General features: G+C 39.8%; 3 protein-coding genes, 2 long non-coding RNA genes and 1 pseudogene across 29 annotated transcripts; 2 read left to right on the top strand and 4 right to left on the bottom strand.

Annotated features, from left to right (window-relative positions):
- Positions 1–21,511: 21,511 nt before the first annotated feature.
- On the top strand, positions 21,512–115,007 carry CCDC170 (coiled-coil domain containing 170). 2 transcript variants are annotated; one of them, XM_045080176.1, is made up of 12 exons: positions 21,512–21,595; positions 42,404–42,518; positions 58,098–58,226; positions 59,511–59,767; positions 64,037–64,181; positions 70,467–70,652; positions 81,282–81,599; positions 86,094–86,294; positions 95,364–95,537; positions 98,134–98,376; positions 111,534–111,770; positions 113,949–115,007. In XM_045080176.1, the coding sequence occupies exons 2-12, from the start codon at positions 42,486–42,488 to the stop codon at positions 114,147–114,149; spliced, it is 2,124 nt and encodes a 707-aa protein (XP_044936111.1). In that variant the 5' UTR covers positions 21,512–21,595; positions 42,404–42,485; the 3' UTR covers positions 114,150–115,007. The 2 variants fall into 2 exon arrangements, with proteins under 2 accessions (XP_044936111.1, XP_044936112.1); XM_045080177.1 differs by having other exon boundaries at positions 21,519–21,744.
- Positions 115,008–168,914: 53,907 nt separating this feature from the next.
- Positions 168,915–171,749, bottom strand: LOC101691767. The gene is made up of 3 exons (XR_199501.3): positions 171,620–171,749; positions 169,687–169,770; positions 168,915–169,592 (listed from the first exon to the last, which is right to left on the bottom strand). It is a non-coding gene; the product is annotated as an uncharacterized LOC101691767 (long non-coding RNA).
- Positions 171,750–171,807: 58 nt separating this feature from the next.
- Positions 171,808–584,294, top strand: ESR1 (estrogen receptor 1). 6 transcript variants are annotated; one of them, XM_004753574.3, is made up of 9 exons: positions 171,808–171,885; positions 285,977–286,498; positions 319,355–319,551; positions 348,740–348,856; positions 411,364–411,699; positions 503,547–503,685; positions 542,068–542,201; positions 575,389–575,572; positions 579,754–584,294. In XM_004753574.3, the coding sequence occupies exons 2-9, from the start codon at positions 286,047–286,049 to the stop codon at positions 579,992–579,994; spliced, it is 1,800 nt and encodes a 599-aa protein (XP_004753631.1). In that variant the 5' UTR covers positions 171,808–171,885; positions 285,977–286,046; the 3' UTR covers positions 579,995–584,294. The 6 variants fall into 6 exon arrangements, with proteins under 6 accessions (XP_004753631.1, XP_004753628.1, XP_004753633.1 ...); XM_004753571.3 differs by lacking the exon at positions 171,808–171,885 and adding an exon at positions 171,902–171,956; XM_004753576.3 differs by lacking the exon at positions 171,808–171,885 and adding an exon at positions 238,407–238,559.
- Positions 583,778–587,139, bottom strand: LOC123392112. The gene is made up of 3 exons (XR_006606804.1): positions 587,105–587,139; positions 585,389–585,541; positions 583,778–583,881 (listed from the first exon to the last, which is right to left on the bottom strand). It is a non-coding gene; the product is annotated as an uncharacterized LOC123392112 (long non-coding RNA).
- Positions 587,140–596,279: 9,140 nt separating this feature from the next.
- On the bottom strand, positions 596,280–1,060,699 carry SYNE1 (spectrin repeat containing nuclear envelope protein 1). Of its 19 annotated transcripts, none has more exons than XM_013056743.2 (147): positions 1,060,489–1,060,699; positions 1,051,370–1,051,652; positions 971,981–972,042; positions 954,390–954,485; positions 950,691–950,774; positions 944,699–944,719; positions 944,132–944,224; positions 937,408–937,586; positions 932,041–932,237; positions 928,422–928,531; positions 925,215–925,265; positions 922,303–922,410; positions 919,249–919,386; positions 917,917–918,081; positions 908,639–908,751; positions 907,917–908,085; positions 902,247–902,343; positions 901,181–901,383; positions 898,902–899,066; positions 898,286–898,438; positions 897,153–897,296; positions 894,528–894,701; positions 892,091–892,249; positions 891,625–891,789; positions 889,852–889,986; positions 887,361–887,519; positions 886,949–887,157; positions 886,006–886,114; positions 884,277–884,441; positions 880,947–881,114; positions 878,904–879,074; positions 877,848–877,988; positions 873,679–873,839; positions 871,550–871,700; positions 868,239–868,466; positions 867,744–867,842; positions 865,748–865,935; positions 865,233–865,356; positions 863,643–863,809; positions 861,267–861,420; positions 858,328–858,956; positions 855,784–855,963; positions 853,891–854,041; positions 853,487–853,645; positions 851,659–851,841; positions 848,818–848,919; positions 846,305–846,508; positions 845,093–845,300; positions 844,172–844,284; positions 842,363–842,568; positions 840,597–840,752; positions 837,229–837,520; positions 836,025–836,197; positions 833,031–833,340; positions 829,897–830,061; positions 825,244–825,600; positions 821,183–821,319; positions 820,795–820,972; positions 820,205–820,387; positions 815,691–815,834; positions 815,204–815,359; positions 813,536–813,700; positions 811,873–812,045; positions 810,327–810,480; positions 807,497–807,640; positions 806,540–806,704; positions 803,590–803,907; positions 801,829–801,984; positions 801,535–801,705; positions 800,601–800,927; positions 798,783–798,935; positions 798,279–798,446; positions 796,159–796,335; positions 793,989–794,135; positions 791,859–791,984; positions 790,309–790,485; positions 789,067–789,332; positions 785,353–787,513; positions 781,627–781,964; positions 781,287–781,431; positions 779,913–780,131; positions 778,193–778,452; positions 776,700–776,865; positions 775,825–775,980; positions 773,601–773,753; positions 772,820–773,002; positions 771,752–771,889; positions 767,209–767,394; positions 766,873–766,995; positions 766,405–766,587; positions 764,695–764,838; positions 760,402–760,596; positions 759,147–759,287; positions 752,051–752,218; positions 751,677–751,838; positions 743,697–743,903; positions 741,420–741,593; positions 738,629–738,820; positions 729,518–729,652; positions 728,424–728,533; positions 721,482–721,638; positions 718,492–718,623; positions 718,139–718,294; positions 717,363–717,572; positions 711,161–711,262; positions 706,288–706,407; positions 703,265–703,465; positions 700,698–700,871; positions 699,670–699,801; positions 698,796–698,992; positions 697,940–698,072; positions 697,427–697,609; positions 696,084–696,233; positions 695,177–695,353; positions 694,623–694,778; positions 690,272–690,427; positions 688,868–689,038; positions 686,979–687,112; positions 686,394–686,598; positions 684,282–684,464; positions 683,556–683,702; positions 681,493–681,647; positions 680,851–680,998; positions 679,024–679,118; positions 676,625–676,859; positions 674,705–674,899; positions 671,053–671,178; positions 666,672–666,827; positions 659,068–659,226; positions 655,828–655,994; positions 643,539–643,701; positions 632,518–632,705; positions 630,717–630,867; positions 627,451–627,633; positions 627,062–627,199; positions 623,996–624,187; positions 622,764–623,097; positions 620,507–620,575; positions 618,817–618,959; positions 615,913–616,039; positions 613,783–613,994; positions 611,188–611,388; positions 609,577–609,705; positions 607,572–607,784; positions 606,399–606,491; positions 604,976–605,034; positions 596,280–597,228 (listed from the first exon to the last, which is right to left on the bottom strand). In XM_013056743.2, exons 2-147 carry the CDS (start codon positions 1,051,434–1,051,436, stop codon positions 596,988–596,990), a joined length of 26,502 nt encoding a protein of 8,833 aa, XP_012912197.1. In that variant the 5' UTR covers positions 1,051,437–1,051,652; positions 1,060,489–1,060,699; the 3' UTR covers positions 596,280–596,987. The 19 variants fall into 19 exon arrangements, with proteins under 19 accessions (XP_012912197.1, XP_012912209.1, XP_012912199.1 ...); XM_013056755.2 differs by having other exon boundaries at positions 622,764–622,950; XM_013056745.2 differs by having other exon boundaries at positions 729,518–729,649.
- On the bottom strand, positions 1,002,966–1,003,065 carry LOC123392157 (annotated as a pseudogene).
- Positions 1,060,700–1,112,073: the final 51,374 nt, after the last annotated feature.

Here is a 1,112,073-nt window from a genome sequence, read left to right as displayed (position 1 = left end):
TCCCTTGAATTGTTTAAAAACCAGATTTCTTGAGATAAAAATTCACATATAATTCATCCACTTATTTTTTTTTTTAATTTTATGTATTTATTTGAGAGAGCAGAGAGGGGGAGAGAGAGAGAAGCAGGCTCCCCGCTGAGCAGAGAGCCCATTGCAGGGCTCGATCCCAGGACCCTGAGATCATGACCTGAGCTGGGGGCAGATGCTTAACCCATTCAGCCCTCCAGGCACCCCCGACTCATCCCTTTAAAGCGTAGGGTACTTCGGTATAATCACAGTTGTGAAGCCATCACCACCATCTAATTTCAAAACCTGTTTGTCACCCCTAAAGTCGACCCTGTGCCCCTCAGCAGGCGGTCCTCAGTTCCCTCTTCTCAACACTTGGCAACCAGTGGTTGACTTTCCGTCTATGGATTTGCCTGTTCTCGATATTCTATGAAGAAGACAAATCAAATATGTGGGCTTTGTGGCTGGCTTCTTTCCGAGGCCATCAGCTGCAGCAGGCAGCCCCCCATTTTCCGTAGCCTCACTGGATGAACAGAACACGTGGAAATGCCCTTTCTATCCATTCATCTTGATGGACACTGGAGGTGCTTCCACTTTCTGACTATTACGGGTCCTGCCGCTGTGAACATTCATTGACCGGTGTTTGTGGGGCTGTTCGTTCTCAGACTCCTCGGGCATGTACCTGGACATACAGTGCAGGAGCGCTTGGCAAGGGTGCTCAACCTTTGGAGGAACCGCCAAACGTTTCCAAAGAGTTTGCGATGTTTTATGTTCCCACCAGCCAGACACGAGGGCTCCAGTTTCTCCATATCCTTGCCCGCTCTTTTTATTATCTGTGTTTCCTATTACGGTGCGCTCCTGGGTGGGAAGTGGTAGCTCATTGTGGTTTGGATTTGTATGTCCCTAACGACTCATGGTGAGCATCTTGGGGCATATTTGCGCGTGCTGATTGGCCGTTTGTAAATCTTCTTTGGAGGAATGTCTTTAATTCCTTTGCCCATTTAAAAACTAGTTTTTCTTTCTATTATTAAGTTGTAAGAATGTCTGTATATTCTGCATACATCTCATCAGATACATAATACATAATACTTTGTCCCATCCTGTGGCTCGGCTTTTTTCCTTTCTTTTCTGTTCTTCCTTCCTTCATTTCTTCTTTTCTTCCTTTCTTTCTTTCTTTTTTTTTTTTTTTAAAGATTTTATTTATTTATTTATTTGACAGAGAGAGAGATCACAAGTAGGCAGAGAGGCAGGCAGAGAGAGAGAGGAGGAAGCAGGCTCGCCGCTGAGCAGAGAGCCCGATGCGGGACTCGATCCCAGGACCCTGAGATCATGACCTGAGCCGAAGGCAGCGGCTTAGCCCACTGAGCCACCCAGGCGCCCTTACTTTCTTTTTTAAAAAAGATTTTATTTATTTATATGACAAAGAGATCACAAGTAGGCAGAGAGGCAGGCAGAGAAAGAGGAGGGGGGAAGCAGGCTCCCTGCTGAGTAGAGAGCCAAGCCTGATGCTGGGCTTGATCCCAGGATCCTGAGATCATGACCTGAGCTGAAGGCAGAGGCTTAATCCACTGAGCCACTCAGGTGCCCCTCTTTTTACTTTCTTGATGGCATTATTTACAGCACTAAAGTTTTCTATTTTGATGAAATCCTTTTACCTATTTTTTCTTTCTTGCAAAGCCTTGGTTTTTAAACTACTTAACATCCCCTTCAGGCCACTGAAGTGAGAGAAACACCCAATGGTTAAGGCTCTGCCTACAGCTTCTGCTCTCCCCTTGTTTCAACCCAGCAGCTTTGGCCCTTCTTTGTTTGGCAGAGCTCTGGCGCAGGAGAATGGGGGAAGCTGAGGCTCTGGGGTCCATTGGGCGTGGGGTTGAGTGATGTCAGGAAACTTTTCCCAAATTAGCGCCTGCAATGATTTCAACTGCTGAAACCATACTTTATTAAGTATGAGGTAACTCTGGATAAAGCAGCCATTACATTTCATGTAATACATTTTTATCAAGACATAGATCCAGTGTCTTATACATATTGTATATATATATTTATATTTTAAGATTTTTAAAAAAGATTTTATTTATTTATTTGACAGAAATTACAAGTAGGCAGAGAGGCAGGCAGAGGGAGATGGGGAAGCAGGCTCCCCACTGAGCAGAGAGCCCGATGTGGGGCTCTATCCCAGGACCCTGAGATCATGACCTGAGCCGAAGGCAGCGGCTTAACCTACTGGGTCACCCAGGTGCCCCTATATTTTAAGATTTTATTTATTTATTTGACAAAGACCCAACGAGAGAAGGAACACAAGCAGAAGGAGTGGGAGAGGGAGAAGCAGGCTCTCCACAAAGCAGGGAGCCCCATGTGGCGCTCGATCTCAGAACCCTAAGATCGTGACTTGAGCTGAAGGCAGATGCTTAACAACTGAGCCACCCAGGCACCCCGTGTATCTTATATATATCAAGATGGAAATATGGATGATCAAGTAAAATTAGGGGAGGGTGTTGGTTTATACTTTATGTGTTTATGTTACATTCTAATTAAACAGCAAATGGACAAGATTTTGGGGGGGGTGATGCAGCTTTTAATCCTACAATTTGAGGCAGTATTTTGTGTTGGATAAAATGCAGTAATGTTTTTGAATCTTTATCAAGCCCAAACCCGTGTTGTTCAACCTCAAGGTCATGTTTCTATAAAAGAAATCCCACAACAAAATACAATCTTAACATAGTCCGAACTCTTACATTTTAAGAAAACTTCAGAGTGGATCAAAGATGTAATTCAAAGTTATACTAAAAATTAAAATTCCTTCTGCCACCCATTTTTCTAACAGTTCTTTCTGCCCAAAAGCCCACTGAGTCTTGTTTGGGAGCCTCTCCCTCCATAAAATTTTCTTCTTCCCTCTACCTTTCCCCCACTTTCCTGACCTGGGGGTAGGGCTTGGGGAGACTGAATACTTCTAAACCTGCACGTCTTATTACCTGAATAAAGCATTAATGTGGGGCACCTGGGTGGCTCTGTTGTTAAGCAGCTGCCTTCTGCTCAGGTCACAATCCCAGGGTCCTGGAATTGAGTCCCACATCAGGCTCCCTGCTCCGAGGGAAGCCTGCTTCTCCCTCTGTCACTGACCCCCTGCTTGTATTCCCTCTCTCGCTGTCTCTCTCTCTGTGTCAAAAAAAAAAATAAATAAAATCTTTAAATAAAAAGTATTAATGTAATGTCTACCATGGTAAGTAGTCAGTAATACCTTGAAATTAGAAAATGGGGGCGCCTGGGTGGCTCAGTGGGTTAAGCCGCTGCCTTCGGCTCAGGTCATGATCTCAGAGTCCTGGGATCGAGCCCCGCATCCGGCTCTCTGCTCAGCAGGGAGCCTGCTTCCTCCTCTCTCTCTCTGCCTGCCTCTCAGTGTACTTGTAATTTCTCTCTGTCAAATAAATAAATAAAATCTTAAAAAAAAAAAAAGAAATTAGAAAATGAATAAAGCAGAGGGGGAAAAATGGGAAATACAAGAACATAATCTTAGCAACTTCAAATACCCTCATTGATTTTTATGTACATATTTCTTTTTTATTAACATATAATGTATTATTTGTATGTATGTACTTCTAAGTTTTCTCCATATTTAGACATGTTTTACATATCTAAGATAAAAAAGGATCATACTGTCTGAAAAAAACTTTTTTTTAAATTGTGAAGTATTTTTCCAACTCCTGAAGTTTTTATCCGGTTAATTGGTTTTGTTGTTATTGTTGTCATTTTACTTTTTTCTAATTTGCTCATTAGTTCCTGCTGGAAGGATAGAAGTTATGTCGAAGGTTTTGTTTTTTCCCTTGGAAAGCAGTGTGGCCTGGGGCTTGGTAATGGCATGGGACTAATAAATACTGCATTTCTAATCTCTGGTCGTCTGTAAATCATGTGACCTGTCACATTCTCACCATTTTACTGGAAAAAGAAAAGTTATTTCTGGTCAACTTGAAGTTACATTCAATCTCAAATCCAGAGTCCCCAAGGAAAAGGAGTCATGCAGGGATATTAGCGTTCTAGCACCCCCTAGTGGCCACCTGGTGTTCTGTAAAACCTGGTATTTTCCCTTGGTAATCGGTAGACAGGTAGATGCTGTTGTGAGTGGAGCATCTGGTTAAGCTAAATCATCCCTTAGAGACCACATGCACATTCTTCTTCCTTTCTGATTTTCTTTGGTGGGTCACATTCCCTCCTTCCAGTTTCATTTATCCACTCCATTTTCATACTTTTTAGAAAATAAGAGGAAAAATCATTAATACAGAAGTCTTTTCTAAATTGTTGAATCCCATTAATTGAACATTTCTTGGGGCAGCTACCCAGTCTGGCTTCTGCATATCTGTCCCACACATGGTTGGGGCAATGAATGACTGATTGATAGGGGATGAAGTTTAGCATCGCAAATAATTGTTTAAACCTCTGAAGTAATGCTATTTACATAGAAGTCTAAAGGATGAAATGGGTGTTAGCCCGGTCATTTAGATCAAATAGTACTTGTTGAATGAATAAAAAAGTATATATTATATAACTGGGAGTTTTCCATTAATATATGCATCTTTGAATACTGCTTTATTCCTTCAGTATTATATTGCGGTCAATTTCTCATTGTTAAAAATTCTTCAATAATGTGATTTTTAGGGATGCCGGGGTGGCTCAGTTGGTTAAGCAGCTGCCTTCTGCTCAGGTCATGATCCCAGCGTCCTGGGATGGAGTCCTGCATTGGGCTCCATGCTCAGCGGGGAGCCTGCTTCTCCCTCTGCCTCTGCCTGCCATTCTGTCTGCCTGTGCTCGCTCTCTCCCCCCCCCTCTCTCTGATAAAAAAAAAATAATGTGATTTTTACAATTTTTATTTACATGCATAGTAAACATGTATTGTTAGTTGGAAGGGTAGAATTTAGTGATTCATTGTTTGCATATAATGCCCAGTGCCCATTACATCAAGTGCCTCCTTAATACCCATCACCCAGTTGCCCCATTCTCCACCCTCCTCCCCTCCGGGAACCTCGGTGCGTTTCCCAGAGTCCAGTGTCCCTTTTGGTTTGCCTCCCTCTATTTTCAACTTATTTTATTTTTCCTTTCCTTCCCCTATGTTCATCTGTCTTGTTTCTTAAATTCCATATGTAAGTGAAATTGTATGGTATTTATCTTTCTTTGACGTATCTCGCTTAGTGTCATACCTCTAATTCCATCTATGTTGTTGCGAATGGCGTGCTTTCATCCTTTCTGATGGCCGAGCAATAGCTCATTGCATATATGTATCGTCTCCTCTTTATCTGTTCGTCTGTTGATGGACATCTGGGCTCTTTCCATATCTGGCTATTATGGTTATTGCCCCTATAAACATTGGGGTGCATGTGCCTCCTTGAATCACTGTGCTTGTATCCTTTGAATAAATGCCTTGTAGTTCAGTGGCTGGATCATAGAGTATTTCTATTTTTAACTTTCTGAGGAAGCTCCATACTGTTTTCCAGAGTGGCTGTACCAGTTTACATTCCCCCCAACAGTTTAAAGAAGCTTCCCCTTTCTCCACATCCTCACCAACGTCTGTCATTTCCTGAATTGTTAATTTTAGCCATTCTGACAGTTGTGAGGTGGTATCTCATTGTGGTTTTGATTTGTAATTCCCTAACGCTGATGTTGAACATTTTTTTTTTTTTTAATGTGCCTGTTAGCCATTTGTATGTCTTCTTTGGAGAAATGTCTGTTTGTGCCTGCTGGTCATTTCTTGACTGGACTGTTTGTTTTTGGGGTGTTGAGTTTGTTAAGTTCTTTAGAGAGTTTGGATACTAACCCTTTATCTGATATGTCACTTGCAGATATCTTCTCCTGTTCCATAGGTTGCCTTTTAGTTTTGTTGACTGTTTCCTTGGCTGTGCAAAAAGCTTTTTACCCTAATGAAGTCCCAGTAGTTCATTTTTGCTTTCTTTTTTTTTTGCCTCAAAAGTGTGATTTTTAATGGCTACAAACATTTAATCATAGAGCTAGATTATATCCTCTTTTGCTATGTAGATTGTTCAAAATTTTTGCTATTAAAAAAGATTCTGAATGAATATCTTTGGACGACTAACTCCCATTAAGATTTGCAAGTCTTTAGTTACTGCAAATCATTTGAAGCTACCCAATTAATTGGTCCTGCTAGAACGGTGTTTGTATTAGATTTATAGCCCCAAACCCTCACTACTGAGAAACTGCTTGATAGGAGAAGGGAGGTCTCTTCTTTCTGGTTACGTTTTAAAAAAGAAGATTATTTTATTTATTTATTAGAGAGAGAGAGAATGAGAGAGAGAAAGAGAGAGAGAGAGAGAGAGCACGAGAAGGGGGAGTGTCAGAGGGAGAAGCAGACTCCCTGCCCAGCAGCAAGCCGGATGTGGGACTTGATCCCTGGACTCCAGGATCATGAGCCAAGCCCAGGCAGTCGCTTAATCAACTGAGCCACCCAGGTGCCCCACTTTTTTTTTTTTTTTTTTTTTTTTAAATTCCTGCCATGTATCATGACTTTCACTTCTTTTGAGTTCAATACAAAGTTTAGGCACAAGGGGGAGATGCTTTAGCATAGTAAAGCGGCTGAATTTCCTCCTGTGCACAGAGATTTCAGCAAGAAAAATTGGCAGAGTATAATTTTCATTGTTGACTGCACACATTCTTGTGGTTTCAACTTTAAAATCATTACAGTGGAGCACGGCTTCTGGGGTCTGCCATGGTAAAATGCAGTAAGATCGATGACCGAAAAATGATGTCCTCATTCCTTTCTTGGCTGAAATTTTATGTATACATATAATACTTGCAACAAATATTATAGTGGTTTATCATAGAATGATATCATAATAGATGAGAAAATAGAATTATAACTCAGAAAAAGTTAAAAAAATAGAATTTTGTTAACAATCTAGAAAAGTCACGCTAGAAATACTTTGTAAGAAAATGAAAATAATTGTTTTCCATTCATTTAACCTTTACTTGGAAGAGAAAAAGGACACTATGTTTGTTTCCTTATTTGGTTAATTTTTTTAAAAAGATTTTATTTATTTATTTGACAGAGAGAGATCACAAGTAGGCAGAGAGGCAGGCAGAGAGAGAGAGAGAGAGAGAGGGAGGAGGAAGCAGGCTCCCTGCTGAGCAGAGAGCCCGATATGGGGCTGGATCCCAGGACCCCAGGATCATGACCTGAGCTAAAGGCAGAGGCTTTAACCCACTGAGCCACCCAGGCTCCCCTCCTTATTTGGTTAATTTTAATATAGCAAATTAATATTTTAAAAAGATTTTATTTATTTATTTATTAAGCTTTTATTTTATGTATTTGACCGAGAGACAGTGAGAGAGGGATCACAAGCAGAGGGAGTGAGAAGGAGAAGCAGGCTCCCCTCTGAGCAGGGAGCCCAATGTGGGGCTCAATCCCAGGACCCTGGGATCATGACCCCAGCTGAAGGCAGACACCTAACTACTAAGTCACCCAGGTACCCCAGGAAATTAATTTTACAGTGATTCAGAAAATTTAAAGTAACTAATATTCTAATTGTACCTTACATGTAAGAATATACGAGTTAGGGGCACCTGGGTGGCTCAGTGGGTTAAGCCTCTGCCTTCAGCTGGGGTCGTGATCTCAGGGTCCTGGGATGGAGCCCCACATCGGGCTCTCTGCTCAGCAGGGATCTGCTTCCCCTCACCTCTTTGTCTGCTGCTCTGCCTACATGTGATCTCTGTCTGTCAAATAAATAAATAAAATCTAAAAAAAAAAAAAAAGAATATACAAGTTAGGGAGCGCCTGGGTGGCTCAGTCGGTTAATTGACCAACTCTTGATTTCAATTTAGGGCATGATTTCAGGGGGTGTGAGATTGAGCCTTGGGATGGGCTGGGCTCTGTGCTCAGTGGGGTGTCTGCTGGAAATTCTCTTTCTCCCTCTACCACTGCCCCTCACCCCACACCCCCAGCTCCACCCCGTACATGCTCTCTCTAAAAAAAAAAAGAAAGAGGGGCGCCTGGGTGGCTCAGTGGGTTGAGCCGCTGCCTTCGGCTCGGGTCGTGATCTCAGGGTCCTGGGATCGAGTCCCGCATCGGGCTCTCTGCTCGGCAGGGAGCCTGCTTCCTCCTCTCTCTCTCTCTGCCTGCCTCTCTGCCTGCTTGTGATCTCTCTCTGTCAAATAAATAAATAAAATCTTTAAAAAAATTAAATAAAAAAATAAAAAAAGAAAGAAAGAAAGATATAAATCGGGCGTATTATGGCTTCAATGCAGAAATTTTTCAGGTGGTATTCAAGAGGTTCATCAGACATATCCAGGCAGTCTGTAAGCTTGTCCGGGAAACAGTTTCATCTTCATTTTCATTAATCCTGAACTGAAATTTAGTATTTCCTTCAATCTTTTATGTCAGTTGTAAATTTTTTAATGGTTTGATGATTTTTAATGATTTGTAATTGCAGCAGTATTGGCAAAAAAAAGTTTTAAAAGGTCCATATTCAGTCTCAGTTTTTCAGCTTATTCTTTTTCATGTTATTCTCTATTTATACAGTTGTGATTATAATGAGCTCATTTTTAGGTTTTTACATGGCTTCCTAAAGTATTTCCTTCGTTTTTGTATATGGGCCACAAACTTGAGCAATATTAGCAATATTACTGGTCCCTAGGTCACCCGTGGAAATCATAGATTTTTCCATATTATATAACAGTTGTTTCAGCCATCTCGAATTATTGTTTCATCATTATGTCAAAAATTATGACATTTATTTGGGGAAATTGATGGCAGAAAAACAGTTAAGAACACCAGCTCTTATTTTTCTTGTTTCCCACCAATTTGTCTCCTTTCTTTTTCATAAAGCTGGTGGAAGATGTGACTGGGTTTATTTTTGTAGGGTTTTTGTGTTTTTTCTTTTTTTGGCAAAGAAGAAACCCATTGTACTGTATTTTTTTCTTCCCATCTCAACCTTCACTTAATGCTAATCATCTATTATCCAGCCTGGTACCTTCCAGGGGTCCTTAAAAAAAAAAAAAATAAAAGGGAAGTGGGAAAATCTGACATGTGCACATGGGTTGAGTCATCCTTCACTTTATCATTAGCAGATATTTTTAAGAGATGAAAAGTACTTGGAATGTTTTTTCTTATTTATAACTCTTATTTTAAAAAATACTTTAAAGATCCTAAAAAATCAGAAACAGAAAGCTATTTAAAATATAAAGCAAGAAGCAAAATTCAACACAATTTCTTTCACATGTGATTTCAATTTTATGATAATTATTGACAATCCATGGGTTTCAAGCATCTATAGATGTGCTAGAATCAGAATAGATCCCATTTATGGAGCACTGTGTTCCAGGCACTGTATTAAGTGCTTTACTCATAGTGTGGCATGATATCCTCATAGAAACACTGGGAGCCAATATCTTTATTCCATTATACATGCAGGAGCACTGGGTCTCAGTGATTTCAAGTAACAGGGCACAAGGCCACTCAAGCAGTCAATGACAGAGCCAAAATTTAAACTCCAAAGGGCTAAATTCCAAAACTCAAGTTATGGCTTTTATTGAAGTTATTACACCATAGGCATAATTTATAACCATGTAATTAAGTTTAAAAAAATGATTAAATAGACTACCATTAGAAATTTGAGTCATGAGATTGTATGGATCATCAGCCATATTATCAATCATTAACATGTTGAAGTCTTAGTAGAAGTGGAAAAAAACTCAGCTCTCAATATCAATGATACATTCTAGAATAATGATGTAGAATGGGTGGGGCAGAAATAGGGATTGTTTTTCTGCATCATTACATTTTGTATCTTTGGGCACACACGAATTCACGGAATTTTACAACAGGCTGAACATCAGACTGAGGAAGGGAATCTTCTCTAAGAACTTGTGTTTGTAGGGCTGCACATCAGCAAATCCAGTCATGAAATGGAAACCTCTCATGTTTCAGGCCACCAACCAGCTGAAAACAAGTGGGTAGTTATTTTGAAGGGAAATTATTTTTGTGAACAGATGGAAGTGATTTGACAAGAATGAACTAGCTCATTCTTCCAACCAGAGGGATGATATAAAAATTGTTTTGCTATCTTGGTGAAATCCAAAATCTGTTCATGGAAATTATCTCAACTCTTGCTGGTCTTTGATAGCAGTACTGATAAGCTATTTCAAATTAAATGAGGCACAATTTTATACTAATGTGTTAAAGGATGACTTAATTCTATATTTCTTTTTCCTTTCTCATCAATTCCCAAATAGAATGTGATGTGAACTTCTGAAGCCCCAATAATGGTGATTTTAGAGAAGATCTGTCAGCCACCTTCCATTACTGAGGTAGGTTCTTCTTCAAAGAGTTGGTAAGTGGGCAAGGACTGAATTCCTCTCCCAACTCTGTTACTAATTAACTATGTGATTTTCAGTTAGGAGTTCAATTATTCTGCTACTTAATGTTCCAGATAGGTTGCTAGAGATATAATTATGTGGTGAGGTAAGAGCCAAAGGATACAATTTATTTTCAGTTAAAATAATTGATTGAAAATATTCCACATTGTAGACTTTAGGCAATGTAGTCAGAAACTCTTCATGGAATGGAGGAATATTTTACTATATTGAAGAGCCTGTCTTAGCAACAAGACTCCAAGGGTGATACCCAGAAGCTATTCTGCTAAATGAAATATGTCAGACTGAGAAAGACAATTACAATACAGATCACTCACATGTGGAATCTAAAGGCCAAAACAAATGAATAAACAAACAAACAAAAAGCAGAATCAGACCTATAAATGCAGAGAACAAACTGATGGTTGCCAGAGGGAAGAGAGGGGGCGGAGGTAGGCAAAGAGGAGGCAGGGGAGCTGGAGGTACAGGTTTCTAGTTACAGAATGAATAAGCCATGGGAATAAAAAGGCACAGTATAGGAAAAAGATGAAAAAGAGATGCTTATGGAAAGAGAGGCCCCTCTTCTTTCTCTGGAGGTTTTCTTTTCTTTCTTTCTTTCTTTTTTTTTTTTTTTAAAGATTTTATTTATTTATTTGAGAGAGAGAGAGCAGGAGAGCATGAGCAGGGGGAGGGGCAAAGGGAGAGGGAGACTCCCCGCTGAGCAGGGAGTCTGATGTGAGACTCCATCCCAGGAGATCATGACCTGATTCAAGGTCAAATGCTTAACTGACTGAACTACCCACAGGCCCCCTGAAGGTTTTCATGTCCTAATGTGATTGTATATTTTTTCCATTTTACACATGCAGGACAAACTCTGAGAGCATGAACTCCAGTAGTGCAAACAACAGAACCTGTATTTAAACAAGGTTAAAAGGTCCCAAACCCATAGGTTTTTGCTACCACTTACATTGCCTCCCGTGATAATAATACTCTATTTAGAAGAATTCAAAAAGAATGAACATACTATGTCATGTTATTGCAACAGTGCTAGGAGAGAGGTTATTACTAACTAGGTCTTTCGGGCGATAGAAGCTCAACAGGGTCCACACGACTGGTCAGTGGCTGGATTTGGGCTTGAACCCAAAACTTCCCAGTCCTCTGTCCTTTTGATGATCTTATAAATTCTTTAGGACAAGGAGTAAGATTTCAAAGAACAGAGACACAACTCTAAAAAGTTAAACTTTGTGCTGTTGACTCCTGTTCTCAACCTGAGATTCTGTGGAGGTACTTTGGGGAGTGGCTTAGGGGTGGTGTGTAAGATTGGGGTCATGGGGAGGCTCTTTAGTGGGACTCTAGCACCCCCCCCCCTGCCCTGAGTCAACTAGGTGAACCAGGGAAATCTCCAAATTCAGTCTATGCTGCATACTGGGATCCTGAGAAAAATTCCAGTTGAGCAAAGATTCTTTCGCTTTAAAAGAAGGAAGTCTTAGAAACCACTGCTGTAGGTGATAAGGAGATTCTGAGGAGGGAAGGGGTAAAACCATGTTCTAGAAAGATCAGTCTGGCAGTTCTGTTGTAAAAGACTTTCAGCGTGGAGAGTCCAGTACAGACAGACTTAACAAAGCGGGGATGGAAGCAGGAGAGATTAGGGAGGGGACAGGAAAACCATAGCAAGAGGTAGGGGTCAGCAAAAACTCAAATTTTCTGGATCTTAGGATCCGTAGGTCTGAAAAGTATTTTTCTTACATATTTATTTATATTTTATTTTTTAAAAAATATCACATGGTAAACTTGACTATTTTCTTTTCGAGTACAATTCTATGAATTCCAACACATATGTAGATTCTTGGCAAACACCATGATTAGGATACAGCTCAATTCTATCATCCCTCAACCCCCCCCCCCCACCAATGTTTTCTTTTATAAAGTTGCATCTATCCCCACCCATAACTTCTGGCACCACTGATCTTGTTCTTTGTCCTTATAGTTTTGTCCTTTTGAGAATGTCATATAAATGGAATCATACAATACAGACATTTCAAGACTGGTATGTTTCACTCAGCATAATGCCTTTAGAAGTCAACCATGTTGCTGTATCAACATCTAGGGGGTTCTGAGACGGGAAAAAGGCTGCAAGAGGGGAAACATAGCTTGATAATGTTGGGGCCTGAATGTTTTTGAGCAGAAAAGGGTAATAATCAGGAGCTACACACTCTGGGGGTATTCATTTATTTGTTTACAGAGTTATTTACTGAGCAACGAATACATGCTATGTACTGTTTTAGGTGTTGGGGGTAGAGGAGTGAGCAATGAAAGTTCCATCCTCAAGGACATTCTATCCAGTGATTTAACGTCAAGAAGTGATGTGCTCTGGGTGGTGGGGTCGAAGACGAGATGAGGTGAGCCGGAGCAGGATGGAGGTAGAGTGGGAAAGCCCAGGGAGCAGGTCAGATCTGAACACAGACCTGGACGAAATACAGCAGTGAACCCCGTGGCCATCTGGGACATGAGAGGAGTGGGCATAGGGGATGTGGAGTATAAGGGGGCCGGCTGGGACTACACTTGCCATGTCCGGGCAAAACTGAGGAGGTGGAGGTGAGGCCAGGTCATGTAGAGTCTTGGGGGCTACGGAAAAGCCTTTGGATTTTTATTCCAAGTGTGATGGGCGACCAACAGAAGGTTTCGAGCAAGAGAGACCTGCTCAGATTTATGTTCCATAAAGTCCACTCATGCTGCAGAATAGAGAAAAGAATCTCAAGACCGCGGGCTCCTGGGTGGTGCAGTCAGCTCATGCTCCAGCTTCCGGTGTCTGCTTAGGTTGTGATCTCAGGGTCGGGAGATCGAGCCCCACGTCGAGCCCCACGCTCAGCGCCAAGTCCACTTGCTTCTCTCTTCCTGTCCCTCTGCCCCTCCTCTCTGCTCTCTCTCTCTCTCTCCAATAAATAAACCTCTTAAAAAGAGAGAGAGAGAATATGTGCAGGATGGATTGGGGCATTGGGGAGAAACTGAGACAAAGGAGTCATGTAATCCCGGCCTGAACTAGGCTGACGGTAGCAAGAAAATGGAAGAAAGTTGAATGTAAAAAAAAATATTTTAAAGGAAAATGGAATCTATTATGTAAGGTGTCGCACGGGTTGAAAATTTTAATGATTTCCAGAAAATGCAGATAAGCTGGTAGGTGACAAGGCAATCATCAGAAGTTATGAAAGAGACTAAGGACGTTTAGGCTGACTTTACCTATCTTGTGATTAAATTCATATAAATTGTGGCTTTTAAACTATGCTCCAAAGTGTCCTTCCGGTTTTGTTAAGTTGTTTCCAGGGATGCCTGGAACAGTTTGGGGCCGGAGCCACATTTTCAACCCCACTTTATCTAGAGCGGTGCCAAGATCTGTTTTATATATTTGCTTCCCTGTAAGATTTCACTGGAGTGAAGTGTCACAAAGAGAACAGGGAGGGAGGGTGACCCTCTGGGAACTCATACACCGAAAACCTTCTTATTTGATGAATGGGGAGACTTTCCCCTTAGGCGCTCTTCTGGCCCAAGCACAGGGGCCCGCGCAGGTGGGATGGATGGGGGGGAAGGGCACAGCTACTTGCACTGCAGATCGGTTTTAAAAAAATATTCCCCTTCAATAATTTTCTCTCTCCATATTTCCTTGTAACGATATCTATACTCTCACAGGTTTAGTTTTGCTCACTATTCAAATGCTTTATTTTCACTTTAAGGAAATGAAAACAAGGGGCACTGGGTGACTCTGTCCTCTGCCTTTGGCCCAGATCATGATCTCAGGGACGTGGGATGGAGCCCACGTTGGGATTCAGGCCCCCTGCACATCGGGGAGCCGGCTTCTCCTTCTCCCTCTCCCTCTGTCTCTCTTTCTCTCAAATAAATAAATAAAATTATTTAAAAAAATGAAAATGAAGTTATATTACATCTCCTTTCATAAATGTCTAACATTCTCCAACAAAATTCAGCAGGATCACATGTCTTTTTTGCTTTAGTTTTCTGTGGTTTGAAGATAACACATTGGACCATTAAGGCGTGCTCCTTGTTAGGACAGGTCAGCACCCAGAGCTCAGTGGTTTAGCAGAAAAGAATGTACTCTGGGAAGTTCAGGTGGCCTGGACGGGTGTGTGGGAGGGAACGGCCTCATCTGCACTCTGCAGACACTCCGGGGTCCGGGCTGTTGGAGACTCTACAACCTGCGATATGCAGAGATCATTCTGGAATCAGGGTCTCTCCAGAAGACAGGAGAGGCAAGAGCACACAGAATCCCACAAGAGGTTTTAAGGGGCTAAACCTGGAAGCCATGACCTTCACTTCCACTCATATACCAAAGGCCAGATTTCAAGGTTGCACGGAACCAGGCTTATTGTATCACTAACGAGTGTCTGCCCCATAGTCAACTGTGATGTCAAAACCGGAGCACAAGCCTGGACCCCAGATTTGGTTTTGCCGTGGCGCCAGTCAGGCTGCACTGATGTCTGGGGTTTTGTGACTATGTGTGAACACTGCAACATATAGCAATGGATTCAGAGCATTTTTTTTTCCACATACATGTTATAAAATGGTGGCCTCCAAAGTGCGATGTGTTGAGTAAGGGAAGTTCTTCCTTTTTTTCATCTTATCTTTGCAGTTACCTAAGAGTCTGCTCCTCAAGGGCTACCTCGTCAGGTACTTCCACTCCAGCTGTGACTTACCATGTTTGCAGTATTGCTCAGGGACTGGGTTTTCTTTCGGTGTTTGTGTTCTGTGTCTTCCATGTCTTGTGTTTCCTCCTCACTCTGAAAGTCCTGGAGCTTAGAGGGAAATACCCCTTCCTTTTAAACTCACTGTTCTGCGTGGAACAGGTATTAAATATTTGTGGCTGATTTATCCAATGAAATAAAGCAGTTTTCCCTCATAAATCAGTGTTTTGTATCAATGATGAAACTGAGCAACGACCTCGAGAGCTATCTGTCCCGGGGAAGGCTAAGGCATTCATTTAAAACAGTTGATTATCTGAGTGCTCAGATTTCTGTATTTTGCTTCCTTCTCTTCCTCTTTTACTAGAGGAAGCTTTATAGACCAAGTACATTTATGACCAGTAATTCAAGCTTATAAAGAGGTTATTTTAATTGATGCCAAATCTTTTAAATTAGAAGACAAAATCTCTGTTCAAAAATTAGGCTAATTTATTTTTTATGCTATTGCTCAGAAGAGTAGATGAAGATTGCTTTATTTATATATTACAGTTTTAATATATATTATATATAATATGATTTGTTCAGGCTCAGTTGGTAATAAAATCTAGCCTGGTCTGAATGAGAAAAATCATCAAAATGTTTTTGATTGCTTTTGTGAAAACTTTCAGCAGGAAGCCAGGACCCATCCTGAGAAGCCAGAGTAGTGCATATGAGAAACTCTTCACTCTCAACTTTTATAAACGTTTTATTAACAAGAATTATTTGTTGCGCTTTGAAAGAAAGTTGGCATTATTTTAAAAGAAATTTAAAGCATGTCTAAAATGAGGTCAGGAAAATCCCACACTCCCCCACCCAAACCCATAAGATTTTCCAAAATAATAAAGACATTTTAAAGATCCAGAAGAAACTGGGGTTTTGCTTAATTTAGAAACCACATTTGCTTTTGAAAGTTGATTTAATGGAATGCTTGGCAAATTATCATATTTTCGGTTGGAATTTTTAACATCAGTCCTTTAAAACCAATTGGTCCAACTTGTGGGAGCAAAAAGAACCTGAAGAACTGCATTCATTTTTTCGCATTGCTGTTTCGGACTACCCTGTGACATTAGGGTTCTGTTCTGGAACATTCCTAACACGTCCTGTGAATGGATGGGGAGACTGTAGCCACAGGTTTGGAGGCTCTGAGGGTGGAATCTGGATATTCTAAAACCTCCAAATCTTATTTATTAATTTCGATGAGAAATAAAGTATCAAGTGGATAAGACATTAACATTTGAGATTGGGGACTTTCCCCTGAGTTCCTGGTGTACCATAACCTCTATGGTGATTAACACATTCCCTCTTTATGTGTGTTAATGTAGTCAGTGAAGTTACAATCCTGTCTTGGCTGGGGAAATAGTGTCTTCATAAAGCATCTTGCATAGGGGCACCTGGGTGGCTCAGTGGGTTAAAGCCTCTGCCTTTGGCTCAGGTCATGATCCCAGGGTTCTGGGATGGAGCCCTGCATTGGGCTTTCTGCTCAGCAGGGAGCCTGCTTCCCCCTCTCTCTCTGCCTGCCTCTCTGCCTACTTGTCATCTCTGCTTGTCAAATAAATACATAAAATCTTTAATTAAAAAAATAAAGCATCTTGCATATTTCTGTTTTGTTTTAGTCGAATGAGGCCAATTGGTTTCTAAGTTCTTGGAGATAAGGCACTTCTGTTGCTGCTAGTTGCTACCCACGAAACCCTTTCTAATATTCTGATTTTTCAAAGTAAAGAAAGTACTTAAAGAATTTGTTCGTATATACTGAGTAGTTTAAAAATTTTTTAAAAAGATGATCATCATCCAGAATGTCTGGGTGTCTCAGTGGGTTAAACGTCCAACTCTTGAATCTGGTCAGGTCATGATCTCAGGGTCGTGAGATCTCAGGGTCATGAGATTCTCTCTTGAGATTCTCTCTCTCCCTCCCTCCCCCTCTGTCCCTCCCCTACCTTAAAAAAAAAAAAAGAAAAAATTACGATCTTCTGAAGTTCTAAGCAATTTAGAGTAAGAGTAAACAATTTTGCATTTCTAGCCCTTTTTTGCAGTGTTTTGGGAGGGAATTTCCTACTCTTGTGTTTTAAAAGAACAGTGCAAACAGCTAACACTTTGAACTTTGTCCCAGGTTCTGTACTGGGGACTTCACATGCATTAACTCATGGAATCCTTACAACAACCCCATGGGTTAGTTAACCTCTATAGTACAGACCAGCAAAGAGACCCAAGGAAGTGGAGAAATTTACCCAAGATCACAAGACCAGGCAATGGCAAAGCCAGGATTTCATCCTAGGCAACCTGGCTCAAAAGTCTGTCCACTTAACCTCTGTTTGAGGGCCTCAAAGTCCAGGGATAAATCCAAGGACTTATACTATTTTTTAAACAAGGAAAACAAGCTTATATTTCACTGGTTCTCCCCCTACCCCCATATATACGAAAAGAACTAGATCTCATTTATAATCTGATTTCAGTGAAGGGAGAGTCTCCTGATTCCCAATTTTGTTACAGCGGGGGAAATGCTTGACCTGACAACACTTTCCCTTGGTAGTCTATTATTTCCAGGTCCCAAGGAGGGGACCTGGGAAAAAAATCTGCCAACGATACAGATCAGTTCTAATTTTTCAATAACACATCTACTGAAGTAATACAGCAGTGATATTCTTTCAATATTGTAAACTTCTCTTTTAAAGATTTTATTGCTGTGCAACAGCCAAAATATTTTTCTAAGCATTATTGCTTCATTTTTCTTCAGAGAATTTCACCATTTTGCAATCCCATGCTTTCAGCTACACGAGTTGCTTGCAGCCTTTGGCCACGTTTCATTCGGTTGTTTGGAGAAATAGTGAAATCAAATATGGTCTTTTAAAACAACCTTCAGACAACTAAAATATCATGGGAGTGGTTTCAGCGACAGGTTTCGAAAAAGAAGTCAAAAGCCCCCAAAGTTATTATCGTATTACAAATTTTCCTATGAGAACCCTGTAGATTGGTAAGACAAACAAACAAAAAAAAGGAGAAACCAAGCAATAAACTTGTGACATCACAAGAGAACCCCCGGTGCCAGGGGGGGAGAGCGCTTCATTGCTTCCCAGAGCTACTCATGAGGACTTTTTATCTCGTCTTGAGAGCCTGTTTATTTAACATATACCTCAGCTGGGCCAGGTTTATACACACATTTCAGGATAAAATTTAATCTTATAGCAGAATGAGCTGGAAATTCTGGTTTAAGCTGGATGTGCCCAGGACTTCCTGTTCCCAAACTGCAAAATGTTTGCCTTCCCCTATCAGCACCTCAGACTAAATGTGTCCCCAGCTGAACTCTCTTTCCTCCTCCCTCCTCTGCTTTCTCTTCCTTGCTGCCTGTCAGGCCTCACCCCACTTCCAGCCTGGCTGGAAGCTCAGACTCCAGACCTCCCCCTCTTCCCCATCCGCACCCCGCCATGGCACGGGGGCCAGCTCTCAGCTGGTCCATGACGGCCCGTCCGGAAGACCTCCTCGCGCCTCCTCGCTCTCCTCCAACCCATCCCGCCTCTTCCTGCCCCGTTGTCATCCTGCGGGCTTGAGCTTCCCGATGATCGCCTTCCGAAGTCTGGGCAGCGGAAGAGTCCTACACGCCACGGCCCTAACTCAGCCTGGCATCTAATCCCGAAGAAGGGGTTATATGAGCTGCAGCAGGTCGCACAGCTGGTAGCCTTCTGTCTTTCCTGACGTTACAACGAAAACCAGAAGTCTGTACTGAGGTGCGATGGGTCATGATGTATTGTGCAGACATGCAGGTTGGTGAGAAGTCGGGGCTGGAACTTGCTTTGTGGCCTGGACCTCCCTCCCTTGCTTAAACCCTCATCCCGCCCAGGGTCCCCCCGCTGCCAGCCTCCATGTTCTGTCACCGTCATACCAGCTCGTCCCTTCCAGGTTCCAGCTCAGATCTACACTCCGATTCTGTCTCCTCCCTCTCAACCCTCAAAGACGCTGTCATCAGATGCTGCCTTGAAGACTCACTTGGCTCACGTCTTGACATCCCAGAAAGTTCAAAGGCGTTTGGGCAGGAGCCAGCCAAGCCCTTTGTCTGCTCCCACTTACACAAAAGTGCATTGCTGTAACTTAGAAAAAAATCTGTTTAACACTGGTTGAAATTTTTTTTATCGTGCATTTTTTTAAACTTTATTGCGGTAGATAGACAAGTAAAATTTTAAGTTAAATGGAGTGTACACAGCGGTGATCCGTTCTGCATTGTGAAAGGATTCCTCTCACCTAGTTAATTAATGCATCCATCACCTACACTGCCTTTTTTTTTTTTTTTTAAGTTGGCTCCAAGCCCAGTGTGGAGCCCAGAGTGGGGCTTGAACTCCTGACCTTGAGGTCAAGACCTGTGCTAAAATCAAGAGTCAAATGCTTAACCAAATGAGCCACCCAAGAGCCCCTGACTTTTTAAAAGATTTTTTTTTTTTTAAAGATTTTATTATTTCTTTTGACAGACAAGATCACAAGTAGGCAGAGAGAGAAGGGGAAGTGGCTCCCTGCTGAGCAGAGAGCCCGATGTGGGGCTCCATCCCAGGACCCTGGGATCATGACCTAAGCCAAAGGCAGAGGCTTTAACCCACTGAGCCAGCCAGGCGCCCCAAGATTTTTATTTTTGAGTAACCTCCACACCCAACATGGTTCAAACCCACAACCCTGAGAAAGAGTTGCACGCCCTACCAACTGGGCTAGCTAAGCATCCCAACCAATGCTGACTTTTTAAAATTAATTAATTTATTTTTTCAATGCTGACTTTTTAATAGACTGTGGGAATTCATGTCTTGTGTTGTCAAGAAGAAGAATTACAAAGTGGACCACAGTGACCAGAATTAGACTTCATAAAATTGAATTCTGAAACAACTGTATGTAGAGTTAATAGAGAAGGGATTTCCTCAGCTTGGGTCTCTGCCAGCTGCCTTGGGGTTTCATCAATTTATGTATTTGTTTCCCCAGGTAGGGAAATTTTTAATTGAAAAATTTAAAAGTGTGTCATAATTCTACTGCAAGGAAAAAATGCAACTTGAAAACATGATTATTACAAATGATACTATAGTTTAATAGGAGATTTCTGAAAGCCTTAGTTTCCCCTAAGGATTTTTTTTTTTTTTAATGGTGCTCCAAGTGCAAGCCTTTGAAGTGATTATGGATTGGATATGTAGCTATAAAAACAGAAACCAGTGTCAAGGCCAAGAAATCCTCAGCCAATAATGGATGCATGTGGGATCACTGGATGGAATCCAAGGAGAGCTGCTATCTTTCTGATTTTGTTTAATTTTAGAACAGCACACAATTTCACCAAGGGCCTTCAAGGGAGGTGAATGGGGTTCCATTTTTAGGTTCTGCTGCAAAGACTGGGATCTTAGGCAGGATACTCAGATTCTCTGTGCTCGGGTCTTACCGTCTCGGGTTTGATCCCCATTCTGCCCCTGGCCAGCTGTATTTGCATGAATAATTTATTTTATCCCCTTGTGATTGTTTCCTTATCTTAAAAATGGATTATTCTAATGTCCGCTTTATAATCTTGTTTATTCAACGAGATCACACCGGGAAAGCACTTGGAGCAGCTCTGGTAGGAACATGTAACTAGAAACAATGGGTGATACTAACACTAGTATTACTATCACTTAACATTTTCCTTCAGGTTGTTGAGAAGGTCAAATGCAAGAAGGAAGAAGGCTCCCTCCCCAGGACAAGCTACTAAATTTGCAAAGTCCAGTACAAAATGAAAGTGTAGGGTCCGGTGTACAAAAGTCATTAGGAATGTCAAGGCTGGAACGTAAAATCAAGCGCGGGACTCTTCTGTTCTGAGTACAGAGCCTGTGCAACCGCACAGCCAACACGCCCTCGAAGCCGGCCCTGGAGCCCGAAGGAGCGGAGCGTTTGCACACAGTAGGTGCTAAATAAATGCTCTTCACCTTTGTGTCAGCGCAGTCCTAGAGCTCTCGTGCGCTAGCACGGTAACGTTGACCCTAACACCGACCACTCGCTGTCACTTGTGCATGCCTGGCAGAAGGACAAGGCCTGGAATCGCGCTCGCGGGGGAGTTCTACGGCGAAGACCGGCCTCTCCCACCGGGAACCCCGGCATTCTGGCGAGTGTCTGCGGCTCAGCCAAGGTGAGGCCTGGCCAGACCCGGCCGCCGGGGCCGCCGAAGCCGCCCGCGCCGCCCGCGCGCCGGAGGCCACCGTCGGGAGGATGCGGGTCTGTCCGACGCCGGGGACGCGTCGCAGAGGCCCAAGGCTGCGGGGCCGCCCCACGAGTACGCAGCCCGGCGGGCCTCCAGGTCCCCCCAGCGCCGCCGGCGTCCGGGCTGCGCCGCCCGCGCCTGTTGACTAGTTGCCCCAGGAGACGCGCGCGCCCCCGCCCCCGCACGCGCCCCCGCCCCCGCACGCGCCCCCGCACGCGCTCCCCGCCCCCGCCCCCGCCCCCGCCGCCTGCGCTCGGAGCCCGCCGGGAGCCGTGCGCCCACCCGGGACCTGCCGCGCCGCTGCCCCGCCTCGCCACCCGCGCCCGAGGTACGTCCCGGCCCGCCGGCCGCGCTCCGGGCTCGTTCGGAAGGCCGCGGAGCGCGGAGCACCGAGCACCGAGCACCGAGCACCGAGCACCGGGGCTGCACGGCCGCTGGGCGGTTGCAAACTTCTTCCCAGTGCGCGGGGGCCTCGTGGTGGGTATGGCTCCGCCTTGGGGGTGCGCGGGGACTGCCAGCGGCCGGTTAATTTTAGGAAGTTATGGGCTGGGCGAGAGTTGGGGAAGTGCGTCTGGGTGTTAGCGGGCACCGGTTTGCTTCTCGGACCATGTAAACGGCGAAGTTGGGAAGACCGCTCCTGTAGGTGCCCCGCGACGCCCCCCGCCTCGTGTAACTTACACTCCTTGCCTAAGTAGTGATTGAGAGCAATTTCTTCAAAGTCTGGTGTGGTCGGGTTAATGATGGTCTTGAGCAAAGTCGCTGGCCGTTTTGTTGCTGGTCACCGTAGAAACAGTCACTCAGCTGTCCTTGGATCCATTTGCTCAATTCCTTAGGCACTAGGGACTTGGGGCGTCGGATATGTTGTAACACAAACACACACACGAAGTTAGGGCTGGCTGAGCCCAGGTTAAGTATCCCATTTTGGACCTGGCATCAGGGTCCCACCAGGCACAGTGTACTAGGGGTGTTGCCAGAGATAGGGAAGGGATTGTGCTCTGCAGAGCTGCTGACCTGAGAGTTGTCCTCAGCCTAACCATACTGCCACAGAAATCTCTGGGGACACTCTTTGATTCAAAACATGGGGTGGATTCTCCAAAACGTTATAGGGATTCTGCTAATATTTAGAAGCTTTGATTGCTGCCTTATATTTGACCTATATTTCGATTTCTTTGATTCCTGGCTTATTGAGGAAAATTAGTAATATATTATGCAAATAAAAAGTATTTTTTTTCCATTTGACATTTGCAAATTTTATCCTGATATGGTATCCTCTGTGAATTAAGAATATTAGTCCAGGGACACCTGGGTGGCTCAGTCTGCTGAGCCACTGACACTCGATTTTCCCAAGTAATCATCTTAGGGTCCTAGGATGGAACCCCCCACATCATTGTGCTCAGTGAGAGTCGGCTTGAGGAGTCTGTTTCCCTCTCCTTCTGCCCCTCCTCCACTCGTGCTCTCTCTCTCAAATAAATAAATCTTAAAAAAAGAATATTAGCCATGCATAAGTTTTTTTAGTATTTTTATATTATTTAAATTTGGAGAAACAATTGAAAGTGAATCATAGACATTGTGACCCTTCATTCCCAAATATCCTAGTAGGTATCTCCTAAGAGCAGGGGCATTCTCCAGCCAAAATGCAGTGATCAAACCCAGGATGTTTGACATTGCTGCAGTAACTTTACCTAATGTACACTAGCTACAAAAATTTTGCCAATTGTCCCAATAATACCATTTACTGCAGAATATTTTTTCATGTCAGGATCATGCTTTATATTTAGTTGTGTGTCTCTAGTCTCTATAAACCTGAAATAGTTCCTCAATCTTTGTCTTTGATGATACTGATATTTTTATGGAGTTTGGGTCATTTGTCTTGAGAATGAGTTCATCTGATTGTTTTTCATTAGATTTTTGGTAGACTGCTCACTTTGGCAGCACATATAACTAGATTTTTGGTAGAAATACTATAAAGTGGTATGTCTCAATGTGTCAAACCAGGAGGTATGTGATGTCACTTTGTCCCACTTTTAGTGATCCTGATTGGTGGTATTTGCCAGAGTTTACCATAGTAAAAGTGAAAAAAGAAAAGTTTTGGCAATAAATATGTGATCATATTGAATAATCTTATCGATGCATGTGGAGATTTTTAAGATAAATTTTACTAACTACATAAAAGGAACATATTTGGGGCGCCTGGGTGGCTCAGTTGATTGTGTCCATCTCTTAGATTTTGGCTCAGGTCGCGATGTCAGGGTCATGGGATTGAACCCGAGTGGGGCTCCATGCTCAGCTCAGAGTTGGCTCTCCCTTGGTGCACCTCTCCCCCTGCACGCACATGTAATCTTTCGTTTACTAAATAAGTAAACGAAATCTTTTTTAAAAAAGAGGAAAATATTCACCAAATCCAAGATTTTAATTGACCCGAAAGACCTAAATCTTACACTAGAAGTAGAAACTGATAGAGCAGCATTTATTAAAGTTATTTTTTCGGTTTGCTAAATACTTCATCTGAGACAATCTTATAACTCAGGTAGGCAAAGTAAGAATTTCCCATTATATGGATGTGAAAATGGTTTGCTTAGTTAGCGACTGCTGTAGCTGGACTTAAATAATGTTTCTTTTGTAAGTTTAGTCCTTTTCCTACTGCACCATCATATACTGAAAAACAGACTAAAATACAATTCTGTGCAACTCTATGAGGACACAGAATGCTGCAGAGACCAAAGGTTCTAGTTTTGGGTTCAAGCAATCCTGATTATATCCCTTATTATCTGTGATGACACACGGGCAAAAAAATTGCTCATGTCTCTGAGCTGTAGTTCCTTCATCTGAAGTCATGGGATCAGAGTCCTTACCACATAGGATAGTTTTGGGATTTCACAGTTAATATATTTAATCCATCCAACAGACTGAGAGGGTAAGTGCTTATTAATATTAGCTATTCTTATTCTCTATAACTTTTGGAATTTGACTTGGCATCGACTCCACGCCTGTCATCGCTGACACCTCCATTAATAAGACCTCAGTCACCATCTCAGCAATCAGTAATTGAGGCTTTGTATGAGGTACTGAGGATTAAAAAAATGAATTTCACAGTTTCTGCTCTCAGTGAAGAATCAAGAGTTCACAATCAAGAAAAACAGATACAGAAACAGTTGGCTTCCGTGGGTATCACCCATGACCCAGATTTAATGTGGCATTTTTCTCAAGTTGGTTTTGCCTCTCATCAAATCATAAGCAGACCTTTACTAGGCTAGAAAACATGATGAATACTGAGAGCAATGTTACATGACTTGAAATTTAACAGCTCAAGCAGGGAAGAGGGAAACATGCTTTCACGAAATTTACAAGTAGAACTTCCAGCAGAACAGTGTAACTTTGTTGTGCATTTGAAATAAGGCATGGGGAAAAAAGCAGAAAGAAGGTGTGAAAGCCTAAAAATGTTACTAAATTATTAAAATAATACCAGTGAGCAAAAAGCTACAGCAGTCCTTTGGCAAGAAGTGATTGCATTTGAGATCAGAGGGCACAGACTTCCTGTGGCTTTGCTCTTTCAGTGTTTTCACATACCTAGAAGACCTGAACCAAAGTGGAGTCTCCAGTAAATAGCACTGTTGGGGCTTTGAGCAAGTCTCTTGCCTCTCTGTGAAACAGGTGAACTAACTGTCTGATGGGGTTGTTGTGAGAAGAAAATATAAATAGCAACTCTGTTTATCAACTGTATCATCTGTAGGTCATCAGGGCATTGGCCCTGGAGATGGTCATGATAATGATGAAAGAAGGAAAGTCAGTTTTCCCTTTATTTCCCCACTATTTCCATTTTTTAAAAAATTATGAAAAAATACGTGTAACATAAACTTGACCACCTTACCCATATTACGTGCATGGTACAGTGGAGTAATTACCTTTCTATTATTTTGCAACCATTGCCACTGTCCATGTCTAGAACTGTTTTCTTTTTTATTTTTAGAGCCCTTTTTATCCCGCATAACTGGGACTCTGTACCCACTAACCCATAATTCCCCATTCCTTTCTCTCCTTTGGCAATGGAAACCACCATTCTATTTTCTGTTTCTGAATTTGACTACACTAGGTACCTCATGTAAGGGGAATCATACAGTGTGATTTTGTGACTGCTTTATTTACTTAGTATAATGTCCCCAAAACTCATCCATCTTTTAGCATGGCAGAATTTCATTTCTGTTTAAGGCCGAATAATATTCCATTATATGTGTATATCCTGTTTTGTTTATCCATTCATCTGTGCATAGACACTTGGCTTGTTTCCACCTTTTGGTTCTAGTGAATTCGCTTTGATTGTGGCTGCACAAATAGCTCACGACCTTACTTTCAATTCTGTTGGGATTGCTGGATGATAATGGCAATTCCATTTTTAATTTTTTGAGGTGCTACCATCCTGGGTTCCATAGTAGCTAGACCATTTTTCATTGCCATCAGCAATGCCCAAATGTTGCAATTTCTGTACATCCTTGTCCACACTTATATTTTTCTTTCCTGCTTCCCTCCTTTTATCTTTTTTTTTTTCATAGCAGCCATCCTAATGGGTATGAGGTGGTATCCATTTATACTTTTTAAAAATAGTTTTTTTAAAAAAAGATAGTCATTTATTTGGGAAAGAGAGAAGATATGAGAAGGGGGAGGTGCAGAGAAAGAGCGAGGAGCATGTGGGGTTCAGTCCCAGAACCCTGAGATCGTGACCTGAGCCTAAGGCAGATGCTTAATCGACTGAACTACCCAGGCGCCCTTCCATTTCTACTTTTTGAAGAATCATTTCTTCCCTCTTCTGGTTTCCTCTTTTGTTCCCCCACCTCCTAATCAAACTCAAGTTTAAGAAAAGATATGACTCGGGACACCTGGGTGGCTCAGTTGGTTAAGCAGCTGCCTTTGGCTCAGGTCATGATCCCAGCGTCCTGGGATCGAGTCCCACAGCAGGCTCCTTGCTTAGCAGGGAGCCTGCTTCTCCCTCTGCCTCTGCCTGCCTCTCTGTCTGCCTGTGCTCACTCTCTCCCCCTCTCTCTCTCTGATAAATAAATAAAATCTTAAAAAAAAAGGAAAAAAAAAAGGAAAGATATGACTCTAGTCACACATCTTTATATGAATTTAAGTTAGAAGCCTCCTTATTCTAGGTATAAAGAAAAAAGCCCAAAGCTCCCAAAAAAAGCCAAGAAAGAGAAAAAGAAACAGAAAAAGTAGTGAAAAAAACAAAACCCAAACTGACGGTGGAAATATAAATCTAAATATAGCAGGGAAAATAAATGTAAATATAAATATAGCAGGCATTACCATAAAGGAGAATGGACGAAATGCTCAGTTAACTGACAAAATTGTCGGATTGATTTTTTTTTTTGATCTAGGTATATGGTATTTATGAAAGACATATAAACAAAAGTATATGGAGAAGTTGAAAGCAAAGTGTACAAAAAGGTTCATCAGGCATGGGGCTTCTAGGTGGCACTGTTGGTTGAACATCTGACTCTTGGTTTTGGGTCAGGTCCTGGTCTCAGTGTCGTGAGATCGAGTCCCACATGGGCTCTGGGCTTAGCACGGAGTCTGCTTATGTTTCTCTCCCTCTGCCCCCACCCTCTGCTGCCAACTGTCTTTCTTTCTAAAATAAATAAATAAATTTTTAAAAAATATTCATCAGGCAAGAAATAAGCAAAAGAAAGCTGATTAGATATAATACTTTTAAGGCAAAAATGCATTACCGGAGGTAAAGAGAGTCACAATACAAATTATTTCGCTATCTAATAATAATAAAAATTTTCATTCACAGGAAGGTGTAAGGATTCTAAATGTATATGCAATAACATGGCATCAATACTTGGTGTTCAAATATGCAAGATAAAAATTGACAGGAACAAAAATCTTTAAGGACATATAGATGAACCCAAATTAGACTAGTACTTCTTCAGCATACCTCTCTTACTATCTGAATAGCAACCAGGCAAAAATTTGGTAAGAGAGCTACTAAAAAAACTGAAGACACAGACTTGGTAAAGTCACTGTGAAGAAGAATTAAAGTGTATAAGATATTTGGGATTTGGCTGTGGAAGTTAACAGGATGCCTTTTTCTCTTTGTCCAAGGGAAAAAGATGCCTTTAGACTAGGAATTAATTAATTGGACAAAAATCCTAGAAAATGTACTCCATTGGTAGGGGTTGAACTAGATCAGTAATTACATGTTTTTCTCTTGTAAATAAATAAGGACTTTCTGTTATCAAAAGCAAATGATGACAGTGTGATCAAAAAACATTAAACACACCCAGCTAGAAGAATTGTCTATAAAATAGCTGACAGTACTCAAAAGTGTCAAGGTCACTAAGGAGACACAACACTAAATGCGATGTGGGGACCTAGACTGGTTTCTGGACCACAAAGAGAACATTAGTGGAAAGACTGGTAGCTTAGTGAATAGTATTTTACCAATGTTAGTTTCCTGGTTTTAATAAATGTACCTTGCTTATCCTAGTTATTAATGTTGGGGAATCTGGGTAAAGGATATACAGATATAGCCACTTTTCTCTAAGTCTAAAATGATTTCAAAAACTTTTTTTGTTTTTTAAAGTTTTATTTATTTATTTGACACAGAGAGAGATCACAAGTATGCAAAGAGGCAGGCAGAGAGAGAGAGGAGGAAGCAGGCTCCCTGCCAAGCAGAGAGCCCAATGCGGGGCTCGATCCCAGGACCCTGAGATCATGACCTGAGCCGAAGGCAGGCAGGCGCTCCCAGGCACTCCTAAGTCTAAAATGATTTCAGAATTAAGTGTTTGAAAAAAAAATAAATGATAACCAGTTGATTCATTTGTGTATCTCACTTTGTTGATTTTAACTCCCAACACTTGGTTTCTCCTGGTACCTAATCATTCTTTGACCCCCTGGCTTTAGAACGCAGCCTGAGAGAAAGCATTTTAAGGACCAGTAGGAAAGCTTTTTGGACACCAAGCAGGGCACGTTTTTGTTTGCATATTTTAAAATGAGCATGTGTTTAGTTAATGTCAGCAAATACAGTGTGTGGTGTATTTGAAACAGTAATGAGTGCTTCTTGCTTTGTACTTGAATTAAGTTGACTCATAATAAAGTCTTCTTCTATGTTCAAGGACAAACTTAACTGGAAAAAGGGAGTAATGCTCGCTGTACTAGGAATTATTTATGCTATGTACTTTACCCAAAGTGTGCTTTTTCAACCCTCTTTGTTTTGCTTCCAGTTTTTTTTCCCTTTAGAAATTGGTGCTTTGGTGGCTTAGATCTAAGGCAGAGAACTTCCAAGGCGTTGCAGAAGTGGGACCAAGAGCACCATATTTTTCTTACTGACACTAGTGTAGCTATTGATCGTGACTTTTCTCTTGACATGTATAGAGAGTGCTTGAATAAAATGTCTTAAATATTGGTTACAAGGCCAAATATATACCTTATATTCCCGAGCAACTGAAATAACTTCCTTTTCTTTGAATTTATCCTGTGATTTCCTTCTTGAATCTTTCCTGTTAAACTTCGTACAGAAATTAATTTCTCAGCATGGTCAGACCATTATAGCTTAACCTCACTATTCGTGCACATATTTATATTTGAGTATAATTGTCACATTTCCCTAAGTCTCTCCTACTTCAGGGTAAAAGAAGTGGAATAGGAAGAGGAAGTCTTGATGCTGACATCCTGTGAACATTTGGAGTGATCGAAAGTGAGGAGTTGGGAGGAAACCCCAGTCAGAAGTATTCTGCTTAGTGAGCCACACGTCGTGCTCGTCACCTATTTTGGCAATCTTGCATTGCATCCTAGGCTTTCTGTTAGGAACTGAAGATACAGAAATTCTTTCCTTTTTTTTTTTTTTTTTTTTTAAGATTTTATTTATTTGGGAGAGCGAGCGAGAGAGAGCAGGAATGGGGAGGAGGGGGAAGCAGGCTCCCCACTGAGCAGGGAGCCCAAGGTGGGGTTTGGTCCCAGGACCCCGCGATCATGATCCTGGGCTCATGGCCTGACTTAAAGTCAGACACTTAACTGACTGAGCCACCCAGGTGTCCCAAACAGGCGCTGTTTTAGATAAGGTCTTGCTCTCAGAAAAGTTGTATTCTTTTGGGGGAAATAGATAACAAAAAAGTGAATAGGTAAGCAAGGTAATTTAGGGTAAAAAAGAGAGTGGGAAATGCTTTAACGAGAAGCTAAAGCAGGGTATCAAGATCGAGGGGGGCTGGGCTGAGGGTGAGGTCTACTTTGGATAGGGCGGGTAGAGAGGGCGTCCTAAGGAGAGGTTTGTGCTGAGTTGTGAATGATCCCAAGAAGGAATGTTCTCAGTCATCACAGGGGCAGCTAGTGGCCCTTAGGCAGGAATGAGAGCAATGTGCCTAGAAAGGGCCCAGCTCATAGACCGTCCCTCAGCTGGGGTATGTCCAGTCCAGCATTCCCTCATAGACGGAGCTGAATCCTTTCTGGGGCATCCATGGTCATGCTCTGCGAGAGCTGTTGGGTTCTCAGTGCACCACGTTAGGAGCCGTGTGTCTGTTCATCTCGTCACTGATGTTAGGAAAGTCCGAGAGAGGCTGAGGACCCTTTGCTCGACAGGTGCTCGACAACACATGTGAGGCAGGTACAGGGGCTCCTGGGAACAATCCCGAGGTAATCGGTGAGTGCTATGATGTCATTGTCAAAGTCCTTAAATTTGACTGTTTTATGCAAAGGGATGAACATGCTCTTTGGAGATACGTACTGAAGTTTTGAGGGGTGAGGGGCCATGATGTCGGCCAATTACCCATGGTTCAGCAGTCATATTTGTAATCAGCGCATGGAGAAAGGCATCAGTCAGATGTGGCAAAATGTTCTCACGGCTGGCGAATCCAAGGGAAGCGTATACTTGGGTTAATTGGGTTATTCTTGCAACTTTTCTGTCACCTTGAAATGAAACTTAAGAAACATGTGCCTGCTATGAATGGAGTGACAAAGTAGAAGGTACTCTTCCTAACTGCTGAGCTAAAGGGTGAATAGTAACACATCCCAGTTTAAGAAAGGGTGGCAGAAAGCATGCCTGGAGTAAAGACATGGTGTCAGGTAAGGATCTTGCAGGAAATACAAGAACAATTATATGGGCGTTATGGTAGACCAGGGGTGAGGATGGAGCTGGGCAAATTTGGCTTCTGGCGGGGAGATGATGTTGGCTTTGAAGCCCCAGCTGGACATGCGGTGATGTTCAGTAGACGGTTGAAAATGGGCGTCTCTAGCTAGAGGTGCAGGTTTGGGGGCCATCAGACGCTGGGAATGGCTGAAATCTCAACAGGGCAGGAAGTTGGCCAGAGAAGGTGTCTCCAGTGACAGAGGGCTGAGGACAGAACCCCAAAAAATAACAAGTTAAGAAGTGGTGAAGGAGGAGGAGCTTCAAGAGGGACTGAGAGAGGGGAGGGCCAGGTAAGTCAGAGGAGGGAGCCATGCAGAGAGCAGAGGAAGAGGTGTGAGGAGAATGCAAGGAGAGTGTGCTTTGTGTGGCATGTGCCAAAGGGAGGTCAAGTCAGGTGAGGAGCAAAAGTGTTCCCTGGAAACGTTCTTACACTGTTGGTGGGAATGCAAACTGGAGCAGCCGCTCTGGAAAACAGTATGGAGGTTCCTCAGAAAGTTAAAAATGGAACTACCCTACGACCCAGCAACTGTACTACCAGGTATTTATCCAAAGGATACAAACATGGTGATTTGAAGGGGCACGTGCACCCCAATGTTTATAGCAGCAATGTCCACAATAGTCACACTATGGAGAGAGCCCAGATGTCCACCAGCAGATAAATGGATAAAGAAGAGGTGGTGTGTATACACGATGGGATATTACGCAGCCGTCCGAAAGAGCGCTATCTCGCCATTTGCAATGATGCAGATGGACCTAGAGGGTATTGTGCTGAGTGAAATAAGGTCAGTCCCAGAAAGACAATATCGTATGATGTCACTTCTATGCAGAGAAACAAAACATGAACATAAGGGAAGGGAAAAACAAGATGAAAGTAGGGAGAAAAATCCCAAGAGATGCTGAGCTCTAGGAATCAAACTGAGGGTTGCTGCAGGGGTGGTGGGTGGGGGGTGGGGTAACTGGGTGACGGACATTGAGGAGGACACTTGATGCCGTGAGCACTGGGTATTACATGGAACTGATGAATCACTAAATTCTACCTCTGAAACTAATTAATAAAAGGTGTTCCCCAGATATGGTGTTCAGGGCAGTCTTCTCCCAGGAAGTGAATTTTAAGCTGAGCTTTGGAAGGTAAGAGTTAGCGAGGCAAAGGATCAGGGTGATTGTGTTGGATACATTTTCTCCACACCAAAAGCATGGGTGGAGGAGCAGGAAGCCAAATCCACTCAGGCATCTGCAGAAGGCCAGCGTCGCCGGAGTGTGGTTGGAGAGCACAGTGAGGTGAGAAGTCATGGGCGCAGAAGCTGGTGAAGTAGGCAAGGGTCAGATCATACAGGACGTTACAGGAGTTTGGACTGTGCCCTAAGGGCGAGGGATGCCCCTGGAGAATGTTAAGTCTTGGGATATATCGACTAGTTCTGCATTTAAAAAAGATCCCTTTCGGGGTACGGCATAAAGCATGTGACTCTTGATCTCAGGGTCCCGAGTTTGAGCTCCATGTTAGGCTAGAGCTTACTTTAAAATATATATATATATTTTCCTTTGGTCGGGGGGAGGGTGAAGGTTGGGATAAGTCTGAAGTTGGGGAGACACTCTGGAGGCTATTGTGGTAGTCTAGGTGACCTGGTAGGCACGATGGACATGGAAAGGGAACAGTGACTTAGGTGTGAGAATCAAGATGGAGGCATTGGAACTGGAAGGAGAGAGAGACAATGTAAAGTATGGGCTTCTGGTTCAAGGAACGGGGTGGGTGTTTGTTGTCATTCGCTGAAATGGAGAACGAACAGGTTGGAAAGTAGCATGAGTTCAGGGTTCAGTGTTGGACATGTTGGGTGGGAGGTGTTTTGGCTGTCTGGGTGATACCTGCTGGCCAGTTAGATGTAGATCCTGAGCCCAACAGAGAGGCTTCAGGTTGGGATCATCATATATTTGGGGCTCCTGAGTACATAGGTGGTTCTTGAAAGTCATAAAGGAAGGCCAGAGAAATGAGGGGTTTTTTTTTGTTTGTTTCTTTTCTCTCTCTCTCTCTCTTTTTTTTGCTTTTTTTTTTTTTTAAGACATCCATTGAAATAAGAGTTTTTCCATGGAGAGTGTGAAGAAGAATTTTTAAAACATTGACTTTGACCATGTGATGGTTGAGGGGAAGCAGATGAGAACACAGAAAAGATCCGAAGGGAATGAATTCTTCCTGTGAAGGGCATCTATTAAGAAAATTGTTTACTCATCATTTTATTCATTTATTGACCAAATATTTGTTGGCCTCAGAAGAATATTAACCTTGGAATGAAGAGACTTGGATATCATTGACTGAAATGAGCTGAATTCATCTTTCCAGGTCTGGTCTCTTTATGTTGTCAGGTTCATTTGCACCTCAAGTTTTCCAAGAAATATTAATAAACTAATCAAAATTTCCAAAATATTTTATACCAGAAACATATATAAAATAGTGAGAACATATGACATTAAGTCAGCCCCGCTGTTTTATAAAGCTGAGAATTTATGACCATCCCTGAACCTTTCCAGGCCTCAGTGTCCTCTTTGGAGCATTAGTACTTGATCTGGGCTTTTCACTCGAGAGTAGACCAAGCTTGTGTGCTTACGTCTGCTGCTTCTCTGAGCCGCATTCAAAGAGAGGAAAAGTAAAAAACGGCATCATTTCCCAACAGTGCTGGGTATAAGACCAGATTTTTTTTAATCATTCTGGAAAATACAAAGACAGTGGAGTCATCAGGTAAATCAACGGCAGAAGAGAAGAGAGCAGTATACGTAGAACTGTTCTTCCCAGAGCTTTCTGGAAGCTTCCACCCTTGGCATCAGCAGATGTGGATCTGGATTATTAGAAAGTAGGAAGAAATCAGGTAGACATCACTGATGACTGCGAAATGTGAATCAACTGCTTCCATGTCCAGTACCCCACAACCACTTCCACTTTGGATTCCCCTGTTCCCACCTTGGGCAATTCAACGTGCAGTCTATCGTGCATTGATGTATGTTTGTGTCCTTCCCAAATTCACACGGCAAAGTTTTCACCCCCAGTGTGCTGGCCATCAGGAGGTAACTGGGTTTAGATGAGGTCATGAGGCTGGTCCCTTGTGATGGGATGGGTGTCCTTCTAAGAAGAGGAAGAGACTGGACATCTCTATATTCTTTGAGGACACAGTGAGAAGATGGCCATCAGCAAGCTGGGAAGAGAGTTCTCCCCAGGAGCCAAATCACCTGGCACCTTGATCTTGGATTTCCGAGCCTCCCCAGACTGTGGGGAACAAACATCTGTCTTTGAGGCCACCCAGTTTGTGTGTGTGTGTGTGTGTTTTTTTTTTTTCCCAACCGCCCACCTGATATAGTCAGTGTTCTAAAGTTAGCCTACCCACCCCTATTCTCACAACTTGCCCCCAGCCCTCCCCACTTCCGGCCACGACCTTCCGGACAAATGTGAAGTGTTATGATGGTACACAATGGGCGGTGTCTTCAAAGCAGAGCCTTTCTTCATGTGGTGGTTTCTCGCAACACTCATTCTCGAAGCTGAAGTACATTAACCTGTGCCTTAAAGATGTGACTTCTCTGGAGAAATGTGTTCTGCCCCTATAATTTGTAGAACCTGAGCAATATCAACTTAACCTGTTTCTATTAATTTCTGGCTGCCATATTTGGATTTTTTAAAATTTAACTTTTTTTTGGGGGGGGGGTTACTGAGCAGTTAATAGTTAACTTCCTCTGGTGAGTGCCTGGAGTACAGAGAGTTCACAGGGAGTGAGTATAGAGCATGTAACCGAGGCTGGCAAAAATGAAACTTTTTTCAACAACTGAGCTTAACTCAGGAGACACTGTTTCCTCCCTTTAGACGAAAAAGACCATCTTGTCAATTCAGGGGAACTTATTCCAGTGTTTACCTCACTCCCTCTCTCCCTTAGGTGAACCAAGTTTCTGTGGGTGGGGATGGGTGTGGTTTTGAGCCTCTTGGGACCCGGTGGTGGGGGGCAAGGGGGGGTAGGCCCATTTGGGCTGGAGACTGTCCTCTGCAGCCCTGGCTCCGACTTCCCTTGGGGACTTGGACGTGGGTCTCTGCTGACATCCTCGGCTTTGCTCTGGCCTCTCAAGACCCAGCCGTGCAGCAGGTCGCTTATTCCTATCCCAAGTCCCTTTACACCTGTGGCCTGATCTATGTCCCCCTTTTTGGTTTTCTTGGGGAGATGGGGAACCAGGGTAGGGTGTCGCTTCCCTGCTTGAGAAGTGAGTACAGAAGGCAGAGCCACCTGTGGGCCCCATGGGCACGTCCCTCAATCCCTGCTCTCGGTCCACTCCCAGGAGCTACTCTGCTGCCTGTAGGGCTCTCCAGTGGGCGTCCGTCTGCGGGGGCGCCATCCTGGGAAGCCAGGAAGGTAGCTGGGGTTTTTATTATCCTTCCCACTCATCTCAGGTGTTAGTTCCCAAGAGGGCCAGCAACACCTAAGTGCCGGTCAGGTCTCCTCCTTCTGGGGACTGGAGCCACGCATCCCCTTTCAAGTGGGAAAAAGATTCTCCAGCATGGACTGTTCTCTAGTCTACAAGTTATTTATTTATTTATTTATTTATTTATTTAAAGATTTTATTTATTCATTTGGCAGACAGAGATCACAAGTAGCCAGAGAGGCAGGCAGAGAGAGAGAGAGAGAGGGAAGGGAAGCAGGCTCCCTGCTGAGAGCCTGATGCAGGGGCGGGGGGGGGGGGGGGGGGGGGGGGGTGGGGGGGGGGGGGGGGGGATATACTGGATCCCAGGGCCCTGGGACCTGAGCTGAAGGCAGAGGCTTTAACCCACTGAGCCACCAGGCGCCCCTCTAGTCTACAATTTTTGTTTTTTTTTAAAGATTTTATTTATTTATCAGAGAGAGAGAGGGGGAGAGAGCGAGCACAGGCAGACAGAATGACAGGCAGAGGCAGAGGGAGAAGCAGGCTCCCTGTTGAGCAAGGAGCCCCATGTGGGACTCGATCCCAGGACGCTGGGATCATGACCTGAGCCGAAGGCAGCTGCTTAACCAACTGAGCCACCCAGGCGTCCCTCTAGTCTACAATTTAAAGGAATAAATTTTCCGCAGTAAATCCTCAAGGCTTTTTTTTTTTTTAATTTATTTTTTAATTTGACAGGAAGATAACAAGTAGGCAGAGAGGCAGGCAGAGAGAGGGAAGGAAGTTGGCTCCCCGCTGAGCAGAGAGCCCAATGCAGGGCTTGATCCCAGGACCCTGAGATTGTGACCTGAGCCGAAGGCAGAGGCTTTAACCCACTGAGCCACCCAGGCGCCCCTTCATATTCATTTTTTAGTATTTAACTGAAACCCAGTCACTGGGGACATGGTGGTGAACAGAACAGGCATTTCCTACCTCGTGTGGATCTCATGGTCTCACTGGGAAAGAGATATGAAATAAAAAACCATATAAATAGTAGTTATAATATGAAGGATACAGACGGGGTGCCATGAAATCAAATAACACAAGAACTCATTTAGATTGAGGCTCGGGAAGACCAATATAAGGAGGGAGAGCAGGCCATCAGGTGCTGGGGTAGAGGGAGCCAGACTAAGAGAGATTAGGAAAAGAGGGGAGGGGCAGGGAGGGGGGAGTCAGAAGTCTACAGCTGTAAGATTTGATCAGATTTTTTTCCTTTTTGAAACTAAATTTCCTTGTTATAGATAGTAGTAACAGCTTCAAACAGTTGGTCTTGGAATTAAAAAAAAAAACCATAGTATTTAAATCATGCTTAACACAGACCTAACATGATAAGTATTTATTATCTGGTGGCTGTAAATAATGATACTAGTACCTTCATGGAGTTTACATTCTGGTGAGGTGACGATATCCACTGTAGGAATGGGAATAAGTGAAGAGGAGCCACAGAGAGAAGTGCCACATTTATGCTACTTTAATGACTTATTACAGTCGTATCTGAAGGAAAAGGCAAGACAAACCACCTTAATGTACTAACAAGTGCATTTAAGTGACATGTAACAGTGAGGTTACAGAGTAAAGATGCTGAAGTTACAGAGTTGACTGATGGCGTTTCCCATCTGTAAAACCTTGTGCCTCTAGTCTAAAACCTTGAGACCAAGATTGGCTGTTGCTCAGGCCCTAACAAGCTTCTAAAGGCAGGACGCGTTAGAGAAATAATTGCAAATTTATTAGCTTTGGACCTTCATCCTAACAAGGATTAAGATTTATAGTTTTAGTTCCTTCAAGGGAAGCATTTTACAAATGTGTTATACTTTTATCCTTACCTCACAAGATGTGGCTGAACAGTTCATGGTCTTTCCTTCCCAGGGTGTTTTGGTCAACTGTCTCCTGCCCTCTCTGGTTTCTTCTAAAGCTCCAATCTCTATTCTAGGTTGATCTCTAGCAAGGGCTAATTTAAAAATATGAGGTGTATTATTCTCTATTTTTACAAGAGGTGAGGGAAATCCCATCTGTATTTCTTTTTCTTTTTTAGTTGTCTTTTTTTTTTTTTTTTAAGATTTTATTTACTTACTTGTCAGAGAGAGAGAGTGAGAGAGAGAGAGAGTGTACGCAAGCAGGGGAATTAGCAGGCAGAGGGAGAAACAAGTTCCAGACTGAGCAAGGAATCTGATGTAGGACTCGATCTCACGATTCTGGGATCATGACCTGAGCCAAAGGCAGATGCTTAATTGGCAGCCATCCAGGTGTCCCTCGCCTGTACTTCTTAATAGGGGCCATGGTTTAGGGCTAGTTAGGTGTTTTTATAAATAAGTAAATAAATTCAAGTAGGTATTTTTATGTTTTTTTATTTTTATTTTTATGCTGACCTTAGAGATGTGAACAAAAGGGAAGAAGCATTTTCATTCTGTTGTTCATCTACTCCTCCATCCATCTATTTAACAAAACATTTAAAAAATACTGAGTGGGTCTCCATTCAACAGACATTTATGGAGGTGCTTGTCATATCCTAGGAAAGGTACCTGGCACTAGGGATACAAATATAATTAATTTGTAGGTTTTGCCTTCCAACCCACAACCTTGTACCCAAATCATTCATTCAATTACTAATACTCAACATGTGTTTCATGAGTGCCAACTCTGTGCCCAGAGTTGTTGCAGACACGGGGGATGCAGTGCTGGGGAACAGACATGGGGTCTGCCCTGGTGGAGCTTTTATTCAGGGGGTGGACCTAAGAGCAAGTGCAGCAGGTAAGGGCTGTGCTCTCCAAAGTGGGTTGATGGCTACAGGAGGTGCAGAAAATTATTTATGAGAGATTCAGTAAGAAAATATTTCAATTTTTATTTATAGTAATCTCATCTTTATTTGTATTTTTGTGTATATTTGGTAATGTGCCTAATCTGCATAGTAGTACTTGTTAGCCATTTATACATAAGTAAATATTGAATTAATTCCATAAATTCATACTGATAGATTGTATAAACAAAAACATTTGCAGACCCCAGGATGAAAGCATGGATTTAGAGTTAGATAGACTTAGGAGTTTGAAGTCCGTTTCGGTCACTCACTATGTGTGTGTCCTTGGGCAAGTTGGGGCTCCACACCCTTTGTAAGGACTGTTCTAAGGGCTGACTGCAGTAATGTTAGTGAAGTGCTTATATTGTGCCTGTTTATATCAAGACCTCAAAAAAATGATGGCTAATATTACTATTGTTATTATTCATATCATAAATATTAAAATGCAGGCATCTTCAAAGTGATATAGAAAATTTTGAGAAGGGACTGGTTAAGCTGTGATCCCAATGCCATGAGAATGTTGTAATAAATTATTGCTGGGAATTAGGTTGGTACTACTTTTTATAGACTGTGTACCAAAATCTTTAAAATTTTTATTTACGTTAACCCAGTTGTTTCCCTCCCAGAAATTTATCCTAAGGAAACAATCAGAATTCTAATAAATCTATAATAGTGACAGATAGGAAAAAATAACTAAATGTCCAAATATAGGAGAATAGGTTAAACTGCAAATTTATGAGGAATATTATACAGCTTTTAATATTTTATTTTATTTTTAAGGTTTTTTATTTGTTTATGTGACAGAGAAACAGAGAATACAAGTAGGCAGAGGCAGGCAGAGAGGGAGGGAGAAGCAGGCTCCCCGCTGACCAGAGAGCCCAGTGTGGGGCTCGATCCCAGGACCCTGAGGCCGTGATCTGAGTCAAGGGCAGGGGCTTAACCCACTGAGCCACCCAGGCACCCCAGGTTTTAATATTTTAAAGAATGTTTGGGGAAACATTAATATCTACTGAAGAAGATAAGGTATAAAATTAGAGTTATAGCATGATCGCAATGATTTTTTTTTTTAAGCACGTAATTAAAAAAAACCCCACACAATTTAATTAAATGGTATTGGGAAAACTAGACAGCTAGCTATATGCAAAAGAATGAAACTGGGGCACCTGGGTGGCTCAGTGGGTTAAGCCTCTGCCTTTGGCTCAGGTCATAATCTCAGGGTCCTGGGATCGAGTCCCGCATTGGGCTCTCTGCTCAGCGGAGAGCCTGCTTCCTCCTCTCTCTCTCTCTGCCTGCCTCTCTGCCTACTTGTGATTTCTCTCTGTGTGTGTCAAATAAATAAATAAAAATATTAAAACAAAATGAAACTGGACCACATTCTTACAGTATACACAAAAATAAACTCCAAATGGATAAAATACCTAAATATGAGGCTAGAACCCATGAAGCTCCTGAAAGAAAATGTAGGTAGTAATCTCTTGGACATTGGCTTCAGCTACATATTTATGGACATGTCTCTGCAGGCAAGAGAACCAAATGCTAGAATCAACTAGTGGGACTACACCATATTAAGCTCCTGCACAGTGAAGGAAACTAACAAAACAAAAAAGCAAGCTACTGAGTGGGAGAAGATATTTGCAAATGATATATTTGATGAAAGGTTAGTATCTAAAATATATGAAGAACTTACGCAATTCAACACCCAAAAACCAAATAATCTAATTTAAAAATGGGCAGAAAACACAATAAACATTTCTCCAAAGAAGGCATACAGATGTCCAACAAACACATGAAAAGGTCCTCAGCCTCATCATCAGGGGAAATGCAAATCAAAACTATAATAAGATCACATCATACCTGTCAGAACAGCTAAAACAAAAAATACAAGAAACAACAAGTGCTGGCAAGGATGTGGAGAAAAGGAAATTCTCTTGCACTGTTGGCAGGAATGTAAATTGGCACAGCCACTGTGGAAGACAGTATGGAGGTTCCTCCAAAAATTAAAAATAGAACTACCCTATGATCCAGTGATAGTAGTAATGGGTATTTACCCAAAGAATACCAGCACACTAATTCAAAAGGATGTATGTGCGCCATGTCTATAGCAGCATTATCTACAGTAGCCAAATTATAGAAGCAGCCCAAGTGTCCATCGACGGATGAATGGATAACGAAGATGTGGTGTACATAGATACAGTGGAATATTATTCAGTCACAAAGAAGACTGAAATCTTGCCATTTGCAACAACACAGATGGAACTAGAGAGTATTATGCTACGTGAAGTACATCAGTCAGAGACGTATGATCTCACTCATATGTGGAATTCAAGAAACAGAACAAAGGAAAAAAAAAACAAACCAAAACCAAAACCCTACTCTTAACTATAGAGAAAAACTGGCAGTTACCGGAGGGGAGGTGGGTGGGGTGATGGGTGAAATAGGTGACGGGGGTTAAGAGGATGCTCACATGATGGGCACGGAGTAATGCACAGAAATGTTGAGTCGCTGTATTGTAGGCCTGAAACTAATAGAACACTGTATGTTAACCCCACTGGGAAAAAATAAAAATCTTTCTAATTCAGAATCTCTATTGAAAAAAATACAGTATTCCAAAATACCCTTAGTCCTGGTGCTCTGTTAAAAGAAATTGAGTCTTGTTTTCATTGGGTGGGGAGGAGCGGAGTTAGAAAAACTGAGATGCCAAAACTTCGGGAGGTTTGCTTCAAGTACTAATCCTGATATAACTCTAATAGATATGTGTGTGTGTGTGTGTGTGTGTTCTAAAAACCCTACATATATATAACATAATTATATATAATGCATATATGTATATATAAAATATGTGTACATACAAAATATGTGTGTGTGTATGTGTGTGTATGATGTATATATAATCCTAACTAATATTCACTGAGTTGGGAATGATTTCCATTCACTGTTTTATTCATTTCAATTAATTAATATATTTATTTATATATATTATTTGTTTATAAATAAAATATATTTATTTGTATATTTATTTATTTATCATTTATTTGAGAAAGAGATGGAGAGCATGAGTGACGGGGAGGGGCAGAGGGAGAGGGAGGAGCAGACTCCCGGCTCCCAGGATGCTGGTATCAGGACCCCAGCCAGATGCTTAACCAGTTGAGCCACCCAGGGGCCCTTCTGTTCACTCTTGACAATTCATCACAAGTGGGTGGGGACTGTTCTTACCCCCTTACCTGCAAATGAGGCAATTAAGGCCTGAAAAGCAAATTCTATTTGCAAATAACAAACAACTGGAAGTAGGTCTGGAAGCAATGATTGCTCTTCTGTAGTGTACAATTTAAAACATATGTTTAGGTAGGTTTAATGAATGGACGTGGGTAATGGCCCTGCCAGTGTAGGAGGCACTTAGTGTGTAGCCCAGAGGTGCAATTCTAACTCCACGCGAATGTTCATGGTTTGTGGTGTCTATTAATACAGGAATTGGTCAAGTGTAGTCTATTTGTAAGATGGGAATCGAAAAAGAAAAGAATCAAACTGAATCTACTTAGGGCTATAATATGAATAGATGTTAAAAACATACTGTTTTTAAAATAAATGAGAGCAAAACTGGCATACTATTTATGGTTAAGAATATATGTTAAAATAATATATCTTCTACAGGTATAAGTAAAAATGAAAAATATTTTTAAAGATTTATTTATTTGAGAGAGAGAGAGTGGGGGATCAGGAGGGGCCGAGGGAGAGGGAGAAGCAGACTCCCTGCTGAGCACGGAGCTCAAGGCAGGGCTCTATCCCATGACCCTGGGATCATGTCCTGAGCCAAAATCAAGAGTCAGATGCTTAACTGACTGAGCCACCCAGGAACCCCCTCCCCCCCAAATTTTTTTAATGGTCTGAAGGATACTCACCAAACTTACCTAGTAATTACCTCTGGGATGGAGGCAGAGGATCAAGATTAGAGATCACGGAGAAAGGAAATTATAACTCCATTTTTGATATTCCAGTCGTTTAAAGAACAGTGACGCTAATTTTAATATTAAGATTAATTTCTTCATTAAGTCAAAGGCCACTGAAAGTGTACTTAAAGAGTCCGGTTTATTAGGTTCTCAATTTTCACATCCTAATTTTCAGACTTAAGAAACCGAATATTATGTTTGTGCACTCCTTCCTGGCTGCAGAGGCAACAGGAAACCCCAAACCTGAACCTCAGTGTGCGGAAAGAAGGGAGAGGCCGAAAGCAGCATCACTGAGTTCCCAGCAGTCCTTGGAATGCATTTGTTATGCAAGTACAACCTTCTGACTACATTTGGGACAGGAAGTTCATCACAAAAACAAGTGGAATATAAATAATCTTATAGCCAGAGTAGTAAGTGTCTTCAAGGATTAACATGAGAATTCAGTGATTTCTGATGTTTTCATTAACTGTAAAAAAGATCTCCAACCAACAAAGGACAAGCGGGAGGGAGAAAGTGACCTACATAGCTTGTGTGTTGCGCTAGAGCCCTGCCTTCTCTTCCAGGGTGGCTGGCCCTTAGCTCAGCCCAAAGAAAACTCCATAAAAATGCCACGGCAAGAAGGAAGCCCTGATGTCCAGCTTACACACTCCTGAGAGCAACAAAGTCTCAAGAGAGGCCTGCTTTATTTAAAAAAAAAGAAAATGACAGCAGGGAAATGTTAGCCATGTATAATCCTTCCAGCTTTCTCTTTAGAAAGAAATCCCATCCTGTGTCACCTTCCAGCAAGAATCCTTGCAAAGAGACAAACCAAGCCACAGTCAAGTTGTTAGAATTAATTTTTCTCTCTTTTGTGTCCAGGATAGATTGGATTAACGGCAGATTTCCAACCTTAAACCTCAGTGCCTAGCAACTCTAGTGGCTTATTAAGAAGAGCATAAGGATGTCCGCGGCACGCTCTGTAGGACAGATGAATGTGAGTAGACTCCTATTTTGGAAGCCCTTCCTTCTGAAACATAGAGTCCTTAATCTCCTTTATGGCAGGAGCTCGTCCTGCGTCCTCGCCAGCACCGGCAGCACGTCCTCAGTGCAGGCAGGACAAGGGCACCGCAGGAGGCAGTTGGGCAAGGTGGAAGGAGACATCAGAGCCAAGGAAGAAAGGCACCGGGTGGACAGTGTTTGTGCCTTCCTAGCAGTCCTGTCCCTCTTCTCCTGTTTGTGATTTCAAAGTCTTCCTAACTCATTTTCCTCTAATTTTCTGCAGAACCTCACCAATCAAAACCCCATTGACCACAGTGCTGTCTTTGAGCTATTCTCCATAGCAACTGAGGCTTCTCCTTCACAGCACTTAACACAATAACAAGTAATAAATTACATGCATAATTAAGTATTTAATGTCTCCTTCCCGCAGAAGACTGCGATGTTCGCTAAGTCGTCCCTAGCACTACTCAGGACCTTACTGAAAATGCTCAGTGATTATTTGTAGAGTAGGTGAATGAAGGAGGGATGGATGACCGTTCTTCTTACCAATACTCCAGTCCTCACATCTGATTCACCCTACCATCTCATCCCGTTCTCATCTGCCAAATTCTGTACCGAATTCCACCAAACCCTGTAGGATTGTTGGCGTCTGCTGAGCCCCCTGGCCCAGCAGTGGGCTGAGTTAGGAAGCCCATAGGCCTGTCCCTCTCCAGTAGCATTCACAAACCAAAGTTGCCTTCCTTTCGACTCTATGGGTGTTCTGAAACATACTCCCCAGTAACCGAAGAGCTTCTACACTATGGCAAGATTTTAAACCAAAAGCAAGTCACCACCTTGCTAGGTTTCCCATAATCTTTGCAGGTTACCAGGGGTCCAGATTTCAAAGAAAATAATTTCTAACCTCCCTCCCAAGTTTCAGATTTATTTCTTATCCAGTGTCAAAAAGAGAAAAGGAAGTACATGGCCAATAAAGAAATATTAAAAGAGGGAGAGCTTGGGAGGATGGGAAAGGGTATCACGCATGTGCTCGTGGGGCTGTGTGCTGGTGCGAGGTAGCATTTTCCTTGGACTTGGCCCTTCCAAACAGACCCTCCGGGATCACATAATCCACTAGGGCCACAAGGTAACGCAAACAAGTTGCTCGCCAACACACCTGTTCACTACAGGAAACCATGACAAATTTCAAGACCCACGAAACAATGCCATGGCAAGTCCTTGTTCAGTAAAAGCTCTTTTAGAGCAGGATCAAAGCAAATGGAGTCCGAGCCGACCTCTCTCTGAGTTTCTGGCCTTTTAAGGATCATTTTGAAGTGGAGCATATAGAATGCGTGAATGCACACTCTTCAGCCAATCCTCTGAATGCCATCTGACACCATGAACTTGGTTCATATCAGAAACCTATTTCTGAACCTCTTGTCTGGGTATGAAGATTGCATTCCTCATCAGCTGGATCCAGCTTCCCGCGGAGGCCAGTGAAGTATGTCCCGTCGCCTGTGGGTAGAGGGATCATCTGTCTAACTCCAACTTCCCAGGCCTCCAACTGTCATATATTCTAAACTGATGTAATAATTGTAAAGCGTTTCAACATGAGGCTTGAAAATGGACTTGCCAAAGCTTCATCCAAAAATCAGTGTAGGCTGATGCAATCGCCTCCTGGCTGGTTTCCCTTCATCACATCTCCTTTGTACTGATCTAACCTCTTCAGCTCCACAGAGTAGACGTGATGACACGCAGACCCGACCAGATTCCTCCCCTAGCGGGCGAACACTGTCCTCTGTAGACAGGGTGGGTAATAGACAGACTCCTTAGGTCAGCCGAATCACATTACCCCTGTCTAATCTCTAGCCAAACCTTCAGTCACATGGAAAGTTAGTTTGTTCAAGCTTGCCTTGTATCTTGAACGGTTTCTTGCCTATGGTGCCTGCTCCGTTCCTTCCCAGGCCCCTCCTCTAGCTGACTGGTGCTGGACTTCGCTTTTCTGCTGAGCTTTCGTGGGACATCCAGGCAGAAATGTTTATTCCTATTACCACTCCCGTCTTCATCCGTCTTGTTGTATCTATTCTGGTTAATAATGATCTGTGCAATCAATTAAAAAAAAGTCACCCACATTATTACCAATCAGAAAGGTTACTGATACCGTTTCCTACATTTCTTTATGGTGCTGTTCCTATAGTACTCTTCTGTGCTTTTAAAAAAACTTACTATTGGAAGTGTAGTTGACATACAGTGTTAGAATAATTTCAAGAGCGTTACACAGTTATTAGACAATTCTGTATGGTACTCATTGCTTATCACGGTAAATATAGTCACCATCTTATCACATGCGAATTATTACAATATTATTGACTATATTTCCGATGCTGTACTTTTCATCTCCATGACTTATTTATTTTATAACTGGAAATTTGTACTTCTTAATCCCTTTTACCTATATCATCTATCCCTCCACCAACCTTCCTTCTGGCAACCATCAGTTCTCTGTATTTAAGAGATGTTCTGTTTTTGGTTGTTTTCTTATTGGTTTTGTTGTTTGGATTCCACATGTAAGTGAAATCATGTGGGTTCTATCTCTGTCTGACTTATTTCACTGAGCATTATGTTGTCACAAATGACAAAAATCTTACTGTTTTTTATGGCTGAGTAATATTGCTTTATACACACGCACACGCACCGCCCCCCCCCCAATGTCATCTTCATACATTCATCTGTGGATGGAAATTTGGGTTGCTTCCATATCTTAGCTACTGTAAATAATGCTAGTATAAACATAGGGGTGTGTATATCTTCCCCAATTAGTGTTTTCCTTTTCTTTGCAAATATTGGACCACCCTTGCATCCAAGGAATAAATCCCTACTTGATTGTAGTGAATGATTTTTTAAAATGTTGGATTTGGTTTGCTAATATTTTGGTGAGGATTTTGCATTTTTGGTGATCAGAGATGTTGGCCTGTATTTCTTGTTCTCTCTTAATCTCTTTTTAGTATTTTTATCTAGTTTTGGTATTAGGGTAATGCTGGCCTCAGAGAATAAATATGGAAGTTTTCCTTCCTCTTCTATTTTTTGGAATAGTTTGAGAAGAACAGGTATTAGTTCTTCTTTAAATGTTTTGTAGAATTCATCTGTGAAGCCGTCTAATTCTGGACTTCTGTTTGTTGGGAGTTTTTAAATTATTGATGCAATTTCATTGCTGGTTAGTTGGTTTGTTCAAATTTCTTATTTGTTTCTGATTCAATTTGGGAGGTTATATTTTTTAAAGAATTTATCTATTACAGAAGATGTGGTACACACACACACACACACACTGGAATATTATGCAACCATCAAAATGAAATTTTAACATTTGCAACGATGTGGATGATCTAGAGGGTATTATGTTAGGTGATATAAATCAATCAGAGAAAGACAGTTATCATATGATCTCACTGATACGTGGAATTTGAGAAACAAGACAGAGCTTCATAGGGGAAGAGAGGAAAAAATGAAACAAGATGAAACCAGAGAGGGAGACACACCCTAAGAGACTTTTAATCTCAGGAAACAAACAGAGGGCTGTTGGAGTGGAGGGGTTGGGGGGATGGGGTGGCAGGGTAATGGACATTGGGGGGGGGTATGTGTTGTGGTAAGCACTGTGTATTGCGTAAGACTGATGAATCACAGACCTGTACCCCTGAAACAAATATATTATATGTTAATAGTGAAAAAAGTCTGCGCTTAAAAAAAATAAAATAAATTTATCCATTTCCTCTAGGTTATCCAATTTATTGGCACATTGTTTTTCATGATATTCTCTTATAATCCTTTGTATTTCTGTGGTGTTAGTTGTTATTTCTTCTCTTTCATTTCTGATTTTGTTTATTTGAGTCCTCTTTTCTTTTTTTAATGAGTCTGCCTAAAGTTTTATCAATTTTGTTAGTCTTTTCAAAGAACTAGCTCCCAGTTTCATTGATCTATTCTATTTTTTTTAAGTTTCTATTTCATTTATTTCTGATCTAATCTTACTATTTTCTTCCTTCTACTGGTTTTGTTTGTTCTTTTTCTAGCTCCATTAGATGTAAGGTTAGATTGTTCATTTGAGATTTTTTTCTTGTTTGCTTCTTAAGGTAGGCCTGTATTGCTATAAATTACCTTCCTAGAACAGATTTTACTGCATTCTAAAGGTTTTGGGCTGTTGTGTTTTCATTTTCATTGGTCTTGATGTATTCTTGTATTTCCTCTCTGATTTCTTGGTTGGCCCATTCACTGTTTGTTAGCATGTTATTTAACATCCACGTATTTGTGTTCTTTCCATGTTTTTTTCTTGTGGTTGATTTCTAGTTTCATAGCATTGTGACCAGAAAAGGTGCATGGCATGACTTCAGTCTTTTTGAATTTGTTGACACTTGTTTTGTGGTCTAATGTATGACCATATGAAGAATGTTCCATGTGTACTTGAAAAGAGTATGTATTCTGCAGTTTTAGGATAGAATGTTCTGAATGTATCTACTAGATCCATCTGGTCCAATGGGTCATTCGAAACCTCTGTTTCTTTATTGATTTTCTGTTTGAATGATCTGTCCATTGATGGAAGGGGGTTGTTAAATTCCCCTACTATTATTACATTACTGTAGATTTCTTCTGTTATATTTGCTGTTAGTTATTTTATGTATTTGGGAGCTCCAATGTTGGATGCATAAATATTTACAATTGATACATCTTTCTATTGGATTGTTCTCCTTATGATTATATAGTGTCTTTCCTTATCTCTTGTTACAGTCTTTGTTTTAAAGTCTATTTTGTCCAGTGTAATTCCTGCAACCCTGCCTTTCTCTTTGCTTCCATTTGCATGATAAACACTTTTCCATGCCTTCACTTTCTTTTTTTTTTTTTTTTAAAGATTATTTATTTATTTATTTGACAGAGAGAGACCACAAGTAGGCAGAGAGGCAGGCAGAGAGAGAGGAGGAAGCAGGCTCCCTGCTGAGCAGAGAGCCCGATGCGGGACTCGATCCCAGGACCCCGAGACCACGACCTGAGCCGAAGGCAGCGGCTCAACCCACTGAGCCACCCAGGTGCCCCCGTCCCTTCACTTTCAATCTACATGTGCCTTTAGGTCCTAAATGGGTCCCTTGTAGGCAGAATATAGATGGGTCTCCTTTTTAAAATCCATTTCATCACCTTGTTTCTTTTAATTGGGGTGTTCAGTCCATTTACTTTCATTTGTAATTATTTGGCAAATATGTACTTTTTGTCATTTTGTTATTTGTTTTATTGTTTTATAGTTCTTTGTTCCTTTCTTCTCTTGCTTTCCTCTCCCAAAGTTTGCTGGCTTTTTTTAGTGAAGTCGTTGGATTCCTATCTCTTTATTTTTTGCATATCTATTACTGGTCTTTGATATATGGTTGTCATTAGGTTTATATATGATATGCATATAGCAGTTAAGTTGATGATTGCTTAAGTCTGAATCCATTCTTCACTCGTATCCCCTCATTTTAGTACTGGAGGTCATACTTTACATTTTTAATTTTGTGAATGTCTTGACTGATTTTTATAGATATGCTTATTTTTTTAAAAAGATTTTATTTATTTATTTGACAGAGGCCACAAGTAGGCAGAAAGGTAGGCAGAGAGAGGAAGAGGAGCAGGCTCCCTGCCAAGCAGAGACCCCAATGTGGGGCTCGATCCCAGGACACTGGGATCATGACCTGAGCTGATGGCAGAGGATTTAACCCACAGAGCCACCCAGATGCCCCTAGATATGCTTATTTTTACTGCATTTGTATTTCCTACTTTTCTTACTCCTACTTATGATCTTTTCTTCCCACTCAAGAGTCCCCTTTAACATTTCTAGATCACGAACTCCTTTAACTTTTGTTTGTCTGGGAAACACTATCTCTCCTTCTATTCTGAATGATAGCTGGATGGACTATTCTTGGCTGCAGGTTTTTGTCTTTCAGAACTTTGAATATATCATGTCCCTTTTGTGAGGCATGCAAAGTTTCTGCTGAAAAATCAGCTAATAGCTTTATGGGGTTTCCCTTATATGTTTTCTTTTCTCTGCTTTTAAAATTCTCTCTTATCACTACACTTTGCCATTTTAATTATTGTGTGTCTTGGTGTGGCCCTCTTTTAGTTAATTTTGTTGGGGGTTCTCCATGCCTCCTAGATCTGGATTTCTGATTTCTTCCCTAGATTTTGGACATTTTCAACTATTATTTCTCAAATAAATTTTTTGCCCCCTTTTCTCTTTCTTCTCCTTGTTAAAGTCCTATAATGTGAATGTTATTACACTTGATGGCATCACTGATTTCTGTTTCCATTTATTATTAAATGAAAACTAAGTCTGTTTTCATTTATTATTATTTTGTCTCTTTCCTGTTCAGCTTGATTGCTTTTCATTACTCTGTCCTCTGGGTCACTGATTCATTCTTCTACTTCCTCTAGTCTACTATTTATTCCATCTATTTATTTTTAAATTTAGATATTGAGTTCTCCATCTCTGATTGGTTCTTTTTTAATGTGTTTTTTTTTTTAATCTCTTTGTTAAGGGTCTCTCTGAGGTCCTCCAGTTTTTCCTCAAGTCCAGTGACCATCTTAATGACCATTACTTTAAATTCTCTATCAGGCATATCACTTACCTCTGTTTCGTTTAGGTCCTTTGCTGTGATTTTTGTCCTGTTCTTTCATTCGGAACATATTCCTTTGTCTCCTCATTTTGTCTTACTCTTTGTGTCTGTTTCTCTGTGTTAGAAAAGTCAGCTGTGTCTTCTGCTAGTGAAAATAGCCGCCTTATAAAAAAGATGTCCTGTAATGCCCTGTGCTTCAGTGTTCCCTGTTCACCAGCACCTGGCACTTCAGGGGTGTCTCCGGTGTGTGTCTATGCACACTGATGTTGTGGCTGAGCCCCATTTGCCATTAGGCAGATCATCTTCAATGGCACCTTTTGCCTGTTACGGACAGTATTTTGTTCCTGTGGAAAAGTTCTGTGGAAAAGCTGGTCTATTATTTTCATATTAGAAAATAATGGGTCTCCTTTTTAATGGGACAGTCTAAGGCCACCTTGGGCTTAAGTTGAGTCAGACCAGGTGTTTAGCAGAGATGGAGTAGCACTGAACCTCAGGAGAGTGTGGGGGGTGGGGTGCGCAGTGCCAGCAAGGTCTGCATCACTGGGAGGTGACCTGCAGCGGAATTGGATCTGTAAAAGAGTGCGGTGGCTGGATGTGTGGTATTAGCAAGGCATACACTGGCCTGGCTCCACAGGAAAACATGTGGGCAGGGCACACTGTTAGCAGGTTATGTAGTGAATGTTGGCTCACGGTTGATTCCCTCAGGTGTTTATGTGTTTATGGTGAGGAGGAGTGGAGGGAAATGAAGCTGCCAGCTCTTGTGTTCCCGGAGAAATCTCTGAATGATCCCTGCCCCCCTAACCCGTGCTCTGAGATTAGTAAACAGATCTTTGTTCCATATACCCCAGGTGTTTTTCAAAATCTGCTTCGATGCTATGACTCCGTGGGGTTATTTGTTGCACTGTCTCTTTAAGTGCAGGGACTCAGTTTCCTCTTGTGTTCCTTGCTCTCCTGCAAGCCTGCTATTTTTACAGTTCCAAGTTTTAAGCCCCACTTATGGCAAGAAATCATAGAATTTGGTCCCTCTAATTTTCAAAGCCAAATGTTATGAGGATTCATCTTTTTTGTGCAGGCTCCCTCTTGTGAGAATCTGTTTCTCTCCCCTCTCTATATCTGTGGAGTTCCCCCTGCCTTCTGGGGACAGTTCTGCAGGTCTGTTTCCTCCTGACTTTGTCTCTGCCCTTTCTACCTTCTATGAGGCCTCTTCTCTACATTTAACTGTGGAGAATCTGGCCAGTCCCTGTGTCATTTTTTGGGTCATTTACACTGATATGGCTGTTACCTAGTTGTATCTAAGGGATGAGGTCAGCTTAGGGTCCTCCTACTCTTTCATCCTCCATAGAAGGGTTTTTAAATGAATAAGAGTGACATCTAAGAGCCAAGAAATTGGAAAATAATATGAAAATAATAGATCAGCTTTTCCACAGAACTTGTATCGTAATGTCTCTTCTAAAACTTTTCCCACAACTGCCAGGATTTCTTTCCTGGGTTCCGCACACATCACACTACACCCTGCAGGCACTAGTGATCCCCAGAGACCAAATCCACATATACAAAGAAACGAAAGCAGGAGGACCAGGAAAGTCCCTCAAATTAGGGATAAGAACAGATGCGTGGTCAAAAATGGACTAGAGCACTGATTATGTTGGAGAAATACAATTTGCAAGACTTAATTTGTGCTGTAAACTAGGGAAGAAACTGTATTTTCTGGGAAGAAGTTGGAGAGTAGGGAAGAAGGTCTGAGAAGGGATTGCTGACTGGGACAGCCCTAGAAGCTTGAAGAAGGTGGGGGGGGGGGAAGAGAGAGACAGACAAACAGACACTGAAACTACAGGAAACACTCCATACTGAGAGACCCTTGGTCACACACTTGTGCACTGCAGTGTGGAACAATGCTGGAACAAAGAGAAGATTGCTTATAGCATAGGGAGATAGGAATGGATTAGGAGATTTTGTGTGTCACAGGCAGACAGTGATTTTCTTCTCATTTTTTTGTCCAGGGGGGTAATAAGACAACTATCTATCATAGTAGCAAGACTGGCCCAAGACATTGTCCCTAGGTCAGGTAATTGGGCACATTGTGTACTAAATTATGAATAAATTTATGTCTCCTCGATGCCATTGAGCTTTGAAACCATTCTCTATTCTGAGAAGACTATGAGCCACCCTGTGAGTCAATTTCTGTCATTATCATAATAATATCAGTAGCAGAATCAAATAATATGTAGTTGGCTTTCTAAAATTAATATAAAATTGCTTCATAGCCTAGCTGATAGATACCTAATAACTTAGATTATCCTCCGATGAGGACAAATGGATAAGTTTTTAATCTTGCCGATTTTGAATAGGGTAAAATTAGTTTTTTTGAGAAGTGAAGATTATTTAATACTTGTAGAAAAAGTTGAGGAATTTTCAAAAAAGTTTGCTAACTACACAAAGGCTTCCCTAAGAGAAAAACTCCCCTGAAATGTCTGCTGTCACGTGTTTTGAGTGTTCTTTGCTGTCTGGGGTTGCTGCTTTTTGCTCGTGTTCCTCATAAAGACAGTTTATTGTGGGTTTGTGATTTTTGTCTATCCTTGTCTTTGTTCTTTTTTGTGTGTGTGAATTAAAGGGGAGACATTTATTCTGATTAAGAAAGTAATACATGGTCATTGTTAAGGATTTGGAAAATATAGAAATATAGAAGAAAGATGAAAATAAAATCTAGTTCTATAGCTAAAAGATAACTACAGTTAACATTTTCTTTCCAATATTTTCCTTTTCTTTAAATTATATTTAATTATACAAATAATGCATCTTTCTTGAAAAAACAGAACCATTGCCTTCTCCCTACACCCAGCTCCAATTCTAGTGTCACCCCCAGAGGTAAGTACTGTTATTGAGGTGATGTGTATGCTCTCAGACCTTTTTTTTTCTCTCTACATATGTTTATGGAAAATAAATAGTACATTAACCCCATTATATGTTTTATGACAAAGAGTGTCAAACCATGGGTCTACACTTTATTTTTGTTCAGTGATGTATCATGGAGATATTATTATGTTCAAGCATACGATCTAGCTCACCCTGTGTGTTGCATAGTATTCCATAGTATGCAAATGCCTTGTTTTAGTACTTGCCCTGTCAGTGGAAATTTGTATGGTTTTAGCCCTCCTCCCTTCCCTCTTCTGTTATTACAAACCATAGTATAATGAAAATCCTTAACATATTTTTATGCATAAGTGTGAGTATTTTTCATGGGGAGATAATTGGAGAGTAGAGCTGCTCAGGTGGATAACGTTTACATTTAGTACATAAAATACATAGATTTATTTTTTTAACTCCTGTTTATTTATTTATTTGAGAGAGCATGCGTGTGTGTGCATGAGGCATGCGAGGGGCCAAGGGAAAGGGAGAGAGAGAATCTCAAGCAGGCTCCCCTCTCAGTGTGGAGCCCAATACGGGGCTTGACCCCATGACCCTGAGATCACCACCTGAACTGAAATCAGGAGTCGGACACTGAACCGACTGAGCCGCCCAGATGCCTCAGTACATTGATTTTAATACAGTGAAACCGGTAGAGCATCCAAAGGGTTTAACTATTTCATATTCCTGGCAGCTACATATGAAGGTAACCCTTTCTTTATATTTTGCTAACACTTGTTATTATCAAATCTATTTTTTTCAAATTGATGTACCAAAAATGATGTGTCTTTGTTTTAATTCTTATTCACCTGATTATTAGGGAGGTTGGAGAATCTTTTTATGTATCTTTTTGTGTATTTCTCTTAATGAGAATTCTCTATTTATATGTATCCTCATTTTATTGATTTTCTTATTAATTTGTAAGTGTTCAAAATATTCTAGGTTTTTTTTTTTTTTAAAGATTTTATTTATTTGGCAGACAGAGAGATCACAAGCAGGCAGAGAGGCAGGCAGGCTCCCCGCTGAGCAGAGAGCCGGATGCGGGGCTCAATCCCAGGACCCTGGGATCATGACCTGAGCCGAAGGCAGAGGCTTTAACCCACTGAGCCACCCAGGCGCCCCAAAATATTCTATCTAGGTTTTAACTCTGTGATCATTGGGGAGTCTGCTTGAGATTCTCTCTCTTTGCCCCCCAATGATAAATAATTTTTTTTAAAAGATTTTATTTATTTATTTGACAGAGAGAGATCACAGTAGACAGAGAGGCAGGCAGAGAGAGAGAGAGGGAAGCAGGCTCCCTGCTGAGCAGAGAGCCCGATGCGGGACTCGATCCCAGGACCCTGAGATCATGACCTGAGCCGAAGGCAGTGGCTTAACCCACTGAGCCACCCAGGCACCCGATAAATAAATTTTTAAAAAAATATTCTATGGGACACCTGGGTGGCTCAGTGGGTTATAGCCTTTGCCTTCAGTTCAAGTCATGATCCCAGGGTCTTGGGATCAAGCCCCGCATCAGGCTCTCTGCTCAGTGGGGAGCCTGCTTCTTCCTCTCCCTCTGCCTGCCTCTCTGCCTACTTGTGATCTCTGTCTGTCAAATAAATGAATAAAATATTTTAAAAAAAAGTTCCTTAAAAAATAAAAAAATTCTATGTTTTAATCCTTTGATACATATAAAATAATTTCTTTCAGTCTGTTATTTAGGGATCTATATAAATTTTTGTACATGACTGGGATGAAACTGCATGTGTAGTTTTTGTATTTTTTCTCTTTTCACTAAAATTATATTACATTTTCCCCTGTCATTAAAGAGTCTCCAACAACATGATTTTTAATGACTGAGTGTAATTTTATTGTGTGACTGTAACATTTTATTTTTCTTTTTTCTTCAAGTTAACATGCTTCTCTTCTTGAGCTCTAATTCAATTTTGCTGTTGAAAATTTTTGGAAAATTTTGCTGATGATTGCCTTTCTGAATATCTTTGTCTTTAATCTTTTGGTGTATTTCCCTTTCTTCAGATAAGATTATGAGAAGGAAACTCATTTGGGCAAAGAGTATTAACTTAAATTTCATTGATATATATTATAAAATCTTTTTCTGGAAACTTAATACCAGCTTATCTTTCTATCATTAGTGTGTCAGCATGTGTTTCTCACAGAACTGTCTCTCTGTCTTACTTTTTAGAACTATCTTTTAATACACTTGATTATTAAGTATATTTTAAATGTCAATTTTAGGGGCGCCTGGGTGGCTCAGTGGGTTAAAGCCTCTGCCTTCGGCTCAGGTCATGATCTTAGGGTCCTGGGATTGAGCCCCACGTTGGGCTCTCTGCTCAGCAGGGAGCCTGCTTCCCTTTCTCTCTCTCTTGCCTGCCTCTCTGCCTACTTGTGATATCTCTCTCTCTCTCTCTAATAAATAAATAAAATCTTTAAAAAAATGCCAATTTTATTTATTTTTATTTTATTTTATTTTTTTAAGATTTTATTTATTTATTTGTCAGAGAGAGAGCGAGTGAGAGCGAGCACAGGCAGACAGAGTGGAAGGCAGAGTCAGAGAGAGAAGCAGGCTCCCTGTGGAGCAAGGAGCCCAATGTGGGACTCGATCCCAGGATGTTGGGATCATGACCTGAGCCGAAGGCAGCTGCTTAACCAACTGAGCCACCCAGGTGTCCCAAAAATGCCAGTTTTAAAGACCAGAAATAATATCTCACTGGTAGTATAATTTGTATTTAATTGATGACCACTGTAGAAGGATACTTCTCTCTCTCTCTTTTTTTTTTTTTAAGATTTTATTTATTTATTTGACAGGCAGAAAGGCAGGCAGAGAGAGAGGAGAAGCAGGCTCCCCCCTGAGCAGAGAGCCCAATGTGGGGCTCGACCCCAGGACCCTGAGATCATGACCTGAGCCGAAGGCAGAGGCTTAACCCACTGAGCCACCCAGGTGCCCCGAATACTTCTCTTTTTTTAGGCATTTATAGTTCTTCTGATAATTATTAGTTCTTTTTTTTTAAAAACATATAATGTATTATTAGCCTCAAGGGTACAGGTATGTGAATTGCCAGGTTTACACACTTCACAGCACTCAGCATAGCACATACCCTCCCCCATGTCCATAACCCCACCACCCCTGCCCCGGCAACCCTCAGTTTGTTTTGTGACATTAAGAGTCTCTTACCAAGCCACTGTTCTTAAGTTGCTCTTGTCCCTCAGCCTCACTGCCTTTGCTCAGATCTTTGCCTACTCAACATGTTCCTGCCACAGGACCCTTGCTCAGACTTTTGACTATTGGAATGATGTGTATTGTACCTGCTTCATTACCTCTTGCCTATTTAATACCTACTCAGTCATCACTTCTTTGGGGAAATCTTTCTTTCTCACGTCTCTGATTGTAAGTCACACTTTGTTAGCTCCTTTTTTTCTTTCTTGCATGCATTTCAGTTTGTAATCATGTAATCATTAGTGTGGTTGTGTGATAAATGCTCTTTATCTTAGTAGGGTGTAAGCTCAGTGCCTGGCCTTCAGTAAGTTTTCAGTAAATATTTCTTGATGAATCATCTCTAGTTTGTTGGACTTCGAAGGGTGATGTAGACCGAGCAACTGTCGTCTAAACTTGGTGATCTAATGTGGGCCATGTCCTGGCATCCGTGGTCATGAGATCCTACTGTGTTGTTGCATTTGAAGATGTTAATGATTTCTGGTAGTGTTCTGCTCTAGAACGTAACCTTCTAAAATGAAGGGCCGTATCTGACCTGTCTCACGTGGCTTTTAATATTATGTCCAATGGATAATACTTTTCCATAAGGAGATATAACATGGTGGAGTGATTACATCATTCCCTGAAAAGGGATGCTAGTCATTGGAAGAAATAATCATAGCTATTGAAGAACTTATTTTCCTCATGAATTTTACAAAATGATGTGCCATCCAGGGGCAACTGGGAGGCTCAGTTGGTTAAGTGTCTGACTCTTGATTGCCGCTGAGGTCATGATCTCAGGGTCATGAGATTGAGCCCCGGGTCAGACTCTATGCGCAGTGTGGAGCCTACTTGAGAGTCTCTCCCCATCTCTCCCTCTGCCCCTCCCCCTGCTTGCACTCTCTGTCTCTTTCAAGTAAATATATACATAAAATATTTATTTATTTTTTATTTTTTAAAGATTTTATTTATTTATTTGACAGATCACAAGGAGGCAGAGAGGCAGGCGGGGTGGGGGAGTGGGTTGGGAGAGCAGGTTCCCTGCTGAGCAGACAGCCCGATGCGGGGCTCGATCCCAGGACCCTGAGATCATGACCTGAGCCGAAGGCAGAGGCTTAACCCACTGAGCCACCCAGATGCCCCTACATAAAATCTTTAAAGACGTCAAATAAATTGATGTGTCCTACACACTCTACTTTATACCTCTCATAAGTGGCCACAGTCCTTATGTGGCCTGTTTTGGGAAATCTTGCTGTGGTGGTTAGGGGTGAGAAAGTCACTTCTGAGTATAAAGTGAGGCTGACCAGGATGTGGTTCTCTCATTAGATATCATTCAGCCTTTTATGCTTTCTCCCCAGGAGTACACACCTACCATCTTTTTGGATATGTTGTGTCTGGCAAACACGGGCTGTTACTAGGTGCACTGAAGGTTTTGTTTGGCATTTCGTGCGTTTAAACACACTAGTCATGACAACGCTTGTTGTAAAGTGAAGGGCTTTGAGAGGACTTTTGCATTCTCGAGTGTTTCCAAACAGTAGTCTTAGGCAGTTCAGGAGCTGGGCAGCCATCAACCAGTTTAACTTGTGTGTCCCCTGAGGCCTCGTAGATAATTCCAGGAAAACATGTTTTGTGTGACCTCTCTCATATTCCTTCAAAAATGAATGGCTTTTCTGTGTGTCTTTCGCAAAGACCACAGGCCTTGGAAACTTGACAGAGGTAGGCATAGGTATCTGTCCAAGGTCAGGAATAATTCTTGAAAGAAGCAGGCCTTATGGTGTAAGTAACAGAACCAGAGTTCGTCAACTCTGACCCACAGGCCAAACCCATCAAATCTGCTCTGCAGATGTGTTTATTTGGCTCTTATGGTGTTTCTTTTTTAAACATTGAAATTAGTTGCCAAGTTGCAAAAACTGAAAATTTTTACTTCAGAAAGTCTGGATATAGGACTTGTCTTGAAAAATTGGAAAAATTTGGCTCGGCTCGGATCCACATTTCTGTGTTGGCGGCCGTCCGGGGAGCTGAGGGCTGTTGCCTGGTGGGTGGGACAAGGTCTCCTCAGGCCTTGCCTCACGATCGCTGGTCTCCCAAGTTCATCTGAGTCACCTTCCTGAGTCATAATCCCCAGAGAGGCTATGAGATTGAGAATAAATGGTTTAGTGAATAATTAGGAAGGAGACAGCCTTTTGCCTTCAACTCACACGATCTCTTTGGTAAACAAATGATGCCCTTTCGTCAAAAGGTGAGGTGAGGTGATCATTTTTGTAGTCTGGAAACACAAGGACAATGAAATCGGTCTCTCTGCTGTGGACCTTGTCGTACTGTGTCTGTTCCGACAGTCCTGTGAGGACTCGATCCATTCTGGTCAGAGGTCAAGGAGCATTTGAGTTTTGGGTGGAAGGAAGCTCTCTCTTGTGGCAAAGGCCAGTTCTTTTTTTTTTTTTTTTTTTTTTTTAAGATTTTATTTATTTGACAGAGAGAGATCATAAGTAGGCAGAGAGAGAGAGAGAGAGAGAGGAGGAAACAGGCTCCCTGCTGAGCAGAGAGCCCGATGCGGGACTCGATCCCAGGATCCTGAGATCATGACCTGAGCTGAAGGCAGCGGCTTAACCCACTGAGCCACCCAGGTGCCCCAAAGGCCAGTTCTTAAACACCGTCTGTGAGAGCATGTCACTCCTTCCTGGTCAGCCTCCCGCCTCCATCAGAATTTTGAGAGTAAAGTGATAAGGACGAAGACATGAGCTGGGCAGCGTTTTCGAGACATCGGGGGGGGGGAGGCTACAAAGAATGCTCTGTGTGTAATCTTGGTTTGCACAGCTGCACAGAAAAGGTGGTTTAAAACTCTTCTTTCTGTTTTGTCTTTTGGGGGGATCCCTGTCAGGAAGTTTACCACCGTCCCTTGGAAGTCCCAGTCACTCGGGAGCAGTTGAGCCACTATCGGAATGTGGCCGAAAATGCTCGAAGCGAACTGGCGGCAAGTTTGGTCAAATTTGAATGCGCTCAGTCCGAGGTAAGACTATGCATCTTTGTGACTTAGACATGGGCCCTTTTAGCTTCTTAGAGAGTGAAACAGAGTGTAGAAGTGATTAGAAATAGGTTGGGAGAACACAGTTTTACATCTTTTGGCAAAGGTGATACTCCTTTGGTGCGCCTACTCCGCTTATAGAGAACATTCCTGAAAGGTTGTGCACTTGCTGTGGTGCAGAGTGAGGTGACATGGGCTAGATCCTGGATCCTGTCAGAGGAGCTTCCCACCCTTGAGAGACTTGGGGGCACCTGATGACTTGGGTTGAAGTTGCCTTGGTGTTGGGTCATTTTTAGCATCTCCCTGAATATGTATCTTTACCATGATTAGCTTGCAGTCTGGAGGTCTTAGAAAGGAATTCTGGATCCCTTCCTAGTGTTAGTTTGGATTGGCTGGGGGAAATTCTAGGACAATGATTGGGGTCTGTCTTCCCTCTGGGCTGGATCAGGTCTATTGTGGAGTTCCTGAGAGAGTCCCTCTGGATCCACTCTGCTCACAGTCTGGTGGGCTTGAGGGGGCCTGAGCTTGCCTGTGAGGTGACTGTTCTTTCACTGGCCTACCAGGAAGATTTGGTACCTCGTGTGTGTGAAAAATTGTGTGCACGGATACTCATAGTTCCAAAGAAGTTCTCTTATAGGGCGGATCTGACATCTTAATCGGGCCAATACGTTGTACAGCATTTTGATGCCACAGAACTTATAAAAGTTAAAATGTTTCTTTTGTATAAATCCTGTAAGGATTTTCCTTTTCTTCTGTGTTTTCCCCAGACATCTATTATTATTGTTTTTATTATTAATATTTTTAAAATTGCCCACAATAAGGATCCCGAAGGCAAGTGCAGGAACCACGGTGACGTGTCAACTAGTCTGTACCTACTTAGGAATCAGCTGTGGCTGTGAAATTACAATATCTTAGTTTGTAGGTTTCTTGTTTCGTTGTTAGCAGCAGTAAAAGCAATGCAGATTTAGGAAATGAATTACCGTTGAAAGTATTTTATTGCTTTTTTGTATACCACAGAAGTCTCTTGAGTGATACTAATCACCCCAAGACATTGCTCAGTTGGTTTTGAAAGGGACAGTATGTGAAGTCCACTGTTGAGTTGTAAGTTCCCAGCTGGTGATACAGATACAAATGTGGAAAAAAAGAAAAGCTGGATTAAGTCATGAACGAAGAGTGAGATTTGAAATTATGGTTTTGGGTTGCTCGAAAGTACTTCACGTTTACGCCACTGAAATCCTTTTCCTCCTTTTTACGGGTTTTCCGTGTTAGCTTCGAGACCTCCGATCCAAGATGCTTTCGAAAGAAGCCTCCTGTCAAGAGCTGAAAGCTGAAATGGAGAATTACAGAGAAGATAATGCTAGAAAATCATCTCTCCTCACCTCCCTGAGAGACAGAGTTCAGGAGCTAGAAGAGGAATCAGCAGCGCTTACTGCTGCTAAAATTAGAACCGAAATCACAGCTCACACTGCAATCACGGAGAACCAGGAGTTAAAGAAGAAAGTTGCAGAACTAGATGAGAACTTACAGTAAGGGTATTTCAATATATTTCATGATAGTTAGTGTTCAAGTACTAGCTTCTGATAGCAGGATATGCCCTTGAAGGTATTGGCGTGTTGTTGTCTTATTTGGCCCTGAAACTCAATTTGGGGGGGGGGGATCTTGAATCTCAAATATCTTCAGAGTCTTGAAAATTTTTCTCAAGCTCATCTCCAAATGGTACCAGGAATCTTAACAAACAAGGCATTGTCCTAAGCATGTTTATATCTGGTTGATAGGGGCTGCAAATGCTCATATACAGAATTTAGAAGATTTTCTGGAAGTAGAGGTTAACTAGAGGTGGTGGAATGGCCCAGAGAGGGAGGTGTTTATTCCACAGCTAGCTGTAAAAGTATCCTGCAAGCCCAGACCACTGCGGACCACCCCGAATGCTCCTCATTAGCTTTTATTACCCATTTATGCAGAAAAATCACAAAATGTGGGTTTTCCACACTTTCTTCTGGCAAAAGGTAATTCTTGAGACAAAACTGGGAACTAGTTGTTCCAAAAGTATACTTTTAAAATTCTACGTGTAATAACTTAAATAACTTTGATAATAAGATGCTTTCTATTTCTTTTACTTATTCCATCCTTAAAAAAAGAAAGCCCAACACCTCCAACTCATATCGTCTCTCCCCCCCCGCCAATCTTACAGCAAAACTCCTATGACCAGTGACCCCACATTGAGGATTAAATGGTCTGTCTTTACCTCACTTGACTTACCAGTGTATTAGGCACAGTTGGTCTCTCTCCTTGAACCACCTTCTTTTTCTGGCTACCAGACGCTCGCCATACCTGCTTTGTATCCTTCCATGCTGGCTGCCCTGCCATGGTCTCTTCTGTTTTCCCCATCTCATCTCATTGACTTGCAAAGACTGGAGTGCCCAGGCACACAGTCCTTGCGTCTCTTCTGGTTTCTGTCTAAATTCAGTTTCTCGGTGATCTCATGACTTTAAGGATGATCTAAATGCTAGTGATGCCCGCATTTCTGTGTCTAGCCTGGATCTTTTCTCGGACCTCAAGAGAGACCCACATATTTTGACTACCTACTGGACATCGTCACATGGATGTCCAATGGGTATCTCACACTTAACATGACCAGACGGAGCTCGTGCTGTTCCCACAGAATGCTCCTGCTGCTTTCCTCATCTCCAGTGATAAGTCCATTCCTCTAGTTCATCAGGTCAACAATCATGGTCACCATCCTTGGTCCTCTTGCTCTTTCATGCTTTGTGTGTGACCTTCAACAAGTCCTCTTATCTCTACCTGCAAAATCAGTCTGCATTTTGACAGCTTCCCATTGTTGCCTTCATTGCCACTAACCTGGTTCAAGGGGCTACCATCTCTCTCTGGGACTTTTGCAATAGCCTCCGAAGTGATTTTCCTGCTGCTGCCTGTGCCCCTCGCAGCCGGAGTAATCCTGTAAAAACACAAATTAGATCTCATTGGTCCTCTGCCTAGAGGCCTGCAGTGCCTTCTCTTCTCTCTCAGGGTAAAGACAAAGGATATTCTGTTACCTAGAGGGCTCATTGGACATGGTTTTGTTTCCATTCTCCCTTATTCTTTCCATTTGGCTCCTTAGCTGTCCTTCGAACATAACAAGTGTGTTCCTACCTCAGGACTTTTGCACTTGCTAATCCCATGGCCTGGAAAGCTCTTCCCCCAGATATTGCATGGCTTCCCCTTTGCTCCCTTTAGGTCTTCACTCAGAAGTTGCTTTCCCAGGTCTTCCGTGAGTGACGACATCTAAAATTTTACTCTGCTTCCCCCATATATTTCTTCCTCCCCTTCCTGCTTAATTTTTTTGTCTCCAGCTTTATCTTTTTTTTTTTTTTTTTTAATTTTTTATTTCTTATAAACATATATTTTTATCCCCAGGGGTACAGGTCTGTGAATCACCAGGTTTACACACTTCACAGCACTCACCAAATCACATACCCTCCCCAATGTCCATAATCCCACCCCCTTCTTTATAACCGTATACATCTCACATACATTGATTGATTACTGTCCATCTTCCTGACTAGAACGTAAGCTCTGTGAGGGCGAGGATGTTCATCTGTTCTGTTCACTACTGTATCTTTAGTACCTTTAACTGGGCTTGGTGCATAGTGAGTATCCAGTAAATATTTATTAAATGTTTCATAAATAATAATAATAATAATGTCATAATTATAACATGTTCTAATTATACATAATTTAATTATAATAATATAGTAATATTAATAAATAATATCTCAAAATTTTAAATATATATTATATTTTATTATAACATATAAATAAAATAAATATTAAATATTTATTAAATAAATGAATAATACAAATGATATGTACTGATTGTAAGAAAATTTTTTTAAGATATAGAAAATTACCAAAAAATATTAAAATTACTCAAGACCTTATGATTCCTGAGAACTATACTTCAGATTCTGGTGAACAGGTTTTCGGGTAGTTGACATCATATAATGAACCACTTTTTTTTTTTTTTTTTTTACTGAATAATGTGTTACAGACATGTATTTTTAAAGATTGACAAACCATGAGAGACTGTGGACTCTGAGAAAGAAACTGAGGGTTTTGGAGGGGAGGGGGTTGGGGGAATGGGTGAGCCTGGTGGTGGGTATTATGGAGGGCACGGATTGCGTGGAGCACTGGGTGTGGTGCATAAACCATGAATCTTGGAACACTGAGAAAATAAAATTTAAAAAAAAGAGATTTTACTGATTGATTGATGGATCTTGAGCAGGGGAAGGGTCAGAGGGAGAGAGAGGGAGAGAGAATCTCAAGTAGGCTCTGGGCTGAGCGTACAGCCCGATGTGAGGCTCGGTCCCACGACCCTGAGATCATGACCTGAGCCAAAAATCAAGAGTTGGGCCCTTAACCACCTGCGCAACCCAGGTGCCCCTATGTCGTAGATATTCTAAAAACTCACTCGTCGTATAATCCTTGTTAGCTCACGTTACTCATTGCCTGAAATGTCATGATTTACTTACCGGTTCTTTCTGTTATTTCTTGCAGACACTCAGGTAGGTTTCATTCAAAGAATCATTATAAACCAAGTATATTCATGTGTACTCCTATTTTCACATTTATGTGATCGTGTCCTTAGGGTAGATTCTTAGAACTTTGTTGGGTCCAAGTGAAATGGACCCAACTTGGGGACGGAGAAGCAAGACTGAAGTCTTGGACCGACTGAGTGGAATCATGCACATAAATCAGTCCACCACATCATAGCATTAACTGTGCTTTTCATGAGCCAGAGAGACTGAGCACATTTTACCTTTCATATACTGAAAATAAGAACTCAGAGATATATTGATGTTGGTTTTTTATTGTGATACATTTTTCTAAACAGAAATATGATGTGCTTTTGAGTGTAGCAATTACATGCTTTGGTAATCTTTGAATAGAGTGAAAGAATTTGCGGTAAACACTGAACATGGTAAAAAGGGAAAGCAATAATCATGTTTCTTATCTAGAGTACTGAAAAAGTGATACCAAATTACTGAAATGATTCTAATTTGCCTTTAAAGTATGTCTATTTTTTGATGATCTCTTAGTCGGTAACATTTAAAGCATTAGAAATAGACTGTGCTATTTCAGCAAACCTATCTCTGAGATTTGAAATATTCATAGCAGAGCATAATAAACTGATTTTCCTTGACTGGCCCATTTCAATACTCTTAAAACACTCTGGATGTATGAAAACTGGTAATGGTCTTTGCTGGTGATTGAACATTTCTCTCTTTGAACATCCCCTGCTGCTGATATATTTTTTATTATAGTTATGCTTGGCCGTGACCCGGGGTATGCCCTAAGTAACGATTATAGATCACTGCATAACGTCTGAAAATAAAGCAAGGGATGATACACTAGAAGAAACATAGCAGCACTGTCCTACTTCCTCGTGAGGACCCAGCAGAGACCCATGACTACATACATCCATTGTGATCTAGAGATTCCCTGCCCCTTCTGCAGATCATAAATGGTCCAGGACAAGAGGCAGAGGGTCTGTCTCCTTTGCTGTTACAAGATCTAAGATGCCATGAAGATTTTTATACATTTCTGCCAAGTGTAGATGCCTGGCTTTGACAGGCAGCCTTTACAGGGCTCCCAGGGCAATGATGTGTTCTGTGTCCAGGAAACTGTGTTGTGATGAAAGTGGTGATTGGATCAGATAGCTTAAGTTCTGAACTTTGTTTGATGAATGATCTCTCTGTGGTGTTAATAGCTTGACTTATGTGTTGTTTGCCCTGTAGAAAATGTTTAAAGGAAAATGAGGACAATAAGAATCAAGCCTTGAAGAACTGCAAGAAACATGAGGAATTTCTAGCTCAACTTGGTGACTTCTTAGATCCAGAGAAGAAGAATGAAAAGGCATCAGATGAAGATTTAATTCTAAAGGTGAATGCACATGAAAAAGACGACAAATGTAGCAGTCGTTCTGACATGTGCCGTGAATGGAATTGCTGTGATTGAGTTCGGGGGTGGCAGGAGAAGGGGACAGTAGCCCAAATATAGCATGGCTTGGCTGTGTGATCTGGGACTAACCTTATCACCTCTCTGAGCTCAATTCCAAAGTCCTTTCTAACATTATTTGGGATTAATAACTATCCAGAAAAGATGAATTGTTTGGTCTTAAATGTATTTAGGTTGCCAAATACAATTCATCATTCATCTTAACAATGTGTTTTAGGGAGTTTTTTGTTTTAGTTACAGACAGAAGCATACACATACACACAAAACCCACATGCAAATCAGCTGTGTCATTTTTGGGATACTTACTGAGTCTAAGGTTAAGATTAGTTCTAAAGTACTTTTTAATTTTCCACTGGAATCAAATAATAACAAGGTTGTCAGTAAGGTGGAAATTAGTTATAGTCAATAAATAATTCACTCAGCACATAGTGATTCATTAGGGCACCTGACGGTGTTGGAGCTCTCACCATATCTTTGCTCATTTCACACCTTTCTTATCCCTGCTTCCAGACAGATCTCCTTGAAGCCGATCTTTTTTATTAAAATTTAAATTTATTAAAAGGTGTAATTGACATGCAACATTATTTTAGTTTCAGGGGTATAGCGTAATGATTTGACCTGGTATACACTGTGAAATGATCCCCATAGTAAGTCTGGTCACCATCTGTCACCATGAAGAGTTACAAAAAATTTATTATTTCTTTTCTTGAGAGGAACACTTTCAAGATATACTTTCCTGGCAACTTACAAATGTGTCTGAGGATTGTAGTCACCATGCTGCACACCGCATCTCCATCACCTGTTCATTTCCCAGCTGGAAGTCTGTACCCCCCATCCTCCTCCCCACTGGCAGCAGCCACTCTGTTCTCTATATTCATATGCTTTTTCTTTGTTTTGGCTCGTCTGTTCATTCATTATTTATTTATTTATCTATTTTATAAAAAGATTTATTTATTTATTTATTTAACACAGAGAGAAAGATCACAAGTAGGCAGAGAGAGAGAGAGAGGACGAAGCAGGCTCCCTGCCGAGCAGAGAGCCCAATGCGGGACTCGATCCCAGGACCCTGAGATCATGACCTGAGCCGAAGGCAGCGGCTTAACCCACTGAGGCACCCAGGTGCCCGGCTCATCTGTTTTTTTAGATTCCACATATAAATGAAAGCATAGAGTATTTGTCTTTTGACTATTTCATTTAGCATAAAACTCTCAAAGTCCACCACTCTTGTCACAAATGGGAAAGATTCATTCTCTCTCTCTTTTTGTTTTTGGGGGAGGAGCAGAGGGAGAGGGAGGGAGAGAATCTTAAGCAGGTTCCATGTCCAGCATGGAGGCAAATGTGGGGCTCCATCTCATGACCCAGAGATCATGATCTGTGCCAAAATCAAGAGTCAGATGCTTAACTGACTGAGCTAACCCCCAAAGGGGGGTCAGTCTTTTATATGGCTGAGTAGTATTCAAGGTTTACACACACACACACACACACGTATATAATTTTCCATATATATATGAATATATATCTGTATTTATATAATATATATCTTTTTTCATCTACTGATGGACCCTCAGGTTGTTTGCATAGCTTGGTTATTGTAAATAATGCTGTAGTGAACATATGGGTGTATACATATTTTCTTTGTCTTTTATTTATTCATTTGAGAGAGAGAGGGAGCATGAGTGGGGAGAAGCAGAGGGAGTGGGACAAGTAGACACCACACTGAGCACGGAGCCCGATGCGGACTTCATCTCATGACCCTGATCATGACCTAAGCGGCAATCAAGAGTTGGATGTTTAATGGACTGAGTCACCCAGGTGCCCCGCATATATCTTTTCTAAATAGTGTTTTTATTTTCTTGGGATAAATGCTCAGAAGTGGAATTGCTGGATCATATGGTAATTATATTTTTCATGTTTTGAGGAGCCTCTATACTGTTTTCTATGGTGGATGTATCAGGTTACATTCCCACCCACAGTGTGCAAGGATTCCTCTTTCTCCATATCCTCTCCAATAGTTACTTTGTAACTTTTTGATATTAGCCATTCTGACAGATGTAAACTGAAACCTCATGTGGTTTTGATTTGTGTTTCATGGATAATGAATGATGTTGAACATCTTTTCATGAGTCTGTTTGCCATCTGTATGTCATCTTTGGAAAGATGGCTATTCAGTCCTCTGCCCATTTTTTTAAAAAAAAGATTTCATTTATTAGAGAGAGAAGGAGAGAGCAAGTGTGTGCACACACGCGAAGCAGATGGAGAGGGAGAGGCAGACTCTCTACTGAGCAGGGAGCCTGATGCAGGCCTCGATCCCAGGACCCTGAGATCATGACCCAAGCCAAAGGCAGAAGGCAGAAGCTTAACTGACTGAGCCACCCAGGCGCTCCTGCCCCCCTTTTTTAATTGAATTTTTTCCTTTTACAAGTTCTTTATTTATTTTAGGTATTAACCCCTTGTCAGGTACATGATTTGTAAATATTTTATTTCCCATTCAGTGTGTTGCTTTTTCATCTTTTTGATGGTTTTCTTGGCCATGGAGAAGCTTTTCAGTTTGGTAGAGTCTCACTTGTTATTTTTTTATTTTATTTTATTTTCTTTTGCTTTTGTTGGCTTTGCTTTTGGAGTCAGGTCCAAAAAAAAAAAAAAAATGTTGCTGATGTCAAGGTGCTAACTGCCTATATTTTCTTACAGGAATTTTATGGTTTCTGGTCTTATAGTCAAGTCTTTAATCCACATTGTGTTCATTTTTGTGTGCACTATAAGTTATAATCTAGTTTAATTCTTTGGCTTATGGCTGCCCAGTTTTCTCTGTATCGCTTATTGAAGAGATTGTCCTTTCTGTATTGTATATTGTGTCTCCTTTGTTGTAAATTAGTTGACCGTGTATATGTGTGGGTTTATTTCTGATCTCTCTGTTCCATTCTGTGGACGTATGTGTCTGTTTTTATGTTGTTACCATACTTTTTGATGACTATAGCTCTGTAATATCATTTGGAATCAAGCAACATGATCCCCCCAGATTTGTTCTTCTTTCCCAAGATTGTTTTGTTTATTGAGGCTCTTTTGTGATTCCGTCCAAACATTGTCATTGGTCTATGTCTCTGAAAAATGCCATTGGGATTTTGATAGGATTGCATCGAATCTATAGATCGCTGTGACTTATATGGACATTTTGACAATATTAACTCTCCCAATCCATGGGCACAGAATATCTTTCCATTTATTGGTGTCTTCTTCAATTTCTTTCATTAATCCATGCAGTCATTCTTAAAGCCACACCTCAGAATTTTATTAGTAATCTTCTCAGCTGTACTTCCTACAAGCTGCAAAATCATTTCAGTTAACTTCAGGAAGCATTCCACTTCACTGACAGGCTTTGATAGCTCAGGCCTGATAGTCCCAAGGATTCTAGATGCTTCTCCTCCATCTCCCTGTTGCGCACGTGGACCAGCAGCCTGTCTGTCCAAGTCCACGGGGCAGTGTAGTTTGGGAGATTGTTTTTAAAGCCAAATGATGGAGCAAAGAAAAGAGAATGGAGAACCTTCTTCTTTCATGACACCCTTCCCCTCATCAGAGATGAGCTCCAGGTGCTAATCTGGAAGTTGATACTATATTAATTACGCCTTATTGTCTTCTGTATTTTGAATGCTTTGACATCTGGGGTCTTTTTGACCCAGGAGAGACTGACTCAGAGGGTTCGCCAATTTCTCCCAAATGACCCTCTAGGGAGTATGGCTTTCACATGCAAACCAGTCACTCCCACACCCCAGCCATTTTTTTTTCTGTCAGGCTCTGGGCTACCGTCCACCTTCCCGGATCACCACGGGGCTAGGTACCACACAGCCCTTACACACCTCAGATTAACTAGCCAGTCCCGAGCCTGCTTACCCCGTCTTGCTCACCTCATCCTGTGGAAACCATGACAAAGAATCTTACCTCTCTTTTCCTTTGCTCTCCTCATCTCCTGACTGACCTGGTGCTTCCCTCCATGGCCTCATGCAGCACAGCGTGTCCCTTCTTCTTCACAACTGTGAGTAACAAATTGTTTTGCAGCAGCAGCTCTCTCCAGATCTGTTCAGTTCCCCATACCTGAATAACAAAAAACCCTATATTTTAAAACAGATACTAGGATTCTAGGGCTTTAGCATTTCAGATTAAAAAAAAAAATCACTGGTCCAGAGGAGAAAGGCACTCACTAGGTGGTCCTCTGGGAAGTGGAACAAAACCACTCCTTCAATTTCAAAACCACTTCCTCCCTTTCACAGCTCTCCCAACCACATGTGCACCCCCCGCTGCCCCAAGAAACCAAGGAGGTGTTCCTCAGGACTTACCAGACATTCATCCGTTTCACAGATATTTAGTGAGTGACTACTATATGCTAGACATGGTTCTGGGAGCTGGTGGTGCCGAAGTGAATGAGATAAGACTGAATCTTCTCTTCTAGAAATTTTGTTATTGTGAGATAAAGATAATGAGGAAATAAACAAATATCCAATATTATCTCACGTAGTAAAGGGGAAGAAACACCAATGAAGATGTGGAGATAGAGAGTGAGGCAGGTTAGAGGTGTGGCAAGCTAGTTTACGTGGACTGGCCAAGGAGTGCTCCTTGGAGGTAGGAACTTTTTACTTTTTTAAAGTTATTTTTCAAGATTCTAGTTCAATTAATTTACATATAATATATTAGTTTCAGAGGTAGATTTCAGTGATTCATCAATTTTAATCTAACACCCAGGGCTTATTACATCATGTGCCCTCCTTAATGTCCATCCCCCAGTTACACCAACCCTCCCGCCCTCCCTCCAGCAACCCTGCTTGTTTCCTCTGATTAAGCGTCTCCTGTGGTTTGTCTCCCTCTCTGATTTTGTCTTATTTTTCCCCTCCCTCCCCTACAATCCTCTGGTTTGTTTCTTAAATTCCACATATGAGTGACATTGTATGATACTTACTTTTCTCTGATTGGCTTATTTCCCTTAGCATAATACCCTCCAGTTCCATCCTTGTTGTTGCAAATGGCGAGATTCCATTTTTTGAAGGCTGCATAGTATTCCATTGTGTGTGTGTGCACACACACACACACACACACACACCCCTTCTTCATCCATTCATCTGTTGATGGACATCTGGGCTCTTTTCATAGTTTGCCTATTGTGGACCTCGCTGCTATAAACATTGGAGTACGGGTGACCCTTCAGATTGCTACATTTATATCTTTGGGGTAGATCCCCAGTTGTGTAATGGCTGGGTCGTAGGGCAGCTCTATTTTCAACTCGCTGAGGGATCTCCACATTCTTTTCCAGAGTGGCTGTGCCAGCTTACATTCTGAGGTGGGGCCTTTTGAAAGATATTGGGGACTGAACATACGCATATGCAGCAAAGCATTCAGGAGGGTGAACGACCCTGAGTTGGGATCTGGATGCCATGTTGGCCAGGTCCTGAGGCTGAAAGATATGCCCCTTCCCCAGAGCGTCATAACGTGGATACTGACTCTGTAATACGGGGTCTCAGCTCTTCCTGTAGGCGTCCTCGTGGCCTTCCAGCCTGAGCTGTCTGCAGGGCTGGTTCCCCAGGCCAAGGAGCCTGTCTGATTTCATTTTCCCTCCTTGTAAATCTTATAAATCTTATTCATGCTTTCTGCTGACAGCCTAAATGCACAACATAGAGAGTGAAAAGCTCCACTAATCCTAATGATAGCCGCTGTTTGAGCATGTTTTTTCGAGGTTTTTCTATACTTATATTAATTAGGAGGATTTTCTTTTTAAAAAGAAAGTCCTGTTTTCTTCTCTGTGCCCCCCTCCCCAGCACCCCACCAGGCAGCGCCTCGCATGCCACTGGCGCCAGCAGACGTGGGCAGAATAGAAGTCCCTTGCTCCCTCCCCTGCTGTAATCTCTGTGGAACATCACCTTTCCTCGATTATTTAAGCCAGGGGCTTGCTGATGCCTGCTCTGTCGGGAAGCATTTGGCAAGGCTCTCAGTAGTGCTACCCTGAAGCTATCTTTTGATTAATTTTAATTTGATCACTGGGTCTGCGCGTACCAACAGAGTTTAGAGGCTGCTTATGAAAATGTGTTCTTTTGAGTGGATGGAGGGATAGTGCTTTCCTGGGTTTCGTGTGATCATGCAGACAGCGGGGTACGTAGATCAGAGTTGCTTACAGGAAGCCGAATGAAATTGTTAATTTTTATCAGCTAGCTGTAACTGCTTTCTCTTCAGCTTAGAGAGCTGTGCGAGGAAAACGCCTTGGTGCGAAGACAGATTGTTACTCTTGAAGAGACTGTGAACGTCCATGAGATGGAAGCAAAAGCTAGCAGAGAAACCATCATGAGGCTGGTTTCTGAAGTAAACAGAGAGCAGAAAAAAGCTGCCTCCTGCACCGAGGAAAGAGACAAGCTGAACCAGGTACAGTATGTGAAGTGTGTGTGTGCATCTGCGATCATGTTTATGAAGCGGAAATTGACAGCCAGATGTTGGTGAGCACACCGGCACGACCGACCCCAGCTCCCAAGGCTGCTGTCAGCAGGAGGGCTGGGGGCAGCGTGGGACTTGGTGACCTGAACAGGCCATTGGATACATAGCTTTTTCCTAATTAGGAAACAGATACACACACACACACACACACCCATATTTAAAGGTAGAGTCTGTAGAGAACGATGTTTTCTTTTAGTTAGCCTCTAAGGATTTTGAAAACTCAAACGTTAACCTTTTTGAACAGATAAGTAATGCATCCACCAGATACAAAATTCCAAATAGATATAAAGGTATATGGTTAAAAAAAAAAGTATAAGGTGAACATCTTCCCCACCCCCACCCCTCCTGCCAGCCACGCAGTTGTTGTCCTCAGAGGCAACCTCTGTTAAGAGTTATTTTTTTTTGTACCTTTCTAGAAATGTTCTATGATGTGTATGCTTACTCTTTTTAAAATTTAATATAAATACAAATGGCAATATGCTCTGCATTATATTTTTCCTTTCATTTAAAGACAAAATGTTAATATACCATACACTGTTATAAGCAAGGCTGCTATGAATAATCTGGTTTGTCACACTTGAGAATGTATCAGTAAGACAAATCCCTAGAATGTATATACTTGCAGGGTCAAAGGAGGTGGGTGTTACTTAGAAGAGACTGTCATGGGGCACCTGGGTGGCTCAGTCGGTTAAGCATCTGCCTTTGGCTCAGGTCATGATCCCAGGGTTCTGGGATCGAGCCCCACATTGGGCTCCCCGCTCAGTGGGGAGTCTGCTTCTCCCTCTCCCACTCCCCCTCGCTTGTGCTCTCTCCCTCTGTCAAATAAGTAAATAAAATCTTAAAAAAATAAAAAAGAGACTGTCAAAGGGAGGTGCCTTAATACTGGATCTTTAATTATATAGTGAATTGCTTGATCTTTTCAAATTACCCAAAGCCATGTTTGAGCATGCCAGTTAATCCTATATGCATTTTCATGCTATATAATTTTTCAACGATATTTTTATATTCTTGTGACAAAGAAACTAATAATAATGGTGAATTTTCAAAAGTGAAAGCAAGCCAGTGCAATCCATTAATAAAATACATAGGAGACAATCAAGTGGTAAAGGAGATGTAGTTCAAAATCAGATAATGACTGGACGGGATTCAGGTTCAATGTTTCTGGCGAGGACATTTCAGAGTTTAAGTTTGTAGATGTCATATTATAGGCACGTTATACTGGATGGTTCCTTGTTGCTGACACTAAGTTTGCCCATCTCGTTAGCATAAAGGGACTTTTTTTTTTCTTCTTCATTTAAGTAAGGTATCCCTGGGCAGTTTATTCCTGATAATTAGCAGGTTTATTTCTGTTCCCCATTGACTTTACTGAGTGGGATTATCATCACTGATTCTTGTCTGGATTAATTTACATCATGGGGGAGACAAAAAGTTAATATTCAAATTTTATAATTCCTTCTGCCTATTAGCTGGGATTCTTCTGTAAAGAAAATCTTTTTTTTTTTTTTCTTTTCAGTTCTGTGGACACATGGATTTGTATTTACTTACTGTGTTAGAATCGATTACTTTTTTTTTTTTTTTTTTTTTTTTTTTTTGGTGCTCTAAATTCATTCTATTGGCCCAGCAGCTGCCCCTCTGGTCTCTGTGACCTTATAACCTGCCTCTGGTCTTTTAACACTTCCTGGCTTTTTCTGACAGAAGACATGGCATTGAGGATCACTTAGAATTTTCAGACACAGAACTAAAATCAACCTGTTCTGTAGGGATCATTGGTGCCCTTTCCTGGAGAATGGTGCTTGCAACTAAGGTTTAGGCTCTCCATGGGCTTATTGCTACTGGGCTGTTTCTTTTGGTGGACTGAGCTAGAAATACATTTTTAGTTAAATAAACTCTTAGTGGTATGTTTAATTAAAAGTGATAGAGTTTTCTTATTATCTTTGTGTTTTATATTGGTATCTTTTGAATCTTAATCATAATATCTACTCTTGTGCTTTGTCTTACCATATACAGAAAAGTATTTCAGAATTATGCTTTTAGTGTTTTACCTACCAGTGAGCATTCTTTTTTTTTTTTTTTTAAAGATTTATTTATTTATTTGACAGAGAGAAATCACAAGTAGATGGAGAGGCAGGCAGAGAGAGAGAGGGAAGCAGGCTCCCTGCTGAGCAGAGAGCCCGATGCGGGACTCGATCCCAGGACCCTGAGATCATGACCTGAGCCGAAGGCAGCGGCTTAACCCACTGAGCCACCCAGGCGCCCCACCAGTGAGCATTCTGAGTGAAGTCTCAGGCTCTCAGATTTTTTACATGCATCCTATCAGTAATCATTTAATCGATCACTATTAGCACAGTCATTGTGCTAAGTGTACTCTGCTCAAGTTCACATAGCTCTTAAGTGGCAAAGCTGGGATTTGAACCCTGCTCGTGATTTTGCCATCATCAGTAATCCCTTTCCGTGTGTGGTCACAGCTATATCCTATATATCTGTCTGAGGCCAAGTTATTTGTCAGTGAGACAATAGCAGTAATTAGTGATGCAAATTTCCTCAGTGAATGAATAACTTGAATGTGATTATAGATAGTAATGATTAAAATATCACGCCTTGAAAATTGGGCAGAAGTTAATACTTACCTATAAAAATGCATTTCTGGGGGTACCTGAGTGGCTCAGTCATTAGGTGTCTGCCTTCGGCTCAGGTCAGGATCCCAGGATCCTGGGATCGAGCCCCACGTCAGGCTCCCTGCTTGGTGGGAAGCCTGCTTCACCCTCTTCCACTCCTCCTGCTTGTGTTCCCTCTCTTGCTGTGTCTCTATCAGATTAAAAAAAAAAAGAAAGAATGCATTTCTGAAGATGAGCAGTAGGAAATGAAAATGTGCTATAAGAGCACATTTTAAAAAAAACCAAGTTATTTGTCATATGTATTTTTACTTGTAAATGATGCAGTGTTGTTCAGGCTTGGAAACACATTCATTTTAGGATGTAGTTCCTGCCAAAATAATAAAAATTGTAAAAAAATAAGGTGCAATAAAAATCTTGAGGTCTTTAATAAAGTGCCCATTCATAAGATTATGACTCCAAAGATTTACTACTGAAAAATACTGTCAAGTGGTTTTTACTGACACATTAATGGCCTCAGGACGCGTCTTCATAATGCTTTCTAAAGCTCTGTTTTTGAGGTAGGAAACTTACTTTATTAGTGAAGCCCAGAATGACTGCGGAAGTAGTAATATTTGCAGGCTGGGGTGCTGTTTTTACGAAACTCAGCTTTTCTCTTTTTCTTAATTACTCTATTTACTTTATGACTTACTTTATGAAAATTTCCCCAATAAAAAACCAGGTGATTTATTATATGTAAGGAAAATATATTATTTGAAAACCTGAGTAGTTACCATTGAAGTATGTTTTAACAACTCTCAATGACTGACACTTTTTCTTTCTGTTATTTTGAAATAATCCAGGGTTCAAAAGAGTAGGCACTTAGCCTCCACAAGCCACACATGCATTTCCTATAGGCCATACAAGTTCAGATCAGATCAGAAACTAAACTTAAGGGATTTTAAACAGCTTCTTTTCCTTCATGCTGTTGACATTTCCTTTAATTCTGGTAGCTAGAGTCAAAGCTAAGAAAGAATATTGGTTTTGGAGTCAGGCAGGTCTGGTTTGGAAGGATGTCCCTTCTGCTCTTTTGGTTTGTTAGCATGAAGTAGCGAACGGAAGACAGACTAGCATGGGACAGTTCTCAGGGAGTAGAGTGGTGAAGGGGCTAGGCTCTCAGGTTTTGATCTGGACTTCAGAGTCATTTGGCAATGTGATCTGAGGTATATGGCCTTACCTCTTGCAACCTCAGTTTCTTGTCTGTAAAATAGAAAAATAATTTAAGGATCCATCTCTTAAAATTATTCTTAGGACTGGATGACATAATATACATGAAGTGCTCAGGACATGCCCACCACACTTAATGCTCTGTGTTTTTATTCCCTTTTCCTAGTTATGTATATTTACCTAAAGATCCAAAGAAACAAAATTATTTTCAGGGTATAGGCATATGGAAATATGTTCCTGGAAGGGAGGACTTACTAAGATAAATTACTAAAGAATTTGAAGATCTCTTTACGATCTTAGAATCATGATGTTGAAAGTGACCTTATGGCCTTTTAGAATCTAGATCATGTAACCCTCTATGTGGAATCAGAATCATCTTTATTTCCCTTTTTTTTTTAAAGATTTTATTTATTTATTTATTTGAAAGAGATCACAAGTAGGCAGAGAGGCAGGCAGGGAGAGAGGGGAAGCAGGCTCCCTGCTGAGCAGAGAGCCCGATGCGGTACTCGATCCCAGGACCCTGAGATCATGACCTGAGCCGAAGGCAGAGGCTTAACCCACTGAGCCACCCAGGCGCTCTCAGAATCATCTTTAAAATGTCACTATCTAGCTAGTTTTCCAGCCTTCACTTGAACTCTTCCAGAGACAGGGAACTCAGTACCGAACAAGGAGATCCATATTCTCTGTGAAGTTTAAAAAAAAAAAAAAGATTTATTAGAGAGACAGAGAGAAAGAACACAGGTGGGAGGGCAGAGGGAGAGGGAGAGAGAATCTCTCTGCACCACCCAGGCCCTCTCTGTATAGTTTTAATTTTTTTTGACAGTTCTTCATTATAGCACGTCAGGATCAGAATCCCTACAATTTACATCCTCATCCTGGTTCTATCTTAATGAAACTTCATAGAATAAACTGAAATCTCTTTCTTATGGCTAACCTTAAAGCATTTGAAGACACTTATCTTGGATTTTTATGTCTTTTCTTTTGGCTAAACAGCCTGTATCTCTCAAATGTTGAGCCTTCTTTAGTGTCATCTATCAGCTAGGGGAGTCCTGGCCTCTGGGTGAAGATTTAAAATGAAAATAAGCACTAAAATAATATATGTTCATAAGACTCCGAACTAAAATTTAAAGCCTTCTCTACTTCTAGCCTCATGGGGCATTCCTGTTTTAGATTCTGGTACTTACTATTGAGACTTTAACGGAATACATTTCTATTCCTGATTCACCAACGTGAGATAATATTTTTAGACTTTTTGCCACAATGTGGAAGAATTTAGTGCTTTTTAATTTTTACTTCCCTCTCTCTACTTCCCAGTTTTATTATTGTATTTACATTGTCAATGTTTGTAGTATTTACATTCTGTTCTATAACCATAATTAAACCTTCTGTGCTTTGCTTTTAAATTCGTTCTATACATTCAAAATAAATTAAAACAACATTTTAAAGAAAACAGTTACATAAATATTTGTATTACAGGTTGAATGCTAGCCTGTGATGGTGAACCCATTCCATTTTGATGATGTCCCTCTTAGCATCTCCAGCTGGGAACTGTCCATGGTCCTCCAGGCACAATCTGATCAGCTCAGGGTGGAGTGTTAGCAGTTCTATGGTGAAGCCCAGAAACACGCTGGCCCCACAGACAGCTAAATTCATTGTCAACTTGTGTTTGTCAATAATGAGAATTTCAGACTTATGCTGAATTCTTATTATTTCCCAAAGCTGATGATGTCAGTGGGACAGCCTAACTGGGGTGTGTGTGTGTGTGTGTGTGTGTTCTTACCACTATTGACTCAGCACTGGACCAGAATTTCCTGGATGTTTTCATAGTTGTCTCTGTTCTGTCATATCTTCCTTCCATTTCTAGCCCCCCAGCTAGGTCCCTTCTCTAGAGATGATCAGAACTGGCAGTTGCTTTTGCTTATTTCTAGAGAGATGCTCTTTTTATGTAGGTACAAACGGCATGAGATACATGGTTAGGCATCTTACTTTTCTCACTGACTGTATCTTGGAGAGTCTTCCATATCAGTACATAAAAAATCTCCTTAGTTCTTTTTATGAGCGACAGAAGTTCTACGGTACAGATGTCTTGTATTTGTTTAGCTGGTCACATATCAGTGAATATTTGTGTAGTACCTAATCTTTTGCTATATTGTAATGGGATAGCTTAAAAATTAAAAAAAATTTTTTTAAGGGTTTTATTTATTTATTTGCCAGAGAAAGAGAGAGAGCACAAGCAGGAGAAGCAGCAAGCGGAGGGAGAGCAAGAAGCAGGCTCTCTGCTGAGCAGGGAGCCTGGTGCGAGACTAGATCCCAGGACCCTAGGATTATGACCTGAGCTGAAGGCAGACCGACTGAGGCAAACAGGCGCCCCCCAATTTTTTTTAAAATTTTAATTCAATTAATTAACATATAAAGTATTATTGGTTTCAGAGGTACAGGTCTGTGATTCCTTAGTTTTCTATAATACCCAGTGCTCGTTACATCACATGCCCTCCTTAATGTCCATCACCCAGTTCCCCCATCCCGCCGGTCCCCTTCCCCTCCAGCAAGCCTCAGTTTGCTTCCTATGATTAAGAGTCTCTTATGGTTTGTCTCCCTCTCTGGTTTCATCCTGTTTTATTTTCCCCTCTTTTCCCCTATGATCCTCTGCTTTGTTCCTTAAATTCCTCATATGAGTGAGGTCACATTATAATTGCCTTTCTGTGACTGACTTATTTTACTTAGCATAATGCCCTCTAGTTGTAATGGAATAACTTTGTGCATATGTCCTTTTCCATATTTAGTAATCTACCCTACAGATCTGTTCTGGGGACTGGCATTGCAGGACCACAGGCTATGTGCATACTCTATTTTGTTAAATATTTATACCAGAATTATTCCTATCCACACTCCCACCAGCAATGTATAAGAGTACTGTTCAGGGATAATTTCTGAGTTTATTTATTAATTTTAACTGCACTAGGTAAAAGTAATCAACTGGTTTTTCATTTTACATAATTCATCCAGAGGTTCTCCACCCAAATAATAATTAGCTATGCATTTTTGAGAGGCAGTTTGATCTCATGCATATCCAAATCTATATACTAGTTAGCAACATTAAAATAGGAAACAATTGCATTTTAAAAACAAATCTTTGAATGACTTTATCACATAATGCATTAACGATGATTAATGCATTAATGATTCTCATTAATTAATGAGAATTAATATAAACATGCATTAAATTGGGAAGGTAGATTGAATACCTTAATCATATTATTTACAACTGTTTTGGTTAAAAGTGGTTGTGAAGGGGTCATTATTCATTTCTTGCATTGGTAGGACAAACAAAAAGTGAACAGTTTTGTTAAATAACTCATCCCTATCAGTGTCTCTCTAGTGGCTGTCGTCTTTTGCAAATATGATTTCCTCTGTGGAGGTCAGCCCTGATTTTGCTCAGAGGGAGCTACTCGTCTCTTGTTCTGTGTGTCAGTGTGGTCTGACAGCGGTCCCCAGGACCTGGCCAGTGATACTGATGTCACATTACTTGAGCATATCCTTGAGGTAGCCATGCAACCAGATTCCACTTCAGGGCTGTTTCTGCGAGCTCTGCAGTAATTGCATTTGTAGTCTGAGGACATCTGTTTCCAGCAGATCGGCGCAGTGCTTCGAAACCCTGAAGCACTTAATCAGAGCACTGAGGGAGGGGCTGTCCCTAAGGCCTTGGGCCGGCTCCCCAGGGCTGGACTTCATGTGAGAAACAACACAGACTTCATGGGGCTGAAATGTGTCCAGAAACGAAATCTGGCCTGCTGCCACGTGCCACTGTATTTTAGGACCACAAATTGAGTTTTCTGATTTTTACCAGTCATAAAGGTTTGTGCTCTGAATTCATTGGGAACAGTTGGGGCTCTTGTCTTGAAAGCAGGGAGACAATAGTCTGATATTGGGGATGGAAAAAATTCCTCATAGCTGGAATATTTTCACTGTGTTTATTGGTTTCCTGGAATAAGCCATCAGTTGGTTAGCACACTCTAAACTGACAGTAAGGCTGTAGTACTCAAGCATCTGATATATTTTTTTGTGTGTATTTTGAGGACTTTTCTTACGTGGTTAAAAATATCACTTTCTGGGTCATGGAAATTCCCCTCTTTTACATTAGGGTTTTCTTTCCATATACAAGTTAACATAGAATATTCTAGAAGGTTTTAGAGCTTGAAGGGGATTAGAATTCATTATCATCTCTGCATCACTGAATTTGGGACCTTTAGTTCTCTCTCTCTTTTTTTTTTTTTTTTTTAGATTTTATTTATTTATTTGACAGAGAGAGATCACAAGTAGGCAGAGAGGCAGGCAGAGAGAGAAGGGGAAGCAGGCTCCCCGCTGAGCAGAGAGCCCGACCGACCGTGGGGCTCGATCCCAGGACCCTGGGATCATGACCTGACCTGAAGGCAGAGGCTTTAACCCACTGAGCCACCCAGGCGCCCCTGACCTTTAGTTTTCTTGTTAGATGGTCATTTCTAAGTAAAGTAAGGGCCTAATTTACTATCACCAGTGGTGATACTGGTTATCCAAATTGAGTAGCTTTTATATTACTATCTTTTTTTTTTTTAAAAGACTTTGTTTATTTGAGAGAGATGCAATGAGAGAAGGAACACAAGCAGGGGGAGTGGGAGAGGGAGAAGCAGTCTTCCTGCCGAGCAGGCAGCCCGATGTGGGGCTCAATCCCAGGACCCTGGGAGCATGCCCTGAGCCGAAGGCAGACACTTAATGACTGAACCACCCAGGAGCCCCTATTGTATTACTCTCTGAAAAGAAATCTGTAAAGTATTAAAATATTGTATTTGTGATAAAGTGTCCTTGACTCTACCTTAAGGGCCATAATTTAATTAGCGACAGTGGGGCTTCTCCACTAAGAGGACCAGTATCGAAAGGGACCGGGGAAGGGAAGCGTTGCCAGGACCTTGAGACCAAAGCATTTCACAAAATAGGTCCCACGATTAGTTTAGCCATTCCTTTTCTGTAAAGGTCAGACTTCCTTAACTACTTAGCCACGCTCAGTAACTTTTTATTTCAAGCTGATGCCAGGGACTACCTTGATTATTAAAAAAAAAAATCACCAGAAGAAAAAAAAAAAAGAAAGATACTCACTTTTTTTTTTTTATAAAAAGTAAAGACATAGCAATTCAAGGAACATCTTGGTGGAGATAAATTCCTTTTATTTATTATTATTGTTATTATTATTATTATTATTATTATTATTTTGATAAATTCCCTTTAAAGTCTAGTTCCAGTGCAAAAGGGTTGAGTGCATTTTAACTGGCAGCCTAAAATGTTACTGGCCTGTTTAGGCATAGAATCTGTTAATTGAAGATAACGTTTCTTTTTTGTTGCTTTTGACCCTAACATACTGTTTGTAATAAATAACATTCCCCCCCCTCCCCGCCAGTTAACTAGGCTGTAATACTGTAGCAGTGCTGGTTAGCAAGTTGCATATTTTTATCTGATGTGGACTCATGTATTTTAGAAATCCATGTCAACAAGTTTTTTTTTTTTTTTTTTTTTAAGATGTCCCTTTTATGCCACTTTGGACCCTTCTAGATTGTAGTAAATAGAAGTAAGTGCGTCGGTAGCCTCTTTTACGCCCTTCATTTATTTCTGTGAACCTAACCATCCATACTATGTTCTTTCAAATTACTGTTCTCAGTGTGGTCCCTTATTTCCTTCTACTTTTAATCCTCCTGCCCAGCAAATGGCTGGAGCGTTCGGTCTTTCTTCTATGCACTTTATGAGACAAGGAGATATGCAGTAAATGGATGTTGGAAGAAAGTTCTGATGATCTCTTATGCTGTGATGTTTTGTGAGAACACTACTCTGTTATTTAAAATAGTATTAAGGAGGCATCTTTATTCAGACACTTTTTATTGCAATAGGACTCGTAGGTAAGACTCTGAAAGTTTACTGTTATTCAGAGTCAATTCCCATGGATGTCAAGCCTTAGAACAGATAATTAATTCTGTAAATTTTTCTCTCTCTGTTTTGCCTCCACCAGCATTTCAGCCAGCAGGACCTTTTTCAAGGTCCACACAGAAAAGGCTTATAGGTCAGTCTCCTTTTTCTCCTGGCTCTGGCTTTATATCTCTTCTCTTTCTTAGGCACCTCCATTTACCTGACATTGCCTTTACAATTCAATAACTTTAGGGAGAGGTGGTGGGGAGCTTACGGTTAAACAGGGAATGTGATGAATTCATCCTCACTCCATGAAGTCTGTAAGTAAGGGAAATAAAAAGCAAACGCAGGGAGCACCTGGGTGGCTCAGTCGTTAAGTGGCTGCCTTTGGCTCAGGTCATGATCCCAGGCTCCTGGGATCGAGCCCTGCATCGGGCCTCTTGCCTGGCGGAAAGCATGCTTCTCCCTCTCCCACTTCCGCTGCTTATGCTCCCTCTCTTGCTGTGTCTCTCTCTGTCAAATAAATAAAATCTTAAAAAAAAAAAGGGGGGGGGCGCCTGGGTGGCTCAGTGGTTTAAGCCTCTGCCTTTGGCTCGGGTCGTGATCTCGGGGTCCTGGGATCGAGCCCCACATTGGGCTCTCTGTTCAGTGGGGGAGCCTGCTTCCCCCTCTCTCTCTGCCTGCCTCTCTGCCTACTTGTGATCTCTCTCTATCAAATAAATAAATAAAAATCTTAAAAAAAAAAAAAAAGCAAATGCTGGTGTCCCTCAGTGGCCACTCAAGTTCTCATCTTCACTGTCTGTAATTGTTTCAGGACTTGCTCCAAGCTGTACAGATCAAAGAAGTCCTTGAAAGGGAAGTCAGGGTCCTCCAGGAGAGGCTGTTGGCTGGCCAGCGGGTCTGGGATGATTCGAAGCAGGAGCTGAGCCTCTTGAAGAAAAGCTCCCGAGAGCTGGAGAAGAGACTGGAGACCAGTCTGGACGCGGCTGCAGCCTCGCGAAGCCAGTGCTCCTCATTCAGGGAGAAAGTCGCAGCCCTGCTTAGAGGCCGCTGGGGCCCGACGGGGCCCACGGAGGATGCCGTTTTGGAAAGGATCCGAGAAATGACCCGCCAGGAAGACAGCAGGGAAAAGGTGAGTGGGAGGTGGCCGCTTGTAAGATTCTTGAGGACAGTCATTTGCTGGGTCCTTCCAATGTGGGTTTTATTACTTTCAACTATATATCGTACTTTGGGAGCCTGGAGAGTCACTTCAGTGACCACTGACCACGATGTGGATTCTGGAGTCAGAGCTGTCTGGGCTCAATCCTGTCCCTGCTGTGGACGCTCTCAGTCCAGATGTGACACTGGCAGGTTCCTAAGAGGGCAGCCCCTGAGATGCTGTTTTTCTCATCCGCTGGACAGGGAATGCTCCAGAGCCACACCCCTCCCTCATCTGAGCCACCCCCTGCCCTGGGGTCCGATGTGTTTTTGAATTCAGAATGTTTTGGAGTTTTGAAAGGTAAAGTAGTAACACAGAAAGGCATGGGAGAGAGCGCACTTACACATTCCTCCTCACTGGGGTCTGGGCAGCACTCTGTAGTCCACAGTGTTCGTGGTTCTGCAGCAAAACCTGTGGCAGCTCCATCCCTCGGAGCGTACCAGGACCATGAGGAGCTCCGTGGCGCTTCTGCTTCTTCTTCTTCTTCTTCTTCTTCTTTTTTTTTTTTTTAAATATTCTATTTATTTTATAAGTAGGCAGAGAGGCCATCAGAGAGAGAGGGGGAAGGAAGCAGACTCCCTGCTGAGCAGAGAGCCTGATGCGGGACTCGATCCCAGGACCCTGACATCATGACCTGAGACGAAGGCAGAGGCTTTAATCCACTGAGCCACCCAGGTGCCCTGTAGGTGCTTCTGGGTAGGGTTTGCTGCTCAGTCCAGTCCCGGCAAGCTTTATCATAAGCAAGTGAATTAGGAAAAAAGTTGTCAGTTTTCAGATGCTTTTGGGTTTTAGAATTGCATACAAGGTTTCCTAGACCTGGAAGAGTATCTGCTTCAGAAGGCTATTGTTTGTTGGAAGCATTGAATGAAAAAGAATTTTATGAATTCCTTAACACGCTTCCTGGCCAATAATGATGACAAATATTAACCCTTGGTGCCCCTGCTTCTCTTCCTCTCTGTCCTCTTCGTAATGGTGCCTGAACCATCTTTTAAGGGACTTATTTAAAACATGGAGAAAGATGTTTAAATTCACAGATATGATCAAAGATTGTTTAATTTTCTTGTCTTGTTTATACTACTAACAATTCTCCTTTACTACGTAGCTTTGCTTAGCAGAGTCAAGTTCAGCCTGACTCTGTTTAAATCAGCATCAAATCCAAATTATCGAAGTCCTAATTAATGATGTTTTAAAGTAAATAATATCCAAATTCTAGGTAGCATTCCATTGTGATCTTTTTCTTCGATGAGTTCAGGCTGGTCCGAGGCAGAAGTTGTATTTTTCCCTCTTTTGATGTTTCTAATAACCCCAAGCCATCACTAACTTAGAGTTCAGGGTTGCATTTGACAATTTCCTTTAATGATTAAACATTTTCAGTTCCTTTTAAAAATTCTCCAAAATTCAGGGCGCCTGGGTGGCGCAGTTGGTTAAACACCCGCCTCTTGGTTTCAGCTCCCGTTGTGATCTCAGGGTCGCGAGACCAAGTTTCGGGGTGGGACTCCCCAATCAGCGTGGGGTCTGCTTTAGGGTCTCTCTCCCTCTTCCTCTGTCCCCCCGCCGCAGCTCTCTCTCTCTCTCTTTCAAATAAATAAATCTTAAAAAAAATTCTCCGGAATTCATGTGTGTTCTTAGGAGCAACCCAAGTGACCCCTTTGTCCAAGTGTAGGATCGTCTTTGTGGATATGAAATATCCATCCTGTGACATGTGCAGGTCTCCGAGAGTAACGCAGTTTTTCTCATGATTGGTACTGGACTGGGGAAGAGAAATATCTCCAGAACCAAGAAATACTTCAGTCAGTTATTTACCTTGACTTGCGGTTGATCGAATTCCGTAGCTAATGGTTCTTTACCATTTTGTTTTATGGCATCCCTCTTTTGTGTTCCCAAACGTTTTCCTCAAACTATTTTAATTCAGCATGGGAAACACAGCATGAAACTGTCAGCATGCTGTATATGTTTATTTTCTCAAGAAAAATGATGTAAATTGGTTAAGCTTGCTATGCCTCTCTCCCACCCCCCCAAAAATCAGAATGATTCAGTCTTTTTAGTGCCTTTGTCTGTCTCTTCTACCCTGTAATTTTTTTCAATAGCTGTTCCCACTATTTAAAAGCCTGAAATCAAGCATATAGCTGGGGTCTTATGTGACTCATCTTCGAGTAAAATTAGGAGAAAATGGATTTCATATATTGTCTTAGAAATGTTTCTGAAGAAGGGGAGATTTACAAATTGATGAATCTGTTTGTCGAGGAGGCTGTGCTCCCTGCCAGCTGCCTTGGTTAGACACACACCCAGTGGCTGAGTAATAGCCCACAGGAAGGCCCAAGGGTGCGTTCAGGCTGGGCCTGGCAAATTTACCGTTTCAGGTCGACTCCTACTTTCTGAACCTCGCTTTTCTTGTTTACTTTGCTGCTGCTCATTTTGACTCTCCCCCGTGTTTGCAATTCTCAGTAGAATTCAGGACACCACCCACACTTTTTCAGTAAGTCACTTCTTCTTGTTCCTTGCTTTTCTGCTTATAGTAAAACTGAATTGTCTTTTTCAAAGTGTTACCAGATCTTGGAGTAGGGTTTCTCAGTCTTGGCACCATTGATGTTTCTGGCTGGATAACCCTTTGTCGTGGGCCCGTTCTGTACACTTTGTTCTGTACACTGCAGTGTTGAGCAGCTTCTCTGGCTTCTACCCATTAGGTATCAGTCACACCATTTCCCCCCTCAATCTTTGACAGCCAAAGATGTCTCCAGACAAATGTCCCTCAAGGGTAAGAGTACCCCCAGCTGGAAACCACGCTCTTAGAGGAATGCCCTACCATTGGCTTCCTAGGAATTCTAAATGAGCATAGATGTTATTTAGCCTTGAAATTTCAGTACCCTTGTAGCAGGTGTTTTTGAAATAATGATGTCTTGCACAATGACAGAAAGTTGCGACATTTTCAGATTTTGGTGTGGAATGTCAAGGCAAACATTTTCCTCTTACTTTTAGGTGTTTCCTAACTGGCTAACCATCTGGATGAGAAATGATTATGTACAGAGAGGACATGATCATGATTGATTCCTGTGTCCTTTTCCAAGTTAAAGACAGTTCCTATAAGCTCATGGACTTTTATCTAGATGGCTCTTTCATTCTTCTTAGGCACACCTAAGGCTTTGTTTCCTCCAGGGGAGTGTTTCTGGGTCCAGTGACTCTGTGGGAGTCATGGGGATCAGGACCTGAGCTGAAGGCAGATGCTTAGCTGACTGAACTACCTGGGTGCCCCAAATTATTTCAATTTGCAAGAGTGGTACTGAGTATTACGTAAATAATCTATTTTTTTTTTCTTTTTCTCTTCTGAAACAAACCATCAGAACAAATCCATCATCCCAAACTTGGTATTTTTTATTGAATTCAACATTTCATGAAAAGTAGATTTGGTAGAATCCATTTGAATATTCTCAGAGTGTACCTGGGCTGTTTGGTAAACTGATGTTCTTGACTAAGGGATTATCAGGACAAATGGAAACTTCAGGAAGGGAAGGGCAAGTTAGGGGTGTGTGAAGGGAATGGGGGCCTTCATGGAGAAACTGTGGTCTCTTTTTGTAGGAGAGGAAGTAGCAATTAGATTCTCCTGCCTTCTTGTATGTAAAGTTGCTGTATGAAATTTGACCTCTCAAAGGCTAAAATGATAACATCACTGCTTAAGTATGTAGGACAGAGGCAACATCACCAGAGTTTGGTGCATAAGTAATCAATATTCCATGGAAAATTGAAAGAAAGCTTAAAAAAACTTTATGTCCTTGAATTCCTGATAAGTTTCCTATCAAAACTAACTCACAGGGGCGCCTGGGTGGCTCAGTGGGTTGAGGCCTCTGCTTCGGCTCGGGTCATGATCTCAGGGTCCTGGGATCAAGCCCCAAGTCAGGCTCTCTGCTCAGCAGGGAGCCTACTTCCTCCTCTCTCTCTGCCTGCCTCTCTGCCTGCTTGTGATCTCTGTCAAATAAATAAATAAAATCTTAAAAAAAAACCCCAAAACTAACTCACTGTATAATCTTTAATCCACTCTATTTGGTGGAAGGGTTTCTCCAGACAATGACATTTAAAGAGGTCCAAAAGTACTTTGAGCTTCTTTTTTATTCTAGCTGAACTTTGAAACCCCCAAATTAGTGGCAGTTTTAAGGGTAAGTCAGTATGACCCATAAATATTTCTCAAGGAACCTGTTTAAGGAATTATATAAGAATTAAAAATACCAATAGAAATATTTTATTAGATAACGAATGCATATTTATTTCCAGGAGAGGAAAAGACTGCTATCAAATTGTGTGTTTTTTAATTTAAGTTTTACAAAGAATCTGGAAGTTGGTGTTATAAATAGTTATGCTGCTCTGGTGGAGCACTGGATTTTAACACTTTGTTGCATCGAAAACAAGGCTTAGCCTTGTCTGTTTCTTTGTTTCCAGATGGTCTCCCAGCTTGAAGCCCGAATATCTGAGCTTGTGGAACAGTTGGGAAATGAATCTGAGTTTCACCAGAAAGCTCTACAGAGAGCCCAGAATGCAGAAAACAAGTTGGAAACTCTTCAGGGTCAGCTGACACACCTCGAGGGAGAGCTGGTTTCTGGAGATGTTTTGCGAGATCACTTGAATTTTGAGAAACAAAAAGTAATAACCCGACTATATCCATGGGTAGAAACATCTGTTGCAGTGTAAAATTTTACCTGATAATATTCCGAATTTTATAGCACTTTAGAAGAATGGTTGTGTGTGAGTAATGAGGAAATGTCAGAAAACAACAGATATCATTTTGGGGCTCCTCCTACTTTTGGGGGGCTTTCATCAGTCAAATTAATCCAGGTAAATGCATCAGCTATCTGTTGAATGCCTATTCTATATGAGATCCTGAAGGTTTGAGGGCTAAGGTACTAATGACCTTAATCATTCTTGATCATAAAATGCTCATCATTCAATAAAGGAGGCCGGCATTCTGGTCATTTTCTGTGACGCTGAAGCTGTGGGTGTTGTAGATGGACTGATTGACGAAATGCTGTAGGAACTCAGTGAAGGGAATGATAACTTCATCCCTTAGGGAATGATAAGAGGAGGATTTTCACAGGAGAGAAAATAATGCAGTTCACCCTTGGAGGAGAAGGCAGATTTTAGTGATGAGAAGGAGCCGATCCTGTAGGGCTAAGAGGTTGGGCGGAGGTGTAGAGTGATGGAGAACAGAGGCCAGTTTGCGCTGGCCTGAGGGGTGAGTGGGGAGCGAAGGCTAGAGATGGAGAAAAAGATTCTTACGAAGTCTGGTGACCAGGGAAAGCGAGTCAGGCAGCAGGAGGACCAGAGAAAGGTTTTACTGGATGGAATGGGAAGGTCCATGTTTGTGGGTCCCAGGAGTCCGCAGGAGAAGAAAAAGACAAATGGGATTGGAATTTGGCACAAAGACACTCTTCGGTTACGAGATCTGTACCTTGGAAACTCATTCATTCTCATGTTTCTGTACTTAAACTAGCTGAGGAAGCATCGTGCCTGCACTGAGGTTGGCTAGGCCAAGACGCATAAGGGTCTGTGGGAAGTCCTAGTCTAAGTGGATGGCCCAGGTCAGTGAGGGCACAATCATGAATTAACCGAGATAGGGGTGAAATTCAACAGGAACTTGGGCCAAGTCCCTATTTCTGTGTGTGAGGAAAGGAGCCCTCTTCACACAGGAAGTGGCACTCGTGAGAGGCTTTGGAGAATGAGTAAGGATTTGTCAGGCAGAAGAAGTGGCGAAGGGACTCGGTGCAGGGAACAGCAGGAGGGAGAAGGAACAGAGGTTTGCCAGACTGCTCGAGACCAGTGAGGCATGGGGAGACTGAACATGGTGCGTGGTGAGGCCAGAGGCATGAGGAGGCTCTAGAACCATGTAGGAATAATTGGGATAGACAAGGTTCATTTCCCAAAGCTTTATCCTATACGTAATGGGACACCGTAGGTTTTTGAATAGAAGAAAGTAAAAGAAAGAAAGGGATTTGAGTCTCTGAAAGCAGACTGGCTCTGAGGGTCTGGAGGCCAAAGGCAGAGAGCTCAGCTGAAGGAGTCTCAGAACAGTGTAGAATAGAAGCTAATAAATATTTGGACCAAATAGTGGTTTTATGTATGAAGGGGTAGATTGAAGATGTTGGGAGGGGTGAAGGGTGTCTGAAAAAGGTGTGTCGGTTGAATTTTGAATTTGAGAGGACGTGTTGCACCTGAACAGAATATGTTCCATTGGAAGAAGTCTGACTGTCCGACCATCCACATAGATGTCCCACGTACACCTGGCACTAAATCTATTCCAAATGGAAATGATCACCTCTCTACAGATTTTCCCCCTCCTGCCTCAGGGACGGTGAGGTCATCTGCCTCGAGGCGCCTGAGCCAAAAGCCCTAGAGTCATCCTTAATGCTTCCCTCTTTTTAAGCAAGTCCTAAACACTACAGATTCCATCTCCTTAATGTATCTCAAATACCACCCCCCTCCCCCAACTCTGTATTTGGCGGCAGTGCTTTAGCTCGGAGCACTATGATCATTTGCATGGATTCCAGAAACAACCTTCTCACGGTTGTGACGTCCCCGGCAGCAATGTCTTAATAAATGTATGCCTAATCTTGCCTCTCTCCATCTTCAAACTGGCCAGGGGCTCTCTATGGCCCTCAGGCTCAGCTACAGATTCCTTCTCGCCTTGGCTAAGCGTTCTGTGATGTGACCAGGTCCCCACCCCCACCCCGGCCAGGCTTCCCATCACCTGCCATCTTTCCAGAAGACAATGGCCAATTCAAGGCCTTCAGGGACCAACAAGGCCCTTCAAGGGTGTGTGAGGATTGAGTCCAAAGATATCCAAATTCAAATTTGTTAAAAAAAAAAAAAAAAAAAAAAGAGGGTCCCCTTGGCATCCCGTATTGCACACTGCCGTTCTGTTTGGGAGAATGTTCTTATCTTCTTCATCAGGTAGTAGCTGTCCCTTGAAGAATTGGCTCCAGTATCACTTCCTCTGGGAGTCCCTTAGAGACTTAGTTCTCTGTCGTGTAACACATGCCCGTGTCTGTCCCAGCACTTAGTGACTCAGTTGCCTTCAGGTGGGTTTTTTTTTTCCAGATTTGTTTATTTATTTATTTGAAAGCGAGCATGTGTAGAGGGAGAGGGAGAGAGAGTTAGCGTGGAGCCCAGCGTGGAACCCATCGTGGGACTTAAGTTCACGACCCTGAGATCACCACCACCTGAGCTGAAACCAAGAGTTGGACGCTTAACTGACTGAGCCACCTGGGCACCTTCCCACCCCATCTTCAGTTTTAAGTCATCTTTTCCAGTCAGCTCCAACTTCTTGAGGCCAGGGGAATATTCTTTTTTTCTTTTTTCCGGGTTTCTCCAGCACTTAGGGAAGAGTTAAATAAATAGTATTTAAATTATGAAGAAGCATAATAAAAGGCAAAAATTTTAGGTAGATTGGTGTCTCTTCCCCCCCTTTTTAAAAATCATTGTAGTGACTCATTAATTTTCATTGAGACTGAAGAGCCAGAAAAACTCTCAGTTATGAAAGCGAATTATGTAAACAGATTCCATCCTGCTGACTGTTGCGCAGATAACCACCCACAACACGCACCTCCTAGTGAGGGGTTGGGAGTATAAACCAGAAAAGCTAAGTTGTACAGAGCTGAGATTTAGATGTAGGTAATTGATGCTCATGCCACATAGAAGGTATCTAGGCTAATCTGTGACTCAAAGAAACAAGCTGTACAGTAAGTCCTTCTCGCAACCCTCACTTTTTGAGGCGTAGCCAAGATCCTTGAAATGGTCAGTTGTTCTATGTGGTGTTGGCTTGGTCTTCAACCTTTTTTCCTGGTAGAGATCCTTGCATGCTAAGTGGATGGGTCACATGTAGACATAGCAAGAGAGGCTTTATGCCTCTGCACGAAAGGTACTGATTCTATTTTACTTACAAAACAAATAATAGCAGTTATTTTCTTTTCATTCATGCACATTAGAAATGAGTAATTCCGGGGCACCTGGTACCTCAGTCTGTTAAGCATCCCACTCTTGATTTCAGCTTAGGTCATGATCTCAGGGTCGTGAGTTGGAGACCTGTGTGGGGCTGTACACTGGGCATGGAGTCTGCTTAGGTTTCTCTCTCTCCTTCTGCCCCTTCTCCCCAACTTGTGCGCATGCACACACACACACACACACGCACTTTCTCTCTCTCTCTCTCTCAAAAAAAAGTAATTCCAAGGGGAGAGCTGACACATTAAAAAGTGACAAATTGATGATGTGATCTTATAGCACAACAAGGTAACCCATGGTCTCGTAACATAGCCGATAAGCAGTATTTTGCCATGACTGTGCCTCCCAAAGAAGAGATAAAATTTTAGATAATGCCATTCAGCAAAATTTGAAAATACTCACAATTTCATCTTGATGACTCAAAGTGTAGATAGTTCTGGGCTTCATGTTGGCATGCTTCAGTCCTCAGGAAATTATACTTATTTAAACATATAATTGCCTCAGAGATGCTAGATAGATGAGGACTTATTGCAATGAGAAGCAAGTTTCAAAGAGAGAATCCAAATCATGAAGTGATGATACAGAAAACTCATTGATTGGTTCACTCATTCAGCAAACACTTTGGAAGCATTACTCTGGCTGGGATGGCTGGAAACCACAGAAATCAAATGGAGGGTACACAAAATACTGATTCATGGTTTGTCTCCCTTTCTGATTTACCCCAATTCACTTTTCCTTTCCTTCTCCCAATGTCCTCCATGTTTGTTTTGGAGGGGAGGGGGTGGGGGGATGGGTGAGCCTGGTGGTGGGTATTAAGGAGGGCATGTATGGCGTGCAGTACTGGGTGTGGTGCATAAACAATGACTCTTGGAACACTGAAAAAAATAAAGTAAAATTTAAAAAAATACAGATTCAAATGGATACTTGCATCCCTATGTTTATAGCAACATTATCAACAATATGGAACAAAAATTATGGGAAGAGCCCAAATGTCCATTGACTGATGAATGGATAAAGATAATGTGGTGTGTGTGTGTGTATGTGTGTGTGCACGCACGCGCGTCTGTGTAACAATATTACTCAGCCATAAAAAGAGTGAAATCTTGCCATTTGCAATGACATGGATGGAGCTAGAGTGTACTATGCTAAGCGAAATAAGTCAGTTGGAGAAAGACAAATACGAATTGATTTCACTCACATGTGGAATTTAAGAAATAAAATAGATGAACATAAGGGGGAGAAAAGAGAGACAAACCATAGAACAGACTCTTAATTATAGAGAACAAACTGAGGTTTCCTGGAGGAGAGGTGACTGGGGGATGGGTTAGATGGGTGATGGGTATTAGGGAGGGCACTTGTTGTGATGAGCACTGGGTGTTGTATGTAAGTGTCGAATCTAAATGTAGAATATAAATTCTACTCCTGAAACCAATTTTACACTATATGTTAACTAACAAGAATTTAAATAAAAAATTGGAAGAAAGAAAAAGGAAATCAAGTGGCAGAAGATCCTAGAACAGTTTTGTGACACTAACCCATTCAAATACGAACCTTGACTTCCTAAATACAGCTCTATTATACCCTATTATTCCTTAAAGTACAAAACATTAAAAACTCTTGAGTACAGTTCCTTTACCTCTTTGGTTAGGTTTATTCCCAGGTATCTTATGGTTCTTGGTGCTATAGTAAATGGAATATATTCTCTAATTTCCCTTTCTGTATTTTCATTGTTAGTGTATAAGAAAGCCACTGATTTCTGTACATTGACTTTGTATCCTGCCACGTTGCTGAATTGCTGTATGAGTTCTAGTAGTTTGGGGGTGGAGTCTTTTGGGTTTTCCATATAAAGAATCATGTCATCTGCGAAGAGAGAGTTTGACTTCTTCATTGCCAATTTGGATACCTTTTATTTCTCTTTGTTGTCTGATTGCTGTTGCTAGGACTTCGATTACTATGTTGAACAAGAGTGGTGTGAGTGGGCATTCTTGTCGTGTTCCTGATCTCAACGGAAAGGCTGCAAGCTTTTTCCCATTGAGAATGATATTTGCTGAGGGTCTTTCATAGATAGATTTTATGAAGTTCAGGAATGTTCCTTCTATCCCTATACTTTGAAGTGTTTTAATCAGGAATGGATGCTGGATTTTGTCAAATGCTTTTTCTGCATCAATTGAGAGGACCATGTGGTTCTTCTCTCTTCTCTTATTGATTTGTTCTATCACATTGATTGATTTGTGAATGTTGAACCATCCTTGTAGCCCAGGGATGAATCCCACCTGGTCATGGTGGATAATCTTTTTAATGTGCTGTTGGATCCTGTTTTCTAGGATCTTGTTGAGAATCTTAGCATCCATATTCATCAGTGATATTGGTCTGAAATTCTCCTTTTTGGTAGGGTCTTTGCCTGGTTTGGGGATCAGGGTAATGCTGGCTTTATAGAAAGAGTCTGGAAGTTTTCCTTCTGTTTCAATTTTTTTGAAACAGCTTCAGGAGAATAGGTGTTATTTCTTCTTTGAAAGTTTGGTAGCATTCCCCAGGGAATCCATCAGGTCCTGGACTCTTGTTTTTTGGAAGCTTTTTGATCACTGCTTCAGTCTCGTTACTAGATATTGGTCTATTCGGGTTGTCAGTTTCTTCCTGGTTCAGTTTTCCAGGAATGCATCCTTTTCATCTAGGTTGCTTAGCTTATTGGCATATAACTGTTGATAATAACTTCTGATGATTGTTCCTACTTCCTTGGTGTTAGTTGTGATCTCTTCCTTTTCATTCATAATTTTATTAATTTGGGCTTTCTCTCTTTTCTTTTGGATTAGTGTGGCCAATGGTTTATCGATCTTATTGATTCTTTCAAAAAACCATCTTCTAGTTTCATTGATACGTTCTACTGTATCTCTGGTTTCTACCTCATTGATCTCAGCTCTAATCTTGATTATTTCCCTTCTTATTTGTGGAGTTGGTTAGATTTGTTGTTGATTCTCCAGTTCTTTAAGGTGTAGAGACAGCTGGTGTATTCTGAATTTTTCAATTTTTTTGAGGGAGGCTTGGATGGATATGTATTTCCCCCTTAGGACCACCTTTGCTGTATCCCATAGATTTTGGATCGAAGTATCTTCATTCTCATTGGTTTCCATGAATTGTTTAAGTTCTTCTTTGATCTCGTGGTTGATCCAAGCATTCTTAAGCAAGGTGGACTTTAGCTTCCAGGTGTTTGAGTTCCTTCCAAACTTTTCCTTATGATTGAGCTCTAGTTTCAAAGCATTGTGATCTGAGAATATGCAGGGAATAATCTCAGTCTTTTGGTATCGGTTGAGTCCTGATTTGTGACCCAGTATGTGGTTTATTCTTGGGAAGGTTCCATGTGCACTTGAGAAGAATGAGTATTCTGTTGTTTTAGGGTGGAATGTTCTGTATATATCTATGAGGTCCATCTGGTCCTACTTGAGGAACTACAGAACATTCATGAAAGAAATTGAAGAAGACACAAAAAGATGGAAGACCATTCCATGCTCTTGGATTGGAAGAATAAACATTGTTTAAATGTCTATACTGCCTAGAGCAGTCTATACTTTTAATGCCATTCCAATAAAAATTCCACTGGTATTTTTCAAAGAGCTGGAGCAAATATCCAAAAATTTGTGTGGAATCAGAAGAGACCCCGAATCGCTAAGGAAATGTTGAAAAACAAAAATAAAACAGGGGGCATCATGTTACCTGATTTCAAGCTTTACTACAAAGCTGTGATCACCAAGACAGCATGGTACTGGCATAAAAACAGACACATAGACCAGTGGAACCGAGTAGAGAGCCCAGATATGGACCCTCAACTCTATGGTCAAATAATCTTCAACAAAATAGGAAAAAATATACAGTGGAAAAAAGACAGCCTCTTCAATAAATGGTGCTGGGAAAACTGGACAGCTATATGTAGAAGAATGAAACTCGACCATTCTCTTACACCGTACACAAAGATAAACTCAAAATGGATAAAAGACCTCAATGTGAGACAGGAATCCATCAGAATCCTAGAGGAGAACATAGGCAGTCATCTCTTCAATATCAACCACAGCAACTTCTTTCAAGATATGTCTCCAAAGACAAAGGAAACAAAAGCTAAGATGAACTTTTGGGACTTCATCAAGGTCAAAAGCTTCTGCACAGCAAAGGAAACGGTCAAGAAAACAAAGAGGCAACCCACGGAATGGGAGAAGATATTTGCAAATGACAGTACAGACAAAAGGTTGATATCCAGGATCTATAAAGAACTCCTCAAACTCAACACACACAAAACAGACAATCATATCAAAAAATGGGCAGAAGATAGGAACAGACACTTCTCCAATGAAGACATACAAATGGCTATCAGACACATGAAAAAAATGTTCATCATCACTAGCCATCAGGGAGATTCAAATTAAAACCACATTGAGATACCACATTACACCAGTTAGAATGGCCAAAGTTAGCAAGACAGGAAACAATATGTGTTGGAGAGGATGTGGAGAAAGGGGAACCCGCTTCCACTGTTGGTGGGAATGCAAGTTGGTGCAGCCACTTTGGAAAACTGTGTGGAGATTCCTCAAGAAATTAAAAATAGAGCTACCCTATGACCCTGCAATTGCACTCCCGGATATTTACCCCAAAGCTACAGATGTAGAGAAAAGAAGGGCCATCTGTACCCCAATGTTTATAGCAGCAATGGCCACAGTCGCCAAACTGGAAAGAACCAAGATGCCCTTCAATGGACGAATGGATAAGGAAGATGTGGTCCATATACACTATGGGGTATTATGCCTCCATCAGAAAGGACGAATACCCAACTTTTGTATCAACATGGATGGGACTGGAAGAGATTATGCTGAGTGAAATAAGTCAAGTAGAGAGAGTCAATTATCATATGGTTTCACTGATTTGTGGAGCATAACAAATAGCATGGAGGACAAGGGGAGATGGAGAGGAGAAGGGAGTTGAGGGAAATTGGAAGGGGAGGTGAACCATGAGAGTCTATGGACTCTGAAAAACAATCTGAGGGTTTTGAAGGGGTGGGGGGGTGGGAAGTTGGGGAACCAGGTGGTGGGTACTAGAGAGGGCATGGATTGCATGGATCACTGGATATGGTGCAAAAACAATGAATACTGTTACGCTGAAAAGAAATTAAAAAAAAAAAAAACCTTTTAAAGACTTTTTTTTTTTTTTGGGTGTGTGTGTGTGTAGGATTTTAAATATGGAAGCAAAAGCATTGTCCAAGTATATTTGTATGGAGAGCTTTGATTATGGAGTGATCAGAGTGGTAACTGTTGTCATTTTTTTTTTTTTTTAACATTTGAGGGCAGGGCCCACTTAGGTGGGAAAAATTGCCATGGAACGTGAGTAGCCAGGAGCTGGATTAACCTAGAAGGGGCATCGTGGTAGCAACAAGTAGCCAAAACAGAGATATGTGGATGTAGTCAGGATGGTGGCAGATTTGTCATGTGGTGGGGTGAAGAAGAGTGTCTACTGTTAGGTTGGACATCAAGATCACTGACCAGGAGAGTCAAGTGAATTTGGACATGAAGCAGGACATGGAACTGGCCTGATGGTACAGAGATTCATTCCCAGGCACTGGGGTCCCAGGCTGGGCTACAGACTAGGTTTAATGGGACCTGTCTATAAGCTTGGGGTACTGTGAGATCACTTGTTAACTTTGTTTTTGTGTCTCAATTTAATTTTTGTTCTTGGGTTTAGTATCTTAAATTTCTGGATCAACTCTCAGAAAAAATGAAACTGGACCAGATGGCTGCTGAACTTGGCTTTGACATGCGTCTGGATGTAGTTTTAGCTCGCACGGAGCAGCTGGTCCGTCTCGAGAGCAACGCAGTCATTGAAAACAAGACTATTGCCCACAATTTACAGAGAAAGGTAGGGCATATTGAAACTTGCTGGTGCTGAGAGAAGGAATTCCGGAGAGACTTAAATATTGAAAAATAATGTACTTCTTCCTATTTGTGACTGTAGTGAGGAAACATACAAATACATATTTAGAATTTGAGTCTCTGTTTCAATCTGAGGGATGGTAAGTATATCAGCTAAGGTGGTGTGTGACCATGAGTAATAGGGATCCCAAATAAAAGTGGCTTAAATGACACGAAGTGGTCCCCCACCTCACATAAATTTCTGGAGGTAGGCGGCTCAGGGTAAGTGTGGCAGGTCTGCTCCGTAAAGTTTTCAAGGAGCCCAGCTGATTTCAGTCCATTAATCTCTCATTCCTGGAGTGGTCCACATCCTGAAGGTTCATGATGGTACCTAGAATCATCATGTCTGTGTTCCAGACAGAAGTTTAGAGCAGAAAGGGATGACGAAGAGGGATTCAATAGAGCATGTGTGAGCAGTCTTTTGATGGAGGCTTCTAGAATTTTCTGTGTGAACTTGTATTTATATCACATGGTTCTGAAGGCTGAAACTAGCTGCAAGGAAAGATGGAAACTGTAATCTTTACTCTGGGTAGCCACTTGCCTTGCTAAGAAACTGTTTATATTCTTAAAAGAGATGATGAGGGCTGGGGAACATGTGACAGTCTCCCACTGGATAAATCCTCTTGCATTGGATAGTAAAGTGAGGAGAAAAGCTAATTTTTCACTCGTTCAAAAGAAGAGTTAGAAAAAGTTTAGAGGAAATAAATGAATGAGTGGATGAAAGGGTAAAAATCTAATTCCTATATAATTATTGGCATTGGCGAAAGAGAGCAAAACACAGATGTGTTCTTGTAATAGTTCTTAGGAGAAATTTCTATGATGGAATTATAGCATACAGGCTGTGTAATGAGTCACATCTTGAATCCCAGTTTGGTTCCACCAAGCTATGTGACCGTAGACAAATTACATAGCTCTCCCTGTTTCCACATATTTAAGGCAGGTATGATATCTTCCTCATAAGATTGTTCATTTTTAATAAAATACATGTTTAAACTCTTGGCTTATAGACTGTGCCGATTCACATTTGACCTTTCTCCATTTCCTAGATGTTTAGGAGTGTTTTATTTTAAAAAAGCAGTAACCCTATTATCATTGGAGACATTGAATCGAGCTACTGTTCTTTGAGTTCTCCTAGAAAATTGATTTCTTCAACACCATTCCTTCTTAAAGCATTGTATAATCATTAAAATTAACATTATTAAGTATTGTATAATCATTAAAATTACCAGTCTACAGACCTTACCAGTGTAATTTTGCCGTAGAGTGGATTTGACATGAAGAAGCTCCGAGAAGGAAATTTGGTTAGAGAACATGAAAAGGGCCTCGTTAAGGATGGCTCCGGTCTGGACCATGCTGCCAGACAAGTTAGACAAGATGTACAAGCCTGCGTTTTCATCTGCCCTTCACGTCTCCGAACACTTCATGAGTGTGGAGTATATAATTAGGGAAAATGCGACACTCTTCAGCTCTAACATTCTAGAATTCTAACGATTCTAATGTCCAGTGCACGCAGCAGAGGAAAGAGTTTCCCGTACTTAATCTTCTACTCACTAAATGTGACATTTGACGCCTAGGAGGAACGTTTTCCCCCTTTAGGGTCCATAATCTTTTTCTAAAAACCACTGTAATTTCCTTTATCAAGTTTGACTGTGAGTGATAAGTGCTGTCTGAAGAACTTGTTCTCTGCTTGGTTTGTGGATGGTATAGGCAAGGTATATGATAAAGATGCCAATGAACTAAAAACATTCTTAAGTCCCTTCTTTTTTTAAAAAATATTTTATTTATTTGTTTGACAGACAGAGATCACAAGTAGGCGGAGAGGCAGGCAGAGAGAGAGGAGGAAGCAGGCTCCCCATGGAGCAGAGAGCCCGATGCGGGGCTCAATCTCAGGACCCCGGGACCACGACCTGAGCCGAAGGCAGAGGCTTTAACCCACTGAGTCACCCAGGCACCCCTTAAGTGCCTTCTATTTCAAAGATTTTAAACATATAAACCAAGCTTTCTTTAAACTCTCCCTTGTATAGCTTACTTTAAAAATATACCAACTCTCATGTTTGATGTCACTCAGTCTAGTTCTATAGGATTGAAATTACTCAGTCTAGGTTTGGGGCACTAACCTGCACTCTGGCTTCTTTTAGAAAAGGCCAGTGTAAGTATTGTTGGCTTGGGGTGGTGGAGAGCATTTTGTCTCTCTACCATATTCTGGTCTTGATAAGCCCGTTTTATTAATTTAAAAGTAATTTTATGTGCCTATTATGCTGCACATATGTTGGAGGGAATCCGATGTTGAAAGCCTGCTGCCCTCTGTGTCTTCTGTGTCTCCTTTGTCTCATCCTTACAGCTACAAAATTAATTCTTGGAAAAATAGGAATAAAAAAAGCAATCAAGGAAAGGAATCCAATAACCTTTTTGGGCGGTTTACAGATGAGTCTTATTGTAGTGTATATAAAGAACAACATGGTCCCAGTGACTCATTTTTATTTACTGATTGTCCAATGATGATTATTATTATTTTTTTAAAATCCTTGTTTGTACCAAATCAGCTCAGGACTCAGAGAGAAAGGCTGGAGAGCAAAGAACTACATCTGAGCCTTCTGCGGCAGAAGGTGGCCCAGCTGGAGGAGGAGAAGCAGGTGCGCTCGGCCTTGGCCGTGGAGAGGGACGAGGCCAATCTCACTCTAAGAAAGTTGCAGAAGAAGGTGGAGAGGCTGCAGAAGGAGCTGAGTGTGTGTCGAGAAGCGAACACGGAGCTCAGAGCCAAGCTGGCTGATGCCAGTGAGCTCAAGGCAAGTGCTCGGCTTGGTTCCCTTGTTGCTTTTTGCAAGTTACCATTTTTAATTTATGTGGAAGAGAGGAGGTCTTTTTTTTTAAAGATTTTATTTATTTATTTGACAGACAGAGATCACGAGTAGGCAGAGAGGCAGGCAGAGGGAGATGGGGGAAGCAGGCTCCCCGCTGAACAGAGAGCACAATGTGGTGCTCGATCCCAGGACCCCAGGATCATGACCTGAGCTGAAGGCAGCAGCTTTAACTCACTGAGCCACCCAGGTGCCCCAAAGAGTGGAAGTCTTATAACAGATGCAGCAGAACAGAAACAGGGACAAAAGCTTCCTCTGATTTTCTAGAGTCGTGGGGGAAAGGCAGAAGCTACACGGATCGGCATATTAGATCAGCGCAGCGTGTCTTCGATAATTGGAATGAGACCGTGGTGGCTGGGTGAAAAGTCGGTCCGAAGAGGGTGTTGTCCGTGGAGGGGATGGAGAGGCCACGTCCTGGGGTGAGCACCGAGTAAGACGTGGAAGTGTGGAGTCACTGTGTCGCACCTCTGAAAGGAACAGAACATCGTCTATTAACTCTTCTGGAATTGAAAGAAAAGAAAAGGGTGGTGCGAACTACAGAAAATAGAAGCATTTCTTCCAAGGGTGGGTGACTGGTTCTTGGGATCCTGTAGGGAGTGATTGCGTAGGAATTTGCTTAGGAAGAAATGAGCAAATGATCCCAGCTCTTCACTGGGAAGAGGCAGGCGGGCAACTGGTGTTTCAGGAGCTGCGGGAGAAGCCTTATCCCCGGAAGTGAGGAAGGTGCCCAGATCAGGGCAGCATGTGTCCTGGATTTCAAGCATTCCCCTTCTAATCACTACAGAGAAAAAGGAATTAAAACGTAAACAAATTTAATCAAAATCTTTAAACGTCCTGTGTGCGTGTGTGCCCCTGGAATGTATATGTAACTCCATAGGCACAAACCACTTCTGGCGGATACGCGTGTTGGGAATACAGATGAGAATAATGTCCTGGCGCTTTGCAGATAGCGCTCTAGACTGGGCTTCTGGAGTGTTTCTGAGTCTGGAAACAGACCAGGAGGGAAAAGGAACCTGGCATTAAGCTAGCACTTAAATATATGTGGCGGGGACAGTATTTTAGGAAGTATTTCCTATTTTATTTTTTATTTTGAGTCATTAGCTCTTTTCCCCTGAAATCCTTTTGAGTTGAGGCTTATTTCCCTAGAGGAAAAAAAAGGACAGACACAGGCCGGGGGAAGGAAAGCAGGAAGCAAGGGAAAGGATCTGATGGGGTGCAAAATGTGGGGAGAAAATAACAAGTATCTTCCACACCTCTTCACACCTTGAGACTGATCTTGGGGGGGGGTGTTGGGGTATGGGGTCAGCAAGCCACCTGGCCGGAAGGGGCTGCAGGGGGAGCTGAGGCAGCATCTGTGTTGTAAAGCCGGGTGTTCAAATGTCCTGTGGTGGACATAACGTGTTTCTAGTTGGCGTACGGCAGGGCATTATATAACGTTGAGTCCTGAAGTGAAAATGGGTTCCCTTTGGTTTTTTTCTTCCAGTTCTTCCCATTGTCAAGGAGGAAATCTCGAGTAGAACTTATTAATGTCTTTACTACTATTATTGCCATACCCCTAGCCTTGGGCCTTGGAAGAATCTGTTCTATTCATTGGCTTCCTCCTGTTGAAGGAGAGATGACAATAGCTCCCATAACTGGTGTTCAATAGGCAGGTAGAAAAACATAGACGAGGCATGATAAATAAAGTGAACTTGGATTTCAAAACCGGGAAGTAAATTCCGGGTTTGGATATGTTTCTTTGTAAGTGTGTGTCAAGGGAATAGTTCAAATTCCTCAACGAAATCTGTGATAGGAAGGAAGGGGAAACAGCACTGGGGATTTTCATACTCCAAGCTTCCGGAGCTCCATGAAGCCAGCGGGGTAGAGAATGACATAGAGCAGTCTGGGTGGTTACTACAGATGACTAAGTGGGGTGGGGGGGGGGGGACACCCGGGAGGCCTGATGCCTCCTGGTCTCTCCGAGGAAGGACCCAAGCAAGGATCTTGGATGTTTCAGAAACAAGGTGCAGCTGGTGCTGGGAGGTACCTGTGGGCTGCCTGGCTTCTCTCCCCCAGCTCCCTCCAGCCTGCCACTACCCTTCTCCTCTAGTGCGCTCTTCTGTGCTCAGGAAAAATTAAGAAGCTTAATTTAAAAAGTCAAGTTTGACTTCATCTTGCTGTTTATTTTACTGCTAACCTCGTTGTGAAATCTGCGCGGCTTGGGCCTTGGAGCATCCCTTCTCCCTAGCTGGATCCCACTGGGCTCTTTCCACCCTGCCCGTCCCCATATCATCACAGAGGCCCTTGCTTCCCCCCGTGCTCGAGGTCTGCGTTGCTTTTGCCAGTTTCTAAGAACTGAGATTCCATCTCTGAGAGATGTGGGCTGAGCCGGGACAAAGGGCTGTCTGGACTCTGTGACATTTACTGGAAGGTTCTAGCTAGCTCTCTGCATGTGGCCAGTTACCATAAAGCTAAAATAGAATAAAGCCCGGTACAAATGTTAGTTGCCATTGTAGCTAATTCTTTCTTTTGTTTTTTTTTTTTAGATTTTTATTTTTTAACTTATTTGACAGAGAGAGAGAGAAATCACAAGTAGGCAGACAGTTAGGCAGAGAGAGAGAAAGAGGGGAAGCAGGCTCCACGCCGAGCAGAGAGCCTGATGCGGGGCTCGATCCCAGGACCCCGAGACCATGACCTGAGCCAAAGGCAGCGGCTTAATCCATTGAGCCACCCAGGTGCCCCACCTTTGCAGCTAATTCTGTCACTCCTGGAGGGGTGGGCAGTTTGTCCTGGGGGGCTGGACGAGGCTTTAGGATTACCACACACGTCAGGAGCCTGAGGAAGCTTGGCCTGCACGAGGCATAGCAGCTCACGGTGCAGCAGCCGGTGAGGTGCCGGTGGAAGAAGGGATCCCCCGTGGGCGATGCCCGGGCACAGGGCCCGGCAGCTGCTGGGGGAGAGTGGAGGAAGAGTGGCTTTGGAAGTTCCTGGTGAAGGGCGGTCTGGGGGCCCCTTGGGGGTGTGGCTTCTGAGGAGGGAGTTTTCCAGGCTGGGTGTATGAGAGCGGCGCTGGGACCCTGCCAAGGTGACCCTATAACCTACAAATGGTGCTGCGCAGAAAGAAGCGCACGCTTTCTGTAGCAGAAGGGGGTCAACAGCTGGTGCGGACTGGGCCTGGCATCTGAGAAGTGTGTTCGCGTTTGGCCGCAAGGACAGCTGCCTCACATCTGCCTTCTGTTCCGCCTGGATTATGATAACTAATCTGCCAGTGGTCTCTCCACGTAGCCTTTCACAAGCAAGCCTGACGCTTGCAATGAAGCTTTGCTCTTTGGGCGACGGGACTGTGCAATGCGTGGTTCTGGTGATAGTGTCAGGCTTAACACTTTCTTCTTCTGGGGTCATTGGGGTAAAGCGACGCTTTTAAGTGTGGGGCACACAGCTCTGGGGGCATATAAAATGCTTCTAGGTGCTTCAGGTCACTTCAGGTCACTATACAAAGTTCCGTCGTGAGGTAAAACATGGGTGCCCTTTCGTTTTTCTTCCAATTCCTTCCTTCCTTCCAATTCCATTTTCTTCCAACACTTTATCAAGGAGAAAATCTTAATAAGAGGTTATTATGTCTTTATGCTCCTAGAACATTTACTAGTCTCCATTTTATTTATTTATTTTAAAGATTTTATCTATTTATTTGAGAGAGAAAGAGAGAGCGAGTATGAGTGGGGGAGAGGGAGAAGGAGAAGCAGACTCCCTGGCGAGCAGGAGCCCAATGTGGGGCTCGATCCTGGGACTCTGGGATCATGACCTGGGCTGAAGGTAGACACTCAACCCACTGAGCCACCCAGGCACCCTGCTAGTCTACATTTTAAATAAAGAAGAAGCCTTAAGCTCAGCGCTGGGTACAAGGAATAGTATCTAGAAATACTATTTTGTTTTCATTGTACAGTGGGTTTTTTCTTTCTTTAAAAATTTTGAATTCCAGTATAATTAAGATATAGTTATATTGGTTTCGGGCATATGAGATAGTGACCAACTATACATGACTCGATGCTCCTCTTGGTCATTGTACAGTTTCTGTTTTATTGTTATCTTCCAGTCGTGGCAAATTCTACTGGAATCCTACAAAATTCCTTTTTATAGAAATAAATTGGGTAAGTTCAAAAGATGGTTGGCTTAAGGAAAGAAATGATGACCATAGGTGATACGTGGATATGGGAAAAATTGTGGATGTATGATGGGAGTAACTGAAGTATCGACAAGTAGACTGGAGAAGGGAGTGATACCAGCCATAACCAGATGCATTCAGCAGGCGAGCAGAAGCTCGGTCGTTTGTTGCTGGCACCATGCTGATGTCCAGAGGCGGGGTGGGGGAAAAAGAAGCAGGGCAGCAGACAGGGGCCGGATCACCCAGGGTGTTGGGTGTCTCCTGAGATGCTTGGACTTGTCCTCTGGGCCCTGGGGAGCCATTGAAGACTTTCAGACACGAGAGGGAAACCATCAGGGAAGAGACTAAAAGGAAACAGAGAGAGACAAGGGGGGGAGAACAGGGGGTCTCTAGAGTGAGGCTGTCGCCAATAGCATCAAGTACAGTGAGAAGGTAGAGGGGAATGGCTGTCTCCTGCCATTGGCATTGGGACAGCTCAGACTCAAGCACGTGTGGTGTAGACTGTAGCGGTCCTGGGTGATGGCATTGGGAATAGGTAAAGTTCCAACATGCCGAGGGATGAAGGAGAAGTGGAAACAAAAGTTGGTGGTCTGCTCTTCTGGAATATTTAGATGAAAAGTGGAAGAGTCAGGAAAGTAAATAAAGTTGGCTTGTGTGTTAATTTGCTTTATTTTGCGTAAAGAGATCCACTTCTTAAAAAAAAGATTTTATTTATTTATTTGACAGAGATCAAGTAGGCAGAGAGGCAGGCAGAGAGAGAGGGAGAAGCTGGCTCCCCACTGAGCAGGAGAGCCCGACGACTTGGGGCTTGATTCCAGGACCCTGAGGTCGTGACCTGAGCCGAAGGCAGAGGCTTTAACCCACTGAGCCACCCAGGTGACTAAGATCCACTTCTTTTTTTACCAGCTAAGATTATAGGAAAGATGTAGGAGAGGGGGGATTTGACGGACTCAGGAATGAGTCAGGCCGTTCACCACCACAGGCTGCCTTCCATAAGAGAACAGAGATCTCTCTGTCTTACTAACACCGTGAATGCTAACTTCATGAGTTTGTCAGAGATTTTAGCTACAAGTGACTTTTTATTTTTTATTGTTTGAGACACATTCGTGTCCAAGAGAGATCAAGGATATTAACTCTTTATCTTTGTATGTTGCCTGTGCTTGTCCCTGTACTGACTTTATTATTCACAAGGTAACATCTCTGAATGGTAGCAAAGATGGCCTTCATGTCCTATTCGATGGCTGTTATAAGCAATGATCACAAATTGGGTGGCTTGATGTGACAGGAATTTTTTCTCTCATAATTCTGGAGGGCAGGAGCCTGACAGCAAGGTGTTGGGAAGCTTGATTCCCTCAGGGGAAGCTGCGGGCCCATCACTCTATCATCTGGCTCCTGCTTGCTGCTTGTAACTACGGAACTCCTCTCTGCTGCCACCCTTAGGTGACTGTCCTCTTGTGTGTCCCTCCTGCTCTGTCTCCTTTTCTGGAAGGCTCATAAGTCACACCCACCTCTGGATTTAGGGGCAACCCTATTGCAGGATGATCTCATGGTGAGATCCTTACCTTAATGATATCAGCAGAGGCCCTTATTCCAAATAAGGTCCCATTCTGAGGTTCTGGGTGGACATATATTTATTTTTTGGTGGGGAGAGACACAGTTCAACCCACTACACTTATTGAATTAAGAATTAATTTAATAAATAAATAAAATTAAAAAAGAATTTCACCGCTTATGGAAGGATGATATAGAAAATAATAATTTGAACTACATTTTTATGCCTTAAAAAATTGAGATGTAATTCACATGCCATTTATTTATTTATTTAAAAGATTTTATTTGTTTGAGAGAGAGAGAGAGAGAGAGAGAGCATTAGAGAAAGAGAGAGAGAGAGAAAGAGCACAAGCAGGGGGAACAGCAGGCAGAGGGAGAGGCAGGCTCCCCACCAAGCAGGGAGTCTGACGTGGGGCTTGATCCCAGGACCCTGGGGTCATGACCTGAGCTGAAGGCAGATGCTTAACTGACTAAGCCACCCAGATGTCCCCAAATTCACCTTTTTAAAGTATACATTTCACTGGCTTCTTCTTCTTCTTCTTTTTTTTTTTTTAAGAGTTTATTCATTTATTAGAGAGAGAGAACAGGAGCAGGGGAAGAGGGAGAGGGAGAAGCAGGCTCCCTGCTGAGCTGGGACCCTGATGCGGGGCTCGATCCCAGGACTTTGAGATCATGATCTGAACTGAAGGTAGCTGCTTAACCGACTGAGCCCCCCAGGTGCCCCCACAGTTCGATGCTTTTAATACACTGATGGGGTTGTTCAGGCATCTCTGCTTCCTAATTCTAGATCGTTTGTCGCATCCCCCACCCGGCCTCCCATGCAAATCCCATACCTACCGCATTCACTCCCTATTTCCCCCTGACCCAGCCTCTGGAAACCACTAAATTATATCCAGTCTCTATGGATTTGCCTCTTCTGAGCACTTCATATAAATGGAATCATACAATATGTGGCCTTTTGCCTCTGGCTTCTTTCCCTTAGTCTGTTCCCAGCATTCATCCATCTTGTGCACGTGTTAGCATTTCATTCCTAAATTAGAGCTCTCCGGAGAAGCAGAGCTAATAGGGTATGTCTGTCTCCCTCCCTTTCTCTCTGTTATATACACACAGAACGAATAGGATATGTATGAACTAATAGTATTTCTCTGACTTTCTCTTGATTTATATCCTCTATCTCTCATATATATGTATGAAATATATATATATACATGAAGTACATATGATATATATATGAAATATATTTATTTTATCCAAGTATTCCAGAGGAGCAAGATCTATGTTTGTGTGTGTGTGTGTGTGTGTGTGTAACATCACAGAGGGAGGGACAGAGGGAGAGCTACAGGGAGACTGACTGATTTTAAAGAATTGGCTCATGTGATTATGGAATTTGGCAAGTTCAAAATCTGCAGGATAGGCTGGCAGGAAGAGCTGGTGTTGCAGGTCAAGTGTAAAGGTTGGATTCTGGTAGAATTCCCTCTTAGCTCAGGGAGAGTCACTTTTGTTCTGTGCAGGGTTTCAGTGGACTGCATGAAGCCCACACGCTATGGAACGGAAATCTACTTTACTGAAAGCCCACTCATTACAATATTAGTCTCTCCTCAGGACACCCTCCCAGGGTCCTCCCAGTGTTGCACCAAATATCTGGCTGTGGGCCAGCCCAGGTGACGCATAATATTAACCATTACAATTCCTTTGTATGCCGAATAATATTCCACCATTGGGACCCACCACTCACCGTGTATGCATTCAAAATGTAATGGACATTATGATCGTTTTCACTTTTTGGCTATTATGAGCAAGGCTGTTAGCAGGATTTGTGTGGAGTTTTTGAGCGCATTTCTCTGTCTGTTGCAAAACCATGCTTGAAGACCTTGACTCCTGGTTTATCCCAGTCTTGCTTTTTACGACTTATGCAGTACATTTCCCTGTGAATTCTCAACCAGGAATATGTAGACCTTTCCAGAAAACTATTAAATTTTAAGTTGGCAGGCAAACATGATTATTGTAGAAAATCTCTTCTGGAAAGAAAAATATTCTTTTACAGATTTCCCTCCCTGTGTTGAGTCAAAATAATTTTATTATAATATTGCTTTCATGTATACAATATATATAAACTTAACACTGTATAAAAATTTCTTAATCTTGCTACATTTTAAAAAAGTGGTTAACAGATTTTTTTCACCATTTGTAAGATTTTATTTACTTGAGAGAGAGAGAGAGAGAGAGAAAGGACATGAGTTGGGGGGAGGAGTAGGGGAGAGAATCTCAGGCAGCTTCCTTGCTGAGCATGGAGCCTGACGGCGGCGGGGTGGGGGTGGGCACAATCTCACAATCCTGAGATGATGACCCAAGCCAAAACCCAGAGCCAGCCCAACTGACTGAGCCACACAGGTGCCCCAATCTTGCTACATTTTTACCATTGTAAAATTAGACCAATTAGAAAGCAAAGTGGAGTGTAAAAGTTGAATTGAAAACATTAGTGATATTAATTCAATGTGCTGGATTATATTATTTCACTACAATCACCATTAATTAGAATATGTAGTATCCATTGCTTGTGGCCTGGATTCTTCTGAAGTCTCACATGCCTGTGGTCTAGGACAGAGCATTTAGTCTAGCCCGTGTTTTAACTGAAAGCTGCAGATGTGCTGTTTGTATATGCACAGTGACATAGTTTGGCCTTCCCTCGGCGGGAACACATTATTATGTAGTAAGTCCACCATTGCTCTTAGAATAATTAAAGTAGTACTACTAATTGGCACAAACATGGGTTTTTGTGCAAATGGAAGTGCAGGCACTGAAATCATGTTGCAGAACCCCAGGGGACCCAGAAGAAGCTTTGTGTAACTCCTGTAACACCAGTTGCTTCTTAACCTGTGTCAGTTATGATTAGCTTCAGTGAAATATATTGGAACACCCCTGTAATAACAGTGGCTTAGACAGAAGAGCCCTTTCTCATGGAAAAGAAGGCCTGCCATGCTTAGCAGAATGGCTCTGTGGTATCGGCGGCCCTGGCTTGTTCTTTCTGCCGCACTGTTCTGGCAAGAGCTTTCATCTTCAATGCTGCTTCCTAACACAAGCTAGCTGCTGGGGCTCTGGCCTCATTCCAGCCACTGGCGAGGAGGAAAGCCAGGAGGACACCCTATAGGCCACTTTCCAGGAACAATGCAATGCTTTGTATCTCTGTTGGCCAGAACTTAGTCCCTAGGCCTCCCTTAGATTAAGTCAGCTTGAGAAATGGGTCTATTGTGGGCAGTAAGAACAAAAGAAAGAATAGATATTGGGTGGAGAGGTATCGGCTTTTCATCTGTACCATGTGGCCCAATTTTAGTAGGGAACTGTGCCCCCAAATCAGTAGTCAGACAACCAAAACCTGAAAAACCATTGTTACCTTCATTTAACCTCTCATGGAAACACCAAAGGGGAATAATATCCTTTAGCCAGCAGCAAAGGTCTCTTCCTCTGGCTAACTCTTTTGATCATCTCCCATGCAGGACAGCAGCTCCTCAGGCTCCTTCTCTACTCTAGAACTTTCTCCAACCCAGTCAGTGCACCCTTTCTTTATATATATTTCTTGTAACCTACCATCTTGGGCTCAGTGGCTCTCCAATGGTAGATTGGAATTGAGTTTGAACTCTTCCTACTTTGAATGTGTGCAGCGAACAGAACCTACAAGGAAGGACTTCTCGGGCTGTAGAGTGGTGGCAGTGGATGTGTGCTCAGACTGCCGAGTCGAACATCTTCTGTTTTCTGCTTCAATTTCCCTCTGCTGAAATCCTTGTGGTTCTCTTTAGTAAGGGCGCAGCGTGTCTTTGGGCCGCGGGGATGCTCTCCCTGTTTGCGGTTCCCAGTTTTCAGGGCACCTGTGTGTTGAGCTCCCACAGCATTGCATTTTCAATGCAGCTTCTTGAAAGCCCTCCAGCTAGAGAATTTAGATCCTCTGGGGGATTCAACCCATCAGATTTTAAATTCCATCACCATCTCTTTCCGAGCCTTGGGCCTGTTTAATATGAGAGAGAATTGTTCATGGATTTTGACATTTTTCGCTCCAGGAGGCTGACTAGGCAGAGTGTTCCCTGGACGTAAAGCCTCCTTGGAGCCTTCTCCATCTCTGCTGGGGTCTGGGTGGCACATATGCCTTGTCAATGACCAGTTCTGCCCCACTGGAAGACCATTAGGGACACGGGCTCTTGTTGAACTGTGGCTGGATCTGGGAAGCTCCTTTCGGAGGATTAAGAAACCAGCTTAGCCACACCCCACTTCCCAGAATCTTGGTTGTTGGGTTTGATTTAGGAGCGCGAGGTCTCTGTCATCCCCTGGCTTTTAGTTCTGTTCTGGTGGCTTGGCTCAGAGCTCCATGACTTGCCTTTGCTCCCAGATGACGAGATTTGAGGCAGCCTTTAGGATTGTGATAAAGTCTCATATTTTTTGGAAATTTTTGGCTATGAGTGCTCCTCATTAGGACCTGATTTATGGACTTCTAACTCTCCAAGCTGTGTTCCGTCACTTTTGGTAGATAGCCCACTGTAAATGTTTTTCTAATCTGAGTAGAAAGGCTGAACATATCCTTTAATACAAGCTTTTGAATTCAGTATTCCAATCCCAGCAAATTTCCACTTGGCCGCATAGTCTTTCTGTAGCGTGTGATGGTTTGCACATGAGGGGAATCTCTTTGTTTTAAAAGGAGATAACTTTGTTTTGAAATTGATAAAGATTTCAGTCATGCAATGTCCCCCAATTTGTAACATATTTGATAGTCGACTGACTACATTATTTAGAGCAGTAGCTGATCTAATTTATTTATTTATTTATTTATTTATTTATTTTAAAGATTTTATTTATTTATTTGACAGACAGAGATCACAAGTAGGCAGAGAAGCAGGAAGAGAGAGATGAGGAAGCAGGCTACCCGCTGAGCAGAGAGCCCGATGCGGGGCTCGATCCCATGACCCTGGGATCATGACCTGAGCCGAAGGCAGAGGCTTTAACCCACTGAGCCACCCAGGCGCCCCTATTTATTTATTTTTAAAAAAGATGTATTTATTTATTTGACAGAGAGAGATAGATAGAGAGATAGATCACAAGTAGGCAGGCAGAGCAAGAGGGGGAAGCAAGCACGCTGCTGACCAGAGAGCCGGATGGGGCTCCATCCTAGGACCCTGAGATCATGACTTGAACGGAAGGCAGAGGCTTAACACATTGTGTCACCCAGGTGCCCCGGCTGATCTAATTTATAAATAAATATACATATATGTTCATAAAGGTTTATGGGTAGGATGCACATTGTATTGATCATGTGGGTTTTCATAACTTGGTATCTGTGCATGATCTCCAAGGTCAGCCTCTGCAGACCTGCACTTAGTGGGTGGTAGAAACTTGGTCTTCTAGTGCCATTTCATTGGCTCAAAAACTGACTCTGAATTCCTTCCCTCCACCGTGGTTGGCCTGGTATCGCCTGTGGATTTCTCAAGCGGCAGTGGTGGTTTTTATGCCTTTCCCATTGCAAGTCCCACAACAGCTGTCAGTTTCCCGAGGATTTCCTTTCTCCTGCATGGAGGCAGTTCAAAGCTTTGAACTTGTCCAGGCATGGCTGCCATCAGCCTCCTCTCTGCCGGAACAGAAACTAAATTTCTTAAGAAGTCGTGTGTGTTATAGTAGATGAAAGCAAATTTCCGTTATCTAATTTCAGAACATTTTCATCAACCCTGAAAACAACCCATTGGCTGTTATCCCGCAGTGCCCCCTCCCACCGGTCCCTGGCCTTTTCTGGATCTTTCGTATGAATGGAATAGTACGCTAAGGGGTCTCTCCTGACTGGCTTCTCCCCTTTAGCAAAAGGTTTTCGAGGTTCATCCATAGCATGTATCTGTGCTTCATTCCTTCTTATTGGTGAATAACATTCCTTTGCCTGGATGTACAACATTTTATTTGTCTACTCACCGGTTGATGGATATTTGGGTTGTTGTTACTTTTTGGCGATTATCAATAGAGCTGCTGTGAACATTTGTGGACAGGTTTTATGTGACAGAAGTTTTTAATTCTCTCGAATATATAAACCTAGAAGTGGAATTGCTGGCTCATGAGTTAACTCTGTGTTTAATATTTTGAAAACTGGAAAAACTGTTTCCCACAGCTGCACCACTGTGCCTTCCCACCAGCAGTGTGTGAGGGTTCCAATTTCTCCACACCCTCGCCAACACTTGCTGCTGTCTCTCTTTTTGACTGCAGCCATCCCCGTGGATGCTGAATGGTAGCTCGTTCATACTTATTTGTAATGGTCGCTGTTAAAAATTTTGTGTCGGATATGTAAAACTACCTCCAATTCTTTTTTTAAAAAAATGTGGTAAAATATCCATAACATAAAAGTTACCATTTGAACCATTTTTACCTGCTCAATTCAGTGGCATTAAATACATTCACAGTGTTGTGCGACCGTCACCACCATCCATTTCCAGAACTTTTCATCCTCCCAAACCGAAACCCAGTGCCCACTAAATAACTCCCCATTCCTCCCCTGGCGATGGAATTCTGTTCCACATTTTCTCTCTATGAATTAGCCTATCCAGGTACCTCATAGAAATAGAATTATACAATATCTGTTTCTTTGTGTCTGGCTTATTTTATCTGTTGTAATGTCCAAAATTCACCCATGTTATGGTATTGATCAGAATTTCAACATTTTGGTCAAATTCTTTTTTGTAAGCAGATCTAGCAAAATTTTAAATACTAAGCTAATAAAGAAAATGTGCCTCATGCTCCAGAATGCTCTTTGTGTTGGCTTTAAGCTCCTGGGACAGCTTCCAAGAGAGAGGCACCCTCACACCTTCCCTCTTGTTTGCAGTGGGATGCTGTGGCCGTCTCATGCCTCCTATATTCATTGGTCAAGTCTGAAGGCATTAGTTCTGAAATATTGCTGTTCTAGATTTTCCTTACAGTAGTAATGAAGACTCACTGAGGGGATTTTAGGTGGGCTTCCTTGTCATAGACAACTAGCAGAGGAGATATTTTACTTATCCTAGTGTTTCTATGCTGGGGATGACCCTTTCATAAGGCCCAAAGTGCAAGTTGCTTTGCCTATGGAGTATATTAGAATCTGTGAGTAAGTACCAGCAGACTTTATTTGAATATTTCACCCCAGAATCATGCTATCTACCTTTTGTCTTATTGATTTTCTAAATAATGGTCCTCTGACATGTTTATAAGCTGTAACTGCCTTAAGACATGTTTGTCCAGCATGTATGCTCAGCAAAGTCTGTATAACTGGGATGGATTCCATTCTTTATTTAGAAAAAAGTTATTAAGTGAATTTTATTGACTTCTAGTTTTATCTTGTTGATACAATTGTCCAAAAACAAATACAGTAGAAATTATTAGCATTCCCTTAACTTTGTAGATTAAAGCTTTGGAACAGACCAAAATTATTGAAGACCTAAGTAAGTCCAGAGACAAACTTGAGAAGATGAAGGAGAAAGCTGAGAAAAAGCTAATGTCTGTCAAGTCGGAACTGGATACCACAGAGCACGAGGCTCAGGAGGATAAGGAGAGGGCCAGGAGCATGATGGAAGTGGTGGCCAGCGAAACGAAGATGCTCAAGAAGTCTCTGGAAGAAGCAGAAATGAGAGAAAAGCAGGTGGGTAGAAATCTGGGGTGAAACCTTGTTTAGGAAAACGGACAATTCAAAAGCTTGATAATTATTTTTACATTTCTTCAAAAACAATCTACAAAGTTTTCTTTATCGTTTCAATGTATCTGCTTGCCCTCTAGCATCTTCCTGGCATCAAAATAACCATTATGATTTACTCTGCTAAGAAAAATAATCCACAGTTTCATGGCACGAATTGTAGGAAAGAGAAAGACATTCTCATCAAAGCAGTGGAAAGGTTGTGGAAAGCCAGTTTCTGGTTGTGGAGAGGTTTTGATTATATTCTCTGATTGCCTCTGAAGTTTGCATCAGCCCAGGCTTCAGCCTCAGGAGGGAGAGCTTATCTCCATCACAGATCAGTGGCAGGAAACAGTCCCAGCTCTCAAACAGTGGCACCCAGACTCGATGGCCAGTCTCACCCAGATGTAAGCCATAAACAGTACTCACTTGCTGACTGGTTGCAAGAAGGAGAGTTTTATCTGCTGAGCACATCAGGAGGTCAGGCATAAAGAAACTGTCCCGGGCAGCCTGACCCCCATTGCTTTTGGCTTTTATCTCCCTCTCTTTCTGAAGCTCAAAAGGGCAGAGAGTGGACTCTGATCCTAGGATATATTTTCTTTTCCTCTCTTTGGCTGCCTCTGCTTTGGCTCATGTGTCAGGCAACGTTGAGGAAGGCCAAACTATAAAGTGTGTGTTCTCAGAGAGAAACCTCTCAGGAATGAAGAGCTTCAGCCATATGTGAAAGGGGAGACAATTTTGAGGGGGAACTTCTTCATCAGGAATTCTAGGCTGGAGAGAGTGTTATGTTCCCCTAGATTGGACTTGGCATGGGAAGGAGGTTGGGAAGTGAATGAAGACATGGTGAGAATGTTTGGAAGGCACTTTTCCTGGAGGCAATGTCTGTTGGATCACATCTTTCCAAAATGGAAGGTACTGCATCAAGGGGTTGACCAGATAGCCCTGACTTAATCTGCTTCTGCTCTAGCACAGAATCACAGTGTACACAGTGTACGAGAATTTATGGAATATGAGGCACATTTTCATCCATTGTCTCCAACTTCCCCACCTGTCCATTTTTCCTTTTGTGATGGATGAAGGGTAGTCCCAGAAAGTCTAATGTTATGGGTTGTGAAGGAGGCTGATATGTGATGTGATCTGGTCATTATTTAGTAGTCCTTTTTTTTTTTATCAGCTCATCTTTTCTTTCTTTCTTTTTTTTTTTAAAGATTTTATTTATTTACCTGACAGAGATCACAAGTAGGCAGAGAGGGAGGGGGAAGCAGGCTCCCTACTGAGCAGAGAGCCCGATGCGGGGCTCTATCCCAGCACCCTGGGATCATGACCTGAGCTGAAGGCGGAGGCTTTAACCCACTGAACCACACAGGCCTCGGCTCATACTTTCTTGCCTGTTGTTCTTCCTTTAGTTTAAGAGGTTTCTTGCCCAGGGCACCTGGGTGGCTCAGTCAGGTAAGCCCCCAACTCTTGGTTTTGGCTCAAGTCATGATCTCAGCGTCATGAGATCAAGTTCCACATTGGCCTCCATGATCAGCATGGGGTCTGCTTGAGACTCTCTTTCCCTCTCTCTTTGCCCTCCACCCAGCTCTCATACACTCTCTCTCAAATAAATAAATAAAATCTTAAAAAAAAAAAAGATTCCATGCCCAGTTAAAATTCCAGTGGATAAGGATTTACCACCCATGGACACAACTACACTTTTGTAAAGCACTTCTTATTGTATAGAACACATACACAGTCATTGTTTCATTGGATCCAAATTTCAGAATAGCCCTGGGAAGGAGGTGTATGGTTATTTCCACCAGGAAGTGAGAACACGGAGTCTTAGGTCAGGGTCCTGTTCATGGTTGCCTAACTGAGATTCTTGACTTGGTAGCCAGTGCCACACTAATTGGCTTATCAGAAAAGAGGTTATGAAATCTCCAAAAGTTGGGGATGAAAGCATTTTAGAGGTAATTTAATAGATGAAAAAAAAATAGATGACACCTTCTTATTTTATAAATGAGAGAACTGAGGTTAAAGATAGTTAAGTAATTTGCCTACCTCATGCACACCTGAGCTTTCAGTGGGTTTGTTTGTTTGGTTGCATTTGGACCAGCAGTAGTTGATACATTGTGTTCTCACCCTTCTCCTGTATGTTTGATATTACAGCTGGTGGACTTCAGGGAGGTGGTTTCCCAGATGCTGGGCTTGAACGTGTCCAGTCTTGCACTTCCCGACTATGAAATCATCAAATGCCTTGAAAGACTGATCCATTCACATCAGCATCACTTTGTCACCTGTGCCTGTCTCAAAGATATGATTCCAGGGGGCGATAGGCACCCACAGAGCTGCTTAAAGCTCCTTCATTGAATACCATCTCTTTGGGGGAGATAAGAGATGGAACACAATGGTCAATTTCACAAATTCCCTAACCCTTTGAAATTTGGTCAGTGTGTCAATACCGTATACTTTGATGATCAAGCCAGAATCCCATTTGCAAAAAATGATCTTAGAGGTGCCAGCTGTAGGTTAAGAGCACACATTATTTTATTTGCTAGCACTTTGGGACCCAGAAGAATTCTAGCAGATTGCATATCTAGAGTGGACAATGGCTGTAGGGGATTAACATTTGTGGGATTCCTTTTATGAGTCGGGGGCTTTAGTATCCAATTTAATTTTCATTGTAGCTGTGTGGAGAAGATTTAATGTTTTATTTTATGACCTGTCTGGGTCTCAGAGAGGGTATTACCTACCCAAGATTGCAATTGGTTAATGATTGAACCGGCATTCTGACCATGTTGGCCCCAGATCAAAGGCTGTGCCTTCTGCTACTCTGCCCTCCTCCAGTTTCTCCTGTTATCGTGGTGAAAATTGCCCCCATAAAGGAAGATAAACATTCATACATTAAATCAAGTCCACAAAGTGACTGAGATTCATGAATGTCACACATATGGTTTCCTTAAAAAGTATTATACCTAATTATTTGGATAAAACACATAGGTCTGAGGTCCTGTAAGAAACCTACCAGTTTTAAATGTTGCTTCTAGATCATATTTGGTGGTAATTTTTCATTGAACAAGGTTGATCTCAATCCTTTAAAAATGAAACCTTTAATGTGAAACCTATAAAATGAAGAAATCCTGCCCAGGTTTATTCACCAATATATCACATGTACTGACAGCAAGAGGACTTTTTTAGAATGGGGTAAAGTTTTATTATGAACTTCCATCACTTTCTGCCATCTTTTTAAATTTCTACTTCACAAGTGTTTTTCAGGAAACCATATTCTTAACTTTATTGAGAGAAACTTTTACTTTTTTGGGTGAGCATCTTATTTTTGAATATTTAAATCTTATTTTTGAATCTTTTTTTTTTGAAAGATTTTATTTATTTGACAGAGAGAGATCACAAGTAGGCAGAGAGGCAGGCAGCGAGAGAGGAGGAAGCAGGCTCCCCCTGAGCAGAGAGCCCAATGCAGGGCTCCATCCCAGGACCCTGGGACCATGACCTGAGCTGACAGCAGAGGCTTTAACCCACTGAGCCACCCAGGCACCCTTTGAATCTTATTTTTATTTTGAATCTTATTTTTGAATTTTTAAATAGTCTCTGAAAAAAGCATTGGTGTCTAATTAAAGAGGGGGGGAATAGACTACCCCCAAACATTAAGAGAAAAAGTAAATTCTAGAGGAAAGGAAATAAGTTTAACATTTAGAGGCTCATTGACAGATCACACAGAGGGAGTGACCCAGTATGTCCCCTTGGGCATGGGGTCAGTGCTGCCTGGCTTTCTCCTTTACATGCAAGGACAGTATGAAATAGCATTTGTGACCTAATAAGAACACCTGCAGAGCCATGAGTAAGGACATGAACTGGGGGTTCAACAGGTAGGAGATGGGGGCTTGTATTTTCCCAGTGGAAGGCCTGTGGTCTCTGGAGACACCCCCTGAACCGCCCCCTCCCCCCATCACACACGATCCAAAGATTCAGTGGCTATGGCTCTGGACCCACACTCACCCAGAAAGAAGGAGGTGACTTTACTGGTTTGGTCTCTAGAGAACTTGCTGAGCGGCTCTCTTTCATCCATGGGAAGATGGAGGTGTTTAGAGATAGAGGGATTGTTTCTATACCTTCCCTCTGTTTTCCTTCTCCAAGTACAATCTCTAATGAACGGCACTTATTTTCTCTGTAAATTTCACTTTCAACACTGTTCAGAGATACTTTTAACAACATTACTTTAAAAACATAAACTGGTCTAATAATATGTTTCCATTTCTGGTGGAAAGACTACATGGCAAAAGAAAAAGAAGTCTGTTTATGTATATCACCCATAGGTACATTAACTATTTGTCATTTGGACAAATTGAAATCCCTTAATAAAGCCATTTCCTGGGGCGCCTGGGTGGCTCAGTGGGTTAAAGCCTCTGCCTTCAGCTCAGTTCATGGTCCCAGGGTCATGGGATCAAGCCCTGCATTGGGCTCTCTGCTCAGCAGGGAGACTGCTTCCTCCTCTCTCTGTGCTTGCCTCTCTGTCTACTTGTGATCTCGGTCTGTCAAATAAATAAATAAAATCTTAAAAGAAAAAATAAAGTCATTTCCCTCCTTGTCGAAATGTTAGTTGATCGCTGGCTTTCCCTTTGTGGCATTCATTCTAGAGTTGGCAGCCCAGCCTCACATTTTTGTGTTAGATCTTCTTCTTCCCTAATACCCATGTATATTTTATGTTGGCCAATAAAATGTGTTAGGTTGATGAGATTTTCTAAACAGGGATTTAAAATATTTAACACTAATCGTACCAAATATGCTTGAGTGATAATTGCCTTCGAGATTACTACTCTGGTCATTGAGACATTTTAAATGTATGCATAAAACATCTCAGTTGGGGGGAGGGGAAGCCTGAGCCATCTACATTTTCAGTTCTACCTTCTAGTCTGTCTTACAGATGAACAGTGAGTGATTCAAGGTCAAGGGGTGGTGGGCGGAAAATGGTTCAAGGGCATCTCTATTATTTATATTGTAATAATACTTAGGACTTAGAAGGGGAGTTTATTTTTCATTGGGAAGCATTTCATGGTTATATTACCGTGGGCCAGGAAGGCTCTGCCTGCTCTACGCAGTAGCGATCTGATCCACATTATTGCTCCACTCCGCTTAGCTTCTCATCAGTAAGTGGGGTCTGGATGCTTCTCTTTCCCCGATGCGGTTTCCACACTGAAATGCCTGCACCTTTGTATAAACCCATTGCTCATTTGAGACTTCCGCTAATGGATATGGAACTTTCTTCTGTTCTTCATTGCAGTTACCTACTAACATCCTGTCTGTTCTTCCTACTTAAGACCTATTGCAGATGGTTCATGGGTGTCTACTCCACCCCCGGGAAGTACTACCTTCATCTTGGATGACTTTAGTGCCTATAAGGAAAACTCACACAATGCTCTATCTTTCATTCCTTGGCCTTCTTGGCCTCCGTACCTTTACCTCCTTTTGTTTCAGCTACTTAAACCTTGGATAGCAGTTTATAGTAACCCAGTTCAGACTAGCTTCCGTTGGGACACCTGCATGGCTCCGTTGATTAAGTGTCTCCCTTCCACTAAGGTCACGATTCCAGGGTCTTGGGATCGAGTCCTGCATCGGGAGCCTGCTTCTCCCTCTGCTCCTCCCCCAACCCCTACTTGTGCTCTTTTTCTCTCTCTCTCTCACAAACACAAATAAATAAAATCTTTAAAAAATTATATTTAGACTCCCTTCTGCCAAAGAGAATTTGGTGGGGAGAGAGCTCATTTGAAAGATTCAGGGGTAGACTAGCTTCAGCATGGCTAGATCAGCAATTTAAAATTGTTATTTGAAATCTTGCTTCTACCCATCTTTCATGTCTCCTTGATTTGCTTGTCTTTGCATGTTGGCCTCACTTTCTCCTTCTGCAACTGGTTCCTCCATGCTGCCAGGAAAGATGGTCACAAGAAGCTACATGGTCTTTACAACTCATGAGCTGAGAAAATGAGAGATTCTCTGCTCCAGCATCCAGGGAAAGAATGTCAGGAAAGAAGAGTCTATCCTCGCCTCTTGGTCACCTACTCATTCCTGAACCAAGCACCTTAGTCAGGGGATGAACTCGTTGGCCTGTGTCCCATGCCAACTCCTGTAGCAGAGGTGGGGTGTGGGGAGGCTTTAGGGTGATCTTTCAACCAGAATCACAAGTAATTACAGAAAGAAAGCTCCCCAAAGGAAGAGAAGCTGGACAGGCACACAACACTCATCTATGACCCATGGTGCACTTTAGGGTCTTCTCATCACCTACAACTTCTCCACCTCTGAAATCTTCAAATCTCCATAAACCCTTACTACTGCAGACCTCCATCTCTTATTCCCACACAGCTGTTCTTCGAGTCTCCTTGGTTCTCCTATTTTCTCCCTACTAGCCTTGCCATTTGGGGTCAGCCTGGATCCTCTGGTTTCTTTCTTCAGTCATTCTTTTTCCAACATTGACTCATGCCCTTGCTTCTCTCTCCTCAGATTTCAAGTAATCCCAACTAACAATGTTTCTGCTGCTTTTCCTGCCCCACCAGAGGACACTGGGGGAAATCACAGGTGGGCATGCCACACTCAGGTCTGTGTTCTCACCGGAGCCCTCTACTAATCAGTAATCCTCCGCAGGGTTCCACGTAGAACTCACTGCCATTTTCCAAAATGACTCTTGCAAATCTTCTTCTCTTCTTCAAGGCTCTTAACCTGTCTCTTTCTTCACTGTCAGCACATAATCTTGTCTCCTATTTCACCCACAAAATAGAAGCCATTATAGGAAATATCTTCAATATCAGATCCTAAAATAGCCTGCGATGTGTCCACACCCCTCGTTGCACCTTCCCTCTTCCTGTCTCAGACTCTTTCCTCCCCGAGGCTGCTCGTTTCTTCAGCAACTTCATGCCATCAGTTGTCCTCTCTCCATAGTGTTTTCAACCTCACACTCATGAATGGCTCCTCTCCCTCTGCCTTTAAATGTGTTCATCTTAAACCAGTCCCAATATTCTGCAACAACTTCTGTGTAAGACCTTACTTCCCCCTCTTTCTTCAGAGGCGAGCCACTCAAAAGTGTGGTTTCTATGGCTGTCTCTCTGGTCTGATCTCCCACTCCTGCCATTGCCCGTGGCTGCCTGGCTTCCGTCTCCACTCACCCGGCTCTCTCATTATTTTATTAGCAAACCTCTGTTAGTTTTCGGGCACTTATCTTACTGGATCTTCCTGTAGCAGGTGATACCATTGATCATTTCCTTCTCCAATCATTCTTTTGCATTAGCTTCCATGATGCGGCATTTCTTTCCCCCTGCCTCTCTGCGTGCCTGAGTCAGATTATTTTAAGGTTATAAGAAAAATAAGTGAAATGAGTGTTTAATGTAAGGATAAGTGTGGCTATGAGTGTAGGTGGGAATCTCGACATCACAGTCAGAACTCAGTGAGGAAGAGTTCTACATCTCTGAAACCAGAATGTCACCGATGGTCCAACAACTGGACTGCCAAATGTATGGTCTAGTGTGACTTTCACGGCTGGGTGCTCTTGCTTGTCCCATGTGTCCTGGTTTCCTTCAATGCCATGAAAACTCAGCTTCCCTCTGTTTCTGCTTCTGTAGCTTCAGCTGGTGTCTCAGACACTTGGCCTTCAGACTGCGCGACAATACATTTATTTTTGTGTAAACCGCTCAGTCTGTTAACACAGCCTGAGGAGCCTAGGCCCCATCTTATAAGACTGCTGTAAGGATTAAATAATGTAGAGCATCTAGAAGATATCCTGGCACATGGGGAATTCACACATTAGCCAATAACGTTGTTAATGTAAATACCGTTAACTTGTTCCACCCATTCTTGTGGTTTTAATTATCACTGATGGAGTGATGATGCCAACCATTATCCCTCTAGATCACATTCCTGTCCTGATCCTCTCATCTGTAGGATGGTGTGGAAAGGACACCTGTAGAAATTGAGCCAAACAGACTTAGGTTCGCATAGAAGCTCTGTTGAGTGTCTTGGGCCAGGCGGTCAACCACTTTGAAAACCCATCTGTTTCAAGGCAAGAATGGGAATAACAAGACCAGTTTAATCTTAGAGGGATCTTTAGGCAAGGATCCAGAGTCGATGTATATAAGGTGTGTAGCTTAGAACATGGATGTCACAAGAGCTCGGTGATTGTTGTTAAACCTTGCAGGTATCTCAAACTCAATATAGGCAACATTGAATTTATAATATCTGCTTCCCTCTCCTTCTCACCAATAACCTACTTCTCTCCTGGGCTCCCTGCCTCAGCCAATGGCCTGGTATCTGTCCAAGTGTCCAAGGCAGGGTTTAGGGAGGGAACTCTGACTTGTCTCTCTCCCTCCTCCCACAGCAGATAAATCATAAAGCCATAAAGTCTGCTCTACCCCTATCTTCTCCTTTATCTATCTCCTTCCACATGAACACCGCAATAGTTTAGACCTCGTTATCTCTCTCTCACTCAGACTTCTCTGGGTTCTGAACATTCACCACCCAGGTTCCCCCCACCCCCATCCTTTAGGACGGAAGTGTTCCTTCTTCAGCTGCCCAGAGCTGTTGGCTTTCGACAACCCGTAGCTGAGTTCCTTGCAAGGACTTGCCCGTGGTTGACGGGAGCTACCTCATCCTGGGTCACAGAATTTTCCCAAAGGCAGTTTGTATCTAGTGACTGGTCAATGTGGGGATACAAAAATCTGGCCTTCTGTCTTCAATTCAGGACCACTCTGAAGGGTCATGTCAGATTCAGAACTATGCCTCCCACCCATTTAAACCACCCCCTTCCCAAATCAGCCAAGGCCCTGTGGCAGCACACTTCAACTGCTTCCTCTGCCCAGTCCTGTTTTCTTACTTTCTTACAGGTTTTGTTCTAAGTGTGTGATTCAATAAATCCCTGCCTCCAAATTCCCATCTCAGGGTCTTTCCGGGACCTTTTTTTTAGGGTCTTAGGTCTGTCTGATCTTAGATTCTTTCATTCTCCTTGCAACTAGTTGTGAATGTATGAAAATATTTAGTGTTTTTCCATCATGTAGTTTTATCAATGAACAAGTGTTTATTGATCGGTTGGTGATATAGGACCCAAAAAATCCAGAACAACAACAACCCCCCTAAAATATCTATGACTTAAATGATTTGGCTTTTTCCTTCTCTTCAGAATTCTCTGTCAAGATTCATAACTAGGTTCCAGTATGGTACTGAATACCAAAAGAATATTTTATTCTTATTTTTCCATTTCCTGTTAGTTTTAGCAGTGTAGAGTACAGAAGAGACACTATTCCAAGTAGCTTAACCAAGAAAGGATTTATTACAGGGTATTAAGTGGCTTTCAGAATCATGTGAGGGCTGAAGAATAGACTTGAGGTTCAGTTTTCCATAGCGATTCCCAAAGGCACTCCATAGAATGAAACCACCACGATTGCTGCTGCTGCTTCTGTAGTAGAAAACCAGAGGACCCAGAATCTCATTGATACTACCAAGATTTGGAAGCTACCACTTTTAGAGTGCCTCCCCTCCTGCTGCTAACTCCATTTCTTGCTGGCCCAGGTGGGTTGCCTTGTGCCTTGTGCCTTGCCTCCCAGAATCCAAGCATCTTTTTTTTTTTAAATTAACATATTATGTATTATTTGCTTCAGGGGTACAGGTCTGTGAATCATCAGTCTTACACAATTCACAGCACTCACCATAGCACATACCCTCCCCAATGTCCATCACCCAGCCACCCTATCCTTCCCCATCCACCCCCTAGCAACCCTGTTTGTTTCCTGAGATTAAGTGTCTCTTATGGTTTGTCTTCCTCCTGATCCCATTTTGTTTCATTTTTTCCCTTTCTACCCCCTGTGACCTCCTGCTGTGCCTTTCAAATTCCTCATATCAGAGAGATCATATGATAATTTTCTTTTTCTGATTGATTTACTTCCTTAGCATAATACCCTCTAGTTCCATCCACGTCATTGCAAAAGAAAAGATTTCAGGATTTTTTATGGCTGCATAATATTCCATTATATATATATCCCACATCTTCTTTATTCATTCATCTGTTGATGGACATCTAGGTTCTTTCCATAGTTTGGCTATTGTGGACATTGCTGCTATAAACATTCAGGTGCATGTGCTCCTTCTGATCACTACATTTGTATCTTTAGTGTAAATACCCAATAGTGTGATTGCTGAGTCATAGGGCAGCTCTATTTTTAACTTTCTGAGGAACCTCCATACTGTTTTCCAGAGTGGCTGCACCAGCTTACTTTCCCACCAGTAGTGTAGGAGGGTTCCCCTTTCACCGCATCCTCACCAACATCTGGCATTTCCTGACATTGATTTTAGCCATTCTGACTGGTGTGTGGTGGTATCTCACTGTAGTTTTGATTTGTATTCCCCTGATGCAGAGTGATGTAGAGCACTTTTTCATGTGTCTGTTGGCCATTTGGATGTCTTCTTTGCAGAAATGTCTGTTCATGTCTTCTGCTCATTTCCTGATTGGATTCTTTGATCTTTGGATGTTGAGTTTGAGAAGTTCTTTATAGATTTTGGATACTAGCCCTTTATCTGATATGTCATTTGTAAATATCTTCTCCTATTCCGTCAGCTGTCTTTTGGTTTTGTTGACTATTTCCTTTGCTGTGCAAAAGCTTTTGATCTTTATGAAGTCCCGATAGTTTATTTTTGCCCTTGTTTCCCTTGCCTTTGGCAATGTTCCTAGGAAGAAGTTGCTGCAGCTGAGGTCGAAGAGGTTGCTGCCTGTGTTCTCAAGGATTTTGATGGATTCCTGTCTCATATTGAGGTCTTTCATCCACTTGGAGTCTGTTTTTGTGTGTGGTGTAAGGAAGTGGTCCACTTTCATTCTTCTGCATGTAGCTGTCCAATTTTCCCAACACCAACACCAGTTGTTGAAGAGACTTTTTTTTTTTCCCCTTTCCATTGGACATTCTTTCCTGCTTTGTCGAAGATTAGTTGACCAGAGAGTTGAAGGTCTATTTCTGGGCTCTCTGTTCTGTTCCATTGATCTATGTGTCTGTTTTTGTGCCAGGACAATACTGTCTTGATGATGACAGCTTTGTAATAGAGCTTGAAGGCTAGAATTGTGATGCGGCCAACTGTGGTTTTCTTTTTCAACATTCCTTTGACTGTTCGGGGTCTTTCCTGATTCCATATAAATTTTAGGATTATTTGTTCCACTTCTTTGAAAAAAATTGATGGCATTTTGATAGGGATTGCATTAAATGTGTAGATTGCATTAGGTAGCATAGATATTTTCACAGTATTTGTTCTTCCAATCCATGAGCTTGGAACATTTTTCCATTTCTTTGTGTCTTTCTCAATTTTTTTCGTGAGTACTTTATAGGTTTTTGAGTACAGAGTCTTTGTCTTTTTGGTTAGGTTTATTCCTAGGTATATTATGGTTTTGGGTGCAATTGTAAGTGGGATTGACTCCTTAATTTCTCTTTCTTCTGTGTTGCTGTTGGCGTATAGAAATGCAACTGATTTCTGTGCATTGATTTTATATCCTGACAGTTTACTGAATTCTTGAATGAGTTCTGGCAGTTTTGGAGTGGAGTCTTTGGGTTTTCCACATAAAGTATTATATCATTTGCAAAGAGTGAGAGTTTTACTTCTTCTTTGCCAATTTGGATGCCTTTAATTTCTTTTTGTTGGTCTCGTTGCTGAGGCTAGGACTTCTAGTACTACGTTGAATAGCAGTGGTGATAGTGGACATTCCTGCTGTGTTCCTAACCTTAGAGGGAAAGCTCTCAGTTTTTCTCCATTGAGAATGATATTTGTTGTGAGTTTTTCATAGATGGCTTTTATGATATTGAGGTATGTGCCCTCTATCCCTACACTGTGAAGAGTTTTGATCAAGAAAGGATGCTGTAATTTGTCAAATGCTCTTTCAGCATTTATTGAGAGTATCAGATGGTTCTTGTTCTTTCTTTTATTAATGTATTGTATCACATTGATTGATGTGCAGATGTCGAGCCAACCTTGCAGCCCAGGAATAAATCCCACTTGGTCATGGTGAATAATCTCTTTAATGTAATGTTAGATCCTATTGACTAGTATTTTGGTGAGAATTTTTGCATCCATGTTCATCAATGATATTGGTCTGAATTCTATTTAATGGGGTCTTTGGTTTTGGGATCAAGGTAATGCTGACCTCATTTTCCTTCCATTTCTATTTTTTGGAACAGTTTCAGGAGAATAGGTATTAATTCTTCTTTAAATGTTTGGTAGAATTCCTGTGGGAAGTCGTCTGGCCCTGGGCTCCTGTTTTTTGGGAGAGTTTCTGATGACTGCTTCGATCTCTTTACTGGTTATGGGTCTGTTCAGGTTTTCTATTTCTTCTTGGTTCAGTTTTGGTAGTTTATATGTCTCTAGGAATGTATCCATTTTTTCCAGATTGTCAAATTTGAATATGTTCTTATGATTGTTTGTATTTCTTTGGTGTTGGTGGTGATCTGTCCTCTTTCATTCATGATTTTTTTAATTTGGGTCCTTTCTCTTTTCTTTTTGATAAGTCTGGCCAGGGGTTTGTCAATCTTATTAATTCTTTCGAAGAACCAGCTCCTAGTTTTATTGAATTGTTCTACTGTTCTTTTGGTTTCTATTTCATTGATTTCTGCTCTGATCTTTATGATTTCTCTTCTCCTGCTGGGTTTAGGTTTTCTTTGGTGTTCTTTCTCCAGCTCCTTTAGGTGTAGGTTTAGGTTGTGTACTTGAGTTCTTTCTTCTTTCTTGAGAAAGGCTTGTATTGCTATATTCTTTCCTCTCAGGACCACCTTTGCTGTGTCCCACAGATTTTGAACCATTGTGTTTTCATTTCTCATTAGTTTTTGTGAATTTTTTAAATTCTTCTTTAATTTCCTGGTTGACCCATTCATTCTTTAGTAGGATGCTCTTTAGCCTCCATGGTTTTGGCTTCTTTCCAACTTTCCTGTTGTGGTTGGTTTCTAGATTCAAATCATTGAGTCTGAAAATATGCAGGGAATGATCCCAATCTTTTCCTACTGTTTGAGACCTGACTCGTGATGTGATCTATTCTGGAGAATGTTCCATGTGCACTAGAGAATGTGTATTCTGTTGCTTTGGAATGGAATGTTCTGAATATATTTGTGATGTCCATCTGGTCCAGTGTTGGCATTTAAAGCCTTTATATCCTTGTTGATCTTTTGCTTAGATGATCTTTCCATTTCGGTGAGGGGGGTTCAAGTCCCCTACTATTATTGTATTATTGTCGATGTGTTTCTTTGACTTTGTTATTCATTGGTTTATATAATTGGCTGCTTCTGTGTTAGGGACATAGATATTTAAAATTGTTACTTCTTATTATTGGACAGACCCTTTCAGTGGGATGTAGTGTCCTTCCTCATCTGTTATTATAGTCTTTGGCTTAAAATATAATTTATCTGATACAAGGATTGCCACCCCAGCTTTCTTTTGATGTCCATTAGCATGGTAAATTGTTTTCCACCCCCTCACTTTAAATCTGGAGGTGTCTTTGGGTTTAAAATGAGTTTCTTGCAGACAGCATATTGATGGGTCTTGCTTTTTTTTTTTTTTTTTTTTTTTTATCCATTCTGATACCCTGTGTTTTTTGATTGGGGCACTGAGCCCATTTACATTCAGGGTAACTATCAAAAGATGTGAATTTAGTGACATTGTATTGCCTATAAGATGACTGTTACTGTATATTTTCTCTGTTCCTTTCTGGTCTGTTACTTTTAGGTTCTCTCTTGCTTAGAGAACCCCTTTCAATATTTCCTGTACAGCTGGTTTGATTTTGCAAATTCTTTTCATTTTGTTTGTCCTGGAAGCTTTTTAATCTCTCCTTCTATTTTCAATGATAGCCTAGCTGGATATAGTATTCTTGGCTGCATATTTTACTTGTCTAGTACTCTGAATATATCTTGCCAGTCCTTTCTGGTCTGCCAGGTCTTTGTGGATAGGTCTACTGCCAATTTAATATTTTTACCATTGTATGTTACAGACCTCTTGTCCTGAGCAGCTTTCAGGATTTTCTCTTTGTCACTGAGACTTGTAAGTTTGACTATTAAATGATGGGGTATGGACCCATTTTTATTGATTTTTGAGCAGGGTTCTCTGTCCTCCTGGATTTTGATGCCTGTTCCCTTCGCCAAATGAGGGAAATTCTCTACTATAATTTGCTCCAATATATCTTCTGTTCCCTCTCTCTTTTTCTTCTGGGATTCCAATTATTCTAATATTGTTTTATCTTATGGTATCACTTATCTCTCAAATTATCCCTTCGTGATCCAATACTTGTTTGTCTCTCTTTTGTTCAGCTTCTTTATTCTCCATCATTTGGTCTTCTATATCACTAATTCTCTTTTTCTACCTCATATATCCTAGGAGTTAGAGCCTCCATTTTTTATCGTACCTCATTAGCTTTTTAAATTTCAACTTGGTTAGATTTTCTTTCTTTAATTTCTCCAGAAAGGGATTCTCTTGTATTTTCCATGCTTTTTTTGAGCCCTGCTAGCACCTTGATAATTGTCATTATCAAGTGATGATAATGAACTATGAACTCTAGTTCTGACATATTACTAATGTCCTTATTGATTATGTCCCTAGCTGTTGGTACTGCCTCTTATTCTTTTTTTTTTTTTTTTTGTGGTGAGTTTTTCTGCCTTGTCGTTTTATACAGATAAGAATAGATGAAGGAGAGAACAAAATACTAAAAGGGTAGCAACAGCCCTAGAAGAATATACATTAACCAAATCAGAAGAGACCCGAAACCAGGGGGAGAAGAAGGGGGGGGGATACACACACACACACACACACACACACATATATATATATATATATATATATATATATTTGACTGGTGAGTACAACGGAGCCTTGCACTTGATTTGGGGTGTATTTTGGTCTGTTAGAAGAAAGTATCTCCTAAAATTTTAAAGAAAGAAAAACATATCTATCTATCTATATCTATATATACACACACATACATATATATACACACATACAAAAAAAATAAGGGTAAACACGATGAAGGGATGAAATATGACTGTAAAGATGAAAATTTAAAGAGATTCTAGGGGCACCTGGGTGGCTCAGTAGGTTAAAGCCTCTGCCTTGGCTCAGGTCATGGTCCCAGGATCCTGGGATGGAGCCCCACATCCAGCTCTCTGCTAGGCAGGGAGCCTGTTTCCCGTCCCCCCCCCCCACCCCAAACCGCCTGCCTGCCTCTCTGCCTACTTGTGATCTCTGTCAAATAAATAATAAAAAAATCTTTAAAAAAAAAAGATTCTAAAAGAGGAATTGATAATATTAGAAATTGGTTGAAAAAAGAAAAAAAAAAGAATGTGATCAGGCTGGAGACTAGAACAAAGCCATGTGATAGATTTAGGGTATATTTTGATCTATTAAAATAAACTTTTTATTTCTTTTAAAACTTTTAAATTTAAATTTTAAATTTTAAATTTTTTAATTCTTTTAAAATTTTGTATCCCAAAATTTTAAAGAAAGAAAAACCTATATGTATGCAAAAAATAAGGTTAAATACAATGAAAAAATAGAATATGACTATAACATTGAAAATTAAATAAGATTTTAAAAATATTGATAAAATAGTTTAAAAATATTAAAATAGAAAAGGAAAAATAAAAAATAGAATAAGAAAAAATAAAATTAAGAAAATTTAACTTTGGAAGACTGAAGAATCATGGGGGAAAAAACCATGAATTCTATGTATTGTAGTCCGCTAACTCTGAAGTTTTGCAGTTCTCACTGGTGTACTTAGTCTTGGCTGGACATTCTTATTGATCTTCTGGGGGAGGGGCCTGTTGTTGCCAGAGGTGGAATTGCACCGCCCTTGCCAGGGGCCAGGCTAAATAATCTGCTCGGGTTCACGCTTGGGAGCATTTAGTCCCTGAACGCTTTCCGTAGAGCTTTAGAGGATGGGAATGAAAATGGCAGCCTCCCAGTCTCTGGCCCAGAGGAGCTGAGAGCTGGGGCCCCACTCTTCAGTGCACCATCAGAGAAACGCAGTCAATCCTTCCTATCTCCCTGGTCTCTGGCCGCACTCCAAGCTCATCCAGCCTGTGACTGAGAGTTTCTATATCTGGCATGTGGCCCTGTTTGGAGTCTCCAAACCCAGCAGATTCCTGCAGTGCACTCCCGCACCATTCCTCCCAGAGGAGGAAGGTGGAGGGTATCCCCAGATCTGTCACTTGTGGGGTCCCTGCTCAAAGAATAGTGGCTCAACTGTGCCTTGGATCATGGTTTAAGGTAACCCCAAGCTGAGAGCCCCTCCTCAGCTCCATCTCTGCAGCCAGCTTCCCTGCTCCAGTTCCTGGGAGCTCTGTCACCCTCAGACATTCCTGATCTTTTTGTGTCTCCATGGGTTCTGAAGATCACACTGTCCCTGCGAGGGCTCCACCCCCTGCTTAGCCTCTGGAGCAGCATCCCTCTGGAGCAGCATCCCTCAGTGGAGCAGACTTCTAAATGTTCCAAATTTGTGCTCTGCTGCTGTTTTACTGCTTATTGGTAGCCGGCTCCCTGCCCCCCCCCCATGTTCTGTCTTCCTGTATATTGCCTGAGATTCACTTCTCTGCACATCCTGCCTTGCAGAAAGTGATTGCTTTTCTGTTTCTAGAATTGCTGCTCTTCTTCTCTTTGATCTCCTATTGAGTTTGTAGGTGTTCAGAATGGTTTGATAACTATCTAACTGAACTCCTGGGACCCAATGGTATTTAGGTCTACTATTCCTTCACCATCTCGCTCCTACTATCCTAAATCCAAGCATTTATGACTCTATGCTGGGTCCTCTATCAATAATGCCACAGAAAACCATAAGTGTCCACCACAGAATAGCTGGGGAGTAGAGGTGTGACCACTGTCATCTTCTAGTACTCACACTCAGGCATCTAACTGGCAAAATCCAAATTGCACCTGCAATCTTTTCTGCAGGGATTCTGAGAAACATAGTATTCAGCTTCTCAATGTCAGAAGTCCCGAAAGGCATGCCAGAACAATGTTTTTCTAACTATTTGATAAACTCCAAGATTCAACTCACCCATACACCCAGTTGCATTCATGTCCACCTCAGATAAAAGATCCAACAAGAGAGTTGGATGCCCTGATAGATTCTATTCTAGTCTTTGCCATGCAATTCAGGGCTACTCTAGGTCGTGCCACTCCATTAAGAAATGCCAGTCTTGAACCCCTTCATTGATTTCATGACAGATTAATGGATAGCAACTAACAGTCTGGAAAAAGAATACCGACCACAAGAAGGGAGGAGTGGATGTTAAATGCCAGTCAACAATATCCACTATGCTATACTGTTCCCTCTCCTGCCCCTACATTAACAAATAGGATTGAAGGCTGCTCATGGAGGGACGTAGTGATATGCCATAGTGTGCAGTAGACTGAGAATTAGGAGAATGGGTTTGAGTCCTTCCAACAGCTGTATCTTCTTCTATAAATGAGAACATTACAGTAGCTCTATGTGCTAATGACCCACTGGACCCATACCTGGCAAAACTGAGAGAAAGGGTGATTGGTGATTTTTTTGGTAGAGGATGGATGAAGCTCATAAGGCCGTCTGGGCAGCAAATGCACTTGGACATCAACTTGTACTTCTAAAAAATATTAGTTGGCTTTAATTAAGTTCCTGCTTATGCACATAGGCGTAAAATCTCATGATTCATTCTAAAAGCATGATGGTATGTATTGAATGTGAAGCATATGATTAGTTCACCTGCCCCATGTTTGTAAGGTGACCGTTAATTTTGCTGTTATGGTTTGCAAAGAATTTAATCCCTTAATGTAGAGCTTTTAGGCAAAAGCTTATATTTGCCAACGACTAAGGCTTTTATAAGGACTTTTTTTTTCCAATATGCTGTAGGTTTGAAGGTAATTGGTGTTAAGAAAAAAAAAAGCCTATTGAAAAGGCAGAACAAAATAAACATTTAATAAGTGTCTATTCTGTGCCAAATGGTGCACCAAGCATTTTCATCTACAATGACTCATGTAATCCTCTCATTAATTCTTAAAGGAGGAATTATGATTCTCATTTTTGTGGATAATGGGGCTCACTATTGGTCATTAAACTAGCAAGTGCAAGAATGTGGAGCTTGCACTCGGTTCGGGCTCACTGAACTCTTGCTTTTCCTTCCCATACCAGGATGTCTCTGTTGCTTTCATTATTTGTTCCAGGTGTGTGAAAGTGAAAAAAAAAACAACAACTCTAAAAAGACTTTATTGAGAAGACTGAAATTTTCCTGTTTTAGACAAAGAGACATTTGAGTGGATACTTTAGTTCCCCATTTTATTTAAAAGTTTCCTAAACCACCCTTTGCTCTTCAGGGGACTTCAATCTCCGTAAGCAACAGGGAGTTGTGAAGATTATTTGTGGACATTATTCTGGCTCATATCTTTTGTGGCTTCCTTTTGTGATAGTGTTGAAAAGGACTGGAAGAGTTTGTGCATGACGTAAAATACTTCCCTAGGCACTTCCATTTTGTAAATCTCCCCGTGGAACATGGGGCACTCTAGTTGTGCACAGTTGTAGCAATGAGGAATGCTAACCTTGTAAAATGCATGAAAAAGAAATCTACAAAGTGTTTATGCATCTTTAAACACGAGACTCTTAACTCAATATTTTTGAATTTTTCTTCTTTTAGCAAGAATACGTAAAATTAAGTAAAACGTTAGATTTAAAAGGATGCATTTCAATGTGGTTCCTCACCCATGTGATTTGATTTTATTACCCTTAGTACAGAGGTTGAGCTGACATACAAACAGGCAGGATATGTAATAAATGACTTTGGGGAACTTGGTTCACATACTTCGGAGAATCATGCTGCCTTTTTTTATCCCCCCCCCACCCCGGCCAAGTCAAGTAGCTTCTTTAAATCTTTTCTTTGATCATTTCTTGGAAATAAGCTAACATATAGTCTACGTGGTTCTGTTGATTGTCTTTAGAAGGTCCTCCACAGAGATGGTAAAGTTCCTGGGATGCTTCTCTCAAAGTATATGACTGGCAAGGAAAAGTCGGCTTCCAAAGAAGATCTGAAAAGCACTTACTCTTCATAACAATAGTTACCATTTATTTATGTACTAGAGGCTGCAGTTGAGCTCCCTGTAAAATTTAATCCAATTTAATCCTCCCTAAACCCTCTGAGGCAGCTTTTTAAAGCTGAAGAAACAGTCTAAGGGAGGTTAAGTAACTGGTGTCAGATTGTGCTGCTGGGTGGTCTAACCAGTGCTTTTCCTCCTGGGCTATTCTGCCCACAGAGGAGCCTGTTGCCAGGCTCTGAAGGTGTGTGTGTGGTGGGGGGGATGGTGGCTGGCCAGGTTGTGTTCTACTCTAAATGAGAGGGAACTGTATCTGTGCCCATGTATTAGCCAGAAGTCTAGGTGAATTGGATGAGGAGAAAAGAAGTCTGCTCAGTAGAGAGCTTTGTTGACAGGAGGCCATCTTGACGCACTAATTTGGGACTTAGGATGAGTGACTTCAATTTCATGTTGAAAGGGAATTTTTAAAGACATGCCTCTGTCACTACAGTGGGGATCACTCTACCACCTGTTTAGAATATGATGGTTTGTATGGGGGTTAAGAGCATCAACTTTGGAGTTGTACTCACTGGACTCTCACCCTGAACCCTACCTTTTACTGCTTGTTTCCATGTCTGGGCATTGGTTCTGTCATCCATAAAATGAGGATTTGTAATAGTACCAATCTTGTGCAGTTGGTATGAGGGTAAAGTAGAATAATAAATATGAAACATTCAGTTCAGTGCCTGGTGTGTCATAACTGCCCATTTATATATTAGTTATTATTGATATAAGGCCCTTATATGTCCAATCATTATGTTCATATTTAATGGCTTTGTTCCTAAACTAAATCTGTTCAATCAGATAATTATTTTTCCTCCCTCTGGGTAGGCTGTTGTATGGATGGTCACCAATAAATCGCACCTCCCTGTTTTGATGCCCTTGTACAGACCTTGGGCTTGGCCATGTGACTTGCTTTGGATAATGGGATATCAGCAAGGGTCGGGTAAGCAGAAATTGGATGAACACTTACACACTGGGGTTTTCCCTCTTGGAACCCAGAGACCATGCCAGAAAGACCAGATCTGGCTGGTCTTTTGGAGAGAGACCCTAAGATCACATGGAGAGGTAGGCAAAGCCATCCCAGTGTTCTGGTTCAGTCCAGCCCTGAGCCAATCTTTCAGCTAAATGCAACTGCATGGGCAACCCCAGTAATGAACAGAAGGAGTTCCAGAGAACCCACAGAATCATGAGAAATAACAAATCTGTATCGTCTCAAGCCACTGATTTTTGGGGAGCAGTTTGTTACGAAGCAATAAGTGATTGAAATGTCCTATGTGATGCATGCATAATCCTGTGAAATGTGACTGCTTACCAAACCTGTAGTCATAAAAATACAGCGTGAGTACTATAATCCCAACAGCAAAAGGACAGCTATGGAGAAAGAGAAGAGTTTTCAAAGAACTTAAAGTGACACATCTCTATCCTGGCCCCATGTCCTGTTGCCAAGAAGTCAATCAGAAGGCACCTGGAGAGTTGCCAGGACTCCGGCCTGATGGGAAAGCCAGCACTGTGGCCACCAGCCTATGGAAATATGAAAAAACAACAACAACAACAGAAAAAACAACTCACAGACTCTCCCACTGCCTTACCACAATAATTGCATCTCATATTTCCATTTGCCAACAAAACCAGTGCTTACAACAGAAAAATAAGACAATTTATACTTTCAGAAATAAATGTTTTATTTGGAAAATATCAGTGCCAATTTCACTCTAATGGTGTTTTTCCAAAACATGTGGTTAGTGAGGAGAGTAGAGTAAGGACTTGGTCATTTCCAGAGAGCTCTAAGAAGTTGACTAAGTAATACTGACATTCTTGGATTTGAAGGGATGAGAGCCCATGGGTACTGTGGCTGCTGAAGAGACGTGACATGTGACTTAATCTTGCTACATGGTCTGACTCAGGTACATGCACTGAACCGTACTGGTCTCAATGACTCGGGTTCCCTTTCTGGAACTGCTCTTTCTTGTTGCATTTAGCTGAAATGTACTGGGTGGTATGGACATGGGAACAGATTATAAATCCTTAGGGGGGAAATACATTTAATCCATGACTAGGATAAAATAAATTAAAAAAATTTTTTTTTTGAAGGAACAGTTTTTTTTTTTTTTTTAAATAGATTTTACTTTTTGGAGGCGTTTTAGGCTCACAGCAAAACTGAATGAGAGGTAGAGAGATTTCTCACATACTCTCTCCCCTCCGCCCCCTCACCCAGCCTCTCCGACTATCTCCCTCCAGAGTGGTACATTTTTTACAATCAATGAGCCAACATCAGCACACCATTATCACCTAAAATTCATAGCTTACAATTAGGGTTCTCTCTTGCTTTTGTCCATTCTATGAAGTTTTGGCAAATGCATAGTGACACATGCCCATCGTTATAGTAGCAGACAGAATAGTTCACTGCCCTACGCATCCTCTGTGCTCCATCTCCTTCCTCCCTCAACCCCTGAAAGCCATTCATCTTTTTTTTTCCTGTCTCCATAGTTTTGTTTTTTCCCCACAGAATGTCATGTAATCATATGGTATACAGCCTTTCCAGATTGGCTTCTTACACTTAGAAATACGCATTTAAGATTTTTCCGTATCTTTGGATGGCTTTGTAGGCTCATTTATTCTTAGCATTGAATAATTGTTCCTCGTCTGGATCACCACAGCTTGTGTATCCATTCAACTACTCATAGAACGCCTTGGTTGCTCCACTTTTTGGCAGTTACGAATAATGGTGCTATAAACATCTGTGTGCAGGTTTTCATATGCACATGTTTTCAACTCTTTTGGGTAAATACTAAGAATCATGGTTGCTGGTGCATATGCTAAGAGCATACTTAGTTTTGTAAGAAACTGCCAATCTGTCTTCTAAAGGAGATGTACCATTTTGCACCCCCACCAGTGATGAAGGAATGGTGGCAAGTGCCTGGCCTCTGGTAGGGGCTCAACGGATGTTGGTCATTATTATATTATAAATAAAATAGACTAGTGTGATGCATAAACAAAAATAAAATTGTGTTTGCTCAAGCTGAAGGAGGAATGCCAGCTCTCGCTGGTAGGGGCAGGCAAACTCCGGTAGGGACAGGAATCCAAAGGTCCAGGTAGAGTAAGACAAAATGCTATGAGGCAGGAGTGCACCCTGCCTTGGGACATGGGACAGGGTGCACTGGGTGAGCATATATTTCTGTTACTGTTCTTTATATCATAGTTGATTTTTGGCCAAGGGCACTGCACTTATGGATTCCTGTGGCACAGGCATAGTCTATGTGTAGATGGGGCAAGAGTGGGTCAAGGGACAAGGTTATGAGCCACCTTCTCTCCTAGAAGCCATTGCCAGCCTGCAGTGACCCACTAGTCCTTAGAGACCTTGCAAGTCTCCTGCAGGACCCCAAGTCCCCAACCTCTGGGATTCAGGTAGGTTTGTAACAACCAGTGATCTCTTAGTTTGCTATCAACAGTCATAAAACCCTCAATACCAAGAAAACCTTGTTGCTTCCATGATTTTCAGTCCTGCTCCACAGTTTACTCTGTGGCCTAATAAGGAAGAGAGTGCTAAGGGTGACAAGAAGTTAACTGTTAGAGTTATTGATGTTTTTACAGAGGAAGCCAAAATACATGCTTTTGCTGCTATTAGGAATTGATGTGCAGCTCATGTAGTATTAAAAGGTTTCAGTGGAGAGATAACAGGGGCAGATGGATAACTGCGGTCAGATAAATAAATTATCTCCTCTTCAGTCAAGAGTCCCATGAAAGTGAGGCACTTAAGTACAGAAAGAACTGGCATCCAATCTGGGTAAGGTTCTGTGGTCCTAGGCTGCTTCGTCACCAGATGCTTTAGGTACTTAGGAGTCTCAAAGACAGAAGCATTTACCACATTCAAAGAATGACAGCCAATGGTTCTTACAGCCCCTGAACTGTCAGGTTTTTCTACCTGATGCCTAGTCTTGACCACAAGGACTATAAATTACGAACGATAGTGTAATGTATATTTTTATGTATCTATATAGTTATTGACTATGTATTTCTTCTTGTCTATCATCTATGTGTCTATCTATCCATCTCTCATCAATTATATATCTATCTGTCCATTCACCTACCCACTTACCTTGAATGAATCCTCTCTTACCTATTATAAAGTTCTATGGATTCTTCTCTGATAACCATGCAGTTACTTTATCTGTGGCCACATATTCCACTCTCTCACATCTCCAGGAGGAAATTTTGATAAAAAAGATAAGGCATTCACAAACTAATGACGAAACTCCAATTAAAATGTGAGTATAAAACCAAGATTAACATCTGGGGGGGGGGATCACCCACAAAGAAAGAAAACTTCACTTTCAACAAATAGAGAAGACAGAGCTAAAAGAACAAACAGAACCAGACTTTAGAACAGGTACCATCACATATCTTTAAACATTTCAGGGAGACATGAGTGAGAAAAAATAGAGTTTAGAAAATACAAATGTGATACAGACAAGAGGAATAACAGAATCCAAGACCAGACGAGGAGTAAGCTAGTGAGCTAGAAAATCATGTCAAAGAGTTTTCTCAGATTGCAGCTCACAGGACACTAAAGAAAAGAAGCAGGAACTGAATTTTGCCTCCCCTTCCCCATCATTTTTAGGGATGTGTATTTGGGAGGAGACAGTCCAGTCCACCAACTTATTTCCTTCCTATCTAAGTAAAAAACCTGTTCTGGTGGACACAGATTTTCCTTGAGATCAAGGAGAAAAATCACCACAGAATTATCTAGTATTGTGAGTTATGGAAACAAGATTTGTTCTATCTCAATCTGACTACATTATTTCCAAAGATAACATACCAATTTAACAAATAGTTGTTGACTATCTTCTACATGCCAGGCATGATAGGTTTTCAGGATACAGTGATGAATAAGACAATTTTGGCTCTTTAGGAACTCTTAGTGAACTCCAACAGGTTGGGAGAACAGCAAGAAATTTCCATCACTGAGGCACCTGGGTGGCTCAGTCAGTTAAGTGTCTTCCTTTGGCTCAGGTCATGATTCTGGGACCCACTTCAGACTCCCCGACAGTGGGAGCCTGCCTCTCGCTCTGACTCTCCTCTTGTGCTCTCTCTCTCATGTAAATAAATAAATAAATCTTAAAAAAAAAAAGAAATTTCCATCACTTAGTGTCCTATTACTAATAACCAACATTTGTATGGAGATTTATAGGTTACAAAGTGCTTTTTAATACAAAGCCCATTTTGGTTAATTCTCACTGCAACCTAAGACGTAGGTATTAGTTTTGTGTCTTTTCATTATTACACCATTTTACTATGAGGAAGCAGTTGGACTATATCCCCCACAGTGCAAAAATATAGATTATTAGATTATGTATAGGTTATTAAATATTACACAAAAGGTGACGCAAGTGACATGAAGCAGAGCAAATTTCAGATTCCAGATCTTGAAATCTTCCCGCCATCTTACTGCTCTGGGTCTGTGTTACCTTGGAAAGTTTTGTAACCTCTCTGATCTTCAGCTTCAAGATCTAAAAACAGAGGCAAGGGATGTTGGTATAAGTAATAATTTCTAATGTTTCTTCAAATCTAAAATTTTATGAGCCTACTTTGAATTGCACCTCCATTTATAGATTATGCTTTTTGATAAATTACTCCGGGCTCTTAACTGTATTATTGAAATGGTGATGAGAGCCAGCTACTACTCTATGTCTCTTTTCATTGCTGTACTTTATTGCAAGATACATTTGCTATAATGATCTGCTTTCCTTACCCCAAATGGGATATTATTGAAATCACAAAATACAAAATATGGAGAGATGATTTTTTATGAGGCCATCTTTCCTCTAACGGAGGAGCCCTTAGAAGTGAGATTTTGTTTTGGCCTGATCCTCTCACACAGTCGAATGCCTGAGCCTATTTGACAGCGGGTACAGCTCAGAATGATACATCATAGAATATGCTCCTCGTTGAGTACCATTGTGGCTTATGTCTTTTAGGTAACATAATCTGAAATATTTTGTATTTTGTATGTCCCGCTTTTATGACTAGACTAGGGGAAAATTTTAGTATCTATTGCTTTTATACACATATAAAATGATTTTTTTTTTTTTGCACACATAGCTAAAGAGATTGTTCGAGTCACGATACCAATGATAGTTATATCCTGATTTTTGGCATTGGAGTTGTATATTTCTGAATTAGACAGTTGTAGGTGTGTCAAAAGTAATTGTTCCCCCCAAATACGAACCAGGCAGAGGAAATCAGAGAAGTGGGGTTGATTCTGGATCTGGCTCTGCCCCCACTCCACATGATGCCTCAGTTTCTTCCCATTACAGTAGGAAAAAGGATACTTGTTTTATTTCATGTGTCTGTTGTAAGGACACAATGAGATAATATATATACAGTGACATGAAAACTTAAAGCTTTGTAAGTTCTTTCATCTCTAGGGGACAGGAAGGAACACATTTTTTTCCTCTTCATTCCTCCTCCTCTTCCTCTTTGTCTTCCTTCTTCTTCCTTAACTTGTGTGATGCACAGCCAAAGGCTTAAAGCTTATCTACTTTGTGCCTGACAGTTTCAGAAGTATCACAGAAACTCTTATTTAATACCACAAATAATCCGAAGATCATGATACTACTTTTTGTTTTTGAAGAAGGAAACAGAAGCTCAAAGAGGTCAGGTCTGTTGCACAAAGCTCTGAAAACCAGCACACAGCGATTGATTGATGTCCAATCAGATCTGTTGGATTCCAAAGTCTGTAGTCTTTCTTGTGATTAATTTATTGATTTCCTTTGCTTAAACAAAGTGCCAGAGAATTGTGAGAGAAGTCTTGAAACGTTTGAGTTTTGGTAGAGAATTTGAGTTTTGGTAGAGAATTTGGTAGAGAATTTTCCTAAGGTGAAACCAATGATCTTAAGACTGTTCGACCAAAAAATGGATCTGGTAGACAAAACTGCTTGGTGAAAGTTTCAGACTGGAAACCCAAGAGACACAAACGATAAGACTCTGCTGTTAACTTTTGGCAGAGTTGGAAATACTTTAATTTGAAATGAGAACTTTAAGTTGGAAATACTTTAATTTGAAATGAGAACTTTAATTTGAAATGAGAGTTGGAAATACTTGGAAAAGAAATGAGAATCGGTGACCAGTTGCCCTTAAATGGAGGGGAAATCACAGGGCAGCAAGTTCACTTAACTCTTTATTTAAAATAAGCCTGGATAAGACACCATTTATTGAATTACAGTTCCTTGTTTAGCGGCTTTGGCTAACACAAACAAAAGGGAATACCCTGCAAGAATACCCAGTAGATCATCGGGTCACAAGCCACGGGAAGACCAGGGTAACAAGTGCTATGTGAGTATTTAGGAACGAATAACCCATGACTGTATTTCCTTTGTTCCATCACTGATCTAGATGAAAAGCCCTGGAGAGAGGGTCTGATTAAACCAACTGGAATCATGTCCCCAGGCCTTTACTTGGAGAGGAATTTTCTTGCCGAAGTCATATGTGATGGCCAGTATAGATGCATTTGGCTTGGAAGTCTGAAATCTCCTTGATTTAGATTTTCACTGTCTATATGCAGTGGGAGAATATTTATATCATTTTTATCCAAAAGGAAATGAAGTGATCTCAGAAAGGGGGAATGGTTGCTAAGCAGGCCCCCCTCTTCCCCTCAGAACTGTCTGTTACAATGTATACTTCTAAAAGCTTTTTCTTTTAGAATAGATTTAGTGTTCCTGTGTAACATTTATTTGGTTTTTCCCAATAATATCTCATTACCATAGCACATTATTACAATAAGGAAACTGCCATTGGCAAAATGCTATTAACTGAACTATAGACATTATTTTGGTTTTGCCAATTTTTACGTCTTAGTTTGCTCTTATAAAGATGTCAGTCCTGTTGGATTAGGGCCTACCCTAATGACCTCATTTGAACTTAATTACCTATTTAATTATTACTATCATTTTTTAGGGGTTTTGACGTTTCTTTCTTTCTTTTTTTTTTAAAGACTTCATTTATTTATTTGACAGAGAGAGAGCACAAGTAGGCAGAGAGGCAGGCAGAGAGAGAGAGAGGAGGAAGCAGGCTCCCCGCTGAGCAGAGAGCCCGATGCGGGGCTCGATCCCAGGACCCTGGGATCATGACCTGAGCCGAAGGCAGAGGCTTTAACCCTGAGCCACCCAGGTGCCCCAACATTTTTTTTTTTTTAATTTAAATTCAATTAGCCAACATATAGCACATCATTAGTTTCAGATGTAGTAATTACCCATTTAAGGAACTTATCCCCAAAGCAACCAATATTCTGATGTACTTAATGAATTTGGGAGGGGGGATACAATTTAATCCATAACAGTTCCATTTTAAACTTTTGGAGGCCCCTGGGTGGCCCAGTCAGATAAGCATCTGACCCTTGATCTCAGCTCAAGGTATTGATCTCAGGGTTGTAGTTTCAAGCCCTGCATTGGACTCCACAACTAGGTGTGGAGCCTACTTTAAAAAACAAAGATACAAACAAAAAAACCCGCAAACTTATAATTTGGTCGTGTTAATGAACTGTCTTTCACTGCCTTAATCTTAATTTTAAAATAATGCTTGACTGTAACTTGTGGGCTAACTCTCTTCTTATTCCTTTTCAGATATGTTAGGCTACTCTCATATGCTTATTCCTGTAGGAGGGCTCAATTTAGAAGCTAATTTTGGAAATAAAAATACATTTATAATATTAAATTTCTGAGTCTATAACACTATATATTTTTAGAGATTTTTTTATGTGTATATAAAAGATTCCTTTTTGCTTTCATGAGTGAGGTATTTTTTCAATTATATTATTTTGAAATGCAGATGAGACAATAGGAAAGCTTTTTTTCCCTATCCTTGTATTGAGATTTTGAACTGAAGTCACTTCCCTCTGGGAAGGCTGTAACAATTTGTTTCCACCAGTAGTGTTCCAGAGTGCCTCTTTCCTGCATCATCAAACCATAAATGGGATTTCAAAACTGATCACATATAGCTTTTTAAAAATTTATAATTTTTTTGATTATCAGTGGAGTTGAACTTTAAAAAAATCTGCTTATTAGCCTTTGGTATTCTGTCTTTGTAAATATTTTGCTAGTTTTTCTGTTCACACATTTCATTTTTACAGTAGATTTCAGGGGCACCTGGGTGGCTCAGTTGGTTAAGTGTCTGACTCCTGGATTCAGCTTGGGTCACGATCTCGGGGCGGGGCAATCCAGCAGGAGCTCTGAGGCGAGTTTGCTCGGGATCCTCTGTCTCCCTCTGCCCCTCTCCCCACTTGTTCTCTCTTTCTCTCTCTCTCAATGGATAAGTAAAATCTTCTATTAAAAAAGCTTTTAAAGATCACTTTATATATTAAAAATATTAACCCATTGTCCATTATAATTAGTAGTTTGCAGCATCTCTTTCCTCCATACACATTTTCATCTCCGGGGCTCAGGATACAAAACACTTGTGAGTTGCTACTCCACTTTTCCCCTAGCTTGTGATGTATGAACCACGAAGACCAGCGGCAGACACCAAGGGAGTCAGCAGACTCCTTTCCCTGTCAATAGCACATTCGCCATCTTTTGGGGGGCGAAAAAAAAGTGTTGGTTTTTTTTTTTTTTTTTTTTTGAGATAGTTTTTCTGTGCTTTCTTTTAGTAAACAAAATTTATCTAAAAGCAGAAATTAGGGTGCCTGGGTGGCTCAGTGGGTTAAGCCGCTGCCTTCGGCTCAGGTCATGATCTCAGGGTTCTGGGATCGAGTCCCACATCGGGCTCTCTGCTCAGCAGGGAGCCTGCTTCCTCCTCTCTCTCTGTCTCTCTGCCTACTTGTGTTCTCTCTCTGTCAAATAAATAAATAAAAAATCTTTAAAAAAAAAAGCAGAAATTAATCTTCTGGGAATGCTATCAATGTCTAAATAAAGTGTTAGCTTTGTCCAAAAAAAAAAAAATCAATTTATAGATCTTATTTTGGTAGGTCCTAAGGTTCTAGTCAGTCAGATAAATGATCATGCAACTTCCAATATGTTCAGAATCTGATGCCAATCTATTTAATTAGGAATTATATTCTCTAGCTCTCAAAGAAGGTAAGTTTTAGTAATTTTTTCTATGTTATTAAATTTACCACAGATAATCTAATGTTACAGTTGCAAGGAAAAGCTGTCATCAGACCCAGGCTTTGCATATTGTGTTAAAATCACATAAAACAAAAGAGCATTTTTCTCTTATAAAGTGTTGCTGAGACATGAATGTGAGATATACGTGGACACAATGGTTGGTGTCTTCAAGGACTTGACGCAGGGTTCCTAGATTTTCAGAGTTCATAAATTGTGACAGTCTTTCACATTAGAAGAATTTTTAGATTATCAAGGAATGAGAGCCAAAGAGCTCTTTAACTATATTAAATAAGTCAATATCTTTTGTTTGCTTGCTTGCTTGAATTTTTTTTTTTTTTATTCTGGTAAGGTTATCACCTGTCATTCTTAAAAATTCATATTTTTAGAGTTATGGTTGTAAATAATGTGTGGGAATTTAAAATTGTTTTGAAAAATGCATAGCAAGATATAGATGAGTTTCAGATTTTAAGATCCAACTCCACCATGGAAAAAGGGAGAACTTCTGAAGATATGAACATTTAAAAATAAAACTTTTTCCATGACATGGAAAATTGAAACAGTTTGCTCTTTATTGTGAAGTTAAATATTTAGGGTGGCAATTGTATTCCATAGATGTTCACAATCTGCATAATCTTTTTTTTTTAAAGATTTTATTTATTTATTTGAGAGATGGAGATCACAAGTAGGCAGAGAAGCAGGCAGATAGAGAGGAGGAAGCAGGCTTGTTGCTGAGCAGAGAGCCCGATGCGGGGCTCGATCCCAGCACCCTGGGTTCATGACCTGAGCCAAAGGCAGAGGCTTTAACCCACTGAGCCACCCAGATGCCCCTCTGCATAATCTTCTAAGCAAAATGAATTCTTTTATTGGGGAAATATTTTCAAGTTTGATTGATAGATCATATCACTACACTAACATGGTTTACTGGATGGATCTACCATGTGCATTTAAGTTTTTGTTCTTTATGAAATATGTTGTGTGAAATTTTTCTGCATTACTGATCAACTTTTTGTGCCAGTTTTTCAATTGCCAAGTTTAAACATGGTGTATTTTTTTTCCCCCAAATTTCCCTCAAATCTGAAAAGGCTCCAGGAGAATCAGCAGGAGTTTAGAGTGCATAGAATAAACCAATATGTATTCGACTTAAAAAAAAAAAAAAAAACAACTCACTGAAATGAAGTTGGAACCATACAAAATTTCTAGTTGTCCATGTGGAAAAAAAGGTTGAAATTGGTGTTTTTCAAATCATTCAATATAAAAATCTTTTTTTGTGTGTGAGGTTATTGAAAAAAAATTTGTGATGGCTAGAGAATTGTTTACTCTTTCTCTCATAAGCTTTGTGTTTTAAAATATTTTCTCTACATTAGAGTAATAAAGGCAAATCCTAAAAAAAAAAATTGGAAAATTTTGCAGGCTGGTTTTTTTCCACATTTTTTTTAAAAGATTTTATTTGACAGAGATCACAAATAGTCAGAGAGGCAGGCAGAGAATGAGGAGGAAGCAGGCCTCTGGCTGAGCAGAGAGCCTGATGCGGGGCTCGATCCCAGGACCTGGGATCATGACCTGAGCCAAAGGCAGAGGTTTCAGCCCACTGAGCCACCCAGGCGCCCCCACATTTTTTTTTTAATAGATTTATTTGTATGCTATGTTCTGTCTCCCTAAATTAGATTGTAATCATTCAAGACAGGTACCTTTTGTATTCTTCTTAGTAATTCTCCAAATCACTTAACCATAAATGTTTTGAGTACAGCAGGCACTCAGCAAATATTTGTTGATGGTCCTGATTATGGTGTGATGACATATGCTAAAGGTAGCTTAAACTTTTGTCAATAAAATTTGAGTTCAGGTTAGTTTGACCTTTTCAGTTTCTCTAAATATTCTCTTTCATGTAGATGAAATGACCCACAAAAGCTCCTCTTGACTCTGCAGTCCTTTTCCTGTATTTCTGAACTCTGAATTGAAGAAGTATTTTGTGATCCTTACATGCAAACACAGTGTTGTTGTTTTCTTCTTTTATTAAAATTGTGTCCACAAATATGCTTCATTTGATAAAAATCAGTGCTGCCTAGTACTGCACAAAGCACTATTCTAAGGACTGTTGTTCATTTTAATGAGCCCATAACATTGCTTTGTTTTCCCTTCTGTCAAAAAGTCAGATGCCAATATTAAACATATATTTGTAAATAGTATCTCCTATTTAAAAATTGTTTTCTTAGGGGCGCCTGGGTGGCTCAGTGGGTTAAGCTGCTGCCTTCGGCTCAGGTCATGATCTCAGAGTCCTGGGATCGAGTCCCACATCGGGCTCTCTGCTCGGCAGGGAGCCTGCTTCCTCCTCTCTCTCTGCCTGCCTCTCTGCCTAACTTGTGATCTCTCTCTCTGTCAAATAAATAAATAAATAAATCTTAAAAAAAAAAATTAAAAATTGTTTTTTTAAAAAATAATAGTATATGTCATATAGTAAGCACCCTAGTATGTTGTGGGTACTGTTCTAGTTGCATTAAAGTTATTATTTCATTTAATCCTCATGCGATCCTGAAAGGAAGGAATATTTTTCTTGCTTTATAGATAAGGAAAGCCAGATTTAAAGACTTTATGTCTAGGGGCACAGAGATAGCAAAGCAGCCAAGCCCACATCTAAATCCAATTGTGAATACTACAGTTCAAATGTGCATAGATCAAGCGAGAAAAGGTTTGCCTGAAAATTGCCAGCTCAAGGCTTACTAAAGGGAGGCACAAGGAGGATTAACCAAGAAATACTAAGCCAGACATTGCCTAGTAAACGGGGAGACCAGAACCCCACATTTTCTCAATCCCAGTGGAAAGCCTTTCCTACACAGAATCTGCCATCAATAGGAAACATAAAATGGTTTCCTATTTGGTTTGCGCAATGATGCAATTGTACCAGACTTTTAATCATTGAATTCCTCATGGTTAAGGAATAAATTGGTATTTGGGTTTATCTTAGGACTCTCTAAACCAGCTGTGAAAGAAGGCTCCACTCCCTAGCTGTAGGCAAGATTTGGGGGTTAGATCCTTGACTGGAGTAGTTCATCCAAACAAATGTATTCTTGGTCACTGCTCCAACTTCACCAAAAACTTTCTTTTCAGAACAACAGTTTGAAGGTTTATAGTGAGTCTCAACTAAGTAGAAACAAAAAATCCCAAACCAAAACAAAACAAAACAAAATCCAGAAAAGAATGTGCGTGATACATACGTTAAGTCATACTGTTTACCCCTGAAATTCATAGCAGATTATGGCTGATCATATAGCTGATCGTTAAGCCAAATCGAGGAGGCAACAGAGATAGAAACAAAACGAATTATTAGGCATAATTTTCCTTTAACACATTACTATTTACAGTTGCTTGTGGGAAAAACTCAGCTTTAATATGGTAAAACAGATAAGAGAATTGATAACATATATCCATATGCAATATATCCATCTAATAATAGATATGTCTATCCGGTCATCACTTTAACACTTTAAAGTTCAGGAGTTTCAAAGAAATTGGAATGGACATCAGTACTATATACTTGCCTGGTAGGTGAACTGTACATACCCATTTTATGGAAAGATGTGAAATTCCCAATAAACTCCGTACAGGATTTTATGACTTGCTGTGGCAGTTTCAGTGAACACAGAATCGTTTGTGTTTTTAAGTTCTCAATTCTGTTATCCAGACTTGACTTCTCATAGTCCTCCCAATTTTGTGTCAAGTTCAGTACAATGGTTAGCCAGGTTAGTTCAATAGGTGAGCTCTGAGATCTACGCTCTGACTCCACTTCTGTTCCTATTAGAATGTGACTCTGGTCAAAGTATTTGCTGTTTCAAGCCTCGGTGTGCTCAACTGTAAAACTCATTTATGGGGTTACTGGGGGGCATTAAATGAAAAATGTATAAAATTTGTCAGAACATAATTTTGAGCAAAAAAAAAAATGGGAAGGCACAGAAGAATGTATCTAGTAGAAATCTAGTTATAAAAATTTGAAAACAGGCAGAAGCAAACAATATTTTGTTTGGAAGTACAAAATCTATGGAAAAATATCATAAAGGAAAAAAGGGAAGGATAAGCAAAATTTTGGGTAGTGGTTACCTGGCCAGAGAGCAGAAAAAATACTAATATGGGGAACAAAAATTAGGCTTTACAGATTTTGAAATGTTCCATTTCTTTAGTTGAGGGGACTCAACTAATCCAGTATTTTGGGTGTTCATTTTTTAAAGAACAGAGACATATGTCATGTGGGATCTTTTGTATGTATATTTCACTCAATAAATATTTATGAAGACAACCAAGAGGGCTAGAAAACACACACACACACACACACACACACAGGTAAGCCCCCTACTCTGTTCTATATTTCTAGTGGTTTGTAGGACAGTGGTTTTAAATCTTGGTTGTCCATTAGATACTCCTGAGGAACTTTAACCCACATACTGATGTTGGGGTTCCATCACCAAACAATCTGATTTAATTGACTTGCGACTGGGACCAGGCATCAACATTTTGGATGAAAGGTTCCCAGGTGATTCTAACGTGAAGTTAACATTAACCAATACTGGAATTACTTTATAAGAATTAGGGTAATAGGCACAAATTAAACTAGTTCAATATTAGAGATTTTAGAAAAGCACCCGTGTAGCTATCATGGAAAAAACCGTGACTTTGTTGGACTTCCTTACAAGGATTTTGCAGCTTAGTGTTTCTTTTATTTTGAAGTGTGTATTCAGGGAATTGGGGCGGCAAGTGGAGACTAGCTGTATGAGACCATGCCTTGCAACAGGGTCTAGATGAAAGGTAAGCGCTGGCTCAAGTCAAGCCGGCTCCCCAAAGTGTGTCACCCCAACATGCGTCTCCTGGTGTGGGGTTGTGTCCAAGGGGAGGACGTAGTGGTTTTTCTTGTTAGCACAAAGCTTCCAAAGGCGCGTGCTTACTTAGGTCCCCTTGGCATTGGCTTCATTTGGGTGCTTAAGACCGCTACTGAATGTCACGATATATTCTCTGAAACACAAATAAATATTCAAAATAGTTACAGGCACAGCCCGCATCGTACAGGTACCAACGAAATAGCAGGGATGTGGCCAGTGGCACAGAAGCAGGATCTGGGGTGTCTCCCCCCCGCCCCATCACTCATTTACCCCCGTGCCGGGTGCGAACCCTTGCGCTCCTGGGTGGAGTGAGATGGGAGGGACCGTGGCAGCCGGGGTGGCACGAAAGAGCACTCTGGGGCCTTGAGTTAGTGGCCCTTCGACAACTGGTGTGGCTATTTATTTTGAGATTTTAACCCCCCGCTTGGACTTTCTGGCGCATACAGGGTAGTTATTGGCTCCGCCGGCCTCTCGTCACGGAGCCCTGCGTTGTATACCCTTTCTCTCCGCGCTTGTCTATCCACTAGCGTACAGTTGATGGACCCCAGCACCGATGGCCTTCCAGTTTGGGGACATAATAGTCACAGTTCACACTCTGAGAACCCATGGTTCCGTTTCATCCTCACCCCACCTTTGGGATAAGCATTATTGTACACCAGTAACCTGCGCCCAATCAGCAGTCGGGAAGTGAAAGAAGCAGACTTCAAACTCGGGCCTGGGGGAGCCTTGGGCTGAGTCTGCAGCGGACGCCATGTTGCTCCGGGGCGCCGCTGCCAGTTCGGCCCGGCTGCCCATCCCCTCACGTCCGCATCAGCGAATCCCTGCGTCACGACGTCATGACGTCACGACGCGCAATGCGGAGAAGGCGGCAGGTGAGTGAGCGCCGGCAGCCGGCGGGGCCCCACGGGGAGGGGTGCGGGGGGGTCGGCCTTCTGTCCCGTGGAGCCGCGCTTGGCCCCAGGGTTCAGGAAGTAGAGAGCAGTAACAACTGCCCCACTTCTCAGTTTCTGTCCAAAATTAGTTGTGAACTGAATGCCACCCTTGAAACGAGTAATATACTACGTGTTAACGAAATTGAATTTTTTAAAAAGAGTCTTTAGCAAAGGAGCACCTGGGTGGTGGAGTCGGTGGAGCGTCAGACTCGGTTTCAGCTCAGGTCACGGCCTCAGGGTCGTGGGATCCAACCCCGCATCAGGCTACATGCTTCGCGCAGAGGCTGCTTAAGACTCTCTCTACCTCCGTCCACAGCGTTCCCCACACCCCACCCTTTCTCTCTCTCAAAATAAAGTAAAAAGTCTTCAGCATGTATTTAGAAAACAAAGACATTGGTTAATTAAAAAAAAAAAAAATATGTGCAGTGTTCCATGCTTCTCTGGAAAATCCTTGTAAAACTTTCGTGCAGCTAGTAAATGAAGTCATTGTTTACTCGATGTAATGGAAAGCGTGCCTCAAGTGTGAGTCAGGAAACCCTCGGGTTCGGAATGCTTCAGTCTCCAGTTCACGGCCACTAGCCAAGTCGCTTCAACTACCTGAGCCTCGTGATTCTCACTCATTAAACACAGGGATTGGGCTACTCTACTGGTAAGGGGACTTGACCGTGTGCTCTTGGACACGTTTTCTCACGTGTTGGAGCTTTGGTTTCCTTTTTGGGATTATTCAATGACATTGCAACAAAAAGCGTTTTATACAGTGTCTGGGAGGCATGGGGTGAAACGTGTGTCTCTACTACAGGAAGGAGTTGGTTTAGAAATTAATTGATTAATTGAGGGCCTGTGGATTGTTACATGGATTGGGTATTGCAAAATCCCATTTATATTTATCCGCTCATCACTTTCATTTCAAGACCTTTTCTTCTGCTGTGACTGAGAGTTTGGGCAATCATCTGTGTCAGCCCTTGGCTCAGGACATTTGGTAAGAGCGAGGCTAGTACACATGCAGACTCTGATCCCTCCAAAGGGTTGGTGCCTTTAGTTTCCAATACTTTCACATTAACTGCCCATCATGACTGAAACATTCATGCAGTTTCTTTGGGTTATTAATTGCGGCCGGGAAAATCGTGTTTGTTCTACTTCTTTGTTCAATTCCATTCATTTCCTGTTAGAGCTTTCTCTGTGTCCCTAGACCTGTGTGATGTGCTAACAGTGGCCTGAAACAGCGCAGTCTTATATTCAAGGACATGACAGTTTTGTGGGAACAAGAAGCCTCACACATGAAACAATTAGGGAAGAAGAACAGATGACAGGAGAACAACACATAACGGAAGTTTGGATTGTGTGTGCTTCATGACTCTGGTCTGAAACAAATCACCAGTTCCTCCAGATTGTGAAGAAATAAGACTCTGAAATAACAGGTAACCTAAGAGTGAAATGGATTAAAAGAGAACTTGGAGCATGTAAGTTTTCATCCAAGCCCTGTTGTTGGGCGTAGGCTTCCCTTTGTGGTGGCTGAGTTGTTACTCTCTGCCGCAGACACCGTTCTTCAGGGCTGTCCTTTCTCTGAAGGATCCTGGTTGTGTTTCTGTTGTTTCCTCACCGCCCTCTGGTTTAGATTTTTTGATGCCATCCCGGTTGTATCACACTCTTGCTAGGTGAGTAAAGGTAAGCATAATTTGAAAGAAGATTAAGGAAGGGATTAAAATGGTGATTTGGAGCTGAGGAAATACAGATTCTGTGGAGAAAATCATATTTATTTTAGATTGTAGGCCAGGCCGGAAACTCATCATATTACCACCAGATGAAGTGAACACTGCTTTTCTGGATTACTGGGAGAAGGTCAACCTTCTGTACGAGCAAATAAACAAGGACACGTTACCATATTTTCAAGTAGATTAATTTAGAGAAATCAAGTAATACTGATCTTATCATGGTTTCTTATTGATCTATTAAACCTAGTAGCTTATTGGAAAACTATCACCAAGAGGGAACTATTTCAAATGTAGCAGGTTATAAGGACAAAGCTTTAGATAACATGAGAAGGTAATTTTTCTTTAGGCAGAAAAATACCAGGCAAATACAGATTTATCTTTGACAGCATGACCTGCCCAGATCCTTGCTCTCCAGTCCATCTGATAAAGGTCAATGCCTGAACATCCAAACAAGTTCATACACACAGCACCTGCCTGACAAAAACAGTAAAATCATTTTTCCTGACCCAAATTGCCCCATTGTCTTAAAGTTTGGAAAACAATACGTTGAATTTCTCTATGCTGTATGCAAATTTTTATTTTCCTTTTTAACATTAGAGACCAATCAGTGTTGTTCTGAGCATCAGTGATGATGAATGTGATGTGTCTGGTTTTCTTCTGCCTTCAACGCTTTCTTTTAAACTCCTCTCACAGAACTTTCTCATTTCTAAATTAATTGAGAAGAGAAAGGATGACTATGAAGTGTCTTTAAAATAGCCTCAGGAAAAGAAAAGAGATAATGCTCATAATTTTTTTATTGTTATGAAGAGTTTGGGTTTGCAAAGTAATAAGCATTTTCCAAATTACTGCCTTCAATTGTAAAATTAGTGAAAACAAAACAAAACAAAACAACAAAAAGCCAAATCTAATTGCCAAAAACCTTGGAGTCCCTAAAATATTTTTTGTAACATTATTATTATTACTATGAACAGAAATAGCAGTGATAAAAATCAAATGAAGTTTTGTGAACACCCCAAATTCCATTTGTATGTGTGTGTTGGGGGAGAGTAGTTTAGAATTAGCAGAAATAATGCTCTTCCCTGCTCACAGCTGTGTCCTGCACAGTTGCTTTCATGATCTCATTTTCCTGGCTGGAAGCTCCCTCTATTAAACAAGAAAACAAGGGGGGGGGGCGGGGCGGGGTAGTCAAAGACATAGCAGGGTAACAGAGAATTGGACTTGAACACAAGCGTCTTCCAGTCCACTGATTTTTTTTTTTTAAAGATTTTATTTGTTTATTTGACAGAGAGAGACAGAGAGGTCACAAGTAGGCAGAGAGGCAGGCAGAGAGAGAGAGAGAGAGAGGGAGAAGCAGGCTCCCCGCCAAGGAGAGAGCCCGATGTGGGGCTCGATCCCAGGACCCTGGGATCATGACCTGGGCCGAAGGCAGAGGCTTAACCCACTGAGCCACCCAGGCGCCCCTGTCCACTGATTTTTTTAAGTGGTTTGTTTTTTAGAAGTGTCTTTTATGACATATAAATCACTTCTGGTGTCATCATTAAACTGGCTTTAGAGAAATTTTGTTTTAAAGAGACAATGCAGTTCGAGAATCCTGAGCTTTTACCTGGGAAGCACAGGATTCCAGAGCTGGGAGCCCTAGGGATCTGCGCAGGTGCAGCTCTGCATTGCTGGACCGGGAGGTTTATTTGCTGTCTGCGGGGCCGGCTCCCCCCTGCTCAACCCTTTACTTAAGGCTTCTCTTACCTCCTCTCGCTCCTCTCTTACCCCACCTGGAGAGTAGTGGGACTACATGTCGACAGTTTATTTTATATTTGGGGTGAACTTTGATTTTTGATAAATATTGAACTAGTGTTTCCTCTTTTTATCGGAGCCCTAATTGGAGGTGAGGGGCCTGTGGAAGGGGTGACAACAGGGACAGGGATGGCTGGCCCCATTGTCATCCCACCAGGCCAGCTCTGTTCTCTCTTTTTTTTAAAAAAAGGTTTTATTTATTTATTTGACAGAGAGAGATCGAGATCACAAATAGCAGGCGGGGGAAGCAGGCTCCCCGCTGAGCAGAGAGTCTGATTCGGGGCTCGATCCCAGGACTCGGAGATCATGACCTGAGCCAAAGGCAGAGGCTTAACCCATTGAGCCACCCAGGTGCCCCCCCCCCGTCTCTGTTCTTAACACCATTCCCTGAAGCTTTTAAAATGCCTTCCTCTTCTTTTTCTTTTTTTTTTTTTTCTTAAAAACATATCTTCCCTCCCTTTTCCAGTGGCAAGACTTAAAAGGTTTCAAATACCTCAAAAATAAATGATTTCCAAATCACTTCAGACTACTAACATGAAATGTTTTATCACATTTCTGAAAGCCAAATGGCATATTAAGAAGTGATTTCATTCTAATCCATATTCTCTTTTAGGGATATAGACACATTATCTCAAATTATTACTCCAAAGAGACAGAGACAAGAATTTTGTACCATTCTACTTCTCAAATCATTTCAGTTATTTTATTTCAATTCCTCTAAATCTCTTGGACAGTTATTTCCTTCTGTATTTTCTTGTATCACTTAAAAATTATATTTTACTTCGTTGGGGCCTAAAGAATTGCATTGAAAAACTAAGAAATTATTGAAAAAGAATTCCATTAGCACAACTATCATGATCAGAAGAAATTGGCTAATTTCAGTGTCTCTTTTGGGCTTTTCATAGAAAATTGGTGAAATGTATCAGCCCTAAGTAACTGGCATTTTGAAATTGATTTCAAGCTATAGAGAGGAAGAAAAGCTACATCGAAAAAAATTAAATCTTAGGTGTGGAGATATTTTAAAAAAAAGAAAAGAAAAAAGTTCCAGGCCCAGAGGATCCCAAATACCGGCCCTTTGGTTCAGAAGTGAGGAAAAAAAAATCACAAAGCTGGTAGGGAGGGAGACACACACACTTCCTTTGCTGTTATTATATTGAAAAGTACTTTTAAAGAGCATTTTTGGTTAATAATGTCAACTCTTTCTGTAGAGAAAACTGCATGTTCCTAATGTCCTATGGAAGCAATCATCAGGTTCCCAGTGGAGGAATATGACAGAGGCAACCACAGCCCCTGGGGTGCTTGTCTTCTCCATCCGACCTCTACTGACCTTGCCAACCCTACCGTAGTCTTCAACTTGATCTAGCTCAATGATCTCTGAGTTCCTTGAAAATGCCGGGGCTCCTGGTCTTCACACATCTACTTCTGTGGCCAGAAGCATTACCACTTGACCTTTACTTGGCCGATTCCTATCCACTCTGATGAGATCTTGACTTCCCCCAGGAGACACGTGGTTGGCTGTGGGTGTTTGTGGCGGGATCACTGCACGGGCTAGAAGAGGAAGGCTCTGTTATCACTCTCAGAATACCTCCAATCAGCAAAATATCTTTAATTCTTTGTGTAGGGATTGCGGCCTGCTCCGGAGACTACATGGAGGCTGGGTGGAAGGGGTTGAGGGAGAGGCAGGCAAGGAGGAAGGGAGGGAGGCAGTGGAAAGATGGGAGAGTAGTTGAAGCATCATGGAACTCAGAGCTAGACGATGAGAATTAAAGAGTGGGAAAGAACTATAGTCAAAAACAGAATGCAAAAGACAAAAGTCCACAGAGTTGCTACCTGGCCCAGATCTCACTAGCTAGCTAACATTTCTCCCCCTTTTTTGATGACCCATCTCTGCTCACCCTCTACTTCCATCTGTTTTTCTTCTGCAGGGAGCCTGTGTGTTCTCGTGGAAATCTATACTGTGCATACCAGAACACTTGTTGACATTTTAGTAAGTTTGCTTTTTGTTAGCTTTCTTTCCCATTAGAGAGCAACTTCATGAAGGGTCTGTCTTTTTCATCATGATGACCCTAGCACCTAGCAAAGGCATTGCTGTCCATATTACATAACTAAATATTTGTTGAAAGCCTAGCATTTGGGGCAAGTCATTTCAGGTTTCTGGACTGCACGGTCCTCATCTGCACTATGAAGGTGATGGTCAGGTTGATAAATCAACACTCCAGCCTAGCACCGGTCTTCTATGACTTTGTACCTACGTGGTCCCCAAGAAGACAGGGGTGTCGTCTGTAGGGACACTGAAGATCTTGTAATACAAACTGTGACTGCCTGGTAGACTGTTTATACAGGACCTTGGATTGGGCCAGGGTAGAGGGTAGTGGTACAAAATAGAGGCTAGGACCAGTCCTTATTATCAGGGAGAGGAGGAGAACAAGGAGTGATGTCTATGGAAAGACTGAGTTGCCCATACGTCTATTGTGGAAAAATCCAGAACACACCAGCTGTCTCTACACCTTAAAGTACTGCAGAATCAACAACAAATCAAACCAACTCCACACATAAGAAGGGAAATAATCAAGATTAAAGCTGAGATCAATGAGGTAGAAACCAGAGATAGAGTAGAACGTATCAATGAAACTAGAAGTTGGTTTTTTGAGAGAAACAGATCGATAAACCATTGGCCACACTAATCCAAAAGAAAAGAGAGAAAGCCCAATTCATAAAATTATGAATGAAAAGGGAGAGATCACAACGAACACCAAGGAAGTAGAAATAATCATCAGAAATTATTACCAACAGTCATATGCCAATAAGCTAAGCAACCTAGATGAAATGGATGCATTCCTGGAAAACTATAAACTCCCAAAATTGAACCAGGAAGAAACTGACAAGCTGAATAGATTGATATCTAGTAACGAGATTGAAGCGGTAATCAAAAACCTCCCAAAAAACAAGAGCCCAGGACCTGACGGATTCCCTGGGGAATTCTACCAAACTTTCAAAGAAGAAATAACACCTATTCTCTTGAAGCTGTTTCAAAAAATTGAAGCAGAAGGAAAATTTCCAGACTCTATTGTGGACATGAGGATAGGAAAGAAACATTACCTCCTGCCGCATCATAAAAGAAGTGATATTTGAGCTCGGCCTTTAAGAATGGCAGGGTTTGGGCAGTTAGAGATTAGAGGTGATATTCCAAGTAGAGAGAGAAGCAAGGCAAGTGGAAAAGCACTTGACATTTCTGGGCATGGTGGGAGTTCATTCATCTCTAGTGGATATGTGAAGCTGACCTGTGGCAAATTCTTTTGGAAAGGCAGGTTGTGACCTAAAAGTACTTGGGCTTTGATCTCTAGGAAGTGTGGGGTCAGAGCAGGTATCTGAGCAGGGTGTTTGTTGCAGCCGGGCTTCAGAAGGATCCACAGTGGTGGTGTGGCAGCTGGGAGCTTGGATCGGGATCCGCGCTGAAGCTATTCTGGAAATGGGGCCATGCTGGCATGGGTGAAGGAGAACTCTTAAACATGGGCTGCAGAGGAACCATTGGAGTAGTGGAGAAGGTATTCAATGATATGAAATCTACAGAAGACTTGAGGAAGATAGAGGAGAAAAGGATATGACCCTCTTGAGAAATTTGAGGAACTTGAGACAAAACTATCATTCCAAAGAGGGAAAGGGCTCTCAGCAAGCCCCTGGCCACCCGTCTGGACTAAAAGTGAAGACTTTGACACTAGGACATTTGAGTTGGAATCGTGGGTTACCATTGGCTAACTTCGGGAACTTGGGCAAGTCATCGACTACTTGGTACTTAGTTTCTTTATCTGTAAGGTGGAGCTAATAATAGTAACCACCTGGTAGGGTTGTTGTAAGGATTAAATGAGTTAATAAACACAACGCTCTGTGCTATCTGTGTTTGTTCTCATGAGGATGCTTTTTAAAAAGTTAAGTGTGGTGAATTGTGTAAGTATATGTTAATTAAAAAAAAAAGTTCAGTGAAAATAGGTACAAAGGGGTCTGGTTGGTGGGAGGAGCAGAAAAAAGGGAAGTTTCTTTCTTTTAATTAGTAGGAGATCTTTCAAGCATGTTTAAAGTTGAGGGAAGTTCTCATGGAAGAGGGAAGAAATGGGAGGTAGAGAAGAGGGTTTGTTGGAAGTAAATTCAGACCCAGGCCAAAGGCTATAGAATAAGTCCTTGGGGGTAAACCTAGTCCCAGAGGAAGGATGAATGGCCTCGCTTTGCCTTGGGAATGAAATCTAGGCTCTTCACCTGGGCCTTCGAGACATCAGAGGAACGGGCTCCTATCAGCTTTCCAGCTATAACTCCTCCCATTCTCCCAACAGGAGTTCTCCCTCGGGGGTGGTTTCACTTTCCGGTGTCAGTCACCCAGGTCAAGGTCTGCTCAGTCACCCAGGTCAAGGTCTACTCCGGAAACACACGACCCGCCTTCTGACAGAGCAGCCTAACGCCGCATCACAATGCCCACGTCATTCCCTCATTTCATCTCCTCACGTAGGCGTTTTATCATCTCATACCATGGCAAGAAGGAGGGTGAGTGCAGTCCAAAAAGATATGGTGAGAAAGGGACCACCTTCACAGAACTTTGATTACAGCGTATCATTATAATTGTTCTCTTTTACTATTAGATTACTGTTGTTATCTCTCACGCTATAAATTAAACTCTATTGTAGGAATGTATGTACAGGACAGTACATTTAGGGTTTGGTAATATTTGCGGTTTCTGGCATCTCCTAGCGTTCTTGGAACATATCCATGTGGATAAAGGGGTTGGCTGTGTGCCTTTTCTCAGCCCCGCAGAGACTGTTTTCAGCTGGGTCTGTGCCCTACCTAGTTCATCTCTGTTCCCTTTGTACCAGTCCTTACTTGGCTGGCTAGCTGTTATTGTTAGCTCTCTTTAAATCTGTAAAGACCTTCCCTCAGCACCCGATCCAAAGCAGCGGTGCACTGCCTATCCCATTAGTCACGTTCTAGGTCTGCACTGATTTATCACCACTCAGTGCTGTCTTGTTTATTTATTTATGGGGTCCTCGTCTGCCTCTCTGCACCAGATACAAGCTTCAGGGAGGCAGGAACCTCATCCCTTTGGAAATCATGGTTTCCTTCTACACACAAGGTGGGAGAGAAGGAATGAATGTGGGAGAAAAATGGGAAGCAAGTCTGGGCAAAGAGGATAGAGTCTTTTTTTTTTTTTTAAGATTTTATTTGTTGGGCGCCTGGGTGGCTCAGTGGGTTAAAGCCTCTGCCTTCGGCTCAGGTCATGATCCCAGCGTCCTGGGATCAAGCCCCACATCGGGCTCTCTGCTTAGCAGGGAGCCTGCTTCCTCCTCTCTCTCTGCTTACTTGTAATCTCTGTCTGTCAAATAAATAAATAAAATCTTAAAAAAAAAAGATTTTATTTGTTTATTTGACAGAGATCACAGCAGGCAGAGAGGCAGGCGGGGTGGGGGGAGCAGGCTCCCTGCTGAGCAGAGAGCCCAATGTGGGGCTCGATCCGAGGACCCTGGGATCATGACCTGAGCCAAAGTCAGAGGCTTTAACCCACCGAGCCACCCAGGTGCCCCAAGAGGATAGATTCTTAAGTGGAGAGGAAGGACATTGAGGAGATGGAGCCATAAGACTTTTCTTTTCCTGGAAATCATGAAGTAAAATAATATGTAGAAAGGAGTGAGGTGAGGGGTGTCTGGGTGGCTCAGTGGGTTAAGCATCTGCCTTCAGCTCAGGTCATGATCCCAGGACTCTGCTCAGCGGGGTGTCTGCTTCTCCCTCTTTCTCTGCCCCTCCCCCTGCTCGTGCTCTTTGTCTCAAATGAATAAATAAAATCTTAAAAAAAGAAAGAAAGGAGGGAGTGAGGTTGAGCCTCTGGGCTCAGAATAGATATCACAAGACTTTTTTTTTTAAAGATTCTTTATTTGAGAGAGAGAGCGTGCGCGCGCAAGCAGGCACATAAGCAGTGGGAGGGGCAGGCAGAGGGAGAAGGGAAAGCTGTTTCCCTGTGAAGCAGGGAGCCTAATGCGGGTCTCCATCCCAGGACCCTAAGATGAGGACCTGAGCCAAAGGCAGATGCTTAACTGACTGAGCCACCCAGAGGTCCCTCAGAAGATATATGATGTTATATCTTACTTTATATTATGTATTATTATATATTTCATATGTAATATGGATTTTATATAATTATCTATATTGATATAATTTATATAGATATATAGATATCATTGTATGTGTCATATATCTGAGATATATCTATATATTGATATCTATATCTATAAAACTTCAGTTGAGTCTGTTTCTTTTGTGACCTGTAGGCTTTGGTCTGAAGCATCTTTGCCATTGCCTTCATGACAGTTTGAATATCACCTTTGATTTCTTCAAATTTAAAGTTTAATTAGGTAAATATCCTCTAATTTTCAGGTAAAGATTGTTTATTTCATTTTTTTTTAAAGATTTTATTTATTTATTTGACAGAAATCACAAGTAGGCAGAGAGGCAGGCAGAGAGAGGGAAGCAGGCTCCCCACTGAGCGGAGAGCCTGATGCGGGGCTCGATCCCAGGACCCTGAGATCATGACCCGAGCCGAAGGCAGAGGCTTTAACCCACTGAGCCACCCAGGCGCCCCAGATCATTTATTTCTTTTTATTCAGATTGTGTTGGATTTTTTAAAAAGATTCATTTTATTTATTTATTTGACAGAGGAGAGAGATCACAAGTAGGCAGAGAGGCAGGCAGAGAGAGAGGGGAAGCAGGCTCCCCGCTGAGCAGAGAGCCCAATGCGGGGCTCCATCCCAGGACCCTGAGATCATGACCTGAGTCGAAGGCAGAGGCTTAAGCCACTGAGCCACCCAGGCACCCCAGATTGTGTTGGATTTTTATCAGGTTTTTTTGTCATGTAAACTTCTATATTTATTTTGAAAACGTTTTAAACATAACCTTTGTACCCAAGTTCATAATCAAAACTTTATAAATGGTTGATTGGTAAATGAACAGAAATTCTCTAGCTGAAAAATGTCAGGAGCCCTATATGGCTATCAAATGTAGATGCTGGAGTGTAATATTGATTCATTTCTGAAAGAGAGGTATTGACATTTCCCACTGTAATTACCTTTTAATCAGTCAAGTTCTTTACTTCTAAATAGCTTTTCTTTGTGTATATAGCTGCTGTGTTATTTGGGTCCTCCAGTGTATTGGCTGTTTTATCACGTTTATATAAACGTGTACCTTTATATTCATAATATCCCTCTTTATCTTGTTTGGCCAGTTTTTAAAATAACTAATTAAAATGCCGTGGTATTAATGTTACTCTTTTACACAGCTGATAGGCCCCTCTACTTCTTTCTTGTAGTAGTGGGCCTTTGGATTTATCTAAGACTGTACATTTCAGTCTTGAGTTTATTAAGATAATCGATAAAAAATTCCATGTCACGGGTGCCTGGGTGGCTCAGTGGGTTAAAGCCTCTGCCTTTGGCTCAGGTCATGATCTCAGGGTCCTGGGATCAAGCCCCGAATAGGGTTCTCTGCTCAGCAGGGAGCCTGCTTCCTCCTCTCTCTCTCTCTCTACCTGCCTCTGCCTACTTGTGATCTCTGTCTGTCAAATGAATGGATAAAATCTTTTAAAAAATTCCATGTCACTCTTTTCCATTCTTAAAAAACTGTCTATTCCCAATATGCTTAAATTGGACATGAGTTACAATCAAAAGATTTTTCTCTCTCTTTTTTTTTTTTGAATCTAAGTCTTTTATTTTCTATGTCAAATACAAAGATATTTGTATTTTATTTTATTATTGTCTTTTATTTTCTATGTCTTTTATTTTATTATTGTCTTTTATTTTCTATGTCAAATACAAAGATATTTGTATTTGACATAGAAAATAAAAGACTTAGTGACTCTTAATCTCATAAAACAAACTGAGGGTTGCTGGGGGGAGGGGGTTTGGGAGAAGGGGGTGGGATTATGGACATTGGGGAGGGTATGTGCTTTGGTGAGTGCTGTGAAGTGTATAAACCTGGTGATTCACAGACCTGTACCCCTGGGGATAAAAATATATGTTTATCAAAAGATTTTTCTCTTACAGAAGATAATGTGTAATTTTCTATAGGACCTAAGTTGCAATTCCATTCTACCCCAGACCATTCAGAGGCCCTAGTACCACTACATACCTTCAATGTAGAGATGTGATTTGAGGTCACTGTTTTCTGAGCCAGAACATGGAAGTGCTTTGGTGATTCATGAAAATAAATATTTTCCCCACTCGGGGCCCATTTTTGATCGGTAATGTGGAGTAAGAAAGGTGGGAATAACCAAGGCCATGGAGGAGAGGGGATGTGCAGGCACTCTTGAGTATTTGTGCAAATGACAAGCAAGTGTTGTAACTTCCAGGCCATATAAAATAACAAATATTTATAGTGCACTGAATGAAGATATGGTTTGCGAAGTGCTATTAGTTACATGTGCATACATTCATCTGTTCAGCAAATGCTTGCGGAAGGTGCCGTGCACCTGATCCCAGCCAGGTGCTGGCAACGTGGCAGTGAACATGTCGGGCACGTATTTATGTCTCACTCGTTCTCTGAGCATGAATGGCTAGATGGTTAATTCCATGGCTTCAGGTGCTGGAATCTAGTCTAACCAGTTTCTGAATTGTTTCAAAAACCAAGTGTTTCCTCTTCCTCCTCCTCTTGGTTCTTCTTCTACCTCCTTTATTCCTAGTATAGGCAATTTGAAATCGAAGAAAAGTTAAAAAAAATAATGTTACATAAATGGGTAGCTTTTTGGAATAACTTTACATTTATATAGTGTGCCCTAGTGACTTTTTAAAAAGCCATCAATTTAGGTTGGCCTTTTCAGAACACTTACCACGCCACCACTGGTCTGCACTTCCCTTGAAATGCATTCCCTAAAGCAGCTCATTTGCCCGCTAGCATAACTCATGACACACAGACATAACTTGGCTCTTAAAACTGAAGAATTTTTTGGAATCCATACATTCAGTCAGGCTACATTGAAACAAATAAGCAAAATTCGAGTTGTTGCCAGAAATTAGGTGAAGCTGCATTGGATTTAAGGGCCCGTTTGTCCGATTACCATCTGTAGATGGCGCTGTGGGGGCGGCAGAAAGCTGGCTGAGGTCCACCAAAGGCAAGGGTGGTGCATCTGCTAGGATCCTAGGACACAGGAGGAGGTGGCAATGAATGAGACAGTAGAGTCAAAGGGGAAGAAAGCAAGAGTGTTAGAAATATCACAAAGATCAGAATGCAAGGGAAGCAAGCATTGAAGTAGGACTTCAGAAGTCCAAGAGCTCCATAGCAAAAGCAAAGTGAGCAGGAGAAACAGGAAGGCCATTGTGGCTGGGTAGACAGGAGGTACCAGGAGGAAGACAGCCTGCATCCCTAGCATTTCTTCCAGTGCCTTCCTCCAACAGTGGCCAGGTTCCTATTTGGTCCTGCTTGGTCTTCCAAGGGCAATGGTTCCTACTGCATAGAGATATGGGAAGTGTCAGCCCCATATCTCTCTTGAGCTGAGACTGTAATTAAAGTTCTTGTTTGATTATGGAAATGAGTTGAGAAATCATGGGACAATTTGGTAGTAATCATGGTGCGGTGGTGAAGTTTGGCTTGGACTCTTCCTTCTGGTTCCTTTAAAGAGCTAAAGCCCTCAGCAGCCTCCCCTCCATCTTTTAGAATATTTTTCACAACCATCCAGGAAATGTTGTTTACTTAATGGTCTACTCCACTTGAAACACGAAGCTCTCCCTGTGTGGTCTTGTCATAATTATTTTCAAGTGGTGTTAATTAACAGAGCCAACACATGGGCACCATTCCCTCCCCTGACTTGGCACCCTCACACACTGCAGTTAGCAGGCCTCATGGGAAGGCATTCCGGTGATCTCTTAGCTGTACTCTCTCCATCTACCTTTTACCATGCGAGTAAACTGCCTCACCAGAGAAACTGTTATCCAGTAAAGAACATTACCAAGTCCTAACAGATGGCTGCTTATCTCAAGACACAGATAGTCACACACATCCTAGCAGTTAAAAAGCCTTTTCTATAGCCCTTTAGAGATCATTATAACAGGGTTTGAATCAAGGAAGGCAATTTGGAAATGGAACAGAGCATGGAGAAAGACAGGGGGAGAATATAAGATTGTTCTTGCAAAGGCAGGGACATTTGGGTTAGGCTGTAGACGTAAAACGATAGCCAAATGGATGGGAATGTTTTGGTTAGTGAGACACCAACAGAGGTTGATGCTTATTGGTAGCTGTGTCCAAGGCAGCTCAGCTGCTACTTTGTGCATCAGAGTAGTAAACCCTTCCCTGTCTTTATTTCCCTCTTTATAATGTGGAAACCAAAGCGCTGACAAGGTTTCAACAGGTTCTCAAGGGTAAGAATGGAGACTGCTTCCGACAGCCCCAGGTTCTGTGAGTGAGGGTTACTGAGCAAACACAGACAGTTTATTAATGAAGTTCAGGGTGGCCAGTTTTTCTTTCTAGAGTAAACACATGCCCAAGAGTATTGACTCATTTTTACATTGTTCTGTTGCATTGTTTGTAAATCTTTTGAATTATTACCCTGTATTTGTTCTCTATTGTTCAAGATACTCTTTTAAAAGCTGAATATGGAACTTCAGTCCCTGCTGGTTTGGTTCTTTTCCACTTGGCAAAAGTTGATTGATTTTATCTTTCTTTTGGCCTGTGTTTCATGGTGGCTTGAAATGAGCATGGTTTTGTGTGTGTATGGGTTTTTTTTTTTTTTTTTCCTTTTGGTTTTTTTCTTATTGTTGTTGTTGTTTATATCTTTGCCCATATTGTCAATAATAGAATCACTCTGGGAATGGGGTACACATGGTGATTTCTGCAGCAGAGTTTCCAAAGGGAGGGGTCTTGGTGTAAATTTGCAGTATTATATTGTTTTGGCTTTCTTTTCTCAGATACTACAACTGTTTCTTGGGAGTTATTATTTTTTTTCCCAAAAATAAACATTGACACATTGTCGTAAGTGGTGTTCTAAACCATGTTAAGCCTGTTAAAAAAAAATTAATGAAAAATGTTAAAGCAAATGTAACAAAAGAAACAAGAGTAAGCATGTAGAAATGGCGATATGAGGAACCAGCTATGTCATGGTCTGGTTGGATTCTGTGTGTGTGAGGTACATGAATGGGCTTGAAGGGGACAGATTTATGGGAATGGAGAGAACAGGTCAGTCCAGCTCGAGTGTTCTCACTTCTCATGGCACATTAGAAACTCCTGGAGATTTTTTTTTTTTAATTGATGCTCGCATCTCTCCACCAAAATCAGAATGTCTGGGGGGTGTGGTTTAGGCACAGTCATATGTAAAGACCCCTCAGGTGACAGCCAGGATTGAGACCTACTGACAACAAACAGAAAAACACTTCTTCTTCTTCTTTTTTTTTTTTTTTAACAGATTTTATTTTTTATTTTACAGAGAGAGACTGCCAGAGAGGGAATACAAGCAGGGGGAGTGGGACAGGGAGAAGCGGGTTTCCCACTGAGCAGGGAGCCCGATGTGGGACTCGATCCCACAACCTCAGGATTATGACCCAAGCTGAAGGCAGATGCCTAATGAATGAGTCACTCAGGCACCCCAGAAAAACACTTCTTAGAAGTGTCACCAGGCCGGAGGTCTTAGCCTCGTACCAGATACCTGTCTGGGCCAACACACACTTGTGGATTTTATCCAGCTTCAAACAGGCCTGCTCTTTTAGCACTTGCTTCCATGCTGTCTGGCTCTTCCTGACTTCCAAAAAAAAAATAAGCATTTCTACAGTTGGACCTTTGGAGCATTTATGGTACTGTGAAAATGCTGAATGAAATGGTATGAAATAATATTGGTTGCCTTTACTTAAATTGTAATGGAAATATATGCTTTTTTCAAAGGGCCCGATCCAAATGGGGAAAGAGTGTTTTTTGAATGTGGATTACGGGTCTACTTTGTATCTTAAAGGCAATGTTCTCAGCCTCGGAGCCAGCTGTCTTCCCCCAGGCAATTCAAAAGGAGCCGCGTGTCCTATACATGATCTCCTTCCTTCCTTTGACATGGTCTAAATGTCCCTCATTCAAAAGTATTCACATCAGCTTGGAAAGGGCAATTTACAGACCTCTAAATTATACCCATTAATTTAATTTATATCTGTTACTCAGTTACATCCAAAGAAGAGTGCTCTAAGAGAATGGGACTCAGAAATGGTCAATGTGTTTGGGGTCGAAGGAGGTAAGAGCCGGGAGCAGGGAAAACAAACCTGGGTGAAGCCAGATTATAGGGACAAAAGGCAACCTGAGAATAGGGAGGGCGGGGGTCCTAGGATGCTGAGCAGAAGGAAGGTGCTGCTGGTGTTCCATGGCAGTAGACTGAAGTCGGAGTCACCAAAGTTTTAAATGCCGTCTATAGAACGATGACCCCCCCAATTTTTATTTCCATCCAGACTCTTTCTATTGACTTTCAGTTGCCCACTTGCCATATCCATCGGGATCTCTAGATTGACATCTCAAATTTAGCATGTCTAAAACCCATCTCTGGCCCCCTCTCTTCCCCTGGACGTGCACCAGCTGTGGTCTTCCTACCTTACGCAAACGATAGCTCCATACCCAGGGATCTGGAGGCCAAAAGCCAGAGAGTCTTGCTGGCCTCCATCTTTTCTCTCACTCCTGGAGCGTCAGCTATACCAGCAAATATGCTGGCTTTACCTTTCAAACACACTGTAAACGGAACTCCTGGCTCAAGCACCGTTGGTTCTCACCTGGATTGGGGAGGTGGCTCCCTCATGGATCCTTGCCTTCCCACACACCTTCCAGTCTATACTAATCGGGGGTAGCGAGACTTCTAGAGCATAAGTCAAGTTATGTCCATCCTGCTGAAAAACCCCCAGTAGTTTTCCACTGTACTCGGAGTAAAAGTACACCCCCCTTTGGATGGCCTACGAGGTCCTACACAACTTGGAATGCCTGTCCCTTTCTTCCTCTTCTCCTTCTTGTCCCCCAAGACATCCGCTCAGCCACCCGCACTTTCCCTGTATCCACATGTGCCCGGGACACTCCTGCCTTTGCCCTGATGCTGTATTTGGGGCTGCTGGATTTCCAGAATGTTCTTCCTCCAGATGGCTGCTTGTCTCCTCACTGTCTTCAGGTGTTGGCTCAATGTCATCTTCTCGGGTCACCTCGTCTGATCGTCCTGATTCAAGGTTCCAGTCTTGCCCTTGTCCCCATTCCCTGCTTTACTTCACCCCAGTACTTGTTACCCTTTGACCTTCTCTCTATATTTTATTTATTGCTTATCCTTTATTCCTCTTTCCCACTTTTTCCACCAGAGTATAAACTTCATGGGGTCAGGAATTTTTGTCTCTTTTGTTTACTGCTCTGTTCCTAACCCCGACAATACCTGGGCCCATTGCTGGTACTCAGTAAATCATTCCTGGATTAAAGAACAAAATGAACTGGTGTCCTAGATAATCTCTAGAATCCTGTCTGGGTGACTGAGTTTGCCTTGCTCGTCTGTGACCCAGTCTTGGCCTTATACCCTCGTCTCCTGGAGGGAGGACTTTCCATTCCTCGGAGAACCTGAGGCTCCATAGTCCCATTATGCGACCTCCTCGCTTGTCCTGCCCACCTGGATCTCTGCCAACTGCCGGAGCCGGTTGCTGGTCACTTCCTTGTTCCTGCTTAGTCAGCCAGTTGGGGTGTTGGGTGGGAGCCTTCCCTCCCAGCACTCATGCTCTCTCTGCCCCCACTTCTCTTGCACCCATCCCCTGGCTAAGACCTCACTGTGCTCACGTTCTTACTTCTCCCTTAGACAAATAGCCCTTGCCCTCACCGGCTGCTCATCTCCTGGGATTTTGCTATATTGGTCAACCTGGTCCTGCTTGAGCATCCATTTTAATAACTCTTAGTTATACTTCAAATGGCTCTACGCAGCACACTACATAAAAATGATTCTCAGGTTGCTGAGAAGGCGGGTAAAGTGCTTCAGGATCATCAGAATGTCATCGTTCTGAAATGAGGGATGAAGAGTGTGTGGCCAAATCTGGTGGCCCCCAGGGAACTCTCATGGTGGGGAGGGGCCAGAGCCCAATGGGGGAGGGTCGCTTGCCTGCCATTTCTCATGTGGTTTCCCCTGCTCTAACCCTAACCTCAGAGACCAGGGCTTCCAGAAGCTTCTGGGGGATAGGAGTGACTCTGGAAACTGGAGGTCACTCTTAGACTATTTCACAACACTTTTCTCCAGGAAAAAGAAAAAGAAAGAAAGAAAGAAAGAAAGAAAGCAAGCAAGCAAGCCAGCCTCATTTTCTTCATCCCTAGTGTTATATAACCTAACATTTCCCTTGCTGGTTGAAATGAATATCCTTTTTCTGCCTGAATAAATAGGACACAAACTCTTAGGGCAGGCTGCTTCCTCTGTGTAAGCGCTTCTGAGGGATCGGCTGCTTTTGTTGGGTTAGCGGTGGCCCGCAGCTCGCGGCTGGCTTGGGCTGGGTCCTGCCTTGGGGCTCCATCTGGGAGCGTGGATTCTGCCAAAACACCTTTTAAAAGTCTCAACAAGTAGCACACAGAGACTCACTGTGGCCGCTGTGGCGACTCTAGAAGGTGGCCCACCTCAAGGCGCTGTTCGCAGCTGGACATCTCTTGTGGCCCCTTACCCATGTCTCCTGAGTGTAGAAACCCCACAAAAGGCACCGAAAACAGTTAAAAAAACAAAAACAAAAACAAACCAGAGTTGAACACAGCCATATGAGACACAGCCCAACACAACCTGGACAGAGCAGCTGTTTCCTTGATTACTTGGTACAGACCTTCCTCTACTCACAAGGGGGTTATGTCTCAGAAACCCACCCTAAGTTGAAAATGTCATAAGTCAAAAACGCGTTTAATACATCTTTCGTTTCCTGAAAGACCAAGCATTTGTGGCGTAAAGAGAAAGAATTGGATCTCTTTGGCACGACGTCTGTGTGTTACTCATTCTGAACTCCAGGAGCTGCTTCAAATCGCAGCTGGAAATTATGGAATAGACCTACAGTTTTGGAAATTGGGATCTCTTTGGAGTTTTACAAGTGAAATGTTCCAGAATGAGAAACTGACTATCCCAATTTATTGTAGAAGACAAGTGCAAATTGTAAAATTTTACTAATATGGTAAAAGATGCTGATTAAAAAAATTATTTATTTGAGAGAGAGAGAGAGAAGATGACGACTTCCTGCTGAGCAGAGAGCCTGATGTGGGGCTCAATCCCAGGACCCTAAGATCATGACCTGAGCTGAAGGCAGAGGCTTAACCCACTGAGCCACCCAGGTTCCCCCCCTTTAGTAGTTCTTAATCTATCTTGCTTAGGTTTCTTAAAGAATCAGATGAAGTTTCTAGAATGTTCTCAGAAGAATGCAGATGTGTTTATGTATTCAAAAGACTGGATATGATTTCCAAAAGTCCTCTGGAAGCATCCATGTGGATCTTTGCTTTACAGTGTAGAGTAAGCAAACAAGCAAAGGATAGAATGGTGTTATAGAGAGAAATGTAGATATACAGTAATCAATCAAAATTTAGTTATAAGGAAAATGATGTTAAACACATTGCCCAAGTGATGGCAAAAATTGTACTCTTATGACTATCCATTTAAACACATTTAACACTTACGGTGACCTAGTGATCCACACGCTTGGTTTTTATATGCTATTATCTTCCATTTAACTTAATGCCCAGCTGTGCAATTTAAACATCCTGTCTCTAATGTAATTATTTTTGTTCCTTGTTTCCTACATTTTATTTTTCACTCCTTGTCCCTATTTCAAAGACTGTGAAGATATTGGGGCCTGAGGAAAAGGTAGTTTCCAATATAGATTTTGACATTGTAGAATAAGATTTCCAAACCCAGACAGGGAGGAGCTTGGGGCTTGGGGCTACCTGGTCAAGCTCTGCTGTTCTCCTGCTCAGAGGGCAAGGCGGACTTAGGTCTCTAGGTGCGATGACAGAGGGATGTGGATTGGAGGTGAATGGGCCTTTCTGTCCCTTCTATTCAAGTTGATATTTGTTTGAATGAAATGAAAAATCTGTGTGCCCTAAACTGTGTGACTTACTGCCATTGGGTAAGCCACATTCCCAATCAACTGCAGTAGACAGGAGGTAGGAGGTGTGGGAGACACATACCTAAAGGGGGGCCAGACTGAATTTGCCATTTACCTGAGAGCATTATCAAGTGTTCAGCAAAAGTATGTTTCAGGTCTGATACATCAGTTACCAGGGTGTCCTGCAAGTCATCTGTTGAAGTGTCTATTTCCATTCCCAGTTATAAGCTCTTCAAGGTCATGTCCTTGTCTAGCAGGAGGTGATGTTTCCTAAGTACTTGTCAAAAGGGAGAGGTGTAAGCAATGGGTTGTGGGGACTCAGGTGGGCGAGAACAAGGTGATGTTGGGCAATCCCAAAGGGCTGCATGGAGAAAGGGATCTTTGAGATGAACCTGGAAGAAGTGGTAAGATCATACCTGACCCGGATAGGGAAGAGGCAGAGACCAAACACAGGATACCGATGTAGGGAAGGAGGCTGGTGGTTCAGACCTTGAGGCTGGAGAGGTGGGCTGGGACTGGGTTAACAGGGAGATGGTGAGTGGTTTGCACGACATAGGAACTTGGAATGACAGTGGTGTTGATTAGTCCAGAGAGTGACCTGGTGAAGGTGCATTCAATGGGTTAGAAATGGAAGAGGCTAGAGGCAGTCAGACGAGTCAGGACACCACTGCTCTGTCCAGCTGAGAGCTGAAGAAGGCTTGAGTAGTAGGGCTGTCGAGAAGGAAGCAAAAGGGATGGAGGCTGGAGACATTTTAGAGGGGAGGCTGAAGTTATTGCAATTCACAGTTCCCTAGAATAAACCGGCCCAGGGCAAAAATAGGCAGAAAACAATAACATAGTATTATTTTTCTCACCCTGTTCTCTGACTGTTGTACAATCTACAGTGCTTTGAAAACCTTCCTTCCCATAGCGCCCGCTGATTAAGCAGACACTGTAGTACTCGCCACAGGTGCTGAGCACCACCATAGGCCTGAGGAAGCGACCAAGGTTGGTCAAGGTTCTTGCCGCTGGTGGCCATCGGAGGTGCCAACATAGGCAGGACCCACTTGCTGCAAAGGGGGCGGGCTGCATCCTCAGGTAGGGAGTAGTCCTCACGCCAGTCATTATCTGGTTTAGGCGGCAAGGCTACCCTCTGTGTTCTGTGTCTTACGGCATCTTTCTTCAGCCTCTCCTGGCAGCCTCCCCTTTTGCTCTAATTCAGGTGTTTGCTAGTTGTGCAGTGGATGAACTCAGTAGTCGACGAAAATAACCTACCGGAAGGGCTGCTGCTCTCCGAATCCCGGCCGAGACTGCTTCTTTCTGCGGAGGAGGAGGGGAGTTTGTGGATCTGTCTGGCTACTGAGACAGATGTGGTCAGGTGGTAGTTCGAAACTGCTATTTGGGGAGAAGGAAAACTATGCGGCAGGGTTTGGAGCCAGTAAGAGGGGCAGAGAGCTGTTTTCTATGCTCAGCAGAGGGAATAGCATTTCCACTGGAAATCATTGTATTCTTCAGATGTTAGTTCTTTTGTCACCTTGGTAAATATGAACGCCTTTTTATTCTCCTAGTAGAATTTTTTCAATAATTATTTCTCCATGTGGGATGTTTTGTTTTGAAGATTTTATTTATTTATTTATTTGTCAGAGAGAAGGAGAGAGGGAGCACACAAGCAGGCAGAGAGAGAAGCAGGCTCCCTGCTGAGCAAGGAGCCCGATGCGGGACTCGATTCCAGGATCCTGGAATCATGACCCGAGGCAGCGGCTTAACCCACTGAGCCACCCAGGCATCCCTCCATATGGGATGTTTGAGGCTTTATATAAATAACGGAGTGGCATGTGATTTTTGAAAGCAGATATTTTTGAAAAAAAAAAAAAAGTGAATTTATATTCAATATAGGTCACATATACTGTATTATTAGTTTCAGGAGCAGCGTTTAGTGATTCAGCCATGGCATGTAACCCCCAGTGCACATTACATCAGGTGCCCTCCTTAAGGCCCGTCACCCAGCAACCCGGTCCTCCGATCCAGCTTCCCTCCAACAGCCCTCAGTCTGTTTCCTATGATTAAGGATCTTTTATGGTTTGCCTCCCTCTCTGTTTTCATCTTATTTTATTTTTCCATGAAGGCAAGTTTTAAAAGGCTTTCTAAAGGTGAAGTGTAAGGTTTGTGTTTGTTGATAATTTTGCATAAGTTTCTTCTGCCTAACTTTGTAACCTGAGCAAAGATAGTCTTTTTTTTTGGAAAGAGATTATCTTTATCCCCATGAACTTCAACTACAGGCCATCAGTGTTGAGCAAATGACAGTAGAAAGAGTCATCCTGCATTGTTTTCAAATATCCAGGACCTATACATTGCAAACAGGACTGTGGATTCTGTGCCTTCTGATGCAAAAAGCTAGCAGCTGTAATCCAGGATGAGCATTTTAGTTATACTCTTGATGGGAAAGAACAGAGACTCTCCCAGTTCTCTGGTAATAAGGGTTAGTGGAGAATTTGAGTGCTGTCCATCAGCGCACCAGGTGCTAGGGCAGCTATAACCAGACCCTGCCAGGTGTTCAGGGGCTCTGGGCCCCCTCTTTGTTCATTTTGGCTCAATGAATTTCTCTGTCCCTGCATAACTTTACTTGCTAAAGGGCCTTTGCTTACCATGGTCTCCAGTCTACCCCAAGACACCCTTCCTGCCTGTGTGCCCCATTAGCTCAGTCTAGGTTTTCTAAATGTATACTCTAGAGAGCTAGAATGGGATTGGTTGAGTTCATCTTTTCAAATTAGTGCATGGCTTTGGCCACTGCCGATCTTGGTTAGTTTCCTATCCCTGGTCCAATTAGCTGTGATCTGAGATCGGGATGTGACTTGGTTGTTTCGGAAACAGGATAGGGGAGGGGTTGAGTAATTTCCCTGAGAAAGATGCTGAGTGGATGCTCAGGTGCTGACTGATATCCCAAGGCAAGCAGAATTTCAATTTCAGTTGCTCTTCATGAGGAAAACCAGAAGTTCACAGCTGCTTGTGTAGTGGGACAGAATCTGGATAACATTTAAAGCGGTGCCCAGTGGAAAAGCCTTTGCTAATGAGGACAAGTGAAGAAGTTGGGCCATTATCTATGTTAACAGAGTCCTAGTTGAGCCTGCTGTCCTCTGGAGTGTTAGACAAAACTACACACTCCAAATGAAAAATCTAATTTTTATTTTAATCAGAATCACCTGGGTCACAGCAGGATTTTGCTTCATCAATTTTCTGTTTTCCTTTGCTTGTGGAGCCCAGGCTGTTAGAAGCAACTTCTAGAATGAGAGAACATATTAAAAAAGTTTTAAACCTAGAAAGATTTTTAGAATAGCATTAAACTGCTTTACTAAATTGTTCTTTTCTTCTTACCTTTTTTTCCCATTATTCAGTCTAATCTAATAACAGTGAATGCAATTTAATTAGAAAATTTTCCTCAAAAGATATTTTTTTTTCCTATAAGAAAGCACAGAACATTTTAAAAACGATGTTAGTCTGAGCCTACATTTAATTTTTTAGTGAGCTCCATAGGATGATAAACTTTAAGATGATTCATAATAACATTTCTATATCAATCTATAGAAATTTGTCTTAGCCATCCACTGGCGACCTCTCCACATTTTCTTCCCATGACATATAGAAAACATGGGTGTTCCCTAGTGTGGTTTTGATTCTGCAGTGAGGTATTAAAAACTTGGGTGCTTGTGTCTTGAGTTTGAGCCCTGATTTCAGCTCTAACATGTTGGTCCCGGTGATTCATCCCGCCATTCCATGGTTTCCTTCTCTGTAAAATGGGTTTGCAATAATACTTACCTCATTGTTTGTTGTACAATTGCTTAGAACGGTATCTGACTTCTAGTTTCTGTTCCGAGGACATTTGCTATTATTTTTGTCTCTGCCCCCCGCCCTTCCCTCCCTCGGCAACCCCCCCCCCGCCTTGAGAAAGTACATATTGGAAATGTCAATAATGGCCTCTTAAGGACAATGAATCTAATGTATATTTTATAGGAATTTTATGTTATACATTTATATTTTCTAATGGAAAGAATAATCTAGAACCTTCAGTTCAGAATCTAACAGATGTTCTATGTTGAGACCCGTTGCTCTAAGTGATTTTCTTTTCTGTACTGATGTGTACAAAGGATTTTAACAGCTAAATGGTGTTTGAAAAGCATAGTCCATTCATGCTGGCAAATAAAATAATTGAAGGATTTAATTAGTTTAGACAAAAATATTTTACTATCAAGATATTTAAACTGGTCAAAACATGTAATTGAAGAATTTATATTTTGCCAGAAACCATAATAAAAATAATAAAAAGTGAATAAAAATCCTGATACTTCCTTAGTATACACGATTGTTCTTTTTGTAAGTGGATCTTGTTGAAATTTTGTTTCTTGAACCAAAATTTAAATACTGTACATATTTGCTAAAATATGCCCTGTTCTATGTATTCTGCAGAAATTAATCTCAGACAAATTTGCATATTCAAATTATTTTATGGACTAACTCACATGTATAGGGAAGATGGAAGATAGTTAAGATCTTTTATTTCAAAATGTTTTATAGTGTTGATTATGAGAATTTTGATTTTTTTTCTTTCTTAAGCCTGTTGAGAGCTGCATCTCCTGCCAACCAGCACTTGGAGATTCTAGAAAGCCCAGGACCGAGATAGGCTCCTTCTCCTACTCCTCTACCATTCTCACTTCCAGAAAACCAGCCTTTCCCAAGACTTGAAGAGTAGAAAAATCTACTTTATTAAAAAACAACCTTTTAAAATACGTACTATATAAAGCACAGCTGGCTTTGTCAGCTATTAGCATTTTTAATATTAGTTCTTTAATTTTCAAATCAATTCTCAGTCCATTTTCTACTTCAGAATGTTTATGTCCATGTAAACAAAACAAAACTCGGCCTACACTCTTAACTGGCTGCAGGAAACGCCAGGCAGTCTATGGAAAGATCAGATGACAGAAAAAAGGGCCTAGGAGTTGGAGAGAAGCTCGGCGTCTGCAGGTTGGTGAAGTCAGGAGCCTAATTAATCAGTGACAAAAAACTCAGAGCCTGGTGTTGAGTCAATGGCTGAAGGAGAAAGTTACAGAAACGCTCCCAGAAGACCTATCTTCACTCCTGCTCTTAGCTCTAACTAATTTTGGATTAGCAAAATTTATGCGCTGAATGAATACTTTATTTTTTTTTTCCGACTCGACATGCCCGTCTAGACTTCAAACTTCATTAGCAGTGTGAAGAGAAAACTCAGCTGGATTACATAAAACATTTTCAGGCAGATTAGCAGAATACTTACCCCTCGGTTCATGTCCTGTCCTGACTGAAGGGCTAAGAAAGTTTGAATCGGTCCTCCTGTAGAGAAAGGAAGGCCACCCCCTCCTCTATTTGGTGCAGGAGATTTTCCACTCCTAGTCAAATGGTGGTGCTAGTTCTTTAGTTTTGAGTTGCTGCATTTCCTAATTTCATGGTCGTAACAGCCTCCTGTCTACTGCCTCAGAACGGAGTTCACCAAAACTGAAAATGCAATCTCCATGCTCAGAAGCTCTTTAACGCGTTCGGAAGGTTAGTCTTCCTCTCTCTTGCCCAATCTGTACCGTAAGAAGACAGTCTCTGAGTGACATTCTTCTCCTCAAGTAGGTACTCCCTTTTCTTTTTCTCGATGTAAGTTTTTCCTTTTTGCTGTATGTGCTTGTTTACCAGCATGATGTAACTGTAGGGCTTCCCTCTCATGCTAAAAGATGTTCAAGTTTTTCTCTTAATGCTCCAGGGATATTTTGCAAAGTTGCTGGCAAGAGGTTATGGCGACATGAGAATGTTGAATCTAAACTTGGTACAAAGTGGAAACTCACTTTTGGAATAATATTCAGCTGAGTCAGAGGGCAGGACATCTACCCTCTCCTCGGCACAGCCCTCACAGTCTGTCTTCCTGCCTCAGATAACGTGCACTTACTGGACCCAGCCCTAGCTAGGAGGTGTTGCATGGTCGAAACCTGTTGGAATTTTACAGGTTATTAATTGGACCGATCTCAGGCTCTTATGAACACGCTACCTGTTTCCTTAATCTTGGGTGGCATAATTTAGCGTTGACTTTGAACGAGGCAGTCCGAACAAGCCAGCAGTTGTTTCCCGAGGGCTGTCCAGTTTTCTGAAAAGCTGCGTAATCTAGCAATAACAGAAGTGAGACTGCTAGTCTTTAAATTGCCCTGTGATCTTAGGTAAGTTCTTTTGGAGTCCAGCTGCCATGGTTTGCTCTCACGTGAAAAAAGCTAGCGGTCATTTTTCTGCAGCGGGGTGGTGTGTACGTTAGTGCCTCCCCCACGGACAGCGGTGTGCTGCTTGAGTAACGATGTGGCAGTCACAAAAGACAGGGCAGGCTACTTTCATTTTGGTTAGAGGAATGCCACACGGTTCAGGAAATGTGTGTTGAGTTGTAAGTTTCATGCTTTGTCGAGAGGGTAACCAGTGTTTGTTCTCGCAGACATGCTCCTAGAAGCCAATGTGATTTTTTTTTTTCCTAAGTAAGGGTTGGGCTTTTATCAGGACTTGGGATCATCGCACTGATTCCTGTTCAAATTTCTGTCAGCTCTACAGGCCAGTTCTAATCGGCCTGCAGAGCAACTCCGTGCATGAGGTGGTTTTGAGGAGGATCTATAGGACTGTTATATATGATATATGTTAATGTTGAGAGTGAAATTATGAATACGAGGGAGAAGTATTTCAATTTTATTGTAAGAAGCTCTGAGAGCCAAAGAAATGAAATTTCTTTGGGAAATTTCAGAAGACCAAGGGTCTTCAGAAACCCTTGGGAACTTCAGAGGCTGAGGGTTCTGAGCCCATTTCTGCTCTATACAATCCTTCCTGATTTGTCAAAAGCAAATGTTTGCTCCCATTTTGTGACTACTTATGAAGACTGCCGACTAGGCCTTGGCATGCACGGCTGTAATACTCCAGAGGTTAAAGGCAATGCTCTAGAGGTTGTTAGATTTTCAAAGAAATTCGGAATCAAAATAATCTAGGTCTCAGAGACATAGCATGTAGGCAAAAAGCACAACATCTTGATCATAAATAGAAGGGTCGTATTTACCCCCAGGGGATTTATTTTTCTCAGACCCTTGCAAGTATTTGCTTTGTATTATCGCTCTTGACACTCATGGAGAGGGAAGAAGCTCTTGCATCTTAAACTTGCTGTAAGAATAGTCAAAAAAAGGATCTCTTATTTGGATTAACTGTGACTTTTCATTCCGTTTCAGATTTAGACCTGGCTACCTCCACCTTCCCCACCAACACTCGCTTTAAACCTCTCCCCAGGATAAACTTACATCCTGGGTGTCTGCTAAACATTTTTACGCAGTTACCTGGGAGTTCTTGGAGTGTTTGTCTGTATTTGTTCAGCCCAGTTGGTCAGAGCAACCTCTCGGGCTGAGGGCCCGGTGGTTGGGCTTCAGTTTGCTTTGAACAGCGAACAGTCCTGCTCCATGGCAGCAGATCGGCTACAAGGGAAAGGAGCCAAGAAATGAGAGTGACCAGCTCGAGTAGACCGTCCGCATTGTGAAACAGTCATAGCATATGTTTCATTGATGTCGGCCGAGATGGGGGCCTGCCCACCCGTCTTCATTAGGGCTGCTCTCCATTGTTAATCCTCTACGAAGCTCCCTACAGCAGGTGTAATAAAGTGCTGTGTTTTAAGGCAGGTGGCTTTTGATGATGGGGATGATGGTAAGTCTGCCTACTGGGCAGCATCTCGGCGGACTTCCTCTGGATCATTCCCACGGGACAAAGGCAAAATCTTGCCCATCAGTGACTTTCATGTTCTTTCTAAGAAGCATAACAGTTTTCCCTCTGAAAGCATGTGACTCTTTTTGAGGATAAAGAGGCCTGTGCCATCTACTCATCCACAAAAATATTTTGCTAGGAAGTGTATATTCCTGCTTAGGTTTTCCATAGCAGTAACTCTTGGGGGAGGATGAAGACATTAGCTCCGTTCAAATCCTCAGGAGATGGCTGAGTCCAAGCCATTCCCGGGCCCCCCTACCCCCAAAAATATCCCTATAGGGAAAATAAGAGAAACTACCGGATATAACTATATGGAATAAGTAAAGTGAAACCACTCAATGAACCGCTTGTAGTTTCCAGGTGTTAGAAGCTTAATATGACAAAGTCATTTTAAAAAAAGATTCATTTATTTATTTTAGAGAGAGAGAGAGAGTGAGAGAGAGCATGAGAGAGTGTGAGAGCTTGCAGGCATGGGGTGGGGAGGGGACAGAGGGAGAGGAGTAGATTCCCCACTGAGCACAGAGCCTGACAAGGGGCTCGACCTCGCAACCCTGGGATCGTGACCTGAGCTGAAATGAAGAGTCGGAGGCCTCACCGACTAAGCCACTCTGGTGCCCCGACAAAGTCATTTTTTTGCGAGCATGGTACAGAGCCTGATAATGCGTGTTGGTGGAATAAATGACCAAGCTCATGGTCGGTACCAGAGCTGCTGGGAGTTTGATCCATCAGGTGGTAACTGGGAGAGAAGGCAATAAATCCAGCCGGCTGAGTGTGCCGCCTGTAGAAACGGCCCTGCTTTCGCGATGAGAGCCAAGTGTCCGGAGACAAAGGGCAGAACGGCCAACCTCCTGCCCTCTGCTGTTGCTTGCCTTTGTGTCTGTAAGGATGGCCACATCCCTGTGCGACACGAGGAGGAGCAAGGAAGGTGGGCACATTCTCACGGAGACCAGGATGTAAAAACGTGTGGCAAATGCTTCACATTTGTTTTGCTATCAGAAGCAGCATTTTGCTTGGTTGTTGGACAAGTTCACATGTCTGTTCACACGTAGAGTTGGATGCTGACTTCTTGTTTTTTTGTTTTTTTAAGATTTTATTTATTTACCTGAGAGAGAAAGTTTATGAGCGGGGTGCGAGGGGGGACAGGCAGTGACAGAGATTGCCAAGCAGACTCTGAACCGAGCATCGGCCCCCACTTGGGCCCGATTTGGGGCTCGAACCCGTGACTCATGAAGTTATGACCTGAACCCAAACCAAGAAGAGTAGGACAGTCAACCCACTGAGCTGCCCAGTGCCCCACGTATGCTAACTTCTAATTCAATGTAGTGCCCAAGACCTGGGGTGGCCTCTTGCTCCCCAGCTCTGTCACAAACAGCTTAGTGCCCACAGGGTGGTAATAATAGCCATTATATTAGTGCCTGAGGTTTATGGAGCTCTTACCTTTGTGACATACTTTTTATAGGGATTATCACATTTCTTCCTTACAACCACCCCTGAGGACAAACAACATTATGATTCTAATTTTACAAACAAGGAAATGCAGACTTTGCAAAGTTAAGTATTGTGTCCGACGTTATATAGCTTTTTAAGTGACAGGCCTAAGACTTGCAGATAAGCCTTTGCAAAACCCATGCTCTCGGCTGCTACTTGATACGATGTCATTTTCTGGAGTTTTTGATCCAGGTGGCTCTTGCTTTGGCGAAGCGAGGTGAGCGTCTGGGTCTCACAGGAGATAATAGCACACTTTCTCTAGGCTGTGGTATCTTCATCTGTAAAACGAAAATAATGAATCTGACTTAGGGAAGTTTGGTGGCTATCGATGAGGTTTCATTAAATAATGTATATGAAAGAGTTTTGTAAAAAGTACAGGTTTATGAAATACGTTCTTAAGTGGAACATGTAAGCTCTTACTTCGTTACCTGTAAAATTTGTCACTAAGTGAAGGAGAGTAGCTCTGCGGGGTGGTGCTGTGAAATGCTATGGGAGGCGGTTCACCTACGTCTTAAAGAGCTGAGTGTGTGCACGGTGGTGCAAGCGGGGCTGGCGAGGCTGGTGACTAGGGCAGGCAAGATGGGTGGGGTTTTGGAGGGAGAGTGACTTCCAGAGCCCGCGCATTACTTCTCTGAATAATCCTCTTCCTGGGACACCCCTGGAGTCTTCCGGATGCTCTCTGACTTCTTTGAGAAGACAAGTGGCTAGAAGCTGTCCTAACCTTTCTATTCTAAAAGCCACAAGGATTTGTAATGGTTGTACACCTGCGGCTTCCTTTTCCTAACCTCAGCCCTCGCGCGCTTAATCTGACTTCACTCTCCTGTTTACCACTGTCACTAACTCTTGGTTCTTTGGGGTTTCCTGATAAGAATGGATACAAATTAGCACAGCCCCTTTCTTGCTGCCTGGAAGACAATACTCAGGCCCTTTGTGGTTTACTGCCAGTCACAAGAGGTAAGAGACAGGCCACACCAGAATGACAATTCTGGGGAAGGCGAAAAGTGTAGCATTCTTTCTTTTTACTGGCATAGTACATTGCCACTGGATTTTTGTCATTTCTTTTTCCTCGGATCTCATCAAACTCCTTTCTTATCACACCGCCAGCAGGTAGCTGAACCCTATAAACATGATTCTTCCCCTACTGCTGTTCAGAGGAAGCCCACAAAACCCTTTCACAAATAGACCATCTGCATTTCTTTCTTTCTTTTTTTTTTTTTACACTCTTTATTTTTTTTTCTTTTCAGCATAACAGTATTCATTGTTTTTGCAGCACACCCAGTGCTCCATGCAATCCGTGCCCTCTCTAATACCCACCACTTGGTTCCCCCAACCTCCCACCCCCACCCCTTCAAGACCCTCAGATTGTTTTTCTGAGTCCATAGTCTCTCATGGTTCACCTCCCCTTCCAATTTCCCTCAACTCCCTTCTCCTTTCCATCTCCCCTTGTCCTCCATGCTATTTGTTATGCTCCACAAATCAGTGAAACCATATGATAACTGTCTCTCTCTGCTTGACTTATTTTACTCAGCATAATCTCTTCCAGTCCCGTCCATGTTGCTACAAAAGTTGGGTATTCATCCTTTCTGATGGAGGCATAATACTCCATAGTGTATATGGACCACATCTTCCTTATCCATTCGTCCGTTGAAGGGCATCTTGGTTCTTTCCATAGTTTGGCGACCGTGGCCATTGCTGCTATAAACATTGGGGTACAGATGGCCCTTCTTTTCACTACATCTGTATCTTTGGGGTAAATACCCAGTAGTGCAATGTCAGGGTCATAGGGAATTTCTATTTTTAATTTCTTGAGGAATCTCCACACTTTTCCACAGTGACTGCACCAACTTGCATTCCCACCAACAGTGGAAGAGGGTTCCCCTTTCTCCATATCCCCTCCAACACGTGTTGTTTCCTGTCTTGCTAATTTTGGCCATTCTAACTGGTGTAAGGTGATATCTCAATGTGGTTTTAATTTGAATCTCCCTGATGGCTAGTGATGATGAACATTTTTTCATGTGTCTGATAGCCATTTGTATGTCTTCTTTGGAGAAGTGTCTGTTCATATCTTCTGTCCATTTTTGAATACGATTGTCTGTTTTGTGTGTGTTGAGTTTGAGGAGTTCTTTATAGATCCTGGATATCAACCTTTTGTCTGTACTGTCATTTGCAAATATCTTCTCCCATTCCGTGGGTTGCCTCTTTGTTTTCTTGACTGTTTCCTTTGCTGTGCAGAAGCTTCAAGATATGTCTCCAAAGGCAAAGGAAACAAAAGCGAAGATAAACTTTTGGGACATCATCAAGATCAAAAGCTTCTGCACAGCCATCTGCATTTCTGAGATGCTTCTTCCCTCTGAGGTTCCTAGAAATGGTCTCATTGGGGTATTTCCTTTCAGAATTTTGATAAAGACACCAAGAAATCCAAAGAAAATTTGAGTTTACCTTACAGAAAACATGAGTCTTTTGTACCTCATTTTTATTTACTGTAGCCAATTGTTTTTTAAAATTCATTTTCTTAAAACCACATGAGGAAAGGAATTTAATAAAGATAATCACATTACATGTAATAATCAATTTAAATATAGTTCACTTTAAAACTATGTGACAATACAGATATACATTTATTTTTGGCATGGAATTTTTAAATTCTACTTGCATCAAGTTTACCCAAAAGGATATTTAGAGATTCAGGTTACTCAGAATCCAGTGCAGTTAAACTTGACACCCTCTGTAAAATTTTTTCCCTTATTTTATTTAAGGGAGAGGTAATATTTTAAGGGCCCTGTGGTAGTTTATCAAGGTCTGTCACAAAATCTCTGCTCCTACACAAGCCTGAAGTGCCTCAAGGGCAAAGAAAGGGTTTCACGCCTGTGCGTTTGGGAGTGTTGGGATCTACCAGGGGCTTGGGACACAACTGTTGCATGTGACGGAGCCTGACAGGTTCTTTGACATTCACTATTGGTTACGGTCGGTAACACATCACCTGACATAGGACTATTACATCATAAGTGTAAGTTGCACAATAGACCATAATCTTACAGAACGTAAGGCGGTAGAGTAGATCGTGCTGAGTGCTTGGAGAGTGGTAAGCACCGAGGTGTGAAAGCACAGAGAGGGGAAATTATTTCTGGTTGAGGAGGGTAGGGGAAGGCAATGACAGGGGTAGAGGGGTGGGGGATGAAGATAGATGGTTTCATATAGGAAGTTTCACATAGACATTTGTTCATGAGCTTACAGGATGGGCAATGTTTATGAAGAAAGATGTCAAGAAAGGGAAGAGCATAAGCAAAGGCATGAGAAGAAGGGTTTTGGGGGAATTATTCACCAGTTTTCAGGAAGACAGGTGAGAAATACGTTGAGAGGTGGTGTGAGATGGCCTAGGAATGGAGTTGTAAATGCCAGATCTTTGGACTTGATAGTGTGGATAGTCAAGATTTTGGGGTAAGGCTGGAATGAGATACAAACTTAAGCTTAGGGAAATACTATGTAGATTGATGTTTTCAGAGGAAGAGTGAGTACGTCAGTTTGGAGGTGACTGGAATGGTTCAAGAGATGTGTAATATAGTTTAAACAATCTTTTAGGATATGCTTTTTGAAGTCATGATTGTTTATGGTTCTAAGGAAGAGATTCGTTCCAAAAGTGACTAGTGGGGAAAGAAGGTTGGGGGCCAAAATATATTACTCTGCCACCGATATGCTGAGTGACCTTAGTAAATGCCTTGCACGTTTAGTGCTGTTTTCCCAATCATAAGATGGGCATGATAACTACCAGATTCCTACCAAAGATCCTATTGGTGATGCAATGGAAGTTAAGTGATAGAAATTTGAAAAGTAACACACTTTAGGTATGTGTAAAATGCTATCAACTTGGAATACTTTTATAGCAAAATTATTTTATTTGGACAGGATATAGATCCAGAAGAAAATTGCTCATTTTTCTATTTGATTAAAATTATTATAATTTTTTTCTAGTTATTAAATGGGTACTTTGTATAAGGTACTGAATACGTCTTTTTAAAAAAGTTTGCTGTGGGGTTGCCTGGGTGGCTCAGTTGGCTAAGTCACTGCTTTCAGCTCAGGTCATGATCCTGGAGTCCTGGGATCGAGTCTCGCATCCAGCTCCCTGCTCGGCAGGGAGTCTGCTTCTCCCTCTGACTCTCTCCCTTCTCATTCTCTCTCTTTCTCTCAAATAAATAAATAAAATATTTAGAAAGGAAAAAAATTTATTGTGTTAAGAACAGTTAACAGAGGGTCTGTCCTCTTAACTAATTTTAAAGTGTACATTATTGTTGACTCTAGGTCCGATGTACAGCAGATCTCTAGAGCTTATTATTTTACTTAACTGAAACTTTACATCTATTGATTAATAACTCCTCCCCCAGCCCTTGGCAACCACTATGTCAGTCTTTGACTTTAGGAATTTGAGTATTTTAGATATTTTATAGAAGTGGAATCATGCAATACTGCTTTTGTGTGTCTGGCTTATTTCACTTAGCATGATGGTCCATAAGGCCCATAAATGTTGCCTGCTGCAGAATGTCCTTCTTTTTTAAGAAGGACACATTTTATTGATCAGTTTATCTGATCAAGACACTGAGGTTGTTTTCATATTAAACAAATTATTCTGAATGGGGTTGTAAGGTACATGGGAATGCTAATAGCTCTTCCATATCCTGATTCCAATTCTTTTGGATATATACCCAGAAGTGGGACTGCTGGCTCATCTGGATGTTCTATTTTTTATTATTATCATGACCTTTTTTGTTTTTAGAGAGAGAGAGAGAGATAGACCACCAGTGGAGGTGGGAGGGCAGAGGGAGGGTGAGATACTCTTAAGCAGACTCCACACCTGGTGCGGAACGTGATGCAAGTCTCCATCTCACAATCCTGAGATCATGACCCGAGCCAACGTCAAGAGTGGGATGCTTAACTGACTGAGTGACCCAGGCACCCACTAGTAGTTCTATTTTTAATTTTTTCAAGAACCGCCATAGCGGCTGGAGCATTTTGCCTTTTCACAGTGGGCAAGGATTCAAATTTCTTCACATCCTCACCAATAATCGATGTCTTGTGTTTTTTTAGTGATAGCCATCCTCAGAGATATGAGGTGGTATCTCACTGTGGTTTTGATTTGCCTTTCTCTAATGATTAGTGATGATGAGCATTTTTAAAAAATTTATCAGATGGCCATTTGTATGTTTTCTTTGGAAAATGTTGAGTCCCTAGCCCACTTTTAATCAGATTATTAGTTTTATGTTATTGAGGTGTATAGTTCCTTATGTATTTTGGACATTAACCCCCTATTACATATATAGTATACAAATATTTTCTCCCTCTCTGTAGTTTGTCTGGTGGTCTTTTCATTCTATTGATTGTTTTTTGCTGTACAGATGGTTTTTAGTTTAGTGTAGTCTTGCTTATGTTTTTAATTTTTATGTTTTTTGTTGCTGCTGCCTGTGTTTTTGCATATGAACATAAAATCAATGCCAAGTCATGAAGCTTGTCTTCTAATTTTTTTCTTCCAGGAGTTTTACAGTTTCAAGTCTTACCCTTTTTTTTTTTTTTAAAGATTTTATTTATTTATTTGACAGGCAGAGATCACAAGTAGGCAGAGATGCAGGCAGAGAGAGGGGAGGAAGCAGGCTCCCCGCTGAGCAGAGAGCCCGATGTGGGGCTTGATCCCAGGACCCTGAGATCATGACCTGAGCCGAAGGCAGAGGATTTAACCACTGAGCCACCCAGGCACCCCCTCAAGTCTTACCTTTAAGTCATTGATCCATTCAGAATTGATTTTGGTGTGTGGTAAAGATGACATCAAATTTTACTCTTTTACATGTGGTTATCTACTTTTCTCAACACCATATGTTGAAGAGATTATCCTTTTCCCATAGAGTATTCCTGGCACCCTTGTTGAAGATCAGTTGATTCCACATGTGTGGACTTATTTAGGGCTCTCTACTGTTTTCCATTGGTCTGTATGTCTGTCCAGACCGATATCTTATGGTTTTGATTACTGTAGCTTCATAATACATTTTGAAATCAGGCAGTGTGACGCCACCAGCTGTGTTTGAACAAGGCTTTCCATTTTGAGACCCCATTTCCTCACCAGTGAAAGGAAGGCATTGGGTGTGGGGAGATTTGTGGTTCCTGTGCTCAGATCATTTCGTGATTCTGTAATTCTTGCTTTCAGCAATCTCCATTTGGGACAATGAGTTGAGATTCTATCAGAAGCACAGTCAAACCCGCAGTCTTCTATGCTGAAAGCAGAAGACAGACATGTCATCATTCCCTTGATTTAGGGCTTGAGTTGGAGAAGAAGACAGTGATGTCTCTTGTGGCATCCTAAACTGCTTTCTGCTCATGGGAATGGGGGAGGTGAATCCAGTGATTTGAGGATAGAGGGAAGGAAGCAGATTGTGTTTTCTATTTTCCTCCTTTTCCTTCTAAGGGGAATGAAAGGCAAGGACATCAATTAAAAAATAAAAAAGCAGATTCACTGGTGTGTGGGGTAGGGAGAAAGGCCAAGCACACGAGGTAATTTAATTTCGGTTACAATAAATTTGGTTCCACGGTGGGCAATACCTGTACTTTGTATCTCAAGCCCAGAAACGCAGGGAAAAGATGACATCAGAATATTCAGCATGAAGAACATTGTTCATGTTGGTTTGTTGTTTCCACTTTCCTGTCACCATAGCTTCACAAATCAAGCCGAGAAGTACTTCAGATCGACTTTGTGAAGGAAAAGACTCATAGAAAAGGGTTTTCTAGGAAAGGAAAAAGTGGCAAGCAAAGGTTTCCTGCTTATGGCATTTGTGTTGCCTAAGCGGTCTTAATGTTGAGTATTAATCATTCAGACCAGTTTACAAATTATCGACATTCAGACTATGCAGGACCCTTGCTTTGCTTTCTTCACACCAGCTGGATTCTGTCCATTCTACTCCTCCCTCAGCCCTTGGAACAGAAACGAAATTTAAATGTGCCAATTTTCTACTTGTTAGCTGCCACGGTAATATGTTCAGTAGGAAAGGGATTTATACCGTCAAATAAGAGGAAGTTTTTGGAGTGTTAAATCTTTAATTTGCTGATGGGATTCCTAGAATCTGCTACGATCGATATTTGAGGATTGAGGACATTAGACCAGTTTGTAGATTGACAAAAGTGCAGCTAATCAGAGCTGCACTTGCTTTTATTATCCAGCCCTTTAGTTCTAAATTTATTGCCAATTTTATTTATCAGACTTATTCTCAGGGGAGTAGTATTTGCTGTGGCCACAAGGAAACATCTGTGAGCTTAAACCTTAGAGGCAGTTTGCCAGTTAGAACATTTGGCATATGAGGCTTACATTGCAGAAGAGAAAAATTAATCACGGAAATCCGTAAAAATATTGAGAAGGCAACTAAGAAAAATGGTCTTATCACTGACACACTGAAGTATTGAGTTCATGTTAATTAAGAAATGTCAGAATACGTGATGAATCAACTAGGAGTGTCATATTATGGCAAGTTTGGAAGTTGATGTCAATCTCTACTGCCAGGATTTATGGTAGATTATATAATGGAATCCTGAGTTCCAAGAGATCAAAGGAAATGCTGGCTCTTTCTTCATCCATTTTCTTAGGTCAAGCCTACCCAGCAAGAAGCCAAGTGGAGAGTTGAGCAATTATCCGAAGTAGGCAGTCGAGACAGCCAAAACCAGATAAAACATAACCAGAAATTCACCATGGAGGGAAAATGTGGACTGAAAATAGAGGGGATGGGGGTAAAATGTCAAACAGTTTGGTCAGTGTCCATGGTTCAAATTCACTGGATAACATCCAATTCCTTGCTTCATGTAATTAGAACTGGGGTTAAAGAAATAAGTTCATTATCAAGCTTGTTGCATGTTTGTGCAAAACTCTTCTGTATCTGTGTTACTATCTATGGCATGTCTAATTCTGAGTATTTCCAGAGATTGCATTTCTTTATTTCGGATTACTGGGTTGAGGTGGTTGAGGAAGCCCATATAATCTGTAGATTTACATGGAGAAAAATTTTCTTTTCTAGATTAATCAAATATTGTATTTAATTAGTCTTCCCTCCAACTCCAGGCATATGCTTATAAATTTTCCATTGAAAACCCTGGTATTCACTTAACTTTTTCATTTCCTCATGAAATAATTTCTGCATCCCCTTGATCTAAGTAGAACATATTAAGGAAGCACACAAGTCCCCTGTAAGAGGATTTGCATCATTTTTGTTTAAACAAAAAAGCCTATCAAAATCTTAGATCCATGTGATGCTTTTTTCCTTTTACTTGATGTGGAAACCATAAACTGCGTACTCTGAGTAGATGTTTTCTAGATCTAAAATATAGTTATCAGTTTATTGTGTTCTATACATCTGTCATTGTATACCTGCTAATCCTGAAGATGCCCTAATTCAATGTTAAGCTTTCCATTTGTTGTTTTTAAATTGAGAAAAAAGCCACAAATTTGGTTCACTGCTGATTAGAATTAAGAAAAAAGAATTTTTCACTCTTGTATCTTGTACATTTGAAGCTGTTGTATAGAATTTCTTTAAAAATATTTTATTTATTTATTTGAGAGAGAGAGAGTGTGTGAGCATGAGACCTGGAGGGGGGAGGCAGAGGGAAAGAGAGAAGCAGACTCCCTGCTGATCAGGGAGCCCTATGTGGGGCTCGATCCCAGGACCCTGAGATCATGACCTAAGCCGAAGGCAGTTGTTTAACGGACTGAGCCACCCAGGCACCCCTGTTATATAGCATTTTAGAAACAAAAAAATAACTGAAGGCTCTTCTATGTCGTTCAGTTTGATGTTTGAAATCCACCATGAAAATCACCCATGCAATATTCTTGAAGCATTCCAAGGCAACCCCTGGGGTATCTTAAAATAAAAATTTAAGAAGGATTTTTCTTGCAAGGAAGCTCTTTTTTTTTTTTTTTTAAAGTAACAGGATAAAGGTATGTATTAAATGGTGTTACTGAATTCCTTCCTCACTCTGTGGAGTGACTGCTTTTCCCATCATATCAGCAACAGCTGACTCTGGTAAACTGTGTCACGCAGCCACAGCAGGTGCACCTCTTCCACTGAACACATATTTGAGAGACCTTGGACCAAGACTTTTTGTTCTCATGGCAAAATTGATCAACAGAAATGAAAGTAGGCCCAGTCGGACCTACGGACCTGAGTTGGTACAGCTGATGGGGCGTGTGCGTTCTCCACAAACGCTTGTTAGCCGTGTCCGTGGTGATCAGCTTCTGCCCTGCTTCTCTTTGTAAACCAAGATGATCAAGGAGTTTGAGCTGAGCAGACAAGCAAACCATTGCCTCTTCAGTGCCTGTTGATGAATGGGACCACTTTGATCCCGAACGACCTTGTTCCATTTAAGTGAGACTCAAACCTGCTTTAACTGAGGAAACCTTCAGAAACCACCTCTCCCATCCTTTTGCTCCCTGTTCGAAGCAAAAGGAAGAGGAAAACTAGAAAGACTTGAGCACAGAAATGTCTGCATCTTGTCCAGGACTATAACACCTCATCCTGGCACAGGTCTTTTCAAGAAAGGGCGTCGATATTAATCTGAGTTCTGAATTGCCACTGAGGTATATGTGAACATATCAACTTCTTCTTTCTCTTTCTCACCTTCCTTCACAAATACGTAAGACCTGATTTGGCCATTTAGTTTGGAAAATGATTTTTCATTTAATGTCTGTGATTATCAAGCATGTGGTGCAGGGGCCTAACGATACACCTGATATGAACATTCCATGTGTATTTCTTGAGTTGAGGTAAAGGGTACAGTCTGTGAGTTCTCACATTTAAAAAATCCCCTGCATCCACTGTGTGGTCAAAGTTTCTTTGTATGTCATCAGGAAGGTTAACAAATTTATCTTCAATACTCAACAGTTCACTCACTGTACAGAAAACCCAAACTTAAAATTTTTTTTTTCCAAACTTTTAAATTTTTTTAAAAAGCCTTTTTGTTTAATTCTTTTCCCCTCAGAGCTTTAGCTGCTAGCAAGGAAAAAAACCAAAAAAACAAAAAAACTTCCTGATTTGAATTTCACAATCTTTTTCCCTTGCCAGTTGTGTGGTGCTAACAAGAAGCAAAATGTTTGTTTCTAATTTAACCCTAAAATAGGAGAACATCTTCAGAACATAGACTCTATATATTCAGTTACCTACCCCAAAATAGAGACATTATTCTTGTATTTTAAATCATTGAGGAGCATTTCTACTGCAGTTAATTATTCAAAGTGACAAGTGGTAGTTTCATAAGGGGAAAAAATCCCTATTAGGTGGACCAGTTTCTCTTGTATTTGTGATCACCAAGTAATCACATCGTTTTTTTATTTAACAGTAAAAGAGAAAAACAACTTACTGACTTCCAAGTCCGTTTCTCATTTCCTCCATAAGGTATTTATTTCTAAACTAGTTAGCAGACTTCTTAAAAAGACACATGTATATTTCAATGAAAGTATGGGTTTTCGTCATTGCTTAGACGCTAACGAGAGAGGCTGTGTGTTTAGTTAGCAGCTTGCAAATCCCGTACCAGGCATGTGTTTTAAAAAGGCTAAAAGCCTCTCTTATTTGTAAATACCATGCTGTCCTTCAAAATGGTCCAAAGCACAGGAAGTCTGAGTCAGTGGAGTAGTACCATAAAGTTTCTTTTTACATAACCTGCCCCGATTGCAAGGAAGGGCTGGAAAGTGGGACACAGGTCTGTCTGCCCATCGGCTAGTGGATGAAATCTGATTTCGCTAAGGACCCAAATGGTGTGGAGTTTTCGGGGGCGGGGGAGGGGGGGACAACTTCCTCATTGTAGACCTGGCCTGTTTTAATGAATTATTTCAGGAAACCCTCGGTTGGACCTCGTCGACCCTGCTGTACAGGAAATGAAGGTTTCTAGGCAAAGACTTTACTTAGTGACTAACCAAAATGTTTAGTAACGTCACCAATTCCAGGCTTTTCCACTGTCCTCAAAAGTGCAGTGGGACTGGCTAGGCCAGTCTTCCAAGGGTGGGGATGGACAACTGTTTCTGGGCATGCGGAACTGTCACTCTCATCAGCAAGGGTAAGGTTGATGGCAGGCTATCAGAGGCACAGCCCCAACTCCTCTGGCTTAGAGATTTTAAACAGCTCGAATCCTCTCCCTTGATGAAGAGTCTGAGCATCTGTGAAGGAGCTCTCGCGGGCATCGTGGGACCGCCAACAGGGTGAAGAGCCTCGCTTCCTACCTGGGAGGAGACCATGCTTGTAGCTATTTGGCAGCTCAGGGCAGATGGCTAGTTTGGAGAGCAAGGAGAAAGACAATGAAGGAAAAGGGAGGAAGGAAAAGCTTTTAACAAATACAAGTCCTCCCCCCAGCTGGGGCCGAAGAAAGTGGAACCACTACAAAACATTGGGAGTTTGCGTCTTACATGGTTTTCGATATTCCATTTCCTTTCTCAGTTCTGTGTGTTTCTACAGACTGGTCAGTCTCCGGGTGGTCTGGAGTTTCTCTTTGCACTTGGAGCAGCTAGATTCAAAGTTGAGTATTCTGGGAAGGCTTAAGGTTGTTGGGACTTTGATAAAGGTCTGAAACGAAACCATGGGGATTCCAGATGCCATTGAACCCGGGGCTCCTTGTGCATCTATCTGAATAATTTTGTCCCTTAGGCAATAATACCAGAGTCATACTCCCCCACTCCTTTTTATTGCTCTTCGGTTTGCTAACAGCCCATAACATCAGTATTTCTCCCACTGAAAGGTATTTTAATTAATATTAATTAATTAATATTAATTGTTGGTTAATATTGTCTATTAATTGTCTATTAATATTAAATGTTGGTCTCATGTAGAAAGAGTCAAAGAGCTGAAGAATAAAGTGCATGAACTCTATGTTAGTAGGTTAGCGTGGTGCCCACATGGAAACGCTGATCTGTGCATGCATTCTTTCTTCCTTTTTTTCTTCTCTCCCTTCCTCCCTCCCTCCTTCTCCCCTGTCCTTCCTTTCATCCATCCATCCATCCTTCCATCCAAATCTCAAACTACAAAAACCAATTCTGTAACGTCCTATTTCTTCTATGATCTACTTTGCTCATTCCTGGGGTAGTCAGTTCAGTCATATAATTAATATAATGCCAGTAATACTACCTCTACATTCATTGATCACTTTTTCTGCTAGATATGGTGCTTTGGGCTTTACAGAGACTAGCTTATTTAGTCATTATGGTATCTCTAGGAGTGGGTGTCCTGAGACCCACTTTCTAGGGAGCCAGACCAAGGCTTAGAGAAATCAAGTAATTTGCTGAAGATCATCTAGTCGGTAAATGGTATAATAAGTTTTGAACCTAGAACAGTAAACTCGAGATCCTGGCCCCTGTAAATATGGATTCGCAGGTTATGTTTGCAAGCAAAGGGCTTAGATGCTGAAGGAAGTACAGAAGCAGTATTAAGAGGAAAATCTCTTGCCTTAAGCTTATAATCCACTCAAATGAGGCTCAAATCTCCACTCTGAAATGATATTTGTGTGCCCATTGCATGAGACAAATTCTTAGGATTTCCTTCTTACTGTTAGAAACTCATCTTAAGTAAAAAAAAATGGGCGGGGGGGGTGGGAGGTCAGGGTACCAGGTGGTGGGTATTATAGAGGACACGGATTGCATGGAGTACTGGGTGTGGTGCAAAAATAATGAATACTGTTATGATGCCGAAATTAAAAAAAACAAACTCTGAGTCTAAGCCTTTACAGGGCATGGACAGTGACTTTTCTATTTTTCTTTATCCTATGAGTACATTTTCTGGCCTGTAAATGACATTTAATAGAGTTGATGGATTATATCTGGATCAATTTTACTTAGTAAAAAGACAACAGGCAAAGATTAGCTGACCAGTGTCTTAATATATCAAGTTCAACTCCCATTCTGACTTCTTTTCCACTAATGAAAATATGTCTACCAGATTTGTTCTCAAGCTCGAGAGGTGGAGTTCTTTGATCAGTAAACCATAGCCATACCAATTGGGTTTGCTTTGCTAATTAAGTTTGACATAGATTAATGGTGAACATTATCTTGGACACATATGAATTAAAAATGGCAAGAGATGACTCAGATGTAAAAAGACTGGCAGAGGGAAGGATAATCCACAAAATTGGTAAATCACTCATAAGTAATCAAGAACTGAATACAATGTAACAATATGTGTTCATTCTACTAATAAATAACTATCATTATGCTCTCTTCACTCTCCATTTGGGTCAAATTACTTCTGTACTATATTTCCACTCTTACTGGTACCTATTTGCTGTGATTCTTCCAGTTTTGACTCTGGCTTGTGGCTCTAATCTTGTCTCTAGGTAAATTGCAAGCTAGTAAATATGTTCCAGTATTGTTTATTGTGGTTCTTGCCTTTATGCCAGGTGTCAAGAGAAGGGACTTCTTTTATTAATGTATTTGTCTGGATATGTGCTAATAGGAGTCCTAATTCAACTTTGATTATGGTTGGTTGAGTCTAATAGATTCAGTTTGGTTCATTCAATTTATTTTGTCCTGTCTACACACATAACAGTGCCACACAACTAATTATAGTAGTTTTCTACTCATCTATGTGACCTGACACCACAATTTTCTCTCCAGGCTGAAGCTGTATGTATACAACAACAGTACATTCTCATAAGAAGTGAAAATCTTAGATCTGGAATTTTGGGTTCCGTAATGCCAAAGCGAGCTGGACACCGGCGACTAGAATTAACTAAGGACATGCACGCCCATATTCATGTCTACATTTTCTTCCTCTTGCAACACGCAGCTGTTGCTTTGACACCTACTTAAATAATATGTCAATGATATTTTACCGGTTGAGTATTGGAAAACTTTTCATAATAGTTTTGTGATTTTTTTACTCAGCTCCAGCATGCAGAACACATTACTTCCACTTACTTGGCTGACCAGAGAGAACGGCTAGTGTGTTTTAAAGAGAGCCGTTCCCGTTTCTGTTGATCTTTCTTCAGTCCTACCGGGACAGGAGGTAGTGTGGGGAATCCTTGTTGCATCAGCCGCAAAGCCAAAGACCTTCCAAGGGAGGAGTGGGAAGGAAGGTGGGAGGGAGAAGCATGCCTCATAGGGTTCATGTTCATCTTGTTGGCTTATGGGATCCTCTCAGAGATTTTCTGGGGCAAGAACAGAGCTTATTGGTTGTCCTTGCTCAGCCGTGAGATCTCACCAGCACCTTCTCTGAAGGCCTCTCTTTCCACACCAGGGTCTTTGCCTCGTATTTCTGCTGAAATCCTTTCTATCCAGGAGGAGAACCAAGAGAGAAAAAAGAGCAAGTGTTTTTAATTTTCAGACCTCAGACTAAACTGTAGAAATCTGCTCTAACTGGAAATCTGAAGAAATAAAGTGCGGATGTTATTCGGTAGGGGTAATGGAAAACACAGCTTTGCTGGTTTTCATACAAAGGCTATCTGGATAGCCTCACTGAGGCCTGATTACCTGAGAGATTCATCCTTGAAACTTGAAGATTCGTAGTGTGCTGGGGTTTATATGCTACTGAAGGGACAGTTTGTCAATCCAGGGGACTCTGTCAACTTTTAACTGAGTGCTGTAGACACGGATTTACATTATGAGAGCTTTGGCGTGGCTTTCTGATGTTGAAGGTACACTGGAGAAAGAGTACACTTTTGAGCATTTCCAGCTAACCCGCTGTCATTTTTAAAAGAATTCATCCCCTTCACACATCATTACTTGTAAAGACTGGTGTACAGGCTGCCTTTAGGATATCAGAAATAGCTTTCATTAGAACTACAAAGGAAACTTTCATATTTAAGTTTGTATATATATTTTGTCTATTTTTTTTAAAGATTTTATTTGTTTATTTGACAGGCAGAGATCACAAGTAGGCAGAGAGGCAGGCAGAGAGAGAGGAAGGGAAGCAGGCTCCCTGCTGAGCAGAGAGCCCGACGCGGGGCTCGATCCCAGGACCCCGGGATCATGACCTGAGCCAAAGGCAGAGGCTTTAACCCACTGAGCCACCCAGGCGCCCCTGTCTATGTTTTTTTACAGCCCTTTATTATGCTTCCCTTTTGGAATAGTTACTGTGTTTTTGCATCGTTTAGAATGCGTAGTAATTTTTTCTTTTTTAAAGATTTTATTTATTTATTTGACAGAAAGAGAGGGATCACAAGAAGGCATAGAGACAGGCAGAGAGAGAGGGGAAAGCAGGCTCCCTGCTGAGCAGAGAGCCCGATGCGGGGCTTGATTCCAGGACCCTGAGATCATGACCTGACCTGAAGGCAGAGGCTTTAACCCACTGAGCCACCCAGGCGCCCCAAGAATGCATAGTAATTTTAACAAATTTTGAGAAGAAAAGAATAAAGATCTAAATAGAAGTCACCTATATACTAACCAGCCATAGATAATCACTAAATATATTTTAATATATTTTCTTATAGTCATTTGCTTAATATGTATGTATGTATATTAAGTAAAATGAAAAAAAATACCTTGCAACACAATACAAAAATACCCTATAACACAATTTCCATTTGCAAAACGCACACACATGCACACACATATATATACACACACACATACACACACACACAAAATGTATATTTTGCAAACTGAAATTCTGTTTTATCTTCGGTTTTGATTAATATTATGTAGTATATATGTATAACATATGTTTAAAATACACACCTATTGGGGTCCCTGGGTGGCTCAGTGTGTTAAGGTCTCTGCCTTTGGCTCAGTTCATGATCTCAGGGTCCTGGGATCGAGTCCTGCATTGGGCTCTCTGCTCAGCGGGGAGACTGCCCCCCCCACCTGCCACTCTGACTACTTGTGATCTCTGTCAAGTGAATAAATAAAATCTTTAAAAAAGAATAAAATAAAAATACACACATATATGCTTATACACCTACAGGGATATATATATATATTTTTTTAAATTTTTTATAAACATATATTTTTATCCCCAGGGGTACAGGTCTGTGAATCACCAGGTTTACACAGTTCACAGCGCTCACCAAAGCACATACCCTCCCCAATGTCCATAATCCTACCCCCTTCTCCCAAACCCCCTCCCCCCAGCAACCCTCAGTTTGTTTTGTGAGATTAAGAGTCACTTATGGTTTGTCTCCCTCCCAATCTCATCTTATTTCATTGATTCTTCTTCTACCCACTTAAGCCCCCATGTTGCATCACCACTTCCTCACATCAGGAAGATCATATGATAGTTGTCTTTCTCTGCTTGACTTATTTTGCTAAGCATGATACGCTCTAGTTCCATCCATGTTGTCGCAAATGGCAAGATTTCATTTCTTTTGATGGCTGCATAGTATTCCATTGTGTATATATACCACATCTTCTTGATCCATTCATCTGTTGATGGACATCTAGGTTCTTTCCATAGTTTGGCTATTGTGGACATTGCTGCTATAAACATTCGGGTGCACGTGCCCCTTTGGATCACTACGTTTGTATCTTTAGGGTAAATACCCAGTAGTGCAATTGTTGGGTCATAGGGCAGTTCTATTTTCAACATTTTGAGGAACCCCCATGCTGTTTTCCAGAGTGGCTGCACCAGCTTGCATTCCCACCAACAGTGTAGGAGGGTTCCCCTTTCTCCGCATCCTCGCCAGCATCTGTCCTTTCCTGACTTGTTAATTTTAGCCATTCTGACTGGTGTGAGGTGATATCTCATTGTGGTTTTGATTTGTATTTTCCTGATGCCGAGTGATATGGAGCACTTTTTCATGTGTCTGTTGGCCATCTGGATGTCTTCTTTGCAGAAATGTCTGTTCATGTCCTCTGCCCATTTCTTGATTGGATTATTTGTTCTTTGGGTGTTGAGTTTGCTAAGTTCTTTATAGATTTTGGACACTAGTCCTTTATTTGATATGTCATTTGCAAATATCTTCTCCCATTCTGTCAATTGTCTTTTGATTTTGTTAACTGTTTCCTTTGCTGTGCAAAAGCTTTTGATCTTGATGAAATACCAGTAGTTCATTTTTGCCCTTGCTTCCCTTGCCTTTTGCGTTGTTCCTAGGAAGATGTTGCTGCGGCTGAGGTTGAAGAGGTTGCTGCCTGTGTTCTCCTCAAGGATTTTGATGGATTCCTTTCGCACATTGAGGTCCTTCATCCATTGTGAGTCTATTTTCGTGTGTGGTGTAAGGAAATGGTCCAATTTCATTTTTCTGCATGTGGCTGTCCAATTTTCTCAGCACCATTTATTGAAGAGGTTGTCTTCTTTCCATTGGACATTCTTTCCTGCTTTGTCGAAGATTAGTTGACCATAGAGTTGAGTGTCTATTTCTGGGCTCTCTATTCTGTTCCATTGATCTATGTGTCTGTTTTTGTGCCAGTACCATGCTGTCTTGATGATGACAGCTTTGTAATAGAGCTTGAAGTCCGGAATTGTGATGCCACCAACGTTGGCTTTCTTTTTTAATATCCCTTTGGCTATTCGAGGTCTTTTCTAGTTCCATATAAATTTTAGAATTATTTGTTCCATTTCTTTGAAAAAGATGGATGGTACTTTGATAGGAATTGCATTAAATGTGTAGATTGCTTTAGGTAGCATAGACATTTTCACAATATTTATTCTTCCAATCCAGGAGCATGGAACATTTTTCCATTTTTTTGTGTCTTCCTCAATTTCTTTCATGAGTACTTTATAGTTTTCTGAGTATAGATTCTGTGCCTCTTTGGTTAGGTTTATTCCTAGGTATCTTATGGTTTTGGGTGCAATTGTAAATGGGATTGACTCCTTAATTTCTCTTTCTTCTGTCTTGTTGTTGGTGTAGAGAAATGCAACTGATTTCTGTGCATTGATTTTATATCCTGACACTTTACTGAATTCTACAGGGATATATTTTATAAGTGGAAATTATGTTGTATCTTACAGAATTTACTTAAAATTATTATTTATTTAATTACCTAGGTGACTTAAGAAGCAGTATTGCCCATATTTCTGTTTACTTCATTAAAAATAATTCCTGAAAGTAGAAATACTGTATCAAAGGGCAAAGCCACTTTCAAGGTTCTTGAGGGAATATTGCCAGATCTTTTCTGTTTCCTTTTAAAATATTATTATATTGTAAAGAACTCTCCAAAGGCTCCAAGCAAAAATTATTGACAACCCCACCTGGAAATCACTATTTGACTTGGCTATGTCACCTCTGGCCCTTGTTTATGAACATGTTCTATTATTATTTTCATTAATACAATGGCTAGAATTTTTTCTTTTTCTTTTGTTCTTGGGTTAGGCATAGCTTCTATTATCCTATATATAGTATAATATATCATATAATAGCATATATATAACATATGGTATAATAATTTGCCTTTCTTCCTTCTCCTTTCTTCTTTTCTCTTTGCTTGTACTGCTTTAGAGAAATCAGTGAATCCAGTTTGATGTGTGTTCTCTACTCCTTTCTCTATGCTCACACACCCCATCCATACACATTACCAATATCCAAAGGAATGGATCCTACTTCTCTTAAAATGAACAATCTGGTTATATACACAGTATATTTGTGTGTGCACGTGCGTGTGTGTATTATGCTGTATCTTGTTTTTTTTTTTTTCACTTTGAAATACATCTTGGAGACTCTGGGAAAGACAGATCTATTTTATTCAATAATTCAATATTTTATTCATGAATTTGCTAAAATGTATTCAAGTATTCTGCTATCAATAGGCATTCTGTTGTGAAAAATGTTTTCAACACATAAAAAAGTGCTGTCACTACAAATATTTGTAGATACATGTTCTTAGCTATTGGTGGTTTTATTTTTATGGTTTAATTCCCAGAAATAGAATTGCTGGTTCAAAGGGTATGTGTATTTTAAATTTTAATGGGTTTTCCCGTATTAATTTCTAAAAATATTATAGCAAATCTCATTCCCACCAGCAATGCTAAAGAAAATTATTTTCCTTAACTTTCCACTAGTGCTTTTATTTCTCCACTTTCTAATTTTTGCTAATCTGATGAGTAAGCATTATTAATTTAATTTTACTATTCTTGACTTCTAATGAGGTTGATTGTTCATATTATTGCTGTTTCTTTGGATTTTTTTTTTTTTGAAATGTTCCTTTGGATTCTTATATGTCAGTTACCTATGTGTATCCTTGGTGCATTTCCCCCAATATAGTTGCTTTTTTCTTAATAATTTGCAAAAGCTCGTTGACTATTATAGAGTTTTTGGTCATATAAAGTTTCTTTATCTTTTCCCACCAATAATTTGTTCTTTGATTTTATTTTTATAGTTTTGTGTTCCAAATTTTAAAAAATAGTCTTATGATATCACATCTGTCTCTCTTCCTTTACAGAATCTGGATTTCCCGCCTTGGTTTAAAAGGTCTTCCCACCTGTTTTCTTAATTTTTCCTCTAATTTAAATTATAATTTCTTTTTTTTTTAAGGATTTTATTTATTTATTTGACAGACAGAGATCACAAGTAGGCAGAGAGGCAGGCAGAGAGAGGGAGGGAAGCAGGTTCCCTGCCAAGCAGAGAGCCCGATGCAGGGCTCAATCCCAGGACCCTGAGATCATGACCTGAGCCAAAGGCAGAGGCTTTAACGCACTGAACCATCCAGGTGCCCTGTAAGCATCATTTATTTAATAAACTGTCTTTTCTTTAATGAATTAAATTTCCATACATATTGGTGTGTTTTTAAAATTCTTTTCTCTAGTCCACTGATCTATATTTTTACTTTTAGGCCCAGATATACAGCTGTTGAGTATAATGGCTGTGGAGTATATTTTAATCTGTGGCAGGTTGATGCCTCCCACTCATTCTTCTCCTTTTTCATAGTTTTAGACTCATTTTCAACATCTAGACTTCCCTATGAAAATGAAATTTTATTAAAAATTAGTCAAACAAATAAAAGCAAAACATAACTTGTGAATTAGCTTAAATGTATGTTCTGACTTTCAATGGTTTGACAGTTTTGTGGTCTTTATGTTTGTTTAGACGTTGTGTTAGGTCCTTCCATAGGATTAATCTTCATGTTGGTTTTGCATCTTTCTTGTCATGCTTCCTTCTGGAGTAAGAGTATCCAGTAGGAGGAATAACACTGAAAGGAAATCTGTCACACCATTAACATTAGCTGGCCCTGGTGGTAGGATTATGAATGAATTATTTTTGTTTCTTCCACTTTTGTATATTTTCTAACTTTTCCATATGGATCATGCCTTTTTATTTAATAATGGTAAGAGGTTAATAAAGTTTACTTTTTTAAAAAATATTTTATTTATTTATTTGAGAGAGAAAGAGCAAGCACAAGTGTGGTGGGGAGGAGAGAGGAGGGAGAGGGAGAAGCAGGCTCCCCCACCCCCACCCCATCGGGCCCCCGAGCAAGAGCCCGATGCAGGGCTTGATCCTGGGACCCTGGGATCATGACCTGAGCTGAAGGCAGATGCTCAACTGACTGAGTCACTCATGTATCCCAATAAAGTTTGCTTTTAAATGGAATGGGGATCATAATAACCTTGGAAAGCTGTATATACAAGAATTTCACATGGAATTCTGCTATTATCTCCCTGGTTTAGTGATTCTTAAGAAGGAAAGGTGTTGGGACATAGGGAGAAGCTCTTAGTTAGGGTTATGTATGCAATTTAAGAAAATATTTTATTAGTCACCATTTTAGCCTACCACTTAGCTGGTATCTAGGAGCACTCTCAACATTTGATGAATGAGTGAAGGTTATTAAACATTTAAACAAAATATTGTAACATTTTGTATTTTGAAAACAAATTTTAAAAAATCTATGGGTTTCTTAATGTGAAATAAAAAAATGAAAATAAAGATATCACATTGGTTGGTGGCAATATACAAAAGATACATGTTCTCTTCTATGAGTCAGTAATAAGAAAGTTGTGCTGAGAAAGCCAATTGTCTCCCAAGGGTTCTGTCTGTAAAGGAGCATGAGATTCCTCTACTTATACAAAGGATGAGAAACACTGCATTGGATTACAGTGAAGAATTCCATTTTAGTTCCTAGCACAGAGACTAGCACTTAGTAAGTACTCACAGAGTATTGATAAACCAATTTTAAAAATTGCATTAGTTTTGGTGACCAAAGATTTGAGTATTACTAAGCTTCTTATTTTCTAAACATACATTAGATTTCTACATTTCTACTTACTACTGAAATATTATACTAATGAGAAAAATTATACAAGGTCTGGGAGAAAAAACTCACATCTGCCTTTGCCAAGTAGTTGAATGCGGGGGTGATGGAGTGATTTTACTACCTAAATGACTGAAAAACAGGTTATGGTGCCCCAAGAAAGTCCTTTTTGCTTGCTGATAATTAGTAGTGTTTGTTTAAATCATGCTGTTTTATTGGGCCTTAAAAATATCTTCCAGTTAGTATCAACTCCAACCGGAGAATCAAGGAGCTGAGGAGGATGAATGTGGCTCACTGTTTTGCTGCCTCTTTTCAGATGACTGTCCTTTGAAGTTCTACTTCTTTTCTTTATCATCTTATTACTTAACTCCACACCTTCTTGTCTTAGCTCTTCCTTCCATCTTCCCCATCTGTGGGGGTCACAGAAGCAGCCCGAATCAGTAAGAGGCAGGGAAAGGAGAAAAGAACCCATCTTGCTGGTTCTTCATTCCTTCCTCTGCCATCTTTCTTTCATCAAGCTCTGCCTTCGTTCTGCAACCCTAGATCTAATCCAACGTACAGTGTTGATGTATTCATTCTAAAGATGTTAGGTTCCTACTATGTTGAGGTAGTGTTTTGGATGCTCAGGCCCAGCAGTGAACAACACAGAGATCTAGCCTTTACAGAACTCGCTTCTTGTGACAGAGGGGGACAGATAATAAACAGTAGGCTTAATGAGTAGGTATAGAGCCATAGGTGGCAGGTGCTCTGGCAAAGAACAACAGTAGAGCAAGAAAAGGTGGAAGCGTTGTGTGGGTGTAGAGGGAGGATGCAGTGGGATGGTTCAGGTAAGCCTTCCTGAGAAGGGAGTTTTGAGCAAAGACATGAATGGGTTGAGGAAGTGAGACACTGGGTATTTGGGGAAGGAATTTCCAGGCAGCGGGAAGAGCCAGTACTCTGCCTTTTGGTAGAAGCATTGCTTCTAGGAGGCAATGTGCCTTGGAGCCCAGCAAGGGGGAGGCCGGGGTGGTTAAGGAAGAGAGTGGGCAGCTGAACTGCTTTTTTTTTTTTTTTTTAAAGATTTTATTTATTTATTTGTAAGAGAGAGAGAGAGTGAGAGCGAGCACAGGCAGACAGAGTGGAAGGCAGAGTCAGAGGGAGAAGCAGGCTCCCTGCGGAGCAAGTAGCCCGATGTGGGACTCGATCCCAGGATGCTGGGATCATGACCCGAGCCAAAGGCAGCTGCTCAACCAACTGAGCCACCCAGGCGTCCCTGAACTGCTTTTTAATTGGGGAGTTCAAAAGGTAGTGCTTTGACTAAGTTTAAATTAAAATTTTCTCAGGTTTGTTTTCTTACAGTTTATAAAAGTCACTTTCAGGTGAAAACTTGATGGGCAAGCAGACTTCTGTGTGGTTAATCTTCTTAAATTTTGTTTTATAAATTTTTCTTCCTTTTTAATTCACCAATAGAGAAAAGAACTGGAAGAGAGCCCCTAAAAATAAAAGCAGAGTTGTCTCAGAGCTACTGAGACCCAAATTCACTGGAGTTGGAGATAGTAGCACACTGGAATGACCCATGAAATTCTAGAATGTGGAAAACTGCTGAATGACTGATAATCCACTTAGCTGATCAGTTCAGGTGAAACCTAGGCCTGTGGGTAGGGGCAGTCATGAAAAAGCAACTCCATTATTAATCTGTGTAGCCTAGAAGGACTTGGCATTTGGAGGTAATAGTTACTCCCACGGCTAGGGTTCTCATACAGCTGAAAACAGAAGAATTGGTTGAAAATCTTCAAAAGGAACAATGAGAGCCGCAGATACCCTCCTGATTTCAGAATCTGTTACAGTTTAGTGGAAAGGGATAAATGTCTTCTTGAAAATAGAGATTAAGAGAAGGCTGCTGTGCCAACTGGGAGGTTCCCCCAGCTTCTGCCACCTCAATATTGACTGTGAGGCTTATGTCATTCAGGCAGGAGTTGGTGGGTGGGTCTCTGAGAAAACTAACCAACCAGTCCAAGAGAGAGAACCGTCAGAAACTGACAGTTAATGGTCTCCCATTGAGATGACTAGGTCCCCACCTGATTACTCTAGAAATACAATCAAAGATCACTAGATGACACTGGTAACACCAAAGATAGACTCCCCGTCCCCCCCACCACCAACACACATTTCAGTTCTTGGAGTGACTATATAGGGTGAAGAACATCTTGTAATTTTCACTGAGCTACCATTTGTAAAGAAGAATGATTACAAATGTTTGTAGCTAAATTCACTCCATCCTTCAGACAGATGTTTGTGAGACAGAGAAAATCTGCTTGGCGTTAAACAGCAATAGGGTTTGTTCTGGGCACATCCTGGTCTGTCCCCACTTTTTCTCATTTCCAGATTTAAATCCAGACTTATTACAGATTATAACACCTAGAACAAATTTATGGATCTATTTTCAAAATTCATCTTCTAGAACTCTGAGGCAACCTAGGAAATATGCTTTTGTTTAGTCATTTTAATAGCGAAGTTTCTGGATTTTAAGTTATTTTATCCTATAGTGTCAGTAAAATGAAATTAGGGAATACATTTGCTGTGAGTCTTTGCATTTTGTCTCATACTTCATATTCAACATGAAGGATTTAGAAAGATAAGATCTTTCATCTCATGCGTGATCCCATGGAGGGCTTTCTGCCATAAATTTATTATAATTCTCCCACCTCTGGCCTTGGATCAAGGAATTGCAGACAGTTCTTCATGGCAACTCATTACATCCATATATTTTTTTCCCCTCTGTGTAATTGGTCTACTCTAAGTAGTTTTATTGATTGGAGTTTTAGCTTTTGTGTTTGCTCAACAGCCATTCATGTGTTTTGAGGTCATGTGGGGGTGGGACGTTTACTTGTGTCTCTCTAGTATTATAAAACACCAAGAATGCAGTATTTATTAAATCGAGTTTTGGGTTTTTGTTTGCTTTTCCAGGAAATTTGCAGCTATGTTCTTTGATTTGGGACTACAGAATTTCTGGTTAATGTCTCCAGTGCTTAGTTTTCTGGGTAAATTCTTGGGAACTGCTAAGGCTTCCAAGATGACTATTTGTCATACTGTTCAAATTAATGGGGAAAAGTCCATATAAATCTTAGATTTATGAGATATTGGGCTATTGTGTCTACTTGTGTTGGAACCAATGTGTTGTCTAGCTCTTATCCAGTAATTGTGATCACATATTGCATATAAAACAAGTCTCACTTGTACATGTGTACTGAGCATTTCCTATGTGGAAAGCACTATGCAAGAATGAAGCAAAGAACTAAAAGTTTCCAATATTTGTCTTCTTGGGGTGAACACATTCTAGCTGGGGAAATGAGTTGTGAAAAGTTGAATAACAAAATTTATATAACAGATGCTATAAGAATTTGCAAATATTATTAAGAGTAATTATATATCTCCCTGGTATTATCAAAAATTATTATAGAATTCAAGGCAAGAGAAATGAACTTGAATTTGAGAAGGAAGAAGTTATTGAAGAGTGAAATTGTGTTTGAGGACTGGATTTGGGAAGACATAGAAGAAAAAATCGGGTAAAAATGAGGAGGCAAAAAACCACAGGCCATATCTGATGGAGAGGAAGGAAATTAGGCGTATGGGAGAGGGGTGTTGCTAATTCTAAACCTTTGGACCAGTCAGGGTGCTGGGGTTGTAACAAGCTTAAGCCAGCTCTGGCTCACTTAGGCGGAAAAGCAATTTATAATATTGGGTCTTCTAATCCATGAATGTGGTATATCCTCCATTTATTTAAGCCTCATTTAATATCTCTTTATTTTTTATAAGTTGAATAATTTTCTGTGTAGAAGACTTGCACATCTTTTATTACATTTGTTCCTAGGTAGTTGATAATTTTATGTTATTGTCAAAAATCTTTAAAAACACATTTTAATTTCTAACTGTTGATGTTATATAGAAATACAATAGATTTTTGTATACGGTCTTTGTATCCAGGAAATTTGCTAATGTAACTTATTAATTATAATAATTTTGCTTATAAATTCTTCTGAATTTTCCAAGTATACAATTATAGCATGTTTGAATATGAATATGAATTTTTTCTTACCAGCCTTATAGCTATATTCTTTTTTCTTCCCTTATTACACAGACTGTGACCTTTATACCATGTGAATAGAAGGTGATGGTGGGCATTCTTTCTTCACTGTTGATCTCAGAGGGACAGATTTTAACATTTCACCATTAGGAGTGATGTTTATCAGTTTTTGTAGATACTTAAAAAAAACCAGATTGAAGTAGTTTATCTTAACCAGTTAGCTAAAAGTTATTTTAAAATAATGAAATCATGTAAAATTTAATTAACTGATTAATTTATTGTTATAATAAATTTTATCAAGTGTTTTTTCTCTTTGTACTGAGTGATCAAACGAATATTGTCCTTTATTTGTCCTTTATTCTGTGAGTATGAAGAATATGATGGATTACATAGTTGATTTTCAAATGAATTTTTCCTTTCTGAACTACATCCAACTTGATTGTGACATATTTGTTTTTTGTCAAAGGATAAGTTGACACATCAGACTCAGAAAAAAAAATAGGACTTAGGACAGGGGAAGAGAGAGCTCCTTGAATAATAATCTTTAGTGGAAGAATCTTTGGTTTTCCCCAAAGTCAGATCAGGAGGCAGCATAGCTTTGTGATTAAAAGCATAAGCTCTGGACTCAGACTACTGGTTTGAAATTCCAATTCTGCATCTTACTTGGTGGGTGACCTTCATTCTCAAGTCCCTTCTCTATAAATGAGGATAATTCCATATTTTGATGTGCTGAAAAAAAATAAATGAGGATAATGCTCTACTTTATGTGTTTATGCTGAGGATTAAATGATGCAACACATTAAAGTATGTAGGTCATTCCGGATCATAGTGAATGCTTTAATTCTAGCAATAATTGTTGTTTAATATGATTAGAAAAAAATCCTACCTGACAGCCTGTAAATAGGAAGTTCAACTGAACTCTGATAAATCCTTAAATTTATCAGAAAAAAATGTCATCAACTGAAAACACTGTGTTGTTTGATGTTTTGACTTGATCCAAAACCCTGAATAATTTTCAGAATGAATTTATATATACAAGCTGTTCCATGACTTCCATCCTTTAAACTTTCTAAACACCTTTATTGAGGTACCTTTGACCCACAATAAATTGTGCATACTTAAATTGTACAATTTTGTAAGTTTTGACATATATATATATATATGTATATATATATATTTTTTAAAAAAGCATTACTACAATCAAGATAAGGGACATATCCAAAACATATCCACTCCCAACCCCCAACATATTTCTATGCCTCCTTCTTTAATACCCCTTCTCAAAACCACTTTCCCTCTGTTCCCCACAATAAATGGGGAGCATTTCTTGACCATCAAGAAATGGGTGCTGGTGCTCAGGAGCAATGTGATCCTGCCTCAAAAATCCCATAGAGAAAGAGAGCAAAAGTGTTTCCCTGCTCTGGAGTTCTCCTGGCTTTTAATGGACATTAGATGTAGTTTGAGCTACAGACACCCTGTACTAAAATACAGGAGTTGTTCCAGAACGGCGATGCTAAAAATACATGTAGATGAAAGCATTTATTTGTTTGATTTCCAGTGACTAGGGTGAGCCTAGGTCTGCCATGCCAGACCAATACTTTGTATTCCACAACCCTTCACTGCCAGTCAGTTCAGCACAGAGCATATGGGACCCATGTGTCCCTGACACTGGGGCAGAACTGGGTAAGATATGCAGGGGAATTAATAAGGCTTGGGCCTATCTTTAAGAAACTTAGAGTTTAGTAGGAATAAAGTGAAGAGACTAGTAGTGTCAAGGAAAGTAAGTGATGTTTGTTGGGCCTTGCCACGCGGTAGACACCATGCTGATAGGGTTTGCACACATTGTCTTATTTAAACCTCTCCCCAGGCCTGTGAGATAGGTCCTATTACCTACTTACAGATGGGGAAACTGAGGGTTAGAGAGGTTAAGTAACTTGTCCAAGGCTCCAGAGTTACCAGTGTCGAAGCTGAAAGTAGTAAACGTGGAATTAAGAGAGTTTGGGGTCATTCCTTCAGCATCCTATTAGTCTTGTTGCTGTCCCTGCTCTGAATTGTACCCTAGGCCTGGGAGCAAATTCTTTCTTGGTGTCTGCTATAAGCCTCTGGCTCTCCCCGAGATCCAGTTTTTATACACTGGAATCTGTGAATTTCTGAGGCCCTAGGCATTCAATGGGCTCTCGTCAGGGTCGGTGCCAGGCATCTGGGTCCCTGATGTGCCCACTGGGGTTTCTCTTCCTGCTGCCTTTAAAACCCTGATGTACCATCTGCTTCCTCCTGCCTACTTTCCTCTTCCTCATCTCAGACTCTGTGTGTCCATCATTGTTGATGGGCACTCCCTACCTGGCCTTGTTTGGTTGGGTCTGGCCAAACTGGGTTCTGCTTGCCTGGGTCCTGCTCTCTCTGACCTTCTTTTGGTCTGGGCCAGCCTTCTATTTTCTACAGCTGATTTGTCCTTGGGGTCTGTTCCTTCACAGAGGGGCTCAGGTTCCACTTGTTCAGGTCTCATGACCGACAGACACCTCTCTCACCTGTATCATTTGACTCTGTCACTACCTCCTTTTTGGAAGTTCTTTCCTTTTGTTGATCTAGCTTTGGCCTTGCTGCATGAATCATTAACAAACAAATATGTGTTTTCTTCACAACTGATCACTTCCAGTTTGGAACTCACTCGGGTCTAGTAGGGTTGAGGAAGCAATATCTCATTGGATGACTTGACACCATTAAGAGGAACTAGGCTGCCTATGTTTCAAGGACATGGGATGATATGAAGGTCACAGGCATAAAGCATAGCACTGTAGGCATTCCTACTAGTCTTCTCTGGTGAAATGTTCATCCCAAGTTTTCCTTTTATCTCTGAGACCATGTTCACACAATTTTTAATAGGTCACTAAATGAAATTAGATTCAATTTTCTCTGTCTAGCTAAACTGCAGTTAGAAGGATTTTTGTATAAAACTAATCATAAAGAGACATTTTACTTGACTCTTTTCACTAGCTCTAGAAAGCCACCTGTTGAGTCACCCAAGGGTAAGGGGGACACTTGTTTTTTATACCTTCTTCCTCTCCTGAGAAACAGATTAGGAGAGAGAGATGTGAATGCAGATGTGGTTTTTTGAAAAGAAGTTTTTATAATTTAAATCCTTGGGAGGATTGCACTTGGCTGGCCAGGCTCCTGGAGTAATGTGGATGTGGGACAGCTGCTTGTGGGGTCCACATGGAGGTCTAGCACAGAATCACACAGGAAATGATCTGAGATGTCATAGGTCTCTGATGCTTCTTGTCAGTGCTTAAGACTTCTATAAACTCTCTAAGAGTTCACACCAATCCAGTGCCTCAACCGTGGCTTGCCTGTGATGGAATATTGATTCAATTTCACCCTGACCTCATGGAATAATAGTCAGGGAATTACAGCAGAATGAAGTTGCGTGGATTTTGGGTTCTACTAGCCTTCATAATCCCCCCCTCTTCCCTCATCAGGGAGACGGAATAAGGTGTCTACATTGCCACTTCATTATGCACTTGCAAGAACCAGATAGAGGTTAAATCTACGGTTATGTCGAGATAGACTGCAGGCACCTACATTAGTAGGAAATGCCATTTTCCCACTAATCAAGAAGAGAAATTGCTAGTCATAAAGAAATGGGCCCACTCTGAAATGGAAGGCAAGAAAGAGACCATATGTGGAATTAGGAGTGATGAGGTGCCCAGTATGCCGTCTCTCTCTTATACATTAGATCCCTGTTACTCATGGGCTGCTGTTTACTCTGAAAGTCTGTTCAGTTTTCCTTTTTAAAGGAAGAGAAAATCTGAAAATGCAAGTTTCTTCAAGTATAATCAGTGACTTTTTATAATAAGATTTTAGAAAACTATACTTCTTTTCTTCCAGGATAACAGTTTTATTTCAATTGTAGAATTGCCACTATAAATAGTCAGCTCAAGTTCATAGGATATTACTCTTATCAGGCAGCTAATTTACATTGTAAAAGAAAGTACACGTCTTTAAAATAAAAAAGTAACTGATATCTTGTCACATATTGTATATGGTTCTTTTTGTCAGAAATGTGAAAAGTTACTCCATAATCTTGCCAGTATTATTCCAAAGCACTAAGAATTTATTTCTATTTGCTAGTTGAAGTTATTCTGGTTATGAGAAAGAAACTGTGGCTATTTCTCTGATAAAGATGATTTGGGGCACCTGGCTGACTCAGTTAAGTGTCTGACTCTTGATTTCAGTTCAGGTCTTGATCTCAGTGTTGTGAGTTCAACCCCCGCATTGGGGTCCATGCTGGGTGGGGAGCCTACTTAAGAAAATAAATAAATAAAAGAAAAAAGACTTCTCTTATTTGTGGACCATAACAAATAGCATGGAGGACAAGGGGAGATGGAGAGGAGAAGGGAGTTGGGGGAAATTGAAAGGGGAGGTGAACCATGAAAGACTATGGACTCTGAAAAACAATTTGAGGGTTTTGAAGTGGCGGGGGGTGGGAGATTGGGGGAACCAGGTGGTGGGTATTATAGAGGGCACGGATTGCATGGAGCACTGGGTGTGGTGCAAAAACAATGAATACAGTTATGCTGAAAAATAAATAAATAAATAAAGACTTCTCACTTGGATTTTCATATGGGTAAATAGAGTTTCCTTGATTATGTGTGTGTATGTGTGTGTGTGTGTGTGTGTGTGTGTGATTATATGGGATGTACATAACTCATGCTTTTATGCTAATAGGTGTTAATTCAATATGGTCATCTTTCCATTGACCTACTGCATTTTAAGGGACCTTTTTTGGATATAGTGCCATACCCAGAAATTTAACTCCAATGGTGTGAAAGACTGTGTTCTCATAGAGGTTAACAAAGGACCTACTTCAGGGCAGAGGTTTTTTTTTTTTTTATTCAGCCATCGCATCCAATTATGTAGACTGTAGCCACTCTAACCATGACCTGTGATGGGTGTACGAACCATGATATTGAGATTTAAAGGGATGGTTGCCTTTTGGAAAAGAGGGGAAGTAAAAGTTTTTGACTTTTTGAGTCAAGCTCCCTCACCACATCTCCCAGGGCTGCCTGGCCACACACTCTGTGCTCCAGTCTCTCTTCTCCCATGAACACCATCCTTCTGGACCTGTGAAAAGTCCAGCAACAATAACAAATAACATTCATTTATGGAGTACTTGCCATATGCTGTGCAATGTTCTAGGGACTTAACACATAATGATTCTTTCAATCATCATAAAAACCCAATGGAATATATTCTATTCATACCCCCATTTTATAGTTGAGGAACCCAAGGCATTACAGGTCTAAAAACTTGTCCCAAACCACACAGTTAGCAAGTAGCAAAGCCAAGATTTAGACCCAGAAAGTCTAATTCTAGAACCCATGTTACTGGCCATCACACTATCCTGCACCTTGAACCCAAATCAAATATATGGCATTGGCTAGGGTTGAAGAGGTTGCTGCCTGTGGTTTCCACTAGGATTTTGATGGATTCCTTTCTCACATTTAGATCTTTCATCCATTTTGAGTTTATCTTTGTGTATGGTTTAAGGAAAAATAGAATGAAAAATAGAATTTTGGTTGTCTAGTGACTGTCTAGTTTTCCCAACACCATTTTGAAGAGACTGTCCTGTTTCCACTGGACATTCTTTCTTGCTTTGTTGAAGTTCAGTTGACCATAGAGTTGAGGGTCCATTTCTGGGTTCTCTATTCTACTCCATTGATCTATGTCTGTTTTTGTCTAGTACCATACTGTCTTGATGATCACAGCTTTGTAATAGAGCTTAAAGTCTGGAATTGTGATTGATGTCACCAACTTTAGTTATCATTTTCAAATCTTTTGGCTATTCGGGTGTTTTTTGGATCCATACAAATTTTAGGATTTTTTATTCCGGCTCTGTGAAAAATGTCAATAGTATTTTGATAGGGATTGCATTGAATCTGTAGATTACTCTGGGTAGCATAGACATTTTAACAATATTTGTTCTTCCAATCCATAAGTATGGGATATTTTTCAATCTTTTTTTTTTTGTCCTCCTAAGTTTCTTTCATAAGTACTCTGTAGTTTTTAGGGTACAGATCCGTTACGTCTTTGGTTAGGTTTATTCCTGTGTATCTTAACAGTTTTGGTGCAATTGTAAATGGGATCCATTCCTTAATTTCTCTTTCTTTTATATCATTGTTACTTTATAGAAATGCAACTGATTTCTGTGCATTGATTTTATATACTGCCATGTTGCTGAATTCCTGGATGAGTTTTAGAAGTTTTTGGGGGGACTCTTTTTGGGTTAGTTACCCCAAAGATACAAATGTAATGATCAATAGGGACAATGCACCTAATGTTTATAGTAGCAATGTCCACAATAGCCAAACTGTAGAAAGAGCTGAGAAGCTGAGATATCCATTAACAGATGAATGGAAAGACGTGGCATATATATGTATGCAATGGAATATTACTCAGCTATCAGAAAGGATGAATACTTACCATTTACATCAACATGGATGGGACTGGAGGGTATTATGCTAAGCAAAATAAGTCAGTCAGAGAAGGGCAGTTATCATATGGTTTCACTCATATGTGGAATATAAGAAACAGTGCAGAGCATTATAGGGTAAAGGAGGGAAAACTGAATCGGAAGTAATCAGAGAGGGAGACAACCCATGAGAGACTCTTACTATAAGGAAACAACCTGAGGGTTGCTGGAGGGGAGGTGGATGGCAGGATGGGGTAACTGGGTGAAAGGTCTTAAAGAGGGAACATGATGTGACGAGCACTTACAGTATAATAGACAACTTATGAATTATTGAACTCTACTTCTGAAAGTAATAATGTACCATATGTTGGCTAATTGAATTTGAATTTAAAAGAAGAAAAAAACAAAAAACAAATATATGGCATCATCACATAGTATAAATAAGGGTGTGTCTGTCTCTTCTGCTTAATTGTATGCTACCTATGATGAGAAATAGATGCCATTTCCAGCATCTGGGGCTACACATAGTTGGTGCCCTATAACTATTAATTCTCCTTATCATCATCATTGTCTCCATATATTAGGCACCTTCATGTGTCAGGCATATTTACTTTACATAATTAGATTTAATTCTCACAGTGGTCTTATGAGGTTCATGTTTCCCCCATTTTATAGTTAAAAGACCTTGCATTTAGGAAGTGATAGAATAGGAATTCAAGACCCCTCCATTTGGGTTTCTGAATCCTTTCCCTTAACTACTGTATGTTACGTCTCAATTAATTAAAAAAAAGGAACCAAGTAGATGAGGAAAAAAACCCAAAACAATGACATCATGAGTTTTGCTCCTCCAGGTGTTTGGATTTCTTTCTCCTTCACGTTATGTGCTAGAATGCTGAGGTCCTGTGCAGGTATCTGCACAAGGAGATGGGCTGCGTTATTTACCCTGGTTTTCTTACATTCAGAGTGATACCTCTGTCTTCACTGCATGCCTCCCTCTTATGCAATTATTTTCTTCTACATGTTCTGTTGAGTACATATTCATTTGGGAGAACTGGGGAATCCCTCCCATTTTAAGACTGAGATAGTTCCCATAATTTCCAACTTAGACTGAAGCATTTGAATGTTATTTGTAAAGAACAATGTTAGAACAAAGAACAAAGAACAAATGTTATTTGTAACATTTCAGCTTACACTAGTGCAGGAATGGGAATTTTAAATGATTGCAGAATCGAGAAGCCTTTTGGAGCATTGGGGTACTTTAAGAAAGACAAACTGGTGTTGAAATAATGAAGCATTTCCCTGGGCTTTCTCGGAGAGCCAGCTGGCCATGTAAGAGGCCTGACTGCTTGCAAGGGGTTGTGAGGTATTATTATGTGTAAAGGAGGTGCAGAAAAAGAAGGAGGCATGATCCAGTGTGAGTTCCATCCTTGGGATTTGCCAAGACCAGAGTGGCAGCTAGGATTCCTGGGATCACAAAGGGCATTTCCCCTTGAGCTGTCTTTGGAGACTATGCCAATGCCTTCAAGTGTCAAGTTGTGACCACCTCAGCTGCTATAACAAGGTTAATTTATGAGAACTTTGAAGGACCTGCAGCTTGCTCTTCCGTGGCATCTGACCCAGTCCATCACTCCTGACCCAGTGGGGAGGGGGCCTCACAGGCTGAGCCAGAAGGTTCTGGAATTATTGCTGCACTTTTGGGCAGCTTGCTGCTTTCTATACAAATGCAAAACCAAGCTCTAAAACAAAAACAAAAACAAAAAACATAAAAAACCCAAATGTGTAAACTGAAATGAAGTCTAGGTCCTCATGAGCCATGGGAAGATTTAAAAATTGACTAAGATAAAGATTTTTTAAAGATTTTATTTATTTATCTGACAGAGAGAGAGATCACAAGCAGACAGAGAGGCAGGCAGAGAGAGAGGGGGAAGCAGGCTCCCCGCTGAGCAGAGAGCCTGATGCAGGGCTCAATCCCAGAACCCTGAGACCATGACCTGAGCCAAAGGCAGAGGCTTCAACCCACTGAACCACCCAGGTGCCCCAGCAAATTATATTCTTTGGCCATTCCTTCATTAGACAAAAGTCCTGTCTTTCATGATTGTGTTATTTTGGGGATAGATGATACCTAATAAAACCAATCTAACATCTGCAGGGTTTTTTTTTTTGTTTTGTTTTGTTTCCAATAGTTCTGGACTAGGTTTCTTAGCATAATGTGTTGTCGTGATCCTCATGAGCTGTGATTCTTTTTGCCAAGCCTACTTCATCAGTCTCCTGTTGTCTTGCAGAGTTTTGAGGCTTTGGAATCCTAGCAACAGATTTCTTGTTTAAGTAGGATTGTCCTGATCACTGGTCTCCCACAGTTTGGTAAAAGTTTTGTGCTGCTTCTTATCACTCATAGAATATCCCTAGAGCATTTTTCTTTTTTTAAAGCCTGTGATCCCACCAATTAAATAGAAACACATACCTTGCTTGTGAATCTATGATCATGTGTCCAAAAAAGAAGGCTCTCTTTTGGGAGATCACATTGCAGCGCTCACCTTAGGAGGCGATGGTTTTTATCAGTTCATTTGTTTTATTTTGTATAAGGATATACATAATAGAAAGGCTCTATAAGCCTCTTACAGAGCATTTGATAGTAGTTATTAATAGTAGTTATTCCATTGTAAGAATCTTGTATTAAATATTTTTTCTTCCATTGTTCTCTAAAACTTACGCATTTGCTTTTTTATTCTTAACAACATGTAATACAGTGAAAGTCGAAATGAATAATAGATCATTAACTTGAGTTTTTGCAAGATTTTCCACCTAATTCTCCATGTAACAGCAACAGTATTAGAGAACACATTCTAGGTACTTTTCTGAGCAGTATGCTTCTATTAATGGATTGAACTCATAGTAACTGTTATTACCCCAGTCTACAGATAGGAAAGTGAAACTTTCCTATGGAGACGCAGAAAGGCTATGTAACTTGCACAGAGTAGCAAATAGCAGCAGAGGATTTTGAATCCCTCCAGCTGGCTTCTAAACCCATTCCCCTGACAACTGAGCTTCATTTAATGCAAGAGGTACAAGAAAATGGGGAAAAGTGGGAGAAAAAAGTACCAATTTCTCTTACCATTCCACAATAGTTGTTAAAAGGAAACAAGTAAAACTTAGCTATGAATACCTGTATGAAATCAGCCCATTGTACACCTTAAACTTTAATGCTATATGTCAATTATATCTCAAATAAAGCTTGGAAAAAAACTTAGCTATATGTACTTTTCTGAATTTTTATGTGCATATAAACTTTTAAAAATAGAAAATAGTTTATTTGCACTGTTTTGTTCTTTCTCGGGTCACATTATTCTTCTCCACCATAATTCTTTTGGCTGTGCAATGCTCTACTCTATGGAAGTGCATATAATTTACAAAATGAAATTTCTTATTAAAAGACATTTATGTTATTTCCAAATCTGTAATAAATGTTATGCTACCTTATTTTTAGACATATGTTTGGATATTTCCTAAAGATAAATTCTTAAAATCACCTCTGAATGATTGAGGCTGAGGTAGAGGATATGCACATTTTAAGTCCTTTATGCATCTTACCTGTCCTCCTCCAGAAATACCATCTCAAGTTACGTTAGTACTAGCAACGAACAAGAGTGCCTATTTGCCTGGACCCTGGATGCCTCTGGGTTCTTATTCTTCCTACTATTTTTATTAAACAGACAGAACAAAAGAAAAAATTCTCATTTCAGCGTGCATTTTTTTTGATTTGCAAGAAGTACAAAAGTTAATAAAATTTATTTATCCCTTGAATAAACACACATGGTTCAAAATGTTAAAGAAACAAAATATTACCCAGTGAAAATGATATGTACTTCCAACACCTACTTCCCAGACATCCATTAGTAACCCTTAGAGGGCAGCCACTGTTATATTTTTCTCTAGTAGTCTTCCTAAAATAATGATTCATATACACGCAAAGATGCAAATGAGCAGCAATATACATGTGTGTGCATGGCCGCTAATTTTTCTTCATGAAGAGAAAGAAACATGCTATACATCGTGTTTGGCCCCTTGCTTTTTTCACTTCACAAAATATCTTGGAGATTATTACATATCAGTAAAGAAAGAACTATCTTATTATTTTTAATGTCTATATACTATTGCATTATAAAGAAATGGTTGCAAATGCTAACATTTGTTTATTGGCAGTAAGCATTCTTCTTTTGTGATTGCCCATCAGTGTTTTTTGAGTCTTTTAAAAAATTGTTTGTTTTTGATGATTCATAGCACTTGTTGTGTAATAAGGTTACCAGGCCATTTGTGTTAAGTGAATGCAAATTTTATTTTCACATTTCATGGCTGGCTTTTTAATTTTTTCTTGTGGCGGTAGTTTTTGTTTGCTTGTTTGTTTTGTTTTGGTGTGGATATGGAGAAGTCTTCTTATGTAATGAAATCTATCACTCTTTTTGGTTTGGTTTGTGAGTGATTTTCCTGGATGATCAAAAGCTACCACTGTCTCTGTTTACTTGAATTCTTTTGACATAGAATCATGGGATTTGGACTAGAAAGACCTTAGAGTTAATGGAGGAAAAATTTCCAGTCAGGGCAAAATCCCATATAGCAGTGCTGATAGATACAGGTTTTTCTTTGCTTGACTGAATCCATGACCAGGAGGACCTCACTACCTTAACAAAATCCATTCTGTTGGCCCGGTGTGGGGGTCTTAACACAACTCTGTGAATCTTCTGTGAAGTTTTGGCTTCTTAATAAACGAAACAAATTTGTTTTCAGTTCTATGGACAGTCAATATTTAAAAGTAATATATTCTTTTTAAATTCTCCTTTAAGCAATCCATATTTTAGATGTATTATTTAAAATCTGTAAGACAACATTGCAAGAAAGTGTGGAAAGTGTGGAAGCATTACCTTATGGTAATGTGTGTGTTGGTGTGTGTTTTTGCCATATTAACCATTTTGAAGTGTACAGTTGACTAGTTTGAAGAATATTGACATTGTTGCGTGACTGATCTCCAGACTTTTCAACTCACAAAACGGAAACTCTGTACTCCTGAAATGACTCACCATTTCCCCCCTGCTCCGCCCCCCCCCCCCCCGCCCACCTCCCGCAACTGCCATTCTATTCTTTTTTCCTCTATGGATTTGAAAACTTTGGATACTTTATGTAAGTGGGATCGTATGGTAGTTATCATTTTGTGATTGGCTTATTTTACTTAGCGTAATGCCTTTCAGGTTCATCCGCACTGTAGTGTGTGACAGACAAGCCTTCCTGCATTTTAAGGCCACATAATATTCCATTATATGTATATGCCATTTTTGTTTATCTGTTCACTTGTCGATGGGTTTTTGGGTTGCCCCCACCTCTAGGCTATTGTAAATAATGCTGCTATGAGCATGGAGGTGCAAATATCTCTTTGAGACATTGCTTTAAATATCTTTGGATATGTACACAAAAGTGGAATTACTGGCTCTTATAGTAATTTTCTTTTTGATTTTTATTTATTTATTTATTTGACAGAGAGAGAGAGAGATCACAAGTAGGCAGAGGGGCAGGCAGGGGTGGGTGGAAGCAGGCTCCCCGCTGAGCAGAAAGCCCGATGCGGGGCTGGATCCCAGGACCCTGGGATCATGACCTGAGCCGAAGGCAGAGGCTTTAACCCACTGAGCCACCCAGGGACCCCTCTTTTTCATTTTTTGAGGAAGCTCCATAAATGTCTTCCATAGTGGCTGCACCATTTTACAATCCAACCAATAGGAACCAAGAGTCTTTCTATCTCCACAACCTTGCCAGGACTTGATATGTTCTGGATTTTTGATATTAACCATCATAATGGATGTGAGAACCAATAGTTTTTAATATAACATTTCTGTCAGAGTTTATTATTTTAAAATAGTTTCCAAGTGACATCCTTCCAGTTTCACATATTTCAAAAAAGCGATATCATAAATTACGGTGAGCCCTTGGGAACTTATAGTGGAAGATTTTTGTCTCTTATCAATCAGTCTGATTTTATATATGCCCCATCTACAAAATGATTTCTAATGGGCATAAGCTGAAATTCAATGTCTGTGGTCAAAGTGGGTTTAATTTTGATTTTGAATTGGACTTAAGATGAAATGATTGACTAGCAAAAAAAAAAAAAAAAGAAATGCTTGATTAGCTTTATATTGACAGGATTTGTTGGTGAAATGTCTGTTAAAGAAGGTATTGGGACAGGGGATAGGGAGAGGGTGGTGGGGTGATGGACATTGGGGAGATTATATGCTATGGTGAGTGCTGTGAAATGTGTAAGCCTGATGATTCACAGACCTGTACCCCTGGGGCAAATAATACATTGTATGTTAGTAAAAAATAATTAAAAAAAAAAAAGAAGGTATTGGAACAATGCTGAAAACCTTTTTACCTCCATTCCTACTTTTGTTAGCTTGGAATATTGGTCCTGCTTTTAGCACTCAGAAGGTGTTTCCTAGTGTTTGACGGGCACTTGCTGCCATTTTCAAATCCTAGAATGTGACCTATTGGTAGAGGTTTCTCTATCTTGAGTCTCTCCTAATATTCATAGCATGAGGCTTCACCAAGTAGGACTATTTTGGCTTGACCACCAGGTGACTCAGGGTCAAGTTTCTTCATCTTGGTAGTTGTAAGATTTCTGACCTTTAAAATAGGGATAATAATACCAGTACCTGCCTCACAGAGTTGTTGCGAGGGCTAAATGAGCAAAAACATGAAAAGCATTTAGTAAAGTCCCTAGCATGTAAGTGTAATATAAAGGTAGTGGCCATTGATGTTGTTATATTTTGTAGTCATATTGTGGAGGGCAATCAGATTTTATTTATTACTTCAAATACTCAAGATAAGGTCTAAAACCATAGTGTGGCTTGCTTTCTAGAAGAATTTTACTAGTACCAGATTATCTTTTGTTTACCTTCAGTGTAGATGATCTTTCTTTCTTCTCATGAACATGAAGGAATTTCAAGTCCAGTTTTGATTGCATGTTATCAAACAATGTGAAAAGGAGCCATTGTTGGGACTGTAAAAGTCTTCAGCAAGGTCCCTGTGGGCTCTCACCCCAAACCTCTTTGATCCGATTTCCAAAATATGACCATGCCCTAGATTAAATTACTTTATTTTACCATGTTGTTCCAGCTCTGAGTTGATTTTTTTTCTAGTTTTTTTTTCTGAGTTGATTTTGAACTCCTGTCATAATATATACATATCATACTTCAATTTCTTTGGCTGTTCTTTCCTTCCTACCTTTTAGTTTCATCTCTTAGCCATCCACCCGCGATCATCGACTACATGGTCCTCATTGCTGTCTTCTTCCCTCTCTGTCTCCATCCCTATTTGCTCATGACCCATCCACAAGTATTAATTGAGAACCTCCTATCGGAAAAGGACTGGACTCCTTAGGAGCTGGACTGGACACAGTCTTTGTCTGTTTTGTCACTGAGGATTATTAGGCCAGTTGAGATTTATGGCTGTATTATCATAAGGATTTCCCTATGCTTGTTAAAACGAATGTTCTCTGAAGGTCTCTGCATTTTCTGCTACTTAGGAACGGACTGGTATTTGAGGTACTTGCCAGACCCTTACTCCACTGTGCTATCCTGTAGCTGGCAAAATGGCGCTCACCTCGGCCTTCACCTCTGTTCTGAGCCTTTCTCTTATTCTCCAGGAACATTCTTCACATTTTCCTGGAGTTTCCTTAGTTAATTTTTGGTAAGTATTTTCTCCCTCTCTCTCCCCTCACTGTATATTTAAACAGACTATTATGAGGACTTGTTTCTGGTGGGCAGGTGTATACCAGGGTTAGCTCTTCTTTGAATCTGGAGCCCGAACTACTCAATTTGAATCACTCTGGAAATTCCTCTCTTCTCATTTGTTTAGCATTTCTCCCTCTTCTCCTCAAACCCCAGGTTTTTATCTAAGACATCTGGGGGCAGATGTTGTGTTTTTCAGGTGGGCAGTGGGTGAGTGTGCATCAAGACCCATGGGTGCTTTGGCAGCAGGTCTTGGTGCCACATCTGCGGCCTCTGTCATGACTGGGCAGCCCAGTTCCTATGAAGGAGGAAGTCGCTCCTTCTCTGACTGGGGCCCGAGAGGTGGGTCTGTTTCCCGTCGCTGCTCCCCAGCAGTCCACAGCGATGCTGGTTCCCCCCCGCCTCTCTCTCCCTGATGGTAACCCTTCTGGGATCAGAACCATCTCCTTCTCTTCTTCCTGTCTCTTCTTCCTCCTCCTTCTCCTCCTGGCTCCTTGAGCTAGGCTTACCTTAAATGTTTCTCATTATAAAACCTTCACATTTTTTTTTTAATTTTTTATTTTTTATAAACATATATTTTTATCCCCAGGGGTACAGGTCTGTGAATCACCAGGTTTACACACTTCACAGCACTCACCAAATCACATACCCTCCCCAATGTCCATAATCCCACCCCCTTCTCCCAAACCCCCTCCCCCCAGCAACCCTCAGTTTGTTTTGTGAGATTGAGTCACTTATGGTTTGTCTCCCTCCCAATCCCATCTTGTTTCATTTATTCTTCTTCTACCCACTTAAGCCTCCATGTTGTATCACCACTTCCTCATATCAGGGAGATCATATGATAGTTGTCTTTCTCTGCTTGACTTATTTCGCTAAGCATGATAAGCTCTAGTTCCATCCATGTTGTTGCAAATGGCAAGATTTCATTTCTTTTGATGGCTGCATAGTATTCCATTGTGTATATATACCACATCTTCTTGATCCATTCATCTGTTGATGGACATCTAGGTTCTTTCCATAGTTTGGCTATTGTGGACATTGCTGCTATAAACATTCGGGTACATGTGCCCCTTTGGATCACTACATTTGTATCTTTAGGGTAAATACCCAATAGTGCAATTGCTGGGTCATAGGGCAGTTCTATTTTCAACATTTTGAGGAACCTCCATGCTGTTTTCCAGAGTGGCTGCACCAGCTTGCATTCCCACCAACAGTGTAGGAGGGTTCCCCTTTCTCCGCATCCTTGCCAGCATCTGTCATTTCCTGACTTGTTAATTTTAGCCATTCTGACTGGTGTGAGGTGATATCTCATTGTGGTTTTGATTTGTATTTTCCTGATGCCGAGTGATATGGAGCACTTTTTCATGTGTCTGTTGGCCATCTGGATGTCTTCTTTGCAGAAATGTCTGTTCATGTCCTCTGCCCATTTCTTGATTGGATTATTTGTTCTTTGGGTGTTGAGTTTGCTAAGTTCTTTATAGATTCTGGACACTAGTCCTTTATCTGATATGTCGTTTGCAAATATCTTCTCCCATTCTGTCAGTTGTCTTTTGATTTTGTGAACTGTTTCCTTTGCTGTGCAAAAGCTTTTGATCTTGATGAAATCCCAGTAGTTCATTTTTTCCCTTGCTTCCCTTGCCTTTTGCGTTGTTCCTAGGAAGATGTTGCTGCGGCAGAGGTCGAAGAGGTTGCTGCCCGTGTTCTCCTCAAGGATTTTGATGGATTCCTTTCGTACATTGAGGTCCTTCATCCATTTTGAGTCTATTTTTGTGTGTGGTGTAAGGGAATGGTCCAATTTCATTTTTCTGCATGTGGCTGTCCAATTTTCCCAGCACCATTTATTGAAAAGGCTGTCTTTTTTCCATTGGACATTCTTTCCTGCTTTGTCGAAGATTAGTTGACCATAGAGTTGAGGGTCTATTTCTGGGCTCTCTATTCTGTTCCATTGATCTATGTGTCTGTTTTTGTGCCAGTACCATGCTGTCTTGATGATGACAGCTTTGTAATAGAGCCTGAAGTCCGGAATTATGATGCCACCAACGTTGGCTTTCTTTTTTAATATCCCTTTGGCTATTTGAGGTCTTTTCTGGTTCCATATAAATTTTAGCATTATTTGTTCCATTTCTTTGAAAAAGATGGATGGTACTTTGATAGGAATTGCATTAAATGTGTAGATTGCTTTAGGTAGCATAGACATTTTCACAATATTTATTCTTCCAATCCAGGAGCATGGAACATTTTTCCATTTTTTTGTGTCTTCCTCAATTTCTTTCATGAGTACTTTATAGTTTTCTGAGTATAGATTCTGTGTCTCTTTGGTTAGGTTTATTCCTAGGTATCTTATGGTTTTGGATGCAATTGTAAATGGGATTGACTCCTTAATATCTCTTTCTTCTGTCTTGCTGTTGGTGTAGAGAAATGCAACTGATTTCTGTGTATTGATTTTATATCCTGACACTTTACTGAATTCCTGTATAAGTTCTAGCAGTTTTGGAGTGGAGTCTTTTGGGTTTTCCACATATAGTATCATATCATCTGCGAAGAGTGATAATTTGACTTCTTCTTTGCCGATTTGGATGCCTTTAATTTCTTTTTGTTGGTCTGATTGCTGAGGCTAGGACCTCTAGTACGATGTTGAATAGCAGTGGTGATAATGGACATCCCTGCCGTGTTCCTGACCTTAGCGGAAAAGCTTTCAGTTTTTCTCCATTGAGAATGATATTTGCGGTGGGTTTTTCATAGATGGCTTTGATGATATTGAGGTATGTGCCCTCTATCCCTACACTTTGAAGAGTTTTGATCAGGAAGGGATGTTGTACTTTGTCAAATGCTTTTTCAGCATCTATTGAGAGTATCATATGGTTCTTGTTCTTTCTTTTATTGATGTGTTGTATCACATTGACTGATTTGTGGATGTTGAACCAACCTTGCAGCCCTGGAATAAATCCCACTTGGTCGTGGTGAATAATCTTTTTAATGTACTGTTGAATCCTATTGGCTAGTATTTTGTTGAGTATTTTCGCATCTGTGTTCATCAAGGATATCGGTCTATACCTCTCTTTTTTGGTGGGATCCTTGTCTGGTTTTGGGATCAAGGTGATGCTGGCCTCATAAAATGAGTTTAGAAGTTTTCCTTCCATTTCTATTTTTTGGAACAGTTTCAGGAGAATAGGAATTAGTTCTTCTTTAAATGTTTGGTAGAATTCCCCCGGGAAGCCGTCTGGCCCTGGGCTTTTGTTTGTTTTGGAGATTTTTTAATGACTGTTTCAATCTCCTTACTGGTTATGGGTCTGTTCAGGCTTTCTATTTCTTCCTGGTTCAGTTGTGGTAGTTTATATGTTTCTAGGAATGCATCCATTTCTTCCAGATTGTCAAATTTATTGCCGTAGCGTTGCTCATAGTATGTTCTTATAATAGTTTGTATTTCTTTGGTGTTAGTTGTGATCTCTCCTCTTTCATTCATGATTTTATTTATTTGGGTCCTTTCTCTTTTCTTTTTGATAAGTCGGGCCAGGGGTTTATCAATTTTATTAATTCTTTCAAAGAACCAGCTCCTAGTTTTGTTGATTTGTTCTATTGTTTTTTTGGTTTCTATTTCATTGATTTCTGCTCTGATCTTTATGATTTCTCTTCTCCTGCTGGGCTTAGGGTTTCTTTCTTGTTCTTTCTCCAGCTCCTTTAGGTGTAGGGTTAGGTTGTGTACCTGAGACCTTTCTTGTTTCTTGAGAAAGGCTTGTACCACTATATATTTTCCTCTCAGGGCTGCCTTTGTTGTGTCCCACAGATTTTGAACCGTTGTATTTTCATTATCATTTGTTTCCATGATTTTTTTCAATTCTTCTTTAATTTCCCAGTTGACCCATTCATTCTTTAGAAGGATACTGTTTAGTCTCCATGTATTTGGGTTCTTTCCAAACTTCCTTTTGTGGTTGAGTTCTAGCTTTAGAGCATTGTGGTCTGAAAATATGCAGGGAATGATCCCAATCTTTTGATACCGGTTGAGTCCTGATTTAGGACCGAGGATGTGATCTATTCTGGAGAATGTTCCATGTGCACTAGAGAAGAATGTGTATTTCTGTTGCTTTGGGATGAAATATTCTGAATATATCTGTGATGTCCATCTGGTCCAGTGTGTCATTTAAGGCCTTTATTTCCTTGCTGATCTTTTGCTTGGATGACCCTGTCCATTTCAGTGAGGGGAGTGTTAAAGTCCCCTACTATTATTGTATTATTGTTGATGTGTTTCTTTGATTTTGTTATTAATTGGTTTTATATAGTTGGCTGCTCCCACATTGGGGGCATAGATATTTAAAATTGTTAAATCTTCTTGTTGGACAGACCCTTTGAGTATGATATAGTGTCCTTCCTCATCTCTTATTATAGTCTTTGGCTTAAAATCTAATTGATCTGATATAAGGATTGCCACTCCTGCTTTCTTCTGATGTCCATTAGCATGGTAAATTCTTTTCCACCCCCTCACTTTAAATCTGGAGGTGTCTTCGGGCTTAAAATGTGTATCTTGGAGGCAACATATAGATGGGTTTTGTTTTTTTATCCATTCTGATACCCTGTGTCTTTTGACAGGGGCATTTAGCCCATTCACATTCAGGGTAACTATTGAGAGATATGAATTTAGTGCCATTGTATTGCCTGTAAGGTGACTGTTACTGTTCAATACCAAGGAGAGCAGCAGAATTCCAGAGGAGGAGAAAGCCAAGCACGGAACTCATGGCTTTTTTCCTGTGATTTTTTTTAGTCTTGCAGTTAATTTAATTTTTTCTTTTTCATTTTTTTTTTTTTCTCGCCTTCGGGTAAAATTTTTTTTTAACTGTTACCTTTTTTTTTAATGATTTTTTACTAGTTTATCTAATATATATATTTTTTCTTTTTTACATTTTTCTTAGGTGTTTTCTTTTTTTTTAAATTCTTTTCTTTTCTTTTTTTTTCTTTTCTTTTTTTTTTTTTTTCTTTCTTCCTTTTTGAACCTCTTTTTATCCCCTTTCTCCCCACTCACGATTTTGGATCTCTTCTAATTTGGTTAAAGCATATTTTCCTGGGGTTGTTGCCACCCTTTTAGTATTTTACTTGCCCCTTCATTTACTCTTATCTGGACAAAATGACAAGACGTAAAAATTCAACACAAAAAAAAGAACAAGAGGCAGTACCGAAGGCTAGGGACCTAATCAATACAGACATCGGTAATATGTCAGATCTAGAGTTCAGAATGACAATTCTCAAGGTTCTAGCCGGGCTCGAAAAAGGCATGGAAGATATTAGAGAAACCCTCTCGAGAGATATAAAAGCCCTTTCTGGAGAAATAAAAGAACTAAAAGTTAACCAAGTTGAAATCAAAAAAGCTATTAATGAGGTGCAATCAAAAATGGAGGCTCTAACTGCTAGGATAAATGAGGCAGAAGAAAGAATTAGTGATATAGAAGACCAAATGACAGAGAATAAAGAAGCTGAGCAAAAGAGGGACAAACAGCTACTGGACCACGAGGGGAGAATTCGAGAGATAAGTGACACCATAAGACGAAACAACATTAGAATAATTGGGATTCCAGAAGAAGAAGAAAGTGAGAGGGGAGCAGAAGGTATACTGGAGAGAATTATTGGGGAGAATTTCCCCAATATGGCAAAGGGAACGAGCATCAAAATTCAGGAGGTTCAGAGAACGCCCCTCAAAATCAATAAGAATAGGCCCACACCCCGTCACCTAATAGTAAAATTTACAAGTCTCAATGACAAAGAGAAAATCCTGAAAGCAGCCCGGGAAAAGAAGTCTGTAACATACAATGGTAAAAATATTAGATTGGCAGCTGACTTATCCACAGAGACCTGGCAGGCCAGAAAGAGCTGGCATGATATTTTCAGAGCACTAAACGAGAAAAACATGCAGCCAAGAATACTATATCCAGCTAGGCTATCATTGAAAATAGAAGGAGAGATTAAAAGCTTCCAGGACAAACAACAACTGAAAGAATTTGCAAATACCAAACCAGCTCTACAGGAAATATTGAAAGGGGTCCTCTAAGCAAAGAGAGAGCCTACAAGTGGTAGATCAGAAAGGAACAGAGACCATATACAGAAACCTTCACATTTTGAAAATAAAATTAATTGAATCCTCCTCTGTGCTTCTATGGTTATTTCTCTGTTGTAGCCCTTATCATTTCATATTGTAGCTCTCTCTCTGCTGCTAATCCCTGAGCTCATAGAGCATAAGCACAGGGTATTATTAATATCATTTCTCTTAAGCCTAGCAGAGTAGAGTAAATACAGTGGTGTAGTTATGGGTGATGACTCTGGGACGAGCCTTCTGATGGGCATATGTTGGTCTCGCCAGCCCTTAACTGTGTCCTCTTGGGCACCTTACTTAACTTCTCTGTGCCTCAGTTTTTTCTTTTGCAACTTGGAAGTGATCAGAATGGTACTTAGGACAGTTTCTGCCATATTTTAAGTGGTATTTGAATGCCTACTATTAAAAACAATAAATGTCTACTATTAGGTGTTGAATTCAGTTTAACAGAATCATTATTATCAAGTTCATCCTCATTTATTTGGCGAAGAAGCGTATTTTGTACAACGATGGTCATTATACCTAAATGGGACTGAGGATACAGTAGGCATTCAATCTGTATTTTTGAATGGACGAATGAACGACTGTGCTAGATAGTAGAGATACAAAGAAATGCAACTCCCAATTTCCTTCCTTCGGGCCTCACAGACTGGGAATACAGAGGGGAGATAAGAGGATACCTGAATGTACATAGATATGCCTTCATCTGGCTGTGGACACTTGGGCTGCTTCTACTTTTAGGCTGTTGTGAATGGTGCTGCTGTGAACAAGAGAAGGGATCTCTCTCCATGACACCCTGCTTTCAGTTATTTTGGGTCTACATGCAGAAGTGGGATGGCTGGATCATCTGACAGCTATATTTTTAATTTTTTAAAGAAATACCATAACGTTTTCCATAGCACTTGTGCCATTTCATATTCCCACCAAGTGTAAGGAGAGTCAATAATTTTTCAGTTGATCTTTTTCTTTTTTTTTTTTTCAAGATTTTACTTATTTATTTGACACAGAGAGACAGCTGGAGCAGGAACACAAGCAGGGGGAGTGGGAGAGGGAAAGCAGACCTCCTGCTCCCGATGTAGGGCTCGATCCCAGGACCCTGGGATCATGACCTGAACTGAACGTAGATGCTTAATGACTGAGCCACCAGGTGCCCCGATTTTTCAGTTGATCTTAAAGGAAAGGTAATAAATTGGGTTTTTGTCTCTAGTGTTAACCCATGTATGTCCAGTGTTTTTATTGCTCTAAAAGATATGTTCCCTATAGGAAACCATCAAACCACATCTTTTCACCTTTCTAATTTGTAAGGATTGTATATAGTAAGAAGACTATAAAAGAAAATGGCTTTCTATTTCTTCAGGTTGAACTTTCACAACCGACTCTGTAGGTAATTAAAATGAAGGTGATTTATTTACCTCCTGATTCTCTGGGCTCATGGTTAGCATCTTCCTAAACTTGCTAAATAATCATTAATTCTCAGCCAGTGGCTCATATTTCTTGATTTAGGCTTTTCATTGTTTTCTGAACATCTCTATCTCTGTATTTTGCTTCTTTGAAAACATATCCCTTTAGGGTAACCATGAATGAGTTATTATGTGAATTCCACCCGCCTATGCTTTCTTTTTCAAACAGTGGAAGTGCTAAAGTTAACCAAACTTGGATGTTAAAATATAAGCAGATCAATTACTATTGTTACCATTGGGCTATTGGCTGGCTCTCCAGTACTCCAGGGAGACATGGTGCAATTCAAAGATCTCATCTTGGGGCGCCTGGGTGGCTCAGTGGATTAAGCCTCTTGCCTTTGGCTTGGGTCATGATCTCAGGGTCCTGGGATGGAGCCCACATTGGGCTCTCTGCTCAGCAGGGAACCTGCCCCCCCCATACCACCTGCTGCTCAGTCCATTTGAAAAAAGATCTCCTCTTGATGAAAAAAGAACAATGAGTTCCTCTCCCCCCCTTTTTTTTAAAGAAATATGTAGCCCCAATATTTGATGGATTTAAGGGTTCTTTTGCCTCTATAGATTTGTGAGGATTCTATCATTCTAGACATAGTACATGAAGAGGATGATTGTTTAAAACTGTTCTTGTAACAACTAGAAGGGATTTTGGTAATTTTCTTAAATCTCATGATAGTTTTTGTGTTTTATAACATACTTTATGTACTTTACCCCAAAGTTAAATTTTCTAATATTTCAAGTTTGTTTTCCATCAAAATAGAGAGCACAGATACTCATTGAAGCCCTCTAGCTAACAGATAACATGACTGATTACATTCCATATGGTAGTTGAGAGTGAAGGGCTCTTGCCTTTGGCTTGGGTCATGATCTCAGGGTCTTGGGATGGAGCCCACATTGGGGCTGAGGAAGACTAAGGTAGATGAAGGGTGAAATTAGGGTGACCCTATGCAATGGATTTTAAGTTTTATCTTTATTAAAAATATTATTAGAGAAAACATAATATTGTATCTTTCTTTTCCATATCAACCTGGGATTTTAAATAAAGAGGAGGTAGACTGGGTCAAGGGCAGGGACTCTAGAGTCAGGGTTTGGTGCCACTTCAGTTACTGCCACTTACTAGCTGGGTAACACTGGGCAAACTTCTCAGAGCCTCACAGTCTCATCTGCAAACTACAGTTAGTAATGGGTTGTTATGCCACTTACGTGAGTTAATATATGTAACTTGCTAGAACAATGTTCATTTGGGAGGATGTGCTCTGTAAGATTTTGCTATTGATTTTCTAACCAGCCACGAGTTCTTAGATTGCTCTACGTATCTTGTGTTATCCCAGGCATCATGTTGTTGTCATCTGCAAAAATTAGAATTTTCTTCTTCCTGAATGGTTTTAAAAATCTGGACTTACCAAAGGTCTAAAATCCCTGATGGACTGAACATCAAAAGCTCTTAGATCGTGAATGCGCAGGGAACACCGGAGATTCAGTGAGTCCATCACAAATATTTTCTGGGTGATTTTAAGTGTCCTTAATGAATGAATCATTGAGTAGGCAGATGGGCTGTGGGAGGCAAACCCCTAGTAAATTTTTTCTTTTACTATAGAAATACTTCTGAGCAGTAAATGTCCACCATTCATGACTATAAACATTTTTTAATAATAAAGTATATGTATATATTTTATATAGAAATATATGTTGAATATAAACACTTTAATAATAAAGTTTATATTACATATAAATATATATTAAATATAAATGTTCTTTAATAATAAAGTAATCACTGTTTCTCTTTTCTGTGTTTCAACATATATTATCTCATCTGTTCTTCATAGCCATTTTTTCTCAGGACAGATAGATCGAATGCAGTACTGTATGTGAAAGTACTTTAAAAGCAATTTTTGACATCTTTATTGAGATGTATTTCACATAACATAAAATTCACCCATTTTAAAGTGTATACCATCTAGGGGTGTGTTTACAGAGTTACGAAGCCAATACCATAGTCCAATTTTATTTATATTTATTTATTTTTTTAAAGATTTTTTATTTTATATGTATTTGACAGACAGAGATGACAAGGAGGCAGAGAAGCAGGCAGAGAGATGGGGGAAACAAGCTCCCTGCAGAGCAGAGAGCCCGACGCAGGGCTCGATCCCAGGACCCAGGGATCATGACCTGAGCTGAAGGTAGAGGCTTTAACCCACTGAGCCACCCAGGTGCCCCACCATAGTCTAATTTTAGAGCATGCTCAACTCCTTTATGTTTTGGTGGGGTCCCATTCTGGACATTTCATATGAATGGACCAATATAGTATCTGGCCTTTTGTGTCTGGCTTGTTATCCATGTCGTAGCTGCTGTCAGTACTTCATTCCCTTTATGGCCAGATTATGATTCCATTGTATGGATGTACTCTATTTTGTTTTTCCATCATCCATTGATGGGCATTTGGGTTTCCACTTTTTGCCTATTATAATGAATGCTGCTATGAATGTTTGTGTACGAGTTTTTGTGTGGCCTTTTTTTTTTTTATGGTTTGGTTTGGTTTGGCTTGGTTTGGGGAGGGAGGAAAGAGAAAGAGGGAGGGGGGAGAGAGAGAGAGAGAGAGAATGAATCTCAAGCAGGCTCCATGACCAGTGTGGAGTCTGACATAGGCCTTGATCTCACAACCCTGAGATCATGATCTAAGCCAAAACCAAGAGTTAGATGCTCAACTGAAACTGACTGAGCCACCATGGACGTGTTTTTGATTCTGCAGGATGTATACCTAGGAATGGAATTGCTGACTCATACGGTAATGCTATGCTTAGCATTTTGAGCAACTGGCAAATGCTTGCACAATTTTTTATTCCAACTGTGTGAGAGTTTCAATTTCTCCACATCCTGGCTAACACTTGTTATTGCTTGTCTTTTTGATTTTAGCCATCACAACTGGTAGGAAGTAGTGAAAATACTTTTTTTTTTAAATTAAAGAAAATACAATAGAGTAAATGTAAAATAGAAATAGCACAGAAAACATTGTTCAGGTCTGGCCTGCCTCCCAGTGTTATAATTTTTTCTATAGCCCTCCAAAGTGGTCTCTGCATATAGAATAATCCTTATATATATAATTTAAAAGGTACATATCTGAGAATATATACTTTCTTATATTATTCTTTTCCACTTAATATATTCTAGAGCAATTTCTTTCCTTTTTTTTTAAAAAGATTTTATTTATTTCTTTGACAGAGATCACAAGTAGGCAGAGAGGCAGGCAGATAGAGTGAGAGGTAGAAGCAGGATCCCCGCCAAGCAGAGAGCCTGATGCAGGGCCCAATCCCAGGACCCTGGGATCACGACCTGAGCTGAAAGCAGAGGCTTCAACCCACTGAGCCACCCAGGTGGCCCAATATTTTAGAGCAATTTCTATAGAAGAATGTGTTGATCTACCTTATTCTTCTCACTCTCAGCAGAGAACTCCTTTTTGAGGATAGAAGAAATTCATATAAATAGTTATTTTCACTGTTTCCAGTATTTTGCTGTTACAACTAATGTCCCATGAACATCTTTGTGAGGTTGTCTTTGCATACATTTGTGAAGATACTCGTGGAAAAAATTAATTATGCTGCTTCATGTTCCCAGTGATAGGGGATGAAAGTACTTGTCAGACCATAGTCTCTCCAACATATAAAACCCTACATACATTAGAAAATAAAGCATGAAGGAATATCCCCAAATGTAGGAATGAGTTTATATAGCACAGTATCAAACATACCTTAAAGGCCATCAGATTTTTCTGTCATAGCCAATGTGGTACCTGAATTAATAGTTTAATAGTTTAATGAAAGTGAGTTTGACCTATAAAGATGAATCAAATATATATTATTATAAAGTTTGAAGTTACACTTTCTCAATCTATTGAGGTTGAATCCCAGAAAGATTTCAAATTTCTGAAATAAATTCAGGCATTGCAATAGTCTAAATTTGCCTTAATAATCAGTAAAACCAGATGCTAGGTGAAATAGTGTGTTGGCCCATTTATCTATGCAGTTGACATGCATTAATCAGTTGCTGTATGTCAGGCAGAACTTCAAGTGCTAGAAAAAGGAAGGATGGTAAGAGATTTACATTGGTCCCAAGCAATATATGGTCTCAGTAAGGGAGACACATATAGAGAAATACTCATAAAGGAAATGGAATAGAGGTACGCACAGCTATAGGCAAGCTGTGTGTGTTAGTAGACTGCTTGCTTTTGGGAAGAGACCAAAAATACTTGTGGAAAACAAGAGTGGACATGGGGAGCATGCCATTTCTTTTTAAGCAAGAAACTTGGAAGTTGTACACAGTACTTCTCAAAATCCATTGGCAAGCCAATTCTAGCTGCAAGGCAGGCTAGGAAAATAAACCCTAGCTGGGTGACTCCACACCTCCATATTGCTCTGGAGGAAGTGGGGGTTGGACTTGGGCTCCATAGCCTGGGAGACAGATGGAGAGGCAGTATGGTGCCACTGTGATGTTTTCAACACTGTGGGGGAAAAGGAACCCCGAAACAGTTCCTTGTCAACACAGAGTTTATAGTCTGTCACAGACTACAACAAGTCACAGAGGCCCCAAGTTGTTAATGAGCTAGACTATTCTATATAAAATCTTACGGTGACATAATAATTATGATTCATGTGATCACATAATAGATGCTATACAATAGGATTTGTGTAAAATTCCAGTCGTGACATAGTTGCTTACACATGAAGGGAGTGAGGGAGGGAGAGAGGAGTGTGAACTGGTGCTGTCAAGAAGAGACCCTTAAGATATGTTTGATATTATGCAATGTAAACCAATACCTATTTTTAGGAAATATTTCCTCATGCATCATTTTTAAAATGTAGAATCATGGATTTATATATTCAAAATTCTCCGAGAAAAACATGGCTGTGCTTCTTTCTATCCATGTTTTTTTTAGGAATTAGATTTTTCTGGGTTGTGCATTTATGAGTATATATTTCCTTCAGTGAAAGTTTTCTGGAAAACAAAATTTACCCATGTATCTATTTCTGATAATCAACGCTGTTTAATAATTCTAAGCAGTGGCGAGTAATTTGCAGAGTATAGTTAGTGGGAAGGGGACGATGAGAAGTGCTCTTCAGTGTTTTCTCCCCATTGTCTTCCCAGATTTGGGTCAATGCTCCCTGGTAACACTGGTGAGTAAGGAATGTTCAGAATTCTAGATAGGGATTACCTTATTTTTAGGTATTTTATTTATATTTATTATTATTATTATTATTATCATATAATGTATTAATCATATCAGGGGTACAAGTCTGTGATTTATCAGTCTTACACAGGACACAGCACTCACCATAGCACCTAGCTTCCCTGATGTCCTTCCCCAACCACACCATCCCCTACACCCCTCTCCCCTCCAACAGCCCTCAGTTTGTTTCCTGAGATTGAGAATCTCTTATGGTTTGTCTCCCTCTCTGATTTTTGTCTTGTTTCATTTTTTCTTCTCTTCCCCTATGATCCTCTGCCTTGTTTCTCAAATCCCACATATCAGTGATATTTCTAGGTATTTTAAAAGAGGTATTTTGTGGTTTTTCTTTTAGAACCAGCAGAAGGACATCTCTGATGAAGAACATTTACCAGGTTTCCAATAAAAAAATTTTTTTTAAGTGACCAGGTATAATTTTGCCAAGTTTTCCAAACAGTTTTCCTTTAGAGTGAGAAACAATCCCCTGATTAGCTTGAAGTAACATTCTCTTTTTTTGGAATGCTAACCTTAAAACAAGACCCATTAAGGCAGGTTTTTAATTTTGGCATCAAATGTACAATTTCTAAAGATATGGGACTAGAGAAGTCATTGCCATGCTTTGTTCTGGAAATCAGGTCTAATTTTATGACTATGATTTTTTAAAAAATCACATTCTCTCAACTGGAAAGGTCAGAGTTCAGACTGTTTATCCTGCCTCTATAAGCTTTTGTTCCAGGAATCCAAGATTTATTTGAGGAGAAACCTGGAAACTAACCCAAGCAGAGAAAAAGAAATTGCTTTTGTGTGAAATGCAGTAAAAGAAGACAGTCTTAAGGAACTAGAATCTATGTAGGGAAATGGTCTCATCACAGTCTTCTGATACTTAAATAGCACTGCGTAGACTATTTAGATCTTTTTTTTTTTTAAAGATTTTATTTATTTATTTGACAGAGAGAGATCACAAGTAGGCAGAGAGGCAGGCAGAGAGAGAGAGAGGAGGAAGCAGATTCCCTGCTGAGCAGAGAGCCCGATGCGGGACTCGATCCCAGGACCCTGAGATCATGACCTGAGCCGAAGGCAGCGGCTTAACCCACTGAGCCACCCAGGCGCCCTATTTAGATCTTTTTTAAAGAAAGATTTTATTTATTTATTTGAGAGAGAGAGACAGAGAGACAGGAAGAGCAGGAGGAAGGGCAGAGGGAGAAGGGCAAGCAGACTCCCTGCTGTGCGCAGAGCCTGACTTGGGGCTCCATCCCACAATCCTGAGATCTTGACCTGAGCCGAAGGCAGATGCTTAAGCGACTGAGCCATCTAGGTGCCCCTCCGTAGATCATTAAATCTTAAGGAAGCATGACAGTCTGTCAGGTGTCATTATTAGTGGTTTCAATCTTTGGATGACCCTGACTTTGCCATATGACCCTGGGAAAATTTGCCTGAAATGGATAATATTAACTTCTTTAGTGAAAGGCTCTCCACTGGGATTTCCTACAGGTCATGATCTGTGGGATCCTAGCTACGAAATATGAGGGAGCATATAATGATTTGTTTAAGATTTACATTTGTTTGATCAACAGTTGTACAGCTGGAAATTCATTCCTTGGACATTTGAGAGTTAAAGTCACTAATTCTGGATTTTTCTCTATTCATTCTCTATTCCTCAGTAATTCCCTTGCAATAACTCTACCCTTGTAGAAGGTGTTTAATGCAGACAGTAAGACACAAAGAGTCTTAGATTATGAATGGAAACAATGATGCATACAGGACATTTTTGTTGAATGTTTCATGGAATTATTATTGGAGAGTATTCTTAGAATGTCCCGAAGCTGCAAATTTAGAGAAAAAAAGTGGAAAGAATTAATATTCAAACTTGAAGACTTACCCGGTAAGTTTTACTTAGCTGGTAAAACGTGGTCCAATTTAAACAAAGTGTTTTTAGTATTCTCAGAACAAACATCCTACATAAACACAAATGGCGATATGAGACACAGATAGAACTTAGTTCACCTTGTTTTCCAGAACTGCTGTCTACCAGCCAGTTGGTATGGCACACCAAAGAGAAGAGAATTAAGAATGTGCTAATAGCAATGCATTTTGTAGCCCACTCTACCAGACAGGAACCTTAAAACAACATATTCTAATAGGAAGGTATTCTACTGAAATAATATTTTGAGCAGACTACTTAATATGCATGAGGAGGTTTACCTTTTCTTGCAGTGACCTTGTAGCTCTTCAAAATTTCTGTCTTTGTGTATTTAAGCAAAGGAGTTAGTTCTGTGTTTTGGCTGGCAAATTTTGCACATGTGTAGCTTTGGTGAAGGAGAGGTGTACGTGTGCCCTTTGGGTTGGTGAGGCAGCTTTACTGCAACAGTAGCTTTTAGCAGCTGCCAGATTTGCTAAAAGCAGCCACGTCCAATTAGCAATAAGTGCCATGCACCTGCAGTTACTAGGAATTCAACCTCTTTAGAGGCTGAATCTTAATGTAGCCTTCTTTTTTAAAAAAAAATATTTTATTTTTAAATAGTAAAAATCTTGTGCCCTAGGAGAATAAAGAAAATTAGCAATTGCTATATAGAAACACTCTGAAATGTATTGTTACTATTGATTTAAATATAGAGCCAAATGGCATTTTAAAAAACCGTATTATTTAAAAACACTGTCTTCTCACAGTTCACTTCCAAATTTTAGATTTCATTTTCATATGAATATTGTAGTTGTTTTCTCAGAAATTTACAGTGTGGACACTGGTTCCCTATGTATGTTTCCATCATTTTCTGCAAAATCGTTCACCAAGATAATAAATGTTAACAATGCCAAATTGCAAAGACATAGAAAAAATCTTCAACTTCTTTTCAAGGTTTCAAATTCACTGCAATGGAAAGGACTCCTGTATACTATGAAAATGATATTTTCAACAAGTATTACTTATTTCAAAGTGTTTTCGACATTTTTTCCTTGAACATTTGATGCCCTTTCCCTGAAAATGTTTGTTTACACTCCGAAAGTATACCTGGGAGTTCTGGGCAGTATAATCTTCCTTCTTTGTTCTTTCCTGCTTTTTTTCTCTTTTAAAGGATATTATAGAACAAAGACATCTGTCAAGTTAAGCATTTTCTGGAGTGACTAGTTTCTAATTAGACTAATAGACTAATAAAATAATCCAATGCAACTGTATCTTCAAAAATTCTCAGTTATAATTCTTTTAAAAGTGCCAAGAACACCAAAATAATCGAGTCTGATGTAGAACATATAGTAGTTTTTAAAAAAATACTGTATTTATTTATTTATTTATTTGAGAGAGAGCGAGCAGGGGGAGGAGAAGAGGGAGAGGGACAAGCAGACTCTGTGCTGAGTGTGGAGTCTGACATGGGGATTAATCTCGTGCCCCCAAGATCATGACCTGAGCCAAAATCAAGAGTTGGCTGCTTAACTGACTGAACCACCTGGGCTTGCTGAACATCTAGCTCAGTATATTTGCTGATCATATACTGAGATTGATCATAATGAAGAATAATTGACATCTTCAACTGTTGATGTGCTTTAAAGTTAGGATTGTCTCTCATGGTTCGTCTCTCAACGATGAGAGATTATGGACTCTGGGAAACAGGGTTTTAGAGGGGAGGGCAGTGTGGGGATGGGTGAGCCTGGTGATGGGTATTGAGGAGGGCATGGATTGCGTGGAGCACTAGATGGTAAACACAAACACGAATCATGGACTCCTACATCATAACTAATGATGTACTGTATGGTGATTAACATGAGAAGGGAGACAAGGGAAATTGGAAGGGAAGATGAACCATGAGAGACTATGGACTCTGAAAAACAGTCTGAGGGTTTTCAAGGGGCGGGGGGTGGGATGTTGGGTGAGCCAGGAGGCGGGTATTTTGGAGGGCACGTATGGCATGGAGCTCTGGGTTTGGTGCATAAACAATGAATTCTGTTATGCTGAAAAGAAATTAATAAAAAAAAAGAAAAATGGAGAAAAAAGTTAGGCTTGGATATCACAGAAAGAAGATCCTACAAACTGTCACTGTTTTGGTGTGTACTGCCCATCTTTGAGAACTCAGCAATTTCTATATGCATAAATTCCATTTTGGAAAAAATATGCAAATGGGGAGTTATTCCCCAAGTTGGTTATTTTATTGAATTTGAATAGGCTGGTTTCCAACAAGTATCATCACTTGAGGTGCCTAGATAATGCCGTGGTGTAAGTGGGCATATGCAATTATTTAGGTAAAAGTTTGGTTGAAGTTTATTGATGTGGAATTTCTAAATCCTGCAGTTTCTGGTTTATCTTGTTTATGTGGAAAATAATGGAAGCACACAGTCAGTTAAGTCCTCCTCCTCCGGCTTCCCTCTTTTTATCTTTTTTTTTTTTTTTTTAAAGATTTTATTTATTTATTTGACAGACAGAGATCACAATTAGGCAGAGAGGCAGGCGGAGAGAAAGAGAGGGGGAAGCAGGCTCTCCGCTGAGCAGAGATCCCGATTCGGGGCTCGATCCCAGCACCCTGAGATCATGCCCTGAGCTGAAGGCAGAGGCTTAACCCACTGAGCCACCCAGGCGCCCCTTCCCTCTTTTGTTCTTACCTGTATTTGCCCTTGCTGGCATGTCCTTAGAACCCATATCATGTCTATCAGCGACGTCAAGTCTGCTGCTGTGGGAACCAGTAGGACTTTATGATGCTTCAGATGGGATTGACTGTGGTAATGCAGGGTGAGGAGCTGGAGAGGGGTCTGAATTTACTAGGCGATAAGACTGGGGGAGACATCTGAGATGTTCATCCAAACAGGAAGTCATCAGAATTAGCAGCAGGGAGAGAAAAATAGAAGACAAAAACGCACAGAAGGATAGTCAACAGAAATATTCATTTTTGCATTGCAGGTTTGATTTGAAGAAGGATAAAGTTTATTTTTTTTAAAGATTTTATTTATTTATTTGAGAGAGAGAGAGAGAATGAGAGGGGAGAAGGTCAGAGGGAGAAGCAGACTCGCTATGGAGCTGGGAGCCCAATGTGGGACTTAACCCCAGGACTTTGGGATCATGACCTGAGCTGAGGCAGTTGCTTAACCAACTGAGCCACCCAGGTGGCCTGGGGAAAGTTCATTGTTAAGAAAGAAAGAAAAGTCACCTGCAGTGTTCTAAGTCTAGAAACTAGAAGGTACCTGTACCTCACATGAAGTTAAGCCTGTTGTTTTTAGCTAAGAAGTATTACTATTAGGTCTTCCTGTCACTGGGGAGAAAATAAAACTCTCTTTTTCTAACATAATATTTATGAAATAAAAGACAACTGAATATGATAAAGTATCCCCCCTGAGATCTAATTATTTAGCCAAAAACTTGATCGATTTCTTTTGCTCAGGCTAGCAGCCATATATTTGAGCAGCAGTCAGTTCTCATTGACCTTACTCATTGCTAAATCCAATGTCAGTTTTCAGTCCTTATTTTTTTGATCTGTCAGCCACATCTGACCCAGTTGGTCACTGCCTTCATCTGGAGACGTCTCTTCACTTGGCCGCCAGCATACTCTGTTTTCCTTCCTGTCCTTCTCAGTCTCCTCTGCTGGTTCCTCCTTATTTCCACAATCTCTCAGAGTTGGAACTCTCCTACATCCATTCCCCTCCTCTTCCTCCTCTTCCTCCTCCTCCTCCTCTTCCTCCTCCTCCTCCTCCTCTTCTTCCTCTTCTTCTGTCTCAATTATACCTGGTGTCATGGTTTTAAATACTATCTATCTTTTGTAGACTATACACAAAAATAAACTCAAAATAGATTCAAGACCTAAATATGAGACCTGAAACCATAAAACTCCTAGAATAAAATGTTTATTTCTTTGCAGTAATTTCTTTAACATGGGCCATAGAAAATTAAACTATTGGTACTAGACAAAAAAGTTCTGCATAACAAAGGAAACCATCAGCAAGACAAAAAGGCAGCTTACTGAATGGGAGAGGATATTTGCAAATGACTTATCCAATAAGGGGTTACCACCCAAAATATATAAATAACTTATGCAACTCAACACCAAAAGAACAAATAATTCAATTAAAAAATGGCAGAGTACCCGAAGAGACATTTTTTCCAAAGAAGACATACAGATGGCTAACAGACACATGAAAAAATGCTCAACATAATTCATCATTAGGGAAATTCAAATTAAAACCACAATGAGCTATCACTTTAAACCTGTCAGAATGGCTAAAATAAAAAACACAAGAAATAATGAGTCCCATTAACAGATGAATGGATAAAGAAAATGTACGCACACACACACACATACACACACACGTATACATACATTGGGATATTATGCAGCCAAAAAAAATGAAATCTTGCCATTTGCAATGATGTAGATGGAAATCGAGGGTATTATGCTAAGCGAAATAAGTCAATCAGAGAAAAACAATGATCATATGATCTCACTGATATGAGGAATTAGAGAAACAAGACAGAAGATCATAGGGGAAGGGAAGGAAAAATGAAACAAGATGAAACCAGAGAGAGAGAGACAAACCATAAGAGACTTTAATCTCAGGAAACAACCTGAGGGTTGCTGGAGTGGGGGGGGTGGGAGGGATGGGGAGGCTGGGTGATGGACATTGGGGAGGGTATGTGCTATGGTGAGTGTTGTGAAGTGTGTAAGACTGATGAATCACAGACCTGTACCTCTGAAACAAATAATATATTGTATGTTAATTAAAAAAAAGAAATAATGAGTGTTGGTGAGGATGTGGAGAAAAAGGAACCCTTGTACACTGTTGGTAGGAATGTGAATTAGTGTATCTACTATGGAAAAACAGTATAGAGATTCATCAAAAAATAAAACTATCATATGACCCATTAATTGCACTACTGAATATTGACCCAGAGAAAAAGAAAACACTAATTAGAGAAGATACATGCACCCCTGTGTCTATTACAGTAGTGTTTATGATAACCAAGATATAGAAACAATCCAAGTGTCCCTCAATAGATGAATGGATAAAGAAGAGGTAGTATATATACAGTGGAATATTACTAAGCCATAAAAAGAATGAAATCTTGCCATTTGCAACAATATGGATGGACCTAGAGTGTATCATGTGAAGTGAAATAAGTCAGACTGAGAAAGATAAATACCATGTGATTTCACTCATATGTAGAATTTAAGAAACAAAACAAATGAACAAACAAAGAAAAAAAGGCAAAAAGCAGACTCTTATACGGAGAACAAACTGGCGATTGCTATTGGGAAGGTAGGTGGGACTGATGGATGCAATAGGTGAATGGGATTAAAGGGTATGCTCATCTTGGTGAGCACTGAGAAATACACAGAATTGTTGCATCAGTATATTGTATACCTGAAACTAATATAACATTGTCAATTACACTTTGATTAAATACATACATGCATACATACCATATATCACTCTCTTTCCCTTTGGACTTTAGACTTGTCCATCCAACTGCCTACTTCATATCCTTGCATGGGTGTCTAAGAGGTTTCTCAATTTAACACATCTGAAAACACATCCCTAATACCGCCTCCCCCAAGCCTGTTCATCTCATAACACATCCCACCTTGATTTATGGCAAATCCTTCTTCCACTTCTCATGCCAAAAGCCATGGAGTAATTCTCAGTGCCTCCATACCATCCATCTAAATACCAGAAAGTCCTGTAGACTTTATGATCAATTACATCTGGAATTTAGCCACTTTATTCCACTGCCTCTTGCCTGGAATGCTGTAGCAGTCTGTGACTGCCTTCCCTGCTTGGGCCTTTCCGGCTCCTCAACGGTCAGCTCTATCCTTTAAAACGGAAGTCACACCATGTCATGACTCTTCTTCTCTGAAAACTTCCCAATAGCTTTCTCTTTCGCTCAGGAAAAGCCAAATCTGTTTCCGACCCATCCTTACCTTTCTGACTTATTGCTAACTCTTTACTTATTCTAGGCATACTGACCTCTTTACTGTGCTGGGACACACTGGACATGCCTCTGACCCAGAACTTGGCCATTTGCTAGTTCCTCAAACTCATGGCTCGTTCCTTCGTTTTCGTGAGATTATTAGTTAACGTTTACCTGGGGTGAGGGCTTCCTTGGCCACCCTATTTAAAATCGCCACTTTCTCCATCTTCTCCCCTCCTTGTTGCACACACCACTGCATTTCCTTCCTTAGTTTTCTTTCATTACCACCTTCTAACTTACTCTCTACTTATTCTTCTGTCTCCTTACATAAGAATATAAGTTCTGTGAGGGCAGGGTTCTTTATTTTGTTTCTTGCTGTATGCCTAGTAGTTAGAACAGTGTCTGGCATGTAGTAGGCATTCAGTTAATGTTTCTTGGATGAATTGAAAATAGTAAATGATGATTGGTCAAAAGAAATGAGATGACCTCATGATGTATCATTCCTTGATTGGATGAGGTAGGACATGCGTGTGTGGCAGGGGGAGGGGTTTCAGATCCTACAACAGTGATCTCGCCTCTCTACGTGGTGGGTCCCATTCCCCACTCCTGAATCAAATCAAAACTACCCTCGAGCATACTTTTTACTAGTGCTGAGGCTATTTTAACATTCCATTAAAAACCCATTTAAAATACAAAAACAAGGCTGTATTACTTTAATTCTGACCTTAGTAGACTCTCAGTTTTATAACTGTTTAGAGAAAATGTGGAAAGGTTGGATATATTTGCTGGCCCCAATCTTTTCATTACTCATCTCTATAAAAGAGGCTTTTAGGGACGCATTAACAAGTTTCCAGCGCCCTTGTCTCTTGCTTTCCCTCTCCTCTCCCTTTTGTGCACCCCAAAGGGTTGAAAGCAAGACCCTGAGAGTCTGGAGGAAATGGGCTTCGGTGAGAGCTGGCTTGAGAGGAGCTGGCCTAGAACCTTGGATCCTGCCTTCGGAACTGTGACACAAATTACTTCTCCTAACAGAGTGAGCTCACGCGTGTTCTCTCTCCTGAGAACCCATTTAGCTGTTGTTTCCCCTAGAAGGAGAAGTTCTCTCTTGGATGCTGTCCTTGTTCGTGTCTTCTCCCCCGCTTTTCTTCATGTCTGACCAGAACAAAGATGAAAGCTTTGGTGCCAAGAGCAGGTGTTGCCACCACACAGGCAAGAAATACGTAGAGTGGAGTGTTGTCTGTTCAACTGAGAAAGCAGGTAGCATTTGAGACAAACGGAAAGCCAGGAATGACTTCATCCACTTCCTGTCATAAGGCAATAGTCTGACCTTGAGGAACCTATTAAAGTGTGCTTCCAAACACAGAGGCCATGTCTAGGACTTGGTGTGGACTGGTATTTACCCCCAGCTGTATTCAGAAACAAGGTAGCTTATTAAACTATACGGTAGCTTGTAAAATGTTAGGGATACAAGGCAAGGTCTCCCAAATCACTGGGAGTTTGGAAGTTCAGCGTTCGTGCCGTGTGAATTCTTTGGCTTCTTGTGGCTATTTAGCATTCTTTAGAGGCACCTGCATGAGAGAAATTTAACAGGGATTTTGTGAAGTTTTGTTCATTATAGACTGGACTGTTTGTTTTTTCCTAATAGAGGTATGGAGAGAGACATGAAGAAGAAAACCACTTTTATTAATATAGATGCCTTAGGAGGGCTCCTTTCATGAGTGGGGCTTAAAATATGCTTATCCCTTCAGTTTTTTAAAGCATTTAATATTCCTCAATTTGTTCTTCCTAGGTTGTTCCATAATACGACAGAATAGTAATAATGATAATAATGATGATGCATTTTGAATAATAAAACGACAGCATATTTGAGCTCCAGGAAACTTTAGAGAACACCTAGCCCAATCCTTTATTTTATAGAACAGGGAAAGTAAAGATGGGCCGTAACTTACCCAAGCTCTTACACTGAATTACTGGTAGAATTGGGCATTGAAAGCTGTCTCCCCTAATCTCACTCAGCTGCTCTTGTCATTAAAACACGGAGAAGTTATTTCTCCAAATGAAGAAATAACATGAAGTTATTTTTCAAAATAGTCTTTCTATATTTTTCAATCACATGGAAAAATAAAAATCACGACATACTTTGGAGTCAGCAAAACAACAAAATATTCAAGATCTACCGTATAATCTAGAGAACCAAAAATAAAACCAGAATCTTCTTATGCCCCCCCCTTGCCTAAGATAACATGGTGCCGCTAACATAGTTTCAAAACTATATTTATAGGTTAGATTCTTATTATGGTATTTAAATGTCCCAAAAATGTCAGCTTCGTTATTCTTTGTCCCGTCCTGGTGTGCCATGGAGCTTTGGTCAGCCAAACATCACCTGGGAGCTCATATCTAGACAGTGGGAATCTTAGGACATAGTTTTTTAATAAAACTATTTTTATCCCCAGGGGTACAGGTCTGTGAATCGCCAGGTTTATACATTTCATAGCACTCATCATAGCACATACCCTCCCCAATGTCCATATCCCCATCACCCTCTCTCATTCCTCCTCCCCCCAGCAACCCTCAGCATAGTTTCATTTTTAATGAAAATGGCAAAATGCCGTGATTCCACTTTGTAAATATTTTTGATGTTTTTAAGGGAGGTTGCATAGCCAAGAATGAGCCGCCCTTACTCAGGGGCCATTCTTAGAGAAGTGGGGCTTCAGTACTCTGATATCAGAATGTTGGGTCCTTCTAGAACCTTTCTTTATCAGAACTGGAAAGGGTTAGTGGAAATCTGAATGTTACAGAGTTAGTAGAAGCTTGATCAAGTGTGTCTGATCTAAGCTACAGACGAAGCCATGTACAGTTCGTGAAGCACTTCCGCCGAGGTCTGCATGCTTATGTGTGAACACGCTGTTTGTAGGGGTCACTGCCTGGGAAAATCTAGGTAAGACTGCACAACCCTCAATTTGGGAGGACCAATTTCTCCCTCGCTTCAAAGTACACGTATTACGAGGAGACTTGTTTCTTCTGGGCTGTCTTTGGCCCCCAAATCTTTCTCCTTGAATTAACTCCACGTGGGTCACTTTACCCCCTTGTGGGTCATGTCCATGTTACACAGTGAGTGGATTCAGAAGTGGAATTCATTCTCTTTCTTTGATTTCTGCAAAAGGCCACCCAGACAAGACCCTACAGTTACTGCCAGATCCAACCCAAGAAGAGTTTATAGCACAACAGACAAGGCCCTGAAAATAGAATCTTAAAATCCTTCTCCTTAAAAGTCCGTTGTCCAACTCAGCCTCCAACTTCGCTGGTGTTCTCAGCATTCCTTCTACTTTTCTCCTTACAGCCATCTTGAGAGCAAGCCTAACCTTGGGTTTGCTTTCATTATTTTTGCTTACACAGAATATTTTGGTCAGTTCTTTGTTTCATTCTCTCCTTTTGGTCTTGCTTGATCCTATGCACTAAAAAAACCAAAAACCAAACAAATAAGTAACCAAACCAAAACAACAGTGCAACCCCGAAACAAAAACCAACCCATTATACCTTTAGATTATGTTTCTAAGTGAAGACTATTTCCCGCCTGTAAGTTGCTACTTGTTATGATGTTATAAATAAATACATATATAAGTTATTATACACACACACACACACACACACACACACCCCTGCAATTACTACATAGTTCAAGTAACATCATGGTTCTTGTGTTAATTCTAGTCCTTCCTCATGAAGGACTGGTCAATGTTTTAGCCCCAGGTAGCTAAGGGAAAATTGTCTGCTGTATTTTAAATCTGGGTCCTTTTCTTTTAATTACCTAACTTGTACATCTTCAATAAATTTCCTTTTGGAATAAGTTGTTCCTTTTATATGGGCTAGTGTACTGATCACTGAGAAAAATTAATTTGTTTGCAATTGCTTAAGGATCTGACTTTACTGTAGCATCTTTGGAGTATAGTTCTAGATTTTTCTTTTTACAAATTCTGCCCAGTTCCATGCACAGGATGGAATTGCAGCTCTTTTAAGCACTTTCTATGTACCTAGCAACATCAGCCTCTGAATTGCCCATCAGCAATGGGAATTTTGGCTTCTCTGGCTTTGGAGAGGAAGAAATAAATTCCAGATTGAGTGTTCCATTATAAAATCTTCAGCTATTACTCAAATATTATGTCTGGTTACCTTCTGTTTTGTCCCCATCAATGCAGTCTCTATTTGCAGCAATAAGGATTCTGCTATTTAATTTTTCCTTGTCCGCTGTGTAGAGGGTATGCCAGTAAAATGGATCACTGCTAAAATGAGTGGGTAACTAGAGGTACCTCCATAAGATTGTTTTTACTTGAATATAAAAACAGCTACCTGTTCTGTGCACTTATGCCATTTAATTAGAAATGTTGAGGCGTGTTTTTTTTTTGTTGTTGTTGTTGTTGCAAAATACTCCATCTTGGAGGAGTGTGGGATCTATCCATGGCAGGAAAACAATGAAAAATCTCTCTTCATAAGAAGGTAGCCAGGATGTCAAGATTGGTTTAAACAGTGGGGCAAAACCTGAAGTGCAATGGAGTTAGTATTCATTTTTTGCCACCTGTAGAATTGAGTATAGATGTTAGGGTGATGAATTAGAATATATCTTTTTTTCTTACTTTAGAAAAATGTTCGTGGTCCTAAGGTAGTTAAAAGTCATATGTTTTTCATGAAGAAATATGGACTGTAAAGAAAATTTTTTTAAAATAAAAATTACTTGGATCTCTGTTAAGGGAAAAATCTTACAGTAGAAATGTTGGCATGCCAGTAGATATATGGATACAATAACGGATCTATTATGGCAAATGTGGAATTCCCAGATAGGTTTCTTAGTGCTTTTCTAGCCTGCTTCCCCAGCCTGCTTCTCTAGTGCTCTCCTGCAAGAACAGAGTCCTAGAGTCCTTCTAGGCTAGTTGCTGCCTCCCAGAATCTCCCCCCTCCCAACCCTATGACCGGGAACTCTCTGCTCATACCAAACACACAGATTGTTGTGATAACTATATGAAAGCTATTTTTGAAACTGTAGGCTCTTTGAAAAGTGCTAGACAAATTAGTAGACATTGTTATTATGCCAAGAGGCTCAGAAAATATCAATGGACCCTTAAATTTGAATTTCTAACCTCTTAAAAGATACAAACTCTCTTTATGGTTGAGTTCCTGCTATGGAATATTGGAAATCTATGTGTCAATATATGTGTGTGTGATATTTTGCATATTAGTATATTTCAGTGCATATCTCATAGATTTATGGTTAAGGGTACTACTTTGGGGAAGACGTGTACATCACGTTCTACTTGCATGCTCTTCTCTTCTTGATGACCAGTGGTATTCAGATGTTTCTTAATATCTAGCCCTACACCATTTTTCCCATGGCTAATTATTTGACCCACAGAGTTGTTGGTAAAAAATATAAAGAATTAACCAGCAATATCTGAGTGATGATCACCTGGGTATTCATCTTCATTTTATTTTTACATATGGTCTCTATACATATTTAAATATTTTATTTATTTATTTATTTATTTGAGAAAGAGAGAGCATGGGTTGGGGGGAGGGGCAAGGGGATAGAGAGAAGCAGACTCCCCACTGAGCAAGGACCCTGCTTCGGGGCTCTATCTCAGGACCCTGGGATCATGGCTTGAGGTGAAGGCAGCTGCTTAACTTACTGAGCCACCTAGATGCTCCCTATATATGCTTTATGTACTTTTTGATATGCATTCAATAATCTTAAAAAGGAAATAGTAACAATTCTCACATAGTGGTTTGAAGTAGAAAAAGTTACCAAGAGTGGAACTCAAAATTTAGGCATGCGCTTCCCTAACATCTCTTTCGCTTACATTCCTTACCTTTTGCACGGGAAAGTAAAACTCAGCCCCTCTTCTCTCTCAGACAGAATGAGATTTCTGGGCTCTGTGACATTTTCCCATTACATTCCTGGCTGGAGAGATTCATGTTCCAATCTGCCTTCTGCTTCTCTTCTCCTCAGTTCTATTTCGAGCAATTTCTGTGCCCCGGTTTCCTCATCTGTGAAATAGGGTAATAATGGAAAACATCCCTTCCAGATTGTTGCAGGGATTACATGAATTAGTCAGGGCAAAATTGTGCCCCTCTTTGCTGGCAGCAAGCCCTCAGGAAGTGTTATTGAGCCATTATTAGTAGTTTGTTTCCAGTGCCATGTTGATGAGTCATGTGACCTTGAGCAAATTATTTAAATCTGGATTTCAGTTATCTCTAAATGGAAGAATTGAACTTTCAGTGGTTCTCAAACTTAAGGGTACATCAGGCTCACCTGGATGGTGTAGTAAAACACTGTTTTCTGGGCTCCACCCTTGGAGTTTCTGATTTAATAGATCTAGAATGGGGTCTAATAATTTACATTTCTAACAAGTTTCCAGTTGAAGTTGAGGCTGCCGATCTGGAGACTCACTTTGAGAATCCTTAGTTTACTCTAAACAAAACAGTGATTCTCCTTGGCAGCACATTAAACTCACCTAAGAAGTGTAAAAATCCCCATGCCCAGGCTATCCCCCAGACCAACGAACGCACCATCTCCGCAGGTGCTGACCATATCTTCATAGCTCTTCAAGGTCTCTTTGTGCTTCCAAGGAAGAGTCAAGGTTGACAACCACTTCTAAGGTCTTTTCCAGGTCAAAAATACCCATAATTCTAACTTAAATGAAGAAGAAAAGAAATTTTTCAGGAGGACCCTATTCTCTACTCCTTGATGCATGGGTGTACCCCCTGAGAAATAAACACTGCTTTAAGGAGGTGTGTATCTACCTGTGGGGCATCTGTTGGGGCACAGTTTGTACAGCTGGCAGCAAAACAGCATGGTGTACCTCAAAATTGCTTTTGGATTTTGCAGATTATTTTATAAATCAGTTTTGCGGTATTTGTTGTCGTATTATTGGAGAAGAGTGTAGGCATCTTTCTTTGCATCCGGAGAGTTGCCCTTGCTTTAAACCCTAGCTCTTCCACTTGCAAATTCTATGATCTTGAATGAGTTTCCTCACTTTTCTGTACCACAGTTTTCTGGGCAAAATGCAGATAATTACAGAACCCACTTTGTAATATTTTGAGAATTAGGTAAAGTTATTTTACATGATTAGCACTCAAAAATGACCACTAAAGACCATTAATGGCTCATTTGGTTAAGCATCTGCCTTCATCTCAGGTCTTGATCTCAGGATCCTGGGATCGAGCCCCATCCCCAGCTCCCTGCTCAGTGCAGATCTTGCTTCTCTGCCCTCCCTCTCCCGCTTGCTCGCTCACTCTCTCTCAAATAAATAAGTGAAGTCTTCTAAAAAATGACCATTCGTCTACTGTTTTAAAATATATTTGAAATCAAAAACACTTTGAGTATATTTCAATATGCTATTCATGTACAAAGATATGTAAGTTTGAACATATATTAAAATATAGAAGTTTAAAATACATCACAAATATATATAAATTAATATGTTAGAATGTTTAACGTGTTTAAACATTCTGTATTTTATTTTTTAAAAGATTTTCTAGAGAGAGATCACAAGTAGGCAGAGGGGCAGACAGAGAGAGAAGGAGGAAGCAGGCTCTCCACTGAGCAGAGAGCCCAATGCGGGGCTCGATCCCAGAACCCTGAGATCATGACCTGAGCTGAAGGCAGAGGCTTTAACCCACTGAGCCACCCAGGCGCCCCTGTCTCTGTATTTCTAAAAGGAATTTATTTTCTCATGTTTTATATAATGCTTATAAAACATATTGATGTAATTTCTAAATAATATCTTATGTAGCTCCTGGGAAATTCCGGTATTCTTTTGCATCTCCCTTAGTACCCGCCACTTTGAGAACCGCTTGGGACTGTTCCAAATGCAGAAACCTCTAGGTTTTCTTCTTTCACTCATTCTACACACTCCCTCCTTGCCGCAGCCTTCAGTGGCACGATGGAAAGAAATATGCATCTAGAGCTGTTGCAATAGCCAAAGGCAAAAATTACTAGCCAGTGTAGAAAATAGAAACTAAGTTCTTTCTTTGTATTTGGTTTTGTTTTTTTATGGGAGGTGCTCTTGTTGCTTTCTGGTATGTGTATGTGTTTGGGGGTGTATCTCCCTCCCTCCCTGGCCCCAGGGGGTGAGAGTGGCAGTCAGTCAGTGCTTAGTGATGAGATGGCATTATCCACTGTGTCGGCGGGGCTAAGAAAAGGGAAATATTCTTCAAGGCTGAGAAATGGACATCCAGGCTTGAGAACAGTTTGTTTTTGGTCATTTTGGCAGAAGAGGGATGAATTAGTTGGGAGAAGGCAGAAGAAATTACCCAGAGCTCAGGTGCTTTTCTAGGACACGTCAACCTTCATTCATTCATTCACAAATTCAGCTTATGTGAGAATATAAACATGAGGGCTACCAGTTCTGATTCAAGGAGCTCACAGCTGGGGGAGCCTTGGGGAATGGACAGAGAATTTGAAACTTCAAGAGTTAACCATTTCCCTTAGCTTGGAGGAGTGAGTGAAGGATTTGGGGGGTAAATGACACCTGAAAGATGTAATGTGAGTCAGACCAGCTAAGGGGGTGGTAAGTACAAAGACAGCCTATGGGTAAAGGGAAAGAGGCCGATCACTGCAGGGAAACAAGGCCGGGGGTATCCCTGGAGCAGAAGCTGGGAAGCTAGCCTCTCCATTGCTTCGCTGCCAGCAGGTCAGATCAGTAAGTAGGATGACCGACTGTCCCAGTTTGCTGGAAGGTGACATTTTGAATACTGATGGTTGAAGACCCTATCTTTGAGTGGGTATCTACCTGCTGAATCATGGGTCTATTTTCTGTTTGTTTTCTGTCTGAATATCAGAAAAATGTGTTGAAGTTGCGATCTGGAAAAGAAGGGAAGGAAATGTTGATTTCTGTAGCTTGGAAGAGGCCATCCTTGATGAAGGATGTGTTCATACAACGGACGGTTGTTTCCACAGCTAAAAGACAAAGGGAAAGTTCACAGAGAAGAGTCTGTGCCCTGCGCTGGTGAGAATGAAGGACGATGGGAAATTGTGGGGGGTAGAGTCCTTGAAGTATATAGTCTGGAGATCCAATGCTGGAGGTGGGTGGAAGAAATGGAACAAAATATGGAACGGGGGGCAAACTTACTGGAATTCCCTTAAATAGGTGTGGTTTCTGTCACTGGTTCATTAGCCACAACAAAGATGGTTATGTAGTTACATTCATCAATATCCAAATTTCCTACCATTTTTAGGTATTTATCAGTAATAATGTGGATCACTGAAGATGGTATTAGATCATTTCCTTTAAAGCTTTTGTACATTTATCCACACGAATACCAGCATCTGTGCACACTTTTTATGAATCTTGGGGTCAGATAGGACCTAAAAACATTTTACATAGAGCATGTTGTATAATTCCATGGACACTTAACATGTTTACCTTCTCTTAAAACTTTAAATTAATTAGAACAGTGCTGTGCAATGGAAATATAATATGATTCACATATGTCATTTAAGACTTTCTAGTAGCCACATTCAAAACTAAAAAGAAGCCAATGAAATCAATCTTTTTAAAAAATACTTTAGGGGTGCCTGGGTGGTTCAGTTGGTTTAGTGACTACCTTTGGCTCAGGTCATGATCCTGGAGTCCTGGGATTGAGTCTGCATTGGGCTCCTTGCTTGTCAGAGAGTCTGCTTCTCCCTCTGACCCTCCCCCTTCTCACGTTCTCTTTCTCTCTCTCTCAAATAAATACATAAAATCTTTAAAAAACATTTTAAAAATATTTCATTTACTTGACAGAGAGAGAGAGAGCACAAGCGGGTGGAATGGAAGAGGGAGAGGAAGAAGTAGGCTCCCCTGACTGAGCCACCCAAGCACCTGAAATCAACCTTAATATGTTCAAAATACCGTAATTTCAAAACATTATTTTTTTTTAAGATTTTATTTATTTGTCAGAGAGAGTGAGCACAGGCAGACAGAGTGGCAGGCAAAGGCAGAGGGAGAAGCAGGCTCCCTGCTGAGCAGGGAGCCCGATGTGGGACTTGATCCCAAGATGCTGGGATCATGACCTGAGCTGAAGGCAGCCACTTAACCAACTGAGCCACCCAGGCATCCCTCAAAACATTATTGATGCAAAATTATTAATGAGATATATTCTGTTTGTTTCATACTAACTCTTTGAAATTCAGTGTGCATTTTTCCTTTTTAGCATATTTCAATTCAGATGCTAAATATTCCTTGGTACTATTTGATCTGTACGTAGTTCTCTTAAAACACAGTTGAAACGTGGATTTATATACCTAAGTTATTACAAACATACATAAAAGTTTTCCAATGACTGAATAGAATGTCAGTTTTAAAATTTAATTACTTTAAATTAATTTAAATTAATTTAAACTAATTAATTTAAATTAATTTAAACTAATTAAATTATTTGAAAGAAATAAAATAAAATAAACTCCATTCCTCAGTCAGACTAGCCACATTTAAACATGATCCCGGGGTCCTGGAATCGAGCCTTGCATCAGGCTCCTTGCTCAGCAGGAAGCCTGCTTCTCCCCCTCCCACTCCCCCTGCTTGTGTTCCCTCTATCGCTGTGTCTCTCTCTGTCAAATAAATAAATAAAATCTTTTTTAAAAAGTGGGCACATTTTATTACTCTTCTTTGTCCTGTTATTTTCTATTTTCTAGCTGATCACGAAAATTTAAACCCCAATCAACACTTTTTTCTGTAAGCATCAGTTCCATATGCTCCCTGTAGATGGCAGCACGTTCTTCCTGAAATTGTAAAGGGGAGCAGTTGCTAGGACTTGTCACTCAGATTCTGGCATTTTCATAGAAAGAGTCAATTCTGTGGATCATTCTTTGGTAGAATAGGTTAGAATCTTTTCAGTTCCATTGTCATTCTGTACAGATGGCTCTTGATTAAGAAAACAATCTCTTCTCCTCTAATCTAGAAAATTGCACGTTCCTAAATTTGGGTAAGAGAAAAGAAGTTCTAAGTTGAGAGGAGAAAAAGATGCAATTAAAGATTTTTATCAAAAGGCTTAATTTGCTCATAGCCGCATTTTGGAAATGGTGATTCCAACTGCCATGTCATAAAACTTGACAAAGTCGTGGAGGGGTAGATTTTGTTTTACAGACTGTGCCAATGTTGCTCTTTCTTTCTTTCTCTCTCTCTCTCTTTCTCTCTTTCTTTTTCTCCATTCTCCAGTGGGTTTTAGAAAATTTCCTAGAATGCATACAGGGTTTCCTATTAGATAAGCGGAAGTCTTATATACTCGGATGAGATTCATGTTTTCACATTTCAAAACAGCCGTCCCTCCCCCTTCACACTGCGTTTGTGGTAAAGGAACATGAGATCAGGATAAGCTACCAACAGGAGACCTTGGAGAGAATCAAGGTGGTTTCCTGAGGACTGGTGCACATTTTGGTATATAGCACCCAAGAAGCCTTCTTGTAGGAACCTCCAGCAAACTGTGCTGTGTTTTCTATTCTTTTCTTTTCTTTTTTAAAGATTTTATTTATTTGACTGAGAGAGAGAGAGAGAGAGAGCACACAAGCAGGGGGAGCAGCAGGCAGAGGGAGAAGCGGACTCCCCGCTGAGCAGGGAGCCCCGCATGGGGCTGGATCCTGGGGCCCCCAGATCATGACCTGAGCCAAAGGCAGACACAACCAACTGAGCCACCCAGGTACCGTATGTGGTGTGTTTTCTTGATTACCTTTGACTGACATTTTAAAATCGCAGGCTCTCTTTCTCCGCAATTACCACTCAGTCTGTTTCCCAAATAGAATGTCAAGGTTCTGTATGATTTCTAATCATGATTTGGATTGTTCTAGTTTTATATCTTATAAATTTATACTGAATTTCATACTGTAATGAGTATAAGCGTAGTATCTCGGCTGTTGACTCAAAAAATTATAGTTTTCTTAATCTTTCATTCTTACCTTAAACTCTAATATAGTCTGTGAAATGGTAGAGGTGAGTGGAAAGTTTGGGGAGAGAAAAAGTTAAATGTGTTTAGTGACAAGTGCTAAGTTTCTTTTGCATGCATTTTGCTTATATTTCCCTGTTTAATCTGAATAGCAATTATTTTTCATAGATAAGGAATCTTAGACAGACTTTGAGAAGTGCCGAACCTATCGCTTAACAAATTTAATTAAATGAAAAGTAAAAATATGGTACCATTTATGTAATCTCTTATACCCTACATTTCTGGTTCTCTTTCCTTATCCAGATAATTCTTCTCTCTGCTTCCTTTTTTGTTTTTGTCTTATTTTTCCACACTGTAACACCTGCCCAGAGTCTAGCACTTGGCTTCTGTTTTTTTCTCCTTTTTCTTCAATCATCACATCCAATCTCATGGTGGCAACTACCTTCCCATGCATATTAATTTCGAAATTAGTGACTTCATTTCTTCTACTGGCTGGAGTAGGATAATTGCTGAATGACTAATATCATAAATCTTGATAACTTATTTCTTTCTCACACACAAATTCCTTTTTTTTTTTAAAGGTTCATTTATTCATTTATTTGACAGAGAGAGAGAGAGATCACAAGTAGGCAGAGAGGCAGGCAGAGAGAGAGAGGAAGGGAAGCAGGCTCCCTGCTGAGCAGAGAGCCCGATGCGGGGCTCGATCCCAGGACCCTGAGATCATGACTGAGCCGAAGGCAACGGCTTAACCCACTGAGCCACCCAGGCGCCCCTCACACACAAATTCTAATGCAGATCTTCCCCATCTGTTTTCCTGGTGTTTTCCTCTCCACCAAGTGGTGACTCAGGAATCTGCTCTCTCCATCTTAACTTAGCCTGTCTTGGAGCTCTTCAGTGGTCTGGTGATGTCCATAGATATCTTCTAAGAATAATGTTTCTAAATGTGAAAAAGAAAAAAAAAGATGCAGCAACAGATTTGATAACTAAAATTCAAAGTTAATTTCAAATTAGTGGTTGGTAAATAGATTTCGATATATATGCCCCAAGTATAATGTAACGTGACATATCTGATTTTTATTACAAAGCCACATTTTGCTAATACTACTGTAATTGTCCACATTCAGAAATAAAGGAAATGCTAAGTAGCAGTTAAAGGTTTATGAAAATATAGAATTATGAAATTTATGAAAATATAGATTTTTTACCTGATAAAATCCAATTTTATGGGATTTCCTATATGGTATAAATCTAGGGTTCTAGGTACTCCCCAATTACCTGGAGCCCTTTACTAGGTCTCATGCGTGCAATTGACTGACAAGCAAAGGCCTTATAGAATAATGGGAGCCAATGCAGAAAAAGGCATATGCTAATTACGATCATAGCTTATGGGCTAGAATTGGTTGTATTGGTCCTCCAAGAAAGAGAGCCAGGAACTGTGTTTCATTTGCATGACCAGGTAAAAGGTAAGGTGTAGGGAGAATGGAATAATAATTGTTTCAAGCAAGAATCATCGATGGATGCTGAAAGTAGTAAAGAGGGGTGCATCTGCATGGCACAGTTGGTTGGGCATCCAACTCTTGGTTTCAGCGCAGGTCTGATCTCAAGGTCCTGGGATCGTTCCCCACAGAGGGCTCCACCCTCATTGTACAGTTTGCGTGGGACTCTTTCCTCTCTCTGTCCCTTCCCCCATGCCCTCTCTCTCTCTACAATAAGTGGATAAATTTTAAAAAATAGTAAAGAAAGACAATGAGAAACAGGATGCTTTTATAGTTCCAGGTAATTCCACACAACATACTTGCTAATACTCGGGAAGTGAAAACAGTAACTTCATAGAGTGGAAAAGATCTAGCAGGCACCACCTTCTTCAAGTGATCAAAGGTGATGTCACCAACAATGAGGCAAATTAACATTGGGCCTCCTGCTAGGACGCACAAAGGAGGGACAGCATCATTTGTGTGGTGTTCCTGCCAGAAATGCTTAGCTCTAATCAGAAGGAACCATCAGAGAAGCCCTAATTGAGGGACATTCTATAGAACAGCTGGCTACAGCTCTTCAAAATTGTTGAGATCATGAACTGTTCAGATTAAAAGAGGCTAAAAACACATGATGACTAATACAAGTGCCATCCTGGACTTGAACAGCGGATCAGAAAACGAGCATAAGGAAGACAATCGGCAAAATCTGAATAACACCTACAAGTTAGATAACGGTATTGTGTCTATGTGAATTTATGGACTTTGATAGAGTAATGTGGCTAAGTAAATTAAAATGTGTGTGTGTTTTTTTTTTTTTTGGCATATGCATACTGATGTTGGCAACTTACTCTCAAATGTTTCTGGATAAAGGACGACATAGATGATAGAATGATAGTAGGTAGGTCACAGAGTGATAAAATATTAATGTTTAGAGAATTTAGGTAAAACATAGATGGGAATTTTTTTTTGCAACATTTCCCTTAAAATCTGAAATTATTTTAACATTAAAATATTGCTAAGCCTCTTATAAAACTAACGAGGTTGGGACCCCTGGGTGGCTTAGTTGGTTAAGTGTGTGCCTTCAGCTCATGTCATGATCCCAGGGTCCTGGGATCGAGTCCAGCATCGGGAAGTAAACTTCCTGCTGAGCAGGGAGCATTCTTCTCCTTCTGCCTGCCTCTTGCTCTCTCTTGCCCTTGTCCACTCTCTCTGAAAAAGAAATTTATATAAATACAATCTTTAAAAACAAAAAACAAAACCAAAGAGGATGGTCTAAACTTTCATTATGCCTTGTGCTTTTTTCTTTATCAAAGAACCTGAGGGCTTGGTGACTGGTATTCTGTTGAACACCAGAATCTAAGTCTAGGAGTTTCAAGGCCGTCTGGAAAGAACATAATTCTCCATATTTTGATTTTATTTTCCTGATAAGAGTAAGTTGATGTGCTTTAATGTATGGATACTGCCTAGTAACTGGCATACAAATCCTTCAGATACTGGACCATTTTCTTATTTGTTATTAGCTTACATGTTTGGGTAGATTTGAAGGTCAGATTGTCAGTGGTTCTGCCAAGACTTCATTGGGAAATCTGGAGTTGGAAGTTTACTTCCCCCAGGCATCTCTCTAAACACAGAAGAAAAGATCTGATCAAACTCATTTATTAACGAAAGCTTATAATATTGAGTGGTAGCTTCTGGGAATCTAAGAAAATATTTACTTTCATCTCTTACCAAGAAACAACCATTATAGTCATTTTACACTCTTTAAAAGTGCTGATTTACTTTTGTTTGGATCCTTGATATCCCGGGTCGTGAGTTTGAGTGCATATGGGCATCTACTGCGGCCATGCCAGATTATGGTGACAGGGACGTTCAAGTGGAGTTCGAGATTTCTCTGCGTTTTAATTATCACTTTGATCACATTTAAGTAACCTGTTGGGAGCATTCCGATAGCCATAGTTTGGAGAAGATTCACTTATAACTGATGTCTTCCAATGTTAGATTTGTTGGAAGCAGTCTGACTGTCATTTGCCTTAGAAACCAGGGACTGGGGGCACCTGGGTGGCTCAGTTGGTTAGGCAACTGCCTTCAGCTCAGGTCATGATTCTGGAGTCCTGGGATCAAGTCCCACCTCGGGCTCCCTCCTCAGCAGGGAGTCTGCTTCTCCCACTGATCTCTATCAAATAAATAAATAAAATCTTAAAAAAAAAAAAAGAAAGAAACTAGGGACCGTATGCTGATAGGAAAGGAGACATTTCACACTCAGAGACCCTGATATGTCAAAAAATAAAATGAATTTTCTTTGCTCTATAGCAAATAAAATCCAGTTGAATTTACCCCAGTCTTATGAAGATTAGATCTTTATATAAATAATTTATCTGTTCCAAACATGTTTCAAAATAAATATCGGTGAGAGGTTTGGGCTCATCTCACAGCAACAATGTTGCAGAATGTTTTAGTATACCTTTTCTCAGGTGTTTCTAGAGGAATTATAATTATAACTATAAATTATAAAGATGTAAGTTTCTATTGATGAAAATTATTGAACTATGTAGCCCTACTGGAGTCTGTTTGCTGAGAGCTAAAATATGATCAACTAATTACTGGCAACTTTACAAAGTTTCCAAAGAATGGTTTGACTCCCAGATTATTTAAAATCTATTTGTGAAAAAAACTAAAAAAAGAAATAAAATCTATTTGGAATTGTATACCTCATATAAATAAGTTTAACTGTAAACAGCACTAAAGAAAAAGAAATTGTAAACTTGCAAAATTCCACCATCTTAATCACTATTTATTTATCTATTTATTTAAAGGTTTTATTTATTTATTTGACAGAGATCACAAGTAGGTAGAGAGGCAGGCAGAGAGAGAGGGGGATGTAGGCTCCCTGCTGAGCAGAGAGCCCGATGAGGGGCTGGATCCCAGGACCCTGGGTTCATGACCCGAGCCAAAGCAGAGCCACCCAGAGCCACCCAGATGTCCCAGTCATGATTTATTTGTGTGTGTGTGTGTGTGTGTGTATGTCTGTGTGTATGTGGATTCCACTTGTCTGTTTATATGGATTTATTCTTTGTAGTTTTGAATAGAAGATATATGATTTGTGTTATGCTTTTTAAACTTATAAATCCTTTTCAGTGTTCCTACATAGTGATAATAACTCCTCATACTATATATGTAATATTCTCTTATTAAATTTTGTGCCAGAGTTTATTCAACTAGTCCATTATTTTTAGGATATGAAATTTTCCCCTCCAATAAAAGATGATAACCATCCTTCTCAGGAGCATCTACATAGTTTTCTCTTCTACTGAACTCTTTTCTAAGGATAAAGTTCCAGGAGCAAGATTGTTATATCTAAGAATATGCACAGATTAGCTAGCTAGCGACTGTGTGTGTGTATGTGTATACTCTTACCGTGTATTATTTCCAAAATGCCTTTACTAGTTTGCAGTGGTATACACATACCATATAAACGAACACATACCACTTTCTACCAACAGTTTACCAAATTTGGGAATTAGACCAGTTTTTGCCCAACCTCATTACGGAAGGCCACGGAAGGTAGTAGAGGGTAGTTCCAGGATCTGGTCCTCGTTCTTAGGGTTTCTATGATCTTAGGCAAGTTGTTTACTTCTGTGATTTGTTTCCTTTTCTAACATGTGATTAATGGTAATTACTTCACAGAGTTTTTGTGAAGATCAAATGAAATAGTTGATTAAGCACCTAAACAGGAAAATATTTGTTGAATAAGGAAAAAGTGAAAAAGTATCATTCTTTTAATATTTACCTTCTGTACTACTCTTGCAGGAATAGGTCTTTCAGTAGAAACGAAAAGCAAGATGAAGTTTATCTTTCAATGGGAAATCCTTCTCTCAGTAACGTTAAAGACTGATTAGTACTTTGAACATTCTCCCCAAAGCCTGTATCAGCTCTCTTTTCAACAAACTATCTTTTATAAGGGAATTATCAGCATGCATTTTAGCAGAAAACTCAAACCGGTTGAGATAATTAGAAAATTTATCTCACATTGCAGAGACTCCAGATGTAGGGTGGAATCCACAGTTGGTTGGTTTGGTGGCTTAACAGTCTTATCAAAGACTTGGGTTCTTTCCAGCTTTCTGCTTCATGTATCTGCTTCACCCTGAGGCTGCATCACCAAACTGTCAAAAAATTGGCGCCAGCAGTCTCTAGAATAATAGGTTTTCGTGTTCACATCAGTAAAGGGACAGAGAAAAGCTTCTCCAAAGCGTGGGATGTTGATTGTTCCTTTCAGTTTTATTAGTTCAATTTAAGTGTTTTATTTATCCTTGGACCAGTGGATTGGCTTGAATTAATCAGGATCTCCCTCTAAGCTGAAGGTAGTTTTGTGGGAGAATATAGCATGATTTAAATTGGGATTCCATTAAACTAAAGGAAGTGGATTTGGCATTGGCACCAGTAGTGTCCACTGTAAAGAACACTTGGGTTTTGGACACATTGTCACTGCTTATGATATTACATGGAGTTTATCAACTTGAAGAAATTGTTCAGGAAACTTGAAGTTGTCTTCAAACCCCACTGATTTTCACTTGAATGCATAGCTAAAAATAATCCTGATTCAAACTATTACATTGATTTACAACTATTACTGGTCCTTTGGAGTTTGTATCACAACAGCCCAATAAAATGAAGAGATAATGAAGTTGTGCGTGTATTCAGCAATCATTTATTGAGTTCTTATTACATGCTATGCTTGGTGTTAACTGCTGGTAATGCAGTGTCCTTGATACTGCAAAGCTCATAATCAAGTAGACCAACTGATTTCTGTTTTCAGTGGTATCAAGTAGGATTGTATTTACTTCTTAAATTTATCTTATAGTACCTTGGCATAAATACCGTGTAAAGAGCACATTCCATCTTTTTATGGAAAATGGAAGAGAAGAATATTTCCTTCATACTGATGTAATTTATTGTTTCTCAACTAGAAGTTTGTTTGTTTTGGGGCAAAATGGTGGTTTATTAAAGCACAGGGACAGGATCCAGTGGGCAGAAAGAGCTGCTGCGCCAGGGTCTTGAAGTGTGTGATTATATACTCTAGGGAGTTGGGGGGAGTAAGGAAAGGGAGATTTCCAAAGAACTTTCATATGCTAAAGAGGACCCACTTACAAGATACCTATGAGATACCAGAGGTCTTGACATTGTCAAGTTAAGATTGTTTTCCCCTCTAGCAAGTTATTAACATTAAGACAGTTGGGAGATTCCAGGAAGAACATCACACATGTCCCACCCAAGAATGGGGGGAAGGGGAAGATTGCAGGGTGTCAGCCTATGTTTTGTCTTTAGCTAGACTTTTGCTCCCCCATCATTTCCCCCTTGAACAATTTTGACCCTTAAATCTTTAAGGTTGTTGAAGATGGAAGGTCTCATCTTCTGTAACTTCTTCTGGCTGAATAGGGGTATAGGGTTGTCCCTACCTATGGGTCAATATTGGTCAGTTGGGGAATATGTAAGGGAGTTACAAAAGGCGAGGCAGCTGAATCTAACGCAGTAAACATGTATGAACCTCCTTGAGTAGAAAGGATCATCTGTTGATGAGAAGTCATTGGAGGGATCAAGTCTTGGCACCAACCAGAGAGACACTGGAAATGGCAACAAAATAAGGTTAATATTGTAATGAGAAAGAGAAGTTTGCATTATAGACTTTTGATAGTTGACCTTTGGTAATTTTCCTCCAGTCCAGGAGTTTTAACCAATCAGTAAAGAAATCATTTACAGTGCCAATTTCAGTATTCATGTCAGTTAGAACCCAGAAATATTTTTGTGTTAATCTGGAATGTATATGCAGCATTCTGTTTTTATGATTGCACTGTTAAAACATCTATCAACTAGAAGTTTTGCTCAGAGCCGGTTGAATTTTGGTTCATTGCGATCAGAAGGGACAGCTCAATAAATCACCTGGACTTAAACTCTTAGGGATGGGCTTTCTTCAACATTTAAATGGGACAAACTCAAATAACCTGAGCCAACAGGTTGATTGATTTAGCTGCACTTATCCTAATAATAGTCCCATCAGTAATAGTTCTTAACAAACACTGTGGCATAGATACCATCTTTATTTCTCCCAGGGATTATCATAATGGCAGTTGAAATTATGAGTAATGGAATGGACAGGGAGAATTTAGGATCTGTCACTGACAGGCTTGGTGATTGAATGGACAATGAATTTCTGTATTTTGAAAGTGATTGAACGTGGGGAAATGTAGTGACATAGAGAACATTGAAAAGAAAAAAGATTGGGATAGGCAGAGTAGCCTATATGTTCAGTTGGGACACACCAAGCTTGAGGTTTATTTTAGCTCAGGCTACCATTAACAAAAGACCATAGACTGGGAGATGTAAACAGTAGACATTTATTTCTCATTGTTCCTGAGGCTGGGAGTCCACCAGCAAGATTCTGGTGGCTTTGGTTCTTGGTGAGGCTCTCTTTTTGGCTTGCAGACAGCGATTTTCTCCTTTTGTCCTCCTATGACCTCTTTTTGGGTGCTCCCAGAGAAAGTCCCTTTCTCTTATAAGGACACCAATCCCATCATGAGGACACTACCCTTACGACTTCATCTAACCCTAATTTACCTCCCAAAGGTGCTAACTCCAAATACCATCACACTGGAGGGTAGAACTTCAACATATACATTTTGGGGGAACAAAACATTCAATCCAGAATAATATTTCTATAAAATGCCCAGGTGAAGGTGTGAAATAAGAAGTTGGCTGTTTATTTTTTCACTCCTATCGGTCAATAAGCTTCAGAGAAAATGAGATTTTTAAGACCCCATTGAACAACTGGAAGGGAAGATCTTAATAAAATGTGATCACCTGATATTATAAGAGCTGTGAAGAAAAGCACCGAAGGGAAGCGAGCAAACTCAGGTTATATCAGCCTGGATGCAATAATAGGGTGTGGCGACCTGAGAATGGTAGTTGAGCTAAGGAAGGAATTCTTTGTCTTAATAACCAGTTCAGATCGTTTGTGAGTCTAAATTATGTGGTGATATTCTAGTGGCTCCAGATCAAGTCACTTCAGCATTATGCATGCTTAATATTTCATTTATAAGAAAATATTATATAAGACTTGCTACACTTTTCTAAGAGCTAAAGTGAAAAATGTTAATGCAATTAAAATGGAACAACTATTTTGCTTGGAAGAGATTTCGTTATAAATATTTATTAAATTAGGGTAAGAAACTCTAGAAATATTTAGTATGCAGGATTAAAAATGTAGTCATCACTAACAAAGCCAGGCTTTATTTTGACTGTTTTCTAAAGATTTTTTAAAAAATTTATTTATTTGGGAAAGAAAATGAGAGAGAGCATGGGAGGGGGAGAGAGGGGCGGAAGAAGAAGGAGAAACAGGCTCCCTGTTGAGTAGGAAGCCTGACTCAGCTTCATCCCCGGACCTTGGGATCATGACCTGAACTGAAGGCAGACGCTTAATGACTGAGTCACCCAGGCGTCCCATAATTTTGACTTTTACAACACTCCAGTTATTAAATATAATGGATATATAACTGTAACTAATATATAATTTAACTGTAATATTTAATTGGATATAACATAATTAAATATAATTGATAAAAATAACTGGACAAGGTTAAAATTTAAACTATCTAGGGTAGGGAGCCTGCTTCTCCCTCTCCCTCTGCCACTGCCCCGCTTCTTCTTTCTGGTGCTCTCTCTCTGCCAAATAAATAAATAAAATCTTTATTTAAAAAACTACCTGATTAACAAATAATAATAATAAAAATTAAAAAATAAAAAACCACCTGATGAAGAATTCTAAAACTGCTGCTTTTCAAGAGGTGATGGTGATATGGTTAGGTCTGTATATATACAAAGGTAAGAAGAATTAAGGCAGTACTAGAATCCTAGACCAAAGTGTTTTTGGTATAATTGATTAGTTAATTATATAATTTTGTTATAAATCTGATTGGGTCTGTTTTTTTTTTTTTTAAAGATTCTATTTATTTATTTGGTAGGCAGAGATCACAAGCAGGCAAAGAGGCAGGCAGAGAGAGAGGGAAGCAGGATCTCCGCTGAGCAGAGAGCCTGATGTGGGGCTCGATCCCAAGACCCTGGGATCACGACCTGAGCCGAAAGCAGAGGCCTTAACCCACTGAGCCACCCAGGCGCCCCAAGGTCTATTTTCTTTTTTTAATAAAGAGCCTGTCATAATGGGAAGAAAAAAGAAAGTTAGAGAGATGAAGACTCTAGAACTCTCTCTGTACCTCAAATTAGATCCGGAGATGATTAGTTTGACTATTTCAGTTGGTTTTGGGCCAAAAAAGAAAAAAAAAAGTAACTGTTCAGAACAGAGGGAAAAAAGTTTGAAGGGGGGAAAAAAAGTAGAAATACAAAGACAGCTCCTAAATGGATAAGATACGCCAGATATGCACCAGCAGCATGGATTATACTAGAATTTTCTACAGAAGTATTGTAAATCACTGAGAAATCGTGTACAACTTATTTGCTTAAAATTTCCAGTTAATGTGCTTCGGCAGCGTTTTGCAGATAACAGTTCTCACTGCACTTATTACGGAGGCAGAGCTCTTTCTCTTTGTCCTGTTCTCCATCTTATGATACACTTTTTATTGCTCAAGAGCTATAGAATTGTGTCCATGCCTATTGTTGTCTGCCTGATGGGAATTCATGTAATTGAAAGCGTTTATCCTCTCTTAGTCGAAAAATTGGGCACTTGGGGAAGTAATGAAATTCCCCACCTTTGTCCATGGCACTGGAAATACTGTTCACTCAGCTTTGCTCTAAAGTTTCCACTTTCCCCAGTATAACCTGTTGAAAATTCAGTCCCGCACAAGGGAAAAAGCTGGACTTTGTCGTGGCAGGCTAGCCATCCGTGTTCACATAGTTGCACCTTTGGTCACTATTTCACCGTTGATCAAAAAATAAAATTGTATTCTTTCAAGAAACATGAAATGACATAAAGAGAGTTCATAATACATTGTGGAGTGAAAAAAAAAATCCAAGTTACAGTGCAAATGCCAAATAAGCTCTATTTTTCGAATAAGCAACCGTATAGCTAACATCTAAGTATAGATGTTTAGGTATTTGCTTAATTTTGAACAGTGATTGCCTCTGGGGAACAGGATTGGGCAACGCCAGGAGAGACTTTTACTTTTTATGTTACACTTTTTACTTTATGCACTTCTGTATTCAAATTTTTAAAAATTAGCAAGTGTTATTTTGTAGCAAAACAAAAACAGCTGACAAAAAACTATGGGTAGTAAGGAATTACTTGGAGTGGAGTATGTTTAAATAATGAACTTGCCAATACAGCGTTTGACCATTATTTTCTTTTGCTAAACCCAAACTCCTCTGCTTTTCTCAGGGGGTTGCTTTGAAAAGGAAGGGCCAATGTTTCTAATGAAATGCACAGCTCAACCTTCCCACCTCCAGCCTCAACTTTGGTTTTGTTAGTAACAAGTGCCACATGCAGATTTTAAGGGTAAACCAAGGAATGTGGGTGTTTCACAGGGCAGTGTGCACCACCATGGTCCAAGGGAAACCAGGTTTTGCAACAGCTGATTTATTGAATTGGAGCAGGAAGGGAGATTTGGAACAATGGGGAGTGAAGCACCTGTAGGGGTCTCAGCTGTACTGGGGGCACTGTGACGAGCACCAAACATCATGAAAGGGGACTGAATTTATGCACCAGTCTGAATCCCTCTGAACTTTCCTCTGTCTCCCACAATCAAACTAATAAAAAGAACACAGTTGCTAATAAATTTTGTATCCCGTTGCAATGGGGGAGTTGTCCATTGTGTGGTCATGGGTACATGCCGAAAAAAAAAAAAGGAAAAACTAGACTCAGATTCCTTTTGGGTTTTAATTTTTTGAAAGATTTTATTTGTTTATATATTTATATGACAATATGAGAGAGAGGGAGGGAGGGAGGGAGAGAGTGAGTGAGAGAGAGAGTGAATGAGGGAGCCCAGGCAGGGGGAGGGGCAGAGGGAGAGGGAGAAGCAGGCTCCCTGCTGAGCAAGAAGCCCCACATGGGGCTCCATCCATGGACCCCGGGATCATGACCTGTGATGAAGGCAGATGCTTAACTGACTCAGCCACCCATGCACCCCTGGTTTTAATTTCTAAGGCAGGGTTTAGCAAAAATATGTGGCAGACTCTTCAACTATTTACCAAGTAGACACGATATACTTTTCAGGGGATGTATGGTAGAGGTCCTCTTTGGAGGAGCTTTGAGATCAGTCCAGCCCTGGGGACTACATGGCCTAGAGTAGGGATTGCTGCATGGTAACCCCCCTGCTGGGGAGCACTTCACGTTGAATTCTGCCAACTGGAAAACCCAAATTGGTGAACCAACAACTACAGACTTTGTGTTATTATCAGATGGACAGTGTCAATGACATATGTCAGTGCCAGAGGACTGGCTGACAGGCAGTTTGCAAACATCCAGGCTCTGCGTGGTTGTAAAGTGGACACATTGTAAAGACTTGGTACTAGCTTTCTTTCACAAACTCACCTAAACGATTCTCACCTGTATTTGACTATACCTCAAATCTGTTGCTTCTTGGATTATGAAATAACCTTTTCCTTCAGGTTCTTGAAGTCTATTACAGTTTGAATGGTGTCCCCTGAAAAGGGGGGACTGATACTAACCAATACTTTGATACTAACCAATAGTATCAAAGACTCTGACCCTATTTGGAGAGACCGTCTTTACAGAGATTGATAAAGTTGAATAGGTCATTAGCTTGGACCCTGATCCAATATGACTGGTGATTCTATGAAAGGGGGGAAATGCAGACATAGACATAGGAAGAGTTAGGACAGAAGCCGATGTTAAAAAGGAAAATAACTTGTCCCACAGAGCAGACATACCCAAAACAACAGAACTGCTCTTTGATGGAGACAAATACTTGCGAATTGGTCAAGTCCCGGAGTTACAACTTCGAGAAGTAGAGGAAGAGCCACCAAATCTCTTGCAGGAGACGGATGTTCCAGGCCTGCTCGAGCCAGGTCTCAGAGAGCACCAGGACTGGGCATGCTGAGAAGTCAGGCCCAGAGGTCTGTTCTAATCAGAAGATGTGCTGAATTTTAAAGATTTGGATAGCAGGGCTGTGGTCAGAAGGGCAGTTACCAGAGGGACACGTGATGTTCTTGAATCAGAGAAGGGAAGTGGAGAGAAGGGGACGAGGGCCGGGCAGGCAGTTTGACTGACAGGTAGGACGGTTTAGGACGTCAGAGGCAGGGAAGAGCGGGTAATGCAAGTTCAAGGGAAAAAGCCGGGCCATAGTGGATCTGGCACAGGAATCAGACATTAGTTGGATGCCGGAAGAACATAGCAGAAGAGCAGAAAATAGTTTGGGGAAATAAGCAACATTCCAGCCGAAAAAGGCAGACAAACAGGCAGAAGCCACAGTACTGAAATACTAGGAAAAGGAGTCCCAGGAATTCAGTTCAGTGCAGAAGAGAATTATGGGGGCAATGCCAGTGGTTCTTGCAGCAGGTTTTTTTTTTTTTTTTAAGATTTTATTTATTTATTTGACAGAGATCACAAGTAGGCAGAGAAGCAGGCAGAGAGAGAGGAGGAAGCAGGATCCCCACTGAGCAGAGAGCCTGATGTGGGGCTTGATCCCAGGACTCTGGGATCATGACCTGAGCCGAAGGCAGAGGCTTTAACCCGCTGAGCCACCCAGGCACCCCTGCAGCAGGTTTCTGATGGGAAATCCAAAGCAGAAGCTTCCTGTTCTCTGCCCTTCAGTGAACAGACTGGTAAGATACCGTGCTGGTGGCTGTTGGTTACAGGACAAATCGCAGTAAACTCTCACATACACAGATGCAAGGAAAAAATGTGTTCAGAAGACTGGCCATGGACTGGACTAATTGGAGGAAGTCCGTTGTCCTGGGAGACATAAAAATTTGGGTTGATGGGATGGGCTAGCCAGCGGAGAGTCAGCCGGATACGCAAAAAGTTCCGAAATGGTTTTTTTGAGGATGAGTATGGCATCTGAGAAGGGTGACTCGGGGCTTGTGTAGAAGCTAGCTTTGAGCAGAAGAAGCCAGAGGAGGGCGTGTCCAGCTCGGAGATTCGAGTTCGTTTTTTCTTTTCAAATAAGTCTCTGCTAAGGCCATTGGAAAGGGCTGTGGAAATCGGGGAGAAGAGGTGACAGTAGCAGTGACAAGTTTCCCTGGACATGAATGTTGGATGTTGCTGACAGAAAGAGCCAGGAGTTGTGGTTCGAATGGTGTTAATGTAAGGATGGGCGCAGGAGGACCAGGAAGCACAGGAGGTCGGCGGAGGCCAGAACGGTTAACACAGAGGCAACAGGAGACTGTGAGTGACTGAACGTGTGGTCCACTGTATAAAACCGGGAAATCTACCTCTTGATTCTCAACTACCCGAGACAGAATTAGTGCCCAGCCTAATTTTTGAAAGAAGTGTCTACTTTTCTCAGGAAGTCATAGGCAGCTGCTGTCCCTTTGAATCCTTCCCTTTTTGGCCACACAAATTCTCATGGTTAAGCCCATTTTTTCTTGTTTTGTGCACAGTGCAGAGTGTAGAATAGTAAACGCAACCTGTGCACCTGTGTGTTGCTAAGAAAAGACTGTCCTTTTCTTTTGAGCACTTCTCACTTCTTTTTTTTTTTCAAAGATTTTATTTATTTATTTTACAGACAGAGATCACAAGTAGGCAGAGAGGCAGGTGGGGTGAGGGGGGAAGCAGGCTGAGCAGAGAGCCCGATGTAGGGCTCGACCCCTGGACCCTGAGACCATAACATGAGCTGAAGACAGAAGTCCAACCCACTGAGCCACTCAGGTGCCCCCACTTCTCACTTCTTATTTTTCCTCCTAGGTTTCATTATTTAATCCAGCGGTACTCCACTGGCAGCATGTTAAAATGACTCTGATACTGAAAAAAAATACCTGTAGTGAACTCCCCCAAGATTCTGATTTCATTGGTATGGCCTGAGCACCACATATATTCGGTAAAAGCTCCTCTTGTGATTTTAACATGTCGCCAGGATTGAAAGCCACTGGACGATTGGGTTTCTCTGGACTTTCAAAAAGGTGAGGCCCAGCCTTGGGCAGAATTCAGGTGATGGGTTAGACTTATGTTCTAGGTTGCTTTCATGGGTTGTTAATGTCAGTCCACTCAACATGTCCCAGGAAAGCATTTGGGGTGACCCACAGTCAGCTTGCTGATCTCTCTAGTCCTGATAGTAGTATTTTTTTTTTAAAGATTTTATTTATTTATTTGACAGAGAGAGATTACAAGTAGGCAGAGAGGCAGGCAGAGAGAGAGAGAGGAGAAAGCAGGCTCCCTGCCGAGCAGAGAGCCCGATGCGGGACTCGATCCCAGGACCCTGAGATCATGAACTGAGCCGAAGGCAGCGGCTTAACCCACTGAGCCACCCAGGCGCCCCCCTGATAGTATTTTTGATAATTTGTCCGTGTAATCATAGTATGGAAATTTCCAGCCAGACATTGTCTCTTTATTTTTCATGTTTCTTAATCAAAATCTAAGTTATTAAATATAAGTGGCTTGTAAGTCATTGTTGTAGGGTGTAAATACTAGCAAAACTAAATCTTTTTTTTTTTTAAATTTTAAAACTCTACCTTTCTTTCCCAAAGTTCTTTTAAAGTACAGTTTTAGAAGTAGAGGAATCCTTGAAAATTATTCTAATACGATGCTTTAATCTTATGGAGGAGACCCTGAGGGTCCATGAGATGTAGTAATTTATGTGAGTGTGCCCAGGGAGGAAAGGACAGACCAGGATCATCTTATGCTGATACCCACCCCAGAGAGCTCGCTCTCCTGCAATCCTGCCTCTCCTGTTTCCATTCTTTCCTTTATGTTTCCATCTATTTGCAACAAGTATTTGCTAACTGCTCCGCACCCAAATTGGGTACCAGACAGGACACAATGACTCCAAGTTTTCATTTAGTGGAGCAGAATAAGATATCTTTCTAATAAGCAGTGACAAATATTTGTTAAAAAAGTACTGTGCAAAAGACACATTTTCAGGATAGGATATATTTTCCAAATTACATTCTGGGTGGAAACAGCAGAGCTCTTAAGAGTAGCTGGTATAATGGATCTTATTGTAGCTCTGCTTTTTTTTGTAGGAGAGTAAGAAGCAGAGGTAAGTGGTACTAAAGAGATAATAACAAATTCTTTTTTACATAAGGTTTTATTTATTTATTTATTTATTTGACAGAAAGAGAGAGAGCGCGTGAGAGAGGGAACACAAGGAAGGGGAGTGGGAGAGGGAGAAGCAGACTCCCCACTGAGCAGGGAGCCCGATGCGGGGCTCCATTCCAGGACCCCGGGATCATGACATGAGCTGAAGGCAGGTGCTTAATGACTGAACCACCCAGGTGTCTCCTTAATAACTAAAATTCTGAAAGATGAGAAACATTTGAGCAAAGTTCTTTGTTAGCTGTAATAAGCTATGGAAATGTACATTATAGTCATGGAAATCATGGAATTATGAAAAGTTCGGAGCTTGGATTGTTGGGCTCAAATCTTTCGTTTTAAAAATGAGGACTTCCATGTATGCTGACGAAAGGTCAACCAACAAACACTGGGATCTAGAACTTAGATCTGATTCTGCATCCTTCTTTTTTGGGATATTAAAAATAAAAGGAAGAGGTTTATCAGGCTGTTACCACTCAGGCTGTTTTCTTTTTATTTGTGAAAGTCCTGTAAGTTCATGTGGAAAATACTAAAAACCACAACAAGGCAAACATACCAGGTATTTTTAGAATCTGGTTTCTTCCTTCCTTTCTTTATTTCTTTTTTTTTCTTTTTTTTTAAAGATTTTATTTATTTGACGGACAGATCACAAGTAGGCAGAGAGGCAGGCAGAGAGAGAGGGGGAAGCAGGCTCCCTGCTGAGCAGAGAACCTGATGTGGGGCTCCATCCCAAGACCCTGGGATCATGACCTGAGCTGAAGGCAGAGGCTTTAACCCACGGAGCCACTCAGGCGCCCCAGATTAGTTCTTTAAGATAAGTAATTTTGGAAGTACAAATACGTGTAAGACTCCTGGTAAGTACTTCCATCTTCCCTCCAGAAATGTGTGTGTGAGGTACTCATTTATCTGCGCCCTCTTGTCCTGGCTGCATTCCATATATCCAACTACCCTGATGTTAGGGCTCCCCTCCAGGAACCTAATCACTTAAACACAAGAAGTGTATGTGTGAACCAACAAAGTTCGGAGCAAATGTGGAAAGACATTAAGGGTAAATCTAAGTCAACTAAAGTATTAAGCACACCTCCATCCCCCACCTTGTCCATGAGGACTTCCATGTATGCTGCCTTACCTCCACTCACTCAAATTTGAAATTGAAATTAACCTTATTTTATATGACAGCTGAGGTTCAAGAGCTAGTGGTGTTTATGTGAGTTTCATTGTAGCACAGGTGGGCTTCCCCGCTCCAGCCTCCTGGCCTTCATGTCACCCAGCAGCTGCCTGAGGCCACTGCCACAACTTGTGTGGCAGCTTGTGCTGGGCTATGGGGGCAAGTGGTGGCTGTCCTCCAGCTCTGATCTGCTCCCCAAACCAAACACCTTTGCTGTGTGTGCCGGGTAGAAGGGCCACGCCCTTGAGGCACTTCTCCCTGTGCTGGGGAGATGCAAGTGTTCTGGCTGGAAAAGGATGGGCAATTTGTTGCCAGGAGCCAGGCTTTCAAGTATTATGGGTCTGTGCAGGAAAAAACAGGCAGAGGAAACCCTCTAGTGGCTGTAGGAATCCCATAAGCCATGGGTATAGACAGTAACCCACTTGAGTTGATTCCAAGGTCATCTAACAGAAAAGAGGGGTCAGAAATTCTGCATGTGTCCCTTTAGAAAATAATTTCAGTTTTCACAGAAGTTATATATGCATGTGTGTGTGTATTTAAAGGAACTTTTAGGGGCACCTGGGTGGCTCAGTGGGTTAGAGCCTCTGCCTTCGGCTCAGGTCATGATCCCAGGATCCTGGGATCGAGTCCCGAATTGATTGGGCTCTCTGCTCAGCAGGGAGCCTGCTTCCTCCTCTCTCTCTGCCTGCCTCTCTGCCTACTTCTGATCTCTGTCTGTCAAATAAATAAATAAAATATTAAAAAAAAATAAAGGCACTTTTAATTTTAGAGCAGCGTTAGATTTATAGCAACACTGTGAAGATGGAGAGCTTTGCAATATCCTCCACACCCGGTTTCCACTCCTAGCGAGATGTTGTGTTAGAACTGTGTCTTTATTGCAAGTGGGGAACCAATACTGATCCATTATGGCTAACAAAAGCCCACATTTTATAACAATTTCCTTATTTTTTACCCAATGTCCTCTCTAGTCTAGTATCCAGAATGCCGTATGACAATTTGTTATGTTTCCTGGCTGTGACCGTTTGTCAGACTTCCCTTGTTTTTAATGACCTTGACAGTTTTGAGGAGCACTGGCAGGTGTTTTGTAGCATGTACTTCAGTTGGTATTTGTCTGATGTTTTTCTCGTGCTTAGATGGGGATTATGGCTTTTTTGGGAGGAAGACGGCAGAGGTCAAATGACATTCTCATTACATCATATCAAAGATATATATTATCAGCTTGATTTATTTATTTGTTTTTAAAAAAATATTTTATTTTTACTTATTTATTTGAGAGAGAGAGTATGAGAGGGGAAAGGTCAGAAGGAGAAGCAGGCTCCCCACTGAGCAGGGAGCCCGAAGCGGGGCTTGATCCCTGGGCCCTGGGATCATGACCTGAGCCGAAGGCAGACGCTTAACCACTGAGCCACCCAGGTGCCCCAGTTTACCACTTTTTTATATCAATATAGATTCATGAATATTTATTTTATACTTTGTGTTGTCATGTCATACTCCTTAATTTTGTTGCTCACATTGTCCCAGCTTTGAGAAAACATATATATTTTAAAATATAAAAACACTCTATCAGGGGCACCTGGGTGGCTCAGTGGGTTAAGCCTCTGCCTTCAGCTCAGGTCATGATCCCAGGGTTCTGGGATCAAGTCCTGTGTTGTCCTCCTCAGTGGGGAGTCTATTTCTCCCTCTCCCTCTGCCTGCCACTCCTTCTGCTCATGTGCTCTCTCTCTCTGTCAAATAAATAAATAAAATTGTAATAAAAGTAAAAATAAAACACTCATCAAAGAACTCTGTCAACTTGAGTAACAGGAGAAAATGCTTTTTGTTTTCCTTAATTGGTCTCATTTATACTATTCTTCCATCAAAGAAATTATGATTGCCTGTAATCTAAAAATTAGTGTTTATTTCCTCATGTGCTAAGATCAGAGAATGAGTGACAAGATTTCAAGGTTGAGTCAGGCCAATGCGTGACTCAGTGCTGTAAGACATAACTTTCTCAGTCCTAAGTCTGCTGCTGGTCTGTTGCTCCTGGGTTGGAGATGGACCCCTTGCCATGGTTCTTTTGAGCTACATGGTATAGTCACTATGGCCACTGTCACTTCCCTTATTGGTTTCTAGTTTCTGAAACTTTTTAAGGTTCTTTCAAGAATTTCTTTTTAACATATTATCTTCCCACCAAAAAGCTTTTGCATATACTAGTTTCCCTTTCTAGAATTTTCCTTCATTGGGTGCCTGGGTGAACCATTTGGATGGGTGTCTGTCTTTGGCTCAGGTCATGATCCCAGAACCCTGGGATGGAGCCCCACGTCAGACTCCCTGCTCAGTGGGGAGCCTGCTTCTCCCTCTCCCTCTTCCTCCAATCCCCCGACTTGTGCTTTTCCTCTCATTCACCTTTTCTCTAATGAATGGATAAAATCTTTTAAAAAAAAAAGTTCCCTCTGAGTGCCCTTCATCTCAAACCTATGATTTTCACGCTTCAGTAACATTTATTAATTGACTCACGCATTTGTGGCAAATCTGAAATTTGTAGGACAGGTTGTCAGGCTGGAAACTCAGGCAGGAGTTCATGCTGCAGTCTTTAGGCTGAATTTCTTCTTCTCTAGGAAACCTCAGTGTTTGCTATGAAGGCCTTCCGCTGATAGGATGAGGCCCAACCACATTATGGAAGGCAACTTAAAGTCAACTGATGGTAGAGGTTAACATTATCAGCAGAATATCTTCACAGAAACACCTAGTCTAGTGTTTGACTGAATAGCTGAATACTACAGGCTTGCCAAGTTAACATGTCAAATCAACCATTACAATGACCAGGATAGAAACATGTTATGAGGCAGAAAACATCATAATGACAGGGCAGTGGGACATGGGAATGGAGAGGGGACATGGGGGAGCACTTGACTTGGAATGGTCATGGGGAGATGACATTGGAACTGAGATATGGAAAAGAATCAGCTATGCCAATGGGCTATTGCATTTCTACCCATTCCCAGATGGTATGGATGCAGCGGCTTGGGGCCATACTTTGAGAAACATGGCGGCTTAAGGGTACGCTTCTTTAATTATACAATTGATATTGGGACAGCCCCTTAACATCTCAGAGTGATCATGTTCCTCAATATCCCTATCTCCCATACCCTGAGAAGCTGAGACTTTTGTTGAGAAGGTAAAAATCTCAGAAGGGCAACTTTGGAAGATCCTCAGAAAGAGTGAAGCTAGAGGGCTGTTTCAGGGAAGGATGAGGCTTCCTGGAAAGTGACAGTAGACACGGATTTCGTCCATTGGTAAGGAGTGCGGTCTATGCACAGCGAAGCGGTCACGGGCTGTACCCCGTGACGGACCTGTGGAAAGAAGACTTGCCAGGATGGTATGATTTAAGTACTCTGTTGTCAAATGATGTCCGTGTGCTTTGTGCAAAGCGGTTATTCCCTTATGATGTCCTTTTTGTGGGAGGAAAATCTTGGTGCAGGAAGGATTACAGAGAATCCAGGAGGGGACAGAGGGACGTTCAAGCCTTTGTGAACCTTACCCTCTGCGCCGCGAGTGGGCAGTACTGGGAAGACTGTGGCCGGTTGACCTGTCTAGCACTCACAAGCCTGTTGTCCTGGCTTCTCCTGGCGCCGTGCTCACAGTAATCCTGATTTGACAGAATTTTAAAGTTAGAGGGCTGCTTCCTTGTAACAGCTGCTGCAGAAGTGGCTGCTCGTGGTCTGTTTCCTGAGAGAATTTTCCTGATTCTGGTGGAGCCAGGACCAACCCACAAAGTCAGATGTTCTTCACAAGCCCTGCGTGCCTGACTCTCCCGTCCACCATCCAGTAGGAGGCTGCCTTTTCTGCCCTTGATCCAATTCCCGGCACGCTGCAGGGCAGGGAGCTGTGCTGAGGAGGGACTGACTTGGGAGTGGACCTGCCGGGGCCTGGTGTTCTGGGAACTGAATATACCCTTTCTTCATTTCATCTTTGCTGGACTTGATTTAGGGAGCAGTTAATGAAAAAACATGCCCCATTTCCCCCTAAGTTTTGTGTTTTTAAACACCACCACCAACAAACAACCATTTATACATACAAATGTTGCTTAAGGAGACATTTGGCTTTATACAAGGGTCAAAACCTCTTCATACAAGGGTATACACGAAACCTCTTGGAGGGCCTTTTGTTGACTAATTTAAAAAATCTAGAGTTCGACAAATGAAGAATTATGGAGGCATTTTATTCTGGTGGGCATTAGTGCGTCCTTGAAAAGAAAGAACAGGTATGTTGACTTCCTTGGCTTCACAAATTTCACTCCAACTGGTCTCAACCACCAGTTACGGAATCCATTTGTTCTATTTATTGAAGGCGGTAGGGGGAAGGGGGTGTGAGAGGCCTGGATTCCTTGAAGGAACATAAATGTGACCATTATGCCGAAAAGCAGGTCTCGTGGAATATAAGAAGGGAGTATTCACTGTGCCTTTAAATTTCTGTTCTGTGGGGCTGGTTGTTTCCCTGGATGAAATGCAAAGCAAATCTCAAGACTTTCTGGTCACTTCCAAGTAATAAAGGACCTCTAGTCACTAATTAACATAACCAGTCCAATGTAAATATCAAACCATGTGAGTTTCATTTACTGTCACATCTCCTCCCCTTCCCCCGTTCAGGCCTCAAACAAGCTTGCTGCCTGCAGCAGCTGAAAGGGCAGTTGGCTTCTTTTTCCTTCTCTCACATTTGTTTCTCTTTGTGCATCTTGCCAGCTAAACGTTTCATTCCTGCGGGGTTAGAATGGCGGGTCCAGCTCAGAGGACAGGGGGATGAAACACGGTGAGGTGGTGTCATGCTTTCTAGGTCTGGCACGTGTTAGGAACTTACTCGTGGGCGCTTTGGCTATACCCCCTGTACCCCAGCTCTGGGCATCTTTCACTCGTGGATCCGTGCACGGGTGATATCACATCCTCTGGCTGGTTATGGATGGTCCCTCCTCAGCCTCGGAATCGGCAAGGCACCTTCCGTCTCCTTCGGGCTGCCCCCTTAGGCTGAATCCAGATCGAACCTGCGTTAGTTCTTTCTGGCCGTGGCCATCATCAGCTCCATCCTTTGCTTCCACCAACTTGTGAGCATAGAGCAATCCCAGCACAGCCAGCCCTCCTGCTTGCTGTCAGAGTAGCGGGCCAGGTTGTTTCTTGAGATTTCCAGGTGGATCAGTGTGTCTGCCTGTTCTCAGCAGACACTTACCAAGTTTTCCCAGGAGTTGTATTGAGGCCGCCTTTCCAGGGCTTGCAGTGAACATGGGCATGGCCTACCTCTTCCATCCCAGGTGGAGGGGACAGACAGCAAACAGCTTTCTCCGAAAATCCTCTAATTCTCCAACTCCTGATCCTTATATACTCTTGATGTGTGAGAGGAGAGTGAAACCCCCCATGCTACCCTTTGCTTCACCCCCTGCCCCCCAAATACCGTGTGGTGGCCTTTGATGTTACTTTGATTGTGCCATATACTGTTTAGGGATCTCAGCCCAACATTGCAACACAATGGCTCCATTTTAACATTCTGTTTGTATATCCATATTTGACCAAAAAACTTCTTTAACCTACTGACCATCAAAACACTTAATTCAGCTAATAAAAAGACTAAAATAATGAGGCTCGTCATTCTGCCTTCAGGAGTCTCCATTAGGTCATCCTGAAATGATTCCCGAACTTAGTCTTCACCTTCAAAGAGTTTATAATATTATGTAGCAAATTAACCTTATAACCTAAATAAAAGACTATATAAAGTAAATGTCATGATATTTCCCCAAAATACCTACGTAGGCAGTAAATGCTCTTAATGGTTGTGAGGATTTCGTGGTGATGGAGTAGAATGGTTGCATCCAGTCATCAGTAGAGAAAGCACCTCCAAGCTAGCAGGCCTGCTCTTGGGTGTATGGGGTTAGGAGCCATCAGAGCCATTCTATTCATATGTCTTGACTTTGTCAATGTGGGGTGAATCTGTGGCCACTGGGCCACGTCATTACAGAGTTCCCAGGGATTGTTAGGAGAAGCCCATGCCGTGAAGGGAGTTGGGACTCAAGAGTTTTAGGGGAGACTCAGTATAACTACCAGAAAGAGCCTATTTTGGCAGGGCTGGGACACTTGGACCTATGCGGGTTTCAGGGCACCTGCTGATCAGAACATGTATTTCCTGTCTATACTTCTTGAGGAATGGATATCACTCACTATTTCAGATAGTAATAAACACCTGTAAGTGCGATATGATTCAGAACAACAGGCAAAGTGTCACAGAAACCCTTTATCTACATGAAGCCAAATAAGAAATATGGGTAATTTCATTCATTTTTTCATTCATTCATCTGTCCATTTTTTCATTCATTCATTCATTTATTCATTCTCTTTCCATATATTTACTGAGTACGAATATGTGCCAGGCAATATGATAAGGGCCCAGCAGGATCCCAAAGGAGCACAACACTACAACAATGCATGTGTTTCAAAGTGACAGGTCCTGTAGTAGTAGATTGCTTACCTACCCACTCCTCATGGAGGATTATATCTGCTTATTCAAGTGGTTCATCTTAGATCTATGTACTTACAATGTAAAAACACATTTTAAAAAATATTAGGGGAAGAGGATATTATCTTTAATGATAGGCTATTTAATTTTCTCTTAATGGATTTCTAAAAATCTGACATGGAGTATATTTAATTGTGGAAAGGAGTCTCAATATAAAACCTCTGTGATGTTTATTCTACAGATCAGAAAACTTAAACGTACAGGACATCTGGGCTTCCTTCTAATATAAAAACAACTTATTTGGATTTTTTTGTAAACAATGAAAATTAATCATAAATATAAAACCTCTTCTTTCCATGAAAAAGACATTGAAGGTCACTATTATTGTCTTCCTATCTCTTATTAGAGCCCAGTCTCCAAATCTAGTGGTCGTATTTATTAATATGTTATAAATGGAAAGACTAAAAGATATAACTAAGGAAAATTGGGTGGTTTGTGGTTTCAACTTTACCGAGAACTTTGTGCGTAGAGGGATTCTAAATTCCATTTGCCATTTGAGTGCCAAGCATTTTCATTGTATATTAAAACATCTTTACTCCTCATATTGACGGTCTGCTTCAAAATATTTTTTATTTTTATGGAAGCCTGTCATCCTGAGATGACAACCTCAGATCTGTCAACAATCTCCAACTTATTTACAGAGGTTTCAAATTCAACGATGGATAGTTACCTGCGCTGTACAATGCCTCAGTGGGAGCAATGGGAGGTGGTTTGCTGTGGGTCTGAAAACATTGTAAAAGAGTAAGAACTGGCATTTCAACAATTCATTCCAAAAACACACTGGTTTCATAAGTGAGTTTCTGTTTTTCAAGTTTACATAGCTTGTTTCTGGTGTTAATGTTCTACTCCACACCTAAGGTGCCACTATGCATGGTTATTTTTTATCCTCAGGGAAACAGTCGTGATTTGTACTGAATTTCAATGATGTTGTGTTAAGCAAACTGTCATTTTGGAAGCAGTAAGCAGCCCTTCAACAACAGCTCTTTATTTCATCTGAAACCTTTGGGCCACACAGCTCTGACCTTTATCACACTTTCCATTACCTTTAATGCATTATTAGCTTGTGCTTCTGGGGCCCCAGTCATTGTTAACTATTGGAAAAATAATGGTGAAAATGAACAAGTAGAACATGCCTTTCCTCTGTCATTGCTTTTAATCTTTGTGACAACATTTTGAGGTAGGAATTATCCCAACTTTATGGATCGTAGACTTTAATTGGTTCAAATTCACCCAACCTGCAGGTGGTAAAGATAGCATTCATACTAAAACATGTGAAAAGAGATCCAGCCTCACTGATTGTTAGAAAGTGCAAGTTGAAACTGCATGGAGATACTATTTTGAGAAAGATCAAAAAGTTCAAAGATCCGCTATATTTGTGAGGGCGTGCAGGTCCAAACTGTGTAGCCTCTAGAGAGGGTGTTTGGGCAGATATTGTACATATTGACATCCGTGAGGATTGACTAATTGTAGAATTGTTGATCATGGAAAAAGACTGGGGCAAACTTAATTGCCATTAATGGGGAGCTGGTAAAATAAATTATGTTTCTTCCATGCACTAGAATACCATGCATTCATAAAAAAGAGGAGGATGTGTATGTGTATGTAACAAAATAGAAAGGTGTCCAAGATATATTATTAAAGAAAACATGGGATGCCTGGGTAGTTCAGTCAGCTAAGCATCTGCCTTTGGCTCAGGTCATGATTCTAGAGTCCTGGGTTCAAGCCCTGTGTTGGGCTCCTTTCTCAGCAGGAAGCCTGCTTCTCTGTCTCCCACTCTCCATGCCTGTGTTCCCTCCCTCACCGTGTCTCCCTCTGTCAAATAAACAAATAAATAAAATCTTAAAAAACAAAACAAAAACAAAAGCCATGACACAAAACAGGATATATGCTACTATTTGTTTTTTTTCTTTAAAGAATGTAGAAGTGTGTGTGTGTGTGTTTTCTTCTTCTTCTTTTTTTTTTTGATATTTTAAATTTTATTTTTTATTTATTTTCAGCATAACAGTATTCATTATTTTTGCACCACACCCAGTGCTCCATGCAATCCGTGCCCTCTCTAATTCCCAACATCTGGTTCCCCCAACCTCCCACCCCCTGCCCCTTCAAAACCCTCAGATTGTTCTTCAGAGTCCATAGTCTCTCATGGTTCACCTCCCCTTCCAATTTCCCTCAACTCCCTTCTCCTCTCATCTCCCCTTGTCCTCCATGCTATTTGTTATGCTCCACAAATAAGTGAAACCATATGATAATTGACTCTCTCTGCTTGACTTACTTCACTCAGCATAATCTCTTCTAGTCCTGTCCATGTTGCTACAAAAGTTGGGTATTCGTCCTTTCTGATGGAGGCATAATACTCGATAGTGTATATCTGCATGAACCATCTCTGGAAGGAAACTTCTAAAAACTGTTAACATTCAGAGTGCCTGGGTGGTTCAGTTGATTAAGCATCTGACTTTTTTTGATTTCAGCTTAGGTCATGATCTCAGGTATGTGAGATCGAGCCCTGCACTGGGTCTGTGCTGTGCATGGAGCCTGGTTGAGATTCTCTCCCCCTCTTTCCTTTTACCACTCCCCCCTCTAATCAAAAGAAAAGAAAACAAAACTGTTAACATCCTTTGCCTCCAAAGGGGAAATTGGTGAGTGGCATGCAGAGGTGAGAAGAAATCTTCTCAAGATGTCTTTAAAAATAACTTTGGCCGTTTACAACAGAAACCACATTTTATGCTTAAAATGTCAAACTGAAGTAATATCTGTGAAGCAAAGGAGAGATGCTCAGTTAACAGCCACCCAGATTTACCTGAGGCCTCTGGTGAGCTTTAGATCAGTAAAGAAATCAACTCTCGTTTTTGGGATGTTTTGGTTGTCATCCTATCGATCTGATCAAAGTCACCAAAATTGGTGGTCTTGTTCATACTGCTCTAGCTGGGAGGGAACAGAAATAATCCTCACCACCAACTCAGCTAACAGAGAGGTTGAGACAATCTGGTTTCCTTTGCCAACGTCTTTGAGACAATCTGGTTTTCCTTTGCTAATGTTCATCATCTGTCTCCCTAACCTGTATTAGGTTGGGGAGACAGATGATGAAACCCAGGGTCATACACACAAGGCAGTCAAGGCCACTATGAGCGAGGCTCCCACGTGGTTCAGGCTGAGACTCATGAAGTTCCAGTTCAGAGTTTCTATGCAAATTCCTTTAAATGATGTGGAGAGTATAAAACCAAGGTTGTACGAGCTCCCGACCACTCAACAAACACTAGATTACCCAAAACAGGAAGTGGGTCTGTCTGGGAGCAGAGATGGCAGACCCTGTTAAGTACATGATAGTGAAGGGTGAATTTGGGTTGATTGGGAAACATTCACTACAAGGAATGCAGCATTTACTTTCAAGAATAAGCATGTCCAGATTCATGAGCAAAACTGTATTTAGTTCCATCATTCTTATGCCGGCTCTGGAAAAGATACATTATCACATCAAGAAGAGTCCGAGATCCCATTTTTCATGAAAAGAAAAGCCTGTGGGAAAGGGACTGTCAGGCTTAATCTTTTGAGACATCTGAACACACATCAGATGTGTGTTCAGATGTGTTCTAGATGAACAGGCATCTAGAACACACTTTTATTACTTTTGTGTTCCTCCATCTCTAGCATCACGATGCGGGGAGGGGTGAGATCCTAGGTATTTGGAATGGTCTCACCTTCAGTTGCCCTTTGGGAAAATGGTGAGTCTCTCTGATTGGACTGCTCTGCAGCATACCCATCAGAGCCCTAACGTGGCCCCGGCACTGGTTGTGTTGTTTATATTAGATGATCAATTGCTTATGCAAGAATGAAGACTGTCCCTGGGAGGAAGAGCAGGATGTCTTTACTACAGCACTCCAAGGGTTAACCGAGGGATGGTTTGCTATCGCTCCTTTCCCTTTTGAGTTTTTCAAACCTCTTGAGAAAGACTGGCACAGGACAAACTTCACATACAGATACCTCCTCCCAGGCTCTATGCATTTCTTTTCAAGCTTCCATGCTTCCACAAGTAGAGATTTTTTCGGTTTGGTAAGATTTCCTTTTTAAAAATTCAAATACCTGCATATCAGGTAAGAATAGAAATTAGTACGATCGGATGTATTTCTGCAAACTGAGCAAATGAGAGTTTTGATGGGATGGGGAGTTGGGAGGGTGAGGGAGGTGTTCATCTAGAACTTGAACTCTTGATGAACTCGTGTTCGTCTTGAACCCCACCGACATCCACGAAGGGCCCTGGGATGTTTGTGTTGAGGTCAGCGATGGGGCTGCTGAAAAGGAAGCTAAGGGAGTTGAGGACACACATGTAAGAGAGAACACATTGGCTAGGCAGACATCTTTTTAACGTTAGGATTCTGGGTCTCAGTGGGTTGACCCACATTGATTAGGGCTGGCTCGCAAACACTTCAGAGAAGAGAGAGGCTTACCAGTGGGTAAGGAAGGGTAGAGATGTATTAAGGACAAAAGATTGAGGGGAAGGGCAAGATAGAGCAAAGGAGGAAATTGCTCTTTGTACAACATTACAAACATTAACATTTGGCATAAAAGTCTATAGAATTACTCTTTTTTTGTCTTTATAGTGAAAAAAGCTACTGGCAAATTTACTGAAAATAATGTCTTTCCTCAAGAATTGGCCAAAAGTTTGCCACTAAAGTTTTCTGAATCTCTGAGTGTTTATAATGTGAGTGCCAATAATCTTTCCAGTTCTTTTAAGAGGCTGTGGTTTTTAGGAAGGCTACCACATTTTGATCATAAAGCGGTTTTCTTGACAAGTACCATAGCAAAATGGGAAGAATTTTTAAGTCTTTCAAACTGAATTCTCTTGATAATTGATCTATACCAAAACAACGAATCTTTTTGGTTAAAGGTACTATAATTTGCAAGTTTGTACAATTTAGCAGATACAAGAAGAATTTAAAGTTTTTTGTTCATTTGTTTGTTTTTTGTTTTGTTTTTAGCTAGAAAGTTTGATTCAAATGCTGTTGTCCTAAGAGTTAGATCTAAATGAACTCTTTTCTGAGGAGTAATGGATGGGAGTTGCATAACTCATTTCTTCATGTTATAAAGCAAGTTATTTCTCTGACCACTAGTCGTTTCAGTGTTTTTAACTTATTTTCTCAAATCCTTCTCCACATTTCTTTACCAGTGATTTGGGAACGTGGAAGCAGTCTTGTGTTTTCCAAAGAGCTGGGAATTTCTAAGACTCTAAGAATAGCCCACTGAGCCACAAAGTTTATGTCTTAATTTGATTTATCCTAATCATGACCCACACTAAGAGAGGAAACAAGGCAGTATTCACCTGGAGCTGCTGGGATTGGGTAGAAAGCATGATGTATCCTAACTTTGAAGGCCCAAGTACTGGTCCGGTTCCCCTAGCTATACGACCTTTTGCAAGTCTCCTATGTCTTTTTGGGTCACAGTTTCCTTGTAAATATAATGGAGAGATTGGGCTTCATAATGCATAAAGGGACCATCGACTCTAATGGCCTGATTGTTATGCGATAAGAAATCAGATTTGTTTAGGAAATAGGAATCTGCTTCCAAACTTTCCCCTAAGCTCTCGTTCTAAAGTCTAGCCATTATATCCATTCCTTTTGTGTTAAGTTATTGAGGAAGTCAGTTAACAATGCAAATGTGATATCTGGAGGGGTGTAAACATTCATTTTTCTTTTCTTTTCTTTTTTAAAAGATTTTATTTATTTATTTGACAGAGAGAGAGACCACAAGTAGGCAGAGAGACAGGCAGAGAGAGAGAGAGGGGGGGAAGCAGGCCTCCCGCTGAGCAGAGAGCCCCACATGGGGCTCGATCCCAGGACCTTGAGGACATGACCTGAGCCAAAGGCGGAGGCTTTAACCCACTGAGCCACCCAGGTGCCCCGGCATTCATTTTTTAAACAATGTTTATTGGGAGTCAACTCCACATCAGGCATTATACTAGGCAATGGACCCATGACTTGGAAAAAGAGAAGATACAGAGAAACACACAGGAAATTCCAAGAGCATGATAGGGGCTATAACTGGAGATGTTTAGGGAGCTATGCGCATTTACAGGAGAAGCACCCATTAGGAAATCCAGGAGATCAAGGAGCGCTTCCTGGTAGCTGTAGATGTCTCAAGGGAGACTTGGAGGATGGACAGGACTAAGTCTGGTGAAAGAATGGGAAGAATATTCCGGATAGGGACGCCTGGGTGGCTCAGTCAGTTAAGTGTCTGCCTTCGGCTCAGGTCATGATCCCAGCATCCTGGGATCGAGTCCCACATCGGGCTCCTTGCTTTGTGGGGAGCCTGCTTCTCCCTCTGCCTCTGCTGCCACTCTGCCTGCCTGTGCACACTCACTCTCTCTCTCTCTGGCAAATAAATAAATAAAATCTTAAAAAAAAAAAAAAAAGAAGAAGAAGATTCCCGATAGAGTCAACCACACTGTGACCATTTAGACTTAGAATCCAGAGGGTTAGAAGAACTTGAAAGGAATTTAATATGGCAGGAGCACAATACCTATGCTAAAATGGGTACAGACTCTGGAAAAATGAGAAAATGATTGAAGTTCTTTTACTGTTGAGGAAGATTACTCTTCTTGCAGAGTGGACAGTGAAAGGATAAGTTTAGAGGCACAGCTTGGGAGAGAAGAGAATGGCCTGAAAACAATAACAAGGATGAGAAAAGAGAGTAGAGCAGTCAGGGAGATGGCAGGAAAGATTTGTGATGGGTCAAATGTAGGGAGTGAAAAAAATACGTTAGGGCTGCAGACTGGATTTTTTCTGCCATGTTACACAGTTACATGAAGGCAATGCCATTTGCTGAGCTAGGAGACAGAATGTAGAGTAAGTCTGGGGAAAAAATAAGTTAATTTTGGCCAAGTTAAATCTCAAATGGCCCGTCCATAGTAGGTGTTCAATAAATGCTTATTGAACAAATGAAAATGCAAGTAAAAATGTCTAACAGGTATCTAGAATTGTGGCTTTCCTAGTCAGCAAGGAGATCTTGGGAGATATCTATTTTTAAGTCTTCCATGTACAGAGGGAACCTAAAATCCTGGGAGTGGTTGATCATCCAGGGGAAGGAGTACAGAGCAGACAGGAGGGCCGAGCGCCTGAATCTGGAGGAGTATCAGTACTTGAGTAGAGAGGCAGAGATGCTTTCGGAAGTGGCAGAGTAGGAAGGATCATTAACTAGGACTAAACACTAACCTCCTAGAGGTTAAGTTCTGTGAGGGCAGAGATATTCATTTGGCTTATATTTGGGTGGCTGCTGTGGACAGAATTGGGTCTCTTTAAAATTCATATGAGGAAGTCCTAACCTCCAAGCTTACTGTGTCTGGAATTAGGATCTTTGGAGGGTAATTAAGGTTAAATGAGGTTATAAGGGTAGAGTCCTAATCCAATAGGACTGTGGTCTTATAAGAAGAAGAGAGCACTCTGTCTGCTCTGCAAGGACACAGGGAGAAGGCAGCTGTCTGAAAGCCTGGAAGTGAGCCCTCCATAGAGTCTGATCATGCAGACTTCCAGTTTCCAGAATGGTAAGAACATACATGTCTCTTTTTAAGCCATCTAGACTACGGTATTTTGTTATGGCAGCCTGAGCTAACTAAGATAGTGTCCAACACTTAGAAATGATCCTGGTAAATAGTAAGGAATCAACATTTTAAAAATTGAGATGTATTTGACATAGCATTATATTACTGATCTATGCTTTTGAGCCAATTGAATGAATGAGTCATTCCCTGAGGTGCTCACAAGTATATAACTTCCTTGAGACAGTGTGTTTGTCATTGAAGGGGTTGGCAAAAATGATAAGCATTGACTAGCACAGAGGTCCTGGGTGCTCAGGGGGAGTGGGACGGAACCAATTATCCAGATGAGGATGGTAATAAAATAGGAAGAAAGACCTGAAAAGGTTCAACATGCACAAATCTCCTTTTTTTTTACCATTTGGTTAAGGCTGGTTCTGAAACTGGGCAAGGTTCTTGGTTGATTACTAACTGTGTGTGCAGTGTGTGTGTGTGTGCGTGCGTGCATGCACGCAAAGGCTCTCCTCCACATTAGATTGGACTGTTTGAACCAAGGTAAATTCTGGCCCAATCTGGATACTGCCCTCTATAGAGGCTATCTTAAGCCGGCAATGAGATATCTCAAGTACGTAACCGATAAAGGGAGGAAGAGGGACACAGTGTAATAATAATTGGAATAATTGGAATTCTTTTATAATTCATGGCACTTAGAGTGAAAGAGTACTTTCTGAAGTGTCTTCTGCCACATGCAGGATAAGTAAATTATATGAAAAAGATTCTAAAATACTTAAAAATTTTTTTCAAGAAAATATAAGATGAAAGTTACTAAATTCTGTTAAGCTGGAGAATTAAATCTGTGTCACACACTGATTCACAGTTCAGAGTTGCCATTCTGCCTGACAACCCCAAATTCAAACTATCTCTATCACCTCCTGGGTAGGAAGCCAGGAAATGGCCAATGAATCCCAGGGTTCATGAGACTAAGGACCTTGGGGTTTGATTCTTGGCTTTTAAGTTATTTTATTAAAAAAAATTTTTTTTAGAGTTGCAGTGGGAAGAAAAGGCTGTTTAAGAACACGTTAATGAATACTGATTCTACTTGGCTTCTTATTACCTTGTATCTGTGCAGGCTTATGTAAATTTGGTCATGTAAAAAGCCTGTTATGCTTAAAAAGGTCCAATAGATACAGTGTTAGTAAAACTCTGTGGTCTTAAAGGAGGTGACCCCAGGGAAAGGATTCCCACTGAGAGAAGGTTAGCTCTATGTTTTGATGCCTTGGCAAAACCATGTGCCCAGCACATGCCTGGTTGTGTCATTGGGTGGAAATGGGGTGTACGTGCTCCAATTTGTCCATATTCTGGGCCAGGAGGTAAAATAAATCTATGGTGATAGAAATTAGGACAGTAGTTGCCTATAGGGGTTAGGGGTTGACTAGTGCAGGGCATGAAGAGAACTTTCTGGAGTGATGGAAATACTCTGTCACCTCACTGAGATAGTTGCCACAAGGGCATACCCATTTATCTAAACTAACCAGCTATACACATTAAGATACGTGCATTTCACTGCATATAAATTTCTCATTATACAACTAAAATCTAAGTTCAGTTGAATAAAAGTCTAGGAGCTAATAAAAAACGTTTAAAGCAAAGAGACAGAATTATTTTTAAAATGAGTGAAACTTAAAAGAAAATTCTTCATTTTTCTTTTACTTTGGAGGAAATGGATGATGTCAAATAAATGCACAAGACAAGATCCCAAACAGAGCATTTTAATTTTTTTTCTTACAGAGAGAAAGCACATGTGTGCCGCAGGAGTAGAGGGGGAAGGGCAGAAGGAGAGGGAGAGAGAGAATCCTAAGCAGGCTCCACATACAGCATGGAACCCAACATAGGGCTCGATCTCATGACCCTGAGATCATGACCTGAGCTGAAATCAAGAGACAGATGCTTAACTGACTGAGCCACCCTGTGCACCCCCAAACAGAATTTTTTTTAAAGATTTTATTTTATTTATTTGACAGACAGAGATTACAAGTAGGCAGAGAAGCAGACAGAGAGAGTGGAAGGGAAGCAGGTTCCCTGCCGAGCAGAGAGCCCGGTGCGGGGTTCAATCCCAGGACCCTGGGATCATGACCTGAGCAGAAGGCAGAGGCTTTAACCCACTGAGCCACCCAGGCGCCCCCAAATAGAATTTTTAATGAAAGTAAAGATCAGTTTGGACACAACTGGATCTTCATGTTTTGAAGTGAAGGAACCATCTCTAGTACCATAGGCTGTTTTGGAAATAATTCCACATTTATTCCTTCCATGTTTCTGTTGGAGGAATAATGTTTTTGTAAATGTAAAAAGCTTTTAATGGAGCTAGAGAAGAAGCTATGTTTGGTCATAGTATTATCTGGTTACAAACTAAAAATTCAGAACTCTCTTGTGAGTCCTGCTGCCAAGAATTGCAGGCTTAATCTTCAGGATTGTATGAATTTGAATTTTGACTTTATGGCCTCAGTTGCTATGAGGATACAAAGATAATCCTTTAGCAAAAACACTTTTGAAAATGGTAGAATGTTACATGGAAAGTTGGATTTTAGCGATAGTTATCAGATAGATGGGATCCTATTTTCTTGTTCTAAGTATCTGGCTTAATAAATTAGCCAATATTTGATGACCTGATATGACCAGGCACAGTCAGCAAGTTCCCAAATAACTCTACGCAAGCTTGTTCTCAAGGTGCTTCTGAGCAGGACAAGGGGATTAAAAAAATAAATTAATAACTCATTCAAGGAAGAATGTAATAAATGCATAGAATATCATTGATGTTCAGTGGAGAGGAAATTCCTTTTTATTTTATTTTATTTTATTTTATTTTATTTTTTTAAAGGTTTTATTTATTTATTTGACAGACGGAGATCATAAGTAGGCAGGGAAGCAGGCAGAGAGAGAGGAGGAAGCAGGCTCCCTGCTGAGTAGAGAGCCTGATGCAGGGCTCGATCCCAGGACCCTGGGATCATGACCTGGGCCAAAAGCAGAGGCTTTAACCCACTGAGCCACCCAGGTGCCCCAGGAAATTCCTTTTTAAAAAGGAATAAGGATTATGGATGTGGTGGCATTTGGGCTGGACCTTGAAAAAAGGGTGCTTGCCCTGACAAGTGAGCAAAGCAGGGGTTGTAGGCAGAGAGAATGTCATCAGGAAAGCTGTGAGTGTTTGGAACGCTGGGGTTTTGTTTGGCTGGAGCATAGGGCTAGGGGTCCCATGAGATACAGGAGGCAGGAGGAAGGCCTGAACCCCTGGGGGAGCTATGATCTGGGGAAAGGGTAGAGCCAGGTCATCAGAGGATAGATCCTAAAGCAGTAAGAACCCAGGAGCTAAAAGGCAGCAGAATTTAAGACGTAGGGAGAAGGAAGAGGCAGATAGTTCCCCGGGAGCCTCTTACAAGTCAGGTAATGAGGGCTGAAGAAGCCTGATGGAAACGTGGAGGGAGGGGGAAGGCAGCACATCTAGAAATAAGGTGAGAGAGGGAGAGAAAGCCGGCAGAGAAGTCTGAGAGATGATCTTCTGGCGGCTCTGACTGGAGGGACAGTGATGCTGTGCATAGCCCATAGTTGAGAGGAGCGTCATGTTTGTGGGAGAAAGAGTGATGACTCATAATTTGAGCCAGCCAGAAAAGCCCGGGAGATGCTGGAAAAGCGGGTCCGGAGGTGCACTCAGCGGTGGAGCTGGAGGGAGAGGCACCGGACCAACCCTTCTTCCCCTGCCAATGCCCGCGGTCATGGCCGTGGGGGGAGCAGGTGCCCTGTGACCTCGAGGAGAGGGCTGAGGGGAGAGCTGGGTGGTTTGCCGAGGAAGCGAAGGGAAACTGGCAAGCTGCAGGACGTCTTCCAGCCCCGTCCCCAAGCCTGGGAGATGAATCTGACCAGGAAGAGGGAAGAGAATGCTGGAGAGAAAGCATTCAAGAAAACTGCCTTTAGTGGACTGACCTTGCCTGCTGGTCTTGGAGTGATCAAAGTCTACTAAGATTATTATAGTCTTCTTCGTTTTTCCTGCTTTTTTCCCTTCTTCCTTCCTACACATCCACATTTTTGGACTGGCCTAGTGCATGGGTGGCCACTGTTGACCTAAGGAGGAATTAGGATTCACCACTGTCACCTACAAAGAGGTACTGTCTTTTCAATATTTGCCTTTACAGCCGATTGTGTAGGGATTGCCTCTCTGCTCCACTATTACAGTGTTTGGGGTCTTTTAAAACATGAAATTTATATTTACAATATGACAACATTAAAGTTTTTATAACTCTTTATATATATATGTATACACATATGTATACATATATATATATGTATAAAACTTCTAACTTTTTTCTCTGTACTGCTCTGGAGAGCCACTCATAGTATCTTGGTTACTGCAGAGGGTCCCAGGGCCAGAGACGGCCACTCCTGGCATTGTGATTAGAGTCATTTAATACCCAAGGCCATGACTAATGTCTGGCAACAAAGGTTCCACTAGGTGTCCCGTGTCCTGGGACCTTGGGTGAGGGCACAAAGAGAACACCTCATTATTGTGTGTCAGTACCACGGTCGGGAGAAAAGTTGAGGACCAGGTGGGTCCATCCAGGACACCACTGTGGTATGCGAGGCCCCCCCCCCCCCGTTCTCCGTGATCAATGCCAGTACACCCAGAAAGCCTAAAATCCGTTTAAAACAGAGGTACCCACCTTTGTCTTATCTTCATACCCCAGGCTTTTAATAATATATTTTTTTCTGTATGTTTACAGAAAGCAGTCAACTGAGCTATTCGTGGAAAGGTTTGTGGGTTTGGTTAACGAGGTGGAGGAGTATTACATTTCAGCTGGAAACACATCCCTAGAATGCCAAAACATTTATTCCAAAGTCTGGTTTCCTGGTGCAATCGGAGGCACGGCAATAGTGTGTCTGTTTCAGAGACTGGGGTGGGGGGGGTGGGGGGCGGTGGGGGGGCCGGGGCCAGCAAGGCATCTGGTCCAAGTGTATTCCAGAAGGCTTTTATTGTTAAATTATATTCTTCAGGAAAAACCGCCCATGTCACATTTTGTAAATTTGATATCTATACACTTTTGACTGGCATTCTATTTTAGCCATAAGCCTATGATTTACAGCAAGCCTGTTTTCCCTCTTGCTTAAGGCGGCAGCAGAAAGGATGGGGTGCTTCCCAGGCTCCGAGGATAAGGAACAAGCGGGGTTGGGGTTTTGTTTCCCCCCCAAGAAGGCTGACTCTGGCCGTGCCACTCCGCTCCCCCCCACCGCACACCGCACACCCGAGCAGACAGCAAGCTTCCCCTCACTCCCCACTGCCATTCATCCAGCTCAGCGCTGCCGCCCAGCTGCTGTGTTTGCCGGGAGGGGCTGCCCAGTGCCCTGCCTACTGGCTGCTTCCCGGATCCCTGCCATTCCACACACAAACACATCCACACACGCTCTGCCTCGCTCACACACGGAGCTACGCGCACATGCGAGCACATTCCTTCCTTCCCTCTCACTGCCTCAGCCCTTGACTTCTACAAGCCCATGGAACATTTCTGGAAAGACGCTCTTGATCCAGCAGGGTAGGATTGTTTTGATTTCTCTTTTTGTAGCTTTAGCATCTTGAGAAAGCAACTTACCTTTCTGGCCAGTGTCTGTATCCTAGCAGGGAGATGAGGATTCGCTGTTTTCAGTGGGTTTGTGTGTGTATCTCCGTTTTTTTCCCAGGACTTGGAGGATTCTTTGTGTAATTCATGTGCAATTTGGCGGGTGCTGATTTTTAAGAGCCCTATGAAGTGCTTTTGCATGTGTTTAAAAAAGACATTTGAAAATTGAAAGTGTGATTTATGGAAACGAAATCATCTGTAAAAAAATTGCTTTGGAAAGTAATGGTTGCTGGCCATAAAGAGAAATATCTGTGATTCACCTAATGTATTTTTAACCCTTTCTTTGCTTACAATCTGTGGTTATTGATGCTAAGCTCAATTTTGTCTTCATTGTAAACCAACTACATCTGCATAGTGTCCAAAAATGATCTGTTTGTTCTTGTAAGAACTAGGTGAAACATATACTTATTAGTATAAAAAATTAAAAAAAAATTACTGTTGGTAACAGCAGCCGTGGCATTTATATGTGCCATGAACATTTTGTTAGGTGCTCTGTTGGGTGTTTGGGATAGCAATTAAAGCAAAGCATTAGTGGTCATATAAGATAGTTGTATCAGACTCATTAGGCTGTTGCAAAGGAAGTTTATTAAAAAGTATAAACTCTCCAGGATTGTGGGTACACAATATATTTACCATATCCCACGTGTGTACGTACATACATATATTGTTTGTGTGTATAGGCTTAGATTTTTCATTCAGTTCAAAACTTTTTTCTATTCCTTTTTCATCTGAATATTTGATTCTGCATATCCTATTGCAGTGAACGCAGAATCGAATTGCAGAAGTAAAGAAAAGAAACGTAGCACTGCATTTCAAAATTTGTTGGTTAGAATAAGAGTGTAACAGAGGGGCCAAGGATTCAGTTAATGACCTGGGGTTACATTTGTATGGAAAGGTCATCATTCATATTAAGCTTTCTGAAGTTTTGGTTGCATAACCTGTGGAAGACACGGACACCCATGCGCGCCTAACCAAAGGTTTTTGTGAATCATCATTCACATGAGAATTCATAATGGGAGCAAGTACAGTAGTGTGGTCCAGTGCAAACATACCAGTCAGGCTGGGAGCATCTTAGAAGGTTCTGGCTAGAAGGGACCACTCGGGGAAGTTCGCAGATGAGGAAACTGAGGGCAGGCACCATTCTTCTGCTTGCAAAGCACAGTTCTTCCTATAGGTACACCTTGACTCCCCCGCCCCCCTTCTCCCCAGATGTCTCCTCTCAGTCCCCGCAGCTGCTAAATATAGCTGTCTGCCGCTGGCAGCACGGGCAGCCCCACAGCCCATTCTATCTGCCATATCTCAGTTACAGAGTGGCCCTCCCCAGGGTCATTCTATGTACACACTACATACTTCCAGCCAACGAGGAGAGTGAATCAAACAGAAAGAGAGACAAACAGAGATAGATAAGAGTCTGGCTTGGGGCACATAAGGCAGCACGTGGAGAAAGCCGGCCCCTGGATTAGTCTTGCGAGTTTGTTTTAAACCTCGTCTTCCCCGGGCCACCTTTAGGAGATCCCTCTGCGCCCCCGCCCTCCCGCAGCGACTTCGAGTAAAGTTCAGGGAAGCTACATTTTGGGATCCCTCCAAAACGAGTTGCGCCTGGAGTGATGTTTAAACCAATGTCAGTGCGAGGCAACAGCCCCTGGCCGGCTTCCAGTACCTTTGTAATGCATATGAGCGCGGGAGATCAGTACTTAAAGTTGGAGACTCTTGGAGCCCAGGAGTTCCCTGAGCGCGCTGGCGCCGGGCTGCACTTGATCGCGTCTGGGCGCCCGGCTTCCACCCGACCGGCCGGCTCCCCGGACAGGGCCAGAACTCGCTTCGTGGCGGGACATGGGCGGCACTGCCTCTAACCGCGGGCTTTGTTCTTCTTCTAGGTGGCCGCTCGGCTGCTGAGCCCTCTGCCCGGAGGGGAGACAGTGCGCACCTTGCCCGCGGCCACTGACCATGACCATGACCCTCCACACGAAAGCGTCCGGAATGGCCCTGCTGCATCAAATCCAAGGGACCGAGCTGGAGCCTCTGAACCGCCCGCAGCTCAAGATCCCCCTGGAGCGGCCCCTGGGCGAGGTGTACGTGGACAGCAGCAAGCCCGCCGTGTACAACTATCCCGAGGGCGGTGCGTACGACTTCAACGCCGCGCCCGCCGCCTCCGCGCCGGTCTACGGCCAGTCCGGCCTCTCCTACGGCCCCGGGTCCGAGGCAGCGGCGTTCGGCGCCAACGGCTTGGGGGGCTTCCAGCCGCTCAACAGCGTGTCTCCGAGCCCGCTGGTGCTGCTGCACCCGCCGCCGCAGCTCTCGCCCTTCCTGCACCCCCACGGCCAGCAGGTGCCCTATTACCTGGAGAACGAACCGAGCGGCTATGCGGTGCACGAGGCTGGCCCTCCCGCGTTCTACAGGTACCCGCGCTGCCCGCCGCGCCACGTCGGGGTGGCAGCTGCGCGCCCCGCGGGCGGTAGGGGAGAGGGGAAGAGGGGGAGAGGGGGCCGCACGGCAGAGACCTCGCGGGAGGCCCTAGGCCCTGGGACTGGGCATCCGGCAGCTGGGCCATGGGAGTCGCGCGTCTCGTCTGGAGGCCCGGCAGAGGCAGGGGGTTTAGGGTGGGGGGAAAAGGTTTGTGGATCTTGCTTTTGAGAGCCAAGTTCTCTTGCCTGGCAGCTTAAAGAAAATTCTATTCTCCACACCCCTTTCATCTGCATAAGAGGCAGATCCGAAAACCCGTGGGCGTCCTAATTTCATTTTGGAAAATCGTACAAAGCGGCGGTCATTTGTTGGGGGGGAACACCCCAGAGCAAATAAACACAAAGCTCTTGGAGTCTTTATTTAAGGATAGAGGTGTGTAGGGTTAGCGGAGTTCAGAGTTTATTATCATTCTTCTTATTATTTGAAATTGTTTTAATGTGTTCGCGAAATTTCCTTTCATCTAGAATTTATTATTGGAACTATGCGCGCTATTATTACGATGACAATGATTTTGTTTTAGCAAAAAGTGCTAGCACCCACTTCCCCCCTTTCCTTTCCACCCCAAGTTGGAGGCTTTAGGATTGAATTTTGTAACCCTCCAAAGAGCCGTAGAGGAATTGAATGAGTCTTAACAAGTTTCTGATTTCTGAGTTGTCTGTCCGGGTCCGTGCTGGAGCAGATTGCTGGCGTATGACTTCTGACAGCCAAAGATTTATGGGTGTCTTGTGAGTTTAAAACAGGCGGAATCCCAGAGTGTTTTGAAATAACTCTCCTGCCAGCTAAGTTACATTTCTGGCCTACCCGGCAGAGCGTGCCCGGGAATGGTATGCGCGGTCTGCTTCCTTGCGCGCCTTTCAGTCGCTGTGGAAGTGTTAGTCGTCCAGGACATACAGGAACACGTTTGTGGCTTAAGTGGCCAGTGTTTTGTGTCCTTATATCTTCCACCCCATCCCCAAGGATTATGCTTTCTTCCCCTCCCTTCTCCCATTACCCTTTTGACAGTTTCTGCCTTCTCTTCCTGATGGACCTGGGGGGGGGGGGGACTTAGATGGGTGATTCTGATGAACACCTGTGCCCTAGGTACCCAATGGCGAGCTGTACTCTGGGGCGCCCAGGTGGCTGCGCGTTGAATTAGGCACACGGAGACTGTAGACTGGTGTCTGCACTTGCCTCCCACCTCTAGCTGGACCCTTCTGCAGTCCAAGCTGTGAACCGTTTTCTATTCGGTGTTCTAGTTCCAGAGAGATGTTCAGAGCAGAAGAAACAGGAAGGAGGTAGAGGTTGGCCCCAGAGGATACCGAAGGGGAACACTCTTGGGGTATCTGAACGTACCCCATGTCCTTCGGCCCCTCAAAGGACTTTGGAGCATCATCTCACAGCCAAACCGGTTCAGACTGAGTTATTACTTAAAAGGCAAAGAATCAACAAAATTCAAAAAGCTGGTATTTTTGAAATTAATTTTCCTTGTTTTAATTCAGGGTTAAAATGGAAAGAAAAAGAATTTATTCTCGCCTTTTTTTTTTTTTTTTGGAGTGTTAGAACAAAATATAACGATTAAGTTTTATTCATACAACCTTTTAAATTTCTTGATGTGAAGAAAGGCACTTGGTATGATGTGAATTCCATAACCTTATAGTGGACTCCAGAAACTATTTTCTTTTCCATTTAATTTTCAGTTCTTTTATTGCAAATTAATCCTCCTGAATTTCAATGGGTACTAATGAGACTGCTCCTCAGCGAATTATTTACTGCCTTGCTAATAATTACAAAGCGAGCATGGTCAAATAAAGAGGGGACATTTAATTCAAAATTGTTCATCATCCCTGTGGCAAATAATATTACTATAATATGCCCCATTTTAAACTTTTTGCATTAGATGGTATTCAAATATATTTAGAATAATGAAAAAAAAAACGATGTAGAACTTTCATAATAAAGTTAAGAACTCATACACATGGGTTTCAATGCGGAAACTCAGATTTACGATGATTTTTCCTTTGTAGTTTATTTCCTATCACGTCCTCACTCTTTAAATTCTGCCTCTGGGTAACCAGAGAGGAAGAGAGGACTCTGTACCCAGTATTGTTTCAAGTGGACAGATGTTATTTAATATTTTTGCCCGCTCAGTTTCCCTGCCTGAATAACTCTGGGTAAAAAGAAAAAAAAAATTGATTAGGCTCTTTTAGAAACCGTCTGTTACCTTCAGTCGTGACTAAAGTTTTGGGGGTTGAAAGCAGTGTTTGCAAAGTGCTTGTTGTGATCCACATATATGTGATATCCCTTAGTGAGTCTGGAACATTTTTTTTTTTAAGAAGTAAAATAGAAAAGAATATAATAGAAAGTACCAGAACACATGGTATTTCATAAGGATGGGTTTTGTTTCTTGAAAATTTGTTTTAATTATACACACTCGTAGGTACCGACTCTTAAATAAAATGTCTTTCTTACCATAGATGTTTGAAAGTTAGTGGCCTAACGTGTTGTGCTCGATAAAAGACACAGAATTTGGGTAAGTGGCTAGTTGTTTTAGTTACACAAACCAAAAAAGTATTTTGATTATCTTTATTTTATTTTTCCTTCAAAATTAGCTGGTGTCTTCAGGTCCGTTAGATAAAGGTTTATTATTTCTGATTCTTAACTTTTCCATTTGTAACATGGTGTTGTCTTATGGATTGTCTACCTGAATGTTCCACTGGGATGTTTAAAGAATTTACATGAAGTTCACATCATTTAGCATTAAGATACGACAGTAACTTATACAACGGTGACTTTCTTCTAGTGGTCACAATATGCAGCCATATCTATGTACAAAGAAATGTAATCGATCAAACTGCCCTGGGCATACCATAATGTGAGAAAGATTGTCACCCATCCCAACGAATTGTTGGGAGGGAATATATTTGTAAACAGGCGAGCTGTGACTTTCCAAGATGTGTCTTACCTAAAATTTCATGACTGAAGGTGCCTGGGAGTCCTCTTATACTCAACTCCTTTTCAGTGTTCAAACAACTTAGGAGGTTTGAACAAAACTAAAGATAACATATTATATCCACCATGTTTTTAGAAATTCAAGTTAAATATTTAGTGCTCCGTGTTCATTTCAGTTTTACTACCCCATATTCTTAAAGGCTAAATTTTATGCATTTCTCCTCCTCACTCCCCATACCCCCAAACTTGACAAGCACACAGATCTTTAGCCTCAAAATCAATGTCTTAGTAATTTGTCTGCTGGCTGTATGCATATTCTGAATGAATAGCGTGTTCGTTGGTGATCATTTAAAAACAATTTCTCACCTTTAACTAAGGTTCATTTCTAGGGGGAGATTTGAAGAGCTAGTTTTCAAGTGTCTAGTCATTCTTTCCTTGTATGTAGATGATATTTTAGCACCCTTTATTGCTGTTCTTACTTATTTCATTCATTTAAGTTGTTACTCTTCCCCTGACATTTTGTTTTGGTCTAAGAATAGTCGAAGGAGCCGCATATTGTCTCCGGAATGAGTATATTTTAGGTTGAAAAACGGATTCACATCTTGAATCCCCATTTCATTTTCACCTACTGCATGGAGCTTGTACCTGTTTGGGAGAAAGTCCCCTGTGGGATAATTGCCACTTATTCTAATCTTCTTTCTCACACTCAGTTAATTTGGATCCTTAGATTGCTTTTGTGCATGCACTCAGGATGTGACATCCCTAATTTGGGAAAATTCAGGTTTAGCATTTGGGTTTCTTATTGTTTTGAGAACATGAAAGACAGAAGGAAAGCAACAATGACAAGAACAACAGATACCAGGAAAAACTGTAAAAGATGACACACTTGCTGTTAATGATATTAATAATTTTGTTAAGTGGAATAGGGCATAGGGAAGCAGCCCATAAGGGACACAAGCATTCAGCATTCCATTATTTCTTTCACATATTAATATTCATTCCGGTGCTTCTGTAAACTAAAAGACAGTAGGAAAGAACAGACTTAAATGGTCAGGAGCTTCATTACAAATATAAATGAATGATAATGGGAAATCATTTTCTGTGGAAGTCAGATTTGAATAAAATCTTTACCACCATCTGCAACATGTGTTTGCAGCCTGGGTTATCCTAAATACCATTTATTTATAGATACATTAAAAAAATTAAAACCCTGATTATGTGAAAATAGTTTTACATCAGGAAATATATGAGTTATAATTATATTTTTTTTCTAAAATACACATGCAGCACAAAATGAAAACATCTGACTCCTCCCTGTGACATCAGTATTATTTTTAATGTAACTTTAGATGAACCCAGCGCGTGGTACAGCTTGCTAAGTGTGTTCCCTGCTTTTCCAGGATCCATTGAATGGGTAGAACAAATTAGTCATTTAGCTTAATTTCAAGACTCTGCTTGCTTTTTGAAGAAGGAAAACAGAATGACCACCACTGTTTAGAGCCAAGATGCACACTCCAGAGAAAGATGCTTTATAAATCCCCAAAATACAATCCACTCAAACACAAAGTGAAACTGTGAGGGATTTCATCGAAGGGAGCCAGACCATCCGAGCCATCAAATAGTTTTGTTTTATGTTTTAAACTGTGCCCATGCATGGACAGATAATGCCTTTTTTTTTTTTTTAAAAAAAGATATATTTGAACTGTTCCCTTCTCCACTTGTAGAATATTACCCATCGCCCCCTGCTGCCCTTGGAAATCTGAGGACCTCGGTGGGCTGGAGGCTAAGGGAAGCACCTTTATGATATGTCTTGGGGAAGACATCCTAATTCCTGAGCTCTGCACCCTGGAGAATGTTACTAGGAATTACGAGGGAAGCTTCACATTAATGGGCAACACTTTCAGTTACGTGTGCATGTTCAGACCCTATTAGATAGAAGAAAGATAGAAAGGACAATGACTTTAGTCCCAACTGATGAAATTTTATGTGGTTTGGTAAAGTCATCATTTCAAGAAGCTAGCTCAACTAAGAGATGGTTTGGCTGGCACTTGTAAGGGACATGAGGAATCCTGATGTGACGGTGGTGAGGATGAGGAAGGTGATGGTGGTGGCGGGGCGGGAGAGGGTGTTGATGTGTTGATGTGGTGGCCACAGAGTACTGGTGTTAGTCGTGGGTGGGGGGTGGTGATTCTGGATGTCTGTTATAGAGCCTGGGGATGTTTTTCCTAGGCAGAAATCAAATCCTTTTAATGTACTTCACGTAGTTGTGTGTCGTTATAATTTAAGAAATAGTCAAAATGTCAATAATGATATTATCAGTGATATTAATACCGTGCATCTAAGAAGTACTACACAGAAGATTTAAAAAGAAAGCTCCAAACAAGTCTGGATTTTTTTTTTTTTTGTTTCTCCTTTTTGGGGGGACAAAACGGGGTCCCCCAGTCTGCTCCCATAACAACTACTTTAATGAAATGTGTTATCATGGATGAGAGAGTAGGCTATGTTGTCTTGTGATTTTTCTACTTGCTGTGAATTATGCTTTGGGAAGATTTTAGAAGTTCACTTAAAGCTAATAAAGCAAATTCAGAAATGTTCGGGGCTAGATATTTCTGAACAAGTCCTGGAGAAAATCAGGTAGGGTCTTCTTTTTTAAGAGCTCCCCAAATGTTGTCAGTTCCTAGGAGGCAGCGAATGGCTTAGTGTCCAGATTCTCAGGTCCATGGAGCTGGAAAGCTCTAAAGCCTCCTCCCGCTCCCTGCGTCCATCCCCAGGGTGCATCCGTGGGCTGGGGCTCCTGCCTCTTCCCCGAAGCAGCGCGTGGAGGGCCCCCGACAGCCAGCCAACACGGCTGTGCAGGGCATTACTTCCTGGCCAGTGTTCTTGGCAACTGGACTCACTTTTCTCATAGAAAGACTTGAGATTTTTTTTTCTAAGACTCCGGAAAATAAAAGACAATTTTCTTTTAATTCCCTGCAAGTAAACTGATGTTAGAAATAGTAATTTTTACATTGGCATACTTCCTCCTTCCACTGCTGATTTCTCTCTCTCTCTCTTTTTTTTTTAGTAGTAGTCCATTCTCGTATTTTCTTTTTTCTTTGTTTTATTTTCTTATGTGCTTTAAACTCCTTTTGGCTTCTTTTCTACTATCAAGCTTGCTTGCTTGCTTTTTTTCTTTTTTCCTATTTTAGTTGTTCCATCGGTGTATTCCCAGATTTTTTCTCCCACCTTTTTTGGTTTATTTCTTTATTAACCTATTTTATCTGTTATTCTAATGAAATTTGGAACGTGGCTCAATAGAGTTTCTATCTAGCACAGGAAAGCCAGTGATGTAAGAATAACCCAGAGTAGTGTTAACTCCATTAAAAGTTTTCAAAACATTTTTTCCTTCTCTCTAAATTAAAAAAAAAAAAAGAAAGAAAGAAAGAAAGAAAGAAAAAGAAAAAGAAAATAAAAAAAGACCAGGAAGAAATTTTCACTTAATGGAATTGCTTTGAGAGCTCATTCATGTCTTCATTCATTTGGCTACCTTGTCCCAAATTGTGTAGCTCATCAGTGGCATAGATGAAAGGAAATGCATTTCTGTATTCCTGGCAGTTCAGGTGTCCGTGTTAGCACACAGTTGCAGTAATCTCCTTGTGTGAATGGATGGAGTCCTAATGCCATGGTCTTCTGCAAGGAGATTTAGTATAGGGTTAAATGAAGTCAGCCTTGGCCCCTTTCTCCTGGTTTCAGGGGTTATAGACCCATGTGAATTTACATGAGGCATTTAAAGCGGACTGGAACTTCCCATTCTGGCCTCGGACACAAAACAAAAAAAACCTGTTCTTTTCGAACAGGCATAGGTGTATCCATAATTTGTTTTACCTGTATCAGCAAAGTATTTTAAATGGCGCTTTGTTTTTTTGTGTTTGTGTTTTGCTCTTGTAGAATTTGCGCAACACGACATTATCAGAAACATGATTGATTTTAAGGATCCCTTATGTTAACTTTTACATCTGTCTTTTTTGGAAGACCTTACAAATGGTTGTGTTTATTTCTGCTGGAACATTCCAAGCAATTCAGAGAGAAAGGATGTACATTCTAATTTGAGTACAAGATACAATTTAGTTACATTGAGAAATTATTTTCTGTAGTTATCTGAAAAACTTGTGGGACCTTTGGAACTCCCTTTGATTTCAAGTAGGAGGAATCCCTGAGCACTGGCTCAAAGAGAGACCGCGTCTTGTTCACTCACTGCATTTCTCTCAGCTCTTAGCGAAGGGTGTAGCACACAGATGTTCTGAGCAGCTTTTAGCTGAGTGGATGGCTGATGGTAGGTAGGAAACACCGGGTATACTGACTTGCTCGGGTTGCTTACTGGGAGAATGGCCATTCAGCAGTGGGATTTTTTTTTTTTTTTTTTTTTTTAGTTTCATGTGTTTATTTGTCAGAGAGAGCAAGAGAGCACAAGCAGGGCAAAAAGTAAAGGGAGAGGGAGAAGCAAGCTCCCCACCAAGCAGGGAGCCCTATGTGGGGCTTGATCCCCAGACCCTGGGACCATGACCTGAGCCAGAGGTGGACGCGTAACCAAGGGAGCCACCCAGGCGCCCCAGCAGTCGATCTTCAGGAATGCGGGCAGTTTGTGAATTTCCCTCCCTTAGGAATAAAAGTGGAAGGGAGTCCAGTGGGTTTTCCGAGTACAGTCGATTCCCATTATTTGCAGGTTCCATATTTATGAATTTGCCTACTTGCTCAAATTTATGGTTACCCCCACATCAGGACTCATGGCCCTTTCTTGGTCATTCACAGATGTGGGCAGAGTGGTGAAAAATTTGAGTCATCTGACACACATGCTTCCAGCTGAGGTCAAACAAGGTGATACTCTGCCTTCCTGTGTCAGCTCTTCTATAAACAAGTGCCCTGTTCGGATCTGTGTAGTGCCACATTTTTTTTTTTTCCATTTCCAGGATTTTTGTTGGTGACTTTGCTGTTGAAAATGACTCCCAAGCGTAATGCTGAAGTGCTTCCTAATGTTCCTGAGTACCAGAAGGCTGTGATGTGTCCGATCAAGGCTGTAGAAAACACGTGTGTTCGATAAACTTTGGGCATGAGTTCTAATGCTGTTGGCTGTGGGTTCAGTGTTAATGAATCAATAATACACGTTAAATAAGATATCTTTAAACAGAAACACACATAAAATGAGGCTACCTATTGATTGGTTGGTGGAGATGGCATGATCAGAGGCTTATAAAAAAATACAGGGCTGTATTTCCCTTCAGAACAGTGGTGTAGTAGTAACTAATTTACTCTTTGTGGAGACTTGAAAGTCATTAACTACCACAAATAATGAGGATTGCTTGTGTGTAATAGAGGGACTCAAGTATAGGCTTGGGAGGCAGGCAGCTTCTGTTTCTGACTTGACTGCTGCCTGCTTGTAATCTCTGGCTCACTGTGCCTCAGTTTACTCTTCTGTAAAATGCCAATCAAAGTAGGACCTACATCTTTCAGTTGTTGTGGGATTAAATGAGTTCATAGACATCAAGCTTTTAAAACATGGCCGGCACATAGCAAGCCATTATTTTTGTAACTCCTCTGGAAGGGAATTGGCAACTCTACCTTGAAGAAGGTGATGTAAGGGCTCTTTAAGAGTCTGGAATGTTGGTGACTTCCCTGTATGTCTTTGTTTTGCCTTCGAGGGACCAAATTTAATACCCTATTGTGACTAGAAGTTACATTTTCCAACCTAAAGGAAGCAGGAAGCCAATTTTTCTTGGAATGCTTAATCTATGCCAGGTGCTATGCTAGAAACACAAAACAAAGCAATTATAATAAACTCCAAATAAGTAAAAGTAAGTAAATCAATAAAAAGAGTGAGCAGCATTAGGTGCTGTGGACTGAAGCAGTCCCAGAGAGGGAAATACTTGAAGTCGAGGTTAGCAGTTTATGGAGAGGGCCATGATGGAGAGAGGGCAGGGAAGGCATTTCTCTGTGATTTGGAAAACAGGAGCCCGGAGAAGGAAGAGGGATGGAAGCTAACGTGCTAGTGCGTCTGCTAAGTGGGTTTTCAACCCTGCCTGCACATTGGAATCAAGGATGACTTAGGAATCCCCTGGGTGATTTTGCTGTGTTCCCCACCGCGGAGGACTGTTTAAACCCTGGTCTGCCTGACTTCTAAACCCTGCGTTCATCGGGCCCCATGGGTCTCAGAGGCAGAGGTAGGAAGAAGAATGACAGCAACATTAATTTCTCCTCCTCCTCCCAGAATAAAGTTTGAAGTAGGCAGGTGCATTGGATGTTGACTAGATGCAAAGCAGACAAATTGAAGGTTAGGACACACACACATGCCTAGGCCGGTTAGCCTGCATGATGTAGATTTCTGTTGAGGGTTTAGATAATCAATGGTGATTGAAGACTTGACCTGCACACCTTTCCCCTCCTCCTCACCCCTCCCTCCACCGCCTCAGGATTCTCTTTCCCATAATTCTTCTGATAGTTGCCACCCACCAGACTCGAGCATTGTTTATACAACTTTAAGCCCCTAAATATCAGTGCAGTTAATTGATTCCTTTAAAATTTTCAGATTGCATGTTTAGAAAGTGCCCCGGAGTCTCTGATGTCAAAAGCCTAGTTAAAGCTCTCCTTGTGTACTCTTTTTCTATCATGAGGTATTTACGGAATTTTTTTTTAGCTAATAGAATTTGTGCTATTTTGAATGCTTCCTCCCCTTAGGCCTCCCCTCTCCAACATTTTGCATTTTAGAAGACTCCTATATTGGTAAAGAAAATGGACATGAATGCCCAGGGTACAGTTTGGTGAGGCTTTTCCACATTGTTCAGTCTCATGGCTGTTCATTTCCCCACAGGACTGCCCAGAGTCCAGCTCAAAGCACGTCCTTGAAATCTCAGAACACATAGAAATGCAACTCCTTGGCTCAAAAGCGAACATGGGCACACTCGAGTGCCCACATGACTTGCAGTAGAAGTTCTCGGTCCCGCACGGTGAGGGACTATCACTGTGATGGTGCTGGGCTTTTTGGTTCTTTGTTCTTTGTTTCTGGTGCTCAGCAGTTGTGATTGATGAAACCAAAGTTGCTTTTCTTTTCTTTTCTTTCCTTTTTTTTTTTTTTTAAAGATTTTATTTTACATAACCTACACCCAACATGGGGCTAGAACTCACAACCTGCAGATTAAGAGTCACGTGCTGTACCCACTGGGCCAGCCAGGTGCACCTCCCACCCCCCGCTCCCCCCAACAAGTTGCTTTTCTATAACGAGTCCAACTCTGATCTTTTCTTTTTTTTTTCTTAGCGTTATGTTAGTCACCATACAATACATCACTAGTTTTTGATGTAGTGTTCCATGATTCATTGTTTGCGTGAAACACCCAGTGCTCCATGCAATACATGCCCTCCTTAACACTCATCACCGGGCTAGCCCTATTTTGAGAAGTCAACGTTTGACATTGAGAGATGGCTAGCAAAGTTATCAGGTAACTTGGAGAAGTGTTCACAGGTTCCAGTGTTTTAATTCTGAACAGCTTTAGTTCCCGGAAATGCAGTATCAGTCATTTAGGACATCTTAAAACACGCGGACAAGAATTTTCTTCTCAAATGTCTCTCACATCATTCTCTCTGTTCTCCACACACAGCCAGCTCTCTGTTACTGGTGCAAGAAGTTTCCCGACTGGCTTCTCAGCCTTCAAGCTTTCAAACTCAGATTTTTCAATTTGCTACCCAACGTATGTCCTTGATCTGATCTTTCCTCTGCTTAAAACCTTTCAGAAGTTTCTCACTAGTCACAGAACACATGCGTAGTCCAGAGTGTGGCATTCAAAGCCCTTGTAATTTGATTCAGACTAATTTCCTCCTCTCATCCATGAAGCTCCTGTTCAAACTCATAGTTAAATAGTGCTTCCCCACTTCTTCACGCTCATTTCCATCTCTAATGGGAACCTTTCCTCTTGTCCCATTTCTGTAGACCAGAAGTCAAGGTGGTCAGCTCAAATGTCAACCTCTACCCACTGGATTTTTCACCTGGCGTTCTCTCAAATGGTCGTGGTGCACACATTGCACATTTTCTGGGTGTTTCCAATATGGAAATAGACATAGGATGGTCGCAGATAAATTTCTCTATGAATTTTATTAATTTTATAGATTAGAGTAATTTAATGGAATTATTTATTAGTGGATATATTCACTTACTCAGCAAATTTTATTCAATGTTGATCGTGTACTGACTTCCATGGTAGCTGTAAAGATTGGACACCTTCGCTGCGATAGACGAATGAGGAAGATGGTAAAATGTAGAAACAATTAAAAAACAGTGGAATAAGAATTGTCACAAAGAAGAGACTACCAGGAAAACTGTGGAGGCCACTTAACTTGATGGAGGGCCCCCAACTATGAATGCAGAGGTCCAAATGCTTTGATGGGAAGAGGATTTAACCAGGCAAAGAAGGGCAGGGCAGGATGTGAAGTGAAACCGTGTCTCGTTCCCGGATACTCCCTGCATCTCCCTACTAGTTCTTTCCCAGAATAACTGCTCGATGATTTATAGAGCCAAACTGGTAAATGAACCAAATGAGAGTAAGTTGCTAAGAATCTGGGAAATAACGTTAATACTACCATTTGCTAAAATTTTTTGAGCAGAGTGCGCCGGAGACCCTGCTGAAAGACTTAAGTGGAAAATCTTGTTACCACCTTATCCTAACCATTAGAAGTTAGTACTGATATTACTCTAATCTTCTGGATAAAGAAATTAAGAGTGAGAGAGGGCCGGTGACTTGCCATGATCACATAGCTGGTAATAAGTCAGTACTGGAGCATTCGGGATTCTAAGTCTATAGGCTGGACTCTGGAGCTCAAGTTTTACGCACTATAGTGTGCAGAAAAATTAACTGGAGCTTAATTTACTTGGCAGTTGGTTTGCTAATTCCTTGTAATATTTTTATAGTTAGTTGTGACAATGCTTAAATCTAGATTATGTCCCTGGGCTGCTGCTTTTAGTTTTATGGGCATTTTTGTGATGCTTGCTAAAAGCACGTTTTAACATTCTTTTTTTCTGTTGAGTAGGAGGATGGTTTTTTCTTCTAATATCAGAAGGATCCATTGAACAACATCCTACAAAGAATTCCTGATAGCAGCCCAATGCTTTTCTCTGTATGTGAAACCTACCCAGTGGTTTTAAATCTGGACAGAATTACTGTGCTCATTTGGCCCAACCCTCTCTTTATGCAGAAAAAAAAAAAAAATCATGAAATCAGTATTTTAAACCAAGGCAGGGCCATAAGCACGAGGTATTCCTACCTCTATATTTCCCAAGCCTATTGATTAAAATCTAGAGAGGGGAAGTGCTTCTCCAAAATATGTCAGCGAGTGCAGGTGGAACAGGACAAGAACCCATGTCGCCTCCAGCCCATGATGTCATCCTTCACATGTGGAGGTATGACCGGCCCATGTTCGCGGAGGACACAGAGGCCATGCTGTCCTCATTGTCATGGTGCTAGCGTGGGGAGTGGAAGCCCAAGGCGAGTGGAATGAAGGAATGTCTGCTGCTGACCTTGCCGAACAGTAACGATGGGGGAAGTGAGGGTACCAGGCCCCGCCCGTCTGTCTGGACGCGCCGTCTGTCTAACTGGTCCGAGTGAGAATTTGTAACCCTGGTTTGCCACTTCAGTTTTAAGGCTCTAGTGGAAACTTACTTCCTGTACTTACATTTTGATTATTCCCCTTTAGTTCTGATAACTATATCTTATTTACTTTGTGATTGAAGATTTCTTTTCTTGTTTTCCTTCCTTCTGTGTTTGGGGCTTTAAGGTTAGGAATTACTAGATTTCTCTGGGAACTTACACTGAATCCTTTCAGATTTCTAAGTAGGTTGGGTGCTATTTTTGTGTCTCAATTACCAATGTGAAAATGGAACTTGATTTATTTTATAATAGATGTTTCACCTTAGTATTGGCAAAATTAAAAAAAAAAATTCAATCTGTACTTGACCCAGCAGTCAGGTTACAATGTTTTTTTTTTTTTAAATGGTCCCAGTGTTGAAAAACATGGATCTTCTTTGAAGCTAATTAGTAAACCCAACATCGGTTATATAGTGTTTACTATTAAATTTGTAGTTTAATATTGTTCCAGGAAATGAAATGTAAGTTTAATAAGAATGGCAATTGGTGGAACCGTATGTCCTAAGTATAATTCATGTTCCTGATAAACTTGTTACAGAAGGACATGCCTGGCTGATGGGTTACAACCGTACTAACCCGAGAACACTTAACACTGTTTATTCTATAGAAATTTATATCGATCAGGATAGGATGTATAATTATACCAACCTATATTTTTTTTTCACTTTTAATTCTTTCAATGTTATGGAGCTATTAATGAATTTTAACAGCTCTTTAGCTGTTCCACTTGCCAGTGAAAATATATAAAAAGAAAGTATTAATCTTATAATTCTCAGCACTGTAAAGAGAATCATGTAGAAGTTAAATCTGCTTTTATTAACATTTTATGGCATTTATATGTATGCAGGGAAAATAATTCGAAGTGGTGGAAGCCACTGCAGACTTCCTGAGGTGGCCCTTCTTCCTTCTTTCCTGTCTGGTGAGGAATCGGTTGTGAGAGGGCTATCGGTATGCTCTCAGCAAAATGATTTCCACTGAGAAGCTCAAAACAAAACGACTGCAGTGATATTTTGAGAGGCGTTTGCCCTGTGTTCTGTGCCTTGTCGGCCTTGCGGACAAGCAGTGCCGTGCACAGAGACGATGAGTAGGTCGGTGGCGACTTTCTCTAAGTCAGGACTTGCCCCAACTTTCTAACTGGATCTACACGTAGGAGAGTGATGGGCATGGGGAGGGGGGGCAGAAAGTGAGAAAGATCAATTAAAGCCACATGTCTGCCTGTGTTTTGCTAGATAGTACTGTGAATGACATAAGCTGTGTGAGTCAGAAGGTACATTAGTCTTTTAACCTCCTAGGTAATTTTAGTAAATAGGTGAACATTAATTTAATGTGATATCCTATTGGCCTAAGACAGGATGCACCTACAAATGGCCCAATTTTTGTCCAAAACACACTTTTGTCTCTTGACAAGAAGAGTGCAGTGAAGCCCATTATAATGAACGCTCCCACTGTCCAGAGCTTGACTCTGTAGTTTCGCCCCGACCCCCTGCCACCTGCTTCTCTACTTGTGATTTCTTTTTTCTCTGTCAAATAAATAAATAAAATCTCAAAACCCATCATGTTTGGAAATGCCAAATGAATTATAGGATGCCCAGGTAACTTTCAGTTTCAGATAAATAGCAACAAATTTTGAGCATTACTGTGTCCTGGGTAATACTGCATTAAAACATTCTTTGTTGTTTATCTGAAATTCAATTTAACTGGGCGTCTTGCATTTTTATTGGTTAAATCTGGCAGGACTAGCCATGTTGCTTCACTGTTTACTGTGTTTCATTTTTGAAGCCTGAAGGTTATTTTTTTATGGCTCCCCCTTCTAGCAAGCACACAGATGCCTGCCTGTCTTTCCTATCAGGAAAGGAGGCAGGCCAGTATAGAACTCACACACTCATTTTTGTCCTTGTCGTTAATTTTAATGAAGCATGTAGGTTTTGAGTAAGCAAAGAAGGACATATCTGTTCATTCTGTTACCTGGAAATATAGACAAAAGACAAGGGCAGATATTACAATGTAATATTATAAAATTACAAGAGAAATAGGATGTGGTTAAAAGAGCTACCAGTTAGGTAACTTTCGTTAAGGGGAGTAGTCTAGGGAGTGCTAGAGAAACAACACTTGGTTGTCTTGGGGGGAAATTCTCTTGTACTTTTGTAGCATTATTAGATTTGAGAAAAGAGTCATTTGGAAAAAGAATTCCCTGAAATGCTTTCTAGAGTGTGAAAGATTTAGAAGAAAAAGCAGGACTTCTATCTAGATAACACAGTAAACAGATCTGCATTTCCCCTTCTCCACCTCTGGTTTGCAGCACATTGGGAGTGGCCAAGTTGATAGCAGAGGACTTGAGCTTGGCCATGGTGGCTTGGAAGACCAGGGTTCCACGTGGGGGCTTGTGGGAATGGTATGTGGCATAGGGGATCTCCAGTGCATGGATTCAAGGGGGATTGCAAAAAAAAAAAAAAAAAAAAAAATCTAGGCTATGGGTGGTGAAAAGGAGATACGCTAGAGTCAGTGGGATAAGGAAATGCTCCAATAATCTTCTGAGTATAGGTCAGATAACCGTATGTGTGTAATTTTCTGGGGGAAAAGTCTCCGAAGGCTTATAAGTGAGACCACAGGGAACGGAGTGTGAGTGAGAATTTCCAAGGCCTTGGAAATAGTTCCTTTTACTCTCTCCCAACCCAGGGACTTTGAAGAACTCCCAGAGTCATACTCCAAGATGGAGCTGGGAGGGAAGGGTTGGAGCAGGGGCTGGACAGGTTTTTCTCCAGGGTTCTCAGCTTCTTGAGAAACGTGTTGCTTTAGCTGGTGGTAGCCGAGGCCATTGACTAACGGCTGAGTGATTCTGTCCCAGCTGGATGGGAGCCAGGCTTGAGCAGAGAACTGGGAATGGAAAGGCAGCAAATCAAACGTTGGTTTGTTCGCTTTTTTTGCTTTTGGCTTCGTAGCATGCTTATATCTAGCAGAACTGTAGCCGAAGAATCAAGAAAAGTATTTCAGAGCCAAATGTAAAAAGTTATAAATATCACTTATAAAGGTAATAGAGATACATGATATTGATTCTCCTCTGACCAAGGCTGAGTCTTATATGAGGATGGAGTAAGTGGGGGACACACTGGAAATCTGAGTCTTTATTCCCAGAGATTTCAGGTTCCTTCTGAGTCTGCTGTCTAGACAAAGCCACCGGAAGATACTGTCTAGAAACCGGAGGACGTGATGGCCGCTGCCGTCCGGAAGAGAGAGGAAACTGCAGATGCGAGTGACGTCCTGCCAGGGACTGTGCTAGGGAGCTCAAGACCTTGACGTTTCCAAGGAGTAACAGCACGTAGCTGTTCCCCCCAACCCTCCCCACGTCTCAGCTTTTATTCATTCCATGTCCAAGCTCAGATTGTTAAAAAAAAAAAAATCACCTGAAAATGTCTCTCAAATGGTAGACCTCTAATGCGTAGCACGTTTTGATTCTACAAATGAACCGAGCCTCGTGGAAGCAGATTCTGCTCCATCCTGGTCAGAGTTGGTGAGCATGTCTGTTCTAGAGAGTCCGTGACCCCAGAACCCCCAGGCTTGCCTTTCTCAGCCATGTGTGCGGGAGGTCAGCACTTCCAACGTTGCATGCGGGCCACCATGGGGGTGAGGTGGCCGGGTAGGCCTTTGCTGACCGGTCTGTAATCCCTGGGTTTGGTCTTCAAGAACGTCCTGACATTCCAGAGGGTGCAGGATGGCTGTAGGCCTGGTACATCACGTTGCTCAGGTAGCTGATGGTGGTGGCCAGCTGCTTGGTGGAGGTGGGGGTCAGCTCAGGGATCTGCTGGGTGTTCGGGCTACTTCACTCTCAGGCTCTAGAAAACTTTGCCGTATGTACTCTGCTGACTTCCTGGGTACCACGTTGGACCACTGAAATCACTGTCTGGTGTTTGGTTTGAACTGATCAGTGCAGTTGGCTGACATGCTCTGACCTCACTGTGATGACGTTGTGAGACCTCCACCTGGCGTCACTGGATGGCTGACCCAGATTGCTCATTCATTCATTCGTTCATTGGTTTATTCGACAAATATTCATTGACCATCTACTGTATGTCAGGCACTGTTCTAGACACAGTGAGCAGACCAGTGAACAAATCAGACAAATCAACAAAGGTTCCATTGGGAAGGTGACTTTCCACGATGATTTGAAATAGGGAAGAGAATGGTACCATGGGGATATCCCAGTGAAAAACATTTTAGCCTGAGGTCACAGCAGTGAAAAGGCCCTGAGGCAGGGGCATACCTGGTGTGTATTCAACAGAGGGGCCAGGATGACTGGAATTGAGAGGCTGGAGGTGAATAGGAAAGGAGGTAGGGGTGTGTGTGTAGCGGGGGGGTGGTGGTTGGAGTAAATAAGACCTCTGTAGGCAATTGTGAAGATTCTGGCTTTTGCTCTGAATCAACTGGAGATCCAGTAGAGGGTTTGAAAAGAGGAGTATTGCCTTCTGAATTTTTATTGTGAAAGTTTGCAAACCCTTTTACAGAAATGGAATAATAAAATGACTTCATGTGTTCTAATATGCAGATTTCTCAATTGCATTTCCCCCTGTAAGTATTTCTGTATGCATTTCTAAAGGATGATGACTTTTTTAAAATCACAACCACACTAATTACTTGTTTAAAATTAATATTATTTCCTGAAATGTCAAGAATTTGTATTGTTAGGTCCTTCGAAGTTGGAGTGGATGGGATTTTCTATAGTTTTCATGTAGCATGTGAACGAGGAGGTCAAGGATTGCATAGTTTAAAAAAAAGGATTGCATAGTTATTAAAATCTCTTCACTGTCCTACATTTATTAGAGGACTACTGTATATTTATTTCAAAATAGGTTTTAAAGATTTACATCAGCATCTCCACTCAGAATTTTTACATATTTATTTTTTTCATAAACATTATCTAGTGGCATCAATTCTTCAGCCACAGAAAATGTTGTTATTCCTATTTTCAGAGGGGGAAAAGTGACACGGAATGAACTTACATGTTGAGTAACTTACTCTAGAGAGAGTAGTTTACTCTCTAACTTACTCTCTAACTTACCCTTAGAGAGCAGTTTAGAAAATTCTGGCAAATTGGAAGTGACTTATCCAAACTTGAAATTTCTTCTGCTTTATAATCTCTTCTTGTCTGTGAGAAGTTTGGGCAGACAATTAAACACGTATCAGGGCTGATTTACTAACCTCTTAAGGTATTTCTAGTTATTTTAAGGATATCATGAAACTAGCTCCATATAATTCACTTAATTAAATTCAGTTTATTTACTTATCTTATTTTTAAGACATTTATTTATTTGAGAGAGAAAAAGAGAGAGACAGCATGTGTATAAACAGGAGGAGCGGCAGAGGGAGAGGGAGAGACAAGATGCCCACTGAGCAGGGAATCCCACTTGGGTCTTGATCCCAGGAACCCAGGATTATGACCCAAACTGAGGGCAGATGCTTAACTGCTTAACCGACTGAGCCACCCAGGTGCCCCTGAATTTGATTTAAATACATTCAAAAGAGCTTTTGGCTGCCTCCTATATGTTAGCTATTGCTCTCAGGGATTCCACACTCTAACAGGTGGACAACCTATGTAACTATTTATTGCAATACAGTGTGCAGAGGGTTGAGAAGATGTGGGCACACTGTGTGGAGGTAGCAGAGTGGAGAAGCTGTTAGGATTTCTCTGGGCTAACAGGGCTGGACAAGGGTGTTCTTGGCGGGAAACAATATGAGCAAAGGCATGGCTGGTTGGGAAGTAATTGGCACATAATGGGCTGCTAGAAGGTGGGCAAAGGAACACCAGGAGATGAGTCAGGAGAAAGAGATTGGGGTGTTCCAGAGGGTTCTAGGTACATCGACTGGAAGCATCTTTGCTGCCAGCATTTTTGCTGCAAACATTTTTAGTGCATAATTGGTTGTAAAGCAGTTTTGCCATAAAAGATAAAAGAAAATGGATCAACAGTGGTTTGTTTGACGGTTTGGTTTTATCAAATGGGTTGACAGCTTGGTTTCCTTTCTCTGTTGACACAGTGCTCCCACTTTGTTCAAAGATTTTATTTATTTATTTGAGAGAGAGAGAGAGAGAGAGAGAGAGAGAGGAGGGGGGGTGGACAGTCAGAAGGAGAGGGAGAAGCAGACTCCCTGCTGAGCAGGGAGTCCAACATGGGTTTCAATCTCAGGACTCCAGGATCATGACCTGAGCCCAAGGCAGATGCTCAACCGACTGAGCCACTCAGGTGCCCCAGTGCTTCCATTTTCTTATAATTATATAAATCTTAACCCTCATAATAATCTATATAGTGGCACAGAGTTTTGAACACACATTTCCCATAGAATTTTGGAATATCTTATCAATGAACATGTGACATATGTCAAGAATAAAGAGCAGTGTAGACTTTCACAATGCAATAACAGAGCTCCTTTACAAATACGCATCCTTGTATGGGGAAACTGATGCCTCTTTTAAGGAAGGGGGAAATTTTAAAAAAAAAAAAAAAAAAAAAAAAAAAAAAAAGGAAAAAGTACAATGAGGAGACAAATCAAGAAGCAAAAAAGAGAAAAGGAAAACCTCTTTAATCAGCTTTGAAGACAAGTGCCTAGGTGCGATCCACAAAATAACATCTGTTATTTGCACAGGGTTGACATAAATCTCCACTCTACATTTCGAGTGCAATCAAATATTTTGAATTTGTAATAAAGTCTTTTTAATTTTGTTACTCGTTTTTCATGTTTCATTATGTCCTTTTTAATGAATGTCACTCTTCTGACTTTTGTGATTTTATGTTTTACAACAAAATCGCCTCATGGGTGATTAGTTATGCGGTGAAAATACTTGTAACAAAGATGCGTGGGGGGGGGGATTGGGACACAGGAGGGTTCTAGAAAGCACTGCATATGTTAACCTTAGTCAAAGAGATAATAGTAGCACATCAGAACTCCAGAACTTCCTGAAACTTATGAAATCCCTGGCCCCACAAAGGCATATCACACACAGCAACCCAATCATCTTTGGCCATGAGACCCATATGGCATGTGGCTCGATACAGGTCCCATGTGTTCCTTGTGTCTCTGAATGACACCATCTACAGCTGTGGTCATGGCTACATCAAAGAGAGATCTACTGTGTCTTCTTAGAAATCCATACCAAAAAATGGACTGTTCTTTGAGCTTGCTTCCTTTTGGGTTCATTGGAAAGTCAAAGAAGAGTAACCCTGAAGATTCAGTTTTAACCTCCACACCTAAGAGAGCTATTGGTCTCTACTCAGAAGAGTTACAATTCTGGTCACTGACTATATTTAAGGATTTGATGAAGTCATTCTGTGCAAAAGAACCTCTATTCCTTTTAAACCATATCCTAGTTGTCTCTTATTCCAGAATCATTCATTTGCTTTGGAGCTCTTTGCAGCCATGTGCACTAGCCTGGGCAGAGAGACACAGTAGATGAATTCTGCTTACTTTGTCTTTGATATCTCAGCTGTATTTTCTTCTGTTCAGGTTTCTGCTTCAATTATTGCTGGTAGAGCCAGTGAACTAAGAAAATGTCCAAAACAAAGAGGTACTTCCCCCCTTTCCTTTGTCTCTCCATTTCTTGTTTGCCTTCCCTCTAGTTTTTTCCCCTTCTGTTTCTCATGCCTCTTTTAGAGAAGCAACTTATTTATTTATTTATTTATTTTTTGTGGGCAGGTCATGTTAGCCGTTATAAACACAATGGCCCTCCCTGACAGCTCTCTGTGATGGAATGGGTGTTTGTCATTTTGAATCGGTCATGGTCACGGGAGGGAGAGCTGAGCAGACTGAAAGGCAGTATTGCCATCTTTTGCCAGCTCATCTGTACATATTTTATTACTCTTGGGAAAGAGTTTTAGAAAATGGGCTATGCATTCATGAGATCCATTGAAGAAATTCTAGCTGGCCGGAGATGTGCCATTGGTCAGAGGCATGGAATAGAATCATGATCCTACAATCATGGAGCTGGACAGGAATTTAGAGAACATGGTTGGGGTTTCTTCACTCACAGAGAAGCAGCTGAGACCAGAGAGGTTTGGTGACTTGATTCAGCAAATGTAGCTGTTACCGGCAGCCTTTTGTCTAGAACCCAGGGATTCTTACCCAGAACTTTCTAGAACTTTCTAGAACAGTCTAGAACTTTCCAACCTCAGTACTCTGCCTCTTGTTTAAAAAAAAAACCAAAATTCAACTCAGTCAGTTTGAAGATTTAGTTGGCTTTATGAAACAATTCATGAATAAGTGAATATCTCTTCTAGCAAGGACAAGGCCACTCCGAGGAGTTGTACAGAATGGAAGGTTTTTACAGGAAGGAGGGTGGGGCAAGAGAGATAGACAGAAAAGAAAAGGAAGGATTATTCCAGGCAAGCTCTTCTCTTAGGGGGAATGGCAGGGGTCTTATTATGCCAATGACCTCATCTTTCTTTGTGGGATGGTGTAGGCACAGGTGACGGATTGTCTAACTGATCCGTCTCAGAAAATTCCTGATTGATATTTTAAGACTTAACATTTCTGGGGAGATTGAAACTGCAGTTCGGTTAGGGATCCAGCCCTGGCTTGCTGACCTGAGGCTTTAACCCACGTGATGCCATTTTGGGCCTCTGGTTTTCTTTTAAATAGTCCCTTGTTTAAAAGAAGTCCTGAAGTTTATTGTATTTGTTGCAGTATGATCTTTAATGGCATGCAGGTTCCCAAATAATCTTTGTAAGTAAAAATTTCCATTTGCTGTTCTAGATATGTTTGTGTGGACTTTTTATGTGGTGACATATTGTTCCTATCTCTTGGAGGGTCATAAAATGAATGATTTATGAATCACATTAAAAAACCAACCAGAGGCCAGTGTTAGAGCACGACTGTATTTCCCAGAGGCCCACTCTGTCTTCCTCTTGGAGTTGTCCACTTTCCAAGGGCAGAGGTGATCCTTCTGTTCCTTCTGTCCCCCTCTCTTACTGTTCCTCCCCTCTCCTCTCTTCCTTTTGCAGCTGTCCTCTGCCCCCCTGTAGTCCCTGGGTGGGGGGCAGTAGGTAGATGCTTATGCGATGCTGTTCAATGAATGAATGAATTTCTTAGTATTTCTGCATATGGGTAGGTTTTATCCTCCTGATATATGTCATACTTTGTGTGGAAATTAGGCTGGAAATCAGACTTGTTTTAAGAAGGTGTGGTGTCACACCACAGCGCCTCTCTTGTCTTATCTCTTTTATGTCATCCCTATGCCTTGTTTCTTGCATCCCACTTTGGGCTTCTTGCCCTCACGGTTCATTAGCACTTGCAACAGGTTGGTGTGACTAGAGAAAGGAGAGGTGATGAAACTCAAATCAGGTCATTTGGTTACACATTAGGAGCCGAGAACAGATAAAAAGATATTGACTAAATGGGGTTTTTAGGGAGCTTTCTGCCAGGCTATCCTTGTTTCCCATTAGTGTGGAAAATCAACACTCACTTGTATTTTGGGGTGAAGATATTTCTCTTAAGTGAGTGGGAAAACCTCTTGACATTTTATAGAGAGCCTTCCATTTTGAATGGTGAATGCTAATGTTTTTTGTGCAGAGCTTCAGAACCCTTATGTATGGACATTAACAACACAACACTTTCCAGTTGTTTATGAGTTAAAATTTAGATATTTTATGTAATCATATCTTAAGGAAATATTCAAACTTTCATCTAGTTCTTCTCCTGTATTGTTGTCAGCTCCCTTAAATTCTGTTTCCAAGGACCTCAACAGAGTTCTCAACCTTTGCACTAGACATTGGATTAGCATTTTCCCTTAAAAAACTAGTATTGGCTGGGTAATAAATAGCCGTGGGCACTTTCAGCTGGGATAATTATTTATGAGATTAGGGATGATATCTGAAGTAAGGATTTTTGTTCCCAGAGCATGCAAAATACTCTTCTTTGGCTCTTGCTGCCTTTAGGTGGAGTTCCCAAGGATTCCATTCTCTGTTGGGAGTCGGGGCTCTGGGATCAGACTGCCTGATTCCTTGACCCCACTGTTGCTTGATTGTATGACTTTTGTGAGCTCCTTATCCCTCTGTACCTCAGATACCTAACTTCTAAAACAAGTGCAGTTATAATAGTAGTGCTTGGTATAGTTTAAGGGTTCAGTGGATCAATGACTTGTAAGGCGCTCAACAATAGGGCCCGCTATGACCATCCTTTCGTGTTCTGTGACACTTTACTTGCCTATTCTCCCAGATCCCCTTATCTTGTTAGGTCAGGGGTCAGGCTGGTCTTCCAGAAATGTAGGGTGTGGTTTGAACTTCAGGCAGAACTTTGAACCAGCAGCTGAAGCTCTCTCCCTAGGTCATTTGGTGGAGCTGACTTTCAATGGTATGTACCACCAGTCATTTTTTTGGAAGGAGTTCTCTTTTCCATCTCTCAGGGAAGAATGTTCTCTGCCTCTTTTTATTAACCAGAAGACACACAATCAATACAAACAAGAACTACACTCATTAAATGGTTAGTATGAGGCAAGAGATAGATGACGCTTTCAGATGAGCATTGTAAAGGGGCTGGAGTCTTTGGAGTGACTTTTCTCATCCAGAAAATAATTCTTAGCTTGCTTAAGATATTAAAATTGCTTAAAGACCTTGCCCACAAAATACATGTGACATTGGTTAATGGGTTACTCAAACCTGGCCCAGGACTCAGTTAACTTGGGCTTTTCTCAAAATGAGATTCAATATTTATCCTTGCTGGACTCTACCATTTTAGATCAACTTTTACATTTTTTTTTTTTTAAAGAATGTCTGTTTACTGCCATGGAAAATGAGATTATATTAAAATTCAAAGACAAACCTTTATAGAGAGTGGAAAAACCCACAGGTAAGTTCTAGTCCTAGACATCAATCACCACTAACTTAGGCCCATTCATCTTTATATTTACAGCAGAGAGAAATATACAGGAAGCCACAATCAGATCGATATATTTATTGCTACATACACAGGCATCAATAATTGGCTTCTTATTAACTTGACACATCATTCTGTTACTGCAACAAATTGAACCAATGCCTCTTGCAAAGCTGTTCTTAATTCTTTGTTGATGGATTTATTCACTATTTATGAGATACATTCTTTGCGTAAAGTACCATACCAGGTGTTTTGGTGATAAAAAAAATATTTAAAATATAGTTTGCCTACTTTTGAAAACCTATAGCCTAGCTAAGAAGGCAAGACACACAGTATGGGACATATAATTTTATTCATTCCATAATCGACTGTCTGTGCTTTGTTGGAAATTGGAAAGCAAAGGTGACTATAATAGGATCTCTTTCCTGGAGATTCACAGTGACTACCAATGATGATGATGATGACCATTCCAGAGAGTTCTATAGGTGATATTCGAGGAGCACATGTTGGTTATTGAGAGATTCAGTGGTGGCTATCTGACTCGGCATTTTTCCCTCAGGAGATTTTGCCTTTTGGCCAAGATAGGAAGCTGTGTGGGCAAAGGTCCAGAGAGGGACTGCCTTGATCCGGGAAGGGCAATGCATAAGATTAAATCTGTATTTCTCCTGTAGGCTGGCAGTTCTCAGTCTGAAGTCTTTTGGGGAGACCATTCACGGGCTTCAGAGGCCAATGAATACCCTAAGATTATAAGCGAAATCTGCATTTCTGTAAATAAGGGTATTTTCCTGTGCTCTGCCATCCAAAGAAGATTAAGAAGGCTTACCACATGTTGAGGAGACATGAAGGATTTCCAATAGGGGTCCATTTTGCAGGGGAGAGCTATCACTTCTGCTGTGGTGTGGAGGACGGGTTTGTGATATGGGAGTGTCCAGGTGTAGAGTTGGGACGGCTTTCACCATGTCCATAACTCATTCAGTTGGCAAATACTTTCTAATCACTTTACTGTGTGTCTGGCTGCTGAGCATGAGCTGGTTGACCATGCTAAGTAAAGGGGCCACAGTCCCTGCCGTGGTATGGTTTATGGCACATAGGGTAATAATGAAACAGAGCACAACAAAATGCCGATTCATAGCACCCACCAACGTGTATTTAAGCACTGGTTTATTCAACCGTTGTTTCTAGAGTAGGCTCTCTTCAAGGCACTGGGGAATGAAACTTACATTTTCTAAGTTGGGAAGTTATATAATAAATTAAAATTTGGTTTGAAGTCGGGTAGTGATGTGTTAAGAGGGTGTAAGAGGGTGAAAGTCCTAGAAAGACTACTTTAGCAAGATCAGAAATGATACTTGAGAAGGTAGGGAAGTGCATGGATTGGGAGCAAGTCAGGGAAAAGGGCTTGGAGACATGGAGGGGCTTAGTGTTTGTGGGGCAGTTGGGAGTGAGCGTTTGTAACTCAGTGATCAGGGAGGGAGTGTGAGGAGTCAGTCCCTGTTGGAGTGACGGGCAGGACATGGATCATGCTGGGTTTTCTTGAATTTTATTCTTGATGTGGTAGGAAGCTGCCAAGGGTTTTATATAGGGGAGTGTGACTCTGACTCTGTGTGTTTGTTTAATATACCACCAAGGAATTAATGCAATTCCAACACCATCTACCTGGATTGCATTAGACCCTGTAGGTTAAGGGCTCAGTCTTACAAGACTGCCCCTACTTCAGATACCAATCACAAGCCCAGGTTTTCACTTGTGCTTCTAACTATAAACCAGACATAAATCAGAGGTTCCCATGAACCCCTTATTGGGTTCAATTGAGAGTTGTTCCCAGAACTCAGAGAAATATTTTATTTACTAGATCACTAGATTTTTTGTTTTGTTTTGTTTTTAATAAAGCAATACAAATTAGGAATAGCCAGGTGGGAGATGTTTAGGGGAAGGCATGGGGAAAGGGTCTGAAGCTTCCTTGTCTTCTCCAGGTACACCATTTCTCCAGCAACTCCTCAAATTTCAACAACCTGGAAGCTCTCTGAACCCTTTCCTTTTGGGTTTTTATGGAGGCTTTATTATGTAAATGGAATTGATTAAATTGCTGGCCAGTGGTGACTGATTCAGCCTCCAGCCCCTCTCCCCTGGAGGCAGGAGGTGGGGTGGCAGGAAACTGAAAGTTCTAACTCACCATTTTGGATGGTTTCCCTGGCAACCAGCCTTCATTCTTGGGTGGGATCCAAAAGTCATCTCATTAAAGTATAAGATACACCTTTGTTGCTCACCTATCAGTTGGGAAATTCCAAGGGTTTCAGAAGCTCTGTGCAAGAAATGGGACAAAGACCAAATATATATATTCTTTTTTTTTTTTTTATAATTTTTTATTTTTTATAAACATATATTTTTATCCCCAGGGGTACAGGTCTGTGAATCATCAGGTTTACACACTTCACAGCACTCACCAAAGCACATACCCTCCCCAATGTCCATAATCCCACCCCCTTCTCCCAAACCCCCTCCCCCCAGCAACCCTCAGTTTGTTTTGTGAGATTAAGAGTCACTTATGGTTTGCCTCCCTCCCAATCCTCCAACAGATGAATGGATCAAGAAGATGTGGTATATATACACAAATATATATATTCTTATTAGAAATCATAGTATCACAGGGAGTGAAAAGATGGTTGCTTCACTGGGGAGAGTCCAGGATGTGTGTAATCTAGCTCTTGGAGGTAAGAAAAGCTCCCTGGAGAAAATTAAGCTCAGGCTGTGACTATAGGGTAAATAGGAGTTACTCTGGGGCCAGGCAGAGGGAAGAGCCTGCTTGAATGCCTTGGTTGAAGTGGGTTTTTTGGAAAAGATACTGAGTTTAGTTTTGTGCACATTAATGACCCAAATTGTGGGTCATTCAAGAGGAGCTGGAAAGTGGGTAGTTTGAATCCACATCTGAAGTCCAGGAGAGGGATGTAGGTTGGTAGTTGAGTGTGGTCACACACGGGGCCAAGATTCCCACAAAGAAAATGTCCACTAAGGATGACAGATGGCTGACAGCAGAGCTCTGAGGAACAGTGACATTTAGGAGCCTGGTAGAGGAAGAAAATACTGCAACGGAAACAGGTGTAGAGTAGTGTCAGACAGATGATAATCCATTATCTAACTAGTTGTCAAGAGAAGTGGTGAAGACTTGCGCTGTAGGAATTCAAAGTTGAACCAGTGTGAGTTGGAACACTTAGGGTAAGCCTTATGGAAGATGGGGAACTACAGCTTAGTTTTCTGTGATAAGTGAGATGTGATGGCTGAAGGGAAGCGGAGATAGCACAGATGGTGGTATGAGTAATTTCTCAGAGATGGAGTTGATAAAATTTTCCTCAGGGAGCTATAGAGAGACCAATACTGGTTGGAGCAGGGAATTCAGGAATTTGAGCTTAATTCTATATGTTGGAGATTTTAAAATTTCACTTTCCTGATTTATCAGAATTAAATTAAAGACTTAAAGCCACAAGTCTGAGAGTTCATTTATGTGTGTTTTCTAGAAAAGACAGTTTCAGAGTCTTCTCTGTATTATTAAACAGGTCCCCGAGGCCCCCCAAAGGGTAATGACCCTCATATATACGTAATGAGAAGTTATTGAAAGGTGAAAGTTGTATTTTATGACCGTTCTTTTGACAGTGGCAGGCAGGCTGAGTTTGAGGACTTGTGAGAGGCAGGAGGACTAATTTTAGTAATTCAATCGTAGGGTTATTTATGTCTTAGGCAAGAATAACGCAAACAAGGAATGCAAAGGAAGATAGGCATAGTGTTTTGAAGAAACAACTGATATAATTTGGTGATGGATTAGATGGAAGAGGTTCATTTAGCACGTATTCATCAAGGACCTAAACGTGTGTCAGTTAAAACTGGGAGCAAATGAGACATGATCTGTGCCTTCCTGGAACGCACTGTTTAATAGGGGGAACATAATTTGTCAATAATCACTCAAGTATAGGACTGGGAATTGTGGTAAGCATCATCAAGAAAAAATATAAGGCCCTCTGGGTGCATATAACTTTGGGGATTTGATTTGGGGATTAGAGTCTCATGAGGTTATCCCACTGGCACTTAATTACACCCCATCTCTAGGGTGTGGACATCTGTTGGTTTTTTTCACTTAGCTTTGCAAAAATGTTTCTTCTAGAAACCAAAAGCTTTAAAAAATTAAAAAAGAATTCTTGACTTATCAGGTGAATCCCTTTGGATTGGCTGGTACCATGATTTGTGGTTGGAAAACAAACAGTATTTCATTATGTTGAGCTTTAAACTCTTCCTTTGATCAATGAAAATCTTGATAAATGCACTTTGTTATGCTCTGTTGTGATTTGGTCTAAGAGAGTCCACTCTCTGGACCCAATATGAATGCCTTCGGACTTCTCTCTTCATCATATTGAATATATATTATCAGTAGGCACCCACTGGGAAATATTTAGTAGTCCATGGGTATAATGAAAAGGGAACTAAATCTAGTCAGTTGAGTTTCCAGTTTCCATAGCTGCAGTGGTGTTGTCTCTCATTTTCTGATCTCATGTTTCTGCCTTTCTTTTCTCTGCCAGCATCACTCTGTTCCTAAGCACTTGTGCACCTCCGAACTGTGATGTGTTCAGTCACTGACAACACATCCCTCCATTTTGCCCTTAAGCTTCCACCTTACATCTTTTTAGAGAATCTTTAGACATACCTGGAAGGCTGAAGAACATTTAACTTGGTAAACTAGTCAACTTCTTATCTGCGTCTTGTGAGAATGTGCCCAAGATGAGGAACTATTGAGGTTTCATGACAATTCAGTGAGAAAGGGGTAAGAATTTTATAAAGACAGACATCTTTTAGCAAATTAGCTAAAGAATTAAATTTTTCAGCTATAATAAGGAGATAAGGGAGGCAGAACTTGAATACATTTAGCTCATGAAAATGAGAGTAATTAATTTTGGTTTTATAAAAATAAGGAGAAACCAAAGGGCCTCTGAGGCTGACTGAGGGGAAGAAAGATTGCCCTAAACATGGTATAAAGCATTTCCTACCAAAGAAGCATGAAGCCAAGAGTGCCATGTCTTTGACAGATGCAGCTGGGCAAGGCCAGGGAGAGGGAGGTGGGAAAAGATGAGTCTGAGACCTCTAATGAGGCTCTTCCCTGGGGGCTGATCTAACCGCAGGTCAGTGCCTGGCCTACCCTTGCGGCTTGGTCTGAGTCCAGGCACAGACACCTCCCACTCTGTTCCTTTCCACTACAATGATGAGCCAAGTTAGTCTGCATACTGGGGACACAGATCTCTGTCTGGAGGCAGTTGTACCAAATTATTTTGGCCTAATGGATATTCCAGAAAACCTGAACCTATTCCAAGGCGCCACAGTGCTTTGCAGACCACGAGAAGATCTCGCTTGCCTTTTAGGTTGATCCAGATTATATTTTTCATGACATCCCTGTTTAGAGCATTCATAGAGCAGGGTTGGGCCAAAACAATAACCGACAGTGTTACATATATGATTTTCCAAGTTGGATAAAAAAGTTCCTTTATGGGGAGGAAATATGGTCTAAGTAGCTTTCTCTCTTCTTTTTGGAGGCCTTCGGGTTTTATGCTCTATGTCTGCAGTGGATTTTCCATATTCCATATTCCAGGGACATCTCAAAAATAAAGTGTACATGGAAGACATTTTGCAGATAGCATATATCTCTGCTAGATCTGGGGAAAATGAGCTTTTGCAATTAAACTTTTATCAGTACTTTTAAAAACAATATTGGCATATTCCATTTATATTGTAAAAGTGATCAATTTATTGATTCAGTCATTGGTTAATTCATTTAATATCAATATTTATCGAGTCTCTATTTTGGATGAGGCACTATACTATAAACAGTTGGGGTTCCAAAGATGAATAAGACATGAACAACTTAGCAGCAATGGAGACACACAAATGTACAACTGAAGGGGTAAGAATGGTTGGTAAGAGAGGTGACCTTAAGATGCAGTGATTAGGGGTGCCTGGGTGACCCACTGGGTTAAAACCTCTGCCTTTGGTTCAGGTCATGGTCCCAGGGTCCTAGGATTGGGCCTCACATCGGGGTTTCTGCTCTGCAGGGAGCCTGCTTTCCCCTCTCTCTCTGCCTGCCTCTCTGCCTACTTGTGATCTCTGTCTGTCAAATAAATTAATAAAATCTTAAAAAAAAATGCAGTGATTATCTCAAACACATTTGGATGGCTGCTATTAAAAAAGCAAAATAAAACAAAACAGAAAGAAAACATCTGTTGGGAAGGATACAGAGAAATTGGAGTCCTGGTGCATTGTTGGTAGGAATGCAAAATAGTGCGGTCAACATGGGAGAAAAAATATGGCAGTTCTACACAAAATTAAAAATAGAACTACTATATGATCCAACAGTCCCACTTCTGGGTATATATCCAGATGAGTTGAAATCAGGCTTTTGCAGAGAGATTGGAACATCTGTGTTAATAGCAACATTATTCAAAATATGGAAGCTGCCCAAATGTCCATTGTCTTTTGGTGGATGAATAGATAAAATATGGTATAAATGTATGATGGAATATTGTTCAGCCTCAAAAAAGAAAGGAAATTCTGACACTACAACATGGCTGAACCTTGAGGACGTTATGCTAAGTGAAATGAACTGCTTATAAAAAGACAACTAGTATATGATTCTACATATATGAATTATCTAGAGTAGTCAAATGCATAGAGATTGAAAGTAGATGGTGATTGCCAGTTCCTGGGGGGAGCAGTAAATGGGGAATTGCTGAATGCGTGTGAAGTTTCAGTTTTGTGAGATTGAAAAGTTCTGGAGATTGGTTACCACTGATGTGAATAACCTAACGTTATTGAACTCTACACTAAAAAATTGTTAAGATGATACATTTTTATGTTACATTTATCCTACCACAGTTTAAAGATTTGCAGTATTTTATTATGCAGTGATGGATGGAAGTGGCCCGATACTTTGGAACTTTTGTCCATGCATCTATTATTCATTCCTGCCTTCCTTCGTTCAGCAAATGTATATGGAATGTCTGCTGTGGGCTGGGCCCTGAGCTGGGTATGGAGGCTGCAGTACTTTAGATTTATAAGGCCTTGAAACTGTCAGTGTCCAGCTAGCTAACCACACTGCCCCTGAAAGGCACTGAGCCTCTATAGTTAAATATTCACAGCTGCTTCCTACTGATTTGAATCATGCATAAGATGTTAGTAAACGAGCAGGTTGATTGGGGAGAGGGGAGTTCAACAGCATTGTGATTAAATGGAAGGGGATAGAAGAAGACTATGAACTGGAACCGAAAATGGCAAGCCAGTGCTCTCTAAAGATATTAAAAAATAAAGAACTTGCATTTGAGGCTGACAGACTAAGAGCTGTGTCATTCAGAATGGAAAAAATTGGCCTAGTCAGATGCGCTCAACGCAAGGAGCTAGTATTTTGTGAGTATTATGGCAAGTATTGTTTGAGAACCAATGCCACAAAATTGTGGACAATATCAGTGAGTGATCAGGGCAGGAAAGGATCATAAAATTTGAGCTAAAAGGAAAGACAGGGCACGTGAAAGGGAGGGCCAGTGAGAAAGTCAATGTGGTCTGGTTATTTGGGTGTGCAATAGAGGCAGGAAGCATGAGTGTCTTTAATCAGAGGCCCTGTAAGCTCTGTCTTCAATTCATTTTATCTCATCTTAGGTTGCTTTTTTTAAAAAAAAATATTTTTTTATTATTTTTTTGAGATTTTATTTATTTGTTTGAGAAAGAGATTATGAGCAGGGGGAGGGGCATGGGGACAAGCAGACTCCATGCTGAGTGAGGAGCCCAGCAGTGTGGCTGGATCCCAGGATCCTGAGATCATGACCTAAGTCAAAATCAGGGGCTGAGCTACCCAGGTGTCCCAGCTCCCCACCCCCCACCCTTTGGTAATCTTATAGAAACCTTCACTCCATCTATCCTTCCAATATCTTTCAACTTTTCTTTTTTTCCTATACATTCTGAAACATTCAATGAGTTCATTTAAATACATTATTGACTGCCAGCTATGTACCAGGCACTGTGGTGGGCTCTGACCATACACCCTCAATTCTCCTCCACTGCTTTTATTTGGTCGCACATGCCTAGTAAATCCTGGGTTGATACTTTCTCTCTGTCTTCTTCAGGGTGTCTTTGTTGAGGCTGTTCCTTCTACCAGTGTCTTTAATCCCAACTGCTATACTTCCCTTGGCTTTGTTCTGTTCTGCCCTTATCTCCACCCCCAATTCTTCCCTCTCTATTGCTCATTCCCTTCAGTCTAGATAAGTCTTCTGCTTCTATTCTGAAAATATATATTTTTTAAATCTTTATATTCTTTAGCGAGCACCCCACCCCATCTCTTCTCTACCCATTCTCATCCAAGTTCTCAAAAGAATGGTCTTTACTCATTTTCATTTCCTCCTACTCCGTTTTCTGTTCCACCCACTGGCTTTTGACTTGTGCTTGGATACCTCTACTGAAGCTCCTTGCTAAGGTTCCTCTTTGTCAAATCCTACTACATTTCATCAGTCCTTGCTTTATTGGATTTCTCTGCTCCACTTGGCACTGTCAATCACTCTTCCTTCTGAAAGCTTTCTACTTCCTTAAAACTTTTTACTTCTCCATTTCCTTGGTTCTCCCAGAACTTACTATTAATTCTTAGGTTTCTTTCTGGGATATGCTTCCTCTATGAACATTTTAAAGGTTGAAGTAATCGTCTGTGTTTCTCTGCTCTTCTTAGTGTACATGCACTTAAAGAGGAGTATTGAGTATTAGATGGCATCCTTAAGTTACAGTCAAGTTATAGAAACTGATTTCCAGGGTTACATGGTAACGATGACATAAACATCTGAATTGTTATATTTCTATACATGTTCCATGTCGTTCATCAGTTCATTTGAGTTTCAAATGCCCCAGCTCCTTTATGCTTGTCTCTATTTCCTAAAGATCCTTAGTGTGTCTAGAATTAGAATAAGCATTGGTCTCTTATCATTCTGCGTTAATTGTGAATTCCTGGGGAAAAAGAAGAATAAATCTATTAAAAATCAGTTAATTTCATTTTGTCATTTTCTAGATAATATATTCTAGTGTAGGCAGTCCATTTCTTAAGCAAGTTTGCAATAAACAATTTTCCTTCAAGGTTAATATAATAGGCAAACACCTTTTGCTGTAACAGCTGGCGAGAGGTAATGAAAGATTAGCTTACATTATGATTCATTATTTCAAAATGTCAGAATAAAGTGGATCTGCTGCATCCCCCAAGCCTCTTATTCTGTAGAAGAGCGTGCATGTTTTGCTTTTCTATGTTAATAGATTCACTGTTTTTATTTTCTCCTATTTCTTTTTTTCTAGGCCAAATTCAGACAGTCGACGCCAGGGTGGCAGAGAGAGATTGGCCAGCACCAGTGACAAAGGAAGCATGGCCATGGAGTCTGCCAAGGAGACCCGCTACTGTGCAGTGTGCAATGACTATGCCTCGGGCTACCATTATGGAGTCTGGTCCTGTGAAGGCTGCAAGGCCTTCTTCAAGAGAAGTATTCAAGGTAATAGTGTGTTAAAAACAACTTATTCCACCTTTAATTCTGAGGGGAAGCAACTGAAGAAGGAAGGCATGTAGGAGCAGCTATTTGTAAAAGAAAACACTAATACTTGGTAGGTCCGCTAGTATCTTTGGTAGAAACAGTGAGAAAAAAAACTTTTCCAGAGAAGAGTTGACAGAGCCCAGAACAGTTGTGGCTGAGTAATTATGCTTTCTTCACTGGCAAGATCCAAGCAGTCCTGAGCAACTCTATGGGAAGAGGACTTCAATAGCTGAGTCTCGAGAGGTCTGTGCCCTGATTAGGGATGACAGGCACCTAGGCTTATATGATACAGTGGAAGACAGTGTAATAGCCTAAACATGATTACCTCTCCACCTTGGCTGTTTCCAGATATGCATTCTGTTCTGCTCTTTGCTCTAGAGCACCAATTTTTTCCATCAGTTCTAACTCGACTGGTTCTTCTCTTGCACTTTGTCCCTCTCTTTGTTGTCTCCTGGGTGATATGACTTGTTGCTAAAATGAAAAGACTCAATGGCTGGTGACCTGTAAGAGGGGACATGTTATCAGCATAAGCAGTTAATAAGCAACATTTCATTCACCTGTGTGCCTTGATCCTCTTTGGTGTGTGGCTTACCAAGTGCAGCTTCTCCCTTCACCTGCCAGCTATAATTTATTTCTACTCCAAGAATGTCTATATTGTTGCATTTTAGGGGATGCCCTGGGGAAACATCAATCATTTCTACTACCTAAACTATCTATGCTAAAGATCCTTTGTCTGACAGGAGTGGCAGTCTGACAGGAGTTTAGGTTGGGTGAACTTTGTCTTGGTCCATATTTTAAATTTATTTAGCTTGGTCCATTTTAAAAACAGTCTTTTGGACAGTAATTGCTTTCAACATCTTTTAGAAGTCTTCTGTAAGATTTGAACTTTTTTGTTGGATTTTTAAATAAAATTAATTATATTCTCTGATAGTAAATTTTTGTTTCTATACATATATATGTACACACACAAAGAAATAGAAATATAAATAAATACACCCATGGATATGTATATATAGACATATCTGTATATTAAAGCAACATACATTATTTGATTTTACCAGATGATACTATCTTAATTTAGAAAGATGATATTTCTATTTGGTTTTGATTAGCATAAGCCCTGAAAAGTTTTTCAACAACTCTCTTCACTTGTGATATTTCTTTTGTTTCCTTTTATGTATTCTAAAATAGCATTATTTTCACCGGCCATTTTCTCTGGTATTGACAAATCATCTTACAGAGGTAGATTTAGTGAACAGATTCAACTACAAGCTCTCACAAGTCATTTATCTGAGATTGAGCTCTCTCATCTGTAAAAATGATTGAGAGCAGTGTTCAGCAACAATGCTTTGTTTTGTTTTGTTTTGTTTTGAAAAGGCCAGACAGTAATTGTTTTAGGCTTTATAGTCTTTGTTGCAACTACTCAGCCCTGAGATTGTGGCCTATAAGGAGCAATAGACAATATACAAGTAGGTGGGTGTGTACCAATAAAACTTTATATACAAAAACAGACTAGAACTGACCAGAAATGGCCTGCAAGCCATAATTTGCTGACCCTTGATTTAATGTATATAAAGGGAATAGATTGTTTCTAAATCTAAAGTTTTGACAACTCATGTTATTAAAAACTTATTCTGTACCTGTGTAAGATGTTAAAAGAGAAAATATGTGTAAGATATAATCTATAATATCATGAAATTTGGAATTTATTTGGGAAATTTACCAGGGAGGCAAAGGTACTTCTTCTTATGATACAATTAGAAAGTAAGTCAGTATAGATAAAGTGCTATTATATGAGGAAAATAATAGATGGGTATAAGAAAATGAATATTTTTAGTTATGAAAATCAAATTACTAAGATTAAAGATAGAAAGGACCTTTCTTCAAGGAATAATACCAATATGCTCACAAATTATTTTCATCTTATTTGTTCAGCTTTGAAGAGTATACTGTATAACTTCATATCAGACTGAGTATTATCTCTGAACATTAAGGCATTAGAGAAAAAAAACACAGAAAAGAAGAAAAATGTCTTTAAAATAGTGAAGGAAATATGTGAGCTAATAAAAAATATTTTATGGGTATGGCATTATCTCAAGTTCAAATATTTAGAAACTTTCTATTTACTTTTTGATGATTAAAATATATATCTTATCTCCTTCTTGTATATACAGACCAAATAGTAGGATTTCATTGCACAGTAAATTATATTATCTAAAATTTTACTGTATATAAGTTGTATAAACTACAATTTCCTCCTGGCTTCAGAAACTTCTTATCATGGTATGAAGTCACCTATATAAACTCTGTTAAATGAGGTGAATATTGAGTCCACAGTTTTGGAAAAAGCATAGAAATGAGGCAGAGATATTAACGTTAAGAGATGGGGGAGACCTTAAAAATAATTCAGTGTCTTAGTTCACTCATTTATTCATTGATTGCCTCTACTAGGCAAAGCACTGTGAAAGACCAGGGATTCAGCCTTAATAGGTAGTGGGAGAGTTGTACAAATCAACTGGCAACTAAATGACAGTGTGACAAGTGCCAAGATAAGGGTGAGTGGAGGGTGTTATATAGGAGTCCAGACCTCACTCAGTGTTGGTGGGGCTTGAGTCAGGCTCCAAGAAGGTTCCCCGTTTCAAAATTAAGTCTGGAGGATGAGCTGAATGTGCAGAATGAAAGAAGTCAGGATGAAGGTTCATACGAATGAGCATATGAGCAAAGACCTGGAGAAGAAAGGGACGTTGGGGAGTTCTGTGAATAGAAATTAACGAAATTAATTGACATTAGATCAAACAAAGACATTCTTGGCCATGTATTTATTCTTAGATTATGTAAAAATAATGTAGTTTATTTCCTTCTTACTTGAATGGCATTTCTGTGTATTTGGTTTGTCTGTGCATATGAAAAGGAAATACCAGAGCAAGTTTAGTGGTTTCTTGTCCCATTTTCTCATGATAGTCTTGATAACATGCATCTAAAAAGTTTTACTGAACTTCTTTGGCTCTTTAAAAGTCACACTGACCCTCAAACCTATTTAAGGACAGTGAAGGGTCTGACATGCGGGTAGAAACTTCTGAAGATGCTGCAGCTGTCCCTGTTTTTCTTGTTATTTAAGAGGAGAGCTAGAAATAAGTATCCATCAGATTACTCTAGTGCTCTAAGTGTTTTAGTTGAAGAGGTAAAGTGTTTGATTTGAAAGCATACAAATTTTCATCCACTACTTAGTGTGTAAACTTGATTACTCAAGAAATTGAGTAATGGCCTTCAGTTGAACATATTCTTTTTTTTTTTTTTTAAAGCAAAGTCAAGGATGCTATTTAAGGGAGGGTAAAATGGTATAGTACATGAACTTGTTAATCATTGCAGATGGAGAAGCAGTGTTTCTGTTTTTTTTTTTTTTAAATTTAATTTAATTTAACTTTTTTTCAGTGTCTCAAAATTCATTATTTATGCACCACACCCAGTGCTCTATACAATACGTGTCTTCCTTAAGCAGCATTTTTAAAGATGTGTTGCAGAGACTTTGGATGAGTTATATAAACAGGTTTGTTTCAATAAACAGCTTAACAGCTAGGTGCCACCTTTGAGTATAAGTCCAAGGAAAAAAAGACCCCACTGAGCTCTCTGCTTCTCTGACATTATTATTTCAAATGGTCATGAGTGGAGCCCAAACCTATCTGTATACCACTAGCTATGCTGCCATTTCATATTATCTCTCTCAGGTGCACAAAGAAGATAACTAACATTAGATCAAACAGACATGGCCCAGACAGGTGTTGACTTAAAGCTTAGTTAAGACCAGAAGGCCATCAGGGTGGTATCATGGTAGAATCTGGTTATAGTTCAAAGCAGTGAGGTATTAGGTCCAGGTAACTGGATAGGATAACTGACAAGCTTTGTCCATGAGTCCTTGGAAAGCATCAGGGGTGGGGTGGTTGGGGGGGTGGGTGGTGAGACATTCAGCACCCTGGATAGCTCCTGCAACAGTATCTCTGAGAAGCACAGCTTTACTTTCTGAAGAACCTTGGCCCATTTACTTGGCTCCTTCCACTTTGTAGAGCTGTATTAAGAGAGAACTTAGACCTTTTGTGCTTAGGAACTCACCCTTGTTTTTCCAAGAGGGCTTAGCTTTTACATTTAGTTTCATATTTCTAATCACCTTCTGGCTTGACACATGTACCCATGCCTGGAAAAGGCCAGCAGACGGGGGAAAAGTGATGGCAGCTCGCTCATTGTCTATTTCATCTCTGGAATTCTTTCAGAGGTACGGCTCAAAGTTGAGGTCTTGACAATATATGCACACAAAAAAATGAAATTTTGATCTCCATGTTCCACACTTGCCCCTATACCATCTGGTCTCCATCCAACAATAGGAGAAATCTTTTACAATATATTCATCAGGTCATATGACCCTTCCCTTAAGACACACTGTACTTCAAGTCCAGATTCCCTCCTATGGCTTATAATACTCTATAGTCTCTTAGTCCTGCATATTTCTCCCCCTGTTCATTATAATCCAGCCACACTGGCCTTCTTTCTCTTCCTCCAACACACCAGCCATGTTCCTTCCTCAGGACCTCAGCATATTTTTCCCTTTGCTTGCAACACCCACATCTTTACTTGGCTGGCTCCTTGTCATTCAGATCTCTGTCCAAGATCACTTTCTCAGAGAAAAAGATCATGTCATGTCATGTCATAATCATGTCAGTATATTCAGAGAAGTCTTGCGTGATTACCCTAGCCAAAGTAATCCTACAAATTTTTTCACTTAGGATTTATTTTTTTTCCCTACTCTATTACCCTTATTTTTGTTAAGGCCCTTAGACCCTTAAAGGAGTTCTCTTAATCATTCATTCAGCTGATGACTGTCTGTCTATACCAGATGTTGCTTCCCCATATTCCTGCCGGAACTTGGATGTAAGCTCAGTGAAAGCTGACTTTAGGTCTGATCTGCCCTGTTGCTCCAGTGCCTTTAGTGGTGTTGGGCACATCTCTGTTAGATAGATTAGGACAAGAAGTTGAAAGAATGGTAAATAAGATCTGCTAGAGGGCTGCAGAGAAGGAAGAAATTTCACTGGGTAGGCCTGGAAGGAGATACACTAATGCAAGTGGTAAATTTGTCAGAGGCCTAGAAAGAAATGAAGGATTTTCACAGACAGCCAGCAGTTTAGAAAATAATTCCAGAATTGTGAAATAGCAAAAACCAAGAAAAGCTCAGGGAAAATGGGGTAAATAAGCCTTATGAGAACAGAGGGCTCATTGTGCTCTCTCTGTCTCTTCATTTTTCCTCACCCCGCTTTTTTTTTTTTTTTTTTAAGATTTCATCCATCTATTTGACCGACAGAGATCACAAGTAGGCAGAAAGGCAGGCAGAGAGAGAGAGAGAGAGAGAGAGAGAGAGAGGATGAAGCAGGCTCCCCGCTGAGCAGAGAGCCCGATGTGGGACTCGATCCCAGGACCCTGAGATCATGACCTGAGCCGAAGGCAGAGGCTCAACCCACTGAGCCACCCAGGCGCCCCATCCTCACCCCGCTTTTTAAAAGTAGGCATTCCCCAGCATCTACAATCTCTTCTCCTCTCATTTCCCCATCCTTTTCTCCCACCAGTTTCCTAGGTGGTCTCATGCATATCTCTTTATAGGTTGAATTGTGCTTCCCCCAAAGCCATGTTGAAATCCTAACCCCCAATACCCTGGTGTTTCTGAAGAAATCACTGTAGATATAATTAGCCAAAGTCATATTGGAGTAGGGTGGACCCTTGATCCAACAGGACTAGGACTGTTCTTATAAGAAGGGCATTTGGATATAGAGACAGAGAGGAGAAGGCCATAAGACCAAAGAGAGAGAGATAAGAGTGATGCAGCTACATGGCAAAGAGCACCAAGGATTGCTGCACAAATAAGAAGCTAGAAAGAGGCAAGAAAGTAGTGTTTCCCACAGCTTTCAGAGAGTGTGTAGCCCTGCTGACAACTTGATTTCAGACTTTCAGCCTCCAGAACTGTGAGAAGATACCTTATGTTATGTTAAGTTATTCATTTGTGGTCCTTTGTCATGGAAGCCCTAGGGAAACAGTATTTGAGACCTGAAGTGTCACAACTATGCAGATTATCTCCCACATCAAGCTCTGCCTCAGCCTGGCTTCTCAGTGACGCCCCTGTGTCTTCATCTGACACTAGGCGCTCCTCCTGGTGAACACTGCTGGTATCCGTTCCCTCAGGCACCCACCCTGAAAACCTTAGGGTCAGCTGTCTTCATCTTCTCACCCCGCACGTTTCCCATCAGAACTGTTGTGTAGGTCTGTTGAGACCACTTCTCTAATGTGCATTCATCTGATTCTTGCTAACTTTCCCTGGGATTGTTGCAATACTTTAATGTTTCCTTTTGCCTTCTCCTTCACTTAAACCATTTGCTTCATTTGACTTTCCAAGCCATTCTGCACACTACCAGTCTGCTAAGGTTCTTAAGGCAAATCCCTAATCATGTCAGTACCTTGTACAGAACACTTTAATGACTTCCATGGCCCACGGAAGAGCCCAAGACCACCACTCAAGGATTTCCAAGTAACTGTTTGTACTTTCAAAGTAAACATTTTATATCAGACTACTTGTTATGACTAAAATATGAGCATTCATTTCTCTGCTGGGAGTTACTTTCAAACCTGCCTGTAAAATCTCTTCCTATTCTAGTCAAAAGTTACTCTTATCAAATCTTCTCTGATGTTAATGCAGGGGCCACTCCACTCTCCAGTGGCCCTCTCTGTCTGGGACTGCAAGTATCGGTGTAGACAGATGGATCTTTCCCTTAATGAATGTGAGCACCTCACAGGTTAAGGCCCAAATCAAGGCTTCATACTGCTGGAGTCACTCAATGAATTAACAAAAGTATGACATGAAGGTTAGGATCAGTTTGTGGGTCTCCGGCAACACAAAGCTATTACATTTTTTTTTTCAGTCATGGGAGAGATAGGACAGAACACACTTTAATGAAGATTAACCTGCTAGAGGCATATTAGGAGAGACAACAGAGAGAGAGAGAGAGAGAGAGAGAAGAAGCATATAGACTAAGTTGGTTGGTATACCAGTTGTCTGGACAGGCTAAAAGTCTGGACTTGTGGGTATTTGTGAAATGAGGAAAAAAGGGAATAGACTGAAGGATATTATAATGAAAGAATCTAGATTGTTTGAAAGTGATTCAGTATAGGATGTTTGGGAGAGAAGGAAGGTAAGAGGTTCATACACAGAGGGAAAATAATGGTGTCATCACCTGAACTGAGAACAGCAAGAGAAAGGGCAATCAGAGAGGGGTTGTGGTAAGTTCAATTCCAGATACTGAGTTTGATGTGATAACTGGTTGCCTAGATAGAATTACCCAGCAGCTACAGAGAGAGAATCCACACTCAGCAGACAACCCAGGGGTGGGGATTTGAATCAGTTCCCTACATTAATATTAAGGAAACTTGGTGAAGAGAATGGCTAACTACTTCCTGAAGGTTGCCCATTATTAATAGTGGGGAAGTAACTCTAGAAACTTCCTCTTGATTCTCATAATAATGTATTATGAGTTCCCTGCTTCTTACCAAAACCTTGTAAGAAACACTCTCATTATTAAAATTGTATGTTTGAGGCCCTTCTAAAGAAGAAAATCACAAATTAGCCCAACGGGCCAAATGCTGCTCTCTAGGAGCTTACAATTTAAAAGAGAACATGCTGGTTCCATCACATAGAGCTGTACAAATAATAAACAGCAGGAACAAATAGAAGCATTTTTATGACTTTCAAATAAAAAAGAGGTGGGTTTTTTCCCCCCAAATTATTTATACTGTGGAAGTCCACAAGGATATTTTCTGACCCAAAGCTTGCCTAATCCTTCCATTATTTCTACTGCGAATTCTTTTTTTTTTTAAAAAGCTTTTATTTGCTTGACAGAGAGAGAGCAGAAGCAGGGGGAGGGCAGGCAGAGGGAGAGGGAGAAGCAGGCTTCCTGTTGAGCAAGGAGCCTGATGCAGGGCTCCATCCCAGTACCCCAGATCATGACCTGAGCCGAAGGCAGATGCTTAATTGACGGAGCCACCCAGGTGCCCCTCTACTTCTAGTTTTTAAGTTCTATCTTGTAGTCACATGCATGTTGTACAACAGAGAAATAAGGCCAGTGAGGAGGAAGAGCAGAAGAGTTTCAGTGTGTACACATATAAGTATCATATAATTTTCAAGTTAAAGCATTTGTAATGAAACTTTTTGAAAGAAAGGCCTTACCCCCAGGTAGTAGTAAATTTGCTAGATGTTGGGCTCCTGGTTCTCCTCAGACAAAAAACGAAAGGCACAACCCTGAAGTTCAAGACCTGAAAACCTCCTTCCATGTGAGAATGTCCTTCTTCTTACCAGTTTTATGTGCTTGTTACTCTAATGCTGTAGTATGAATTAGATGTGTGCGGGCATGAGCACGAATGTCTTGGAAGAAGGGCTCAGAAAAGCAAAATCATAGTCATTTTACCTGTGAAATGATAGTGGCTCTTCTTTTTTTTTTTCCCTTTGGCAAAGTAATCGTTATCTTGGAGATAATTAAGACAAAATGCATCTGACAAATAAAATCAGTATAGAACCCCTATTTCTTGGCAGCTCTTGTGGACACAGCTGAAGCTTTCAGAGGTCTTTAAAAACCATGGCAACAAATGCCTTTGAAGGGTAGGCAAAGGTTCCAAATGTTTCTAATCGCTGGTGTTTTTTATGCTACCACTTCAAGCATTCTTCTCAATTTTTTGTTCGTCTGATTGAAATTAAATTTCCAATTTCCCTACTAAGTGGTTCTGTCCTGACGATGGTGTTGACTATTTCCATTAAAGTGGTAGAGTTTGTGCCCATGTACAGTGGTTAAGCATATCAACAATTCCATTAGAAAGCCCTATTTCACACAAAATTTTGCACAAAATTATAGATAGCCTTTAATTGGCACATTTTCAAAGGGCATCAACTAGCTCTCACAATTATGTGCTGACATTGTTCATTCAAAACCTATCAATGGTGGCCTATGGCCCAATTCTGCTCAAATATCTCTTCCCTTCATAGAAAGCTGCTGTCAGTACCTTTAAAGAGAATGGTCCGTTTTTCTTTCTTTTTTTTTTTTTTTTCAAAGTTTTTATTTATTTATTTGACTTACAGAGTTCACAAGCAGAGAGAGAGAGAGGCAGAGAGATAGGATGTGGGTCCCAATCCCAGGACCCTGGGATCATGACCTGAGCCGAAGACAGAGGCTTTAACCCACTGAGCCACCCTAGCCCCCCAAAAGAATGACCTGTTTTTCTGATACTCATTCAGAGAAAAGTATGCTTTGAGATTGTAGGCTGCTCATCTCTGAACTGTATAATATACATTACTCTTTTTCAGATCTCTATATATACAGGTTATAGTGTAACCTGCTTGGCTGGCTTTTTGACTGAAAAATAATATTCAAGAAAAATCTACTTCATAGATATATTATCTCTTTCGTAAAATTTTTCTTGCCAATATGTTAATTCTCTGCTCACATGCAAGTTACAGAGCAGATTTGATTTGTTTTAAAGGAAAGACATACTTGACTTGAGAGAGAGCATAGTGGGGCAAGCGCTCCTATTATTCCTCCCCCCCATTTACATCTTCCTTTAACTACAATAAAAGGAGATTTTATTTTTTCAGCAGCTAAGACACAAAGGGGAAAAGAAGAAAATAACTTAATTATTATTCATTAGTAACTAAAATATCTGTCTGCAATAGGTCCTATTCTATTTTCTTTGAGAGAGAGTGTATGGATTTAAAATTTTATCCAAATGAACATCATTTTTGTCTGATTTGTTTGGCAGTTTCAGAATCATGTATCATGTATTAGAAAGTACGGAGTGAATGGGTGGATTAATTTATAAATATGAATTTTTTTGTGATTGAGTCTAAGCACAATGGCTTTAAATAGTGGCTGTACCACCTTAGCATATTTCATTAAGTGATATGTACAATATTTTCTTTATATACCAGAGAAGATAAATTACACATTTAAAAAAAATTACACATTCTTAAAAGAATCAGATTTCATGATCATTTTGTTGCTTTGATACTTCAGAGTTACTATTAGTATTATTCCCTTATTAAGGGAATTCATTTGACTATGGCATTAAGAGTGCATTTACCAAAACTGTTCACCAGGGCCATGGTAGTACATTTTAGTCACCGGTAGAGATGATTTTCTTCTTTATTTTGTTTTGTTTTTGTCTTGTTTGATTGCCAGCATGCTGATTACTCTAAGGATGCCCTTCCCACTGCACAAGGGCCCATAGACCAGCCCTGTATTTTCCTCTACCTCATGCCCAACCCCTTGCACTGGCTCCCATGCTTATCAAGCTGATTTGCTCCATGTCCTCACCTCATGGGATTTGTGATTTCCTCCCCTGTGTTATCGGGTACATACCATTTCTCCCCTTCTCACCACCCAACCTGACTTCTAAGGAGTGTGGTCTCTCTTTTACAAGACTCAATCCTTGGTTTTCCTTCCCATCTTCTTCCTAGCACATGTCTATACACCCACAGACCTCCCTGCTTGAGTTCCTCACAAATGCAAAAATATATAACCCAGAGACCCTGAAATCCACTGAAGGATTCAACTTGTGCACAAAGAGAAAGGTTAGAATAATACATATATCACACCATAGAAGAGTTCAACCCAGCAACTGCAGGAAATGTTGCCAAGAAGAACACAGGGACAGAAGGGTCTTTCAGAAGATAATGTTAGGACTTGAGAGGAGGGAACAGGCACAGTGCTCTGGAGTAAACTCAAAGATGTTGTGGAAAAGATGGTGCTTCAACTGGTGCCTGAACCGAGGACGAGGAAGAGAATTCGACTTCATTCTAAGTGGCCCATGATTTGTTGTTGTGATTACATACTCCCTTCTGCACGGTCGATGCTGTGGAATGTTCGTAGTATTTTAGAAGTGTGTGGGTTTTTTAAAAACCACATATTTTAAAAACATATCCCATGTGTTTATCGGTACCTCTATTATTAGCAGTAAATCTGTTATGTATCCATAGGGTGATAATGCTTTATCCCTTTCCAGGATGTGAGTAATGGTTTATTTCAACTTATTTTCAAAGTTTGACATGAATGATCTTAATAAAAATCCAACGATGGTCCTCTGTAGTAATATAGAATGCAGCTAATCTGGGGTAAGTGCATGTGACAGCTGATGTGGAGGTAAACAGTTGGTCCCATGCTAAGATGTATTTAGGGAGGCTCAGCTTAGACTTCATAATTTTTATGTTTATAACCTTCTTGATATTTTATGAGATATTTATGAAGGGATGTTTTAAAAAATGGCCAGAGACTTTTGCTCTCAAGAATTGACAGAAACTTTCCCAAAACGTGAACCATTAGTAGGAGATAAACTTAGATACATCCTTTAATTTTTAAAAGTGTGGCAGTAAACCTCATTTTGGAGAAGGAAGACAAGGGTTTGGCTAGTTTTTAATCAATTGTATATAGAATTTTTGAAGGGGTTCATTTCCCCTTCCTCCACTCTCTCTGTAATACTTACCTTAAGGTTGCCACTATTGATGTAGTGGTGTAAATGCATGTGATAATCGTATTGTATGACTGTAGATCCCAGAAATGGGCATTTTCCAGTTTGCTGCCTATTCTGCAAGTGTTCCTCCCTGAATTTTTGTAAATCCAAGGGAAGGGAAGGAGAAGCAAAGTGTGTGCTGGCTTGTTTTGGGGCTTGGGGACCCTTCTCCTTTTTCCTGCTTTTGTTCTCACATCTGATTACTGAACCAATGAAGGGCATCAGAGTTACAATCCCTGATTTTGGATCCATTTTTCCTAGAAATCCAAATACTGTTAAGAGCCTTGTGGACCATTCATTGCTTGTAAAATGCTTCTTAATTTTTCTGAATACAAGATAGAAGAAATAGCTTGAGTCAAAGGTTTCTTGTAGACACTTTCTTGTGTGTGTGTGTGTGTGTGTGTGTGTGCACATACACATAGGTTTGTATGTAATTATGCATATTCATCTACATACCATATAGAGGAAAAGGAATGTGTACAAACTTTGCACATATGTACTATAAAATATTAAACAATGAGGATCTCTGAGTGATAGAATTATGGCTAAATTGTATTTTTTGCTTTCGTACATTTTAATCTTCCTATAATAAGCATTTTCCACTTGTATAATAAAAACATGATTTTAAAAAGCCAGGCTGTAATTGATTAACTGGTTTCATACTAGTGTTTTCCTTAGTTTTTCCTAAGTAGAGAAAGATTATTTTGTGTCTAGCAAGTCTTCATGCTTTATTTCCAAAGTGTCTTTATTCTTTGTTTACAAGAGGCCAAGTCCACACTGAAATGTCACTTTCATCTTATTCTTCATGAACCCACGTGAAATGACATCAGGTGGACATTAGGTAGCGCCCACAAAATATCATTTCTTTTGAGATGTCGAGAAGCTATAACGAAGGAAGGGGAAGAAAGGCCTTGTGTATAATGAAACCACCAGGAATCTAGGTCATTAGAGCAGTTGGCCTGACCAGCAAGGATGAAATATTATCGTCATGCAGACAAACAATGACCATTTATTCTAAACCATACATCCCAGGGAGCAGGAGCCAGCCTGGGAGGGCCTGGGTGTTACCAGTTTGTTGATTACTAGTTAGGCGCATGGTAATAGAACTGAAACCTTGCAAGAACCAGGAATTGCAATCCTGATGCCCAGAGGTAGAGGCTCTTAACTTCTTTTTCCTATTTCTCAAGTCCCACCGCCTTTAAGAGTCTTCTTTATAATCCCAAAGGATGTCTTCAGAGTCTTGAAATTTAGTCATTCAAGAGGAGTAGTGTTAGAATTTTTTTCCCCTTTGATCTAAATATGGCAGAGAGCCACTGAAATTCATGAAGTTCTGATTGGGGATGTGGCTGCATTGCTCAGTGTCCTAGCCTTTTGCCTAAGGCACTAGACTAAGTATGCATTAGACAGACATTTCCATGGCTTTTCAAGAATCAGGAGATAAAAGGGGATACAATTTGAGGATGTGCCCATGACAGTGGTTATACTTCTCCTCATTGTCCCCTAATTGAGTAAGCACATCTTGATAACATGCTTTCAGGAAAGGAGTGGTGCTTTCCAAAGCATTTGCCTCTTAAGTTTGCCATGCAGCCGATGCTCATTTGAATGGACAGCATACATTAGATCAGTCTGGAGACAGTGCTTGATTCTCACCTTGATTGTCTGCCCTGTGTCATTAACTCCCTCTTGCCAGCCGCCCCGAAGCAACTGATGAAATGAACTCTAGCAGTTCATTCTGCTCCCACTCCTTCATTTAGAAATTTTGTATTTTTTTTTTTTTTAATTCTGAAAATAGTTGCATAGAAGGTAGGAAAGTCATTTTGAAGTGGCTGGAAAAATTGAAAGCAAAGATTATCTTTGACTATACTGGACTAATCACTGCAATGATTCTATTTTGTTTGTTCAAAAACACATCTAGCTATACCTGTAAGAGGGTCTTGGGATAGAAAGATTCCCAATGACAAGCAGCTAACACTGACTTCTGGGATAAACTTACTGAAGTCCCAGGGAGTTCTGAGCTCTACCTTGGCTCCAGGCTGCCCACATTCAGGGTCAGTAGTGCAAGTGTAGAACATTTTCTCAGGGCTCACGTGCCCCTAGGAGAAGCTGTTTCTTCTTTCCTCAGGGCAGAGACAGAATATTTTGTTGCATTAACTCTTAGAAATATCACAAATGTCTTAGTGATTTTCTTTTATTCTTTTGTGTGCGTGATTTTCTTTTTAGAGATAATAGATTTTCTTACTTGACTCTCATAATGCTGGACCTTCTTTATCTAAATGAATTTTAGTTTTGGAGGCCATTCTCTTTTTAAGCTCTTCATGTTCACCTCCTTGAGAAGGGAGCTCTTTTAAAATACTGCTGCTACTACTAGATCAGTCCCTTTGCTCTTGTAGAGTTTGCTTGGATGTGGCAAAAGCTGTCGGAGCCAAGGAACCATGGACACAGACAAGGTAAAGAAAGTTGGGTGGAACTGGGGAGCAGTAGACGATCATGGAATGTGCAGTCTGGCAGCTGAAGTGGGCCCCACCCTCACCAGGAGGAAGGCCGCCTTGTGGGAGGAGAGGCAGCAGCTGATTGGGAAGTAGAAACCAGACAGCGAATCACAACAGACTGGATTTTGAAGGAGACGAAGAGGAGGATTCTGAGATGTTGAGTCAGGATGTGAGAATTTGTCTTTCTTTCTCTCTCTCTCTTTTTTTTTTAGCTTTTTTTTTTTTTTAAATGATGCATTTGGACCACTGAGTAACAAGACTGGGAGTCGAATTTGAGATGTGTCCTGCCCCACTACGCTGCTTTTTGCTCCATTCTTGTTTGTTTTTAGTATTTTATTTGTGAATTAATATATTACTTTCAATTGTTGCATTATCCCAAGGAGTTTAGCTTTTGTATTATAAGTAGAAACAAGATCACTCACACCGGATCTGGCGCACTCCCATTTAGGATTACCCTTCTGCTTAAAACTGTAACTGGATTATTTGTAGTTCATGGTATGAAGTCATTTAAGTATTTAATAGTATATTTAAAGTGAAAGAAATAGAAATTAAAGACTGAATCACTTACCAAGAAATACCAGGTCAGGTTGATTTATTTTTATAAGACTTGGTAGAGATTTGTTCCTTTCTTTAAAATCAGCTTTGTTTCAATTACCAATTAAGTGGAGTGAACTATTATAAAAAGGCATATGAGTCAGGCTACAGTAGCATTCTTCCAACGAAGTCTTTACAGGAGCAGTCATTATGGGGCTCTCTGCTTTGCACCTGCTGATCTGGCAGGAGATCCAGAAGGGGTCAGATAAACAAGGCTTCATATTCATCAACCTTTTACTTTTTCCTTCTTTCCCTTGTTTTCCCAATTTTCATGACTATGGTACACAAAATAGCATGATTGTTCTTTACCCTCAGTGTATTTTTCACATTTTCAATCCAGGTCATAGTTTGCCGCAATCTCCCCTATCCGTGTCTGTCATACCTGAAGTCCCTGAGCTTCCATTTCCTCAGTTATAATGGCACAGTGATTTTTACGTTGCTGGACTGATATGGTGGTTAGAGCTTATGCTTAACCTGTAAAGATCCATCATCATTCTTTCCTCCTATTGGTTCTATCAAGCTTCCTCTAGGGTATGTCTCTACTCTGAGGCTAAGTAGAGCAAATACCTTAACATTTCATTATTTTGCTTCTAAATCAATCTTTCTCTTCTTAAACATACATTTCTTTCTTGTAGCCAGCACCTGAAAATTAGTAACATCTCAAAACCCACAGGAGAGAGTCAGGAATTTGAAAACTTCACTGTGGATGCCTGCCTCTTACCTCTGCTTCTTTATCTTATTTAGAATGTTGGTGTGCCTAGGTGGCTCAGTTGGCTGGGTGTCTGACTCTTGATTTTGGCTCAGGTTGTGATCTTTGGGTTGTGGGATCGAGCCCTGCATCAGGCTCTGCTCTTAATGGGGAGCCTGCTTCTCTCTCTCTATCCCTCTCCCCTACCCGCTCCCCTTGCACATGCCCTCTCTTTAAAATAAATAAATAAATCTTTGAAAAGAAAAAGATCTTTGTAAAAAGAATGTCAAGCTGGGGTGGCTGGGTTGCTCAGTCAGTTGAGTACCTGACTCTTGATTTCAGCTCAGGGTCTTGATCTCAGGGTCGTGAGTTGAAGCTCCATGTTGGTGCTACTTAAAAAGAAAGAGAGAGAGAGAGAGAGAGAGAGAGAGAGAGAGAGAAAGTCAAGCTTTGGAGAACCCAGTGTATCCTTGGGTCTCTCAAAATATCAAGTATATGTATCCTTTGTTTTCTGAAAGTTCATGTTAAGGCACTTCACTTTTACAACAAACCTACATTAGTAATAGCTTTTATTGTAAAAGCAAAATCCTCTTCAGATTTTTTTCAGTTGGCAAAAGCAGGTACTAATAATGTATGTCTTTCCTAAAAGCCATTTGGCCTTAATGTAAACTTTTAGAAAGCAGGGTATAGTCTTTGCTTTATACCATTTTTCTCAAAGAGGGTTTCATAGGAATGTTCTACTGTTGGATGGGGAGGGGGCAGAAACATTTGTAGCTTCCTGCATATAGTAGAGACTCAAAGTTGCTTGAAGGAATGAATTTTTTTTTCTTCTACATCACTTCTTTTTGTAAAAAATGTATCTAGTCTTCCTGGGTATTTACTGCAAAGATACAGATGTAGTGAAAAGAAGGGCCATCTGCACCCCAGTGTTCATAGCAGCAATGGCCACGGTTGCCAAACTATGGAAAGAACCAAGATACCCTTCAATGGACGAATGGATAAGGAAGATGTGGTCCATATACACTATGGAGTATTATGCCTCCATCAGAAAGGATGAATACCCAACTTTTGTAGCAACATGGACGGGACTGGAGGAAATTATGCTGAGTGAAATAAGTCAAGAAGAGAGAGTCAATTATCATATGGTTTCGCTTACTTGTGAGCATAAGGAATAACACAGAGGACATGGGGAGATGGAGAGAAGGGAATTGAGGGAAATTGGAGGGGGAGATGAACCATGAGAGACTATGGACTCTGAAAAACAATCTGAGAGTTTTGGAGGGGTGAGGGGTAGGAGGTTGGGGGAGCCTGGTGGTGGGTATTATGGAGGGCATGTATTGCATGGAGCACTGGGTGTGGTGCATAAACAATGAATTCTGTTCTATTGAAAAGAAATTAAGTAAAAAAAATCCTTTAAAAAAGACCAAATATAATGCTTAACTTGCATTGTATAGAATTAGAGGCAAATACTTTTTAAATTAAAACTTGTTGGATATATAGATTATTGGGATAGACTTTATCTTATGGTTCGGTGAGTTTAAATAGTCCATTTTAAACCTTGTTATGTCTTTGATAGTGACACCAAAGAATAAAATCTCTTTCTATGAAAGCATAGAAAGGAGCGGGCTCTGCTTCCAAATTAGCCTAGAATTTTTTTAGTAAATTAGAAAAAAAAAAACCACTTCATAATAGCCTTTATAATTGCCACTTCAAAATGGGAATTTGGAGTGACACCAAATTATTAATCAGTAGAAAAGAGTAGATTTCAAAAAGGTAATTATATCAAATTTAACACCTCTTGAAATATATTCTGTTAAATAAATGTAGTCCCTCTTCCCTGTTCTTATATGTAAGCAATGTGGATAACTCAGGTGCCTTGAATCAGAAATCAGAGTACGATTGGCTTAATAGTTTGGGGCTTACTTCTGGCCATAGATGACTTTTGTCCTTTATCTTCTTGGACACATTGTCTTTAAAGCCCAGAAGTGAATTATTAGTGTAGTTTAACTCTTCTCAGAGAAGCATGTTATGACTTCCCGACATTCCTGGACAGTTAGACTGTAATTCTTGGTTGTTTGAAAAGGTGTTTGAATGTATTTTAAGAAGCTCGAATAAATGACTATTTTTCTTACAGTTTTGCTTGCTTTTTCAAGCACTAGAATAGTTTCCAGCTCTGACAATCAGCTGTATGCTGACTGGAGTGAATTTTTTTGACATGACGAAGTGTTTTGGATGATTGACACTTGACTGCATAAATGTAGCCTTACAGGTTATATGATGTGAAGAGAATTGGTTAAACATAAACAGGGATTATTTAACTACTAATAAAATGATAGGTTATTATAGATTGATTTGAGGGTATTGTCATTCAGGGGCTGTCCTTACAAATTAGAGCTTTGCTGATCTGAAGACTTAGTATCTAATAATAATGATGGCTAATGTTTAATGAGCCTTGCGCCAGGCTCCTTGTTTTGGGTTTTATATGGATTATGTCATTTAATCCTCCCCAAAATTCTAGGAAGTTAGTTTTACAATTGCTCCCATTTTGTAAGTGAGGAAATGGAGGCATTTAAGAAATAAAACCAGTATTCAACCCAACGAGTTGGAGTACAGAATCCATTGGTACATGTTGTGTTCTGTTGCCTCCCTCAAAGAGGAATTCTTCTAAAATGGAGTGAGGGTTGCTAGTGTAGCTGGCTCTTAATCCCACTAGGCATAAAGCAAGAAGAGAGGGGCACAGAGTAGTCTGGGACTAGTCCAGCTTGTCAAGGGAAACAGGGCTGTTATGATGCATGGGGCAGAACTCCTCCCCCACCACCCACCATGTGCCTCCTTCTATCCTACTTGGCAACTTGACGACTTCACCCTCTATATGGAGAGGAGAACTTGGTCCCTCAAGGGATAAAGGTTTGGGTCAGAGGAAGGAGTGCCAGGTCTAGCAGCGGCAGAAGGAGAGTCACAGGTACTCATGATGGCTTTGGGACAGGAGCAGAAACAGACTGGAGCTTCTGCCTTTGGCTTGGGCATCTGCTACTTGTTGTTAGCTGGAGTATCTGCAGGTCAGAAAGCACGGCTCATGCTTAGCCATTTTTCTATTCTTTATGAAAGAAATGTGGTAGTCTTGCCTTGCTTAACAAGGTTCTGGTGGTTAAGTTTATTACTTAGTCCAGGGGTTGTACAGTAGAGAGAAATAACTGCTGGAGGGGTGGTAGCAGAACCAGAAAAGGAATTAAGATTGCTAATGCCAGGCTGGTTTTGGTTAGACATTCTTAAAACGCTTTTTAAATTATTATTTTGATTTTTATTAAAAAACACTATGAGTACACGTTAGATGTTAAACAGTTCAAGATGGTACATGATGCAAAGTTAAGGCCTTCCTCTGGTCCCATACCAAAATCCATTCTTCCTTTCTTGATAGGTAAACACTATTAATAGTTTCATCCAAAAATTACATATATATACACACATACACACATAGGTATATTTTGGTTATATAAGTGGTATTATATTCTACACTTTATTCTATGAATAGCTTTTTTTTCTGAATAAAATATGTTGGAGATTTTTCCATATTGGTACATATAAGTCTCATTTTTTTAAATGGCTGTATTTTAGTCCATAGTAATACATTCTGTTGGCACAAAGTTTTATGGTTGACCAAGTGTTTACATATATTATCCCTCTGGGCCTCATAGCAGCCACTAAGGGAGGTATCAAAAGGCCCAGAGGGGTTGCCTGGTCAGCTGGGAGCCCATGAAGCCTCGGACTCAAACATGAGTCCAGTATTCTGAGCTCTGGGCTATTCCCCTAATACCCCATATTCCTTCCATTTAGTGCAGCAAGCACAAATGGAGATTGGCTCTTCAGTAGTAAAAAACAAACAAACAAACAAACAATCTAGAATCCCAGGAAGCCATTCAAAAAGGAAGTATGCTCTTCAGGAAGGTGAGAAAAGAGAATAATCAAAGTTCAGAACGAGAATGGGCTCTTCTTCCCTTCCCTTTTGTAGATGAGAGCATGGGGCCAAGAATCCAACAGCTTAGCTGGTTCAAGACCCTCGGGCCATTTTCCTTCCAGAGGCTAGTTCTCAAGGTTGGTGGAGGGGGGCAGGAGACTGTTGACTTTTCCAGGCTCTCTTGTTTTTATTAGCTGGAATGGGGTGTAGACAAGCAGATAGACTGCAGAGTCCAAACACCCTTGAGAAATGAGAAAACTCCTTTCTGAGCATTGTGGAGTGGCTCTCCTGAGAGTCCCCTCATGGGGAGTGTGGCCACATAGACCTGAGCTGTCTGGACACCCAGGAAGTGTGGATATACTACATTCCCACACATTCATTTCCTGAGTATCTAACATGCATCTGGATCTTTGCTAGGCTGCAGGGCTACATGTGAGTGAACCTGTCCCCAGCCACAAGGACAAGAAAACATGTGAGAAGATCTGTGCTACTTTGGGTCAAATTCACCATGCAAATAAGGATAAATAAGTACAAAACAGTTGTCTTTACGTGTAGGTTTACTTTTATCAAACAACCTTTGTGTAATGGTTCATTGGCGATACAGTGAATGAACCCAATTGTTCCTACTGGTTGGTAGAATTGTTACTCAAGCTGAGAATATAGACTGGTGGTTATTTCAAAGTCTGACAGACTGTTGTTCGGCTGATTTCCTCATTTTCAAAATGGACTTAAAGATAAAAAGAGAATAACTGAATTCTTCTTCAGATATGCTGGAGGAGTCTTTTGACCTTGAAACAGAAGTTCCGGGGCACCTGGCTGGCTCAGTGGGTTAAGGCCTCTGCCTTCGGCTCAGGTCATGATCCCAAGGTCCTGGGATCGAGCCCCGCATTGGGCTCTCTGCTGGGCAGGGGGCCTGCTTCCTCCTCTCTCTCTTCCTCCTCTGCCTCTCCACCTGCTTGTGAAATCTCTCTCTGTCAAATAAATAAATAAAATCTTAAAAAAAAAAAAAAAGAAACAGAAGTTCGTCTTCTTTCAGGACTTGAATCAGGATGTCTGGGAGGAACTTCACGAGGGACTTCATTTGGGGGGCTCCTGAAGAAGGATGAAACCCCTTATTTAGCATTTGGGTGGCCAGAAGCTTAAAGGACGTTCATATTCCACACCACATCAGATCCGAGTAAACGGCTCCTTTCCCTTCTCTCTGAAAGCTCTGCACGGATAGTGCAAAAGTGTGTGTTGGGGGACATTGTGCTTCTTAGTGACCCGTGGAGTCCAGGACGCAAGCACAATGCAGCTCAGGGTCTCGGAGTTTTGCCCTCTTGCTCTGTTTCCCCTCTCCCCCATTCCCCCTTACTTCCTTGGCTTTGGATAAGAACACGTTGCAATAGTTTCTACTGCTTTTGGACACCCGTGTCTGGACATGAAATGACTCTAAGTTGAGAGAAAGCTTGGGGAACTCTCTGGAAACAGTTGAACAGACCAAAGGAGAGGGGTCCGGAGGTGAGCTGAAGGCTGCCTGGCATTGAACTACTCACACTGGTTGTCACACTGCTCTCTTTTGTGTGATTCTTATCTATTGTCCCAGAAGAAGCAATTTCAGAAAGTCCTTTTCTGGGCTGTAGAACAGCCCTTGCTTATTTGTTGAACCTCCAGAGGCATTATTGAAAGTGGTTCATTGTCTCTGGTGTATTACAGTGAGATGGTGGTCACTGATTTCATTATGTTTTCCTTTATTGCAGCTGTTGGTTTGATCCTGGGCCAGGTGCTTAAAACAATTGTGGTTTTGCAGATGGTAAGGAAGGCTGGACGGGGGAAAAGGGATCCTGTCGTTACCCTGGCCGAAATTTTTAGCAGACTGGAGTCTGACAAGGGCAAATAGAGTATTTCCTCTTCATTTTCATTTAGAAAAAGAAACTTTTCAGGACAATTATCCTTCTTAGAATTCCTTTAAATATTTTTTCCTTTAAAAATATCCTTAGATGCAAATAATCCTTTTATTTCCCTTAAAATATGCCAGAATTGGCTAGCTGTAAAAATGTAATTCGGGCTGCATTATTAAGGCATGCCGGTTTTATTTGCATGCCATGACATACAGATGTGGTTGTGAAATAGTTCAAATCATGGCACATTGAATGTCCTCACTGGATTTTTAGGAATGTGTTCACGGAGGCAGCCAAATTTTATTTCATTTTGTTTGGCTCATTGCACTGGCTGTAAATCAGAGAATATTCACTTTAATATCGGAGTCAAAATTTATTTCCAAACATAATACTGCAGTTGTTCTTGTACAGAAAGTAAATTTCTTATTTATTTCCCTAATATCTTGCCTTCTACTCTCTCCTTTTCTATGTTATGTTGGAATGTGCTGAAAGGTCTTCCAGGGAGATTTTGATAAAATACGCCATTATCTACTGCTAAATATATTTCATGTGGTTCATCTTGCATTTCTTTAACTTTGGGAGTCTTTGGAATCACAGGTTCTGGGAATAATTTCATTGCTGCTTCTGAAATGCCCTCCTGATATTGTAATATGCTAATTATATTAGGGAGAAACGTTTTTATTATAATTTAAAGTATAACAGTATTTAAACAACTGGCTAGGTGTAGGTATCATGTTCTTTTTTTTTTTTTAAGATTTTATTTATTATTTATATGACAGACAGAGATCACAAGTAGGCAGAGACGCAGGCGGAGAGAGAGAGGAAGGGAAGCAGGTTCGCTGCTAAGCAGAGAGCCGGATGCGGGGCTCGATCCCAGTGAGTTCATGCCCTGAGCCGCAGGCAGAAGCTTTAACCCACTGAGCCACCCAGGCGCCCCTCATGTTTTCTATGTCACCAGCCCTGTGGTGCTATTCCTGGAGTAACAGGACTTGTGAATGAGGCTGACCTGGGCTTTGATCATGTACCTGCCTCTTGTAGCCAAGTGACCTTGAACAAGTTAGTCTCTTGGGGGTCTCAGTTTCTGCTTGAATGACATGGGAGTTACAATGACCTGACTTGTCCATTGTGATGTTTAGATGAGAAAGAGAGCTAAAGTCACCTGGCAGGGTGCCTGGTCTGTGGTGAGCACATGGCCAATACTGCTGGCCCCAGGGGCACTTTTTTTTTTAGAGGGAATCTGAACAGGTCCACTTAAAATTCACGTCTTTGATTCCTTTTCCCACCCTACCTCATGGAGATGCTTCTTATATCTCCAGCTTCATTTTAAAAGGTTGTGGTAAAGTACACATAATGTAAAATTTCCCACTTTAATCATTTTTAATTTAGTGGCATTAAGTGCATTCACATTGTTGTGCAACTATCACCACTGTCCATCTCCAGAACTTTTTCATCATCCCAAATGGAAACTCTATACTCATTGCACAATAAATTCCCCATTTCCCCCTTCCTGCTTCTCCTGATAACTCCTATTCAATTTTCTGTCTCTGTGAATTTGACTATTTTAGGTCCTTCATCTAGGTGGACTCATACAATATTTGCCCTTTGGGGTCTGGCTTATTTCCCTCAGCATGTCTTCAAGGTTCATCTATGTTGTAGCTTGTACCCAAATTTTATTTCTTTTGAAGACTGAATAAAGCTCCATTTTATGTATTTACCATATTTTTTATCTATTTGTCTGTCAATGGACATTCGAGTTGTTTCCAGCTCTTGGCTGTTGTGAATGCTGGTGCTATGAACATAGGTGTACCAGTATCTGTTTGAGTCTGTGCTTTTAGTTCTTTTGGGCAGGTACCCAGAAGTGGAATTCTGGCTCATATGATCTCCAACTTCATTTTGACAAGCCTCCCAGGCTTTGGGACTACATTTATAATAATAGTTTGTTGGGTAGTTGCTTGCTTGTTGGGTAGTTGTTGTGTTACTGAAATCTCAAAGACAACATGTTTCAGAAGTTTCTACATATCTTCTTCCCACCCCACTCCCAAATCAGATCCTCTTTTTGATTAATGATAAGAATAACTTTTGAGACATCCTGACACAAGCTACCAGAATCTTTGACCTCCTTTTCCTCCTCTAGCCCTAAGAATTTGGCAAAGCTAATTTAAGTTTTTTTTTTTTTTAACCTCTTCTCTCTGTCTTGTCTGCTCTAATACTCAGAGATGATTAATGCATATTTTGGTCTTTTTTCCATTGGCATTACCTTGAACATTTTTAATCCTTCATTTTCTAATGAAAATCCTATATTTTGAACTCTCATTTCCATAACAAATTCTCTTCGGACCAAGTTTTGCTCCTGTGGACCTGAGTTTTAGGGTCTGGGTATGGCAGCCATTGCTTTGGGGTCATCATCTTCTCAGTCATGACTTCCTTTATAGAACTCCAACCTGCCCCCTCCAAAGGCCCGTGTTCCAGATGGGATTGGGGGGTGCAACATAGAGCTTTAGCAGCTCCATTTTGTTCAGGTAACAAATACTTGCTGAGCTCCACTGTGTGCCTGAGAATGTGTTGGGCACAGGACAGAGGGTGATAAATAAGATGGATGTAGTCCATCCGCTGTCAGGCCTATAAGTCACCTGGGGATTTTGAGAAGCAGTTAAAGTCCAAAGTAGTAAGCTCTGTGACAGGACAAAAGCTAGGCATCATCAGAGGGGCAGAGAGGAACCTCAGAGGATTTGCTATATTGACTGACACATCTGAAAGTCTAATGGGAAAGTCATTTGGGCTAAGAGTAGGGGAAGTGTGTTCCCACAAGAAAGAATGGTGTGTGCAATCGGGGGGTGGGTGGGAAGGAGAAGAGTGTGTTAGAATGGGACATGATTAGAACTTAGAGAGTGGTAAAGATAAGGCCAGATAAGCTTGGTAAGCTGTTTTAAGGCATTTAGATTTTATCCTTAGAGCTTTGAGGAGAATCAGAATAGTAAAGCAGGATAGTGGCTTGGTGGTGTAGGATTTTAGAAGAATCACCTGGCAACATCGTGGGCAATGGTGGGCAGGAGAAGGCTGGAGGCAGGGGGTGGCTTAGTGGGCTGCTGCGATATTCTGGGCTGGAGAGGGTATGAATTCTGGTAGGGGTGATGGGCCAGGGTAAAACTGTTTTTTCTTTGAAAAAGAATTTAAAAATAATAGATTTGATTAGTGAGTGCATGTGTGAGAGGGTTCAAGTGAGGAAGAGGCTAGAGAATCTTGAAATAACACCAGGTCTCAGGCTTTGTGGTATGGTGATAAAAAGGAAGAGACTGGTGAGGAAAGATGACCACTGGTTGGTTGTGTTTGGAAGAGCCATCTTGAAGAGCTATGAAAAAGTCAAGTCTAAATGGACCGACCATAGGCAGGTAGGTAGATATATGGGTATGAAGCTCAGCCAAAGAGACTTGGTCTGAGGTGACTGCCAGAACGTGCTGAAAGAAAAGTGTGGCAACAGGAAAGATACCCAAGCTTCTCTCAGGATACTGCTTATTTTATTTTATTTTTTTCAGCTTTATTGAAGCATAATTGACACATTATAAGATATTTAAAGTGTTCATTTTGATGATTTGGTGTACCTGTATTTTGTGAAAGGATACCCTCCAGTAAATTAGTTAACACATCCATTACCTCATGTATTTACTTTTTTGTGGTGAAAACATTTAAGTTCTACTTTCTGAGGAGATTTCCATGGTATATTAGAATTATCATCAGCTCTAGTCACCATGTTCTACCTCAGAGCCTTAGAACTTCTTAGTCTCAAGATTCTACACAAGTGACACCATGTAGTATTTATTTCTCTGTCTGGCTAATTTCACTTAAAATAATGCCCTCCAGGTTTATCCCTATTGTCACAAATGATAGGATTTCTTTCTTTTTTAAGGCTGAATTATATTCCAGTATATTTATATAAATATATAAATGCCACCTTTCCTTTTTTAAATCTATCAATGGACACTTAGGTTGTTTCCATGCCTTGGCAATTATGAATAACGCTGCTGTGAACATGGTAGTACAGTTAATGATTTTGTTTTCTTCTGTTAAGGACCCGGTACCGGAAACATTCGATCATAGGGTAGCTCTGTTCTTAATTTCTTGAGGAACCACCATACTGTTTTCCACAGTGGCTGCACCAGTTTCGTTCCCACCAAAAAGTGCGCGAGGGCTTCCTTTTCTTCGAGTCCTCCCCTCCTTGTTTCCATTTGGTATGTTTTATATTTCTTTTGAAGCTCTGACTATGGGTCATTGACTATTTTTGTAGCTAGCAAGTGTTATCATTCTATGTGTTGGTAACAATGCAAAAACACCTGCTACTGACGGAAGGTAAAATAGGAAGAAAAGGGTAAAACAAAAAGATGAGAGAAAGAATCCCAGAGAACTGTGGGTAAGATGTGAGCTCATCTGCTGGCCTAGGAGCCGGGGGTTGGCCTGGTGGTTTCTGCTCCTCAAGCTTTCTGTTCAGGTTTCATTCGTTCCCTCTTTTCTCTACTCCCAGTTATTCAGACCCCGCATCAGTCCGAAGGTATTCTTTTTATTTTATGGTGGGCAACGAAATAGGGATTATTTCTCCAAAACATCACCCGAGCCTCACATCTTGGCTTTGGCCTTCTGCATTTCATCTAGGCCTGTGTGAAAGGCATGTTGGAGCTGGTCTGGTCACAGGTACAAGGAGTTCTTCAGTGTCTTCCGTGAAAACACTATTTCGTTCATACAGTCGGTATGAGATTTTTTTTCTCATTTAATTAGCTCTACTTCAATAAGGACAGGATTTTTACAAGCATTGTTTTCCCAAGAACAAATAATAAAGTTTCCTCTTAAAGCAACTAACTTTTTAATGGCTTCAGTGGCTTTCATAACGCACCTTTGCTGGGTTGCCTGGGTGGCTCAGTTGATTAAGTATTTGACTCTTGATCTCAGCCTAGGTCTTGATCTCAGGGTCCTGAGTTTGAGCCCTGCCCAGTGTGGAGCCTACTTCAAACAAACAAATAAACAAACAAACAAAAACACACCTTTATAAAATTATTATGCTCAAAGAACAAAAAACTACCTTGCTGTTATCCTCTGATGTCAGGTGAAGACTTTTAAATAGTTGTTAATGGTATTTAGTTAGGGTACTAAACTTTAGGTCGTACATCAAATCCATACCTATTCATTTTTTCTTGCTACCAATTCAGCAATTCTAAATTTTAATGTAGTTGGAGCAAGAGAAAATCCACTTTGTCACCAAAGGTTTGCAGTACAAACATGATTCTGCAGGGTATCTAGCTTCTTTCTTGTTAAGGGGTGAATTCAATTCCACAAGTCCAGTGTATTTTATTTATTAAATGTGTTAGCTCAGGAATTTCACTTGGGTCTATAAAGATACACATCTACGGTGATAATGAATGCAAACATAACATTTCACCAGTTGGCCTCTGATCTAATGCAGTTATTCCATCCTCTGGCTTGCAGAACAACTGGCTTTTGAGAGAAAAGTGAATCAAAGTTAATTTCCGGTTCCAATGATTCTTGACTAGTTTCTTCTGAGACTTAATATAAACTCGTTTTTTTAGAGTTAAAATAAATCAGGATGTACAACATAAACGTCATAGGAGACCAAACACTGAAAGTTTCTTTGAGGTGTCAGAAGACAGCAACTTTTGCTTAAAGTTAACATCTACCCAGGTAAATTTTGTTTCTGGTTCTATGATTTCTTCAGCTTGTCCCTGTTAACAAGGGCAGTTCAAAACATAAAAATTGTGCCTGAATATTTGAGGCAGTGTGTGGTCACTTATTAAAGCAATCAGTTTACAATTTTGCTGGCTAGTTGGCTGCTTCCTGTTAGGCAAAAGAAGAATGCAGCGTGTTAATTTGATCCAAAGCCTGTTTATGTGGTAGTTTTTATAATGTATATCTAAAGATGGAGAAGCAAGTTTTATGAGACCAGCCTTTCTTGTTAAGGCCCCATTCCACCCTATTCTAATTGAGACTGACCCTAAAATTGAATAAAGAACAAAGAGTTCTGTAGTGAAAACTTCAGTATATGTTGCATCTTGCCCTTGGTGAAATAGGGAAATAGAGACACAGATGATCTGAATTAGAGGGTGCAGTATTGCCTCATCGTTGTTTTTTTTTTTTTTTTTTTTGAGAATGGGAAATATTTTATAATTGTCCATATCATCACCATAGTCTAAATTCACATGTAAGAATTTAGACTTCTATAAATGAACTTCTTCATAAAACATGCCAATATTTATTGATTTGTGGAGTTTAATATTTTCCATATTAGAGACCAGACTTCTTTTGAGGGATCAAGAAATGGAGGTGACCCCTAAATCTTAGAGCAGAAACTTCTTGTGGGCAGTGGGCTGTGTGTACCCAGAACTCAGAGAAGAGAGTTGGGCTGGAGGACGACTCTGCAAGTCCTTTCAGTCCTCAGTTTATGACCAAGGAAGCCGGAGCCATGGACTAAATTCTCTTGTGGGAAAATTTGGAGTCCTAAGAAGGGCCTGACACCGAGACCTGTCCTGCTCTAGCTTAATGTTGGGTGGAGGAAATCTGCAAATAACACTGGGAAGCCATGGCCCGAGGGGTGGAAAGAGCCCAGGGGAGTTCTGCGTTATGGAAGCCAAGGGAAAAGCATGTCTCCAGAGGAAGGGAGGAATTGTCGGATGCTCTGGTAGGTCAAATAGGATGTGGGCTGGAAATATCTGTTGGCTTCAGCAATAGGGGTCATTTGAAGGAAGGATTTAAGCAGCTCTTGTGGGGCAGCTAAGGTAGAAACCAGGCGTGGGTTGAGCTAGGCAGGAGACGTGAGGAAAGAGCAGTCCTCAAGTGTGTAGACCTTTCTGAGGAGCTGAACTGAGAAGCAGCGTAGGTTGTAAGATGAAAGTCCGAGAGGGACGTGAGGTCTGGAGAGACCTTTTTTGTGGGCACAGTTGCACGTGATGGGCATCTGAGCAAGAGGGACGCAGTAAACAAGAAGTGAATGAAAGAGGATCACTATAGGGCGCCTGGGTGGCTCAGTGGGTTAAGCCGCTGCCTTCGGCTCAGGTCATGATCTCAGAGTCCTGGGATTGAGTCCCGCATCGGGCTCTCTGCTCAGCAGGGAGCCTGCTTCCTCCTCCTGTCTCTCTCTGCCTGCCTCTCTGCCTACTTGTGATCTGTCTGTCAAATAAATAAATAAAACCTAAAAAAAAAATAGTTTTAATAAAAAAAAAAAAAAAAAAAAAGAGGATCACTATAAAGCAACAGTAGCGACAACAATGTTTTTTATAAGCCCCGGACAGGTGTTCTGACATCGGATTCTTAGAATAGTGCCACATGGTGGGCGCCATTATTTTCTCCAGGTGAGAGAGGGGTGAGACCTAGAGATGTTAACGACGCGATGCAGCATCCTCCAGCTAGTAAGTGAAGGACTAACTTATCGACCTGAGGACTGAGCTTCGCTTCTGTCCCAGCTCACCGCCCCCAACTGGAATGTAGATGTTGGGGCTGTGTTTGAATAGTTACATAAAGGTTTTCTCATTTCTGTTTTAAGAAAGGCCACTTTAAAACTCTGTGAAAGTTCTTGCGGTGTTGTTCCAACAAAAATTCTAGCTCGTGGTGTGGGTCAAAGGGGGGAAAAAAAAAAGCCTTATTTGCTGAGAAAAATGGGTGAGTGTAGATAGAGCTTTGTGCCCCCAAGTATAAGCCATAGGAACTGAAGGTGATTTGCTCAGCCAACTCTGGAAGCAGTTGGTTGAGGCAAAAATCAAGTCTAGGAGAGTTAAGCTGCCCCACCACCCCTCTCCTACCCAACCCCCCGCCCCCGACTTGGAGAAGGACAGCAAAAGGATGGTATGACGAAGTAGTAGCACAATCAGGCCAAGTAACTGATAGGAAAACATCCCCCAGGTGGCTTCCCTATAGCTTCAGACTGGCTACATTTCCTAAAACAATATTAATTTTGCCCTTTTGCTTTTCATAGGACATAATGACTACATGTGTCCAGCTACCAACCAGTGCACGATTGATAAGAACAGAAGGAAGAGCTGTCAGGCCTGCCGGCTCCGCAAGTGCTATGAAGTAGGCATGATGAAAGGCGGTAGGTGCCTCCCCGCCCCGCAGGGTGCCGGTGGGCAAAGGGTGTCCCTGTCTGGCCCCCAGTGCTGGCTGCTTCGGTCCCAACAACCGTGGCAGTGCAGTGCTTTCTCTTCTAATTAGTTGTTTACTCCTATTCCTATTTTTCTTTACTACAAAAGTATTTTTATAACATTTTTTTTTTTAATAGGAAGTGCCTGGAACTGGAGATTCTAACATGCTTTTTGTGTTTTATATTTTAGATGTAAATACTTCTATTTTAAATCAGGTGTGTGGGAGGTGGCGGCGGAAGGAAAGGAAGAAGAGTGCCCTGAGAATTCTTCTAGAAATACTTTTCAGTGACTGTTTATATTGCTGATGCTAGAAAACAATGTCTGAGAAGAAGCTTTCCCTAAATGGAGACTTGTAAATGCGAGAGATAAAAAGAGCTTATTTATGATCTAACAATCTCTGAACATCCCTCAGGGCATTTGAATTTCAATCAAAAGGCAGCTTTTTCCTTTAGACGGTGACCGGAGCTCCCATAACCTGAGCATCTGGCCTGGGGCGGGGACAGTGGAATGACCGTGGAGCGCTAGCTAGCAGATCAGGAGACGCTCAGGCTTTGTGCCCGTGGGCCTCCATCTTTGTGGCTGCCTGCGCGTGCACGAGCGAGTGCATAAATAGGTGTGGTTTTCTGTCCCCTCGCATACCCAGCTTTCCAGTTTTCTTTTAGGGAAATCCAGTGTCTGGTTCTGAGGGTATTGCCTGCTCTGTCGGTGTGGTTGCCTGACCTTGTATTCTTGGGCATCTAGTCTTGAGGAATAAGATGCCAGTCTTGGGTAGCTTCCAAAATACTGGGAGAGAACAAACAGAAAATGTGTAACTAAAGTCATGGTGCTTTCAGTGTTTTAGGAGGATAAAAGGGGAGAGAGGGACCTAGGATTGTGTTATATTGCCTGCTGACTGTAATAGGGGAAGAGCTTTTTGAAGGAGATGGGGAGTGAACATGAGTTAAGGAGAAGGGGGTTACAATGAAAAAAAAAAATGGCGGTTGTGCAGGTGGAGGGCAGCTAGCCTTTAGCTTGGTAATACTTCGCTGAAAGGGGAAGCGGAAGGAAAACCTATAACCTGGTTAGAAGGAAGTTTACAGTCGACGATTCCTGAGTTCTGTGATCACAGATAAACCTGCAGGGTGGGATTTTCAGTGCAGCATTTGGAATAAATTCTCCTGATGAACAGACGAAATATTGAATTTACTCATTTGTGAGCTGTGACGATATGTCTTGGATGTCTGAAAAAGCAGCTTTAACTCGAAGGGTAATTAATTCTAAGAATTTAACAGCCATATTCAGAAAATGACACTTAGAGTCATAAATGGATTAAATATTTAAGGAATTCATTTTTCTTTGTGCCGTTAGAGAATTAGTCAGGCTTACTTGAACTCACAAAAAGCTTCTTAAGGTAACTTGAAAAGTGACAGGAATATAACAGCTGCATGTAAAAAGTTTAATATGAACCAGCAGAGTCCGAGTTTAATGTGGTTCTTTGACGACTGCAAGTAGTTTAAGCCCAGCCTCTTAGGCTCTGTCTGAAAGCTGAAATAATCAACTAATGCATATGTCCAAAACATTTTTCCTTTTAGGGTACCCATACGCTGACCCCACTTCATAAAAAGAATTCTGGTTTTTTTTTTAAAGATTTTATTTGTTTATTTGAGAGAGAGAGAGATCACAAGTAGGCAGAGAGGCAGGCAGAGAGAAAGGGGAAGCAGGCTCTGCGCTGAGCAGAGAGCCTGATGAGGGACTTAATGCAGGTCTTGATCCCAGGACCCTGAGACCATGACCCAAGCCAAAGGCAGAGGCTTAACCCACTGAGCCATCCCAAAAGAATTCTGTTTTTCCTAATTTATATCCAAATAAAGTCTGGCTGCATAAATATAAATTATGCATACTTGTTTTTAATCTAACAAAAATTTTAATATGCGGAGTCAAAATGAGAGTCTTCCCACTGTTTTTAAATAGAACTCTAGATAATCTGACTACACCCAGACAGTCTGTGTGTACATGCATATACTTGTACAAGTGTATTTATGACTAAAATATATATCTGTGTTAGTTTGCTGCCAAATCAGTCTGCTTGGCCTGCCATAACAAAGTCTACAGCCTGTAGGGCTTGAATAACAGAAATCAATTTTCTCACAGTTCTGGAGGCTCAAAGTGCAAGACGAAGGGGTTGGAAAATCCAGTTTCTGGTAAGACGTGTCTTCCAGGCTTTTACATAACTGCTTTTTCAGTGTGTCCTTTTCTCTGTGGGCACAGACATAGAGGGAGCATTCTCTGGTGTGTGTGTCTCTTCTTACAAGGATGCTGGTCCTATTGGATTAGGATCCCACCTTTATGACCTTGTTTAACCTTTAATACTTCCATGGAGGCCTTATCTTCAGATACAGTCACATTGCCTGGCTTCAACATAGGAATTAGGGTGGGAAATAATTTAGTCTATAACAGCTGTTGTATCAAAATACTATAGATTGGGGGGCTTAACCCACAGAAATTTATTTTCTCACAATTCTGGAGACTGGGAAGTCCAAGGTCAGGGTGTCCGCAGGTTTGGTCTCATCTCACGGTCTTCTCCTTGGCTTACAGATGGTCACCTTCTTACTGTGGCCTTTTTTTTTTTTTTTTCCCCTGTACTCACACATCCTTGGTATTTTTTCTTTTTCTTCTAAGGTCACCAGTCCTGTTGGAGTAGGGCCCCACCTGTGTGACCTCGTTTGATCGTTTTTTTATCTCTTTAAAGACCCTGTGATCAAATAAAATCATATTCTAAGGTACTGGGGTTAGGCTTCAACACAAATTTTGAGGGGAACAAAATTCAGGACATACCAGTATCTCATAAAGGCTTCTCAGTGGTTATTCAGTATCTGTCTACATATAATTAGAGCATGTATCTTTCTGGCAGTTTATATATGTGTGTGTAAGTTTTATGCCAAGCTTTAAAGTTGTAAAATTATAGGCTGTGCAAACATCTCATTTTAATTATATGTATAAAGCATTTGCCCGTAACACAATGTGATTTATTACATTTCTACAACATGAAATACCACATATAACCTCATGACACTTTGTATAACAACTCTCCAAATCCCACTGAATAAAGACTTAATTTACAATTGGAAGTACAAATATAACTATAAAGTTTGAAATTACTTTGTAAAAACAGCTGTGACTAAATAAATCTTTATAACATTTCCTACTGGTTTCATAAGAATCCAATTCCTTTCTTTTTTTATTTTATTTTATTTTATTTTACTTTTTCAGTGTAAGAATCCACTTTCTTAGCCAGGCTGGATACCAATTAGATTAGTGAATCTCTACCTATAACATCAAATTATTAGTTTCAGATTAAAGAGAGAACCATATACCTATACTCCCTATTTTTATAGCAAGACTGAGTAAATTTACTGAATGTTCTAAAGATCTGAAAGAGTACATGACTTATCTACATGAAGAAATTATTTGAATCTGTTTCGATGCCTGTATTACACTGAAAATCACAACATCATTATTAGATTTGGTTCTGAGCCCTGGTAGTTCCGTAAGATACAGGATTTAAGTGCTCTGGAGAATGCATTTCCTGATTGTAGCATATGTGCAGGCCTTTCTGCCTCAGCTGCATTTTCCTCCCCAACCGCAGATTCGTGTCTTTTCTTCGGGGAGGCTATGCTGGTTCCCAGTGTTCTACCTTTCACAGTACTCAGTTCTTCTCAACTTACCATAATTATTACCGTTAGCTATTCAGCAACTGTCCATAAACTCCCATGATGGCAGGGACTCTCTCTGTCTTGTTTCCTGAGCTAGCACTAAACAAGTCACAAAATACGTGTTCAAAACTTTTTTCTTTCTCTCTTTCTTTCTTTCTTTTTTTTTTTTTTTTTGCATGAGGTGATGATTTAATTCATTTAATTAGTTATTTGTGTATGTCTGACACGTGAGCTATTATGGAGCAAATGAGTAAGACCTGGTCCCTTCCATCACTGTCCTCATGGTACAAAAAGGACATTTGCGTATGAAAAGTCCAGAAGACAAGTTGAGAATGGTTGGAAGATGAAGATGATAATGAAAGATGAGTGGCCGATGGAAGTTCAGAGCTTTAACCAACCACTCCTGGGTTAGTCCAACCCAGGATATTACTCAGACTGTCTGATTCCCAAGGCATGTAAATCTATATGTAGATATATATGTATATATCCCATATGTGTATGTATGTTTATGTATACATATATATGTCTATATATATACACACACATATATATTTATATTTAAGATTTATTTATTTATTTTAAAGAGGGGAGGGGCAGATGGAGAGGAAGAGAAACCCACAAGAAGACTCCCTGCTGAGCACAGAACCTGACATGGGGCATGATCTCAGGACCCTGAGTTTATGACCTGAGCCAAAATCAAAGGGCTGGGTGCTTAACCAAATGAGCCACCCACGTGCCCCCAGGTGTACATTGTTATCAAAGAAACTGATGTTCTAGTTTGATTTGGTGCAAAGGGGGAAGACTTCAGAGGTGGAATTCTTGGTACAAATACTGCTCCTTCTCAGACATACTGAGCAGTCCTGTTATGGTCACTTTTATGAGCTTCATTATCCTCAAATGTGAAATAAAAATAAATAAATTCTACTTAACAAGTTTGTTACAAAAGTTGTAATTCATAACATATAAAAGTACTTTATAAATTTAAACTACCACCCAAGTGTTAGCTATTATGTCTTTTCTTTCTCTCTCCCTCTCTTTTTTGTTTTTTGTTTTTGTTATTGTTGTTGGAAGAAAGAGAATGGTAATTTCATCACTTATAGTGGGTATAAATATCTAATTCCCTTGGAGGAATAAAAATCTGGCTCGGACACATCTGCTTTTTTGTTTTTTTCTTTTTGGTATGTATCCTGGATATGGTTTCATGATGGGTAAGATTTGTTGTGCTTTTTATTTTATGATGTCAGAGGTCTACACAAACTTGTTGAAATTCTTTCCTCACAATAGACTCAGAAGTGTGTTGGTAGCAAAGTTTTCATTTTTCATCTGAGGAAATTGGCACACAGAAATTAATTGATGCAGGAAATTAATTGATGGACATACACTCTGGTTATGTTTTCTTATAACTCATTATGTTTTCTTATAATGCATTAAGAAGAAATTTGAAGGGGAGTAGGAGATACAGGCTTCCAGTTAAGGAATGAATAACTCACAGAATGAGAGGCACAGCATAAGGAATATAGTCAATGCTATGTTAACACCGATGTATGGTGACAGATGGTAGGTATATTTGTGTTGAGTGTAGTGTCATCTATAAACTTGACAAATCATTATGCCATACAGCTGAAACTAATGTAGCATTGTGTGCCAACTATACTCAAATTTAAAAAAAAGATGAAATTTGAAAGAAAGAAATATTGATTAGTTTTTATTTTAATAACAATGCTATGATTTTATTTTGAGAAATATTCCAAAACAATAAATAAATTAACGTTATAATTTTAAAGTGAGAAGATAAGATACTAATAATATAGATGGAAAGATGTATGTTATGTGTCCAGAATAACTTAGAAGCCCAGAGAAGAATTGGAAAGAATTGCCTTATTTCCTAAGTTAAAAATTTATCATTATGAGCAGCTATAATTCATTGTACTGAAGGGTTAGCTGCCAATCCAGAAAATTAGTTTTCCCTTAATTGTACATTGGCTGTCTTTTAACAAAAATAATCAACTGATTATTTTCTTTTTTTTTAAAGGATTTTTATTATTTTCTTTTAAAAGAGTTTATTTATTTATTATTTATTAGAGAGAGACAGAGAGAGAGAAAACATGCATGGGTGAGCACACCAGTGGGCGCCTGGAGAGGGGCAGAGACGAAGGTAGAGGGACAAGCAGACTGCTCAGAGTACAGAGCTGGATGAGGGCTCTATCCCATGACCCTGAGATCGACCCTGAGATCCTGACTTGAGCGGAACCCAAGAGTAGTACCCTTAACAGAATGAGCCACCTAAGTGCCCTAGTAATCAACTGTTTATTAGTATTAATGATGGTAGCACCAAATCAGCACACTGAGAATGTAAATGTTAGGTTCTTTCTTGGTATTTTCCAGTAATTCATGTGAGAATTATAACTGAATGCAGGATTAGGGGTTCATGTTTAGGATTCAATTTCAGAAAAACGTTTAAAAAAAGCTAGTTTCTCTTGACCAAAGAGATTCTGGATGTTTTAAATAGCAACCTATATATCTATACTATAAGAATATTATTTTACTAATTAATATTTTGGATATTTAATTTATTAAAAATTTCTCCTATATGATCATTTTTCATTTGCAGACAAAGAAATATTCTGAATCCAGTCCTTGAATCATATATGGGACTTAAAAGATTAATGAATCCAGTGCTTTTCCACATTTAAATCCATCATCTGCTTCTACCAGCAGTAGCAGATTCTCTATAAGACAGGTGAAAACTGATTTGATATAACCTCTTTTCACTCAATTTGGTGTTCCTGAGAAACCCAAAGGAACCCCAGGACTCTACAGAACACAGTTTGCAAACCACTGATCTAATTACTTCATCTTCTAGATAAGAAAACTGAAGATTATATGACTTGATCAAAGTCTCAGAATACTTAGCAGAAGAATTGAGCCTAGAATAATAGATTCTAGACTCCGAGTACTTTCTTTTTCCAGCATACCTCTTTACTGGGAGTGCTCCATGCTACCACTCACATTTAACATGAAAAATAATGGACTAAAAATATGGGTGGCATATAACTAAGTTAAGGCACACAAACACATACATATACTTCAGAGAGAAGAGATCCAGAGTAAAAGAAACCACCTGTATTTTATTCTTCCAGATGACATGGTGGGCACTAAGACTTTGGTGATCTGTTGACCTGGGGAGCTAAGGGAATTAGGCTCATAGCTAACCTGTGAATAGCTAGAATCTCTATTTCTGCCTTTAACGTGGTGGCAGCAGCAGCAGGAGAAGGGAATGTGGAATGTGTCAGGACTAACTCTGAATTTAAAAGAAAAGGGGAGGTAGATAATGACGACATCGGGGTCCATTGATTTAGCATAAACAAGAACAATGAGATCACTATGAGAATGAGAACTAATGAGAATTAGTCATTCTGTCCAAATGTTGGTAAAAGTGAAAGAGATGTCCTGATATATCATGCCCTCAGCTGCCCAATGGGGTAGAGGCAGGTCAGCCTCTGTGACTGTTAGTTCAGCTGGGTGAAGCAGGATGGTGGGTAGCCCAGTGCTTCCATCCTTGTAAGAACTTGTAAGAACATCCTTGTAAGAATTTCAGACCTCTTGGCATCGATGGAACAACTTTTTTACAGATTTGGCAGAGTATGATGGGATCAGCTCAATTCAAAGATTGATACCAAAACTTCTTTTGTCAGGGTTGCCAATGACCTTCGTGTTGCTAAATCCAACAGTCCATTCTCAGAACTTTCCTTGACCAGTTAGCAGCCTTTGACACAATAGTTAATTTTCTCCTTAATCTACTTTCTTTACTTGGCTCCCAGAAAAATATACTCTTTTTCTTCCAACCCTCCTGATTACTCCTTTTAGGTCTTCTTGGTGTGTTTCTCATCATCTTTACTGATTCTGGGGTGGCCCAGGGTTCAGTCTAGGGACCTCTTCTGTTTTCTGTCTGTATTCCTTGTTAGTATCCTCTAGCCCAGGGGCTTTAAATACTTTTTATATGCTTAGATCCATGATCACATATAATAGGCAGTCAATAAATAGTTGTACCGTGAATGAATTACTAGAATGAATGAGTAAAATGGAAAGTACATCATTATAACTGTAGAGCTATGTATAGATGGAGAAGAGATTGAGTTTTTTGTTTGTTTTTAATTAAGGGAGACTATTGGCTTGGAACTTTTGGAAAACCTGCAGTACAGTAGTTAGCTTTTACTTATCACAGTTAGCAGCTCATCGATGGCAGACCTCATCAATGGCAAACAACAGTAACCATCTAGTACCTGTCAGGGAGATCACCTAGGAGACTGCTGAGATTAGCTGGGTTCACTCATCTATCTGGCAATCAGCTGGCTCTTTTGGCCAGTGCAGCTGGGATGAACTCAGTTTGGTTTCTCATCCTCCAGCAGGCTCATGCAGGCCTATCCTCGTGGTGCTGGCAAAGGCACAGAGGACAACAAGCCCCAGATCACTAACCCATTTCAAGCCTTTGCTTGCATTATCTGATGATATCCATTGGGCCCAACGAAGTCAAATGGCTGCGTCCTTTGGCTTCGTAAGGGGTAGGAGTGTGTGGGGGAGAGATTCAGAGTTACATGCAAAGGCTGAGAAACTGGGGCCATTTTTATACTTTATCACAATCAGAAAGATGGGCTTTTCACATTTTGGACTCAAAAATAATTGTAGAGTCATAGAATCTCAGAAGTGGATGAGACCAGTGAGTAATCTTGTATTAGGAATCTTGTAGGTGGCATTCCTGATAGCATATGTTGGAGTGCTGAAAACAGATGTGCATTTTATTTTCATGCCTCTCTTATACATATAATGAAGGGACACAGTGAGTTAGAAAAACCCGGAAGCAGATGGGAGCCAGTATTCCTGGAGAAAGATGGGCTAGTTTCCGATAAGCTAGTTTTCACTCATTTATTCAGATGTGGATTTAGTGTATGCATGTGTATGTTACAACTGCTTATGAATGCAAAACAAAAAGGACTTAAGTGTAAGGGTATTTAATCTTTTAGTGGAAGTTTCCTGCATACATGAAATTAACCAAAGAACACTGGCAGTCATACTTTTATTTGTATTTAAGTTATAGCTAGAATACTGTGTTAATTTTTTTTTAAGATTTTATTTATTTATCAGAGGTGGGGGAGAGAGCGAGCACAGGCAGACAGAGTGGCAGCAGAGACAGAGGGAGAAGCAGGCTCCCTGCTGAGCAAGGAGCCCGATGTGGGACTCGATCCCAGAACACTGGGATCATGACCTGAGCCGAAGGCCGCTGCTTAACCAACTGAGCCACCCAGGCGTCCCCTGTGTTAATTTTTTTTTTTTTAAAGATTTTATTTATTTATTTGACAGAGAGAAATCACAAGTAGATGGAGAGGCAGGCAGAGAGAGAGAGGGAAGCAGGGTCCCTGCTGAGCAGAGAGCCCAATGTGGGGCTCGATCCCAGGACCCTGGGATCATGACCCGAGCTGAAGGCAGCGGCTTAACCAACTGAGCCACCCAGGCGTCCCCTGTGTTAATTTTTTTAATACTAAAATAATTTGATGGCTCTTTTAGAGGTCAGTTTAGTTCTTAAAGGATGGAAAGAGGGATCTTCATTTACTTTTCTAAGAATGACCTGGCAAGTTAGAAGGAATGCTGACAGTGTTTTAAGGCCAGGCAAAAATTTCAGGATGGGTCTCTCTTGCTCCTGCAGTTTGCTTTTGCAAAAGTAAATTGGCCTTGAAATGATATAAAGATCCTTTCTGTGGCTAGCACTTATAAAAGGTAGAATTTGGGGGACAGTAAATTGTATGAATGAATTGCTGCTTTTAAATTCTGTAAACCTAAGGTCTCATGAATTTTCATGTGTTTACTTTGAGTTTCAAGGATTGGGATGAGGCTAATGAAGGGTGTTTAGAGCTGAAAAGAGCTTAAAGATCACCTAGCCCACTTCTTTGTTTTTCAGTGTATTGCTCCCTTCCAAGTCACAGGGCTAGTTAACTTCTCAGAGAAGAGGTCAAGACCCTTTGGACTCCTCCTTCAGTGCTCTTTCCATGGTACTGCACTGCCTTGGTGACAAATAGTGATTTAGATCATCATGAAAGAGAGACACACGCATAAGTACGATATTAGTATCACATAGACCGCAACAAAGGACACAAAATAAAATTACCCTTCTTCCACAAGAACATTAATCAATACATTTGGCCCAGTTGCACAGCTGATGTACTAAAATATATTTATACGGTGATTTTTTTGAGTTACTTAATGTTTAATTACTTAATATTGCTTAATATTTAATATAATTTATAAAGGACATTTACTCCTTCAGGCCACAGGTTTTTACTATTTTCCAATAATAATTTCAGTGTTTGTTGTAAAGCCTCTTTGTTTTCTTTTTTAAATGTTTAGACTATGCTGGTATAAAAAAAGGCAACCCTGCCAGGTAGAAGGAGGCCTGGCTTAGGATTGAGTATATGAGCTGGCTCTTCTAAGGACTCTTGGACAGAACACCTAATTTTTCTGAACTCAGTTTTCCTTTTCCGGGCTTAGGGCTCTGTGGTTTCTAAAGTATCTTTCAAATCTTAAAATTTATGTTGCTCAATCTAAGTTCAGTTTAGTAGTGCAGAGGTCAGAATCTAAAGCTGAAGGTAGTGTACTTCCATTTCCGGGTATGAGGAGCAACAGCAGCGGCCATGATAGGCACATTTCATGCTGAATTTGGAGAACCACCAGCAACTGAAAAAACCTTTTGGGGTGGACGAAGCTATTCTCTTCGGTAATGAGCATGGAAAGAGACTCTCTTCTGAGCAGGGAGTGTCGCAGAAATGAGTGTGGTACTGCCACTGTAGTGGGCTGAGCTAGGAAAGGGTGGCTGTAACATCACTGGTATCATCCCCACTATTTGGGCACGCACATGAAAGAATTCAAGAACGAAGTTTGTTGAGAGAGGACTTGAACCAAACTAAGCTCTTTCTGTTATTAGAGACGTAGTAGTTATACCAAAGACTTGAGTCCCCAAACTGGTGGAAGTCTCTGGTTTTTGCCTTGTGGAGCAGACAAAGGAGGAGGCTAGATAGTACCTTTGGAGAAGTTCCTGATTAAGGATCACAGAAGCTCATCTGGCGATGTTTGCTGGCAATGAGTGGAAGCCATGACACACTCGCGCTCAGACTTCTGGGAAACCGATGCCAGCCCTAAGAGAGATCCTAAGGTAAAGTGTGGAGTCGTGTATAAAGAAATGTCTGGTTACACCTTGAGGCAACATGTGGTTTAGTTTAAACTTGACTGAGCAAATAAAGGTTAGCAAGAGGCACACAGAATTATACTTAGGTGTTTATATCTTTAGAAGCTTACTTTAAAAGACTGGCTGTTACTGCATTTATTTTGTAGTAACTTTTTGGCAGTTTTATTTAGCAAATTTTACATAACAAATGCCAGGCTGAGTCCAAACGCCTTACCTTAAATCATTTCCAGATAACCTTTATTGAGCATTTACTATGTGAAGGTTTTGGAGGCACAAGGGTAGCAGGTGGTCACTGATCACAGAGTCCTGGCAATCTAAGGGTGGAAGGAAACCATTCACATAAAAAGGGGATGAAACCCTTTCATTCCCTCAAGAGACCTAGGATTGGAGTTGGCCTCAAACTTCCTGCTTTCTCAGCTCACCCACAAGTTCTGACCCTAGTGATATTGTGCTCCCAGGAATCAAGCAAGCTCAAGTGTGCTGGCTGGGCCATTGTACTTACTTTCAATTTCTGGCTCACATTCTTGGGGATCTGTCCTATTGCCAAGTTACGTTCTGCCTTTCCTTGATTTATTGATTTCTCTTTGTGGGTTCTAGTCTCATAGAAGACATACTTGTGTAAAAATACCAACTACTCCATTGGGCTATTCTGAGAATCAAGTGGATGAATTATATAGTTTGGCAATTACAGATTTGCTTACAAATGTTAGGTATCATTATTCATATATGGTGTAGCATTGTGGTCCTTCACTTTGGAATCAGACCACCTGGATTCAAATTTCAGCTCTGTCTAGAGATGTGTGACCTTGAATAAGACACTTAACTTCTCCAAACCCGAGTTCCTTCATTTGTCAAATGAGGAATTGTAATAATAGTAATACTTCCTACCTAATAAGGTTGTGCAGGAATTAAGGTATAACTTGTAGTATTGTATTTGGCTTTTAGCCAGTGCTCCATAAAGTTGGTTACAACATGTAACAAAGAACATGCACAAATTTTGCCTTGTGTACTTAATCTAACCTCTAAATAGAATGCTATTCCACTATACTACCATCCTCATCATAATGAATCAGGAATTACTAAGTAATTAGTTATTACTTACTTAGCTGGATGTGGATAATCAGTGATACATAAGATGTAGTGTCTAGCTCCAAGGAACCTACAATTTTGCCTCCTTCCTACCCTGGTATTCCGACTTCTCCACCCACTGAATCACACCAATTTTTTTCATGCTGCTTTGCTGTTTCCTAAGAAACTTTTGGGCACAGCAACCATGTCTGCCCATTGACTACAGAACATACCTTGTCCCTTTATTCCTCCTTTCAATCTGCGGTTACTTATAAATATTTTATTTATTAGTAATACATTTTCCTGTTTAATAAAGCCCCTCTCTGTAACTCATGTAGGACACTCTGGAAATCATCACCTTTTCCCTCTGAGTATCTCATAATATTCTTGCTCTGTGTGAATCAGAAAGTCATGTGAGCTACTGGTTGAGCTCCTGTGTTAATCCAGGAAATGAGCTTTTTGAATCCCGCCAGCTCAAGGACAAGTTAGACACCTTGGTGTCCAGTCAATTCCGGCTGCCGGAGACCAGTTTCCACCATCTTGGCTCTGACTCTTGCTTGACCTCTGCTCCCTTGATTTTAACATATACTTCAACATCTGTCCTCTGCCTTGCCTCCATTTCTTATCTTGGACATGACCCCATCTACACAGAAGCTTTGATTTTTGACTCATAGGTTATTTATCTGACCGCTTATTCTCTCTTTGATAGAATCATGTACAGACTTTGCTGTCACTTACCGATAGAGATGCCAACTACTGAGCTCTGTCCTTAACACTGTCCCCACATCTCATCCCCAGGCTGACCTCTCGAGGGGTACAGTGCCCATGCCAGTTATTTCCTGGACCTCTGTGCTTTGCTCCACCAGTACCCAAACTTCCTGGGTCACTTTATTTGTTGAGCACTGAATTGAATGGGGTGTAGGATTCACCTTCTATGTGCCAGATAGTTGAGCCAAGCTAACAAGTTAATAAGAATATTGTGTTTTAAAAGCATGTCTATTTTCTATTTTTCCAATTAGATTTTTAATTTCTATAGGGATAGTCATATGCTTGTTTTATTCACAGCATAGTGATATTTTTTATATATTTGTTATTGATGGTGAGATTAATGAAAACAGAAGAAGGAGAAGCGGTGCTTTATTTATTTGTTTATTTTCTAGAGAGGGAGAGAGCAAGAGGAGGCAGGGGAGGGGCAGAGGAGAGAGGGAAAATCTTAAACAGGGTCCACACCCAGTGCAGAGTCCTGACGCAGGGCTCTATCCCACGACCCTAAGATCATACCTGAGCTGAAACCAAGAGTCAGATGCTTCACCAGTTGAGTCACCCAGGTGCCTCAAGAGGTGGTTTATCTTAATGTTTAATTAAACAATTACCTTGGCATTAGTCTATTAGTCAGATCATGTAAGCCTGACAGAAGTAATACCACTACCGTAATTATCGCACACTCTTTCTTCCCACTTTTTACATGTGCATAGACTTACGGAAAATTTATTATGCAGTTTTAAACATGAAAAGTACTAACACTAAGTACTACAACTATCATAACAAATAAAACTATACATTTTAGTAAAAAAAAAAGCTCATTTTAAGGGTGTAAAAATTCATTTCTAAAATTACTAGGTTAAAAATAAAATTTCCATATTGTTGAGTTATTTTAATAATATTCAGTGTAATGAATAATAATTCATTGTTATTTTAATAATATTCAGTATCACAGATAAAATAAACTTTTTTGGTTGCTGAAACTTCTTACAGGTATTCGTTTTGAGAAGTTCTAGGTAGAGCATCTTTATTGTTGATTGTCAACTTCAGTTTTTTCCCTTTAACCTAATTTTCATGTTTATTATATTGTTTTGTAGAGGATTCAAAAATATGCCTTTCAGCCTGGGTGGCTCAGTTGGTTAAGCGGCTGCCTTCAGCTCAGGTCATGATCCCAGCGTCCTGGGATCGAGTCCCACATCGGGCTCCTTGCTTGGCAGGGAGCCTGCTTCTCCCTCTGCCTCTGCCTGCCACTCTGTCTGCCTGTGCTTGCTCTCGCTTCTCTCTCTATGACAAATAAATAAATAAAATATTTAAAAAAAATATGCCTTTCATGCTATATAGTGGGGATTTCCTATAAAATATTAAATGTAGTTTGGCAATTCCATCACTAATTTTCTAGACATTTTTTCTTGCAAGCAGGTATTAACTCTATTTGTTTTAATGTATCCACACACTCTAATTCCCTCTCCTTTTCTCAATATGGTTTTAATTCATTCCATGAAAGTGTTTTTTGTTTTTTTTTTTTTTTGTTTTTTTTTTTTTAGATAGTTCTAAGGATTTTTAATAGTAACTGATTTGGGAAGAACTTACTATGTTTGCCCCAATGCTTCATTCACCATCTACTCAGCTGAATCCTTCCCCAAATTAAATGTGGAACTGATTCACTTCACATGGATATATTGTTTACCCCCAAGGAGATGTAGCTTTCCAGCTGGTAAAGTAGTAGTAATGGGTTAAAACAGTGTCCATCCATATCGGTCATATATTCATGAGGACTCGGCTGATGCAAGGACAAATAACAAAACTAAAAACAGCAGAACAAACCCTAGCAAGATCAGTTTTTAAAATATTGAGAATATTTAAAAAATAAAATACTCCAACAAAGCATTCAAGTCCAGTGCAAGAATACCGAGATAGCAAAAGGCAGGGCCAGCTATGGGACAGCCAGCCAGGCATAGCATAGAAGAGCATCTACAGGGATAGTGGGTGTACTGGTGTTACTTTGAAAGACAGAAAGGAAAAAGAGAGGTAAGGACTGACAAGGGATGTGGTAGAATACTGAGGTTTGATACTCCAAATGTGCTCAGAATGCTAGAAGCAGTCAGAACAGAGGGGGAGATGAAATGCAGATGAAATGCATATCCCTTAGTCACACAGAGCTGATGATGATTCAGGTACAGCAGGGGAACCTCATGGTAGGAAAAAAAGAAATTTGAATTTCAAATAATCAGGTGATAATAGGAAAATAAATGGAGGCATATCAAATAAAGGACGTATTCCTATAATTAGGACTTAGATTTGGGGCATAATCCTTAAAAACAGAATAGACCAGTAGAACCTGCTTTTCCATTAAAAAAGAGAGAGAAATTTTTGGGTTAAAAGTAAGATGGTAAACTGTTTCAAGAGCTTACTTCTAAGAATTCAAGGAAAAAGTACAGAAATTAAGAAAGATTCCTGGGTATCATGAGCATAGTCTATAGACAGGCTAACATTTCTATTTGAAAGCAAGAAAGATATTAGTTCAAGATTTACACTGTAAAAATAAATGACTTGAAACTTTTATTGAAAATCTAAATCAGGCTTCGATATTAGACCCCACACCCACATCTGAAAAGATGAAAAGATGATGAGAGACAGATGTAAGACCTCTAAATGGTGAGGATTAGCACATTAACAGAAGGTTGATGTTAGAAGGTAGAATAAATGATGTTAGATACCCTCTTTAAAAAATTATAAGAGCTTGAGAACTATGAGATATTTTTAAAAACTTTTTACACAGGTGGCAAAACAGGTGATGGATAAACCCCCAAAAATGAACTCAATGACAGAGTTTTCTTTGTCAAATGAGGAAATTAAAAGTACTTTTTTAAAACAGATGACTGTTTTTTAAGAAACTGTATTAGTCAAGATTAATTTTGATTTAGGAAAGAAACAGTTTAAAATATTGAGAGAGAAATTAAAAAATACATAAATGCCATTAAAAATCAATTGCAAGTGAATTTTGTCTAACTCATAAAACTTTTAAAAAATTAAATGAAACTGGACTAGACAAGTGCTTAAAAAATAGTGAGCCAGGTTAAAAGAAAAAGACCTCTTAAAGAGACACCTATCACAGCTCTAAATTTTTATGTCCAAATACTATAGCAGCATGATGCCAGTAAGAAAAATGTACAAGTAGCATTGGGTTGTTTTTTTCTTATTGACTTTTCAGAACTCTTTATATATTCTGAATTCTAATTTTTTATTTATTTTGTGTATTGCAAATGTGTTAATATAGTATGTAGCTTGTCTTTGCTGTGTTTATGGTGTCATCTATTTCATGGAAAATTTTAATTTTTAAAGTATGAAATTTATCATACTTATGTACAGAGGAAGGTCCATCAGAATAACATAAGGCCTGTCCACAGACACCTGGCAAGCCAGAAAAGACTGGCAAGACATATTCAAGGCACTAAATGAGAAGAACATGCAGCCAAGAATACTTTATCCAGCAAGGCTGACATTCAATGTGGATGGAGAGAGATAAAGAGCTTCCAAGATTGCCAAGGTTTATAAGAGTATGTGACCACCAAGCTGGCACTACAAGAAATATTAAGGGGGGGGTTCTATAAAAGAAGAAAGAACCCAAGAATGTCATAGAACAGAAATTTACAGAGACCACCTACAGAAATAAGGACTTCACAGGCAACATGATGTCAATAAGAAATTATCTTTCAATAATCACTCAATGGTGAATAGCCTAAACCCTCCCATAAAATGGCACAGGGTTGAAGATTGGATAAAACGACAGGACCCATCCATATGTTGTCTACAAGAGACCCATTTGGAACCTAAGGATACATCCAGACTGAAAATGAAGGGATGGAGAAACATCTTTCATGCCAATGGGCCTCAAAAGAAAGCTGGGGTAGTGATTCTCATATCAGAGAAATTAGATTTTAAACTAAAGACTGTAGTCAGAGATAAAGAAGGATACTACATCATTCTTAAAGCATGTATCCACCAAGAAGATCTAGCAATGGTAAGTATGCCTCCAATACGGGAGCAACCAACTACATAAGACAATTGTTAATCAAGATAAAGAGTCATATTGATTTGAATACATTAATAGTGGTGGTGTGATCTTAACACACCACTCTCAGTAATAGATAGATCATCCAAGCAGAACATCAATAAAGAAACAAGAGCACTGAATGACACATTGGACCAGATGTTCCTCATAGATATATACAGAACATTTCTCCCTAAAACAACAGAATACTCATTCTTCTTGAGTGCACATGGAACCTTCTTCAGAATAGACCATAGACTGGGTCACAATGCTTTGAAACTGGAACTCAACCACAAGAAAAATTTGGAATGAATTCAAACACTTGGAAGCTAAAGACTATCCTGCTTAAGAATGTTTGGATTAACCAGGAAATCAAAGAAGAACTTAAACAATTCATGGAAACCAATGAGAATGAAGACACTTCGGTTCAAAACCTATGGGATACGGCAAAGGTGGTCCTAAGGAGGAAATGCATAGCCATCCAAGCCTCCCTCAAAAAAATGGAGAAGTCCAAAATACATCAGCTCTCTTTACACCTTAAAGAACTGGAGAATCAACAACAAGTTAAGCCAACCCCCCACACAAAAAGGGAAATAATCAAGATTAGAGCAGAGGTCAATGAGAAACTAGGGATACAGTAGAAAACATCAACAAAACTAGAAGCTGGTTTTTTGAAAGAATCAATAAGATCGATAAGCCATTGGCCAAACTATTCCAAAAGAAAAGAAAGAGGACCCAAACTAATGAAAGTATGAATGAAAAGGGAGACATCATGACTAACACCAAGGAAATAGAAACAATTATCAGAAATTATTATCAGCAGATATATATATATATGCCAATATATATATATATATATATATATGCCAATAAGTTAAGTAACCTAGATGGAATGGATGCATTTCTGGAAACCTATTAAGTTTCTAAAACTGAATTAGGAAGAAATTGACAGCCTGAATAGTCCAATATCTAGTAACAAGATTGAAGTAGTCATCAAAAACCTCCCAAAGAAACAAGAGTCCAGGACCTAATGGATTCCCTCGAGAATTCCACCAAATATTCAAAGAAGAAATAATACCTATTCTCCTGAAGCTGTTTCAAAAGATAGAAACAAAAGGAAAACTTCCAGACTCTATTTATGAAGCCAGCATTACCCTGATCGCCAAACCAGGCAAAGACCCCACCAAAAAGGAGAATTTCAGACCAATATCCCTGATGAATGCGGACACCAAGATTTTCAACAAGATCCTAGCTAATAGGATCCAACAGTACATTAAAAAGATCATCCACCATGACCATGTGGGATTTATCCATGGGATGCAAGGGTGGTTCAACATTCACAAATCAATCAATGTAGAACAACTCAATAGATAGATAGAACAAATCAATAAGAGAAGATAGAAGAACCACATGGTCCTCTCAATTGATGCAGAAAAAGCATTTGACAAGATACAGTATCTTTTCCTGATTAAAATGATTCAAAGTTTAGGGATAGAGGGAACATTCCTCAACTTCATAAAATCTATCTATGAAAAACCCACAGCAAATATCATCCTCAATGGGAAAAAGCTGACAACCTTCCCTTTGAGATCAGGAACATGACAAGGATGTCCACTGTCACCACTGTTGTTCAAAAACAGTACTAGAAGTCCTAGCAACAGATATCAGAAAACAAAAAGAAATAAAATGTATTCAAATTGGCAAAGAAGAAGTCAAACTCTCTTCACAGATGACATGATACATTATATGGAAAACCCAAAAGACTCCACCCCAAAACTACAGCAGTTCAGTAATGTGGCAGGATACAAAATCAATGTACAGAAATCAGTTGCTTTCTTATATACACTAACAATGAAAAAATAGAAAGGGAAATTAGAGAATTGATTCCATCTACTGTAGACCAAGAACCATAAGATACCTGGGAATAAACCTAACCAAAGAGGTAAAAGATCTGTACTTGAGGGGTGCCTGGGTGGCTCAGTGGGTTAAAGCCTCTGCCTTTGGCTCAGGTCATGATCTCAGGGTCCTGGGATCGAGCCCCACATCAGGCTCTCTGCTCAGTGGGGAACCTGCTTTCCCCTCTCTCTCTGCTTGCCTCTCTGCCTACTTGTGATCTCTCTCTCTGTCAAATAAATAAATAAAATCTTAAAAAAAAGAAATAGTTTTAAAAAATCTGTACTTGAAGATCTACAGAACACTCATGAAAGAAATTGAAGAAGACACAAAAAGATGGAAGACCATTCCATGCTCATGGATTGGAAGAATAAACATTGTCAAAATGTCTATACTGCCTAGAGCCATTTATACTTTTAGTACCATCCCAATCAAAATCCCATTGGCATTTTTCAAAGTGCTGGAACAAACAATCCTAAAATTTGTATGGAACCAGAAGAGACCCCAAATTGCTCAGGAAATGTTGAAAAAGAAAAACAAAACTGGGGACATCACATTGCCTGATTTCAAGCTTTACTACAAAACTGTGATTGTCAAGACAGAATGGTACTGGCACAAAAACAGAAACATAGACCAGTGGAACAGCGTAGAGAGCCCAGATATTGAGAGCCCTCAACTTTATGGTCAAATAAGCTTAGACAAAGCAGGAAAAAATATACAGTGGAAAAAAGACAGTCTCTTCAATAAATGGCGTGGGAAAATTGGACAGCTATGTATAGAAGAATGAAACTCAGCCATTCTCCTACACCATACACAAAGGTAAACTCGAAATGGGTAAAAGACCTTAATATGAGTCAGGAATCCATCAGAATCCTAGAGGAGAACATAGGCAGTAACCTCTTTGACATCAGCCACAGCAACTTCTTCCAAGACATGTCTCCAAAAGCAAAGGAAACAAAAGCAAAAATGAACTTTTGGGACTTCATCAAGATCAAAACCTTCTGCACAGCAAAGGAAACAGTCAAGAAAACAAAGAGGCAACCCACGGAATGGGAGAAGATATTTGCAAATGACAGTAAAGACAAAAGGCTGATATCCAAGATCTATAAAGAACTTTTGAAACTCAACACACACAAAACAGATGATCACATCAAAAAATGGGCAGAAGACATGAACAGACACTTCTCCAAAGAAGACATACAAATGGCTATCAGACACATGAAAAAATGTTCATCATCACTAGCCATTGGGGAGAGTCAAATCAAAACCACATTGAGTTCCACTTTACACCGGTTAGAATGGCCAAAATTAACAAAACAGTAAACAACATGTGTTGGAGAGGATGTGGAGAAAAGGGAACCATCTTACACTGTTGGTGGGAATGCAAGTTGGTGCAGCCACTTTGAAAAATAGTGTGAAGATTTCCTCAAAAAGTTAAAAATAGAGCTTCCCTATGATTCTGCAATCGCACTACTTGGTATTTACCCCAAAGATACACATGTAGTGAAAAGAAGGGCCAACTGTACCCCAATGTTCATAGCAGCAATGGCCACAGTTACCAAACTGTGGAAAGAACCAAGATGCCCTTCAACAGGGGAATGGATAAAGAAGATATGGTCCATATATATAATGGCTTATTATGTCTCCATCAGAAAGGATGAATACCCAACTTTTGTATCAACACACACGGGACTAGAGGAGATTATGCTGAGTGAAATAAGTAAAGTATAGAGTCAATTATAATATGGTTTCACTTAATTGTGGAGCATAAGGAATAACACGGAAGACATTGGGAGATGGAGAGGAGAAGTGAGTTGGGGGAAATTGGAGGGGGAGAGAAACCATGAAATACTGTGGATTCTGAGAGACAAACTGAGGATTTTGCAGTGGGGCTGGAAGTGGTGTAAGCCTGGTGGTGGGTATTGTGGAGGGCACATATTGTATGGAGCACTGGGTGTGGTGCACAAACAATGAATTTTGAAACACTGAAAAAAATAAAATTAAATTAAATTTAAAAAAGGAAACATCATACTTTTTCTTTACAGTTTTTCTTTGAATTTTGTTTAATAAATCCCTTCTTGCCTGAACACCATAGAGTTATTTACCTATATTCTGTTTTAAAAGTATTAATGTATCTTTTTCATGTTTTGTTATTTATTCCAGCTCAAGGAGATTTTTGTTTATGATAAAAGGTAGGGATAAAATTTTACTTTTTTTCATCTGGACAATCAAATTGTCTCAGAGCTATTAATTAAATAACACATCATTTTCTCATTGATCTATATAGTTTTCTCATTGATCTATAAAGTAAAGGTACTTCCAGTATCTGTGAGGTTCCCCTATATGAGAATCTTGATTATCGGCTCTTTTTGCTATTTTTTTCCCTCTATTTGTTTATGCCTTCACTAAGCCCAGTTTCAATTTCCATAGCTTTTTAATTACTTTGACTTTATAATCCTTCTTGGAAAGGACTTTGTTCTTCTTCAAAATTGTTTTGGCTATTCACAGCTATTTTTACTTCCAATGGAATTTTTAAATCAACTTTTAATGAAATTGTATTGAATGTATAAATTAACTTAGGAAGGATTGACATCTTGGTGATATTATGTCTTCCCACCCATTGACATTATAAAACTCTCCATTATTTTAGGTCTTTTAAAATGACTTTCAATAATATTGTAAAATTTCTTCCAAGAGGCATTGCTCTGTATTAAAAAAAAAATCCTCCTAGCGATCTCATTTTACTGATAGTTTTAAGACATATCTTTTAATAATTACATTATCTTGCTTTTCAGAAATGTCATGTATTTATTAAAAATTATAAATTAAGGATAATAGTGCCTATTTGTTTATATATTCGCATGCTATTCAATATTCTTCAAAACAAGATTTTTTAGGGTAGCTGCATTAACATTCCAGTATAGACATATCATAATTAATTTAGATATTTTTAAAATTATTAGTATGTTGTTTCTAACTTCCATGATTTTCTTTCCAATTTTAATATATGTGCTACTGAAGCAAACACCTAATTTTCATAATTTCCTTTTCTTTGGGCCCAACAAGGGGCTTGAACTCATGACCTTATGATCGAGACCTGAGCTGAGATCAAGAGTTGGCCACATAACAGACTGAGCCACCAGGCATCCCATCTTTCATGATTTTAAACAAGACTATGAATAGCTTTTTTGCTAAGTCTTGGCACAGCCAAATAATTATTTATTTAGAATTCATTCCTTGAACTTGAATTGCTGAATCAAAATATATACATGCTTGCTATATGTTATGAAAACCAATCCAGTAGTGGCTTGTTGAGAAATAATGATATATAATATAAAATAACACACTGCAAGCATTACAGATTATGATATATGGAAATGTACTTACTGACATGGAATATATAGTGAAGAAAGCGGCTTATGAATAGTACTTAAGCATCTTAATTTGTGTAGGTTTGTATAGAGCAATAAAGAGGGGAGTGAATGATTCCGGAAGGAGAGACAATAGAGGTGTAGCAGCAGTTAGCCCTGGAAGGGAATTATGTATGATTTTTGTTTCTTGCTTATAAAATTCTCTATAGTTTCTATTTTCAACAATATGCATGAAGTATTTATAAATAAAATAGTAAAAAAAAACTTTGATATTCTTCTATAGGTTTAGTGGGATAACATCTATCCCGTTTTTTCATTTTTAGGAAATTTATTCCTGGCAATTCTTTTTCTTTTTATGTTTCTTCCTCTCTTTTGGGAGTGAGATTGACCAGCTGTCTGACTATAACAACTCTGTACATTGTCATTATTGCATTTAATGGATGAAATTTCACAACTGTAATTATTTAATTCCTCATTTGGTACTTCACTATATTTTAGGTGAGTTCAGAGATATCTTTGAATGAGTTCATTCAACTCATCATCACAATGTAGAAATATCAATGATAAATCTCTGACTTTTGGGATATTCGTATGTTTGCTGACCATAGTTGTGTCTTTGATGATGGAAGGCGGCCATGGAAATGGCAAGAATACACAAAGAGCCACTCACTGGGTACCCTTCCCCTACCTTACATAAAACTGAAGCAGGAGTGACTAGTGTAATTCACACAGGAGATACTTAATGAAGCTGTGGAAAAATAAATTAACTTTCCCCTTTCTTATCAGCATGTTTTCAATCCCTCTTGAAGGTAAGTGGGCCAACACTAAATAAGGAACAAAGGATTTCACAAACAATGAAAGCCTTCCGAGCAATCGAGAAAAAAATTGTTTCGAAACAATGACTTATGCCCCATCCTTTTATCTGAATGTGTTTTCTTAAGGCAATGACTGGCAAAGAGTTGAATGATTTTATGTTTAAAGTAATTTTTTCTCAGCAAGACGCCCCACTGTCATCAGGTCTCTTTCCAGAGCGATTTTGTAACTGATAGATGGTAGCTCATTTCACATCCACTCAGAGTACACGCTGTTCTAAAAAATCACAAAGTTGAAATATTTTTATTTGGGCAACTTCTGCAATCAAGGTAATTCACCTTATCCTCAGAGAATAAAATGGAAAAAGGCAACCCAATCTCTGTGACCTTGAACTTCTGTTGAAACTTAGAGGCATGTTAGCTCAGCTGGTGAGAGCTTGGTGCTAATGACACCAAGGTCATGAGTTCTATTCCAGACTCAAAGGGAAAGCTTCATCACATTGGCGCAAGCTCCCTTGGACATCTGCTAGCCATTCGCAGTGAGGCAAAGGACTGTGGGGTTTTAGTGAATTATGTCATTCCTTGGGGAATCTCCAGCTTGAGGCTGTTTGTGGGATGAAGGAAGAGGGCCAACTGAGGCAGGGTGAGAGGGCCTACTATACCTTAAGCCAGAGCACAGTTGAAGATGAGAAAAGTTAAATGAACCCCAGGAAGTCAGTGTCAGTCCAAGGCACTGCATTCAGTGGGTGTAGCAAAGAAGGCCAGGTTCAGCCACTAGGAAAGTTTGCAGAAGGAGTGACTGTGTAAACCAATGCCAGGTTATCTGTGGATGGGGGTTAGGACATGCACCATCAGGTACGGGCTCTGGGAATGGAGTCCATTTCTGGAAGGCACATTGGCAAGTGCCATATGTGGTTCTCCAGCTACCATTGAGTTTAGAGCTGAAAAGCTTGGGCAGAAGCAGAACCTCTGGAATTTGGCCAGTTGAGCTGTTCAGGAGTGGTAGGTACAAAGTGAGGGATGTTTGGTGAACAACACAGCTGTTTGCCCAGACCTTAGGTGTGGGTGTGGAATGTATGCTGTGCTGTGTCTGGGAGCATGATTTAATCACAAGCTTCACCAGACAGACAAGGAGGAATGCTGACATACCATCTTTCTCTGCATCGGCTGGCTTGGGGACAGGGAGGGGATGATCTGTAGGCAGGGGCCACCAAAAAAACCAGCTGTAAGATGCTACGAACGTGGAGACAGAGGATAAAAGAGGGGGTGGAGAAGGTGTGAACAATTCTCATTATTGCAAAAACTAGGTGGAGAGGACATTCTGTTGGCAGCAGTATCTTTTTCATCTCTGACAGTTCTAGAAGGGTAACTACATATCTAGTGTAGCACTGTTTCATAGAATTTCTGCTAAGATGGAAATATTCTGTTCTGTCCTGTCCATTTCTTTGGAAGTAGGTTTTTTTTTTTCACTGTGGTAAAATTATAAATTCTGTACATGTCATGTATAAAATACGTGACAAAATTCACAATTTCAACCATTTTTGAGTGTACAGTTCTGTGGCATTACACACATTTGCATTGGGCAACCTTCCATTGAATTATATTTTTAAAGTAATTTTAATGATGACCAAACTCCGCTTCAGAGAGTTTGAGTAATTTGAATGCTCGGGGATAGAGTGAAGATTTGAGCTCCATGTTTGTCCAATTACTAATTCCATACCTTTTTCTACATGTGTAGTGCCTTTACCAGAAGTAACTTCCATCCCTATTTGATTATTTACTTCTATATTGAAGTGTAGTTAACATACACTAGTATATTTGTTTCAGATGTACAACATTAGTAATTCAAAAATTATATGTATTGCTCAGTGCTCATCATGATAAATGTAGTTACCATCTGTCACCATACAAATTATTATAATATTATTGACTATATTCCCCATGCTATACTTTTTATTCCCATGATTTATTTATTTTATAATTAGAACTCTGTATTTCTTAATCACCTTTACCCATTTTTGCATCCATTAGCCACATGTGGCTATAGAGCAGATGACCCGTTGCCAGTGTGAGGAACTTTTAAATTTGACTTAAATTTAAATTCAAACAGCAACATGTGACTAGTGCCTACTGGGTTGGACAGAACAGATGTAGATGCTACAGTAAGTAGTAGCAGCAAATCCTATATAGAGAATCATAAATTAATAATTAAAAAAAAAAAAGAACAGGGTAAAACCCAAATGGATCTTTCTTGTTGGCCTTGGTCATACTCCCAACCTCTGATAGGTGACATTCATCTTTTAACTTACACAGTGTGAACTCTGTAGTGATGAAAGTTCACCTTGATATTGAGATTTCACATAGAGAGCACTGGATTCCTTTGTGGACCTGTATTGTGCCACAGATCATCCATCTGTAAAACGGTGATTAGAATCTCATTGGTATTTATCACAAGCAGTAGTTAATGGGTCAGTTTCTAAATTTTCCTGTCAAATCATTCAAACTATTTTGCAAATAGTTTTGGAAGCACGGAACACAATCTCTTCAAGAGTGGGAAGAAAAGAATATAATTCCTTGCTTTTTTTGGTTTCATCAAGAAGATCGTATTTCAACTTGTCTGTGTTATATTCACATCACGTGTTAGCACATGAGCACTTTAATGTAATTAAATATACACATGTATTGGGAGTGCTTGCTTAAGTATTTTTTCCGAATAGAGATGTACAATCAGAAAAGTATAGAGCTATGTGGTCAGTAGTGTATCTTACAGAAAAGTCTATCCCTGGGCTAATGTAATTAAATGTTGTTCCTAATCTCAGATATTTTGATAACATCATTACAGAAAAAATTTTTTTGTATGGCTTTTCTTTCTAGTATATTCAATAACTATATCAACTGGTTCATTTGTTAGAAGTTTTATAATTTTGTTTTACACTCAGAGTTTTCCTGTTTCTTCCCATGCTGTTATCTTTTCTATATTTCATTTTCCTATATCTGTATAGCTCCCTCTGACTATCTCTGAAAATCAATCAGAAGCTTTAAAACCGCAGTCTCACTTCATAACCTTCTCTGACTCTGGAAGGGGCTGCCTTGCTGCTCACAGTTGCCTCCACGGTAATGCAAAATGAATACAGTTCTGGAATTGCTAACCTTGAGAGCATCTTCCTTACTTTGGTTCCTGTATTGTTCTGATTAAGAGATCACAATCCCGCTTCCATTGATTGCCCTTCTCCAAATCAGTTAGATTAGACCCTGAGGGATGGTCCCAGAATGGCTTTCAAAATTCCCTAGATGATTCTGTATTTTTAGAAAAAGATTTATTTATTTATTGGGGGTGGGGGAGAGGGAGAGAGTCTCAAGCAGACTTCCTTACTAAGAACCAAAGAGCCTACTGCAGGGCTCGATCTCACAACCTATGAGACCATGGCTTGAGCTGAACTCAGGAATCAGATGCTTAGCTGACTGATCAACCCAGGCTCCCAAAGAATTCCCCAGAGATTCTGATGTGCATCTGGAGTTGAGTCCCACTGAGATGGCAGGTCTTTGTTATCTCTGAACTCTATTAAATATCATCAGATATTACTTCATGTTACACACTGGTCCAATGCATGGCCCAATCGGTGGCCACTAGCCATTATAACCATTAAACTGAAATCAATTAAAATCAAATAATATCGTAAGTGCAACTCAGTTGTATGAACCTCAATCAAATGCTCAGCTACAAGTGGCTAGTGGCTGGCTACTTTATTACACAGCCCAGCTGTATCTAGAACACTCCGTCACCACAGAGAGTTCCATTGTGCTGTGCTAACAATCGGGAAACTTCAAATTAGAGAAGCGAAGGAGGGAGAGTCCATTGTAAGAGAAACCCAAAGCATTCTGTGTGGTTGGTAGAGGCTGGGTCTTCCATTACATGTGGAATTTCATTTATGAATCCCTTAATTTTTAAGTTCAGTTGAAATGAATTTTGGTTACTTAAGTGAAAGGCTGATTTGACTTGCTTAACCTATGTTGCTCCCTTGTTAAAAGTGTTTGTGGCCACAGTTCACTCAATCCCGACTTGTTTTTTGTTATGTGTGCCATTTGAAGACAATTGAATCATAGAGGTTAGCCCTGATGAAATGTATATTGTTTTATGGAAGAGGTGAACAGCTGGTTTCTAATCCCACCAAAGGAAAATATGGTGTCAGTCATCACCTTGCACTATGACATTTGTGAAATCCAGGCAGGGACAGATCTCATGCTCTAATAATAATAATAATAATAATCCTCGTTTTCCACTACCTTAGAGTTTTATGATAACAGGAAATTTCGGAGTGAGAGAATATCGAGCTTAATATCGTTTTCACTTATTAAAAAGGTAAAAGCTGAAAGTAGCCATTTTGCCAGCTGAGGATTTGCATACTGACTTTTGGTATGTTGGTTTGAAAATAACTTCCTTGAATAAATTGAAATCTCATTTGTTACATGATGGTTCCACTCACACCACCGGACGGGTTTTCACCTGTACCTGTTCATATGCTCTCCTCCTATTTCTGACACTTTTATTAAGTCCTCCCCTGGCAGGTAAACAGAGCACATCAGTCCATTAATGGAATTCATTATGCTCATTTGTCATTGCCAAGAACTATTGAAAATGATCACAATTGACTATGTAATTATAATTAAGCTTTTGTAGATGCACACACTTCATTTTGAACAAGTTCATTCTGTTAAGTCTCACCCTGTTTCAAATAATGGCATTCACTGGTACAAAGAAGAATTATTCCAATGACAGTATAACTAATATCTGTGGCAGATGAGCTAGTTACTGTATTTAATAATTTTAATCATTAGCTCATAATATCCAGAGAGTAACTCTAGAAAGTTTGTTCTATTAGAATACCTATGAAGATTAAGTAGAACAGCTTATTCTGATAGGATCTGATAACGTGTGTGATCTTTTTTCCTACTTCAGTTCATATATAGTCAGATTTAATTTTGTTCTCCCAAAGAAGGCTGTCTTTCCCAATGTGCTATGTCAGATTTTGTAAAATTGTAATATTATGAAGAATAACATATTAAATTAGATCTTCTTTTTTACCTACTGAGCTAAAAATTATAAGCATCACCAAATTACCAGAATATTCTTATAGCTATCAGGTACTTCGTTCCAAAATGATTCCTTTTAAAAAGTTGGAGTAATCTGGTAATTTTCCAAAAGTAGCGCCATTAGAAACTCCCCCATCCATCCGTCCCTCATTATTCTCATTTCCATTCAGGACATTTCATCAAAACTTATATCTTTCTTTTCTCTACATTATGTGGTCTTTATGTGCTTTCTCCCTGAAAAATAAAATCTTTAGTTTCAGGAGCTCTGTGTTCTATTCCTTCACTTTAAAATCATGGGAAAAATGACCGTCATTTCCTTATCCCTGTCTCCAATTCCCTCATCATTTTCAACGAGCCAATTTTCTTCCCTTTCTTCTGCCTACTGTAAGGAACTTTATACTCTGCTCTATTCTCTGCAATTCAGGGCTCACAATTTCTTTGGGTTTCTTAGATTATCCTTTGTACTTGTGTCTACCTTTTCATTAAAAAAAAAAAAAACCCTTCAATCTTTTTATGACTTTATCATCTGTATATTGCTGTATTTAAAAGCCATTTGCTTATTGATTAAAACTAGCTTTCCATCCTGCTTAATCATATTGAATGTATAACTTCTAAATGAGTTAAAAATAATCATGTACTGTGAAAGAATTTTCTAGCATATTCAGGTTACTGCATATGTGCAATGAAGCTGAAGTGAAATAGCTTATAATGAATATAATATCAAGAAATAATAATGAGATTCTGCTTATCTTGTGCACTGGGTCAACAAGTCTATAAGGCAAGTCACCATTTTGTTAGAAATTTGACAAATCATACTAGTATTGGTGATGGTATTGTAGGGAAGGGGCCATGGAATTTTGGACTGGCTGTCTTGAATGCTAACGTTTTGTCAGTCCCTAATTGTGTGCCTTTGGGCTAAGGTACTGTTCCTTTCCTGAGCCTTCCATTTATTAAATGGGGCTTAATATCTCCAGTGTTTCAATGAAGTGATGTGACAGATACCCCCTATGGAAACTTACTTAATGATAATTCTCTCCCTTCCAAAAAATGGACACTTTTTCTTTGAATTCTGGATAGGTGAACTTCAGGCTAGACATAACCATTTTAATAAGAGAACACTTAATTTTTTAAAAAAAGAATTCTTTAAATAAAAGAACACTTTAAAAGAAATCATTACTGCATAAATGTGCTACATGGTGGCTAAACTTGATTTCACTTCATTCACTGACTAAAACCTTTGTTATCAGCTCTAAAGAAAGTATTAGGTTAAATATCCCATCTGATCAAATCTCAACTAAATATTCTTTCTGGGTTTTAAACTATTTCTAACTCAGCTACAAAGCAAGTGTATCACTTGGCCTCAAACAATTTCTTCTACCTTTTCCCTAGTCAGACCATTCATGCAGCTTACATTGACTTAGTGGTTATACAAGTCTTTTCTGGAAAGCTCGAGGTCGTAGACATTGAAGTAACCTTATGAATAAACCCAAAAGTCCATGTGTTCAACTCCAGTAGCTTCTTTCTTAATTGAATCAAAGTCCTACCAGTTTATACAGGATATTTTCAGATTGTTTATTGGAGATCTGTAATCTCAACAGAGATATACTTTGTATATCATAATTATTTCCAAAAATATAGTAAGCTTGCGAGAATGTACATTTACTGGTTGCCCAGAACCAAATAATTTGATGAAGTTGATAATATATGTGGCATTTGGCTTCATGAAAAAGGTTGGAAGCCCTCATGTTCTTTCCAGAAGGGAAAGGGTGTCTCTAGGGAAGCCCTTTCATTACCAAGAAAACTTAAAATCATTTACTAATTTTCTACCTGTATCTTCTTTTGGAACTATATGTATAATTTCATGAGCTATGAATAAAATCTAAGAAGTTTCCTTTTTTAAAAAGTTATATCAGTAGGAGCATTTCCCCCTTGCCCCCAATTTGGGCTATAACATTCATTCTGATTCTTTTTTTTTTAATTTAATTTTATTTTTTCAGTGTTCCAAGATTCTTTGTTTATACACCACACCCAGTGCTCCATGCAATATGTGCCCTCCTTAATACCCACCACCAGGCTCACCATCAGCCCACCCCCCTCCCCTCCAAAACCTTCGTTTGTTTCTCATTCCACAGTCTCTCATGCTTCATGTCCCCCTCCAATTTCCCCCAATTCACTTTTCTCTTCCTTCTCCTAATGTTCTCCATGTTATTCCTTATGCTCCACAAGTAAGTGAAACCATATAATTGATTCTTTATCATTTATCATAACTTCTAACTTCTACCAAATGTGGGCAGAACAAATAGCATTTAGAAATGGATACAGGTGCAATAAAGACAAGGCCGGGGAACCACTTAATTATCTTTACAAAATATTAAGACTTCAAAGAATCAGATAACAAAATGCACCTTATTCTGGGAGTTCGATATATATATATAATTGAAGTCATTCCTGATGACTTCTCTAGTCTTGAACTGTTTTTACATATATATATATATATATATATATATGTATGTATATGTATATGTATATATATGGTTACACGTGTATTTTTCTGGGCTCAAGAGTGTTCTGGACAGCTTGTTTTGGATTTTCTTCTGCTACCCTATTGTAGATATCAAAGGTCAACTTTGGCTTTCCACTAAAGACTCCTTCCTTTCCTCCTCCCTCCCCCTCTTTCTCTCTTCCTGCATCCCCAGCAGTAAAATCTAGGTTTTATAGGAAACCAGTAGTTATGTCAGGTTGCTAAATATCTTCCCATTGAAGGGGGAACAGCATGTATTTACCATTTGACATTTGATAAACAAGCTTGTTTAAGACATTTTCAATACAGTTTCAGCTCTGGCAGCTGTAAGCAAACGGTCCAGTTGGTATTTGGTGAAGTGAACAGATGTGGACATGCTGCCTGCATTGAGATGCATTAATTTTTCTGAAAAGTGGTAAGAAATTGTGAGAGAATAATGGAATTCAAATCAGATGGAGCGAGATAGTTGATATTCAGAAATAAATAACCATATAATGAACTGGCTATTTTGTTTGGACTGACAGAGGAGTCACTAATACTGAAATATCGTCTGAGAAAAGGGACATGGAGATTCTGAAGAGGAGAGGCTGGCCCTGGGCTCCTCTTGGCCACAGTGGAATGTGGTCTCAGAACGGCACTGGCTCCATTCAGTGCATAAAACATTTATTGATCCTTATGGAAGAAAGCTAATTTATTAACAAGCACAGAGTTAAGTATAGTGGGAAATACAAAGAACTAGGTACAGTTCTTATTAAGAAAATTTTAAATCTAGGCATATTTCAGAGAAAAAAATTTTCTGGTTTAGGGCAATAGAGGTCTTTTTGGCATTAGCACGTGAGAAAGAAATGCTCTTGCTGGATCAGTGATAAGAATGAGAGATTTCCTTTCGCTGAGCTTTCTGTTCTACCCCACTAAGGGTGGTAGAACTTTGTGATCATTAAGCCTCTTGGATGACTCTCAATCCTTCATCCTTCTAATATTAGTATTTCCTCAGATCAATATTATAGGCAAGGAGCCTTGACAATTACCATTAGTCACTAGGATATGATGTAAATTCATCATTTAACATGTCTTTATTGAGCCTCTCATTTGCCTAGCTGTGATCTTTGGGACGATAGACCATACCAAATATCTCTGATGTATTTAGGTGACAGAGTTCACAGGTGAAACTTTATAGAAAGGAATAACTCCTTTTACGCTTCCAGAAATCTGACATGTCCCGACTTGAGGATTTGTTAAATCACCAGTGACCAGTGAACTACTTTGTGAGGCACTTGTAGAATTACTGTTTGAGACTGTCCCTCTGGCAGGCACTTCTTGTCCAGGAGCATGTAATTGGATGTTGGTGACTCTGGGGAGTCAGGAAAGACTCATCTATGACCAAATTAAAGACACCAGGGACTTTATTTATATCTAACTCTTCACAGATTAGCAGGAGATGAAGAGACCCATGGGAAGATGGGGAGATGAACTGTTGTTTTTACAAGTTGGAGAAGGAAAATTGTAGGTGTGAGTTGCAGAACAATTAAGGAATGAGAGAAAAGAGAGAGAACTTCATAGGCTGAACCTTGGTGTCTTATTTATTCCTCTTGGCTACAGAATGCTTGCCAGCAGGGGACTCATCACTAAGATATTATAGGAAAATGAAACCAGGCAAGAAAAGTATGTATTGCTTTTCTCCTCACCCCATAAATTTTGTTATTAATAAATCAGATTCTTATGGAACAGCCTGCCACAGCTGTCCCTAGAAACAAGGTTTTGTTACTAGAATTTTTATTAAAATACACAGTAGTTTTAAGAGTGAACATTATACTTTTAAGTCAAAATGCATGTCATTGAGAACACATGTGGTTGTTACCCTTTACTTGATTTGGACCTTGAATCTTGGGTATTTTTGCTCATGTTAAGGTGACATGATTTGACATGCAACTAAAGGTGTGGTGACCTGTGATTGGTTTTCTTTTCTTGGCACTCCTTACCCGGACATTTGGGAGAATTCCAAATGAGGCATTATTTTTATTATTTTTTTTTAAATTAACATGTAATGTATTATTTGCTTCAGGGGTACAGGTCTGTGAACCATTAGTCTTACACAATACACAGTGCTCACCATAGCACATATCCTCCCCAATGTCCATAACCCAGCCACCTTATCCCTCCCCAACCACCCCCCAGCAACCCTCAGTTTGTTTCCTAAGATTAAGAGTCTCTTATGGTTTTTCTTCCTCCCGGGTCCCATCTTGTTTCATTTTTTCCCTCCCTACCACCCACAGCACCCTGCCCTGCCTCTCAAATTCCTCATACCAGAGAGATCATATCATAATTGTCTTTCTCTGATCGACTTATTTCACTTAGCAGAATACCCTCTAGTTCCATCCATGTCATTGCAAATGGTAGGCTTTCATTTTTTGATGGCTGCATGGTATTCCATTGTATATATATGCCACATCTTCTTTATCCATTCATCTGTTGATGGACATCTAGGCTCCTTCCATAGTTTGGATATTGTGGACATTGCTGCTATAAACATTGGGGTGCATGTGCCCCTTTGGATCACTGCATTTGTATCTTTAGGGTAAATACCCAGTAGTGTGATTGCTCATTCATAGGGGAGCTCTATTTTCAATTTTTTGAGGAAGCTCCAGACTGCTTTCCAGAGTGGCTGCACCAACTTGCATTCCCACTAACAGTGTGGAGGGTTGCCCTTTCTCTGTATCCACACCAACATCTGTTCTTTCCTGACTTGTTAATTTTAGCTATTCTGACTGGTGTGAGGTGATATCTCACTGTGGTTTTGATTTGTATTTCCCTGATGCCGAGTGATGTTGAACACTTTTTCATGTGTCTGTTGGCCATTTGGATGTCTTGTTTGCAGAAATGTCCATGTCTTCTGCCCATTTCTTGGTTGGGTTATTTGTTCTTTGGGTGTAGAGTTTGACAAGTTCTTTACAGATTTTGGATACTAGCCCTTTATCTGATATGTCATTTGAAATACCTTCTCCCATTCTGCCAGTTGTCTTTTGGTATTGTTGACTGTTTCCTTTGCTGTGCAAAAGCTTTTGATCTTGGTTGAAGTCCCAATAGTTCATTTTTGCCCTTGCTTCCCCAAAACAAGGCATTCTTATTGGAGGCCTACCTCCTTGGTTGCATCAGCTTCCATAAAGGGTCTTTTTTTTTTTTTTTTTTTTAAAGAGCATCAACAATTAGAATAGGGCAGTGCAATCTTTTTTTAAAAAATAAAATTTGAAATAAATATTGTCACAGTAAATTATAATTTTCTGAAATAATTCAGCAAAGAGCATGATTAATTTTCTATGCACTTGCTTTACAGGAAAAATAATCTTAAAAACTATAACATAGATAGTTTTTATTTTCTTGGTTGCAAACATAAATACATGAGAAATGCAAAGAAGAATCACTGTGTTATCTTGCAGTTGGTGTTTGTCAAGTGCTCTTCTGTCAGACAACTCTAGCTCAACAGGGCAGAGACTTGGGTTATTGTACACTTGTAGGCACATGCTCTGGGAGGGAACAGGCATGACCATGCAGAGCTGACAGCATATTAAATCAAGTTTTCTTCAGTGGCAGTGCTGCAGCTGCTCCCTTCCATCATTGCTGAGTTCCTAGTGTCACAGTAAATAGGAACCTTGCTCTGGGGCCTGGGATGAAGGAGAGCCCAGACTGGGTTTGGATAACGTGATTGGCTGCCATGATGGGCCCTGCTTATTCCTATGCAAGTGGAACAATTTGAGTAGGTATGACTTGAGTTCTAGATTAGGAGGAAAGGGGGGAAATGCACCCTTTGCACCTTCCAGGAGGAATCATTGTTCATCGGTATCCAAGTAGCCTCATCAAGGTCATATAGTTCACAATGGATCCTAGTGTTAAGAGCACTTGTCAGTTGATTTGAATTTGGGTTCTGGCAGATGACCTCATGGAATATTATGGTTACTCTTGAATACAGACATTTATTGGGAAGATGGCAGATAAGCTGCTGGGCTGGGAGAAGGACAGATGTGGTAAACAGTCCAGGGGACAATTGAGGTTAGCTGGTGGCTGTGGTAGTAGGATGATGGAAAGGTTGGTAAGTAATTACTGCTAAAGAAAACTGAACTGATGAACCAATCCTATTTGTATCATATACATAACATTCTAGATTTATTCCAAAGTTAAAGAAGATACTGAAAACAGAATTTAACAATATGAGGAGGGGACAAAGGGATCAGACCGTAAATTGGATCACAGACAATTAGGTTATAGAGCTGGATCAGGAGATTTAATGCAGAAACCCTGATTCTGCCTTCTTTCATTTAGCAATTTGTTTAAGATTTCTCATACTGAAATTGATTATGTAAAGTGAATTGCCTTCTGAGAAAGACCTATTTGGAAGACTGCTATAATAAAGTTTCAGCAACTGAGAGTGGCCAAGATGTTTTTAATGTATCAAATTTGTATTATTAATATATTCAGTATGATTTGAGGCTAAGACTCATTTATGTATTCAACTAACTTAACTGTTGAAGCCTGACGTAATTATGTCTAATATTAAACAAGACAGTCTCAGCTCTCATGTGGTTTGCAATTGAGAAGTCTTTGATATTTAAAAAAAGATTTTATTTATTTGACAGACAGAAATCACAAGTAGACAGAGAGGCAGGCGGTGGCGGGGGTGGGGGGGCAGAAACAGGCTCCCTGCTGAGAAGAGAGCCCGATGCGGGGCTTGATCCCAGAACCCTGGGATCATGACCTGAGCCGAAGGCAGAGGCTTAACCCACTGAGCCACCTAGGTGCCCCTAGTCTTTGATATTTTATTGTGATAGTTTTACTTCTTTAATTGGGAAAGCTTTTAATTTTGACTTGTGTTAAATTCAGGTGTTAGAAATGAAAATGTCTTTCCTGCTTTGTCGAAGATTAGTTGACCATAGAGTTGAGGGTCTATTTCTGGGCTCTCTATTCTGTTCCATTGATCTATGTGTCTGTTTTTGTGCCAGTACCATGCTGTCTTGATGATGACAGCTTTGTAATAGAGCTTGAAGTCCGGAATTGTGATGCCACCAACGTTGGCTTTCTTTTTCAATATCCCTTTGGCTATTCGAGGTCTTTTCTGGTTCCATATAAATTTTAGAATTATTTGTTCCATTTCTTTGAAAAAGATGGATGGTACTTTGATAGGAATTGCATTAAATGTGTAGATTGCTTTAGGTAGCATAGACATTTTCACAATATTTATTCTTCCAATCCAGGAGCATGGAACATTTTTCCATTTCTTTGTGTCTTCCTCAATTTCTTTCATGAGTACTTTATAGTTTTCTAAGTATAGGTTCTGTGTCTCTTTGGTTAGGTTTATTCCTAGGTATCTTATGGTTTTGGGTGCAATTGTAAATGCAATTGTAAATGCAATTGTAAATTCTCTTTCTTCTGTCTTGCTGTTGGTGTAGAGAAATGCAACTGATTTCTGTGCATTGATTTTATATCCTGACACTTTACTGAATTCCTGTATAAGTTCTAGCAGTTTTGGAGTGGAGTCTTTTGGGTTTTCTACATATAGTATCATATCATCTGCGAAGAGTGATAATTTGACTTCTTCTTTGCCGATTTGGATGCCTTTAATTTCCTTTTGTTGTCTGATTGCTGAGGCTAGGACCTCTAGTACTATGTTGAATAGCAGTGGTGATAATGGACATCCCTGCCGTGTTCCTGACCTTAGCGGAAAAGCTTTCAGTTTTTCTCCATTGAGAATGATATTTGTGGTGGGTTTTTCATAGATGGCTTTGATGATATTGAGGTATGTGCCCTCTATCCCTACACTTTGAAGAGTTTTGATCAGGAACAATGGAAAAAAGACAGCCGCTTCAATAAATGGTGCTGGGAAAATTGGACAGCCACATGCAGAAAAATGAAATTGGACCATTTCCTTACACCACACACAAAAATAGACTCAAAATGGATGAAGGACCTCAATGTGTGAAAGGAATCCATCAAAATCCTTGAGGAGAACACAGGCAGCAACCTCTTCGACCTCAGCCACAGCAACATCTTCCTAGGAACAACGCCAAAGGCAAGGGAAGCAAGGGCAAAAATGAACTATTGGGATTTCATCAAGATCAAAAGCTTTTTCACAGCAAAGGAAACAGTTAACAAAATCAAAAGACAACTGACAGAGTGGGAGAAGATATTTGCAAACGACATATCAGATAAAGGACTAGTGTCCAGAATCTATAAAGAACTTAGCAAACTCAACACCCAAAGAACAAATAATCCAATCAAGAAATGGGCAGAGGACATGAACAGACATTTCTGCAAAGAAGACATCCAGATGGCCAACAGACACATGAAAAAGTGCTCCATATCACTCGGCATCAGGGAAATACAAATCAAAACCACAATGCGATATCACCTCACACCAGTCAGAATGGCTAAAATCAACAAGTCAGGAAATGACAGATGCTGGTGAGGATGCGGAGAAAGGGGACCCTCCTACACTGTTGGTGGGAATGCAAGCTGGTGCAGCCACTCTGGAAAACAGCATGGGGGTTCCTCAAAATGTTGAAAATAGAACTGCCCTATGACCCAGCAATTGCACTATTGGGTATTTACCCTAAAGATACAAACGTAGTGATCCAAAGGGGCACGTGCACCCGAATGTTTATAGCAGCAATGTCCACAATAGCCAAACTATGGAAAGAACCTAGATGTCCATCAATAGATGAATGGATCAAGAAGATGTGGTATATATACACAATGGAATACTATGCAGCCATCGAAAGAAATGAAATCTTGCCATTTGCGACAACATGGATGGAACTAGAGCGTATCATGCTTAGCGAAATAAGTCAAGCAGAGAAAGACAACTATCCTATGATCTCCCTGATATGAGGAAGTGGTGATGCAACATGGGGGCTTAAGTGGGTACGAGAAGAATAAATGAAACAAGATGGGATTGGGAGGGAAACAAACCATAAGTGACTCTTAATCTCACAAAACAAACTGAGGGTTGCTGTGGGGAGGGGGTTTGGGAGAAGGGGGTGGGATTATGGACATTGGGGAGGGTATGTGCTTTGGTGAGTGCTGTGAAGTGTGTAAACCTGGTGATTCACAGACCTTTACCCCTGGGGATAAAAATATATGTTTATAAAAAATAAAAAATTAAAAAAAAACTAAATAATAAAAAAAAAAAGAAATGAAAATGTCATGTGCATTTCTGAGACACAGAAATACTTGGTTTTTCTTTTCGATGTTAAGAGAAATCTAGTGTCCAATATAGCTAGACTAACATATACATATATGTGCATATATATATACATATATGTATATATATATGAGAAACACATGTAGTTTTTGGAATCATGTTGTTAAATAATTGGGAGACAGTTTTATTGCAGTAATTATTTTAGTGGTCTTAGAAAAGGGTATTAGCTCTGAAAATGATAATATCCACACTCTATTCATACGTACAATAAATGTTGAGGCCCACTACAGAATTGTGTTAGATTGGGAGGTTATAAAATATTGACTCCCTTTGGAATATGTTGACTCCTCAATTGATATTTTAGTTGTAATTTCAGTAAATGCTGAGAAGGAAAAGCATTAGCTTCTATGAGAACAGCATTTAGTTGATTGCTTGGTGTGGAGGATCACAGAAAGCTTCTTGAGGAAGGGATATTTAACTGGACTTAAAGAGATAAGTAGGAGTTGAATAGACAAGGGAAAGGAGTGGGTACATAAAAGAGGAAGAACTTTCTGGACAGATTTCTCTTTCTTTTTCTTTTCTACCTCTATCTTTTCTTCCTCTGTCTCTCTATCTCTATCTCCCTCTATCCTCATATTTTAGCACAAGATAAAAAGATACAAGAGCATTAAATGTATGTGCCCAATTACAAAGCTTATTCTGAACCATGAAGATGGAGATGAAACCTTTAAGCATTAAAGGTATCATCTTTCTAGTTTCCATTTATGGAAACTATGGTTGCTGTTTCTGGTAGCCTTAACTTTTTCCTTTGACCAGCTTTATGATCTTCTCCGAAGATAACACAATCATTATTATAAATTATATATATAATTGAGGTGAAATTAGCATAGGACATTATATATATTTCATGTGCATAATATCATAATTTAATATTTGTACCTACTACAAAGTGATCCACTGTAAGTTTCATTACCATCCATCACCATAACCTTCACCCAGTTGCCCACTACCCACTCAACCCTCTTTCCTTCTGGTAACCACTAATATGTTCTCTGTGTTCATAGGTTTGTTTTTATTTTGCTCATAGGTTTGTTTTTATTTTGCTCTATGTGCTCATTTGTTTTGTGTTTGAGATTCCATATATAAGTGAAATCATACAATATTTGTTTTTCTGTCTGACTTATTTCACTTAGCATGATACCTTCAGGTTCATCCATGTTGTTGCAAAGGCAAGATTTCTTTCTTTTTTTATTGCTAAGTAGTATTCCAGTGTATATTTAGACACTACATTGACTTTATCCATTTATCCATCGATGAGCACTTAGGTTGTTGCCATATCTTGTCTGCTGTAAATAATGCTTCAATGAACCCAGGGGTGTATATATCTTTTTGAATTAGTGTTTTTTTATTCTTTGGATAAATATCCAGAAGTGAAATGACTGGATCGTATAGTAGTTTTGTTTTTAGTTTTTTGAGGTATTTCCACACTGTTTTCCAAAGTAGCTATATTGATTTACATTCATACCAACAGTGCAAAAGCATTCCCTTTTGTGTACATCCTTTCTAATGCTTGTTATTCTTTGTATTTTTTTTTTTTTTTTTGAGTGATAGAAAGAGGAAGTGTGGGGTAGGTTGGGGGAGAGGGAGAGAGAATCTTAAGCAGGGTCCACACCCACCATGGAGCCAGACACAGGGCTTGATCTCACAACCCTGAGATCATGACCTGAGCCGAAATCAAGTCGGATAATTAGCCGACTGAGCCACCTACGAGCTCCTGTTTCTTCTCTTTTTGATAGAAGTCATTCTAAAAGGTATGAGGTGATATCTCATTGAGGTTTTGATTTGTATTTCCCTGGTAATACGGGTCATTGAACAGTTCTCATGTGCCTGTTGGCCATCTGTATGTCTTTGTAAATATCTCTATTCAGATTTTCTGTCCATTTTTAAATCAGATTGTTTTTGTTTTATTGTTTACTTCTTAATATATTTTGGATATTAAACCCTTATTGGATAGACTATTTGCAATTTTTTTTTTTTTTTACCATTCAGTAGGTGGCCTTTTCATTTTGTTGATGATTTGCTTTGCTGTCTGGAAGCCTTTTAGTTTGATACAGTCTCGTTTATTTATTTTTGTTTTTTTCCCCCTTGTCTTTGGAGTCAGATAACAAATAATTTTGCTAAGACCAATGTCAGGGAGCTTACTGCTTATGTTTTCTTCTAGGAATTGTATGGTTTCAAGTATTACATTCAAACCATTAATCAATTTTGAGTTAATTTTTGTATATAGGGTAAGACAGTGGTCTAGTTTCCTTCTTTTGCATGTCACTGTCCAGTTTTCCAAGCTTCATATACTGATGAGACTGTCCTTTTCCTGTTGTATATTCTTGGTTCCTTTGTCATAAATTAATTGACCATATAAATGTGGGTTTATTTCTGAACCCTCTATTCTGTTACATAGATATATATGACTGTTTTTATGTTAATAGTAAACTGTTTTGCTTATTACAGTTTTGTGGTATAGTTTGAAATCAGGAGTATGTATCTCCAGCTTATTTTTTCCCCTCAAGATCATTTTGGCTATTAAGGGTCTTTTAGGGTTCCCTACAGATCTAGGATTATTTGTTCTGGTTCGGTGAAAAAATGTCATTGGGATTTTGATAGGGATTGCTTTGAATGTGTAGATTGCCTTTGGAAGTATGGACATTTTAACAATAATTAATTCTTCCAATTCATGAACATGGAATATTTTCCATTTTTTTGGTGTCTTCTTCAGTTTCTTTTATCAGCATCTTGTGGTTTTCACTGAATAGGTCTTTCACCTCCTTGGTTAAATTTATCTGTAGGAATTTTATTCTTTTTGATTCAGTTGTAAATGAGATTGTTTTCGCAATTCCTTTCTGATAGTTCATTATTAGTATTTAGAAATTTGACATATTTCTGTGTATTTTGTATTCTGCACCTTTACTGTATTCATTTATTGTTCTAACAATTTTTAGTAATGTCTTTAGGGTTTTCTATATATGGTACCAAGTCATCTGCAAATAATCACAGCTTTACTTCTTCCTTACGAATTTTAATACTTTTTAATTATTTCTCTTGCTTAATTGCTTTGGGTAGGACTTCTAATACTGTGTTCAATACACGTAGCAGGAGTGCTCTATTTATCTTGTTCCTGATTTTAGAGGAAAAGATTTCAGCTTTTCACCATTGAGTATGTTAGCTGTGGGTTTGTCATATATGGCCTTTATTTTATTTATTTTTTTAAAGATTATATTTATTTGACAGAGAGCTAAAGAGAGACCATAAGTAGACAGAGTAGCAGGCAGCGGGAGAGGGAGAAGCAGGGTCTCTCCTGAGCAGGGAGCCCAATGCAGGGCTTGATCCTGGGACCCTGGAACCATGACCCGAGCTGAAGACAGATGCTTAACTGACTGAGACACCCAGACATCCCAATATATGTTTTTTTTTTTTTTTTTTTTTTTTTTTTTTTTTTTTTTTATATTGAGGTACTTTCTCTCCCAAAAGAGGGAGAGAATCTCATGCTGTCCGGCCACTGAGCCTGGAGCCCGACTTGGAGCTTGATCTCATGACCCATGATATCATGATCTGAGCTGAAATCATGAGTCAGGTTCTTAAATGACTGAGACACCCAGAAGCCCCTATAATATTTTTATACATAACCGTCTGTATCTATGTTAATCATTATAGGAACATGGATCATTCTAGCCTCTTCTTACATACATACACTTTGTACTCCAATAGTGTGATTCATGGCTCCCACCATCTGCTATTCATCTACTTAGTCATTTAATTCCATTATAGGCATATAGTGTTTTCACAATTGTTAACAATTTATCAACTGGAGAACAGTGTTTGTGTCCAGTTCCTTTTGCCTTTAGTCTTAACAGACTCCACTTATTTCCAAATTACTTAAGTTATCACCTTATTTCTCTACCTCCCTCTGTAAAATTGGTTCATACCTTTGGATTCTTTTGTAACATTCTTCATTGTACCCTGGAATCCTCTGATTTTCTAAATGATTTTTAAAATGTGCAAATGTTAGGTTTATTCTTTGTCCTATAAAGTTTTATGCTTTTGGAAAATACTCAATGTCTATGTTCATCATTACAGTAACATATCACTGTAAAGTAGTTTCTATTACTGTAACACAGAATAGTTTCTCTACCTTATAAAATATCTTGTGCTTTACCCATTTGAACTCTCTCTTGCCTTGAACCCCTGGTGACCTCTGATCTATTTAGCATCTCTGTAGTTTTGTCTTTTCTAGAAGGCCCTATAATTGGAATTAAAGTATATAACTTTTTTAGACTGGCTAGTTAGCAATATGCATTTATATTTCATCTGTATCTTTTCATGGCTTGATAGCTTGTTTATTTTTTATCACTGAATAGTATTCAGCTGTATGGATGTACCACTATTTTGTTTATTCCTTCATTTATGAAAGACATCTTGGTTGTTTCCAGTCTGTGGAAATTATGAATGAAGTTGAGATAAAAACATTTGAATGCAGATTTTTGTGTGGGCATTAGTTTTGAAATCAGTTGGGTAAATACCTAAGAGCACAGTTGGACCATGTGGTTAGGCTGTGTTTAGCCTCATAAGAGACTGCCAATCTGTCTTCCAAAGTAGCTGTACTGTACCATTTTGCATTCCCACCGGAAATGGATGTAAGTTTCTGCTGCCCCACATTCTTGTCAGCACTTGGTATTTGTTAGTGTTTTGGATTTTAACCATTTTAATGGGTATATAATAATAATTTATTGTTGTTTTAATTTGCAAATTCTGAATAACAAGTGATAATGAGCATCTTTTCATTTTTTTTCTTATCAATTAATTGTATATAAATATATTTTAGTGCAGGGACTCTAGTTCTTTTACCCATTAAAAGTTTTTTTTCTTTTTATTGAGTTTTAGGAGTTCTTTAAATATTTTATTACAAGTCTTTTATCTAATATTAATTTCACAAATATTTTTCCCAGTCTGTGACTTGTCTTTTTATTCTTTTAACAGTGTTTTTTTCAGAGTAGAATTTAAAATTTTAATTTTAATGCAAGTCCAACTTACTAATTTCCTTTTTTATTAGACTGCGTTATTGGTTTTGTGTTAGAAACCAGCAAACTCAAGATCATTAGAATTTTTTCTGTTTTCTTCAAAAAGTTTTAGTTTCTCATTATCACTTAGGTCAGTGATCCACTTTGAATCAATTTTTGTGTAAGGTGTACAGTTTGTGTTTAGACTCTCTTGTATGTGGATGTCCAATTGTTCAAAGAAAATTTGTTGAAAAAACTTACCTTTTCTCCATTTAATTGCCTTCTCTCCTTTGTAAGATAAGTTGAAAATATGTGTGTGGTTCTGTTTCTGGACTCGTTTTTCTGGTTCACTGGGCTGCAATTCCATTCTTTCACTGCACACTAGCCTTTATAGTAAGTCTTGGAATCAAGTAATGAAAGTCTCCCAATTTCTTCAGCATTTCATTTCTCCTTTAGTTTTCAAGCCTGTTCTAGGTATTTTGTCTTTTCATTTAAACTTTAGAATCAGTTTGTTGATTTCTGCACAATAAATTCCTGGGAATTTGATTGGGATTGCACTGAATCTATGGGTCAAGTTGGGAAGACTTGACATTTGATAGTACTGAACACTGAACATAAACAATATTTAATCTACAATTCATGACTGTATCTCTTCAATTTTTTTGATCTTTTATTTATCCATTGGTGTTTTAGTTTTCTACATAGAAATCCTCTATTTTGTACATAGTTTATACCTTAGTGTTTTATTTCATGTACTATTGTAGGTGGTATTATTTTTTAAATTTCAAATTCCAGTTATTTACTCCTGATATGAAGGAAAGCAGTTGACTTTTGTATATTGACCTTATATCCTTTAACCCTCGTGTAATCACTTCTTAGTTCTGAGAGGATTGTTTTTGTTGTTGTTGTTTTTTGTCAGTTCATTGGAATTTTCTTGAAAATGCAACTATGTCATCTGCAAATATAGAGAGTTTTATTTCGTTCTTTACAATCTGTATACCTTTATTTTTCTTTTTTAAAATTTTTAAATTTATTTTTATTTATTTTTTATTTTCAGCATAACAGTATTCACTATTTTTGCACCATACCCAGTGCTCCATGCAATCCGTGTCCTCTATAATACCCACCACCTGGTACCCTGACCTCCCACCCCCCGCCCCTTCAAAACCCTCAGATTGTTTTTCAGAGTCCATAGTCTCTCATGGTTCACCTCCCCTTCCAATTTCCCCCAACTCCCTTCTCCTCTCTAACTCCCCTTGTCCTCCATGATATTTGTTATGCTCCACAAATAAGTGAAACCATATGATAATTGACTCTGCTTGACTTATTTCACTCAGCATAATCTCTTCTAGTCCCGTCCATGTTGCTACAAAAGTTGGGTATTCGTCCTTTCTGATGGAGGCATAATACTCCATTGTGTATATGGACCACATCTTCCTTATCCATTCATCCATTGAAGGGCATCTTGGTTCTTTCCACAGTTTGGTGACCGTGGCCATTGCTGCTATAAACATTAGGGTAGAGATGGCTCTTCTTTTCACTCCATCTGTATCTTTGTGGTAAATACCCAGGAGTGCAATGGCAGGGTCATAGGGAAGTTCTATTTTTAATTTCTTGAGGAATCTCCACACTGTTCTCCAAAGAGGCTGCACCAACTTGCATTCCCACCAACAGTGGAAGAGGGTTCCCCTTTCTCCACATCCTCTCCAATACATATTGTTTCCTGTCTTGCTAATTTTGGCCATTCTAACTGGTGTAAGGTGATATCTCAATGTAGTTTTAATTTGAATCTCCCTGATGGCTAGTGATGATGAACATTTTTTCATGTGTCTGATAGCCATTTGTTTGTCTTCATTGGAGAAGTGTCTGTCCATATCTTCTGCCCATTTTTTGATATGATTGTCTGTTTTGTGTGTGTTGAGTTTGAGGAGTTCATTATAGATCCTGGATATCAACCTTTTGTCTATACTGTCATTTGCAAATATCTTCTCCCATTCCGTGGGTTGCCTCTTTGTTTTCTTGACTGTTTCCTTTGCTGTGCAGAAGCTTTTGATTTTGATGAAGTCTCAGAAGTTCATCTTCACTTTTGTTTCCTTTGCCTTTGGAGACATATCTTGAAAGAAGTTGCTGTGACTGATATCGAAGAGATTACTGCCTATGTTCTCTAGGATTCTGATGGATTCCTGGCTCACATTGAGGTCTTTTATCCATTTTGAGTTTATCTTTGTGTATGGTGTAAGAGAATGGTCGAGTTTCATTCTTCTACATAGAGCTGCCCAGTTTTCCCAGCACCATTTATTGAAGAGACTGTCTTTTTTCCACTGTATATTTTTTCCTGTTTTGTCGAAGATTATTTGACGATAGAGTTGAGGGTCCATATCTGGGCTCTCTACTCTGTTCCACTGGTCTATGTGTCTGTTTTTATGCCAGTACCATGCTGTCTTGGTGATCACAGCTTTGTAGTAAAGCTTGAAATCAGGTAACGTGATGCCCCTCCATTTTATTTTTGTTTTTCAACATTTCCTTAGCGATTCGGGGTCTCTTCTGATTCCATACAAATTTTAGGATTTTTGCTCCAGCTCTTTGAAGCATACCGGTGGAATTTTGATCGGAATAGCATTAAAAGTATAGATTGCTCTAGGTAGTATGGACATTTTAACAGTGTTTATTCTTCTGATCCAAGAGCATGGAATGGTCTTCCATCTTTTTGTGTCTTCTTCAATTTCTTTCATGAGGGTTCTGTAGTTCCTTGAGTACAGATCCTGGAACAAACAGCTTAGAAGCCACGAAAACAGAATCAGGGAAATAAATGATGCCATGAAACGTTCCAATGTCAGAATTATTGGAATCCCTGAAGGGGAGGAGAAAGAAAGAAGTCTAGAAGATATAGTGGAACAAGTTCTTCATGAAAAATGGAATGGAACCAGCGTTCATGTACTAGAGGCCGAAAGGTTTCCCCCCAATTTACAGATTCTCGAAAGTCCTTGAGACACCTAATAGTAAGAATGAAGAATTATAATTGTAGGCAGAACCTCTTGAAACAGCTAGGACAAAGAAGATCCTTATGTACAGAGGAAAGCCCATCAGAATAACGTCAGACCTGTCCAGAGAGATTTGGCAAGCCAGAAAGGGCTGGCAAGATATATTCAGGGCACTGAATGAGAAGAACATGCAGCCAAGAATACTTTATCCAGCAAGACTGACATTCAAAATGGATGTAGAGAGGGGGCACCTGAGTGGCTCAGTGGGTTAAACCTCTGCCTTCGGCTCAGGTCATGATCTCAGGGTCCTGGAATCAAGCCCCACATCAGGCTCTCTGCTCAGCAGGGAGCCTGCTTCCCCATCTCTCTCTCTCTCTCTGCCTGCCTCTCTGCCTACTTGCGATCTCTTTCTCTGTCAAATAAATTAATAAAATCTTTAAAAAAAAATGGATGTAGAGATAAAGAGTTTCCAGGACCAGCAAGGCTTAAAAGACTATGCAACCACCAAGCCGATACTGCAGGAAATATTAACGGGGCTTCTTTGAAGGAGGAAAAAGCCCAAGAATAGCATTGAACAGAAATATAGAGAAAATCTACCTTTATTTTTCTTGTTTCATTACACGTGCTAGGGTTTTCAGTGTGTTGTTGAACAGGGAGTGACAGAAGACATTCTTGCCTTGTTTCTGATTTTAGGGGCAACGCATCCAGCTTTTCATCATTAAGGAGATGTTAGTGATAGGTTTTTTGTTTTGTTGATAGATGTGTTTTAATAAATTGAAGTTATTTCCTATTGTTACTTTACTGGAAGGTTTTTTTTTTTTAAGTCATGAATGGATATTCAGCTTTGTCAAACGCTTTTTTTTTTTTTTAATAATTTTTTATTTTTTATAAACATATATTTTTATCCCCAGGGGTACAGGTCTGTGAATCACCAGGTTTACACACTTCACAGCACTCACCAAAGCACATACCCTCCCCAATGTCCATAATCCCACCCCCTTCTCCCAAACCCCCTCCCCCCAGCAACCCTCAGTTTGTTTTGTGAGATTAAGAGTCACTTATGGTTTGTCTCCCTCCCAATCCCATCTTCTTTCATTTATTCTTTGTCAAATGCTTTTTATATGTCAATTAATATGGTCATATGACTTTTCCTGTTTTCTCTTTTGAAGTGGTGGATTAATATTGATTTCTTTTCAATTGTTGAACTTGCCTTTACATACCTGGAAAAAGTCCCAGTTGGTCATGGTGTATAATTCCTTTTACTCATTCTGGATTTGACCTCATGGCATTAGTTGAGGATTTTTGTGCCAATGCTCAGGGGAGATATTGGTTTGTAGTTTTTCTTTCTTATAATGTCTGTATCTGATTTTGGTATCAGACTAGTACTGGACTCAAGGAATAAATTAGAAAGTGCTTTCTCTTCTTTTGTTTTCTGGGAGAAACCATAGAGAATTGGCATGGTTTCTTTCTTAGTTTTTTAGAAATAACTCATGAAACCACCTGGGCCTGGTAAAGTTTTGGGAAGATTATTAATTCACAATTCAATTTATTTGATAGGTATGGGAATATCCAAGTTATTTGTATCTCCTGTTGTAAGTTTTGGTAGTTTGTGCCTTTCAGAGAACTAGCATATTTCATTTAAATTATCAGATTTGTGGGCATAGAGTTGCTTGTGATATTTCTTTATTAGCCTTTTAATGTCCGTGGGCCCAGTGATGGTGACTCTTCTTCATTTGTGATATTGGTAATTTATGTCTTCTTTCTTTTTTCTTAATTATCCTGGCTAGACATTTATCAAATTTGTTGATCTTTTCAAAGAACCAGTTTTGGTTTCATGATTTTCTTTGTTGTGCTTCCATTTTTAACTTGATTAATTTCTGTTCTGATTTTTATTATTTCTCTTCTGCTTGCTCTAGACTTGATTTTCTTTCTCTAGTTTCCTAAGGTGGAAGCTTGGGTTATTGATATATATTTCTTATCTAATGTATGAGTATAATTCTGTGAGTTTTCTTCTTAATAGTGTAAGTATTGCTTTTCCTACATCTCACATATCATGGTAAGTTTTATTTTCATTTTCATTTAGTTAAAAATTCTTGAAAACGTCTATTGAAACTTCTTCCTTGAGCCATTTGTTCTTTAGAAGTATGTTGTTTAATCTCCAAATATTTGGGAATATTCTTGGTATCTTTCTATTATTGATTTTTAGTTTACTTCACTACTTTTTAGTGCATTTAATGGTTTATATTATGTTTCCTTTTAATATTTGTTAAGGGTGTTTTTATGGCTCAGGATGTGCTCCATCTTGAAACTTGAGAATAATGCATATTCATCTGTTGTTTGGCAGCGTATTCTATAAGTACTAGAATACCAGCTAGATCAAATTGATTAACAGTGTTGTTGAGGTCAACTTTATCTATATTGATTTTCTGTCTACTTAAAGTATCAGTTATTGACCAGGAGATGATAAAGTTTCTTTCTAGCTATAATAGCAGATTTGTGTATTTCCAGTTTTAACCATATTGCCTCCCATAAGAAACATCTTTAAAAAACCGGATAAAATATATGAAAGAACTATTTATAAACCTTCAATATCAGGCAGTGTGGGGCATTGATTCTTTAGAAAGAGAAATTAAATGAAGTGAGTCCTACAATTGCTCCAGCTTCCTGCCTGGGGAGAGTTCCAGGCCATAGCTCAGGGAGGGGGATCTCAGGTGTAACTAAACATAGAAGGGAGCACGTGATCTTTGTTCAATGAATGGCGAGGAAAGGAAAGTTACAAGAATAGAGGAGGTAGAGCCACTAGACTAGGGTGCATCCAAGATTGATTATGGATGAAATGAGGTCTTACATGGGCTTGGGAGGCCAGTATAAGAGGGATAGAAAGACAAAGATGGTGATGTTGCAAAGTATTATATAAAAAGTGGTACATGTCCAAGACTGTTTCATAAAGGTAAAGGTTTGTGGAGGGAAATTATAAAGATAGACTTGAAAGGTACCTTGGGAAACTTGTGGAAACTCATGAGTTTTAATGTAATGTTTGATTTTATCGGTGGATTGGTGGCTTTTTAAATGTAAAATAAAGCCAGGAAACTCCCTTAGAAGTAAGTTTTTTCCCTAATCCCAATACAATACAACACACACACTCTCTGTCTCTCAAACATAGCTAACTGCTTTAGACAACGGGGAACAATAGGGTGACCAGTAGTCCCAACCACACCACCTCTGATACTTCCTCAGAACTGCTCAATTTTCAGAGCATAGAACTCTTGCTGTAAGCTAAGGAAGTCCTTGAGAGATTCAGACAGACAATCATAGGACGAAATGGGTATGGAATGAAGATGAACCAACTGCCAGGTAATAGGACTGGAAGGGAGATTGAAAGTAGGCAAGGAAACACATTAGGAGCTGCTGCGTTGATTTAGGCAAAGAAGGATAGGGGCATGAATTACAACGGCAATAAAGACAGAAAGAGGTTCATGGAAGAAATACATAAGGGAATAGTAGGTTGGATGTGAAAGAAGGAAGGGGAAGAGCATTAAGATGCTCTGAAAGAACTGGATAATTCATAGACCCTTGACCTGGTACACTTAAAGGGCCAGGACAATATTAATAATACTTTGTGCTTACATAATTCACTTAGGGTCAAATCTAAAAGCTGCTCTTGGTGGGACCTATGGCATTCTAGTTACTCTAGACAGTTCTTCTGTTAGAGGGGGGACTATAACAGCGCCTACCTTATAGGATTCTTTTCTAGCATTTGAAGATAAAACATTAGAATTGATGCAGAGGAATTTTTCTGCAGTCAAATGCTCTACCACTGAGCTATACCCCCATGCAGAGGAATTTTTCTGGAGCAGATTTTATTAGCTCTTGCCTTTATTTAATTCTTAATTAGCGCCTCTGTTTTCTTCAACATATTGAATTAAAATGCTTTTAGTGTATTTCTTTGTCTGGCTTTTTAGTATCTCATGAATAATGAGATACTAAAGAAAAGGGATTATGCAAATGCTTGAAATATTTAATAATACATTAAAGTAGTCTTGGGGAACTGGAAAAATTACTAAAATTATATTGGCTTTTTTTTTTAAGGTCGTTTCGGAAAAAGAAAGTTTAAAAGAGAGAATGCATTACAAGCCAATAATCCAATGAATTCTTTTAATTAATGAATAATAAGATAACATATTAATTTTTCTGATATACAACAGCCAAGCCAAAGAATTTAAAGAATGAAAAGGAAAAAAAAAGAATGATAAAACAAACTCTGAGGTTAATTAGAGGTAATCTTTCAAACTACCTCATGTGATGCCTTAGGATGTTTTTATTTTAGGGCCAGGACATAATTCTTGAAGCAATTGATATGTCTTTAGATCCTTTCTCCTTGCCAGGAAACTCAGCCCCTGAGCTGCCTTACAGCCTACCTTCTAGATCCCAGGCAGCTTTGGAAGAGATTCCCTATGCTTGCTGTAACCTAGAGAGAGCTCTGTGCACCTTCTCTCTCCCTTTTATTCTCATACCAGTTCCCCTTCTTACTTAATTTACTAAATTCCCTTAAGTTAACACTTCCTAGTGGATTAGAATCATGCAAATTGACGTTAATGCTGCTAAGTGCAAGTTCTATACTCAGACTCTCTAGATCCTAACAATAGTGTGACAAGGATATTAGAGAAGGCTTAACCCACAGGGATAAAATTCAAACTGGTGGCATTCACACTTAATGGTGGGCTTGCTGGATGAGAGATAATTTATTTTCTCAACCCTCATAGGAAACCATTGGGTAATCCTTGGCTTATTGTAAGCTTAACAGCTTAAAAAGGGAATGTAAAGAAATTTGCTTTGATGCAGGTGTTGCCTAATCCATGATACAACCTGAGAGCTAATAATGTGTGTATTCAGGTATATCTACTGCAGAACATTAGCGTTGTGTTGCTGAATATTTTACTCAGCCACTCTAGAAAAGGACATTTCCCTGTACTGAATGACACTACATCTTGTTTATATGGCATTATAAGCTAAAGTGCTATTTGCTGCAAATAAATATCTTACCTGTCAAGAGGCTGCCTGTTGAATATTTGCATGATCTAATCTAATTTTTTCCCCCTCTGCTTTGTGAACTCATTTTTGGACTTTTTTTTTTTAACTGATAGTTAAAATAAGTTAGACAAAGGGAAATGAGCTTAAATAAAATACATAACAATCTAGGTTGCTGATTACAGAGAATTCTGGAAAATGTCTTGATGGGGGGGCGCCTGGGTGGCTCAGTGGGTTAAAGCCTCTGCCTTCGGCTTGGGTCGTGATCCCAGTGGGATCGAGCCCCACATCGGGCTCTCTGCTCAGCAGGGAGCCTGCTCCCCACCTGCTCTCTCTCTTTCTGCCTCTCTGCCTACTTGTGATCTCTGTCAAATAAATAAATAAAATCTTAAAAAAAAAAAAAGAAAATGTCTTGGTGGGGAGCATAGCATTTTTGATTTTGCTTTTGGATTTCAATTATGCGTGCCATTCCTATGTGTCATCACTCTATATAATTAAGAACTGGCTGTATGTTCCATAGCAACACAGCCTGTAATCATTGGTTCTGATCTGTGACTCTCATTTAACCTAGGTTAAAATAGAAGTAGAAATTGGGTCGCTTTTATTTTTTTTTAACTTTCTTCCACTCAATTCCAATTTGATTTTTTTTTAACCACTATAAAATATTTGTGCAATATTGTTACTGGTAAATGACACTGGTATATCACTGATAATGTGACAATTACTACTTACAAATGGAAAAGGATTTCTTCCTCATTGAGCTGTGCCCTGGGATCCTACCACATGCAGTTGGACAAATAAAATGAACAATTTTCTATTTGTGTTCTGTTTGTACATTTTTAAAAAGATTTCATTTATTGGAGAGAGAGAGAGAGAGAGAGGGCAGGGAGGATCAGAGGGAGAGGGAGAAGCAGGCTCCTCACTGAACAGAGAGCTGGGCTGGATCCCAAGACCCCGGGATCATGACCTGAGCCTACGACAGACCCTCAACTGACTGAGCCACCGAGATGTCTCTTGTTTGTACATTTTGTAGGTACTTTGGCATTTGAAAAATATAGTACATTTAGGTATAAATTACAGAAAATATTTTTTAATGCTAATTGAATCCATCTTTCCTTTTTGGACTCTTTGATGATTTTATACATATTCAACTCTTCTTCATCTTTCCAGATGTGTCTCATTGTTCTGCATGCTAAACCTGTAGCCATTTTTGTTTTGTGTTCCACAACCTAGATCATATATTTGTGAGACTCAACTCACTCTGAGTAGACTACTGATAAATTCCCCCCAGAAAGAAAATTTCACAATTTGGCTTAAATATAACTTCTCTTGGAGAAGCTTTCTTTGTTTCTTCCCCCTTGACTCACCTCATCCCTTCCATTGTGTTTTGGGCAGTTCATTCCTTCCTTCCTTCATCCATCCATCTACTCCAATCACTGAGTGATTCTTGATGTCTTCCTCCAACCTGAAAACTTAGTGGAGGGTAACATAGCCTATCTTTGTTTACACTGTATCATCTGTGAATATATATTATAAGTAGAGAACACATTTTTACCAAACAAATAAATACTTTAATAAATTTGACAAGTGCTGCGTTTAGTACCTAAATTGAGTCTAAAATCCTTTCTGATAATCATATTGTCTACTATGGCTACTGGGGCTTTTTAAAGTGGGTGGTAATACTGTGTTTTGTTTTGTTGTGTTAATCTTCTGGCTCACTGTCTTTACCTTTGAAATCTTAAAATAAAAATTACATTTGTAATAGAAAGCATGCTCCTTATTTTTAAAAATAAAGTGCTTATGTATAGCTGTGATCAGGTCACTCCTGATTTCAACTCAGGAAAAACAATGTCATTTTTAACGATTTTTTTCTTTAGTCAAATCCCTTAGTTTTATCATTCCATGTAGATCAGATATTAAAAGATTTTCATTGCTGCTACAGATTTCCTATAAGATCTGTTCACATTCCCAATCATTTTCTAAAGTTGTAGAGGAGGGAAATAAAGACTATTTGAATAGTACTAACACTGAATTTGAATAGTACTAACACTAACACCTTTTTCTTTTTTTTTAACCCATTCCCCACCCATAGTAGATAAGCATCACAGTTCACCCTTTTAAAATTCTGACCTCAAAATTTCCTAAGAAATGTGACCCTAAAGGAAGTCTTTGCTTTTGATCCCCCCACCTCGATTTTTCATTCCAAGGCTAGTGGTCTTACGTCCCAAATGGAAGACTTTAGAGTCATACTGTCTTGAGAATGTGTATTGAAGGTCACCTAGTGCAAATGTTTACTGGATAACTGAATCCCTCCAGTAACATCCCCATAAGGTCTTCATGTAGCTTATTGTTGGGAATCTTCAGTGATCCAAAGTATCATTTCCCATGGCAGCAGAGTCTATCTTTATTGTCAGCTTTGACTGTTGCAAACTACTTCCTTATATTCGACTCTACTCATAGTTTCCACATATTTCTTCTGTGTTACAATTTGGGCTCATAAAGAGCAAGTTGTGGACATTGCTGCTATGAACATTGGGGTACAGATGGCCCTTCTTTTCACTACCTCTGTATCCTTGGGGTAAATACCCAGTAGTGCAATTGCAGGGTCATAGGGAAGCTCTATTTTTAACTTTTTGAGGAATCTCCACACTGTATTTCAAAGTGGCTGCACCAACTTGCATTCCCACCAACCGTGTAAGAGGGTTCCCCTTTCTCCACATCCTCTCCAACACTTGTTGTTTACTATCTTGTTAAGGCTGGCCATTCTAACTGGTATAAGGTAGTATCTCAATGTGGTTTTGATTTTAATTTCTGTGATGGCTAATTACTGATGTACATTTTTTCATGTGTCTGTTAGCCATTCATTTGTCTTCTTTGGAGAAGCATCTGTTCATGTCTTCTGCTCATATTTTGATTTGATTGTTTATTGTTTCATTTATACTTGGAACACAGGAATAGCATGGAAGACATTAGGAGAAGGAAGAGAAAAATGAAGGGAGGGGAGTCATAGGGGGAGAAGAACCATGAGAGACTATGGACTTCGGGAAACAAATTGAGGGTTTCAGAGGGGAGAGGGGTTGGGGGATGGGTTAGCCTGGTAATGGGTATTGAGGAGGACACAGATTGCATGGAGCACTCTTATTCATACAGTGAATCATGGAATACTACATCAAAAACTAATGATGTACTATATGGTGACTAACATAGCATCATAAAATTAAAAAAATAAATTTGTTGTAAAGTGCTTTTTTTTAAATTTTTTATTTTTTATAAACATATATTTTTATCCCCAGGGGTACAGGTCTGTGAATCACCAGGTTTACACACTTCACAGCACTCACCAAAGCACATACCCTCCCCAATGTCCATAATCCCACCCCCTTCTCCCAAATCCCCTCCCCCCAGCAACCCTCAGTTTGTTTTGTGAGATTAAGAGTCACTTATGGTTTGTCTCCCTCCCAATCCCATCTTGTTTCATTGATTCTTCTCCTACCCACTTAAGCCCCCATGTTGCATCACCTCATATGTAGTGTATATAAAGTGCTTAAAATATATGGTGAGTGCTGAGTGTGTATTAGTGATAGTAATCTTTTTTTTAAGATTTTATTTATTTATTTGACAGAGAGAGAGAGATCACGAGTAGTCAGAGAGGCAGGCTGAGAGAGAGAGAGAGGAGGAAGCAGGCTCCCTGCTGAGCAGAGAGCCCAACGTGGGGCTCGATCCCAGGACTCCGGGATCATGACCTGAGCTGAAGGCAGAGGCTTAACCCAGTGAGCCACCCAGGCACCCCAGTGATAATAATCTTTACTATTACTTATTCCAAGAGTTCTGAGAAATGCTTATTTTAATACTAAATAAATAGGAAGGGTCTGTGACTTTGTTATGTTTTGAAGGCAGTGTCTAATATATTAAATCTAGACCTATAAGAATAAAAGTTACACATAAAAAATTCACAAACACTCATTTGTCCAAATTCTTTGACAAATTAGAACAGTATAGAATAAAGTTCTGACATTAGTTATTCGTTATGAGTGAGAGACCAGGTAGTATATTACAAAGTGTATTCTTCTCCTGTCTTTAATATCTTAAAAAACTGTATTAGCTTTTTACCAAAATGATTGTTTTTTCATATAAATCTTCATTTTTTAATTTTCTAATTTTTTAAAAAAGATTTTATTTATTTGAGAGAAAGAGAGAGAGAGCACAAATAGGGATCCCTACCTTGTCAGATTTGATCCTAAGACCCTGAGCTCATGACCTGAGCTGAAGGCAGATGCTTAATGGACTGAGCCACCCAGGGGCCCCTAGATGAACATTTTTGAAAATATGGAAGCTTCTGTTAATTTTTGTCATTTTGAGATATTTTTTTCTGCTGATATATTTCAGCACCATAGCATGGCCTTTTCCAGGTTAAGATGCTTAGCTGAAACCTCAAAGAACCCCTGCAAGAGAGATTGGATTTTCCCTTCTCTCTATAATTTAGTTAGTGAGAGCCACAGCTGGGTAAGCTTTTGGGGGGCAATTATTCTCAACTGTTTTAAAGAACTTATATGAGGGAAATAGAAATACATTTGGGAAAATGTTAGAACCAAGTAAACAACTTGACTGTCTTAGGTCAAGTGCTAAGTCAGTCTTAACCACAAAGACTCACTGAGGACCTGTGGGATCTAGAGTGAGATACGTTTCTGAGAAGTCATTCTCCAACCATGCCTTCCATTAAGAGACCTACTTGGATGGTAGGGATGGTTAGAAAGTGCTTTTTTCATTGATTTTTTTAACCTATTTTTCTTCTTTATTATCTAATCAAAACAGTATAGCTTTGCCTAAAATGCAGTAAGAAATAGGTTAAGATGGAGTATTTGGAGATCTATGTATAGAAGTCTCTCAGGAGACTTCACTGGGGTCATGATTCAGACCAGACGAACCCTTCATTTTTTTATTTTTTATTTTTATTATTATTTTTTTAATAAACATATAATGTAATTTTATCCCCAGGAGTACAGGTCTGTGAATCACCAGGTTTACACACTTCACAGCACTCACCATAGCACATACCCTCCCCAATGTCCATAACCCCACCCCCTCTCCCTAACCCCCTCCCCCCAGCAACCCTTAGTTTGTTTCATGAGATTAAGAGTCACTTATGGTTTGTCTCCCTCCCAATCCCATCTTGTTTCATTTATTCTTCCCCTACCCCCCTAACCCCCCATGTTGCATCTCTACTTCCTCATATCAGGGAGATCATATGATAGTTGTCTTTCTCCGATTGACTTATTTCACTAAGCATGATACCCTCTACTTCCATCCACGTTGTCACAAATGGCAAGATTTCATTTCTTTGGGTGGCTTCATAGTATTCCATTGTATATATATATATATATATATATACCACATCTTCTTTATCCATTCATCTGTTGATGGACATCTAGGCTCTTTTGATAGTTTGGCTGTTGTAGACATTGCTGCTATAAACATTTGGGTGCACGTGCCCCTTCGGATCACTACATTTGTATCTTTAGGGTAAATAGCTAGGAGTGAGATTGCTGGGTCATAGGGTAGCTCTATTTTCAACTTTTTGAGGAACCTCCATGCTGTTTTCCAGAGTGATTGCACCAGCTTGCATTCCCACCAACAGCGTAGGAGGGTTCCCCTTTCTCTGCATCCTCACCAGCATCTGTCCTTTCCTGACTTGTTAATTTTAGCCATTCTGACTGGTGTGAGGTGGTATCTCATTGTGGTTTTGATTTGTATTTCCCTGATGCCGAGTGATATGGAGCACTTTTTCATGTGTCTGTTGGCCATCTGGATGTCTTCTTTGCAGAAATGTCTGTTCATGTCTTCTGCCCGTTTCTTGATTGGATTATTTGTTCTTTAAGTATTGAGTTTGATAAGTTCTTTATAGATTTTGGACACTAGTCCTTTATCTGATAATGTCATTTGCAAATATCTTCTCCCATTCTGTCAGTTATCTTTTGGTTTTGTTAAATGCAAAAGCTTTTGATCTTGATGAAATCCCAGTAGTTCATTTTTTCCCTTGCTTCCCTTGCCTTTGGCGATGTTCCTAGGAAGACGTTGCTGTGGCTGAGGTTGAAGAGGTTGCTGCCCATGTTCTCCTCGAGGATTTTGATGGATTCCTTTCTCACATTGAGGTCCTTCATCCATTTTGAGTCTATTTTCATGTGTGGTGTAAGGAAATGGTCCAATTTAATTTTTCTGCACGTGGCCATCCAATTTTCCCAACACCATTTATTAAAGAGGCTGTCTTTTTTTCCACTGTACATTCTTTCCTGCTTTGTCGAAGATTAGTTTACCATAGAGTTTAAGGTCTATTTCTGGGCTCTCTATTCTGTTCCATTGATCTATGTGACTGTTTTTGTGCCAGTACCATGCTGTCTTGATGATGACAGCTTTGTAATAGAGCTTGAAATCTGGAATTGTGATGCCACCAACTTTGGCTTTCTTTTTCAATATTCCTTTAGCTCTTTGAGGTCTTTTCTGGTTCCATATAAAATTTAGGATGATTTGTTCAATTCTTTGAAAAAAACGGATGGGATTTTGATAGGGATTGCATTAAATGTGTAGATTGCTTTAGGTAGCATAGACATTTTCACAATATTTATTCTTCCAATCCAGGAGCATGGAACATTTTTCCATTTCTTTGTGTCTTCCTCAATTTCTTTCATGAGTACTTTATAGTTTTCTGAGTATAGGTTCTGTGCCTCTTTGGTTAGATTTATTCCTAGGTATCTTATAGTTTTGGGTGCAATTGTAAATGGGATTGACTCCTTAATTTCTCTTTCTTCTGTCTTGTTGTTGGTGTAGAGAAATGCAACTGATTTCTATGCATTGATTTTATAACCTGATACTTTACTAAATTCCTGTACAAGTTCTAGCAGTTTTGGAGTGGAGTTTTTTGGGTTTTCCACATATAGTATCGTATCATCTGCGAAGAGTGATAGTTTGACTTCTTCTTTGCCAATTTGGATGCCTTTGATTTCTTTTTGTTGGTCTGATTGCTGAGGCTAGGACCTCTAGTACTATGTTGAATAGCAGTGGTGATAATGGACATCCCTGGTGTGTTCCTGACCTTAGTGGAAAGGCTCTCAGTTTTTCTCCATTGAGAATGATATTTGCGATGGGTTTTTCATAGATGGCTTTGATAATATTGAGGTATGTGCCCTCTATCCCTACACTTTGAAGAGTTTTGATCAGTAAGGGATGCTGTACCTTGTCAAATGCTTTTTCAGCATCTATTGAGAGTATGATATGGTTCTTGTTTTTTCTTTTATTGATGTGTTGTATCACATTGATTGATTTGTAGATGTTGAGCCCACCTTGAAGCCCTGGAATAAATCCACTTGGTCATGGTGAATAATCCTTTTAATGTACTGTTGAATCCTATTGGCTAATATTTTGGTGAGAATTTTTGCATCTGTGTTCATTAAGGATATTGGTCTGTAGTTCTCTTTTTGGATGGGATCCTTATCCCATCCTTATCCCATTTGGGGATCAAGGTGATGCTGGCCTCATAAAATGAGTTTGGAAGTTTTCTTACCATTTCTATTTTTTGGAACAGTTTCAGGAGAATAGGAATTAAATGTTTGGTAGAATTCCCCTGGGAAGGCATCTGGCCCTGGGCTTTTGTTGTTTGGAGATTTTTAATGACTGTTTCAATCTCCTTACTGGTTATGGGTCTGTTCACGTTTTCTATTTCTTCCTGGTTCAGTTGTGGTAGTTTATATGTCTCTAGGAATGCATCCATTTTTTTCATATTATCAGATTTGTTGGCATAGAGTTGCTCATAGTATGTTCTTATAATTGTATTTCTTTGGTGGTAGTTGTGATCTCTCCTCTTTCATTCATGATTTTATTTATTTGGGTCCTTTCTCTTTTCTTTTTGATAAGTCTGGCCAGGAGTTTGTCAATCTTATTAATTCTTTCGAAGAATCAGCTCCTAGTTTCATTGATTTGTTCTATTGTTTTTTTTTTTTGTTGTTTCTATTTTATTGATTTCTGCTCTGATCATTATTATTTCTCTTCTCCTGCTGGGTTTAGGCTTTCTTTGTAGTTCTTTTTTCAGCTCCTTTAGGTGTAGGGTTAGGTTCTGTATTTGAGACCTTTCTTGTTTCTTGAGAAAGTCTTGTACCACTATAGATTTTCCTCTCAGGACTACCTTTGCTGTATCCCACAGATTTTGAACCATTGTGTTTTCATTATCTTTTGTTTCCATGAAATTTTTCAATTCTTCTTTAATTTCCTGGTTGGCCCATTCATTCTTTAGAAGGATGCTGTTTAGTCTCCATGTATTGTATTCTTTCCAAATTTCCTCTTGTGATTGAGTTCTAGCTTCAGAACATTGTGGTTTGAAAATATGCAGGGAATGATCCCAATCTTTTGATACTGGTTGAGACCTGATTTATGACCCAGGATGTGATCTATTCTGGAGAATGTTCCATGTGCACTAGAGAAGAATGTCTATTCTGTTGCTTTGGGATGAAATGTTCTGATTTTATCTGTGATGTCCTTCTGGTCCAGTGTGTCATATAAGGCCTTTATTTCCTTGTTGATCTTTTGCTTGGATGATCTGTCTATTTCAGTGAGGGGAGTGTTAAAGTCCCCTACTATTATTGTATTATCATTGATGTGTTTCTTTGATTTTATTATTAATTGGTTTATATAGTTGGCTGCTCCCATGTTAGGCACATAGATATTTAAAATTGTTAGATCTTCTTTTTGGACACACCCTTTGAGTATGATATAGTGTCCTTCCTCATCTCTTATTATAGTCTTTGACTTAAAATCTAATTGATCTGATAAAAGGATTGCCACTCCTGCTTTCTTCTGATGTCCATTAGCATGGTAAATTGTTTTCCACCCCTTCATTTTAAATCTGGATGTGTCTTCGGGTCTAAAATGAGTTTCTTGTAGGCAACATATTGATGGGTTTTTTTTTTTTTAATCCATTCTGATACCCTGTGTCTTTTGATTGGAGCATTTAGCCCATTTACATTCAGGGTAACTATTGAGAGATATGAATTTAGTGCCATTGTATTGCCTGTAAGGTGACTGTTACTGTATATTGTCTCTGTTCCTTTCTGATCTACTACTTTTAGCATCACTCTTTGCTTAGAGGACCCTTTTCAATATCTCCTGTAGAGCTGGTTTGGCGTTTGCAAATTCTTTTTGTTTTTGTTTTTCTGGTAGCTTTTTATCTCTCCTATTTTCAAGGATAGCCTAACTGGATATAGTATTCTTGGCTGCATGTTTTTCTCGTTTAGTGCTCTGAATATATCATGCCAGTTCTTTCTGGCCTGCCAGGTCTCTGTGGATAAGTCTGCTGCTAATCTAATATTTTTACCATTGTATGTTACAGACTTCTTTTCCTGGGCTGCTTTCAGGATTTTTCCTTTGTCGCTAAGACTTGTAAATTTTACTATTAGGTGACGGGCTATGGACCTATTCTTGTTGATTTTGAGGGGGGATCTCTGTACCTCCTGGATTTTGATGCTTGCTCCCTTTGCCATATTATGGGAATTCTCTATAATAATTCTCTCCAATATACCTTCTGCTCCCCTCTCTCTTTCTTCTTCTTCTGGAATCCCAATTATTCTAATGTTGTTTTGTCTTATGGTGTCACTTAACTCTCTAATTCTCCCCTGGTAGTCCAGTAGCTGTTTGTCTCTCTTTTGCTCAGCTTCTTTATTGTCTGTTGTTTGGTCTTCTATATCACTAATTCTTTCTTCTGCTTCATTTATCCTAGCAGTAAGAGCCTCCATTTTTTATTGCACCTCATTAATAGCTTTTTTTATTTCAACTTGGTTAGATTTTAGTTCTTTTATTTCTCCAGAAAGGGCTTTTATTTATCAAGAGAGGGTTTCTCTAATATCTTCCATGCCTTTTTTGAGTCCGGCTACAACCTTGGGAATCATCATTCTGAACTCTAGATCTGACATATTACCAATGACTGTATTGATTAGGTCCCTAGCCTTTCGAATTGCCTCTTGTTCTTTTTTTTTTTTTTCTTTGTGGTGAGTTTTTTCTGCCTTTGCATTTTGTCCAGATAAGAGTATATGAAGGAGCAAATAAAATACTGAAAGGGTGGCAAAGACCCCAGGAAAATGCGCTTTAACCACATCAGAAGAGACCCCAAATCGTGGGAGGGAGAAAGGGGATAAAAATAAGTTTAGAAAAAAAAATTAAAAAAGAAAACAAATAAAGAAAAAATATAAAGAAGAAAAGAATATATATATATTTTATATATATATTATGCTAGTTTTTTATCTTATCTTATATAAGATATGCTAGTTAAAAAACGTTAAAAAAGAAAAGGGTAAAAGTTAAAAAAATTTAGCAGAAGAAAAAAAAATTAAAAAAATTAAATTAACCACAAAAATAAAGAAATATGGGGAGAAAGCCATGAGTTCCGTCCTTTGCTTTCTCCTCCACTGGAATTCTGCTGCTCTCCTTGGAAGGTGAACTTTGTCTTGGCTGGATTTCTTATTGATCTTCTGGGGGAGGGGCCTGTTGTAGTGATTCTCAAGTGTCTTTGCCCGAGGTGGAATTGCACTGCCCTTACCAGGGGATGGGCTAAGTAATCTGCTTGGGTTCGCTTTGGGGAGCTTTTGTCCCCTGAATGCTTTCCGTAGAGTTCCAGAGGACAAAAATAAAAATGGCAGCCTCCCAGTCTCTGACCCAGAGGAACCGAGAGCTCCCGTCCCCACTCCTCAGTGCGCCCTCAGAGAAACGAACCAAATCATTCCCGTCTCCCTGGCCTCTGGCCGTGCTCCGAGCTCACCCAGCCTGTGACCAGTTCACTTGAGAGCTCACTCCTCAGCTCTGTCTCTGTAGCCGGCTTCCCTGGTCTAATACCTGTGAGCTCTGTGACACTCAGACAACCCCAATCCTTCTGTGACCCCGCAGGACCTGGGGCCACACTGGCCCTGTGTGGGCTTCACCTGGTTTAGCCTCTGGAGCAATGTCCCTCAGTGGAGCAGACTTTTGAAAGTCCTGGTTTTGTGCTCCATTGTTCCACCTCTTGCTGGGAGCCGGCCCCTCCCCCTGCAGTCTGTCTTCCCGTCACTTTGGATTCACTTCTCCACTGGTCCTAACTTTCAGAAAGTGGCCAATTTTCTGTTTTGTGTTTGCAATGGTTTGATAAGCTATCTAGCTGTTCTCCTGCTACCTGATGTAGTCTCAGCCTGCTACTTCTCCGCCATCTTCCTTTTTTCATTGATTTTTAAATCTACTGTTAAAAGAGTGTCCATAGAAGAAGTGGTCTTTGATGCTAAGCCATATTTCAAGAATAAGTAATTATAATTATGTTCTTTTTATAGCATCTGTGACACACCCATGCATGTGCACACACACACACACACACACACAGACACACAACCCATTTGTCAGAATCAGCTTGGACCAGCTCACAAAAAGTCCACTGTTAACTTTCCAGCCATTCTGAAAACTGTTTGATATAAGACAAGTAACTTGAAATTTGCCACAGTGGAAGCATTTTCACCATGGAAATCGGTCAGTGCTATGGATCAAAGCCTTTTTTCCTCTTAGGCAGCTGGTTGGTAAACACTAGTCCACCTGTGCCTCAAATATTTCTGTAAATAAAATAAAGGCTATTAGCATTGAAATTGGTTTTAGTAAGAAAGTTAATATGAAAAGAATAAATAAACCGGGTATTTTTTTTTTCCTTTCTGTGTTCTCAGGGATACGGAAAGACCGAAGAGGAGGGAGAATGTTGAAACACAAGCGCCAGAGAGATGATGCGGAGGGCAGGAATGAAGTGGGGTCCTCTGGAGATATGAGGACTTCCAACCTGTGGCCAAGCCCACTCTTGATTAAGCACACTAAAAAGAACAGCCCAGCCTTGTCTCTGACAGCCGATCAGATGGTCAGTGCCTTGTTGGAGGCTGAGCCCCCCATAATCTATTCTGACTACGATCCTTCTAGACCCTTCAGTGAGGCTTCGATGATGGGCTTACTGACTAACCTTGCCGACAGGGAGCTGGTTCACATGATCAACTGGGCAAAGAGGGTGCCAGGTAAGAATGCTAAGCTCAACATTTATTTTGAGAGTTAATATTTACTTCTGACCCGGTTGTGCTGTCACGGGAGACGTGGGGTGAAACAACATCTTGCTATTGAATTGGTTTCATGGTTCCTTCTGAATTTGTTAATTTTTCTATCAACATACCACAATTCCCCTGGAAATTAGGAGATAATGTTTCAAAATCAAAATGTAGAAGATTAAAGTCTTTAACCTGGCATTATTTTTAACCAAAAAATCTGGGATGTTCACAACCCAGGAAGTGCATGTACTATTATGTGTTGCTCTTGTCAGAAGTTTTTAACACCATGATCCATGCACTACAAATTATAATATTGAGAACTTTTGTTCAAAGCAACTCAATTATTAGTAGACAATTTTACCTTAAAATATTTTCTTTTAAGATCTTTGCGGACTAAAGAGATAATAATAGGTGTTTTTACTGAATGCCAGTTATTTACTCAGCTGTCAACTCTTAATATTTTAGGAGAAAGGTAATACAAAGGAACAATAAATTGGGTTCTCATCCCTGAGAAGGGCCTGTAGAAGGAATCATTGGCTGAATGACACTTGGTCCTTCAGTTGGTTCTCTCAGAATTGGTGTTCCTGTAAAACTTGACTATTGCTCTTGTTGTTCAGGGAGAAGAATTCTAGTTATTATGGAAACGAGACTAGAAAATGACCTCCTCCATGCCCCAACATATCCATTCAGGAACTAATGTAGGTGAACCAAGGCAAGAGGAAGTTAAATCTTTTTTCTGGGCTTATAGATCAAATGAGTAATGCTTTTGGACAGAGATTGTCTTGTTTGGTTTCCTTTAATAGATGAAATTAATTATTGCCTATGACACATGGAATTTTATTAAACTAAATAAATGTGGAGTCTTATACTTGCATTTCAGAGTTCATTGATTATCGACCAAGTGAACAAATGTCTGGCCTTAGAGACTATTTAATGTATTTGCATATATTAATATATAAACATGTGGTCCTTTGAATAAGGAGCCAGCAATGTTTGAACCCAACTTGATAGGGGGTATCCATGTAGGTGATGGAGATTGCATTAAATGGAGACATGAGAATTGACAGGCATATTTAGATTTTTAGGGTCAGTCCAACTGGCAAGTAAAAAGTGTTGTCCATCTCTGAAATTAAGATTTTTATTGGGCACCTGCCTAGCTTACCATTCTCAGGTGAAGCAGATCCATGTAAGAAGATATTGGAATCTAAATGTAACAAAGTTTTAAGCTTTGTCTTTATATTTGTTACTCCCTTTGTAAAAAATACCTTGGGAGGGGTGACTGAGTGGCTCAGTGGATTAAAACTTCTGCCTTCAGCTCAGGTCATGATCCCATGGGATCAAGCCCCGAGTCAGGCTTTCTGCTCGGCAGGGAGCCTGCTTCCTTCTCTCTCTCTCTGCCTGCCTCTCCGCCTTATGATCTCTCTCTATGTCAAATAAATAAATATAAAGAAAAATCTTTAAAAAAAAAAAACCTTGGGAGAAGAGAAAAAAACAAAACAAAAGAAAACAAATTATGGCCATAAACCTGAGAATCAACTCTTTTATTTATTTATTTGTTTATTTATTTAAAGATTTTATTTATTCATTTGACAGAGAGAAATTACAAGTACACTGAGAGGCAGGCAGAGAGAGAGAGAAGGAAGCAGGCTCCCTGCTGAGCAGAGAGCCCGATGCGGGACTCGATCCCAGGACCCTGAGATCATGACCTGAGCCGAAGGCAGCGGCTTAACCCACTGAGCCACCCAGGCGCCCCAAGAGAATCAACTCTTTTAAATTTTATTTTTATTTATGTATTTATTTTTAAATATTTTAGTATTTTATTTATTTGGAAATGGTTTACATGTTTAATGAATTTACCTTAGTTTTTCGCTTAACCTAAGTCAATAAAACTCTAAAGTTTTTTGGTTACCAAAAACCAAAAAACAAACAAAAAAACCAGGGAAGACTAAATATTTACCAATTTTTTGATAATTTTATCTACTCCTACTTAATTTACTTATTTTTTTTCAATTTTTAATTTTTTAAATTTCTATTCAGTGTGCCAGAATTCATTGTTTATGCACCAAACCTGGTGCTCCATGCAATACATGCCCTCCATAATACCCACCACCAGGCTCACCCAACCTCCCGTGACCACCCCTTCAAAACCCTCAGATTGTTTTTCAGAGTCCATAGTCTCTCATGGTTCGTCTCCCCCTCCAATTTCTCTTACTCCCTTTTATTTTATTTTATTTTTCTAGTGTTCTAAGATTTATTGTTTATGCATCACACCCAGTGCTCCATGCAGCTACCTCTTGGTTGCTGTTAAGTTTTGTTGTCCTGTAAGCATATATTTTCCTTCTTGAAGTCTTGGCAGTATTCATTCCAGAGCGCTGTTGCATACAAGTATATATCTTCACACTTATCTATAGATTTCCATCATGACATTTGTATAATTATAAAAACCTGAAGGACATGTGGAATAACTGGAATGAGGTTCAAGTACATTAGCAGTAAATGAAGAATTCGTGACAATAATCTTCTAAATTTGGGAATGAAATGGAGACAGAAATCAAGGGAAAGAAAATATGTCTGTGCTGAGCTAACCCATTGTTAAACACAGAGTTAAACAAAACTTATGATAATTAGATGTATAGCAAACCCACTTGATTATATTAGATTAAAAGTCCAAAATGATTCCAAAACCCTTGGACCAAACTATGATTTATTACTTGATGGTTAAAAAAAGAATTATAAAGGCAGAAATGAAATTGTTTGTGTGTGCACTATTGAAATACAGCTGTTGTAAATCAAAAGCCTACTTGTCTGACCAAGCAGAATAAAAATAGTCACTGATTTTAAAAAGATGAAAACTGAAGGAAGAAAAAGTCTTTAGGAAAAACTTTGAAGATGATTGTCAAGCTTTACAGAAAACTGACAAAATCACATTTGGAAAGCTTTTATATATCCAAATGCCATCTGTCATTTAAAAAAAAATAGTCCATCCCTAAAATCTAGTATAGGCAATAGTGCATTTCTATGGTGATGGTTTGAGGTTAAAAGAGACGAAGTACAAAGCATTTCTGGTAAAAGTAGCAAGAAAGCCAGTTCTAGAAGTACTTGGAATTTACATGATTCAAAAACCTGCCTGGAACATTTGGTTAATTTTTATTTTTTATATTTAGTCACTTAAAAGATTTTATTTATTTATTTATTTATTTATTTATTTATTTGAGTGTGAGTGGGAGGAGGGCTGAGGGAAAGGAGAGAGAGAGACTCTTAGGCATATTGGATCTCTGGACCCTGAGATCATGACCCGAGGCAAAATGAGGACTCAGATGCTTAACTGATTGTGCCACCCATGTGTGCATTGGTTAATCTTTACCTACTATCAATAGAACAGAAATTGTGAGTTGACTTCATTTTTTAAAACTTCAGTTTTCTGGGGTGCCTGGGTGGCTCAGTGGGTTAAGCCTCTGCCTTCGGCTCAGGTCATGATCTTAGGGTCCTGAGATCGAGCCCCACATCGGGCTCTCTGCTCAGCAGGGAGCCTGCTTCCCTCCTTTCTCTCTTCCTGCCTCTCTGCCTACTTGTGATCTCTATCTGTCAATTAAATAAATAAAATTAAAACAAACAAACAAACAAAAAACAAAAAGAACTTCAGGTTTCATGAGGTATAATTGACAAATAAAATCATAAGATATTTAAAGTTGTGGCAATTTGATATATTTGGGCTTTGTGAAAGGATCCCCTCTCATCTAGTTAATTGACACATCCATCGCTGTGCTTTATTCTTTCTTTTTTTTTTTTGTGGTGAGAACATTTAAGTTCTTCTCTCAACACATTTTAATTGTATGATACTGTGTTATCAATTATAGTCATCATTATTTACATTAGATCCTCTGACCTTTTTCATCTGATAGCTGACAAATTATATTCTTACCAACCTCTCCCTCTCTGTCCCATTCCGCAAAGCCTGGAAACCACTTTTCTACTCTGTTTCTAGGAATTTGACATTTTTGTCTCCTTAAATTCCACATCTAAGTGATATCAGACAGTATTTCTCTCTTTTTGTCTTTGGCTTATTTCATTTAACATAAGGCCTTAAGGTCTATCCATGTGTTACGAATAGCAGAATTTCCTTTTTTCTCATGGCTAAATAATATTCCATTATATCTGGATCTAGCTCTGTCAAATCCTACTTGTTCATTTATCTGTTGATAGACACTTGGGTTGTTTTCCTCTTTTGACTATTATGTATAATATTGCAGCAAACATGGGAGTATACATATTTCTTTGAAATCCGGCTTACAGTTCCTTTAGTATATGACCGGAAATAGGATTGGTGTGGTCATATGGTGGTTACTTTTCACACTTTTTGTGGAACTGCTATACTGTTTTTCAGTGTCTGTGCCAGGTTACAGTCCCATCAAAAGTGCACAGAAATTTCTTTTTCTCCACATCCTTTTCAACACTTATCTATTGTCTTTTTGATGAAAGCCAGTCTAACAGTTGTGAGGTAATATCTCATTGTAGTTTTGATTTGTCTTTCCTTGATGATTAGTGATGTTGAGCATCTTTTCATACGCCTATTGGTATTGTGCACTCTGTATGTCCTTTTTGGAAAAACGTCCATTCAGTCCTCTGCCCACTTTTTTTAAAGATAGAGCATGGATGCAAGTGTCGAGGGGGGAAGGGCAGAGGAAAAGGAAGAGAGAATCTTAAGCAAGCTTCATGCCCAGTGCTGAACCTGATGCAAGACTTGATCTCACAACCCTGAGATTATGACCTGAGCTGAAACCAAGAGTCAGATGCTTAATGGACTGAGTTACCTAGGGGCCCTTCTTGCCTATTTTTTAAATCAGATTGTTTTTATTGCTCTTGAGATGTATGAGTTCTTTTTATATGTTTGATATTAACCCCTAATCAGGTATATGTTTTACAGATATTTTATCTCATTTAGTCGGTTGTCTTTTTATTGGGCTGTGCTAAAGTTATTTTTAGTTTCATTCTTGTGCATGTGCCTGTCCAGTTTCCCATAACTTTTTATTGAAGAGACCATATTTTCCTCATTGTATATCCTTAGCTCTTTTGTTGTAAATTAACTGACGACATATGTTTGGGTTTATGTCTGGGGTTTCTATTCTGTGCCATTGATCTGTGTCACTGTTTTTATGCTAATACCATACTCTTTTGATTACTATGGCTTTGTAATATAGTTTAAAATTAGGAAGTGTGATACTTATACCCACAGCTTTCCTCTTCTTCCTTAAGATTACTTTGGCTATTCAGGGTCTTTATGGTTCCATAGGAATTTTAGGATTTTTTTTTCTATTGCAATGAAAAATCTCATTGGAATTTTGATAGAGATTGCACTGAATCTGTAGATTGGTTGGGTGGTATAGACATTTTAATAGTTCTTTTTTTCCCAATCCATGACCATGAGATATCTCTCACATTAAGTCTAGTGTGTTATTTAAGCCCAATGTTTCTTTATTGATTTTTTTTTTTTTGGTCTGGATGATCTATCCATTGTTGAAAATGGGAATTAAAGCCCTTTATTATTCTTGAATTGCTGTCTATTCCTCTCTTTAGGTCTGTTAATGCTTGCTTTATGTATTTAGGTGCTCCATAGTTGGGTGCATAAATATTTACAAATGCTTTACCCTCTTGCTGGATTGACCCCTTTATCCTTATATAATGATTTTTTAATCTTATTACAGTCTTTGCTATAATTGAAAATTCTTGAATTTTTTTTTTTATAGAACTACTCCTTTCTTTTGGTTTATATTTGGATGGACTATCTTTTTCTATCCCTTCACTTTCAGTCTTTTTATGTCCTTAAACCTGAAGTGAGTCTCTTGTAGGCAGCATATAGTTGGATCTTGTTTTTTATTCATTCTGTCACTTTATGTCTGATTAGAGGATTCAGTATTAGAGGATTCATTTACACTTAATTATTGATAGATGTGTACTTGTTGCCATTTTGTTAATTGCTTTCTGTTTTGTTGTTCCGCTGTTTCTTCTCTTGCAGTTTGATGATTTTAGCAGTGGTTTGCTTAGATTCCTTTCTTATTATTTTTTATCTACTATAGTTATTTGCTTTGTAGCTACTATTAGGCTTACATGTAACAACTTGTATTTATAACATATATTGGTGATTTGTGACAAATTAAGCTTGAACATATTTTAAAGCTCTATTTTTTTTAACTCTCCCCCAATGTTTTATGTTTGATGTCACAAATTTACATCTTTTTGCCTTAGGCATCCATTATAGATTATTGTAGTTATGGTTATTTTTACTATATTTGTCGATTAACCTTCCTACTAGATTTACAAGTGATTTATTTTTTATTTTTTTATTTTTTTGCTACTTCTATTTAACATATATTTTTTAAAATTTTTTATTTTTTATAAACATATATTTTTATCCCCAGGGGTACAGGTCTGTGAATCACCAGGTTTACACACTTCACAGCACTCACCAAAGCACATACCCTCCCCAATGTCCATAATCCCACCCCCTTCTCCCAAACCCCCTCCCCCCAGCAACCCTCAGTTTGTTTTGTGAGATTAAGAGTCACTTATGGTTTGTCTCCCTCCCAATCCCATCTTCTTTCATTGATTCTTCTCGTACCCACTTAAGCCCCCATGTTGCATCACCACTTCCTCATATCAGGGAGATCATAGGATAGTTGTCTTTCTCTGCTTGATTTATTTCGCTAAGCATGATACGCTCTAGTTCCATCCATGTTGTCGCAAATGGCAAGTTTTCATTTCTTTTGATGGCTGCATAGTATTCCATTGTGTGTATATACCACATCTTCTTGATCCATTCATCTGTTGATGGACATCTAGGTTCTTTCCATAGTTTGGCTATTGTGGACATTTCTGCTATAAACATTCGGGTGCACGTGCCCCTTTGGATCACTACGTTTGTATCTTTAGGGTAAATACCCTTCCTTACACCACACACAAAAATAGACTCAAAATGGATCAAGGAACTCAATGTGCAAAAGGAATCCATCAAAATCCTTGAGGGGAACACAGGCAGCAACCTCTTCGACCTAAGCCACAGCAACATCTTCCTAGGAACAACGCCAAAGTGATTTATTTTTTTTAAAAGATTTTATTTATTTATTTGACAGAGAGATCACAAGTAGGCAGAGAGGCAGACAGAGAGAGAGGAAGAGAAGCAGGCGTCCTGCTGAGCAGAGAGCCAGATGTGGGGCTCGATCCCAGGACCCTGGGATCATGACCTGAGCTGAAAGCAGAGGCTTTAACCCACTGAGCCACCCAGGTGCCCCTAGATTTACAAGTGATTTAACGTCACCCTAACAACATTAGAGTATTCTGAATCTAACTCTATATTTACCTTACTGTTGAGATTTATATTCCAAACATTTTCCTATTACTAAAAAACATCCTTTTATTTTAGATTGAAAAAGTACCTTTAACATTTCTTGTAAGGCAGGGCTAGTGATGATAAAGTCATTCAGCTTTTGCTTGTCTGGTAAACTCTTGACTCTCCTTCAAAATTCCGAAGGACATCTTTGCTTGGTAGAGTCTAAATTCGTGTTTTTCTTTCTTTCAGCACCTTGAATATATTATGCTGCTCTCTTTTGACCTGTGAAGTTTCTGAAAAATATGCTGATGCAAATAGTGTTATCTGCTGAGAGCCTTATCTGGTGGTAGCCTTGTGTGTAACAAGGTGATTTTATCTTACTGCTTTTAAGATTCTTTTGTCTTTAACTTTTGACAAATTAATTTTAATGTGTCTAGGTGTGGGTTTCTTTGGGTTCATATTTTTTGCAACTCTTCGGGTTTCCTGGATCTGGATGTCTATTTCTTTCCCTAGGTTAGGGAAGTTTTCCATCACTTCTTTGAATGAACTTTCTACCCCTTTCATTCTCTCATCTCCTGGAACCCCTGTAAATATGGATTCTGATTTTCTTGATGTCTTGTAAGCCCTTCATGCTACCTTTTTTTTTTCACTTAACATTTAGTTTTTATAGAAAATAAAATTGTTTGAAGTTGAAATGTTATACTAAATTTTTTTGCTATAGTGGTTAGAGTTTTAACAACCCTTAAGTGCAGATGAGTTAGTGCTTAAATGTAAATGTTCATCAGAATAATTGTGCTTTTGATACGAAATAATAACTCAGTTCTATTTATCAGCAGCATCTCACTTTTCTTTTGTTCTCTGTCTCTTGCTTTCTTTTTTTTCATTAATTTTAAAAATTTACATATAATGTATTATTAGCCCCAGGGGTACAGGTCTGTGAATCACCAGGTTTACACACTTCACAGCACTCACCATAGCACATACCCTTCTCAATGTCCATAACCTGACCACCTTCTCCCTACCCCCTTCCACCAAGCAACCCTCAGTTTGTTTTGTGAGATTAAGAGTCTCTTATGGCTTTTCTCCCTCCCGATCCTATCTTGTTTCATTTATTCTTTTCCTACCCGCCAAACCCCCCATGATGCTACTCAACTTCCTCATTTCAGGGAGATCATATGATCGTTGTCTTTCTCCGATTGACTTATTTTACTCAGCATAATGTTCTCTAGTTCTATCTGTGTTGTTGCAAATGGCAAGATTTCATTTCTTTTGATGGCTGCATAGTATTCCATTGTGTATGTATGTATGTGTATATATATATATATATATATATATATATATATATATATATTTCTTCTTTATCCGTTCATCTGTTGATGGGCATGTAGGTTCTTTTCATAGTTGTTTGGATATTGTGAACATTGCTGCTATAAACATTTGGGTGCACGTGCTCCTTTGGACACGTTTGTGTCTTTGGGTAAATACCCAGTAGTGCAATTGCTGGGTCATAGGGTAGCTCTATTTTCAACTTTTTGAGGAACCTCCATGCTGTTTTCCAGAGTGGCTGCACCAGCTTGCATTACCACCTACAGTGTAGGAGGGTTCCCCTTTCTCTGCATCCTCACCAGCATCTGTCCTTTCCTGACTTGTTAATTTTAGCCATTCTGACTGGTGTGAGGTGATATCTCATTGTGGTTTTGATTTGTATTTCGCTGATGCCAAGTGATGCGGAGCACTTTTTCATGTGTCTGTTGGCCATCTGGATGTCTTTTTTGCAGAAATGTCTATTCATGTCCTCTGCCCATTTCTTGATTGGATTATTTGTTCTTTGGGTATTGAGTTTGATAAGTTCTTTATAGATTTTGGACACTAGCCCTTTATCTGATATGTCGTTTGCAAATATCTTCTCCCATTCTGTCAGTTGTCTTCTGGTTTGGTTAACTGTTTCCTTTGCTGTGCAAAAGCTTTTGATCTTGATGAAGTCCCAATAGTTCATTTTTGCCCTTGCTTCCCTTGCCTTTGGCAATGTTCCTAGGAAGAAGTTGCTGCAACTGAGGTCAAAGAGGTTGCTGCCTGTGTTTTCCTTGAGGATTTTGATGGATTCCTTTCTCACATTGAGGTCCTTCATCGAGTCTATTTTCATGTGTGGTGTAAGGAAATGGTCCAGTTTCATTTTTCTGCATGTGGCTGTCCTATTTTCCCACCATCATTTACTGAAGTGACTGTATTTATTCCATTGAACATTCTTTCCAGCTTTGTTGAAGATTAAGATCAGTTGACCATAGAGTTGAAGGTCTATTTCTGTACTCTCTCTTCTGTTTCATTGATCTATGTGTCTGTTTTTGTGCCAGTAGTATACTGTCTTGATGATGACAGCTTTGTAATAGAGCTTAAAGTCTGGAATTGTGATGCCACCAACTTTGGCTTTCTTTTTCAATAAACCTCTGGTTATTCAAGGTCTTTTCAGGTTCCATATAAATTTTAGGATTATATGTTCCATTTCTTTGAAAAAGTGGATGGGATTTTGATAGGGATTGCGTTAAATGTGTAGTTTGCTTCAGGTAGGATAGACATTTTCACAATATTTGTTCTTCTCATCCATGAGCATGGAACATTTTTCCATTTCTTTGTGTCTTCCTCAATTTCTTTCATGAGTACTTTATAGTTTTATGAGTACAGATTCTTTGCCTCTTAGGTTAGGTTTATTCCTAGTTATCTTATGGTTTTAGGTGCAGTTGGGATAGACTTCTTAATTTCTCTTTCTTCTGGTTTTTTTTTTTTTTTTTTTTTTTTTTTTGGTGTAAAGAAATGCAACTGATTCCTGTGCATTGATTTTATATCCTGGCATTTTACTGAATTCCTCTACAAGTTCTAGCAGTTTTGGAGTGGAGTCTTCTGGGTTTTCCACATATAGTATCAAATCATCTGTGAAGAGTGATGGTTTGACTTCTTTGCCAATTTGGATGCCTTTAATTTCTTTTTGTTGTCTGATTGCTGAGGCTAGGACTTCTAGTACTATGTTGAATAGCAGTGGTGATAATGGACATCCCTGGCGTGTTCCTGACCTTAGTGGAAAAGCTCTCAGTTTTTCTACATTGAGAATGACATTTGTGGTGTGTTTTTCATAGATGGCTTTGATGATATTGAGTTATGTGCCCTCTATCCCTACACTTTGAAAAATTTTGATCAGGAAAGGATGCTATACATTGTCAAATGCTTTTTCAGCATCTATTGAAAGTATCATATGGTTCTTGTTCTTTCTTTTATTAATGTATTGTATCACATTGATTGATTTGCAGATGTTGAGCCAACCTTGCATCCCTGGAATAAATCCCACTTGGTCGTGGTGAATAATCCTTTTAATGTACTGTTAGATCCTATTGGCTAGTATTTTGGTGAGAATTTTTGCATCTCTTTTTTGATGGGAATTTTTGATGGGAATCCCAAAACCAGACAAGGTTTTGTCTGGTTTTGGGATCAAGGTGATGCTGGCCTCATAAAATGAGTTTGGAAGTTTTCCTTCCATTTCTATTTTTGGAACAGTTTCAGGAGAATAGGAATTAATTCTTCTTTAAATGTTTGGTAGAATTCCCCTGGAAGCCATCTGGCCCTGGGCTCTTGTTTGTTGGGATATTTTTGATGACTCCTTCAATCTCCGTACTGGTTATGGGTCTGTTCAGGATTTCTATTTCTTCCTGGTTCAGTTGTGGTAGTCTATATGTCTCTAGGAATGCATCCATTTCTTCTGGATTGTCAAATTTTCTGGCATATAGTTGCTCATAATATATTCTTATAATTGTTTGTATATCTTTGGTGTTGGTTGTTATCTCTCCTCTTTCATTCATGATTTTATTTATTTGGGTCCTTTCTCTTTTCTTTTTGATAAGTCTGGCCAGGGGTTTATCAGTCTTATTAATTCTTTCGAAGAATCAGCTCCTAGTTTCATTGATTTGTTCTATTGTTTTTTTGGTTTCTATTTTATTGATTTCTGCTCTGATCTTTATTATTTCTCTTCTCCTGCTGGGTTTAGACTTTCTTTGTTGTTCTTTCTCCAGCTCCTTTAAGTGTAGGGTTAGTTTGTGTATTTGAGACCTTTCTTGTTCCTTGAGAAAGGCTTCTACTGCTGTATATTTTCCTCTCAGGGCTACCTTTGCTGTGTCCCACAGATTTTTGAACCATTGTGTTTTCATTATCTTTTGTTTCCATGGTTTTTTTTTTCAATTTTTCTTCAATTTCCTGGTTGACCCATTCATTCTATAGTAGCCTCCATGTATTTGGGGTCTTTCCAACTTTCCTCTTGTGATTGAGCTCTAGCTGCAGAGCATTGTGGTCTGAAAATATGCATGTAATGATTCCCAATCTTTTGGTGCTGGTTGAGACGTGATTTCTGACCCAGGGTATGATCCATTCTGGAGAATGTTCCATGTGCACTAGAGAAGAATGTCTATTCTGTTGCTTTGGGATGGAATGTTCTGAATATATCTGTGATATCCATCTGGTCCAGTGTGTCATTTAAGGCCTTTATTTCCTTGTTGATCTTTTGCTTGGATGATCTATTTCAGTGAGGGGAGTGTTAACATCCCCTACTATTATTGTATTATTGTTGATGTGTTTCTTTGATTTTGTTATTAATTGGTTTATGTAGTTCACTGCTCCCATGTTAGGCACATATTCAAAATTGTTAGATCTTCTTGTTGGACACACCCTTTGAGTACGATATAGTGTCCTTCCTCATCTATTTTAGTCTTTAGCTTAAAATCTAATTGATCTGATATGATTGCCATGCGAGCTTTATTCTGATGTCCATTAGTATAGTAAATTGTTTTCCACCCCTTCACTTTAAATCTGGAGGTGTCTTTGGGTCTAAAATGAGTTTCTTATGGACAGCGTATTGATGGGTTTTGTTTTTTTTTAATCCATTGTGATCCCCTGTGTCTTTTGATTAGGGCATTTAGCCCATTTACATTCAGGGTAACTATTGAGAAATAGGAATTTAGTGCCATCGTATTGCCTGTAAGATAACTGTTACTGTATATTGTCTCTGTTCCTTTCTGATCTACTACTTTTAGCATCTCTCTTTGCTTAGAGGACCCCTTTTAATATCTCCTGTAGAGCTGGTTTCGTGTTTACAAATTCTTTTTGTTTTTGTCGGTTCTGGAAGCTTTTTATCTCTCCTTCTATTTTCAATGATAGCCTAGCTGGATATAGTATTCTTGGCTGTATGTTTTTTTCATTTAGTGCTCTGAATATACCATGCCAGTTCTTTCTGGCCTGCCAGGTCTCTGGGGATAAGTCTGTTGCCAATCTAATATTTTTACCATTGTATGTTACAGACTTCTTGTCCTGGGCTGCTTTCAAGATTTTCTCTTTGTCGCTGAGACTTGTAAATTTTACTATTAGATGATGGGGTGTGCCCCTATTCTTATTGATTTTTAGGGGGGGTTTCTGTGCCTCCTGGATTTTGATGCTTGTTCCCTTGCCATATTATGGAAATTCTCTACAGTAATTCTCTCCAATATACCTTCTGCTCCCCTCTCTCTTTCTTCTTCTTCTGGAATCCCAATTATTCTAATGTTGTTTTGTCTTATGTTATCACTTATCTCTCAAATTTTCCCCTCGTGGTCCAGTAGTTGTTTGTCTCTCTTTTGCTCAGCTTCTTTATTCTCTGTCATTTGGTCTTCTATATCACTAATTGTCTCTTCTGCCTCATTTATCCTAGCAGTAAGAGCCTCCATTTTTTATTGCACCTCATTAATAACTTTTTAAAATTTCAACTTGGTTAGATTTTAGTTCTTTTATTTCTCCAGAAAGGCTTTTATTTCTCCAAACAGGGTTTCTCTAATATCTTCCATGCCATTTTTAAGCCTGGCTAGCACCTTGAGAATTGTCATTCTGAACTCTAGATCTGACATATTACCAGTGTCCGTATTGATTAGGTCCCTGGCCTTCGGTACTGCCTCTTGTTCTTTTTTTTGTGGTGAGTTTTTCTGCCTTGTCATTTTATCCAGATAAGAATATATGAAGGAGAAAATAAAATACTGAAAGGGTGGCAAAGACCCCAGTAAAATGTGTTTTAACCCATCAGAGGAGACCCCAAATCATTGGGGGAAGAAAGAGGGTAAAAAGAAGTTCAGGAAAAAAAGGTAAAAAGAGAAAAAAATAAAGAAAAAATATTAAAAAGAAATAATACATATATTAGACTGGTGAATAGAACAGGTTCACCCACTTAATTTTGGGAGTATTTTGGTCTCTTAGAAGAAACTACCTCCCAAAATTTTAAAGAATGAAAAACATATATAAGGGAAAACATGATGAAGGGATGGAATATGACTGTAAAGATGAAAAAAAAATTTTTTTTCTTAATTTCTAAAAAAGGAGTTGATAAGATAAGTTGGTTGGGAGAATAAGGAAAAAGAAAGTGGAGAGAATTTTCTCAGGCTGGAGAGTAGAACAAAGCCCTGTGCTAGATTTAGGGTATATTTTGATCTATTAGAAGTTGTATCCCAAATTTTTTTAGAAGGAAAAATCCCTATGTGTATACAAAAAATAAAATTAGATACAATGAAGGATAAAATGTGACTATAATAATGAAGTTTTAATTTTTTGAAAGGTATTGTTAAGATAAACTAATTTAAAAACATTAAAAGAGGAAAGGGTAAAAGTTAAAAAAAATTAGAAGAAAAAACTAAATTAAAAAAAATTAATTATCTTTGCAAGACCAAAGAATCATGGGGAGAAAGCCATGAATTCCATGTTTTGCTTTTTCCTCCTCTGGAATTCTGCTGTTCTCCTTGGTAATGAACTTGGTCATGGCTGGATTTCTTGCTGATCTTCTGGGGGAGGGGCCTGTTGTAGTGATTCTGAGAATCTCTATGTAGCTCTATGTAGTGTCTTTGCCCCAGGTGGAATTATACCACCCTTACCAGGGGCCAGGCTATGTAATCCACTAAGGTTCGCTTTTGGGAGCTTTTGTTCCATGAATGCTTTCTGTAGAGTTCCGGAGGATGGGAATGAAAATGGTGGCCTCCCAATTCCTGGCCCAAAGGAGTGGAGAGCTCAGGGACCCACTCAGTGCATCCTCAGAGAAAAGAGCCCAATCACTCCCATCTCCCTGGCCTCCATCTGTACCCTGAGCTCACCCAGCCTGTGACCAAGCGTCTCTGTCTCTGGCACACAGCCCTGCATGGAGTCTCTGAACCCTGCAGATCCCTGAGCTTGTGAGCCCATAAAGAAATTTCTTTGTTTGGTATAGTCTTATATTTCTCATGTATTTCAGAGCCACCTGTTTTGGTGGCTCACCCCTTAGGTGGAAGTCTTAAAAGCTGGAATAGTATATGTTGGGTCCAAATCTTCACTCCTCAGAGAGATTCTGGGAGTTTTGAGTTTCTGCTTGATTGTGTGTCACTGTTCCAGGGTTAGGGTTTATGGTGAGAGCATGTCTCAGTCTTTATGAACCATTTTGATGTGTGTGTGTGTATGTGTGTATGTGTTTTCATTTTCCCAATATGTAGGAATCACTCAGTTTCTGGATTTCTTTCAGAGGACATTGCTCTATGTAGCTAGAGATTTAGTATATATATGGGAGTGTGTGAATTTAGGAACCTCCTATGTCTCCATCTTGGACTGGAACCCCCAAATTGACTTCATTTTGCATGATGAATTTTAATAAAAGTAATCAATTCATTTAACTATTTTAGTAGTTCAAGCAGTATTTTTTTTTAAACTAATAGAATATTGTCAGGATTCTCAAATGTTAGTGATTTTAAGTTGAATTTTCCTTTTTCTTAACATGTGGGGCATATTTCTTGACTTAATAATATATCTCTTTAACTCAATATATGAAGAACATTATGATAAAATACATCATGCAGTTATGATAATCAGGTTCCATCTGTAAAGTTGCTCTATTAGATCTGGCTTTAGTTTACATTAAGAACTTAATTTTTCCCTTTGTAATTTAAAAACAACAACAGGAAGAATGATAAAAATCTATCTATCTAGCTCTGGCAAAGGATGCTTTTTTTAAAATAATGTGTTTATATCTGCTTTTTGATATTTAGCTATAGAAAAGGCTTTATCTTAATTCATTCTGAAATTTGTCAATTTTTTAAAAAACACTTTACATAATATACTTATAGGTAGAGATTTAGTTTTAAAGGGTTAGATTATTAAATATTAATTTATTATTACTCTATATGTGGTAAACACTTGATAGCAAGAATAGTATTGTTTATCTAAAGGTCAAGAAAGAAAGAAGTGACTATGAAGTTGTTATATTTTTAATATCTGCATCACACACCATTGCTGAAAGTGGAAACAAGGCCGCTAGTTAATTTTTTCCCCTAGAAGCTTGAATCACATCACAAAACTGTTACTTTGATTGATTAAAAATAAGGCCTTTTCCAAAATTCACTGTAATTATACATATCTCAAGGGCAATTTCATACTTCAAGTTCTAGTTCTATTTAATGACTATTTGGATAAATAGATAGTCCTGGGCTCTGTTTTCTCTTTTAAAATCTAGCACTCAGAAAGCCCACAGCCTCACTGACCACCGGGTACAAATCTGGGAAGGCGTGCTGAGGCTGCCGGCCCAGGAAGAATAATGAAGGGAAGATGACAGTTGAGTTCAGTTTCATGGGAAATGTGCTACCTTAAGCTCTTCCTCATTCTTTTGGTGGCAAAATAGGCAATGTTTCTCCTTCCCCTTTCCTTTCCCAGTCCATGCCTACTCGATACTAAATGAATCCCCACTTCTTTCTGTGTCTCCGACTCCCCACCATTCTCTTTGTGTTTCTTTCTTGCTCAGTTTTGGTCCTGGGGGAAGGGTATCCACTTTTTCTGGACATGCCTCCCATCAGCTACAAGCTCTGTTTCTTAGAATCTTCTTGTGTTGTCTCAAGGGTGTATCATTGTCTTAGCCATCAGGGCTCGAGACTTCTCCCACTTTCGGTGTTCATCACGAATCTAGTAATGAGCTTCCCTGACTCTAATACTCATCCTCATCATTGAAATCAACAGCGAAGCCTGGGAAGTGCATATTTGAATGAATGAATGAATGAATGAATGGTGGTTTCTTGCAACTTCTGATTTTAAAAAATCTCTGAGTGCTGTTAGAACTCAATTTTTCCATGAAGGAGAAGTGATCTTTAGGGCTGGGGTGTTATTCTCTTTTATCTCTCTTCAGAATCTACCTGCTGTTCTAATATCTCTCTAGCCGCTGCCTCAGTGAGATTCATTTCTAACCTCTCTTTTATAAGGGGCAGAGCAATATTCAGAGGAATGTACAGATCTTGAGCCTCTGAAGATTTTAACAGGCATCAGTTGGCTTGAAGCAAGTTAGTTTCACTTAGTGTATGTAATTTAAAACCTAGAATGGGTAGGGACAAGGGGGCAAGGAAAGGGCACAATACCTCAATGTGGGTACTGGGAGCATCTTCAAGGAACACATTCTATTCTGGGAGGTTCTTGTGGATTCCAGGAACTTGGCTATCCTCTCTAGTGCCCTGAGACCCAACCTGTAATCAGACCAATGGACCCTGCTCTCAGGCAGTCATAGTGTACCAGCGTGTTTTGGCATGGCATGGCAATGAAAAATAACATGACATGGAAGGATGGTGACATCCTGGAGAGGTGACAAATGCATATGTTGAAGGGTAGATTTGTGGTTTAGATTTTACAACCATTCTATAAATAAGAGCCTTGGGACCGGGTTAGAATTACCCTAGCATGAATGGTGGCAGTCCCTCTGGGCTGGCGATGCAGAGCTTGCTTTGGACTGTTCCATTTCCAAGTCAGCCCAGCTCAGCTTTTCACTGCTCCTGTGGAAGCTCTGGTTGAAGCCCAAGGAAAGCAGTCGCTTATCAGATTTGTCTTTCACGTGAAACTTTGAAGTCCCGTTGATGCTTATTGGCCCAGATGCTTTAAGCTTTTAAAGTCCTTTTCTCATTCTGACAGTTTTTGAGGAACATGGCCCATTTGGGCCTCTTTGCCCCCTCTTACCAGGGTTCTTTTACAGTGAGTGTGGGTCAGGGCCTCGGCATCTGCATGTTGGTCTTGAGCTGGTTGATGTTGGGCGTCCCATGGCCACCCAGTGGGAAGTGTTGGCCTGTGGCTTTGCTACTTCTAGAGGGATTCAGCATGGAGATTATCAGTTTCTTGTCACTGTTTGGATGTATTACTATTAAAGTGTGTTGATGTAGATTGAATTGTGCTCCCCCCAAAAGATATGTTGATTTCTAATGCTTTGTACTTCAGATGTGATCTTATTTGGAAATAGGATCTTCAAGTTCAAGTGAAGTCATTGTGGGTGGGCCCCAATCTGTATAAAAAGGGGGAAATTTGGATGTAGAGATAGAAGTGCCCAGAAAGAAGATGATATAAAGCCTCACAGGAAGAAGAATGGCCATGTGATTGGAGCCCTGTACCTCCAAGCCAAGGAATGCCAAAGATGCCAGGGAACACCAGAAGCTAGATGAGACCAGGAAGGATCCTCCCCCAGAGCCTTCTGAGAGAGCCTGGTCTTAATGACACCTTGATCTCAGACTTCTAGCTTCCAGAATTGCGAGGCAATAAATTTCTGTTGTTTTAAGGCACCCGTTTTGTTTTGTTTTGTTTTTACTTTGTATGAGAGCCCTAGGAAACTATTACACATTGTATTAAAAAGAAAAAGGTGCCTGTATTTTTGAGGCAAAAGAAATAAGGACCTTTTGATTTAAAGAGGAAAGTTTGGCTCACCTAGTGTAGGCCTGGCTAATCATTCACTCGTTTTTGCCCGCCCAAGTGGTTTCACTGAACTTCTGGCTTTGAAGTTGATTTAGGATTTTAACAGTTCCATGAATCTACCTGGCAGATACCTTTAAGAAAATTTTAACCCACGGAAGAATGTTTTAATCTGGTACCTTAATAGTTTCCTTTTTTACATTCGTATCTTTGATCTGTTTGAGTTTGTCCTAGCATAAAGCATGAGGTGTGGTTCCAGAAATCATTTTTTTTTTAAAGATTTCTTTTTAATTTATTTGACACAGAGAGAGAGACAGCGAGAGCAGGAACATGAGCAGGGGGAGTGGGAAAAGCAGGCCCCTCACCTGATGTGGGACTCGAACCCAGGACCCTGGGATCATGACCTGAGCCAAAGGCAGACGCTTAACGGCTGAGCCACCCAGGAGCCCCCAGAATCATTTTTATACAGATGGCTGCACAAGTGTATCAATTGTGTTTATCGAACAGCTTCCTATAGAAGTATTTTTAACACTTCTCTTATAGTTGACCTTCCAAGTTTACTATTTTTAGAGTTTTTAGAGTAAATAGATACTGGTTTATGTGTTTGGTTATTTTTCCCAATTCTGAAATTAAAAAGAAAATAAGCTACTTAATCAGAAGTTATAGGTTTTGCTTAACTTATGATAACTTAATACAAAGTGTGAATGAGTCTGTCCTGCATAGATATAGTTCATAATTTTCCATTAATCTTAGAAATAGAAGCAAAAGTTCAGGAGGCTTGCTTTGTTTAGGAAAGCCCCGCTGGGTGAGTTCAATATTCACGGGACAGAAAATTTTTTCCTGGAAGAAAAGAAGAAGGATATACTGGGCTTTTCTTCTTTGTTTTCCTGTCTGTTGTAGGTGACCCCCAATATTCTGTTACTTGGCGCCGGGTACCATTGCTGCTTTAACCAACTTGGAATGTTACTTCCCTCAGAGCTTTACCTGTTAATTTTTAGATTCGTGATTTCCAGATTTCCTTCTGAGGGCCCCAACACCCAAACATTCAGTGCCCGCTTTTGCTGCCCTCAGGCCACCAATTCAGTGTCATGCTTCCACCAACATATCTGAAACCAAACTCGCCATTTTCCCTTTCTCCCCTTTAGAGCAAACTCACTGATTTCCCCTGTTTCTTTGCGTTTATGCCAAGAGGCTCTGCTCTTCTTTATCCGACGTTGGAATCATCTTTGTGTCTGGCTCTTCTTCACCATGTACTATTGGTTCTTTCTCTCCAGTGTTTCTAGATTTTGGCTTTGTTTTTGTTGCACTGTCACTAGCCTGGCCCACGTCCTTTGTGTTTTCCAAGACTGAATTACTAGAATATTCTCCTAACTGGCCTTTTTGGTTCCAGCCTCTCCTCCCCTCAGTTCATCCCACTCATCACTGCCAGGATCATTCTGTAAATCGTCATTTCAGAATGCTTCACTCCCTGCATTAATTGCTTATGGCTGCCATAACACTTTCACAAACGAGGTGGCTTAAAACAACAGAAGTTTACAGTGATGGAGGCTGGATGTCTAAAACCAAGGTATCAACAGGGCCACACTCTCTCTGAAGACCCTGTGGGAGGAACCTTCCATGCCTCTTTCCTCCAGATTCTGGAGGCTTCTGGCAATCCTTGGCATATGACCTCGCCTTACTTGGTTACATCTGCAAAGAACCTCTTTCCAAATATGATCACTTTTACAGGTTCTGAGTGGACATGAATTTGGGGGGAGGTAACTATTCAATTAAAAATTTGGCAGTGGATTTGATTGTCTAATTTAGTAATAGTTTTGACAGATTAATGTCCCTTGAAGCCTAAAATATAGAATTTGACTTTGCCTCAGGTCATCTAACCCTATGTTAGCCTTATTAGAGTAGAAAAACTCTTCACCAGCTGGCACTCTCCAATCTTAGTTGCGTTGTCCTTTCCAGCATGGTCTCCTGGCCCCATTCTCCGCTGGCTCTTCTCCCCTTTACATAGTGTGTTCATTTTATTTTATTTTGTTTAAATTCCTACATCTCCCTCACTCTGTTTCAATTCTGTGCTCATTTTTTTCCCCTGAAGGGACACCTCAACTTCTACTTACTTTCTGAAACTTCACATTTCTTTAACCAACATAGTGATGGATTGAATTTGCTGGGGCGGGACAACCAGTCCATGGTCCAGAGTATCTTGTCAGATGTATATTGCTGAACTCTATCTGCTGGGGTCTAAAACACATCAGTAGCTTTTCCACTGTAGTCTTATTTCACTAATAGTAGATTTGTTTCTGGACGACTCATTTATACTGTGGTTGGATTTCTTCTTTTAAATGGAAAGATGGATAGTTTTTATTGGCCAGGTACCTATTTTTGTCTAGGAGACTTTGTCAAGGGAAAAGTATTTCTCCAATCTGAGTTTTACTTGCTTAAGCCATGAACTTGTTTTTTTTTAAAGTTATGTATGTGAAAAGTGAGTTTATATTAGGTGAATCGTATTCCTGTTGTAGGTGTGTTTCATTAAAAAAAAAAAAACCTACTGTAGATACTCATGTGAACTGAGCATTCCTTTGACAAAACATATGAAAGAATATGATTCTTCACAAACTGAGATTTCTTAACATGGTGGCCATCCATTTGGACTGACTTCGTATAGCTGCCTTCTCAGAATGATGCTGAACCTGCATGGCTTCTCCAAGATACATGTGGCTGACTTTCTAGAGTGGCTACATTTGACCATTCAGCATCACCAATTCTATATCTGGATTTAATACCCCTAACAGAGGTATATTTAGACTATCCTGTGGGCTTAGCTCTTGTGTGTCCTAAACTTCAACATGGCCAAACTTAAATTTCAATTTCCCTGCTAGGTGGTGGAGGGCACACCTCAGTGATGTAAGATGTTAGTTTCCTTTAGGGAACTGAAGAACAGAGAACTTCATAAGGTAGAGAAAACCAGCATTCACCCTCATGAGATCTAAGTTTATGTGGAGCCATCAAAAGCAATGGGAACTTGGAAACATTCTCAGTAGTGGAGTAGAATGAAAAGAATTCACTCTCCCCCTGCCATACATTTCTCTATCTAATCAATAATTTCTAGAGAAACCTCAATAAATAGAGTTGAATTTGTTTCAGACAAATTGCAGGAACCCAAGTTCTAATCAATAGGTATACACTGTAGTCTTTATATTAGACCGTGTTCAGACAGTTTATTTTTGGCACAATTATTCCTTCTCTCTCCTCCCACCCCCAGCTCTCAGATTTTCATGTGTTAAGCATTTTCTTGCTAATGTGAAAATAAATCCACTGCTTCTAGCAAGTGGTTAAACACTGAAACAGATTGGAAAGCGTTAGTATTTGACTAGATAGAACAAAGCTCTATCTTCCTCTTCTCTCAATCAAATACTTTTTTTTCCCCCAGAGAAGGCAGTATAGCTGTTCTCTTACAGTGATTTGTAGCTGAAAAGTAGCAGTCTTCATTAGTGAAACATGGATGCCTGCACTGTACCCCTGCAGTTACACAGAAGGTAAAAAACGAGAAAAACTGTGGTGGTCAAGTCCTTTTATGACTTGTGGTGTTATAACATTAACAGTAAGGTAGATACAACCTTGGAGTTGTTTATGTTGCATTTTTAAACTCACCTGAGTCACCATAATAAGCTGCTTGGTGTTTGGTTCATCTTCTTCAAAAGGATATGTGACAGAATTAACTGTTCCTGGTTGGTAAACCCCAGTTCCAGGGAGTCCTAGGAATTCAATTCTGTTGTCTTGGTTACTAAACTATTCCATGAAGTTTGCTCAACTTTGAATGGGTACGTCTTTCTCCTAGGAACATTCTCCCTCGTAAGTAAATTGCTCGATGTGTTTAAATATAAGTTCTCTTTAAAAATTCTCAAGTCAGTTTCACCATGATGTACTTAAAAAACAAATGACCTTGTCCTCCTGGTCTAGGCTTTATCACTTAGTTGTTCGCAAAGCCCCTAACACAATGATATGAAAAATTAGAAGTGTAATTGTTAAATAAAGGTGAAATTTATTAAAGTGGTGGCAGTGCCCCTCTCCAGAGGAAATTAAGTTTCTCTCTGTAGGATAGCATGTGCTTACTGTGTGACCATTTCATAAACCTGAAATCTAGTAAAGTGGTGGGTAGTTTACTTCTCTGGAGGGGATTGGAAGTGTCTCTTCATAGAATAGCATGTCACTTAGTAACATTGGTTATTTTTACTTGTTCAAGATGTTTGCTGAAATTTGCTTGTGGCACTTAAAACGCATATTTGAAAACTAGCAGATAAATGCTGTGAATTTTAGGACTCATTCTCATTTAAGGCTCTGAGCTATGGAGGAATATTTTCCACGGCAGGCATTCAAGTTGTATCTGGCAGTGATTTTCTTCTTGTATCAATAGGACAGGAAACGGGATATAAACAGATCGCTTTTTTTTTCTGTATTACTATGCACAATTCAGAAATGTAAGCTGAAAAAAGTATATTGACCTTTCCAGAGTACATCTTAAAATTCCCAACTATGATCCAGAACAATGCTCTCTTTATACTGGGTCTGTGGGATTAGAAGGCCTCCCTGAAATTGGCTGTAAAAGTCTTCAAATTTAAAAAGTTTACACATATATAGATGTATAATCAATTAGTCAGTTATAGTTTGATAAATTTTTGTCAAAACACGTGACTTCCCATCTCATGAAATCAGAAAGGCTTACCTTAAATATCTTTTTTTTTTTTTTTTTTTTTTTTTTTTTTAACCTACTGTGTAGCAGACCATTCTGACAGAATCTTTATTGTCAGAATTGGAAAATGGTTATTATTGGCTTGGTTAACCAAGTTCGGATTTGTCTGGAATATTATTAATAAATAGAGAGTAAGAATGTATGCCAGGAACCATTGTTTTAAAAGGGGGGAATATTTTGGAGATGGATAATAATGATGGTTAAGTAACAATGTGAATGAACTTAAATGCCACTGAACTGAACACTTAAACTTGGTTAAGATGCTACATTTGATGTTATGTGTCCTTTCCCATAATAAAAAAGGGGGTATAATACTTTAAGATACATGAAAAGGGAACAAACATCACATGGCAAAAAAAATAAATAAATAAAATAGTTTAAAAGGATATCGAATTCAGTGGTCCTTTCTCTTTTCTAGAACTCTTAAATTTGATTTTTAGATAAGACTATAAACATAGTGCAAGAGGGCAGATTGATTAACCAGTGAAGTGGGGTGGGATAATGAAATAGACACAGTTGTGCCTTAGGCTCCTACAGAGTCTTTTGTAATAACAACAGAAACCAGTTTCACTCATTTAACCGAGTTCCTTGCATGCGCTGGGTACTATTCTTTGTATAGGGATATACTGGAGAGCAAAACTGACATGATTCCTGCCTTCAAGGAACTTACATTCTACTATGCCAATTATCCCAGAGGAATGTGAACGCTCTTGTAATGGTTTGTCCTTCTTACACATGAAGAAGCAGAGGCATGGCTGACTTTAGCAAATTTATGTTACAAATAGTAACAGACTGTGGCAGGTACTGTCTTAAGCATTTTACCTCTAGTAACTCAGTTTTTATTGCTTTTATTATTCTAATTTTATGGATGAGAAAACAGACATAGAGAAGTTAATAATAGAGTTTAGTATTAGGGAAACAATTTTGATTCTAGAACACTTACCTGTGTGAAACTCTTAGAGTAGGGTAAAAGAAAGTGATAAATGTAAGGAGTCGTACTATTTTAGCATTATTTGATTTTTTAGAAAACCTTTTCCCCCCTCTTGCCATATGGCAGAGGCGTCATCAAGAGGGTCTGTATATTAAGTGACCTAAAAATACAATCCCTATCTTTGGACGACCCTGGCCCATAGTAAGCATTCAATAAATGCTAGCTATTGTTATAGTTGTTGGTTTAAGAGTTGTTTAATATAATTAATTTTGAATCTAATTTTTAAGACTGTTATGTAACTATTCAGTAAAATCACGAGATAACCTGGCATTTTGAGAGCTAACCTAGAAACCAGTTTTCTAAATACATTTTTAATTTAGCACACATTTCTTTTCACTTTTGTTATTAAACCTGTCTTCATGCTCTTGTCTTATTTTCCAAATAATCTTAATTGCCACTAATCAAAACTAATTGAGATTTGATAATTGTTTCTTTGCTTTTGTTTTGTTTTCACAAACAATGTTTTGTTTTTTTAAAACAATGGCATTAAGGTTAACAAAAAACATTCCTGAGGTATATCAGCTTTTGCCAATTTTCTGAGTTAATATAACTAGAGATTTTGGCTACATTTGGAAGGTTTAAGCTATGCTATAAGCTTAAAGTATTTATACACATAAGCATTTCAGTGAAATAGGAAAGAATATAGAGGTAAGAAATCATATACTGTAGAAGAAGTCTTATTTCAAATATAACTGTTTTAGGAGTAGAATGACCCACCTGTTATAACAGACAACACCAAAATAATAGTGGCTTAAACAAGACAAAGCTTATTTTTTCCTCATATAAAATAAACCTGTATTTCTTTACTAGTAGTACAGCAGCTCTGCAGTCAAAATGACCCAAGCTCCTTCTGACTTTTTGTTCCCTATTCCAGCTCAGGGCTTCCATTTTCAAAGTCAACTCCTGGTCCATTGTGGCTACTGGAGCTCCAGCAGTCACAGCATGCAACCCAGCTGCATGACAGGCTGCTGCGGAAAGTGCAAGAGGGGAAAGACAGTAGGGACAGGCTTTGCTGAAGCTGATTCCTCCACGCAGACTTCTGGAATCTCTTACTCAGTACTTTCTCTTTTTTTTTTTTTTAATTTTTTCAATTTATTTATTTTCAGAAAAACAGTATTCATTATTTTTTCACCACACCCAGTGCTCCATGCAATCCGTGCCCTCTATAATACCCGCAACCTGGTACCCCAACCTAAATGGAAGGGGAGGTGAATCATGAGAGACTATGGACTCTGAAAGACAATCTGGGGGGGTTGAAGTTGAAGTACTTTCTCTTATAACCTAGTGGTCAGAACTTAGGCTTCATCTAGCTGTAAAAGACATTGGGAAATACAGTCTTTAAACTATGCACATTATAGTTAGAATAAAGCCCAAGGTCTATTAAGAATAATACTAAGAGTTGAATGCATATCGGGTGGGCAAAGAGCAGTTCCTCTACAAGAAGTAAGAAGCTTCAAATCATAATTTGAATATTAGATATCTTCTTTAATAAATATTCTGACTTAGTGAGTATCAACCTATATCATAGATCATCATTTTAAGAAAGAATCAGAACACCAAAATCCAAAATTCACATGAAAGCCATATTGGGGCAGAGGAAGCTACCATCTCTTGAGTGTATTGTCAAGCATTGTATGAACTGTCTTCACAACATTCTTATAAATTAGATACCATTATTGTGGCCATTTTACAGATACAGAAACGGAGGCATCAAAATGATAAGTAGCCTTCCCAAATGTGGCATGAGCTTAGGAGGTGGCAGAGCCCTGGTCAGTCTGGTTCTTCACCTTGTGCCCTCAAGGTCATTGCATGATGCTGCTTCATTTTGTAACTCAGGAAGTATTTTAGGTTGTCACAGTTGGTCATGATCACATCAGCTGCCACTTTTTGGTCTTGTTAAAAATTCAGGCCACATTATTGGACTGTTTTGTTGGTACTCTTCTGTACACATGTGATTATACTGTTTGCGTATTTTAAAAAAAATGTATGCTGTGGCTCAGATTATATGCACTCACATTTAATGCAGAAGAGTTCCAATTCTGATGGAAACTTTTCTGTAGGTGAGAGGATGTGTTCTGAGCACAAGTGGTGAACAAATAGTACGTACTTGTTTTCGGAAAGTACCACTCCGCGGAGTCCCAGAACCCAGCATCAGTGCCTTGGATGGCTAACAGCTTCAGTGATCAGATGTTCTTGCGACACTTCTGCTTTTGCCCCCTTTTTAAATGAAAAGATGAAAAATTTGAAGTGGTGTCCTACTGCTTCCACTGGAAGAGACAGAGTTTTGTGTGTCTGCATGTGTGTGTGGTTCAAAAGAGAAGTTTCGTGCATCTGCAGGGGGTCCTGCCATGAGCGAGGAGAGTGGGGTGGAGTGCAGAGAAGACTGGGAAAGGGTTCATAGGGTCAGGTTTGGCATTATTTGGAGACTTCAGAATCAGTTGCCTAATTATGTAAATATTTACACCACCCACTATATGAATTGGTCAACTGAGAACTGAAATGTTTAGCAGGAAATGCCCCTCTTCAACCCTCACCTTTTTGGATGTAGAGCTTGGCTTTTTCTTCTATCTCTGTTTGAATCATTCCATTAATCAACCTTTGTGAGAGATCACTTAGTCATCTATGAAAGCATAAACTCTTAATTGTTAAAAATCATTGGTGCAGCACACACCTTTCTCTACACACGAGCTAACTCAAGTGCTGATTTTCTCATGAGTTTTTCTTAAAAAAAAAAAAAAGTTTCTTAGGCTAAATAATCATAGCATTTCTCCTTGTGTCCCTCTCCTTACGAATCTTACTTACCTTTCTCAGTCTCTACATTCACACATCTCCATGGCCATATTGTGCTGTGGATGGCTCCTATCTAGCCACCAGCTTTTGAGGGTCCTATAATCCTCAGAGGTTGCAATCCTGGGCTGGGGGGATTCCTGGAGCATGGGATCTGAGATCCATGAACCCAGGGGATCTGACACATTATGGTAATGTATTTCAATGATTTTTTAAAAAAGATTTTATTTATTTGAGAGAGAGAGAACACAATCAGGGAGAATAGCAGAGGTAGAAGGAGAAGCAGGCTCCCTGCTGAGTAGTGCCCCCCCCCCCACCAGAGTTCCATCCCAGGACCCCTGGGATCATGACCTGACCCAAAGGCAGGCACTTAATGGACTGAGAGACCCAGGTGACCCTCAACCTTTTTTTTTTTTTATTAATTCCCCCAAGTTGAAAAATCTAATCTGATCTAATCTGATGAGAACAGTTGAATACTATGGAATAAAATATTTTTAGGTACTTGGGCTTTAGAAGACCAGAAACCATTATAATATGTGGGATTTCTTGATCCTCCAAAACTCAGTTTTGCCCCTCTGAGATGATAATTGTCCTCATGAAAATGCATTAATATAAGAAGTGCAACAATACATCTTACACATGTATGAACTATGTTTTCAAATGTTTACAAAACTATGGAGGTTATAAGTTCTTTGAGGGCAGATTGTTACTCTCTTCAGCTTTTCAAATAGTACCTGAAACATAGTAGGTGCTTATTAAATATTTGATACATAGCATGATGATTTTTTTAATACAAATTTATTTCCTGGGCTCATGGAATGAAGAAAAAAAATCAGTCTAATGCATTATTGATATTAGTATTTTTTTGGTTATTATGTGTTTTCTCAATCAACCCTCCCTAAAAGGACATTAACTTACGTGTGTATGTTGGGGTTAGATCCTTGGACTATTCTGATGTTCAGATGGAGTCTCTGCACTTAAAAAAAATGGGGAAAATACTGCCCTAATGAGCTCATAGTATGGTTAGAAGTGGCAGCCATGGTTCACTGCTTTGTTATAGCTCAGGGTAGAGCTGATAAGAGTTTGCTGATGGACGGGGTGCTGTGTGTGAGAGCAGCTTCAGGGATGGCTCCAGTTATTTTCACATGAACAGCTAGAAGGTGGAGTTGTCAACAATTGATAGAGGAAAATCTACAGGTAGAAGACATTTTCTTTGGGGGAAATCAGTTCAACTTGGTCCTGTAGAATTTGAGATGTTTTCAATCCAAGTAGAGATATCTGGGATTGGGGAGTGAGTCTGGACTCGTTACAATGTTATGAGTCCTCAGTGCAGCGATGATGAATGGAATCTCCAGGGGAATGTGTATAAAGAGAAAAGAGAAGGAGACCAGAGTTTTCATACTTTTTCCCCTATATATCTATTATATTTTTAGATTATGCCACTTTTTCTTAACATCTAGAATTTTTCAAACATTTGAGAAAAATGGAGAGAATGCTATATAATTCCCTCATATACATTTGTGTGTATATGTGTGAGTTTTTAAAAAGAAAGCCTTTACTTTTTGCAACTCTAATATTATACTTTGCATTCATGATATTAATACCTCAGTGTATATCCTTACCAGGGAAGGACTTTTAAAAATATGGTCTCATACATAACAATATTTATAGTAAAATGAATTAATTTCTTCATAATGAGTTCCCTGTTTCTCTACCACGCACCTCAGAAATGTCTGTTTATAGTTGGTTTGTTCCAATCATGATCCAAACAAAGTCCAAATAGTGCATTTGTTTGGTACAATGTACCCACCACCCCTTTATTTATTTATTTATTTATTTATTTATTTATTCACCACTTATTTGCTGAAGAAATGACATAAATGCTGTAAAATATTCTACAATTTAGAGTTGTCCATTTGAATCTTTACAATGTTTGTAAAGCATTTATCATAATCTCCTATAATTCCATCCTTTATTACCTGTTAAATTTTCATTAGATCTTTTTTTAAAAAAAGATTTTATTTATTAGAGAGTGAGAGTAAGAAGGAGAGAGAGCACAAGTGGGGGTGGGAGCAGGGAGAGGGAGAAGCAGGCCCTCAGTGAGCAGAGAGCCCAATGCAGAGTTTGATCCCAAGGCCCCAGGATCATGACCTGAGCCAAAGGCAGATGCTTAACCAATGGGGCCACCCAGTTGCCCCAGTTTTCATTAGATCTTAAGACTTAATTAGAGTCCTGTTCAATATTATTGGTAAGAAAACTACTGAATTTCATCAGGAGGCCAGAAGATCTTATAATTTTTAGTGATATTAAGATTAATCATTGATTCAGGGGTTCCGAGGTGGCATAATTGGTTAAGCATTGGACTCTTGACTTTGGCTCAGGTTGTGATCTCAGGGTCATGAGACCCCATGTCAGGCTCCATGCTCAGCAGAGAATCTGCTTAAGACTCTCTTGCCCTCTGCTTCCTCTCACGCCCCCCCACCCCTGCTGTTCTATCTCTCAAATAAATAAATAATTTTTTAAAAAGACTAATCAATGATTCAGTGTTAACAATCTTTCCATTATTAAGTTTTCTAGGAACATTTCATCTGACAGCTTTATTTACCACTAGTTGCCTAGATTCATGATTTCATCATGGTTGGAAAAAGAAAAGAGAGAGAGAGAGACCAAAGACCAAAGTTAGAGAGAAGTGGAAGAACTGACACAGGAGACTGAGATGAAGGCCCCCTCCCTGTGGCATCTTGAAAGACAAATGAAGAAAGTATAGGAAGAAAAAATGATGGGTCTTGTCAAATGTTTCTTTTAGGTCAAGTACACTGAGAACTGATAAATGGCCATTGGAATTAGCAACTTGGTGGTTGGTGGTGATCTTGGCTAGAGCTGTTCTGATGGATTGGTCAGGATGAAGGTCTAATTGGAGTGAATTCGTAAGAGATTGGGAAGAAAGGAATTGGGATGATCAAGTAGAAACAACTCTTTTAAAAGAGGGAGGAGGAAGAATCGTGGAAGAGGAGGAGGGTAGAACCTACTGTACTGGTGAAACTCTGGGAATTGTTTTCCCTTAGGAGGGTGGGCAAGATGGCAGAGTTTAGGTGCAGAGCCCACAGATGGGCAGGCATGGTCCTGCGGAGCTTCTCTGGTTGCCTCATGTCTTAGGGAATTAGGAGCAAGGTCATCAGCTGAGCGTGAGGGTGGAGGGAAAGGTTTGAGAGATTGAGGAGTCCGTTCTCTTCAGTCAGTTCAGAGGCATGGGTAGCTGGTGGAGAGCTACATTTAGCCAGGAGAGCAGTTCTGTGTGATGAATCAAGAGAGGGAGTAGGATCCTGCCTGTCCCTTGTAATTCAGGTCAAGAGCCTCTTGCATCTCCTAGAAGTTCTGCTGGTTCAGGGGATTCTCTGACATGGCATTCTTCATGGATGTTTTGAAATTTGCTCAGGGGTATGTTTGGAAGACCTGCATTCTGTGTGGCCTTATCCTGAGGCCCTTTAGGAGGATGTGAGGAGAATTTCTGTGGTTACTTGAAAGTGGGTTACCTAAGCTTATATTCGTTCCATCCTGTGTTCCCTGCAAGGACCACCAGAGCACCCCCCTGAAATGGGGGTTCTGCTCCCCTCCTGCCTACTTTGGTGTGATCACAGCCTTCAGCGTGTATCCTCAAGGGGCATGAAGGTCCCAGTCGGTGTAATACTTTTCCAGATGAATCTAACAGAGCAATCTGGCAAGGAATGAAATGGTGATTGAATTTTCTTTCCTTTACAAACCAAAACCAAGGTGTGGAAGACAGACTAAAACAAACAAACAAAAGAATAAACAAAGAGCATTTTTAATGCCCCAAACCCCGAAATAGTCAAACGAGGCATCAACGAGGCAAAGCACTTGAAATTTCTTATTAATGAAAATTCTGCAGCACATATGCTCACAAGCAGTCACTAATGTAAGTTTATTGTCTTCTTCACTAAATCAAACCAGTATAGTTATCCAGGGTCTGCGTATCAGAACCCACTATTAGAAAGCAAAAGACGTGGTTTTTAAGTGACTACTGTAAATGAAGGCACGTGGTGATTTTCTATTTTTCTGCCAGAGAAGATATGCAGAGATCTCTTTCTACCTATAAACAGAGAGGAAACAAAAGAGGTGAGCATAGATAATAGTACGGTATGCATGTATTATTGATGAACTACACCATCACAGTGTTCCACGAATGGAGAAAATGGGGCTGGAGAAAACCACTGACATGGACTGGACCAGAGGTTTACAGATTCGAGTAGAGACTTGGGGCCAAGCTTTTACCTACTGATGCTATTTATACAGCAGTGCCCTTCCACAGGTGATCAGAATCAGCCTGCATAAAGATGGTGAGGACTGGCAAAGCATTCAAACTCATGAGTGACACAGCCTTGGATTGAAAAGCACAAACTGGTTAAAAAAAAAAAAAAAGAAAAACAAAAGAAAATCTAGCTTTGCTACAATCAAAGCTGGTTAACCTTGGAGAAATCAATCTCTTGAACTTTTTGCCATCTATCCTAGTATGCATCTCCTAGGGTTATTATAAGGGTTGAGGCGATAGATATCCTTAGTTACAAAAAGTCTAGTACCATAATAAGTTTTATGAAAAATAACTATTCTCTTACTCACACCTCAGAAACAGGTTTCCTAATATCAGCAAGTGCACTTACACAGTCTGTGGTATGCCAAGATTTCTTGACCTTTTCATTGATTTAAGACCCATTAACTCTTTACTCACAAGCATGCAAGATAATTTAGCTCTTCTCCACTCAACACAATTTTCTCTTTTTTCTTTGCCCCGATATAATTATATCAGAATTATTGACTAAATCGTTACTGTGATATGTAAACAAGGTCCATTGCTGAGCCACATAGGGTATTACAGCCACATTCTTCCTTTTTTTTCCAGACCTTTCATTCTTTCTGTGATTAACAACTGTGTCATGTTCTCTCTTGCCCAGTTTTCAAACTCTAATTTTTTTCCCCACATACTTCAACAATTCTGTGGCATGCCCGTCCATAATACTTTTTGTATGCTTAAATACAAAGAGATACTTCTTACCCCTGGAGTAGTACCTGACAAAATCTCTCATCTTTCTCTTCCAATTGTGAGCTTATGTCATCTTCAAATGGTTTATTTTCTTGTCTCCCTCTCTGGGGTAAGTCCTTGAGGAACTTCCGAAGAAAGGGCACATGTTAGCCTGGGTAGCTACATTTTAAAATTTCTTGCATGTCTTTTTCTTCTAAAGATTTCTTTTAAAAAATATAAAATGATAATTTATACATGTTTTATAATCACTTTTGACTCACTGTTCCAGTGTCCTTTTTTTTCATTTTTTATTTTTTATAAACATATATTTTTATCCCCAGGTCCTTTTTAATCTCCCAGAGGACATTGGTTATATTAATTATAGTTATAAAAACACCTTTCTTCTGCTCCCTGAAATATTTCTTTTCTCCCCCCATCTGTCCATTCCTTCCTTCCTTTTCTTTTCTCTTGCTCTTGATTTTGGAAGCTTATCACAACTACTTGACCATCCATTCAGTTGTAACTGTGAGGAACTAAAAATGCTGATTGGAGACTTCGGAGACTACACTCCGAATAGTGGAATAGTGAGTGTCAAAACAAGGCTTTTCTGGGACTGATTAGGTTCTTGAAATCTATAATTTCCCAATCTCCTTTTTAGGAACTAGGAAACCCTAGTGGCCTGTGGAGTTGCCTTCTGAAAATGCAAGAGATGATAGAGACCCCTGTTCTCAAAGGCAGACTCATTAATTTGCCTCTTTGCCATCCTTAGATCCCCACCACTCTCACTCCATTTGGTGTCCTATATTATAAAACTCCTTCACCATTTTTTCCCAGAAAATAAAACTGTAGTATCTTGACAGGGATTTGGGGGGATGGGGAGTAGGAAGTAAAATGTGAAGCCTGATGTTGATGGGTGGGATGTAGGCCTGTTCCTTTAACCAATATACAGATTTCCCACCAATTCCTCTGATATCTTAGTCAATGCGTATGTTGTACTGTATCTTTCTGAACCATTTTGGTATTCTGAGAGCCAATTGCCTTGCTTCTCACTGATACTTGCTTCTACCCTCTATCCCTTGTGTCATCCCTTAAAAGATAGCTATTTTAAAAGCTGGGTTTTAGACCCTTCTTCAGAGTGCCTGGGTGGCTTAATCATTAAGCACCTGCCTTTGGCTCAGGTCATGATCCCAGGGTCCTGGGATGGAGCCCTGCATTGGGCTCCCTGCTTGTGGGAAGCCTGCTTCTGCTTCTCCCTCTTCCCCTGCTTGATTCCCTCTGTACCTTTCTCTCTCTGTGTCTAATAAATAAATAAAATATTAAAAAAAAGAAAAATAGAAACACTCTTCTTGGGCAGCTGGCTGGCTTAGTCAGTTATAGCTGCCTTCACCTTGGGTCATGATCCCAGAGTCCTGGGATGGAGCCCTGCATCAGGCTCCTTGATCCTTAGCCAGGAGTCTGCTTCTCCCGCTGCCCCTCCCCCTGCTCATGCTCTCTCTTTCTCTGCAATAAATAAATAAATAAAATCTTTAAAAAAAGAAATACTTCTCTTTGGCTGTCTACTTACTGTTTTTCCCTGGAAGAGCTTTCCTATGACTGGACACACGGTAGGGACCACTGGCTATAGGGATTCTAAATATTTTTGGTTTCTGTTTTCAAGTTTTAAAAAAGTGCTGCAAACTCAAAGTAAGGTATCACGTGCCAAAGGTACCTCTAACACATTTTTCACTGCCAGAGTGAATTTTTAAGTTTTAAATATTCTTTTCCATACCTGATTCTTTGTAATAATGCGAAGAAACTTCCATTAAAAACGTGTCAAACTGATGCTCCCAAATGAACATTGTCCTTCAACTCTCTTTGAGAAACTATATACCTGAGCCAATAAGGCTGCATTTCTCAAAAGACTGTAAAAAATATTCTAAAATTTCTTTTAGTTCCAACTTGTAAGCCTGGCATATCATTATGTTTCTGTTTTTATCACCCCTTAAGTGGTATAAAGGACTTAATTAACCAGATTTCCATTTGAGTAACAAGTGGCTGATAAAAAAGTTTTCACTTGTGTTGTGAAGTGCGTAAACCTGGTGATTCACAGACCTGTACCCCTGGGGCTAATAATATATTATATATTAATTAAAATTTTAAAAACTTTTTTTCACTTTTTGCCCTACTGTGTGTGGATAGATTTCCATATCATTTGTGGTTTAAGCTAGAGTTTCTACCCTATGACTCAGTAGCCAATAACCTAAATCAGTAGAAGCAAATAGATTCTGTAGAAAATTCTGGTATTTGTCAGAGTCTATGAGAGAATCCCTTGTCTTGAGTTTTCTTGTTTTGTTGTTGTTTTAGAATAACTCATTATGAGTGATTATTAGAATAACTTACTGTGATTATTTGGTAAAGCCTTTTTGGAAGCATTTTTAGCTGATTTATCACTGATTCTGTTCCAGCTGCCTTTTTCCTCACCAGCAGATTTGTTTAATACTGGGCATAAATTTTTTAGTTATTGCTTTTGTTCAAGAAAAATTTTGAAATCAACATACTGCATTTTCTTTTCAGATAGGCCCCGGACTTTTGGTTTTCAGAAGTCGAAGTGGTGCCATTTGGTAGTCCCTCTAGATAGTCTTATGTTGATCTCCTGATCACTATTAGTAGAAGGAAGATGTATTACTTACCTTGAAGGAGACAGGCTCTTCCAGTCATTTATGGCTCTTCTGAAAATTACATGAAATGAATTAGATGCATTTTTTTCCAATCCTAGCACATCAAATCCCAGGGTGTCAATTTAGGCTAAGAATTTTATGTTGTAGGGCAAGAAGTATGTAAATAATCTGCAGAAGATAATTACTTTACAGATGCAGTTTGGTTTCTATTTCCTATAATAAGCAGGATAGCTCATTAATTATGAAATTATTAAGGCTTTTTATAGTTTACAATCAGGGCTATCCATTTAGAAATAGATGTTGCTTTGCCAAGCACTATGATAAAGTTAACCTAAATTATAAATCATACAGTGTCGTAGGCCTTTTTATACTGATTTGAAGAACTTTCTTTGTTCAGGCATAGTATATTGGTCATATTCCTTGGTCTGTTTTCTTAGTTATGTGACATATACAGACTTAATAAAAAATCTAAATGATGAAGAAGTTTATAAGTTCTACATTTTTAAGCAAAAACAATATACCTTTTATTTCTCCAAACCACTCCTTTTAAGACTGTGATGATTTATGATTACTATTCTGTAGTAATAAAATATATTCATGTTTTATGTAAAAATTAATTGTACAACTAACATTCATAACATTATTATTGTGAGTGCGCAAGGAAGCTCAAAGAAGAATTTACTAAGCGTAGAGGTTGTTTATTTTGGATCAATTGTCCTTGGAGTTTAACACCATTTTTAAACATTATTTTATATTTTTATTTATCTTTTATATGTGTATATTAACACACAATGTTACATTAGTTTCAGATGTACAACTTAGTGACTTGACAGGTTTATACATTATGCTGTGTTCACTACAGTGTAGCTCCCATCAGTCCCATTGCATTGCTATTATAATATCTGGCTATATTCCTTTTCTTTTTAAAGATTTTATTTATTTACATATTTATCCTATTTATTTATTTATCCATTTATCTATTTATTTATTTATTATTTATGTGAAGGAGAGAGAGCATGAGAGAGCAAGTGTGTGAGCCGGGGGTGGGGAGGAAGGGCAGAGGGAATCTCAAGCAGATTCCACTGAGTGCAAAGCCCATATGAGGCTTGATCTCACAACCCTGAGATCAAGATCTGAGCCCAGATCATAGTTTGTACTCTTGATCTTTTGAGCCACCCAGGCCCCATCACTGACACTGTTCTTACGCTGTGCCATTTATTTCCGTGACTACTGATTCCATAACTGGAAGCCTGTATCTCCCTTCCACTTCACGCACTTTGCCCACCCCTGACCCCATTGTCTTTGGCAACCATCAGTTTAGTTTCTGTATTTATACACTGGATTCTACTTTTTGTTTGTTTATTCATTTGGTTTGTTTGTTTTTGTTTTTTAATATTTTAGTTATGAATGGAACGATATGGTATTTGTCTATCTCAATCTGATTTGTTTTACTTGGCAGAATACCCTCTAGGTCCATCCCTGTTGTCTCAAATGGCATAATCCCAATTTTTTTAATGGCTTTGTAATATTTGTATATGTATGTGTATATAAACATACACATACACACCCCCCCACATCTTTATCCATTTATCTATCAGTGGATACTTGGATTGCTTTCATATTTTAGATATTGTAAATAATACTGCAATAAACATAGGGGTGTATATATCTTTTTGAGTTAGTGTTTTCATTTTTGGATGGGGTAAATACCCAAGTCAAATTATTGGGTCATATGGTATTTCTATTTTTAATTTTTAAAAAATTAATTAATTTTTGAGAGAGAGAGAAATAGAGAGAGAGTACATGCATGGGGGAGGAAGGGCAGAGGGAGAGGGAGAAACTCTAAGCAGATTCTACACTGAGTGCAAAACCCAGTGGGGGTCTGGATTTTACCGTCTGGCGGCCATGACCTGAGCCAAAACCAAGAGTTGGATGCTTGACTGACTGTCACCCAGGTACCCCTCTACTTTTAATTTTTTAAGGAATCTCCATACTGTTTTCAACAGTGGCTGTACTAATTTACATTTCTACCAACAGTGCATGAGGGTTCCTTTATCTCCATATCCTTTCCAACACTTGTTATTTCTTGTCATTTTGATTTTAGCTTTTCTAACAGGTGTAAGATGATATCTCATTATGGTTTTTATTTGCATTTCCCTGGTGATTAGTGATGTTGAGCATCTTTTCATGTGTCTATTGGCCATCTATATATATTCTTTGGAAAAATATCTATTCAGGTCCTTTGTCCATTTTTAAATCAGATTGTTTGGGTTTTTGTGTTGAGTTGAATAACTTCTTTATATATTTTGGATATTAACCCCTTATTGGACATACCATTTGCAAATATCTTCTCCATTCAGTAGGTTGCCTTTTTGTTTTGGTGATAGTTTCCTTTGCCATGCAAAAGCTTGGTGTAGTTCCAGTAGTTTATTTTGCTTTCGTTTCCCTTGCCTGAAGAGATGTACCTAGAAAAAATTGTTATTGGTGATGTCAGAGAAGTTACTGCCTGTGTTCTGTTCTAGGATTTTTATTGTTTCAGGTCATACATTTAGGATTTTAATCCATTTTGAGTTCATTTTTTGGTATGATGTTAGAAAGTAGTTTAATTTCATTCTGCATGTAACTGTCCAGTTTTCCCAGCACCATATATTTTTGAAGGGACTGTCTTTTCCCCATAGTATAGTCTTGCCTCTTTTGTCATAGATTAATTGGTCATTTAAATGTGCATTATTTCTGAGTTCTATATTCTGTTCCATTGATCTATGTGTTTGTATTTGTGTCAGTACCATACTGTTTTGATTCAAGAGCTTTTAGTAGATCTTAAAATCCAGGATTATAATACCTTCATCTTTGCTCTTCTTTCTCAGGATTGCTTTGACTACTTGGGGTCTTCTGTGGTTCTGTACTAATTTTAGTATTATTTTTTCTAGTTACATAAAAAATACTGTTGGTATTTTGACAAGTGTTGTACTGAATCTATAGATTGCTTTGGGTAATATAAACATTTTAACAATATTAATTCTTCCAGTCCATGAACATGGAATATCTTTCCATTTGTTTGTGTCATTTTCAGTTTCTTTGTTAGTATTTAATAGTTTTTGGAGTACATGTCTTTCACCTCTTTGGTTAAATTTATGCCTAGGTATATTATTCTTTTGGTGCATTTATAATGGCATTAAAAAAAAATTCCCTTTCTACTACTTTGTTGCTCCTTTATACAAACATTACTGATTTGGGGGGTATTAATTTTGTATCCAGCTACTTTAATGAATTCATTTATTATTTCTGGTAGTTTTTTGGTGGAGTCTTTAGGATTTTCTATGTAAAGTATCATGTCATCTATAAATGGGGAGTGTTTAACTTCTTTAACAATATGGAAGCTCTTAGTTGTTTTTCTTGTCTGATTGTTGTGGCTAGCACTTCTAGTATAAAATCCTTTTCTTTTTACTGGAGTATATTCCTGAGTTATTTTTTAATGGGTATGAGTGTTTCAAACTTTCTGACTTCTCATATGTACAGAAAGTTTGCCTTCATATTTACTAATATTTTGATGGAGTATCAAATTTTGGTTCAAATTCTTTTCCCATCTAGAACTTTGAAGATATTGCCTTATCCTGCTTTAGAACTTATTGCTGCTAATGAGAAATTCTGATCAATCTGAATCTTATTTCTTTGAGGAATAATTTTCTTCTATGAAACTATCCCCTGAATGATGAAACTTCTCTATTACGTCTCTAGGTGTGAGATATTTTGTTTAATCTTGTAAGTCTTCAGGAAGCCTTTCAGTCAAAGTCTTTCTTCAGGTCAGTGAAGAACACCCATTTACCCCTTCCCTCTACCCACCTTCCCTCCAGCAACTCTTTGTTTCCTAGAGTTCAGTGCCTCAATTTTCATCTTATTTTATTTTTCCTTCCATTCTCGATGTTCATCTGTTTTCTTCTTAAATTCCACATATGGGAGGAAGATTTTTGCAAATGTCTTATCAGATAAAGGGCTAGTATCCTATCACTATCTTTCATATCTTTGAGATTATCTTATAGTTTCCTATTTTTTTAATACTACATTTAGAATACTCTTCATTTTAAGGACAATATCTATTAAATCTTTAGTTATTTCAATTTTATTATTGAATCTATCTTTACATTTAAAATTTTCAATTTTGGGGGTGCCTGGGTGGCTCAATGGGTTAAGCCTCTGCCTTTGGCTCACGTCATGATCTCAGGGTCCTGCTCAGTGGGGAGCCTGCTTCTCCCCACCACCACCACCCTGCCCCGCCTGCCTTGCTGCCTACTTGTGATCTCTGCCTGTCAAATAAACAAATAAAAATCTTAAAAAAAAGTAAAATTTTCAATTTTGGTGACCATATTCTTATGGATTTTTTTTTTAAGGAATGTGCTATTTGTATTTTACTTTTTCCTGAAACCCTATGTTTATAACCCGCACTACTTAGGAAGAACTCACTCTTTTCTATGGCTGATTAGGAGTACACTTAGGATGCAGAATGTGATGGGGCAAACATTTTGCTACTTTACTCAGGTTCCCCTGATGCTCAGAATTTTCACCTCCCTCATCATCCTTATTATATCTTCTATCCTACCTCCACCATCACCCCTGAGTTCCAGCTTTATTCTGCTATCACTCTTTGTAGTGGTATCAGCAAATCTGAGTTTCATGTTGTTGTCACTCAGATCTGCATTGTTCATCTTGTTTTGCATGCCTTTGTTTAGAATAAGGTCAGAAAAATAAAGGTTGTGAAGGGTGAGGGATCGATCCCCTCCATACTCCTTTTCACTGAAATCTTCTCGTATTTTATGGAGATAGTAACTTGTAGATCTGGGAATAGAGAAGAGAATTATAAAGTATTCTTGTATTCCCAGAATGATTTCTATTTTTTTTTATGGCTCATTAATTCTTTTTGTTCATGTTAGGCTCTTTCTTGCTTGCTCTTGGTTTTCTTCAAACATCCAATGATCTATTGTGGTCTGTTTGTAGTGTTCACATTTATTAGTTAGAGTTAAGGTTGGTCCAGGTAGCTGATCATTGATTTCACTGTAACTGTGGGAATCTGTTTCCTTGACATGCCTTGCCTCACACTGGGCAAGCTGATCTAGTTCTGGGTCAGTGGATGGATCATTTCCTCCTGCTGGCATGCGTCCAGGCTGATGGGGAGAACAAGCAGAAAGATAGTCTGGAACAATGTCAAGTTAGAGAAGACTTCCTCTGTGCATGGTTCTGGTCAGTGCTGCTTTCTTTGATTTATTTTTCCTTTTTTTTCAGTCTACAGTTAAAATGTAGAGTTTCTTAGTCTCTCTCTGGACATTAAAACCCCTGGCAGGAAACTTCTTCATTCAGGCCATTCACATTTTTAACACACAGAGCTAAGGCTTTGGATGCAGGCTTAAAGGTTATTGGGTGACAGCAGGAAGGACGTAGCTTTCCAAGCTTTTCTGAATTCAGTTCTTTAATGAGCTATCCTTTTGATAATTGCTTCAGGGTGCTTTGCATTTATATACTTTGAGCTTCTAGGAAGAAACTCTAATTTCTGTGCTAGTTCAGCCTCAGGAGAGTACGGAAACAATGTGGGTGTGCTCCAACCCTTTCCTGAGCCAGAAGCCCCTTTGAATTATTTTAAATAAGATTTATATTTTTACAGACTCAGAAACTTTACTGTTGCAGATTATTAGTGCTTGGGTCTAGAGTCAATAAAAAATCAGCCTTAATTTTCGTGTGCAGGGTGAGAGCAGACCAAAATGAAGTTTTAGGTTCTAAAATGGTTTGAGATGTTTTTCTAAATAAGCCATTCAGATATACAACCGACATGAGCCCCTGAATCTGTGCATGGGTGCATGCACGCATGCACACACACACACACACACACACACGCGCGCGCGCGCGCTGCAGTTTTCCATGTCTCCTGTCATCTGACTATTACAGGAGACACAGGAAGTAATTTTGCCATTTGCAGTGCCAGTGGCTGTGGTAGAACCCTGTGCAGGAGCCAGCCATGTCAATAATAGTGAAGAATTGAGTCAGAAGGAAATGACTTTGCCTCCCACTTACCTGTTCTCTTGTAACAGACAGCTCCCTCAAATAGCAGTGGGGGCAGCTTCAGTCGACTTGCCTACTGTGAACCACAAACACCAAAAACATTTTGTCATTTCAGGATTGCAGAGCTCCATGAAATTGAACTCATTGTCTCTCCCCACGCCCCAAATCCTCTTATAATGCTTCTTATTAGTGGTCCTTTTCCTCCCTTCTTGGTCGTCCTTTTTAAACATACCTAAATGTTTTCCCTAACTTTTATTCATTGTCACTCCTAAAGGTCCCCTCCTTTCTAGTGACACTGCTGTTATTTAATCCCTCTGGTCCTGAACTCTGGTGTTAGTCTCTCTGCTGGGCTTAAGCCTCTAGTTGCTTCTCCTTCCCATCATTTATACCCTGAGTCTCCAGAGAGGCCCTTCCAGTCAGCCACATTTCAGTGTGTGGCTCTGAAGATGACTAGATTAGACAGTTTCCTGTTTGATTTTCTCTCTGTTTTCTATCTGCTGACCACAGTGACCAGCATATAGTAAATACGGTTAGTCAAGGCTCTAGATACGTAGCCAGCAGAAAATGGAGGTCAAAGAAAGCTTGCTTTCTGCCACTGCCCCTTCCTCATTCTTCCACCATGGCTTCCAGCATCTCAGTCTTTCCATCATGACATGCATGGCTCAAAGATACTCACAAGTGAGAAGCCCTCCCATGAGCATACCCAGATTTCATGAAAACAGACAAAAATGTGTAGGGAAGCAAATCCCTTCAAGGCTTCTTCTTCTTGGGCCCCCTGAAGATAAGCCTGGTGCTGGGGCAGTCATAGCCCTAGTACTAATGGGAAATTGTCCCCTTTCTTTCCCACTCCAGAAAGAAGATCCAAGTTAATGAAAGAAGTGTTGTGCCTTGGATTTCCTTCAATTTATACTTTAAAGGGACTTACTCCCAATTTATTATTAGCAACAGACTATTGAGAAACTCTGGATGGTTGACCAGGAAACCCTGCACTTAGATGAACCAAAGTCTCTGCTTCTTGGCATGACAGCCAGCCCCTTGTCTTGGGATACTAGCACTTTTGGTCTCCTTACACTCTGATCTCCTGCCCAACAGATTGACTTCCTGTTCTGTTGACCTCACCGTTTTCTTTTTCCACTTTATTCTCTCCCCACAGTGCTTTTCAACTCCTCCAAGGCAAACTTAACTATTAGTTTTTCTATAATGTTCCTCACCCATTTCCCAGTAAGAATCTTGGTTCCATCTAGTTGTTTGTTTGCATTTTTATTACATTATGATTCAACTATACTAGAGCTTTTGAGGATATGCCTTATTTCTTCCAGACTCAGTATATTTCATTCATTTTTTATACTCCAAATAGTGCTTAGCATAGTACCTTGTACACATACATAATCCATAGATGCTTGTTGACTGGATTTGTGTTAAATTGGCATCATTTATTTGTCCTGGACAGTATAGGTTCTGATCTGGGGGAGGACATTGATAACTAAAATTTCAAATATAGCTGATAGCCTGCCTGGAAAAACACCAAAAGTTTATCCTATTTAATCCTTACAACAACTCTGTGAGTACACATTTATTTTCATTTCACTGAAGAGGAAACAGGTTTAGAGAATTCAAATAATTTGCCAAGACGACACAGCTGGTATAGAGTAGCAGCACCACTGTGTTCTGTGTTAAAAATGTCTGCTGGTTTATTAGTTCCTGAATGGTAAACAAGCTAAAGAATACAACTGGATTTTCAGTCTACTCCCGTTTTTTATAATTTGGCTTACCATCCTGCAGGGTCAACAATGGTAGATGATTTGCTCTTGAAGAATACCAGGGAATTGCTCTGAGTGGCTCCCAAAAATCAGTGCTCAGGATATACAAAGCTGTTACTACACATTTCCTGAATGCCTACTGTATTCCCAGCCCCACATGTCCTCTGGGCTCCTGCCTTCCTCTAGTATGTTAGAGGCAGGTGCTGAGACAGTCATCACGTGAGGTACCACAACTTTCCAGATGCTTTGAGAAACAAGACACAATTTCATAGGAGGGCCAATGAGTGCATCTTGGTAGAAAGTGAAGTTTTACATCTTGTAAATACTCAGTGAATATTTCTTTCTTTCTTTCTTTCTTTTTTTTTTTTTGTTTTAAAAGATTTATTTATTTGTTTGACAGACAGAGATTACAAGTAGGCAGAGCACTAGGCAGAGAGGGAGGGGGGAAGCAGGCTCCCTGCTGAGCAGAGAGCCCAATGCAGGGCTTGATCCCAGGACCCTTAGATCATGACCTGAGTGGAAGGTGGAGGCTTATCCCACTGAGCCACCCAGGCACCCCTCCCCTCAGTGAATATTTCTTGAATAGAAATATTCCAGAGACACGACTGGAAGAACACATCTCCCTGGCTTTCTTGATTCATAGATGGCTTACAGACCCTTCTTGTCTCTGTAATTCCTTTTCCCTCTTGTCAGATACCTAGCAGTGTTGTTAGTTTTCTTTTCTTTCCATCTTCATCATTGATTTAAAGCAGAGGTTGGCACACTTTTTCTGTAAAGGGCCAGATAGTATATAGTTTAGGCTCCGTGGGTCGCCTGCCGTACCTACTCAGCTGCCACAGTCAATATGTAAATGAATGGATATGGTTGTGTTCAAATAAAACTTTATTGAAAAAAATGAGGAGTCAGCCTGGGCTGTAGTTTTCTGACCCCTGGTTTAAAGCAAAGACTAAATGTGCTGTGCTTATTAGATGTCACCGTGTTTGAGTCTGTGTTTTCTATATTTTTTGAAAACTTACTGGGCAGGAAATGACTAGCTTGATGACACAATCATCTAGCTTAATAATTGGGGTGATAATGGCTCACACTTACTGTTTGCTACATGTCAGGCACTCTGCTAAGCACTTTACATGCTTTATGATTTAGAAAGCAAGTACTATTATCTCCATGTAAAATGAGGGAAGTGAGTCACAGAGAACTTAAATAGCCTGCCAGAGTTCACATGTCACTGTTAAATTGAACCAGGCGTTTAATTACAGGACCCCATGGGCACCAGTACTGATAATAATGATACTGAACCGAGAGGGAAAAGCATGGGACTTGTGATCAGAAATCTGGGTCTGCATCCCAGCCTAATGCTATGGCAAAGTATATTAGCACCAAGCCTCATTTTCCCCACCAGTAAAAGGGGAATCATCATATAACTTGACCCTCCAACCTTAGAGATTGCCTAAGGATAAAAGGAGACATGAATGTGCTTTACAAACTATAAACACGATACCCTTGTTAGTTTTTAGTCTGTCACTTGGATATATCTTCGTTTTTTCTTCCCCCCCGTGTGAAATAAAAACTTAAGAACAGCAATGAAATTCTTGAAACTCTAAGATTGGTCAACAGTGTCAATACCTAAAGCCACCTTCACTCACATCCTCCTTGACCGCGCTCTGCTCTATCGCGCTGACCTTTCCTGGGTGTTTGTTGTGTTCTATATAGGCCCATCTCTCCTGTGAAGAAAAGGTGTCCTGTTCATTCCTTTTCTCCTTTGCTCTGCTGAGCAAGACTAAACTTTTTAAAAAGGGTTTTTCCTAGATCACTTGCCCTGGGTGGACATGGGCTGGGTAGAGATAAGGCTGAAGAGCAAATAAAGCATAGTTGGGTTTTATGGAGTTCAAATGTGTTATCCTAATTTAACTAAATCTGGTTAAAATCCACTTGGCTGGCATGGTTTTAAGGCACCCACGCCCCCATCCTGTCCATCCCCTTTGCACAGCGTCGGGCTGGATATTAGCAATATACTCCCAGGTCAATGTTGTACATCTCCCCCCTCTGAAAGGAAACAAAAAGGAGGGAGACATTCTGGAATGCTGCTCCTTTGCCACGTAGGCAATTCCTTTACGATATTGTGCTTAGTAAATTAGTAATTTACTTATTAGTAAATGAGTAGTAAAGTAATAAATTTACTTATTAGTAAATTACTAATTTATTTAGTAAATCACTTAGTAAATTAGTAATTATTTATTTATTTAATAAACATGTATATTTATCCCCAGGGGTACAGGTCTGTGAATCGCCAGGTTTACACACTTCACAGCACTCACCAAAGCACATACCCTCCCCAATGTCCATAATCCCACCCCCCCTTCTCCCAACCCCCCTCCCCCCAGCAACCCTCAGTTTGTTTTGTGAGATTCAGAGTCACTTATGGTTTGTCTCCCTCCCAATCCCATCTTGTTTCATTGATTCTTCTCCTACCCACTTAAGCCCCCATGTTGCATCTCCACTTCCTCATATCAGGGAGATCATATGATAGTTGTCTTTCTCTGCTTGACTTATTTTGCTAAGCATGATACGCTCTAGTTCCATCCATGTTGTCGCAAATGGCAAGATTTCATTTCTTTTGATGGCTGCATAGTATTCCATTGTGTATATATACCACATCTTCTTGATCCATTCATCTGTTGATGGACATCTAGGTTCTTTCCATAGTTTGGCTATTGTGGACATTGCTGCTATAAACATTCAGGTGCACGTGCCCCTTTGGACCACTACGTTTGTATCTTTAGGGTAAATACCCAGTAGTGCAATTGCTGGGTCATAGGGCAGTTCTATTTTCAACATTTTGAGGAACCTCCATGCTTTTTTCCAGAGTGGCTGCACCAGCTTGCATTTAACTTAGCGCTCTTTTATTACCTCTTTAGATGAGTCTGTATAAAGTTGATAATAGTCAGGCTTCCCTAGAGAAACAAACCAATAGGCCTTCTCTATCTTTCTGTCTCTATATCTATCTATATGTCATCTTTCTATTTATCTATCTTGATTTTTTTTATATTTTATTTTATTTTATATTTTTATTTTTTTTTTGAATATTATAAACATATATTTTTATCCCCAGGGGTACAGGTCTGTGAATCACCAGGTTTACACACTTCACAGCACTCACCAAAACATATACCCTCCCCAATGTCCATAATACCACCCCCTTCTCCCAAACCCCCTCCCCCCAGCAACCCTCTTAATATCTATCTTGATTTTTAAGGAACTGGTCATGTGATTGTGGGTGTCCGCAACTCCAAAATCTGTAGGGCAGGCGGGCAAACTGGAAACTCAGGCGGGGTTCCTATGTTGCAGTTTTGTAAGTGACCCTCTTCTTCCTTGTTCTTCCCATTTTCATTCTCTCATTTTAAAAAAATGGGAAGAGCAAGAGAGAAGAGGGTAACCTACAGAAGTGTGATTGCCTGTTCTTTGGTAGCGTAACTATTTCCACATAAGGCTCGGAGATTCTGTTTTTGCTTATGTGAGATTTTTGCCAAGTTGGAGAATTATTCAGATTAGTAGAAAAAAAAAAAGTAGTCCATCCACCAGTTACATTTAGGTGGAGAAGGGGAGTGTGAAAAGTACTGTCAGCTCTTTAAAAATTTCAGTGACTTGATTTAATCAACTTTGTGTTTTTCTGCCAAACGTGTATGTACATTTCTACCCCTACCCCCACTTGAATCCTTGCTTTTAATAACCATAAATTGGGAGGATCATTTGATGACGGGAAAGTTGGAGGATTGAGTTCAACTATGTGGCTGAACTATGTGGCTGAAAATTAAGAAAATGCTAATGAATACTTTCATAATGATCCCACAATAATAAACTGGTCACATTACACTTGAATTTATCCTCTCTAGGTTTTTTTGTTTGGCCTAGCATTTATACATTTATGCCATAATATAGCCTCCCTGAATTCTGATTGAGCTGGTCTTAAAAGCAAATTTATTTCTTTAAACATTTTAGTACCATATCAATTTAAAAATTTCCTCAGATTTTATAAGACATGAAAGCTATTCATATGAATTTATATAAATACTTTAAAGTATGTTTGGTAATGGTTGCAGTGAAGCTCTATGTGGTTAAGTCCTGTACTGAAAAATAATTTTTGCCTTAAATATCAATAAATTTAAAACTCTTTGCTAAAAATTTCAATGAAGTGTTTCTTCATTGGTATTGACATGATGGAACAATTTCTCTTAGTTAAAGTAATACAGTATGCTACACCATTTTGAACACAGTTCAGGCTTTTGGTAAGCATTCAAAATATGTGTCCTTTCTGAGTAAATAAATAATTTTGCTGCACAAAACTGATAATTGACATGATCAAATATGATACTTCTGAGGAGTAGGGTTAGGAGATTTTAACTTTCATTTTGTATTTTCTACACTGTTTGAATATATATTTCTATATGCGTAACATTTTAAACAATGACTCCAACAATAGTAGCTAAAGATTTGCCTTTTCAAATATACAGTTGAGCAGAAAAATAAAAGGCAGTAATTTGAGATATAAAATTATGTAACTATCCCAAATAACTTTTTGGAGAACAAAAATTCCCTCTTATGTAACTTCAGACAATTATAAAATCTATTTTACAATTTTAATACTTCCATTGATTTGGATGCCTTTTATTTCTTTTTCTTGCCTGATTGCTCTGGCTAGGACTTCCACTACTATGTCACATAGGATTGGTGAGAGTGGGCACCCTTGTCTTGTTCCTGATGTTAGATGAAATGCTTTCAACTTTTCACTGCTGAGTATTATATTGGCTATAGGCTCTCCATATATGGCTTTATTTTGTTGAGGTATGATCCTTCTCCAATTTGTGGAGAGTTTTTATCATGAAATATTGTTGAATTTTGTGAAAGGCTTTTAATGCATCTTTTGAAATAATCATATAATTTTTACGTAAATTATATTACTGTGGTATATTACATTTATTGATTTGTGTATGATGAACCATCCTTATGTCCCAAAGATAAATCCCACTTTGTAATGGTATATGATCCTCTTAATGATTTATCAAATTCATTTTGCTAGTATTTTATTAAAAATTTTTGCATGTATATTCACTAGGGATTTTTAAAAAAAGATTTTATTTATTTGAGAGAGAGAGATAGCAAGAGAGAGTACAAGTGGGGAGGAGAGGGAGAAACAGGCTCCCCACTGAGCAGGGAACCTGATGCAGGCAGTGCTCAATCCCAGAACCCTGAGATCACAACCTGAACTGAAGGCAGACTCTTAACCTACTGAGCCATCTGGGTGCCCCTCATCAAGGATATTAACCTGTAGTTTTCTTTTCTTGTAGTGTCCTTATCTCGTTTTAGGATCATAATATGAGTTTGGAAGCATTCCCTTGTCTTCAATTTTTTGGAAGAGTTTTAGAAGGATTAGTGTTAAATCTTTCTTAAATGTTTGGTGGATTTGACTAATGAAGCCATCTGGTGTGTTAGGGATTTTTTGGTGACTGATTCAATCTCCTTACTTGTTATTGATGCCTTTTTGGTTTTCAGAACTTTCTGGAACTTTTTTGGTTTTACAAGTGCTACTTACCTGGAAATGAAATAGCCCATGAGAATAGTATTTCTTGCGATGTTTCATTATGGCTTGATTTGGGTTAATTGAGAAATACCATAAAAGTAATAAGTCTCTTACAGTTAGCTGTTATTTCCTATTCAGAAAAATGCAACATAGAACTAACAAAATTTAAAAAGCAAAATTTTAGCCATCGATAGAAAGTAAATTATCTCCGTATTAGCAATCCTCACCTGATATCTTAAAAATTTAACCTTTTTATAGTATCTTTCCTTATACTTGGGCACTCCTTTACTAATATAAAGTTTTGGCAGTTCTTTCCCTTTCAGCACTCACAGAAACTCCAAAATTTCTGTATGTATCAATGTATGAAATATATGTAACTTTATAAATATATAGTTAAAAATGAAATCTACCACTGAAAACAGTAAGGGAATTTTGAATTGAGACTTTTTGAATCCTTTAAGAATTTATTTAGAGACTTCCTTTGTTGGTAGTATGTTTACTAGATATCTGGAGAATCCATAAGAAACCAGTATAATTGCTGAATTACATGCTAAATAATATCTTTCAAAATGTATCACTGGCCTGGCTAGCAAGTGTGACTTTCAAAATGTATCACTGGGCTGGCTAGCAAGTATGACATTATAGAGAACAGAAGAAAGTGAAAGCATGTGTCTGTTAACCATTTCTATGTCTTCTTTGGAGAAGTGTTTGGTCATGTCTTCTACCCATTTTTTGATTTGATTTTTGGGGTTTTTTTTGGTCTTGAGTTTGAGAAGTTCTTTATAGATCTTGGATACTAGCCATGTCATTTTCAAATATATTCTCCCATTCTGTGGATTGCCTCTTAATTTTTTTGACTGTTCCCTTTGCTGGGCAGAAACTTTTATCTTGATGAAGTCTCAAAAGTTCATTTTTGCTTTTGTTTCCCTTGTCTTTGGAGATCTGTCATGAAAGAAAGCTGCTGTGGCCAATGTAAAAAAAAAAAAATGTTCAACATCATTAGTCATCAGGGAAATTCAGATCAAAACCACACTGAGATACCACCTTACACTAGTTAGAATGACAAAAATTGACAAGGCAGGAAACAACAAATACTGGAGAGGATGTGGAGAAAGGAGAACCCGTTTACATTGTTGGTGGGTATACAAGTTGGGTGAGGGGATGGGTTCACCCGGTGTTGGGTATTAAGGAGGGCATGTATTGCATGGAGCTCTGGGTTTTATATGCACACAACGAATCATGGAACACTACATCAAAAACTAAAACTAATGAAATACTATATGGTGACTAACATAACATAATAATAAGAAAAGAAAGGGAAGGCAGAAATCCTGGAAAATAAGAGAGCCTGGAGATATTTATGAAACCTGATGGCTTCAATTTTCCACTTTGGCCTACATAGTCCAGTAGGATATTCCTACATAAATCTGGGGCTCTAAAAACTACACCCCCAGTGTTAGGCTGAAGAGTAACAAAACTTTTCTGGTACAACCTTAGTTCTGCATAGTGGAAAGGAAAATATCTTCCTTGTGAAATGTTAACCACAAGTGGGTGCTCATGTGAGCTTGCACCTAGGGTTGATGTTATCATGCAGTCTAAAAAAAAGTCTCAGCCGGACTTTGTACTTTAATGCAGTCCCAGCTTGATAGTGACTATAGGGCATGGGGAAAAGGAATACAAATCCTCACTGGGTAATGGGATTTCAACCTGGGCCTCAAAGATTACCCACTAAAAAAGTTTCAAAGATTATGTGCCCACAGACAGAAATAACCAATCACCCTTTACAAAGGCAAACTATCATGAACAAAACTGCAGGGAAAAAAGGCAGTGGAACAATATTTAGAAACTTCAGATTTTGCAGATTTAGACACATAATGCAAAAGGTCTTTGTTAAATATGTTTAAGGAGCAATGGGCTTGAATATTTCAGCAAGTAGTAAGAATCTATGAAAAATGATGAAATAGATTAGAAAACAGGACCAAATTCAGCACCTGGAAATAAAAAGTATAATCATTATAGTGGAAAAAGAATATCATTGGATGCGTTACACAATAGAATGGATATTGCAGAAGAAAGTTTAATGAACTGAAAAACATATCCAAACAGCTGATCAGGATAAAACCTTCGGGAAATAGATAAATGGCAAGTATGAGCTTCACTTAAGAGACAAAGAAGACAGAATATGAAGTTGTAATAAATTCTAACCAGAGTTAAAGAGGAGATGGAAAAAAGAATGGAAAAACACAACATTCAAAAAACACAATGGCTGAGAGTCATCCAGAAATGCTGAAAGACACTGATGCTCTGGGTTTAGAAGCTACAGTTTACAAGCAGAAAAGGAAATCCACACCACAACCTTTCTTAGTACTTGACAGAACACCAAAGATATGGAGCTTTTCTTAAATGCAGCCAGAGAAAAAAGACAAAAAACCTCAATGGAGGAGGGAATTCGATGATTGATTTCTCAATAATAACAATGAAAAATGAGAAGCTGGTGATATGATATTTTAGATATCCTGAGAAAACACATTCCCCAACTGAGAATGAAGTACATAGTAAAGACATCTTTCCAGAATGGAAGTGATAGGACACTATCACATGGAAACAGAATTTCCTACATAAAACAACCACCAAAGGAAAATTTGGAAGGTATATTTTAAGCCCAAGAAATAAAATTCTAGAAAGAATGGTGCAAGGAGGAATGGTGAGTAAAAATTGTGAAATATTTGAGTAAATAAAAATAAAGTTTGACTAGTGAAACAGTGTTTAACTTGAAGATTAAATAAGTAGATCTAGAATATGGGACAATAACTGTATAGAAGTTGGGAAGGGAATCATGAGGCTCGGTGGGTTCTATGAACTTTGCATCCCTGGTGTCTCCTTTATGTCAAGATTCCTCTTATGGGGACACCAGTCCTATTGTATTAGGGTCCATTCTGATGGCTTCATTTAAACTTAATCACCACTTTAAAAGGCTTTTCTCCAAATGCAATCATATTCTGAGATACTGAGGGTCACGACTTAAACCTATAGATTTGACAGAGACTTCATTCAACCCATAATCATTATAAATGCAACATTTGTGATAAAATCCCATTTTCTGGAACAGACAGAGACCAAAGTTATTGTGGAGGATTGAAACTATTTAATTTAAAATATTTTTGGAAGAAATCAGACATTAGCCATGCTAGGTTCTATCCTTTATGATTTTATTAATGTCTTGACATGTTTAAAAAGCTCAATAAAATAATAGTTTCACAATCATAACTCAGTTTCCTGATTCTTACTTTAATGTTATAGATCTATTTCTATAAAAATTAAGTCATAGGGGTGTCTGGGTGGCTCAGTCAGTTGGGCGTCTGCCTTTGGTTCAGATCATGAACTTGGTGTCTTCAGATTAAGCTCCATGTCAGGCTTCCTGCTCAGCAGGGAGTCTTCTTCTCCCTCTCCCTCTGCCCCTATCCTCTGCTCTTGCTCTCTTTAAAATAAATAAATACAATTTTTAAAAAAATCTTTAATTTACTTCCAAGAATATATGGTAACTCAAATGAGAAAAGCAGAGGGTGGAACCTGTTTCAATGGATAGATAAAATGGTTGACAATGAAAAATAATTACTTGTAGTTTTTCTAAAATTCTTGAAAATAATTTGCTTTACCCAGGATAAATATTCTTCCTCTTCACTATTGTTTATAGTATTGCTTTTCTTGATTAATCTGGCTTTTTTTAGATAATGGAGCATGAATCTTGGACACATTTGTCTTCTATATGCCAAAATCTCGTGGAATTAGAAATTAATGAACTTTTAGTGCTCTGATCTCAACAAGCATAAGCTTTGCTATTTTTTAAAAAGATTTTATTTATTTGAGATCACAAGCAGGCAGAGAGGCAGGCAGAGAGAGAGGGGGAAGCAGGCTCTCCCTGAGCAGAGAGCCCGATGTGGGGCTCAATTCCAGGACCCTGAGATCATGACCTGACCCGGAGGCAGAGGCTTTAACCCACTGAGCCACCCAGGTGCCCCAGCTTTGCTATTTTTTTTTAATGAGAAATATTTTATTGTGTCATAGAGTGGATTGAATAGGAACTTTAAAAATAATCAGAGGGCTAGACAGATTGTATAATGCTATTGCCTCGTTAATTGCACATAATTTTGGGTGTGTGTGACACACATTTTACTCAATATGTGCTTGCCTGAACTTGAAAGATTCACACAACACACTTTGATTTGTCACAATTTGGAAAGGGATCTATAAAAAAAAAAAAAAAGCCTTTAGTTGGTTCGTAAGTGATGGGTTTTCTTGGAATACATTGCTTGCTAATTTTACCAGACAAGAAAAATTCAAACGGTCAGCTACATTGCCAGTTGTATTCTTCCTATAAAGTCCTCCCCTTTTGCATTCTTGGATTTTGACACTCCTACACACCAGTTAAAGCACTTGTTAGAGTGTTCAAAAGAAATTGTTGCAATTAATTTCCTGGTTTCTTCTTTTCTTTGATGTGTCACTATAATGCTTTGAGTAATTTTCAGTGCCTGGCGTCTGTTCAAGGACGATTTTTTTACTTTGAGGGGAGGGAGAAGCAATGAAGGAATGAATGTATATTTTTTCTTAAATAAAAGATAGAACCTATTTTTATCTAAATACTCTAAAACATTTTTCTAGATAGGGAATGAAAAATAGATAATGAATTGGCATAGTTAACTGCTCTTAAGATCCTTTCTCTTTGGGGTAGCCACTAAGGACAGAATTTGACCACTGGTTTGTAATATCCAACATGTCTAGGCTGTCTTGCCCCAAAGAAATTCAGATACATGAGCCTTGCAAACTGGAGCCATCTGAAGTTTTAAAATGGCTGCAGGTGTCTTAGTAGGAGACTAATTTTATTTTCTAATGATTAGAAAGAATGACCAGACCATGAACTCTAGGGTTATGCTTCGTTTCTCATGTCCTGCACAGAATGTTCTGAGCAGTTTCTATTTGTAGTTGAACAGTGGATCTGGTCTTCCTGTTCACTCTCTACTTGCATTTTAAGGTTTAGAATTATTTGATCTTGCCTTGCTTCTTTACAAACTTGTTTGATTTTTTTCCTATATTGCCATTCCCAAAGTAATGACTAATTTTCAGTAGTGGGTAAGAAGGGAAAGAAATAATAAAACTAGTGATCTGGAGGAGTTTCTTATTCATGGTCTTATTCACTTTTTAATAAGCATCACCTAGCACAGTGACAGACACCCAGCAGGCATTTGGCTGAATTTCGTGGAGTGAACTGAATTTGTTCTTAGAGTAAACAACGATAAGGAAAATAGTATTTACAGAACTTTCCTTCTAAGGGAAGTATCAAGAGGAAAGTTCTATACTCTCCTTCTTAAAACCTGAGTTTTTTTCTTGTAAAACAAATCCACAGTTAAACATGAACATATTTTAGTGACAGATCAAGGTCAATAGAATGGACTTGTGAACTTTGTGCAAAATTTCTATTAAAAAGTCTGTTGTAAAATATAAACCCAATAACATGATTTTCCTAATTGTTTGCATAAAGTTATTGCTGCTTTAGGTTGAGCACTTTCAACTACACTGACTTTATTAAAAATTCAGATATATGCTATCTTAATATTCCTATGTCCTTGGTAGACATTGTTCTCTGCCCTGCATGCTTTCCCGGCAGCCAGAACGTCATTGGGCTAAACTCCTTTAAAAAATTTGTTTCAAGGATGGTTGACACACAATGTTTTATTAGTTTCAGGTGCAGGCTGAATAAACTCTTTATGTTCATAATGAACAGTTTTCCTCCAAAGGGTCCTATGTCTTGGGTCAAATGTAAACACAAAACTAAGGACTTCTGCAGTGTTTCCAGACAAATCAGATGTGTTTTCATTCTCTATGTTAAACTTGACTTTAACATCCTATGGATTTTTTATATGTTACAAATATATTTACATAGCTAATTCCATTTAATTTATTCACTCTGTGTCTAACTCAGTAAAAATTCATTGCCTGCCTAGTGAGGCAAGTTGGTGAAGACACAGATGTGGTGAAGGCCGGGTCTGTGCCGTGGAGGAACTCACAGTGGGATGGGGGTTGACGCACAAAATACCAAACAGAAGAAGAGGCGAGAACTGGGACCCCAAAGCCATGGAGACCTGATTCAAATCCCGCTGTAACTGCACTCCTGGCTTGTTAATGACTTCTTTTTAGGAGCTTTGTTTTCTTATGGGTAAAACAGATCTAGCATATAAAATGCTTATCTTATTGAATAACACTAGAAACTATTCACAGACTGTCTACCTGGGCTTGTCCAATAGAAATAGAATTCAGGCCACATGCATAGCTTAAAGTTTTTTCCCAGCTACATTAAGATGGTAAAAAGAAGTAGGTAAATTTTTTAATTTTACTGTCCCTCCTCTGGTAACCAACCACTTTTTCTTTTTTTTCCTGAATCTGAGTCTATTCTTCTGTCTAGTTTGTTCATTTTATAAATTATTTTTATTTTACTTTTTTATTATGTTACATTAGTCACCATATAGTACATCATTAGTTTTTGATAGAATAAGTGAAATTATTCGATATTTGTCTTTCTCTGTTTTATTTCAATTAGCATTATGCCCCTTAGGTCCATTCATGTTGTCAAAAATGGCAAGATCTTAGGGCCCCTGGGTGGCTCAGTGGGTTAAAGCCTCTGCCTTCGGCTCAGGGCATGATCTCAGGGTCCTGGGATCGAGCCCCGCATTAGGATCTCTGCTCAGCGGAGAACCTGCTTCCCTTCCTCACTCTCTGCCTGCCTCTCTGCCTACTTGTGATTTATCTGTCAAATAAATAAAATCTTTAAAAAGAATGGCAAGATCTCATTCTTTTTGTGGTTGAGTAATACTCCCTTATATATAAAGACCACATCTTTATCCATTCCTTTATCTATGGACACTTAGGCTCATATATTGATTATTATAAATAATATTTCAGTGACCATAGAGGTGCATATATCTCTTTGAATTGATTTTTAATTTTTATTTATTTTTTATTTTTTTTTGTTCTTATTTTTATTTATTTATTTTATTTTTTATTTTTTATAAACATATATTTTTATCCCCAGGGGTACAGGTCTGTGAATCGCCAGGTTTACACACTTCACAGCACTTACCAAATCACATACCCTCCCCAATGTCCATAATCCCACCCCTTCTCCCAAACCCCCTCCCCCCGGCAACCCTCAGTTTGTTTTGTGAGATTAAGAGTCACTTATGGTTTGTCTCCCTCCCAATCCCATCTTGTTTCATTTATTCTTCTTCTACCCACTTAAGCCTCCATGTTGCATCACCACTTCCTCATATCAGGGAGATCATATGATAGTTGTCTTTCTCTGCTTGACTTATTTCGCTAAGCATGATACGCTCTAGTTCCATCCATGTTGCTGCAAATGGCAAGATTTCATTTCTTTTGATGGCTGCATAGTATTCCATTGTGTATATATACCACATCTTCTTGATCCATTCATCTGTTGATGGACATCTAGGTTCTTTCCATAGTTTGGCTATTGTGGACATTGCTGCTATAAACATTCGGGTGCACGTGCCCCTTTGGATCACTACATTTGTATCTTTAGGGTAAATACCCAATAGTGCAATTGCTGGGTCATAGGGCAGTTCTATTTTCAACATTTTGAGGAACCTCCATGCTGTTTTCCAGAGTGGCTGCACCAGCTTGCATTCCCACCAACAGTGTAGGAGGGTTCCCCTTTCTCCGCATCCTCGCCAGCATCTGTCATTTCCTGACTTGTTGATTTTAGCCATTCTGACTGGTGTGAGGTGATATCTCATTGTGGTTTTGATTTGTATTTCCCTGATGCCGAGTGATATGGAGCACTTTTTCATGTGTCTGTTGGCCATCTGGATGTCTTCTTTGCAGAAATGTCTGTTCATGTCCTCTGCCCATTTCTTGATTGGATTATTTATTCTTTGGGTGTTGAGTTTGCTAAGTTCTTTATAGATTCTGGACACTAGTCCTTTATCTGGTATGTCGTTTGCAAATATCTTCTCCCATTCTGTCAGTTGTCTTTTGATTTTGTTAACTGTTTCCTTTGCTGTGCAAAAGCTTTTGATCTTGATGAAATCCCAATAGTTCATTTTTTCCTTTGCTTCCCTTGCCTTTTGCGTTGTTCCTAGGAAGATGTTGGATCCCACCAAAAAAAAGAGAGCTATAGACCGATATCCTTGATGAACACAGATGCGAAAATACTCAACAAAATACTAGCCAACAGGATTCAACAGTACATTAAAAAGATCATTCACCAAGTGGGATTTATTCCAGGGCTGCAAGGTTGGTTCAACATCCGCAAATCAGTCAATGTGATACAACACATCAATAAAAGAAAGAACAAGAACCATATGATACTCTCAATAGATGCTGAAAAAGCATTTGACAAAGTACAGCATCCCTTTCTGATCAAAACTCTTCAAAGTGTAGGGATAGAGGGCACATACCTCAATATCATCAAAGCCATCTATGAAAAACCCACCGCAAATATCATTCTCAATGGAGAAAAACTGAAAGCTTTTCCGCTAAGGTCAGGAACACGGCAGGGATGTCCATTATCACCACTGCTATTCAACATTGTACTAGAGGTCCTAGCCTCAGCAATCAGACAACAAAAGGAAATTAAAGGCATCCAAATCGGCAAAGAAGAAGTCAAATTATCACTCTTCGCAGATGATATGATACTCTATGTGGAAAACCCAAAAGACTCCACTCCAAAACTGCTAGAACTTATACAGGAATTCAGTAAAGTGTCAGGATATAAAATCAATGCACAGAAATCAGTTGCATTTCTCTACACCAACAGCAAGACAGAAGAAAGAGATATTAAGGAGTCAATCCCATTTACAATTGCATCCAAAACCATAAGATACCTAGGAATAAACCTAACCAAAGAGACACAGAATCTATACTCAGAAAACTATAAAGTACTCATGAAAGAAATTGAGGAAGACACAAAGAAATGGAAAAATGTTCCATGCTCCTGGACTGGAAGAATAAATATTGTGAAAATGTCTATGCTACCTAAAGCAATCTACACATTTAATGCAATTCCTATCAAAGTACCATCCATCTTTTTCAAAGAAATGGAACAAATAATGCTAAAATTTATATGGAACCAGAAAAGACCTCGAATAGCCAAAGGGATATTGAAAAAGAAAGCCAACGTTGGTGGCATCACAATTCCGGATTTCAAGCTCTATTACAAAGCTGTCATCATCAAGACAGCATGGTACTGGCACAAAAACAGACACATAGATCAATGGAACAGAATAGAGAGCCCAGAAATAGACCCTCAAATCTATGGTCAACTAATCTTCGACAAAGCAGGAAAGAATGTCCAATGGAAAAAAGACAGCCTCTTCAATAAATGGTGCTGGGAAAATTGGACAGCCACATGCAGAAAAATGAAATTGGACCATTTCCTTACACCACACACAAAAATAGACTCAAAATGGATGAAGGACCTCAATGTGCGAAAGGAATCCATCAAAATCCTTGAGGAGAACACGGGCAGCAACCTCTTCGACCTCTGCCACAGCATTTTTAATTTTTTGAGGAGTTTTCATACTGTTTTCCATAGTGGCTCCACCAATTTACATTCCAATCAACAGGTGAATATACAAGGGTTCTGTCTTCGCCACATCCTCACCAACACTTGGTAGCTTTTGTCTTTTTGATGATAGCCAATCTGCCAGGTGTGAAGTGATATCTCTTTTTGGTTCAAGTGAAATTACTGAATGATATATTTTATTTAATCCAATATATCCAAAATATTAGTATTTCAACAGGTAATCGACATAAAATGTTATTAATCAGTTATTTTGAATGTTTTTGGGAGATAAGGAAGGAATCAATGAAGTGGATCTTGAAAACCCAGTAGGAATTCACCAAGTAGAGAGGAAGAGGGAAAATTCTCCAATTCGATCTCTTCAAAGCATGTGGAGTAGCAGTACTAGGCTCTGATTACTTCACACTAACTTATTGAATGCACATTAGGTCGGGTGAATGGGCTAGGTGTTGGGGCTTCAGTTAGATAGATATGGTCTTTGAGCTCAAGTAGCTTAGGGTCTAAATTGCTTGTGATTGGCAAAGATGGCATGGCCCATACTGAAAGTCTTCTGTTGCCTCTGGGGCCTACTAGTCATTTACTTGTTGGCATTTCAACTGCCAACCAAAATTGGACTAAGTTCCATTCCTGTCTTTGGCTCTTTTACTTGAATACATGGGGCAGCGATGGGAGGGGTTACTCTTCTGTCTGCCATCTGGGGAGCAAGACTTGTTCACTAGACAACAGATGATTTCGATTCAGATGACTCCTTTGAGCCACTAAGACCCTTGTAGAGTCCTCAGCATATTGTTTATTTTGCAATTTTGAGTCCCTAGTAAGATCAAATGAGCTCCTAAATTTGCAGATCTCTGCTCAGTTGACTTGGGGTAGGTTTTTGCCCCTCACTTTGTTTTTACCAACTCTCCCTCAAGATTAAGGGGGGGGGGAGGAAGAAACAAACTGAAAAACAAAATGGAACAAAAGAAAAACATAGACAAGGACAGTCTGGTATGTCTAGAAAGATTCTCAAGATTATTTTCGACAAGATAATTGTTTATGCTTTACAATATTCAATAAAGGAGACTTTTGCTGCTGTCCTTGTGTTTTTAGTTTAATTTTGTTATCTTGTAAACCTCCTAGTCACAAGAAGCTTTTCTTCAAATCGAATCTGCATGCCTGTTTTTTTTTTCCACTGGATGTCTCCAATAAGGCTACTTTCCCTCAGTCATGAAGTCTCTCCTCATGAAGGAGAAACTAATGCTCTTTGTAGAAATGTAGCAAGGCTGTTCAAACCCAAGTGAACGTAGCTAAGCAAGATTCAATTTGGGAACCCAAACACTAGCAATAACAAACTTGGTGAACAATTCTGGCACTTTAAACTAGGCTAAAATCAACAGTTATGGCACCTATGCCTACAACTGCAGAATTTCTTATGCAAAGTGATTTTTACCTCTGTTATGATATCCCAGCTGTGCTTGTGGACAGTCTGGCTCCAGACCCTGCAGTCTACCCTGAGGTGTAAAGTCTGAGCACTGGTGAGCTACTGTTTGCATGTATTATTTCTGTCCCTGCTTCTTCATCTCAGAACTGGGGATGAACTTCCTTAGCAAATAAGCCACATAATTTCTTATAACCATATGCCATGTTCATATCATTTTTGTATGTGCAAAGTAATCTATACCCAAATTCAAAATCTCAGATAATTTTAACAAATATTTAGAAAGCCTAAGTTTTTCTTCTATTTTATTTGTTATTATTTTTTAAAAACGATTTTATTTATTTATTTGATGGAGAAAGAGAGTGCAAGCAGGGGGAACAGGAGATGGAGAAGCAGACTCCCCAGTGAGCAGGGAGCCTGGTGTGGGGCTCAATCCCCGGACTCTGGGATCATGACCTAAGCTGAAGGCAGACCCTTAACTGACTGAGCCACCCAGGCACTCTTTTCTTCTATTTTAAATATTATCCTACTTTAGCTTTAGCTTGTATACTTTAGGACAACCGTAGATGATGCAGTCTGTCTTTAAAAATGAGTATGATCTTTGGATAATGTCATCCGTGGATCTTCTGAGGGAGTTTTCCTATCCAGATGTAAGCCTTATACTCTGTAAAGCAAGGCAACAATTCTAAGCTTTAAATTGGGGCAACTACAAGACATAGTGCAAGACATAGTGAGTTAATTCTCTTGGTCAAGTTTTTCTTGTCTCAATTTTCAAGAGTGTTATTTACATGTGGTGTGGTAGGTTGAGGAAGGTAAATGTTATAGTCACATTGCTAATGAGAATGTGTGTCATATGAAGATTTGGTAGGTGCCCTTGCTTGCCTTCATAAAGGCACTCAAGCTGGGCACAAAATTTAAGGAGGAGTCAAAACATTCAAGATTCAAGACAGATAGTATTTTTTTTTCAAAGATTTTATTTATTTATTTGACAGAGATCACAAGTAGGCAGAGAGGCAGGCAGAGAGAGATGAGGAAGCAGTCTCCCTGCGGAGCAGAGGACCCAATGTGGGGCTCGATCCCAGGACCCTGGGATCATGACCTGAGCCGAAGGCAGAGGCTTTAACCCACTGAGCCACCCAGGCCCCCGACAGATAGTATTTTAATACGATATTTTAGAACGTCAAAAGTAATGCAAAAATTGATGGTGAACAAAATGTTGAAATTGTAAATTAAAACATCATTCTTTTGTCCTCCTTTAGGTTGTAACACAGCACTGCTTAGTGGTGAACCAAGTTCTCACTGTCCTCACTCCCCATATAACCATTAACGTTCATTTAGATTTCTAGATCTTCTGCAACCATATCTTCTAAATCCAATTCCACATCTGTACCAATTCACTGAATTTTTGCCTATTATGATTACTTAGGAGGATGATATTTTAAAGGAGAATGCTAAGCAAAAAACCCATTTCACATTACCTCCATAGTACTGATGGTGTATTAATTTCTTGGTATCTATGACTCTTGACTTTCTGTGATGACAGAGAAAATACTGATTGACTTCTGGGTTATTCTGACATGTGGAGAACTTGAATCACTGTTTAGTGCAGCCTGAACTTCTTTTTCCACATATGAATTATTTCTAAAGAGGAAGCATTTCTTCTGAAGAATTGTGTTTGAGTTTCATTTTTATTTCTTAGAAGACAGGAGTTGGAAATTTAAGAAGAATTCAAGTCCAGGAATATTTATGAGAAATAATGATTAAATCTCACCTGCTAGCTGCGGTGAGGGACAAAACAATATGTAGTTTCTGCCCTCGAGGGGCTAGAGTGTATGGTTAGAAACAAAACAAGTGATAGAGAAATGTTATGAGACTGTAGAGAATAGGAAGAAAGTCATGAACTACCGTGGAAAGAGAAAATGTCACAGAAAACTGGCTCTCAACTGGTGTTTGGAAAAATAGATCAGCTTTGTCTAGATGGTACGAGGGGCAAGGAGCAGACAGGAAAAGAACAATGTGGTGGATATGACAGGATAAATAAAAGTCCTTCTTCTGCTTCATGTCTTATGACCCTGCCTCTCACCTGTGTTTCCACAGCACTGAGGCACATGAAGTGCCCTACACAGACCCAGAGCCTTCTCTCCCTCCAGGCTGCCCCATTTCACAACTACATTCTCTCTTCTTCCCATTCACCTCATTCCCACCATCTCTTTCCAAACATCTTCAACTCCTGGTTTATTTGCTTTTTAATCTCATGAGGCTGACACGAATGGTCACCTCATCCAGGGGAACTTCCCTGACTCCAGGCTGAGTCTTCCTTCGCCTTCCATGAAGTGTGATATACATACTCCTATTAGCGCATCCACCATTTTGTTTAAGGTTGTCTAGTCACACTAGCTGTTTAGTGAACTCTCTGAGGGCAAAGATTGTGTTTTATTCACTTTTTTGTTACGCTGGTTTTTTATTGCGATAAAATGCATGTAACATTCAATTTTAGTTATTTTAAGTGTAAACTCTGTGGCATTAAGTACACTCATATCATTGGGCAGCCATCACCACTCTCCATTTCCAGAACTTTTCTTCATCACAAACTCTGAGCCCATTAAACAATAACTCCCCACTTTCCCTCTCTCCTCACAGTTCCTAGTAACCTCTAATTTCGTTTCTATGAGTTTGATAACTCTAGGTACTTCATGTAAGTGAATCATACAATATTTATCCTCTTTTGCCTGGCTTATTTCACTTGGCATGTTTTCAAGTTTCATCTATGTTTTCTGATTTATTTTTAAACCTCTTTTATTGTGTCTTGCACATGGAAAGTAAAAAATGTTTTTTGAATGAAAGTAGAAGAGCAGAAGGAAATAACTTGCCATATTCTAGAGACACATGAGAGAGGCTTTTCTGAGGACAAGGACTCTGTAGCTTAGAATTTGGAAGACTGAGGCAGATGACATGGGTGAGGTAGGCAGGGCAAAAATGGGAGGGTATTGAATTTCTTGAAGTATTTGAATTTGATTCAGTAAGCAGTGGTGGGTCACTGAAATTTTTGAGGAGGTAAACGTCTTAAGTTTTCCTGGGTACACTTACTCCTGTTTTAAGAATGATTGTTCTTAGGGCTTATGTGAGGGGCGCTGTCTCATCCCAGTGAGTTATTTATTTACCTGGCTATTTACCCCAGGGGTAGAGAAGAGAAGCAGATTAGAAAGGGTATAGAGCCTGAAATAACAGGGAGTGTCTAGTTTTTCATAAACATCTCTGATATACTACATGTTATTCAGTATTTATAGTGTCCACACAAGAGCACATTCTATTGTACAATGAAGCATACTTAGCTTGGTAATTTTATTTTATTTATTTTATTTTATTTTTAGCTTGCTAATTTTAGTGATTTTGCTTGCATTGCAAAATGTTGGTATGAGGGAGAAGAGTTTCTCCTCACTCACACATTTTAAAAATGAAATTATGAAGAGGAAAAGGAACTTTTCATAAGGTGAGCAGTACTCCATCATATAAATGAGTTAATGTATTTTTACGTGGTTTCTTTGCAAGTTTGGTAATCTGGCTTTTCTACAATCTGAGGTGCATGTGTGTAAACATACATATACACACCGTGTGTGTGTGTGTGTGTGTGTGTGTGTGTGTGTGTGTGTCTATAATTGTGCGGAGAAACTACCCACCTAAAACTGAGAGAACCATCTTGGAGTTCATTGAGATAATACAACCACACTCAACCGCAAAGTGCTACTGACATATTACCCAAAAGGACACCCAACACCTTTGTATAATAGCCAGCTAGGTATGGAACAATATGTGTTGATTTGATATTTTCTTCTCTTCTCTGAATCAGACCTGATGTAGAGTAAGTGAATGGAACTTATCCCCTTCTCACAAGTCATAGCTTCCTTGACTTTTATAAAAGTCATTCCACAAAGGACACAAAACAAGGAAATGACACATGATTTGTTCCTGAGCCCCTGGGAACAGCTGAACCTCCCAGGTCCTTGTTGAGAGATTTCTTATTTAGTTTTTTGGTTTTGACCCCATTTCCTGCCCTATGATCTTGGTATACAGAGAACTTAGAAATTTACAACTTGCATTATTATCCTGTATCTCAACTAAACCTTTCACCGCTGTGGCAGAGAGTAGAGTAAGCGTTTTTTAAAGGTAAGGAAATTGAGGTTCAGAAAGGTTGAGTGGTAAGGGTGCCTGGGGGGCTCAGTTGGTTAAGCAACTGACTCTGGGTTTCTGGAAAAGTCACCATCTTGGGGCTATGAGATCGAGCCCTGTATTGGGCTGGTACTACTTCTCTCTTGATATTTTATACTGCAAAATAATGATAATGATAAAGCAAATAACTTCTATAATTATAACTCTATGCTAGACATTATTCTAAATACTTCATATGGGGTAGTTTATTTAATCTTTCCAAAAACTGTATGAAGTAGTCACTATTACTATCGCTGTTTTTAAAAATGGAGAAATTGAGACACAGAGATATGGAATAAGTTGCCTAAGGTCACAGAGGCAGTCTGATTAGTGGAAAAAATATGAGAGAATTCAGCTTGAATCCAGATGTTCTGAGTGATATGGTTCACACCAAATATCTTCCTCCCTATAGGCCTCCCATTCTGGATGAGAAAGTGGCTCTGGCTTACTGGTCTGCCTACCTATTTTCTTTTCTTAGTTCATCTACCCATCCATCATCTACCCATCCATTCATCCATTCATCCATTGAAGATTTATTGAGCACTTACATACCAGAAAATGTGCTAGAGATATAAAAGAGAATTGTACATGAACTCATATTAAAGAAAAATTTCATATGAGAAATGATGCTTGAAGTGAGATTATGACTTAAAAATGTATATTTAATATTTGATGAGGGTATTTTTAAGTTCAACATTATTATTCTAAATATATTGTGTCCTTAGCTTTGGTTTTGCAGTTATACCTTTTTTGGATCAAATCTTAAAAAATTAAATTATCAGTATTATTATTACTTTATTTTGTTTCTTTCTTTTTTTTTTTAATATTTTACTTATATGACAGAGATCACAAGTAGGCAGAGAGGCAGGCAGAGAGAGAGAGAGAGGAAGGGAAGCAGGCTCCCTGCTGCGCAGAGAGCTCAATGCAGGGCTCGATCCTAGGACCCTGGGATCATGACCTGAGCCAAAGGCAGAGGCTTTAAACCACTGAGCCACCCAGGGGCCCATATTTTGTTTATTTCACATGAATTGGCAAGATTTTAGAGGAATTTGATTACCCTACAAGCAAAAATACCAAACTGATTATTTCACCTTGAACCATAATTAAACTATTTCCATATTTATTGATTGATTCATTTACTCATCTTGGTAAGCCCATGAGGCAGATGCTTTTTATTTATTTATTTATTGTTTGTTTCTTTCAAGTTTTATTTAAATTCCAGGTACTTAATGGATAGTGTAGTATTAGTTTCAGGAGTAGAATTTAGTGATTCATCACTTACATATAACACCCAGTGCTCAACATGGCTGCTGTGGGGCCCAGAGGGCACAGCAGTACTCTTGTGGATAAGGAGGGCATTTAGCCCACTAGTGGACTGCATGATCTGACACACTGGGAGAATGGGACACACTGGGAGAGATGCTTCCCCCTTCTTGGAGGGCATCTGGAAAAGGCGTCATTGCCCTCTGGGAACAAAAGAGCCATTAGACACTATTACCATCCTCCACCCTTCAACTTAGGCACAGAGAAACCTGCTGAGGGTAGCTAACCTGGACACTGGCTCTTTGCTGTGCTTTACTCCAAAATCCACCCCTTTGTGCTTTGGTGTGACTGTCCTTTTGGGGCAAACTGGCATCAGTATCAGAGTGGCGTGACCCTCCCCCAGAGAACCAGCATGGGTCCCTGCTATACCGGATCCCTAAAGTTTGGAGTTTTAAAACTCAGCTAGCCTTCTTGGGATAGAAAACAGGTGCACTGCACTGCAAGGCAGGCAGATGGCCCAGACACAGTCAGGGTGAAGGAGGGATCTGAAGGATGCCTGAAACACACAAGAGGAGATTGTTTGATTTTCTGGGAGCCACTTTCTGGACAGTGGTGGGCGTGAATTCCCCTCTAAGGGAGGAAGGAGGGAATTTGTGCCATATCTCTCCCTGCCCCTCAGCGTAAACCAACTTCAGTAAACAGCACAGCACCAACAGTGGTGGCCTAAATCTCACACCAAGCTCCTTCTCACCCTCCACCCTGTGCTTTGCTGTTGCTGCTTTTCTTGGGCAAGTGTGTCTGAGAACCAGAGCACCAAGCCCCTCCCTCAGAAGACCAGCCAAACCCCATGCACACACCTTTTCTACTGACCGTGAAGTTCTGCAAAGCTACAGCTCTAGTGGAAATAGCATCAGGTCTCTTAACAAGTGGACCAGAGCATACCTAGTTAAAACTCACCACACTCTGGCCAAAGTCCAAGCACCCCTCCATTGCAGGCAAAGAGAAAAAGAGGACTGACCCAAGGGGAAAAGCAGCCAAAACATAATAGCAGAGTGCACACAGCATACACCAGAGACACTTTCTGAAATACCAGGCCCTGGACAGTATATGACTTCTTTAAAAAGCCATTACTCTCAGGAGCAGGGAACATAACAGACTTTCCTAGCATATAGAAGAAGACAGAGACCTGGGAAAAATGCCAAGATGGAGGAATTCATCCCAAAAGAAAGAATAAGGAAAGGTCATGGCCAAGGATCTAATTGAAACAGATGTAAGTAATGGGCCTGATCCAGAATTTAATGCAACAATTGAGGATACTAGCTGGGCTTGATGGAAGCATAGGAGACACCAGGGAGCCCCTTACCACAACTAAAAACTAGTCAGGCTGAAATAAAAAATGCTGTAACTGAGATGTGAAATTGACTGGGTATAATCACAGTGAGGATAGAAGAAGCAGAGGAATGAACAAGTGATATAAAAGATAAAATTATGGAAAATAATGAAGCTGAAAAGAGGGAAAGAAAAATATTAGATCATGAATGTAGATTTAGGGAACTCAGTGACTTCATAAGTGCTTAATAACATTGGCATCATGGGAGCCACAGAAGAAGAGAGGGAAAAAAGGGCGGAAGGTTTCTGGGAGGAAATTAAAGCTGAAAACTTCCCTAATTTGGGGAAGGAAACAGACATCCAAATCCAGGAGGCACAGAGAACTTTTTCAAAATCAACAAAAGTAGGCCAACCAAGATATAGCAAAGTTAAATTTACAAAATATAGAGATTAAAAAAATCCCAAAAGCAGCAATAGAAAAGAAGTCCCTAACTTACAAGGGAAGACAATGTTAGTAGCAGATCTTCCCACAGAAACCTGGCAAGTCTGAAGAGAGTGACATGCTATGTTCAAAGTGCTGAATGGAAAAAATATGGAGCCAAGAACACCCTCTCTATCCAGCAACTCTGTCATTCAGAATAGGAGAGATAAAGAGTTTCCCAAACAAACAAAAACTAAAGGAGTTCATGGCCACTAAAGCCATGCAAGCAGTATTGAAAGGGATGCTCTGAGTGGAAAAGAAAGATCAAAACTGACAAAGACTAGAAAGGAACAGAGAAAATTTCCAGAAACAATGACTTAACAAGTAATACAAGGTCAATAAATTCACATCTATCAAATATCACTCTGAAAGAAAATGGACTAAATGATCCAATCAAAAAATGTAAGGTGTCAGAATGGATAAAATAGAATACCTATCTACATGCTGCCTATAAGAGACTCATTTTGGACCTAAAGACAACTACAGTTTGAAAGGGAGGGGATGGAGAACCATTTATCATGTTAATGGATATCAAAATAAAGCCAAAGTAGCCAGACTTATATGAGACAAACTAGATTTTTTATCCATAGACTGTAACAAGAGATGAAGAATGGCACTATATCATAATATAGGGGTCTATACAATAAGAAGATCTAGCCACTGTAAATATTTATGCCCCCAGTTTGAGAGCACACAAATATATAAAACATAAAGGATCTCATTGATAATAATACAATAATAACAGGGGACTTTAACACCCCACTTACATCAATAGACAGATCATCTAAGCAGAAAATCAAAACGTAAACAATGGCTTTGAGTGACACACTGGAACAAATGGACTTAGAAGATATATTCAGAACATTTCAATCTAAAGCAGCAGAATACACATTCATTTCCAAGTACACATGGGACATTCTCCAGAATAGATTATATACTGCATCACAAGTTGGGCCTCCACAAGTACAAAAAAATTGAGATCATACTATCATCTTTTCTGACCATAACACTATGAAACTTGAAGTCAACCATAGGAAAAAAATTGGGAAGACCACATATACACAGAAGATTGTCAAACTCTCTTTTTGCAGATAACATGATACTTTATATCAAAAGACTCCACCCCCAAACTACTAGAAATCATACAGCAATTCAGTAATGTGGTAGGATACAAAACCAATGTACAGACATCAGTTGCTTTCTTATACACTAACAATGAAAATACAGAAAGGGAAGTTAGAGAATCAATTCCATTTACTATAGCAGCAAGAACTATAAGATACCTGGGCGTAAATCTAACCAAAGAGGCAAAGGATCTGAACTTGAGGAGCTACAGAACATTCATGAAAGAAACTGAAGAAGACACAAAAAGATGGAAGAGAATTCCATGTTCATGGATCAGAAGAATAAACATTGCCAAAATGTATATACTGCCTAGAGCCATCTATACTTTCAATGCCTTTCAGATCAAAATTCCACTGGCATTTTTCAAAGAGCTTGAACAAACAATCCTAAAATTTGTATGGAACCAGAGGAGACTCTGAATTGCTAAGGAAACTTTGAAAAAGAAAAACATAACTGGGGGTATTACGTTGCCAGATTTCAAGCTTTACTACAAAGCTATAATCACCAAGAGACCATAGTATTGGCACAAAAACAGACACAGAGACCAGTGGAACAGAGTAGAGAGCCCAGATATGGACCCTCAAGTCTATGGTCAAATAATCTTCAACAAAGCAGGAAAAAATATACAGTGGAAAAAAGACAGTCTCTTCAATATATGGTGCTGGGAACATTGGACAGCTATGTGTAGAAGAATGAAACTTGACCATTCTCTTAAACCATACAAAGATAAACTCGAAATGGATAAAAGACCTCAATGTGAGGCAGGAATCCATCAGAATTCTAGAGGAGAATATAGGCAGTAACCCCTTCGACATTGGCCACAGCAACTTTTTCCAAGACATATCTCCAAAGGCAAATGAAACAAAAGCGAAAATGAGTTTTTGGGACTTCATCAAGATCAAAAGCTTCTGCACAGCAAAGGAAACAATAAACAAAACAAAGAGGCAACCCACGGAATGGGAGAAGATATTTGCAAATGACACTAGAGACAAAGAGCTGATATCCAAGATCTATAAAGAATTCTTCAAACTCAACACACACAAAGCAGATAATCACATCAAAAAATGGGCAGAAGACATGAACAGACACTTCTCCAATGAGGACATACAAATGTCTAACAGACATATGAAAAATCATCATCATTAACTATCTGGGAGATTCAAATCAAAACCACACTGAGATGCCACCCTACACCAGTTAGAATGGCCAAAATTAACAAGGCAGTGAACAACATGTGTTGGAGAGGATGTGGAGAAAGGGGACCCTCTTACGCTGTTGGTGGGAATGCAAGTTGGTGTAGCCACTTTGCAAATCTGTGGAGATTCCTTAAGAAATTAAAAATAGAGCTTCCCTATGACCCTGCCATTGCACTACTGGGTATTTACCCCCAAAATACAAATGTAGTGAAAAGAAGGGCCATTTGTACCCCAATGTTCATAGCAGCAATGGCCACAGTCACCAAACTGTGGAAAGAACCAAGATGCCCTTCAATGGATGAATGGATAAAGAAGATATGGTCCATATATACAATGGTGTATTATGCCTCCATCAGAAAGGCTGAATACCCAACTTCTGTATCAACATGGACAGGATTGGAAGAGATTATTCTAAGTGACATAAGTCAAGAAGAGAGGGTCAATTATATGGTTTCACTTACTTGTGGGGCATAAGGAATAACATGGAGGACCGAGGGGATTGAGAGGAGAAGGGAGTTGGGGGAAATTGGAGGGCAAGATGAACCATAACAGACTGCGGACTCTGAGAGACAGACTGAGGGTTTTGGAGGGGAAGGAGGTAGGGGTTTAGGTGAGCCTATTGGTGGGTATTGTGGAGGGCATGTATTGCATGGAGCACTGGGTGTGGTGCATACACAATGAATTCTGGAACACTGAAAGGAAATTTTAAAAAATACTAAAAAAAGAACATCCTACTAAACAATGTAGAGGTCTACCAGGAAATTAAAGAAAGAAATAAAAAATACATGGAAATAAATGAGAATGAAAATGCGATGGTCTAAAACCTTTCGGATGCAGCAAAAGCGGTCATAAAAGGGACATACATAACAATACAGGCGTACCTCAAAAAACAAGAAAAATCTCTAATATGCAACCTAACCTTACACATAGGATCTAGAAAAAGAACAACAAATGTAGCCTAAAGCCAGCAGGAGGCAGGAAATAAAAAAAATAGAGCAGAAATAAATGATGTAGAAACAATAACAACAAAGAAATAGAATAGATCAGTGAAACCAGGAGCTGATTATTAGAAAGAATTAATACAATTCATAACCCCCTAGCCAGACTTATCAAAAGGAAAAGAGAAAGGACCCAAATAAATAAAATCATGAATGAGAGGAGAGATCACTGCCAACATCACAGAAATATGAATAATTATAGAAGAATTTTATGAAAAATTATATGCCAACAAGTTGGGCATTCTGGAAGAATGGAAAAATTCCTAGAAACATATAAACTACCAAAACATATAAACTACCAAATTCCTAGAAACATATAAACTACCAAAACAGGAAGTAATAGAAAACTTAAACGTACCAATAATAAGCAAAGAAATTGAATCAGTAATTGAAAAATCTACCAAGAAACAAAAGTCCAGAACCAGATGGCTTCCCAGGGAAGTTCTATGAAACATTTAAAGAAGAGTTAATACCTATTAACCTCAAACTGTTCCAACAACTAGAAATGAAAGGAAACCTTCAACTAGAAATGAAAGGAAACTCATTCTATAAAGCCAGCATTACCTTGACTCCAAAACCAAAGACCCCACTATAAAAGAGAAATGCAGGCCAATATCCCTGATGAGCATGGATGTAAAAATTCTCCACAAAATACTAGCAAATTAAATCCAATAGTACATTCAAAGAATCCCCCACAATCAAGTGGGGTTTATTCCTGGGCTACAAGGATGAGTCAGTATTTTCAAATCCATCAACATGATATAGCACATTAATAAATAAAAATGAGAGCCATATGATCCTCTCAACAGATGCAGAAAAAGCATTTGACAAAGTACAGCATCCACTGTTTTGTTTTTGTTTTTGTTTTTGTTTTTTTTGAGGAGAGAGAGCAAGCATGGGGAGGGGCAGAGGTAAAGAAGAATCTTTCAAGCAGACTCCCCACCGAACGAGGAGCCTGCCATGAGTCTCAGTCCCACAAATGATGAGATCGTGACTTGAGCTGAAACCAGGAGCTGGACACTTAACAGACTGTGCTACCCAGTCCCCCTACAGCATCCATCTTGATAAAAACCCTCAACAGAGTAGGTATAGAGGGAACATATCTCAACATCATAAAACTGGATCTTGTATGTAAATGATGAATCACTAAATTCTGCTCTTGAAATTAATACAATGCTGTATGTTAACTAAGTGGAATTTATATAAAAACCTGAAATTAAAAAAAATAACATCCAGTGCTCATCACAAGTGCCCTCCTTAATACCCATCACACATTTAATCTATCTGCCCACCCACCCCCTCTAGAAGCCCTCAGTTTGTTCTTTATAGTTAAGAGTCTGTTTTATGATTTACCTCTATTATTTTCCCCCTATGTTCATTTGTTTCGTTTATTAAATTACACATATGAGTGAAATCATATGGTATTTGGCTTTCTCTGACTGACTTATTTCACTCATCATAATACACTCTAGCTCCATCCATGTCATTGCAAATGGCACGATTTCATTCTTTTTGATGGCTGAGTAATATTCCACCGTGTATATACACCACATCTTCTTTATTCATGCATCAGTTGATGGACCTTTGGACTCTCTCCATCATTTGGCTGTTGCTGATAATGCTGCTGTAAGCATCAGATGCATGTATTCCATTGAATCAGTATATATATATGTAACTTTTGTGTAAATATCTCATTGTGCAACTGCTGAGTCATTGGGTAGTTCTATTTTTAACTCTTTGGGGGAACCTGCATACTCTTCTCCAGAGTGGCTGTACCATTTTGCATTCCCACCAACAGAGTGAGAGGTTTCCCCTTTTTCTGCATCCTGACCAGCACCTGTTAGCCATCTTGTTGATCTTAGCCATTCTGACAGGTGTGAGGTGGCATCTTATCATGGTTTTGGTTTGTATTTTCCTGGTGATGAGTGATGTTGAGCATCTTTTCATGTGTCTGTTAGCCATTGGGATGTCTTAGGAAAAATGTCTGTTTATGTCTTCTTGGGCAGGTGCTTTTTAAATCTTCCTTTTGGATGAAAAAACTGAGGGATAGAGAATTTAAGTAGTTTTCTCAAAGCTTCTCCACTATGACATAGCTGAGCTGGGATTAAGCCAAGGCCATCTTAAATAATCATGGCTACACCACACTGAATATTGCAACCACCTCCACTGCAGTTTCCTGTGAGAAAAGACTTTGCCTTTCAAGAACATTAATATCTTTTCATAATTGACTTGTTTTCTCAGTCACTATGGAATGTATGGAACAATGTCCTTATTTTCCTATAAAAGACAGTGACTTCACAACTATCAGCTCTGGTTGTCACAGAACCTCATTCAAACTTTGCAGCAAGGCATCGAGACTGTCTTCAATGTGCCTACACACCACATAGACATATATTGTCTTCTCTTATTGCACACCCCCTGGTTTACCTGGGGCAGTCACCTCCTTGTCATGCAGATGTGTATGCCCATGTCCAAATACAAGTCTATGGTTGCATCTCTGTCCATGAAAATGCACATCTACTCAGCCTTTCTGTTTCCACTTGCATCGTGTTTTCATGTACATCTCCATCTGATGGGATACCCCAAACCCCTCTGCCTCAGTACACCTGTCTTCACTGAATTTCTTATTTTCCCAAACTCTTTAATCTTGTAGGGTGTGCTTCTGCATTGAGTGCCAAGTCTTGTAGTGCCTTACTTTGAGTTTTATAAAATGAGACTAGGAAATATAACTCTTTATATATCACTTGCTTCTAGTAATAGAGTGTTAAGCATGTAATTAGAAGGCAAAACTAGAACTTGGGATCCCTATACAACATGTAAAATAAATGAGTGTGTGACAGTTTTGGTCCCTAACACAATGCCTTGAATATAATAGGCCTTCAATAAATATTTGGTGGATGACATTTTTGTTGTTGTTCTGTTAGTTTGAGCAAATCCCTAAGAGTTGCCCTCAATGTAATGTACAGAGAAGCTGATCTTCTGGGTCATTTCAAATAGGTAGAGAGCCATTCACCACCTATTAAGGACAAAGGAGATTTGATGACAAGAGGGCTTCCAGACCATCCAAAAGTGTTATTCTAATATTTGTTCACAGCTAGCAAAATGGGGTCATAGGAACCTTTCATAAGCAGATGCTTTCTCTTCCTATATAAATGCTTTTCCTAGCTTTGGCCAAAACAAAAACAAAATGGCAAAATAAAACAAAAATATAATGTGAAGAGCATCTCACTGTTTATTGTTTTTCTCAAACTTAGTTGATAGAACTAAATTTGATCAGTTTTTTGGGGGGGATCAGTATTGATATATACCTGGGTCCTGAATTTTCTTGTTATTTATTGTCTCATCCATTCAGTTAACGTATCATTTACTAATCAACTCCTAAATGAATGGATCTGTGGTAGCTCATTCAAGACATAGAACTAAACATTAGATAAGCATACACACAAACCCTTGTGCTCAGCATACATCATTTTTTGTTCTGTAGCAGCCTTAGGGAATTTAGGATACTTTTGACACTTAACATTTTAAAAGAATGTTGTTTTTTTTTTTCAACCTCAGTCCCAGGATTGCAAAATGAGACAGAAGTCACAAAGTATACCAGAGGGTTAACATTAATAGCTGTAGAAACTTGAGGAGGACAAGTATAACCCATTACAACTGTTAATACTGATGTGTCAGGATAAAACTATGCCCCAAGAAGTAATGTGCAGAGTAGCTGCTATTGATGGAAGCTGATGGAGCCAAGAACCTGAGTTATTTTTCAACAAACCATTGTGCCACTTTCTGCCTCTTTCTTGACATTGACTATGCTTTTAGCAGGGCAAAAGTGATTTGAAATTTTTGTTAGAGTTCAAAATTTAAATCATGTTCACTTTCCTGAAATTCCACTGGACGATGGAGTTGCAGAAGAGAAAACCATGCAAATAAAAGAAAGGGAATAAAAGGGAGTGGAGAAGGTTTAAAGATGCCATCATCCTGAAGAGATTAGAAAACTAGCCACTGGAAGCAAAGGGCAGGAAGAGAGCCCTTGGAACGTGCCTCCGAAATCTTCCAGAAGTGATGAGAGCATTCCTCATCCTCCTCATTACTTGTTAGGATTTTATTATTAGGCAGTTTATTTACTTTCAGTCTATTTCTTTTATATTTTTCCATGTAGTGAGGACTTTTCTTTGTCTCTTTATCTTTGTTATTTCTCAGAAGTATCCCAATTTGGGGAGGATATTAAATGTTTAGGTAAAATTTATATGTAAATATGCCATTTATATAGAAAAATAATGAGGCCCAGCTTAAGAGATTATGCCATTAGGATGTTCTAATTGCCAATAAAATCATCATGAGTTTGTTTCTTTTTCAGCTCCCTGCAAATATTCACTCAGAATCTTTTCGAGTGTCAGTTTTGTGAAAAGCACAGTTTTTAATTCTTTGGGGGAAGCAAAGATGGGTGAGTCTGTTTCTGCCTCTCTAGTAAGTCCTCAATGAGGGCTGACCCACTGAGTCATGCCCTGGAGTGGTAGTGTATCTTCCAGAACCGGGGAAAGTTGAGACAAAGAATCAGAGACTTTGTTCAAACAACCAACAAGTTACATGTTTCTGAAACAATATCATTAATTATGTACCATCTTGCAGACTCCAGATAGAGACAACATCACTTGTCTGTGTAATCAATTCCCATATGATATAGGATTCTCCATGTATTTATGACTAAGACCTGCTTTCTTCCTGTCAGCTCACATTCAGAAGGATAGGTGTTTTTCACATTCTTATTCTGTCTGAAGTAGAATCCTTTCACAGAGCTGTGTGCCTTTGAGATGATTTTGCTTTGCTATCAATTTCTAGTCTTAAAATCTGACTTTCATTGGTATCTAAGATGCCTTGGAAAGAATACGTGGAAGTTATTTGAAGTGAACTGGGTGGACAGTTCTTCCTTTCTCCATTATGACCACCCTTCATAATGGTCATGTCAAAGCGAATGGTAGAGTGGGAGCCCTACTCCTCTTGGCCAGTCCTCAGCTGGCCGTATATGGCCGGGCACCAGACAAAGCTTCACATATCTGACAAATCTTTCTGAGAGATTTGAAAGGTGAGAAGTGTATCTTTTCGAGGTGTTACCTATTTCATGCATAGCTCCTTAATAACAGATTTGCTATCCTTTAAGAGTAAATAAAATATTTTTTGACATCTCAAAGTCATGTTAGAATTTATTAAATTAATAATCTATTTTAAGACCTGCCATTTCTCTTCAGTCTTCAAATCCTGGTGAATTTTCACTAAGATTCTTTAGTTAAGTAACAACATTAATAATTTCCCCTAATAGCTTATGAACTGAGTCACTGAGAGTGAATCACGAAGACCAACCCCTGTGTGTGCTCTTCAATAAGAGCTCAAATGCTGTTGTTTTACTAGGTCTGTATTACAACCTTTCCCCCCAAGATCTCCTTGTATTATATGTAGACAGCATTCCTAGTAGTTAATAATATCCTCTTTGCTTTTCAGTAGTTTTATGCGAACATTTCAAGAAAAGTGGAGGGAAGCACAAGGAGGCCCCTGTTGTAACATGTTGTGCATGAAAACACCAGCAGCCCTCGATGGCCTGGGAAGTCATTGATTTCCATCCTTCTGCTGCAAGGGCTTCTTAAGTGGGCATCCATAGACACACCAAGTTTGTTCGTTCATTCGTTCTTTCTTTCTTTAAAGATTTTATTTATTTATTTGAAACAGAGAGATCACAAGTAGGCAGAGAGGCAGGCAGAGAGAGAGGGGAAAGCAGGCTCCCTGCTGAGCAGAGCCTGATGCGGGGCTTGAGCCCAGGACCCTGAGACCATGACTTGAACGGAAGGCAGAGGCTTAACCCACTGAGCCACCCAGGCGCCCCAACACACCAAGTTCTTCAAAAGAACTGGATTTCAGTATAATTGGTTCTATTCTGTGATCTTTAACTATTTTATTTCATGCATTCAGAACCTTATTCTGAGGAGTCCATAGACTTCAGACATCCAGATTGAATAAAGATGTTTAAGAACGCAGTCATAACCATTGTAGACAGTGAAACTCATCATCTGGGTGTGGGAAGAATATTTGTCATCTGATAATATTTGGCACTTTTGTCATTAAAAACTGGATGCCTAGATGGCTTAGTCAATAAAGCATATGACTCTTGATCTTGGGGTTGTGAGTTAGAGCCCCACATTGAATGTAGAGATTACTTAAAAAAAAATCTTTGGGGCACCTGAATGGCTCAGTCATTAAGTTTCTGCCTTCTACTCAGGTCATGATCCAGGGTCCTGGGATTGAACCCCACACCTGGATCCTTGCTCAGTGGGAAGCTTGATTCTCCCTCTCCCACTCACTCTGCTTGTATTCCCTCTCTCACTATCTCTTTTTCTGTCAAATAAATAAAATATTTAAAAATAATAAATAAATAAATAAATACGATCTTTGGGGGGGGGGAAGCAAAAATGAACTAAAGCAATGGCAGCCACCATTTATTTGTTGGCCAGCAATATTTTCTAGGCAATGTGCTAGGTTCTTTATATACTTTTAAGTTGTCATCATAATGTCTTATGGGTATATTATTATCATTCTGGCTTTGTAGATAAAGTAACTGTGAGGGGCTCCTGGGTGGCTCTGTGGGTTAAGCCTCTGCCTACGGCTCAGGTCATGATCCCAGGGTCCTGGGATTGAGTCTTGCATCAGGCTCTCTGCTTGGCGGGCATCCTGTTTCCCCACCTCTCTCTGCCTACTTGTGATCTCTGTCAAATAAATAAGAACTTAAAAAAAATTAACAGTGAAGCCCAGGACAGTTCATTCATTCACAAAATATTCATGGAGCATAGATCAAGAGAGACACTGTGCTAGGTACCAGGAATGAAATAATTCACCCAAGCTCATGTACCTAGAAAGTAGCAAACCTGGTCTCCGCAAAACCTATTATCTCTCCCTTTACACCTTGCATTTTCATAATTCATTCTACATTTGAAACATTAAAAATCCAATTGAAAAACATGGAACTCGAAGAAGGTAGCCAACAGTCATTTTTCTCTTTTTACAAATGTGGGACATAATTAGGTCTTCCTGGAGTGTGGAACTTCTGCTCATGCTTTTACCCACTCCAGCATTGCCTGAGCAAACCGGAACCCAGTCGGTGACTTCCTGGATTGAGCCCGTTCTCTTCTTAGACCATCAGTAATCTTGTTATCATGAGAAAGAATAAGAATATATGTAATTACAGTGATGGCACCTGTATGTCCTCGTATCCCAGAAAACACATCCATTCCTCCGTCTTGCTAAGTATTCCTAAACCTTGCTTCTGATTTGGTATATGTGTTATTGGGGTATGTGTATGTGTGTGTGTGTGTGTCTGTATGTGTGTCTGTGTGTGTATTGGGGGTGGTTGTATTGGTTTTTTAGTGATTGTAAGATTTTCTTATCTGTGGTCTGAAATACTTAGAACAAGAGATTTTACAGCCTTGAAGACAAAGTATATTTTCACTGCTAATTGTAAGATAGGTTCATGCTGATAACCACAATTTCTATGAATCAAAGGAACTACCTTCATGCCCATCTCCAGTTCTGGCTTAATTCCTCTTTCTGGATTGGAAGCTGATTTGAGAAGCTGACCATAGCACTAGAGAAAGTGATGATGAGGAATTTTAGTCCATTGTTCCCTGGAGAATTTCCTAACTGCTTCATAGATGGTAGGAAGAGAAAGACCAAATATATATATATATATATATTGAGAGAGAGAAAGTTCTTTTCTTTGGTTTTATGACAATGAAATGTAGGTTAGAAATCTGACTAGTCCAAAATTATGGATATTCTCTTAATTTTCATTTATAAAAATAAAAACAACTTCTGCCTGGAAGAAAAAATAATTCTGTTCAACATTCCTTTATTTCCAAGAATTCAAAATAGACGATGTAATTTTAAGTTTTATTTTCCTCAAATTTTATTCCCTGCTGTCACCTTGCTTGCCAGCTCTGTGAGAAAAACTGCCCCAGTGGCTCTGCTCACTCTTCTCAGGAGAGGACATGGCCAGCTCCAAGGCTGACTCCTCTCAGGGCAGCTCAGCAACAGTCAGCTCCCCGGAAACAGGAAGCTGCTACAAGGTCTGCTGGGAGGCATGAGGTGACGTCATTGCTAAGGCGAGACCACATTTTCCACTTAAGTGCACCTTCAGAAAGCCGGTGGGGAGAACACAAACTCAGGCCTCCAGATGCAGGAGGCTCCTCCGAGCTGGGACCCTGTCTCCTCTCAGGACCCCCTCTGGATTCAAGAAGAGGAATGTTGATGATCTTCTGAAATTAAGCTCCTAATCTGAGAAATTGGAAGTGTTGAGTCACCCCAAGTGGGAATGACCAAGAGAAGATATATTTTATGCCGTTTGTGAATTCTTACTATTGAAAGTATTTTGACAAAAAGCCACATACATGGCCAGAGTTGAACCTTTTCAGAATCAGTGGATAACATGTTTATTTTTCCTTTTTTGAACTTCTATTTAAGAGAGGATGGCACATGCCAGCCCCATGCTGTATTATTATTATTATTATTATTATTAACTTTAGAAATAGTCTCTGAATGAAAAAGGCTTTTTTTTTTTAAAGTTAAAGTACCAAAGTCATTGTTTCAAGTATGGAAAAAAAATGGTTATTATTTTGATGGCATTGGCATTTCTCATGACATCTTTGCCTCTTTTCTCTCTGCATTCCCCTTCTAAGTGGTATAACTGTGGTAAACTCATCTCCAGTGACTTCAGTTTTTACCTTTTTCCTAATCATACCCAATTGATAACTCGAGGCTGCCCCAGACCTCTTGGCTTCAGAGCCTTATTTCAGCAATCCACGAGACTTTTCCTTGCTTCTCAGGAAGTTAGACAAAACATATTTAAGCTCACTGCGTTCCTCATGAGCCTTCTCTTCCTTATGTATGCCCGTCACCGTGGCCAGTCGCACTGGCCAGACACTTAGATCCTGACTCCTCCCCGTCTTTTCATCCCTCATTTGTTAAATTCAGTTAATTATCCTTCCTCGATATCTCAGCATATCTCTATTCATTCTCCTCGCCTTCACCCTACCTAAGACTCCTACTTTAAAAAAAATTTTTTTTTTAATTTCTTTTCAGCGTAACAGTATTCATTGTTTTTGCACCACACCCAGTGCTTCATGCAATCCGTGCCCTCTCTAATACCCACCACCTGGTTTCCCCAACCTCCTACACACACCCCCCGCCCCTTCAAGACCCTCAGGTTGATTTTCAGAGTCCATAGTCTCTCATGGTTCACCTCCCCTTCCAGTTCCCCTCAACTCCCTTCTCCTCTCCATCTCCCCATGTCTCCATGTTATTTGTTATGCTCCACAAATAAGTGAAACCATATGATAATTGACTCTCTCTGCTTAACTTCTTTCACTCAGTATAATCTCTTCCAGTCCCATCCTTGTTGCTACAAAAGTTGGGTATTCATCCTTTCTGATGGAGGCATAATACTCCATAGTGTATGTGGACCACATCTTCCTTATCCATTCGTCCATTGAAGGGCATCTTGGTTCTTTCCACAGTTTGGCAACCGTGTCCATTGCTGCTATGAACATTGGGGTACAGATGGCCCTTCTTTTCACTACATCTGTATCTTTGGGGTAAATACCCAGGAGTGCAATTGCAGGTTGGTGCAGCCACTTTGGAGAAGAGTGTGGAGATTCCTCAAGAAATTAAAAATAGAGCTTCCCTAAGACTCCTACTTTTAAAATGCTTAATTGGTCTCTCTTTGCCTCAAGGCTGAAGCCAGAACTCCTTAGCTCCCCCTGGCTCCTGCATCCTTCAAGAGCCACATTTCTGACCACTCCTTTCTCCAGGTTCTCTATCCCTGCATGTCTGCTGTAGGGACAGTTTCAGTGTCATGCCATACCTCTGGTCCCTGTGTCTCGTCTCACTGCTTCCCTTTCCCCAAGTATTCCACTGAGATGCGAATTAGAAAACTGAACAAGTCTTACAGCTCTGGTTAGTCCTCTAATGTGGTCTTAGATACAGCTTTCCAATCAGTTTTTAATGAGACACTCTTCTCTCTTAGCTTTGATGTCAGAGACCGAGACATATTAATTTATTTTTTGTCCCTGACATCAATATATGCTTGACCCATAGTAGGCGTTCCAAAGAGTGTAATAATTCATGCTTTTAAGTAACTTTTCTGTAATTAATTCATGCTTTTTAAGTACTCCAATGAGTATCATATTTAGGACTGTTACTAAATACTTTTCTTTTTCTTCATAGGGAAAAAAATGTATTGGACATTTAAATTTCAGTCTTTGCTCCTTAAAAAATTGGGTCTATACATAGATGATACTGAATTTTTAGGATGTAAGTAACCCTATATTCAAAAGGGTAATTTTCTAGTTAAAGGGAAAGATTGTTTTGTTCTAAGATTGTATTTTTTTTTATGTTGTAGAGATTTTTAAATGTTAGATTGGAGAGTCCAAGAGGTTGGATTTTTAGTTAGATTGGGGAGTCCAACAGTGGTTTCCCAAATATTCTACTTGCCCATCTAGTGTATTCTCTCTCTTTCTCTCCTTGGTCCCTCTCTCTATCTCACAATTCCTCTTGCTCTTGCCTTCTTCCTATTTCCACAGCAACCATCTCAGTCCTCCATTATGCTCTTCCAACACCTTATCCTGTCACTTCACCTCTCTGCATCTTCACCTGTCAACACCTCTCTTCACTGAGAAACTGGAGATCTTCCGGGAAGTCCTTCAAATTGCAGAGGATAATTCATTTACACTCATTTTATCTCATTCATTTATTTACCTATTCCCCCCTGCTTATTTGACAAATACTTATTTAAGGGCTTTTTCTCAGCCAGGTATGACATTAAGTACTGTTGGTATAATTTATCAAGACATAGTCCCTGTGCTCATTCTGTTCCCAGTCTCATGAGAGAGATGAATTTGTGAGTAAGCCCTGATATGGGGAAGAGTTACTATAGGAATAAGAACTTAACCTTGATGTTGAAAGAGTTGAAGTCATTAAAACAATATGCTGGGAAGAGGGGAAAACTGTGTTACAACTAAGGAACCACCTTTTCCCTAGCTTCAAAGATTAAAGTGCCCACTTCTCAGATATTTCCCTTCTGTTGGTACTTAACACAGTCATTATGGTCTTATGACATTTTCATGACATTTACGACATTTTTCTTGATTTTCTTGATTCTTCTATAGACTATGACCTTTTTGAGAACAAGAATGTTGTCCCATCTCTGTATTCACAGTACCCAGCCTCATGCCAGGTTTATATAAATTGGAGATACTCAATAGTATTTGTTGAATGTTGAGCATGACCATGTAAGAGGTACAGTGTTTACAGTTTGTATTTTTGGGGGTTAAATTGCATCTCCCCGAAAGATACACTGAAGTCCTAACCTCTAGTATCTATGAATGTGACCTTACCTACAAATAGTCTTTGCAATTAATCAAGTTAAAAATGAGATCATACTCCGTGCAGGCCCTAACCCAATGGGACTCATGTCTTTATAAAAAGAGAAAAGATACAAAGACACTCAGAGAACATCATGTGTTGTTGAAGGCAGAGATTAGAATGATGAATCTATAAGCCAAGGAATGCCAAGGATTGCCTGTAATACCAGAAGCTAAGAGAAAGGCATAGAATGGATTCTTCCCTACCATCTTTGGAGAAAGCATGACCTTGCTGACATTTTGATTTCAGACTTCTGGTCTCTAAACTGTTGTTTCCTGATTTCTGTTTTTGTTTTTGTTTTTTAAACTCCCCAGTTGACTTTGTTATAGCAGCTCTATAAAACTAATGTAGTTACTATTTATTTTTATTGAAAAATATTATTGCAGTTTCTTGTAATTCATAGGGAGTAAACATTCTTTTTTTTTTTTTTAAGATTTTATTTACTTATTTGACAGACAGAGATCACAAGTAGACAGAGAGGGAGGCGGGGGGTAGGGAAGCAGACTTCCCACTGAGTGGAGAGCATGATGCAGGACTCAATCCCAGGACCCTGAGATCATGACCTGAGATGAAGGCAGAGGCTTAACACAGTGAGCCACCCAGGTGCCCCTAGAGTCAATGTTCCTGATGGAGCTCAATACCAAGCCAAGGGCCATGTTGAACTAATAAGAAATGAAATAGTTCTTGCTTTGAAGGTAATTAGCATTTAGAGAATATCTCTTAGAGGTTCTCCCAGCTACCTACCTTATCATTAGATCTGCTGTGCTTATAAAAAAAAATCCATCATGGTTTGTCTCGACTCTTAATCTTACAAAACAAACTGAGGGTTGCTGGGAGGCGGGGGGGTGGGGGGCAGGGGGGTGGGGTTATGGACATTGGGGAGGGTATGTGCTTTGGTGAGTGCTGATTCACAGACCTGTACCCCTGGGGATAAAAATACATGTTTATAAAAAATTGAAAATTAAAAAAAAAAAAAAAAGAATCCATCATGGGTTAAAGGAAAGTAGTCTCTGGCTTTCTAATTTCTTTATGGGCTCTCTCTGCAGGCGTATGTATAAGGTCAGTGATACCTGACTTCAGATCTGGGTTGGAAGAGGCTGAAATGATTCTCCTTTATTTTATTGTTTGTTCTCTTTGGGGTTGAATTTCAGGTAGGTTAATGGCAAGAATGTGAGAGGCGGGGAGCTGTAGGAAGATTGGAAGTAAGGAAGCAAACTTTTCTAAATAAATCCCCTGTGTGCTTGTGGGACTCTTGGGTCCCCACTAGCCTCAGACTTGGGGCTGCCTACTCCTTCCTGGGATGGGGTCCTATGCCTTATCCTCTGGTTTTTCAGAGGAACAGTTGTTATATGATTTGATACTCAACATTTCTGGTGATTTTGCTTTGGAAGACTCCCATTTGAATGTGCTGAATTTAAGTGAAAACAATGAGAAAATAAGCCTCTTTTTTGCTCTTAATTCATTCTAGAACTAGATGTCCCCAGGTCATCAACAATAATGGATGTTCCTCTAGCAAGTGTGTGTGTGTGTGTGTGTGTGTGTGTGCACGTGTGTGAGAAAACACTCCCTAAGACTAAGATAATCATCAATTTTGGTTTCATTGAGTGGCTTAGGCAGTGGGGAGGCAGGAGGAGGAAATCATTGCTGCCCATTTGTTTAGGGGACTTGCTTAAAAAGAATTGTCTGCTTCCCTCTCAGTCTTTGTGTTGACGTTTATAGTGCTTCCCGGGAGCTTACAGTTATCCGGAAAACTCAAGACTGATGACAATAGTCTTTGAAATGCTTCTGTAGGTATGCTTCTAGGTGGACGGGGGAAAAAAATGTATGTTCCAAGGTACAAGTGCTTGTTGACTTTTTAAACACAGCCAATCCACGTTCTTTGTGCGTGAACCCAGCACCGCCCCACAGTGCTGGCCTTCCTGTGCATTTGCCAAGCACGTCAAAGGACAGGCTTAAGTACTTTCCTTTATAGTTTACTAAATTTTTTCCTTCTTTGGTTTGCAATCTGCTCTCAAAAACTGGAAAATCATTTCTTTTACTTTCTTCCCCTTTCTTCATTTAAGCTGAAATTGATTTTTTTTCTGGGCTAGGAAGGAAAAAAAAAAAATTAAGCGGTAGTTAATACCATTGCCCTTGCTGAATAAAAATAAAAGACTAGTTTACCTGCAAGCCGGGCTGTATCAGAGTAAAGAGCTTTTCTGTCCCTCCAAGGAGGATTTTGACATGAGAGAGTAGAAAAAAATGTATACTTTCAATAGAGAATAATTGTAGCCAATACAAGAAGTAGTAGAATTGTTTATTTGGTGGACGGAGGGAATGGTTTTTTGTGTGTGTGTTTCAAAAATTGGGAAGCTAGGAGACACTCTTAAATCCATGAGCTTCTCCAGAACTCTTCTCAAATGCTTATTGTCATGACAACCATCTCTTCACAAACCAAGGCTCTGAGTGTAATACAGATGGGGTTGGTAACAAGGTAGAGTCGCCATCTGCTTTGTTTTCTCGGAGGGACATTTTTTTTTTTTTTTTTTGATCCCCAAGTCTAATCCCAATATCTGCAAGTCTTGACTTATTTTTCTTTTTGGAGTCAGATATAGTTGTGAGATTAATTCTTTTCTCCTGACAAACCACTTCCTTATCTGTCATCATGAAAATAATTTTTTGTTAAATAGAAAAAAAAAAGGGGGGGGAGATAGTTAAGTGTGTGTGGAAACATATATGTTTTAATGATTTACTCTTCTATCTGGTATGAGATGCCTTGTAATTCAATAGTACAGTCAAAAGTAAGGCCAGAAAAAGGAGGAGTAAGGCAGTCATTTCCCCAGGAAACAGGTAAAATCGTTATGGCCTTCAATATTGTATTTATGTCTGTGCTTCCTGACCTAGGGCTTCATGCAGTCTGTGGTAAGCCCTGTTGTTCTTACTGTCCAACAAAAGGAACACATCGACTCTTTAGGAGAGGAAAACGTTTCCTTATTATTAAATTTAGAGGGAAATTTGCAGAATAAATGGATGCTTACATGAGGGATGTAGCTTCATCTATCCCTTTCCCAAAGATGCAATGACATACTCAAACCTGAGGACATAATTTTTAATAAGAAAATAGTCACCATTTCACAATTCGATGATCAGAATTAAGATCTCTCCAGCCTTAGAAAAATAAGAAAATATGTACCTGGCCATTTAAAAGTGTGTTGTCAACAAAACTGCTAAATAGAAGTTCAGGGAAATATTTTACAAAGCTCCTATTTAAGGTCAAGAAAAATTTCCTTCCTTGTGTTATAATTATTTTACATATGCTACAATATATAATCCTAAACCTTAAGATCTTGAGGTGCTTTTCAAAATACCTCTACTTTTCTTACTAATCAAATAAGTTCTATAATTACCTCTCTAGATCAGACACAATTTATTTCCATATACTTTTTTTCATATCCTATGTGTTGATGTGTTTAAAAAAAATCAAATATTGCTAGGTAAGTAAAATGTAACTATAAACTACTGTATACACAAATCCATACCTAGAATCATTTATGATGAGTATACAATAAATTGGGCCTAAAGTCCAGGGGCCACCTGGCTGGCTCAGCCAGTAGAACATGACTCTTAATCTTAGGGTCCTGAGTTCAAGCCCCACATTGGATATAGAGCCTACCGTTAAAAAAAAGAAAAGAAAAATCTAGCCTAATGTCCAGAGTGGGGGGAAAAATGCTAGAAAATTTCTGAAGTGAAGTCTGAATATATTTTTCATGGGCAAGTCTAATAATTTTTCAAAGAATTGTTATAAGGGGTATGGTTCCTTGAATATAGTGTGGGGGATGGTGGTTAAAGCCAAGCAACAGTTGGGGTGCCTGGGTGGCTTGGTCGATTAAATGTCTGACCCTTGATTTTGACTCAGATCATGATCTTAGGGTCTTGGGATTGAGCCCCACACTCAGCAGGGGCTCTCTCTCTGGCCCCTGCACCCCCCCCCCCCGCCGTGTACATGCTTTCTCTCTCCCATATAAATAAATCTATATATAAAAAACCCACCATAGTTGAATTGGTAATGATGTCATAAATGTCCTCATTATATTATATGAAAACATAGTACCCTTGTCAGGCTAGAGAGTCAAGAAAGTGTGGATTTATATAGATATCATGATCTCATCATCTGTAATTCCTTCAACATACAGTCATCTTAATAAGGAGCATTTAAGATACACACCATTCATTCAAAAAACATTACTTTGGTTTACTTTAAAAACTCTGCCCTGAATTCTCCAAACTCAACTCACGGCTATCAACCATGCTCAATGTGACATTTTCAAAATATCAAATTTGTCACATTTGGTTCTTCACCTAACCACTGGTTTTTATTGCTGAGCATTGCCTGGAGAACGCTGTTTTATTTCCCAAGGCAGGTCATCACCACAGTGCAAGTTTTGTTCTCTCTCAAGACAAATAAGGAGCAGCAAATACAGAGTGGAAGTCTGCTGAGTTCAGTAGGAAACCATTAACCATTTATATTGGGGGGGTATGAATACAGCTGGATTCTGGATTTGCTAAACATCTTGAAATGCTTTGAGTGTAATAAAACCCCAAACGTGCTTTCTTTTCTCATTTCTTCACATATGTATTTTAGGAGAAATATAATCCACATGCTTTTGCTCCTTCCACTTTTAAATCATGAAAACTTTGTTTTGTAAGAGCTGTTTGATGTCCAGGAAGTCTTTTATCCTTTTTTATTAGGTTATTTTTGCATATAAATAAAAAGAAAAATATAAACAGAAAACACAACATGACTTAGGGCAAACACAAAGTGCCCAATTTAGGTTTGAAGCTCTAAATCTAAAATATTTTGAAACAAAACATTTCTTCTGGTGCTTTGCAAAAGTTGTGTTCCTTTCTATTAGGAAGAAGTTCCAGGCCTGTCGGGATGAATAGGAAGGAGAATGACTATCGCTGAGTAGGACTCTGGCACTTCAGGACTTCTGCCAAGTCCTTTACTTTTATAATAACTTGAAGTGGTAGGTCAGTCCATCTGCATTTTTCAGATGGGAAGAGCTTTCAGAGATCTTAGGTTACTGGCTGTAGGCCACAGAAGAATTTCAAGCCAGGTCTACTTGACTTTTCAGTTCATACTCTTTTCATTACTTCTGTCCTCCTCATTCCATTGGGAGGATGGGGAGGAAGGTTGGTGTACCCTCCTGATAATCAAAAAAAATTCCATGTTGGAAATAGCTTGTCATAATCGGGCCTGAGAATTGAGGGCTATTGTAACCTCAAAAAAGTGTCAGCTTGGTATTGGCAATGTGGATGTCTATTAGTGTGGTGATTGCACAAGAGCGTTGGATAAGTGGTATTGTGCCAGAGGAGGGCCTGTGCGCCCTTCCCTTTCTTACAGCAGAGAATGCACACAGAATTCTTAAAGCCAGAATGCACACAGACATGGTGATGTAGGGCAGGCTGGGGAGGAGGCCCATGCTCTTGCATTGTGATAATCTGTTGCCACTTTCATACCTTGTAACAGTGCTATGTATTTGGTGAGAGGGGTGCATTATATTTAAATGGGTTCAGCTCATTGTTTAAAAATTTTTCAGTGCTTGTATGTTGTTGGGTATAGCTTAAAGAGGTGTAGAATGGGAATCACAATTTATAAATAGGACTGCATAAAAAGAGGATCTAAGAATTTATTTGGAGGCAGGAGCTCGTATCATGGGGTACATGTCCATAGTATGACATCAAGTGGCCATTTTCTGGAGAGAAAAAAGAGAAACTATTACAAATGGAGGGCATGAAGACTGCTTAGCATTTGAACTGGGACCTAGGTCCCTCTGGTATTATCTGTTCTGTAGGCTTTCTTTCAGAAATCCCCAATTTTGTTCAGCTTGTAGCTGTCTTTATGCTATAGTTTCATGTTCCATTCTTCTCCTTCCCCCTTTCTTCTCCTCTTCTTTCTCCTTCCCCTCCCCCCCTTTCCCCTCCCCTCCCCCTCCTCTTTCTCCTCCTCCACTGAGTCTTTGGTATCCAGAGGAAGAGATGAATTATTTAAATCTCCTATTGAGTTAAAGCAATACAAAAAGCATTTAATAGGCAATTTCAAAAATGACATTTTGGAGAACATTGGGGTCATCCTATGACTGAGAACATGATTAATTTTTTCTGAAGGTCAGGAAACTAATATTTTTTTCCAGTGGATTTACTAAGGGAACCAACCACCTGGCGTCTAGTTTCGTAGTTGCTTTTTTTTTCTTCCACAGTGTTTCTACCTCACTTTACATCTCTATAGATTTATCCCATGGAAGTAAGAAATATAATTACCAGAGTACTTATTTTTCCTCATGCTTATCCTGAAGAGCCACTGTGATTTACCTTTTACCCCACTGCGGTGCAGAATTTTACAAGCATTCATATTATATTAGTCATTTTGCCTAAGGATCTCTGCACACTTTTCAATGTCACTTCTAAGAGTCGTGTCATACCCCATAAGGGAGGGTGAGGCTTGAAGGATCTCCTGTGTGCCAAGGCAAATTTAGTAATTTGTCTGGCAATCTCCAACAGAGTGGGGAAGAAGGTTTAGGGTCTCGTGTGGCCCAGGGAAGAAGGAGGACATGCCATGAGCTGCTTTCACAGTTAAAGCTAAGATAAAAATCTTATAGGAAGAACTGTTATTTTATAATGGAGGATAGAGGGAGGAATGTATTTATGTGGTAATAAAGCTGGAGATAATAGAGCCAGTTGTATGTATAAAGGGTTATTTCTCTGTGAAAGAGACCTCTCTCAACTTCATCAGAGCCCTGCCCGCATAGTCCGTGGGGAGTAGGATGTGAGGCATTTCTGTCTTCCAGGATATTCCATCTGTAGATACGCTATGACTTGATCTCTGAATGTAGGCTAGAGGAAAAGATCCATGTTTGCTTTCTTTGAAAATTCTATTTTATAAAATGAGATTTCCTTGCATCTGATTTCCTTTGGTCTCAACAAACTATACTTTTTAGGTATCCATTCTGTCTCACTGCTGTGGATTCCACAGGCTCAGGGCCCCTTGTCACTCTCATTGTTGCTAAGATGGGAGTCCCCAGGTGATGGGAGGTGAACTGTCTCTGGCTATGTCACCTGGAAAAATATCTGTCATTGGTTCCTGTGTTCCTATCCCATAAATGCTGCTCCCTCCGATCTTCACAGTGGCAACACATTCAAGTATTTGAGAAAGGCCTTGTTGAATGCCTTTATGTTATTGTAGCAGATCCAGTTGGAATTGTCCATCCTTCCTCTTGTTTATAAGGAAAATAGCTAAGGTTTGAAGCTTCTTGTCCATAGATAGATAATATAATTTCATTTGGGATTTAGGATGTTATTTGTCTCCATTGATGAATTGAGAGTCTTTATTTATTTTTTTAATAAAGTTTTTTTTTAATTTTAATTTTTAATTTTTATTTATTTATTTGACAGAGATCACAAGCAGGCAGAGAGGCAGGCAGAGAGAGAGGGGGGATGCAGACTCTCTGGTGAGCAGAGATCCCGATGTGAGGCTTGATCCCAGGACCCTGGGATCATGACCTTAGCTGAAGGCAGAGGCTTTAACCCACTGAGACACCCAGGTGCCCCCAAATCGAGAGTCTTTAATGGGCCATCTTCAGGAGCCTTCACATTCATGGGGAAGGTTGATAGTCATTTTGCACCCACACCACCTCCACTCATGCCCCAGGAACTTGCAGAGGACACTATGCAGGAGATGCATCAACCCTTGTCTGAAGGCAATACACACAGTTGGGAAAAATGACTAAACAGACTCTTTCTTTTTGAGAGATCTATATCATCTCAACAGAAGGCCCCAGCAATTCTGCTGTACTCAGACTAAGAAGTATTGCTAGCAGACCTACTTCAGACAGATTTCATAATCACTAGACTTGTGTGGTACAAATGGTTATGGTGAGCTTCTGAGGCTCCCAAGAGACCACTAAAACTGTCAGACTTAAATAGCACTGAAGATTTGAAATGAGAATTAAAAAGTATGATTCAGTTTACTATGTAAGGTTGCTACCAGAAAACACTCCTTTGGTGTTCCAAAATCGAATGGTTGTGTGGCCAACTGGGGTTCTCTCAAAGGATACTCCCCAATCTCATCCTGCGTGATTGAGGTTTCTGGAGGGTATTGAATAGCAGGGTGTACGTGTCATCATGGATGACATTATCACATGGTTATATTTTTTCCCATATAAAACAGTGAATGTCATGAAAGGAGACATCACTCTTCTAAAAGAATTGTTTATTTTAGAGAGAGAGAGAGTGAGAGAGAGCGTGGGGGGAGGAGGGGCAGAGAGCGAGGGAAAGAGAGAGTCTTAAGCAGACTTCATGCTAAGCATGGAGTCTGACACAGGGCTCAATCTCATGACCCTGAGATCATGACCTGAGCTGAAACCCAAGAGTTGGTCGCTCAACACACTGTGCCTCCTAGGTATCCCAGAAGACATCCCTTTCTAATGTTAACATTTCTGAAAGGGAGTTTAATTGACAGTGTCCATTTACAATGCTATTCTGAGACTTTACCCAAAAGATTGAGGTAAAATCTTAGAGAATTAAACTTCCTAGAGAGCTTTCCTTTTAAGTACTACTCACTGGAGTCAATTTATCCCATTAGACATTGGGTACTGAGAAAAAGAAACATTTCCTGTTGCCTGAGGCAGTGTTTCTTCCAGAACAAGGTTAGTCTATTTTGACCCAGTGTACTCCAGAGGTAAATAGCTGTAGGTTGTACAGATATCTGTTCCTTTTTCTATCCAGGAGGCCTGAAAACCAGTTATGGTGTTTTAATACCCAGTCATGGTTTGTTTGTTGGTTTGTTTGTTTGTTTGTTTTTTAATGAACAGAGCTACCAATTTTTTTCTCCAGTTGCAAGCCCTGATTTCAGTGAGTGAAACTCACTCTTTACAATGGAAGACAGCTTCCCTGAGAAAGTCTACACTGTAATGGGCCTTGGAATGGTTGATTGATGTAGGAGAAGGTGCAACAAATACAGATTTTAAAAAGCAGAATTTGACCATAAGTGACTCTTAATCTCACAAAACAAACTGAGGGTTGCTGGGGGGAGGGGGGTTGGGAGAAGGGGGTGGGATTATGGACATTGGGGAGGGTACGTGCTTTGGTGAGTGCTGTGAAGTGTGTAAACCTGGTGATTCACAGACCTGTACCCCTGGGGATAAAAATATATGTTTATAAAAAATAAAAAATTTAAAAAAATTGTAAAAAAAAAAAAGCAGAATTTGATAGAATCATGCATTGGGTGCTTCTGATGAATAGGCAGCCTAGCAGAATTTACAGACACAGGCATAATTAACATCAATATAATGTATGATAGTGATCTGTTAGAAGCACATGAGAAGATGTGCAACATCATTAGTTATTAGGGAAATGCAAATTAAAACCACAGAACTGGTGTGATACCTCTGTCCATCTACTAAAACATGCTATAGTTAAAAAGAAATGCTACCCCTGAAACTAATAATTTGCTATATGTTAAATAAGTTGAATTTAAATAAAGAATTAAGAAAAAAAAGACTGACCATGCCAACTGTAAGTGAGGATATGGAGCAACTAGTGCTGTCATCTGTTGCTGGTGGGAATATAAAAAGGACAATTTGGCAATTTCTTAAAAAGTGATATAAACACCTACCATCTGGTCCAGCCATCAGAGTCTTAAATATTTACACCCTCCCCACCAAAATTAAAGCCTATGTTCATACAAAAAATTAGTACATAAACTTCTCATAAAAGTTTTATTTGTAAGAGCCCCAGACTGGAAACAACCCAAATGTCCAATGAAAGAATAAGCAAATTGTATTTATTTATTGTATATTTCCATACAATGAAATACCACTCAGCGATAAAAGCAGTCAACTATTCATACAAGGAGACCATGGGTAAGCCTCAAAATAATTATGCTGAGTTACAAAAGTCAGACAGGAAGACGAGAGACTCTTAGGAATTAGATTAAAATAGTGACAGTGCATAGAAAGGAGAGGAAGAATTTTCGCATTACTTTGAAGATAGAATTAGGGGATTAGGGGATGATGACCTCAGGGGGCATAGACTCTGAGGTCTTTGTGTAGCTGGGGTTTCTCTGCATGGTTAGTCACCTATTTAGCAGTAAGGATGGCCCAACTATGTATCAGAAATGAACAGCTAATTGTTTAATACTTCAAAGCCATAGTAAAGGCTCAATAAATTGGCCGTCTTCTTCCTCTCCCTTTTCTTCCTTCTCCCCGCTCCTGCACCTCCTCCTCTTTCTTCTCCTTCACTTCTGACTCCTCCTTCCCCCTTTCTTCTCCTCCTCCCTCCACCTGTTCTCTTCCTCTTCATCATCCTCTTCCTCCTCCTCCTCTCCCGTTTCCGCTTCTCCTCTTGCTTAGTGTTGTTGTTATTATTATTATCATTAGGCATCTGCCACATTGTCAATGATGATTGGGAAAAAATTCAATCTCCCATTAAAGCTTTTATCAAAAAAGGGCACCTTATTATTTATTATCAGAAGTAATCATAACGTCACCTTTATTCCTCTGACTCACCCCCCCCCAAGTTAGTTATTTACACACGCTATTTTATTAGCCTTTTTTTTTTTTTTTTAACATAGTGTGAAGAAAAAGAAGACCATGGCTTAGGGATGAAGCAAAGAAATGGAAATTTAGTGACTTCAGTCCTTGCCTATGCTCTAATTCTTGTTTGGTTTAAGGCAGTAGTTTAAATTTCTTGTACCTAAATATCTGCAACTGAATTAGAAATGAAACATAGTAATTGCATAGGAGTATTAGAGATATCAAAGTAAAAAAAAGTCTAAGATAATAAATTATAACATAAAGTATAGAACTTTATAGAAAGTTAAGGGGGTTGTGTAAGTTCATATATTTCTAAAGATGAGATAATCAGGTACCAAGAAACTTGCGGCTACATTAATGTTCACTGATATACTAGGTTTAAAAATAGTTCCTTGGCTTTGCTGTACAGTGTGCTTCATTACATCCATACCATCTAATAGGAATTAGACCTCACCAGTTCAAATGCCTGCTTGCATTCATTTCACTAGGAATGATGACTTTCCGTTTTAAGTCAGCAGGGTTTTCTTGTCTTGTTTTAGGCTTTGTTGATTTGAGCCTGCATGATCAGGTCCACCTTCTGGAATGTGCCTGGCTAGAGATCCTGATGATTGGACTTGTCTGGCGCTCCATGGAGCACCCAGGGAAGCTCCTGTTTGCTCCTAACTTGCTCCTGGACAGGTAAGTGACCTGACCAAAGCTTGGGGGAAGTGCATCCTTTATAATCAGCAACTTATGCCTAAACCTCTTTTATTTGGTACTCCATGAAGTGCCCAAGAACTTTATGAGATATGTTTACTTTACAAAGGGGTGAATGTGGGAGATGCAGTCTAGTGAATTTCATGGGTAGCTAAGGACAGCTTTCTGCTGGAGGATGCTAGACGTCTTAATAGAAGATCCTCAGAGCAGTATGTTATTTTGAATATACACATATATAATTTGTATATTATATGTACATATACATATTAAATGAATGTTTATATATATACACATGGGTATGCATGTTTGTATATATATATATACACATACGTATGCATGTTTGTGTGTATATATATATATATATATATACACACACACACATACGTATTATGTTTGTATTTATACACATCTATATAACTATGGACTCTAATTTTCTAACTCAACCTTCATCCTGTGTTACATAAATTTTAAAAAAAAGTGAATAACCTCCCTTTAATTAAGGTCTCTTTTGGCCCACATATACCCAAACCAGAATAGCCTCTTCATTTCCTTCTCCAATTTTCCTATCAGTTAAAGGAGGAAATTTGACCAGCCTTTTGAAGGCAACTCCCAGTTCTATGAATTCATAAAAGTTACTTGTTCATTTTCAAAAATGAAGATTTCAGTTTTCAAATGTGCTACCTTAGTTAATGTATTCTATTTGGGTTGACACTTCGCATACATGATGTCCTTTAAGCATCACGGCATGCCTAGGAAGCCTACCATTCACAATTGACCAGAAAGAAGCTATTTCAGAGCCATTCTGCTACTCACAAACAGCATCCAACTGGCCAGTGGGGGAGCCTAGATTGGAATTCAGGATCTGTCTGGCTTGACACTCATACTGCCTCTGTCTTATGCGCATGTTTTTCATCCTCTTTCTTGGTCAGTGATGCCTCTGTTGGTTTCCAGACATACCTAATATTTGTGGCCCACATAACAACTTGAATGGGAAAGGATCATCTTCTAGATGCTTCTTGCAAACTTCCTTTGCTTCTGCTCTGGGGCTGCCAGATTGCCTGTGATGCATCCTTCTACATTCCTTCGCTTTGGAGTGCTCCGCTACCTCCCCATCTCCTGTCCCTCTCCAGTTTTCCCCACCTCTGGCGAGCCCTGTGGAACAGAAACCGTGAAGTTTATTTAAGTACTGGAGAATTGTACAAGTGTTGGTTACCATTTTGTCTTTTTGTGTTAGATAGCTTTTGAAAAACATTGATGATACTGTTCAAGAAGCAGATTTTGTTCTAAAATGGAGTCCCGTATTAGAGTTTGTCAGAACTTTGAGGATAACCACTAGTCTTGCTCTTTAGAACTGTGCTCACACTGTATTGTGTGTCTTCTAGAGTTTGTCTCTACTGTTCTTCCCTTCTCTCCCTTCCCCTGTTTCTCTCCTCTTGCTGTTTTCCCCCTTCCACACTCTTCTTTGTTTTCCTTTGTTTCTTCCTTCCTTCTTTTCTTCTCATCCACCTTTTCCTCCTCCAAATTCTTCTTTCTTAATTGTCTTGTGTTACAGTTGTGTGGTTCTGTGACCAAGTTATAACACATTTGCAGACCACATACAGTGCTTCCCTGATGCAGACTGGAATGTGTCTTCAGAGCTTAATTTTTTTGGATGTTCATTCATAACTGATCTTCTCCATGATTCCCCATTTCATTCCCTCCTAGGTATGCACTTTCTGAAAACAGTCATCCTGTCATTGCATTTTAAATATGAAAGGGTCTGGGACACCTGTCTGGCTCAGTCAGCAGAACGTACAACTCTTAATCTTAGGGTTATGAATTCTGGCCCCACATTGAGGGTAGAGTTTACTTAAAAAAAAAAAAAAGTGAAATGATTTGTGACATTAACCCCACACCAAAGAACTCATTTTGCTAATGAGGTATTGATATTGCCTAGGATTTTGTCAGCCACTTGCTTCACTTTCTTTTCCACATACTTTCACTGTAAGTAGTATTCTCTCAAATCTCTTATCATGGTGTGAATGAGTGAAAGTTCTCATCTGCCTCTTTTCTTACTTTCTTCAGTTCCAGAGGAAGTTCTCACTTCCTCTAGAGCAGGATTTCTCAACTTCTACGCTACTGACATTTTTGGTGGGTTAACACCCCTCTTCCCCAGTGATAATATCCCCAAATGTCTCTAGACATTTCTAAACATGCCCAGTGTGCAGCAATAGGGGAGGTGAAAAATTGACCCTGGTTGAGAACAACTCTTCTAGACTTTTCTATTTCAGTGCCCTGTAAGCTCTTCAGACTCACCATTATCTCTCACTCAAATATATTATCTTCCTTATGCATTTTGTTTCTTTTCTTTATTCTCTGTGTGTGTGACATCAACATTCATCTGGACACTGAAGCTATAAGGTTTGAGTTAATCATGGAGGCCACACGCCCCACCCATCATGTTACCCAGCTGTCAAGTCATTTCTGAGCCATTTCTGAAATCCATACCTCTCCTTGGTCTCCATCCTTCTGCCCCCATGTGCTCTCTGCACAGGTCCTCACTGTCCCTTCTCCAGAGTATTGCCTCTCCACTATAGTCTGTCTGTCTTGGCCACCACCCCTCTTTCCTTCTGTCCGGCCCCCACAGTGTTGCCTCTGACTTCTTTCTAAGGCTGTTATGATCTTGACACTTCCTGACTCAGCTTCAATTGGCTCTTTCTAATCCTTAGAAGAAACTGTCTAGACTTCTTATCTTGATCATTACGTCTAAACATAAACATCTGCAGAGCCAGTCAAATACTGTAAATGAGGAAGGCCAGTGGGTGCGAGTCCAAAAGGCAGTGTTGAGAATTAAGTGAAGTTGGTGAGCTCTTGTCCAGGCTAAAAACACCTGGATGCTGAATTCAGCCCGAGAGGCATCAACGTAACTACACACTTCAAGTTTTTCTGAAAGGTCCTCTGCCTTTAGAATTCCTTGGCAGCAGCTTACCCATTCTTTATGGCTCATTTTAGATATACTCTTCCATTAAACCCTTCTTCATGCCCTCCCCTCTGTAGGTGAAGGTGGCCTTTCCTTGGTCTCAGTTCTTGTGTGTGGTCTGCTCTCACCCCCCGGCCACCATGCAGATACTGCGATGGCGCGTCTTCTCTTCCTTACCTGCTCGCAAGCTTCTTGTGGGCAGGAACCAGAGCTTGTTCACCCTTTTGTTACCTCTGAAACACAAAGTCTTCTAGGATTCTCCAGTAAGTGTTTGTTAATCTCATGGGCTGTGGTCACCTGAGAGTAACTTGTGGCCATCAGTAGAATTTACATCATCGGATGGTCATTTCAGCTATTTTGTCATCAAACTCACTCACTTCTTTTTTTTTTTTTCTTTCAAGATTTTATTTATTTATTTGACAGACAGAGATTACAAGTAGACAGAGAGGCAGGCAGAGGGAGAAGAGGAAGCAGGCTGCCCGCTAAGCAGAGAACCCACTGCAGGGCTCCATCCCAGGACCCTGGGACCATGACCTGAGCTGAAAGCAGAGGCTTTAACCCACGGAGCCACCCAGGCGCCCCAAACTCATTCACTTCTTATTCATTGCTATTCATCAATTCCTGGTTTGGTCCCATAAAGACTTAACAGAAATTAAAATCCGTCTGTTTTGAAAGGATTTTTTTAAATTAGTAATTTGGCTAAGGCTTACACACTGCTTCTACTCCGCAGACCTGTTCTGCAGCTTCTGAATTCCAAACAGGGATAAACTGCTTCTTATTTTTTCCCATAACTAGAGCCACTATCGAGTAAACTCCTCAAGATGTTAATGGATTTAAGGACACCAGGCACATTTTAGTGATTATAAAGGTATATAAATACATGTAAATTATATAAATAATATAAAACATAAAAAATAAAATTTGATTTATAATATAAAATTTTCTATACTTTCCTAGTTAACATGCACCCAAATATCAGGAAATGTCCATATTATAACATTACCCTTTCTATTGGGGGGGATGACTCCCTGTGATGGCACTGATCTATGCATAACAATAAAAATACGTGACCAGTAGCCCATCTGAAGTTCTATCTACCTGTAAGATGGTTTTGAGTGATAGCTGAGAACAACTGTTTATGTTTTTACCTTGTAGGCTCCTAACCCTCTTAATAACATCCAACTCTCTGATTAGCATAAATCACTCTGTCCTTCCTCCCTGTTGGTCTTTTCCCAACAGTGTGTGCCCAGTAAACACGGTTTGTAAAAAACGGTAGAAAACCCTAACTGTCAAAGCTTAACTGACAGCTGGTAAGCACAAAATGAACATTATAGTCCTCCTCTTAATTTTAGCTCTGGCTTTGTGACACAGCCTTTGAAAAGTCAGCCACCTTCACAGGCTGTTTACCTCTGCATAGAAACAGGGAAAAGGGAAAACCAGGAGTTCCACGCAGTCCCGTCACCCACGGATTACCAACACCGCTCCCTGGAGACGGGGCTTATCTGTGATTGATTACAGTGATGTCCCGTTCTCTCAAACCGTGTGCCTTGCAAGGCCATCAGGAGAATAAAATTTGTCCCAGTCATGCCTTGTAATTACTGAGAGGTTAGTACTGGCACATGAGGTTTAGTGATTACAGGAATATAAAAACCTGCTGGGCTGGCATCCCACATTTGTGAACGGAGGACATATTTCCTATCTTGAGTCTATTTAAAAAGAGTTATTGCCTGATTTACTCCCCGATGACAACCCATGATATCTTGATACTGGTAGTTCAGAGCTTTCCTGGTAGTCATATGCTCGGAGGCTAATTTTACCCTTGGCGTGCTTAGCCTGCCCACACTTTCCAGTTCTTCCCTGTGTCCTGCAGCAGTGAGTTCCAGGCTCTAAGTGCAGTCATCTCTTCCTGCGAAAACCAAGAAATAAAGGTTATTATAAGGTATAAATAAAGAACCCAGTAATTTCTCGCACTGTGTGTGTGTTTTACAAGAGCAAAGTTAAAGATAATAAGAACGCCTGTGAAAGTAATCAGGAAATGGAGAGAACTATTTTCCATTCTAGCACCTAATCCTCTGGTGTGTTTTGGCACCAGAAAATACAAAATATGTCCTCTGTGTCAACTAGGAATGCATCTCTTCGTTTAGTCCTGCTCGAGTGCCCACATTGGAAAAATATAGACCTAAAAACAGAAGCAAAAATGCTCAACCTATATCATCCTTGGTGGGGTCTCTTGTTCTTGCAGGAGTGCCATTTACGATGCTGGAAGGCAGATGTAATGTTAGAGGAAACAATGTAAATTGCGTGTTCAGTAGGACTATCCAGTTTCCAAGGGGCAGTCTAATTCTGTTTTGCTGGCGCCGTCAGCGCTAACAAATTCTGAGAAATATTTGCGGATTTCTCAGTGAAGCCAAAGCACTGCTTCGGGTCCTGTTCACTCTCAGAGAAAAAAACTGTTCATCCGTTTGAAGAGCAGGGCTTAATTCGACAAGCAGAATATTCCCTTCACCCAGCTTCTTGCCAGAGGGTTGTTGACCTAGCTCTTCCCCTCGCTCCTGCTTCAGGAGGCTCTGCCTGTAGGAAATAGTATCGAGCAGCAGAAAGTTCTACTTGGAGGCATGGAATAGGAATGAGTTCTCTTCCTTAAGAGAAAAACAGGTTGCTGCACCAGAGAGAACATTTGGCCTCTTCTACTAAATATTAGACTGTTTCCAGATGATACATTCATTTTAAATGGAAAAGAAAAAGTCATTTTCTAGAAGCAAGAACATTTCTCAGTTTGGCTTGTTTATTGTAAATATTTCAGGAAAAAAACATGTAAGATAAAAACATACAAATAAAATAGTGCTTCCAGCAACACTGTTATGGGCCCTTTTTCTAAAAAAAAAAAAATAATAATTTTTTTTTCCTGTGTAGAGCTTGGTGTAAATTCTTTGCAGATTCTTTACTTGGAAGAGTAAAAAATAAAGTTCTGGAATAACTTGATGAATTCAGAATGTAATCTGTTCAAAGGTTTCTCAAATATGAAGAGAGGGACCTCTCTATATATTCCCTTTGCAGATTTCTCCTCTCTCAAGCCTTCTCAAGAGGAATAAGCTTGTAAAAAATGTGTGCCACATGGAAGGGACCATTAGAGGAGCTGGGGACACAGGTGCAGTGGGAAGGGTGAGGGACAAGTGATCCACCCATGGGAAAAGTCAGTCCTGGACCGGAGACAGTTTTCATGACTCTGGGAGTTCTGCTGGATGCCCTCTATAACTTTCCAGGTGTGCTTTGGTTTGCATAACTGTTTGCTTCATTCATATCTCAAGAAATGTATTCATGACCTTTTTTCCACTCTACTTTATAGAATTGGATTAAAAAAGAAGAAAAGAGGACAACATTTATTTAACTTCTTCAGTGAGTGCAATACAGTGATGGGTTTTCTTCTATGCTGTATCTCATTAACTGTATGAGCATACAGGTTAGAAAGATTACTTATATTCTGACCCTGGATCCCTTGGTTCTTTCCAGTTCTGAGTCCTTAATGACTGAACAACAGATGCCAATTGACTGATTTGTCAAAGTGTTTCATTTAACATGCTGACAAACCCTGGGAATATGACATTGTAAACAGTACTGGAGAAAAATTGAGGCAAAAAAAAAAAAAAAGAGAGAGAGAGAGAGAGATTAGCAACCTGCTATTATTACTGCTTACCTGTGATTGAAAATGAATCAAAATATTTATCGGACTAAAACCAAGTTGCATTATACACTTTAAATGGGGTAATTATATGATGTGTGAATTTTATCTCATGGAAGATATTAGACACACACATACATGCGTGTGGGTGCATACAGGAATTTCAGGAAAAGTCATCTTGACCATCAATTCATGAAGGCATGTGTAGGGGTTCTATTGAAAAAGGCAGAAAAAATAAACATTGAAACCAAGGTTTCTCCTTAAAAACAAAGGCAACTAAGTAGCACTATATTATAAACCTTGCTAAGCCCCAAGTCTTTAATTTCTCAAAAGGAATAAGCCTGTAAACAGTAAGGATCTGCTCAATGTAAAATTGCTCTGGAGGAGAAGGCAGAATTCCAACCCAAGAATTAATCCTGTGTAGGAGGTTAATTTGACTTCTTACATTTCTATGTACCACATTATTTTCGTATTTACCATTAATTATTAACAATTAAACATCAGCTTAATGTACTTAAATATAATCAAAATAGTACTTTTGACAGTTTAATTTTAAAATATCTTAATATTATGTAAGGCATACATACTACACAGGAATAATCAAGTAATCCCCTTCAGATCTGCTTTCATCGTGGGTACCTCCTCATAGTCGGCATCAAAAATTCTGATTCTCATTCATTTTAATGAGTCACATTAAAACCCAGTGATAAAGATGACCAAGTTCAAGTCTGTGAGAGTTAATTCAGAGTAAATCAACTTAGTAGATATTTATGGAGAACCCCCAAGTCTCTGGGTCCTTTTTTTTTTTTACATCTCTGGGGTTCTGCATGATACTGGAGGATATGGGAAAAAAAAAAAAAGATGTGTAAAAAGCAGACCTGTCCTCAGGGAACTTACTGTCTACTGGTAGAGTAATATTGTTATACAAATGAATGCAAGCAAAAGCAAGACCTAAGCAGGTCCCCACTGCACGCCAGTTCATTCATATCTAGTGTATTTTCCTCCATCAATTTCTAATGGTTATAGATTCTGGGTAAAAATCAGTCTTTTATGTACATGTGCATTTATGTACCAATTCACTTGACATTTCCATGCTGGCACAAATACACTTATTGTACATTCCTCCTGTCTTAAAATATACTCTAATACAAATAATTCTGAAGGTGAGAACACGCTAATGTTCGTTATTTTGGAGCTGTCAGGAGGGCAATAAAAGGTTTATCAAGGGCGACGATCACAGATTACCCATCTTTGAAATATTTCTTATGTCAAGGTATTAGTACTACTTGGATATTTTCCTATTGAGGATAGCTCTTAATTTTATGAGTGTATCAATGTTTGGCTTCAGGACAAAAGAAATTACTGTGTTTGTTTCCATTTCCTATTATGAATCAAAATTGTCTTTACTATTAGTGTCATGGTTATGTGAACTTACGATCTATGATTAAGTTCCCTTCTTCCCTCCTCCTCTTGGTGTTCTTGACTTCTCCTTTTGGGCTCCTAATACAAAGAATAAGGATGGATTTTTTCTTCTGATGCTTCTATGGCATTTTAAGTCATTAAATTTTCTTATTTATGTTTTACCTGTATTTTCATTTCAATTGGAAAAGAGATGAAAAAAAGCGCACCATTGGTTATCTTCTTTGGTTTTATAGCATAGTAGAGACTCAGTTTCTTAACCTGTTTACATGATTTACCACTCCTCCTTGCCACTAATTTTAAGATCCATCATGACTTAATTGTTGAAAAACAAGATGCAACAAGCATGGTACAATGGTAAAGAAACGTTGCTTACTGTATACCCTTGAGAGGAAAAAGTTTATCAAGGGTGACGAACTTCCGGGCGACCCTGTATCTTCCGGGTTTGGTCAGGATGAGCAGTTGAGGCTGCAGCTGGGTCCACTTCAGCCTCTGAGGAGAGGAGAGCCTGAGCAAACCCTTCCTAGATTGTGGGTGTGTCAGAGAGCCCTGGGATGAAGAAGGCTTCAAGATCTGTGGTCCTGGCCATTGAATGGATGCCGGTGCTCTGGGCAGGAGTTAGGAAGACAGGGGGAAGAGTGGTGCTGGGGACATCCTGAGTTCTTCTTTATACATGTTGAGTTTAAGGTGTAGAGAGGATGTACTGAAGGATGTACTGTACATGTTCAGCAGGAAGTTGAATGTCAGAGGAGAGATGGAGATCAAAGACTCATGTCATCTTCGTAGTTAAAAGGTGGGATGAATACGATAAGCGGACAAGACGGGCGGAGAAGGAGATGTCTGAAGGGCTGAGGAAAGACCTCCTCAAAGGCTGACCTTTAGGAGTTGTAAGTAGAAGAGAACTCCCGCCTGCCCTCCTGGGGCTAAGGCAGAATCGTTTAAGAACAGAAGCACAGTCTCTGATTCCAAGGGAGGGATGGCTTTCCAGAGGAGAAGGATAGTGAATTATGCTAAATACTACAGAGAGGTGTGTAGGAGCAAGAGGGAGGGACTCAGCATTTGTTAATTAGGCATCACAGTTGTCCCAAGGAGGACAGTTTTAGTAAAGAAGTAGAAAAACAACAACAACCAGAGTATCAATGCGTTGGATGAAAATATAATGTATAAAAGAGAAGACGGGCAGGAAAAATGAGTGAAAGGAAATATAAATTAGCTTTTTGAAATATTTGGTGTTCAAAAAGCTATGAAGCTCTAGTTGCTGATAGCAGCAGCATCAAGGGGAGCTGCTGTCCTAGTTCCATCCAGTTAACGGCCTACGAGAATTTTTTACTGGCATTATGGGCTTTTTTATGAGTTTTGTTTATTTAGTGTGCATCAATCAGTTGATTGATTATTTTATTTTATTTATTTTTTATTGAGCTCACTTAGCTGACATATAGTACATAATTAGTTCTTGATGTAGTATTCAATGATTCATTAGTTGTGTGTAACACCCAGTGCCCATCAGATCAGTGCCCTCTTTAATGCCCAATCAGTTGATTTATTATCCTTTTTTTGGTGCTTCAGTTGTGCCATCTGTGGCTAATAGAGTTCCTTCATGTGACTTCTGTGTCATTCATCCTTAATGCCTCCTTGAACATGTCCTAACCTTGTTGTAAATTTTGTAAATTTATTTTTTTTAATTTATTGTAAATTTTTGTAAATTTTCTGCCCCAGAGGTAGAACCAACATTCCTTTAAGGAGGGCTTATTTGTTTCCGAGAAATTGGTGTTTAGAACTCAATCTTGGCACTTGGTGTGTTCACTATTTTTGAGCTCCCATTACCTGTAGATATTTCAGTGGATAAAATTAGGATATAAGCACCTTTGAAACTATATGTATATCCATATACCCTTTATATCTGAAAGTAGTCATTATATATAATATTCTGCATATTGCTTTGGAGGTTTCAACATGTATGTGTATAAAAAGCTTCCTTATTCCTTTTTATGACTATCTTCTATTCCATTGTGTGGAATCCCCTATGGATTGACATGTAGGTGTTTTCCAGTCTTATGCTATAAACAACCAAAAAATACCACAATAGATAACTTTGGGGTTAAGTCATTTTGTACTTTTTGCAATCTGTCTTTGTGATAGATTCCTAGAAGTGGGATTATTGCATCAAAAGATACATGCATACACATCCCTGGTCATCAAAGAAATGCAAATCAAAACTGTAATTCAATATCACCCCCCACCTGTCAGAATGGCTAAAATTAACAACACAAGAAATAAGTGTTGGTGAGCATGTGGAGAAAGGGGAACACTTGTGCACTGTTGGTGGGAATGCAAACTGGCATAGCCATCGTGGAAAAAGCATGAAGATTCCTCAAAGAATTAAAATAGAACTACCCTACATTCCAGGTAATTACTACTGGGTAATTACCCCCCAAAGTACAAAAACACTGTATCAAAGGGGCACATGTACCCCTATGTTTATTGCAGCATTATTTACAATAGCCAAACTGTGGATCATCAATAGCCAAACATCAGCAGATGAATGGATAGAAAAGATGTAGTATATATCTACATACAGTGGAATATTATTCAGCCTTAATAATATTATTAATTATTAATAACAATAATCAATTGTTTAAAATTAATATTAATATTAAAATATTAATTTTAATATTAAATTAACACTAAATTGATTTTAATATTACAATATTAATATTAATATTAATTCTTAACAATTGATTATTATTATTAATATTATTCAGCCTTTGAAAAGAATGAAATCTTGTCATTTGCAACAATGTGGATAGAGCTAGAACGTATAATGCTAAGCAAAATAAATCGGTCAGAGAAAGATGAATACCATATGATCTCACTCATGTGAAATTTAAGAAACAAACCAAATGAGCAAAAGGAAAAAGAGAGAGAGAGAGACAAATCAGACAGACACTTCATTATAGAGAACAACCAAATTGTTGCCAGGGGTGCTGGGTGGGGGATGGAGGAAACTGGGGATGCGGTTTAAAGAGTACGCTTATTGTGATGAAATAAAATAAATGGTCGAAAAATACATGCATACACAATTTTTCTAGATATTAGAAAATTTATTTACTACCTGTGACTCAGGGTGTCATTGTGTTTTTCCACCATCCATGTAGAAGAGGGTTTGTTTTTCCACAGCTTCTCCAATAGACTATGTCGTCAAACTTTGGATTTTTGCCAATATGATAGGCAAGAAGTATCCCAGGATGGTTTTAAGTACATTTCCTTTTATTTTTGAATGAAATCAAACATCTTATTTATGTATTAGGTCCTCTTTCATTTATTCTTTGGTGATTGTATATTCATATTTTTGTCAATTTTTGTACCAGCTTGTCTTTTTCTGTTCCTTGATTTTTTAGGAACTGTATGTATGTTAGAGATAGATGAGTTTTTCTCAGTATAGGTTGCCAAAATCTTTTCTCAGTTTCTCATTTACATTTCAACTGTTTTTGGAGGATTTTGCTGTATAAAATGCTTTTGTAAGTTAAGTTTGATAGCAAAAATATATTAATTTTCCATTATTGGACTGATTTCCCCACCTCCAAATTATAATTATATTCACTTCTGCTTGCTCTTAGTACTTTTTACTCTTATGTCTTGGGTCTGTCCATTTGGATTTTATCTTGATATACAGTGTGAAATAAAGATTGATTTTTTATATTTTTCCAAGTGGCTTTTCAGTATTGCCAGCACCATTTATGAAAAAATTATTTTCTCAAGTGATTTGAGATGCATCCTTAATTACATGCATGATTTCTTCATGAACTTAAATCCTTTTATGAAATTTTACTTATCTTCTAAGGCTTATCAATCTATGATTCATTATCTCATAGCTTTATTTACAGCAGCTCCAAACTGTTTTTTTTTTTTTTAATTTATTTATTTTTAAATGAGAGAGAGAGTGAGCACAAGTGAGGGGAGCCGCAGGCAGAAGGAGAAGCACGCTCCCTGCTGAGCAAGGAGCCGGTACTCGATCTCATGACCCTAGGATCATGACCTCAGTGGAAGGCAGCCACTTAACTGGCTGAGCCACCCAGGCTTCCCCCAATTTTTTTTTCCTAATTTTTATTTTTTATTTTTTACTTTTTTGACAGAGATCAAAAGTAGACAGAGAGGCAGGCAGAGAGAGAGGAGGGGAAGCAGGCTACCTGCTGAGCAGAGAGCCCAACACAGGACTCGATCCCAGGACCCCGGGGTCATGACCCGAGCCCAAAGCAGAGGCTTTAACCCACTGAGCCACCCAGGCGCCCCCCAAATTGGGTTTTAATTCTGGTCAGACTCTATCTCTAATGTGCCTGCTGATTTCTCAGGGGTTTACAGGTGATGCTTCCTGATTTCTTTTTACAGGTGATCTTTAGTATTAACTTGTTTAACTCCATGAGAAAATTTGATAACGTTAAGATTCTGTTACATATAAATTGGCTTAGGAAGTATTAATGTCTTTATGAGGTTGAATCTTCCCATTTAAGAATAAGTTGTGCCTCTTCATTTGTTCAGATTATTTTCATGTGTCTTTCAGAAGTGTTTTAAAGTATCCTTGATAGTTAAATGTTATTTTTGTACACTACTACTTTACTGAATTCACTTATTGTTTAGAGTAGTTCCATTAATTTCCATAGACTTTCCTAATATATAATCATATCATCTGCAAATAGATTGTTTTACTTCTTTCTTTTTATCTCTAAGAATTGAAGTGGATTTTTCTTATCTAGTTATGTTGAATAATAACTCTAATACCTCATAAAAACAGTGGCAAAGTAAAAGCCATTTCCTTGTTCTTATAATCATATTACAAGAGTTTCTATTATTTTAAAAAATATTTTATTTATTTATTAATGAGAGACTGAGAGAGAAAGAGGGAGGCAGAGACAAAGGGAGAAGCAGGCTCCCCACAGAGCAGGGATCCTGATGAGGAGCTCCATCCCAGGACCCTGGGATCATGACCAGAGCTGAAGGCAGACTTAAATGACTGGGCCACCCAGGTGTCCCGATAAGAGTTTCTACGGATTTCTGTGTTTTTCGGTGTTTTAATTAGGAATGAAGGTTATTGTTTTTGTATTAAAATTCTTAAGAAAGTTTGGTATGAAATTTTTCTTTTGATAGTTTTTGTTTTCAGTGTCACACATGCCCATAAAAGGAGTCTGGAAGTTCTTTTCTATGCTCTGAAAAGTTTAAGTAGCATTGGGATTATTTGATCTTTAAATCTTCAAATTTTGGTAGAATTCTCTTTCAAAACCTTCTAGATCTGGTGGCTCTCTCAGAGAAGAACTCCCTGGAAATTTTAATTCTTCAGTAGTAATTAGTCTAAAGACTTTTCATCTCTTCTGTAGTCAGTTTTGCTGTATAAAATTTGATAAAGTTATTTATTTTTCATAGATTTTCAAATTTATTGCATTAAATTGCATGAAAGTTTCTGATGATTGTTAAAAACTTTCCTCTAGCTTGTTGGTTCCTTCTACTTTGTAATTTATTTTGTGTATTTATCCTTCTTTTAGAAACCTTAGGTCAGCTAGTGGTTTCTGTATTTTGTCAATTCTTTTCCCCAAAAGACTAGCTTAAATTTTATTTTTATTAGTTCTACTGGTTTTCTACTTTCTAACTCATCATTATATTTTTGCTTTGTTAAGTCCCTCCTTTTGCTTTCATTCAGTTGACTTTGTAGTTCTTTCTCTAGCTTTTTAAATTGATTTTAAAATCATTTATTTTCAGATCATAATATAGGCAGCTAATACATAGAGTTTTCTCAAAAGTTTTCCTTGGTTATGTCCCATAGATTCTGATGTGTCTTGCTTTTATTATCCTTAGAATATCCTTATCTATCTATCCTATTTAATCAATTTCATATTTTATTTTTTCTTTTATTCAAGAATTATTTAGTAAATGGTTTAATTTCCAGGGTATTTTTGTTGTTGTTGTTGTTGTTCTGTTTTGTTTTGTTATTAATAAACTTTTCTTTGGGGGTGGATCAAAGAATACTGCTTATATTATTTCAGTTATTTTGGAACTTATTACGGTTTTCTTTGTAACCTAATGTAAGTTCAGTTTTTCTAAATGTTCCATATATACTTGTTAAGAAAGTTTACATATTCTTATTAAGGTAGAAGGTAAAGTATCTGCCTATGTTTATCTTTATATATTCTGTAATTTCTGATTAATGGAAATCTATGACATGTGATCTAATGCATACATGCTTATATTTGCTTTAGCTCTATTGCCCATTATAGATTTTTGTATTGCAAAATTTTTGTATTCATTTTACCTTTTCTCTGGATTATATTTTACCATCTAATATCAAGATCACGACCTCTGGTTTCTTTTTATTTTCACTTACTTTATTTTTCTCATTCTTTATTTTTCATATCTGAATATCTTTAAGTCTCTATTTTATATAGCCTCTAACTGGATTTTACTTTACTAGCTAATCTGGGAATATTTTTTAATAGGTGAATAAAGCCAACTTATATTTCTTGATACAAACTTTATGTTTGATTCAAATTCTGTTATTTTGTATTTCCCACATATTTGCTATTTTCATTAGTCCATTTTCTTTTATTGTTAGGTCTTTTGTATTTTTGTTTTGGTTGTTAGATTTATATATATTTAGTCAGTTCTTCCTTTAGAAACCGTGTATTTCCTACCATGAGTAGTAGTAAAGTTAGCTGGAAGCTTAACATCCTCAACCACCCTGGAATTTTAGCCACTAGAGTTATTTTTGTGTTAGACTTTGCAGAGTTAGATGTACTTAAGCTTCTACTACTTGAATTATTGGAGACAAATGTTATCAATTTATTCAGTCAGTACCTATGAAGTAATCATTAGCTAATAATTTCTATGAAATTAATAATTAATTTCTTCCATTCCCATCGTATTTTTATCACTTGTATTTTTATACATCATTAGAGCTTGTAATACTTAGGTGTTCTTTTTTTATAACACCTAACCCCAATTTTCAGTGTTCATGTTATCTTTAACATATTTAATGTCCACCCTCAGACCATATGTTGATGATTTTCTAAACTTTGGGGTGGTTTTTTTTTTTTTTGGTTGTCTGGAGCTTCATTTATCAGGAGAGTTTCATGAGCATGATATTTTTAGTTTTAAAATGTTTATAATTGTTTTTCTGTGTCCTTTATGTGGAAAGGTTGGCTATATACAAAGTCTTTGGCTCACATTTTTTCCTCAAGTATTTGTAAATGATTGATCCATTGTTTTCTAGTATGAAATATTGCTGGCAGGAAGTTGGTTGGTAGTCTGATTTTCTTTTCCTTATTAATAATTTGGACTCTGTCTGAATGCTATAAGGTTTTTGTTTTTGTTTTTGTTTTTCTCTGTAGACTTAAATTTTAGTAATCTTATTAAGCTGTGTCTCTTTGCTGACCAATTTAGGTCAGTTTTACCCACACGCAAAGGATACACTTTACCTATGTTTTATATCTATGACTTTCTTTTAAATCCTTTTATTTGTTTTCTTTACTCCTTATCTTTGCATCGTTTGTCCCCTACACCATGTTGTCCATAGAGTCTATTTGCTGGTATGTCCTGTCTAATTTAGTCTGCTTCTGAATATTTTTGCTTGATTTTCAGGTTTATTTTTAAAATGTCTCAGTTCTTGTTTATTTGTTTCTGTTGCCTGACCATATCATTTCTGTATTTTCTGTTGCCAATATGTGCCACTATTCAAAGATTTTATCGTATTCCTTTTAATTCTGAAATAGGCTATAGTTTTCATTTACTTTGTGGAAAGCAGTACCGCAGAGAGCTGAACTGTCAAAGCAGATCCCACTGAATCACAGATCTCACTCCCTGCACCAGGTTTTGACTAACAACTAGCAAAGGATACAAGCTAAAGATGGGCCATGCTTCTCATTTTCTGTATTTTGTTAGTATTTCTGTAGATTAAAAAGTCTATGAGATTAGCTTCCGTTCTTTAGCAGCTGCATCCCATAAAATAAAAAATTCCAGGTTTCCGTTTATTTTTTTGTTTTTTTGCCATGAGCAATTTAGATAGCCTTGATATATATGGTTTAAAACATTGTTAAATAACAGCTTGCCTTGTTACATCTCTGATACTCAATTCCAGCAGAATGTTCATAAGATCCAATGAATAAACATACAATATACAAAACCAAATCTGTTTTTTTAACACCAGCAACAAATACAAAATTAATATAAATACACAACATATTATATATGTAATTAAATATTACATAGATTCATAATTAAATATACATCTAGGTATACTTTAATTTATAAATTATATATACTCTTTTATGTAGTAACAAAAACTATAATGTAATTTGGAATAAATTTTTTAAGGATTTTATTTATTTGAGAGAGAGAGAGCACGAGTGGGGGAGGACCAGAGGAGGGGGGAAAGGGAGAGAGAGACTATCTCAAAGCAGACTCCGCATTCAGTAGAGCCTAACACGAGCTTGATCTCACCACCCTGAAATCATGACCTTGTCTGAAACCCAAAAGTCTGATTCTCAACTGACTGGGCCACCAGGTGCTCCTTTTGGAAAAAATTTAGTAAAGAAATGGTAGGAGCTCTATAGAGACAATTAGGCACCTCTATTGAAAGTCATTAAGAACATAGAGCATTAAAAAGAAAGCTATGCTATGTTTATGTCTAAGAAGTTTTATTGAAAAATGTATCAATTCTGCACAAATCTGTCTATAAATTCAGTGTATTTCCAAGCAAAATTCTGGGTTTCTTGTCAAATTTATGTGGTAGAAGTCAAAAACCAAATATAGCCTAAATGCTTCTGAAGGCTGCAATTAAGATGGGGAAGTTGGGTAAAAAACCATAATTAAGTTATAAAGTCATAAAGCTATTATAATTAAAACAATGTGATAAGGCATAGAAATAAGCACACTGACTCATAGAAAAGGGAGTTCAGAAACTGACATTTGGGAACAATTGACCTATGGTAGAAGGAACATTGAGATTTGGAAGGAAAAGAGAAACCATTACATTAATTGTTCCTGGGACACCTGGTTATCTATGCAGAAAAATAAATAAATCAATTGGATCCTAATTTATAACATGTGAAAAAATGAATTGTAGTTGAAGGAAGGACTTAACTGAGAGGCAAAGCTAGAATTTTTATAAGACAATGTTAGAAAAAGTCTATCATGGAGTTAGGCATTATGTCTGAAAACAAAGACAAAAAGTACTAGCTGTAAAAGAAATATCGATAAAGTGGCTCTCTCTGTAATGAACACATTTTATAAAGAAAATAACAAGGAAGTAGGTTGTAGACAAATGAGTATTCATTTTCTATTACTCTTTACAAAACACTCGTGTTGTTAAAATCCTTTGTTTGGACCAAATACGACACTGACGATATCAGGAAAGAGAACAACCTGGACAGCCTCAGCCATCTTCCCTTGGCGTCCACCGTCAGCTAAGTCAGGAACGGGCACCACTTTAAGTTCTCTGAAATGTGAAATGGAAATACTTGTGGAGGGCCCTCACAGATGCATTTAGAGATTGTATGTTCAGGAAAATGGAATTGAAATGTTTTAGTAAGAGTCATGGGTCCAATCCTTGAAATAGATGTTGGTCGAGTTTTCTATAGCATGTAATTACAACACAATAAGACTCAAAAGCATTTCAATAAAGTGTGGGTGGAAGAGAAGCAGCCTACTTCAAGGGGTTCATTAGCTTTCTGCAGACTGGAGCTCTCCAGGCCCTTGGGAGGAACCCTGTTTACCTTGGTTCAGAATCAATTTTAACCATCACTGAGGCCCAGAGGGGTCACAGTGCAGCACGAAGTCCTTGGGAATATACCGGGTAGGGTAAGAAAGGAGAAACATGTTTTCCTAAAAGCCCAGGAATGGGCTCAAGTTTTGTTTACCAGTTGTTTCCAGAACAATAGGTTATAGTGCCAACCACTGATGAAATGATAGGATTATACTCCAATCCCTACTTTAGTTTCTTAAAGAAGTTTCTGGTAACGTAGAGTAATAGCATTGGCCCAGTTTTGTGTTATTCTGTTTGACTAAAGGTATAATTTCTACATGTGCTGCGGCCTGCAGCTTTGGAAATATTTAATAAGGGGAGAGAGAGAAAATGAAAGAGAGGGAGAAAGCATGAAAACAAATGAACAACTAAACAAAGGCCAGAATGTTGCCCTTTATGGTAAAGATGATGACAAAGACACATGTACCCATAAAGGACACATAGATCATCGGATTTCTTTCCTGAAGGTACCAGGACACATGACTCTGCTTGGAGTAGACCAGGTTCATCTGGCCTTTGAGATCACATAGATGATGTTGCTGTTATGACACTCTATGAAGTTTTCTTAATTTTTATATCAGTTTCTAATAAGCATGCATGAACTATTACCTTTCCCTTTCTTAGACTGCATTGCTTAAAAAAAATGCCATAGAGTCATCCTTCTAGAAAATAAGGGCAGATCTCCAGTGCGATGAGAATTCTACAGTAGGTGCCGTCCTCGTGGTTTACAATGTGCTCTCTTACACATTCTCTCATTTATCCTTAGAAGAACTCTGGAGGATATTAAGGTGACATTGTAAGGTTCATCTTTCCTCTGGGAAAATGTCATTTATAGCTGTTAAGGAATCTGCTTATAATCCCAAGTTCAGTCAGTGAAGGAATCAAGACACTTCATCCCAATTTCAGGGCTTTTTCACTGCACCGTGAATGAGTGGTATTGATTGCTAATATCAACATTTTCCTAGACATTAGGAATATAGAGAAAAATAAGATACAAGCCTATCCTCTGAGTGTTTATTGTCCACTGAGGGGAAAAGGACAGTTACATGAATGTGTAAGGCTTCATGTGTCAATAAAAAGTCGACAAGTACCAAATGAGGGGAGAGGCAGTAAGTGTGTCTGTGGGTATGTCCATAGTCCGGGCCTAATCTCAGAAAAAGGGGCACGGGAGGAGTAGATGGCAAGGCACAAGGGTTATTTACTGTGGGCAAATGAATGGTTCGGTCTCAGGGCACAGAAGGAAGACAGAAGTTTTATGGCATCTTCAGTCTGTGGGTCTGGTACTGAACTTCCAAGTCTTAGTCCCGGGATCGGCTCCCTGCACTGGATCAGTGAACATACTTTGGAACCTGTTGAGAAGACAGTTGTAGGAATCTTCAAAGTGCTAGCACAGCGGTAGCTTGGACCAGGTCATGGTTCTCCACACTCATGTTCAGATACATCAATATGTGTGTGAGGAGGGTCCCCAAGCGGCCTTTTATGAGGGTTGAGCATGAGAGGAAAGGCACATGAACACGAGCCCAGCTGGAGAGGGGATGGTTCTGGAGGGGCTACTCTGTGGGTACCTGAGGGCCCAGGATCTGGGACCAGACTGCAGATTGGCTATCAATGACCTGTGACTTGGGGCAGTCATTTAACTTCTCTGTGCTTCGATTTCCTTTTCTGTAATCTTAGTGTCTTTTTCTTAGAGCTTGATGAGCATTCAGTGAGTGGATATCAAGTGCTTGGACCATGCTTATCAGCTCTCAGTAAGAAGAGAATAAATGCCCACCACCTGGTGGTGGGTATTAGGGAAGGCACAGATTGCATGGAGCACTGGGTGTGGTACAAAAACAATGAATACTGTTACGCTGAAAAGAAATAAGAGAATAAATGTTTGCTTTTATTATTGTGATTCTGTCCTAGTTGTTAGGCTTGGTAGTGGAGCTAATTGCATCATGGTGTAATCTATGAGATTTTGTTCGTACTAAGATAAGATTAACAGTACTTTAAGAAGTTTTGGGTGCTGGGTGGCTCAGTCAATTAAGCGTCTGCCTTCAGCTCTGGTCATGATCCCAGGGTCCTGGGTTCAAGTCCCACATCAGGCTCCCTGATCAGTGGGGAGTCTGCTTCTCCCTCTGTCCTTTACCCTGCTCATGTTCTCTCTCACTCACTCTCTCTCAATAAATAAATAAAATCTTTTTTTTTTTTTTTTTTAAGGAAGTTTGGTCATCAAAAGTGGAGCGAGGTAATTCAAGAGAATGAGTAAATACTTTTACCTTTTTGTAGATACCAGTAAATCTATAAAAACTTGAATCTGTGAAGTATGATTTTGGAGACTTACCTCCTTTGCACTCACAGAGTCACTGAATCATTATTTAAGGACTGACATAGCTTTTGAGGCTTAGAGTGGTGCTCTTCAAACTGTCTTCTGTGGGTCCTTCCAAGGAGATAACCAAGGGGCAGCCTCGAAGGAAGGAAGGAAGGAAGGAGTGGGTCTGTGGGACATGCTCACAGTTCTTCCAAAGCAGATGCACTTTATTCTGTTTTATAATTAGAGTGTCACATATTTTATTTAATAAGGCCACCTCTTTGAAAAAATGATTTGAACACTATTGATGTGGTCCAGCCTCCTTGTTTACAGATGAGGAAATGGAATTCCAGAAAGGTTAAGGGATTTGCCCAAGGTTGTACAGCCATTCACTGGCGGGGGCGGGGGCTGCAAAAACGCAAGTACTTTTCCTGGTACTGTGCTCTTTACTAGTTATGTGATACTGCCTGTTACTGCAGAGTACAAGATGACTGCAGTTTTCCGGTTTTAGCAAAATCGAAAGGAAAATTTAAAAATATACTTCTCTGAGCACCTAAATGTGAGAGATACAGGAAACAATTGCCAATAACTTGGCAGACACATATCCACTCCCCCCACCACATTGGAAACAGCTTTCAGTATCACTTGCCCTTCTTCAAATAGATATGTTTGTTTTATGTCCAAATTTTTATCTGATTAAAACTTAGATTTGGAAGCATGACATGAAGTTATTGGAAAACAGAAATTACATGGTGAACTCAAGGGGAGGATTGTTGATAATAAAAGAAAAGACAGGGTGGCTCAGTAGGTTGGGCCTCTGCCTTCGGCACGCATCATAATCTCAGGGTCCTGGGATCGAGCCCCGCGTCAGGGGGCTCTCTGCTCAGCAGGGAGCCTGCTTCCTCCTCTCTCTCTGCCTGCCTCTCTGCGTACTTGTGATCTCTGTCTCTGTCAAATAAATAAATAAAATCTTTAAAAAAAAAAAAAAGAAAGGAAAGAAAAGACAAAGGAAACAAAAGAACTCCAAAAGAACGGTAAATGTTAAAGAATGATATTCAGTGAAACAGGATTGTTTCAAACGTGAGCTAAGAAGTGCTGGTAGTCTCTTTTGACTCTGTTCATGGGCCTACTCTGTGCACTGGCTTCGAGGGCCTGTCTTAATGGTTGCAGTTTCAATTTCAGTATGAAAAACCTGAAATTCTAGGAGGAAGATAGTTCTCAGGTCATGTCTGATTATATTTTTTTAATTCAAGTTTCTTGGATTGTTTGGCAAAATGGTTTGCATTTGTTGGTCTTCCTGATTGGATTTCAAAGCCAGAACAGTTTTTCCTAACCTTAAAACCAACCATTAAAATAACTGCTTTGTCCTATTTTATATCCTAATGAAAAACAAGAATCATTTCTCTTCTAAAAATGGAGTCTGGATTGCCTTAAAACATCCTGTACTCAGGCCTGGGTTCCATGCCACCTCCTCAAGGAAAAGCTAGCAAAATAGAGGTCTCCAGAGGTGGCCCTCTACCAATTCATCTGCTGGTTCCTGGTTTTAATTCCACAAAAAGCTCTTATCACAATCAGAGATGATCTTATCTGTATTTATTTGTGTGTTATCTGCCTCTATGCTTGAGTGGAAGCTTCAGGAAAGTAGGGGCTTTGGCTAACTTGCAAAGTACTTGGCATTGAATAAGAGCTTGATAAATACCAATTGAATGAGTAGCTAGGATCTCTGTGAGAATTTTGGGTCATTCATTTGTTCATTGAATTCTGACACTCTGTATTGGATATGTGTCATTTGTCTTAAAGGATGGTGAATGGATTAAGGTTTTATGTTAAAAAAGAAAGAAGAAAGAAAGAAAAGGAAGGAAGGAAGGAAGGAAGAAAGAAAGAAAAACACTGAGTTTTTTTTGTAGGCCCTTTGAATGCCATGACTGATTGTGTTATATCTTGTTTGATTTTTGTGGGCGTAAGAACTTTTGCAACTGGGATGGCCAGGTTAAGAAATGTGAATTTTAGGGTGCCTGGGTGGCTCAGTGGGTTAAGCCACTGCCTTTGGCTCGGGTCATGATCTCAGGGTCCTGGGATCGAGTCCCGCATCGGACTCTCTGCTCAGCAGGGAGCCTGCTTCCCTCTCTCTTTCTGCCTGCCTCTCTGTCTACTTGTGATCTCTCTCTGTCAAATAAATAAATAAAATCTTTTTAAAAAAATGTGAATTTTATTTTCTCCCTGCTATAGAGACTTGGGAGAATATCCCCTGCTGTGAGTCTCATCTTCAGAAGACACACATCTTGGCCACCCTTCTCTTACATTCCTTCAGGAATTCTCATGAAAGTGCCATGGCCTCTCTTGGCCTGGGGTGAAGACCGCCTTGCTGATCAAAGCTTGAGGCCCTATTTTTATGTCTGCTTCTTCAGTCTCATCCAGGACTACTTGTGTCTGGGACCCCTGAGTTCCAGAGTTTCAGAATGTTGACCTTTTCTTGGTTTCTCAAACTCGTCAAGCATTTTCTTGCTTCCAAAACCTGCACACAAGTCTCTTTCCTCAGTACACTCTTGCCAGTTCTTGTCCTGTATAACTGCCTGTTCTTCAGGCTCCAGATTAAATGTCGCCTCCTCTCTGACATCGTTCCCTAGTTATGCTCTCTCATCTGACTCCATACTCTTACTTCATGGCATTTATCACAATTAATAGTTTTTATTTTATTGCTCTGTGTGTGTGTATTTACTGTCTACCTTACCAAGCTATATACTGCAAGAGGGCAATGTTCTACTCATTACTACACCTTCAACACCTCCCTTAGTGCCTCTAACAGTAGATTCTGACTCAATGAATATTTACTAAATGAGTAAAGGGATACATGAGTGAAACTGATCATTGAAGTTTTAGTGTCTAGCACAGAGTCTGACATATATAATGGACTCAAAAAATAGTGCATGACTATAATTACTATAAAGACATGAAGTGTTAATCTTATCTTCTTTATGGAGAACCAACCCATGGCTTATCCAAAGCAGAAACACCTAATTGCCTTGCTTGTATAATTCCAGAACATCCAAAAGAAAAGTGATAAGTGAGGCACTCTTCTTTATGTTCTACATACCTGATGTAGGTGTCTTAAAAGATTGATCAAATCTATTTTCAGCTAGATATTTCAGTAAACGCAACCATTAGAGAACTTTTTTCTGGGGACCTCCTTTAGCTCTTAAACCATACACGCTGAACAAACAAACTCAAGTGGGTCATTACCTATAAACGTAAAGAATTCCATCTTCCTTTGACAAACCATTCAAACCCAGAAGTGTATTTTACATGTTCCGACAGACACATCCGTGGTAACCGATTCTAACCTTTCTTGCCACTTTAGCGCCCAAAACTTAGTGCAAGTTAAGGCTTGTTCTATTCATTAGAAATATCTCTTGGCTTAAAAACTCTTTTGACTATCGTCCTCCTGATGAGAGAAAAGTAAATAGCAAAGAGTTGCCTAGAGTCTTACTCCTGTATGACAGATAGCTTAATCTGGACATTAGATGACGAAGTGGACATTAGATGACGAAGTGTTGGAAGCTAATATCCAGACATGTCTCTCAGGGAGGTCAAGCTAACATTTCTATATAATTCTCATGACCACCATTTGCACTGGCATGAATAAAGAGGGTCTGAATCCTTGTGGATGAGTAATAGGTATATCAATTCTCTGTACCCTGTCAGGTGTGAAGGGAGGCTCCCAACAAATTTTCCAAAAGTGGAGCCCACCCTTGGAGACTGGTATTCAGAGGGAGGAGGAAGAAATGAGAGTCCTCCAGGCTCTTCGTTGGGACATGAGTAGGGGCCATGGGTGGGCCCTTCATTCTGGGAGGAGTTGGGTATGGAGTTAGATGTGTGTGGGTGGCCTAGTAACTCTTAGGAGCTACTTCCACACTTCTCTCGCCAGTGAGTTAATACCTCAGCAAGGCAAGTCTCTGAAGGAGAATGACTTTTTCCTTGAGCTAAAAATATCCTGAGGACACTGCCTGAAGGAAATACTCACCCCCCACCCCCGCTCATTTTTTTTTTATTGCAATGAGCATGGTATTCTTTATGCCAAAAGGATCTTTTTGGCTTTTCTTTCCTTTTCATTAGAAATCCTTTTACTGGGCACCAGTGTTGTTTGGTTATGTGTCCAGTGAGAACAGCAACAGCAACGAAGCTAAATACAATTTAAGCTAGAAAAGGCAGAGGACTGGGAACTCTCTGTTTTCAGTCACATTTCCCAACTTCTCCAGCAAGCTCTGCCTCTCTTGGACTGTGGCTTCTGAGAACTTTATGTTTCTAAAATGCTGCTAAATTGCTCTGTACATTTATTCCTCAAACACTCAGTGAAGATAGCCCTGACTTTTGGTCTCTTGGAAACCAAGAAATGGACCCGAATTCATTTTCCCTTTGAAATCCCATCCTTCTGTGAGTCATACAACATGGTTTTTAGCTCCCTTTCTCAGAATCACTCTAAGAGGATGATTTTCCGGCCATATTCTTAGGATTTTCTTTATTGGTTTTCATTTTCTTCCATTTTCTCCTGTCATAATTCTCTACCTAAAACAGTACCCTTCCTAAGAAGAATGACATCTTTTGCTCGTTATTAGCATGTTTTTAGCTCATTTGCCTTGACATATAGCCTGTGATAGTTAAATTACACTAACATAGAAAGCCTGGAATTTGGCCCAACATCACGAGGTTTAGATGTTGACAGGTGCACAGACGGAAGACTGGGCGTGAGAGACAGAAGCTCTCCTAGTGCCTTTGCTGGGCCTATTCTTACAGCCTTCAGATCAGTGCACTTGTTCAGGATAGTCTTGCAAGGAAAAGACTTCACACTTGGGAGGTCTTTGAAGAGTCAGAAACAAATGAGCCTTGGGAAATTTTTAAAAACAGATCCTTTGTCAATTCTTAATCAGCTACTTATGATCGTGCTTTGTTATAATGACAGGAGCATTGATCTCAATGTTCTTAAGGTTCTACATTCCAGTTACTCGGTTCCTTCTCTAGTTTAGGAGATGCCAACCTCCCTGCCAAAACTCCTGCCACCAGCAGTATCTTAATTTGGAAGCTCCTCTCTAGGATATATTCTTTGTAGTTCCTACTTCCTTGAGCCCTTATTCCTACTGGACCTGTTGCTTATCTTTGACACTCAATACATTTTCTTCTTTGATTACAAACAGTCCTCTGATTTCCATTTTTCCTGGTCCATCCTAAGCCCCACAATGAGTCACTGAAAAGCTGTCCTCTAGAATCTCTGTCCCCTCAACTTCTCTCCATGCCTAAAGAGTCTGTCTTCTTACTCTGGGCTCCCCTCCACCATCTACTTGCTTCTCTTTCATCCCTAGGCTACTTAACACTGCTAGAAAAAGCTAGGGCCCCATCTTGATCTGGCCCTAATCTGTGCTTATCTTCCTTGACTTCTCTAACCTATTATAGAGATCATTCTGTACTTCCTGACCCCTTCCTCCCTGGTTGATCCCTTTTTCATCTTCTCCACTGGTCTCGTGTGTGTCTTGCACAGACTCGTCTTCCTTTTAGGCTGTGTTTGCCCACCGTGCTGTCTGCTCCTCTCTCTCTGCACTCACTCTCCAGTGGCAGTCCCCAGAGCTGAATTTCCAGACTCAAAGGTTTTTCTGAGCTCCAGGTCTCTGAGATCTGTTAGGATGTCCTGCAGCCATCTCAGACTTCTCTTCCACATAGGGCTCTTTGTTTTTCACTCCCTTAGCATCTAGTTTTCCTTCCCTTCATGCCACTAATTAAAATTCTATCAAATTACTCTTCTTTCCCTTCTTTTTCTTTTTAACTACCTCCCAAGTTGATTGTAACTTCTTTTGAAGCAGTACATTCTTTTCCTGCTCATTGTTACGTTCTTACCACCCAACATGGACAGGTAGTTGGTGTTTGATAAATTCACTGGATGTAGAACAATGTATACAGCAGGTATGAGCAAAGCATGGCCTGTAGGCGAATTCATTCTGCTCCTATATTTGTAAATAAAGTAAGTTTTATTGGGACACATTCTTACTTGTTGGTTACATGTTGTCTATGGTGGCTTTCATCATAAAAAAATGTTGAGCCAATGCAACAGAGGCTGTATTGCCCATAAAGTCTAAAATATTTACCCTCTGGTCTTACATATAAAGCATTTGCTGACCCCTGATATAAAGGATACTCTCAAAACCCAGAGGAAGAGTATATAACACAGTAGAGAATGGTAGGCTGTCAGGGAAGTCGTCCCAGAAGAGAAGATACCTATCTGAGCCTTGAAGGATGAGAAAGAAATATCAAAGAGCAGGAACGGGTAGGATGCGGATGACAAACCGGACGTCACAGGCAAATGCTGTCGATCATCTGCACATGATCAGAAGTGCTGGGCAGTGTGAACAGCAAGGCAGGTCATAAGACATGGACTTGAGAAGATTGGACAAGGGGCAGAAATCTGAAGGCATTCTTTGTTTTTGTTAAATTTTATTTATTTTAGAAAGTGAGGGAATATGTGCACAAGTGGGGGGGGGGTGGGGCAAAGGGAAAGGGAGTGAGAAAATCTCAAGCTGACTCTGCACTGTGTGAGGAGCCCCATGTAGGCTTAATGTCACAACCCTGAGATCATGACTTGAGCAGGAACCAAGATTCAGACGCTTAACCGACTGATGCACCCAGGCACCCCTCCAATGACATTCTCAAGCTTTAACCCATTCCAGGGTCTTAACAGCATTTGCAGCTTCCTGCCATGTCCCCGAATGCCTAGCCTCAATCTACCTTGCCATATTTTTTGCAACTAAGACACTTCTCATTTACTAAACAATTTTAAGTGATACTGTTTCTAATAATAACTGCAGAGTTTCTCTCTTTTCACATTATTTCTTCTCTTATTCTTCAGTTAGAAAAACACATTCCTTCTCCAGTGACAATATTCAGTGGGCACTCCTTGGCTTTCCATGTCACTCTCCTTCCATCTCTGCCATCTATCCCCACTGCTTGCCTTTTCCTGGTCACCTTCTTAAAACATTGTGGTCCCTCCTGTTGTCACTTCTCTGACCATTCCTTCTTTTTGACTGGTTCAATTTTAGCTCCACCCCAGAGTTGATGTTGTTCCTGTTTCCTTCCTCTGCCTGTTTCTTGTCTCTCCATCGGTCTGTCTGTCTCTTCACTTTCCATGATGAGCTCACTCCCTTCCCCAGTTTTATGATTTTTAAAATATTTTTTAGATTTATTTATTTACCATTTGAGAGAGAGAGAGAGAGAGCAAGAGGATGGGTAGGGGCAGAGAAGAGACAATCCACAAGCAGACTTTTCCCAGAGCATGGAGCCTGATGCAGGGCTCTATTCCAGGACCAAGATTGTGATCCTAGCGTCTTAACCGACTGAACCATCCAGGTGCCCCCTTTCTCAATTTTAGCCATCTTTATTTAGATACCTCCATTTTAGAATACCTCTCATAGAAATACCTCTATTTCTAGATATTTTCATGCTCTGTTTGGGGCAATGCAAATTGGTACAACTTTTTTAAAAGGCATTTTGGCAATACTTGTTCCAATTTTACATGTTTTTACTTCTTGACTCTGATGTTACATGTGTCAGAATTTTTTCTGTTCACCTTTGCAAGTGTGGAAAATATGTGTGCAATCATGATAATTGTACATTGTGTGTTGTAGCCAAAAGCGGAAAACAATATACATGCCCATTGGTAGGAGAGCATTCAAATATACCTGAATACAGTAAAATACTAGGCATTCATTTAAAAAGTGAGCTATTTTTTGCTGTGCTGATATGAAAAAAATGTCCACCATCAGAAGTGGAACAAACTAGTCCAAATTCATATATTTAATCCTGGCCTCTCCCCCAAGTTTCAGACAAACATTTTCAATTTCCTACATATCATCTCTCCTTGATCTTGAGAAATTTTAAATTCAGTGTTTTTTAAGGGAATTTTTTTTCTTCTACTGGCTCATGAAAAATTTGAGTTTCTTTATTTCTGCTATATTTTCTGTTTCTTTTTCTGTTTCTTTCCAGTCACTCTGACATACATTTTCAAAGGTGTCTTTAAATTCTTCCTTTCTTTGCCCAACACTGTAGACCATTCACCCAAGTCTGTTGTTTCTCCCTTCACAGATTTCAAAAATATCCTCGTAACCATTGTCACTGTCTTGTGCCTTCTCTTCCTTCCTCATGCCTGCAGTCTCTTTCCAGACTCTCCTGTCTCCCTCACTCTCCTCGGCACACTGAAGCCAAACTAAATATAACAAAGCACTTACTTGATCATGTTACCCACTATTAAGCTTTACATGGTCTTTCCTTACACAGGATCTCTTAAGCTTTTTATTAACCATTCCACATGCTGACTAAGTTTTTTCTAAGTGTCTTTCCTTATAAGCTCCAAACTCTACCAGCTAGATTCCTTTATCACTCCGTCATCAGTTCCACCTGTTAAATTTTACTGATACCATTTAATCTGCCTGGATTGTTCTTCTCCGACCCAATCTATCCCAGGAGACGTACATCAAATGCCATATACTCATTGACATCTTTCCGATTCATGCCATTTGGAAATGATTAGAATCTATAAAGCAAGGTGTCCGTGAATACATTTCTTATATCCCTTTGATCAAGTCAGTAGCCATGCCTACAGAAGATAAGTCTATCTTTGCATCCTAAGTGTGTCTATGTGTCAGTGTTTCAGCAATGGGTTGGGGCAGGGAGTAATCAGATTCATGCGTCTCTTCTATGTCATGAAATTTCATATCCCTGAAATTTCAGCTGCTTAACACATGAAAATGTATTTCTTACTCAGGTCATTGTCTAGTATAGGCATCTTGAGAGGTGATCTTCTCATTCAGACACCAGGATCCTTCTAACTTTTAGTTCCCGCTCTACTAGGTCCTAGGAATGGTCTTCATTTCGGCAGTAGATGGGGAAGAGGACTGGGAAAAGAACACCTGCTTCTTCCCTATTTCATCACAGAAGTGGTATCAGTCACTCCCACTCACTTTTCACTGGGCAGAATCCAGCCACCTGGCCACTCCTAATGGCAAGGGAGACTGGGAGATGTTGTCTGGGAGGAAATGAAGGAGAAAAAGGAGATGCGTTTTGTCAGTCTTTGCTTCCAGTCACCAAATATCCATGGCTCCCACACATAGAACATGCCCTGCTCCTTCCCTAGGGGAACAGTCTAGCTCCAAGTCCAACCACTGAAAGATTTCTTAGGGATGGGCCATCCACTCATGGAGCATGAATGGGACTCCTCCTGGACGGGCAGTCTCACCCCACAGATAAACTTCATATTCAGTGTTGGTGGGAGGGCAGAAAACTGTAGTAAAAACTCCCACCGAGAAAAAAAGGAGCAGGGAATAGTGAGTGTCACTCTCACACAGCAGTTGTGAAGTTCTGGGCAGAAAGAGGAGGCTTCTATGGACAGGAGCCTGAAAGTTCTTTGATTAGTCCCTGAATCTGTTCTCTAGCAAGAAGGAGCTTTCCCATGTTCTCCATGCACACTGGCTTCACTTTCTGGAAGGTTCTTTCTTTGCATTTATTCTTCTCAGCCACATCTGTAGTGAGTGGGGAGAAGCCAGTCCTTTGGGTGAGCTCTTAGCACTTCCTGCTAGTGTGCTCTTCTGGGCCTGTCTCAGCCCTTTCCCCAGCAGCTGCCCATGTAACGAACATTTCAGGGACCTTGATGGCAGAGCTAGAGGTCAGAAGGATCCTGGGTCCCTGAATGGGAAAGTCATCTTACCAGGGAAGCTGCCTACATTGGACAGTGCCTAAGAAAGAAATAAACTTTACTATGTTGAGCAGCTGAAATGTTAGGGTTGGAGGCTTAAAAACTCAGAGGCTTCTTTCTTTCTTTCTTTCTTTCTTTCTTTCTTTCTTTCTTTCTTTCTATTTTTAAAAAGAGAGATGGAGAGGAGTGGGGAGGCGCCGTGGGAGGGGGAGAGAGAATCTTCAGCAGACTGCACTGAGCAAGGGGACTGGTACAGGATTCTATCCTACAACCATGAGATCTTGAATAACCTGGACCGAAATCAAGAGACAGACAGCTTAACTGATGGAGCCACCCAGACACCCCCAAGGCTTTTGGATTTTTAATTCAGCCTGTGATTTCTTTGGCAGTACAGCTGTCTCAAAAAAAAAAAAAAAAAAAAAAAAAGCAGGCTTCTGTTTGCTCTTGTCATTTCCATCTGTTTGTAACCACAGCCAAGCGCTTTCTTAGTCTTGGTTCTCAAGTCTGATGCTCTTACTTGCTTCTTTGTCCTCTGGCCCCTCCCTGCAGATTTCCTGGTGACTCCTTGAGGCTTTTTGAAATAATGTGCTCACGTAAGAGGTCCCACCCCGTAAGTGTCACCCCTTCTCACCAGAAGTGCTCTGAACATGGAGCTACTTTGTAACGTGAGAAACCCCCTAGCTCTTTCATACCCAGATCCTTTTCAGTCTCATCTCTGAACATTTCATGGCCAGAAGCGGTTGGCTTTTCCCAACTTCGAGCACTGTTTATCTTTGGGATTTCCCCATTTGCTTAAGTTCCGCTTAAGGACCATTCATCCCTGCCCGAGCTCCCCTCTGTAATATTTACTTAAGGCAGCCGTAGTATCCCCTACACACCGTCACTTGGACTCTGTTCACTTCCCCAGGTATGTGGGCTGCCTTCGCATTTATTTCAGAGAATGACTTAATCTGATATTCTGCCACCACGTTGTGATAAACCTTTCTAGCTTGCTGTATCTGCTTCTTGCTATTTGGCACTAAGGGAGCAAACCTTTTTATGGCACTTCCCCACGGCCAGTCCTGTCTGTGTCTCTACTGATCCATATAGGCAAACTGCTGGATCAAACAGCCATCACATCCCAATGGATTAATTATTTCTTATTCAATGTACAGTCTCATGTGGATGATTCTGTCTATATGTGCATTCGGGCACACAATTTAAATAAATGGTTCAAGGTCACATAATTGGTAAATAGATGTGGCATAATGTGAATGTAGGTAGTCAGACACCAAGGTCTAAACCAATCTCTTCAGTAATCCGCCATGAGATACAGACATTCAAATTTTTCATCTTTCAGGCTGTATTGCTTAGAATTTGCCATCTTCAGCATTTTGTTCCACATGCCAGAGAGTTGTTTTTCTGAACCTCTGGATCATATGAATAGTTACGGAGTCACAGCATCTCAGAGCACGTGCTGAGAGCTTTTGTAGCATCAAAGATACAGAGACTCTTTAAATATATCCAGACCTAGGGGTGCCTGGGTGACTCAGTGGTTTAAAGCCTCTGCCTTCGGCTCAGGTCATAATCTCAGGGTCCTGGGATTATGATCTCAGGGTCCTGGGATCAAGCCCCACATTGGGCTCTCTGCTCAGCGGGGAGCCTGCTTCCTCTTCTCTCTCTCTGCCTACTTGTGATCTCTGTCTGTCAAATAAATAAATAAAATCTTAAAAAAAAAATACACCCAAACCTGCCACTGTTGATTTTAGACAGCATCTTAATTTGTAATCTTTTTCTACCTACATTGCACTCTCTTTGCAGGACAAATCAATTAAGAGTCTTACGTTGATCTCTTGGGTTCTCTGTTTCCATTTATTCCATGTCTTTTCCTACGAGGAGAGGCTGTGGGGAATTTTGTAAGATTATTTTGTAAGATACGCAAGGACAGGTTTGACCTGCCTACGTGTCTTAGGACTCTTTTATCTCCCATGTGGAGGAATAGTACCTATGTGTGCCTGAATAACTGGCTTTCATTTCTGTAGAAGAGAAACTTCCCAGGACATGCCATGAGCAAATGTTTTTTCAAGTTCTGTTCCTTCTCACACTACTTAACTGCAGACAGACATGTGAAGAGGGTAAGGAGCAGAGCAATCTCACAAGGAGATTCTGAGGTGCTCTGAACATGCACTGATGTAATGGGCGGAGGTCATTGTCAGGCTGCCATGTCCCACAGTGGGGGTTATGGGCTGGTCTGCTTGGTAAACAGCTTCTGATCTATGTGGCTGTGCTTCCTTTAGAAATAAATCTTGGGGGCGCCTGAGTGGCTCAGTAGGTTAAAGCCTCTGCCTTCGGCTCAGGTCATGATCTCTGGGTCCTGGGATTGAGCCCCACATCTGGCTCTCGGCTTAGCAGGAAGCCTGCTTCCTCCTCTCTCTGCCTGCCTCTCTGCCTGCTTATGATCTCTGTCAAATAAATAAATAAAATCTTTAAAAATAAATAAATAAATCTTGGTCTTTATACCCTACATGTTTTTCCACCTTAGGAACACTTCACAGATTTCACTTCATTTGTCTTATTATATTAACACTACCTCCAGATTCTTAGTAATCACCAGTTTCTGGTGCTGTTGGCTTTTCCATCCTGTCTGAAATGGAGTTAAATGCTCTAATCTGATTGGCTCCTTGAGGTTAGTAGAGAATATTTCAGTAGGACTTTGAAAAGGAAGGCCTGACCCCAAGATGTAATGACTTTAGTGCACAGTGAAGGGTCCCTTTGTGTGAGGCAGGCGACAAGTGTCTGTCCACCCTTTGAAGGCCACATCAGTTTGTACCTGATCTGAGGATGACATGTCATCCATTCACTAGCTCACATCTCCAGCCTTTTCTCCCGTGTCCACAGCACTCATGGAAAACCCATTCTGCCACGTGACCAGGCAGTTATTTCCAAGAGGGCAATGTTCTAGTAAAGAAACACCTGCAGGGTCACATACTTTTATTTTATTTTATTTTATTTTATTCTTTTATTTTATTTATTATTTTATTTTATTTTTGCAGAGGGATGGGAAGGGGCAGAGGGAGAGGGAGAGAGAATCTTAAGCAGGATCCATGCCCAGCACAGAGCCTGACTCAGGGGCTCCAACTCACAACCCTGAGATCATGACCTGAGCCCCGAAACCACGAGGCAGACACTTCACCAACTGAGTCACCCAGGTGCCTCTCAAAGCACATATTTTTAATTTATTGCACAGATAGTGGATTGGCTGAAGTGTTTAGAACAGGTGAGTTTCCCCTATTGAAAGGACAGTGAGTTTAATCTTATAGAGATGCCGGTGTAAAGTTCTTCAAGAATCTTACAGCGCTGCTTAGAACACTGTAGCTTTATTGGAATGAATATCCCCCAGGAGCCCTCAAAGTTGAGAAGCACTTTTGTTTGCATGAAAGGTAAGCCCCGGGATCTTCTACTCATGGCTCAATGATTTATACTTAGTGTCTGCTCCTTCCTCATCCTCTAAAGAAAAACACACACGCACATCCACCCTCACCCATGCTCACAGTCACTCTCTCTCTCTCATACACACACACTCACACTCACGCTCACACACACACTCTCATTCACACACTCATGCTCTCACACACTCAGACATACTCATCCTCACACGCACTCACTCGACAGCGTGTCCACGGAGAAGAGGCTGAAGAGGGAGACACTTAAGAACCAGCTTCTCTTGGGAAAATGTGGGAGACTCTTGAGAAGGGACCCAGGGGGAAGGAGAGTTGGTCGGGCTCCACGTTCTCAGTTTCTGAAGTGAACTTTTGCTCACAGCAGGTGAGCACAGGTTCCCTCCCACACTGAGATTTCCTCCCCTGCCTGTGTGCAGTCTCTTAAGTAAACAGAGACTTTACACTGAGAAAGGAACATTTCTCTATTTTGGCTATGGGTGGTTATTTTTAAAGCTTCATCCTCCAAACATTTCCCCCTATCCTTGTTTATTTTTTCTCTAGAAAGAAAATATGCTACTTAAAAAAAAAAAATCACCTTCAGGATAAGAAACACTCCCTTGTAATGTGCTGTCCCTGCTTTGGGCCAAGTCACGCTACGATGTGACCACTGTTTCGAACTTCTGTTGTATAACGTAGCTTTTAAAGATTCCCATGTTTCTAGAGAGCTTCCATGAACCCGAATACCACTGTCAAAGCAAAATGCACTGTGGCGATTGTTTTCTGGATACTTTCTGTAAAAAGGCCAACCTCTCCATGAACATCTGTGTCTCCATTTATCCGGATGTCTCCTAGGGATAGTTCTATACAGCTGCCACCGTGTACCACATGCCATTCTAAACACTTCACCTAAAATCTCATTTACCTTTATCAGAGGAGACTATGGCAATAACTTCAATACATGTGGGTTAAATGTGGGGAGGCTGACATTAGTTGCAAGACTTTCTCTCTGTACTTTCTCTGGGGGAAGGTAGCCCATGGCCTTGCACTTGTCTTTTCGCCCTGTCTGTCTTGCTCCTGTTTTGGATCTCTTTATGAACAAGGCCCATGTCTGTCTTCTCTATACCTTTATGTCTAGCACAAGGTCTGGTATATAATGGGCAAGTATGAGTTAAAGTAGGGTGAAAAAAGAAGACAAAATCTTGTTGGAAGTCTTTCCTCTGGTGGTAGATAGTATGGTTTGACTTAATAGTTTTGAGTCCTAATTCCCTCATTTGGACAATAACAAAAATACTACTACTTTAAAGGGCAGTTGTGGAAGGAAATGGATTTATTGAAAGTACTTAGCATATTTTACATCAGTGGTATATTCCATATATGGTGTTAAGACTACCTAGCTGCCTGGGACAAATATGAAGCTGAATCCTATCTCAAATATCACACAAAGTAAACCCTGAACAGCAGGTGCACAGTATTGGGACTGTACTAAAATCCATTGAATTGTACGCTTTAAATGAATGAATGTTATGATATGTGACTATATTTCAGTACAGTTGTTGTAAAAAACAAATCCCAGAAGATGAAATATTTAAGTATGAAAATGTGGAAGTGTACTAGAGGGAAACATAAGATAATTTTTTATATATTACTGAAAGGGAATTTTCAAGCAAGATATACTGTTCTAAACAATAAACTTGGCAGATCAATTATGTAATAATTAAATATTCTGCCAAAGAAAACACCAAAAAAAAAAAAAAGGAAAGAAAAACACGACAATTCAGTAGAAAAGTATTGAATGCACATAGAGCAAAGGGCTACAATATATAAAGAGTGGTTAAGAATCAACCTGAAAATGACTAATAACCCAACAGAAAAATATCAACAAAGGAAAAGAGCAGGAATCTTAGAGAAAAAGCTTAAACCAACATATTTTTCTACCAAAATCCTATTGGTACAAGCTATTTGGCAGCAAGGTTTGAACTATTTACCAATATTAAAAATGCTTAAGTCCTCTAATCTAGCAATTCTACTTCTAGAAATTTTTCTATAGCTCTTTATTCATGTGTCTGAAGACAAAAACTTAAGAATAGTTATTTCATGAAATGTTTGTGACAGCAAAATACTTAAAGTCAAGTGAAATGTTAGCCAACAAAGAAATGGTTCAAAAAATTTTTGCACATTGTTCAGGGCAAAACTTACGCTATTAGAAACAGTTATGCAGCTGTTAAGAATAGTTGAGGGGCTCTTGGGTGTCTGAGTGGGTTAAAGCCTCTGCCTTCAGCTCAGGTCATGATCCCAGGGTCCTGGGATGGAGCCCCACATCTCTGCTCAGCAGGAAGCCTGCTTCCCTTCCTCTCTCTCTGCCTGCTTCTCTGCCTACTTGTGATCGCCATCAAATAAATAAATAAAATCTTTAAAAAAAAAAAAAGAACAGTTAATAAAGGATCCAAAATACATTAATTAAAAATAAAACAAAGTGCTGAACAATGTGCTTATTGTCCATGCTTTAAGTTATATTTTTCACAAATATGTGTTTGCATATGCATAGGATATTTTAAAGTCTTCTTGTCCCTTTCAAAGACAACATTACCCCAATTCAGCCTGTGAACAAAAAGATGGAGTTCCTTTCACATGTATTATCTCACTGCACTTCTGCACCAACCCTATGGAAAAGTTATCAATACTTTCTTTTTATTTTTATTTATATATTTTTTAAAGATTTTATTTATTTGACAGAGAGAGGGAGAGCACAAGCAGGGGGGAGAAGCAGGCTCCTTGCTGAGCAGGGAGGCTGATGCGGGGCTCAATCCCAGGACCCTGGGATAATGACCTGAGCTGTAGGCAGATGCCCAACGACTGAGCCACCCAGGTGCCCCCAATACCTTATTTTTTAAATGTAACGTGTTATGAACCTTCAGGTTTGCTTGTTTAATAATTGCCATTACTAATGTTAAATCCTTGATGCCAAGGCTCTGTTGCCCAGGGAAAAAACCCAAGTTTCTTATAACGTAAGACATCCTTCATCACCTGACCTTTTTCTCCTTTCTCAGATTAACCCCTTGTCTCTTTTTTACCTTCACTCTGCTCTTCCTGTCCATGTCTAAGACCCGCTTCCAATGATGCTTTCATACTCCTGCTCCATGAAAGCCTACATTTCTTAAATTGTCAACTCAAATGCCACCTACTAGGCGAAGCCTTACCTGTCATCCTTGGCAATGAATGGTTCCAGCCCAGGCACGGTCCCTTCTTACACTTCCTTCTATATTTCAAAAGCACTTTATACAAGTCTGTTCAACCTGATTATATTATTTCAAGGCTTTGAGCATATTGAGAGTAGAGGCCCTGTTTTTATTCCCATAACTACCACAAAGAATATAGTAGCAGATCAATAAATACGTAGACAAATCATTTATCTGAATCTTAATCATTTTTGATTACCCCTAGATTAAAGAACTCTGTATTTTTTTAAGTTTTTATTTGAATTCCAGTTAGTGTCCAGTTTTTGTGTTAGTTTCAGGTGTACAATACAGTGGTACGACACTTGCATACGCCACCCAGTGCTCATCACGGCAAGTGCCCTCCGTAACCCCCATTCCCTGTGTCCCCCACCCCACCACCCACCTCTGTGCTGGTGACCCATCAGTTTGTTCTCAGTAGTTGAGAGTCTGTTTCTTGGTTTGTCTCTTTCTTTCCCTTTGCTCTTTTGTTTTGTTTCTTAAATTCCACATATTAATTGAATTTGTCTTTTTCCTGACAGACTTATTTCACTTAGCATTTTATCCTTTAGCTCCATCCATATTGTTGCAAATGTCTAGATTCCACTCTTTTTTATGTCTGAATAATACTCCATTGTATAACTGTACCACAACTTCTTTATCCATTCATCAATCAGCAGACACTTGGGCTGCTTCCGTATCTTGGTTATTATAAAAAATGTTGCTATAAACATAGGGGTATGTGTATCCCTTTGAACTTGTGTTTTTTAATTCTTTGGATAAATACCCAGTAGTGCAATTGCTGAATCATAGGGTAGTTCTATTTTTAACTTTTAAGAACCTCCATAGTGTTTGCACGGTGGCTGTACCAGTCTGTATTCCCACCAGGAGTGCACAAGTGTTCCTTTTATTCCACGCCCTTGCCAACACTATTGTTGTGTTGTTGATTTTAGGCATTCTGATAGGTGTGAGGTGATATCTTATGGTTTTGATTTGCATTTCCCTGATCAGTGAGGTCAAGCATGTGTCTAATGGCCAATTGTATGTCTTTGGAGAAATGGCTGTTCGTGCCTTCTACCCATTTTTAAGTTGGGTTGTTTGCTTTTTGGTTGCTGAGTGGTCTAAGTTTTTTTTATATATTTTGAATAGTAATATTTTGAATAGTAACCCTTTGTTGGATATGTCATTTGCATTTCCGTAGGTTGTCTTTTAGTTTTGTTGATTGTTTCCTTCATTGTGCAGAAGCTTTTTATTTTGATGTAGTCCCGGCAGTTGGATTTTGCTTTTGTTTCCCTTGCATCAGTGGACCTATCTAGAAAAATTTTCTATGACTGATGTTAGAAAAGTTACTGCCTGTGTTCTCTTTGATGAACTCAGTATATAACATGGCAGATTTGGGAATTGAACAATATGTTTCTTCTAGGAATTTGAAGTGAAATGTTTTATTGATGGAAAAACTTTTTTTTTTTTTTGCCTTCAAGAATTCCAATGATATGTTCATGTTTCATGAAGAGAATGGACTACAGTTTTTTGTTACAGATTTGGAGCCAGTAGATTTTTATGAAAGTGAACCTTATCATGGGTCTGAAAGCTTTCTGGTCATTATTTATTTTTTTTTTAAAGACTTATTTGAGAAAGAGAGAGCATGAGCCAGCATGTGAGCAAGGGGAGGGGCAGAGGGAGAAGGAGGGAGAGAATCTCAAGCAGTCTTCCTGTGCAGCCCGGAGCCCAATGTGGGATTTGATCTCACAGCACTGAGATTGTGACCTGAGCCAAAATCAAGAGTCACACTCAACAAGCTGAACCACCCAGGAGCCCCAGCTTTTCTGTGCTTTAATACTTTTTTTTTTCTTTTTATTTGCTGTGTTTTCATAGGAACCAGGGAAAATGTGTAGAGGGCATGGTGGAGATCTTTGACATGTTGCTGGCTACATCATCTCGGTTCCGGATGATGAATCTCCAGGGAGAGGAGTTCGTGTGCCTCAAATCCATCATTTTGCTTAATTCCGGTGAGTTGATAACATGGGGGAATTTATTGCTGGGTTACTGGAAGAAAGATTTTATTTGGATTTTCAGCCAGATACGAGCTGCCTATTATGCAAAGGCATAACCATAAATTGAAACAACCGATGCACCCTTATCATAATCTTTTGTCGTTGTAGACTGCTTAGAGAGGTGGATCCTGCTTGGGTCAAATACCGTGACTGATGAGAACCCAAATGGGACACTGAACCAGATGGCTTTTTTGTTGAAATATTTGCATCCTTTCACAGATAGTTGTGATGTTTTCATTCCATTAATTTTATTTATTTAGTCTGAAGTGGATGTTTTTACCGAAGTGGTACGAGTGTATAGGCATAGATTGCTGATAGTTGCATAGGTCGGGAGGTACGTAGACCAAGGGATCAGTATCAAGCTCCAGATCCTAAGGGAAGCCTCTTTTCTTGAGACCAGCCATGTTTCTGGTTAAAATTGATTAGGTGACAAATATAATTGGCTCAGAAGCAGAAACACCTGGTCCTAAAACTGAGGCACATGGAGGGCAGGTCCAGCCAAAAGATCGCGTATTGTAAGGGGTCGAATTCAACTGTGGCTTCTGATTGATTCATTTGAGAAAGTGTAGGTGACCAAGGCATCTGGTTTGGGGTTCGGTTTGTTTTGTTTGCAGTAAAGTCACCTGTTGTGTAAAGAGTTGGTCCCAGATGGAAACTGGGGCCCAGTTGAGCGCCATGTTCCTCCTGGCCCTCACTATTTGGATCCAAGCACTAGATACCCAGGCCGTGGGACCCAAAGCTCCACAGATGGGTGTCAGCCGCACAATAGATGCCTTTAGCCTGGGCCTTTGTCCCCTTCCCTTCCCTCCTTCATGCCTCAGACCTCATTCTCACAGAGAAACTGTAGCTATTTTGAAGCCCTAGGCCTGGTTTAGAATCAGATAGGGTTTCCAGTTTCCCGAGAGCTGAACTATAGTTGTTCGTGCTGATCACATGGGAAGAGAATCAGTACTTTCTTCTCTTTTCATATGTCTTGTGTCTTCCTGATGAGCACCCACCCTCCTACACCTCCCCCAGCCGTTTTCCACTTCCCTTCCCCTCTAGTGCTAAGAACCTATATCGCTTCATGGTTAGACAGTAATCATCCTCACTTATCAACTGATAAATGGAAATCTGTACTATTCCACTAGGCAAGGACTGAATTACGGAACAAAGTTACCTGAGAAACGCTGTGACCCACACTGAGGAAGTGATTACCGCCCCATTCAAGTTTCTGGTTCCACTCACATGCATTGTGCTTTTCATTTCAGTCATTTGTCTGGTACATTGAAGGGTTCACATCCCACAATGGCTCTTTATTGGAAGAGAGTTCTGGGAGCAATGCCACTCGGCTGCACTGTGCCAGGCCCTGAACCTGGTCCTTCTTCAGTGGAGGGCTGGCACATGCTGACGGCTTTCCTGTGGGCAATCTGTTAACTTCAGGGAAAGCAGGCCTATCAAGTGCTGGGACTTTTTCCCCACTTTTACCAGGAAATAACACTCCAGACAGGAAGCAAAAATTAGCTGGAGTTATATAACCCACACAAGGAGATGCTCTGATCTTGGTCACCAAAAACACTCCCTTCAAATCTGTGTAGCCTCTTTCTACCTTATTGTCCTGTTCCTATGACAGGGTAGGGTTTTTAAAGTATTATATTAAAAAAGGGCAAGACTTTGGCCATCAAAATATTGAATGCATAGACCCAGGATTTTTTAAATCCCAGAGGAAAAAAAAATGTCAGCCCTCACAAGAAAGTCTTTGGGAGAGACTGGCCGCAGAATCTCAAAACACATTCCCCACTGCGGAGCTGGGACCAACACCTGACTCCTCCTCACGGTGGTGAATCTTTCCTGTGCTTTCCCTGTTCTTCTCCTTCTTTCTCAGAATCTTCTGGGAGCTTCCTTCCTTGCACTTGAAGGGTGAGAACACTAGTTTGCAAACACAAGGCCCCGGAGTCTGACAGAGTTTACAGTTGTCCTTCTCCTGAGAGAGATCTCAGGGCCACGGCATGTCTTTTCTGTCAAGGGCAGTGCTGCTGGCTCGCAGGCAGGAACAAAACAGAAGCTGCCTCCCAACCTGTAAAAAGTGAAACCACTCTTTTCAATCCAGAAGTGAGCTATGTTTGGAAAAGCAGGTCCGCTGCTGAGCACAGCTCTTAGTGTGTCATATTGTTCCTGAAAAACAGAACCAGAGAGGACAAGAATGAAACACAATGGTGCGGTGCTGGGAGACTTTTCAGAGTGAAAAAGCAGTCAGTCCTAGGAAGGTTACTACAATCCTAACAATCTTTGCCCACAATTGAAGGTACAGATTTTTCTAAAAGCCCAACCAATTCATGACTCTGCACTAGGTCAGTGCTTCCCCTGTCATGAGATAAGGACCAAAGGGACAGTCATTCCAGGAATCTCGGACGGAAGCCAAGTTAGAAAAGATTCAGGAAGGCTGAGAGATGCTTTTCTGATTCCTGGGAAACAAGACCTCAGTGTATGGGGGAGCTTTGGGCTATGTGCTGTGTCTCTGTACCAAAATCTGAGAGGATGTGTTTATGTTGGCCTTGACTTTGAGGCGGAGGCCAAAGGGTAGTTGAAAGGTTGTTCTGTGGACTACTAGGAGTGACTTTCTGCAGCTTCTAAAAGAGGGTCTCCCAGATGCTGAAATTTCCATGGGAAGCCCCTTCACAGATGTTTGGAATGGGGGATACTCATCATGATTTATGCCTCCTTGGGATTATTTCATTACATCACTTACAAAAGCCTAGAATCATTCATAGGACGAACACGACTTTTCCACTGTCCACTAAAGGACAGAGGCATTCCTGGTTAATCCAGACTTGCTTTAGCAACATCAGTGCCAGCTCCAAGGCATTCTGAGAACTAGCTGGGTGGATCTCAGGAGAAGGAAACGAGCAGAGCAGGTGAGTGCAGGGCAAAAGGCGGAGAGGGAACAGTGACAGGAGGCAGGGCTGGTGCTGAAGAAGGGGACCCGGGGACCAGGAAGGGGTCATCTGTGCCCGTTTTCCCTATTCCCCCCGCTCAGTGGGACTTCAGTCCTTCTTGATAATTCCAGTATAATTCTTCCAGGCTCAACTCTGACCTCATCTCATTCAGGAAATCTTGCGACCACCCAAGTCCATAATGATTCCCTTCACTAAACTATTTTAGTTCTTAGAGTCTGTACCCTACTATCTAACATTTGGTCGATCGGTTGACTGATAGCATTCATTTGTTCACTAATTCAGAAATTTTATGCTAAATACACAAAAATGGATGGCACTGCTTTTTGGTTTTGTGTTTTCAGTTTTTTAGTGTTACCGGGATGGCTTCTTCATGCATGTATATCCTGACTTCTCTACAAACTATATAAACTTTTTTTTTACATTTCTCACAGTCTTTAACCTGTGAACTGTCAACAGGTGTCATGCCATTCAGTCCTTCTAGATGTTTATTTGCTGGACATGACCATGGGGTCTTGGAAAGTTCCCATTTATCACATGTTCTTTCTACCATTATGAAACATGTCATCCTTTCCCTATCTAGATAACATCAAACTATTAAATGGGAAAAAATAATGCCCGTCTCCTCGCATTACTATGATCTAAAAGGAAAATTGTATATAAGATGTCAAGTGTGGTTTATGGAACACAGTAGGCCTTCAGTCAATGGCAGCCATCACCATCATTCGAGAATCTCCAGTTCAGAAGGAGCCAGTCTGGGGGCGCCTGGGTGGTTCAGTCAGTTAAACATTGGAGTGGAACCTGCATAACATTCTCACTCTCCCTCTCCCTCTGTTCCTTCCCGCCCACCCTCTCCCCTGCCCCCACTGGTTCGTGTGTACCTGTGGTCACTCATTCTCTCTCTCTCACTTTTAAAAAAAAAAGGAGCCATTCAATACCCTTTTTTTTTTTAATTTAAAAGATACATTTATTTATTTTAGAGATCTCACAATCCTGAGACCATGACTTGAGCTGAAACCAAGAGTTGGATGCTCAACTGACTATTTACACCTTTATACATGTATATAATATAAATTATGTGTATAATGAAGTACTTCGGTTTAAAGGTTTCCTGCTACTTTCAAAGTACGCACGGACGGAAGGATAATATTAATAATAGAGACCATGACTCTTCCCCTGAGACTTGCTGAATTGTGGTGTTCAATTGTATTGAGAGAAATTTTTGAGCAAGATTGATCTCATGGGTAATAATTGATTGTTAACTGAACCTTAATGTTGGCAACCTTGATGAAAATGCTACAGTGAGTGGGAGTGGCAGATAACTCCCAGAGCTCTCACTGGTCCATTCACTGTGTTTCTTCCCATCCCCCTCCTGCCCTCCCCTACCATGAAGAGTCTCACAAGTCCCTTGGAGTCCACTCCCTTTCGGATCACTACCCTTTTAGTGAGTGTTTTTCAAGACTCAAAAGAATTTACCCATCAAAGCTTAATATGTGTAAGTCTACCATCTCTAACAGATGTTTGGTTTGGCCTTCAAAACTCAACTTATTTGTTTCTGCCCCTTTTCTGAACCTGTTACTGACCACAGTTTGTTATATTCCCCAGTAATTTCAAAGAGCATTTCATCCCTCACTCCCTGGTGACTTGATCCCCCTGGGTCTCTGGAGAGCCCATCAGACCCCAGATTCCAGCTCCCCTGTCCCCTGTTTAACAGTACATCCGATTTCCTCTCCTGGATCACAAGCAGCTCCAGGTACCCAGAAGTTGCCCTGGGCCTGCTGGATCCCTGCCTCCCTACTGAAATGTCTTACTCTATAGAAATACTGTTCTCATGATTACCTGTTTATCACAACTGCCTTCAGACATCGTTTGTCTTTCAACTGGTGGAGTAATAGAGGGGAGTAAAGGTAAAAACCTGTAAAGCAAAAAGGAAAACAAAACACTAGAAAGAATTATGGCCCCATTTCTAAAATGTGTACCCTGATGTTCATTTCAGAAAACAAGGGGTATGGAATGTCAAGCAGGAGCATATATGTTAAACATAACCATAAACATGGTGCCCGTTCTTGTCTGTCATTAGTTCTGCTTGGTTAATACGGTGAACGTTGTCACCTTGGTGCCTTAACAAAGCATATGATGCTGAAGCTATGACACTTACTCGCTTTAGATGTGTTCACCAGAGCCCTGGGCGGAGAAACATTTATTTCCTGATAGATTATGACAAGCTCTCATCACAAGGAATGTTTCCTCTCTCTCTTTTTTTTTTTTTTTAAGATTTTATTTATTTATTTGACAGAGATCACAAGTAGGCAGAGAGGCAGACAGAGGGGGTTGGGAAGCAGGCTCCCTGCTGAGCAGAGAGCCCGATGCGGGGCTCGATCTCAGGACCTTGGGATCATGACCTGAGCCGAAGGTCATGACCTTAACCTGAAGAGGCTTAACCTACTGAGCCACCCAGGTGCCCCATCTCCTCTCTCTTGAGCTGATTTCTTTGTGCTGTTAATTATTAGATAGTCATTTAGAGCATTTATAGTTTTAACTTGAGAAATAGGACAATGATTTAGAGTCCCTATATTTAGACAAAAGAACTTTTTAAAAAAATATTGACTGTAAACATTGAGGATCATTAATTCTCAACAGTTGAAGGCTTCTAACAGGAACAAGCCTTGGAAATTGCCAATGGGTACATCATCCATCATCAGGGAAGGCAGTTGTTGGCCCTGGCGAAGTTTTGATTAGTCTTCCTATTGTTGTGATTTTGAGATAAATGGTACTTCACAGTTGTTAAGTGACTCATTGTCTCCTTCTCTCTGGCTGACTGGGCTCTGTAGGTAGTGGGCTCACAGATTAGAAACTTTGCCTGCTACAGACTTCTGGTGTGGCTTGAAACAAGCTTAGGGTCTCCATTAAACCACTGAAAATCTGGTGTGGCACAGACTTTGTCATTGGAGAGGCCCGGCACTCAAGAGAAGCAACTCTACCACTTACTTAGGGGATGATGGGTGCCCTTTGATAAGGTGCTTCCCTCTCAAAGGAATTACTGAGTTCTTAGCAGATAGATAATAAATAAATTCCTTCCTGGATATTCTGAGGCAGGATCACCCCTGCCTTTTGTGGTTAAAAAATTGCATTCTTATGACCAAAATGTCCTTCTGGTGAATGGAAGAGACTCAGGCCCCAGACTGAGAGGATTGGGTCCTGTATCTTGCACACACTTCTTGGAGCTTCTGTGGAATTAGGGGAACCAACCAAAAGCCTGCCTTCAGGGAAAGACTGGGGGAATCCTAATGTGACCTCCTGGGATGGGTCAAAATGCAGCCGCTGTTGGGAGCCAGGAAACCCTTGCAGCGTTCTAATATTAGGAACAGCTTTCCAATCACACCAAGAGCCCTGGGGAGGAACAGAATCATCTTGCGCTCTCAAGACCACCAACAAAGGGGAAGCCATCTCCTGGGTCCTGGATTCAACCACCCTTTGGACCAGGGGCCAGAAACTATGGAATCAGCATTTTTAAGTCTGATCCATTTAAAAGAAAAAAAATGCCACCGACTCCCCTAACACTGACTTTAATGTTCTTGTTCTTTGTATTATAATGCTGCTTAAATATGTATAACCATATTTATTATTTAAGTGGACAACCAAGCATAGACTTTGTTTATAGCTCTTATATAAGTACAAAACCAAAACAAATTCACAAATTAAATAGAAACTAAAAGGCAAACTGATAATGTTTTTGTAGAAATTGAGCTCCTGTTTTCTAACATGCCTGAGGAGGACCTCTGGTCTGCTGGGGTCTACCACATGCTCTAGTGATGACTCAGTCCCATCCCCCCACCACCCCCACTTGCCCGTATCCAGAATGATGACAAAACCTTTGCTTGTACAGCATGTTGTAACACCTGGCTTTGGCAAGAACATATCCATGATATATTCTGTTGGCTTCTGTATTTATTTATTTGAGGTACTTAAAATATAACTAGTGGATTTGAGGCGATGGTAAGTACTGGTGGGAAACCTGTTACTTAGGAAACAAAGATGATACAGATCATCTAGATTGGTGAGGATCAATGCTGCACACATTTCAATCATCTGGGGGGTCTTAAAAAAAAAATCCCTGTGGGGGGGGGACCCACCTCCAGAGGTTCTGATGTAATTGGTTCAGATGTCATTCAGGTTAAGGGCCTGAATATTAGTATTGATTAAAGCTCCCCCCATCCAAGACTCCCAGGACGGAGAACCGTTCATGTAAGTGCTGCAGAACATTCTGGTATTTGTGTCTTTTTTTTTTTAATATTTTATTTATTTGACAGACAGAGATCACAAGTAGGCAGAGAGGCAGGCAGAGTGGGGGTGGGGAGCAGGCTCCCTGCTGAGCAGTAAGCCCGATGTGGGGCTCGATCCCAGGACCCTGAGATCATGACCTGAGCAGAAGGCAGAGGCTTTAACCCACTGAGCCACCAGGCACCCTGGTATTCGTGTCTTTATGGTATTTCTTAGACTATCATTAAAATGAAAACACAAAATTATAAAATTCTAAGACAATTTAAAGACCTTTTATTTTTAATTCTCAGGAGTATGTGAAACCTTGTTTGAAAACTACCATATAGAGAATGACCTTTCAGCTACATTAAAATGGTTCTCTAGTGTGCTGTGAGACTAAACCACTTCTGCACACACTCCTGCTCAGAGCTATACTGGGCCTGGAGGCATACAAATGAGTAAGAGTGTGGGCACAGATAATTAACTCCTTATTTGCATATCAGGAGATGAGGGCTGTGTTATAGATAAGCACAGGACAGTAGGGTTGCTACTGGAGGACAGATAGACCGGCTGAGTCTTGAGGATGAAGGGACTTAGGTGGAGTCTGAAGAAAGGCAAGGGGGAAGGTTCTGCACCCCACCCTCACTCCCCAATTCATTCATCTAGCAGCGAGGATCTCATCAAACCATGGGACTCCTTTTCATTGGTTTCCTAAACTAGCAAAGAGAGAGAATAAATTCAAAACAGTCCTGCCAATCTTATGGGTTTATTGTGACAGAGTCAGATAGCTTAAAAATATGATCATATCATCATTGCTGTTATAGTCTTTTTTTCCCCCAGTGGGAAAATATTAAGCAATCAAATAGTCTACCAAGATTTTGGTGTCACGATCACCTTGTTCTAATCAAAGGACCAGAAGTATACTCAAGGCCTGTATTTGGAAGGGCCTTAGGTGCCCTTCCTTTACTCATGCTGGCATATCGACCTATATTTAAAAGTGTTTTAATACTTGAGAAGAAACAATAAAATCCCACTAATTTCTTAGGTTCACAAGTAAAATAAAATATTGTTTTTTAATGGGCTTATCGTTCCCCACAACATACTCATTGAATACGTAAAAGCTATAATAGAATATGTATGCTTCTTGACACATTTAAATGGAATGTCAGACTGTCCTGTCAAGTTCTAGTCTAAACCGAACATCCCTCCAGTTAGTTGGAAGACCTACTTCTGGGTGTGGCCTTCCACTCAGGGCCTCTTGACTCTCTGACTGCTTCTCTCATAGTGAAGAAAGATGGAAAAACAGACTTCCTATTGCAAGTTCTGTCCTCCCCTCCCTGGGTCCCGAGCACAGGCTGGCTTTGACCTCTTACAGCACTTTCCCCCAGGAGGGGTATAGCTGCTTCTGTAAATTGAGGTGAATTCAGACTGCCTCAGGCCTATTTTTCGCTGAGTCTTTACTTTATATCTAGATTTTAGGTTTTATGCTTCTTCTGTCATGTTAAGCAGCAGTCCTCCACTGAACCGAGTGATAGCCATGGCTTGAGACACTATTTTTGGTAGTTTCACTACCCTTTATTGAGTATTTACTACTTTCCAAGGGTGCATTAAGTGCTGGAAATGCAAAGTTGCCCTTCATTGCCTTCTCTGTAGTAATTTTTGTCCTGTGGTTTCCACGAGGTGAGGCGTAGGGATTGCTCCCTGGCACCTAAGGGTGGCGCTGTTAGTGATACTACCAGTGGTGATAGTAATAGTGGTGATTACTAAGGCAGTTCCTACCTCAAGGTCCTCACAGTCTAAAGACTGAGACATTTATAAAAAGAAAACTTAAAAAAATTTTTTTTTAAATTAAAAAAAAAAGGAAAAAGAAAACTGATCTTTTTAAAAAAATAAGCTTGCAATTATAAAGCAGTATGTTCAATTGAAACCATTTAAGAATACAAAATATATTACTAGAGCAATAAACAATGACCCAAAGTTAGGCAACTGGTTGGGCTTTATGATATGCCTCATTGCAATCTAGTATAGGGTGAAGAGCCAGAGACTCGAGTTCCATGTTCAGATCCCCTTTCTGATACTTCTTAGTTGTGGGGCTCTGGACACAGAGCTCTGGACTATTCTGTTGAATAGCAGTGGTGATAATTGCTTATACCCTTTGTGCTTCTGTTTCCTGGTCCATGAAATGGAGATTGTGACAGTGTCGACCTGCTAATATGAGTTAGCTCTTAAAACAATGTCTGCTTAGACTAACACTCCATTTGTGAGAGGTACTATTTTCTTCTCTTTCCATGCTGTGAGTGTATTATACCCATATTTATATTTACACATTTTATTTTATTTTTTAATTTAAAAAAATTTTTTTAAAAACATATAATGTATTTTTAGCCCCAGGGGTACAGGTCTGTGAATTGCCAGGTTTACACACTTCACAGCACTCACCACAGCATCCCCCCAATGTCCATAACCCCACAACCCTCTCCTGACCCCCCTCTCCCCAGCAACCTTCATTTTCTTTTGTGAGGTCAAGAGTCTCACATGGTTTGTCTCCCTCCCGATCCCATCTTGTTTCATTTATTCTTTTCCTACCCCCCAAACCCCCCACATTGCATCTCCACTTCCTCGTATCAGGGAGATCATATGATAATTGTCTTTCTCCTATTGACTTATTTTGCTAAGTGAAATACCCTCTAGTTCCAACCTCATTGTCGCAAATGGCAAGATTTCATTTCTTTTGATGACTGTATAGTATTCCATTGTATATATATACCACATCTTTATCTGTTCATCTGTCGATGGACATATAGGTTCTTTCCATAGTTGGGCTATTGTGGACATTGCTGCTATAAACATTTGGGTGCACGTGCCCCTTTGGATCACTACGTTTGTATCTTTAGGGTAAATAGTGCAATTACTGGGTCGTAGGGTAGTTCTATTTTCAACTTTTTGAGGAACCTCCATGCTGTTTTCCAGAGTGGCTGTACCAGCTTGCATTCCCACCAACAGTGTAGGAGAGTTCCCCTTTCTCTGCATCCTTACCAGCATCTGTCCTTTCCTGATTTGTTAATTTTAGCCATTCTGACTGGTGTGAGGTGATATCTCATTGTGGTTTTGATTTGTATTTCCCTGATGCCGAGCGATGTAGAGCATTTTTTCATGTGTCTGTTGGCCATTTGGATGTCTTCTTTGCAGAAATGTCTGTTCATGTCCTTTGCCCATTTCTTGATTGGATTATTTGTTCCTTGGGTGTTGAGTTTGCAAAACTCATTATAGATTTTGGATACTAGCCCTTTATATGATATGTTGTTTGCAAATATCTTCTCCCATTCTGTCAGTTGTCTTTTGGTTTTGTTAACTGTTTCCTTTGCTGTGCAAAAGCTTTTGATCTTGATGAAATCCCAATAGTTCATTTTTGCCCTTGCTTCCCTTGCCTTTGGCGATGTTCCTAGGAAGAAGTTTCTGCAGCTGAGGTCAAAGAGGTTGCTGCCTGTGTTCTCCTCAAGGACTTTGATGTATTCCTTTCTCAAATTGAGGTCCTTCATCCATTTTGAGTCTATTTTCATGTGTGGTGTAAGGAAATGGTCCAATTTCATTTTTCTGCATGTGGTTGTCCAATTTTCCCAACACCATTTGTTGAAGAGGCTGTCTTTTTTCCATTGGACATTCTTTCCTGCTTTGTCGAAGATTAGTTGACCGTAGAGTTGAGGGTCTATTTCTGGACTCTCTATTCTGTTCCACTAATCTGTCTGTCTGTTTTTGTGCCAGTACCATACTGTCTTGATAATGACAGCTTTGTAATAGAGCTTGAGGTCTGGAATTGTGATGCCACCAACTTTGGCTTTCTTTTTCAATAAACCTCTGGCTATTCAAGATCTTTTCTGGTTCCATATAAATTTTGGGATTATTTGTTCCATTTCTTTGAAAAAATGGACGGTAGTTTGTTAGGGATTGCATTAAATGTGTAGATTGCTTTAGATAGCATAGACATTTTCACAATATTTGTTCTTCTAATCCATGAGTATGAAACATTTTTCCATTTCTCTGTGTCTTTCTCAATTTCTTTCATGAGTACTTTATAGTTTTCTGAGTATAGATTCTTTGCCTCTTTGGTTAAATTTATTCCTAGGCATCTTGTGGTTTGGGGTGCAATTGTAAATGGGATTGACTCCTTAATTTCTCTTTCTTCTGTTTTTTTTTTGTTGTTGTTGGTGTAAAGAAATGCAACTGATTTCTTTGCATTGATTTTATATCCTGACACTTTATTCAATTCCTCTACAAGTTATAGCAGTTTTGGAGTGGAGTCTTTTGGGTTTTTCACATATAGTATCATATCATCTATGAAGAGTGATAGTTTGACTTCTTTGCCAATTTGGATGCCTTTGATTTCTTTTTGTTGTCTGATAGCTGAGGCTAGGACTTCTAGTACTATGTTGAATAGCAGTGGTGATAATGGACATCCTTGCCATGTTCCTGACCTTAGCATAAAAGCTTTCAGTTTTTCTCCATTGAGAATGATATTTACAGTGGGTTTTTCATAGATGGCTTTGATAATATTGAGGTATGTGCCCTTTATCCCTACACTTTGAAGAGTTTTGATCAGGAAGGGATGCTGTACTTTGTCAAATGCTTTTTCAGCATCTATGGAGAGTATCATATGATTCTTGTTCATTCTTTTATTAATGTATTGTATCACACTAATTGACTTGTGGATGTTGAACCAAACTTGTGGATGTTGAACCAAACTTGCAGCCCTGGAATAAATCCCACTTGGTCGTGTTGAATAATCTTTTAAATGTACTGTTGGATCCTATTGGCTAGTATTTTGGTGAGAATTTTTGCATTTGTGTTCATCAAAGATATTGGTCTATAGTTCTCTTTTTTGATGGGATCCTTGTCTGGTTTTGGGATCAAGGTGATGCTGGCCTCATACAATGAGTTTGGAAGTTTTCCTTCCATTTCTATTTTTTGGAACAGTTTCAGGAGAATAGGAATTAATTCTTCTTTAAATGTTTGGTAGAATTCCCCTGGGAAGCCATTTGGCCCTGGGCTTTTGTTTGTTTGGAGATTTTTGATGACTGTTTCAATCTCCTTACTGGATATGGTTCTGTTTGGTTTTTATTTCTTTCTGGTTCATTTGTGGTAGTTTATATGTCTCTAGGAATGCATCCATTTCTTCCAGATTGTCAAATTTGTTGGCATAGAGTTGCTCATAGTATGTTCTTATAATTGTTTGTATTTCTTTGGTGTTGGTTGTGATCACTCCTTTTTCATTCATGATTTTATTTATTTGGGTCCTTTCTCTTTTCTTTTTGATAAGTGTGGCCAGGGGTTTATCAATCTTATTAATTCTTTCAAAGAACCAGCTCCTAGTTTCGTTGATTTGTTCTAATTTTTTTTTGTTTCTATTTCATTGATTTCTGCTCTGATCTTTATAATTTCTCTTCTCCTGCTGGGGTTAGGCTTTCTTTGTTGTTCTTTCTCAAGCTCTTTTAGGTGTAGGGTTAGGTTGTGTATTTGAGACCTTTCTTGTTCCTTGAGAAAGGTTTGTGTCACTAGATATTTTTCTCTCAGGACTATCCTTTGCCGTGTCCCACAGATTTTGAACTGTTGTGTTTTCATTATCATTTGTTTCGGTGAATTTTTTCGGTTCTTCTTTAATTTCCTCTTGTGATTGAGTTCTAGCTTCAGAGCATTGTGGTCTGAAAATATGCAGGGAATGATCCCAATCTTTTGATACCGGTTGAGACCTAATTTATGGCCTAGGATGTGATCTATTCTGGAGAATGTTCTATGTGCACTAGAAAAGAATGTGTATTCTGTTGCTTTGGGATGGAATGTTCTGAATATATCTGTGATGTCCATCTGGTCCAGTGTGTCATTTAAGGCCTTTGTATCCTTGTTGATCTTTTGCTTGGATAATCTTTCCATTTCAGTGAGGGGAGTGTTAATGTCCCCTACTATTATTGTATTATTGTGAATGTGTTTCTTTTCTTTTTTTTTTTAAGATTTTATTTATTTATTTTACAGACAGAGATCACAAGCAGACAGAGAGGCAGGCAGAATGAGAGAGAGAGGAGGAAGTAGGCTCCCTGCCAAGCAGAGAGCCCGATGCAGGGCTCGATCCCAGGACCCTGGGATCATGACCTGAGCCGAAGGCAGAGGCTTTAGCCCACTGAGCCACCCAGGTGCCCCTGTCAATGTGTTTCTTTAATTTTGTTATTAATTGGTTTATATAGTTGGCTGCTCCCATGTTAGGGACATAGATATTTAAAATTGTTAGATCTTCTTGTTGAACAGACCCTTTGAGTATGATATAGTGTCCTTCCTCATCTATTATTATAGTCTTTGGCTTAAAATCTAATTGATCTGATATAAGGATTGCCACCCCAGCTTTCTTCTAATGTCCGTTAGCATGGTAAATTGTTTTCCATCCCCTCACTTTAAATCTGGAGGTGTCTTTGGGTCTAAAATGAGTTTCTTGTAGACAGCATATTGATGGTTTTTTTTTTTTTTTTTTTTTTATCCATTCTGTTACCTTGTGTCTTTTGATTGGGGCATTTAGTCCATTTACATTCAGTGTAAGTTTTGAGAGATATGAATTTAGTGCCACTGTATTGCCTGTAAGGTGACTGTTACTATATATTGTCTCTCTTCCTTTCTGATCTACTACTTTTAGTGTCTCTCTTTGCTTAGAGGACCCCTTTCAATATTTCCTGTAGAGCTGGTTTGGTGTTTGCAAGTTCTGTTAGTTTTTGTTTGTGCTGTAAGCTTTTTATCTCTTCTTCTATTTTCAGTGATAGCCTAGCTGGATATAGTATTCTTGCCTGCATGTTTTTCTCATTTAGCACTCTGAATATATCATGCTAGTTATTTCTGGCCACCCAAGTGTCTGTGGATAAGTCTGCTGACAGTCTAATATTTTTATCATTGCACGTTACAGACTCCTTTTCCCAGGCTGCTTTCAGGATTTTCTCTTTGTTGCTAAGACTTTTAAATTTTACTATTAGGTGACGGGTTGTGGACCTATTCTTACTGATTTTGAGGGGGGTTCTCTGCACCTCCTGGATTTTGATGCTTGTTCCCTTTGCCATATTAGGGAAATTCTTTACAGTAATTCTCTCCAATATACCTTCTGCTCCCCTCTCTCTCTCTCTGCTTCTTCTGAATCCCAATTATTCTAATGTTTTCTCTTATGATGTCACTTATCTCTCGAATTCTCCTGTCGTGGTCCAGTAGCTATTCGTCCCTCTTTTGTTAAGCTTCTTTATTCTCTGTTGTTTGTTCTTCTATATCACTAATTCTTTCTTCTGCCTCATTTATCCTAGTAGTAAGAGCCTCCATTTTTTTATTGCACCTCATTAGTAGCTTTTTAAATTTCAGCTTGGTTAGATTTTAGTTCTTTTATTTCTCTGGAAAGGACTTTTATCTATCCAGAGAGGGTTTCCCTAATATCTTCCATGCCTTTTTTGAGCTCAGCTAGAACATTGAGAACCATCATTCTGAACTCTAGATCTGAGATCTAGATTATTACCAATGTCCCTAGCCTTCAGTACTGCCTCTTGTTCCTTTTTTTGTGGTGAGTTTTTCCACCTTGTCATTTTGTCCAGATAAGAATATATGAAGTAGCAAATAGAATACTAAAAGGGTGGTGAAGATCCCAGAAAAATGTGCTTTAACCAAATCAGAAGAGACCCTGAATCATGGGAAGGACAAAGGGGATAAAAAGAAGTTCAGGAAAAAAAAGTTTAAAAAAAGAAAACAAATAAAGAAAAAACATATATATATATATATATATATATATATATATATATATATGACTGGTGAATAGAACAGGTTCACCTACTTAATTTTGTGAGTATTTTGGTCTCTTCAAAGAAACTATCTCCCAAAATTTTAAAGAATGAAAAACATATAAGAGTAAACACAATGAAGGGATGGAATATGCCTATAAAGGTGAGAAAAATATATTTTTTTTAAATTTCTGAAGAAGGAGTTGATAAAGTAAGTTGATTGGGACAATAAAGGTAAAGAGAGTGGAGAGAATTTGCTTGGGCTGGAGACTAGAACAAGCTCGGAGCTAGATTTGGGGTATATTTTGATCTATTAGAAGTTGTACCCCAAATTTTTTAGAAGAAAAAACCCTATGTGTATACAAAAAATAAAGTTAGATACATTGAAGTATAAAATATGACTATAATAATGTAGGTTCAAAGAAGATTATTTTTTTTCATGATAGGTATTATTAAGATAAAATAGTTTAAAAAGTTAAAAGAGGAAAGGGTAAAAGTTAAAAATAATTAGCAGAAGAAAAATAAAATTAAAAAAATTAATTAACTGCAAGACTAAAGAATCATGGGAAGAAAGCCATGAATTCCATGCTTTGCTTATTCCTCCTTTGGAATTCTGCTGTTCTCCTTGGTAAGTGAACTTGGTCTTGGCCGCATTTCTTATTGATCTTCTGGGGGAGGGGCCTGTTGTAGTGATTTTCAAGCGTCTTTGCCCGAGGCGGAATGGCACCGCCCTTACCAGGGCCTGGGCTAAGTAATCAGCTCAGGTTCACTTTCAAGAGCTTTTGTGCCCTGAGCGCTTTGGAGTTCCGGAGGACGGGAATGAAAATGGCGGCCTCCCAGTCTCTTGCCTGGAGGAGCCGAGGGCTGGGGGCCACACTCCTCAATACGCCCTCAGGGAAAACCCCTCAATTACTCCCATCTCCCTGGCCTCTGGCCGCGCTCTGAGCTCATCCAGCCCGTGACCTGTTCAAGGTAACCCCGAGCTGTGAGCTCACTCTTGGCTCTGTCTCTGTAGCCGGCTTCCCCGTTCTCATACCTGCAAGCTCTGCAACACTCAGACATCCCCAATCCTTCTGTGACTTCTCGGGACCTGGGGCCACGCTGACCCCGCGTGGGCTTCACCCCAGTTTAGCTTCTGGAGCGATGTCCCCTCAGTGGAGCAGACTTTTAAAAGTCCTGATTTCGTGCTCCGTTGCTCCTCCGCTTGCCAGGAACTGGCCCCTCCCCCCGGGGGTCTATCTTCCCGTGGCTTTGGATTCACTTTTCTGCCAGTCCTACCTTTCAGAAAGTGGTCGATTTTCTGCTTCTAGGATTGTTGCTCTTCACCTCTTCAATCTCCTGTTGGATTTGTAGGTGTTTGCAATGTTTAGATAAGGTATCTAGCTGCTCTCCTGCTATCTGATGTCATCTCAGCCTGCTACTTCTCCACCATCTTGACTCCTCCCCATATTTACACATTTTAATTAGTGTTATACACATATACTTTCCATAAAAAATATTTTATGGTGCCTGGGTGGTTCAGTGGGTTAGGCCACTGCTTTTGGCTCAGGTCATGATCTCAGGGTCCTGGAATCGAGCTCCACATCAGACTCTCTGCTCAGCAGGGAGCCTGCTTCCCTCTCTCTCTCTCTGCCTGCCTCTCTGCCTACCTGTGATCTCTGTCTATCAAAAAAAGAAATAAAATCTTTTAAAAATTAAAGAATATTTAAGTGGCTGCATCATCATTCAGGAGGATATATCCTCATGCATTCAACAAATATGATATTAGTCATTTAAGTGCTTTCTCTTTTTCTGGTTTTATAAACTATGCTTGTTTTACATTCTTTTCCTACATCTTTTGCCCACATTTGGTTATGACTTTTGGTGTTTGTAGAATTAGGTTTGCTGGTAAAAGGGTACAAAAGGCTCTTGATTGGGACGCCTGGGTGGCTCAGTTGGTTAAGCAGCTGCCTTCGGCTCAGGTCATGATCCCAGCGTCCTGGGATCGAGTCCCACATCGGGCTCCTTGCTCAGCAGGGAGCCTGCTTCTCCCTCTGCCTCTGCCTGCCATTCTGTCTGCCTGTGCTCGCTCTCTCCCCCTCTCTCTCTGATAAATAAATAAAAATCTTTAAAAAAAAAAAAAAGGCTCTTGATTTGTGTTACCTACGGTCCTGGAAAGCCTTATCAAATCACACTTTTACGTAACTGTAACCTTATCATGCAATGTGAAAGATAGGTGAGTACAGACCGAAGGCCAGGTGGGAGAGGGCAGATGGCTTTCTGCTGCCCAGTTACTGCCCTCTGCTGTGAAAGACCCATAGGTAGCAATTTCTTCATCAGTCATATTATAAGTGTCATGTTAGGAACCTTCAAGTTAGCCCCTTTGGAAGCCAATTATCACCTAGAGAATTTTGTTATATGTTATTTTCTGTATAGGTGCTTGTTATGTTAAATTTAAGGTTTGCGACTTACCCAGATACTGGACCTGCCCTTATTCCAAGCTCAGAGTGCACAAAGGCCTGCTATTTTATGTTCCGCCTTTTGCTCCTGGTTCCTTTACCACTGATTTTTAAAAAGTGATATTTATAAAAAGAAAGACACCAGGTTGAATGGCTGGAAGTACACTTCTCTTCATTGGTTTCCTCAACCAGCAAAGAGAAATAATTCTAAACAGTCCTGCCAGCCTTATGGGTTTGTTATGTCAGAGCAAGATAACTTAAGAATATAAGCCAATATCATCATTACAATTTGAGGCTTTTTTCCCCCAAATGGAAAATATTAAGCAATCGAATAAGATTGAAGATTAGAAACTCATCCAGGGAAAGACAACTTGGTTCCTTCTGTGGTTTCATTTGCTCTGGACTCTGGGGCTTTGTGAGAATGAGATGACCTTTCCTAGTCCCTAATGAACTTGGAAGATGCAGCTTACTGCCTGAGCCTACTACTATTCCAACCATGTCATTCTCTGGTGATGGAGGGGCTGCCCATTCTAAGAGCACCCTGTCCAATGTCGCTGATGCCCAAAGGATCAAATGCAGGCCTGTCTCCACATTCTCACAGCTGGAAGCAGACAGATGTTGAGTAAGCTAGTCCAGCTCCAACTCAGAACAATTGTCGGCCCTAAGGATGGCTAATCAGGGCTGTTGGGAAGGGACCAGCAGGAGCAGTTTGTTTATTCTTTAAAACTGGCATCAACAATGATGAATTAAACCCAGAATGTAAAAATTCATCTTCTTTTTGACAGGTGAAGAAGCATTTGCTCTTTCTCTTGATATAGCAAAGGTCACTCATTTTTTTACAATTTAAATTCAATTAAATAACATGTAGTGTGTTATTAGTTTCAGAGGTAGTGGTTAGTGCTTCTTCCATCTTATGTAATACCCTATGCTCACCACATCATGTGCCCTCCTTAATGTGATCACCCAGTTACCTCATTCCCCCTACTCCCCTACAAATGTCACTCTTCGAGTAAGAGCACATAACCTTCCCATTCAGTGAAAGCCAAACACTCAGCATCTCCTAGTAAAACTTCAGTGCCATGCTACTTTGCATTCCAACTCGCAAGTCCTCTGGGGACAAAAAGTGTTGCCAGTTTTTGAAGCTGATCCTCTTTTGTACTTAGACATTAGTTTGGGTTATTGATGACATGTTAGGAACATTTCCAGATAAGAAAATTATTCTCAGCAGCTTTAGTGACAGAAGCGTTAGCTTTATTTCTCGTCAAAGTGACAAGCCTTGAAGAGTTTCAGAAATGTGAACAGCCTTAGGGATGATAGAAATATTATGAAAATGTGATAAGTAATATCTCTACAACAAGCTCCTCATTCCTTGGAATTTCCATTCACTAGCTGTATTTCTCTCTCATCAGTCCAGGCTCCGACAAAGCTCATGAAATAATAGGAATGAAAGGGACTTTTATTTTGTATTTTTAATAGCATTTTCCTCCACCAAATTATGAAAGTCCTACATGCCCAAGGCAGAGAACTTGGAAAATACAGGAAAACCACCAAGAAAAATAATCTCCTAAGGATTCATAATTTTGCTACACAAAAGTAATCATTGTCAACATTTTGGTGAAAGTTCTTAATTAAAGAGACTCTTAGAAGATGTCCATGTACACTGTGTTCCTTCAATTCTCCACACCATCCTGCATGGTTTTGAAAGACTGCATTGCTCCTAAGTCATTCCAGGACAATTATTAGTTTTTTTCAAATATCTCTGGAGGTGAGCCCATTATCAATTATGTCTAGTTTCTCACAAACCTTGAAATTAGGAAATTCTCTGTGTAGTTTCTGAGCAGTAGGCTAGGTGTGAAGGATATCTGGGTTCTGGTCCCAGCTCTGTCACTTATTTATACATTATGCCATGTTCACCACAAGTGTAGCTCCCATCTGTCCCATTACATCATCACCTTCACAATGACATTGTATTCCTTATGTTCTGCATTTATTCCCATACTGTTCTTATTCCATAACAGGAAGCCTGTATCTCCTTTTCCCCTTCACCCATTTTGTCCAAACACCTATCTCCCTCCCCTCTGGCAAATGTCAGTTGGTTCTCTATTTAGAGGTCTGATTCTGCTTTTTGTTTATTCATTTTTTAAGATTCCATTTACAAATGGAATCATATGGCATCTGTCTTTCTCAGTCAAAGTTGTTTCATGTAGCATAATACCCTCTAGGTCCATCCATTTTGTCTGAAATAGCATGACCTCATACTTTTTATGGCTGTGTAACATTCCATTGTGTAGGGATACCACATTTTCATATTCGTTCATCCACTGTTGGACACTTAGGCTGCTTCCATGTCTTAGCTGTTGTAAATAATGCTCCAATAAATATCTTTCCGTGTTTGTGTTTTCCCTGGGTAAATACCCTGTAGTGGAATTATTGGATCATATGGTATTTCTATTTTTAATTTTTTGAGGGATCTCCATACTGTTTTCCACAATGGCTGTACCAATTTACATTCCTGCCAACAGTGCATAGGGTTCCTTTTTCTCTACTTTCTCATCAACAGTTATTTCTTGTCTTCATGATTTTAGCCATTCTAACAAGTGTGAGGTAATGTCATTATAGTTTTGATTCAGATTCTCCTGATGATTAGTGATGTTGAGCATCTTCTCATGTGTCTGTTGGCCATCTGGATGTCTTCTTTGGAAAAAGGTCTGTTCAGGTCCTCTGCCCCTTTTTTGAAAAGACTTTTTTTTTTTTTGGTGTTGAGTTGCATAAGCTCTTAATATATTTTGGATATTAACCTCTTACCAGATATGTCCCTTGCAAATATCTTCTCCCATTCATTAGGTTATCTTTTTGTTTTCTTGATGGTTTCCTTTTCTGTGAAAAAACTTTTTAGTTTGGTGTAGTACCAGTAGTTTGTTTTCGGTTTTGTTTTCTTTGCCTTAAGAGACATATCTAAAAAAAAAATGTTGCTACAGCTGATATTAAAAAGATTACTGCCTGTGGTCTTTTCAAGGATTTTTGTGGTTTCAGGCATTACATAGAGGCCGTTAGTCCATTTTGACTTTATTTTTGTGTATGGTTTTAGAAAGTGGTACATTGTCATTCTTCTTCTGCATATGGCTGTCCAGTTTTCCCAACACCACTAACTGAAGAGACTGTCTTTTCCCCACTGTATATTCTAACCTCCCTTGTCATAGATTAATTGACCATATACATTTGGATTTATTTCTGGTCTCTATTCTGTTCCATTAATCTGGGTGTCTGTTTTTGTGCCAGTATCCTTCTATTTTGATTACTACAGATTTGTAGTAGATCTTGAAATTGGAAATTGTAATACCTCCAGCTTTTTTCTTCTTTCTCAGAATTGCTTTCACTATTCGGGATCTTAATCTGGTTCAGTGCAAATTTTAATATTATTTGTTGTAGTTTTGTGGCCCATTTTTAAATTGGGTTGTTCATTTTCTTATTGTTGACTTTTAGGAGTTCTTTTTATATTTTTTTATGATTCACAGACCTGTACCCTGGGACAAATAATACATTATGTGTTAATAAAAATAATTTTTTAAAAAAAAGAGTTCTTTGTATATTTTGTGTGAGAGTCTTCGGCAGGTATCTTTTGCAAATATTTTCTCCCAGTCTGTGGCTTGTCTTCTCATTCTTTTATGATCATTGGTTTTTAAACATTCTTCTGCTTGAAGACTTATGTTCTAGAAGGAGGCTCTGGTGGAGGAGGAGAGGCTGAGTAAGTAGGATCCAGCCCCCTTCCTTCAATTCTCCGGCTTTTGAAGTTTCACTTCACCAAGTTTATAATGTGAGGGTTTTAAATGAGGTTCACATTTTTCAGAGGTTTTGATTCTCAAAATAGGTTAAAAACTACTGAACTAGATGAATGTAAGGCCCCCTTTAAATCTATAATTCTGGAATTCTGCATCTCCTATTTACAATGTAATATAACCTTTCTCTCCTTACAGAAAAATGAGAAACCTGTCACAGTCATGTGGCCCTTTATCAATATAATGTTCATCTACTGTCGTGTTCACTCAAAATGATGAAACTGGTAAACCCAAAGAACCACAGTTGCCATTATGGAGCATTATCAGCCATTTCAGTTTTATATCGAGGTTTTATATCTAGGTAGAAATTATATCTGAAACCTTGTGGCTCTGGAGATAAACATACAAATCAAGACCAAGAATGTGTGACCTTCCTCTATTAGCAACCAGTGCTGAACATTGCAAGGTATTCAAGTTGTGCTGTTCAATTCGGGGGGATGAGCTCATGCACATTTCTGCCTATAATATATTCTTAATCATATGGCACTTTTGTTCTGGCTTCAAAGTTAAGTCAGATGAATATTTATAAACATTTGCATTCACACTAACACTGTTGATTTGGCAGAAGGTGGAGGGATGTCTTTTTAATTACTTGATGCACATATAGCCTCTTTCACAGAGAATTTGAAATGGCTTCGTAAAATTCTATGCAACATAAAGGAGTAAATCGATAATTGGCAAAATTTATAAAAAAGGAAAATAGAGTGACTGAAATAATAAATCCAGGAGTCGAATTAGCATGCAGAAGCACATCTGTACAGTTCTGTGGAGCAGGCCACAAATTTGGCTCTAACTTTCCTTCTTTTGGCCAAAGCATAGAGGAGAACACATTCCATTACAAGGTTCACAGACTTTTAATAAAAATAAAAGTAAATAGACCAGTTGTTTAACATAAAAACTCTCCTTTGGGCAAATCTCTACAAAGTCTGTTTCTCACAATTAAGGCTTGATAAGGATAAATGGAACTGAAAACTGGGAGTGTTTTATTCTCTGGTGGTGAGAAACCAGATGCAGATATTTTGGGCTGCCAGTTAGGAGAAGATCCAGGTGTTTTGATAATAAGCTGGGCAGTGGTCAGGGCTAATGGCTTCTACAGAAAATTGTTAACTGCTTATAATATCTGATAGGATGAGTTCAGGCCTTTACCATTGTATCACGGGTGAAGGTCAAGGTCTGGCTTAAGGCGTTGATAGTCAGTAGCATTCATAATGTGGAGGAAGTATCCAGATGTTGTTTCATTTCATGATGTACCAGCATAGGAGTCCAATCTCCAATCTGCCCATTCTGGTCATTTTCCTTTCTGGGCATTTTGTGCAGATAATCCAGGTGTGTTCTGCCTGCTGCTGATGTGTAATAAATTACCCCCAAAATAGGTTTAAGAAAAGGTTGTATTATCTTGATCATGAATTTGGCTAGGGCACAGGGAATATCTTGTCCCTTTTCCCCCATTCCTCAGATGGGGAGACTCATGATAGTTTTGGGTGCAGTCACCTTGCAGTGTCTTTATTCACACGCTGACAGTTGATGCTGGCTGTCAGGTGGGCCATCAGCTGGAGCTGTCAGTGAAGGGGCTTATCTGTGGTCTCTCCTCCCACTCCCCCACAGCTTGGTGCACTGCCCCTTTTAGGGGTGGCAAGGGCTCCAGAAGCCAGTGTCCCAGCTGACAAGGCAGAAGCTGCATGGCCTTGTGTGATAGTCCCTTAGAAGTCACACAGCATCACTTCCAGTCCATTTTTATTTTTTTAATTACAAGCAAGTCACAGATCCACCCAGACTCAAGGGAGGGCATAGCTTGGACATCTCTAGGGGAGGCATGCAGGCATCATATCATAGAGAAGCATGTTGAATGGGAAATATTATTGTGGTCACCTTTGGAAAATACAGTCTGCTCCAACATGTAAGACTTGCTTCCTGCTCTGTGTTGTCACTCATTACCCCTAAAATGCCAAGCAAGAAAAAATAGGTCCAGGGAAAAGAATTTATGCAGATTGTTTTGGCCTACCTTCTCTGGGGGGGGGTGTGTGGAATGAAACCCTCAAGGCCTTCTGAGACCAGGCCAGCTACTAGGACTGGGAGTTCTGCATGGAACCTTGTGAGTAAATCCCTCTGTAATAGATGGGCTGCACATTTTCCATCAAATGTCCCTTCAGAATATTTTCTTCTTGACCTCAGAAACCTAGTAGTTGACTGTTTGAGGAATACAAAAATCAGAACCCTGGTGCTTTCTTTATACGTTACAGATATAACTAACCAAAATAAGGCTTTTAAGCAAAACGTGGACCCATAATGGAATCATCTAAAAAGGTATAAGGTTAGGATACAAGTTACTACAAATATTAAAAACTGCCATTTTTAAATTTGAGTATAGTTGACACACAATATTACAGTAATTTCAGGTGTAAAATATAGTGATTCAATAGGTTTATACATTATGCTGTGCTCATCCAAGTGTAGCTACCATCTGTCCTCAATTATAATATCATTGACTGTGTTCCTTATTCTGTGCCTTTTATTCCTGTGATCTATTCATTCCATAACTGGAAACCTGTATCTCCTTCTCCCCTTCACTCATTTTTCCCAATCTCCCATACAACTGCAATTTAATATATAAAAACTACATGCAAAAGAATGAAACTGGACCACTTTCTTATACCCTATATAAAATAAACTTAAAATGGATTGAAGACCTGAAATCATAAAATTCCTAGAAGAACACATGGCTATAGCTGCCTTGACATCGGTCTAGTATTATTTTTTTGGATCTGTCTCCTCAGGAAAGGACAACAAAAGCAAAAACAAATGAATGGCTATTTAAATTAAAAGGCTCTTGTATAGTGGAGGAAACCATCAGCAAAATGAAAAGACATCCCACTGACTAGGAGAAGATATTCTCAAATGAAGTATCCAATAAAGATTTAATATCCAAGGTAGACAACATATACAGCAAAAGACAAACAAACCAATTTTTAAAATGGCAAAGGACCTGAATAGACATTTTTCCAAAAAAGACATCCAGATGGCCAACAGGCATAAGAACAGATGCTCGACATCCTGAATCATCATGAAAATACAAATTAAAACCACAGTGAGTTACGATCTCACTCTTTTCATAGTGGCTACTATCAGAAAGACAAGAAATAACAAATGTTAGGCTGTGAGGAAAAGGCAACCCTCGTGCACTGTTGGTGGTAATGTAAATTGGTGTAGCTACTGTGGAAAATAGTATGAAGGGTCCTTTAAAAATTAAAAATAGAACAACCATATGATTCAGCATTTCTTCTTCTGGGCATTCAAAGAAAATGAAAATGTTAATTCAAAAAGACATATGCATCCCTACGTTGATCACAACATTATTTACAGTAGCCAGGACATAGAAGCAGCCCAAGTGTCCATGTCCACCCATAGATGAATGAATAAAGAAGATGTGAGATACAGGTATAAGGTTAGGATACAATTTACTACAAATATTAAAAACTGTGTGTGTGTTTTGTGTGTTTGTGTATACACACAATGGAATATTACTCAACTATAAAGAAGAATGAGATCTTACCATTTGCAACAACGTGGATGGACCTAGAGGGTATTATACCAAATTAAAGGAGTCCAAGAAAGAGAAATACTATAGGATTTCACTTATATGTGTAATCTAAAAAGCAAAACAATGAAACAAGAGAAACAGAGTCATAGGTACAGAGAACAAACTGGTGGTTGCCAGAGGGGAGGGGCTTGGGGAGATGGATGAAACAGGTCAAGGAAATTAAGAAGCACAGTCTTAACAGTTATAAAATTAACAAGATACAGGGATGTAGTATCCATCACAGGGAATATAGTCAATAATATCATAAAAACTTTGTATGGTGACAGATGGTAATTAGATTTGTCATGGTGATCATTTCATATTCTATGTAAGTATCAAATTACTATGTTCTACATCTAAGAATAATATAATATTGTATGTCAATTATACTTCAATAAAAAACCGAGACACATGGCTATCACTTAAATTATTTTCTTAAGTATAAATTTAAGATTTCTTCTCAAGTCAATTAAGTCAGTTCATCAATTTCACCATGTGAAGTCATTATAGGGCTTGTCCTTTGAGTCAGCTTGAAAGTATTGGCATACAATGTATTTACCTTTTAGGATTTTTAGTAGATTTCATTAAAAATTATACTAAATTGGTAAATATCACTGAATCATTAGCATATGATCTCATAGTCATCTGTGCCAAGAAGGTACCCGTGAGTAGTACATGGTGATGCTAGATGGACCACTGTGTTCTTATGTTGGGTTCTGGCCAGAACACTTGTCTTCACTGTGATCCCTCTCACTTTGAGACCACTTAAAAGAGGACTTGAATGACTGTGATTTCACAAATACTAGTGTAACAGTAAATCTTGCTCAAGGATTAGGTTATGAACAGGCTTTTCACTTTTCAGGTAAATAATCACATCAGTAGAAGGATGATAAGTCGTTTGAGTTCTTCACATATTTTTAATGTTAACCCCTTAGTAGATATATGTTCTTTCTCAGGATCGGTTTGGCTATTTGGGGTCATCCTTTGTGGCTTCATGCAAAGTTTAGAATTATTTATTCCAGGTCTGTGAAAGGTGCCATTGGGCTTTTGGTAGAGATTACACTGAATATGTAGATTGCTTTGGATAGCATAGGCATTTTGACAATCTTAACTCTTACTATCCATGAGCATGGATATCAATGGAGCTATTTGTGTCTTCTTCCATTTTTTGTTGTTGTTGTTGTTGGTGGTGGTGGTGGTGGTGGTGGTGTCTTATAGTTTTCAGATTACTGGTTTTTCACCTCCTTGGTTAAATTTATTCCTAGGGATTTTATTCTTTTGGGTGCAGTTGTAAATGAGAGTTTTTTTTTTTTTAATATCAATACTGTATTTTCTCTTTATTTTCATACTTTTTTTTATTTTTTTATTTTTTATAAACATATATTTTTATCCCCAGGGGTACAGGTCTGTGAATCACCAGGTTTACACACTTCACAGCACTCACCAAAGCACATACCCTCCCCAATGTCCATAATCCCACCCCCTTCTCCCAACCCCCCTCCCCCCAGCAACCCTCAGAGTGTTTTTTTAAATTTCTCTTTCTGACAGTTTGTTATAGAAGCATAACAGATTTCTGAATTTTGTTTTTGTATTCTGCATCTTTACTGAATTCATCTATTAGTTCTAACAGGTTTTTTTGTGGAGATTTTAGTATTTTTTACATATAGTATCAAGTCATCTGCAAATAGCAACAGTTTTAGTTCTTCTTTTGTAATATAGATGTCTTTTATTTCTGGTTTCTTGCCTAATTACTATGGCTAGAAGTCCCAATACCATATTGAAAAAAAGTAGCTAGGGTGGGCTTTCTTGTCTTATTTTTTATCTTAGAGGAAGAGCTTTCAGCTTTTCATCACTGTTGAGTATGATGTTACCTGCGGGTTTGTCCTATGGTCTTCATTATTTTGAGGTCCTTCCTCTCTATACACACTGTGTTGAATGTTTTATCATAAATGAATTCTGAATTTTTTCAAATGCTTTTTCTGCATGTATTTAGATGATCAAATGATTGTTATTCCTCATTTTGTTAGTGTGGTACATCACATTGCTTTGCGGATGTTAGATCATCCTTGCATCCCTGGACTTTATCATGACGGATAATCTTTTTAATGTGTTACTGAATTTAGTTTTCTTATATTTTTGTTGAGGATTTTGCATTTCTATTCATCAGGGATATTGACCTGCAATTTTCTTTCCCTTTCTTTCTTTCTTCTTCTTCTTCTTTTTTTTTTTTTTTTTTTTTTCTGTAATGTCCTTGCTTTTGGTAACAGGGTGGTGCTAGCCTCATAAAATGGGTTTGGGAGCACTCCTTCCCCGTCAGTTTTTTGGAGGATTTTGAGAACGATGTGTCTTATAAATCTTGGGATGTTTGGTAGCATTCATCAGTGAAACCATCTCGTCCTGGGCTTTTGTTTGTTGGGAGTTTTTTGATTACCAATTGAATCTCCTTACTAGTAATCGGTCTATTCAGATTTTCTATTTGTTCATGATTTAATCTTGGAAGACTGTGCGTTTCTAGGAATTTATCTATTTTTTGCTAGATTGTCCGATTTTTTAGCACACAATTATTTGTAATAGTCTCTTATGATCCTTTGTATTTTTGTGGCATCAGTTTTAACTTGTCTTTGATTTTTTATTGTATTTATCTGCACCCTCTCTCTTTTTTCTTTTCTTTTTTTTTGGTGAATTTAGCCAGAGGTTTGTCAATTTTGTTTATCTTTTGAAAGAAGCAGCTCTTAGTTACATTAGTCTTTTTTATTGTGTGTTTCAGTTTTTATTTCATTTATATCTGCTCTCATCTTAATTATTTCTTTCCTCTTACTAACTTGGGGCTTCATTTGTTCTTTTTTCTAGTATCCTTCAGTGTGAAGTTAGATTGCTTATCTGAGATTTTTCTTATTTCTTGAGGTAGGCCATTATAGCTATGAACTTCCTTTTTAGAATTGCTTTTGCTCCATCGCAGAGATTTTGAGCTGTTGTATTTCATTTTCATTTCTCACGAGGTATTTTTTTTCTTCATTGACCCATTGGTTCTTTAGTAGCATGTTGTGTCATCTCTTTGTATTTGTGATTTTTCCAGTTTTCCTATTCTACTCATCTCTAGTTTTGTACCAGTGTGGTCAGAAAAGACGCTTGGTATGATTTCAGTCTTCTTAAGTTTACCAAGACTTTTTCTGTGGCCTAAAAAGTGATCTGTTTTGGAGAATGTTCCATGTGCACTTGAGAAGAATGTGTATTCTGCTGCTCTTGGATGGAATGCTCTGTATCCTTTGCTCTAACATGTCGCTTAAGGCTGGTCGCTGGTCTTTCCTTACTGATTTTCTGTCTGGATGCTATATCTGTTTAGGTAAGTGGGTTGTTAAAGTCCGCTACTATTATTGCATTGCTCCCTTGGGTCTGTTAATGTCTGCTTTCTATATTCTAGCTCTCCTATTTTGGGTGCATAAATATTTACAAATGTTATATTCTCTTGTTGGATTAACCCTTTTATTGTTAGGTAATACCCTTCTTTGTCTTTGGTTAAAGTTGTTAAAGTCTATATTTTCTGACATAAGTACTACATCATATGTCTGTCATATGGCTATGCCTACTTTTCATTTCTAGTTGCACAGAATATCTTATTTCATCCCTTCTCTTTCAGTCTCTGTATGTTCTTATATCTGAAATACACTCTTATACAAAAACATATCTGATCTCAAATGCTCATAACTTTTACGAACTTAAAAAGGCCTTAGAGACAATTTCCTTTGGATAAGCAATGGAGAAGTGATGATTAATTGGAAAATGAAACAACAATACATGTAAGTGGTGATCAAGAAATCTGTGGGAAATCCCTGGAGACAATGTCTGTCCAAGACAGAAGACAAGAACCCCAAAATAATTTTAACATGTACTTTTCACAAAATAGATTTCTTACTGTGCCACAAAATTATTTAAAAACACATAGGTGCAAAACCACAATATTTCATTAATGTCCACTGTTTTATAATAGTTGATTCTGTTTCTGTTTAGAAGAAATCTGTTCTATAAATTGCAACCAGGTATGTTTCCTATGTAGTACTTGTACACCTGCACTGAAATCATTTCAACTAACCATATTGCTGGAAAGCTTATGTAATACATTCAATTGGCTACATCAAGTGAATAAATTTTTTAATAATTTTGAGAAAAAGTATTCCATTTAAGCTTCCCCTGCTATACAGACACCTGCATACTGGACTTCTTGTGTACAGTCTTGCAAAAACTTTTTGCTACAGAATTTTTGTTTATAATAGGATTAATTCATTAGTACATTCAAGAAAATATCCTTCATCTTTTGGGACTGTCCCACACCTTGTAGGACATCCAACAGGTCTCTCCCATTAAGTAGCTGTAGCCACCATGAGCTGTCCCAATGCCCCACAGGGCACAGTCCAACTGCAGTCATAGGTGAAGCACAAAGCCAATGGACGCTCATCCAACTGCCAGTCTTGAAGGTACTTCTGAGCTGTCATGCTCTTGGCTTACTTTAGGGTTAAAGGCCTAAAGGCTGACGTAAGGACTAATCCCTGGGTGAACAGGATAGAAAAAGAAGTCCCTTTTGATGCAAGTGCAGTGGCAGCTTGCTGGCCCAGACTACTTACCTCTGTGGACTTGAGGAGTTTTCTTTGCTACCTTTACCCTTTGAGTCTCTCTCTCTCTTTTTTTTAAATTTGGTTAAACTGCCGTAGAGTGAAGGATTCTCTCAGGGTCTACTGTCATTTTCTTCCTTTTGGAAGAGAAAACACGGGTCCTTCTTTGAAGAATTGGTCCTGAAACAACTGCTGAGCCATGGGCCTTGGAACTTTTCATTCCCTCCGGAGCAGTCAGATGTGCCACCAGTGCAGGTCCGTGGTTGGTTGTGCTAGGTCTTCCTTCGGGGCATGACCACATGCATATACACCCTCAGTGCCCATGCCTGCATTCCTCCAGCTTCCAGAAGACTCCATTATCTGGACAAGTAAAAGAAGCAGATGGGGAGAAAAGAAGGAAGAAGGAAGAACAAGGAGATCCAAGCAGAATGAGAGGAGGAAGAGAGTGGAATCAAGAGTCAGTGAGAGCAAGAGAGTGAGAGAGATTGGCTGCGGTCTCTTCTGTACGGGGGAGGGGGTCCTTGTGGCTTCTCTCCCCCTTTTTTTCTACCACGAGATTTCTCCATAGACTCCTCCTGCATCTCCCAGTGTTGGCCAAGATGCAGAGTATGTAGAAGCTCAGATTTGCTAATAACATTTTAAGACTGGATAATGACATCCAGATTGGTTTTTTCCATCTTGGGGATTTGGAGCAGCTCTGGGAGTTGCAAAGCCAGTCTTGTTGCAGGAATATTTCTGAAGGCCCTCACTGTCTGATCACTGGCGCTGGGCTGCTGGGCACCGTGGTGCAGCTGTCCAGGGTGGCAGAGACCACCTGGGATATGGAAATTACCAGCAACCCAGTTTTTCATTGGCCGGAACACCTGAAGTATTCTGGGACTTTGGATTTCTGTTGTTTTTCACAAAAGTCTCCTTAGGGGCAACAGGTAGCAAACATGGGCCACATTTTGCCAGAAAAGCCCAAAAGGATGGTGGCTGCTGTTGTCCATTACTGGCGTTTCAACGGACTGTATTTTTATTCCAGAGTATATTTACACAGCAAGGAAGCAACTGTTGACAAGGAAGAAATGATAAGCTGTATCGGTGCCAAAACAGGAGTAGAAAAACAGGCTTATTCTGAGAATGGCCTGCAGCCCAAGAGTCAGTGTTAAGAAAACTCTTTCTCCACTGGCAATATCCTCACTTAAAACATTAACACTTAAAATAAGGGTTGGAATCCCTGTTAAGTATCGCAGCGCATGCTCAAGTAGGTCTTTAGTGAAAGCCTCTAGGCATGCACACGTGGGAGACGAGCAGGTGCGGCTGCGTGTCACCTGCACCCTACTTGTTCCTCGTGTCTTTGGTTCCCTTGAACCAGAACGGGATTTTCGGTGAATGAGGCCAGCATCCCCAGTGGTGACAAAAGAGGAAACTGGTAGAAAATGCATCACCAGAGTTGGTTTAACTCAGCAGTGTGGCCTGGGCAGGTTCCCAGGATACCCATCCAGATGCAGGGCTGTGGGGAGACATGACACTTGGATGTGTGTGATGACAGAGAGGGAAGTGGGAGGTGGGGGTGGAGGGGCTCCGAGGTGCCTTTGACCTCCAACCCGCTGGTGCACCCCTTTCCTGCTCTCCATCGCCTCCAGGCAGACCCCAGGATGCCTGGATGTGCATTTTTCCTAATGGACACTTTCTTTCTCTGTCAACGGTTCACAGGGAACATAGGTAAAGGAATCCAGCAATTTCTTTCTTATTTCACTGCCTGTCTGTTGCTTACTCGTTCTGTGGTCTATTTGCTTTGGCTCAAAGTGCCTCAGGGTACCAAAAGCTACACTATTCTATTCAACTTCATGTAAGCCAAGATCTCAACCATCCTGGTTTTATTGTTGCTGTTTTATTTGTTTAAGTTCAGCTATTTTCCATTCTGGGAAATTACAACTCTGTCTACTTTGGATTCCATGGTGGAGGTATTTCCCCCAGGATCCAATACGGGACACGCTGTGAGCAGTAACTTGTCACCATCACCATATTACCAGTATAAGGTCAGGGATTCATAGATTTGGGTCTTGGTTACCGTTGAGGAACGGGAAGGAAGAGGCGAGAAGAAATCTCTTTAGGAGAAGGCTGGTGGGCCCAATTAACCAATAGAGATTAATAGAGGTTAATATTAACCAACAGAGGTTAAGACCCAAATAAGTGTTTATATACATAAGGTGTTATAAACATATATAAATATGTTTATATATATGTTTATATATTTACATATAAACATAAAGTGCATATAAACATACAGTTTATAGACCAAAAAAAGTGTTTATATACATAAATACATAATGCATCATCTGGAGAAAAATATAGCATCATCTGCACCTTGTAACATGGTACATTCAGGTGGGCCTTATTTCTGGAGTTTTTTCCTGATGGGAAATCCATCCCTGTGGTCCCAAGACTGATCCGTCCTGTCTTCCTCTTGCTCTGAATTGTTCCCATCTTTTTCGTACTCACCTTCCTCTGGTCCTTGCGCTGAGTTCACAACTCTAATAGACTCTTTCAGTCGCAAGGGACGGACATCCCACTCCCACTATCTTAAGTAAAAAGGGAATTTGGGAATGTTAGAAAGGAGACTATGGAAGTTCCAAGGTCAAAGGAAAACAATGTAAGAGTGGGACTTCGTGACTGGAGCCAGGATTCCCCACCTGGCCCCTCCCCACTGCCAGGTAACTATCACCCCTGCTGACTGTGGCTCAAATCAGTTCTGCAGATGGGCGTTCCCCAAGGGCAGGGAGGGGGGCACTATAGGAAAGCCGAATATTCTCCCCCTCCAAGTTCACAACCTAGAGGGAAGAATTTCCGTCTCACAACTTCCATATACAATCCCAGAAAAAGCTCTGATTGTCTAGCTCAGGGCTAATACTGTCCCAAAGAACGAGTGACCTGATAGTCTAATTTTGGTCCTGAGTCTACTGTGGCCCAAGAAGTCAGGTCTGTCACCAGGAGAAAGGCAAGAGCTGGGGGAAAAACAAACAAAACCCAAACATGCCTGGCAGTGAAAAACAGCAGTTCCCAGGGTCCTCTAGAACCGCCCCCTCCCAAATCATAAACCTTTCAGCTGAGGATGAAAAAGCCCTAAGCCTGACCTGAAACATAACAGCAAATTAGATCCTACCTAGAAAAAAACGACCTGAATCACTGAACAGATCATTTATCGCTCTCCGTGCATCTTACCAGAGTGACACGGGTCTCCTGGGAGTCTCCCTGATAATGACCAGGTGTGGAGTCAGCGTGTGGGGCTTCATTCCCAGCTCAGCTTTGTCCTGAGGACCTCTCTGCCCTTTGGTTTTTCCTGAGAAAAGGACTAATAATGCCTCTCTCGGGCTGTGGTCGGCGTTAATGGGATAGTTTGTGTGGGTGTCAGGCCCGACAGAGAGGGGGTGGCTGGTGACACCATTACGGCCCCAAGGAAACAGTGACTTTCCTGGGTATCTTGATGATAAATCCTGGAAGTCGGCTCCACACAGGAGGCCGGATGGGTTTCTTGGTCCTCTCAGACATGTATATTGATTAGGAATTTTGTAGGGTTGCTTAGAACAAACTTCCCCACTGCTGTGCAGGGTTGTGGGGCAGGGGAAGGGGAAGGTGCTGGCTGGGCATCGGTCCCACGCACGCCGCCAGTCTCCTAGACCTCATCCTCTTTCTCTGTCTCTCTCTCTCTGCACACGCAGGAGTGTACACATTCCTGTCCAGCACCCTGAAGTCTCTGGAGGAGAAGGACCATATCCACCGTGTCTTGGACAAGATCACAGACACCTTGATCCATCTGATGGCCAAAGCGGGCCTCACGCTGCAGCAGCAGCACCGGCGTCTGGCCCAGCTCCTCCTCATCCTCTCCCACATCAGGCACATGAGGTGAGGCGTCCTAGGGTTCCCCACAGGAGCACCAGAACAGGAGCCCTCAAACATGTTACCGCTGGGCCGGAGAGTGCCGGCGCCTGAAGGCAGATAGCCCTCTTGGCACAGTTCCCGGCATGTGAGGGGCGTGAAGGTGAGGGCAGAGGAGGCCGTCTGGCTAGGGCATGGGGCAGACGGAGAGCTTTCCTAGAGGAGGTGACATTTGTGCTCAGTGGGAAGCCTGCCCAAGGCCCCGTGGGGGGGAGGGGTGGGCAATGTGTGGGTGGCGGGAGCACAGCAGTGTTTTTGGTCATTCACTTGGTCCCACCAATCAAGGCCAGTCTGTGAGCACACCTGTCCTCCGGAGGCCCTGGGCGCCTCCCTTATGGCTCCTGCATCGTATTCCCCCAACGCACACTTAGAAATTCTGAGAGACTCTCCGTCCCTAAGCCTCGTGCCTCAGAGGGTCAACAGTGATCCCTCCATTCCTCTCAGACCCCTTCTGGCCACCCCTCTCTGCTGCTGCCCACATCCCCGCCAGCGTTCCTTCTGGATTTCTACGGTGGCCGCCCGAGGCACCTCCCTGCCTTCCGTCTTGACCCCCCGAACCCATCCTCCACATCAGAGCCAGAGTGGCCAGCTAATACCACATCGGCTCACGTCATTCCTTTCTTTAAAACCCCGAAGTAGCTCCCCATTGCATTAGTCTCTTTATTTTGCTCATATAACTTGTGCTCTAACCCTACTTAACTTCCGAGGGCTTCCTGAGAGTCTGAGCCCTGGCCGTAAGTGACTGTTCTCTGACTCATGGGCGGGCTGCAGGTTGGCTGGCAGCTCTGTCCACCCCCGCTGGGTCCACTCCCACATCTGTGCGGCGGCTGACGGAGGCCGGGCACAGCTGGGAGACTCCAGGTTGGCAAGGCGACTCTGCCTCCGGGGGTCTTTTAGCCTCCTTGTTCCTGCGGGTTAGCTGGGACATACTCTTCTCATAGTGATGGCAGAGGTCCAAGGGAGCAAGCCCGTGAGGGCAAGTTCATCGTCTTTTAGTTGAGTCACATCGATTAGTGTTCCACGGCCAGCAAGTCACACAATGACGCTTAAAGTCAAGATCATGGGCATGTGGCACGCGGAATGGGTTTTTGTGAATGTAAGCTAATCCATCATGGCTCTTTCCAGGGAGGGTCTCCAGAGCCCTCACCCAGTTGGAATTTGCACCTTCTTCTTCCCGATTGCTGCTGCCCATTTTATTTTGCTCTCTGCCCCGGTTAGACTAGAAACTCTGTAAGGCAGTTACTGCAGCCCATCTTGGATCATCTGTGCACCCAATACCACCTAGCTTGGTGCTTGGCACATAGGAACCACTCCATGGATATTTTGCGTAGGAGTTAAGGAAGAATATTAGCAAAGGAAATGGAGCCTTTCTGTGCCAAAAGGAGAAAGCGGTCTTATTTCCATTTCAAATAGTCCTGTAGAGTGGCTGGCCAGGAGCTTAGTGGATACTATTCCCAGGAACAGAACTCAGCCTGTGGGGCAGAGATAAAGAAAGTAGAGAAAAAAAGAAAAAAGAAAAAATTCTTTACTCCAGAAAGGCCATAAAAATGAGGAGACGTGATGAGACTAGGAATCAGGTACCCATGTGGGATGAAGTTTGTGTGACTTACACCCAGACCCTAGAAACGGAAATGAAATTTCTTTTCTTAGTGGCTGTGAGGGAAGAGCCAAGGTGTCTGGAGGCTTGGCTTACATTTTAAGGGGCTTTTCAAACCTTGAGATGATGCATCAAGTGGCAAGAAGCTTGTCCTATCAAAGTCCCAAGAGTCCCCCTCCCTGGAGAGAACCCTGAAAACTGGCAGCTTCTGGAAAAAAAAAAAGTATCTTATTTTTCTCTGTATCCCTCACAGTCCCATTTTATGTATTGTGTAGGCTCAACATTATTGCTGAGTGCATGAATCTGTGAGTAAATGGGTGAATGAGAATGACTCAACTATTTTTCCTACGCTGTGAATTCAAAATTCCTGTTTGATGACTTCCACTTGCCAAAGTTCGAGAGAGAGAGAGTGATTGAAGTCTCTGTTTCTCAGGGACTTCCTGCGTATCTGGTGTCATAAACAGAGGACTCACCTTGGCCAGGTAGAGCGGGGAACTGCATTTAGAGTACACATTTCCAGTCCTTTCCCCTCTGTTGTTTTTATGAATATTACAAAGAGGGGAGCAGGGGGTGTGTCAGAATAACAGTCCTCTCCTAGATTTCCCCTTGAAGAAATGTATTCGCTTTTACTCGGGGCTAGGAAGGTCCAAGACATCGTAGAAACCGTATTGCAGATGAAGGTTTTTATTTGCTGGTAGGAATTGCTGAATTTTCAAATCTGTCCACTGCTTTTCAGCAGTAGCAAACCTAATTAGTTAAAACCCCAGTATATCTTCACTAAATTTATAGGGCTCTGGTCGTTTTATTGGTAATGTATGACACAGGGCAGCAGCAGTGCGAGAACTCTCTAGAGTTTGCTTGAATTGTGTGAAAAGCTGAAAAGAAGCTGCTCTTCTAGTGAAAGCTGTGAGCATATTCTTTCTCTCTCACTGGGGTGCATGCGTGTACACACACACACACACACACACACACACACGATAATGTTTTGGTGCCTTGTTACATCCAGCCTAAATCACAGGACTCTGTTTTATTAAGTTTGGCCCAAGCCATATGTTGTTACTCAGAACACCAGATTTTTTGTGACTATGAATGGTATTCATTAGGTTGCACAAGCAAGACAGTGTGAGATCCAGCGGGCACTTCACATTAACAGCATTTTAAGTGAAAAACAAACAAACAAACTCCACTTAGATATGTAATTAGGTTGTAGTGTTGTAAGACCTGAACAGTCTGATGTTGGATTTTCATGGCCTGTTTCCAGCTTGTGCTGACTCTTCCCCTACCAAAATAGGCAACTATTTTCCAGGGCACTCTTTTGGTCCCGTTTCCTCATGATACATAATTCTTTTTAAAATATCTCAAGATCGATAAGAGCTGCTCTATGTCTTTTCCATGGGTGGCGGGTGGGGAAAGAGCAGAGCTGTGGCTTGGGGAAGATGGGGAGGACAGAGGTTAAAAGAAGAAATGCCATTTACCCACATTTCCCTGTGTCCATTTGTCCCTGTTGTCTGAGTATCTAGCACATTCTTGGCACTGCTGTAGGCCCACAGGGTAGGCACATCGCTGCCCCGCAGGGAGCTTGCCCTGACTGTACTGGTGTATGCGAGTGCGGCAAGAATAAGCCTGCGTGTGTCCGGAGAGGAATTTCAGGTTGTCCTGGCACTGGGAGGAAAACAGAATAAATGTTAGAGGACAGCCAAAGCCATAGACAGGGCCTTGAAGTCACTACGACTGTGGCAGCAAAAGATCTTTCAGAGGAGGCAGCATTTGAAGGTTTGGGGAAGGAGGCCCCAGGCAGAGGAGGCAGCGAGTGCAGACACCCGTGTCTGGAACTGAAGAACTCAGTTTCTTCCAGCTCCTTCTTTAAAAGCTCAGTTACGTTTTTCTTTCTAGCACAAAAGCCGGCTGGGCTAAAAAGCATAAGCCAGGGGAGAAGGGCAGGGGGAGCTCTGAGAGTTCGGCAGAAGCTCCATCACTTAGACCTTGCAGTGCATGAAAGAAATTTAGATCTTATTCTGATTAATGAGCAAACACCTAGAACGTCTGAAACAAGGAAGTCCTTGAACTGTTTTCTGCATTTATTTATTTATTTTTAAGGTTTTATTTATTTGATACAGAGATAGTACAAATAGTGAGAGCAGCAGGCAGAGGGAGAAGGAGAAGCAGCCCCCCCCCGCCCCCAGCAGGGAGCCCGACATGGGGCTCGATCCCAGGACCCTGGGGCCAAGACCTGAGCTGATGGCAGCCGCTAAACCGACTGAGCCACCCAGGCTACTCCTGTTTTTTTGCATTTTAAAAAATTCCCACCTCCATGGCTGTCTGGTCCCTCTTCTCTTTTTAGATGGGATGCTACTAGAGGGGAAGAGAACCTCAAGTGAGTCAGGGGAAGGCAGCCACCTGCACGGCAGATCCTGAAACGGCTCTTTAAAGGGCGAGAAAGGTTGGCAGGTGTCTTTGGAGTTTGCCTCCCTCGCCCTTGGTGGGGGTCGCAGCGGGGCCTAGAGCTCGGGTCGCGCTAACGTGGTCCTCCCCGTGTCTCCCGCCCCCGCAGCAACAAAGGCATGGAGCACCTCTACAGCATGAAGTGCAAGAACGTGGTGCCTCTCTACGACCTGCTGCTGGAGATGCTGGACGCGCACCGCCTGCACGCCCCCGCCGGCCGTGGGGGCGGGAGCGCGCCCATGGAGGAGATGAGCGAGAGCCAGCTGGCCACCACGGGCGCCACTTCGTCACATTCCCTGCAAGCCTATTACATCACCGAGGAGGCGGCGAGCTTCCCCTCCACGGTCTGAGAGCTCCGGGGCCACCCCGAGGTCCTGAGAATCCCCGCGGCCTTTTACCCACGTCGTACTTGGCGATCGCAGAGTCCCGCGCCCGCACTCACTCCAGCTCGCACCCGCCACCGTGGCTTTCTGATATATGAGTGGCCATTTGTTTGCTTGCTCAGTGCTTAGTGGCACGCCTTCTTTGGGGGACAGCCAAAGGGATTCCAGGGCTAAATTCTTGGACTCTCTCTCTCTCTCTCTTCTCTCTTTGCTACATTACTAAGCATGAGGATTCTGTAGCTTTCCATGACCAAACTCAGTCTAGGCGCTGGGACTGGGTGACTGTGCATTTAAGCTACTTGTTGAGACCCAGACCTGGAGAGTGGACGTTTCATCTCTGTGAAGTGCTTCTTAGTGGATCTAAGAAAAAGCCACAGGAGAGACTTGAAAGTGGCTCCTTTCCTTGCTGACTTGGAGAGAGCGAGGTCAAGGGTTCATTATGGCATTGTCCTGTATTCCTATAGCAACGTATCATTTTATTAAAGTAATACCTTAAAGCTTTTGCTCTGTTGCATGGCTGGAGCCGAATATTCAGTGATTGTCTACTCATTTGCCCTATAGGAATACAAGATGCCCACAGAGGAGGAAGGCCCCCTAATTGTCAAAACTCTGTCGGTTTGATACGCTGCGCCTTGAGCTGCTGCATGTTCTTACACTGGTTTTTTGAGAACACTACATGCGGGGCCTGGATTCCAGTTAATTCTTGCTTCCCATGGACCTATGGGAAACACCAAGTTGGTCGCAGTTAATTCACCTCCACATAGACCAGTTTCCTTCTAAGGGATAAATTATTGGGGTTTGTTTTTTGCTTTCAATTTATGAAAGAAAGCCTTCTTCCGCCAGGACTTGCCCCACCCATCAGCTTCAGGCCCTGTTCTCCTGTGGTCTCACACTCACCAGCAGAGGGCGCGCTGCTCAGATCTTCCTGGTGTGTAACTTAACACAGAGTAAATTCATCACAGGTAGTAGTGCCCAGCGTATGACCAAGGGCAGTTTAAATCAGTGGGCACCCTGGTGACACTCTTAGCGCTGGGACACTTGGAGCAACAGTGAATGTGTATGATCATTGGAAATATTAGAGAACAGGAGGAGAATAGGGCAGCAACCCGAGAAAACTGAAGGTTCACGGTGACCCTGCCTCGGGCTGTAGCTCTACCCAGGAGTGCCCCTGGCAGGCCCTGTGGGCACAGTGGGGCTGGGATCCATGGGTGGCCCTTCTCTTCTCACCACCCTGACTGGAAGGAACAGCAGTAAACAGCTGTGTTCTTCCTGTTGGTTGGCCCAGCACACGACTGACTGGGGCTAGAAAGCACGGAATGGAGGCTCACTCCTCAGGCTGCCTGGGACCTGGTCAGACTCTACTCGTTCTTGGTCGTTTAGAGCTCATCCAGAAACCAGGGTTTGGCCTTGGGGAAAAAAACTCCCCCGAAGCTCATTTCATTAAACTTCATAAGCCAAGAAAGCAAGACTAGAATGGGGAGCTGTAGGAATCCTTTGACCTGCAGGCTAAACGAGAAAGGCTCAGTCCAGCCACAGGGCAGCCTACCCTAGGCCTTTGCTTCCCCAGAGCAACTAGGGTGTATCTCTTCTTCTCAGCCAAAAAGTAAGTTTGGTTTCCTCCGGTGACCTCATTGTCTATAATTCAAACCCCACTGAGAAGTGATGTGTTAGCCAACGACCCAGTCAAGCTTCTAGGACTTCTCTTGGGATGCCTATTTCAAAAAGTAGATTTCACTCATTTTTGATTACTTAGTAAGTGAGCACCAAAGGACTGGGAACCTGGGAGGGCCAAAAAATAAAAAAAGTTTTTTTTCATATATGTGCATCTGAATTTAGGAGCAATTTTGTGTATCTGCAGTTAAGAACGTGTTTAGAACATAATTCTTTTGTTGTTGTTTTGTTTAAGAAGCACCTTATATAGTATAATATATATTTTTTTTGAAATTGCAATGCTTTATCAGACAATTGAATGTAGTAATTCCGTTCTGGATTTAATTTGACTGGGTTAAACATGCAAAACCAACGAAAAACATTTAGTTTTTTTTGTATAGCTACCTTGTCATGTATGGAGTCATTGATACCTAGGGCCTGGTGATTATTCATTTAAATGAAGATCACATTTCATATCAACTTTTATATCCACAGTAGACAAAATAGCACTAATCCAGATGCCTATTGTTGGATATCGAATGATAGACAATCTTATGTAGCAGAGATTATGCCTGCAAAGGAAAATTATTCAGGGCAGCTAATTTTACTTTACCAAAATATCAGTAGTAATATTTTTGGACAGTACCTAATGGGTCAGTGGGTTCTTTTTAATGTTTATACTTAGATTTTCTTTTAAAAAAAGAAAAACAGACAAAAAAATTCTAGTACTATAGATGATGTAATACCAGCTAAATCCAAACAATAATAAAGTGGAGGGTTTTACATTATTCATCTAATGTGTTTGTATTCATGTTAAAGATACTACTACCTTTGAGATGGGCAGAGAACACCAGATGGTTGGAATGTTAGCCCAGGAAAATTCAAATAATTTTAGAAATCTCTTTTCATTCTTCTTTGAAGCGCCACTATTAGACAGCTGACACTTTGCAGCTGATACTGCTGTTGGGGGTAGGGAACGTGCTTCTCTCCCCCCCACCCCCACCCCCGCCATGCTGAGGTAATTTAAGTTTTGAAAGATATAATCAACCTGGGCGTTAGGGTAGGGTGGGGAAGTAGGTTCAGGAATTTCGAGAGTGGGAAATACAGTAATAAGAGCTTTGCAAGTATTTTGAGGCACATGGATACTGGTATTTGGGGTTTGCACCAGGCTTCTGTACCCCTCTTGTGCCCTGTGAACTACGGATGGTAGCCATTTCTAAAATGGCATCTGGAGTTCTATGGCAGACCAGGCATCGTCCACTGGACAGTCTAAGGAATAGCTAGCAATCTGAGTTTCTTTTGGCCCTTGCTTAGCTCTGGGCTTGCTGTGATGATTCTGGAAGGCTGATGTGCAACCATCAGAGAAGCTAGTTCATCCAAAGAGAAGACTCTACAGAGGTTGCAAAATCCAGCCCCAAAGGAAGTAGAGTCATTGGTTAGAGTTTCCTCTGAACCTTGCAAGGCTATCTAACCATGCCGTATCCCATGCCTTTTTGTGGGCTGATCAAATAACGGACTTCTTGATCATTTACTCTCGATCACATGAAGGTGTTCTTACATTAAAATCTTATACACTGAAATGGCCACTGATTTAGGCTGTTGGTTTAGAGTACCCCTACATGAAACCAATGCATATCCCTTCCTATTCATATTTTCCCACTCTGAGATGGACTGTGGATGCTGGGAATGATCACTAGGACTGTAGTAGTAGCTAATGTTCACAGGCAAATCCGCTTTAGGAAACGAGTTACTCGGAAGGCAGTTAGAATCGTAGAGTAGTTTGTGAGGCAATCCTGCTTCCCTTCGGTGCAAGGCTTGGGAGGACAATCCAGATTACACTGCACACTTCCTAGGTGAACTCCCTGAAAACTTACTCGCAGCTGGAGCAAAGAAATTCAACTGTGGTCCCAAATATTCATCTTTTCATTAGTGTGATTCCTCTGTTTCTGGCCACATCTCCTTCTCATTTGGGTTAAAGTGAGTGTGGCCTCTTTCTATGTCGTTTGTCATTGTTTTCTAAGTAACCGCTGGCTCTACTTTGGCACTTCAATTTTGCACTGTCTTTCAGAGGTTCAAGGACAATTTCTCTTCTTCTTCTTCTTCTTTTTTTTTTTTTGCATCCAAATGTGCCTGAACTTTTAAAATATGTAAATGCTGCCATATTCCAAATCCATCTTCAGTGTGTTTGTATAGAGCTGTGTACCCTGGAAACAACATACAGCCCCATGAGTAGGTGCCTGAGATGTGGACCCCTTTGCATTCACAGAGAGGTCATTGGTCATAGAAACTTGAATTAATAAGTGAAATTATGCCAGTTTATGTTCTCTCACAGCTTATAAACAATGCTTTTTGTGCACAACATACTCTTCAATGTAGAGCTCTTGTTTTATGGGAAAAGGCTTATATGCCAAATTGTGTCTGATGGTTTAATATGCCTTTTCGCAGATGCATACTATTACTGATGTGATTCTGTTTCGTTGCAGCTTTGCTTTGTTTAATGAAACACACTTGTAAACCTCTTTCGCACCTTTAAAAAGTAAGGAGTCCAGCGGGATGCTCAAGCACTTGTAAACAATTTTCTCAATCTATTTGATGTTCAAATAAAAAATTAAACAAATGTCAACCGGCTGGGTTTCTGTAAACTCCCTTCATGCTAATGGTTTACCACTGATTGCCTCAAACCAAGGTGGTGGAATGCGGGAATCGCGAAGATCATTCTGATGTCAGGCTCCTCCCCCCGCCCCGCCCCCTGGCCGCCGGGGGACAGGAGGAAGTGTGCTGACGTTGGAGGCCAGCAGACCTGGCCTCATTTCCTGGTTCTACCACAGACAAGGCTTATGATCGCTGGCAATGAATTTTTCAGAGCCTCCCCTTCCTTGTCAACAAAATGGTGACAGTAACACCTAATTCACAGGGTGGTTTTGAGGATTGCATGAGGTGCTTTCATTCTGTATGTGTCTCCACAGTCTCTTTGTCCCTTACTATCCTTCTCTGAATACCAAGGAATGCGGTTGTCTTCATGTGCCGTGTGTTATTTCCAGGGGTCTCCAGCTTTGAGGAGAATGGTTTGCGATCTGTGTGTCAAGGCTGGAATGGGGACTAAAGATAGATTCTACGCACGAACTGGCTCCAGATCACAGTCTCCAATATGACACATTCTTAAGCCTTTAACGGACCTTTAAATTAAGACTTGCCATATTTAGATTTGTTTCTCCCCAAATACAGAATATATACCTCAGGGGAGCAAATGTTCACAATTTGTATTACTTACACCACAGGCTATGTGCATTAAAAAGCTCGTTTTATGTCCACATTCATGGTTGCTTAAAATTGCAAGATTTAGGGCTACCACCAAATAAGTAGTGCTAAGTCCAGGCAAGCGATGGTCACTCAAGACAGAGATACGCTTTCTACCGGAACTGCCTGCAGACGATCTGGGACACCTGGTTGAAAGTACAGGTGATGTGACTTCCCTTTAGCAGGAGTTTCCTCTGTGTGGATGAGATAACCCCTAAGCCAAAATGTGTTGCACATAAGGAATGATGTTTGATTTTCCTTTCCCCCGGCGTTGCAGCACATGCACATTCTCACACAGAAAAGTCCCATTTACTGGGTGCTTCACAATGCAACATACTAGCTCTGTACAAATTTTTCTAGGTAATCTTTATCTAGTTAGGATATGAGGGTAGATATGTTACGGTCCTTACTTACCAGGGAGGAAACCGAGAACGCAGTTAAGTAAGGTTTCCGCAGTATCAGAAATCTCAGGAATGGCAGACATCTGATCACTTCTCCGGACTGTAAACATGACTCCCATTTCAGAAACTGGGTTTGAGGTTCTTGGAAGTTAAAGCCATATAACATCTGTGAAAAAAATTTTAAAGATTTATTTATTTATTAGAAAGAGAGAGAGCATGCGCAGGTACGCGTGTGGCACGGGGAGGGACAGAGGTAGAGGGGGAGAGGGTCCCAAACACTGTCACCACTGAGCACGGAGCCCAATGCTCCATCTCATGACCCCTAGATCATGATCTGAACCGAAACCAAGAGAAAAAGGCTTAACCCACTGAGCCACTCAGGCGCCCCAATACATGTGAAATTTTAATCAAGATCAGAGAATGTGCTAATTTTTTATTTAACCAAGTTGACATTTTATGAGTAGAAAAATTCACATGAACTTTTAAGGCAAAACATGAGTCTTAGGGCATTTTGGACAGGAAGCTTAATGCTATGTCCCTCAAGTTCTGAAAAAAATGTATCCCCCTCCCTTTCCGATGGGTGGCCCTTGGACAGCAGAGCCTGCGAAGCACTTCTTTTGCTACCGTCCCTGACACTTAGTGCCAGAGCTTTTTGATTTCTGAGGTTGTACCAGGCACACCGTCCTGCCCCTGGTTTCTGCCAGGAATGGCGGGGGAGGAGTGATTTTCCTCTGCACCTTGGCACCAGGGGGAGAACTATTTCTAGCTGATGACCCGAGACCTTGAGGTCTGAGGCAGCGGCACCCCACCAGAAGTGGGGCTTTCAGAGGGGACCGTACCTAGGTGAGGCTCACTCCCTTTCTTTGTCACAAGACCAGCACCTAGCTCATGGCCCAGGAACAAGACCATGGCCTTCAGCCAAGGCACTTAGTGTCTGGGTAGAAGGGACAAAACAGTGGCTCTCATCCCAATTAGATGAAAGACAAGAAAAAAAAAAAAACCTGAAGCAAGGAAGCCTTTGGGAAAACATTTTCTAAAGTGATTTTGAAACGGGGGGGGGGGAGCTTCAGTGGCCAGACAACTACGGAGCAGAGGAAAAGAGTCCAAAGTGGCCGGTTCTGGACTCTTGGCCATGAGCCAGTCACTCAGAAGGCCGCGAGATAGCACTCTGCATGACTTTCTGGACTCCATGCCCTGCTAGGTCTTTCCGCAGCACTCGACCTGTCAGCAGATGCCTTTTTATCAAGACATCAAAAACTGTGAGAAAAGCCAATGAAAGGTTTGTGAGCTGATAAATATTTTTTATGGGATGACTGAATGCTTGAGTTCATCCCAGGCTCAACAGAGTTTCAGCCATGAAGGTTCTTGAATATTTCCACATTTACAACCAGAAAAAACATGTGGGAATCCCGAGGATGCCTAAACCCAGGCTGGGGATGGGGCAGGAACAACAAGAGGTTGTGGTCACAGGAGGGAATCCTGTCACTGCCAGCGGCAGCTGCCTTGTGTGTCATCCTAGTGCCTCAAGGACACCAGGTGCAGCTGGCTTTCTGGGGTTCAACCATACCAGGGAAGCTTGTCCTTCAATATGAAGGAAAGGGCTGAATGTGTGATGCCGGAACTGCCCCCTGCTTCATGGGAGATGGATTATAAACCAGAGAAAATCATCCATTCACTTATTTTTGAATGTATTATTAAATGCTGAAAAATGGCTCTTAACAGTCTTTACCATAGGGGCACCCAGGTGGCTCAGTCGGTTCAGCGTCTACCTCCTGATCTCAGCTCAGGTCTTGATCTCTGGGTCATGAGTTCAAAGCCCCACGATGGGCTCCGTGCTAGGCATGGAGCCTACTTAAATGAAACAAACACACAAAACAATCCTTATAATCAAATCCATTCTTGAATGCGAAAAATAAAATGTGTAAAAAGAAAAGCTTTAGTGGATTTATGGGGGAAAAAAAAAAAGCTGGGAGGTTTGCATAGAGAATCTTGTTTTCATTACTTGGCAAGGTTGGTACCAAGCCCTTCTAGCCTAGGATCATGAGACCCTGGATCCAGGAAGAAGACCTGAATCCCAAGAGAACAGAACCCAAGGCAGCTCCAAGCTTCACACTATGGAAAAAACTGCTAAGCTTTGGACCATGTTTTAAAAAAAATAATAATGGGAAGTCAACATCAGAGAACTTAAAGCAATACAGAGATTATTCATTATTCTCTACGAATGCATAGAGGCAGAAAGATAAAATGGGTTCCCTCTCAAATTTCCTGTGTTCCATTTCCACTAAAATATCCTGACAAGTGGGTCTTCCTGTTCTCCAGCCCCCTACCCCTCTGATACTGGAGATATGCACTCTCTGATGCTGGCAGGGCAGCTCACCCTTGGGGATACCACAAGGCCACCAGGAGAAGAAACTGCTCAATGAAACCCCAGGGAAGGGGTACCAGGACCTCACAGAATCAAAAGAATCCAAAACCCTGAACAAACAAGGTTTATCACCTGCCTGACTACCATCTGGGTCACCATCTAGGTCTCCGACCTCCCACTCCTGCAGAGCTCTGGGAAGCCAGGGGTGCCCTGTCTTTGCCAGTGGGAAGTCCCCGGCTCTGAGAAAGGAGCTCTGCACAGGGGCCAGAACCCTTGCTCTCCTGATGCCAGCACTCACAGTGGAGGGAACACCAAGGACCCCGGAACCTGGCAGATGCTCCAGCTAGGACACAAACAACGTGATTGCTGACCGGCCAAAGGATTTGCAGAACTTTCTGTGCCTACCACCCAGGAGCGAAGATGTCATTTCCATTCCAAGCAAGAACATTGCAGCCCTCGCCTTACCCCCTCCCTGTCCCCCAAACAAAACCCAACAAATCAACTGGGGGAAAAAATGAAAGAATGTTCCATGGACGCCATAGAGGGAGGAACCGCAAAAGGCAGCCAGATTGAGGTACGGGAGGGCTGATCAAGTATTGAGCTACCCCAGCAGGGATGCCATGCTGAGCAATCCTACCAGGACTTGGGAGTCTGACTGGCCCCAGGGTCACGCTGAGAATAGCCCTGCAGCCAGTGTTGTTACTCCTGGGCAACTCCTGGGTGGGCAAGCTTTTCTCCTCCCAGAAAAGTCTGAAAATTAATGTGCGCTCTAGAAACTCTTCCCATAGCTATTTCTGAAATCAGTTTGATGTTAGAGGAAACAATCATCAAATGGCCAGCATATCTGTCCCTTCTTGTCACGCACCATACAGGACACACACGGATGTCTTCAGTCCTCAACAGAACCTCCTGCAGTGGGGACTACCTTGTTCCTCAGGAGGCTAATGAGGACCAGAGAGGTGAGGCAACTTGCCCAGACTACACAGCTAGGAGGTGGTCCAGCTACCGGGTTGAGCTGGCTGGGCCTGTGGCCCTTGAGTCTCTGCTACAGGGGAGCCTCCTTCATAAGACTTGGACACAGAGGACTTTATAAACGTCCAGGACCTTCCTTCCTCTATCAGGTTTCCATTCTGATCAGCAGAATCCGTGAGGGTGGTGGAGGACAGGAGGGGCCGAGCCCCACGCCAAGCCCGGCTTAAGGAGGCAGAATGGTTAAGGCAGGTTGTTGATTAGGAACAAATTTTAAGGAAAAAGTCAAGCAAGTGAATCTCTGAAGCCTGTCTCGGGGAGGAAAGGCATATTAGAAGCCGCCCGGGCTTTCCGAGGGACTGCTGGTGCCCCCACCCCCACCACTTCCGGTGCCCACCCCACCACTTCCGGTGCCCCGCCCCACCACTTCCGGTGCCCGCCCCACCACTTCCGGTGGCCCCGCCCCCACCACTTCCGGTGGCCATGATGTCCCTGATGGACTGATCTCACCCGCAGGTGGAAACTTCTGGAGCAGAGAGTAGTTCAGAAAGCCGAGGTGTTACTTGAGCAAAGGAATCTCACTGGGAGGACCTCTCTCCCAGGAAGGCTCTTCTCTGGGGTTCACTGGATACCCTCCATCAGGGAGTCTCCTCGTCCGAAATTGGGGGCTCGCCCACTGTGGCCCTTCCACCCTGGAACTGGAAGCCACACTAAGTTCACCATCCAGTGCGAAGTCAGCCATGAAGATGGTACTTTTAATAAGCGACCCCCAAACATTTATGCTGAGCATATCCAAATTGCTTTTTAATTAAAAAGCAAATCAAATGTCTCTCAGGCAACAACAGAAGTACCCTTTTGGCTGATTTTAAAATTATCAGTATTACAGCAATTAGGATCTCAAAAACAAATCATGCTCCTTGTCACAATTTAAATAATGTACTTCAAATAGTTTCTCCCCCTGATGATTCTATTCACAATGTGAAGCCTTGAATTTCATATATATCTTTCTAAAATTTTCCTTGCCTTAGGCAATTAACATGGGTTTTCTTCCTACAAAAATGGGAAAGTATTTAGACACTATTCCATAGCTTTTTAAAAAAATTTAATATCTTCCTCAATAAATATAGATTAATCTCATTTTAAAAAATAGTTGCATTATAGTAAATATTAGGGATGCAGTCAAATTTATTTAACAAGCCCCATGCTGGCTTTTGGCTGCTAAAGCTAGTGATAAAAGGAAGTATCATTGTCTTGTTCCCTACTGGCATTGGGGCAATTGTCTGGAAGTTGACAAGTAGCTTCCTACTTCACGTTAAAACTACAAAAATGACTCCAGATAGATTAGAAACCTACTGGAAGAAAATGCAAGCAACCATTTTCATAATTTTGGAGAGGAAAAGACCTCCTTACTATAGACTATCCAGAATCTATAAAGGAGAAAGAACCTGTCAGATATGAGGACATAAAAATTAAAATGTTCTGTGTAACTAAAGGACTGTATAACGTCAAGACAAATGATATACAGGGTTATTTATTTCTCTAATATATAAAGCATTCCTTGGAAATGGTAAAAAAGTGAAAGAAAAACAAGAGAAAAGTAGAGGTTATGGAAGACATATGAATAAAAGACAGAGGTAACAAAAACAGAATCATCATATAAACAGGTCACAGAAATGCAAATTTTAAAAACAATGAGCTACTGTTGCCCTCCGTTGGGCAATATTTTAGAAAAGTGGTAACATTTGGTCCAGCTCTTCCAAACTTGTCTGGGGCATGGCACTCACCAGAGAGCTACCGACAAATACTGATCCTCAGGGCTCGTGATTTAATTAGCTTAAGGTGAGGCATGGGATTTTACATTTTTGTCAGTTCCCTGAGAGATTCTAATGTGCAGAATTTAGACATTGATAACTTAGAAATGATTCCCATAACTTAGAAATCACTGCTTTAGATTAGGGGGAGTGGGGAGTGAAAATACTGTTCTCTTCCCCACTGTGGGGGGTGGGGATTGTAAATCACTACAACTTTTCAGAAAATAACCTGGCAAATTTATTGAAATTTACAATGTCCATACCTTTCTGATTCAGAAGTTCCACCTAGAACAATGCTTTTACGGAACTAAAGACAGCAATACCCAAAGATATGTATGCAGATACATGCGAGTCAACAGCAGCATGGTTTGACAGGAAAGATCTGGAAGGAACCCACCATTGAAGGAAGATCTTGAGGAGTCCAGTGAAATAAACGCGTATGTACTAGGTCTGCGGAACTCTGTTAAGTTAAAAATGCAAGTCACAGAAAAATAAAAATAGAGCTCATCTTTAAAAGCAGTACGTGTGTACTGTTTGAATAACGAAATCAAAAAGCTTAGAAAGGTAACACCAAATAGAGGAATGAGAAGGAGGTCAGAAACTGCTCATTTTTCTTTAGGAAACAGGAAAATCTTTTGTAGTTCAAATGGTTGACTTTAACAATTAGCCTTTAAAGTAGAACTTATAAAAAAGAGAACGAAATGGGGTTTGTCTTTAGATGTATTAAAACTTATAATAGGGGCGCCTGTGTGGCTCAGTCAGTTAAGTGGCTGCTTTTAGCTCACGTCATGATCCCAGAGACCTGGGATTGAGTCCCGCATTGGGCTCCTCGCTCAGCGGGGAGCCTGCTTCTCTCTCTGCCTCCTCTGCCTGCCACTCTGCCCGCTTGTGCTCTCTCTAAATCGCTCTGTCAAATAAATAAATAAAATCTATAATAAAGTAACAGATATACCGTGCCAGTCAGTATATTAGTGGTTATATTTATACTATTTACTATATATCTATGTTATATCAATATGTAGTCAGATATAATATAGATATATACATTATAACTTTGTAGTCAGATATAATATGGATATACACATTACGTTTGTAATCAGTTTTTCCATGTAATTCCATATACTGCTACAATTAAGACAGCAATGGAAAGACAGATCAACAGCACACCAGAGTCCAGAAGAAAAATCCAGATTTATGCGAAAACTTATTTGATGCAATGGATAAGTTTGTGGGGGAGGGATGGGAAAATCGCTTATAACGAATGTGGGCTCTGCGGCCAGCGAGAGAGAGTGAACCAGTCCCAAGATGGAGAAATCTGGGGCAGGTGGTGGCCTAGAGCCCAGAGTGGTACATCGCTAATGAGTTTTCAGGTAGCACAGACGTCCTGGACCCGAACCGCACCTGGAGGGCCCTGGCCCGGACAGACCGCACCCCTGCAGTTTCCGGTCAACCTGCGAATCCCATGGACGTGGGGAAGGGGAGGGAGGGGAGCTGTGCTGGGGGGGGGGTGGGGTTGGGGGGACCGCTGGGAACGCTCGGCAGTGTCGACAGCTGCTTGGCAGCCTCACTTTCTGAGCTCAGCAACTGCCTCAAGAATGTGTCCAGCAGGATTCGGGCCTGGGCTTGGAAAGCACATCTGTGAGGCGCCGACCCTACTGTGGGGCAGGAGGACCCGGATTTCTTCTCCACCGCCTGTGGCACTGATACAGTCCGTCATGGGTACCACAGCCTACCAAGGACTGTCTTCTGATAAATGGGAGTTTTTAAATTGTTATGTTCCTGCTCCTGTATTAGGTAACAGGTTTTAAAAAAAAAATGGCAAGGTTGATTTATTTTCCTGTGACCTTTATATTTTAGAAGGATTATACCCCTGTCCCAACTGGCTTCCTCGGCTCCCCAGATTAAATGTTCCTCATCGTTCAGCAAATGGTATGGGGTTACAGCATGTCGCTGTGTTTTTTATTAGCAATTCTCAACTGTCTGACTTCTCGAGCCTTCCAAGATTCTCCTTCCTCAGCAGTTCCAGTGAATTCCTCCAGAGCCTGCCCTTGCCCAGTGTCCTGCCCAGTGGCAGGAAATGCCCCCGATTCACCCGCTCCTTTCACTGACTCGTATGAATGAGGATTCTTCCCCAAATTCAGGCTCCTCTGTGGCATTCCCAAATGGATTCCTGGAAGAGATTTTTAAACTCTGAGGGAGACATCAGTGAGAAGCCAGGAGCTGAAAAATAAAAGCCATTCCTTTTCAGTTTCATTGTCTCTGGATTAATGGAAGTCTGACAGTCAGCCTCTTATCACAGTGTTTTATTAAATCTAAAACAAAAATGACCACTCTTGGTAAAATGTCCCTTCGCGTCACCTGAACTTGGTGCTGTTCACGACAAACGGCTTCCATGCCCGTCCATCGCCTCCCTGTCCCTGCGTCCGCAGACGAACACTCACGCTCTTCAGAAACACACACGCCACCGTCACATAGATCAGGTGACGAAGAAGCGAAAAGAAGAAATTTGCTGCTAGGAAATGACAAAGACAGATGCAATAGATTTAAGCTCCCCTTTCTCCCCTAAATCAAACACTGTTTCTGTTTGGTTCCCTTCTAGTCTCATTGACCTTGAACCCCGGTTTCAGGCCATCACTGGTGGAGCCAAGTACACATTCTTCCATATTCAAAGGACCTGTGAGGGTTGCACAAGAAGTGATGGTGTCCCTCCTGGCTGAGACCGGCCTCCTGAGCTCTGGCGCAGGTCACGCACCACAGTGGGCATTGGATAAACACCGTGACAGGAAGGGAATGTCCTCTGCCTGGTGTGTCTGGACCTATTCAGGGCGCCCTCCGGGCCTCTTCCTTCTCCACAGTTCCCCGAGGATACATCTGGTGATGCCGGCCCGGTGGGCAGCGGGGAACGAATCCACCCAGTGTGGCTGGTCCCAGGCCCACCCACACCAGCGCCTGGAGACCTTGTGTTTTTGGCCACGATCAGCTTTCATAAAACAACCTGCTCCACCTCTTTTTGCTTTACAATATCTTCCGTGGCTTGTCAGTAAAGTTCTTTAGCTTTAGTTTCTTAATAATTGGCCCCGGAGCATAGGCTGTAAATCAGTTGACCACAACCTGCGTTTTTGAACAGGAAATCCCAGACCTCAGCTTGCTGAATTTCTCATCCAAGCCTTTTGAAGGTGTCTCTCCTCTCTTCGTACAAAAACAAGGGAAGCTGCTGCCGCCCCATTTTCCAGGAGGCAACACTCCTGCTCCCCAGGGGCGGTTTTCCCAAAAGTCTTTCACTCGTCCTTGGAATTCCCGTGAAGTCTCTACTTTTAGGTCTCCAAGCCTTTACTTCTCCATGTTGGCTCTACAGGTTTTCCTCTTTCCTCACCACTTCTAACAGTTCCTGGTTGTCTGCGCAATCTCACCATGTTCCCAGTCGGCCAGTGGCTCTGGGCCTTGCCCTTCCTCGTCCCCCACTCTCGGGATCACCGGCTACCTCCAGGCCATAGCAGGGCCCGTGGCAGTCTTTAACTCCAGAAATGAGGGCCCTTTTGCCCCCTCAATATTCTTTTAAACCCCCTCCTCTTGTCCCCAAACATCCTTTCTTTCTTACCAGGGTTGGCTGGGGTGCACGTAAGGGTTCTCCTGATGCTTTCCTGTGTCCCCTTTCTCAAGAGGCAGGCAAGAGTGTGAGAGCTCCAAGCAGATGTACAAGCCCCATTGGTGGCTGGCTTGGTCCTCAAGAGCCTGGTCGTATCACCCCCTGGGGAAAAGCCAGGACCTCACGGCTTCAATGTTTCCACCCGCCAGGACTTTCCACTTCTGTTCTGTCTCATTGTTGGATGAAGTCTTCAAAAATTAAATAGAAATGCACCTCACCCATCCCTCTGGGTGCTTCACAGGCTTATTTAGAAAGGCACAGAAAGATTAGAAGATTTTTCTTAGTCAAAACTAAACTTTTTTCTCAGCCACATTTAACACTTGATTCTTCGGTGATGGGAGATGCCTCGTCAGTCAAGTAATCATAATGCGGAGAAGCAAGGGCCCTGCCGTCTCTTGGTGCTGGTCTCCATGAGTAATGTCTCATTGTGTGGTGATTTTCCTGAGAGCAGCAACATTTGTCTGTTGTAGGGCTGGACTGCCCCGACCCCACTACTCGGGAGGAGTAGCAGGGAAGTGAGGTAAAAGCGTGGCCCCATCTCCGGAAAAAGTGCCTGCAGCTCATTCTCTGCCACAGCTCACAGCCTTTCCAGAAGCAGGAGGATGGGAAACTTTAACACAGGTTTCTCTTATTTAAAATAAGAATAACTCAACTCTGATCTGTTCCCTCACTGACGTTCTGGGGAAAAGAGATAGGAATCATCTGACAGTAGAAAACAGAATGCTCGGGGCACCTGGGTGGCTCAGTGGTTAAAGCCTCTGCCTTTGGCTCAGGTCATGGTCTCAGGGTCCTGGGATCAAGCCCCGCATCGGGCTCTCTGCTCAGTGGGGAGCCTGCTTCCTCCTCTCTCTCTGCCTGCTTCTCTGCCTACTTGTGATCTCTGTCAAATAAATAAAATCTTAAAAAAAAAGAAAAAGAGAACAGAACGCTCATGTGAGGAAAATTCAGTAGGGGGAAGTCTTGAATATAGTCTAAGAGTGGGCCGTGAAGTCTTCAGGGAGGGTGGCTTTGTGAGTTGAGTCTTACGGGAGAGGATAGAAAGAGTGGTAAGAACAGAACTGTGGAGGTAAGAGGAGATGGGGAAGTTCTTTTCAACAGTCAGGCTACAATCACGTCAGGTGTCTGTTTCTAATGCAAGCCCCCCAGGTTGTACCCCCCAGAGATGGGATGAGAAGGTCTGTAGTGACCCCGGGAACTGGGAGAACTAATAATCCTCAAGGAACCCTAGTTGAGATGTCACTCAGGCTACATCATCATGGAAACCATGGCAGGCAGCTTCAGGTTGAGTACCTCAGTTTGGTTTAGATTCTCCAAGTAGAGCAAGATTTGTGCACTAAATGCCCACAGGAGTAAACTGGGACAGGTAGTGGGCAGAGTTAATAGGCAAATGTAAAAACTGTCTCTTCGTGCTCTTCAAGTGACAGCAACCACGTCACCCCTGCCATGACTGGCATGCAAGAGTATATACCCAAGGCACCAGAGCTTTCCATGTTCAAGGGAAGCCTGAAACCTGGGCTTTATATAAATCCTCCTCTTCCAGTTATTAAAGGATGGATTAAAAGTCCATGAGCACCAAGCAATTCCACGATGGCTGCTGGCTGGCAAGATCGGAGGGGCAGAATAAAATCTTATTATATTCGGACTTGAATGGTGGATGAAAACTCTATTTCTTCTAGCAGGTAATGAAAAGCAACAGAGGGTTTTGGAGTAGAGTAGGGATGTGAACAGGAGAGCTTTAAGAAAATCCACATAGCTGTTGAGTATCCTTGGGATGGAAAGGAGATGTGGTCTCCATGAGAAGGTTAGTGTGGGGTTTCTTCCAACTGGGCAAAGGGAATAGAGAAGAAAGGGGGCTGTGAAAAATGCTGGGGAGTAAAAGGTCAGTGGATTTGATTAGCTGTGGGAAGGGGAAAGGGAAAGAAATCATCCAGAGTCCTTTATGTCTAAATGTGCGCTACCTGCGATCATCTTTTTCTCTTTCATATATACTTATGTTTCAGCTTCTCTTATTCTCCACAAAGGATCATTTAGGTTGTGCTATGCTAAGTGCCTGCTTAGTATGTAAATTTAGAGTCATTTCTCCAGGGGGGAGAAAAAAAAATCACAGACAACATATTTTATAGTATCTATAATAAATGCAAAGAAATCAATACAAACAAAACTTGGCTTTAGCAAACTGTACATACATAAATAACTTTTCTTTGACTGTAACATTCAACTTTTTTTCACATAAAGCCTTTCATGATCTTATTTATTACATCCAGTTTTTCTTTATACCTTTAAAAAAAGTGCCTTTAGATTTACAGCTTGTGCTTCTAAAGCAAAGGTTAGAATCTCATGCCCCAAAGGAAACAAGGTAAAAAGAAAGGTGCCATATAAGCTCTTAAAAACTGTATGTTACAAGGTTCTAAAATCTCATCAGCATTGGTTGTTTGGTACATTGCCCGATGCCAGCATGGCTCCCAGGAGAGTCCTTTATTGAATGGATGGAGCAGTGCTGTGGGAGAGCTGCTCAGTCTAGTGACGTCTTGGGTGTGCATAGGATGAGCCAATGGCCCAGAATTCATGCGTCCAGAGAATGTTGGAGGTCCTCAATCTCTTTAGCGCTGAGGCTCAGAGTTTGTCTGTCTGCTCTCCTCCTGTCCTAGTTTACCATCCACCTTTGGAGCCATGATTTCACCCACGGGACATGGAGGAGAGCTAAAGCTGCCGCACCGAGGGCATTCGCCAAGATTCGGGTCCTGTTTTTGCTAGCTTGGGATCCCTTTTGGCCAAACCCTTCTTATGCTACCAGCACCGCTGCAGATGGCGTCTGCTTGGTTCAGAGTGGAGGAGGGCCGTTTGTGTATCTGAGCATGGGGTGGAATGATCGGGCAAAGTTGTTGGAGAGGGCACAGCTGTAGTCCTCCTCTGACATCGGCACGAGGCAGGCGAGCCCGATGAGGAGCAGCAGGAGAAGCTGAAGCGGAAGAGCCGCTCGGAGGACTCTGAACCAGAAGGCTCGGCCGGACCGAGCGGGCCGAGGCTCAGAAAGGGAGGAATCGGAGCCACCTTTTATGGACCTGAGAGGAGAATCAACATAAATAACTCAAGTATCTCCAGTGTTGGATGGATGCTGCTTTCTGCTTCCTCACCTTCCTGAAAGCTAAACCCAACCCGTCCTAGCAATGAGCGGGCGGCCTTCTGCAGTATGCCCGCGTGATCTCCCCACCACCACAAGAAGAGTTTTTTTTTTTTTTTTTTGGACACATCACTGATGAAAAAATGAACATTTAGTCAGTCAACGTAAGGCAACTAATTGGTTTCAAATCCCATACCTTAATTTGGTCAAACACTTTCCATCCACAAAGATAACTGCTCTACACACATCCGACCAGCATAGATCAAGCAGATCCAGGATAATTAAAATGTGGATGTTTGATGCAGGACATATTGGTTTAAGGGTGTCAGTAGCACCATTAGGCAAAATTAGTTGCTGTCAGAATTATGCAAAGTATCCCATCGTGCCATCTTGGATGGGTCGAAACCTATGCAGCAAGGTTAAAAACAGCGGCAGCCATCTTGAAGAGAGTCAAAGTTCAAATAGTCTTAGAGTAGACCCTGGTTTCATCTTGCACTGAATCAGCATCTGACCCTGAGCCATGTGGGTCCCAAAGCTGTCTGTGAAATGGTGGCAGCACGGTTAGCCTACAGAGCACTTGTGTGGGATGGCGTAGATTCTAGGCCAATCCTATCTATTGCTGGCACTGTGACTTTGGGAAACAGACACCATTTTCGGAGAACAGATGATCTTCTTGAAGGCTCCTTCTAGACTCACAGTTCCAAGTTTTCCTATCTACTTCCATTTTCCCTTCTAATTTTAAATAGTACATTAGAGATTAAGTATGAATTTCAGCATTCTTAAGAAAGACTGCAAAATTCTGAATATGGAAGTGAAGTCCTGGGTGAGGTACACTATTTTCTCTTTGTGAGTATCCACTAATGTCTTATGTGGTTATGAGCAGAAAAGCCATAGAAGGAAATGGTATTTACGAGAGGCATTTGGTACACACATACACACAAAACACTCCACGAACAAAAAGAATATATGTACCAATGAGACACATTTCCCCATACCTACTACGAATTTCCTAATGGTGATAATATCACTAAGTGTTATAGTATCACTTAGGGTAAAGACACTGAATATGAGGCCACTGGAGAAATAAAGTTTAAAAACTATATTGGTTACTCTACATTTTTCTCATAAGAAAACATTATGTTTCCAGGTATCCTATAAGCCATTAATTTCTGAAAACAGATTACATTCATAGCAGTGAGGGATAAAGGGTGGCACCAAAGAAGATAAATGTTAAGACAAAAAACCAGACACAAATCCCTTAAAAGAGAACAGAGGGAGTACTCGAAGCTTTCTTATTACACCATCTTGAGACAAGCAGAGTACTCGGGCAGGAGCTCCAAACAGCCACATACCACACTGCGTTTCTAGAATGGTTCTTGCAGTTTCATGAAACAAACAAACAAACAAAACAACCCCAAAACAAATTGTTGGCCCAAATTGTTGTATTCTTGTCCGAGGTCTACGACTAACATCTGTGTAACCTTGAACAACTCACTTCACTTCTGAGTGTCAATAGCTTCAAACCTTCCAAATTAGATTAGATGGTCTTCCAACTTGAAAGTTCCATATTTTATACATTTTATGTCTTCTACAAGTTGGTCAGTATAGGCTACCAACTGGGAGGCCATAAGAGTTTAATCACCATCTAGTGGTCAAACTGATTAACTGCCCTTATGCTCAGGCCACCGAGCTACTCCTCATAAAGTAATTAAGAAAAGTTGTATATTTTTGTGAAAATATAGTAGAACATACATGAAGTATGTCACATATCTATTAGTGGAAGGAGAAAACAAACTTCTCAAGCTTCCAGATTATAAAATATTCATGTTGAAATATCTAGGGAATATCTAGTTCATCTTCTAACTCCATACATAAGTGGCTAAGGAGGGTTAACATTTACTCTTCTAATCACTGGGCAACACACTAAGCACTTCTCTTATTCTCTCACTTAATCCCTTCGATAGTCTCCATGTGCTCATTACCGTTAAAGATGACGAAAAGGAGACTCAAATAGAGTAGCCAGCTCAAGGTTATACAGTTAGCAAGTGGCAGCATTAAGATTTCAACCCTGAGATCTTTAAGTCCCAGAACTTGGACTCTCTGGATCACTTGCCCCAAATCACACAGTGAAATGGAGAGCTCTAGCAGGAAGCAGGGTTCCCAAGTCACGCCCTACCACCCTCTCTGCAACATTTTGTTGTTTGATGACACGAATGAAGGTCGCCCAGGCCATACTCATGTATCTCACATGTAGAAGCAAAGAAGACAATGCTTGTATCCTAAAATATCTGGAGGTGAGTGGTTTCCTTGGGTCTGAAATAAATGCTTCTAATTGTAAAGCCTCAGAGTATCACACAGATCAACTTAGTATTATGGACATAAGAGCATTTTGCTTTGAGGCTATTGTACAATCTTGGGCAAGTAACTTAGTCTGTCTTGTCTTCAGTTTTCTCATTTGCAAAGACAAGTGGTGCATTAATTTTCTCAAATCATTTTGGGTCTGATAATGTATGAATTCAATGGTTTGCCTTAAAGTGTGTTGAGAAGAATGGGCAGTCACCCATGAACTCTGGATTGAATTTTCCTTCACCGTATTTTTCCTTTGAGCTGAAAACATGCCCTGGCAAACACCATGCATCACCTGTCCCTGGATGAGTTATAACAGGAGCACCAAAGCCAATTCTACATTTCCTCCTTATTCAATATTTAAATAAAATGAAGTTGATTTCTAACAGTCTCTTTCTTTCGAAGACAGACATTTAAGGACATTAGTGACGGGCAAGTCTGTGCATATACTTAACAGTACAATTTGACTGACAGTAGTGAATAGCCCGTTTGTCAATTATTACCTTCTCTGAGCAAGGAAGCCAGAGATCAAGATGAAAACAGGGGCTGCACTTTGACAAGTCCGCTCCTGAGAAACACTAGAAAGGTCACCATCTTTGGAATATGGGCTCATGTGCTACAGAGTCTGTTCAAGGACATGGCACATTTAACAGCATCAGAGCATTTCTTATTAAAATTTAATTAGCATGTGCCTTCTAACGTTGAAGAATGCTAACCTAGGGAGAAGTAATGGGCTGAGATAGGGACAGAGAGAACACACAGTGCTGAGCGGGCTTCTGTGCAGTTGGCTGCTCTTGGAAATGTCTACTTTATCTACTGAAATAAATGCCACCCCCTTGGGACAATTATCAGGGTATCAACATGCCCAAAATTGCCTCTCCTAGGACGAACCTGTACTAGAGCTCTTAGTACCAGCAGGATAATGGTGCCCAGGTAAAAGGGTACTTTTAATATTTATCTATTGACCTAAGGGCACCTGTTTCCAGAGTCTTGGGAAATCTGACAAGGGAAAGAACAAAGACTACTCATCAACTAGTCACTCATCACTCTCCGATGGCCTTATTACATAAATAGATGCGAACTGAGATTGTGTTTATAGAGGAAAAATGAAATGTGTGAACTTATCCAAGAAACTCAGTCCATGGAGCTGTTCCAGACAATTCTGCCCAGCAAAAATGTGCTTATGCTCTCCAAGTAAATATTTAGTTTATCGTTTTTCTCTCTCCCCTCACTCGAATTTCTGGGTAAACAGCTGCCCAGGACTTGTTTAATCTCTTTCCCTAAATACATACAGTTGGAGAAGGAAGAAGGTAGGGGAAGAACCAGGACAAAATAACACACCACACACACGAAAGGACGATCCAGGGATGTCAAAAGCCTGAAGAGTTTGCACAAAGTAGGACTCATCTCAAAAATTTTATATGATCAAGGAGAATAAAATGAATTACTTCTGGGCATCAGTTATTTAAAGGCAAGTGAAGAGAAACTTTCAATGCATTTTGTTCCTTGTTTGCTAACAGTGGCAGTGTCCTAACAGGAATTTATTGTGAGAGAGTAGCTAGTTGTATATGATCTTGCTGTCTGCTCTAGTGTGGATGGCCTTTGTTCCTTGGATGTGTGGTTCAGAAGACAAATTTCCAGAATCAATTTAGGATTTCAGTCTTCTTTTTTTTTAAAAAAATGACCCGGCTGGTCCTAAGCAGTGTCAGGCAGCCTTGGGCAGCCCAAGGTCTAGAACTGTTGTGTAAAGGAGCCCTCCCATTCTCTGGCGGAGGGAAGGATTTACAAGCTAGGATCCAGAGTCAGGTCAGCCTGATTCAAATCTATAATCTTCGTGCCTCTGACCCTCGGTGTCCCTGTCTGTGAATTTGGGAATACAGCCATGCCACGGGGATGTGGTAAGAGTTAAATAAGATGACAGATATACAACGCTTAGCATAGTGCTTAGGATACATTAAGCGCTAAATAAATGTCACAATTTATCATTATTATCTTATCATCATTGTTAAAGCAAAGGCGTGCTAACTCATACCATGAGAGACTGGTTGTATATAGGCTTGTCTCCCAGGAGAAGGGTCCTGATTTTTTAGTAGTTCTTTCAAAGACGTGATACATTTGCCAAAGTGGTTGACCTTTTCCTGGGGAACATTGGGAATGCATACCTCAAAATATCAGAAAAGAAACATTGGCGATTTACCCTACAACTGTTCTCAGCCTTGGTGGCCAGCCTGTCCTAGTAGTACACTGGTATAGACCGAGACTCTCTGAATGCCTACGGATAAGTAGATCCCATCAGAACCTGACAAAAGACTTGAAAAAAAATTCCATAAGAAATTGGACAGTGGGGGCACCTGGGTGGGTCAGTGGGTTAAAGCCTCTGCCTTCAACTCAGGTCATGATCCCAGAGTCCTGGGATTGAGCCCCACATTGGGCTCCCTGCTCAGCGGGAAGCCTGCTTCCTCCTCTCTCTGTCTGCCTGCCTCTCTGCCTACTTATGATCTCTGTCAAATAAATAAAAAAAATCTTTAAAAAGAATGCTTATTTTAAAAAAAAAGGAAACTGGACAGTGATTACAGTAAAGTGCTCACAGTTTTTTTTTCCCCTTCCTTTCATCTGCTGCTTCTCTTTCCACCTTAGTTCTCTGTGTAGAAGGTGCCAGAGACAAAAGGTGTCTGAGGAAACTTTGCATGTTTGAACATTTAGAATATGTTTTAGAATTTGTGGTTAACTTTTGGAATGAAGTCATCACTTCACTGTATCCACACTATAGAGCAATTTCTCCTTTGCCTTGCTGGGAGCTGGAGTAAAATCTTCCCGTGTGTCATCTTTAAATAATCGACAGTAGAGTTGGGAAGACTTACTGGTGATTGCGTTAGATGATTTTTAAGTCAAAAGAAGAAAAATAAAATGCAGATGGACCACCATAAACATTCCTTCTTAAATCTATTTAATCTAAAAATGACGAATGATTACTATGAATGTCTTTCAAATGTTCATAATTTTCAGGGAGTCTTGAGGAGCTCCTTGTAATGGATTTGGGAATCTGCAGGTTCTGACACATGGCAAGGACCATGTGGTAGTGATTTTGTAAGCCCAGAACGTAAATGTAGTAGGGATACAGTAAATACTGGCATCGAGTTATATGTAGGCTTAGAATATTAGATACGAGGACACAGAACTGTAGCTATAAGATCAACCTGAAATGATAAACAGCAGGTAAACAACTGTATCGTGAACACCAGACCTTAAACAACAAAAACAATGTAAGAACCCCCTTCCTTCAAACGGTTTCTTCCAGCTCAGCCTCTTTCCTCTCTTTGAAAGAATATGTGTCTACCATTTTCCATGGCAGATCGGTGGGGTCAACATTCTAAACTGTGTGTGCTTTCAAACTTGCTGGACCAGTGCAAGATCAAACACAAGGTACTCTCAAGTCTCAACGTAAAGGAACACCATGACAGCTTGGATAATGAGTGAATTAATTCTTTCCCAGCGGACTCTGCATTCCATTGTCGGGGTTGGGTGCACCCCAAACAGAGGTGCCAAGAAATTAAGAAGTCCAATAATGTTCAACCACAACCTGGCTGCCAAGGGGTTTGATGACATCTGCCCTTCAGGTGTAGATCATTTGTATTCCAGACCCTCTACAGAGCAAAGTAAACATTGTGCTGTGTGCTCAGAAAGATGTTAATAAATAGCGCTGGGCAGAGCAGAGCTGAAAGGCACCTGTGGATGTCACAGGAAGAGGGTGGCTGTCCCAGCTGCAAAGCCCCATTAGGAGACACACTGAAGCACCTGCTGCCCTAGAAGATGATGCCTTGGACATTTTCAGAAGACCCATGGACTGAAAGAATTGGGGCTACAGACTGATGTGATATTTAGGAACCAAAAGGTGGTTGCTACTGGTGTTGCATAGTAATGTAAAAGACCATCATTGATGTCAACCAAAGAACTGATCTCTGGCATCCTAAAAGGACTGCTAGAGGGACATTGCCCATCTCTGTTCATGGCGTATCAGCAATCGATAGTGGACAAGATGGACAAAACAATAATTTGTCTTTAGTACGTGATTGGCTTTTCTTCACAGGGGACTAAGAGAACATCAGAGCAGCTGTAGATCTCCATCATTATCTTTAAAAATCCTTGTGAGTTTTTCTCCATTCATATTTCATTATTGATGTATTATAGACAAAAAAAAAAAAAAAAAGAAAAGAAAACCCACAAAATGTCATCAAACCAAAGGGAAAGAAAAAAAAAAGCGCAAGGCTTAAAACCAAAAAGCACATCAAAGTACATTCTGTATTGCTTCAGCTGAGTAGGAATCACCAAATCAAACATCCAGTCCCTTCAGCGCGCAGCTGGAAAACGAAAACTATTACTCAGGGATCGCTTTCAGCTCTACACTTCCTGGCCCCTCTTGAGATTCCAGCTCAGGAATGGTAAGTTTCCAGAGGGGCAAACTACGTGAACAGTCTGCTTGGGCTTGGAACGAAAAATTAGCTCCAGGGACAGTATTTTCATGTCTAAAAAGTCAACCCGGGGAACACGAACTGAGTAGTGAAAGGGCAGAGCAGCACAGACATCACACCAACAACGAAGAAGGCAAAGCACCAGTAAGGGCAGAAACAAGGGGCTGTTGGAAGCCAGGCGTGAAGCACGGAGTGGCAGCTGTGCGTGGGCTCTTGGGGCACCCCCTGGCAGGGGCGCTGACTTCCCTCGTCTCTAGCGTGAAAGAGCTTGCCAAGTGTCAGGAAGGTGAGTGACTGAGTGTGCTGGCAGAAGAGAAGTTTTGGGATAAGCAAAAGAGAGAAGGTGCTTATAAATGTTAAATAATACCAAATTAGGACTTGCCGTTTTGAGAATTCAAAACCCACAATCTGGATAAAACATGAAAATAAAAGAAAAAGCTGGGGATGTTAGTATATTTTATTCAGATTTGTGGGTTCTGTGAGTGGTAAAATAATTCATTGATCTATTACCTGTCTTATTGTAAAATCTAGAAATAAAGAGGATGATGAAAGTCTGCCATGAATCAAATGTGCCATCCACGGCACCGAATCCTTCCACGCACACAGAATACGATGGGGCAAAAAGTACCAGATGGCCTATGAATAGTTAGATGAAATTCTGGTGGGATCCAAATATTTCGGACTCCGGGCTTTACTTATACTTTGCACTTAGAAAAGTCTCTTCCAATTTACTAGAAAAAGGGTGTGCGGATGAAACAAGAAATTTCTCAACTACCCTGAGGCAGACCAGATAGAGGCCTACCTAAATCATGGACCATTTTCATCATCCTCTTGGAGTTCTAGAACAGTGTGGAAACCAGGAGAATAAGGTACCTGCTATGTGGACTGCTGACAGAGGGTCCAGGCTGTGAGAGACTACATTTGCCTCGTGGCTGTTTGCAATGAACAGGGGTAAAGAAAGAAGAATGTTCAGTCCAGGCAAATAAAGACAAGCTACTGAAAAAAAAAATAAACTAAAAGTGCGGCAAAGGAAAAATAAATCAAATGAAATGATCAGTACCCATGAATTCAGGAAACTGGCTTTTCTTTTATGGAAGAAATGAAACAAATTCAAATCTCTAGCATTGGTCACTGAGGAAACAGTGGGGGTTTGGAGTTCCCACTATAGTGGGTATATTTTCCCCCATTTTTCATGGTCTAAACACAGGTGACTACACCAGCCAAGGATTCACTTACAATAACTATGAAGGTCAATATGGCTTGGCACCCCATTATTTCTTAGTCTTCTAGAACACTGAAACAGTATTGAAATTCTCGGCAGATAAAAAATAACAATGGCAATATGAGATTTTTCTTTGTAGAATGCTGAGGACCCGACAAGTTAAATCAGGGCTAGAATTTGACTCAAAAAGCCAGTATTCCTTCACATTCTTAAACTAGGATCTATAGGAAACTAGTGAATGTAGTAAAAAACAATCCTAAATAAGATAATAACATTTATCAGCATAGAACTTAAGTGTTTATAACAAAAATAGTACAAACAAAATCAATACTTCTAAAAACTAAGGAAAATGGGATGTAATAAAAATGAATATAATCATAAAGCCGGACAAAAAAAGAACAAAACAAAAACAAGCTTCTAATTACACAGAGAAATCAAAGTATAGAGGGTAGCAGGGGCCAGATTCGTCTTTCCGTCCTCACAGAATGCCAGTGAGGCAGCCTCCCGAAGGTTCTATGGCTGAGGCCTCTTGAACTGTTGCCTCTGCGTGGGCAGCACAGTCGCCCAAAACTGTCAGAACCACCTTTAGGAGCTTCTTCGCTTGAGAGTTCAAAAGAACCTCCACTTGTCTCAGACATTCACGGGTCTCATGAGACGCTCTCAGTTTTGTCTGCTCCTGGCTGAGACGCCCCTTTACCTGGAACCTACGTTTTTAGGTGAACTCTGGTGCTAGGGGTTTGAAGGGAGGAGCCACCAAAGACACAAGGAAACACCATGCTGTCGATGGCCCTTGGAGCAAGAGAAATAATTTGTCTCCCTGTACCAACCACAGCTTGAGCCCTCCTTCTTTGGAAAAACAGAATGTTCTTTTCCATTCCTGAGTGCACATGGGGAGGGCATGCCGCAGGGCTGAGGAAACACCACGTGGCTGGGTTACTGTGTGACAACCCTCTTCTGTAGGGGGACTCCTGCTCTCCCCAGGGGGAGCCTATGGACCCTGAGGTAGGTATAGATAGTGTCGCGTCCCTGGGTTCCCTCCCTTGGGCCAACTGAGAAGGACCAGTGGAAAGTTACCGTTCTTTGTCTGTTTGGGGTGCTTCTTCCGGAAGTAGGACTCACAGATCCCGAAGTGTCTAGCTCATCAGCCGAAGACCAGGAAGACAAATCCTATGTAGGAAACAGATTCCTCCAATGACTCCATGTCCCAAGGCCATGATGGCTTGGTCATCCCCAAGGCATTTACCAGCCCCCCCCCCCCATCCTCTGTAAAATCAAACCATTCCTTGGGCAAAATCGAATCAGACAACTGTAAGAACAGAACCTAATTCTTCTAATGTATCAGGACTTTTCTGGTTGTAAATTTGTTCCTGCTGGGAAACACAGGTACAGTTTTGCTACTCCTAGGTCACTTACAGCTTTCTCGTTTCTTGATGACACAGGTGGGGATGAGTGGAAGGGAATGAGCAGAAGGGACTGGTTTTACACTCCAGGTCTCTCGGGCCAGGGACAGACCAATTCATTTGAGTTAGAAACAAAATATAGTCATCCAGGAGCCTGCTTTTGTAGTACGTCTGGTGCTACTGATTTTCAGAGGAGACTGGTCCTTTGCAGGCTTATGACGGGGTGGGGTGTTTGTGTGCTCAAAACAAGATTTCGCAACTGATTGTTTGAAGTCTCACCAAGCCCCTCTGTCTCTACAGACGCATTTCTCAAAACCAATAATATGGCCACGATGCAGTAGATTTAAGCAAAAAATCTAAAAATCTAGATTTAAAAATCTAGATTAAAAAAAAAAAATCTAAAAAGTAAATGAGCAGAAGACATTCTCTGTGAATGAATTGCCGTCTATGTCAGGAGATCTCATGCCTCCCAGTGTTTGAATACAAAACTCAGACGCCATGACTGGTTATGATCTATCACAGCCATGTGAATGAAAATGTGAAAACGTGTGAATTCGTAAATAAACAGGTAAAATACAATACCACAGTAGAGACGGTAAAGCGTTAGCGGTAACAATTGTAAGAGGTTTTTTTTTTGATGTAATAGAATCAAAAGCAGTGTCCTAGTATAAAATTTTATGAGTCCCTTTTTTGAATTTTCAGACAGGGCTTGTGAGAGCAGTGATTGAGAGCGGGCACTTTATTTTGACAAGTACTATATTCAAAGTACTTCTAAAAATGGATAAAGATGATGCTTCTTTGGTTTTCTCTAAGAGATGCCACACAATGATGTCTGCTTAGAGCTTACCTGCTGACTGCTTGACATGTCTAATAGCTTCTCCAGCTCCTTGATGTGACGACTGACCTCCTTCAAGAGAAGTTTGAGCCGATTTCCAATTACGTGGACTTTTTCTTTGGCTTCCAAACAGTCTGTGCCTTCAGCGTTCACCAGGAGTTGGCAAGACATGTCTTGCAGTGAGGCCACTCTGAGCTGGGATTCCAAGAGCTCATGCCTTATTTGCTACGTGCATGATAAGAAATGCTTTACTAACAACTTTTGATATTTGGGGAAAATTCCAAAAAGGCAGAATGACCTCAGTTTAATTTAGCGGGCAATTAAACCCGAATATCCGAATGCTGTGCTCACATAAGGAAGAATGAAGCAGCCTGTGGCATTTGGGAATTGGGGTCTGGGTTCTAACCCTGCCTCTGCCAAAAATAGTCCATAAGTCCCCTGAACCTTTCTGATCTCAAGTTTTGTCATTTCAGAAAATGATAATACTCTTTCCTGCCTGGTTCACAGTAAGTATATTAAAAGGTTCAAATTGGTGATTATACATGAAAGTGCTTAAAATATCAAGTACTTAGCAAAAGAAACATAAGATATTCTTTTATACAGAAAGAGAAAAATTAACATACAAATATAGCAAAACTCAGGTATGTCTAAGTATACGCTGATCTTTGTTCAACATTTTTTGAAGGCTATAGTAGTGATTCATTATTTATAACTACTATCTTAGGTCAAAAGTCAGTAAAAATGCCACTGCATAGCTATTCCCTCTTGCTTTCTAAGACCTTTATGGTACTGAATCAAAAGCTATCAATTCTGTTGGTTAGGTTAGTAAGCATTAAATGTTGAGAAATGACATTTTGAAAACACAGGAAGCTACAAAATGCAAATCATTTTCTCCTAATGGAACTCAAATATACTGCTTTATCTTCTATCAAATCTCCTAAGTACACTGTACATTATATTGTCTAAAGTTCTTTGTATAAGAATCTATGTCAAGATTCTGCAAATTTCCTTTTGAATTCAGTGCTAGAAAAAGTTTCTTTCTCCTTGAGAACTGGCATGTTTTCTTCGCCTCAGATAATGAAAATAACTTTTCACATTTTCCTTTTTGTCTTCATTTTCACAAAACATGATGACAAGGTTATTGTTAAATCTAAATTTCTTTTTTTTTTTTTTTAAAGATTCTATTTATTTATTTGAAAGAGTGTGAGTGAGAGAAGGAGCATGAGCAGGGGTAGAGGGAGACGCAGACTCCTCACTAAGAAGGAGCCCAAAGCGGGGCTCCATCCCAGGACCCTGGGGTCATGACCTGAGCTGAAGGCAGACACTTAACTGACTGAGCCACTCAGGTGACCCCACTTAATTTCTTCTTAGAAGTCCTAATGGTCTCTTTCTAAATAATAGTTTCAATGTCCATAAAAATAAAATTTAAGGGGCACCTGGGTGGCTCAGTGGGGTAAGCCGCTGCCTTCGGCTCAGGTCATGATCTCAGAGTCCTGGGATCAAGGCCCGCGTCGGGGTCTCTGCTGGGCGGGGAGCCTGCTTCCCTCTCTCTCTCTCTGCCACCCTCTCTGCCTACCTGTGATCTCTCTCTGTCAAATAAATAAATAAAATCTTAAAAAAAAAGAAAAAAATAAAATTTAAGCCACCCAATATACTCTTATTTTATGCAGAGATGTAACAAATACAGTTTAAATTAAAAATAAGTGTAATTGCCAAAGATCTGCTTTAGTAAAAACAACCTCATTAAGATGAAGAACACCTAAGATTTCTACAACTGAGCAATGGCTAAAGAACCAGATTCTAAAGCTGGTAGACGTTGTCTCCTATAAGCATGTTTGCCTCTCCCAGATCAGAAACTATAACAAATAAAAAAGAGGAAGTTAGAGAGCCGTATGCAAAATGTAAAAAAAAAAAAAATACACACACACACACACACATATTGTCACCCACATTCTTTTTCTGTGCATGAAATGGAGACTGCTGTGATGAGTCAGGCTACCAGAGCTCACAGTCTTACCAAGAGCTGCCTGTGATGGTCTTGAAGTGTGTCTGCATCCAGGTTAGAATCAATAGGGACAATTTCATTTTTCCTTCTGTCGATGTTCTCCAGCATAAGAAGCAAACCATGACTCATTTCATGGAAATCCTATGGAGAAAAAAAAATGGAGTATAAAGTCATCTTGAATAATATTTTTTTCTTTCCCTTGCAGCTTCAATTTCTAGTCTTTACAGTTGGTGCCCCTGGTGAAAAAATGTTGCATTTAAGGTCTGAGGCACAACTCCTTTCTGAGAAAGGCACCATTGCTGTGGCAATGATCTGAGTTCACATTTCTCACCAAGAGCATCTAGTTCGCTGTTTGAGGGGGAATTTGGACATAAGGGAACACTGGCATCGGGTACTTAATTTCTAGGGTTACCATTCAGTTTGGAAGGAAACAACTCCGCTCCTGGCTCTTCCCCTCTATTCAAGCCTTCCCATGTGGCAAGGCCTTAATCTGGCTCCCCATGCCCTTCATCCATCCATTTGTTCATTCATTTATTCAACACGTAGTCACTGAAAATCTCTTAAGCACAGGACAGGGAGGGGGCCCACGGTGAAACAAGAGCCTGTGTGCCTGCTTTTAGGGTATTCCTGGGGCACATGCGGACCCGGGAAGCAGGTCTGCACTGTGTTCAGATGCCCTCCACACCCGCTTCGGACCTACAGGGCCCTGCATGATCCGGTCGCTAAGCATCTCCCTGATCTTTCTGATCACTCCCTCCTCTCTGACGACATTCTGATCCCACTGGCCCCTTTTCCGACCTTAAAGACACTAAGCCCTTCCTGTTTATGGGACATCCCATTGGCTCTGTCTGGCAAAATCCCTCCAGCGTTGGCTCCAAGATTCCTAGAAGTTCCCTGACCTCTATCCCAAAGTGGCTTTTCTCATCTTATCATCAACACTTGCAAGCATTTTGGTTAAGCAATTACTTGTATTTTTTTTAAAATGTATTTATTTGTGTGTGTGTGTGTGTGTGTGTGTGTGTGAAAGAGACAGAGAGAGAGAGCATAAGCAGGGGGAGCAGCAGGAAGAGGGAGAAGCAGGCTCCCCCCTGAGGAAGGAGCCTGACTTGATCCCAGAACCCTGGGATCATAGCCTGAGCCAAAGACAGACGCCTAACCAACTGAGCCACCCAGGCGTCCCAGCAATACTTGCATTTTACTGTTTGTCTTCCCCAACAGAAGTAGAGGCTGTGTTGTATCCTGACTGCTCCATCAGAGAGTAGGCACTCATCAAATAATTATGGTAAAATGGATGAGCCAGTATTTGTAATGCTCACTTTTGTGTTCAGGAGATGTTCTGCCAACATGCTAAGTATCAGTTGAATGAATGAATGAATGAATGAATGAATGGGTTGGGGCTGAGATAAACTTGTGGGACTAGTTCAGTTAGCTGGATACAAGACAGGGTCCAGCTGCTCGAACTCCTGTTCCGATGTACAGATTCTCCACTATAATGAGTACTCTGGGCACGAAGTTATCTTGTTCACATCCTGGCACTGGGGAATGATGGCATCCCTTGAAGTGACCTTGGATAAATCAAGTCCCAGACTCAGCTACCCTGGAAATGTGTTGACTCCCACGAACCTGACACTGCATCAGCGCGTCCTGGAGAAGGCCCCGCCACTCCTCCAGCAGCGAGCACACCCGGTCCCAGCGCCCGTTCATCTGGCACAAGCGGTCTTGCAGATCCTGGCTCTTCTCACTGCCGGTCTGGGTGAACTCAGAGCTGCACAGGTTGATGGAGAGGATGATGGCTTTGCGGTGGTCCACGGCTTTCTGGAGCTCCTACAAAGAGAAAGGAGAACCACGAAAGAAAGGAAATAACAATAAAAACATTTAGAGCACGGTTGAAGATCATAGGGAATGCTTCACCCAAATTAAAAGATCCACTCATTAAAACTGGCCTTAACTGAACGGCTAGATAAGAGACAGTGTTGCACACCACCGAGGGCCACACTTTAGGTAAAGGAAATGGATTAGACGTACACTGGGCAACTTGAGTGGCCTTTAAAATATGGTGTAGAGTGAAAGAGTCAGAAACAGAACAGTATATGCAATATAACAGCATTTATGTGATTTAAAAGGCACACGCACACACACAAATCCACATTTTTCATGCATATATGAATGAATACTCATTCGGTATTTAAGAAGGCTTGCCATGGGCTTCAGGAATGGAAATTTAAGTACTCATTTATAGGGGGGAAAGGATAAATAAACACAATTAAGAGGAACTTCGCAGGAAGCGCTGATGACCCTGTGCAATGAACTAAGGAGCTGATGAACTCAACTCACAGAATGGGAGTCCAACAGCGATAAAACCACACACACCCAGATCTGGCTCGAAGAGTTCTGGGCAAGAGGAAATGTTCTGGCCTAAGAATCTCATCACTAGACCAATGGGACTCCAAGTTGTGTGCAGAAGAATGAAATGGGAAACTTGAAAGTAGGCAGGTTCCCAGGCCTCCGCCTCCAGCTGTTTGGACTTGACAGGCACAGAAGTTAGTGGCCCAGAAGGGGAGAGTCCTGCTGGTGTCCCAGGCCACATTCCTGTGATGGCTGAGAGAATGGATGGGTATTTCAACAGCTAACCAATTCAGTTTGGTTTCACAAGAAACTAGACAACTGATTTTTGCACGATGCCTTTCCCAGAAATCTAGAACTATCCCAAGAACTTGCGTAGCACATGATTACACATTAATGATTCAGTATCTGGGTATTGTTGAAACATCCCTAGATTAGTTTCAGGTCGGTGATCCTGCAAACCACATCTTCCCATGTTACATTTTCTTCTAAGTTCTCAACGTTGCTGTTATGTTGCCAGCTTGTCTTAATTTTTTACTTTCCAGAAGATTCTTAAAATGCCGTAATATAGATTTGACCACAGAGATATTGTAAGATCAAGGTATATTGTGGAAAGATACTTGGTTATTCCACAGACTTATCCTCAGGAAACAGACAAGAAGGACTGGGAAGGCCTGGGGAGGGGGGCTGCTGCTTATCACAGAGGCTGACGATCAAGGTCTCATTTCCCCACTCTAATCTCACGTAGGTCTCACACTCTGGCCGACATTCGTTTTATCAGCTTTTTAAGGAGTCTGTCATCATACACACACTGCCTTACATTTTCCCAGAGAGGAACTAAAATAATTTAAGTACTCTAGAGAGAACCGTATTTTATAATCCAGATAATATAAATCACATCTCCCATCTGATGCTTCGACCAGAAATCGATGGGGCTAGTGCAGAGGCTAGTTCTATAAGAAGAAATCAGAGCCACAGTGGGGAAGACTCCTTTCTCTGGAAATTTAAAACAAGCCACCAAAACATCACTCCAAAATAAATGACACACATGAAACCTGAGAGACACAAAAGCAGCACACTTGACCCTTGAGCCTGGAGAGCCTAGGTAGTTCCATTCTGAGGAAGAGTGTATCTCGAGGTTCTCCAAACGAAAAGAGAAGACCGAAGGAGCTATTAAAAACAAACTGGGCTCTCAGTCCAGAGTATGCTTCCCAAAGTCTCCGCATAGTAATGCACTTCAAGAACTGTGCTAAGGAGGAGAGTTAAGACCCGGAGATGGAGCTTAAGGACATGATGCTGTGTGGACGGACAGCCATCCAGGTCAAACTCAAGTGCCCATGCCAGGTGCTCTAGCCCTGATCACTCCACAGTTTTGTTTTGCTGTATTCATTACACTGAAAATTGCTTCTGTGACTGTTATAATCGATTTCAGATGTTCTGCTACCTCCAGAGTGTCCCACAATTTTACTACGTCTCCACAAAGTCACAAAGATGCAGTCTTGGAGAGGAAACCTCTCCAGCTCTAGATACGGACTTGCAGGAACCTGGTCATTTCTGCATTTCCTTTAAAAGAAGCTAACCAGGTCCCAGAAGTTCCTGGGTGTTTCATGAACTTTTACGATTAGTCATTCCTAAAGAACCAAGTCATGAAATCATACGTGATTGTTTATTTACGTGGGGGTTGGTTCTACGACATGGTCCATTTTTTGCCCTTCCCAGCTTGCTCTGTAAGGACTGGTTTGCGACAGTTGCGGGAGAGGAGGGCATTTGTGTCTGTCTCTGTCCACAGCTTCCCTGTGGCTGGGTGACAACAGATCAGCTACAGCAAGTGGTTTCATGGGAGTAGGCAGTGCACGTCACACTGAGGGCAGCTACCTTGAGCTTTTTGATTTGGAGCTCGATAGCCTGGATGTCGGTGCTGAGCTCCAGGCGCCGCAGCTGCTCCAGCTCCTGCTCCGCCTCCCCCAGCCACGTCCAGACGCTGTGCAGGTCCGCCTGGAACTGCTGCCACTTCTGGAGACTCTGTTTCATTCTCAGCTCCTTGCTCAGGGCCTGGGCCTGGATGAGCTCCCACCGGTCGATCACACCTGGCGGGACCCGACACACACACAGGTTAGTGAGCTGCAGTTCTCTGCACAGGATGTCTGAGAAATGCCTTAAACATACATGGGTAGCGACTGATAAGTAACAACAAAAAGAAAAGTCATCTGAGCGCCTGGGAGGCTCAGCTGTTAAGCGGCTGTCTTCTGCTCAGCTCATGATCCCAAGGTCCTGGGATCCAGCCCTGCATCGGGCTCTCTGCTCAGCGGGGAGCCTGCTTCTCTCACTCCCACTCACCTAGCTCGCGTTCCCTCTCTTGCTGTGTCTCTGTCAAATAAATTAAAAAAAAAAAATCTCTAAAAAAAACCTAATTCTTTTCCTTTTTTTATAGTGTTCCATGATTCACTGTGTATAAGACCCAGTTCTCCATGCACTACGCACCCTTGTTAATGCCCATCCCTGAGCCAGCCCATCCACGGACTCCCCGCCCCTCTGAAACCCTCGGTTTGTTTCCTGGAGTCCACAGTCTCTCATGGTTCGTCTCCCCCTCTGATATCCCCCCTTCGTTGTTCGCTTCCTTCTCCGAATGTCCTCCATGCCACTCCTTACGTTCCACGTGTAAGTGAAACCACATGATAACTGTCTTTCTCTGCTTGACTTTCTTTTTTTAAGATTTAATTTATTTATTTGATAGACAGAGATCACAAGTAGGCAGAAAGGCAGGCAGAGAGAGAGGTGGGGAAGCAGGCTTCCTGCTGAGCAGGGAGCCCGATGTGGGGCTGGATCCCAGGACCCTGAGATCATGACCTGAGCCGAAGGCAGAGGCATAACCCACTGAGGCACCCAGGCGCCCCTCTGCTTGACTTATTTCATCTAACATAAGCCCCTCCAGTTCCATCTATGTCCATCCAAATGGTGGGCATTCATCCTTTCTGATGGCTGAGTAATATTCCATTGTGTATATGCACCACATCTTCTTCATCCATTCATCTGTTGAAGGGCACCTCCGCTCGTCCACAGTTTGGCTATTGCAGCCATTGCTGCTATGAACACTGGGGTACAGATGGCCCTCCTTTTCAGGCATCTGTATTCTTTGGGGTAAACACCCAGTAGTGCAATTGCTGGGTCACAGAGTATCTCTGTTTTTAACTTTTTGAGGGACCTCCACACTGTTTCCCAAAGTGGCTGCCTCAGCTTGCCTTCCCACCAACACCTTACCCCAGTTAGAACAGCAAAAATTGACAAGGCAAGACATAACAAATGTTGGAGAAGATGTGAGGAAAAGTAATTCTAACGGGCACGTCTGTTGCTGTCAGCTGTAAGAACAAAACAAAACAAAACAAAACAGCATAATGGCTGTGTTTATCCTACCTGCATTTTTAATGATAATGGGGTAGAAAAACAACTACATAGGATTTGATCCCATAAAGACCTGTATGAAATAATAAGCAGGAATGTGCCTGAAGATAATATTCAGTTGGTTAACAGAACTCAGAAAGCACACAAATAAAATGCCAGACGAGGGGAGTCTGGGTGGCTCAGTCAGTTAAACGCTGACTCTTGATTTCAGCTCAGGTCATGATCTCAGGGTTCTGAGATCGAGATCCGTCTCGGGCTCTGCGCTCAGTGTGCAGTCCGCTTGGGATTCTCTCTTCCTCTTCCTCTCCCCCTTCCCCCACCCACGCTCTCTCTCTTCCTCAATAAAGCTTTAAAAATAAAATAAAATAAAATAAAATGCCAGACAAGAGATGTTTCAGAGAATGCATTAAAATAAATGGGTCGCAGAAGAGAACACGGTGGTGCTGCCCCCCACCCCTTCTGCCAGGAGATCAATGGAACATGGAGAGAAGCTCTCAGGGGAGACTCGTGTAAAGTGAGATGCGCCACACAGGGTCACACAGGGGCAGCAAGGTATTTCAGGATCTTCTACTTCCCTCTTTCCTGGACTGAGCTCCACTCACTCACCAGCCGTTTGGGTTTCCGTAGTATTCAGGTTAACGAAGCCGGGGAAATTCTGTTCTTCCTCCTTCAGTTGGTGTTCTAGTCTCCTCATGGAGTCGATACTGCCGCTGCACTCACTCAGCAGCTTCATCTGTAGAGACACAGAAAACGGGCCCCCCGCTCAGAATTCTCAGATTTTCATAAGGGCAAGAGCTTCTGGGGGGAAATATCTTTCTAGTTCCTTAAAAAGGACAGTGGCTGTGTTCTACTGCTCTGTGGGGAAAAAATCTGCTAAAAACAAAACAAAACAAAAAAATCAAGTTCAAAATGAAATAAGATGAGATTGGGAGAGAGACAAACTGTAAGAGACTCTTAATCTCTGGAAACAAACTGAGGGTTGGGGGGGGGTTAGGGAGAGGGTGGTTGGGTTACGGACACTGGGGAGGGTCTGTGCTGTGGTGAGTGCTGTGTAATGTGTAAGCCTGATGATTCACAGACCTGTACCCCTGGGACAAATAATACATTACATGTTAATTTAAAAAAATATGTTTCTGCAACATAGGTCACATTCATACACACGCAGGGCCATGCCTTGAAGATACACATCACATAATAGGTTTTGCATGAGAATCTCTCAAAATTTCTTTTACGTCTCTGAGACAAAACAGACTAAAAAGCAATCTGGGATTTAAAACTCAGAGCCTTCAGCTGGCAATATAATATATAATTCTTGGCAAGTTGCTTCTTCTTCCCTAAATTGAAATGTGGGAACAATAATATCACCACAAATCCCAAAGGAACATTTTTTTGCATTAAATAATTAAAATACTTAGAAGCAGAAAGTACTATTAAAGCCAGCTATTTCACAAGAAAATTTAAGAGAAGTTTAATAGGTGTTAAGGGAATAAATTCTAACATCAAAGGAAAATCTTCCAAGTTTAGTATCATGTACAGCATTCAAAGAACTCCTGCTCTACTAACCATAAAGTTCTGTGTCAAAGCCTTTAACAAATCACACTGCTATGAAATTTGACTATATTTGACTGAGACTGAGTATAATCTCAGTGATGTCAGCATGGTCACCATGAAACTTTACCATATATTTTTTCAATGGTTCAAATATTTCTATGTCTGTATGTATTTATTTATTTTAAATTTTATTTTATTTTTTCAGTGTTCCAAGATTCATTGTTTATGCCCCACCAAATTACTAGAGCTCATGCAGCAATTCAGTTATGTGGTAGGATCCAAAATCGGTGCACAGAAATCAGTTGTTTCCTTAGACACTACCAATAAAACTACAGAAAGGGAAATTAGAGAATTGATACCATTTACTATAGCACCAAGAACCATAGATACCTGGGAATAAACCTAACCAAAGAGGTAAAGGATCTGTGCTCGAGGAACTACAGAACACTCATGACAGAAATTGAAGAAGACACAAAAAGATGGAAAAACATTCCATGCTCATGGATCGGAAGAACAAACGTTGTTAAAATGCCTAGAGCCATCTATACTTTCAATGCCATCCTGATCAAAATTCCACTGGCATTTTTCAAATTACTGGAACAAACAATCCTAAAATTTGTATGGAACCAGAAAAGACCCCGAATTGCTAAGGAAATGTTGAAAAAGAAAAACAAAGCTGGTGGCATCATGTTGCCTGATTTCGAGCTTTACTACAAAACTGTGATCACCAAGTCAGCATGCTACCGGCACAAAAACAGACACACAGACCAGTGGAACAGAGTAGAGAGCCCAGATATGGACCCTCAACTCTATGGGCAAATAATCTCCCACAAAGCAGGAAAAAATATCCAGTGGAAAAAAGACAATCTCTTCAATAAATAGTGCTGGGAATCTTATCATATTTTTTAAAAAAGAAGTTTCACTATAACAGAAGTTGGCCCAGCTGGACAGGAAATAAACTCATGATTGATTAATCTTCTGTAATTGTGAGGATATTAATGTCTGCATTAATTCCTCACAATTAAACCTTCCCTGCTTTCAAAAAGCAGTACAATGGAGTTATTAGATTTAGGGAAATTAATTTTTCTTTCCTTTTACTAGGCAGTCTTTTGGGTGTGAAAAGAAAGTATGAGCCATGGAAGAGATTTATTTACTTCTTTATTTTTATTAACATATGTGTTATTTGTCCCAGGGGTACAGGTCTGTGAATCATCAGTCTTAGACATTTCACAGCAGTCACCATAGCACAGACCCTCCCCAATGTCCATTCTCTTGCTTAAGCATGTGTAGGAAAATGGGTAGCTCTCCAGGAAAAATTATTTGATCAGTAACTTGAGCGGAGCAAATAAACTTAGTATATACTTTACTAGGTAGGAACTTCGAAAACAGAAGTTAGTAAGAGGTACAATCTTTTGCCATTTTCCCCCCAAATCCTTCTTGTTAGTCCTATTTATTTTCTCCAGAAGAAGCACATATAACAGAGGATAAAAATATTCCTAAATCCAGTAAGTGAACCAATAAACCCCAGAAAAAAAATATGTGTATGTATACACGTGTGTGTGTGTGTGTATGTATATTTCATGTTAGTAATCTATCAGCTAAATCTGTTGTTCCAAGGATAACCTCAGCCCCAAAATTATTAGGTGAACTTGGAAAAAAGCCAATCACTTTTGGGAGCCAAAGCATTTTGTTGCTTTCAATCAAATGGGGCTCACTCAGGTCTCCATGTAAAGGAACAGGCTGGTCACTGCAGTAGGTCAGTGCATCTGAGCACCGGCCAGTTTTACTCAAAAGGTAACCTGCTAGTGTGGCTTTGTTTTCTACACCCAACTGTGTGAGTTCAAGGACGGTGTGGTGCTTTGATAGCTCAGAAAGCCGTGTGCCGCAGACAGACTGTTCTCTGTCACACAGCTATGATTCCCAGGTACATGCGGGAATGACAAGGCTCAGGATACTCACGTAGCCCCTGTAGGTGGAGTCTAGCTCTGGTCCTGTGGGAGTTTTGCTGCGGATAATATTTTCAGTTTGCTGCATCTGAAAACGGCTCTCATCCAAGGCTCTGTCCAGTTGTCGGATCTGTGACTCTAAGGCACTGGGAGCTCCTGCGGTGTTAACCACAAGAACCTTTAACACGCTTGACAGTCAAGCAGCAGTTAGAGAAATTACTTCGGCTAAGGCGATACAGGAATGGTGTATGTGTGCATCATTACAAAGCAAATTTAGTACTACCATGCTGGTGAGTTAGATGTTCAAAGACCAGACCGATCATTGAATGTGGTTGGCTTCCAGGCCGGATACTGCAAAGAGGTTCTGCAGCGGGCTCTAACAGCCTGGGTGTCCTGTCTGCTTCCAGCAGATTCCCTGAGAATCTACATGCTCTAAGCTGTAGAGGACCTCTCCAGAAGGCTAACATGGTGCCTTCTGCTCCCCCAAACCAAGAGGCAGTTATGTCTCATACTCCCTCTGCAGGCACTTATCAAGCAGAAAAAGGCACAATCCTCTGTTTTCTTTCTGCATCTCAACAGAATACTGCGTGCTCGGTGGAAGACAGTCACCCGTGGCTGCGTCATTCACTTAAGACTGGCTTGGGTTACGTATGGGTGGACATGCCAAATGACCAAGGGCTGGCTTTTGTTTAAAACCCAAACCCAAACCAGGAGAAAGCCAAGATTTCAGCATTTGCCTTAAAGCATGCTTTTAGTCAGAGCCCAGAACTCTCGGCTCATCGCCTTTCCAGGTGTGAGGTGTGTGTGTGCAAAATGTGCGTGTGCTAGGATTTCTGAACGAACTGAGCAAGAACATCGGTGGTCAGAGTGAAGCTGACACAGGATGAGAGCAGAGCATGTATTAGTAAGCTTTATGAATTATTTTTTTAAAGGCTTCCAAATACACCTGGATGAGGTCTCTCCCTGGGGTTACTCAGAAAGTCACTGTTTCGCTAACACGACTTTGCTTCAAAGACTAAGTGTAAACTAACACCTTTGCAATTCAGTATTCATCGCTGTGGTTGAACCCTATTCTCTCCACCTGCCCCCAAACTGCTCATCTATGCTGAACTGTAGTTAATCTAGTGTAACCTGAAACAAAATTGGTTCGATTCTCCTTTCTTTATTTTATGCAGTATGACTTATTAAGGTCGATTAGAATTTTTTTTTAGAGCCACACATCTGGTCTCACCCCTCGTTTTGTATGTGGCCCTTGAGATGAGGAGAATGAATGGGGGGCCTGAGGTCACATGTGCAGGCTTGGGGGGCGTGGGGCGGGAGCCCTGAGCCCCGGAAGTTATGAAGGCAGCGTGGCTACCCTGAAGCAGGGCGCCGGGGCACAGATGCTGAACACTAGTGCTTCCATCAAGTACTTTCTGCTGTGCGTGGGCAGCAGAGGTCTGTACCTAATGGCACTCATTCCCATTTAACAAGTTGAGAAGTTATTTCACTGCAACTTGATTACTAAAATCTTAATTCTTGGTGTTGATCAACAGAATAGTTTTAGGTTTTGTTTCTTTGTTTCTACTGCAGCAGTGAGAGGAGGTGGTGGTTCCTTAACATGCGGGTGCCACAGAGCTGCGAGAGAGGGGCAGCAGGTGTGCTCGGAGAGGAGGCTTGTTACGGGTGAGGAAGGGGGGCTCGCTTTGGCTTTTGGTGCCTACCAGAGGTATTTCTGATTGCACTTTCTGTGAGTTTTACATAGGCCTCAGGACTTTCAGGGATCATTACATCTGCAAAAAGAGCACAGTCTAAGTTGACAGCTAGATTCCTTGTGGCGGGAAATAACCTTCCTAGGGAAAAAAAGGAAGTTAGTCACTCTAGACAGACAGCTCTTGAATATGCAGAGGAGTGTGAACACACGCACCGAAGGTTTCCTAAAATAAAATCGTCAGAGCTCCCACCGAGGGTGCTTTCTGGAGCCAAGCACTGTTCTAAGCACGCGTTTATCTTTGAAGAAACCCTGTAGGGTTCAGGGAGGTCTTATTCCCATTTTATTGCCGAGAAAGCTGAGATCCAGAGGAATTCAACGACCTCTCCCAGTATCAACAGGTAGTAATTGGCGGAACTGAGATTTCAATCCAGACGGACTCTAGAGCAGCACTGTCTCGTAGAAATACAGTGAGCCACGTGTCATTTTAAAGGTTCTAAGAGCCACATTTAAAAAAGTAACAAGAAACAGATGAACGTAATTTCGGTGCTTTACTTTGCTAACCCAATATATCTGAATTATGATGTGTAACTACCATAAATATTATTATTATTTTCCATTCTTTCTTTGTACTGAGGCTTTGAAACTTGTAAAACATAAGTACATTTGACACAGCAAATCTCCATTTTGTGTGGTCACAGTTCAGGGCTCAGTACGTTCAGTCACGTGTGGCTGACGGCTGTATACTGGAGAGCTCTGCTCTAGACAAGAAACGCTCATTAGGTGCTACTGTAAAAACCAAACAGAAATGAGGGAAATCATTTTCTTTTTAGACAGTGATCTACCCTGGGGAATCCAAATGTGAACCACCAGAGACAGCAGATACAGCCTTTTGGAGACCGTGTGAGACACATTCATAAGTGCCGTGGATTTGCCTCTGATTGTTCTATTTTTACTCATTTTCTTTATAATGTTCCTCTTTCTCGGCCCTCCCCTTCACTACATGTGCTTCCTGGGGTTTTGTCTTTCTTGTTTTGCTTTATACATTTTTCCTGGGTGATTTCCTCCCTGCCCTCGGGGACAATTACCATGTGTACGTGGATTGTCACCTAATCCGCATTTCCGGTTCTGGAATTCCAGACCATGCATCTATTGCTGGGTATTTCTTTGGTCTATTCTACTCTGTCTCAAATTCAGGGTGTGCACAACCGAATCAGCACCCTTTTCTCGCTGCCCTGCCCCCGGCCCACAGGCACCCACAACCTTCTCTCCCTCTTGAGGTCCTCAGGGCCCCGGGCAACCTGCACCTTTCCCCAAGATACCCAAGTCCGAAAGGTGCCTCAATCCCAGTTGAATCCACTATGACGGAAGGAAGAGACTTGTCAGGATTTGTCAGTTCTCTTGCATTCTCTCCATCCCCAGCGTTGTTCCTTCGTTCAGGACACCATGGCCTCTCTGTCCTTGATCATAAAATGTTTCCACCAGAGTCCTTCCCCCATGCCATCCCTTCCCTACGGTACGGAGACGGGTTCGGTGGAAGTAGGTATCTGGTCATGTCTGGTCATGTCACGTCCTCCTTAGAGATCTGCGATGGCGCTCCAGCGTCTTCGGGAGAGAATCCTCTTCCACGGCAAGTAGGCTGCTGTCCGACCAGGTCTTCGTTTGGCCTTTCCACCTCCTCTTTGTTTGCTGTGTCTTGCAGGCTACAGCCTTGTCATTCCAGACACATTTTGCGCGACCAAAGCTCTGTGGTTGATCATAAAGCTAGGTGGGCACCCTCTCCTCTCCGCCTCTGAACTTCGCTGTGTCTATCTGACCCACTGCTGTGAGCTCGGAGTCTCAGCTCAAGAGTCTTTTTTTCCCTAAAGCCTTTCCTCAAAGCTCTGGCTGGTCACTGCTTGGCAGTGTCTCTGTGCCACCCTGTCTGTGTCCGATACTGTCTGAGCACCAACACTGCACATAGGTGTTACTTATCTGTCTGTGTTTCACACTAGACTGTAAGCTCTTTGAGAACGAAAGGAACCATGTATCCTTAATACATACACAGTGCTTGTCACACAGTAAGAATGTAAGTGTATTTGGGATAAACCAATGGCCATGCCAGTTTTTGTCTCTGGTAATCACATTAATACCCGATTATTCTATGATGTGCAATTTACTCTCATGGAGAAAGGAAGAAGAGGATTGTGCTTCGTTTACACATTTCAAATACAATATGCAGTCCCTTTTATTTTCTTTCAAGCTGGCCTATTGGAAGAGCTCTTTCTTACCTGATAAGCCAACAGCTCCCCTGAGGTAGAAATCCTTATCATCCTGACCCTCTTCGTCCTCAGAGGGCAGCGTTCTGGACACAGCAGACTCCAGGTCACGACTGAGATCATAGTCATGGTCCCACTCCAGGGGGATGGAGTCCACACTGGCAGGGGTGTCTCGTCCCGACCGCTCGCTCCGCAGGGGCTGGGCGAGTGAGAGGGAGGGGTTGGAGGAAGGCTGGGGGGAAAGCACGCCGTCCACAGAGGTGTCACGCCAGTGGAGGTCGGAGAGAGCTGCGGAGTCATCCAGCTCCAGCTCCCGGTCAGAGAGGTCATGCTCATCATCTGGGAGCTAGAAATGTAGTCAAGCCAACTCCATTACCGCAGCGGTCAGGTGATGCCCTTACCACTTCCTGTTCTGCCTTTTACCCAGTCTCAGTGTTCGAGCTCATCTGGGCCATATTCTTACCTCAGGGGGCTAATTTATAACTTTCTATCAGCAAATAAGTAAGAATCCTCCGATCACTTTTAGAAATGTCTTATAAATTAACCTACCAAAGCTCCAGTTTTTAATCCCTGTTGAAATGGAAATAATATTAAAACATACTTCAAATAATTAAGATTAAATAAGATAATGTAAATAAAGGCAGCCTAGTAGCATGCCTGCAACACAACAGTTACACAATGGCACATTTCACAAACAAAAGGAAATTGCTAATAAAAACTTTACCTGGTCCTTTTTTTACCTTATATCCCAGATGCAAAATATTTTTTTTATCACAGAATATTCTAGATATTCTAATAACATTTTGTGGTGTGGTTATGGTAGCAGTTAGGAAAGGGGATGAAAAAAAAATTAACTAAACAACTTCATAAAGTGAGCAACTGTTTCCATTTCTCACTTTCGTCTCCCTATTTCTTCTAGAAGCATCTTTATCTTCCACAGACGATGTGAGCCGAGTACTCCTTAAGGTTTTACCTATGTATTAACTTGTTTCATACCCAAAGCAATCCTGTCTACCAGGTAGTGTTAAACCACTGTCACATTTGAGGACACCAAGGCAAGAGATGGGGAGTAACTTGCCCAAGGTTACGTAGCCAACATGTGTCAGAGCTCAGAGCTCAGAGCTCCTGACTCTGGGATTTTGGCCACTGTCCAGTGCTAACTAACCCCATGCAACTACTTCTCTTTAGACTTAGTGAAAATGAAAAACAAACAAACAAAAACAAACAAAAAACAGATCACATACAGGTAGGCGAATCAGTTTCTTATGGTATCTCTCCACGCGCCCGAAGACCTCCTGACAATAACGTCGGAGTTCGTCCAGCTCCTCCTCAATGACTGCGGCATCCAACGGCTCGCTCTTCTCTATGAGCTGCTCTCCTTGGGCAATTATCTGCTCGATCTTATTGTGGTTCAGTGAAATTTCCTGCTGAAAGGCCTAGGGAACACAAATCTCGTGTAATTTTTTTTTTTTTATTGTTCACAGTGACATAAATAATTATAAGATATATATTTAGAAAAACCATGCAGGGGATATTGAATTTACCATATACAGTGACAAGCCAAGAAGCTATTACTTTCTGAAGTCAAACACAAAAATTTTAAATCAGAACAGGACTCAGAAATAGAATCGTCAGAATTCCATGACCAGAAAGGCGCCTTTGGCTAATGAAATTTACTGCCACAGACAGTGTGGGTAAAGAATCACAGGAAAAAACATTTAAACCCATCATAAAGTTGATAGCACTGGTTATCCCTAATGAAAAGCCATGGCAAGCAATAGAGTGCCACCGAAATAAATTTATTTTAGAGACTTAATTAAATACTTTAATTTTAGATTTTCTGATCATATGTCAAATATGACTAAGAGAAACCATTCAAATGATAGTGCCCCAATTTCTCTCAGATGATTCTTTTATTGGTTCAGGACATAATCAGGAAAGATTATGAAGTTGTGAAAAACAGCGAATTCTGGGGGATTATTTAGACTCATTCTATAAAGTTGAAAAGAGGTAAGCTGGTGGCGTCAGATTTCGGGGGTAAATTTTAATTCAATACAAGAATAAACTCTGGGGGGCGCCTGGGTGGCTCAGTGGGTTAAGCTGCTGCCTTCGGCTCAGGTCATGATCTCAGGGTCCTGGGATTGAGTCCCGCATCGGGCTCTCTGCTCAGCAGGGAGCCTGCTTCCTCCTCTCTCTCTGCCTACCTCTCTGCCTACTTGTGATCTCTCTCTGTCAAATAAATAAATAAAATCTTTAAAAAAAAAAAAAAAGAATAAACTCTGGGACAGTTGCAATTATTCATGAATGAAAAGGCTGCTGGGGGGAAGGGAACACGGTAGGGAGTTCTGCGACTTCGCCAGAGTCTAAAAAGAAAAGATTCAGCTACCACTTGTTAGAAATTTCCTGTTTGTTTCCCATTTGTCTGCCAAAGGACTCAGACTCCCAAGAGTCAGTGGGGGTGGGGTCGGGTACACTCTCACGGTTTGTTATTTTACCATTTTGTTTTTCATCCTGAAAATCTCTGAGAATCTATGATTTTTTTCATCCTGAGTATTTATCCTTGCGTGATACTGAGGTTGTTAAAACACTCTCCTTTCCAGGGACTCCTCATATCTAACGCGTATCACTCCTATTTAAATTTTTAATTAGCCACTGTGTTTGAACTGTGGGTGAAACATATCAAATATGTTTAAAAATTAACTTGGCATCTAAGGATGGAGAATATGTGGAATGAAACCCTAACACGAACAAGTTGGAACGTGGAGGTCAAACTATTTGAAGGTGTTACAAACAAAGCAGGAAAATGAAAACAAAAACAACACCCCCCAAAAAAAGATTCCTAATACCCTGGCAATGAAGTTAATAACTAAAACTATATAGACTAATGGTAGTTATTTCTGGGTAATGTTCTTTATTTCATTTTTAATATATTTTGTATTTTCTGAATTTTTTTTCAATCAAGAACTAATTTTTTTCAAGAGTTGGGCGAGCCTGGTGTCGGGTATGAAGGAGGACATGTACGGCATGGAGCACTGGGTGTGGGGCATAGACAGTGAAGTTTGGAACATGCACAAAAGAATTAAATTAAATTTTTAAAAAGTATATAAAAAAAGAATATATACACATTGATCAGCATCAACTAATTCAGATTCTTTTGAAAACGACTTGAAGCCAATTAGAGTTTAATTCATATGAAATAGGCCTGCTAAGAATATTTATGTTATAATCAAACATAATTATAAACAAATCCTTAACCTAATTAAAATAAAACTCAACTATTTTAGCTTAATAATTTTAGTGGCAGCTGGAATGTTAAAATGAAAAAAATTATTTTTCATAATCGCCCTTTCCATTAAATTACTTGATTATTTATTACTTTAAATGACTGGGGGTTTTTTTGTAATAGAAAATCCTAGGTTTTTTTTTGTAATAATTCAAAATTTTAATTTCCAACTAGTTCAATTTAATAAAATACAGAAAATTGGGAAATTGTATGTGCAGATTCTATTGAACAAATGATTTAGATGAGATTTTCTCCTGGAAAAAGTAATAGCCAGGTAGCCTTATATTTTATTTTTCAAACTTACAAAGTATAAAAGTGTCTAATACATAAATAGTTCCATAATATTCATCAGATGAATTCCCTGCAGTCATTCACAAGCTTGTAATAATTTTAAATTACAAATCCATGGATTTGATATGATTCCATCAGCATACTGTATTTTTGCAAAGTAAAACTTATTGAAATAAATGAAGAGTGGAATAATGGAATAATTGAACTTGGAAATGCACTCATACAGTTACTGAAGAAGTTTTAGCTCTGTGACTTTGATCAAACAAATTAACCTCTCTGTGGCTTTTATTGTATAACAGATCGATAACAGAAATATTTCCTATCCCATAACATTATTATAAACTTTAAAAAATTCAGAAACCTATTGGGTACTTTGTGAAAGCAAGGAAAAAAGTGTTCTCTATCAGGCAACAAACACTTGCTTATAAAACTCAAAATTAATGTATTAGTGTATTAATACATTGTAATTTAGAATATTTGTATTATATCTTGTACAGCAGTATAGGCGAGCTAATATTAGTGGAGAAGAATTAATAATGTATACTTCACATTAAATATATCCAGTTGAAATATTAAAACAAAAATAGTTTATATAAATAAAACTATTGCAAAAAATAAAAATTTTTAAAAAAGTAAAAAAAAAAAAGAGTTCTTTACTATGTTCTTTACAAAAGGATCTATAAATCCCTTCCTCTTCGCATCTTCTTCCTAATTTGAAAAATCTCTACTATCTTACCTTGAGTTGCTTTATTTTAGCTTGAACGTCACACTCCGAAAAATGCTCGATATTCGTGAGCTGTAGATCCATCTCCGTCAGCCACACCAGAATGCTGTCCCGCGCGGTCTCAAACTCCTCACGCTGGCCAATGAAATGCTGGACGTGAAAAGAAAATGATAAAAAACTGAAGTCCACGTCGTGCATATGGAGATGACACTGCCAACTGCGATGTTCTTCTGGAAAGTCACCTTCTCAACGAGCAATGAGAACCCTGTAATCCTTCACCATACAAACTACCATACAAACCACTCTCACCATCCCAACCTTACAGAATCACTGAGATTACGTCTTAATATGTTCGAATGGCCCTCTGGGTCTCTAAGCGACAGGGGAGGCATGATAAAGACCTTGAGTCTGCGCAAGATGGAGGTGACACGTTTTTGCAGGTTGTCCCATCGCTGGTTGCCTTCGTGAACCATCTGCTTTAGGCTGCAGGAGGAATCGGTGCGGTTCTCTCTGGCCAGGCGACGGTACTGCTTGTTGATCAGCTCCAGCTGGGTCAGGCTCTCGTGCACCTGTCGCTGGAAAGCCTAGGACCGCAGAGAAGCATGTCAGTGAGGGGGTCAGTGAAGGGCTCTCAGCAAGGGCACCCGGCCTCATCCTGCAGTGAGAGGGAAAGGACAATTTCTAAAGAGACTTTATTTCCCCTAATTAAAGCAGAATAACAGGATCAGTGTGGCTTAAGGACAGGGCGTAGAGCGAACAAAAATACGAAAGAAATTGGTAAATAAGAAAAACAATATACGTATATATACAAACACATATATATGTATGATGTATACATGTTCCTATGTTACAGCTTTTAAAATACTGAACATTCCGGAAAAAATTCTCATGTGAAAAAAACGGATTACCCAGATATCTATGTGTGCTGAAATGTGCGTCTGAAAGGTTCAGAAATCTCTGATGTCAACACAGAGAAAAGATATCCGCAAAAGAATGCTCTATCTGTGAAAGATGTAACCTCCTAAAAACCCAGACACATCTTTAATTCTGATGTCCGTTAAAATAATTAAGCCCACTTTTTGCAGAAGATGTCTGAAGGCAAGTTTTTATTAGCTTTTAAGAAAATCAGTTGAGTAAAACACAAGGAACCTTAAATAGAGGAAAATTTGGAACATGCTCTGTTTCTTTTTTGTCATTCCCATGAATTACTCAGTTTTTTAAGAACATTTTAGAGCTGATATGTACCAGCTTACATGGTAGTGTCTACTTATTTACTTATTTATTTAATTTTCTTTTACAATCACTTATTTCTACCATGTGCTAACAATTGTACTCCTTTCCTGGCCCAGTTCACATATCTTGGGCAAATTTCATAACTACACCATCACTTTTAATGATGAAAAGTTAGTTTTTAAATGATTAAAACATAGTCCAATCCACTTGTGTCTATTTATTTTTAAGGTTACCCTATGTACATTTTGGAATTTTTTTTTTAAAGATTTTATTTATTTATTTGATAGACAGAGATCACAGGTAGGCAGAGAAGCAGGCAGAGAGAGGAAGGGAAGCAGGCTCCCTGCTGAGCTGAGAGCCCGATGCGGGGCTCGATCCCAGGACTCTGGGATCATGACTCTGGGATCATGACCTGAGCCGAAGGCAGAGGCTTTAACCCACTGAGCCACCCAGGCACCCCCATTTTGGAATTTTTGAAGTAGAATACTCTTTCTTCTTTCTCTCTGCAGTGTAACACAGTCCTACCGTAAGAATCATTTGACCAAAATAAAATGTTTTTTTTTTTCCAAATTCATGTGTATGATTTATGACTGACATTGATCTTGACATTGGGCAGAAAACTGGACAGTCAAGTGATCTGTACTCATCTAAATCACAAAATTCCGCTTCCTTTCATTCATACACTGTTTACTTGCTACCACATCTGTGCCTCTGATATGGCTTTCCTTCTGAGAGCTGCTTTAAGAGACTTTGTCTTAGTAAGTCTAACCTCCTAGTCTATGAAACAATTTAAATTACTTCCCCAGAAAAGAAAGCAATAAGAAAAGTTCAGCTTTTGCCATTACCGGGATTCATAGAATGTGTTTTCCCACTGGAGTGACGGTAGGCACCCCACAGGGGTACACAGATCCATCCCAAACTGTCATGCATTTGAACAGGAAAAGACTGTCCTCAAACAACATTTTTTTATTATGAAATTTATTTTTCTCTTAAGAAAGAACATTAAAAGATAAATGATAAAATCATTTATTATAGAAGCTAACCATATGGCTAACTTTTGCCATAAAATCTGAGAGTCTAAAATAGCATCAAAAACAACCAAGCATAATCTGCTTTGTAGTATAAGCCAATTATAGAAGGTTTAACCTTTACGAAGCAGAGTGTGGCGAGACAGAGTACATGAATGCCTCCCTGGCTCTAGCTCACACCAGGACGACTTGAACTTGACTGTACGACCACTGTGGCTTTTCACCAGAAATTTTCTATGGGAAAACATTTTAGATACGAAATTATTTTCCTGGAATTTGGTGGTATAATTATGGCATAAGCCCATATTATGCATAAGCCCATAAGACCACCGACTAACTCTTATTTATTTTACATAAGTATTGGGGCTTTTTTATTTTTATTTTTTAAGATTCCTATAGCTGCTCATCTAAAACTCTGATTTTTAAATCCCACAAGCACAGAAACCAAACTTCATATTTACTCTAAAGGCCTCAGGAAATGCCAGGTAAACTGACATTACAAGGGAAAAATAAATTCGGCTGGATTTGGCTGGATTTTTAATTTAACTTTTAAGCTTCTCAGGGAGCTTGCGGCAGAATTAGTAACCAAGAATGCTTTTGGTAAGGTACGTGCATCAGGACTTTGCCGTCGGTATCTATGGGTACATATCCACCTGCCAGTGGGAACTGATGGAAAACAAACTTCAAATTAAAACATGCTGATCTTTAGGTGATGTCTGGTCCTCTGTGAAAACGGGGGGGCAGCTGCTTGGGCTGTATCATCTCATGGGGAGAGTGGACGCAAGATCACACAGGCAGGCAAGAGGCAGTTACTGGGCAGATCCTCTGCGAATATGGTTATACTGCTGCTATTTTTGTCTCTGTAACGGAAAAGTCCTGCGGACCCAAGAATGGCACTGCTTTTCATTATTAATTAGAAGTGGCTTATGATTAAAGTGTTTTATTTAATTTTGGAGTCAACTCTACTGTATCAATGATTTAAAAAAAAATATATATATATATACCTGCTCTCTAATTAGATAAAATGAAAATCAAGAAAATAAATTTGGAAGAGAGATTTTCCTAGTATGAAACATCATATTTTCATCTCAGATATCTGATAGTAAAGGACTATGAAATGAAAAAAAAATGCGAAGATCTTTTTTTGATGAATCATGATTTGTGATTTGTAATAGAATTTCTTGCCAGTATGACTTTGTTTGTGATTCTTGAGACTCTTAACATAAAAACCTCTTTTCCCCCTTTTTTTGCCTACCTGTCAAGCGGTAATAAAGACCACCGCAAGTCACCACCCAACTGTCTGAACAGATACCACGCAGATGAACAGTTTGTGTCTTGAGACACGAACCACTAACTGGATATGCTCATAGTAAAATAAGGATCAAATATTTGGAATGATAAGTCACCTCAAATTTCTTTAGTTCCTCCTTGGCAACTGTATAGAGCACCCCGGAAGAGCTGGGGAAGGCAGCTGTCCTCTCTGAAATCTTGAGCCAATCTTCAAAACGAGAATAATCATCCAGAAACTTCTGCCACAGTCGCCACGTCTCTTCGATTCTGAGACAGAAAATGAAAACAAAACAAAACAAAACAAAAAACAGGCACTGATTGTTTGGGACTGTTTCTGCTCCAGAACGCTGATGCCTGTCGTGGGATTAAGAGTGCACAAACGAGCGGAGGTTGTGCCAAGCCATCATCGTGCCGTCCGCCAAACGCAAGCACACTGAGAAAGAGACAACTGTCTGAGTGAAAATGGAACAGCTGTGAGTTTGGGGATTTTTTTGTTTGTTTGCTTTTGGTTTTTTGTTTTTTTAAATACACATCCTGGAGTTCTGGATTTGGAATTAGTCAAATTGTGCCTTACAAGCACGTAACATGAACTGTTCTGTCTACGTGCCGGGCAGCTCAGAAGGGTAAGGCCGGGTGTGCAGGGCACACTCGTGTCATGGTTCCACTGAAATAAAACGAAGGTCTCAAAATGCAGGTAAGTTCTGACATCAAATTTACCCTCCTCAAAGTTAACCTATCACAGCAAGACAAATATTAATCTTTCCAGAGTTCTCCAAACATATAATCAAAAAAGAATGTATGTTGTAAATCATTATGATTATTTTCTAACCCATCACTATTGCTTATGCCTTGAATTTCAAAGGGTTTTTCTAAACAAGGATAAGGTCTTTGTATTCTTAGTTCAATTTTAGTAAAAGAATATTACTTTTCACTCTACCAGTTCTAGAACAATAGACTTATCCAGCAGGGTTGTATTTTTACAAGGTCAGGCATAACTGTTTTAGACATTACAGTATATTGTATTTGTATACAGTATATTTATATATAGTAGTACCCTCCCCCCATCTGTGAGAGATCTGTTTCAAGACTCCTGGTCGATGCGTGAAGCTGTGGGTAGTACTGAACCCCTATATATACTACGTTTCATCCTAGACATATTTATGTTAAAGTTTAATTTATAGATAAGGTACAGTAAGAGATTAGCAACAATAGCCAGTAATAAAATAGAACAATTATACTATAATAAAACTTATGTGAGTGTAGTCTCTTGTATCTTACTGTACTGCATTCATCCTTTTTTATTTTTTTTTTAAGATTTTAGTTATTTGAGAGAGAGAGCATTCGAGATAAGGCATAAGTAGGGGTGAGGGGCAGAGGGAGAGGGAGAAGCAGACTCCCCACTGAGCAGGGAGCTTGAAGACAGGGCACAGAGCTCCATCCCAGAACCCTGTGATCATGACCTGAGCCCAAGGCAGACACTTAACTGACTAAGCCACCCAGACACCCCTGTATTCACCCCCCTTGTGATGATGAGAGATGATAAAATGCCTACGTGATAGATGAAGTTATGCAAATGATGTAGGCATTGTGGCTAGTGTTGGGCTACTGTGGACCTTCTCACCATACAACAAGAGGATCATCTCCTTCTGGGTCCTGCTTGACTCTGCGTAACCGACACCATGGGAAGAGAAACCATGGATAAGGTTGGTGGGGTGGGGGTGGGGTGACTATTGTAGGACCTTTATGCCTACTTATCTTCCCAACTAAATGTAGATGATGGCAAGTTTGGGACACCAGTGCTCCTTTTAGACCCTGCAACTAAAAGGAAATGGTAAATGGGATAGTCCGGGTTTTGTTTTGTTTTGCCCCTCTTTTGGGTCCTTCCTCTTTCCCAGTTCTTTGAGCTGTGCCCCTTACTTGAGCCTTCTTTCCATGGACATGGCACAGATGTTCCTCCACCGCCGGTCCAGGTTTCGCGTCGCCTGCTGGATGGAGTCACACTCTGCGTCTGTGGCACAGGCGTCACAGTCATGCAGCAGGACCTCACACAGGTTGAGCACGGAGGCCACGCCTGTGCTGTGTTTCTCGATGTCTCTCTGAAGCTCCTGTGGGGAACGAGACACGCTTTATTCAAATACTTGGATACAGATGAGAGAAACTGCAATTGGATTCACTAAAACGTGGTGAGGCCAACACTTGACAAGTATCTCCTTTCCTTGGATGCACGAGGTTTCTCCAATGTCATTATGAAAAATGGCGAGCTCAAAGATGGGAGAAACTTAAGCTAGAGATATATTGGCCATGTGAGCAATGCCAAGATATAAACAGAACAAATGAAATAGACTACATGAAGGGTAATATTGGCTTTTGTAGCGGTTGAGCAAGAAATCTTGCCCCAGACTCTACAGATATATCACTTCCATTTCAATGCATTGATCAATCAGTCAGTCAAAGGAACATGCCTTCTTGTTAGGCGCTGGCACTTAAGAACGGGGATTTCATCTCCAAAGTTCCGCAAACTCTTTAAACAGTTAATTACACCACCATTAAAAAGTACCAGGGTTTAAAAGACTGAAGTTCTCTATCCTATAGGACATCATAACATCAACAGCTTCCCCAGTGAGCCATTTTAAAGGTAGGACAGAAATAGAGAGAAGATGATGATAAGTGAGGCACTGAATTTCCCCAGTGTCCCACCATGTACAGTCTTCACCTTAATTGCATGTCATTAACTGCATGTAATGTAAATGCAAAATGTACATTATTTTTTTCATTGAGCTTTTAACTCACTTGGTTCAAGGAATTTCATTATTAAAAGTGAGGCTACTGGTATTTTTCTTGCCGTATGCATCAAGGTTCTTAATGTATTTTCCTTGTCTTTAAAACAATTCCTGGATGTGCCTAGCTTTTCACTTGTTCTAAAGATAAATCTTCAAGTTATTCAAATAGCTGAAATTTATGTTTGTGTATGTGTACTCTTTTTCTTGTTTTTCTCTTTAACACCACGTTTCAATGTCTTCCGTGCAAACAATTAGCTTATTGTCAAATGCAGTAACGGTGCCTTTGATTAATATTTGGAGATTTTATGACCTAGACAGAAGATAGATTCTATAAAAAATATCTCTATTTCACTAAACAGTCTTTTCAGATCTCTCGTGTAACCTCTTTCAGCTATGTGGGAGTTATCACAACAACTGCTGGTCTAAAAAATATAAAACTGAACTCAATCTTTGCTCAAAGATAAAGACAGACACATCTGTGAATGAGACACTAAGTAAATTCTAAGTCTTAAAGTGCCTTACATACAAGGATATACATTTGGAAGTAGTGTTAGGTATAGGAACATAATCAATGCACTCTAAAATGTTATAGCATTTTGATGTACTTTCCCCCAAGTACTCAAAACTGATTTTTCCAGCTTTGTTGAGATATAATTGACTTAGAACAGCAGTGGGTAAGTTTAAGATGCACAATGTGATGATTTGATATATGTATATATTGTGAAATGATTAAACAGGAAGTTTAAAGAGTATCTATCACCTCACATGGTTACAATATGATTGTGTGTGCATGTGTTGAGAACTTTTAACATCTACTCTCTTAGCAGTTTTTAAATATGCAACAAAGTATTGTTAACAACAGTCACCATGTTGAATGTCACATTTCTAGGACATGTTCACCTTATAACCAGAAGTTTGTACCCTTTGACCAGCTTCATCCATTTCCCTCACCATCTTCCCACCTCTGGTAACCACTCATCTACTCTGTTTCTGGGAGTTCCGTTTTTTTGAATCCACATATAAGTGTTTTTGTCTGACTGACTTACTGTACTTTGCCTAATGACTTTAAGGTTCAACCATGTTGTTGGAAATGGCAGTAGTTCCTTTCTTACGGCTGAATAATATTCCATTGTGTATAGATACCCCGTTTTCTTTATCCATTTATCTACTGATGGGGATTTCGGTTGCTTCCATGCATTCACTATTGTGAATAACATTTCAGTGAACGTGGGGAGTGGAGATTTCTCTTCAAGATAGTGATTTCATTTCTTTCTGAAACCTACCCAGAAGTGGAATTCCTGGATCACATGGTAGTCCTGTTTTTAATTTTTTGAGAAACATCCATAACATTTTCCATAGCGATGATACCAATTTATATTCTCACCAATAGTTCACGAGGGTTCTGCTTTCTCTACATCCTTGCCAATACTTGTTAACTTTTGTCTTTTTTGATAATAGCCATTCTAACAGGAGTGAGGACATATCTCCTCGTGGTTTTGATTTGCATTTCCATAATGACTGGTAATATTGAACATCTTTTCATGTACTTCTTGGCAACTTTAATATCTCCTCTGGAAAAATGTCTATTCAGGTCTCTTGCCCATTTTTAAAGTTGGATTATTTTGTTTTGTTTTGTTTTATTGCTGTTGAGTTGTAGGAGTTACCTACATATTACCTATATATTTTGGTTATTAACCCTATCAGATATGTGGTTTGCAAATATTTCCTCTCATCACAGAGGCTGCCTTTTCATTTGGTTGATCATTACTTTTGCTTTGCAGAAACTTTTTAGTTTTATTTGTTCCAAATTGTTTATTTTTTGTTTTGGTGGTTGTACTTTTGGTGTTATATCTAAAAAATCATCACCAAGATCTATGTCAAAAAGCTTTTCCCTACATTTTCTTCTAGGAGTTTTATGGTTTCAGGTCTTACATTTAAGTCTTTAATACATTATTTTGTATATGTAATATGTAATACATAATGTGTAATGCATAATTTTACATATGTGCACGTGTACATTTACATATGTACATATGCACATAATTTACATATGTAACACATAATTTTTTGTAAGTGGTGTAAAATAGGGGACTAGTTTCACTCTTTTGCATGTGAATGAATATCCAGTTTTCCAACATTGCTTTCTGAAGAGACTATCCTCTCACCAGTGGGTATTCTTGGCTCCCCTGTCCAACACTAGTTGACCACATACGCATGGAGTATTTCTGGGCTCTCACTCTGTCCCATTAATCTATGTGTCTGTTTTTATGCCAGCATCATGCAGTTTTGATCACTATAGATTTGTGTCATTGTCTGAAATCAGGAAGTGTGATACCCTCAGCTATGTTCTCTCTCAGGATTGTTTCAGCTATTTGGGGTCTTTTGTGGTTCCTTACAAATTTTAGAGTTGTTTTTTCTCTATGTATAGAAAGTGCCATTGGATCTTGATAGGGATTGTATTGAATCTATGGATAGCTTTGGTTGTATGTTCATTTTAACAATATTCATTCTTCCAATCTATAATTGTGGGATGGCATTCCATTTATTTGTGTCTTCTTCAATGTCTTTCACCTGAGTCTTACAGTTTTCAATGTAGAGATCTTTCAGCTCCTTGGTTAAGCTTATTGCTAAGTATTTTGTTGTTTTTGATGTCATTCTAAAGGAACTGTTTTCTTTTTTTTTCCCAGAAAATTCATGGTTAGTATATAGAAATGCAACTGGTTTTTGTGTGTTAAATTTTTTTCCTACAACTTTACTGAATTTATTCATTCTAACAGTTTTTTGGTGGGATTTTTAGGATTTTCTATATGTAAGATTATGTCATTACAAACAAAAAATTTATATCATCATTTCTGATTTTATATATATATATATATATATATATATATTTTGGCCTTCTATTTTTTTCTTGCCTGATTAGTCTCTCGAGGATTTTGAGTATCATGCTCAATAGGGCTGGTGAGAATGGGCATCCCTGTCTTGTTTTAAATCTTAGAGGAGAAGCTTTCAGCCTTTCACCATTGGGTATGATATCATATAGTCTTTATTATGTTGAGGTACATTTCTTTTACACACACCCTTGGTTGAGAGCTTTTCTCCTTTGAATTTTGTGAAATGTTTTTTTCTGTATCTATTGAGATGATATTATTTTTATATTTCATTCTAGTAATGTATCATATTTATTTTTATATGCATATGTTTAATCATTCTTGCATGCCAGGGATGAATCAAACTAAATCATGGTGTATGATCCCTTTAATGTGCTGTTGAATTTGGTTTGTTAGTACTATATTGAGAATTTTTGCATCTCTATTGATCATTAACGTTGGCCTATAGTTTTCTCCTCTTGTGGTATCCTTATCTAGCTTTGGTATTTCTCGCCTTATAAAATGAGTTTGAGAGTACTTCCTTCTCCTCATATTGTTGGGAGAGTGAGAAATGAATTGGCTTCAAATTTTTGATACATTTCACCTGTGAAACCATCTGGTCCTAGACTTTTCTTTGTTGGGAGGGTTTTGATAACTGATTCTGCCTCCTTACTCATTACTGGTCTGTTCATGTTTTCTATTTCTTCATAATTCAGTCTTTGTAGGTTGCATGTTTTTAGACATTTATCCATTTCTTTATAGTATGCTATTATGATCCTTTTTATTTCTTGTAATGTCTCCACTTTCATTTATAATTTTTATTAATTTGGGCTCACTTTTTTTTTTTTTTTTAAAGATTCATTTATTTGAGAGTGAGAGCGCGGGAGTGCATGCACAAGTGGGAGGGACAGAGGGAGAGGAGAGAAAATTTCAAGCAGACTCCATGCTGAGCACAGAGCCTGACACAGGCCTTGATCTCATAAACCTAAGATCAGGACCTGAGCCAAAATCAAGAGTCAGACGCTTAACTGACAGAGCCATCCAGACACCCTTTTTTGTTTTTCTTGGTTAGTCTAGCTAAAGGTTTGTCGATTTTGTTTATCATTTCATAGAACCAGCTCAGTGTTGCTAATCTTTTATATTGTTTTCCTATACGCTATTTCATTTATTTATGCTCTAATCTTTATTATTTCCTTCCTTCTGTCAATTTTGGGTTTAGTTTTTTCTTCTTTTCTAGTTCCTCGAAGGGGAAAGCTATATTGTTTGAGATTCTTTTTCTTCATGTATGCATTTATCACTGTAAGTTCCCCTCTTAGCACTGCTTTTGCTATGCCCCTAAGTTTTGGTATGTTGTGTTTCTTTTTTTGTTTGTCTCAAGATATTTTTTTATTTTCCTTTTGTTTTCTTTTTTGATCAGAAGAGTGTTGTTTAATTTAATTTTCATGTGTTTGTGATTTTTCTTTCTTCCTGTTACTGATTTCTAGTTTCACCTCATTGTAATAAGAAGAGATCCTTGATATAATTTATATATTCTTGAATTTGTTGAGACTTGATTTGTGGCCTAACATATAATCTATCCTGGAAAATGCTCCATGCTCTGAGGTAGGGGTTGAGGTGCCACTGACTGGACTCCGCTCTGGCTGGATGAGGTCACAGGCTATGCTCCCTGTCAGGGTAGGGTTACTGGCTGGACTCTGATTGGGTAGGGCTACAGGCTGAGCTCTGCAACCACTTCTGGTTGGGTGGGATAGCAGGCTGTGATCTTAGACCAGACAGTGCTACTGGCTGGACTCTTTGTTCATAGAGCCATAGGCAGGGCTTTGCAGCTGGACCGGATATCAGGCTGGCTCTTTGATTTTGCAGGGCTGCCAGCTGTGCCCTGCAGTTGGGTGAGGTGTCTGGGCTTTGCCATCAGGTGGGTCATGGACTGTGTTACCCTATTGGACAAGGTCACTGGTTGGGTTCTCTGATAGGGAGGTGTCTCCAGGTATATCCTAAAGGTGTGGAGCTAGAGACTATGCTCCATGGTCAAGCTGGCTCTCCATCCAGGCTTTCTTGTCATGTGGAGTCACAGGATATGCTTGGTGATTGGTGGGGGTCATTGTCTGAATAAGGTTGCAGGCTGTGTTCAGCAAACGGACGAGACCATAGGCTGGATTCCACTGCTGAGTAGGTTTGTCATCTGGGCTCCATGGCTAGCTAGGGTCGTAGGCTGGGTTCTGTGGCTGGGCTAGGCTGTAGGTTGAGCTCTGAGGTTGTCCAGACTCCCTGGTTATGCAGTGCCAGAGACCATGCTCAGCAGATGGGAGGGCTGCTGGCTTGGTTCCTTGGTCAAGCAGGGCTGTTGGATGGGTTCCGTGGTTGCTTGGGTTCTCTAGCCAAGCCTTCTGTTGGGGAAGGATGAAGGCCATGCTCAGCTGTTGGGCGGGGCTGGGAATTGGCTTCCCTGCCCAGGTCAGATGGTAGAAAGGGCTCCAAGGTCAGTTTGGTCCATTGTCTGGAGACCAAAATCAGGCAGAACTGCCAAGTGGACTCCCAGGTCAGATAGGGCCACTGGCTGGGCTCTGCAGATGGGCAGAGATGCAGGCTGGGACCTCTGCTTGGGTCCAGCTGCAAATGGGAATGCAATTTGCTAAGGTATGAGTCCTGGTGGCAGTGAGCCTCAGCCCCCTTCTCCCTCACTACTTGATCCCCAGTAATCAAGCTACAGAAGTTCCCTTAGTGGTTCCCATGAGTTGAGAGCCAAGTGGGCCTCCTGGGAAGGATGGGGAAGCTGGGGGAGCTAGATACCTATCTTGGCCAAGTGATGCCCTCTTGGTGCAGCTCCATGCCAGCCAGGAAGGATGATGCGGTCACAGTGTGACCATACCTCTTACCCTTTTAATGTGGTCTTCCTGGTCTCTGGGGTCCAGAGTGGTGCTTGATGCTTATCCTTGGGTTGGGGGGCGTTTACAATGGTGCCTTGCCTATAGATAGTTGCTCGTTGGTCTTTTTTGGAGGGGGACTTAAGTCAGAAATAACCTATGTGGCCATCTGGATGATGTGATTCTTTCTTCCACATACTTTTGGATTTACCCCAGTGAGGAGATTTGGGGCCAGGGTATGAAAACCAGAACCGTAACTGATGGATTGCTGGAGGCTCAGTGTAGACAACTGAGTTAAAAATTCCAGAGGCTCCAGTCATTGGAGGGGGCTGCACAATTTTGTGAAATTTACCTCCAGGAGCTCAACCACATTCCCACAGTAAATATCAAAGAAAAGACCCCTTGTACATCTGCTTAAAAGTTTTTGTTAAAATCAACTACATGAAATAAGCTTGAGGGGGGTTATAATTATGGGCAAGTGCTCTATTGCAGATAAAGATTTTAGTCTCAGCTTTAACATCCATCAGTAATGGTCCTGAATTGACACATAGTGTCTCTGAATTTATACTTCTTCTCCATAACACAAAGAAATTTGACAAGATGTCCTCTGAAGCCCTCTCAAGTATACATATATTTCTGCTAAATGAAGTATATGAAGATTAAGTACGTTGGCAAGAGAAACATATAGAAACTCCACAGAGAGGAATAGAGGAAAATGTATTTCTTATGAGTTTAATCTCTTTTTAAATATTTAAGAGAATTTTCCGCTTTGGAGACAGATTAATATTTATCTGTCTTTTACAACATGGATTCTAAATGCTATAGTTTTTACAGAATCATGGTTAAACATTTGCCACAAAGGAAGCTGTGGTGAATATGATAGGATTAAAATAAAATAAAATAAAAACCCACTTTGTGCTGGGTGCTGTGCTAAGTGTTTTTCACATTAATTTTTATAACACTGTGACCATCAGCATTCTATATACATGAAGGTTTTTAAAAATTTTTCTAAGTTTCTTTTAAAGTACTTTTTTTTTTTTTAAGATTTTATTTATTTGAGAGTGAGCACAAGAGGGAGAGAGACTAAGAGAATGACTGGGGGGCGAGGCAGAGGGAGAAGCAGACTCCCTGTGGAGCAGGGAGCCTGATGCGGGATTCCATCCCAGGGCCTGGGATCATGACCTGAGCCGAAGGCAGACACTTAACCGACTGAGCCACCCAGGCATCCTATATGAGGGTTAAAACAATTTGTTACTCAGGTCATGCAGAAAAGTGGTGAATTGCAAATTTACCCCCAGGAGTCCTTACTTTTGGGTTGTTTTTTTTTTTTTTCCAACTTTAACTTAACATTGAATTAAAAGGCAGTATGAATATATATTACTATATTAACAGGTCAAAAATTATTGCTAAGCTTCCAGTGAAGTAGTTTCCTTTTCCCTCCTGATTCTCATTTTCATCTCTTGTCACTCTGTCTTCTGGTTTTAACTTCTGAATTTCTAAGTGGCACGTTTATGTTGCTGCTTCTTGATTTTTAAATCTTAGATGTTATCTATGCTTCTCGAGTAGAGACAGAATGAACTTTTTCTCAACTTAAGTGGTTCCACTGCCGTTTCAGCACATCTTCTAGCTGGAGCGATAATGATTGTTTGGATGATTTTGGTCATTTAATATGGTTCCTTAATATTTTTCACATCTGAGCAACAGACTATGCTACGGTTTTATTTTTCTTCTTATATAACTTTCTGTGTTATATGGAATCAGTAGCTTTCTCCCTCTCTTTAAACCATGAATATCCCTAGCTTCTATCCTCTCTCTATGGAGCTAATAAAGCTCCTTCCAGCATGGTTAAGCCCATCAGGTAATCAAGTTTGACTGTCTTATTCCTTGGAGACATGCCTCCCACAGCACCCAGTTCCCTACTCCAGTCTGAACAGGGATGCTCTAGGCTGTGGGGCAGCTGGCATCTGGGATGTTCCCTTACCATCTACCCTTGGAATTTTCTTCTCTCTCTCGTATTGAGTATTATTTTTCTTCTCATTTTAGTATGTGCGATCTACCTTTCATTAGCATGTATACATGGGGTATTTTATATAGTAAATGGCAGGTACAATGTCCTAAATTAAATAATCTTCTCAGCTTTTGAAAGCACTGTCTCATGATCTTTTAGCTTCAACCATTACTTTGGAGAAATCAGACTTTTTCATCTTGGAAACCTTCAAGATCTTCTCTTTGTCTCCCATGTTCTGAAATTTTATAGTGATTTGTTTTGTTTTTAATTTTCCTGGGCCTTTGTAGGACTTGTGCTCTGGATGTACAACTGACCCATGAACACACGGTTGAAGATCGGCACGTAACATCTGACTCCCCCCATCTGACCTTCTTCAGGTCAGAAGAAGCCTTACCAAAAACATAAATAATTCAATAACAAATATTTTGTAGGTTATATGTATTATATACTGTGGTCTTACAATAAAGCAAGCTAGAAAAAAGAAAATCATAAGAAGGGAAAATAATCTATAGTACTCATATTTTCTTGCATAAAAAATCCACAAATAAATGGACCCACACAGTTCAAACCTGTATTGTTCAAGGGTCAACTCTACACATTTTTAAGTTTGGGGATTTTTTTATTTTTTAACATTACTACATTGATCATTTCTTCCTATTTTCTTTACTTTTTGTGGGGGACTTTTATGGAATAATTGAACTGGATTTTAAAGCTCTTGCATGAATCCTGGGTGAGATATAATGCTGGCTAGTGACATGGAGGGAGTTGGGGTGGTGGGGTGGAAGTTATACTATCTGGTACAGAGCATTTCACTTAATCTCTATTTTTAGGATAGTGGCTCCAGCCTCAATGGTGCCTTATAGCTCCCAACCAAAGTCCCTCTGGGTTTGCTTCCTCCAGAGTGTAAACCCTGGGTCTTTTGCTGGAGTGCATGAGGCAGACTAGTCTGGCTAGCTGGGCCAGTCCAACCACTTATTTAGGCTTTTAAGCAATTTTACATTGTGAGGCCCTAACAACTTGCTCTCTTCTCCCTGAGCTACCTTGGAATTCTGTGGCATGAGTCAGCTTTCTATCCTCCATTCTGCAAACACAAGTAACTATTCATTCATCTACTTCTGCCTTCCAAATTTGTGAAGGATGTCTGTCTCTCTAAAGTTTTCTTTCCTAGTCTCTGCCGTTGTGAATTTTGACCTTTCCCCCTTTCCTATCATTTTACTGGGGTATGGAAGTAGTTACGCTATAGATGCATGGATAAATTTGCTCTATTTAATTAGATACTGTTTTGATTCTCTTACATTTGCTAAATTACAATACTGGCTATTAGGATTTTAACTGTTTTTAACACTTCTCACTGATAGACATCATTACCATGTTCTCCAGAAGTATTCAGGGAGCTGGGGGTCAACCATAACCCCCACAGCTCAATTATCAGAATTTCAAATGTGAGAGAATCCATCACAGGGCTTTAATCTTACAAAAAAAGAAAAATGTCCCGCTAACAATATTTTTAAAGAAGAAATGCTCTTAAAATAATCCCAATATCTAATTACTGTATTTTAATATCTATTTGTATTGGTTTAAGTAGTTTGTAAAATAAAGTAAGTACATAAACTATTTCCTAAGATTTCATAAAACAGCTCTGTTTATATTTTGTAGTATTTTTAAGTTAAGTAACTTGGCTATCATGGCCTAAATGCAATGGAAGTAACCGGAGTATGGGAAGAATTTTCAAGGACAATCTAAGGGCATGGAATAGCAATACTTCTTATGGGGCATTTGCAGCATTTACCAGTAACTACTGGAGTCTGACATGCTTAGTAAAAATAAGGAAGGGGAATAGGAGATTAAAAAAATCCTTTCTGTATGCATTTATCATGGTTACTTTTTTTTTGCCTTTTTTTTTTTTTTTGTATGCCAGTGTAAGGTGCTGTCTTTGCTACGGAAACGAAGGTAGAATTGCAGTGTGCGCTCTGCAGATCACGTAACACTTCTTGTAAAACAAAACTGCTTTAGACTGCAAAAACTCTAAGAATATACTTCAAACACTATATGCAGGGGAAAAAAGTCTCTACTCTGTGTAGGTAGTAGTGCGCTCATGACCCACAAAAAAATCAACAAAACGTAAGCTGTCTTCTGGGACCATCACTGAGGCTCAGGGAGCTTAGGATATCTTCTTGGTGGACCAATGACATTAAACCTATGAGAGTGTATCTATCTTCTAGACTCAACTCCTTGGTGACATGGGACCTGTTTTCCCCAAACACTAGTCCTGACCAAGCCTCCCCTTTCTCAGCAATCCTGTCTAGCTTCCTTCTAATTTTCCATTTCGATTCACCATCTCACATCTGTCTCTGTATCCTGGCCAGGAGCACAGAGGTTCAGGAGCCTACTTGGTTCCTCTAGTCGTTTTGAGTTTTACCTGCTGCTCAGTGAGCTTCTTCTGTATTTCATCCGAGTCACAGGAATCGTAGACTATGGGCTTGGCCAGCTCTGACTCGATATGAGCCAACCACGTCCTCAGGTTGCTCATGTTCTTGTCTAGCTGCTGCACAGCCACCAGGGTCTCCTTCAGCTTCTTCACCCTGTGGGCAGAGGAGAGACTTTACTCGAGATTCCCTTGTGGACGAAGTGAACACTGGGTTTAAAGCCAAGTTGCCTAGAGCCGAAGTCCAGCCTAGCTCAGCCAGTTAGAGGCTGGGTGATTTTGGGAAACTGTACACCCTTCCTGTGTCTCTGTTGCCTCATCTATAATATAAAAGTAGAGGAGAAGTATCTGTGAGATTTGAATGGGTTGAATAATGCAGGGTCCACAGAACACATTCAATTCATGTCAGCAGTGATGATGTTCAACATGGCGACAATTACGTAACAGTGACAGAAGCCTCATGACGTCATGAAGATTGTTATTTCCACCCATTATGTAATTTATACTCATATGAAGAATACCTAAGAGGAAAGAAGGAATATTTCTAATGGATTGTCACCAGAATATGAATTTGTCGTTCTGATTACTCCAGCCTGGACAGGATTGATTTCAGTCCCTTGTGGCAGAAACTCAGTTAATAGAAGAAAGCACACTTGAGATGAACTACCAGTGAGTGATGATTTGCACTTTCATGCCAGATCACGTTAAAGGTGACTGAGGGTCTGCGGGGCCGCCAGTGGCAGAGGGCAGATGCAAGGCTGGCCTCCAGCCAGTCATCACCTGCAAAGCCTAGTTCGGTGCCGTATTTGTTACACAGCGTGTTTTTTTTTTTTTTTTTTTAAGATTTTATTTATTTACTTGACAGAGAGAGATCACAAGTAGGCAGAGACGCAGGCAGAGAGAGAGAGAGGAGGAAGCAGGCTCCCTGCTAAGCAGAGAGCCCGATGCGGGACTCCATCCCAGGACCCTGAGATCATGACCTGAGCCGAAGGCAGCGGCTTAACACACTGAGCCACCCAGGTGCCCACACAGCATGTTTTTTTTAAAAAAATGTTTTCCCATTCTTTCCAGGAAGGAGTAAAAACCAAATTGTTTAAGATTGCCACTCGTCTAACAACCATGTGTGGACATCCTATATGTCAGATGCTGAGAAGACAAAATAAATAAAACTTGACTATTTTCCTGATGAAACGTACAATCAGACCGAAAATCTTGACACGTACACAAATGAAATGTAACATGTAATGTGGTAAGAACTAAACTAAAGAAACGGACTAAGGCCCTGGCTAGTAAATAAGGAGTGATCAATTCGTCTGGCCGCCTCAGTAATCACTCACTCATTCATTCCTCATTTGTTCATGTCTGTATTCCTTCTATAAACTTCTGGGATGCTAGGTAGGCATGGTGCTAGGAAACAGAAATACAGCAATGACTGACCCTGTCACGGAGCAGCTTTGGCTCTGCTGAAAGAGAGGAAATGAAGAAGTAATATTAGAGCTGCATCTTGAAAGGTAGATACAAGCCAAGCTGAATATTTCTAGGCTGGGAAAAGTAGGGAAGAGAAGCAGATTTGAAGGCATCACGTGGTAATGTCAGCAGGCATGGGGGTGCGGAGGGTAGGGAAGGAAAGCAGAATAGGGCTGTGGTTGTGCTGAGGCAAGCGGATGGACGGACTGGAGAGGGATTACACAGGTCCTGCAGTGACATGACAATGGCGTCGTGTGCAGTTTAAAGATAAATAGGAACTCTGCCGGGACGTGTCCACCAAGGAATGATAAGATCAGGTCTGATTCTGAGGGAGTAAGTCTGAAGGGAGGTTCATGTGGAAGTCCATTCAGGTATAAGAATACCAACATTTGAATAACATTTTCTGTTGGTAAAGACACTCTTAGATGCACTAACTTATGTTGTTTTGACAAAAAAAAATGTGTATTTAAAAAAATTATGTTAAAAAAATTATGTTCATACTCCACAACATATTCTATTAATAGGAAACCGAAAACGTGTTGCTCTTTATCATGACTCATAATTCCATTCAAGGTGAGACTTCTCTAATTAGCTTTGTAAGTACAAATTGTACCCTGTCCCCAGGGCAGTTCAAGGCACTGGCCTTGCATAATAATTCCAAGAACACTTAAATACAACCTACTCACATTTTTCTCATAAATAAAACAAAATTCACTTCAGCGTCGGTCAGTGAATAGCAGTTTTAGAACAGCTACTGGGTGCAAAGCCCTGGGTGCACATTTTATCAATGACCACGCCATGGGCTTGGAATTCGACGTGGCCCTGGCCATCCTGCTTTAGTGGCCCAGGCTGAAAGCACAGTCCCCAGTCAATAAACACATGGGAATAGGACTCCAGAGTGGCTCACTGCTCTGAGACGTCTGTCCTGGTTTTACCTCTGTAAGAAAGTCCTTTTGGGAACGTCTCCCACTTAACCAGCTTCCTGTCTTCGGATCTGGTAGGATCTGGATGCTGACAGGGCTCTGGGATGGGGTTTTATAGCAAGCTCATAATATCATCAGGGTTTGGTGTGGAGCTAGAGGTTGGAAGAACACTTCATTCAGCTTGCTTCCTGCTTTCCCTTATTTTAACTCCCTGGTATTATTTATGCACAAGTTCCTCTTCCCATTTAAATTCCTTGGGAAACTAGAACTGTGAATTTCTGCTTTTGGTTTTTGCCTTCCCCTGCAATGCTACCCTCAGTGTTTGGCACAAAGTTCGGCACTACTTAAATGCCAGATAAACTCAAATAATTAGTATTCTAAGTAAAATACCTTTATTTAGCTAGCATATTTTATTCTTAATTTAGTTGATATTAAATGTATACTTAACTTTTTCCCTTACACCAACATTTGCAAATGGTCTGTCAAGTACTAAAATTTATTCATGTTCTTGGTTCAAATTTCACGTACAAAAATGACCAAAAGAGCTAAGGCACAAAAGAATGTGTGTGAACACTCCTCCACTGGATATTGTCTACACTAGTCAAATAATTTACAAGATTAGTATCTTGTATGATATTGAATGGGTTCCAATAGTCAGAGCAGTTAGTGGGTAATATGTCAAGGGCATCGTGACATGGAAATGCTTGTTCATATAGTCCATTAGGGACAAGTTCCTCTTTCAAATGAGTGAGTGAATCTTTGTAAAGTCAATGGGGGTGAACATTTAAGTGGTTTCCTTTTCTCATTTTTTTAAACATGTATTTGAGTACAAATAGCAAAATGCATTATGTGTGTGTTGGGGGAAGCAGATGTGAGCTGGGGGAAATGGGTAGAAAAGCCCCAAACATCTTCCTTGAGCTTATGAAACTTGATATTTGCAGGACATAGATCATTCTTCTTTTTTTTTTTTTTTAAGAACAATGTCCCATCTTTTCCCCATTATTTCTTTAAAGGAAATCTTTGTGTGAAGTGTCACAATATTTTCATTTATCTATCATTGTAAGAAGTTTGAGCAACATTCTTTTTGGTAGCATCCAGGATTATAATTCAAAATGGATGTTTGCAGATGTCACAAGTCTGGGTAAGTTTAGCAAATCTTGTGCATCTGAAAGTTCTGTAGCCGATTGGTCTTCTCACTGTCCGGGGTGCCTCTTGGGACTTCACCTTCTAGAGAAGGAATCACTACTAAATCCAGTTGCACAGACAGCTTTATATACACACATATACACTACATGTATATATTTATCACTACTTTCCTTCAAACTAATTTTGTAAATCTATAAACCAAAAAAAAAAAAAAAAAGGTCACATTCTAAATGTAATAGGACTAAAAGTACCATCAGGAAATCCTATTTACCAGCAGGAGTTTATCTGGGGGGAATGTTATGGTATAAGAATAATATTCTTAAAAATGAAGTTAAAATTCCTGATCTAATGTTGTTCTAACTGAAAAAACTCATGAAATAAACATTTGTATAATGCACAAAAATTACTACTTTAGACATACATTTTTACATGCTGTACATGTTTTAAAACCTTTATGCTAGTCATGTGATCAAAACTTCCTGACAAACCTAAACAGAAACAACTCTTTCTCATACACAAAACCCTCCAGGCCCCCGCACTATGAACAGATTTTTATTTAATAAAGGGAGAGCTTCCCGCTACAAAGCTGAAAACTGGCTAAGGCCGAATTCCAGTTTCATCAGGAGCCCCATCCTTTAAATAGCAGATGATGGACCAACTGGGTCTTCTCACTGGGTCTCTTTCCTGTGTCTCAGGCTAAGGTAGCATTCCCCGGGCATGACGCATACAGTCCAGAGACAACTGGAATACCAAGCCATAACCAAGTCCAATAACCTTCCCCTCCAGCTCCGTATGCCTAGTAGGGGGACAAGAAAACAAACCAACAAAGAACTCTTGGGAGTCCATGGCTAACAAGCTCCCAGCACCAAACAATCTCCACTTCACGCTGGCCAAAGCTATCACGGATTACAGATCCAGCATCTATCCCACGAAGCCCACGTAACATGCCAGCTATGCACAATGGAAGAACCTCAAGGAGATGCCTGCCTTGTGACATCGCAGTTACATTCCGGAAGATCTGCGTCCACAGAGCCGTCCTCTGCCATCCTCGGGCCACACAGATCTTCTGCCACCACCATGAAGTTTCCAACTTGCAAAAGTTAGGTCTGCAGAGCAAAAAGCTAAATCCTGGGTGGGGATGAAAGTTTCCCCTTGTCTGCGTATGGAAGTATGAAAATGCTCGCTCTAAACAAATGTGGCGAGGTCTCTGCCTGATAATATGACACTGCACAGTGACAAGTGGTCATGTTTCTAAATAAAACCTACATTCATTAACATGTGCCAAGCCTGATCTCCTGGAATGTAGGCCACGAGTGTAAGAAGGGGAAAGGCTCAGTGTAATCTGCAAGGAGGGGGAGGCTTTCTAAAGAAAGAAGGACATCAAAAATACGGCTGCTGGGGACGCTCTGCCGTTCTGGAAGGACGGGCAACTCTTCTCGGGGGCTGTTTGTTAAGTCGGAAAGGATTTTTGATAAAGATAAATCAACCAAATATGAACCAACAAAACCCCCACAAATACAGCAAGTTGTGTAGCAAAAAAAAGCAACTTTTTTCCCCCTTCTGTTTGAAATGCCAGCTGAATGGTGTAAAGTAGGAGTTTTAGAGATTCTTTGGGAAGCTGGGATGGAAAACATATTCTATACAACAGTGGTCGGTCTTCACTTTTGAAAGGGTTATTTACAAAATAAAAGTGATGAAAGAAATATTATTCTTCCCTTACATATCCCAAACCTTTGTCCTTTTAAAAATAACCATAGAAAGTGACAAATGTAACATGTTTATTTTAAGATATTAATAAATAAGGTTATCTGTTCATTTGCTTGGTGGGATTCAGATAACTTTTTTTTGTGGATTTCAAGAGTTTCAAACTTTCTGTACTGAATCTATATGAATTTCACAATGTAGGCTCTAAAAAAGTAAGCTCTCAAATTATTAATTACTGGTAATTTATTTAATAAAATGTGGTGAATGCTAGCTGCTTTAAGTGCTTTTTGGATGAAGGTATAGATACAATGCACAAATAGATTACAAAAAAATAAATAAATGATGAACATTTGTTAAGTTCATTTTAAAAGCCCTATTTGATGAGCTACAAAATAAAACAAAGCATTTGGGTCTGATCGTGTGAGGTAATGGCTTTTAAAACAGAAACATATTTCCCTTTTAAAAGCAACAAACCTACTTTTTACATAAGAAGTACACTCTGGAAAACTTATAAATAAAAGTATTTTTCAAATCGTGCTACTTAAAGCTATCTTATTGTGAATTCTTTATAAAACAATCAGTCCTCTAATATATTATTTTTAGCAATCTGGAAGAAAAATATATAAGCTTTGGTTAAAGGAATATATTAGTCATGATTCCATAACAGCAGGCAAATTTATTTTTTCTTGATTATGACTAATACTTCCAGAAACTTGAGATCTTTAAAACCTTGTACTGCCATTATGTTCCTAGTTTAATTTTTTTTCTAGTTTTTCTCATGGGTTCAAATTTTTTTCCCATGCTCATTATCATGAGGACAATATATTTATTGCAACAAATTAAAAATAAAGCAAAGTTCTAAACTCACAGTTACTGTAATAGCAAAATATGGTAACGATATCAATGTCCAACACGGGAAAATATTAAATAAATCATGGTGTATTAAAACTATGGAATATTCTGTAGCTCTCTAAAAGAACAAGACGGCCACATGTGACATTCTGTGGTATACATGGTCTTTCCCTCTCCGTTGCCTCTTTGGAGCTACGGCAGTTATTTTAATGAATACTTTGAAAATGAGGAAGCTAGGGCTCAGAAAAGTGATGCAGTGAGCCCTAGGTCACACAGCCTGAACATGGTGGACTAAACTCAGGGCTCCTGACTGGTTCTGCGCTGCTTCCATGCGTGCTGCTTCGGTGCATTCCTGATTCTGGCCACAGACCTCCGAATTGACCACTCCAAGAGTCAAGTTTTCCTCCTCCTCTAGTGGAACTGCTGTTAGACTGAAACCCCTTCTAAGGGCAGCTGCTCCAACTTCACAATGCCTTCCTTGCACTGCATACGCAGTTTACCTACACAGCCTCGAAGCTCCCTCTGGGTCGAGAACTGCCACTTGCTGAGGGCTCTGTGAGGTGGTTTACTGGTACTATCTCATTTAGGCCACCTAAAACCTTTTACACTGGTGGTAGCTGAGGTACTGAGAGGGGAAGGAACTTGTCTAGCATCGCAGAGCAGGCGAAGCAGAATAAACAACGTGGTGATTTAGGCAGGTGAGGCCTGAGGCCCATGTTCTGCTTTATTCTTTTTTTTTTTAATTTTTTATTTCTTTTCAGTGTAACAGTATTCATTGTTTCTTGCACCACACCCAGTGCTCCATGCAATCCGTGCCCTCTCTAATACCCACCACCAGGCTCACCCAACCTCCCACCCCCCCGCCCCTTCAAAACCCTCAGATTGTTTTTCAGGGTCCATAGTCTCTCATGGTTCACCTCCCCTTCCAATTTCCCTCAACTCCCTTCTCCTCTCTAACTCCCCTTGTCCTCCATACTATTTGTTATGCTTCACGAATGAGTGAAACCATATGATAATTGACTCTCTCTGCTTGACTGATTTCACTCAGCATCATCTCTTCCAGTCCCGTCCATGTTGCTACAAAAGTTGGGTATTCATCCTTTCTGATGGAGGCACAATACTCCATTGTGTTGTTTGTTTTTTTTTAAGATTTTATTCATCTGATGGAGAGAGAGAGAGAGAGAGAGAGAGACCACAAGTAGGCAGAGAGAGGGGAAGCAGACTCCCGCTGAGCAGAGAACTTGAGGCAGGACTTGATCCCAGGACCCTGAGATCATGGCCTGAGCCGATGTCAGAGGCTTTAACCCACAGAGCCACTCAGGTGCCCCTGCTTTATTCTTATCTGTAGGGGTAGCACTTTGCATCCTATGTCTTAGATTGGAGAAATGCAGTGAATACTGGAGTGACCATTATGTGCAAAGAGCTGCGCGTTGGGTTCCAGCTTCACTATGGTCATGCTACGGTCATGCTTATGGTGTCGCTGGGAGATGAAACTGTAAACAACTTATCACACAAGATGCTTATTACAGCAGAGGGAAATTCTAAGAAGGAGAGGTCGGAAAGCTTGCTGAGAAGGTAAGAAGAGTCTCACTTAATCCAAAGAATAGGAAGCACATGACGAACAAGTAGGAGAGGGCCAGGCCGGAGGGGGGCAGGACATGAGCAGGCAGATGTGATGGAAGGAGGAAGGTGGGGGCTGAGTTATGTGTACACTTGCTCCGTACCCTTAACTGGTGAGGCACCATTTTCTCTTTCGTCTTCTACATTCACTAGATCTGGGGTCAGCAAACTAGGGTCAGCCGCCTGTTTTGATAATAAAATGTTACTGCAACTCAGCTGCATTTTTCTGTTTCCATGCTGTCTAAGTCCGCTTTTGCAATATGGCGGAGGCGTTTTGGCAGGGACCATTGGCCCCCAAAGCCGAAAATATTAACTAGATAGTACTGTGCAAAGGGAGCCAATCCCAGCCTGTAGCAACGTCCACAGTACTTCATACACAGGGGACGTTCAGGCATTTTTTAAAATTATATTTGTTGTCGCTCTACTTCTATGAAGTGTTTAAGGGAATTATAATAAATAGGTAGCTGAAAAACAGCCACAAAGGACCACATATTGTATGATTCCAAGTACATTCAGATCTGTGCTGGCCTGGGGCCAGTGGAAGGAGAGAGGGTGGAGGGGAAAAGAATGACTAAGTCTTTTATTAGGGGGTGATGACAATGTTTTAAAATTGATTGTTGTGATGGAGACACAGATCTGTAAATATGCTAAAAATCACTAAATGATTTATACTTGTGATAGATGAGTTGCATGGTATGTGAATTATTCCTCAGTAAAGCTGTTACTGAAAAAAAAGTACCAAATAACTAAAGTGTACTTTTGTTTTGGTGATGAGGATTTAGTAAAGGGAACAGAACTGTATTAACTGTATTCTGTTAGAGAATACAGTTAATTTTTTAGAAGACATCCTTACAACAGAGCACACAACTTGAGTCTGACCTTCCTAGATACCCAAGTAGGAATGTTCAATAAAACATCAATAGTTATAAAAAGCACTGAATGGGGCATCTGGGTGGCTCAATTGGTTAAGCTTCTGCCTTTGGCTCAGGTCATGATCCCAGGGTCCTGGGATTGAGCCCCACATTGGGCTCTCTGCTCAGCAGAGAGCTGGCTTCTCCCTCTCCCTCTGCCTGCAGCTCCCGCTGCTTGTCCTCTCTGTCTCTCTCTCTCTCTCTCTCTGTCTCTGTCAATACATAAAATCTTAAAAAAAAAAAAAAGGCACCAAACAACTAATGCTAAATGACAAAGCTCCTGTTATCCTGAGCTAGAAAATGTACTATGTGGGTTTTTTCATAGGGTTCAGAGACAAAATGAGAGCCAGAATCCTAGCAGACAGTTTTATAGAAACTATAAGTACAGCAATTACTGGTTTTTATGTTTACTCTTAAGGAAAAGCCAACAGCTCAGAAATGCCTTGGCCAATTGTCTTGGCCATTATCTACCTAAAGGATCTTCGGGGATAAAGAAAATGTTCTGTATCCACAGTGCCCAATAAAGTAGCTATTATCCTCATATGATTATTGAGCCCTAGAAATGGGACTAGCACAACTGACTGTAATCAAAATTCAACTGTAATTTGATTGCATCCTATTTCAGTTAATTTAAATAGCCACGGGTAGCTAATGACTGCTATATTAAACTGAGAAGGTATAGAAAGTACGAGCAGGTACTAGAGCATTATCCACTGTGGAGACCTAAGAAAAACTAAACAGATCTTGTTGCCCTAAAAAGCTGACAATTCCTAGTAACAGTCAGTTTAAAAATTCAACACAAAACACATTTATTTTGTATTCAGAATAGTCTAAGCTAATTCACTAGTGACAGGAAGGTGGCTCAAAGTTATGCATTCTATTTGTATGCAATAGGTGTATTATCAGGAAATCTTTCTTTCCTTTCTCCTGTTTCTGTTAGCTGGCAAACTGTTCACCTGAAAATACGATCTTCAAAAATAACCTTTCCCTTCCCACAAGAGCACCAAATAACATTTAGAAATATCGAAAGGCACAACTAAGTTGTGTTCTGCTTTAATATATCAGTGTGAGAAAAAGTAGGAAGAGGGAAGAGGGGTGAATGGGACTGACCCCCAGAAATCTGATGCTTGAGCAGGCAGCTCATAGTTGAAGGTGGGTATGGGGGACAGTCACCTGGTGTGTGTACTCTTGAAGAGCTGATAAACAAGGAAATGGAAAATAAATGTGATGGTTGAGTGTCCTTTAAAAGAGGCCTCAGCGAGACTATGAATTTATTAATCTGGCACCAGCCAGATTAAGCTCTAGAACCAGCCATCTGGTTTACTTTGGGACGAGGCAATCAAAAATGGACAGCACATCTACAAAAAGCTACATCTGTGCATGATGAGACTCTACTAGAGTAGAAACATATGAGCGTTTTAGTGACTATAGTGCAAAGTAGGCATATCCAAAAACATTTAATTGATTCAAACGTTACTAACGTGTCTTTGGAAAGATAAATAACATCTAGAAAATCCTCACTTGGACCGCAGAAAAGTTATAAATAAACGACTTCGAGGAGAAAGCACCTAACTCTTTAGATGTAAAGTTGGCTAATGACTGGTCATAACACTTAAGCTAGCATCTTACAAATAAACTCTATTAAATTAAATTTAAAACATCTTTGACACAGTGTATCCCCTGAGCCACTAAAGATTAGAAAAGAACACTAACTAGTTTAGCTGGATTGTACATGCCAATGCAAGCCAACCCGTGAGTCATAATCTAACCCAAAAAATCCAAGGATGTTTACCAACTGGGCAGCTTCCCTAAGAAGGGTATTTATAGCAGAGCTTTGATTTGTCTTTCTGAAATAAGACTTGGTTATCACAGTCTTAGAAGTGAGGCTACACATAGCAAATGGGGTTCTAAAACCTACATATGCTGGAAGCCTTGGAGTAGTTGAGCTCAACCGTCTGTTACCATGGCTTTGTAGTACCTTTACCAGGGCATTTAGCTTGTCACTTTACTTGATGTCTTTGCATGTCTAGATATCCACCATGAACTCCTCAAGGAAAGGGGCTTCTGTCTTTGTAGCCTCAAAATATCTCAGAGCTGCTGTGAGCCCTTTACAAAGGATGGGGAGATTAGATTGTTGAAATAATTACAGAGACTAGTTTCCTTTAGATCAGGGACAAGGAAGTCATAAACTTCGCAGACAGGAGAATATAGTGCTCCCAAGCATGGCTTCTAGAATCACAGAGTGCAGGGTCTGCCACTCAGCACATGTGTAACCATGGGCAAACCTGAGCCTCAGCCTCTGCATCTAGAAAATGGGTATAATAATAACGCCCACCTCTAATGGTGTTGTGAACGACACAGGAGAAGATGCATATGAAGCTTGTGGCATGGTCAGTGGCACATACCAAGGGTTCAATAAGCATCAGCTATCACAGTGCTGTTTGATAAACAATTTAAAAATCGGTAAACATTTACTCCATTTTTGTTTCATTATTCTTAAAATATTTCATTATTTTTAAAATAAAAAAAAAATCTCATCTTCTTCCTAAATAAGCTCCTCTCTGAAATTCCCTTAGAGAACAAAAAATATGCTAGGTATTTTCAACATCAACACATGCAATTGCCATGCCCATATGCAATTATTGTGGGCACACGGTATTCAAAGGGCACTATTTCATTTGTGCTAAGGAAAAGAACCCAGACTTTAAAAGTGCATTGTCAGTTAGCTCCAAACGGCTATGAATCAGAAGGATTCATAACATCTGAACTGTTCTAACAGCCAGACAAAAGCATGTCCGTTCAGATATTCACGTATTCATTCATTCATTCATTCATTCATTCAAACATGTTTTGAGCCCAAACTGCATTCAGGCACCGCTCTTGGTGCTCATGATATACGGGGACTAGCATGCACAAGGATGTCCACTGCCCTTGTGGAGCCTACATTACTACGTGAAACCAAGTTCACCTAAAACAAAGCATTTACGTCGTCATTCCCTTTATATCAAATAACATAGTGTCTCATTCGCTCTATCAGACTTGTGTAATGCTCATAAAGACTCTTACATATTTTTTCTTTCTTTACTTTTACCTCCTTTCCTCAACCTGACCTTCAGCAACAGAAAGCGAATATAATATTCCTCTCAAATACAAGGCAGATACTTAGTTATTAAAGATAAAAACAAAATTGCAATAATACAGATTATTTCTACATCTATGCCGAGTGGCAATAATTAGCTTCATTCCCACACTCGGCTAGCCAGAAATACAGTAGCAATGTGATTTTCTATATATCCTTTTTTTTTTTTCCTACAGTGGATAAAAATGCCCTCCTGGACACTCGTTAGCAGTTTTACCTCCTTCCTCATAGAACCCTGAATACCCATGCAGCCCTGAAATCAAGAATTCTCTTTTGGGAATGGGTTTTGTTTGGATAGGACTTTCTCTCTTTCCGCTAAATGCAAACACCACTGAGTTTATTAATCAAGAAGGAGAATTTCAAAGTTAATGAAAGTGACATTTACGAGAAATCACAAACTCAAATGTGGGATGACAAGCACAGACAGAGATTCATTGGGTTATCTTCAGCTGCAATGAAAGGTGGACTGAATGCTTGAAAATTCTGCACACACGTGTCCCGTGGCACAGGATCCTTTTTACCTGGCTGCCATAAGATCCAGAAGATGCTGCCACCGGTCATTGACCTTGCCGAGCTTGTATTCAATCTCAGAGGCTTTGCTTTCATGGCTGGCTCGAGCCAGTCGTTCTCCTATCTGCTGGAGCTGTATTTTGTTCTCTTGGGCCACAGCAATTTCCTCTTGATAATCCTGCATAATAAATAGCAATCCCAGAGATCAGAAATCATATTTTTAATGCATTCAGCCCGGCTCCACTAGAAACACGATAATTACCGTTTTGTATTGCTTGGAATGTTTGGGCATGAGGAATGCTGTGTGAGTATCAGTCCATGTACACAAGAATTAGGGGTCCCTATTTTTGGGGGGATGTGCACAGACTCTAGATTGAATTTTCATAGAACTTTTCTTAAAGAGAATGGAAATATTTTTTATTTACTTAAAATGGGCATTAAAAAAATCAATAACAGTGTACACACAGAAAGACAAAACTTGAAGGGTTTTAATACTGAGAAATTACACCTTATTGTTATAATCACCGACCTGGGTGTTATATTTAGAATCAATCCTCATACAAACAGTTGCTAAGAGGCTTAGAAGTTGTGTGTATGTGTGTGCGTGTGTGTGCACAATTACGTATGTGCAACTGACATATATGTGTATTTATATGTGAAAGTATAGATGTGCTTCTGTCAGTCACTTGCGCAGAATGCTTTAGAACAAATACCTTCATTTTAATGAGCTATCCTCTACGCAGTGTCAATATTGTGTAACACATAGATCAATGGCGAACTAGCTCCCTAGAATAATAACCATTAGTCCTAGGGGATTAACGGGTCTCAACCTTTTTCATTTGCCCAGTTGCTGTACTCACTTCTCTTAAAGATTGTTTTGGAAAAGGAAACACTGGCTCCCTATGCAAGAGAAAGGCCACTGACCGGCGTGGTTTAAGCGATGATGAATGGACATCTATCTTCCCCAACCCTCACCGCCTGACCAATGATCCTCTTACTCCTGCCACAGTGCCAGAAGCCAATCTTTAGAATTGCCTTTCCTTCATTGTTTGGGCTTAACTCCCGTCAGGCAGCCAATATTATCTCAACAAAATAATAACACAAAGACAGGCTATAGAGTCATGGATATTTTAACCCTTCCCTGCTCTAAAGTTAGTGTGGCAACAGGGATATCCTCTCAAGTCAGTTACCAAAGCAAGAAGGACCCCCCTCCCTTACCCCAGAAATAGGAGAAGCCAGTGCAGTTCTTTCCTATCTCAGTGCCAAGTGCTCTCTTTTGGCCAAGCACCCCCACCCTATCTTCTCTCATTTTATGTTATTTCAACACAGAGGGGTTGTGTGACTGATACATAGATGTCCTGACCCCACAGAGTCAAGCTCATAAACACTTCTTCTGAAATCTCAGAACTCATTTTATATACAAAATAGCATCGCTAATATTTTAAAGATTATTTCTGACATTGTGCCAAATTGTTTAACAAAATTATGTGAAAAACTAAAATTCTTCTAATTTTTCAGTTGTGATTGTATTTTGTCCAAGAGATAGTTTTTTCCACACCCCAAAATATGCATTCTAAATTTCATGAAGAAAATCAATGAGAATAGAGATGCACTTAAGAAAGACTGATTCTATAGCAAGCTTCACTATAATACCTATAGTCCATTAATCAGTCCAGTGGAGCATTCTCTGATATCCAGAAACTATCAAAGTGCAAAGTTATTGGCAGATATTGAAATGAAATCTGTTTTATTTTAGTTCACATTTTAAAGGTTTATAATATCAAATATAAAAATGCTCATTGCTAGAATCTGACATTTTAAGTGGAAAGCCTTAAAACTGTTAATATTGCATGTTTACACTGGAGTTTTTTTCCTTTACGTATATGCATGGACGATTTTTCCTAATAATTATTTGCATTTATTTTAGAGTGAATGAGGCTATAATTTGTTTATTCAGTATTCAGTGATGACTGAGTACTTATGAGAAGACAGGCATTGCTCTGGGCACAGGAGACACAGCAATGAATAAAACAGACAAAGACATTTCTAGCAAAGCTGACAATCCAGTGGGGCTCCCACTGCAGACAAAGAACCAACAAGTAAATAGAGAAAGTACATTGTGAACCAGAGAGTGATGTGTGCTAACAAGGAACACAAACTGAAATAAATCAATACGATCAATAATTATTCAAAAATAATGTGGAAGCATCAATGATACTATCCAAAACATTTTTTTCTTTTTTTTTTTCAAAACATTTTAATTTATTTTTATTTTATTTTTAAAAAGATTTCACTTATTTGTCAGAGAAAGAGAGAGCGAGCACAAGCAAGGGGAACAGCCGGCAGAGGGAGAAGCAGGTTTCCTGCCGAGCAAGGAACCTGATGCCACACAGGGCTTGATTCCAGAACGCTGGGATCACGACCTGAGCCTAAGGCAGATGCTTACCAACTGAGCCACCCAGGCGCCCCATCAAAAATATTTTTAAAGGCTAATAAATTTGATCAGCCCTACACAGACCCAAAAAATGTTCTGTAACCGTATGACTATAATTTAATAGTCATACATAACTGGAAAAAAATATGAAGCAAAATTCTCAGGAAATTTTCCTTTTTTTCCCAAGATTTATTAGAGAGAGAGAGAGCATGAGTGGGTAGATGGGCAGAGGGAAAGAGTGGGAGTGGGAGGGGCAAGCAGACTCCACCTTGAGCAAAAGCCCAATGCAGGCCTCATCCCATGACCCTCGGATCCCGACCCAAGCTGAAATCTAGAGTCTGACATTCAACGGCTCCGCCGACAGAGCTATCCAGGAACCTCAGAAAAGTTTTCATTCCTGTAAATGTCCATGCGTTCTGTTTTACAGAGAAAATGTCAGCTTAATTAATCCTAAGAATTCTTTCTTTTAGTCCTACTCTAGCGATTTTACTTCTCTAAAACCAAAAACAAAAGACACAAAAGAAAACTAATACACACAAACAATTCCTTCTGGGCAGGTAGCTAAAACCGGCACACACCGAACATTTCTCTTATCAGCGGATAATTTACTTCAGCATATCCACATATATTGTGTGCAAAGGAGGCCTTTGCATGCAAGTTTATTTCATATTAAAAAGAAAAAAACATTTAAAATATAGTGCTTTTACAGGACAGGAATTTAATAGTTTAATAATAAGTAAAGCCATCTTTTATACCTGTTAAAAGTATGCTTACGTGTTACGAACGGGGAAAACATACATAGCCACGCATTCCGTACCTTCTTGAGCTTCTCTATCATTTCTTCAATGAGGATGTCTCCATTTTGAGAAACTTTGCTTTCCATCTGGGTCAGCCATTCACAAAGCTCCTTGTTCTTTTCACTGAAGACCGCCCATTCATTCAATCTCTCACTTACTTGCTGCCGCCTTAGGGAGAGCTGAAGGTTTAAATGGGAGAACACATAAAAGGATCATCAGAGCAGAACATGGAACCTGAGGAAAAAAGCCAATCAATGGAGTCGGGTGGACTGGAATAAGCAATAGTTGTGCATCTCTTTAGGTCATTGTACGGTCCTAGGAGGCATCTAGGAAGTTGCACACGGACCCGCTATGAAACGCCAGTGGGAGGCACTGCTTCCCTCCGGAAGGGCCGCGTGCACCTTCACTCAACGTTCGGAACAGCCCAGCCTCACACGGCAACGGGTTCTGCGGAGACTTCTACAGCATCGCTGGATGCACTCGTACTGAAAGAGAAGGGAAAGAGGAAAGAGGAAGGGACAGAGAAAGAAGGAAGGAAAGGAAGAAAAAGGGGAAAAGGAAAGAAAGAAAAATAAGGACGAATAGTGAAAAGGAAGGAAAGGGAGCCTGAGCTGAGTCGCAGGTGTCGAGCGAGGGGAGCAGAGGGGCGCGGTGCCAGGAGGTCAGACGTGGAAGACGGGTCCCTGTGGCTCAGCTCTGTACCGACCCTTACACTTGACGCAAGTTCTCTCACTTGCCTCCCGCTTTCTTTTTTAATTCATCTCCCTCTGTGTCTTTTACCTTTCCCTCTTCCTTGTGCATAAGGGTTTCCTGAGACATAATTCACATACCATATAATGTTGCTCCGATTAAAGGTTTCAAAGTTATTTATGTTGTCGCATGTGTCTCTACTTCATTCCTTTTAACTGCTGAATACAGTCCATCATACGGATAGACATCTGATGGACTATATTCAGCAGTTAAAAGGAAAGTTAAAAAGTTAAACGTTCATCTGTGGGTGGGTGTTTTGGTTGCTTCCGTATGTTATGAATAATGCTGCTGTTGTGCAGGGAGACACACGTTTAGTTGCCTTTGGGGTACACACCCACAAGCAGAATTGCCGGGTTACCTGGTGACACTACAGAGTGTCTGCCGAAGTGGCTGCACCTGTCACATTCCCACCAGCAGTAGGGTTCTCATTTCTCCACATCCTCACCAACATTTGCTATTATCTGTCTTTTTGATTTTAGTTATCCTAGTGACACGAAGTGGTATCTCACCATGGTTCTGATTCACGTTTCTCTGACGGCTAATGATGCTGAAAATCTTCTCGTGTTTCTTGGCCACCTGTATATAGTCTTTGGACAACGACCTGGTCAAATCCTTTGCCCATTTTTGAATGGGGTTTTTTGTTTGTTGTTTGTTTGTTTTAGCACTGAGTTGTAATAGTTCTTTATGCAGTAGAGACACAAGGGGCCTGTTTCTTATCTCTAAGTCTAGAGTGATCCCTTCCGGTATTTTAAAATTGTATGACTTCACAGTACTCTTGTTTTTGCAGTGCTGGTATAGATCCTAAGGAATATTTTTAGTTGAGCGCTAAGCTACATGTTAGCAAAATATAATGGGATTTGAGTGACATAAAGATGACCTTTTTTATAGATGTTCTACACACTCCAGTTGATAATGCTAAACATTCTACCAGTCATCCCATCGCATTAAACACCATCTCTTAATTTTCTTTTCCCCCCACTGACATTTTATCATGAAAAACATTAGACAGACAGAAAAGTTGAAAGAACTATAAGGGTAAGCACCTATAATACACTTACTAGACTCTAAAGTTGTGAACATTTTGCCTCATTTTGCTTTAATACATGTATTCCTTTATCCATCAATCCATTTGTCCATTTTACTTTGTGATGCACTTCAAACCAATTTCCTTTTAAAAATGAAAATGAAAATATTTCTAAGGTACTATATGCTTCCTAGTTAGCAGTTCTGGCTAACTAGGTTGGCTCTGTTAATGACTGGGTCATTAATAATCAAGGTCCTACACGTCCCAAAATGTCTATGATTCTACGCCTAAGAAACCACCTGGTAATTAGGCTTTGAGACCAGGTTCCCTATGCTGGGGCTAGCCCTAGTCATATGGGTCACTTAGATAGTGGGCCCCATAACCTAACAGTTTTTGAATGTCAACGGTACAAATGCATCCTCTTGAATTAATTACAATCTTTTAAAATAAAAATTTTCTGGGTAGGGGGACACTGATGAAACCATTAAGTATTTCCGCAGTAGTACAAGTCAGCTTATCATTAAGTTTTCATTGAGGCAGAAAAATACAGAATAGCCCAAAAGCAGTGAACTTCCTCGGGGTGGATACTGGTAGGAATGGAAAAGGCTACGAAAACACAGGTTAAAGAGTTTTGGAGACAAAGTTCACCTACAGTAAGCTCTACCAAGACAGAGGCGCAGCTAAGAGCATGATTCTTCCAGCAACCCCTTTCCTCTCGAACTGTGCTAGAAGCGTGGATTCTGATCTTCGGCAGGAATGCTAAAATGTGGAATTTTTTGGTGGGTAAGATTTTTTTCCCTTTCATTCACACAGCATCAGAGTCAGAAGTGTGGTTGGTCATTAAAATTCTGGCTCAACTGATGTCCAAATGAAATTATGTTTTCATAATTGGGACCTCCCCAAACACCTGCTTTTTGTTTTTGTTTTTGTTTTTTAGTATGTGTCTTTTCAGATTTTATTCTGTAAACATTTCTTTTTACACAGCTAGAGTCACACACACGCTGGTAACTTTCTTTTTTCATGCTCCAAAAGCAACTGCTTTTTAAGACAACAGTAAAAGCTCTTGCCCTTCAGATTTAATTAAGATTAACCAGGTTCTTGCTATGTGTGGTTCCTCTTTTCCTCTTCCCCCAAATAATGGCCGTGAGCAAGGACGAATTCTAAGGCTTTCCCCCACAACATCCACAGGGAAGAGGAGCACATAATAGAAAAATACTACCTATTTCCCTGAGAGGTAGGTGTTATTATCCCCAATCCAGAGTGAAGAAGAGAGAAGGTTAGATAAATCTGAGGAATTTGTTTGTAGTCAGTATGAGACAGAACCAGCAAAGCTTGAGTCTTTGACACAGGCTGCCGTGGAACATTACGATCAAATACCCAGAGGCAGCTAAGATTCAAAAACAGTCTCTATCACTTGCTAACGATATGACCAGGGCAGGGGGAATCATCTTCTCTACACCTTACTTCCTTTGTAAATGAATTTTTCATCTGTTCCAAATTCATTAAACAAATGTTTACTGTTTGCAGTAAACAGGTGTCTGCTCTGTGCCAAGCACTGACATATGTCTAGGAATAGTAGGCTCGTAGTAGAATACAAACAAAATAAGAAAGTAGCCAGTACATATCAAAGATGTAAAGGAAGCTGGCCATTAATGGACGGCGATGACTACTATGAGTACTCCTACTCCTACTACTACTCCTACTACTACTGGTACCGGGGTTCATTTGAGTTTTTAATCTTTTTCCCTCTTGACACTCAGGTATTCAATACCTCCACTGAGCAGCTTGACTAGGTGTCTCTGGTGCTTACCACGGGGCACGGGAGTGTTGCCTTCATCTGCTCACCGTAAAGCAACCGCTGAACGAAGACACAGGCAGACCACAAGCGCTGGATGCAAAGCAGCACCCAGAGCTGCTCAAGAGATGTCAGTTCATAATGGAGGCGGCATTTTCCTTTTGGTTTGTAAAACTGACATTTAGGCCATATGGTAAGTGAACATCACTCTCTCCTTCTTTGGGGTCAGCTGGAACCCTCGAATTATTTATTAGCTCAGCATATATTTGGGTTTTTCTCAAGGTTACAAGCACTTTTCATTGCCAATAGCTGGCAAGGACTGGCTCAAACCTCCAGAGCGTGAGGCAGCTGAACAGGAAATACATCCTTTTCGACTTCACATATTTTTACCATGACAATTTGAAAAACACCAAGCAATTACAATGATGATATATTTATATCTCAACTAGAATTACACACAGATCTACAAAACCAAATGGGAATAAAGACGGAGAGAAGCTCTGGCTGTAGGCAGACACAACAAACCATTTGGGGAGTCTATTTGTGAACGGTGAACTTTCCTACATTAACTCTCCTCTGAAAGCCTTACTCACGGCAAGTTTTCCTCCTGCTCCGCAGTTCCGACAACTCCTGCCTCCTCATCCACTGCCTCGATCGGACTGTGAACAGGCTGCTTGCTCTTTAACTGTGGGATAGTGCCAGGTTTAACTACAGTTTTCAGCTTTTAGAATGAGACCATAGGCTCAAGCTCATTTCCTTTTGTGGTTTCAGACTTGACGGTGGTACTCCGGAAACACTAGCTCGAGGACTAGCAACTAAGATATATTCCTACTTGCAGCTAGATCCTGTCACCTTTGGTAGGACTGCCCATGACTAAAATCTCACCGGAGTCAAATAATTTTTTTAGACTGAAGTAATGGGAGATCAGATGCTTTCGCTTCATGCCCAAGACATTCAATTTAGAAGGTTTCTAGAAACACTCTGTATTCAATGCACTTCCTCTTTTTTTACTTAAGTCTTAGTCCACTCACAGGTGCAAGGTATTAGCCCTGACACAGCATATCACGTGATCAACAGCAGCCTTCACAACGTATTTCTAAACAGACTGTTGCCTAGATATATCTAAGCCTGGGAAGCAACGTTAAACATAGACACTTTTGTCCCCTTTTTTCTTTTTCCAGCTTTTTGAGATATAATTGATGTACAGCATGGTGTAAGTTTAAGGTGTGCAATGTGGTGATCTGATATACATTTGTCCTGTGAAAGGATTACCACAAGATTAGTTAACACATCCATCATGTCACACAATTACAATTTCTGTGTGTACTGTGAGAGCATTTAAGATATTAGTCATAAGAAAAAGAATGAAATCTTGCCATTTGAAACAACAGGGATGGAGCTAAAGGGTATAATGTTAAGTGAAATAGGTCCGTCAGAGAAAGACAAATATCATATGATTTCACTCATACATAGAACTTAAGAAACAAAACAAATGAGATAAGCAAAAAAAAAAAAAAAAAAAAAAAGACTCTTAACTGTAGAGAACAGAGGGGAGGTGGGGGGAAGGGTGACTAGGTAAAAGAGATTAAGGTACACTTATACTGATGAGCACTGAGTGATATATTCAATCACTCTGTGGTATACCTGAAACTAATAGAACACTGTATGTTCATGATTTTGAAATTTTAAAAACAAATAAAACTTCAAATAAATTAATTTAAAAAATCAAGTATCTACTCGCTTAGTGACTTTCAAAAATCTAATAAGTCTTCCTAACTATAGTCACCATGCTATACATTAGATCCCCAAACTAATTCATCTTATAACTAGACATTTGTGTCCTTTCTACGCCATGGCATTTTTATACAGTGCGTGTTTTCCTAAATCCAAAAATACTGCATAATCATAATCTTCTTAACTTTAAAAATATTCAAAGACCCTATCATTATTTTACATTTAAAGGAATGTAAGTACCACGACGTAAAACAAATGCCCTAAGGTCTTCCTTAAATCATTAACAGTATATAGGAACAGTTAGTTGTTCAAGGCACTGGAGATAAAAAGAAATGGTCTTCATTCTCAAGGGCCTCGTAGTCTTGAAATAAAGTCAAAACCATTAAAAGAAGAAGAAGATGACGATGACGATGACATCAGGAACAATGTAGTGTCAAGTGATGGCACGGGCGAAAGGGAAATGGCATTCAGAGGAACAGGAAAATATTGAGGTTTGAGCATCTCAAACAATGGCATCATAGGGTTTGTGGTATTTGAAAAAAGATGGGTTAAAATCATAAGGAAAGGAACAGTCAGTGTAGGCAGGAAGAGTGGTCTGACAAGGTCTTGGGGTAGGGCAATTCGTGGCAGGTTTGGAAAGCGAGTGGAAGCCATTATCTAAATTGTTATCTCCCTGACAGCTTTTTTTTTTTTTTTTTAAGATTTTATTTATTTATTTGACAGAGAGAGATCACGAGTAGGCAGAGAGGCAGGCAGAGAGAGAGAGAGGAGGAAGCAGGCTCCTGCTGAGCAGAGAGCCCGATGCGGGACTCGATCCCAGGACCCCGAGATCATGACCTGAGCCGAAGGCAGCGGCTTAACCCACTGAGCCACCCAGGCGCCCTTAAGATTATTTATTTATTTGACAGACAGATCACAAGTAGGCAGAGAGGCAGGCAGAGAGAGGGAGAAGCAGGCTCTCTGCTGAGCAGAGAGCCCGATGTGGGGCTCGATCCCAGGACCCTGAGACCATGACCTGAGCCAAAGGGAGAGGCCTTAACCCACTGAGCTACCCAGGCACCCCACCCTGACACCTTTTAAGACGTCAATTAGCCAGAGAAATGGATATAGTTACTTTCACAGAATATGCTGAAAAGTATTGAGTTAGCAAATAGTGCTAGATTTTTCTCAGTTTTAAGACAGACAAATGAATAAGGCTCATAAAGTAACTGAACATTGCTGCGATCATGTTCCATAACTTATACACATCAAGTTTTCTTTTACTTATATGCTATGTCATGATGAAGTCCTTGGATGAGAAAATCGTATGATAATTTACTGGACAGTTACGTACTGATTTTGGATTGAATAATTCAGAGAAGAATAACGTACTGATTCACTGAACAAATATGGACCGCAGGCTATTAAGGGCCAAGCAGAGCAATCAGGTAGAGCAAGGGACACAACTAACACACTTCCAGCTTCCTGGAGGCGACGGTCTCCAGGCCATCAGTCAGAACCTGCTCTTCACTTGTGGGCCTTTAATCTATGTTCTTCTTTGCCTCTGATGCCTTCTCATCGCCTTGCCACTGATCTCCGCCTTTCATTCCAAAATCAAAATCCAATCTGGGGGGCACCTGGGTGGCTCAGTAGGTTAAAGCCTCCGCCTTCGGCTCGGGTCATGATCCCCCAGGGTCCTGGGATCGAGCCCTGCATTGGGCTCGGTGCTCAGCGGGGAGCCTGCTTTCCCCTCTCTCTCTCTGACTGCCTCTCTGCCTACTTGTGATCTCTGTCTGTCAAATAAATGAATAAAATATTAAAAAAAAATCCAATCTGGGATCTCAATTTTATAGTATTACGTTCAAGGGAAATACTTAATAAATGAATCACATATGACTAAAAAGGCCAAACACATGAATTACTAGGAAACAATAATGGTCAATCAACAGACACAATGTTTCCAAATACAAAAACCATTTCCACAGTATTTAGCAAAATCTGCAAATAAAACAAAGGTTTTTCACATGTTTAAAGTAAGAAAAAGAGCACCAGTCCCTAGCAAGACCACATTCATGAACCAAAAAAAAAAATGTTTTTCCTTTACAATATTATGCCAGCCAGCAAAAGGGACAGCAAGAGAATCCAGCTGAGATGCATCTCAAATATCATGTTAAGATACAATTGTCTTAATCTGAAATATTTTCCACAAAAACCAGAGTTCTCCCTCCATGTATACCTTGAATTATAGGATAGGTCCAAGCATGGATCAAGGCATTTGGCATTCCTAGTCATCTTCCGGTTTTCCACCTTTCCGAGCTAATGCTCCACGCAGTTTGTCTTACCTGGTGGCATAGTTCTTCCCACTGCCTTTGCAGAAGCTCCATGCGCTCGTTCAGGATGGAGATATCGTCAGCACTAATGTAGGCACAGAGGGTGTCCTTCAAGAGGGTCAGCTGAGCCAAGTCATCTGTCCAGCTCCCAGCTGCATTTTCCAACTCCTAGATTAAAAAAATAAAAATGTGAGTGCCCATGGATATCTATCATCAATAATCCTGAAGTGTTCTAGGAATCATCTTTTAAAAAATTAAAAAAAAAATTTTTTTTAAAGATTTTATTTATTCATTTGAGAGAGAGAGAGAGCACAAGCAGGGGGAGCAGCAGGCAGAGGAAGAGGGAGAAGCAGGTTCCCCACTGAGCAGGGAGCCCGTTGTAGGGCTCAATCCCAGGGCCCTGGGATCATGACCTGAGCCACGAAGGCAGATGCTTAATGACCGAACTACCCAAAGAATCCCCTCTTGATACAATTATCTTTCTACACCATCCTATTTCAACATCTCACTTGGTCTACTTTATTTGCTCTGGTGTTGTCTGACACTTCACCAAATTCTTCTGATAAAATCTCAGATTGCAGGGCACCTGGGTGGCTCCGTTGGTTAAGGGTCTGCCTTCGGCTCAGGTCAAGATCTCAGGGTCCTGGAATTGAGCCTAGCCTAGCTCCCTGCTTGGCGGGGAAACCACTTCTCTCTCTCCCTCTGTTCCTCACCTCCAACCATCATGCTTTCTCTCTTGCATATGTATTCTCTCTCAAATAACTTAAAAAAAAAATCTTAAAAAATAAAACCCAGGCTGCTTGAAGAATCTTCCTATGTATCTATTTACCACTTAACTGATCATTTTGGCTCACCTTTTCTCTCTCTCTCTCTCTTTTTTAAAGATTTTATTTATTTGTTGGAGATAGAGAGAGCGAGAGCATACACACTGGGGAGAGGGGCAGAGGGAGAAGCAATATCCCCACCGAGCAGGAAGCCAGATGCCAGGGGATCTCAGGCCCCTGGGATCATGACCTGAGCTGAAGGCAGGCGCTTAACTGACAGCCACCCAGCGCCTCCCGGCTCATCTTTCTAAACTGAAGTTTCCTCACTGCATGATCTTCTTTACTTTTTTTGTTTTTTTTAAAGATTTTATTTATTTATTTGACAGAGAGAGATAACAGGTAAGTAGAGAGGCTGGTAGAGAGAGAGAGAGAGAGAGAGAGAGAGAGAGAAGCAGGCTCCCTGCTGAGCAGAGAGCCCGATGTGGGACTCGATCCCAGGACCCTGAGATCATGACCTGAGCTGAAGGCAGCGGCTTAACCCACTGAGCCACCCAGGCGCCCCAATCTTCTTTACTTTTAAACTCATTTCATAAACTGCTAATCCAGCCTTTATTTTTGTCTCAAATTAACTGATCATGTTAATAAAATATTAAAAAAAAAACTTACTCCTAGGTTAACTTTCATCCTCAAACACTGTAAGTTTACATTTTGTGATATAGGCTTAATAATGTCATTGCTGAAAATATGTGTTGCTGTTTTACTCAATTGAAAATAATTGAAAAACTTCATTTCCAGCAGGAACACAGATCTCTTCAGGTTACTGAAGAAAAGTATTATGTACTCTGTTCTTTTGGGAAATAATTTAAGGAAAAATCCACAAGACAACATTTGAACGAGTTGACATTGGTTTTTGCAACGCTTCGAACTGCTGACCAGTTTTGCAATTTGTATAACTCTTGCTTTTTGCCAGCTGTTGATGCATTTAGATTCCAGCTAATTTTGTGTATAAATAGAGTATTTCACATGGCTTTTTCCCCTCTCTTTTTGTCTCTTCACACAGGAGACAAGTTTCCAAAGGAAAGGCAATTAACGGTACTGTTTGAGGCTAACTTCTCAGGCAATTTAGGCAAACAAGGTTTTAGTTTGAATTTTCTAGGTAATTGCTTTGTTTTGCTGTTAAGGGTGGTTTGGGGAAGAGTAGCAGAGAGCTGGACCAAAATGCATCCTTTTAATCTCCAAATTTAATAGCCGGGTATGATTGTAACTGTTATATTTTGGGAGATGAGGTCCCATGGTAACAGCATTTGGCTGAAAAAACGAACCATCCAGGTGGCGTAAATATGCAGAATTTCTGCTTATATTTGTACACATATCAAGCTGTCATACTCATGTAAAGATTTCTCACTGTTTATGACAATTTCTAGCCCCTAACTCAAATATCAGACCTAGTCCATGGTATATGGATTATAAAAGAAACAATACCACCACAAGACCTGTTTCAGACTCACAAACTCCATTAGACGAGTCCATGTTTAAAAAATACAGCCTCTGGACTCAGGGAGCCTTGATATTTACTAACTTGGAAATGTTATTAAACTTCTGGAAGCCTCAGTTTTCATATCTGTAAAACGGAAATAACAGACTGTCCACGTGAGCTTGTGTTTATGTCCACTGAGATCATGCTTGTATAGTCACTGCCACGTAAGAGGAGACTAATAAATGCCTATTTCTGTTTGTCACGGTTTTCTTTAATCATTTGTTAGAAATTTACTATCACAGACTTAAAACAAACTTTTTAATCTTTGCATACTTCTGAATTTACATCTCAAGATAATATTTTCCTCACTTGCCATCATCCGTGATGCCACCTAAGATTTATTTTTCCCAAATCTGTCTCTTCTTTTTAAAGATTTTATTTATTGGGGCGCCTGGGTGGCTCAGTGGGTTAAGCCTCTGCCTTCAGCTCAGGTCATGATCTCAGGGTCCTGGGATCAAGCCCCGCATTGGGCTCTCTGCTCAGCGGGGAGCCTGCTTCCCCCTCTTTCTCTGCCTGCCTCTCTGTCTACTTGAGATCTCTCTCTCTGTCAAATAAATGAATAAAATCTTTTAAAAATGTGATAAAAAATATTTTATTTATTTATTTGACACAGAGAGAGAGAAAGAGAGTGAGCATAAGCAGTGGGAATGGGAGGGGGAGAACCAGACACCTGAGGCAGGACTCGATCCCAGGACTCTGGCATCATGACCTGTGCCGAAGGCAGATGCCTAACTGACTGAGCCACCCAGGTGCCCCATAAATCTGCCTCTTTTGAGTTTCAAAGGATATCCTTAAATTCTGATACTGAAGAAAAATTCTTACATCCATGCTTTTTGTGATTTCAAGACTTCTTTAAAAAATTAGTTTTTCTTTAATGTTTATGACTTCATAGCCAGCATAAGGCAGAGACTTTTTTTTTTTCTTTTTGACAGAGAGAGAAGGATCACAAGTAGGCAGAGAGAGAGAGGGAGAAGAAGGTTCCCCGCTGAGCAGAGAGCCCGATGTGGGGCCCAATCCCAGGACCCTGAGATCATGACCCGAGCCGAAGGCAGAGGCTTAACCCACTGAGCCACCCAGGTGCCCCGAGCAGAGACCTTCTGATTAAAATCCAAATCACTTAAGTATTTGAAGTGTCTTTTCAAAAGATTTATTTATTTATTTTAGAGAGAGTGGGGGTAGGGGCAGAAGGAGATAATCTTCAGGCCGACTCTCTGCTGAACACTGAGCATGAAGCCTGACCTCACAACTTACAAGATCATGACCTGAGCAGACAGAAACCAGGAGTCAGAGGCTTAACCAACAGAGCCACCCAGGCACCCCAGGATCTGTGAAGTTTTCACAGCATTACTCCACAGCAATAATTTGCAAACGACTGGGAAACACAAGGACATGTATTATTTGGGGGAGAAAAAAAACATTCGCTAAGGTCGTTTTGACAAGATCTGCCTATCGCTCAGCAGAGAACGGCTAGTGGATACTCCACTTGACAATACAGGAATGAATGGAACACATCCTAGAGCCCCCACATCCCTGGGTCTCAGCAAGCTCACGATGCAGGGAGGGGTCTGTATTCGCCCCTGATCCGCTTCCAGCTGCGACTTGTGGTGTGGATCGTGACTTTCAAGCAGTCGGGGCCCTGAGTCCCTGAAGGACTAGTGTCTCCATGCAATACCTGAGACTGGCTATTTACAGTTCCCCATTTCCTTACCGAAGAGGGCGTTCCCCGAAGGGATTTCCAAGCTGCTGAGCCTCGCGCTTCTCTCTGCGAACTAGACTAGTCTGCGACAATAACTCTCCAGTGTAGATGCTTTAAAGAGATCGTGTTTATTGCTTTGGACCCGGCTTTTAAATATCTTTTAATGCTGTGTTTATATTTCTCAAGATAATCCATAAACTGGTCTACAATTTCATCAACTGCAATAAAACAACAACCGGGTCTCCCCAGAGTTGTCTGCCCGAACACGACAGCCGGGAACCTGCACCCTCCTGTTTGCAGCTGGAGAGGCCTGCCTGCGCTGTGCTTTCAAAGGCAACGTGACAACCAAGTTCACAGGCAAGTGACGGCTAACGGCTCAGCGCAGGCGCAGTTTACCTTGCAGCGCATTTGCTCTGCGTGTAGCTCTTCATGGTGATCCGGCAGAGGCTGAGAAAACTTCTTTTTGAACGTTCGTAGCTTCTCCAGAGAATTAGCTATTCCGTTCTCACATTTTTCCCAGTCCTGCAATGGGAGAAGAAAGAAATTCATTTTTTTTTTTTTTTAAGCTTTGGTAGGAAACTGGAACAAAAGAAAAACCCTCTCTTTAATCCAAGAGAAACAGTTAGGATTCACTGGGGAGTCCACATCCATCGTCATGTAGGCAGCAGCAGGACAGCTGAGTTCTCTGCTCCCTCTATGCGACTTATAGCAGGTAATACACTGCGCCTCGGTTTTCCCTGCGAAAATGGGCAAACCACAAACTCTATAAAGGCTGGAGGACTGGAGGAAGCAATGGGTATGAACACTCAAACACAAGGCCCAGAATATCACGGGTACTCAAAAATGTTATCTGCATTTGGATCACTGCAGAGGTAAGAGGTAATCGCAGTGTTTTGCCTCTTTCCTAACCCCATCCATAAGGTGTCTACCCAACGTCAAATGCTCTGTAAGAGATTTAAAAGAAAGAGGATATGGAATCTCTTTCAGGATGAAGAGTAAAAAATAATATAACCCTGACTCTGATCCAATTCATTATATGAACAGTATGTGGCACATACATTTGATTTGTTACCGAAGCAGAATCCCAAGTACCAAAGGCTGGTACCAGGTGGGTCTCATCTTGAAGGCACAGACACGTGCATCCCAGAGGGTTGAGTACACAGCACACAAAACCCGAAACAATAAGTGGAAGCGGAGAGATAAGGCGAAATTTTAAAAACAGACATCAAGTATGTCCAATAGTAATGAGAGCTCTGAGGAAGGCTACAGCAGGTTATTCGTGGAGAGCATGGCGGTGTGGACTGGTAGATCTCCACAGAGTGACAGAGAACACATACATCATGTGGTTGTGTTTTAGACGATGACACACCAAACTCGTAGCCGTGTTTACCCCTGTGGAAAATTAGAGGATTTGGTGGTGTTATAGGGGAAATTTTGTGTTTCACTCTTCATACTTTAATTACTACCTGATTTTTTTTTTTTAATCAGACACGTGTATTTCTTTTTTAAGTAAAAGAAAAAAAATAATAGGAACCATAATGGAGACCTGCTTCTTGTTAGCATTAGATCTACAAATGAACTCTTATCTAGTGTCTCAGTGACAATTCAAATTAAATTCATCTCAACAAATCTCCTTAATTTTGCCTACGACCTCCCATTCCTCTCCCCTGCCTTGCCAGTAACCCTTCACGGTGGCCGCTCCCCACCACTTAAATGACTGCGCTCCAAGAGCAGACAACTAGAACTGCTTTTAGTAGCGAGCCTGGTGCCAAATCATGCCACCTTTTCCTTCACATTATCTCTTCCATTGTCACCAGTCCTTTCTTGTCTGGGCTCTTTCTCTCTTCTTTCCTGATGTTTTATTTTTGGCACAGGCCACCCATAGGTGCTATGACCAAAACTTTCTTCTGTCAGAAGTGCTGACTGAAGTGCCTCCCTACTCAAAAGGTCTTCTGGTTTCTAACTGAACTGAGCCTTTGGCCCAAGAGTCTCATTTATCTTTAAATTCCTTCAGGGAACTTCCTAGAGTGCATAACCACATTCCCTGTTTCTGTGTACCAGAAAAAACACAAACTGTCTGTCTTGGTCAGATGTGCTCCCATTCCCCTCTGTTAAAGTATCTCTGTGTTCCCAGGCTACAAGTAATTCATCAATGCTAAGCACAGTGAGGTCCTCTTACTAAACAGAACAGCATTCTCAATGAAATCATCACACATTCTGAAACCTATCTACATGTCATCAGTGAATGTTCATTGACCTAAAGGAGAAAAGGTCGGTTTCTTATTTTCCACAACAAAATTAAGAGGCCATAGTGAAGCAGGTGAGCATGAAGGTCACAGAATGAGAATCACTGTATTTTGGCACACGGACTCAGAGCAGTAAATCAGGGGCTAAAATTAAATAAGCATTATAGCTATGATGTAAAGATATACTAAAATAAAGAAAAATGACATTAACATTAGAGTTTAGCTTCAGAAATTCCTTCTTAGGCAAATGGGTCCTAGTGAATGATTTAAAATATAACAAACTTGAACAAGAGAAGAATAAGGATTCCCCTTTCCAAGGATGGTTTAGATTCCAAAGCTACAACCCAGTCTTTTTATTACATGAGTTACAAGGAAACAACAAAATGTCATGGTCTGCAAACATCTATCAACGTGTATGTTTTACACACCAATGAACAGACTGGCAAGAAAAGCAAACGCAGTGACTCAGCCATTTCACCTAATTAAAGTTTTGGGAATATGTCCAAAAATCACATCACAAGTAAAGAAAAATATATGATTAAAATGATCTCTACAGAATGAGTTACAGCATTTTTAATCCTTTCCTGAAAGCACAAAAAGAAGAAAAAAAGAATCAGACATATTGTATTACTGCTGAATTGTGCTGCAAGCAAGTAACAGTTCTTTAACAAATATTCAGTGGCATTTTTGGCTGATTATATCCTACACAGAAGGTAATATATTATTAAATAAAATTCAGCAGAATAAACCCAACGGGTGTGTACTTGAAGCATTATAAAAGCAAAATGTATTCCATTACCTTTAGTTAGTACCTGTGATCCAAAAACATGGCAGGTCAACTTTAATCGATAATTTTGTTGAAGAGTTAGAAACTACCAATGTATATAAAACTTCACCATTTACTCTGTTCACTCTTTGATCTGATAATGATATCAACAGTGACACTGACCATCATTTATCACATGCTCAGTCTGTGTAGGTCCTGTGCCATCTGTTTGCTTTCATGATTTCATTAAATCCTCATGATGCTGGCTAAAGGAGGGGTAATCGTGCCCACTCTAGAGGGGCAGAAACTGAGGCTCAGATAGGTTGAGTTAACCAGGTTATTTGGTTTATTATGATTTTAACTTGGATAGATCTGACTTCAGAAACCATGCCCTTTTTCCAATGCCTTCTGATTATGCATTGAGTAAGGTTACGAAAAGTGAGGGAGAAAGCATCCTGTTGGAGGGGGTTGGATAAAGCTACATCTCTCTAAACTTGCGGTGTGATTCAGTATGCTCTCTGTATCCAACTAAAGGCTTAATATACCTCCTCAATTTTATCTCATAGCGACGTGCTTGGAGAAACTAAGATGAAATCAAGAGTGTCCTCTTGGATAGGGTTTTCCCTGCTGTAAAATAAGAGATACCAATCTTAAAAACCACTTTAGAGTCTTAGATCAGGGAGTGGAATCTACTCTTTGCATTCCTGTTTGGATTTATAAAATCATCACATGGCTCTTGGCTCGGCACCGACCGGCCATTTATCAGAATCTATCACTTGGACAGCCTTATTAGACTTAAAACTACTTTGTTGGGGGATTTTTCTGAAAGACAAATTGCTGAAAATTGGGAAACTTCTCTAGTTCGTGCAAGACAGGACAAAGTCTTAAATAAGACACAGGGCATGGGATCAAAACACTTCAGGGTAGGACTTAACAATCTTTGCCTTGTCTGGAAAGTTAACAGGAGGGAGCAGCACATTACTTACGTGGCTTTTGAAATTGCATCACGTCTATAGGAGGAAAGAGCAGCACTTACTTTCAGCAAGAAGGCCAGTTTTTTCTTCTGTTCCTCCAAATGCGTGCTGGCTGATCTCCACTTCTCCTGGATCTCACTGAGCTCTGCCTGCAAGGCGGCCTCAGCCCCACTGTCGGCCGAGAGCAGGAGCTGCTTGCCCGCCTCCACTGTAAGGATGTAGCTGCCTTGCTGTCGCAGGAACACTTTTTCTTTAAACTGAAAGGAACCACAGCTTTTTACTTTCTCATTCTTTTCTTTACCAGGTCCCCATTACAATGTTTTTAAGTGACTGTATGGTTTTCCATACATTGTATACCCTCTTTATCCAACATTCATGGACTAGCACTTGGGACGTAAGTGCAGCACTGTATGAATGAATGAGAATTCAACAGGGAGAGGCTTAATTTCTGTCCCCAAATTAAATACAATCACAGCGCAATATGGGAACTGCTCGAGGAGACAGATGCATAGGGAACATCCTGCCCCATGTTTCACTTGTTTTAAGTTTTATTAGGATCTTTTCATTTCTTCTGCAAAAAACTGTTTGTGGTGTTCATTTCATACAAACAACCCTCTTCCAAGAAAGACCAGTGCTCAAATACCTAACCCACATGGATGCAAGACAGGTTTCCTCAAAGAGAAAAGGCTTCATGAGTCTTGGAGGACCTATGCATACTAAGGCTAAGAAGAACCTTGTATGACAAAGGCCAGGAGTCGGAGAAGAGTCCTTCCATGCAGAGAAATGAAGACGGGCAAAGCTACTATATGAGAGCATGAGGATGAATTCAGGACCCTGGTGTAGTTTTCAGGGGCCAGGCATGCGAAAGAGTAGCAGAGAATGATACAAGATCACACCTTGCACGGGAATTTTTTTAACAGTGAAAGTGACTGAGATTCACAGGAGAATATTAAGCAGAGAAGCGATGTGTTTGGATTAAAACCCTCCGCAGTAGGGTAGAAGACGGAATGGAAAAGGGCATATATTGGAGATACTGAAATAGGGTAGAGAGCTGTTGTCTATGTGGGTAAGAAACCAAGAGCCCCTCATCTGACATAGTGCCAGTGGGGATGGAAACTGGGAGTTATTAGAAATGGGGAGGGAGAGAACAAGAATAAAGCTCTAGAGCAACTCTGAGGTTCCTAACTGATGGACCAGACAGCTGGTAATGACATTTCCTCGAATTGGGGACATGGGACATGGGACTACCACATGGCTCTTCTGGACATCACAGGCTCCGTGGGAACTCACGGGGTGTGTTATGCCTATGCTGCACATGTATATTTATAAGTCTAAAACGCAGCTGAATATAGTTAAGTTAAAAGCTCGGGAGGTAGAGGTGACTGGAAGATAGCACATTGGCCCTTCCATGCTGGTAGGAAGCAGACGGAGCTACAGGTGAATGAGGTCTTCCAGGAGAAAGAAGCAGCAAACAATGACCTCGAAAGCAAGAGGCGACATGAAATACACCAGGGACGACTGGTCGGACTGCTGGGAGGGAACTGTCTGCGGGACTGGAGGCCCCGGTTCCTGGGCAGAGGGAAGGAAGGGGCCAAACTAGGAAGGGACCAAGAGCTCAGACAGGACTGAGACTTTTATCTTTTCTGGAATACCCAAGTTACACAATTAAATTGCTCCTGTTATAATCAATGCAAAGTGCTCCTTTCCCGGCCACCGCCCTTCCCTCCATGCTGGTTAGTGAACTGCTGAGAGGCACTGGTGTGGACCGTGGACGGGGTCTGTGAGAGGCTGGGCCCACCAGACTATCATCATTAAATAAGGCCTTTGTCATGCAATCAGACTGTAGTTCCTGCTGATACTTTGGAATAGTGATCGTCCTCACTCCAGTGTCACTCCAGGATCCTTGTGAAGAACTGAAGCGAGATTAAGGTGTGCAGTGGAAACGGACAAGAGGTTTCAGAAGCGTGTGTTTCGCACCTTACCTGCACTTCATCAAAGAGGGTCCTTGCCTGTTGCAGTGGTATGGGGACGCTTCCGAGAGCACTCACGGGAAAATAGGACACTTCAACCAACCATTTACGCAGCTTCTCGGCCATCTCCCTGTAGCGCTGCCACTGGCGAATCTGGCTGTCGATGATACCCCTCCTCTGCTGGGCCCTGCGAATCACTCCCTGCCACTGACTGCTGAGAAGTGTCAATTTCAGGTTGAATTCATCCCTGGTGCAGAAATAATGATGCAGGGAAGAAACGCTTTACCCTGGATGCATTTACATATCAGCCACGGATGCAGCCAGTGTACATACCCTTGATGATGCTAATAAGCCCTGAGGTGTGACTTAAGGCAGAGGCTTTCAAATGTCATGCCATGATCTTTTACCAGGTCTTTTTCCAGTAATTTTTTAAATGAATAACTATTGGTTTTTGGCAAACAGTTTCATGTCTCAGCACAGGTTAAAGGTGTATCTGTAAGCTCACTAATTACACCCTCCCTGAATGCGAGAGGGGAAGGAGCATAGGGGAGCAGATGCAGTGGGAAAGGGCCCACTAAGTAGTGTATGCAGCAGGTGACCGCATCTTGCGAGTGCTACGGGGGGGGAAGAAAATGAGGCCCACGGCCCTGGGTGGCTCAGGCGGTTGAGCATGTGCCTTTGGCTCAGGTCATGATCCCAGAGCCCTGCGTTGGGCTCCCCTGCTCAGGGCGGAGTCTGTTTCTCCACCTGCCCTCTCCCCCTGCTTGTGCTCTCACTCTCTGTCAAATAACTAAATAAAATTAAAATAAATAAATAAATAAAATATTTTTAAAAAAAGAAAGCGAGGACCAAACTTATTTATAAACTTCTTTCACTGCAGGACTTGAGACTGTCCGACCACAGGAAAAGTGCCCCCCACACTGCTTTTCCCATCAGGCCACTATCCAAGATCTCTTAGGAGCTCTTGTCCTCACTTTCTGGAGAGTCCAACTGTCCTGAGCCACCTGCCAGCCCAGGTGAGGAAGTCCTCAACACATGAGGAGCCTGTTCACATGGCTGAACTTGAACTCTAAAACACAAAACTTATACAACTTTTAAGACACAATACATTTGTAATCTGGGGCCTTCGTGCTCTAATCTGAATTTTTTTTTCTTCTGCAATTTTCAGAATTATCTTCAGTCCAAACCTCCCATTTTCCCCTCTTTGGAGTTTCTCCTTAACTGTTAACATTTACAATTTAATAGATGTTGGCTTGTGCATGAATTTTGAATTTTGTTTTGCCTACTGGCTTTTATAATACTGTTACAGAGTTGACCAAAGGAGGATAAAGCAAAGAATACATTAATTGCATTTGAATTTGTTTTATTTTGAAGGCCTTAAATTCTTAGTAAAGCTCACATTTAAGTTTGGCTTCCTTTGAATAGAGTAAATATGGTACCGCATTTTGTTGTTCCAAGCTTAACCGTGAAAATCTTTCATGTTACCTCCAAAGAAATATCACTTAAAACTGAAATTGCTTTAAAACATTTAAAAAACCCTTTTAGTGAAAACAGTGATTTATGTTCTTTTTTCTTTTTTTTTTTTTTTTGAAAAAATAGTAAGTTAATTATAATCAAGTTACTGGTCTTTAATATGGGAAAGATGTCCTTATGTAAATATATAAGTTATCAATGAGGTTTATACCCCAAATATCACTATATAAAGCAGATGGGATAGATTAGATTCTGTCCCTAGGAAATGTAAATATAGTACGAGATCAGTAATTCACATACGGGAAGTCAAAAGAGGAGCTAGATTACCTCTTCATTTTTAAATAAAGAGGACATCTTCTAAGCAAATGAAGAGGAAGCAGGATTTCAGTGTGTCAGAGTGTCAGCTGACTTAAGGTAGCAACCATTTCCGAACTGGAATTACCCTGGTGTGGAAACCCAGCTGGCTGGTCCTGACTAAAACCCTGAGTGACCTTGGTCCCATCAGTTTGCATTTCCGGGCCTCACGTTTTCATCGATAAGTAATAACGATGATCTAGTGATCTCTATGCTCCTTTGAGGAATATAATTTCTGTAACTGTATGAGAGAATTAGAAGCATCTGTTTACAAACCATTGATACATCATTGATACAATTTGTTCTGATCTATTCATTAATTCCAGTCTCCTGCAGAAGTCTGGAGAAGGCTGACTAGGTGATTTCCAATTACTTTATGTCCTTCATGTAATATAATAGCAGTTCTTTAAAAAGATTCAATACTCAGTCGTTTCAGAGATTCAGACGAGCCTTTTCTCCAATTACTGGGGCTCCATTGCAGTACAATTGCCTTAGGAAGATTAGACATATGCCTTCTAATTTGCTCATTAAAAAGAAAATGACTAATTCACTGAAACCTTTCTTCATAATATCAAAGATCCTACCTGTCATCAACTTGACCTTGTTCTAGAAGATGCTGCCCGTCAATAATGATTGAGTGCAAAATCTGCTGGCGACTGAACATCTCTGCTTGAAACAACTATTATTTGAAAAAACAGAAAAACATGTTTTTAGAGTTCCCAATTTTAGGGATCAGTTTCCTAGTAACTTCCACAAAAATTCTGGCTTTAGCAAGGCTTTGAAAGATATTTCCAGTTGTATCTGGATACATGTGAAATCCTGCAGTATAGGAAAATGCATTTTTTTTACCCTTATCTATTTTAAGTTTTTTATCCTTTAAGTTTTTAAAATTAACATATAATATATTATTTGTTTCAGGAGTTTCAGTGATTCATCAGTCCTACACAATTCACAGCGCTCACCATAGCACATACCCTCCCCAGTGTCCATCACCAGCCACCCCTTCCCTCTCCTCCCCCTCCTCCCCTCCAACAACCCTCGGTTTGTTTCCTGAGATTAAGAGTCTCTTATAGTTTGTCTCCCTCTCTGGTTTTACCTTGTTTCATTTTTTTCCTGTCTTCCCCTATGATCCTCTGCCTTGTTTCTCAAATTCCCACATATCAGGGAGATCATATGATAATTGTCTTTTTCTGATTGACTTATTCACTTAGCATAATACCTTCTAGTTCCAACCTTGTTGCAAATGGCAAGATTTCATTTTTTGATGGCTGAGTAGTATTCCCTTGCATATAACAGACACCACATCTTCTTTATCCATTCATCTGTCGATGGACATCTGGGCTCTTTCCATAGTTTGCCTATTGTGGACATTGCTGCCATAGATACTGGGGTGCGATGACCCTTCGGATCACTACATTTGTACCTTTGGGGTAAATCCCCAGTAGTGCAATTCCAGAGTCATAGGATAGTTCTATTTTGAACTTTTTAAGGAGCTTCCATATTGTTCTCCAGAGTGGCTACACCAGTTTGCATTTCTACCCACAGTGTAAGAAGATTCACCTTCCTCTGCACTCACTGTAGTTTTAACTCATTTTCTTTTATTCCATCTTTAGTCAAACTGATAAAACTGGATTTTAAAATACCTTATACATATTTAAAGTCTTTATTGTTAAAATTTAAGCAAAAACTTTTAGTATCATTCTCTTTTAAGTTCGTTTAAGCTTTTCTCTGCTTTTCGGTAAATCCTATTTCTCCATTTGTATATACTTCAGAAACACATGGGCCGATGTGCTTACACCAGTGAGCAACAAAATTGAGACAAGCAGCAAATTAATTAATTTGCTTTTTGTATCTAGTTCTCTTGCTGGTGTTTCCTTAGAAATAATCATAATGCCATTTGATCAAGAGGTACTCTCGGATACATCTGATAGCTTGATTTCCAAGTATAAAATATGGATTTTTTTTTTTTTTTTTTTTTTTTTTTTTTACAGAACACTCAATTTTCATTTATCAAAGACTTGTGATCAAAGCAAAATCTCTTAAGCAACTAGCTTTGGCAATATTAACATAGCATGTAACTGAATTTGAAAATTGTCTTTCTGTATTCCTTCCGCACACGCCCCTGATTCCCCCCGACACCCTCATAAGTAGGCTTTTACCACCCTTCTAGTAGTATACATTGCAGGATATTGAAGCCTAACACATTTGGAAAACCAGCAATGGAAGCAAAGAACTGCACCACATTTTTATAGTTAAGATACAGAAACCTAAAACTTAAGAAAGAAGGCACAACAGTGCCTACACCAGAGCAGACTCAGCACAATAAACAGTGCCTGAACTCCTCCACGTGGCAGTGCACAGACTTTCCCTAAGACTGTTTCATTACCCCAAACCCTACCGGCATACCTTACCTCATGCGCTCTCTGCTGCTCCAAAAGATGCTGATAGTTGCCTGAAATCTCCACCGCTAACTTTTGTTCCGTTTGAACCAGGAATTCCATCCATGTTTCACATTTTTCCAAGAAAGTCTGGTGTTGCAGCAAAAATGACTGCAACTTACTGATAAAACAAAGGAAAAAGAACACGATTACAGTGTCATTTGTTAGTTCTTACCCTGTCAATATGTAAAATTAGATTAGAAAATATCCTCTGTCTCTGATTCTAACGGGACCACCACAAAGCTTTCAATGTTAGGTAGCAAATGTTTCAAAAAGAATAAAAGTTTAAAATGGTAGGTTTTCTCCTGGATTTCAGCACACAAAAACAACAACCACCACCACCCCCTCCCCCCCAAATAAAATGGTAGGTTTTCAGATTGATAAAATTATGTATGTACCTTTAATATAGTTTTATGTAAAAGAGTTCCTTCTTTTTTTTGCTAAAACAGTATTTCATGAATCAAGCATGGGAAACCACTTCACAATCTGAGTTCACCATTTCTAGTTCAATGGTGAGTGCCACTGGAAAGACCTGGAATTTATCAGTACGCACAAGCCATGCACTTCTGTCTACTGGTGTATCAGAGTGGCCCAAACATCCCTTGGTTACTCCACCTGAATCTCTCTGTGGTCTGTGAGGAGATCAGAGACCAGTGTCGGTTCAGACTCTGCATCCTTTTGATTTCTTTATCATTCAGCGGTAGCCTGTATCCAAGCTCATTCAGACGGTCTAGGTCAGGGGCCAGGCTGCTGAATTTTAGCATCTGCCCCTGGAAACAAGATTTAAAAGTCAGTTTAGCACTATGGTCAGAAAACGCAGAGTTCTTTCAAACTTCACAGTGACCTGCTGATTTCAGGAAGAAGCAGGTCTTTGGTCTCCCTGCATTTCTGGGCCATTGACTTGTCATCTCCAGAGCTGCCAATAAAGAAGAGTGGCGTCTCCTAACCTGTTTCTCCTGCTGCTATAGCTCCTCACGCCCTCCCACCGAACGTTTAGTAGTTCCCATGAATCATTTACTTGCTGATGGATGAAAATTATGCTGATGACTGAAAAGGCGTATTTCTGACCCTTATATTCCATCTGTCTAGGCTATTCTGCTCCTTTATTATCTATTACCAATAAGAATATTTATAATGGTAACCATTATAAGAGTAAGAGCTAACATTTCTTGAGCACTTACAATGAATCAAATAATAGCATGAGAGCTTTACAGGTAATAACTCATTTTATTTGTAAAATAATCCCCTAAGGTAAGTACCATGAGTATTCTGACTTATTCTGACTTAATGATGAGGCTCAGAAATGGTTTGTAAATTGCTCACGGCCACTCAGCCAGTACGTGGTAGAGCTGGGTAAGTAAGAGCCACCGAGCACTTGCTAGATGGAGTGAGATCCCCTTTGAGCTTTGAAGGCAACACCCAATATCCTGGAATCTTCAGTTTTAGGTCATTGGCCCCAACCCTGAAATTGGTGAGACACAACTAACAAAGCGTCCTGTGCTCTCAGGGCTCCTCCCTCTCCTCAAACACAGGACAAAACGGTCTTTTCTGGTTTATGTGTGGGCACCCGTAACTCCATCTAGGAATACAGGAAGAGGTAAATGGGAGGACATCCTTGGCTGTGTGTATTTTCTCTTCACAGGCTCTGATTCAGGCTCATTACCCTAAAGACAGAATAAATCTTTCCAACTGTTGAAGTCAGAAGCTTAACAATTAGATGGCAGTATTGTCATGGGTAGATATCAGCAGTGAACGAAACTGACAGGCAGTGGTCCTTCTCATGGGGCTTCTGGACAGAAGATACTACGCCGATAATACTAATCCACAAGAGTCGTCTCCTAATCCCGTGAATGTCATTAAAATGGTATGTAAAATATTTTGAAGAAAAAAAAATAGTGTGCTATCAAAGTGTTACATGGGGGAGCTTCAAGAAAAGAGGAAGCTTTCTTCAGAGAATGACATTGAACAAAATGACCCCAAATGCATTGCGTTTGGTGGGCAGGAGCTGACAAATTCCAGCAAGGGGTGACGTCATGCACGCAAAGGCTAGGAAGCGCGGTAGCGGACACTGAGATGACCAGTGGGGAAGACAAGACCCTTTGGAAGATGGAAGCCTGGTCCACTGGGGGGTGATGGTCCACACTGGTCTTTACCCTGAGAGCAGTGGGAACCCGTGGAGGGTCTGAAGCAGAGGAATGATACGATAAAACTGGTGTGTCTTTTGTTAACATTTTACTTATTTTTGAGTGTTTAAAACAGTTCATAATTAAGTAAAACCCTTTAAAAGAAAAAGATCATTATGGTAGCTGTGGGTTGGAGGGGCTGGGGTCACCGCAGAGAGGACCCTGGAGGCTACTGTTGGGGTCCGAGACATTGGGGGCTTGTCTAGGAGTGGGTGAGGGTAGAGATGGAAACGGGAAGTTCGAGGGGATCCACTGGGCCAGGGAAGGGACGAGAGGTGGGAGGGAGGAGTGACCCGGACTCCTAGGATTGCCCCTGGCTGACTCTCAACGCAGAGCATGAAATCAGTGTGTGTACACGGCAGGAAAACAGAGCTGGCAAGGGTTTCTCTGTGAGCTTAAAATAAAAGTAGGTCTAATGTTGGGAGTTGGGAGTATTCCTTACGACTTTGAGGGCAAAAGATCGAAGATCTAGGCCTAGGATTTGAATGTACTTACCTTAAGTTCTTCCATCCTTTCCTGGATGGTTGAGAGGTCAGATGAGTGGCTTGGGTCCTGCCCCTGTAATATTTCTTCAGCTTCTACTATCCAGGCCTCCAACACTTCTAAGCTCTTGGTAAAGGTTTCATAGTCAAGAACTCCAGTCTTTATTTTTTTCACAAAAGAAAATTGGTATTTAGATATCTAATGAAAGGGCAATTGGATATTGAAATTATTTTTCATATCTTTGTGTCAAGTATCCATCCTCAAGATGCCATAAGGCTACATGACTTAACTTTTCTTCTTAACTTTCCTTCTCTTCATTCATGTAAAAAATATTTTTGAAAACTCAGAATTACTCCTAGATACTGTTTATGAATTGACCAATTATTTTTAAAATATACTACCAAACAGAAAAATACTCTTATTCTTGGCAAAAACTTGTTATATAAATAGGAATGTCAACACTAAAGCCACTTGGTATTTATTAGTTGGATGTATTTTACCCGGTACCATAGAAAGAAGCATTGCTTTTAGGGGCAAAATTACATTGTCAAGAACAGTACAAGACTCCCACCTTCCCTTGTCCCTACTGGAACTTCCAAGTTCATTTGCTTTTTAATTCTTTGGTCTTGAACGAGGCATTGTCTCAATGATGAGAAAACTTCCTTTTCCTGTGGTTAGGCTCAGATGTTATAGAAAGCCAATTGACAACACATGTGGAATATGAGGTCGGTAACATACCTGTAACATGGTCTGCTGCTTGCAAAGAGCCTGCTCTAGGGCACACAGATGTTGACTCAAAGACAGCTGATCGGATTGAATGGCTGATGCCGCTGAAGCATCCACTTGCTGCTTGAGCTGCTCTCCCAGCTCACGCAGAACAAATAGGGAATCCTTCACTACCCCCAGTTCTTTGAGGAGATCCTACAGATGATGAAAATAGGCTCATTATGAAACAACGTGGTAAGAGCACTCCTTAAACTGATCATCAGCAAAGGGCCACGCATCCGGACACAATCAATTCTTACTTGTCAAATTATTACACTAAATACACTTCACCCGCAGAAAAATCATGAGGGATTAAATCTGATTTTTGAAAATGGATGTGTGTTAACATTTTTAGACAAACACGGACTGTTCTATAATAAAAGCCACAAAGGTTCATGGTAGGACACGAGGACACGGGGTGGGGGGAAGCGCAGGGAAACCTACATAAGAAGGCACATCCACAAGAAGAACCAATAACTGGAAGCATTTGGGCATGGTTTTCCTCTCTTTTCATGTAGTTGATATCAAATCAAAATAAAAAACAGAGCGCTACATTTTGCCTTTTCCTGTTGAATTCTGCGCACACAGTGGCTGAGTTCGCCAACAGCGTGTTTCACACGCATGGTCGCATTATAATGGTTACAACAGACCCTCTTGTCTCAGGGGAGCCTGGAACCCCAGCGATGGCCCTGGTGGGCAGGGACAGAAGCAGACGGCATCTCCACCCTTTTCCATGGCTTCTCTTGCCTCCACTTCTGGTGGGACACTCCTAAATGCTCAAAATTTAAGCCAGTGGAAATTCTGCTTCTTGGTTTCCATCTACCGCTAAGAGCTGACAAATGACTGGTTCTTCTCCCTGTTGCTGGTGCTCCACCCGACATGGTGGAAAGAGCAGAGCCTGCTCTAGCTAGACAGCGATGCCTATGACAGGGAGAAAAACAAACAGAAGGAAGCTTTGACCTTGACACAGATCTTAGAACAATTCAGAGAAATAATTTGGAGGACTACCCCCTAAAATAGGTGTGATGTATCAACTCAAGAGGAGTGAAAATTAAAAATGACAAATCCTGTAAGGATAAACTATGTGGAAGGAGGAGAAAAAAGCCTTATGCTATCTTTAGTATTAAATGTTAGCTTTAAAGTGATTATTTAGTATTTGTGTGAAGGTATTAGAATAGGTCGAAATTTTTTTTAAAGGTTTTATTTATTTATTTGACAGAGTGAGAGAGATCGCAAGTAGGCAGAGAGGCAGGCAGAGAGAGAGAGGAGGAAGCAGGCTCCCTGCTGAGCAGAGAGCCCAATTCGGGGTTCTATCCCAGGACCCTGAGATCATGACCTGAGCCGAAGGCAGAGGCTTAACCCACTGAGACACCCAGGCGCCCCAAATAGGTTGAGATTTATGTGCTTTTTATAACCTGCTTAATTCTAATAAACTGATTTGGGAAAGTTTACAAGAAGATCTTTGGAACAAGTTCATTAAAATAAAGACAAATAAGGAGAAGCAGAAGAACCATGTAATGGGTGAAACAAGAGACTGTTTCTGAAAACCTAAAGTAGGTTATTGGCAACTTCAGTGAAAAAAAAGAAATATTAAAAAGCTATTAAAAAGAGGCACACCAGTAAATCAGGAGAGAAAGACTTCTTTCCACCATTAAATTCTTAGAAGAAATAATTATGTCGATGCTTACATAAGAAATAATGGACCTAACTAGGTAATACCTTTCACGGTGGATTTTTAAAAGATAAAACATTATTCTCCATACTCTCTTATTTCTTAACTGGCAAATGTGTAAAAACAACCAACCTAAATCTTCACAAGGATGGTGTGCCATTAGGAAAGATGGGAAAACAGCTCATCTGTGAAAATGAAACAGGGGGAGGGACCTCTTAAATCAGACACATCTGCAACTAACTGGGTTCTGAAACCCCAGCAGGGCTCTTTGGTACTTAAAACCATTTTTGGATAGCTGTCCCACATACTGAGGCATACCAGAAGCTTGCACACATCAGCCCTGGCCTTGCTAAACTTGAGATGGCTGAGAATGGCATGGGGGGCGGGGGGAACACTAGAGTCGCCAAACATACATTGCAATCTTCGATCCACGTCGCAACCTCGTCATCAGCAATGTCCTTGTTGGTGGCCGCCTTCAGGAGCTCGTTGGTTCGGTCGTCCTGCTGCTGCAGCGCAGAGGCACACTGCTTTGAGTAGTCCCCGTACCTCTGCCAAAGCTGAAGTAGGGCTTTGCTGGCGTGCAGCTGCTCAGCGATCTCTTCCAGCAAGTTATTCCATCTGGAAACAATAGCCAACACTCACGGGCAGATTAGCACCTCTTACCAAATGCTGTTATTTGCTCTTTTATTTTTGACAATCCTGCTTCACGTGAATATGGGAATAATTCAGAGATGTCTCATTTCTCTTTGACACAATGCCCACTCACAGTTCAAGGGCAGATAATAGAAATGAGGTAATCTTTGGGTAGACAGCAGTGTTCATCTATTTCTAAGTCTCTTCACTACACTTAGTTACCTTCAATTCATTTGTGAAAATTGAAACATGAGTAGAATAGAATGTAGAAAGCTCAAATTCAAAATGCCTTAATTCTGTGGTTATTTGTCATAAGGCTGTGATATAAATAATGCATAACAATGCAAAATGAGCATGTTCCATACCTCATATTGACATCTTTTAATGTATTGGTAAGAGTTTCTGTCACAGGCGGGTGACACTCTTTAAACAGTTGGTTGGTGACAGAGCCAAACCTCTGTAAGTTCTTTTCCTGTTTTTCCAGATCATCTTGAAGATTCTGCCCCAAAATTTAAAAAAAAAAGTGCCACAGATGACATGACAGTATGTAAATTCTAATAATTGTTTAAAAGTAAATTATAGCTATTTCTATAACTATGTACATATAAATATATAAACCATGATTTTGTTCTGATGCTTTGTAAATTTTCTTTCAATCATTGTTTCTTCTTTTATAATTTGGTTCTCAAAGGTGTGAAAAGAGATTCCTAACAGCTAAACGTTCTTACAGTAGCATCTGGAATTCTGCTGGGAAAGCTCACATGAGTCCCTTGTCTGTCTCCTAGTAGGAAGCTAGGGCCATGATCTGGACGCAGTCTGTCTCACTGGATCTCTTTGCTATTCAAAGTCAAAACCCTGGTCCCCATTTTATTACATATCTAGAGTTCTTCTACAGGAAACTCCAGATAATCAGACCTTAAGAAGTCCTAACTTTCCTGAGTACCACTTGTAAGTTCTATCTCTGGGTGTTCTTCCTTCCAAAGAATACTTATTACACAGGCTACAGACTTGGCACAGTCTTCTACCAAGGACTAGCGAAGGATCTTGAAGAAAGGCACTTCCCTGCAAATACTGCTGGAGGGCTAGACTCAGTTCTTAACAAAACCCCATAGGTGACGGAGGCTACAAAAACCCAGTTCTATTTAAGACTATCTGATTGCCATCAAATCAAAACCCTTTCATATCTTAAGACAGCATGTGCTGGTGTTAAATACAGAACAGGCTAAATTAAAAAGTACTTCTAATCACCTCAAAATCATAAAATCTGTTTTCAGACTTACTAGTCTCAAAGCAAGTTTTAATGATTCTCAGTATCTACAACAACTCTTTAAGGTTTAAAGAAATTGTGGATACACACATTTTATCTCTCCTCCCTCCTATGCCACCCTCGAGAAAAGGCATTCCCTGATCAGAGCATGTGTGGATGAGGTTCAGCAACACGGAGACTTTCATAGCCAAGCCAGGGAAGTGGACGGACGTCTGGAGGGCACATGCTGGGCTCCTGCTGGTGTCCCGTCCCTTGAGGGCCTACCCTGCCCATCTCGTGTCCCTGTCTGCATGAGCTAGCCAGGGAGAATGAGTGGCCACAGGTGAGAGAGCGCCCAGTCAGTGAGTGGTGTGCAGGGCAGTGAGGGCAGCAGCTGATTTGAAGGCAGGGGCCTGAGGTAGGAGACAGTGCTCTGCACAGTCAAACAGCAGCCTCAATCCTGCATGAGTTCGGTGATGACGGGCACCCAGGAAACTAAGCAGGAAGTGTTAGAAAAAGAGGCTTATGTGCACGCATCGGACAGACGACTGATACTAAACCGAATGAAAGGAAAACAGGTTAATAGTTTACACGTTTACCATTTTGGCTATCTTTCTCTTTGCTTTCTTTTTGTTCCCTTAGAATATGTTTGGAGAAGCAGGATAAAGAGAGAAAGGGAAGACATAAAGGCAGCAGCAATAGATCAAGGAGGTTGGCTGGATGTAAAATCATTTTATAAAATGTATTCATGGGGAGATTTATATCACAGAATTTAAAAAATCGTTTAGTTATATAGCAACTAAAAACCATTTAGTTATACAGCAATCCAGAAATTTGGTGCCCATGGGAAAAGTTACAAACAAAGCAGGTAGGATTAATTTCAAGTATTTAAAAATAATTAAATGCCAACAATATACAGCAACATTCCAGGGTGCTGTTCAAGTTTGCTTTTTTTTAAATTTTCTCAAATTCACAAGAGTATCAAGATGGGTTACATTCATTCCTTACCTGAAGATTGTCTACCTGAACTTGTACTGCTTCTAAAGAACCAGTCAGCAGACGGAAGCGGGACAGAGAGTATTTCGCCTCCATGAGGTAGCTGTTGATCTCGTCAAAGGCTACCTTGTGATTATTCCATTGGTCGAACACGGACTTCAGCAGTATCTTTAATTGTCCAACCTTTTGAAAGAGATAGGTGTTTCTTAGAATTGCATATTTAAAATTTTAAATATTTAAAGTGATAGCATACATATTTAACTGATGGAAACATTAATATATAAGAACTTCCTCAGGGTTTCAGGCATTATAAAGAAATGAGAAAAAAAAAAAGACTTGAGAGATGGCCACAATGAAATGTATGTCTTTTTGTGAATTTTGATCACTCAGTCTAAATTAAAATGCTTTAAAAGGTAACTTACAACCTTTGTATGTAAATATATGTAATATATATGCTATATATCTATGAAATATAAAAATGATAGAAGATCAATATATTTAATTTGGAAATATATTATTATTTTAAATACATTGTTATTATTTTAAATGCATTAACTCATTTAGTCCTTGTAACAACCTTATGGGACGGGTGTGATTATAATTCCCATCCTATAGATAAAAAACCAGAGGCACAATGAGGTTATGAAAATCACCCAAGATCATACTTCTGGACTAAGAGAAATCTAGGCAGTCTGGTCCCAGGAAATGAAATAAAAATCTGTCTATCTAGCTAGCTAGCTAGCTATCTCCTCCCTCATTCTCCTCCATCTCTTTTTATCTCACATATGCACGTTCTCAAACACACACAGACACACACACACATGCACGCACACTCAAATTTATATCTTAAGACAAAACATCTAAGAACATTCTTTCCTGAGACTTATCTGCAACAGAAAATTCAGGCTCTTAGTTTGGTCTGTGTCATTTGGAAAGACCTCTACTTTGGATTTCCCAAAGGTCACCCTTAATCTTCTAAATGTAATCCTGGGGTTATTAAAAGAGTAATGTTTATAATAATTCATAATAATGTACATCATAATAATGGTTTATGATAGGAAATAGCCAAAGCTAGATTTTATTTTTAAAAAGAGGTTAATAGGGGTGCCTGGGTGGCTCAGCCGGGAAGCATCTGACTTGGATTTGGCTCAGGTCAGATCTTCCAGGTGGGGAGATGGGATAAAACCCGTGTTGGGTTTCACACTCAGTGTGGAGTCCGCTTCCCCTCCGCTTCTCCCCCTGTACATGCATGCGTGCTCTCCCTTTCTCTCACACACATAAATAATAATCTCAGTTAATGAAGTAGACTTAATACAAAAAGATAATGTAGAGGTTCCATCACTATTTACTCAGTTATTTTAGGAAAACTAAAATGCCATGACATGTTTGGAGCCCAGTCTCCTCCAGCAATATTACCATGCGGTCTAAATTAGCCCATGTTTGCCTGAGCTCCCTCAGGGTGTTCAGGACAACACCAGAGACTTCTTCTTTCTTGTTCTGAATCAAAGCAAGTCCATTCTGCTCAATTTTCTCCACCTCTTTTTCTTTTGCTTTAATCAAATCTTCTAGATCCTGAAAGATTAAAATAGTCATTTTAAATTGTTCTATTATGGACCTCTGTGGCACGCACGACAGCCTGATATCCCCCCAAGTTTAAGCCAAATTTGATTACTTAATAGAGACATGATAACGTGTAATTCTTTTCAAAAAGTTAGAAGAAAAGAAATATATGTGGGAAATGGTAATATGATTTATATTCTTAAATTCATGTCGGGAAAGTTAAAATAGTCCTAGGCCAAAGGATAAAATGCAATAGGATGGTATTCTTGGTATCTGAGTTTAGTTACATTTCTGCTACTATGAAGCTGTGCCACTTTTAAGTTAGAAACTGCCACTGGGTTTGTTTCTTCAGACAGAAAATCAGAATCTCTTTTAGCCTTTCTTTCTCTCGGATTCTATGTGATTCTGAAAGATTATGGGCTTTTTTTTTTTTTTTTTTTTTTTTTTAATGAGTCAAACTCTTACTTTCTTTGGGATGTGCATTTATAACAGTACAAAATCTTCAAGAAAGAAAATACAACGAGGCAACGTTCTAGAGATCATCCTTAATCATACATTATAATCCCACTTACATTTTAATGCCATTGGAAACTTTGGAAAGCTCAGTATAGCAGGCTGAGCCTGCTATTAACATTTTATGGATGAATAAATGGGAGATCAGGTCACACAACCTGTCTTGGGTTACAGAGCTGGGGAGGCCAGGAAATGGGATGAGACCTCAAGCCTCCTGAGCCTACTGACTCCCAGCACAGTGTTGGAGGCGAGTCCCCAGATGGGACTTGTGGAAAGGGTGTAAATCCCAAGTTTGGGCAATGTGAGAAGTCATATATTAAAGCATGGGTGCATTCTTATATTCAGAAGCGTATCTCCAGAATTTGAGATGTAGATATGTAGGCCTTGGAGGGTAAAGTGAAGAAAATCCCCAAATAATAAACATGAAAAACATCTTTAAGCTGTTAAAAACTTGGCAAATGTAGGATAGTATTGTCAGTTATTTTGTAATCAGCTATGAGTCAGTACTGATTTATGTATTTTTCTCTCCTTAATTATCATGAGGCTACTTTTTTCTTGATGTATTAATTAGAAATTCATGCAATTGGTAGCCTGAGGAAATCATTTTTGTTTTTAATATTGTGCTTTCACTTCCACTTCATAATTCTGTCAATATTTTGACAGCTTTGATAATTAACCAGAGAATGGAATATAGTGATTACTAGAGTTACGGGTCCTTTATACAGTATGGAGAACATCATTAATTTTACTATTTAAGGATTTCTCTCTCTACTTCTTTGAAAAGGTAACCATAAACAATCCTTTCGACATGTCTTTAATATGATTCTAAAATCCAGCCACTGGAATTAAATTTATCTTATTCATCCATAGATGTTAACTTTTTTAAGGAACAATATTAAATGAATGATCCGTTGCTTAAAAACACAACTCTAAAATGGCCTGCCTGCTTATGTTGGCATCAAAGCAAATCCCAGGAAGGAAACAAGACTGAAATATATATTTTGTACAAAACGAAAATGTGTTTTCCTTTCCTTTCAATAATAATTAAAAGACGATTTTGTTTCTGATCAATGAAGAAAAAAGCCAAACCTAACATTTTTTTGCTACAATAAATCACTCTTAACCTAAGTTAATTCATAAATATTATTTTTTATGTTGGTTTAAATTAATAAATCACCTCTGAAAGAGTGGGAAAATATTCAAGATGTTTTAAACAAAATAAAGCTTAAATCCAGTCACCGATTTAAGTCTGCTGGCTTGAATTTCACACTTCGGTCCAGAGGAACAATTTCTCAAAAATGACAATAAATTTTTATCAAGGTTTGTGGTACTGCCAAATAGAACCTGCCATTAAGCTGTTGTGATTTTTATGTGATGCCCAAAATAACTGTGTGGGTTACTCTCATTCTGTTCTTTGTTTAAAAAAAAAAAATGACTACATTTGAAATTATTAATTGGCATTGTGTGTGAAGGTCTTTAAACCACATTTTAAGCTTTTCCTCCTGACACTGCCTGGTGTGACCTTCTATGAGACTAAAATTTGGGTCTGGAAAAGAGTACAACTTGGCCAAGCTTCCACTACATTTTCTGATAGTAACGCCTCTGTTAAATAGAAGACACGGCCATGAAAAGAAACAAAATGGAAAAATGGCAGGAAAAAAGTATATGAAAGAGAAGAGAAAAATAGTGAGAAAAAGTAGGAGAGAAAGAAGAAAAAAAGGAAAAGTTAAAGTATTATTTCAGTTTTAACGGAAAAGTTTATCACAAGGACATAACAAAGAAGCACTAATCTTACTGATGTTCACACTTAAATGATCTTTTAACTTGAATGGAAACATTTTAATTTAGGAACTTAAGAGGTCTGACTTCTCCCTCAAAGTAAAATTGTGAAATTCTGGATTTTTTTGTACATTTTGATATATAAAATTGGTGGCCAAAATTAGAAACACTACTAGTCCTTGGAAAACAGGAAATGCAGTGAAAATCACTGATACATAGTTTCAGTCCTCAGTGTTCTACACACCCGTCTTCTGATGTGAAGCATTTTTTAAAAACTTCTAGGTATTTCTCTATATGATGGTTTTCTTTGTCACTTTTACACACTCTGGAAATGACAATCCATTAGATTGTCAGCCCAGCACAAGGGCATCTGCTTTTCCTTTTCTGAATGGAAAAGCTTTCACCAAGAGCTTAAATATATCTCTCTTTACATGTGTCCTCAGAAAAAAAAAATGCTAAGAAAAAAAATGCTAGTTGGAAGGAAGATCATTATGAAAGGTCTCTCAAGATTTGGGGAAAGGAGTGTTTCTATAAAACTACTTCACAGCTGAGTCTTCAACTGGTCTTTGAAAGCACTACAGAGAACCATCACAGCTAATCTGTACATTAAAAATTATTGTATTATTTTAAAGTTTTACTATAGCACTACCTGTAATAACTCACATTTCTTTTGTATAAACAAGAACACCTGGGCAAACGTTAAGTGTTCCAAAGTCACTGGAAGACATTTAGAGTATGCTCACTCCATCTGAACTGGAGATTCTTATCACTAACAACAGAACAAGCAGAAGCTGTTGAATGCTTCCCGTGGAACATGGGAGAAGGCACCATGGTCACCTGTGAAGCACTCAGCTCCTTAGAGCTGATAACCGAATTCCTGCAAGTCTCTAGTGTTAACTTCCCTTTACAGGAGATACAGATGAGAGAAAACCAATGTCAATGACATCTTAAAAGAAGTCCACAGGCTAATCCCAAATCCGGGCCAGTCTACAGGTCCTGCAACAAGTTAATTGTATTTAAAAATTTTTTAAAAATACTAAAGGACAAGGGATGTTAGAGAGGAGAAGTGAGTTGGGGTAAATTGGAAGGGGAGGTGAATCGCGAGAGACTATGGACTCTGAAAACAATCTGAGGGGTCTGAAGGGGTGGGGGGTGGGAGGTCGGGGTACTAGGTGGTGGGTATTACAGAGGGCACGGATTGCATGGAGCACTGGGTGTGTTGCAAAAATAATGAATACCGTTATGCTGATAATAAAAAATAAATTAAAAACAAAACAAACCAGAACTTGACTTAATAAAGTTTCTTTCTACCAGGAAAAAAAAAATACTAAAGAGGCTTTAGAGATCTGATAACAAATGTGGCACGTGGACATTTTTGTACCCTTACGTGATAGATTAACTGGAAAAAAAAAAGACATTTTAAAGAAAACTGAAGAAACAATATTATGAATTGAGCATTGATTGATATTAAAGGATTATTGTTAAAGTTTTTGTGGTGATAATGATGTTATGGATATATAAGAAAACGTCAGTTTCTTAGAGATGTGTATTGTGGTAGGCAGGAAGAAAATAACATGACATCTGGGGTTTACTGGAAAATATTTAAGAAAAGAAATAATTCAGGCAAAGACATCAAAATCTTAACTATTAAATCTGATGATCAGTATAGAAGGGTTAGAAGCATTCTCTCTACTTAGGAGTATGTCTCGAAATTCTCATAATTTCAAATTATTTTAAATAGGTGAAAGTATGTAATGGTTAAAAAAAAAAACTCTATAAACTCACATAATCCAAGAAATTCATTACTGAGCAAAACTTTTTTCAGTATTTCATCTCAACTGCCAGGGCCTGAGTCTTCCTTTGGCCTATGCCATGAAACCGTGACATTCGCCTGTCAGCCACCTGGACAAGTTACCTGACAGTCTTTCATTGCATTCTGAACTGAAGCCTGATCTCCAATGCGATGCTGTTGCTTTAGTCTGTTTTCCTGGGTTTCATACCAAGCTTTCAGACTTTGTACATCATTTTCATATTCTGACCAAGATTCCAATAAGCCTTCCAACATCTGGATCTGAAAAAAAAATGACATGTGTAATTTTATTTTAAACTCAAGACACTATTAGCTTTAAATTAAGAATTCTTCAAATACAGTTTATTGTATGTATGTTTAAGAAATAAATCTTACCAAGTGTGAATCAGTGGCTAGTGTTGGTAAGAAAGTAAAGAAGTCAACTTAAAGGGAAGGCAAAGTTAAGAGGCATCTTTAGAAAAAGTAAAACAACATGTAGTAGGTGAAGAGTAGAGGATGTGTAAGAGAAAATAATTAACAAGAGTAAAGAGTGTTTAGAGCAACGAGATGCAGTGACGTCCCCTGCAGTAATGTTTGCATGCTATGTGTAGCATGAATTTTCTTTACAGAGTGTGCCTGTTCTTGGTGTTTTCATGTAATTATGGACAGGAGAGGCTTACCTTCTCAGTTACGAGACCCTGCAGGATTTGCCAACTTTTGTTCATGGCTCCCAGTTGCTCAGCAAAATCAGTCTTATCACTGCGTTTACTTTCCACATCCTGACTACTGATCTGTAGCACGGACTGATTCACAAAATCAACTGTCAACTGTTTACAGTTAATATCTATCTTAAAACCCTGAAAAGGGAAGGGAGAAAATAAGAAAACAAGGTTATGCATATAAATATCTTATATTTCATCAGGAATGGGGGAGCCTCAAGTAACCTTAAGATTCATATTATCATTTCCATGATTTAGTCCAAATGGCAAAATCTGTATATATTTACAATAAGGCATTACTATCAGAAGCTCATTACAGATCACATATGACATCCTGAATTTACAAATATGTTGAATATGAATACATGGGCATATTTTAGGTAGAGGATGTAGAATTGGATAAATTGTATAATCTCACTATAACATATTTATCAATGATACCATTTTCTTCTTTAGAATGACCTTTTTTGTTTCAGATGTAGAACTCAGTTATTCAGCATTGGCTTATAACACTGAGTGCTCGTCACATCATAGGTTGTTCTTACCTCCCATCACCCAGTTACCCCACGCCCCCACCCATCTCCCCTTCAGCAACCCTCGGTTTGTTTCCCAGAGTTAAGAGTCTCTCATGGTTTGTTTTATCATTTTTTAAATGACACAAAATCATCTTCAAAGCTATTTCTAATACCGGACAACTTTTCCATGTCTACAACTAGGGAGGCAGTTTTCTTACCCTTGTTCCTCTATCTGGTCACTATATTTGAAACACACGCTCCGAAATCTGAGGTCTATAATTTGAGCTTTTTGAATTCTTTTAATAAAATAGTCCTGAAATATGAAAAAATAAAAGGAAAAAATGTCCCATTACCTTATATTTCTGAAGGTATTCATGAATTGCCTTGTAACCTATTGAATTTTTTATATTCTCTTCATCCTTTTGAATAACATTTTCCATGAGAGAAATCCAAGTCATAACTTCAGAAATGGCATGGCGGGAAGGCAGCTTATCCATTTGGAGCTGCCCAACAAGAGACAAAACAAGACACAAGTGTTAAAATTCAAACCAGAATCCTGCCAACCTAAAAATTCTGCATTAATACTTGCCAGTGTACCAACAGAGATAACCATTCTTAATGACATCTTTGGATCTTAACCTCATTAGAAGCCTAAAATTAAACATCAGGCAAACACGGAACAATAATAGTCATCTTATGTTCACTTGACATCCAATACTATAAACATTGTATAAACATTAACTAATTAATCAAAATACCAGTAAGAAGAAAATATTATTCTTATTTTATAGCTAGTTTTATGAGTTAAAAAAAATTTAACTACAAAACATTCAACAGATGTATTTTATTAATTATCCTGTAAAAATTTCTGTGTATTATGACTCAGGAATGTTAAAGGAAGAAAGAAAAATACCACACTACAAACTATCATTTTCTAGATTTTTTGGCACTCTAATATTTATTCCTAAGAGCATGGCCAATTTCCTTACTCTTTAACTAAAATATACTTAGAATTCTGACTCTTACTTGATCGATCATATATTTTTGTAGATATTTATTATAATGATTTGGAGAAACAAAAACCATCATTTAAAATACTTATGGGCTTCTATGTGGTGTGGGAAGACACAGAGATGAATGTGAGATGTTTCCTGCCCCTAGAAATGCGTTGCTGCTGATTAGGAGGGTAAGACAGATCTCAAACACGGCTATCATACCTGGTAGAGGGATGCATCCCAAAGAAAGAGAAACATACACTGTCTGGGATACGGGGAAGGGAGGTGTATTTCCAGATAAGGAAAGTGCATACTTATTGAATGTCAATTGTCCTATTATAGGTGAGATTATAGGTCTTTTATACGTATTGTGATTGAATCCTCAGAACTACTCACTTTAGGAGGGAAGTGTAATCTCTCACATTTTACTCATGAGAAAACAGTTTAAACAAGGCCAGATGAAGGTTCTGTTCTACATCCCACACACACAGACAATAAAGAAGTCCTTGGAAGATATGACATTTATACATATGGCTTTACAGAACAGTTCACTTTTAGTATGCAGAACAATGAAAGAGAAAAGGCAAGATGTCCATGATAAAGCTGATTTAAATTTCTAAGTATAAGCAGGGTTAGCTCTCTTTCCATTGAATACTGCTTAAATCAACTATTATGATTTAAACTTATGATTATTTCTATACCTGGTGGAGCTTCTCCTGTACAGTGGGAATATTTGTCAGCAGGTCAGTCCACTGGCTCTCAATGTGTGACAGCTCTGAACGTAGGGCAGCTGTGTCCACTTTCTTTAATCGAAGAAGCTGATTTCCAGTGCTCATAACAGATGATTTCAGGGAAGATTTGGCATCCACTTCTTTGGAAAACTCCTAAATGAAGTAGCAATGTTCAAACTGGGAGTAAATAGACTGACCTTTAATTTAAGAAAAGAGAACCATTTACTATGTAAACAATTTTTCTTTACATCTTGAAGGGGAGTTACGGTAAGCACTCCAGAGAAAAACAAAAGCAGCACACCATCGCCTTGAACGAAAGCCAACAACATAGCCATTCCTTGAAAACTGCTTTAATGAGGGAATGCTGAAGCCTATTATTTTGCACAACGATTGACCACACATAGTTAACATGGACAAATTCTCTCTGGGTTGGCTTACTAAGTATAGAAAATTTAATCAAATGATTTAGAACCTTAGGCTTACCAGGAAAGCATTTAGATGATCACGGACCATTTCCAGTTCTTGTGGGACTGTCACAGATTGTTGAGTCCAAAATTCTAGCCTGTCTTTTGCAGATTGTAACCAGTGAGTAAGTTCTGCAGATTCACTTTGATATCTGTAATTATATTAATGAGCCTACTGAGTAAACAACCAATATATCTCTTCTGGTAACCCATCTTATACAGCAATGTCAATTTTAAAACAAGAGGTTTGGGAGAATAATCTCTTGCATTCACACTCTCAACTACCCTTTCAATTTATACTGTAAGCAAGTTTCAGTTTTCCCATTTCTAAGCTGAATGTAAATATATATATATATGTATACACACACACACATATAAATATGTATATACATACATACATACCTTTATATACCTACTATATACACATACTTACTCCTTCAAATTGAGGCTATTTAGAAAATAGTAAAGTTCTTAAAAATAAAGGTGGTGTAGAAATAGTGTTTCACTATGTAAAATCAGTCTGCCCTCGAGAAACTTTACTTTCTCAAACACACTTTCCTTCTACCTCTCCTTCTAAGGTTTTACTTTGACCATCCATGTATAGTCCATAGGCAAATGTCCAAGTTAAAGTGCATTAGGGACTTGCTTCCCTGCCCGCTTCTAATTCCTTGTTTATACAATTACGTAAGAATCCAAGTGGGGGTTTTGTTTTTGCCTTTGTTTTCCAAAATACAAAATAAGTGCCCAGATAAGAGATCATCTTTTTCACGTCTCACGCCCACTGATCTTAAATGCCTATATTAAATATTAAATATTAAATGCCCTATAAAGACTCCTCACTAATCTACAGTGATATATAATAGTCACCGTGTTACCTGGTCCAGTGTTTCAACACTGTTTCCAATCTGTGAAGCTCCTTTGACACTTTGTTGGTATTATTTAACCAGTGTTCTCCAAGTTGATTTAGCTGGCTTTCTAGATCTGAGCAGCTAATGGATATGAGCAGTCGTTTCCCGTCATCTAATACCTGATATAATTTGGGCTGGTATTCATTAAGGCTGGATTTCAAATGCTAAAATTGATTGAAAGTACTGGGTTAAAAGTTTGGATGATGCAATTTTTCTCTTTAAGAATTACAGTATCTCCGGTGCCCCATAAAGTTCCCACGCCCTGTTAGTCAGACTTCAACTATGTGCTCCCAAGTAAGATTAGAAACTTTGAAATGGCTCATCCATATCTAAGTATAGATGTTACTCTTTCTTCTTCCTTTTCTTTTTTCATTTTTTTCCTTTTCTTTCTTTTCCTTCTCTCCTCTCTTCTCCTTCCCCCCACACTCCTCGCCTACCCCCGTTCCTTCCCTCCCCGCCCCCCACTCCTTTCCTTTCTTCTTTTTGTAGTAACGTCCGGTACCTTTAAAACTATGAAGCTGTAAGAATACCATGACACCAGCATAACAACACAGAAAATGCTTGGTGGCGGCTGAATTTTCAAAGAGCTCTCTTGTTTAAAAAAAAAAAAAAAGAAGAAGAAGAAGAAGAAGAAGAAGAAAGATCTTTCTTATGTTCTATTATAAAGCAAACACTTAAAATCTATCTGCTTTCAACAATGTCAACAGCTTGAAATAAAAGTAAAAATACTTAATGAAATATTTGATTTCAAGTCTGCTTAGATTCCACATTAAAACCGTGGGAAAGTTTCGAAAGAAGACGTGGCCACTTCTCCCACACCGAGATGCCCTGGGACGCTGACCTGGTAGAGCGTTATGCGCTCGATGAGCCTGCCCTCGCTCTCTTCCACCAGCCCCACGCTCGGGATGCTGCTTTCCACCGCCTCCAGCTGTCTGCTGAGCTCCTGGTGGGCTTCATCCAAATGAGACCATGTCTAGAAACATAGTATCGGTCTGTGAGCTAAAGAACTGTCCTCCAGGAACAGGGTCCTCTTTTGTGTGCAAAAATAGGCTTTCAACAGATTCTCTTTAAAGTTATGTGGGAGCTGTTTATAGTGGGGGTTTGCTCTGAGACGCTTCTCTGAAGCACGTGAATCAGATGGCGGCCCCCAAAAACACTGTGAACGGGATTTCGATCTGCAACCAATCTGCTGTGTGAACACGGGCAAGTTACTAAACCTCTCTGACCCTCATTTATAACATTAAAAAAATGGGGCTAATATAACTCTCTTGTCCGTCATGAGGATTAAATGGAATGATTGTACCCAGGGCACCTGGAACACAGCAGGCCTCTGATATGCACGGTTTCATTCTTTACCATAGTGGCGATGCGCGTATGATTTAAGCAAAGGGGAAGAGGGTGCTTACTTCATATAGTAAAGTGACTACGTGACATTCACAAATAGAAAAAGCTACCACAGGCATTTGAGAAACAGAAATATACAGTGTAGACATTCTACTAAGGAGAAATCCCACACCAGTCACTCCTGAATTCTGATTTTTACTTTAGCCAAAACTGGAGAATCTTTTTAAAAATCATTTGCAGCTTTTTCCAATCCTGTACAGCGAGGTTGGCGGTTTTTTAGTCTGACTGTCAAAACCCTAAGTATCTTCGTGCCCTAACTAAAGTCAGTACGGAGGGAAGCTAGCCGACTCAAGGTGCGGCAGAGCCTTTATCCAACTAGAAATAGAAAGACAAGAGGGTCAGGGCAGAACACACTGCTGAGTCTGAGGGAGTTCCAAAGTTCTACGAGGTGCATGGCATGGGTAAACAGGTCTTGCCTTAATGGCACAGTCGGCTGTGGGGAAGGGAGTCCGTGGACAGTCTCACCTCCAGAATGTACTCCAACTCCACGCCCCTCTTGTGAGCCTGCTTCAGTACCGCGGAAGCCTGTGCCATCAGTTCCGTGTGGAACCGTGTTTCCTGTGGGACTGCAAAGCTGATGATCTTTCTGAAGAGCGTTTCAGTCAAGATCATATGAGATTCCAGGCCCTGAAAGTATTCCTGCAAGTTTTGGAGGAGAGAGAGGTCAGCGACTCAAACGTATCCCATCCGACAACAAAAGCTGCTTTAGACGTGAAAGCTGGTGGAACTCAGTACCGGAGCAGTGTCTCTCCAGCCCGCTGCCCCCCACTTCATGCAGGCACTCACAGCTTCCAGCAGAGAAGGGGGCTTCAGTCCCCTCCACTCAAGGACACCTATACACGCTGGGCTGCGGACACTCTGCCCCCCCCGGACAGAGCTCTTCAGGCGTGACCAGCTGCTAACACAGTTCCTCTGCCCTCTCAAGGCCTCATCCCTGTACAGTCTGGGAGACACTCACGACCCCACCACACACACCGGCCTTCCTTATCCCGGGACACATGAGCTCGCAGCCCCTGTCTTCGGTCTCTGTCTTGACTCTGTACTTCCAAGATGTCCTCACTCTACACATTCATGACTCTCCTTCCTCTGTGTCTAGGCTGGAGCTCTACTTTCCAAATTCCCGGAGCATTCGTTGGGCTCCAATACTCACTGCCAAACACAGCTCGACAAGTACCTATTGGTATTACACAGTTTTAAATTTACCTTATATTATACCCACACACAACAGAAGGATAGGCCTTGGGCAGTCCTACAAACATGTTTCGAAATGTTACTTTTTATATGTAAAAGGCCCTAGAGGAGGTAAACAGGCCTTATCCCATTTTCTGTTCCCTCTACTGTGGGTGAAGCTGAAGACCTACAAACTGATAACAGTGCTTAGTGCTTTACTATATGCAGAAACTCCACCAATCCTTAATGACCAATTCGGTTAACCCTTATAACACGTCTTCGAGGTATGGAATTCTGTTTCCCATTTGGTGGGTGAGGACACGGAACCGCCCAGGCTATAGAACATGCTATGTTCAAGGTCACTGCAGAGCTCTCTGTCAGAAATAGTCTGGTCAAAAGAAGCCAGAATCTTCATTTTTTAACTCACCATTATTATATCAGAGAATCTTAAAGCTCGAAGAGAACTTGGAGGTCATTCAGCCCAACATTCACCAAAAACTGATATTCCTTTTACAACCCGATCTCCCCCTAATGGCCTTGGATGGTCTTCCCATGGCCAGAAGGGTTGTCTGCTCAATGGCAGTGTTCCTCTTAGAGTTCTTTACCTATTGGGCCTACGTCTCTGTTATTTATACTCATTGATCCTAGCTTCCTCTCTGGAATAACTCAGGATGATATTTTATTACTGTTGTCAGAGATTTGAAGAAAACCAGCTGTGAACTTTAAAGCAATGTTTTCAAAGCCAAATGATAAGGCTTTAATAAATCACAAAGTTTTGGACAACAATCTCTGGGAAAAATAGCAAGAAGTACACCCCACCCTCCTCCCCGCCAAAATTCACCTTTATAAGCCACCAGAGCTACATAATGGTAGAATGTTAACTATCTATATCCCAGCGGGCTTTTCAAAATTTCCATGTATGACATTCCTACAGTCTGAGAATTTGGGTTTCTGGACTGGTAAAACTAATCCTTCTGTAGTCATTCCAAAAATGCAAGTTATTTGTGTGCACATTAAACAGGCATTCCTTTCCTAAGGAGCAGTGTCTAACTTGAGCTTGGCAATGGGACATACTGATAGGGCAGCCTCAGGCATACCACGTTTGATCACATAGGAAAAGGACTCTTTGTCCCCAGGAATAAACTCTTTGAGGCCCACAGCAGCCAGAGGAACATGTGCTTATTGGCCAGAAGTGCACAAAGGAGACAGATACCCAGTCCCACAGCTGGGTAGGTAACTCTTCTTTCCCAGGGCACAATGAGAAGCCTTTGGCCAGGACAAGAGAAGCATTCTCTCCAGAATACTTAGGGCTAGATAAATAAATGGACATAAAAGACACAAGGACAAATCAAAAGAGTTAATAAGGAAGCTAGGCACTTTGAAGAAAGTCAAGTTTCCCACTGGTTGCAGTAAATGAAGGGGAAAAGCCTGGTTTATACTGAGGAAGTGGTGATAATTAAAAATTACTAGGAATGGTGGTATTCCTTTTTTTTGTTGTTGTTGTTAATTAAGTTTAAGCTCCGCACCCAGCATCGAATCCAACACAGGGCTTGAACTCATGACCCTGAGATCAAGAACAGAACCAAGATCAAGAGTCAGACACTTAACCAGCTGAGTCACCCAAGTGCCTCTGCATTCTTTTTTAACTCGCAAAGTTATAGGAATGTATCCTCCATATTTTTTCTGTGTTATTTAGTGTCCACAGGTTTGAATATACATTTGGTAACTATTTTAAAGAGTGTTTTATTCAAGGAGGAACTCATAAAATATTAATAATAGGTTTTACTAGGTAGATACAGATCTCAGTGACCGAGAATATGCTTTCACAACTACATTCTCTCTCTCTCTCTCATTCTCTTTACCTTATGTTTATCAAGTAGTTGCTGAATTTCCTCTTTGGAGGACACGATGATTTTCTGGTCACCTGCCATCTTCTCCTGTCCAGTCTCCAGCAGGTCAGCCAGATCTTGTAGGGCCCTTTCATACTGACTCTTAAGTGCGAGATTCTGGTTCAGCCCACTCCGCCGGGAGCCAATGGTCATCATCAGTTCATCGTACATGTCCTACAAAATAGAGACAGTGATACTCACTCTCAATTCATGTGTTGACTCTTTTTAAAAAAATTTTTTTATTTTTTTAATTACTTTTCAGTGTACTAGAATTCATTGTTTATGCACCACACCCAGCACTCCAAGCAATACGTGCCTTCTACAACACCCACCACTAGGCTGGCCCAATCTCCCACCCCCTGCCTCTTCAAAACTCACAAATTGTTTTTCTTTTTATTTTTTTAATAATTTTTAAAATTTTTTTTAAATAAACATATTATGTATTATTAGTCCCAGGGTACAGGTCTGTAAATCGCCAGGTTTACACACTTCACAGCACTCACCATAACACATACCCTTCCCAATGTCTATAACCCCATCCCCCTTCTCCCAAACCCCCTCCCCCCAGCAACCCTCAGTTTGTTTTGTGACATTAAGTGTCTCTTATGGTCTGTCTCCCTCCCGATTCCATCTTGTTTCATTTATTCTTTTCCTACCCCCCCAAACCCCCCATGTTGCATCTCCACTTCCTCATATCAGGGAGATCATATGATAGTTGTCTTTCTCCTATTGACTTATTTCGCTAAGCATAATATCCTCTAGTTCCAGCCATGTCGTCAGAAATGGCAAGATTTCATTTCTTTTGATGGCTGCATAGTATTCCATTATATATTATATATATATATATATATATATATATATATATATATATATACCACATCTTCTTTATCCACTCATCTGTTGATGGACATCTAGGTTCTTTCCATAGTTTGGCTATTATGGACATTGCTGTTATAAACATTCAGGTGCACGTACCCCTTCGGATCACTACGTTTGTATCTTTAGGGTAAATACCCAGTAGGGCAATTGCTGGGTCATAGGGCAGTTCTATTTTCAACATTTTGAGGAACCTCCATGCTGTTTTCCAGAGTGGTCGCACCAGCTTGTATTCCCACCCACAGTGTAGGAGGGTCCCCCTTTCTCCGCATCCTCGCCAGCAAAAACCCTCAGATTGTTTTTCAGAGTCCATAGTCTCTCATGGTTCATCTCCCCCTCCGATTTCCCTTAACTCCCCTCTCCTCTCCATCTCCCCATGTCCTCCATGTTATTCCTTATGCTCCACAAATAAGTGAAACCATATGGTAATTGACTCTCTCTGCTTGACTTATTTCACTCAGCATAATCTCATGTGTTGACTCTTTGCCGAAAGGCACACTACCTACGAAGTCCACAACCCAGCCAAGAACAGTCCCTCAGGTATCGGACCAGTGGTGATACTCTCTATGCAGAGCACTGCCTATCTTTCTCATGATTCTCTTTGAAACTTCCTTCAGAAAAGATAAGCTTAATATTTACAAATTCCAAAGGATATGCAAAATATTGGCTACGGATGACGTGAGGTCGGTTTGACAGCTCTCTTCTCAGGGTATCAAAAGTTTATGGTAGGATGCGGGGTTAAAATGTTGAAAAGTTATTCATGTGGCTGAGGGAAATGTTAAGTGTAAATTCTAATTTTCTAATGTAATTCTAATTTTTATAGTGTTCTTAATATTTACATAATTTTAGAGTAATTGAATAAAGTATCTTCCACATTTTATCTGCTAAGTAATGATCAGATATTGGACTAAATAAAGAGCTGGAGAAACAGAGGAGTTTAATGTGAGCAAAATGTTTTAAGACTTAAAAAGGCAATGTTTTTGCCAAATGTGGTGGAGTAAATAAATAACTCTATAAACTGGAAAGACATTTTAGGAGATGATGATCCACCAAACACAAAATTTATTTGAACCATATGGACTTGATTAATGTATCATATTAAGGTTTAGCAGGCCAAAATGGCTCAATCTGGAAAAGTTCAACTTTAATGCCCATTTACAACTATGATGTTTGACTCTTCCACCTGACATTTAAGCACTGTTGGAAAACTGTCTAAGTGCAAAGTAAGGGCACCGGGCTTACGACATTGTGAAATGTTAGATAATGGAATGAGACAGTTAACATAAAAATGTTCTTTTTAAAATAAGAGCTATTTTATTTTCTCAAAAGGAAGAACTTGTGACCCTACGCTGGACTTACACTATTAATCCCTCAGTGATTCTCAGTAATGCAGAGAAACCTTAACACGTGTGTGTCACTGTACACCATTCTCTCTTAATGTAATTTAACTATGTTGCTTATCAACTGCTAAATTTCGCTGGTTTAATATTCCAGTTCTAATATCCCACGTTGGATTTTTGCCTAGCAGCCTGATCTAAGAGAGCAAATTAACCCCCAATTATTTCCTACTCCTGGAGGATGTTGGGAAATCAGTTTAGATTTCACCTACCTTTTAGTTTATTTTTTTCTGTTGGTCTGGTATTAAAACTGTGTCTCTCTTCCATTCAGACATATATGAAAGATTAACTATAGTTTTGAACACCAGAGAAAAACTACTTTCTAAAAAATATTAGCTTGAGCATTTTTTCTTTAAAATAGACTTTTGATGGGGCACTTGGGTGGCTCAGTCAGTTAAGCAGCTGCCTCTGATTCAGGTCATGATCCCAGGATCCAGGTAAATAGTTGGTAAATAGTTTTTTGAGGTACACTACAATTGGACTAATAATAAAGTAAATGTCAGGAAAAAAAATCTTAGAAGTTTGAGAACACAATTTATTTTATCACATTAAACCTGGTAAAAGTTTCAGAAAATATTCTAAGTGTTGCTTAAAATAAAAATTAGGACCTAAATGACATGAATTGTATAGAGAACAACCAAGGAAACATAGAAAATAATTTTTTCTTGACTTCTAGTTAGGATGCATTATTGAAGCTAAAATGTTGCTGGCAGAAAACCATACCTGAAGTTTGGATAGTTCCTGCATGGACGGCTGCTCAATCTGCAACTTGTCCCCACGCTTTTTTAATTCAATGATTCCTGCATCCAATTCCTTTAGCCCATCTTCAGCCTCTTGTATCGCCTATATAAGATTTATGATACTTTATTAGAACTTCCATAAGCAATTTCCCTCACGAAATGTGATTACTGTTTGTTCTATTACTTCTATTATTATACTTTTATACTATCTGTTCTTCTCTCCACATTAAATATTTTCAATGTCTACAAAAGGAGTCATTCTAATACAGCGTAAAAACCATGGCCATCTAGTGTAAAGGAAGGAGAAGGAGGCCCGTTATTATACCACAGTCAGCTACCTCACGGGTAAGGAAGCAGGAAGGACTTCACACGCAGCGCTGGGGGAACAATGGCTTCCTGAGCCAAATATGGGAATTGGTAAATAGAAACACCTGAAAAAGAAGCGTGACTTAGACATGGTTAGAAAAGGCACTGGCTTAGGATTTTTCTGGGGGAAACATGTTCTGGTTTCCTGAGATGCATTTCCTGAGAGAGATACGGTGAGGCAAGAGAAAAATACGTCACAGCATGGTCCTTCCCCTAAATCTCACTCTTTGTTTAGTAGAAAAGCAAGTGATAGGGGTGCCTGGGTGGCTTAGTGGGTTAAGCCTCTCCCTTCGGCTCAGGTCATGATCTCAGAGTCCTGGGATCGAGCCCCGCATCGGGCTCTCTGCTCAGCAGGAAGCCTGCTTCCTCCTCTCTCTCTCTCTCTCTGCCTGCCTCTCTGCCTACTTGTGATTCGTCGGTCAAATAAATTAACAAAATCTTCCAAAAAAACAAAAAAAGAAAAAGCAGTGATTAACAATTATCAAAGTGGCTGCTGGCACTAGGCCTCGTCTTCCCAGTGTGAGTTCTGTAGGAACTCCTTGTAGTGGCCTTCAAGGAGCCTGAAGTCTGGTTAGGAAGCCCGAGTAAACACAGCAAAACAAAACAGGGGTGAATTCAATCAGGTATACCAATCAGGAATATCAATCAGGTATTCAGCTCGATGCAATTCATCTCTGTTAGAGGAGCCTGGATAAGAAATACAGGAGTGGATTCTGGGGTCATCCAAGTAGACTTTTGGAAGAAACACAATCTCAGCTGCCCTGAAGGAGGAAAAGAACATGGACTCCAGATGGCAGATGAAACACATGTGTCTTATTTTCTCCTTCCCAAATCACCGCTACAGCACAGCAAAAATTGCTTGCTTTTTGGTGCCCCTCCTGCCCATAAATCTACAAGGACAAAGAAACAGGAAAGAAAGCAATACCGACAACATTTTGAAAGCTGGAATTCAGAAGGATATGGGATAACTGACTTAAGAAATCTGAGAAAGCTGAATCCTAAGCTCACGGGAGAGCTCCATCACCAGACTTACAGGAACAGGAGTCTGGCGCTCTGGGTGGGTAGGGCGGGTGCCAGATAAGGACAGTTGGCAAAAAGCTTCTTAAAGAGCAGCGAAATTTCCAGAGCCTCTTTCTCACTCCATGTTACCCTTCTCCTTCTCTGGGAAAGATGGGGAGTTTATTTTCTAGAGAAGGTAAAGCAGACTCTGGACTGAGGGTCACCAGACAGAATAGCAGTGTTGAGTACTTGACTGAAAACAGAGGATACGTGACTGAATGCCCACAGAATGCTAAGTGAGGAGCCCTCAGATCTTCTAAGGTATTGGAGCCTGACCTCCGGTCTCCAGACAGGAGAGGAGAGAAAATGTATAAAGACCAATAGAAAAATCTAAAAGCTAGACACAAAGATTCTCCAACAAATAGCCTAAAGAGCCCAACATTCCTAAATCTCAAAACCATCAAGCCACATCCATACACAAAGTTCCCATTTGGCTGTTAATTCTCCATCCTAAACGTGAACAGATAGCCAGAGAATTTCCATAATCTCAGAAAAGCCACTAACATGAAAAGATGGAGACAGAAACAAACAACTAAAAGCAGGCTGAAGGGAAACACACTCTATGGGAAAAATAAAACTTTGGCCAAAAAAATCACTAACATATGCAGATAGATTACAAAAGATAATGCATCTATTAGAAAAAGAACAGAATGCTACAAAAAAAGGATCATTTAGAGAACAAGAATGGGCTCAGGGAAAATGAAACTCATGACAGCAGAAATATAAAACTCAGTAGGAAAGTTGAGAGTTGAAATCAAGGAAGTCTTCCAAAAAATAGAGCAGACTGTCTCTTGATAAAAGAATTAGAAGACTGGACCAGAATATCCAACATCTGCCTAAAAAGAGTTCCAGAAAGAGAGACAGATAAAATGGAGGACTGAAAAATATTAAATCATTAGACAATTTTCCGAAATGGAAAGAGGAGAGCTATCAAATAAAAAAAACAGCTTACCGAGCCTCCAGCCCCGTGGATAAAACTGACCCTTCCCAAGGTATATCACTGTGACATTTCATACCGCTGTGGGAAATAGAATGATTTTAGATTCCTCAAGCCAACATCAGAAGCTAGAAAACAATGAGATGCCTCAAAACTCCATAGAAAACTGATTTCCAGGCAGGAATTTTACAGTGAGCCATGTTACCAAGAAAGAGCGAACACAGTGTAAGATCGTTTTCAGATAGGCAAAATACTAAAAAATACATCTAGCATGCATCCTTTCTTAGTGAGGATATGTAACAAAACAAGGAAGCAATATAATAAAGATGGACTTGAGACTCAGAAAAGAGAAGATCCAACGGAGAGAGAAGTGATGGAAATTCTCAGAAGAGTGGAAAAGGGAGAGATCCCTGGAAGTCAACTTGGCACCAGCTTGTGGGGACAAGTCTGTTCTAGATCAGAATGACATTGCTCAAAGGATGAATATATTGAGAAATATCATCCTTATGTCTCCTGCTATAATTATCTTTTTAACTAACAAGGGTAGGGGTGAAATTAGCACTTTTTTTTTTTTGGTGGCTTTCTATTTATTCAGAGAAATAGTCTAGCTATTTATTTTTATCTGTGGGAATCATTTTAGTGATCCTGGTCAATAATTAGTAAAAATGTTATTTGTGATCATACATACATACTCTATATTTCACCTCCGAAATTCAAAGCAAATCATTGCTACAGCTGCTGAAGTCTTTTTTGGAATCGGGCATGTTAAAATCTTGGATATTAAAATCCAAGAATGAAAAAGTAAAAATTTTTTTAAAAGTTCCTTTCAAGTTTAAGTTTCAACATAGAAGAATTTTTTTTTTTTTAATTTGGGGGAAATGAGAGATTTGTTTTAAAAAGCAGATGAAATTATGGTCAAGAAAAATAAACATTCACATAATTTAGCAAATTATTTTAGGTAATTTTACAGATGGATGGATAGACAGAATGACCTCTATTTCTATCTAGAGGGATATATCAGGGGATTTCTATCACAGATGATTCTCTATAGCCTACTCATAGAACCCTTAGAGGTCTACTGAAATTAGGAAATTCTATTAAAACACATAATTACTTAGCTTGGGAAACAGGAGATAGACTGTGTAACATCCTTCCCGTCTCCCCGCTGTTTTCAATGACATCACTGGAGTTAGAATTCTTTTTCCTTCTCCTCAGTGCAGCTACAAGAAGCCTCTAGAGGCACATCCTGCTTCCTGACCTGACACGGTCTTGTCCGGGAAGCAGGGCTGGGCACGGACACTCATTCTCACCTTCAAAGCACCCCGGGGACTCTGCACTGCCAGTGGTCTCCAAGGTGAGTGCAAGGACCCACGTGTATGAGATGACTGGTGAGGATGAAACACTACATTTTTCCTTTCTATGCAACCACATTCTTCTGAATTTTCATTTGTGTATATGCTTTATAACAAAGTACCTGCTTATAATTCATAAATAAGCTAATATTCATATACTTTGGGGGTGTGCTTATTCTTTTAAACTAATGAGATATGCCATCAATAAAGTTTAGAAACCACCGGTTTGTGGAATAAAGTTTAAATTTCTCTGACATTCAAAAGGCCCCACAAGTTGCCTCAAATGTACTCATCCAAACTTACTTCCCCTCAATTGTTTTCATTCATCATCAATTCAGCATTTAGCTGAATAAGGATAACTTGCTTTTCTAAGATATATTTGTAGATATAGCTCCTGTATTATTATCTAAGGATTCCTTGCTTTTCTCTGGAAGTGCTCTGAATTGTCTACCACTTAAGCCTTTGTTCATTCTTGGCTTGGATATCTTTCTTCCCAGTCTCTGTGTGTCCAAACTTCTCAGTCTGGTTCCAATTTTCTTTTACAAAATTTCCCCAGATCCTACCTCTGCTGGGGGCAGTTGGCCCTTCTTCTGAATGTCCATAGTGCTTTATCTGTATCACCCCAGGACAGTCTGACTGTCTGCCCTGCGTCCCTGAGACTCCTGTCTAATCTCAGGGTTAGGTGGCAAACTTCTTCATGTCATCATCTGCCACCGACACCTTTACCTATCTCCTAGTTCCGTACAGAGAGAAGTGACAGATTCCATGTCGCCTGGCCCGTCACTCAAACATGACACTTAGAGACAAAATGTATGACAAACAAAAATATTATAGCAAGAGGCGCCTGGGTGGCTCAGTGGGTTAAGCCTCTGCCTTTGGCTCAGGTCATGACCTCAAGGTTCTGGGATGGAGTCCCGCATCGGGCTCCCTGCTCAGCCGAAAGCCCGCTTCCCCTTCTCCCTCTGCTGTTCCCCCTGCTCATGCTCTTTCTCCTTTTCTCACTTTCTGTCTGTCAAAAATATAAGTTCTTTAGTAACAATGTTATAGCAAGCCACTAGTCTTTTATAGAATATCTGAAATCTCCTACCAAATCAGAACAACTCTATGCATTTGCTCTTCTAGAAAAAGGTGGTTATAAATACCTCTATTTGCTCTGCCACAGGCTGTTCAAACACATTTGCCAGTTTCTGCAGAATGATGAACTTGTTGTCAGCCAGCGACGTGCACAGCACCTTCAGATCATTCTAAAGAGGAAAAAAAATGAGAAGACTTAATATGAGTCTGGGAATTCAGAATGGTTCTAAGTATAACACACATTCTTAGAAATAATGTATTGTTGTAGGAATTTAATGTCAAGAAGAAACAATACTATCCTGGGAAAAGGAGAAAGTAAGTGGTGACAATTTAAGTGTTAAAACTGACTTTTGAAGAATTTGTTACAGAAAGCATTTTTTAAACACAATACAAATGATGACAAAGTATACAAATAAAAAGCAATGCTAGCCACCCTAATCTTGTTGATACATTTGAAATCAATGCACACATTTAAACACTGCACTGGAAATACTACCCTAATGACTTCTATTTACTGAAAGAGCCTACAGCTGCTACCCTTACTTGGGAAAAAATAGGATCCTTTTATTTCATTTCAAGTTATTTGGTATTTTTTACTTCGCATGGGAGTCCGAGTATTATTTAAAACTACATCTTAAATTTAACAAAAAAATGTGATTCTTAAGAAGAATATAATTCCTTCTTTCCTCTCCCTTCATTCCCTCTCTCTCAGACTTCCTTTTCTCTATTTTCAGAGAATTTGCCCAAGCTTATAAAAAGCCACCCAGAAGTGTAGAAAATAAATTTTATCCATGATGACCAAAGACATATGAAGAGACAACACAAAAAGACCTAGCAAAGCCTTTTGTTCATAAAGATCTCTCACTTAAAAGTCCACGTATATTTATACTGAGTTATGTTTATACAAAAAAAAGTTAACTATCAGAATTTTGGTCCTCAGTTCTACAGGAAATAATAAACTAGAGCAAAATTTGAATGATATAATTCCCAGCTCCCCCCCCTGAAACGTCAGGAAACATATATGACGGGTTGGCTGTTCAGTGGAAGCTGAAATTGGACTCATCACATCCTCTTCACTGGGGGTTGCTGATCTATACACAAGGACACATCATCAAGATGCAAAAATCTGTCTACCTACAAGGAGAAGGATAATCACACCCAAGAAGAAGAAAGCATCTTTAAGGATGTATGCCAGCCTTTTAACAAAATGCGAGTCTAGAAAACAGAACAGTGGGTGGACTATGCAGTAAAATAAGAAAAAAGGAAACGAAAAAAATTGCACATGAACATTAGAGAAAAGCACATGATCCAACAGGGCAATAACTGTCATTAACCAAAATGCAAACCAGTCTGCAAGCCTTGCTGCCGATTCACTAGGAAACTGTTGTAACAGTCCTGGAAAAATGCTGCCAGAAGCAAGGTTTTTGCTTATGAATTATAGCAATGTTTGTATTATTCAACTGTGCTCATGGTGAGGCCATGTGGGCCGTTAGAATGATGACATATTATTTATCTGTTTGTATGCCTAGGAAAAGATGTTTCCATTCATTTGAACAAATTCAAAAGAAAAAGTCTCTACTAGAGACATATATTTAGAACATTAATTCAGCTCATCTAAATGAGTAGATAATTCTAAATAATATATCATGGGTTAGAAATGAAGATCGTGGGGGTGCCTGGTTGACTTGGTTGGAAGAGCATGTGACTCCTAATATTGCGGTCATGAGTTCAAGCCCGACGATGGGTATAGAAATTACATATACAAATAAATAAACTAAAAAAGAAAGAAAGAAGAAAGACTGTAGATCTATTTCCTGTACATCATCTTTATTTTTTTAAAAACATATTTTCTGTCTTAATTATATTCTACTCAACGTAATAGAAAACAGAGTTCACATTTCTGGAGGTCTCACTAATTATTGGAAAGGACCAGTCAAGAAGACACTAAAGCCAAGAATACAACTAATCTAAAAATTACTAAACAAGAGATTTGAGAGGTGTTAATAACCACATGGATGTTGGTACTTTATTTTTTTAAAAGATTTTATTTATTTATTTGGCAGAGAGAGACAGCAAGAGAGGGAACACAAGAAGAGGGAGTGGGAGAGGGAGAAGCAGGCTTCCTGCGAAGCCCAATGTGGGACTCCATCCCAGGACCCTGGGATGATGATCTGAGCCGAAGGCAGATGCTTAAAAACTGAGCCACCCAGACACCCCAATGTTTTTTAAAAAGATTTTATATATGTATTTGAGAGAGAGAGGATGTGCATGTGTACAAGCACAAATGGGGGAGGGGCAGAAGGAGAGGGAGAGGCACAAGCAGGCTCCCCACACAGTGGGGGGGGCCTCATCCCAGGACCCTGAGATCATGACCTGAACTTAAGTCAGATGCTTAATGAACTGAGCCACCAAGGCACCCCATGGATGGTGATATTTTCTTAAAAATGAAAATGCAAAGGCTTTAACTGTTTTTTGTTACTATGCATATGACACAGCAGGATAATTTAAGGTGTCTCCACATTATACAAATATCAGAAATCACAAATTTTATCATATGGTCACTGGCACCGATTGTAGGGCATTAAAGAGGCAGGATTATTGCTTTTTGAGAAACAGGTACATCAAAGGTTTCAAGTTTTTGAATCATCTGTGCTGTCTCACTCATTTAAAAAGAATTCTTTCTTTTTTTTTTTTCAGTTTTTAAATAACTTAAAATGCCCAATCATAAAAATGTCCAGTAAATTTATTTGGGATTAAGTCTCTAGGTAAAAACATTTTTAATAGAATAACTGATGATTAACTTCTTTTGATTCCATAGAGATAATATACATTTACATAACATCAACATGTTCTTCCAGATTCTCTGCTGGGTAGAGGATAATGTTACCAGTCTGGGAAAAGCTAATACTCAAAAGTTAAGTGGAAGACAAAGGCATACCATTCCATTAACTGCCGAGCATGGACAGCATACCAGGTGCTTGGTGCAAAGTAAAATAAAATGGTTTACGACTTGACCTTTAATTATATTAACATTGGAACTATTTCTTTCAACTAAATTGGAACACAAACATTTTGAAATGTCAGCTGCTGTCCGTGAGCGGGCCACCAACAAGTAGAAACTTGTTGGAAGAAGAAAAATAGAGAACGTGATTTAAAGACAATTTCATAATTGTATGTTCTTCTCTTGGTCCTCTACAGAAAATCAGTTCCAGAGTATTCATGCTTTGTTCATATTTTACTCTGACTGGTTATAATTATGAATAAAAACTTAAAAGGGCTGAAGACACTAGCATAGTAAATGCAGCTCAGGTCATGATCTCAGGGTTGTGAAATTGAGCCCTGCATCAGGCTCTGTGCTGGGTGTGAACCCTGCTTGGGATTCTCCCTCTCCCTCTGCTCCTCCCCTTATCTCTCTCTCTTCCCTCTCTCTATAAGTAAACAAATAAATAAAGAAAGAAATCTCAATTAAAACTTAAGTATTCCCAAAAGGGAAATATGCTTCTAAGTGATACAAACATTTGTACCTTTAACCACCCCCCCATTCATGGTTGATAGACCAACTAAAATGCTGTTAAAACTCAGCACATTATTTTATGAAAGGTGGATTTTAGAGTAATGATACAAGTTTCCATCAATTGTACGTACAAGTTTTGCTGATTTTAGACAGATGGTGTATATGTGGGCACGCAATCAGATCTTGCATCCAAAACAAAATACCCAAATAAGAACCCCAACTTTTCTGATTCCAAGTGAAATGTGCTTTCTTCTCTATGAGCTCTACAACCTAACTTCTACAAATGCAAATACCTGGTCTAGGTCATTCCCTGAAGCCATAGTCAAGCATATCCAAATGTCTACTCTAAGTAGTCAGCTGAGTATCTTAACTCTAGTATCTTTGTCCATCCAGCCTAGCCCATGGGTCAATGGCACTGCTCTGCACCAAGCCTGTCAGCCGGGGTCTCTGGACTTCGTCAGCAGTGTCCTTTTCTCTCATTCCCCATATCCAACCCCCACACAAATTTGCTCTTGTTGATTTTGCTTTCAAAATACATCGTGAAGAGGTCTACTATTCTTCATCACCCCTGTAGCACCCTAATGATATAAAATATAAAAATATTCTTTGAGTCAAATCCCGGCTCTAGTTCTTGATGGCTAAATAATCTTAGAGAATTAATTTAACTTTTATATTGGTTTCAGATTATGTATGTTATAATGAATACTCCTATTAATAGTGACAACGATAACAAAACTGACTGAGTAACTTACTATGTTTCAGACATCGTTCAAACTGTTTTACACATTGTAACCAATTTTATCCTCAAAGTACTCCTGGAGACCACAGCAGGAGTGTTACTCTAATAAGCCTTAGAGACACAGCTAAGGGTATATAGTAGTAGGGGACAAAGTCAGAATTTGAACCCAGGAGGGATGGTTTTGGAGGCTGCTCTTAATTTTTGCAAAATTAATATAAGAACAATGCTTAGCTAAGAGGTATGTCGTGAAGATTAAAGACAAAAATACAGGTGAAAATTCTTTGTGAATAAAAAATGCTACACAAATTATTCTAATTTTCCTTTGTAGTTTTAAGAACACTACTGAATGGCAGTGATGATTTGTCCCTTTAGATGAATATCTAGGGAATTCCACATTTCTTGACTGATGCTACACCTGACACTTTAACAGTATTTTTTACAAATCAAAATTTATATCAAACTCTTGGTCCAAATTACATGTTATCTATTTTATAAATCTTATACAATTGTTAAAAATCAAACTCCATTAGGAGCTCCTGGGTGGCTTAGTTGGTTAAGCGTCTTACTCTTGATTTCAGCTCAGGTCATGATCTCAGGGTTGTGAAATTGAGCCCTGCATCAGGCTCTGTGCTGGGTGTGAACCCTGCTTGGGATTCTCCCTCTCCCTCTGCTCCTCCCCTTATCTCTCTCTCTTCCCTCTCTCTATAAGTAAACAAATAAATAAAGAAAGAAATCTCAATTAAAACTTAAGTATTCCCAAAAGATTACTTTATTAGGAATGTAAATCAACTCAAAGTTTATCAATAGCGGGTGCCTAGGTGGCTCAGTGGGTTAAGCCTCTGCCTTCAGTTCATGTCATGATCTCAGGGTCCTGGGATCGAGCCCCACATTGGGCTCCTTCCCTGCTCAGCAGGGAGCCTGCTTCTCCCCCTCTCTCTGCCTGCCTCTCTACTTGTGCTCTCTCTGTCAAATAAATAAATAATTCTTTAAAAAAAAGTTTATCAGTGGCTTTGGCATTTGCTGAAGTTTATAGTCAGAGGAAAAGTTTCATAAGCAGACAATTAGTCAGCTGGCAATGGAACGCGAGTCTAGGGCTTACAGGCAATAAATCTGAGAAGTTAGGATTAGGAAGTAGCATGGTAAATATTTTTTTAAGATTTATTATATATATATATATATATAGAGAGAGAGAGAGAGAGAGAGTGAGAAAATATGGGGAGAGGCAGAGGGAGAGAGAGAATTCCAAGTAGACTCTGCCGAAAAGTACAGAGCCTGAAGTGGGGCTCCACCTCATGACCCTGAGATCACGACACAAGCTGAAATCAAGAGCCGGATGGTTAACTGACTGAGCCACCCAGATGTCCCAATTGTGTATGTTTCTAATGCAGAAGCAGGCCATAGCCATTCTCAGTGGCCCATGGGCACTAGAGTCTAAGGTCCTGTATTGTGGCTCTTCCCACATATTTCTTTGGTCATATGTTTTTAATAAATTTTGGTCATATGTTTTAAATTCCAATTATCAATTGAAAATTATAATTATAGTCATATAAATTACAGGTTGAATTTAACGTTACATTCAGCCCTTAGTTTACTTGGTTGGTTTTCTCAACCCTTCATTTCTAGGAACATAAGCCTCTTAGTTTCCTCATCCTAGAGTTCTAGTCCCTTCTTTTTCTTTTTCTTTTTTTTTTAATTAATTAATTAATTTATTTGACAGAGAGAAATCACAAGTAGATGTGGGGCAGGCAGAGAGAGAGAGAGAGGGAAGCAGGCTCCCTGCTGAGCAGAGAGCCCGATGCGGGACCCGATCCCAGGACCCTGAGATCATGACCCAAGCTGAAGGCAGCGGCTTAAACCACTGAGCCACCCAGGCACCCCCTTCTTTTTCTATAATGTTCTTGCTCTTCATTGTACTTTTGAAAAAAAAAAATAGGTCTATGTCATACCTCAGTAAGACATCCTGCTTGTTACTGAATATAGCTAGAGTATTATCAACCATCTCTTGATGATGTCTTACCTGGAAATTCAGTATTTGCTGAAGTCTTTCCTTCATCTGATGACAGCGCTGATTTACTACTGAGTCTATCAAGGACAACCTGCCCAAAAGACAACCCAAAGTGTCTTCAATGACATCCCGGTTATCACCATTCTCTGGAAATGCTTGAGAAAACAAGTTCCTGTTCTTATCCATTTCTTCAGACATTTCTTTAATATCTTTGGCAAGAGTCTAGGGTTGATAAAAGAGAAAGCACATTTCAGTGTTTGGATCTATGAATCTATATACACATCAAGTCATTTCCTCAGAGAAAGCCCACCATATCTCTCTTACTACTCAGTGGTAACTATATCTAAGGTAAGTTGACCCACTTCCACAAATATTAGGCAAGTTGCTGCTGGAGAAATTTTTCTCAGAAATTTTACATCATTAGCTAATAATATGTATTTGATGAAAGGTAAGATTTGTAAAGGGCTATTTAGAAACACTATTTTTAGCCTGTGTTTCATGTAAAGAGAGTTTGCAATACACAACAAGGTTCTACAAAGAATCTTCCATTTTTTTTTTCTTCCTCCTACATACACAAGATAGAGGATAAAAATGCAAAACATGAGTATCTCTGGGAGCTTTTTATATCAGGCAGTTCACTTTGGTATTATGCGGCTTAGAAATATACCTAATTTGTACTTTATTAGAACTGTTTTATGTTGACCTTCCTTATACATTAATTATCCAACACCAAAATTTCAAGTGTTTTGTAATATCACATACTCACAGACATCAGCTGCCAATCTTACCTCTTGGTTGAAGAGGCAAGCTTCCGTTTCTTCTGGTAAAAGTGCTGTGGCAACAAATAAACGTTCCTCAACATCATCCAACCATGTAGACGTAGCTGAGACCCCATCATACAACTTCTGTTCCAAGTGAATGTTCTGCCTTTTTGTCCCCACACCCTGAGAGAAAGGGAGAGCATAGAATTAATTATAGCGCTTTGAGGACTCAAAGAAAAATACCAGGATGAGATGTGAGGGTCCAGTGGCTCTGCCCTTCAGGGCTAATCACGAGTGCTGGGTCTCGACCAGTCATGCCCAGAGGTGGAACAGCTTCAGGGAGACCAAGATCCATAAGCAAGCCAAGGGTGCAGCCCTACCTGAGATGAAACCTCCTCAAAGGCCTGGTTCAATCCATCCAGCAAAGATGTCACTGCAGATCTGTCTTGGGTCTGTCCATCTCCTTTGTATAGTGGCACACCAGACAAGAGTCGATTCGGCCTGCTGTAGAGCTTTAGGCAAACAGGTGCACTTATTTAACAGCATATGTACTCTGTTTAGGTTTCATCATCTAGCATTACATATTGAAGCACATGCTGGAGAAAGTGTCCTTATAAAAAGCTCTTCTAGAGAAATATGACCTCTTTAATACACCACGTCCACTAAACATGGTGCCCAAATTCAGCGATGGCAATGTTTCCACTGATGGACTTAAAAAAAACCAAAGTGGTGGGGAAAATGCTTGAACTCTATCATGGTCTTCCTCTCAACTTGTTTTCTTGGTTTTACACTATCCATGATGAAATTATCCATCCTAGATACCAGATCTAGACTTGATCCTTATTCTTTCTTCATTCACTCAACCTCCCCTACACTCTTGTAGGCACACACACAATACCTGATAAAGACCATGGTGTTGCTTAGCCCTCTGACTTTTAAAAGATGTTTCCCATCAAACTCAGTCCCTATAATTTATAAAATGTCTCATTCTCACTTTGCCTTTCAGGCTGATTACTCATTATCCTCTAAACATGCCCAACTCATTTCTCACTGTAACGAGAACACCCACAACATAACACCTCTTTAAAATCCACTTCCTTAAATTACACACCTACTACCAGTAAACAAAACTGTCAGGAAAGTAGTATGAAAAAGGAGGGACTGTGGAGTTGGACAGACCGCATCCAAATCCCAGCTTTGCCTCTTCTTAGACACAAGACCCTGAGAAATCATCTAATTTCTCCAAGCCTTAGTTTACAGATCTACAAAGCAGAGGTAATGTCACCCTCACCACAGTGTTGTTAGAAATAACACCTAGAACACAAAATATGTTCACTAAGTGGTCATCACCCTTTCTTCTTGGCAACTCTTACAGCCAAATTGCTTCTTCCTCACCTTTTGTCTCACCTCATCATGCCAAAGAGAAGAAAACCACCTCGGAGGCACTTTGTACAATGAGTAGTAATTATGGAAAGAAAGCACTCAAATGCCAAAAAAGACCATAAAATAAAGAACATTCGATGTTTTCCATTTCCAGTTCCCAAGGGCAATGAGCTATGGACCTAAACCTAAACTTGAACTGTTCGGGGTTCACAGAGGCATGTCGGTGGCAGCAGGCAGGGCTCTTGTGGTAGGCTCCCATGGAGGATGCCGGGGTTACAGCACAGCATTGACAGAAGACATAGCTCTCTGAGATAAGGGTGATCATGGATGAGACACCCAGGAAGTCTGCAGTGCTGCATGAACCACTCAGATGCTCTAGGCTGGAGGACAACAGGTAGAATCCAGGGGATGAGCATTTAACTGATAGAGAATATTTGCTGATTATTACTAGAAATACCTTGGATTTATCTGATCTAGGATAGTCAGAGAAGACTGCACTTCCTGATGTAGGACTGTAAATATCCCTTATAGTCAAAGGAATGGGGAATACTAGAACATGAAGGTGAGCTAGTGGTCAAGACTAGGAGACCCACCTCGGAAATCAAGAATTCAGACTATGAGTCTAACTGCTCGGGATGTGGAGAAAGATTAATTCAAATAGGTAGGAAGTCCATGTGGAAGCTACAAGGCACCACGTGCCAGGGTGGTAGAGGATTCTGGAATAACTACCTTCAAGAATGGAGTGCTCTATGCTGCCCAGGGCCACTGCTGGTGGCTATGCATGTGGACAGTGACAAAGAAGGATCCTGATCAGAGCAGGAGAGGAGTGAGAAAGGGTGGCATGCACAAGATTCTGTAAAATGAGACAGACACGCATGGCTCTGGCACTGATGCATGGCTCCCCACAGATAAGGGGACACATTGTGACCTTAGGACTATCTCCTTTTCAGGTAGTCCTGGCAAGCTGTATCTGCTTTCTTTATAGAGCCTGCTCTACCAGCTCCTGCCTTTCATGCCTCAGATGCACTCCAGTTACTGACATTCTTCCATTCCTGGGTTCAGCCTCTCCCAGCACTGAAGTTAGCCCTAGTCAGATCAGTGAGACAACAGCAGCTGCCTCAGATCCACAGAAAAGGACCTCAACTTTACTCTGATAACACTACTGTCACAGAATCACTGAGATGAGCACTGTGGGGCCATGACCCAGGACTAGACTTCTATCTTCAAAATCCTGGTGGGCCACAACTGTGGTAAACATCACAGGCAAGCTGGGTTCCGACCTCATGCAATACCTCTCTACAGGGTTGATTCCTCTGACTCTCAAATGTTCTCTGGCTTCTGCTTATAGTGAGCTAATAGTTATTATCTACCTAGAACCTTCTGTTGCTATTTTCAATTCCACTGGACTTGGCTTGCTTTGTCAAGTCCAATGTCACACAGTACTTGTCCATCTCAGGAACAAGCTTACAGATGGGCCAGTAACTATTCTAGCAGGCCACTGACTTCCCCTTCCTTTTAGATCCACTGATGTCCCAACATGTTTCTCATTAAGATCGTCTGAAGCCATTAAGTCCTGGAAATAGCAATGGAAAATAAGATAACTTGACAATTTACTTCTAGTAAAATAATCAAATTTGTTGCGTTTCTCTTGTCCTAGATGCGTATATTCTTGCTTATAACCTTTATTTTCAAGATTGTGGAAAAAAAAGGGGGGCCGTTAATGATTTACACTAATGAGTCATCAGAGAGTAATCATCTCTGAGGAAAAGAGTATCTAGAAATCAAATGAATTTACACATATAAATATATAATTATTAAGAGAAACACAAAACATGCTTGCTAAGAAAAATATAAGATGAATGATTTCTTTTATGTCTTATACTTGAATTGATAATGAAATTATAGATTACTGCACATATATATTCCATTAGCATAAGCTATACACATTTTATATTAGTTAATATATAAAATCAAAATGTTTGGATACCACTTGCTCCTGTTCCTGTTCCAGAACATTCTGTAGTAGCTTCTGCTTGGTACTAAATTCTTGATGTAGGCTTTCCCATTTCATTCTCATCTTGTCTTCAGCAGCTGATTTCTCCCCTTCCATCCCCAACTCCTGGGATAACACATCAGGTTTTTCGCTATTAGAAGAATAAATAATCTAAGTTTACAATGTGTACAAAAAGGCATTAAGTTCTAGGTAATTTACTGTATGTATTAGATCTGACCTCTAAGATTGGAACTAGATTATTTTAGTCATTAGCTTACACTTTCAAACTATCAATTAAAATAGAAAATTTGAGACCAACCATAAACAAATATATTCTTAGCTTATACTATAAGTGAACTATGAGGACAATAATGATTTAACAATTCATGGAAAATAGCTCAGTATTACAGATATAAGGTAATTTTAACATTTACAATCAGAAAATGTACAATTAGACTAGTGTCCTTCATCAAACAGCTCAGAGAATAATTAAAAAACCCTAAAAATGCCACTTAGTCTACTGAGAGCTTTTATCCTGAGTCCAGAGAAAATGCTACAGACAAAGTCAGGACGTGGAACAGAAGTACAGAGGGAGAAAGGAAGGCATTGAGTATCATCCTTATTAAGGCAGCAGGGGGGCATCGAAGATTATGGCTTTGTGGGAGACAGATCTGGGTTGAGATCTCTGCCCCAGCATATTTGATCTATGACTTTGAGTAATTCGCTTCAATTCTCTGACTCTCAATTATCTCATCTTCACAATAAAGATAGTACCTATCTTACATAAGTATAAGAATTTAGAGAAGATATGCACAATGCCTAGAACCCTACCAGGAACATAATAGCCAATTGATAAATGGGGTCTAATGATAAGAGTCTGGGGGACCCAAGTTCCAAATAGATCCTAGTTTGTCAAGACTTTTTTTTTTTTTTTAAAGATTTTATTTATTTATTTGACAGAGAGAAATCACAAGTAGATGGAGAGGCAGGCAGAGAGAGAGAGGGAAGCAGGCTCCCTGCCGAACAGAGAGCCCGATGTGGGACTCGATCCCAGGACCCTGAGATCATGACCTGAGCCGAAGGCAGAGGCTTTAACCCACTGAGCCACCCAGGCGTCCCATGTCAAGACTTTTAAAGAGCTAACTAGAGGGATGCCTGGGAGGCTCGGTCAGTTAAGCATCTTCCTTTAGCTCAGGTCATGATCTCATGGGTCCTGGGATAGAGCACTGGCATATAGGACTCCCTGCTCAGGGAGTGTCTGCCTCTTTTCCTCTACCACCCTCCCTGCCCCAGCCTGTTTATGCTCTCTCTGTCATATAAATAAATAAATAAAATCTTAAAAAGTAATAATAAAATTCAAGGATTTAAACAAAATCTTTAAAAAATCTTAAAAAAAAAAAGACCTAACTAGAATTATGTCATCTGAAAGACATACCACATTGTAATTAATATTTCGACAGAACTTTTCCTTAAGTGAAAAAAAAATAACAAGTTCATTAGCAGGATAATACTATACACTACCCTGAAATCTACTCATCTCAGAAGTATTGAGTACAATAGTTTCTTCAGGTGAGCCTGCTGAAGTAAGTCTTTAAAAATTATCTATAAGGCTATAATGCAGGATATGCCACTTCTAGGATACAACTTAGAGAATCTCCCCAACCTGCTCAGTTAGAGAGACCCAGGAAAGTTAATGTCAGCAACGCTGGTAATAGCAAAAAAAAAAAAAAAGGTGGAGCAAGGTAAATGCCCATCAGTTAAAAAAAAAAAAAAATGGGTGAACAAGTTATTGTCACAAGATAAAATACAATTAAGCAGTTAAAATGAAAGAACATGAAAGAACTCGATCTATATGTATTAACATGGATTGGCTTTAAAAAGTAATAGCGGTCAGGGGTGCCTGGGTGGCTCAGTGGATTAAGCCGCTGCCTTCGGCTCAGGTCATGATCTCAGTGTCCTGGGATCGAGCCCCGCATCGGGCTCTTTGCTCAGCGGGAGCCTGCTTCTCTTTCTCTCTCTCTGCCTGACTCTCCGCCGACTTGTGATCTCTTTCTCTGTCAAATAAATAAATAAAATCTTAGAAAAAAAAAAAAGTAATAGCGGTCAATGTACAGAAATCAGTTGCTTTCTTATACACCAACAATGCAAATATAGAAAGGGAAATCAGATAATCAGTTTCATTTACTATAGCACCAAGAACCGTAGAATACCTTGGAATAAACCTAACCAAAGAGGTAAAGGACCTATACTCAAGGAACTACAGAACACTCATGAAAGAAACTGAAAAAGACACAAAAAGATGGAAGAGCATTCCATGCTCATGGATAGGAAGAATAAACTTTGTTAAAATGTCTATACTGCCAGAGCAATGTACTTTCAATGCCATCTTGATCAAAATTCTACTGGCATATTTCAAAGAGCTGGAACGAACAATCCTAAACTTTGTATGGAACCAGAAAAGACCCCGAATTGCTAAGAAAATGTTGAAAAAGGAAAATAAAACTGGGGGCATCATGTTGCCTGATTTCAAGCTTTACTAAAAAGCTGTGATCACCAAGACAGCATGGTACTGGCACAAAAACAGACACATAGAACAGTGGAACAGAGTAGAGAGCCCAGATATGGACCCTCAACTCTAGGGTAAAATAATCTTTGACAAAGCAGGAAAATACATCCAGTGGAAAAAAGACAGTCTCTTCAATAAATGGTGCTGGGAAAATTGGACAGTTATATGAAGAAGAATGAAACTCGACCATTCTCTTAACCATACAGAAAGATAAACTCAAAATGGATAAAAGATCTTAAAGTGGAGAAGGAATATATCAAAATCCTAGAGGAGAAAATAGGCAGTAACCTCTTCAACATTGGCCACAGCAACTTCTTTCAAGACATGTCTCCAAAGGCAAAGGAAACAAAAGTGAAAATGAGCTTTTGGGGCTTCATCAAGATCAAAAGCTTTTGCACAGCAAAGGAAACAATCAAAAAAACAAAGAGGCAACCTATGGAATGGAAGAAGATACGCAAGTGACACTAGAGTCACAGGGCTGATATCCAAGATCTATAAAAACTCCTCAAACTCAACACACACAAAACAGATAATCACACCAAAAAATGGGCAGCAGACATGAACAGACACTTCTCCAAAGAAGACATGCAAATGGGTAACAGGCACATGGAAAAAATGTTCATCATCATTAGCTATCAGGGAAATTCAAATCAAAACCACACTGAGATACCACCTTACACTAGTTAGAATGGCCAAAATCAACAAGACAGCAAACAAGTGTTGGAGAGGATGTGGAGAAAGGGGAACCTCTTACACTGTTGGTGGGAATGCAAGTGGTGCAGCCACTTTGGAGAACACTGTGGAGATTTCTTAAGAAATTAAAAATAGAGCTGCCCTATGACCCTGTGATTGCTCTACTGGGTATTTACCCCAAAGATACAGATGTAGTGAAAAGAAGGGCCATCTGTACCCCAATGTTCATAGCAGCAACCGCCACAGTCATCCAACTGTGGAAAGAATCAAGATGCCCTTCAACAGACGAATGGATAAAGAAGATATGGTCTATATATACAATGGGAATGTTATGTCTCCATCAGAAAGGATGAATACCCAACTTTTGTATCCACATGGATGGGACTGGAAGAGATTATGCTGAGTGAAATAAGTCAAGCAGAGAGAGTCAATTATCATATGGTTTCGCTTATTTGTGGAGCATAAGGAATAACACAGAGGACATTGGGAGATGGAGAGAAGTGAGTTGAGGGAAATTGGAGGCTGAGAAAAACCATGAGAGACTGTGGACTCTGAGAAACAAACTGAGGGTTTTGGAGGGGAGGGGGTGGAGGGTTAGGTGAGCCTGGTAGTGGGTATTAAGGAGGGCACGTATTGCATGGAGCCCTGGGTATGGTGCATAAACAACGAATTTTGGATCACTGAAAAAAAAAATGAAATAAAATAAAATTTTTTAAAAAGTAACATTGGGTGAAAGAGTGCTAAAATCATGTTGGGACTTCTAATTTCATTTTTCACGGTAGTCTCTGGCATTTTCTGTGTGTTTTTAAAAAATAGTTTTAAAGTCTTAATGAAATTAAATTTCTTTATTGTGATGTCCTTTGTAATGGTGGATGGTAGCACATCATTTTTAATTCATTTATGTTTGTATAACAATCTAGTATATAACCAGGGGATAAACTTAATCACTGACACATGTAAAATGCCAGCAGCAAATCAGTCTTAAATGAGAACAAAACCTTTTATATCCCATGAAAAATATTCTTTCCCTTTGATGTTTATATCAATTAACGTCCAGCTGAGTTTCCTTATCTATCCTTCAACAGTTCTATACATCACATAGTACTTATTCTTTATAAATTTGTACACTGGAAACAAATCATCCTTCCACAGAGGTTTTCTTACACAAACTACTTCATATATTTGATAGTCTTAGAAATCAGCTAATAAGTTAAAATATGAATACAAGGACTTTTTTCCCCTAGCAATGTTATTCTGTTCTTTTAAAATAATATGATATTCATTTGGTTTCTAGAAATTGCTTATTTTATGTTTTTTTTGTTTGTTTGGCTTATTTATGCAGATGCTTGAAAGGAATGACTGAACTGTAATCAAACTAATTTACAGGTGACTTTTCTAAAGATTTTATATAAAAATTTAAAAATGTGTGAAATTTATCAAGTAGTCATGAAGTGGCTCCTGTGTAGAAAGGCAGCACTGCACTGGGAATTTCTCTTTAAAATATTTTTGTATTTGAAACAGCAATTTATAGTTGTTTGTCTTTCATCTGGGTCCTTTCCAAAGCTAAAGGCCAAGGAAAGAAAATATCATGGCAAGAAAGTTGCAGAAGATTCCTACTGTTGCTTTTTGTAACTATTCATATGATGAGAAGGCAATGTGTGAATGGGTTCTTTGTAAAAATAGAGTTTGGCAAAAATATTCAGAAAATTGTGAAGGATGAATAAATGTTCTAGAAGAATTAGAGACAGAATAGAAAATGAAAAGCGAAGGTAGGTCTTGATTCAGAGTCGGTGTGGAAGAAACAGTGTTTCTCATGTTGTCTTTATACAGAAACACATATTTATGGCCTTATCTGTATTTGTAAGCATGATGGACCATCAGGATTTTGAAAACTCTTTTACATTTTAACACAATTTTTACAGTTTCAAGATTATTATAGTGGAATTCCTGACTAACCATGTCACAATAGTTTTCATTTGTATCCTTTTAAATTGATAGTTAATAATTTTATCAATATTTCTACTTTTTGTTTCAATTTTTTTTTCTTGAACGACATCCTAATTCCTATATATTTTGTCATAATATGTCTATTTCAATTATGTCATGGTTTGGTTTCTATCATTTTGCACTTGCTATTCTTAAATGTAGACATATATACATATAGTCAACACTGATGTATGTCCGCAGTATTTCAGGAGCATTGATTAAAGTGCAAAAAATAAAAGTCTCCAAATCTATCCTCTCCAAAGTTAGCTTTTTTTTCTTTTTAAAGATTTTGTTTATTTATTTGAGAGAGAGTGAGCGAGAGAGAGCACTAGCAGGGAGAGGGAGAAGCAGACTGCCTAGCTGAGCAGGGAGCCCGATGAGGGGCTTGCTCCCAGGACCCTGAGATCATGGCCTGAGCTGAAGACAAGACACTTAATTGACTGAGCCACCCAGATGCCCCAAAAGTTAGCTTTGATAAATAATCTAATAGCGAAAATGGTTCTTATCCACTCATAGACTATACCTACAATTGTATATCACACTTTTACATAGTACCACACACACATTTTCTGATATTGTTATGTAATTTTTTGTTAAGATTATATATGCATAAAATTTTCCTTAGGCTTTTTTATACTTGCAGGCATTGCTTCCTTTTCTATTACTTGGTGTTATAAATAATATTTCAAAAGTCATCTCCATAGCATCTATTTCTTCCTTTGGTTGCTTCCTCCAGTAAATGTTCAGCATTGACAACACTGGAGTCAGCATTGACAACACTGGAGTCAGCGGCGTTCGAGCTACTTGCCGATTTCCGGTTGCGGGAGGATACCACTAAACCAAAATCTTTACAAGGCACAAGTAGTTCCACTGAAACCTTTTTAAAATAATATTTTGGAGTTGAAGGTTTTCCTCCACAGCCTCTCAGTTGCATCCTCCACTTTCAAACCCTTCTGAGATGGAGGCAGTTGATTATCTAGGTCATCCTAGAGGTGAGCACACGGGGGCTCAGGGCTGAGTTCCTTTCCCACGACGACTGCCAGAGAAATGGAATAAAACCCAGACCTGACTCAAAATACAGGGATACAGCAACCCTGCTGTGGTTTATTTTCTGTCCTGCCTTTTAAGTCAGAATCTCCAACCTGAAAATTCTCCAACCTCCTTCATTTTTAACACTTGTGCTCAGCTGTGTACAAGGCTTTCAGTTTCCATTCCAAACCAGCTCTTGAAACTCAATGACTTTACACGTAGAAATTATAAACAGACATCATCAAGAGAAACGAAGACGTTTAGTGGGCACACACATTTATTTTTCCGAGTGATGTTAGAGATAGATAAGCTCATTTTGCAGGGAAAATACTTTGCAGTTAGATATAATCACTCAGAAACACACAGGAATGTGTTTAGAATGCATTTCTTATTTGATTCTAAAAAATGAACTCAGAAGCACCTTCTTTGGACAGATAGGATCAGCGTACTGGAAAGAAGGCAAACAAGTCAGCCACCAGACTTCATAGTTACTGGCTATGCTCGTGTTGCACAACAAATGTTCAAAATGCAAGTAAATTTAATATCATAAAGTGAAAACAAAATGATTAAATTCTTGCAGATGTTTAAAATAAAATTTCGAGTGAGATGTTTACATCTCTTCAAATCTGGGCAAGCTGGGAGAAAGTGTTTTTGAAACATACCCAGCACCGCCAGAGGTCTCTGCAGCTGAGTGTTGGGTGAGAATTTCCTCTCCACGACTGGCTACTGACCGCAGGAGGCTCTTCTGCTCGGCTAATTCCTGTTCCAACTCCTGCTCAAGGAAGAGAAGAAATGAAAACATGTGTTACTTTGCTTATTACCTACAATCATGGTTTTATGTCTAGAAAATTCTCAGAGAACGCCTGTAGTAAGTTCCTAAATTCAGATTTTGCATATCAGGTGTGATTTAGGTAAATGCACAATCATGTCTCCAAAGTACTCTATACCTTTCTTTGGCTTTTATAAAAGGTATCTCTGAAAAATCTTGGAAAAAATTAATGGAAAAAAGAAAGAATTCTGCTGGGCAATGGTGCCCTCAAGTGGTACACAACGCACTTTCACTTTTCAAAATCAATACTGCCTGTTGCCGCTGAGATAAATCCTCGGGGGCAGCAGCTCCCTTGAATTCCCCACTTGCTTTGTAAATTGGACAATCAACAGATTTGGTTTTACTTCTTCACTACTTGTGAAAAATGCCGGAAATATTTTAATATGCCTCATACATAAAGCTACGGTGTCAATGAGAAATCATTCTTACTCATCAAAGCTCATTTGTTTCACTGGCAATAATTTTTAATCCTATCTTATGATGGTACCTACTGAAAGTGAGAAATAAAATTGCATTTTTAATAAGTTTTTTTTTTTAAACACGTAACTCAGGTTTTATTTATTTATTTATTTATTTTTACCAATTCTCAAAGGCTTTTCTGAGATTATTCATTCTCTAAAATAGGCTCAAATTGGGGCGAATCTGGGAACAGAGTTGGTAACCTTCATCCGGCAGATTGTAATTGAGTGATGCTATTTGTAAACCTGAACACCACCTTTTCTTAAAGATCAGGCTTGAAAATGACCAGTCATCCCAGGGGTCAGAAGAAAGTACACCGAAGCAGTTAGCCAGGCCTTGTGTCTGTCCAAGGGAAGATGAAGGGGCACTCTGTATGTAGTGCAGAAGTCACTTGTCCACCTAAAACATGTCTCTCAAGGTGTTTGTGCGGCAGTTCTGTAGGCGATGGAGAGGTCGGAAGTGGTTTACCTTTTGTTGCTGGAGGCTGCTCTGTCGCTGGTGGGCCCACGTGGTTCGAGCTTGGGCCAGCCAGTCCTGGACCCCAGGGCTCTGGCTGGCAGTTAGGTCCGCATGGCTCTCCTCCTTCTCTTGCGCTGTGCCCTGCTTTTAATGAGGCAGAAATCAAGAGTCATACTATCCACAGAGAAACCTTAACCAAATGGAGTGAAGGCGACTTTGGTGTGGTCTGCAGAATGATACCAAAGTAGTTCCATTTGGACATGAAACCAGACTTAAAAAAAAAAAAAAGGCTAACACAAAACCCACCGAATTTATGGTATTTGCAGAAATGAGAACAATAAATAGATGATTATACTCAAATATTTGAGGGGGAAACGGTCTACTCAGAAGTTGGGCTTTTTTAGCTAACTGATGTGGTCACCAGATATTCCAGAACTTTTTCCATGTGAATATAACTCTAGATCTCACTTCCCATAGCACTGCCACCCAGAACAGACCCCACTGTCATCTCTTGCCACTGCTGCCGTGGATGCTGTTTGGATAAAGGAGAAAGACAAGAGAAATCCCTTGTTACCCAGGCAGGAGTTTAGCCATCCTGCAGGATTATTCTGATGGAATTCTGATGGAATTCTGATGGAATTCCATTATTCTGATGGAATTTGATACTGCATATCGGAATGCAATTAGCTCAGAATGAGAGCCCTTCTACTCATATGTGTGTATATATATATGTCAAAAAGATAAATTCTACAATCTTAAGACGACTAATTCACTAAACACTTATTAAATAAGCATGCATTGTGTGTCAGCCATTGTTCTAGGCATATTTGGCCAAGAAGCCAGACAGGGGCCCTTCTGGGGAGGCAGACCGTAAACCGAGAAGATGAGCTAAGAGCAACGAAGAGTAAACTAGACAATGGGATGGAAAGGTAGAGGCAGAGAAAGTCTCTTGAGAGCAGACAAGTGCACTGAGCACCGGGTGATGAGAAACCACCTGCCTGGCACAGCTGTAGGTGCAGCCCCCCCGCCCAGGCAGAGGGAAGAGCTGGACCAAAAAGAGAGAAATCGGGCATCTCAGAGAGAGCAGCAGCAGTTTTGGGACCAGTGTGGCTGTGCCATGGGGCAGAGGAGAGAGACAGTTTACAGGTAGCTTCATGGAGGAGGGGTCCTGCTCCTGAGCCCCAAGGCTGCTCCTCTCCAGTCCTTTGTCTAAGAATGAAAGCCCGCCGCTGCTGGTCATCCAGCCTGATCTTCCTCTCATTTTCAGATTTTTACACTAACTATTTAGGGAGATAAATAGGGTCTATTGACCCTTCTGTCTCACTAATTAGAGTCTCATGGTTAAGTTGCAAATGTCTGAGATAACGTACAGATCATGGACTTTCCCATGTTCGTATTAATTCTTCAAGTACAGTGAACTGAAGGAAAGCGTGAAACCCAGAGGTAATATTATACATAATCCTCTCCTAGATTCGGAGTCACCTTAGCTCACGGGTGACTTCCCTTCCTTTAAGATGATCCAGCTTCCCAGCAAGAGAACATGGCTTAGAGAGGACAAAGGGGACACCATTGGTTTAAAGGACGCCATTTGCATTTCACAGGACCTTCCCAATGGGGGACCAGCGACACCCAGTTCAGTATACTCCCCATTCCTCCAGGAATGCTGCTTACAGATGAGCCCTGATTCTCCTGAGGGTAGGAGGTATGGGGTGAGTGGGCACTCTTCAGCACGAAGCCCACACATTTCTGCACGAAACAGATTCTCTCCCATCCGAGAATGCACCATCTACTCAAACTCTGAAAGATCCTGGCTTTTCTGATAAAGATGAGACAGCAGGTCAAAAGGGACCTACAGAGAATGACACCAAGGAAGTCAGCGTACAAGGCTGAAAGTTGTTCCCAGTGAGAGCTGCCCCGCTGACAAAACGGTGGCCATGGCCATGACCTGCCACTTCATGTGGGATCGGGTCCCTTCCTCTCTGCTTTGTTTTTCAGTAAGGGTTTGTTTTCAGAGCCCATCGTAGAGACTCACGTGGTGACTACTCAGGGACAGCACCTCACTCTTCTACACAGGTTGAGAGTTTTTTCTCCCGCGCCCGCCCCAAATTCCTCAGGCTGAATTTGGGCTTAGAAAAATAACGATGGAAATGTTAGATCTTACGAACAGCTAACTACTTTTACAAGCCAGACACTTATTCAGAATCGAAGACCTAAAATCTAAGGGGAGTCATATTTCACTAATTGAATCCACAGCTTCAGAGAACCAAAAATTAAGTAGCATCAAAAGCAGATGTTTAGTATGTATTTTCTATGTGGTTAGGTTCCATTTTTCAACTAGTAAATTTTTCTTTGACTGATTTAGTCATTTCGAAACATAAGACTTGGACCACAGGAAACAAAAAATGATTAAGAATCCAGTTCAAATTTCTTTCCCTTTCCTCAGGGGATGAGAAGGCACTGATTGAAGGAATAGAATAATGATAATTACATTCTCTTCTTGTAGGTCTGGTAACCGTTTTCTCTCCTACCTAGGAAACAGGAAGTAAGGCAGTTTGGGTCCCCAGAGTTCCCCAAGGGTGGGGCTACATAAGCTGTTTATTTTGGAAATAATAGAACAGTAACCACTTTTGCCAGGAACATTCTTTGGAAGATTAGTGAGGATTGGAAATGCTAAACATTAAATAAAACATTACTTTATAAAGCATTTCATTGTTTATATAGAGCAAACTCTGCTCCTTCAAAGGATGATAATGTGTGAAAATGACCTAAACTTTTTATGAGGAAAGATCCCATGTAATTCAAGAGATAGTATTACATGCCCATATGTCTGGGTCCCTTCACAAAGAGAAGAAATCTTTTGGGGGATGCCCTAAAGGGACTGGTTATTCTTTGATACATACAGAAGTCCAATTCGTTAAAAAAGATGGCCATGATAGATATGACCACGAAGCACTGAGAAATGGTGTGCTTATGGCCATACAAGACTGAGGAAGGGGCTTCGAATCTCCTGACTCCTGCAAGCCCCAAACGAAAGGTACAACCTCACTGACATGTACATTCAGTTTTTTCCCCAATCAACATTAGTTAATTTCAGATCAACTATGAATTTTTTTACACAAAGGCAAATGACCCTTTTTATGGTAACAATAATGGAAACAGGGTTCTTTCACTCCTACAGTTGGAAAAACAATCTCTTCAAATAACTCGAATTATAAAAAAAGAAAATCAATAGTTTGTATGTTGGAAACTCATTAGACAAAAGATGAGGAAATTTATAAATACTTTAAAAATAAACAAGGTTCAATTTCGATTCAGTGAAACACTGTATTTTCCAGTATTCATTTACAGTTTTTACAATGCTCAGAAAGTCCTTCCATTTGTGGGCAGGGTCAGGATTTTACTCTATCTGAAGAATTTCTGTGGCCCTGGGCAGCAGACCAGGTGTGAGTTCTGCAAGCGGCTGCAGAGCTCAGCCCAGCCAGCCCTGACCCATCTCAGACCTAACCTTCCAACATGTCAGGAGTTGCTTTCCCCCCAGAGAATGTGGTTTGCAAACAGCTGGTGGATGTTGTTATCAGAGTCATTGGTATTTGAGCACTTCCTGTGAGCATTACTTGCATTGAAATCCTCAGGATTTTTGAAAGTCGAATACTATTGATATCCTTATTTTACAGATGAGAAAACGGGTTATTTGGCCTCAAGTGCCAGGATCTTGCCCCAGGTCACCTAGTGAACGACTTGAGGTACTCAAGGATGGGGGCACTTGCGGATAGCAGTTGCAAAGTGACGGTCCAAGAACCTAGTCTGACCTCTGTTTGGCACACAGATTATTTTTAAGTTCTAGAATCAAATGGCAGTGTTTTAAAATGGGGAGATTTTTAGATATAAATCTGAATGTCCCTTCTCTGGAAGATCTATCAATGCTGCCTCTAAGTTCTCGTATGACAATAGCTCAAGCTGAGGAACAGCTGCTTGACATGAGACCAGCCCGCCAAGGTCCTGACGGGGCCTGCTTCGCTCATTTATATGCCTGTGGCAGGCCTGAAGCCCTGGGATTTGTGCCCCCCTTCACCCCCACCTCTCAAACCTCCTTTTTAATCCTGACATGTGCCACCTGCGAACGTATCAGGCTTCCCGCTTGCTTCCTATCTGCTCTAAGAGGTAGGGCGCAAGAGAAGCTTTCCTTTTTAGGATGGTGATGATGATGATGTTCAATGAGCCAACACAGAGTACATCATCCGTTTTTGATGTGATTTTCAACAACTGCAGCTCTCTCAATAACTATTCCAGATGTGGAACCTTGAAGTCTTTCCCTTTGATCTGGTTTTAGAAATAAGGTTCATTCACATATCACCATTAGGGGGAAAAAAAATAAAACATTCTATATTAGATTGATAATACTTTTTTTGTAAAAACAAGTAAATTACTATCAACTTTTCGTCTCAGAAAATCATCTTCATTTGCCCAATTATATTCCCTACTCCCTAATTTTAATATTTTTAACATTTTCCTTTTTGCTTTAATTCGTAAAGTCAGATTGCATGTACATTTTAAAGTATGTAAATTTAAATTTAAAAAGCAGTATTTTGCCTTTGTTTGCATTTATTTAACCAATAGTGACTTAAAATATCTTTTCATACGTTCATTGTTCACTGGCCATTTTGTATGTCTCTTCATTTGAATCATCTCTTCATCTTTTGTCTAGACCTCTATTAGGTGACCTTTTCATATTGATTTATAAAAGATGTGTGGAGATTATGGGAATTAATTCCTTGTTATGTGAATTATACAGTTTCTTCCCTATTTCTCTGTCTTTTCCTATGTTACTATGTTTTTGGTCATATAGAACTTTTTCATTTTTGGGGCGCCTGGGTGGCTCAGTGGTTAAGCTCTGCCTTCGGCTCAGGTCATGATCTCAGGGTCCTGGGATTGAGCCCCGCATCGGGTTCTCTGTTCAGCAGGGAGCCTGCTACCTACCCCCTCCTCCTGCCTCTTTTTCTCTGCCTGCCTCTCTGCCTACTTGTGATCTCTCTCTGTCAAATAAATAAATAAAATCTTAAAAAAAAAGGGGGGGGGATGGTGGGGTTATGGACATTGGGGACGGTATGTGCTACGGTGAGTGCTGTGAAGTGTGTAAACCTGAGATTCACAGACCTGTACCCCTGGGGCTAATAATACATTATATGTAATTTAAAAATTTTTTAAAAATAACTTTTTCATTTTTGCGTAGTCATTTTTTGGTCATATAGAACTTTTTCATTTTTGCGTAGTAGTTTTAAAGAAGCTAAAATTCTGGGTGTGGAGCTTACTGACAAAGATCCTTCCCATCTTAAGATTTTTTTTTTTTAAAGATTTTATTTATTTATTTATTTGATAGAGAGAGATCACAAGTAGACGGAGAGGCAGGCAGAGAGATAGAGAGGGAAGCAGGCTCCCTGCCGAACAGAGAGCCCGATGCAGGACTCAATCCCAGGACCCTGAGATCATGACCTGAGCCGAAGGCAGCGGCTTAACCCACTGAGCCACCCAGGCGACCTCCATCTTAAGATTTTTTAAAAAAATATATATCCAGAATTTTTCAAGTTTAAGTTTTTATATTTAAATATTTGGTTCATCTGTGATGCTTTTTTTACTATAAAGAATGGAACAGGAAATCTAGCTTATCATATTTCAAGTGGTTTGCCTAATGCTTTATTTTTGTTTTATCTGCTGATTTGAAATACTACCTTAACCATTAATCAATGTCCCTTAAATATTGGAGTCTCTTTCTGGAATATTTATTCTGTAAATTTTTTTGTTCATTCATTTATTGTGCCAATGCCAAACTATTCTAATTATTGCAATATTGTATTTTAATATATGGTAAAATTAAATTAGCCCCTCATAAATCTTCACTTTCAGAATATTATGGTTTTTTCACATTTATTTTGTTCCAGATAAATCTGGAATAATTTTGTCACATTTTATATCATTGTGTTACATTCCAAATAACTTAAATTTATATGTTAGTACAGAAAAAATTATCTTTTATTTAAAATGTTGTATTCCTCCTTAAGAATAAAGTTTATCTGTCCATTTCACATTTTTTTTCTACCCAGGTTTTAAAATGTTATTTGTTGGGAATCCAAATATTTCATATTTTGTTGGTATTACAGATGGAAAATTCTTATTTCTCTAAGTTGTTTTTTGTTTGTACATGGCAAAGTTATGGATTCTCCATTTTTTAAAAAAAAAGACTCATTTATTTATTTGAGAGAGAGAGAAAGAGCGAGCAGAGGGAGGGAGGAGAGAAAGAATCCCCAAATGGACTCTCCACCAAGCACAGAGCCCAACATGGAGCTGGATCCAAGACCTGAGCACCCTGAGATCATGACCTGAGCTGAAATCAAGAGTTTGATGCTTAGCCAACTGAGCCCACCCACGTGCCCCTGGATTCGCCACTTTATTTATTTTTAATAAGCCAGTCATCTTACTAAATTCTTCCTTTTCTTCTAACAGTTTTCTGTTAATCAGGTTTGATGTTCCAGACCACATAATTACACGATTAGCAAAAAGAACTGAAAATACATAGTTTAGTCTGAAAAGAATCGTCATTACACCGAGAACACAGAAGCAGTCAGAGTGTATGTCGTATGTCGGTCAAGTTTCCACCACAGTATTGGTGTCCTGTGCCCCACCAGCATCTGACTCAGATAAGAGGTTTCCCTGGTATTGGCGTTCTAAGACCACACCCTGCCCTTTGGCCCTCTCTTCCCCCTCCTACACATTTTTCATCAGCTTCTTTTTCATCATTCTTTCCTCTACTTTCTCCAACAAACTTTCATCCCCCTGTAGGCATGCCATTACTCTTCGGATCTTAAAATGTTTCTTAAGCTTCTCATTTCTCTGCCACTCCTCATAGGGAAATTCCTGAGTCGTTCATACTCTCCTCTCCAACCTGTCTCCCCTCGTCCTCACTTTTCATTCCGAGTACCTCAGCCTTCCCTCCTCAGCTGCAACAGCTGCTGCTGGCGTCACCAAAGACCTTCGTGTCATGAGATCTAGTGGTCAGCTCCCAATCCTTCTCTCGCCCCACTGACCTGCAAGTAGCTTCCAGGAAACAAACTCTTCATCTTTCTCCCATCTCCCTGGTTTCTCCTTTTCATTCTATTTTGAGGGCTCCTCCACTTCTACCAAACCCTTAACACTGGAGTGTTCCAGCACCTGATTCTGGGAGCTGGGTCTTCGTCCCTCCTCAGTCCCTTGGGATCTTATCAAACCTCACGCCTTAAGGACCATCTAGAGGATGAGGACTCCAGTCTAGCTCTCACCCCTGAATTCCAGCCACGAAGTGACACTGAACAGGCATCTCAGACTTCACCTTTACAAAATTAGACTATTGACTTAACTACTCTTTCTGTTCCTCTGATATCTGTTCCTCAGATAGTTTTCACCTTTACAGAATCTAGGAAGTTCTCATCACCTCAACCTCTATACTTTGCCCTCTAACTGGTGTCTGAGCTTCTGCCCTGGTCCCCTATAGTGGATAAAGGCTGATCTTGTCACTCCTTTTGATCTTGTCATTCCCAGATACTCCAGTGGTTTCTTATTTCCTTTAGGGTAAAAACCAAAGTACCTACAATGCCTGTAAGATCCTTTGCACCATGTCCCGTTAACTGTGTTGGGCTTTAACAGATACCACACTAGCCACAGTGGCCTTCTCGAAGAGACCAGGGATGATCCCACCTGGGCCTTTGCACTTGCTTTCCCCTTTGTGTAGAACTCTCTCCTTCATATCAGCAAAGTTTTCTCCTTCAAATGTGACCTTCGGGAGGCTTCCTTGGACACCCTGTTTAGAACCGCTAATCTATGCAGACTGCCTTTCTCCATCGACTCACCTTCTGGTATTACACCTATAGCTCTTATCATCTCCTAACTTAATATATAATAATGGGTTTTAATTTTATTTATTTCTGTTTCCCCCAACCATAATCTTCTGAGGTTAGGAATATATAGACATAAACACAGACATATTGATACAAATATAGTTATTTTCAACCGTCTTTCACTCTGTTAAATAAAAGAGCAGCTGACGCATAGCTGCTTCTCAATAAATGTTCTCTTAATTTTTGTATAGAATAATAATAGTAATTTCTAATTTTTATAGATTAAAAAAGAACAAAATTAAAATACTGGACAGTATCAGAATGAAAGTTACATGAGGAGAAGTCTGGGTGAATGTGTTCTGAGGTTCTTATATTGACCTAGAAGAAGATTAAGAAATAAACTTAGAATTTGTGAGGTATGAGTGGTAAAAATAGATAAGGGAAAAAAGCGTTCAACCACTTAAAAATAAAGGTTAAAAGGGAGAAAGAAGAAATCGAAGGAAGAGAACAAAAAAATAAAAAACAAAAAATGAGATAACAGAAGCCTACACAGATCAGTAATCCCCATAAACTTAAATGGACTAACCACGTCCTTTCAAAGTCATAGATTTTCTGATTAGATAAACGTTTAAAACCAACAAAGTACAGCCAATATTTTTTTTAAGAAGCGAATCTAAAACAGAAGGACACAGAAAGGGTAAAACCTAGGAAAGTTAAAGGATACATCAAGCAAATATTACCCCCCAAAAGCTCTTGAAATCAAAAGCTCCAAAAACATAAAACAGAAAATCACTATTTGGGGATTTGTAAGGTCATCACGTGAGAGTAAAAAGGTTCAATTCACCTAGAATATATGACACTGTAAGGTATGAGCCCTAAATTAAAAAGCCTGAGTATATCTGAAAAACAGAATAGAGACGAATAAAAGACAAATATTAAAATGTTATAGAATATCTTAACCTATGACCTATGTTTAAATACTTTAGTATATTTGCTAAATGTGGATGTTTATTTTCATTTTCTTTCCTTTTCCTATATTGCAGTCTTCAGGTCTATGGATTCACACAGTCCTTACAAAACCTATCTGAAAATCAATGCCAAAGTGTGTGTAAAGGAGATCCAAGGGGAAATATGTGTCCTTCCCCAAATCTCCCTTTGGGGACACCAGGCACAGAAAAGGTCCCGCAGCAATGCCGTAGGATTGAGCAGTGTTGCCGGGCTGGCCTGCTGTGGTGGTGGTGGCGGGAGCCCTCACCTGGATGTTGAGCTGTTTGTCATGCAGCGCTCTCTGCAGCTCCAGGAGGCTTCCCTTGAGGGTCCTCAGCTTTACAGCCAGCTGCTCAGCCTCCTCCTTCGTGTGAGCCTTGCCCTCCAGGAGCAGGTTCTCATTGTGGACTGAGAGTTCCGATAAGGCCACCACCTTCTGCTCGATCTCCACCAGCATGTTCTGGAGCAACACAAATGAGGAGCACATTCACACGCCCTGCGGGTCTCCGCGAAGATCCTTTCTCACATAGAAACGCAACACCTCCTTCGTCTGTCACTGGAAGAGTATGCCTTTGGGGTTTTTCCTTACTTCTCTGACAGACCTGAACAGAGGTTATGCATTTTAAAAAATTCCTTGAGCTTCCTAATTTTTTTTCTCTTCTTTAAGTTTAGGTATTATATAATATTACATAATGGAAAACATACTGGAAAAGCACATGGAAAGCATATTTCTTCTAGCCAACGAATAAGGGGAAAAGACCATGCCTTTGTGGTATCCCATTATTATGATTGTTTTATCATTTTAGTGTTACATTGTAATGCTTATGACTGGTAAGAGTAAAGACATCATAAAATCAACCCTTAAGTGTCAACTTAAAGCTGATTCTCTCTTTCAAGAAACTGCTTTTTTTTTTTTTTCAGATTGCTGTTCTCATTTCTTGATTTTAATTTTTTTTTATATAATACATTTTTAACCTTGCATTTCCAAAAGTTTTCCTAAGAATTTTACTCTCACTTTCTGTGACAACTCTTTAGGGCTGTCTTTTCTTCTGAAATAGAGGCTAAATTTAGAGAAGGAGCAAACTAGTCTTCCTTCTTCCAAGGTAAGATTTAAAACAAAAACTAAAAAATTACAAAATAAAAACATCACAGCTAAACAAATAATAGCCATTTTATTTTCTGCAGAAATCACTCTGTTCTTATATTCCTTAATTCTGAACTTTTTAAAATGTGCTCTCTAACTTATATTCAGTCAAAGTAATATATGAGAAAAGATATTTTAAATCAGAAAAACTACCATCGACTTGTAAGAATATATGTTGGAACCAAGAAACTTGAACTAAATGGAAGCATGAAATGTTTAGCGTAATGGGGCTTAACGGATGATTTTCTGAAGATTATTTTTGAGAAACTAATATAATTCTGTGCCGAACAGACTTTTCCATTAGGCACAGCTGGCACAGTGCTGAGAGCTCATAATACTTTCAGAGAGCCAATAAAAATCTTAATTTTAATTTCTTCTAAAATCAGAAGAAAAATGAATATAATAATGAAAATGTATTAATAAATCCACTGTGGATCATATCACTCTTATACCAAAGCAGTTATAAAATAAAAATATAATTTTTGTTATTTTATATTGGAAGACACCCACAGAGTCCAAGTGTCCAGGGCCCCAAAAGTTATAATGAGACCCTAGTAATAGCCACAGTTCTAATTCCACGACTGGCTTAAATACTACATTTGAATGGACTGAGGAATTGCTGTACATTTGTGTGATTCCATATGCTTCTAGTTTCTAAAAATGTTGTCAAAATACCATTTCAATACTTCATAAAAACCCTGAAATGTATTATCTGAATTGTGGAATTTATGTATAGCTATAAAAATAGAGACATCCAAAAGGGAGAGGTAGGAGTAATGGTAAAACATAATTTGGGAACGTTAGTTAGTACATGTGCTAATTTTAAGCACTAGCAGGCAACGCAAAAAATAGACACTTCTTTCCAGCAAGAAAGGATATAAAGAACAGAAAACACTCACACATGGCTCTCTACTCTCCACCATCCAGGCAGAGAATAACAATGCTTTGAATACACATAGATAAGCTGGCTAGAGAGATTAAAATCCAAGTTACAATGATCACTGTTACAATAAATCCCAAATCATAAAAGGAATGATCAAAATAGCATACTCTATATTAAGAAAAAAGACAGTATTCCTTCATTAATGGTTTTTGCACATTTTCTGATTCTAAATAGGAGCCATATGAAGTCATGCATACTGATACTTACTGCTGCGGATTAGGTAAATCTTTCTAGATACGTGTTAGTTTGTTAAATGAAAGAGCTTCTAGATAGTCTTCACCCACGTGTGAAGTCTATTATGTTGCTAATCACTGAAATTCGGTGACTGGTACCTGGGAGTTCATTATCTATTCTCTATACTAATACATGTGTCTTAAAATCTCCATGATGAAGAGATAAAAAATATTACAATAAAACCTTAATATCATTAGTCCTTACATTAATTCCGAGTGGCTTCACATCAGAGGAAGGTAATGTTCTGCTCCGAAAGACAACCTTCCTATGTTTAGTCTATCTCTTTATAACTGACAGTTTTTCCAAGTTTTCCAAACAATGTATCAGAGTTAGAACCAAAATTACAACAGAGCACCTAGAGACACCTCCTGTTGTGTTCATCCACAGTCTGATTCACTGACAGTAATTCTTTTCATTGGGTCTGTAGTCCTTACTAGCCACTAAATATAAATACCGTAAGTGTTTTTGGTATTTATGGTCTTTAAAAAATGTCCTTTTTAGGAAGCTGAAGATTTTCTAAAGAGTAGATACCACTGGTAAAATTTTTCAAAAGACTAAATTCAATTTTGGATATCATTTATGTTTTCATAAGGTGTTGCTTTTCTACTTTCTAACTATATAAAGCATATGGATTGTGAAAAATCATATAACCATCCAAGTCTTTTTACTATTTTGTTTTCTATAGTTCAACAATATACTTTCTGATGTTGGCATTTTCCTTCAAGGCCATTTTTGTACCTGGCAGTCCACCAGCTGGGTCTCCATGTCCATAGGCTCCGTGGCTGTGCCCAGTGCCGTGTCCAGAGTAGCCTTCGTGCTCAAGAGCCAGTGGTCCAGCTCGTCGGCCTCACAGCGGTACCTCTGCAGAGCCTGTTCCTGTCTCTGTTCCTCAAGCTGCTCACTTAACTTCTCCTAATGAATTAAGTAAAATGTAACATACATCACCACCAGGTAAAGTCATGAGGATTCAACACAAAAGAGCCGGTTCTTTTTGGTCCTGGTTGTGCATCAGAATCACTGCGACTTATAAAGAAAAAAAAAAAAAAAAAAACCCATACTTTAGCCACATCCCAGAGCAATAAATGAGAGTTTCTGGAAATGAGTCTCAAGATTAGTATTTTTTAGAGGCGCCTGGGTGGCTCAGTTGGCTAAGCAACTGCCTTCAGCTCAGGTCATGATCCCAGAGTCCTGGGATTGAGCCCCATGTCAGGCTCCCAGGGAGTGCTGCTTCTCCCTCTCCCTCTGCCTGCCGCTCTGCCTGCTTGTGCTCTCTCTCTCTGTCAAACAAACAAACAAAACTAACCTAAAAACAAAACAAAAAAAGAAAAGAAAGAAAGAAAATCCCTGTCTTAACTTTGCAGGTCACCTTAAAAAAAAAAAGAAAAAGATCAGTATTTTTTAAATGCTTCTCTGATGATTCTAATGTGAACCCAGAGTTTAAGCTTCTTACATAATATGCCTATGGGGCTAGGCAGATAATGTAAATAACGGAAATTAACCAAGGATTAGAACAAAACAATGGCAGAAGATGGTAAACAGCAATAGATACTTTACCTCGATGTCTGGGAAAGTGTAAGGAGTGGTGGGGACAGAGCACCACCATAAAGTTTCAGACACGTGATTCCCCACATGAAGCGTGGGCTCAGTGGTACGAGTTTCTTGAGTGAAAGCAGAAATTCAAATTTTTTGGTTACATCTTTGGATTTTCTCAATGATGGCAAATAACTCATATTAAAAAAAAATCCAAGCCAATCACGTCATTTTAAAACTCCATAAGGATTTCATAGTGTGATTAGGAACAGTATTAGTGAATTCAAAAATTAATTCTTAAGACAAGGACTGTAAATACCTTATTTTAAAAATTATTTCATTAATAACTTATTATTGTCATTATTTTAAAAATTTCTGGAGTCACCTTAGAATCATCAGAGAAGTTTGTTGAAAATAGAAATTAAATATAGCTGACACATTATTTTAAATTTCTCTCAAACAAAAAATACATGAATATATGATTTGACTAATCTTACAATAGGTAAAACTGGAAAGAGCCTACACACAACAGGTCTATGTTCAACTGAATTACAGCATAACCAGCAGCTAAATAAATACTCTTAAGGATATAATAAGAAATGTATTGAGAACTGATTATGTGCCAGAGAAGGTGCTTCACTCTAGAGACACCAGGAGAGAGAAACTTGAAAAATCCTTAAGAGGTCCCCAGTCTAAGGGTGCCTGGGTGGCTCATTTGGTTAAGCATTTGCCTTTGGCTCAGGTCATCATCTCCGGGTCCTGGGATCGAGCCCTCCGTTGGGCTCTCTGCTCAGCAAGAAGCCTGCTTCTCCCTTTCCCTCTCCCCCTGCTTGTGTTCCCTCTCTTGCTGTGTCACTCTCTGTCAAATAAATAAAATCTTAAAAAACAAAAAAGAGGTCTCCAATCTAATCAAATTTATAGAAGCAACAATATGAACATCATTTATATTTAGGGCCAGGAACTATAAGAAAACAAAGAAAAAGCAAAATAACTTATTTTGTAACCTATGTTACTGTCACCAAAATTTATCTATTAAATAATGTTAATGTTAAGGAACATGAGAACCAGAATTGCAAAACTATTTTCATGAACTAATGTGCTCAAATTGGTTAAGGATGACTAAAGATTTACTCTTCAGAGTATTAGTTAATACTAGTCATAAAATGCCCTTATTTAAACAGAACAACCCATTATGCAAACCCTTCACAATTATCCTTCCCAAGGCTCACGTCTACCAAGTTTTGCTTTTCCACATTCTCAATTTTTCATGCTGAAATGAGTCAGAAAGTGGTGAAAAGACACATTCATGGCTCCACACTGACTCAGTGCTCTATTCACGGGACCCTCCTTGAGACACACACAATACCAGCTTCTTCTGAGTGGGAAACCATAAAAATGTCGATCACGTAAACAACCCGCACGCTTGTCAACACAAGTTGGGGACTGAATGTGGACGTGAGCGGCACCTTCTGAGTCACTCGTTACCTCCAAAAGCTGTCGCTTCCCTGAGGCCTTCATCTTGATGGTGGACATGCGCTCGGCCAGGACGGTGAGCGTGGACTGCAGGGCCAGCTGTTCTGCGGGGTCGGACTCGGGGGACTCAGACACCAGCTCCTCCGCGAGCGATGACTGGAGCGCGCTGATCTCATCTTGAAGCATGAGGATCTCGTCCATCAAGGCCTGTGGAGAAGACTGTGCAATCACAAGACTGTATGTATTTTTGGGGGTCTGAGGAATCACATCCCTAGCGGAATCTCACCCCGAGATGAGTGAAGGTAGTTCACGGGCAAGTCGTTGAACCAGCAAGTGGGTCCCACTAACTAAAGCTCTGAAATGAAAGTACCAGAATGAATGCCAGGGCGTTTCTGACTTCAAAACCGATCTGAACCAGTTAATTAGTCCTCCTGACGTTCGGTTAGGCTCAGCTGCTGTCCAAGGAGAGGGGTCATGCTCAGTCTGAGTCTACGATTCCGTGTTGAAAACAGAATTCACTATTTTCTTTCTCTACGTGATTTTCACCCACTCCCCACTTCCCCAAGTCTGACACAACACCGCGGTTTAACCCAAAGCTCACATGACTCTAGACCAGGGAGATCCGTCCCGTTTCTACGTCCTCACCCTTTCCTGGTTGTCTCCTGTCCATTCCTGAGGTTTCAAATGCTTTCTAATACTGAATGCTCACACGGGTGTATCACTTACCCAGACATCTCTCCTAAATTTTAGGCTTTATACTCAACGTACAGGTTTCCTGGTATCTCCAGTGTGAACCATACAAAGCCTGCTTCCTCCTCGGTCTTCCTCATCTCAGTGGAAGGTAACATTCTAGCATTGTTCAAGCTCAGGACCTAGGAGTCTCTCTTCATAGCCTCCCTCTTCCACTCGCCACATCCAGGGCAGCACCAGTTCCTCCCGGATGTATCCTGCAGGTGGCCTCTGCCCCACCCCAGGTCAGAGCCAGCTCTCTTACTGAATTGCTCTAATGCTCTACGGGTTGGCTTTCCTGCTTACCGGTTTACCTGGCTGCTCCCGTCGACTCTGCACAAAGCAGTTGGAGTGAGCTTTTAAAAAGGTAATCAGATCCTCTCACTCCCCTGCTTTAGAATACTCAGTGGCTTCTTGCCTGTAAAGGAAGAGCCAGACTCCTTGCCCTACTTGTACATCTCGCCACGCTCGTCCCAGTACCTGATCATGATGTTCCTGCCTCCTGTACTCATGCTAGGACCTCCAGGTCTTTTGGGGAAACAGCACACTGACTTCTTTATTCACATCCATCACGATTCTATACACGGTTTTTATTTCTTGGCTTTTGGTATGTTATGACTTGCTCTTTAGGATCTTGACAGGAGAAATTCTTATTTAGGACTTGAATGGTGTGTTAGGAAAAACAGGTGCTGGGGCGTTTGGGTGGCTCAGTAAGTTAAGCCTTTGCCTTCGGCTCAGGTCATGATCTCAGTGTCCTGGGATCGAGTCCCGCATCGGGCTCTCTGCTCAGCAGGGAGCCTGCTTCCTCCTCTCTCTCTGCCTGCCTCTCTGCCTACTTGTGATCTCTCTCTGTCAAATAAATAAATAAAATCTTAAAAAAAAAAAAAACCAAAACAAAACAGGTGCTACCCCCGCCTTCCTATTTACTAATATTTCATAGTTGCTAACGTCCCCGTACTTGGATGGTTCACAGCTCTGCCACCGACTGCAGGCTTCAGGGTAAGCCCAGTGCCTCCTCAGAGTGGGCTCTCAACAAATACTAAAAAGCCAAACAACAAAAAAAACCTTCTCTTCTCCTACTATCAAGTGTCATCACACTCAATTGATTTTTAAATATTTACACTGAAGTTATTCTATACATCTAGAGAAGTGCACAGACTCCTAAGTATCGGTCTGTACATTTTCACAACCCATGTCCCGCCACTCAGATCAAGAAACCAAAAGGAACACAGGCACTCCTATCCAAAATATAGAAACCACTTTACACATCAGTAAGAAAAGAAAAGGAAGGACTCCAGCGGACCAACGATTTTTAGCAGGCAGTCCCAAAAGAGGATATCCAGATGGCCAAGGAGCATAGGGAAGAGTGCTCAACCTCGTCAGTCATCAGGGTAATGCAAATTACAACTACAGTGAGATACTGCTAGGAACCCTCTGAAAGGCTTAGGTGGAGAAGATCCCCAAAGCAGGTGACAGTGGCGTACCATACGGAGGTGACAGTAACCAGCCCTTCACACAGTCAGTATTAGCAACTTCCATCATCGTGACAGGGAGGGAAAGAAGCCAGACACAGAACAATACCTCAGGCATGATTCCATTTTTATAAAGCTCAAAAACAAGCAAGAGTAGTCTGTGATGTTTACAGGTCACATGGTGGTGATCTTTGGGGAGGAGGTAGGTCATAACAGAGAGGGGGTCCAAAGGGCTTGTGGAGTCCTAGGAGTGTTCCTTTTGGTTCTGCGCATTGCAAATATCTGCTCCCACTTTGTGACATAGTTGTCCCTTAACGGGAATGATTTCCCCCCTGCTGCCTTTCAATAAAATAAAGTTCTTAATTTTATCATAGTCTAACATATCAGCATTTTCCTTCACCAGAAAAGTTAGGGTTAGACTTGGTGTCCTATTTAAGAGATCTTTGCCTACCCAAGCTCATGAATTATTTCTCCATGTCCTCTTCTAGAAGAAGATACTTTAAATAAAGTACAGCCCATGAAATGTATCAGTTCGCAAAATGCTTGTTACCAGTTCACGACAAGATTGAGAGAATGCAGGTGTCAAGAAATTTTTAAAGCAACGTGACATTGACATGCTTAAGCAGTATCTTACTTTATTTTGCTAAAATACTGATCTGATGGGTCAGAAATTTCAAAAATTAAGTACTACAGATAGTTTGAGAAGTTTTGTTTCAAAACTTTTTTTAACCTTCATATTTAGATCTACAATATACCCAAACTTAATTTTTGTGTCCAGGGTAGGCAGTGGTCAAAATTTTTTTTATACAGATATACATCTGACCCTAGATGACTTATTGAAAATATGTTGTTCGGGCGCCTGGGTGGCTCAGTGGGTTAAGCCTCTGCCTTCAGCTCAGGTCATGATCTCAGGGTCCTGGGATCAAGCCCTGCATCGGGCTTTTTGCTCAGTGGGGACCTGCTTCCCCCTCTCTCTCTGCCTGCCTCCCTGCCTACTTGTGATCTCTATCTCTGTGTCAAATAAATAAATAAAATCTTAAAAAGAAAAGAAAAGAAAATGTGTTTTCACCCACTGTTTTTCAGTGTAATATTTGACATAAACCAAGTGTCTCTATAGGTGTCTGTGCACTTATGGCTTCTAATTCTGTTCCATTGACTCAGTTGGGGTATTTGTGCCAATGCCACACTATCACAACTATTATTGCTTTGTAAGTCCTACTCTCTGGTAGGATCCATCCATCAACCTTATTCATTTTCTTTTTGGTTATCTTAGCTATTTTTGATGCTTTTCATTTGCAATATATATTTTTATACATGTACAAAATATTTTATTTTTAAAATTTTAATAAGATTTTATTTATTTATTTATTTGAGAGACAGAGAGAGCAAGTGAGAGTGAGCAAGAGAGCCAGAAGGAGAAACAGGGAACACAGGGCTGATCCCAGAGCCCCGCTGCATGACCTGAGTCAAAGGCAGACACTTAACCAACTGAGCCACCCAGGTGCCCCTCGCAAAATATTTTAGAATTAGCTTGACAATCTCCATCAAAGAACTTGCAGAAATGTTTTAATGAGATTGTAATGAATTTAAAGACTGACCTTGTTTGTTTTACTTTGAAATGCCTTTTCTTCAGTAAATTTTCCACTAATTCATAACTATTTTTGGTTATTGTCAAATACATAAAATTCATATTATTTTTTCAAAGGCTTCTCCATAACTAGACTGACCCTATTATGTCTTTTTTTTTTTTTTTTTGCACTGACCCTCTGTACGAGCAAGGAGAGGCTCGCTACTCTGTGCTTCACATGTGTTTATATTTATAGTGCCTCCTACCCACTCCTGTTGCCACTATAAATTTTTAAGATCTGTCTTTCCCAAAAGGCCTGAATTTCCTTTTATCTACTTCCCATCGCTGTAACCCACAATCTCATTGCTTTATTTGTACAATGTGTTGGTGATTCACCCCTAAAAGCACATTTTTAAATCACATATTCATGAAAAGTGTGTGTTTTTTTCCAGCTGCGCACATAGTAGGTGCTCCACACATCTAGGTCACAACAGATAAAAGAGGTATCTGAATCATGAAGCAACCAGAAAGAAAAAAGCCACCTCCTTGAGTCTCAGCAGAGTTGACCAGCCAGTGTGCGGTGAGGTCACCAGCTTCTGTTTCAGGCTCACAATGTTCTAAAACAGCTCTCTGTCTGTCTGGTCTGCAGTAAGGAATAAGTGATTTAGGCATCCTGGAATGGCTGGTTTGCATCCTGTTAGGGTCAAGCCTCCCCATTAATGGTTCAGCTTACTCTCAAGGGGGAGTGAATGTTTTTAGAAGGTAGCTATCGTTTTAAACTTTGAGGTCCAGCAGCCAAGCTTATTGGAGATGGGGTTTTCTTCTGAGGTAAAATGTTTTGAGATCACATAGAGGGGGTGGTTGAATGACATTGTGAAATTATTAAATGCCACTGACTGCACACTAAAACGTGGTTAATTTTATGTGATTTGAGAATTTCAACAAAAAGATCCAACAGTCAAATATATCTCCACCCCATAACTCTGTCTCAGCTGGTGGCCAGCTGTTCCCTACAACATCCGACTTAAGACTAAGAGAAGGAGAAGAAATGCACATCTCTGGGTTTCGGACTTGTTTTTACAAGGAGCATATGTGCATGACACTTCTGCGCTTTAGAGAAGTACCTTGGGCTTCTCTAAAATGACTCATTTTGGAGAGAACATGAAGTTCATGCTTGGTTTAACACCAAAGGTATACATGAATTTTATTATGACGTTCAGAACTATGCACACCTCGTTTCGAACTTTGAGTTGTCATGTATACTGAGAAAGCAAAAACAAAAAGAAAATGACCTCAGAGCTCTGCTTACTACCCATCTCAGACCTTAATGTGGCAAAGACAACACACACCTACAAAGCATGAACTGTCCATGACCATGAAGGTCCCTATCAAAGAAAGCCTTATCACTTAGAACAGCCACAAGTCAGCTTATGAACTATAGAGATGTCTTAAAATTAGATCTACCATACAATTTAGACACAGCACTCCACCCAAATTCAGCAGATTTCGACAAATGTTTAGAGGAAAAACCTAGGAATTCTTTAAAGAAACATCAATACTTCCAAGAGAGAGTTGGGAAAGAAATAACAAGTTAAGTGTTTCTATTAATTTTTAGAAAATATAAAAAACATACCTGATTTCCTCATCCGCATTCAGCTGGAACTTAGAAATAGTAATTCTACAACAGTTCTTGAAATTTTTAAAATGCCTTCCAGAAGCTAAGAACTAATTTAGACTTTGTGATACCGTTAGCTTTTCACGTGGGCAGCTCTGTCCCAGAATTTGTAGAACATAGGTACAGATGGTAAAAGTAGGTCAGATGGAAAATTTTAGATTTGTGATCATATGAAAAACATTACATTATTTATATTTTCGTTGTCTCTCATTAGAGCATTAATATAGTTATTAAGTTCAGATGATGTGTAATCATCATGAAACTAGCTACATCCCCTCATTACCATTCCCAATTTAGAAAAAGATACAGAAAGTCAAGTGGTTGGCATTAATTACAAGAAAACTCAGATTCATTTCTAATATTTAATACTTAGCATTAACATGCAATTTTGAGTTTTCTCCATTAAATCCCTTGAACAAAATAATAATTGTGTTCTACACGTCTCATGCATGTTTTCACACCAATGCCAGCCAGCCACGCAGGGGGCGGTAGCCCTAATTGGGAGCTAATTTGCATCTCCCATTAGGAACTCTGAAATGTCAGGGCAGACTAGCAGGATCCTGTTCTCACGCAGTTCCTAAATCCTGGGGGGGATCTAGTGAAGGGTCTTGGCAGGCTGTGGTCAGTCACCTAGGACACTAGCATGATGGTTTTGGTTTTTTTTAAAATATTTTATTTATTTTTTTGACAGACAGAGATCACAAGTAGGCAGGGAGGCAGGCAGAGAGAGACGGGAGGAAGCAGCCTCCCCGCCAAGAAGAGAGCCCGATGTGGGGCTCGATCCCAGGACCCTGGGATCATGACCTGAGCCGAAGGCAGAGGCTTTAGCCCTCTGAGCCACCCAGGCGCCCCAGCATGATGGGTTCTGAACAAAGGCAGAGATGACCCTGAGCATTAAGAGAGTCAAACTATGTCAACCCTCCCTGGAACCCCTGGTCCTGATAATCTGAGCCGGCAATGCTTAAATTCACTCCAGTGCACCCCTGGGATAATTTATGCCAAATTCCTTTTGAATGCTTAGAGAAAACTGGAACCAAATGGAGGTGGTTTTTCTCCCCGCTCCAGGCATAGGGCTGTGGGGGGGCGGGGGAGCAGTTGGAATCCTAGTGAGCACCCTGGTGTGACACAAACAACACCTCAGTAACCGTGAGGTGGTGGCAGCTACCGTATCAAAGAGGACAGTGGCACTTGGGAGAAAATTTCACTGTAATCGTCACCTAAATCCCTGGTTATCCTCATGTTTGGTTTATCCAGGTAAACAAAGATAGCCTTTAATTTTCTATTTTTATAACACCCTCCCCAAACCAGACCAACTACGGATGACCTTGGGACAGCAGAAAGCACCAAAGAAGGCAGTTTTATCAAAATAAGGCTTAAAAATGGGTGGTATCCACTTTGGTCTCTATCGTAAAAAGTTATCAGAGTGTCAAAAACCTGAAACTACTATTTCTCAATAGGTTGTCTCTAGATGAAATGTTCTCATTTTTGTGTTCTTCTGTAAGGTCCTATACTGTAAAAGAATGAAATCTTGTTGTAGACTATACATATGAACAACTAGTATATTACAAGGATATCCTGGATTCCAAAAACAAAGTACAGAGTTTCACTCTTAAAGCTCATAAATGTCCCCATACTTGACAGATACGCGTATCATGCCATGCTTTTACAACACTTCATTTGCATCTAAAAATACCTTCCTTTTCCTCTGCCTTTTATAGCGTCATCACATGCTCCTTCTTTGTGCTTGGGGTCGGTAGTGTTTCCCCCATCAGCGTGACTGCATATTTAGGTGACCACCTCAGCACCCTCGGTCCCATCACACCCGATTGTGCATTAACAGCACACTCGATCATGTTGCTGAAGCATTAACTAGATTTTAACATATGCACTTTCTTCGCATGCATTTTAAACGGATGCATTTTTCACATCTTTCGGAGTTAGGTTAATGTAATCATCTCGGTTTCTCATGGAAAGCCGAAGTTTTGCCTAGTTTATATAACTTCTAAATAATGATTCAAGTCAGGGACAACCCTAAGGGTATAACTTTGAATATAGGTATAACCCTATTCTTCAACTGCTTCTTTGTTCACTTAAGCCTGAGAATTATTCTCTCATGATACTGGGAAGCTGCTAGGCACGCACCAGCTAAATTTCTTAAAAACAACAATAACCAGAGAAGGGGGACGTGGGGTACATTCTATTCCTACAACAATAGCTCACAACAACAATAAAATAAATTGGCACCTAGTAGTAGGAAAGGCGCTCTGTGTGACAGAAGTAAAGAAGCAATACTAATGCAGGCAGCTTTCTTTAATTAAGTTCGAGGTCTGAATGTCTATCTTCCCCTCTGAGATCCCTCCCTGAAGCAGTGGTGGAAACAACCACCTTTTGGAATCTTGTTTACTCTGTAAGAACTGATATTTAAAAAAAAAAAAAAGAAGTCAGGCTGCTCTCCCAAACCATGCTTGGCCGCTTGGCTGGCTGATCAGTCAGTCTTAAGGGTGCACCTACTTAATCATGCAGGAAGCTGAAGTCATTGCTATTATTACCTGATGTTCAGCCATCTGGCTCTCCGGGCTCCTGCCGGGCTCCAGACTCTCACTGAGTTTCATCTCGATGGCCTCCATCTTCGTGGAGATGGACTGGAGGGAGTCCTGGTACTTCTGCTGACGTTCCAAGGCCTCATAGAGACTGCGCTGCTTTTCACTGATCTGGAGAAGAACAGGATGTTACCAAATGTTTCCTAGCCCCTTATCTCTGTGATTATGACAGTTCTTTCCTCATATGACTTTCTTACCTCTGTGGCCCAACAGAGGGTACTCAACGGTGTACCCAGTGTGTAAACTCGCTGCGCGTGTTGCGTAAGACAGTCGCTAAGGTAATCCGTGTCTGGCCGACTTAATGCCACGTTTCAGAGACTTACCACATTTTTTAAGGTTTCCCAAGAACGCTGCAAATCATCTAGTTTAGCAGTAGCAGAGGGCTCCAGCCCTGGTTCGTAGAACTCTTGAGGGGGCAGCGAGCTGGGGTGTATCCTTGCGGCGTCGGTCTGCAACCTCTCAGGGGACAGCGCTTGGTAATAAGCAATGTCCTGTGGGGACAAAGCCCAGTGTCAGACTCCAGAGAAAGACAGAGCTCACATGCTCTGGGCACTCTTTGTCCCGTGGAGGAAAGGCTCAAGACCCCCCTCCGACCCAGGGGACTATAAACTATAGAAGCTAGTAGAATTCTTGTGACAAGAAGAATTTAAAGATCATATCGAAGCACATTACAGTTTCTTCTCAATTTTGGCTTCTATTAAAAAATGAACACATTTGCCAGTATTTCAATTGGCAAAACTCATTCTTAGTTTTTATTTGGTAAAATGAAGATACAAACGATTTGAGTGGAACACATGTTTAAAGCCTGATTAACTAGTAGGGCAAAAACAGAGAATCCAAATGATCTTATTTCCCAAAATGTTGTTTCATGTATTGGTGAAAGCTCTACCTAATTTTAAAAAGTACTTGATTTATTCATTTTTTAAAAATTAATTTTTATTTAAATTCAATATAGAAGACTGGTGAATCACTGACCTCTACCTGTGAAACCAATAATACATTATATGTTAATTGAATTTAAGAAGCACTTGATTTAAATAAATCTGTACGTCATTTTTAAGACACAGCCAGACCTTCAGTATTTGTGAATCCATTAATCACAGAAATTAATTAAAATATTTTAATATTAAATAAAGGAAAATGTAACGGCTTAGAAGTTAAAACTACTCTAAGAAACAAATGGTGAAAGGGATTCCTTCTAAGCAATTCCTGGAGTAGACTAGAAATAATCAACTTAAATGATGAAAAACAAACTTCTGCATTTTTTATTAGTTTCTTGGGATATAAATAACATTACATATTTTATAGTACTCATAATGGAATCTACTCTCTCAAGACATGTAAATTCATCTGTTCTCAATTGTTTCTATGCTTGTGTGTTAATAGAAATTGAATTGGGGAGTAATGTTTATATTCTGGGAATTCGTATTATAAAGTTCACTACTTTTACAATTATACTGAAGAAAACTATGCATATGAACTTAAAATACCTGAGCCTTATGGATAATAATGTCTTATGAAGGTCCCAGCCCCTAGAAAAACCAAAGTAATAGCAGGAAGGGGCCTGGCATTTAGCGGTCTGTGCAAGGACAAAAGCAGGATTGTGTAGTAGGAGGAGTTCCGACAGGAGTCTGACACCCGAGGAATCAGGACAACCAAGATTCCAGTGGAAGTTCTCCTCCTAAGTAGCTCTGTAATTGGAGAAATTCACATCTCATGAATTGGTTCCCTCATCTGTATAGCACTGGAGAGTTCAGAGGATTAAAGGAAGCCATATTAGAGAGGCCATGAGGATCTTCTATCTATTTTGTTGGCGGTGGTGTTGAGACTTCTGGGTAAGTCCCCAACCTGAACTGATGGCATTGGAATGTGGAGACTGGTTCCCCTTCATTTGTCATCCGGTCGTCATCCTGAGTAGACGACCTTGCTATTCCCAAGTCTTTGCTCGGCTCATCCGCGCTCATGCTCCCCTACTCTCACCGGACGTCCGCCCTCCGCACTCTTGAACATGATAGCCTGCCATCACTGAATTGGTTCACCCCATGTGCACTTACAGCTACGTCTAAAGTTACTTAAGCTCTTCTCTCACCAACACCTTTGCTTCCTTCTTCCCTTAAACTCTGCTTTACCCATCTGGAAAATCCCAAGCAGGACTCAATCCAATTTTACTTTCCAGGGTGCATGTGTACGCACGCTCACACCCATACACACACACACTCCGCACACAAGCACAGACACATAGCTGAAACCACTGAGATCATCCCGAAACTTCTCAAATTTCCAAAAACCTATCTATTTTCAGACTCACCATGATCTTACACTTGCCAGTTTCCTTGCTTAAGGATAATCTTCCCACCTACTTCCAGAATCCCGGCCACCTTCGCTTTTTCAAGGATATTCGTCCGTGAATACCTTCCTCTTCTCTCTCTCTAATGACTTTTTCTCCAGTATATAAACAGAGTCAATATTTTTCAGTCTAAAAACATATTTTGGGGGGGTATTTTTCTTCTAGGACACCACATAATGGAAAAGTCCATAAGTCGTAACATTATGTGTCATCACACATGAACACACAGTCATGATACCATTTCTTCCTTTTCTCCCTTTCGCTTGATAATTCAGCTTCTAGTAGTAGTAGAATAGCAGTTTACATTTGATAATGCTCACTTTCTCACCCTCAATCCACTTCCAAAAACCCAGTTGAGCTTCGATCCTAATGACTCTTTTACTATGAAACCAACTGATTATTTTCAGCCCTTCTTCTGCCTGACCTTTCAGAAGCATTCAACACTGCTGCCCGTCCCCTTCTGGAAACACGTTCCCTTGAATCTGTCCTCCTTCTAGCTCTGGTCACTCAAGCTTTCTCTCGTGTAGTTTGTCTTTTACCCCTCACTCTGAAATATGGGCGATTTACAAGCTCCATACTCACAAATTCATTTGTACATTCACATCCCACATGCCCTTCACACTAGACATTTCAAAAAAAAAAAAATCCAGGATGAGAACTGAATTTAGGGGAAAAAAAACTAACATTTTATCCCCCTTTCAATAAATGGAACTTCTACTCAGCAAAGCTCTGAACTTGGAATTCTCTATTTCTTCTTTCCTTTTCCATCCACCGCTTATTTAGGATGAACTCTATTGACATATACCCTTGCCATGGCACTGGTTTAAGTTCTCATTAGAGCAACAGCTTCCTAATTCTCAGGCACAAACTGGCAGCCCGCAGGCTACCTTTGGCCTGCATACCTTTAGCTTGGCTTATGCAGTGTATTAAATTGTTGAAAATGTCATCAAATTAGGGAGAAGAGACTTTATAAGAATCAAGATTCACAGCTCTTTCCACGAGGTTACAGCAGTTCTAACAGAGGAGAGGCTGCTTGGTGCATGAACGGAGGTGCTGTTCAGGTCCCCTTCACCCCCCGACCTGTTTCTCTCATGAACTTCACCAGTGCTGGCCCAGGCAGGCATCAGAGTGTGCAGCTCCTGTCCCTCACCAGCTTCTGGTTCTATTTTATTGTCCACAGTGATCCAGGATGATCTGTTCTAAAACCGACTTCTGCACATAGCTCCTAGTTAAATTCCCTCTGCGGTTAACTATGAGCTTCTGGATCAAGTTCAATTTTTGGTGTGTGGCCTTCACGGTCCTGTCCTTCATGATGTGTTTCCTTCAGTCCCCCAGTCTCTTTTTTACCCCCTCTCCCTCCTCCTCCAAATCTGGTTCTCTAATTATCCTGGTACTACTTGCAGTTGTCTTGATGGGCTATTCTCCGTCCAATCAGCACTCCTTCTGTAGGTCCTTCCCTCTGTCTGAAAAACTTCACGTCACTCTAGTGCACACCAGCTGCCTAACTTGCACTCCTTTCTGAAAGCTCTGGGTGCCACCATTGACCCCCCCGAACTTCCGGGTCAGGCGCTTGCTCCAAGAACACCCTCACATGCAGTTTTCCCACTGTCATGGCTCTCGTCCCCCGCTACTGTGATAACTCGCCTGCTCCCACACAGACTGTGAGCTCTCTTAAGACCGGAGTGAGCTTGCTGTCTTTGACTCTGAGCCTTTTGTCTTTGACTCCGAGCATGCCTTAGGGAGTCTGGCAAATAACAGGCAGGCATATGCATCCCTAAGGAATCATACCTGTATAATCACTTTTATAAAATTTATCATCTTACATACACAGAAGGTAATACTACTGTCCACAAAGAAAAGCAAGAAGTTGCTTTAAATGTAAAAATTTTAAAGACTCTTTTATAGAAAAAGAAACCTCTCAAAAAAGCCAGAATAAAACAAATATGTTATATGTTATTTAAAAAAATGCTTCCCCCCCCCGCCCCCGGTTCTTTGTTTTGTGTGTGTGTGTGTGTGTGTGTGTGTGTGTGTCACATTGTGGGCGTGTACGTGTATCACTCAGGTGGATTTAACAGGACTGACAATTCCTGGTTTCTTAAAGCATTTGAAAATATATATCACCTTTTGTAGATGAATAATTTGTATCTATTTGAGGGCTACATAGATTCAATAACTAGAATCAGTCCCATACAGCTGGCAGGGAGCAATCATCCTTAAGACACAGGTCTCTTGTCGCTTTGTGCCTACGTTAGGAGAGTCATTATCCTGCAGATTCCTGGGAACCTACATCTGGAAAGCTATAGCTACTATTTCATTAACATGGTCCAGGTTAAAGAGTACTTTCGGGCTTCACGTCACACTGAATTTCCACAGTTTTGTGAACTGAAAAGCACTGCTTCCCATCACAGAGGAGGACACCAAGGGACTTTGCGGGCCCTTTCAGCTAACAGGCAGGAGACCTGGCCCCCGTCCTAAGCCTTTAACCAGGGGTCTGGCACTCTATCTGGTACAAGACGGCGCTTTTCAAACTTTGACTTCTGTTGACCCTACTGAGGAGCCCGACTCCTGCTTTCCTCCTGCAGCCAGTGGGACAGGGGCAGGGGGCCCTGGGGGTTGCCTGGTTCTTTCCACTCTCTGGGAAGCTACACCATTACCACATTTCAGCTAATAGCTACTGTCAGAGGCGGAACACACTGCCTGTGGGGTGGGGTGGGGAAGCAATCAGTTATATAATGAAGATCTACTTGCAGAAGCAGCAAGCCCCAAACCTTTTCTTAACAGCTGCAATTTTATAAAGCGGTTATATTTGGCTGCCCTCGAAACAGTTGTGCACATTCTGTACAGTATTTTGAGTCTGAAAAGTAGAACTTAGGGGGATTCTAAATGTCTTCCTCGGCTTCCAGAGAAAGCTTGTTGGCCATGTTGGGGTATTTGCTCATTTTCCTCTGACTTCTATGACTGTACAAGAAGAATAACATGTGGCCGTATGATAGGGTTGATGTGTTTGCACAACACCAAGCAGAACACATTTGCTTTTTAACAGCCCCCTCTGAGTAAAGCCGCCGGTGACATAAGGCCAGTTTTTGCTCGTCTGCAGGATCACATAAAAGTAGTTAACAATGTGGTTTAACTGATGTTTTTTCTTTGATGCAGGGGGTATCAAAATGAATTTAAAGCAAAAATCTCATAGTTTTAAGATCTGATTGAGTTTGACGGTTAAAGTAACCATAATAAAACGTTTGCATATTTTATCATTCATAAGGCCTTTTTACATGTACATTGAAAGACACTTTACAGGAAGTATCACTGAGACAGACAATCTTAGAAAAGGGCTATTCTTCCCACAGTGTTAATCTCAAGGTCAGTGTTCACTGTTCAATTTGAAAATTTTAAGGACATTAAGTATACTATATAGGGTAATTTTTTCCTATACAATAAACAGCTGACTATAGCCACATTTCTCTGATTCTAATAACATCTGTGACCACAGAGAAGAACACAACATCAAAGAATGAGTAATATGTATTTTAAAATCAGAATTTGAAGAACAGTTTCCCCCAGAGTGCGCTGAACTTCTCCTTTTTTTTTTTTTTTTGTTTTTAATTTCCTCTCAACACTTTTGTTATTCTTCACCCCACAACCATCTTTCTTTCTAAATTATAAGATCTTTGAGGGCAGAGGGATTGTTGTCTTCTCCTTTATTACCTACCTGAGACCCATCACAAGACTTCATGTGAAGCAGGTGCTCAGAATGTGTCTGCTGAATGAATAAATTGGTAACGTCCTAGAGCTATACACATTTTTACCAAGAGAATTGTTTTATCTAAAATTTTCATCAATTTTATTTTCCTCCTTTGGGGGAGGAGGGTTTTTTTTTTTTTTAAATCACATAAATACTATTTCAAATGCTTCTGCTTTAAAATAAAAATAATTGTAATTGATTTGTAATATAACTTATAGAACATTTGCTGATTTTAAAATACATATTACTCATTCTTTGATGTTGTGTTCTTCTCTGTGGTCACAGATGTTATTAGAATCAGAGAAATGTGGCTATAGTCAGCTGTTTATTGTATAGGAAAAAATTACCCTATATAGTATACTTAATGTCCTTAAAATTTTCAAATTGAACAGTGAACACTGACCTTGAGATTAACACTGTGGGAAGAATAGGCCTTTGTAATATAACTTATAGAACATTTGTAATATAACTTATAGAACATTTGTAAAGCTTCTTTCCTAATAATAAATCTCAACTCTTTTGAACACTTAAATAATTTCATAGTAATGTAATTAAACTTTTTAAAAGTTATTCTGGCTAAAGGAAGAAAAGGTATTACTTAATGTGCATTAAAAAATTTTGGCTATTGTAAAAGCATATTTTTTTGTTTCTATCCAATAGTTTTCATGAAAACTCTTTGACATATTTAATTTAGTACAAGCTAAATTTAATACAATACATGTGAAGTGCACCACATAACCACAAGGTATTACCTGTATAGGAAATCAAATTTAAGATTATTAATTACTAAGATTATTAAAATAAGCAAAAAAGCACACGTCTACTGAAGCATTCCAATATATACACTGGCAGACACCCCATAAATTGGTCAACAGCAAATTTTAAAAAACATGTAATATGGAGAGCAGAAGCTTTTCAACTTCAAAATCTGAGCTGGTAACCGGCAAAACCATGTTTAATGAATGTTAAAATACAAAGAGATCATATTATTTTACAATGGTGACACAAACACTTCATTTTCTGTTAGGATGCAGTACTCCATGACAGACAGCTGTTAGAAACTAACACGGTAATACATTAAAACAGGGCTTTCTCCATCTATAATTTCTGTGACCTAATTTTTGCTCATCTCACTGCTAGCAGCCCAGAACAGGAGCTGATGTGCTGAGCCAGCAGTGGTATCAGACAACAATCACTGATTGTGCAATTTCACACCTAACGGTATGTCCCTCAAAGTCCAAGATTCATGCCCACAGTCTATTAAAAACAGAGAATGGAGTCCTGCAACCATCCAGAGATCAGAGATGGAGGAATTCCAAAGAGGTGGTACCTGGTTAACGGAAGCATCTGTATTAGCCACAGGTGAAGGGGAGCGACAGGCAGGTGGAGAGGAAATTTCACTGCTGGTTCCCTCCTCCCCAGACTCCTCAGTGACAGGTGACAGCAAAGTGTGACAGCGACCTGCAGTCATCTATCACATAAAATGTAGCCCAAAGGACATGAACATCGGTTAGCTATGTTAACAAAAGACCTGGTCAGGCACTGGTCAAAACAAAAGTAATAATATGACATAGGTTAGAGACCCCAAGACCCAAATCTACATACAAATTGTGTTAATATTTAAGAGTTCTGTCCCCAGGTGACTGTGACCCTAGGGCCCATTTGTAAGAGTGCATATCAAAATAAAGACTCGTGTTATTGATTATTTTCCTTTCTTTGATGTCTGTGTCACTATAAACAAGTAGAAAAATCATGAATCATCCAAGTGAGGGAACGGTCTACAAAATAAACCTTGCGTCTTTTGTGGCTATCTCAAATTCTAAATATTCTAGGGAAATAAATGCACCCAAGGTAATATTTTACCAAATGAGTCCCAGGTACGGTTACACACCACCTGAGGCACAGCACATATGTGTGGAAAAAATATACAGCACTGGAAAATGTTACAGTTACCAAAATAAGTAATGTATTTTAGATACAAAGTGACAGGTAAGTGATGTTGCAGAACAGAAATTAATGGAAACTATTTTATTTTAATTCAAAGCTAAACTTTGGATTTTCGGTTTTCTTATTTTCCTAATAGCACCTTTTCATCTAGATTTTATCAAATGTCTTCTATATTTTATTATAACAGAATACACAAGTATATCTAGTCAGCCAGAGTTTTAGTTTGGAACATACACAAAAACAGTATGTGTAGCATGATTCTCCTATCCCCCAGAACAGCAGAAAACCGTGCAAAGGAATGTTATTTCATTTATGAATTTATTTTTTAAAGCACACAGCCTCTCAGTATTATTGATAAATTATAAACAAATGAAGGGCCGACCTTCGGCACCTTAAATAATTCAGCCACCTCAAGCAAATCGCATCATTTTAACTGTCACTGTTTTCAGTATCAAAAACTGGCCTTGGCCCGAATGTAGTCAGAGAGTTAAGGAGACTGTTCCTCAGTCCGAGTCTGCAAGAGCTACTAGCACTGATCCCTAAAACAAGCCCCAAGAGGGAAACTGGAGCCCCCGGCCAGGGTGCAGTCAGAAGGGAGCGCGCGGCTCCCAGCGCGCCAGGCCTTCGCCCTGACTTACCATGACCACCGAGGGGTGGGCCGAGGTCGCGGGGAGGAGCTCCCGGTCCAGGTCCTCCGTCCCCTCCGCCAGCCCCTCCACCTCCGTCACCGTCAGCAGCATGGTGGCGTGCTTGGCTTTCATCGTCAGCATCTTGCACTTGGAGTTCAAAGAGGCGATCTGCTCCTGGTAGCCCTTGATTTTCTGAGCCAGCTCCTGGGGAAACATCCCCCCCAGCCCCCACCCCGTGTGTCAGAGCAGCATCAAAAGGAAACACAACTAGTAGCGTTCATCTTCCTCCAGCGCGGGCCAATGAAATCGCAGAGCTGCGCCAGCCGACAGCAGCGGCCGCGGCCGAGAGGCAGGATGTGGACGCGCGAGCCGAGGAGGAGCCTGCCTGCAGCGCGCCCGCAGCCCGACCACCGCGCCGCGGGCCCGGGAGAGCGCTGCACCGCACGGGCCGGACACCCAGTGCCCCGCGGTGGGAGAGTCCACGCCCGGGAGAAGCTCCGGGTGCAATCCGGGACTTACGTAACGTGAAGCACTCACAACTTTCTTTAAAATGCCTAAAGAATCTGAAACTGCCAGATGGTTCATGCCATGGAAATTAGGTCATGTGATGACTGAAACTACAAAAAATGCAACGCTCAGCTCTTACCGTACTTAATGCAGCAAACTGAGCAGTCATCGGTTACGGACCCCGTCGCAAAAGTAACCTGCGTGTCGATTCCTGTGACCCACGGAGTTGGTTTTTTTGTTTTTTGGTTTTTTTTTTTTTGTAGATAAGCTAAGTATTACATATGAAATCCTAATTTTTTATGCAGATCGTTCCCACAATAAAGTTTTGTACATTCACCATATTCTCCCTCATAGGCTCCACCATGCCTCACACGTTTCTGATGTTTCAAACCAGAGCTTTGAACTTGAAGTTCACGTCAAATTCAATGGCTTTTAAATTCATTGATTGTTGAACAATTGTTTTAAGAAACAGAGGTGTTAAAGTTTTTACCAAGAGCTTACTGAAAATAGATTCTGGACAGTAAGTAGCTCTCTAAAGTCCAAAATATTAAGTAAAAATTATCTAAAATGGTAATTTTAAAATATTAAATGTATATTTTACTTAAAAGATGTATACATGTTTGACAAAAATGAAGATGTGTATTCAAAACATGAATCCTAAAAGTACCAAACCATCACTTTTTTCTGTTCCTTTTATATGTGTTTCTTGAAAAGCTGTCATTTAGTGCTTGCATGTAACACATTTTGTGACAAAAACATTAAATGCCTTTAAAACAATAGTATGTATATACATAAATCACAAGGCATATATACGTACTACGCCTGTATGTACATATTATGCACATCCTATCATTTTAAACATGTTGACATTCAAACCATAGCTTTCAACTCAGAAGTTCACAAACGAAATAACAAACAGATTTATATATAATGTGTGTTTATGTATATACATGTACATATGTGTTTATGAGTGAGTGTGTATATATGTATAGATGTGTATATACGTGTGTGTCTGTATATATAGGCACACACACACACACACACACACACACACACCTGCCAGCCAAAACTGACTAAATGGAAGGAAAAACCCAGCAAAACTCAGCCAGTAGCTTGTCATCCTGACTTCTTCTATAGCACAATAATTTTTAAAGCAAAAATTTTAGGGCGCCTGGGTGGCTCAGTGGGTTAAAGCCTCTGCTTTCAGCTCAGGTCATGATCCCAGGGTCCTGGGATCGAGCCCCACATCGGGCTCTCTGCTCAGCAGGAAGCCTGCTTCCTCCTCTCTCTCTGCCTGCCTCTCTGCCTACTTGTGATCTCTGTCTGTCAAATAAATAAATAAATCTTTTAAAAAAAAAAAAAATAAAGCAAAAATTTTAAAAAGTAGAAATCATCACTTCTTTTAGAGCTGCAGGTACTTAATTAAACCTAATAGGTTTTGTTTTTCTCAAAATAGTGATTAAACAGCTCTTTACTACATCTGGCCTAGTGCCTACTACATGGTTTCTCTATTATAATTAGCGTGCACATATGGAAAACATCTACCAATTCAGTGAACTCCATGAATTCCGTTTTCATAGGACAAATCACTAAGCCTTACAATGGCTTGCCCTCCAGGGGTAGATTTGAAGAATCTTTCTGAAGTAGCATTAGTTTTAGTCCCTCCCCTTTTCTGCCTATGTGGATGGCTGTGCCCCCTACTGCAGTATCCCGCAAAGCTGTGCGCCCACCTGACAACGGACACCCACCTCCTAACCTTGAGTTCTCAACTTTCTTGTGTATAAAATTCCTTTGGGATGTTCGTTAACAATGAAATTCTGGTCTCCACAAAGGATTTTGATTTACCAAGCATTTTATGCTTATCCCATATGACTCCCTTGGAGAAATAGCTCTTTAGAACTTTCTTCTGTAAGAATAAAACCTGTCCATATCATAATAATAACTTGGTGGGCTGGCAATTAAATCTACTCAATTAAAATGGAGCCCCTCTGGCTTAAAGTATTCTCTGTTCTCAGGGAGCGTATGTATTTTTAATTTTTACTGGATATTTCTGAAAATGACTACAAGGATGAGCATAAAGAGGCAGGAATTGCAGACACTGTGGCTGTTCTAAGTTCGGTGGCTGCCCCTCTCCTGGGCAATCTCCTGCACTTAGGAGAAGACCTTGTATGTAATGTAAGAAGCAAAGAGCCTGGGTTTTCTCTCCTATGATCGAAAAGTGACAGGATAATTTTTTTCAACTTAAAGGCAACATTTAAAAATTACAGAAAAATGTGAATTTCTTAGAAATGAATAAGTTATCAATTATTTTTAGGAGTGAAAGTTATCCTTCTATACATTAGATCCACCTCAAAATTGAAATTTCATTAAAAGCAGACTGAAAATACAGGAAAAAGCAGCCTTCCCCATTCTTATGTTATCATAAATCAGGCTTTCTCCATTCAGCACTTTCCTTCCTGTGTTTGTTTAATACATACCACGAGTCTCACACAGGACAATGCCATTATTATTATGAAAATGCATTCTAAATCACATGACAGAAGTTATAAATATCTACACTCGTGTTTAGAACTGGAAAGAGAAAATGGTACAGAATGAGGGGCTCACTGAACAGGACCCTGGAGGACAGTCTACAGTTGACTGTGCTCAGCACCAGCTCTGGGATGCTGGACAAGTCATTTATTTTCCTGGACCATCATTCTTCTCTTCTGTGTGATAAGGTAGCCCAGATAGTTACTGCTGCAGGGGAAAAATCATGGAATTTGGAGCCACAGATACTGGCTTAGAATCTGGTTTCTACCAGTTATTAGATTTGGGAGCTTGGGAAGTCACTTACAAAAATAAGTTTCTGTTTTCTTATCAGTATAATGGAGATGATTTAAAAGAAAATCCTTACCTCACAGTGATGTTATAAAAGATAATGTAACAATCTTGTAAACTATTTAAAAAACTCAAAAAAACTGTAGTAATGATAATTATTGTTATTTCAGACAAGATTTAAAAAAATTTATACTTTCTGTACTATGTTAGAATAATCTAAGTATCTACCCTTGGCAGATAAGACACACTCTTCCACCCTGTTGCTTACCCCAGTTCATGATGCTGTGAGCCAGTCCCCAAGGGAAAGAGTAAATGTGAGCCATACAGGAATTGACAGGCCAGAAGAAATTCACTGGCAGGTATCAATGGGCCAAGACACTCAAGGTCTGTGATCCCTGAGACCAAGTCTGCATAAGCAGTATTCAAGTCCTGAGTTTATAATGAAGTTATAAATACAAAAAAGAAGGCATATTTGAAAATGGGGAAGATGCTGACAGACACGATCTGGAAATCAGCAAAACAACATGGACCATACTCTGATTGTGGTGGAAGGAATTCAAATAATCTACGTTTGAAAGAGCAAATGATTTTTTGATATGCAGTGTCTCTTCTTTTTAAAGAGGGTGATCAAAGCAGCAAAGCTTTGAGCACTGCTGTTTCTAGCAGGCTCTGAGTACAGAGTGGACTATGTTTCGGTGTAACTGACTGTGAGAATTTTGGGTGCAGGAGACAAGTGGTGGGTCCCTGTTGAGTTACATCATCAGCAACATATAAAGAGGTTTTGGCCTCAAAGGGAAAGACTCAGGCTCTTGGGTCTTGGAGAGGATCAGCAAAAACAGGGCTGAAAACGCAAAGACAGTCAGAGATGCTCCTCAAGGACTGAACACACTGTGTGTGGGACAGGGCAAACTTTCCTCTGTGATTCACTAGAAACCGAGAACATGTTCTCAGCAAGCACCTGCACTCCCCTCTTACCTCGTGTCGAGAAATCTGGGCCTGCAGCTCCTGGATGTTACTGGTGGCCACAGGTTTGTCCTCAATTTCTCTGTGGGCTCCTTCTATGAGCTCCTGGAGGTGCTGCATTTCTTGCTCATACTGTTCATATTGTACCACAGCCTCCTTTGAAAGAGAGAAAAAACAGCCGCATGATTATCTTTCGGTAACAATAACTATGGGACTCATTCTGTGCGGCCGTCTACAGTGTTAACTGGTATTTTCCTGTGTGTCTAGGGAGCAAAGAAATGATGGGGAAAATCCCTGGGTGATTCAAGTCCTCAAGTGTATGCAGATAGTTCCAAGATTTCTCTCTAAAAGAGTTTGCTAAGATTACTGACCCACTCAGAATGGCTACGTGGCTAGGTCCTCTCCATTCTCCCCATTCATGTTGTCCTGAAAATGGCTGTGTGTGTCTTGGTCAGAACAATGGCATGGTGGGAAGCAGTATGAAAAACATGATTGCTTCATTTTTTTTTTGTCTAAGAAATGCTAAATATACATAGATAGACATAGATATGTCTATACCTAGACATATATATATACAGACATATGTCTATATAGTCTATAGAAATACTATAGACTATAGAAATACTATAGACTATATAGACATATGTGACTATATATATATAGTATATAAATACTATAGACTATATGACTATAGTATTTATACTATATATAGTCTATATATGTCTATAGTATTTAGTATTTCTTAGATATATAGTCTATATAGTCTACATAGTCTATAGTCTATAGTATTTCTATATACTATATTAGACATATATTACTATATATAGTCTATATATGTCTATAGTATTAAGTATTTCTTAGATATATAGACATATATATACAGACATATATACACATAGGTATAGACATATCTATGTCTATCTATGTATATTTAGTATTTATATTACATATATGTGTATATATACATATATATTACATATATATACATATATATGTAAGGCACTTGTTGAAATGCTGGGTGGAAGACAAAAAAATGAAGTAACCATGACTTCTATCCTCAGGAATTTACGGTGCAACAAATTAAGAGATAATCCAAGGAGCAGGGAGAGTGGACCAAGTTGACCATTGGCTACTTAATGAGCACATATGTGTGCAATTTTTGGATAAAGCAGGTAAGGTATTAGTTGAAAGGAGAGAAGACTTGGAGAATGTCATTCCTTCCTAGTAAATGATTTTTCTCTTATTAGCTAAAGAGATTAAGAGTTACACTTGGGTGTACTTTTCAGGCAAGAAAATGCATTTGGTGCATCAGTAAGCTGAGATCTGAAAAAAAAATTCTGTAACATATACTAGCAGTAAAGGCATTTTACAAGGCGCTAGAGGATTCTCAGATGAATAATAAGAGGTAAAAATGTATGACTGAAGATAAAATTAACCTTTATAAGTTGTTCTTTACTAAAATATATTGCTCAAAGATAGTTTTCACCAAAGGATATTTTTTATAGAGCTTTCCCCAGGCTTTTGTGGGTGATCCAAATGATAGCATTTCATCTCCTTATTTTATGTAACCACAACAATCTGTCAGATTTAACACTCTGGATGTGTTTTGATGGCTGAGCCCACACAGCGCTAAGAAAAGAAGCCCATGACTCATTTGCTATTGCTCTGCGGGCGCGGGGACCGCAAAAGTCCCCAGCTGGGACCTGGGACGGCCGCACATGCCTGCATGATGTTGCACTGCTGGATGGCCGTGTGCTGCAGCCGGCTGGCCTCCTCCTGCAGGTGCAGGGCCGCGTGGCAGAGCGGCAAGTTGGTGACCACATCCTCGGGGATCCGGAGGGCGCTCTGGCAGATCTGCACTGCGTGGACCTTTGGCTTGAGTGACTCCATCTCAGATAACAAATGCTGAAAGTGCGAGTTCACATTTTACATCGTGGAAAGCATGGGGGAAAAAATGTGTATTTTAATAGCTTATTTCATAAGCTCTATTAATAGCTTATTTCATAAGAGCCTTTTACTAAATAACAGGTCTGTCACATGTTATAAATATTTTTCAAGGAATTTTTCTTTAATGTATAGTGTACTAAGACTATAACTGATTTCAAAAATCATTTTTACTCATTATTTTCCTTTTTTTTTTTTTTTTAAATATAGCTCCTTAACTCATTTCCTCTGAATTATCTTGCTTACCTGTCGATGAGAAAGTTGCTCCTTGAGACTAAGACGTCCGACTTCTGGAGAAGTCAAGGTTGTCTGGGCTTGCTCCAAAGCAACTTGTAAATTTTTTAGCTCGGTTTCAAATTTTTTCATATCCTACAGAGTATAAGCAATATGAATGTCAGTATGTAAGCACCTGAAGTTCAAAGTCATAGAAGAGTAACATCGCAGTCAAGATGGCATTATCAGAGGTGAGTACAACATCCTCTCTATAAAACTGTCATTTTTTTAAAATGATAGACTTTCCAATTAGAATCACTAACATTATTATTATTGTTGTTACTGTTATCATTATTATTATTTATGTACCTTGGCAGCATCGTGGAGATTCTGCATACGAATTCGGATCATCTGTCGCAGCTCCTCAGACTCCCGTCCCAGTTCTGCCACTTGCTGAGACATGTTTTCTGTGGAGTACACGCTAGCGAGGTGCTGTAATTTCTCAATCATTGCTTCCAGACTGCTGTGGATCTCTTCAGATTCTTCTAGCATGCTCTAGAGCGAGTTATCAATAATCATGACAATGACAGGTGGGCCGAGGTAGACGCGTAGGTCATCAGTCTGGTGTGGTGGAAGACCATCCGCCCAGAAGGGAGGGAGATGCTTGCAGAGATCTCGCGCGCACTGCGGAGTGTGTGTCTTACTGTATTTAACCTTCATACCCTGTGCCTACTCCCCACCTACTCTTCTCCTCATTTCACAGGAAAAGAAATCAAAGTTTAGGAAATGTCAACCGTTAGCTGAGGCCACATGTTATTAAGTGTTGGAGACTAAGGCTCATGCTCTATCTACCGCCCCAAGCTGCTCCCTGGTGAGGGTCAGGACATGAGTATCCCAGGAGCGCCAATGCTCTGACAGGCTGGGCATCTTGTCAGGGTGCTGAGCCTCCTTTTTACTCATATTTAAACTCGGGAGATGCCTTTCAGCTCTCCGACATGAGTATCCCAGGAGCGCCAATGCTCTGACAGGCTGGGCATCTTGTCAGGGTGCTGAGCCTCCTTTTTACTCATATTTAAACTCGGGAGATGCCTTTCAGCTCTCCGACTCTAAGTCTAAGATCTGAGGTGCCTATTGGTCTAAGAAATGAACATAACACAAGGGCATGACAAACAAAAACCTTTCAGCACTTGCTTTAGTGAGACAAAGGGGGGCGAAGCAACTTGAGAAACCAGGAGGAACAAAACACAGCGCTCGTCACTCAGGACGGTATCACCTAGTGGGACGGATGACACAAATGGGTTCTTAACCACATAATACACATTCTGTGAGGACAGTGACAGAAAGAAAAGGTTAAAGGTGACAGAAACGAGATGTGCTCCTGCTTGCAGGAAGACTGGGAGAAAGGAAGAGCTCAAACAAGGGAACAGAGAGTGCGCACAAAATGCGCAGGGACTGGATATGGGATGTGTGAAGAGAAATGGGAGCTGGGACATGATTCTCAGGCAATAAGTCTTTGTTTTTTAATAATAAAGTACAGTGTTTTTCTCCTCATGAGGAAAAATAAATATTAATAAAATAATAATTTAATAATTATATAATTTTAAACTATATAATATACTTATATATATAATATGTACAATTACATATTATGTATAATTATAATAATAATTTTAAAATAATAAAGTACAGTATTTTTTCCTCATGAGGAATGCTCTCTCTTTATATATATATATATATATATATATTAAAGCTTAGAAAATATTGAAAATATAAAGAAGATAAAATATTCCATAATATCAGACACAATTTTAAATAGGGATAACTGCTGTTACATGTGGGCATATTTTTAGGTAACTGAGATCATAATATATGTAAAATTTTCCATCTTTCTTTTCCACCTAGCATCGGAGCACGTGCATTCTCCCGGCGTACTGTTTTTGGCTAAACTTGGGCAGCCTGACCTAGGGCAGGTAAGCGAGAGCTCCTCGAGACACTCTGAGCATCTGACAGCACCACGGACAGGCGGCGTCCCGTGTCTCGGAGGCTCTCGACCCACCGCCTGCCCAGGTCAGAACACGTGGGAACTGACCAGGGCTCCCCCTTCTCTGTCATCCACACCCAAGAGTCTCTAGAGTCCAGAACTCTAGCTCAGTAATAGCCCTCGATTCTGTCTTCTCTCAAGCTCCAAAGAGGGACCCTGTCACTCTCTGGCTAGGACCGAAGCCACCTTCCTTGCTCTCTTACCTTCCTCGGTCTGTTTTCCGCAGGCTGCTAAATCATCTTCCTTAAAATACAAGCCTGAATTTGTTGTTTGCCTCAAGACTATCTTTCAAAGACTTCAGAGTGACTGTAGGTTAAAGCCCAAGTTCTTCTTAACAAAACTTGGGATCTTTTTTCTTCTCTAATTTTACCTCTTCTGCCTCTCCCTCCCAGCTCTACTCCACACCTCCTCCCTGGAGCACCCCCGCCACTGCACCAAAGCACCCCTCACTCTTACTACTGGGATTTCAACATGCATTTTTGTCTACAACGCATTTCACACGAGTAGGCAGCCTGTCATTCAGGCCTCAGCCCAGAATCCCCTTTTCCTACGACAGCCTCCTTCAGCTTCCCCGAGACCCAGGGCAGTGTGGGCAGAGAGCGCTCCTGTGGGATCCCTCAGCACCTTGATCCCTCATCTGCTGTACTTACCACAGTCTGTAATTGTCTACCTCCCTTTATCAACTCCCTGGGGCAAGAACAAGGAATAGTCTTTGTATTTTAAATTCCCAGCTTCAGAGGTGCCTGGGTGGCTCAGAGCGTTAAGCCTTTGTCTTTGGCTCAGGTCCTGATCTCAGGGTCCTGGGACAGAGCCCTGCATGGAGCTCCCCGCTGAGCGGGGAGCCTGCTTCTTCCTCTGCCTGTCTCTCTGCCTACTTGTGATCTCTGTCTGTCAAAATAAATAAATAAAATCTTTAAAAAATAAATAAATTCCCAGCTTTGGAAAGAAATCATTCTATAAATGTGTTAAATAAATAAATGAGTACAGGTCCTACTTAAAACCAAACAAGATAAAACAAAAACCCCTGATGGTTGTTTTAAAGACTACATTTATACTCTATTATATATCCAAAATGTCATTTGGAAAAGGGACTTGACATTTTTCTTTAAAATTCCACTATAGGGGCGCCTGGGTGACTCAGGCAGTGAAGCATCTGCCTTTGGCTCAGATCATGATCTCAGGGTTCTAGGAACGAGCGCCATGTTGGACTCCCTGCTCAGGGGGGAGCCTGCTTCTCTGTCTCCCTCTGCCTCTCCCCTCTGCTCCTGCTCACTCTCTCTCTCTCTAATAAATAAATAAATAAATAAATATAATCTTAAAAAAGAAATTTTACTCTAGTGAGGTGCCTGGGTAACTCAGTCAGTTAAGCATCTGACTCCTGGTTTCAGCTCAGTTCAAAACCTCAGGGTCATGAGATCAAGCCCTGTGTCAGGCTCCACACTCACCGTGGAGACCCCTTGAGATACTTTTTCCCCCCCTGCCCTTCCCCCCCCAACCTACCCGGGCTCACATTCTCTTACTCTCTCTCAAATAAAATCTTTAAAAAACAAGATTCCAGTATAGTTATTAAACCACATATTTTATACATTTTGGATTATGAAGTAGTAGCATTCTGATGATCATGATACATTTTACTAATTGTTTTTCAAAAAGGTTTTAACAAGTAATCTTCAGAGTTGAGAGCTCTCACTTCTTTAAATATGAACCTCAAATAACTTTTAAACGCTGTTAATTTGATAGCGTGCTCTCTCTCTCTCTTCTAAATTTTTCATTTCTAGATTTCTAATGAGGTTGAATATTTTTTCATTGTTTACAATCAACTGTAACTTAAGACTTGTCTTGCATAGTATAAGAAAGATTCCAGAAGAGTTTATAAGATTAATTAGAGAAGAACAATCACGTACATAGGGAAAGTGGTTAGCATCTGTAAAAGCATTCCAAGCAGAAAATGGGGGTTTGATCTAGAAACCTGTCCACAGAACTGGAAAAGTAAATGATTTAAAAGATATGAGTATATATAAATCAGAATAAAAGAGAAACTAAAATACCTCAGGATATCCATATAACTAAGTAAAAACCATTATGTATTGTATTGTAAGCTAACTGGGCTGTTAGACATTTGTATCTAATTCAAGCTAAAGATAATAAAAGGTTGAAATAATTTCCTGGATGATATGACCAGAAGAAAACTTCCGGAAATTAAGTAATGCAGCCACCATGTGATATGGACTCTTTGCTCCTTTCTAGCTGACCCTGCTTCCTCTGGAAAGCCGGACAACTGAGACCAGGCTGAATGCTGAGAGGAGGAACCCTGTGACACCTACTGTGCCCGATATCTGCACATATGTTAAACCATTTGATTCTCCTAATAATTCTGCAATATAAATATCATTTATAGCTCCACCTGATTGATGAGAAAACTGAATTCAGAGAGGCAAAGCAATTTGTTCCAAATCACATAGCCCTAAAGAGCAGAGTTTGGTTTTCCCATCTGTCTGGGACTGGAGCCTATCATCTTTCCACATGTCACAACTCTGCCTGGGGAAGAATTTTCCGCCATATCCCCATAACATGTGGTTGTTTCAAAGAAGCCCCAAGAAAAGAGAGACCTACATAGGGCCGATTATTTAGGGTCTTGGAGAAAGAAAAGTCTAGGGGAGATAGAGGATACTATTATTTATACAGTCTAATGAAATCTTATGAGTAACGACTTTCTTTCATGGACGAGTCATTAGGGCTATCTTACTTTTCTTTTTCTCTGGCATCTGCATTAACTCTACATCATGGTCCTTTAAATTTTCTATCAGTCTACCAGTTACATCAAATTGCTCTCTTAGTGACTCTTTGAACATGATTTTTTCCCAAAGTTACCTGATGTAAAATGTATTGTTCTCGAAGTTGATGTGCTGAGTTCCATGTAATCTTTCCATGTAGCAACACTTTAGCTTTTTCAATCCACTTCAGAATGAATTCAAGCATTTCATTGTATTCTTCTAAGTGAGATGCTGCCTGAAAAATCATTACCATTCACATAGCAATGTCAACTCTGCTTCATGAGCTAGAAATCAGTCTTCTACTTCTCTTTAGATACAGTAATCCTAGGGGATAATTGTTATAACATCCGTAATATCTAAAGGTAACATGAATAATCATTTCCTTGTTGAAAACCTGTCAAGGACTTCCCAGTGACTTTAGGATCAAGTCCAAGTCCTTAATACGCTTGAATAACTGTCTTCTAAAATTATACCCTATTCTCCTCTCTTAGTCATCTGTCTGGGACCTCTCCCTCCCTTCCCCATTCTCCACCCTCACTGAGTAAGGAGGCTTGGTACTGTAATTCATTAACTGCCAAATTGTGATTTAGTTTGTCCCTGATTATAGAAAAAAACACATAATCAATTTATGAAGGTATATCTACAGTCAACAATTATGATGGATGTGTGATCTGAACCTATTCAATGGTAAATGCAAGAGTATATATATGTGCATATATACATATATATCTTATGTCTTACATATATTATATATATATCTTATGTCTTGTGCCTTTAAATATATTTTACATATAGATATACTTTATATATATATGTAAACATACATATGTATATTATTTTAAGATATTTGAATTCACCCCATACTGATTTTGTAAAGCATGTTACTGGATGAATATTCATTCCACAAACTACTTCTCCAGTCGACAAAATATTCATTCCAAAGTCCATTATACGATCATGTTTGTCAATGTACCAACAATACGGTTTGATACAAAATAAAGGCAAGCTTACATGTAAATTTTAGAAACCCAGGTGTGGTATTAAATGAGCTACCCTTAACTACCCTCATCATTGTCCATATTATCTTTTAATTAATTTTCAAAAGAAAAAGCGACCACTGAATTTCTGCCTTAGAAGACTTTGATTCCTGGCCCAGAACACATACCTGACCGAGCTTGGAGAGCCGGTTCTCAGCCTGCCTAAGGGTCTGCTGATGAAGTTCAATCAGTTTTCCTATCTTCTTAGCTAGCGGTTTACCCAGTTGGCCATTCTGTTCCGAGAATTTCTGTACTGCTGCATCTAGTTCCACTAATTTTAAATTACAGCCATCCAGTTCTTCTCCTAGCACCTAAATGGCAATCAACACAAAAGGACGTTAGCCTACAGAAAGTGAATTTCTCCAGATTTTTCAAGATCAAGGGTGATATTTTAAATGATTTTTGTAAATGCCAGCTATGATAAAGAATACTTCGACTCCAATCAGGTCATTTCTCTTTCTTCAGTTAGAAAGGCAGAGCAGGCAGGATGTTTTGTAATCCTGGCGTTTGTTTCCTATGAGGCTGAGTGAGAAGGTTAATGTTTTCCTTCTGCCCCAACCAAAAAGGATTCATCACTTACCTCATCAGCAGAGCGAGAACACAGATTTAACCTCCAAGACCATTCATTTTGGGATTTTTATACTTATCTTCCCAAATCATTATTTGTTCCTTTGATGCTCTCCCCTCTTACACACATGAGTAAGTAGTTATATTAATACACGTCCAAAGTAATGCTGTAAGTAATCTATGTTATGTTTCTAAAATGTCTTACTGCCTGCATTTACTATTTGGTTTTAATGAAGCTTGCTAATCAAGAAAAATCCCCCCCCCATATCCCCAAGATAAACTAACTCCAAAAAACAGTAAATTCATTTAATAACACCTCTTATGTTTCCACTTTTTCCTTACCTTTTGGTCGGTTTTAGCTTGTGCTATATTATCTGTCTTCGTTCTCAGCTTACTTAGAATAGTTGTGAGATCTCTGGCTATGTTCTGAATTTGTCGGCCGAATTCCTGGCTCATGGCTTTGCTCTGTTCAACGTCTCTTACTTTGTCCTGGATCTAAATAATCAATGAGAATAGCAAAATCAACCATGATTTAAAAATTGCATAATTGCCGCTAAAAACGTCAATCTTCAGAAGCTGACAAGAGACACTTGACGTGGTTAACGCTCTTTGTCAGACGAGCCACGTGTCGTTACTAGCTCTCATGGCTTTCCACGCAGCTTTGCCTCCCTCAACCTTTATGCCTCCACTGTTCCTTTGTGCTGCTGTTTCAGCAAAGGAACAAGCAATGCATGTACAGTGATCTATGCACCAAATGTTTATAAAAAACTCATAAATCGCAGTATGTATACAGTTTGAATCCTAGCTTCTCCATTCACCAACTTTGGAGTACAAATTCCTTTCAGCCTTTTTCTCTACAAAGTGAAAAACACTGCTAGATCACTGGAAGCATCTGGATTTGTTCCCAAGCATCTTTTTATAAGTTAGCTGTTGGTGATCTCTTAACCTTTTTGCCAACTTCCCAAGTACATCCCTATATCAAAAAAGTGTTAAGCAGAGCCAATAAAAAGAAAAGTTAAAAAAGTACAATTAATGATTATAAGTTTCAAATAGCTTTGGTTTGATTTGATAACAGTGATATTTTTGCTTATAATAAAATGCTTAAGAGAAAACAATAAAGAAATATTGTCTTTACATAAGTGAGAAGTACTTTAGTATAGAGGAAACATGCCTTAAGAATACTTTTCGGGGGAGCCTGGGGGGCTTGGTTGAGTGTCCAACTCTTGGTTTCAGCTCAGGTCATGATCTCAGAGTTGTGAGATGGGGCCCTTACTTCTTCAGCGGGGAATCTGCTTGAGATTCTCTCTCTCTCTCTTTCTCTCCCTGTGTTCCTCCTCCCCTCCCCCTGCTCACACTTGCTCTCTCTCTCTCTCACATAAATAAATAAACGTAAAAAAAAAAAAGAATACTTCTTTGGCCTTCATTATTTTGAGCTGAGTGCCAACATAAGTGGGATGCATGAGAGTAACTCTAACAGAGAAATTTATCGAGAGAAAAAGAAAAATTTTTTAAGATCTGAACTTGCCAAGTCATCCTTCCCAGTAGACCTTCCAATGTCTAAGAAGAAAAACCAAAGAGGCCAATTAAATATTTAAAATAGAAAATAACATTTTAGTTTAGGTCAATACCATGATGTAGTAGCATTGGATTTTGAAGAAGTTTTTAAAACACTTTGCACTATACATTGGAGGGTCCAAAAAATTCAGTGCACTTGTGTGAATTTTATAATTGCTACAATGTGACACCATTTTCCATTTCATGTAGCACTTTAGAATTAGTGGTATATATTGTCTTTGTCCCCTATGGACTGTTTTCAACTTAACTGTACTTTAGCATTATGTCACCGGGGAGGTCTTAAAAAGCTATTATGAGTCCTTACAGATGCTACTAAAGCTATTTTCACTATGTGAAAGCATGTTCTCTTTTTGGGACCTAAGATAGAACTCTCCCTCTGATCTCAGTGCTAATACTGATTATGCAACGCTTTGTTTAAAAAAAAAGATTTATTTTAAATTTATAGACATGAATTGGCTCATATGTCACTTCCTTCTTTGGTCATTTAAGCTAGGGTTTATTTGAAGGGCCTTCCTCTAGAAATATTTTATAGGACCCACCAATGTGCATTTTGGGTAATAACTTCTTCCCTGGCTTTACCTCTTTTTTTTTTTTACTTTGATTTTCCTTCCTTTTTCAAATATCTTTACCTACTTAACTCATATTTTGCTGAACTGAAATAAGAGCTAGCAGAGTACCTGGCAGGTCCTGAGACTCAAAACATTTTTGTTGAATACATGAAATATAGCTATAAAAATTTTTAAGTCATTTATTTTAGAGAAAGTCTAAGTAGATAAGTTACTTTTTAATTGTATGACATTACTATTCATATCTGCGATCATCTGATATAATTTTGCCAACAAATAAGACCTCTAATATAATATTATTGTTTTATACTGATGTGTTTTTAACTGTTTTCATGATGACATGACTGTGAAAATCAAGAACCCTCATACAAGAGCCCTGAGCCTCTGAAAGAACGGAAAGGCATACTTTGTGCCTCTTGGTTTACCTGATCATGGATAGTTCCCAATTCCAGTGCCACCTCGGCTAACTGGAGGGACAGTTCAGAAGGTAAGATGGAGTAGAGACCCAGGTACTTATTCTTCTGCTCTTCAGTCAATTTCTCAATGTTCTGTCGGTGATTTGTGGCTTCCGTTAGGAGAATCTGAAAAAAAAAAAAAAAAAGATAAAAAATTAGAAACTTCCTGGAACCTGATAAGGAAATTCATTTTTATGGATGCAGAGATAAGACTATGCATCGTTCATCAATATATGAAGTTTGGATTTAGAGAAATATCTTTAAAAAAAACAAACTCAAGCCTTTCTTTAGTCTCTGGGGAGAAGCAGGTCCCCTTGATACAGGACAAGAGAAAGTACTTTGAAATAATAATAAAATTGTTTTGTATAATAAAATAATAATACATAAATAATAATATAATATATAATATATAAAATAATAATATAAAATATATAAAATAATAATATAAAATATATTTAAATATAAATATGGTAATAATATAAAATATATAATAAATATAAAATAATATATAATATAAAATATTTTAATATTAATGAAATACATGCTATAATAAAAATAAAATATATTTAATAACATTAATGATATAAAATATTAATATAAATAAACAATAACATAATATATAATATAAATATATAATAAAATAATAATATAAAATATATAGTAAGTATAAAATAAATATAAAATTAAAAATATGTTTATATAATATAAAATAATAAAATCTTTCTATATATTGCATTTCTGAAAAATTTTAATTCAATACTCACTGAAAATAAACAAACATATCTCATTAAAATCAAGATGACATTTTTAAATGATTGGTATAGGGAACTAGGAGAGCGTGGTACCTGAAGTTCTTCAAGTTGAGCCTCTATTTCTATGGTTGGGTTCCCCAAATATTCCTTTGTTTCCTGAATCCAGGATTTCACTGAGTTGATCTGAGTCTCCACAACGTCTCGCTCCTCGAGCTCCTGCTTTACCGCCTTCCCGTTACACTTCACCTTGTCCTGTACGCTTCAGAAGCAGCAACGGGAGAAACCAGAAGAGGACTTGAAATGAAAGTTAGTCCCTACCCATGACATCCTCTTATCAGAAATAGACATGAGGAGAGTAAAGCTTCATATCTTTTTTCTGGAAGTAAAGATGATTCCCAGTGAGAGAATGTTCAGTAACACTTAAGCCAAGCACAGCAGAAGAATGTGAAGTTAATGAATGATCTCTGGAAAACTGAGAGTTCACACACTCTGAAGCCACTAAATTACAATGAATTTTCCTCTCTTAAGTAACTGGAGATCATTTGCTTATTCATTTCTTCTTTGGAAATGGACTCAAATGGTGCGGAATCACCAGCATTTAAAGGTAATGTGTAATTGGAATATTTGTGACTATTAGACATCAGTATCTAAACAAAGTATAAAGCTTTGGAATTTGGCAATTAATAATGTTCAACATCCAAAATGTAAGTTTTTATTTGAACTGACAAAGGTTTGGCAGAAGAGTGTAAGTAAGTGAAGTCAGATTATCCTGAATTTGTTTATAGGTACAGGAGGTGAATAAAGGATTAGTTAATACAGGATAAAATTATCTACTGACATTTTGCCCTCTGGCTCTTCCCTGTGGCTCAGTAAGTGAACCGGGCTGGTTATACATCATTAAGACTACCATTCTCTTTCCGCTAAGTTCACTATCAGGAAATAGCTATTATTTATCTGGACTTTGATATTACCCTTGCTCTGATCTCCCCGTCTTTCAGTTTGACCAGTGAGTTATCAAACTTCATCAAAACGAAGTTCTCAATAGCTCTCACGTGTTTACCTTTCAAGCTTCATTTCTCAGGAATCGCCCTGTCACCCATCAGCTCCTTGAAAGTGACAGGATCACATCCAAGCTCTCTTACACTCTACTCCCCTCTTGGCTAACCGCTCCTCCCTCTTCACAGCCTAGCTCAGTCCTGCCTAGTCTTCAGCATAAGCACCTGTCCTGAAGGGAAGCCTTCCTTGATTCCTCTCCTAGTGTAGCTGCCTCTGCTGCCTCTGCCCTTACCGCCACACTCTGCTGAAATGCTTCCGGAGCTGTCGGTTTCTGCTGCTTGCCTGTAAACCTCATGAAGATGGAGACTGAATCTGTGTGGCTCGTTACTGTATTCCTAAATACTAATGGTATGTATTTGCCAGATCAATACTTGAAGAGTTAAGAAAAATGAAAAGTAGGGATGAAGGGAACAGTTCCCCACGTTTTTAAGACGGCATGATGGGAGCCTCCCCAGACTCGACTACAATGCTTATCCCTTTGGGCCACGGCCAAGGTTAGTAACAGAGAATGAAAGCAAGTGTATGCTTACTTCAGGCACCGATCTTGCATGGCCGTGATTTCCTGGACGATGGATGGCTCCTCTCTGGGGGACGGCGTGGCCCCATCCTGGAGCATGCTCAGTGCTTGCTGCCGCAGAAGGCCCAAGGCCAAGTGCTGCTGCTCCAGCTCCAGAATGAGCGTCTCATGATGGTCAAGAAGAGCAAAGAGCTCTGCCTTGGAGGCTTTCTCTGCTGAACTGTCCGGTAATTTAGCTTGCAGCTGATCAATCATTTCACTGGCTTTTGTAACCTGATGACAAATGTATATACTATGAAGCTCAAAATTAAATGGAAAAGAGAGCAATACCAATAAATGCCATATTTGACATTAAGGCATCGAAGCACGTTAAAGTTGATGGCGTGAACTCTAAATTGCAAGGACTAGACATGAACAATCTCCTTAACATGAAAGAGAGATCTTTGCATTTTAAGACTTAATCTCAAAATAATGGGGCAATTGCAGATGGCATAACAGAGAAAAGGTTGCTTTTTTTTTTAAACTAAATAGATAAAAGAAAAACTCTTTTCAAAATTTATGTTAACACGAATGTGTGCCTTTGAGTCATTAAGGAATTTATGGTTTAAAACATTGAAGCCTACTTAAAAGATAAAAGGAATTAAATATAGGATTTTGGGGGCACCTGGGTGGCTCAGTGGGTTAAGCCTCTGCCTTCAGCTGAGGTCATGATCCCAGGGTCCTGGGATGGAGCCCCACATCAGGCTCTCTGCTCAGCAGGGAGCCTGCCTCTCCCTCTCTATCTGCCTGCCTCTCTGCCTACTTCTGCCTACTTGTGATTTCTCTCTCTGTCAAATAAATAAATAATATTTAAAAAAATATATAGGATTTTCAAAATGAATTAAATTCCCACTCATTTTCATGGCAGACAAAGTATTAAAAGTTTTTTTTAAAAAAGAAAATATTTTATACTTTTTCAAGGCCAGGTAAGAAATTAAAAAAAAAAAAAAAAGATTGATTTGTTTATTGGAGAAAGCGTGTGTGAGAGCGGCAGACGGAGCAGAGGGAGAGAACCTCAGACAGACCCCCCACTGAGTGGGGGAGCCCCCCTGGGAGCTCAGTCTCAGGACCCATGCGATCATGACCTCAGCCCAAACCAAGATTCAGGTGCTTAACCGACTGGGCTACCCCGCAGCCCTATTTTTCTTTAAGACTTATTTATTCATTTGGGGAGGGGGGTAAGATGATTTCATGAAGAGCGTAGAGAATGGGGCAAAGTGGGCTTGGATTCCTTTCAAAATTCATTGCTTGGTTTTCTCATTAAAATAATCAGACCCTGAGGAGACTCGATGGCTCAGTCCGTTGAGCGTCTGACTCTTGATTTTGGCTCAGGTCATGATCTCAGTGTTGTGGGATTGAGCCCCTGAGCCAGGCTCTGTGCTCCGTGGGGAGTCTCTCCTTTTCCCTCTGTCCGTCCCTCTGTTCTCATGCTCTCTCTTTCTCTCTCTCTCTAAAAATAAATAAATCTTAAAAAAAATGAATCTTAAAAAAAATAGTCAGACCCTGATTTGGGATTAAATTGCACATTGCATTTCATAATTTGGCTTTCATGTCACTGAAATAGAGACTTAAAAAAAGAAAGGCTTGTTGCTTTACAGGAAGCCACTTTCTAAAAGGGAACAAAAAGTGCTTTTCAAAATACATTGTTTTCAGCAAGGAAACAGTTCTTTGAGCCCGTCACTCGTGGAAATTACCTTACTGTTAAAGCTCTTCCACTCCTCTACAGCATCTTCCAGTATCTTCTCCTGGTCCTGAGCCACCGCACGGAGACGTGTCCAGCGCTGCCAGACGGTAGTCATCGACCTGCTTATGGCTGCTTTGCTTGCATCATTTCCAGTTTTTTCCAGTTGTGAAGTTTTATCCTCAAGGGCCACAACTTTCTCGTGGAAAGAGTTAACTAGTGACACTAAAGACTGAGACAGAAAGAGGACAAAAAAGGTTATGAGGAGAGACTGATGTTTCAAAAGTCCTATGGATTTCCATAAAGCCCAAAATAACCTGCAAAAGGAAATGTTCCTACGTATTTTTATTTTCCTCTGGTAACTCTTACTTTTACACTTAATTTTTTAAAGATTTTTTAAAATTTCTTTATTCGACACAGAGAGAGATCACAAGCAGGCAGAGAGGCAGGCAGAGAGAGGAGGAAGCAGGCTCCCCGCTGAGCAGAGAGCCCGATGCGGGACTCGATCCCAGGACCCTGAGATCATGACCTGAGCTGAAGGCAGAGGCCTTAACCCACTGAGCCACCCCGGCACCCCTACACTTAATTTTTAATTGGCTTAGGCTTGAATCTTTAAAGGAGATAAGGTATATTTATGTCTTTACTGAAATTTTATTTATTAAAATATTTTATTTATTAAAAAGAAATGTTTATTTGTGACTTGAGATAACATTTTCTCAATTTCAAAGGGGCAGAAAATATAAATGCACTGAATTTGATATTAAATATGTTACATTCTACCATATATTGCTGTGATGTATGAGTGAGACTCAATTATTAGTATCTGAATATTATTTGAATTTATTGAAGTTATTACCAGGACACTTTTACTGAAATTTATTAAGTGTCATATCTTATCAGAAGCAAATTTCTCCGGCTTTTTGTGAAACTAGCTGTGCATTTCAACAGGAATCCTAAAAAGGTGATAGCATTTAATTAAGTTCACACTGCTGCGAAATGTGACTAAATGTATCCGTTTCACATTTAATATCCTTTTTGTACTTAAATGCATCCAAGTGTGGGATGCCTGGTTGGTTCAGTTGGTTAAGTTAAGTATCTGCCTTCAGCTCAGCTCATGATCTTAGGGTCCTGGAATCGAGTCCCGTATCGGGTGCCTTCCTCAGCAGAGAGCCTGCTTCTCTTTCTGCCTCTGCCTGCCTCTCTGCCTTCTTGTGCGTGCTCTCTCTGACAAATAAATAAATAAAATCTTAAAAAGTAAATAAATAAAAAATAAACGCATCCAGGTGGAAATGAAGACTTACTGACTGACCTGTCTGGAACTCTCAGATGTCAAAGACCCATTACAATTACAATGAAAGTATATTTAAAACAACAACCAAAAACTAACCTTGTGTTCTGACAATTTTCCTTCTGCTTCATGACTGGAAGAAGTCTTCGATAAAGAAAACTCAGACAATTTCTTTTCTGCATCATTCATCAGTTCGATAACCTCTTCCCTTGCTTTTTGATAATCCTGCCACTGGGCTGAACATCTTGAAAAAGTCAAATAAAAGCCAATAAACAACACAAAATCACACATTTCTGTGCAGAGCTCTGATGTCAGTATGACTAATGATACTTAAGAGAGAAGAATGAATTTATGTGCTAATGTACATCATTGCCATATTCCTCTTTTCCAGGTGAAAATTCATTTCCCTGAAATAGAAACACTAAAACAACTCTAATACCTCTGCAAGAGATCCAGATGAGCATGCGAGTCCTGTATTCTCCTCTGGCTCTTCTCTTCCAGGGAAGCCATTTTCTGTGCTAGGTCCTCCTTTCCAGTCGGCTTGATGAGTGGGTCCAAGCTGGCTACCAGGCCTTGGAGCTCCTCCAGATGGCTGTGGAACTGATCTTCTGTGCTAAAAAATTCCTTGTGGCTTTTGAGATTCTCCTCTGCACTCTCCACATCTAGGCCATTGCCTGCTAGTTGTAGCATTTCATGAGCGTCCTCCAGCCAGTCGTTAGCTGCTTGAGATACCTGATAGTACCTTTGACATTGACTATATATTTGAGTTAAGACAGCCTGAAAAACAGTAATTGCAAACACAATCAACTCTCAGTTGCAATGTATTCATTAGAAATAGTAGAATTTTTTTCCCGCTTCTTTTCCAGTCCTCAGTCACGTGGATATATGTGTATAAGGGAACTGATAAGTCGGTGGAATTTTTTGAGGCGCAATTCACCATTATCTTTTACTTTTCCTTCTGCTATTCTTATTATGATTTTATTATGGCATTAAAATAAATAAACCTATACAGAAATAGAAATAGAATAGCAATCTTTTGGTGGGATCTTCACTATTTCTGAAGCTTTGCTCTCTCACTTTTAAAAATAAATATATAATGCTTTGCAAATAGGAGAGGCTGAATATTTACCAACGTGAAATAATGTCTCAGTGGGTTGGAGTATAACGCCAGTGGGAATGCAAACTGTCATAGCCACTATGGAAAGCAGGATGGAAGTTCCTAAAGAAATTAAAAATAGAACCACCGTAGAATATAGCAATCCCACTTCTGGGTATTAGCCCAAAGGATAAATGAAATCGTTATTTTGAAAAGATATATGTACTCCCACGGTTGTAGCAGCATTTTTCACTAGTCAATGTATGGAAACACCCTAAGCGTTTATCCACAGTTGAATGGTTAAAGAAAATACAGTCTACAAAAATAAACTCAGAATGGATTAGAAACCTAAATGTGAGACCTAAAACCATTAAGTCCTAGAAAAAAACATAGGCAGTAATTTCTTTGACATTGGCCTTAGCAACATTTTTCTAGATATGGCTCCTCAGGCAAAGGACACAAAAACAAAAATGAACTATTGGAATGGCAACAGCATGAAAATCTTTTGCAGAACAAAGGAAACCATCAACAAAAAGGTAACCTACTGAATGGAAGATATTCACAAATGATATATCCAATTAGGGATTAATATCCGAAATACATAAAAAAACTTATACAACGCAGGACCCTGAAATCATCACCTGAGCCGAAGGCAGAGGCTTAACCCACTAAGCCACCCAGGTGCACCGAACCTGGAGGATATGATGCTAAGTAAAATAAGTCATAGAGAGACAAATACCACATGGTCTCACTTACATATGGAATCTGAAGGAAAAAAAAATGAAATCACAGAAACTAAGCAGATTAGTGGTTGCTGTGGGGCATGGGGGAGGTTGGTAAAATGGTACAAATTTTTAGTTTTAAGTTGAATAAAGCCTGAGGATCTAATGTGCAACATGATGACTATTGTTAATAACACTATATTGTATAATTGAAATTTGCTAAGACATGAGAAATTAAATGTTCTCACCAAAACAAAAAATGTGAGGTGATGGGTGTATTAATTCACTCAATGGGAGAAATCCTTTCACAGTGTTTACGTATATCAAACCATTACACTGTATGCTTTAAATACCTTAGAATTTTGTTTGTCAGTTAACCCTCAATAAAGATGGGAGTGGGAGATAGGAAGTATAACAACCCCAAACTTCTCAACTGGCATTTGCCAGAGTAAATAGAAATTTCTGGAAGTGAACTAGTAGTCCCTAAGCCTTGAACAGAGACTAAAACAGAAAATTTAAGAATGGAAAGATGACCCCATAAAGTAAAATCCATTCAAATCCAGAAGGAAAGGGAAGATTATAACTGGGCAGCAGGGACTGGACAAGACAAGCCATCACTGTGCGAGCACATGTAGAAAATACAGGCAAGAATAAGGAACTTATTAAGGAACACTTAATAAGGAAAGCACTTAATAAGGAAAGAATATGGGTGGCCAAGTGCAGAATCAGTGATGGAGGTGAGTGACGCCCTGGGAACCACAACCTTCAGTCACTGGGGCCAAGACAATCAATAAGACCATCAATCACAAGATGCCCGAAGTAGGGACACCTTAACAGATGCAAGATTTTGGTTCCAAAATCAAAAAATCAAAAGAAACAAGCTAACAGGACAGATGACAGTTCCAGGTAACTTCTGTCCTGATTCTTCACTCTAGGGTAAATACTTTATGGTACAGGGAAATTAAAAAACAAAACAAAACAAAAAAACAAAAAACAACTTTTAACAGTGACCTTGAATCGACCAGCAAATGTAAGGTATACTAAATAGACTATAGTCTGAGAAGTCAGAACTTCAGCTGATGAAGTTTCCCAAGATTTTTCCCAAATGTTCAGACTAAAAAAAGATTTATTATTTGGTGTTAACCTTAATCTCTGTGGAAAATAAAATTAAATGATAGCTAGGATTCATCAGGCACTACTTCTATCTCCATCAGGCCCTACACTGAGAACACAAATCTGAGGAGGAAATATTACTATCTTTCTTCCATAGAGCAGAAGTAGAGATTTAAAAGAGGAAAGTCATTTGCCCCAGGCCAAATCACCTAGATTAAAACTCCCGTGCGCCTTACTCCAAAGCTTTAGCTGCGATGTTATCCTTACGATAACTCTCTTTCACTTAAATGGCTGGTTGAAATCCCATAGAACCGGGGACGGAGGAGAGATGTGGAAAAAAAGAGCCCACAGGATAAGTAAGTGAACCCTTGGGCACTATTAGATCTCTTATTTTTGAACACGCAGAACTCACAAGCCTCAGAACAGGCTGCGATCAGGTCGTCAAGCTGGGAAGTTCTCCCCAGGTCAAGGCATGAACGAATCTGACAGTCTTGCTTCTGCCATGCTGCAGGGGCGGAAGAGAAGAGGAGGAGAGGACAGAGAGGCGGGGCAGCTGATGGGCGTCCCCCCGGGAAACGTGGCTCGGCGTCAGGTCGGGACGGCATCCTGTCCGCAAGGCCTCCTTTACAGGCTCTTCCTCCAGCGCTAATCTAAGAAATGCCAGGCTTCACTGGGTTTAAAAAGGGCACCACTAATTTATACATCGCTAATTAATCAATTTTAGTATTAATGCATTCATGTGGGGTACTGACTATATTAGTGCTATCATGTGTTATCTCTCCGGAAGGTGGGAGAGAACTGAGGTATTACTGTGTTCCAACGAAGGAAAAATCAAAATGTGGACTGTATGAGATTAATACCATGTATCATGCAATAAAGATACTAAAGATGATTCCATGTAGCATCAGAAAAGAAATACAGAGGCGTCTGGGTGGCTCAAGTTTCAATTCTTGCTTTCCACTCAGGTCATGATCCCAGGGTCGTGAGATTGAGCCCTGCATCAGGCTCTGCACTGGGCGTGGAATCTGCTTGAGATTCTCTCCCTCCCTCCCTTCCTGCAACTCCTCCATCCCTATCTCCTCTCTCTCTTTCTTAAAAAAAAAAAGAAAAGAAAAGAAAAGAAAAAGAAAAATACTGAATGAAGCAACTGTAACCAAAAAGAAAACCTAAGGAATTTCTCACAACTGTTTACAAATACCAAGAAAAAAGAAAAGAGAAGCCCTAGCGTACCGACCTGTCTGGTGCGTAGAGCTTCCTGAACGTCTCCGTCCAGCTCTGAGAGCTCAGCAAGGGTGTGCTGTAAATCGGCAGAAATCAGCTCTTTGGCTTTCGTGAATTTCTCCTTCTCCTTGTTACTCAGGGCATTCAGTATTCTCAGGCTGGACTGTACCTCCTCCTGATGAATCTGGATCTTTCTGATCTCCTCCTGGATGTCCTGCAGGCGCAGGTCCAGGCACACTGGCCCACGTAGCTCTGCCTTCACGCTCCTCAGCCAGTCCAGGGAGCGGCTCAGCTCCGTCTGGAAGTCTATGCTCTGTACCATGCGGCTCTCACACTCTGTCACCGTTGCCCCGATGGCAGAAGTCAACCGTTTCAACTCCTCTTGCCAGGACTGGATCTGCTGCTTGGCTTTCTCATGAGCCAAGGGATCGAGGTGGGGGACCAGATCTTCAAGATGCACGGTCACTCGTTTTAGGACAATTCCCAGATCCTGAAGATTTCCTGCCAGGGAGTGGTACTTTTTGAGCTTCTCCTCTGCGGGAAGGGTCTCCTCGTTCACTCTGGACTGCTCTGTTTTCACAGCCTCCAGTTGTTTTTCTAGCTGGTGGCACATCTTTTCATGCTCTTGGTAAGCACTGGTGGTATCTTCCAGGAAGGTGACCCTTTGCTCTGTTTGTCGCTTCAGCCTGTGGTACAAGGTGACGAGGTGCAGCATCTTGTCTGGCTGCCACGGCTGACCTGTGCTTCTAAAAGTTTCTTTCTTCTGGTTCAGTTCATCCACGGCTTCCCCGAGGCCTGCCACCTCTCCCAGAAGGGCTCTGTAACCGTCCTGAAGAGACAGAGCCTCTTCGGCCCTCAGGTCCGTGGGGACTTTGCTCATCTTTAAGAACTGGTCTTCAAGTTCGCTCAGAGACTGGGTCGTCAACTCGATCAAGGAGCCGTACTCTTTCCGAGCAAGAATTGCTTCTTGGACTTTATAGAACTTGTCTTTAGCCAAGGCGACAACTACATTAAATTGCAGGGGCAGAGCATTTAGCTTTTCATTGAGGTAGGAATGATCGACTTCATTCAGCGATGGCAACATGGCCTGCCCAGTTCTCTGTAGGGTAAGCAGGAGAGTCTCATACTCTGGAGATTGTTCAAGAATGTGTTGGTATTTGGCCAGCTGTGTATGCAGCTCAGGGCTCTCATTCATTAGGTTGATTTCGGGAAATGTGACAATATCTGCTTGTTTTAGCCAGTGACAAGCCTTATCAAAATCTTCCTTAAAATGCTTCCTAGAAACTAAATTTTTCTCTAATTCTTGTAGCCGATGGCTACACTTTTGTAAAACAGTGTCGTAGACGCTCTGCAATTCCTGAAGCTTACTGAGCACTTCACTCTTTTCCTGCTCTGGGACCCCTTTCATTAATTCACGACCCTGAGCCCAAAGTCCGGTGACTTCGTTCTGGTAAGTCTTGAGGCTGGCTTGCGCACTCTTACAGGTCTTAACTTGTTTGCTCACATCATCGGGTAACAAGCAGATGTGCTCACGGAACATTATCTTTCGCTCGTGTTGCTGAATCTGGCTGGTCGCCTGGAACACCGCCATGAGGAACTGGGTTTTTTCGGACAAGGCCTTGTTTAAGTACTTTCGCCGCTGGCCCACTAAGTCGCTGAGACAATTCACGTGTCTCTGTGCCTCAGAGAGCGCCTTCTGGATTATCTGCCGCTCATTTAGCCCAAGATCAGCCATCACCCTGTCCGCGTCCTTTATGAGTGATTTCAGGAGCATCTGTTTGGCCTCGAGTTCACTGCAAATGCTGAGGTGATCCAGGAGGAGGTGCTGAGCCGTATCCGGCGGGGGGCTCTGCTTCAGGGCCTCCGCAATGTTGGGCTGTTGTTCTTCTGCCCACTCCATCAGCTCCTGAAACCTGGACCGCACCACATTCAACTCCTCCAGGTTGGTGACGGACACTTGGATTTTCCTTTTCACAAGGTCCTCGAGCTGAAACCAACGTTGTTCAAGGTGACTGGTCTGCTCTTTGACTAATTCTTTGTCATCTAAGTTCAGGTGTTCTATCATTTTTTGCTTTTGATCTTTTAGATCCTCGATAGCCTGCTTTCTCTCCTGCAGTGCTAGGGCTAACTTTTTCAAAGCTTCTAGATGGACAGCTGTACTCTCTGCATCGGATCTATAAATACATCAAAAGGTATAAAAATAAATTAGCTTCAGTTAATATCTATGTCTGTTCATGCCATGTTAAAATTACACTTCAACGTTTTCTTAAAGTGGATGCTCTAAGCTTTCAGTAGCTTAATTCATGGTTTACTGAAGAGGTTCTGTGATCATTATGGACCCATATATTTCTGTATCGAAGCTGAACCAAAATAAGATGCTTTGATACTTCTCTGTGCTTTTTCTTCTGGCTAATGCTGCCCTCCCATCACAACTGACATGAACTTCTAGCCTCCTCCTCTGGCTCTTATCAACTGAGCATGACCTGCATATTAACAACATCCTTGGCTGATTCATGTAAATACTAAATTTTGACAAGAACTGATCTACTGCATTCTTAAAGAAATTCTTAAGTTATTTGCGAGCTATGCACTCTCCTATGAGAAGAGGCTCCAATAAACAATACAGCACTAATTTATCTGTGAGATATAGCCGATGACTTTAACAGACACTCATCTGTATACTGAGATATTTTTTTGCGTATCATCAGAAATCTTTAAAAGTAAGTGTAAAATGCAAAGAATTCTCAACCCTTTGACTATAAAACACACATGAGAAAAAGGAATCCTAGAAGTTTCTTTTAATTACAAAATGATCATTTCTGAAGTATGAGGAACAGGCTTGAGAGGTAGTGTGATGAGATCTGTTTAAGCCTCATTCTCGGGTGTCTGTGGACCAACCAGATGGAGGTCCCTCCTGTAAACCCAAAATACAGGTTTTTGCTAGTATTGACTGGATTTATTCCAAAGACTAGTAGAATGCTGAGCAACGAAGAAAAGGAAACAAATCAGAAACCAGAGCACCTCCTTTCAAAAACACCACTATTGTTTAATTACATCTAGTATTTCAAGTTTTAATTTTTATAAATTGGTAAATCTAGGCAGAAGAAGTGTAGATTTTAACAATTATAGTGATCAGAGACATAGAAAAGATCTCCATATAATGACCCAGTATATGTGGTGAAGAAATCCTCTCCAAACAACAAGCTGAGGGGTTCAATTGCCACAAAATCACAAATGACGTACATTAATTGAATTTGGATTGTTCACTAATTTCTAGAATTCCACAAATACAAGACAATTTGACTGAATTAGATAGAATATACTACATTACAGAATTGGCAAGAAACCTATAGTATACATAGACTCGAGAAGATTTATTTCATAAGTTGATTAGATGATAGTCTTATAACTGATAATTAAACAAAACTAGAAATACTGTTGGGATATTCTTTGAGGTTACAGTGTAACAGTCTTTGGGATATCCCTTAAGGTCATAGGGGAAAATGGTACTGTTTTCAAACATTTTCCTTCTACTCACTGGTTAAGTTAATAGTGAGTAAAAGAACCCATGACTCTGCAACCGTACGACATTAGATTCTTAATAATGTTTTATCAGTATTTGTCATGATAGACAATACGATGTTTAAGATGTACATTTTTGATTTTTACAAAAATGAGGAAATTTCTGGCTTAGCATTTTGGTGAGCCACTGGAGAATTGCTGTTACCTGGCTAAGTTATCCCATTCTGTAGTAAATTTTTCTAAGAACACTTCGACAACATTCATACAGTCATGGTAATCTCTTGTTCTCTGAAGATCCTCTTCCCTTTGCAAGCACAGATTGTTAGACTGATGACACAGATCTAACCACTGGTCATTTAAGTGACTTATTTCCTTGTGTTCAGGAGACTCCTGATTCTTGGTTAACTTATTCACTCTTTCTGTAATAGTGGTCATGGATGCCTGTTTGCACTGTAGCTTCTTAACAAAATCCTGAAGGAAAACAACAACAACATAAATGATGTGTCATAACCATCCCCCATGCCCCCATCCAATAAATACAGAGACATAGACACAATACTTCCAAACACTTCAGGTATCTGAACACTGTATAATGAATGGGTCACGAGGGACAAAGAGAAAGTCTAAAAATCATACCTCTTTATGAATACATGTTTTTAGGCATCTAAGAATCAAAGGGTAACTATATTTTCCTTTACTTCCTATACTTTGAAAAACATAAAGAAAACTGATAAATGTGAAACAATACTATAGTGATTAAGAAAAAAAAAAGGTAGTATCTTAAAATATTGCTCTAGTTTTCTAAAAATGTTTAAAGTTCATTTCTCTTTTGAGGAAAAAAAATCTAATTTATCTCTCTCTATTCTTTTTTCTGGATATGTGAACTATATTCCAGTAGAAAATATACTGGCTCACTATCACGGCAAAAAACAAATCTTGAAGTTTGTTAAAAATCTGGTACAACTTCCAATCAAGTTAATATAATTTAAATAATTTTCTATTACATTTAAACTGTGTGTAAATATATAATATAAATTCTATTTTTATTATATTTAAAATGATATATTAATATAATTTTACAGCTTAGGTAGATTTAATTAATTGATATTTATAGTTCTACAGCTTTAGCAATATTGTGATGAAAACTTGGTAAATAATAAGGCTTCGTGTTTGTTTAATGGAAACGTCTTCTTGCTCTGTAGGCTAAACCACAATTCCTTTGTTCAGAAACAAACTACAGAGTGAATGTCCTTTGATCCAAGCAGCTCCTTGGAGCTCCAAGAAAATATGTGAATGTTAACTTTCTCATCTGTCCTTTCCTGGCACCCAGTGAAGGTGGCTCTGATTCTATCTCATTCCTTACATAGCTATACTGATGTGGAAGGATTGGCAGCCACATTCCGGTCGTAGTCCCCTTCATCTCCTCTGGAGACCCCTTAATTCCTACCTTCACTTGGGAAACCATGTTCTGTGCAATGTTGAGCTCCAGTTCTGAGTGTCTCCTCTTCATATTCTGGAGCTGCTGATCTGCATCCTGGAGGTAAATCCAAAGCTCAGCCTTCATGTGCTTGATCTCTCCCCAGCCCTGAGTCAAGTTCTGTGCCTGGGCGAGTCTCTGTTCAATCTGAAGAGGACACAGAGGCAAGACTTAGCGGCAACAGACAGAAACATTTAGGTTGAGTGAATCATACGTGTCATCCTTCGGGCCATCCATGCACACAGGCCAACATACCTGTGCACGTGTGACATATATGCACACATCACACACACACACATACTCTGTAATAATCCAAAATGAGTTCTTTATTTGCTTGAAGAAAAGCAGATTTTCTTTTTCTATTTATATTTTTTAAAGACTTTATTTTTTTTTGCATTTTATTTTATTTTTTTCAGTACTATATTTTCTGAAGACTTTAAATGTCAGAGACTTAGGCCATGTTATTTCAATTAGTTGGGAAGCTCTAGAAGTTTTAACAATTTATCAAGTCAGAGCTGCCTTAGTGGTTTTTTTATATCGGGCATTTTAGGGGACATGTCTGCTTCACTGACTCATGAATCTGGTTTTGGGCTTAATTAGAAAAGACTAATATTGTTCTCTAGTGTGCACTTGTCAATACTTACAAAACACCGAAAATGAACGCTCTGGGTATATTTTTAGATCAGCTTCCTTGGTTTTCAAAACCATATAATTTATTTCAATAAATAATTTCTCTAAAAAATAAATGAATTATATCATCTTTCATAAGGATTTAAAGAGAGATTTGCTTTGGTAATATAAAAGTAGAAAAAAAAACCTACATTGTTTTCATATCTACATTATTGAATTATTTAATTTCTTCTATACTTTTTTCCTTTATGTTCTTTTACTATTTGGTGAATACTCAGTCAATTAAATATCAAAACCAGGTTTCTTTGGTTTTTTTTTAAACCTGAACATGTTGCCTGGACAAGCTGAAGGCAGCATGGGCCAACAAGTGAGCTGGATGCTGCCATCTGCTGTGGGTAAGTGCTGTGAACCCCTCACAACCTTTTTCCACTGAGCCCAGATACAGCTTCTGGATCTTTCTCAACACCACCCTCAGGCACTGCCTGTGGATTAGACATGACGGAGGGCATGCTCTCTGCCATCCCTAATATAAAGCAAGAATCAGGAGCCATATTATATAAAGTATTACCTAAAGAAAAAGTTGGAACAAAAAACAATTAAAACGTGAGTGGAAAAATCAGAAAAGAAGAAGAGAGAATGGTAATTAAGGAGAAAACAGGAGGTGATGATTGGCAGCTCCGTGGAACTCAAAGTACCAGTTTGGTGGCCTTAGTACCATCAGTGTGCTTACTTTCTGTGACTTACTTGAAACTCAAATATCTATTTACTATAATGGCTGTAGGAGCAGCACAGAAAGAATAATCCAAGGAGATAGTTTCTGTCCCATCTAGCATCAGGCAAGAGGACATAATAATACAGACAAATCCAATGTGATGTTTTAAACATTTTACCATTTGCTCTGTTTGTTGAATGTCTTTTGCTGTGGCTTTCACTGAGGGGTTTGACAAGTCACACATGGAGCAAAGAAGATCCAAGTAAGTCCTTGCCTGTTCCTGCAAAGCTCTGAAGTGTTTGACCTGGAAAAACAAACAAACCACAACCAAACAAACTTGTCAGAGTGAAAGAGAAACATGCTATTTTTAGACAGCAAATATTTGTACTATTTGTAATCTTCGGCTGACATTTCAAAAATAACCTTGCCATGCTCCATATTTTCACCCTTGTTATAAACGACACACATTCGTGACTTGCAGGAAGGCATTAGAAACACACAGGCAGGCATCCTATTTGTCCTGCAGCTGCTTCTCAGGGTAATCAGCCTGTGGGGTCTAGAAAGGGGAACACCCAGGGAACTTCTATAACCTTTGCAGGTTCCCTGTTCCCATTCTAGCGTGTTTTCCATTTCAGAGAAAGGCTCAGTAGCCTGCCCTGGCCTGCTTCTTCACATGGTTTCACACATTCTGGAGACAGAAGGGAAAAAGGTCATTATGCATTTGTAGACTTCACTGGAGTTTGGTAAAAACGCAGATGGCTGGGCTCTTTTTCTCTGCAGAAAGTTCGCGCAGTCTCTTCCCTTTCCATAACCCCAAGAAAGGCTGGTACAGGTGGGTCTTCACACACAGAAACACAGAGAGGCGTGTTTCTGTGAAGACGCCCTCGGTGAATGCAAGCTCTATGGTAGACACTGGGACAAAGGAGTACCCCAAACGAAACCCTCATCTCCATGGAGCTTGGATTCTTATGAGAGAGACAGATAATATGCAAACACATAAACATGCAGTGCAATGTTTGGCAGTGAGAAATACCATGGAGCAGAATAAAGGGAAGTAACTTTGATGAAAAGGCACTGTTACTTTGGAAAGAATGTGCCTCCAAGACCTCTCTGAGGAACAGGACTGAATCCAGGGAGGGAGCAAATCATACCATGGGGTGAGAAGGGGTCAGCCGGTGCAAAGACCTGAGTGACCCAGCAGGCGCAAAGGTCAAAGAGGTGGGGGGGGCAACCCATGGACGACCTTACAGGGGAGTTGACCGTACATCTGAGTTTGTTGGGTTCATACATCTACGCCTTTTCGACCTCAGAACTCCTGACATTTGAAGCCAAGTAAATCTTTGCTGGGGGGCTGTCCCGATCACTGCATGGTGCTCAGCCGTTTCGCTGGCTGATACTAATAGCATGACCACCCCTCCCAGGGGTGACAGACCAAACTGTCTTCCGACATTGACCACCCTTCCTTTCTGTTTACAAATCATGTGCATTGCGGTATGACGTTTGAATTTCTTCATAACTTTCAGAAATAAGTATACTTGGAATCATCACTTTACACATGAAACCACTGAGGCCCAGAGAAATTAAGTGACGTACCCATGGTCACCCGCTGAGTGGTTTATTAGAGTTGAAGTCTCGGTCATAGAGCCCACGCTCTTTCTACCAGGCTGACCATCGGTATTGGGTCCACCTTCCTAGCTAGAACATGCACTTGACTAGAGTCAAGCTCAGAACATGCACTGTTTCTGCATGGCCTACCAGCTCAGCATAGTTTGCACATTTTTAAATAGAGAAAAAAACCAAATTCCCTAACAGGTGAAGATTGTCGAATTTCAGTGTCCATAAGATGTCTTCCCGGAACATAGCCGTGCTCATCGGTTTCTGTACTATCTAAGGCAGAGACCCCAAAGCCCATAAAGCCTCAAATTATTCACTATCTGGCTCCTTAAAAAAAAAAAAAAAAAAAGTAAATGTGCTGTACTTGAAACAGGGTTCTCTTCTCCAGGAACCAACAATCCACAGCTCAGATGCAGACCGCGCTCCTAAGACAAGCACTGCTTGTTCCCCGAAAAGACATTAAAGCAGGTTTTCTGCCCCCACGTGTATGTATATGTATATATATGTATACTTTTGTATACTTTTATGCCCTCAGGAGCTTGGCTCTAGTCAAGTGCATATTCTAGCTAGGAAGAAACTTATGTATACTTCTATGCCCTCAGGAGCCAGCACACATGTGGCACTAATAAGTACTCAATACAATTTCATTGAATGAATGAATTACAGTATAATATAAATTTCAGGAGTCTACTACCTGCTTCACGGCTTCTGCCCTGCTAAGAGGTGGATGCTGGCTTGGCTGTAGATCTGGCTGGACTGCAGACAGCCAGGCTTGGCACTGCTGCACTGTGTCCTGTCGGCTAACGTGCTTCTGAAGTTCATGTTCCAAACTCTGGTACACCTGAGACAAAACAATCATGCTGTCATTATGAGAGTGTTAAAAAAAAAAAAAAAATCTCTGCTGATCTCTATAAAGATCACTGATGCCAGTGAAACACGCAGACAAGTCCATGAATTTCCCCCACAGGACTCCCCAGTACTATATACCTATCTAAAGAGTTTGCATAAGTTCCAAAATGTTGCAAAGTAAATTGTCAGACATAAATCAGAGGGTTTTCAGTCCCCAATCCCCATGGTATAATCACTGCACTTTTTGTCGAACCTAGAAACTAAACATAAAGATAAAATACCATATCCTGAAAGGTAACTGATACTTCCCTAACTGAAATGCTTCTGCTTTAAGAATATGGTCAAATTGGAACTAAACTATCACACAGGGAAAGGGATAGCTGAATGTCCTCATTTCATTTTAAAGCTGTGTTCCAGAATAATAATGATCCAGAATAATCGAAATATTTTCTAGTATGTCTATTCAATTAATTGATCCTTAATCAGTCAATCAATTTCCATTTTATCCATAGACATATGTGAAACTATTATGTGTCTCCTTGAAATCAATGTGAAGTTTACCTATAATGTTTTTCTGAGCAAACTATTTTATTTTAAAAAAGAGTAAGAAAGAAAGAAAAAAGAAGGAAATTAAGTGAGCCTGGCTTTTTATTAAGACAAGTGAAACAGTAATTGATTCTGCTTCTGTCTTCTATTAACTCATCATCTTCATCTGATAATTGGTACTGTCTCTTATTTATTCTTATTCTAGCAGAAATAAAAGACCACCCACTTGAAGGTGGTCTGCACACTGGCTGTTCTTCTCATCATTTTTACCCACTTTAATTATGAGGTTCTGATTATGTTCTTAGAATTTCATCTGTTTTTTAAAAATTTATTTTTAAGCTACATGTCTGTCTTTTGAACATTGACTCATTTTTTTTTTAAATTTACAAAATCCTTAATATGCAGAAAATGCTTACTACAAAGTGTTCAAAATCATCTCTGTTGGAGGAGGGCACTCCGTGTCATCATTTTCAATTATCTGTTAGATTTACTTTGTCCCTCCTTCTTTCTCCTTTTTTAAAAATTCAAATTCAATTAATTAACATATAGTATATTATTGGCTTCAGAGGTAGCGGTCAGCGACCCATCAGTCTTGTGTGACACCCAGTGCTCATTACGTCACGTGCCTCCTTAACGCCCATCACCCAGTTACCCCATTCCCCACCCCTCTCCGCTGCTCTTTTTTCTTAACTTTTCAAAAGTGAATTTTTCAAGTCTAGGAAGTCAACTAGCATCACCCAGCATTTTTTTTTTTTTTTCAAATCATGATGAAGACAGAGAATTTTTCCCATGCCACATGTAGATCTCCACTTCTTACTGGCTAGCCCAACAATAAAAATACAGGGACTTTTTGCGGAGCCACTTAAAAATTCTAAAATAATAAAAAACAATTCACATATTTTACCCAATTTTTGTTAGAAGTGTAATTCTTATTCATCTTAGATTTATTTCTGTAACATTAGGAATTCCATTTTTGTGGAAGTACACCCATTACATTATAACTCAAATTTGGTACTAATTCCATCCAGTTGCTATATGAATTCATAAAAGTACTAAATTTGAGTAGCACTTAGGCAGCACAGAGTTAAACAGAAACTAATTATTGTAAAAAACTCCAGAATAAACTTACTTGGGTGTTGGAGAATAAATGGCAAATTAGAAATACTGATAGTGTGTGAATAAAAACAAATAAAATTAAAAATTTTTTAAATTTTTCATACCCAATCTACGAAATAAAGGGATTGGGTAAAACTGAGTATCTGAAACTCAGCACTTCATCATATCCACCAAATGTCTGATAGTTCTCGTGTCCACAGGGAAACTAGGAAACCTATCCTCTTATTTCCTGTCTGGACAAACAATAAAACTAACTGAACAACTGAAAATCAAAGGTACTTTTAAAAACCTCTATATTGTATAGAATTCCTCCTTAATTCATCATCGCTGTAGAATGTTCCAGGCGTACTCACCCTCTGAGCTGTACTGCAGATGGCTGAGTAACTGTCCCTTGTGCCCTGCAGATGACCATGCACATTTTGTTTTAGTTTTGCTTGAAGGTGGTCTGCACACTGGCTGATCAAATTGTCACCTTTCATTTTAAGGTTGTTCAAACGGTCTTCAAAGCCAGCAATTTCTTCCATCATTGCCTGCAGAAATGGAAGAAATACAGAGTTTTCGTAATTCCATTTATGGAATTTATCAAACAAATTATCAAATTTATCAACGTTTAAAATCAGTAATTTCACTGTTTAATGATGTTTTTAAAGAATTTTGCAATTTGTCTTGATTCCCATATTAACAAACAAAAAAAAATGTATGTATTCAGGGATACTCTAATGGGAAGAATTATTGAGTTTAATGGATTAGCTTATATAGGGGTGATGTAGAGTGAATTCATGGCTGATCTCAGTTATAGTTACAGAGATATCTGTTCCATGGTGTTATTCACAGCAAAAAGGATGTTCATATATTTTTTAGCTCTATAAATTATAATTCTGGTATAATTTATACCTAAAATAATCTAATTACTATTTAACCTAATTTAATAATATTTAATTTATCTAATAATATAATATCTCACTGATATATTAATCTAATACCTAATTGGTAATTTATATCATACCTAACTTACATTGAGTAGTATTTATACTAATAAAAATAATATTTACCATGCAACATTTTTTAAGCACCTGGTATAGTCCAGGAACTATATACATCTCTGATAAATGTATATTATTATCTTCATTCTACAGATGAGGAGACTGAAGCAGAGAGAGGCTATATAACATGCTCAAAGTCATACAACCAGAAAATGTCAGAGCCCCAGCCTCTGGACCCAGAGCTGTCTGACTCCAGCTCGTACACACCACTAACCCCTCACGTGATCTCTAGTGAGCGCTCTCACAGACGCCTTATGGTGGGGAATCAACTTTTTAAATGAAGCTTTAATTTCTTAATGCTATACAATACTAATATAAGTGGCACATTCCAACATAAGATTTCTTGGGTTGATAGATCAGTACATTTAAGAGAAACTCTAGTGGTCCCCAGCAGCTCACGGTCCATCACTTTTGCAATGGTGCTGGGATAACAGTTATCATATATCCACCATATGGAAAAGAACCATTTGTCTTCGAGCTGTTACAGAACTGCCACATCAGAAGGGGACTGAGGGCATTTCCTCAATGCCTAATAGAATACACTGTATAGTTACTTTTCTATTCGTATTTGCTAAATAAAATTTCCTCCTACATGTAAGGATTCCTGAAGCCTAGAGAAAGCTTGGAAAGCCTGGCTTTCCTAAGATACACTAGAATGTCACCACATCAGGACTACAATTCAGTTTCCCATTAAGGTCACCAAAAGTACTCCAAAAAATTGTCACCATATGACCTCTGTCCTCTGGCACATAAAATTACTACAAATATATGTTAACAAAGCGAAGAACACTGCATATCGGCATCATGCTCCGTGGCTTACAAAATGCTTTCATGCACATCATCACCCGTGAGGACCACAACAGCTGTGACGGGGCCGCTCTCATCACTGCTCTTTACAGAACAGAGAAAGGGGGAGACTCTGAGAGGGGGCGTTCCCTTAGCTGGGAACCCCCGAGTCGGTCTAGAATCCGCCTTTCCCATTACTTTCCCTGTATCTTATCTTTGGCTACACTTTTCTAAAGTACAGATAATCTCTTCCTCTGATAAATTACTTTATAGAGATTAAATTCTGTGGGGGAAAAGAAAAAAAAAAAAAAACCTGTTAGCTGGGAAAAAGGCCACAATGTGTTCAGAAGGTGAAAGCCAGGATTTAACTGTTGTTCCTTCACTGAAATGTGGAATTCAGCAATTCTGTTATCAGATGTTCTTGAGACTGTGACCTGATTCTTTAAGTACAGTCATTGTGATCGAGAGATGGGCTCGCTCGCTCTCTCTCTTTCTCTCTCTCTCTCTCTCACACACACACACACACAGACAGACACAGACAGACAGACCAGACACACACACATACACACACACACACACACACGGGCATAGCTGCTAAAACCACAGAGAGAGGCATTCTCCAGCTCTTCAGAGAGGAGGCGTACCTTGTGGTGGGCCAGTTGCTGGGTAATTGTCTCGAGACTGCTCGTCTCCATGAGGTCCGGTGCCACCAGTCTGCCTGACATCTGCAGCAGCCCCTTCTCTACTTCTTGGAGCTCACTGTTATAATCTTCGTGGTCTCTGACTTTCGCCTCGAGGCTGCAGACATGCTCCTGTGAAGCCAGGTGCCCATTAGAGATGAATTTCAAGCCAAAAATCTACTCAGAACTGTTTTATATTTTTATTTATTTATTTATTTATTTATTTATTTATTTTAAACCCATGCAACTCACAGGGTAAGGTTCAGCCACAAAAATTACCAGGAACAGGAAAAACATAAGGAATCATCATGCCATTTAAAATGACGATCCAAATAAAAGGAAAAAGACTGACTCATACCAGCCCTTAATTTTCTGATAGATTTAAAAAAAAAAAAAAAGGCAAGACCCCTTTCTGACCCCCCCCCCATAAAAAGCACACATTTTTATTGAATTTCTGTTTTCTCCTACCTTTCCTGCACCACAGAGGTCCTTGTAATCACTTTGAAGCTTATCTATTTCATCCTTTAAAGTGATGTCCTGCACGAGCTCCAGGAGAGCTTCCCCCTTCTCTCTCACTGATCTGACGGAGGGTTCATGGGACAGCACCACTTGCTGAAGTGACTTGAAGTTCGAAGAGGAAAAATAAAAGAGCCAGTTCATTCATCTCCGTGGTCAAGGTGAATATATGCCTATGTCCGTGCCACGTGCGAGACGACCTACCTCAAATAAAGCTCCGATGTCTATTTTATAAATAGATACTAGAGACTAATTTTTATGGCTACTAAAGTTTTAAAATACAGAGTAAGAGCAACGCATCGAACAGCCCTCAGCTCACGTGAAGAGGGATGCACGGCAAAGAATTACCTTTGGCTAAATTTAACCTCGTTCACGTTTCTGGCTTCCACCTTATTTCTTCCACCCGGGAAAGAAAATGCAACACAAAAGGGAGTGAGGTGATGTCGTTTGATGCCGAGTTCATGAAGTTAATAGCAGTTTGAAATGGATGTGAAGTTACAGAGACAGGTTCCCGCTGCAACATCGCTATGATAGGTTAAAAGTGCTATTTAAATATAACAAAAACTCAGTTGAGGGGAAAAAGGGCAAAGTAGTTGTGATCTTATGTGGCACCTTCGAAGGCATACTGCTACCCTTGGTGAAAAAAACAAAAACAAAAAACAAATCAATGAGGGACAGGAATAGACATACTAGCTAGAGGAGGGAAAAGCTTCCAACATGAAAATCCCCAAGGTAAGTCATCACACTTTGATTCTTACAAAATATTGCTAGGGGCGCCTGGATGACTCAGTGGGTTGAAGCCTCTGACTTCGGCTCAGGTCATGATCTCAGGGTCCTGGGATCGAGACCCACATCGGGCTCCCTGCTAGCAGGGAGCTTGCTTCCCCACCTGTCTCTGCCTGCCTGCCTACTTGTGATCTCTGTCTGTCAAATAAATAAATAAAATCTTAAAAAAATATTGCTAATAATTTGGGTCAAATTTGGAATATAAATTATTCCACATATAAGCCTCCACAAATTCTTTCAAAGATTTGAGCAGGTGAAATCTCTCTCTCTACACACATATATAGCTACAACCATGTCACCATTTATTCTTTCAAAAATTAATTTTTTTAAAGATTTTTTTTATCTATTTGACAGACAGAGATCACAAGGAGGCAGAGAGGCAGGCGGGGCGGGGGGTGGGGGAAGCAGGCTCCCTGCTGAGCAGAGAGCTTGATGCGGGGCTGGATCCCAGGACCCTGAGATCATGACCTGAGCCGAAGGCAGAGGCCGTAACCCACTGAGCCACCCAGGTGCCCCCAAAATTAATTTCTAAGATGTTTAGCTACATTGGTTAATTAGAATTTCTTTTCTTACAAATATAGTATCTCATTTTCAATTCACCATAGATCAACTCATAGGCATTGGTACCAAAAGATGAAGGAAAGACTCTACATGACAGGCAGAGAATGGACAGGTGTGAGATCCTGATGCCGGGAAGACGTACCTGCAGCAGCCCTGTGCCTGAGTCAGAGTGTAGAGCAGATCTCCACTTAGTGATACAATCTTTGAGTATCAGGCAAATATGATTCCCGAATGGAAAACTAAGTCTGACATAGCATACCCAGACAAATAAATCTACATCACGCACACCAGTAGGATGGGCAAGTTAAGGATATTTTCCAACACCCACTCCGGGTAGACACCCACCAGGAGTCACGTTCCTCCCTTGCCCTGCCTGTGTGCGGGACCTTCCCACCCCTGCGTCAGCGAATAACAGCACATTACCTTATATTTCGATAACTGAGCTTTTTTCTCATATAATTCCATTTTGGGTTCTTCGGGAGTGTGTAGGATTTCTTGATATTCTGATATCCACTGAGTTAGTGCTTTGTATTTATCTGAGAACTCCTTCGCCAAAAGGAGGCCTTTCTCCAGGGTCAGGTGCTCTTTCCGGACCGCACCGGTCAGTTCCTTCAACTGCTCCATGTGCTCCTGGATCTCTTTCCTTAAAGTCTCTGCCTCGCCGTCCTCCAAGTATTTGAGAGCCCTCTCTCCTTTCTCTCGGGCTGACTTCAGCAAACCATGGCCTTTCTCCATGTCTTTTAGCAAACCCTGAGGAAGAGAGTGAGCAGGAAGCAAATAGGGAGTTAGTATTTCTCTCCTTTTAAAGAAAAGGCTTTCAAGTCCCCATTCTCGAGTTTCCCCTTAAGACATGTTTTTGGAGTTTTATAAAGAGGTGATCTGCCAGGAAGCAGAATCTTCTCTTCTTTATTTAAGATAGGTTTGAACAAGTCTTCATCAAGAGGTCATTTCCAAATCAGAGAACATGATGTTCTTTCCATCTCATTCTCATTCGTCTCATCTCACAACTAAATTCTCATTTAGAATTCCTAAAGATCGGAGTAAAAACTCTTTTGTTAATACGTGGTACCAGGAACCAGAGATAATTTTTTTTTCTCCTAATATTTAAGTGTCAGACTGGAATTCAGACATAAGCAACCAAGTCTAAGTCATTCAGATGACATCACATCATAAGTAACTGAAAGCCAGTATTTAGACTTATACAGATTATAAGAATATTTGGAGTGAAGCATGAGCTACGGACCATCACTCATCCGGGGGCAGGGATAAACATTCATGCCCACCATGTCTGCACAAGGGAATGGGACAGCAGTGTGGGAAAAAGGCTGAGAGACAAGCCCCATGTCTGCACACCTACCTCCAACATCTTCATTTTTCTCCCCATCATCGCTTTATCTACTCTGTCAATTTTGGTGGCGACATTCTTGAAGTTTTTATAAGTAGAGCTGTACCATTCAGAATAGGAACTTAGGGATAATTCTGATTCCTCCAAACTCTGAATCTCTTCCTCCAAGAATTTTATTTGTTCCTTTAAAAGGAAAAAGAGAATCAGACAGTGAATTACAGACCTGTAGCAGTGCGTTTCTTCACCAGAAGTTAATGCGAGGGAGAACATTCGCTGGTGAGATTTGCTGGCCTGTAGGCCACTCACCAGCACTTGGAGAAGAAGGGCCTGGTATCTGGAAGTCAGCTGGGTGGCCTGGCAGCCCATTCGGCTGCTCCCGTGGCTCTCGTCCAGCATCTCCTGAGCTCTGGCTCCCACTTCCTCAACTTCGTCTTTGTATGCGGTGACTTCTTCATGCCACTTCTGAAATGACAGAAATGTGACAGGAACAGGATCAATCTTAGGCCTAACTGTGTTGGGCAAATATATGTATGTGTGTGTGTGTGTGTGTGTGTGTGTGTGTGTATCTTCTTCTTTTTTTTTTAAAGATTTTATTTATTTATTTGTTAGAGAGAGTGAGCACAGGCAGACAGAGTGATGGCAGAGGCAGAGGGAGAAGCAGGCTCCCCGCTGAGCAAGGAGCCCGATGTGGGACTTGATCCCAGAACACTGGGATCATGACCTGAGCCGAAGGCAGCCACTTAACCAGCTGAGCGACCCAGGCATCCCTATATATCTCTTCTTAATAGGAAATGATTTTACTGTAGGTGCAGAATTTATTTATTCTGAGATACAATTCTGGAAAACATACCATATATAACCTTCATGAAAAATTTTATTATAGCCCTATGGTAAAAACTGTACACTTCTTATTTGGGCACTTTTCTGTATATACTGAACTTATTACAAGAAAAAAGTATAAAAATATATAAAATCTGGGGCTCCTGCATGGCTCAGTGGGTTAAAGCCTCTGCCTTCAGCTCAGGTCATGATCCCAGGGTCCTGGGATCCAGCCCCACATCGGGCTCTCTGCTCAGCAGGGAGCCTGCATCTCCCTCTCTCTCTGCCTGCCTCTCTGCCTACTTGTGATCTTTGTCAAATAAATAAATAAAATCTTTAAATATATATATATATATATGTATATATATATATATATAAAATCACCCTAAAAGGAAATGTCAATGTATGTTAAGAATATATTTGAGATATAATTTTGAAAACGTGTCTTATATAACCTTCATGAAAAATAGTATTATAATAACATGATAAAAACTATTCTTTATGAGTTTGAATAGTTTTCTGTATATATTACACTGGTTTAAAACTTGAAAAAAAAAGAGTGGCATACATTGTTGTATCTTCTGTTAGATAAATCTTAAAGTAGATGAATATGGATAAGAAATTCCAAAAGCCTGGGGCACCTGGGTGGCTCAGTTGGTTAAGTGTCTTCCTTCACCTCAGGTCATGATCCCAGAGTTCTGGGACTGAGCCCTGCATCAGGCTCCCTGCATAGTGTGGGGTCTGCTTTTCCCTCTCCCTCTGCCCCTCCCCCTGCTCATGTACACACTTTCTCTCTCAAATAAATAAAATCTTTAAAAGAAAAATTCCAAAGGCCTAAGCATTATTTTTATCATGCCTACTGAATTTGCATAAAAGTTAGTAAAAAATTAATTATCAAGTATTATTTCAATGTACTACATTAGAGCCATTTCATATCAGAACATTAAACTTAAATGATTTCAATACTAGCATTCATGCGTCTTTATAAAACAAGGTAATAGGGTATGGGAAATGCAAAATACAAAAAATACAAAATACTTCATTAAATTACATTTTGTTAAAGACTAATTTAAGATTCTATTTAGTAAATGCTATCGCAGAACATCCTCTACAGCAATTCTTTTTTATAAGCAGAAAGAGATTTTGTAAAATGTAAAACTTAGACAAAAAGTTATTAAATATTTCAATGAAAGAAACTGCAAGGTCACTGTTGCTTTAACAAAGATCGAGAATTTGCAGGAGTCGTACCTTCATCTGATGTAACTGCATCTCCTTGGCTGCCCGGCTAGACTGACGTCCTGTCCTGACGCTCACTTTGCTCTCCAGCGTTTTAAGCCACTCATCTACTTGCTGATACTTTTGTTCCATGAGCCTCAATTTGTTGACTACATTATTGAACTGAGTCCGGGTCTCAGACAGTCTCTGCTGGTAGGCCTGCCAGTCCTGTCGGAGAGACTCCAAAGCCCGGTCCTCAGTCTGGGGGATGCCCGATGGTATCACCTCTTCTCTGGCGTGCAGCACCGAATTCAACAGGGCCTGCCCCTCTGCACAACGCACCTGTAGCTCCTGCCGGGGAAAAGGCAAAGGCACAGCTGTCACACCGCATTCGTAGTCCACACCTGCATGAGTTACCATGTCTCACCCAAGTCACCTGTGCCAGCCTGAGCTCCACCTTAGACAAGAATTATTTTATTCTGTCTTATACAATGCAAAAAAAAAAAAAAAAAAAAAAAAACAAAAAACCAACAGGTATCTAACACTGAACATCATTTCCCAAGTAAGAGTGTGTGGCCCTCAATGCCTAAAAAGTTTCCTATTATGTTTTATATTACAAAAAAGTTTGCCAATCCTGAATTAAACTTAACTTTAAAGTAACTAAGAATATTGGAACAAAATTTCTGTTTGTGGACATTTTCTCTTAATTCAGGATTGGCAAACTTTTTTGTAATATAAAACATAATAGGGACGCCTGGGTGGCTTAGTGGGTTAAGCTGCTGCCTTCGGCTCAGGTCATGATCTCAGGGTTCTGGGATCGAGTCCCGCATGGGGCTCTCTGCTCAGCAGGGAGCCTGCTTCCTCCTCTCTCTCTCTGCCTGCCTCTCTGCCTACTTGTGATCTCTCTCTGTCAAATAAATAAATAAAATCTTTAAAAAAAAAAAAACATAATAGGAAACTTTTTAGGCATTGAGGGCCACACACTCTCTGCGGCAACTATTTAAAACTCTGCTATTTCAGCACAAAAGTACCCAGAGATGATATATAAGTGAATGGGTATGGCTGTGACTCAATAAAACTTTATTGAAAATGTAAGCATGTGGGCATTGGCTGCGGCTTACTGGCGCTCACCCTAATTTATTAATCTTCCCAATGTATCATTCTTCCTTTATTTTATGTTTTCTCTATTACACAAATCATCACTGTATTAGGTAAATTCTTTTATATCCCATGCTTCAAGTATTTAGTCTGAAGGAAAAATATGGCTCAATATTTTTATAAGGTATATGTTCTATGAGCCAGATCAGGCCTTCAGTTTACACAAAATAACTTGGGATCGTGCTCCACAGAGCTGACCCATCCCCACGAGGTGAGTTGTAGGACCTCAGGAGGCTGAAGAAGGTCTGCTGGGCGGTAGAACATCACGATTCCCCAGCCCCTTTTCCCACCACTAGCATCATCCCTCCTTTTTTTAAGGTCTGTGCTGTCTCAAAATAAGACAATGTAAGAACTAATGCATGGCGAAATGAGAGGTGGGTATCAGTTTGGGCCACAGTACTACTGACTGAAGGGAAATACTTTCTTCTGACCAGAACAAGAGAAACATCTGCTGGTGACGAGTAACTTACTGGCTCGGCTCCCACCCAGAAGGCGAGAGAGCTTGGTAGATGCTTGCCAAGATTTTGAAGTGAAGTGCTGAGAGGGGTTATTTAGCAAAAACAAAGCCAAATCTCGTAAAATAAATTACAACAACCACATGTGGCCGACGGGGGTACCTATTCTTTTGAAACAGGATGGATTAGATCCTTACTTAAACTAATGAAATTAGGACCCTTTTAACTTCCGCTTCATACATATTTCATGAATGGAGCTCCTTGCTCCCATCTCATTTAATCCTTCCTCAAGACAACTCTGTAGAGGACACTGTGTGAGAGAGGTTCTCTCCTGCCCAAAGTCATCCAGTGTCCGCTCCCACCAAGGAGTAGAGTCCAAACTTCCTAATCCCAAACTTGTGCTCCTGCCATTAGACATTCCCCCAAAGCCACATTTCTGAAATAGCCAGAAATTCTATATGCTGATTGTAACCATCCTAGTCCTTGTTTCTGCTTTGTGCAAGTTATAGGTGCATCCTGCTCAATCCTGAACCAGTTCTCATCGGGGCTGATACTCTTGTCAGTAAATTCCAATGCACAGCTGGTGCCACAGTTGTCTCATTGGCCTTTCTCTGTTCTCTACTGTGTGTGCCTGGTGGGCTCTTCTAAGGACACCTCCTAACCCCTCCCTATTTCTCTAGGTAAGATGGGGGGCTCTCTTAGGTGTTCCCCTAAGATCCCTTGAACCAGCCTATTCCTTATCACATTATACATAATGATCTGCCTCTAGGTCTGCATTTCTCACTAAATGGCAAGTTCCTTGAAGGCAGGTATATATTGTAATCATCTTTATGTGCAGTCTCTGCACAACATTAGGTCTTCAAGAAATGCAGAATGGGTAAATACGTGAAAGGGTTAGGAGCACTTTACCCACTAGGTCTGCCATCTTGCCCCGCATGCTGGCACTTCTTCTAGCTCTTCTAATTCCTTCTTCAGCAGTGTGGGAGCTTTTGGTTGAAACTAGATGGTGTCATCAGTTTCACTTTGAGGAATGTCGTGTTCCATTGACCCCTGCTGCTAAGATCCACTGCCAATTCATCCTCTAGGGAGTCACAGGCAGGCGGGCCAGTCAGGACCATAAATTAGACCATTAGCCGCTGCTGTCAGAGGCCGCCTTCACAGCTGAACAAATTCCTCAAGTCCCAGTCCTACTCTGTCTAAATTGCCCACCAAAGATCTCCACGAGTATACTACAGAGATCCTGTGAATCAGGATCTCCCTTGATAACTCTCAGCTCTTTATACAATTCAAGGTTATATTAACTTCCCATGGCTTAAAATAATAACTGCATGTTCAGAATGAAAATTTCTTTAAGATGAAGGAGACTTTACCTGAAGATGCCGCAATGTTGTCTCGTGACTGTCAGCATCGCCTTCAAGGACGGAATGTCGGTCAAGCTTGTCTTGTTCTTGTCCCAGCCAAACTTCAAATGCTTTTAGGTCTCTCTGGTACTCTTGGTGCAGGCGAACTAGCTTTTCAGACCTGGTTACTGCTTCCTATTATCAGCAGTTAAGATGATTAAGATAGGAAAACATTACTACATGCAATGGTGATGTACTATAAGAATGTAATGTTGGGATTTTAAGAAAACATGATTATCAAATCACTGAAGTATGATTTCCTAGAAGAATAAAGTGTCAAGGCTTACATAAAAAAATATAAAAACATATTAGCAAGATGAAAGGGGCCTTGAAGATTATTTTTTCGAAATAATTACCTGATCTTTCCATTCCTTATGAAATGTAACCTGGATATGCCAAAAAATGAATTAACTTTATGTGTTATAATAACACAGTTTTACTAATGAAGGAAACTGAAATTCTCATAATGTGCTATAAGTAAGGATTCGGACTCACTGTGGATTTAATCTTCCATGTACTTGTCTAATAAAATAGGATGTGCTTGAAAGTTATTTTTAGTTTCTTGGTGAGGCCTAAGTAAGAATTACAAATGTTATCTGTGATTATTTATTGCTTTAGAAAACTCTCATCAACAGACATTTAAAAACATTTATGAGTATTCATTATGAAGCTGTCCAATTTCTTTCTTAAATTGGGTAATTTCTGGGAATTTTTATTGAGAATTAATTTCCTTTACTAACTCTCATGTACGTTATAATAGTATTTGAAGGTTTTTGTTTGGGTTTGCTGCCATTGAAAGTATTAAAATTCATTTGTTCTTCTGTGCTTTCACAAATCATCATTCCTGCAAATAAATTAGTCTTTAAATAAGCATGGGTCTAACCCCTCCTATTTCAGTGAGTCTGCAGCGAACACGTTCAGCCATACCTTGGCTCTCTCTTTGATTGCTCTGTATCGCTCCTGAAGGTCCTGGAATTCTAACTGGGTGACATAGTGTTCGGTCATGCCAGCCCCTTTGAGTTCAATGGTCTCCAGCAAGCTGCTGTAACTCAGCACTTCTTCACTTAGTAACTAGAGAACATTTAAAAGAAACACCATCGTATCAGTAATACTGCTAAAATTAAGAGATTTAGCTGTTTAGTTGACAAGTGATCTTAGGTTATCTACCTACAGACAAGTAGATCGACAGACCCATCTGTCTATACATGTATATAAAGTGTGAGAGAGAGAGTGTGTGTGTGCACGAGCATGTGTGTGTGTGTGTGCGTGTGTGCATGTGTGTGTGTGTGTGTGTGTGTGTGCACGCACATTTATTTGGTACCTGGCTCAGAACTTTGAGATACTGATTCCAAATAACTTCGGAATCGAAGTTTGGAGACTTAATCGGTCCCCCAATGGGCTCCTTTCCACTCCCATACCTCCTCAGGCCCACCAAACCCCAATTCCCCTTCTCCTGCAGTCTTTTTCATCAAGCAGTAAATGCCGCCACATGCCACCCCAATGTTCTAAGATGGCCATTTTCTCCCTGCTCTCTGTCATTCCAGCCACAGTGAAACCGTGTTAGTTCTACCTCTTCACTGCATCCTGACACTTGTCCCCATGCGTCCTGTACACTCTCTAGCCTACGCTGCTGCTGTCTCTTACTGGACTTCTGCAATATCCTGCTGGGCAGATTCCCTGCTACCCATTCTCACTCTGTTCCTTTTCCCCACTGCACACAGCAGCCTGCATGATAAAACATTTTAAAACTGTTAACAGAATCCTGTCACTCCTCAGCTCAAAGCATCGACTATCTTCCCTGTGCTGTCAGGACCGAGGGGAGCTCCTCCGGCTAGCCCACGTGGCGACGCGTGGCCAGGGTCCTGCCGCTCAGCCAGCACACCTCTTTATTCTCTGTTCCAGCAACATGTGGCCCTTCTTTTAAGTTCCCTTCTTGAGCCAGACTCTCTCCCTCCTCAGGACACGCTGATTACTGCATTTGGACTGCTCTTTTCCCACCACCTCCCCAGAATAATTTCTCTGCATGACATTCCTTTGGGCATGGTCTAAACTCTGCTGTTTCAGAGAGACTTTTCTGTCCCTTCCTTGACCCCAAGCAATCTGCATTAGCTCTGTGCACATTCCCCTTTCACAGCTTTCTTTCTTCAGAGCACCTATCCCCAGTTATAATTCTTGATCGGTTCATGCACTCGGAAGAATGTTTAATTCCCCACCAGAACACAGTCCTCTGTTTTATTCACCTAGAATTGAGCATGACGCCTGCATGTAGCAAGCCCTCAATCAGTATTTATTGAATAGATGAATAATTTAATTAATTAGGAAATAAATCATTACTACAATACAATTACAAGGTAGATAACTATGATTAAATTAATTTTCAGATGCATAAATGAAAACCTAAAATGTTAAGAGACTTGGCATAGGTCCCATAAGGCAATTTAGTCATTCAAGTTACTTTTATTCAGCATTTTCTCTGTGTCAGAGAGTCAAATGGTAGGGTCCAAAAAAAAAAAAAAAAAAATTAAGCACCTTTATCCGCTAGGGGAGAGAGAGATGTAAGCATATATTTAATATAATGGATAGAGAGATATGAAGAACAGAGAACAGAAGAACTAAGTAAGCTTAGGGTGGTGGTATCATAGCAAAGACTTCTGTCTGTTCAGAAAGGTGAGTGCAAAGTTGCCGGCTGTGGAAGCAGAGCTAGGTCATTACCGCAGAGGCATGGACTCTTTGTTCCATTGCGAGTGGCCTTTTCAGGAAACACAGTAAGGCTGAAGCCATGGGTGGAAGGAGCGCCGGAGAGTGAAGGAAAGGAGGGTGACAAAGGAGATGGTGACAATGCTTACAGACTAGGTGGGGAAGACTGGTCGGATACCATAGACAATCCCTGAGGCAGGAGAGTGAGGCATCCACCTTTATATGAAGATAACAGTAGATGGAGACAAGAGACAAGCAGTTCGGAGTCTGCTGCAAATCAGGAAAAGAAGGACGGATTGTGGTCAGGAGACATTTCTGAGATGAAATCAGCTGGACCTAATGCCTCATTTGAAGCAGGGAAGAGAGAGAAGGAGCTGCAGATGATAAAGTTTCTAATTTAGGATATTCAGCACAGGATGACACAGATGAACTCAGAATGAGAATATCAGAAGTTGAAGGAATTGGGGGCAGAAGTAGTACGCACTGCTTAGGGTGTGATGAGGCTGAGGTAGAACAGATCCTCCCAAAAATAGGCACAGGAGTAAGGACATAAATCAAAGGTCTCCAGAATTTTTTGTTTGATCACCACTATGAACAAAAGAACTCAGTTACATTTCCCTAATATCTATCTACCTATCTATCTATCATCTTTCTTTCTATCTACCTACTTATCATCTATTTTAAAAATATACGTAGCACTATACTAACATAAGCATTAAGAAAATGTACAAAAGTACAAAAGATGTCATAAACACAAAGCATTTTTACTTCCTAATGATGATCAGCATAAAGATATTGAAAGATATTACAAGTTGCCAAATTTTAAACATATCACAGAACATCTATGCAGTTTTCCTGGAAAAGAAGATTTTTGCTCACTAATAAAATAGTCACAAATAAAAGTCAGGTTTAAGAAGCCATTAGAAATTGCAGTAAAAGCCCCAAATACTGTTTACCGACGTATACAGCCCTAGCATCCAGGTAGTCCCACTTTTACGTAACCCTGGCATTCTGAAGAAGCCTGCCAGAGGGCAAAGGGCATCTGAAATCCAGCTCCCACCTTGGCTTTCCCCAGAGCAGTGGTTTTCTCGCGCAGCTCCGCGTACTGCCTTTCGGATTCATTGAGGCCGGCTTCCACACTGTCCATCCAGCTGGAAAACTGCCGAACGTCATCCTGATAACTTGTCCACTTAGAAAGAGCTCCTTCGAGTTGACTGAAAGGTATGCAAAAGGGCAATAATCTACATTGAGAAGCCATAAATGTCCAGTCTGTCCAATCTCTACCTGCACCTGCTCTGTCCACGGCGTCAGCAGTGAGCCCGCAGATGAGGACCGCGGCCGGCTGGGAGGGGCGCAATGACCGGGGCTTATCGAATCTGAGTCTGGGTCCCGGGCAAGTATGACCCCCGGAAGCAAAGGACAGTGAAGCCGAGGCTGGCAGGGGGAATAGTGGGACTGGACATAAAACTCAGAAGCCATAAGCAGGTCGCCTGAGACCCTGGGAGAGGCGTGAGGGCAAAACTGGGAGAGACCCACTGTCTGAGGCTTTTCTGGAGCCAAGACCCTACAGAGGAAGCGAAGCAACACTTGACTCCATCAAGTTGCGCAGGACATCCAGAGGAGAGCAAAAAGGAATAAATAAAAGACGGAAGCACCAAGCAAGAACACGCACGTAAGTACCTCGCATGAGATTTAAAAATCAGAAAATCACAATGGAAAAATAGGGTCACGTTTTCGGAACTGGTCTAACCTGATTACTTCCCTTCCAGATAAATCACGCACTCCTTCCCTCAACGTGGATGTTCGTTTTCCGACCCCATTAATCACATGTGCCTAATTTCACTCCCAGACTTTGGGCTGTTTGGTGGCAGAGGCTCCACCCACATTCCCGCTCCAAGCACACCCCCGCAGCACACACTGCCCACCGCCAGCCCCGCGCCCTCCTGGCCCAAGGGCATTCTCTGCTCACTGGTGCCTGCCTAACTTGAGGGCAACACAGGTGAGAAGTGCCAGGGATGGTGGCTCTCCCTGGGAGCGCTCTCCATCGCCCTCCGGACACTCGGGGGAACTTGTTTACAAACATTCTAGTTCCCCAGTCCTCGCTGGGGAACCCTGAGACCCTGTTCTTCACGGGCTCCCAGCATGGCCCGGCCGGATTCAGTTCCAGCTGTCCGCGGGCTGACCTGGTCAAGAACACTCCCTTGATCAGCAGCGGCCCTTCCTTCCTGGTCTCTCTCCTCCAGCCCCTACTGGTATTTCCCTGGGGTTACCTCCCAAGTAAACTACTTGGTTGAAATAATGTATCTTGAAGTGATGAAACCTTTACCTTGTGACTTTTAAAGCAATGAACACTAACAAAAAGAAACATGGAGTTATATTAAAACATAGGCATGGCAGGCCAACCTGAATGTAAGATTATACCTGTAAGTTTCTTTTGTTCTAATAAAAAGAGAGAGAGATAGAGAGAGAGAGAGAAAGGAAGGAGGAGAGAAAGGGAAGGAAGGAAAAGAAAGAAGGGAAGAAAACCCCAGGAGCAGTCTTCTACCGTGCTGTCATACTGATCTTTCGGTAATGGCTTGGCAGGAGCCGGCTTTTTTCCCCCTTACCTCTTACAGCGAATTGCTGCGGACGAAAGGGAAGCCCACATATCCTTCACACTCTGCAGCTGCTGCTGGAGAGCACGAATGCCTTCCGGAGAGGTATTCTGCAGGACAGACTCCCCTCTGGTCACTATCATTTTCATCTGGATCTCTTTTTCCTGTTTCACTGATAACAGAGCCTATAAGAGCCAATACAGAAGTCCTTTGTCATTTGCATGTTTAGTGTATCCGGCTTTAACTTTCCCAGCTCCTGAAGATAGTAGAATGACATACGATTGCATTGAGCCATGAATCTCTCGGGCTGCCTGGGTGGCAGCTGGGAGACTCATTTGCTGGTGAGTGTCAGTAACCAGTCCCCAGTCACCTGCCTGTCTCAGAGTGGACTTGGCTTTTCAGATCTCAGTTTTTCTCTGTATAATCCCTTCTTTCCACTGAAATTTTAATCCACAAGTTTTCTTTGTCTGCTCAACAGTCTTTTTTTTTTTTTTTTTTAAATAAGTTTCAGGGGTAGAGTTTAGTGGTTCGTCGGTTGCATACAGCACCCAGTGCTCACCATAGCTACTGGTTTTTGATAAGAGAAAAATCGACTACAACAGAATTCACGGATTTTCAAAGGTCACAGGATCAAGAGCTTTATAATATTAAGGTCTCTGGCACAAAAAGCCTAAAGACATATGTCAGTTGATATTGTATATTAATCTAGACATTTCAAGGTCTTCCCAGGCACTCTTGTTTTTCTATAGAAGAAGTTTGAATTCAAAGTTATAAAGCTGGTGTTACCGCTTAAAAAGCAAAGTTCCTCCCCCTCCCTAATCCGGATGCTGCCAGCATCTAGAGTCACTGTCAGCCCCGCACTGCCATCACTTTGTGTTGTGGCAAGAAGGAACTGCTAGCAATTGCTCCCACGCCATGCTGTTTTGTTTTCTTTGGCTTTGGCTTCTGCTGGTACCATTCTCAAATCTCAGTCTGAGTGTGAGGTTTTCTGAGAAAGCTCTGCAGAATCCCAACCAAGTCCCTCCTGCACACCCCACTCTTCCTCCCGTTTATCTGCAGCACCGTGAGCACTCGCCTCTCTGCTGTTACTGTCTTCTCCGGGTCAGCCTCCAGCCCCAGACCATGAAATCCTCGAGCACAATGACCACATTTCATTCATTTTTGAGTCCTTGAAATCAAGACAGAGGGCTAATCTCCGACAAGACGCCCAGCATACGACTGTCAGGCAAATGACTGCAGAATTTTATCACAAATGTGAAAGAGAACTAATATGCTGGGATAAGAGAAGAATTGACCAAGAATTGACCAGGATACAGGCAGACGAGTGAGTTTGACCAAGATGGGAAATATCTTGCTCTAAAAATATTTCATCAAAATATTTTCCAAGAATAAATGTTATCTATGATATCATTTGAAACTCACCTCTTACCTATATCAAACAAGTAACGACCCTGGGTTGCAATTTGAGTTTAATTTCTGTAAAGCATTTATGAGTGGACATGTCTGGGGTCAGATGACTCGGGGATGCTCTGCAAACAGGGTTGCACCCCCAGAGCCGTCTCAGAGTTGTTGCGGAAAGACTGTGACTTAATCACACGAGACAGACAGAGCTTTGAGACATTGTGAGAAAAACAACTTCTGGAAATTAGAGCCCATTTCTCTGTAAAGTGCACACCTCCAGCTTGAGCATCCTGCTGTCCAGCACACTCTTGTCGGATGTTGGGTGACAGTAGGACTCCAGCATGTGAACAGCGTCTGTCAGCCAGTCTTGTAGCTCTTTAATCCCGAGGGAGAACTGACTGTGCTCCGCAACAATTCTATCCAATCTCGACACTTTCTCCTGGAAAAGACAGAAATCATTTTCCAGCTGTGCATGACCACTCTACTGCCTACAGATGCTCCAGTCACAAAGCTAACCACTGGTTTCAAATAACAGCCATCAGGCATAGGTTTCTGAGCTGCACAGATACAATGCACGTCTGCATTGATCGGAGACGTGGGGAGCATCTTTGGAATAACTGCGTCAAAAGCAGAACAATTACGATGATAATTTACTGCCCCCCACTTTAAACACTGCTCTTTTTATGGCAACTGTGGGTTTTTTTTTTTTTTTTTGAATCAGCACAATTTCTTCCTAATGCCTCATTTGGAAGAGAATCAGAGTATTTTCTACCTTTCCCATACCGCATTTGGCTCAACCGATACCCTGTATCCGTATGACCTACCTTGTAGCCAGTTCTGAAACTATCAGAGATTTCTTAATAGCTCTAAATTTTAAAAATTGGGACCATAGATATGATTTTACTTATTAGTTAAAGGTTATATCTGACTCTAGTGAGGATTTTATGACTATGTTTCCAGCTCTTAAAGTATTCACAGATATATCTACTGATTTTGACATCTAGATAAATACAAAGGAATAAGACGTCCTTAATTCTTTCTAATTTCAGATATATGCCATTTTTTCTGAGGACAAATAAGAAGTAATTTATTCACAGGAAAAAAATGGGTGTGAACATAGACTATTTATAAACATAGACTATTTGAGGATCCAAATCAGCAGACCAGAAGCAAGTCCACAGCAAAACAGGTGAAGCTGTGTTAAAGCAGGTTCCCTACTTTCTATGATCTGAAATGCCGAAGACAAATCTACGGAACAAATGTTAGAAGCCACATAAAGCTTAAGGTAGTCCTGCCCAGAGAAGTTCGAGATGAGCCTGCCTTCTGCCTGTTGAATGCGCTAAGTTAGCTCACCAGGGTGCCCCATGTACTTTTTCCTAAGCTGCTAGAAAAGATACTTCATCAGTGATATAAATCATTGCTGATTTTGAGCTCTACTCCGGAATCCAAAATGAAACTCTCAATCAACACATTCTTGACAGCTATGATTTAAAAATGATCCCAAACTCATTATATTCAATCCAATAAGTTTAAACTGCTTTGAATTCACGTTTTTCTAAAATCATTCAATCTGAGATTGTTTAGATCCCAAACTCTGAATGTTGCCTTATGTTTACACTTTTGAGTCTTCAAGCTAAAAGCCTTGGGGAACACACCACCTCAGTATTGAAGAAGATATTTCCAATAGTAGAGATTGGAAGTCTCTTCAGTCTTTGAAACCACCCCTGCTTCTTTTCAGACAACCACACTACAGTGACGCAGCACAAAAGCACGACTCAGACTGGAAGGTTGGGAAGGACATTTACACACCTTATTCCTGACCCTGCGCACACCTTTGTACAACCCTAACGAGACTCCAGATCTGCGGCCTCAGTGCCACACACACACGCGCACATGCACACGCACACACACACGCACCCACGCAGCACATGGTGGGCGTTACCTTTGTTAAATTGCTTAGAGCTAGATACTGAGCAGACAGCTGCGACACTCTGTGCATAAAGCTCTTGCTGGCAGCTTGTCCTTCCCACAGCTGCTGAGCCTTCTCTCTTAGCCTGTTGAGCTGAGGCTCGTAGCAGTTTATTTCCTCAAGGACAGACTGAAAAGCACAAGCAAGTTACTAGTAAGAGGCTGGGGAAAAGCACATCGCGGACGAAGCTTTGGTCCAAACAACACGGAAATAAACACGGTGAGCGACGGGTGTGCCCCCGGCGGCTTTGTTATTTCCAGGCTACACGCGGCTTAGACTACAGGACGGAAACAGATCGCACCTCAAAGGAAAGCCAGAAAACATTAAAATCTGTTCAGAAATCGGGAAGGGGTACACTCCGTCTCCAGACAGCAGCACGTGACTCCAGGGGCCCGCCTGAATGCAAGGGGAACAGAGGATGGGGGTGAAGACGTGGCCAGAAGGCGGAGGGTGTCATTACCTGGAGCTTTTGCTGTTCCCTCCTCTTTGCCGGAAGATCATACAGGCGATTGCTGCTTTCCTGCACCAGCTTCTCCGTTTTGCTCAGCCAGTCCTGCACAGGCTCAGCACTTACTTCAAAGTCCTTCATTTGGATCTTTAGATTCTACGAGGTTTTAGATTACATTAGGGATTAAAAAAAAACTTAACACCAAGTGCAAAGACCTTCACTTGGCAATGAAAGCCCAGCACACACAGTCCGGCCACCTTGCCCTTTCCCCTCTTTCCTTGTTCCCGATGTGTAGGACATTCTAACTCTCACCCTAGCACCTGTATAATTTCTGAACATCCTTTTAGGCACAAGTTTTTCAACAAGGAGCTTTGGCCTCGTTACCCAGCCCACACCAGAGTTCACACCCACTCCTCAACTTCTGTCACATTTGCTGTTTATATCAGTCAGTATGTGCTTTTTAAAAAAAAAAAAAATTAAAATTTTTTAAAATTTAAAATTTTTTTTTAAATTTTATTTATTTGACAGACAGAGATCACAAGTAGGCAGAGAGGCAGGTAGAGAGAGAGGAGGAAGCAGGCTCCGTGTTGAGCAGAGAGCTCAATGTGGGGCTCGATCCTGAGCTGAAGGCAGAGGCTTTAACCCACTGAGCCACCCAGGTGCCCCCAGTATGTGTTTTTTCACAGACTGGGCAGGCTTGTGAGTTTTCGTCTCATGCAGACATGCCCTGTCTCCACACTAGCTTCTAAGCTCCACGAAGGGAGGGCCCATGGCACACCACTGGTACCTTGTAGAAATGTAAATGAATATTAACACTTTGTCAATTTTGATTAATTTATGGGACAAAAACTAGCATATGGTTTTTATATGTTTATTAGGATTTAATAATTAATTTCTTTATTTTAGGGGCGCCTGGGTGGCTCAGTGGGTTAAGCCGCTGCCTTCGGCTCAGGTCATGATCTCAGAGTCCTGGGATCGAGTCCCGCATCGGGCTCTCTGCTCGGCAGAGAGCCTGCTTCCCTCTCTCTCTCTCTGGCTGCCTCTCTGTGTACTTGTGATTTCTCTCTGTCAAATTAATAAATAAAATCTTTAAAAAAAAATTAATTTCTTTATTTTAATTTATACTGATACCCCCCGAAAAAACCCAAATAGTGTTCTCTGTTTGTTACATAAGAAGCTGTGATTACTTTCACAGATACTTTGTAGACATTAATAGCTGTAAAATGTATTTGATAAGGTTTTATACAGAGCCATTTAACTTTGGCAAAGGTGTCCGTATCCACTATTACTTATAAAAATGCCAAGCTGAAGAGAATTTGAAATTTATTTTACCATGTGAACAGACTAAAGGCTTTTAAACTTAAATTTAAACTTAAATTTAAATCAGAGCTTTATGGATTATCAAAGAAATAATCCACAAAGGTTAGCTGAAAAGCTAAGTGACAAGGGCTACAGGAGCCTGTGGGAGAACAGCTCACAGTTCCATCAGTATCTGACCCAGACTATCTACAATGTGGGAGAGTCACACCTGCCATGGTCCCCTCTTAGGGACATGGGTAGCTGTAGGAATGCTTTGGAAAACTTAGAGTGCTTCACAAATATAAGACACCAGGATAATTCCTAGAGCATTCTACTAAAATTTAAGCTTCACGAGGGCAGGGGTTCTCTTCTGTTGTATTATCTGCTATTATCTCCAGACCTTAGATTAGTCCTTGGGAGATGGAAGATGCTAAATAAATATTTGTTGAATAATCAAATAAATTCATAAATTCAAGGCGTTTCCATCATTCTGCTAGTGGATTCTCATGGGGCCCCCCAAGGACAAACTGGAGACCATTTTAAGGAATTTAGTTCTACAAAGAAATAGAGTTAAGGAGCAGAGCATTAGACATCCAAGGCAAGATAGTTGGGTTCCTTAGGTAAGGACTGAAGACAAAGGGTGTGAGCAGGGGGCCCCAGGAGCAGGAAGAAGAGCCTAATACTAAGTCAAACGACGCCTAACATTTCTCCTACGCTTCCCGTCTATAGGGCTGTAGAGACTTCCTATTAAATGTTTATTCTGCATGTGTTTCCAATTACTTCTCCCAAGGTTTCAATGACCACCTCTAACTCTTAAAACCCCACATTTACAGAACTGTATTTATGCAACACTTTAAGCCAGAAAGCCTGGGTTTGACCCCGTCGCCATCACTTACTAGCACTGAGAACTTGACAGATTATGTAATCACCTTTTGCCTTAATTTCCTCATCCTCGACACAGAAATAAGGGAGTTCGTACCTCCGAGAATAGTTATGAGGGTTACAGGCGCTGATGCATGTTCAGTGCTTACGCTGGTGCTGCTCTGCTCCATGTTCACTGGCCCTGCTGCTGGACGGCTACCCTCTCTGTTGGACCGCTACTCATGGTCGCTGCTACTTTCCTGGCATTACCTACTGAATATCTTCCAGGCCCATTTAACTGAACATCTATTATATGGAATTAATTTTTGCTATCCCCTCCAAAACTATTCACATCTCGGATAACAGCATCACCATTCAGGCCATCTTCCAAACTAGAAACTAGATTCACACTTAGCTTTTCCTTCTTCCCCATGCCCCTCAGTGAAATTAACTACCAAATCCTGTTGTGTCTTACCTTAGGGATAAATTCTCTTTCCATCATCATTTCCTTAATTCGGGCCCTCAACTCTCTCATCTCAACCATCATGAGAAGCTTTCTCTAGTCTCACAGCTTCCCCATTCTCATCCACACTATGTTCACAGTTGACACTCCAGCAAGTTTATCTCCAGCTTGAAGACCAGTAGGTTCCTCACTCAGCCTTTTTCAAGTAGGATTTTGAGAGAGAATTAAGCCCTAGTATTCTAAAGCATCCATTCTATGTAATGAATTAACCTCATTCCTATGCATGTATAACAGTACGGGTCATGTTACATCCTTGGAGAAATTGAGAACATAAACGTTGTTCAGGGGTTCAGATAAGAAAACCCTGATAAAAGTCAAGATCAGATTGCTTAGTATATAAGACATTTCCTATTTTTCCCTAATTCTCATTTCCAATCTTATTTTTTTTATTCCTCCCACAAAACTCCACGTGGATGTCAAATTTCTCAAAGTCTTCCATCGTTGACACTCACAACACCTGGCCTTGTATATGCAGATCTTTCTGGCTGAAACACAGGTCAGCTCTGGCAAATTCAAAGAATGTTAAGCCTTCAAGGATCAATTAAAATGACATCTTTCTTGTACCGTGCCTCAGTTTCTCCAAGTGGAGTTACTTGCATCGTTCTCTGAATGACTCCCATAACCTGAATGTATCTACATTACATTGCGATCATCTCTTTATATACTATACTCTCTAGAAAGTAAACTCCCTGAGGAAAGGGAAGAGACTAACCCTTTTGTATCCCTAACATAGTGGCTGGCACGTATTGTTTTCTATTTTATTCCTAATAGAAATGAAGGAAGGAGGGAAGGGAGAGAGGGAAGGAAGGAAAGAGAAAAAAGGGAAGGAAGGGAAGAAAGGCATAAAGGCAGGTGAATCCTCACCTGCCCATTCACTCCTGGACATCTCTTGGACCAGGTAATCATACAATCGACGCTAGATGTACTACCTTCAACAATCAATGCTTCAGCACTCAGGCCACATTACAGTAACTTAGATTTCTTTAAGATTATGAGTAAATTTCTAGGCAATGCACAATGGTTATCACTCTCTAGTAAATGGACGATGCCCGCCATGAGAGAACAGGGGCCATGACAAACAACAATCACAACAGTCTTGGGCTAAGGAAGAATTGAGGGAACATACGTTTTCTCTCTCCAGATATTAATTCTCTATTATTATTCTTTCCCATCCTGAATTAATTATGGTCATCATCAAATAAAGGATCTATTCTGCCAGGAAGTGTTGGGTGAAAGGGAAACAATTACTCTCCATGCCTCTAAATTTTCCTCTAAGAGAAGAGCTGATACACAAAACAGGTGATCTCACAAGAAAAAACAAACAGTTCCATCATGGCGGTAATTATGATTATAATAAATTCAACTTATGTTGTCTCTGGATAAAAGAAATTTGCATAACCATTGGCTCTTTGCATACTTAACTTCTAAAAGCCTACTGTTTGCTATCTGCATTAGTTGCCATATATTTTATCATCCATAGCATTTTGTAGTCTAACATGGATATTTCTGTTCATTCTCCTAGAACGACTTCCAGACTTGAGGGATTTCAAATGAATGACTAAGTGACATAGTTTAAGAGCAAAACCCAATCATTTCTGGTGGGATACTGCAAGCCTAGGATGACAGCCCCTACTAGGCAAGAGGCTCTCGAATTCCTCAGTGAGGTTCCTACTTCAAAAATCGAGCTGGTTCTTACAGTTGTCCGGTTACCCATTAGTATTCATAGAGGAATGACCAAAATCATTGGCAACCATATTTGGACATAAAGTCTGGTTTTAATGGACAACGATGACTACAACAACAAACCACAGAGAACTTATCCATGTGCCTGGCTATATTATACCTCTAAGGCAGATTCCTTCTGGTGGAGATTTGAATGAAAATTTTTCCAATCTTCTTTGGCGGTTGCAACTTTGGCCTGGATGCCCTCAGCTTTCTCTTTGGGCAACACAGTACTCAAAAGTTCTCCTTTCGACAGCATCGTGTTTAGCTTGTGCTGTCCATTTTCACTTTCTGACAAAAATTCCTACAAAGAAAATGGTTAAGATTAGACATAATAAAATGTTCTATGCTTTCAAATACATTGATTGTCTACTTATTTCTTGATACAAAGAGAATAAAGAAACCATTTTTATTGCATATATTAAATGACTAAGATATTGGGAATAATAATCTTATATACCTGATATGGTTATTGTGAAAATTAAATGAGAAAATCTGCTTAGGGTGCTCAGGAACAGTGCTTGTCATATATATGGACTTTTATTAGTTCCTACATCCCTATTAACATATAAAAATAGCCTGTTTTTGGGCAAATGGACTAGTTTCTCTTCACATGCAAAATTAATTGTTTCAGGCAGGGATTTATTTGAAATTTGAGTTTCTTAAGCACAAATTTAATATGCTTATAGAAAGATCTAGAGGAACTCTTACCTGTATTTTCTGAAGACTTGCTGAAACTTCACTAATATTTTGAGGTATATCAAAACATTTGGCAGTAGTGATTTTTGCATTAACCAACCACTGCTGGAAATCCTTGAAGGCTCTTCGAAATCGCTGCTGTAAAATCTGTTCTCTATTCTGACAGCCCTTGGATGCTTGCAAACAAAGACTAACACCAGGATTTGAAATGTTTAAAGGATGGGGAAAAATGATAAAAATATATATTAAAATAAAGTTTGATAGAATCAACAGTTCTTAGCGTATGCAGTCACATTTAGCAACGTAGTTAATGATCAATTTATCATGCCTTAAAATAAACACACTTCTGGCTGCTTATTTGTATAAAAATCTTTTGCAGACCAATAAGGTTCATGCTCACCAATTATATTCTTTAATCAAGCCAGAAACTCTTCCACTGTATGTACTCAGATCTCTGGAAAATCGACAAAGTTCATTCAGTTGAGATTTAAGATCTTCTGTTTTAGGCTCTGACTTTTGTAGGGCATCCAGTATCTCCTATTAGGAAATAAGACAGAGGAACAAACACCTAAATTGGGTAGTTTCCATAGCCTCACACTACACGTGCATAAATCATATTATAAATTATTAGTGAGGGAAGAACCAGCATAATAGATTCAGTAAATAAATGCATCCTATTTTCAGGGGACCTACTGGCTTATTTGTATCTTTTTCTAGGCATGTATAGGCACTCTAGCATCAAAGGTCACCAAGTAATCAAATGCTCATGTGGTCCAATAAATCAAAGTGGAACAAGAAAAAGGAGAGAGAAAATAACTTAATTGCTTAACACCAGTTTGATTAGGCCATTGAAAGATAGGGATATTGTTTAAAGGCAGAGAGAAATCATTTCCCAGCAAAGCGATACTCATTTTGGATTAAAAAATATATAGAGCCACTGATTATTATATAGTATTACATTATATTACAGTATTACACACTAAAAATAGCTTCTAGCTCATAGGTCTGATTTAACTAGCAATCCATCCATTTCATAGTTTTATTCACAGAGGCATCAAATATTTGCTAAATGTCTGCCATGAGCCAAGCATTTTTCCGAATTTCAGGACTCCCCAAAATGAATGAAGACAAGAATGCTGAACTAGAAGAGCTCACAGTTTAACAGATGAGAGAGACACATGAATAATCACAATACCGAGACTATCTAACCCAACATAAAGTCTTGAGACTTGACAAGTACATCTCTAAAACACCAAGGCCGAGATCCCCTGAGTTGGACACCGTGCTCTTACGGGACTGTCACAGGGAGAAAATGAGATCACAAATGTCAAGTGCTCGCACAATTCCCGGCACACGGATAAATGTCTGCCTAGTGAAAACAGCAGGTCAACAGCACCCGAACTGTATAAATAATGGTATTGCCACAGGGAGAAAAAAATTAATTGAGGTGAGCCAAGAAGATGATTGACTACTCAGATGGGTGTTGATGTTACTATTCATGTTCTCAGATTTTTATCTAGACATGGCCTAGATTTGTAGGAAAACCACACCTCTCAACAAGCCAGGTCTGTGTTGCATTCCTCATCCCAGTAAATGGCTCCACCGTCCTGCCACTGATCTAAATCAGAAAACCAAGCTCCATGTTGGCCTTGCCAAGAAGCAAGAGACAACAAGGTGCAGTCTGTTCTGTGTTAGCTCTCTTTCAGCGACTTTCCCTCTGCACTCGACTGGTCTCCCATTTGGACATCTGTCATTTCTTTCTGGAATGGCACGATGTCCTCTCAATGTGAAACCTGTTCTCCAGATTTCTCTTCTGTGTTTTCTTGTTCCTTGCTACTTTTGGATCCTGGGACTGTCCCTCCACCTCACCCAGCTGGTCAGTTTGTAACAGACTTCCAGACTCAGCTCAACTAGCAACTTCTCTAAGGACTCTGCCTTCTCTCCCACCTCTTCGTGAGGGCTCCTCGCTTGAGGACACACACACGCCAGCTCATCACAATCGAGCATCCCCATGGGCTGTGAACTCACTGGCCTTTCCATCTAGACTGAGATTCTGAGAGAGGGGTGGTGCTCTCTTGGTTTTAAAATTATTTATCCTAGTGTCTGGGCTAGGGGAGTCCAAGATATTTTTATTCACAAAATTCATAATAACTATAAGGTTTCTTTCTGAAACTCCAAACACTAAACTAGTAGCTATTATTTCATACTACATTGTATCTTTTATTTAAGGGAGAACTTACAACTCTAGAAACTTGACCACATACCAAAAAAGTAAAAAAGCAAGCAAGCGAACAAATAAAAAATCAGAGAATCAAGGTAGTCATTTATAAGGTAGATGATACCAAAGAAAAAAGCTTTGGACCAAAATTTTACACTAAATAAACTTCCATAACTTTACCACAAATTAAAGCATTTTAGTAGTCTCATTATATAAACATCAGGTTATATATTTCTGTTTCAGTTTAAGTCCTAGAACTCATTTTTCCCCTTAGAGGTTATAAAGGTTAAGAAACTGGCTAAATTTCAAACACTAATAACCCAATAGATATTAAGAGATGACTTTTGCAAACACCAAAAACATGATTTTTTGCATCACGACTATATAGTTTATAGATGATCCATTTTTAACATTTTGAAATATTTCTTGGGTATCATCACTTAATTGCAAAAGAGAAAGTAAACAGTCGTGAAGGTCTATTACTATGATTGTCAACAATGTCAAGCCCTCCCCAACAGCAAAACGATGCTATAAGGATCCTAACAAATTCATTCTTTTGTAAAACTTTCCCTATGTGTTCACTGTAATGGAAGTTACAGTGGAACTTCCATTGGACGTTATCTCCATTTAAACATTAATTTTTTTTACCAGCTTTGATTGAGATATAATTGACATATAACATTGTAATAAGTTTAAGGTATAGAGTGTGCTAATTTGATACATTTATATATTCCAAGATGATTACCTTCCCCCCAGCATTAGCTAACACCACAACCCCATCACATAATTATCATTTCTTTCTTATAGTATTAACAAAAATAAGAGAAAAGCTGAGCATTGAGAGGTAATGCACTACTGTCATCAAAAGAATGAGCTCTGGAGCCAGACCTGGAAGTAGATCTGAGCAGAGCACTGTCATCCTTGAACTATCAGTAAAACTAAAAACCCACATTGACGTTTGCATGATCATGTGGATGTTTTATAGGTCTCACCAAACATTTTTACTAATAGTTTCTATCCAAAAAACAATGATAACACAAAATACTACTGTAACTTAAACACCACAAAATCTTTCTTTTTAAAACTGTCCCTCACATTAATGGTAGGGAGAGGAAGAGAAATCAAATAGAATTTAAAAATTATAACTGATTTCCTTTTTTTCTATCAGAGTGAATAATACTGACCGCATGGAACAATGACCAACTTCCTTGTCTCCTTTTACAGAATTGCTTTCTACACTTTTTTCTGGTGCTTAAATCTGTAAGATGGGACAGGCACCAGGAAAAAAAAAATAAGCTAGAAGCATTATAAATAAGGTAGCTCAAAGAGATAATAATAAAGTTTCATTTCATGGTGTGCCGTATTTGTTTGAAATCCTTGATTTAGAACAAGACAATGCTGGAAATGCTACATGACTTTCTCACTGGCTGAAACTATTTTGAAATGATTATAACATAAATAGAAACAGAGAAGTTTACTTCACTGAAACTTCCTTTTAAGGACATCCATGGTTCCAACTGTTATAAAGCTGCAAATAACAGTGTTCTGAAGATACCATTTTACAGCAAGAGGAAGGATTTCAAGCTCCTGCTCTTTCTTCATGATCCCCTCTATGCTTTCTTACAGTCATATTCTGAAAGAGCTGCCATTAGTTTAAAAAAAAAAAAAAAAAAACAAAGTCTGGAAGAAAACCCGTGAGCATGACACAGGAGTTCTGTTGACGGCTTAATTCGAGCATGGCTGTCAAAACCAGCCCTAGGAGAGCTAATCAGGGTGAAAACTAATGGTTGTGCTTTAGGAGATTACCAAATGCTTCTTTTAAGCTATAACTTCGAGCATTTAATTGTTGGAAATAATTCACTGGCAGAAAACCAGCTATGACTCTCCGTCTACTTATGCCTCTGCCCACAGGCGAGTGATCGGGCTGAATGGCTGAATACAGTCTTACAGACTCTTGCACCATAAGAATGAAAGTAAAATGTCTGCACAAACACTCCGTGTCTCCTACAGTAAATCAAAACTCCTTCCCCTCACAGCTTGTTTTACAGTAGTTTGACTCAGGAGAAAAGGAAACAAATCCGATTCAAACATTTAGGTAGGTACGTACTTATTTCTTTTTAGGTCTGAGGGGTGCATGGTTTTAGTTAGCCAGGATTTTGTGACTTCATTTATTTTTTAGCAACAGCGAGAACCAAACAGAATTGCTCGCATAACCACCAACAGACAAGAGGAAGCCAACTTACTTGTCCCTTCTGCCAGCATTCCACTATCTCCTGATCCGTGTTCTTGCCTTCCAGGAGGGCTAACTGCTGGGTCCAGGTTGACAGAAGGGCACTGAACTGCCCCAGCGCCTGCTCCAGGTGAGCCACCTGGCCCGAGAACTCCTGCTCCGAAAGGGCCATTTGGCTCACCAGGTCCTCCAGGCTGGTCTGCGTCCGGAGCACGCTGTCTTCCCACTGCTTCCAGTCGGCGCGCAGGGCCTGCATCTCCGCGTCCACGAGCTCACACCCACTGGCACTTGTGTTCTGTTTCACTGCCGGAGCCAGCAACTCCACTCTGCTTAGGCGGCCTGCACCGATCTCTCTGGAATCCATCAGCTCCTGTAATGGAATATCGTCATGACAACCAAGGAGGCTGTGAGTCACTGGGGCGGCGAGTTTACAAATGTGTGCAGAGGGGGACCCTGTCCTGCGAGGAAGTTTTGGCCAGTGTGCCGCAAGGACTGGAATCAACTCATCCGCCCACCCCTGAGTCGGAGGGGCAGAGCGTGATCCTTCTCGGCGCTGAGGTTTGTGGCAAAATGAGCTGCGGAGTCCCACAACGTCCTGGAACAGACTAGATGGGGACCCTGGAGTCGGGCAGGGTTTGAATATGTGGAATTGTTTGGATAGTGATAGAAACATCCGCCTGTGGTGTGTTTCTCCTACAATTATGCAAATCCATGCTTCTCCCTAAGTTGACAGACAGTGACCAAGGACCGCTGCAGAATAATGCTCTGGGTCTGTGCTCCATTTCATTTTCTTCCAGAAGATGGTGGCCTAAGTCGGTTCCATGCTCGGAGGAATCAGGCAGAGCCATGGCAACCAAAGAAGGAGCCCTCCTCAACTACAAACACTTCAGAACCTTAAATAAACATTTTTATAGTAATCAAAATGAATAAATCACAGACCTCCTCAGTCAAAAGTTCCAAGTAACTTTCAGACTACATTAATTTATTGCTATTATTTTTATTTTTAAGAAACTTTCCAGAAATTTCACAATTTAGATATAGCTTTTGGGCTCAAAGCACACCAGTGCTCTAAAGGACAAGATAAAATTCAAATATGCATTACAAATTAGGTAAAATAGTGGCATTTCTTTCTGAGAACAGACTCTTCCACTGAAATTTCTGTCACTGGTGTTTATACATTTACATATCTATCACTCAAGTTAGGGTTTTGTTAGTATTAATACAAAATTATGACTTCTGTCCTCAATTAAATAGAAGGAAAAGATGGTTATTAGGGAAAAAAATTTCAAGATGAAAATTATAAATTGGGGCACCTGGGTGGTTCAGTGGGTTAAAGCCTCTGCCTTCGGCTCAGGTCATGATCCCAGGTTCCTGGGATCGAGTCCCGCATTGGGCTCTCTGCTCAGCAGGGAGCCTGCTTCCCTTCCTCTCTCTCTGCCTGCCTCTCTGCCTACCTGTGATCTCTCTCTCTGTCAAATAAATAAATACAATCTTTAAAAAAAAAAAGAAAATTACAAATTAACGAGTGCACAAAAAAATAGTAACATTAAGTATGAAGCATATTATATCAAACATAATGTGTCTTAACTAATCTACAAATACTGTTCATATTTCATTAGATTTGCTTGAAATAAATATACCTTCTTATAATTACATGTAAGAGCCACATTTTAGTAAAGATCATTTAAAAGTATTGTTATATTGTAGTCCAAGAGGCAACCACATGAATCTTACACACAATTAGCATTTAATATATACACATCCACTGTTTCCTCAGCAGCAGGATTCTAAAAACCTGCCTTGTTCATCAGTGTATATAGTAAGTAGTTATTTGGTGGAAAAAATATACAGATAGATTTTTTTAAAAGAGCTATATCTAATTATTGGATTTAAATACTTATAATTTGCCTTTATGACTGATCTTAAATTTGGAGTTAAAGGATATCAATAGTGAAAAATCAGTTTCCCAAAATACTCTCTAATGCATTATCTCAGTTTTCTTTCACATGAAAATGGGACATTACAATATTTGCAGCCACAAATTCCAGTCGTCCAGATTTTGAATAAGAATGCCATCATGGGACACCTGGGTGGCTCAGTGGGTTAAGCAGCTGCTTTCAGCTCAGGTCATGATGTCAGGGTCCTGGGATCGAGCCCCATGTGGGGCTTCCTGCTCCATGGGGAGCCTGTTTCTCCCTCTTCTTCTGCCTGCTACTCTGCCTACTTGTACTCTGTGTCTCTGTGTCAAATAAATAAAACCTTTAAAAAAATGCCATCATTTAAAAAAAAAAAATTTATTTATTTATTTGAGAGAGAGAGCGTGTGCATGCACACAGGGTGGGGGCCAGAGGGGTAAAAGGAGAAAGAGAGAGAGAGAGTCTCCAGCAGAGTCCACACTGAGCACAGAGCCCAATAAGGGGCTCAATCTCATGACCCATGAGGTCATGAATTGAGCCGAAACCAAAAGTCAGACACTTAACTGACGGAGCCAACCACACACCCCAAGAATGTCATCACTTTAAAGTGTTTTGAAATGATTTGTATATGTATTTCCTTGTTTTGGACTTAACTATTTAAAAATATCATATGCACATACACACCCTCATACACACCTATATTTGGTTACAAAGTTGCCTGTCCTTGCTGTTGACTCTTGGGGGTGAGGGGGGACGACACCGAAAGACAGCGCATGCCCGTTGACTTCCTCGAAGGTTCCCCCTCACCCACGCACCAGCCTCCAGTAGAGCCTGAGGCGGACTTCATGTTTTCCTTCCCTAATTCCAATTTCTTCCTGCCAGCTCCTTCTCCTACGTCTCCCATATTGGCGGAAGTATTTTATAAAAGATTTCAAGAAAAAGAGTATAAAGGCTAGACATTCACTCTGGACTTTTCCCGCACTGTCATTCCATAGCCAATTAAAGTCACTCATTTACCGAATCTACTGAATTCTCTTATTGAGTGTGTCCCATGGGTCAAGCATAATGCTAAAAGTTTTATGTGTATGATCTAATTTAGTTCTCGAAATCTCTCAGTGAAGCAGGGACTATTAATTTACCAATTAAGAGGCTGAAGCTTCAGGACCTCAAGTGACTTACCAAACACAGCTAGAAAAGCAGTAGAGGCTGTGGATTCCAAGAAGCAAACTGAGGGTTTTAGAAGGGAGGGTGGCGGAGAGCCGGGTTGGCCCGGTGATGGGTATGTGATGGGTATTAAGGAGGGCACGGATTGCATGGAGCACTCGGTGTTATATGTAAATAATGAATCTTCGAACACAATATCAAAAACTGATGACATACTGTATGTGACTAACATAACATAATAAAGAGTAAGAATAATAAAAAGAAAAAGAAAAGCAGTAGAGGGAGAATTCAGCCATCAGGGTAGGATTCTAGATCCTAAGCTCTAAAAGTATAGTGGGCTGTCATTACATGTAATGTATTGTTTTATAAACATCAGTTTTTACATCATTGTTCTCAACTTTATTGCAGGTTCCTTGAGGGAATGCACGATGCTGGTTGAATAAATTGAATAAATTGATGGATGAATAAAATATTAGTGAGAGAAAAATGGACCAAAGAAATATTTTAAAGAGTCACACAGAAAATAAGAATTTCAAAGGCTGGTTTATGTGATTACCTCCTTTAAAACCTACATGGTCACTATAAGATTTCTAAGCACTTAGAATAATATAATAATTATAATAAAATAAATTCTCAAAACGTAGTTATTACTATTATCATCAACTAGTATTTTTAAGACTTTTATATTCTGATGTCCAGGGATCAGAACACACAGTGTGAATCTTAAAGTCCTGATCACAATTACACTATTTATTCCCAACATTTCTTCATCTACTACTAAATCATTTAGGATTTCATTATTGCTTACTTTTTAAATTAAAGCCTATTATTTTCATGGGGGGATTATTGCAATTTATTATTCAAATAACTAGAAATATACTTGTAGCTCCCTCAGATATGTGAATTTCTATTTTCTAAGATGTCCTTGTGAGGAGTAAACTAGGTGATAATTTTAATGTCTTTTTTTTTTAAGATTTATTTATTTATTTGACAGACAGAGATCACAAGTAGGCAGAGAGGCAAAGAGAGAGAAAGGGAGGAGGAAGCAGGCTCCCTGTTGAGCAGAGAGCCCGATGCGGGGCTTGATCCCAGGACCCTGGGATCATGACCTGAGCTGAAGGCAGAGGCTTTAACCCACTGAGCCACCCAGGTGCCCCTTTTTAAATGTCTTTTAAAGCACTGCCCTCCCTTAGGTTCTTGTGCTGTTGGCTAGGAAACAGTAACATTTCCAAGTTACTGCTCAAATACTTTTAACAAAGTTATGTTATAAACTTTTCTATCACTGTGCTGGGAAACAGTGTCTGGTTCCATCACCCCATCAAGCTGGCATATATTTCAGAGTCTCCCCAACTATGGCCATAAGCACATTTGCATGTTCACTTTGCTCACAAGTGTAAAGTGTTTGAATTCCCTTTTTCCCCCTTGCTTATGTTTATAATTTGTGAGGTACAAGGTAACAAAGATCAACAAATAGAAAATGGGAAACATTTTAAATAACAATCCTCTCCACGGAATCTTCACCACAGGTATGTCATACTTAAGAACCAATGAAACAATGAAGTTATAATATCTGTGCATCTTCTGACCTTGATTTTAGATAATTTCTTCTGGGTGGCTGAGGAGTCTCCAGACATATCCGACCACCGGTGAAGTTCTTCCTTCGCGGAGTGGAGCCAATCCGTGAATTCCTGGACCGCGTCTAAATACATGAGGTGATCTTTCACAATCTCCTCCACTTTCCTCATCTTTTCCTAGTAGACACAGAAAAGGCTATTTTAGCAGGCATTAGTGAGAATATGAAATCAAACAGCATATATTAATGATTTCAGAAGATGTCATTCCTATTATTCTTAACACAAAAAGCTTAGACTAAAAGGCTTTGAGGAAGCAACCATTTTCTTTAAATTTACTTTAGTCTGGGTTAGAACAAAAATTTATGCTGAATGAATGTTTACTAACATCCCTCATGGATAACTGACTTGATAAGAATTATTGTAATAACTATTTTTATTATTCAGGCAATAATACAGCATGTTATTACTATTTAGTATAATGTAATTACTATGTACAGTAGTCTGCTCATCACTTGAAATGCATTTGCTCACTTACTCCTCACAACATCCTTGGGATGTAGATGCTAGGATCACCACTATATGTAGGAAAGGGCATTTACAGTGGTTATAGAGATCAAGTAACATGTCCAAAGCCAGACATAATGAAAGACAACCGACAGAATGGGAGAAGATATTTGCAAATGACATATCAGATAAAGGGCTAGTATCCAAAATATATAAAGAACTTAACAACTCAACACCCAAAAAACAAAAATCCAATCAAGAAATGGGCAGAGGACATGAACAGACAAGGAAGACATCCAGATGGCCAACAGACACATGAAAAAGTGCTTCACATCACTCAGCATCAGGGAAATACAAATCAAAACAACAATGAGATACCACATCACACCAGTCAGAATGGCTAAAATTAACAAGCCAGGAAGTGACAGATGCTGGCGAGGATGCGGAGAAAGGGGAACCCTCCTACACTGTTGGTGGGAATGCAAGCTGGTGCAACCACTCTGGAAAACAGCATGGAGTTTCCTCAAAAGGTTGAAAATAGAGCTACCCTATGACCCAGCAATTGCACTACTGGGTATTTACCCTAAAGATACAAATGTGGTGATCTGAAGGTGCATGTGCTCCCGAATGTTTATAGCAACAATGTCCACAATAGTCAAACAATGGAAAGAACCTAAATGTCCATCAACAGATGAATGGATAAAGAAGATGTAGTATAGATATACAATGGAATACTATGCAGCCATCAAAAGAAATGGAATCTTGCTATTTGCGACAACAATGGGGAACAAGATGGTATTTTGCTGAGCTAAATAAGTGAATCAGAGAAAGATAATTATAATATGATCTCCCTGACTCACTCTGAGAGGGAAAGTGGGGGGTTTGGGGAGTAGGGAAGGCAAAAATGAAACAAGATGGGATTGGGAGGAAGACAAACCAGAAGAGACTCATTATAAGTGAGAATAAGTGAATCAGAGAAAGATAATTATCATATGATCGCCCTGATATGAAGAACTTGAGAGGCAAAGTCAGGGGTTTGGGGGGTAGGGAAGGAAAAAAATGAAGCAAGATGGGATCGGGAGGGAGACAAACCATAAGAGAGTCTTAATCTCACAAAACAAACTGAGGGTTGCGGGGGGGGGCGGTGTAGGGAGAGGGTTGTTGAATTATAGACATTGGGGAGGGTATGTGCTATGGTGAGTGCTGTGAAGTGTGTAAACCTGATGATTCACAGACCTGTACCCCTGGGGCAAATAATACATTATATGTTAATAAAAAGAAATTTTTTTTTTAAATGCAGCCTTCTGGGCTCTGACTCCAGAAGTAATGAGTCAAAATCTGTACAGCAACCTACTGGTTCTTTTTTTCTTTTAAAATAAAGCTGTTTCGTCTTTTGTTTTGTTTTGTTTGTTTGTTTGTTATTTTTGTTTTTGTTTTTGTTTTTTTTTTTTTTTTTGGTCAGAGAGAGCAAGCACAGGCAGACAGAGTGTCAGGAAGAGAGAGAGGGAGAAGCAGGCTTTCTGCTGAGCAAGGAACCCGATGTGAGACTCGATTCCAGGATGCTGGGATCATGACCTGAGCCGAAGGCAGCCGCTTAACCAACTAAGCCACCCAGGCATCCCTAAAATAAAGCTGCTTTAACATTAGAGAACACCCCCCCCCAAAAAAAAAAAGAAGAGGGACAGAGCCAGAATTCAAATTTAGGTCTTTTTGACTCCAGAGTTATAGAACTTAACCATTATCAAAATAAAAATTAAGATAAACTAATACATATGTTAAAAATTATATTACATTAATAATATAAAGAGAGTTCCCAAATGGAAACCCAAGAAAAAGACATAGTCACAAATACACAAAAGAAAAATCATGAGGAAAAGTAACGATTCAGAGAGGGAATTAAAACCAATTTTGATATTACATAAAGGAGCCTATACCCGGAGAATAAGAATAGGAAAGGGCGGTTTATACTACAATAAGAAATGCATGAAATACACTGTACATGATTAACATCTGGGAAGTAAACAGACTTGCATTTAATACAACAAATACAAATGGCAACAAAAGAAAAAGAACTACAAATACTGACATTTGGGGCTCAGTCTTACAAAGAAAAGAAATGGACTGACCAACACCCTAAGTGGAGAAAGATAAAAAACAAAGAGTAAAAAATAATCCCAAGATTGCAGAAAGAGAAGGATTCCTGGGCATCTAGAAGCAAGTATGATCTTCTTGTAGTAACTGTTCACTAAATGTACAAATACTTCAAGAGCAGCTGGGTCCCCTTTAATTTAACCCGTAGTGTATGTATGTGTATATATGTATGTATGTGTTTGTGTGTGTGCATGTGCTTGTCTGTGTGTGTTTGTATGCATATATATATACATATACATACATATATATATATAATTTTTTTTTAATTAGAGAGACACAGAGAGGAAGGGCAGAGGGAGAGAGAGAATCTTAAGTAGTTTCCATGCCCAGTGCAGAACCCAACATGGGGCTCCATCTCAATCCTGAGATCATGACCTGAGCCCAAAATCAAGAGTCAGATGCTTACGCACTGAGCCACCCGGACGCCCTGAACCTTTCGTATTATTCCTTACCTGAACCTTGAAGATTTTTCTTCCCTACACAACACTAACCTTGGAAACAGTGATTATGTCATTAAACTGTGTTTTCAGCTCCTCTTGAGCTGCTTCCTTGAAAGACTCATCCTCTGTCTTCTGGAAGAGCTCCCTGGATTTCGAGGCGAGACTCTGCAGGGCTGCGGCGTGCTCCTCCGCCTCAGACACGACGGACCGGAAGTGGTCCAGGAGGGCGCCCTTCTCCTTCAGGCCGGGCTGCAGCTGCAAGGGCTGCGCTACTTTCCGATCGACCGATTCCAGCCACTGCTCCAGCTGGTGTTTCCACTCTAGGTAGTCGCTCCATTTGCCAATCACAGCCTCCAAAGTGCTAGAATTAATGTCACATGTCACCAAAACAAGTTATCTTGACATCTCGACGGAAACCAAGGAGGAGGGCACTGCATCCACGTCAGCTGTCTGACTGAATGCTCTTCTGTGATGAAAACACTGCTTTTAAGGGCAGGGAGAAACACTACTCTCCAACTCACGAAAACAGCTTCTTCAAATGAAAACAAATCTATGTTGAATTTGAAGTCAGATGTTATAATCATATCTTTCATATGATTTCATCTTTCATATAGGCTTCTAGAGGTTTGTCTTTCAAACACCTCTGTCAGACAGACAGAGTTCTGTGTTTTGCTGTTAAAAATACCAGCCCTGGGACACCAATTAAATTTTATTTAGTATTTATCAATTCTTAATTTTCTTGGACTCAGTTTACCTTATTCAAATCAGTTGATAACTATTAACTAGAATTCAGCATTCAAGGTATTATTTTTTTTTTAAAGATTTTATGTATGGGGCACCTGGGTGGCTCAGTGGGTTAAGCCTCTGCCTTCAGCTCAGGACATGATCTCAGGGTCCTGGGATGGAGCCCCGCATCAGGCTCTCTGCTCAGCAGGGGGCCTGCTTCCTCTCTCTCTCTGCCTGCCTCTGCCTACTTGTGATCGCTCTGTCAAATAAATAAATAAAATTAAAAAAAAAGATTTTATTTATGACAAAGAGAGACAGCGAGAGAGGGAACACAAGTGGGGGGAGTGGGAGTGGGAGAGGGAGAAGCAGGCTCCCCCCGTGAGCCTGGAGCCCGACGCAGGGCTCGATCCAAGGACCCTGGGATCATGGCCTGAGCTGAAGGCAGCCGCTTAATGACCGAGCCACCCAGGTGCCCCTAGGGTATCTTTCTAAGTAAATAATTCTTAGATTGATTTTCAATTAAGGATATCACAGTGTTTAGTGCTTCAGAATTGAACATGTGAAGGTACAAAGGCTTCATTTATTTATAATATAAGGAACATAACCATATAAGTAATAGTCAAGTAAACAGCTCTCTAGATTGTCAAGTAAAAGGCTCTCCAGACTGGCATTTTTAAAAAAACTTTCGTTATTTATCTTTACAAACTATTCTAAACTCATACTCAGTGACCATTCTGAGTACTCCCTGCATATAATCCTATGATCCAGGAGTTAAATCTGCGGTAAATACACCTCCAGCATCCTCTCAAACTGTTCCTTTTGCATCAATAGGAACCTCAACATAAGTGCTTTAAAGTGCTATTCTTTCCTCAAAGAATTTTCCAGAAGGTACAAATCAATCTCACCTCTCCAGAATTAACCCCAGGCACTGCACCGCGCCACAGTGCTGGGTATCTTAGTAACGCAGTCTGAGTCAGTGTTTTCGGATGCACGCTCCCCGAGCCTCTGAGCACTTAGGGAGCAAACACTACTTTGTTTTGATTCGTCATTTTTTAGCTCAATTAATTGCAGCACTGCTATTGCTCAATATGTGGCTGTCAAATTTAATTTGTTGCTAAAGAGGAAGAATCAAGGATTTGAATCTGCTTCTTTTATTCCAACATCTGAAAACCATTCACCCACACTGTTACTCCCTTTTCTGGAGCTGGCCCATTGCCAAGCACTGGGAGAGTTCGTTCGAGCTCCAGTGGTCCACACCACTAGAACCACTGGATCTGAGTTTTCTTTCTTTGCAGACCACCATGAGTTATTACTGAGATTTAAAGTCCTGCTGGCATAGGGAGTCACCACTTATGTTCCATATTTAAAGGAAACAAAACAAAACAAAGCTTCCAAAATTTTAGTTATAACCATGTTTCACTGCTTCCTTCGGAGTGGGTAATTGCAGTGTTGCTTTGTTTAGTTTTGTGATGAACTTTCATCTTTTCTTCACTTCTTTATTATGCTGTTTCTTTATTTTTATTAAGCACACACTTCTTCAGTAACCTAACACTATATATAACTTTCAGGATATGGCTTCTGGAAGGTACTTTGGTATAATTCTGACTGCAAGGTCATTTGTCCAACCAGCCGGCCAGATTATTTGTGGATACTTGGAAAAGAGAGGAAGGTCGGAGTCTCCCACTCATAAAAGTAACAGCAACACCACCACCTGGTGTAACACTCAGTCTCTTCTCTAACTGCTCAGGAGCTTCTCCACAGGGGCATTAGGGAACCCTGGGCAGGTTGATTGCTGTGTGAGAACGCCCCCACTTAAGACATAAGCTCTCCTGGCCGCCGTCTCTAAGTGCCAGGGATGCACCCATCACTACAACAATCAAAAACCCTGTGCACATTTCCACAGCCCCATTGCGGGTGACATAACTTCTAGCTGAGAAAAAGATTCTTACTTAAGCTCAATAGTGGCTAACAAATGAATTTCTTGAATGTTCCTCTAAAAAGGGAAAAGTTATTAAACACTTGCTTTGATGAACTGAAAGGAGGTATCTTATTGAGCCCATGTTGTGTATAAAATGCCATGAGAAATTTATGGGAGATGAAAATATTACACACCCACCCACACACAGGCACACATCAAGCAAGCAAACAAAACTGCCTTTGCCATCACAGAAAACACAATCTAGGCAAAGACAAGCAGGTAGACAGCTAGCTAAAATAAGATGCTTGGTAACTCTACCACAGGATACTGCACTGTTTCATCATTTTCTAAGCCACTGGGTTTTATTTAGGTGAATCAACACTGAAAATAGGCTCCCTTACCTCTGAGCATGGACAGAGGAGCTCATGATGTCAGCCCACACGTCTTTCAGAGTCTGTAGCTGGGTCTGAATCACCTTCTGACCTTGTTTGTTGCTACTTCTCAAGGCCTGTTCCCCTTTGCCAATGGCCATATTCAACTTCACTTCTCCCTCACCCTTCATCAGGAGAATATCCTATGAAGGAGCAGTGAATACAGGTCAGTAGGAACACTAGAACCTTCTCGTGTTTTTAGGAACTGTTGTTTCCCATGAGAATCAAGGTAGGAAATACCATACTCATTTGATTTTTATTTATTTATGTATTTATTTATAAAGATTTTATTTATTTATTTTAGAGAAAAGGTGAGCAAGGGAGAGAACGAAGCAGATTCCCTGCTCAGCAGGGAGCCCTGCACGGGGTTTGATCCCAGGACCCTGAGGTTGTGACCTGAACCGATGGCAGGTGCTTTAACCCACTGAGTCACCCAGGTGCCCCACCTTTAAAATGGAAACTCAGCAACAACAACAAAATGAAAATACAACAACAAATTCTGTACCCTACTGCAATATGATACTTTATTTAAATATTAGATATCAAGAGTCTGGGAGTCAAGGATTAACTCCCATTTAAATTCTTGGGAAACTTGGGGCCACTAACCTTGAAACCGTACACTTACTGAAAGTTGGATTCAAAGTAAAAATAAATTGTTTTGAAAATGAAGACACACCTGTCAAAAGCTTTACCATCACCGTCTAGCTAATTTCTGTCTTCCAAGGTTGCCTTCACTGACTGCAGCCTGGGCTGGTGGCCTCCCTGTGTTCGGAGGATACCCTCGTCTGCTTCAGCCATGACCCCTGACTACATGGGTACTGCAAGTTACAGTTTACAGGTTAGTCTCTCCCTCTGGACTGGGAACACCTAGAAAACCAGCAGTCATTTTCACCTTGATGTTTCCAACAACTTGCACGGTGCTTGGTTCCACGTTTGCTGAATACTTACTAAGTGACATTAAAAATTATCTTAAAGCTATTGAAACAAAAATGTTCCTTTACAAAGGGGAAACAGGCTCCCTCCATGATCCCTTTTGCCAACATCATCTTTTCTCCATCGTGTCCTCAAATCTTCACTTAGAGGCTCACAGAGCAACGGGGACCCAACTCGAACATATGTGAATTCAGCAAACGGATCTTCACAAGTTGTCAGTGTGTGGCTGGTCCCTGCTTACCTGTATCTGTAGCAGCCGCTTTTCCAGGGTGTCTTTGCTCCCAACGGTGCTCTCTGCCGTGGCCAGTCTGTCCTGAATGCCCTTCACCCAGGACCACATGCTCTGCAGGGCTTCCTCCAAGGCCTCGTGCTCCTGCAGGGCCATCTGGCAGCTCCGCAGTCTCTCCTTGGTCGTTCTGAGTAAGTTCTGGTAGTTTGTGAGGAGCTGGGAGCACAGGCGTCCTTCCTTTCCAGCGCCGTGGCCTTCTTCACTGAGAAGCTGCCCTCTCTGGGAAAGCTTATCCAGAGATTCTCTAAAGAAAACAGTAAAAAAAAAAAAAAAAAAAAAAAAAGAAAGAAATTGAATTCTGACATTCTAGAACGCAGCAGAGTGAGGAGTGATTGTTGATCCTGGAGAAGTCGCCAGACAAGAGCTCATAGCTGACATGCCTTTGAAATGAAGATGCCGGGGACTCTCACAGGGCTGGCTCTGCCTTCTCTATACGTCTGTGAATGCAGTCGGTATACATCAGGGAATTTCACTCCATCTATGCTGTGCTTAGATCCTGGCCGCTGTATTATGAGGAATTCATTGCAGAAAATGGCCCAAGACTGCTTCTCCAGCCTCATCTCTAACATCTCTGTTCCGACTGAATGCTCTAATCCTGAAATGTCCCCAAACTCTCTGCTCTTTGGGGTCTATGTGGGAATTCCTCTTTTGGGAAAACCCAGTGATTCTCCCTTGCTGCCTTCCCAGTTGGCTCTTCAAAGCCTAGGCAGGCATTACCTCCCTGATACCCCAAGAAAAGGAGAGTATAGAGCTCCTCCCCTGTGTGCCCTCTGCCCCTGTCTTATTCTATCTCCTCAAACACCCTGTCTGTCTCAATCCACAGGCTTTCAACTTCTAGAAACCAGGGTTATCACATTCATCTCGTATCCCCAGGACCCAACACAGGAAGATAAAGTGCAAAAAACCAGTTCGTATCAAAAGGCTATTATATGAGTGCTGATGGGTTTCCTTGCTGTTTCTTGCGTACTTGGCTCATCTCAGTTTGGAGTTATGTTAATTAGGTGCAGGGAAAGTGCAGCCCTGTGTGGCTGGACTGGCTTCATCTTGTTTGACAGAGTTCAGCTTGTGTGTCGGGAACTTCCCAGGATACCAGAAGAGAGAGTACAGATATGTGAACATGAACTCTTGTGAGTAGTAGAAAAAGAACACAAACTTTATCTCCTGCAAGGTCTGTCATTTTTTTTTTTTTTTTTTTTTTGATCAGCTACCAAGGATATAGCATCCTGGGGCCCTCTGGGAGGTTTATTGTTCATATAATATTGCACCCACTCTAACTTGCCTTTCTTATAATCTGGTAAGACAAGAACTTGGCTTAAGCAATGATGTCAGTTAAATAAATCAGGACAATGTGCATCACTTGTTACTACAAGAAGGACAGCTTAATGGATGATAAAAGTTCAATAATTCTCAAATCTGGGGTACTGTAAAAAAAGGCATCCCCCAAATAGTTGAGTACTTGAAATATTCTGATGGAAAGTCCAGAGGGCTAGGAGGATCAAGCGGCCCACACGTGAGAGGTAACTCACCTGGAGAAGCTGGGAAGCATCAGAGTACGTTAAGATTCTCTGGAGAAGTAACCAGTTACAAAGAGCCTGGCAGCAAGCACACTGAAGGACTCTTATCCTTCAATCCTGGAATATCACAGAAGAATATTCCAGAAGACTCTGTAAAGTCATTTTAGAAGTTTGGAAGAGAGAAGTAGGTCTGGTCATGCTACATTGTATCCAGACCTGAGTTAAGATTTAAAAAGCAATAAAATGCAGTGTCATTTTCAGAAAGCTATATAGTTAAAATGATACTGTCATCCTATTAATTCAGCAAATATGTTCTTTTTCTGGCACGATATCAGACACTGCGACTGTAACAGTGATGAAGACCTAAAGGTCTCTGGCCTTGAGGAACTCACTGTCCGGGGCTGGCATATATAGAGTCAACAAAGAGTTTACCCCATGGGAAGGGCTCACAGCGATGCGACCAGAGCATTCCAGCAAAATTTTGTAACCCTCATTAAACTCAAACACCAATAAGAGCTGTCATTATGGGTCATGTTTGTGTATTTGTTTGAATGTTTGTTTTTTAAGGCAAGGCGTACTAGGCATGTTTGACCCAAAAGATGACTCAGCAGAAATAAGGAACGAATATGATCAGAATTAGACTGGAACTGATCGGTGCTCCTGATGTGTCTGGTCAAGCAGGCTGGGTGCTGGCCTCTGCTGCTTCACAGACGAGTGAATCTGCTTTGAAGAGGATAGATCAGAAGTTTTGGGTCTAGCTGTACCCAGGTAACAACAAAGCAACTGATAATGCCAGTTGGATTATGAATTTAGGGATCAAATCCCCAAGGCTAGTGGAGTTAAAAGCACAGTCCAGATGACTCTGTTGGCTTAGTCGGGAAACAATGAAGAGACAAATACCGCGGAGGAGAAGAGGAACCTCCAGGATCGTCAGACTTAAGGACCATACCTTTTGCTTTATTAAGGACATTGTTAGGATGAGGGTGGGGTGGCTCAGTGGGTTAAAGCCTCTGCCTTTGGCTCAGGTCATGATCTCAGGGTCCTGGGATCGAGCCCCACATCGGGCTCTCTGCTCAGCGGGGAGCCTGCTTCCCTTCCCTTCTCTCTGCCTACTTATGATCTCTGTCTGTCAAATAAATAAATAAATAAAAATCTTAAAAAAGAAAGAAAGAAAGAAAATGGAACTAGAGGGGCTCCTGGGTGGCTCTGTCAGTTAAGCGCCTGCCTTCAGCTCAGTCATGATCCCGGGATCCTGGGATCGAGTCCAGCGCCAGGCTGGACGTGCAGGGAGCCTGCCGTTCCCACCGCTTTGTTCTCTCATTATCTCTCACTCTGACACATACATTTAAGAAAAAAATGGAAGTAGATGTTGAAGTGCGTGAAGAATATATGGAAATGGGTTCCACAGCCTTATTTCTATAAGTGTAGCGTGCCTTTATAAGGACCTTCAATCCTAACAACCTGAGAAAAAAGTATGGTACTCCTTAGCAGTGTAATGCTTACAGGCTAATATCAAGAAGTTCAGGAAATGGGTGGCCTGTCCAATTTGTTGAGCAAAGGGAGGCAGATGCAGATAGATCCACACTGCCATCCCTATGTTCTCTCTAGAATACCGCTCTGCTGTAGAGAACACTGCACAATCATCTGTATTCTAGACAATAAGGGACAGAAACATACACAACCGCCACTAATTAACCAACCAGCCAACCAACCAACCAACCAATTAACAACCAAACCCAATAACCAACCAACCAGACAAAAAACACTTGTTAGTAAGGAAAGACCTGCTCCATTGCAGCACCATACCTTGCAGCCAGTAGCTCTCCTAGAAACAGCTCAACTTTATGGACTTCATTCTTCTTCTCAGGAATGTGCTGCTTACTCTCTCCTAAGTTTTCTGTACTTAACCTTTCATTCATCTCATGGATCCATAAGTTCAGTTTTCTATGCTGATCCTCAAAGCTACAGAAAAGAAAATACTTTGTAGAAATTCTTCTGCACTCATTATGATAAGTAACGTCTAGTATCTGAGGTCATGGTGTCTATGGCCATTAAAATCTCATGAATTTCCCAAGTATGGAAGAAAACTCAACAATAAGCCCATCCATATTACCACTTACTTCAGTAACAAAATGAAAAATCATGGAACTTTCTCTCCTTTTTTTTTATTTAAGCTGTGTACACTTTTGTTTTTTTTTTTAACACAAACAAAAACTTTATTGATTCCCACCTGGGTGGGTATGCATGTATGTATGTATATATTTTTAATTTTTATTTATTTTTAAAATTTCTTTTCAGTGTTCCAGAATTCATTGTTTATGCACCACACCCAGTACTCCATGCAATACGTGCCCTCCATAATACCCACCACCAGGCTCACCCAACCTCCCACCCCCTACCCCTCCAAAACCCTCAATTTGTTTCTCAGAGTCCACAGTCTCTCATGGTTCATCTTCCCCTCCAATTTCCCCCAACTCCCTTCTCCTCTCCATCTCCTAATGTCCTCCGTGTTATTCCTTATGCTCCACAAATAAGCGAAACCATGTGATATTTGACTCTCTCTGCTTGGCTTATTTCACTCTTTCTTTTGAGATCCTATCTTAAATTGATTTCCTGGTAATCAGCTGGTAGTTATCAGCAAGACTGCATTCCCATGTCAATGTGCACTTGACTTTGTGTCTTACAACAAGGACTCTGAATTGGGACCAATGGGTTTAGGACAGCAGTGGAAGCCCAGGAAAGGAAGGGAAAGTCATCTCTATGTCTTTGTATCTTATGGAGATTTGAATAGGCATAAAGAGCACAAGGACTAGAAGTTTTGAAAACAACATAAGTTTTCTAAGAAAATTGGACAAGAATAAATTACCCTGTGACCAGAAAGGTATTTTGATTATACTGACATCTTCACCCCCCTACTTTTTTTTCCTTCTAATTTTATATTCATCCCTGTTAACATAGCTTTCTGATTGGAATCTCCATTCATAGAAATTAGGCCAGTGTTTTCTGTCATTACTCAAACCCAACAGAAGTGGAAGCAAAGGGGTGCCTGGGTGACTTGGTTGTTAAGTGTCTGCCTTTGGCTCAGGTCATGGTCTCAGGGTCCTGGGATCAAACCCTGAATCAGGCTCCTTGCTCAGCAGGGAGCCTGCTTCTCCCTTTCTCAGTCCTCTTGCTGGGGTTCCCTCTCTTGCAGTCTCTCTCTAATAAATAAAATCTTCAAAAAAAAAAAAAAAGTGGAAGCAAAGAAAGGACTTGGATAATCTAAAACCTGTGTGTCAAGCCTCTCAGACTTTTAGTTTAAATTTAAATTTAATTTAATTTAATTTAATTTAATTTTGTCATTTTAATCAAATAGACAAAAACACATGCATGTAGGCCATTTACAATAACTAGTGAATATAGTTCCTTACTTTTTCTATGTAGAAAATAAAGCCCATCAAAGTTCAAGCAATTAAGTGTTATCCTAGTATGAACCTGTACTCTCCAACATTATTTGTTTATTTACAGTGGCTCTTGTCTCAAAGTCTTTGAAAACGTATTCTGTACGCGATGATATTATCAAAACAACCTACCTCCCAAGTTCTAAAGCACAGTCTTGAAGAGCCTGCTTGTCCCTCAGACATTGCTTCAGAAATGCCTGGAATTCCTCATTAGCCTTTGTAATTTGCTCCTGAATGCTGCTGACAATTTGTTTAGACACGTGTGCGTACAAAGTTTGTCCTTCTTGAGTCACAGCATCAAGCTTGCTCTGTCCGTCACTGATCGAGTCCAGAATGTTCTGTTTCAAGAAATAAAGGTAATAGAAAATATTTGCTGTTATTCAAGGACCCTGGAGCATGTGAGCACTGACCACAATTCTGAGTTGAGATAGAAAAGCTCAGAGCCTGAAGACAGAAAGTTTTTAGGCCAGAGTGAGAAGGTACAACTAGGTAGACTCAAGGCTCATGACCGAAGACGATGCCAGCCAGGACTGGAACCACTGAAGAATAAGCTGTGACAAGGCTAGCCTGTAAAGGAGGTTGTCCTCATCCAGGCCTTGCTCTCAGCCTCTACCTACTCTCACTGTCCCAGCCCAACCCAGGTTCTACTTCTTCACAGGTTCACGTGATACCTTCTCACTACAGAGCTGCTTGTAGTGAGAAGTATAGTGAGAAGCCATCTTCTGGTCCACTTTGCACACAAAGTCCTCCCCTCAGGTCCCTTTTTTTCTTGATGTGCACCTCTTCCTTGAAAGATCACATGCGTGGACACAAGCTTAAAGGGGACAACTGCACATTTCAATTCACCATGCCTCCTGGAAAACCAACTTCCTTTTTATAATGATCTTGCTACTCTGGCTTTTCAGGAGTTACCTACATAACTGTCCTCACTGATTAGGCTGCAAAGATCCTCATATTCCTCATTCATTTAAAACAGTTATTTATTTTATTTTATTTTATTGTAAAATATTTTATTTATGTATTTATCAGGCAGAGGGAGAGGCAGGCTTCCCGCTGAGCAAGGAGACTGATGCGGGGCTCGATCCCAGGACTCCAGGACCATAACCTGAGCCAAAGGCAGATGCTTAACCAACTGAGCCACCCAGGTGCCCCTAAAAAAAAGGTTTTTAAATAATACTTAACTCAGTGTTTTGTTCAGATGAGCTACTTGGAAAAGTTGTCCCAAACTCAAGTTGAGTCAATCACTTCTGAACTCTACTTCGCAATGGCTTTTTCCTTCCTGAATTCATATATTTTTCATAGTCAATAAAACCTGTAAAACCCGTATTATCTATAGCTTTCAGTGTGCCCTAGCTCTAAATTGGATTATAGGTTATTAAAAAGCTCAAGTCATGTCTTCTTTTTAAAACTCTTCCACAATATGAGGCACCAGGTGGCTAAATCCATTCACTATTTGACTTGGGCTCAGGTCATGATCCCAGGGCCCTGGGAATGACCATGCATCTGACTCTCTCTGCTCAGGAGAAACCCTGCTTTTTCCACTGCTCATGCTCTCTCTCTCTCACTCTCTCAAATAAATAAAAAAGATCTTAAAAACAAAACAACCCTCCTCCACAATAGTGATATGAAATAGATGGAATTATTTATGTATTTACTGCCAGAAAAATTAAAATGAGGTTTAGTTTTGAATGAACTCCAAAACATGTTCAATTTGCTAAAAGAGAAAAGAACAGAATCTAGAATTCTGTCGCTCTGACTTATTCTCTCAACTTACTTTTCATATTGCTAAACTCCTAATGACTCAAAAAACCTTGTTCTGTTAGGGAAGAAGAAAAGTTCTAATAAAATAAGAAGATCTGTGGAAAGAGATGATTTAGGTCTGACCGCAAGGCCCGGGAGTGTAGCTCAGAGAAGACGATGGCGCACTGCCAGCTTCCATACCTGAAGATCATGGAGCTTTGCCTCTAGAACTTTGCTATCGCCAGTTCGATCAGATGATGCCTTTGCTGCTGCCTTTATTCCAGAAAACCACTCTTGGAATTCCTGCATAGACTCTTTCGAAAGTAACAAACGTGAAAAAAAAAAAAAGGTAACAAAAATGAGAAATACATCCAAAACATTAAATGAGCCTCTAGGCTCAATGAATTAATTCTGCCCTTCAGCTCACTGCATCTTGCCATACAAAATATTTCAGAAATAAAATCAAAATAATGTAGAATAGACTACAACATGACTGTTCATGGCAGGACTGAGAAATTACCTCAGGGGAAAGACTGAAAAGAAATTTGTGTTCCTGAAATACCTGATTTCCCACTGTCTTCCTCTTGGTAAAGAAAGATAATTGAATGAATATGGAAGACAGTGAAGGGAGAAAGGCTCGGGCCTTTTATGGCAAAGGAAGGAGCCATCTCCTCTTCCAGCCCAGCGGACTTAGAACATCATTCGGCATTGTCATTACGGCAGAGGCACAGAGCCCAATCAGGGACATATGACTGGCAATTTCCTAAGCTATATGGCTACTGCTATTTCATGGCTTCTCCTAATTTCCAAGTTCACTGTGTTACTTCATCACAGCAGTGGAAGTAATTTTCCACACAACTGAGCTACATGCAGAAAATCCAGATGAAATTTGGAATCCTCAAAATGGTGGATTCCTACTTTCTTGGAGAGAAACAGGAAGAACTCAGCTTATGGCGAGAGCCTGAGCACAGCACTTACAGTGCTCAAATCTCGACACACAAATGAATTTAAAGGATCTTCTGGAAAGTTTTTTCCAACTAGTGCTGGCAGTTTCTAGGCAGCATTTGGTTTGTATTCTTTCTGGTAAACAAACGATTCATGCTAAGCCCCGTCAGAGCTCACCACTGAAGTGCTTCTCCAGAGAATCCTGCAGGCTGGCCTGTGTCTTGGAGCACAACTGGCTCACAGCTTCATGGTTCTTTATGAGTCCCGTCAGAGCACTGCCCAAGCTCTCCAACTCAACGGAATGGTATTTGCGGCACAAACTGTTGAGATTTTCTTGGGTCGAGCTGATGTTGCTTTGCTGACTTTGAAGTTCCTTTTGTATCTCCTACACAATGGAAGAAAGCCATGAAGGATATTCAAGGGAAATATCCCCTCTACTCCACCATGGCACTTTCTGGAAACTGATGCTGTTGAAATCTACTTAGTAAGGTACACATTGTTGTGGGATTTTCTTTTTTCTTTTCTTTTCTTTCTTTCTTTTTTTTTAAAGTGTTCGTGATAGATCTGTTGACTTGCAGAATTTTGCCCAGCTCTCCTTGGGACCAACTGCAAATGGTTGTTGAAAGGTACTAGGATGTGGATTACAGTCTAGGATTCCGAGAAAATAGAATAGGTTCTCAGAGATGCCAACCCATAACCTTGGATTTAGTCAGGTGACTAGAAACTATCAGCGGAGTCACAACCCAAGTTCACATTTTTTGATGGGCCAGTAAGGCTTTGTTTCAGGGTCACAAGCCACACCAAAAAAGTACCAGTACTTCTAAAAAATATGTCCTTATTCTTAAGTACAGTAAGAAAAATGCTAAAGAGAACAGATCACATATGTTGAACACTCAACTCCCAAGCTTGACAGTCGATCAGGAACATTATCTTTATGGATAGAGGACATGGAAGTAGAATGCTATCTCTCAACTTTTTTTTTTTTTTTTAATATTCTTCCCTAGATAAAAGCAGTCATACCAACCAATAAAAATTAAGAAATGAAAAACTATTTGGCATTCAAATATGAAAAATCATGGAAATTCAAACAGTCTTCTATTGGCTTTACCCATTTACTGAAAAAGATACTAACAAGCACAGCTTATGAGCAGGTCCTACAATGACGCGTGCTTTCTATTTCTAGATTATTCATCTTCAACTTCTTACTACCTGCCTCCATTTCTCCAAACACAACTTACTTGCTGTATCCAACATCGTGAATTAGTTGGCCTGCTGCTAATACAGGTATAACTGAGAGCAAAGGTTATATTTTTATTCCAGTCACCACAAAACAGGAGAAACAATATTACCATTGGAGGTGTGCAGGCTTGATGATAGGTGATTACCCACCTTTACTTTTCTCAGCCCTTCCCATGTCTTAGTCTGGGCACAGTTCATCAGCGACTCCTCTACTTTTGCTAGCCAGCTCGTCATGTCATTAATACATTTCTCCACCTGGGTACTCTGAGCAGTGAAATCTTTCAAGGTTCCTTTGGCTTCTTCAGTGATTTCTTTGGCATGCTCCAGTTTCTGCCTGAGGTCTGCTTCTATAAACTAAACATAAAGTAAGATTTCATTAAAAATCTGTGAAGACCAGAACATTCTTTCTGTGGGAAATCTGTTCGTATGCAGCTTGATTGTAAAAAGCACGTAAGCCTAACCTGGGATGCTAATTCAACTCTTCTAAGAAGGGAAATCAGTGTGTACAAGTGGTCAAACACTGTAAGTGACAGGAACGTGGAAACAGTGGCAGTTGACCCTGGATGCTAGAGCGGCAGTTCGGTGGAGATCCAAGGAATACGTAAGATCGGTTTTCAAAAGCAGAGTTCAACCTACGCAGTTACCACGGTGGTTACCAAAACCCTGCTCTTACTTCTTCCTGGGAAACACGCACACATTTTATCCCCTGATGTAACCACTACTTTGAACAAACACCACCGCAAGATTTTATCATAAAGCGATTTTATTTCTGCCTCCCACTTTAATGTGTTTAGTGAGGCTGCTTCTTCTCTCCTCCTAAAAGATTTGTTTTGGGAGGGCTCCTGACTTCTCTGGCCCTGCAGATAACAAAAGGACTTATAAAATCATGATAAATTGCAAAATGGTTTCAATTCCACAATTAAAACATCTAGGCCCATTTAATAATCAAAACTCTGAACTTAAAGGTAAGGCTTTTTTCTTATCCCCAGCTCAGATCTGCTACAAAAAGGAAGCCCGTATGAAGAAAAGAGCCAAGTGCCTCTTTGTCTTTCTTTATTTCTATTCCCACACGTCCTATAGCTTCTGACCCGTAAAGGCCTGGACCAGCAGGAGGTGGGGGAGGGGCTCTGAAATTTTTGAGAACTATTATGTGCTGTTATCTGTGCTCCTTAGGCCTGGTGACATTTCACATTCTCTCCTGTCACAGGCCTTAGATTATGGGGTTTTCTGAGACTCCCTTCACCTCGAGGGACCTCCCACTGGCATTGCCGGCATGCCAGCAGTGCTCTCCTGTTTCTCCTTCCACAGCCTGTAGGCAGCTCTGCTTCTCGCTGCTGAGACTCATTCCCCTCCAGAAAGCCTTCCTAGAGAACCTGAGATACCCAACACCGATGCCTTCTCCTTGTCTTTCCTCTGATAATTCACTTCTGGGCCAGGGGCCCACTCTGGCATTCATACCAGATGATTCTAAGATGCACGCCACCCAAAACAATCAATTCTTTTGGCAAAAGCATCAACAGTGAGTCAGCCCGTCTTTCACCCATAAAGTCTCTCAGGGGAGTCAGAGAGGAGACTCCAGGGTCCACCAGCTGCAGGGGCACGTCATTCTCTCCAGAAGGTACCACTGAAACTCTTCTCCTGATTGTGAGGTAAGGAACAGGTGCCCCAACACCTCTTCATTGAGTCCGTGTGAGGGACAGGGGGTTATGAGAGTCACAGTACAACAGTAGCTCTCTCCCCAAACCCTGCCGCCATCTTTACTCTGCGAGAGGCCACCTGTTGCCCATTTGTATCCATGACACAGGCGACAGGCACAAGCACTCCTTTCTCGTTTCCTGGATGATTAACACCCTTTGCTTCTTCTTGCTTCAAGTGAAATTCTAACATTCTGGTGTGTGTGTATCATCCACCGATGATACTAAGTGGCAGATGCACAGTCTCAGGTCAGAGAGAATGTATAAACATGCAAGATACAGGGGTTAGCAAGAGGGAGTGAAGGACAAAGGCCCAACAGGAAGAAGGAAAAGGTAGAGAAAACCCATGAGGGCAGCAAGAAATGCACGGCTTAAAGTAAGGCAGCGGACACTAAGCTTGGAGCTTGAGGTGCTAGCTGCCCAAAGAGCACCCCCGCACTGGTCGTTCCCAGAGCTCCCCCAACGTAGTCCAGGCTTGCTGGTCAGAGCGGGTCTAGCCTGCCTGCCCCGTGCGCCCCGTGGGTCTGTGCCGTCCGCGAGTCCTCAAATGAGGTTTGCAACAGTGATTTTGCCAAACCCGATCACCGACTAAATGAATTAGAAAAATATCAGTATTCATAAGTGTGCTTTCTGTTCTGGTACAGACAGAAAACGGTCCGTGAGGCAAGCTGGATGATAATACTTCCAAAATTTAGTAAGGAAAAGGAGAACTAATCTTATTATACTTGTCTTAGAAATCTGCTACTAATACTAGCACAAGGAGTTCTAAAGATGTTAATGTTTTAACCCACTATATGGTAAGATCCACATGATTGCTTAAAATGATGATGATAATAATAATGAGAATATATGCATAGGTATTATATATAATACATAACATTTATTTATTGTTGTTATATGTCAGTTATATTAGAGATTATATTTGAGATAATCTAGTATGTAGTACTTATTACAAACCCGAGTACTTACCTGAAGATCTGGTGGAGTTTCTGGATTTTTAGTTAATTCTTTAAGATCATTAACTTTGCAGTGAAGTTCTTCCAGTCTCAAGGCTTTGTTTTTAACTTCAGTCTGCCAAAATAAAAGACAAAGAGAAAAAGCACAACTTGTGCAAACCTGGACATATTACATTTGGCACTTAATAACTCCAAGAGTTAACCCAACTTCAAGCCAGAGTTAAAAAAAAAAAAAAATCTCTGATTTTCTGAGGACTCATTATTTATGCATGTGGAAAAATGTCATCATTAACTTTTACTTCGAACACGAGGGAGTGTGTGGAACTTTCTTCCCACTGTCCTTTATTGGGCGGCGGGGGGAAGCTCCTGGAAAAAATTAAACACTAACTAAAAAAGTCTTGAGTCAGTGGGGATTTTCAGTAACCGTCATTTATACATTAGCATTAATATCACTGGCTACCATGGCAGCATTGCACTTCTGAGGAAGCATTTCAAAGCAAATACACATTAGGAATGCCTCATTACTGTAGGCTATACGTAATACATCAGAAATGTTTCAAATAAAAATTTAAGATATTTTTATTGTAAATAAAAACCTTTTTAAAATTTTTTTGGGGGGGCTATTGATTGATTGATTTCACCAACACTAACACAAAACAAAGAAAAGTAGAACAAAGAATCATTACTGAACAAATTAGATGCTTGTAAACTTCATTATTTATTTGGGGCCACAAAGCACCACTTGATAAAGCATCCCTCTCAACTTAAATACAGCATTTTGGTTCTTGATGGACACTAACAAAGGTCTTGAGCCTCATTCCAGAAAGTGATTTACTTACCCGGTGAGATGTGATGAACTAAGTGCCGGTGCCCCTGGCTTCCTCCAGGAGCGGCTGAACAACTGAAGGTTTACACATACACATGTACATGCTTTATTTTTGAGTTGCAGCAGCAATGCACAGTCAGGCCCTGGGCCGAATCCGGTCCGCTCGTGTTACTGATTGCTGTACCACACAGGTGGTCGGTACCATAAAGAAACCCACCTCTGTGAGTGACTAAACCTAGACGTGAATGTGGGGTTGATGCTCACTGGCTTTCTGGATCCCAAAGATCAGCAGTAGGTGGGCAGTGTGTGCCGATTAACCAACCAGTTCCTCCCCTCCCAAAAAAAAGACCCTGCCTTGCAGCATTGACCAGCATTCTGAGCTACACATGATGTCACCACCCACAGGGTGGAAAGCACTGCTGTGCCCCAGAGCCTTTACATTCCCACTGTGCAGATCAAGTGGATACCTACAGCTCAAGAGCCTAGATAATAGCTGTATGTAGAGTAGAAATTGAAAATGGTAAGTTTTAAGTAACTATTAGCTTGATTTTTAATATCATTTAATTGTCAGTTAATTTTCAATAATGGCTATGTTTAACACTGGCTTGCAAATGTCTTTAAAATTGAATAATTGACTTTTGAGAGCTGGTAGGACCTATTCTGGCAGGTACTGCTGTTCTGAGTTGTAATGTTAATTTAACATCAAAGAGAACTTAAGAGACCGCAGTATCCCTCTCCTGATTGCATTTTCAGTCTGGTTAATTTCCTCGACTTCTGTTTGCCCTTAGAAATAGGCTTTTGGGGGTGCCTGGGTGGCTCAGTAGGTTAAGCCTCTGCCTTCGGCTCAGGTCATGATCTCATGGTCCTGGGATTGAGTCCCGCATTGGGCTCTCTGCTCAGCAGGGAGCCTGCTTTCCCCTCTCTCTCTGCCTGCCTCTCTGCCTACTTGTGATCTCTCTCTGTCAAATAAGTAATAAAATCTTAAAAAAAAAAAAAAAAAGAAAAAGAAATAGGCATTTGATTTAAAAATCTCTAGAAAGTTTTTTGGATCAAAGGTAGATAATGCAGGCATAGAGTTGATTCCCCTACATTTTTTCAGACTGCAGTCTGAAATCTGTCTTGATACGTGTCTTGCAGTCACGTATCTGTCTTGTTCCATTTGAGTGCTGGGCACAGTCCTGAACACCCGGGCATGCAGTGGTGACTAATCTGTGCCCTCGTGGAGAGTAGTGATTATATGCTTTATGAAACAAGTTATCTCCTGTCACCGTTTCCTCGTATCCACTTCATTTTTCATCCCAGCCTAACTACAACGGCACATTTTGCATACAGAGTGCAAATGTAAATAAAATAAATGCCACAAGTACAGGGACTTTATCTGTCTTACCGGTTATTCTCAGGGTCTACCACAGTGCCTGGCATACTTTAGGTGCTTATTAAGAATCTGATGAATGAATAAATAAATGAATGCAAGAAATGGAAATAAAAAGTTTAAAATAACCTGATGACAAGAACTTTAAAAGGCCAGTTTCTGGGGAAACCTGTCACACTCTGGTCTCCAGTTTTCTCCCATTTCCGAAGAGGAAGTAGAAGAACCTAGCACCTAAGGTTAAGTGTTTGGCACATGGTAAGTACTCAGTAAACATTTTGTTTGAGTGAAAAAAAAAAAAAACAAAACCCAAATGCCTCTAAATATTACTAAATGACAAACAACTTCAACATGGTTTTATAGTAGGAAGGCGTAATAGTCTTAGCTGAATGGAAAGTGGGAAGAATACAGATTTATGGACTTTCACTTTTCTACTAATATTTTAAGTACAGAGCCCCAACTAAGAAGTGATAAAAATGGGAGGAATAAGTCTTAACCATTGCCTATTCAACTCTCAGGTAAATAGCCAAAGATAGTTAAGACTTCGGTAGCATACATACGTGTCTCTGAAAGAAAGAATTTTAACAAAAAGGATACAACTTTCTCATATTCTGGTTAATGAGCTCACCAGCTCACAAAAGTAGACATAGTCAGTTTACCTCAAATTCCTTAAGGACTTCTTCTGCTCTGACGCTGTTATTCAGGTGGCTGATGCTTTCGGCCAACTGTGGAACGGAACTATTGGACCATCCATCAATTTCCTCTTTACTTGAAAGTACATCAGCCCAAATGGTCAGGCTTACCCTCAGCCTATCCATGTTCTCCTCAATTTTCTCTGACATCTGGGATGGAAAACAGAAGCCACACCATTATTCATCTGGGGCTTTAAGGTGTTTCTTTCCCCACCCAAGTACTAACAATGTTGATGCTGCCTTAATCAAAAAATTATATTCTCACTGGAAAACGATGTTTTACAAAAATTTGTAAGGGAATTAGTGCATTTGACTCAAGCAAATGCTAACCGCTACTAAATTGTTTCTGTCATTGGGAGAAGAGACCAAATTTCTGAGACATTTGATTTTCATTTGTAAATTGGGAAATTAAGAGCAGGTCTATTGGAGTCAACTGTAACATACTCTGAAGTTGAGTTGTATAGGACAGACACCCACCAAGGGGAGTGTTGGGTTTATTTTTAAAAGTAACACGGCAAGCACTTTTTATTTGTAAGGCTGAAACATAAAAACATAAAAATGGGCATTAATTAGACCTGAATATATTTATAGAATAAATAAATACATAAGATATCAACCAACTTTGTAGGTTTAAAGTAAAGCGTTAGTATTTAATAGTCTTCCTGTAATAAGAATGTTCTTTTAAAAGTGGAAGCGGGTAAGGTTTTCTGCAGTCCCCAGATTATTAGATTACAGTGCATAATTATCAATGTCTAACTTTAGTAATTCAGTTTATGTAACTTAACCTCCAGTAATAGAGCGCAGGTTAACAGGAGGGCAACCGAATCACTGGATTTTTGAGCTGGATGCTACATAAAATATGTATGGCTTGAGATGTGGAGCTCCAGAGAGATCGAGTGACTTGTTCTTCTGTCCCATAGCTAGAAAATGACAGAGCAAGAACTAAAACCCAAGGATGTAGACTACAAGTCTCATGTTTTTCAATGCAAAATTATAATCTTATAGCCCCAAATTATTACACATTATAGTTTCATATTCTGTAGGATACTTATAAATTATTCTTTAATTTTTATCCATAATCCTAGAGTTTTGGGAAAAAATATTTAGAGTTATAAATTTGTTGTAATTGAAGCTACCAAGTGAAATTTGAGAAAATCTGCCACTAAGTTTTTGTTTTGTTTTGCTTTGTTTTGTTTTAAGAGGTGGAGGAGGAAGGCGTGGGGAAGAGAGAGTCTTAACCAGGCTCTACCGTGCCCAGTGCAGAGCCCAACCCAGCCATGATCACAGGACCCTGAGATCATGACCTGAGCAGAAATCAAGAGTCTGATGCTTAACTGACTGAGCCACCCAGGCGCCCCTGAAAATCTGCCACAAAATTTTAAGAAAATAAAGCAAACAACATTTTTTTTATTAATTCTAAACTTTATGTGAATACTGTTTTTCTTCAAAATATAATTTTGCACATTAGCATTAAAAGTTAAAAATGAGGGACACCTTGGTGGCTCAGTCGGTTAAGCATCTGCCTTCAGTTAAGCGTCTGCCTTTGGCTCAGGTCATGATCCCAGAGTCCTGGGATCAAGCCCCTGGGATCAAGCCCCACTCAGCTGGGAGTCTGCTTCTCCCTCTCCCCCTGATTGTGCTGGTTCTCTCTCTCAAATAAATAAAATCTTTAAAAAAAAAATTTCGAAAAGCTAAAAATGGAATTCACATCCTTAAATAATCCTTTACCCAAAAAATAGTGACTGACAAATGTGACTATGTAAACTGTTCATACAATTCAGGTGGATTATCTTACATCCAGCCATCTGTCCACAGTGCTCTCCATGTCTGTTTTCACCAAGATGAAATCACTACTGTGAATTTTTTTCAGCTCGGATAACAACTGTTTTCCTTTACTGGTAAAATTATCCAATTCTTTCTGTTTATTACACATTTCGTTCTTGACGGTTTCATGCTGTGGACATAAATGTTTCCTTAATTAATAAAATAATCAGTGATAAGTCAGTCATTCAATACCATTTGCCTCTAAGAAATGTACTTCATGGTTGACCTTATGCAGAAACCAGTGATATTAATGAACTATACATTTTTTTGGATTGCTAAAATCCTAGGATATCGGTATTCCTAAAAAAAAAAATTATATGTGAAAATCAGATCTACTAAGCAGTCTACTAAAATAAATACATTTTGAATTATTACCTTGGATAAAGCCCATCGAAGATCTTCCTGATCTTTTATAGTATTTCTGGTTGCAATCACATTGCTGGCATTTTCTAGGACTTTAGATACAGCCGACTTCAAGTTCTGATATTCCCTCATTAAGTCAATAAGTCCACAGCACTGACCCTGGCTATAGTAATCAAAGAAAAGGTATCATTTATTATCATGTATGAAAGGTAAGTGTTCCCTATGACTGGACCTGATATGTAACTATGTAAATTTATTCTCAGATGGATGCTGGAATCAAGAGGAAGCCATATTTCTACCTACTGAGATGAAGAGTGCCGTCAAGTCAACTTAACTCTAGCATCCAAATTGCTCTCCAAGAGAAAAGAATGCACACATTAAAACAAAATCTGTGACCTCAGTGACAAGAAAAATATATATTCTTGACAACTAAAACTTATGTAGATGTCAACAAATTTTTGCTTTTCAATTTTTTCACTATTTAACTACATCATAATGGTATATATTAAGGGGAAGCAAAACAAACAAACCAAACCAACAAACAAAAAACCGCTGCTAAATAAGTAAAATACACACGAGGATTTTTTTCCCATTTTCAATGACACAAATTTTCATTGAATATGAATCCCCCGAAACTGTCAAACAAAGAAGATGGTCTGTTTATAAGCATAAAATGTCCGTGGGCACAAGCAATTCCACACATAAGAATTTTTCCAAAGAAAAAGATGTGCACAAGATTTATGTAAAATTATACTCCTTACACCAATATTTATAATAGGAGGAAAAAAATAGAAATAGCCCAAATGTTAAAAAAAATAGGCTAATAATTGAATAAACTCTGATACCTTCTTATAACTGAATACTGTACAATCTCTAACGAATCACAATTTAAGAGAATGTTCAATAACATGGGGTAGATTTTTACAACATTGTTAAATTTTTAGAAGCTCACATTAATAATCTACAGTGTGTCATAAAAACTATGTACACATGGAAAATGGAACATGAATGTTTATAGGTGCTTCTTTTTATCGTCATCCAAACTGGAAAGAACTCGAATATCTATCAACTGGTGAATGAATAAACTGCAGTATGCCTATTAAATGGAATACAATTTGACTATAAATACAATTTGACTACATAACAATGTCTAGTGTGTTGAGTAAAAGAAGTTGTTTACCCAAATGCAGTAAAAACTTATGTATACACAAAAAACTGAACATTTATAGATGCTTTATTTATAATATACAAGCTGGAAAAAATCCATTTGTATGTGATTCCGAAAAGACAATACTACAGAGACAGAAAACTTATCAAAGGTTGCCAGGGGCTAGGAGCGGGGGAGGGGCTGACTACAATGAGATGATGTTTTTTCAGGAGGTGGAATGATTATATGAGATTTGATAGTTGTAATAGTTACTCATTAACTACATGTGTGTACTCATTAACTATGTGTATGTACTCATTAACTAGATGTAATAGTTACTCATTAACTATGTGTGTGTACTCATTAACTAGATGTGCATTAAACTCATACAGTTTAAGGGCATACACTAAACAGGATGAATTTTACTATATGCAAATCATACCTTAATGACAAATAAGTACAACAAAATCAAAAAAAGAAACTCAAAAGTTTTAAGTCTCATTGGTTAGCACCTTATAACTGTTGACAGCTCCTGCTTTCCCCCGGTGAATTACACCTGTCATTGTCATCTCAACAACTTCCACAACAAAATTCTGCATGACTAACTTTCTAATGGTACTAAAGAGACACAGAATACAGAAGTGGCAAAAGGTATTCAAATCTTGATCACACCAATGCAAATCAACAGAGAACAGCCCAGTGCCACAAGATAGAAAGTTTAAAAAAAAAAAAAAAAGCCATTTTTTTTTTTTACTTACTTTTCATGAATTAGTTTTTTGGTATCAGCCCAGGTAACCTCTAAGCGGTTTACCTCCTTATCGACTTCAGATGCAAAGGCTACATCTTTCTGGGCAATTTGTTTAGCTTTGTCTTTTAGCCAACATAGTTCATGCTCATGAGAATTCAATTCATCTTCTAACTGATTAAAGACTCTCAATCTGTGAATTAAAACATTTTATTATTAATTTACCAAAGGTAAGGACTAATATTTCTTCTCCATAAAGCATGCCTATAGGTATCTAGAAAAACTTTCAACACAACAATTGCATTAATGTATAGCAACTGTGAAAGACACTTTAAAAATGAACTTTTCAGAACTACAGACTATACCTTGGGAAAATTTAAAGTCATTCTAACCATTCATCTTCAACTTTCCATTAAGTTTGTATTCTTTTTCTATTTTGATTTCAGGTTATAAGACTTTTAAGACTAGGGCTGAGCTTGTAGGCAAAGCAGGTAAGTATTTATTAAAAGATCTTTAGTAAAAAGGCCTTCCGTGTCCCAAAGTCCAATTCATGTAAAATAATAATATTTAAGGGTACGCTGTTTCATTTAAAATAAAAATAATTGGGATGCCTGGGCAGCTCAGTCAGTTAAGCAGCTGCCTTCAGCTCAGGTCATTATCCCAGGGTACTGGGATCAAGTCCTACACTGGGCTCCTTCCTCCAAAGGGAGCCTGCTGCTCTTTTTGCCTCTGTCTGCCACTCTGCCTGCTTGTGCACTCTCTCGCTCTCTCTTTGACAAATAAATAAATAAATAAGTAAAACCTTTAAAATTAAAATAAAATAAAAAAATTTTTTTTGTCCCTAATATACTAATATTTGAGTACTCATAAAAAGTGGTCCTATAGAGGCAGCCATGCACTCATGCATTCTTGCTCTTGGGTTTATAAAGTGAATATCCATGCATGATTCCATTGAATTCCAAAACGAAGTGGTTAGGAGCACACACTAGCATGATCTGCACCTTATAAGAAAACAAATGATTTGCCCGAATGCACACAGTGATGCGTAAGTACAGGGGGCTTTAATAAATCCATCAACTGAACGCAACATTTTCCATCACCTCTGCGTGGCTTTGGTGAGTTCAGTGTTAGGTGTGTGGATGTGGCTCTTGAGCCCAACCTGGACCTTCTTCTCCAGCAATGTCAGGATCTCCTGCCTGCTTGGCTGAATCGAGCCAGCAAAGCTGTTTGTTCCTTTGCCATGTTTGGTTCCTCTTTTTGTCTTTACTCTGGAGGCTACGTTTCCTCCTCAAATCTTACTCCTTTTTGTTAGTTTACTGTTAAGCTGGTGAGCCTAGTGCTCAAAAGGCACGAAACCTCAAGAGCCATTACGATCTGACGGTAAGCCTTTGCTAAGTGCTTAATTCCAATTAAAAAGAGGCAAATGACAATGGTCTTGCATGTCAACAAAATCCTTCTCAATTGTGGACACTTTGGTTTGACAGCATTTCAGCTGTTTCCTTGCCCCCTGAAAAAATGGAAGACAAACATCCCTGAGAACACAAAAGGGGAGAAAGTTCTATTAAGGAGGAAAAACAAGATTGGGAAGAAGGCTATAGTATTAGAGGAAAAAAAAAATCACTTCCAAATGTACAGCAGGAAAATACCCATCACCTCTTAGCTTCTCTATCAAACGCACTGACAAAACCCCAACTTTGCTTAAAGCCACTCGTCTGCCTTTGCCACACCTCTGAGCAAACCGGTGCAGGCGGCTGCTGAAAATGACTCTGGCCAGCGGACTGGTTTCACTTCAAGTGAAGGAATGGGAATCTCAGACGGCAGCTTTATGACCTTACCAAGGTCCAGGGATATCATTTCCATTTCCTGTCTTGCAAAAGAACCATTTTATGCCATTTTCTCTCTGCCAGTATCCTGTCATTCACTCTCATCTGAGGAGCCTGCTCGGTCTTTCTGAGGGTCTGGCAGCACCGGGAAGGAATTCCCTCCTGCTGTCACCACCAGGACCACAGAGCTACTCAGATCACCCGCTCTCGCCTCTGCCTTCGTTCGTACTCCAGACGACCAGGCCCTTCTCCTAACAGCGAAACATTGCTTAAACATAGATAATATGATCTCTATTGTCTGTTACAGATAAGATCTTAGCACGGCTTATATAGATAAAGCCCTTGGGAAAATCCTTCAGGAAACCAAAAAAATATTAGTACTTCTTTTTTTTTTTTTTTAAGATTTTATTTATTTATTTGACAGACAGATCACAAGTAGGCAGAGAGGCAGGCAGAGAGAGAGGAGGAAGCAGGCTCCCCGCTGAGCAGAGAGCCAGATGCCGGGTTTGATCCCAGGACCCTGAGATCATGACCTGAGCCGTAGGCAGAGGCTTTACCCCACTGAGCCACCCAGGCGCCCCATATTAGTACTTCTTAAGTGTTCAGTTAGTCATTAATTTCATCCTCAAAATATTAAAAGAAGTTGCTAAATATGACACCATCAAAGCATTGCCGTTAACTCTATAGCAAATAAAAAGTCGACGGAACAACAGGTTCCAGTCGTTTCTTTTTACCTCTGCTGAAGAGCCTGGCGGGTAAGCTCCTTCAGTCTCTCTTTGTCTGTCCTTTCTTCAATGTCCTCGATGCTTCTCAGCAACTCCTCTTTCTGGTCTTGGAATGCTTTCTTCAGTATGGCCAGGGCATCTGCCTCGCTCTGCTTCATTCCCAGAAGGTTCTGGATTCGCTCTAATTCAGAACAGAGGTGATCAGCTGTCGTCCGGCAGGATGTCCTTTGCTCAGAATTTCCGCTTTTAAGATGGTACTGAGCTTTGGCCAGAACGCTGTCAAGGCTGATGGCCGCGGATTCCAGCGCTTTAGCGTCTTGAATGGCATGATTTAAGTCCTTTTCCAATAAATCGGACTGTTTCCTACTCATCCTGTCCGTTGCTTCCACCGTGTGTCTCAGCCGGTGGAGAACCCCCGACAGCGAGGCGTGGCTCTGCAGGAATTCCGCCAACTGGGACAGAGCGAGCTGCCGCCTTTCGACGACCTGGCTGGCCTCCTCGAACAGCTGGAAGCAGTCCTCTGCCTTGCCCTGGAGGACAGGGAGGTTCTCAGCTCGACCCAGAGCACCCAGCTTGACGAGGTGATCCCGCAGACTGTGCAGTTCTCCCTTTTTGCTCTCGACTTCTGCCGTGTGGTCCTGGAAGGGAAGAGCGGGTCACTGAGTCCTCGGATACACCGTGGCTAAGGACACAGACACATTCACAGTCTGTCATGTCGAGATCCATTTTCAGTGCAATGGATGCTGTAGGCTTTAAAGGTCATCGGTGGTGAATCTTTTTTAAGAAACGGTCTTAGAGTTTTCTGTTTTCTTGTCTATATATTTCACATAAAACACAACTCTGACTTGGAACTAATTCATTGCATGAAAGAGAATGTCTTTATGAATAGAAATTGTAGAAGGAAATCTTATATAAATACATACATATATATGTATAATGTGGAAGATTTAAAATACATTTGTATACATAGTTAAAGTTTGTTATTCTAGTATAAATAATATGTCATTCCCCAATACTCTATTATATATAATAGTATTATATATATATCAGCAACATATTCTCTCTAACTCTATCCATCTATCTATATATCTCAGCAAAAAGCAAATCACAGGCCCCAAATGGAGTCGCTTATGGTAGGTCAGGTCACCAAACTGGTCCTTCATACCTAACCTAATTGCAGTTTCAGAATCCTCCAGAAATACAGCATTAGCTTGTCAGTCAGGAATTTTCTGGTCAGTACGGATAAGGTAATCTGTCACAGAGGCCCTCCCCCCCCCAAACCCCGCCAAGATAAGTCCCCATTCTTACCCCAAAGGGAAAGTGGCCTTGCCTAAAATGATCCTTTCTTTTCTTTTACTAATAACTTCCGTGCCTCACTCTCCTTTAACGAAAACTTGACATTTTTTACAACCCCCTGAGCTCCTTTCTATTTGCTAGATAAGATACTGCTTGATTCACAAATCACTTCGTAAAGCCAATTAAATCTTCAAATTTACTCAGTAAATTTGTGCTTTTTAACAATACCATATATATACAAATATATATACCTATATTCTCAATACTATATATTATATTACTATCTATCTATATAAAAGATACTGAAGTTTGGAAATTTTAAGTATATATGCAATAATGTTAATTTTAACAGCTTGTAGGGAAGGAGCCTAGGAATAGATGGGCATCAGCCTCTCTTCAGAGGCAGTGCGTGAGGCAGATGAACACAGGTTTTAGCTGCCTCCTGTAAAGAAACAAAAATGAACTCATCGAGACCGTTGTGTGGGCAATGTAACTTGCTCAGAATAAATCAGGTTCGAAATCTCTCAGAGCATTGCTAACAATCTCAGCATGCTTCCCATTAAAGAGAAATTATCACCCCACTTAATCTTGAACACAATGGCCTTAAATGCCCCTTCTTTGACCATTAAACTCTAGAAAGAAGCTTTGAGCATTTACTTCAGAAAATTTACAATTCGTTCTCTGTGCTTTTGAGACACAAATCTTTTTCAAAGCTTCTGTACAGTTACCACCCAAGAGTAAGTTTGTAAAGCATGGGGGTCATCCTTTTGAAACCAACACACTGAGTGAACAAATGCTTGACCGATTTACCCTAAGAAAACTCTGGTTGACCTGATTTATGAGCTTGTTTTGTACACGTTCGGCGAGTACTGATAAGCTAAGAGGAGAGCAAGCAGGGAAGAACCTTTGCAGTCGTGCAGAAAGGACCAAAAGTGAATGAGAGTGACCCTGCGATGATACCCCCATAGGGTCCTCCAGCTCATCATGCTTACACGGCCTTTTAATGAAAGTGTGTCCCGTGGCAAGACACAAACTACTTGAGATCATAAAGATACGAGAAAGTACTATTTCTTTTGGTAAAACCAATCAGCAAGCCTAGGGCAGAGTGAGCACTCTATAAATATTAAATGTTTTATCATTAAATATTGTCTTAAGTTTATTACGTAGCTTATCTCCAACTACCCCAACACTTGATTTAAATGTTATTTTTTAATGTCAGAATAGATATTATGCATGATCTATAAATAAGGAAAATAAATCATGAATTTTAAGTAACTTCTGAGCTAAACAGTAATTTAGTAAAATTGCATCATTAAAGCGTTGGAATTCCCTATTAGTTTTCAGCATTGGAACAAAACAAACCAAGAAGCTTAAAAACAAACAGTCTCATCACTTCACCCTAGAAATCACTCACTCCATTTCGAAAAAATAGTGTCTTAATGTGGTTGTCTAGTTCATGTGAAATGGTTTTATCGGCTTAATTTATCTGTGAACACACTGCTAGGACCCATAGGTCCCATTATTAAAACATCTGCATACGAATGCAAGGTTAAACTAGTGCAGAATGGCTGGGTTAAAAAAGTGCTTTCTTTATAATTCCAGAGCTCTTTTATGAATAAATTCTTCTTTTGATCTTAAAGTATGCCCTTTACCTTGTGCCGAGTAAATGCTGCCTGATGGTCCGTTATGCTTATCTCTGAAGTAGTTTGTAATTCACTGAGAAACAGCTTAATCCAGACAGAAAAGGAAAGCAGCAGTTCATCAAATTGCTGGTGCTCAGCAACCGCGGACTGAAGAAAAGTGATCCTACGGAGAGAAAGGTGTTAAAGTGGAAATGTCCCACAAGTTCACAGAAAAAATGACATGTTCGCTATTGCAATAACCTTAACTGAAGGCAAAAAAAAGATGTTGTCCTACATGAGCACACCGATGTTTTTGATGTCTTCTACTGCTCAAACCCTTGATTCTCCATTTCCCACATCTCACTTAGCATTACCACTGTCCCCAAGGTGGTCCCCTGAGCCATCTTTCATGCCCCTGGTTCTTTATCATCACAGCTAATCTGCATATACCGCCCCCGCAACACACACACACACACACACACACACACACACACACACACAGTAGAGTCTGTGTGCTCCTCCCCATTTCCACAAGCCCACCTGGGTCTAAATTGCTTCATCTCTAGCCTGGCCTCCTCCGTGGCCTCCTTCCTGCCATTGTCTCCACAGTCCACGCTCTAGTGGACTTACTAGAGACCACTAGAGAGACTAGGGGAGACCATTGTGTCTCCACAGTTCACTCTCTAGGTAATAGCCAGGAATGGCTTTAATGTAAGCAGGACAATGTCTGCCAAGCCTAACACGGAGGCAACTTCTTGCACATAGGAAGGCAAACCCAAAAGTCCTTATTGTGGCCGATGAGGGACCCCCCATAATCCACTCCTCCGACCTCATCTGACGCAGCCCTGTTCCACAACGCCGCTGCCTCCGTGGAGAATACCATGGGAGGCGAAATTTTAAATACCGTTTTTCTCCAGTATACAAACAGCTTGGGCAAAAATAAAACAAACACGAGCAACCCTACCCTCTTCAACATTTTTTCAGTTAGTTTGATCATTTTCCCTAATGGTGAGACAAAAATTGGCGACTGAGGTTCATCAGAAATGCTGATTTTTGAGCACGTGAGGGTTTTTTTTTTTAAATTTAAATTTCAGTATGGTTAACATACAGTGTTATGTTAGTTTCAGGTGTACAATACAGCAATTCAACAACTGTGTACCTTATCCGATGCTCAGCACAGTAAGCACATCTTAATCCTTTTCGTCTATTTCATCTATTTCACCCCTCCCCCCACACACCCCCCTTTAAGTTAAGAATCTGTTTTTTAGTTTGTCTCTTTTTTCTTTACTCGTTTGTTTTTCTTCTTAAATTCCACATATGAGTGAAATCATATGGTATTTGTCTTTCTCTGACTTATTTTGCTTAGCATGATACTCCCTAGATTCAATCATGTTGTTCCCAATGGCAAGAGTTCATTCTTTTTTATGGCTGAGTAATATTCCACTGTGTGTATGTGTGTGTGAGTGTGTGTGCGTGCGTGTACACCCCACCTCTTCTTTATCCGTTCATCTGTTGATGGACATTTGGGCTGCTCTCATAGCTTGACTATTGTAAATAATGCTGCAATGAACATGGGGGCAATATATCTTTTCAAATTAAAGTTTTCTCATTCTTTGGGTAAATACGCAGTAGTGGAATTATTAGATCATATGATAATTCTATTCTTAATTTCGTGAGGAACTGTTATCCATATTGGCTACACCAGTTTGCATTCCCACCAACAGTGTAAGAGGCTTCCCCTTTCTCTGCATCCTTGTCAACACCTGTTTTTCCCCTGTGTTGTTTAGCTGTTCTGACAGGTGTAAGACAACATCTCATTGTGGTTTTGATTTGCATTTCCCCAACGATGAGTGATGTTGAACATCTTTTCAAGTGTCTGTTAGCCATGTTCTTTGAAGAAATGTCTATTCATATCATCTGCCCATTTTTAAATTGGATTATTTGTTTTTTGGGTGATGGGTTTGTAGAAGTTTTTTCTATATTTTGAATACTAACTCTTTTTTTAAATTGAATACCGACCCTTTATTGGATATGTCATTTGCAAATATCTTCTGCCATTCAGTAGGTTGTCTTTTAGTTCTGTTGCTTGTTTCTTTTGCTGGGCATATTTATTTATTTATTTATTTATTTATTTATTTTTATTGGGTTATGTTAGTCACCATAAAATACATCATTAGTTTTTGATGCAGTGTTCCAAGATTCATTGTTTATATAAAACACCAAGTGGCTCCATGCAATACATGCCCTCCTTAATACCCACCACAAATAACAAAGTAATTTCTTTCCCTTCCATATTTTTTGAATAGCTCACTTAAGTAAAAGCAAAAAATCTCTGCTTTCTTAATTTATATGCTTACCATTAAAAAAATGAACAATATAAAAACATTCTTTTAAAAAAAACCCAACCTTTTGTTAATTATCTGTGGCAAATCTCTCCATCTCTCATCCAACTGTTCCAAATGTACTTTCATCGTTTTCACATCATCTTTGGAGGCCACTGAGAATAGTGATTCCTTCAGTTGCAAAAGGCTGCTATAGATTGAGGCCCGGGATACAACTTCATTCTGCAGCGCCTAAGAAAAACACAATACATTCTAGATCTCATCCCAGCATGATTGACTAAGAAGGACCATGTGACACAGGTGGCTGCTCTCCAAAGACTTTGCATTCTTGCAACACAGAGGTCATTGGGACCAGGCTTAAAGAGAGTTTTTATTACTTGATTTAGAGTGGATCTGCTTAACCTCTAATGAAACATTTAAAATACTACTGAGACCTGAATTAGTGTTCCAGAATCTGAATTCTATTAAGGTAGGCAACTTTAGAAGCTGTAGAATTTCTTTCAAGATGAACAAACTGTGTAGGTAAAGAGAATTAAAGGAAAGCTATTGCTAAAGAGAAACAGTGCATATTTAACAATAATAGAGATGCAATTCTGGGTACCAGAAATGTGGTCTCCTTCTTTATTTAGAGACTATATAAGGCCAAACTGGAGAGCTAAGGGCTCTCCATTTTGCTTTCGCACAATAGAATCACTTATTTTTAATCAGGCAATGAACTGTAAGGTGCTCTGAGCGCTGCATAAAATTTTCAGTCCCTATCTAATAAGATATAAAAGATAAACACCTATAGACAGCTAACAGCATAACATAGTATCAAATGGGATGATACTGTAGAATGACGCACAGTAGATGCTTGTCAGGGTGCTTTCTCCCCCTTCTTAAAGAGGCCACATGTGTGATATAAGCAAAGCTGCTGAAGGTTTCTGAAGAAGGGTCACACAGCCTATGGATGGCAGGAAGAGCTCCAAGTCAGGACAAAACACACAAAGCCAGAATATGGGGATGGACAAGAAATGTTCAGAACACAGTGGGAGGCAGCTTGGTGGACACTGGGCCCAGATGTAGATGTCACAGAGGCTTCAGCCTCCTCCACAACCCTTAACCTGTAGAGCACCTACTCTCTGTGTAGAGATGTGTAGGACTAGTTTTACATGGCCAGATAGCTTTGTGTCATTTTTCAGAAAAGGAGCTGTGACTTCCCCTCTTAGAACACTTCACAGTATATTTATAAAAAGATAAGAACTTTTTTTGGAAAGTGGCTGGTGGCTCAGTTGTTAAGCATCTGCCTTTGGCTTGGGTCATGATCCCGGGGTCCTGGGATCAAGTCCCACATTGGGCTCCCTTGTCTGTGGGGAGTCTGCTTCTCCCTCTCCCACTCCCCCTGCTTGTGTTCCCTCTCTGGCTGTGTCTCCTCTTTCTGTCAAATAAATAAATAATATATTTTTTAAAAAGATAAGAACTTTTTTCCTCAGTGTGGACTAAGGATGGCTTTTTATCCTCAGGGTAGGAAACAGTCACTGGGGGTTTCTGAGGAGCAACTTTTGGGGAGAGTACTGTAGAACGTCAGTGTGCAATGAACTAGAAAGTTGTTGAGAAGCAAGAATGTGGGAAACCCTTAAAGTCAAAGAAGGAAGAAATTTGAATTTGAACTTGCCTGTATTGACTGAAGTTCGCTCTCCACCTTGACTCTGTCTGCAGAAATGTCCATTTCTGGGGAACTGGCTATTTCTTCACACCGCTCTAACCAGGTTAAAAAGGTTGATAATTCTTTCTCCAGTCTAAAGAAAGCAGAAATGAGAGACAAATTTATCAAAATTACTATGCCAGAAAATGAAACCTTTCCAAATTTGAAGGTCCAACACTAACCATTGAGAATAATACAGTGTTGGTTCTTATTCCTAGATATGAAGGTAAAAAGAACATTCCCTTCACATTCATATGTATTTGTCACCTGTGTTTATATCTATGTCATAGGAAAGGTACGCATACATCCTCTCCATTTTAGGGGTCTTCACCTTCTGACACAGACCAAGATCTTCTCATATTAGACGCGTGAGTTGATGTGTTTTACATCTGGGATGATTATTTCCCAAAAGCTGGTCCAGAATTTCCTACTTAAGAGTGCCAGTTGAAATCCATACTGCCAACTTGGGAAGGAAGGCTGCCCACCTCTGCCAGTGGGCCAGCAGGGTCTCCAGCGCTGTCTGCCTCTCCTTGGCCCGAGTCCGTGTCTCCTCATACCTCTGCTGCAGGGCCGCTGCCTCCTGGACGGAGGAACCTCCGTTAGCCACCTTCTGGGCGCCGGCTGAGGTAGTGGCCACCACACTACTCAGTGCCTCCAGGGCTTGGCAGAGATCCTAATGGGAGGCCAAGAAAGCACAACATCAAGAAACAAGGCCGACAGTTCTTTTGAGACCCATCATCACTAAAAATTTTCCCTCAGTCCATGATCTTCTGCGAGACATAGTCAAAGTGAGGAGAGTTACTTCATGAATGCGGAAATCAAAAACGAAATGGAAAGGCTCTTCCCCAAATAAGAATTTACTGCTGTATATCAGAATAATTTCAACTTTCCTTTCATGATTCAGATCATTTGTGAAAATTATTATTCCTTCTATGCCAAATATGACTTTTTAAAAAACCTCTGTTTAATTTACAAGAGCTATATGAAGCATGCTATAACCTCTATAAAAATATATGGGGTGTGCCTGGGTGGCTCAGTGGGTTAAAGCCTCTGCCTTTGGCTCAGGTCGTAATCTCAGGGTCCTCAGATTGAGTCCCACATCGGGCTCTCTGCTCAGTGGGGAGCCTGCTTCCTCCTCTTTCTCTCTCTCTGCCTGCCTCTCTGCCTACTTGTGATATCTCTCTGTCGAATAAATAAAAATCTTAAAAATAAATAAATAAATAAATAAATACCATATATATATAGAGAGAGAGAGAGCGCGCGCACATTATGGCTGACATAGTTGCTATCAGGAATCAGTGATAATCATATCATCCTGTCTCAGGATGTGGCAGGTTCTATGTTACATCCATTTCATATAGTAACTCATTTAATCTTCATAAGAATCTTGACAGTTATGTTCTTTCATTATTCGCATTTTAGAGATCAGACAATCAAGGCAGAGAAAAATAACTTGCTTTACAAAATCTAAATACTAGAAAAAATAGTATCCTTTCTGGTACTCAATTATTAACTTAGTAAACTATTAAAAATAATTCCATGAAATTCAGTTTTCCCATCTTTCCTCAGGTTTTGGGTATTTAAAAAGAATTACCTAGGAGCACAAAAACACATTTTTTTAGAAGATTTTATTTATTTATTTAAGACAGAGGGAAAGAGAGGAAGAGAAAGAGCACAAGCGGGAGGAGCAGATGGAGAGGGAGAAGTAAACTCCCCACTGCCCACTGACCAGGGAGCCCAATGCAGGGCTCGATCCCAGGCCCCTGAGATCATGACCTGAGCCAAAGGCAGAAGCTTAACGGACTGAGCCACACAGCCCCCCCCCCATTCTTGTTGTAAGTATTCAAACCTATAAATTCCACTCCCCTTTCTAGATGTGCTTTTGTCAGCCCGTCGCTTTCTATCACTGCAGCCCCTTCCCTCAGCACACGTGCATATAGATAGGGGTAACAGAGATGTTTTTAAATTAGCACATTTCTTCTGGGTTTTTCTCTGCTCCTGAGTCTCCCTCTTTGCTTCTTTCCCTAAATTACACCAAAGGCATCTGTCGCTCTGTGAACACCCATCAATAGTCACTAGTTCAGGCAGCAGACCAAAAAAGGTAGCCATTGGTAAAAGGTTAGTGAGGACATATTCTTTGCACATCTGACTGTTGTGGGTTAAAAATCTAAAATCCGCCATTGCGCATGTATGTTTTTATGCACAATTAATTTTTTATAATACTCGCAACAAGTAACAGAATTTACTAAAGCTAAAATCAGAAAAAAAATCAAATCTTAAGTATGAGAAAGAAATGCTGTAAATGAATATTCCTTTAATATGCGTTTTTAATAAAAAGTTATTTGTAAACTTACACTTCTTGTGTTAGGCGAACATGTTTGATATATGTCATTCCTCAAGTAACATAAAAATCCTTTCAATTTTAACCATCATAAAAACATTTACTATGTTTTCAAGCAGGAATTATCAAATCGCTCTTACCATATGTTCTTGGAGGACTTTGTATGTTTCTGTGGCTGAAGAACATATTTTAAGTGGATCAGCAAGTTTGTCTTCAAATTCAGACACAGACTTCTGGATCTAAAACATCATTGAAATATAAAGATAATGGTGGGGAAAACGTATATTGAGGCAGAAAAAGTTACCAAGGAAGCAGCATGCTTATCTCTTTTGATAGCTTTCAATAAAATTATTAAAATACACATTTTTAAAAAAAAATCTAAAATCAGTGTATCCTATTATTTGAAAGGAATAGATAAGCCTTAATGCCTGTCTGAACACAATGGATAATGACATTTTTATATTCCCTCAAAAAAGGTATCACATGAATAATTAAAGGCTTAGTCATCATTGACAACTGGGTCAATGATTAGCAAATTGTGTCTTCCTTAGTTCACTATTTCTGGATTACTTACTGCATTTCATTATAAATGCAATAGGAAATAATACCTTTCGCATGCAAGGTCCCGTTCTTACCTTTCTAAGATTTTCCTCAAACTTTTGCTGCTGAGATAAATGTCCCAGGATTGTTGCTTCCAAACACTGTGCATGTTCCCGCAGCTCCTCCCAGTACCTTCTTATTTGTGTCAGCTTCGCTTTGATTCGAGCAGATTCTCCAGTGGTGACAAACTGAGCAAAAGACTGAGCTGCTTCTTCTAGGTCTGTAATGCTGCTCATCTTGCTTTCTATTTCCTGAATTGTGACCTAATAGTTAAAACAAGAAAAATGACAATATAGGCTGAGTAAGCTTGTCTTTCTGAAATAACAGATTCTCTACACAGAGAGAAAATCAGGAGAGGGCTTCTTAGCTGACATTTCAACACACTTGGACCATTAGAGACCAGCTAGGAACAAACACAGTAAGTTTCCAGACCTCATTTGGGGAGGAGAGATAATGCAGATAAATGTTGGAAAATATGAAGTGATGGTGGTCGTGTTCTGTGCATAAAGAATCAGAGAAAGACCTACCCCTGTTGCAGAGAAGTAAACAGGGAGATGTCCCTGTGTTTCATATTTTTCATTTTTGTATTTCATGTTTTACCAAACAAGAAGTATCTCTAAAGGTAAAGAGAATTCCTTGCTTATCCTCCGAGTCACGCCTTGTACCAGCGGATCTGGGAAGCAGTGTGTTCCAGTACCTCATAGAAATGCTAATGTTGACATTCGTTTAATTTTCCTCAAATGTAGCTGAGTGTTTCATCTTTACCAAACTAAAAGCTTGTCTGATTCCACTCTTGCAAAACCAGTCTTTTCAAATGTATTGTCTTTATGCCAGTCGTTTCCAAATTTGGAATAGTTAGGATCACCTGGCTGCCATCCTCAGGGAGTCTGGCTCAGCAGGTCTAAGGTGAGGCCAGGATTTTGCATTTCTAAAAAATACCCAGGCGATGCTAATCCTGCCCATGCTGCTCTGAACCACTGCTTCCTCATTAGTTGTGGGCACACAGTGAAGAAGCTACATAGTATCATTTCTATTTGGAGCAGGAGACACTGTATCTATCGGCCAACACATGAGAAGTACTGAAAGACACCAAGGATGTGTGTGGGCGGAAGGAGGCATGTCTGTCATAAACACAGAGGCTTATTTATGCATAAGAGAATAAAAATGATTTCTCTGAGAAAAAGAGCCAAATCTTCCAATCCAGTAAAGCCAAAAATTCAGACAAGTCTCAGTTACCTTACGGAAAAAAAAAAAAAAATGTGACTTATGTCTACATGAGACAACATAGTCAAAAATAAATGCGGTCTAGATGAGACAATCAGGAATAATTTAGATTAGTGCCAGGTGCTTGTTACTTTATTTTTATTTTTCATAGGCAGGACTACCGTGGTATAGCTAATAGATATGTTATTTGAACATGAATACAACCTTTCTTTTTTGTTTTTCGAGATGGTTTTTTTTTTTTTTTTAGAAAAATCACTCATAAATTCAACAAATATATATTTGGTGTCTCCTATGTGCCAAAATTGTTCTAGGTGTTTGCACTAGCTCAGTGAAGCAATCTAAAATAAGACAAAATTTCTTAGTTTTTAGAGTAATTAATACATGTTATCAACAAATTCATAGATGTAAACTATGTAATCATATTGTTGGATTCTAATCCAAAAAGGGAAGATGGAAGAGGTACCCAGTGTATGTTCTTATCATTTGTAAATTATCAATTAAGAATAAGAAAACCGGTCAATTTGGAATAGGATGCAATGAAGAATTAAACGTGGGCTTATAGAAAAATGTCTTCATGACAAGCAAATGCTTCATTCATTTTAAATCAAAGGTTGTTTTAAAGTGAAACACCATGACAATTGTTACCTTATTTCTAATGTTTCCTATAGTGTGGTCTTCTGAATGGAAACAGAATATGAATTATTTGCCTAAATTTCACAGCACCAGTGTATTCCACACCATCTTTGCTTATTTCTAGCAAATACTTTTTTTCCTATTACTCATATTCGTTTAATACATTTTAGATGTTTTCAAAATACTATATTGGAATATTAAAATGTATTTCTAGTCTCTGGCATGGAAATCTATGACTGAATGTTTATATATTTAAAAATAAAACGTGTAATCATTTTGTTTCCTAAAGAGTAAAGAGGCGGTGACAGTTGATCACTGATATATTTCAGAAGTCCTGGAATTGAATTAAGGTTTAAATAATAAGATGAATTGTAGCAAGAATAAACACATTAAAAAGTGTATACCAAAATTTTTTGGAAGAAAATTTTTGATAAAGTCATTTAAAGGCGCTATTTTTTGTTTACTTAGGATGTAGTGAAATGATCAAATGACAACTTTTAAAAACAGTTTTAGAGATTAAACATATTTCATGAATATGCCTTAGTGGGTTGACATCTATTTTCCCTAGTACACCACACAAGACATAAGCAGACTCCATATATACCAGATTCCATGTAACCTTGATTGCAAAAGATGCACGAAAAACCAGGATAATCTGCCCAGCAATGTAATCGTAGCTAAGTGACATAGCACCCTTCCACCCTTCCAGAATGATTTGTTCTGAGCAATAATGTGAACTACCTGGTATTTATTTTACTATTTTTAACTGCATGAAATGGAAGAGGGTTTTCCCATTCCAAAAAAAAAAAAAAAAAAAGATTAGATAGGAAAGTGGCTGCATTTTGAAAGTGTGTTGCGTAAAAACTATAAAAGAAAGAATTTCTTCCAGTCCACTTTTTTAAAAACTATTTGAATGAAGTGAACAATGACAGTCTATGCATGTGGTCATGTTGGAGCTGGGATAGCAATAAGTATCAGAGTGTCTCAGTTTGTGCCCAAATGCAGTCTGTGCGTTTGAGCAGTGGAGTCTGAGGTCTTCCCCTAAAGAAAGGAATTGCTCCCCCCTGTGGTTTGTGAGGGTAAATGCCACTAATACTGGAGCCAGACATTTGCATGACACTTACAAAGTAAAGCTGTAGGTGATGAATCCATTTCAGGTGGTATAGATGAATCAACAGAACACTCCAATGGGGTTAATTCAGAATCAAGGAAAAGAATGATATAACCATAGAAACATTTTAATGATATTGCACACAATACTGACTTTGAATGCATAAGTCAGAAAATATTAATACATAATTCCAGCTATAAAGTGTTGCCCAGTATCAATCAAGACCTCTCAGCTCAACATTTTGTGTGAATTGAATTTTAATAGAGTCACATAGCAGTGAAAGATTAATCGTGGGGCCAACTAGCACTTGATGAAATGTAAGAAAGGAGTTCTTAAAAGCTAGACATGGATTATAAATGTAACGTGTGAGCTGGTCACCTTGATCTGGTGGATTTGCATGTCCATGGCAGATGACGAAGTTTCCAAGGCATTGAGTTCTTTTTCTTTCTCAGTTATCCAGTCTGACAGGGTCTCAAAATTATTGCCAAAATGATCCCACTTGTTTTTCACCATTTCCATGGTTTTAATACTAAAATTAACCAAATTAAGTAAATAAAATGCAGCACTTTAATAGAAAACAACACATTTTCATTTAAATCACCAGATGAAAAGACAGCAAAGGCATTTGTGATGATGTCAAAATTGAAACTACTGGAACAGGAAAAAAATGCACATTCGATCTGAGTATTTAGTCCTCAAGTCTTCCTCTCTATCTCCTCTGAGAATGAGCATTTAACGAGGTAGTATCTACACTATGTTATGAATGGAACTGTGCTTCGAAAAAAATATAGCTGGGTCCAAAAGGGTTTGAATCCAGGTATAATCTAGGTAAACTCTGCATGTGGCCAGTAATTGCCAGGACTTTTAATAAGGCTGCCTACACAGATTCCAGTGCACGGAGACTTTTAGCAGTCCGGCTTTCATGGACAAGGTCCTTTTGCTCTCAGAGCAGAGATACTGCAGGGATGCTCTAGACTCAAAGATCTTTATAAAATGTACCTTTACGAGTCAAGACAGAGCTTATACTCTGAATCCCACACTGCCTTACAGGAACTGTTTCTATCATTAGAGCTAAGCCTGCAATTTATGATCTGTAACGATTTCAGCTGTTCTCCCATGTTGGTCCAGTCTTGATTCCAAAAGACTCTATAATACAGTCTTGTACATGAGCACCCTAACTGCTTTTAGAAAATCTGGGCTTTATTTGTTATAAATCTAGTGAACAAAATTTCAACTAGAGATGTCCAGTTTTTTTAGCTATGTGTATATAACCAGATGATTATGGCTTTCAGTTAGAAAAAGACTAAGAAAATAATAGTATATCATTGAACTGATACATCCTTGGGTTAAAAAAAAAAATGAAACAATTTCCCTGTTTACCAAAAGGCACTTGAAGACAGCAAAAAGAATGCAATGGCATCACTGAATATTAAATTAAATAATATTGCAGTCTCAAATGTATACCCTGGATGTGCCTAATGCTCCTATCAGTACAGGTAACACAAGCTAAAATACATTGCAAGCTTTCAAATGAAATAGATTCAAATGGATATTTCTAATAAAAGCAGCTTCTTTTCTAATAAACTCTTGAGTTTCATTATTTTCAGAATTTGATGGATAATATTTAATATAAAGTTCACAAAGTTTTGAGTCATAATTTCCTTTAAATTATTTAACAAATTTTAAGGTTTAGGCAAAGGTACAATGTTAATTTTAAGGTGTTACTAGTATTAAAAACAAATTTTACAGTTTAAAAAATCCACCTTAGAAATCACATTCTATATCTTAAGAATAATACGTATTGGTGATTTGCCAGTAAATCTACTTTAATAAAAATGTATGGCCATATTATGTTGAGGAACATTGGCCATATCTTCATATATTTATTCCCTGCAATTCTTTTGTGTGTTCATTTTGCATGTAATAGGATACCATAAGCTAAACTATTTTTTCTTTCATTTTCAATAAACAAATATTAGATGTTAAAAAGTAAAATAAATTTTTGAAGTTAATTTTTGGAAACAGCATATCAATCAGTGACAATTCAAATATGGAGGCACTATAAACAAGCTCTGTGAGCTTCTTGGAGATGGAGACACTTGGTCTATGTCACACATATTTAGGCCCAGCATCTACACAACCAAAATATCTCTTCTTCCCTCTAACTGGTGACAACAGAACAATACAGTAAAAAAAAAAAATATTTTAAATATTGATTCTTTTTCAGATTGTATGAAGGCCACAGAATTGAATAGATATGGCTTTCTCATGAACCAAGTCAGTTAACAATGCAAAAACCACATCTTTTGTATTTTTCTGCTCTGTTATATAGATGATAGTTTCTGTCTTGGTGATACTTTCTTTTGAACTGTAAGTGCTTCCTCAAAACATGCTGAAATACACAGACACTTTGAGATTTTAAAGGAATGCTTTGAATACAATATACAGGAAAGACTGTATGAAACTTTATCTCAGAGAAGAAAGTTTAGGACTTGTCAAGCACATACTCTTCTTCAAGTGTGTCTTCTAATTTTTTGACTTGCTCTTTGATTGACTTAGCCTGCTGCTGAAGCAGCTGCTTATTCTTGGGCCCAAGGGGTATCTCAGAAGCTTCCTTCACAAGATTTTCAGCCTGGACTGCAATACCTTCTGTTCGTTTAGAAAACTCCTAGAAAAAGAGATTATTATTGTTAGGAAGACATAGTTATCCTTCTATCCTATCTACCTTCATAGTTATCCAACAATTCTCACAAAAATCTTTTTCCATGGTTCCCTAGATTGGGTTTACTGCTTTGATTTCTCAGCTGCATTATAACTAACTAACTGCTCTACAAACATGTTAGTTTATTACAGGCCCCATTCAGGCAATGATTAATGGTGATTGATTTTTTTTTCAGTCATATAGATAAGAGATTTCTAGGCCAATTAACATAAATATATTTTATTTAATGAAGGATATCTTAGTCAATACAGTGTATCACTGATATTTACCTATAAATAAACATATTGTTAACTAGTTCCCTCAAAAGAGAGATCATCTGATCTTAAATCTTTATTGTTAAATCTTATTTATTGTTAAATCTTATTCATTACTGTCAAAATTTATTCACTGTATACATATACTATATGCTGAAAAGAAGATAAGTTCTTAACCAGCTGAACCTGGACTGGAGCTCTAGATTTGCTAATTGCTAGTTCTTTGACTTTGGTGAATTATTTTTCAGACTTTCATATAAAATGCAGGTAGTAATGGTTTCTTATAAGGTTGCTATTAGCAGCTCATCAGCAATTTCATTTTTAAGTGTCTGGCACTCTAGCAGGTGCCTATTATCATTTTTTAAATGTCTCTCATAAATTTGAGGACAAAAAGATTTAAAAAATTTGCCCATTGATTTTCATTAATAGTGAACTACTTCAATTCAAAAATGAATTTCATATGAGAGAGGCACTGGTAAATTTTAGCTGTTACCTGAATTTTGTCAGGTAAATGTATTGAAAACTGAATTAAAAAAGCTAATTGCAGAGATAATCTTTTGTGAAAAAAGTATCTTGGTGTCTCATTTCTTCTCACGTAAGAGACATTCATGGGAGGTTTAAATTTTGATCAGAAACTCTTCTTTCCAAAATAGGTAATGAAGAAATCCAAAGGAAGTATTTTCAAAGGTGAGACTTCTGACAGCCACCTCTTCCCACAGAGTATCTCCCAGAATTATTACATAATTCCAATGTAAGATAGTTACTACATAATACTATTGTATCTTCATGTTTGAAAGACTTAAAGTCCACATAGAAATATCAACATTACTTCAGAGAAGGACCCAGCAATTTGATAGAATAAAAATGGGTCAGTGCAGCTTCCTTTTCATGATAGATTTATAATATTCCAAAAATTGGTATTTGCCAATGTCACATTAAATTCTGTGGTTATAAATGTCCACTGTTGGTGTGATGGGCTTAGAATCATGGTGAACTCATTTGTGAAGCCTGATTCACAGCATAATCTCTCCAAACCCTATGAACAGAATCAGAAGCATAAAATAGTATTTTTTCCCCAGTGTTTTCCAGAGCTCAAGAAAATCATGAAGAAAGTGGTGTTAAATCTAAAAATGCTTATATACCTTCACTCTAAGAGCTTTCTGTCAGAGCTAGGTATGGGGAAAGCACAAGGCAGAGGAATTCAAAGGACAGAGTGATATTGATAAAAACCAAATTGAACCAAAACAGAATAATATTATAAGGCTTTATCTCTAAGTCCCAATAAGAAGACCCATGAGTGGCAGTACAATGCGGCAGGAGAGGACGGACTCTGGCTTCAGGTAGGTCTAGAGTTGAACCAGGCTCTGTCCTGCACTAGCTGTGTGACCTTGAGTGTGACCTCTGCATTTTCATTTCCTCATCAGTCAAGGCTTGCTGTAAAGAATAAACATGATATTGCTATGGACGTCTTACCCCACAGTGCCAGAATGCACTCAAGTTCTTGAGCACAACCACACGAGGGCTACAAATGGAATGAAGGCTGTGTTAACAATGTGGAGCGAGCAAAAAAGTAGAGAACGATTATTCTAGACAGCATCTGCTTGTGCGACAGTATACAGAAACAGTAAAGTAGCTCAGTTTTTCAATGAAAAACCTAGTGGCTGAAGGTGTGTGCTCTGGGCTCAATCTTGTAGGTTTGAATCCCAACCTCACCAGTTAGTCATCCTGAGATCTCAGATAAAATAATTTAAAAAACCTTTGTACCTTATATTTCCTCCTTACACAACTGGATTCATCGTGACACCTATTTCTTAGGATTGTTTTAGAGTTTAAAGATGATAAATACCATATGAATAGACCAGCATATGTCTATACCTATATATGTGTGTGTGTGTGTGTATATATATGTGTGTGTGTGTGTGTGTGTGTGTGTGTGTGTTCAGTAAATGTTAGCTCTCATTATTAAACCAATCGCAAAGTATGCAAGATTGTTAGCTAAAGAAAATTTTAATACTAAGACTAAAAACATTACATTTGCTTCATCTACAGCTGTTAAACCTATTCAGAGGGATCAGAACCACATGGTATCAGAAACTCTGGATGTAACCTGGTGGAACACCCACATAGTAATTAACCCAATAGATTTGTTTGTATTTATAAAAGACACCTGATATAGTTTTAATACATAAAGTAATTAAAATTAAAATTAAAAATGATGTTTATTTAAATGGATGATGAAAATCATACAGAATTGAAAAATTCTATGGCTTTATAAGACTTCAAACTCCCCAGTGAGTTAATAATAGGAGAGAGAATACAAAATTGGCAGGATGAGAGACAGAAACCTTTTAAGCCTTTTACTGGTAAGAGAAAAGCAGCACAGGGGTATACTTGCTGAAGGTTACTACCTCATGGATAGGTCTTCTTTCTTATTCATTGGCTAACACATTTCTATACTAACTCAAGTCATTCTGTAAACCCAAAATATGTACAAAGGGAACCAAAACAACCTGTACAACTCTCTAAATGCTTCAGACAATGTATTGGTCTGCTCTGACTCTCTAAGGTCTTTGGGCATATAGGCTTGGGCTTGTGAAACACGCCTACTAAGTATTAGCTGTTGGATGTCCCACCGGAGCCTCAACCTCGATTTGTCCCAAACTGAGTCCGTCATCTTCCTCAACTAACAGCCATTCCTCCAAGTTCCTGTCTCACTCCCAGGGTGTCTGTCGGGCTCAGAACCCGGGATAGCTTCCTTTCCTTTGCTCTCTCTCTCTTGTGTCTGTTCCCACGGCCATCCCTGTTGCCCTGATTCATGTCCACATTAATACTGACATGCAATAAATTTCTAATCGGATCCCGTGGCGCAAGCCCTGCACCCTTTCAATTTTCTACACTGCTTAAAAATCTCTCTCCCTGGGAGCACGTGGGTGGGTCTGTCGGTTGAGGGGTGTTTCTTGATTTTGACTCAGGTCATGAACTCAGGGTCCTGGAATGAAGCCCTGCATCGGGCTCCATGCTCAGGGCGGAGTCAGCTAGAGGATTCTCCCTCTTCCTCTGCCCCTCCCCCCTCTTGTACATACGTGCACGCACGCTCTCTCTCTCTCTTAAATCAATCAATCTTTTAAAAAAAAAATGCATCTCTGTAAAGTATAGCTCTGATCATGTGACTCTTTTTCTTAAAAACCTTTAAGGGTTCCATGTGGCCTAGACCTTCCAGTATCTTTGTAATATGTCCTTTATAGCTCTACTTCCATTTTTCTGCTTTAAAACAGAATCTCCATACAGTCTCATACTTCATGCCATTTCCCATTATAGAAATGCTCATGTGTTGTTCCACATTCTGCTTTTCTATGTCTTACCTGCCCTTCAAGGTTCAGTTAAAAATATTACTGCCTTCAGAAAGATTTTTTTTTAAAGTATTCGTCTATGAGCGAACTAACCATCTCCCACTTTAATAAAAATTTTTCTTAGTTCTTGATATTTAAATCTTATTTATTTCATTCCTCAAAGCAACTTGACCAGCGTGTTGAAGAGTGGATGACCAATAAACAAGAGTACTGATTAAATGAATAATTATAATAATTGATTGTAATAAGGGATGAAAACAGGTTCAAAATAAAAAAAAAAGAAGAAGAAAGAGAACAGTTTTGCTTCGGAATAATGAGCACCAAGGGACTGTACGCTCAGACTGATATACCTTTGTCTGTTCCAGTTCTGAAGATAAACTTTCCAAACTGCTAAAACTCAAAAAGCGCTCATGGCTGGAACCTGTTTGAAAAAGGTATCTGACCACTGTCTCTTTGTTTGTTTCAAATCGCTCCCATTTTCTTAATGTGACCTAAATTTGAAAAAAAAAAATGCACATATCATGTTATGAATTATCAACACGTATCACCAAATCTTGTTCACGTTTCCATGCGTTTGTTGGGCTGTCGGCCTCCAGTTAACTCGGTCCCAATTTCACGGACTGCGGCTGAACAAAGACGGTGCTAATGTCTCCTGCAAGAATTTCACTCACCTACAAAAAAGAGGATGTGTAGACCAGCATTCTCAGAGTTTTCTATCAGGAAAATAGAGCCTCCCAGGCTCTTTCAAAAAAAAAGAAAACAGAAAAGGGAGAAAGAGAAAGGAGAAGAGTGGGGAATGAGTAGGTGGCAAGAGCTCAACACTTTTGAAGAGTGTTAAGATCACAATACAACGTAAACATGTGGGGGGGGCCTGGGTGGCTCGGTGGGTTAAAGCCCCTGTCTTCAGTTCGGGTCATGATCCCAGAGTCCTGGGATGGAGCCCCACATGGGGCTCTCTGCTCAGCAGAGAGGCTGCTTCCCCCTCTCTCTCTGCCTGCCTCTCTGCCTCCTTGTGATCTCTGTCTGTCAAATAAATAAATAAAATCTTTAAAAAAATAAATAAATAAACATGTGACTGTTTGGACCGCCCAGAAGAGCGAAACGGTCCAGTGTTAATTCCCGGACTCCGACAAGTGAGCATTTAACATTCTGGCTTTATCACTGATCGCTGCTCTGTGACTTTGGGTAAAGTCCTCAAACTGTTTCTGCTTAAGCTTCCACTCTGGCAAAATGTGCTAATTATAGCGCCTCCCTGCTAAGCTTGACGCGATGATTAAAAGAGAGAACTCGTGTCAATACTTAGCCCAGTGCTGGAGCGTCAGAGGCGGGAACCAACGCCCGCTCCCATGAGGAGACGCCAGCTGAGACCTGGGGGTGAACAGGGCCCTCGACGTCCGGTCTCCCACCTGGATGCGGCGCTCCTGCTTCTCCCTGCTGTGCTCCATGTGGTCCAGGGTGCTCTCCAGCTTCCGCAGCTCCTCCCGGGCCTGGTCGGGCAGCCCGCCTTCTCCCCGCTGAGCCTGCGCTACCTGCTGCTGCACGTCTCTCTTCTTGGCCGAAATCCTCTTTGTCTTTTGCTGGAGAACAGGTGCATAAAAGATCCTCTGTGAGCGACTAAGCAGGATAGAAACACCTACAGTCTAATGGGGTACAGAGAGGTACAACCTCGCGGCAGCGTGGGCCCCAACTGTCTTTTTTTTTTTTTTTAAGATTTTATTTATTTATTTGACAGGCAGAGATCACAAGTAGGCAGAGAGGCAGGCAGAGAGAGAGAGGGAGGAAGCAGTCTCCCTGCTGAGCAGAGAGCCCGATGCAGGGCTCAATCCCAGGACCCTGGGATCATGACCTGAACCGAAGGCAGAGGTTCAACCCACTGAGCCACCCAGGTGCCCTCCGCCCCCCACAACTGTCTTTTAACAGTTAATGTGAACAGGGGCGCCTGGGTGGCTCAGTCGGTTAAATGTCCACCTTCAGCTCAGGTCATGATCTCAGGGTCTTGGGATCAAGCCATCCTTCAGGCTTCAGGCTCAGTGGAGTCTGCTTGTCCCTCTTACTCTCCCTTTCCCCCCAACCTCTGCTTATGCTATCTCTCTCTCTCTGTCTCTCTCTCTCAAGAAAATAAATAAAATCTTAAAAAAAAAAAGTTAAATGTGAACAGTTAAAATGGCAATGGGGACTCTGTTAGTCAAAATGGGCATTATTTCAGAATATTTTGTGTTTTTAATGGTAAACAACATAATTTGATATTGGTGTTTTAATTGTGTGCAAATTTAGGCACTTAGCATTTTATGGAATATTCCAGAAGGAATCTGACAAAAGCGTTCATTTGACATGATTCTCCTTAAAGAACTATTTCTGCCTAAAAAATGTGAATTCCTAACTCTAATTTTTTTTTTAAATCGTTTGTGCTATACTAAGAGAACTTAATTCCTGGGTATAGTCAGACTGATAAACCTGCTGAGACACATGGGGAAAGTTATCTTTTAAAATAAACTTTTTATTGAGGTATAATGTACAAACAGTGGTAGACAGATCTCAGGTGTATACATATGAATTTACATGAAGTAAGCATACATAAAACCAAGCACTGTTCCGAGAAATGTAAGAGTTTTAGAACATTAATGTAAATATCTATAATTACATATTTCCTTGACTTAAGTTGAACCCTAACACAACTTTTACAATGACTGAGAACAATGTAATGCCAAGCATTAATTTTTTTGTACTCAGCCTTTTTATAATTATTAAATAAATCTGTAATGCCTAGAGGCTGCTGTTTTATGCACGCTTTTAATGCCACTTCCATTTAATATATTATTATATACAAAATTAGCTAGCATTTTGCTATACATTACGTTAGCTAAGGTTTTGCCATTAAAATACTTGAGTCATACTTCTACTTACATTGAGTTTGGCAAGTAAGTTTGTTAAAATTGTTTATTATCAATACATGTACCAGAATTTCTTTACTCTCAGTTCTAATCCTTCATAAAAGCGTATTATCCTGAAAGGTTTCGTACTTCATATAAGTTATCCTTCTCCCAACTGAGACGTATTCAAAGTTGTAAACTGAAGGGCAGGCTGTTAACATAACGGTAAAGAAGAGTGATCTCAAATATGGATCATTTTATCTCTACGCTTTCCTTCTCTGTTATGAAAAGGACAACTGAGCAAGTTTTATGAAGGTTTTCGTAGCTAAATTATTCCTTGAATTTTTTGACGTCACCAAATCACTCAGGCTGGGATTTTACCTGGCAGGCTCTTCTGAAATACCTAATATTTAACAGAGAACAAAGGTGCCAAGATTTTTTTAAACCATTCGCATGGACTCCCCCCTGTTCCCCCTTTCCCTTTGTCTTTACTCTTGGACATACAGTTCTTGTCACCGCTCTGGCTCTGCCAGTGGCTAACAAGCTTTGCACGAGTGCCCCGGGGAACGGGCCTCCTACCTGGTGATGGAGAAGTAACTGCTGTGCTTCAAACAGGTTTTCCGTGTCCAGGATCTTCTCCGCCTGCTCCTGGACTTCTTTAGAGCCAGAAATTAAGTCTTCAAGGGAACTTTGCACTATTTCTTTGTACTGGACACAGTCCCCAAAGTTGCTTAACATCTTTTCAACCTGGATTTTCATGAAAAAATTACAACTCATATGATGCTCATGGAATCTTAAATATTCTAAGAACATGTGTAAAGTCCATCTCAGTAACTCTGAAATATATACATGGATCTCTTTTATTTTTTATATTTTTGAGGTTTATTTAGTTATTATTAACTGCATAGCCATTTATGGGGATTGTAAGCCTCAAGGGATACAGTGCTCTGTGTCCACTCAACCTGACAGTCAAAGCAAGGTGATGGAAGTGGCTATGCTGTATACCTTATTTCCTGGATCCCTTTAATGACAGTCCCACAACCAAAATCTAATCATAAATTTAAAAAATAAAGTATAATAAAGCTGAGTCCCTCCTGTTTAAGTAAGGAGAAAAACTGTGGAGGGGAAAAAATGAGAAGAATGAAGAGTATCTGTTGAAAATGCACTTCCAATATTTTTACATAAAACACGATACAATGGCTAATTCTGTGGTTCTTTAGTAAATTCTTTTCCCTGAATTTTCTGTGGTTCTTTAGTAAATTCTTTTCCCTGAATTTTCTGTCTCATTTCTGCTTCCACTAGTTCAGGGTCACCAGCCTCTTCTGTATTCAAAGTCTATCGCTCTCCCTTTTCATTAAGATCGTCATTTTCACACTGCTGGTCTTTTGCGTTCCACGGAAGCCTTTTCATTTCTCCTACTCTTATCCCATCTTTTCCTCTGATCCTCTTATCCTCTGAGTTTTCCCCCGGCGACGTGAGTGTGCTCTGCTCCCAACTAACAGCAAGGAGACACGGTGAAAGCCACAGACTCCACATCTCAGTAAATCACAGCTTTCGTTGAAAGAAGTGACTCCTCCTTCCATAAAGCCCGTCTAACCACGGCCTTTTCTTAGAATGGACAACAGCAAACACTTTGTGTTCAACACTCATTTAAATATTAAATGGATTATAATCAAAGTATGGACTGAAAATGTCAAATTCATCCTTTAATATAAATTCCCTACGTGAACAAAATGAATGTTTTCCTTCCTCTTTCTTTGGTTTTACTAATGATTGAGTAGCATACCAGGGTATGAGTATAAACTATGACCTTTACGGTAGCTAGGGTTCAGGTTCTGAGCTCACGGTGGTGAGGTTCTAAGCTCAGCGTTACGTCGGCTTGAGACCCTCCCTGTCCTCCTGCCTCTGCCCTGTGATTGTGTGTGCTCTCTCTCTAAAAAAGAAAAAAGAAAAAAGAAAAAAGAAAAAAAAATAGAGTGGATTTATTGAAAACAAAAATCTTATGTTCCTTATAAAGAGACATACAAAAATAATATTCTTGGATATCTTATGTTACTGGTGCAACTGTAAATGTATAAATTCCTTGATCTTTCTTTCTGCTGCTTCCTTATTGTTGTATGTAAATGTATTAGATTTCTCTACCTCGATTTTGTATCCTGCGATGTTACTGAGTCACTATATTATACTCCTGAAACTAACTTTACACTGTATGTTGACTAACTCAAATTCAAATAAAAACTTTAAAAAACTATAAAACAAAACAAAACAAAAAAGGTAGATAGGTATGCTAAGAATTAATGTCTGTACTTTTTAGGGGCAGATTGTTGCTACAAGTCCCAGGGGCAGTGTCATGAGAGTACTTGGAAGATAAAGTAAATAAACAGCCTTGGTAAAGTGTTAGGGAGACTAGTAATTTCTAAGTTTAAAGGCTGACAAAGTGCTTTATGTGTGGGGGGGTGCAACAAAATAGAAACTCATCTATCAATGTGACTAAAACTATTTGTTAAGTCTTGGATCAAAGCTCACCTGCCTGCATATTTACTTTTTTTTTTTAAGATTTTATTTATTTACTTAACAGAGAGAGATCACAAGCAGGCAGAGAGGCAGGCAGAGAGAGAGGGGAAAGCAGGCTCCCCGCTGGAGCAGAGAGCCCGATGTGGGGCTTGATCCCAGGACCCTGGGATCATGACCTGAGCCGAAGGCAGAGGCTTTAACGCACTGAGCCCCCCAGATGCCCCACGTATTTACTTTTTAAAGCTGCAATCCTTACTTTTCTCCTTACCTTCTTGATCAAAGAAAGAGTAGAGAAGAATAATGTCAGAATTTTACTGAAAGGGTGGTAGCGGCTACGCTTCCCGGACTAGTGCTGTGAAAGACGGACATGGAAGGACTGAGGTAACTCACATCCCCCAATCTGATTAATCCTACCACTATTTTCATTTTGTCAAGAACTGTTAAGAAAAAATGATATATCATATCAAAATTCACAAATAAAACTAAAATCACGTGCACTTTAGAGTATTTTCGGCTTATGTAAATTCACTGCTAGGGTCGTAAGCAGATCTACATGCATTCAAAATATAAAAGGTTAATTGACCAAATTATGTTAGATTAGAGAATTCTCCAGAGAATTCCAAATCTTCAGAATCAGGGAACTTTAAGTCACCTAGATGATCATTTTGCCATGCAAGTTCATAAATGACTTCAAGAAATAATGGTAGCTGTCTCTTCAACTTTCCATTCTTAGTTATCTTCCCATGCACAGACTCATTAGACATGCATGACAACCTGGTCGGTAAAAATGTTCTCACCGAGGGTAGAAGGGGCCTACTAGAAATGAAGTAAATAGGTTTGTCTATTTTAATTCATATAGGAATATAAACACTGAAATGTATATCAAGAAGTTTAAAATGGGTAAGTCTTGCATGAAATAGATTTTACTGGTCTGTGAACATTGAATATTTTATTATTACCAGAGTTAAACTGTTTACTTTATTATTACCAGAGTTAAACTGTGTTTTATTTTTATATCAGAGTTATTTACTTTATTATTATCAGAGTTAAACTGTTAACTCTAGGTTCATCTGACTCCTAAGCCTAGGTTCCTAACCTCCAAAATATACCTTCAACTGACCATGAAACAATGCTTTTAGTAACATTAAAAAGTGTAGATCTGGTAAGTTTCATACTTTAAATACCGGTTGTTACTCTGAACTAACATATCCGATAATGGCACACACCATAGTTCAAATATCTTCCCCACCAATCTTCATATGAATAAGTATCTTAACTGTTGTGTTTGAACTATACTTCCTTCATATAATTACAGTGTAATCCCAACCCAAAGCAAAGAACCCTCCAGATTCCTCACCCAAAACTATCTAGTTAGAGTGTAAGCAAATGATCTACCTCTGACAACAAAGCTGCAAGAGCCTTGAAAGAACCAGATAATTTTGCCAGCTCGTCTCCTTGCTTTTGGGCTTCATTCTCAGAAGAAACTTCAATTAAAATTTTAAGCCTGGATTTCAGCCAGTTGAGAGTCTCGCCCTTTGTGGTAATGCCATTCCTGATCTCCTGGAATGAAGAGAATACACTGTGAATCCAGAATGGACACAGACCGAGAAAATGGATACAGTGGAGCCAAGAGAGCCCTTCACTCACCAGTAATGCCTGCTTATTTTGCTTTTTGTTCACATCTTTAACAAAAGTTCACAAGTGCTAGAAAAAAAATATTTCCCCAATGCCAATACCTAATATGTAAAATCAATACTCTGTATCGAAAAAGTTAACTAGATGGTTAGTTCATAATTAGATGGTTAGATATTTACAGATATTCCCTTTGAGCACAAATAAAGATGCCTCTAAAAGTACTGTAGAAGAAAATGAGATACCAAAATTGGGAACTATAACACATATTATTTTCTGTTAGTTGGTAGGAACATTGTATTTTTAGAAAAAAATAAAAGGTTGAAAGAATCCCTTTTTTAGAGAGCAGATTTCTTTTTATTCAAAGAGTTTAGTTGTTGAATACTATTATGGATGCCCTAAAAATTGATCTTAACTTCAGGAACTTATATTTTATGCCTCGCTTTTGTTAGCTTGGAAGGCAATAACCCACTTAGTACGATGTGCAAAAAGGAGCACAGCTCCAATCTGGGAAGGGAAGGCATATTGACCAGGACAATGCTGGAAAGATTCTGGGGCCTCAGCCCTTGTGAGGTCTGGGAACCGTGCGAATGCTGACTGGGACAACGTCTTCCTCCTACACAGCTCTGGGAAGCATGAGGAAACCATGCAAGTTGCTACAGAAGACCATACAGGGTGAATTCACACCCACAGAAAATGACCGCTTCCAGAACCAAGTGGTCTCTTCATTTGAAGCTGTGCATTTTTTTTTTAATATAACAGCAACCAATAGCCAATAATAGTATCCTACTATAGGTATAATATATTACTGAGCATCTCTAGTATTTAATGGTATTATAAATTTAAGAGAATAACATGAAACTCAGAGGATAGGAATAAAAAGGAAATATGTCCTCATTAACAGCAGCTATGTGACTTACAAGTGTTCAAAATGCTGAAAGATAAGGATTTTCACCATGGCATGTGTCTACAAAACAGAGCAGAGCCACGCTAAGAATGAGAGGGTTGCTGTATGTCATTCACAGAACGTGAACTGGGTTCGGGCTTAGGGTTCTGTCACCTGACTCGGTTTATGAGGCTGTGCCCATGCTTAAAGAGCTGATCAATCCAGACTAACTGTGACATAAAAATGAAACTTAGAAACTTTGCCCAATTCTGTGATCTGGCTGAAAATGTATCAAAACCTCCAGTGTTCTTGTTTTCCATAACAAATCTTAAATCTCTGCTGTGTTATATGCCCATGCATGCAATTTTCTTCTCAGGATTTTCCATTAGCTAAAGACATATGAGAGGTACAACTAAGCAGGACTAAATCTCAAAGCTAAGAATGATTCAATGGGGAAGTCCCCTGTTCTTCTCCACAGTAACATGAGGATTCTTAGGATTGTTTTTTCGGCAATTTAATTTTTTTACAAATAGAAAACAATACATCAGTTAGTCAGACTGTCTACCATTAATTTTTTTATTATGAAAAATATGGCCCAGAACTAACCTCTACAGCACGTTTAACCTCTCCGTGGTTGGCAGTATCGAAGGGTTTACTCTTAAATGCTTTCAACTGTGTCTCCTTTGCAGATATCCAAGATGAGAACTCGGAAATTCTGAAATATCAAAAGTATTCTCTAATTAAAGGGAGACAATATCTCAGTGGATAAAATACATTTTCTATTTGGAATTTATTCATGGAAATATAACAATCAACTGATTAGCAAGTCAATGAACACATTTTCTGGAAATTGCCCCTTTGGCATGAAGCTCAGGGCAGGGGTGGCTCTCCTGAGCGGTTACTTGGAGGAAAGAGAAAGCAAAGCAGATGGAGTTCAGCTAAAGAAAAAGGTGTGTTCCCGGGGCCTGAGCACCTGGGAGTGTGGAAGGCACCACCTGGGGTCTGGCCTCATCCATCTCCCCCAGGCTGAGACAGAACCCAGAGGCAGAAGTTGCCCTCTGGGGATATGAGGATATCCGGGAGGAAGGAACTGCCAAACGTGCTTCAGAGAGATAATATCTGGGCCCCTTGGAAATAAAGGTTGTTTTTTTTTTTTTTTAAGATTTTATTTATTTATTTGACACAGAGAGAGAGATCACAAGTAGGCAGAGAGGCAAGCAGAGAGAGAGCAGGAGCAGGCTCCCTACTGAGCAGAGAGCCCGATGTGGGGCTCGATCCCAAGACCGTGGGATCATGACCTGAGCCGAAGGCAGAGGTTTAACCCACTGAGCCACCCAGGTGCCTGAAATAAAGGGTTTGACCCTGTTTCTGACTGAAACCCATTCTTTTTTTTATTAAATGAAGCATTTTTATATAAGAGCACGGGCAAGGTCACACAATCTGATTTTCTTTATTGCTTTGGAGGAAACACATGTCACTTCTTGTTGGGCGATGATCTCTGAATTCACAATATTAGGACAGACCATGTCCATCTCTGTTCCCCAACTACCTGCTAGAGTAGTCCTTCCACTTGTCTGGGTCTTCCATGAGCTTCATGTAGGTGGCATCGATGGCAGCTCTGAGCTCTCTCAGAGTGGCATGACAGGTTTCCGGTGTGTTCCTTACCGGGTCCCGGACTGGGAGTTTCAGACACAGTTCTTCAATAAGCTGTAGCCTTTTCTCACAAAGATGATGAGGACCTTTGTCACTGAAGAAAATCTAATGAGCAAAAACCGTTGATAAACTGCCTGTGAGAATCCACACAATACTTCCATATTTTCATAGACGATTCCCCTTTAGTCTACTAGTATACAGTAATTAAGCTATTTCGTGTTTTCAGACCCAAACCAAAGTATCAGGTATAAATCTTCTAAGTAACAAGGTGACTTTGCATGCCTGCACTTGGGGTGTGTCAGACGTACCCTGTGTTCTTTAATGATATTTTCACTGCCTTCCTGGGCCACCAGTTTGATCTCCCGATCCAGCTCAGTTCTGCATTCTTCTACAGAAGCTAAGAACCTATTCTTCTCCACACCAATCTTCAGATGAAGCAAGTGATATGGGGCTTCTCCTTGAAGATCCTGCATTCCATAGGAAGATTCAAAAATATGATGCCATTCCAATCATACACATTTTCAACTGGAGTGACAAAAGTCCAAAAATATTCCCTTTGGGGCCAATGTGATTTAATCACTATCGACTGCACCTGGCTGCTGTGATTTGTACTTTTCCAAAGACTGGGACCACAATGAATTCTCTCAACCTGCACGGTCGGATTTTTCACAATAATTATTCTTTTTAATTTTTACCATAGCCCCACACAGTATTACTATTTCTACTTTAAATGTTAGACCACTGAGGCTCAGGGGTAAGTGGAAAAGCTAGATTTGAATCTATATGCAAACCATGCACTGATTCCACATACCCTCTCCCTGGCATATGTCCTTTTTAATTTTGTCAACGACCCTGTGAGGTAGGTAGAACATAGGTATACTCACTACACAAAGGGCAAAGAGAAAACTTTACTAGTCAAGAAGCCAGGATCAAACAGGCCACACTTTGGACCACCTGCCTTGTCTTTCTTCCTTAGAGCATTCCTTGAGAAAACAAGCCAGCCTCATCAAACATGAAATGTTTTATGTTCTTTTTTGATATAAGCATAAACTACATCATTATCTACATTAACTACAGCTTTCCATTAGAGTCTCCATTCCACAACAGATTTATGATACGTTAGGCTTTAAAGACATCTCAAAAAGCTTGGGTTTCTTTAAGAATCTTTTTTTAATTTTCAAATTTAGCATGTAAACAAAATATGTCCTTAACTGTGTTTTTTCTGTGCTTGGAGTTGATTTTTTAGCCTATGTTACTGAGATGAAAAAAAAAAAAAATCAAGAACTGATGGAGAATATTTTAGCTGCCTATCTTCCAGACCCTGTGAGCACTTCACGTAACGCACATGAAGTTCGTCACTTGCTATTCCCTTGTGATAGCACTCATTAATCTGCTGCTAGGGCAGGCTTCCTCCAACCTAGCTAGAAGACGACAGCCTTGGGTGGGTCTCCATTACACTGCAGCTCTCCCCTGGCATGCAGCTTCTAGTGTCAGCTTCCTGTGACAAGCCCAATGTGGGGCACTCAGGTTAGACAAGTCAAGTGAACCCCTACGTCCCCCACTCGCACATGTACCCCAATGTTTACAGCAACACTGTCCACGGTAGCCAAACTGTGGAAGGACCCAAGATGCCCTTCAACGGATGAATGGATAAAGAAGATATGGTCCAGATACACAAGAGAATATTATTCGGCAATCAGAAACAATAAATACCCATTGTTTGCATCAACATGGATGGAACTGGAGGGGATTATGTTAAGTGAAGTAAGTTAAACAGAAAAAGACAATTATCATATGGTTTCACTCATATATGAAACAGAAGCAATAGCACAGAGGACCACAGGGGAAGGGAGGGAAATCCAAAGAGAAATCAGAGAGGGAGATGAACCATGAGAAACTATAGAACCCAAGAAACAATCTGGAAGAAGGGTGTGGGGAGGGGGTAACAGAGTGATGGGTACTGAGGAGGGCACGTGCTATGATGAACACTGGGTGTCATACTTAACTAATGAATCACTGAACACTGCAACAAGGACTAATTATGTGCTATACAGTGGCTAACTGGTCATAATATAAATAAATAAATAGATAGATAGATAGATAGATAAATAAATAAATAAAATCCTAGCTCACAACTACTCTCCAAGTGGGGCCACTTCTCTCTTCCAAAGCTTTCATAAGTATTACCTATATTTGGGGGGACTTATTATATATTATACTTTCATTATCTGCAACTAATTATCTCCTGCTGGAAATAATTAACTCCTACTGGAGATAATTAACTCTAAGCTCTTTGGAGAAATTGATTGTGCTTTTGTGTTTGTCACTGAGCCCTTAAACAATAAATGTTCATATTTATATTTTTTAGATCATAATAATCTAAACCAGATGGTAAAATCCTTAAAAACAACAAAATGTTAGTTTACCTTAGTATAGTACATACTTAGTATATAACATGTTAGTATACCTTCGTTACTTCGATGAGAAGAGTTTACCAAATGTTACCGAGTAAGTAAAATGCCCTTGTCCATTCTTATCCCCAAAAATACTCAGGAAAAGAGAGCACTACTGAGTAATATGAGAAAATCAATGCTATTAACAAATAAGAAAAACAAAATCCTGTCACGTTTTTTTCATTGTTTTATTCAAGTTCAGTTTTTTTTCCAATGGGAGAAGTAGGTGTGGTGGTTTTCCATGAATTTCTACATTTCTCTTTCAATTGAACCTTAACACTCTCAGGCTCTCTCTCATCACACATGATACCTACGTATGCGTGTGTCCCATTACGTCCTGACTCACCTTCCACTGTTTATGGAGCTTTCGAACGGCTTCCTGCAGGCCCTGCTGCTCCTGCTCAGGGAGAATGTCGGTGAGCTCGTCGCAAGCTTTCAGGAAAGCATTGAGCACTCTCTGATCTAGCCGACTGAAAAACTCCTGGCACAGAGAGGAGGAAGTGGGTAGGAGTGTCGGGCAGAATAAAAGGCAGCATCAGACACTACCCAGTTAAGCAATCGTGCCTCTACACAAGCCCCTCAGCCAGCTGATGCCCTCTTCAAACCTTCCTGGCAACTTCTCTTCTTGTTTTTTTCAGGAATGAACTATAATTATCTATAGTTATGAGTCAGAAGCCACCACATCAGAAATTCAACTAGTGCTTTTCATTTTTTTTAGAAAAAAAAAAAAAAATCTTTGCAGTTTTCAAATTTGGTAGACTATTCTGGAAGGCCAAGGGGTCTAAAACCTTGATTCCATAGGAATAGAGTTTGCATTTTCTCTTTGGTAAAGTCAGAAGAGCAGAGTAGAAGCAGCCTTTAGCCTCACAATTCCTCATACCCTAATTTAATGTGTTTCAGGCCCTGCTGATTCATTATGAGCCATTTCTACGTTCAAACAAGTACAACATGACCCCACATGCTATGGACAGAACTGTGCCCCCCCCCCACTAACTGCCCAAATTTATATATTGAATCCATCGCCTGCCGATGTGATGATATTTGGAGATGAAGCCATTGGTGTAATCAGGTTAGATGAGGTCATGAGGGTACGACCCTTATGATGGAATCAGTGCCCTTATAACAAGTGACATCAAAGGTCTTGTTCCCTATGTATCTCTGCCTTATGAGAACACAGCAAGAAGGTGACTACCCACAAGCCAGGAAGAGAGTCCTCGCCAAACCCAACCATGCGAGTACTCTGATAGACCTACAGTCTCCAGGACTGTGAGAAAATAAATGCCTGTTGCTTAAGCCACCTAATCTGTGTATATTTTAATGGCAGATCAAAAAGACCCATACAGCACATGTGTACCTATGTGCATGACCAAGTGTCAATAAAGGAGATGCTGAGTGACCAGAGACATCAACCCGAACTTCAGCCAGCTACGGCACTAATACATTGCGGTCATCATATGACAGCATGGTTTATACCAGTACCCACTGGAATTTCAGGAAACGGAGCTCAAAATACATGATCTCAGAGGGCTCCTAATCTCTACCGAGCATTTAAGAGATTGCTAACATTTTCAATACCCGTATGTTTGAAATGAGTATGATTAACAGGAAGATGACTTCACAACTGGACAAGTTGTGGATCAGCTACCAAGCTTCAGGGGACGTGGTACTCACACTTTGATACGGTGGATTCATGAAATGAGCACAAAGACTTAGCCATCCACCTAAAATGATCTCTTAAAGGGAATATGTTGGTTATACAAGAATTTCTCAGCTAAATAATTCAGGAGAGCCTCATTATACATCCAGTAACTCTCTACCACTTCAGGGGCTTTGGAATGTCCAATTATAAGGCAGCTCATCAATTGCTCTTAAAGGTTGTTTTGTTGTTGTTGGTTGTTTTTGCTGCTGCCATGTTTTGGGGTCTAATAATCTAAAATGTCTCGGCCTTCCTAACTCACCTCTGCTTCCCCACTGCCTCAAAAACTTAATACTAGAACAGAAGTTTTTTTTATTTTTGTTGTTGTTGTTGTTTGTTTGTTTTGTTTTGTTTTTTTAATTTCTCACTCAAGACCACTTGTCCGTGTCCTCAGGTCAAGTGCCCAAGGAGGGACAAACTCACGGTGTGTCTCTTCAGGAGGTCCTCCGGGTTTCCCTTTTCCTCCAGACCCTCCTGTGCCATCCGCAGCACCTTCTCCAGCTCTGCTCGAGACTCCTCGAATTTCTTCATCAAGCGACTATTGGTTTCCACATGTTTCTTCCAGTCTCCAATTTTCTTCACCATATTCTTGATTTAAGAAATAATGCCAACGTGATGCTGCTTTCTCGTTACTGAAAGCATCATTTTGTTAAAGAGTACTGTTTCTTTTAAAATAAACAACAACACTTGGAAGGAATACATTTCATTATTATGAGAGTAATCAACTTCTTTTGACATGAATGAATATCAGCAAAAGAAGAAGTAAATGATTGCTTCCAAACTTCAGCAGGAGAGGCATTTAGCAAGAGGGGAAGCATGGAACATGAGGACGACACATCCTCTCTGTATTTTCCCTCGCTCAGGTCTCCGTAGCAGGAAGCAAGCTTACCTGGAAAGCACCATGGGCATCGGCAATCTGTCTGTGCAGCTTTGTCTGATCAAAATGCTTTAGCACACTGCTCAAGGTCACGAATTTTTGAACATTTTGACTGCCTTTCTCAATTTGTGTCATGGTTTTCTTACAGCTCTCTTGACAAGCTGACAGCTCCTACAGGGACACGAAGCCCATAACAATAGTATAAAAGGGTGAGAAAGAGGAGGAAAGAGAAGAACCATTACAAAACAAGAAGAACATTATAGAGCTTTTAGGCATTTAGTCAGCTGTAAGTAAAACCAAAAGTACAGGGAAGTGTTTCTTTTCATTGAGAAGATCTGAATTTTAAGAAATCACTAAAGTCAGTGCTTTTTATATGAGGCATTTAAATGTCACATTGAGTTTTTTTGAGTTTTTTTTTTTTTTTTTTAATTTCATGCCTGTGTTACTAACATTAAGAAACCAAAAGGCCATCAAAATTGTTATTTGCCTGCAATGTGTCCAACTCCCAGGCCTAAGATTTAATGAGAGAACAATCACAAAAGCAGTCAACGTCTTAGGTTTTAATCTGACTCAATAAATTTAATGCCAGTGCACATACTTCACTGACAGAGCTGCCGCAAATGATGTATTATTTGTGTATCCCCAAATGCACAACATTTGAATTCCTAAGGTTCATCAGTTGTCAACCTCATTAACAAAACGGTGGACCTCATATCCTAACCACAAAGGCAGGTGGGTGTGGGAGGAGCGGCAGTTGTCCCATGTTCACAGGATGAGAAACCATGGTGACCCATGCCTTCCACCTCTGCTTAGTAACCTGGCATCATAGTGATTTCTGCAACTGGCAGCATGGAAATCATCTGGCCCAACCCAAGGCCAACAGTCATTTTCTAACTTGAAGCCAGATTATCTGCATTTCGACATCCTCAACAGCTTTGGAAAAATATTTCAAACTGTTCATTTGGATACCAGTTTTGGTAACCAAAGGCAAGTACTAAGACCAAGATTTTATTTGTTTTGGCAAAAGGAAGTCAGGACATATTTCTCCTTTTGAAGATTTAGGACACAAAAGAGTAATATATGTTAGAACGATATTATTAAATATTATCAATACTATCATTACTAAATACTAAATTACTAAATACTATTACTAAAATATCAAATGTTATTTTAATTGTGGAAGGATTCTTTGATGGCAATTTTTTTATTAACGTATAATGTTATTATTTGTTTCAGGGGTACAGGTCTGTGATTCCTCAGTCTTACACAATTCGCTGCACTTACCTCTTTGATGGCAATTTACAGCAATTTGAGAATACAAGAAATGGCACTGTGACTCAGAGTGAAAGACAATCGTTATCTAATATGACAAGAACCCACTAGAATAGGGTTTGGTGGTATAAGCATTATGGCTTTACTATGAACAATAATAAGAAAATAAAAATAAAAATAATTGCTACCAGTTATAGAGTGCCAACTATGTGCCACTGTGTATCAGTTACATTGTGGAACAGATAATGTAATCTCCATAATAAGCTCTCAACTAAGGAGAGGAAATAAAAGCTAATCAAGGCTTTGTAATTTATTGTATCAGATCTAAGATCTGAATACTTGTCTGACTCATTTCAGATACTCTCTGCCCTTTCTGCTAAGTGATGCCACCCTTCCTCCAGGAATCTGTTTCAGGGAATGCGTGGTAGACCGTTTGCCCATTAAATTTCACACTCCTCTGATGGATAGGGTCATTTATAATAAGCCAACTAAATAAGTCAATTAACTGCAAGAGTGCAAAGCTGTTCTGCATAGAGATCTGCTTACTAAAAATGAGACATAAAGAAAAAGGATTATCACGCGACACGCATTTCCAGAATTTTGTGACTCTATAATCAGACTTAATCTTAGATGCAAAGAAAAGATCTCATAAGACACAGATTACAGACACTGGATAGAAATGGAATGCAACTGTTTGCTTTTATATATATCTAAGTATCTAAATTAAAATTTACTTATAAAAAGTTAACTCTATATAAATTTAATAGATAAAACTTCTGTTCTCTTGTTAGGGGAAAGGGGTTTCATCTTTGGACAGATGTATATTTTTGTTTTGAGATGCCAGTGCTACTCTATTTTTTTAAAAAGATTTTATTTATTTATTTGAGAGAGAGAGAGAGAGTACATAAGCAGGGCTGGGGGAGCAGAGGTGAGTGAGAAGCACACTTCCCGCTGAGCAGGGAGCCCAGTGATGCGGGATTCAGTCATAGGACCTTGGAATCATGACCTGAGCCAAAGACATGATTAACTTAACTGACTGAGCCATCAGCCACTCAGGAATGCTATTCTAGAAAAATGTTTCCTGTCCTAACTGAATTTCTCCCACTATAAGCACCATCTCAGTCTTGCTACACACGCTGTAAAATAACTTTGTCTCCTCGAGGGGATTTCTCCTTACCTGTTGTTTCTGTTTAAAAAGAGCACTAGATTGTGCCTCATGCTCAAGAACTGTTAAGATTTCATTGATTTTCCCAAGTGAGTCATAAAAGAATGTCATCTGCTTTTCTAGTTCTTCCAGTGGGATCAACAGCTGTTGAGACTCATAAAGGAGTGGAGAGTGACATTCTTTGACCTTTAAAAATACAAAGACAAAAGTTCTATTAAAGGCCACTAATTACCACAAACTCAGGGCACCGTTCACAGTTCTGAGGAACATTGTCTTCAGGGACATTGTCATCTGGTGCTTACAGATCTCCAAAGACACTTCTTGAATGATATTTCCTATGTATTGTTACATTTTCATATAAAAAACAATACCACTATTATCACTGAGACAAATAAATGCTAGAAATTCCCCATGAAGATTCCTCTAAGCGGTCCATCTGGATGGCATTTTCCCATCTCAACGATGCTGTTGGTGAGGCAGATGGCATCGAATTCCATCTCTTAAACTATGCAGCTCCTCTTCGCTTTGGCCTCAGAATTTGACTGGAGACCGTGAATTACATTCTCTAGACTGACCTTCCAACTTCATTTTCTGGGTCTCTACTACTTGAATCCTTAACTCTAGTCAAACCTGTAACTTTGCTGACTCATTCTTCCCAGGCAGACCTTCTGCTTTTCCACCTCCCCCAGCTCCATGCTTCCCTACTCTCTGCCTATCAGCTAACTCATCCCAAGTGAACAAGTCGTGTACCAACTTATTTACAAGGTCCACATGCCAGGGAGTATCTCTCTAGTCGGAACTGACTCAGCCCTCTTGTTATTTGTCTTTGAAAAAATTCTTATTGCTTCATGCACTTGCATTCTTTAATCTTAATACTGAGGCCATACACTCTTGAGGATCATGAGATCCATTAAGTTTCTGCCTGATCACCTTTATGTTAGAATCCAGGACCAGGTCATTCTGTCCCCATTTATTTTACTTAGAATTGCTCCCCAAATATTATTCATACTTTTGGGAGCCAAGGAAAAGAAACTGAGTACTTGTTAGTCCACCATTCTCCTTTATTTTTTTTTTTAAGATTTTATTTATTTATTTGACAGAGAGAGATCACAAGTAGGCAGAGAGGCAGAGAGAGAGAGAGAGAGAGGGGAAGCAGGCTCCCCACTGAGCAGAGAGCCCGATGCATGGCTCGATCGCAGGACTCTGAGATCATGACCTGAGCCAAAGGCAGAGGCTTAAACCACTGAGCCACCCAGATGCCCCGCCATTCTCTTTTTTCTTAAATTATAAACATTCTCATGCTGTAGGATACCCTGCCTGGAGGATAAACTCACCAAAGAAATCTACTGCAACAAGGCTCTGCTGAAATGACTCTGAACAAAATGAAGACCATCTGCATATGCATAAAAATCAAGTATGCTTTAGAAATCTTTCCTGGATACAGTCAGAAACTTAACTAAGATGCCACAACTGAAGGAGCAGTTTCAAAAAGCTGAACAACTTAGATGGGGGTACAGGTGGGATCTGCTTTCTCCGAGGTTGCCCTAAATCATCAACGTGGCCTAGGCTAAGATGTACAAGCCCAAGATATGGCTCTAAAAGCTTGAAGGTCATCAAATCAACAACATCGACCTTGAATTCACCCAATCTCTATAATTAATCTTAACTTCAATGTTAAAATAAAAAGAATTAGAAATTAACATTCTAATTAATACCAGTTTGGCAAATGAAGTTTTCTCATTTTTTCAAGACCATATTCTTCATATTTTCACCTGTCTCATTTATTCCTCATTAATTTTCCACTACTGACTTCATGTAGGTTATTCTTTTTCTGCTTTTTCTCTCTCCTAAATAACAGGTTTCTCTGCTTTCTTTTTCTCTGTTTCTTAATTCTTCATTACAAGATTTTTGTCTTCATTTATATAGTCACTCCTTTCTTCTGTCAGAAATTAATTACCCCATCACAAACAATACCATCCTCATAAAATCTTTAACTGCAGATAGATAAACAAAATCCCAATGGAACTTCCAAAGTTCTTAAGGAAAGTCCCTCAACAGAACAGCAAAGTCTTATGGCTAGCGCTTGGTATCCACAGGCTTCTCTGGACACAGGTGGTACAAATGTATAGATCTTAAGTTTAAAGTCAGCTCCATGAGCTGGGAAGGGCAGACTTTTTCGCTGCTTCATGGCCATGCCAGCAGAAAATAGCATAAAGAGTCTTAGAGCCGGGGGATATCGAATAAAACTCAACAAAAGGGCATTTGGGAATTCGTTCTCATTTAAATATCTGATTTCTTCCTCCTCCTTCCCCTTCTTTTTCTCCCCCTGCCTTTGTTTTATCACGTTCAACTGGCCTCTGATTCCTCCAGAGCAGACCTATCTTTCTAAATAGAGCTCCTAGTATTTCTAAATTAACAGGGGTAATACATGACATCAGCTCCATAGTTTCAGTTTTAAAACTCATGACAAAGTTACTAAATGACAGAGTTACTAAATCAAGAATCCCAGGAAAAAACAAAAGCATGATCTCTTAACAGGTGAAGGATTTGCCCCTGGGTGTGACTGAGGAGGCGTAACGCACACGGAAGGCAGCGTCGGTCTACCACGGTGTGTCATGCATTTAAGTGTGTTCCCACCTTGGTTAGCTGTTCCTTGAGCCTAGACATGGTTGCAAACATTTCATTAGCTTCTTCTTGGGGGCTCTCTTTGGCAATGAGGTGTGCAGTCTTGGTAATCATCTTGTACTGGGCGTCCATTACAGGTACCCTCTGCTCAATGTCCTGCATGAATCATTGAAACAGTCAAAGGTATACACGGTACATTTCCTTTTCATTTCAGGATTCCACAGAAGTTTGGACAAAAATCAATATGTACTGTATAAAATCCTATACTTCTAATAAATTTTTGGAGATTCCACTTACTGCTTTCCTTTACTGCTAATTTATGATCTATCGGTATAAAACCTTTCCTTCAGAAGTCACTGTGAATCCTTAAATTAACATACGGACAAGCTGAAGTAATCCGTACACTTTCAAAATATGTGTGCTAATGTAGTATATAAACATTATGTTAATTTGGGCCAATTCCTCTGACCTTCACAATTACACAACTTACTTTTTCTTAAAAAAAGTAACACATTGTCATCAAAGAAAATTTATAAATCAGATATAATAAAAAAATGTTAATTACGTAGTCTTCTCACACAGTGATAACCAGACCCACACCTCATCACTACACATCATTAATGTTTTCCCCTGTGCATTCTTATACTCATTTTTTTATATTTACCAAAAAGATACAATTCTTTTGCTTTTCTCACTTAATAGTGTATTAGAAAAGCTTTCCGTGTCATTAAATATTCTTTTACTACTTCATTTTTGAGAGCTGTAAGGTATTCAAAATATGTAAAGAGCACAAATCATTTAGGCAACACTTTGTAGAAGAGGCATTTATGTAGAGGTACAATTAGTAGATGTTTCCTGTTTTCACCTAGTCCTTTGTAATTCGGTTGTAGAAAAGAAAATCTCTGAATCAAAAAACTATTTTGAAGTTAATCTATGTCAAAACATATCCTTAAAAAACAATCCAAATAGATTTTTTTATTTAAGTGCACTTTTTTCAATTTGGAAGTGCCTATCAGGTTAGGCACACATGTCAAAATGGTGCCCAAGAGACATAGGACAACGTGGCAATGGTCTGGGTTAACTTCGGCGATCTTCCGTCTCACAACAGAACAGGTTTTCACTTTGTTGTCCAGAAACCCCCTCACCTCCAAGTCTTGAGTTAATAACTTGACATTAAGAAAAGAGACTTCTAAGGGTTCAGACATTTTCTTAAGGGCTTCAGTTGCAAAATCGGACAGGGCGGTCACACAGTCTGTGTACTCCTTTTTCATTCTGTCCATCTCATCAGCCCGAGCATACTGTTAAGAAACGGGAGGAGCACAACATGAAAAACCGTGAAGTCGAACCTCTGGGAGCCTGTAACCTTCACATCCACACACTCTCTGGAATTGCTATACGTTAAGAAAGATACTAATTTCTGATTCTTATTTTAGATACACTTGAAGGAAGTCCAATTGCTGTGAAAAGAAAAAAGGAACTAGCATAGAAGCAAAGAATTATGATTTCAAACATGAGTTGTTCCATATCTATAGGCTCCATATGTCAGTAGAATCCTTCAACAAACCATATATTTCTGTAACGTTCCTCTATTATAAAAGGGAAAGAATAAAGGGCCCAAAATAAACATAAAGGTTCTAAACACATCTATACTCTGCCTAAATAAGCCCATGCTACAACCATAAAACAGTCTCTAAACAGACTGTAAACCTCCACGTTTCTAACACATGCATGTTCTGAGCATATAGAGACTGAAGGACGCACTTGTTTGACTTCCATGAAGAGCTCCCTCCATCGCCCATTCAACAGTAGTAACTGCTGTTTAAGGTCCCGGGAGACCATCTCATCGCACGTTTCAATTAGGAAATTGCCCGCATCATTCATGGCAGCATGCTGCTGTATCCAGTGAGGCAAGTTTCGGAAAAAATCCTATAAAATAAACCATGCACACTACTGTAAACCACAGACCAAAAATTAATAAAGGATATGGAAGTAACCAAACTACGAGAAGTATCTTTGTTCTAAATTTGCACACATTTTAAGGTAAATGTTAGCTCTTTTTACAAATACAATTTTCTTTTTTTTTTTTTTTTTTTTTTTTTAAAGATTTTATTTATTTATTTGTCAGAGAGAGAGTGAGTGAGAGCGAGCACAGGTAGACAGAGTGGAAGGAAGAGTCAGAGGGAGAAGCAGGCTCCCTGTGGAGCAAGGAGCCCGATGTGGGACTCGATCCCAGGACGCTGGGATCATGACCTGAGCCGAAGGCAGCTGCTTAACCAACTGAGCCACCCAGGCGTCCCACAAATACAATTTTCAGTAAAGAGGTTCAAAAATAGGAACTAAAGGGACGCCTGGGTAGCTCAGTTGGTTGGATGACTGCCTTCGGCTCAGGTCATGATCCCGGAGTCCTGGGATCGAGTCCCGCATAGGGCTCCCAGCTCCACGGGGAGTCTGCTTCTCCCTCTGACTTCTCCTCACTCATGCTCTCTCTCACTGTCTCTCTCTCTCAAATAAATAAATAAAATCTTTAAAGAAAAAACAGGAACTAAAAATGCTGTGTCTTATTACAAGAAAAAATTTTATTTTTTGCCAAAACTTTTGCTGAAGACAAAACGAAACATGATAGACATTTTCTGTTGTTCCTATTTTACAGATGAAAAAACTGAATTTCTGTAAGTGTAAAGGATGTGTACATAGTCTTCGGGCTGGTAAATACCAGAGCCAGAGTCATATAAAAGGTATGGTATTTTACAGTAATTTATAGTTTTGTTTAAAACTTATAAACAAACTTTGACCTATTATTTTGGGGTTTAAAACCAGAATATAATACATGAAGATAATTAACAATCATGGATATAAATCATTGAAGGAAATTTTTTAAAAATTAAAAATCTGGGCCAAAGAAGACTTAATACAGTAATATCGTTTCTTGTTTGTTTAAGGTTACTCACTTGGCAATGAAGTAGTTTTCTGCTGATTTCAAGTTAATATATATGTGCTTGTGCATACATATACACACATACCACAGTAAAAACCAAGGATACCAAAGATAATTCAAAATCTATTTTATAAGCCATATGTGGGAGGACTTCCCACATAAATAGAAGAGAACACTTCTGTTTCTGGTGGTTATAATCCCTTGGATGAAATGAACACATATGACATCTACTAGGGCACTGCCAGTCTAATCAGAAAAGCCAAAATCTGTATGGGCATACAGTTCTTATCAACCTCAACAACACAAGAATATTTAATCTATGTGAAATATAGAGTGCTAAACATTTAAAAATTATGCATCTACTTGCATAACACAATAATAGAAGAACCAATCTTGGATAGCAAGCACTAATTCTAATGTATTTACTATACTTTTTAATGGAAGCCTGGCATTTTACATATAAATTAATTTTTCATGAGAAAATATCAGTTCCCATTAAGAAGTACATATACAGAAGTCAATCCATTTTATACATTTTAATGTATGTGACATTAAAGTAAAACGGTACCTCTTAAACCCATACATACATCTGTAAATGAACAAAAAATATCACTCTTGCCCACTTTGGCCACTCAACCCTTGTCGGAGGCTGATAAAATCCAAAAAAAGAATATCCAAAGAGAAAAAAAATCTGATGACCCAGATGTCCAGCTGGTGTGTGTCATTACACAGAATCAGTATTATGTTGTCCTCTCCAAAATGAGGAAATCCACAGAGATCAGTGTCCTCCACATACAGACCTAATGGTAAGTATACTGACCTCTGTTGCCCCCTGGGCTTCCTGGGGGTTTGGCTGTCCCTCCATAGGTTCCTGCTTTTCTGAATGCAAAAGCAAAACACTGAACTGATCAGAGAGGGAACTGTTTTAACGTAACCTCTATAAAGCAGTGTATTTCTTGGCCTAAAATAATTTATCAAGCTGAGAGCAGGCAAAGTCAAGAATCTTGAGTCCCATTTATGAATATGTAACACTCCCTAGAGAACTCTGCTATGTCTCTTGTTAAGTTTGGGTGTATTCCTTTCCTTTGGTAAGAGGCAATCTTACCTTTTTGGCATGCTCTGACTGATTTAGCATTTTCTCTGCATCCTCTAGCCAGGCCTGAAGACTGGCCACAGTGTTGCCATATCGATCCCAGTTAGCAATTACTTCCTCCAGCATGCTCCGAACGCTTCGGACTTCTACTGAGAGGTTCCGCCACTGGGCAGTGGTTTCGTTCATGAATTTCATCACATTCTCGGCTTCTTCCACTAAGACAGATACAACAAATTATAACCCTTTATATTTTAAATCCACCAAGTTATTTTTTCCCCTATGGTCTATACTCTGTGCAATTATAATTCTTCTTATAATTATAATCATAAATAATTATTATTTATCATTATAATTATATAATTATAAATTATATATTATATTATATAATTATAAATATAATTATAATTCTTCTTATAATTCTTCTTTAGATTATAAAGCTAAAAGATGACATGTTACAATTTCTTTCAGCTAATGCTAGGAATATGTTATACTATATTCACAGGCATTTATAAAGGTTAAAGTGATAATACATTTAAAATTTTTGATAAATGGGAATGCAATGAATGACATGTATTTTTTCACATTTTATATGCACTCAAATACATGGTCACATATCTAGTATTGGTCACAAAAGCGGTAATTCATTTTTGACAAACATGATAGACCTATTTACAAAATGAAGCAAACATATTTTACAACATGCGCCTTCACACTAACTTTTCATTCACTTGATAATATTCAAGTTACCTCTTTTTTATCTAATTATCAGAATTGAAAATAGTTTAGAAAATAGCAATTTAGAAAATGAATGCTTTGGGTTTTTGTTTATTTGTTTGTTTGTTTTGCCTCTTCTCAGAAGATGACACACAGAGACATGCACACACACACAGTACGATTATATAAGTCAGACAGGCATTGCACAAAGTCAAGTGGACTGAAGCCAATATGTGCTCTGCGGGCCCATGGCATGGTCACAGAAAGATTCAGCAGGGAAAAAAAAAAAATCTGATCACAGAAACCTATAGGTTCTAAATTATACTGCATTCAACAGTTCAGCCAGTTCTATCATGTGTTTTACCTGACCCGTCAGCTTGGACGTACATCTCTGCTGTCTGTTTCAAGATCTGGTATGTCACTTCATACTGCTCAAAGAACTTGGTATTTTCTATAAAAGACTAGAAAGGGGGAGTGGTTAGAAGATGGCAAACCCTAGGCATAAGAAGAAATACCAAAGTCCATTTCTTCAAGAGAGGAATGAGGGTATTTTGCCCAAATTTGCCAACCTCACACTTGTAAAAAAAACCCAGCAAATTAATTCAACTGCTATAAAATAATCTGGTTATTATGAGACTATAAATTGATTCCACACTTTTAATTCTAACTCAGCACTATTGAGAAAGTATTCTATTTCTCCACACAAGGGTTTGTTTTTAGAAGAGACTGAAGTCTCTCCAGACAACCTGGGGCTAACATTTAGAAAGCACTAAATTTGGAAGAACATTTTCTTGTCCAACTGTGTTTGAGCTGTGGGATTTTGTTGCTCTTTGAACATTAATTCTGGTGAATGATGGCTCTGAGGAAGTTGGATTATAAATAAATGGCACATTGCACATTTCCTTTAAAATAAATAGTACAAAAAATGTATACAAGCAGAAAAATTTTAAATAATCACATAGCCTGTCCACAAGTGTAAAAATTACAGATAAGCCATGTCTATAGCTATATGTAATTTACATATGTAACAGAGCCACCATCAGCAAATGGGCACAATACAATTTAGAACACGCAAGAAATCCTTAGGTAAATTTTATTGTTAACTCCAGGAAATATGAAATAACCCCTGTTTTGAAGATTAGTCCTGTTGTAGTAAGAAAAAAAAATGCAAATATAGGTTATCAACGTTTTAATAGTACAACTAGTTCCTATGATTTGAACCCAGTAAAATACTTGATAAGTGTCTCTATTATAAAATGCAAAATTAGCTTTTAAAAACCAGCTGAAGTCCAGTGTGATATGTTCATGAATACTTTTAATACACAGATGTAAAATATTTGAGTGCAGATATAAAACTTCATAATGTCAGACTTCCCTCAATTTTACTGATAAATTTTTATATTTTAAGATAACACTTAAAAACATTCCATGCATAATATATTTCTAGCATTTCGTCTTTACAAAGCACTTTACCTATATATAAGTTATTTTTCAGGAATATAGTAACTAGGAAAAGCTGCGAGTTACCTGGAATGAAGGGTTCCATGAGGAACACTTATTTCAATATTTTAACAGGCTGTATTACTTTGGTAAGTAAAGCAATTAATTGGTTAAGTGATTATTTGGCCTCATGTTCAACTCCCTTAACTTCCCTGTTCCCCAAATAGGGAAAGAGTAATTTATGGCAATTTAATTTTGGAATAACTAAACCAAATGAACATATAGCATAATTTGTTCAGAAAAGGAAAGTTACACCTAATGTGCAAGACATTGCAGACAATTGAAGAGATAAATATATTTGGCAATGTTTAAAAAATATTCTCTGTTTATTTTTGGAGCAAATGTCAAGAAGCTAATGAAAAAACAATTGTTCTAAGTGTGCGAGGAATGGGAAATAGTGCCTATATTGGACAGACTTCATTAAATATGTTTTTGCTTGGATTGTTTACAAATTAATTACAAATGAACAAGAGAAAAGTTTATTTTGTTTCATTTCCAAGGGTAAGAACAGGATATTTTTAAAGAATATTATAAATGTTGTAGGGACTCATTAAAGTGTTTTTGAGCCTTTCTATTAGAAAGACTAGGCAATTAATTTTTGAAGGAAGATACTTTATTTATTTGTTATTTTACCTTTTAACTATTTCATTTATTTTGACACTTTTTTCTTTCTGAACACAGAGTAAACTCATTTCATAGCATGAATTATTTTGCATATTAATATCATTTTAGCAGGAGGACTGCTAAAACTCCTTTTTACCATGAGCTAACTAGACAGTCTCTCAGAAGGGTGCAAAAGAAAATGCAAATGTATATTTAAAATAATGATAGGATTAATTTTTTCCTTTAAAAATTAGGCTTACAGGGCACTTGGGTGGCTCAGTCAGTTAAGTGTCTGCCTTCAGCTCAGATCATGATGGCAGAGTCCTGGGACAGAGCCTGCTTAGGGGCTCCCTGCTCGGTGGGGAGTCTGCTTCTCCCTCTCCTTTTGCCCCTCCCCCCACTCCTGCCACTTCTCTCTCTCTCTCAAATAAATAAAATCTTAAAAACAAAGACTATATAATTATTAAAAAAAATAAAAATAAGGTTTACATTTGGCTATCAAGTTCAACAAATAAGCCATGGTAAAGTTGATGGCACTTCAAGAAAAAGAAGATCTCTCTTTATCCCGCTAAATCCAAAGTATTAGTGGAAGATAACCAAACTTCTCTCACAAGATAAATATAGAGATACATAAATTTCATTCATTGATTTCACTTGAACGGAGCTAAGCCAGGTAATTTAAGATTTAAGAAATCATCCTTGAGAAGAGGTTTTATCAGACTTGCCTACTTACATTAATAAAATAATCACAAATAATAAAATAAGTGTTCACATTACTTATGCTGCATTCACACAGGCCACGATTCCAAGAGCTCTCCTTCTATGGAAAAGAATGAATTATCCTATTTCTTCCATAGTAAAACTGGAGCATGTGTTAACAAGCATGGTCATGTCAAGAACAAGTATGACAGCGAAATCCAAACCCATGATCTCTGATTTATAGTACAGTATGAAATCTCTTACAAATAGCATGTGGCCCAGGTTGAATTAGCAAGTATTTGGGGAGTATGTTCCAAAAGTTTCTTAAACACACGGCAGCTGCACACTTGAGCACCTAGTACAGAGGTAAGTAGGAAGCACGTTTTCTGATTCTCTAACCCTTTAAAACATGGTGGGTTTTTTGCATATGAAGAAGATTGAATTGAAAATTCAAACTAAGGAAAAGATAATTATGGAACTTTTACATCCTGCATATTACTTTGGTTAATAGATGATGTAGAGCAGCATATGGCTCATTAGAATACATTTTTTTTAGAAACTAAGGAAAGGATTAGATTTAAGAACCTGACTTTATTATTTTATTTGGAAGTCTTCACTCTTTGAAATAGTCCATCCTAAAGAAAATTATTTTCTCACAAATTCCAAAGGGATGAGAGAAGCTATAGGGGGTGTGAGATAAAAGGAAAGTAATATGTGTCCATCTTCCCTACAAAAGTCCCTAGAATTCTATCATCATCATCATCATCATCATCATTACTAATAATTTGGGAAAGACAAGTCTCCTAGAAATTAAGTTATTTAGGAAGTCACATGGGTTTTAAGTAGTTGAACTATAATTCAACACATTTCCATGTGACTGGTGGCCAGACTAATATCTCCCCTACTTCACCCCACTCTGCCCCAATATCATGCCTAAACAGAAATTATTATTTCTGGGGTGCCTGGGTGGCTCAGTGGGGTAGAGCCTCTGCCTTCAGCTCAGGTCATGATCTCAGGGTCCTGGGCCCAAGCCTCGCATTGGGCTCTCTGCTCAGTGGGGAGTCTGCTTCTCCCCACCCCTGCCTGCCTCTCTGCCTACTTGTAATCTTTCTCTCTGTCAAATAAATAAATAAATAAAACTTAAAAAAAAAGAAATTATTATTTCTGTCACCGTCACTATCAAACTATATGTATGTAAGTGTAAAATATTGTTAAATATGAACTAACATTAAGTGTAACTAATATTTATGTGAGCTGCATTCCTTACTTCACCAAGCTACAGGAGATCGTTTTAATTATTTGGTCTTTTAAGTTAAACAACAACAACAACAATAACAAAACTTTCCCAGCCCATTTTGTTAGTCAGGTTCAGTGCCGAAACTTTTGGTTTGGAATGATGTGACTTCAAATCCTGAAGAGTCAGGATTTGAGTCTTCTTCTTAACCAACTTCTTACCAAGAGTCTACTTCTTATCAACTGTGCCACCTGGAACATGTGGGGTGAGCGTTGAAAGGCTCTATTTTTCTCAGTGAAACTATATGGAAATGCCCATGCCCTAGGGTTGTCACTAGGATACAAGATGACACAGGGAACACAATGGGTTCATGGGGGACACTCAATAGTCCACAATTACTAAAACTATTAAACAAAAAAATACTGTAAGGCCCTTCATAGAAAAGAAGGGTTAGCAATAAATAGGTGTTTTTCACCATGGAATAAAAATATTAAGAAATGTTCATGCAAATGTGCTACATTTGTTGTGAAATTGGCAAGTTTACCAGTAGTTAAAAGTGATGAAGCAGTTTAAAACCAGCAGCTTAGTGAACTTCTCTTTACTTTATGGAGAAAGGAGAACTAGGTTTTTTTTTTTTAAATTAACATTAATTTTTTAAATTATTAATATATAACTCTCTACTTACATATCTTTTATTTGAGAAGTTCAAAGAGAATTACTAACATCCAAAAAAAAAAGAATTACTAACATCCTTTTATTAGAACATTAACCTGGTGGAACATTCCCATTAGGCATTCGATCTGATTGTCCTTAAATCAGGAGAACAAAGAGGGATCCTGCATAATTACCTGCTGAGCTCATTGTGTACCACTGACATGACTAAACCCCAAAATACAAATGCTTATCTGTGCTAATGCTTAAAAGACTAAAGTAATTGCTCAAACTTAAAAAGTAAGATTTTTCATTATTTTCCAAAATAATTAGAATAAGGGAACATATCATAACAGATTTCACATTTTTGACACATATTTCCAAGACAATTGTAGTAACCCTAAAGAAAGATTCTACTGTAAATGTATTTTTTTCCCAAATGCATCTTGTTCATTCATCACTTTAAAAATCTAATTAAAATGTAGCAAAATATATTCTGATTCTAGAATGCTTCAATAATGATATGGTTTCAACAAACATTCAGTCATACCAGTTACAGAGCTGCTCTGACTAGTCATATTAGAAATGGGCTTAGATTTTAAATTTACTAATTTCTCATTTAGAATATATGATTAAACACAAATGGAGTGGTACAGGACTGAGATGACTTACGCATAATAACTTTGAAAGCAAATCTGTATTGCTAATAAATTTGTGGGAGGGCTGTTTAACAGAAATAAACTACCTTTAATAAATAATTCTCTATTACATGTAAATAGAAACTGCTAGTTAGAGAACAACCTAATATCTTCATTAATAGAGGGCTACTATTCTATGTAGATATGGAATTATTCATACTGATAGCCCAAAATACATGATGATCCATAAAAATTAAATTGGTACAGAGACTCAGAGACAAGAATTTTACTTTTCCTGCATGCACACGAGAAGCAATGAAACTTGGAGACATACATATTATAGTTCCCATGTGAATAACAGAGAATGATTGTTTTTTAGAAACATGACATAAGTATTTTTAACTCAGTTTCAACGGTGAGCTCACAATCAAAGTCATGGGTATGCAATGTCAAAACTTTTTTTTTCCTAAGCAATAAAGCCAGTTACAAGGGTTTAGTATGGTTACTAGAGCAAAATCTTTCTATTTTTCCAAAGGACATAGGTGAATATTTCAGATTATTGCAAAGAGCTAACTTACATCAAGCCCATTTAACATCCTTGTACCTTTAAACTCAAGATAAAAATAATAGTGTCAAATAAACTGGTAGGTACAAAATGCTAAACCCATGTGTCTTCTGATTTCTTTTTCAAAGCACCAGGGAGACTTACGATGTAGTTTTGCAGAAGCAGCTCCACTGACTCTCTCCTCCCATACTTGATGATCCAAGATTTCAGCTTTGACTCTGCAAGAACCAGCAGTGAGAGCAGACGGTACTTTAATTCTAGAAATTCCATTTTCATTAAGTGCAGCTCTGATGTGGAGGAAACAAAATGAAACCTAGAAATAAAACACCGAGAATTTACAGAATGTAACTAATAGTAACAGAACGGTGCTTACTTAACCTGTTACACGTTACACGTCAGTGCTAAATATAATAGCAGGCACAAGGTCTTCTAAACTCTGGCTGATCAATCAGTATCAGGAGATCTGACTCCTTTTCTAGCTCTGGATTTAAAGGCAAATCATGATTGAGTGAAGTATTTAATTTAGTTCTTTCCCCTGCCAAGGCAACTCTCATCTGTTTCTTTTATAAGCTGTTTTTGTAATATTACATAATGTTCCTCACAGTACTGAATAAAAATACAGTCTCTGAAGAAACCATTTCTGTGATTTCCAGGCTGTGGGTATATTCAGGTCTACTCTTTTCAAACAATAATACATTAGAACATTGGCATTCTTAGCATATGTTACGGGAACTCGATTTTTATGTACCGAATGAAAGCATCTCTGTAAAGAAAAAAATCAATTCATTGAAAAGAAAAGAAATGGAAAAAACACCCACCAAGCATTTAAAAAAAGACACTTCATTTATAATCAGCCGTCCTCTTACCTCTCGGCCATGTCCTCTAACTGATCAGGTGGCACTGGGATCCCGTTAACAGACCTGGTCCGGTAGATTTCATGGAATGCTCTTTTGTGGGCATCTGTGTTTTGAAGCAGATCCTAAGATACAATTTAAAAAAATAAAAAAAAAAAAGAGAAAACATGTTCACAGGAGGCTAAGAAGCATAATTTTCAGCCTGCCCGATGAGTCAATGTACTCAACAATCCGATCGTGCAGCTACATCCATATGTGGCTTGGTGCCTCTTGTAGGTTTTTACCTTGTCCAGGAGCCCTGGTGCTGGTCTATAAGGCCTGTGCTAGAGCTGTATCTAATAACTATGGCATCTTTTAAACACACATGACACTTGCACGGCAATGCATTCAGACATTTTAAAGGCACATGGTCCAAAGGAAAATGTAGTTACTGCTATAAACAAAGATTTGTTAGGATTTTCCTCCTTCCTTGATTTTGAATATACTGGTTTTTAGAAGCTGTAAACTAAAGGCAACTGGCTTAACCCTTTAATGGTAATACACACACATTCACACATGTATATATTACTCTCCTGTTATTTTATTTTGAATGCATGTGGACTACAATACAGTGCTACTTGTTCACCCTTTAAGTCAATAATATCACAATATTATGAAAATACTCTTATGGTTTAGAAGATTTTAAACAAGCACAGGGAATGTTCCATAGATAACAGAGTGGGAAGATCAACTGTGATCTTTACAAATATTCTTTGTACGCTATATAGAACCACACAAATTTTAATAACTTATCTAGATTTGTTTTCTGAGTTTTTCACTGTCGGTAGACTGAGTTGTATAAAGACTTACAGGTATGTCACGGTTCCTAGCCAACTTCTCACCCAGAAGCAAAGATGAAATGTGGTTCATGCCATATTTTCTATAGTTTAGTTTGTTTCTCAGTATGAGAATAAATACCCAATAGCTTGTCACTCACTGAAAAGACCCATTAGACCACCAGAATGATCCATTAAGATTAACAGTGTTTAGCTCACATTGAGATTTAGTGGATTAATTGGAGAAAAGAGAAGCAAAAAAACATTCTAAAGCCTTAAGAGAAACACTGATGGAAGGGGGAAAAAATGAAGGCTCCCATATATAAATTAAAACGTTAAGGTTATACTATAGGTTGACTAACTGAAAATAATAATTTAAATATGTTAAGGTTATATGCGCTTGCTCACGTAAAGACGTATGTGTTTGTGCCTTTTAACTTGAGGGCATTACTTTTTACACTGTAGAAAACTCTAGGGCCATAGTATTTCTATCCTGGTATATTTGCATGGGTAACTGTACAGATATTCACAAGCCACTCATGCCCAGAGGAAGACCACTGTGTGCAGGAGCTGATCACAGGGGACAAAAGACCAACCTAAAACAGCTAATGACTGGGAGTAGTCACTCCTTGCCTCCTTTATAACATCTAGACACACTTCTGTGGCTTATGATCTTGGCTGAGACTCCTACAAGTGAGTGCAGAGCAAATTTAGAGCCATTACCCCACACAGCTCTGATGTATTATATATGACTACATGTTAATATATGAGCAGGGTTCTGGGATTCTATTGGAACACTCGTATGCCCAGTTGTTTTCTAAACAGCTTTCCTTACTATAGTCAGTATCTAGCTAATGGAAAGAATCTTGAGAAGAGGGGTGCCTGGGTGGTTCAGTGGGTTAAAGCCTCTGCCTTCGGCTCAGGACATGATCCTGGAATCTTGGGATCGAGCCCCGCATTGGGCTCTCTGCTTGGCAGGGAGCCTGCTTCCTGCCTCTCTACCTACTTGGGATCTCTGCCTGTCAAATAAATAAATAAAATCTGAAAAAAAAAAAAAGAATCTTGACAAGATATCAGAACAAACAAAAATGTTTTCAAAAATATGATAAAGGAACTATAGCTGGTGTGATGCCACTGGCCATTGCACTAAAAATCAGCTAGTTGCTGAGCACAGCATGTGACTTTCACTCATTGGTGGGCTCACAGGAAGCAAGGAAAGTCTTTTAGGTCTCCAACTCCCGTTAAAATATGACCCCCAAACTGGATCACAGACCTGTGAGCAAAAATAAATGGAAAAAGCTAACTGTTTGAGGCAAATATCTATACCCACTGCTGTAGGAGTTTGAGTCTTGGAACTTGGAGAAAGCGAAAACAATGAAACTCAGAGTTCTAATGAGCCAGAACACTTAAATACTAACAAAAGGAAACTGGTAGGAGTGTAACAATATCGGGCAAAATAGATTTGAGAATAAAATCATTATATGTAATTAATCGTTTAAGGCTAAGCCTTTTAATTTACTAGTGGCTATCTTAACTCTGAACTTGAACATATCTAGTAAGCCTCAAAATATTTAGAGTAAAAACCGACAAAACTACAGGGAGACTGACAAAACCACGTGGCTGTGGGAGCTACCAAAGCCCCTCTCTCAGCGACCTAGATGAAGCGAAGGAACAAGTGGGGTGGCAGGTGGCGGAGAGCGGAGGGAAAGCCAGGGGCGATGGGGCCGCTCTGGGGGCCTTGTGGGCTTTTGTAAGACTTTGGGAATGCTTATTTGGAACAGGTGGGAGCCAGTGGGAAGTTTTGAGAGGGCTGATATGAACTGACTTGTATTTTAAAAGCACTGCTGTGGCCATGTTACCCGTTAGGGTAATGCCCCACCCATGAGGCACCGCTTCTCGTAGCTTCTAAAAGAGCACAGGAGCTGGATTCCCTCCCACTTCATAGAGCACTCTTGCTCATACTCTTCTGCTGGTTCATCTTCTACGCTTTGATCTCCTGATGTTAGATTCCCTTCAGGGCTCAGTTCTTGACAGGTTTTGTCCTCTGTATATACTTCCTTAATTTCTTTAGTCTCAGAGCTTCTGACATCCTTCTATATAGCAATGAGTCTGAATATTTATCTCCATCCTACATCTGTGTCCTGAGCTCCTGTCACTGATCTCTTATTATCTATGCCACATATCCTGTGCCATATATATATAAAACATAATTATAATATAATATACATATATGCCACATATATACTGTGCCCCAGGCTGAACACCTGGGCTTTCTCCAAACCTGCTTTACTGTCTCTCCATCTCAACTGATGGAGACCCCATTCTTCCAAATGCTCAGTTGAAAAAAACAGTGTCTCATATGACTCTCCTTTTTTTCATAATCAGTATCTAATGCCAAAAATTGCTCTGCCTTAACAATATTCAGAATCTGACCATTTCTCACCATCTCTGCAACTACAATCCGGGCTCAAGCCACCCTCCGTGGATTATTGAGACTGGTTCCCTGGCTTCTACCCTCTGTTACTAACCCAGTCTCTATTCTCACATAACAGACAGAGTGATACCACCATTCTTCTGAAAGAAAGTAGATGGGAAAGAAAGTTATGACAGGGAAAATCAGCAGTGCCAAAAGCACAATTAAGGAAAGTCAGGAAGTGCAAAGAAATAATATTGAGGAGAAAATAGGGGCTTAACTACATGAAAAAGATTACCAGAGAATATTTTGAACAATTTTATGCCGATGATTTTGAAAACTTAGTCAAAGGGACAATTTCCCAGTAAGTATGAATCTGTATTACTGACCCACTTAAAATTCTGACTATTTCTCATCATTTTTAGGGGCTGGGAATAAACAGGAAAAAAACAAACAATAATTCTTGCCCTTATGGAGTTGATACTAGTGTATAGGAAATCAAGCAGTAAATGAGATACATAATTAAAATAGCGGTTGAAATAGTGGTTGAGAATGCAGATAAATGCCAAAGAGAATAATCAAGCAGGGAAGAGGGAAAAGGGGTGGTAGTTTCAAAGGGGTGGGTGAAAAAATGCTGACTAAGAGTTGACTTTTCAGTAAAGGCCCAAAGGAAATGAGGAAGAATGTACTGAGATTAATCAATGTGAGAATGTTTCAGGCTAAGGACAGAGAACATTCCGGAACAATGGCAAGGGCAAAGGGGTTCAGATGGGAATGTGCTTGCCCGTTCGATAACATCTTTTCAGCAAGGTTTCAGTGACAGCCTTAGTTAAAACTGCGACACCCTTAATACTCTTTGTCCTTTGACTTTCTAACCTAATACATAATTTATTTATTACTTAGTTACATTTAGTATTTCTTATCCACCTCCTCCCATTACAAGGGAAATTACATGAGTGTAGGAATTTTTCTGTTTTTCTTCGGGTGCATCACACAAATGCCGAGAACATTAATTCTGCAGATAGAGAATATGCAGTAAATATTTGTGGAAAGATCACGAAACGTTAGAAGCATAGCCAGAAGGGTAGAAAGAAAATGAGGAAACCAAAATGAAGAAAGTGGTTCAAGTTGGGGTGCCTGGGTGGCTCAGTGGGTTAAGCCTCTGCCTTCAGCTCAGCTATTGATCTCAGGGTCCTGGGATCGAGTCCCACAAGGGGCTCTCTGCTCAGCAGGGAGCCTGCTTCCCCCTCCTTCTCTGCCTGCCTCTCTGCCTACTTCTGATCTCTCTCTCTGCCAAATAAATAAATAATCTGAAAAAAGAAAGAAAGTGGTTCAAGGATAAGGAAATAACTATGTGAAATGCTTTTGATAGGCGAGGTAGGATGAGAACTGAGAATTGAGCTCTGAGTGAGGAAGGATGACTCTCATGAACCTGGCCTGTACAGCAGGCAAGAGAAAGCTCGGCTGGAATGGGTTCTCAAAAGCACTGGAGAAGAGAATCCTGAAACCTAAATGAGCACAGGTAATTCTTCCAAAGAGCCTCATTGAGAAAGGAGGAGGGAGAAGACACAGTAACCAGAGGGGAAGGGAGGGTTACGAAAGACAGGTTCTATTTTTTAAATTTTGTTGATTCTTTTTAAAGGAGTCTTTAAGACAAGAGGATTAACAGCATATACTTTACGTGGGTGGGAAAGAAATCCAGCAGAGAGAGGGAAAACAATTTTTCAAAAGGCAAGAAGTGCAGGACTTGTTTACTGGAGGAAAGCAGAGAGGATGGGGGCTCATACACATGTGGAGGGGCTGGTCTCCGTTTGCGGCACAGATGGTCCATCCCTAGTAACAGAAGTGAAGACTGAGTATTCGGGCACAGATGCATGTAGGTGGGTTGATGTGGTCGTGGGAGCCTGCGGAAATTCTTTTTTGATTGCTTCTATTTTCTCAGAGAAATAGGAAGCAGTGTCCCCAGCGAAGAGTAAGGATCTGGGAGGAGGTGTGGGAGATTTGAAGAGAAAAGGTGGAACAGTTGTCCCCAAAATAAAGAGGCGATGGAGTCGGGAAATGCCTCTGGAGTGCCAGGCAGCATTAGGGACCCAGCTCGGTTAGTCATCGTGCCTGGGGGTGTGTTTCTCTGCAGCCACACTCAGCTACATATGGTGTGGGGGGGGCACTCGGCAGTGAGTGGGCTATAACCAGGGTTGTATTTTAACCAGGCCCACAGGACAAAGGAAACTCGGTCAAGACAACGAGTGTGTGTACAAGTGATGACCTTTCCTGATTCAGCACTGAGTTTAGGTAGAAGATCAAGAGCAAGGATGACATGAAGACGGGGAGAGGCAGTAAAAATCATGGGTTATAGGGCAGAGAGTCCAGGCAATTTAGAGTTGGGGCAAAATTGGTTAGACAGTAAGATAGGTGCTTGAAAAAGAGTTTGTGTGTGTGTGTGGGGGGGGGTTCAGTTACTGGTGATGACAAGCTGCGGACTATGCCTGTGTCTTGAAGGGCTAGAAGAGGGTGTAGGATGGGGTCCCTGGAAGACAAGAGACCCAGAAACTAAAAGGCCAGGCTATTGGTAGGATCATCTGTGGGTTACTGAAGTTATTAAGAATTATGGCATGCATTGTCATGCAAGAAATAAAATTCAAAACAGGAGAAGTGATCTAGGTAGGGCTGATGACTACAGTAGGGATGGGTAGTAGGTGGTAGAGTTTGATGGCTACTTTTATGATCCCTTACGACTGAAAGCCCTGTCCAAAGCAATACTAGTACTAAAAATAAGGAATTTTAATTGCTCTACATGTATTATGCGATAGCTTTGTGGACATGGTTTAAGATTAGTGTTTAAAAGAATCTGGATTAGGGATGTTGAGGTGGCTCAGTGGGTTAAATATCTGCCTTTGGCTCAGGTCATGATCCCAGAGTCCTGTCCAGGTACAGGAACCAAGTCCCACAACAGCTTCCCTGCTCAGCAGGGAGCCTACTTCTCTTCTGCCTGCCATTCCCCCTGCTTTTGCTCTCTCTCTCTCTCTCTTTCTCTGATAAATAAACAAATTATAAAACAATCTCGATTATCAGCTATGTGACTTTGGGCAAGGCACTTAACCTCTCTCTGCCTAACAATTAATCATTTGCAAAATAAGGATAATACTACCTGTCTCATATCTTACATGTCAAGTGCTTAGCAAAATTAAGAACTTAAGACAGAAATGTGGCTAAATGCTCAATCATAGTTAGCTATAACTCTATTTCTTACCTTCCTAGATAACTAAGCCTAAGGGCATCTGGAAAATAGAGAAGCTAGCAAAGGTGTATCTTGCTTTTCAGAATAATATGACTCTATATACATTCAAGTTATTAAAAAGCTTTGGTAAAACCATTTATAAAATGTCCTCTTTGCAAAAAACATATTTTAAAAACTATCTGAATCCAGTTTTCCAACAGTTATTATGTATTCAGCAATGAACAATTGTCCTGTGGTGTGTGTGTGTGTGTGTGTGTATATATATATATATATATATATATATATATATGATGTGAGTAATGCAGAAAACAAAAAATTCTAGATCCTGATAGCATATCTAAGTTTTCATGGCAAAGCCGTCATTGCTTATAGACTGCGATAGGAAGATAATATTCTAAAACCTTCTTGCTTATGTATTGATGCGTCCTATATTGTGCTCTTTTTGATGTATATATTGCATTTCCAAATGAGCTCAATATACCAGCAAAAAGTAGTAATACCAGATTGATGGGCTGATTTTTCTACTATTGAAGGGACCTAGAATTTTAGTTATTTCAACAAGGATTCAAATTGCCCACATCAGCAAAGCTGATCTTATTCTAGGCACCTAATAAATATATTTTAAGTGAGAGAGAATTGATGTTCTAACTGACAATGACATTGTTTTATGACTCTATGACTTTAAGGACCTGTGTTCAGACCTAGTATAGGTCCCTCCCTCAGTAAGAAGATCATTCTGGAGATCTGCCCAGAACCTAGTCTTCGCCCTTACATGCCTCTGCTGGCTTCCTGGTGTCTCTTTGCTGCATTCCCCAGCTCCTGAGTTTTAGTCTCAGATAAGCGTCTCCTCCAATTCCTCCCACTCCCCTTTTCTCTACTCCATTTCTTTTCTTGTTTTTATGGCTGTTTACTGCACTTTGGCAAAAGGATGGTTCTCGCTGCACACTTGGTGGTTAGCACAGGGTTTCTCTCTCAAGGGAGCCAGAAGGGTCATGAGGAGCCTGGAGTCATAGAATCACTGCGAGACACACTGACAGCATGTATGCATCCAACTTAAAACTCACTCCTGAGCAGGAATTGTGGCAGCCCAGAGTGCGTGGCAAATTAACATTTCTGCTAACTCTTATCACCTAGTACATAGCACAGCTAATATCATTGGGCTTTTTCTCGAAGGTGGAACATTCAAGTCAGACTTACATATGTTATGTAAACAACAAATACATGCTGCGTCTCAAATATCTAGATTGGAGGCACACCCCCCCCCCAGTTCCTCTGGAGCATAAAGCCAGCACACAGTAGACCCTTGGTGTATATTTGCTAAATTAACACATTTAACCCATAATCGAAGCATACTCTACATTTGATTTTAAATCCTAAGGTGACTTCTTTTGTGTAAAATATTCATATTGGTTAAACATCATTTCAGTTGATACATGATGCATTACATGGTATTTAGGATGAACTGTAATTTGTTAAAGTGGTATCATTTGTGTAACGCTGTTTCAGAATTTCCCTCTATTTTTAATATCCTGGGAACCTCAATATGGACACAGCCTAGGCTTTTCTGATTCTAAGAAGCCTCAACCCTGGTTCAATCCCAGAAAAACTCTTGGGACTTGATCTCTTATCTTCCTTCTCCATAGACAGTATAGACTAGCAGGCCTGGATTTCATGTGTGTGTATCTCTACCCATGGAACAGATCTCAAATGGTGTTCTTACCCGAAAAGTGGGTTCTGTGTGCTTTGTGCATGTTGATGGTGGCAGAAGAGGGAAAGGCTAAGAGATAAGCAGCAAAACTTCTGGAGGTACTGATTAGAACTGAAGAGAGGCCAAGAAGCCACACAGGAAGGGCCCTAGTTGTGCAGGAACAAAATCTTCCTGTGTCCCTCTAGTTTGGTGGCCGAGTCTGGGTTGAGTGAACCGAGTTGAGAGGGCCAGGAGTTGAAACTGCAGGACACCAATGTACCTCTACATTTCTGGTTCCAAAAATAAGGTCCCAGAGGGGCATGGGACAAAACCTGTCATGAATTTGCTTTACAGTTTGGTCTAGAATATATAACAATCTATTCCCTTGAAGCAGTGTTAAAAATGTTAATATTTTGGCAGAAAATATAAACGAGCTATAAATTGCCCCTATGTGGTCATCTCTGCTTGGCTGTTCTCCCCATATATAGTAATCCCCACCATGACACAGTAAATGTGGTTCGCAAATTCAATTGCACAAAATGTAGGATTGAGTTTAATTTGATGTTGATGAAAAATAGCATTTTTTGTTAGGTCTGTACTATGACAGAACACAAAGAGGAAGGATGTTCGAATTTACACTAAGCACAACTGACTTGGCAATAAGCTGAAACATTTATAACTAACTAAAAAGTCATCAAGGCCTCATCCCACCACTTCCTTAAATCACCACTGTCCTTCAAGCCCCTGCCCCACCACAGCACAGGACCTAAGGACTTGTCAACTTGGCTTGTCTTTCTTTGAGAATGGAGACAGGAATGAGGTCTACAGCCAAAGGCCAACCACATTATGATATAAATGTGTCTGGCCTGTGGGCTTATCTTTTGAAAAATAACATACAACAATAGCAATAACAAAGGTAACCACAGTTTTAAAAATACCACGGAGCTACTGGAAAATACCTCAGAAAATGAATCTACGGGGACCGTCAGTCACAAGCATGGGTGAGGCAAGTTCCGCATCTCTGAAATGGTATGAGCGATGCTTGAGAGACCCGTGTCCATGGAAGGTCTAAAGAGCCACATCCCCAGATCACACTAGGACTGCGGTGCCAGAAGATCTCCCCACCAGAATTGTTACCTTGTGTTGCTCACGTTTCCGCTGTATTGTGTTGGCTGTTTCCTCGTGGACCTGCTGAATGGTAATTTCCTCTCTCAAGGCCACCTCTGCTCTGTATAACCAAGCACCTATCGTGCCCAGAGGTGCGGGGAGAGATTTATCAAGCTGTATATGCCAATCAAAGAGCTGAAATACAAAAGGAGAAACATATAATTATCTTTAATACAGAAGACAATTCCTAAAACTCACCCAAATAATTTCCGAGGCCCACATAAGGGTCTGAGTTAATGATTTCAGGTTAACTTAATAAATATCAAGGAAGACATTATCTGTGTTCTGAATTTGATACTTTGAGAATGAGGAGAAAACTTTAGTTATGAGAAAGTTTTGAAGAAACTTAAAATACATCTTAGACATGAAAGGACATTATTGAGAGCTTAAACAATTTTCTTCTTAGAGGAAGAGCATGAAATCCCTGCTGAGTTTCAATTTGGCTTTCACTGAAAGGGAAGGGACTGGGTTTGCTGAAATGCTCAAGGATGTAGCTATTATACACTAGCTGATGCGTATCCTTTAAAATCTGCCACATGAGGACAGATCCAGAAAACTCAGGGTCATCCAGTCCTCTGTGGAGGAAGTAGAATATTCGACATTGCTTCTATGATGGTATAATTTCTAACTATTTCTTAATTTCTACCACGTCAAACAATTCTTAAGCAGTGTTTCCTGACTTATTGGAATGTCAGATGGGAGAGGTTGAGGTGCTTAGTTAGAACTAACCTAGTCTCTGGCAGAGTTTGTGGGAAAAGGATTAGATTATAAAATAAAAAGATAACAGGGTAAGTTCAAGGCAAATATTCTGATTAGTGATAGGAGTTTCAGAGGTTTCGAAATCTTGGCCTTTAAGTTTGCAGAATATTAACATGAATGTTATTGAGCAGTTCTTCTTCAGGCTCGTGAAGGACTGGATAAGAAAATTCGCTTAAATTAAAGGCTGTAAAAATGACTGTGCATATAGGCGGATGACCGACTGGTGGTGAAACCTGGTTATAGACTTTAGAGAAATTGTCGAGGCTCCATTCTCGGCAGAGTCATCTCTTCTAAATGTCCCAGAATTGAGTCTTTCAGGATTTCCATCCATCATCTACTCAACGGGGAAACTATGTACAAGGCAGGCAAAGCAGAAGAGTTGTTAAGCCGAGTACTTCCATTAACTTAGAAGAAAACTCCCATAGGTAAGCCTTGGATAGAGGCTGTAGGACCAGATGAAATATTGCTCTGTAGAAAAACATGATGGAAAATTTTCTTGGCTGTTATGTCAGCCTTCATGAAATTAATCTCGAGAGAACTTACCCTGGAGGACACTCTGTCCCAGGATTGTTTTACCAATGCTTGGTCAAGTGACAGTTTACCGTCTCTATGTACAGGTTGTATTAAATGTTCAATCTGTTTCCTTTTTAATTCATATTGAACTCTGAAGTGCTTAAATGACTAAAAGAGGAAAAAGAGCAACAACATGGAAATGAGTCAAAAACAGCAAATGCAAAGGAAACCACATTTCCTAAATAACAGTCCTTTATAGTGGGAAAACACTCAATATATGTTGTTGACATCATGATGGCAGTCATGATACTGAGAGCAGCTACTGTGCCCCAAGCCCAATGATGAGCTTGGTCCCATGCCAACTCCTCTCTACACATCATTCCTCGGGCTCCCTCCATAGCCCTACAACACTGACATACTCTATTTTTATTACCACAGGAAGCCCAGAGGTAACTTGGGAAGAATGAGTAGCAGAGGCAGGACTAAAACCTAAGATTTCTCATTTCTAGTTAAAATAATTTATGTGCCAGTCTATGCACATGAAGAAATAATAGTAAATAGGAATATAAACCTATGATAAGAATCAAAATAGTTGCTTTACTTCTAAGTACCAAATAATTTAGGTTAGAAATTATACATATCCAAATTATGCTGGTTTAAAGATAACTAAATTTGTGTTTAAGTAAGCCGGGGTAAAGAGGTTTACTTAAGGGACCTCAATTATATAATAATACTTTGATTTAACTTTATGGCATTAAAATATTAATTATTGTATCATTCCCTTTATCATCATGTTAAACATAAATCTGTAATACGTAGACTTAACCATATGTCTGATACTAACCTTAACAAGTACTGACTTTAATTAAAGTTCTACATTTCCTATTAAATGAACACATCCTAAAATAAGTCTCCAAGTCCAAATATGAATTGAAAATGTCACTAAAATGTGCAATTATGTTAAAGAACATGAGAATGTCCCTACAGAATCTAGCCGGTAACACATTTGAAAGAATTTCTGAATAAACAAACATGTCAGTTCACAAGAAGAACACTGGGGGGAGACGGTGAGTAAATATTTTACCACAACTTTTCTTCCATTGACTCTAACTTAATGTCATTTAAAAATACCAAAAACATAAAATCGATCTTCAGTTTTGTTCCACAGAATTCTATGCATGAAAAAACAGGATAATGAACTATTGACTGATAAGTGGGAACAGAAAACGCTGATTATGTAAGAAACACACCAATGAGAAAAATGTTCCCTGTTTTCAGGGAACATTTCCCTGTTTCCAGATTTCAGATGGTCCCTAAATCTTTTTTAAAAGACAGCTGATCATCTTTGGCCTGAAAGGCATGTTTCTGTTTCATAATATTCTAATCCTCTGTTTTCCCTTTATACAAACATCTGTATAACAGGTAACTTCATAATTTGGACTTGATTTTTTTTATAATTTATGCCCAAACAAAAACTCACCAATGGTCTAATAAATATAGTCACATTTGTTCTTATATTTCTCTTCTCCATTTACTGGTTTAATCATTTTTTTCATGAAGCTCATCCAGAAAATATTATATTTCAGAAAAAAAGATTACACTGAGTGTCAAAGCAATTAAATACGCACGTACACATTGCTTTGTCATGTGCAACAAATATAATATTGATGGAGTCATCCATCTAAATTCGGGCCACTTTACAGATATTGTTACATAAAATCCACACATTAATGCCAACGGCGAAATCCTTTCTCATCTGCCATGCTGAGTCTCATATCACCACCCCCTTTTATGTAGCAAGACTGATTAAAATATAATGTAGACTAGAATATATTTACAGTTTGGCCGCTGAAACGCAATGCTATTGTAACTGGAAGGAAAACATCAATGCTGCATGCAATAAATCACAAATTCATGGGAAAACCTAAGATTTTGTGTCTGAGGAGTGAAAATTGAAAGCCGAAATCCAAGTAATGGCGGTCTAAGGAGACTGGGGGAACTACAGCAGCAACAACCCTGGCCTCAATTTGAAAGCTACAGTGTTGAACCAGGCAGGTGGCAACAGAAACAGATCCCATGATGGGCCCACGCCAAACAGTCATGTTGCGAGACTTTATTAAACACGGCTTATTCTATAATAGTTTTCTATTTGCACTGAAGTCATTTTTTGGTGGAATTTTTTGTTATCTGACATCTACAAGATCATGAGCTGTAGAAAAGCAATGACCAGACGTTTATGTTTGGGGTCATCTATAAGACTCCGAGTTCCAGAAGAGTCATAAACCCTCAGAGCTCTAAGTACAGAATGGACACACACAATTTAAAACTACTAATTCTACCTCTCAGGATATATCCAGAGGAAATGAAAAGAAGATACTGAAGAGACACCTGCACTCCCTTGTATACTGCAGCACTAATCACAATAGCCAAGCCATGGAAGGAGCCTGCGCGCCTATTAATGGATGAATGATAGGAGATGTGATAGATCAATCCATCGATAAATGCCATGAGAAAGAAGGACATCCTGCTTTTTGTAACAACACAGATGGACCTTGAGGACATTATGCTGAGTGAGATAAAGTAGACAAAGAAAGACAATAATTTGTGGTATCACTTACATGTGAAAAAAAACAAACTCATAAAAAGAAAGAAAATGGTGATTACCAAGGGTGGTGGGGAGATAGGAAAGATGTTATTTAAGTGTACAAACTTGCAACGAGTAGTAAGTCAGGCCTAGAGTGAATGTAGATAACAATATTGTATTATATTCATCAAACTTGCTAAAAGACTAGAATTTAATTATCCCAACCACAAAAAAGAAATACTTAAGTGGTGTGACAGAGGTGCTAATTATCTCTACGATGGCAATCATATGATAATAGAATGTCTTAAATTTTTTAAAACTACCTATTTATACAGAAACACAATTATTAAATTACATGCAAACTTAAGATAACACATAATATTTCCTTAAAGGTTTTTCTCATTAATATCATTTGAAAGATTGGACATGGATTAAATGACATATATTAATATTACTCATAAAAAGGTATTCAAGAAATTGAAATCATTTTCATATATTACCTGATATTTATCTTGCAAATTTGATTCCGTCATCTGTGCCCTTGTCAAATCTCTTTCAAACTGTTCTATCCAAACTTTTGCTTCCTTCAGAATTAGCCTGTCTTCTCTCTAGAAACCAGCAGACATCACAATTTCATTAGTAACTATGTACTGATTTAATTACTTAATACCTGGCTGATTCTAGAATGCACTGAGTATTTAAATAACTTCCAACTGTCTCTGAAAAATATTCTCTCTCAGATGGGATTGGGAGGGAGACAAACCATAAGTGACTCTTAATCTCACAAAACAAACTGAGGGTTGCTGGGGGGAGGGGGTTTGGGAGAAGGGGGTGGGATTATGGACATTGGGGAGGGTATGTGCTTTGGTGAGTGCTGTGAAGTGTGTAAACCTGGTGATTCACAGATCTGTACCCCTGGGGATAAAAATATATGTTTATAAAAAATAAAAAAAAAAAAGAAAAAAAATATTCTCTCTCCTCTCCCTCACCTCTTTTGGAGAGTAAGAGACAAAAGTTAATTCTAGAAAAATAACTTAATCATCTTGCTAAATACTGAAATGATCTACCTCCATTTTCTTTTCAAGAAATAGTATTTAATTAAGAAAAAGTGCTCAAGAGAAAATGTCCTAAATACAAAAATACTCAGAAAGAGCAATGGCCTATGAAAACATAGGCCAAGGGTGCTTCTCAACCCAAGGTCATTTGTACCACCAGAGGACCATTCCAGATGAGAAAAATTTTGACTGAACCCAAGGAATTAAAGTCAGAATAACACTGTGGACTAGTATTATTTTAAAATGCTATTCAGTATTTTAAGCTCTATGATGACAGAAAATATTTATTTTGTTTAATATGGTACTACCAGATGCTGGTAACACAGCACCTAAAGAATATTTGCCAAAATATTTCCTGAATGAATGCATCCAGGCTACCACACACATCTCAAACATGAAAAAACAAAAACAAAAACAAAACAAAACAAAACCTCATCAGAGATTTATATCATTATTTCCACAAATAATAACAAGCCATTCTAGCGTTGATTTAGTGAAAATACCTTAATCTTTCAAAAGACTTCTTATCTGGTAAGAATGTGAAAGTAATCAAAAACACATTTAACATGGTTCTTGGCACTTACAAATAGCTTCCAACTACAGCATCTCACTCAGTCACAGCCCTGTGACACAGACGAGGTGACTGATGACAGGTTAAGTGGCAGAGGAGATAGAGTGCTGGCCATGGAGGTGGGCAAAGCTGGTCCAAATTCTGGTTCTGACAAGTATCAACTCTGTGACTTTTGACACATCTTTTTTTTTTTTTTTTTTTTTTTTTAATCCTCTCTATGGTTGTGCTGTCATCTGAGTAGACACCACACACTGCTTCCCAGTTTGGGAGGAAATTCATGATAACCTGGGCCGCACACCAAGCACAGAGACTGGCCCACAGGGCTGTCATGATGCATGCCTTCTCTCAGTTTTGCCTGCCCAGTCTCCCTCACTATATAATGGTAGAATAAATGACTGGTAATATAGATAAGTAGAGAAAGAAATGGAACAGGAGCCCAAAACTTCAAAGCTTTAGCTTTTTCTAAGATGGCTCCTCTGCATGAGCAGATAAATGTGATAAAGGTTCATTGGTTGACCATCATGCCCATAAAAGCACATATGACACATTCTTAGGCACTCAGAGGAACTAAATGCTCTTGGTTTACCTCCAAAGTATCAGAAGCTAATGTGACCACTAAGTGGGAGGAACTCCATCAACGTGAGCATGGGACCTCACTATGAGCCTCCAGGGACCCATTTCTCACCAATTGAAATTATTTCACAAAGTCATCTGAGAGAAAGAATTATGTTCTTAAAATAACTTCAATAGAGTTCATCTAGTAAATGACTTTTCCACTGGTGGGGCAGTGTCAGGCCAACTGCAATAAAGTAAGAAGCATATGGCTATTCACACACTCAACATTCTCCTTTTAAGAGGAGATACTGTACAAACAATATTTAGATTCCCAGAGAGCATTTAGTCTGTGGTTCTTCTTCAACTGTTAACTTTCATATGCATTCAAAGACCTGGGGTTCTATTCACCTACAGAAGACCACCTAAACTCCACGCAGCTAAATAGCCAAAATTCTCATGACTTTTTCTCTTTCTCTCTTTTTCATGCAAACATACACACAGGCATCTTTACATGTTCTATAGCAGGTTTATATGTACATCAACTCATGATTCATGGAGCATGAAATAAAAATTAATTTAATATTTGACATAAAATTACTTTTAATTGTTATTCCAATGTTGGCATAAAGTCTACTCTGCTGAGAGATCATTAACCTCAGGCCTAGATGGAACATAAAGAGAGATGGAAAAAGTACAGGATCACATGGAAAGGGAAAGAGCTCATAATCATGAATTTCACAAGCATATTGAGCACTTACTACATGTCATGAACTTTACTAAATAAACTATATGACCAAATATTGAGCAGGAGATAAAACTCAGAATACAAGCTAGATGAATACTTACCTTTTTCCAAATAATTATTTCCTGTTTAATATTTTAACATATAAAAATAAATCTTTAGCTTTATTTTTTATTTCTACTATCACATACAAAGAAACCATAGTTATTATAAATTTTTCCTTTTATTAGTGCTATTGTGTTATTAAAAAGAAATTAATTGATGCTATCTTATAATTAAAGATTAGCCCATGGGAGTGGCTTAGACTATAACTAACATTCAATAACACGTATGTTATTTATTCCATTAGAAAGGAAAAGGAAATAACAGAATTAATACATTAAAAGAAATGTGTAGGTAAGGACAAATACATGCAAAGGAATGGCTAATAAGCTATGCAACATAGGATGCTTGAAAGAGGTCACTGATTCAAGATTATTTAAATCTTACCTTAAAAATTTGGATAGAATTTGCAAAACATGGAAAACCTGGAAGTATTTCCTAACAATATGAAAAAATAATATATAGAAAAATAATATAAATCAGGGACAAAAGTTATACAGGAAACAAGAAAAAAAAACAATGGAGAGACAACTGTCCATAAATAAATAGATGGTAATTTTACGGGTATAGTAACTTTAAGAGCTTTTTGGAACTTTTGAAAGCATCGAAATGTGCAAATTCAATAAGGCAATGTAATACTCTAGCATTTGATGTTTTGTTTTAATTTTTGGCAATATTTACATTTCACATATATTTATAGATTGAAATAGTAACCATTTTAAGTGGTGAACTATGTAGAGAGGAGGTTCTTTTCTCTTAAATATACTCCAATATGCATCTCTTACCCTATACCAATCAAGAAAGTGCAGTGCTGAGCGCAGTCGGCAGTATTTGTTGCAGAAGGAATGAGTGAATAAATAACTTAAAGTTGAATAGCTCAGAGAGATCAACTAATAGGCCTATTTTATTTATTTATGATTGAGTGCTAGAACACCTTTAGGGAAAATGATCAGTTTTATCAGTTGGAGTAAGAAAGGCATAGCAATGTCTATTTCCAATAGGAAAATCAGATTTTAAAAATTTATCTATAAAATATCTAATTTAAATACTCATAATGAGGACACAGTAATCAAAGTCATCAAAAATGGAAGCTTAGGAGACACGTTGTTGCCAAGCTTTTTAAAAAGTGAATTAAAAGAACTCTTCCCTAAGACTTGATTAGACAGATATTAAGTATTATGAAATGATGGCATCAATAGCCCATAGGGGTGTAGTCTATACAATCTTAAAAAGTTTCACTAGATAAAATTAGAGGGCCATTTAGCTGCATTAAGCAAATGAAAAGTATATAAAATACATAAAATTCCTTTTTTCTTATTGAAAATATTCATTTTTAGATGCATATGCCCTATGTTATAAATGCCACACAAAAAGGGGCAAAGCTTATAATGTGCTTTCTTAAAATCAATTTTTGAAATAACCCTGAAGAAATTATATGTACTCTTTTTTCAGGAAGGGATAGAGGGAATGTTTTAAAGGGATAATCAGAATTTATTTTCTAGATAATGAAATTAATCTCTTCATAATAAAGCCTCTTTAGTAAAGCATATTAACAAGCTTATGCCAGGAATGTGTGTCTTTCAAATCCTGAGGAGTTTTGGCATTTGATTCTTGCTCATGGACATTAATAAAAGCACCTCATTTTGTTTCTCAGACACTGCCAGTCACAGAGTTTACTCATCTGGGGAGACGATTAATGTCAGAGAAATTAAAACAGTACAAACGCAGAAACTTGATCAGAAATAAACCCGATTGGGAAACACAAGGACTTGGATATGAAAATCACATGGAAAGCTGACTTTGTCTAGGTTGTGTGGGGTAATGCTTTCTAATAGAGTTTCTTATTCACACAGCAGTATCCACACCGGATTATATTCTCAAAACCCAGAAAGCCCCCAAATGACACCAAAGTATCTGCATCAATCTATGCTAGGATGTGTATAGAAAGTCTGCATGTGATGCTTCTTAGAAACATTTGCTCTGCTGACTATGGAGAAGTTACTTGGCTGGTCAACATTTGCGCCTGAATCTTGTCAAGGAACAAAACAGGTTTCCTGAATGAGAGTTTTAAAAAAATAAACATGGTTCTTGATAGAACACTTGATAGTGCCAAATTAACATCGTCCAAGCAAACTAGGAAACACCAGTTTTGCTTAATTTCTGTGAAGTCACAGATTTCTATTAGTGCAATACCTTTGCCTATTTGAAAATCTGGGGTTATGAACCCTTGGCTTTTTCCTTTCGTAGACCTGTTTCTAAGTCTTGTTTGGAAGCCAAGTGAAGTTTTTCAGGGTTTTGTGGGGGGGGGGGGCGGTGTTTCTCTTCATTATAATCTCAAACTGCTTTAAAAACTCTAGTTGAGACCTGAGCAGTGAAGTCAGTTATTTTCTTTAACATATCTTGAAAATTCCATTTCTTTCTTTCCCTGATGTCATTTTGCCGTATAATTAATTTTAAATTCAGTAGTAAATCCACCTCCTTATAATAAAAAAAAATAATAATACTTAAAAATTAGAAGAATGGTAATATCCATTATTAAAATCTGTGAAAACAGGCATTCTGATGTGCTAGCTAGACTGTAAAATGGGACAAACTTTCTACAGGAAAATTTGAAAAAAATTCAAAAAGCATTAAAAATCTATATGCACTTTAGCCTAGAGATTCCACTTTTAAGACAGAATACTAAAACAATGTTTTATTATAAAATTGTTCCTAGAAGCATTTTTTATAATGGCAAAAATTCAGAAATTTTCAACAAGTAAGACTGAATAAATTATTGTATACCATATGATGTCCTGGAGAGAATGGCATAAGAAGAATTTTTTATGTTAACAGAAAAAATGATGAAATTGTATGTGTACTATAATTCCATTTCTGTTAAAATATTATACATCTCTATATACATATAGAAAAATGTTGGAAGCTTACACCAACATATTAATTTTTTTCTAGGATAGGGTCTCTCTAGAAGAAATCTAAGTACAGATCATTTTCTTTTTCCTTTTTTTCACTTTTTCTTTTTTATGACAATGAACATAAGTCATTGGATTAGTATAAAAATACATTATTTAAAATATTGAGAGGCTAAACAAATCTAATCACAGTGGATAATTAGGACTTTTACACGTCTGCCTTCCTTCTGTATGTCTGTTGTGAGTACTGACTTACATAATAAATCTGAAAGTCAAAATCAGATTTTCTCAGATTGAACAGGATATGGGGTCTCAAGCTCTACAGGCACAAATGACATGATGAATATAAAATTACTTCAATCCTCAGATTACTAAATGAATCTCCCAACATGTCTACCTTTCTCACTTTTAATTCATCAGTGTTATATGTCCAGCATTTATCATTAATAATGCTTTCTCTCACATATCCAACATATACATCAGAAAAATCTTTCCCTATAATCTCCTCTCACATTGGTGATACCTCTTCCTTACTTTTTGAAATACATTCCAAAATAAAATAAAATAAAATAAATAAAATAAAATAATGCATTCAAACTTAATTTTTAGAAAGCACCATGCTTAAACATCTATGTCACTATCACTGAGTGTGCTATCAGTCCTTGAAGAAAAAAATACTTACATCAGTCTCTTGCCCATCAGTGCCAGTATTGTGGATGTCAGGGTAATGTTTCAGAAACTGGGCTACATATGTCATAATAGACTTCTCATCTGGTTTATCCACATCAACATCTGGAACAACGAAAACCAAATATGAACAGGTTAATCAGCCTTCTTTATATTTTAATCACACAGACTTTGGAATCTTTTACCAATGCAAAAGAAAAAGAAAATTAATATTTTGAGATGGTGAGGGAAGGCAAACCCATTTAGTTTGGCTGATACGTGATAGGAATGCTATGATGTAGATAGGTGACACATTTTAATTACTAACTTTTGGGAAAGTAATACATGTTTCATTTAAGTAATCTCAACGATAATTCACCAGAAATCTGAGACACGATATGGTAATTCAGATATTCTGCGTCATTAATAAAATACAAATACTATGTAAATTTCAGAACTGGGGTGATCAGGTAGTTAAAAAAAATGTTAACAGGTGTGGCAACAAATGCCATGCCCATAAAGCCTGTATACTGTATCTGGACAAATATAGATAAGCTCCCTCTTGCCTCCACAAGTTTTATTTTAGAAAAGAGGGAGATGCCTTATGCTCAGTTCTTTGGATAACCTCTCCCTTGTGCATGATTCTCTAAATTACTACAGTTTGAACAGTGAAGTACTCTGAGGGAAAACACAGATTGAAAAGATATTTTTAATTAGAGGTTTACTCATCATTATAGAATGAGAGGGGCTAAGACTGCAACATATAAAGTGCTGAATGTTTTAAATCACCTTTTAATTATCCCTTTTAAAGGCCATGAAATTGTGACTACATTTGGAGTTTACAAATATCTGACAAAACAAACAAAAGCCATGGAAACCAAAATATAAACTACTCTAATATTTTGAAATGTGCCTTGTGATTTGAGACACAATTTCTATGGACTATCAAGGCAGGATTGAAAAAGTGCTACGGCTCAAAAGACTTCAAAGGAAACCATGGTCATGCATTCTGAAAGCACCGGATGTCTCAGAGGTGGCTGTAGAAATGACAAGATCAGGACGTGGAAGATGTGAAGAACAAGTAAAACTTTCACGAGATATGAATGTGGGAAAAAAACACGTAACACATGATTTAATACAGTAATTCAGCATTTAAACATATGCGTCACTAAATCATAAACTAATTGTTGTAATAGATATAGATCTATTTAATCCGTATTCCTCAATGTTTATACATCATGGTTAGCTAAATAACCTTTTTAAAATTAATTAATTTGGGATGACTGCCTGGGTGGCTCAGTTGGTTAAGCCACTGCCTTCAGCTCAGGTCATGATCTCAGGGTCCTGGGATCAAGTCCTACATCAGGCTCTCTGCTCAGCGGGGAGCCTGTTTGTCTCTCTGCCTCTGCCTGCTTGTGTGCTTGTGTGCTCTCTCTCTCTCTCTGACAAAGAAATAAATAAAAATCTTTTTAAAAATTAAAAAAAATAAAATTAATTAATTAATTTTTTATGTTTAATTTTTTTAATTAAAAAAGCTTAAGATCAATAACTTTTTTTTGGGGGGGGGACTTCGTATGAGGAAACAAAAGATCACCTTATATCTGGGCTAGGCTTGTATCTGGGCAACCTCAGTTCTATCATCAAAGGGAACATTAAGCTTCATTAGTCCAGTGGATATGAAAGAATCATTTATACCCTCCTGTCGTCCTACTCAAAAACATTGAGGGCTGGGTTGTGCATATGGCTTTCCCCTTGAGCTAAACACTATTGATGTGTGTGTGTGTGTGTGTGTGTGTGTGTGCGTGTCCACAGAAACAAGCTGGAAAGACCTTGGCTATCCTAGTCAATCTGGGGAGTCCCCAGCAGGATCCTGAAGTGGCAAGGGATCTCCACACTGCTTTCATCTCAGGGGAAGTCAACCAGGGGTTTGTAGGTATTTATATCCTACTCCTGGAGGTACAATTGTCTCCACTTAGGCACTCTTTTAGAGTCAGGCATGCTCACTGTGAAATCTCATCTTTGAAAAGAACCTGTTTTCCTTGTATTTACTTTGCTTTTTTTTTTTTAAATTGGAGGGGAGGGGTAGAGGGAAAGAGAGAGAGAGAAAATCTTAATCAGGTTCCACACACGCATGGAGCCTGATCTGGGGCTTGATCTCATGACCCTGAGATCATGACCTAAGCTGAAATCAAGAGTTAGACGCTTAACTAACTGAGCCACCCAGGCACCTCTGTATTTACTCCTGCACATCCATTAACAGAAATATCCATAACCGTCAACCCAAACAAGTTGTTTGTGACATTTGGATAATTCACTTTTAAAAAATGATTTATTTATTTGAGAGAGAGAGAGAGGAAGAGAGAGAGCAGGCAGTGGAGGGGTAGAGGGTGAGGGAGGGAGAGGGAAAGAAGCAGACTCCCTGCTGAGAGCAGAGGGAGAAGCAGGTTCAATCCCAGGACCCTGAGATCAGATCTCAGCCAAAATCAAGTGTTGGATGTTTAACTAACTGAGCCACCCAGATGCCCCTGGAGAATTCACTTTTAATCCTTTTATTTCAATATAACAATTTATTCAGTTTACTAAAGTTTATTAAAGGCATCAAAATTGTCTTTTGCAGGCTTGGAAGAGCTTAATCCTTTTCCATAACGTCTTAAAGATTTTTTTTTTAAGATTTTATTTATTTGACAGACAGAGATCACAAGTAGGCAGAGAGGCAGGCAGAGAGAGGAGGAAGCAGGCTCTCCCCGCTGAGCAGAGAGCCCGATGCGGGGCTTGATCCCAGGACCCTGGGATCATGACCTGAGCTGAGGGCAGAGGATTTAACCCACTGAGTCACCCAGGCACCCCTCCACAACATCTTAAAATTCACAATCTTACCAAAAAGTTGCCAGACAGTTCTAATGAAAAAGAGAATTCGACCATTTGTATGGTTTTCCCAACTGACACCAGGATACTGGATGATGGTCAACATTTCTAAGTTCCTAACGACTGACATTTTATTTTATTTTATTTTATTTTATTTTATTTTATTTTAAGATTTTATTTATGTATTTGACAGACAGAGACCACAAGTAGGCAGAGAGGCAGAGAGAGAGGGGGAAGCAGGTTCCCTGCTGAGCAGAGAGCCTGACTCGGGGCTCGATCCCAGGACCCTGAGATCATGACCTGAGCCGAAGGCAGAAGCTTAACCCACTGAGCAACCCAGGCGCCCCATGACTGACATTTTAAAGATACGATCTTAGATTATTAATAACCTCTTGCTTCTTCTAGATTCTTTGTTATGTAAAGAGAGTGATTCTGTCACCCTGAACATCCCTCCTCACGCTAACATGCACACTTCTAAAGCTTTCATTCCGCCCTTACTCTATGGAGTTACCACACTTCACCTGGCTGACACCACCAATGCCAAAATGCTGTTTGGGGCAACAGAACTATATTTCGCTCCCATATCTAGTAGTAAATATTTTTTCCAAAAGAAAATCAGTGCAGGAAGGTACTATTTCTTCCTGCTTTCCTACAGTTTTCTGGATAAGGTCTGATAAGGTCTTGGAAATCATCTGTGATTTCTGCCTTTAAGACATAGAAAACTACTGCTTTGACATGTGTGTGCAAGAACCAGCAACGACTCTTCTTACCTTCAGGATCCAGCAGTCTCGGGATTCCTAGTTCTGTTTCAGCAATAGTGAAAGCCTCCGCCAGGTTTTCCCGGTTAGGTCTCCCTTTCACTCGCTCCAAGTCCACTAATTCTGGTCGAATGGCGTGGATGATGGAATGAAAGGCAAGCCCACTCCTCCAGCTCCGCCCAAAATCTTTTACTTCGATTCCTGTCTGCCTTAGTGTGATAAAAAATTACAATAATGTTACATTCTGAAGAGATAATATGCACTGTCCTCAAGGACTAATGCAAAATCTAATCCTCAGGAATGACTGAAGGGCAGTTAGTCACAGTAGGTAGCTGCTTGAAAAAAATTAGGCAAAACAAAAGTTCTAGAGGGTAACAAGAGAGCAGGAGAAATTTTGGTTCCATACTTGAGTTTTCTATATCAGACTTTTCAGTCATTGAGATATTCAATGTAAAAGCACATTTTTTAAAAAAGATTTTATTTATTTGACACAGAGAGAGAGAGATCACAGCAGGCCGAGAAGGAGGCAGAGAGAGAGGAGGAAGCAGGCTCCCTGCTGAGCAGAGAGCCCCATGTGGGGCTCGATCCCAGGACCCTGAGATCATGACCTGAGCCGAAGGCAGAGGTTTAACCTACTGAGCCACCCAGGCACCCCTAAAAGCACATTTTTAAAGGAAACTAATATAGAGAAAACATATCTGGAAAAATAAAAAAAGAAATTCTAAAAACATCAAAACTGATAGTAATTCATCACCGTATATTTCTGAAGAAGTGTCTAGCACATTTCTAATGACAATGATAAAAAAAAAATGTGTTCTACATGCACAGGTATTAACTACTAAGATTATATGGATGAATTTTATCAAATGCTTTAGAATGAACAAGTGCAAATGCATGTGATCATATCTCTAAAGCAGTCACACGGAACCCACATGTCACGTCATGTAAGTTCAGACAAGTTTCCATTTACCCTCCTGATCAAATTGTTTTTTAAACTCTGTTTTTGGAATTGCCTTGAGAGGCATTTTGGAAGTGCCTTGGTGGCAAATCTCTGCACTTTTGTGGTGGATGTGATTAATTCAAAGCCAGTTATTATAATTAAGAATTCATTCAAATAGTAATAGTATAGTATTACTATAGTAATAGTAATACTTTGTTGTTGAAAATAAAAGTGATACAAGCTCACAATTATTTTTTTCCCATGTAACTTATCAACTAAATATAAAGGCAGCTCCAAAAAGGAGATTACAAAAATGTCTTTGAACAGCATCTCGTGGTTAAGTATAGAGCCTTTGAAGGTGATGAATTAGCTGACATTCAATGGATGAATATCTTCGTAGTTTCCTTTAAAAAAAAAAAAATAGGGGGCACCTGGGTGGCTCAGTGGGTTAAGCCTCTGCCTTTGGCTCAGGTCATGGTCTCAGGTCCTGGGACCAAGCCCCACATCAGGCTCTCTGCATAGCGGAGAGCCTGCTTCCCTCTCTCTCTTTGCCTGCCTCTTGCCTACTTGTGATCCCTCTCTATCTCTATCAAATAAATAAATAAAATCTTTTAAAAAAATAGTCCCATTATCATTCTTTGTAAATGAAGCAGACTTAATATCACCAAACTCTCTTTTTTACTATATTCTCAAGATTCCCAGGGACCGTAAGGTATATTTGTCTGATACGTTGACTAATATACAAAGTTGGTAAGTGCCCTTAAATTTTATCTCTGCAAACTTAAGAGTCAATTTAAATCCTCTCCTAACAATGTACGTTCAGCTTGGATTAAACGGCTTGTGCTGAAAATAGCATCACTGGATCTCATCACTGCCTTCATAAATACATATTTTCAAAACAATTTTGTAAAATGCCAGTAATTACAAAGTAATCCTCTACCTGCTCTTAGTTCTTTGAGAGTTTCTGTCTCTGGTAGTTGCAAGTAATATTTTCAGCCGGTGTCTGACACACAGGCAAAACCCACCCAGATGGGACAGTTCAGCATGCTCCAGTCAACTCTTCGCTTCATACATTTACCCCGGCTTCATCTTATTTTTCCACTTACATTTTCCTTTTGCTCATGTTTCCTCATTTGAAAATGTTTTCATCTTCACAGATATCTCAAATTATTGCAATAATTTTAATGCAATAAGGCGTGTGTAAACAGCCAAACAATTAGCTAGCAAATATTCATCATGTATTAGATATTTTCTGATTTTCCCCAACTTGTTTATTGTTTCAAATAATTTCAACAATAAATATATAAAATATTTCCCAAATTTTACTATGTTGGAATAATTTTTCAAGTTTCGTTACATCTTTTTCTATATTTGTTGAACATACACAGACACACACATACACACCTATTGTGTTTCATATTATATCAAAGCAATAGATGATATTCCTTAAAAGTTTTAGTTTTAGTCCAAACCCCTCATTTGAGAATCTGAGATACAAAATCTAGGAAAACTTGGATATGTCACTTAAAAAAACAATACAATAACTTTTTTTTTTAAAGGGGTTTTATTTTTATTTATTTATTTATTTTTAAAGATTTTATTTATTTATTTGACAGAGAGAGATCACAAGTAGGCAGAGAGGCAGGCAGAGAGAGAGGAGGAAACAGGCTCCCCGCTGAGCAGAGAGTCCGATGCGGAACTCGATCCCAGGACCCTGAGCTCATGACCTGAGCCGAAGGCAGCGGCTTAACCCACTGAGCCACCCAGGCGCCCCACAATATAATAACTTAAAGAAACTTGGACACATCACTTAAAGAAGTGATGAAGTATACCAGGTTTACAGGCAGATGTGATCTCTAATACATATTTACTTCAAGTTATTTTGAATGGACCTGGATATACATGTTTTCATTTGTCTTGTTATCTTATTAATTTTTGTCTTAAAATACAATTATTCTTCCTAGACATCTCAAAATAAAGTAAGCAAATATCAGATATGCTACAATTTACTGCTTTCATGTCTGAGAGTAATAGTGATAGGATAGAAAACTGGTTTAAAAAAACAGAGAAAGCTTTATTATGTCGCATTATTGAGACAGGTCTTATTTATTTCTCACATAATTTGAAATTTTACATGAAAACAGTGAATACATTCTGACAACATGTTTGGAGTTTACTGGATGTTTTTGTCCTTTCTTGTCATGGTCAGGATTGTGAGGCTGATGAATATTCAGACCACAGATTCTCACAGATTATAATTTTAAAAACATGTCATGATACGCTCTAGTTCCATCCATGTTGTCGCAAATGGCAAGCTTGGCGAAATAAGTCAAGCAGAGAAAGACAACTATCATATGAGCTCCCTGGTATGAGGAAGTGGTGATGCAACATGGGGGTTAAGAGGGTAGGAGAAGAATCAATGAAACAAGATGGGATTGGGAGGGAGACAAACCATAAGTGACTCTTAATCTAACAAAACAAACTGAGGGTTGCTGGGGGGAGGGGGGTTAGGAGAAGGGGGGTGGGGTTATGGACATTGGGGAGGGTATGTGCTTTGGTGAGTGCTGTGAAGTGTGTAAACCTGGCGATTCACAGACCTGTACCCCTGGAGATAAAAATATATGTTTATAAAAAATAAAAAATTTAAAAAAAAAGTCATAAACTGAAATGAGTACGGATTCTGAAAACTATTATCCGTATCAGGTAAAAAGTTGCTTGAAGAGTACACAGTGGGATAGTATTTTTTTAAAAAAACAGGTTTTAGAAAAATTATCAACAATTTGGCAGGTATAATGGAATCACATGCTCATCACAGAATTTTTATTTTAGAGAGTCAGCTCCCCAAATCTCCTCACTTGATGCAGCTATAAAATAAATGGATCTCACTCATAAGCTGATGATGGAAAAGCTTTAGATCCATAAATCTGGACATTTATACAGATAAGCAAAATACAACTTCCCCTGATGTTACAAATATACAAGTTGCAGGAATGACTTTTAGTTACCATTAGAGCCCCGCACATCTTTGAAAGCTAACACACCATATGTAAAACAAACCCAATGCAAAAAACTCCAACAGCATTAAATTTGAGTTTATTTTAAGCTACTATAATATTAAGTGGAAACCAATTTATGCTTTGTGGTGCAATGGGAAAGAGAGTATCCATTGATATTATTACAAAATTGTATTGAATAACATGATGACAAATGTTGCAGCATATGGTCACCTGTCTCTTCCTACCTAGCACATTTCTTCTTTCTGCCCAATTAAGCTGCAAAAGAGATTAGTACTTGCCACTGTGGATGGAATGCAGTGTACCAGCAATGTGGTCAGGCTTTTAACATTTCATTTCCACTACAGATTCTAAAAAGGCACAAAGCTTTGCTTTCAGAAATATTTCTGAATACAAGTTGAATCATAAAAATATATCCCAAATTAGAAAACCACCAACACACTTTAAAAGTTAAACAAAATGATGTAAAATAGTAACACTAATTACAACTTCTCTATGTTTAGTTTTTCTCTCTTTATTTTTGCTCTTCAAACACTTTAAAAATAGAACTCCCTACATTTAGTGCTTCAATATTTTATAATGATAAGTACTTGTTTAAAACTATGTTCCAGAAGTAGGGAATTCAGATTAGCTTTAGGCATGCAAAAGCAAAACAGAAAGTGAGTTAACTTGACATGTCATCCTGGAAGTCACACAAAAGCACAACTTCTTTGTGAAGAGATCTTATCACTGACCACATCTGACCACAAAACAATGGTATGCTCAACTGAAAATGCTATTGAAATTGCTATGAAAAGATACTCACTGAGAGTAGTAATTTTCTATCTAGATTATCACATGAATGTACACACACATAAATTTAATATGCCCCAAATCAAATCCACAATATATAAAACTGAAGTTGACAAAGGAATCTATATTCCCAATAAAAGAGGAGACCCAAGGAAAAAGAATTTTAAAATAAAATTTCTAGAAAGTTTTGGGAAACAAAAACAAATAGAATTATTTCAGAAGTGCGCCTTAGTTCACATTATTATTAAATAGAACTCAATAGTATTATGAAGAGATAATCACATTAAAACCTCAAATCTTTTGTGTAAATATTATTTAATAAAAGCAGGAAGTCCAAACAACGACCTAAACATAATTTCTCCTCAGATTACCAATCCAAGTGTGTGTTTAAAAAAACTTAATTGGGCCCAATCAATGAATAATGAAGGAAGTAGGTCGATTACAGCATTTTCTAAGAGTATTAGTGATGATTTCTGTTTATATTTTAATTCAAGGAAAGAACAGAACAGCTGAAGCAACGCTGTTCATTCAAATGTCTGTTCAAATTTTGCAACATTGGCAGGTGCACTCAGTAATAAATTGGTAACTCAAATTATTCAAGGTTTCAGATTTAAACAAATTCTTGGTACTTACTTGGCTACTGTGTACTGAACCCACTTTAATAGAGCCCTCTTGGCATTTCCTTGGATCTTGGTGGCCACTTTCCGTTTACTTGGGGGGCTGGCGGTCTCAGCACTAACCGTGCTGTCCACAGAGGATGTGCTTCCAGACAAAGACTGCAGCTGTGGCAGGTTGCTGGTCAACTCCTCAATCTGTTCGTGAGTTAACAGGTGACAAAAACACAAGAATTATCTTGTTCTTCTTTCCTTGGATGTCACTGTTCCAACTAAAAGTAATTTAAATTCACACCCTTAACACCATTGACAAAGTAAGTTCTTAAGGACGTGATTGACATTGTACTCTTCTTCCAACTTCCCACTGCATCTAAAACTACCTTGTACACAGCAATAAACACTTATTAAACACATGAATGAATGAATAAAATAAAACATAATGGTTATCCAAACTTACAGAGCATACAACACCAAAAGGGAACCTTAATGAAAACTACTGACTCTGAATGATAATGGTGTCTCAATAGAGGTTCATTACTTGTAACAAATGTATCACTCCAGTGGAGGAGTTGGTCGTGGGAGGAGCCGACATAGGGTATATGGGAAATCTTTGGACTTTTTGTTTAGTTTTGCTGTGAACTAAAATTACTCTAAAAAATAAAGTCTTAAAAACAACAACAACAACTACAATAATAAAAACCTAACTCTCTGCCTTAGGGTCCTAGGATCCAACCAGGTGTCAGGCTCCCTGCACAGTGGGGAGTCTGCTTCTCCCTCTCTCTCTGCCCTTTACCCCTATTTGTCCTCTCTCTCAAATAAATATATAAAATCCTCAAATAAATAAATAAATAAACAACCAAATGACTAGAACAATTATTCTAGATGGAATGGCAAGTTCATTTCTCCCCTTAATTCTTTTTAATTTTTTTTATTTTTTATAAGCATATAATGTATTATTAGCCCCAGAGGTACAGGTCTATGAATCGCCAGGTCTACACACTTCACAGCACTCACCATAGCACAAACCTTCCACAATGTCCAAAACCCAACCACCCTCTCCCTACTGCCCTCACCCAGCAACCCTTAGTTTGTTTTGTGAGATTAAGAGTCTCTTACGGTTTGTCTCCCTCCCGATCCCATCTTGTCTCATTTTTTCCTTCCCTACCCCCAAAATTCCCCACGTTGCCTTTTAAATTCTTCATATCTGGGAAATCATATGATAATTACCTTTCTCTGACTGACTTATTTCGCTCAGCATAATACTCTCTAGTTCCATCCATGTTGTTGCAAATGGCAAGATTTCATTCTTTTGATGGCTGCATAGTATTCCATTGTATATCTGTACCACCTCTTTTTATCCATTCATCTGTTGATGGACATCTAGGTTCTTCCCATAGTTTGGCAGCTGTGGACACTGCTGCTATAAACACTTGGGTGCACGTGCCTCTTGAGATCACTACGTTTGTATCTTTAGGGTAAATACCCAGTAGTGCAATTGCTGGGTCATAGACTAGCTCTATTTTCAACTTTTTAAGGAACCTCCATGCTGTTTCCCAGAGTAGCTGCACCAGATTGCATTCCCACCAACAATGTATGAGGGTTCCCCTTTCGTATCCTCGCCAGCATCGGTCCTTTCCTGACTTGTTAATTTTAGCCATTCTGACTGGTGCGAGGTGGTATCTCATTGTGATTTTGATTTGTATTACCCTGAGGCTGAGTTGTATGGAGCACTTTTTCATGTGTCTGTTGGCCATCTGGATGTCTTCTTTGCAGAAATGTTTGTTCATGTCCTCTGCCTATTTCTTGATTGGGTTATTTGTTCCTTGGGTGTTCAGTTTGATAAGTTCTTTATATATTTTGGATACTAGCCCTTAATCTGATATGTCATTTGCAAATATCTACTCCCATTCGGTCAGTTGTCTTTTGGTTTTGTTGACTGTTTCCTTTGCTATGCAAAAGCTTTTGATCTTGATGAAGTCCCAATAGTTCATTTTGGCCCTTGCTTCCCTTGCCTTTGGCGATGTTTCTAGGAAGAAGTTGCTGCAGCTGAGGTCGAAGAGGTTGCTGTCTGTGTTCTCCTCAAGGATTTTGATGGATTCCTTTCGCACATTGAGGTCCTTCATCCATTTTGAGTCTATTTTCGTGTGTGGTATAAGGAAATGGTCCAATTTCCTTTTTCTGCATGTGGCTGTCCAATTTTCCCAACACCATTTGTTGAAGAGACTGTCTTTTTTTCCATTGGGCATTCTTTCCTGCTTTGTGGAAGATTAGTTGACCATAGGTCTATTTCTGGGCTCTCTATTCTGTTCCATTGATCTATGCATCTGTTCTTGTGCTAGAACCATACTGTCTTGATGATGACAGCTTTGTAATAGAACTTGAAGTCTGGAATTGTGATGCCATCAACTTTGGCTTTCTTTTTCAACATTCCTCTGGCTATTCAAGGTCTTTTCTGCTTCCATATAAATTTTAGAATTATTTGTTCCATTTCTTTGAAAAAAAAATGGATGGGATTTTGATAGGGATTGCATTAAACGTGTAGATGGCTTTAGGTAGCATAGATATTTTCACAATATTTGTTCTTCCAATCCATGAGCATGAAACATTTTTCCATTTCTGTGTGTCTTTCTCAATTTCTTTCACGCGTACTTTATAGTTTTCTGAGTACAGAATCTTTGCCTCTTTGGTTAGGTTTATTCCTAGTTATCTTATGGTTTTAGGTGCAATTGTAAATGGAACTGATTCCTTAATTTCTCTTTCTTCTGTCTTGCTGTTGGTGTACAGAAATGCAACTGATTTCTATGCATTGATTTTATATCCTGACACTTTACTGAATTCCGGTACAAGTTCTGGCAGATTTGGAGTGGAGTCTTTTGGGTTTTCCACATAACATATCATATCATCTGCAAAGAGTGATAGTTTGACTTTTTCTTTGCCGATTTGGATGCCTTTAATTTCTTTATGCTGTCTGATTGCTGAGGCTAAGACTTCTAGTACTATGTTGAATAATAGTGGTGATAACGGACACCCCTGCTGTGTTCCTGACCTTAGTGGAAAAGCTCTCGGTTTTTCTCCATTGAGAATTATATTCTCTGTGGGTTTTTCATAGATGGTTTTGATGATATTGAGGTATGTACCCTCCATCCCAACACTAGGAAGAGTTTTGATTAAGAAAGGATGCTGTACTTTGTGAAATGCTTTTTCAGCAACTGTTGAGAGTATCATATGGTTCTTGTTCTTTCTTTTATTAATGTATTGTATCACATTGATTGATTTGTGGATGTTGAGCCAACCCTGCAGCCCAGGAATAAATCCCACTTGGTTGTGGTGAATAATCCTTTTAATGTACTGTTGGATCCTGTTGGCTAGTATTTTGGTGAGAATTTTCTCATCTGTGTTCATCAAAGATATTGGTCTGTAATTCTCTTTTTTGATGGGGTCTTTGGTTTTGGGATCAAGGTAAAGCTGGTCTCATAAAATGAGTTTGGAAGTTTTCCTTCCATTTCTATTTTTTGGAACAGTTTCAGGAGAATAGGTATTGATTCTTCTTTAAATGTTTGGTAGAATGCCCCCGGGAAGCCGTCTGGCCTTGGGCTCTTATTTGTTGGGAGATTTCTGATGACTGCTTCAATCTCCTTACTGATTATGGGTCTGTTCAGGTTTTCTATTTCTTCCTGGTTCAGTTTTGGTAGTTTATACATCTCTAGGAATTCATCCATTTCTTTCAGATTGTCAAATTTGCTGGTGTATAGTTACTTATAATATGTTCTTATAATTGTTTGTATTTGTTTGGTATTGGTTGTGGTCTCTCCTTTTTCATTCATAATTTTATTTATATGGGTCCTTTCTCTTTTCTTTTTGATAAGTCTGGCCAGGGGATTATCAATTTTATTAATTCTTTCAAAGAACTAGCTCCTAGTTTCATTGATTTGTTCTACTCATTTTTTGGTTTCAATTTCATTGATTTCTGCTCTGATCTTTATTATTTCTCCTCTCCTGCTGGGCTTAGGCTCTTTTTGCTGTTCTTTCTCCAGCTCCTTTAGGTGTAGAGTTGGGCTGTATATTTGAGACCCTTCTTGTTTCTTGAGAAAGGCTTGTATCACTATATATTTTCTTCTCAGGATTGCCTTTGCTGTGTCCCCCAGATTTAGAACCATTGTGTTTCCATTATCATTTGTTTCCATGATTTTTTTTCAATTTTTCTTTAATTTCCAGGTTGACCCATTCATTGTTTAGAAGGATGCTGTTTAGTTTCCATGTATTTGGGTTCTTTCCAAATTTCCTCTTGTGATTGAGTTCTAACTTCAGAGCGTTGTGGTCTGAAAATATGCAGGGAATGATACCAATTTTTTGGTACTGGTTGAGACCTGATTTGTGACCCAGATGTGATCTATTCTGGAGGATGTTCCATGTGCAATAGAGAAGAATGTGTATTTTGTTGCTTTGGGATGGAATGTTCTGAATATATCTGTGATGTACATCGGGTCCAATGTGTCACTTAAGGCCTTGATTTCCTTGTTAATCTTTTCTTGGATAATCTGTCCATTTCAGTGAGGGGTGTTAAAGTCCCCTACTATTATTGTATTATGGTTGATTTGTTTCTTTGATGTTGTTATTAATTGGTTTATATAGTTTGCTTCTCCCATGTTAGGGACATAGATATTTAAAATTGTTAGTTCTTCTTGTTGGACAGACCCTTTGAGTATGATATAGTGTCCTTCCTCATCTCTTATTATAGTCTTTGGCTTAAAATCTAATTGATCTGATATAAGGATTGACACCCCAGCTTTCTTTTGATGTCCATTAACATGGTAAATTGTTTTCCACCCCTTCACTTTAAATCCAGAGGTGCCTTTGGGTCTAAAATGAGCTTCTAGTAGACAGCATATTGATGGGTTTTGTTTTTTATCCATTCTGAGACACTGTGTCTTTTGATTGGGGCATTTAGCCTATTTACACTCAGGGTAACTATTGAGAGATATGAATTTAGTGCCATTGCATTGCCTGTAAGGTGACTGTTAACTGTGTATTGTCTCTGTTCCTTTCTGGTCTACTACTTTTAGGCTCTCTCTTTGCTTAGAGGACCCCTTTCAATATTTTCTGTAGGGTTGGTTTGGTGTTTTAAAAATTTTTTTGTTTTTGTTTGTCCTGGAAGCTTTTTATCTCTCCTTCTATTTTCAATGATAGCCTAGCAGGATATAGTATTCTTGGCTGTATGTCTTTCTCATTTAGTGCTCTGAATATATCATGCCAGTTTTTTTCTGGCCAGCCAGGTCTCTGTGAATAAATCTGTCATCAACCTAGTATTTTTACCACTGTATGTTATAGACTTCATTTCCTGGGCTGCTTTCAGGATTTTCTCTTTGTTCCTAAGACTTGTAAGTTTTACTATTAGATGATGGGGTGTGGACCTATTCTTATTGATTTTGAGGGGGATTCTCTGCACCTCCTTGATTTTGATATTTGTTCCCTTTGCCATACTAGGGAAATTCTCTACAATAATTTGCTCCAATATACCTTCCACTCCCCTCTTTCTTTTTCTTCTGGAATCCCAATTATTCTAATATTGTTTCATCTTATGGTATCACTTATCTCTCGAATTCTCCCCTCATTGCCCAGTAGTTGTTTGTGTCTCTTTTGCTCAGCTTCTTTATTCTCTGTCCTTTGGTCCTCTATATTATTAATTCTCTCTTCTGCCACATTTATCCTAGCAGCAAGAGCCTCTGTTATTTATTACACCTCATTAATAGCTTTATTGATTTCAGCTTAGTTAAATTTTAGTTCCTTTATTCCTCCAGAAGGGCTTTTATTTCTCCAGTGTTTCTCTAATATCTCCCATGCCTTTTTTGAGCCCAGCTAGCACCTTGAGAATCATCATTCTGAACTCTAGATTTGATATATAACCAATATCCATATTGATTAGGTCCCTAGCCTTTGGTACTGCCTCTTGTTCTTTTTTTTGTGTGTGTGTGTGGTGTGTTTTTACCCCTTGTCATTATATTTATAAGAATATATGAACAAGAGAATAACATACTAAAAGGATGGCAAAGACCCCAGAAAAATGTGCATTAACCAAATCAGAAAAGACCCCAAATTGTGGGGAGAAGAAAGGGGGTAAAAAGAAGTTAAAAAATATATATACTAGACTGGTGAATAGAACAGAGCCACCCACTTGATTCTGGGTGTATTTTGGTCTCTTAGAAGAAACTACTTCCCAAAATTTTAAAGAAAGAAAAATATATATATACACACACACAAAAATAAGGGTAAACACAATGAAGGATTAGATATGACTGTAAAGATGAAACTTTTTAAAAAATTCTAAAAAAGGAGTTGGTAAGATAAGTTGGTTGGGAAAAGGAAGGAAAAGAAAGTGGAGAGAATTTGCTCAAGCTCCCCGTAATTCTAATAGGAACATAAAACTGGTCCCTTCTAGACAACAACAACAAAAATTTCCTCAACTCTTTCTACAACAATATTTTATTTCCATTGTGCCCTGCTCACTTTTCAGATTAAGTATCGATGTCACAGTTCTCTGGCAGAGTTCCCTATATAACATCTTTGCAGGGAAGAAAAGGAAATTTTTCTGCTAACAAAAAACAATGTACATAGGAAAGTCAAGTTTCTGCTCACTTGAGAATCAACCCCAAAGGTAGGGCAAATGAGAGTACTACTAAAATTTCCACTACTACCTCCATCCATGACATTACATCAACTGAAAAGGGAGCTATATAGAACAATACCTGGAAATATAGAATAATGGTCCACATCAATCCGAGAACTATTGATGGTCGGCCGTCAGCTATATCAGTGGAGTTAATGTTGACTAATTTAATCTGTTTAAAAAGAAAAACTGTACTAGTAATGTACTAGAAGATTATAGGCCATCTAATTATGCAATTATTAGCACTTTATTAGACATCAGTTGGACAATTTGGTCATGCCTCTATAGTGATACACAAGGGTAAGTTGGGTGAGCCATCAAAACAAACAAGTACATGGTTTCAGTGGAAATTTCAGGAGCATTCATTAGGTGCACACAATAAAAACATCCATAGAATGAATTTCAAAAAATTGTTTTAAGTTGAAAAAATATGACATCATGCAGGAAATTACCAACAAAACACCACACAGGGAAAATAAAAAGGTTATTTTTTTACATTTAGAAGTTGACTGGAACTTAAAAGAAACTGTGATGAGTAGTTTAAAAAAATGCACTTACTTTGAAGTTTGTTACCAAATAGCATGAAACTTATGTTCTCTTTTACCTATAAAAGTCAGGAGTTAAAAATTCTAAAATTTGTACTAACCGGTGATCCTCTGTACATGGACTGACATGAAAAACAAAGGGAGAAGATGATATACATACATAAATATTTTTTCAAAATCAGAGTTATTTGTTCAAAGGGAATAAAAATGTAGGTATAAATTTAGAACAAGATTTGGGGAATACATTATAAAGACAAAAGAAAGCAAGAAATAATAAAGTAGAAGAGACCATTAGGGTTTAGTTCCTGACTTTTGAGCATTCCGGATAGATGTTAACCCGTCTACAGTTGTCTCTAATTATTACCCTCCTAACTATTAAAACTGTTATTTCCTAAGTTCCAGCAAAATCGACATCTATCTTAGCCATTCTCAAAAGAATATGATTAACAACTGCTCACCATCCTTTCAATAATCCCTAAACAAAGTAGGAAAAAAAAAATAAAGAAATCCTTAGATTTCTAGTTCAATAGTTCTCAGACAAGATTTAATACCTTGTGTTATTAATAATAAAGTTCAGAAGTTTGTAAATGGTTGAATCAGGTGTAAAATCATCCCACAAATATGTTACTCTGGAATAATCAGTTTAAATTTATGAGTAGAGTAAAAATTAGCACAAAAATCACTGTAAATAATCTGAAATATACCTATGAATGAAATTCATTCATCAGGTTTAGAGACAGGGGAAAAAAAATTCAGAAATTCATAGATTACAGGCTTATGTGCCTATTTCTTTTAAACCTAGCACAACATGAGACAAATAATGCATGTTTGTGGAAAACAAAGAACATCATTTTTTTTTTAACCTTTTATGACAGAACCTATTGCAATGTCCAAAATCAATTACTCTGGTTTGCAGCTTCTCCAGAATTTTCTCCACATCCATTTTAGTATCCACAGGACATAGATACATAATACATGCTAATAACCGTAAGATTAATACCTTCCATAAATAGCAGATTATTTATCTTTCCTTATACATCTTTCTTTTTAAAAATGATGAGTTGAATTTTTTACCTCACTATGAAGTTAACATATTGAACTTTTGCTAGAACCTGAAGCTATTTTGCTCAACTTCTGAAGAAGAAATGCTTTTCATAATTATTTTTTCTCTTAAAAACTGTGTGTTCCATAATGGGATTATGGAATTTATTCTTATTGGGCTTATGGAACTTATCCTATTAAATTCTTAATAGCTTAGGAGTATGTGATGGGCAATAGAGACATTCAAAGAGAATGAAGAATTCCCAGGAACCAGAAAGAGAATGGGATCACATTGATCAAAGTCACCTTTGACCTGCTGACCTTGGGGGTACAGCTCAAGAATCTGCTTTAACAAAATCTCTAGTTTTTTTTTTTTTTTATTCTGATGCATGTCAATATTCGAGAATCCTGTACCAGACCACTGGTATTTATGGCCCAGGGAATCTGGGGAAATTTGATTTTGCAAGCTAGAGGCCCATATGGACAGATGTGTATTTCCCCCAAAATCACATGTTGAGGCCCTAATCTCTAGTTTGACCATATTTAGAGACAGGACCTTTAAGGAGGTAATTAAAGTCAAATGAGGTACTAAGAGTGGGCCCTAATCCAATAGAACTGGTGTTCTTATGAAAAGAAGAGATACCAGAGCTCTTTCTCTCTCTCTCTCCCCACCCACACAGAGGAAAGGCCACAAGAGGACACAGTGAGTAAGTGCCTATCTGCAAGCAGGAAGAGACAAAGAAACCAACTCTGCTGGTACCTTGATCTTAAACCTCCAGCCTCCAGAACTGTGAAAAAATAAATTTCTGTTATTGAAGCCGTCCAGTGTGTGGTAATGCTATGGTAGCCATAACAGATTAATACAAGGCCCACAGATACTTCCAAAAAATATTCCAATTATTTGGGAATAAATTTTAAAAAATATTTAAATTAAAATTTCAGATTCCTCGCTGGAAATTAGAAATTGGAAAGCTTAACGCATGGATGCATTGCCACTTTATACTAGTTGCTCTCTACAATGAGGTGTAGAGTAAGTCATTCTAGCCATTGATACAGGCAGCCAACTACCTGCATTATTTAATAAATTACTTTAAATCCAGATTGCTGACTTCTCTTGTTTAATTGGAAAATCTGGGATCCCTGTGCTTGCATTTCACTGAGGCAACTATAGCTGGAACTGAATGTTCGCTTCCATCTTCTGGACAGGGCACAAAACTTGCTTAATTCTCCTGTTTCCATAATTAGCCTCTAACTCACATCATCTTTAAGATTACCTATCTGACTTTACAGGAACCTAAATTTATGTCGCTTGTCTACACTAAGGGAAGTTTTAGAAAAACTGGTCAGTGGTTGGCTCCTTGCGTTACTGTTTGGAATGACCTACATGATACCTTCCTGGAGAAAGAAACTGGTGGAAATGGTACTGGATTTACTCATTAGAATCACATTTACACGGTTCCTATCAGGTTCCAATCCTACTGATTTATTCCTTAAATCAAGCCAGAATTCAAGGACTAAATTGATTTTCTATTACCTAAAGTAAAAAATCTAAGTGAGGGCAAATGAATTCCAAAGGTCAAAAATAAATCCCTGAAAATATGTTTGAGATATAAGTTCTTAGATGATAAAAATAAAAAAAAAATAGTAAGGGGGGGCGCTAAAGAGCCTCAAAAAAACTCATTCCCCCACAGTCAAATTTTATTACTTAGGGCTGTTCTGTGAAAATGATCTTGTGTAAAACAAGTCCTCTGTGAAAAGAAGATTCTTTGGTCTTTTTTGCAAACAATGCCTTTATAGGTTAAGTCCTTAAATTTTCCCCAAAACATTAGCAAGAGGAGTTTTATTTTTATATTCTAGCCAATGAAGGATAGATAGCTCAGAACAAAGTAGGACACTATAGTTATAGAGGTAAAAATGGGAGACCCAATGACTTGGAAGACTATAAATATCTTGTTCGACATAGCTTTTTCAGCTTTCTATGAAAAACTCATGGAGGAATCTGGAAGAAGAGGAACACTCCATTAATAATGATATTAGTGATCTGGAAACAATGTCCAATATTCTATAAGAAGCTAATATCATTTTTTCTACACCATCATAACGTTCAGAATCTCCCTTTGGCACAGAGTCTGCACAGCTGACTTGACTTTACATCATTTCATTGTACTACCAGCTGATCAACATATGAATTATGAACAGAATCAAGTATTTTTGTATTTTCTATTTCCTGTTGTATGGAAAGTACTCACATATGCATTTCGGTAGTAAACAGATGAATTTAGTATATATAGATTTTGAAGGAAATAGTTGAATCATTCTATTTCCTAGGGGTATCTAGAGATCCATTTGTAAAGGTGGTTTTGGTACAGCCACAGACACTGAATTCCCACAAGTTGGGAAAAGGCTAAATATAAACCAGTTGGTGCAACTGGTTTGCAAGGAAACATGGCAATACCTAACAGATCACATACACACTTTTGACCCTGCAATCACACTTTTAGGAACTCACCCAGAAAATACCCTTCTAATAGTGTGAAGTATGGGTGAAGTGTGAAAGTATGGGTGGACAGCCATTCATTGCATCACTGTGTTTGAAAAATACTAGAAACACCATAAATGCCCACTCATAAGAGAGTGGTTGAATGAACTCTGGCACATCCAGATAATGAATGCAGCTTTGAAAAAGAATGAGGAGGATCTCCATGAACCGATCTGAAAGATTTCCAGGATGTACTATTAAATGAGAAAAGCAAAGTGCAAGAATGTATTATAGGATGTTATCCTTCATGTAAAAAAAAAAAAAAAAAAAAAAAAAGGAGCGTGTATGGAAATACATCTGCTAATTTATGCAAAAAAAAAAATGTTGGCAGAATAAATTAGAAGCTAGAGATTGGTTCCCTGAGATGAGATAGGGAATGAAAGGGAGAAAGAAGGGAATGGAATAGAAAGGATAACAAGGCGTTGCCTCCTTGAAGCATGACGTTTACTCTTGGAACCATAATAATGTTTCCCCAAAATAAAAACAATAATAATCATCAATACCAACTAGAATGTGTGTGTGTGAAAAAAGGCATTACTCAAAACTGAATATACCTTGGTTACCTAACTCTATTACAAAAGACGAACATAATCACACTGAAGGGAGTAAAAAAGAACAAAAGTAACAAGTAAATCTGGAATAGTCTTTTTGACCGAATGGTGTAATACTAAAGACCAAAAGGCCTATACATACACACTGTTTTCCAGTGAGTATATCTGTTTCTTACAGGGGTGTGGCGAGCAAGTCTTAAATAATTTTATGTCTATACTCAGATTAAAAAATGGGTGAATGCATTAGAGATGAGACCCAGGTATCTCATTGTCAGAGAAAACCAAAACAAGTAAGCATGGAAGACCATTAACGAACCTTGCGGTATTGGACTGTAACCAGAAGCATCAGTTTAAACTCATGGTTTACACACACACACACACAGAAGGGAGGCAGGGGGAGACAGAGAAACATATATGCATATACCTGGAATAATAAACATTCATATTTTCTAGATCTGTCTGTTGAGAGGGCCTGGGGGCAATGAAACTTCAGTAGCAATGAGCACACCTAGCACCCAAATGTCGCTCACTAATAAAAAGGACAAAGCTTGCTTAGGGAAGTGGTAGATTCCCAAACTGGAGCAGGAAAAATATAAATGTGGAAAAGCTGAAAAATATAAAAGAGGAAATGCCTGAAAAAGGATGGGGTTGGGGCACCTGGGTGGCTCAGTGGGTTAAGGTCTCTGTCTTCAGCTTGGGTCGTGATCCCAGGGTCCTGGGATCAAGCTCTCTGCTCGGCAGGGAGCCTGCTTCCTTTCCTCTCTCTCTGCCTGCCTCTCTGCCTACCTGTAATCTGTCAGATAAATAAATAAATTCTTTAAAAAAAAAAATGGATGGGGCCATATTAAAAGAGTATAGGAGCCAGCCTGAAAGAAATCTCAATGGCCAAAGCTAGAACAATTTGAGTATTATTATTATTAATGGGTAATAATAATAATTGGATTATAATTATAGAATAAGTCCATGCCAAAATAAATAGCTGAATAAGTAAACAAATGGCGGGGGGTGGGGTGGCGAAGGACAATCTGTACTCAGAGAACAATTTCAATTAATACATGTGAAAGGACTGAGGGAAACACAAAATCACCAGTAGGCAAACACCACAGAAATAATTACTGAAGGCAATCAATGCTAAAATCAGTAAGCAAAGTTTGCCGAGAAGCAGAATATCAGCCTAATATCAGTTATCTCCCCTAAGTTATTTCTCAATTTTAAAGGAAAAAATAGTAACTTTATCATAAAAAAAAAAACACTGCTGAAAACCTTGCCAAGTGATTGAGGTTAACATCACCAGCAACAAGACTTAGCAATCCTAGATCTGCTAACATGATGCCCTGAGAAGAATACAAGATCACTTCCTTGGAATTCTTTCCACAAATGTATAAATAATCTCAATCGAATCTTGAGGAAACATCAAACAAAACCAAATTGAGAGACATTCTGCAAAAACAACTGACCGGCAGCTATTCTCAAGGTCGTGGAGGACAAGGAAAGACAAAGTCATAGAGTGGAAGAGACCAAGGAGCCACAACAATTAGAGGCAAGGTGTGGTACTGGATTGGATCCTGGAGAGAAGTAATACATTAATGGAAAAATGGATGAAATTAGACTAATGTCTATGCTTTAATGAATGGTATCACACCAATTTTAAATTCCTTATTTAATAATTGTGCTATGTATATAGCACAAGTATATATATGAATATATGAGTGCGTACACACACAAACACACAAACACGTACTAGGTATGTAAGTTCCTCACATTATAGGAAGCTACTCAAAGTATAGACAGGAAATCTCTGCCTTTTTTGCCACTTTTCTGTAAATCTAGGATTATTTTACAATTATATGGAATGTCTCACTGTATAATTTACATGCAGTGTTTTTACTGCACAGCCAACTTGAAAAACATCAGTATGCCCACACCTTCTTCTTTAAAAAGGTGTTTTGTTTAGTCTCTTACCTTCCTTCCTTCAAGGAACTTGAGTGCCGTGCCAATATTGGCCACAGCATGGATTCGCTTCATACGGCGTCCCTGTTCACAAGGCTATAAACAGGAAGGAATAGGAATAAAAAAAAATGCACACACTAAAAATATAATTATAAGATGAATTTAAATGGATTAAAAACAGACTTGAAGAATATTCGAGAACAACATCAATTTCTATAAAGTTTAGTAGAAACACAAAGGAGCATCATCGCCACAGTAGCTGGAAGGTACACTAATTTACTCAACAAAGACTCATTCTCAGCTCATCTGTTGATATAACTGCCTGTCAGGTTTCTGTATGCCAAGAGCAGAAATTTGCAAAATTCCCATGTTGCCTACTGAGACTGTCCCTCCTATATGTGAGGAAACACGTATATGAAAAGTGCTCTTGGTACATACGTGCATGCGGTTATTTTAAATCAAGCTGCAACAAGCATGGGGTTGCATGTATCTTTTTGAACTGGTGTTTTGTTTCTTTTATTGTGCACTCTCAAGTGGATTGTTAGGTTTCTGCAAAGTGTTAAGGAGTTTTTTAAGGAGAAGGTTAACCAAATGGGTAAGAAGTAAGTTTCTCTGAAGTCCTTAACTCTTTCCTATTGCTACTCTTATTCTAATTTTTCAATGACAATCCATCATATTCTTTAAAAAAAAATTCCTAAGTGCAAATTAAATTTGGTGTTCCTATATTTATGGGCAATTAAAGATATATAATCCCTGATCCATTTAAAGAGTAAATGTTCCACAAATAATAATCAAAGAACGTAGAGAAATCTAAGAATGTAGAAATCTAATTAATTTTTAATTAAAAAATTAAAAATACCCTAAGACTTTAAATAAAATAATAGAGATTTCTCAAGAGATGCTGGCAGTTCAAGGACACTAACCCATTTGGCTCCATTTCCCAGATAATAGTGGTCAGAGTCAGAGTCCCAGGCTACGTGAACCCTGATGTTAAGCATAGTGTTCTTAATAGAGTTCTATTTTTGAGATATTATAGAATTCCTGAATAGTATTAATGCTCCTGAGAGAAATGGTCGTAACCACATTCTCCCTTTGAAAGCTCTAAAAAGATGCCAAGGATACACATTCCTTCAAACGATATTTCTCATGTTAATGTGGTCCTGGACCATAATGACGTGCATAAAATTTAAAAAAAAACATTTCCAAGGTTTATTTATAATTTCAGAGTAATCTCATTTCATGTAATTCAGAATCTTGAAGGACTCCCATGAATAAATAAGAAAGGTTAAACTGGAAGTTGCCATTGCATGTCTCCGTTTTCTTACCCACTAAGTAAGAACGCTGAGATTCTTTTCGAAATTTCTTCTAGCTTCAAGGTCTTATAATTCTATGTCTGAATGAGTATGGCACTTAAACAGAAGTAAGACTCTTATGTAAAAATATTTACTTTTTCTAGAATCATCTAGACAGGCAATTAAATGCCCATCAAGATTTCTGTACTTTGTTGGTCAAGTACACTGGCAAAATTTACTAATGAGGAAGGTTATATCTCTTTAATAACCAACTGAATTATAACAAAGGTTCCTTTAACCTTCTAGTAAAGAGCTTAATTCAGGAAGATATATAAAGATGGCCAATTATATCTGGAAACCAAGGCTGTACATATTTCAGTTCAATGACTCCCACATCTGGATGCTAATCCAGTTTATTTAGCTCATGCGTATACTTGTATATTGCAGATTAGCTTTTCATACGGGTTTGGTTTGATTCCCCCAAAGCAGAGTGTGAGACAAGGTCTTGGGTGCATGTAGTTTATTGGGGAGGTGACTATAGGTAGTGAGAGTGAGGAGAGGTATGGAGAGTCAGACAGGGAAGAAGGAAAGTGCTTTTGAGGATTCCCACTGCGAGCGACTGGGCCTCAGTCCTGCTGGGGATCCAAGCACTCTATAAAATATGTCACAGAATTGTCCCTCCTACAAATTGAAGGCTGAGCATTTATTCATGGACTCCCATCTCCACTGGTTGAGGGCCCTTAGGGATTACTAATGCTTCCATAGTTCAGGGCTGCCTTAAGCAACTTGTGCCTTTGATAAAAAGCCAAGAGAATGGAATCCTGGAGACCTGTTAAGAGGACCTGAGGCAAGGTGCTACTACAGTGTGTGGGCAATGCCCTCCACCGTCTGAAATCGCACTCACTGAAGAGGGAGGCAAGCTGAGATGTCACAGGGGAGCTGAAAGCATCCACCACAATGTGCATCCTAGTAGATAAATGATTTACACAAAGTTAGCATCAGTTTGTAATTTTCCAACAAACTCTTTTACAAAAGCTATTCTGAGGACTCTGCACAAAATTAACTGGAAATTGATGTTTAGGCAAAAACACTTAAAAAACTCAATTACCCAAGTAATAATGATGGGGTAGCTGTTGCCAAGAAGCAGTAGATAAAGAAAAGATGAGTACTCCCAATTTTGGACTCTGTGTCTAACATGTTAGACAATATTTTGAAGATTATTTCCTAGGTACCTTTTTGTAATTATGACAGACAACATTTATAAGTAGTTCATCTTTGCAAACTTCTTACCTCTCTACTACTCTGAAATAATAAAAGATAAGCCAGAAATATGAAATACAGATCTTCCTCAACTTACATCGGGATTATATCCCAATAAGCTTATTTTATGTTGGACATATTGCAAACCAAAAATACATTTAATATCTCTAACCTACTGGACATCACAGCTTCACCTAGCTCACCTGAAACATGCTCCAGACCACTTACATTCACCTGCATTTGGGCAAAATCATCTCATATAACATACCTTATAATGGAGTGTTTAATATTTCATGTAATTTACTCAATACTGAACTGAAAGTGAAAAACAGGAATGTCTGTGTGGGTACAGAATGGTTGCAAGTGTATTGGCTCTTTACCCTCACGATCAGTGGCTCACTGGCCCTCACCACTGCTCAGCATCACGAGAGGACCATCCCGTGTGTCACTAGCCCAAGAAAAGATCCAAATTCAAAATTTTAAGTATGGTTTTTACTGAATGTGTCCTGCTTTCACACCACCACGAAGTCAAAAAGTCATGACGCTGAACCACTGTAGGTTGGGGGCTGTCTGTACTTTATTATTAAGTAATGTAGAAAAAGACATTCTGTAGTTCACTGTCAACGTGCTTTTTTTCACTCTGCTGGTTCCACCGCACCTAAAAAAAGCTGTTCCTGTGACACATGATTGACGATGGAGGATGTCCACAAGTGTATGGAGAATGTCATGCTGATTTCCAACTTAATTTTCAACAAACAGCTACATAAATACTGCACAGTTATGCACCAACAATTCTTCCCAAATGGAAAGCAAACACTATGAGCTGAGGTAGTGTTAATCTGCAAGTCATCGTCCTGGATGCCACAAAGAGCCAGAAGACGAACATGACAGATTAGTGATGAAATTCTTTTACTCTGCATTCTCAGGGAGCTCCTATGACATAGAATATTTCAGATCCACTAAAGGTGTGTCGGAATGCAAAAAGGAATGTATTCTCAGCTCCCAGAAGTGGCTGATAGGCTAGTGTTTCCAGGGTATTACCAACTACAAGAAGAGAACTTTGTCTTACAGGGACAGCACCCTTTCCACTCCCAATTCCACACCCCCAAATTCCAAAGGGGGACAATTTGACAAGTGTGGTCACAGGAAAAGTCCTTACCAGTTTCTGCCCAGAGAGAACCTCCAGAAGAGCAAGCAGCTTTACACCATCTTTCATGTCTTCAAAAAGATCATCTACCGCCAGTGGGGGTTTCCGCTGTAAGATTAAAAAAACAAACAAAAAAAAGAATAAATGCAAAAAATGCTTCTCTCTCTCTCTGTCATACTTTTGCCACTCATTTTTGTGAAATCTGTAGGAACAATTTCTAAATACATAAATTATTTTGGATCTGATTGGCAATTACCAATTATAGCAGAAAAACAACCCTTTGAAGAGAAATGTACTCAAAAACCTCAGGATACTTAATGCTTGGGTTTTCGTATACACACCAGCTTCTTTCTATAAAGGAATTTTTGCAAGGGTCAAAGAGATGTTATGGGGTAAGAGAAGGAAAATAAGTCACTATCAACATAAAAGATAAGAGAGACATTAATGCAGGGCCTAAACACAGAAGAGGAGGTGCCCCAGATAAACTATCAACCTCCCAACCTCACTGCGGGCGAGTACGTTACCACGGCTTCCCAGAGCCCGTTCTCACCACAGCAACCTCCTTAGCTCAGTGGCCAGCTGTGGGAGCATTGCTAGCACAACTAGGGCTGCAGTTTGAATCTCCTGTGGGTTAGCTGGTCATGTCCTGTTCCACAGCCCGACAAATCCAGTTCGGCTGCCTTCAGAACGTGGAACTGAACCCAGAGGATCACAAGTGCAAGATTACAGACTGATCAGTACAAATCCATCACCACTACTGGAAAAATAAGTCAAAGCCCATTCTCCATTCATGGAGGGTTTTTTGTTTTGTTTTGTTTTGTTTTTTAATAAAGATCACTAAAATACCTATGTACTAGGCTTTGTCAAACCTTGAATTAAGGTCTCTCTTGGCTCAGAAGAAAGGGAAGTGGGGCACCTGGGTGGCTCAGAGGGTTAAGTGTCTGCCTTTGGCTCAGGTCATGATCCCAGGGTTCTGGGATTGAGTCCCACATGGGTTCTACTTCTTTGCTGGCTGCTCTCCCTGCTTGTGCTTGCTTTCTCTTAAAAGAAAGAAAGAAAGAGAGAGAGGGAAGGAGGGAGGAAGGAAAGAAGTAACAATGCTATTGTTCAGTGGAGGACTGAGATTTCTCACAGAATGAGAGCTTTTCCATTCATTACCTGGGCTCAAGCTCTACAGTTTTCTGGTTCTCACTGAAACACGTTAAAAGCCTAATGTTATATTTCTGACTTTATCCAATTGTCTTTCTTTCTAAAAAAGAAAAAAGACAGGAAAAGTTCTATGTAGAGATATTTAATCACCAAATGTTTTATTGAAATGAGACTTTTTTTCTCTACCCACTGATAGAAAGCATTTATATTTCTCCTATAACCACATGAATTACGGTCTCTGAATGGCACAATTCTAATTTTAAACGCATTTTCTCTCTTTATAAAATGAACAGCTGAATACATTTTGTTCTCATGCTGTGAAATACATGTTCAAAAATAACAGTTTTCATTTTTCAGGCATTCTCTTTTATATTCCACTATTCACACTGCTTATTATTAATATAGCAAAAATGTAATAATGACTTTATATTCTAAGCATGTAAATAAAATTATTACTGAGCTACAATGAAAACTATTCAGTGTGATAAGAATCAAAATTATTGTATTGGTTATATGTAATCATTAAAAATGCAGCCTGTTTATCATGCAGAATGTCCATTTGTATCCTAGTAATATAAATGCAGCATAACAATGAGGGAAAAGTTAATAAATATGTGATATATTCAGTGAACAAATGCAAATGAAGTTTTTCTTATACTGTGTTAACCTGAAAATATATAAAGAAAATGAAACAGAGCAGGGAATTTTCTTGAAATGATAAAAATTCCAAGAAATTTGAAACAAAAAAACCAAGTCACATCCATTCATTCATTCTGCCTTTGTTTACTTTTGTTTTTAAGATTTACTTATTTATTTGAGATTGTGCATGAGAGAGAGAGAGAGAGAGAGTGAGTGTGTAGGGAGTAAGGGGAGGGGCAGAAGGAGAGGGAGAGTCCCAAGCTGACTCCACACGGAGCCTGGGGCTTGCTCTCACCACCCTGAGATCATGACCTGAACCAAAACCAAGAGTTAGATGCTCAACGGACTGAGCCACCCAGGCAGCTCCCATTCTGCCTTTAAACACAAACTCGTCTCTGCCACTTGGAAGACCATTTTCTTGTGAACCTCTTCTGCCACTCACGTATCTCCTGTTGAATCAACGGCTGCCCCACAGTCTACCTTCCCCCGCCACCAGTTGCTTCTGCACAGGCTTATGGACACAACCAGTGGATCAGTAGTGACCACTGAGCAACTCAGCTCATCAGCCTCTCTGTGTTGACTGCTGGGACCAACCTCTCCCTCATCTATTCTTCCCCAAACCTCTTTGATGAGTCTGCCTTGTTCACTCTCCTTTCTTTCTGACTGTGGCCATCACCAAGATCAATCCTGATTCCTCTGTTCTCCACAGAATGCTATGTGGATACACATAACTCTTGAATCCTTCTGTCCAGGTAAATGACAGGCCCTCAATATATAATATTGGTGGAATGACTCACTGAATAAATGAATAAATGCAATTAAAAAAAATTTTTTGTAGCCCCTATGTGCATATTAATGGCTCTTAAAATGTGGTACATATATAATGGGTAAAGAAAAAGCTCTCGTTTCCAGGCAATCAGACTGCAACTCAACACAGAATATCTTGTTTTTGAGTATCTTATTCTCAGTAAGAACTCATCAAGTATTTGTTGGAGGAATGATTGAAGTTTCCAGTCTGCATGATAAAGAAGGGAAGATAGTTTTTATTTCAAGAACAGACCTAAAATCCCCTCACTTCCCTCTTTCTCTGCTTCGTAAGTTCCTGCTCAATTTTCATGACTCAGCTCATCATATGTAATATTTTTCAGTTTTCCAACTAGAATTAAATCCCTCTTTTTCCCTAAATATATTGTTCAGATTAGAATGATCATGTTGCATTACAATTGGTTATTTACAAATCTGTGTCTCTAGGAATTCAGATCATGGGGCAGTTTCTTGAAGATAAAGAAGTTGGATATATCATTATATACCTAATACCAGGCACAGTGCTTGGCACTAGTTGGCAATAATCGTGTAAATGGTGAGTGAATCACACTCAACAGAGATATGTGATGCTTATTTGCAAATATCTTTGGGAATCTTAGAGATACACAGAAATAAGATCATGATGCAGAATTTCTCTTTTTATAGGAAATACGAGTTGCTTCTGGAAATTTTTCCACCAGTGTCTTCCTGCACAAAGTAAAGACATGTAGACTGATGGCTATTACCAGTCTAAATAGAAATTGGGAGAAAATATTTCTCCTTAAAATAAAAATGTTTGTATCAATTTAATTTGTAATGCACAGGTAACATATTTTCAACACACCAAATTATAGGACCAAGCATGATGTAATCGATTTTTACTTAACTAGTAAAAGAGGGGGAATAATAAACCTCTGGCTAGACTTACTATAAAGAGCTGGCAAAAATGAATAATAGAGAATGATCTTCATATTTTTATAGCTCTATCCAATTGCATATAATGTAAATATTGTGCAAAATTAACAAAACATTTATCAAAAATTACATCAGAATAAAAACATTCTAGGGATTATTGGACAAGTTTTGGTGTTCCATTTTGCATAAAGAATTGTTTACATGTAGCAAATGATCAAATAGAGGAGACCTTTATTATTTTGACTATATCACAGTTATTTTTGGAACAATGTTTTAGTAAGGAACCTTTAGGTAAAAAGTCTTCCTTGTCACATATATAGATATTTACAGCACCAATCTGAATACTTTGGCAGGATTTAGGTCATGGTACTGGCAGCCAAAAGAAAGGGTTGGAATGAAAGTAACTAATTGGAGCCTGACTTAATGGAGTAACAAAAACAATGTGCTTTTGGTCCTCTTGCCTATCAATTTTCAGTTTTAAGCACGAGGCAGAAATCTTATCAGGTACGTTTCAAAACTACAATTATCATTTTTTATCATTTATCTTTTTTTATCATTTATCTTTCTTTGGTACAATATTTTTAAAAATTATATTCTCCTTAGACTTGACAGTCACACTTAGATGTTCTATAGTGGAACCAAAATATATTCATGCTGAATCTGAGGCTATTCAAAGAACAGAATTGCCAGTTGGGTCAAGAGGAGAGGGAGACGGAGATGGGAAAGAGAACAGAGAAGGAGGCACTTCACTTCTGCAGCTACTCCCTTCTCTCAGCTCTCCTCAAACTAGGTTTAAACCTAAAATTCTGGCTCTCAGAGGACTGCCTAGATCTAAAAGTCCCTGGAAACACAGGGAAGTTGAGCATGGCTCTGTGCCTGGCTATACCCTTGGGAGCTAACTCATGAATGAAACAGACATCATGGAGCTTTGTTCTCTGTTTCTTCTCCACCTCCTTTATTTTTGTGATGCAGCTCCTTTAGTGACACATGATGAGCTTCAAAGCCATCCCTGATCTTTATGGAGTATAAAAGTACAGGTATCTTTGACATAATTTCTCCTGACCATTTCCTCTATTTGGGGAAGACAACCCACTCTCTCACATTGTGTGTGTGTGTGTGTGTGTGTGTGTGTGTGTGTGTGTATGTGTGTGTGTATCTTGAGTCACTTTACTAGTCTATAAGCATCAGTATATATTTAAGCCTGACCTACCATCTATTTTCATTCTTTTATTCATGAAAGAATGACCATGTTTGCTCTGCCACATGTTGAGTTTATGCCCCTAGCAACAATTACGTTACTTAGAGGAAAAGGATTAAGAGAACAATTTTGACCAAAAAGATGTATCAGACATAACTATTTGGCATGAAATAAAAATTTTTGGCTTAGATCATACCCCTTGTAAGTGATTACATTTGAGCCCAGGTATATTAAACTTTGAGCCAGGTATTAACATAAATGTTTCCAGAATAATACATAAACCTGTAAATGTAATTTTTATCTAATATTAATATGAAAAGTAATACCTAATCAGCTGAAGTGCCGGTCATTCTACTAGAAAAAAAAATTATTAATAAAAGGCCACTTTTAAATGTGGATGGATATAAAAAAAGACTAAATAGTAATAATGGAAACATTATGTATATAAATACATACTGGCATAGAAAATAGTTGGCCTAATTCACACCGTGTCCCCTTGTGGTCATGTTTGTGCTAAAGTCCCATCTTCTGTTGCATGAGTGACTTGAGCTGCACCATCACATTCTCTGCTTGGATCCAGAAGTTGGCTGGAATCAAGCTGTCACATGGCAATGGCCTAAATACAATTATCACCAGGTCCTGCTGTTGAGGCCCCAAGAACCACTTGCCTCAGTCTTTCTCAAGATTGTGTCACTCAGTACATCAAGGCTCCTCAATAACTCTACTAGAAGGACCCACAAGACTCAGAAGAGCTCATATACTTAATGATTACAAATAATTACAGTGAATGGACACGTTATGATCAGCAAAGGGACAAAGCTCATAAAGTAGGGTCCCAGAGAAATCATGTATGAGTTTCCATGGATGAATGACCTTCCAGGAGAAGTACATAGGACATGCCTAATTTTTACCAGAATGGTATGCAATGATATGTGAAGTGTCACAGACCAGAAAAGTATGCTCTAGCCCCATTGCCTGGGTTTTTATTTGGACTTTGTCACTTAGGCATACAGTGCTTACATAACTGGCCTCAGCTACTCAAACTCCTGCACTTCCCAACAGGTAGGTTTTCACCATGAAACACATTGTTAAACTGATCACATCAAAGTAGAACAGCATGGTCCAAGGTCCAGGCATACAAAACACTCCTATCAGGCAGAATTTCCCAAGGGCTCAGAGGTGAGCTCCTAGGAGCCAGTTAAGGACAGTTCCTAAAGATAGGTCTTTATTTGCAATGTACAGAGTTTGAGCAACCCAAGCCTGCTGAGCTAACCTTTTCCTGCCCAGTCAGAGAGTGTATCTTTTCAATAGATTTCACTTCTTAGTTAAATAATTTAAGATCATTTCATTTACTTGCAACAAAATAAAGCACAACCGACACGTGGGTCCATTTTGTTATTACTTTGTAAACACCATCTTGAGGGTAACAGTTTACGGTTCAGTGCCCTTCCACTGCTACCCCTTGATCAGACCCACATGAGTGACCAAAAATACTTTATTGATGAAAGTGTGCCTTTTCAGGGGACCTGATTGTATTTGATGCAAAAAGATGTTTTATAACCTTTTGACCAACTGATACTGGTAAACGACAAATGTAGACACAGCTGAATGTTGCTGATAAACAGTTAAACATACATACATTCCTGCATATATTCCTGCATAAATAAATAAATAGAACCATTTCACATGGACCACTATATGCCTATATCCAAAAATAACACATTTTTATGGCGATAGACTAAAAATATTTTTACCATTTTTAACTTTGCAATAAGAGGATAATCTTATGCACGTCAGTTAAGGTGAAAGAAGCATTGGGTATGAGGCATTCAGAAATGTAGAAGGATATAAATCTACCTCAAAACATTACTAGCATACTATTGCTTTATCAACAGATATACCTACACATCTGCTAGAATCTTAGAGTTCCTTAGCCTCAAGTATCCCACAGCTATCAAAGAGCTTTACAGTGTGAAGAATTTGGTCTTGAGCAAATAAAAGGGCAAAATCTCCTGTTTCATGCCAGGACCAACCCAGGTCTTCATTTATGATCATGACTTTGAATCTCAGAACTGTTGGATAGTCTTTTACTGAATGCTTTCCCACGTGGGGAAAGAGCTCTGAAAACATTTTATGACACACAAAAAAGCTATGGCATTTTAAATACCCTAGTGTTTAAAATTTGTGATTGCTGGATACCCATTGATACCAATAAAAATGAACTAGAAAAGGCCTAAAATAAAAGCACAGGGCGCAGATGACTCTTGACTCCAACTGAGACACACAAACACACACACACACACACTACACACACACACACACACACTGTTGAGCACTGTCAGGCTTGCTGAAAATTACACATAATCACAGCTTAAAATATTCTCAAAATGGCCTTCTGCACAGGCTGTAGAGGGGTCCCAAAGCAAAGGCAGGTTCTCATGGTGTGCTCCGTGCACTCTGGAAACCTCTGTATACGCAATGACCCATTACTTCTAAAGCCAGTCAAACTACCTCTGGTTTCCGCAGGTTTCAGGTAGAAACTATTTCACAGGCTGAAGGACAGCAAGTGTACAGAGAAAAATCCCACCACAGAGCCAGTCGATAGCGTGCTCATTCCCTGATGGTTATCTGCTGGGTGGGAGCAACAAGCTGAACAACAGGAACAGAGAGCAGTGGGAAGGAAAGAGGGGTTGACCAGCAGATGTGGAGTGAGTTACCTCCCCAAAGACTGGCTGAGAGCCCAGCACACTAAATTGTTTAAAAATGCCAAAGTACCCTGGACCAGCGCAGTAAAATCATAACTCTAACCACGGGTGGTGGCCACATAAAATTAACTCAATATCTAAAAGTTTTGCAATCATATTCAGAAAATCTAATTAGATGTTCCAGTATCTCCAGAAACAAGGTAAAGTAACTACAATTGTATGTGTAATCTGTTTCTCTTTCACTGCCTTCATAAAAACACTGCTATGATGATTTTCCATCTCTCCTTGTCAAAGGTGAGGAGACAGTTCCCATTCTTTTTTATTTCCTATGACAGCATAATCATTTCCACTTCCTTAATTACTTAGTTTAATTCCAAATACATCTAATTCCAAATACCAAAGGCAATGACTACTGTTTCAGCCCAACTTTAAATCTGTTTGGAAAACTCTGCTCTTAACAATTTTCAGGTATGATAAGATTATTTTCAGTATACAGCATAAAAGAACCTACTTGTTTATCTAGGTACAAAGAATGTAGCAGTGAACAAACCAGAAGAAATAATCCCTGCATTATGATGCTTATATACTAATGAGGGACATGGACAGGAAAGAGAGCAAATACGCTGTCTCATTGAGCACAGACTGATGAGGGGCCAGGCCACAAGGAGGGATTTAAGTTAGGAGGCTGTTCAAGTCATCCAGGCAACAGACTCGGTGGCTTAAACCAAGGTAGTAAGTAGCAGAGGTGGTGAGCAGAGGTTGGATTCTCAATGAATTCTGAAGGATAAAGTCACCGATGTTTGTTGATGGGGCAGATATGGTGTATGAGCAAAGGAAAAGAGGAAAGAATAACCCCAACTTTGTACGGGATAAAATAACTTAGGGAGAGTGATTCTTTTATGCTATGTACTGAAAATAATTTTATGACGCATAAAAATTGCTAAGAGCAGCGTTTTCCAAGAAGGCCACCACCAGAATCTAGAAAGAGGCAAGGATGGGTTCTACCCAGGGTAAGAGAGGGAGCATGGCTGTCTAGACTTGAGAACACTGAGATAATAAATTTCCCATGTTAAGCTGCCCAGTATGTGTACTTTGTTATGGTAGCTTTGGCAAATGAACAACAGAATCTAAATAACATTTTATAATGCTTTTCAAAAATTCTTCTAAAAAGTGAGGAGATGCTCATATCATGCCTGGGGTCATCCAAAAGACCGTATTTAGAAAGAATATTTAGTGCCAATCCTTAATGGCCCCATAGATCTAAGTTTGGCAGATGGAGAAAGAACTGCTTTTTTCTTATTAAAAAGCAGCTCCATTTATAGAAACACTAAACAATGACTATTTGAGACCTATTTGTTTTTCCCTAAGGACCTAATGTCAAACCACAGATTTATTTCACAGCAAATAACATAAAGACTGAATCAGGGGATTTACACATGAATATAACACTCTATCTCATTTGATGAAATGAGAGAAAATGTGAAATTACAAAATTCTGAAGCCAATGGTAATGTCAAGAATATTTACATTATCTTTTTCTAATAAAAATTTAACTTCTGGGACACCTGGGTGTTTCAGTCAGTTAAGCAGCTGCCTTTGTTTCAGGTTCTGATCCCAGGGTCCTAGGAAGTCTAGGACCTAGGAAGCCTAGGTCCAGGGGGGAGCCTGCTTTTCCCTCTCGCTCTGCTCCTCCCCCTACTGGTGTGCTCACATGTGTGCTCTCTCTCTCTCTCAAATAAATAAATAAAATCTTTTTTAAAAATCTAATTTCTTGTGAAAGTTTTTTGAAAAACACATCTTTAGGTTGCTTCCTTTGGGGGCCACAGTGGCACAATACAATTACCATCGCTTACGAATCGCGCATGAAATTCAGGAATTTGCTAAGATAGATAAATTTTAAAATGTGAAAGAACTAACATCTTTATAACTGTCAATGTTTAAAATATTTACCCCAACCTAAATTATTTTATTTTAAAGATTTTATTTATTTACTTGATAGAAAGAGATCACAAGGCAGAGAGGCAGGCGGGGTGGGGGGGGGGAGCAGGCTCCCTGCTGAGCAGAGAGCCTGATGTGGGGCTCAATCCCAGGATCCTGAGATCATGACCTGAGCTGAAGGCAGATGATTAACCGACTGAGCCATCCAGCTGTCCCCAAGCTAAATTCTTTACTCAGAAATGAAGGCTATTCTGTCAGATCTAAAAAACAACAGCCCTTAGGTAGGAATTCCCTCACATTCAAGTCCACCTCATCTCACCGCATCTCAAATTCAGGCACATCCACACTCATCCTTCTTATTTCCTTTGGTCTCGAGAAGGGGACGTCTCTCCTTTGGTACAAACCTACATGTTCCACCCATGCTCTTAATTTTCTATCCCATCTTGCCTCCTGGAGAGCCTGTGGTCATGAAACAACTTTTCTCCCCTTCTTTTGAAGTCTCTTCCCTTCTACTAGTTCTGGATCACTCCTTTCAGTAGACACACACTTAAAACTACCCTTTATTAAAACAGCTCATACCAGATCCTGCGTTATGTTTTAGCTAATACTCTATCTCACGAACAGGTAAGGTACCTTCATTGCCCTAACATCCTGACCTCTCATCTACTCATCAGTGTTCTAGAATCTGATTTCTGTTACAATGTGGCTACTCCCTGTGGTGGTCAATGATTTTCTCACTGCCAAATTAAATGGGTTTATCTCTGAGTAATTTCTGTCTAAAAATGAACTACTAGGTTTCCCTAAGCCTGTTGTATTCTCTATGTCTAAGAATGATCTCAATCATTTGCTTATGTCAGAAATCTAGATAGCATCTTTGGCTCTTCTCCAAGATTCTGATTAATTACTGAGTCCACTCCTATATGTCTTTCAGTGCGTCTACTTTTCTCCTACTTCACCATTAATGTTACTTGTTCCTATTTTAATTTATGACAGAGAGAGACAGAGATGTTTAGGGCCAGGGTGATAATTTTATTTTTCTTGTCTAAGATTCTGTAATGTCTCCCATTGCCCATAATACAGGTGAAATCCTCCTGATGTCTGGCCTTTGACCAATGTTGTCAGCCCACTCCTGGAATCATACATATATTCAGGTATTCTGAACTTCCTCCATTTCCTTTAAAGTACCATGTTTTTTCTCATCTCTCATCTTTTAAAAACATTGGTTCCTTCATGTATCAAACCCCACAGGCATTTCTCAAGCTTTAGCTAAAATGTTTCTTCTCTGAAAGCCTATTCTGATGCTTTCCTTCAGATTTCCCCTGTGGTTAGCTGTGCTTGCCCTGGGCTTCCTGACACCCTGTACTTCTCTCTCATGGCATCTACCACACACCTTGTGGTAATTGTTTGTTTCTCCTGTGAGATATCAGTTCTAGGATGGCATGGACAACGGGTCTGTTCACCACTGTGTCCACAACCTCTAACGCATACTAGATCCTTAAAAGGTATTTGCTGCCTAAATAGCTAAAGAAACAAATGCAGCATGAAAATAGGTAACACAATGATTAATGCCCAAACTTAAGAGGCTTGGGGTTGAAATCTGGTTTTTTATCTACTTGCTATGTGACCTTGAATTTATTAATTAACACTAAGCTTCAGGGTCATCATCTGTGAAATGGTGAAAATTATACTTTTATTTGATTCTTGTAGTAAAGATTAAATTAAATTGAAGACAGAGTTGAGAGGGCAGAGTAACTGGCACATGGTTAAAGATGAACGCAATTTTAAAAATATTTTTAGCAGTGAGTGATGAGAAGCTAGAACTGAATCAGGATCTAACTTTGAAAAAACATTACTTGAAATCAACATCAGGCTAATTAAAAAAAACAAATACCTTCTTTCACTAATAGGGCAAACAGAAAAGAAAGATTCAGGTATCTTCCTGAAAAGAAAATGATAGAGTTCGTGTCTGAAGAAACCCCATCCCTGAAAGGAATTATCAGGTGTATGAAATAAATGTAACTCACTAATTTTTGTTAGTTACATTTTATTACATTGACCATTTGTGATGTGTAATGTTTTACATAATTGCAGAACCATAAAGGCTTCAATTTGAAAACAAAGCAAACATTTTAAAAAATGAACTGCTAATTACATCCACAAGTTCAGAAAATCTACATCTGTGTACTAAAAATGGCATAAAACACATATACACAGAAGATTCTTGGTTTTTCTCCCTGCTTCAGTAACATTTTTGTTTTAAGGAAAGTATTTTTTTAAACAGATTGCTCTCTTATTTGCAACCAATCTCTTCATACAGCTGTCATAATATTTATAAAGAATTATTATAATAGAATGGAATGCCATCAGTAAAAGGGCTTGTTATTTTATTTAATTAGAAGTAAATAGTTTGTTAATTTGCAACTGAGCAGAGCAGCCAAGAACAAAATTAAAATTTTCCCATTAAAAACACTCCCCTAAATCCATCTCCATTAAATATCTTTTAAACATCTCCTAATGCAGCCAAGATTGAATGATCTTAGGAGAGAACAATCGATTTCTCTACTTCTCAATTCACTCTTAAAACCTGATACAACCTAACATTAAAGTTATTTCTAGATATACTCAATTTCCAAAGAAAATTTGTAGAAGATAGATACAAATTTTCTATCTAAATAATGAGTCCTTTAAATTGTCCTTTAAAATAAAAGTTTTATTCTTTAAATTTTCTTAAAAATTTTAAAGACAACATTGTAGTAGCAAGATATTATCATGGAACTTAAGGTGAAATGGTTTACCATTCCAGTTTAAATCCCAAACATTCCCATGACTACTCTGCAAAAGCTCTCACACAACTGAGATCCTGCCAAATATTTACAACTTATATTCTAGAAAAAAGTTGAAACTCTTTTTTTTTTCTCTGCCAACTTATTAGCACCTTTCTCTTTTCTTGTTCTTAGAGATAAACTAACTTGATACATTCTGTAGCATAAGAAATAAGTGAATTAAGACTAATACCTTGGCAACTAGCATAAAAATATCTTTGACATGGGTCATTCCCTTACCTTTATTGGTAGATGTCAACAGAAAATTATAGGGGAAAAAGAAGACAACCAAGGAATAAAATGCATTTTAACTCCTTAAATGGTTTGGTTCTGAGATTATCTGAATGATTCCAGAGCACAGAGCTATGTACTACAGGGATCACCAACAATAAAATGAAATCCTCAGGTCAGGATTGAGTTTTCATCCTTATTTTATAAGTTCGGAAGAAATTCTCGTGTTCTTCAAGCCAGACCTCAGAATGAACTTGGGGCCAGTTACAGACTGAATGCTTATATGTCCCCCAAACCCATGTTGCAGCCTTAACTGACCACTGTGATAGTATTTTGAAATGGGGGCTTTGGAAAGTAATTAGATGTATATGAGGTCAAGAGGTGATGCCCCATGATGAGACTAGTGTCCTTAGAGAAGAGGAAGAGAGACAGAGTTCTCTCTCTTTCCTTCTCTGCCATGTGAGGACCCAGCCAGGAAGAGGGTTCTCTCCAGGAACCAAATCTGTCAGCACCTTGATCACCTTGATTTTAGGACTTCTTGGGCTTTCACAACTATGAGGAATAAATGCTTATTCTCTAAGTCCCTCATCAACAGTATTGTGTTAAAACAGCCTAAGTTGACTAACACAGGGTCCAAATTTATCGAGTATTTGTTGGACAAAGTAAACAATCTAACATACAAACAACCCATCAAACCAGATTCAATCTGATCCAACAAATTATAGGGTACCACATCCTTTCAAAGCTGACAACAATTATGTCTCCTTCCTGGGGGAAGACTATCTTTTAGTTACAAGATAAACCACTGCTTTGGTTATTCAATCACCAAGAAGAAAGAGGGAAAGTTGGTTTCAAAAGCTTTGGGGGATAAAGAGAAAATGTTGAGACAGGTCAAACTGCTTATTCATGGGTTACTTCTTCTAGTGAGAAATGTTTTCATCCTGAGTACTTAGGACTTCTCTGTCACTGAAAGCCTGGATGTTGCTGATAAGTGATTGGGAGCTGAAGGCCAAAAATTATAGAAGCTCCTTTCATAAGGGACTTAGTAAAACCCTGGGCCTAAAATATACTTTTGTGAAGCTTAGCTGACTACGGGTGTACACGCACACCTGTGTGCACGTGTGTGCACATGCCTGCTGTCCATGTCCATGAGGTGCTAGAGTGATGGGACCAAGCACACTCAAGCAACACAGAATGGCTTTGGAAACAAGCCTTCCAATGGAGGCAGCTGGAAAAGTGACACAATATCACGATCCAGAGGCCAGATCAAAGATATGAGGTTGGCCTTTTTTTTCTATTGCAAGTGAAATATCATCATTCTCATCTCAGAAGTCAGGGTGCACTTTGCCATGGTGCAGGAAGTGTATATTTCCATTTCAGCTTGGGTGTGCCTGTACATGGGAGCTCAGTGAGACTCGGAAGCCCAGGATGTGCAGGTTGCGTGTGTTTTTGTAGGGGCGGCATCAGACAGAAAGAGGTAGGTAAGGACGGGGATGGGGAAATTAAGATAGAGACAGACGGCGTGGAGTAATAATGGATAGGAGACAGGCGGGGAGAAACAGAGATGGCCCAGGGGTAGGAAAGAGATGGAGGGACAGTGAGAGAGAGAGAGGGCTCGAAATGAAAACTCAGATGGGGATGAAGGTGGGCGAAGGATGTGGAAAGAGAGGGGGCGATGGTGGGGAATTGTCATTAGCTGCCGAGACAAATGCAGACAAACACTGACTCCACAGCTATCCTAAAACTCTGCCAAGGTGGGCCACGGGGTCAGACTGGATGTTTAAAATGTTTTCCAGATATAAGTGAACCAGAAAAGGAACATATCCTCAAAGAAATTTGAGGGGTTTAGCTATGTTTTCAAGATACTACAACGTCCGTGTAAGGAAGTTCAGGAGAACAACCATAGGTATCATTGTTCTGCTTCAGTTTTGGGGTTTTAAGGTGACCCAAGAAAGAAAGAAATTGAAATATGTAGAAGGAAAAAAAAACAAAACTAAACAAAATCTCTATGACATAAAGGTTATGATGGAGCTAGCAGCTACGGAGGTAATAAGTTTCTGGGTTTTTTCAAAATAGTAACCTTGACACAAAAATGTGTGAAGTAGGGAAAACAGATGGACTTTAGATTCATCTCTGGATTAAAATCTCAGCAGTGCCCCTTAGCAGGCATATGAAGATGTGTGCTACAGAAGAGCCTGTGTAGGGCCCCTGGGTGGCACAGTTGGTTGTGCGACTGCCTTTGGCTAGGGTTGTGATTCCAGGGTCCTGGGATCGAGTCCAATATAGGGCTCCTTGCTTAGCGGGGAGCCTGCTTCTCCCTCTGCCCCTCCCCCTGCTTCTGCGCTCTCTCTTCTCTCTCTCTCTCTCAGATAAATAGAATCTTTTTAAAAAATGCCAAAATAGGAGCACCTGGGTGGCTCAGTGGGTTAAAGCCTCTGCCTTTGGCTCAGATCATGATCCCAGAGTCCTGGGATCAAGGCCCACATTGGGCTCCCTACTTGGTGGGAAGCCTGCTTCCCCCTCTCTCTGTCTGGCTCTCTGCCTACTTGTGATTTCTGTCTGTCAAATAAATAAATAAATAAATAAAATCCTTAAAAAAATAAAAATGCCAAAATAACCTGTATAAAACACTTGGCACAGTACCAGAAACTAATCATTTTTCCCCATGTGATATCTTTACTATTCTAACAAAGTAAGAAAACATAAAGACTCTGCTGCTCTTGTTGTATTAAAATGCACTTCTGCGTGGTACTTAGCACTGTGCTTAGAGCTGTAAGATCTATAAAGAAATTCTAAGAATCAGCATGGGCCTTGAAGACTTTACATGGTTGTTGGGAAGCAGAGATACACAGTGCAAAACAGTTTAAGTGATGTTTAACTTCACCTATGCTACAGGTTCTGGAGAAGTGCTACATTTTAGATTCTGCTTCACCAGACCAGGAAAACCAGAGCAGAGGGATGGGCACTGGAGGAGGGGGTGCAGGGGCAGCACAACCATCCTGAGAGCATCAGCTAGGGGGCAGGCTCACTGCTTCCCAGGTCATCAGAAAAGACTTGTTGAGTGGGAGGGCCTAGCACCACACATTAATGGTAGGACTTAGATTTTAGAAGGGAAATTACAGGGTGAGTTTACAAAGCAGGGCTAGAAAAGAGAACAGGAAAGCATGCACACTGGTAAAGCCTAGTCTAATAATCAGTTATTACATAACATGTAAGGTAACTTTGAGCAATGCTAAAATGATGACAAAAATATTTTTGAAAGTAAGTTCTTGTCATATAATCCCTTCACAAAAGCCTTTCATATACTGTCTGCCGTGGCTTACAGTCAGATTTTCCCATCTTTTTAAGTATTCAGTACACAGATGAGCATATCCCAATAATTCTACTTTAAAGACTTGACAACGATATTCAACTCCTGATTTTAAAAACCTGAAAAAATTAATTATAAGTTATTTTTTCCAATCAGATTAGAAAACATAGTTAACCTCAGAGTGTTAATAGTGTAAGGAAATGGGCATTCACAGAAACTTTTGGTATATATTAAAATTATAAACATGCAAATCTGTTGACTATTGACCTGCTTCTAGAAATTTATCCTAAGTAGAAATATGCCCAAGGATTTTCAAAGTAGCATTTTATATAATATTTACTAATTGGAAACCCATAAATGACCATCAAGAGGAAACTGGCTAATTTATGATTCATAATTTATAAGTAATTATATCTATAATAAAATACAATTCAGCCAATAAAATTATTACATACCTCTGAATTAACATGGAAATATATAGTGAGTAAAACAGAGGCATATACAACAATATCCTATAAAACCATTTTTGTGAAATCGCATGTGTCTGTGTGTAGAAAAATGGTGATCAGTATGTTAGTAATGGTTGTATCAGTATCATGAGATTTAAAGGTGATTTCTACTTTCTTTATACTGTGTAAGAGGCTTATCATTAATATTACTTATAATTAACATGTAATCTTTTTAACAATATCAAAAACAGTATTTTCATTTTGGAAAAAAAAAATCTTTCCCAATTAATGACAATTCTGTAGTAAAGTAATGGCCGGCTGGCGCCAGCCAAGACCAGAGAAAATGAGCCCCCAGGGGCATTTACTGCCTTGTCACAGGGCAGATTCTGGGGACAACCACTGTATGAGAGAATTTCCTTCTCATCAGGGGCTTTTGGAAAGAGATTATAGAGGAGATAATCCCAGTTTATCCTGTATCTAGACGCATCTTTTAGTCTGCTGTCTTTACTGGACTGTGAGCTTCTCAAGCCTGGGAAAGTGTCTTACCAACATCTTCCTGTCTCGAAAGCCTAGCTTAGATATGCAGTGAGCAGTTAATTCGTACAATGGGACTGTAATAAATCGCCATGCTTTGTTTGCTTCTGAACTATAAAAGAGGCTTTGGGGAAGTCCCTGATAAAAAACTGCTCATAGGGTTATGTCTGGCACACTGTAGGCACCACTCCCAGCAAAAGGATCCGTTAACTCAATTCAGACAACTGTACTGTTGTCTATGTTTATTTTTACAAATGCAATGGTTTTTGGTTCACATATTTTTTCATCTGCATATTTATGAGACTAATTTGATTGTAATATTGCCATACTGGGATTTGTTTTATTGTAGCATTTATATTCAAAGTCATCACAATGTACAAATACACAGTCTCCTGATACAACCTAATGTCAGTGTGGATAATCTCGGAATGATTAATCTTTTTAGTGTCTTGCCACCATGGTCACTTTGCTATCAAAGCACGTAAGAGGGGAGCCCAGATGCTGGCATCATCTACTCAGACTGAATTCTTTGCTCAAGACAGACCACTCCTTGCTTCTTTCTGTCCCAAATAGAAACAAGTACATTAAAAAAAAAAATTGAGCACGATTTCTCCTTTCCACTTGACATATACATTAGTACAGAGGAAATAACTGAACAAACCATTTTGATCAGAATTCACAGAATTGACATGAAGTCACTGCTCTTGACTCTAGCAATCCATTCATTTACTCTCAGAGACAGTGTTAGCAAATGTCACAGATAGGCAACAGTTAAACTGATAGAACTTCCAATATCATTGATTAGTATTAGTGAAAAGAGTGCCAACAGCATTCCTTTATTACACTTGGCATTTAATGATTTATTGGCTCCAAAGAAGAAAATATAGAAGTCTGGGTAGTTTCCTTTACCTTGGCCAGATGAGAATTGATCCATTTTGTGAAAGTACGTTTTTGTACTATCTCTTGCTCATCTAGAAGGAAAAAAAAAGAAAAGAAAATGAATCTAGTTAGAGGACACAGTATATCATAAAGTTGTATCCTAAAAGACATTGGGTTACACAGTTTAGAAGTAATCATATTATTTTATCTTCAAAACAATTTTGCCAATTGTTGTCTTGAAGGAAGTGCCAGTAAAACTCCTATTTGATTACTTCTTTATACATTACCAGAAAATGCTTCCAAATTTTCAATATATTAGCCATATGTTAACCTTCACTCACTTATTCAAAGCTCATATACAATCATACCTCAATAAAGCTGTTTGGAAAAAGTTCACTGAGACCAACTAAGTGCCAAGTTTTAGGTTAGATCCAGAGATACATAGAAAACAACAAGGCAACATCTTTGCCATGAAAAATCTAGAAGTAGAGACAGACAAGCAAGAGCATATGTACAGTAGAGGATTACACAGTAATGTAATAAGACAGAGCTGTGTATGTGAGGCATTACAGGGACTTCACCCAGATTGCATGACCTCCAAAGATCCCACCACCTCTTGAAGTCCACACCTCTGTATAAGCAGACTACGGTAGTACCTGTGACTTGTTTCTGATCAACAGACTGTGGCAAAGTCCTACCTATAAAGATGTTACTTGACGTTAGATTCCATCTTAGCTGACCAGAGTGAGAAATCCTCCTGGATCCTCCTGCTTCTTCTGAAGAAGCAAAAAGCCATGTTGTAAACTGCCCATGGAGAGGGTCATGTGACAGGGAAGAGAGAGATATTTTTAGAGAAGGGTGGTCTCCAGCCAAAAGCCAGAAAGAAGCTGGGGCCCTCAGTCACACAACCACAAGGAAACGAACTCTGCGCGAACAACCCAAAGGAGTTCAAAAGTGCATTCTTCCCTGTTGCAGCCTCTGGATAAAAATGCAATGCAGCTGATATTATGGGCTTGTCTACTTAATTGCAGACTTGTGTGACCCTGAGCAGAGAATCCATCTAAGTTAAACATTGTCTCCTGACCTACAAAAGTTTGAGGATAACAAATGAAAACTGTTTTTTGGTTTTTTGGGGTTTGGGGGTTTTTGTTTTGTGTATTGGTTGGTTTCTTTTTCTTTCTTTCTTTCTTTTTTTTTTTTTTTTTTTTTTTTAGAGATGGGGAGTTAACGTGGTAGGGTGGTGCAGAGGGGGAGAGAGAATCTTTAAGCAGGCTTCACGCCCAACGTGTAGTCCCACTCGGGGCTCAATCTTAACAACCTTGAGATCATGACCTGAGCTGAAAGCAAGAGTCTGCTGCTTAACCAACTGAGCCACCCAGGCAGCCCTGAAAATTATTTTAACTTGTTAATTTTGTTGTAATTTCTTATGAAACAAGAGAAAATTAATATGGGGGGGATAGGATCCAGAAAGGCTTTAATCAGAGCCATTAAAGATAGGAAATCCAGAGAGCAAGGAGCCAGTTTAACATATTTGAAGAAAGGATGAGTTCTGTTAATTCTACCAGCATATACCAAGTATCAACTGTCTGTAAAACACAAGACCAGATGCTGTGAGGAACTCAGCTGAACGAAGACACCATTTCAATTCCTCACCCTTTCAGGGATGGTGCTCAGATCTATATTCCCAGAGCTGAGCTCTCCTGGAGAACATCTGACTGCCTGTGACAATATGAGCACTATGATGACAGTAACTTTGTTCCCAATGCCTATAAATGTGACCCAAAAAATACTGTTCAATGAAGAATTGAGGAAATTTAATACCAAACATATTAATTTAGAGAAATTTTGGATATACCCATAGAATTTACAGAATGCCATTACTTCTAATGTACTTTAAGCATATGCTTTTAAACTTTCAAGTACATACAAAAACAAATCAGTATACTAAAAAGCAATGTACTAGGCACAGATATTTATTTTTGTTCTTTTTTTAAAAATTTTCAAAGAATTTAAGAATTATATGGGATGTGTGGAGGGCTGAGTTTGAAAGCAGATAGATTTCTATGTATATCTTTCTGGAAAACCCAAAAAAATCTCAAATTGAACTACAAAAGAAGCTGGAAATATACTCTGTGTTCTCAGAAAGAGAAAATAGGTAATGGAATGGGATAGATGCCTGACAATGTTGTGTCAAATGTTGCTGAAAGCTAAATTCTAATAATTTAACTTGCTATATTATTTTTTTTGGATTACATATCTTCCTTTGAGTTATCTGATATGACTGACTGTAACCAAAATATTTATTTTTAGACCTTTAATGATATGAATGTCCTGTTACATTGAGGATTAGATGACAACTAAATATACAGGAAAATATGTAATTTATTAGAAATTACAGACAGTAAGTTTTAAAACATGAAAATGACATGCTTTGGTTACAAATTTTAAAAATATGACTCCATTTTGTATGTTTTTATGACCAAGGAAAGATATAAAGGAAAAAATGAAGAAAAAATGTATTATATCAAAAATGTGATCATTTTGGCAAGTGCTAAGTGAAACAAGCACAAAAGCAGCTTCCTGTCACCTATAACACAGAAATTCTGTGGTCTCACATAATATGACTCATAATGTTTTCAAGGCTTTTTATTTGCAGTATTGCAGTATGGGGAAGTGATAATGCACATTTAACTTCTGGTTCCGAATGCATTTAATTATTTCTAGTAGTGTTATTTCCCCAGCGAATCAAAGTAATTATTGACTGCTCAGTTTAAAATGACTCAGCAAGCAAATACTCTGGATGAATCTATGTGTATGCAATCATCCCTCATCAAAATTATTAATGTCTTCTTTTCCTACAGAAATATTCCTGGCAAAGTCAATGTACTGTTTATTCTTTTCTTTTTTTTTTTTTTTAAGATTTATTTACTTATTTGAGAGAGGGAGAGATCACAGGCAGGGGAGAGGGGTAGAGGGAGAAGCAGACTCCCCACTGAGCAGGGAGCCCAGGGTGGGACTCAATCCCAGGATCCTGGGATCATGACCTGAGCAGAAGGCAGACACTTAACTGCCTAAGACACAAGAGCATTCAGGGTTTTGTTTGTTCTTCTGAACCATTCTTTATCTTAATTAATTAATTTATTTATTTATTTATTTATTTATTTTCTAGTTCTAGTATAATTAACATATAGTGTTATATTAGTTTCAGGTATACCCAGGCATGGATATCTCTATCTCTATGTCTCTATATAGATCCTATATTTTAATTAAACAAATTATTACCTATCATATGTAATATATACTTATAAACTCATATAATTCTTATAACAAATCTTCAAGCAAGAACTATTATGCTATTTTTTAAAAGATTCTATTTATTTATTTGTCAGACAGATCACAAATAGGCAGAGAGGCAGGCAGAGAAAGAGGAAGAGAAGCAGGCCCCCTGCTGAGCAGAGAGCCTGATGCGGGGCTCGATCCGAGGCCCCTGCGATCATGACCTGAGCCAAAGGTAGAGGCTTTAACCCACTGAGCCACCCAGGTGCCCCAAACTATTATGCCATTTTAGAAATAAGAAAACCAAGGCAGGTACCTGTAAGTAAGCATTTTTACCAAAGCCACCTAGTGGCGAGCCAAGTGTTTACCTCCACAAGTCAGGTTCTTACACCATTATACTACTGCCCAAGGATGCACAGAAATTACTGTATTAGTCATATCAAATATTAATCATGTTAAAATGATAAATTCATACTTAAATCAATTGGAGTTTGACCTTAAAATCCTTAGGTTCTATAAATAAAGTCATTTAGCAGCAGAATAATCTTCAGTAGTCAAGCTAGATTTGAGAGAATTCAGAACTTCTATAAAATATAAAGTCCAATTTTAAGCTGTTGATGAAGAACTGACCTAATCTCCATAATATAGGTTTACAGTTCTTGTGAATACATAGTTATATTTGATGAAGCATTATGTAAGTATATTTAACTGTTAATCTAATGGTGATTTTTCTATCTTACACTTTTCAGAACAACATGATATGCTCTTATCAAGTGTTCATATGTATGCATGCTAAATATTTCCACTAAAATTATAAAAAGAATAGTTCATTAAGACATTTAGCTGAACATATATGTTAGTTGTAAACACAGAGGTCTGTCTACATCATACATGTAAACTTAGATCTCCAGTTCTAGGAATCACAGAGAATAAGAAGTTAATCCTGTTCGTAAATCTTAATTTCTACATGTAATCTGTAATTTCTATAATTTCTGTTAATGCAAACTAAAATCCACCTACTTCTTAAGCCAGTCAGTTGGAAGTCATTCTTGGACCTTTACTTATCCTCATCCTGCACAACAAATTCATACGGAATTGTTGTTGGTTTTATTTCTCAAATATCTCATCTCAATCAAGATCAATCTAGTGAAGAAACCATCATCTTTTGGAGGCCTGTTCATTTCTTTCACTAGAATCTAAGTTTTAGATGAGACGGCATGGACATCGTCTGATTTACCATCACCGCCTTAGTCATTATTGCTTAGGAGATGCTTAATGAAGAAACGAATGGATGCATTTGCTAAGAACGTGCTAAAGACCAGAAAACAAGAGCTGTTCTAAGGAATAGGTACTACATAGAAGGGACAAGTATGTAAACAATGTCTCAAAGCAATGTGTCAGCTACTGTAACAGAGGAACATATAAAATGTTGAGGGAATATAAATATACAAGCAAGTAATTCTTTTATAGGGCAATGGAACAGGCTGGGAGATTCAGAGAAGCTAAAAAAGGAGGTTCCATGACGTCAACCAGCAGCAGATAAGTGGAAATTTGCAGGTAGAGAAACTTTTAGGAGAAAGAGGCCGTCTTTTAAAAGCATGGCATTATATACTAAAGTGACAGTAAAAATCTATTACAGCTGGATTATAAAGTGGAATAGGTTTAAGAAGGGTAAACAAGTAAGTAAGCCTGGAAAACAGGTAACAATTGGGTTAATTAAAGTCTTTGAATAGCATGCCAGAGTTTGGTCTTTATCTATGGACAATGGGAAGCCATCAACAGTTTTGGAAATGATCATATGAGACCTGAGACACAGAAATACATGCTACAATGATAATGTAGAGGCTTAACTGAAGGGAGAGGAAGCTGGGAGCAGGTAGGATATTTGGGAATATTCTAGCAGAACGCACATTAAAGGTGATGCATTCTGTTCTCGAAATGTGCCAAGAGGGACGGCTGCACAGTAACTACTAGAAGTAGTCAGACAGGAGCTAAGGGTGCCTTCTAGATTTTTATCACAGGTAACTGCATAATGATGTCACTCATCAAAGAAGGAAAGAAAAGCAGTAGGCTCCAGATGCATTGCAGATGCATCATGAAACGTCTGGGTAGGATGGTAGCGTCTGCGCAGAGGAGAGCTGAGAATTCAGAAGCTGGATTAGGAGGCGGGTGCTCCACAGGTAAGAACCTGTCAGAGACTCCAGCTTAAGGCCAGGCTTTGATCCAGGTATTACCAGGCATAAGCAGCTCAAACTCTCCTCTCCTCTAAACTTGGATCTTGATTTCTTTCTAAAGGCCAGACTGTGTGAGTAAAAAACAAGAAATAAAAAAGCAAACAATGATAATAACAAAAGCAACAAGAAACAACAAAACTAGTTATGGAAATTAAGTCCTTCACTTTTGTCTCCATCACTGGTTCCATCTCAAAGACAGTTGGTCTAACAGACCTGAGGAGTTGGAAATCATGAGGTCTTAAGGGACGTCTATATAGGAAGGCTATTGTACAAGCATGGCCCTGGGGAATGGTGTCGTAAGAAATAATCCCAAAATTCCTAGGCACTATCCCTCTTTAGAAATGAGTGAAGGATGAAGGGAGCTGGCTCTGACATTCAATTTCTCTATGTCTTTGTCCTGGTATATATTTTTAAAGTATTTTGCTATTTTAGGATAAGATCATGACACATGCAAAAATGAAGCCCAGTTTAGCAAGAGTGATTAAATTTGACCATTAACAAGCTGTCACACCTAACTTAGAGTCAACAGTTTTCCTCCTGATGAGTCATAGTAACAGTGACTCGCTGATTTTGCACAAGTGACTTACATATATACCTGCAAGCAAAGAGACCAGTAAAGAGCAGCCCAGATTATTTTGAGCCTTTGCAATCAATCATGAAAATTTTGCTGCCTACAAACGGGTTAACTGTATTTTCATTTTACCATATGTAATACGTAAAACTGTGAAAGTGAGCCCTATGTTCATTAGCTTTTAAATAGCGTTACTAAATTTTAAAAAGTTAAAATACATGCCAAAGTCCTTCTCACAGATGGTGGGTTTTTTGTTTGTTTGTTTCAAAGATTTCATGTATTTATTTGAGAGAGAGAGAGAGAGAGAGTGTGAGCACAAGTGTTGGGGGAGGGGCAGAAGGACAAGGAGAGGCAAAGGGGAGGGGCAGAAGGAGAGCAGGGAGCCCAGCTTAGAGCCCCGGCCCCAGGTTCATGACCTGAGCTGAAGGCAGACGCTTAACAAATGGAGCCACCCAGGTGCCCCCTAACAGAGTGTTTTTAAAAATACTAACGATAATCGAAGTTGACATATTTCAATATATTTAACAAATCTTCTATAAGAACTTATTTCTGAGAGCTAGAGCACTTCACAAATGGGTATGCACCGAAAGTTGTATATTTTTATCAGAGTCATGAACAATCATAAAGATCAAAATACTGAATTCCTGGGTATATCCATCCTTAATCGATGCCACATTAATATAAAAATACCAGCAAGAAAGACTATTTAAATAAGTAAATATAGGGGCGCCTGGGTGGCTCAGTGGGTTAAGCCTCTGCCTTCTGCTCAGGACATGCTCTCAGGGTCCTGGGATGGAGCCACACATCGGGCTCTCTGCTCAGTGGTGAGCCTGCTTCCTCCTCTCTCTGCCTGTCTCTGCCTACTTGTGATCTCTCTCTCTCTCTCTCTGTCAAATAAATAAATAAAATCTTTAAAGAAAAAAAAATTAAAAAATAAATAAATATAATTGTTAAGTCTGAAATTGCTCTCTTTTATAAAAATATTTGTGTATCACGTATAGATACATTGGTTATGATTAACATTTTTTGTGTGTGCAGATTATCATTTTATTCTTTAGGTGCTTTAATGACAATGATGGCTTAAATAAAAGTCTTACAGATTTTAGTTACCTGAAATATAAATGTTAATTTAAAACAAAGGTTTAAAATCATAATTTCTTAGTTATATTTAGTAAGGTTTCCTCATTATTTCCAAAGCAGATGAATTCACCTCAGTAAAAGTTGGAAAGAAATTTTAAAGTACAACCTAAATTGAACTTTTTGACACAACCAAATAACATGGCTATGAAGGAAAAAACAACAAAAACATAGGGTGACAATGTAATCATTATTAACTGAATAACAGCCACAATGAGATGGCCTCAATCAAATTATTGGTTTTGGGTTCAGAATTATACGGTCCCGATTGTCGATCTATGATTACTAAAATCATCACTAACTTTGTCATACCTGGGTAGGGTCTATGGTATACTGACTATTTCAACATAATAAAATAGAGTTTATAATTATCCAATGTTTAAATCCGTAAGTTAAACATGTAAATAAAAAAAATTCAAAACCAGGCTGTGGCTGATTATGAAATATGTACACAAGTTCCTCTTCTCCTGGTCAGCACACCCTTTGCCATCTGATTTTGTTGAGCTTCCTATCAACACCTGGAATGGATTTCCCCACCCCTTGAATCTAGATTGGCCTTAAGACTTGCTTTGACCAATAATGTGGCTGACATGATTTTATATGACTTCTGAGGTTGGTCCTTGAAAAGTCTTGAGGCTCCATTTTTGGCTCTCTCAGAACTCTGCCCCGAGACCTCACACAAGGGAGCTGAGCCAGCATCCTAGAGGGAAAAAGACATGTTGAAGAGAACTCAGGCAGGTGACAGCCAGCAACAACTGTTAGACCTCCAAGTCAGTGGACCTAAGAGTCCTGCTGATCCTCTAGCTAAATGCATCCATGTAAATGAGCTCAGGCACAGCCAACAGAGGAAACACCCAGCCCACCCACAGAACATGAGAAACCATAATGTGTTACTGCTTTAAGCCACTAAGTTTTGGTGGTGGTTTAGCAAAAACTAAGGGAAACAGAAACTTCTATGGGGAATATAGTGGTGCATTAGCAAAAATCTACAACATGGGGTATTGCTTTGGGAACAGGTAGGAAGGAGGCTAGAAGGACACAGACTGTTGGTAGAGACTAAAAGGACGGTGGCACACTGCTCTCGGAGATCAGGAGAGTCACATATATTTTATGTATTATAGATCCTGGCGTCTGCAGTAACTTGACCTTGTGCATTTGGCTAGAGAGAGGGCTAAGAGCATCAACTGCCTTTCCTGCAGAAGGCTGAAAGCATCAACTGCCTTCTTATGAGGTACTAGAAGACAAAAATGAACCAAAGAAGGCATTTTCTCATTTGTGTTGGATTACAAAATTGCCATCCCCAGTCTTTCCTGGAAAAATATTTGCAAAGTAAAAAGTAGCTTCCGCGTAACAATAAATCAAGAGTGCGACTGTAAGACACCCCCCCCTTTTTTTTTTCAGGATAAATCGCTAGAACTTTAATTGTTGAGTTAAAAAATATGTACATTTTAAATTTTGACCAACTTTACTAAATTACCTTTCTCCGAGGTTAAATCAATTCACATTCTTATCAATCAGGTTTTAATGTAAGACCCATTTTTAAGAACTCAGAAAGATTAAAGTTAGCATGGACTTGACCTTCTCAACTAGATAAGCCAGCTTCTGAGAATCATAAGGACACTGCCCACAGCACCCTCACCTGTGGTCCAGAATTTTTTTAAATTTTGGGTTTGAGGGGCTCTTGGGTGGCTCGGTCAGTTAAGCGCTGGACTCTTGATTTCAGCTCAGGTCATGATATCAGGGTCATGAGACTGAGCCCAGTGTTGGGTTCTGCACTCAGTGGGGAGTCTGCTGGCGATTCTCTCCCTCTCCTTCTGTCCAGCCCTCTCCTGATTGCACACACACGCACTCTCTCAAATAAATACATAAACAAATCTTTTTTTAAAAAAATGAATTTTGGATTTGAGTGGCACAGAATGAGCTTCAAGCTAGTTTTTAGAAAGTCAACAAATCTGTTAGACTTCACATATTTGAGAGACAGAGAGAAAGTGAGTGTAAGAGGAGGGAGGAGGTGGGAGGAGCCTTAGCAGGCTCCAGGCTAAGCACAGTGCACAAGGCAAGCTCCATCTCACAACCCTGAGATCATGACCTGAGCCGAAATCAAGAGTCAAATGTTCAACCAACTGAGTGACCCAGGCACCCCACATCAACAAACCTTTTAAGTAAAACACCACCACTTTGCACTAAGGGGAGAGGACAGTTCAAAATGAAGACAAGACTTTGGAACGACAACTTTATATGATTAGGAAGACGGCTGAGAAAACGATCAGCCATAACACAAGCCACTTCTTATCAAAAAGACAAGAATACCTCTGGCCCCCGGATTAAAGGGACTAGCCACATGTGCCTAGCTGGATTTCAGAATTATTTCAGACCATGACTATTATCTCTTTTCTATCCTTTGAACAGAGGCATCTAGTGCAATGGTGCTGGCCCATCTCATCATTGCATATTGGATAAAGAGGAGGCACCCACTTCTCTTTTTAGTTTATAGGCCTGCATATTGGGAAGAATTATACCTGAGGAGGCTCATTTATATGTGGACCAAAGGCAGATCACATGACACTGGATTTGGAGCTTGTCGACATCATTGGTGATATTTCCAGTGTCTTGAGAGGATGTAAATGTCTTTGGATGTAGAAAGAACAGAAGTAATAGTGACCAGAGGACAGATTTTAAATTATGGCCACAAAATTCTCTGGTCCCATCCTCTTTTGAAATGTGACTTTGTTCTTTCTCTCATCAAAGGGTAGAACTGATTCCCCCCTCCTTGTATTATCCTTGCTTTGATCAACAACACAGCAGAAATGACTTTATGGCATCTGATTCTAGGCCCTAAGAAGTTTTGTACTTTCTATTTTGGCTGTTTTGGATTTCTGTCTTAAAACTATCATGTAGGGAAAGCAATCTATATGGGAGGACAAGAGTCCATGTGGAGAAGAGCTGAGATGCCTTATCATATAGCCAGAGCCAACTGCCAGATACATGGGTGAGGTTATTGAGGACGTAGTTCAGCCAAGCCCGCAGATAAACTCATCCCAGAAGAAGCCAGAAAACTGAGACCTAAGGATTCAGGGTTGATGCATCTCTTACCTCTTCTCTCCCACAGGCCCATACATACATGATCACAAATGCCTCATGGCAAGAAAGCACTTTCTCCATCATTCTATCCCTAGAGACTAAATCACTGCCTGGCACATTGTCTTATATATCTGTCCTTAGGAAACCATCCATATTTAACTGGGAACTAGTGAACTAACCCACAGATTATGAAAAATGATGAATTCTGGTTATTTTAAGTTTGGAGTGGTTTGTTACACAGCGATAGCTAACTACAACAAATGCATTTACTTGTACGATAGACGCACAAGTAATCCTTCTTTTCCTTCCCCATCACCCTGTCTTCTGAGGTGAGATGCTGGCTGCTGAGGTTTCTCGGCTGGCTTGGTTGGGTCCATTTCCTGGACCTTTGATGTTCTGATCAGATGAGTCAAGGAGAAAAGTGTGTTAAGGAACAAGGGCACCCAAAGTTATTCTCCATATGTTTAAGCAGAGATTAACTGAGGAGGACAGAGGGGAAGAGGAGAGGAGAGGATCAAGAGCTCTCAGAGGAGTTGGCTTGAGGAAAAAGATGGAGTAAAGAGAATTTTAAGGGAGTTCTGCCTCTGTTGAGTGCTCTGATCATTCCTTCAATTTTTTGTAAGCAAATGTCAGTAATGACATATTGCTTTCAAGATTTTTAGAACTGGAATTGCATTTCTTTAAGTGAAACCAATGACCAGATTTAAAAAGCCCTGTTTCATTAAAGTTACTCTTGCAAAATTGAGTAACATCTCACTACGAAACTGAGTCTTAGTCTAACCTAATTACCACCAAATTTACTTGCTATTTGAATCACTTATTTAATGAATACCATTGTGTCCCTATTGTAGAGGATACCATACTCTGGCTGGATATGGGAATACTCTGAGAGGCTGGTGTGGTTTCTTACACTCCAGAAAGGAGAACAGGACTCATTAAGAAGCACCACAGCCCAGGTTCTGTGCATGCAGAACAAAGGACAATAACTTGGCATATGTGAGTGGAATAAAGAAAAAGAGACCGCAGCTATGAAATTAAAGGCATCTTGATCAGTAGAAAAAGTGAAAGCGAACACCTACTGTTTGCTTGCATAGGAGCTATGTGGAAAACGCTGCTTTTGCAACTGATTTTTTTTTAATAAAATCACTCGATATATAAAAAAGTGAGAAGAGCTGATCTCCTTGAAGGATTACTTCCAATTAGCACAGAAGCCTTTAGAAAAGTTTCAAGCTGGAGCTGGATGAACTTAGCCACACATAGCTCTGTAATGGTAAAAAGTGGCACATCTCCTGATGTTGCAAGGAAGGGACCACAATGTTGAAATCTTTTCCTGTTGTGAGTGCTTAGCAATACGAGTGTAGTGGAAGGAAAGTACGTATTAGAAAATGTCATAAAATACCATCTTCATACAACCATTTTATTGAAACATTAAATTCTACTTCAACACTAGAATTTCAATCAATCAAAATACAGTGTTTTATTTTGGGTAGGGAGGGAGAGCAGAGAGTAGTTGATCACAGTGTTCACGTATTTTATGTTCCATATTTAGATGCAACTTTTAAAGAAATAGCTCTTTCAGGGGTGACTGGGTGGCTCAGTCAGCAAACCATCTGTCTTTGGCTCAGGTCATGATCCCATGGTCCTGGAATTGAGTTCCAGTCCTGGGATCACAGTCCGGCACAGGGCTCCTGCCTATAACAGGGAGCCTGCTTCTCCCTCTGCCTGCTGCTCCTCTTGCCTATTTGCTCTTTCTCTCTGACAAATAAAAACAAACAAACAAACAAACAAACAAAACCAACAAGCATATAGTTCTTTCAAATAAATCTGACTTTTTCTAGCTAGGACCTTCAGAGTTCAGTTACGGTGTTTTGTTTTTCTCATTAAATTACTACCCTTTGTCTTAAGCAGGTTTAGGATTACAATCTCACCTTTGGGGATTCTGTATTTTAAATTACTGCTAATATTATTTCTTAGTCTCGACCTGTGATCTAAATTTTTTTCTCCCTCTTCATTACTTTTATCAATATCTGAACACAAAATACGATAATTTGACACAATTTCACTTCTGTTTTATACTGTATGCCCTCTTCAGAAGGAAAGAGAGCTACAGTTCTAACAGTGAAATTCCTGAATTTGAAAAGAAGGCAAAATAATAAAAGCTGAGGGGTGCCTGGGTGACTCAGTGGGTTAAGCCTCTACTTTTGGCTCAGGTCATGATCTCAGGGTCCTGGGATCGAGTCCCACATTGGGCTCTCTGCTCAGTGGGGGCCTGCTCCCCCCCCACCTTTCCCTGCCTCTCTGCCTACTTGTAATCCCTCTCTCTGTCAAATAAATAAGCAAAATCTTTTAAAAAAATAATAAAAGCTGAAAACAGTAAAAGTGAAAAAATATCAGATCACAAAGTTTGAGGAGTAGATGCCAGAAATCCCAGTCTCAAACATAGTCAACCCTGGCTCATAATGGTCAGTTAGCCACTTGGAAAACCTGAATTCCGTGTGCAGTCACAAACAGAGCCCCAGATGGTATTCAGTTTTTGGTTGCTTCAGGAGTGGAGTGACAGCAGTGACCTTGGTCATAAACGACAATCCGCTGGATCACAGAAGCTATGACCACTGTGCCAACTGCAGAGGCTTCCACATGAGAAAACAGGTGGTGAGTGTCACAAAGGAACTTCCTCAAGTGGTCAAGCTTATATGTAATGTATGTGCATGTACTTATGAGTAATATAGTATCTTAAGCTCTTAAAATAATAGTAACAACAGCTATCATCTATTTAGAAAGTATCACGTGGCAGGCATAATGGTATGTATGTTTATTATATATATAATCTAATTTAAACTTGACAACAACCCTGAGAGAAAATATCCCCTCACCTGGATCTTACCTGCAAAAAATGGGGTAACAAGGTTCATCAACTTGCTTCCAGTGACAAATACACTCAGTGGCATAGCACAGCTCTGTGTCTTTCCAAAGCCTGTAGCTTCAATCACGTCACTCTACTTGTACCTCCAATTGCCCACTGGGGTTTCTAGAATAGTTTTATTTATACCACCTGATTGTTACCAAACCCTAGAGAAACCCAACAATGATACTCTATCCAACTCAAGATAAAACAACCAAGTTTCATAAATAAATTGTCTCAGCAAATGAGTGTCTAAGCCAAACAAGTTAGTCTGAATCCTTGTCCCCCTGCACCATATTAGCAACTAATTCACTAGAATCTAGACAACAGATAGAGCACCTCCACACTAGGTCATGTACCATCTTCCTGAGTTACAAGCTATAAGGGCTGCTTCTCCCCAGTGATACCTTGACCTGTTGTCTTCAGTTCTCCAACCTTTCCCACCTCTTTATTCTTCATCTTTATATTTGTATCTGCCTTGGTATTATCAGGTGTCACAGGTCAGGCCAACGGGGAAACCAACTTTAGAAGAAATTTTGTTAACATCGCTTCTCGGCCTTTTGGCTAAGATAAAGTGAAGAAATTTTGTTAGCAGGAGGTTGTTCGGGCATGTGCTCTCAGAAACAATATTTTTAAGGGTGTGAGGGAAGCAGCATTGGACAGACAGAGATGTTGAACTGAGATGCAGTTATGTCTCTGAAGCTGGGATCTCTTCAGAGATGTCCTAAATTGAGGCAAGGAGCCAGGGCTTTATACCTAGGCACTGACCACTCACTGGATATGGGCCGACCTGGGGAGGGGTCTAAGTAGGATGAGGCAGATCCCTTGACCTGAGGACATATCCTGGAAGGGTTTAGCGGTGAGCCTCCAGCAGGCAACAATCTGGGTGGCTGGGGGAATGAGAGCCCCAGGACTGAAGAACAGGACTTGCACTGCACCCCACAGCTTGAGCTACATCCGCCACAAAGAGGATATTGCAAAGAAAGGGGCAGGGTCACACCTCTGATGAGAAAGTCATTAGACAGGTTCTCCAAATCATCCAGATGATTTAGTCCTACCAGTTTGAATGCATTCTCACAAATTCATGTACTTTCTCAATCCAGCCAACCGAGCTTGGTTCTGCCTTTGGGCCTTCTGGGCCTTCCTATCTGAGGTACCCTTCTACTTCTCCAACCAGACATCTCCAGCAACCACTGGCTAGTCCTGCCCTCTGTCTGGCCTCCATATTACCATCCATCCTGTCAGTTTCTTTCCCCCGTAGGTGATGCTGCTCTTCTAGCTCCTCCCAGCTCAGCCAGGCGCCTATGCAAATAAGCAATGGAGTGTCCAACACTGACCTATAGGCAGGACCAGGAGCCTATGCCAATAAGAAATAGAAGGTCCAACACTGACTTGTAGGCAGGACCAGGAGCCTATGCCAATAAGAAATGGAGGGCCCATCACTGACCTGTAGGCAGGACCTGGGCCCAAAATGTGTTCTCTTTAACCAGTGTTCTAAGAAAATGTTTTAACTAGCATGTTTTGGAGTGAGACTTAACATTTCCCAGTTTTACTCAATTTTCTTAGACCAGTTACTTCTTGGATTACCTGAAGGTAACTGACTTTCAGACATCGAGGAAAAAGGAAGACTTGACTTCCATATATGCCCAGGTTGGAAGCAGGTAAGGGGAAAATATGATGAGAAATCTTAGGAAGTGGTAACAAGCAGAATAAAGACTCTCCCAATTTAAAAAGAAGCTATTCTAAATATTAATATAACTATTTTAATCATATCCTTAGAGAAAGAATATATAATATATAAACTATATAGATTATATCATATATAATGTATAATATAATATGTAATATGTTACATCAATATGTTATAATAATTATATTAATTAAAAATATTATATTATATGGTTGTTATGTGGTTTTTTCTGTTATATCCTTGAGAAGAGTAGAAGAGGTTTTCTGTTCCCTTCTCTACCCCCCACCTCCCGGTATTTTAAATTGGTGTAAATGTAGATAAGTACATTATTTCAACTAAAATATTTCATGGAAACTCAGAAAAATCAGAATTACTTAAACATCACTTGTAATTATGTAAAGATTTAAATCAAGGAAACACAATTTGATAAATGTATATAAATAAACATAAGATTTTGGTGTTCTCATATATAACAAACACCAGATTCCAAATACCAATGAGCTATAAGAATACATGGTACCCTTTCTATAAAACTTTGGGAATCACCGGAATCTAGGTTAAGAACAAACTTGTTATCAGGATATTCCATGCAGCCAAACATTAGCATAAGACTTGCTATTGTATCTATGATTACTTCTTAGTCAGAAAAATTTCTCAGCCAATTATGTTTGGAGGTCTCATCACAAAAAAAAAAAAAAAAAAAAGTTGTCATGACCCCAGAGGCAAACTGGAATGCATTTGGGTACCACCTTCAATGTAAGCATAGAGGTAAGTGATCCTCACATTTTATTTTATTTTATTCTATTTTATTTTATTTTTCTTTTCATCCTTACATTTTATAAAAGTCTGAAAATAAGATAAAATAATTTCATTACATTCAGATGAAGATATGAAATAAGTAAATGTACTTTAAAAATTAGAATTTTAAAACAATAGTACTGGAAGTAAAAAGAAAATTAAGCTGTTAGCAGACTGTGAAAATTCTTGACTGGAGATTTGGGTTTCAAGAGTATCTGTGTTTTTTAGCTTAAGGAGATATTAAGTTCTGTTATAAATGGTAGACGCTGATGCATTGATAAGTCTTAGGTTTCAGAGACCTCTTCTTTAGAACATACAATTATCAATCATCTAAATTCCTACACTGAAAGTTGGCTCTTATTTTATCTTAGCACTCCTGGTAAACTTTTACTGTTCAGACTTACACTGTAAATATGGGTTTTAGGTTTTCCAGAATCACAAACATAGACCAGAACTATTCATTTCACTCCTATTAGTGTTCAACTCAGATAAAATAAGAAGATAAAATTTTCAACTTAGAGCTGCTTTAAAATCTATTTTATACAATCTTAATGTTTCTGTGCCAGGGATTCAGACTGGAATTATATTAAAAGAAAAAGTAACACACACAATTACATTTAAAAAAAAAAAGTGCACACACACACATGCACACAGATACACACACACACACACACACACACACACACAAACAACAATAACAAAAGTACCTTTTATCGCACCAGGAGTCTTGAAGTTCGTTTTTATCATATCCCACCTATTATAGTTACTTTTGGAACTTGTCCTAATTCAATCAGTATCAACATCAAACACAGCTTTCACCAAGGGAACTTCCAACTCAGCTAGCGGCTTCTCCCTAAAGTATCCCTATAGCAACGCCTCTATAATAGCACATTATTCCCTCATTCTTTAGCCTTACCCCCTGCTTACTGACCAAATGCACCACTCTCCAATGCCAGCATTTCTACAAAGACGGCTTTTCTATCGATTTTTAAAAAGTGCTTCAGATGCATTTCAGGGGAAAAAATAACACCTTTTTCTGCCTATACTTAGGAATTCAGGCTTATTATGTCAAAGTCTTAAAAGTTTATAAGGTTTTTGTTTTTTTTTTTGTTTTTTGTCTTTTTGCTTGAAAAGAAATCACTCAAATTATTAAAAATCCCAAATTATAACCTTAGATGTATATGTAAAGGTTTTAGAATTCTGGAGAAAGAATGAAATGAATCCTTTATAGGAAATATTATATTAACTTTTAATTTCTCATGTTTATTTTTATATAAGAGATCATCTTATTTCTTTATTTTCTTATTTAATTTCTTAATCTTCTCTTACTCTTACTTATTTCTAGTTTGTTCTTTGAACTTGCTGGAATTTTATCCAAATATCTAATATTGTGACACATCAAGTTAAAAATTATAATTACCACATTAGAGATATACATTATAATTATAGCAAGTTACCAAGCGAATCACACTGACACACACACACACATACACACACACACTCAGTTTGTATATGTGTATAAACAATATTAAAGAGTTTTTACATTACTTAAATAAATACATAAAATATTAAAGAAAAAGCTATACAAAAGAAAAAAAAATAGGCACAAGAATCCCCAAAGACTATTTTAAAAGTTCCTTGTTAACGCTTCCTAAAACAACTTAAGACTGGATCCCCAAGTAAAAATGCTTATTTTTTGTGGGTTGAGATTTGTGTGTCTCTCCAGGCTAGAATACAATAATTTCTTGACCTGGGATTTCAGGGTAAAATGGAAAATCATTTTTAGCCATATTCTTGCCTGTTAAAATGACAGTATAATGAAATTAGTAATGGAACTGTTTTCATTTCTCTGTCCCATTTAGAGTAAGGGATGTTGACTGTGATACCAAATTTGATTATAAAGTATGTTTATGAAAAATGTTAGCTATTACCATGACTTACAGAAAACAACCACAAAACTACCACTTAGTAGAGGCAGAAATGGAATGATTAATTTCCTCAGAAGTAAATGTTTAGCTCCGGGAAGGCAACAGACCTAATTTGGGATCCCCAGCGTTAGCATTTACTGTGAGACCTTAAAGAGGTGACTCAGCCATTTTATGCCTCAGTTGACTCATTTGCACAAGGCGGATGCAAATAACACAATCCCCACAAAATTGCTGTAAAGGTTAAATTTGGTAACTTACATAAATGTTTGGTCCAAAGCTTTCCACATAGTATTTATCATCAATAAAGGTTGGTTTTTGTTACATTTGTTTTTGCTCATTAATTTAAATATGATAATAAAAGTTTATGTTAAGCAAAAAGAACTGACCATTGCTTGCTTTGATTTTATTACTAGAATATATTTAACAAAGGCAGGAAAATTAAGAAATTTCTATAAGCCAGGAGAAACTTGATTTTTTTTTTTTATGTCTTTTATCTTTACTTGCTTCCAAATACTAAGAATCAGTGCTTCGTGTGAAGGGTAAGGCATTCCAACACAGGTTTACTGAACAAATCTGAGCCATGAAGTCTGATTTATCTTGATATGTTTAGGGCTAGTGAGTAAGTTATTTAACTACTAGGAATAAAGTCATCCTCCAGCCTGGAGATCAGGGCTTACCACTCCTCCTATAAGGGCTTGTCCTCCAATATGGCAAGTGCTATAATGAAAAGTCCATGAAAGGTGTGGACTTAACAATATTCTTTGTGTTTGGCACTTTCGTTTCATCATTTACTGGGTGGGGAGGCTATCCCTGCTCACCTAATCCCAATATATTCAGCAGCGAATTTTCACCCTTATTATTCTTGAAATTTTCACTCGTATTCACTCAAGACCAAAAGACTCAACGTTTGCTAAACTTACCACTTCAAATTTTCCACTTATTCAGATAATTCTGTTGCTGAAAAAAGGGACATTTTAAAAGGCTCCTCTAAAAAAGGGCATTATTTTCAAGAAACACAGAGGAAAAGAAGACAGAAATGATGTAGCATGGATTGACAAATAGGATGTCTTATTTTCTCAAATTTCTCCTTTCAGCCTTACTTCTCCTTGCTAAGCAGCTATTAATCACTAAGGGCAAGGAAATGTGGAGATGACAAGTTAAAGAGAGTTTGTAGTCCTCCAGGAAGACCAAATTTCTTAACTGGCTTTAAGCAAGATTTACTGCACACAAATTATGTGCAAGATACGAACTGGGTATACTGATGATCTGGGGGGCGGTGAAAGTGAACAAGGTTAAAAAAAAGAAGATCCAGGTCCTAAAGCTAGCCTCTTTGTGAACTTACTACCTTCATATGTCTGTATTTCTTTTCTCGCTACAAGAACACAGCACTATGTCTGTGTCAGGTGAAGAAGCAAATATAATAGCCTCATTGTGATTTTATTGCTCCCCAAATTTGAGCCTGTGGTGCATGTGGGAGCCCAGGGTGAAGCACCTCATCGTGTTCAGAACAGAGAGAAAAGCCAACAAGGAAAGACTGACTTGGGCAAGCAGATGTTGGCTTGTTTACCAATAATATGTTCTCTCTTCTCAAGCTAGAGCATGGAAAGAGCATGACCTTCCCTTTTCAGTTTTGTCCAGGGCAATCTTGTTTCTTTTCAGGAAGAGACAATAATACCAAAAGAAAAAAAAAAAAAAATCTGGCTTAAAAAAAAAAACAAACAACAACAAAGAAGTATGATAGGAAGGATGTACAAAGGAAGCACAGGAAGAAGCAAGAGCAGTAAAATGTCGCAGAGACAATTTTAGTCCAGTCCACCACTGTTCAAGTTATACTGAAAGCATGGTTAAAATAGCACTTTGTCAGTAAATCTCAAGTTCATGGTACTCTAGGATAAGGCTCAGTGGAATTATCGAGTGTGGCTGCCAAATGGACATCAGGCAGGAAGAGAAACCACAGGTTCACTTTCAGCAAGGTGTCCTTACAGGATACGCCACGTAGAGCTTGGCCTGACTCAAATATTAATTTCACAAACAAGTGCAGTGATAAGAGGGACTGTCATCACTTCAGGGTGTCATTTCAAGGCTGGAGAAGCAACCCACAAACTCAGTTTTCTTGTGGCCTGTAAAGTAGCCTTTGGTTGCTGACATATTATTTTAAACATTAACCAAATCATGGTAACACTCAACAATGAAACATTTTCCTTCCTCACAATAATATAAAATTGTATATTCTTTTGTTTTCCTAACCTCCTTAACTCATGTTTTTCTTTAATTTTTAATTTCTTTAAATTTTTTTTAGAAAGGTCTTTATCAGTGGATTGTACTGCAAGCTTAGGCATCAGAATAATTATATATATATAGATTAGATTATATAAATATACATATATATAAATATATATATAAATATACATATATATGTATATATATTTGTATATATATGTATATTTATATAATCTAATCTATATATAATTATTCTGATGCCTCTATTAAATTATTTGTCTCCATTTTTTGGAGACATTGAGTCCTTATAGCATTCTCGGAAACTCTTCTTCTAATCATGATGTCTTTAGTCTGAAATTCTCCAGCTGTCCCAGTGCCAAAGAATTATTGTTAAGAGTAACTTTGAATTTATAGATTTTTCTGAAAAATCCAAGAAAATAGTGATCTTTATTAAGTTGTCCAAAAAAAAATTTCTTAAATGCTTTCTTTAAAAAAAAATGAGAGAGAGGTCTGGTTCTTTATGAAGATAATCTTAGTTCTATCAAGAAACGTAACAACGAGGGGAGCAGATTCAAATAAAACAAAATATTCAAATACAGCAAATATTTGTACCCACTCTACCAAACATTCAAATACAAGAAAAGGTGAAGTGAGTTGAAGCAGTGTGATAACAGGTAAGAAACAAGCCAAGAATGGAATGGAAAACGTAGTTCAGAAAGAGACCGCAGCCTATGAAAATAAAAATGAGAAAGAAGAGCACCTGGGTGGCTCAGTAGTTTAAACCTCTGACTCTCGGTCTGGACTCAGGTCATGATGTTAGGGTCCCGGGACTGAGACCCGTGTGGGGCTCCATGTTCAGCAGGGAGTCTGCTTCTCTGCCCCTCTCTCCCTCTCCCACTGCCCAGTCCCCTACTTGTGCTCGGTTGGGATCATACGCTCTCTCTCTCAAATAAATAAATAATTTTTTTTAAATGAAAAAGATTATCTAGTGAATGGCTTAGGCAAAATTAGAAGACAAATCAAGATAGATAAGTCAGTTTAGAGACTCACTTCACACCGAAATAAATTCCAAACAGTTTAAGGAATTAAAGTAACTGTAACAAGTACTTGAAAATAAGGTAAATACCTATGTTTACGGAATGAGGAAGCATAATCATGGCCTAAAAGTAACAGAAGCTACATAGATTTCATTGCTTAAAAATAAAAAGTGCAAAATTTTTAACAGCAAATTTTAAACATAATTAAAGACAAAGAGTATATGGGTAAAATATTTGCCAAAAATATAATAGAGTTAAAATTTTAAATAAAATCAATGATAAAAACCTCAAGCTATATTGCATTGTTAAACAAAGGTATGAACAAGCAACTCACAAAATGGGCTTTTAAAATATGTGAGATAAGTTTTGAAATTATTTCGATAAAAAATGGATATTAAAACAATAAGATAAGCATAAAATCCGGGGGAATTATTTTTTCTTTTCAAAGAGAGAGAGGGTGGGAAAAGGCAGAGAGGGAAAGAGAGAATCTTAAGCAGGCCCCATGCCTAGCATAGAACCTGGCATAGGACTCAGTCTCCTGAGATCATGACCAGAGCTGAGCTATCCAGGGGCCCCAATCCAGGGGTAATTAAAAAAAAAAAAAGATTGGGGGGGTAGGAAAAGAAAAAAATGAAAGAAGGTGGGATTGGGAGGGAGACAAACCATAAAGGACTCAGTCTCAAAAATCAGACTGAGGGTTGCTGGGGGAGGGGGTACGGGAGAGGGGGGGTGGGGATATGGACATTAGGGAGGGTGTGTGCTATGAGGAGTGCTGCGAAATGGGTACACCTGGCGATTCACAGACCTGTACCCCTGAGGATAAAAATACATTATACATTTACTAAAAAAAAAAAGACATTCTGAGCCACAAAAAGATCTTATTTTCAATTATTATAATGAAGATTAAACAACATGGGTAGGTTAGCTATGTGTTTCCCATAGCCTCAATATTACGGGAGATGGGTGGTTCTCAGAATGTCTGGATCAGCATCACCAGGAACATAGCAGAAATGTCAACTCCCCAAGCTTAACCCACACCTACAGAATCAGACCCGTAATCTGTTTCAACAAGACAGGTGATTCTCAGGCACAATCAAGTATGGGGATCACTGTGCGGATGATAAACTGTATAAAACGCTGTGGTAAAACAGCATGCGTCCAAAATGCCTGGTTTAAGTTCCAGTTTCAACTCTTGGGCAAATTATTCAGACTCTTTCAGTTGCCTCATCTGTAAAATGGTGATAATAATCACATACCCCGCACAAGGGTGTTAGGAAGACAGCTTGAGCTAATATCTAGAAAGCATACAAAATAGTACGTAGTATATAGTTTAGTCCTGTCGTTAAATACAAATAAAAAACCAAAAAATTTTCTATTTAAAAAGGGAAAAGACCACATTAAAAGTTGTTTTTAAATAGTCAACAATTATACATTAAAATGATAAATCAAGTTGCATATCTGTAATAGGATCCTAGGTAAGTAAACAGCTCATGAATGATAAGATGAACAGGAGAGAGAAAGACGAAGGAATAATATAGATTGTATCCGAAATAATTTCAAGTACTCTGACGAGAGTCATATAAAAGTAATTCAGAGAGATAACCCTGAAGTGTGAATTCTTATGTTGTCTCAAACAATTTGGGAATTTAAAACTTCTCTCTTTGATGGTAAAAAAGTGTTTGTTTGATTTTCTATGCTAATAAAGTGGCTGTAGAAACACGGCTTGAGCCCATACTTTGATATAATAAATAACCCTTTATTAATTCATAAGTGATCCAAGTATGATCTTAGCCTGCCAAGAAGATGTGATCTCAGTGGTTTCAGTCTATTAATACTTACTTCTCTGATTTACAGTTTAATACTGACATAATTTCAAAACAAAAACTGCAAGTCTGGTAATTATTTCAGTGTTGTCTAGACCCTGTCTGACAACTCCACTGAATTCTTCAATTATTTAGCTGTTAATAATAACTAAATCATCATGAAGTCACAGCAAAATAAATGAAAAACACAATCTTATATTTTCTATTTTTAAACATTCTTGCTCAAGACTAAGATAATACAAAACTTAAAAAGTGCTAATACTTATCCTCTATCATGTAGATATTTGATCGTCTAAAACATTACAGTATCTTTTGTCATGCTTTCTAAAATCTTTTGAATATCTGTCCGTAAAACATTTGCTCTATCACATTCCAAATATATGCCCTTCCATCTCTGTACAATTTGCAGCTTTTCTCATGTGAACAGAGTAACCAGGGAGCTCCCTGGGCCTTTGGGGTCAGGTAGATGGGGAATTCACTGAGGCTCAGGAAGAACGGAGGTTATTGAAGAACAAAGCAGTCAACTTTAACCTTTTGGTGAGTCCCAGCCTTGTCATCATTAGGGACATGACTCACTGAGACTATCTTGAATCTTTAGTCTCCTCACAGTACAAGGAATGATGCAGGGTTCCTCCTATCCTTTACCCTTAACAAATACAGGAGGGGTGGTCCTCCATCTGTTCCCACCATGAAGTCAGACTCACCCTCTCATAACTCCTCCCACGAGCAGAGGTAATTGACATGATTGGATTCCTTTCCTCCTACAAATTCATAAAGTGCTATCTAGGAAGGTTCACACCCTCGGACCACGGCAAGAAATCTCATCTTTGTTGCCTACGTCACTGACAAGGGAAAACCAAACTCCTACCTAGAGCAGTATGGAGACTGTCAGTAGGTGAGCATCTGCCAAGACACTCCCCCGTCTGGAGGGGTTTGAGTGACACCCCTCTGCTCAGTCTCAAGAAAGGACAGACATGGGGTGATTCATCCCATTGGTTGAAAAACTAGAAGGGAAGGGACTGGAGTCAGAAATGAAACTGCCTCTTCAATCTGATGGTTAATCTGGTCTTTTTGACAGAGGTAAGAATACACAGATATTTTTTCAAACAACAATTTATTTCAGTGACCTAGTTTCAATAAACGTAACCAGTAAACTTTATCTTACAATGTGTTAACTTCTGAAATCCCTCTTAACCCAATGTAATGGCAATGCTGTTTTGAGGTTTGTTTTGTTTTTGTCTTGAGAATGCTTAAGAACAGGAAACAAAGTACCCATGACTAGACTTGCTCTTTTAAACAACAAGCTTTGGCAATGAGTTCTAAGTGAGAACTGGCACTTCTGTTGAATCTGAGTATTCAGAAAAAAGAAAATCAGGAGAAGAAAGAAAAACAATGTTTAGAAACAAAAAGACCCAAAAGATTCCTTAAAAAAATGGAGCATATATGTGTTTGTGTACACACTGGTTAGAACTACATAAGTACTGTCCTTTGGATGCATTTCGTAACAGCTGCAGGATGAAGGGGAGAATATATATTTAACATACACACACACACACACATATATAAAAATATAAATTAAAAATATATATGCATACACACACACACACACACTTTTTTACCCTAACCAAAATGGGGAGTGGAGGTGGGAGCAGGCATGTTACCCTTTTATGAAAAATGGTGCAATTTAACTTGTTTGCAAATCTGTGACTGTAAAATGCCCACAAGAAGGGAAGAAGAGCAACTGGTCATGGAAACAAAACTGTCTAATTATAGCTATATTTTTATTGGACCAATTACTATGACAGAAGGGGCATTTTCTTTGCTAGAAACAATTATCAGCATTTTATTTTCTCAAATATTTAGAGTAACATGGGGCTCAACTTTTAAATTGCTTCTTGCTCACTTGTTATGAGCAACTAAATTGTTATTTTTAATGGGTTTTGGAAAAATGTAATGCTAGTTTGTGCATCATCACAAAATTTCACGATGCCCTTGAGAAGAGATTATCATGTTTCTAGGTGCAATGGCCATTTTCTTTTCTGTCACTTCCTGAATAAGGCAGGGATGAGGAGGGCAGCTTCAAAGCCACAATCTTGGACTGGCTTTTTGCCTTAAGCCTTTTAGAAAGTGAGCAGAAATCGATATTTTTAAAAATAAAATGTCTACATCTTTAATGACATTCTTTAATGCCCCGGGTGATATTTCTTTTGCCATTACATAATACTTAGCATTTTACAGCCATACCAAGGTAATTTTTACTACAATCTGCATAAACTGAGGTTTCTACAAAGTATTTTCGTATTTTGCCAATTCTGTTAATGTTCAGTTCTTCTCAGCCCCCTGTTAAAGGCTGTGTCCATTAATTACACACATTCAAAATGCACGAAATCAAGTTAGCTGTTAGAACAATTCACTTGAGCTAGAATCTCAGATGGCTTGCTTTTGTAAAACTTTTGTAAAACTGCACATTTCACAGGCCTTATGGAGAAATTATTCAGATTGGAAGGGCTTCAAAACAAACAGAATAAGGGAACTCGCAGGATAGCAGAACTCTAGAATTAAAGTACTGTGTACAGGTTAGAAAAACCTGTAGTTCGAATCTGTGATGTGCCCAGTGTCATAAAACCAGTTAGCCACAGAAAGCCAGAAACAATGCTTATTGCTGTCAGACACCCCAAAGCTCTTTTTTTTCTGTAATTGGAAAGATCAGCTACAGAAAAGTCTTTCTCTAAGGGTGACTCACTTGCTGCTAGGGGATGAGGAGTCACCTCGAAGGCGAGAGAACAGAAGTAAAGAAAATTAAGTCATGTAATGCCAAAAAACTATAATATAAAATGGATCCCATGAATTTTGTTCACTGGTGTTTTCATGTGTGTTGAGGTGTTGTCTTGGCCATTTGGCTTACTAGGGTAGGCGGGGAAAGTACCCCAGAATAAAAAAATATCTCAGCCAGGAGTGAATTCTGAAGCAGGGCTTTGCTTTTGGTCCGATAAACATTTCAGGAATGTCAACACCTGCTGGGAAGTGCAGGTCTTTTTGTCATTCACACCTCACTGTCAACTGCTCTAATTAGAAGACTGCTTGCTGAATAGCCTCAGGCATTGAAAATTAAGACGTGAAGAAAGAGAAAGGCATAGTTTTCTAAGGGTGAGGCACTTCGAGGTGGTTTAGGTCTCCATAGAGAAAAGCTGGAGAGAAAGGCTGAAAAAGTAGATTGAATTCCATTTCTCACGACTGTCCCCTCCCTTCAATGGCCCCAAATTGTTATTCTCCAATTTTGAATATAGGAACAAATGCTCAAGAAACTTTTAGAAAACTCATCCTCAGGAAATGTTAAACATATAATCTTAGGACTCTCACAAATTATAACTTCCTTATGAATTTGCTCAAGATCTCCCATATAAAAGTCCACTACTTGGGTACTCTCATATATATGTTCAAAAATCAGGTCAATCATTTTTTTAAAAAAACTGATTATCAAAGTAATTGTGATAATAGCATCAACCTGTTCTAGAATTAACATTTATCTGAGAAGGCAAACTTCCATGACAAAGAAACAGAATGGGTTCATTTTCTTTTTTTCTTTTTTTTTTTTAAAGATTTTATTTATTTGACAGAGAGAGATCACAAGTAGGCAGAGAGGTAAGCAAAGAGAGAGAGAGAGAGGAGGAAGCAGGCTCCCTGCCTAGCAGAGAGCCCGATGCGGGACTCGATCTCAGGGCCCTGAGATCATGACCTGAGCTGAAGGCAGAGGCTTAGCCCACTGAGCCACCCAGGCAGCCCAAATGGGTTCATTTTCAAACAGGGCAGACTATCACCGAAGCTCTGTTCCAACTGCTGGAACCGTAGAATATATTTTAACTTTATCAAAAAGAAAAAAAAAATTAGTGACATTCATCCAAGGTCTGAGTCATCTCTTGACCAGTGACAGCTTCTCGAAAACAAATGACAAGGCCCAAGGCTCGGGCAAGCAAGAATCTCCTAATTCCAAGCTGTGAAAATGGGCACTGATAATGTTCTGTAATGACAACTTGAACCTCAGAACAGGGGTAAGAATGAAGAGAGACAAAACCTACTGCGTGGAGGTATGTATACGTGTATACTTGCAGAGGACTCTTGGAGAGCTGTCTACCATATGTGCCTACCCCTTTGTACAGCCAAGCACCCCCCCCCATACTGCATGGGTATCTCCTCTATTTTTGTAACTGTCCTTCCTCTTCGGACTGCTAATGGCTTGAATTGGACAAAAGACTCCGACGCCCTCTACCTCCCCTCACGCTCACGGCTGTGCAGCTCTCTTCCCGTCTTGGTTAGTTGATTTAGCTTGAAGGGTCTGGTCACTGGTCCCAATCCCCTCTCATTAACTGCATGAAAGAAGCTTTGAGGGCAGAGAATGGGATGAATTTGACAGGTGAGGAGTCCACACTGAAGCTGTTTAACAGCCACAAAGTTGTTTCTTAGGTGGTAAAAGCGGGACATCACCTGAAGGTTTGATGTTCAACTATGTTCCTAAACAATTATTCAAAATGTTTGAGGTAATCAAAGTGACTTGCCCCAATGTGTAAGCCAACTGCTGTTTTTTGTTTTTTGCTTTTATTTGACAGACAGATCACAAGTAGGCAGAGAGAGAGAGAAGGGAGGAAGCAGGCTTCCTGCTGAGCGGAGAGCCCAATGCTGGGCTTGATCCCAGGACCCCGAGATCATAACCTGAGCCGAAGGCAGAGGTTTTAACCCACTGAGCCACCCAGGTGCCCCCCAACTGCTGGTTTTGTCAGGAATACAAATGCTTTCAATTTCCTTGAGAAGACATCATTCTGGGCATTACTCTGGGTTCCACCTGTTCAAGTCCTTATAGGGGAGGGCATTGAAGTTCAGTTCACTTTGAGCTGGTTTCTGTTTGTTCTGTTTTGTTTTGTTTTGTTCTATTTCTCTATAGTTTTAGGTTCTTTTAAGTGCTTCAAGAGAATAACCCTTGGAATCATGCTCTTCTGAGAAAAATAAATATAATTGAACATATCAAAACCTTAAATGTAAGAGTTCCTATATTTGAGGCATAAATTATATCTCTGAAAAACACCTGGTAGTATATCCAGATGATGAGGTTATTTCTGGTCCCATGGTACGAGATTGTAGTCTTCAATTTGGGAATGTAATAAACTTCCTGAAGCACTATTTCAAGAAGACCAACTTGCTAAGGTTTTTCCTAATGACATACTATTTTGAGCAGAACAATTTTAAAAGAAGCTTTTCTTGATGCTTTTTTTAGATTTTAGCTTTTTAGATTTTTACTGTCAAACGCTGTTCATGGATACTGGCATCAGAATGTGGTGCTTGCTAGAGATTCCTGGGTTCTGCACCAGATCTTCTGAATGAGGATCTCAGATAAGGCTTAGAGGTCTTCCTTGGACACACCCCTCATATAATTCTTGTCCAAACTAAGGCTTAAAAACCAGTGTTCAGATCCTTGAAATATCTGCATGATAATGTGATTATGTTAATTACCCTAACATTCAAGGGAGCAGTGATACCACACTTCAACATATAGCTCAGTAATCATCTAAGATGTCTTTCTGTTTTTGGAGCGAGGTATCATGAGAATAAACGTGATCTTTGGAGTCAGAATAATGAAGTTCGCTACCAATTACTAGCTAGCTCCCAAACTGACCGAGTGCCTTAACCTATCTGAGCATCAGTTTCCTCTAATCTAAAGTTGAGAAACTAACAACTACCTCACAGGTCTGCTGGGAAGCTAAATGGGCAAAGTATATATAAAACATGGAGCACATGCCCGGAACTTAATCTACGGTAAACTTTGTTATCTTCCATTCCAGCAACCTGATGTGCATATAATCTCTTTAACAATGCTCAGTTTAAACAAAGTTTCTCTTGTAATTCCTGGGCATAATCAGCAATGTTCTGGGAAACAACTGTTGCATAATCTGCCCACTAAAACAAAGTGGAGTTTGACTAATCCACAGACAGGCCTGTGCATGCCTTTCTTGTAGCCACGCAGCCAGCTATTACATTGTTCCTGCTATTTCTTTTCTTTCCCTTTTTCACATGTGCAAGCCATCTTTGCTTACTAATGTTAAATCTAATCTGCATTAGCTGTTTGCCTCGGGCAGTTACTGGGATATATTCACATTCGGTAGCTATAGGATATATCGAAAATAAAGGCTGTTCTGCATAAGGAGATTCTCAAGTGGTCCAGAGCAAGCAAGATATTACTGTGCCACAGCTCACCAGAACAGACTGGGGATAACTGATTAGGAGGCATATAGGGAAGAAATACTAGCCCATGTTTAGTCTTGAGTTTTGAGTCCTGCTATGCCAACTCTACAACACTCTCCCATACAGTGTTACTTTTGTTTCACTTAATCAGTGTTTGAGAGTACATTATACTCCAGGTTCTTGATGAATGACTAATCATGTGCAACTTGGTATTTCACTTCTTTAAGTCCTTTTTCCAACAAAATAACTTCTAAAGTACACAGTACTAGATATTAAGTATTATTATTCTAAATTTGTCAGAGGTAGCTAAAGAAGCATTACTACGAAATGGTGACTCACCCCAAAAGACACAGGTATTTCCAAGTGAGACAATGACACATAGACCTGAAGGATTTCAAAACCTTGGCAGGAGACTTTGGGTCACAGCAGGTATAAGAATAAATAGCCAGATTCTCAACCTTCCTATTAAAATTCGCTAGAGGAAGTACAGAAACCATTTTACATTATTCCATGCCTGGCTATCAAAAATCAGTGGAAAAATCCAGCTTTTTCTCTGTTTTTCCCATATCTAATCCTATTAGATTAAAGAAGAGTAAATAACCCTCAAAGCAAGCAGAGGAAATGGAGATACAATTTAACTTAGTGACTGAACATTAACAAAAGATCTATGGAAAACAGATTGGGAGCCAAAGAAAAAATGTGTTAATACATTGATCATTTTATGCAAGAAGGGATTTTAAAAAAGAAATGGAGGAATACATGACATGCCAGCTTTCAGACACAGACAGTAATAATTGTTCTTACATTAAAAAGGGATATTCTTCTTGTCTTTTCTTTAAATTAAATCAAGCTACTTATAATCACTGGGGCTAATGAAGTGGTGTTTTTTTTTTTCTTTTCTTTAACAAGAATAAACCCTGTTATAAATGGCTCAGTAATAGAAAGAATTTTATTAGGAGCTACAATTAATGTAGGGTCTTTAGAAGTTACCCAGCTAAGCCAAAGCCCATATTAACAGGCAGAAATACGGACATACCGACACATACTTTGCAAGAGGCTGTGTATCCTGCTGCTGGTAAAGAAAATTCACTAAGAGCCTAGAAAAAAACTGAATATAAAACTGACCTATTTGTGGTATTTTAAATCAAAAACATTTTCTAGCACTGAAATGTTTCTAGGGGTGTCTGGGTGGCTCAGTGGGTTAAGCCTCTGCCTTCAGTTCAGGTCATGATCCCAGGGTCCTGGGATGGAGCCCCACACTGGGCTCTCTGCTCAGCAGGGAGCCTGATTCCTCCTCTCTCTCTCTCTGCCTACTTCTCCACCTACTTATGATCTTTGTCTGTCACATAAATAAATAAAATATTTGAAATGTTTCTAATCATTACGATAATTTTTCATATCAGATTTGGGGTAAAGAGCTACAGTTACTGGTCTCACATCTCATTATTGTAGCCTTGACTGGGTTTTTTATTTTTTATTTTTTTTTTAGCTTTTCAAGCAATATGGAAATAAAATAATTTACTTATTTTTTTTTAAAGATTTTATTTATTTATTTGACAGAGATCACAAGTAGGCAGAGAGGCAGACAGAGAGAGAGGAAAGGAAGCAGGCTCCCTGCTGAGCGGAGAGCCGGACTCCGGACTCAATCCCAAGACCCTGGGATCATGACCTGAGCTGAAGGCAGAGGCTTTAACCCACTGAGCCACCCAGGCGCCCCTAAAATAATTTACTTATTTATTACACTGTAACGTACCTACTTATGAGAAGACTTACTGCATCTAATATGCCTCACTCAGAAACTAAACATCAGAAACACACAGTTCTTGGGACAAGCCACACACCCTCTTTACTTCCTGCATTTCCCTGTCCTACATAGATTATAGTGTGACACACTGTTTGCATGGGTGTGGGTGTATAGGTGTGTGGGTGTATGTCTGTATTATTATTTTTCTATTTTTTCTACTAAAACATTAATTTTTTTATTGATTCTATTAAATCTATTAAATCATTAAAATCTAGATAGAAGAAATGGTTTTTTCCTATTATCAGTCCCAAAACAATAGCAAACTACTTTTCTTGAGTTAAACTCATGAGATACAAAAATTTCATATTCTTTAGGTACTCTACACATTCAGAGAAACTTCTCTAGTAACAAACTATAGAAATGATCCCTGAAAGTATAGTCTTAAAATTTCATATTCTTTAATTCTAATATTCTTTGATTCTAAGTTTCCCAACTTTGGAGGCTCTCAGGCTAGTTAACCCAGTGACAGTGATAGCCTTGCTTTCCTGTTAACTTTAGTAATTAAGAATTTTGACCCTATGCATATACCTCTTCTATGAATTCATGTAAATAATTTTTTACATCACTGTCACTTCTCTGTTTATTTCATTAACATTTTTAGCAGTAAGAGTCACATTTTATTTCCAGGTTATCCACCTAAAAATCTATTAAGTCTTTGGTAACAGATGCTAATTTAATATTCTGATTTGTTTCAGAAGAGATTTGACTTCATGTGCCTATAACCAAGCAAAGTAAATTTATAATTATAATAATACTTTACCAGCTGCATTTCACTAAATAGACTCCACTGGTTTAAATTTTGTAACATTGAGAGGTTTACTTTTTTAAATCATATTGTGGAGGATTGCATTTTCTGAAAAAGACAGTCACACCATTTCTGGTCCTACACGCTCTTTTAGAACCTTGCTACCTTTTCCATGAGGGGAGACTGTTTTCTGTCCTCTTGAAACTGGGTGGGCTTTGCGCACAGCTGTGATAAGCAGAACGTGTCAGAGTGATGCTAGGCGACTTCTGAGGCTAGCTCTTATAGGCAAAAAGACTTCTGTCTTGCTCTCTCAGGTCACCTGCCCTGGGAACCCAGCCACTATGTCTGGAGGACAAGCAGGCCACACAGAAGCCACATGTAGGTTCTCTAGCTAAAAGCCTCAGCCAAGAGTCTGCATCCGCTGCCACATGTCGTAAGAGAGCTCGGAGATGATTCCCGCCTCCAGCAAGCCAGTCTTTGAGCTGAGGACCAAGCCATGATGGAGCAGAGATAAGCAGTCTCTCCTGTGACTGGTCCAAATTCCTGATCCATTAAATGTGTGAGCATAATCTAAGAGATTGCTTTTGGGTACCATGTTTGTTACAGAGACCCGGCTAACCAGAACACATGTGCACTTAGACTTGAGGATGCACACAAGGTCTATTTGACGCTTACGGGGAACATTCACCAACATCTTATAGCACTGCTTTTCTCTTGGCTTTTTAAACAATTTCTTACTTTCTCCACTGACCAGTTTTTTCTCCACTTGGTAAACTCTACTATAGTCTACCCTTGCAGAGCTGGCCATGGCCAATGAAAGTTTGTCAAAGTTTTCCTAGGAGGGCTCAGGAACCGCTGATGGGTAAACTGATGGGTGCAAAGAATTGCTCTCCACGTGGCACCGGCAACTAATTGAATTCCAGGCCAACCAGAGTACGCTCAACCCTGTACGGCCGATGTGGGCTAGTATTTTCCTGCGCTTGGGTGTGAGGTGACGCCTGCAGGGACAGGGACAGGGGAGAGCTCCAGACTGCTCTCTCAGCCACAAAGGCAACCAGAACCTGAAGCTGAATGACCAACCTGTTTCCTGAGAAAGAGCCCAGATCTTGTACAGGTGCTTCTGAGCCTGCAAAGTGTGGTGTCATTCCACAAATATTCACCAAGCATCCACCGTGTTCTTGTCGAGCAGGGACTTCTGGGTAGGGAAATGGCCATGAAGACACAGTTCCCTTCAGCACAGGTGGGCCTCTCTCCTGCACCAAGTCACCACTGATTGTTGTCAGGCCTGTCACCGCCCAGGCCTCTCCCACTCCAGTTTCGATTTAAATACTCTTAACTCTTCCTCGGTGGTCCTTGAAGACTAGACAGCGCTCCACCAGCCTGAGAATCACGGGGGTCCTTGTTGATACTGCGGACCTCTGGGCCGCTCCAGACTCACTGAATCAGAATCACTCCTGGGCCACGGGGGTACAGCTCAGTGGTAGAGCATTTGACTGCAGAATCACTACTGATAGGCCCCGGGCTTGGTATTTTTATAAACGCTCCGGCTGATTGTTCTGCATCTATCTAGACTCCCCTGACTCGAGTCTCTGCCGCCTGGTTCATACGACTCTCTAACACTAGATTAATTTTTCAGAGCATAACTCTGATAACATCATTCCCTTGCCACCTTAAAATGGGTTACCACTGCCTAGCAGGGTTCTTTTTCCAGATCCCAGGACTCAAAACTTTTTCCAGCCTGGCCTCAACCTACTTTCTAGTCCTGTCACCAATAACCCACATAGAGAGTTCTCTTGCGCTGCAGCTTGCTTCGAGCAAACGGCAGCCGCTGCACACTTCATCAACTCAGCCCGGGCTCCTCTCTCCAGCTGCCTCTGCCCCATCTTTATGCGGGCTGGCCCTGCCACCTTGGTCACCTCCAGCTCTCCTATGGCTTCTGGTAAAAATCCTCCTCCTCCTTCGCACCTAGTACAAAAGCAAGTTCTCCCAAGATACCATCACATCTGGAAGTTCTTTTTTCCTCCTCTTAAAATCAGTCGCACCTTGTTTTAAACACTTCTGAAGTAGTTCTCCTGCTATGTAGAGCAGCACCAAGTAGTACATCCTTCCTTGTAGTAATAATGTCAATTCTGTTCCCCTTTCATGCCCTAAAAGTGCTTAAGGATGTGTGTGTGTGTGTCACATGTACACACAGAGTTAACTTTAAAAAGAAAGAGCAAATGTATAATTTATGGCGGCAGTCCTGGACAGCTACAAACATGAAGTAATCTCAGCAGGAAATTCAGAGACAAATCATGTTGTATCACCTTGTGATAACTTATTCTACTAATGTCTAGTTTCAAAGGGCTTTTGAAATGTAAATGGCTATCTCGATTCACAAATGATATAGCACAAAATATAATTTAGGGTTGCACTCACTCTAATAAGACACCAGCTTTTATTTATTAATTTCTAGAAAATATACTTCTATTTTTGGCAAAATAAATAAATCAGTATTTATTTATAGCCTCCAACACAGAGTGTGTACTTTCCTTTAAGCACAATTGTGTTACACGAGTTTCTTGCACTCAGTCAGTACTTTAAATTGTTTTTTATCAAATTATTTTATGAAGCATTTGTTTGTTTATAAATATGGATAAAATCGTGGAGTGCTCTTACAACTAAATAAATGTTTTTATTAGAGAGCTTCTGAATTACTACAAATATTACAGGTCAGAAAAAGCTTATCAGAGCGACTCTCTGGTAATATATTAGCCAAACGAAAAGTTATTTTTTACTAAAGGGAATACATGAAAATATGCTATTAATTATCTTTACTCAGATTCTAAATAATGACCGCCATTAAAGACAGCTGCAAGCTGGGACTTCTGGAACACACTGGCCTCAAAGGTCCCATCCTCAAATCACGGAATCTCAGAGGGAAGGGGCTTGCAGTGCTAACACCATCAACATTCTCTTTCTCACACCTCCAGCCCATAGTTTTACATTTTGCGTGACATCTCTGTCACTAGCTTACCGGCTTTGAGGGGGTTACCTCACTGCTATAAGTCTCCATGTCCTCATTTCTAAAATAGGGATCATGATAATGTCTGCCAGCTACCAAAGGATATTGTGAGATTTACAGAAGATAATAAGAAATCTATAAATGTTATCTATTACACAATCTCAATGTGTGGTCTTAAAGTCTTTGTCAAAAAAAAAAAAAAAAAAAAAGAAAAGAAAGAAAGAAAAGGAGAAACAGGGAAGCTCGTACCTCCAGAAGCTGGGAAATGGGCTGGATGTGTTTTTATAGGTTTCAGAAGCTCTTCGACATCAAACCCCTGCTGCCTGCCTCGGCCCCATGAAAATTCCCAATGACTAAGTAAAGCCTTTCAGTCCATAATTTGTGGTTCATGCCCTCCTTAAAGAGAATGATGGTTACAGAAATCTGCACGCCTCTTGGAGAACACTTTGCCTTATTTGCCATTTGTTCTCCTGCATGACTGAACTTATTAGGTGTTTTCCTGAGAGAGCAGATGTGGGTGATGCATGAGCCCTGAGGCGGAGCAGAAAGAAACAGGTATGGATTGGAGGTAGTAAGTTGTCAAAAACACATTTCCACGACTCAAAATTGCCTCAAAAACAGACATTCCACACAATGAAGGAGAAAAAAAGAAAACATACTCCCTGCTTGGGGGGCGGGGGATAGGAGTGAGGAAAAAATACACATACTATCTTATCTTTTTCAATAATTAATTCTAAAACAAGGCAAATGAAAGTCAAGAATTTGCCACCTGAACACTCGATAACGTACTAGGTTGAACCACATGAAATTTGTAGGTCAAAAGCCATCACATGAAGGCAATCTCACAGAATGACATACTTAGCTTGTGTTAGCCCAGTCACAAGAAAATCTTTTTTTTTTCTTTTTTAATTTAACTTTGTTTTTTCAGTGTTCTAAGATTCATTGTGTATGCACCACATCCAGTGCTCCATGCAATCGGTGACCTCCTTAGTACCGGCCGCCAGGCTCACCCAACCCCCAACCCTGAACATCTTAACTTTAAGCCTAGAATCATACTTAGGGAGGGGAGGCGCATGCACTGAGAGACAGGTGGGTGTTAAGACCAACTGAGGGAAGAGCAGGCTCTAGACTCCCACCTCAATTCTTGTCTAATTTGCTCCAGGATCAGAGGAAGATGCAGAACACCGTACCATCTGGATAAATGTCTCCTCTCTTTCTTCCAATCACGGACTGTTCGATGGATACAGCTGAATTTACTCACATCAATATAATGAAACTGGCATCATTTACTGAACACATTGCTTATGGGTTCTGGGCACTGGATGTGGATAAACATTTAATCCTCACAACAAATCAGGAAGTCTATCTTTTTCATAGCCCCCTGTCATGTATGTCCAAACAAAGGTAGAGAGAGGATAAGCAACTCCTCCAAAGTTGTGCAATTAAGTAGCAAAGGAGAGAGTCATAATCCAGCAGGGTGGCCACAGAGCCTGTATTCTTAATCCCACCCCCCATAATACTGGGGAGACAGAGAAGGCAGGAGGAAAAGTATGGAAGCATGGCTTGCAAATTCTGAGGAAATACAGAACTTCTGAAACAAAATAATGATGATATATTAGTATATTTGATCCATGTTACTTATTTTATTTTCCTATTAAGCTTCTCTCACTCACTAAAATTGATATAAAGTGCCCCTCTGCCTATTTTTCTCTATTTAGTTATTTTGTATCTAAAACTTATTTTCCTTGGGGGCACCTGGGTGGCTCAGTGGGTTAAGCCTCTGCCTTCTACTCAGGTCATGATCCCAGGGTCTTGGGGTCAGCCTGGCATCAGGCTCTCTGCTCAGCAGGGAGCCTACTTCTCCCTTTCCCTCTGCTGCTCTGCCTGCTTGTGCTCTCTTGCTCTGTCAAATAAATAAATAAAATATTTTAAAAAATTAAAAAAAAAAAATAAAACCTTTCTTGGGACTGGAGTAGAACACCCATAGTAGTTCCCCTCCTTACCCAAGGGAGATATGTTCCAAGACCCCTGGTGGATGACAGAAACTATATGTAACCAAACCTTGTGTTTTTTCTTATACACACATACATACAATAAAGTTTAATTTATAAATTAGGCTCCATAAGGGATTAATAATTAATAACAAAATAGAAGAATTATAACAATATACTGTAATAAAAATTATGTAATTGTGGTCTCTCTCACTCAAAATATCTTGTTGTACTATATTCACTCATCTGACGGTGTGAGATGAGAAAATGGCCTTCATGATGGGGTGAAGTGAAGTGAAGGACTGAGACACTGTGATCAAGCTTTCGGCTATTACTGAGCCTCTGACCATGGCAGGAGGTAGGTCATCTGCTCGAGACTATGGCTGACTATGGGTAACTGTAAAAAGCAAAATTGTGGAAAAGAGGAAACTACTGTATTTGTGTATTTTTGTCAACCAGTGGCATATTATTTATGATTCCCTCTCGTTCCTCCTGGGGTAAAAACAAAAATGTATAACTATATAAGAATTCATGAAAGCTTTTAAAAAGTAAACACATTAAACACATTAGGTTAGTATGGCTATAGGGCTCTGGCTAGCTAGACCATTTCCCACAACCAGTCAACCAAGTAAATAAACACTTTGTTTTAGCCCTATGTTGCAGAATGATTTTGTCTCAAACACTGGGTTAGCATTATCGATGTGTACGTAGCGAGGACAAGACTTTTAGATTGTAACCATGGAGTCACACCTTCAAGTAACTTTTATGGCACAAGCATATGATTTTGAAAAAGAAAGTTACTTGAGGTAGATAAAGAGTAGCTTGACTTATTCCACGACAAGCAAAAACTCAGCCTCTACCTCTGTACCAACTTAAAGGTCAAGAAGTCATCTAAAAATAACTACATCATAGTCACATTGGAATAAAAAAAGAACTTCACGTGCCAAAGAATTCCTACAATACTTCCTGTAAGCTTAGAAATTTTGAAAGACTTCTGCATAGGATCTGTGTGAGCAAAACCCAGGAGCAGCTTGGCTGTACGGAGTACCCAAGAAACAGTCAGGGGTTCATCTGTAAAACAGTCCAGGAAACTTGGAAATGTAACTTCAAAATGATGAAATACAGCTACCTCAGATAATATTCTACACACCATCACAGCAAATCACAGCACAGATAAATGTCTGCCAATAAACGTATTTTTGACAACGATGAACCAAGATAGGTCAGCCGTCAAGCCTTGAAAAGCGCAGTATGAACATGAAACCAAGACAGGATGCTACCATTTCACTCAGTCTCAAAATTAAAAGCAATATTTTTAGACAAATCAGGAATAGTAAGCAATGAAAAAAATGGATTATAGGCAGAAATATAGATTAAGATTAAGAAAACTGCACTTAGCATAGACTGTTTATAAAGCCTTCTTTTTTTTTTTTTTTTAAAGATTTTATTTATTTGACAGAGAGAGAGAGAGAGAGACAGCTGAGAGAGAACATAAGCAGGAGGAGTGGGAGAGGGAGAAGCAGGCTTCCCGCAGAACAGGGAGCCCAAGGTGGGGCTCGATCCCAGGACCCTGCGATCATGACCTGAGCCAAAGGCAGACGCTCAACAACTGAGCCACCCAGGCACCCTGGCATAGACTGTTTAAACACTCAGTAAGGATAAAAATCAGCCTGAAACAACAAAAACGTTCCAGATACTCTTAATAGATAGTTGTCTTTTGTGCAACTTTTCTCCAAAAAAACAGAAACTGAAAAAAGGTACATGGGAATGCCAACATAAGGAAGCACTGATCTGATTGCTTTCTCAGTGGAAAGTATAAATTTAAAATACCACAACCAGCTGCTGGGTAACATGCTTGATTTCACCACTAGAGGACAAGGCAGGCCCGGGTGTGCTAGAGTTTGTTTTACAGCACATATTAGAATATCCTGCCTGATTTACAAAACAAAACTGTAGTAGCACAGTAAAACTGTATACTGGCCACAGAATATATAATTTATATACAGAAGTATGATTTAAACAAAAACACCCTATTAAAAATGTCATGTAAAAAATGCACCTGGTGTTACAGAACAATATATAGAGAAAAACCATAAGGAAAAACAATTGCTTATACTATGCTACCCAGTGACTATAAAGCTATATCTTCCAGACCCTTTTTCTATGTGACTCTGTGATGGACTTTTATGCATTTATGTACAGGAAAGCATTATTACCTAAAGATTATGAACATAAGCTCTGAGGACAGACGGCTCGGCTTCCAATCCTGGCTCTGGTATTCAATAGCTCTGTGATCTTTGGCAAAATATGAAACTGTATGTGCCGGTATACTCATTGGCTAAACTGGGGACATAATAATACAAGTCATAATATTATTGTGAGGTTTAAATTAGATGATCCATGTAAACCACTTTCAATAGTGCCTGACACAGTGTTAATAAATACAGCAAGCAAGCGAGCGAGAAAGAAGAAAAATGAGACCACAGACAGGGTCATATTATATCTAACTTTTTCTACTTAATTTATCTTGATGTCAATAAATTCTAATAGCTTCTTGGTTATCCTTACATTTTTACTATATAGTGTTTAATATAATGAGGTAATATGACATATGATCACACACTCTTACATATACGGACGCTGCTTCTAGGATGAAGTATTTACAGACCCTTCCACATCGTCACATTACATTGCATATAAATCTTCACTTTTTAAAATAGATCCATAATATTTCACTATATGGATGCATTTTACTATTTGTGAAACTTAGGGTGTTTCTAGGTTTAAAATATAAATATATATGTGTGTGTGTATATATATGTGTGTGTGTATATATATTTTTTTATCAAAATGCTGCAATCAATAACTTTGTAATCTAGTTTTGCATACAAGTGCAAATAGATCCATAGGATAAAATCTACAAACAAAATAGTTGACTGAACATTTATATGTATCTTCACTTGGAGGAATGTCGCCTAAATGCAGATGACTTCTTATGTCCTTTGCCCATTTTCTACTGTTTGATTTTCTTTTTCTTACTGATTTGTAAAAATCTTTGTCCATTACATACGTAATGTAACATGTGCGACAGATGTTTTTCTCTAATTTTTCATTTGCTTTTTGTTTAGTTATACGTTTTGTATATTTCAGTGTATTTTTATATATATTTGTATATATACAAATCAATTCCTTTTTAATTCTGGGTTTTTGACATGCCAAGAAAGGATTTCTCCACTACCAGATTATAAAAGAGAAAAAATAATCTCTATAATTTCTTTTAAATCTGTGGTTTTGTGTTTTAAAATTTGCATTAAACTATGTAAAGTCACTAATAATCAAGTGGTGTTAGCCTACAAAAAGTCAACTTCAAACAAACATTTAATTCTTGGTCCAGCTGAACTTAGGTGAGGGAGAGGAGCGGGCAGGAGGGAGAGAGACAGAGAGGAAGAAGGGTAAAAGAGAGAGAGAATGTGTAATTATGCATGTGGAAGGATATGCAGCAATAAGCCAGTGGGTTCCCTCTGGGTTCCCATGGTCATTCACTTGTCTCCAAATGATTTAGTGAATATCCCTCTCCCACATCTATGGGCCTGTTTTGGATTGCATATTCTGCTGTAAGGATGGATCTGGTAAATCACTGTGGTGGTTAAATATATTCCAGTATCTGCTGGAATCAATGTTCTCTCCTAATTCTTCTGCAGATTTCTTTTTCTGTGTATTACATGATGCATATTTTTCTAATTCAACATAATCATTTTGGTTAATCCAAATTTTAAAAAATCTTGCTAATATCTTGATTGAGAGTGCTAAAATATTAGTTTAAGGAGATATGACATCTTTACAGCGAGTTTTCCTAAGAAAGCATATAGCTTCCAATTTAATCAAATCCTCTTTTGTATATTCCTCAAAAGTGTGTTCAAATTTTTCTTTATATAATTCTTCTGCATTTGAAATCTGCCACTTTACTAAATTCTCTTACTGTTTTTAGCAATTTTTCAAGTGATTCTTTTGTGTTCTCCAGTCATGCATTCATATTAATGTAACTAATAATTGTCATACCACTTCAAATCTTTATACTTTTTATCCTTGTCTGATTACATTGGCTGGTGTGCAACTATTAACTTCAGTGAAAATGTTTCTAAAACTTCTTAAGCCTGATGTTGGCTACAAAGATATTTTAATAGAACTAAATGTAAAGTTCATATAACTTAATTCGCATTTGGGTGACTATATGGTTTTTCTCCATTGAGTTACTATATTAAGAACATTCATGATATTGAATCATTCCCACATTAATGAAAGAAACCCCATTTGGTGGTGTATTATTATTCTAATAAATGCTACATTCTATCTATTCAAGATTAGAGAGACTAAACATACCTGTTTCTTTTTTCAGTCCTGATGATCTGATGTGCTTCAGTGAGGAAACCACATCTGTATAAACCTGTCTACAATGACTCATTAGAGCCTCAGTTGTGGAATCTTGGAAAAGGGTCGTTTCGGATCGTGATGCTTACTTTTAGAGAGACCTGTGCCCTTAATGTGGTGACCTCAGTCTCTCCAGGGGGATCTAAGCTAAAAGAGACCAGGGACGGACATTCACGCCAAGGGGACTGCTCCTCTCGGGCTGTCCCTCGTCCATGGAGGGTGCGGCTGCAGACTGGCCCCACTTGTCCCAAGGGCCTTGGCCTCCTGGGTGGGCCACTGGGGGTCCTCTGAGGCCGCGCTGTCACGGAGCTGTCGGCTGTGTCCGGGAAGGGCCCTCCCAACGCTGGGGTGGACCATGGTGCTGAGCTCTCTCTGCTTCTGTGCCAGCACCTTGGCCCTGCCATCCGTGGTGCCTCTGGAGCCTCCAGGTTGTCCCTCGGGCACCCAAGGCCGAGCAGTGGCATCCTTTCCAATTCCCAGCGACCCCTCGGGTCACCGCTTTCAGTGGCTGTCCAAGCAGCGGGGTGCCGTCAAAAAGGGAGCCATACCCGTCCCCCTTTCAGAGCTGGCGCCTCGTGGTCCCCACAGCACGGCAGGCACGGGGGCGTGGGAGCGCGGTGGCCGTCCAGCCAGCCAGGGGGAGCCTGGCGGTTTCCGAGGGGCGCCGCTTTACACAAACGCACAAGCTTTGGTTCCCTTGCACTTTTTTAAGGGAAATACGAGCTCCCAAGCAGCACCAGGGCCTGCGTAGGACGTGGATGAGCCCCGGGGGCCACAGAGCAGCGAGCAGCACCAGTGGCCTACGGTGGCCACGGGAAGCTCCCAGGATGTCCTGCACCGGGGCGCAGGCCATGGACCCCGTGCCCTGGGGGCGCCCAAGGGAAGTGAAAACAGAGGGTCCCCAGCTCTGCCTGAGCCTTGGAGAAGCGTGAACCCATTCTCAATGCCCTCCACTTGAGCTGATCCGAATGTCGGTATTATTTGTCAGAGATGTTGAGCGAAGTTAGACTATGACTGTTTTCACATTTACTAGAGTCTGTTTTTTTTTTTTTTTTCATCATTTTTCCTGTGGGTTTTTTTTTTTTTATTGTTTTTGATAATCTCAGGGAGACATATGAAACAAAAATAACCTTTCTCCCAATCTTTTACTATAGCTCCCACACCTTCACTCTAACGGCGTCTATTGTCCCACTGTATGGCTGTGGTTGGTTGTCTAACCAATCTCCTTACTTGTAGATACTTAGGTTGCCCCAAATTTTCACTGTGACAAATATCACTGAAAAGAAGAAAACTTTTCAAAAAGACCAGGACTGGAGAAAATCCAGTTCCACTGCACAAAATAATGAGTAGCAGAATAATGAAAACAGTGTGCTCCTTCGATGGGGTGGGGTGCTCAGGCAGAAAGGGGAACTTCATCGGTTTAGCAAGTTCCTCTTCTTTCCTACCTTCTGCTTGTTTTCTTTCCCACATCCTCTCTCATACAGAATCTCTTGTGGCAACACTGTTGGGGGAAATTAGAACACCTCTGTCACTCAACATGTAAGATGCTAAGATACTAAGGGTGTCATTAGTCATGTGTTTTAGGTCAGACTTGTCTGGAGGGAATTCATTTTATGACATGGAATTCAGCTAGCATAAATTATGATTAGGAAGATAGTACATCAACATACAGTCAGGTGGACACTCTGAATAAAAGAGGCAAGCTCCTATCTTAGGCTTGTCTACATTGTTTTGTTTAAGAATACTGATACCAGAATTTTACTGGCCACCTGTCTTAGACATAGAGGCCACAATATTTTTAAAAGTCTTCATATTTATCCTTTTCTGGAAGAACCTATAGACTTCAGCAGTGCAGCTGCCTCTCAAGACTTTTCAACACAGACCACCCGTCTACCTTATCAGATATAGATTCCCCAAATTAGACTGAGCACAAAGGCAGACAGTAGGAACTAAAATAAGATCAATGCTGACAACAAGAACCACAGAAACTTTAAAAAAAAAAATCCAATTTGAGGCTTTGTGCTAGGCAGTAAGGACAAATAAGCTTATTATATAATCTATGCCTAGGAGAGTCTCACACTGTCCTATATTAAATAGGTCATTTATGTACAGTTCACAATTCAGTGTATAAAATATCCTAAAATTGAAATGATCAGTGATTATGGTATCATATAGAAAGGCAAGAACTATTCATGTTCTTTTGCTGCGTTTGTTTTATGGTTTCATTCCCTGAATAGATACAAATTGGAGACCTCTGACCAGTGTTTGGCTTGGTTCTAAGACAAGCAAGGTCAAGGTTGAACTGGGAGAAGAAAAAACAATCCTCCCGGAAGGCTAAGATGACCCTACATTATGGATACTAATGACTGGGGAGGAGGGAGAAATGGGTTATATCAGACCTATCAAAGAAGCTCTTTGCTTGACTGATTTCACTCAGCATAATCTCTTCCAGTCCCATCCATGTTGCTACAAAAGTTGGGTATTCATCCTTTCTGATGGAGGCATAATACTCCATAGTGTATATGGACCACATCTTCCTTATCCATTCGTCCATTGAAGGGCATCTTGGTTCTTTCCACAGTTGGGCGACCGTGGCCATTGCTGCTATAAACATTAGGGTACAGATGGCCCTTCTTTTCACGACATTTGTATCTTTGGGGTAGATACCCAGGAGTGCAATTGCAGGGTCATAGGGAAGTTCTATTTTTAATTTCTTGAGGAATCCCCACACTGTTTTCCAAAGTGGCTGCACCAACTTGCATTCCCACCAACAGTGTAAGAGGCTTCCCCTTTCTCCACATCCCCTCCAACACATGTTGTTTCCCATCTTACTAATTTTGGCCATTCTAACTGGTGTAAGGTGGTATCTCAATGTGGTTTTAATTTGAATCTCCCTGGTGGCTAGTGATGATGAACATTTTTTCATGTGTCGGATAGCCATTTGTATGTCTTCATTGGAGAAGTGTCTGTTCATATCTTCTTCCCATTTTTTGATATGTTTGCCTGTTTCGTGTGTATTGAGTTTGAGGAGTTCATTATAGATCCTGGATATCAACCTTTTGTCTGTACTGTCATTTGCAAATATCTTCTCCCATTCCGTGGGTTGCCTCTTTGTTTTGTTTACTGTTTCCTTTGCTGTGCAGAAGCTTTTGATTTTGATGAAGTCCCAAAAGTTTATTTTCGCTTTTGTTTCCTTTGCCTTTGGAGACATATCTTGAAAGAAGTTGCTATGGCTGATATCGAAAGATTACTGCTTATGTTCTCCTCTAGGATTCTGAGAGGAGAAGGGAGTTGGGGGAAATTAGAAGGGGACGTGAACCATGAGAGACTATGGACTCTGAAAAACAATCTGAGGGGTTTGAAGTGGCGGGGGGGTGGGAGTTGGGGTACCAGGTGGTGGGTATTATAGAGGGCATGGATTGTATGGAGCACCGGGTGTGGTGAAAAAATAATGAATACTGTTATGCTGAAAATAAATAAATTAATTAAAAAATAAATAAACTTACAAAGGCAGATTTAAAAAAAAAAAGAAGCTCTTTTGGGGGTACGGGTGGCTCAGTGGGTTAAAGTTTCTGCCTCCTGCTCAGGTCATGATCCCAGCGTCCTGGAATCGTCCTGGGATCCAGCCCCACATTGGGCTCTCCGCTCAGCAGGGAGCCTCTTTCCCCTGTCTCTGCTTACTTGTGATCTCTGTCTGTCAAATAAATAAATAAAATCTTAAAAAAAAAAAAAAAAAGAAGAAGCTCTTTTAAACACACATGCCTTGTCTTCCTCCCCTTGCAGTTCAAGGGAGGAAAAGAGGAGACGTGCACACGTATTTCATAAAAGCTTCCTAGGTAACTCCCCGCCCCCCAATTCTGCATCCACAGAGGTCTGGGCGAACAACTGTCCTGGAAGGACTCACGCAGCTTGGTCCTTGGAAGGGCACCTAGAGCTAAAAGCACTTGCCTGAGACAGCCAGCTTACATAGGAGGAGAGATGCTCAGCTAGTAGACTGTGAAAGCAAAACTGGGAAAAGCCCGGAGTTTCCTTTTTTTTTTTTTTTTTTAAATTTTATTTATTTATCTACCCGAGAGAGAGAGAAAGAGAGAGAGAAAGAGTGGGGAGGAGCAGAGGAGCACAGGGAAATGCAGGAGCAGACTCTGAGCCAAGCAGAGAGCCCAGCACAGGGCTCCAGGCGGGGCTCAATCCCAGACCCTGAAATCATGACCTGAGCAGGAATCAAAAGTCAGTTGCTTAACCAAATCACCCAGGTGCCCGAAAAACCCAGAGTAGTTTTAAATGCTTATATTTCAATTTTTCCTTTTAAAAGAAATCATGAGCATTTATTAGACATTTGTAAGCATGGGCTTATTGAAGAAATATGTAATAAAGAAATATTCTTTTAATAGTTTTGGTTATGTAGTAAAGGCTACTAGTAATCCCATAAAGCCATTTCCTATTAGGAAATTTAACATGAATCTAGTTTTACTTTAATTTTTTTTTATTTTTTATGGGCTTTAAATAAAAAACCCATTAACTTGAAAAAATTTCATCCTCTTACCAGAAAATCAATCACAAAAATGAGTCTGGGTAATAAATGGATCTAAACAGATAGAGGTTCATGGCATAAATTACAATCTGAAAGATACAGAAATAGAACCGGATGGGGCTTTTCATCTAATTCTATAGTCAGCATTTTATCCATCAATTTATAACAATATTACTATTTGACAGCTTTGAGCCAAGCAAGAATCATGAGGGACTTCGAGGGAAGAGCAAAGGACCAGTATGACAACCTATTGTGAGCTTTTTAAACTAAATATGAATTATAATTATTCACTTAGAATATTAATTCAAAATGAAATAAAGGATTTAGCAAATCTTTGTTAAATCAATTATTTTTTCTTATATATAGTCTTTCATATTTCACCAATATATTTATTTGTTGGTTTCATTCTATAGTCTCAATATATAAAAATATACATCACTCAATAGGAGAATTAGAACTAACTTCCTCTAAAATCTCACTTATTTGTTATTACCAATGATTTTTTTAAATTGTGTTCACCTTATGGAATAATCCCCTGAAGATATAACAATGTCTCAACTTACAAAAAAAACTGTTAAAAGTAAGTGATGGGGCAAATCCATCAAATACAAATAGGTCATATTCCAAATAGGTTGTTACATGTTACATAGTGTCAAAAAGGCAAAAACAATTATTCTTAAAATAATTACAAGGGATGCCTGGGTGACACAGTTGGTTAAGCCACCAACTCTTGGGATCTCAGGTTGGTGAGATCAAGTCCTAGTCAGGCTCCATGCTCTGCATGGATTCTGCTTGGGATTCTCTCTCCCTCTCCCTCTGCCCCTCCTCCCCCTCCCCCCACCCCCACTCATGTTCTCTCTCTTTCTTAAATAAATAGATCTTTAAAAAAAAATCACAAATGTAATTTCTCTTAACTACCAAAATAAATCCCCCACACACACCAAAAAAATGAGCCTCCTATGTGTAGCAAAATTTTTACTTTTCTTTAAAAAAAAAAAAAAAAAAAAGTCCTGTATGTCTCTCTGTTGCCAGGTACAAAATAATAGTCATACTTTTGTCAATATGCTCCTGACTTTCCTCACTTTTCTCCCATTGATCTGTCCCATATGCATCCTTTCCTCCAGATGAATTAAATAACAAGCTGTCCTCTGATGTATCTTAGGGTTTCCTACCTCAACCCACTGTTTATGCTGTTGACTACATGTATAATACACGCCTGTGGACAGCCTTAGTCACTGATCCTTTAAAATTCATCTGACATTTAACTTTTTCGTGGAGAACGTCAAGATCATCCACTTGATCATGTCCTCCCAGTCACCATACAGTGGATATAGAGGCCAGAGAATTTATTAGTGCCTCTCTCCAGGATCACCCATCGTATTTCATTTTTGGTAATTATTTTTGTATTTATCTTTTCTACAGAAATACCAAGTTCTTAGGGGCTGGGATTGAGTTTTTCCCTCTTAGTTTCTCCTAAAGAGCCTTGAATATTACCAGACCAGAGAAGATACTCAATAGAAGAATATAATATAATGAAATATTTTACAAAATAAAACATCTGAAGAGTAGAGTACAATAAAAATCATGCTACAACGAAAAGTATAATATAATGCGATGTGTTAAGAAATGACACATCTTAAAGGACCACAGAGCAAGGAAAACAGCCAAGGTTCCAAGTCTGTGATCTGAGAACACAGACAAGTACCCAGGCCAGGCCTAAAAAACCCTCTGAGGTCAGACAGGTTTGGGGTTTAATGTCAAAGGGGCCATTTGCAAACAATGTGACTTTGGACTATTTATCTAGAGTTCTGGGGGCCTATATTTTCTCATTTACTAAATAAGGATAGACACATCCACTTAAAATGATGTGAAAGTTCTGTAAGATCACTTAGCAGAGCATCTAAATGTACTCTGAGCCTATATGTAAAGTGAGATTTCACGAAGGTGTCCTTTAATCCGTTGGGTCAGGGGAAGACAATGACTGCTCTTTCGTACCAAACTCATCACTGACCAGCACCCACCCACCTTCCAATTAACTTCTTTTTATGAACATTTTAGATGAGGGAATTACTCATTTTTTCCCCATTCTGCTTAATTCCTATTCACTTGAATGCTGGAGAGGCATAAGCGGCTAAATAAGGGAGTCCTTTTTAGGAGCGGAAGTCACAAAGGAGATACTGTCTTATGTAGGACGTGGGCCACTAGAAAGGAATTGCTGGTAAAGGGATGTGAAACCATAACCTACAAGGAGCGCATGGGAAAATGGAAGCATCAGCCTGGAAAAAAGAAATACCAAGAAGACCAGGGTCACCTCACGAGCAGTAGGAGCCCAACAATGTCTGTGCGACCCTAATGGGATAAAATGTGGACACCTAAATGCAGTGACAAGAAGATATTTCTGTTGAGTAGACATGAAGAACTTGGTTTTGACTGTTGAGTCTCTCCAAAGATAGCATGCACTGCCTCACTGACAGATGTGTTGGTCTAAGAAGAGGTCAGAATGTCCTGCCTTTAGGATTTATTCTGAACTTGATATAAATCTATGCAATCTTCATGAAACTTTGTGTGTGTGTGTGTGTGTGTGTGTGTGTGTGTGTGTGTGTTTGGTGATATATGGGACTCAGTTATAGCAAACAGAGTAATTATTTTAAATTATTGAATCGTGCATTAAATTTACTCTAAAAATATGGGACGCCTGGGTGGCTCAGTTGGTTAAGCAGCTGCCTTCAGCTCAGGTCATGATCCCAGCGTCCTGGGATCGAGTCCCACATCGGGCTCCTTGCTTGGCAGGGAGCCTGCTTCTCCCTCTGACCCTGCCTGCCACTCTGTCTGCCTGTGCTCGCTCTCATTCTCTCTCTCTCTGACAAATAAATAAAATAAATAAAATCTTTAAAAAAAATTTACTCTAAAAATAACTAAAATCAGTTCATTAAGTAAATACCTCCCCTGACCTGATCCCATGTCTCTTTCCAGCTACCATCAATTTCCCTACTCTCTTGTAATAAAAACATCCCAAGGAATTTCTAATACACCCAGTCTCTCTTAAGCCCGACAGCAGTCAGACTTTCATCCCCACTAGGAGCCATGAAACTTTCTTGTCCGTGCCACACCTACACCTTACCAAATCTCAAGCTTAATTCACAGGTATCGTATCACAGGACCCCTCAGCACACCAATGTTGCTAGTTATGTCCTCATTCTTGAAACTCTACTGACATGGAAGCCAAGCCATCTCTCCTCCTGTTTTGTTTTGTTTTGTTTTGTTTTCCTTATTCTCCTTTCTGGTTTCCATTGTTGCCTCTTGTCCTTCTGCTAAACTGCAAATACTGGTGAGGACCAAGTAAGCAATGATCACTTCTTTCTCTGCTGGCCGTTTTTCTTCAGGAAATCTCATCCCGAGAAATGTCACCTTTAGGCTCCTGAACCACGAACATCTATCCCCAGTCTTGAATTCTTTCCTGAACTCCAGCCTGTTTGATGAAATAGCTTTTCAACATCGCCACTGGATACTTAACATCTCAACATGAACATTTCTAAAGCACAACAGTTAATCCCATGCCTCATCCCCCAGATATATTGGCAAAATTTGTTCCACAAAGCTTTGTGTTTGTTTTTCACATAGGTTGGAATGTCCTACACCATTCCAAGGACCATCCTTCTTGTTCAGCTCTCTAATTAAATGCTAACTCTGACACAAGCCTTTGTCGACAACCTTAACTCAAGTAATATTACAGAAGTTTATTAAATGGTTAGTGAATGAATAAGTGAGCAATCATGGATCTCTTTTTATCATAATACTTAAAAATGCTGCTATGAGCTATTCCAAACTGCCTTGCCAGAAACTATATATTCTTTCCTGAATTTGGAATCACTAGAACAGAAATCTGTTAACAGAGCTGTTAAAGAAAAATGTACTTGGCTCTGCGTCTGCCCCTAGTGGGAACTTTGGAAATTTTATAAAGGGGATGTGGTAGCAGCAGCTAAGCCAAAGTTCAGGCTTTGACAAAGCATGAAACTTCAAGGCTCTAACTGCCTCACCTGTAAGATGCCACTGCTGGGGCGATGACCTCTACAGTCCCATCTAGTTCTGAAATTTTATGCTTTTATGTTTCAAATAGTTTATATCCCAAGTAATTAACTGGGGACTTTGCCATATGTATGAGATGAGAGGCAGAGTTGGCTGGTCTTATCATGGCCAAAAGAAGTAAAGAGCTGAGGTTGATTCACCAGGCTCCTTCAGTATTTCTTGTGCTTCTCTTCCAGGTACACCTGGAGCAAAAGGAGAGCTTTAAAACAAAACAAACAAACAAAAAAGTCCCTCTGATCTCTGTGCCTTGGCTGGATCTTCCATAGAGAAGAAATAATTATCGATTATTTGCAATAGCCAAGACAATGTAAGAATAACCTAAGTAGCCATCAACAGATAAATGGATAATGAAAATGTGGTATATGTATCATGGAATATTATTCAGCCATAAAAAAGAAAGAAATCTTGCCGTTTGCAACAGCACAGATGGAACTTAAGGATATTATGTTAAGTGAAATAAGTCAGACAAAGAAAGACAAATACCACAGGATTTCACTTACATGTTAAATCTAAAAAATCCCCCCCTAAAAAATAACCACACTGGTAGTTGCAGTGAACAGAGGCAGGGGTTGGTATGTGAGCAAAATAGATAAAGGGAGGCAACAGGTACACTGCCAGTTATAAAATAAATAAGTCCAGGGAATATAATGTACAGCATGGTGACTACAGTTAGTAACACTGTATTGTGTACATGAAACTTGCATATATATCTTAAAACTCTCATCACAAGAAAAGATTTCTGTAATTCTGTATGACAACAGACATTAACTAAGCTTATCGTGGTGATCATTTCACAAAATATACAAACACCAGATCTTTCTATTGTTACCTGAAACTGATATAATGTATGTCAATTATAGCTCAATAAAAAATAAAAACAAAGAATTGTTGATATATACTTAAAGGCCAACTTTGGGCACAGATATTTTTGATTATTTTCTTATTTTAGAAATGTTATAGTTTATACTTTTAACTTTTAACTTGATTCTCCCTTATTATTCTTTTTAATTTAAGCCTTCACTGCATATGGTGCCTGGAATTGTTAACAGGTTACGCTTGTGGTAAGTGTCAGATACAAGAAGAAGCATGATTTTTATAGGACTGTTTCACTTATATCTTAACTATGGAACTCATAAGAAAGCTTTTAAAAATTAACTGAAAAGAGATCTCCCTTCCTATTATTTTTCCTTCCTGTTGATTTTGACAGCCTTAAGTAAATCTGGCATTACATGCTTTCTAACTCAATGGAGCACTGATTTATTGCACAAAGAACTAGTTCTCTAGAAAAGTGCAGACAAAGGCGCAAGCAAAAACCGCCTGACCTCTGTGCCAGGAACACGAGGGCTTCCATATGTCTACGGAAAATGTAGATATCATATTGGAGGATAAAGTTCAATAAAACCACTCTTACCATTTTCATTAAATCTTAGCAACATGATGATTTTTTTTCTTAAATTAAATGTGAAATGGTGGATTTTATTTTCATGCACTGCTCTGGACAGCTTCAGATATTTTAATAAAGAACAGACATTAGAGTTTTGAGCAACATGATGTTTCTCCATTAAGCATATGTAGGCAAATTTATCTTTAAACATCCAACAGACTCTCATCTTACATTGACTCAAGCTCACTGAAGTATCTTCCTCTTTGCCTCAGATTTTCTCCCTTATGAAATTTATATGGTTTAATGAGCACAAGATAAACACCTCAGTTGCATTAAACTCAGTAGCTCAGATAGCTGTTCTGCTCGGAATGAATGCATATAAGCTCCAGGCACAACGTCCACTATTATCCAATTGTACAGGATATGTCTAATGAGAAAGTAGCCACATGTCAGGAATTCTTTCTTTTGTTGTAATTATTATGAATATATTCAAAGGGAAAAAAGTAAAATACATGCTTGAATATGTAATATACTTTACAGTTAAATGGAAAGGTTTTCCCCATTAGAAAACCTCCCTTTTCTTTCATAGTTCCTATGGCAACTATGGGATTGGGTATCATTTACTCTTTATATGGAGAGGATTCTTTTATGTGCATACTTCTTCTTCTCTTTTTTCTGAGACTTAAGACTTGATCCATGAGCTCCCTCTAACTCAGTAGAATCACTGAGTTGATGAAGTCGTAACAAACGCACTGTCCTTTTATTATACAAATTATATAGCAAAGTAAGAAAGAGAAGATATCTCCTGGGGTTGAGAGGGGGAAAAAGCTCAGGCTGGGAGCTCAGATTCAGGAACTGAATGTACGCATCAAAATATGAAGATTATTCTTCTTTAAGTAATTTAATCACTTTGATCAATTTTCCACAAGCTCAATGGTGTCTTAGCAATATCTCCCAAAATAAACATGGTTTCAGGTTCAAGATTTTCAAAATAGCATCATGTGGACATGGTATACTCTTAATTTATAAGGGTAAATGGAAGTTCATCCTTCATAGAACAAAAGAGAGGAAGGGAAAAGTGGTAAATTACTCATCACTGTTGATAGCTAATAACAGCTTGTAAGAGTTTGGGTAAATCTGCTGTTTTATGCATAAGAGAATCAGGCAGACCTAGCATCAGTAATATATACATATATATTTAATAACTGATCTATATATGACAAATACACTGACCAACAAGAGCTTTTACAACATTATTCATAGTGTTTTGGTTCATGTAGCTGTTCTCTACTAAGCCAGATGTTTTACTGTTGTTTCATCTGTGTCACAGAGAGAAGCAGAATAATTAGTAATTTCAAGTGATGTCATACTCTTTTGTAAGAGATCAGAGGTCTCTTCTGAGTCTTCCAAGTCTTCCACAACATTCAAAAAATAAAAAGAGAGCAAATATAGGGATTTGATTTGCAAGCTTCACATAAGATATATAAGCAAAGCCGTCTAGGAAAGCTTACTGTTTGTTTAATAATTTCAATAATGAAAATTCATAGGAGACAAAAATTATCACTCTGAATTTATTTAAAGCACTAAGTCCACACCCTTGTGAGTCTCTCAAATTGCCATAAATTTTAGGCTGGAGAACCCACGGGCTAATAAATGCTCTGTAAGCCTGCCAAGGAAAACATCACTGTGGTTTACTCGAGTAAGTGCTTGGAATACAGAAGAAGAATGGATTTGGGGGTGGGTGGGGCTTGGTAGTAGTGGTGGGGTTTTTTGTTTTGTTTTGTTTTCGCAGTCTTATTTGGATCTACTTATCTGATGGCATTAGGTTATCACACACCCACACGCTTTCCAGAACTCCCCTCACTTCCCTCTCTAGAGCAGTTCTGCACAGGTGACTCTTTCAGATCAAAGAACTAAAAATACCTTTGGTTCCCAGAGGAATAAGATGTGGAGGATTTCTATTAAATTGAATGTGAAATGGATGCTTGGAGATTCTAGATGTTTTAATAAACCAACAGACATTTGAGTTTGGAAACAATGTGATGTTTTCCCTTTAAGTACCTGGAGGCAAGTTTATTTTTAAACATCACATAGACATGCATCTTGGAATTAGTGCTCCGGACATTACATTACGTACCACAACCAGATAGATCAGTGTTTTTCTTTCAAATTGCAGATAGGATGAATAAACTGCAAAATGTTTCATGAGACTTGGTCACTTGCTTTGGTAAAAATCTCCCAATTTTTTAACACAATACTGATAATTTACATAACTAAATTGCTACTGCCTGTCTCTGACAGGAATTAAAATCCATGGGTCAGATTCATTTGAGTCAAGTGTATTTAGGGTTATTATTTTATTTATACTACCCTGTCTTCCATTGTCTGCTTATCCCAAAACAGCAATGGCAAGCATTCAAGTGTGTATTTTGCACTCTGATAAGCTCTTACAGGTCAACAGATCAGCATTAAGCACAGGGAATGATAACTGGTAGGTAAAAAGCAGAACACAAAGTAAGTACAGACATAGGAACCAACAGGATAATGGGAAGTATTAGTTGGGTTGAATCCCAAAATACTGAGAGCTTGAGAAGATGCAATAATTGATTTGAAATGTCTCTCCTTGAGTAGCAGCAAAGGCCAGTAGTATTAGACAGCACTGACCAAGATATTAAATGTAGTAGCAGTTGACAAGCCCCAAAATGTCACATATAGTAACAAAGACGAACAGTTCAACAGTAACAGGAGAGATGTGTTGTGGCAAAAACCTTAGAAGAGGTGACAAAACAAGACAACAGATGGCGAGAGGCAACAAGGAGCAGCTGCTACCTATGTGAGAAGGAACTGATAGTCCAAACAAACCTCACCTTCGGAGAGCTTTGAGACTCAAGAGTACAAAATGTACCATCTAAGCAGTAACTTTTATTTCAGTGGCTAGTAAGTGGGGATAATTATGTTAAAAAAAAAAGGAGGTTTCCTAATTAAAAAACAAAAATAAAAACAACTAAAAATCTTTTTTTAGCGTCTCCTTTATCTTCCATAGAAAATTGAATGCAGAATTTTAGGATCAGACATGACCAAGTAGAAGCTATAGTAAACTTTCTCCCCTGTGGGAGATGTGTTTGCTGGCTGGCAAATGATTCAAAAAAAAAAAAAAAAAAAAAAAAAAGGAAGCAAATGAATCTACTGAAAGTTTGCCACTGTATTTTTCTTTTAACTAATGACAATCTTTTAGCTCTATTCCTTATAATGAGTTTCCTCTTTCTTCTTGGCTTTGCCCTCTGGCAGTCTAAATTTTCCTTGATGTTTTGAGAAATTGAGAGGGGAAGGGGTTGGATCACTGGAGGAAAGTTTTTCTCTAAATGCCTCTTTATTTCATAAGTAAAAAAATGTAATCTGTAGAGTTCTCAGAAATTCTTAGTAAGAATTTATGCACCATGAACTAAAAGCTCTTACTTAAATATAGCCATCGTAAAGCAAAAATGATTTGAGTAAGGAACGCAATGCCCAGGGAGAGTATGAACAGCTTCCCTCTTAATAGAAACCTTATTATGAATCTTCCCATGTATTTATGTTGTCTTACAGTTGCAAGCATAAATCCAAATAACTTGGGAAGGTAAGATCACCTACCAAATCTGAAACACCAAAGAGAACTTGTGAATTAGAATGATATTGTTGGTATGAGATTGTCCAAGGTGAGGAAGCCTTGTTCACCTGACTGTTCATTTAATATACAGGGTATATTCTAATAATTTATACCAAGCTAGGGGGCTCTCACTTATAACAAAAACAGGAACGTTGTTAGAAGTTCAACAGAGAGTTAAATGCCTAAAAATAGAAAGAAGACAAGCCTTGCTGATTATGGCGAAGCAAAATTTATGGCTAATGGTGCCCATTGAAGACCTAGCCAGGCACAGGCTTAACTGAAAAACGGAGGTTCACCAAACTGGGTATTCATCCTTAACCATGAGCTAGTCAACACAGGTTAGACAAGCCAAAGAAAAGAGAACAATAGGTTGAGATGGAATTTCCATAACCAATGCCATTGAGATCTCTGGAAGGGGAACCAAAAGAAATGAAAGACAGCAGCCTAAGCTAGGTAGGAAAACCACAGCAGGGTAAGGATGCAAATGCTTTCCTTTACCAAAGCACAAAGAATACAGAGATACAGTCCAGCTGAATAGCTCCAGAGTGAAGATGAATTGCAAACCATGAGCAGAGGGGCACCTTGGACACTCACCTGAAGTCATGATCTGAAGTGACTTGAGAGTCACTAAACTTAGCAGTAGTTCAAGTAGGAATGGAATTTAAACAGTGCTAAGAGAAATGGTTCTATATAGTGAGATCTAAGCAGTAAGCAATGCGAGGACATCTCAAAACGGAGTGTGCATGTGTGGTTACTGATTCCATACGGGCCCCACTATAACCAGTCACCGGCTGTGTGCAACAAGCTACTCATGCCTTGGAAATTCATCTCCAGGGCTCACTGGCCACTTTCATTTGTCCCGGATTGTCTTATCCTTTGACTCCTACTCATGTTGGTCAACGCCAAAGTTGGCAGTCAGCGGCTTGGAAATAAGATACTCAGTGGTTCGCCTCCACTTTGCATTCCTCCACCAGCCCAACTCCCTCAACCCTCAGCTTGAGAAAAATGTGGACACATCTGCGCTAAGCTTAGAATGAAGGCACTGTTAATTAGTACTTTCCACGGGCCCAAGTTGCTCACTTTCTCATTTAAAAACAAATCGCATCTGGTCATATGCATGTTTGTTATTTTCCATCCTTTCTGGAACAAGTAGGATATAAATAAAGATCCCTCATGATCTGAAACTAGACCTAGAGCTGTTTTATTTTTTGTGAATACCTGTCCTGTGTGAAGTAGGTAATATTGGGACGGGAGGGAGAGAGAGAAGACAGAGTCTTACTGTAGGAGCTCACTTGGAGAGAGAGGCGCTCCTTTGCAGCCATTAACCAGCAGCCCAGGAACAAAATCCAAGTAAATATGACACAGGTCTGAATGCAGTGGTGCTGCAGCAGGGCCCGCAGGGCAGATGAGCCGTGGGTTTCAGACCAGAGCAACTACCCTGCAGGTGAAGCAATCCTGGCCAGGAAGATGAGGCGAGACGTTAGCATCTTGGCGCCTATTTTCATGACTTCTCACAACTTCTCACTCCCACTCACAGCCTAAAACGGAGAGCTCAGTTGTCTGGGTGATTCAAGGAAACAGAAAATAAAACTCCGATACCTCAGTGGCCTATGGATTGCACTGGAGTTGGAGACTTTTTTGGCCAACGTCCTTGACTGCAACGTGCCATTCGGCATACGAGGAGGAACTTCAGTTTTATTACAACAGAGGTCGTGTTCTTTTGCAAAAGCGTTTGTGCCCTTTTAAATGACACATTGCTGAAGGCTCTGCCCTTAGCTACATGCGAATCAGTCTGATAGAAGGAAAGGAAGCACCAGCTCTTGACAGAAATGTCCTCTCAGAAGTTCCTGTTTAGGGATGCCTGGGTGGCTCAGTTGGTTAAGCAGCTGCCTTCAGCTCAGGTCATGATCCCAGCGTCCTGGGATCAAATCCCACATCGGGCTACTTGCTCCGCAGGGAGCCTGCTTCTCCCTCTGACTCTGCCTTCCACTCTGTCTGCCTGTGCTCGCTCTCACTCTCTCTCTCTCTTACAAATAAATAAATAAAATCTTTAAAAAAAAAAAAAAAAAAAAAAAAAAAAAAAAAAAAGAAGTTCCTGTTTAAGGGGACACAGATGCCAGGGCTACTCGGTCCAGGTTAGGTAGTTTGACTATATCTGAAGAAAAGGTTTGGGGACTTCATTGAAAAAATACTCCATGAAGTGTGTAAACGTGGCAATTCACAGACCTGTACCCCTGGGGCTAATAATACATTATATGCTCATAAAAAATTTAAAAATTAAAAAAAATACTCCATAAGTAGTGGGAAATTTATCTTATGTTCAAACTTTAAGTTCCTGATAATGATTATTAGACTCTCACAATCTCATTTTTTGGGGAACTTATGTTCAAAGTTTTAAGTCCCTAATAATGATTATTAGACTCTCACAATCTCATTTTTTGGGGAAATTTGTCCATTGAAATTTATTATAAACCTGATTCTTAAAGGTCATAAACTATCTCATATTTATCAATGTTTCTTTTTTTTAAAGATTTTACTTATTTGACAGACAGAGATAGGCAGAGAGGCAGGCGGGGTGGGGGGTGGGGAGCAGGCTCCCTAATGAGCAGAGATCCCAATATGAGATTCGATCCCAGGACCCGGAGATCATGACCTGAGCCAAAGGCAGAGGCTTTAACCCATTGAGCCACCAAGGTGCCCTCAGTCAATGTTTCTTAAAGTAAAATTCAATGCAGAAAGTATCCTGTTTTAAGGGGTTTTCAATCTTATCTAAAATAGTGAAAAACTAGATAGAGTAGATTAATTAAACCAACAGCAGGGCTTACCTAAAATAGAATGGTACTTAACCATTCGATGTCAATGTAGATTAGTATTTATTAATGTGTAAAGATGTGCACATTTATATCGCTCTATTTTAAAAAAAGCAGAATAGAACAACATTCATAGTGAAAACACTTTCTTTCATTTGTATGTGTGTACACTGAAAAACACTTGCGGGGGGGACGTCCACCGAAATATTTATTCTTTCCTCCCTCCATTCCTTCCTTCCTACCATCTGTCTGTCCATCTATTATCTCTTCTCTCTCTGTCTCTCCCTCTATGTAGTGGTATTGGAAGACTACCACTTTATTCTTTATACTTTTCTATATTGGTTGAATTTGAATAAACATATATTTGTATAATTTGGGAAAATCAAGTTATTTAAACTTTGGAAAAAATTCAGAAACCTATCTAATACATTCTTTGGTTAATGTCACGGAATGCTGAAAAACAATCACTACAGTTTATGAAGAATATTTTCCCTTAAATACAGACATCTTACTAGTTTTCCATTTGGATTCATTTCTTTTAGCCTATGTGGCTAAAAAGTAATGATAAAATCTATTTCCTAGGCATCACATTTTCTACTTTAAATTATTAAATAGCTTACTAGCAAAGAAGAACTGGACTCATGTTTCCTTCCTTAAACCAGAAACAAAGGCCACTTGGTACTTCAAAGCACTGATTGTCCTTGAAATGTAAAGGGAGTGTCTAATGTTCTGCATCAATAATCTGACCCACATTAGAAGCTATTTTGGACAACAGGAAATAGTTTTCTTTATCAAACATATAAAGCAAGTTTGCCAAGAACAAATGCATTACAGCACTTCATTTCAGTGGTCTACACTTAAGTCTGATTCAACTTTTCTCTTTTAAAACCCCACTTTTTGAGGCATCAGTAACTGAGTGAATTAAAACCAGCTCTAGGTTCAAACTACACAGAGCTTTCTGGGAAGAAAGGCTCTCCATATAGTTTGAACACAGGAACAACTTTACTTTTCTAAAAGCAGATGTTTGAAGATATTTTTATAGTTGGGATTAAGGCTTAGGGTTTTTACTAATTCAAAAAGGCTGTTTTTTTGTTTTTTTGTGTTTTTTTTTTTTTTAAATTATTGTTGGAGCTATGTGTGTTCATAGAGTAGTGCCCTGTTTTAAATAAAACCATGGGGAGCATGTGCTATTCAACTAGTCCAAACCTTCCCCAAATCAAAGTTAAAACATGAAGTTCAGGAAAGTAATAATAACAATTATTATTACTAAGTGTCTTGGACATGGAACAAAAGCCCACTTGCCTTGGTATAATGAAGAATAGGTTAACATCACGGCTGCACTGTGGGGAGGAAAGTGAACATCCTTCAACCTTCCAGCTTCACCGTCTGTGGCTTGGCAGTGCTTGGAGAGAAGGAGCCACAGTTTGTTGTCTAAGACCTAATGGCCCATCTGGAGTGTGACAAGAAGGGGAGCTCATTGGCAGTTCTGTCAGAATGTGGCCTAGTTCTGAAAACCTGGCATGAGAATTAACATGAGGAAGGGCCGGTGCCCAAGCTGGAGCCCAAGCACAGCGGTAGCCAGGGAGGCTCCTGGGACTGTCTGGAACTAGCGCGGGAGGCATCTCAACTAACCTCTATCAAGTCCTCTGCCTCTGTCCAGGGTGACTCATTGTAAAATTCAATCATAGCTACAACCTAGTCACTCACTTTGGAGGTCCCGAAGGACCAGAATACCATTGTCAGAGTTAGATCCCTTATGTTCAGCTCAGTATCTAGAACACAGGAGGTGTTCAATTTATATTTGCTGTAGGAATGGAATATCTGCCAGATCGTCACCCATTAACACATTTCACAACAAAAGATGACATAAATGCAAATAAAGGAATCAATCACATAACAGCTTTTTAGAAAAAAAAGTATCCCTGAGAACAGCATTATATTTTAATCTACAGCCAAACAGTTGATATTGATTAGTTGAAGTGACCACAGCAAGTAAGTTGTACCTACAGAGAAATCTTTGCAACAGCCCATTGAAGCAGTTGAAAAACAAAGTGATGAGCTAAAGATCCCTCTTTTCCTCCCCACAAATCTCCTTCTCTCTGAATTGACTAACACCACTCAACAAATATTTAGTGAACATTCACCATATTTTGCAAAGTTGAAAAGATATTGGCGATGCCCTCAACAGCTCCAACTCTTTGTAATAAGTGCTCTAATTAGAGGTGAATACAAAGTACAAAACTTTATATAAACTAAGCACACACTAAGTACAAATCTTGCTTTTCAAGTTAAAACAGAGCCAAAAAGGCAATATTTAATAATAAACCCATATAATTTTATCAGAAGGGGAAAAAGTCCATAAAATTTCCTAACTCTGGAGAGATTCAGTTTGTCTAGGTTCTGGTCCTATTTTGCCTCAACTAAATGCACAACTTTGTATAGGTCATTTAATTTTTAGGAATCTCAATTATTTATCCTTAAATTTAGAATTAAACAAGTTGATCATTTGGGATTTTTTTCCTCAAAAATTATGAGATTCTATAAGTCTTCCGGTACACTTAGATTTTGACCATAAGTATCAATTAGGGAATCTAAAAAAAAAAGCAGATATTTTTATGGACAATAGTTAAATAGCCAAAGTTGGATTTTGCTATAACTGCCATCTTCCAAATATTTATAGGTATTTAATAAAGTTTTATGCAACCATTGCTATCATTATATTGAACTCATACAAGTATATATTTTTTAAAGATTTTATTTATTTGAGAGAGAGAGAGACAGAGAGAGTGACAGAGATAGCGAGAAAGAACATGAGCAGGGAGAGAGGAAGAAGCAGACTCTCCACTTAGTGGGGAGCTGAGGCAGGGCTCCATTCCTGGACCCTGCCATCATGACTGAGCCAAAAGCAGATGCTTAACCAACTGAACCACCCAGGCATCCCCATACAAGTAGCTTTAAGATTCAATATTGTTATAAAACTATTCTTTTTGAAAAAACAAAGTATCAAAAGGAGAGACTACACAGAGCTTTAAAATACATCGGCGGGGGATGGGGGTTGGGGGGGGGGCCCAGGTGGCTCAGTGGGTTAAGCCTCTGTCTTCAGCTCGGGTCATGGTCTCAGGGTCCTGGGACCAACCCCTCGATCAGGCTGTCTGCTCAGCAGGGAGCCTGCTTCCCCCTTTCTCTCTGCCTCTCTGCCCACTTGTGATCTCTCTCTCTGTCAAGTAAATAAATAAAATCTTTTTAAAACATTCATCAGAAAGAGCTTTCTTTTCTTGTTTATCTTATTACTGTTGTGCTTGTGAGAGTTATTATTTTGAAAAGGAGCCATTTTATCTCACAGGTGAGACACATGTATATCACAGAAAAGTATAAAATCAAACAGGAACCGTTAAAGGGTGCTAGTTGTATACATGTTTCTAGTCAAATTTAAAGATGCCTTGTATTAATTTACTTAATTCATTAATTATGCATTGGTGTAGGTACCAAAATTACATAAAGAAGTATTGTAACACTAGAATGCAAAATGACCTCAAAATATCTGAATCTTCCTGTACGAGACCCAGGAACTTGGCAATGCTTTCACGGCCAAGTGTTTTAACACCTTTTGACTTGTAAACACAAGAGCAATGCCCTCTTTAAGGATTTTCCACAACTTCACTGAGTAAGACGAAGTCAAGACAAAAAATTTCCCCCAAATCTTTGTGTATACCATATATCACATTTCTCATGAATTTGACTATAGTGTTATTAATTATAAAGATAGAGAAATTAAAGGGATATAATTAGCTTGAATATTTCTAGAAATAAGAAAAATAACTGATAGTTTCTCATGATGATTATTTGGTATGACCTAAGTGTTTTTGGTAGAAAACTGGCTATGAAAATAATTAATATTCAAAGTGGTCTTTTCTTTGATGCAATGTATGAGCAAATTCAATTCACTAAGAGGCCATGGATTTGTTTTTGTGAGAAGTTATTTTGAACCCAGAAAGATAAGGTTGTAAGTGACAGAAAGGCCCCCTGGCCCCCAATGTGTTCACCCAGGGAGCAGGTGACTGGTAGCACCAGTGGTGCCTGAGGACTAGCTTTGTGTGGAGCTGAGGATGAGAGACAGTCTTCTTCTTTTCTCCTGCCTTTTATACATGACTGATCCCTGATACAATTTTGAGATGGCTGAGGGCTGTCTGATATTTGCTTCCTCTCTTCATCCTTCCCCACCTCTTAATTTCCCTTTCATGATGGCCCTAAAATCCTTAGGGCCTCAAGCTTTCCAAAATCTCATCTATTCGTGCCAGCCTCACTGGTGTGTGACTTGACTGTTGCACAGGGCTCTGCACTACGATGGGCCCTACACATGGCTTAATGATCTGCTGCTTATTAATTATTCTTAACAACTATTGAACAAGGGGCCACACAGTTTTATTTTAAGATTTTTAAGCTGGGCCAAATTTTTAAAAAATCACGTATCCATTTTTGCCTCCTATCCACAATGATCCAGTGACCACCAGCAACTGTGCAAAAGAATAACCTTGAAGGAATATGCAGTAATGTATGAATATCGAGTCAGCCCTCAATTCTGTTACAGACTGGAATTCCTCAAAAACTTACTTATGACTTTTGCTTGTCACTTTACTGCTCTAGAACTCTGTTGCTTCATCTACAAAATAAAGAACATCATATGATGCACTCTAAGTCCCTTTCCAATCTAAACAACCACACTCCCCTATAATTAAAAAAACAAACAACAAACAAACAAACAAACAAACAAAACACCTAAGTGTTTTCAGCAAAGGGAGAGTCAAAGATTACATGAAAATATGGGGCATCTGGGTGGCTCAGTGGGTTAAGCCTCTGCCTTCAGCTCGGGTTATGATCTCAGGGTCCTGAAATGGAGCCCCACATCAGGCACTCTGTTCAGCAGGGAGCCTCTCCCCACCCCCCACCCCCACCACCACCTGCCTCTCTGCCTACTTGTGAGCTCTGTCTGTCAAATAAATAAATAAAATCTTTAAGAAAAAAAGAAAATAATTTGGGCCTCTCAACAGTCTGCCACCCTGGTCAATTAATTCCAACTCCATGTTTTTGTGGAAATTTAATTTATTTATCAAACACGTACTTACTATCATCATATCTATCACCCAGTTTATAAATTTTTCATTAACTATCACATCACTCCAGTACGACTACAGCCCCATGAGGATAAGAACTTTGTACATGCTCACATCAGTAGGCAGAGGACTTGGACACAGTAGACGCCCAAAACACATTTGTTAAATGCACGAATGTACACTTGAATGAACGGAGTACCTACTAAATGTGAAGGTTTCATGTTCAGTACTGGGTATCCAAAGTCGAGTAAGACAAGAGCCTCTACCTCAAGGTTCTAATAATCAAATGGGACACAGAAAGAAAAAAATAAAAAACCCAACCATCAGCTGATGTAATCAATACTTTTATAAAAGCTTGTTCAGAGCACAAAGGAATCTTTTCAATTTGACTGGTGGTGCTGGGGCAGGCTTCACAGTGGAGGCAATGTTTAAGCTGGGTCTTAAGCCCGAGTAAAAGCCCAGGTAAGTATAAAAGGAAAAGAGGGGCTGTCGTGGAGGACATGAAAAGACATGGAAGTGAGATCAGAGTCTGCTTGAGCAGAACTGGAAGTGATTCAGAGTGACTGAGACACCACGATTTAATCAGTGGAGGATGATCCTGAAGACAGAAGACTAAAAGGAGCCAGAAGATAGAGATCCTTTTTGAGTGATGAATTTATCTTGAAGGTTTTGATGAGTCTTTGTAAGCTTTTAAACAGGGAAAAGTGGGGTGCCTGGGTGGCTCAGTGGGTTAAGCCTCTGCCTTCAGCTCAGATCATGATCCCGGGGTCCTGGGATCAAGCCCCATATCGGGCTCTCTGCTCCATGGGGAGCCTGCTTCCCCCTCTCTCTCTGCCTGCCTCTCTGCCTACTTGTGATCTCTGTCAAATAAATAAATAAAATCTAAAAAAAAAAAAAAAAAAAACCAGGAAAAAGAACGCAATCGGAGTTACATTTTGAAAGATCTCTCTTATTACAATATCAAGGGTACAGTCTAATTTAATACACAGTTTCTGGGTAAGAAGTCTCCATTTGCTGTTTACTATTGAGGCAATGAATGTTCCTATCAGCCACGGCTGGATAAAATGAGATAACCTTTGAGAACTCTGAGAAAAGTGAAGGAACTGAAAACATGGCCATGAGTACGTAACTATTTTAATTCTTGGCAAAATGAACACTGTGGCTCATAAAATAATAATAACAGTAACAAAAACAAAAACACAAGATCAGTCCTGGAAATCTGAAGCGTCTTCCCAAATTAGTAAACAACTCAGTAGTACAATAAAGAATAAACAGATAAAAGGGATTCAAAGTGCCATGTGAATAAGGCTGGTAACACATGAGGAGAAAGTAACCAAAAGAATGGAGAACAATTGTGAAATTCAAGGTAAATAATTTTTTTAAACATGGGTGGAGACCAGTGTTTACTAAACATGAAAGATTAATATCAGTAAAGGAAGGAATTGTTTGTTTTTGATGCAAAAGGTCATTCTGAACAATGAAAAAAAAAAAAAAGAAAAGAACATAAGTTACCATAGAAACCATTTTAAAAATACTGAAGCAAACTTCACTATATCTAAGGAATTCAAAATCTTACATAAATCATTTGGACTAGACCCTATTTGAGGCAGGCACCAAATTTTCCTTCTTCCAGATATTTCAATTCATTTATTTAAATAGAAACAAATAAAAATTTATGATTTGCCCATTCTCAGCATTATGACAAAGTTGCATCTATTCTTATATGGTGTCTTCTTACGTGTTCAAATAAGTGCATGATTTCCTGACTATCTGTGAGTAATAGCTGCTTAATTAAATGAGAGAGTGTCAGGCATTGAACAGGAGCTCTGTATTTAGGGTGAATACCATGTAAAGAATGCATCAACAGTCTCACCAGCCCCAGATAGAAAGAAAATAAAAGAAAAAAATAATTACTCAGAACATGAACTGTTTTCTGTAAGGCTCTTAAGATATAGGAGGGATTTATCACATGAAAATTTTTTAAGATTTTATTTAGTTAATTGAGATGGTGAGAGTGAGCATGGGGGAGGGGCAGAGGAAGAGGGAGAAGCCGACTCCCCGTTGAGCAGGGAGCCTGATATGGGGCTCGATCCTAGGCTCTATCAGGACCTGAGCCAGAGGTAGCTCCTTAACCAACTGAGCCACCCAGGCACCCCATCACATGAAATTTAGACTCTAGTATTTTTCTCCCTTTATGGGTAACTATCGCCCTAAATATACATTAATGGAACTAAAGTTCATGGGCACCAGTGTGGTCTTCATCCTTGCCAGAGGTTACACCGAGACCCCAGTCTGATCCAACAAAAGTGGGGTTAAAGAACTACCAGTACTGCAGGTTTCCCTCAATGCAAATGTAATTTGCCCAAATTCAGGTACTGTACTTTGGGGAAGGCTAGCATTCTACTCTAGATGGAGAGAAAATCCGAGTTCTCAGTATGTTTCAGAAAATCCAAACACTTACGATGCCATGCTTTCTCGTTTCTTTTCAAGAAAGTCTGCCCTGGAGAAACTAATTAAACAATGACCAAAACAATGAAAATACGTAACACTGACTCCAAGAGATTTTCTCCAAAACACGAGAGGCATGTTATTAGTTTTATTATGTGGAAAGAACCTAGAAAAATATGTCAAGGGGTGCAGGTGGAAATTTGTGAGGGGAGGACATACACAAGGAAGGAAGGCATTGAGATGCAACAGTCACACATAAAATGGCATCAGTGGGAGCACTGTTCTCATGAGGACCATCTGTCAGTTCACAGCAGGGCCCCTGCTCCATACGAACGGAGGACTCATTAGGGTCATAGGGAGAGACAGTTTATTCTTAGGATGCATTTCTGATTGGACTGTACATGAAGTACAGACCTGTATTTAATAAATTCTTAAGGAATTACTCCTATCCAATGAACTTCCAAGAATCTTGCAAGTCTTTCTGGGAAATGCACAGGACTATTATTTTACTCCTCCAGAAATGAATTTGAAGCTATATGCACATGTACTTGGCTCACTCAGCCCTGATATTTATATATATAAGCACATCATCTTTTTTTAGACCATAAACATTTGGAAGCAGGAACATATCAAGAATGTTAACAGCATTAACACACACTTGATCACTCCCTCCTTGAACTCTTCTCTTGGCTTCCAGATCTTCCTTCTCTCCTCTTTTTCTTACCACATAGGCTGCACCTTCTTGGTCTCTTATGTGGGACTCTCCTCCTTCCCTTACCACTAATGGTTGATGCTTTGTGTTCCAAACCTTTTTTTTCCTATGTCCTTCTTCTCTGGGTGGTGTCAATCAACTGCACAGCTTTAAATTCTGCCTGTGTGTTTAGGATCTCCAAGTGTTTTCTCCAGCTGTGTCCTCTCCCTTGATCTCTACAGTCATATATACCCAGCTACTTTCTGGGCTATCTGACAGCCTTCTAAAGTGTAACACACCCCAAAAAAGCTTTCAGTTTTCCTCAACCCTATTCCCAACAGTCATTTGTCTCATCTCATTTCAAAATGAAAAATGAGGGGGCCAACTTTTTTCTTCTCTCTCATACACCACCTCCAATCCAGGAGCACATTATTTCAGATTTACTCTCAAAATATATCTAGATTTTTACTGCTTCTCTCCCCATCCATTGTTTGACATCTAGTCCATGCCACTCTAATCTCTCTTGTGACTTATCCAAATTATTCCCCTCCTGGTCATCCTGCTTCCACCACGGAGAAACAATACGATATTACATAGTTATACTGTATTCATTTGACAAGTACTTACGGAGTATCCACATTGAAATGCACTGCCTAGTCAATGTGTAGGGCACTGATCTGAACTTGACCCAATTTCTGCATTCAAGGTGATTATATTCTGAGTGGGTGGATTAGCCACATACACGTAACATAATGTGAAGCAATACTAGATAAATTCAGTAATAGTGCTACAAAGTGCAAAAGGGATTTAGACAGAAATTCTGATTATATCAGCAATAGAGTCTTCCTAGAGGAGGCTGAATTTAAGTCAACCCTTGCAGGTAAGTCAAGTTTTAGGAGCAATCAACAGAGCTCATTTCTGGAAGTGCCCCAGAAGGACAGAGAAGAGTCAGGGCATCTTGAGAGCATTTCAGGTCACGGAATTTGGCATCAATCTAGGGATAAGTAGGGGAGCTAGAGGAGACAGATGTTGGGCAGTTATGGTGAAGTTTGAAGAAGGAAGCCAAGTCAAGAAATTGGGACATTAATAGGGAGGTCAAGAAAGATTTTCATCACAGAAGTAATAAAATTAAGTGGTATTTTTAAGAAGAATTAATTTGAAAGCAATGTGTAGGAATGCTTTATGTTCTACTTGTAGGCGTCAGATACCCTTATATTTAGGGGTCTGCCACACACTATATCAAGAGCAATAAAGTACACACCCACACTGCATATTTAAATATGTTTACACATATAATACAGATATTTGAATTAACTTGATTTACATTTGACTATTTGACATAATTTTAGAATTTGTAAACCTCTGTTAATTTTGATTTAGCAGTTTTCTTTTTCTATCTGAGAGCTAATACTTGTGCAGGCCTTTGAAAATCCCAAAAGCCTCTGGCACTTTCTCCATGATCTGTGATAGATAAAATGGCTCTGCAAATAGAAAGGCTTGAAGGACAGGGTATTATTCAAATGTGAATACTTCATTGCATTTAAAAGTAATATGAACATGTAATATACCATTAGGAAGGAAAAAGTACTTTTTAAAGCATTCAAATTAAAAAACAACATACAATAAGCACTGGTTGTTTTGCTTTTAATTAATTAATTTATTAGAGAGAGAGAGAACATTTCAGCCAAGGGAGGGGCAAAGAGAGAGGGAGAGAGAAAATCCTCAAGCCGACTCCCCACTTGGCATGGAGCCCCAGGCAGGGCTCAATCCCAGAACCCTGAAATCATGACCTGAGCCAAAATCAAGAGTTGGACACTTAACTGACTGAGCCACTCAGGTACCCCATAAGAGCTGGTTGTTATATGTAAGTGATAAGTCACTAAATTCTACACCTGAAACCAATTTTACCATAAATGTCAACTAACTAGAATTTAAACAAAAGCTAGGAGAAAAAAGGGAATACAATAGATAAATGAGTAGAGGGTATGGGAACCTAGAACTGACATAAGCGAAAAATGGAAGATAAAAAAGTTTTTTTGTTCTTTTTAAGACTTATCTTATTTATTTTTAGAGAGAGAGTGTGTGTGAGCAGGGTGAGGGGCAGCAGAAGATGGAAATACAGAATCTGAAGTAGACTCCCCAATGAGCATGGAGCTCAACACTGAGCCTGATCTCATGATCCTGAGATCATGACTTGAGCCAAAATCGAGAGTCAGACACTTAACTGATGAGCTAACCAGGAGCCACAAGGTAAAAATGTTTTTTAAATGTTAATAAAATTAAATGAGGAAAAAAGCAAAGCAAAAAAATCACACACATCTGAAAGGTCAACATGGGAAACTGTTCAGATTTTATAAGTGTCCTTACACTGATTTTATGGTCAGAAATCAAGTTTAATTAAAAATAAAACTCAGATAAAAAATTTCTTTTAAAGAGGGCAAGTAAAGTAGGACTCAGTTTGGGTTTTTTTCCCCTTTGCTTTTACATGTGTCTTGACTAATTTCAACTCATTAATTTAGGGATTGTGAATTATCCATTTATTCATTAAATATTTATTTAACCATGATCGCCCAAAATAAATAAATGATCATTGTCTTGTGCTGAGTTTTGCTTAATATTTAAACCTGAGGGACTAGCATACAACAATCATTACAGGAAGAAAGATTAAAGCAAAAAGAGAATTTCAGTCTAAATACAATAAATGGATTTTTGACAATATTTTGAGGTTTAATAAGAAGAGTCATTAAGTCAGAGCAATAAAATTTAGAACTTAATCTCTCAAAGAACTCTTAAAAAAACCCAAAATCATCATAAAGGGTGAGCCTTTCCTTTCCCGATGCTTATTTCATGTTAAATTAAAGGGGAGGGGTTAAGATGCCAGAGTAGCTGGGGGACCCTGACGTTGCCTCACCCTTCAAACACAACTAGATCAACATCAGATCATTTTGAACAATGAGGAAATCGATCTGAGGATTAAGGAAGCAATCTGCACAATTGGAGGAAAAGAATATAACAGATGTGAGGTTCAGAAATGTAAACTGGGGGCAAGAAAAGCTGTGGTGCCACAGAGGAGAGGGAACCCTATTCACAGAAAGTCGGGGAAGCAGGAGAGAGAGCAGCATGTAGGATTCAAGCAAGATGCCACAATGTGGGGCTACCCTGGGTTGTACTGAGAGAGAATGCTCCTCATCCTGGAGCATACTTGGAAGAAGGTATATTGCCTGCCTAAGGACAAGAGGCCCACTGGGCACCAGTGTGTAGTCCTAGAATAGAAGGAGACAGAGGTGTATGCACAGGGCAGATAACGTGGTTACAGTTTTTTGCTGTGTTTCACCGTAGACCACAGGCACCTGTGCAGTCATTCAACTGTTTTTCTGAGATACAATGGTGCCAGGCACAGTGCTGTGAGGCTCTTCTCTCAAGGAAGGAATAAGGTCCATGCCTTCCTGGGTTATTAAAGATTTGGAGTTTTGAACCCAGCGGTTGGCCAGAGATAAAACACAGGAGAACTGTGTTTCCCAGATGGCCTGGGCACAGACAGGTTGAGGGCACAGATCTAATGAAAGCCTGAGACACAGCAGGAGAGAATTTTTGGTTTTCTGTGATGGCCTCCTGAACATCAGGGGCTATGAGTTTCCCTCCACTGGGACGAGAATCCCGGGTGACACCATCTTCCACCCCTTCCCCCATCAAGCCCACCAGCACAGTCAGACTTCGGAGAGAAATCCAGTGCCTCCAGTGGAAGCTGGTGTCCTTTACACCAAACTCCACCTTCTTCCACACTGCAGGGGCATCTTTACTAGGGCAGGTATGACTGTGAGCCAGCACATCAGGCCTCTCCCTCAGAAGACCATCACTGGCCCCACCATAGGTACCAAGTCTACTGATCACAGAGTATTCCAAATCAGTAGCTTCAGTTCTGGTGGAAATAGGACCAGGCTTTTTGTTGTTGTTGTTTCCATAATTATTTTTTTAATTTAATTTTATTTCTTTTTTTCTTTGGAATCAGGCTTACAGTTTTTTGTTTATCTGTTTTATCGGTTTGTTTGCTTTTTTGTTCCTTTTCCTTTTCTCTCTTGGATCGGGTTTTCCTCCCTCCAGGCTTACCTTAACAAACAAATCGATAGTTAAAGGTCCAAACATCCCCCATTGTAAGTAAGGAGGAACTCTGCAGAGGACTGCCTCTGGGAAAGAGCACTCAAATACATTAACAGTGAGCACACAGCACACAACAGAAACACTTTCTGAAGCACCAGGCCCTAGATAGTGTATAACTCCTTAATATAGAATTATTCTCAGGAGCAGGAAACATAACAAGCTTTCATAAGATGCAAAAGACAGAAACCTAGACATAATGACAAGGTGGAGGAATTCTCCACAAAAGAAAGATCTAGAAGAAACCACAGCTAGGGATTTGCTTAAAACAGATATAAGCAATATATATGAACAGGAATTTAGAACAACATTCATAAGAATACTAGCTAGACTTGAAAGAAGAATATAAGACCCCAGAGAAACCCTAGCTACAGAGATAAAAGACATAAAAACTAGTCAGGCCAAAATTTTAAAAAATGCTATGACTGAGATGCTGAACTGACTGAATGTAATCACAACAAGGATGGAAGAAGCAGAGGAACAAATAGGTGAAATAGAAGATATAATTATGGAAAATAATAAAGCTGAAAAGAAGAGGAAAAGAAAACTATCAGATCACAAATATAGACTGAGGGGACTCAGTGATTCCACAAAACACAATAATATCTGTATCGTATTGTAGGAGTCCCAGAAGAAGAAGAGCAGGAAAAAAAGTCAGAAAGTTTATTTGAACAAATTACAGCTGAAAACTTCCCTCATATGGGGAAAGAAACAGTCATTCAAGTCCAAAAGACAGAGAATTCCCCTATCAAAATCAACAAAAACAGATCAACACCAAGACACAGCATAGTAAAATTCACAAAATACAAAGATAAAGAAAAAATTCTCAAAACACCTAGGGACACAAAGCCCTTAATCTACAAGGCTAGACACAGGTTGACAGAAGACCTGTCCACAGAAACTTGGCAGGCCGGAAGAGAGTGGCATGATATATTCAACTTGTTGAATTGGAAAAATATGCAGCCAAAAATACTATATTCAACAAGGATGTCATTCAGAATAGAAGGAGAGATAAAGAGGTTCCAAGACAAGCAAAAACTGAAGGAGTTCGTGAACACTAAACCAGATCTGCAAGATTTATTAAAAGATACCCTTTGAGTAGGAGAGACCAAAAGCAACAAAGACTAGAAGGGAACAGAGACAACCTATAGGAACAGGAACTTTACAGGTAATATAATGGCACTAAATTCCTATCTGTCAATTATTACTCTGAATGTAAATGGACTAAATACTCTAATCAAAAGACATAGTTTTATGAGAATGGGTTAAAAAAAAAAAAGACCCATCAATATGTTGCTTATAAGAGGCTTATTTTAGACCTAAAGACAACTCCATATTGAAATTCAGTGAGTGGAGAACTATCAATCATGCTAATGGACATCAAAAGAAAGCTGGAGCAGCAATACTTATATCAGACAAACTAGATTTTAAACCAAAGACTGTAATAAGAGATGAAGATAAGCACTATATGATAATAAAGGAGTCTATCCAATAGATCTTAACAACTGTACATTTTTACATCTCCAACTTGGAGCAGCCAAATATATAAATCAATTAAAACAAACAAAAAGAAACTCATTGATAATATTATGATAATGGCGGGGGACTTTAACAGCCCCACTCACAGCAATGTACAGATCATCTAAGCAGAAGATTGACAAAGAAATAATGGCTTTGAATGACATCCTAAAGCAGCAGAGTATACATTCTTTTTAAGTGCATATGGAACACTGTCCAGAATACATCACATACTGGGTCACAAATCAGGACAACCAATATAAAAAGACTGAGTCTATATCATGCATATTTTCAGACCACAGCACTATGAAATGTGAAGTCAATCACGAGAAAAAATTTGGAAAGACCATAAAGACATGGAGATTTAAGAATATTCTACTAAAGGGGCACCCGGGTGGCTCAGCCAGTTATGTATCTGCCTTCAGCTCGGGTCATGATCCCAGAGTTCTGGGATGGATCCCCACATTGGGGTCCCTACTCAGTGGGGACTCTGCTTCTCCTTCTTCCTCCAATGCTCCCCTTGCTTGTGCTCTCTCCCTCTCTCTCTGTAAAATAAATACATAAAATCTTTTTTAAAAAAAGGAACATTCTACTAAAAAATAAATGGGTTAACCAGAAAATTAAAGATAAAATTTTAAAAAATACAAGAAAGCAAATGAAAATGAACACACCATAGTCCAAAAACTTTGGGACACAGTAAAGGTGGTCCTAAGGGAAGTATATAACAATATAGGCCTTCCTCAACAAGAAGTCTCAAATACACAACTTAACGTTACACCTAAAGAAACTAGAAAAAGAACAGCAAATAAGCCTAAATCTACCAGAAGAAGAGAAATAATTAAGATTAGAGCAGAAATAAATGACAGAAATTTTAAAAACCCAGTAGAACAAATCAACAAGACTAAAAGTGGGTTTTTTGAAAGAATTAAAAAAACTGATATAATCCTAGCCAGACTTATCAAAAAGAAAAAAGGACCCAAGTAGATAAAATCACAAATGAAAGAGGAGAGACTGTAATCAACACAGCAGAATACAAATAATTAGAATTTTATCAGTAATTACATGCCAACAAATTGGGTAATCTGGAAGACATGCATATATAGGAGCATATAAATCATGAAAACTGAAACACAAAGAAATAGAAGATTTGAGCAGACCCATAACCAGTAAAGAAACTGAATCAGTAATGAAGGTCTCCCAACAAACAAGAGTCCAGCACTGGATGGCTTCCCAAAGGAATTCTACCAAACATATAAAGAAGAATTAATACGTATTCTTCTGAAGCTCTTCCAAAAAAATAATGGAAGTGGAAAGAAAACTTCTAAACTTATTCTATGTGCCCATCATTATCTTGATTACAAAACCAGACAAAGACCCCACTAAAAAGGAGAATTATGGGCTAAAATCCCCGATGAACATGGAGGCAAAAATTCCCAACAAGATACTAACTAGTTAATCAAATCCAACAGTGCATTAAAAGGATTATTCACCACAATCAAGTGGGATTCATTTCTGGGCTGCAGGGGGTGTTTCACTATCTGAAAATCAACATGATGCAACACATTAATAGAAGAAAGAAAAAGAACAACATGATCCTCTCAGTAGGTGCAGAAAAAGCATTTGACAAAATACAGCATCTGCTCTTGGTACACACCCTAAAGAAATTAGGGATAAAGGAAACATATTTCAATATCATAGAAGCTATATATGAAAAGCCCATAGTAAATATCATTCTCAACAGGGGAAAAACAACTTAGAGCAAAAAAAACTTTGTTTTCCCCTAAGGTCAGGAACATATCAGGGATGTCCACTCTTACCACTGTTGTTCAATATAGTACTGGAAGTCCTAGCCTCAGAAATCAGACAATGAAAAGAAATAAAGGCATCCAAATCAGCAAGGAAGAAATCAAACTTTCATTATTTGAAGATTAATGACACTCTATGTAAAAAACCCAAAGACTCCACCAGAAAATTGCTAGAACTCATACATGAATTCAACAAAGTTGCAAGATACAAAATAAATATAAAGAAATTTGCATTTCTATACATTAATCACGAAGCAGCAGAAAGAGATATCAAGGAATCAATCTCATTTATAATTGCACCAAAAACCATAAGATACCTAGGAATAAACCTAACAAAGAGGTAAAAGTTATGTATGCTGAAAACAATAGAACACTTATGAAAGAAGTTGAAGAAGACACAAAGAAATGGAAAAATATTCCATGCTCATAGATTTGAAGAACAAATACTATTAAAATGTCTAACTGGACAAAGCAATCTGCACATTCGATGCAATCTTGATCAAAATAACACCAGCATTTTTCACAGAACTGGAACAATCATAAAATTTGTATGAAGCCAGAAAAGACCCTGAATAGCCAAGGTAATGTTGAAAAAGAAAATCAAACTGGGAGGCATCAAGCCGTATTACAAAGCTGTAATCATCAAGATAGTATGGTACTGGCACAAAAACAAACACATTAGTCAATGGAACAGAACAGAGAACTCAGAAATGGACTCTTAACTGTATTACCAACTAATTTGCAACAAAGCAGGAAAGAACATCCAGTGGAAAAAAGACAGTTTCTCCAACAAATGGTGTTAGAAAAACTGGACAGTGACATGCAGAAGAATAAAACTGGCTCACTGTATTACATCATACACAAAAATAAATTCAAAATGGATGAAAGACCTAAATGTAAGACAGGAAACCATTAAAATACTAGAGCAGAACACAGGGAGCAACCTCTTTGACCTCGGCTGCAGGGACTGATTACCAGACATGTCTCTAGAGGCAAGGGAAACAAAAGCAAAATGAACTATTGGGACTTCATCAAGATAAAAAGCTTCTGCACAGTGAAGGAAACAATCAACAGAACTAAAAGGGAACCTATGGAATGGAAGAAGATATTTGCAAATGACATATTGAATAAGGGCTAATATTCAGAATCTATAAGGAACTAGTCAAAATCAACACCCTGAAAATAAACAATCCAATTAAGAAAAGGGCAGAAGACATGAACAGGTATTTCTCCAAAGAAGACATAAAAATGGCCAACAGACATGTGAAAATATGCTCAGCATCGCTCAGCATTCGGGAAATACAAATCAAAACCACAATGAGATACCACCTCACATCTATCAAAATGGCAAAAATTAACAACTCAGGAAACAACAGATGTTGGCAAGGATGCAGGGATAAGGAAACCATCACACTCTGTTGTTGGGAACGTAAACTGGTGCAACCACTCTGGAAAACAGTATAGAGTTTCCTCAAAAAGTTAAAAATTCAACTACCCTATGACCCAGCAAATGCATTACTAGATAATTACCCAAAGCATACAAAAATGCTGATTCAAAGGGACACATGCATCCCAGTGTTTACAGCAGCACTATCAAACACAGCCAAATTATGGAAAGAGATCAAATGTCCATGGACTGATGAATGTATAGAGAAGATGTAGTATAGATAGACAGACAGATAGACAGACAGATATAGTGGAATATTACTCAGCCATCAGAAAAGAATGAGATCTTTTCATTTGTGACAATTTGGATGGAACAGAGAGTACTATGCTAAGTGAATTAAGTCAGCCAGAGAAAGACAAATACCATATGATTTCACTCATAAGTGGAATTTAAGAAACAAAACAAGAGGAACATAGTGGGAGGGAAGGAAAAATATTAAAATTAGATAAAAACAGAGGAGGAGGCAAACCCTAAAAGATCCTAACTATTAAGAACAAACTGAAGATTGCTAGAGGGGAGGCAGGTAGGGGGATGCACTAAATGGGTGATGGGCTTTAAGGAGGGCACTTGTTGGGATGAGCACTGGGTGTTGTATGTAAGTGATGAGTCATTAAATTCTACTCCTAAAACCAATACTACACTATATGTTAACTAAACTGAATTAAAATTTAAAAAATTTAAAATACCAAAAATTATCTCACTATTTATTATTACTGATTCTACTTTTCAGTTAACCTTTCTGTTAGTCTGAGGTTTTCTTTTACAGTATAATGGATTTATAGGAAATACTATATTTAACCAAAAGAATTTAAAGTTTGTCACAAAAGCAATTTTAGAGGGAGGTCATGATTATCTTTTACTGAGCAGGTAGCAAACTTCTTGGCTATATCTGCAACAGGACATATTCATCCCTTTTATCATTTCTTTTTCTTTGAATTGATTCACAGATTTAAAAATAAAAACTCTACTTATAGCCAATAATCCTCCTTTTTTATCCAAGTAATCTCTATATGACACAGTAGTATGCCCATTTTGAATCTTTTCACTCTGTAAGATTGCATGGATACTGCCCTATCTTACAAACATTTAGATATGTTAATTTAAAAATCCTTAAACTTTGACAGTTTATTTTCAAATAAAAAAATGAAGAAAACGTATTTATTTGACCAAAGCTACTCAAAAAATCTTTTATAAGCAGATGTTATGCAGCAACATGATGAAATTTACAAAGTTATTGTCAGTATCCTAAAGAAATTTATAATCTTAGGAGTTCAGACATTCATTTTTTTCCTGATATGATTAAAAACTAAAGGCACTCCATAAGCCACCATGAAATGGGTCCCCTTAGCCTTCAAAGAGCACTTAAAATTTTAATACTCCTGTATTATTCTATTGCCTTGTATTTGCTTTTAAGGTTATATTTAAATTGATGAAAGTTACAGAAACGTTCATTATTCTTAAGAGCAAACGAAACTCTGCATTGCAGTCGGCCTGCTCATCCATAATTCAGAATCCCAGCCTAAAACATTATGCTCAAACAAGCACAAATATTGGCAAAGGTGAAATATTGAACTGCTACAGTAGCAGCTAAATCACGAAGCAATCTGTGTGTGCTTCAATTCCCTAGCAGTAGAAATAAAAATTAAAAGCAGAAAAACAGTCAACAATTATGGTTGCAAACCAAATAAGCAAGAGAGCAAAGCCAAGTTGCCGCTATTCAAAGCTACATGATTTTTATTAGTTATACACAGATCTGACATGACAAGACAACCGGGGGGGGGGGGGGCATTAGTTGCTTGGATTATCACTCTAAGCAAAGAAAAGGGGATTCTAGAAGAATGTTCTTATGGATTTGAACTTTGCAAACAGCAACTCTGATTCTATTTAAGGTAACAGATTTTTCCTCAAACACATTTCCTCATTTGTCACAATTATCTGGGCAATAATGCCAGTCCTCCGTTTATTAGCACCACAGTCACTGGGTTGGAGGTTCTAGCAGGCAAGAAGAATCACTAAATACTTTTGACAGAAAACAGGTCTCTTCTGTCCAGGCAGGTTGATTCTTGTTTGGACTCCAAGCATCAGTAGGATACACAATGAGGAGTGAGATGCACGGGAGACACAGACCTAGCCAGCTGAATCAGCACAAGTAACCCAGCAGATCGATATGCCGACAGATAGAGCCACCAGATCTCTTTCACTTCTATGATGTGTTTCCACCTCTGTAGGCTAGACCCGTTGCATCTTAGGGCAGTGCAGACCTTATACTCTGTTGTCATTGATAACATATATACATACATACAAAATAACTGATGCTAAAAACTAATGATAAATATCTAGTGCTCATTAATTTTGTCTTCTATTGAATGATTAAAGTTTATTGTTCTAGTTAGATAGTCTTTGACATGTTATAATTCATTCTTTTACTAGAAAGGGGAAAGTAATACAGTGAGTATAGTCACTTTATTATATAATAAAATTACTAGTTTTAGTTGGCATGTAATATATAAAACCATTAACATTTGTTCTCAAGTCTGCATGGCTAGAAAAAATTGCAACAAATTATCAAGCTTATGCCTCCTAATCCACTTTTCTTCCATGACCATTTGAACACCTCACCAGATGACACTATTTATGATTTTTAAAGGAACTTTTATCATCATCTCACTGATCTTGAAACAATCCAGAGTGAGAACAGAGCACATTTTAAAAATAGGGTCCCCAAATGCCCAGATGTTACATAGGACATTCACTGTCACAGTCCAGATTTGGGAGGGGAGTGGGGCTCCAGTGTTTTCCCCCACTCCACATACCTTTCAAGAAAAACCACTTATCTATATATTACAGAAAATAATAAAACACTAAGGCATCAGTCCTCTTCCCGCTCCTCTTATGCCAACCACTACCTTAGTAAAAAGAATTTCATTTGAATCAAAATAAGAATAAAGAGTAAGGGGCGCCTGGGTGGCTCAGTGGGTTAAGCCTCTGCCTTCGGCTCAGGTCATGATCCCAGGGTCCTGGGATCGAGCCCCACGTCGGGCTCTCTGTTCGACAGGGCGCCTGCTTCCTCCTCTCTTTCTGCCTGCCTCTCTGCCTACTTGTGATCTCCGTCTGTCAAATAAATAAATAAAATCTTAAAAAAAAAATAAATAAAGAGTAAGCTATTCATAAAATTATAATCTGATTCTGAATTTTTTCAAATTTAGTCTCTACAATTTTGTTTTATTGTGTGTGTATGTGTGTGTATACATATATGTCATCCAGAGAATTTTCACATTAAATAGACTCAAAGGAAAATCTGCTTTATTACCTAATTATCTCCCCCACAGTTTTATAAGGGACTTGCTAGGCTCCTTCCTATCATTTCATAAATGAGGTCACTGAGGCACAAAATGGTTCAGGAATTTGTGCCCAGGAAGCAGCAAAGACAGACACAGACAGAAAAATGGAACTCTACGTTCTGAATTCAATCTCCCCAAATAAAGATGTACAACTTCAGTTGGAGACCCTTGGCATTGTGTAGACCCAATCAGAGGGCTTTGGGGTTTTTTTTTTGCTTTGTTTTGTTTTGTTTTTTAGCCTACTGAGGAGGTCTGTGCCCACATATTCAGCAAGGATCTGATCTTTCATCCCACCAGGCTCTTTCTGGCATGACAATGAGGTCTTCCAGCAATAAATGTGAAACAAGCATCACTGGAACTAAAGCATCAAAAATCAGCCCAAGACAATCAACCCAAAATGAGCAGGATCCTTGTGATTACAGAAGTTTCAGTGAAATTCGTGGTCCCTGGTCAGACATGAAGAAACTCCCTGGCTTTCTCTAGCTGAGAGCATGCCCTGGGCTGTGAATATCCACAGTCTTCATCTGTATTTGAAAGTCAAGAGTCCTTCACTGGAAATGACCGCTATGCACATCAAATACCTTGTAAAACTGAGAAAGTGGGACTATTAGAGATTATTATGATGGCTGTGGTGCAAAATCACAGTGATCACTTGCTGGAAAGACTCGAAAAACAACAAGCCAAGTGTAGCATTACCTTTAAGCTCTCTTGACAAAGACTAGAAGAGAACCCTGTTAAATCTGGCTATTTTTGCCTCTAAAAATATACTTCTGAAGCTGGGGAGAGGCAGCATTAGGATGGTGACAAGGAAGGGATATTTTCATACGCTGACAGATGATTATTTCCATGGTTTAAGGAATATACATGTTTAAATGCATGTCTGATTCACAATGACTTTATTAATTGCATAATTTATTCATTACAGAATTAATCCATAAGCTGCCAGGACATTTCAGGGCTAATTCTCTTCTAGAACATCATGTGCTGTTAGAGAAAAAACAGCGGTGGGGAATGTGGTTCCCGTCGCCACGCTGCCCCTCACTGTTAGTCTTGTCATGTCACAGACCCTCTGGGCCTCACTGCCTCATTTTCCTTAAAGACTTTCTAGATCTCGTAGAGCTTTCTAGTTGGGATAAGTAAACTACTGTTGACTTATTTGGCCAGCGTGTATAATCTCTGTCACCATCATCGTAACCTTGTGCATGGTCACAGTGGGGAATCGTCCTTGGTGACTGAAGGGCAGTTTGACCATCACTGGATTCCCAACAGGCCACTGACTAACCGTCAAGGTCACACTAATGCGGACGCCAAGCTAAACAGAGAGCTCGATCTTTGTCTTTTTGCAACATGAAAAAGACAGCACCTGGAAAGAGCAGGGACTAGTCTGAAAAGGCTAGGAAAAGAGACATCACCTTTTGATTCCTTGTAGTCTCCTAAAATGGAAATAAAGTGCAAGCACATTGAAAAGACCCCGAGTGAAGCTGGTATTTGAACTTTAACGTGTACTTAAAAATACAAAACCGGTCTCGACCGCTCTGCCCCTTACCTTGCAGTCTTTGCATCACGTTGGCAATGTCCCGAGGAGACCGTGAGGCCGTCCTAGAAGCCGCCATGGTGCTTCCTGCAGCAGGACACCCTGACCAGGGACGCTTGCCCCAGGGCGCAGGCGCAGCACACCACTTAGGGAAACATGCCCGGGCTCCCTGGGTCTATAGGGTCACACGTGAATCCCACTGCAGCGAGCGAGGGGGCAGCGCTTCCAAAGACCGGACCCCTTTTTCTTTTCCTTCTTTTATTTTAAGACTGTTCTGTTAAGTGAACTCAGGTACCTGGAAAACAAACATAAAAGGTACGATATTTTTTTTAAAAATCTACATAGATCCCCCTAATGTTAAAAAGAAAACTATTGCTCTTCAGTTTTAATAGATGATTCATTACCAAGTGAAACATGTAGAAAGTACTTGGCAAATGCTAGGAGTCTTTAGATCTGACAAAGTACAGGAGACATATATAAAAAGATGGTTGCTGAGAAAGATAGGTTTCCTTATTACATGTTTTCTTTTTTTTTTTTTAAGATTTTATTTATTTATTTATTTGAGGAGAGACAGAGGGCAGGAGTGGGGGGGGAAGGGCAGAGGAGGAGGGAGAAGCAGACTCCCTGCTGAGCTGGCAGCATGACCTTGGGCTGGATCCCAGGACTCTGAGATCATGACCTGACCTGACCTGAGCCAAAGGCAGACTCTTAACTGACTGAGCCACGCAGGCGCCCCTTCCATGTTTTCTTTTTAAACTATAATTTCTCCATCGATCTATGAAAGTGAATGTATTATGAAGTCAAAACAGGGAGTCCTATTTCTCAATATTCCCAAGTTCTCCCATCAATGCTATTTCAGCCTGCTTTGTACATTTATTTTGCTGTTTCATTTGTACACTTTCCAGGAATGAGATTAAATCTTAGCTTCTAGATGAGCACTGAGTAAGGCACAGAATTGCTGAATCACTATACTGCACTCCTGAAACCAATGTAATACTGTACGTTAACTACCCTAGAATTAAAATTTAAAAATAAAAATAAAAATAACAAGATAATCTTAACTTCTAATAACAATTTGATGAATTAAAACAGTAAAAATGTAAAAGTATATCATTCTAACAACATCAGTTTCAAATATTCTGTTTTTAGTAGTCAAAATGGATTTGATTTAGCTACTTTTCTTCCTATACAGAAAGACTCTAAAGTAGGTTGAAGGCTAAGGTTTTGGAGGGTGGGGGTGGCCTGCACAGAGAAGCCATAACCCTTGTACCGCCTTCCTGAATTCTCTATTTTGGTCAAGTTTAAGTCATCATTCTGGATTGAGCAAGGAGAAATAGAGACAGGAGAGTAGTTGATGAAAACTTCATACTGAGAGACATTTACTTTTTTTTTCTTTTTACAATTTTTAAAAATTAACATATAATGTATTATTTGCCCCGGGGGTACAGGTCTGTGAATCATCAGGCTTACACTTCACAGCACTCACCATAGCACATACCCTCCCCAATGTCCATAACTCAACCACCCTCTCCCTACCCACCCTCCCCCCACAACCCTCAGTTTGTTTTGTGAGATTAAGAGTCTCTTATGGTTTGAGAGACATTTACTCTTAATAAGGATTTCCTAACTCTAGTGTTAGTTGAAGAGAAGGTTTTGCTATGGAGAGGAGAAATAATGAAGAAAGGAGAGGAGGGTGAAGAGGGACCAGGGAAAGAAGCTTAACCAAGGGGCCACACTAAGGTGGCCTATGTGAGATGACACTTTATTACAACTCACACTGCATCTCTGCCTGAGGAGGATGAAGGTAAAGAAAAAGGATGGTGCTGAGGCAGGGGAAGATGGTAAAGGCAAACCTGTAAAGAAAACACATATATGTGGGATGGTCCACCTGCCAGAAGGAAAAAAAGAGACCAAAAGGAGTCTAGGAGTGTTATCAAAAATGATATTGTAACCTGACCATATGGTCATACAAGCAATATCATTTATGAGAGATTGGTTACGTAACAAAATATAATTACAAACTATAATTGATTTTTAAATGGCATGATTAAAACTGGTATACATTGGCATCTGGTTCGCATGCATGAAGGCAAAGCTGATACTACCTGTTTTAGAATACTATATCCAAAAGGATGCAAAACATTGCATATGGCGGCTTCCTTGTGTGCAAAACCATCAGAGAGGTATATGGAGCAAGAAAGGATATACTGGTCTCTGAGCAAGTTAGGGTGAAGTGGTGTAGTGAACAGCCCTAATGGGCGAGAAGACCCAGACCAACTTCTCTAGGTTCCTTGAAAAGATATTTGGTAGAAGGAGGACCCAATACCTGTGAGCTTCTGGGCTAGAGAGGTGACTCACAGTGGGTAGCTTTCTAAGGGATTCTCAGAGGATAAATAATTACTTATGGCTAGCCTATCATGTATCAAGGCCTTTAGCCCTATTGGAATTATGTGTCCATTAGCAGCCTTCATCTCCTGGGGGAAAATATTCCACTTGCCCACATGCAAAATCCACCATAATTTGGAGACTAGTAAATAGCGGGAAGTGCCTAAAATCTTACAAATGGCTCCTTTAAACTAATAGAAAGTTAAGTTCTCCAAATGCAAGAATACAACTTTCTGAACTCTAGCTAGCTAGCTAACTACATATATATACTAAATAGTGATGAAGGAAGAAATTCATCTTAACTCAGCTATCCCAAGCCAGCCCCTGCCCAGCAGTGGAGTTCATGAAAGATGTGGCTCCTACTATCAATCAAGAATTATAGAATTAAAGAAGATTTCTCTAAGTCACTGCATTACAGATCACCATGTTTCTTCCTTCTTCTAGTTCACAATCATACTACACAATAGATTAACTTTTAACTCTTTCTCCTCCTCTTTTATTGGTATATATGAGATACATATATCAAGTATTTGAAACATATTTGATATATATATACATCATATATATACCTATCTTTTGAACTCAGAATTTCTTTGCTTATGTCCAAGTGCAGGTTACGTATCCAGTCTTACTTCTACAGTATAACAAATGTGTTCTGATGTCAGAGCTCAAAGCTGGTGGTCCCAAGATGAATATGACATGGATTCTATTTTTTGAGGAGCTTTGAACATAGTGGAAGATACAATATAGAAGAAAATAATAGAACAATGTCATGAGCAAGTGCCAATGTAGAGGTGAAAAATGCAAAGGATGGGATTTAAACCAATAAGAAGGTTCCGCAAAAATGTCTTGGCAGGGTCTTCGTAAACAAGTTGGAGCTAGTCCGGAGAAAAATATGAAAGCACAGGCCAGTCAGAGTGAATAGCTCAAGCCAAGTCATGGACACAAGAAACGGCATGATTCTATGTGGGATTCCCAATAGGGAGATCATGAAGGACTCTACCAGGTGACATTCTGGAGCTGAGGCTGGAGAAGGAGGTAGCACCGATGGTTGAGGGCCCTGTGTGCTATGCTCAGAAGCTTGGTCCTGATTCTCCGGAAGGCAACAGCAAACCACTGAGGGATTTTAAGCTGAAAGTGCCCAAGTATAATTTAGATTATTCTAGATACAGTTTTTAAGGGTGTGTTTGAAGAAGACAAGACTGAAAGATTCAGAAAGTTCAGTTAGGAAAGTATCTGAGGAGTCAAGATAGGAGATGATGACAGACTGAAACAAGACAGTGAGTGAGTAGAAGACAAAATCTTTAAATCATTAGGAGGTAAAATGTGCAGGACTTGGTGACTGATCAGGGAGGGGAGCTAGGAAGCAGTTGGTAGGGTTCTCCAAGTGTCTGAAAAGACTCTTGGGATTCTGACTTGAGGGTCTGTGGGCCATGGCGCCATCAACTGAACTTAGCAGCCTGGAGGCCTATGCGGGTTTTACTTCCAACACTCTTCACCTTATACATTCCTATCCTTGCTAAACAACTTTCCCCCACCCCTGTGTGGGGCACTGTCAGCTGAGCAGACCCAAAGGATCCCTAAACACCTGACCCAGGAGCCACACTCAGCTTGAAGCTGTCCCTAAACACTCCAGTATAGACTCAGCACTAACAATCTATATGATTATAAATATGATTTGTCTTTTACTCATCACTGTGGTTAGCCTCAACTCTAAGTAGACAGCGAGCATTCTGCAGGCATAGAGTCTATAACTCACTTTGTTTTAACATCCCCACCATCGATACCAAGTACATCCCTAAAAACATGCTAAGCCCTTGATCTATACGTTCTTAGAGTCAACTTCATAATACTTTCCCTCGATGAGAGAACCCCCAGAAAACTTCTTCCTCTTCACTGCAAAAGAAGTTAATGCAATATCCTTCCTTTTTCAGACATAAGATAAAATATTTGCTTTCATCATTCATGTATACATACATTCCCTCCATTGTGAAATTATGATATCTTGTTTTTTTACTGATACTTTCACTTACAGGGACATATATAAAAAATTTCAAATTAATAAAACAAATATAAAAGGAGACTGGGGATTAGAAGATTTGAGTTCTAGGTTTAGCTCTGTTCCAATCGGCTGGGTGAGTTTGAGCTGGTTGTCTGTGTGAGCTGGTTGATAGGCCTCAACAATGGCCTATCACAAGGGATGTGGTACCTATGGGACATGCACATACTGTGGACTAAGAAAGATCTGGAACAGAGCCTAAATTGTGTCCATATGACCTTAAGAAAAGTTAACTTTCCTGAACACTTATTTCTTAATCTGTAAAGTGAAGTTATTTTATTGCCAATTCAGTTTGATTTTATCCTACATAAGTTATATATTTTTTAATTTTTTAAAGATTTTATTTATTTATTTTTAAGAATGAGAGAGAGAGTGCACATACTCCAGCACAAGAGGGCTGAGGGGGGTGGAGGTGGGCAGAGGGAGAAGCAGACTCCCTGCTAAGCAGGGAGCTTGTTGATATAGGACTTGATCCCAAGATGTTAGGATCGTGACCTGAGCCAAAGGCAGCTGCTTAACCAACCGAGCCACCCAGGCACCCTGTATAGTTAGATTTTAAAAGATCAATATGTAATATTCTTAGCAGATCACTTGGCATGTAACAGAATTCCATCAAATATATGGTTTCCATTTTCCTTCTCCTGGCCTCAGTTTCTCCAATATGCAATATGTGAAGTGGGTCCAACATGGAGAGACGCTCTCCAGTGTGCTTGTCAGTTGCAAAGTCAATGGCAGCATAGGTGACAGCTGAAATAATGACTCGTACAAGGTCATAAGAGCTTGAAATTCACTCCTGTAAGTGACAGATTACCTAGCAGTGATCTGGTTGTGGGCAGGACCTAAGAGCCAGAACATCAGAGGAAGGTCCAGCACCATCAACAAGCTCCCCATCTTCAGGGAAATTTAAAAGGTGTTTCATAGGTGCAGGAGATTGTGGGCAGTGGTGCGGTGGGGACGGCTCCTGTACTGGGACAGAAAGGGAAGATCAGGTAGACATTGATAGATTGTGACCAATGAACAGTCTCCAGCACGATCTCCAAATCCTTCCAGGAGAAGGAACTAGAAACCCACCGCAGCTAAGTACATCCACCACAGCTAGCAGAGAATTAAGAGCCCAGTGCTTATTTCACACATCAAAAATGTATGGAGAAACTATTCATAAAGGACAATGGTACTGAGGAAATAGCAATGAACAAGACAGATAAGCCCTTCTTCCAGCTTACCTATTAGAGGGGGAGATGTTATCAATAATACTACAACAAAGTAGGGTGAGTTCTGTCCATGGAACTGTGTGAGCAAATTGAATGCCCAATCGATGACCACTGCTGCTGCACTGATTGTGCAGAAAGCAGGAGGAATGGATGCTGTCTGCTCTGGGCGGCGGGGGGGGGGGGGGGTTCTCCTATCTGAACCATACACTCTTCTAGCAGCACCTGTGGAAAGCTCTGGAGCAAATCATCAAATCTCAAATCATCAAATTTGCTGACCTCAAATCAGCAAATCATCAAAACTCAACTCCAGTCTCCAGTCTCTAAGCAAAATGGACAACAGGCTGCCAGAAGAGTTTCCTGTTTGTGCTCCTAAAAAGAAATGCATGAAGAAAACACTGGGAAGAACACAGTGAGGCCCCAAGAACAAATGGTAAAGTAATGCAACTACAATTTTAGGTATTGGGAAACTACAGCAGAAAATTGCAAATCCTGTGACCACCAGAGATGATGTGCTTCATTTCTACCTGAAAACAATGGGCTGAGAGCATAAAACACCGCATCAGAGCAGAACAAAATATAAATATTACTAAAGTAGATGTGTAAATATGTATAAGGATAAGACCCCTATTAAAAATCGTTATTAAACAAAAATTAAAAAGCCAACAAATACACCTCCACCCCCTTACATCTAAGTTCTTTGCTGGAGTGAGTCACATGAAGTGTCTAATTTTAAATTTAATTATTGTTTTCTTGCATTCATCCTTTAGCAATGGTACTAATTAATAAACACTAAGATGGCTGAGCAGTAGGGAAGGAGATGGACATCTGGAGTTATATAAATACACGACTAAAGTATGTGTACGGGTTATCAGTGAACAGTACTGTGAATTATTCATTATTATGAGCTGTACAGGGTAACAAGTAAGAATCAGCCCTTTTTCTGGGAGAACAAAAATGTAAACAAGTAAGCAAAAGACAAAGTACAGAGCTGATCAACATGATGGATACGATGTGTCATGGTTCCACACTTTTTGGTAAGCTTGGAGGATAAATCAGACCCCAAGGTATCAGCTACCTTTCTCCCCTACTTCGCTAGAGTATATATATCCGCCTGCCAAACACTAGCTCTGGCTGGATTAGATCACAAGGAAGGGCACCTACAACACATCTAAGAGGAGGAGAAATGCAGATTCCCTCCCAGGAGCCCTTGGGAACCACGTGACAGTCACAGACAGGCCATGGGTGTGGCTGCAGCATCTAGAACTGAGAAAACGTTACCAACCTTGCCTAGCCGAGGGCTTCCTACATCCTGTTCAGTTACACCTCCTTTCATTTCCAAGAAGCTGTGTGTGCTGCAGACTTCTCAGAGAGCCTGTCCTGCACATTGAACTACAAGCCATTCTTGAAAGAGTCTGACCCATAAACTGCTTTTTCCCACCCCTTGCTCCCCTGCAAGAGGAAGGAATCAAGTGACAAGAATTTTTATACGGGGACAGTGAGAACAGGAACAAGCCAGTTTCTGAAAAAATCACTAGTTAAGAAAGATAAAAATGAGTCTATGATGATAATAGCGAATATTATCAAAAGCTAGCAATATGACTTTCTGAGTCAGTCTGAAGCCATGCCTTTATCTTCAGCATGAAACGTATTAAGTTAGCATTGATCTGGTACATTTTGTTCTAAATTTGCCACAAAGTAAGGAACAGGCTCAAAAACACAAGAAACAAACAGCTATGTGTATTTATTACCCTGTTCAGGCAATATTAGGAACTTTCTACCCATACTATTTCTTTTTCATCAAGCGTCTGAAAGAAAAATCTTCATGACTAAGAATTAGATCAGCCTTTTGTACAGATGTGGGTCATATTAATGATTGTTGTTTAACTGAAAATTACTACATTGTCTCTTGCACAAGTCTGGCTTTGGTAAACAAGTGCTTCCTTCAGTAAAAGCGCTCAGATGAAGACAAAAATATAGACACTCAAGAAGAGAAAAATAATTCGCTTAGAACTTTCTTGGAACGTTCCCGGAAGACTGTCGGATACATACAGGGTTTCCACCCCAAACTGAAAAGCTCAGAGAGGAACATTCCAGGATGCTAATCCTGGTTTCACGGCTGATGTTTCTCCGCAGGCTGGGCCTGAACTTGCAGCCTCCAAGCTCTTGGCACCCCGGGGCAGCACACCCACCCCGGTTTCCAGAAGGGCTTTCTTTGCTTAGCGGCTGAGAACTGCTTTATTCCTCACTGTTTTTCTGCCCTTTGCCATGCACCTGCCGCCCTGTGAACCACCATGTCACAGCACTCCTTAGGCAGCCCTGCACCATCTCCGTCTGAAACCTTCTTTCCCGAGAGGAGATCAAAGTTCTCTTGCCCTCTAGCGAAGGCTCCTCCTGGAAGCAATTGCACGGCGACCGCCCAGCAGTCTGAAGCCCGGGCCTCCGCGGCGTCGTCAAGCCCTGGGCCGTGCTACCCGCTTCCCCTCCCCCCCCCAGCCCTTCCTAAAATAGTCGAGGGTGGAGGAAGGGAGGCTCCTAGAATTTGCCCAACGCCCTGCATCTCCCATCTGATAGTAGCAACAGTACCGACCATCACAAGACGGTGGCTGCCTTTTGCTTCTGCATCACGGGAGCCCAAAAGAAGTGCCACAAGCGGAAATGACAATCCGAGAGGGGGATATTAATAGGGATATCTACGTACGAGCTGCGGGGAGGACGCTCTCCACCTCCTTATCTCCTCATCCCGGAGTATCAGACACGTACACACACCATCACCACCACCATCACCGCCCTCTCCCTCCCATTAAGCACGCACAACCCCAACGTGCAAGTACAAACTTGCTTACAATTTGCAATTTGTTCGGCTTGCACCCACACTCATATTCTCGCGCTCGCTCTCTCCCTCCTTCCTTTCTCTCTCTCTCTCTCTCTTCCTTCTTTCCTTTTACCTTCACTCTCCCGGGCTCGTCCAGGTTCCCGGCAGCGAAGCGAGCGCACGGCCGGCGGCGGGCTCCGGGAGCTCTGGCTCGGCTTGCAGGGCTGCGGGGAGCCGGGCCGCCCTGGTTACGGAGTACGACGCGCCGGCCGGCTCCCTGCCCGCGGCAGAGCCGCAGCCGCGCTCCCCCGGGCCGCTCGCGCGCTCGCTCACTCCTGCGCCCAGCTGCTCGGCGACTCTGCCCTCCCTCTGCAATCGAGTCCTCCCCTCGTATGCACCCTGAGGTTTTAGGCCTCCCCCCTCCACTCTCCCCCGCCCCCTGCACTGAAGCTCCTTGCGGAGGTCGGCCAGGCGGGCTCAACACCCCCCCAACCTACCCCGCCACCACCCCGCCGGCAGCCTGCGGGTCCTACCCCCTGCGCCGCCACACCCCTCCCCGGCCCCGCGCCCCGCGCCGGGAACCCCGCGCCGGGTTCCAGGATGAGCGGGTCCCTAGAAGAGCCGGGGGCGGGGGCCTGGAGGCTCTCTCGGAGGCTTTCCCTACCTCCTGGAGATGCACGGCCTCCGGCGCTTCTCCACAGCTGCAGACCTGAGCCCTGACCCACCCTCTGGCGGAACCTTTCTACGGGGTCCACCTCCGGGGGGAGAGGAGGAGAAGGAACGACCGAGAACGCCGGGGCAGAGATGCGCTGCACTAGCCGCCAACTTTCGCCCGGGGTTCCCACTGCCCGCTTGACCTTTCTAAGCAGAACCTATCTTGAAAGGCTGGGGAGGTTCCCTGATGGTCCCAGGAAGGAAGTGATGCAGTTCAGCGAGGACATTGAGCACACTCCTTTCAAATCAACTTCCAAAAAGATCCTAACAGCTGACCTTTTGGCTGTCAGATCAGTTGCAAACAATTTGGGGGAAAGTGGTGAGACTATAGACTTTGTTGTTGTTTATAAAGCTCAGATTTCCTGAGAAGTCTCTTGACATCTTAGTTCTATTTATTCCTGGTTATTCATGAAGATGATGCTTCAGAACCACCTTCGGTTTCTTAAGACGCCCTGCACGCATGCAACACATTGGGAGCCGTTTGTCTTTTTCACAAGTCCTTCGCGTTGTGGAGAGGAGATCCTGGTGTTGCCTAGTAGCGTTCAGCGGAATCTATTTTGTTGTGGTTTTATGGTCTCCAAGCAAAGTCAAACACAGTCTCCCTTCCCCAACAAAGCAGCGCAAGTCGAACAGGATTATGGCAACCAAAATAATGAAAGCTGTGTTGCAAGAATCAAATTCTTAATCTGTCGAAACAGTTTTCCATTCTCTAAATTTGCTAAATGGAGGGGCCATCTTTGCTTCCTGCCTTTCCCTCACTTGCTGTCAACACTCCATGATTTAACTGTGCATTTTCTTCAAACTCCTTTTTCTTCCAGATCTCATCAAAACAACAATTTCTGAAAGGAATCCGGTAAACCAATCTGATGTGCTCTTTTTCCTTGTATTTTCATTTTTTGTTGACCAAAGAATGAATCTCTAATGGCTGAATTTGTTACACCAGGAAGTTAAGCCTGGAGAGGGCGCTGTTTGGGGGACTCACTCTCAATGTATACCCTCCATCTGCCTCAGGGTGACACTTATTGGATACCCAGAGCTTTTTGTGGAGAAAACCGGGAAGATCCGAGTCATTCCAGATAGCACCCTCTTCCTGTGTGGTCATGAGACTGGGTTCCAGACTTCCAGGCCTGCCACTCAAGAGGAAAGGCTCAGACTCCATTCCCCCTCTCAGTCTCCATCTTTATAAAGCCAATTCACCCCGAAGGCTTTTGAAGACAGAATAAGGTATTTTACAAACTCAATGCTCTGTGTATCAAGCAGTTGCTTTCTTAGTGGCCATACTTGTAAATTCTAGGACTGAAACATTGTTCCCATCAAGTGAAACTCCCTTATGAGACACAGTCCTCCTAGGCTCAGGAGGAGCCTGGAGGCTGGGCTCTCAGGCTAGTCCTGGTTGTCTGAAGAGCTGACCTTCCGCTCTCAGTTCGTCTCCATCCCCTGCACAAGGCCAAAGCATGTTACAGACGTTGGGAAAAGGCTTGTCTTTCTCATAGCCCCCATCTCAGGGGAGGTTTGTTGTATCCTCTATTATTCACCGACTGTTGTTTGAACACCCACTCTATGCCTGATGTACTGTGTCTACAGGGGCAGACAAAACCTGCCCTAGTTCCTGCCTTCACAGAGCTTACCGTATGATTGGGAACAGCCATTCATCAGAGAGCCACACCAATAATTATAAAACCCCAACCTCCAAGAAGAGACACATGTTATGAGAGCCTTTGGTGAATTAGTTAATAATTTTGGCGAATTAGTTTAATGACCAGAAAGACTGCTAGGAAGGGCAGGAAATGTAAGGTGCAGTGCGGACGAGCACTCGAGACAAAGGGAAGGGCATAAGCAAAGGCTCTACGGAAGAGAAGTACATGGTGCATTGGAGGAAGGGGGGAGGTCCGTCTGCAGAAGAGACAGCAAGGGGAGGGAGGCAGCTTCGGGGACAGTGGGCCCCATGAGGCTCACGGGGGATGAGGGACAGACTAGGCAGGCCTGAAAGACCAGCCTGAATCAATGCCTCTTCACACGAAGCCATGAAAGTGTTTTTAGTAGGTCGTGCAACATGATCAGATTCATGTTTTGAAATGTTCCCTTTTGGCTATAATATGAAAACAGATCAGAGATGGGACCAAATGGGTACAGGTGGATCATTTAGGAAGCGACTATAGTAATCCTTTAGGAGGATTATAGTGTTTATAACTAGAGAGATGGTGGTGGAAATGGTGGATGGATTTGAGGGGAGCTCAGTGGGTAACATCTATGGGATATAAGGCCATGTGCGGCCGAAGGAAGTCAGAATAGTATAATGGTCAGTCTAGGATTTGGTACAAGAAAGCCCTGGGCGTGGATCAATCTCCATCATTAGCTACTCATGTGATTTTTAGCTAGAAATTTAACCTCTCACAAGTTCAGATTGTATAAACCCATAATGGGGGTTATAACCGTATATCTCATTCACAGGGCCATTGTGAGGACTAAATGGACTGACACCTGGAAAGCACTTCATACTTCAGTGCCTGGCATGTGGCCAGGAAATGCAATGTAGTTATAATGCGTCACTAGTATAGTTACAGGAACTGTACTGAAGTTGGCGAATGAAGGGAAAACAGTCTCTCCACTTGGCAACAAGCTGATTGGGTTAGGATACCAGTTCCTAAGAGCCGAAAAATGTAACCACAGGACCATCACAGGCTGAGAGACAGCTGTTGGGGTAGCAATTTCCACTTTCCTCCTGTACCAAGCTGAAGGTCAGTCCTTCTCATCTGTCCTCTCTTCCTACTCTTTCAGTTTACATAGAGACCCATTCTCATCCAGCAGGGCAGCTTTCTCCGTTAACAGGAGGGCTAACAAACAGCTAACAAACCCCCACACTGGTTTCAGTTTAGCTTTACCCCAATGCCTGCATCACCGTACTCTTAAGGATTTGTAAATTTAGAGTTCTAGTGCCCATTCAAAATCAGCAAATAATCATTTTTTCTATCATTTCTCTTTTATGTAATCATATTAATACTAAGGCAGAAACTTGCCATAATTAAAATATGTTCTTTATCAAAAGGATCAGCCTTAGGGTCTTACTAGAGGTGTATCGTTATGGCTAGAGAACATGTGCAACCCAAAACTGGATTTTCATTTCCACCTCCCTCCTTTAGTCTTAAGCTTCTTCAAAACACGCTTCTATTCACAGAGCAGGGAAATTCTATTAAAAAAAAAAAAAAAACCCTCTCTTATTTCTTAAAGTTCAAGAGACTTAACAAATCAGTCAGTTCTGGTCTGATTGAATTTTAAGAGATTGGCAGCCCCTTACTAGGTAATTTCTGCTGGTGGAGTCTGCTAACAAGAGATAAAGGACAAACCAGGGAGGAAAGGCTCACTTCTGCCAGCAAGGAAGCCTCAGAAAGATTTGGGGTTCAAAGTATTAAGCTCAACCAAATCCTCCAAAAGTCCTTTTCCCCAATTCACAGGGCCCACTTATCACTGTAACAAGCCTCACTTTCACATAAGAGACCTAGCAAGGCTTTGCATTCATCTTGCATTATAAAGTTGTAGGCTGTAGCAACAGACCTTGGGTCTGATTTTTGGTTATATCAACAATACAGCAAGTATAAGGGTCTTAGAAGATTTCTGGGTCTTTGGCCATGCCTTGATCCAAGACCGTAAAGTTCTTGGGCTTATCATGTTCTTTCGTATGGTCTCTATTATAGTCTGAAGGAGCTGACATGCTGCATGCATAGTTGTCTAGTTCTCTTTCCTATTCTACAGCAGTAGACAATGTGGGTTCCTGAATTCTTGACTTCAGTAGTCCCTTAACTTTAGGCATCCATAGGTATTACTTTAAGCAAATGTTAGCCACTGCATGCCCTTCTCCTTAGAATTCTATTTTACATTGGACTGAGATCATCACTGTATACAAACCTGATCCGATCAACCAACCAATACAAGATTCCCATCTTTCTGGAATAGTCTTAGCATGAAATATTGTGCCAATCAGGATTCATTAATGAAAAATCAAAACAATATGAATATTTGATAAAGGGATTTAAGGGCTCAAAAGTTGTTGGTAAAGCTAGGGAAGTGACCATTAGTGTGGCTGCTTTAACTTTCAGGTAACCCCATTGGAGGGCCAAATTTCAGAACTCAGCGACTAACTGCTGACACCTAGAGGTCAAGATGCTGCAACAAATGGCCGGCAGTAGCATAATGCCCCTGTTCAGAGGCCTCCCCTGGTGGTGGAGCTTGGCATTCCATCGGCCACTGTAGAAATAATGCGGTTGAGGTCTGAGGGAGAATTGTTCTGTGTCCCCTTTGCTTTCAGATCTCTTGTGAGAGCATTGGCCCAATGCAAATTTAACCCAAAACCCAGAGGAAAGAGAGCCTGAGAAATATAATTCCCAAACTTCCAGTCCCTGAACATAGAATGGATTGTGAAAGAAAGTTATTTGCCAACAAAACAGGATTCAATACGAGCACAGTATTAGGGTGAACAGGATCTTGCAGATTATTTACTTAAATCAAAATCAGAGAAATTGAAGCTTAAGACATTGAATTTTTACATCTATTGCAACTCATATTTAATATTGTTCAGGAATTCTAAAAGTTAGGATTTTAATACTGTTAAAAAAAATACATTTAACCTGCTGATACATTTTAAGATAAGTCATTAACTCTCCAGTGTGATATTGTCACTTTCTTCCTATCGTTCATTCAGAAGCTGTTCTTCTTAGACTGCTGTTGTCCCTCCTTTAGCCATCCACTCTCATCATCATAGTCTTGACCTTGTCATTACCAATACTGACAACTATTCCATAATGATAATCTCAGCTGTTAAACCCCACTCTCTGACCACTTCCGTCTTTGGTTCCAGCCCACGCTGTCTAGTGCTCCAATTCCAATAATCCTTCAACTGAGCAGGACCTCGTATCTGTAGTTAGGGTCACTGCTAGCCCCTCTGATGCCTTAGAATCCATCTTCAATACACTTTACTTCGATCTTTTGGAAACTGATATAATACCATGTTTGGATAAAACAAGACATTTGAGTGTCATCTTCCAGAAAATTATTATAATAAATATACAAATCAGAAATTTCAGGGATGAATGGAGTCCACTTGAAAGGGGTATCTAAGGTGAAAATAGTGCATAACCTACATTAACCATCTATGGCAGCTTGGGGACTATTGGTCCTAGCATTGTTTTTCATTCCCATCCCTTTTATGTTTATTCGCCTGAAACCGGTGTAAAGTCCATGTTTAATCATTATCTTCATGTCCTTGCATTTCTCTTCAACTACTTTTCCTCTCACTTTGTCCTACTCACTTGGGTAAACCGCGTACCTTGTTAAATTCAACTCTACCTACATTGTGCCTGTGCTCACGCTGCCGAACATGACACGAGAAAAACCCCATCACCCCAACTGCGCTCCCCATTCGCAATCCCTCCATCCGATGCCCTGGAATACTTTCTTTCTCTAATCAATACACCCTTTCACGTCCCTTAGCAAATTTCATACTTTCTCTTTTTTCTTCAAACTTCTAACATCTTTCCTGCCTCTAAATTTTCAACTGCTAATTTTTCTTCCTATTTTCCTTGAACATTTTAAGTAATCAAAAGAGGATTTTGAGAATCTCCCACCACCATCTGCACTATCTGCATCAGTGCTATATATAATATGCAAACTTGTCTTTTATTGCCGCTAATGAACTCCTCAAGCTCCCAGCTAAGGCGAACTCCTCCCTTATATATTCAATCCATCCTTCCTGCCAATGATAGTGTCTTTCTTCTCAGAACCTTTAATTTCTTCTCTCTTATTAGTTTATTCTCACAAGCATGTAAACATGCTGTTATTCATCTCCTATTAAAAAGAAAACAAACCTTGATCTTGACCTGAATTCCAAATATCACCCCTTATTTTCTAAGCCAGCTCTGACAGAGTTGTCTATAATCACTGTTGGCATTTCTCTCATGCCCCTTGCTCTTGAACTCATAGCACCCACTTTTCTAGTTACCACTGACTCCCTTGCTAAATTAAATGCTCTTGTCTCTGTCCCTGTCTTGACCTATCAGAACCATTTGACTTATTTCCTCTCTCCTCCTTAAAATGTTTTTCCTCGCTTGCCTTCTGAACCTACCACACACTGGCCTCATTGTATTGCTTCTTCTGGTTACTTCTTGGTCTCCTTTCCTACTTCCTTCTCGTCCCCCCTATGTCTAGACTGTGAAGGATCAAGAGCTCCATCTTTGGATCTTTTCTGTCTTCCAGATACACTAATTCCTAAAGGTGTTTATGCAATTTCATAAGAAACTCATATTTCTTATATTTTTTTAAATATCATGCATATGCTCTGGATTCCTAAATGTAAATTACAGGCCCAGACCTCAGTCCCGAATTCCAGACTTGAATATCCAATCCTCTTCTTGGGATTTCCACTGGGAAGTTTAAAAGGTATGCCAAGTGAAGTATGTCCAAAACTAGATTTGTAACCTTCTCTTCCAGACCTACTCCTATTTTTTCCTTTCTCATAGCAGTCAGTGATAATGCCATCCTTCTCTAAAGCTAAAGCTTTAGTGTCACACTTAACGGTTCTTTTTTTCATTTCTCACCTTTGGTCAATCAACAAATCATGTCGATTTCATCTTTAAAAATACTAAAATTTAAAATCTATAGAATATACTTGTTCTTAGGAAAGAAACTCTGAAATACTTACTAGTAGTAATACGTGGTATACCCAACATATTCTCAAGTGATGCAGAATAAAATGTGGTGAAAGAGGAGATTTAGAGGAAGTAAATGAGGCAAACAATTGATGTATCTGGCTGGAAGTTATATGGGCGTTCTATGTAATAGTCTTAAAACTTTCCCCTTGATTACTAAAAACATATCTAAAATCCATCACTCATTAGCTCTACTGCAGTCACCGTGGATCATCATCTCTTGACTTCAGGCTAATCTTCATATAATGACCTGATACATTTTTACAACAGCATAAATCAGCTGTGCCCCTTTGCTCAAAACCTTTCAAAAGTATGCCGTCTTATTTAGCGTGAAGACTCAAGTCCTTTTACGATCTTCAGGGGCCTACATGATTTGCCCCTACCTCCCCATTGGATGCCTAGTCTCAACTACAACTCTTTCCTCAGTCACTCTACTGTAGGCCACATTTACTTCTTGCAGTTCCTGAAGCTTACCTAGCACGCAAGCACCTGCCGCAGGGCCTCTCCATGCAATACCTCTCTGCCAAGAAATACAACTCAGAAAATTATTCAGAGGATTTATTCCCTAAACACTTTCAGGTCTTTTATTAAATGTCACCTTCTTCTAAGTCTTTCTTGGATGCCTATGTAAAATTTTAAAATGACCTCCACTCTACCTTGAACTTTCTATCCTCCGTTTTTTTCTCTTGAGCATTTGGCACCAACATTATATACATTTTCCTTACTTCTCTAGTTTATTGTTTGTCTACTCTTAGAATGTAAGTTCCATGAGGGCAGATAGTTTTGTGTTTCTTAACTCTTATATTCTCAACATTTAAAACAAACACATGGGAGTGACCAGGTGGCTCAATGGTAAGCATCTTCCCTTGGCTCAGGCCATGATCTCAGGATCCTGGGATCAAGCCCTGCACTGGGTTCCCTGCTCAGTGGAGAGTCAGCTTCTCCCTCTTCCTCTGACTTCCCCCTGCTCATGCTCTCTCTCTGACTCTAATCTCTCTCTCTCTCAAATAAATGAATAAAAAAAAATTTTTTTTTTTAATAAAAACAACGGACATATAGGGTTGCCTGGGTGGCTCAGTTCAGCATCCAACTCTCCAACTCTTGACTTTGGCTCAGGTCATGGTCTCAGGGTCATGAACTCAGGCTCCAGACATCAAGTCCTGTGTCAGGATCCCTGCTCAGAGGGGAGTCTTCTGGAGATTTTCCTTCTCTCTCTGCCCCTCCCCCTGCTCTCTCTCTTTTTCCCTCTAAGATAATAAATAAATTTTAAAAATATTTAAAGAATAAATAAAACAGACACATAAAGGTTCAAAATAAATATTTGTTGAATAGATAAATGAATAATATACCACTCTTACTATACCTTGTGGATTGCTACATACCATCAGTGACACCTGTTACGTTGTAATCAAAGCCAGTGGAAATTGGTTACCCAAGTGTCCCGGATATCTGGATTCTCAGTGGGTCACCAGCACAGGATAATCCCACATTTCATGATGTAAAGTGGTAGAAAACGATCTTTTACTTGTTTATTTATTTATTTTGGCCTGAAATAGCTTCTGATCTCTGAAATCTCCTAATAAATTCACTTCTGAGATTTTGTGTGCTTGTCATAGTTCCCTTGCGTTTGTGTCACAGTCTAGGCATATTGGAGTCTTTTCTTTGTTCTTCATCATATATTAATATCATCTACACTTTCCTCTGTCCTTATTTCTTTCTTTTTCAAAGGACCTTAACATTTTCCAGATACTTTAAAAATTAATTTCATTGGCCACTACCATTCTGCCTCACTTGTGTATAACGATTTTGCTAAGTACTGTTTTGAACTGAGCTTTTGTTTACAAGATAACTGTGCCAGTAATGACATCAGGTTGTGGATGAGTTTGCAATAGGAAAAGATCGTGTGGATTGCAGAATGTCTTAATTGGATTCCTACAAAGAGTGTTCCAGCGTAGCTAGATGAGCTCACTGGTGCACACAGTTTTATTAGACACTTGGAAATACTTCAAGGAGCCCTTGAGAAAGGAAAAGAGATCCTTACTTCCTGCTGGTTTATTTCGCTACCTGTACCTATTTCCAGCTGGAAAATTTGTGGTAAATCATCAGAATCAAGTTTCTGTGTGAACATGTGTTTGTTCAGACTCATTATGATGCAAGCTGCAGAAAAGCCAGCTGAAATTGGCAAAAACAATACAGAAGATTTATTAGCAAATGAAAGCATAAAAGGACAGATTTCAGGATGTATCGAAAGTTTCAGTTAAGGATCTTCATTAACCTTCAGTTAAGGTTTTTATCTTCTACTCACCATTATGTAGTCCACATGTTGGCTTTATTCTAAGGCTGATTGCCCTATGGTTGTAGGATAGCTAGCAGATAATAGTCTACATAATTCTTGGTTTATCCATTGGGAAAGAAAGTACTTGTGTCTAAAAGTTCCAGGCAAAATTTATAATATTTATTCCAATTGAATCAGCTTAGGTTATGTGCCTATTACCCTTCTTCCTACCAAGCCAAGTGGAATAAAATGTTCTCATTGGCCTTAGCTAATCAGGACCCATCCTTGGCATTACATTTAACACAATATTTTCCCAAAGCAAATAAGTCTACATGAACAAGTTATAGATGTCTCTATTTGTCAGAGTCCCAAAAGAATCAGAAAACATACACACTAAATTAGGATATTTTGAGGTGAGATGTATTTGTCTTTGTTTTTGTTTTATTTAAAGGGCCAAATTGCAAAGTTGCGAATGGGGTATAGTAAGATTATAAGGCGTAGCATGGGAACTTGGAGAAAGCATTAGCAGAGCCATTTCTTTTTTTCCTTTTTTTTTTTTTTGGAGGGGTGAGGTCATATTCTTAATTTTAAAAAAATTTTTATTTATTTTTTAAAATTTCTTTTCAGTGTTCCAGAATTCATTGTTTATGCACCACACCGAGTGCTCCATGCAATACATGCCCTCCATAATACCCACCACCAGGCTCACCAAACCTCCCACCTCAGTTTGTTTCTCAGAGTCCACAGTCTCTCATTGTTCATCTCCCCCTCCAATTTCCCCCAACTCACTTCTCTTCTCCATGTTCCACTGTTATTCCTTATGCTCCACAAATAAGTGAAACCATATGATAATTGACTCTTTCTGCTTAACTTATTTCACTCAGCATAATCTCTTCCAGTCCTGTCCATGTTGATATAAAAGTTGGGTATTCATCCTTTCTGATGGAGGCATAATACTCCATAGTGTATATGGACCACATCTTCCTTATCCATTCATCCATTGAAGGGCATCTTGGTTCTTTCCACAGTTTGGCGACCATGGCCATTGCTGCTATAAACATTGGGGTACAGATGGCCCTTCTTTTCACTACATCTGTATTTTGGGGGTAAATACTCAGTAGTGCAATTGCAGGGCCATAGTAGGTCAACTGCAGGGTCATATATTCAATTTCTTAATGAATCTCCACACTGTTTTCCAAAGTGGCTGCACCAACTTGCATTCTAATCCCAGACCCAAAGGGAAAGGGGAGGAAGAGATTACTAAAATCTGGAAGAGGAGTTCCTGTGGAGGATAGCATGTTAAAAGGAGCAGTGACTCATTAGGAACACAAGTAATTTCAGAGGAGGTTGGGAGGGAGCTAGGGGAAGCAATAATCATATGTTCTTGTTTTTTCCTGTTTTTATTGTGGCTCCTCATTATTCAAACCAAACCAGAAACCTGAAGATGCCAGAGCTCTGTTGATATGGTCCATACTGGTCAGCATTCCAGGGCAGAGGGCCGAGAAGAGAACTTGAAGACAAATAGCATGTACAAATGACGCAGTATCAGAATCAAAATTTGGGTGCTGTGAGGAAGATGGCAGAGGGCTAATAAATGCTGAGAAGACAGTCAGTCAATGTTTCCTACAGACCAGAATTATTTTACTCATGAATCTTACTAAGGATCCTTAAGATACTTAGGGCAGCCCCTTGTATTCCAAAAAGCAGACAAAACTTCTTAAAAATACTTATACATTATATGTATATGAGTATTTTCTTACCCCAAGCCTAGAAGCAAGAACCAATTTTTTATCTTAATTAACCATCTTTGTTGTCATCACCTATATTAACAGCTACAGACAAGGTATTAGCTAATTGGTGGGACAAATTGCTTGACTTCTAGGAATGCTTCCTAGACAAAAAGATTTTTCACATAAAAAAATTATCATGTGGATGACAGAGACCTCGTATTCCCTATTCCTATTTTCCTGAGCATAGAATAAGAAAAAATGAATTTACTATTAGCACAAGATATTTAGATTAACTAGAAGAATTTCTTTTTTTTTAAAGGTTTTATTTATTTACTTATTTGAGAAGAGATAGTGAGAAAGAGCACCATTAAGAAGGAGAGGGAGAGGGGCGCCTGGGTGGCTCAGTGGGTCAAGCCGCTGCCTTCGGCTCAGGTCATGGTCTCGGGGTCCTGGGATCGAGTCCCGCATCAGGCTCTCTGCTCAGCGGGGAGCCTGCTTCCCTCTCTCTCTCTCTCTCTCTCTCTCTCTGCCAGCCTCTGCTTACCTGTGATCTCTCTTTGTCAGGTAAATAAATAAGAAACATTAAAAAAAAAAAAAAAAAGAAGGAGAGGGAGAAGCAGGCTCCCCACCAAGCAGGGAGCCTGACTCACTGCCTTATCCCAGGAGCCTGGGATCATGACCTGAGCAGAAGGCAGATGCTTAACAGACTGAGCCACCCAGGTGCCCCTCGAAGAATTTCTTGATCGTAGGATATGTTAAACTCCAAAGTATTTTCCCTGCTGAATGTTTTTGAGCACAGATTCGGGATTCCTCTATGTTCTAAGATAAATATGGAAACCAACAGATCCTGAAGTGGATATAAAAAATGGATTTTGCCTCTTCAACCACGGAGCTGCAATGTGTCCTAGAATGACTAGCAGTGTGACTGCTGTTGTGGTTATAGAGCCAGTGAACTCTGTTTCTATTTCATCTAGAGCGAGCTTAGAGTGGTTCTGATCACCAAGACCTTGTACTGAACATCCAGGTCCTCAGAGTCTTCTCCAGCCTTCCTACATCAGGACAAAGACACAAGCATGGAATGACAGGTTAGATCATAAAAGGCAGGACTCAAAATCCAGGCAGACATTCATTCATTTATTCATTCTTTCGGTGTTTCCTGCGTACCTAGTAGGTCCACTCCACACAATATTCTTTGTGTTGATTAGAACAGTAAGCCAAACAGAAAACATTCTTGCATTCATGAAGTTTATCTTTTAGAAAGGAAAGCAGACAATAAATAATACACCTACAAATATATACTACAGTGGATAGTGAGAGCTGCTGAGGAGAAAAAAATTAAAATGGAGAAAAGACAAAAGATATGTCCCGTAGATGACTGAACTATTAGATCCTGTGGCCAGAGAAGATAGCACTGAGACCATAACTTTTGCAAAAAGTACTGAAGGAAGTAAATGAGGAAGCAGTAAGCATATCTGGAGAAAGTATTGTGGGGAAAGCAAAGAGCAAATGCAAAAGCTCTGAGGTTGAAAACTTCCTGTTTCATCGGAGAACTAAGAAGGAAGCTGGAAGCTAGAGCAGCAAGAGCTGAGTGAGTGATGGGGATAACCATAAGAGATGAGGTCAGAAAAACAGCAGTTAGTAGGGAAATACAGATCCTTTAGTCTTAGCAGGTCACAGCAGCGACTTTGCTCTTAATCTGGGTGATATGGGAATCCACTGGAGAGTCCTGAGCACAAGAATGATACAACATAACGTGAATTTTAGGAAGACTCTGACTAATACATTGATAGTAGCCTCGATTATCAAAGACAGAAATAAGAAAAGCAGGAGGCCATTGCAATAACAACAGTGGGAAATGACTGTGAGTGGATTGGATTCTGAACATAATTGGAAGTGAGTAATTAGATTCTGAATATATTAGGAAGTGAAAGATTATAGGATTTATTGACAGACTGAATAGGACACATAAGAGAGAGAGAAAAATCATTAGGACACAAAGATTGGCTGAGTGTTTCTCAAGGATTCCATGAAACAGGATTCGAGTTCCAATAGGTCTAAAAGTGGAACTGGGTCATTCTCACAGGACAAATAACAAGTGAAATTATGGACCAATCCAGTTGGATAGAATAATGTTCCTAAACTCAGGATAAGATCCAGAGTCAACCAAGGTGATGCAAGATGACAGAGAAAAAAAGACTGGCAGATCTCTAATAGATGATCAGCACGGAGCTAGGCAGCGTGGCGTCAGGGATACCTAGAAGCATGTATCACGACAATATGGACTCTGGTGGGGCTTGGTATGGGGCAGTAACTTAATAATTGTGGAAGAAGGCAGCAACTTACTGGCTCGGAGAGGGATCTAGTTACAGAGAATCAAGGCACTAACACATCACTAAAATAATCAAACTGAAGCTGGGGAGACAGAAGACCTCTCTTAAGCTAGAGCTGATCTCAGAGATGGAAGCTGCATGTAACCCAAGTGAAGGGTAGAGCAGTTTACGTGGCTGGATTCCAGCTAAGACCCTGAAACGATGCACCTAGAGGCTTATCTCTCTCACAGACTCAAATGCTAACAGGACCTGCAGGTCAATAATAGAGATTAGAGGGTATTTTTTCTGGGTCTTCCACAGTCTCTGTAGCTTATGATTTCATACCCCTGTGGGGTCCCAGTGATGTGGGTGTCCCAGTGAATTTCTGGTGATGTATTTATTCAGGTCAATATACTGGAGGTGGCTCCCTGGGTCTTCTTCAGATGAGGCTCCTGCTACTTCTGATGGTTACTGGGGTCAGAGAAAGAGTGTGCATTCCCAGAGAGAAGAGCACAGGGTAGGAAAGTCACGGAAACAGGACATTATTTGGGATGTATAGAAATGATGAAGAGTCCCTTTTTTTTTTTTTTTTTTTTTGGAAACATGGAAATGGCCAAAGACAAGTTCGAAAAGGATACCCTTAAAGACCAGGGTGAGACATCCCTATGGGGAGTCATTAACAGTTTGCAAGGAGGAGAGTAAGTGTAGCATTTTAAAAAGTTTTTTTCCACCTTCACTGTGAGGACATATTAGTCTGCTAAAGCTGCCTTAACAAAACAACACAGACTGGGTGCCTTACATGACAGACATGTATTTTCTCATAATTTTGGAGTCTGGGAGTCTAAGATCAAGATTGGTTTCTACCGACACCTCTTTCTTCACCCTGCAAACGGCTGCTTTCTCAGGGCACCCTCACATGCACGCTCATCTCTGCTAGGCATCTCCTCTCCCTCTTCTTCTTCTTCTTCTTCTTCTTTTTAAGATTTTATTATTTGGAGAGAGAGCACATGAGTGAGGAAGGAGGGGCAGATGGAGGAGGAGAAGCAGACGCCCCGCTGAGCAAGGGGTCCTGCATGCAGGACTCCATCCCCGGACCTTGAGATCATGACCTGAGCCAAAGGCAGACCTTCAACAAAACAAACGGAGACACAGGTCCACCTAGGTGCCCCTCCTCCTCTTCTTATAAGGACACCATTCCTATTGGATTAGGGACCCACCCCCCCCTTATTATCTCAGTTAAACTTCATTTGCTCTTCAAACATCTTATTTCCAAAATATGGTCACAGGATTAGGGCTTTGTCATAGGAATTTTGGGGAAACATGAGTCTGTCCATAGCAGAGGGGTATGAAATCAAAAGCAAGAATATCATTGTAAGGGTCTAGGTACGAAGAAATTGAGATCTGCATTAAGATGATCTTAGGGGCAAGGAAAAGAAGTGGATTAAAAAAGACATTTTATAGGTAAAAGCCACAATGACCAAGCAATTGATTGAATGCAGAGGCTGAGAGAGAGGAATCAATAAATCACAAGTATCCAGCCCGAGTGACAAGGAGAGCAATATTGTCTTTAAGCAAAAATAGGACCTTTTTCTATGTGTTCTTATTTCTTTCACTTTGTCCTTCATTCATTTTGTCCAGACATCGGCTCCACTCCTATTTCTTTCTCTGTTTCCCGTCTCCTCCAATTTGCCACTGCAGCAGAAAGTCTGACATTCTTCACTAAGTTAATCTTCTGTAAGACAATTCCAGGAAACAAATCTCTCATGTCACTCCCACTGTGCCCTTTTCTGTCCCTCTTCCTGTATTTTCGGGCATTGCAATAGTTCGCTTTGATTGCTTTTATCTGTTTGTTTATTTGTCGGTTTTTCTTGGTTAGCTTGCTCCTCTCTCATTGTTGGTGTCTTTTCACATAGGGTCTCAATTATTGCCGTTGAGAATCATTGTGTCTGAGTTACTACTTGATCACAACTTGCATGTAAAGAAATCATTGTAAAGACCATTTATTTTGAAGGAGGGAAACAGAAACAGAAAAGTTCTACTCTGACTTTTAATTTCAGCTCAGGTAATCTCAAGGTCATGAGACTGAGCCCCACATGGGGCTCAGTGCTCAGCACAGAGTCTACTAGAGATTCTCTCTCTCTCTCCTTCTCCCTTTGTTCTTCCCCCAACTCATGGTCTCTCTCTCTATATATATAAGTAAATAAATAAAGACCGTTTTTAAAAAAGTGCAGATGACATGTTCTATTGATTTTTCTACTCAAAGTTGATGAAATGGGACAATCTATAGGTAGTTTTAGGGGAAAAAAAGTCATGCTAATAGTTAAAGATAAGATCCAGACCCCCAAAGAAATAAAACAACAAAAAATTTAAAACTGCTGGACATCAGTAAAAATACTTACTCATTATATTCTGAAAATCTTGATCCCCGTAGACATACAAAAATACTTATTTGCTTACCTACTGTTTGTCAGGAACTAAAGATAAAAATTAATAAATAAGTCTTAACTTCAAGTCTAAGACAATCTAACCACTTGGATCTTTATTTGAAAAGGATTTACAGTTAGAAATTAATATTGATAATAAATCTTACCATTAATTTTAACTTCTCTTTTACTATTATACCAAAATATATGCCAACCTACTAATACTTAGAAAATTAAAAATGATATCTTGGAAATGAATACTGTTAGGCTAATTTGAAAATTCACAAGTGTCAGGCATCAGTAAAGACCAAGCCAAAGGATTACTATGAAATGCACTCTGTTGCTCCAACTGTGTGTGATTTATCCAGGATGTCCGATTTATTGAACATGCAGGTAACTACCCAAATTACCTTGCAATCTGAAGATACCTTTATTTCCTTCTTGACGCCCTTTGTTTTTTTAAAGCAAAATGAAAAGAAAACTCAAATCTTCAGAAATATTATTTCTTGTTATTCTTACTCCCCAAAGTTATCAAGCTGGAATACGTATAGCTATGTTTAATTTGCATTTACCTTCATATCTTTATTTTTTTCTTTTTTTTAAATTTAATTTTTATTTATTTTCAGCATAACAGTATTCATTATTTTTGCACCACACCCAGTGCTCCATGCAATCCATGCCCTCTATAATACCCACCACCTGGTACCCTGACCTCCCACCTCAAAACCTCAGATTGTTTTTCAGAGTCCATAGTCTCTCATGGTTCACCTCCCCTTCCAATTTCCCCCAACTTTCTTCTCCTCTCTATCTCTCCATGTCCTCCATGCTATTTGTTATGCTCCACAAATAAGTGAAACCATATGATAATTGAGTCTCTCTGCTTGACTTATTTCACTGAGCATAATCTCTTCCAGTCCCGTCCATGTTGCTACAAAAGTTGGGTGTTTGTCATTTCTGATGGAGGCATAATACTCCATAGTGTATATGGACCACATCTTCCTTATCCATTAGTCCATTGAAGGGCATCTTGGTTCTTTTCACAATTTGGTGACCGTGGCCATTGCTGCTCTAAACATTGGAGTACAGACGGCCCTTCTTTTCACTACATCTGTATCTTTGGAGTAAATACCCAGAAGTGCAATTGCAGAGTCATAAGGAAGTTCTATTTTTAATTTCTTGTAGAATCTCCACACTGTTCTCCTAAGAGGCTACACCAACTTGCATTCCCACCAACAGTGGAAGAGGGTTCCCCTTTCTCCACATCCTCTCCAATACATATTGTTTCCTGTCTTGCTAATTTTGGCCATTCTAACTGGTATAAGGTGATATCTCAATGTGGTTTTAATTTGAATCTCCCTGATGCTAGTGATGATGAACATTTTTTCATGTGTCTGATAGCCACATGTCATACATACATTGAAGACAACGTATGTCTTCATTGGAGAAGTGTCTGTTCATATCTTCTGCCCATTTTTTGATATGATTGTTTTGTGTGTGTTGAGTTTGAGGAGTTCATTATAGATCCTGGATATCAACCTTTTGTCTGTACTGTCATTTGCAAATATCTTCTCCCATTCCGTGGGTTGCCTCTTTGTTTTGTTGACTGTTTCCTTTGCTGTGCAGAAGCTTTTGATTTTGATGAAGTCCCAAAAGTTCATTTTCACTTTTGTTTCCTTTGCCTTTGGAGACATATCTTGAAAGAAGTTGCTGTGGCTGATATCAGAGAGATTACTGCCTATGTTCTCCTCTAGGATTCTGAAGGATTCCTCTCTCACATTTAGGTCTTTTATCCATTTTGAGTTTCTCTTTGTGTACAGTGTAAGAGAATGGTCGAGTTTCATTCTTCTACATATAGCTGCCCAGTTTTCCCAGCACCATTTATTGAAGAGACTGTCTTTTTCCCACTGTATATTTTTTCCTGTTTTGTCGAAGATTATTTTCCCATAGAGTTGAGGGTCCATGTATGGGCTCTCTACTCTGTTCCACTGGTCTATGTGTCTGTTTTTATGCCAGTACCATGCTGTCTTGGTGATCACAGCTTTGCAGTAAAGCTTGAAATCAGGTAATGTGATGCTTCCCATTGAGATCAGGAACACGACAAGGATGCCCACTCTCACCACTCTTGTTCAACATAGTATTAGAAGTCCTAGCAACAGCAATCAGACAACAAAGAGAAATAAAAGGTATCCAAATTGGTAATGAAGAAGTCAAACTCTCTCTCTTTGCAGATGACATGATTCTTTATATGGAAAACCCAAAAGATTCCACCCCCAAACTACTAGAACTCATACAACAATTCAGCAACGTGGCAGGATACAAAGTTAATGTACAGAAATCAGTGGCTTTCTTATACACTAATAATGAAAATACAGAAAGGGAAATTAGAGAATCGATTCTATTTATGATAGCACCAAGAACCATAAGATACCTGGGAATAAACCTAACCAAAGAGGTAAAGGATCTGTACTCGAGGAACTACAGAACACTCATGAAAGAAATTGAAGAAGACACAAAAAGATGGAAGACCATTCCATGCTCTTGGATCGGAAGAATAAACATTGTTAAAATGTCTATACTGCCTAGAGCAATCTATACTTTTAATGCTATTCTGATCAAAATTCTACCGGTATTCTTCAAAGAGCTGGAGCAAATAAACCAAAAATTTGTATGGAATCAGAAGAGACCCCGAATCACTAAGGAAATGTTGAAATACCTTCATATCTTTAAATAATACGTTTCCTGATTTCAGCATCTTGGGCATTGTCTATAGACTTGGCACCATGGACGATGAGCATTGAATTTTATTCTCGTTCTTCTCTCCACCTCTCTTACACTCCCATACACCTCCTGTCCTCCATGTTCCTAATGGAGTATAATCCCAATTCTAATTCAGACAATACCCAGTATTTACATTATTGTGACCAGGTGAATGGAACATACATAGATTATTCTGTGATTGCCCATCATTCCCCATACAATTCCTTGGTTTCTCAGAAATTAGCAGTTTCCTTGTTATTATGTCAGCTTGTTTTTTAATGAGAATTTTACAACCTCAGTGTGCAGATTTCCCTGCCCAGTAGTCTAAATCTCCTTTCAATATGGACAAATGAATCGGGTATCCAACAAGCTACTGTGAGTGTATGGGGTGATGTCAATTTGGTAAGACTCTTCTGAGACCTAAAATGTTAGCTAGGCTTGTGTTCTTCATAAAAAGTACCTGGAGGACTCAAGTGGAGGATGACATCTTAGGATGCACAACTGCTATAGCTATAAGCCCTAAGCTCTTTTCCTCTGCTAGCATCTCAGCTGAATGGATTTTTCCTGGTAGGTGACCCAAACCCTCATTCCTGAAGAACCTGAGTACTTGGTCTTGTCTTGTCCTGCTGTAGTACTCAATTTAGGACTCCTGAATGGGGACATATTAAAGAATTCCAGTAAATCCTCTCCTACGTTCCAATTATAACTCTTCACATCCCATTGAATAATAACAATGCAGATGCCCTCTGGAATTGGGACAATCACAACACTCAGTTAGAGAAACCCTCTTCTTTGCCCCTTTTTTACAGAAGCATGAGGAGCCCACAATGGCCAGTATCAGTTTCCAGTTCATTGTATCACAACGTGGTAGACACATTTCTCTTCTATGGACCTTTGAACCTGCAGAGACCAAGGCTGTAAGGACTTTCAGCAGAAATTCATTCAGTGGCAATCAGACATGATAGTAAGGAGAACTGCTGCTATCATGAACCCTGATTTCCAGACCTGTGCATCATGGTTGTACTTGGAGGAGAGAGTAGTATCTGTTGGTCTCTGTCTGGCTTAAGGCTTAGACCTCATTCTGTAGGACAACCCTTCAGTCTCAGGATGTTGTCTCCCAGTTCATGGGGTACTGGGAGTTCAGCACTACATCTCACTGTTTGGTCGGGACAGCTATGAAGCACATTTAAGACTAAGAGATTTCATGGGTATGAAGTGATTATCAATTTCCTTTGCTAAAAATTGTGTCCCCTAATCAGAGATGCTATGGCAGAACTATCAGAGACCTCAGAGATGGCTGCTGCTGTTTCCAGGCTGGGGACTCAGCAGCTGTGATCAACAAGGCCAGCCTTAGTGGGGGGAGTCCACATTGTTACATTCCTGCATAGCCTCCGTTCCTGCCATCTGATCACTTTGTACAGAGATCACTAAGCAAGCATATGGCAATGGGAAAAGGTTCACTAACTCCACAGGAAAACTAATCTTATCTACTTGGCTTTTGAGAACCTTCTCTACCAGCTATGACCTCGGGTAGGTATTTGGTGGAAAACAAATACATTTGCACTCTTTTGCTTTTTCAAAGAATCCATCTATGTCACCCTCCTCCAGATTTTCTTGTAATCAATTTTCTAATTTTGTTCTGTGCCAGTCTCGCTCCCGCTGACCCACCTGTTCATCTGTCCATAAATCACCTTAGATCAGCAGCCCAGACCTTCTCTCCTTTGACACAAAGCAAATAATCATATATACCACTCCAAAGTCTGCAGACTTGGGAAGGTTTTCCTTCACTTCTGGGTGGGCTTTAGTACAGTAGCTGTTCCTTCCAAGTGTGCGGGCATAGCAGGAATTGATCTTTGCACCAGGCCCAAGTTTTTCCTCTAATGAGTCAGAAAATTTCCCATGAAGTCGCAGGTATTAGACGAGGAAAAGACCGCAGAGAGCCGATAGAATGAAAGTCTGAGACACATGCATTCTATGGTGCCCTCCAGACCTGCTGCAGCCAGATGTGTCTCACGGGTAGCAATTCCATTTTACAGTGACATGTTGCTATTCACACTCAGGTTTATGGTTTGGTGATCATATAATACCCAATTCAAGGTATGTAACAGATTGTGCCGTTGCCTATAGTATTGGTTTTTTAAGAGCTGTGGTAAAAACAAAACAAAACAAAAAACAAAAAAATCCACACACTAGGTGGCCTAGTTACAACAGAAATTTATTGTGTCAGAGCCCGGAGGTTAGCAGTTCCAAATCGAGGTGGGTAGGGCCATGCTCTCTCTGAAAACTCTAAGGAAGAATGTATTCTATGCCTTTTTCTTAGCGTCTGGTGTTGCTGACGATCCTTGGCTTGTAAATACATGATCTAATTTCTATCTCTGTTGTCACCTTCTCCCCATGCATCAGTCCTTATCTCTTTTCCTCTTATAAGGACACTGGTCATATTGGGTTAAGGGTCCACCATGCTCCGGTATAACCTCATCTTAACAAATTACATCAGCAATGACTCTATTTCCAAATAAAGTCATATTCTGAGATTTCAGGATGGACATAGATTTGGAGAGACACTATTCAACCCTGTACATATCTGGCCCCATGGAACGATGCTCAGTTTCTATCAGAACTAAAAAACAAAACAAAACAAAACAAAAAACCTCTTTTCCCATCAAGAATGGTGGTTGTGGGGCTCAGTGGGTTAAAGCCTCTGCCTTCGGTTCAGGTCATGATCCCAGGGTCCTGGGATCGAGCCCTCCATTGGGCTCTCTGCTCAGCAAAGAGCATGGTTCCCTTCCTCTCCGCCTGCCTCTTTGCCCATTTGTGATCTCTGTCAAATAAATACATAAAATCTTAAAAAAAAAAAAAAAAAGAATGGTGGTTGGTACCAAATCCTTACTCCCAAATCCCAAGGGTCTGTACTGTCCCTCACTGGGACTTTTCAGAGGCTCCATATAGCATCTCTGTCAACCCTGGATACTTCTATTAACTACTGCATCATGAAGCCCACAGGTCAGGGCATCTGTCATGGCCTGGACTTTCTGCAGACCCTCTTTTCCTCTGAGTCCTACTCAAAGAAGCAACTTTATAGTTTACAATAATTGGGCTGGAGAGGCTTGACCAAATGTGATGTATACTACCTCCCAAATCCAAGGCTGAACCCCTATTATACTCCTTGCTTCATGGTGGGCTGTGTAATGTCCAGCCTTCTCACCAAGGAATGGCTTGTCTCACCCTAGAAGAGAGAGTCTGACATGCCGCATATCACTGGACCCACAGAATCTTAACCAGTAAGACAGGCTCTGGACCTTATAGTTACATTCCTCTCCCATCTCATGGTAATAAATAGGTATTACCAAGGAATTTAAGGTGCTTGCTACTTCCCATTCGCAAGGTCCAATTAGAATAACATCATCATTGTAATGGATCAGTGTGGTATTCTATATACCTAAACAAGCAAGTTTCCCCTGAGCTATATATTGTGATAGCAGAATAATGGATAAAACCCATTTGAAGTATACTTGACCTTTGCTGTATAAATGCAAATTGCTTCTAATTATCCTTACTGATGAGAACAAGAAGAATTGCCAAGCCAGTAGCTTCATACCAAGGGTTGTTTTTATTTGCTCTAGCAGATACCACATCTGGAGATGCAGCAGCGATTGGTTTTGCTACTCAGTTAAAGTAGCTGTAACCTACTGATACTCTGCGTAACCCATCTTGCTCTTGCTCAGTGAAATCAAATTTGTTAGAAGAGGTTATGGTAGGATCTCTAGCTTTGCCCCCCCCTTAAGTCTTTGATTGTGGTACTGACCTCGATAATTCTCCAGGTATGTGGCATTTCTTATTGTTCACAATCTTGGAGGAGGATGGGGGGTAGGGGGAGCAATTCAACTCCAGGGGTTTCCAATCTGCCTTTTTGCCCAGAATGGACATTTTGGAACTGATAATATTTATATATGTTATTAGGACAACTTTTGAACATATACAGAAATAGAGCAAATTGCCGTATATCCATCATGCCCTAGAAGACAGACATGGACAAGACTGTCACTGACTCCATAAGTCCCTGCTGTGATTATGGACCAGGTGTCTTGGGGGTCCCCAGATTAGGACAGAATCAAATCTCTTTTAGAAGGACGGGCTCATCCCCTTTCTCTAGTAATCTGGGTAAATAGCCTCAGATTCTAGTTTTCACTTATAAGGCCCTTATTCAAAGAAACCCACTTTTTCTCTCAGTCTAAAAACTTGGAGTTGGCAAAATGATTTAGACTTGAGAATTAGTTAAGTAGCTCTGAATCCCCGCATTATGCTTCTGCCAAATACACCTAAAATTTTCCTTCCATGTGTAATTTTTCCATGAAATTTTAAAATCACTTGTTTTAAAATTTTTGGTATCATAAAAGAAAAATCTGATAAGGCTCCAGTCTTAGTTTGAGCCACTTTTCTTTGTGGGAGTTATTTCCTCTTTCAAATAACATTTAAAACCTTTTTTTTTTCCTTCAACCTTTTGAAATTTCAATAGGATCACATATCTAGTTATGGCTAGGTTTTTTTTTTTTTTCAATTAATTAGTGTCTTTCTTATTACTGAGACATTCTTATCTACCCTTTACTTAAAACTCTCATATCTACCTTATCTCTATTCCTTTTCTGGGAGAATATTTATTGAATGTTTGACCCTCTGCTTGGTTCTCTGTGTCTCTTACCTTTTTCTCTTTCTCTCTCTCTTTTTAATATCTTTAATCGACATTCTACAAGATTACCTGGCACTATTTTTGGTCTTTAATTTTCATTTCAGCAATCATCATTTTAAGTTTTAAGTTTTCTTTCTTATGTTATGCTTTTTGTAATATTCTAGTAACTTCTTAAATCCCTCTCAGGATATTGACCTGGCCTTCTGAATTACCTTGGTTACCTCTGAGCCTGGTTTTTGTTTGTTTATGTCCTTATGATGGATTTCTACTTTATGCTGCCAATTCTTACAGCTGGAAATTCTCAAGTATCTCTTTACAACGAAGAAAAAGGACTGGAGAGCTGCTGTGGGTTTTGGTTATAAATCTCCTTTATTCTTGCTACTCTTTTTCCTGAATAGTAATTTTTACCGAGAGCTCTGTGCGAAGAAGGGTGGGCTGTGTGTCACTCAACACACATTGTTTTGAGTGATTGTCCAGAGGCAGCTTCCTTAATCACCAGATGGGGAGAATTTTGCTCTTGGGCACTAACACTGACACCAGAAACCATAGCTTCCTCCAGAAGTTTAATTAAAATTCTTTAGGAAGAGTCATAAAATTTGTTTCTCTTCTCTCCCCTCTTTACCTCCCTTCAGTCCTAGACAAACTGGGACAGATACTCTTGTTAGTCTACCTCTGTGAGCTCAGTGGGGTGAGAAGAAGGACAAGGAGTGTCACCTGATGTCTTCATTTTCATATAGATCTTTAATTGACCTCCTCTTGTCAGCACTACTCCTCTTTCCTACTCTGCTTCCCTTTCTGACTGGGAGGCAGGAATTCCCATCGAGTACTTCGTTTGCTCTACAGAAACTACATGGGGTGTTTGTTCTTGGTGTGGTTTTCCTTGCTGGTTTCATCCATCAACACACATCCTCCAGAAATCTGTTGGAGTCTTTCCTGTACTAAAGATACTGCCTCCTATTATGTCTCATTTTATAGCTGTTCTTTCTTTTGTGCTTAGTTTACTCTTTTTATTCTTTTATTTCATTCTGGATCAGCATGGGTAGGAGACAAATGAGTGCACTGTTTGCTGCTTTGAACTAGATACTTTCTGTTATAGTACCAAGATATTATTTGGGATTCTCTACATTTCATACCAAACAACTTTAAACAAACACAGAAGACAAAATGTATCACTTATTTTTTTATGCATCACAAAATCTTATCTACTTTTAAGATTTTGTTATATTTGGGGCACCTGTGTGGCTCAGTGGGTTAAAGCCTCTGCCTTCGGCTCGGGTCATGATCCCAGGATCCTGGGATGGAGCCCCACTTCGGGCTCTCTGCTCAGCGGGGAGCCTGCTTCCCTTCCTCTCTCTGCCTGCCTCTCTGCCTACTTGTGGTCTCTGTCTGTCAAATAAATAAATAAAATCTTTAAAAAAAAAGATTTTGTTATATCTGTTTTAGCCAATATTTTAAACATTTTTTCTTTTGATAAAGTATTGCACAACAAATCTTAGATGTCAAGTTATTTCATCCTTACAAACTTCAGTAGATCTTTTTTTTTTTTAAATGACATTTTCTTACATAACTGGTGTATCATTATCAGTGACAAAATCAATAATAGTTCCTTGATGCATCTATATTCAATCTGTACTTACATGTTCACTATTGTCCTCAAAATGATTTCTTACAGTATTTTTTTAAAATATTTTTAAAATTTTTGTTGAGGGAGAGAGAGAGAGGCAGTATGAACAGAGGTACCAGGAGGAGGGGCAGAGGGAGAAGCAGACTCCCCCCCTGAGCAGGGAGCCTGATGCAGGGCTGTATCCCGACTCCAGGATCATGACTTGAACCCAAGGCAAGTGCTTAACTGATGAACCACCTAGCCATCCAATACTTTTTCTTTCTCTCTGTTTTTCCCTCTCCCCTCCAACCTTCCTCCCATACTCTCCCCCAGCCTCTCTCCCTCCCTCTCTTTCTTTCTTTCTGGAACTCAGCATTCACACATGGTCCACATTTGGCATTTCATTGTTAAATCTCTTAAGTATATTTATATCCAAACCGGTTGCCTCCTCCACTCCCCCCCCCTTATTTCTCCTGCCATTGATTTCTTACGGAAATGGACCAAGTTGTCTTACAGACACCTGACATTCTAGATTGATCTCTCCACTTTTTCAAAGTGTCATACTTCATATAAATGGGCATTCATTCTAAAGTTTTGATTAAATTCAGGCACACTTTCTTGTTAAGAATTCTTAGTGCTGTAGGGAGGTTGACATTATAACCACATATCAGGAAACACATATTTGGTGGTTCTTTCTGTGACACTAAAATTGCTTGGTGGGTTCAGGTGATAACCTGAATAACCTGATAACTTTTATTGTAATGTTCCCTTTTAACCTATGTTCTACTCTGTGATGACCTTTGCTTAATTATTTCTTTGGGTTTTGTGAAATGGTGATTTAAAAAAAAACAAACAACAAAAACCTTATCATTTCTTCTACATTTAGTACGTGGGAATATTCTGTAACAAAACCTTTGCTTCCTCAGCAAGACTTACCTAGAAATAGTTTGTTTAGGAAAAACCAAATAAATACTTTTCTTTCCTCTTAGTTTCCAATGTTCAGAGTAAGTAGTGTCCAGTGATAGTCATTGTTTCTGTAACAGTTATTATTCTTTAGCTTTCTTCAATTGCCATGTAGATTTTTTTTTCTCGGATACATTGTTTTTTGTTTGTTTGTTTGTTTTTAAAGTTATTTATTTATTTGAGAGGGAAAGAAAGCATGAGAAAGGGAGAGGAACAGAAGATGAGGAAGCAGACTCCTGGCTGAGCAGGAAGCAACAGGCTTGATCCCAGGACCCGGAAATCATGATTTGAGCTGAAAGCAGAGGCTTAAACTCTTAACCAACTGAACCACCCAGGCGCCCCACAATCATTGTTTGAAAGTGTAATAAACTATCATATGGTTTCACTTATTTGTGGACCATAACAAATAGCATGGAGGACTTGGGGAGTTAGAGAGGAGAGGGAGTTGGAGTAAATTGGAAGGGGAGGTGAATCATGAGAGACTAGAGTAGACTCTGAAAAACAATCTGAGGAGTTTGAAGGGGCGGGGGTGGGTGGGAGGTTGGGGGAACCAGGTGGTGGGTATTAGAGAGGGCATGGATTGCATGGAGCACTGGGTGTGGTGCAAAAATAATGAATACTGTAATGCTGAAAATAAATAAAAAATAAATTTATAAAAAAAAAGAAAGTGTAATAAAATTGTCAGATGATAGGGTATTTTGTTAGCTGGTGTGTTGTTTATTTCCAGTTTTATTTCCTATTTATTAACTTTTTATAACTTTCACTGGGGTATAATTGAAATATGATAAATGTCACATAATCTTAGGGTTCCTTTTGATCATTTTTGCCTAATGCATATGTAAAACTTTCACAATGACCAAAATAAAAAAAAAAAGCTCCATTACTTCCAAAAGATTCTTTGAGTGCACCTTTGTAATCCACTCTTCCCTCCCCAAGATATCACTGCTCTACTTTTAGTCACTAGGAATTCGTTTGCATTTTCTAGAATTTGATAGGAATTTAATCATATGATACATACCCTTTATTACCTGGCTTCTTTCACATAGCGTAGAGATTTTGAGATTCATTCACGTTGTTCATACCAATAGTTTGTTTTTCTTTACTGCTGAGCAGCATGTTATTTTACGAATACATCACAACTTGTTTATCCATTCGCCAGTTGATAGACATTTGGGTTGCTTCCAGTTTGAGCAATTACAAATAAAGCTGCTATGATTATTCTTGTGTGAGTCTGGGTGGATTTATGTTTCCTTTTCTCTTGGTAAACACCTAAGAGCGGGATTTTTTTGGTCATATTGTAGGTATATTTTTAACTTTTGAAAGACCAATGAGGTCTTTTTTAAATCCACTTTCTAGATCTCAGTTTTAAATGCTATATAGGTTCAGAGCTTTGCTGTCCCATACAGTACCTGCTAGCTATGTGTAGCAATGGAGTTACTGAGCCTCATCTGAATTGATATGAGCTTTCAGTGTAAAATACATACTGGATTTCAAAGACAGTCCCAAAACAGAATGTGATATATTTCATTCATAATTTTTACATTGATTAAAGTAATGTAATTATATGGGTAGATTTAAGTCTGCTATTTTGTTGTTTTCTACTTGTTCCTCTCTGTTTCTTATTTCTCTGTTCAGTGTTTTTCATGGTCCTTAGAAGGTTGCTTTGGCTTGGGGGGTGGGGCACAGGCATTTTACCCAAAGTTTTCATTGCAATTAGCAGAAGGCATGGGCTGCAGAGTCTATGTCTCCATAACAGAAGGGGCACTAGCACGATTTTATTTAAGAAGAGGCTATTACTAGTTCTACTTCTACTTACTTTAACTTATTGAGTTACTTACTTGACCAAATATAGAACTCTACTTTTCTTATGTAATGGTTGAATGGTGACCCTCAATGGCTCAGTTAAATGTCTGCCTTCATCTCAGGTCATGATCCCAGGGTCCTGGGATCGAGCCCTGGCTGGGATTGAGTCCTGTGTCTGGCTCCCTGTTCAGCGGGGAGCCTGCTTCTCGGTCTCCTCATCTCTCACTATCTCTGTTGCTCTCTGTCTCTCCCTCTCCTTCTCTCTCTAAAATAAATAAATAAAATCTTAAAAAAAAAAAAAAAGAAGGGGAAAAGACACACAGAGATACTGAGAAGAAGGTAATTGAAGATGCAGGCAGAGATTGGAGGAATGTGTCTGCTAGCCAAAAATGCCAGATTGCTGGTAGCTATACGAAACTGAGAGAAAAGCATGGAATGGATTCTTCCTCAGAGATCTCAGAAGAAACTAACACTGCTTAGAATGGCTAAAATTAACAAGACAGAGAACAACAAATGTTGGCAAGGATATGGAGAAAGGGGAACCCTCTTACACTGTTGTGGGAATGAAAGCTAGTGCAGACACTCTGAACAGTAAGGAGGTTCCTCAAGAACTTAAAAATAGAGCTACCCTATGACCTAGCAATTGCACTACTGGGTGTTTACCCCAAAGATATAGACAGAGTGAAATGAAGGTGCACATGTACCCCAGTGTTCATAGCAACAATGTCCACAATAGCCAAACTGTCCTTCAATAGATGAATGGATAAAGAAGATGTGATTCATATATACAATGGAATATTACTCAGCCATCAGAAAGTGTGAATACCATTTGCATTGATGTGGTTGGAACTGAAGGGTATTACACTAAGTGAAATAAGTCAATCAGAGAAAGACAATGTCATATGGTTTCTCTCATATGTGAAATATAAGGAATAGCACAGAGGACCATAGGGGAAGAGAGGGAAAACTGAATGGGAAGTTATCAGAGAGGGAGACAAACCATGAGAGACTCTTGACTCCAGGAAACAACCCGAGGGTTGCAGAAGGGAGGGGCATGAGGGGATGGGGTAACTCGGTGATGGGTATTAAGGAAGGCATGCGATCTGATGAGCACTGGTTGTTATATGCAACTAATGAAACTTTGAATACTACATCAAGAACTAATGATGTACTGTATGTTGACTAATTGAATTTAAATTAAAAAAAAGAAACTAAGTAACACTGCTGATACCTTGATTTTGGTCTTTTGGACCCCAAAACTTTGAGAAAATGAAGGAATTCTTCATGTTTTAAGCCACCCAATTTGTGGTAATTTGTTACAGTAGCCCCAGGAAACTAATATACTTTACTATGTTTTTTCCACATAATCTATCATGGACTGCAATAGGCTTGCCAGTTAATAAGCTATTTGAGTTTCACATATACCATTCCCTTCTCAGATTTGTGATCTAGGACATCTTAGGCAACATAGGAACATTGTTTCTCTGATAATGCCTCCGTTTTATTGTTGTTACTCATTGGTAAGAAGGTAATCATGTGTGAACAAAGTATAGTATTTCCTCTTTGACTTCAACATATTACCAGAACAAGGGGAAAAATAAGATCTTCAAGATATTTTGTGGCAGGTAATGATCTAGTTGAACTCCTAGCAGTGTTTTAAAGAAGGCATTTGGAAAGTTCTTAAACGTTCCTTGAAGTGCTTAATATATGAACTCTAACCCACTTTTCTCTAATGATTTAGTTGGTTGGTTGACTAAAATTTAGATTCAGTGGTGGCTTACATTAAGGAGGTTGAGCTGCCTGAATGCCACTGATATAATACAAGGACCTTCACTAAGGCCTTGAGAAATGCATTGGTGAGGGGAGCAGGAGCAGCTTTGTGAAGCTCTGATAGCTCTTCTCTGCCACCTGAACATGATGGCGAGAAGCTGGCTCATCAATTTCACTGTGGGCAATGGAGTAGCAGAGGCTGTGGCAACTCCTAATCACCAAAGATAAGATGGACACATTTACCTTAGTAGATAAACAGTCCAAAGTTCCAGCATATTTTGTCCTGAAGGGATCTTCGGTGTAGATTTTGGTCATAGTGTCCTTGAGATTGAAGTTGACTGAGAGCCTACTTAAATGGTTTGGATCGGAATAACAGAAAAATATTTTCAAATCTGGTTCTTAGCCCATGACCATACTCAGAGTCTTTTGAGAAGGGGAAATCGGACCCTTCTAAGGAAGGATTCTGCACAAGTGACAGAGGATTATAGTGTAGATTCTTCCCAAGTCGTTTGCTAGAGTGACCGTGTATTGAGGAAGAAGGAAATATTCTGGCCTGTCAAGGATTATCAGACACTAACTCTAAATTGTTGTTAATATCTAAGAATTCAAAATAATACTTTCCTCCACTTTTCAGCATGAGGGCCATGGTCAGATGATAAATGGAAGAAGGACTCAAGTGGAAACCACTGCAACTTCCTTTTGCTGTTCCAATAGTAAGCCCCATACATCTTTGGATTATGCCATCAGAATAGAGAAATTCAAGGGTGCTGAAAGCTAGAAATTCCTCTTTACTTTTTTAGAGGTCTTGGTCCATGAGGCATCTCCAAATGGAGAAATACCAGCGCCAGTCAAGCAGAGGCCCCAACTCAGAGTCTTGGAGTTTCAGCTCCTTGGAGCTCTTCTTGGAAGCATCTAAGTTTAATAATTACAACCTCTTCCTTTCTAGTGTACGGCTGTAGAGGTGGTAGCTGCTTCCTGAAATCACTGTTTTTAAAATTCCCTGATGCTCCGTTTGGCTGTTCAGTTCTTTAATACTGCAGTAAAGAGCTTGACTCCGTACATTTTGGTATTTGTCATTTCTCCTCCTGCTTGAATCTGGACAAGCGGATAAGAAAGTCAGTGCTCCCTCCTTTGGTTCTGGAGGGAAGTTTAAACCACACAAGCTCCCACCTACAGGGAACCCACAGCTTGGTTCCACTCCATCCTCTAGCCACAATGAAGACCCCAAGCCTGTCTCTTGTCTGTTCTCTACAGCCTTTTTCAGACATGCCTAGACTAGAAAACCTCATTATTTAAGTAATAAAGCTTTCATACCTTTTTGGTATGTGGGGGTATCATTAGCCTTGACTTTTGAAGCAAATTAGAGTGAATGTCCTTTCATTTACATTTTGGTAAATGAATTTTTATGTTAAGAGCATTGATAAGTATCAAGTTCTTAAAGTGTCATTGTGCATTTTATTCTCTATAATTTTTAAATGGTTTAATGCTTTTCAAATGCTTTCTCTTTTTTTGCTTTTGACTTCTTTTGCTTTTATCTGGTATTGAGACTAAGACCTATTATTTTTGTGGTTTTTGCTATTTGCTTGGTACTTTTAGATCCTATTTTAAAATATTTCAAACTTTCAGAGCCATTGGTACTGTAGATGTATTTCTTGTACATAGCAGAGATTTCAGTTAGCTTTGAGGTACAATCAGAAAGTGTTTTTTTCTTAATGGGTAAGCTTACGCCATTTGTGTTTCTCAATATGATAGATATGTTTAGTGTTAGTTCTGTCATCATAGTTTCTTATGCTCCTTGTTTTCTGTGTATGTGTGTGTGTGTGTGTGTGTGTGTGTTTTAATATATTTCATTATACAGCTTGGTTTTCTTTTATTTTTTATGTATGTGTGATTAATTGCTAATTTGGCAGTTTTGTATTTTTATTTCAGTGGTTGCCTTCGTACCAATATCTATTTCTAACTCAATTCAGTGTCTCCACATCTCCTATATATTTATGGTATTTATTGACATTTAAATATGAGCAATTAATATATCCTATACTTCCTCTTTCTTCCTTGCCCTACTTTTCCTACTAAAATCAACATTATTTAACTGTATTTTTTTCTTAGTGCTTATACATAAGTATTTAATTAACATATTTCTTGAATAATTAGCTCTTATTTAAAGGCTGATAGAGACTGCTTATCAAAGTCACCAAGATTTATGAATTCAGATTATAACTGAAAATGTTTTAAAGAATTCCTAGAAATATTTGTGGTGGGGAAAACCATGGAAGAGTCAGGGAGGGGGACCTGGGTGGCTCATTTGGTTAAGCATCTGCCTTCTGCTCAGGTCGTGATCTCAGGATGGCGCAGGTCATGATCTCAGGGTCCTGAGACTGAGCCCTGCCACTGGCTCCTTGCTTAGCAAAAAGTCTGCCTCTTTTCTCCCTCTGCCTCTCCCCCTGCAAATAAATAAATCTTAAAAAAAAAAGGGGGGGGGGATTTTTGCTGATTAGAGGTGGTGTTGGCAGACCTTCAAGATATAGAATCCTAGTCTTAAGGAACCAACGATATATACAAAATTATTAAAAATCAGGACATCTGGGCTACAATTGTAAAAATACACACTTTAGATCTACCAGTTTTTTTCAAAGCTGTAAAATCCTCTTCCCATTATTATTACTACTCCCATTATCGATGCATGACTGGATTTCTGGATTCTCCACAAAGGGAGAGAGAGCCAGCAGAGGAGGGAGAACAAGTTTTTTTCTATTCTTACTTAGGGTGGCAGAACAAGGTTTACCACTGATTCCATTTCTTATCCAGTTCCAGCACCTTTATAGTTAGTGAAATTCCTTCTAGATTTTGGAAATTGCTTAAATTTCAGTTCCACAATTTTATCCTTTTTTAGTCTTTTGATATTTTTTAGTGATAAGTTTAGAAAAAATACAACAGATTCTGCTTAACTATCTGGCCCTTTCTCAGTTCTTAAACCTGAACATTATTAATGCATTATCTTTGACAAACACCGTGTTTGACCTATTACTCCTGGGAGCTATAATGTGTTTTTCACTTCTACAAAGAGCAAACACCCACAGTTTTATTATGTCTTTCTTTTTACCGGAGTTTTAACTCTAAGCAACCACAGCACCAACTGGAATTAAACATAAATCATGGGGTGCCTGGGTGACTCAGTCAGTTAAGCATCTGCCTTTGGCTCAGGTCATGATCCCAGAATCCTGGGATTGAGTCCCACATCAGGGTCCCTGCTCAGTGGGGAGCCCGTTTCTCTCTCTCCCTCTGCCCCTTGCCCCTGCTCCTGCTCTCTCTCTCAAATAAAAAAATGAAATCTTTAAAAAAATCTTTAAAAAAAAACATAAATCTTTATTTTTCAATAGTTTTTAGAATATTCGAGTAGTAAGTAGTACTTATTCTGCTTAAATAGATAACAAGTTTCTCCCACATTTTTATGAAGGTGACTGACCAACTCATAATTTTAAATTACCTGTGCTATATCTTTGTCAAGTAAACCCAACTGATTTGAATGTGAGCAGTTGAATGTTTAGCTGTATCTATTTAAAAAAATAAAGTAGAACAAACAATTTTGAAATATTTTTATCTTGAATTTCAATAGAGAAGTATTTTGCATAACTAATGATGGTTAAAACATGAATTTTTTTTCCAGGAAAAATAAAATATAATTGAGAATTTTTATAATACAATAAATAAACACATCTATTTTAAGGCTAACAATCCTAATTAATAAAAGCAACTGATTTAGGAGAATTCTACTTCATGTTCCTAAAACTTGCTATGCACATTGTTGAAAATAGGAAAAGGATGAAGAATTGAGTAGATGCCAAGGATGTCTTCCTATGGGTCTGGAGATCTGAGATTTTTATAACATTGCACTTTTAAACTACGTGATCATCAATAATAAAACCTATAAATCTGGCAATGCCTATATTGCCCAGTAATTAATATACACAGCATGCCTATTGCAAAGGACAACAACGGAAAGCATGATGCACACTTGTAATGGAGGTATTGCGCTGCAGGCTACATACAATGTCACTTTTTGGCTGCAGCAACCTGGACAGCAGGAAGTAAGGAGTTGCATATCGCCATCTTCTGGTCAGTTTCATCAGGGTCCCCTCAGTGCCTCATGGGGTGGGGAAGGGGATGAGCTTTAATAACAGACCCTTAACACCCCTTAAGAAGGGGATGAGATTTAATAACAGACCCTTAACACGGCCAAGTTTTCCAAACTAATGTTTTTATCAGTACAAATGTCTGTGTTTATTAAACTAACAATATAAATTGTGACTTGATTTCAGACACGGATGGTTTTTAAGTTTCAAAGGTTTGGGATTGTGATTGTTTTTCATCCCTGCCTCCCTAGTACCTAGCACTATTTATGGCACATAAATATATAGATATTGAATGTATATATATATATATATATATAGAGAGAGAGAGAGAGAGAGAGAGACAGACAGAGAGACAGAGAGAGGGAGAGAGAAATAATAGGTTTTATTACTGTCTTTATATAGTCATGACTTTATTTTTCAGAATTAAATGGAAATTGATTCCTGAGTCTGAGGCCTCTGGGCTCTCCCAGCAGTTTTCTAAGTTCTTCACCTTGTTTCTTGTTTCATTCCACACATTTCTGCTACTTTTGGGTGTAAAAGAGCCCCAGTCTCCTGCTAAAGAAGTGAGTTTCTTCTTCTTCCAAACATCCTGTCTTTTCCAGTGTCCAGGTTAATTTCAGGCATCTGATACTTTCTCCATGGAATATATAGACAACACCTGAGATCCCTCCCTAGCTCTGAAATTTTGTCTTTGACTACTTTCTTCTCAATTATGGAAGATTTGGCCATAGTGATAGGTGTCTTGTGTTATCCTTTACGTATGTTCCTCTAGAAACTGGGCCAAATGCCTTTCCTGGGATGCCTCTTTCTGATGAATGATCTCAGAAAATGCAAATTTTAATTTCAGATACAAATGACTTATTGTAAGTTTTACTTCTGAATCTGGAGAGATTAAACATCATCTGGTTCAACCCATGCATTTTGTGTATCACAAACAGTGGCACATCAATTTAGAGTGACTTGCTTAAAGTTATAATGCACGCCACAGGTAGATGTTTTTAACAGTCTTGCCATATTTTTTCTCTTGGATCTTTTAGATATATTTTCTTCTATAGCACCAGAAAAATAGTTTTATAGAAAACTTGTTCTTCCTCCTACCGGTTGGTGGGAATGCAAGCTGGTGCAGCTGCTCTGGAAAACAGCGTGGAGGTACCTCAAAAAGTTGATAATAGAGCTGCCCTATGACCCAGCAATTGTACTACTGGATATTTATCCTAAAGATACAAATGTAGTGATCTGAAGGGGCACGTGCACCTGAATGTTTATGGCAGTAATGTCCACAATAGCCAAACTATGGAAAGAACCTAGATGTCCATCAGCAGATGAACAGATAAAGAAGATGTGGTATATATACACAATGGAATACTATGCAGCCATCAAACGAAATGAAATCTTGTCATTTACAATGATGGATGGAATTAGAGGATATTATGCTGAGTGAAATGAGTCAATCAGAGAAAGATAATTATCCTATGATCTCACTGATATGAGGAATTTGGGAAACAAGACAGAAGGTCATAGGGGAAGGGAGAGAAAAATGAAACAAGAAGAAACCAGAAAGGAAGACAAACTACAAGAGGCTCTTTTTTTTTTCTTTTTAAGATTTTATTTATTTATTTGACAGAGAGAGAAAGACACGGAGACAGGCAACACAATCGGGGGTGGAGGGGTTGGGGAGAGGCAGAAGCAGACTTCTCACTGAGCAGGGAGCCTGATGTGGGGCTTGATCCCATGACCCCAGGATCATGACCTGAGCTGAAGGCAGACACTTAATGACTGAGCCACCCAGGTGCCCCCATAAGAGACTCTTAAGCTCAGGGAACAAACTGAGGGTTGCTGGAGGGGAGGAGGGTAAGAAGCATGAGTAGCTGGGTCATGGACATTGGGGAGGGCATGTGGTATGTTGAGAAAAAAAGAATAATAGGAAAAAAAAAAAGAAAACTGGATCCTCATAGTCTGTAGTGAGAAATGATTTTTCCTTCCCTCTTTGATTATGTGATTATGCTTCATACTTTTTTTCTGGTATGTTTCTAGGAGAAATTTCATCTGAGATTAGCTTGTCTGCTTTCTACCCTTGGATTATGCCTACTTCTTTTTTGTTTTTTTTTTTTTTTTAATCATCTCCCACTTCTCCTTTTCATACCAGTTTATTCACTGTTTTTTGTTTGTTTATTTGTTTGTTTTTGAGGTTGTATATTGTCTTGTCCTGGCTTGGCTAGTTCCTCCCTCTCCTGTAATTACCACAGTCACAAACATTTTTGGTGTAAGTCTTCTGAAAGAAACTGAGGCCTTATAAGATACTTTTCCTAGCAAATAGACCCTCTTTGTTCTAAAGTATGGCTTTTGTGTATGATCAATAACGTTGCTTGTTTTCCATTTGTTAATAAAAACAATAACTACCATAACTATGTGTCTTCTGCTATAAGAAGCACTTCCCCACATAATTTCTAATACTTATAAACTTACAAGGCAAGCATCATGTTACCCTATTTTGCAAATAAAGGGACAACCACTCAGAAACTAAAAGTACCAGATCCAACATCACTTCACAGAGGTAAGATTTGAATCCAGAATTATCTGATGCCAAATTTTGTGTTCTTATCTTAAGACTATACAGCCTTTTAATACTGTAGAAGCATGTCTCTACTATCTCATCACTGATTTATAAAATTGGAATAACTCCAAAGGCATGTGAAAATAATCCATATTTTCATGGATGCTTTTCCAAATCTGGCAATTATAGGACAGTACTGTCTAATAAAGTTTCCTATGGTGATGGAAATGGCACCTATGACCCCAATATGGCAGCCATTAGTCACACGTAGTTACTGAGCACATAAAATGTGTCTGGTGTGACTGATAAACTGAACTTCTAATTTAATTTAATCTTAATTTTTTTTTAAGATTTTATTTATTTATTCCACAGACAGAAATCACAAGTAGGCAGAGAGGCAGGCGGAGAGAGAGGAAGGGAAGCAGGCTCCCCAATGAGCAGAGAGCCTGACGCGGGGCTCGATCCCAGGACCCCGGGACCATGACCTGGGCTGAAGGCAGAGGCTCAACCCACTGAGCCACCCAGAAGTAGCCCAATCAGGCTACAATACTGGATAGAGCAGCTATAGAATATAAAAGCTTTCTTGCAATTGTTGACTATTGTACCAGCACTACAGCACCCCTTCCCCCACCTTTAAATCCTCTGTACTATTTGGTCCCTTGGAAATCACTGTGAGAAGAGCAAAAGAAATAATCTGAGTCCTCGACTATAATTTTGGTAATGGGTATTCATGAAAATTACTCTTAAATATTAAATTCTAAAAAAAATAATTATGGCATCACATTATATCTTCACTCTTGCTTAGCTTCTTTTCAATGAATGTTAAAAACTTAACAGTTTTGTCCTTAATTAGGATTTAATTATCTTTAAGGTGTAATGTAAATGTTTTCCCTTAACACTGCTAATTCACAGCTTCTTTTCTGTGCTGCATGGCTTCATTTCTTGCACTTTATCCTCATACTCTGTACTCATGCATTTAGTGTTCATGGTGCAAAAAGGCTGAGGTTATATCTTCTACACTCTATGTCATATACACTTTATGTACCAAAACATAAAAAATAACCGCTCAAAATGAATTCAGGATAAGCTGTTATTCATATACATTTTTAAAGAGGTGTTTATAAAGAGAACCCAGAAATGGACCCTCAACTCTGTGGTCAACTAATCTGCAACAAAGCAGGAAAGACCATCCAGTAGAAAAAAGACAGTTTCTCCAACAAATGGTGTTGGGAAAACTGGACAGTGACATGCTAAGGAGTGGAACTGGCACACTTTCTTACACCATATACAAAAATAAATTCAAAATGGATGAAAGACTTAAATGTGAGACAGGAAACAATCAAAATCCTAGAAAAGAAAACAGGCGATAACCTCTATGACCTTGGCTGTAGCAACTTCTCACTATACACGTCATGAGGGGCAAGAGAAACAAAATAAAAAATGAACTATTGGGACTTCATCAAGATAAAAGCTTCTGCACAGTGAAGGAAACAATCAACAAAAATGAAGGGCAGCTTACAGATGGGAGAAGATATTTGCAACTGACGTGTCTGATAAATGGTTAGCATCCAAAATCTATAAAGAACTTGTCAAACTCAATACCCCCAAAACAAATAATCCAGTTAAGAAATGGGCAAAAGACAGGAATAGACATTTTTTCAAAGAATACATACAGATGGCAACCAGACACATGGAAAGATGCTCGACATCACTTATAATCAGGGAAATAGAAACTAAAACCACAATGTGATACCACCTCACACCAGTCAGAATGGCTAAAATTAACAACACAGCAAACAACAGATGTTGGGGAGGATAGAGAAAGGGGAACCATGATGCACTATTGGTAAGAATACAGACTGGGGCAACCACTCTGGAAAAGAGTATGGATGTTCCTCAAAAAGTTAAAAATGCAACTACCTTATGACCCAGCCTTTGTACTACTAGGTATTTACCCAAAGGATACAAAAATATAGTGAGGAAGGGGTCCATGCATCTCAGTGTTTATAGCAGCATTATCAACAATAGCCAAACCATTTGCAATGATGTTTTGCGTGGAGCTAGAGAGTATTACGCTAAGCAAAATGTCAGAGAAAGACAAATACCATATGATTTCACTCATATGTGGAGTTTAAGAAACAACAGACAAGCAAAGGAAAAAAAAGAGAGAAACTTACCAAAAAACAGACTCTAACTGTAGAGAACAAACTGGTGGTTACCAGAAGAGAGGAGGGTGAGGGAATGGGTGAAATAGGTGATGGAGATTAGGGCCTGCCCTTGTTGTGATGAGGACTAGGTGATGTACGCAAGTGATGAATCATTATACTGTACCCCTGCAAATAATATATCACTCACTGTAGGTAAGTTATACTGGAATTAAAGTAAAAAACAAAAGTAAAAAAAAAAATGTAAAAATTTTAAAAAATAAAGCATTAAAAAATAATAAAAAGATGTTCTTCATAAAGTATGTTTAACAAGCTAACACATACAATAAAATCTGTTTAAAGTAACTAAAGTCTTAAAATTTTGTAAAGATATAATATGAACCCATATAATAATGTCTATCTTGTTTTAAAAATATACTTACTTGATTTTTATAGTAGAAAGTGAATCACTACTTTACCAAAAATAATACCTTAGAGGTTCCCTTTATTTTTTTAATTTTTAAAATTTTTAAAATATTTTTTAATTTATTTGACAGACAGAGATCACAAGTAGGCAGAGAGGCAGGCAGAGAGAGAGAGGAGAGAAGCAGAGAGCCCGGTGCCGGGGCTCAATCCCAGGACCCTGGGATCATGACCTGAGCCAAAGGCAAAGGCTTAACGTACTGAGCCACCAAGGCACCCCTTAAAGGTTCCTTTAAATAATGAACACAAATGTTTTATTAAAAAGATATTATAATTATCTTTTGAGAAATACATCTATTGACTAATGATGATAAATATAATTTTTTTTTGATAAGAGCAAATTCAGGTTACAATAATAACAAAAGAGTTGTTTCAAGCAAAAGTTTGTACTTTAGAGTTTATAACAGAATCTTAGTTACAAGATGAAACATTTGGACATTGAGTTTTGGGTGGATGGACTTTTGTTATTCACTAAAGTAAACTGTGATGATAAAAAAAAAAAATCACTCCCAAGGGAGTACAATTCTACTGATTATACATAGATTTTCAAGGACATTTCTCTACTGTCTCCTCCCATGGAATTCTTCTCTTAGGGTGTGAACCAAGTAAGAGGAAATGAGTCTTTAATAATACTTAAAAACAACCACTCCAGCATTAGCTTGCTTTTTGTTTTCAAAATTCTAACGACCTTTAAGAGACAGGGTAAGAGGTTAATGGAAGAAAAAGTTGGAGAAAAAAAATTACTTAGAGTATTATTATTTCCCTTAGTATAATAACAGCATTTAAAATCTTAGAGACAATTTATTTGTGACCAACAAGTACATTTGGTAGAGAACTAAGCATATTTTCTCTCTGGACAGTTTATTTGAACTGCTTAGCCATAAGCTTCCATGAGTCATGAATGGCCTCAACACAGGTAGATGTGATAGAGATTTTTTTCCACCTATAGGAAAATACAAACTATCTTTCTCCTTTTGTTGGTTAAGTACATTTCTTCAAGGTAAAATTTATTTTAAATTATTCAAAATTATAAAAGCATGCCACTGTCACAGTGTAAGAAATAGCCTTATGTTCAAGATTTAATATTCACTGAATAATATTTTCTACCTTTGTTTTGCTGTTTCTCTTTTCTGTTTCTCTTAGTCATTTAATTTTGAAGTTATTTTATATTAATATAATTTCTACTAAAATTTGTGTTTGGGTTCTTAATAAAAGCACTTGCTTTTTGAAGCCCACTACCACTGTTTCATTTTAAGTTGATTTCATTATTGCCTCAGATTAATAACCTGGCGTTAAAAAAATAAGAATGCATTATAATGTAAGAACTTGTTATAATTAGGAAATAATCACCATAAAATTAGATTAAAATAATAGGTAGAACAACTCTTAGAGATTTCCTAATCCAAGTCATTTCATAAGACATTACTAAGAGGGCTTTCTAGAGGTGGGGAATAATTATGGTTACTATATATTGACCTTAGGGTCCAAATGCTTTACAGGAGTCCTTCCATTAAATCACTTCTCAGCTAGGTGGGGTGAATATTATTATCACCCCAGCACATGAAGAAGTTTAAGTTCAGAGAGAGAAAGACAGGACGGAGTGGAAGGAATGGAAGAAGGAAACCAATTGGCAAACAGCCAACAAGGTAAATACCTACAAGAAATGATGAGCAAGGCACATGCCAGGTCCTAACACAGGAAGGAACTCACTCAGTGAGTGCGACAGGAATACAAACAGGAAATTAATAAACAGTTACAGGCTACTGGAAAACATACTAATGAAAGAACGCAAACTTGTAGTTAATAACCAAATTGTGGTATTTATGAGGAAATACAGTTTCTAATCTATCAAATTAGAAATGATTTGAAAGATAAAAATGAAGCTCTTGTGTTTTCCAGAGGCGTGTCATTGTGTAGGACCTTTTTGGCATTGGTCACCTGATCATCATGTAAAATAAGTTTTAAGGCAAAGAGAGTTTAGGCATACCGGCTCTAGGTTAAGTTGTTGATACCGGCTCTAGGTTAAGTTGTTGAACTTAATGATGCAGGTGAGGAAAAAAAATCGTTGTGGCTAGATGATTTGCCCAAGGTCACAAAGAGACGTTTTTAGTGCCTGAATGTTGACAAGAAAAGTCTGAAAGGAGGAGATTTTGGAAGGGGAAAAGCAAAGAGAATGCTTTCCTCCTGACTCTCCTAGAGTCATTTTCAATGCCCCAATTATTTGAGAGCAGGAATGAGCTTCTTGGTTCAAATTTTAACAATTGCCTTGCTGTTTTGGCAGAGAACCAAAAGAACTTGAGAAAGCGATGTTCTGACTGTGAGTCCCAGTGGAAAGGGAGACTATGGTGTGCCGTGAGGCCAAGTGAAAACCTGCACTGGGGCAGAAGGGCAGACAGAACACAGGGTGCTTTGCTGAGAAGAGAAGTGTCCAGTATGCAGCGCCTTCATCACTATGCCATGACACTGCCCTGCCCACCCACCACCCTTAACCCTAAACCCCGTTTGTTCTTTCCTCCTTAGATTTGCAAACACACACCCCCCCCCAACACACACACATTCCTATTGAAAACCTTAGGAGTTTATTTGAGCAAAAACCAATTTCAATGGGGGCAGCACCAAACAGGAAATGGTTAGAGAGCTCTGCCCCACCTACAGGAGCTAGGGAAAGCTTCTTTCTACGGAAAAGGTTGGAAGCAAAGCAAGGAAATTATTCGATGGGTTATACCAAATATTTTAAGATTTGCCTTGTTTGGAAATGTTTGTTAGCTTTCTGTGACTGGTTGTCCTTGGGATTTGATTTCTTAACCTTAAGAATTTCGAGCTTAGACTTTGGTATGCTTGCTTGGGTTACCATGACATTAAAGTCACTGCAGTCCAAAGGCCTCTTTGTTTAATTAATTCAACAGATTTCTCACTATTACTATTGTTGGATATTTATTAACCAAACCTTGCACGGACTATCACATATTGTAAAGTTATGTTTACAACCCTACATGCCAGATATTAGAGCTCCCAGTTTTCAGATAAGGCTTTCGCTTGACGAGAAGTAGTTGAGGTGATGGGTCTTGCTCTGTGAAATCCTGTCCAGGAGCTTTGTTTTGGAACGAGGACCCCAGACAGAGTGCCCTACATTTCCCCAGGAATTTCATGCACCTCTGCAAAAAGGAAACCACCATTTGCAGGAGGGAGGAGTGAGGAGTGGTAATGGAAGATAGGGAGTGGGAGGTAGTGTGGGGAATGCCTGGTTATCTAGCCGTCAGATATTCTTGGGTTGGAGACTTGTGGGGGAACAGTGAACAGCATGATGTACACACTTTCCATTAATTTCTGTATTTTCATTCCCACATCTCTTGTGCTTTTACTCAAACAAGGCATTTTCATGTTCAAACTAGGCTTTCACTCAAACTAGACATTCTCTGAAGTTTGTCAAGGCAGAAAAATTCAGTTCCTAGAGACCGCCTCCTATGTCTTTTTTTCCTGCTCATTCCCTTAGAGGAATCTCTTGTATGCTTTATCAGGTATCTCCCTTTATAACATCTTGCCAAAGTATAATACGATATCACACCCAGGATAATGACACTGGTATACCTATTGGTTTTATTTTGGTTGCTCCACTTTTAATGAATTTGGGTGTGTGTGTATGTGTGTGCTTATTTCTTTGCAATTTTATCACAAATGTAGATTCATTCATCTACTACCAGTCAAGAAACAGAACAATTCCATCACCACAAAAAGACCTTCTATCATACTTAAAGAGACACACCTACTTCCAACTACTCCCGACCCCATCAACCCCATGACAACCACTAATCTGTTCTATTTAGAATTTTGTCATCTCAAAATGGTTTTACAAATGGAATCATACAGTATGCATATGCAACCTTTTAGGATTGGCTTTTTCACTCACCGTAATTCCCTTGAGATTCATCTAAGTTTTTGCATGTAACAATGATTTTTTGTTGTTCTTCTTCTTCTTTTTTTTTTTCCTGGATACTATTCCACAGTATAGAGATACCGCAGTTTGATCATTTATCTGTTGAAGAACATTTGAGTTGTTTCCATTTGGGGCTATTATAGATAAAGCTACTATAAACACTCTAATATAAGGTTTTTTTGTGTGGACATAAGTTTTTATAACCTGGGATAAAGACACAAGAGTGGGTTATATAGTAGTGAAAGACTCCTCCCCTAGAAGATAGATAGGATAACTAACCGCTTGTTTGCTTTTCTGTAAACCGCTGGCTTTTAGGTATAGACCAGGTTATTAATTAGGTTATTAATTGCTTATTAATCGCTCTTTTGCCCTTCTGTAACCGCTTGGCTTATAGAAATAATAGAGACGCCATGATGGCATTCCTACCTTCCCCCTTCTTGTTCCCCTTTCCCGCCTCTCTCCTCCCGTGCGCGGGCCCTCAGAACCAATCAGCTTGTTCCCCCTTCCCGCCTCTCTCTTCCCGCGCGTGGGTCCTTAGAGCCAATCAGCAAACTCCACGTATGCCTTTTTCAAAAATTCTAACTGTCAACCAATCAGTTGCGCCCCACCCAAAACTTGTTTGTACCTGTCTATAAAAACCCGGCACCACCCCAGCCGGGTGTGCTCAGCTACCAGGAGCTGCTGACCACCCGCAGGCGCGCGCTGACCACCCGCAGGCGCCTGCGTAACAATAAAGAACCTCTTGCTGATTGCATCCAGTGGCAGTGTTGGATTCTTGGGTAAGGGGATCCGCGGGTCTTTCAGTAGTACATGTTTAGTTTGTAAGAAATTGCCAATTGTGTTCCAGAGAGCTGTACCTTTAAACATCTCTTCTAGCCATATATCAGCAATCCAGTTTTTTTTTTTCCACATTCACTTGGTGCTGTCACTATTTTTCATTTTTTTAATATATTATTTTATTTTATTTTTCAGTGTTCTAAGATTCACTGTTTATGCACCACACCCATGCTCCATGCAATACATGCCCTTCTTAATACTCACCACCAGGCTCACCCATTTATTTATTTGAGCAGTGTGTGAGAAGGGGCAGTGACAGAGGGAGAAACAGGCTCCCTGATTGTCAGGGACTCGATCCCAGGACCCTGAGATCATGACCTGAGCCAAAGGCAGACACTTAACTGATTGGGCCACCAAAGCACCCCCAAACTTTTCCTTTTATGTATTGTGCTTTTGTTGTCTAATCTAAGAATTCCTCATCTCATCTAGATTCCCAAGGTTTATTCCTATGTTTTTTTCCAAAAACTTTACATTTTATAGCAATAAATTTTACATTTTTATAACTTACATTAAAGTCTGTAATTAAGTTTCAGTTTCTTTTCATATAAAGTGTGAGATTTCATTTGAGTTCCTTTCTTCTTTTGTTTCATTTTGTTTATAGTCTTGAATTGCTCCTGTATCTTTTATTCAAAAAGCTGTATTTCTGAACTGCTTTTGCATCTTTGTGAAAAATTAGTTGGGGGTTTATTCCTGTGCTTCTATTTCTGGGTTTTCACTTCTGTTCTATTGATCTATGTGTCTATCCCTCACTGATACCACATTAGCTTGATTCCTACAGCTGTACAGTAAATCTTAAAAATGAGTAGATTCTTTCCTTCCACTCTACTCTTTTCCAAGATTGTTTGAGCTCTTCTATAGTCTGACTTTCTAAATGTGTAAAATAAGCTTGTCTATGTTTATCAAAAAACTTGTGGGATTTTGATAAGAATTTTATGAAACGTGATAGCTCACTTTAAAGAAAAATGACATTCTTACTATATTGAGTTTCCATTTCTTTTGAAAACACACTTTCTCCTTAGCTTTTATAACAGTATATCCTTCTGGTTTTCTTTCTTCTGAAATTATTTTCCTCTCTCCTCACACATACTGTTTTCACTCCCTTACTTCTCCAAATCAACAGACGTTTCTCTTCAAATAAAAAAAGATCAATACTTTTAAATGAATTTCTGAGCTCACTGGAAAGTAAGAGACATGTCTAGAGGCAAAAACAAAAACAAGTAGCAATCACAAACATAATAAATAAGTGCCATGGAATTGTGAGTGGGAAAGGAAGACAAAACTATAAAGTTAGGGTTGAACAGAAATTCCCAATCTGGGATCTAAGGAGAGAAAAGAAAACTAAGCCTAGGGCCCATTGAACAGGAGGAGATAAACTTGAAACCTTTGCATAAAACTGCCTCTAAAAAAGGACTGCATTTTAATGAAAGCATTAGTTAAAAAAGAAATCTGCCTATGGGCAAAGAGAATTAAGAAGGAAAAATGTCTGCCTTGCCAAAGCTCCCACAATTTAAAGAGAGAATTGTTTCTTCTGAGAATTTGTAATCACGGACTACCTTCCTGTATGTATGGGCTTAAAATTTACAGTACCTGAAGGGAAACACATACAGCAATAATTTATGTAGTCCTAGGTTAGACGTACCTCCAGTGACCAGCAACAAACGGAACACCGCAAAAAACAAAAATCCCAAATACATTCTGGAAGAAAACAGACTTAATCTCACCTCTTAAGATTCCCATAGATTATCTTCTGATAAATTTAAACTCACAATAAAAAACATTAACATATATGTGAGCAAACAGCTATGACTGCTCCCCAGTTAAGACAAGAAAAAAAACACATTTGCATCCTAAGAACTTGGACTTAATACAATTCAATTCAAAATATTAAGTAATGAAAGAACAAATGACTGTAAACATGACCTAGTGGGTGTCTATGAAGGAGATTTTTGAAATGTGTTTCTTATGAATAAGTATAAAACGGTGCTCCCCACAGAGCATGAAAATGCACAGACTACTTACAACAGACCAGATGTCCACACAGCAGGATGGATAGGACTTAAAAAAAAAGTGTTACATATGAAAATATAAGAAACAGAATGAGGTCTAGACCACAACGCTTCTTATTAAAAATGTTTATATTTAAACAAGATATATTTTACTGTGATCCATCCAAATAAACGATGGCTGGGTAACACAACGTGAAGTTACGCAGAAGAGACCAATGATGAAGGAGTATCATGAGTGGATGACTATGGCCAACACAGTCCTTTGCCCCTAAGCCCTACCCTTCCCACCAAGCAATAAAATACAACAGCATCCCTGGAATGATCAGACCAACCCACTATTTTATTGGTTCTCACTCCCTGATAGGTGTGTGATTACCTAGAGAAACAAATCTTAGCTGATGGATTCCATTTATGGAAGTATGGAGTATATATATATATATATACATATATATATATATATATAGTAAATTGTGAAATAAAATGATTTTTGTTTATAAGTTCAAGACATTTTCAAAGTTTGCCCTAATATCTCACTCAAAAGCCTTCAAATGATCAATAAAGATAAAATCAATATACCTAAGAATCATCATTTATCATGCATTATGAAATATGCATGAAATATTTTGTTACATTTATGATAATTCATAATAGAAGAATACTATGGTTATTTAAAAATAGAAACTGGATTTTATTAGGTTAACTAATATCTAATATTAAAATAGTTAATAAGTCATACATCATATTGACCATTGAACACTCTGTGAAAATATAACAGTTATTAAGTAACTATAATACACCCAAAGAGATAGCATAAGGTTTTAAAAAATGAAGGAACACCATGCATCGTGATAGGAAAAAAACCTCCCTATCAGAAGGCATTTAGGGAATAATCAATTACAGAATTTAACACTTGACAAAAATTGCAGTAGAACTCAGAAATAGATGAGAAATGGGTTTATGGAACTAAAACTAAGTCATGAAAAAGGAAATATGTGGAAAAGTGGTAGGAAAAATCATTTGTATTATAGGTGGATCAGGGATGTATATTTTAAGAGAAATGTGCAAAACAAAAAGAATATATGGGAATAGAATATACATTCGTAGTAATATAAAAAACACAAAATGAGATTTGCAAATTTATTACCATTAACAACATAGAGGGGTTTTAAAATTATGATTAGAACCAGATGATGAAATGAAATAATGGTCAATGACATGGTGAAGAAATAGAACTCTTGACTCTTCTTCCACTGCTTTCTTTCTAGTTAGGGATAAAGATCTTTAGGCTGAAAGGAGGAACCAAAGATTGAAAAGAAAAAGCCGGGGTACCTGGGGTCTCAGTCAGTAAGCTTCTGCCTTCAGCTCAGGTCATGATCCCAGGGTCCTGGGATCCAGCCCCACATCGGGCTCCCTGCTCCGCAGGAAGACTGCTTCTCCCTCTCCTACTCCCTTTGCTTGTGTTCCCTTTCTCACTGTCTCTCTCTCTCTGTCAAATAAATAAAATCATTTTAAAATTTTTAAAAATTAAAAAAAGAAAAGAGAGAGCTGAAGGCACAGGTCATGAAAGAGATTGTATATTAATATATTAATATGTAGTTCTAAAAGAATAAATCTCCTGGTCTGGGCAATTTGGATTCTGGTGTAGTAAGAGTTTGGGTATCAATTTATCAAACGTAAGTTTAGAGAACCATAGAGAATTGGAAAGGTTTTTATCTTTAAAAGGAACAAAACTGGTTCCTAAAATGTACTATAAATATTTGCAAAAAAAAACCCTAAAAGATTTTAGAATGAGCTTTTGAATGAATGACTTGATGCGTGGGGGTTCGGGGCTGGGGGACAGGTGCTGAACAGTGATCATGTTAGGATCCTGGATGATTGCAACAATAACAGTCATGCCGTGTTAAATTAATTTTCTTATTAAAATGCTGAGGCCTTAGGACATTTACTATAAACAAAAGTTATATCAACCTCAGTGAATTATTCTCATGGGTGACATAAAATCAGTGAAACTTCACCAACTTCTCAGGAGTACTGACTGAATCATTTAGACCCCTTTGGGTTGGTTCTGAATGTGAAGGCATAAATAGAATTAATGTGTTGCTTATGTGAAAATGCTGGGGGCAATCCAAGCTTTATGGTAGCTACAATCATCAGGGACTCAAGCCCTTTTTTGGGGTCCTACCATTTAAATTGAGATATACCTGACACATAACTTCAAGTATCAAGTGTACAACATAATGATTCAATATTTGTATGCATTTCAAGATGATAGCTAACTAACATCCATCACCATAAATAGTAACACAATTTTGTGTGTATGATAATAACTTTTAAAATCTTCTCTCTTAGCAACCTTCAAATAAGCAATACAGTATTACTAACTATACTCACCAATTACATCCTCATGACTTATTTTAGAACTGGAAGTTTATACAATTTAACCTCCGCTCATTTCACCTACTCCCCGTTCAATGACCAATCTGTTCTTTGTACTTATAATCTTTGTTTCATTTATTTATTTCCACATACAAGTGAGATCATGTCTTCCTCTGACTGACTTATTCACTTAGCATAATGCCCTCAAGGTGCATGCATGTTGCAAATGGCGAGATTTCATTCCTTTTAGGTTCTACCACTGTAGCTTTTACCTCCTGATCCTAGGTGGCTGCTCTAGCAACTTCCACATTGTCTGCTTGCCATTGAGAAGACAGGGAAATGAGGAGAGGACACTTCGACCTAAGTCTAAGGCAAGCTCAGGAAGTGGTACTTCTGCTTCTGTTCACATCTAATTGGTCAGGACTTGATTGTCTGTGGACACTGGTTAGTAGGATACTGGGGCTTTTAGGATTTAGCTAGGTCACTATGTGAGAGTTAAAAATTCATTTTCTGAGGAAAAAGAGAATATTTACTGGAGAGACAGCAAGCAATTCTAACTAGTGCATTACATTTTCCCTTTGAAGATAATTATACAACCCACACATTAAAATCTATTTATAAAAATCTTGAGTATAGAGCAAAGTAAAAGTCCTTAACATTCTTCTCTATATCCCTTTCCCTCCACAAACTTAATCACTGCCAACATTTGATTCTTTCTCCTATGCCTTATCAGGTAAATTAAATATATACTACGCATATTTATATCTAGCCCTCTTTTGTTAACCAAACTGAAAATTATCACCCTTTTTTGCAGTTTGATTTTTTCATCCAGCTACCTCTCTTAGACATTGTTTTATTTCATTTCACATACATTTATCCAAATCTAATAAGTCAATGCATGAACATTTTAATTGATCTTATTAAGGATATTTAGGTTGTTCCCAACTTTTTTGCTAATTCAAGCAGTTTTTCCACAAAAATACTGTATTTTGTGATCATGACCTATGCTGCAGTGAAATATGGATATATTTCTATGAAATGAATCCTCGGGGAGAAGCTTATGTGTCTAAATATATACTCCTTTATACATTTTTGCACACTTGTTCTTCCTTGAAAATTCTACAACCAGCTGATCAACTCCAATAAAATAAATCTTGTTAAAGATCTTTTAAAATAGATATTATACACTGATCTTTGACAGTACATAGAATATATCAAGAGAAACTGATATCTTTAATATTATATGATCTTCCTATTCTAGGAGTGTGATGTTTCTTTCTGATATTTGTTCTTTCTTTAATCAATAACTTCAATTTTAGAATTTCCATAAGATATTGTAGAATTCTTGTTAGTATATCCGAGTGTATTCTTTTACATTTTTTTATTAAGATGACTATGTTCTATTACATTTTTTATTTGTTATTTATGATATATAAGAAAACTGCTGATTTTTAGGATTTTGGTGTTTTATTTGTAAAGTTACCAAACACTCTTATTGTTTCTAGGGTTTAACATTAAAACCTCTTGGATGATATCTACCACTGAAAAATCATTATCCCTCCTCTGGTTTACACACTTGACCTAGTCTTAGTCCCAGAGTCTATCAAATAAAGCAGAGTCCAGGTCCCCTTGAGGATTGTAATGTGTAATTCCATAGTTGTACATAGCAGGAATTTCATTAATTTTCATACATAGTGACCTATGACTTCCAAGGTAAAGGAAGAGTTACTGCATTTTTGTGCCTGACCTATGACATTTCATTGTATACTACAATGTCTTTGGAAATCTAAAAATAAACTATAGTTATTTGCAGATGGAATAATTATCTACATGCAAATTCCAAAGAATCTATTGGCTAATTATTAGAAATAAGGGCCTTACAAAAGTTTGCTGCAGGTAAAATAAATATACAAAGCCAATTAAATTTCTATACCAGTTTGCAGCTTGTATTTTAACTTTCTTTCTGAAGTTTCTTAAGGAATATCAGTTCTTTATTCTAATATATTTACTTTAATCAGTCTTTTCTTTTAGGTCTGTGTTTTTGGTGTGTTTGTTTATCAGGTCCTTCCCGACTTTGGTTTCTAAAAGTATCTATCTGGAACTCTTATTTTTGTATGGTACAAATTAGGGACCCATTTTTGTCCCATTTGGATAATAAGCTGTTCAACAACGTGGTTTTCTGAACAGATCATCTTTCTATGTAGATTAGCCTGTTACTCTGTTGTATATCAAGGTTCCATTTATTCTGGATCCATTTCTGGATTCTTTGTTCTGCATCACTGATCTGCTTATCTACCCCTGAATTAAAACTACACTGTGTCGGGGACTGCCTCCGGCCGGGAAAGTCCCCGCCATTACAAGAAGGCGCTCGGCTCACTGCTAGCAAAATACGCTGCAAGTATACAATGAACTTTCTGGTGAAGCCCGCCTAAAGGAGGACATAGTTATTGGCTGTATCAAATTTAATCAGCATAGTAACAGGAATCTCATTGGCTCTCCCCATTGCTTGGCCCCTTATTGGTCACCCTGCTGTATATAAGCTAAGGAAGTTGATTAAATAAAGGGAAATGAAGTATTAACACCGTACCAGGCTCATTGTCCTTGCGGGCCGAGGGCGACAACACTGTACTGAATACTATATCTGTATAATAAGTCATGATATTTTAAGTCCCTTTAGTTTTCTTTCTTAAGTGTCTTGGCTATTTTTGGCCCTTTAATCCTCCATATATATTTTAGAATCAGCTTGCCAAATTTCTTGAAGAAAGCTTGTAGGATTTTTTTTTTTTTAGGAATTAAAGGAAATTTGTATGTTGAGTATTGATATCTTTTTTGTACCAAATGTTCCCATCTGTGAACATATTACACCATTACAGTTTAAAAGTTTCCTTTCAGGGTGCCTGGGTGGCTCAGTGGGTTAAGCCTCTGCCGTTGGCTCAGGTCATGGTCTCAGGGTCCTGGGGTAGAGCCCTGCATCAGACTCTCTGCTCAGCAGGGAGTCTGCTTCCCCCCCCCCCCACCCTGCCTGCCTCTGTGCCTACTTGTGATCTCTTTCTCTCTCTCTCTGTGTCAAATAAATAAATACAATCTTTTAAAAAAATAAAATAAAAGTTTCCTTTCATGGCCTTCAATAACATATAATCATTTCCCATATAAATCTTACAAATTTTTATTGCATTTTTCTTGTTTGTTTATTTGTTACTATTAATGATTTATTTCTTTTATACTTTTGGTTTTGTAGTAATGGAGATAATCATGTAATACACAACAAATTATTTTATTTCTATCTTTCCTATCCTTTTACATTATGTATTTATTTATTTTTCTTATTGTACTAGCAAGATAGTTTGGTCTGATGTTGAGTAGAAATAGTGATAATGGTCATATTTGTCTTGTTTCTAAAGGAAATAATTGAAAATAACTTTCAAGGGAATATTTTAGTATTTCTTTGGTGATTATGACATTTGTTGAGTATTTTTAAAAAAGATTTTATTTATTTATTTGACAGAAATCACAAGTAGGCAGAGAGGCAGGCAGAGAGAAAGAGGAGGAAGCAGGCTCCCTGCCAAGCAGAGAGCCCTATATGGGGTTCAATCCCAGGACCCTGGGATATGACCTGAGCTGAAGGCGGAGGCTTTAACTCACTGAGCCACCCAGGTGGCCCTTGTTGAGTGTTTTTAATGCATAATATATTTCAGGTTAAGCAAGTTCCATTCTTTTCTTCAGATTATACTTAAACATCAGCATCTTTATTGTCTCACCAAAGAATGAAGGCCCCTGAATGCCTTAGGTCTTTTGTGCCTTTTACTTAATAATCTATATTCTCCTATAGGCTTTTGGCTGTGTTTTGATTTTTTCTTAAATTCTAACAACTTAGAATTTATTGTTACCATTTTCATAATATAAACATTTGGATTTATTTCCATATTTATCAGGGTTTTATTGGGTTTTTTTACACTGCATTTTCTCTCTAGAGTAATTTTCCTTCTTTCTTTAACGAAATTCTTTAGTAATTAACTTAGGATAACAAACTCACTCAATTTTTGTTTTCCC

The sequence above is a fragment of the Mustela putorius genome, unplaced genomic scaffold (genome assembly GCF_011764305.1).
Source record: "Mustela putorius furo isolate JIRA1106 unplaced genomic scaffold, ASM1176430v1.1 tig00000450_pilon_pilon_pilon, whole genome shotgun sequence".
Taxonomy (NCBI): Eukaryota; Metazoa; Chordata; class Mammalia; order Carnivora; family Mustelidae; genus Mustela; species Mustela putorius.
This window is presented reverse-complemented; position numbering and strand designations above follow the sequence as displayed.

Coding starts and splice junctions, on each gene's coding strand:
- SYNE1 (XM_013056743.2), bottom strand. CDS start 1,051,436: ATGGCGGCTTCTAGGACGGCCTCACGGTCTCCTCGGGACATTGCCAAC. Junction 861,421..863,642: donor CCACAGATAATTAACAAAAG/GTTGGGTTTTTT, acceptor TTCTCTCCGTAG/GATCACTTTTCTTCAGTCCG. Junction 801,985..803,589: donor TGCAGTTACATCAGATGAAG/GTACGACTCCTG, acceptor CTGTCATTTCAG/AAGTGGCATGAAGAAGTCAC.
- ESR1 (XM_004753574.3), top strand. CDS start 286,047: ATGACCATGACCCTCCACACGAAAGCGTCCGGAATGGCCCTGCTGCAT. Junction 286,499..319,354: donor GGCCCTCCCGCGTTCTACAG/GTACCCGCGCTG, acceptor CTTTTTTTCTAG/GCCAAATTCAGACAGTCGAC. Junction 503,686..542,067: donor CCTAACTTGCTCCTGGACAG/GTAAGTGACCTG, acceptor GTGTTTTCATAG/GAACCAGGGAAAATGTGTAG.
- CCDC170 (XM_045080176.1), top strand. CDS start 42,486: ATGTCCGCGGCACGCTCTGTAGGACAGATGAAT. Junction 64,182..70,466: donor ATGAAGATTTAATTCTAAAG/GTGAATGCACAT, acceptor CTTTCTCTTCAG/CTTAGAGAGCTGTGCGAGGA. Junction 81,600..86,093: donor AGGAAGACAGCAGGGAAAAG/GTGAGTGGGAGG, acceptor CTTTGTTTCCAG/ATGGTCTCCCAGCTTGAAGC.